Source organism: Alligator mississippiensis, chromosome 10, assembly GCF_030867095.1.
Source record: "Alligator mississippiensis isolate rAllMis1 chromosome 10, rAllMis1, whole genome shotgun sequence".
Taxonomy (NCBI): domain Eukaryota; kingdom Metazoa; phylum Chordata; order Crocodylia; family Alligatoridae; genus Alligator; species Alligator mississippiensis.
The window spans coordinates 74,376,982-75,511,347 of NC_081833.1; the positions used below are offsets into that span (position 1 = coordinate 74,376,982).

At 50.2% G+C, this 1,134,366-nt stretch overlaps 21 protein-coding genes, 1 long non-coding RNA gene and 1 other non-coding gene across 56 annotated transcripts; 8 read left to right on the forward strand and 15 right to left on the reverse strand.

Moving 5' to 3' along the window:
• Window positions 1-10,140: 10,140 nt before the first annotated feature.
• Window positions 10,141-57,353, reverse strand: SLC7A5 (solute carrier family 7 member 5). The gene is made up of 10 exons (XM_006275987.4): window positions 56,745-57,353; window positions 40,585-40,710; window positions 25,689-25,794; window positions 24,933-24,977; window positions 23,389-23,512; window positions 22,274-22,377; window positions 21,936-22,032; window positions 20,823-20,972; window positions 19,378-19,555; window positions 10,141-17,472 (listed from the first exon to the last, which is right to left on the reverse strand). Exons 1-10 carry the CDS (start codon window positions 57,292-57,294, stop codon window positions 17,417-17,419), a joined length of 1,536 nt encoding a protein of 511 aa, XP_006276049.2. The 5' UTR covers window positions 57,295-57,353; the 3' UTR covers window positions 10,141-17,416.
• Window positions 57,354-64,046: 6,693 nt separating this feature from the next.
• On the reverse strand, window positions 64,047-92,615 carry CA5A (carbonic anhydrase 5A). Of its 2 annotated transcripts, none has more exons than XM_019491176.2 (7): window positions 92,383-92,615; window positions 78,334-78,531; window positions 72,672-72,790; window positions 71,320-71,415; window positions 71,112-71,174; window positions 69,834-69,989; window positions 64,047-68,193 (listed from the first exon to the last, which is right to left on the reverse strand). In XM_019491176.2, the coding sequence occupies exons 1-7, from the start codon at window positions 92,519-92,521 to the stop codon at window positions 68,002-68,004; spliced, it is 963 nt and encodes a 320-aa protein (XP_019346721.1). In that variant the 5' UTR covers window positions 92,522-92,615; the 3' UTR covers window positions 64,047-68,001. The 2 variants fall into 2 exon arrangements, with proteins under 2 accessions (XP_019346721.1, XP_014463361.1); XM_014607875.3 differs by lacking the exon at window positions 92,383-92,615 and adding an exon at window positions 81,373-81,506.
• Window positions 92,616-102,520: 9,905 nt separating this feature from the next.
• On the forward strand, window positions 102,521-318,059 carry BANP (BTG3 associated nuclear protein). Of its 4 annotated transcripts, XM_014607885.3 has the most exons (13): window positions 102,523-102,629; window positions 124,748-124,892; window positions 127,450-127,544; window positions 128,910-129,109; window positions 150,208-150,330; window positions 151,790-151,965; window positions 181,194-181,433; window positions 209,054-209,221; window positions 221,546-221,676; window positions 226,306-226,368; window positions 228,570-228,614; window positions 310,436-310,579; window positions 317,197-318,059. In XM_014607885.3, exons 2-13 carry the CDS (start codon window positions 124,823-124,825, stop codon window positions 317,266-317,268), a joined length of 1,527 nt encoding a protein of 508 aa, XP_014463371.1. In that variant the 5' UTR covers window positions 102,523-102,629; window positions 124,748-124,822; the 3' UTR covers window positions 317,269-318,059. The 4 variants fall into 4 exon arrangements, with proteins under 4 accessions (XP_059569912.1, XP_059569913.1, XP_014463371.1 ...); XM_059713929.1 differs by lacking the exons at window positions 310,436-310,579; window positions 317,197-318,059 and adding an exon at window positions 305,924-310,429 and having other exon boundaries at window positions 102,521-102,629; XM_059713931.1 differs by lacking the exon at window positions 181,194-181,433.
• A 4,666-nt stretch (window positions 318,060-322,725) lies between these two features.
• On the forward strand, window positions 322,726-687,771 carry ZNF469 (zinc finger protein 469). 3 transcript variants are annotated; one of them, XM_019491171.2, is made up of 11 exons: window positions 322,726-323,124; window positions 323,495-323,559; window positions 323,693-323,886; window positions 326,059-329,553; window positions 381,866-381,928; window positions 419,711-419,754; window positions 432,186-432,303; window positions 461,597-461,730; window positions 471,118-471,229; window positions 527,017-527,131; window positions 673,169-687,771. In XM_019491171.2, exon 11 carries the CDS (start codon window positions 673,381-673,383, stop codon window positions 686,194-686,196), a length of 12,816 nt encoding a protein of 4,271 aa, XP_019346716.2. In that variant the 5' UTR covers window positions 322,726-323,124; window positions 323,495-323,559; window positions 323,693-323,886; window positions 326,059-329,553; window positions 381,866-381,928; window positions 419,711-419,754; window positions 432,186-432,303; window positions 461,597-461,730; window positions 471,118-471,229; window positions 527,017-527,131; window positions 673,169-673,380; the 3' UTR covers window positions 686,197-687,771. The 3 variants fall into 3 exon arrangements, with proteins under 3 accessions (XP_019346716.2, XP_019346719.2, XP_059569915.1); XM_019491174.2 differs by lacking the exons at window positions 322,726-323,124; window positions 323,495-323,559; window positions 323,693-323,886; ... (5 more) ...; window positions 471,118-471,229; window positions 527,017-527,131 and adding an exon at window positions 579,972-580,491; XM_059713932.1 differs by lacking the exons at window positions 322,726-323,124; window positions 323,495-323,559; window positions 323,693-323,886; ... (5 more) ...; window positions 471,118-471,229; window positions 527,017-527,131 and adding an exon at window positions 604,423-604,620.
• Window positions 687,772-692,489: 4,718 nt separating this feature from the next.
• Window positions 692,490-707,557, reverse strand: LOC109284064 (uncharacterized). 2 transcript variants are annotated; one of them, XR_009455312.1, is made up of 3 exons: window positions 704,516-707,557; window positions 700,431-700,532; window positions 696,301-699,761 (listed from the first exon to the last, which is right to left on the reverse strand). It is a non-coding gene; the product is annotated as an uncharacterized LOC109284064 (long non-coding RNA). The 2 variants fall into 2 exon arrangements; XR_002091382.2 differs by lacking the exons at window positions 696,301-699,761; window positions 700,431-700,532 and adding an exon at window positions 692,490-693,317.
• ZFPM1 (zinc finger protein, FOG family member 1) lies at window positions 704,013-774,282 on the forward strand. 3 transcript variants are annotated; one of them, XM_014607871.3, is made up of 10 exons: window positions 704,014-704,285; window positions 739,530-739,661; window positions 742,316-742,411; window positions 763,110-763,243; window positions 769,285-769,387; window positions 769,834-770,043; window positions 770,327-770,551; window positions 770,820-770,915; window positions 771,108-771,257; window positions 771,547-774,282. In XM_014607871.3, exons 1-10 carry the CDS (start codon window positions 704,246-704,248, stop codon window positions 773,826-773,828), a joined length of 3,468 nt encoding a protein of 1,155 aa, XP_014463357.2. In that variant the 5' UTR covers window positions 704,014-704,245; the 3' UTR covers window positions 773,829-774,282. The 3 variants fall into 3 exon arrangements, with proteins under 3 accessions (XP_059569916.1, XP_014463357.2, XP_019346724.2); XM_019491179.2 differs by lacking the exon at window positions 704,014-704,285 and adding an exon at window positions 734,469-735,391; XM_059713933.1 differs by lacking the exon at window positions 739,530-739,661 and having other exon boundaries at window positions 704,013-704,285.
• A 10,859-nt stretch (window positions 774,283-785,141) lies between these two features.
• CIDEC (cell death inducing DFFA like effector c) lies at window positions 785,142-788,375 on the reverse strand. 2 transcript variants are annotated; one of them, XM_014607872.3, is made up of 6 exons: window positions 788,338-788,375; window positions 786,932-787,009; window positions 786,567-786,708; window positions 786,338-786,487; window positions 785,945-786,129; window positions 785,142-785,659 (listed from the first exon to the last, which is right to left on the reverse strand). In XM_014607872.3, the coding sequence occupies exons 2-6, from the start codon at window positions 786,982-786,984 to the stop codon at window positions 785,479-785,481; spliced, it is 711 nt and encodes a 236-aa protein (XP_014463358.2). In that variant the 5' UTR covers window positions 786,985-787,009; window positions 788,338-788,375; the 3' UTR covers window positions 785,142-785,478. The 2 variants fall into 2 exon arrangements, with proteins under 2 accessions (XP_014463358.2, XP_019346703.2); XM_019491158.2 differs by lacking the exon at window positions 788,338-788,375 and adding an exon at window positions 787,617-787,874.
• A 12,876-nt stretch (window positions 788,376-801,251) lies between these two features.
• On the reverse strand, window positions 801,252-805,569 carry LOC102557999 (thyrotropin-releasing hormone receptor). Its single transcript, XM_006259803.3, has 3 exons — window positions 805,186-805,569; window positions 803,979-804,396; window positions 801,252-802,404 (listed from the first exon to the last, which is right to left on the reverse strand). Exons 1-3 carry the CDS (start codon window positions 805,560-805,562, stop codon window positions 801,985-801,987), a joined length of 1,215 nt encoding a protein of 404 aa, XP_006259865.2. The 5' UTR covers window positions 805,563-805,569; the 3' UTR covers window positions 801,252-801,984.
• Window positions 805,570-809,866: 4,297 nt separating this feature from the next.
• ZC3H18 (zinc finger CCCH-type containing 18) lies at window positions 809,867-861,899 on the forward strand. Of its 10 annotated transcripts, none has more exons than XM_059713936.1 (19): window positions 809,867-809,973; window positions 820,833-821,437; window positions 823,590-823,674; window positions 827,168-827,316; window positions 827,617-827,709; window positions 828,521-828,678; window positions 830,377-830,409; window positions 831,996-832,122; window positions 833,292-833,590; window positions 847,295-847,495; window positions 848,609-848,734; window positions 850,364-850,465; window positions 852,004-852,147; window positions 853,422-853,574; window positions 855,729-855,889; window positions 856,458-856,657; window positions 857,511-857,607; window positions 859,053-859,149; window positions 860,875-861,899. In XM_059713936.1, the coding sequence occupies exons 2-19, from the start codon at window positions 820,847-820,849 to the stop codon at window positions 861,077-861,079; spliced, it is 3,021 nt and encodes a 1,006-aa protein (XP_059569919.1). In that variant the 5' UTR covers window positions 809,867-809,973; window positions 820,833-820,846; the 3' UTR covers window positions 861,080-861,899. The 10 variants fall into 10 exon arrangements, with proteins under 10 accessions (XP_059569919.1, XP_059569918.1, XP_059569920.1 ...); XM_059713935.1 differs by having other exon boundaries at window positions 856,461-856,657; window positions 859,050-859,149; XM_059713937.1 differs by having other exon boundaries at window positions 856,461-856,657.
• Window positions 861,900-862,092: 193 nt separating this feature from the next.
• On the forward strand, window positions 862,093-867,035 carry IL17C (interleukin 17C). The gene is made up of 3 exons (XM_006259804.4): window positions 862,093-862,119; window positions 865,395-865,723; window positions 866,102-867,035. Exons 1-3 carry the CDS (start codon window positions 862,093-862,095, stop codon window positions 866,346-866,348), a joined length of 603 nt encoding a protein of 200 aa, XP_006259866.4. The 3' UTR covers window positions 866,349-867,035.
• A 2,202-nt stretch (window positions 867,036-869,237) lies between these two features.
• Window positions 869,238-874,817, reverse strand: LOC102558462 (cytochrome b-245 light chain). The gene is made up of 6 exons (XM_059713945.1): window positions 874,698-874,817; window positions 871,830-871,899; window positions 871,523-871,597; window positions 871,313-871,396; window positions 869,876-869,957; window positions 869,238-869,602 (listed from the first exon to the last, which is right to left on the reverse strand). The coding sequence occupies exons 1-6, from the start codon at window positions 874,753-874,755 to the stop codon at window positions 869,411-869,413; spliced, it is 561 nt and encodes a 186-aa protein (XP_059569928.1). The 5' UTR covers window positions 874,756-874,817; the 3' UTR covers window positions 869,238-869,410.
• Window positions 874,818-875,874: 1,057 nt separating this feature from the next.
• MVD (mevalonate diphosphate decarboxylase) lies at window positions 875,875-881,753 on the reverse strand. Its single transcript, XM_059713947.1, has 10 exons — window positions 881,654-881,753; window positions 880,385-880,455; window positions 880,049-880,163; window positions 879,309-879,455; window positions 878,920-879,119; window positions 878,509-878,583; window positions 877,642-877,860; window positions 877,276-877,391; window positions 877,010-877,118; window positions 875,875-876,432 (listed from the first exon to the last, which is right to left on the reverse strand). Exons 1-10 carry the CDS (start codon window positions 881,721-881,723, stop codon window positions 876,325-876,327), a joined length of 1,230 nt encoding a protein of 409 aa, XP_059569930.1. The 5' UTR covers window positions 881,724-881,753; the 3' UTR covers window positions 875,875-876,324.
• Window positions 881,754-889,764: 8,011 nt separating this feature from the next.
• SNAI3 (snail family transcriptional repressor 3) lies at window positions 889,765-892,932 on the reverse strand. Its single transcript, XM_014611041.3, has 3 exons — window positions 892,795-892,932; window positions 891,234-891,833; window positions 889,765-890,506 (listed from the first exon to the last, which is right to left on the reverse strand). The coding sequence occupies exons 1-3, from the start codon at window positions 892,871-892,873 to the stop codon at window positions 890,325-890,327; spliced, it is 861 nt and encodes a 286-aa protein (XP_014466527.2). The 5' UTR covers window positions 892,874-892,932; the 3' UTR covers window positions 889,765-890,324.
• Window positions 892,933-895,024: 2,092 nt separating this feature from the next.
• RNF166 (ring finger protein 166) lies at window positions 895,025-901,841 on the reverse strand. The gene is made up of 6 exons (XM_059713953.1): window positions 901,621-901,841; window positions 901,385-901,541; window positions 901,171-901,283; window positions 900,791-900,905; window positions 900,177-900,284; window positions 895,025-898,859 (listed from the first exon to the last, which is right to left on the reverse strand). The coding sequence occupies exons 1-6, from the start codon at window positions 901,824-901,826 to the stop codon at window positions 898,794-898,796; spliced, it is 765 nt and encodes a 254-aa protein (XP_059569936.1). The 5' UTR covers window positions 901,827-901,841; the 3' UTR covers window positions 895,025-898,793.
• A 71-nt stretch (window positions 901,842-901,912) lies between these two features.
• Window positions 901,913-909,069, forward strand: CTU2 (cytosolic thiouridylase subunit 2). Its single transcript, XM_059713951.1, has 15 exons — window positions 901,913-902,069; window positions 903,499-903,573; window positions 904,208-904,286; window positions 904,366-904,425; window positions 904,878-904,938; window positions 905,353-905,462; window positions 905,833-906,137; window positions 906,288-906,423; window positions 906,788-906,919; window positions 907,239-907,330; window positions 907,577-907,668; window positions 907,791-907,929; window positions 908,033-908,099; window positions 908,359-908,417; window positions 908,511-909,069. The coding sequence occupies exons 1-15, from the start codon at window positions 902,008-902,010 to the stop codon at window positions 908,575-908,577; spliced, it is 1,536 nt and encodes a 511-aa protein (XP_059569934.1). The 5' UTR covers window positions 901,913-902,007; the 3' UTR covers window positions 908,578-909,069.
• PIEZO1 (piezo type mechanosensitive ion channel component 1) lies at window positions 909,015-951,980 on the reverse strand. 3 transcript variants are annotated; one of them, XM_059713949.1, is made up of 51 exons: window positions 951,845-951,980; window positions 937,310-937,405; window positions 933,927-934,049; window positions 932,640-932,682; window positions 932,124-932,286; window positions 928,553-928,706; window positions 928,222-928,435; window positions 927,401-927,572; window positions 927,137-927,247; window positions 926,853-926,937; window positions 926,274-926,368; window positions 925,913-926,173; window positions 925,716-925,827; window positions 925,170-925,348; window positions 924,406-924,554; window positions 923,961-924,140; window positions 923,628-923,737; window positions 923,300-923,460; window positions 922,865-923,041; window positions 922,628-922,753; window positions 922,314-922,514; window positions 922,009-922,213; window positions 921,701-921,805; window positions 921,080-921,233; window positions 920,493-920,736; window positions 920,207-920,303; window positions 919,853-920,021; window positions 919,423-919,512; window positions 919,118-919,206; window positions 918,614-918,685; window positions 917,895-917,995; window positions 917,254-917,341; window positions 917,054-917,125; window positions 916,512-916,684; window positions 916,292-916,416; window positions 915,866-916,054; window positions 915,299-915,557; window positions 914,980-915,168; window positions 914,590-914,860; window positions 914,329-914,446; window positions 913,987-914,134; window positions 913,667-913,881; window positions 913,174-913,332; window positions 912,810-912,957; window positions 912,495-912,683; window positions 911,837-911,929; window positions 911,559-911,731; window positions 911,330-911,452; window positions 910,810-910,889; window positions 910,328-910,529; window positions 909,015-909,882 (listed from the first exon to the last, which is right to left on the reverse strand). In XM_059713949.1, the coding sequence occupies exons 1-51, from the start codon at window positions 951,906-951,908 to the stop codon at window positions 909,633-909,635; spliced, it is 7,566 nt and encodes a 2,521-aa protein (XP_059569932.1). In that variant the 5' UTR covers window positions 951,909-951,980; the 3' UTR covers window positions 909,015-909,632. The 3 variants fall into 3 exon arrangements, with proteins under 3 accessions (XP_059569932.1, XP_059569931.1, XP_059569933.1); XM_059713948.1 differs by having other exon boundaries at window positions 915,866-916,057; XM_059713950.1 differs by lacking the exon at window positions 918,614-918,685 and having other exon boundaries at window positions 915,866-916,057.
• Window positions 951,981-952,261: 281 nt separating this feature from the next.
• Window positions 952,262-960,250, forward strand: CDT1 (chromatin licensing and DNA replication factor 1). The gene is made up of 10 exons (XM_006259810.4): window positions 952,262-954,910; window positions 955,403-955,579; window positions 955,863-956,080; window positions 956,405-956,599; window positions 957,037-957,182; window positions 957,507-957,610; window positions 958,061-958,249; window positions 958,618-958,749; window positions 958,833-959,034; window positions 959,427-960,250. Exons 1-10 carry the CDS (start codon window positions 954,656-954,658, stop codon window positions 959,588-959,590), a joined length of 1,782 nt encoding a protein of 593 aa, XP_006259872.1. The 5' UTR covers window positions 952,262-954,655; the 3' UTR covers window positions 959,591-960,250.
• Window positions 960,251-963,111: 2,861 nt separating this feature from the next.
• On the reverse strand, window positions 963,112-968,016 carry LOC102559835 (uncharacterized). The gene is made up of 4 exons (XR_009455313.1): window positions 967,542-968,016; window positions 964,684-966,484; window positions 964,121-964,199; window positions 963,112-963,746 (listed from the first exon to the last, which is right to left on the reverse strand). It is a non-coding gene; the product is annotated as an uncharacterized LOC102559835 (transcript).
• A 1,082-nt stretch (window positions 968,017-969,098) lies between these two features.
• APRT (adenine phosphoribosyltransferase) lies at window positions 969,099-971,583 on the reverse strand. Its single transcript, XM_014610082.3, has 5 exons — window positions 971,455-971,583; window positions 971,155-971,258; window positions 970,710-970,843; window positions 969,830-969,908; window positions 969,099-969,366 (listed from the first exon to the last, which is right to left on the reverse strand). The coding sequence occupies exons 1-5, from the start codon at window positions 971,535-971,537 to the stop codon at window positions 969,224-969,226; spliced, it is 543 nt and encodes a 180-aa protein (XP_014465568.1). The 5' UTR covers window positions 971,538-971,583; the 3' UTR covers window positions 969,099-969,223.
• Window positions 971,584-982,183: 10,600 nt separating this feature from the next.
• Window positions 982,184-1,030,874, reverse strand: GALNS (galactosamine (N-acetyl)-6-sulfatase). 4 transcript variants are annotated; one of them, XM_059713954.1, is made up of 14 exons: window positions 1,030,732-1,030,874; window positions 1,027,929-1,028,052; window positions 1,026,582-1,026,656; window positions 1,025,109-1,025,211; window positions 1,021,701-1,021,844; window positions 1,019,436-1,019,502; window positions 1,019,193-1,019,320; window positions 1,018,239-1,018,378; window positions 1,016,957-1,017,060; window positions 1,010,645-1,010,781; window positions 1,008,041-1,008,143; window positions 998,449-998,570; window positions 988,247-988,364; window positions 982,184-985,577 (listed from the first exon to the last, which is right to left on the reverse strand). In XM_059713954.1, the coding sequence occupies exons 1-14, from the start codon at window positions 1,030,834-1,030,836 to the stop codon at window positions 985,491-985,493; spliced, it is 1,557 nt and encodes a 518-aa protein (XP_059569937.1). In that variant the 5' UTR covers window positions 1,030,837-1,030,874; the 3' UTR covers window positions 982,184-985,490. The 4 variants fall into 4 exon arrangements, with proteins under 4 accessions (XP_059569937.1, XP_059569938.1, XP_019352157.2 ...); XM_059713955.1 differs by lacking the exon at window positions 1,030,732-1,030,874 and adding an exon at window positions 1,030,703-1,030,719; XM_019496612.2 differs by lacking the exons at window positions 1,025,109-1,025,211; window positions 1,026,582-1,026,656; window positions 1,030,732-1,030,874 and having other exon boundaries at window positions 1,027,929-1,028,018.
• Window positions 1,030,875-1,030,893: 19 nt separating this feature from the next.
• On the forward strand, window positions 1,030,894-1,036,048 carry TRAPPC2L (trafficking protein particle complex subunit 2L). 2 transcript variants are annotated; one of them, XM_059713958.1, is made up of 5 exons: window positions 1,030,894-1,030,992; window positions 1,031,901-1,032,073; window positions 1,034,752-1,034,839; window positions 1,034,995-1,035,074; window positions 1,035,874-1,036,048. In XM_059713958.1, exons 1-5 carry the CDS (start codon window positions 1,030,960-1,030,962, stop codon window positions 1,035,917-1,035,919), a joined length of 420 nt encoding a protein of 139 aa, XP_059569941.1. In that variant the 5' UTR covers window positions 1,030,894-1,030,959; the 3' UTR covers window positions 1,035,920-1,036,048. The 2 variants fall into 2 exon arrangements, with proteins under 2 accessions (XP_059569941.1, XP_059569939.1); XM_059713956.1 differs by having other exon boundaries at window positions 1,030,927-1,030,995.
• Window positions 1,036,049-1,038,231: 2,183 nt separating this feature from the next.
• Window positions 1,038,232-1,045,544, reverse strand: PABPN1L (PABPN1 like, cytoplasmic). 2 transcript variants are annotated; one of them, XM_059713967.1, is made up of 8 exons: window positions 1,045,511-1,045,544; window positions 1,044,444-1,044,615; window positions 1,043,144-1,043,252; window positions 1,042,815-1,042,882; window positions 1,041,794-1,041,900; window positions 1,040,579-1,040,666; window positions 1,040,137-1,040,282; window positions 1,038,232-1,039,931 (listed from the first exon to the last, which is right to left on the reverse strand). In XM_059713967.1, the coding sequence occupies exons 1-8, from the start codon at window positions 1,045,528-1,045,530 to the stop codon at window positions 1,039,892-1,039,894; spliced, it is 750 nt and encodes a 249-aa protein (XP_059569950.1). In that variant the 5' UTR covers window positions 1,045,531-1,045,544; the 3' UTR covers window positions 1,038,232-1,039,891. The 2 variants fall into 2 exon arrangements, with proteins under 2 accessions (XP_059569950.1, XP_059569949.1); XM_059713966.1 differs by lacking the exon at window positions 1,045,511-1,045,544 and adding an exon at window positions 1,045,271-1,045,499.
• A 1,378-nt stretch (window positions 1,045,545-1,046,922) lies between these two features.
• CBFA2T3 (CBFA2/RUNX1 partner transcriptional co-repressor 3) lies at window positions 1,046,923-1,106,730 on the reverse strand. Of its 8 annotated transcripts, none has more exons than XM_059713960.1 (12): window positions 1,106,070-1,106,725; window positions 1,065,265-1,065,411; window positions 1,062,871-1,062,948; window positions 1,060,629-1,060,870; window positions 1,059,718-1,059,807; window positions 1,056,243-1,056,424; window positions 1,055,484-1,055,761; window positions 1,054,984-1,055,069; window positions 1,054,395-1,054,590; window positions 1,053,744-1,053,812; window positions 1,053,317-1,053,504; window positions 1,046,923-1,052,483 (listed from the first exon to the last, which is right to left on the reverse strand). In XM_059713960.1, the coding sequence occupies exons 1-12, from the start codon at window positions 1,106,143-1,106,145 to the stop codon at window positions 1,052,154-1,052,156; spliced, it is 1,962 nt and encodes a 653-aa protein (XP_059569943.1). In that variant the 5' UTR covers window positions 1,106,146-1,106,725; the 3' UTR covers window positions 1,046,923-1,052,153. The 8 variants fall into 8 exon arrangements, with proteins under 8 accessions (XP_059569943.1, XP_059569942.1, XP_059569944.1 ...); XM_059713959.1 differs by having other exon boundaries at window positions 1,053,317-1,053,507; window positions 1,106,070-1,106,724; XM_059713961.1 differs by having other exon boundaries at window positions 1,053,317-1,053,507; window positions 1,055,484-1,055,734; window positions 1,106,070-1,106,720.
• Between the last annotated feature and the right edge of the window lie 27,636 nt (window positions 1,106,731-1,134,366).

The window sequence follows — 1,134,366 nt, forward strand, 5'->3', positions numbered from 1 at the left end:
CGGTCAGAGCAACAAGAGGCTCCGGCATGCAGCGTAGCGACTGCCGCAAAATGAGTCTTGCGCTTGTCTTCGGGAGCAACAGGGCCTTCATCCCCATGCAGTATTTTGAGTTCATCTCTTATATGTAACTTAACATTGGAATAAAAGTTAGCAGCGTATGGATTCTCCCTTGGAGAGCAGTAATCAGTGCACGTGGTCAGGAAACTGCACCGCGTTTTACAAAATACTTCACTTAAATTCTTTTTCTAACAATTTCCGTGAAATGTTTCATGTTTTAAAAACCTGAAAACAAAACCAAAGGGGAAGGGATTCGGTGGGGTTTTTGCCTTAAAACTAACAATTGTTGGTTTCCATTTTTCCCCCACACTGAAACAACAGACAATTTTTGAAGGAAGCTAACATTTTTCTCCAGATTTTTTTATTTAAAGAAAAACAAAAAACTTTTTCATTGAAAATTTTTCTCAACTGAAAAATCTGACTAGCGCTGGTCATTTTCTGCTGAGCACAAGAAATGCCCCGTGACTTCATGATTATACCTTAAAATGATTATTCTTTTATGGATCTGGGATTTTTATTTGCAAGTGATCCATGATGAACCGTCTTCTAGCAGGAAGCCAGTCACAGGCTTTCTCACTCTGCTGTTTGCCGGGGGTTTCTCGTCTCACACTGGGGCAGAGGGATTATCCTGGGCTCTTCGGTTGAGTTTTTACAGTAGCTGCATAACAGACCTTATATGAGAAAGGAGGCTCTTTTCAGCCAAGAAACCAGAGACGACTGAAAGAAAGAAATGTTGCTGACTACTAATCTAGGATATCTCTAAGCCACCCACTCCCGTGGTGACTACGGTCTGGGATTTAGTCCTAGCAAATACTATCATATGTACACGGGGCCAATCCTTTATCCACCCTCACTAGACAAGTGTACAAAAACATGGCAGTGACCTGACTCAAAACCATTTCAATCAGAACTCAGGCTGTAAAGATTGCCTAAATAAATATATATGACACCCATTAGGGAAATCACTCTTTGCAGAGCATATCACATGATGGGTGCTATAACGTTTACCAACCTACACAGGACCTGCAGCAATATCATTAATGTTATCATTATGAGAAGGGACTATATTTCCCAACAGAGGAGTTACCATCTCTTTGCATTCTTTCATTAGGAGGGTATTTAATTAACCCGTGTGATAGCTATAAAGATGCTGGCTTTTTCAGCGGTTTGTACAGATGCAGCCCTGTGGGTTAGGTAGATCTGGCTGTGAGCAGTTGGTTAGAGCAAGGGCTCCAGGCAGTTGTATTGTACACCTGCATCCCACTTCTCTCCATCTCTTTTAATGTATTGCATTAATATAGTCTAACGTGTTGCTGCAAGTTGCCTATGGCTCCTCTGCTGAAGCCATGAGTAATACAGTATCTATTGTCTGTAGTTTGTGTTTGATCACAATCTGGAGTCTAAGACATTGCGACCGTTGTGTTCCCGATGATTGTGTGCTGGCAATGTATATATTTGTTGCCCAATAAATCACACAAAGGCAAACAGGGCACACTCTTACAGCCTCCACGGCAGAGTCTGATGAGCTCGAAAGGGCCCAAACAGTACATTAAAATGCCGCGATGATCTTACTTTGTAGACGAATGGCCTCTCTGATAGGCCCCAGCTTTTTCAAGTGCTACCCTTACGTTGCCAGCCCAGATTTCCTGTATGAGATCCTGTATGACTGGAAACAAGGTGCAAGTGAAGGTTACAGCAAAGACTGGATTCTGGTCCAGTGATTCCCAAAGGGCGTGCTGCAAGACTGGTGGAAGTACACTGAGAAAAATGGCTGGATAGGGCCCTGGCCAAGGATGTCCCACGCAAGGGGATCAGGCCCCAGTTGGGCTGGCCCCATGCAGTTCAATTGGGACCCAACTGGGCCAGCACTGCATGCAGGATAAGGCCCACAGACTGGATGCAACCTATGAAGTGTGCCATGAATATTAAGCCAAAAAAGTGTATCAAAAGTTTGGGTGATACTGCTCTACTTGGTGACCGATGTGATTTAGGAGGTGCCTAGATGATCGGCGAGTCTCAACCACGGTGCTGCAGCACCCTGGGGTACCCCGAGATCCTTTCAAGGGTGCCACGAGTAGGTATGCAAACATAATTCACAAGAGCTTTAAGCAAGGGATCCAGGGGGTTAAAATCAGTCGGACCTTTGTGGTCTTTCTAAATGCTTTGCAACAGAAAACCTGCTCTATCACATTTCCGGAGGCAAAAATCTAGTGAAAACCGAGAGAGAGCATTTTTTGGAAGATGACCTGCAGTCTCATGAGGGATGCCTTGAATCTAACAAGGTGTGCCTCGAGTCTACAAAAGTTGGGAACCATTCGCCTAGACACTATGGCAACACAATAGAAGAACCCGAATTTACCAGTGTCGATACCTCTCGCTCCGGATGACCTACTTAGGAAATGGCATTTTCTGCAGCAGCTCATTCCTCTTCCAGCTGGGCCTGAATTTTGCTACCTCTTTGATCCTCTGTTATTTTACCCTGTGCCCCTTGTGATCCACTTCTCAGCTTTCTATCCCTTTCCCAAGCCCGTTTGGCTTTTCTAGGTCAGCCACCTGCTGCATAGTTAGCTGAAGAGAGCAGCAAAACAACACCCCTAAAGCCTATGGGCACTGGTCCCAAACTGGGCAGACAGGATGCTGGAGCAGGATCACTTCTGGCCCCCAGGCATGGAGCATCTAGTTTCTGTTGTACTTTGTTTTTACTGCCCTAGGACACAGAGCCCGTGGTAGAGATTTGCCCATAGCTATTTTCCAGGGCAGCTCAGCCCCTCAAACGGTGCCTGTTTGTGATTTAAATAGTGGTTATTCTAGTCCTCTAAAGCAACGGATCAGCTCTTTGGATTTAGCTGAGGCCCTGAAAATGTTCAACTCGAAAATAAGTACAATGAAGGTTAGAGAGAGGCCAGACCTGCTCAATTCAAACCTTTCCAAAAGCCCAGGACAGGGAATTAGAGATCTGAACCCAGGCCCATCTCCAGACTTTATCGCAAAGATCACACGTCGTTAAGGAAACCCTATCCTGGGTTTGTGGTGTTGTCCCAATCGTCTCCCGGAGGATTTTGTTCTGCTCACGCAAAAATTTGCACGCACCGTTGTTTTATTACCAAGCTCCATTTAAAATCACCAGCGTTCGACGTTTTTGGATATGCTATTTGTGAGTAGCAACTGGATGGATAATTGTGGGTCCGTTGCACCACCACGTGCTTCCCCATTTTGTTTGTTACTGTAAGTGCATGGCTCGGGTTCAGGCGTGACACATGTCAAGTCCGTTGGGGATGGACATATCTAAGACCCACCAGCAGCTTACCAAAATTAGTGGCTGCTTTTGAAAACATAGGCTTTAATCTCTGACGGTTGGCAGCTCTTCTTATCACAATGGTGAGGGTCCCCATTGACTTCAGATTGGACCCTAGTTTTCCCATCTGTAAAATGGAGTTAATAATGCTGCGAGGGGCTTTTGAGAGATGTCATGAAACCGTTTTGGGGAGTTTTTTCCACTGAGCACAATAAGGTTTAAATCAAATTCTGAGGGCTTGTCTAGACAGAGAAGTCAACATCAAAAGATATTTGGAAATAATTTCCCCATATGGACACTATCATGCTGCATGAAGTCTGCCTTTTTCCAATTTAGCTCAGAGAGAGTCATTTCAGAATAATAGCTATAGCGCGTTAAATTCACTCTTAACTTATTGCAAAATAATTTACTTATATCCATAGGTGTTTATCTGGGGGGAAAATGAGGATCTCTGACATACAATTACACTGGGTTAAGTGAGAGGAGGTTCAGATCCACTATTGATTATTATGCCTTCAAATCATGACAGATCTCATGCTGAAGGCCACGTGGCCTCCACATCATATTAGTGCCTAGCCCTTAAAAAAAATCAATACAAAGGTGAGAGCGCAAAAAGAAAGGGCGTAATCATTGCACTTTTTGTCGTGAAAGGAGATCTGCATCCTGACAAAAATCAGTTTGCTGCTGCTTTAGTCATGGATCGGGGCACTTTGGGATGAACTGTCCTGTTATTGCAAATCCAAATGGATTTCACAATGCTTCTGATTTTCAGGAGCTTGCTGTCAGCGCAGCATGTAGACTGAGCTGTGCGGCGGCCTTTTCCAACCAGCTAATGACACCTATAACCGGGCAAATACCCACGTCTCTCCAAATCTCACAACCGGCACTACCCCTCTGGCATGCTGCTCTTCGTTTTCCACCTTTGCAGTAGCTAGTCCTGGCAAGGCCTTTCTTTCCCATGTGCATTTGTGAGCAGACTTTGCTGTAGTCGGGAGCAGAGCTCTTCTACTCGCGGCTGCACGTGTAACATCATCGTCTTCAGCTTAGATAGTAGCTCAATTGTAGAAAGGCTGCATGTCCTGGATTTTTGCCCCCTTCTTCTCCTTTTCTTCACATGCACTGGGTTTGCCAACTTTTGTATAATGACAGCAAAGAACAGGCAGTCTTTTTTTTACTCGGGTGCTTGCAAGCCCGGTACTGTTCTGCATACCGGCTCCCACACAGTACATTGCTTTGGAGTCGGGCAGTTTGCAGTAGTTTCCCCATTTGCTCAGCACCTGGCCAAGCCATGCCGAACCCTCAGCATTGATTTATCTCTTTTTCCAAATGGACATCTTATTACAGCATAGTTAGAGATGCCCCATCCGTGTTTCTTGTCACAACGACAAGCCTCCCAATAGCTTAAAATGCTCGTCCCTGATTTATTAGCTTTCACAAACCAAAGCCTAGGAGGAAGGTGTTATCAGCAGCACTTCAGGGCAAGGACGACGTACCATGCCATCAGGTAGCAATTATGCAATCTGATCACGCTAAGTTAGTACACAGAGAAAGCCTGGTCATAAATGCCCTCCGATGAACATGGACACCTGGAGTCTGGACTGCTAGACTGACTGAAGTCCGCCGTGAAACATGCTCAGTCCGGGTTTGACTACATTTCTCAATATATAATTAAACTTCTAGGGGTTTTATAGGCATTTAGTTTCTTATTTTGCCATGGCATGTAGAGTAAAGAGCACTTAGTTTTATTAACTCATTAAAAGCAATACTGTAGGCTATTTTAGAGACAACCGCCTCTCGTTACTTAAGCCATTCGCAGTATATGGACATTCTTTTCAGAAGACTCATCAAGCAGAACTTAATTTAGTGTGATTAATGCTTTTTTTTTTTAATTGTGTAATGGATCTGGGGCAAAGCATGGGCAAATCCAAATCTCTAAAAGCAACTTCTGCAATTTCACGGGCGAAGTTCAAAATTGCAAGAGCCCTCGTTCCTCTCCACATACCTCCTCGGCCTTCCTCTCTTCGAGGAGTGCACCCGGAGCCCCTGGATCGCCTTTTCTCAATCCGGAGGTATTAGTAGAGTCGCTGATTTGGTTTTTGAACATGGTCTATCTGGGTTCTTTAAGACCGCGTTTCTGTTCGTCTTCACAACCCTGTTGGAAAGGACGTGACGACTGTCACCCTTTTTGCAGAGAGGGGCTCGGCAGTTTGTCCAGGCTCACATGGGAAGTCAATAGCAAAATACAGACTGAAATCAAGCAGGCCTGAGTCCTAGGCTGGTGTCTTCCCATTCGACTGCCCTGCCTCTTTGCTATTATGCCTTCAAATCATGACAGACCTCATGCCGAAGGCCACGAAAGAGAGAGGACGTGGCCTCCACATCATACTAGTGCCTGACCCTTAAAAAAAATCAATACAAAGGTGAGAGTGCAAAAAGAAAGGGCATAATCATTGCACTTTTTGTCTTTGCAGAGGATCAAAGACCATGAATTGGTAACACCTGTCCTGTAGTGTAGTGTAACACCACTACCCACCCATGGGATCCCCATAATCTTCCACCGATTATGCAGAGTTGACCTTAATCATGCAATATTTTCTTTTTTGTATGCATGAGACCTTTTGTCCCACTTGCGCTTCCACATCTGAGCTGCTCTCCCTCTGGTCCCTCCACAGCTGAGGCGAATGATAGTGGCCAGCCATGGCAGCTGGGGCGACTACTTGCTAGGAAGGGCAATACAATCCATATGGAGGAGCACAGAGACTCAGGTGAGGGTCATTGCCTCTGCTTGCCTGCATTGAGGTGCACGTGGACAGTCCCACTCCACTGCCATCTGCCCAGGGAAAATAAGGAGGGATGTGTAGGGTCTCAGTGTGCAAATAAAAATTAAAAAAATGATTTGGAAATTGGGATCCATCATGCAAATAAAAATAGTCGCTTCTACTTGGAAATTGGGAGCCCTAATGAAGGCCCAGCTCTTCAGTGGGAGGCATGGAGAAGGAGACAGCCCTGCTTGGGCCTTTTGGGTGCTTGCTAACTCCCAACATCTCACAAGAAATGGCGTTACAACCCCCCTGCCCCAAATAACACAGCCTGGACACATCAGTTTACTTCAGAAAAAGCTTTCCAGCAGGGAGGGCCAAATAAACTGCATGCAATACCTTCCTTTAGGGTCAAGGCTGGGAACCTGGGAGGCATTTCCTTGCCGCTAGGGATTAACAGGGCTGCTCCGGCTCCAGGCAGCGAACCGGCTGAGATACCAAATGTAGGAGTTGCAAGGAACGTAGCATGATGATTTCTATTGTAATAGCCCCACAGGCTTCAACCAGATCAGGGGCTTATTGTACTAAGAAATTAAAAATATTCAGAAGGAGCTCGGCCTCTGAAGATACAGATATGCGCTTTCCCGTGTAAATCTTGAATGCAGTCTCAACCCACTGCATTGCGTCCTCTGCTCCGGGGCAAAGGAGAGCAGCTGTGCTCCCTCTGCTTTGAGGCAGACCTTCAAATATGTGAAAGCTGCTATCATGTTCTCCTTTAATCTCATTTTCTGGAGGCTAGATATATCTAGGTCTCCCAAACTTGCCTTGTGTGGCTCGTATTCCAGCCCTTTTATCATTCCAAGTCATTAAGGCAAATGTTAAACAACACACGGGACGGCTTGGAAACCTCTGGGCCGTTCTGACCCCGGTCAGTTTAAACTGAGTCTTTGCTTGTAATTGCCTCGTTGGTTGAATAAGTGGATGATAATGCAGTGAGGTGCCTAGCTGGAAAGCTGGTGTGCAGTAACTATTTTAAGGAGCATCTCTTCCAGCGACTTTCAATGGGCCTTGCGCTCCTAGCACTCGGGCACTTCGAAATCTCAGCTCCAGCATGTGACAAATCCACGGGCAGGCACGGAGATCTAGCACCTTAGAAAGGGCAGATGAAAACCTGCAAGTTATCTTAGGAAAGACAGAACTGCAGGCTCCCACTCAGTTTACATGGCTGAAGACTATTAAGGCTTCAAAAGGGATGCAGCCAATTCCTTAAGCAAGAGCGGATTGCAACAAAACAGCGCAAACCAGAGGCTGTTTTCTTTTAAATGAGTCTTATACTCCCACTTAGTTTCCCAGACTTCCTAACAACTTATGCAATGCATCCCCTCGCATTGTTTCTAGTGCTCACGCTCACCAGCTAGCTTCATAATAGCGACATGGCCCTCCATTCAAATGCCTGCAGGGCAAACAACAACTATAACAATGCGTGGAATAACTGATGGGTAATTGCATTGTGTGGAGTTGACTTTCGACTGATCCAAATCCAGGAAAAAGTTCCTGCGTTGCATATTTGAACAAGACTTCAAGGCAACAATCCTTTTTTTTTTTTTTTTTTTTATTCAAGCAAGATCAAAAAGTGAATCCAATTTACTGGCAGGAACCATTTACTGATGGACCACGGTTCATTGGGAAGCAAGGCTCCTTGCAAAATAGTCTGCTACTAAAAAGTAGTTAAAAATGATGAAAGAACAGTAGAGGCCCCTAGTTAAACTTCTCTCCCTACTTTTCTAGTCTCAGAAACTTCGCAAGGGGCAGCTGGTTCATCCGCCCAGGCTGCATGACTTTGGATTTTGTTGGTCAATTTAAAAGCAGGAAGGTTTCACGGGAACATGGACACTGCGTTCTCCTATCGTGTGGTTCACTGCAGATCTTAAAATGAGATGGGGGGTGGAAACACAGCACTGAGGGGGACTGCTTTCCCTAAGGGCATTCAGCAAACTGGTAGCAGAAGGAGGCGCACAGCCCTGATCCTCCAAATCCTAGTTCGGTACTATTATGCGGCGCTGCATCCCACCGAGGCTCTGCCGGTATCAGTTCCTTCCAGCGCAGAAGAGACTCGGTGTACCGCTCTTCTATACATCACCCCTCTCCGTTTTCAAAATGCCTGTATTACATGATAGCTGGAAAAATCTGCATGGAAATCATCCATCTGTAGCCTGCTCACTGCAAAAGTATTGAAATATGTTCTTCTAAATGTGCTTCCACTGTGGGAAGTATAATGTCAATAGATTTGCCTATAGTAAAGAGACCACGGTGTTGATCTATTCTTAATTGGCAAGCCAGCCCAGAGACACACACATTGAGCTATTTATTTTGCCCTTAAGCGTCTACCAAAAAAGATTGCCTTTTGTCTCCCGCTTAATTATTAAGTTATATACTATCTTTATGTGAGAAGGACCGCTTTGGCTTAAACAGTAGGATAACTAGCTGGGCTATGATCCAGCTCTCCAAGCCAGCACCATCATTCGTAGTTCTTCCCTATGGCAGGCGAGGAGGAAGGTAGTTTGAAGGTGACCTGCAGAAGGAAAAATAACCTTGTGCTCTGTACTCTGGCATTTACTGTTCTTTCCTACCCACTAGTTTTCCCAAATGAACATGTAGGTCTTGTCAACCCTGACACCAAGTCTGGGTTACGTGCAGATGCACAATTTTGAGAAGGGATTTCTCTAAACCGTGGGTTTTGTTTTTGCTTCCACCTAGTCACCATCAATGCCTAATGAACATCGGATTGAAAAGTTGTCTTTGCCAAAGTCCTGAATCCCACTCCTTTGATCAAGAGCTAACAACTCACATCATCGGAGACTGCCGAGCTCTCAGGGAAGGCTGGACGGTGAAGCACACCTTCCCGCCCCGCTGGTTTTCAGCTCTGGACAGGAACCATCCTTCTTTCACGTCTCTCTCACACTGCAGATGGGTGGACTGAGGAGATGAACTACTTTTTTACATGTTGTTCAGTGCAGCTGCCATTGCTTCCTTTGAGATTATCCCACAGCCCGATGCATCTTGCTGCCAGAAGTTTGTCGGCCTCGATGATCCCTTTATTACATTTCACAGTGCCCATATTTCATTATCTCCTTTTTAATGTATTTAACTGAAATGAGCCCTTTACTAATCCCATTCATTATTGGGAATTATTCTCCTTTGTCCTGCTGTAATAAATTCCCTTCTCTCATTACTGTTCACACCCAACATCTATTTGGAGGCAGCTGCCCTGCCTTGCTTTATTGGTCTCTTAGCCTAATGATGTGTTTTTTGCACTTTTTATCTGATATAATTGCAAACAACTGTTTTTATTGCTTTACTTGGAGCTTCTCTCCTGTTTGCAGGAGCATTTATTTTTCAAGGAGAGCCTGTCTGACCAGAAGCACCTATTGCATCTGCTTATACTACCCAGACACGTGGCAAGTATTTCGGGGCTGCCACTGGGTTCCTTTATCATATTATAATCTCCGGTTTGACGGCTGGGCCCTGGTCTCTTTTTCAGCATTACTGCTTCCCAGATTTCTCCAGCCTGTGGACAACTCTAGTCCCAACTCTCACCGCGAAAAGCAAAGAACAGGAGTTGGGTTAGGATCCCCATTTTCTAACCCCAGCTCCAGTGCAAACTTTAGCAATTTATCCAATATCAGACTGTTTTTCCACTTTCCTTAATCTCCCCATCCGCAAAATGGGGAAAAATAATATGTAGTTGACCATGGTGTTTTTTAGACAATATAAATTTATAGATTATTATTATTGGGGGCTGGAAGGGACCTTGCAGATCATCGGGTCCAGCCCCCATATAGCCTTATGTCCATGAAATGCTTTTAGATTCCCAGAGCAGAGGTGGGGATAGCAAAGTGCAAGTTCCCATTGCTATCTTATAGTGTATACACACACTTACGAGAGGAACCCTTGAAAATGCAGTTTGTAGGCCCATGTATGCCGATGTCATGAGATGCACGTTATACAAAAAGGACAAAGTAGACAACCTTTTGCAAAATAAAAGCTTTCAAGGCAAACACAAGCAATAGCAGTTATAATTGAGATTTCTTTGTTCAAAAAAATAAAATAAAATAAAAAAGAAAGCAACCCTCAAAACATTTAAAATGTAACAGATTTCCTAAAGTGTAGACAATAAAAGAATTTAGAAATGATAGAGAAAAATAATACATTGCATCAGACACACCATTTTACAAGGCAATTTGATTAAGTCACTACTGGCTCGTCAAAACAGCACGCTAGGTCAGTCTTGGAATAGCGGTTGACAGGAATGCAAACATTGTAAAGAGACAGCACTTACTGTAGAAATATTAAGACGAAAGATATTTACCCCTTAAAATAAATAGAAAGTCATCTAAAGCAACATTTAAATTAGTAAAATACTTTTTGTTTTAAAAAAAGCAATCAGATATAACAAAATCTAAATTAGATCTAGATTTTCCTCTGTGTTAAGATAATTAAAAAAAAAAAATTCTGTTAACTTTAGAAGAAAGTCGTCTCTGAAAACTCAGATTTATTCACAAGATGCGAATTTCACCCTGGTTTTTTTTTTTTCTTCTTTCTTTTCAGTGGACTAGCCTGAGGCGTGGTCACTGCTTCGAACCCCGATTTCAAGGGTTAAAATGGGACGTAGGCCTCATGCTGTCCTCAACAAACAAGGGTGACCTTCTCCGTATAGGTGACACTCACCCCGGGCAGGAGACCCGTTCAAATGTCCCAGCATCGCTCGGGCCCTTAACGAAGGACTGCCTGTCACCTATAGGGAATAATTTAGCAATAGGTATAAAGTCTCCTTTAAGCCTTTCTAAAATTAATTCAATATTTAAAAAAATATTTTTATTAACATTAGAACTGGAGGAAGTGACGTGTTCGTGTTTTTGGAACGACAGGGCTAAACCGAGCGCTATTTCACGAACCCGAGGGGCTATTTCCAGTTTCTTTTTCCAGCTGTCGAGAACAACGGTTCGGCTCTCTTGGCTTTAGCAGCATTGGGAGCTCGAATAGATGCACCTTTTTAAGCAGCAGTTCCTCGTGTTTCTAGCCTTGCAATTCCAGGTTCATTGCAAACCTGACTTTTCCAACTGAATTTCTATCAGCCTTGTGACTCCCCACCCCCGGTTTGGATGCTCCTGAGCACAGGCGTCATCATCTATTTCTGTCCAAAGCAGGCCTAAGTGTCGTCTTGCTTAGAGCCCCAGCAGCACACATTGACCCACGTGCCGCCAATGCAAAGAAAAGCGAGGTGCAAATGTGGGCAGAGTCAAGAGGGGGCTGAACACGAACATAAAACGTGTGAAAAATTGAGAGCTGCTAAGTATCTTCCATTCATTCTGTGTCCAAAATGTCAGCAGGGTTAACGAGCACAAGGGATTTAGTGGAGCCCCCGATAGGCATGCATGCTCCGCGGCTGTCCCGGGGAGGGAGACGCCGTGATGTGCTCAAGGGCACAGAGGATTGAAGTTGCAGGGGACGGCACCTGGGCCTCTCGCAGGTTGCTCCATCGAACCATCTTTTATCCCCAACGTCTTTTCCCATTGGGCCCCACCATGCAACTGCTATTGCTCTCACGCAGGCAGAATAAAATCCCCATTCGGACATAGGAATGCATAATTCCTCGGGGAATGTCACCCATGTGAGCTCGGGGGTCTAATACCTTCGTGCACAGGGCCCCGTCGTTCCCACAGCAGGATGCCACTTCCTGCAGCTGGATAAAGCCTCTCTCCGGGCTCCCGGCGTGAAGACAAGGCTGCAATTCTCCGAAGGGCCGTGCTGATGTCAGAAGCTTCCCACGCTTCGGCATACCGACATCAGCCCAAGTCCCACAGGGAATGAAAGCCATTTCACATCTGACCTGCCCTCATTTGAGCTCTACTATACGACTCAAATGTTACTATTGCTTCAATGTTGTTTGATTGTTTTTTTAATTAAAATGCTGAATGGCATGATAGTCCTCTAGCCTTCCCTTTGATGTCACTGCAAGGAGTTACACAGCCTGTTTCTGTAAATGCCAGTGTCCCCCAATGCAGCGAGGGCGTTTTGTGAGTACTAATAGTTCGGGATCTTTACCACCAAACTCTTTACGTAAGGGATGCTTTCACAGACAAAAGGGAAAAGGATCTCCCAGCCAAACCCATACCGGGATGCAAACCCCTGCTGTACGAAGAGCAGTGTAACCGTGCATTTCCGTGCAATCAGACCATCACCATCTCTCAAATCCTGCCAGGGGCCAGGTCGTGTAATAACGAATGGAGCGTCTGCTTAATAACGGTCGCCTTCATTAACTCCAGGGCTCGGTTACGTCCCCAGCCAGCACTGGGTGAAATAGAAACCACCTGTGGCGTTGCAGCTATGCTCCCACCTCAGCCCGTCAGGGCAAGCCGAGAACAACTGAGCAACGTAATTTTGGGCAAAACAGACCATCTTTTAAAGTTTCCTCACTAGCAACAGAGTTCCTCTGGATTCGCTTCTGCATTGGGTGCCACTAAACAGAAAATCCTGCTTGCTGGAAAACACGATCCGTGATGCAAAATGCTGCAAACACGACAGGGAACTCAGCGACTAATCAGGATGACTTAAATATGAAAAAAAAAACCCAACCAAAAAACCCCACCACCCATTGTACTTCGCTGCCCGTCAGAAGTGCCAATGCACTCGCATTAAGCCTCAGACACATCCTCAATGCCCTGAAATCGCAGCCGATATTGCATTGCAACCTCCACATGATTTGGCCGTAGCAGGCGTTGGCAGAACGTAGTCGGGATGGAGAAGGTCGCCTTCTCGTCTCACTTCGGTGAGCTTTTCAGGTCCGAGAGAAGTCGCTCTATAAAGCATGATGGAATAAGCCCACCGAATCAAGAGCACTTATTTATTTTGACCCCTTCTGTATCGCTATGTGTTTCCCTGCGTATTCAAGGAAAATTATTGTCTTCCCATGAATACTTAAAGAAACCCCTACTTGCATCAGAGAATATTGATGGTGCATTTAGCACAGTTACCAATGGGACTACTTAAATTCACAACAACCACTTATAAAAAAAGATCTATACGCTATTGTACTCGACAGCCCTGGTCCCGTCCATGCTATGAATCCTGGAGGAAGCTGTCACCCTGGAAATCACAACGGCAGGCTTCTAGATGGGATTACAACCGACGGCACTGGCCGGGAGAAATGACTATATGGCAACATCAAAGAGCAGTCAGTATTTGACAAGGAGCAGTGGTTTTATTTATACATGTGTGGGGGCGAGGGAAGAGAAGATGAGCAGTCCTTTGGCTCCTCTCGAGCATAAATCAGGATGACTGATTGTGGAAAACACCCACCCGGTTCTGGGAAAGATGTTGGCACCGACCCACCTTCAGGAACTTGTGCCCCCACACCAATGACACATCTCACCACGTGTTTCAGCAGCAAAGCAGCAGAGACCTTGCATTTGGATATCACTCTCTCTTCACACCCAGCCTCAGTTCAACAGACCCAGCCTGGGGCTATATTAGCTCATGCTCGTGTCTCCAAGCCTTTGGCTGATAGTCATGAACCTTAGCATTGAGCAACAGATGCTATCTGTGGCCTCAATACTCGTAACAGCAAGTTCATCTCTTTGCAGAAGTTGCTTTAATTTTTTTTCCCCCCTTCCCAAATGAAGCTCATTCAACTCCACCCATTCCCTGCCCCCCAAGACACATCTGTCTGGGCTGCTCGTCCCCGGGTGACGGGAACCGTCCGACAAGCCCAGCAGAGACAGTAAATCAGGACCCGGAAAGACAAGCTGCATGTTGAGGGTCCTACAGGCTACGAGATCTTCACCTGGGCTCACCAAAATTCACCGTCTGCGTGGTCCTGTGGTGAGAAGGCTTCTCCTAGGACAGAATCATTGCCATGGAAACAAAGGTGACATCACAGGACCAGACAGACAGATACAAGACGGACATCGTTAGCAGCTGGCAGAACTAACGAAGAGATGTTACTAAGAAATGGCAAGCCAGGTCAATGTGTTAACTAAGGTGATTTTTGTTGAGGTACTATTCAGTGCGAATTCCCATTTTTAAATAGATTTTAAAGGCTAAACAAGAGACGACTCATTTGTTCCTCTATTCTTGACCCATGTAAACAAAACGTGCCCCAAACTGTGTTTGGATCCACACCTGTTGGGACCAGCGATCCATTTAGTTTAGCTTGGAACGGGCGAGCGAGGAAAATCCCGTTTCCCCCGCTATGCTTCCTCCCATCCCAGCTATTTCTGCAGTAGTCTACACGACGCTCAAAGCTCAAAACAGCCAGAAGCTACGTCAAGGAAATAAAACCAGGTCCCATATACGACTGGCCCTGAGAACATCCAAAAGAAAAAGTAGCACTAGAGGAAGGCGTCAGACGGACCGGGGGGTCTTGTATCCACGGGATAAGCACAGCCTATTGATGGCAGGGCAAGCTTCTCCTTGCTACCTAGCCAAAGCAGCTCAACCTGGACCTGGGAAGGATTCATGCTTCGGAAGAAAGGCACAGCCCATGGGCTTATCTGTGTACATGCCTTTCCACTAAAAATGGATCTAAGGACCAGCATCCTGATGCACATAGGTCCTCACACAGCCATGGGATGGCTACAACTTTGGGTAAGCCTACACCACGCAAGGCAGCACCGTATACCTCTTCCTGCTCTGCCTTGTGCAGCATCAGTGCACCCTCTGGGTCACCGGTGACCCAGGCTGGATGGCAAACAGGGTGCCCTGGAAGTGAGAGGTTAACATGACAAAGGTGCCACCCACTCCCTAAAATATTTTCTAAAAATAAAGCTTTCAGATTTTTTTCTTAATGACAACGACAGAGCTGCACATTTTAACTTCTTGGTTTTACTACGACTATTGGTTATTTTCTCCCACCACGGCTGCCAGCGGCGTTCGTTGCTGTTTGGAATTGCTACTAACTCCCCCCGCTAAATTGCTTCATAAAAAGCCAGTGCATCCTCAGCCTGCTTATTGCTTCTCCTTCCAAAAAATCCCCTGTGCTGGCAAAACAACTCAATATAAAACAGACAGCCACAAACTCTACAGGGTCGCTACTTCAAAGCATCTTAGTTTACAACAACAACAAAAAAGCCAACAAAACAATACTGCAGGGCAAAAGTTGAATGACCCTTTTTCCTAGTGCAGGGAGTGGCAGGACGAAAGCATAAAGGAGATTCCTGTAAGCAACGGCGTAGCTCTCTTTGTAAGGAAAATTGGTTTTGGTTTCAAAGAGAACATCGCCGTGAACACAGAGCGTTTGGACGATTGTACTTAAGTACGGAAACCCTGTAGTCTGCTAAGACAGACAGATTTTTGGCTAAGTAAGCAATATGCTTCCTAAGAGAACGACCCCGACTACACGCACACAGCGGGTTGCATTGCCCTCTATGGAGGCATGGGACTATACTGAAGAGGGACTGGAATGGAAGTGCCAGCTCCCTGGAGTCACCCAAAAAGCATCCAGGTATTCACATGCAGATCCTCGTTGGGAGCCAGCTAAGTGCCGTGAGAAGGGATCCAACGCCAGCTGAGCCGAGCGTGGTGTTGCAGTGCTACGGGAAGGAGGAGCATTTTTCCAGCCTGCTGCTTCTACGAATGGTGAAGGAAGAGTACCATTCACCAGCCGTACGACAAATGGGGAACAAGGGACCCCAGCCATGCACCAGACCTACTCATTGCCATGCCCCCCACGTGGTCTTCAAAAAGATCCAAAGTGAATATTGCCTTAATTAAAAAAACCCATCACATGTCCATACAGCGACACGCAATCCTCGGCAGTGGCAGGGGGTGAGCTGCGAGCACCCATTTGAAGCCTTCCCTTTATGAATGGTTTTGGGTGAAACATCAGTTAGGATGAATGCTAAACAGGGACGCTTGAAAGGATGGCACTGAGCTTGGCTGCAGACAGACTTCAGAAAAATGCAGCCTTCCCATGACTCAGGCTTCTGATCATTTTTCAGTAAGCCACTGGGATTTCTCAGCTTGATTGCATGGAGCCCTGTCCTCGGGACCCACCTTGTTTCCTAATACTAATTTTACAGGGGTAAATGACAGGCGTCCAAAATAAAATGTATTCACACGCAACAATAGGACTAGTGCAACTACAGAAGTGGCCTAGAGTACTGGCCCAATAATAGAGAGGGGGGTAAGATTAAAGGGTAGAAAACCAGGCAACTGAGCATGATCCAGCAAGAATGAAAATCAAAATACACGTGCACATACCCTGTCCTCTCCATGATGCTAATCCTGCTCTGCCTTTTGCAAATTGCTGCCCAAAGGCCTTTCTGGCAGACTCCAAAGTGTCCAAGAGCATATATTTTTGTGAGTGTGAGCAGATGCCAAAACAGCTAAAGCCTGTTGAATGATCTTTGCTTTGCAAACATCTCTAAAAATGTGATGAGTCCATAAAGAGCACCAGCACCTGGAGTCCTCAAGGAAGGGGGGGGGGAAATGTATGCCCAGTGATTTACAGTTTAATTAGCACTAAAATGAATGTCTAAAAAATAAAATTTCCATCTGAGTTGGGGCAACAGAGAGATGGGGCAGGGACTGGGCTGAAATCAGTGCAGATCCTCGTTTAAAATCAGTGTCACACCTATTTTGGTTCATTTGGTTTGTCTGCTGGTGCCTAGGTCTTCCAAGAACGTCACCTTGGCAGGCCGGCCAGCGCGGCTCGTTGCGGTTCAACGAGCCCGACTTGGAGGCCTGTAGCTACGCAGCAGTGTGTAATCCCAGTCCCTTGGGAGGCAGACACATACGGTTGGCAACGTTAGGAATTGTTTCCATTACATCAGCAGATGCATTCGCAGTATCTGTGACGAAGAAATTAAATCGCTAATCTTAAATTATAAAAAAAAACAAACCCCCAAAACCCTCAAAAATAAAGCTACTAAATAACAGTGACCAGAACTGAAGTTGAGCCCTCAGTCTCACATGCACACACACACAAACACACACACAAACACAGAATCTGATGAGATTCACTGTTAGTGAATGAGCTGCAGTCTCTGGAGGCGACCAGCAGAAACTCCTCGTCCTGGACTAAAATCGTACCAAGTACTCTTCTCCAACGTGTTGCCTGGCTTGGGGGTGGTGATGGGGGAGAAGAAGAGGGGACAGGCAGAGCGAGTGGTGGGGCCTCAGGGACACAGCAGCTCTGCCAAGGTGCTCTAGGTTTCATCGAAGAAGCATCAGACGCCTTTTCTTTTGTGTCGTTCTCAAACGGCATTGTGCGTTTTCTCAAGCCGAGTGTCCGTGCTGGCCTTGTTTAAGACTCTTGTGGAACCACTTCCATCAGCTTCTGGCACAGGACTGTCGTGGAAACTGGAAGGGAGGAAACACAGACTGGTTTAGACCCAGGCACTACATTGTGCACATTGCAGCTTGGAAATCCGGTCCCGCGTTTCATATTCTTCAGCTCCAAAAGGCGTGCCCTGCCGGCCTGCCTGTCTCTGGAGGACTCAATCCAAATACTATAATATATAGCTTGACAACAAAACAAAGCTTAGTGCCTACACTAGTCTGTTCACATACACACCTTCTATCTGCAACAGCTGGAGTATAGTGAACAGAGCAATGCCTCCACTGACAGACCAGGTGACATGTATTTTAACTTTTAACCTCATAGCGATGGCAATTATCAGGCAACTACCATGCATATGTCATCCAGCACACATGGGCATAGCTCAACCCTAGATTTCTGAACAGTTTGCAGCCAATACTGAGTCAGATAAAATCACAGGAACTGGCAGACACATTGTGAGCTGATATTTTTGCTTCCTCTTCTGAAAAAACTTGCTCCTGCAGATGCATACATTTCGCTTAAAACGCAGCAGTGCTGGCCTTGTCACCAGCGTCTAGTGTACGGATGTACAGACCACGTTTGTGTGCAACCTCGTGACATCAAACCAGGGTGCTGCGGGCACAATCGAGGGGAAGGGACTTCATCAGGAAGCATTTCATTGACAAACTTGCAAAGGGCGGTTTGTAAGCTAAGAGACTTTAACTGCGAGTTACCCTGACAATACTCATTGTGGATGTGGACCCCTTGCTACTACACCGAGCCTTTTCATTACCCGAGGCAGTCGTGTCAGATCAAATTAACGTGGATTTTAACACACGCAGACTAGCAGAGCCAGAATCATTTTAGAAGGATGCAAGCAAATGATCTACCATGTATTAATACATATACAGACACACAGCTTGTGTGTTTCTAATTAGACATTTGTAGCATTCTCATCTTGTGTCCTAGAATAATTTCGATATTCTCTAATAGAAAGCCGGCGGTGGTGGAACATAATTAATATGCTAATTTGCAAAGCAGTCACTGTATAAATGGCTTTTCCAGGAACTGAGCCTGATATTTAGAATTAAAAAAAAAAAAGCATATTAAAGTGCTGTGCACTGTTAAAAGGTCCTATTCTTGCTCAAAAGGTTGGGCATTTCAGCTCGTCTGCTTTTCCAGGTCAACCCCTTGTATCAGAGCTGGGAGACAGATGGTAGAGCTTAGTTACTTGGACAACACAGCTTGGATGTATAAACAGAGCCTGACTTTCTTCAATCAGTTGTTCACACAAAGATCATGTGGTGCCAAGCTCAGGGCTATCACAGCCCCTCAAAATATGCCATCGTGCACAGATATCTCTGTAACACGGATACCCTAAAAGCAACCCTCACAAGAGAAACCTTCCAGGATGCTTCGCTTCTCCTTTAGCTGCTGCCTTGCTATCATAGCAAGGAGGGCTTTGCTCCCACTGCCCGTGATGCTTATGACCCATCAGGACTCATCATGCTCTCTGCCCAGTCAGAAATAGGCTGATTGCGCCCACATTTTTACAGCGTTACTTCATCTCTCTTCCTGCTTTGCTGGCGTGCTGTTTTCCTCTGCTAAGAAAGAGTTTGCACTTCAGCTCTTGCAAAGGATTTCTCTTTCCATACATTTCTTGTTTGCTGGGAGAAAAACCCTTTGTGTTTGCTCTGTGATTTGCAATGACAAAGGGTGGCAGATCATTTTGGTCAGCTTGTCTACTGAGCGCTCAGCTCGCTCCAACCCACCCACACAGTTGCATTGAGGAACAGAAATCCACACAAGCTAGTCCCGCAGAACCCTTTGCAATGCAAATTGTAGCCAGCGCCGCTTGCTTCTGCAGGTTCGAGAGGAAATAAAATATCACAATGCTTGGAGCGAAAGCCGCAGCAGCATCCTACGTTCTTTGGCCGGATACTCACAGATGCCTTGAAGGATCCACTTGGGTTTGTTCTTCCACCAGACCCCGAAGTAGTAAACAGGGAGCCCGCTGAGGATGATGACGAAACCAGTCGCACATTCCACTGGCGTCATCCAGAAGGAGACCACGATGAGGAACAAGCAGGCCAAGATGAAGAAAATGGGCAGTAACACGTTAACCTGGGCAAAGAAACCATGAAAAAGGCAGGGAGTTAGTCAAAACTGCTAAGAAACAGCGAGGCCAGCTACTTGCCAGGGCAGTTGATCAAACCAGTTTTTGTCCTAGAAGGGGACCCCACAACAGCTCTTTGCTAAAGACACCGGGCTGCCCACAGCATTGAGTGAGATGGCTGTGAGGTTTCAGTTTCCATCAGGACGTTTGGCATTTACCTGTTGCTTTTTATCAACCCTGGGGAGTTAAGGAAGGATCCTCCTAACTTAAAAACAGCTAAAAAGGACACAGGAGGACTAAATGACTTCTCCAAATCCACACGGCAAGTCCTCAGCGGCCCCAAGACTCTCAGCTCCAGGTCACTCCAGGCCAGAGCATCAGATCCATCGTCCCAAACGTAGCACTGTCACCCATGCACGCTTAGGCCATTAATTCAGCCTTTTTGGTACTCTTAAACTAGGGGATTCAACTACGTTGCTTTTAGCAGGGACGGCACTTCTGACAGCGGTCTGGCTCTTTTGGAGAAGTGATACCCTGGGAAGGCTGCAGTGTAGGTCCGTAATATTTTTTCCCTTCGGGCTGCGTCACTTGTTGCTGGAGCGTGCTCTCTGGCTCGTCATGGGGCATACAAGTCTTTAAGGAGAGCTGACGGATTGCAGCGCTCGACGTGGACTTGGCCTCCCACCAACAGAGTGTTTCCAGGGCAGCCAGGGACAAACAGAATAAAGCTCCCTTCGTTATTTCCTAAAATGAGTATATTTTAAGTGAATTCCTTACTGGCGCAAAGTATTTGATTGAGAGTCACAGAGACTGAAGTCCTTTACTAATAATACCCAGAGCGGCTGTGGCAGGGTGAGATTCCTTATTCAAGGGCCTGCCAACCTCCGATGCTGAAGGTATGTCCACAATCAAAATCAGCTCTCGGGCTCCTTGCCAGGCAGGGAGCCAGTTCCCTTTAGCGGAGGAGTTTTGGGCACAGACACCTGCCTAACAGGTATTTAGCCAACAGCAGAGAGTCATTTGGCAGAGGTCTCCTTCTGTTCATTTGCATTTAAGCTTTGTCTACGACAGAGTTGCACCCACCTGGCTTGTTTGGGTGGCAAAGTAGCACCCTTTCCTCTCCTCCCTGCACCGGTTCTCTCCCCCTTATTTTGTTCATGTAAGAGAGCCTCTCCCCAGAAGCCTTTAACCCCCATCATTTACTTCACCATTAGACTTGCATCCTGGAAAGCCGGGGCACAGAAGGAATAAGGCTTCCCACTCCACCATCCTCACCTTAATGGGCCTCTCCAGCTCTGGCCTTTTATAGCGGAGCCACATCATGCCGATGATTGCCAGAGCCACGCAGAGCCAGTTGAAGAAGCTAAAGAAGTTGATGACGGAGAAGATATCCTTGGAGAAGGCATACATCAGGGTCATAATACACTGCAACCAGAAACAAAAGGCATGAGCCAAGGGACAAGCGGGCAGAGAACACCACACGCTGCCAAAGGGTAACTATCCGCCCTCCAGAAACAGCAAAGGAAATGCAGGCACGCTCCATGGAGGTGCCTGAACTTTTACTAACCTACTCCACAGAATTATTTCAAAACGAAACCTGCTATCCAAGGACATGTTATGGTAACAACAGACATATCCACTGCATTGAGAAAGGAGGGGAGGTGGCAAGGAAAGTGAATCCAAGGCAGTGGAAGAGCCAGGCGTGGAAGGGACGATGCATGATTGCACCCTACAGCTCTGCTAGAGGCACCTCTGTCCTCATCTAAGTCACTGCCTGCTGTTCCTGGCGAAGTCCTTTCCATACAGCTCAACCAAAGCATTGCAATCCTCACACTCGAGCCTATCCACGCCAGTCCCCTTGTACTTCTGCTACACTACTATAACTTATTTTGTGGGTCTTCCCACAAGGGTCCTGGGAAGCAGTGACTCCGAAGAGGACCTGAAGTTCACAGTGGACAACCGGCTGCACACAAACTCCCAGTGTGATATCGTAGCCATAAGGGCCAAAGCAATCCTTGGATGTATAAACAGAGGCATCTGGCTTAGGAGTAGAGAAGCAATATCACCCTTGTGCTTGGCACTGGTGTGACTACTACCAGAAAAATGTGCCAAGTTCTGTTGTCCATAATTCAAGAAGGAGGTTGACAAATGGGACAGTATTCAGAGAAGAACCAGACTGGAAAATATGCCTCACAGGATACATCCAAATTGCAATGAGGGATGTCATAGCCGCAAGCATTTGCACGCTTGTTTTAGTCTAGCTACCTCAGTAAAGACATGGCTGCCCATGAAGGTGATCCATCTTGGGAACAATTCACCAAGGGATATACTGGATCCTTGGAGTTAATTTGTTATGCGATCGGGTCTAAAAGCCCACACGACACTTACTGTAAAGACGAGAGAAGGCACTGGAGTGAGGAGCCTGGGATGGATCATGGACAGGACGGAGGGCAGGTGGCCCTCCCGGGATCCCACGAAGAACAGCCTGAAGGCAAAAAAGCGGGTACTCTTACAGCCACCCCCAGAAGCTGTCTGGGATCACTCATTCAATCCAGCATTGCAAACAGGACTTGACAGGCCTGGCTTTTGGGTCCTGGGTCAGACCTTAAAAAATAACCACTCTCGCTCGCCGGACCCTTCCCATTGTGCCCGTCTATGGCTGCGCTTCTACAGGCAGCTCCAGACCAAGGGTGAGCACCGGAAAAGGAAACCCGCACACAACCTACCGTGAAGAAGTAAAGAGGGATCCATTGACAGATCCAAAACACGACAAGCCGACGAAGACAGGTATGATCCAGGACATCATACCGAGGTGATAGTTTCCGAAGTCCTAGGAGGAAGCAACAAGAAAGCCATTCTGTCACCGCTGAGCACTTGCAGCTGTCAGCACGGTTTTAAAAACCAGGACTGTATCACTGACTAACTAGGCACAGATTTTCCATATTGCCTTTTCCAAACACTTTGCACGCTTGAGTTATGGTCAACAAAGTTTGCATCGCTCAGCGTTCCCCCTGTGGGTGTGCATTCGAGCGGGGCCAGGCACACTGCAACTTTTGAAGCCCAACAATATGCAAAATCCTGGAGCAGATGGGAACTGCACAATCCCACCTGAGCAAATATGGTTAGAGTCAGCACCCCGATTTATGTAGGATCTTAGATGACCAGAAATCACAACCTGACTTGAGACTAAATCGCTGCTGGATGAATCCAGTTCCATGCCAGTGTCATTCTTTCGATTTACTTCCAAAGCAATGCAACCCGGGCTGGTACAAGTGGCGCTGTGTAATACTGTGCCTGTACCATCCTCAGCACAAACTCAGAGAAGAGAGCTGCTTACTAAACCACAAACACCAATATATATCGGAGGGAAGGGTTCCTCTCCAATTGGCCCGGTTGTGCTAAGCTAGTGAGACTACCCAAGGCTGCATTTTCTCCAGGATTTCTCTTGGCACTGGGATTTTAATGACTACAATAGTACTTACTAGAAAAAAAAATGGGAAGAATGAATAAGAAAGAACTGAGCAAGAACAGCCTGATTTAATATTGATGTAGCAACCTTTTCCCATGCTCAGTTAAGCTGTCGGCAGCACCTCCGAATATTCATGCCATTTTATTAAACGCTCGCCTTTTCTTTCCTCTGTGATGACTCCAGCTCAGTACCTTTTGGGAAAACTCTTCTCACCCCCAAAACCTTTCTTTATTGCCTATCAAAATATCACGTTTTTGCAAGCAGCCACGCTTACAGTGCTGATTGAATCAGGAGATGCAGCTCGAGATTACAAGGCTGGGGCAGCCCGTGTAGGAAAACAGATGGGTACGTTCTGGATGTGCTTTATCTTACCACAGCCACGGCTTCCGACGTCAGCATTTGCTCCGTCGACAGCGTAGTGAAGTAAGCCAAGTTTGTCAATACGTAAACCAGGGTGACTACAGGCAGTGAAATGATGATGGCCAACGGCAGGTTTCTGGGAGGAAAGTGAAAATCATAATAATGGATTAGGATCCAGGGCTCTGTAGTTCAGAAAGACATATATTTCAAGGGACAGTGTGTGCTAGGGAAGGAAACTGCTGTTGCAAAGGTCAGCTTTTCTGAACAGATTTTAGACGAGCTTCAAAAAGCGCCGCAAGTTCTTCTGCTTTTCTTTGCCGAGCGCCCAGCTTCCAATCTTGATTTTGCTCTCTATGGAGGAGTAGAAAACATCAAAATAAAACATGATCCCACCCGAGTGGCAAGGAGGCAGAGCTGGGAGCGGTGGGAAATGGGGCTCGGCGGGAGGAAGGTTGTGCAAAGGACAGCGAGTGGCTGAGCAAGCAGTGCTCAGGTTTACTGCAAAGACCCGGGCATGCCTCATGCCAGCTCGCCACGTTAAAACTTGCACAGTCTCCTGGTGTGAGAATAAGCACTTGTATGCTGGTGGCTGTTGAGAAGGGAGACAGAAAGATTAGGGGTTTCGCTGGCAGTCAGCACGTTAAGACCAAAGAGCTCGCTGTAGCCCCTGGGAAATACACTTGGAGGCAACCAAAATACAGCCACAAAGAGGCTTGTGTAGAGGCTCTTTTGCCCTTTCTGAGAAGTTAACTCAGTTTACACACAATAATTAAAAAAGGAAACCCTTCCTAATGCGGCATATAATCGGGCTGTGCAGCTCAAAGCCACAGGAAGTCAAATGCTGTGACTGCACTTGGAAAAGGAGGGGATCGCTACAGCCGGCAAATACCTTTTCAACTATGCACGCCAAGGAAAGGGTAATCAAATCTGATGGTTGCAGGGGTCAAGCAGGAATTGGCCCCCTATGTAACCGAACCCACAGCCAGGATCTGGGTTTTGCCAAAAAATTTCCCGTGTGGTATGGCCAGCCTCATACACTCTTGGGATAAGCAAAATTGGGACAGAAAGGCCCGTTGCTTTGGTTGTGGGGGGGCGGCTGTTTAGGTCAGAAGTAAAATAGCATCGCCCCAGGAGTCCCCCTGGATATTTTGTGGCACGTAGTTCATGAAACTGCAAGAAAAGACCAAAAGGAAGTGGAAGATTTTCCTCCGCCCCCCCCAGTAAGTCGTAGTGAGCAGATGCTGGGCTGCCACGGTGGGGAACTGGGACTTTCCACTGTGGCCCACCACAGGGCTGCTGCACTGCCTTGCATTTTTACTCCCTTCTTGTCCTCCTTCCACAAGCAAAAAACACATCTCATCATCTATCAGGCCTTGCCCATGGCTGAGATCTCATTTTTTTCTTCAAGTGAAATCTTGTTCCTGGGGCTAGTTAGTCACATATTTTTTTCTGCATGCAAAAGGCAGCTTCACACCAATGGAAGGAAGCGATCTTTCAAGGTCGACCGTGGGTAAGTTTTCATCCCTAACCCAGCAGTCACCACGGGGCATGCATACCTGTAGGGGTTTATCATCTCCTCAGTGACAAAATTCAAGTAATTCCTGCAATTAAAAAAAAAAGACGAGATTAATTCTGGTTGCAGCACGTGATAACAATGAATCCAACAGCCCACCCCTAAACTCTGTGTATATGCAGGTGGAGATGTCCGTACTAATCAAAGGGCTCTGGAGCACCTAAGGAGGGAATCCTGCATCTCAGCACGGAGGTCTGAGACCTGAAACACAGGTGTTTCCCGTCAGTCCGGCATGCAACACAGCTGGCTTGCTTGCAATATGCTGGATCTGCGCGTGTCGGGACGGCTAGCAGCGCTGCTATACTGACAAGAAGACGACGACTGCACTAGATCTCTGCATTGCATGTGAGAGCAGCAAGAAATGAATAAAGAAGCCACTAAAACAGGGGGTCTCAGCTGGGGTACCACAAGACTTAGGGGGGGATGTGATAGAAAAATGCATCTCTTGGTTTTCCTCGTACTCCCTCTCCACCCAGCTTGGGCATTTCTCCAGGGAGCCCCTACACTTATTCCCTGTTTTAAATACTCTAACAAACAGTGCTTCCTTGTATGTGCACGTACCGCTCCCCTGCAGGCTAAGACCCCAGTGTGACTGCCACCAGACAAAAGGACGTGATGGCACTGTCCTCTTGGGGACGAGGAAGGATGAGGTGCCCTCAACCACAACCTCTTATCAGGAGCCAGAGACAAGGACCGGCGCTGCACTGTGACGGCAGCAAGAAATCAGCCTGCATCTTACCAGCCTCCGTAGGCAAAAAGGCCGCTGTACAAAGCCAAAACGATGTTCCCCACATCTACTTTGGTGCCTTCGAAGGAGTGCTCAGGTTTCAGGCTGGACACGTTACCTACAGAGGACAAGAAACAAAAAACAGGGGACAAAAATTGCAGGGTGTAAGAGCTGGCCATATTGAATTGCACAGAACTTCCCAGGCTGCAACGGCCAAGCGTTGAAGGCATGGTCCCCCAAAACCCTTGAGCTGGAGCTGTTGGAGAACACCTGTTGTGTTGGGGCCCAGGCAGTTGTGTTAGGGACAGCGTGCACAGGTTTCCAGAGGGTTATTGCCTGCCGACAAAGCAAGCTAGAGAGAGGATTCAGGCTCAAACCCCACTAAGATAAGTAAGGTGATTGAAGCTGGATTTCTCCCTTCCCCATGGTCTTGGCTCCCCCGGTAGCAGAGGGAGTCTCCTGGCCACCTCTCCAAGCACAGCCCTTTGGAGCCCTTCTCGCACACCGGTGTTGTTCCGACACCGTCCTTGCACCAACGAGTGTTTTTGCTTGATAAAAGCCGCGGATTTCCTCCAGGTCCCCCAGCATGCCGATCGAGCAGAATGGTGGGAAGGGAAGTCGCGTACTTTGGGGTCTGAATATTCGAGGTTCCTGTTATTTGTCTGCTTTTGAAAGAAACGGGAGACTCGATTGTACGCCTGCTAAGATCTCTTCCAACAGAGCCACGGCGTTTATTTATGTTGCTTTAAAGCCCGGCTGCCGTTTTGTTTCGTGCCTTTTGATCTCGGGCCTGACTCCAGACCTGGGGTGAGGGAAGCCGCATGCCTTCAATGCAACAAGTGCTCTCCTTTGTGAGGAAGGAAGGCGGGGAGCCCTGCAGGATTTGGGAAGGCACGTTAGCATCTGACTCGACCCGTTGCCTCCCATGTGATTCTTCTTAGGGCACAGATCTGCACTAATCGCACAGGCAACCGTATCACATGGCAATCAGCAGTGCTCGGGGTTGAACCCTCCGGACACCGCAGACCACGTTCATCTCTGGGAAGAAAGGGTATTTCTGTGAAAAGTCTACCTTCTTTGCACTGCAAAATTGCAGCTGCCTTGCAGTGCCCGGCTGTTACCAGCACCACGGTTACAGAGGCAGGATAAAGGAGGACCACGGGATGCGAACCGAAGTGACGGAGGGGTTGCTGGGCTCAGCCACTTCTGCATCCAGCAAATGCTATTGCTGAGAAAGGGAGGCTTTTCCCTCTGGTGCAACGGCTCTGCATTTTCTTCCCGGGGTGGGCTGTGCTCCAAGTCAGTGCCAGCACCAGCTGCCCAGTCACACGCCCTCTAATGATGAGAAAACACATACTTGCCCCCTCGGCCCGACCCCACGCTTGTCTCCTTCCCCTTACGTCTCTGCCCTGCTCCCACTTCTCTTTCATCTCCGCCGACAATTTAGCCAATTATACCCTGGCGTGTGCACCGAGTGCTCCTTTGGTCTCGCCACATGATGGCTGCACTACCTGAGCCTGCTCTTGCTAAGGCGCTTGGTCTAATCTCTTCCACCCCTGCAGCATATTATTCACAACACGGTCTGGATACACAGCAGCAGAAAGAGCACAGGCTTTCCCCCCCTGCCACTTTTGTGACAAAGAAACAGGGTGTTGAGAAGACCTCGGCAGGCTCTCCGGCATTTCTTCACGGGGATACCAGATTGCTAAGCACTGTCCCCCCAAGTTTCACCCTGCTCTCTCCCAACTTGGACAAGTCACGGCTCGAATGTTGAGTTGTACAATCTTCACACCACGCTGAAAACCTCCAAAGACAACACATAAAGTGCTGGGCAGTTCTTACTACCGCTTGAAGTCATTCCCTAATACATCTTGAAGTCATTCCCGTATAGAGTCTATAGTAGAAAGAAGGTATGGATTTGTAATGGTGAGCGTGACCATTGGGACAAGATACCGAGAGATGTGGGGGCATCCTCCAGCTTTTGAAGGCTTTAAAATCAGCCAGAAGCTATGGGTCTGGCAGGAATGACTGAGGGAAATGCTTTGGTCTGTGCTACAGAAAAGGTCCGACCAGTTCCTCTGACGGCTATCTGCGGTTTTAGCTGTGTGCTGTTATCCCAACTTGTTTGTCTGACGGGCACAGCAAGCCGAATCACTTGGAAAGGGCTGAACGTTGGCTAAGGAGGCTCAAGTAAAGTGGCTGTGTGCCCAATGTCTGCCTACTCAGGACCGCTGCCAGCCAAGCGAAGTCCTTCCTTGGGTAAGGCATGTATTTGCATGTGTTGCTTGCACACATAGCAACAAGACCGCTAAGCCCAGAGAGCATCAAATGATGACCTATTCGAAGGCTGGGGTTTGGGTTTCTTTTACACATCATACTCTTGCCCAGACCCTAGCTCATTTCCTCTGGAGGGGCTGCTATACTTGTAACAGAGCCCTTAAGAAGAAAAATTTTCTCTCTCTTTTTTTTTTTTAACACTCTGCGAGTCTTGCTCTGCTTTTTCCCCCTCTAACAGCTGCTGTTCCCGAGGACAAGCAGAGCTACCCCTCTCACACCGACGGCCAGGGGACCAGGTACGTGCAGACCCCAGCCTGAAATCCGTGCTCCCCAATGCAGGAAGCATCCCTGCCTGGGAGCTGTGGGATGCTTTAGCTAGTGTGCAAGGGAGGGTCTGTTTAGCTCGAATCCAGATTCAGTGCCATGCTGTGCGGCACAAACGCCTTGGCTTTGCATCAAGAGCCCTGGCTCTTTCAATCAAACCGAAGCGAGCCAAGCTGCGGGATGCACGCCACGGAAGCTGCACTGAAGCACAGAAAGGGAAGCGAAGCACAATGTTTCATTATTCTCAGGAGGGTGGATGAGGAGTGGCGGAGAGATAGGACATCGTAACACCATGCAACGCACGCAGACGCACGCCCCGGCACCTGCCGGAGCACGTACATCGCGCGTGCTTTGAAGCGCCAGCGCTGGAGCATTGCCACCTGCCACTAGCACAGGAGCTGCTACTTCAGCAGCGACGGAGAGAAGAAGGAGGGGAAAGGCTCCCGTGCGGGTACTGCCACGCTATGGGCAAGGCACATCTGTCCAGAGCTCTGAGCAGCAACGTGCACGGGGAGGGTCTTACTTTGAAAAGCTCTCTGACTTTTCTCCCATTTCCTACAAACAGGTCTTTGCAGGCCCTCTGCTTTCCTCGCTCGGGCGCCAGGAAAGTAAATGCCATGCACGCAGCTCCGCGGCCCCTATTTTCTACCCTCTCTTTTAGTCCCTCCGATCCCACACCCAGTTCAGGATAGGACCCCTGTTCCTCCTCAGCTTGCTGGAGAGGCTGCCGAGAGCAACACCAGGGCTCTCCGCTCCCTGTCCGAGGTGTGCAAACCTTTCCCTTGCGGTTCTGCGAGTCACTAAAATAAAGACCGCTTGCGTCGACTGGTGGGAAGCTCAGAAGCACGTGAAGAAAGAAACAGACTGCAACAGCGAAGGAGATGAGATCCCAAGACGGGAGCGGCCTTTGAATCCACTAAAAGCTCTGCAAATTTCAAGCCAGTCGCTTAACGTCTCTGTGCTTCTTTCTCCTCGGTTGAACAATGAGGGTAGCTATAGAGGGTCTGTTAAAAGACCAAGAGACTTGGGAATCCTCTGTTTGGGACAGAGAAGGGCAAAGTCCTACAGGGATTCCTGAACAACATGCAAAGCTTCCTATTCCCTGTGGCTTTGCTTGCCTGGGGGACCCTACACCAGTGTAATAGGGGAGGAACACATAGGGAGGGCACCCTGCAACAGAGTAATCTCGTTCTTCCTAGCCCACAGAAAACCCCTGTCCTACCAAATCTCCTGCAACAGCAGCAGACCTCAGGGAATGATGCACCCCTCAGCAATGATGTGGCAGGAAACATATTATAGAGACGTGGCAGGCAACATGTTATACACGTGGGGCATAATAACGATTCTCCTCTGACTAGCAGATCAGAGAGGTCCGAGTCATTTCTCCCACAAAGGCCAAGCCCAAGACTATATCCACTCTGTGAACATCCTTCATTTATAAGGGCTTTTAAGATGAGATTCAGGAAATGTTGTCCCATACAGAGAGGCAAAGCATCTTATAACTTTTTATCATAAGGGTTGCATGCTAAAGCTGTTGGATGTTTTGTAACTCATGAAATGGTCTAAATGTGCAGCCAGGGGAAACAGTGCCCACCCCCCAATATTCCTATACAGCATTGTTCCCGTTGAACATCGCCGCGATGCAAAGTGTGCTCCATTTCCACGCACGTGCCTATCCTCCTGCACTTCAAATATACTCTGTTAACAACATTGGCTGCAAGAGCTGTTCTGTAGGCAATGATTTGGCTTTGCTGCTGTGCTCTGATGTAAACTGGTTGTTTAGCTGTACTTGGCTCCACAATTAACCAAATTAAGGTAACAAGCCCTGACATTAAGCCCTTTGGTGGCTCTGATCAGCTGCCAGGAGTCTGGTAATTTTACCGGCAACCTTCTGTCACCCGGGCTTTCCAGTAGGAGGAACTTGTAGGAGTCCATGTACTACATGTTCAGACCTTTTCTTTCTTTTCTTCTCAGATCATGTCCATTCCAGCTGTAATAATGCAGATCTGCGATGGCTAGAAGCAATTCATTGTCATCAAATACTTAGACTGTGGCTAATCAGTCATGAGATGGGGAATGCAACCATTTAAAGCAGAGGAGCTCTTCACAGTGCTCAAAGTAGGTTCGAATCAGTAAGGAGACTGAGCAAAAAGGGTGCAGTGTGTTGGACACAGGGAAAGCTCCAGGGGATCTCTGTTCAGCTCTGGCTCCGGCTCCAGAGAGATGCAGCAGCAGTCCTAGGGATGGGGTCATTTAAGACAACCTGGAGGATGAAGCACTGGAGGATTTATCACAGGGAAAGCCCAAGAGGATGGTTTAAACAGGGACTGAATTGCTGTCATCACTCTGATTCCTGAGCGGCAGGCCCATTGCACTTCTGCTGCATGTCCAGCCTTGCATGCCATTCGAATGACAGCTGCAGGAGGAGCAAACTCATCTCTTTTCCTTAAGGCCCCAGGTAAACAAGCTTGCAAACCTCAACTTGTGGTCAGAAAAACATGTGCCAGGGATTTCAGCAAGGGGCGGCCCTCTTTAGCTTTTGACTACAAGTCAGGACTCCCGGGCAACGTTCGTGGCTCCTGCTACTGATTCAGCCTCCCCCTGGGCAAGTTAGAGCTCCTCTCCATGTCTCATCGTCTCCTCCTCCTCCCCCCTCGGGAGGAATAGGAAGCTTTGCATGTTGTTCATTAACTAATGCTCATAAAGAGCAATTATTTTTAGTCAAGACTGGAGCCATGAAGGGCATGCTGGCTGCCAGATTTCCTCCCCCTTCAGAGCATCATTACCTCCATCAGCGAGCCTGAGGCATTCAGAGGAGGATGGAGCCTGGGAAGGAACGAGCTGTCCGCTCCACCGGTGTCCTTTACGTTCCTAAACTAAGAAGGGCAGCGCAGCACGCCTGTGACCTGCCCTCCCAGCCAGCTCCTCAAGCCCCGATCTAGATATGAATCAGACCAGGACCAGCCAGAAACCCCCTGCCTCCGGAAACCAATCTTCCTGACCGGGTCCCGACAAGGAGCCCCACCTGGGACTGCAGCCCAGACACTGCCTTCTTCATCTCCTCTGCATTTTGCTGCTACCACGGGACAACGTCCTTGTCCTGTGCAACCAGCTCTTGAGATTTGCAAGTCCTGAGCTATGCGGTGCAGAAGCTGCGACTTAGAAATTTCAAATACAGAAGTGTCAGTGCAGGGGTTGGGATGAGAGCAGGCAGGTGCGTGTCTAATGCCTCCTCCGGCAGTTAGAGAAAGCAAAGGGAATGGCCCACAATGCAAGGAGTAGAGAGAGCCTCCATGCTGCAGAGATACTTTGCAATGCTCCCTTGCCTCTCCTCGCGAGGGCAGACTAATGACAGGATGCGAACCCTGAAAAAAACAGTCCAGTTATTTGCCAGCCTAAGTGTATTTTATCCGGGCTTTGCTTAGTACAACAGGTTTAATCCACATCCATAGAAATCAGTGGCTGAACATGGAGTCGGGGCGGGAGGGAGAAGCAACCTGACCAGGCTCCTAGACAGACTGAACAAGGGCTGTTTGAAGACCGGCCAGATTGTTTGTGCAACAGAGCCAGCGACCCTTGGGAAAGGCAAAACCCTCTATCTTTTTCCAGGACTGCAACTGCCAGAGGCCAAAAGCCTTCCCATCTCAGTAAAAAGCTATGGAGAAAAGACAAAACAAAGCTGTTGATTGCACTGATCCATTATTGGCACAGGCTGCTCCTGGAAACTATTTGTGGGGGAAGAGAGAGAGAGAAAAAAAACACAGGGATGGAAGCAAAAAGCAAAAAAAAGGCAAATATCTAAGTGTTTACTGCTATTTGGTTGAGAGCATCAGCACTACTAACATAGCTGTGCTTTAAAAATGAGCAGCTGAGTGGCTGTTCACAACCAGCCCACATTAGCAGTGACCCTTTGGCCAGGCAAGATAACCCGGGGGATCCCAGTGCTCCGCTTTGAGGCAGCCGCTAGGTGGTAGTGCATTTCAGAGACGAGCAAATGAGCAAACGAGCATCCTCGTCTGACCCCGCTGCAAGAAACCACTTTCCAAATGCAGACAGGACAAGGCTCTGGAAAGGCATGCAGCTGGTGGCACGAGGGCTTTGCCCAGCTAGGACTTGCAAACATGTCCCAGCCAGCTGGCAGCCAAGACAGAGCATAGCATGTCCAACACAACCCATGATGGATCTCTTCCTGCAGCGACAAGTATCTCATATCATACCCATTAGCATGTTGAGACAGACTTCTAAAGTACATCGTGCAGAGTCGACACGCACAACTGCAAACACCGATCTCACGACATAAAACGGCCACGTGAATGTGATCGTCAGAAAAAGTGCAAAGCTCCTGCTGTGTTTTTGGGTAGGTGACTGTTGCGCCTGTCCACAGGCCAAAGAGCCGGGACCTGTGTGTCAGTAATGCTGACTTTTGTCGCCAAGACCGTAATAACTAAGAGCTGTAAAAGAGCAGCTGGCAAAAAGAAAATGGCTGGGCAAGAAGTAATTACCATTCAATCCAAATTAGAGTGCACAAGCTGTGCAATGCACTAACCTGCCACGGCCACCTGACCTCGGGCACTTGGCATGCACCTTCCCCAGTCACGCCTGCCTGACTGCAGGCAAAGCTTGAGTTAGAGAGCACCAAGCCCATAAAACACACCCTGTATAATTGTGCTACTGACTCTCCAGTCTGAAACGCCTGATTAAGTCTGCAGGATGCATCCCGAAGACCCTGGGTTAGAGCTGTGCTTTTCCAGACACCTCATCCAGTCTCCCTGTTGATGCCATCACCCATCTCTCACGTGTGCCATCAAGCACTGGTTGGCTAAAAGCACCCTTTCCTTTCAAATGCGGTGCTGGTCGACGGTTCTGCTATGGCATCCCAGGAGAAAGCCTCGAACCTGAGACACGCAATGGGAACAGCGTGGGCAGCAGCAAGACGAGCCGTCCTGGTGCCCCATCCGGCGTGCGCCTTAGCCCTGATATGCAGGGACCTGCTCAGGAGACAGAGATAGAGACGGAGACGGAGAGAGAGAGGGCTAGTTCCCATAGACCGGTTAGCACAGAGACGCCAGCAAGAGATCATTACCGAGGTGTCCAGAAATGACAAATGTATGTTTAAAATAATCAAACCCCTGGCCTAGAAAGCAGGCCTGTTCAGTGTTTAGCTCAAGGAGACCAGGCTTTAGAAGGACGGAGGGGCAGCCGACTGCTGGCCTATCCCCAATTGTTGCAATGATGCTGACGACCTGTTGCTCTCTGAATGGCCGAGTACAATTATCTCGGATTATATTATCACCGGTCAGTGATAACACCCGGCCTGGAGCCTAACGCACGGTCAGCATCTGCCTGCACCAGATCGTGCTTTGACATCCTTAAGGGAGCCACAGATTTTGTTCGTGACCAGCCAGGATTTCCAAACTTCCCCGTGACTTCAACAAGATCTCTCGGCTTCTCTTTAAGGAGACTCCAGAACAAACCTGTTTTCTCTGCTCTTTTCTCTTCCGCTGTTAACAAGGCTTTATTCGGCTCTCATTACAGATCTGGTTTGATGGACTTTTTACCGTGTGTTCGGCTGCTCTTATCACTAGCAGAGTGGAAGGAGGAAGGAAAAAAAAGTTCTTCCTTCCCTCGAGGCTGGTTGTAATCACGGGATTTGTCACAAACAAGGCTATTTTTTTTTTCCAGTCGAGGAATTAGCAAAATGAACCTCATTAGGACAGGCAGATCAAATGGGAACTTTCTAGCAAAAAGCAAAGGGATTCAATTAAAATGAAGATGCACACACAGCACAGCCAAGAGGCTGCCTTGCGATGGGAGTAGACAGACAGCATTTCTCCTGCGCTTTTATGGGTCTGTTTTGTGCTGCTCTGCTTAACTTTTAAAGGGCTGGGTCTTCTTCTGAGCTTTTATTTTTAAAAACAGTCCTACATAGGAGCAGAGAATTTGCTAAATGCATTTGCTCCTCCAAATACCCTTTTATATGGAACAATGAACTGCAGTCCAGGGGGTGGAGGTCCCAATAGCGCTAGATGAATTGGCATGCATATAATTAAAAACAAGGTGTGGTATCTATTCACAGCCCTCCATAGCAAATGTCTGCAGCGAAGCCTGCCTGCTCTGTCCTTAATTCACCCTGCACTTGTTCAGTGTGAACACAGAGAGACATTTTTTCCCCTTGCGGGAAATATGGCCACCTATTTCTTTGTCATCGGATTTTATTGCTTTTCTTCGTGTAATGAAAACACTTGACAGGAGAGAAAAGACAGAGCCAAAAACTGAGTGGTCACTGCCAGGAAGGACGTGTTTCTCTGCCGTCTCATTAGACTCCGAGTCTGAAGAAGAGGCGATGGTAAAATTATCTTCTGCCGTTTACTGACACGGTAAATGCAAAACAGCGGCAGATAAAACTAATCATAAAAAAGTTCAATCAACTGCACTCAGATGCTAAATGAAATGTCCTGGGAACACACAAACGCTTCCACTTTCCCAGATCGGAGCCAGCCAAGTTGCTGCAAAAATACTTCCAACTTGGAGTGTATTGGTCCAACAGTCGATGCCAGCCAAAGACTGAATTAACTGGACTGGTAACATCGAGAGACCTCCTTTTGTCCAAAGAGTCTCAGGATTGGTTGAAAAGAAAACAAGGGCCCACAGAAAAAAGAAAAGAAAAGAAAAGAAAAGAAAAGAAAAGAAAAGAAATAACCAAGAGAATGAAACTCCACGGATGCAGGACTTGCTGTCGCCCACACATTCAAAGGTTACATGGGCTTTCGGGAAAGTTACCCGTTTTAAAGAGTCAGCACTTTTAAAAAGTAAGGTCTACTGATGGGTTATTAGCCAGTAAGAGATCCAGCAACCAAGCATCGTCCCGCCGTGTGCAACATTTGTAAACTTCCACCACAGGTGAGAAAAGGCAAAAGATAGTTCCTCGGATGTATTGCTGCTGTGGGAGGCTTTCGCAAGGACTGCCAGCTTTGGGAAGGGGCAAAACTAAGAGCGGGAGATAAAGGCAGGCACAGGAAAGGACCACGTGAACGTACAAGACTGATCGATCAGGGAGACGGAGAGCTTGCATTGCAAGGTTGATGTAAGACAGCATTAAGACAACAGGATTATTCTATCCAGAACTGCAAAATAAAAGTCCAAACCAAACTAAAAGCAATACAGGGCTTTAGATTCAGTGCCTGGGGCCCAGCAGAAGAGTTGGTGAGCTCAGAAAGAGTGACAAGACAGGCATGCCCGTTTTGATGCAATCCCCAGAGCCCTTGCCTTTTCACTTGGATTGCCTTCTTCTGAGACCACCCAGAGATCCCTGATCTGACTGCAGTCCCACTCGAGAGAGACAGTGCGAATGCACAGGAAGACCTGGGCTCGAACGTTAAAGAATGATCGATTCCAATGTCACTGGGCTTCATGCGCTCTCCTCAGCTGTCGTACAGGCTGGCAAGGCCTGGCAGAAGCGCAGAGTCTTCCAAACCGGAGGAGCAAGCGAAATGCCTTAGACATGCAACGTGCACGATTAATTTTGGCACATCTGGGATCTTGAAGGACCACCAAGAACTAGAAGCTCGCACAACTAGCAAGTGTAATAGCTGTTGTATCACGTGCCAACACGTGCTTGGAGAGGCAGACGGTAACAAATATACTGCGATATCGGCAGGTCTCCTGTTTTCACCAGGTTCTGGGCGCCGCACTTCAAGAGGGATGCGGATAACCTGGAGAGGGTCCAGAGAAGGGCAACTCGTATGGTCAAGGGCCTGCAGACCAAGCCCTACGAGGAGAGACTAGAGAAACTGGACCTTTTCAGCCTCCGCAAGAGAAGGTTGAGAGGCGACCTTGTGGCTGCCTATAAGTTCATCACGGGGGCACAGAAGGGAATTGGTGAGGATTCATTCACCAAGGCGCCCCCGGGGGTTACAAGAAATAATGGCCACAAGCTAGCAGAGAGCAGATTTAGACGGGACATTAGGAAGAACTTCTTCACAGTTCAAGTGGCCAGGGTCTGGAACGGGGTCCCAAGGGAGGTGGTGCTCTCTCCTACCCTGGGGGTCTTCAAGAGGGGGTTAGATGAGTGTCTAGCTGGGGTCATCTAGACCCAGCACTCTTTCCTGCTTATGCAGGGGGTCGGACTCGATGATCTATTGAGGTCCCTTCCGACCCTAACATCTATGAATCTATGAATCTATAAGTAGAGTGTGTATAAATTGGCCAACTCCTGACCTGCACTATACCCTGGTGTGCACTTCAAGTGCACTTGTGCAGGTCAGTTAAGGGGAAGGCAAGAGTTTTAATCAAGATGTCTTTGCTGGAAGAAAGACAGGAGACGCCTCTCCTGCGCCGGGTGAGTTGTTGCGGGATGCGAGTGCACGCTGCAGTACAAAAATGAGCAGGCACAGAGAGGAAGAAGACAGCAGGTCATCAGTTAGGCTTTGAAAACCAGCATCAAGTGTATGCGACTGAAGAAGACAGCATGGCTTCTGTATGCACGTGGCCTACAGGGATAATCCCTTTGGGTACGCACGAGTCAATTGATTTAATCTGGATTACACCTGGGGAGCAGCAGGCAGTACCTGACTCACGCTCAGCAAAGACTCGAAGGTCTTTGTCCCGGGGGAGTAAAGCTGCTTGGAAGATACATGGCAGGATTAGTCATCGAACGACGAGAAAACTGAACCCCGAGGCAGACGCTGCATTTGCTGCCCTCCATCGCCACGTATTGACAAAGTTCATCAAGAAGCTGCAGAGTTTGGGGCTGGGCGGTTTCGGGGGTTGTTGTTTTTCCTCCTGGTTCTCAAGGGGCGAAAAGTTCAGCAAAGCCAACGGGGACATAAGAACAGAGGTGGGAGGTACATGTTGCAACAAAGCCTTGAACTATGTTCCTCCAGCACTGTAGGCATTCGGCTGAAAGGAAGAAAACTCTGATAAAGCAAGGAATTCTGCAGAGACAGCAGTGTCTCCCGAAGGTCAGGCAGGAATGAAAAGAAAAAGGGGGGAAAAAAAGAAAAGAAAAGAAACTGCCCCCCCATAAATTAGCCAAACAAAGGCAGGCAGGGCCAGCTACAAACGTTACTCAACCCCACTTCACAATAAGTGCCTGTATCGCTCCCGGAGAGAACGAGAACTTCATTTTTTACAAAAGCAGGGTTTCCAAACTCTCCTCTGCTTTTTTTTATCTATCCATCTAAAAATAGCAAAAGCTTATTTAGGCAGGTTCATTAGCCAAACACATTTGGGGCAATACGCTTCCCTAGGCACAAATGATTTTCAGTGGAAAGGCTTATTATAGGAGGAAAAAAACAAGGGACATTTCCTCTGTTCTCCCAAATCTTATTAAGAAAGGAAAAAGCTGGATTTTTTAAGGGAGAAAATGTTGTGGTTGCAGCAGTCGGCATCATGTCTGGGAGCAATGATGCCAGCTTGCCCAGCCTCTCCAATCCACATACCTCAACCAAGACCTAGGTGGATCACCTCTCGGGTGAGAACATATTCAGGGTGCCCCTTTAATCCTTGGCTTTTCTGCAGAAAGTACCAATATAAGGGTGTGATTCTTAGCAGGAGTACTAGACATGACCTATGCACACAGGAAAACTCAGTCTCTGCCCTTTCACCAATTAGGCAGCTAATTTCTCCATAGGCAGTGCAATAGAAATGGGTCCTGGGGAGGGATCTGAAAGACAGGGTCGCTGTTTTACAGACAAGTCCAAAGATTAGGGTGATGGACAAGGGTGGTTATGAACATGGAGGGGCAGGTGTGGACACAAATACTCGTCTTCTAGGAGCTGAATGGAGATGTGGCAGCCAGCTAGGTACAGAAAGTACAAGAGTTATTATATACAAAATGTTTGGACCCTGAAACTTGGAGTGAAAGACCACGTGTCAGTCCTGGGAGATGTCCAGGAAAAAAGAACTCACTTGATTTGCAACTCCCCCAAAAGTGGGTGTACCGCGCACAAGGGCTGGAAATGCAGAGCCGGACCCTTGTGTAACAACGCTCTGCACTGCCGCGTGAATTAGAAACCCGGCTCTTTGCTGGGCCTCAGCGTGCTACAGACTCGGCGCTTTGCTCCCGGGAATCACTTCCCTTTTTGCAATGTGGATGGGAAAGCACTCATCCCCCTCATTCCTCATCCGGTTTCCTTTCAGCAGTCAGTAGAGGGCACAGTCCGACCGGTTACAATCCCTTGCCGTGTTTACAAACAGCATTTTGGGAACAACAACAAAAAACCTTTCATCTGTGCAGGGGGGTCGGATTCGATGACCCCGAGATCCGTCCAGCCCTGTAATTCTATGAAGATCCGCAGCAGCCAGCGTACCAGCTGGGATGCCATTTCTGTCCTGTGTACCTCATGGGAGCTGGCAACGCAAGCTGGCAGAGGACTGTAGCAAACAGCTGAGATAGCTCAGATCCCAGCATAAAGCCCGCAGCTCACATTTGCCATTGCAAGCTATATCCCGCATGCACAGCCAGCGGAGAGGGGGGAAAAATAGAAGGCATCAATTTGTTCGCCTCTGATGAACACATGCCATTTTCCTGTTGCAAGGAATATGCCCTGCTGTTAACCAAGTGGTATGCCCCGATTATACAACTTAAGGACATGCCTGTTCTCCCATGAGCTAAACATATATTTGAGCAAAGTTGGTTTCTTTGCAAGCCTTTGGGCAGTTTCAAGCATTTCCCTGTAGATGATAAGACATCCAGGTGGGAGAGAGGAAGGGACAGAAAGCAATAGTGACCCACAGCAGGGTCTCTTTGCATACGAGCTGGAAACAAAATGGCATTTGCTGCTCTTCATTCAGCAAAGTCTGCGCCTAAAACGAGCACTGAACTTCTCACTAGCCCTTGTTTGAACCGCTAGGGTGTCCCTCACACCCCTTCCAATGTCTGTCTAGACTAAGAGAAATGTCATTAACTTTCAGATGCGCCTGTCTTTGATCGTCATGAGTCTCCCCGAGGCGCTCAAATTTCTTTCCAAATCGCATCCTCCTGAATTCATTACAGGCAGCTCTCCGTAGGCTGTGATCGAGTTATCCGATGAGAACTGGCTAAAGAGATCAAGATAAGAAGGTGGATGTCTGCTGCTTTGCAACATTATTTACGTGGCCCTTAGGTTTTGATCAAACACAACAAAGAGCTGAACTCAACCACGACTGACTTACGTGCTGCTAACACGGGTCCCAGCAATGATTTTAAAGAGGTAAAATAGGGAAGCTTGTATATAAAGCACACGCTTTTATAAAGGGACTACTGGAAATGTCACGCTAGCATACAGAGAGACACGACGCTCTTCCCATGGGTTTATGACAGGCTTGCAATGCACCTGTGGCAAAGTGGGACTCCCCAACCAGCCACAATGCTAGCTGCCCCACTTGCTTTTGGGCACACCCCCCACCTGACTCGCCTGCCATGCCTTGTTATTAATTAATCGATCAATCTTAATTAGGCGGGAGGCTGCCCATTTACTGCCCCGATGCCAGGGGGCGCTATCTGCAGCTCCGTACCTCCCCTACACCGCAGCCCATGCCTTGTGGCAAGCACCCCAAAGGTGCTCAGCCATAGCACCCTAATGATTGTTCATCAGAACAAAATGGGGTTTTTTTAAGACAATTAATCTCACGGGACTCTAGAAGCGCTCGGAGGGTAACGTTTCACCTTTATTGTTATTAAAAGGCCCAAAGAAAGACATTCTGGAGGTGAACACATGTTCTGTAGGCAGCTGTTACTATATCCTGAGAGATGATGGAGGAAGGAGTCAGGGTCCAGATATGTCCCAACATGAGCAAGGCAGTCTTGCAGCCTCTAAGCTTGAGTTTATTTTTAATATCAGGTGTATTTTTAACATCATATAAACACTAAAACGAAGTCGTCAGGATGTGATGCGTTGCTGAGTTGATCTGGGGCCTGCTATTTCACGATGGATAAATGAGAGAGTCACTCTTTGATCTGTTCTAAGACAAGACGCAAAAGCGGCTTCCCTATCAATTATTTGGCAAGAAAATTAATCCACTTGTACTGAAATTTGTGGAAGAGGCAACAGCCTTGCATTATCACTCACAAATCCAGGTACGAAGATACCACGGCTAAGTACGTACGCTGGCTTAGCATTGGGTTTTCAAGAAAGAGCCGCCGGCTGTGGCTGCATCATTGAAAACCACCACCTGCCTCAAAGAAAAGCGATGTATGTGCATGCCTTGTTACATCTATTGGTAGAAAACATGAACACCAAAGCCAGCAAAGGAATAAGTAGCAGAAACCAAGAGAAAAGTCCCAAGACCCGCTCCCTCCCTCAAAATCAAGAGGAGACATACTCACCCTTCCCCAGCTGAACGAAGCCAAGGATGATGATCAAGGCAAGCGCCCCCAACTTGGCCGCTGCAAAGGCATCCTGGACACGAGTGGCAGCTTTCACACTGTAACAGTTCACCGCTGTGAGCAGCACTGGAAAAAAAGAGGAGAGAGAAGTCAGCTTCCATTGCAGAACGGGCAGTGTGCCGTGGGATGAATCACCGGCTTGTGCTTCCTCGTACTCAACACACACCGATTCCTAAAAAGGAAAAAAATAACCCCTCAAAGCTCACAACCGTGCCCAGCTGCCCCTGCTTTACAACTTCCCACTTCCTGTACCACTCCCCCGAAAACAGACAGCCTGGTGCTGTATACCGAATGCCACCCCGAAGGATAGCATACCACTGATTTCAAGGTTTGGCATATTCGGGCTATCAAGTGATAAGTCGTGACCTGTCCAGGCGAGGGGGATAAAAGGGGCGTGGGTTGCAAGCCTCCCTTGTCCTTGCCTTAGGTTTTGTGGCATGTGGTCTCTGTAGACTGGAAGCTCGCTGGGGCAGACACCTACCTGCCTAGGACTAAAAACAATGACTGCTACTGTTCTTATTAAGCACGTGGCTTCAGTCCCCGCTAAGCCAATCCAATTACTCTTGTGATCGAGCCTAGTTGCATATAATCGCCACGTACATACAGCCCCTGAGGCTATTTCTAGCATTGGCGACATATACCGTATTACTAATGGCCCTGAGGCCACTGCGCTGTTACTGTACACACACGAAGGGACAGTCCCTGCCTTGAAGCACTAGCAGTCTCAGTACACAAGACAAGAAAGTGTGGGAAAGGAAGGAGAAGCAACTTGCCCTGAAGAAGGTCATTGGCAGAGCTGGGAAGAGAACCAAGGTCTCCCAAGCCCGTGTCCAGGATCTCATACTGCCTCCAGGCACAGACACAAAGCAAAAGAAAACTCTCACGGATCAAAAAAGACGCATTTCCGACAGGACACCATCACATCGTTCTTCTCGCCAGGTTGCCTTTCTAGTCTTATCCTAGAAAGATGCTCACGTAGTAGTAGGACCAGGGTTAATAGTGGGCCGTACACTAAATGCAGTCCATCCTATAGGGCTCTCCTTCCCTTCCTCCCTGACACCAAGCACATCCCCTCTCTCCCATGCACAGGACCCCTTCGCCAACTTATGAGCTCGGACCCGGCACCATATCCAGGATGGTAGCTACCGCACTCCCCAAAAAACAGCTGATTGCAATATCCGCCTTTAGCTGCCACATTGCATCCAGGTTAACTCTCATCCTTTCACCTGCGGACCCTGGTTTATTTTTAGTCTTTGGAAAGGTGGAAGGGAGGCTCCCCAAACAGGCTACATACAGTGCTGCTACATACCAGCTTCTCCTGCAGCACAATTAGAAAGGACAAGAAAGGAAGCAGGATACTACCGAGAGCAGTGGTGACATTCGAGCGCAGCATGCCCGCGGCCTGCCCTGATCGCGGCACTGAACTCACCGGCTTTCCCAGTGGAAAGGATGGGAAGGCAGCGCTGCATCGAGCATGCCCCATCAGCTAGCATTAAAGAAAGTTAATGGGGAAAGTGTCTGCATCTTGGCAGGGGAACTGACTGCCAGCCCTGGCACTTGGGAGGGTTATGCTGGCATGCCAGCAAGGCAGATTACCATGATTTTAAAGAGGACTGTCTATGCCTCCCTCCCTTCAATGAATAGAGGCAGCGGAGCTGGCTGCACAGCATATTGTCCTCAAGGGGCCTTCGGGAGAGGGTGATCCCACACACTGCCCAGCCATATGCAGGTCAGCTCTTCTCTTACTATTCATCCCACCGGTTTTCAGAAGCAGGGATGCTTAGTGTGGCGTCGGGACCCCGCGCTGCCCTTCCCCGCAAGCCAACACGCACGGTGCAGTTTGTAAACTGTGATCACGTCTTCGCCCACCTTGACTCCGGGTTTCTTACAGCGCTGCCACAACTTTTGGAGTCCCAAGCAGGGATTGGGACCCTGCTACAGGAGGCATCACACAGACAATGAATGAGCTGCCTTGGGCTATGAACAACTCTGCCCCGGGCTATGAACAACTCTGCCCCATCACCCCCCGGAGGAAGCAGGCGTGGGTGTGATGCTTTCTGCAGACACGGGGGCGGTTGCTCCATTGCAGGGGTCGGGTAGCAGCGTGTTTCCATCCCTTCAAGAGGGGGAGAGAGGAGGGGAGCCCCACGGCTCAGACCTGGAACAGCGTATGCACTCACAGACCTCTCCGGCCTGTTTGTCTGAAGCGATTAAAAAGATGACCTGCCTCCTCTTCAGCCACTGGAAACAGCCAGCCCGGGGCAGCGGGCAGACAGGTCATCTAAGGTTACGTCTGCACCCACTGGGGCAGGCAGGAGCCTTTTCAGCCTGTATCACGGTGCACGCTATTCAGAGTGGACAATCCTCCATCTCCAGGCCCCCCAGCTGGCAGACCCCGAGCCAACGTGTCCTCCAGGCTACAACACAGGATATTTTATATGCCGGCTAGCAATGCATTCACACTACGCAGGGGCTGCCAGCCAAGGGTCTCCAACAGCTGACTCAGCCTCAAAGACTTCCTGTGGGGTGGGAGGAGGAAAAACCAACACGCTGAAATGCAAATCAGTAAAGCAAAGTGTGGAGGTGGGGATGGAGGAGAAGGTTTTAAAATATTTTTGGAGTTTTTCTTCCCCCCCCACCCTGACTTGCATGGGGCTGGGGTCTGACAAAGCAACGTGCTGGGTCTGCTTGTATCGCATCCCGGGGGGCTATGTTCGGGGAGCGCATCCAGCAGCACACGGCATGTCTGATCAGCCCCGGCATGTCCGAACGCGGCTGTGCCTCTGCCCTGCCACACCTGGAGGCTGACTCAGGTTTGTGGTACAGCCTCCCACAGAACAGGCATGGATCTGACAGCAAGGCTCAGCCTCACTCTCACTGCTCGAGCAAATAATGAGTGTGATGGGATTTCCTGGTGACTCACACCACTGCCACACAAGGGAAAAATTGCATCATTCATTCACAAGGCTTCGAGGCTCCTTTGTAGTCACCGCATGGTAGGGACATGGGGCAGACCGTGCGGGTTTACCCTCCAAACGCCACGCGCTTAAGGGCTGCAACAGGAGCTTGAAGGCTGAACCGAATTAGTGCGAAACAGAGGAGAGGCCAGACACTGAATCGGGAACAGACTTCCCAAGGAGGGGTGCAGTCCCCAACCTTGGAAGTCTTCAAGAGGGGCCTGGACAGACGCCTTGCTGACCGCAGCATCATTCCTGCCCAGAGCAGGGGGGTGGACATGATGATTTTTCGAGGTCCCTTCCAGCCCTTCACTTGTACACGACTGCATGATAATGGATAGATTTTTTTCCCCTTAAAAGGTCGAGCTTCTGGAGTCATGTGAATGAGCAGGAATATTTCAGCTGAAAGGAAAACACCCCACTCTGCCAGCCCTCAGGGTGGTAGAGGAACGCCTGAAAGACGTGACCCCATCTGGGAGAAATGACTGCAAACCAGAAGGCAAATAAAAAGGACCCCAAATGAGGTTTTTACTTGGTTTGCTTTAGCTTTCTGTTTTTTAACATCCGATTCACAGGCCGAGCCGGTGGTTCTGCGGGGTCTGGTCGGAGACCATGAACCGTCCTGCTTGAATTGGCAGTGAACATCATGTCAGGACTCCTTGAACCCCTCTTTTGTGGGCAGATGTGCAACAACCCGGGCTGCAGCGGCGGCACCCCGTCTTTCTGGGCTCAGCTCCCCACCTCGTGCAACTGGGGGGGACGGCTCTGGCTGACCTGCCGCGACTTCCAGGAGAGAGCAAACGGACGGGACCTGCGCACGCCGTACTGAGCTGAAAAGCCCTCCTTCTCCACAACTTTGAGCCCTTATCACAGCTGTTTTGTTGCAGACTGTCCCTGGAAGATACACGCACTGCTGCACCTCCTGAGAAAGGCCTGACCTTGAGCCCCTTCGGCAGGAAGAGAAGCAGGCAGCGCTATCAAAGGTTGGCAGGATTACGGCGGAGAGATAGCTACCCTATCGCCCTGCTGCAACGCGTCTGCTTTAGAGGGTTTTCTCAGAAGGGGCGCTGTCATGTTAGCTCTTTTATAAAGTGCTCCTGTCTTAAGTTAAGCCTATGGGGAAGGGGCAGAGGACATCCTTAACTCACGGTATATTGGGCATTAACACAGTAAAGACTCAGACCTGTGGGCTGCGCACGGGGCCAAGACCTACATTCAATCACCGGCTCGCAATATGCCAGGGTCTGATGCGAGCCCCAACTTCCGTGCCTCAGTTTCCCCAGCGATAAAACAGGAACCTCACCACCCAGCTGTCACAGAAAGTAATGCTCGCAGAGCGCTCTCAGCGTCAGAGGCGCTATGCAACGTGCTAAGTAAATGTTATTATCTCTGCGACCAGAGACACAAACACATAATAGACACTCAGATAAAACAGCATCTGTTCATTTTTACGAGTCCTGAGGACACGTTTCAGGGGCGTTCGACTCCTTAGGCTGTCACACTTGTAACAGGATGGGATTCTTTGATGCCGAAAGGTTTATTCCTTTGATTTGAGAAGCTATCCATTTGGCAGCGGGCTTTGAGGAACAGTCATTTACCAAGGGAAACTCTTCCCTTCCATCTCCGTTCCACATGCATTAGCTAATCGCTTTACGGGAACAAAAGGGGGGTGGGTGCTGCCTTTCCAGTGGAGGGCAGCTCTGGCTGGCCACCCCAGCACCATGCACTGGCTCAAAGCAGATTTAGTCATCCCAAGAATAAGAACTTGAGCTCAAGCTGAATTTACACAGCACTCCCTCTCCGACGGCTTTACATAATCAGGATAACGGGAGCCACAAAGCCGCTGGGAGGACAAGTGGAAGGGAAGAGGCAGCAAGCCAGCTTGAAAATAGGGTGATTTTTCTTTTCAAGATATTAAAAGGGCCTGCTCACAAGTCTCCGTGCACCACGGCAGACCTTAATACAGCTACTCTAGGTTGCCTGAACTGGGTGGGGGGAAGCTCACGGCTTTTCAGGCTGGTAGGTTCTGCAAGCACATTCGAGGAAAAGGACCACGGACCCTACAGCGGTGGTCCCCAACCTCCACGGGCAACAATCCCGTGATACAGGAAGCCCTGTACTTTGCTCTCCCCGTCCCCTCCAGTTCTCCGCTGCCCCACAGGACAGTCCCCGAGTTCAGTTTGAAATGTTTTTAATTGCCTGCAAGCTAGTACCACTGCACGAAGGGCAACAGCCGTCGAGAAGAGAAAGGCTGGCCTAGCGATGACGGGACTGCACTAAGATGCAGCCAGTTCTGCCACCGTTTCCCTGCAGGATCTTGGGCACGTCATTTAATGTGCACCTCATCTGAAAGTGGAGATCGCGTCCTACTGCCCATGGCGGACGGAGAACACACCTCACGCTGCGTGCTATAGTACTCTAAATTACCCGGCCTCCAAACCAAATACAAAGGTCAGGTCCTTTGGGGGTTTTTATTCATTTCGCAGGATCATCATCTTGTGCTCTCTTTATCACATGTGAGCACTGTAAATAAATCCCTTCCAAATGGGCTGAAGGACTCCTACAATTGCCAAAGAGCAGAGGACTGTGAAGACAGCCCACATGCAACAACGGCTCTGGCGTCTGGAATCCGGTAGATCCGCCCGGCGGTCCTGCCCAAAGCAAACATTGCATGAAAGGAAGGAAGGGAAGGGAAGGTAATTGCATCATGCATGCCATGCTGGCCCTTCCCCTTCACGGGAAGGCGCTGCAGTGGCACCAGACATCTGGAAAGCAGAGTCACACTCAGGGAAGTCATAGCTGTTCACTGGGATTGACTGGGTTTGGGCCAGGGGGAACAGCACCCTCAGGATGACTCTGAATACGAGTGAACCACAAGCTGCCTTTGGCTGACTCTCACCCAGAGAAAAGGGGGAGGATTCTGCTTCCCTGCCCTGCAAATCAAGCATAGCACGTAAAATGGAGCTTGCAAATGGCAGGAATAAGATCCTTTGCTCACTATTCACATTAGAGACTCTGAGCCCCCTATAGACATGGAGGAATGAAGCCTCAAGATGCTGCAAGGATGTGAAATGGGTATAAAAATGGCATGGTGCATGAGTGGTAATACCACTCGTTCACATACCACTCGCTGCAGGACTTGGAGGCCTGGGCTTGCAGTGCTTATTGCAACGCTCCTTTGTGCTCACACAGCTCTCCGAATCGCTGCATGGCTGTGAAGAGGTAATGAAGCTAAATAACACGAGCTAAAGAAGCATCTTCATTCCAGAGCTATAAAAAAGACCGAGCAGGCTGCAGTGCTGCGCTGGGAGGTGGACGCATGGTAGGGAAGAAAGGGAGTTCACACCCTTTTACAGCCTCAGCCGAAGTGAGGTCAACCTAAAAAAGTTGGTGCTATATATCTATCTACTTTGGTTAGTCTATAAGGTGCAAATCTACCCTGCTTTCTATTGAGAAAGGAAGCGCCAAGTTCAGGACCACAGAGGTTACAGCCTTCCTGAAGTGGGGTGATGCTCCTGTGCAGCACGGAGAGGCACGGTGCAGACTCGCATTTGATGCAGGTGCCCAGTGCTGCCAATTGGAAAGCACGGGGCAATGGGTGCCCGGTGCTGCCAGCTGCTGCATTTCGACATGCCTACGTTGAGCAGCTGTCCACATTTCCCTACACAGGAAAGCTGTCACCTTTCCTGCTCACAAGTACTCCCAGAACAGCACCCAGCTCTTTTTAAACAGGAGGGCGCTGTGTCGCCTTCTCTTCCCGTTACCAAAGTGGTGGCGAGGCCTGAGCGGCTTTGCTGGGAAGGCGGATGCAACCAGGCTTCAATACCTGTAGCAGACACAAGACAAGTTGAACTCATTGCAGTCAGGAAATATAAGGTGAAGGTAACAGCAGCATTCGGCACAAGCAGGGACCTGATGCTTTAAAGGAGGGCTGTCTCACTGCTAGCACGTGGCCCCTGAACCACAAATGGCTCATAGGCCCCGGAGACAGCCTCCCCTACTTCCAGGAGGGGCAGGGCTGGGGGCCGGCTAGCGCAGCCTGCAAGACACCTCCCATGCAACCATGCCCACGAGCCGCACGCGAATGACTCGCGGGTTAGCTTATACGACAGGGTTTGCAACATCACAATCAAGAAAACCCTGATTCGATGCGCAGTGAGACACGCGGAGCGGGTGAGGAAGGGAGGACAGCCTTAAAACAGTACAAATGGAAAAGCACGCCTAAATTCAGATTAAACCTAGACATATGCTGCGATGGTTGAAACCAAACTGCGGTGGCAGCTTGTAGCAGAGAAACAGGAAACCAAACTGACTGAAAAAACACAAAATTGGGCGGCTCCATTCTCACCAGGTAAAGCACGGGGAGCGAGAACAGATGGTCTAAAAGGAGACAAGCAGTGCTTTGCATCCAGCATGTGATGAGATCTTTAACAGGTGCTTATTATCTTGACTGTGAAACAGGCTTTAAAAAGAAACTTCCCACATCACCAAGGCAAATACAAGAAAACTAATGGAACCGGCAAAACGAGTGGCTTTGTGTATTAATGTCTTTAAGGCTGTCCCGAAGCAAAGGGACTCGGGCTGGTTGTTGACAATGCAACCAGAGGCATCGGTACAGGAAGGATACGGGCGCCTTATTGATGAGTTAGGGAGAAGCAGCCCCACGTTTGTCTTAGCACCACGTTTGCTGGCTTTCTAATATGCAGTGGTGGGAAAAACATGCAAAAAAGGAGCATGAGAACAGGGGATGAGCAGGAAAGATGCTCATGATGGCAACAAGCCCTCTGAGAAACAGCAGAAGAAAAAAAAGCTAGCCCTGGATAGAGGTTGCACCTTCCTGCTTAAATAAAAGCAGGCCATAAGACTGAGGGCAGGACTTCTAACAGCAAGCTGGTTTCCAACCCCAGTGTTGTCACCACCGGCTCACGTTCCCCATGGACCTGCCGAGGATTTCATCCTCCGTAGCTTCTCTGAATCTGCAATTCTCTGAAAGTAAACCGACAAGTAATTATTTCGGGTGTCTTCCCAGAGCCAGCAGAGGAAGACAAACAGCCCAGCACCACCACTGTGAAACATTCAAATGCGCAACAGGGCTCCCGAGTGTAATAAAGGACAACTTGCAGGAGCGCGGTGTTTGTCACTGCCCAATTGCTACGGCACCTCGAGCAACGTGGTATCACGGGACCACAGCATTCGAGCCAACCTGTCCACATCAGTCAGAGCTACCTGCAGATACCAGCTACGAGAGTTGCTATTTTGGCTTAAAGGGGAAAAAAAAAATTGTACTTTTAGTTGCAAAGCCCTTAGGCTTGACTCTGCAGGGAAGTCTCATGACTGGTTGCTAATAAATGCACAGAGGCATGGAAATTGGTTATCTTTAAAAGAAAAAAAGGGTTATTAAAAGGGGTGGAGGGGAAGCAGAGCTGATTTTTTCATTAAACAGTCCACCCAACGAAATGTCACCTTTTCAGTGACAGATAACTCAGAAGCTTAAGGGTATTTTACCTGTGCAAAGCGCCATATCTGCGCCAAGGTAATAACTCTCATGGGTGATCTCTTGGATTGCACCAACTGCATAATAGTAACTTTTCTAGTAGGTGAACAACTATTAGATTTGCCAAGAGGCTTCTCCAGCACACGGTGAATTTACCCCTACTCTGACCTATCTGCATGTTGAATTGGAGAACCTGCACCCCTGCTACATCAGAAGAGGAATTTAGCCAGGGCGTTGCATGCAATTGCACCTCCAGCTGAAGGCTTCTCCTGGTGTTACCCTCAGGTCTAGAAACACCAGGTTGATTTTCAGTGAGGAGACTTTGCCTTCTCCGATCTGGCTGTTCTCCACGCAGCCAACGATTCCCCACGTTCAGCAGAAACCCTTGGGGATGTGGCTGCACCACAGCATCCAGCAACAAGTTCAGGATTGCAAACTCCTGACACCTTCCAAGCAGGATTTAACCCAGATCCCATTAACAGGACTGCCTCGTAGAGAGCCAGGACTCAGCCCAGCATGCCGGCTGGCAACGCACCGCTTTCTGACCCGTTGTGCCGGGTCTGTCGGCCGCGCTGGACACTTGGACCTCGAGACGCTTGGGATGTCTGAAATCCCGAGTTAAAAATGAAATAAAAGCTTGAAGGGGATTGTAGTGAGTTTCTCTGAAAGCACCTTCCCATTTATGAGTGCTTCGAAATGCTTAACCCTGAAGGTGAAAATACACAGCATTCACGGGGAATCAGAGTGAACGGGGCGTTTTTGTAGAAGCCAAGACACAAGTGCCAAGAAGTGGAGTAACTCAGTGCTGTGCTACCAGGGTCCATAATACCCCTGCCCCCCACCCTCCTGCCTGAGCTCAGCTGATGTCAGTAGCTATTTCCATTAATACTACTCTCTCTAATTAAATAAGGATTTAAAAACGTAATCTAAGTCTTGCAACCTTAGCTATGTAGCCACGGCTCCAGCAGAGGCCCTTTCCTCCCAGCCTGATCAAGCAAGTGCACATTTCAGGGTGCAGCTTAGTTATTTAATCCACCTTTCTGAAAATCTTCAAAGCTTCACATCATCCTTGTCTGGACAGATTAATTCTGAATGTCGACTCTGCAGAATAAACCTGCCTAAAACAGACAAGTGGAAGACTTACTTTGTGCCTATTTGCCGGCAGAGAGCACCCAGCGGGCACGTCTATAGGAGACGCCGACTGCGCAGTAGAGTCGTTTTAAAGATGTTCGCTGGCGCGACTGCGCAGCAACTCCGGTTAATGTGCATTTATTTAGTAGCTGATTATACAAGTACTAAATAAATGCACCATTAGCCATGGCACAGTAGCGTCTTGTGTAGACACGTCCAGTGAGTCTGCAACCTAGGCGTGACTCCACTGCTGAGTAGCTGTGTCACTGAAAAACCAACCATAAAAGCAGAACATGTCAGGGAAAGACACGCTTATATGCTGCAAACACTGTTTTTCCACTGAAACGTTGCCATGTTTCATTGAACATTTAATTTTCTTTGTCTTATGGGCTGTGGCTGCAAATCCACAAGATGCTCAAAGCGCACGTTCAGATGCTTTTGCACAATCAGGGTTGCTGGTGCGATCCAGCTGCTTAAAAATAACACAATACTTGTGAGGATGTTGATTAATTAAGCGCCTACTCCCCAGGGCACGCAGCGGTTCATACAGTTCAACCCAGCGTTGACGGCTGCAGACTCTTCAGCTATTGGACTCTACAGAAAAGGGATATATGGAAAGCCAATTGATCGCTGAACTCACAGGGCTGCATTTGCACGAGGGATGCCTGCCATATTTGTAAGGGGAAGGAAAGGAATCTGCAAAATCTCCAAGAAGATTAACGTGCGACAGTTTTGGCAGCAGCAGATTACTGCAGCCTCAATAGCTGGGATATTAGTGGCAGATTAGCATATGTAATTAATGAGTGCCAAAATGGTTTAAAAGCTAAGAAAACAGTCATTGGTTTGACACATAAAGTCCAGAATAAAATATATCCGGACCCAATGAGGAGGATTTTTCATTTGCTGCTGAGCAGGGCAGTTTAATTTCAAAGATCTTGTGGAAAATGATTTAAGTGGAGGTTAAAGATTATCATATAGTAACTAAGTAGAGCATTTGCAATGGGCCATAAATCGGGAATGCAACTGGGTAGAGAACACAAGGGTTTCAGGATGGCTGTGGTGAGGAAGCATTTAGGCCCAGTGTGATTCCAGGTGTACAAAGCAGATTTGGACTGGCACCTCCTTGCCTCTCAGAGCACCTCTACCTAGCATATTCTTTGCTACTTCTAGGGGAATTGTGCCACTTTTATCTATTGACCTCTGTGCATGCAAGAGGCATGCAGACATCAATTGACAGTAACACTCAGGGGTGTAGAGGATTTCTGGGAATCCCGCGTCTGCATTTCTGCGCTCTCAGAAAAGCTCTCTGCAAACTGGAGAGAGTCCAGTGGAGGGCGATGCATATGGCTGGCACACATGACTGGTGAGGAGGGGCTGCAGGAACTGGGTTGATTTAGTCTGCAAAAGAGAAGACTGAGAGGGATTGAATAGCAGCCTTCACCTCCCTGCAGGGGGTTGCAAAGAGGATGGAGCTGGGCTGATCTTGGTGGGAGCAGATGTCAGGACAAGGAGCAATGGGCTCCAGCTGCAGCCAGGGGAGTTGAGGTTGGATATTAGGAAAAACTTTCTCCCAAGGAGGGTAGTAAAGCACTGGAATGGGTTACCCAGAGAGGTGATGCACTCTCCATCCTTGGGGGTTTTGCAGACCCAGGTAGACGAAGCCCTGGCTGGGATGATGTAGTCGGAGCTGGTCCTGCTTGGAGCAGGGGGTTGGACTGGATGTGACCTCCTGAGAGCCCTCATTTTCCATGATTCACGTTGTTTATTATGCCGAGCTCCTGTGATTTTTTGGAATGAAGATTTCTGAGAGGTGTACAAATTCAACTGAAGATGTTTAATGTACACGACAGCAAACTGGACTGAATAGAGCTTTTCATTAAAAAAAGAATATGACACAGCGGTACAAGACAGGAGAGGTACCTTTGAGGTCATCTGTTGCCCAGGACAACTGCTGTTCTCAGAAAGAAAAGGAAATGGAAGGTTTATATTGCTATATTTTTTAAACAAATGGATATGCCAGGATTAACAAATGGAAGGTATTTGAAATGAGAAATATTTAAATATCATAAAAAAAAAATGTGTATATATTGAAAAAAAACTGCTTAGAAACCAAGAGAAAAAGGAGGAACGTGGAAAAAGTGTTGATGGCCATGTCAAGACTGGAATGCAAAATTACATCTCGCCATGGAGGCAAAAGATGTCTTCTTGAGAACAGTACCCCTCCAAAAAAGGGGGAATGGCAGCAACCTGATGAAAAGCCCACTAAATCTAAGATACTTATATAGTGGCAGCCGTGCACGTGTGCGTAGCTGGAAAACAGAGTGCTGAACCTGCCACAAGAGAACTACTACAGTGTGCCAATAGTGGGGGTTGGAATAATTGATAGGAACACTATAAAAGCCGCTCCGAATCATGAAGTCCCTATATGTCATTTCACTCTTTGGGAATAACCCCTTCAAACCACACGCAGGCTGAATCCCTGACTTCCCATTTCACGTGACGGTACGTGTGACCGTGACGATACTTAAATAAAAGGTGAGATCAGAACTGACCATGTGCAAGCTGCACTGTCGTGGGTCTGGTCATCACAAAAGTAGCTCGTCCTTCTGGTCACCAACCCAGCCCTGCTTATTTGTAAGACTTCATCAAGGTGTTTGGGTGAAAACAAGTGTCAACCATTGGGTTTTGGGGGAGCTAATCCCTCCAATGATTATTTATGTGTGATTTGTCATGGAATTCGGCACGTTTCTTCCCCTAGATTGGATGACTAAAACTTTTCAGAACAGAGGAATCCGAATGATGATCAATGAGCAATGGGTAAGGAAAGCAGCTACAAAGTCCTGGACAAAAACCTGCTACAATTTACTCAACTTTCAGAATGGACACTCAAAAACCCAACATTTCCTTGAATCCTCATAAATAACGAGCAATCCTGCATTAATCAGACTTGTCTCTTAATCATAAAGCATGCTCACAAGTCCTTTTTTTAAACAAATGTATCATTTTCCATGTACAGAATCTGATTATGAAGGGGGTTGTCTTAAATTTGAAGCCGTCTTGGATTTGGGTAACTACGGTAGCAAGTCTAGCGACCTGTTTTTTCATTCAACTCCCCGACTCCAGTAATGTTCTGGTGGGGATGATCCTTGCAGTTCAAAACCAACACAACAAGGACCTCCTTTGTTACTGGAGCATGAATGTAAAAGGTCACAGTCTGCGGATACACAAACTTGATGAAGAACGAGTCCAGGGTAGGTGAAAGGAGTGAATAAGCTGGCCTGTTACAGCCAGGACAAGGGCATGGAGGATCCCAGAGCATCCTTGGCTTTGGAATATGTGGCAACATCTGTGTCTGGGGTGCAAATTTCTCAAGTCCTCCAGGCCTTGGAAAACCTCACTGCAACACTGAGCTGTGAGCACTCCCGCAGTGATGGACAGGTTTGAGCAACCATTTAACAAACCTGACTGTTAGCAAGTCACGCTATAGCTTCCACTTGCTAGGTCCTCATGTTTTACTGCTGTTTCATACGGAGGTCTTGGCTCCCTGGGAACAGTCAAGTGGATTCCAACAAAAAATTAAACAAAAAAAAAAAATCAAAGTTCTGGTAATTAGGGAAGAAACATTTGTTTGTAGCTGCATTGCCTGACAAAATCTTTTAAACTAAATTAAAAGGAGACCAATGTAACCAAAAGCATACGCAGAAGAGTAGCCTAAGGGGAAAGGGATTAGTTTAAAGAGGAACCACATGGAAATGATGCAGATCCTGAGACCCAGGAAGGGTGGAACGAACTCTGCTCCAAGAAAACCACTTTTACTTGCGAGCAGACGAAGCGTAGAGACGCTAAAATCACTCAGCAGAGGAAACCACAGAGGACCAAGAGCCAGGATCCCATCACTGACTGACCAGCTCATGGCCCTGGGCTGGGTACTTACTCCCTGCATCTGCTTCCCAGTCTTGTGGAATGGGAAGTTAAGCTATCCCAGCCGTCAGGATGCTGGAAAGCACGCTGAAGATACCCATCACATGGTAAACTCCTAGCACTTACATTCAAAGTCTGCAATACGGAGCATGGTACTAGGACAGCTAAGACTGCTCCCTATAAGATGTAGAGGACCTTGCTCTGCTCTGCATTCACACCAAGTCAGGACCTTGCTCTGGATTCACACCTCTGCTGACCCAGCTCTTAACAGTGCTGTGAGCTGGGGAGTCAAAGCAGCTGAATCTGATGCTGGCTACATCATACCTTTCCACGGCACTGACTCTCTCACCTGGCCTGCTTGACCCACGCTAGCCTAATTCACCACGTGCACTTCAGCAGCCCTTTCACCTTGTTGCCCTGCAAAGCAAGACTTCAATGCAAAGTCATTAAAAATGCAGTATCTATGTCACTGCAATGCTTTTAGTTCCTTCGCGCGCACACACCCCCCGGCACTGCCGTTTGCAGAATGAACTCTCATTGCATATTGACAACACCACCACCGATACAAGAGGAGGATGTTCCCCCTTCGCAGCGCAGGTTCGGCAGCACTGTTTCCTAACCGAACCTTACTGCTTTCAGTAAGGTGACACTTCCCTACAGCTTGTAATGAATTAAAAATCCGGCTGACTTAAAAAAGAGAGTGAGAGGGGTGGCTGGGGGTGCCTGGCTTCCATTTCCCTCAACACACCTGACCGCGTGGCTGTGAAATGAGGCATTTCAGGCCTGGCACTGTGGAAAACGTACAAGCCTGACTTGCACAATCTGCAGCGTGGTTGGTATTTCCAGCCAGGCCGGGGTTGCATCAGCAAACCGCTCCAAGTGCCTGTGCAGGTCTGGGGCAGCCGGCACATGGATGAGTCAAAGGGAATGCCCCCTCCCACCACTGCAGCTCTCAGTGGCCCTCAATCCACCCAGAGAGGAGGAGTCTCATATGAAAATAGTCTGTTTAGAGACTACACCTGATTTCATCACCCAACTTCAAAAAATAAAATAAAATAAAGCAGGTTACCCAACTGGAGCATCTCTCCCCTGCCAGGCCTTTAAAGCCCCCCTTCTCCAAACTACACCCACAGGGAAGGGCTGTGCTCGTATTCGGAGAGGACTGGGCTGGAGGGTTACGCTCGGAGATGGCAGGGGAAGAAAGGCACAACACAAGCCCTACGTGTGGGAGACAGGGTGACTTTTAATGGGGCAAAGGGGCTAGATTTTGACAGGTCTGCAAACCTCAAAACAGGGGCAAAGGATTTGGAAGGGCGCTCCCTGCACTGCAAAGGGTCCCACGGGGTCATTCACACCGAGCCCTCACCCCCGAGCCACACAACACCCGCAGAAATAAAGAACTGCTGGAGGGGAGAAGAGAGTGCCCCCCACCCCCAGGACTGCAGCCTTTTGCACGTGTCTGGCCAGGCTACAAGGCGAGGGAAGAGGAGGGCGGTTTTTGTCAGCGCTCTTTCAGAAGCGGTGCTGAAACCGGTTTGCTCTTGGCTGCCGTTGCCAAGTTCAGCACCAGATAATTTCCCTAGCGTGGGTTCCTGCAGGCTAACTCCACATGTGGCTTCCCCATTTCGGGGGCACCCTAGCTCCTCGGCACCACGGCTGGGTTTAACTCTCTCGCAAGGCTGGATTCGAGTCTCTTGCAAGGGTGCAACACTCGGACCGCAGCTCCCCGAGCCGTAAAGGCCTCTTGTACACATCCCCTTGGACTTGTAAACTGAAAACGTGCCAGGCAGGGGGTGAGTGGGGAGGAGCAGGGCATCTTTTTCCTGAAGGAACATTATGTCACGCACGCCCGCTTGCTCCCGGTCATCCCTCTGACCCGGAGCGCGTTTGGCACACGGTGCCTAGGATCGCAGGGTCCACTTGGTGGGAACAGACCGGGGCAGGGCCAAGCGTCACCATTTGATGACACAACACAAGATGCCAGCGGCTCCGAGCAGGCCACGTGCTGCAAGTTGCCTTCAAAGAGGGAAGCTGCTTGAAAACAGGGAAATCACTTTAAAATAGAGGAGCTGCTTTTCAAATAGGGATGTCACCTTAAAACAGAGGAGCTGCTTGAAGACAGGGATGTTGCCTTAAAACAGGGGAGCTGTTTGGATGCAGGGAAATCACCTTAAAAGTAGGGGAACTGCTTTTGAATAAGGATGTCACCTTAAAACAGGGGATCTGCTTGAATGCAGGGAAGTCACTTTAAAATAGGGGAGCTGCTAGACAACAGAGACGTCGCTTTAAAACAGGGGAGCTGTTTGGATACAGGGATGTCACCTTAAAATAGAGGGTCTGCTCGACTACCGGGACGTCACCTTAAATGAAGGGAACTGTTTTTAAACAGGGAAGTCGCCTTAAAACAGGGGAGCTGTTGGAAAACAGGGAAGTTGCCTGAAAATAGAGGTGCTGCTTTTGAATAGGGGTGTCACCTTAACACAGGGGAGATGTTTGGATACAGGGAAGTTGCCTTAAAGTGGGGGAGCTGTTTGCCTGCAGGGCAGCGGGCTGGGGCAGGGGAGCGCGGCGTGGTGCGGCGCGGCGCGGATACTCACGGACACAGAGGCAGGCCACCAGCTTGGCGGCCCCGTCGGGCACGGGGCAGGTGGGGAAGAGCGGCTTGAGCAGGTAGGTGGCGAAGACCAGGGCCACGATGTACTGCGAGGAGGGCCGGATGATGAGCAGCTCGATCCAGAGCTTGAGGAAGGCGGGCAGCGAGCCGTAGACCTCCAGCATGTAGGCGTAGTCGCCGCCGGACTTGGTGATGGTGGTGCCCAGCTCGGCGTAGCACAGCGCGCCCACGATGGAGAAGGCGCCGCACACCGCCCACACCACCAGCGCCAGCCCGGGCGAGCCGGCCTCCTTCAGCACGCCCGTGGGGCTCACGAAGATGCCCGAGCCGATGATGGTGCCGATGATGATGGCCACGCCGTTGAGCAGCGTGATGGAGCGCTGCAGGGCCACCCCCTCCGCCCCGGATCCTCCGGCCCCGGCCCCGGCCACGCCGTTCTCCTGCCCCGCCGGCTGCAGCATCTTCTCCAGCGCCTCCGCGGGAGCCGGCCCCGCCGCCGACCCGCGCTTCTTCAGCGCGCCGCTGCCCGGCATCGCCGCACCACCACCCGCACCGCACCGCACCGCCGGCCTTTTGTCTCCGCCGCCGCCGCCGCCGCGCGCCTCTTGCCGCCGGCCGGGGCGGGCTGGGGCGGGCTGGGGGCCGGGCGCCCGGCGGAGCCGCCCCCAGCGGGGCGGGGACACGCGTGGGGCGCGCTGCTGCTGCGTCCCCTGGGCCCTGATGGGCGCGTGGTCCTGCCCCGGGCTGCGCGCATCACCCGTGCCACGGCCGTGTGGTCCTCAGTGCGCTGCCCGCGCCCCCCGGGCACGCAGCAAGAGGGAGAAGGTGGGGGGCAAAGAGATAGCCCCTGTCTGGATGTGTGCATCACCCGTGTGATGGCCGGGTGGTGTTTAGTGCGCTGCCCGGCACCCCCAGGGCACACAGCAAGAGGGAGAGAGCAAAGGGCAAAGAGATAGCCCCTGTCTGGATGTGTGCATCACCCGTGTGATGGCCGTGTGGTGTTTAGTGCGCTGCCCGGCACCCCCAGGGCACACAGCAAGAGGGAGAAGGTGGGGGGCAAAGAGATACCCCCTGTCTGGATGTGTACATGGCTTGTGTGATGGGTGGTGTGGTCCTTAGTGTCCTGCCCGGCACCCCCAGGGCTGCGTGCATCACCCGTGTGATGGCCGTGTGGTCCTTAGCGCGCTGCCCGGCACTCCCAGGGCACACAGCAAGAGGGAGGAAGCAGGGGGCAAAGAGATAGCCCCTGTCTGGCTGCGTGCATCACCCGTGTGATGGGCGGTGTGGTCCTTAGTCCCCTGCCCAGCACCCCCAGGGCCCCAGTGCTGGGGAAACACACACACACAGCAAGAGGGAAAAGGTGGGGGACAAAGAGATACCCCCAGCCCTGGCTGTGTGCATGATCTGTGTGATGGGTGGTGTGGTCCCTGGTGCCCTGCCGGCACCCCCAGGGCAAGCCGCAAGAGGGAGAAGGTGGGGGGGCAAAGAGACAGGCCCTGCCTGGCTGTGCACATCACCTGTGTGATGGGTGGTGCGATCCTGGGTGCCCCAGCTGGTACCCCCAGCTTTCCAGTGCTGCATGCATGACTTGTGTGATGGGCGGTGTGTGTAGCACAGGGCACACAGCAAGAGGGAGAAAGTGGGGGGCAAAGAGATACCCCCAGCCCTGGCTGTGTACATCACCCGTGTGATGGGGCAGTGTGGTCCTGGGGGCCTCGACTGGCAGCTCCAGGTCCCTGGGGCAAGCAGCAGGAGGCAGAGTAGGGGGGCAAAGTGCCACCCCCAGCCCTGGCTCTGTGCATGACTTGTGTGATGGGGCGATGCAGGCCTGGGTGCCTCGGCTGCTGCCCCTCAGGTTCCTGGCACTGAGAAAACCCAGAGCAAGCAGCAAGAGGAGGAGAGTGGGGGGCAAAGAGCCGCCCCCAGCCTTGGTTCCCAGGTGTGGCCTGTGCCCTGCTGGGGCTACGTGGCACTAGGTGTCTTGCCTGGCATCCCCCTGGGTCCCAGCAGTGAGGAAACCCGGGGCATGTAGCAAGGAGAGAGTGAGGGGCAAAGAGCCACCCTTCAGCCCCGGCTGTGTGCATGACTTGTGCCCTCCTGGGGCTATGCACCCCTTGGTGCCTTGGCTGGCACCCCCAGGTCCCCAGTGCTGAGGAAAAGCAGGACACGCAGCAAGAGGGAGAGAGTGGGGGGCAAAGAGACACCCCTCAGCCCCAGCTCCCATGCATGACCTGTCCCCTGGCGAGGCTACAAGGCCCCCAGGGCTGGGTGGTTCCCACATACGGAGACCTGGGGGTGAAAACAACACCCGCCTAGAGCTGGCAGGAAGAACCGGGGGGCAAAGGAAACCGTGGCCAGGGCAGCCCACAAAGGTGCATTTTGCTGGCCCCAGTGCCACTCAGGATAACAGCATGGGAGGCCAGGCCTTCCCATGGTAGACAGGGCTTAGCACTGTACAGTAGCTGCCGGAGGAAGATCAAGCACATGTTCACATGCTGGCACCAGGAGTCTTGCTTGCAAGATACCACGTGCATCTTCCAATAGGACATTCAAAAAGTCGGCGTCTTTCAGGAGAGATTTACCCTGTTATTTTAAGTCTTTCCAACCTTAGAGTTGCCTGTGCAAGCTTTACATTACCAGCGTGAGTCACACGCCCAAAACTCACCCGCACAAACAAGTGCACACAAATCACCCTCATATTATATTCTGGCTGTCCGCAGACATCTTGGAGCACGTGGCTGCACTGACAAAGACCCAAGTGCTATCAGAATATGCCACCTAGCGGCATAACCGGTTTAAAAAGGTCTAAGTTAAGTTACTTCAAGCAAGCATTGGTCACCTCTCTGCTTATAGAGCAGGCACACATTTCAAAAATGCTATTAGAAAGAGTCCCACTGCATAAAGCCAGACATCAAGAATCTCTTAATTTAGATGCACACCACAGCCTGGTGTATAATGACAGCAATCGTGCATGCAATGTCCTAGTTGGACAGAGCTTGCATACAAAAATGTGTTGTATACATTTCTCTTATAAAAAAAGAACGATGAAGAGTTTTAAAGGGAATTAATGGCATGCCTAGTTTGTATCTGCAGCCAGAAATGCCGTTTATGGGCCCAATTTCCAGATAAACAGTGCTCAGCACTTCCTGAATATCATGTCCCTTTTAGCCTAGGTCCCCAAGAGCTGAGGCACTCCACAGCAATTCCTGAAAGACTTTATGAAAGGTAAAAAAAACCTGCACCAATATTTCCTCCAATGATTTTTAAATGTCTTTATTCAAGTATTATACTCCTCCCACCTGCCCAATATTACACTTTTATCCTCCTTGGACAATTAAATTTGACTATTTCAACTTCTGTAACTAAAGTTTTGCACACGCCCCCTAGAAGCAAAGATGCTGCTCATATAATTCACTTTCTAGTTCTTTCACAAAAAATTGAATTGTTGCAGCAGACGCTACAAAACCAGGAAACCTTACAAAACCTTTTCTTTTAGCCTGGGAGCTAACCAATTTACAATGTTTTTTATACATTCATAATTATGTAAAAATTCTAAAATATCTTCATTTTTTTAACAATCCCCACCCCCTCCAAATTGACCTGCAAACCTGTAAACATAGTTCTGTCTCTCGTGTTTAAAATCAGCCAAATCAACTGTGGATGCAGTCAGATCATCAGAGAAATTAAAGAAATGCCCCTTGCTAAGGTTACATTTTGAAAAGAGACTGTTTCCCCATGCGAGTTCTGAACAGCAGCAAACAACTACCGACAACTCCGGTTTTGGGGGTGTTGGTTACCACTGAAGAAGGGTGTTTGTGCCTGAAAGCTTGGACAGAACAATTTTTCCAACTATTTAGTTGATCTAATAAAAGGTATCACATTTACCCAGATAACCTTAGTCGGTCAACAACTGAATTTGGCAGTTTTAAATTTTTTGTTTTAACCCTGCCAGTTTTGCTGTCCCCTGGATAAATGATGTTTCAGCAAATCCAGATTGGGATTTACTTCAAGAAATGTGAAATCAAGATCCCGTGTGCCAGCCTCCAGCTTTCTGTTCCAAGCACGGTATTAGTGAAATTACAACACGGGTAAAGCAGGAGCTTCAAATGTCAAACAGAAGCAAATGGGACTGCCACAACAGATGCCACGACACAGCATACACCACCCCGGCACACCCCAGGCTCCCTGCAGTGCAGTGAGGATCAATCAGATACTGGGTGTGCATGTTTAAATTCAATCGCACGGCTTCAACTAAACCACTTCTCAGTGGATGCTGTTCAACATCAATCGAGACTTTACATTCTTACCAGGAGGAATCAAAATTTGCTTGCATCAAGGACCAGAGCTCTTCTTCGGATTGCACTGTCCACGTCGCCGGCATCAATGACAAACGCTGCCCTTTACCCTCTTGGTCGAGGCTTTCACGAGCCTTCAGAGTGGTTCTTTGTAGCTTTTTCTTTGACCAAAACTTGTCCTGTCCATCCCATTTCCTGGGAATCTGTGCCTTCTTTTGCACATGCAGGACCTTGCTAAGAAGGAGTGAGGTACCGTGGCCCTCCCATGGCCCGTCAGATTTGAATGAGGCCTTATTTCTTCAACAAACTTGATGGAATGGATGCCAGACAGATCCATTCAAAGAGCAGACTGTAATCTAATCACAAAACTGCACTTCGCTATTCTTAGGAGGGACTCCTTTCAATTAATTTAAAGGCGAGCTGGTCAGGCAGTCCAGCCCCAAGAGCCATGAACCAAGGAGCTCCTGAATAGACGCTGCAGGCCTGGGACAAGGGACAGTACCTGGGGCAGAGGGACGTGCTTATACAGGCAGGTGGCCTTGGTTTTATGTTGAGCCCAAAAGTTTTAGGTGCCTGCCAGAGGGCATAGGTGCTTTTTATTAAGTCACAGTGGTGTTTGAGGGCAAGCTCAAGGCTTACTTGGAGAACCAATAACCTAGGAGGGACTGAGAGTGGGGCCCAGCAGCAAGAGCAGGGAGTGGGGATCAGACAATCCACAAACCAAGACTCAGAAAGGGGCTGGGAGTGGGACCAGAAGAGGCAGGAGCCCAGGGCAGAGCTGAGAGAGTGGGACCAAAATAAGTCCAAAAGCCAAGAGAGCATCAAGGGTTGGACCAGAAAGTCCCTAGAGGAGCCAAGAGTTGGACTAGAGGGTCTACAAGCCTGAGAGGGGCTGAGAGCCAGGTCAGAGGGTCCATGGGCCCAGAGAAGAGGTAAGAGGTGGACCAGAGGGTCCATGGGCCCAGACAAAGGCTGTGCGTGAGGTCCAACAACCTAGAGAGGAGCTGTGTATGGGACCAGGAGGTCCAAAGGCCCAGAGAAGGGACTGAGCATACGACCAGAGGGTCTGAGAGCTCAAGGAGTGGTTGTGTGTGGGACCAGGGTCTGAGAGCCCAGACAGAGGGGCTGAGAGGGGACCTGAAGGTCTGGGAGCCCAGAAAGAGGGGCTGAGAGTATCAAGGTAGTCCAGAGAGGGGTTAAATGGAACGATCCTCAAATGACAGTGAGTGATAACATCCATGAGGCATGGGGCATGGGAGGATGGAGCCATGCAATGGGCCCTTAAGGCTACAGGTGTCCTGCACGGCACGGACAGGCCAGGAGGGCTGATTTCATGTGAAAGCTGAACTGAGAAAAAGGAGGGACACAGCAGTGATCTGTGCAGCCTCAGATTCACTCTAAAGCCCACAGGCAGCCTGCATTATGCTGTCTCCAATAAGAATAAGGTATGGTGGGCTAGTGATCAAGGGAGCCTGAGTCAGGCAGGGGCCATCACAGCTGCTCCTGTGGCTTGCACCTGCTACAAATATTATCTTTTGTCTGCTAATCCAACTTCAAGGTTATCTTATTCCCATCTACTCCGAATGGCCAGGAGCGACTCCAAGGAGAGTGCTCCTCCATGGACCGAGCCAAATATCCCCAAATTCTGGCCCTAGATCTGAATCAGCTCCCCCTGCAAACCCCCATTTCCACAAGCATATAATTAAATCCCACTGATTGCAATTTAGCTGCCTGTGTTTCAAGTTAAGCACATGCTCAAATCTTTTGCTGAATTGGATTCTTAATTCTCTGCAGCTGTGTCTTATTTATATAACTGGGAAAATACTGAATTCATAACAGAGATATTAGGTCTCATTTATATAGTGCTTTATCTCTTCAAATCACTGTATGCAAGTAGTAATATTAGTTCTGACCACTAACTTATTAACTCTGCTCAGGTCTCTAAATTATACGGCAGAATCTTTGAAGAAGATTTAATTATCTAATCAATCCTCCATGTGCTAATGCTCAGACATACTGAGGTTGTCTCATCAAAAGGACCTCCAGCAGAAAGGCAAATAATTACCTGTATCAGAAGTAAACTGGCCATTGAATTAAGAGCACACAGGTTATTTCTAATATTTATGAGAAGAGCTGCCTTGAACATAACAGTAAGAGTCTACAGTAACCAAATCAAACTCGTTTTCTAAGAGACATCTCAGATGTACTAGCATAATGTCTCTAAGGGATGTTAAGGGAAACTATCTAACCAGTAACTTAATTTCCTCTTTTACATCAGAAATGGGATCCTATTGGAATTAGTTTGCATACAGAATCCATATAACAGGTAGATCATCAACGAGCAAACATAAGACTGAGTTTTGAAATCTGTTAAATGTATTATTAAATGTCTATTAAAGAATCAGTTTTTCCATGCACCTGGAAGTTAAAAAAAAAAGCAAAAAAAAAAGCCTAACTCAGTATGTGTGTGTGTGTACCAGATAAAAAATGACCTAACCATTGCAAAGTATAAGGTGGGAAGCCCAAAAAATAGAGTTGTATCAATAATCCTTAGAACACTGGTTGTTATTAAAAGAAATCAAATATGCAGTATAAAAAAGGAGCAGAGCTGACAGTTGCTTTGGGCAATCTGTACCGTAAGTCTGGAAGGAAACAGTCGAGTACAGATATTCAAAAATTACAGTCCTCTTTGGGGCAGCTTGTTTCATGCAGCCCAACAGGATAATGAAGCATTAGATATTCTTCAGGCCAGACTGCCTCCATACAGCGAGCTTCATTATTTCGCCATTCCAATTACAATGCAGCTCAGTAGAGTCTTTCATAGTTTTCAAGCATCACAAGTTTTGCCATCCAATTAGACTCTATTCAGGATGAACCAATTCATTCTTAGGGCTGAATTAAAGTGTTTTCTTGACAGAAAAGCTTCCAAGGTTTCCCGCCCCCCCCGAAAACATATAGATCTGAATTACCCAATGAAATATGCACACAAATTCTATTGTGTTACACTTTATTGCATAGATGCACACTAATTTAACAGGTTTAAAAATACAGCAGCTGAAGCTTTCTTTACATCAAGTAAAGAATCAAAAGGACAGTCCCTGTTACCAAACGTGCTCATAAAGTCAATGCAATAAGTAGATTATAATTAGGAATACAACATATATATGAATATATGTTAACATATGTAGCACAAGAATGGCTAAGAAAATGAGAACGCTCAAAGAAAAACAATGCAGAATCTGATCATATAGATCATGAGCTGAAATTTAAGACATTCACATTCAAAGCATATAGAATATAAAAAAAAATATGACAGTGTAATAAGGTACAACAACAGACCTAAATATTTAGGGATTGCTAATGTGATACGACCCCAATATTCTGCTAACAAAAGGAAATCAAGACAATCTACATGTATATGCATTTTCAAGCCTAGAAGGATTCAACACAACCCGATGTAAAATATATATATATAATGCCACTCATCTAGAAGAAAGAAAGATAGAAAATAAATCGGTTAAACATGAAATGCTGGTTTGTGCCTTCTGCGACGTTGATATATGCATTAGCTATTTTACTGCCAAAGGCAGCCTGACTTTCTTAAGCCGCCAAGCAGTTTGGTTTTCTTTAGTATGATGCTTAACGTGCAGAGCAACCCCCTGTACTGGGGTTTGCCCTGTTTCGACACACGAATCTGAAAATGAGACTGCATTCATACTGACTTCGACTCAGAGGACTGAAAGGGACCTTAAGGGTCCAACTCCCTGCCTGAATACAGGAATGCAGTTGTTATCCTTATTTCAACCCTCCCTACCTCAACAGCAATTCTGACACAACCTTTATTCTGAAATAATGAATGCCCCAGAAATCCCTCCCATCTACTCTGGAGCAGAACAGCACACTTCCTAAAAAATAAAACATCCGCTACCTATAGTTGCATTAAGTGACAAAGCCGGTCATCGTGCAAGTTGTACATTCACGCTGTTCTGCTTTGCCGCTTGACACAATTTAGTTGACTTGGGCAACAGACTGACATCTGCCTCGCAAACCACTGCACACAATTAACTACAACCCAGCTGACAATCACGTCGGCTGCTTTTCATCAGGAGCCTGGACGAGCGATGGGAGGAACGATGGTCCATCTGCCACTGCATAAACCAAGCTGCTTTCCCTAATTCAACATCATTTTGCAAGGCCAGTATCCGCACACAGGGAAACTCATACAAACCAAGTCTCTGGTCATTTTCTGAACAGGCAACAATTTGTTTTGCAGTTTTAATACCTTGCTCTCTCAATCACAGATGCACAAAACCCTAACGTGTAAATACAGACACAGAGAAAAGTAGCAGCAACCTAACCATTACAGTGAAATCCTTACGAGACCGCTATCGTGCAAACGAAATAAAACCAAACCCTTCAACGTTGAAATCTGCTTCCGTGCTTTTTGAGCTCATCAGAGCTTCAAAGACATAACTGGAACTTAGATCCTGATGGAAATACCTGCTGAAGGTGCGAGTACAATTGTTTTGTACGTTAACCCCACTAAAGTGAACTTGAGCATAATCATGCGAAAGGATAAGAATCTTTTGTCTTAACAGCACGCTTTTGGAGACAATATTTCCATACGATTAGAAAACACTTCAATAGAGCATCATATCTGGGCAATACATCTGCATTTGGCTGGCGGTGAGCTAGGTCCAAATCCCCACGCTGTGAAAGGCTTGCAGATTATTGAGCATTTATACCATAAACACCATCAAAACCCAAAATTAGATTTTAGCAACTATATCTGCCACTAGAGCTAGATCAAGTAGTGCAACAAGTTTTGCAAATCAGAAATGAGCAAGAATTTGCTAAAATTCCTCAGGAATACACGAAGGACACTAAAATAGTTACATCTTGGATATGAAATCAATCTAAAACCACCAAAAATCTGTTCATTTAAAAAAAACCCAAACCCTGTCATTTAAAAGAGAATTTAAACCACTAACTAGCTAAAAAAGATAACTTAATCAACAGTTTTCTACCGACTCTAAATGATCTCATATCCTTGTTTTATGGTTTTAAAACACCTTTGCTCTAACAGCCAGTAGTTCAAACACAACCAGATTAAGCCAGGTTCTCTCTTTTACAATCACCGGGGATTTTCCCTCCAGTAAAACAAACGGATATTCTTTACGCAACGAGGAAGAGCCATTTTACAATCCCTTAACTCTACCACGTCCATGTGACTATTTAAGATACCATCGTTGAATATTGGCATATAGCTTATTTTTTATTTATAAAAGCCTGGTCCATTGTAGCCTTTAAACTTAAAAGCAGCATTAAGAGTAGTGTTAACTACCATGGTCTCTAACAGCCTAAATATCACTGCCCTACCGGGTGGCGGTGATCTGTACAATAATATATAATATACTCGTCCTATAACTGAATCCAAATGACTGCTATCTTCAAGTCGGACCCTTCTCCAAAAATGAAAGCGGGAATGGCATGGAGAGAAACATGGAGTGTGAAAGCAACTCCACATTTCAATGTGCCCAGTTTCAAAGTAAACCAGTTATTTTCCGAGCTCCATGACAATTAATTATGTCATTATTGACCTCTGCGCATCTCCCTGGTTTCAACTACCAGGGGAATGAAACATAACATCCTTTTTCTGCTAGACAGGGGGAAGAATACAGTCTAGTTTTGTGGGCTCTGGAGAGCTAACAGAGGGGAAAATCTACTTTTTTCAACTGCGAAAGTTAGCCAGCTAGATCTGAAGACACACGGGGAATCAGATCTGGGGAGTCAGAAAAGCCTATTTTACACACTTACCTGACAAGAACCAGAATAAGGGAGATGGATGTGTTTGATGGACTGAAGGTAAAACAAGATACAGCTATTGGCCTCTGACTATCAACCTGAACTATACCGTCTCAGGGAAGCAGGGACTAGAATAAGGCACTCATTCAACTGAGCCAAGTGAAAGCCCACAATCAAAAGAAAAAAAATCAGAGGCAAACAAAAAAGGACCGTAATGTATTTGGACACAAATGTAAAAAAACTAATCGGTCCTAAATTTCAAAATTTAGCACTGCAGGGCTAGCTTGCTGACTTCCCTGGCACTGAATAACATCAGCCACTGGAGTCTTGTCCCCCAGCTGACAGAGGCAAAGCTTTTCTTAGTTGTCCCCCGAGACAAGTTAAGGGGGGAAAAAAAGATGAATCCATGTTGCTTGTATTGCCAAGAGCCAGCCCCTAGTTCCTGTCCAAAGGAGGGGGTGACCTTGTCCATTTGCACATGAATTTCCTCCAGGGAACGGACACTGCTAAACACCGTAACACACACAAAGTCAACGAACATGGGGGGAAAACTCTGGCAAGCATCATACTTTAGAGGTAGATAAGATTCAGGCCACTGGACCGCTCTCTGGGCTCAGCACCAAATTCATCAAGCAAATGTTTTCAGTCTTTAAATGGTATATCCATTTTCTGATTATCCAAAGAAAATTGCACTTTCCCCTCCCCAAAGCCAAGCTCAGCGAGGACATGATGGATTACCTACGGGGGACTTCTTTGCGCCTCTTTGGGCCCCTGCCTGCTGGGGCGGTTCTGCTGCTGTTATCCATCTGCAAGAGTCACAAGGAGCCTTCAGTAAGCGGGAGAGTTTCAGGAGATGCAGGATAATCGTGACAACAGAGCAAAGTCTCGCCCCCTTCCTTTGCTTTCAACTCCCCAAATACACTTCGTTGCTACTTGCTTTTAGAGTTTAGTAAAACCATTCGCTTCTATAAAAAAAGGCTGTTCCACTAAAGGTCAAATGCCAAGTCGGGAACCCCAAATCCCTTTCAACGACCAACTAATGAAAGTCTATGCCATACATGCATACTACACAGAGATAGTAAAAAAACCCAATAAAGCGTCTGCTAATAGCTTTTCGGCACTGCAATAGGTACTGTCTTTTTAAAGGCTGCCCCACGGCCTGGCATATCGGGCTTCTTCCTCGAGTCTTGTTTCAATGCTCAGGAGATGCTGGTTTTGGAAGGAGGAGCGGACGGTCCGATTCATCAGCGGCTGCAGCGGGCGGAAGTTGTCTACCATCCTCTTTTCTTCTTCCCCGGGCGAGGTGAAGAGCAGCATCCGAAACGCCTCCAGCTGGGAATAAGACATGGCAAAGGTGAGCGATTGCCTGGGAACCACACCGAAGTACCGAGATATTTGAGCATCACTTTCTGCACGTCCTCATCACCTGCCGGTATCGGTGCAGCTATCTGGTGTCTGCAGGCAAACTGGATCTTTAACGTCTTGTCAGGCCCGAGACAGAGCCGAGCCCTGAATATTCACGGATGGGATTCGTGCCACCTTTAAATAAATCCCTCCGCACCTCGCCATTATTTGCTTACATCCGGCCTGCTTTTCTGGTCTCCTGCATCAGGCGCACACGTGCTGGCAGGCAGGAAATAGTAACTATCAACTATAACAAAAGCAAATGGCTGGTGCTCTCAAAGGCATGAAAGCAGGAATTAAGAAGAGAGTCCAAAGGAGGTTTTTAGTAGTTCACCTGATACCCACCAGGGAATTAAAAGGCTCTGTCAGATTGAAACCAGAATTGAAAAGACAACACTAACCCTCATATTAAGTTTCCTTTCCTGCTCTCTAACAATTGCCCCTTCTTTGCTTCTCTGCAACTCTCAGGTTCCTGTCATTTAAAATAAAACATTCAGCTTGGAGGACAGGGGTGTATTCGGGTTCAAACACCACAGGGAGGTGGTTGGACTCCTCCACGATGGGAACCAACACATGCCGTGGCTGTTGTGAATGCACCTTTTTCCCAGGGTAGGTAGGGAACATGGAAAGCTACCAGGGAAACAGTCACCAGTCACTCACTGCCCCAATCTTGTGCCTCTCCTCACCGATTTTGCACCAAGCAGCAACAGGAAGCCGAGAACACGAGATGCTAAAAACACGTAGAAGGGACCCAACACCATAGAAGGGACCCAAAAAGCCATAGAAGGGACCCAACACCAAATACTGGCTGGACTTTAAAGCACCAAAATATCAATATAAAACTGCCACATTCTGCAAGGTCACCTCTGCATGGTCAGCCTTGTGAGCAACCTTCATTTCTCCCTCTTTAAAATTAAAGGGAGGGAGGAAAGCTGACAGTTTAACTACGGGTATAAGCAGCTCCAAGGGACCAAAGGGAAAAAACCCAATGGGGAAAATAACAAGGGCACTGAATTTGCAAGTTCACCGCACCCTCAGCGATCGGGGGGAAAAGCAGTTGGAGCAACTTCCACTTTTATATTCTTAGAAAACTGCCCGAGGAGAAGGACATGCGAGGGTTTCAGCAGCTTATGGCACAAGTACTTTGTGGATTCATACTGCTAACAAAGCTCCACAACGTCCGTGAGGCCAAAAACTTAGCAAAATTAGGAGAGATGTGGATAACAAGAATATCCAGAGGTATAATAGCTGATGCTAACAATAATTTTCAGAGACAGATTACATTTCCTGCTTAATAAAGTCTGCAATGGAGATCAGAACAAGACCTACTTGTGAGAGGCAAATGAGTCCCATCTTCCTACATCTTTCTCTAAAGCACTTGGTCCTGGCTAATGAGAGAGGGAAGATATGATGGAGGGGGTGAGCTGGAGGGCCCGTCCTACATTCCTTTGATGTCCCAAAAAGTGACAGACAGGTACTGGCAAGCATCCTCCTCCTGTCATGTGTTTCAATGCCCTCTGTACCTTCAAGCAATAAATCCTCTGTGTCACAAAAACAAGGGTGCATACCTGATCCTCATCAACCTCTATGGCTTTCTTCTTGATGATCCAGGTGACAGACTCTGTAAGTGGTGGAGTGGTCAGAGAGCCAGCGTAGGTCCAGTAATCTGGGCATGACGGTAGCAAACAGGAGGGATCAAAGCTATCAAACTCAACGATTTCATCCTGGAACCCAGAAGAAAAAATCTGATGAGCAATAAGTATTTCCACAGAAGAAAATTCTAGGGAATAAGAAAAAAAAATCTAGAAACTTAGCTTATATGCAATACACATCAGACAAAGACGACCATAGCTGCTCCTAATGTCAAAAAACGAGCGAAAACTAAGAGCTGGCATTTTCCGAGTGGAAACCACCTCTTTGAACACGTCCGCAGCATTTATTTAAAGGAGCTTTCATTATTTCATTGCTTCATTTTTTTATTGGAAGCTGCTCTGAGCCTTTGCTGGGAAGAGCTGCGTATAAATCAGGTAAATACATGCATAATTGCACGGCCAACATCTGTTTTGTTTGGAGGGAAAAAAAGACAATTCTTGTTGAACTTACTAAAGGCAGGGTGAGTTCAGTTGGTCTTGACTGCAAGTTAGTGAGGCTACTAGCATGGGAAAGAGCATGTGTCCCTGCAAAGCAGTACTAAAGCAAGTCCCTGCAAAGCACTATTAAAAATGCAGTAGTCCCCTCTAGTGGTATAAAATTAAAAGAGTTGAGAAGTTGAATTTTGCTGCAATTTTCAATTTTGTTGAATTATCTGTGTGCAGACAGCAAAGAGGGCTGCAGAGACCTTAACGTTGTGCTCACATAGTTCGTTCCTGATTGTTAAGCAACAAATTTGAGAGCAGCGAAACCAGGAACACCAGATATTCTGGTAGCACGGGAAGTAAGGGCTGACTTGTTACTTAGGGCTGAGTGATTCTCAGAAAAACAAGGCTCCTGGCTAGCATGTGAGCCAATCTGAGCAGTTTGGTTTTGCTTCGGTTTCCTCCAGCCTGCATGCAAGGGCATTAAATCATACTGAACATGCATCATATCCTTACAAAGCGATACGTCCTGCAGCACAGCATACTGTGTTTTGAATTAGGCCAGCTGGGAAGTGAGAGTACAGAAGAGTAGGGATTTTCTTCACTTTAACCCAACTATGATTTTTGTAAGATCCAGTCCTCCACTCAACAAACGTCAGAGTTCATTAATGTCTTGATGTGACCTAAACTGTTCTCTCTGTTGAGAAGATACCTCTAACGATGCCGACAGTGCCAGCCAGAGAGACTCTAAAACAATTTTACAACAGTTACCTTGTGTTTAACAGCTGGTAATGCATCTACTAACTTCTGCAGTCCTTCGTGGTAGGCCCCCAGCTGCATAACAAATAGGAATGGGAGAGTCATTAAGGCAGCGCACATAAGTATCTGCCACAAGCAGCTGAATAAAAAAAATAAGCAGTGTATTTAACAAAAACGCTATTGAAACTTATAATTTTATATTGCAACACTCAGAATTTACCTTCAAAAACACTCCTATGACAGCCAAGCCATTACCCTCCATTACAGCGTCTTCAAAGCTCTCATATTTAACAGCGTTCCAGTGTACTAAATGCAGCTGCAACGCAAAGGAAAGACAATTTCACACACAGGAAATGTATAACTGTGGTCAAAACAAATGCCGTTTCTTCAATCGTTTTCCCGGCCGTTTCAGAAACAAAGGCAACTACCTTAAAAATCAAAGACTGCAAAAAGTGGGGAATAAAACTATACATGAAATCAATATTCATTTTATTTAACTTTTTTTTTTTTTTTTTAAATAACTTCACCCCCATATTTTGCATTTCGTAGAAGAGAAGCAGATCTGGCTTGTGGAAGACCGATTACAGGAGTAATATTGAAAGGTGCAGAATGAAATGAAGCATGTTGGGCACTTCGCTCCCCTTTCTGATTTTAAGGACGGAGGAAAATCCTCCATTAATCAGGACAGGGAAGAGATACAGAGCACGTGGCTGTGCAGCCGCCACCGTGCAGAGGAGCCAAAACTAGCCAGCTAAGTCCCATACAAGCCTTCATGACAATGGACTCCAAGACATCTGGATTTACACAGCTGAAGTTTTAAGTAATTTTTTGTTAAAACAGGCACCACCACGGCATTTCAAGTAGGACAGTGAGAGAGTTAGAGGGGATGACTGGTTTCTCAACCAAGACGTTAATTTTTCACGGCTGCCACACTTCCTCCTCTGAGTCCAATCTGTATTTTCATCCCTTGCCCCATCTGCCTCATTCACTTTCTTACCTTAGGACTTGCCTACATGGGCCAGTTTTACCATTTTGTCTATACTTCAGAGGGCTAAAGCAGAAAAAAACCCTGATGTGGCTGCAGTTATGCTAGTATACAAGTGCTTATATCTGTTATAAGCTTATTCTACTTCTGGAAGGTATCAGTTAGAAGCAGGTCTTAGTCTCATCTTTCTTCTTCCACCCCCTTAACCTTACAGAAGTTACACCGAGTCAGGAGGAAGTGCTGTTCTGCCGTCCCACCCTGCTCAGCGAGAAGCGGCAGCGATATTTTGCTGCGTACCACGGGATTATTTTGTGGCTTCCACTGACAGCAAACAATGCCACGTGCCAGGAAAAAAGGCATCAGTGGCATTTGCACTGAGCAACCAACTAAGACTCTGCTGTCTCCTGGGAACTACAGCAGCTTTGGCCTTATAAATGGGAGGGTGGCTGAATCTTACTGCTAAGGAAGACCGAATGTGACCAGAAACAACCGTTCTCCACCTCAAATGCAGCTCTTTAATAGCCAGGACTGGCACCAGGACCGGGGTGAGTGTAGGCACCAGCACCCTTCAGGATTTCTCCCCATACCTCTGCTGGGTAGACTCTGCTGTCAATCGTGTGTTCGGAGCCCCACTCGTTTATAGCTCCCCAGTGGAAGTGGAACTGCTTTAGCCTGTACTGGTTTTCCAGGGGTCCTCCCATAATTACTAAAAAAAGAAATATGTATTAGTCAGTATTCGAGACAGAACGACCAAAAATAAACGCAGCTTTCTTCCTTCCCGGCAGCGTGTTTACCCAGGAGAGCTCAGCGACAGCAACTGCTTTACAGTAACCTCCGCCCCGTAGCTAATTTTCCAGCGAAACCACCTAAAAAACACTTGTTCAGGGGAAGCCTGCAACTTCTGTCAGCACATGGAGGACAATCAAGTTTAAGTACACTCAGAAAAATGGGAGGTCCAACCTGATTAAAGCTTTTTCACCCCACTCCCTGCAAAAGGGACAATCTTCACCCATTCACATGGCATTTGTCCATCAAGGTTATCCATACCTCCACCCCCTCGTCTCAGCAGATGCATTAGGAGTGACTCAGGATGTTTTCAGACTCTCTCATCTGGACTCAAAGCCAAAAATAGCATCTCCATCTGCCCCATGACATGCCCACGAAACCTAAAACTACGACGGTGACATAGCCACGGACCTTGGAATTTCCTACAGGCATCAGGATCCGCCATGTTCTTAAGAGTAACAGCCCAGTATTAAACTAGTTTGTCTTCATTCCTACGAAGGTGCTGACACCATGTATGTTGTGCACCCAAATGATTTACACTGGAAAGTAACTGGACACCAACTGCCTGTGGGCAAGAGTTCAAAGCTTGTCAGTGTTACTGGGTGCGTCTACACAAGATGCTGAATGTGCAGTAGCCCAATAAAACTGCCCAGAAGCGTGCCAGGCAAAAACCGTGCTAATACGATATCACGCAGCAGTATTAGTCTATTGCCCAGTAAGTGTCACTAAAAAACCATGTGCCAACGCTACTGCCCAGTAGCTGTAGTTCCTGCACACTTAGTATTTCATTAAACAAGCACTAAATTAGTAGTTACTGCTCATTAATGAACATGTAGACACCCACTGATGAGCAATATTTGGAACTGGCTCCAGCTGGTATTAAGTATAATTCTTCTTGGCCCCTAAAATCGTCATTACTAGAACAACATATTCGGTTGTGATTTTGTTTAAGGGGGAATAAGATTAGCTTGTTTACTCAGGAAAACCTTACATTCTGGGTCTGCTTTTTCAGTAAGCCACTAATTTTTCTGGTTTTTCTCCAGATTAGTGATTCACTGATTACTCCAGATTGCCATAAAGACTCCTCCTGGTTCCAGATCCCTTTATGAGAGTCGCTAGATCATAATATGTGCTAAACTACTGGTAATAACAACTTCTAAAAGGCTGTTAATACTGTCTTAAGTGTCTAAGAAATTTGCTGGCACAGAGAGTTTTCTAACAGCACTATTGAAAAGAAGGTAGCTATCACTTTACCTCTGAGGAGGACATCCATTTAAGGCATCAAGACCAACATTTCTGGAAGTGACTAACCGTGCTGGAAGTTCAGCTCATCACACCACCAGCCTACTTTTCACAAGCACCCGCCACCGCTTCTTTTGACCTGCCTAACTTTGTAGAGCACTGGGATTTTGGGCAAGTAGAAAGGTTACAGTCACGATCCCTCCCAAGTGAAGTCAGTGGAATAAGAACAGGAGTGAATATAATACCAATTATCACTAGTATGCCTGACCAATTCGATTATCTTCTATGATGGATGAGGGGAGACCAGTGGACATGGTATACCTTGATTTTAGCAAGGCTTTTGATACAGTCTCCTACAACATTCTTGCATGCAAGCTAAGGAAGTACGGGGTGAATGAACAGACTGTAAGGCGGATAGAAAACGGGCTGGAGCATTGAGCTCAGAGAGTAATAATCAGTGGCTTGATGTCTAGTTGGCAGCTGGTATCAAGTGGAGTGCCCCTGGGGTCGGTCCTGGGGCCAGTTTTGCTCAATGTCTTCATCAACAACCTGGACGATGGTACAGAGCGCACCCTCAGCAAGTCTGCAGGTGACACCAAGCTGGGGGGAGCAGTAGATACACTGGAGGGTAGGGCTAGGATTCAGAGTGACCTGGACACATTGGAGAATTGGGCCAAAAGGGATCTCATGAGGTTCAACAAAGACAAGTGCAAAGTCCTGCACTTAGGAGGGAACAATCCTATGCACCGGTGCAGGCTGGGGGTGATGGGCTTAGCAGCAGCTCTGCAGAAAAGGACCTGGGGGTGACAGGGGACAATAAGATGAACAGGAGCCAGCAGTGCGCCTTTGATGCCAAGAAGGTTAATGGCATCCTGGGCTGCATGGGTAGGAGCGTTGCCAGCAGATCAAGGGCAGTGATTCTTCCCCTCTATTCAGCACTGGTGAGGCCACATCAGAAATATCCGTTAAAGGGGAAATACAGCAATACACTGTAGTTATTTAGTTCGTCTGATGCAGCCTGGCTCGTTTCTTTGTTTTAAACTACGTAAAACTGACCATTAGCTTTACAAACAATTAAGGAAATAAAGAAAGGTTTGAGAAAGGCCAAGCGAAGCCAAATATAGTGAGAGTACACTGAACGTCACGGATATGAACCGACCGTGCAATTCTGGCCCTGAGCAATTAAGTCAATGCGAGCTCGCTCGCTCGCTCACTCGCTCGCTCACTCAAATATGTTTGCTCATCTGAACAGCTTCATTCATAGACACATGTTGGCAAAACCCAACCTCTTTGGATGGATATGATGATCATACAAAACACGGGTTTCCAATCCTTTTCCAATCATTCTCACCTCCTGGTTTTTCATGCCCTACCAGAAGACTGAATGGTTAAACAGTTCATTCGTCTTAAAAAAGGACATTAGCTAGAAAAAAAACCCCAATTATCTGTTGTTTCTTTTAAATTTAATTTTGTTACAATCCATTTCCATCCAGGAGATGGCAGTCGTGCACACAAACAGCAAACGGCACATTACGTACCTTCCCCACACCCTTCTTTGCTCGCGCATCCTTCGTGCTGCTGTTTTGCTGGCGCACAACGCCCCACGGCAGCACTAGCCTTCTCTTGCCCGTTTAGTCTCCTCTCAGATGCTCTGCATTTCTCTTTATCCTGGACACATGCTTCTTTTCAGCATTTTGTACTTCTCTTCAATGTTTTTAATCCTATTTTGTTTTCAATGTTGTTGCATTTTTATTCCTTCCTCCTCTTCTCTACATGGATCTTTCTCTATTACTGCTGAATGACAGAAGCTGGGAGGAAGAGAACAGCAGAGATAGGAATAGTAAAGGGCAGAAGATGGATGAGGTGAGGTGGAGAAAAGTCAGGTGTTCAGAAAGTGGATAGGCATATAAAGAAAATCTCTGTTAAAGTAAAAGGAGGATCCTAAAGTTTTAGTGTGAAATTAAGAAGGCTAATGAGTTTCTGCTACTTTTCTGGGCCATTAATAAAGAATGCCTCAATAAAACTAGCACACTTATAGTTATGTGCTACATTGTAAAACCATGAATATACTACTGCACGATTTCTTTGTTCTGCACGACAGATGTAGAAATAACGATTCAGGTTCAACAATAACAAATCACAAATACAGTCAGTGGCAGGGGGCTGTTATAACTTCGGAAAAGAAATGGCACAAAGGTTCAGTAAGCAAGCCCCGAAGGCAAAAATGAGTTGTGATGAACACTGCAACAAGGGGATGATTAAGCATGCAAAATTTGTTTCAGAATCACTTTAGGATCTCCCGCTCCCCTAGAAAGCAAAGGCGGCAGTCATCAAACGGTGCAGTTACACTTGCAACTCTCTGCTAATGGTAATGGGAGAAAAATGCAAAAACATTTAAGACAAGGAGGATGGGCGGACTGGTGTTTGATGCTCAATTTAAAGAGAAGCGACAGCTAAGAACAGAGAGGTAAGCAGAAATCCTACACTTTTCTCCCCAATAGATCAGCTGCAATGCTAATAACAAAAGTGCCTTCATGCTCATACCCAAATCCCACCATAGCCACTATTTGGTTAAACCACTAGTTGCAAACCGAGGTGCCACAGACCCTTTCAAGTACCAACACCCCCAGTACCACTGCAGCCAGATGCAACTACCGTGCACATCTTTGTTTCCAGAAAGTGTGTGAGATGCTCAACTGGAAAAGCAGCTGTGGAAGGAGCAGGTAATCCTCCTGGAAACAAAGGGGATGAGGGGCAGTTTCATCAGGCTGTGGCATGGCAGGCTGGAGAGAAACTTGGTAAATGGAGACATTACAACAGGGGTTCAGCCACATTTAGAAAGCTTATGGAGGGGCATCTTGAGTCTCAAAAAGTTGACAACCTTATACAAATAAGCAAATATTATTGCTTCTGAGCAGTTTTAGGGCTTGTTTTACCTTTCTTCCTTGTTCCCCAAACTCCAAAAAAGCCACCCAATAAAACCAGCCTTTCACAAGATTGTTTGTCCCAATGTCCCACCAAAGAGCAGCCAAAAAGCTCTGATATCATGGAAGCAAGATATTAATTCTGCACTTTGAAACCTTCCACAAAATTATTCCCGAGATCATTCTAAAAACTGTGAACAAGCTTCTAAATTAAAGATATTCCTACCCAGCGGGGAGTCAAACCTTTCCTATCCTGGTTATTTCACCCACACCGCACAGGATGCAATCCAGAAAGTCACAACTCATCTAAACGCTCTCTTTCCTCACTGCCAAGTTGGGTAACCAACATGAAACCAATGCCATCCAATATCTACTACCTACTTAAAGGCTGTTACTAAATATTCTGTTCATACATCAAAGAAACAGAAAACTGCACTGCAGTGCTTTGGTCACATAGATATTAACAGGATCTGTGGACAGGAAACCTTGCGTGTGGGGTTATATCTTGAATTTAGACTCACTTGAATTTACAGTCCAATTTAAAAGTGCATCACCCTGGGATAAAGCATTTAGCTACAATATATCGGTGGGGCCCCGAGTCTTATTTTAGAGCAACAAAATCACTTGCGCACTCGCTTCCTGTGACAGCAAATCAGGGTTATTCATTTTCTCTGCAAGTCTATTCGGGTTAAATAGTTCTACCAAAAAGAGCATACTCTTCAAAAAGGAAAGTTCATCTTGCCTACTGACTGTTTCAAATGCATTACACTTATCTGCTGAAGAGATAAGCTGCAAATTATTTAATTAATGTTTAATGCCAGATTATATTTGAAAGTGAAGAAGATGCACACATACAAGAGGTATGGCTAATGATGTATCACAACTTTACCTTAGAGAGGCAGTGAGGCCTGATTAAAGGGAAGGGTATGAAGGCTTGCACAAAAAGAGTAAAACTCCCCCAAGTGCACGCCTATTTGTTACCCACAGGGACTGTGGGCCTGGGCCCACCTGAGTGCAAGGCTAGTATAAGGCTCCGGGCACTACCTGTACCCTGAATTAATCGTGTAAATGGGGCTTGCAGATAACTTTTATGTTACAGTGAATCCCTGCCTCAAGTGAAGCTCTTTTGGAAGGGAGCTAAAATAGCATCTTCTCTCTAAAAGGGTTACCATATAGGTTTCAGCATTTGTTTCCTTATTCTAACCGAATCCAAGAGCGTACGGTACGTAGGGTTTTTCTGCTCTAGACCGAAATCACCCATCGACCCGATCTTATTGCCGACCAAAGCGGTACTTACTCGATTTGTCCGCAGAATCCTCAAATTCAACAAGGAACGAGTATCCATTGTTCCAGATGTGAAGACACGTGTCTGGGTCGTAGCTGGTTTTCAGGGGCCTCAGGTAAGGGTCAAAAATACTATCTCTCCACTGGATATCGATCGGAGACTGGCGCGTGCCTCCCGGGACTGAAAGCGGGCTCTGCCAAAGCGGATGCACTAGAAAGAGAACAGAGTGGTCTCTAATGCACGGTGCAGACTGATGTTTTTTTAAAGACTACTTAAGATCTTTTTTTGCAGCAAAAAGCACGTCAGAGTGCAGGCCCGCACAAAAACAGGAACCGATACATTCCACTCTATGACTCATTGCCCAGGGATGTGTGGTAATTGGGGTTATGGCTGTGCCTGCTATCCTTCTTTGAATGCAATTTGTTCTTCAGAGCACTGGTCTTGTTTGCCAGGGAATTTCTCCCTCTACTGTCAATGGCATTCAATAGGGCTTCTGTCTACATATAAAACTCTATTGTGATTTTTGTTCCTTCACCAGCACCATCCACCGTGATTCAGCACAGCTTCAGGGGGAGGCAATTCCTGCTGCAGAGCAGAACTATTCTTTGGAGGCCTCCGTACATGTGGGCCTCTCTCATCCCCCTCTGCCTTTCTGGGCTAACAGACCCCAGCAAGCATTGTTTCTGAAGTGCCCGCTACGACTGTAGCTCATGTCGCGATCTTATAAGATGCTATTTTTTTACTGACAAGAATCCCCATTAGCAATGGCAGGGGGGCCTTGGGCCGATTAGGTTGCAGATCAGGGTTTAGGCATGTATTCAGTACAAGAAGGAGGACTGGAAGATGAGCAAGACAGTCACAGAATGGGAGGCAGGGGTGCCGAATTATTCCTGGGCAGCCGTTCTTAATCTGCAGCTAGCCATCACCAGTGGTCCCCAGAGAATAACATACCTTTGAAGCAAGCTGATTTTAGTTACTTTATAAAACCAGTTTGCACAAATCATCTAATAAAAGCGATTGGATTTGCCCCAAAAACCTCATCTGCCTACGTCCTTAGACCAACACGGCTACAACCGACACCCCCGTTTCAGTCTTAGCATCTGAAGAATTAGGCTGTTGCCACAAAAGTTTGTCTCCTCAGTCCCTAAGGTGTCACCCTGCCCCGCTTTCTGGCGAACTTTAACATGAAAGGAAGATCAAATATTGTAACAGGCCGTTCACGTGCCCGGCCACCAAACACTTGTCCTTCCCACCTCTCAGCAAAAAGCAAACTTATCATAAAGCCAGCAACTGCTCAAGGTCGCGGCTCTTAAGAAAGCTTGCACCGCTGCAACTCGGTTATAACAGGGTCAATGTTTAGCGCCCCTGTTCTAGAAACACACGCACAGTTTTCTCTCGTTACTATTTGTTTCTGGATTTGTCATAAAAAAAAAAAAATCTGCTGTATTCAAGAGCCGCTGCTAAAGGGGGGCTCTCAGGGCTTCGACCCAACTGGCCAGCTATTCAATATACAGCACTGCAAATGCAAATGGAAAATGAAGGAGAGATGAAGATGCTTTATGTTTCTGCCACCTGGCAAGAGAAGCTGCAACTCCATCCACGTGCTCTGAAGGACTCGAGCACTGTGTCCTGGCCATTGGTATTTGGAAATGGGATGGTGCAACATCACATCTAACACAACACATATTTTTCTCCAGGAAAAAAAGAAACTGGAAGTTTTTCTAATATCTTAAGGGCCTGGGGCAATATTGTTCAGTTTACGATCAAAGCCAAAATAAATATAATTTTATTGGAATGGCACACATTTGCTAGATTATATAAATTTAAAAAACCACAACAGACTAGGCCAAAGATGCTGTTTCACTAGTCCTGTAATCATCACGGCTATAAAGGCACAGCTCTTCCTCAAATCTGTAAAAGTGCATCTAGTTCGAGCATCTTGCCAGCGCATCCAACCCATCACCGTCGGGCATTGCCCCTCTTACCCCACCCCAGCAAAGGCTTTTAGCTACAACTACAAACCGACGGCAGGGCTGCAAAACAACACCACAGAGAAAGATTACCAGGAAGAAAACTGCAGAAGGAAGGATCACTGCATTTACAAAGCAACAAGGCCACTGAAAAGGAGAAAAGGGCAGAAGCACCCAATGCTCTCCCGCAGCTCAGCACCGAGACGAGCAGGAACAAGGTTAGGCAGAGCAGCAGCCGCCTTAGGGGAGGGCAAACCGGGCGACCACCCGTGGGCCCACACTTTATAACAATAAAAATGAATGAATATTTGTCTTATCAATATTGTACTAAGATACTTGCATTGCAGTTTCGCGGATAGAGCAAAGCGAAATCGAAATAAAAAATGTCCAGCTTGCTTCTGGGTCATCAAAATGAAGCCTCCAAGGGGGCCTGAAACGACTCTCTTGCTTTAAGAAGCCCCCAAATTTTGCAACAAATCTCCGACTCACATACTGGTCATCCAAATGAAGCCTCCAACGGGCCCCAAATTGCTCTCTTGCTTTAGGGAGCCCCGACATTTTACCACAAATGTCCGATTTACTTATAGGTGATCCAAATGAAGCCTCCAAGGGGGCCTGAAACAACTCTCTTGCTTTAAGAAGCCCCCAAAGTTTGCAACAAATGTCTGACTTGCGTCCAAATGAAGCCTCCAGCAGGCCCCAAATAACTCTTGCTTTAGGGAGCCCCGACATTTTACCACAAGTGTCCGACTCGCATACAGGTCATCCAAATGAAGCCTCCAAGGGGTCCCAAATGCCTTTTGCCCACGGCCCTGACAGCCCTACGGCCGCCACTGCCCAGAGAGGCGGTGCGCTCTCCATCCTTGGAGGTTTTGAAGACCTCCAGAAGACCAAGCCTTGTCTGGGATGATGCAGTTGGGGCTGGTGCTGCTTGGAGCAGGGGACTGTGAGCTCTTGGGGCCCTTCCCACCCTCTCGGGAGCCAGGGGACCCCCTCCACCCGGGTTATGCCCGGGGGCAGCCCTGCCCGGCTGCTGGCAGCACGGCTCCGGCCCGTGGGATGCCCTGGGGCCGGGACTCACGGGCATCGCGGAGGCGGTAGGAGCAGCAGGTGCCCAGGCTGCAGGGTCTGGCCCCGCGCGGCGCCGCCAGCGCCCTCCGCAGCGCCCGCAGCAGCATCGCGGAGCCCGGCCGGCGCTGCCGCCTTCCGCAGCCGCCTCCGGGGCGGGATGCGCCCGCCTCTGCCCGGCCCCGGAGCCCGCCTCCTTCCCGGCTGCTGCAAGACGAGCAGGGGAGCAAGCCTGGCCCAGCCTGTCTGCACCCTTTGCACGCACGGATGTGAAGAGCTGGGGCACCTCGCTCCTCTGCAAGGCTCACATCAAGCCTCACCTGGCAGGGCAAGATCACAGACCGGCTTCATCTTCCAAGGCAGTGGTCCTGAACTGCTCTTCTGGCTGGAGGTGCACCCCGAGGGCCAGCAAAACCCCGAACCCCATGCCTCCGGGCTTGGGCCTGCACGTAGGACGCCCCACGAAGGACTTGGGCATAGCTGACGCCCAGGCGCAGGTGGCAGTAGGGCCCTTTACGGTTCTGGGCTCTTGGGTGATGAGTTAATTTGGGCTAATTTGGCCTTGGATACACATGACAGGCAGTCCTGGACTTACAACACTTCGAGTTGCAACACAGATAAATAAATGGACACCCCGTTCCAACTTTCTGACATCAGTTTTGACGCTTTACAATGCTCGACCCAATGCAACACCACGCCAGGGAACAAGTTGGCTGCATCACCTATCTCCCTGGAGAACGTCTGTCCAAACTTCCTCGGATGCTTTCTTTAAGGAAGCAGACACGGCTCCAGGAAAACCTGCAGCCGAGGCTCCTGGGACGACTCCTGCCAAGAGCCCTTCAACAAGTCCAGCCAAGTCACCTCAAAGAAGTCCTTCCAAATCAATATGATTGCTATTTACAATATAAATACGTTAATGTAGCTATATGACTCATCTATAGGTGATCGAGTATACAATTCTGGGTTATTTTTGGTGAAAATAGGGTATCGGGCCTTGTTCAGGAACCAATCCTCCACTTATAACATTGTTTCTTATGAGACAATTGGTTCTGAGTAACAATGTTTCAACTTAAGATGCTGTTTTCAGGAACCAATTGTGTCACAAGTCTGAGGACTGCCTGTATATAAAAAACCCAAACAGCCCCCCGGTCCCTCGCTCCCGACCCCAACTCAAGGCAGCCCCTTGCAGGCTGGAGCTCTGCCGGCCAGTGTGCTGAAATCCATGGCTTCCTATGTTTTTCTCTTTTAAAGGAGAATCCATTTATAAACCTATTTATCAACCTATATTTAGAGTTTGTTCTCAGCTCTTTCATATATTCTTGCAACCCGCTTTTGGGTCACAACCCACGGGGTGAGAAGTGCTGCCGTAGGGGAACTGAAAGCTCCTGAAGGAGCTTGGTTCCCCCAGGTGCAGCCAGGATAGGCAGCCTCTCCTCGCAGGGATGAGGCTTGCTTACCGGCCTAGAGATTTCCCAGACTGACCCCCAGTGATTGTAGTTCTGGCAGGGAGCTCCTTCCTCCCCCAAAACCATTCGGAGCTCAGACAAATGCCTGCCCCCTTTACAAAGCCAAGACCATCATCACAAAGTAGTTGTGAGCTGTCTGGAGAGTCCATGGGGCCAGCAAAAAGGTGGGAGGCCTGAGGGCTTGCACGCTCAGCGAGTGTGCTCAGTGTGCACGCTTTTGTGATGATAACATCCAAGATATCATCAAGGGAAGAGCAGGGGCAACATGTTTTTTCCAGGGAATGGTTGGTGTCGATGGAAGCAAGGTAGATTTGCACCTTCCTGACTAACCGAATAAGAGGTGCATCTCTGGTTGAGTTCGTAAGGTCTAAATCTACCCTGACTTCAGACTAACGTGGCTGACCGCTTTTCTCTGCTCGCGGTGTAGACGCAGCCAGAAAGATGACAGGACTAGCCTAAATCCTACAGAACGAGTGTGGAAAACCCAGATCCCCCGGCGCCAATCCCCTACCTGCTCCACTGGCTTTTAAACCATGTTTTCTAAAAAAATTTAAAAATTCTTTAACATGCTTCTTTTGAGATTCTGGGATCATCATTATTGTTACTGCTTTTGCATTTCCACGAAAACCTGGGCCTTGCACTGAGAACATACAGTTGTCAGAGAGAAAAAAAAGGTTAAGTTTCCCAGGGCAAATTAACAAGCTGCACACTCAGCTTCAATCAACTGTAAAGTTAAATTGCAACTGTTCTAGTTGAAGGGATTTGCTTCAAAAGGCGCCACTGTATGCACACAAGACTGTTTATGAAGTGGACTGAATTGGGGAGAGGAGCGTGGAAAGCTAACTAATGAGTTGCCTCCAGTGGTTACACAGCTGGAAGACCAGCAGTGGGACAGGATTAAGGGACACACAGCACGCCACCTTACATTAATTATAGGATTTAAGCCTGGTTAAGCATCGTTTAGTTTATTCTTCAAGATATGGCTTCTTACCTTTTAAGTTGAGGATTTTTAATGCACAGATTGGGTTGTTAAATGTTGATTTTTTTTTTTGTCCCTGGATAAAGGGAGCCCTAGTCGTTTCTTTTTTTGCTTTGCATTTTCTCTAATTTAGAAGATGCATAACTGAAGAATGAGGGGAAGATTATAATTATTTTTTTAATTCAGACCAGCTGCTGCTCTCAAAGACCCTGATCTAAGCAGGTTGAATCAACATTTCAGATGCAGCATTGAACATATTTTGTCCTTGGCTACCCTTGCAGCTGAACCGTAGTTAGCACTGGGCAGATGCCGCTCTCCCTGATGTCAACAGTAGTGAGGACAAACTTATATGAGCTTTGACCCTTCGCTATGTCGGGGGGACCCTATGCTCACAGCTGTTTACATGATCGGACAGCGTCATGAAGACTTTGCCTCTGATCTGTTCTTATCTGTTAATGCTGCAAGAGTTTCCTTTCCCCTACTTTTCCCTCTTATTAGCAGACAAGGGGCTCTGGGTAACAACCAACACCCCCAAAACATGGACGATATTGAATTTTGACGTGATCGTTATGATGCATTCTCCTTCCCTTGCCTTTCTCCCCTCTTTCAGAAGCTGACAACTGAGCAACTCATGAATTCAGGCTTCCCACATTATTATTGTGATATGTCCAGTCTTCAAATTGTGAGAAGACGATGCTTATTGCTGTGGTTCCCCGGGGAAGCGTTAGCTGGACTGTACAGCCATTTCAGACTTCACCTAAAAGCCCGTCTACAATCATAGAAAGGTAAGGCTGGAAATGATTTCCGGAGATCAACTAGCCAGTTCCCCTGAAGGAGGGGACAGGTTGTCCCCCGCAGATGTTTACCTAACCTGTTCGTAACCATTTCCATTGCAGAAGATTTCACAATGTTCCTTGGTAGCTGGATCCAGGCCTTTACCAGCAAGGAAGATTTTATGCATTTCCTAATCTAAATTTTGGTTGCAAATTAAGCTTATTTTTTCTTGGATCTAGAAATGGGCTATGGAGCCACTTGTGGACTCGCTATTATGATCCTTGGAAGACTATCTTACTCGTTTCTGAGTTATCGCCCATCATCATCATCATTTTTTCTTGTTCTTCTCAAAGTGGCCATGGAGAGCACTTAATCGTTTCTCTCTTCAGGACAGTCTTTTATACTGGACGATTGTTTTCACGTCCTACCTCAGTGCTCTCTTTGCTGAGCCAAGGAAACCCTATTCCTTTAATGCTTCATCACAGGTCATGTTTTCTAAAATCTTGTTGTTCTCTGGATTCTCTCCAGTTTGAATCCATGTCCCCAGTTTGACATCTTTTCTAAAGTGTGATGCTTGAAATCGGACATATAGTTCCAGCTGAGGCCTCGGCAGGGAGATAATGCACATGTTGGATGTTAAGCACATGCTTCAACACTTTGCTAAATCAGAATCCTTGGCATTTTGTGCAGTCCGGCTAGACCTTGGTGAGGTCTGTTTACTGCCAGACAGGTCTAGCCCAGGAACCAACTCCAAAGCAATCCCACTTCCCACTAATTAGACATTAGAGTATCTGATTTTAACCAAGGCTTTCAACTGCACGGGACAGCAGAGCTAGCTAGGATGTGGAGCAGAGCTCAGGTGTTACACACTCGCAATGCCCCATCTACCAACCCGTCTGCAGGCACCTGGCAGCTTTCTCCACCAGCTTAAATAAATGATGAGTACATCTGTTTTGGGAAAGGTATTTGAAAACCTAAACTGATCAAGCAGCTACATGTTGTATTGCAATAAAAACCCCTCCTAGGCTCTGGGGCATGAATGCTATTTACTGTATATGAGGGAAAGGTCCTCATCCTTATTGGGGTGGGCATTACTGTATTCGAAACATGTAACTATAATTAGAGCAGCCAGCCTTTATTAGCCATATCTTTGATATTTCATGTCACACACAAAAATGGAAACCTCTCTATACAGCTGAAAATATGGATGGACCTCCCCCCCGACATCTATTAACCATATCTATTATATCTATTACTGTTTTGTAGAAGGGACATAAGGTTGCCGCCAGCTAATTGCTTGTAACTCCATTTTCTTCAATAAGCCAATGCATTGCAAAGTCGGCTGTGATGCATCATTTTAATTACTTGTGAATTGTTTTAAAAGCACATTTCAGTGTAAATAAAGGATACACTAAATAAAAGAGAGTGAGCCATCCTTTTGCACATCTGATACTAATAATATTGCCAAAGAAAGCTTCTTGAGAGATCAGCCTTCAAAAAGGATGGGTTATTTCACTGAGAAGCTAAACAAAAAGCAGCAGCATTTACCTACAACATGATGCCAAATGGCCTGGGTTCAGCCACACACATTTCTCACTGAGCTTGTATATCACTTTTGCATCAGTTTCTGCAGAGCACAGGCTTTCTTCTTAGAAAAAGGTGACTCTGATTTTAAAGAAAACCTTCCAATACCTATTGGTCCTTTTTTTTTCCAGTCTGCAGAACACCCAGGAAGAAAAATAGCTGCAGACAGGTAGATTAAGGTCCAAATCCTAGCTTTAGCATAAAGCTAGAGCATCCAAAATCTTCCTTTCCCGGCTATGGTAGAAGCAGAGTTGCTCCTTGCCCCAACCCTATATGAAGAGAAGATAGCGGCCTTTGCAAGAGATACTACCACTCATACCTGGGCTGTTATCCTTGCCTTTCTGTCTGCATTGTACCGGTAATTAAATGTTTTCATATACCTGCAAACATTTAAACCACATCCCCTCCCGTTCCCAAATCTTATATGCACTTTGTGTTCTACTAGTGGGAAAGATAAATCTTCTGGCTATTGACCCAGTGGATGAACTGTCAAGGACTATGAGGAGGGAAGAGTCAATAGCAAGATGCCCCAACCCTCCCGGGAAATGGAGTTCTGCTGCAAGTAGAATAAATCTATGCAAGTTATACCCTCCTCATAGTGAAGTGATACTTCATTTTAATTCATGCAGGTTATATAGATTCATCTTGTGTTTGCCCTCTGGTGTCATTGTGCCCTAGATTTTTTTTTTTTTTGTGGCTTTCTCTGGTTGAGGTTGATGAATTAAGACTCCCTGAATGACACCGTATGCCTTTACATTATTTTTGGTAATTAGTTCCAGCTGCAGATGTTTTACCAGATTAATTAAAAACACTATTGAAAAGTATTCATACCAAAAGCCTTAGGGGGAACCACTTACAGAAGTTGTTTAGTATCTGCAAAATTGATTAAAGAGGTAATTGCAGACTCTGTTATAGGTATAAGACCACACAGTTCAGACTGTAGGAAAGGGAATCAATCAGCAACACTATTGAATTGCATTTATGTTGACATCCTGAGAGCAGAAAAGTTGAACAAGGTTTCTTATTTATTTGTGATGAGGTTATTTATGACAAAGCTGTCCAGAGTCACGCTGCCTTCATAATTCATATGAGCCTCAAAGGAAAGCATGTGACAGATACATTCTTATCACAGGCATAGCTGTGTGAATCCAGAATAAATCCAATTAAATCAGTGGATTTACTGTAGTGATGAGAATTGGATACTACATCTTTCTGAGAATTTACCAAAATCTGTTTTTTGGCAAAGGCAAAATTGCCTACAGTTATCTACATTTTCTTGAAAGACTCTGGGAATGAGACAATCAGATTTGGGGTATAAAATGAGAACAGCTAATATTAGAGAACATGTTTTAATGAATCCCTTTGTTTGCTCATAGAACAAGAGGAATAAAATAACCCCAATCCCATTTATTCTAACCTTTCTGGGTGGTCAGTGTTTCTCTCCTGTTAAAAAGAAAGGGCAAAAAACACTCCTTGAAACAAGGGTGTAGGTTGTAGCCGTGTTGGTCTAAGGAGAGAGGTAGACAAGGCTCTTTGGGTGAATCAGATATCTTTTATTAGACCAACTTAAATAGTTGGAAAAAATGTTTTAAGCATCACTCCTTGAAGCAGGCATTTTCATGTGTTTGCACAGGGAATCCTTTGAACCCACTCCACCCAATTCTGAAATAAAACAGTGTGGGCACAAATATAGGGAAGCCAAATATGTTGAAAATCACACCCATTGAAAGGAAGTGGGTTGGTTTTTTTTGTCCTGTGCTGAGCCAGTGTACTTTCCATGGCAACACGTTCCTGATGGGGGGTGGATAAAAAAATGCATAACTAAGACAAATTCAAGAAACATTTCAACCTGAAGAAAACGCAGCTCAGCTTCAACCCCGTGGATTGAAGGTTACCAAAGTAGTCCAGGATGGGTTGATTCCTTTATGGCTCACACAATAGATGTCTAGATTTGCTGCGTGATAGCATTGATGCCTTGGCTACATTCCTTCTTGACAAGGTGCTGAAAGTCCTGTTCAGTTGATGTCAGCTTTGGATTGCGTCGGAGGCTGGTTTATTGATATAAACAGTCTAATGCCTTCACTTTTATCAAATGGCTTGTGACTGACAGTGTTGTAAGCTTGACAGGAAAGCAACAGCAGATTGTGAAAGGCTGAGCTTTTCCTTGCTGCCAGAGTGTGTGGCTGAGATAGGAACCGGGATGAGAATGCACTGGCTGAGGCTCAGCCTAGATAAGGAGGTAATTCCAGTTGGCAAGGTGAAGCAAATACGGCCTTGGTGTTTGCTGTGTGTGCACTGTTACTGAAATTGTGCGTGCAGGCATGGCTGCTCAGCATGGAAAATGGCTTAGTAGATGTCTGATGCACAATTACCACCCCTGGTGCACAATTGCAGGTATAGATTTGATTATACCTTCCACAGAGTAAAGCGACACTTCATTTTAATTCATGCAGGTTATATAGAGTCATGCAGGTTATACAGATGGAGGTTATATATTCACAGATGCAGGTAATATTCATGCAGGTTATATAGATCTAGACTGTGCAGGTGTGGTAGATACCCTTGCTCCAGGTCACTTGTGCGTGCCCATGTTTCTGCCCAGAAGCAGCGCTAAAAATCTGGCCCTAAAGGATTTGTTTTTCTTGTAATTGCTTTGTCTTTGGTAGAACCTGTCCATGCCTTACCAAGTAGGCCAACCATCCTAGCATGGTTTGAGGCTTTTGACTGATAAGGTCCCTTCCAGCCCCTAGTATCCATGAGACTCAGAGTGGATTATTCAACAAATTCTATATGTGGAAAGGGGGGGAAGTTTCTTACTGATGTATTTTGATTGAGGATAAATAAAAAGCATCCATTCACAATGGGTGCCCTGCTTGTTATTTAAATTTGAATGACAAAAATCAAAGTATACAGCAGTCAGCTGAGTCTTGCTACTCCAACAGCACCTTTTCAACCACCGTCATCTCCCTTCTTTGGGCATTAGTTCAATTCGGCTGCATTTGTTCAAAGGCTGGGTGGAACAAAAGGGCATTTGGTGTTCTCTGAAACGATGACTGTGAGCTAAATTGAACTAGGAGCAAGAAGGCATTCCTGAACCCTGGATCCTGTATGGAGGATATATGATTAGCTAATCCACCTTTACTGTATCCACAAGGTTCTCGCATCTGCACTTGGACTGCTCCCAGCTAGTGGGAAAAGCTGTGGCTTTCACTTCTTCTTTCCATATGGTGATGTGCAGAGATCACATTTTCCCCAGCTTGCTTTCTTTGCTATACTGAGCTACTTTTGGGGATTCCTCCTTGTTTAACTTCTTTATTGCTACTGTCAGATTTTAACATTTAAAACACAATACTTATGTATTTTGGCGTTCTCCTATGTCTTTTGTCTTTCATTTCTTGACGTGGTAAGTAGTAAAATGTCTCTGGTATAGCTGGTATATCGGTATTTCATGAATCATATACAATTATGATGTTGGTTGGTTTCACATATGCTATGGTTTGAAGAAGAACATTGATTCATTTTTTAGTGTGGATTCTAGAGTGGAAATCAATGGATTAGTATGGAAACTCTGCTGTAACTTTAGTTGCCATCATACTATAATGATATATAGAATTATGGAGAAAAGAGTGGCAGGAGAACTAAAGTACAGCAGTCCCCCATCACAGCCACAATGCCTTTAGTCGCCATGGGCTTCCCTTCTGAAGTTGCAATTCATATTCACATCTTGTGCCATTATTTCTCACATAGATGAAATGAAAAATCTGGGCCTTATTTAGTCTGTATGGATTCAACAAGGTTCAAGCCTATTATCTCCTGTTTTGTTCTCATTAAAGAGTTACATTTGTACATGCCCATTTCATTCTGGAAAAATGAATTGTGTTATCTTAAAACGAAGATGTGGGTAGATGACCCAATCTCATGCTTCATGTTGCCAGATCATCTGCAGCAGGGAGGGAAGGCTTGCCTCGCCTACGTGAAATGCATTGCCAAATGCCAAGCTGCTTGGATTTAGAAATGGGGGCAGAGGACATTCGCTCTTCAGCTGCAGATCAACCACGGTGATCAGGCCGCACCTCTGGGCTCTGATTCACTCTCTGTGGGGTGCAGAAAATATTTGAGGGGTAACTGGGTGATTGGGAGACAGGTGGTCTCTTTTCTTTAAGTTCAATACTCTCATACTCTGAATTAGTGTCTAAATCAACCCCGCTTAACAGCAGAAAAATCCTGCATAAGTCAGTGGGTTGGCTTGGGTGCACTGGAAATAAGCTTATGCTTTGTTTTCTGATTACTGCAAAGAAACTAATTATGCAAGAATATATTCTCTCTCTTTCTCCCCCTCACATGTACTCACGCACACATCTGCATGTGCATAAAGACACGTGCACATATACACTTCTGGACACGCAGCATGCACTAAATCAATTCAGTGCAAAATTCCAAAAATGAATGATTTTTAGGGTGTGATCATTCTGTTCTTAAGATATAATACTCCTCTTCGAATAGATGAATGAACAAGGCCTTGTTGGGTTTTGTTTTTTTTTAAACCAAACAATAATTTGAGCTTTCTGAATGTGTGTGCAATGGAAATAAAACTGATGGGAAAGGAAGTAAAAGTTTTAAGAGACTCTCAACAACTTCTATGAAAATATCTACAGGGTCAGAAAAGGGAAAAATTCTCTCATGGGTAAACATGTGACTCATTCAAACTGTGCACTAGGAATAAATTACTGGCTATTTCTTGTGGATTTGTTTCAACATTAACAAACGCTGGTGCTAATCTTGGTTCTGAGGAGAGATTATACATTTTTTCCAGATTATAAAGTATGTTTTTAAATATAGATGAAAGTCCGAAAGTTACAAGTTGTGCTACTTGATTGAGTGACTCATTCTGGCAATTTGAAAGGAATTCAGCCCAACTCCATTTGCTAAAGTTTGGTTTCCGAACACAACAATCAACCTTAGGTTTTCTGTTCTGAGAAGGACAAAACACTCGTGTTTGGTAGGGTGACCTTGCAAATGCTATTTGCATCTTTTTAGAAACAGGTATGAAGCATTACTGGCATGCCACGTAACAAGAAACTTTGCATGCTTTGCTTTACATAAGCCTTCTGTGCTGTTGATTTATACAACAGCATACAACTGCACTTGGAGAGACTAATCTCACATTACTGGCGTATTAAAATACCAAGCAATCAATGGCAGAAGATTTATTTTCTGGTGCCACCTTCTAAACTGCATCTATGAATGCAGAACTAGTAAACATCTGCATTCGGCTTTGTTTTCCACCACCCGCACAGCTCAGCAGTGTTTGCTCAGGACTAAAGCAGACATAAAGACCAGAGGACTGCTGGATTATTTCATTGAACAAGGCATCACATTTCCCTGCATTCAAACAGGGACATAATTGTCCTTTGAGAAAACTCAGCAAAACTAATGCATTTACAGAAATAAAGAAAAATATATATCCTAGATGAAAGATTATTCAAAATGTAGGCGCTTTCTTCTTATTGCCTGCTTTCTGGGAAGCCCTACCAGGAGCCATATATGTAGATATGTTCATATGAATATGCTAATAGTAAATAACTAAATCCTTTCTACCATCAAATAGTATTTTGCATATCAGTGGTGGTTTCCAGTGGTTCTTCTATGCATCTTATTTTGGAGGTTCATTGTCTATATTTGTTTCAAACTCTCTTGGAATTTTTCTGTTGATTTTGGTGGGCTTGGGATATAGCCTTAAATGTACATTGTGCATTTACAGCTATGACTCTCATTAAGATCCGCCAAGACGCCAGGGTGGCAGAAACCCTTTTTCTTTCTTCTTTCTTTTTTTGTTGTATCCTAACTTGCTTCATCCTGGTCACAAAGTAGAATCATATCCAGACCAATGGCACCAAATGGCGCTGCAGAAATACTGAGGAATGATGTTTTTAATCCCCTACAGAAGGCACACTACAATTGAGGGGTGGGAAAAGGACACTAAATGATCCAGATGACTTGATCAGGCTTTTCAATCTCTAGTTCCTCTCATTCTCTTATCTTTAGAGATTCTTTTCTTTTTCCCACTCTTTTTCAAGCAAATTCTCAAATTCCTGTGAGCAAGACAGCAAGAGTGAAGTTGCTCCTTCTCACTGACAGTGAATCTTTTGAATACCTCCCAATGCATCTGGTTTACACAGGTGTTCAGAGCACGGTTTCAATAAAAGTGAAGTATACTCACGTGCATCATTCCTGTTTTTATGAATGCAGATGGCTAAGCTGCAGGGTCTTACTGGCACCAGTCGCTGACTCCAGATAGCGTTCAGCTGCCTGCAGAAATGTGCCAGACTAATTATCTTCCTCCTATTCATTACTACCATCTTGGCACTCGAAATCTTGTCAGACCTACAGCCAGAGGAGCTTTCAAGAGCCTGGCGACCGACCAACACAAAGTAGAGATAAAAAGCTATGAATGCACTGCCTTAAGATAACCAAGGGACCTCCAGTCCTTTTTATAAACCATGTTAAGTACACAGTACACGCCTTCCAGTGGGGGGAAAAGGCTAAATGAACAGTTAATTTTCAACCCATCCCTGGTCTGGCTTCTTCACTGGCTGTGAGTTGTGTTGGGAGGCAGGGCTAGCTGGTGATTGCTCTACAGGTGCTTGCCATGCCTCTCTCATCTGGCTCTGCAAACAATGCAGACTCACTCCTGCCTGGAAAGAAAGGTCTCTTTCATCAGGGTTACAGTGGTTTCAAGCTGCCTTAACCTTTTGTCCCATTGTTAGCATCCATGGGATCTTATTTTGGCTTTTGTAATAATCACAAAAGCAAGGAGGAATTTTAGGTGAACTTTAGTAACATGCAGAAGGCAAGTGGAGATGGGTAATGCCCACCCCAGGAGAAAGGCAGGGAGTCAAGTCTCCCAGAAAAGTATTTTGATATGAAATCTCTTGTGATTACATGGCAGAGACAAAGAATTTGATCTGCAGAAGTACCTGAGATAAAATCTCTCAGAAGAAGGTATTTTCATAATATCTAGTGACATGCATGTACTTCACTCAAATCAAGGGAACTCTTCCACCCCACTCTTGTATTTCAGCCCAGATACTGCATCGGGCAGGCAAATATGTTTCCATTCGGGTGCTGATTTAGGGTGAGGTTTGTCCAGAAATGAAAGCTTGAAAACACTCTTCCCCAAATGCTATTCTTTCACATTTATTTCCATGAACTCTATTGCTTTATCTGAACCGATTGTATGTTCCCTTCCCTACATTTTCACCTTATGAGGCTTTATGTTGGTGCATTGCTCTTTGCTTCTGATTTACCGTGGGTGTATTGGTACAAACTTGTAGCTTTGAAGCATGGCACAAAAACCAACTGAGTGTTGTTTGGAGCCAGGTCCTAGCGAGTGAAAATCAGCATCGTGCCACTGAAGTCAACTGAACACAGTTCAAGAAAGGCCAGTCTAGCATTTCTTAGAGGAGTGCAACACAAATGATTATATGGTTTGAATAATTTCCTAAATTCTGTCTATTGGTGACTTCTCCTCAGCTTAGATCGGCTCCCCAGAATGCCTTTGGCTCCAAAACTTGGTCAACACTGTTTTTGATGCCAAAGTAAGTTTATTTTTGCTTTCTATCAAATATGCCCTTGGTTGAAACACCAGATTTTCCAGTGCATGATTCCTGCAGGAAAGGTACTTTAACATGTGGGTTCTGCAATCCAGTGTTGTGTCTTTTATCCCCTTCCCAACTGATGAGAGAATCAGATTAATAGTTAATGTCTTTAGAGCAGCGTGGAGATAAGTACTATTACTATTAATAAATGAAACACCTTTCTTTACAACCAAAGGATATTAGCAAAAGCATATTAGCATATTAAACACACATTTGACCTACTTTTCCTATTCTTATAGTTGCTTGCAAGGTCCATGACATTTTTTCATTACAAATTTTACCCTGGAAAACAAATACTTCAGTTAGTACTCTCAGTTCCAAGGATTTTTCCGTGAACCTGACTATTGTTGTTATTAAGCCCCTAGGACCTGGAGCAGTGATGACATGAGAATCTCAGTTTAATTAAAAACCAAGTGTAGGGATCTAGAGGTTTGCACAGAAAAGCTTCACTTGCCCACTGAAAACTAAAACAAGAAGGCACAAAAGTACTTAGAATGTATTACTTAGAAGTGTCTCTTTGTTTTAGGCTAAGCCAACAAGTTTCTTTTGCTTGGGTTTGGTAATACTGCTCAAGGGTTTTATTCCTGCTCACATGCCATACAAGACTATGGGAGGCAGGAAACTACGTCACCCTGTAGTCAGTCAGCAGGCAGGAGAGATCTGCATCTTTATAGACGAACTAAATAAGATCTATCATCTATCTATCTATCTATCTATCTATCTATCTATCTATCTATCTATCTATCTATCTATCTATCTATCTATCTATCTATCTAAGTATACTGGAAGTATCTATCTATCTATCTATCTATCTATCTATCTATCTATCTATCTATCTATCTATCTATCTATCTATCTATCTGAAATCAGGTCTTTTTTGCTCACCAAAATTACAGGTGAAGTATTTCTTGTATGCTTTTTTTTTAAATCACTTAAAAAAATCTAGCTGTTTTAGTTCACAAACTTCTTTCCTTGGAGCGTGAATTCATTGTGAGCATGGTAGGGATGCTCATCGTGACTGCAAGGCTGTAAGTATGAGTTTAGCACTCGCTCAGGTTAGTGTTGTGCTCTGGTTGGTATTTAGGCTTCCAAAACCTATAGCCGAAGGGTGGGGAGGTGTTCTCCTAACGCATGTAATTCATTAACTTGAGTACTTACAGGTCAAATAATATTAATGGGAATTCTGCTTGTAGAAGGAGACTCCTAATTATGGGGTATCTGGAGTATCACTAAATGGCACCTGAGAGGCACAAAAACTAGAGAAGTGAAAAACCCAAGTAGCTGTTGCTGTTGTCACTGTTTATTTCACTTTATTGGATGTCCTTTCAGATTGGATAGGGCAGATCTTTTGCAATCCAGTCAATATTTATTTTCTTTCAAATGTGCACCAGGGTGCTGCCAATGGCTGGCTCAGCTCCAGGGGGGCTGGCCTCCTTCCTGGGCCATCTTTGATTTCAGCTCCAGAAAAGTGCCCCACTTGGGATGCTAGTCATGCCTTTGGCTTGGCATCTCCCAACTCCGTGTTGCATGAGAACTACGTCTGCATTGCAGGCAGGGCTGTGATATCAGCGCCTGTAGATGTATCTAAGCTTGCTTTAATCTGGTCAGCTCTGGTACCAATGGCAAGGATTTCTGTGTGGGCTAAAGTATACCTAACATCCTGCATGAGCTTGACAAGCCAATGCTACTGGAGTGCTAAGTCCATAGCTAGAGCAGAGACAGGCTGCATTAAGAAATGATATAGTGTATTTTCTGATATACAACATGTCCTGGAATATAACATGCACCTTGTTTTTGAAAGGTAGGATGAATAAAAAAAGATTTTTCTTTCTAGTAAGCAACTGAGTAGCAACAGCTAAGGGAGTTTCCCCCAGCTAATTTTGGGGATAAAAATGCATGTTATATGCCAGAGGATAGGTATGCGCTTCATATATTGAGACTTGGAAACAGCGGGTCCAAGCCCATCTATCACTCCGACCCTTCTTGGAAGCTGCTATTTTGTATTCTTGAATCTTGGCTTTCAGGCATCAAGCACGAGTCGGCTTCCAGCTGTTATGGTTGAAAAGAAAAATTATTTTTTCTTTTTATTTGATAAATGTGCTAATTCAGCATCACAGTTAACTCTTTCATCCTTCATGGAGAAGGCAGGACATGGTGGCACCACTGGTTCAGAAGTATAAACTGCCTGCTTGGTCAGAAACCAGACTTCAGACGAACAGGACTAACTACTTCATTCTTCGTGGAAGAAAAGAGAGGGAGCGGCATAGTTCTGCACAACCGACTTTGAATCATGTTTCAGGTAGTTGCTGCTTGGGAAGGGCTACCCTATTTTTTTCCTCTCTCAGGTTAAAAAGCTCAGAAGAACTCAGAAGAGCCACTGGACAAATTCCAGCTCCACGAAGAGGAGGAAGCTTGGTAAAGCCAAGCAATACAGGCTGTCAGTCCGAAGTGTTGTCTAGTCTACTGCCATTTGTGCCTCACATAGGTGACATGCATAAAGGAAGCCTAAAAGCATTGTCAACATTTTTTGTCCGATCTGATCTCTGTCCTGAATCCGTAAAAACAAAAGTGTTGCATGCTGCGACACGCGTGAGTGGAAGGGGGGTGGGAGCACAAGGATGGGCAATGCAGAACCGAGTATGCCAACCACACCTGTTTCCTTCCTGGATGTGAGCAGATGAAAAATACAGTGGAGAATAAATATATCTGAGGTGTTTGGCTCTGATTTTAAGCAGACACTTCCTACTTGGACTTACTTCTGCTGATGGGCAAGAGTAATCTCATTGCGGCATTTTTGTTAATGCAGGATCAGGTTCCCCAATGTTCCCTTCACACTTGATGCCTTGCACTTTCAGCCCTGCAATTTGCACTTGTGCTGGGAAGGGTGAGATCCTGGCTTCACTCAACTCAGTGCCAACGCTCCCAGTGATTTCAGTGGGCGAGGATTTCACTGTAAATGCTTCAAGAAAAGGTATTCTACTATTTGCTGTATGCTGCAGAAGAGGTTGTGAAGGTGGTAGTGGGAGAAATGGCAGAACAGAGCTTCGTGCAGCTTGTGCTTTGTTACATGTTACCCCGTGAGCTGCACAGCTGTTGACCGGCTTAGTGCTAGCTTGCACTCACACCTTCAGTTTGAGTTGCACAACTGTGGGGAGTGGCCACACCTTAACGAAACAGGAGATGGGTTATGTGGATCAAGAGATAATCCTGCCCCGGGGTGGCATAGCTTTGAGCTGCATAATGTGCTTTAAGCCACTTAAAGGTGTTAACATGTGGAAAGCCAAGGGTTAAGAGCTCCAGGAGCTGCCCAAAATTAAGGTGTAATAAGGCCCTTGGTGATTTCTGAGCAAGGAACTCGTCTGCTTTGGGTTTCTTTCTAATGTGTCCAGGGAAGCAGGACAGCATGTAAACACCCAAGAGTGCACTGAGATTATACCTGGCCCTTACAACCCATTTCTTAGCCTGAATTTTGGCTAAGAACTTGGATCAAAGGGGCAACAGTATTATCTTGTTCTTACTGATCAAGGGCCTAGTTTTGTCCTCACACTTGTAACCCTGGAGGATGGCCACTGAATTCAATGAATTATCCCAGCACAAAACTAGAGTGAATTCAGAATCAGGCCCAGAAAGTTTTGTTGACTTGGAGCAAACAACTGGCGGTCATGAATGAAACCTATTTGGTCCTTGCTTCAGCTCCACAGCAAAACTCTACAGCAGCTGCAACACAATTCAAAACGGACACCATCCCTTCCGGGAGATGGGTAGGGTTGTAATGGCAGTAGAGTTCAGAGAAGTAGAGATCAAGACTAAGGGGGATTAGCAGAGCAACGGGGACAGTACTGGAACAGAGCAGAAGCTGCAGGTTGGAATTGAAGCACACTGGACAGGGATGAGTAGGGTGTCACTCGCATGGATATTTTATATGTACTGTCCGTTCACATGTACCTCAGTCTCAGGAGAGCAGATGTATACAGGCCAATATATGGCCTCCTTCCTGGGCCATCTCTGATTTTAGTTGCATGTTACAAAGGTTTCACCCACACCAAAGGAAAATATCATAGCAGGTATGTCTACATGTTCATTAATGTGCTTTTGCTAATGCGCATTAAATTTAGTACCTCCATTGTGAGGTACTAGAAAAAGGAGCATTAACTTATTTTAATGCACTTTAGTGAAAGCGCATGGTTTTTTTGGTGACGTTGTAATGCCCATTAAAAAAGGCTAATGCGCATTAAAGCACACATGTAGACGTGCCCAGCAGAGGTGCTGTAGCTGATGTTCTGCACCGGCTCTGTTCTCCGGTTGCCTCTCGAGTTTTTGTCATGCCTTTGTTTTTCATCTGCTGACATCCACATGTTCAGCAATGGATCTGGATTGTGAATGCTGGTCATTTGTTTAAATAAATGGCTTGGAAAGGGACATACCCTTGTTTGGCAACCTTTGATCTGTTGATGGTATGGTTGCAAAATTGTGTGCACAGAACGTTAATTTTTTACCTTTGATTGTATGCTAGACCTCGTGTGTGTGTGTGTGTGTGTGTTTTAACAACAAGAAAAGGAAGCTGATGAATGAGATACCAAGTCCATGACAAATATGGAGCTCCATGTATAAGCTGTAACTAAGGCAATTGCCCAAGAAACTATTTCAACTAGAAGCTGAAATGAGGGGCAAATAAACTGGCTGTTATCTGTGACCACACAATTTTTATAACATTGTGGAGAAAAGTTACTACATATATATATATATATATATATATATATATATAAAATGCAGAGGGCCAAAATCTTGCTGCCAAAATTTGACCATTTGAATTCAAGTAACAGAGCAGGTATTGTCATCTGAGCTGGGATAACGAGTCACCTCCCACTTGAACATATCTGTTTCTTAAGAAATAGAGAATGAAACTCATATATGAAGATTCACAAGTTCTTTCTCTTTTGTCACTCTTCTAATGAAAAGTCACAGGTGATAAGGAGAGACTTAAAAACTGACAACCAGTTTTTAACATCCTGTTTTGCATTTCAATTAATGTATACCTATACAGTTATTGTACTTTAGACAATACTCCAACAATCACTGCAGACATCTCCTCCACCTGCAGATGGTGCTGCCACCTTATTTTACCCTGCTATTTTTTCATGTCCTAACTGATGGGTGGGAGTTGGGGTGGGGGTGCAGAGTTAGAAATTAGCTCAGCCCTCCCTGTGTATGCTGGAGTTGTTTGCATTATTTATCACAATAAACTGTTTAGTTTCTCGTACACAAATGTTATAATTAGTGGCAGCAGCTTTAAGACGATTTGTCCTGAAATGCAATGTAATTATCACACAGATAAGATGGGGCGCTGTGAGATTTCACTCAACGTTGAGCTATTGCTCTTGGCGCGTGAGTGGGTGCATGAGAAAGCAGCAGAGCGCTCAGCAGCATTTTTGGATCATAGTGCCAAAAGCTTTTGCCAGTAGTTCCTCGGTACGGATGGTGGGTCTTACAGACCATAACAGAAACAAACATCTGGCTGCTATGAAGCAGGTATTAGCCTTTTGAAACACTGAGAGAGAGAGAGAAAACCAGAAGACAGGAAGGAGATTTACTTATTATTAGAGGTCTGCAAAGTCCTGCTGTTTTGAAATTTCTACTTGCATGTATATGTGAGACTAATAACAGATATGGTTATCTAAAAGCTATCCACTCAGCTGTAAGGAAAGAGGACGCTCCAGCAGAAGATGCAGATACGTCAATAAAATAATACTCCATTCCCCTAGAGAGGGGTATGGGCAGGGGAGGTACTTGTAGCTTGTTGAAAGTCATGTTTTTGGGGGAGGGCAAAAAGTTCAACATATAAATGGCAGACATTGTGCACTGTATGAGTGCTTTCCACAAACCTGCCACTGTGGTCCACCTGCCATACTGAATCAGGGAGCAGTACCTCTTATGGTTAACATATTGACTGGCTCCTTTAAGGGGAAGCTATGAGATGGCATGTGCCGTCAGTGGCATCAATGTAGCTTAAAACCCCCAAATATTCTCTGAAACCCAAATATTCTTCCAGAGGCACTCATGGGCCCACAGCCTGTGATGAAACAGCCACCACCACCAGCCTGACAGCTGACTTGCCAATGCCACCTTGATTAACCACCTGGGTGGCTAACAGACCTGCACATGTCTGGGGTTGCCAGATTCCTGATAGTGTCAGCAAACTGCTTCTAGTAGGAAAGCGTGGTCCCCCGGTCTCAGAGTTGCAGGCTGTGAGCCAAAACGTGCGGATATGTATCTGTATCCTAACAGCAATTGTATCTGCCGAGAAGAGCACCAAGGTTTTGAACTGCAGAAGGAAGGACTTGTAAACCATGATGTGCAGAAATTCCTGAACCCTTCCTGTCCGTTTGTGGTCATCGGTGAAGTCAGATTATCAGTCAAGCAGACTGATGAGCTTGGCACAGACCCGTGGCTTTTTGAGGTCACAGTAAATGAGAAGGAAACCACTTAATCAGGTACTGGATTCCCTTTCTCTCGTGATTGCTCCCAGGGCTGCTTTTTACAGCTTTTGCTGCCTCCGGCTGCACTCTAATGTGCAGACTGCAAATTGCTGCATGACAGCAGGCCTGTTGATGTATTGCACCTTCCCAACGGGCTACTCTTGCTCAGTCCATTGCTTGAGTCGCACGTTTTCTGCCTCTCTGAGTCTGGGGTCTCACTGCAGCATGTGGTGCGCTGCTAACTCTCAACTTTCTGTTCTCCTTTGGTAAAGACGCCTGGAATCTGCATCTGTGAAGCATGGAGGTGATGGGCGAGAGCCCTCCGTGAGGCCAGTGAGAGGCAGGGGAGAAACGTGTTGCCTTGGGTAACACAAATCAGAAAAGGAAATGATACACTAGTCCAATCCCATCATGCAGAGAAGTGACCCAGGAGGACGGCACTGCCTCAGACTGCATGAGGATGCCGTGCAAACCCCAATGGCAGCATGTGAGAACCCACTGGGTTTCTTCAGTGAGGCATAAAAACCTCATAACGACCATCATGATGTCACATGAAAATGTCATATCAAGTCACGATAATCAGGGTTAGAGTGTGGTGCTTTGAACTAATGTTGCCAACCCTCCTGGATTGGCTGGGAGTCTACCTGAATTGGCATCAGTGACTATTGAAAGCAATCTGGGGGAAGGATATTGTGAACGGGTTGAACAGTACAATTAATGATGACACTAGGTAATGTTGGGAAAAAAACTTCCCGGAATAGCTTCAGTCAGAGTTGGCAAACCTACTTATAACAGGTTTGCATGTTTGAACCCTAGCTGGACTCTCTCTCTTGAGGTCCCTTACTTCTCTACACGGCATCTCTATGATTTTTTGTTTTGTTTTGAGTTGCGCAGATTGGGATTGTGTTTGGATAGGTAAGGCGTAATATGATAGATTTGGAAGGGGGGTGTTATGAAGTGATGTCTGGTATGATATTATCCATGACGTCAAGGAAACATGTGGGATCAGATGAGATGATGTGTTTTTTGGGGGGTCGTGCTGGGTTATTTTCGGAAAATAGAAGGTGCGTTGTTTATAATGATAGAACAATGTAAAGGAACAGTCATTGACAGAATGAGTCAGACAGAATGATGATGAACTTTTTTTCAACTACTCAGTTGATCTAATAAAAGATATCACATCTACTCAAAGAACCTTGCCTACTTTTGTTGCGGTGGGATTTTGAGATGGAATCTGTGTTTAAGTTTTGCTATGTTGTGGGGATGTTTTGTGTTGCGTGGTTTTTATAAGTTTTTGAGTACAGGCAGTCCTCAGACTTATGACACAACTGGTCCTGAAAACAGCATTTTAAGTTGAAACGTCATAACTTGGAACCGATTTTCCCATAGGAACAATGTTATAAATGGGGGATTGGTTCCTGAACCAAGACCCGATACCCTATTTTCACCAAAAATAACCCAGTATTTTGTAGTCAATCACTTATAGATGAGTAATATAACTACACTAATGTCTTTCTATTGTAAATAGCAATCATATTGATTTGGAAGGACTTCTTTGAGGTGACTTTGCTGGACTTTTTGAAGGGCTCTTGGTTGGACTTTTTGAAGGGTTTTTGGCTGTGATGCACTATTTGCAGATTTATCCCTTAGGTTGGTCATCTTGCGAAACGTCTGAAGTCGAGGACTGCTTGTATATTTGTCATTCAAAAAAAAAATCTGGATGATGCAGAACTCGCAGATTTATCCCTTAGACTGGTCGTCTCGTGAATGTCTGAAATCAAGTACAGACAAGGTTCCTTGGATGAATTTGATGTCTTTTATTAGACCAACCCAAATGGTTGGAGAATAGTTATTAAGCAAGCTTGTCTGCCTATGTCCTTAGACCAACACAGCTACAACCTAAACCCCTGAAATCAAGTATTGCTTGTATATTTGTCATTCAAAAAAAAAATCTGGATGATGCAGAACTTGCAGATATATCCCTTAGGCTGGTGTATAGGGCTAGGCATCGGATCAGGTCACTGAGGCTGCAGGAACTACAGGGCTGCCCTTCGGACTACAGCGCCCAGCATGCCCCGCGCCCCGCCCGAGGACTACACGTCCCAGCCGTACAACCCAAGAGGCGGCGCGCGCGGCCCTCTGGGACTTGTAGTCACTGGGACGATGAAGGGCGGCTGCCGGGAAGCGGCGGCAACGCGCCTGCGCGGCCTCTCGGGGAGGGGGAGCGGGTGGCGGCGGCGCATGCGCGCTGGCGCGGCGGAGATCTCTCGCGAGGAAGGACGCCATTATCGCAGCCGCTCGACAAACACCACGAGAATTCGGCCCCGCACACGGTAACCGCGGCCCCCGCGGCCGCCGGCTCGGGCTGGGCTCCCCGGGGGCCGCCCTCCGCCCGGCCCGCCGCTCCCCGCCTCCACCCGCCGCCTCCGGGAGGGCCCGCGGCGGGGGAGGGGCGGCTGCCTCACAACCCCCCCCATGCAGGCGGGGGGAGGGGCGGGGCGGACCATTCCCCCCTCCCCCCCGCCTCCGGCCCGCTGGGCCTGCGCCTGGGCCTGGGCTTTCCTCGGGGGGGGGCCTTCACTGGGCGACGTGGGGGGGGGGCGCTCTTCTCTACCGCCTGGCGGGCTTTACAATTATTTTTGGTGCTTGGTCAGCAATTTTTGTGTCCCCCCCCCCCCCCCCCATTATAAATATGTAAAGTTATATTTTAAAATTATTTTTGGTGCTTGGTCAGCAATTTTTGTCTCCCCCCCCCCTTTATAAATATGTAAAGTTATATATTATATCTCCCACCCCCCCCTTTATAAATATGTAAAGTTATATATTATATCTTTATAAAGGGGGTGGGGGTGTAAAGATGTAAAGTTATATATTTATACATCATCTCTTTATAAAGAGGGAGCTGTAAGGAGGGGGTGGGGGTCGGACAAATGGGCTGAGGTGCCCCCCCCCGCCCCGGTCCCTGCACTGAGCCACCCGGATACATGCCCGTCCCCCCCAACTTTGAAGTGTCGTTGGACTCTTGAAGTGCTTTTTTTTTTTTTTTTTTTTTCTCTCTGTGATGTGGTCAAAACGAGCAGGTTTCTCATCAAAGCCGTGTCCTTCTGTTAGTGGTGGGGAGGCGAGAGCGGGGGGGTCTAATTTGCCTGGGTGTGTTTTCATTTTTTGTATCCTTAAGGGAGGGTTTTCGCAGGAGTAGGTTTTAAATCCTTGTAAATTTCATTTTTTTGAAAGCTGTGTGTTTGTTTGTGTGTGCATGTGCGTGCGTGTCCTGTCTCTCCCCCCAGTGACAGGTCCTGTTGAGAAGTGTTTTTGTTTGGTTATTCCTGGGGGGGAAGTACAGCATTTTGTTTGCTTATTTTGTCTGCAGTTTGTTACTTCTTTAGTTCTACAGTTTACTGAGTTTAACGTGTGTGTGTGTGTGTGTGTGTGTGTGTGTGTGTGTGTGTGTGTGTGTGTGTGTGTGTGTGTGTGTGTGTGTGTAGATATCTACTTGGATATCTATCTACATCTGCCTAGACATCTACTTTCATCCACTTGGATATCTGCTTAGACACCTTCACCCGCTTGGATACTGCTTAGACATCTACCTAGACATCCACTTAGACGTCTACCTAGAGATCTATAGAGAGAGTGAGCTAGATAGGTAGGTATCTATATTTTTATAGTTTCATAGTAGCTAGAGTCAGGAGGGACCTGAACAGATCATCTGGCCTGACCCCCTGCCACAGGCAGGAATGAATGCTGGGTTCACAAGACCCCAGACAGGTGATCGTCCAACCTCCTCTTGAATTTGCCCAAGGTAGGGGCGAGGACCACTTCCCTGGGAAGTTGGTTCCAGATTTTGGCCACACTAACTGTAAAATATTGCCTTCTGATCTCTACCCTAATCCTATTCTCCATCAGCTTATGACCATTGTTCCTCGTCACCCCAGGTGGTGCTGGGGAGAAAAGGACTCTGCCTATTTGCTGTTGATCCCCCCTGATGAGCTTGTAGGCAGCCACTAGGTGCCCCCTCAGCCTCTTCCTGCTGAGGCTGAACAGGTTCAGGTCCCTCAGTCTCTCCTCCTCGTAGGGCCTGTCCTGCTGCCCTCTCACCAAGTGGGTGGCCCTCCTCTGAACCCTCTCCAGGCTGGCCACATCCCTTTTGAAGTGCAAATATATATATATTAATTTCCCATATTTCTGTTAGTCTCATATGCAGTAAAGCGGGGAGGGTGGGGAGAGAAACATTTGCTGTGTAAAATGCCCTGTGCAATCACAAATCTATCAATGGGTGCATGTATAGTAATTGAGATTATCTTTAAGCCCTGAATGCTTGTGTTTTCAGTTGCGTACTTTTAATAGTTTCTGTTCACACCATGAATTTATTTCACTGCATATTAAATGAATGTCCTGTAAAATATAACAGAATGAACAATTCTTAATTGGTCCTGAGACGTTGCAGTGAACTTCCGTAAGGATGCCAGGCCTTGCCTTGGCCAGAAGCTCAGACTTGGGTAATATGCCGAGCTGCACGTCAAGAAGAATGACATGATAAATGTTTAGGGCAGTTAAAAGATTGAATCCAGTTTTGATGAATGGGAACATCCTTTTTGTTTCCAGGAGTGGGCATAATTTTTGGCTGTTTGTCCTGATTTCTGATTTATAATAACAGTAACAGCCTTTTAATGTCTGGATCCAGCAATGTTTATCAGGTGGCTGCAATGCAGACCTAAAATGTTAAGGTTCCTTAAACGAGTAATACTATTATTAACACTCAGTGCTACAGAAATCCAATGGATGCTAATTCACTGTCTGAGATGTTTAGCACCAGTATTCCACCAGTTTATATTCTGCTAAATTATTTTTTAATTTATTTTTTAAAATAATTTTAATTATTTTATCCCAACGCATGTTTCATGGACATCAGTAACGTGTTTCTGAAGCATACAAGGTGTGTGTGTGGGGAGGGTATGTATGTACATGCACACATACCAAAAAGGCATCCTGTCGATGTTCTGATTCTGCCATGATCACTTAGTATGCTTCAACTATCTAAGTCACATTTGCAGTGACTTGTATTGGCATCATGTAGGTTGTCTGTAGCCCTTATTATAATAATCATTTTCTCCAAACTTTTCAAGCTGAGTAACACTTGCCCATGAAAAATGAGGTGGAATCACAGAACATCTGCATTTTCTTTTTATCAGCATTTCCATGGTCTCGTATTTTTAACTGAAGTAGAAATTAGGTTTGGAATCCCTGCCATTGTTAAAATGCATACTTAAGGATACATCTCTCAATTACAGCAGTCATTTGATTTTTAAGAGAAGATCATCCCTTGTCTGTGTGCATGGAGGCACACAACCCTCCCCCTCCCCCCCCCAACCCACAAATAAAAAACAAACCCCCCAAAATCTGCTTGTTCCAGGGTGCTGCAGAAAGACTTATTCTAAACCAGCCAACGGGGAACATGTAGCTGGATTGTATGCAGAACTGCTGGCTGGACACTTTCATTATGTAGTAGTTATGTTATGCATGCTAAACTTTTGTGTTTCCAATAAAATCTTATTTTTGTGGATTTACTTTCTCTTGGTCTGGAACATGGTTCTTATGATTTTTAACTACTGAAATCCTTTCTTTTTTGGTTTACATATTGATTTAAAACAGTGAACACTTAGCCTTATTTCCTTTTTAAAATAGAAATATAGGGCACAGTGTCTTTGAATTAAAAGAAGGGTCTCTCTGAGGTTTTGAAAAATGCTACCTTTAAATTTTTGACTCAGTCTGGCACCACAGCATCTAAAAGCATTAGTCAAAGTGCACAGTGTCTTAAAATTATTTTACTTTACACTGTATTGTGAGGCCATAAATAACTCATGTTGACAGTCATTCACTGGAGAAGGCACCCTCTATAATACCTGCCTGTGAAATGTAATGTAAAAACTATGCGTTTTTAGCTCAAGTTACTTTTCCTTAATTGTGAAATAATGAAGCTATCTAAAAAACAAACACCTTTGTGTCAGTCATGCATATTTGTAGAAGTGTAAAACAAGATGAGAAAACCAAAATAACACGACACTTGATGGGATGGTTCATGTACCCATTGACAGATTAGTTAGTGCATGAACTTTTGAGACTTAGACCTCTTATTTTTTAAATAAGCTTAACAAGTGATGTAAGCCCCCTCCCTCTCCCCCTAAAAAATCACACTAGGAAAATGATGTAAATTCAGTCCGTGGTGAAGAACTTGATTATTTAGTGTCTTTGTGGTAATACATTGCTCTTCATTTATTCTTAGAATTTATCCTCAGGTAGAATTTAGTGTCAATTTTATCCCTTCATCTAGCTTAATAGAGTAACATTTGTTTTGGAAGGCCTGATAATTTTAAACAGTGAAGCTCCCTTTTAGCAGTCAAAAATGGTCATTTACACAAGATAAATGTTATGCTCTCACTTTTTAGTTTCCCTTTCCTTATTGGGAAATGAGCAATCAACTTAGTTCACCGCATGTACGTTTTGGCGGCTGCCTTTTTTCTAAATTAGCTTATTGGAAACTATAAGGTTCAACTTGGGTTGACTGTTAAGTCATAAAATTGTAGCAACATACAGAAGCTTAAAAAGTGCACATGCTAGGAGGAATATAAGGACATATCTGCCTTGGAAGCATCTTGAGAGACATCTCGTGAATTTGTATAAGTCGTATTGCATAAATATTTCCCGTCTTTCCTTTTGGAATGTAAGTACGTCCAAATCTCTAGTCCCTATAATTTTTTTTTAATGGAAAATGTCTACTTATACTACAGACAGATGGAGAGAGGAAATATTTCAAATCCTGCCTTTAATCTGAAGCGTTTCTCATTTGGAGTACATCAGTACTGTAAGATAGGTTCCTCCCAGTTACAGGGGCTGATATGCAGTGTGTTACCATATGTTGTGGTGTGGCTGTTCACTTTTTATGGTGCTTTTAAGGCACCTGAAATGCGAATGTTATGCCCCTCTATGCTCTAAGCCTGCTTTTCTGGCACAAATAAGGCAGTTTTGAGGCAATATATATTTGTAGTACTAATTCATAGATTTCATAGACATTAGGGCTGGAAGGGACCTCGGAAGATCATCGAGTCCAGCCCCCCGCCCAAAGGGCAGGACGTCAGCTGGGGTCATAGGATCCCAGCAAGATAAGCATCCAGTTTCATCTTGAAGGTGTTCAGTGAAGGCGCTTGAACAACCTCCGGTGGCAGGCTGTTCCAGACCTTGGGGGCTCGGACAGTAAAGAAATTCTTCCTTATGTCCAGCCTGAAACGATCTTGTAGTAGTAATTCTTCCTTATGTCCAGCCTGAAACGATCTTGTAGTAGTATGTTGGGCGTCATGGCCGTGGGGTGATATTTCCCTGAGTTCAAAAAAACCTTGCTCATTTTTGTAAGACGAAAGCCTCCCGTGAGACCATAACAATGCAACTTTGCCAGAATGATATTAAGATTTAGCATACAGGCCAAAAATATAGGGTCTTGGGTCTGGTTGTGGAAGGCCAGAATTAAGTGGTATATTTTATAGGGCTTCCCAGAGGAGATGAAATTCAGGTAGAGAACTTCTCCCTGGATAATAGTGCTAGTCATTAAAAGTTCTGTCTTTCCTACTTTTCAGCATGGCCCTGAACAGAGTATTCAGTTTAGCAGGGGTGGCCAGCCAGCAGCATACGTGCCAGAAGTGGCACAGGCAGCCTCTGCATGTGGCAGACTGGGGAGGAGACAAGCAGCAGATCAGGGAGGAAACAAAGCAGAGCAGCAGATCTGGCAGGGGGCAAGGGAATGAAGTGACGCTTGGGGAAGGTGTGGGGCTAATTTGTAGCACGCCTGCCAAAAAGCTTGTTTCCCACTGGATAGTATGTGAATGGTGGTTTAGAGATGATGCTGACCCTTGAAGTATTTGTTCTCGAGACTTTATAAAAAGCTGTGTGTGATGTGAATTACTTGTGAATCACTTGTGTTGGTGGTGACTGGTGATTACAACACTTAGCACTAGCTAAAGTTTCACCACGGTCTTTGGAGTGGAAACTGCTATCCTTTGAGCTACATATGGGAAGTACAGGCACAAATAACCTTTATGAGGTGTGTGGGGTGGGAGGTACAGGGTCAGTCAGATGATCGGATATATTTCTGGACACAGTTGCAGTCTGGGAATGAAAGAAGAGAGCTGGTTTTAGTGATACAGTGTACCTAGTCTTAAAACTGGAAAAAGACCTTGTGTTTATCCCGACTTAATGGAAAATAATGTTCATTAAGTATAGAGGGCTGTCAGTATCAGCCTTGAAATATATTATCTGAAGCCTTGAAAGTGAAAGGAGCTAGTGGATTTAAGGGCTGGTAATACCACACCACTCGCAGTGTTGTACACTTAATGAGCATTGTTTATAGGGCTGTCAGCAGCGTGCTTCCAAAACTGACTAACTCCTTTCGTTTTCAAGGCGTCTGATAGTGGCCCCGTGACAGCTTTTCCCCCTTCTCCCTTTCTGTGCAGTTAGCTGGAATGCAGTTATGTGAAAAATAGACAACAGGGCTAAAGGACGTTGCACATTTAAGCAATTTATGCAGTTACCCAATATGCAGATAACTAATGTTTGTTTCACTGCAAGAACCAGACAGTGGATCTGGATTGGTACTGTTCCAGCGAGGGTAATTATGCACTTATGTGGTGTACTGTATCTCTAAGTAGGCATAGAATAGAGCCCTGTGTGTTAGAACTTTTTGAATAGTTTTAATTGCTAAATTTAATCATTTGTATAAGTAATATCAAGTAAAACTGCCCCATTTACTAAAAAATCCAGTTTATTACAGTTTCAGTTTTCTGATGAAAAACCGAACGAATATTTTTTTCAGTAACACTCAATAATGTCCCTATAAAACACATGAAGTATCTCTTTAACCAGTTCTAGTATTTAAGCTGCTATTAATATCAATTTTTCATGTTAAGCTTGCATAAAAGCAACTTCCAAATACATTAAATAGCAATATTTATTAATTTGTAAACTCAGGTGAAAATTGGATTAGCAGTCTTTATTACTTTCTTGGTGCAAATTTAGGATTTCCAATGTGGGCCAGTTTGCTCTTGGCCAAATCCATTCTCTCAGAACTCATCCATTTACCTCTTTCCATGTGGAAAGGTCCTAGCTTGCGTCCATGACTCCATCCTTCCTTTCCTTCTGGTTACTTCTCTGTAGGTTTGGAATAAATGTTGGCGGAGGATAAGTGAGGTTCCTGATAATGTGGCTCTCTTGAAGTAGACCTGGCTGAAGCAAGAGCTGGTGAAGAGTTGGTCATAAGGTCATCATGTAAATGCCATGGTATCCATCAGATTTGTGAGCAGACTGAGCAGCCTTTCCCACTGAGGCTCAAAACCTGTCCGGTTCTCCTGCACAGGGAACAGTGTTGGGGACCTCTTCGGGGAGGAAGCTACATGGAGATTTCCATCCATAGTCCGTGAAAGACATTGGGTTGTACTTTGGTAATTAGGTTACTCTATTCGGTAGAACCAGATAAAGATACAGACTTGATATTCATTATTTTCCTGTATGCTCAGTCTTTTGTTATTAAGATGTCAACTGTAATTTTTAAAATGTGGAGATTTATTTTTATTTTAAATTCTTAAGTTGTCATGCTGACATTGGGTGAGGTGGATAGTGGAAATCAAGAAGATTCAGCTAAAGGTAATGAAAAGTGTGACAGTTTCTCTAAAGCCTCTTCATTTGGATAAATTATCTGCTGCAGGACCATTCATATTTTCAGTTATTTTTGGCTAAGAGAAGTCAACTAATTTGTAACACTTCCAGGTAATTGTAGACACTCAGAAGAAAATAGAGTAAGGTAATGAGATCTCAGTACCGTTCTTAAGCACCCACTCAACTTTTTAGAAATCCATGGGCTTCATAAGAATGGAATAATTGAAAGAGCAACTGGTATGACCTTACCCTACAGACTGAGCTTACACATTTAATTTATTTGGGAATAGGTATGGATAGAAGCTCAGTTTGACTGTTCAACAAGAACTTTACTAAGTACTATATAAATAGTTACTGTAGTGTGAATATCTTTTCCCGAAGATTCTCCTGAATTTAAGGGCCATAATTTTGGGGGGTTGTGTTGCCAGCTATGGGTTTGGATTTGACTTAACACAGTTACTTTTCTAGTGAGATTCAGTTATTATACCACTGTGCGGTTTATAATGCAATCTGGGTTTTTTTTTGCCATTTCTGATGGCTATTTAAAATGAATAAAATGAGGTTTCCACTTTAAGCATGTCAGTTCACATCAGAGATACAGGTTTTTAGATCCTTAGGTAGTACAAAAGTGAACTGGAAATTCTAAATATGTGCTTGAGATCCCATTTTCAGAAAGTCAAGGCTGCAATTAAATGCTGAACTTATGTATACTCCTTAGACCATGTTCACATGAAAATGCCCAGTTATGCATCTGAAGCTTAAATGAATAAATGTATTTTTAAAATATTTCTTTAAATTTGGTTTTACTCTGCTGGGTTACTGACCTGCATTTACCTTTTCTTTATACTTATGCTGAGGACTGTATTAGATGGTGGATTGTAACAGTGAGATCCATATCAGTCTAAGGGGTACTGTCAAAATTATGAGGCTGGCTGCACCTCTCTCTTTTTCCTTTCTGCTCTTCCAGAGCTGTCCCAGTTAGGTGTGAGGCTTCATGCAACATTTTGGGAATGCATGTCACAATATCTTATTCCTGGGCCTGGGCTTGAGCCACGATACTTTATCAGCTATTCTTACCCTGCTGATCAAACTGAGTCTCTCTTTCTTTTGTGAGCCTGACCAGATGTTTGTAATGACCAAACAGCCTTCTTAACATATAAGCATTATGCATTTAAAGCAAGAAAATGCCTATACACAAGCCTTCTAACATAAAGCTCATTGGTGAAAAGGCAAGCCTAGCTTCTTCATGTGGGTTGCTCCTCCTGTGTCACTGAAGAGCTCTTACAGAGCTGTTACATTTCCATTAATGAGTGAAGCGTCTCTTACCTGTGTCACCTAGCTGTTATATGTTTAATCCTAATATTTTCAAGTGCTTTGAGACCCTCCCATGGACACTACACAGACAAAACACTTACGAATACAAAATTAATCGTCGTGGCTCCTGTGTAATTTATTTACATGATGCAATATCACACCTGTTGAGCAAAGTTTAGCTTGGTTCATCCGTTCATTCACCCAGCTCATCATTGTTAAGCAAGAAGATCCTCTTTGCCAGATGATCTGGCTTGCAACAATATGGTGCAGAATTTGGGCTTAATTATACTTGTATCCTGACAGTTTCTTGTCTCTGCTTATTACCACAACAAAAAAGAAAGTTACTTTAATTTTATATCATGGGAACATTATTTTGTTGGGAGTATATGAAAGCACCACGGGATAGTTTTCAATGTTTATATTGTGAACTTGTAATAAGTGAGACGCTGTCTCTCTAGATTCCCCTCTGGCATTCCTGGCAAAAGCACTGAAACATCTTTTGAACACAGGTTTTCAACTGTTCTGTGTGTGTTAAAACTGAGTATATCCCTTCCCTGAAAACAAGAAGCATCAATGATTTTCATTGAGTGGAATGAAAGTATGTTAGTAATGGAGTAATGGAAACCCTTGCAAGCTAACTGGCATTTTTTTTTAGTGCCAATAAAAATGGGTTAAAAAATATCCACAAACATACTCTTCAAATCGCATCCTTCACATTGGTATAGGTCTATACACAGTTATCCTCAGGGGGTGACCATCTCCTGTACTGTGCTAGAAATATCATTCTCTCATGTGTTTATAGAAGTAGTCTAAATAGCTTGGGTGACTGAATTAAAATTTGTTCAGGCTGAACTTGCAGACAGGTTGTTCTTGGACCAGGGTGCACAAACACATTTCTGAATAGCAGACAAATTAGTATCTGAGTAACGTTTTTTAAATCTTGGACTTTTTCCTTGCCATGAACATTCTTTTATACGAGTACTTCAGTTTACATGGTGAGCCCCTGTAAGGTATGGTTAATATTCCTTCCCCCAGCTCCCTGTTGTTGGTACACCCAGCTTTCCACTCCACTCGAACGCTGCCACAGCAGGATTGCTGATAAGAAATAACAACTGGGATGCTAGCCTCCTTTTGACCACTTATACGAAGCTATGAAAAATAAGCAGCCACTGTTGTTAACCCAGAATGTCCTTTCAGGTAGCAAAATGCTTTAGTATACTTGGAATGGAAGATAAAATATACTGGCCTTAGTTCCTGAGGTTTCTTCTTTCTTTTTATCAGACCACAGTAAAATCCTTGCATAACCCAGTATTTAAAGAAATTAGGCGATGGTATTATTAAAGATTCTCCACCTGCTAGTTGGAAGCCCTGGAAACGTGACTATACCATGCTCCCTGTGTTGCCTTAGCTCTCGGAAAGGAGGCAAGTGGTTTGTTGGGGCTTTTTAAAAAAAACGTATTTGCTATTGACTGATCATAGAAACCTGAGCCTGAGTTAGTTAAAATACAGGGTTCATATACTGACTACAGTTTCCACCATATTTGCAGAGGTGTGAATTTAATTTGTGCTGATGGTTGAGAATCACTGTCTTAAATCAAGGCTTGAAAACTGTATGCAGTACCTGCTTCTCTGAGAACTTTGGTCTGTTCTATACACAGCTTTTTTAATGCTATACCTGTGTTGAATGGGGCTGGGATCCTGTTTTTATCAGAATAGTTACACAAGTACAATCCTCCGTAAGGTTGCAATTCAACCAACAGAAAGGTATTTAAACTAGCATAGTTTTATTTTCCTGCTTATACCAGCATCCACACTGAAGGAGAGGCATTGTATTGCTAACTCCTCCTGATATATTTAAAAGTGTATAGACAATACCTTAAACCTGCTGTACAAGTGGGGAAAGAAAGCATAGCCACAGGCCCAGCAATATAAATGAATAAAACAGCGGCATGTTGTTTGTCCTAAGCTATAGCTAGCTGTAATGTGCTGTAATTGTCAAAAAGTTAGCATTGCAATTCACCTGACTCTTCACACATATGTCTGAACACCCTAAAATTTGTTATGGCAGAGAAATCATTTAAATGATTTTTCTTTATTAAATATAGACAAGCGTGGATGCTCTCCAGTGATACTCCTATAGTATGTTTCTTCAGCAAAACCAAGGTCTGATTTTAAGTTATGCTACTATACCTACGCTAGCTTTACCTGGCCTGGATAGCAATAGTGAAGACATTGCCATGCAGAATTTAGCATGTGTTACAGTGAGGATAGTCCCCCAGGTCCCCAGTAGTTTTGTACTTTAGCTGCTAGCCAGTGCCAGAACCTGCACTGCTCTCTTCGTTGCTGTTGTTTTTTATGCTAGCTTCATCTAGCTGGCACAAATGTGTTAGCCTCTGCTGCAGACATCCCTTTATTTTGCTGTGTGGTTTTACTCCTAATGGTGGATTCGGAGAGGAGAATAGTACGTTAGAAAGGAAATAAAGACAAAGATGACTAAGTAAAATAGACATGTACCAGGCAGTATGCAAAATGGGAAATGCTCTGAAGAGAAGCAAGACATTGCACCAGCAGAGAACTGTCAGCTTTCACAAGGGTGTCTGATTGCTCGGCCGGTTATGGGTTTAAACTGGAATAAACACTTTCCTTCCCAGACTTGCACTTCCGAAGAAATTCTCAAGATGCTTTTCTCTTAAGGCAACCGTTCCTGCTGCTGCTCTCTATTTTAGGGATTTGAACAGGAACCTCCAGGGCAGCATCTGAGCACTGTGTTATCTGTGAGATGAATGTATTCTACCTTCTTTTCTTTCTGAGACTGTCTGGTGCCTTCACATTCATGCCAGCGGAGGTCAATGTCTTGAAGCCTGATTCCTTTAATTTGGCTTTAGTAATGTGTTGCTGTCATCTGGCTCCTATCATTTGAGTCATTTTTTTAATACAACGAATGGTGTCAGTTATTCGGTAGTAGCTCAATCCTAAAGGGTAAATAGATCAATACCTTTGGGTTATTACAGTTGATTTTTAGCCTGCATCCACAACTGGTGCCTGAAGAACAATAGCACATTAAATAAAATAATCTTGTTGCTAACAGTCGTGTATTGTGACACCTGGCTTTTTGCCATCAGGGTTTTTCAAGGGCATTTTTATCACACACGTATTTTTTTTATTCTGTATAAGAAAACCTAAAGATCATCTACCTTCTAGTTTCTTAGCATTTTATACATAGCAGAGTTCTATTGCTACTGGACATCTTTTTATGATATAAATAAAAGTTAAGTCATTATGCTACAGTCTGGGAACTAACAGCTTCCTGGTATCTGATTAAACTTACTTTTTAATAATACTGTATGTTGTAGTAGATTTTATTGTTAAACAGTAATAGATTTTATTGTAAACAGTAATATCACTGGTCTGGTTTAATAGGATTTATAGCATAAACACACAGTGTAGGTATTTGCCATTTTTGAGGTAGAAAGGGGAAAGGAAGGGTAAAAGCTTAACTAGCAGGTTAGAAATTTTAGGTTGTGTTTTATCTTTGCTGTTTCCTTGCAATAGTAAATGCAGTGTGCAATCTGACTTTGCTGTTCAAATTCTTGCGGTTTTGTGTTACGTCAAGTTGTAGTTTCAACATGTTGAAACATAAAGTCTGTAGGAGGAGGCTTGGCAGTTCTTATATTTACAGTGCATTGACCTTAAACACTGTTAAAGGCCTGCTTTTTATTATGGTGTATTCTCATTAATGAATGTTACAATATTGTGACACACACAATTAAATATTTTTGTTAAGGAATTATTGAGTAGTGTAGGAAGACTTGGGTACAGCTGCCAATTGGAGTGATTGTTCTAGAGAGAGAGCCAGGGCTTTGGGCTTTTAAAAGTTTTACAAGTCAGAGAGGCAAGATTTGGAAGAGAGGATTGATAGCCCTGATCCTGCAGATGCTTTCCTACATGCTTAACTCCATATGCCCAGATGCTTGTAGGAATTTCAGGTTACTCAGAGGGATTGCCTACATCAAGATGCTGAAGACTTATTGTTGCAAGGAAGCTTTGATCAAGTAAGGTGTGATTTTTAAGGTCCACTAACTATTCTGCAAAGTTCTTCTTGTGGATGTTCTTGTTCCATACCAAGGGCCTGATTGAAGTTAAGATTACCCCAAATGGGCTTCTAAAGTAGACAAAATTGAATTGCTTGTTATGGAGTAAGTGTCTCTACCAGGGAGTTGGTACCAAATACATTTTCTGGGCTATTTCTATTTTACTGTACAGACAAGCTCTCAGGAAAGTTAAGATGCGGAGCGAATGCTCGTTAAATCCCTCTGCAGATGGATGTCTTATTCAGAAATAAAGTACCTCTTATATTGTAGTTCAGTCCTGTGCTGGTGCTTTCCCTTGAAATGAGGGTTATAAAATCTCATGAGGTTCAGCACGGACAAGTGCAAAGTCCTGCACTTGGCAAAGAAGAATCCCCTGCACCGCTACAGCCTGGGGACTGATGGCTAAGCAGCAGCTCTGCAGAAAAGGACTTGGGCGTTACAGTGGACAATGACATGGATATGAGCCAGCAGTGTGCCCTTGTTGCCAAGAAGGCTAACAGCATCCTGGCCTGCGTTGGTAGGTGTGTTGCCAGTAGACTGAGGGAAGGACATGGACAAGTTGGAGAGAGTCCAGTGGAGAGCAACAAAAATGGTCTGGGGGCTAGGAGACATGAGGCGAGGCTGAGGGAACTGGGCTTATTTAGGCTGGAGAAGGGAAGACTGAGGGGGGGATTTAATAGCAACCTTCAACTACCTGAAGGGGGCTTTCAAAGAGGATGGGGCTGGGCTGTTCCCAGCGGGGGCAGACGATGGGACAAGGAGCAATGGGCTCAAGTTGCATCAAGGGAGGTTTAAGTTGGATATTAGGAAACAACGTCCTTACAAGGAGGGTGGTGAAGCACTGAGCAGTGGAGCAGGTTCCCGTGAGAGGTGCTGAAATCTCCATCCTTGGAGGGTTTTAAGACCCAGGTAGAGAAAGACCATTGGGCTGGTCCTGCTTTGAGCAGGGGGTTGGACTAGATGTGACCTCCTGAGGTCCCTTCAACCCTCATTTTCTATGATTAAACTACTGTATATAAAAGACACTTTATCTCTGAATGCAACTGGCCATATGGGGATCATGCACTTCCATGCATAAATAGCCTGTTGTCTGGGAAGGTTTACCTGTAGGTCTGGTAGTACAACTATATTGGTGTATGGATAAGCCTTAAGCCTGCAAGATTGAGGCCATAATTACTAGCAGCCTTGTTGGATGTCCAGCCAATAAAAAAGGAGCTGATTGGCAGCCAGTGGGTCCAGAAAGAGGAAAACATATTTGCAACAGAAATTAAATGTATTGAGAAATGTGTTTTTGATCACTTCCTCATTGGGTTTATTATCCTTTAAAAAATATGGAATTCAAAGACTTTGAAGGCTGGGGAAGAAAAATGTCATACTTTTGAACATGGGGGAAATTAAAACAAATTTCTTCCTCTTACAAGTAATTTAAGCATTGTAGTGGGTTTGTAACAGCAGCATGAAGAACATCAGTCATGAACATTTTTAGAATAGGAACTTCTGTTGTAGACACTTCACCTCTTGAAACTCTCTGCATATGTTTTTAAAGCACCCTATTCACCCTTGCCTGTTAATTTTAGAAATAAAATTTAGTTTTGTGTATGGTTTTTGTGCATTAGTAGAACTTTTTGGTGGCTTTTGACCATACACTGTGTCGGACAGATTTTAGTACATAAAATGCCAAATAAAAGCAAAAGGAAAGAGATCATGTGATGAATATTTATATATAGCTATTTTAATCTATATATAGCTATATCTACATCTATCTATATCTCTATATATCTATAATATATTTGTATTCTTAAAGCGACATCATGGAGAGGAAACAAAGTCCGCTTTACCTGTGATATAGTTGTGTTCCTTTAGGGTTCCAGCCTTTACTGTGAATAGAGCTTTTAGTTATAATTTGATATGTGAATATATGCTTTCAGCTGAAAAGCATGCTTAAATATTCATAGAGAGCCAGACTAGTGCTACTCTGTCTTTTCAGTCTCTGCGCTCTTTCTCCAGTCACCAGTTTCACTTTTCCTAGTTAATTGCAGTCTGAGAATATCAGGTATGTATAGAGAGAAGAAAAATCTTCCCAGTAAGTTGCTCTTCTCAGCTTTGAGAAACAATTTATGGCAAATACACAAATTAAAATGAAAAGGGAAAGACCCCCCCCCCCCCGATTTATAAATAGATCACTATGTGCAAATGAAGAGTGGGAATCAAGGAAGTAAAATTACTTTTAAATATTGACATCATTAGTATTTATTATTAACAATTCTTGGCTCTTTGCAGAGCATAAGGCTACTCAGAAGCCTCCAGTCTAGGTTCTGTATTTTTTCATTAACATTTCATGCAGAACAATCTTCATGGCCTCAGTTGAATTCTAGTTTATAAATAAATACAGTTATATTCAGCAGCTTTCCTATATTTTCTTAAAGTTTACTGCAGTGTGCTGCAAATGGATGTAATCTCTAAACAAGTGAATGGGAGGTGAAGTCTGAATTGAAGGCCAACTACTGACATGTTTTTCACTCCTTTTAGGGAAGCATCACTTGAAATTGTATCTGGACGATAGTGTGTTTTTTGCAAACAAACAACACATCCTCCTAAGAGTTTGTCTATTCATGGGTTATTCCAGTCTAACCTGATGTGTAGACAGTCTTAGGTTGTAATGAGAATTTTTTTTTGTTTTATTTCTCAAAGTAGTTTTTAAGCCATGTTTAAAGCAGATTAATCTTAATTCTCATTCCAAAATAGGAATGCCTATTCACTCAGCTTTAAATTTTGCATACAAATTTGCAGGAAACACTGAAGCAAAACATATGGTGGTGATCAAACAGATAACATCATGTGTCCTTTATCTTTCATTTGCTTTAATGCACATGTATACTAGTTAGAAAGCTCTGATACTCATTGTGCAACCATAGGCAGAACATTGAAACACAAGGGGTGTTATTTATATATTTTTTGCAGGACCATCTTAGATTAAGCAGAAAAGCAACTATTAAGAGCAGCAGAAGCACTGAAGGAAACTACACAGAGAATTAAAACGGCAAATGAGACCTTGCATTTGCAGCAACAACTTGGGGCTGGGGGATTGGGAAATGCATTTACAATTTTTAATCCTGTCTGTTGTCAAATAACTACCACTGGTCTTTGTTCCAGTTCTTAATCTATTTCCAGGAGCTGCTACTTAGTCAGCCCTCATAGCAGAGTGCTATTGCAGCCATAAATGTTCAGTGGTTTGGACTGCTTAGTGTTGCCCACGGATGAACATGTGCACACTACAGTTTTAGACATTTGTTCTATTCATCACTGAGGACTAACACTATGTAGCATTAAGTTCCTTTTATTTAAAATTTCTACACAAACACAGTATTTCCATGTAAAGAAGGAAGAGGAATTTTCTTTTTTCCTTGCTTAATCCCTTGCGGGGAGGTCAAGTACTAACAATAGGAAGTATCGGAATTGGGAACTCAGGTGGGAGATCAGACTGAATAACAGAGTAATGGGGAATAAAACAAGGAAGAAAGTCTTCTATGCAGAACTGCTAACACTCCTTCCTGTAGCAGCTGGATTTGTCTATAGGTCGTCCATCAGGAATTTTCTACCTGCTTTCTGCATGTGAGATCTCTCTAGATGACCGTTTGAGGTATGACACCATATGGTAGAAGACCGTCAGGCATTTTGAAACTACCATGGGTTTGTCATAGTGGCATGCAGGTAAATGAATCCAAATGAACTCTTAAAGTGGATTAGTTATGGTGCGTTTAAGCACTGTCTGAAAACACTTATTCAGAATTAAGTGACCATAATGTGTTTACCATAATTCACTTTGGAAGTGAAGTCAACTGGATTAAGGCCACTTTGTGTGGACATCCTTATTCAGAATTAAAGTTTTAGTGCAGTGTTACTAAGACACTTTTAGAATCGATTTGGATTCAGTTATCTCTATGCTGTTTAGTTCACTTCCTAGTAAATTGAAGTGAGCAAACTGTGACCACTTGAATTCTAAACAAAAGTATCCAGACAGGCTTTTATTGCAGTTTAACTAATTCATTTGGAATTCAGAGTGACGTGAAGCAACACACTTTGTACTCAAAACATCTCCCAATTATACAGTTGATGCAATGAAAGATACTGCCAATAAAACATCTTGCTCTTCTCACTTTAAATTCACACTTAGGGCAGTGAGCAAACGATAGAGATTTAAGAGATGGCTTTACTGAGCATCAGTTTCTCCATAATAACTGTCTGTGGGCCTGCTCTTACCCACGAGTAGTGGGAGCTAAATGGTTTTTTCCATTCCATGAGTTATACCAGTACTGTCCACCCATGGGTCAGATCCAGCCTGTGGGCCTGATTTGGAGCATGGTGCTGGTGCAGCCAGGGCCTGATGCAGCGGCATGGGGTGGGCTGGTCTTGCGTGGCTGCACTGGACCTGATCTGCTGCGTAGGAATAGAACCCGATCCCTCTGCGTGGGGCCAGCCCCAGCCAGCACCGATCCAGCTGTCTAGGGCTTGAAATTTGGCAATGGAGGAGCAGTGATGGTGTTAATTGCTGCTGCTCCCCCATCACTAACTTTCCAGACTCCCTGGCAATCCTGTAGGCCAGACTAGGTGGCTCTGCAGGCTGGGAGTTGAGCACTCCTGAGCTTAACTGCTGGAGTTCACACTTACTGTCGGATAGAGTGGACATGGACTCCTCTTGTAGGGTAGTCTGTATGTAGTAAAGCTCCATCCCCTCTTAACTTGTGTTATTTTCTCACGTTTTGTCCATAGACTGCATCACTTCAGATTTAATTTTTCTGAGCATCCCTGTAACCTAATTTTGTCAAGGCAAGTGATTATCTAAATACGATGAACTCTTTAACACCCTTTCTCTGGTTCTTCAAAACCAGATCCAGGATAATGGAAAGCAGGTTGATGCAAAATTTAAATGTTTGTAATTGACTGGAAAGGAAATTAATTTTTGTACACACTTTGTCTCATCAAGTAAGATTATTCACCATTAGAGGTTTTAGTCCTTAGTTCATTACGGTCTTTTGATGCTCCTCCATATTCATAACTGTTCCCCCTTGGATTCCAGGACCATTTTCTCAGTTTGGAAAGAGATTTTCCTTGGGATCTTGGAAGACAAGGGATGCAGTATATCTCTGTGATTAATCATTTTGAGGGGCTTATATCTAAAGTGCTACTGGGAAGACGAGCAGTTTTTTAAATGTTGTTTTCTAAACTACAGATCAGTGAGTTTTATGTTTCTAATAGCTCCTGTTATGAATAAGTGATCATTATTCCAAGAGGTCTTGCTATTTTTTGAGATGTTTTGTTACTGTAGAGAAGCAAATGTGTTTTGAATACTTCTTGTTTGTTTGAAGCAGATCTGTTACTACTCTTTCACAGCCTCTGTTCCCCTTCATCCTTTTTTAATTTTTATTTTTTTGTACGTTCGACAAAGATGGGTGCAAAATCCTGGAGAAAATCAGATTTGATCAGCATAGGTCTTCGCATCTGGAAAATATCAGTCATCTGTCAATATTTAAAAGCTGACTGTAGTGGAGGAATTTTGAAGTGTAGTGGGGAGCTAAGTGGAGGAAACAGGCTATGAATGATAGAAGCAAAGACAATGAGGGTTAAAAAAGGGACCTCAGGAAGTCATCTAGTCCAACCCCCTGGTCAAAGCAGGACCCTCCCCAGCTCTATCATCAAAGCAGGACCATTGCATGGGACCACCAGGGATCAAATTTTGTAAAACATGTAAGAGCCGTTAACACAAGTCTAATGGGAGCCCCGTATGAAAGTTGTTGCACTGAAGCACTTCTGAAAATTTGCCCTGCATCTCGGTGCTATGGCAAAACTTTCCATGTTGCATTGTCATGACATCCCAGTCCACCAAAAGAGTAGTGCCTTTGGGAACCATGTATGTATTTGGCTCATGCTAGAGGGCTGCCCAGATCCTCACTCTCCCAGCTGTAGTACAAGCCGGTGTGCAGGCCTGGGTTACCAGGCCACCTGCTTGTTTTTCATAAACCACCGTGATTTTCCAAAGCATCGCGTGTTGTCTCCTGCACATCTGTATCCTCTTACTCTCTGCTGCCAAGTCTGTCACCTTGATTCACCCAGTCTATGTGCAGAGTGGAGCTCAGGATGAAAAAAATAAAAAGTCTGAAAATAGATAGCTCGATAGATCTGAGCAGCCAAAAGCGATCATCAGATCATCTAACCTAACCTCAACCTTCTGTCTGGTAATCTTTGTGTAAATTAATCCTCACATGGAGAAAAAGCTTCAGTTCCTGTTTTTACATGTTTCATTGTTAACGTTTTTGAAAAACGGCCTCTCACTCGGGTATCGGCAGAGGGGATGTATACGTGGCTTGGAATTTTTAGGGGGTGCTTGGGAAAACAGCACCATTTTTGAAAAAAGTATCTTGTTTTAAAATGCTTCCTTTGGAAAACCTGGTAAATACTAAAACAATTATTAAGAAAATTCTGCTCTTCACTGAAGAGCAGTTGTGGCAAACTTGTAGATCAGTGCTGTCCAACTGGCTGCATGCCGTCTGCAAGGAATTACGTTTTTGCCCCTGGGATCTTGCCCAGCTGCAGCTCCCCCCATGGGCATGGGTACATCAGTGTTGGGGAGGGGGGCATCTATGACACACGTGGCCAGGGGGCCTGTGCCCTTCCCTGGTGTGGCACATTGGGGTGCAGTGCCCACTTGTGTAGCCCACAGGGCGTTTGGCCTCCAGCTGCTTAGATGTTGGACAACTCTATTTTAGACCCAAGATCTGATTTCCAAAAGCTCTTGAGCATTGGCCTAAGGCACTTCCTGTCAAAGTTGAATGAGGTTTTACCTTGAGCTTCATTTTGAACAAGCTGGACCCAAGCTAAACTATTCCAGCCTACACTGAAAAGTTAAATGGAAAAGAAAGGGATTTTATTCCCATTTAATCTCAAGTCAGTTTTAAGCAGTTGCTACAATACCTCTATAATCCATGTATCTAGCATGTACAAATATATTAATTTTCCTTTTTGCTTGATAGATGTTCTTCCTGAGCCTGGTAGCAACTGAAGTGTATTTGGCTATGCCTCTTGGCAACATAAAAATATGTCTGGTCCTGATTTTGACCATTCCATAAATGAGATTTTTATAGAAATTATAGTACAATATGTTTAAAAAGTGAAAACTGCTGATCATGTTATGAAGAAGCATTACTGTGTATGCATGATAACCATCAGTTTCCGTGTTGTAGCTATTTCCTACTTTATTAATTTATTGTTAAAAGCCTTGTGGCCTGGCTAGCAAAAAGTGGGATCTTTGTGAATCCCTTTTTAAAGGTAGGACATTACTTACCTGGCACGTTACACAAGAAGTTGGAGGTGGAGAAAAGAGGTCATAAAGGGGAATTTTTTTTTTTTTTATTTGTGCTAAGCAAGGGCTTAACCAATTAAAATAATTTTGTTATAACAAATGGATTTTGGAAGAGAAACTATGTGCATCATAGCAGCTAACAGTGAATCTAAACAAATGTGTGTTTGACTGGTCTCTCGAAAATTATTTACAATATGCCGATGTCCAGCAGCAGCGTTCTAGTTGTGAATACAAGGCTAAAATGAACCATATGAAGTCTAGCACTGTAAATAGATTAGACTTCTTAGGTTACAGTTTCACGTAGCTTGTCCCTTTTTCTAAAGCGTGCATTGGAAGAGACCTCACTTCAAGTTTAGGGCAGGGTTTAATAGTACTTGCAGTTGGTGACATTATGAAACAGTAATTCTAGCACAGCTGTTTTATTATGTTAAGACTGGCTAGTTCCCAAGACTTCTGAGAAATGGCAAATCTAATTTGCCAAAATGGCAACCACATGCGCTAATCTAGCGGAGTTTTCTTGGGCACCTTGCCACGGGCTGTGCAGTCCCAACAGTTTTCACCATGATCAGAATTTCAAGTGACTCAATACTGGCAGCAACATCCTTCTGAATAAACATCTCTGACATTGTGCGGTGTCCTCATTCGGAAGGCATTATGATAGGGCTTTCACAATGAGCAGCTGTTGCTGAGAAGTCTTCGGTACCGCTGCATCAGACTTTTTAAAGTTGCGCTCCACCTGCCTGATTTAGCTGCTGTCCCGCATTCAAGTGGAAGAAAGAGGAAAATATTTATACATATTTCTAGCTGATTTGGTGCCAATGTGACAGGATAACTTACCGCTTCCATTGGTAAACCTCAAATTATCCCATTAGTATCCTTTGCTTCAGGTATTAAAAAAAAAAAATTAAAAAAGACTGGTCACCTGGCATGCATTGTCCATCCTTCTCGAAGTGTGGGAAAACACAAATATGGATGGCTGCCATGATTTAAATTCAACTTAGTGGCTGGTGGTTTCTTTTAATGCAGTTGCTAAATGCCCCTGACAGCGAATTCCATAGGAGCAGGAGTGAGAGAGGTTTGGCTCTGGAAGAAGCACGGCGTGCTGGAAATAGAATTAAGCTTCAGCGAGCTTAGCTATGGAAACACCAGGCAGGCGTTGGAGCCAAGAAAGCTCCAAAAAATTGAATTTGGTTCAAATCTAGCCGTAATTAGCAGCAAAGCAGCTCCCTAATCTCACTGAGTGTTTACTAAGATGTTTAGGGATCACATTTGCTGGCACATTATTTTTATATACATGTGTACGGTGCATAACCAAATGAGGCCCCAATTTGGGTTGGTGTTTTTGTGCGCTAATAACAATGGTAATTTACTTTTTTAAAAGATGCTTTGCAAGCTGTTCAAATAAGCTTGCAGTTTAGAAGACTTTGCTCAGGCTAAAAGACATTATGCTTCATTTTTTGCTTATTAATGTGTGTGCTTTTTTCCACTTAAAAATAAAACTTTTAATTAAAATGAAATGAAGCTTTTTGATGTGTTTAGCCTTAAATCGGGGAAGTCAGGGACTCTCTTTACCTGCTGCTGCAGTCTGGTACATACAGAGGTGGTACAATCCTTACTGCTTTATCTGAGGCCATACAATGAGACCGCTTGAAGGAGTCATAGGGAGAGTTCAATCCTTATCTTCAAAAAGTAGTAATTAATGCCAGTTGGGAAGGTTATTTCTGTGATGTGGACACTTCTCAAGTGGAAACTGGGCCAAGATTTATCCTGCCTATCTCCCGTATGTCAATGAGCATTTATTAGGTGACCACAACTTCTTGGTCATTACTAGAGAAACTGGATTTGAACCAACGTCTTAAATATGTAATCTTTTACTATTAATCCCTTACATCCCATTTCCTTTTTTAAAACCATGAATACAGCAATAAATAAATACTGGCTTAAAGTGTTTAGGTGTGTGTTTAACATCCTCCTTGCTTCTGTTCTCCAGGGTTGTATGATTTCACAGATCACTTGGTTTGGGGTCTTCAGTGGCATTGGATTGGACACTGTTGCCTGATTCTGAATGATGACAGAACAGGATTTGGCAGATGTGGTTCAGATTGCAGTCGAAGACTTGAACCCAGATCATCCAGGTACAGTAAAGCAGGCAGCACCAATACTAGAAAGAGAGATGAAACATGCCTTCCCAGAAGTGGAAAACAAAATCACTTGTACTGGAGCAGAAGTTTCTTACTTATTTTAAGCTTACTCTGCCAGTAGGACTTGAATACTTCAGTGGACCAGTGTTTCTTCTAATGTTTTATACTTAACCTCTTTAAGTCTATAAAGCTATATGCTATTCTTGTTTTTATGCCAAAATCTAGAGTTAAGCATGACTATAATAAGTGTGTTTTACTCTTCACTGTGCAGATACCTCATACCCAGCTGTGACCCAACCACTATGAACCAAAGTTTTGTTCAATAGCTCATTTTTACACGATTTAAGTCCGGTGTTCTTACTGTATTGAAGTAGGATTGGAAATTACCCTCAAAAGCATATACCATACCCTGTAGGAGTTGGTTAAAAAGAAAAAATAAATACATGTATTGAGATTTCTCTTTCTGGGACTGAGGGCATCAGTCCATCTAGTTAGAGAAGGTGTCCTGATGAAATTAGTTTACAAGTGATACCTTTCACAAAGCATTCTGCTCTGATGACGTGGAGTTATACCTGTGCCACGCTGTGTTATAGATAGTAGGTCTGCAGCACTGATTCTCAACCAGGGTACCATGGCCCCTGCAAGAGGCCGTAAGCACTGGCTTCTTCCAACATCAGGTGCCCTGTGTCTGCCCCAGTGTCTCAGCAGCACCCCCCACCAGCCCTGGGAGCATGAGAAGCGCAGGGGAAGGAGCTGTGCTGAAAAGCTCAGTCCCCAACACTTCTCATGCACCCTGAGCAGTGCTCTCTGCCATTGGTGTGTGGGCAGATGTGGGGCTGAATTTTTTCAGCCTGGTTCCTTTCCCTGCTCTTCCCACTAGCTCTAGGAGCATGGGAAGGGCCGTGGGGAATGGCCCAGCATTTGAGCCTCCAGAGGAGCAGCCACAGTGGCAGGGGCTGTACTCACTCCCTCGGGCACAGACAGGGGCAGACAGAGCAGGGCGCAGAAGAGTCCTGCCCCTTGCCACCCTCATCTGGCACCAGCCTCTGTACCATTGTCACCTCCTGCAGGGACAGCTGTTTTTTCAGGGGGTGTAGTGGCCCTCTCCCAAGTTTCCCAATCTGCCCCACTGAGCAGCTCTGAGCCAGCACTGAGAACTGTGTACCACCCCTATAATACTCTCAGAGGTGCCCTGCCCTGTTGCCCCGTCAGATCCCTTTAAGGGTGCTGCAGGGTGCAAGGAGGTAAGCATTGTAAGAAATAAATTAGTCGTTAGATGGGGTGTCTCTAAATGGCAACAAAGTTATCAAGGGGTGCCTTCAGTCTAAAAAGGTTGGGAACCAGTCGTCTGCAGGTATAAGCATGTGTGCATGTTTGCAGCATTATTGCACGTGTATTTTGGGAAGAACTGATAAATGGTAAAACCTGTTCACGTACTCAGAACTCCCTGGGTGAAACCCTCGCCCTGTGCAACTCCAGGGAAACTGTTGTGGTTCTGCATATGTGCAGGGGCCCACCGCTGGGTTTTGTAGCCATTTTAGGGCTACCTTTTTTTTTTAGAAGGGGGCATTAGTGATTATGAATAAGCAATGGAACACCTCAGATTTTGTAAGCTATTATTATATAGGTTCCCCCCTTTTTGCCTAATATAAATTAAGGCAAGTTTCTCTTTGTAAGAAGCCATGCAGAAGGCTTACTGCAACCATTATTATTTAGTAAACATTAATAAATAATTATTTATTAAATACTAAATGCATCATGATTAATGTATCACAATAATGCTACTGCCCAGCTGCCTGTATGTTGTGATGGAAACTTTTTTTGGGGAAAAAAGCAAACATAAATAAAAATGAAAATAAGAAAATTAATGATTGTGTTATGCTAGTGCATCCCTATTATTTTGATGAAGACTTTTTTTAAAGCCTTATAATAAGTGTGTAGTAAAAAATACCACTTTTGCTTTCTGCTGGCTAGTTTACTTTGTTGTAAAAGCTTATTTAGTGTAAAATGCTATTTCCATGAAAAGCTACTTGAACAAACTGGTATTTTGATTTTTTTTGAGCAAAGATGGCATTACATCATAAACATAAGGAAACTCACAGCTTAGTGTTAGTCTAGAGAGAGCTGAATATTCAAACTATATTTCTCAAAAAAAGAAAAAAAAGAGTACAGTTCTCATGCCACACTGTTGCCAATATTTCAGCATCGCTTTTTATGACGATCTGTTAGAATCAGTTCATAATTTCTTGTCTTACTGAGATGGTTTTTCTGATTTAAAAGCAAGTCTGTTCCCAGTATACCATTAATCTCTTCCGTATGTTTTCAGACAAATCTGCACGAGACGCTTAAGCTGTGCATCCCTACTCATCTGTATGTTTTTAATTAATTAGTCAAATAAATGTTTATGTATAAATACAAGTTTCAGACTAGAGCCTTTTTCTCAGTGCTCCTGGATTTTTTCTTGTTTTGTTTTTCTCTTTAATGCCTTTATAACATGTAATGCGTTTTGCCCCTAATATTGTAGACTGACAGCACTTCCTTTTTCTTGCAGTTGTGTTGGAGAATCATGAAGTGACAGATGAAGATGTAGAACCTGCTCTGAAACGCCAGCGGATAGAAATTAACTGCCAAGATCCCTCTATTAAGGTGGTGATAGTGCACCTTTTTATTGGTCATAAAGTCAGATATGTTCTTTACATTGGGGAAAATGCATTAAAATAGGGAAGCAAAATGAAATGAAATTAGTATATTTATATTCAATCCTGACAGTATTCTTGCCCTTCCTGCAAATGTTATAGCATGTTTCTTTATTGGTAGTCAGCACAAACATACATCTTTAGATTTATACCTAATTTTCCAAAGCCAAATCTATTGGATTACCTTTATACCTATTTTTAATGAGTCATTCCATTGAATCAAATCTTACTCCTCTTTTGTTTTGAAGGGTTTGGATAAATTGTATCAAAATGGTGGATGTGACCATAGGTTAATTCTTTCAGTATTCTTTTCGCTATTTTTTAACAGTTATTTTAAAATAATATTATTCTTTTGAATATTCCAGCCAAATTTTTTTTAGGTTTTCCTGTGCTGAAAGAATGCTCCCTTTCTTCACTCCCCTTCAGACCTTATTAAGAGTATGTTTTCATAGTAGTTCAGTCTTGGGCATAGGCATAAACATGAATATGTGGGTAATGTGTTACTACCACACACCTTGAGATATGCAATTCTACATTCTTAAGATTGTGTTAGAAACCACAAAAATCAAATAAGAGTGTAGACTGGCAGCTGCTTGTCTAACAATGCTATTCTGTTAATTTTGCCTGAGATTTTATTCAGATTTTACCTAGATACGTAACTTTTAATTTTTAGGTGGCCACAAGGTGGCATGCTTGCTGCTTCTACAAGAGTTCAAGTGTATCTAGTAGAGTATTAGTATTTAGTTCCATAATTTCCCCCTGAAAAATCATGCAGTGTTTACCTTTTAAAATAAATGGATAGATTTGTAAAAGGGAATGAATCTTATTATTTTATTTGCATATTTCCAAGTTAGGTGTTTGCTACAGAATGAAGGGGAGTTGTGCTTGTTGCCTCTGAGGGTAGTTGAATAGATATGATCATTGATACATTTACAAGCAACTACATTTCTTTTTGGGGGCAGGAAGCAATCTTATTTATCTTCATCCATGAACATGTTGAAGCATGTTTATAGTTGTCTTGTTTTTATGCATAAGGGAGTGAGAGGCTTGTCATCTTAAGCTATAGAGTAACAGGAAAATTGGAATCAAAGGGTAATTTGATACAAAATTATTTGTCTTGGATGTTGGGTTAGAAATGAAGAATTTGAGCACTGGACTGATGTTGAAGGATTTCACTGATTTTATTGATGGTCAGATTTTGTGACTAAATTGGTTGGAGGCCCTTGAATTGTTTGCCACTCAATTTATCTGGACATTGGTGTAGGCATGTTCCTGAAAATAAGTTTCTAAAAACAGCTTCTGTTCTCCTTCTCAGTCATTCCTGTATTCCATAAACCAGACAATATGCCTACGGTTGGATAGCATTGAGGCAAAGCTGCTGGCATTAGAAGCTACCTGTAAATCATTGGAAGAAAAATTGGACCTCGTCATGAACAAACAGCATAGCCCTATCCAAGTCCCCATGGTGGCAGGTTCTCCTCTTGGCGCTACACAGACATGCAATAAAGTGCGATGGTAAGAAAAGAACAGACCAGTCATCACTGTAGCAATGTACTTTTTGAACACTATCCCAAATCCATCTCCCTGGCACCACCAAACTCTGCAGTTTTATGAATAACTGTCAAGAGCTTGGTATGTTGTTTAGAATGTAAAATGAATTCATCTTGAAGGTAATTGCCAGTTTCACGATGTTACTTCTAGTTAGACTGAGACTAAACACATCACATTGGTTCATGGACAGCTTGCAACTATTTCCACATTTCAACTTAAACCAGACTGATTCATCCTTCCTTTGGAAAAGTTGCATCACGTATTAGATGCGTCGTGTTTCGTCTTTCTACCTTTTTGCCTTCATTTTCTTTATCATTTCATTGGTGTTTCTGGCTAATGTGCTTACTGATTGCATCACTTCATACCATTCTAATCGTGTTTAACTTTACTCTTATTTACTAGCGGTTCAATGGAGAGGCTCAGTGACATGCGCCTATTCCCTGTAAACTCTCACTAGAATAATATCTAATGTTTATTTCTGGGGTAGAGTCGAAGGGGTTAGAAATGGAAAAGACCTATTAAATCATCTGATCCATTACAATATAAATTCAGACTTGCCCTATAGTACCGTTTACTTCTGCGTAGTTCACCTGTGAATTTAGGTGTCTAAAGCCCTGGTGTGTCCAACACTTCCCCTTGGAGATTATTTCAGTCTAATAGATACATCTGTCAAGGGTTTTTTGTGTGGTAATGAGCATAACCCTCATTCATAGTTTCATTCTGTTTTTCCTAGCTGTGCTTCCCTAAATAATCCCTCTCTGTTCTTGTTTAGATCTGTGTAATATTCTTGGTCTCCTTTCCAATTCCATACACTCTTCAGTTATATATAGCCAAGATATACATACTTAATTATCTCATTATAAAACAATTTCAGTGACAACTGATCCTTGTCATTACTCTTCTCAGGACTCCCTTCATTTTCTAAATATTTTTCTGGTATGTGTTACTCAGAAATAAGCATGATATTGCAGGTGTACCAGAGCCTTAGAGAAAGAAGCTGCTGTTTACTTGCCTCGTGCTGAGGGGCCCATGTCTGTGCAGGTAAAAAAAAACAACAAAAAACCCCCAAAAGTACATTGGCTTGCTTATGCTCCCATGTTGAACTGCAAATTCTTGTCTCATTTTCCTAGCCATTGTCTATTTTCTATTCAGCATTGGATCGTTATAAGAAATGTGTGTTTCAGATTATAGTTTCTCTTATATGTTTGCATTTTTTTAAATTTTTGTCCTGGCTGGTGTTTGCAGCTAGTCTCAGATTAGTATTTCCGTTTCACTGAGGAACTCTTTACCCCTTCTTTCCCTTCATGAGTTAAATTGTTAAACAAAACTAAACCTAACACTCATACCTTTAAAAACTCTAGCTCTATGAATTTGTAGTCAGAAGGACTATTATGGTAATGTACTCTTACCTATTGTAGTAACAAACTAGGGTTTGACTCAGTAATTACTGTATTGTGCTCAATAATGTGTAGTGGAAGTAAAGTAACTTTTAGAAGAACATCCAGTCTTATATTTAAAGACTTGAAACAAGGAAGAATCCATCATAACTCTTGACTGAAATGCACCTTTATTTCTAATTTGAATTTGCTTGGCTTCAACTTAAATGTTCGTCTTGCTGTGCTAGGCAGCTAGAGCTGTGGCTATTTTAGCAACAATTGAATATCCAGTACTTTTCAAAGCAGGCCACTCATTTTTTAGGGCCTAAATATTGCATTTGGACTTTACCTCTAGCCATTTTTTTTTTTTTTTTTACCATTAACCTGTTATGTTACTGGGGATGGAAGTTAGTCATGGGAATAGGTAATTTTCAGGATTGTCCTTCCTTTGAAATATGTACTGCATCTATATTTTTTCAGGCTCTTGGTACCTTCTTAATTGTCCTTGATGTTGTGAAGTAATTGCCAGTGATAACTAATTCCCTTAATAACACATGTTGCATATAATTTAACTGTCTGAGTAAAGTAAAAGATAGAATGTTGTATTATTAAAACATTACAAGTACCTTTATATTTGGTTTTTATTACTTAGCTATTTCGAAAGAGACTTCCTTTGTTACTAATAACTTAAGCTGTTATTTTTTTTTAATATATGTTTGCTGAGGGCATGAGAGGCAAGAGTTTTTATTGGGCTAACTACATGGTTAGGATAGATGTAGACAAACTTTTGGGTATCATCAAACCCTTTCTTGGGTCTCTGGGAGAGAAGCAGGCAGAACTAAACAGCAGATAGAACAAAGATACAGATTTTTAGAAAGGGATTCAGAGCTTTATATGTAATATAAATTCTTCCCCTTATACTGTGATTTATGCACAAAATATATGTTTCAGGTTTTTTAGAAAGTATATGACGTCATTGGGATCCAAGTAATGCGAGTCCAGTGAGTGTTCTCTTTCATCACTGCCTTTTACTAATTATACTGCTTTCATCCTCTGAGACTTGCAGAACTGAGATTGCCTTTTCTCTGTAAGGCCATGGCAGTTCTGCTGTAGGCATTACTAGAGAGCTTGGCACTTAATCTCTTTGGAGTGCAGATTTATGGTAGCTGTTTTTCAGATAGTCTGAACTTATTTTTGATGGAATACTGTAGGTGATATAAAACCCTTTGTCGCCATATATTTTTCCAGTGTTATAACTGTGGATTAAATGATATTCAATAATCTGTGCATTTATTCTTATGTATGAAATAGATTCCCCACTTAATTTTAACTGATTTGTTGCCAACTAAAAACTAATAGCTTCTTTCTCATTTTGACAGGCTGTTAGGGGAAAAGAGACCTGTGCTTTAACTGTGTGTGTGTGTTGTTATTCAGGCAGTTAGATTTTTTTTTCTATTTTACTTTTTGTCCTTTGGTTTTTAATTAGAACAGTTTGCATATTTTGCATCTAAAAATATTTAACTGGATTTCTGACAAACAGATTTCCTTTCATTCATTCTTTTAATGAAATGTGCATGAAAAGTACAGAGCATCAACTTAAAAGATTACTGCTTTTAACAGGAAGTAGGAAATTGTTAGAAATATCTTCAGCTTTGTCAAGGAAACATAGGTTTTCCCTGAAGTTCAATTTATTTTATGGCCCATATGACCCCAAAGAAAATGAGTGCACTCTCAAAGGAAACATGTATTTAACTTAAGGATCCTATTTGCCTTAATAAAACTCCTTGAGAACAGGTGAAAAGTTGTCAGCTAAATACCAAGGACTCTCTCATTTGGAAAGGATTCGCATATGTTGCGGAGCCAGCATGATTTCGTAAGTGGCTGGCTTGGTTTTTCAGCGATAGGATGTATCACAAAATTCCTTATCTCTCAGCTCATAGAAGCTCGTTCCACTTGTTGATTATTTCTAATTAAAAACCTGCATTGACTATTCTGTTGTATCAACTCTTTCTTTGTGTTCTCCCCTCCCCCCCCTTAAAACAGATGGCAGTGGAGAACTGCCAACTCCACTTGGTATTTCGGACCCAGATTTTCAGATTCTGCACCTGAATGAGATTCTGCAACCCTCTTCTCGTCGTTCTCCTGCCACTACATTAATACCAGTTTTACCACTTTAACAAAAACATTGTGCGCAGTTAGCAAAGGCATGTCAACCAGATGGTGTTACACTCAACAACAGTATCTTGTTTGCCAGCAAAGCAGACTCTTATTCTTTTTTTCAGAAAATTCTCTAAGGTTGTGTTATTTCCACTCCATACGGCTGTGAATTTTATTTACATATTTTATTTTGTGATTAGCTGCTTGTATTAATGTGATGTAGATTTGTCATAATCAAGACTTATTTGTTACACTATTGTATATAGTAGAGCATATGAACTAAACATTATAAATTTAACCCAAATAAGTTTCATTGCTCCTGCAGTATTTGTGCCTTTTTTCTTTAAACACTTGTTATATATACATTCCCTGAAGCATTTCAGTTTCCAGTGTCTGTAGGCCATCATGTGATAAGAAGAAGGGAGACTTAGACTAGTGATCTTTTTTTTTTTTTTTAATCATCTTCTGGAAGAGTCGGACAAGTACAGAGAAGTAGCAAAGTTCATAGCTAAGTATTTAAGTCCTCCTAGTATATATATAATGGGGAATGAATGTCATATTATCTTATTCTGCTGCAGAGGCCAGAACAATATTGCACATGGCTTTATTATAAAATAGAATGATGTAGTATAATCTATCCATGTAACTGATGTTTTAATGGAGCCAGTGTCTCACTTTTATAAAAATTGGCAGCTTGAAGCTCAACTTAATATTGTTTTCTCTAGTAAACTTGGTGTTGATTTATTAGGATAACTCATTCTTTTTTTTGTTGCCAACCTGAAGTTTCCAAGTTTTTAAAGTTCTCATTAGGGAAATGAAGCAGAAGTTTCAAGGAGACTTGGAATAAATCAGGAACCTCCCTGTGCTGTTAGCTCCCACAGCAGAAATTTGGTGCATTTCAGAGTCTTATCTGATTTATCTTTATTACCCACATGTGAATTGATGCGTCAGGGTGGAATTTTTCCAACATCTTTTCTTGTTTGTCATTTTGGGGCTTATTTTTTCCTTGAAGATTTGTTGATATCTTTTGGAAAACTACAGAATAGATAATTGAAAAATGATTATACTTTGTGTGCTTATGATATTTTTACTAAATGAATTGTGTGAAAACTTGAGTCTTATTCTTAGAATTCTCTACTCTTCTTAACTCCCACCTGATGTCATGATACTCTGCGCCACGTCCAGGACTGCAGTGGAGATGAAGTTGATGTTGTACTTGAAGTTAAATCTGATTTTGTTAGAAGGGTAGCAAACAAGCTGCAGGAGCCTATGGAATCTCGAGAAACAAAGATAAGTAGTTTTCAGATCTCCTAATGAGGAGGAGCAGATAAGAAGTCACAGAACATTTGACAAATAGGGGTGAATCCTATCTTAACACAATGCTGTAAAGTTTTCTCGAAGACATTGGAAGGCTTTTAAAAAGGGGCCTTAAGAAGAGAGATAACACAAGAAAGGCTTGTAATCACTATAACTTAAAAAAATGGCTTAGAAACAGTAGTCTTAATACTTAGTGACTGCTACTTAAAATATATAGTTGTAAGTTTTGTCTGCATAGCCAGGACAGGGGTCTATTGTATTAATGTAGATGTTTTATATAAATTTCCCCATCCTCTGAAAATTTATATTTTTCCAGGGACTGGGGCAGAGGGAAAAGGGAGGCAGAGAGGCACATGTTTCAGAATCAGTGTAATGGAAAGAGAAAATGTTCGTACGTTGTACAGAATTGCATTTGCCACTATGGAGCCTTAAAAATAGTCCAGAATAGTAGCACAGTAAAGTAATAAATATCTTATTAGTAAGAAAATGTGTATGTATTGTTTTGGTGTTGAGTCTTGTCTTCTTTGGTTTCACCCAGTTACTGATAATGCAATCCTGCTTGCTCTGGCCAGGATCTGACTTTCTCTGTGCCTCTGCTTTCATCATCTCCTGGCAGTCTGACCACCAGCAGGCTCTAATGCCCTTTTCCCTTTGAGCAATATACTGATAAAAAAATCCAATAGCTACCATAATTTCTTGGAGAATGTAGAGTCGTTTTTTCTTTTGACTGTAGCGCAGCATTTGATGATGCTTAATTGCAGCAGTCTCAAACCAGGAAGTTGGACATTTGGAACATGCCTAGGCAGGAGAAGAGGATTATGTATTTACAGACAAATTATATGGCCTGACAGTGCAACTTATTATCATGCTTATATATCTTTAAAAATATTTCTGGAAAAGCTCAACCCAGGCACAGTGTTTGTTTTTTGCCAGTATCTCTTTGTTCCCGAGTTTTGTAGCTGGGTTACCCTAGGTATAAGCTGTTCAAGGGAACTGATTCCAGTCATGTACCGATTCAGCTAGATTTAAGCCTAACATACACACGGTCCTTTGCTGTAACCATGGGATCACAAGGCATCCTTTAAAATACTTAGTTTTCCTGTTTGAAAACAGTTTTGTTTTTATTTTCTGGGAAATAGTTCTTTATATCATAACTTATTTTATTTTTACTATATAAAAATATTTGTGGGGGGCAGGCTTCAAATGGCGAATTCATTTTTCTTTTCAATCTAGCTTACTGGTTGTCAAAGAACATTTTTTGGGGGGGGTTGATTAAATCTGGAAAATGTATATGAAAATGGACATTTTCTTATTTTGACGGGGCCATTACCCCTCACATTTTTATGAAAAACTTGTAGTCTACCATACAAATACCTGCATCGTTGGTAAGTGCAGTTTACCAAGGCTCTCTTCCTTTTACTTTATTATACAGATGCTGTTCATTCTGTGTTATGTTAGATTAGGGCTGTTTAACTGGTAGCAAGTGGGCTGTGTTCAGCCCATGGGAGGTTAATTTGTAGCTCCCAGGCGCCTGCCCAGCCCAGCCCTTGCTCCCCCCCCCTGCCCCCCAGGTTATTCTGGCTGCAGCTTCCAGTCTCTCCCTCCCTTCTCTGACTGCTACTTCCTGCACTTGGCCCAGGCGGTGAAGCACAGGGCAGGGAGCTAGGGTGAGTCTGGGGTGCACGCAGGGTGGGGGAATGTGGGATTGGAGCCACGTAGTGGGGAAGATCACACCTGCTCAGGGCAGTGGTCCTGAGTGCGGCGCATTGATGCGGCCTGCAGGGCAAATGGCCCCAGGGGTTAGAAGTTGGACAGCCCTGTGCTCGATCATAATTAAATCCATTTTGGGGTTTTTCATTGTTTTTGTTTTACCACTAATTTGCTTACCAACCCTTCTTCTCATCTCCCAGCTGATATGTCAAACATTGGTAAGTTTACCCCAAATGATCAAATCATCTCTATAGCTCTGTGCATGGATGAGAAGTAGAAGTACAATGGGGGGAAGAACTGAGTCACTCTAGGAATTTGACACACAACTTAACTGGATACTGGTGATTCTTTACCATAAAAAATTGACATTATGCTTTCATTGCAGAAAGATCTGGTGTGACATCCATGAATAAGAGATGCACTTGCATATGGAATGGTTCTCCATAGGGTTGTCTGCAGTTTACAGCATAAGTAGTGCCTCTCAATTTACGTCACTTCAAAGCGTGGTGTCCGTTGGTTGTCATGAAAGTCATTACATAGTAAACAGAAGGGGCAGGACACAATTCTGTCCCCCCCCAGTGGGATATGTGGATTTGTTTTTATTTTTAGGGATGTACCTTGGTAATCTGAGGTGGGGCTTGTCCTCCAGTCAAGGTCCATCAGCAGGGTGTGTTAGGTTTTGATTAATAGGTTTTGCTCGTCTCTCCTGTGTGCTAGTTGGAATGCTTTTTGGCTTTAGCTTTTCCCAGTTGCAGGAGTTCAAGAACTGTTTCTTTTTGTTTGCCTGTTATTTTGTATTCAAGCAATATAGAAAAGTAAAAGTTAAAAGAAAGATTACATTAAACGGAGTTGTAAAGCACCGCAGCTTGAAAACAGAATTATAGTACAGTTGTAATTCAGGAAGAAGTGAAAACAGTGCGAGAAACTGCTGCATAGACGTTCCTTAGGAAAAAATAATGTAAATTAGTATACATAAAAATATGACCAAGAACTACCGACTATAAATATAATGAGTTACAACTGGAATTTGCAGAAAAGAGTAATTAAACTATATACATACATTGCTATGAACTATGAGAGTTAGCCATCCTATTTTCCTATTGTCAGGCAGAGAGTAGCTTTTTTATTTTTGTTGCATTTTTATCGTCAAGATATTCACCGATTGTAATAAACAATACTGCAACACTGCATTGGGCTTTTTAAAAAGAAACGTAATTCTTCAGTTCTAATCAAGGACTTGTGATGGCTGAAATGCTACAGTATATAGCTAACCTCTTTTTCTTGCATTTGTTTCAGTAACGTTGTTATTCGTTGGGCAAGCCATGGCACCCTCACAAATTAGTTTACAGCTGACTTTTTTTTAGCTGGTATGTAATAAATTGTAAACCTTTTGGACTATTAGGATCTTAAAGCTGCCATTAATGATTACTGTATTCTATTTGTCAAGGGCCTGCTTCCATTCTCATTGACATTAGCTGCCATATTCGCAATACTGATTTATGTGAAAGCAGTTCAAGCCCCAGGATAGTTCAGCAGACTTCCCCAAAAGATGGAAATACACTGTGGATTATGATTTGGATATACAGTAAATGATTTTGTGTTATAAATGGGATTTAACTTAAAAAAATCCTATTGTTGGGGAAAGTTCTCTAGAATAATAGTTTCTTTTTCTAAATGTTATTGCTGCGTGACTGAGAAACTCAAGCCACTTTTTGCAGTCTCCGTAATTACAAGACACCAAAATCAGCCTGGGTTATGTTGGACCTTCAGTTTGTGACCCCAGTACAGCAAAGCATTTAATCATGTGGAAATAAGCATGGATGTAGCTCATGATATACTTGCACCTACATAGGACATTTGAACTGAGACCTGTAGTGTCACTGGACTATCAAGTGCTCCTTCTGGAGCTTTGAAGTCCTTAGTTTAGAACACTAGTGCGCGCACACACACACACACACACACACACGTATTTAACTTAGTAATTAAAAACCTAAATCTCTAGCCCCAATCTACCCCGACCTCCATTTAATTTTAATGGAATTGTCTTATGACAAGCAGCTCTTCATTTGGGGTTGCTTCAAGTTGCAGCAAGGGAAGTTTGACAGAGAGGTGGTGGACTCTCCATCCTTGGAGGTTTTTAAGACCCAGGTAGACAAAGGCTTGGCTGGGATGATCTAGTTCTGCTGGTCCTGCTTTGAGCAGGGGGTTGGACTGGATGTGACCTCCTGAGGTCCCTTCAACCCCCATTTTCTGTGATTCTATGCAGCTGTCATGGGAATAGCACTTATTTACACAAATCAGCTCACTGGTGTTAATGGCTGAGCAAAGATTATTTCCATGCAGGATTACATAGTTGTCTCTGATTTGTGTTGAGCAAAATCCACACACTCCAACCATTCTCTTCAATAGCTATTAATAGAGCTATCACCCATGAATTTATCCAGTCCCTTTTTGAACCTGGCTGCGTTATCTGCCTTGTTCCTTTTTTACGTAGGGCATCTCTGTGATTCAAGTTACCAGAGGCTCACAGCACTACTGGGATGGCTATAGGAGAATGATGCTAAGGCCACCTTTCTATCCCAGTTGTTCCTTGTGGGAGTTTAGTGTATATGTGGTTCAGGGAATTTTATTTTCCATGCTGCAGTAAATACGTTGATGGAAATCTGAGGAATACCCCCCATTCCCCTACCCACCATGGTAATTCTCATAGTCTAGGGAAGATAACCAGTATATTGGACTGTGCTGGGAGAGCCTTTCTCCGTTTCGTTTCTGAAGCTGTTTAACGAATCAAAGACTAGAGTTCTTACAGAAATCCAGTGCCTATCTTTTCCCACATCCACATCACTCACAGCTGTAGGTTTTAGTTTCTTTTGGATGCAGTCTGAATAAGTTTTTGGCAACTTTTATTTTCTGAACAATAATTAAAGTTCTTCAGAGGCCTCCTAATTTATTACAGGAGTGCTTCAGAGATGCACTTAAGAAGTTTGAAGTTGGTTCTGACCCTTGGCAGGTCACAGAGTTACGAATTTACATCAATCTGCTTTCCCTGCTGCCCAAGGCAGCGTGTGCGTTACACGTGAGTGTTTGTGCTGCGGGTAAAGAGGAGCTGTTCTTAATATTTAGGTCCAGAACAGCTGTGTATTAACAGCATTTCAGAACAATATTCGTGAATGATTGTGGTATTGTATCTTTCACTCTAGTCTAAAGATCTGCAGAAGTCTCCTTCTGAGCTACTACAGTGATTCTGGATGTTAGTGATGTTAGTGTTGGATCCTAGGTACTTCTGAATTTAACTTGACCGTTTCCTTTCTGTTCTTTGCTCTTACTAAACGAGAACTTAACTTTCTACATTATTTACTCTCGAACACATGCTGAAATTCTGTCTTTCAGCTGTTAGCATAGATTGTACTTTTTAGTCCTGGACGCTTCGTTTGGTTAATACTCGTATTGCATTTGGAAGAAATTGCAAATGGAGTTTAGCAGGATTATACAGCAGCCGTCTTGGAATTTTGCAATCCACAGTTGTTGCACTAATATGCTAAGGAACCACGTATTCAGTGATTTGATGTCCAGATATAACTAGTCCAGAGAAAACGTGTAAGTGTTGAGTTTTTCAAGGTCAGTTATAGAATAAGAACAATTGCTTAATACTAAAATGTTGTCTACGTTGAGAGAGGAGTCCAATAATTCCAGCATATATATTGTTGGATTCATCTGTTGAAACCTTTTGAACTGACCAAAATTTGAACTGGGTTGATTCACAGTTCTTAAGCCAATTGCTATTAGGTAAATGATTTCTAATGAAACATTATTTATGGTTGTTGAATGATGCAGGTGGCAGTTATTAATGAGGTTTCAAGTAATCAAAGAGGAAAAAATGCGAACAAATAGAAGTTTACGTTTTTTTTCTTAGAGAGAGAGAGAGAGAGAGAGAGAGATGGCAAAAAGTATATTTGACTCTTTCTTTTAAATCATGACACTAATGCTTGAAAAGAACTATCCTTTCAAAAAAAAGATATGATCTTGAATTCTTTTAAAATATACTATTGATTAAAGAAACATTTCAAAGCATGAACTTTACATATAAGGCCCTACTTAATGATTTCTGAAAGCTTCAGACTTAATGATTTTGCTTTGTTTTTAAGGGCAATTTAAATATAACAAGGAAACAAAGGAATATACAAAAGCACAAAGGTTTGTCTAATGACATAATGCATAAATATCTATACTTTTGAGCTAAGAAATAAAAGACCACTGGGTACAAATGCATTAGAGTTTCATCTCTGCACCTTGACATCTCAGAACTTAACGTATTTTGATTATAAGTGCCTGAAGAGGAAAAAGAAGAACAGATGAAGTCCAGGAAAGCTCTGATTTTCATTATATGTATTTGAACATAGCAACACAGGAGGTAAAAAAGCCTGGAAGGGGCCTGTAATAGCATGATCTGACTCTGCAGAGTGTAGAGACATAAAACCCGGTGGTCTCCCCACACCTGTCCTCCCCCTGAGTCCCAACGCACAGGATGACATTGTATGGCCTGTGTGGAATTTCTAGCCCCTCTGTCGATTCCTTGTTTCTGCAATTATTGCCCGCTAATGAATTCTATACCTGCATTCGCTGAATACAAGCGGGAACTTGCAAGGAGTTTAATTCTAGATGCGATGAATGAGATTCTTCTTCTGCCCAAATAAATAATAGCCAAATGTAATTTGATTCAATTAGTACTTTTCATTTAATCAGTGTAACCTGTTTAGAAGACTGGCTATAATTCTATACATAACAATCCTCAGTAGACGTAGCTTGCTTAAATGTTGTGAATTGGGGCAGAGTGAGTATTAAAGTTAATATTTTAATCCCTTAAAAATATATAGAAAAGAACACAATGGAGTCGCATGAGCATATGTTGCAGACAGTATGTTAGGCTGTAGTAGGCTGCATGTTAGGCCATCATATACTAAATTTATAATAAACAGAAGGGGGCAGAAAAGCCTTATGTTTTAATTTGAATTTCCAGCATTGACAGCTTTAAAATGTTTAGCGATACAGTTTCTGTAAATGCAGAATCAGGTTGAAAATCTAATCTGTAAAGGCAGTCTTCCTTGAAACAGGACCCAGAAGTGAAGGTATTTAACACTAAGGGTTCTTTAAGAAAATGGTGACTAAGAAGAAATCATTTAAACAAACTGTGACTGGAAGGGATTACTTTTCAACTCTCTTCAGAGGCCATTTGGTATATCACATCCTAGCTGCAAATAAATGTACAAATTATCATGAATCGTACCAGATGGATGTGTCTGTAACTTGTCACCTTTTTTTAGAAACATCTGCCAGAAAACTAACGGTCTGATCTTACCATTTAAGAGAAATAATGTGTTTAGATTTAAAAAGAAATGGGAGAAATAGTATGGAAAGCCCTTAATGATGTCTTTGGAGGATTCTGTTGCGTTTTTGTGAACGGAGCAAAAAAGTTTGAAGTGGCTTCAGAACTGTGGATGGATAGGGTGAGACAGCCCGGCTTCCAGCAAGGTCTGAGCAAGAGGTTGGTGGGATGCCAGCCAGCCAGTCTGCCATACGCCTTTGTTGGCAGCTGATGCCATTTTCATGATATATTTCCAAATGGAAAACCCAGATTGTTTGGATTCTGACAGTCCCTTCAAATAGAATTTTTTATTTCTGTAGAACTCTGTTTTCATAGAGATGCAGATATCTTTAGCCCAATCTTTCTTCCACAGCGAAGGGTGGAGTATGAGGCAGAAAACCTGCTTTTAATGTCTTTTAACAATTGTTTGGGTTTTTTTTTTTTTAAAGAGTAGCTGTACTTCTTTAATATGATTGCCCTTCGGGTATAAATATATATCTAGGCTTTAATTAGATATTCAGTAACAGGAATTGGAAAGGCTGCACCCTTATCTTTTGTATAAATAATGATTTTTGTGGTGGCCATTGTGGCTATCTAGTATGTCAAATGTGAAAACAAGGTATGTTTCGACATATATAAACATACAACTGGATGCTAGCCATTGATATTAGGTTTATAAGAAACATATGTGCTTTTGGTATCTTGAAGAATAAAACAAAGATGTTACTTATTTGTTGTTTCATCTTCATTCTCATACTGCTTATCCTTCAGCGAGGCTTCAGTTGCCAAATTTGGTCGGTGCTTTCCCCTGAAGACTATTGAATAACCTTGTTTTGCCTTGTCAGCTGCATGGTGAGCTACACAGCAGTGATTGTAAACCTACCACGTGCACCACTTAATTATGCCAGATGGACATGTGCATTGGTTTAGAAACCTATGATCCAGAAGTAATAATATTCATACAAAATGCTAATGCACACCTTGTTAAAACTACAGTGTTTATACGGCATTCTGTGTATTTCTGGAGTCCAGAGACTAATATTTAAAAATTAAACTGTGGATGCAGTAGCATCACTTTTTAATAATTCCTGGCATTTCTTTTCTTTTTTTTTCCTCTTTTTTTTCCCCTCTATCCCTAGTGCTTTAATACAATGGGTGCTTTTAGGGGGGAGGGGAGCGGGGAAATGAACCTAAATGTTTAAATCAAAACCAAGAAGTGTACTTGTGAAATAGCAGGACTAGAAAGTCTGCTTAATTAAAAACCACATTTAGAGTCCCTGGAAGTCTGTGAGAAATTTGGAAAAATAAAGTGAGGTGTTACTCAAATCCATGGTAGGGAGTACAGCCAGGATGAGTTGGACTTTTATTGGGTTCTCCATATTTTAGATCACAAAGTCTGCATAACCCCACTGTATTTTTTGCCCAGAATTTTAGGTAGTTCAAGGCTCTGACTAACAATATAACCTGTGGCTTCAACTGCTCTGAGAACTGGTGCAGGAATTTTTCCATTTTCAGTCTTAGACCCCATTTGATTGATGGTAACTCGTGCATGCTATGATCTATCTGGAGTTTAATTCCTTGTCACCTTACCTGAATAATTTTCCTCTCCATCTCTGAGTTTAGTTGCATCTCACAGGCATTGCAGATACTTTTTGCAGTGCAACTTGTCTCTCCATTTTCTGCCTTATGTAAACTGTGTCTATCTATGTTGGTGTTATGGCTGAGAGTTATCATAGACCTGTGACATGCTCATTTGATTCATTCCAGTTCTTGCTTATTTCCTGAACTCCTTGCATATGAATGTCTTGGGATGCAAACTGCCCTTTTGTTGAATATTTGGATTGAGCTGAGCACTTGGAGACTCATGCCCTTGACTGTGACTACAATAACATGATAACGTTTTGCTGAAGAGGAAAGCAGCTAATCTGAACAAGTCTCCTTTCTTCAAACATAGTCCAGTGCTCGATGAATCCCGCACCTTCCTTTCTAAATTATTGATGCATCGTTTGGGTGATTTATCTTGCCAGTCCTTCTTCCCTTTCATTAAGTGTGAAAGGTTATTAAAGACATTTCATCTTCATAGACCTCATTTTACTGAACTTTTCAAATTCCTGAAGGCATGCTTGATCTTCGGCCACATTTGCAAAAACATTTATCTATTTGTAGATCCGGGTAGACACCTCATGGTTTTTACAAAACTGTCTAACCTGCTAAAACACTTGTTATATCCCACTGAGTGCCTACCTATATTTTTAAATGACTAAAAACCTTCATATATCTGGCTTGTTAATCCCATATTCCTTTTCTTAAATTTTCTGTTTCTATAATTTTGGGGCCTCTACCTTAATTCCAAATACTATCTTTTCCCCTTCTTATCATATCTTCTAGCACCACGCTGCTTATTATAGCAGGGTTGCAGATCATCCTAGCCAGCCTCCTTGCTATGGAGAATTACTAGCTGCCACGTCAGAGAAAGCATGATGAGGATGAGATCTATTTTTCAGACTGCATGTTTCATGCACTCTGGAATAGACTGCCCTGCTTATATATGGCTCAATGATATGGTAGCAACATTTTATAATATACGTTTTTGGACCAAAGATTTAGATATGTTTACAATTTTCATTTTGTATGAATAAACAGGGTTTTTTCCCCCACTTAAATTAGCAGTTTAACAGCATACAAGGAGTGTTCTGTTTTTGTAACCTTTTCCTGTCTGTGATTAACAGTAGCAATTTAGTAGTTAGAGTTAATACTACTGCTGTTGTTTTTAAATAACCCTGTTTTCTGAAATCCTGGCTCTGTCAATTGTAACACTGTCCAGACCTACTGGTTTTTTCTACTTCTGTATATCTCCAGTCAAGAGCTGAGGCCAAAGGGTTCTTTGGAGACCATGTATTGCTGTAAATTTAATTTTCAAAGTGTTTCCGCTGTGTTAAAAATAACAACAGTAATAAAGAAAGTGTGCAAGAAGGTTATTTTTATGGATGTCTAGGTACTGTAAAACCCCTTGCGTAACAAGCTTTTCTTTTTCAGTAGTAGGATCCTTGGGTCAGTTGTCGCGTTACCTGACTACTGCTCAGTAGGTGAAACTTTGAAACTGCTGTTGTCATTTATGAATGGTTACAGTGGGTCATGCCAGTCTGTTTAAATGGCTTCCCCCAGAGTGGAATAAACTACAACAGACTTTGTTTTAATAGCTTTTCTTATTGGCCAGTGAAGTTTTCCTTGAAACGAGTAAATTATCTTTGTGTGCTTGTCAGCCAGCTCAAAAGCGTTCTGTGTGCTGCTGAGGCTGACAGTACCACTGTGCATAAACTCGGTCTGAATGTCTTTTGTAAGTTGGAAAATCTCTGTTTCTTTCTTGCATATTTGAGTTGAGGCTTTCAGTATGTTCAAATGTTAGCCTTATGTCTTGACTGCAGCTTTTTGCTTTCCCTTTACCTCCGGTAAATCACCCACAAATTTATAAATCTTTCAAGTACGTGAGTAACTCTGTGATGGTGGCCAGCATATTTTGGCATCTCACTGTAAAGAAGCTAGTCATAAATGGTTTCTCTACAATATCTGGCCTTCTGTGGTTCCCCCCAGGTCTTGGAACCCAAAGATTGTTTTCAAAGAATTGAACCCTTGTTAAGTTTGGCTAAAACTGTTCATGTATATGGCGGTTAGCTGTGGCCATAAGGGTGGGTGCTGCAGATGACAAGTACGTTTCAAGAATCAGCTCCTGAATAAATGTTCATATGGCTCTTTGTTGTTTAGACATCATCCTGTTGTTCTCCCTGGTGAATCACGTTTTTGTCCTCAAGATTTTCTTTGGGTTAGGGACCTGCTTTTGGTTGCCTTTTTTAAAGAAATTGCATTGGACGCTGCAAATTTGCTTTTTTTCATACATGAAATAATTCCAATTCATGAATCGGGGATTTTTCCCAACTTACGTGTAACCAGGGAACATAAAAAACATAGGGTACTGTGGAAGGCTCCCTGTCAATGAAAACAATGTTGACCAAGGTGAAGGGACCCCCCTATATTCTTCTGTTCGAACGAGGTGATGAAAAGAATTTATATTCTTGTTAAAGGTGAATTTTGGCATCAGTGAAAGAAAGTGGGTATTTTTAGAAAGAACCCTGCTTTTAAATAGGGCTTGTGCATGCAAAGTAAGCCAAGAGAATTGTCGTAAAACATTGGGGTCTGGAAGTCCCCTTCATCGCACCCTCCTTTTCTTATTGACAGGCTGGAGTTTTGCTGTAAAATAGCCCATCTGTCTATATTAGCGTGTCCAAAGATGCAAAAAGTGTAACTCCTTGTCTGAAACATTGCTGTCTCAGTTTTTCTGTATGTAACTCATTTCCATTAATCTGGAGAAACTCTTCTGATCTTGTACCTTGTGGGAGATGAAATGTCAGCTGGTTTCTTCTGTTTTATTTTTCTCTTCTCCTAACAAAGAAAGTCATCTGGGAAGAGGAGAAGACTGGTTCTAGGGGTGCCAAAAGTTCTTTTCTTTTATTGACTGTATTCTCTCTGATGGACAGCTCATTGCCTGAGAAAAACCAGCAGCTCAGACTAATGGCTATGGATGTGAGTCACACATTTTCCGTGTTAAAAACTACCTTTGGCAGGAAACTTTCTACGCAAAATGTATAAGGTTCTTTTGATATTTAAACAAACAGGTTAGAGGCCAACATTGTAAATGATTGAAAATCATTGTTTTGCACATTCGTTAGTTATGGAAATGTTGTGTTCAGCAATATCATGGATTTAGGACATGGTAGAGTGTGTATAAATCCATAAATATGTACCTTTTCAATAGATAATACAGACTTTTAAGTAATTCTTATGACATTCAACATTCAAAAATATGCAAATAACAGAGAGTCTCTTCAAAGTTTTAGTACTTTAGAGAAAAGGAATATTTGAATATAAATGGAAATTGTCTGACTCCATACAGCAAAGCTGGATTTCTGGAAACAGACTTTTTCCATGCATATTCTTTTCCATCTTCCCCAGTTTCCTCACTTTTCCCCATAAAAGTATATTCTGGCAGTAAAGATGGAAGAACGGTTTCATCTGGGATCTAGGTGGGCATTGAAAACATTGATCCCTTTGCTCACTGATCTTTTCATGTTAGCACAGGAATCGTTTTCATGGTTTTGCTCATTTTCAGTGATGACATACTGATTAAAGGTGCCTTTGGTTCCTGCTTCCTTCTTCCTTGGGGGCAGGGGCGTTTAAAGGTGAGAGGGAGTAAGGGGAACAAGTTTCCATGATCCTGATGCTGCACTGTAATAACCTGTAAAGATCACTTCTGTCAGATCCCCAGGAGTTGCCTATGCCTAAGACTGTGACCTTGCATTGAGCACTTTGGGTGGTTTTGTAGGTAGTGTGCAAACGTACGCATGTTGTTTCTGAAAACCTGGACCTGAAAGTCCTCTTCTCTTCTGCAAGCTGGTCTGAGTTGATTCACCCCTATGCCTACATGGGGTCCCATGCATTTCAGTGTCCTCCTGTGTGGAATAACTTGCACGAGAAGTTGCTGTCTCTAAAAGGCTCATTATATCTGCATATTGGTAAGGTGTCCCAAATCGTAAATTCCTTTGTCTTTCAGAGAAATAACTACTCAGGCTTGACAAAATCAACTTTGAGTAAATGGCACCTCATTGTGAATGCAACACCTTGCCTCGTCGGCAACGTACGTAAGGTTGCTCTCTTGGGTCCCTGTAAAATACTGATCACGGTCCGTATTCTTGAGGTTGTGAATGGGTAGAACTGAGGCTACTGAGAGGACTGCATCATCCTCCAGTCATGGTCTATCCCCAACAGCTTCACATCAAGAATACTAATACTGGGCTACGTTAGTAGGACTATTGCCAGCCGAGTGAGGGAAGTGATTATTCCCCGCTATTTGGCACCAGCAAGGTCACATCTGGAGTCCTATGTCCAGTTTAAGGCCCCCCAGTATGGAAAGGATGTGGGCAAATTGGAGAGAGTCCAGTGGAGGGTAATGAAAATCGGGGGCTGGGGGACATGGCTTAGGAGGAGAGGCTGAGGGATACTGGGCTTATTTAGTCTGCAGAAGAGAAGCCTGAGAGGGGATTTGACAGAAGCCTGAAAGGTGGTTGCAAAGAGGATGGAGTCCCGGTGGTGGCAGATGACAGGACAAGGCATAATGTTGCAGCAAGGGAAGTTTAGGTTATTAGGAAAAACTTTTTCACAAGAGGGTAGTAAAGCACTGGAACAGGTTACCCAGAGAGACTGAGGTATTACTCACCAGCCAAATGATGTTGGTATAAGGTAGTTGCAGAAAACCAAGGCGGATCTCACCAGTATTTCGTAGCGTGAGATAGGCAGGTGTTTACAGTTCTGCTGAGACCAGATGTAGCCTTCCCACTCAAATAAACAGCTCTTGAAGGGTTTAATTAAAATCTTGGGCTGTGAATTGGTAGTACTCTGCTAAGCATTTCCGAATAGGGACTTTTTAGCAGTTTTTGCCATTTTACTTAACGTGGTCCTCAGGTTCCTGTGATCTGACTGCAGTCTCTAGGAATCCCTTCCATTTGGTAGCTGTGTAATCCCAAAAGGCGAGCAACGTGTGCGCACTTTGACAGTTCTGTGGCTTGCTTATAAAGACTTAAATTATGGTAGTATTTGTATATTCTGTCTGCATTGGCTTGAGAGTTCTCCGGGGGTATATAACAGGAGCATTTACAAGAAGTGGTAGTGCCTTATGAAACTTGATCTTTCTGCTTATCTCCTCTATTATGTCTACTAATGCTCCAGTTAACCCACTGGGGCAAATTAATGCATAGTGCAAGACTGCTGATTTCCTGTGCTTTTATATTTGGCCTAGTACCTCCACACTAATATGAAACAGTTTTAAGCCTAGTTTGGTGCCACTGCAGAAGGGCCCCCGGGGTAAGAGAAAAATGAGTGTGTTGGAAAGCCAAGTTTACCTGAATGAATACTGCAGTATCTGATGTGCTTCTTAACATCTGGTGTTAGTGGCTTACACTGGAGTCTTTCCTCATTTTTAAGTTGGTTTAAGTTAACTAAATACCATCAGACATGCTTTAAACTGTTCTTCAAAACTAATTCCTTTATGAAGGGAAAAGGGTTTTTTTTTTTTTTTGCCTATTTTCTGTCCGTTCCCAGTTCTAAGACTTTTTTTTTTTGAGAATAGCTATAATATGAGCAAAAGCCTGAGGACTCCATGAATGGAAGCTTTAATTTTATTGCATTTATCTCTTTAGCTGCAATTAATTATTCAGAGTATTCATTAATAATTAAACTTTTGTAAGTGACATTTTAAACGTATATTCAGAATATATTGCAAAAGTGGCCGTTGCTGTTAAAGAGCAGAGTGTCTAAAAGCAGATATGAAATTTCTTGACAGTCAGTCGTTTGCAATACCTGTAAAATGGGCAGAGAAAGATAGCCAAGTCCTAATCACTAGAAGTGAGTGCATCTAACAAGGTGGGACAACTCCTAGTGTTGGTAACTTACAGTTTCATCAAGAATCTCGTAATTTGACATGAGCTATGATCAAAAGAATGTCAAAGCTGAGATGCTTTAATTTTTTTGATTAGTTGCTAATTTTTAATAAGCATCTACACAGATGTGGACAAAATATTAAGTGCACTGTAAATGCTCAGACATCAGAAATGAAATAAAAATAAAAAGCTCAATATTTCTTCCTCCTTTCCATGATTTTAGGCTGGTCCCACAATCTTTTGGAGCCCGACTCTTGATTTATTATTTCTTTTTTAAATGTTATGTATTTACATTTGCAATTGTTGAACTTCAAACCTGCACACACCAAGCCCAGCACAGTCTGTGCTCATCTACAGTTAGGCAAATTCTTCTGGAGTATCTACTTTTCACTGGATTTCAAATCTGACAGATGGTTGGCAATTTATAATGAATCCCATTTGTTGTAGGCAACATAGACCGTTGCTGCGCATTGGAAGGGTAGACTAGAACCTTATTCTTTTAGCTCCCAAAGTACCGGCTTCCACTGCTAGATGCAAAATAGAGCTTTTTATATATAGATATATCTATAGATACAGATATATAGATACACACACACGTATGTGCATGCAAGCAGTTGTCTTCAAACGTGTTTACTTGTGTCTGTGACTCAAGTACATGCCTAAGAATGAAGTTAAGAAAAATAAAATGACCGTCAGTGATGTTTTTAGATGTTGATCAAGAAAAACAACAGAGATATATTTAGCATGTGAAATGATAAGAAATTAGCTAATCCTCTCATCACTACAAAATGGACAATATGGAAGAAAATGTGTGTAACTGAGTTTATTTTTGAGTACAAAGAAAATATTTAAAATTATCCCACACTGAAAAGATGCTGTAGTGTCATGAAGAAGAACAGAAGGATGATCTCTTTAAACAAAGTGATAAACTGTACGCTAAATAAAATTATTTTATTTTATTTATTTAAAATGTTATGCATTTCACTTTATCCACGGATTCTGTTTGTAAAATTTTTTTTCACCTTGAATGCTGTTACGTAATGGTCTAGTCTTATTGGGAACTGAAAGTCAGTGTCTTTCCCTGTTTTACACCTAAGTTTAAAAAAAAAGATTTGTTAAAACATTAGGTACCGTTTCAATTAAGCCCATCATCCCAATTTTTAGCAAAAAACTTTTTCCATCCCTTTTCTTTGGGGACATACCCATAAAAAAATACGTACTTTTCCTTATTAATTGTTCATAATACCGACAACATGTTCACTCTTACCAAAAAACCACAATTTTTTGTAAAGCAGAAATTTGAAGGCTTTTTGGAACAGAGGATTACAGACTTCCTCCTGCCTGCCTCCAGTTGATAAATTCTTCGTCATCCTGCCAGGGGTCATAGACTGTTACATAATTCCAACGAAGGAGTCGGTTTCCAGAAAGAATGACGAGTTCCTGGAATGGTACAGCTATCAAATAGGATGGATTACAAAGTGTTGCATTTGCACCCTAGCAAATAGCTGTGATGTTAACGGTTGTGGGGAGCAAACCCCAGTTGGCCGTTTTAGAAGGAGAGCTTTGTAAAATGTCAATGCTGAGGTTAATGTTTTATTAAAAAGGTTTGCTCCTTTACATTGCATTTTTGTCCTTTCTGATTTTGTTTTGTAGTGTTGTTCCCCAGACCACAGTAATACTGAACAACGATCGGCAGAATTCAATTGTAGCCAAGATGGTGGGGCAGGAAGAGCCACTGAGCAGAACAGCGGATTCTCTGGAAAATATCCTTAGCAAGTTAGTAGCGACTACTATAATCCTTTCCCATCCTGTATTAGCTCTATCGTGAAAGCAGTAACTGTCAGTGTGCTGCAATTACAAGTGCAAAATGACGGTTCTTTCTAGCGGAGGGGAAAAGTATTCTAGTGCTGATGAAAAGTGTGAGGTCGAGAGTGCTGCATAGCGAAGTCTGCTATCAGCAGAAGAGGTACAGCACTGTATCTCAATGCTGGCAAGGAGGGAGCGCCTCTGAGCAGGAGGGATTAGTTCAGTCTCTGGCCTGTTGAATTATTCATATTATTAGAGCTTGTGGAGAAGGCTGCTCATTGTGTGACAGGCTTCTGTGATGTGGATCCCTGTCCACCTGCACCGTACTAAGACTCCCCAGTTCCTTGAACAAAAGTTGCTCACTAGCTATGTGATGCCTGTACCTTGTATTGCGTCCAGAGTATATTTCAACAAGTTACCTGGAAGCAATAGCTCCACAGAGAATAATATTTCAAATAAACAGGCGTAGAAATAAAAAAAAAATAAGATTTAGAAATCACTTTGTTCTTACCAGTTACATATTATGCATTCACGTTTCACTGATACAGTTTAAAAAAAAACAACCCGTTCCCTTCCAAGTAGGTCACCTTAGATAGTAACCGCATAGTGTGTGCTTTTATACAGATACTGATCTTTGCAAAATGTTTTTATCTAATAATGCATGTGATTTTTAGATCTGCCAGTCAGGTTCTATAGATTTTTGTTCATGCAGTTTGCTGGTAATGTATGCAAACAGATTTATTTTAGAAAAGTGGTGCTACTGTTAACACGTCTAATATCTCTAAAGGGTATTGTCTCTCTCCCGGTACTTGCTTTGCTCATTTTTTGAATCTAGGGGAGTCAAATGTTTTCTATTAATCTTTCATGCCTAGCATTTGACTGGACTATACATTTTCCTTAATATACTAGCCAAGAACAATGTGGGGGGGAGGGGAATTAATTTGTCCATTTTATTTTTTTCATCATACTGTGTTCAATTTTCCATTGATTGTCCTTCATCTGAATCAGAAGCAAATGGTTTAGTTTTTACTTAATCTCCTCCAGCGAGTCATATTTTGATGTTTTCTAAAGAAGAAACAACATTCTTGTGCATAGCTTTCTGTGCATTAATTTCTGTTAATATCAAAAGGATTTTGGATTAATTTAATTTGCACAATTGTAATATGGACTTGACTAAGTTCATGTAAAACATCTGCCGTTAAGATGCACGCAAGAGAAATGGTGGTTCCTTCTTGAGTTGTTCAACTGTTGCAGATTTTTAAGCTGGATATCTCTTCATTAAGGCAGGACTAGGTTTGTAAGAGGACCCACATAATGAATTAGAAGTCAGAGTTAATGTTTTAATCACCTAGTGGGTGAATCATTAAGTTTTTCAAGTCTAGAATCCTGCTTTTCCCAAACTATGTGAATTCTTCATTTTTTTTCTCAGTGCTGTTCCCGGACGTAGACAAAACACCATCGTGGTGAAGGTCCCAGGGCACGATGACAGCCACAATGAAGATGGGGAGAGCGGCTCTGAGGCCAGTGATTCAGTTTCCAACAGTGGCCAGATAGGAAGCCAAAGTATTGGGAACAATGTTACCCTTATTACCTTGAACTCTGAAGGTATGCTGATCAAAACGTAAGGCCATTTGAGCACAAGTCACAGGAGCTGAAATTCTAGTGTAAGCTGTAAAACCCATGTTTCCAGTCCATCGTGTAAAGACCGTTTAGGAAATCTGGAAGTGTTAGACAGAGTAGTAAGCATTAGATAAGACTGATGACAGGCCGGAGAGATCCAAACTTCTTTCGTTCCGTCTTGCCTCTTTTTTGCTAATGTTTCCAGGCAGAAGAACAAATTAAGTTTATTTGTAATATTTCAGTGTTGCTGAGCGTAACCCCCTGATTTAACACTCTGCAGCAGTGCAAGGACACTCAGTGTTTATACACTTTTTATAAATACAAAGAGTGGCAAATGAATTACTAGATGCTTTGGCTCCACCTCGAAGTGGAACTGTAGTTCCAGAAAAATAGCTGTGTTCTGTGGGAAGTAACGCAGACTGTACCAGTGGAGCTCCTCCTGCAACTTATTATGCCATTCCCCTGATGTGGAATTTTTATGAAAGTAAACAGTTATTTTGGCAATTCTAAACAGTTTTTAACAGGAAATTCCGATAAAAATGTATTGTTTATAGAATAGTCCTGTCTGCAGTTTCACAGTTTTTGGAAACCTCTGCCTCACAACCTATATCTTTGCAAATCAAAGTTGGTGGAAAGTACATTCTGAAATATGTATTTTAGGGATGTTCTGTTGTATGCACTTAGGGTATTAAAATACATGATTGCTAGCTGCTGTGTTTTATTTAATCACCAATGTGATGGAAAAATACAGAACACAATTTAGCAGACACATGTTTTAGGTGAAAAGTATTATGTGAGCAAACAACAGGCTATCACAATACAGTATGGGATTTTTATGATTGGTTTGATGGATGGCATCACTAATTTTTAAACAGAGGCCTGTAATTTGAACTTTAGACTACACAGCTTTTAAATTAGGTTAGTTAGCCACTAACTTTTTCTTTATTGCATTCATAAACAAACCATTCTGTATGTTTATTCTCCGTATGGTAGTCTGTGCTTACATTCATGCACCGCCGGTGAATATATTATGTCAGAAAATTGCAACCAAGGTTGTATATGCATTCTTTGATTTTTGCATTTGGAAGCAAATTGGCTGAACCTTTGCATCCCTGAGAGTAGAACAGGAGTGAAATGTAGAGTGTAAACTTCAGTTTTGTTATATTTTCTTTTCATAATCCATGCTTCTTCAGCATGGTCTCCAGACTCAGAAGGCCAAGTGTGTTGGTTACCATCTGGGAGTGATAATTAATATTTAGAATTAGTTCAAGACATCTTGAAACTGAGCACTTCTACTTAGAGTGACCTAGACAAATGGGAGAATTGGGCCAAAAGAAATCTCATGAGGTTCAACAAGGACAAGTGCAAAGTCCTGCACTTAGGATGGATCAGTCCCATGCACCGAGACAGGCTGGGGGCTAACTGGCTGGGCAGCAGCTCTGCAGAAAAGGACCGGGGGGTGACAGGGGACAAGAAGCTGAATGTGAGCCTGTGGTGTGCCCTTAGTGCCAAGAAGGCTAACGGCATCCTGGGCTGCATTGGTAGGTGTGTTGCCAGTACTTCAAGGGAAGTGATTATTCTCCTCTATTCTGCACTGGTGAGGCCACATCTGGAGTCCTGGGTCCAGTTTTGGGCCCCCTCCACATTTTTTCACCAGAAGGATAGTAAAGCACTGAAACAGGTTACCCAGAGAGGTGGTGGGATCTCAGTTCTTGAAGGTTTTGAAGATCTGGCTAGACAAAGCCTTGTCTGGGATGATGTAGTTGGGGCTGGTCCTGCTTTGAGCAGGGGGTTGGACTAGATGTGACCTCCTGAGGTCCCTTCAACCCTCATTTTCTATGAATTTAGAGTGTGAATCCAATAATTTTAAAGGTGACCAGTGGTTTTGGACACCTTGGTTTTACATACCTGATGTGTAGCAGGTTTCAGAAAATTTGGAGCGTTTACCCACTGAAAAACGCATTCTTCTAATGTGTCTTTAACTGAGCACCCACAGTCAGTCTTGGAGAACAGTACCCAACGTATGTGGGGCAGGAACTGTACCTCTTTTTGGAGTGCATAGAGAATGGTCGAAACCAGAAATATGTAGTCATGGTTTTGACTCCTTTCTCATGGAGAACTTTTTCATTTTTCACGCCTGACGTGCACCTTGTGACAAAATCTGTTTGCAGAGATTAGCCAATATTAGGGAAATGAGGAGAGATTAGATTTCTAATAGAAATTTCTAACAATAGGTACATTGTGGCTAATAATAGCATTGCCATTTGGGGGAAAAATGGCTCCACAGCAGCAGACTTAAAATGCTCTGTATTTGCCATTGTTTGTGGCAATTCATTTTATGCATGTCTAGCAAGTGGGCTTCATTATTTTGGTATCTATCATTAGACAAATAATCCCTCAGATACTTATATCCATTTCTTAGTGCCTCTCAATCTAAGGAAATGTCTTCAGGTTTAGACTGAGCTGTCCACTTCCTTATGGTCTGGGAATAGCATGAAGCATAAATGCTGTGTCTTCCTCTGTGCTCAAGTGTCAGCCAACATGATGTTCTTATTCACCAAAGGTGTTGAGCACTTTAGTTATACAGTTTATGTGCTGAATACCCATGCCCTCGGCTGGTAAAACCCAGGAGTAAGGATGCTCCATCAGTAGTTTGATCATATATGCATGCTTGTTAACAACAAATGGGAATGTCAGGGATCCGGTCAGCTCGCTGCCTGCACTAGCCGATTCGAAAAAAGCAAGGGTTGGGGTTGTGTTTTCTGTTTGCTCCTAGTTAAGGATTCTGTGACTTTTATATGGACTGTGTGACTGTTGTAATTGTCTGTATCACTTTGGTACCAACATTGTGAAATATGTGGTACATGGAGCTGCCTCTTAAATGTGTCCAGAAAATGAAGCTGGTGCAGGATTTTGCAGTTCACTCCCAGCCTCCTTTACAGTGGGCATTTTACACCAGTGTCCTGTAATTTGCAGTGACTGCCAATTGAATAGTTTTACCTTTTGCCTATGTAAGAGGCTTGGGCCATGTTTTTGGCATGTACAGAAACTCCCTTAGCATGGCAGGCAAGGCATTTTCAATGAAGGCCCTTTGACTTTGGGATTAATTCTTTTTCTTTCTCTCCACTTTTGCACGCATTGGCTGACATGTAGATTATGCTGCAAACCATATGCATTCTCCCTGCCTATTGGAGAGCAAGGAGAATGAGGAGTAAGGGGATTTCTCATTCTTTTTATCATGCTGGTATGGATCAAAGGTGGGTCAGGGTGCAATGAATGGAAATGTAAATTTTAAGAATGGCATGTCTCAGTATTGTCGAGAGGGCCCAGTATATCTGCACTAAACTTTCTTCTTTTTCTTGAAGTGGGAACTGAAATGAGAAATCTAACTACGTTTTTTTGAACATCCAGTTTAGTGTTGTACATTTTGCTCTTGAAAATTCCTTTGCGAAACTCTAACATATACCCAGGTCGTTTCTGAGATTAGAATTGAGGTTGTTGTCACAAAAGACAGAATTTGTAACAATGTAGTGCATGTATAGTTAAATATTTCGGGCAGCAAAGAGCATTGAGTAACTCTTCTAAACTTTTCCCAGCTGGTGTTAAAATACTGTGTGATACAGGGATCATGTGCTTTCAGGGAAAAAACCTTTACTTTGAATAATCTTAAATTTTACTGAACTTGTGCTGATTTGACAGTTGTTCAGGCTTTCAAGTTGGTTTTAATTTCCCTGATCTTAGGGCTTTATTCTCTAAGGGAATCTACTTACACTAGAAACTGATGATGCTCAGCCTTTTGGACAAACAGTCTCTTAATTCTTTGCACCTTTGGCAAGACCAGATTCGGACGTAAGAATAACCCTCGTGATTTTTTTTACCAGCCAGTTTAGACCAAAGGGTTTATTTGTTACAGTTTTATACATTTCTGCATCAGTTATTTATTCCAGGGATGACGTGTCTAATGCTAAGAAAATGTTTGTCATACTTTGCCCTTTTTGACATGGTTGTTTGGCACAGATTTGCAGAGAGACAGATGTTGGCCTTTTATGCAATTGTCGTATATGTAAATGTTGGAGAAAGAGCTAATCCATTAATGTCTTTGGATCTGATTTACTTTGGACCTTTGGTGGACTCATCCATTACAAATCTCCTTGAGATTTATGAATGCTCTGAGAATCGGATTAGCAATCCCCCCAGACCCCACCTTCCCTTGCCCTGCAAAGATAAGAGAAGGTTTTGCTCAGCTGGAGGGAATGCTAAGCATACTAGTCCAGAGTATGGCACAGAAATTAAATTATCAATTAAGGAAAGTGCTGCAGAATGATCGCTCTATCTTTCAGAATCATTTCCTTTTACAAATGAAGGTACAAGTCATAGCACCCTTCAGTATAAAAAGGCGGATGGTTAGGTGGTTAAAGCGGTTCAGAGGCTTCGTAAATGGTCGCGAAATAGATGCTGTTTCTCGAGGGGTCAAAATGGTACGGAATAAGCAAGACGGGACAGTGGGAACACCGATTAGCTGGTCTAGTTTTTGCGCCACTAAAAATAAACATTGTTTGAATCAGTTTGTGAAACTCTGGTCACAGCCAAAAGATTGTCCCAGTCCTGCAATATGTTTTAAGTGGATGGATTTTTGCGGAGCTTTGCAGTCGTTCGCACTTGGCGGTTTCTTATTTAGATGCCTTTGTGCGATTGGCATCCACGTTCGAATGTTTATTTTTACTTGTCAACTGATATAGAAGTCATGTATTAGCCATGCTTTAGTCCTTGTGCACTATTAGACTAATTGTTTTTTTTAGCATGACTTCACCATTCCTTTTTCTGTCCAGAGAGGCAGGAATAAACCGTGATAAAGAGTTTAGCTACTCAAGTTTGCATTACAGTTGGCTTTGAATAAGATGTTAAGCTGGAGGCACTTACAGTCTTGCTGAATCCAACAACTTTTAGTGTTGTTTAAATATGACTTCAGCTGGGTGTCCACTGTTTACAAGGAACATTTCCCCCATCTAATAGATTTGTTCAATCTTAGCTGCACAATTTCTGTTCCTCTATTTTTTTTTACCCCATAAAATATAGTTCCTGAAAGTATAGTTGTCACCAGGGATGGACTGAACCAAAAACCCTGATCCAAAAAGCTACAAACCACAGGTCATTTGTAACCAAGAGCTGAATTTTGTGGCCTGATTCCATTTCCATTTGCTAAGTTTTTGCATTTGTAGTAAAGCATATCGTTTGTTTTTATCTAAGAAACATTCTGGTGGTTTATTTTATTTTATTTTTAAATAGATCCCCCCCCAAATCACTATCCATGTTATAAAAATGAACTACTGTGTGTAGAGTTTTGTTTTAAGATGTAGCACTTATGAATGTGAAGCATCCAAAAGTGGCATGGTTTTAATGTTATATGCCAAATTTGACACAAAAATAGGCAAATAACACACCCCATAACTGAATCTCGCATTGGAAATATTAACACTTTAACTTAGTTCAGTAAAAATGGGACTGCAGTAATATGTGTGCCTGTGAAGTAATCATGCAGTACTGGAGATAAAGCTCAACAATGTTTTTCTGGAGAGCAGTATCGGTCAAGAAATTCCCAGCGTGAGTTCAATTTAAATAGCCTGAAAGGCTGATTTAAAATAACAAGAATCACTTTCTCCTCTTGTTACATTAATCCCATATTTTTGGCATTGAAAATAGCAGGTGCGTGGCTAATCGTTGCAATAGGAAATAACATTTGTTTATTGGACTCATTTTAATTTTATTCTTCTCATATTAAGAAGTCCGTCAACAAAGTTTAACTGATTGTCATTTTGTGGGTAGCTTGAATAAAAATGTGTTTTGTGCAGTACATCTTAGCTGCAGCCTGAGCTGATCTCTTGAAAGATCAGAGAAGTGTGGTTAGGACAGGATGTGTAAACAGAAGTACAAGGTCATAGCCAAGTATTTTAGAGTAAATACCTGTATCTGGGGATCTAGATGATCAAGTAATGTTGGATGCAAGATGGAAATTCTGTGCCATCAAGTGTCTCCTTTGAAAAGATGACCTCCTCCAGAAATAATACTGGAAAAATAAATATCACTAGCTCACTACATTATTAAATGGAGGATACGGGGGAAGGGGTGGTAATCTATTTAAAAATCATGCTGGGCTTTGAAACTTCTATTTCTGGACCTCTGAGTTTAAGCCTTCATTTATTTCCCAAGTGAAAATGAGTTTGCATTCATCTCTTTCCACATAAACGAATTTACCAGTTGGTTTGGCACAACGGGCAATTTCCTACAGGACGAGCTTTCAATTGATAGAGCAGTGGTGGCAAGCCTGCTTAGGATTCAGACTCACTGGATGAGGTGGTGGGTAGAAACGTGCACAGAACCAGATGTTGCTATTCAGTGCCTTCCTTTTCTTTCGCTAACTTCGTGGGCATATTTTAAAACTCGAATCATACAGCTGCTCAGTCACTTATTTAGGATTTGTGGTTGACAGCTGTAATGTTAGCGTTATATGCTGGCCCTAAAGCTAGGGTGTAACTCGTTCAGTAACACACTTGTATGGCTTAAGTGCTTCTCGGAGTCCTTGTCCTTGATTAACTACCAGTGTGGCTATAAATATAACAGCCATAAAATTAAGAGGGAGTAATACTTTCTTCTTTCACTTAAAGTAACCTTATCATTGAATATTGTCTTTCAGTCTGTTTCAAAACTTGTGCAATCATCTTTAAAAGGAGAGGAAGGCTCACAGGAATTGGTGCTGAATTGAGAAGTTAAACACTTGCCGTCTGTGTCTACCAAGAGTAAAAAACTCAAGTTTATGTTTCAGTTCTGCTGAAGAAGCAGAAGGTTTTTGGGGCAAACATGCAGTACATCAAACAAAAAAAAAATGCTGTGGTCATAACTATGATATCTTGAAAGCTATCAGCAATATTTCTTTTTAGAGATGACACTGGGAAATATCTGTGGCAAGTATTTAAACTGTTCAGGACACACTGAAGGCACATTATGTCTTTTTAATCATCTGTCCTATTTTAAAGACCTAGTTTGACTTTTGTGCGTGTTGGACACCACCCACTTCTTTTCTCTTGGTTATTTTTGCAAATTAAAACCAAATAAGTCCCTTAGCCTTCACGTGGCATATTCCCATCATCAGGAAGTAAGGAGACTGCTCTGATTTGTGTGATATGGGTTTTTGAAACAGAGCAGAATCTTTTTTGTGGTATTTCATAGACATTAGGGCTGGAAGGGACCTTGTAAGATCATGGGGTCCAGCCCCTTGCCCAAGGGGCAGGAAGTCAGCTAGGGTTAGTTATCTTACTTGGCTCATTGCTGTTTGTCATGCTATTATGTTTAATGTGCTGTGTTTTAAACATTGCATTAAAAAAACCCGATGCCGTGAAATTTTGAAGAACTGATTACCTGTATTGGTGGACAGAATAAATTGTATCAATGAATGATATTTTAGAATAACTGCCAGGAGACATGACAAAACACCGAAAGTGAGAGAGAGCTGCCTATTTTATCAAGTATTGTAAGATTATATTTTGCCTGATCTTTGTTTTCTTTTATTTTCCACTTCAGGGAAGCTCTGTCAGGTGGACTTTGCTAACGGGACTTACTCTAGAGGTTTTTTGTTTTTTTTTAAGATTAATGTTTCGGATGATAGTTCTACACTAGATAGATACACACTCAAGAAGAAAAACTGAAATATAAACTCAGTCCAGATTTTTCCCTTTTTTGGAGGTGGACTGTAAAACTTGAACAACGCTCCCACTGTGGTTCAGGTCCTATATTTGTACTAGAGGATGTGGGGTAAAGTTTTGAAAAGTGCCCAAATGAGTTAAGAGCCCTAGTTCTCATTTTCATTCTCACATTTCCATGAGGAAGCAGATCCTCTTGTTGCTGAATACATCGCGGGGCATTGTAACCCAACTATTTTGGGGGGTCATTGGGGTAAAACGAGCTGAACTGCCAGCGGTTGTGTGACTTCCTAATCACTTTGCAGTCGTGCTGAGAAGGGTGAACTGCGTTTATCTTTTGGTTTATATACCTTTCCAGTTGTCAGCAAAGCCATAAATGTAAAAATGATATCTTGTGATGGCAGTACATCTGTGAAGGGTGGTCCATCTGCCACCAAGTGTTTTCTTATGGGTGACAGGGTGATAGCTTGCCTATTTCTCAACTATAATTTAAATGTTCTTGCTAATCCAATTTTTCCTTATGAAGTGTGGATTTTTGAGATTTGATGAATTGCCCAACTGTTCCCATCTGCTTTAGAAGTCTTTTGGATTATAGTCATTTGCTGGATATATAGATATTTTTGTTTCTGTACAAATGTTTTCTTAAAAAAAAAAGTATGAGTTATAGCATGGCCCGTCAAATATTTAAACAAAACATTTCACCATGCCAGCATTTATCAATTTGGATAGAGACTGGCCTTCTGAAAAGTTTTTGGTGGATGAAAACAGAGTAAACATTGACGAAAACCAACATTTCCTTGCTGCTTTCTCATCAGACACTGAACATTTTTCTTTCCTCTAGAGGAAACCTGAGTTTAAGGTTGGCCACAGGGAGCTTTTTCTTTTCATTGTTCTCAATTAAGATGAACTTTTTTTTGACAATGCAGATTTTTTTTTTTGTGTTGACTTTTTAGAATTAAAAAAATGCTTAGTTAATGGAGAGCCATTTCATAACCAGGAATAATTTAAGGGTGATATTAGTATTGGGCAGATGTGCCTTTGCTTTTTAATTAAATAGGTTACTTATTATTCCTGCTTTAATGTATAACTGCTGTTTGGAGAGCAGCATATTCTCTGTCTTCGCTCAGTTGTACATTTTTTTTGAGAACTTACTAAAATTCTAGTGTAAAAAAGTTTAAATGATTAAAAAAATTCTCACTTTAAGATTCCAAGGCTAACTTCTAATCCTTTAAGCCTTCATTTGTCTTCTACTGTTGTGTTGTTTTCATCAATGACTACATAATTTTCCCCCTCTGGCTTTATATGAAATTCGAGCACTAGATTGCCTAAGATTGGTTATATTCTAATTCATCAGGTGCAGATAAGCTAGGAACCACAGAGGTGAAGCAAAACTGCTCCAACTTGAACCCTGGATGAAGCTGGGTTAAAGCTGGAGTGGTTTTGCTCTCTTTATATTGTTTCAGCTTGTCAGCAGGTAACAATTAGGAAGTAATGGTCCTCTTGAAATATTCCCCTTTAGAAATGGCTCCAAATGCATTTGTGTCCATCCTTTGAGTTATTATCTGTAAGCTGCGGTGATGCTTTTCTAACGTTATACACTGTCAGATTTAAAGTTGTCCCATTAATGGTGTTTTCTCAGTTTGAAGAATGTATTTTTGTTCAAACTGAGAAAACACCATTCATGTTTTCTGTATCCCTGCTGCAGCTCATCCCGCAATGTATTTAGGAGTTGACTTCTCATGCTTTCATAACATCTGGGAAGTAACTGTCAAGTATCTGTTGTTCTGATTTTAGAAATCCTGTAGGTTTAGTATGTGGCAGTAATCTTGCCAAGGAGTCATCTTTCAGTTTAGTAAGTTATTGTCTGGCAACAGCATACATTTACAAATTCACTGCAAATCTGGTCTGCAGATATGAGTGAGAGCATCAGGGAAAAGACATTTGTAAAGCTCTTAGTCACAATCTTACTACATCTTTACATGTTGAGAGGAAGCGCGACTAGGTCGGTGCTAGGCACTTTACCCACTCACCCAAAATGATGGCCCAAAGAACTTGAAATCTGAGAATAAGGCCAGAGATAAAAGGAGGATGCAGGCAAATGGTAGACTAAAAGGTAAGAACTGATAGTGCCGTTAACAAACTCCTGGATAGACAGAGGTAGTTAAAATCAGACAGAAGGCAGGGCAGAGTGGCACCTTATAGACTAACTATTTCAAGGTCATAAGCTTTTGTACGCAACAGTTTATAAAGCACCTGTTGCTTATTCATAGATTCATAGATTCATAGATGTTAGGGTCGGAAGGGACCTCAATAGATCATCAAGTCCGACCCCCTGCATAAGCAGGAAAGAGTGCTGGGTCTAAATGACCCCAGCTAGATACTCGTCTAACCTCCTCTTGAAGACCCCCAGGGTAGGGGAGAGCACCACCTCCCTTGGGAGCCCGTTCCAGACCTTGGCCACTCGAACTGTGAAGAAGTTCTTCCTAATGTCCAGTCTGAATCTGCTCTCTGCTAGCTTGTGGCCATTGTTTCTTGTAACCCCCGGGGGCGCCTTGGTGAATAAATCCTCACCAATTCCCTTCTGTGCCCCCGTGATGAACTTATAGGCAGCCACAAGGTCGCCTCTCAACCTTCTCTTGCGGAGGCTGAAAAGGTCCAGTTTCTCTAGTCTCTCCTCGTAGGGCTTGGTCTGCAGGCCCTTGACCATACGAGTTGCCCTTCGCTGGACCCTCTCCAGGTTATCCGCATCCTTCTTGAAGTGCGGCGCCCAGAATTGCACGCAGTACTCCAACTGCGGTCTGACCAGCGCCCGATAGAGGGGAAGTATCACCTCCCTGGACCTATTCGTCATGCATCTGCTGATGCACGATAAAGTGCCATTGGCTTTTCTGATGGCTTCGTCACACTGCCGGCTCATGTTCATCTTGGAGTCCACTAGGACTCCAAGATCCCTTTCCACCTCCGTGCCACCCAGCAGGTCATTCCCTAGGCTGTAGGTGTGCTGGACATTTTTCCTCCCTAGGTGCAGCACTTTGCATTTCTCCTTGTTGAACTGCATCCTGTTGTTTTCTGCCCACTTGTCCAACCTATCCAGGTCTGCCTGCAGCTGTTCCCTGCCCTCCGGCGTGTCCACTTCTCCCCATAGCTTTGTGTCATCTGCAAACTTGGACAGAGTACATTTCACTCCCACGTCCAAGTCGCTGATGAAGACATTAAAGAGTATCGGTCCAAGGACCGAACCCTGCGGGACCCCACTGCCCACACCCTTCCAGGTCGAGACCGACCCATCTACCACGACTCTTTGGGTGCGACCCTCTAGCCAATTTGCCACCCACTGGACTGTGCAGTCATCCACATCACAGCCTCTTAGCTTGTTCACCAGTATGGGGTGGGATACCGTATCGAAGGCCTTCCTGAAGTCCAGGTATACGACATCCACCCCTCCTCCTGTGTCCAGGCGTTTCGTAACCTGGTCATAGAAAGAGACTAGGTTGGTCAGGCACGATCTGCCCGCCACAAACCCATGCTGGTTTCCCCTCAGCATAATTTGTCCTGCTGGGCTCTCACAAATGTGAGCCTTGATAATTTTTTCAAATACTTTACCAAGGATGGAGGTGAGACTGACCGGCCTATAGTTGCCCGGGTCCTCCTTCCTCCCCTTTTTGAAAATGGGGACCACGTTAGCCCTTTTCCAGTCCTCCGGGACTTGGTCTGTGTGCCACGAGCGTTCGAATATTCCCGCCAGTGGCTCTGCAGTGACATCGGCCAGTGCCTTCAGCACCCTCGGATGGAGCCCATCCGGGACTGCCGACTTAAAGGCATCCAGTTCTTCCAAATGACTCTGCACCACCTCAGGGTCTACGCATGGAAGTCTGGCGCCTATGAAAGCTTATGCTCCTCTGAATTAGTCTGTAAGGTGCTACTTTGCCCTGCCTTCTGCCGAACTCACGGATGACGGATAAGGTCCCAGAGGACCGTAGAAGAACTTACTACAGTGTCCATTTCTCAAAAGGAAAAAAAGAAAAGAGGGCCAGGGGAATTAGCCTGATCAGGTCAGCCCGACGTCAGCATGTGGGAACTTTCTAGGGCAATTTATGAAGTATTCATGTTGATTAGGACCTTTATATGCTATGGTAATAGAAACATTAAATGATGCTGTCTCAGACATCTTTATTGCAACTCTTTTTTTTAGGCTTTTCTTTGAAGAAATGGAAAGATTTTTGATTTGTGGTTTTAGAAGAAAAAATGTAGTTCCAGGTTCTTTACTTCTTTCTCCTTTTTATCATTGTAAAACAGTACCGTTTTGGGGTGCACTGTGATTCTTTGTAGCCTGATGTACATTTTGTTGGGGTCCAGTGGAAGGCTTCATGAGGCCTTTTGTTCATGCCTCGGGGACAGAGCTTGCTGCACCTCTGTGTCACTCCGGGCTTTCTGAATGCAGCTTCTCAGGTATTAGGCTGTGGACCTTTACCTGGGTAGAACTGCACGCATCTCCCACTCTGCAACCAGGGGTGGTATCTTATCCTGTCTGAGTTTGGGTATCTGAGGTTCTTCCCTTGGCAGGTTTGTGGTCGGTGACAAGTGGTAGAAAACAGCCTCCTTGAAAGCAGAAATAATGTTTATTTTTCAGTAGGAAGGAAGCATTTAGAGAGAAAGTATTTTGAAACAATAGTCTATACGTGGATCTATCTGATGTAAAGTGTTCCCAACTGTTAGGGGTAACTAAGACAGACCTATCTGCTTCAGAGACCCAAGTGGGGTCCCTTTTTTGGCCCAGAAAAATTGCACCCTCTTTCAAGAGGGTGTTTCTTTTGATGACCCCTGCTCCCAAACCCCTGCCTGTCCTGACATAAACAGCCATCAAGTGTGCTTATGGGGCACTGGCTTATCTTGAGCCATTCTTTTTTTCCTTTCTTGCTTGTTCCTTTAACAGCTGCCCGATGAACAAAATCACTATATTCGCAGAGTAACCATCTCAATAATCATGCTGGCATTTCCTATCTTTTGATTATTACAGAGCAGCTCCAATTTTGGCACAGTGTAAACATGCCTTTGCACAGACAGTCACCCATGGACACAGCTATAGACATTTTATATTAATTTTGTAGAAGAGCAAAGTTTATCAAGCTCTGTGCTGTCTGAGAGCACAACTACCGCCTCAGTTGCTAGGGTGAGTTCACATCTTAAAAACAAACAGCAGGATTATGGTTATCCGTCTGTTTCAGATGTACCCGTTTAGATGGAAACATGATTTGATGAACTGATAGGTTAAGGTTAATTTCTGATGACATTAACTAGCGAGATGCTAGACTGATTTACATGTCAAGGACTCGGTTTTGAGAAAATGTGCCAACGTCTAGGTAGTTTGAACGTGTAGTGAGTGAAGTAATCACTTGCATGTCCCAGTGGTCAGGTGCGTATCCATCTGGCGCTGGGCACTCTCAGTGGTGCCACTTACCCACAGTTTGGACTTTGCACAAATTATATTTTATACGCTTGTAATGATTTGGCTCAGAAATTAAACAGACCCATGAAAGAAGCAAGATTGGACAGTTGTTTGCTTCGTTTTAATTGAATTTTCTTGAAAATGTTTCATACTGATATTCCATTTTTGGATTTGTTACGATATCTGGGGATTTTGAATGCGTGTAACTCTTTGGCTTCAGACAATCTCAGGCTTCTTTGAATTTATTCAGGGCCAGCAGCCAACGTGCTCCCAGCAAACGAAAGGATGTTGTAGCAATTCCGAACAAACAAAGCCCTCCGGCCAATTCTGAATGCGGGAAGAAATGTTAAGGAACAAATGAAATAAAAATCCCTCTCCCCCCCGTCAGTTAAGAGATTGTTCAGGTGTAAAACTTGTATTCAGCAGACATGAAAACCGGTTTAGCTCATGCAAGGAAAGAGGAGAACTGTGTGGGGAAGTTTTGGTGCACGTCACGTCAAATGTGCAGATCCTCTTGTTAAGGCAGGTTGCTTATCTCAACTAATACGCCACATACGCTTCAATCTTGATTCAGCAAGGTGCTTGAACAGGTTCTGAGTTCAATACTGGTAACTTCAGAAATCGTGAGTTAGGCCACTAAACATCATGAAATCGATGTAAAATTGTGTGTGAGGGGGGGCATTTCTCCCCCACCCCCTTCTGGTTGTTGAGGTTTTAGGGATCCCTCATGTTATGTGTCTGAGCTTTTTTCCCACCCCTGCGACAAGGTTTAGAAATGTATTTATTTAAATGAAAGCTTGGATTTTTATGTTCATATGATTTCAGGAGCTGGGGCTTTCAGGAAAAATAGCACAGCTGCCCTCTCTCCCCCCCACCCCCTCAAAAAACCCAAAACAAAACAAAACCCAGCAAACCAAAAACCAGGAGACCAGAGTTGGCAACGCTGAATGTTAACTTGCAACACATGAGTAGTTTGATTGAAACCAATGGAAGTATTTCTACTCTTGAAATAAGGCATATGCTTATGCATCTCACTGAATCTGAGCCTTGGCTTGTAGAATTAATTCTGGAGAGATTTAAGAGTGCCCTTTTCAAAATATCCATATTTTTAAGCTTAAGCCTTTGGGAGTTTGAAATGGATCTTTAAGAAAAAAAATTGTAATTCCATCCTAACGCTTTTTAGTAGTTGTTACAGGCAGCTTCTACGAGAGTCTCCTCTTGACCTCAGTGAGCTTTGAATCGGGGACACCGATAAATTATGCTTGTTTTATTGCAAGAAGCTAATACTTTTTTTGGCCTGTCACTCCTCCTCCCCACACACAAAGAACTGTATAATTAGCAAAGAGATAAGAAAAAAGCCACACTTCCAAATGTGTTACTTGAAGATTAATATTTGCTGTAAAGCAGAAATGAAAGCGTCTTAACACATGATGCATTTGTATCTAGGGAGGTAGTTGGAAAACAGCTACCTAATGATTTAATTTTATTAAACATAAATTGTATTTAACAGTTGAATATATTTAAGATTTATTTTACTTAGAACTACAGTAGCTTGACAGCGCTCTTACTAACTTATTCTATTGTTTTCACTCCATATTGTGTCTTTTCAAGTACATTCTTCCAGCAGTTGCAAGGCTTTGATAGATAGATGGTTGCAAAATGTTAGAAAAGCTAAAATTAGGAAAAGACCACTGTGCTCTGCTGTAGCTCTCCTGATGCCTTTTTACCATACTCTCTTAACATGTGTACTGACAAAGCTTATTCCAAGAACAGTGCCGCTTCCTTCACTGGCCTTTCTTGATAATTTAGTTCCATATATTCCAATACTTTTTGGTGGAAATTTTTCTGCCAAAGCTGTTGATGTTCCTGATTTCCTAACCTTGAGGTTGTTTTCCTTAGGTATGTTTTCTTGATCAATTTGGAGAGTTTCAGTTTCATAAATCCTCTTTGTAAGGCAGGGAATAAAACAGTGAAGTCACCAGAAATTCATTTTTCTTGCCAAGGGTAATAAGTGCAAGTGGGAAGAAGCCAGTATTACAGTAGGCATTGGAACAGATGTCTTGTAGAAAAATCACTGGGGTAGGGAGTGCTGGAGCACCTGGTGCTAGGGGGGGTCGGGAGTGCCTGCCTGCAGCAGGGAATGCCTGGGGGCCCAGGACCTACACCAGTGTGGACCTCTGCGGTGTGTGGCCCATGGGGCTTGTAGCCCCTGGCCACCGAGAAATTGGACAGCCCTTGTTCAGAGTGTTGCTTTTTACCTGTGGAGCTGCCTTTGAATTTCATGGAGTCTGGATGAGAGATTGATGGCGGTATAATTCAGTTATATGCTTCTGGAGAGTGTCTGTTTATATGCCTTTGAAAACGTGTGCGCACCAAAACAGAGAAGAATATTATATACGTGATAAGGGGCACGCAGAATCGGTCAAGCCGACAAGTAGATAAACAGTGACAGTTGCTAGTGGCATAGTCCACATGTTCCTAGCTATGATCTTCCTTAAAATAAGGAACTCCTTTGGAAATGCTGAGCCTCCCATTATATATCTGGTCAAGAATGGTCTCTTTATTTGGAGATGGCAAGCTTCTCTAAATAGGCTGTCAGGGATCTTCAGTAAACTCCCTTGGATTTGTTTTTCATGTCTGTAGAGGTACTATCCTTCTTCCTGTTTGGCGCTTCGGTACAGCTGCATGTGCAGCTGGAAGCTTTAGGGATTTTGTTCAAAATAATTACCAGTTCTCTTATTTCTCTCATCACAGTGCTAAAGTGCTTTTCCATTTAATGGACCTGTGTGCATTTCTCTGAAGCAGATCTTTTTTTCGGTGAGACTGATATGTTACGTTTGACATACAAGAACACAACCATCAAAACCACCCAAATCCAATCTGCAAGCATCTTGATCCTACAAACGTGAGCACGCGCTTAAAGTAAACGACTTAAAGAGTAGTCAAGTCAGGTGATTTCAGTGGGGCTACTGAGACGATGTAATGTATGTGTAAGTCTGTGTGTGATTGGACCCTTAGAATTTGATCTCTAATCTTGCATTTTTGTCAGCTGCACGTTATATTTTCCTTATTTTTAGTTGGTCTAATAAAAGATAACGGATTTACCCCAAGAAACTTGTCTGCCTCGCCCTTAGACCAACACGGCTACAATCTTTAACCCTGATATTATCCCTCAAAAACATGTCTACAAATGTGTGTGCAAAGTATGCATCCCTGGACTTTTTACTAAGGAAGTAGAGTTGCAATAGTGTCAGAGAGTTGGTGCGAGTCTTGGGAGTCAGGACTCCAGGGTTCTGTTCTTGGTTCTGCTGTGGACCAACTAGATCTCCCTCCACTTCCAATCTCCCCACTAAAAGTGGGGATGTAATACCTATCTAACTCCACATGCTCTCTTCTTCAAAGGCGCTAGGCTAGGTAAGCGTAAAGTACTGCTGTTATGTACATCTCATGGGCTTCCTTTAATCTTCGTCCCCCTTCCTTCACTTGATTCCACAGAGCTTTGTTGGAAACCACACTTACTTTCTGAGCCTGTAACTTAACTAATATATTAAAAAAATACTTTGCATACCTTGTAAAAACAAGCCATCTTATTTTATCCAACCCTTGCTCTCGTTGTGAGTGACATTGCAGCTAACTTAAACCTTGATTGTGCAAACTATTGCTGCAATGCATCGTTCACTAACTTCAGTGCGTTACTGGCACGATTCAGGACCACTCGTGTAAATAACTCTTTGCACGATCAGCCAGACTATAAACTCTTTGAACCAAAACCACTTGTGTTTATTTTATCTGTTGGTGGCAGGGCTATCTCCAGCACTAAAAAGTTAACAATTTTATTGAGTCTGATGTCAGATGGGTTTGTAGCTTACTTAGAATCCCAGTGCCATTTATTCTCTACATTTTACCAGCTACATTTTATCACTGGTTGGCATTCCCCTCTTTTGTGTGTGTATCCATTTGCGTTTTCAGACCTGCATTTTGCATATTGGTTAAAGCTTCTGTTCCACTCAAGAGAGCACACAAACACCAGCAGACACTCCCTGTGCCCGAAGAAGGATGTTTGTGCCCAAAAGCTTGGAAGGAACAATATTTCCAACCATTTAGTTAGTCTAATAAAAGATATCACATCTACCCAAAGAACCTTGCCATTATGGATTAATTGCATTGTAACGACCATTTTTTCAGTACTTGAGGTTTTCTTGAACGGAGGGATCAGCCAGTCTTTGAAAGCTTTCAGTACTTTGGGTTATATATGGTATTTGGATCTACAGCCTTGTAAATCTTTGGAGCTTCTATTTAATAATCTTTTGGCTCTTTCATAATCCCTAGTTTTCCATTCCTAACTATTTGAATCAGGAAAAGAATCTTTGTTTTAAAAAAAAATCGAGGAAAAAACGTAGCACTCAAATGAAATAATCTATAGCTGTTTTGTTCACTTATCTTTGAATCCCCATATTCCTTTCTAGGAGGATCAAAAGTTCTTTTTTTCTTTTGGTTCAGATATTGCTTGTTGATACCGGCACATTCCTTATTTCCACTATTATCACAAGTATTACTTTTTAAATTTTGGTCTTCTTCCCTTACATCTTTCTTTAATTAACTTATTTCTGTTGTCACTCTGGACTGTTAGACGTTTTGGAATCAATCTGCTGTAATATTATTCCTTTCTCAACTGTTCCTTAAGTACTTTGCCCCAGTATTTTATATACTTCATTCTTCTTGCCAGTAGCTTTTTAATGAATGTTCTCTATTTTCTCACAGCCTGCCCTTTTATTTGAGAGAGAGGGAGAAGAATCCAGCTCTCTGAGAGCAGTTCCACTTATTTTTCACTAGTTCAGACGTCCACTATGCAAGAGACTTCCACCAAACGGCCAGTTCCTTTAGGCTAAGTTTGGACTTGATGCGTGATGTATTTGTGAAAGTTAGTGCACAGGGTATGAATGTGGCAGAGTATGGCTGCACCGCCACTCCACTGCCCCTTTGCCTGAAATCCTGGCCTCAGCCCGTTTTGACCTTTGACCTTAGCGGGATCAAGGTTGCATGTCCATCTTTCTTCCAAAAATCAGTCCCTTCGCTCAGTAACCGAAAGGCTTCTGGTCCCCTCATGCTCTGTTTCTTTCCTTAGTTCTTTGGTGATCACGGATGGAAGGTTTACCCTTTTAGAGGCCATCAGATGTGGGTCCCAGGGATTTCTAGAGAGGGGCAGGACTAGCTTGGATCACTTCCAGTGGTGCAGCACACGGGGGGCAAATGATCTTATGTCCGCTGTCAGGCTGCTTGAGAGAGCTTTAGGAAAACCCGTACCTCTGGTTCTTAGTAGACCTCAGCAGATCTGAATCAGCGGCACCCACACTGATGCTGTTGATTTTACGAACTGAATTGTAAGGTTGAATTTGCAACCAAACCTGTCGAGAGCTCTGTCTTGGAGTTTTGCAAATGCATTTTTAATCTGCAAACAAAATATGAGCTTTTAAAAAATATAACCATTGTGGCAAAACTCAGAAGTACTCTTTTTATTTTCTCTGTCTGTTTTGGAAAGAAAGGGGAGATAGCAAGACAAGGAAATAATACCCTCTTCAGTTCTTTGACACTGGGGCAATATCCCACTCAGCAGTGGTAGGATGAGTTATTCATTTTGGTTTATTGATGATTAGCCCTGCTTTTTTGTTTTCATGCAGCATGGCTGTTTCCAAAGAAAGAAAAAACATTCATAAAGAATATTTCTATCTATTACAGGACAGTAATCCCCAGTTCAGTTAGGGGATCATGATATCTCATTATCATGGTGTTTTCAACTGATTTACTCTTTAGACTGATTGCAGTTATTCAGAATTTGAGCTGTTGCTTAGTTGTGATTGCTCAGGTAACAAGTGCTGCAAATCATGAATTCATAGAACTATTTCCAAAAAGCCTGGAATGCAGATTAACAGCAACTGCAGTTTAGCATATTCTCTTATTCAGTATTATTTTACTAGTAAATTTGGTCACTTCTTTCTGTGAAGAGTACAGATAAGCAAATAATGCAGAAAATCAACCAAAAATATTTATACGAAGTTTTCAGTGGAGTCACTTTGCTACGTTTATGCCCCTCTTGTACTTGCAAATCACTGTTACTTTAAAACTTTTTCAGGAATTTTTTTTCATTGAAAACATTCAGTTGGAGAACAATAATACTTTGATGACTTAAATAAGCAGTTGTAGCTCAGGAACCGAGTTAAATGTGAATACTTGTGATCCACCCCTAGACTGAAATATTTAAAAACATCAGCTGCTGACAAACATGAAAAAAAACCCCAAAGCTATGCCTTACTGGAAGAAGCAGTGCATTAGTTCAACCCTAGCTCTGCATTATCTGTGTAGATCGGGTGCTTCAGCGGGGCTTTTTGGTGCTTTTATCTAATAGCTGATTCAATTGGCTAATAGATAAAAGTGGCAAAAAGCCCCACTAAAGCGCTCGATCCATGTAGCTATAGGGCGAGCTGGGTCCACCTAATGCAGTGCCTCTACTAGGTGTGTGCTGGGGTTGACACAGGAGTTTAAAGTACCTATTTGTGGGGTTCCCCCTCCCCACTCCATGTTTGAAAGCAGCCATCACGGTTATTATGTACTTTTACACCCATCTCAAACTATTATGGATGTATTATTGGGTTAATATTGGTACAGGGTTTTTTTAAGGTATGATGGTCTATTTAAATGCTAAGAATTTCTAGTATGTGTATAGTATAGTAACAAGTGTGCATGCATTACTTTTAAATATGCTGTATAGGGTATCTTTTAAAATATGTAGGACACCGCATAAACAGACGTATTGGAACTGTTGAAGTTCATTGCACTGTGAGTGCACTCCTAAAAAATTCCAGCGAAATCTGTTCCTTTGGCACCAGATGGAAATGTTGTCCTGCTCTTAATGTGGAGTGGGGGGAGTGGGACCTATCCTGTTGGTGCTACAAGAATGCCACATCTTTCAGTTCATTTTATCATGTTGGCTTAAAAGCAGTTCTTTTACATGTCTAAGCTAAAGCCAAGACTTTGATATTACCAAGACACAAACATACTGTGTAGAGCTCTTTGTGTCTCAGAAATATGTGGAAATGCTATTATTATTCTTTTTTGATTTCAGAGAGCTCTGCTTAGTCTGTTAGACTAAAGCAGCCAAATTTAGGGTGCTTTAGGCTTCGGTACAGCAAATGTGATTATAATTTGAGAAGCGGGATTTTCAAAGCGAAGCTGAATGGAATGTCGGGTATGAAGGAAAACTTGCTGTATTATCTGTACATTATTATTATTATTATTATTATTATTATAGGCAGAAGTTTGCTTTTGAATATTATTTGAGGGTGTTCCTGACCCAGATTTTATGGGTTTAGTAAGAGATCGTGTTGCCTAGCACAGGCACACTGTGGGTTGATCTGTATCTTTTCTGTGCATCACTCCGTCACTCTTTCAAAGATACCCTGAAACTAAGATAAGAAATTCCTATTTTTTGGAAGGAAGGAGGGAAAGCTGATCCACCTGGGTCTGTTTAGCAAACAGTGCTGTTGAAATGGGCATGCTGCAACACAAAAGTGCCTTTGAACCTTGTCTCTGCAACTTATTCTAACACAGTAAAGGCAACTGATACTCAATTTGTCATCCTCTATTCTGGATGCCATCAGCTTGTTCTAAATGGGCAGATGGGATTTTCATTCTGTTCACAGAATTGCTACCTGGCTTTTGAGCCCTGATTGCAGCTACTTGGCTTTTCCAACATCACAACTCCTTGAGAATAGACATAGGGAGTCAACTATAAAATGGTTGAGAAACCCGAGCTATATCATAGATTGCATTAGGCTATGGAGCATGGCTCTTGAGAACAATATTGAATGTCTCAGTGACACGTTAAAGCTAAATGAAATGAAAGAGCAGTGCCAAATGTTTCTGCAAAATTCCTTCTTGTTTTGAAAAAGATTTTTATATTTTTTTTTACTCATTTAAGAGAAAAGATGAATGAGGAGCAAGCTCTTACAAGCCTTTTGAGTGTTCTGAGTGACCATGCAACAACACACGTCCAAAATAATAAATGTAAAGCTGGATATAAAACAAATGTTGAGGCCAGGTACAGACATTACACTTTTACCAGCATAAGTGATTGGAAAACAGTCCATGCCTGTAACAGAACAGAAGTTTGACACATATAGGCTAGCTTAAAAATGGTGGAACCGGGTCTAGTATTTGCTCCCCCCACCCAAGGGAGAATGTGTGTTCTGTTTGCTACCGATCTGAACTATGCCACTTATAGAAAAGTGCATAAATAGATTGATTCTGCCTTGGGCTTTTTGCATGTCTGTACCTAGCCTGCTCGTCTAACTTGGTGATTCTCATTGGGGGTCCCAGGAGATCCGTTTAAGGGTGTTCCAGTGCACCAGGCAATATTAACACTGTTACATGTGCAGACACCTACATAAGATTCATAAGATTAACCCAGAGAATTTAAGTAAGAATACGTAGTGCCAAAAACATTTGGACTTAGGGTGGTCTTTCTGAGTTCTTTCCAATAAATGAATGCTCTTGTATTTTTCCAAAGCCAAGAAATAAGTGACAGTTAAGAGCTGGCATTTACTGAGGGGCACCAATCGATTTTGAGAACCACTAGTTTAACCATATAACACTAACCTTCCTAGATGTTCAGAAAACCTTCTAAAGTCACAGAACCTAGTAGCCTTGTCCATGTCTCCAGCTAAGTGCTTTTAAGCAATGGCGCTCTTGAATACATGCCTTAGTTTATCATGAGCAATAAAAGAAGTGCTCTAGCCATGAAGTGAAGCATATGCCTTCTTGAAAGCACACGAATTGTTCGTTACCTTGTCGAATTGGGGCCAATATGAGTGCGTGGATACATGTGTACATAGACTGCCTTTTCAAATGTGTGTTGCATCACAAATCTTAAGTGATGGGAAAAATAAATGTTTATAGTTATAGAAGTTTTCACTTAATCGAGTATTGGCCTTCCAGCCCAAAGAGTAAGGGTTTTTTTAAATGTCCTGGAGATACCTGTTTGATTTAGTCCTTTGTGTTGTCCTACAGACGAGGCTTCAAACAACTATTTTCTAGTTATCTTTGGTCAGTGTCCAAGGGAAATTATTTTTTTCCCCAAGAACAGGAAGGACAAAAACCCTAGTTACGTGGCTAGTGTGTGTGTAGTTTTTGACCACGTATGTCTCATTTTGAGTGGACTGTCTTTAATTTACCTTTATTTTTATAAATAAATATAAGTTGTTTTAGAAATTAAATATATAAACACAGCTTTGTGTCTGAAAGCTTGTCTAGTATCTCTCTCAACTATACATTTGATCCAATAAAAGATATCACCAAAAAAACCCTTTGCTTCTCACATATAAGCTTCATACCTTGTGACTAGTGTTGGGTGTTAATTTTATCTCTGATGCTCAAACCTAAACCTGGCTTTATCCATACTGGGACAGGGAGTTAATGTCTGTACTCTGAAGCCTTGTAATTCATCACTGCCACTTTGAGTTCTTGCAATGGAAAATGATTCAGGCTAATTGACAGACGTTTATTTAAAAAAAAAAAAAAAAGTTAAATCTTCTACAAATCAGCCAAAATATTATTTAATTTCTCGGGAGACGGGTGTTTATTTTTGTAGGTTAGCAATTGGTTTATTTTTATAAGATTAATTCAGCTTTGTGTTTTTGTAGTGCAGCTACCAGACGTTTCCCTCTGTTAAAAGTGCCAAAATTGCACCCAGCTTTGTTAGTAAAATAAGCACAACTACTCAGAAAAATGGAACAAGTTAATTCTTCAAATATTTACATGGGCAGGTGTTTAATTTTATTTTTCTTTGTCTTAAAGGGATGATTGGCAGCACCTGGTGAGCGTGCAGAGCTTAGCTTTGCTGATGCTCACGTGCACGGGAGCAGATCCCGGTGGAACGAAATGAGTCACAGTTAAGGGTCAGCCGTCTCCCTGGGCGGGAAAACACGCGCAGGCATCAGAGTATATTCCAAAGAGGCTGAAATGGCAACAAACCCTGTCTGTTTTTTGTTCCCTTGACACGGGGTTTCTCCGTGCTAAGTATAAAACTTCCCTACTCTGTTTCCACAGTAACAAACGGTCGTGCAGTCTCTAGGCTTTCTCTCCTGCTCCCTCGCACACGCTTGTTGCAGCCATTTATAGTATCTGGATGCAGCCTTCTTGTGGACTTATAGCTAAGAAGGATTTGAAAACAGCATTGAAAACCTGCTTTTGTACAGCAGGATTGGGTTAAAAGCAAATGCCCGGCCTTGAAAGGACAAAGAAGAGGAGCGACAAGTTTTGACTGGCTGTCATGAAACGAACTTCTGAGTGCAGAGAGCAAGCCAAGACACAAATGGCAGGACTTAAAATACGGCATGGAAAGTAGAAGCGAGCCTGAGCTGAAAGACCAGCTCTGAATGTCTCCCAGCAGTCTTGGGAAAGGGGATTTGAGTGTGAACGAGACCAAACCCAAATGTGCAGATCTGAACGCACACGCTGCGGGGGTGCCTGGCTTCACTAACGATTGGTGACCAGTAGGCATTGAACTCTTCCACCCATTTTGCTCTACCAGTGATGTCAACCTTGCCCATTTTCTCACTTCGCATTTGTTTCCAGGTCTGTCCCTGCCTGGGGCATTTTGCTTGTAATGCTACTCCCAGTTTCTCCTTTAAGTATCTCTTTCCAGGCCTACCTGTCCCACAAGGCTTTTAACACATTGAACCACAACAAATGGTGCTAAGATTGAAGTGGGGGAAAGAGAGAGTTGGTGCTATTCTTGGAAGTTTGTATCGTTACCTTCAATGCACATAATAATTTAAACTGTATTCTGCATTCCTCTGAGGCTGTGAGCTTTTGGGTTAGCAGCCAGGCCTTCACAGTTCTTTGCCCCTGACTGGGACATCTGGCTGTAGCAATATATGTATTAAAAACATTAATAATGTAGAAGCCGGAGTAACTATTCACTTGTGTAGACTAACTAAATAAGATGTATTTCTTGAGACAGAGAGCGCGAGAGTGAGCACATTAGCTTTCATGAACCCCAGCCAGCATCCGATGAAGTGAACTTGGGTTTGTGCAAGCTTGTGGTCTCTCTCTAGCTATCTAATTTAAGTAGTCTACAAAGGTGCATATTTACCTTACCTTCTGACTGACTTCAGATCAACATGGTTAATGACTTCTCTCTGCTCATAGACATATAGGCACTGCATTTAGAGTGGTGTTAGTGCCCCAAGCAGTGCCTTTTGCCTGAAAATGAAGCCCTTATTCTAATCTGTAGTATTTATGTACTGTAGCTAATCTAATCCTGTAGTTCTGTACTGGAATCATTCTCCTGCAAACACCCCCTGGTCTAACTCATGTTGCTTTTGCTCTTGTCTTGTCTACTCCTTCCCTCATCCTTTCTTTTACATTACTCTTCTCCTGTGGTTAGCAACCTTACCCTCTTCCTTTGGTTTTGTGCTCTCCTTTAGCACTTCTAAATCTGACCTTGGCAGATAGATTAAATAAAGAGAACAAATATGGATTGCAGACTTCTTACTTGCTGTGTGTAATTGCTCGGTTCGTCTTTGGTATTGTATAAATTGGAACATAGGTAGATAATGGTATTTTCTAGCTGTATAGCCTTTGTACACTTCAAATGCCTTAGATATGAACTACTTAATATTATCATCCTGAAAGACCTATTTGTGTGTTTACCTTTACACATGTAAGTAGTGCTATTGAACTAAAAAGTGAGTTTAGTGTTAAGCACATAGATATAAACCTTTGCAGGATTGGGTTCTAGTGTAGCACTGTTATGTTTGTGTGTTAGCATTCAAGCTTCCCTGAGTAAATGTGATATATTTTATTAAACAACTGAATAGCTGGAAAAATTGTTCTTTGCAAGCTTTCAGGTACAAACACCCTTTTTCAAGCAGAGCGAGCATATGTGTTAGTGTGTGTGTGTATGTATACACACACACACACACACACTCTAACACATATTTTATATATATATATATATATATATATATATATATAGGTTACTAAAATCTTACCAGCTATTGAGACAGAAATGCACACACATAATAAAATGATTTAAGAAGCGCTGCAATAGTAATATAACTCTTCTGCATCGTGCATTCTGCATTTGAAATGTCGTGGTATATTGCTGTTGATGGGGATTGCTGTTTTGAGGGTAATAAGTATTTTGCATTTTTGTAAGATGAGGAAACAAGATAGACATCTCTCCAGAGAAGAAAGAACCTCCCACCATTTATTCTGCTGCCTGTTGAGCAAATGGAAAGCTATAATAAAAATGTCAATTAAAACAGATGATTTTTCTTTATATTTTGGCTTAATTCTGGCACTTAGAGTCAAACTTTAGGCCAAATGCTAGCCAAGCCCAAACACTGATATTCTAAGATACTTTCATCCTTGGTTTGTCATTTTTTATTAGATTGTTGATTTAGAGAGACTTGATGCGTTTCATCCTTAGGTTTTTGTGTTCGGTGTCTCTCCTGTCTTCCAGAAGTGCACTGTACTCAGGCCAAAGACCGTCTTCATAATTCCACTTTATAGCAGCAAGAAGATACCTCAATTGCTTTATATCCTGCCTGGCAGGTTCCTTGTTACTTGTTTGGGGTTGAATAAAGAAAACTAGTTGTATTGTCAGTTTAATTTCTTCATCGAAATATCAGGCTGTTTTACCCCACCAATCTCTCATCACAATGGGCACTTTGGTACTATTTTCAGATGTCTATCAGTCCGACAGGAAGGATTTCATTTCAAAGGCAGCACTCTAACACAGAGTAATGCAATAGCATGACACGCCGAAGCCAGTTTTGTTTGGATTGAATCAAAGAATTGTTGTAAACATTCAGCCGAAATGTAAAAGGGCCATTGAGGGTCCCACACAAGCCATTTTGTGTGATGGATTTTATGTTTACCTGCCAGTGTTTCTGGTTTAGGAACTGGAGGCCAAGGGGGAATCAGCCCGTGGTAGTTTGTAACATTTGATTTGAATGCAAGAGCTGAAAACCTTGTCCAGTGCCCGTGTTGCAGGTCAGCACCGATATTGTGGAGTCGTTTCTGAAACCGTAATGACTTCAAGTCCATTCGTCACACATGGCAAAAAGAAGTAACTTCTGTACTCAGTACTACAAGAAACTTTGAATGACTGGAAAAAAGTGCTTGCTTGACATCTATGCTGAGATCATCTATGACACTAGATTAAAATAGTGTATAAGTTCCAGGAATCATTACTTATCGTACTATTAGAAGTATTTGTATTCATTCGAGCTAAAATGGAAACAAGTGGCAGAAATATGGGAGCAGGTTACAGAGTCATTTGTTCAGGTTTCCTAGATTTTTCTTGAAAATAAAAGGCCAAAGACAATATCCAGTTGGCACTCATTTCCAGCAACACCTTATGAAAGCAGCAGTCCCCAGCACCGGTTCTTTGGAGAACACTTTCCCACCAGATATTCAGATGATATGGTCTGTAATAGCAAGGTTACTTAGGAGTAACTTAGCACCAGGACACCAACTGCTATGTTGTTAGGAACAGGCTTTCACAGCACAGCCGTGCCAGCAATCTTTTTTCTTTGCCTGCTGTGTCCAAATTCAGTGGAGCTGGCAGCTTGACGGTTAGTAACAGGATCTCCTTCCCCGATGCTACTCCTAGTTGTGTTGTAAAGCTAAGAAAGTGGCATTCAAAATGAGTCGAACTGCATCGTCGACACTATGGATTCCTCCTTGCCTCCTTGATGCACTGGCACGTCATATGAGGAAAATCTGGAAAGGGAACCATAGAAAAGAAAGGTTGGAAGGGACCTCCGGAGGTCATCCGGTCAAATCCCCCTCTGTAAACTATTTTAGATTGGTGTCTGTCTGATTTATTCTTAAATTTCCAAGGATGGGAGATTGATTGCACTGCATCTCTAGATATTCTGCTCTAAGGCTCAGAAAGTTCTTCGTAGCATCCTACCTGAAATCCCCTTGTTGCAGTGTAAGGCTGCTACTCCTTGTCCTGCAGCCACGGGGGAATAGTCTTTTGCTATCCTTCTTATAACCACCCTTCACGTATTTGAAGACTGTTATCAATCCTCCCTTACTCTCCTCTTATTTAAGATAAGATTTACATATAGTGTGTGTGTGTGTAACAATACATTTATAGCATTTCTTTAAATTTAAACTTATGGACAGTAGTTGGGTGTAATAGCTATGATTTGTGTGTGAAGGCAAACACTTCACAAATTACTGTAGCTGGCTGTTTCTAAAAACCATGAGGTATTTCCTAAATTGTACCAATATTTCCTAAACTGTACCAATATTGTATACTTTAACCTTTACTTCACTTTTACTTACTTTACGTCATCATTTATATCAATAAACTTGGAGCTGATGCTTGTTACTTTAGTGAATCCCAGAGATCATGTCTGAAAAGTGTGTTTAGAGTTTGAGTTGCTTCGTATGTTAGATTTTATTGCATACTTTTGGCATATAATCTAACAGAATCTAGGCTATTTAATCCAAGTCTGTAGTTGGAAATAAAGATTATGCTCGTTCAGGGGTCACACAATACACTATTCAACTTGAAAAGTGTTCGTTCTTCTGAATTTTTTCATGGCTAGCGCATGAATTGGATGGTTATGAAAAACAGGAATTTGTGACTGTTATATGCCCTAATACTTTGTTACATACACATCTTTAAAATAATTAAAAGTTTTGCTTTTTATTTATGCCACTTTTTTTAAGATATGTAAAGCAAACGGTAAAATGCCAGCATGGAAGAGCTGAAGAAATCTGGGGTCAGCAGCTGTCATGTATTTCACCCCATGTTACCGTGTGAACATTAGTATTTAATATAGATCATCTGTGTCAATTGTCATTGAAACGGTAGGCTGGAAACCGGAATTTTTTTCTTCAACATTATTGGAAATCTGATTGTAACTGAATTGAGCACACCCGGCTTAGTCTAGCATCACATCCAGAGGACATTTGCTTTCCTTGGAACGGCATCCCCTACCCCAGATGTGACTTTGGTGTCCATACTGAACTTTAGTCCAGTTTCTGGTTAGAAGCTTGAATCGCAGACTACTACCACTGCCAGCAACATTTCATTTATATTAAGAGTTTGATACTACTTTAAACTTTAAAACGAGTATTTATTTTTCCAAACTCTGAGGCCAGAGCAAGAGTGAAAGCTAAGGTCTGGATACGCGTAGGCCAGGTATAGTGCTGGCAGCCAGTATAATGAGTGCATACTCTGCTGTTAATGACCTCATCCTTGATCAGGAGGAGAGATACACTGGAGAGATGAGTGGTGATTCATTTTCTGTGCTGGAAATGTTCCTTTGGTAAATGACGTGTTTAGGAAATAATGCAGACTACTGGTCAGTAAAGTCTAAAACCAAAAACAGTTCCATTTGGGATCTTTGTCTACAGTTGAGTAATTGTCCGTGATAAACCCCTTTAAGTAATTAATCAAGTCAATTACTCATTGTTAATTATAATTTATTTTTTTCAAGTTGTCAGAATTTCACTTTGTTTTTCTCCTAAGCATGGGAATAAGATAAACCTATGATTCAAAGCTGTGAGCTTGGAGAAACCAGCCTTAGCAAGAAGTTGCTTACTCTATGGTACCAGTTTACCCACCCCAGAAACTTTTACCCTGATCCCGATCATGCGGGGCTGCTTGAGCACTTCTAAAGATGAGGATAAAGTTCCTTTTACTTTGTTCTTTCAGTTATTGCCCCCTTCTTCAGAGATGCTTTAAAAGATATCCACTTGTATTGAGTGCGAGTGACACATCTGGGCAAAGATCATAAGTTCATTTTTGTAGGCCGGATATAAGCTATTCATGGTAATGACTCTTAGTCACTGTGAATGTGGGTTGGATAAAGGCTTTTTATTCATCACAAATCTTGCAAGCAAGTCAGTCTCTGTGGGCTTTGAAATAAGGTAACGGAGAACATAAAGAAAATGTGAAGAGATGATGGCATTTGCACGTTTTAAATATAACTGTAACCTGACTTGTAGTCTGCCATGATGTAGAATTTCTCCCTTTTCTGTTTTAGAGGATTACCCCAATGGAACGTGGCTTGGAGATGAAAATAATCCTGAGATGCGAGTCCGTTGCCCCATCACCCAAGCTGACATGTTGCACATCAGCACGAACTGCCGCACAGCTGAGAAGATGGCACTGACGTTGCTTGACTACCTCTTTCACCGAGAAATTCAGGCTATTTCCAACCTTTCAGGGCAGGGGAAGCATGGGAAGAAGCAACTCGATCCTCTAATGATATATGGGATTCGATGTGAGTATAACAGTGCGACGTTTCCAGTCTTGTATTAGATAGTGAAGGGTGTTTGTACAATGCTTAGCCCATTGAAAGCCCTGTTCATGATTGGCTTATTCATAACTTGTCTGAGAAGTTGAAAATCTCTGTGTATTGTTATGATCATGCTTACAGAAGTGTAGTGAGCACAGTTATAACAATATAGAGGGATTTCTAAAGACTCAGACAAGTCTTTAGAACAAAGAGTTCCAAAATACTCATGCATGTCCTTTTCTCTCCTTTTTATCTTACTATTTTTCGTAGAAAGGTAAGGGTTTTTTTGTGATCTCTTTTATTGGATCAGGTCTTATTAGTGCCTCTGTGCATCTCACCTCTTATGATTTGCATCTCCCTATCTGTAAAAGACCCCTGAATTGTAATATTTTTCCCCTAGGTATTTTATACTGGCTAGGACTTCAGTTATCCTCAGCTGAGATGAGACTGGGGCCTTCCTTATCACTATTCCGCCCCCCCTAATTTGATTGTCACTGGCAGAGGAATGGCTAGTACGGTGACAAGTCTGTGCTTTCTTGTAGCAGCATTAGTCAAGACAGCAGTCCAAGCTAAACAATGTGCTCAAAACTATGCATCCATCTGACCAACTCCTTTACTTCTCAGTCATTTTGGTGATTTGGTCTTAAGAGCAGAAATTGTCTCCTAAAAACCTTTGGCTGCAAATGCACTGCTCCCCTTTCTGATACCAAATTAGCAAATCCTACAAGCAGCAAACTAAGTGACAGGCAGTGAGTCAGTTTTAAGGCTTAGACCAGTATATTCATCCTGTCTCCCACTCCAAATAGGTAAGGCTTGAGCTCAGATCTATTTCTCTCGGGAGGGGATCGTAGGAGAAAATGCTCTCGCTCCCAGCTCCTGCTCAACTCACCAGTGAGGTAGGCATCTGAGCACAGGTGCCATGGCAAGGCACTTTCACATGTCCTCTATGATGGTGTTTAAATGTAAGGTCTCTTCCAGGAGAATTAGGTGAAAATGTCCATTTATTATGGACCTATGGTCTCGCTTAAAATTTATGACTTGACTTCTAGCAGGGTTGAAGCAATCATCTTGGTAAAAAATCCCTTCCCGCAGACCTAGCTGTTGCACTGCTGTACTCTAGCCGTTGGCTGTATCAGTTCAGGGACAACACCACCCTCGAACTACAGTGTTTCCAACAGTTCCCTGTAGTTGGAAGCATAACAATAGGAATTGGGATCAGAGCTTTGTGGTTTTTAAAGACTTGGAGTTTTCAGTGATGTTTTCCTTGCCTATGGTAGCCTGAGTAGAAAGACAGTTTTTGGGCGTATTCTTGGTGAGTATTCAAATTCTGTATGCACTTATAAAGTCATTAAAGCATTAAGAGTTATGCTGGAATGTGCGAGTTGGGCTCAACTGCTCCAAATGACTAGGATTAAGCCTCATACTCTGAGTGAGGCGTGTGTCTTGTTGCTCTTGCCATCAGACAGATGTTTTCTTAGGTTTTAATTATGGGAGGATTCATAAGGACCACTTTAAATGAACCTGCTGTGAGTGTTCCCTAGGAATAGGTCAGGCCCTCTTTTGTCTAGGGAATTGTTCTGAATTCATATTAGTTTGCAGCTAAGGATGTAGCAAATTGCAAACTGAGAAATATCCACTACTGTGAGGGCTAAAATAATGAAACGAATAATCAAGTTGTATCTTTTGGAAACAAAGACTCTTCAGACATTTCAAATAATACGATCTCGGATCCCTACTTTGACAAGCTGCAACCAAAGAGGGTGAAAAATTGTTTAGATATTTTGGGTGCAGTTTTCAAGTCGACGAATTCAGCTTATTTTCTATCCATATGCAACATTTCAGAAGATGTACCTTAGAGAGATGCCAAAGACCTTCCTTAGCAAGACTTGCTGCACTTCACAAAAGCACTTCTCTACCGAAGGGAAGATGCAGTACTTGAAGTGTATGGATTCAAGGCAGGAATACGGAGAGGAAGGTACTGTTGTCCTTACCGTCTCCGAGTGCTTAGGCAGCTCTAGTTCTAAGCTATCATAGACTGCCAAACTGGTGCTCAATATTGGAAAGCAGGCAGGGGTTTTCCTGTAACCTGATAGGGAGCAGCGTTGCAGAAAGCAGACTGTGGTACACACAGCATCTGAAGGATTCCTAGATCTGAACAAGGGAGAGCTTGGCCCTGTGGGTAGGTACACTGCATCTTTTGATGACTCAGTTGCTCCTGGGAGGGGATCACTCGGTGAACTCTTGGATGACAACAGCCACATTTGCCTCATGCACACATACTTCATAGTTGACATATTTTCGGGCAAAGGAAACGTGCAAAGGCCTTCTGAAGAGCTCAATTCCTGCCACATGCTGCAGCTCATGCCTGGTGTTTTTGCCATGTGCCCTTTGTAAAGATCCCTGCCATCTGAGCTGGAACCACGTGGGCAGCCAATGAGAAAAATGAATAGCATCCCCGATGGAAATGGGTTTTACAGGAAACAAACCTCAGAGACAGAAGACCGAATGCTGCATTCCCGAAATTCTCATTCGGCGTAGTTCACTTACAGATTAGTGAAATGGGAGTAAATTGGATGTACCGGGACTTTTTGTGCAGTTGTCAGTCAGGCCTGAAGCTAAATTTAAGGTTTAAGAGTAGTCAATTAGGACTTGTTTGGATTTTTCCAAGGAATTCAATACTTCACTCTTATTTCTGATGGTGCAATATATTTGCTGATTTATGTGGAGAAGCTGTGTGAAAAGTGAGTGTAATAGGAGCTGTTCTGTGTGCTGGTAGGACCAAGTTTGGGATGTCCAGTCCCAAGAGCTCCGTTTTGTGCACAGTGACATCATCTGGCTGCTGGGGGTGATCAGTGGGCTACGCTGGTCCCCTGGATTTGCTCACTGTGCAAGAGAAGCAGAAGCCTTCTGGCTTTCACATTGCTTGAGCACAAACTACATACCTCTGTGGTGGTATGAGCTAATGCCCCACACACGTTGTTCTTGCTGCTTTTGGAAACTTTTAAATACTGATTCCACCAATATAAAGGAGATTTTATATATATATATATATATATATATATATATATAATATTTTGCTACTGCTTGTAGCACCATTATTTTCACAGGGCTTTTTTTAAAGGTGACGTAGGCTTTAGTTGATAGTTTATTCTAAAAAAAAAATAAAAATAAAAACGATGTGCTTGCACAAACTGCTCTCAACTCCCTGACCCATGTTCACAGATGGAACAACTAAATGCTCTTTGCATATCTAAATTCCTGATCAATATATTCAGAGTTTTTCAGAACAAGGCTACTTAAGTATCTTGCTGGGATCCTGTGACCCCAGCTGACTTCCTGCCCTTTGGGCGGGGGGCTGGACTCGATGATCTTCCGAGGTCCCTTCCAGCCCTAATGTCTATGAAATCTCTAAGTGGAAGTGTGTGAACTCATGACACTGACACTTATGGGCAAAACTAAAACCTGTTAAAGGGGTGATTGTATCTTCAGGATCTGGATAGACAATATGTTTCCAACGGAATAATTGACTTTTACATTGGGGGATAGATGATGTAAACCCCTGCACAAGTAACTTTGCCCAATCTGAAGTTGAATTATGCCTGAAAGAATGAGGGATGAAACAAGATTGATGTGAATTGCACTGGTGTACACGTTGTGTGCCTGCAGCTTGTCTGGGGGTAGCCATTTGCTCCAGGCAAACAGTCTGTTGCTTGCTCTCCCACCAGCTCTTGGTGAGACGTGGTCATAGGTGCCTGTTATGTGCAGTTACTTACCTGAGATGGTTGCATGTGTATTTGCTCTGGATCCCAGTATAGCTTAGATTGATATCAAAAGCTGATACTCTACCAGCGTAAATGTCTTCTGTCCAGATCCTTGAAACCCTTGCAGAAATAACACTGGTTCGAATTATGTGCACTTATTATGAAAGTCAGTATCTAAAAAATACCTAAAAAACAATGGTATTGCTGATCTTATTGTCTGTACTGGTACGTTTCCTTTGTTCTGCAAAAAAAATCCCCATTTGCTTAAGATTGTGTATGCATCCCTAAACACGGACCATGGCAAGAACACATGCGTGCAGTTTGTTTAAGATATCTGAAAGTGTGCGGTTGTTGAGGTTAGAATATCTTGGCTACAGCATTAAAAAAATACTGTAGTGCTGAACAGGGAGGGAGGAGACGCAGCAACCCTATCAGGAAAAGAGTAGAATAGTAAAGTGACTGATTCAGCTGCACTGCTTGTGTATTGTTAACTTGAATATCATCACTACTCATAAGTTAAGTGCAATGGCATCTTATTGCAATAGCTTGTTTATGAGTTATTTGCAGTGTAAGTGAGTGCATGGCAAACTATACATCTGTAATGACTCATAAGCACCTACAGTGAATTCCTGGCTCCGTTAAGTTTGATGGCAAAACTCCCATCAACTGCAGTGGGGCCAGGATTTCATCCCTTCAATTTATCAGTGATGCACTGAAAGAACTGCACAGCGCTGCTGTGCCGTATCCCTTTGGCCTTACCAATCTGTAGACCAGCTGTCTTTTATTGCTGACGTGTTGTTCCATAAACTCCACCGAAAACTAAGTACAGCATGAGGGTGGGACCTAAATCATATCGTTGTCCTCAAGCTGTGGTTTGCTGCTGCTCGCTGCAGTAACATTATTTCACCTTTTATTTTAAACTTGGATGAAAATTTAGCGTCATCAGTCGTGCATTTGCCAAATGTAACTAGCAAAGCTCAGGTCATTATGGAGACTTATTTTGGTTCTAGCTTTTTCTTGCATTTTGTCAGCAGAAAGATTTTCCTCCTTTTCTTTACTGGGGGAAAAGAAAACCCCTAACCAGCTCTGTATTTAATAGAAAAATATTTTGAATAGTATGCAGAAGCCACTTTTCCAAATGAAGGGATGTATGTTTATTAAAAATTCTTGATGTACTGCATAAATTGTACCACAAGAAGAGGGAGAGAATTTATCTTTGGAGGTATAAATTTTCATTTGGTTGCTTGTGGGGTGGCAGTGGTAGTAGAGAGGGAGTTTTGGGCAAGTAACCAGAACAGCTTAAACATACTATATGGCTTTAAGTAGCTCATTACTTCAGCCCTACTAAAAATATAGGGATTTTCTGGTGAAACATGATATAAGAACGTCAGCAGTTAGGACTTTCTTTACTGTAACTGAAAATGTAGGCTTAGCTTTTATGAGATTTTACAAGAGTATTTGCAAATGTGGCTTTTTGAATCCCCAAACCAGAATTTATACTGTAGAAAGCTAGAAAGGCAATAAAATGATGGGTGGTTAAATGACTTCACTTATGATATCAGCAAATGATACTATAAAAGAGGGTATTCATGGTGGGTGATGATAAACTCTAGGGGAATGGCAGTAGTCACTTTATAAGTCATTTTCACTTTCATTTCATTATTATTTCAAGTTATTTATTTCACAGCCTAGAAGAGCTGTTTAGGTCTGCCTGAATGTGAGAGAGACTTTCAGTTTTTGAAAGTTTGCACTATCTTTTCAAATTTGAACATTTTTGTTGTAAAAACAATGTCATTATTACATTTTCTTTCCTGACGGTAAGTTACTGTAAGGCTTTCCTGTGTAGAGAAATCTCTAGCATAACCCACAGAGCCCTTTTCAAGTTCCTGCCAAAAGGTGGTAAAAACAGCATCAGAAAGAAAACGGACAATACCAGTCCCCGGAAAGGTCATTAGATTTGTAAAAAAGCCTGTGTCATGTTGCAGATAGTTTAGGGTTGTTCTGTTAAATTTAACTGTCAGCCTCATAGACTATTATAGTACCGCATGAACTGTTGCTGACTTCAATCCATGAATTAATAATATTGTTTCATCTTGAATACATCTGGGTAGAGAGATTTAAAATAGCTTAGGTTTACGACGAAAATCTACACTGGAGAATAAACAGCAGTCTCAGAATATATATAGCAAAGGATTTAACATTATTTCTATTATATTAAAGTTAATTTAAGAATAAGTCTGATTCACTGCTACACTATAAAACTGTGCCTTTTTCAATTGGTATGTTGCCATTATTTTTTTCTTTTAAACATGATCAAAGGGACAGACTTGGCGATCAAAAGTTGGTGTTCCTGTTAGGTGTAGCCTTGCAGGGGTAGATCTTCCTTTCTCCAGGACCAGATTAACTCAAGAGAGATGTAAACAGAGTAGCTGGTAGAAGAATGAATTTAAAGGTTCGCTTGCTCCAGGAGATCTAGTGCAAACACTTTAAACAGAATTAAGCGCCTTTCTTAATTTCGTTAATGAATTTGTAAAGGAGGGAGCGGCAGACCACCCAAATCTGTGTAATAGGAAACGCATTGGACTCCTTTGATTATTGACTCCTTTAATATGAAACACACTGGACTCCCCCTAAATTGATTATTCAATTTGTGCCAGTTTGATCAGTGTCTGTGGCTAGTCCTTCCCACCCATAACCCAAGCAGTGCGCAAGTTGTGCTGGTTTGAGCAGCTCATAAATTAAAACGGTATTTCCTGATTTGTGTTACTCGCTGCACAGCGCATTCTTTGCCTCTTAGTTTGACAAAGGGGAAGTCTTCCGCAGCCTGCATGTCTGTGTACTAGAGCTTTTTTCTCGAGAAGTTGGGCTTTTTGCTAATGGTGCACCGAGCAAAACATACAGAGGGGAACACGACTGGCTGATATCCTCACTAAACCCCTCAGTGGTCGTGTATTAGTGTTCCAATAGCTGGATGGGTATATATTTTTTTTACCTTGTCCACATTAGGGATGTAAATAGTGTTAAAAATATTATCCGTTTAAACCTCGTGTAATTTTATCGGTTAAGCGGTTAACTAATAGCGCATGCCTAAATTAGTGATCCCTGGCAGGAATGGCCCTGGCCCCAGCCTCTGTGTGCCTGGTGGTGAACCATGGGCAGGGGTTGGTGTATGCAGCCAAGCTGTGCACGGGGAGGGACTGGGGCTGCCGACAGAGCCAGGGCTGCAGACTTCTCCTGTGTCTGGATCCCACTGCCACAGGGAGGGACGTAGGTGCTGCCCCTCACAGTGGTCAGGCAGGGTCTTTCCACTGCAGCCATGAGACTCCTGGCCCCGCGATGGGTGTACTCGGGCCCCCCCCCTCCCCTGCAGGGCACACCTGCCACGGGGCTGGGAGTCTCTCTGCTGTGGCAAGAAGGCTCTGCATGACCCGGGGGCGGGGGGGGGGGGGGAGGAGGTGCTGGCCCGTTCCTCCCTCCCTCCCTCCCTGTGGTGGCAGGATCTGGGCACAGGACAGGTCTGCAGCCCCAGCCCGTGGGGGCAGGGGAAGCTGCAGCTCCATAGCTGGGCAGTGTCCCCTAGTGGCTCAGCTGTGCCTGCCCCCCCACCTGTGGTCTAGGGCCCCTGCAGCCCTGGCTGCACAGTGAAGACATGAGGGGTGGGGGTCAGAGCCATTCCTGCCGGAGGTCAGTAAACGGTGAGAAGCGAACGGTATAAATATAATTGTCGTTTAACCGTTTCCATCCCTAGTCCACATAGATCTATCACGCACAGCCTCTTTTCTTGAGCACTGCACAACACACGAGCGTCTTAAGATGGGAATCTTCTGCGAGAAGGGGATGATCAAAGTGATCTCGTGTTCCAGGGTCGCCCTTTTAAAAAGGGCCATGAAATGCCTTGTAAGGAAAACTGTTCGAGTAGAATGAGCACTATGCGCAGTCTTGAATGTACTGATTTATGACAAGAAGGCTACTTTAATGCATTAGCAAATGACTGGTCAGTAATTATAATTTAAAACTCATGGGTCACTAATTCATTATTTTCTGTTTGCTTTATCAATAATATGCAGTAGTTTAAATAGCAGAAGTACCGCAGGTGAGTCTCATCTTCAGTAGAGGCAGTACAAGAGTTTGGGAACTAGAACACCCTGTATAGTCGAGAGGTGATCCCAGGTATTGTGACAGTGGTGTGGCTGCTTTTAGAATTACTATTATTCATCGCTATTATGTCTATTTAAAAATAATTAAGGAAATAGAAGCATGCATTATGAACATATGGCATAAATTCAGTCTCTTGTTTCCATTACAGAATTTTTCTTCAATGATCAAATTTAATTTATAAAATCATGGAACTAGAAAATATAACCAGTCAGTCTCTCTCATCCTCCTCTTCGCTGTTGCACCTTTTTGTGGGTTTCATTTATTTCTCCCCTCTATTTTTAATCTCCTTCTTTCCTTTCTATTATTATTCATGGTACCAAGTGCCATGTCTGGACACTAACTTAGTCTGTTCTATTAGTTTTCACCTGATAGAATTTAACCAGAAATATATTGGAAAAGTGCTGTTCCACCAGGTGAAGCTGATAAAGGCTTGGGCCCAACACTTGGAGCCATAAATGAAGAGCTTGGATTTTGTCAGGGAAAGCTAGAAGCCCAAGACATTCTTGGTTTAGTTTGATATCTTGTTCTAATAAAATAGCCATTAGAGAACTTAAATGACTCGTTCAGCAATTTGTTTTTCACGCATCAGATGAACTGTCTAGGATTCTGTCTATTTGAGACGAGCTAAAAGATCCTTCTATTGAAAGAAATAATATATTTAATGTTCAGGATGGTTTAATGCACAAGGGAGCCCACTGTAGAAGGCCATGCATCAGTCATGCTTTAAAAAACATCCATTGCACTGATTTAACCCGGCTCTTCCCTCTAGGATCACTGACAGACTAAAGAGAGTGAGCTCCATCTTGGATTTCCTTTAGGTCTTTAGCTGGGTCATTGGAGGGAATCGTTATTGACTGCTGGGAAAACAACAGTTCGATGGAAAGAGTAGGTATAATTTTAACCGCGAATGTGAACAGTTAGATATTTGTGCTCGGGATACGTTCTGGCATGATGTTTTTTCCTTTCTTCATTCTGTGGCAATAACTGAACATTCCTCATAAGCCGTCTCTATTACTTATAAGTCATTAATGTCACTGTGCAGTATGCAGACCTTGGTGAGCAACAAGGACAGGCTTGCAAATTAGTGTTTTAAGTAAAGGCTGTTTACGGGGCAGAAACAAGCCAGGCAAAAAAATGAACAAAGGAAGAAAAGATCTATGCTTCTCGTTGCAGCCAAAAAACTCTCCTGGTTTCCAGAGTGACCCTTTGAATTAAGCTTCTCAAGACCAGTGGTTTTTGACCTCGTTAGACTCGAGTCACCCCTTAGAAAATGCCGGCTCTTATTTTTCTCTCATTTCTTTGACTACAGAAAAATAATAGAGCCACTTTTCTGCTGCACAGAGCTCGGATTGACCACGACAGGTCACAACGTTCGTAACACTATAGATTAAATCTCTGGATTTATCTTGTGAGTCATGCTTGCACACCTAACTTAGTGTGGCTCCCTGCAGCACCCTTGAAAGAATCTGAAGGCACCCCGAGGTGCCATGATACCCTGGTTGGGAATCGTTGCTCAAGACTTCAGTGCAATGAGTATGCAGGAATCACCAAGCTGTGGTTTGTCAGGTTGCCATCTAAAGGTCTGTTTGTCCCATACTGTACTTTGTTGAGTAGAGGTATCTGAAATAGGTTTCAATGAGATGGTGCCACATCCTGAAACACTAGAGGCCTCTTAATGCTCCTTAGCAGTGTAGACCTGGGCAGAAATTCGTGCTAATAGAGCTGTCCTCCTTTTGGGATCCAAGCTAGTCTGTGTGGACACCTAGACACATGTTGAATGTCTGCTCCACCGTGTGTTAATTAGCACACATCAGAGGAGAATCAATTAATCAAGTCTGCTGGAGCATGTTAATGCACTCCAGCGACTTCTGCATCATGTCTATTCAGTGTCCCCGTGCTTCAAAATGGCAGTTCAAGTGCCCCGCCATGATTTTGAAGCACAGGATGCTGAATACATGTGACGCTGTGGGTGCTTTGGTTGGAGCGACTCTCGGAGCCACTCTAGTTAAAGCACCCCCCCCCCTCCCAGATGCCGTGTATTTGTAAGTGGCGCTGTGTCGTGCCAAATGGCTTGCATTTTCTACATCAATGTTAACTTGAGTTACTCTACCTGCTCTACTAAACCTAGCCTAGCTGGCATGATAGTGGAGTCAACACTGCTGCAACAGCACTTAAGCTACACAGTGACTGGATTAGCAGTTGATGAACTGTTGTAAGTTGAGCTGCTGCATCCCTATTGTATGATTAGCGCCAACATCAGAAGCCCTTGAACTTCAACCCGTTTCCCTTGATAGACCAGCTGTCAGACAGCCTAGACATTTCTGCATGCCGTCGTATTGGGTTATGATAAACCCTTGAGTTATGCCTGGAATTAATTATGCAGTGAAGAGCAGCCCAAACTTTCCCACTGGAATGAGTTGCCTATAAATTTGGTTGCAGAATACAGAATTTTAATATCCTTTACTCCGAAAGGTGCCACACCTGTGCAGTAACACTAATAGTAGTATGGTGTGCGTCTCCTGATTCCCAGAGGATAAGTGTTAAAGTCCTAATCGAACAAGCTGGCTCTTTAGCTCAAGAAGTCAGTTCTCTACCATGCTTGCACGTCCAAGCTGACACCTGTCATAACCTACTGAAGTCTGGCTTACTGATAATTATTCCCCCTCCAAAGAGCCTCAGGGGGAGATAATTACAGCTGCCCTATGTTTTCATTTCCCATTAGGTAGCTGACAAGCTGATCTCTTGGGCGGTGAGGATGAAAAGAGGAGGTGCAGTCTCTGCTCCTAGCACAGTAAGATGTGCTGGTAGCCAAACATTTTTTTTTTGTTTCTATTGTTTTTCTTTCTACTAATAATGCAGTGAGCCCTGCCTGTTTGGAATATGAATACCATTATGAGCCAAGCCCATCATTTCAGCTTGCCCCTTTCCTAATTTGGGATGGTGTCATGCTGTTCTGCAATTCTCTTCAACTCTGACCTCAGTGTAGTAGGTCATGGCTCTGAGGGAGCTTTCCATTTCACAGATGGGAAATCGAGGCACAGGGACACGAAATGACTTGCTCAAGTTTACTCAGTTAATTTATGGTGGAGCAGGGAATTGAAAACAGGTCTCCTGAGTGTCAAGTGGCTACTTAGGCCCCAGCAAATCCCCTCACATTGCCCAAATTGTGGCTCCTTGATCAATGTTAGCACAATCCAAACTCAGCAGCGATGTGTACCGCAGAAGATGGCTTGGGAAGAGAGGAAAGAGAAAAAAAGAGATGGAGAAAGTGCTGCATATGAGAGAGAGAAGCAAACAAGGGGTGTGCTAGCCAGAACAGAGTTGTTTTTAACATATTTAAAGGAATATTTTGAACTCCTCTATCACCTTCTCCACATGTACAAAAAAATCAGTATGCTTTATACAGTGCTTCAAGGAGGAACCCAGAGGCAACAGTGCTGTTTCTACAGAAACCCTATCTTTCTTGCACAGGGCTGCAAAAGTCTGGCTCCAGACAGCTCCTCCTTTGTAAAGCAGTTAATGCTGCCACATGGAGGAGAGAGAACCGCTTTTTGGACTAGTCAGAAGATGATGGATGAGGACCCATTAAGTTAATTGTAGCACCATAGTTGTCATAATTGGCATTGACGTGTGGTGTCTATTTACTGATTTTTATGTAAAAATAATTTTTCACTGGCTGGTGTCGCACCTCCACCCCCTTCTTTTTTCCCTCCTAACCACTTGTATGTATTACATTTACTTTCTCTGGCCAGTTACGGTTTAATAAATTGAAATAAAGGCAGCAATTTAAGAAATAAAATAAATTATTGGCAGTGGCTTTTTTTTTTTAATTTCACTCCCACACTTCTTTTGCATTATAGTGGTAGTGAATTCAGTTTTCCATTCTTCAACGTAAAGCAACTATTTAGCTTGTCAATTGTGATCATGATAGAGTGTAACTTGGTCTTGTACACTGTGCTGTCAAGAAGCCATCAGCTCACAGACTCAGAAAAGCTAGAGATGAAAAAGCACAAGTGTGTTAGGTCATCTAGCTTGTCCTTTTCCAGCGAACGCTGGCTTGCTGTATACCAGCGGGGGCCAGCCTTTTTGGCAGATGTGCCGTATGTTGGCCCTAACCCATCCTGAGTGCCACTCTGACCCCTTTCCCCTGCCCAACTTGATGCTCCCCTTTCTGCTTCCCGCCCTGTGTTGTCTCCTTGATCTGCTGCTCTGCTTTCTGCTTCTTTCCGTGTGCTACTAGGCCAATCAACTACTTCACTTTCTGTCCCTGCTCTATCTGCCACTGCTCCCTGCTGCCTCCCCAATTTGCCATGTGCCACACACAGGCTGCCCATGCCACTTACGGTACTTGTGCTGCGGGTTGGTGTCCCCTGTTCCATACTATCTATTCTTCAGTAGTTTGGCCAGACCTTTAAATATTTCAAACATGAAAGCTTCCCTTCATTTCTTCCCCCAAAAAGCAGGTCTCATTGTAGAAGCCATCAAATCAGGCTGCGAACTGAAAGTCAATTCAATTAAAAAAAAAATACCTTCAAAGATTTTTTTTCATGTCCCTCAAGTGAATACAAGATCAGTTTTCAGAAGGGAGGGAAATTATAAGTCCATTTGAGACAGACAGATAGATGTCTTCCAACATTTGTGAAGGTTAATGCTATGCTGTGATAGCTGCAACGAAGAGGAGGAAGGGAACACTTTTTTTTTTCCAGATGAAAGCCGGAAAGGTCTTTCTTGGATTTCAGAAATTAACACACACTCAGGTATTCTTAAAGCACGGATGTTGGCATATGTGCAGTTGGACTTTCTAATTAATAGGTAAAGTTTTCCCTCCATAAAGCTCCTTTACCAAAACTCTCCAAAGCTATGAAGTTACAAGTGAAATGGAAGTGTGTTGTTCTAATCACAATTTTTTTTCGGCTAATTCCTCCGTATGTGGAACTTTTCCAGTGTCATGACTAACTGTCTGCCTTTTTATTTAGAAAGCAGGACAGTTACAGCAGTGGTGGATGGTGTGGTAGCTTTTAGGGCCCCAGAGAGGTGCGGAACACTTTCAAACCTCACTGATTTTATTGGGAACTAGTAGTTGCCCAGCATCACTCTGGCTCAGGCCCTGCATAAGCAAAAGATCCTAAAGATGCTTGCATGGATGGTAGATGAGAAACATTTTCTGAGCTATCAAAGGCATTGTAAATGATGGAGCTGTGTTTTTTTACCACAGGGCTTAGAAAACCAAAAGAGTTTTGTGAAGGCATTTAATCCCTGTTGTCATTTTTTAGAGGAAAAGCAGCCCAGCCACTGAATATGGACTGTTCAGTTGTGCAAGAATTAATGCACAGCTCATCTGGAAAATGCATTGCCCAATTCGAGGAAAGTTACAATTTCATGAAAACTCATAAATTGAATTCCAGAAAGTCGCATGGCTTTTTTCTGTCTCTGACTTTGAACTCCCCCCCGCCTTTTTGTTTGGAAGGGTTAAGCAGTTGAGAGGGAGATGCCGGGGCCGAGAGTGCCAGTGCTGGTAAAATGTAAATAAATTCATGCGGCGTTCAGGTTTCTGTCATGCCAGTCCTTTCCAAACCCGCAAGCTCCTTCGGAAGGGGAGAAATTTTCGTTGTTGATTCATAAGTTAGTTTTTCTTGGCGGCACGTGCGGTGGCTTTTGCCATCCAGATGGAATTCTGAGACGCCGTGGAAAGGGCTTATGCAACAGGATGTCTCAGGAAGGACTTACAATTTTGTATGCAATTTTTTTTTTTTAAAGTGACAGCTCTTCACTTTTTCCGTCTGCCTTGCTGCAGGTTCTGCTTTGTCAAATTAAATTGTGCTGCCTTTTAAATTATAAATATAGCCGCTGCTTTTTTTTTTTTTTTTGTGGTCGATTGCTCCTTAAAGACATGCATACCAAAAACTTCACGGTGTGTGTCTGTTGCCAACAGCTTCTCAGGATCAGAAGCATTTATTGCTACGAAGAGAGTACTGTTATTTCTGTTTTATAGGAGATTCCACCTACTGAAACGTCAGCTTTAATTTCAAATGGTCAGTTATAAACTTATCATTTTTCCTCCCTTGTAAAACAAAATGACCTGTGGTGAATACTGGGGTCCTGTATCTCCTTGAGGAACAAAATAGCCAGGTGTGAACTTATCCATCCAGATGGGAATGGATGGTGTGATAGTATCTGCAACACAGGAAGGTAGGCATGATTCAACACTTAAGGGAATAGCCTTCTTTAAGTGTAAAGGGGTTTATGGCCTATCATTATGGTAAAAGTGTATTTTGGTTCTCTATATATAATATCTGGAGAAGGATAAAGCCAGCAATAGTTGATTGAAGTCTTCCAATTCATAGTATTGTTAAAAAGCCATTTTAGACCTGAAGACATTTTGAAGGTGATTTTCAAGCTACCATGAAATGCCCTGGACTGTTCAATAAAAATGTCTCCTGCATAATGGTGTAATTGCAATTCCTAAGTGCTGCTTTATATAGAGGTAGATTAAGTATGCTCTCACGTTGGCATACTTGGAACCACATGACAGATAAAAAGCATGTATTTAACAAAAGGAAATGAAACGTGAAATGCCTGCGTTGTATGCCATGAGTTTTTGGAGCTGGAAGACGTGCGTCAGAGCCAGTGATTAATTTTGTTGAAAAATGAAAAGTAAAAAATTGTTAGAGGGGATCTCTTTATTTAGTTTAGAGCCATGTAGTGCTGTCCATTGCTATAACAGTTGAGTACCTTCAGTGTAAGAGAAATTAGGAAGAGTAAAGTTTCTAGTGGATTACACAAAGCTTTTGTAAAGAGAAGTCTTTATGTCTTCTCTAGTCCAAGTAGAAAAACACTGCTTGGAGAAGAATAACTTTCTTATTCGACTGATGTGTTGGTTTCTTCTTTAATAAAAGCAGAAACTCCCGATGCCTGAAGAAGGGTAACTGTGCCCAAAAGCTTGCCAAGAACTTTTTTCCAACTACTCAGCTGGTCTAATAAAAGATATCACATCTACTCAAAGAACCTTGCCTTAATAAAGCAAAGCCATTTTATAATTTTGATATACCGTGCTTATCAGCCTGTTAAAAATCTAGTATCAAGTATAGCTGATGGATCAAGTATTCCATCATGATCATGGCAACCCGATCTAAAGGTCCCCAAAGGAATACATAATTGTCAATATTGTTTCATGCCCTTCGAAGGTTATTTTGACAGAAGTGTTGGTCGTACGGTGCGAGCATAGCCATAAAAACATTTGTTTTGTCCAGGAGCTCAGTCACTTGCATTTCAGTGTCCCCGTTCTACACTTGTGCTGACTTTGTACTGCACATGGCCTATGCCGCAGCGGTCAGGGGTTCAGCAATTACATTTATGTGGGTAACAGCTCTTTGGATTCTTAAGAGCTTTGCATGTTTAACTATGCCAGTGGCTGTCATTAGTAGCATGCTGATTAACATGCTTCACTTGCTGCTGTTCCTAGCTTCCTATAAGCAAAGACCTGAGGGAAAATGTCTTGCATTTGAAAGCTTGTCTGACTTTATCCCGACTATACAGTTGGTTCAATAAAAGATATCACTCTAGAAAATCCTTGTTGCCCAGTTAACACGATGGCTCTTAAAGGAGCACCGTTCAATGAATCAGCTTTTGGCTGGTTACACAATAAACCAATTGAGCTGTTCTCTTAGGAAAGGTGGTCAGTGTTGTCTATCTGAGTAGGCTGCTGCAACGGGAAGGGCAGACCCATAGGGTAGGGAGTGAATTTTGTAGGATGGTGAGTTTTGATGATGCTTGGGTTGACGAATTGCTATTCAGTCTTATGTCTCTTCTGATTTAGTGATGGTCTAAGTCACCATGCACAGATATTTCGTCTAATTTCTCTGCTGATCAAAGATGACTTAAATGATTTAGAGCTAAGGAAGTATGGGTTGGTTGAATGGACTGTAAGGTGGATCAAAAGCTGGCTGGATTGTTGGGCTCAAGAGGTAGTGATCAGTGGCTCGATGTCTAGTTGGCAGCCGGTATCAAGTGGAGTGCCCCAGGGGTTGGTACAGAGCCTGGTTTTGTTTAGTATTTTCATTAATGATCTGGAAGTTGGGATGGAGTGCACTGTCAGCAAATTTGCGGGTGACACCAAGCTGGGGAGAGTAGTTGATACAGTGGAGGGTAGGGCTAGGATTCAGAGGGATTTAGACAAACTGGAGGACTGGGCCAAAATAAATCTCATGAGGTACAGCAAGGACAAGTGCAACGCCCTGCGCTTCGGATGGAGCAATCCCATGCAGGCTTAGGACCAACTGGCTAAGCAGCAGTTCTGCAGACAAGGACCTGGGGGTTATAGTGAACAATAAGCTGAATATGAGCCAGCAGTGTGCCCTTGGTGCCAAGAAGGCTAACGGCATCCTGGGCTGCATTGGTAGGAGCATTGCTGGCAGATGGGGAGGCCACATCTGGAGTCCCATGTCCAGCTGTGGGCCCCCACTACACAAAGGATTTGGAGAGAGTCCAGAGGAGGGCAACAGAAATGGGTGGGGGACTGGGGCACATGACTTGTGAGGAGAGGCTGAGGGATACTGGGCTTATTTAGTCTGCAGAAGAGAAGACTGAGAGGGGATTTGACAGAAGCCTGAAAGGTGGTTGCAAAGAGGATGGAGCTGGACTGTTTTCAGTGGGGGCAGATGGCAGGACAAGGAGCAATGGGCTCTAGCTGCAGCAAGGGACTTTTAGGTTGGAGATTAAGAAAAAAATTTTTACTAGGAGGGTGGTGAAGTGGCAGGTTACCTAGAGAGGTGGTGAAGTCTCCATCCTTGGAGGCTTTTAAGGCCTGGCTCAACAAAGCCTTGGCTGGGATGGTGTAGTTGGGGCTGGTCCTGCTTTGAGCAGGGGGGCGGACTAGATATGACCTCCTGAGGTCCCTTCAACCCTCATTTTCTATGATTGCCTGATTCTTAACCTGTTACAAATGACACCTGCCAAAGAAATTATTTTGACATGTAGGAAGTAGTGGATAATTTGCCTTGGTCTCATTAGCTTTTTTTTTTTTTACTGTATAATTCTGGCTATTTTAATGTACTGATTTATAGCAGTCTAAAAGGCATATTGTTGCACTTGTTGCTTCATCATGTTATGGGGGCAGAGAGAGAAGGAACGAAGAGGGAAACACTGACTCCCTCCTTAGTTTTTATTGCCTCTACTCTACTTCCCGAATCTTGCTAGCTGTTGGCCTGTTTTGAGGCTGATGTTGTATTTTATCTGCCTTGGGCAGTGTTTCCATTAGTAGGTTGTAGTGGCTGAACAGTCTCATGCCCTCTTTCTGCATTTCAGTGTGGTTGAGAAGACGGCTTTGTCCACACAGTGTTTTTGGCTCTTGTGAAGCTCCATCTGGACTCAGCTTCTCCGTCTGTCACACCGAATTTGTGGGATCTGTGGCTGTCGATGTCAGAAGACAGTGTTGTGATTTGAAGCAGTGAATAACATGTGTAATCTGTTAAATGAGATTTAGGCATTTTAGAAGAGAGAGAGAAGTTTTGTTGTTACATTGATGAGGGCATAGATGTTTAACTCCGGAACAAGCTGATTTTTTTTTTAAAAACGATTTCTTGATTTGGCTTTCATTGAAGCTTCTGCTCTGATCTTCCACATGGTTTAGCTCTGTTTACATCGAATTTTCATCAGTAAATTGTCTGAACATTCTAATTAGCCTTTTTACAAGTAGTTGTTAAAATCTTACTGACTGGAGCTTGACGTAGTCATCTGGTTTCCTTTAACGTTGGTAGATTAAACCGCACCCTGTTGATCCTGAGGAAGTGTTCCTACCAGCCAGACGTTTAGTTGGAGCTCTGCTTTGTTTTGGGAGCTGGGGCAGGGAAACATGGCTTCTTGGAGTTGGTTATGTTGAAATGACTAAACCATATCTCATGCATGTATATTAGACGCTAGCGTTTTTGTTGTAGAGATAGTAATAAAGGATAAGATGAAGCATCAACCCATCACGTTGCTGGAGTCGGGGACCATGGCTGCTGTTGCGTAGAGTCAGGAATAGATGGTACGCTGGATTTGGGGGAACGTCTTGTTCAGTCTCCCATACTTTCTCTGAAATGCACTAACAGCTGCATATTCAAAATGCTATGGCTAGAGGTCTGTTTCCCCCTCTTAACAATTTAGACAGCAATGCAAATATAATGCTTAGGGATCAATTCCTTAATGGTTGTCAGGTATATCCTGTTATATCTGCAACTGAAGTAGACCTATCACCACAGTATCTGGAAGCCACACAAATTATGCCAAAAATGTACTTTCAGAAGGACCATAATCTTTACTGTCACTATGCCCAGGTCCTGATTCAACAACTTTCTTAAACATGTTTGACTTCAAGACAGTTGACTTTATTGAGACTACCTGTGTGAGTAAGAGCTTTGAAGTGGAGTTTTTAAAGCTATTTATTTGTAGTTTAGTCCCATTTTTGATAACAGTAGATTTCTGTTACTCCCAGTCAGTGATTGCTGGGCCACTGCCATATTTGTTATGGGAGGATTGTGCAAAAATATGCAATCTTCATTTTGCCGAAAAAACAATGTAGGGTAAGGATCCATATGAGTTCTCTCGTGGTATAGTTGAGGATTTATATAACTAAGAAGTCATCGCCTGCAGCACTGAAGAGTTTCACTTGAACTCTATTACTGGCTGAGTTTGATCATGCATAGAGAAACATTGTGGTTGTTACCTTTTGAACCAGAAGCCTCCAGTTAGAAAGTATGTGAAAAATCAAAATATGTCAATAGCATCCTTGTGTTTGAAAGCTTGTTAAACATCTCTCCCTGATATACAGTCAATCTAATATGGGATATAATAATGATAAAAAAACCTTGCTTCTTACCCATTTCCTGGACCGTCATGACTACAAGGCTAAGTACAGACAGTCAAAAATCCCAAGGCTGAATCAATTCATTCTTCACAGGTTAGTCTAAGCTGTGTAGACTGAACTGATAAGCAAGCGAACGGACATGGACTTTTGCTTCCGGAAATGCAGCCACATGCCTGCAGTGACCCAGGCTAGAAGCTGGGGGGCGCTAGAGAATGCCCTCTTGCTTGGTTGCCACAGACACCTTGGGCCGAGGCTAGCCTGCCCACTGTGCATGGGTTTTTTGGGGGGGGAGGTGCAAAGCATCCTGGGATACTGAGGGGGCTGCAAGTTTATTTGACTCTGGAGGGGATCTGGGACAGAAGTTCAATAAACCGATTCAACCTAAATCAGTTAAGTCTGATACTACATCCATTCAGGTTTATCTTAAACTGGTTTTGGCCATTTTGCAAACAGTTTATGTGCACTGAACTTCTGTTGTGTTATGGATTTGAACTGGTTTCCTGTCATTTATACCAGCTTACATGTAATTTCTGTCCCTAGCCCAACACTCCAGCCCTACTAAGAGCATTTAATATATTTAATTTTATAGACCATGGGGTTTTTAAATTTATTTTTGGTGTCAGCAGCAATATGGTAACTAAAGCTATTTTTAGGGATGTGGCAGGACACATTTTCCATTGATTTTAGGGTATGTTTTTAAGTAAGCCCTGCATGCAGTTTTTATGGTAGAGCATATATACTGATCTTTGTATTAGTCTGGAAGTGTAGATTTGCCTTTTTATTTGAAAGCTCTTGGGGGTGATGGCAAAAAGACTGTGATGACAACACGAACACGGAAGATTCATTGCTTACCTCCTCTTTGGAAAGGGCCATTCCTGTATTTTTGGATGTGGGTGGGCCACTGAATGAGAACGCCCTTCTGGGAAGTCAACATGTGATGACGCGAGTGACGTTCTCAAAGCATGTGACTGTGGAAAGTCGGCAGAGTTTTTTTTGCCCCCCAGCTAAATGCATTAAGGGCAGGTTTTCCATGAACAGGCACATTTTTATTTTCTCTTCCACCCTTTTTGGAATTTACAAAAAAATACAAATCTCAAATGAGTAAACAATGGCTGTTTTAAAATTATTTCAATATGGTCAATGTATGACCACACTTTGGCTTGGAAAGATTGAAGCCCAAAGGCAAAGAAAACAACTTCAGAGATGCTTGGTTCAGATATTAAGTACTACTCAGAATTTACTTGTCACATACTATTAGTGTTTAATAAAAACGACTTCAAATCAACTCATTTATTTAAAAAAAAAAAAAATGTTTTCCAGACAGGCCCAAAGAATCAGCGTCTTTCACTTGTCCAAGCTTGCAGAATCCAAAGCATAAGTTGATTTTCAGAGTTTTCATCCAATTACTGTCAAATTAAAAAAAGAAAAAGAAAAGGAAGGCTCCTAGGTTGCTTTTTTTAACTTTCTAGCTTGATGCTATCCTTCCTTTTCTCAGGAGCTTAAAAACCATGTTGTATTTAAGGAAGAAAGAATTTTTGATCAAGCGATGTGTTGGGATTAAAATGTATTTATTTAAATTCATGAAAATATATCTATTCAGTGATCTGGGGAGAAATATCATATTAAAAACCCAACAACAACAGAAAGAAAAGTAATGCAACAACTCAGATCAGTGGGCAGCTAATGGAACTCTGCCAAAACCCAAAATATAACAGAAATATAAAAACCCTTATCTTTTTCATTTTCTAAAGAATTCCTGCATGCATAAAAAACAAGCAATATCAATATTTCATGATTGAAAAATAAAGCTATTCAGACTAAGTTTTATGTTTTAGAGGAGGTTTTTCAGGGTTCTGGTTTTGAATATGCAGTATTTCATTTTGCTGTATTTGCTAATTAAACGTCTGTCTTTATAATTTATTGTTTGCTTGCGATTACTTCCTCTGAGTAGATTCTGATTTCTAAAGAAAATACAGGGTTCCTGTTTTGCATGGAGATTTTTGTAGTAAAGAAAATGATCCATTTTATGAATTATGTTGCAAATCAGGTATCTCAAAAAACTCTAAAGTACTTTATGCTGAGAGCACCAGTGCAGGAAGAGGGACAGTTGGGTTTAAGTCCCTTCTCAGCCTAAGAGGGGTTTAAATAAATATTTCTAACCTTCCAGGAAACTCTCTGCACCCCCAGGTTACTGATTTATCCTAGGACTGCTTATGTATTCTCACGTGGTTCAAATCCCACATTGTCCAACTTGCATCTTAGGTCGGGAACCTGAGAACAGAATTATTTTCCTGTTGCTTACTGCTTACACTGCATTGACAGTGTGTAAAGCCATCTCTAAAATATTCAACAACTTTTTTTTTTTAATCCTTTCCTTGAGCTACACAAAGGTGATAAGACAGAATCCTTCTAGGTTTTGGAAATATATTGACTTTTGTCTCATTGCAGGTTTCCATTGACTTTTGCATAAAGGTCCCTCAAAGTAGAATTTATTTGAAAGCTAAGTGTTATTCAATCCAGGGTTCTTCCTTCAATATTTATTAAGATGGCTCTACCTGGTTTAGGTTTCTTCTCCCTAAATATCCCTGGACATGTTTTTTTCCCCTTCTTTTTCTGTCTGTATTTACTATGGTGGTTTTGTGCTTTATTGCAGAAATTGAAAGTTGGAGACCAAGCCAGTGGGTTGACAGCTGTCTCTGTCTGTATTTCCAAGAACACAGAATGGTTCTATGAATCCTTTGTTCAGATCCTTTTGTCTCCCGTGCTGTTGCTGATACTCATCTGGGGCATAAAAATTACTCAGCCTCTTTACAAGTTATTGAATAACAGAGCTATTTTAAGGCTCGTATGTGTATTTTCAGAGATAACGTTGTTTAGGAAGTGAGGTTCCCAAAAAAAGCAAACAGTGGACCCATAATGTTTAGAAACAAGAACATCCTTTGTTTGAATATTACTAGTGACTACTCATGGCCCTAAAGAAAGAGAACGTCTGAAAATATTTTCAGCTGTCATTAGATGATCTACATTTTTTACTCCCATTGTCCCCTGTATACGTACATTTAACTCTTAAAATGCTGTTATCACCTTTTTTACCAAATTGCTGCACTGTAAGCATATTTTGCTGTGTTTTACAGCAAATCTTCTGAGATGGGCATTGTTGAAATCTGGGCGCACTGTGCCAGTGATTCTCAGCTAAGCGGCCGTATCATTCTTACAAGGATGCTACCAGGTGCCGCGCAATATTATGACTGTTTGGTGTGAAGAGACTTGCGTGTGATTCGCAAGCAGAGATTTCAAGTAGGAATCCATGGTGCCAAAAATGTTTCTGACTTGTTGACGTCTTTCTTGGTTTTTTTGCAACAGAAGAATTGCTCTACTGTTTTTCGTAGTCAAGACACAAGTGAAAGGAAGAGCTTGTATTTCCCAAGAGGTGCCCCGAGTCCAGTGAGAAGTGACACAAGTCTAAAAAGGTTGAGAGCCACTGCTCTAGATGCTAGAATGAATATAGCATTATTCTTCATGCGGCCTTTGCTCTGATAGATTGAAATCTTTATTCACTGAATGATTCCCCTTCTCTTCTAATGTAGACCTCTCAAAGTTAGGGGGCTTATTTTATTCCTTCTCTACCACTCACTCAAGCTTAGAGTGATGAGTTGTAGCTGTAGCTTGAGTAAAAGATGATTCTGTTGTGATTTATTAATGCTTGGGAGTATGGGGGAAGCTGAAACCGTAGTTTGATGGTTTTGATGCTCTAATGGTCATCGTTTACAAACATATCACAAATCTCGCCTCTGATTTTATAATGAACTTTTATTTATAGGATAAATGTATTTAGTTCCAACGCATTCCGCTGTACTTAAATGTATCATTTATATGAATGGGGGGGGGTGCAGGTAAAGTCATATCTGAGATTCACATGCATCTGATCAGTCCCAGAATTTTAGAATTTTACTTTTTGTACTTGGCTCTAGTATCGACATTATGTGAGAGCCCACATACGAGAGTCAGATTTTTTTATTCAAGGCCAAATTGTCAGACCTACTCTGTGTATGCAGTTGCTGTGATTGCATATGCAGCTATGGTAATTGTTCATATAAATAAAAAGTTAGAAATGCCCTGTGATCATGTGTCTATAACAATTGTAAGGCTAGTATCTAGCTAGGAATTGCATGATCTAATTAGGTGCATGGTTGTGTATTTACAGTTTTGAAAATTTGGGACTATAAAACCTCTTTGTTTTCTGTTGTTTAAAGTCAGCTTCTTTCTTTATCCATTGTGCTTATCTGTGCAAAGACTTATCACCATATTTTCTCACATACCGCACAACCCCAAATACGACACGTGCCTTGTTTTTTGGAAGGCAGAATGTAAGAAGAGGAAAAAAAGGACTTTTCCAGGGGCATGGTCCAGAGCTGTCTGCATACCTTGCCCTGGTTGCCTCAGGCAAAAGCTATGGTTTTAAGCCAGCCGTTTCAGATAAAAATTTCTGCCAATTGGGCAGCAGCTGTGGGAGGGGTAAACTGAGTCCACCCTTGCTGCTTGCTGGCCTGGGGAGAAGCAGCAGTCATCACATGCTTCTGTTAGCATTCATTACATGTGTCTCCATGTTTCTGTTCCTCCGTGCTTCTATTCCAGTGAAGAAAGAACCTGCTTAAGAAATGCCTCTCTATTTTGGAGCGCTGATTTTTTTGTGGGGGGGAGGCGCATGCAGTATGTAGGTAAATATTAAAAATTGTCTCATCTGAGAGATGTTTCACTCTTCATCAGGACATTCCTGAGCATCTTCAACCTCAGTAGTCAACATCTGTTCCTATGTACTAATTTTTGTCTTATGAACAGAGCGCTGTCACTCTTGATGACCTTGTCGCCAATAGTTTATAGCTTTTCAATTCCTGCTTGAATAAGGTGTCATATTTTACCTTGCCCTGTTGTATTATACTGCCAATACCAATTGTACCCTTTCCTTAATCTCAAGTTCCTTTTCTGTTGTTGCATTGTTTTGTCTTACTTCTCGAGAGACTATGTGCAAAATGGAAAAAAAGCACGCTTTCTGGTTAATTGATTTTCTGGATAATCAACTCTCTACTGCATATAAAATGTATTTATGTGGATACCTGTAGCTATAGAAGAGGATTATTTGCAAATCCAGGGTTCAGAACAATTATTTCAGCTGGTGGGCCACTTAACGAATTTTGATGAGGTGTCGAGGGCCGGCCGCACACACGGTATGTTTCAGAAGACATCATTTTAACAAATTATAGCTAAAAAAAAAAATCATACTAAAAATCAGATATCTACTGTAACATACTTGAATTTTTTCAAAAACGAATTTTGGTCCTGATTTTTTTTTTTTTTTTTTTTTAGAATAGTATATATATAGAGGCAATTGCAGAATAGCTCAAAATAAAGTCTTACTCTTGTACATGTGTGTTTGGAGGGGTGGGAAGGTGGGGCAGGTGTGCAGAGGGGCTGGGTGTGTGCATGTGCGTGGGGGGGGCTGCCCGCATGCTAGGTCCCGGAGCCAGGCCGGGGTGGAAGGGAGGGCAGGGAGTGCAAGCAGCAGAGCTCGCTTGGGGGGTGCGGTGCTGGTGCAGGTACATTTGACCTGTGGCTGCCCCCGCGGTGCTCTGCATGGGACCAAGCCCTACCTGCTTCTGCCCGGGGCAGTCTGTGTTGTGTTCCTACCTACCGATGGCCCTGCCCAGCCAGTGCTCACTGCACAGGGCAGGCAGAGAGGGTGGAAGGCAGCTGGAGCTGGAGCCCCACATGCTGGGGCAGGAGTAACTTGGATGCTGCTTGCTTCATGCCGCCACTTCCCCGTACTACCTGCTGCCTGGAGCTTGCAGGAGGGGCAGGAGGAGGACGTGGAGGAAGAGCTGCTGGAGGTGAGAGCGCCGAGCAGTACCCAGGTGTCTGCAGCAGCAGAGAGAGCAGCCATGCTGGAAAGGTGTGTGTACTGCCTGGGCTGGAGCCAGGGCCATCAGCGGGTATGGGACGGGAGCGTGGCACGGGCTGCTCCAGGCAGAAGCAGGTGGGGCTCAGTCCCATGCAGAGTGCTTCAGGAACATCCACAGGCCGGATACAATCAACTGATGGGTCGAATCTGGCCCACAGGCCATATTTTGCCCACCCCTCATGCAGAAGAATGGCTGCCAACTTCAGCATAAGACAGCAAATCTTCTCTACAAAGGCATAAGTTTTCTGCACAGACTGAGGGCTCGGATGAATCTAAAGAGTTAAAACAACCGCTTTTACTGAACGTTATTGCAAAAACTTATAAATCTATTTTTCTGAATACTGCATATTAGTTTGTAGGGGAATAGATTAAGTTCAGAGAAATGTGGTCTTCGTATTTACAGTACAGTATGTGCTTTCATTTTGCTGACACCTACGGAAAGGAAAGTATTACACAGCGACAGATAATAATTTCAGTGAATTTTCTGCCCTTTTTTTAAGGCATAATGTAGTAGTTGTAAAATAATCTCTACATAGCATATTTGCTTGCTGTTAGTTGCCAGTGAGAACTCCTGGGCCTTTGCGGTGCTTCAGTCTGAAATTCTTTGATGCCAGTGTTTTCCTCTCCTTGGTTAGGTTGTCTTCGTTCAAAGGGAGATCTGCAAAACAAGCAAATGTACAACAAGCCTGCCCAGGTGCAGGGGGGCTGGACCCGATGATCCTTAAGGTCCCTTCCAGCCCCTAACATCTATGAAACTATAAGATAACATAAGAGCGTTAACAAACGGAGCCGGCTTTAGAAAGATAGCGATGGCTTAATGAGCCCCATACACCAAACAGATTAAATACTCTGTATGTATAACAAGTAGTAAGAGCTGTAGATGAATTAATGAAATTCAAAGTGAATTTAAATTATTCAAAAGGAATAGAACAGAAAGTATTAAAGAAAAGCAGCAAATGTTAGCGTTTGCAGCTTGTTCTTGAATCTGGAATTTTACCCCCATTAGGTCCCCATCCATCAAAGTACTCTAAGAACGTTTGACTTCAAGTAGGGGATCATACATGATGGCAGTGGGACAAACCAGCCTCTCTTAAATTTAAGCAGATGTTTAAGTGCTTTGTCGGATTCGGCCGTTAAAAGTAGGCTTGATTAACAGGCTGTGGAGAAGAGACCTTTTCATTTGGAAAAGTCCTGCAAGCAAGCTGCTAGGTAAAAGGAGTGGCAGACACTTAAGAGAGCTGTTTCATTTTAAATAAATGTCTTTTGCTTCTAGGATATAAGTATATCCTCATAGTAAGCAGAGACAATTTGGGTTAGTTCCAGGTTGCTGGGCCTTTTGAGTGGCTATAGCAAAACACCCGGTCCCATTTTCTGGCAGTGGAATTAATCACAAATCGTGGATGTTTTGTAAGGTAGTGTGTCATTACTGCACCAAAACCCGGCTCAATCATTCCGAGGTGGGCTTTGAAATAACGAGTTTCTAAAATAAATTAACGTTGGGTTAATTTTATTTTCCTTCTGGTTGTTGAACTTTTATGGTTTAGTCTTTCAGGGCTTTTTCTTCAACCCTGAGGGCTAGAAATGTCTTTATCTTTTTGAGAAGTCTGAGGTTTAACATAAAATCAGATGACTCCAGCAACTGGAGCTTTAAGAAAAAGAAATCAGTCCTTGCAGGACTGCAGTAGAAACATGAAAGTTGGCAACCATGTGCTGGGAACTTGTAAAAATGTTCAAGTTATTTCTTTCCCATTATTTTTAACCATAATGTCCTAGATATTGAAACCAATTATTCCAAGCATGCTGGAAACACAGCCCTATGTTTTCTGCTTGCTTCTCCTGTTTCACTTGTAACTAGGTCCGTGTTTACTGCAAAACTTTCAAGCCTTAGCGAACCTAGCCTGAGTTTGCAACACAACCCAAACCATGTGCGCTTCAGTGCACAATCTTCATGCCCTGCAACTCATGCAATCGTTTCTATGCTGAATGGGGAAGCTGCAGCAGAACCTGGATTTTTTGTCTGTGATTGGGATGAGTTACAATTATATGTGTAATTAACAGTGGGTTGCTGAATTAAGAACGAGTTGCTCAGCCAGTTGCTGCAGCTTTTCTCTTCAAAGGCATTGCTTCTCCACTGACTTGAACCACTGCAGTGGTCCCCAGATTAGAAAATTGGGTCCTTTGAAATAAAAGCTGCAGCAAACATCTGGCTCACTTAAGCAGTTCTTCACCACTGTTTATGTGCACACAGCGCCTGGCTAGTTCACCAATCCTCATCTCTTTGGGGGGTAAGGGAACTTTACCCTATGAAGAATCTGGGTTTTACTGTAATATAATTTACTGAAACAACTGTATTAGAAAACTGACTTGATATCACATTCATTATGCACCCTGTAATTTATTTTTGTGGGATTTTGAGGAATCATCAGAGGGACCCTAGAGGGTTTTTCACAGCAGAAATTAGCCCTGGCTTTCAGTTGTCATCAGATTTCTGTAATTGTGGCTAATAAGCATAGTTGGCAAGGGGGCAGCTGATCTAGCAGACTATCAACATTGCATCTTAAGCCTGATGGTACAGTGTGCAAGTCAGTAGGGAAATTGTGTATCCTTCGTCAGTTGGATGCACCATTGGTCATTTGCATGTGGGCATTTACTCTGCACGTGCAGTTGTAGTGATTGCACACAGCTCTAGTTCTGAAAATCTCTCCCAGAGCTTGTCTCCTATTCCTCAAGGTAGCTTTGGGCATATGTCTACAGAAGTTTTTTCACGTAGATGTTTTCTTGCTCTGCAATGCATGGCAGTCTTTGTAGTTGCATGGTTGATGAGTGTATTTTACACAGAATGTGGATTTCTATTCTGGTCTACCCTTTTTCGTCTTTCTAATTGCAGGCCACCTTTTCTATAAATTTGGAATCTCAGAGTCTGACTGGTACCGGATCAAGCAGAGCATAGACTCCAAATGCCGGACTGCTTGGCGGCGGAAACAGCGTGGCCAGAGTCTTGCAGTGAAAAGTTTTTCACGACGGACACCTTCCTCGTCATCATATAGTGGCTCAGGTAAAAGAAAAATCACAATGATGGCATGGAAGGGTCTACCCAAAACGTTTCATGTGTCTTTTGAGAGGTGAGGATTTCTTGGCTGATACATTTTTTGGGGGGGACCAACTGTGTAGTTGGGGGAGAAGTTAGACAGGCTTTCCTTCAGCAGAAGTGTACTTGGTGCCCGAAATACATCTCCTAACTATTCAGTTAGGCCACTAAAAGAGATCACCAACAAAATCCATGCTTCATATTTTCTGGACTGTCCTGGCTGCAGTAACACACCTACCACGTTTGTGTTTTAAAACCCTCAGGAATAGAGTTAGTCTCAGTCAGGTGGCAGTCACAACAGGCTCATGCAAAGATGTCACAAATGTATAACTAATATACACGGAGAAATGGTGACATTTTAGGTGATTAAATTTGGGCTGCAACTTTTCTTGCAAGTGAGGTTTACCATTGACAAATAGATGCAGCATGCATGTGTGCATGCGAGGCAAGGAGGGATACGTCTACAGGGCAGCTACAGATGTGCTGTGCTTAGCTTAGGTATCAGCCAGGGCTGCACAGGTATCATTGCAGGCGAACCCCCCCAAATATGAATCCAGAGTCCCTGATGGGCTTGTTAAGCCCTTGTTGAAGCCACAGCAGCATGAGCTATGCTGCTTCTCCTGTACTGAAAATAGCTCAAGTTGGCTACCTTTAAGTCTGTACTTATTTTCTGATATTGCCCCTTTGACTGCAGTGTAGACAGACCTCGAGAGAGGGAGAGCATGTAGGTGTCTCTGGCAGTGGATAGGGGTGGGGAAAAGGAAGAAATATCCAGTAAATATGTTCTTGTTCTAAAATGACAATTATAACGTTTCAGTGGGTAAGATATATATACATAATGGTTTTAGTTGGTAAGTATATATGTTTCAACTTTTCTTCAAATAAATTCAATTTGGGTCGTCTTTTCCATCCCAACCAAATATTTTGGCTGTACTATTCACAGCCCACTTATTAATAAAAGTTATGTGCAACTTCATGGTATCGGGTGTATTATACCAGGCAGTCATGAAGTTGTTAAGCTGTTCAACAGAGAAGTTTAATATTTATCTGCAATTAACATTTATAATAAGAATCCAGTAAAAGCAAATCTCTCTTCAGTTATGTATTCATACCATTTGTTAGGGCATGTTTGATTTTGTTCGCAAAATATTTTCCCCTAAAGAAATACACGCATCGTTAAAAATGAAGTAGGTGATTCTACATTTCCATATAGGTATAGGCATGAATAATAATAAAGTGAAAAGTATTGACCTAAGAAATGCTCTCATGGGGCATTTCTGGCTCCTGGTTTATATTAAAAGTAGTGTTGTGGGACATTTGTACATCATATATTAAAAGCAGGGGGTTGGAAGTAAGCCCAAAGAGGAGGAAGTAAGTTTATTTGCCTGCATAAACTTTTTGGTTGCATGTTAACACTACCCACTGTATCTTATGCAAGGAATGCCAAAATCTGCTTTCAATGGAAAATTTTATGTACTGAAACTGAGAATCAAATCCAAAATTCTCAAATTAAAGCAATTAATTGGCATAATGATAACCATAAGCCATATTTATTGATGGAAGTTTACTTTGACTCTTAGGAATATATTTTCCTTAAAAAATGCATTTGTGGATTTTAGAGTTACATAATTATTAGCACATACATATTAACTAGTGTTGCACTTTCGTATGGAAATTAATAGTTTTCCTGCTGTTTGAAAAAGGGAGCAGCATTGAAATATGCAGCCTGTAGCTGGAGGCTGAGGGTATTCTTGTTTTCTGAAGGCCTCCGTGTCAACTCAAAAGGCTGTAGTATCCTCTTAAAAGTAAAAACCACCCGTCTCTCATGCCATTGCATCTTTTAGAAGACGTCTTTTGTTCCTGAATGTCACAAAGGTCTACTGAGACATCTTGCTGTTAAGTTTGCAAGGGGCATATGAGCCTCCCGGTCAAGCTGCAGACCACCAACGATGTCGGTGGTGGCCACCTTTGATAGGTGTGGAGGAGAGCATTCCTGAGGTTTCAGAGCTCGTGCCTAATGTTTTCTTTAAGATACTGTTTATATTCATAACATGGTCAGCACCGTTTCCTGGGAGTGTTTGAAGGGCTCGTGCGAATCCACAAGTATGTTCGCACACAGGAACGACGAAGACGCTGTTAGCGTAAAGCAGCAGACCCCGTTAGCTTTCTCTTGTCAGGAAAATGCTCGTAGCATGCCAGGAACAGCTGGGAGCAGGAGTGTTTCACCTGCAGCTTCTCCAGTAGCCATCCGAGGAGAGAGGAAGGGGCAGGAGGAGAGCAGGAAGGAAGGCACTGTGAGAGTATGGGGAAGGGAGAGGAAAACCTTATAAAAATAAATAAATACATTGGATTCATGCAGTATTTAAAAAAAGGCAGCTTTTGGATGACAAGCCTGTAATTCCATCTCCATGTTCAGGTAACAACACAAACTACTCAGGCTTTGCTTTTGTGGCTTGACATCCCTGGAACCCCTCAATGGAATTATAGCACCATAATTCATAGGCATCTGTTACTTATTATATATACCGTATAATGGATATAGCAAAATTCCCCCTGCCAGCTAGTAGGGAAAATAAGTAATATTTCACAAACTCTGAAGTAACGGAGGTCTGTATTTCACTGTTATGACAACATAGTTGTCAAATATGGCTTTTTAAAGTGTTACATATGAACCCAGACAGTTTTTATGGTAGCATTTATTTCTGGGGGCAATTTAAGGTGAGCCTTGAACGGTCTGGACTTCAGCTACTTGAGAAACTGTCTCTTCCTCTATCATTTGCCACAGTGGGTAGGATTAGCACGTGTGTTCTGGGAGCCCATTTTTCAGACTCGGCTTTCTAGGATGCAGGGCAAGTTTTTCTCAAACAATACCCTTCTCTCACTTTTCCAGTTCTCTTACTTTGGTCTGCCGGAGTTGCTGTATTGCGATGCACCTGCTTAGACTAGCACGTGGTTCAGAATTTCGTTCTGTGCTGGCCAATGAATATTATTCTTGCATAGCAGTAATGGCCAGTTGGACTGTCCAGTGTGGCTGTGTCTATTTGGTTTAATTAGCTGTCAGTTATGTTGCCAGGGTAAGTGATGGATGATTTATATAAATATATACATCACAAGTACTTTAATCAAATATAATCCATCTGTTGAGTGGAGTGTGGTAATCTGTTTCATGTAAAGTACACGATAGATAAAAACTGAATGATGCAAAATAGACATCTCAGGATTACTTTGACACAAAAAAATACCCCAGCATTTCTCTCTTGCTACTGCGATGTCATCCAAGCACTTAAGCGTGTACTGGCTTATACTGCTGTTTTCTGGGTAGCTTTCCATATGATTTTTCTAATAATTAATTATTAGAAGCTACATTCCTTGTACAGTAAACCCAAATATTAAAAATATATTTCCAGTCCACTGAAGCAATGGAGAGAGCCTAAATGTGAAAGGACTGGAGAAAATGAACAGACTCGTTATAAACAGACTAAGGAACGGGAATGGAAGTGGGAGGGCAAAGGTTACAATAATAAGCTGTAACAGTTAATCAGTCAGGTATGGTCATAATTACTTAGTTCCTTTAAATGGGTTTATGTTTTTCTACCACCTTGTAGGCTTCATGGTAGACTAGAGTGCCAAGGAGGGAATCAGTGAAGTGAAAAAAGTGGCTGGTGGAAAATGTTTGAGGAGGATATCACATGCATAGAGAGCAGCACCAAAAAAAGGCATGTGGGATAGTAAAATAAGATTTAAAACACTCCTGCTACTACATTATTTAGTGGCACAGGTACAGCACTGCAGAAGTCGTAGTCCAACAAGTGTGAGCATTCAGGAGATACCTATATTACTCGTGTCTATGTTTTTCCATTAGCATGCGAGATGCCTTTATCTTTCAGCTAACAAATCAGTTCCTATGATATGTGCAGAAGACAGGAAGATTATAGCGAAGCAGGATGGCCTTGTTCACTTTCTCTGACCAATTTTGGTATAGGAGAAAAAAGAAATAATTAAAAAAAATCTGGCCATTGATCACATTCAGCTCCAAAATAGAGCGGGGAGGGGAGGGAGAAATCTTGGTAGAAATCCAGTCCATAGTGCAGGATTGCAATTAAATCAAATGCACAATGCAACCAATAAATACAAAGTAATGCTCCATCCCCATCTCTCTTGGTGTCGACTAGAAGGTCGTGGTCTGGTCTGAGTCAAGGTTAGCTGTTCATGCAGTTGAAGATATTTTTGATGTTTTAAATAGCTTAGCATTGTAACTAGCAGGCTTCTTCTCTTGAACACCTTCTAGGGAGCCTTTTAGCTGGTGCATTTCTGGGAAGGCGAGAATCTCCGTGCACATCCCCAGTGACTTTCTTAGCACAATAACAAGGCACTTATCGACTGTTGTTTTGCAGGGGGAGGGAGGTATTGTCACCGTAGCAAATGTTTAAATTAGTTTTAGAAGTCTGTATCCTGTCCAACTACATTTCTTTTAAAATTGCTGCCTATCTTTTTGAAGACCATCCTCATTTCTTGTTCATCAGACTAATTGAACGTAAGGTATGAGTTGGGTAAAATACGCAGCTGTGGTTTAAGGAATAGACAGTCTTTGTTCTTAGCCCCCAGTGTGAGGTTATGTCCAGCTGTATTGCCTTCGGAAAAGCTCTGGGACAGGACTCTGACTTCTTCGTCGCTCCCCACATCCTTCCAGGTGATCACTGGCTTTGCCCACTGCACGCAAAATCCGCATCTTTTATTGGAGAAACAGTGAATTAAGTACACGGTGTCAATACTGTAGTGCGTGTTCAAATTTCTTCCAGAACTGTGTTTAATCACGCTGGTGTCAGTGGGGAAATAAACCTTTGTATAAGCATGTTAGCATGTACAGGACATCAGGATGGGGAGCCGTGTAAGAAAACACTTGCCAAATAAAGACAGACAAATTTAATAGGGAAACACATTTTTGTTTCTAAGCTTGTAAAAAAAGCATTGCAGATAACGGAGAGTGGAGGAAGAAAATAGCAGGGACACTATAACCAAGTTCAGTGTGATAAAATAAACCTGTTGGTTTGTAGCTCAATTTAAACTTAGCAGCTGCCAAATAGTTAATTATTCTTAATATCACCCAAGGGGAATATTAGGCTTCTGCTCCAGAAAATATTTCTATATACTTTGGAAAATGTATTTTGTTTCATATTGCTACCAACTGATACATAAGGCAAAAGCACAATGTCTTACTGTGTACTGTGCAGCTGAGCTCTTCTAAAAACATCATTTAGAAGCTTAAAAATATTTCTGAGGTCTTGTGGGGTGCATGGGAGCATACGAAATAATCTATATTAGCTGTTTTCCTGAGTTTTAAGTTATTTTTCCCCCCTCTGAACTTCCTGATGGACCTGAAATTTTATCTGAAAATAGTGAATGGGGAAAAGGATCGAATGCAAAGCTGGGCTCCGTAGTGGTAATTGGTGTAAAGTGATGTTTTTCATCAGATATCTCTAAGGGCTGGTTAATCACAGAATAGCTTTCACTTATAAATCCCAGACGGTATGTTTCAGTCTGTGGACATTTATTAGCACTTTCTTTAAGAATAGCACAGTTGTCTGCCCCGTAGTGTAGCAGAGCAGCACATTTGCTTACATTGTTGTTAAAACCTTGGCCGACAGTGATGGCTCGTCTCTCATACACTCAGGATATTCTGCATTTTTCAGATTTTTGTGGATTTCTTATCAAAAACCTTTGTTTGGCCCCTGGCCTGCAAACGGTTTTATTGCGTGTCACCAAGACCCAGCTACGTTTCTCCAGTCTAATCCTGCTGATTTATCAATGCATATATGCTGAGAGTCATTGGATCAGCTTAGTCACCGAATCCTATCCTAAACTGTTCTCATCTGATAGCTGTTTGGTGTCTTATTCGAAATGAATTTGGTGTCAGTCCAGGTCTCTGCAAACCGGTACAAACTCATCACTGTGAATCCCAAAAGATCAGCTAAAAGTTGGCTTGGCTGTTGACCTTCCCTATCATCACTGTGCTTCCAGAACCGGGTTTGTTCACTTTAATGGGACAGCGTGAAGACGTTTGTATGATCGCTGCCCTGGTGCGTGTCCTGTCCTGGGAGGCAGTAGATGATATCAATGCCCAGTCTTCAAATGTGTGCTCAGCAGTGAATTTAATTTCTTTAAAATGTAATTGCCAGAAGCGTGCTGGGCTATAACCTGCCTTTTCCTTTTGTGCATCTGAGACAGCTTTTGCAAGAATTTAATTGTTCGACGCATTATAGCCAAAGCGCTTTCAGTACATTCATACCTAAATATTCTGTATGTTCTTGAGTTTTATTCTTAGATGCTTGTGCTGACTGTTATTAGACCCGTTCAACTTTATGGGCAAAATACGCAAAGCGAAGGTTTTCTCTTCTCAGAGCACATAAAAGTTTATATAGCATGCGACTTGATTTGTATCATATTGCTTAAAATGATAACAGATTTCCTCTTGGCTGTTCTATTTATTACAGTTCCAGTTTAGCCATCCTGCCCCTTTGACAGTAGTGGGTGTTAGGAAAATATGAGCCTGATCCTACATTTTCTTTCAGACACAGTGGATACGAATTTGGCCCTATAATCTGAACGTTACTCAAGTGTTAAAAGTTCAAACATAACTAATCTCCAGACTAAACACGTCTAATGAAGCCTGTAGGATAAGCATGAGCAAATGCCTCTTCACTATTATATCCTTCCCTCCCTGGTTATTCATTAAGATTGTCCTATGTTTAATTGTTTGTACAGGTTTACAGCAGCCATGAGATTTATGGGTTGTATAAAGTCATTGGAGCAGTTTGTTGGGCTCAGGCAGAAGTTATAGTCCCATATTTCATCTGGCACTTCGTTTGAAAAGGTTGTTTGCTCTGTGTTGTACTAGAAGCATTGATTGCGGGGGTCTGCTCCGCTCTTCTCAGAGCCAGTGCTTTAGTCTTAAAGTGTGTGTTTTTTGTTTCTTGTCCTTTTTTTTTCTGACAAGGGCTATACACATGGCTGCCAGAAAATGTTTAGCAAGACATTCCTTTTGAAAACAGGAACAGTCTTGGGGAGGGGAGAAGGCTTCAGGAGTGCCTTCTTTCCCTTTTCTCTCCGTGCATCTGATAGGGTTGTCAAATGTAGTGTCGCAGTTTTCCATGTGGAATCTGTTAATTAGCTCCATGGTTATGGGATTGATCTGCAGATTTGGGTGGAAGGGCTCGGCCTATTCCAGAACGTTGCATATTAAAATCTCAAGTGGCTGCTGAAGCCAGATCTTCATTCCTGATTTGCAAAATAAGTCAAGTTTGTGGAACAACGTGCGATGCCTCGTTTTATTTCTGTGAATTATCCTGAAGGGGAGGTGGGTGGGAGTGTGCAGAGGAGTGGGGGTTAGGAGGGAGGAGCAGGGATGTAAAGCAATGGATGTAGGTAGGGCACTTTGTCTTCTTTTAGGGCATGCAAAAGCATCTTCTAGTTTTTGTTACCAAAGATCGGATGCTGCCACTGTTGTGCTCTAGGGCTAAGTACAGAGAGTCAGAAAGCCCGAGGCTGAATCAGTTCAGTCTTTGCAGGTTAGTCTAAGCTGTGTAGATTGGACCGCTAGGCAAGTGAACAGACATTCACTTTTGATTCCAGAAATGCAGCCACGTGACTGCAGTGGCCCAGGCCAGAAGCTGGGGGGTGCTAGAGCACACCTCCTTGCGGGGCTGGAGCAGACAGCTTGGGCCAAGGCTAGCCCGCCCACCCTGCGAGGGGGTGGGGGTTGTGGGAGAGATGCAAAGTATCCTGGGATGCTGGGGGACTGTGAGTCAACTTGAATCTGGAAGGGATCTGGGACACAAGTTCAGGAAACCGATTTCACCTAAATCAGTTCAGTCTGATACTACATCCATCCAGGTTTATCTTAAACCAGCTTCAGCCAGTTTGAAAGCAGCTGATCAGTTCAGTCTACAGCAGTTTAGACTAACCTGTGAAGATTGAATCGATTCAGCCTCAGGCTTTTGGACTGTCTGTGCTTAGCCTTAATTCCTGTTTAAATTGAAATTGGGGTGCGAAGACAAGTATCTGCCCATAGATATGGGGTGAGCACTTGATCGAAATCTCCCTGAAGATATTTAAAGATCCATTAAAAGAGTGAACAAGGCTAAATGAAAATGGAAAAAATGATACGGAAAATGCCAGAGGTTTTGTTTCGGAGTGAGGAACGTTCAGATCGATCTTAGCTGAAAGTTAAAATACGCTCGTGCTGGAGGTGGTTACAAATTACATTTGCTTGACAAATCCAGTCTTGCTCTCTCAACTTCTGAAGAGGCTTAGCTTTGAAATAATATGCTGCAGAAGTTTCATGTCATAGTGGGGTGATTTTGCCAAGTGTTGAAGATTTGTTCGAGAAGGTGAATTCCATTTTAGCACGGTTTCCTTTCCTTTAGCTCAGAAGCACATCTAGTAAACAGATATGAATTTTAAAGGGTCTAGTGTTTGCTCCAGGAGGAAGGAATTTGCCAGTTATCATTTTTTTCCATATCGTAACCCGCCACCTGCGAAAAGTTAAGAGCGGCATCTTCCGTTTGGTGGACGATTGGGATGCTATTGTAGTTTTGTGCCAAAAGAAGGATGCTCTGAAAACACAATATCATACCTGAAGAGCAGCGGCATTAAATCAAGTGTTCGGACAATGTCCAAGTAAGCCCCTCTTTCTAAATAATGCAGTGGAAAGTTTCAACATGCGAGTTCAGCTGTATGGTTTCTCAGTGCCAGGGTTTCTCTAATATATCAAAGTTGTAAATGTGAGGCCAGATAGTTTACATGATAGTGATTTATAACTGTTGACATATCCTCCATTCAAGCTGTGCCCTATTCATGTTTGTGTTTGTTTTTTATGGGGAATGTTTAAAAATGGATAAATATTACTTCTGCCTGGTCAGAGATTTAGAGAGGGAAAAACAATTATACATAAAGGATGTTTTGTTTTTAGACACTGCTGAATTCTTTTTCTTTTTTTGTTGCTAACTGTGGCCATTGCATCAAAGCCAAAAATTGAAGTCTATTTATAAGCAAGTTTGCTTCTTGAGAGATGGAGTGTGAAGGCATTTTGTCCCCATCTCTCCCCTTTCCTCCTCCTGACTGTGCTTGACATTTGCAACGCTTACAGGCCCCCTGTTTAACCCAGTCGATATAAAAATGGTTTTTAATACCTATTAAATCACAGCTGGACTACAACATATACAAGTCTCTGTATTCTTCAGTTACAAATGCCAGCATTTCTTCAATATGCCGCAGGTATCGTTAACACACGGATACTCCTGTGTTATGAGCCGTTCTTGATTAGGAAGTTAACTAGTTTAAATCTGTCTCAAGTTTTTCTCAGAAATACCATTTATCAGTGCAGTGTTGTAAATTTAAGCTACAGGGAACATACCTCAAAAATGTTACTGAAGCTATAGGAGGAACAAGCCTTTGACTGTCAGTTAGTTCTGTCTTTAGTCCAACATCTGTGTGGAAAAAATGTGCGTCTGTCTGTATACACACACAATCCAAATACATAATCCTATAAATATATATATAATATATATATATATATATATATCCCTATCTTTGTTTTAAATATATAGGCTTATGTATTTGGACACCAGGGCTGTCCAGATGTTGAACTGTGCAGTGAAATTTGAAAAAATGTGCTGGAAATATGAAGTCACAACTGGATGGACTAATTTTGGCCTATAAGGACAAGATTAAAAAAATAGGGCTGGTTATCTAATAGCCTTGTGGTGTGCTTTCAAAGCTTCATAAAACAGAAATGATGGAAAATCAGTTCTGTGAAAATAACATGAAAATTCAACACACGCAGACAAGGGAAAAGATTTCAGAGTTTTCTGGAAGAATTGTTTATCCAATTAATTTTGCTGAACATAATGACAAAGTCTATTTACACATAAGAGAACTATCTAGCACCAGATCTCTAAATAAATTCCCTGTTGGCCTCACAAATGCACCTTATAGCTGTCCCAGGGAGCAGTAGCAGACTATGCTGTATTCAAGGACTGCCTGATTTTGTTTTTATGCTACCGTGGATGCCCATGGCACTGCAGGATATTGGGGGGTATTTTGAAGCAATGGCTTCTCTGAGAATTTGGATAACAGTGAAGCAACAGGGCATTGCTGACCCATGCCCCTAACAGAAGTAAAACCCAGCTTAAAAAGGTTAGCAATAACAATTAGCAATAACAATAGTTATTTTCTTCTCTTTGGTAGCTGTAGTTGGCTGTTTTATTCACAGGGTATCATTACAGACTGTTAATGAATTAAAGATGCTTGCTTGGAGTGTTAACAAACTTTCCGACAAATAACTGCATGATAGCTTAGCAGCACTGAATCGGTTTGCCATTTCATGGCTTAGATTTTAAAGTGCATGTTTGTTATCTTGTGTCAGTTGATTCAGAAAACAAGGTAGGTGGGAAGAGATGCTAATTTATATAAACTCCATTTTTAGAGCATTGCAACTAAAACGTTAGCAGGCTGGGATAAGCTCTACCCAAGGAGCACTCTTGCGCTCCAGATCATTTTGTGCTTCCAGAATAAACCTCAGAGGATTTAGTTAATTAGGGTGCTGGCAGTGTACTGGTGTGGAATAGGGTTTCTTTGCTTTCAGTAACTGCCCCCTATCTTTGTTATTTTGAAATGAAAATATACAGCCCGTCAGTCATCTGTAATGAGGGTAAGGCTCATCTAGTCTTTATGTAAAGAATAAATAAATGTAAAGCTATTAACAAGAAAGTTGTCAACTGTGCAAGTGCAGTGCCATTTTATTTCCTAAATATTTTCATTATGGTTTCCTGCAATAATACAGATTCATAGCCTTGTATTATGGGATGTTGCAATGTATTACAAGGGACCTCATTATGTTACTGTATGGTATATAGAGGTCATTACTGAGGCAATAAATAAATACAAATTAAAATGCTGATTTATAATAATTTCCTAAGTGTGTGTTTGTGACAATGTAATAGCAAAAAGGAAGCTGTTTAAATTTATCAAGGAAATAAAATGTGTTTAAAAATTCTCTGAATCCATCTTGACATGATTATATATGGTCCTTATGGTTGACAGCGCTGCTTCCAGCCATACAGCCATTATGATTTCGATTAAACTTCAAAAATATGTCCTACAAATAGTGTTGAATGTCTAAATCTCAAAAGAAAGGACGTTCAGGAATAGTAGTTAGTCTTAATTATCTCCATCGTTGGCCAGGGCATTCTGAGGTTCCCTCGAACAGTTCCCCTAATTTTCCCCTCTGCACGTTTAAAAGGACGCAAGGCTACTCGCCAGCGCTTACACCTATTGACTGTGTCTCAGTCTCTAGGTACATACCTGTACCTTGAGCCTCTTCTGTGTTCTCCATTGGGAAGCCCCAACTTAAAAAAATGTAGTCAGTCTTCAATAAGTAGTGCCAGTGGATTAAACATAATGAGTTTAGACATATTATTTTTCACCTTTGGTGTTTAAGTTCTAGGATATACTTTTTTCTGCCACCCTAAGGGGGAAAGATTTACACCAGTCCTTTTGATGGAAGAGGAGATTCTCTTGAAATCCTTTTAAGACTTGAGAAAATCGACAAAATACAGGCAGCTTTAAGAAAATACCGGTTATCACAAGATTTTCAATAAAATGACAAGAATTGACAACACTGATACGTGACTTGCTCATAAGAATGGGACGGTTGGGTCATTCATGTTCTGGTGGTAAATGTATTGCAGCGAAAACCCGGTCCTAAATGGGAATATATAAATTATGGCATTCATTCCTTGGCTTTTATCAGACACTCCAGAGGAGCAGTAAGATTTGGTATGTGCGCTGCAGAAAGTTACCCCCCGCCTGAAAGGAGGATGGTGTGTTGGCAGATGATGAGCAGATGGTTGGAGCATTGAGGATTATCCAAGTTGAGGAAAAATTTAAGTACGCTGTGATTTAGATGGCCCTTTTACCTTACGACTCTGCTCTCTGAGCATATCTTGTCTATGTGAAAATTTTAATCTAATTAACCTAACTACGTGTCATGTTTCAGAGACAGAAATGTAAGAGCATCCTTTGAACTGTATTGATGGTGTCTACAGTCCGACTCCGACTAATCAGGAAGCTGCAACCAAAGCATAAGAGTAATGCAGCTGATATGCGTCTGCTTACTCTCTCTGCAGTTTTTTATTAATTTTTTTTGCAGATTTTGGCCATACGTTATTGCCTGGCAACTGACCTGGAGATGTGCAAATAAAAAAAGTTGGGTTTTTTTTCTTTCTTTTTCAGAGGGCGCACAAAGTACAGTGTCGGCTTCTAATGAGATCCAGCAGAACCAGCCGCAAGCCCTCCACTACGCACTCGCTAATGCTCAGCAGGTTCAGATTCACCAAATAGGAGAAGATGGACAAGTTCAAGTAGTATGTACTCATTCTTAATCTCTTCTGTTCAAACAAATTTCCGCTGAAAACTTTGTGCCTCGTCTCTGATTCAGCTTTTTCTGAAACTTGTTTAGGATTGGCAGAGGCCTCTTATCTTTTCCTAGAAAGAAACCTAAACACTCAGGGCCTGATTTTTCTTTTATAGTTGTCAAAAATGCGCTTGCACAGTTTGCTCACACAACTACTGTAAATGAATGCATGCATATAAGGGTACACACAAATGGCCAGTTAGGCCTCTAATGAGTCATTTGTCTATGCAATTACCCTGATTATGCATGTAAGCCTAACAAATGTGTTTATATTGGTTTTCTAAAAATCTGCTGCTTCTCAGAATAGTAAACCATCCATTTCTGACTCATGTATCGTCATTCTTTAACATTGCCTTCACAAGCAGTTTTGGACATCTGTTAGCTTTACATGTGTATTCGTTTAGACACTTATATATACAAGCACAGTTTATAAATGTTGACAAATTCTAAAAATTCTGTTTAAATAAAGGTAAAATTTTGACCCAAACCCACAAAAGTCAGGGAATTTGGAAGTTAAGCCTGACACATCTATAATAACTCAAGCCCTTGCCGTTTTTAAAACCTCTTTTGGTACATTCTGAGGAAAATGATCTGGACTTTTGTAGCTTCCTGTCACAGTTTTAATGCAAAGCATTATTTTGCATTTAATTAAAAAAGATGTCAAGGAATAAAACACATTTCAGAAAGAAGTTGCAGCATATAGTGTTGTGATACTTCACTTTCAAAAAGGAGAAGTCACACCAAAATCAAGAGATCCCAATCAAATGCAAGCTAAGGCATTTAAAAAAATAATAAATTTGGGGTCTACCTCATTTGCCTTCTGTTTTTTTAAAAATGGGCTTTCAGTCTCCAGCAAGCTGGAAACTTCTTTTGGTAACTCTCAACATTTTTTCTTCTTCATCGTAATAATAGTGAACAGGATTACTACTGGTGGATCAGGACCCCCATTGTGCTAGACGCTGTACAAACAAGAAAGGAAAGGTGCTGAGGACAGAGAGCTCTTTCAAGTGTAATGGGAAGCATAGGAGAAAGCACAAGGATGTTTTGTTTGAAAATGTAACAAGTGAATGATGAAAGCTGGCACCGTGGCCTAGACTGAAAACGGGAATCAAATCTCTATATTGAATAAGATGAAAGTAGGGTGAGGATGGGTCCTGAAGGGGTTTGAAACTGAAGACAGTAGCTTGAATTTACTGTTACAGGGAAGGAAGGGGCAGTAGAGAGATGGTTGAGAGCAGAAACCTGGTCAAAACAGTGGGGTATGCAGATAGTTTTTGTGAATGGAGATGATGGGGCAAATTTGCATTTGCCCCGACCCAAGAAAAGTATGTGGCATGAAAGATGAGAGATGAGGGGAGCGTGAACAAACATTTTAGCTGCAGGTACATGAAGGAAAGAGCTTTTCTAAGAAATATAATGCAGAAAGAATTGGAACTGCTTAGAGAGAGGCTGGGTGCGAGTCTCTAGAGAGTCAAATATGATGTTCAGGTTACAGGCAGGATGGGTGACTTGTCTCTTCCAGTCCAAAATAGTATCTTAGTTTGTCCATCTGACATCTCGTGGCTGTCTAGTACCAGCTTACCCAATTTTAAGATAGCTAGCAGGTGTAAAACTTTCCACCAAGCCCCCTTGCTACTTCCTTATTTAACGCCAATGCCATGGATACTGCTCTCTGAGTTATCTGCATAGAGATGGTAGATGGCTTTGTGTCTATGGATGAGAGCACCCAGAAGTAAGTGGAAGACATGGGCACCAAGCACAGAGCCATGGGAAATCTGTAGCTCCTCCAAAGGACATGCAGAGTGAGTGATTAGAGAAGACAAATCTGGAGAGGAGCACTGTGAAAGTCATGGGACGACAAGAAGAAAAGCATGGCCAACATAGCTGAAGGCAGCTGGCAGGTCAAGGATGAAAATGATGGGCTGATTCTGAAATTTGGAAGAGGTCCTTAGAGAGGCTGATGGCAGTGGTTTCAAGGGTGTGCAAAGCGCAGGAGCCTGGTTGGAAAGGAGCTAGAAAGAGGACTGAGATGGGGTGCTTTGTACACAGGAGTCGGATAATTATATTGCAAAATAAATCAAAAGTGATACTGCTTCCCTGTGAGGATCTGTCTCACTTGTTGATTGGGGCCAGGTAGTGGATTGGAGTGGCACTCAAGGAGGGGTGGGGATAACTTTTGGCACGCATTTACTCAAGAGACAATCCTCCCATTGAGGAAACAAGGTTCTTTTACCATAAACTGAGCGGTAGCGTCATTGGTTTTCATTCCCAACTCCACCACTGTTTTGTAGTGCGATTACCATGTTTTGGTTTCCCCATCTCTTAAAGCACGTGTATTAATTTGACCCATCTCGCAGGATGTTTGTGAGCTTTAAAAATGTATGTAAATCATTTTGAGATCTTTTTCGTGAAGGACACAATAGAAATGCAAATTGCTGTTAGAAGATGTATAGACAAAACGCCTGCCTAAACGCATATAAAGTTGAGAGCTTATTACACAGAGATAAATGTGAATCTCTGGCATCATAATTTAAATTTAAACTGAAGTTTGCTAAACCTATGGTGGGTTGCAGCCAGTATCTAGCTGTTGTTGCCATATCAGCCCTGGGCTGCATTGGATGGAAATGACATTTTTTGCTTGTAGAGGACAATCTGCATAGATCAAGCTTCAGGTCGTTAGTAGGGCAAAGTACATTTGCAGTTAAATGCCCTGTACAGGGTGCATGAATTGCTGATGGCCTTTAGGTTTTAGTACTGCCAGTGCTTCCACTTTCAGGCTCAAAAATATTTATAGAGAAAATGTGAAAACAGAAATAGGTAGTGTTAGGAATGGACTAGATGCCAAGGAACTGCAAATGCCTCCATAAATTTTGTTTGGGGGTTGGGACAAAAATATTATTATTATTTTTTCTTGCTTGAATTGCTTAGGTGCACAAACTGAAGTTATTGGCCTTGAGGGCTGGCTGCGTACCTGCAGTGGATGAGCGAGCAGGTTTTTCTTGGACTGGTGAATGGTGTAAAGGTGAACAAAGTCACCTTTTTTCCCCCTTATCCTTGAAAGAATTATCTCTACCATAAACACGGCATAATTGCACCTTTTTAATTTTCAATGCTCTTCCCTGGGAGCCCTGAGAGCTTGATGTTAAGAAGGGAAAATGATTCTAATCTCAACATGGATTGGGTCTGCGCTCTAATTTTATATACAGTCCCTATTGTCAGTTTGATACTTTCAGTATGTTTTTTCTCCCTATAAATAGACAGCTTCCTTCCAAAGGAAATGAAACTGTTTGAAATAGAGGGATCTGTGTTTCTTTGAAATTCACATGCAATTGTTCTTGTGCTATAAAATAAGGGAGTCCTTTGACAGAATTCCAAATGGGTATCTTTAATCTCCGTTTCATACAGGCATATTAAAATGAAAACAAAGCCTTATAAGCCCCGAAGTAGGTTATTTAGAATCAAATGTGCCAGCAGGTAAATTGCAGTAGCAAAGGCTTCTTTAGGCCAGTCGGGATGCACAAGGACTTTCTTCACTTCCCTGCCCATTTTTTTTTCTTCCAAACGTTATGCTTGATTTCTTTCTGAAGTGGTTGTGTTAAGATCTGTGATATCAAGGAGCAACCTTATTAAAACTCTTAGGGCCAGGTCACTCCAATGGTGTAAATTGGCATAGCTGCATTGGAATTAATGATGCTATTCCTATTTACACCAACGGAAGATGTGACCTTTAGTGTAGTTTGATGCGTGCATGTGTCCATCCCGGTGAGCATGCAGTGCTTTATGGCAGATATGGGTAAATGCGAGATCTTTAATTGGACCAACTTAATAGTGGGAAAAATTGTTCGCTGCAAGCTTTCGGGCACAAGCAGTCTTCTTCAGGCAGAGGGAGAGTCTGCTGGTGTTTGTGTGCTCTCCTGTGTGGAATACAAGCCAATATGTCATATGCTTTCTGGATAATCTTGAGTATTTCTTTAAATATCTCGTTTTAGTTTAGTAGTCAGTGAATCCACTGCAAAAAGATCACAATGTCTTGAACTGAACGTATTTCGGGGAATGTTAAGAGCTTCCCACTCTGTTTTTTTCATCGTGTTTGACCCAGCTGCGTTTCATCTGCGGCAAAAGTAATCCCTATACATTACTGACATACCTTAAGGTCTGATCCTGCCGCCACACCCAGAAGTACGTTGCCTGACCTGCACTTAAAAGGTGTGCGCGTATGTATGTATTTGTGGCAGGTTTTGTGAATCATTTAAAATCGCTAAAAACTTAGAATTTTGGAAAGAAAGACACGGTACATTCCCCACGTCTATTCTTCCTGCCTTTTGTGAGTTAAATGCTTCACATATCAGACTTACTCTTCCATTGGTACTACATCTAAAAGAATGGACACATGTGGATATGCTTAATTTTTAAAGCAGTTTGCACACATAAGAGAATTTCAGCGAGTTACGATTTTTCTTTCCCCACCTTGTCCCTGCGTTGAATACGTAAGGCTGTACTATATCTGAGCTGATAGCTTCTCTGAGTTTTGATTTTCTTCTGATGCTTCTTGCTGTTTTCTTTGTTGCGGATCCCACAGGGTCACCTCCACATAGCCCAGGTTCCTCAAGGCGAACAGGTCCAAATAACGCAAGACAGCGAGGTAAGCCAAAACGTAACCTTTGAGCTCTGCTGAGATGAGGGCCATGTTTCTAAAACCGTTGTTCTCAGGATGGCAAAGAGAAGCTAATGCTGTCAGCGAGAGCAGAACTGAATGCATGCAACAGAGCCACGTCGAAACGGGCCTCAACGTCAGCGAATGCAACACGTTTCTACTCTGTGGATGTTTTTGCTTGGCCAGCATATTTTATTTGCAAATTGTGGTTTAGAGCTGATGTGCTTTTTAATGGGATTTATGGGAAGCAGACTTTAGTGTCTTCATGTTATAATAATGAGTACAATCTTTGTATGTTAGTTCAGAGAGAAAAGGATTGGGGATACATGCCGTGTAGAATGTGTTCAAAACACCTAGGAATAGCTTTAATTGTGAGAGCCGCAGATCAGGGAGGATTTTTGATTTTCTTCGTAAAGCAGGTATTTTACAGAATGAAGCAGTTTCTGCCTGCCTCTGTTACTCTTCTAGCAACCCCCTGAATTGAAACATTCACAATTTAGCTTCAAAATAGTGAAGCTAAAAGGAAACTGATAACTCCAGACTTACTCAGGCAAAACACCCATTGGAGCCAGTCGGATTTTGCCAAAGTTAAACCTTTATTGCTGGCTGCTGTGTATTTTGGGATGTTTCATAGCCTGAGATGGGGCTTGCGCTCTAATTAATTATGCCCTTCGGACTTGATTAGATGGGAAAGGTACTGCAAATAACCTAGAATGAGAACTAAAAAGTGCAGTAGCTGTTTTGCAACAACTTTGTGTAAGCACTTTTTCTGCATTTAGAGTACCTTTTTATGCCGTAGCCTAATCCATTTCCAAAATGGACTAAAGTAAACTTTATAAAGGCACGCTTAGCACATGCCAAGTGTCTACATGGGGAAGTTATGGCAGAAGAGTTATTCCAGGGCATTGCCCTGTGCAGATGAACCCTTATGCTAGAAATATTTATTATAAATGAAAATCAGTTTTAGTTGAAAGAAAGTCTCCTTTAAGGGTTTGACTCTGAGGATAAAGAGAAATGGAAGTGAATGGGAATGGCATAGCTCTGTAGCCTTAATGATAATAATTATTAAGGAATCTAGTGTGAATGTGAATGGCATAGCTCTGTATCCTTAGTGATAATCACACTCGATTACTTAATGATAATGGTCTGGAGCCACTAAATGATTCTGGTTTAGGAGAGGTGAGGAGTTCTGCGCTGAGCCTGGAACTCTTACACACCCAAGCTTCGCTGACCTCAGTGGGAGTTGTCTGGTATATAAGGATTTAGGAGCAGGCCTATCTTTTGTCCATGTGGGCTGAAAACATCTGGGTTATAATTTATTCCAATGTACACAACTTTGAAAGAAAGCAGAATTACTGCCAGTTGTATTAAGCATAAGAAAATCAAAGACTTTGATATGTTTCCTCATAGAAATTTGCCATTTCACCTCTTGTACCTATAGTATCTTGGATAGTGTTTTTTCCCCCCTTGACTTAAACATACTTTTAAAGGCCCTGTTTGAAAGTGCAAACCATTTTCTTTTTGTAATGGAGAGTCTTTTTTCCTTTTTCAGTGTTCATAGCTCTTGCAAATGGCTTATAGCATTCAGAATCTTTTGTAAGAGGTGTCTTTGTAATTTCTATAATAGAACCCTTTGTTCACATTTGCAATTGAGTTTTGATAAAGTAAAAAAAAAAAAGCTGTTAGCACAAGTGATAGCTTTGTAATAACAGATATTATATCCATTAGGAAAGCTGTATTTCAGACAAGTCAAAGATTTAAAAAGGTATTTTCCTAATTTTAGAATAACAAATGTTTTGAATTATGCACGTTTACATTTTATAAAAATAAGGGAATATGAGAAGAGAATATCTATCTGTGTAGAGGTCACACAAATAGATTTTTTATTTAATCATCACATGAAAAGCACCAAAAAAGAACTTTCTAGGTTGAAAAGAATCTCTAGAACAGTAAAAGCATCCATTCTCTGCGGTTAAAGTGCAAGGGCACTGTAGTTAAGTTTTATTGCCAAAGCATACAGACTTTCGGAAGAATTTCCTAAATTAATGGATTTCCTTGAGCGAATTACAATAACTTGTTAAATAATGAAATGGGGAACAGTTAAGCGCTCTGAAAACAATTTTCCTTAAACAGTCCTACTGTATTAATTTCCAAGGTATGTGTTTATTATCATTATTCTTTTTTTACAGGGTAACTTGCAGATACATCAGGTTCACGTTGGTCAAGATGGGCAGGTAGGAACCGATTCATCTGAGTTCAGTTTTAAATAGCACTGAAATAAATTTTTAATGATTTAAACTCTATGCTTGGACTGGGTTGACATTACTGAGCTGTTTTAATGACTAAGATTTGTGCCGAGTCTTCTGTTTAAATCTGAATGGATTAAACAGAAAACATAATGCAAAATCACTTGCTGAGTAGTTTGCCTGTTCATGATGAAACAGTTTACTATTTGGCCATACTTATTTCATCACTTATGCACTACTCTTTATCCATATGTTTTATACCTTTTCGTCTTTGACCTCTTCAGTCTCGTGCACACAAAACTGGATTGATTGCCTTGTGTACAATACATTCGACCCGGTGCTTTTGTTATCCACCATCAGTGTGGCCACATGTGGACCACAAGCTATGCAAACATAAGAACATTTGTTGCAAAGGTTTATGCAGATACATTTTCATTATATGACTGAAGAGAAATGGATCTACTTGTGTTGTTTTTGATAAAGATGGTTTTATTAGGTGCTTACATATGCATGTGGCCAGAAGAAAATGAGTCTTTCCCAACCTGCGGCAATGAGTATGAAATTAGCAGAATTAACAGATTTTCAATCTCAGGTGGAAGCAAAATTGCTAACAACTGATTGCAGGTGTCCTTTACCAAGAACACCTGCAAGGCTAAAATACTCGATTTCAAGTACTTAATATTCTTGTTAGAGAAACCTTCTCTCCTGGACACTTGAATAAATAATTGATTTTTGTTTTGGCTTAATGAGCACTGGGAAAAGTTGAGAAAACACAAGTCACTAAATTGAGCATTTGGAAGGGGCTGTTAGCACTCTGGCCTTTCGGCCACACCTGTGGGAAAGAGGAAACAACCTAACTTTTCTATTTAAAAAAAGTATTTTCTTTAGAAAATATTGGTTAGATTTTTAACAGAAAGTTTATTATTTAGTACTATTGTGACTGGAACAAAGATAATATGGTTTTTTCTCAAGGTAAGTGTTAGCACATATTTTACAGTGCTCTCTCTGTCTCCCTCTGTTTCTTCTGCCTGCCCTGAGCTGCTTTCCAAGTAAATTCTTATTAGATAATTGTACGTGCTTAACACTGGACTTTTATTTCTCTCGGACTGGTAGAAACAGATTATTTGCATTTCTTTTTGGTATTGCAAGCCTGGTATAATTTTTTCCCCCCTCTATAAAATGTGGTTTTACATGATATCTGGTAGAGCTTAAGTAAAAATATATGGTTGATCCCGTTTTGCTGGTGGTACCTACGTTGTACGTGGTTAAGTGATGCCATTCAGAAAATAGGAACATTCAACTCATTCTGCTGTTTCCTATGCTGGAATAAAAAGTTGTGATGTATGTATGAATTTCCAACACTGAAAAATTAAAAAATGTAATTTTATAGGTCTCATAAATGGCTCAGGAATACACGCCAACTCAGTGTATAAAGGAAATAGAGATCTCAGATTTTTATATATACGTGCCAGTCCCTCCCACGGAATTATAAGTGAAGGGAAGGAAAATATGGTTCGGTTAATTTTTCTTTAATTAAATCAGTTGTTCATTTGGGCATTATAGCTATTACCAGTGTAGAACATCGCTGGGTATGGGTTGGCTCTATGAAGAGTTGGAGAACTTCTGCCTAAAAACAGCCACAAAAAGTTTCACTCTCCCTTCCCTTTTTTTTTTCCCCTGTCCTGTTTTCTTGCCAGCGTTAGTTGAGAGTGACAAATTACAATATTGCGGATTCCCGCTGCCCCTGCTTTTCAAACTCCATTTTTCTCATACGGAACAAGACGCAAAGCAAATGGCGTTATGCTTTTTGAGCTGTTTCCTTCATGCACACTTGCTCTTGACTTCACAGAAGCAACTGCTATGCTAAGTAAACCGCCGGCCAGAATTGTCGTGGCTCCTGCGCCAAAGCAAGCACCTTCCCCTCGGCAGCAGGGTTCAGTAACTTTTATATTCTTTCAGATGTAGTTAGCTACTCTGTATTTTCCAGTCATTTGGGGAGTGGAAACAAGGGAGCAAGAGCTTGTGGGGGTGACGTTAGCTTCATTCTTAATTAAGTTGTCATGACCCTGATTTCCATACGTATTATTACTTTATTATTTTGATTGTGGAATCCATCAGGTTTGGATTTCTGTTTTTGCTCGGTGGAGAGAATGGCAGCCGAGGGAAGGATTTGTTTAGCGTTGTCGATTTTACACCGTGCTCCTTAACGATCTTCACTTCCGAAGTAGACAGGATCTTCAGTCTTTTTCCCCTAAAAAGTCATTATTCAAAGGCTTGAACGTAGGCAATACAGTCCGAAGGAAAAGATGCAGTGTTTAGTGGTGCGTTCTTGGTAGCTGGAGCACTGCTCAGATCAGTGACTTGCTGCATGTTCGTAATTGTCCTTCGCCTCATAGGGAAATGACTTTTTTTCTCTCATTTTTGAGCTTTAATTTGCTTTACCAAGGGACTTGAAGGCTGTCAGTAAAGGAATAATTACTCAGTTTCTTTTCAGCAGCGACCAAATATTCTTAGTTTCCTAAATGTCAGCAGCTCTTACTTTCGACTGCTAGCAATTCTAGTTGATAATTAATCTCACGCTTCCATATTCCACCTGTTAGTTGAAGGATGCTACCAGATGCTTTCTGGCCTTCCAGTTCTGAGCAGATTTTGTACAGCTCCCGCGCCCCTCAATTGTCAGCCGCAGGCAGCCTAGGGTGTGACGGACAGAACTGCGGTAAGTCGATAGAAACCGAAACAAAAGGTAGCTGAAATCTGCCGTTCAGCTATATCGGGGAAATGTTATCTGTCAAAATTTTCCAAGCTGATAGCTACATTTCCAGTCTTGCAAAGCCTGGTAATACTAGATGGTTCAGCATAGCGTTGCCAGCTGTTTCCCCCTCTCTCTCCCTCCCCCTTTGACTGTTCTGTCCTGGTAGTTGCATTGAATTTAGATCTTGTTTTTCTGGCCTCGCTGTCCACGGAACTAAGGAAACAATGCCAGAAAGAGCTCTCTACCTACACATGTGTTCTATTAGCTGGAAGTTTCATATGTCCGTGCACGTTTAATAAAAATACCAAACTGCAAAAATAATTAGACTTTATATTAACTAAGAGTTTAAGCCATTGGACCAACGGGAGTTTTTTGTACTTGGCAACGATCGTGGGTTACCAGAAGTTTCCTCGTTGTCTCTTTCTTTCCCCGGATTACCCACCCATGTCCCTTTACTCCATCCCCTTCTTCCTTTCATTAAGCTTCTGGGTTTTCCAGAGGTCCCAAAAGGTATCAAATGCATGCGTCTTACACAAGATACGTGAAGATAAGGTCATGGTGTTCAGGAACCCGAATTCTGTGTGAAAGCGGAGAAGTACCACTTCAGCACTCCTTCGCTTTTTAGCCTGCTCTTTTGGTTCACCCACCACTTCTCCAAGGGGGGAAATATTTTATGTGACACCAGACAAAATGACTTGGCTAATGACTTTATTTATCTAACATCATGATGATGATGACAGCAATAACAACAACAACTACTATTACTAGTAATAATAATAATGCTGTTTAAAAGACAGACTGTGACTGTATTTATTCCAACTGAGCAGATAGTTCGTTATACGGTTTTTAAAGGGGAAACATTAATGAATTGATCACTTCTTATTCTGAAGTGGCTGTGCCTGTTAATAGCATCTAGAAGAGTTAGCAGGATTTTGGGGAAACTATGCAGCCCCTTATGAGTTTAGCAAAGAAGCAACTACTTCTACTGTGAATTGCTTTTGCAATGCCTGTCCATTTGCAGTGTGCATACAGAATATGGACATGCTGTAGCCTATAAAATATAACTTTATAGCATCCATATTTCTGTTTCTCTCCTCATCTTCATGCCTTGCTTCTCCTAGGCTCGGTGGCAGCTATAAATTTTAGGCATAGTGGAATGAGATCGGCAAGGTAGCCCAGCAAACAGAAGGGCAACCCTTACATAACTAGCAGCCTGGGGAAAGAGTGAAAATGATTCAAGGGAGGAGGAGATGGAAACGCATCCAAGGTCAGAGCTAATGTCCTTGGTAGGCCCAGCAGGATGTTGGTGGAGAATATCAACGGGATTCGGGCACTGAAAAGCTTGGAGGGCAAATGCAAGAAGATTATATGTGAAAGTTAGGGTGAATGTGATAATGAGTCTAGTGTCCAGATCAGGCCCACCTCTGGTACACATCACGTGGCAAATACTGTAGTATGTGGACCGTCTCATTGTGTCCTACCACACACGTGACTGTATGTTACAGTGATCCAGAAGGAAACACGACCTCGCAAAGGTATCTGGAGTATCCCACGTATCTGTTTGTTATAATCGCAAGTGAGGAACCAGCTGTATATCTTGGTCTGAAGAATGGAAGGGGCAGAGAAGAGGCTCCAAATGTTTAAAAAAGCTGTCTAATTTGTCTGCCAGTTGATTCATAATATACTTCAGTGGCTGTTATTTCTGATTAGCTTAAGCCAGAAGACAAATTTGCTTATTTATGAAAGAAATGTAGAAATCTAACTGTCTATGGGAAAGTTTTAAACCAACCCACTATTAAAAACCAGTGACAGTGTCCTTCCCCCTCAGTGCTGATTACAAAGGGTATTCGTATAGCTCTTAATTTGTAATAACAGCATTACATACTAGATTTTTATCATATTAAGACCCAACTTAATCACTAATTCCCAGCATAATTTGTAGAATATAAATAATAATACCACGATTGATATTAATTGTTTCAGTCTGCTTCTGTGGAATTTAATATAACCCCCGCATGCTATTTGATAGCAAAATAAGCTGTTTTAATTCTCTTTAGAACAGATAATCAGGTTTTTTTTAAAATTCTCAGTAGAACAGATACTGGTGATAATAGATTAATTAAACTGGTATTAATATTTTCAATATGATCTTATCCCGAACAGGGGAAAGAATATATATACTGCTATAAGAATTGTTTTGTTTCAATTATTGGGAAGCAGACTACTTTAATTTTGACTGCATTTAAATCCTTGCTTAAGATCCCTGGTCACACATGGTTTAGCAATGCATTTTTTTTCCTTTTTTTGGTGGTTTTTTTTTTTTTGCAGCAGAGGGCAGTAGTGTTAAGATCATCCTCATCTCCTTCCTCAGCAAAAGTTTGAAGACATGGGGAAGAATTCTGAATTGCAGGCTCCGGTTCTCTGATATCCCCTTCGTAAATGGTTGTAGCACAGGGACACAATCACAGTCAGTGTGGGTGTTTTTGCATCTGTCACTGACAGAGGTTTTGCAAGTGTGTGTGTGTGTGTGTGTGTGTGTGGATGTGGATGTGCGCGCGAGTGCAAAGCCCTTGACTTCCACACCAGCTGCGTAGTGGCTTGAAAAGCCTGTTTTCCTGTTTCAGCACATCTGCTTTGAATAACGCACATAGAGAAACAAACAGGATTGTTAGAAGCAAAACAACAAAATGAAAAACCCAATGTCGTACACTTGGAAAATAGAAACCATTAGTCTCGTTTTGAAAAATAGATAGGGTCATTTGCAATGGGCAATTCGGTGAGAATTTTTTGTACCGAAGTCTTGCAGGTCTGCCTTATTTTATTAGAAATGAAGATGAGGAGAGAAGATCTTGCAATAATCTGTGCTTTTCTTTTTGCAAATTTGGGAAGAAGAGTATTAGTTTATTTCTGAAAGAAAAATAAGGTGGTTGAAGTCCTTGAGTGTTGCATTTTTCTGCACTGGAAGATAATCTTTTATGTTCTTGTACTTTTAAAATTGCCTTTAATCTGCGTGACGCAACAGGTGTTCCCCACTTCCAGCTGTGTTCTTTGAGGTACATATCAGCACTCTCTGTGTTTCTTAGATTTGAAAGCTTAGCCTAGGCTTTACAGTTATTTAATTTGTCAATTGTTATAACAAATTGAAGTTGAAACATGAACTTAAAAACAATGCTATCTGAATACTTGGAATATTTTTTCACCTGATTTTAATATAGTCTGTTATAAGATATTACATGCCTCTGGGAGGAAAAATTAGTATTGTACTGCACTAAGATCAAAAATATCTTTTTCCATAATAAAACTTGGTAATTAATGATAGTTGCATTAACCAGCAACTTGGAGACAAACGTAAAAGCGTGTGGAAGTCTGTGCTTGACATTAGCATTGTCACAGATTAATGCTGATCTCTACTTTATTTTCCAGTGTTATTAAAGTGTTGATTAGGCTGCCAGCTAAGCTGTACATTTTGCATCAAGCCTGTGAGAGCTACAGCAGGCACAACGCAATCAAACAGTGTCGTGCAGTATAGCAATTGCTCTGGGAATCGTTGTTCTGGGATCTGTATAATGTGATTTGATAGGAACTTGAACAAGTCTTGATTTGATCTGCAGGATGTTTCCTACTGGTGATAATATTAAAATTTGATGATGGCTTGGCAAACTTCGCTCCTTCTTAAGGAGCAAACGTGCTGTCCTGTTGGGGCAGTTGATTACAATAGAGGTGGCCAACCTCTGGCACAGGTGTCTCAAGTGGCATGGGCAGCGGCACCTGGCAGGCTGGGGAAGGGCAGGGAGCAGAAGAAGGGAAGCAGAGCAGCAGATGAGGCAGGAAGACCAGGACTAGGAGCAGAAAGCAGAGCAGCACATCGGGCATGGGATGGGGATTGCTTGACAAAAAGGTTGCCTCCGCTGGGTTTCAGCCTATAAAGGCAAATGAAGTTTGATAAAAGATGGAATTAATACTGAAGACAGATTAGCCAAGAGAGCTGTGTTACCGGTGTTTAAAGCATCAGAGAAGACACTACATGTTGCGGATTTAGCGCCCAATTCCACAGCATATTCATATCAGTTTTCAGACTGATTGGTCCCCCGTTCGTGATTATCACAAGTGACTGCGTGGATTAGGAGCACAGGTCCTACAGAAAGTCCTTCTGCGTCAATTAAGCACGTTTGAAGCCCATCGTTAAACCAGGGATTTTATCTGTGCTGGTGAACTCATCTTCAGTACCCAGACCGTCGGGATAGATCTGGGTTCTGACTCGGTTGTTTAGATAGGATGCTGCCTTGCTGTCTCTCCGTAATGGAGTTAGCCGGTCCTTTTGCTTCCCAGGATTGTTTTTAGCAAACATCTGAAAGTGCATTAGCAACTACACTACTTAAATGAGTCAACACTAACAGCATCTCTGGATTAGTAAATTATAATAAACTTCAACTCTAGAATAAATAGAGCCAGTAAACAGATCAGAATTACCAGTTGTCACAGAAGCCACAGGGTTTTTTGGAAGAGCTACCATTTCCAGTGCTTTAAAGATGCTTTAACTTAGTACTTGAGACCTATTTTTTTAAAAGAAATCCAGTTTACAAAGCAGGGCAGTTCAGCACGAGGTGTTTCTTTTGTTTTTTGCTCAGAGTTAAACTATTTCTTTTTCATTAAATTGTACTCATTCTCTCTTCCTCTTTTCTTTGTAATACTGTGCTTTGAAGGAGGTAAAGCAGTCCTATGTATAGGGACCTACCTAAATCGAAGTTTTACAGATTTGACAGAAACTGTGAAAAGTTCAGTTGTCTGCAGTCGCCAGGAAATCTGGCATTGGCTGCAGTTTCCCATGAAATCAACCCCCCAAAAAGGGCAGGGGGGCAGTAGGGCAGACTCAGTAGAGGTGCCTTCTGCCAATTAGCAGTAAGGGGCGGGGCAAAGAAAAGCAGTAGTGATGTACAGGGATTCTGGTTTTTTTTTCTGATTTAAAAAAAAAAAATCCCAAATTTTTAGATAATGCACATTTTTCCATGATTAAAATGAAACACCACTAATATAGTTATAGATAGATAGATCTATCTATCTGTCTATAGATATAGATGTAGATAGATATAGATAGATCTATCTATATATAATCTATCTATATCTAGGTATAGATATCTAGATATAGATATCTATCTAGCTATCTCTATCTGCCTGTCTATAGCTATATCTATATTAGTGGTGTTTCATTTTAATCATGGAGAGATATGGATAATATGGATTTGGGGTAACTTTTAAAATCTGATAATTGGCGATTTGTATTTAAGTCTGAGAAAACCAGGATCCCTGGTAGTGTAGGCTGAGTGAAGGCACCCTCCGCCAATAGGCAGTGAGGGGCAGGGCTGCTGGACCCCCTCTGCGAATCAGTTGTTGAAGGCAGGGCCGCCATGATATCTGCAAAATTGGCTCTGTGCACTGCGAGCGGGCTGCTAAAAACCCATTGTCACGCCACGACTTAGGTAGGTCCCAGCCTACGCACGTTGTGCTGCAGAGTCAGTCAAGTTACAATTTGTTGAACTTTATCAGCCCGCAGCGTTGTCTCTTAAGACTACCTACAGTTTCTTTCCTCAATCAATTCACTTTATTTCACAGAGGTGTTGCATTCACGTGCAGTAGGGCTTGATACATCATTAAGAACAACATGCTGAGAGTCACACCAGAAAAGTGTATTTTTTCTCCCAGTAATTCAGCCTATTTCCACATTTAGTAGAATGGATGACTAGCACATCCCCAAACGCTGTAGCGACAAGTGAATCTACCACTGTTCCTTCTGTATTTCACAACCAGGATGTCACAGGGTTAAATGGAAACATGTTGAACTGGCTCAGGTTCATCTTCAGACTGGACCTGGTGGGTCAGCACGCTCAGTTATTCTACCAGTTCAGAGCACTCGCCTGTGAGTCTCACGAGGCTTAGCTCCTGCTCCATCACAGTGAAGTTCTCTCTGAAGCCATTGGAAAGGGTGGTGAAAGATGACCTCAGAACAGTGTGCTGGTATTAATTAAATGTATTTACTTTTTCTTTTTTTCATTTGCATCAAATGAACAGCATCATTTTCCAGCATTCTCAATGGATAGCAAGAGCTGGGGTCAGCGTTAGCCAGCCAAAAAAAGCAATGGCCAGGTTGGTAGGAGAAGGTTTGGGGGAAATTGCCTCTTTATTGACATTTCCCATTATTAAAGGAATCTTTCCTCACACTATTGCTAGTCTACAACTTTTGCATCCTTTCGACTTCTCAGTGTTATTAGATGTCTGAATAGCCCTGGAAACAAAAACCAGTTGCTTCTTTCAGCCATAAGATTGTACCCTGTCCCATCGAACTTGACTGAGTACGTTGTCATTTCTAGACTTGGTTATCTCAACTCTGTACAGCTAAGAATAGGGCCAGGCATCCTGTTATAAAAGGCACCAGTCCATCTGCTGAGTAGTACAGGTAAGCTGCAAGCATATCACCGCAGCGCTTCTGTCTGAATTGGCCAGCATTGAGGATAATGTCAAGTTCACAGTGGATCTCCAGATGTTCAAAGCCCTTCAGGAGATTCGACCTAAACATCTGATTCCTGGTCCATCTCCTTTGCTTCGAAGAAACCAAGGAGGAATGAAGAACTTCCCCGGGAACTAGCCACGGACGGTGGCATTCACTCCAGGTGACAACCACAAAACTAAATGTAAAGCTCATCACCCTGGCTTGTAATCATTTTAATCTGGTCTTTAATTACTCACACATAAACTTATACTATTTCTTTCACAAGCTCTAGTGATGGAGCCCAAAGAAGTCTTTGAGTCTGTACCATGGAGGGCTCTTTCAGCTGTGTGCTTTACTGATGGTAAAGCCCAGACAGCAGCGCTCCTGGAATAAGCAGGGAGAAATGAATGCCACTGGGTGGAGATGGTAAATATATCCTGGGGGTGTTTAAAGCTGTCCAAAAGGCTGCCTTCACGTGCCAATTAATTTTTGCAGTTTGCACACGTTCTGTGAATTAATAAGTTTCTTATGACTTCCCATACTAACCTTCATTGTAATCAGAATATTTATTTATATCCTATTTAGGATTTATCTAAGTATCCTCTTTAAATATTTTAGATGTGCAGCTAAATGTATAGATTAATATTTTGGGGGGGCCCTTTAATCATTCTTTTTTGAGAGAGTTCACTGGGTAGTAATGGAAAAGAAACTTTGTGCAGGAGCTGGCTTAAAATTTAGTGCAACTTTCCCCCCGCTTTTTATAGTGTACTTAGAGCAGCCGTTTTATGATGTTGCCTTTTTGTGGCGGTGTTTTGATCTTCGCAGAGCTGTGGCTGTCGGCTGCAGCGATGACTTTTCCAATTAACGTATAAGCTCATGCCCGTGTCACGCAACTGAACAAGTGTGTGAGGTTTTCATTTTTTAACATGATAAAGTATGGAAATAGTATTTTATGGTTCCAGTGCTTAATATTATTCGACACATGGATCCAATTAGGTGTTGTCCTGGAGAGAGGAAAAGAGAAAAACATGGAGAAAGGAAACGGGGCTGAGATGAGTTTTTTGTGTCAAGAATAGAATTGGCTTTTTGAGATAAACCGAAAACACTGATGAACCCATGTTCTTAGCGTACTTAAGGTATGGTTTGTAGATATTTTAATGTTACAGCTTACCTGGTATGTGTGCTGTTTAATCCTCACTATCAAATTTTACAGTTCAGCACCTATTTAAAAATTCTGCCTTAACCATACATTGGGCAAATGTGCCTTATCTTCCTTTTCTGAAGGAGAATGGTATTCCACAGATGAGCATAATAGTGCTCCGGGAGGTATGGTGCCTTTTTGTTTCATAATTTGAGCTGCCTATCAGATAAACCTAACTTTAAAAAGCTGTAATTCCAGCTTTCAGAAATACAAACCCTGTCTACAAGGTGCTGACTTGTATTTTATGTAAAACTCACTCATATATGCATGTAGGGGCAATATAAACACTTCAAATTGCTGCCATACTTTTCATTTAAATCCATCCAGTTCCCTTTGCTTTAATCTGCAAATGTAATTTAAGCCGGTTGGGGGGGGAAGTTTTGCAGTAACTATAAATTGGATTTACCTAATGAGAAGGCATGAGTCAGGCCTTACAAAACCTCAGAAACAAAAGCATTTTGTTGGTTGTAAGAATGATTGTGTGGACAAGTTAAATATGATTCAACTTGCCTTGGTGAGCCAGCTAAAAATTTCCTAGCCCACTTTTAAATTTGGCATTAGCCACTTTCGAACCATAACTTGCTAAGAGCTGTTTAATATGGCAAATTAAATCCCTAAGCGAGTATGATTAGTGTTAATATTGTGGTTGCACTTACTGGCTTCAGTAATGTGTCAGGGCCTCACGATCATCGTTTTTTGACCAAAGACATAACAGAAGGACAGTCTGTTCCCTGAAGAGTTTACGGTCAGCTAACTCAGTGATGCTGCATGTTTCTGATGAGCTGCTTGCCCAGGTATTCAGTGGTCTGTGGCTAAAACTAGTGGAGATGCAGATGTTTTCTGCACTTTCCAGGCTAAGCCACTTGCATATATTTGAGTTGGAAATAACTGTCAGAGGTAAAAGCATGCATGGAGCTGTCTTGCAATCCGCATCTTAGGTAAGGATTTAAAGGAGGTGTCACAAATGCAAAAAGCTTGCAAACACTGAACCCAAATTTCCATCCATGAGTCAGAACTTGAAAAATGTACTGTGTTCTCATCCAGTAAACATTGTCCCTCCACTTCAGCTCTGCTCTCAAAATATACTTGTTCCAGCAGTTTTTCCCATCTTTCCATTATCAATACTCATCATACTTCAGCTGCTGTCCAGTGTCTTGACTTGTGGGTTGGGCTTTTTTGGGGTTTTTTGCCTTTATTTATGTGAATAATTTCTTTGAAAGCAAAAGACAAAAATCTAACACGTGGAGCAATAAATCCATAAACTTCTTACGGAGCTATTTGTCACTTTATTCTTTGACAAGCTATATTTTAAAGAAAATAGCTTCAAAAGAATAGAGAGGATTCAGATTTAGTCCTGTTTTCATGCTTGATTTCAGGGTGACGCAGGTGAAAAAAACCTGTTTGTTTTGGGAGCAAAGTGTAAAATCTAGCAGATAGTTGGCAGCCCTCCACATAATATACTGTCTGTCTTTTAAACGTTAAATTTACCCCTCACGCTTCCCATAAATTTTAGACATTATGTCACACATCTATTTTTGTCCTCCATTCAGAGCTCTCTACGGTCCCAATACAATATCAATCTTATTAATGGCTTACAATATTTTATGATATTACCTTTCTCACTTCACAAGCCTTGATTCTGTTTGGCAGGCCGCTCAAAGGCATTGGCAGAAGAGAAGCGAGCCATAAAGTGCACAGAGGTGTTAAAATCAAAGCAGCATTTTAGTAGCAAAACATATTAGTTTTCTCCTTTTTTATTTTCCTCCAGCTTATTTGTTTCCATTCGTAAAACGTCCTGGGAAGTGGAACAAATTAGTCAAGGTGCTTTTGCTGCTAATATCCTGCAGGTGCCTGGTGCCGGTGCAGCTCCTGAGTGACAGAGGCAATAGAGAGGTCTCTGGTGGGTGTAGAGCAAGACTGCATAATGAGGCTGTTGGATGAGCATAGCGTTGTTGTCATCTTTCTGACTTTCTCCGAAGAGGATGGGTTGTGCCATTAAAATTCCATTCAAGCCGCCGGGAGGATTTACAATGCTGCAAAGAATACATTCTCTACTTGGAGTATATTGTGTTCTTTATTCACCCAAGTCTTCTTTTAATATTGCTGTAAACTTAATAAGGAGAGATGAGATAAGAAGTGATAATCTTTTAAAAACAGGGAAAATGATTTTCTTTACCTTCAAAGAAGACATATATGCCTATGTTGTCTCTTATTACACTTTTTGGTAATAAAAAGCCCTTGCTTGTGAAATAGCAGTGATCACAAAGCTATCTTTCTGAGCTAATCTAGGGAAATAATTCTCCTGTCTGTTTGTTTTTTAAATGCTTTTCATTTATGCTTTTCTCATTATCTGATGCGCGCTCTGTCTTCATGAAATGGATTTGCCCTTGGCCAAGCACTGTCCCATTTTATATTTTCCAGTCTTTCCAACTTCAGTGAGTTTAAATACTTGCAATGCCTTTGCTGCATTGTGAATTTGTTCAGAGATCAACCTTCCATAATTCAAACCTTTGTGCAAGAATGGACTTAAGGGGGGCTGAGCTGGGGTGTCATGGTCCAAAGCTGAATACATCGCAAGGCTGATGCTCTTGGCTGGGTACGAGCCAGTCTTTTGCTGCTGGGTGCTCCTGATGCTTGCTTGACTCTGACACGGAGTGATGTAGTTGCTTTGTCCACATGGAAAGCACAATAAGTGTGTTTATTCGAGAGGGAGAGGAAACAGGCAACGAAATGTATATCCATAACCCAGGTTTTTAAACACATTAAATTTTCCCCTAGTCGACACCCAGCCTAACCTTACACAATGATTCCCACCCCCCAGCTAGCGCAGAGTCTGTATAATCATCTGTGCAGTGCAGATTTAGGGACATTTCAGCCAAATGATTTCATATAAAACCCCCAAATCTTCTGCAACTAATTTAAGTGTGTTAAAATTAAAATGCATTTCTTTTTGCCTCCACCCCCGGTAAGAGATTGTTTTCCTGAGATGTAGATTACATAGGGCATGGGAAAAATGCTTTTTTCTTTAAAAAAAAATAAAATAAAAAAAAATTAAGGCATAACGTAATAGTTTGCAAATAAAGAACACACTTGTCTTTTAGGAAAGAGCTGGGTTATATGCACTGAGTTTTCACTTCCCTGCCAAGCAAGTGTTTTAAGACCGAGCAGGATCTAATTGATTGACTTTCTATCTGTCTAATCCTTTCCATAGCCTCTGCTTTCTCAGGCCAGTCGCACAAAAAATAAAGCCCTTAAAAATGCTTCAAAACATCTGAGAGAAAATTTGACTTATTGAGGGAATAAGGCTTTAAATGGATGGCATCTTCTTGTGATTCGCGTGCTGAATCCGAGTAATGCACAGTCCTCTGGAGAAATAAAAAGCCGTAGTTCTGCAGTCGGGAAATTGTAATACTTTGGTTTTTGTCTCAAGTAGGTGGTGACACTTTAGCGCTATGAGACCATCAGTTTGTGGCTTATTTTGGATGCTAAAATCCCATGCGCATAGTCAAGTTTTTAGTTCTCATTTCACATTCTGTGTTTAATTAGCTGGAATATCTATGTCTTGATATGACCTTAAATACAATTTGGAAATGTATGTGGAAAAGCTGCTACTCTGGATTGCTTATGCTAGTCTTTCCTAAGCACGGGTTTGTATTCTCTGTACCAAATTCTTTGTGTTAAATTGGAAGAAGCATTTTAATTTGAACTTTGCTTTATTTTATGTTTCTGTTTTCTGGCCTGCTCATCATATACTGACATAAATCAATTTTTTGATTTAGAAGTATCAGGGCTGTCTCTAGTGGGTTATAGAATAGAGAAAATCCCACACAATTTACTGATTCGTTTTGATGCACTGGCTGGGGGAGTAGTTAGCTACTTGCACGATTTCACAATGATTACACACTTAATTCATACAACACAATTTTATTTTTAAATTCTTTGCTACGCATATAACACTGCTTAGCTTTAAGAAATACCACGAACATTAAGAACACAATAATTACATATATCAGAAACAATGCTCCGAATGCACTTCCTTCCCAAACAATGCTATAAGAATTAGTATTAGAAAAACAACTACAATTACAACTCAAAGTTAAATTTGAATCAATACTATTCTTTTTCATAATATACTTACAATCCTAGAATTCCGAGAAGCCAAACACATAAATATGGTTTCATTCCTCAGTAGTACAATTTAATGGGTTGGCCTCAGTAGTACGGTTCAATGGGCTCGCCTCAGCAATACGATTCAATGGGCTGGCCTCAGCAGTGATAGGACTAAGTCCCCTTCTTTCGTTCCCTTTCGGGCGCTTTGCAGCTTCAGCGTGAACTAAGAGATTCGTGTTCACGGAGAGGGTGGTTCAGGTGATCAGTCTGATCCGGCCTACACTTGCGATTCTTCCTTCGTTGTTCTGCAAGTATAGTCACCTCCAATTTGGAAGAGTAGGTTACAGTTTTTATTGAGTGAGTTGCCGTCCTGGACCCCTCCTACCCAAACCTGTCACTACTCCCAAATTTGGGCTCGGATCTTACTTTACAGATTCTTTTGCTTGGTAATTAGTTTCTTTTGTTGATCATTTGAATTACTTTGGGGAACTTCCATACCACTGCAAGTGACCTTTTCTTTCCAATCTTGTTAAAAGTCTTCAGGGTTTGATCTCTCGGAACTCGGGATATTTGCTTAAGGGTCATTTTTAGGTTATCTTTGTTAAAGACCGCTAAAGGTAAAATTCAAGAGTTAAGACTTTGAGCAAAGTCGGGACCTTTCGCACGTAGACCAAAATAATGGCCTAGATGAGGAGATAAATCTTGTCTTCTTCCTGAAACTGGCTAATGGGCAACCATTACAAACATTCAAACTATTTCATTCAATATGACAAGGGCATAACTTGTATGGTTTGAAACGGAGAAGGATTTTTTTATATTTGCATGGACTTTTTCCTTTGCTAGAAGCACTCTGCTCCAAACAGGATTGGACTTCTTAATGAATGAGTTTTAAAAATCACTTTATTTTCATGTATTTCTACTTGTGAAACATCTGATCCCAGGCTTCTGGAATGGTCCCAAATATTTCTGGTAAGAAGTACAAGTGTGCCAGCCTAGACCAGAAGGAAGCTAGTAGAATTAAGTTATTTATCATGTCGGTGTGATGTTTTAGTTAACTGTTTTGAAACAGGTTTCTGGTCAAGAAGGTGGAAAAGGGATACCATAAACCAGCAATACTAACATAAAAGATCCACTGTTCTCAAATCCAACCCACTCGTCTTAGCTTGCGTAACGCTTTCCAGAGCTCTTTGGACTTTGCTTCTCTCTCTGAGTGGGTACTGAAGTTTTCATCAAAAATAGGTTGGTTCATTTGCCTGTCTGGTTAAAATGTCGAAGGGTCCAGTTTAGTACAGTGCACTAAATTCAGACATGGAGAAAGTTTTGGTGGTGCTAGCGAGCAAGTAAATATAACTAGTCTGTCTTCTCAAACGTGGAGCGACAGGAATACTAACTAACAAAACGCACATTTTCAAATTCCAGAGCTGTATATTTTTGTTAGCAGAGAGGCAGGTGTTGCCTTTCAGTTTTGCTCGAGCAAGGGAAGAATAGTGTAATAGTTCAAGGATATGAAAACTTTAGCACTTCTTAGCCACTCTTAAAGATGGAAAATGAGATGCCCCAAGGCTGCGGGGGTAAGCGATCTGGAGAAGGCAGCGAATTTTTCAGACGTATGTAGGACAAAATGACGCGAGAAAGGTGTTGTTGGTTTCTTGTAACCATGATGCCATAATTTTCTATGGGGTCATTCTGTCATTGGCTTCACTTGCGTCTCATTTGGCTTCTCTATGTATTAGCATTAGCTCCCCTTTGCACTCGCATCACACATGCACTAAATCACCGTATCGTTGGCACCCGCTGTTCTGTCATTGGTGGTCAGGCTTGAAAAAACACAGATCCTTTGTCATTTGAAGTACAGCGTAACCAAAGAATAAACTGTTCTGAAGCAAAGAAAGTGTGATTCATACTTGTGCAGCCTGGACGGGATTTTCGAAAGCACTTACGAGGGGCCTACCTCTTCTCCCAGCCAAGTCAATGGAACTGTTATCACTGAATGAGGACAAGGCAGTGTGTCCACCACTGAGCGTATTTGAAACTCTCACCGTGCATTGAGAGAAAGATGCACTGTCCATTGAAAATCTGGTTCCAAATGCTAGCTGTCTTTTAGAGAATATCATAGAATCATAGAAAATTCGGGTTGAAGGGACCTCAGGAGGTCACATCTAGTCCAACCCCCTGCTCAAAGCAGGTCCGTCCCCAGCTAGATCATCCCATACATGCTTAAAGGGGTGAACTGCAAAGTAACCCATGGTCTCTGTTCCACAGGGATGTTTCCAAGTACTTCATTTGAAGGTGTTACGCTGCTTTTATCCCCCCCTGAGGCAAATAGTAATTGTAGGAGCTAAGCATGGTGGAGGATCAAAGAATAAGCGGGCAGCTAAAACTGTGCAAACAAAACTGGCAGAGAGGTCTTTGGTGTTTCGGTATGTGGGAATATTTATTATTTAAGTCCATTAAGACTTTTCTCTTCTTTAGGAAAGGAGAAGTATCATTTTTTTTGGAGGAAATGAATTATAGCAAAAGAAAGGATTATGCAGGGGTGTCACACTTACAGAGCCCCAGCAGCAACCTGTGTTGGCATTGGGGGTGGGAGGGGTGAGCGATGGCTGCATTAACTCCCGTGGCCGCTGCCAGTGCTCGCCCCACTACTACCACGTCCCGATCTGGCCCAGGAGTCCTGCAGTCCAGACCCAGGCTGGGGGCTGATGAGTTTGGTGGAGCTGCACCACTGTAAGACTGCAAATGGGAATTCAGAATCGGTCTTGATCTCTGCCGCGAACAGCTGCTTCTGAACTAACAGCCCACCTCCAGTAGCATGTTACTGGTAGCTGCTGCGGGTGATTGTCACAGTGATTAGTCTGCAGAAGAGAAGACCAAGGGGGATTGAATAGCAGCCTTCACCTCCCTGCAGGGGGGCTGCAAAGAGGATGGAGCTGGGCTGGTCTCAGTGGGGGCAGATGACAGGACAAGGAGCAATGGGCTCAAGCTGCAGCAAGGGAAGTTGAGGTTGGATATTAGCAAAAACTCACTAGGAAGGTGGTGAAGAACTGGAATGGGTTACCTAGAGAGGTGGTGGAGTCTCCGTCCTTGAAGGTTTTGGAGACCCGGGTAGACAAAGCCTTAAATGGGATGATGTAGTTGGGGCTGGTCCTGCTTGGAGCAGGGGGTTGGACTAGATGTGACCTTCTGAGCTGGCTCCCCACCCTCATTTTCTATGACTGTATGAAAAATGAACACTTGTAAATTCTCTTCCACTCCGCACCAACCCAGCAATGTTGTGTTGTTCTAGAGAGCGGATATAGAAAACCGTAGCAAGGCTAACGGACTCAGAAGGATTACAGAATTCCTCGAATGCTGCAGAGAAGCTGACCGAATGGACTAAACGGCTGCTGTTAATGTTGCCAATAGGAGCAGTAATAATGCATTAATATCGGTCTCCATTTCCTGTAGCAGTTTCAGTTTGCAATCTCATTTAGTGGACCATTTGTAAAGTAAATGCTGTCTGAGCGTAGCTAACTGTCGATGACTTCCATGTAGTGTTTGGATGCAAACATATTTTGGAGTGAAATAAGGACAAGTTGCTTTAGTGCAGAAAGCTGATAATCCCTGCTCCATTAAATGCTTAAGTCTTCTAAATCATAATTGCAGAAAGGGAAATTGTGTTTTCCTTTCTGTCTTTCTCTCTCTCATCCTCTCTCTCTTTTTTCTAATGTTATTATTTTTCTGTGTAAATCAAATTTTAAACAGAAAAACTTTGTTTTTAATCTCTATCTCTAAAAGGTGTGTATACATCATAAAGTTATCTAGAGTAGCTATTTAAATGGATGCTCTTCCTCCCCCCCCAACTTCCCCTCTTAACTGCTTGCAAATTTTCCAGGTTGATTCTTCTTTTTCTGTTCAGTGTTCTTTTTTAAGAAAATGAAAATGAGCATCTGCATAGCAACCAACTAGTATGCACGTGTCATGGAAGAAAATGAATTTCAGAAAGAAAATTGTCATTATTTAAAGCATATGAAGGCCTGGGAAAAATTTAAAAAATGATAAAAATAGACTGAGGATTTTTTTTAACCTGAGGTCTGATGTGGGACACAAAGGAGACAATTGAGAGGTAATGCTTTGTTCCCAACTCAGCCTGCTGTGACGAGGTACAGTATGCAGAGGCAGGTAACATCCATCATTCATTGTTTTGAGCCTTTTTGTGCCTTGGCAGCACTGGGAAGAGAGTGTCAAAAGCTTTAGTAATAGCACTGATTTGAACTGTTTTTATGAATTGAAGTCAGAGTTTTCTTCTATCTGTGCAAATGGGATGTGATTTATTTTGTACTTCCCCCCCCCCCCCCTTAAATTCATGTGGATGCACATAACCTGGATAAATCACGTTGCATTTTCTCTTTAATGAGAAATATTGCTTAACTTTATTAAAAATGATAAATAGGTATTTCTCTTGTTTAATCATGTTGAACTCGGCAGCAGATTTCGATGTTGGAGACTTTGCTCTGTGTCCCAAAGAAATAATTAAAGCTGATTGGAACAATGTGTATGGGGGGAATATTCTTGAAAGAAATGATTTTTTTTTCTACGTGGAATTTCCTGAGTTTTCCAATACAGCAAAATCCAAAATAGAATAAGTATTTGAATCAGGGTAGACAAGGGTCTGAAACTGTTTCCACTGGAAAAGGGAAGGTTACTGAGGAGCGGTAGGAGGGGAAAGCAGGGGCAGAAAAGGTGAAACTTCACGGTTTTTTCTTCAGAGGTTCAAAACCAAAACAACTTCAACCAAAGTGAATGTTTTCCATTAAAAATAATGTTGGTTTACAAATATATCTTTTTTACAAAAATGGTTCAATCTGCTCTTGGAATAATATTTAAAAAGGAAAAATTATAAACTCTCTGAATCTGAAAATAATTAAGAGCTGTCCCATATTTGTTTAGGATATAGTTGGCTTCATGCTTCAGAAGGGGTTTGTCCGATGTGAAATCACCTGCGCTGTTGCCCAGTGAGAGGGAGACCCCGTGATTTGTGGCAGCCTGCATGAGCAATAAGCTTGTGAACTTACTAACACTTGTGCACGTGTTTTATTTTACTACCGCAATTTTGCTCCCATTGACTTGAAAGTAAAAGTTTAAGTGTGTGCCGAACCTGAACCTGAAAAAGGGGTAGAGTGGCCTGGAAGGAGGCAAATTATGAGCTAGTATGTCTGCTGTAGGCTGGCCAGTATGGAGGACTGGGTATATATTAAACCTCGCTGGAATTGTGATGCATTCCTTGGAGCAAGTCGAAAACATGCTGTTTACTAGATGGTCTGTAACAGCTGTGAATAATGCAAAATTTGCAGCCAAGCTATAAAATTCCAAGTGATTATTAACAGCAATAGGGCCACTGGGCCTCTACCAAACTGTTTTCTTTTAGAGAAGTAGTGTGAATTATTCTATAGGCAACTTATTTAAAGTGAAAACATGTTTGCAGTAGGATTGCAGCGAGGCAGGGTTTTGTCTCGGTGTATGCAGTAACCTTTTTCTCAAAAGAAAAGGTGAGAGAAACTCTCTCCGAATGCGTCTCAGCTAAGATGTTATTTAAGCCCTACCGGGGAACGGTGGTGGTGCTGTAGTTGCAAATTACAGTTCAGTTTACAATCATTTAACTATCGGACTTGGAGATGCTACCGATAGTTTAGATACCCAGGAAATATTTTAAACATGGTCATTTGGAAATCCCGGCTTGCTCTAGTTTCTCAGAAAGACAGTATGTAGATAAAAGGAAGTCTTTTGTTGAAGAAAAATATTTTGTTTCAGTGAACAAGACATTTTACAAGCCCATAAAAAAGTGCTAAAGGGCAAGGTTAACAGCAGCATGGTAATTTGAAGAGTTCTGAAAAGTTTGCATTCCTCAGCTGCATCAGAAGATTCTGGCTGTGATATTATTTTTGCAAACCATAAACCATGGTTCCTAAATGTTGTTACAAAACCATCCTCCTCCCAAGAGTGACTGCATCATGGCTGAGACCAGCCCTCATTACCGATCAAAGAAAAATGTGGTCCCTCCATTCAGAAAATATATAGGGAACTTGTAGCAATTAAAAAATATGTGCGTCTTGAGTGCATTGGAGGCTTTGACCAAAAGAATTACATCCATGGTCATCTCAACATGCAAAAAAAAAAAAAGGTGACTTGCTATATTTAAATTCCAGCACAAATATTAATGTTTTTATGTTTTAACACCTAACCTAGACAATGCTTTAGTGTGGGGCCTCCCCCTGAGCGCCTTGCACCATCCTGTGCTGCACTGCACCGCCTCCCAGGACGGGTGCAGAACGTGGAAGCAGGAGCAGGGAGGAGGAGCCCGGGGACTTCAGCTGCTATTGTAGCCAGAGCAATAGGGGGATCGTGGCAGCCAGATGGGAGCTTACGGGATGCAGTTGAATCGGTTGCGGGCTGTATGCAGGCTGCCAGCGGACAGTCCTACTTCAGTGTTTGCTGTCTGGCTGTCGCTTCCCCCATGGCTCTGACTGCTGTTGCAGCTGGGATCTCCGAGCTCCCTTCTGCTCTCTGCGCCTGCTCCAGAGAGCATCGGGGTATGGAGCAGTCCCCGTGCCAGGGCAGACGGAAAAGACAAGGGCTCTTTAGTTTAGAAAGAAGCAGGATAAGAGGGGGTATGCTAGTGGTCTATAAAATCATGGGCAGTGTGAATGAAGTGACTTGTTATTCCCCAAGTCCCAGAATACTAGAAGCAGGGGCCACTCGCTGAAATCAGTAGGAGACAGGTTGAAAACTAACAAGAGAAAGTACTTTTTTACACCACGCGTAGTGAACTTGTGGAATTCATTGCCACAGGTGGTGGCAGGGGCAGGTAGCATGGCCAGGTTCAGAAAGGGACTAGACACATTTCTGATGATAGATCTGTTAATAGCGGTTACATAAGAACGGAAGCATTGTTTGCTCTGGTATCTCTAACCCAATAATGGTCATTGCCAGGGAGGGTAATATCCCTCTGGTTCAATGCCCTCCCTCTGAAGTTTCCACTCCTGCCGCTTTCGGAGACCGTGCTGGGTTAGCTGGACCGTTGATCTGATCCAGGGTTGCACTTCTTTGAGCAGCACAGCGTGGAGAGCTGCGGGGGAGCCTGGGGCTCTGCAGGTGCACAGTGCAGTAGTTGGGGAGCACGAGCACGCGGTGCAGTGGTGACGGGGGGTGCGGGCACACGGAGCAGCGGTGAGCAGGGGAGTCCACCCTTTGGGGCGGGAGGGCTGTTGCTCATCCTGGTGCTACCTGTGGGCATCTAGCCCCCAGCTGATTAGAAGCTGAGCAGCCCCGGTCTAGTTTGGGGTTTTTATCGATACATGTACAGCGAAGAACACTTTGGATTTGTTTTTTTCCGCCCAATCCCCTTTTATTTTATGGAACAAATGCAGAAGCATCGTTAAAATAAAATATGTCCCATCAGCCACACTCAAATATCACGAGCATTTAAAGAGTCAGCCTCTGAGTCTAGAGATCACGAACACAAGTGCTTTGTTAGCAAGCTTAGATCATGTGTATTGCCAACCATCGGGTTTATTTCTGCATTTTGGGTGGTAGGTAGTATAGACAGATGGCAAGCAGCCTTTGTGCTAGTCTAGGGCATGGGTTTGACAGAAGTACATTTTGAGTTTTGAGTGTTGACTTCTAATATCAGCGTTCTTGGCTTAAGGTTTTGTAATGAAGCCAACTCTTGGATTCACTCAAGAAACCAAACTTCTGAGAAAAACCAGATACTTTTTTTTTAACAGGTAGGCTTGGTGACTCAGTTCAGGTAGCGACTTCATTTTTACATTGTGCTCATGTCTTCAGGTTGAAAAGTAATCTTCCCTTACTCCCTCCACTTCTCCTAGCAGTTTTCCTTCATGTGGATAATCATTAGGGCTTTTTTCCCCCTCAGGTTACTATTTGGCTTCTTTGCTCTTTGCTTGCTCCAGAAAAGGTTTGGCTCTTTTAGCTCGTCTTACTTTGGCTTTGCTCTGGTTCTCCCAGATCTCTGGTCTCGTGGCCCTGACAAAGACTGCTTTCCTGGCTTCTGGCTATCTTGACATTCCTTCTCAGTGGTAGTTTTTACAACAAGCTCGTGAATGTGGATATTGTGCTAGCACCTTCTGAGCATGCCATTGTTGATTTTGTATAATTGGTCTCGAGGCTCTTGGAGGCTCCGACTAACTCGGTGTGATTTGGGCAGCTGGTCCCCTTAGGTTCCCTTCATAAACCCCAGCATAAAAGTTCAGTGACTTTGGTACAGCCAGTTTTTCATCCTTGGCATCCCAGTGTATGCAGGAGCAATAAGGTGCTGGCACAGTATTGTAAGTAGGATCCCAAAGCATGATTTCACGCAAAAATCATGACAGTTGTTAGGTCTGTAAGTAATATTTGAGATCAGAAAATATAACGTAGTGTCATATTTTTCTCTCTCCATTTCCTGTTTGGTATTTCATTGTTTCGGTACATAGTGTCATCTTGGTTAGATTGCATGTTTGAGACTCTCTCCCTCATTAATATGATCCATTTGTGTTCTTTATACCATGAGCCAGGCATGTACCATGTGTTCAAAGTCCCTTTTGCTTGATAACAAAATAAGGGCTTAAACTATTTGTAATTTATAAGCATATAAATATGCTGGGAGACCACACTCTCATATTAATCAGCCCGTAGCACGTTCCTGCAGAACAAAAATCCACAGTTTCATTATGTTGTACCATCTGCAAAAATCGTTTTAAAATTGTGAATCACTATTGCATAACTAAGACCTCATTGAGAGAAGGCATAAAACCGGGGTTGATGGTTAAGTTTGATTTTACCCCAGGGGATAAAAATGCTGACTGCCATGCAAGGTGTGGTATTGAAGTCTGTGCCTGAACTTCCCAGACAAAGAGACTGGATGGGGTGGCTGTGGAGTTCTTATTGTGCGTAGCCAGTTGGAACAGGACACAGAAACTCTCCCAAAAACCTTAAGCACTGTGTGATCACTGAACTCCGTGTGGTGCCAGGAGTAAAAGGGAATTAAGAAAAATACCCTGCATTAGGAGAACGGAGGAGTTAAAGCTGCGCTATAGCTGAAGCTCTGTGGAAACAGAGAAGACAACCAGAGAAAGTTTCACCAGCACTTTGCTATATGTGTGCGAGACGAAGGGGGCAGCAAAAAGAGGAGGGTCAGAAGATAACTTTACTCGTGGCTGTAGCTAGTTCCACAATGTTTTTTGTTAACTAGACTAAGGGAAATGCATTTCACCTAACACTGAAATGTAGGATAGAAGTGCTTTAAACTAAAGAGTACGAAAGCAGTTGAAGTTGAAACCATAGAAGTGTTCATGACTGGTTATAGGTTGATAATTTTGGGGGCTTTCCCCAAGTCCATGATAAAAAGTCATATCAGGATTGCAGTCTGGAACAAAAAAACAGAAGTTTTGTGTAAGACGCAGAATTAGCCCTTGACCAAACAATGAGAAGTGCCAAACAAGGGAAGTTGCCCAGTTCAGAAAGTTGTTTACGGGCACTATGGACATGACAGAGAATACAAAATATGACAAAACAAAAGAGGCCTGAGACAACAGCTTAAAGTTGGAGTCCTGCAGAAGCAGCACATGGCCGTGTACAGATCAAGGCAAACACTTGAAGCCAAGGCAGTACCTAATGAATGGAAAAAGAACCAAGAAACATGATGGATTGCATTGTTTTGCAGGTTGCAGGCATGAGTAAGAGCGTACAAAGTATGGACAAAGAGACAATTGGCTCTGAATTCTTCGTCAAATCCGTGAAAACAGTACACCAGAAAATAACTGGACTATTGGCTTGAAAGCAAATGGGACATAACATTATTCATTTGAAGTGGACGTTGATATGCAAGCCAGCGTGCTACCGCAAACACTAATAATAATATCAAAAGGTTCTAGTACATTGGGAGAGAGGGGGAAAAAAAGAGGGACATGAGGATACAGCTATTGATATTAAAGAAACCTCAGAGGTTAGGTTAGGATCAAGGAGATAGAAGGTATTACTATTGATGAGTGGTAGTAAGACAATTGCAATAGTTTGGCGCATTGGCGAGGAGTCTGGGAAACAGAACAGAGGCTCCAGAACTACTGATGGAGGGATGTGAAATGAATATTGTAGAGAGAAACTGGAATAGCAATCATGACAGGATGACAGGTGTGGAAATGTGTGTGCTGTTAAGGAAAGAAAGAAAGCACAGGTGGTGGATTAGCATTATACATTTATGATGTGATTGAATACAAAAACATCAGTGATAGCTTGGTTAGAACAGAGTTTGACCTGGCTAAGATAACTTTGGGGAAGGATGGTAAAAGATGTTCTCCTGCCAGAGTCCTGGGAGTCTGTTGTAGACCCCAGGGATTGAATTTGGCTGTGTATAGAAATATTCATAATGTTAGAGAGAGATCCTACCAGGAATTATGTCATTCCTGGGGACTTTAACCTCCCAGATACAGATTGGAAAGCAAGTGCAATTAATAATGATAGAGCCCAGATATTCCTGGATGCCGTAGCTGACAGATTTTTTCATCAACTAGTCACTGAAATAACAAGAGAGGATACTATTTTAGACCTAATTTTTGGAAATAAATAAGAACATTATAGAAGAGCTAGTTGTAGAAAGGAACATTGGATCCAGTGATCAAGAATTTTTTAAGTTTTAAATTAAATGGAAAACTAAACAAAAGTAGAGACTCTAACTAAGACCTCAATTTCAAAAGGGCAAAACTTGAGAAATTAAGAGAATTAGTTAGTGAAGTCAACTGGATTATGCGGCTTTTAGATCTGAATGCCTGAGGAGGCTTGGAATTTAACTCAAATATGGGAAAAAACATCTGAAACTTGTATCCTAAGCAGGAAAAAAACTTGTAGGGAAGGGTTCCAGGCCTTTGTGGATATTAGAAATAAGCAGAAAAGCCCAACAATGTGGGGAGGAAAGGATGAATCGGCAAAGGAAGCTATGACTTAGAGTTCAGGAAATGTAAGGATAAAGTAAGAACTTCCAACTTGTCAAGCTGATTTGGACCTTTCAAAAGAAATTAAAACTAATGCAAAAGTTTCTTCAAAAAGTAATGAAAAGAAAAAGTAGGCCTGCTATACAGTAAGGATGGGCTAGAAAGTAAAGATATTCAAGTCATGGCCCAGAATCAGAGTTTTTTGCCCTAATGTGCAGTAAGGATCACGATGTTGACCATGGGAAGAAAGGCGCAATACCTAGTAGAAATGGGGGTATGGAAATGAAAATTGCCACCTCCCAGAAGGAAGAAAAACTCAAATTATTCAAGTCAAGGGACCTGTATATTCTTGCTCTGAGAATTTCGAAAGCATTGGCAGGTGCGTTTTGGAGATGTGGTAGGCATGGTTTCCAGTAAGTCAGGGGTTGAACCTTCTGATGGGAGGAGAGCAAATGGAGTATTTTCTCACATACACGTAGTACTAACATAACTGATAGAAAAGGCAACCTGGCAAGGTGTACGGGGAGACTACAGTTCTTGATTCCACGTCAGCTGTCGTTGTTACTCCTCTTACCCTGCTGTGCTATCATCCTCATAGTCTTGTCTAGCTTCACCTTGAAAAAGAATTCCGGTTCCTTGCCCCCGCTCATCGTTTTGGGAGACCGTTCCAAACCACGGCTCCTCTGCCTGTTCAAAACTCCTCTTGCTTGCAACCCAAATTTGTTCACATCCAGGTTGAACTATTTGGGTCCTCTACTGATACTATTCTTTAAATTAAATAGCTCTTTCCCCTCCCTGCTATTATGTTTAGTTATTAGAATGGCTATAAATATTACGGTGTTGTATTCCATAGACGTTGGGTTTCTAAATCTTGCTGTTAAAGTCCAGCTTGGAAAGCAAGGTGGGATCGTGGGCACTGTGGTTTTCAGGCTGGAGCCTTCCCAGAGAAAGAGTCTGTGATGCCCAGAGGAAATTCATTATTGCTCTTCGTGGCCACAGACATGGACTAAGCTGGAGCAATAGTGCCTTAGTCCAGTGGAGCAAGTGCCTTAGTCCTGAGTGACTGCGCAAGGCAAAATTATTCTGACTCCCTACATTTTCCTTTTCATCTCAATTTTAATTTAGACGACATTGATTCTTCTAGTTATGCACAAGAAGCTGCTATCTTCTTTGCCCAGAAGAAATGCTATCTTGTAGTCCCTGCTATTATCGTTTACTTATGTCTTGTCTGGGAGACTCCACAATGGGCCTTTCCCTGAAAAGTTCAGTTTCTATTCTGTGTGTGCATGGGTCAAATGTCATCCCACTGTTGTGTGAGTCATTTCAGACAGTTTTATCTTGTACCTTTTTATGACAGTGTTTGCGTTTACAAGGAATTGCCTTCCCAAATCTAATGCTGCCCACCACGCCAGACTTTCCCAATAAATTATCGCTCTAGCAGATTTTATTCATTAAGCCTGTTCAAGCCACAGAACTGATCAGAACATAAAGTATTTCACAACAGAGTAAACAAAGACAAGTCTGTGGTCACAAGTATCTGACGTGTTCTCCCAGTGAGGCTGGGAAGCATTGGTTTCACGTTCTCATCATTACTGTGGCTTTTAATTCCCATTGCTCGCAGGCTTGTTGGAGCAAGCAGGGTAAGTATGGAAGACACCAGAAATGTCTCAGTATGTAAGTTTGGGGAACGTGAATCATTTCTAGCTTGGAACAACTTTAAGAGAAAAGTAAGACCCGACCTGATGAGAAAAATGTGCAAGACATTTTTCTTGTTTTACTTTTTTTTCCTCTGTTTAAGTGTTTTCTCTAAACTGTTTTTAGTGTGAAAGCATAAGTACTTTGACAAGCATGAGAAACTCTCCAACTTCTGGTACTTGCAGAACAACTACAAAGTGAGCTGCAGACGTCTTTGTAACACCTTAAGGAACTGTGAATTTTGAAGCTAGGCAAAAAGAAAATGCCTGTTCGTATCTCAGGTGTAGTGTTTATGTTAGATTTTAACCCATTTCTGCAGCCCTGGAGTGGTCAGGAAATGCTGATCTCCAGGAGCGGGTTGTACCGTCTCAGATGGATACAACTATTTTAAATGCAAAGTGCATTGTATAGTTCACAGATGTGATGCACACAGCTAGCAAGCAAACCCCTGTGTTCACCTTCCCAGTCTACCTATATTCCTGACGGTATTTTTCCTGTCGCAGTCTTTCAGGAGAAGAAACGGATTATACCGAATTGAGCTGCCGTGAGTTGGCTATGACATCCTTTGGATGACATCCTTCATATTGTGATGCATCTCACAGTGCCTACACGGGCCAAAGAGGGACATAGCCAGTTCTGTGGACCTCAGTTTAGTGACCTAAAAGAGAATTTATGCCCGTCTCAGTTTGGCATCCAGGAATCGAGACTGGTTCTAGGATGTCTAGTCTGTTCCTTAACATATTATAATTGATTTAGCACTGAGCACAGAGCCAAAAGTCTTGCTTTCTAATCCTATGTCTGTCATTGGTTTACTGCAGGACTTAACCCAAACTATTAAAAAGCATAGCTATTATATTGATCCAGCACCCAGTACCCTCAAACATTGCATTGCCTATTATTAGCTACAATGACTTCATTTTGTAGTGATTTATTTTTGAAACTGCTAGGCAAATCATAAAGGCTGAACATTAGCAAAATATGAAAGCACATAATGCCCATTTTATGCCAATGCATACTGGGGACTTGCGCCAACCTACCTTCCAGGCATGTCTGAAAATACAAATCTAATTTTCCTGCCCATGCTTCACTGTCTGGAAAATGACGGTAATCCAACGGTGTGTTTGAGGCCCGTTTAACTGTTTGTAAAGCATACCGAAGTTGTGGAGCATGCCTTAAATGTGAAATTTTACTCCTTCCAATTAAATTGAGATAGTCCATATTCAGTCCTTAAAATCATCCCCAACCCTTGCTTCCAAAGCAACCAAAAACACTAGCTTCCCTGGCCATTCTAGCTTTTGTAGGTAAAGGTTAATTAATTATGATAGTCCATCATAGAGCCCTGGCTCTCCCATCATCTTTTCTCTTCTATGTCTCTTCAAGCATCCAGCCTTGTTCGTACCTCCACGGTGGTATCCAGTAGTATTGACATACAGCTGTGACACAGCTGGCTTCCCAGCAGTTGAGCTTAGCCAGTGCCATGCCAGTCTGTGATTGGGATAATGTAACTGGGATAATGGTCATTCATGCTTTTGTTGTGGCCGTTCTGGGTGGCACTTTGCACAAAAGTTGACTCTTAACTTCTGGGTTGACACTGCAAGTTGTTCAGCGTAGTTTATTGCTACAACTCAGTTTGACAGCAGCAAATCTCAGATGCAGGCGCTTCCCTTGTGCCCACCCACCTTCCCTAAACAGATTGACATGGTTAGTAAAGGTTGGAAAATGTTCTATATAACAATTGATAAAGATAGATACATGGGGCTGAAACCCTACTTGACTTATAGTTACTACAGTACCCACCGGTTTACAGTGATAAACAGTGGGAGAACACAGTACAGTGAGAGAAAAGAGTACAGCAAACTTTACATTTAATCATCGAGAGGGTATTTAAAAAAAAAGTTTTATAGTTTTCAGCTAAATAAAATACACATTTTGTTTTACATAGAATAGTCTAATTGCTGAGCCAAGCTCAGGATGATGTCATTGACTTTTGAGGGAATTGGATGATGTCATTGACTTCTGAGGGAATTGTGCCTCTCGTTTCATACTTTTCCTCTAGATATTTTTAATAATGCTTTCTTATTGATGTATGTTTGCAGTGGTCTGTGGGTTTATTTAACCCTGCATTGTTGGAACTGATTCATTGCAAGAATGGAAGTGAGCTCCCATCCTGATAGCGATGTTTACAGCCAGCGATATTACAATCACCCTAGCTGTTTCTAAGGCAGGAGGCATTGCTCTTTTCCAGGGTCTGAAAGGAAGGATATTGGGGCCAGGATTCGGGAAGAAGTAAATTGGTGGCCTTGGGCAAGTCATTTCACCTCTCTGCTTTAGTTTTCCTTCCTATTTGCTGCAGGAAATGACAATTGCCAGTCTCCTTAAGGCGTCTTGGTGCATTCTGAATTCATGAAGTACTAGATAGGTAGATCGATCAGTTGATTGATTTATCTATCGATCTATCTAGTATGTATATGCGTGTGTGTATACACACGCATACTCAGATATATCTATCTATCTATACACACACATGCACATATATACACACACTATATATGTATATATATATATATCGATTGATAGATATATCTGAGCATTACTATTAGTTGTCAAGGGTTTTTTAGTGACGAACTGACTGTCATTATCCAACATGTCAGAATAACCATGAGTTTTTTAGATTAACCGTGAGGTCTTTCACCTTGAAATCAGTTATCCTGCTTCTTTGGCAAAGTATTTTTTTACATCCTTTATTCATAATAGGGGCTTAAAAATTATACTCCAGTGACAAAGCCTTTATTTATTTTTAGACCATTGGCATCAACTCCTGGCTGACCCAGAGTGTTTCTTTGATGACAATGTCTGCTCTCCAGCTGGGTTTACTGAACGGTTGAATAAACAAAAACAGATAGTAAAATTTGGGAAAGAAAGAGCTATTTTACTTTTATTGTGTTACAGAACGTGACTGTAGCAAACTTCAGGGCTGATTTTTTAAATTCGACATCTTCAATAATACACTGCAATTAAGTGCCTGTGTGGACTCCATAATATTTCTGGAATTTCATCATTATTGAATTCCAAAGGTTATAACAAGGTTTATACCAAAGTGTTTAAAATCAGCGTGATTTTCAGTAAAGGCAATCATTATGTCATCTGGCCTTTCCCCTCCAGTATTATAACTCATATTATGATAGATCAAGTCACAAAATGCTTCGAGAGTGTCTTGACACTATTGAGTGAGGAGAGAATGAAAACTGTAAGCCTCATTTTAACTGGTACAGAGGGATCAGGTTTTTATTTCAAATTTAACACAGAGTTGGTGTGTCTTTGCATTTATGTCTTCTTTAAAGGAAGAAGAGAGAAGCTCCCAATTTTGTACAGATGACGCAATAACTTCACAAAAGCCAGCTGGTGGATTTCAATAACGTTAGTAAGCAAAGCACCTATAGCCAAGAGCCAACTAGTTAGTCGCAGGGTAAAGCTACATGTTATGCTTATGCAGGCCGTGGAGTGTTAAGTGGTATTAAAGTTATAATGTGCTGTGAGCAATTGCATGTTAAGGGTTAATACTGCTTCTTGCTTGCACAGGTCTGACTTCCAACTAGGGCTTTATACCACTTTTACGGGTATAAATGGTTGGAAACCAGTCTATAACCATAACAGAACAGAAGTTCGGCGCAGAAAACCGGTCTTCACCCATCACAGAATGGAAGTTCGGCACATGCAGACTGGTTTAGAAATGGCAGGACCCAGTCTAAGATTCCCCCCGCCCTTCCGGGTGAGCGTGTGTCCTGTTTGCTACCGATCTAAACTATGTCACTTGCAGAAAACTGTGCAACTTAGATCTGTTCCCCCTCGGGGTTTTTGAATGTCTGTACCTAGCCTGGAGGGCTGGCAAACAGGAGCATGGCTAGGAACCAGGACACCTGGGTCTCATCCTTGCTCCTGGGTGGGGGAGCAATGTATCCTGGGATGCTGGAGGACAACAGATTGCTCATTTTATTTCTGTGGAGCAGACTGAAGTTTTCCTAACATGAGCTAGGTAGCATGGCTTGGAGTTAACCCTCACCTGAAATGGCATAATTTTGAGACACTCAAAGGGCACCCACGCTCTAACAGCAGTTTAAGAAAGCCTTTTAAAAACATAGGCCTTTCAACCCATTTCCTCTTCCTCCTGGTTTGGGCTTGGGTTGGAGTACTTTTGGAGGGTTACATCTGTCTGGTTTAGATCATTTTAAGCAATCTTAAACAGTGTGTGGTTTGTAGATCAGCTTAAGCTACTTAAACTGTTGAACAGTAAATTCACCAAAAAAAATTGCAGGTCTGGAGAGCACCAAAAGCATTATTGAATTTGGCTAAGATTCAGCAAATAGCTCTGCTTAAAAAAAATAAGGAAGATGTTTTAAAGTGTTGGAATATTTGAACACTTAAAATTAAACTTAGCTTTTTATTTCAAAACGGTGTTTTTCCTTTCAAAATTGACCTGCTTTGAAAAAGAGGCAAAAAAGTAGAAAAATAACTAAAAAATTAAAACAAATTAAATGCATTTATTTTGTCTCCCCCCCCAAAAAAGAAATCTGAAGAATTTCCATTGTGGTTCAAAGCATTTTTTTTTTTCTATTTTTTATGTAGCTGTCAAAACAATTCATTATTCTTTCAGCTATCGCTGTACAGACTATGGACAAAAGCCTAATGGACTCAAAGGTCACTGATATTCATTCCAGTTTTTCTACATGTTATAATAGCATTAGAGTGATGTAGCAATGATGGTCCAGGAAATATGTGAGAAGCAAGAGTCGTTGAGTGATATCTTTTATTGGATCAACTGTATAGTTAGGGGAGATGTTAAACAAGGTTTTGGGACAAAAATTGCCCTTCTTGAGCTGAACTGGAGGCAGACCTCAGACAATGAAAGACTTGGACTTTCTAATACCACAGCCAGTATAGAATCAGCACCATTGAAGGGGCATGTTGGCAAGCAGTATGATGCCACTGTACGTTTGCATGTGTCTTCTCCACCCATATAGAAGTGCCTAAAAATGTTACCAGGTGCTACAAGAGTAAGAAACAGTCATTCAAATTTGACCATAGCACAAACTCTTTGTATTTTAGGGAAGCATTTGGTCCGAGATATGAATCTGAGGACCAGGTGCTGCAGTTATGTTCCTTCCTTACATATATTCAGATGTTGGGTTCACACTGCAATCATATGAATAAATGAAATCACAATAATAGACACAATCAGTATGATGGGCTCCTCCTAATCGTCTCATTTCTGTGTTACCCTGCTGCCATTTGCTGAGATCAAGGTGGTCGTCTGTTGGCTAAATGCAGGTAGCAGAAGTTTTTAAACTCGGCAGGTACTGATAGGGAAGGAAAGTGGCAGGTCTTGATAACAGCTGGGGCCCGAAAAACATCAGTTATTTTCACTGTCAAAAAATACTTTTTCTGGTCAGAGTCCTAGCACAAAAAGTATGAAAATATTTTTACAAAGAAAATTAGCCAGTTGTACAGTATATTTTTAGTAGTCATTGCACGTCAGAACAAGAAGCCATTTCTAGTGTGTAAAATAAATAACCAGATGAGCTCCAGCTTTTAACGACAGCTGCTCTGCTATCAACAGCAGAGGTTATTTCTACCACATGAAACAATTAGGGTGCCCGACAAAAGCCCTACAAGAACTTTCGACAATCATAATAACCATGTTCGTCTTGGATTATGTGCTTTGAAAGATTTATTTAGAATTTTTTTGTGTTTATCTGTTGCCAAAGCGTAAAAGAAAAAAAAAAAGGCCTTTCCCATCTAATAGTCTAAGCATGATGATTTAGTATAATTTTTCCATAGTTCATATTTTCTGTAGCATTAGTAACACTTAATCAGAATAAATTATAAATATTTATAAGAATGTTTTTAGTCTTTTATTAGCTCTTTATGATTTAGACTTTGCTAAGTCAGCCAAGGCTTCAGTTAGGCCTCTAATGTCCAGATGACAGGTCAGAATTTTACAGCTGAAAAAGGAGACATGCTTTCAAACTCGTCTCGTTGACTACAAAATCCTCACCTGTCTCTGTGCCAAGGAAAGCATCCGGCAGCAGAGACCAAACAAAGTTAGCAAAACTTAGCTGCCCAGATTGAGGTTATGGGGTTCAAGTGACCCAAGCACACTGACTTCCAGTCCTGTGCCTTATTTACTGGTCCAGATATACTTACAGTCCCACAGTATCATGTCTAAACATTTATTTTTTTAAATCTCATGCAATTTTTTCTCTCCATCAGGATGAGCACAGACTCATGAAATCAGCCTTAGCACAAAGGGGCCGTCTTAGCATTTGGTTTTATATAAAATCTGTATTTCATTTATTAGTATGTTTTTCTTGTAAAATTTGGAAGCTAATTTTCTGGACAAGAACACAGGCGATAGTTGTAGAAGCAAAATTAAGACAATCTGCTCTTATGTTTGTTCCTAAAAAAAAATGCCTCAGAGTCCCTCTTATTCTCAGCCCAGACATGAACACTGAAATGTCACCCTGAATTGCATTGTGTGAATTTACTGCAAATTTATTTTGCTTTGCTACACAGAACGTCTTATTCTCCATCCAGTGATCGCCCATATGTTCATTCCACGAGGAAGACACGTGTACTTTATGCACCAGAGCTCAGAGCCTTTTTTGGCATGTTCTCAGTTGCTCCTTGCACATCACATAAAGGATATAGAGGCAGAGAGCACCTTTTGCACATGGCTCCTTGTTCACTGCTTTTCAGCTTGAGAGAGCTTTTTGCTGTTGGCTTATAGACTGCAGCAAATGATTTTAACACCTTTTTAAGTATACATAGTTAGTTTGGACAGTACAGTTAGTTCTGCCTGTTGCCCATTGTTAATTTATTGGTTATATGGACCCAGAATGGGTGACAATTTATTTTTTGTTAATTTATTGTTACTTGGACCCAGAATGGCCTCCTGTAAGTCATTTGCATTCGCGTGTTTGCTCCTAAATGGGATAGGGCTATCCTAGAAACAGTGGATAGTTCAAGTGCCTCTGCTTCCTGGGATAAGCCTGCATCCTAGGGAAATGCTCTATCTGCCAGTACATCACTTCCCAAACCCACCCTCTGGTGTTAAGGTACTCTCATAGTGCATACTACCCCAAGAGACCTGTACCTGGGTCCATTCCTGATCATAATGTGGTTAACACTGCTGTCCAGACTTGACGTGCATTATACCGCGGTATGCGAATGGCCATCCACACCCTGACTTCACGTTCAGAAACGTTTCCTGTTGGAATATAAAAATTATATATAGTCACTTCGGCAATGAGGAATACCTCTTACGGCAAAGTTTGATAGCATTCACTGATTAATGGTCAGTTATATTGGATTAATACATTACTGGTACTAGCCCAAATGGAAGAGGGAGAGCAAGTGGGAATTTCCCTCCTCCTATCTATTAAAGCAAGTGCTTAACAGAATTTTGTTCAAATTTCTTGTCAGAAACTAGAACAGAGCAGAGCTGGATTTTTTTTAAAGCAATGGTAGACTAGATTACAGAATTGTTTCATGCACCATTTTTGTAATCCAGTATGTAATTTATTCCCTGGGTGACATTTTTCATGGGTGACATGTTCCATTTGTTGTTCTGGTGAATGGCCCGTTAACAACCGTCTAAAAGGTAATTGATTTAGTGATGTGTGCTTTCACTACGGCATTTTTGAAGTACTGTGTTGTTCTAATTTTGATTAATAGATTCGCATGTAAAAAAAATTCAAGACTCACACAAGGCAGGAGAAGGGGGGGTCGATGGCTTAACAATTAAAAGAAATATGTGGCTTGAATAAAAATCTCATCTAATTTACTATTCGTTTTACTGATTGATATAATCTGTTTAAAGGATTTAGAGTAAGATTTCCTATGTTAATATGAAACACATGTTTAAAAAAATGAGCTCACACATTTCATTCTTGATTAGATGTTGCACCGAGCTCTAAATTCTAACTTTACATCTCACAGCTCATTAAAAGAGAGCGAAGAGAAGTGAATGAATTTGTAACTAAATAGCTCAGTCATCTATTTTATATTCTTTTGTTACTGTTCTCGATTACGAAGTTTGGAGGTGTGCATACAAGGGTTCATGCCACTTATACAGACAGGAGATGATAGTTATTTTAAATCCACCTCATATCCTTAAGAGTTAGAATATTATATACATTCAGTAATTGGAAAAGTATTTCTTCTGCTATACCTTCCTGTTAAAAAATAGTTAATAGGAGATCTTCTTGCTAGAAAAGTTCATCTTTAGTTTAAGCCTATTACAAATGTCTGTCCTCTAAAGGTATATCCTTTTATTGTGGTCTGAACTGGCTTTCCAGCCGTGGCTACTGTAAAATCTGTGTTTATTCTGAGCAGTTTTAAGAAATATATATTTGGAATAAACTGTCCTGAATGCTTTACTTAGCCAGGAGTGAGCTGGTGCTTGTGTTTCATCTGAGAGCTCACAGATAAACCCATTTCAAGGAAGACAAGTTTCCTGCCACTGCCCTCTCAATTGGGGATCCGCCTTAAGGACACTGAAGGGCATGGAGCTGGTAAGACTGTTTGTACCTTTGTGTTGTGTGATCTCTTTAATAACTTGTAATCCAGTGCACCCTGTGAATTACACCTCCCTGCGTGTCTTTTTTAAGTGTAGTGAATCTTCTTTTATTCATCTCTGAGATTTACACTATCAAATATTTTCTGTAAGCTTCAAAATTGGCTGAAACTGTTAAAAAGAAATACATTATCTGAGCTGGTAGCATGCATCTGGTTGTGCACGATATGTGTGTAGTGCTCAGTACTGTTAGTAACTCATTTTCAGCATTTCTGCCTCATTAAAATTGCATTTTCAGTCATTCAAATTAAATGTAGACTTCAATTCTACATTCAGATCCTCCATTTTGAGAAATCTTTTTAACATTTGAACTGAGTTTGGAATTTTTCTTTATTAGTAACAGCAAAAAAGAAAAAAAGAGTAACTTTGTTATTTTGGAAAAGTTTTATATTTGTTTCAGATATTCCACGGTTTTGGTCCAAACTCTCCTGTTTCTTTGTGAGCCCTCTTGTCCTCACTTCACCTTGCTGTGCTTAGGTGTTGCAGCAGCAGCTGCTAAGTGTGCTGCAGCGTTTGAAGACTCCTGCGATACCTTAGCACATCAGCATGAAGACATCCTTAACTAGGCATTACTTGGACTTGCTTCCTGGAAGTCGATCCCCAAGTGCTGGATATGCGATGCTGTCTGGTACGTAAAGGGAGGTTATCCAAAAAAAATATTGGCATGAAAAGGCATTAACAATTTGCATTTAAAAGTAGTGTGCATGCTGCACAAAGTTCTACGATGAAAAATACTTTGTGCTGTTTTAAACTTAATCAGAGCAATTAAGGAAAACAGTCCGTTTCCAGCATTTTCAATCTTTTGTCCAAATATCACGCTATAGGAAACCTGAAAGGAACACGATTTGCATTCAGTCTCTCTATTATGTCTCCTGTAGTTTGCTTCTCCAAACGAAGCAGTTTCTCAACCCTTTTTCAGGCCTGATACCTTTTTAAGTCCCTGGTAATTTTCCTTCCTCACCTTCGGGCCCCTTGTAGGGTTTTTTTTTTTTTGTTTGTTTTGTTCTGTTTTTTGAGATTGGAAAGCCAGAAATGCACGCACTGTGGGAGGTATGCTATTTAATACTGCAAATTTCTATTGTGGTATTCTAATATTCTCACTGGGGTTTTTTTTCTATTCCCTTTTGACCTAATGTTTGATTTGGTATGTTTGCTACATATCAAGCTGCTTGTAGTGACTCCAGTTCTTTTTTTACTGAGTGTGTAAATTAACCAATAAGCCAAAACAATACATATGAAAAGATCAAAGAGGCCATATTATTTCTTCCTAATGTGCATCAACTTGCATTAGGCAGATGAAGTGCAGCTGCCACTGTACTTCCATTCCCAAACCTTTGTTAGACCTATTTGAATTTTCTTGCATTATTTTCCAGGGTTAGTTTTCATATTACGAGAACCTTTTGCTACATTTCATGCTCGTTGATTTTTTTTTCCAGTGGATTTAGGCTCCAAAAAATCCTGCATATTTAAAAATGTTTACTAATTTTGTATAGGTCTTTTGTATGTAGGGCTAAAAACAACTATCCTGGCTGCTTAAAAATCCCATAGTATTTTTTATGAGATTAGGGGCTGGACATGGAGTCCTTGGTCAAAGATTTACTCTTTCTCCTTATGGGGTTTACAGTGTTCAGTATGACAGCTAGCTGACATTCTCCAAAGCAGGGTTTTCAGTTTTGTTTTGTCTTGTTTAATCCTTGAATGTATGCTTGCAATCTGCTAACGGCTCTGAGATATGTTAGGAATGAAAGGCTCCCTAGAACCATAATATATTTAATAAAATGCCACTGTTGAAGTATCATTCATATGGGGGTTTTTTTACTTACTCCTGAGCAACCATTTTGCAGTTACAAACTGATATGATTAGTATAGATTTCAGTACATATTTCCATACAATGGCTAGTTACTATAGAGACGCTCGTAAATTCTCTATTTCAGGCATTTCATTTTCTTTTGGGGAAAAGACTATGGATGCAACTGCCATTGGAAATGCTTATAAAATGTTAAGAGTTTTACAGAGGGTCCGGGAGGTAGAGCAAGGTAGACCAAAATTGGCCGAGTTTGCTCGATGGTTTAGCTTTTCCACATTTAGAATAAATGCTCTTACAGATGAAGCGCTTAGCATGAAGCTGCTTGGGGTAGAAGGCAGGAGGTAAAGTCTGGAGTCTGCAGCCTGATGCACATGGCCCTAACAGTTTTGGGCAGGGCTGTTTGCATCATGGAGATTGTTGACCTCGGCATGTACCAAGCCCTGGATTTTGTCCCGTTTTCTACATTTTTATAAGGTATTACTGCAGATCTGAAATACTGAACGTTTTCCAAGCAGGCCTAAGGCTAGACTGACTTTTGTTCATGCAATAATATAACTTCTGATGGGGAAAAAGTCACTCTGCTTAGTTCCACATTTCTGCAAGGAAACAATGGATTGAACATTTTAAATGGAAACTTTTTCTTAGAGTTCTGCTATCTAATGTGACAGTATTTTCTGCCTTTAACAGTAGCAGTAATATCAGCTAAACTGTTTCTGGGTGAAAGAGAGAATTGTTTCTTGTAACTTTGATTTATCTCCCTGCATATGGAAATATATAGCCAGTTATCCACGAGAAAACATCCTTTCAGTGCATGTCCTTGTTTATAGATATTGAGGGGAAGCACAGTCAAGTAGTTAAAAATGCAGGACTGGGTTTCACGAGATCGAGGTTCTACTCTTACAGCTGCCACCGACTTCCACGAACTTGGATGAGTGACGCTCTCCAGCTATTTCCCCAGGCGGGCAAAACAGTGATGATACTTGTCTCAAAACGGTATTTTAAGACCTAATGAATTAAAGTTTGAGAAGTCCTTTGGGATCCTCTGATTAAAGAAGCTTTAGAAGAGCAAAGTAGTAGTAATCAAATTTCATAGTTTTTCTGGGAGTGGGATCAATTTGGCGCTACTTGCTTAGATGCATTAGATGAGTGTTGGCATGGTGCGTCATGTGGTGTCTCAGTACACGCTGAGCCTGTTGGATAGAGTGGGATATCGATGTAAAATAAATAAATACTCAATCGTATGATTGTGTAAAAAGCATGGGAGTTTAGAACCCGGTACTTAAAAGATGGCTCCACTTCTGTATCTGAACCTCTTCAGCTTTGGGGAAGCTGCATCCCATTTTATGTTTGTAGCAAATTCACGAGATATATATAAGGGCTATATTGTAGTTGCAAGGGTTTGTGGCAAGACAAGTTAAAGCTTGGATGATCTGTGGCAGGACGAGTTCTTTGTCTCAACTTTCACAATGATTTCCTACTGGAATATTATTTTATTTGTAGACTTGTGTAGAGTAGCTTTGGTTTTAGGCCATATCTTTTACTTGAAACACATATATGTAAAACATCCCTTATGTGAAAATCCCAAGTAAATGTCTGTCTGTATTACTGTAATCCAACAGAAAGCTGGGCCACTTTTTATAACGAGACTTGTTAATATACATTTTCAGATAATTCACAAACAGTCGGCCAACAATAGCACTGGCATCTTTCAACTTTAACCTTCTGTTCCTTAAAATTTACTTAACAAAAACAATTAGAAGTTTTAGACTCTTTCCCATGAAATGATTCGTTTGAAACCCAGACAGGAAAAGTACTATGCAAAGTGGGAGTGTTCAAAAACCGCTTTTTTTTTTTTTTCTTGGATAAATTGTAGTAATTTCCAGAGCGTCTCTGACCGGTGGTAATAGTTTGTCACATACGGGAGAATAATCTTAACGTAACAGACAGCACACTCTGTCACTTCTCTTCTAATAAAAATGTTCCTTTCAAGCAAAAATGTTCCTGCATTGTATGCCAAAACAAAAACAGAAATCTTGGAGAGCCTAGGTAGCTCAGGGAATTAATCCCTTATGGGAAACCCTTCCCTACCAGAATTAGTGGAAAATATAATTTATGCCATAAAAGGTCATCAGTGGAATGGGTTTGGTGTTGACTCGTTCCAAGAAGCATCCTAGTCAAGTCACAAAAACAACTGCACGTCAAGTGCAGGTCTGGCAAAAGGAAATGTATCCAAAAGAGGCCCAGGACAGAATGAGTTAGACGCGTATCCCCTTTCAGCAAGAATCCCTGCAGGTTCCTGTGCTTTGCCTGGCCCGAGTGGTTTCTGAATAGCAACCGTGGAATATTTCTAATTGCATTTCACGTTAAATTCGATCCCTCCAAAATACAAAATAAAGTTGTTGCCTGTCGATTGACAAATATCGACTCCTCGCTTCAACGCCTTTTTGAGGTTGGAGGAAGAGAGCTCTCGTTTGCAGAGCAGAGGTATAAGACAGAAACGTTGAGCCATTTGTCCCAAGTCCCGCAGGGAGAGTCCATCAGAGACGAAGTTATAAATAAAAAGTTCCTGGCGCTCACTCCTGTGCGCGGACCACACCTTTCTGTAAACAGAATGAAGTTCTTCAACAACAAAGAACAGCTGTCAAATTAGGCATATATTCAGTTGTATGAAACTATTCCCCATTTTTTGTTGTGTTTTTTTTTCCCTCAAGCGACTTGCTATAAAAATGTCAGATTTTGGAATCTTTTACGGCCTGGTAAACTGAAATCATAATAGCTTTTGTTCCAGGTTATGCACTGTTTTGTAGTTTTAGCTGTACCTATCTTTCTTTTGAATTTTTTCATATAGTCATTTCTAGCTGCCATTAGCTCCAAGTGTTTTAAACCAGCAACAGAACCCAAGGAACTCCTGGAAAATAACTCTCAATCAGGGTTGCTGTCAGGTTTCTCCAGGAGAAGGAAAAGCCTAAACATTTAATGACCCTAATTATTAATTAGTTTTTCAGTAGTTCCTGAGACTGCTGAAAATGTGTAGACATGGCTTGATGGATATATTAAAATATGCACTGCATGAAAGTTTTTAGGTAGCGAGAGGGTTTTTTTGGTTTGTTTTGGCAGCATTTCAAAAGGGTTTGTAATTTGATAAATGGAAAACGTGAGCAGGGGTTCACAAAATGTACTTATATCCTATATTAGTGCATGCGACATAAGTGTTCTTGGCCGTCTCTTCTCTTAACACGTGAAAGGATATATTGTCCTTTAGGTACTAATAAAATAATGGGAGGTTTGAGAGCCTTGTGCTAATATTGTATTACTGTGTTTTGGCATTTGTATAGGGAACTGTGTACTCCTATCTCCTTGTGATTTATAGAACAGTGGATTGCTTATTTGTGGTTTAGTGACTATGTGGTACATAGCCAAACTCAGCAGTCATTGAACAGGGTAACACAAGATTGTAAACCTTTATATTCATGCTAATTAGACACCACAGTATTGTTGGAAAAAGGGGAAAGTTGGCTTAGATAGATACATACAGAAGAAGTTATTGTCAACTATCCAGTGATTTAATTGCATTCAGTTGAACATACTGTTCAGGATCTGTGGCCAGTCTGATAACTTACCATGATCAAGAGTTTTTTCCAGCTGGAGCATTAAAAAAAGAAAAAGATATTGCCATGTATCTAAGCTTTTTAAACCTAAGTAGAAGGAGAGATAAATAGCAGGGAGAGAGTGTTACTCAGCAGCGCTGCAGTGTAAGGTAAGACTGGTTTGTTCTCAGTGCCATTGCAGGACCTCAGTGGAGTTTCCAGGCCTTCCATTTGTTTGTATAACTGTACAAATTAGAGATGGAAAATACCTATTATGCATGTAGTTTGCTCCATGCAAGTGCAGATCATCCTCTGCAGTGTATTCTCAAGAATATCCCAGAAACCAGTTTCCATTGGATGGGGAGAGTATAATTTCTCATTCCCCATATGGTTGCATTTTTGGCACCAGTTTCACATTCTAAGAACAGTTGCCTCCTGGAGTGACTGGAAAACCCACAGAGACTTGTTTGGTTGGAGGTAGTAATAGAAATCTAGCTAGGACTGGCAGACTTCCAAAGTCTGAAAATATGTAATGAACCAAACAGCTATTATATTACCAACGGGCTATGGATACCAGGAAGTCATTTCTATGAAACTCTGAGAAGGGAGCAAGTGAAAGTAGGAAGCTACAGGAAACGGGCAGGGAGGTGTGGTGCGTTACACAATGTGGTGCATTCTAGTAAAAGAGGAAATATACATCGGAGAAAAATGTATTTTCTTTGGACATCGGTCAGAATCATCTTCAAAATGGTGTTGAGTCAGAGCAATGTCATTACAGAAAGAATACCACAGAAGCAGTTGTAATGAAATGTGTCTTCTCATTGCTGGCTTGGAAAAGTGACAAAGAAACAAGGGCAAACATAAATTAAGGGTCAGATCCCCCCCCGATTAGGCACATAAGGTGCGTAAATGGGATTATATTCCACCCTGCTCGAGTCCCTGAAACACTGTTATTACAAAAGGTGTGTGGGTACTCTTTATGAATCCATCATAAAACTAAGAAGATGGTGTGTTACAAAAGCAGATGCATGAATGGATTTTCAGGGAGTTGACCAGGGTGGACTAGAATCACATATAGTTGCCTGCATCCATTTGGGGACCAAGAAGGTGGGATCAAATATTCCCACGTTGTCTACTTGCTGTTGTAAGCATGGATTCTGCATCCATCCAATGGCACCTTCAACAAAAAATGGTAAGACTTGCTGACAATAAACACAAAGGCTAGGTACAGGCATTCAGAAAGCCCAAGGCAGAATCCATCTAAGTTATGCAGTTTTAGGTAAGCGGCGTAGTTTAGATTGGTGGTGAACAGAGAACACGTTCACTGTTTGGTTTGGGGGGGGAGGAGGCAAATATTAGACCAGGTCCCGCCATTTTTAAACCAGTCTGTGCATGCCAAACTTCTGTTCTGTTACAGGTATAGACCAATTTCTGTTCACTTATACCAGTAAAAATGTAATGTCTGTATTTGGCCATCAAGCAGATGCACTGCATACAAACCTGGATTTTAAACTGGCACAAATTAATCTGTATAAAAGGTCTGAATGGTGCTTTTTGGAGCTGAGAATTAATATAGGCCCAACTATCTGGTAATTTTTCTGTACTTGTGCTTGGGATGCACATATCTACACAGGGACACTCAGGAAAGCTAATCTCAGGTAACTAAATGTGAACTTAATAGCTTAGATAACTATATTAAATGGTTATGCAGGCACTCTTATTCAGAATTCAAGTGGCTTTAATTCAATTTAGTGCAACACTTGGGTAGTGTCATAGAATTAATCTGAATTAAAGCCATTTGAATTCTGGATGAGAGCGTGTTCAGAGGGATGTAATGTAGTTTGACTAATTGAAAAGTTCTTTTCAGTTAATTTTCCTGTGTGTCCCAGAGCAAAGAATTTCTTTTAAGCGATTATGTGTTTGCACGATGGCTGGATTGGCTGGTGTAACAGGCCATGCGGGATAGGGAAGTGTTGACCTTTGAAAGGATCAGATTCTGCCAACTTTAGTCAAGCTCGTTTGAAGCTACCTAGTGAGTTTTCTCTGTGTTAGTAATGGTGGCAGAGCTGTGAAGTAAATATTTGCTCAATGCATGATGCTACAGCTTGGCCTAGAACAGCGACTACTCCACAGCCGCTGGTTATATGGTTTTTCTTTTAACTGATTTGTGTTTTTAGCAAAACTGGCCACATTCCTTAATTACTTTTCTTTCCTAGCAGTGCCCCCTCCCTTTGTCTTTTTTATTCTATTTTTTCTCTTCTTATACTCTGCTTTCTGCATGTCCTATCACCATAGCATCTAATGAAGTGACCTTCCTTGTGATGATATGGATGGATGGATCTCTCTCTCTCTCTCTCTCTCTCATATATATATATCTTATAGTATGTAAAGGTGCATATCTGCCCTGTCTTCTACCATTCCTTAATAAACAGTTCTGTGAATATATCAGTAATGTGTCCTCCATCCTATCGTAACACTAGCTGAAATGTCTATTCGTCATCCAGGTTCTTGTTTCGGTAATTGCAGTGTTGGTTTATTTTCAAAGAACTTAATACGTACAACATATTTAAGTACAAACATTTATTTTTAAAGGTCATATTTAACACAATATTTAACGTGGAGTGAAAAAAAGGCAAGCATCAATATAATAATGGCAATTGAGTTGAAAATAAAAAGCAACCATCAATATTATAATGGCAATTGAACTGAATTCACTGCGTTCAAAATGGAGTGGTACCATGTTGGTATCTAAGAAGCAAAGTGATACCAGTCAATGGAAGCCCCAAAAAGGGTCAAGGGAAAAATAACCCGTGTCTAATTTTCCTTGGATGGTATTCAGTGATTTTGGAAGGTTTACAGTAGATAGGACCAGCCATTCTCGAGTTGTAAGCGAACGTACAGACATGCACTTCATTTTACACACAGGGATGATATTTCATTTAAAAAGAGAACTCATTCTGTTCCCTTAAAGCTAATGAGAGGTTTGACATTGACTTTGATGTGAGCAAGCTCAGGTCTTGAAATCTTAAATTTCATCTTCAGATGCTCATTATCTGGGTTAGCAATTTTTTTTTAATGCCTAAGAGTTGTTTGCAGTTGAGTGCAATGTTTAGGTTACTGTTTGCCACTGTAATGCATCAGTCCCAGTGCTATGTAACACTCAGTCAGATATAACTATGTAACACGCAATCGGAATGCTTTTCTTTGTACAAAAAGCTGGTCTTGTAATTGTTTTAATGTAAATTAAATCCATACTAATGTAATTAATGCATCTTAAGTGTTTAAAACATGCTTAGTAGTGCATTTCCCCCCTTTTTGGGCACTCCCTTTCTCTGGGCTTGACATAGCCCCGCATTGATGATGATTATTCTTTTCTTTCCTGTCTTATCAGTTAAAAGTTTAAACATTTCCAAATACTAAGTGAAAACTCTCCTGCAGCCCTTTGCATTTCCTCCCAGGATTCAGAGTCCAAAAATGAAATATGTATGAAGTGCCCCATGGGTTTTGGGAGGAGGTAGAAACTGGTTCAAATTGGCAAAATGTAAATGTCTGAGAACATGAGTTTTTTTTAATACAAGTAATTTGAAGAGAAATTAAAAGCATATTGAGCTATTTTACCTAATTGGCAAAACCAGTGAAATGCATGTGTGTGTGTACATGCACATACACTGACACTCAACTGTGGGTGTAAAAAATATTGTTGTTCTATAGGGATATAAGCGTTTGTTACTAGTTTTTCATACTTTGGAACTAGATTTGAAATGACTTCCAAGGCTGGAAGAAAAATTGTTGTGTTGAGTCACAAAAAGTATATTTTGATCCATTTCTGCCCTGCCATTCATTGATTTGTTGTATATCAGCTACAGAAGGAGCAGTGATGTCAAAGCTATAAGATCACCCAAATAGGCAAAAGATAAAACCCCCTTTTTTTTTTTACCTAGCAATTTACATAGCAAATATCACAAAAGGGCTTAGAAGAGGGTATTGGCTGGCGCAGATGCTTTATAAACCAGATGCAGCAACTCGGAGAGGCAACAGATGAGAAATAAAAATGAAGAGTTTTGGGGAAGAGACAGCTGAGATTTACAAGGAATGCAGATGCCAGGAGTATGCTTACAAGCTATTTGCTGTGAGATGAGCAAAGGAGGAAATGAAAAATGATGGGGTTTTAGAGTGAAACATATGCGAAATCAGGGAAAGTTTATAAAGAATCCAAACAGGTTTTATTTTAGGAACAAAGACTATTGATATAAAATAGCTGCCCTTTCTCAGAGTCCCTTACTACTGTGACCATTTAAAAACAGTGCTGTGTAAACAACAACCGGTGAATGCACACTGCCATAGCGTGTGTACCACGCTCAATGCACACAACATATGCAGCGACGAGCCTCTCGAAATATTTAGAACAGGGAATGTGTTGTCTACGTGGGTGTAAGTCAGCTTTTCTCCACTCTCTCTGGGGTTTTATATTATTTATACAGCTTTTAATTTACAACTGTAATCTTCATCTGTGTGGGCTGGAGTGATGTGAGCACTAAGGTGCACGGTTGACAGCCCCGAGGCTACAAGTTCGAGGCCGCAGCAGAAGCACTTACAGCGCAGCCTGTCAGATTCCTACAAAATCCCTGAATTCTGCTAAATACTTTGTCACAAGAACACCAACAAGGAAAGGATCTTCATCGGTACGCTACCATTGCCTAAATTCAGCTACATCCAGAATTTGCTTTCCATACTCCTTGTCACACAAGCAACTTTTTTCAAGAGTGTCTTTCTTAACCTTTCACGGTAAAAGAATTTGGAGGCTTGACTAATATCCTTCAGGCTCCTTCCAACCCTCTGCTTCCATGAAAAGTGTCTGCTCTCAATTTTAAAATTGCTAGCATGAATATTTTAAAATAAACATGGATTTCACTGCCAGCGTTTTAGCAGCCATTGAGAAGTGTGCAGCAGTTAAGCCGCAGTTTCAACCTCATCCCTTGCTGTTTTCCAGTTACTAAAGTCTGCCTTTTATATTCTAAAAGTTCCCCAAGAAACCTAGGCATGAAGACAGTGAGCATAGATCCATGGGCAAATGCCGGGCCATCATGTTGTCACGGTTCATACAATGTATGAATGAAGGGAAAAGTCGCTTTTGGCTTAAAAATAGCATACACAGGTTTTATTCATGGAGCGTTCCTAGAAGGCCAAAACAGCACATGAGCACTAGGAGTAACAGAAGCGAGCACCCAAAAATATCAGCCGGGCTTGTGCATGCATGGCCTTTGTCAGTCAGTGCTGTATGCATAGCATCTAAAGTGGCGAAAAAGATTATTCTGAACCCAACTTTGAAAATGTTTCTAAGAGGTATCCGTTAACAATGCGTAGATAGCCAAGCCACAAAGAACAAATTGCAACCAGAACTCCAATTCGTTGAACACACATTAAAAATGTACGAAGAGAAACTGAACAAACTCCTCGTGGAAAAGTGCATAGGGGGAAGAAAACCCAACAACATCGTGTTGAGTTGTACACTTGCCAGTCACCTATTTTTAGAGAGGGGCGTTTATTCCCCTGTTAGGTTCTTTTCAGGATACAGCATTAGCTAGCTATGGAGTCAGTGCCAGCTACCTCCAGAATAACAGCAGTTCTTGCAAAAGACTTCATAGTCCAACCCCTCAATTCTCACCACAGACCTGCAAGGCAGTATTAACAACCTCATTGCAGGGGCTAGGAAATGGAAACGTGGCTTGCCCAAGGGCACCTGGATCAACGAAACAGCTTGGATTAGAACTGAAGTCCTTGGCTCCCCGCTTACACATTCGGGCAACAGCTCTGTGCCCTGATGTCAAGGTAGCTTACTGTTTTATTCTTCTTAGGGCATCGTCTCAACTGGTATCAATCTTGTAACTCTCTCAGCTTCACTTCCATGGGCTAACTTGCAACCCATGGGCCAAATCTGGTCTGCAGAGCAAGAAATTTGGTGGTTTTAGGAGTGCTGTCAATTAGTAATGCCAACCCTCCCCTGCTGCTAAATTCCCACGTCCTGCACAGGCAGTTCAGGGCTGGCTGGGCTATTCCCCTTTCCTCCCACGTGGCCAGATCGGACCTGGGCCATGCCATCTTCCCCCAATGTGGCTGGATGCAGCTGGGCCATTCCCCCCATTCAGCCAGATTGGTGACCACTGGTTGGGTACCACCAGTTTGCTGCAACAGATGATCAGTTCATGCTCATTTTTCCTTTTCCTCTTTAAATAATGTGAGCTTCTAAATCTGCCCATGTGATGTTCAGTAAGCTTCTGCTTTTAACTTTGGGGCAACCATCATTGCTTTCTGGAGACCATTGTAACTCAGGAAAAGAGGGGTTCCAGGGAGATACTCTTCCCAGCAAGAAATAAGATCGCTCTGGTTTAAAAAAACTCTCCTCTTATTCAATACCAGTGCAGGCTGTGCTGCGAATCATAAATAATTTGATATATCCAAGGGCTTTAATAATATATTTTTACCATGGTTCCCAAGTAATTGGTTTCCAGCTTTTGGCTGACACTGCACTCCCTGGCTTGACTCTCTTCGATTTTGGTTAGAGAATACTTGAGACGTTCACCTTCTTTGCCTGATCTCCCTTTTGCACAGCCCTGGGACTGGTAATGGAAAAAAACCCGATCCCTTTCTTTTTGTGTAGACACTCTCCAATGAGTTGCTCCCAGTACATGTACGGGCCTTTGCTCTACATCCGCCAAGATCCTCCTGAGTAGATCAGTGCTACGTTCCTGGAATGACTTGAAAACACTCTTTAAATATCCGCAACCCACTCGCCAGGATGGGTTTTAAGCAACTTCCCAAATATCATTGGATTTCCAGGCCTTGCCAGAGGTGTTCTGAGAACCTGTTATGAGATACTATGATGAATATTGTGGGAAAGGACTTTTTTCTCCGAACAGCTGTATTCAAGCAGTTCGCGAAAGTTGATTTTCACAAGTGTCAAGGCTCCTGGTGTTTGTTAACAGAACGAGGACACTTAGATTTTTGTGGTAATTATTTCAGACGTTGGATGCCTTTGGTTTACTGAATCATTAACTTTTGGACAACTCCAGTATCCTGCATTATGTTCAAGAAGTATTTAAATTAATGGAGAGATTTAAATGGCTTGTTTATGCTAAATTTATTATTAGTGTTATTATTTTTAGCACATGATAAATTACCCAAAGATCTAAAGTGCAGTAGCTAAGACATGAAGGCTAGTATTTCAAAAGAGCCTCAAGGATTTGGGTGCCCATATCCTGTTGAAAAAACATTTAGGCTGCTTTTCAAACCTCAGGGTATGTGTTTTCAATATTTATATATGTGACGAGTCTACTTGTGGCTCATTAGTGTTGTGAGTTTAAGATTGCAGTCAGTATGTGTTACCGATAAGTGACTTTAAAGATGGATAACTGTAATATATATTTCAGTTTCCTATATCCTTCAGAAAAGTCGTACTTGTACTGTGGCTGGAATTCCAGTGATATTTATTCCAAGTGTCACCTTTCTTCATTTTTGTTGCAGCTTTTTGTTTCCAGTCTGTGTATAGCAAACCAAAAATAAACCAAAAAGCCTACATTAAAAAAAAACACAGTACTACGTTCTTTAACTTGCAACTTCAACCACTGAAAAGCAAGAAAGTACAAGTTTTATGGTTCCCAATACAGCCCATTGTGTGCATCTGGAGTAATCCCCCCTGACTCCCAGTGTTAAGGATGTTTGCAAATGCTCGCTCTCTCTTAAGAAACTTATTCTTTGTCTCAGGAATGTCTGTTAATCTTTTACCAAGATATGAACAACTAAAAACCACCATTTTCTTTCTCTCATTGCATTTCTCATTCTGCCAAAATAATGGCACAGCACACAAACGTTCAAAGGCTGGGTTCCTGGTGGTGCCAAAGCGTTGTGAGAACCCCAGGGCCCAGCCAGCATGGGGAGTTGTTGTGGTTAATCAGAAAAAAAAGATCCCTCACCCCCTTTTTTTAATAACTTTTTTCACTTTTGAAGAAACAAAGCAGGCAAAAGGAACAATCTAGGAAACATATTTTTAAAAAATTGTGAAATATTATTTAAGTTCTTCAGGGTTGCAAAGTCAAGTTTTTAAAATTTAAGAAATGCCAGGCATATAATTGCCTGGGTGTGACCTTCCTTCTGCCCCTTCATGGTTCTGCAATATATTTAATTGCATGAGCACATACTCTGTCCCTCAGGACTGCTGTGCACTAGTGGGTGGGATCCGAAAGCTGCACGAGCAAGAGTAAATCCGGTGCTTCTTATCTTTGATAGTTAACTTTGCAATCTAAATAATGTTCTTTTAATGTAGTATTTTTATATGATTTCATACACTCAGTTGTAATAGTTTTACATTGTTCCATTTTTGTTAGCAGTTTTGTTAGAAACAGCAAAGCTTTGTGGACATATATAACATGCACACTGTATGTTATACGCTTGGTTGATCTCAGGTGCCTATTTTTTTTTTTTTTGTACTCAGTTACTCATTTAGTTTCTTTGCATCTTTTCTGTAATGGTAACCGAGATGCACTGGTTATAACCCAAAGGCAGTAACTTGTGTCTTGATATTGGTTTTCATCTTCATAATTGAACTAGGAATATGTGTCTCTCATTAGGCAGCTGCAGAATATTCTATTCATCAAGCAGTTCCCTGAAGCAAAATATGAAAAAGAAGATGAAATTTAAGAGCCATTTGTTTGTAGATAAAATAAATACTTGCTTTCAAAATGTTTCCATTAAGAAATATCAGTGATAACTTTGGAGTATCCTCACTCGTGGTTTTTCTTCACTCATTTTCACATCACATAATGTGCAAGCTAATGAAAAAGGTTCTGAACGCAGTAAAGCGACCTACTGGGGCAGTAAATTACTAAACATATAAAAGAACTTGGCAGTGTTTGGTTAGATGTTGGATGAGATGAAACCTTATTCTTGCCTGGAGAAGGAGAGTATGAAGATTAGGAGGAGCCCACCTGGACCTTAGTGCTTGTGCCCCAAACGGTCTGGATTTTAGCCAGCAGATCTGCCCAGATTTGCTTAGAGTCACATTGGTAGATCCAGGAAAAAAGCAGTAATTTCCTCCTTCTTACCTGCTGGTGTTTTGCAGCTCAAGGGATATATCCTTGTTAGGTATTTCATCCAGTTCTTTTGCAAGGTGTTAGCTTTTCTGTTGTTCTGCAGAGCTCCACCTTCTCACCTCTTTCTCTGGTCCCACAGACCTCGAGGGCCTATAGCCACATTACCTGCAGACCTCCATCTCCTCTCTTGCACAGTCTTCTCCCACTTTGTTGCATCTTCGCGTGTCCCTTTCATATTAGTTTTTTCTGTTATCTTCCCATCATTGCTTTGGTCTACTTCCAGGTCTGATATGATATCCTCAACCTCAGCTTCCAAAACGTGGCTGACATGCCTTCTCATGATATCCCCTGCCCGTTGTATTCTCTGCACCTTTATCTTGATCAAGGGATCCGATCTTTTGTAAATGTCTTCAAGCTCTTGATTATGTCTTCTCCTTCGTACTCTATTTGCTTGTACTGCACCAAGTAGTTTTCTTAACATTTTGCTTGTAAACACTTCCAGCCTTTTTCTATTTCTGCCTTCTCATAGTCATTAAAATAATGGTTGGTAAATGTTATTACAGTATGTGGAGGTGGCCTGTAGTACAGGAGGCTGCATTACAATTAGCTTGTTTCTATTATAGGCCCTTTCTCCCCCCTCTTCCCCCAGAAAAATACCCCAAACTCCTGCTTTTTATGTAGGAGAATGTGATTTGATCTTTGTCTTGAGTGTTGCCTTTCTCCCTTAAAATAGTTTGCCAAGACCTTGTATCTATGCATCTTTATTTTTTGCTGTTATTTGTATAACAGAGCTCTGCCCTTTGGAAAAAAAAGTGTTCTGAGCAAGTTTCGAATAATAATGCTTAGCATTTAAAACAAATTGTCCTTCAACTCACCCTGCCCCAGACCAAGTCCCTCCTCATAAGTCTTACGGTATGTCCCAAAAATCATCAACTCAGTGTTGTTGGACTAATTTCCACGGTCTTAGACTCTTTGCTAAGAACTTTCTACATCCAGCCAACTCCCATTTAACTAGGAAAGCAGTGGTTTACGTCCCCAAACATTAATTAATTAGCGAGATGAATTGGAATACATATGTTTTTTCAAGCAAATGCTTATTATTAATAAGGCCACCCAAAAGAATCAGTAAAGCAGAGATGTATATTTTAAATGAAACCTGTGTAGGTCCCCTTGATTTCAAACTCTTGTTTTTAATAAAAATGGAAATAGGGACGTCAGAAAAGAAAAGCAGGATTCTTAATTTCGAAGAGTTGAAAGGGTCAGCTTAGTCTTACAAAATCGAAATCTGGTTCTCTCTTAGTCATAACTGACCCACAGACTCAATAACTCCATTACAGAACTGATGCGTTGCTGAAACTGCTCGCTGTGTTTACAGCAGATTGAGTAAAAATCCTGCGTTGTGCATGAGATTAGAAGCTGCTGGTATGAATCATTTCTTTGCTTTTGCACTTTTGCGGGCTTAATCTAATGTAGCCTGAAGTAAAATCATCCTCTTGCTCATTTTCCTTTCAAATTTCATCAGTCGTCAGCATATAACGCCTGTTTTGGCTCCTCCTGTATGATTTGCTCATTTAGCAAAGCAGCATTGCGTCTAAGTTAATCAGCGTACAAATGAGATTTGACATTGCATTAAAAAGAGAGTTTTTTGTTTCTGGAGCGTTTCTCTGTCTTGATCTTGTATCTTTCTTTTCCAGGTGAGAGCTACAGCTCCCTCACTTTTACTCTGCTCAGTAGTCACAAATACAGAGATGATGAGGTCCTGTGATCATGGGCATGCCTTCCCTTGGATATTGCCTGTTTTCTTGGCTAGAGCCAGAAGTTACACATAAACCGGTACAAGTGATCAGAAACTGGTTCAAATCTGTAACACAACAGAAGTTCAGTGCACATAAACTGCTTTCACAATGGCCCAAACTGGTTTAAGATAAACCTGGATGGATTTAATATCAGACTTAACTGATTTAGGTTAAATCGGTATATTGAACTTCTGTCCAAGATCCCCTCCAGATCCAAGTTAACTCACAGTCCCCCTGCATCCCAGGATGCTTTGCACCTCCCCTGGCAACCACTCCTTGCAGGGTGGGCGGGCTAGCCTCGCCCAAGCTGGCTGCTCCAGCCGAGCAGGGAGGTGTGCTCTAGCGCCCCCCAGCTTCTGGCCTGGGCCATTGCAAGCATCAAGCGCTGGAATCAACAGTGAATGTCTGTTCGCTTGCTTATTGGTTCAATCTACGCAGTTTAAACTGACCTGCAAAGATTGAAACAATTCAGTCTTGGGATCTTTGACTTTCTGTACTTAGCCCTTGTGAGCAGACAGGTTACTGAAACAGGACGCATCCTGCTCTACATGTTTCACAGAATTGGGGCTTTTTACACTTCTAAGTTGCCTGCCAGCTCATGAGCCCAGAGCTAGGAAGGACAAAGTCTCAGTGAACTGCACTTTATAGGTCTGTTGTGAACGGGTCGCCAGCCTTGTGCCTGAGTTAACCTGGTCTATGGGGAGCGACTGATCATCAAGAAAATGGCCAGAGGATCAGCCGAGCACAGAAAAGTCCAAATGTAACAACCCTGGAATAAGCTACTGCAAACCAGTCAATGGATTTGCACTAGAAATAAGCAGTTGGAAAGGGCAGATAATGCATGTACATAGGGGGTATGTGTACCTCTCCATGCGCAAGGTGGGGTGACACTGAACCTGATGCACTGTATTGCTGCCGTCAGAGGGTCCTCTTGTATGCCTGGCACCAGTTCTGTCAGCTGGATGGCTGGTGCCTTGGCATAATGCAGCTGTACCCAGAGGAGCATCTGGGCCAAAAACGCGAGTCTGCGTGAGAAATTTTGGGCCTGTCAACCTCATGACTTAAATCGCACATAATTTAGCATGATTTGTATCCTTAATAACACGCAGACTGAATCCTCTCTCACCCTTTCGTTCGTAGGTCAGGTTTGTAACTTTGTTTTCCTTGGATGGGAACCTTGAACTATTATCAGTCAGTGAATAAATAAAAAATGCGTGTCAGACCACACTTTCTTCACAAGCTGTCGCTTGAAGCTGAAGTTTAATTGCCAGCCTCAGTCAAAACGAGGGATACAGTCTTTACTTTTTCTGTACTGTCAGTGCAGCGTTGCGATTTCAGGCCTTTCGGTGAAATGTTCACTTGGAGGCCTGTGTCAGATCGTGGGCAGACGTTCACCTACCCTGGTGTAAAGCGCATTAGGTTTGTGCACGGGTGTAAATACGATGAAGATCAGTCTTGCTGTAACTGTGCTTGTCCAGGAAACGTTTGCGTGGCAAGGGGTTGTTTGCAATGCCTTTTATTGGACCGGCATATGTTGCCCCTAGGGTTCCTTCTTCCAGAGACCCCCAAGGATTGACACGGCCCCTCGTCCGATTTGGTACCACGTGACCTTTTAATAGCAACTCCTAGGCTTATTACAAGTATTCTTCCTTGCAGTACGACCTGGCAAGCGGTTCCTTCAGGCATTACAGCAGCGCCCTTTGGTGGTACCGGCCTCAGATCGTCTGCTGCGTGCGTGTTGCCGCCACTATACGGTTGGACAAGCTCTTGGGAGCAAAGTGCCTTTTAGGGATGCTGTTATCCTAAGGCAGCAGGTAATAGGTGCCCTTGTGGTGCCTCACTTCTAGGTGTCACGGAGCAGTTCATCGCCTGGTTTTGCAGACAGCTATGCAGGATGGCAGCAGATGGATGAAACTTAAACCAGTGTAACTTGCACCCCTAGGATTTTTGCTCTGAATCGTTCAGGTGCTGGACTAGACTGGCAGTTCCTCTAGTGTTGTCTGTCAGCTGCTTCTTTGCATTAATGTAAGGCTGCTGACCTGTGCACCATCACGCCTTGCTTGTACTGCATAGGAGGACGCGGTAGGGAGTAGGAGTAGAAAGAAGGTTTTGCTGCTTTAGTATATCAGTTGCTTACAACTGCTTCAAAAATGTGAAGCATCAGAGTGAAGCGTAGCGTGCAGGGTTTCAGCTACCTCTGAATATTTCTCAATTAAAAATATCAAGGGCATAGTTTTGTCTCGTGATTACACAGTTTTAATGGAGCTGGCAGAAGAGATGCTCCGTGCAACTTAATCCGCTGTTGAACTGTATTAGAATCTAAGATTTCATCCACATCATGTCCCCAAAGTCTTTCAAATATTTACCACGATGTAAATCCAGTTCATTATACGTTGAACCTATCTTTATGTGCAGTAATAAAACTGTTTACATTGTGTACCACTTAATAGCAATACTCGGGGCTTGGCAGGGGGGTCTCGGACTGGATTTTTGTTGAGTGCTGTAGATGACCCACCGCAGTTTTTCCTGCAGAGTAGCCTGTTTGGAATCGAGCAGTCTTGGATAGACTTGGATTTTCCAATTTACATGTCTGTCTTAATGTTGTCTGTGGCCTTTCTGTGCCTTTTTTTTTTTTTTTTAAAAAAAGATCCTTATACTTATATGGTGTTCTTGGCAAAAAAAAAGAAGTCTGTCTGAGCGTGTGTGAAAGAGACGCTCATCCCACGTACTTAGGAACAGATTTGTTCATGTGCCCTCAGTTCAAGTCTGGATTATGCATCCCTGTGGTCTTTAATAGAGGTTCCTTTTAGTTGCTCAAGGTGCCCATGTTTGTGGAAACTGCTTTCCCCTCCTCATTTAAGAAACATCAGGGACAATTTTTGCAAGCCTAAACCTGAAAATCAGCTGCTTTTACACCAAAGAAATCACTGTTGTCTCAGAGTCGACCCTCAGCAAAGAGAAATTGCTTTGACCTCCCAGAAAATGTTATTCGGCAGTCACAAAGTTCCTGCCCATTTCAAAGTAGACGTCTGCTCGTAGTCTAACACAGCATGGACATGTGAACCTCCAGGTATAAGTAAGTACTTTCCATTAGCTTATGATGCTCAATGTGGGAGCAAAGTGAGAATATGTCTCTGGCCTGGTCTGTGTTTTGATCTGTTGCTCGCTGGAGACTGGGAAAAACCCCAGTGGGAACTGGGAGACAGCCAGTTCATTATTCCCATATATCATGCCTTGAGAGGTTAGAAATTCATTTTTGAATGTCAGCTGCGCAACCCGCTGATTAGCAGCGGGTTAAAAAGTATATCAATCTCTATGGAACTTGGCTGCGCTTTCAAAGGGAGTCTTTGTAAATACGACTTATAGTGGGTACCGGGCTGGCCTGCGTGGGCCCCCGAAAAGAACACAGTAAATGTCATTATTGGCTACTTCAGTTATACGAACAAAATGACAATACACTTTTACAGCAGTAGAAACTAGCAGCGTGACAAATTTTGAACCCAGTACAGAAATATCAAGGGTCATCAAAGGTTCATACTATAGTGTGTGCCTCATAAACATTACTTAAGACTAACTTTTTCCTTTGCCGGAGGAATAAGGGTTTGGGGTTTTTTTTTTTTCCTTGAGTTGCCTTCTGACATTTCAGAACACGTTAATGCTTTCTAATTTACAGTGTTCAGCAAACGAGTCAGCTTAAACCCATGACAAATCATCTGACAGGTCTCTAGCCAGAATAATTGTAATACTTGCTGCTGGCATTCAGAACATAAGTTTCTGGGAGAGGAGGGTGGCTGAAGTCTCCTGCAAGGTCCAGGTAGAGCTCGAAGCTTAAAAGAGAAGAAGAGCGTGTGTTCCCGAGTGACGGAGGATTTGGTACGAACATGTGATGAGTTCTCCATCCTTTTCTGGCCTCTGTTACCCAGCATAGAGTCCTGCAGAAGCACAGCTTTGCATTAGTCCAGCGTTGAACACCCCCTCGCCCAATAAATCCTTGGTCCTTTATGCTGTACAGCACAACTGCATAAGATCTACCATGTCGTCTGTGGTTGTGCAGGGTGGGGAATGGTTTGCTGCGTAGGCACATTGTACCTCTCCATTCTTTCAAACCTTGCATTGTTCACATACTAAGATAAAGGCTGGCAATGTCTTTTTATTTAGAAAAAAGAAAGCTTACATTCTGCAGAAATTGTAAGCAAAATTTCACACGTACCAAGAAGACGATGGGAGATGGAAAGGTGGATTTTGTCAGGCTTTGCCGGCTGCTACTGCGTACTGAAATCCAGTTATTAGCTTGCAACCTACACCCAGGACATTTAACTACTTCTGTCTTGTGATGTGCAACAAGCTTTAACTACATGGTGTCCTTGGAATTATTTCACAGTGCATTATCCCAGGGTTTGAAGATAAATAGGCAATTGCTAAAGATTTTTAGCTCTGGGTATGATAGGAAGAAAAGCATTTTTAAGTTAATCTGTTCCAGTGTCGTTCTGCTACTTATCTCCTCCCTGTATTATTGACTGCTCTGTGTGTGGCTCTTCTGCTTTGAGTGTGATCTAGTTTCTAAATCAGACTCGTAGGAAAATGCAGAATCCATATCAGTAGGAAATAAAAACACAACAGCAGAGAGAAAATCTCGAGCAAACTGTAAATCCCCCGCAATGATTCAGAGTCCTGTTTTCCATCTTTCTGGCCTCCTTTGCATAACTTCAGTCTTGCTGGGGCTGCCGCTAAAGTGCCAATGGGGGTTTCTTAGTCAGAAAGCCAACCTCATTACCATCGTATGATAATTGACAGCTATCCTCCGAAGCATCGTTTGTTTTTAGCTCTCTCCCTTAGGGTATGCCGGGAATTTTCAAGTATCTTGTTAATTTTTGTGGCTATTGTTACTTGCAGCCCAGACGAGTAATGAAAATAAAAACTGGATCTCGCAGAGGCCATGAGTTTTATAAACTTGTGTTGCATGAAATTTGGAGTTCTTGCATTTTGACTGCTGTCATGATTACGGCAAGATGTAACCAGACAAAGCTTGAGCTACGGGAAGGCTGTGGTACGCCGGGATCAGATCTGTTCCTGGGGAGATTGTCTTGTTTGGAAGGAAAAGAAAATTTCAGCGGGAATATCTCCATGCTTCCCTTAAACATGTTAGGCTGAAAATGTAGGGCCAGATTCTGCCTCTCTTGAGTCACACGGAGTAAGAATTGACTCCTCAAATACTCTTATACATGTCGTGGAGCTACTTACGGAGGGAGGGCACTACACCACTCCAGTAAAGCTGGCAGCTTTTGTTTCTTTTCTTTTTTAAAACTTAATCCTAGAATTGTGTTGGGTTTTCTACACAGCTGTAGCATGTTCTGTCTCTATATATAAAGGAAAAAATGCATTTTATTACCACATGCTATATGGAATCTGTATATTAATAGCATTTTGGCACTTCATATTCCCACGGCGGTCCTCGAAACCATCTGAGAGCTGCAAATCTGGTTCTTAAGTACTGTAATTTGTATCAGGACCAGATTTTATCAAGTTCAAATGTGTTTCTCCTAAAATGTTGAATCCATTTAAAGTTTTTATTCAAATCTATAGAAGCGGCCAACTTCAGAGGTGATATGTAAAGAGCGCATTATACGTTACTGCGTGTGAGCAAGCAGCTCCTAATTTAGATTGGCTTGGTTTACCTATTGAGGTAAACTGGAAGAAGGTTATGCTTAGGTTTCTCCTGGACTGAATTCACCTTGGTTTACACGTCACCTTTGCACTGGTTCATACTGTTACTCTTCCTTTATGCTATCGCTGAAGTTGTGCTACTTTTATCATTTTGAAGGCTGCAATTTGTGAATTATCTTGGACAATCAGAAATAAGAAAGCTGTGTATTTGCAAGAGACTTCTGTTACCCAACTCGTAAAACTTAAGCAATCACCTTCTAGTTCAGCAGCTTTTCTATACACATTTCAATATATTTAGGTTCTGAAGAATGAACGTTTTGTTACCGGGCATGTTCTCCTTCCACTGGCTGAATGGAAAAAGGTTTCCGGCTGGTAGGGCACAGAATCGTGTAGGAGCCTGGGGATCATTACTGCAAAACGCTAACTTTTTTCCTCTTTGATAATTTTTTTTCAGTTCTGAGAAAACCACTCTTTACATGTCTCTGCTTTAAAGACCTTGTGTTTTGATTGTAAAGCAAACTTAACACTTCAAAAGCAGACCCTTTATGCTGCTCCTGCGAGTTGCAGCTCTAGTCTCCGATTGTATGGCCACACACACACCGTGCCTGGTTTGGGGTGTGATTTTCTTTTTCTTTCTTATTGATATGAACTTTCTCTATGTGGGCAAAACCTTAGTCGGGTTCAACTTAATGCATACAAGTATTGCTGAACAAAAAAAAAATGTGCTCCTTGCATTTATTTTAGGTTATACACTAGTTTTACATTATCCCAGCTGGGTATTAAACCAAGTTACAGAACTGGCAGTATGTTGGGGAAAACCAGATGTGTACTGTGAGAGAGCAGTAGTTTTGTGTCCAGGGCTTTCATTGAAGCCTGCTTCAAATTCACGCTCCATATTGCTCTCCTTTTCCTTGCAAAAAGTTGAGTGTTGTTCAAAAATGCATTAAAAAAAGAAGCCCAACTGACGATCGGAAAGGTTTAACACGTATGCAAATACTATTTGGATATTGCTTCAGAAAGAGCAGAGCTTTGGCTGGCCCAGTGTTTCAGCTGGTAGTAACATATGCTGCAATGCGGGAGACCTTATTCTAAATCCAGCCATCGGCCAGTAATGGCCAAAAGTTCCCCAGAGTTGACACTTTTGTCCCTATAGCAAGTTGTGACAACCTGTGAACATGTCATTACTGATAGACATTTCCTATAAGCATGCAGAGATGGCCATTAGGCTTTGAGTTTCATTGCACTCGGAACACAAATAGGATGGGTGAATGTCAGCCCTGAGTAGAAGTTTGCACAAAAACTCAACAACCCCACGGAGACTGGTGTTGTATCCTTAGCGAGTAAGGCTGTCTTTACAAAAGGCACTTGGTTGGAGTCGAGTCGCACGAGGAAGGGAGAACCAGTGGTATCTACTTGGGCTGTGCGTGTGCCTTACCACACAACACCCGAGAGGGAGAACATTTGACATGCTTTAAGCACAAGAATGCATGTTTAATTATTACCTAATACATGGACCATGATTTGATGTCGTTTCAGAAGTCATGCAGAAAACGGAGCAACTAAACAATTTCTTTCTTTTTTTTGTCTTTGAGGCTGATTACCCCTGGGTTTTAGTTATCATTTTTTATTAGTATCTTTACAGATACTCCCCAGTACACATCAGAACTTCATGGCACAGGTTCACCTCGCAACTACACCACAGACCTTCAAATCCCGACCAGAACAGAAAAGATTTTGCTTGTTTTCTCAACATGAAATATAACTAGGTCTCAACACGCATTTTTAAGGGTTTGCATAATTCTTTCACATCAGGTTACTGGCTCCAAGTTAAGAAAAGTTGATTGAAAAAACAAAGCAAGGAAAGGGAGGAAATGCATTCAATAACCAAGCTCTTCCCGTTCAGAAATGGGCAAGTGTCTGTATAACCATAACATTTAGAGCAGAACTTAGACAAATTGACAGTCTGTTAGGATTCATTCGCATTTTATGACTCCAAATAAGTAAAAAGCATGTTTGCATCATTACAGGGTCTGGTGTGAAAGAGGCATGAATTCACAGACTTCTCTGGGGCCTAATAAACATTTGTCCAGCTAGTGCAGTGACTAAAGGAAAAGCAGATGTGAAATGAAATTACTAAGTAGGCTTCTCCCCCTGATGGAGAAGTTGAATGGAAGTGATAAGGTCCAGCCTAGAGAAATGTGTGCACACTCGGTGCAGTCTGGTAGACTTTTATAAGGGAACAAGAGCATCAGGCATGTTAGAAGTCCCAATAAACAGAGCATAATGATTCACACTAGCTTATGGTTTAATAATGCATCATTAAATCCATCAGGGGCCAGCTCATGGATAGAAACGACTGTAGATACAAATGGAGGCATGTGACTTAAAAAAAAACAAAAAAAACAAACCTATTTCAAAATGTGCTTGTTTCAGAATGGCTGCGTTAAAATATTTTGTGATGTTTTGAGTTTTAAAAGGATCATTTTACTGTGGCGTAATGCAGTAAATGATTTGCAGTATACATTTAAATTATCTTTTGGCCACCACTGAGGCTTTTTTTTTTTAAGGTTTGAACTACATCTTGGGTAGATGTGGTTTGACCACAACAAATGTGTCTCAGGATGTTAACCTGGCATCCTTCCCTTTTGTATCTACAGGGTCCAAGTTGGAGGCTTCTAGGATGTGACCTGTCCCACAGGAGTCTTAGTATCACATTAGTGGATGTTTTTATTGCTATAGGAATTCAAAAACAATCATCCTGACCTGATGATGGGGCTGGACCCGATGATCTGCAAGGTCCCTTCCAGCCCCTGACAACCTATAAATCTATTAATCTGATCTGATAGATTCAGTGTACACTTTTTAACTTGTAACTCCTCCTGAATAACTTCCTATTATGGATACTTCGTATTCTGGATCTACTACTACTACTGTTAAATCAGACACACCGTACCTTTGTCCCAGCATGTCCCGTTGGTCTAGTTAGGTGGCATGATTGTCTGGCTTAAAGCTTGTCTTTATTCATGGGAGGGAAAAATAATTTTCAGTTCTGCTTGCTAACTCACTTAAGTGTACAGACTGCCTTGTCTTTGCTAGGTTTTACCTGGTTAGCCATCTCTAATTAAGAACAGACCCAACACCCATCAGTGGAGACTTGGCTGTAGCTTGGTGCCCCTGAGCAAAAACTTGATTTCCAGGCACAGTCAAATGACTCCACTTCCTTTATCCATCGCTGCAAAACATGTAAGATTTTTATAAGGGAACGAGAGCATCAGGCGTGTTTCCAGCAACCCTCATGCAGATGATCTGAGTTGTTTTAAAAAAAAGTACCAGTTGACTATTTCATTGCTCACCCTGCTACCAAGCACTTATATCTTTCTCTAATATTTGATCTTTTGGTACTGGGAGTTCAGGTTATCCTAAAGTTAAACCTTCCCAGAGTCTTTCCTCATCTGCGAAGAAGCCGTTGTTCCTGATTACAGTAAGATACAAAATGTGCCCATTACATCATTTCTCATTTAGAAGAGTGGAGGCAGCATGCACACACACCTTTAGGATGAAGTTTTGCAATTACATGTAAATGTAGATAATTTTCCTTCTTAGACGCATTTAATAAAAGGGTTATGTAAGCTTTTGCAGAACCTAGACTGTAGCACGGAGCAGAAATGAGTAGGTGTAGAGTTTATGTAATTTTTGTTTCTGTTTATGTCAAAACATCTTTGAGATGTGTAAAAATTATATATACACATATACCGTATATATATAAAAATAAAATAAGGAAGTACATGTGATGGTGGCACAAGTCTCTCAGCCTCCAGGACATGAGACCCAGGACAACCATAATATTGTATTTTCTGGTAGGCCCAAAGGAAAAAAAATTACATGTACATATACATATTCTTTCCTTTGGGCCTACCAGAAAATGCACTACTATGCCTGTCCTGGGCCTCTGTGTCCTGGAGGCTTATGCCACCATCACATGCACTTTCCTCCACATTTCTCCAACATGTCGTGAGCCCACAGCGTGCTGTCGGAACGATGTTTTGTTGCCTTGGCAACAAAGCCCAAACTTGTGCATGTTATTTTTCTAGTATTTTTAAAAAAACCCAACAGTTGCTGCCAGTTATGATGTAAATTAAACATTTGCAGAGCGTACCTACATTCCCTCCTGCCTCCCTGCTTTTTCTTGCTGGAATCCAAATGAAATCCCAGTTGCGAGTGGAGACCGATGGATTGATTTATATTTTTAAAAGCAGACTCTTACTTATTGACCAGAGCAGTTTCTAGCAGCCAGTTTACAGAGCGTCTTTTCCTAACAGCTTGTTTTACTTAGAAGGTGCAAGTCTTCTCCCTCACCACTTCTCATCAGAATTAAGAGGTCCAGAATTTTACTGATAAGAAATTATTTACAAAGGGATTGAATGTTGGTTCCCATTAAAATTGTCTGAAAACCCTGGCAAAAATCCATTCTTCATATTTGTCTTAAAGCAAAATCCCTTAGCCTGGATGTTGAACTTCTGTTTTTAAGCATAACTAATCCCGTCAGGAATTTGATGACTGGAGGATGAGACTAGCAACATGACATTTAGAACCCTATTTACATTTATTGGCCTGGCGGGGACTTGCCGTTTAAAATGCAAAGGGGAAAGATTTGTAACTTCGGAGAGTTTAGCAATCATCTCCCTTTTGGCTGCATTATGTCACAACAAAAAATTTCCCACCAGCCAGCCTTTGCAGTGACTCACGGTTTATTATTCACTGAGTAACCTTTATCAGTGCTGGTGGGATAGAGGGAGTCTGGGTCACTCGTGTAGAGCTCTTTGTGTGTGCTTTTGCACTCCCCAACGCTATCCTAGCAAAATTACTCTCAGGTTATAGTATTTTTTTCTCTGAAATATCTGTCTTTTAAAAATACTTGGTTGTAAATTTGACCCAAACCCAACAATAACAGTCTGTAGAAAAACATTTAAGCTAAAAACCTAGTTTAGGACTCCTTAAAATAGAGAGTTATCATAAGAGCAGATTTAGTTGTCTGCTCCTGAAGCCCGTAAATAGTTCCAGTAAGTTTACGAGATTTACTCCTATAAGTAAGGCCCCCAAGACCTGGCACTTTATGCTTAAAGTTTTGCAATGACATGTAAATTTAGATGATCTTTTTCCTTCTTAGACTCAGCTAATAGAAGGGTTATGTAAGCTTTAGCATCATCTAGAATGTAGCATTAAACAGGACGGATATATAGAATTGTTGTAATTGTTGTTTCTGTTTGTGCCGAAACATGTTTGAGATGTGTAAAATAATAGATCAGCTTCAAAAAGAAAAAGCTTTAGTGTCATTTGAATCAACTGCTCTTCTCAGTGGCAATTTCCTCATCTTTTTAATCCTTGTAACAACTGCCTCTGTGGGAATCAAATAAGCATAAACCCTCAGGTGAGCTGTCCCTCGGTTCATGGTCGAATATGACATAAGAAGGATGGTCACGTGAACAGGGGGTCTGCAGTCTTCACCGACTTGACCATGATCATTTTTCTGTGTCCCCCTTCGCCTGTAGAGTGGAAGAGTTGCCAGCTCTTCCTTATGTCCTCGCTTAATAGTGTTTGTACACCTTCATTTACTACTGTTTATAGAACAATTCGAGGTATTACGGGTTTTACTTGGTGTCCACTGAAGTTATTGCAAGTTTTTTCAGACAGCATTGGCTCAGCCCCTAGATTTGCAGTGTTATATTACTGCCAACAGATATTTGGTTGTTTTGGATTCAAGCTTTAATTTAAAAAAAAAAAAAAAAGAGTAGAGGGGCAAGGCTAACTTCGTGGTATGTGCTGTGTAGACCAAAGTCAGTGGGAACTAGGGTGTCACGAGCCTCTGGAAACTAGTTGCTGACACATTAGACCTCTAGCCAGCAAACTCTTTAAGGTAGTCTCATTTGATTTCCTGTTTGTTGACTTGCCCCTGATTCTGGGAGCCCAGACAGTTAAATGTCTGCTGGTGATAAGTGGCCCATTAAACCTTCGTTGCTGTTGATATCTACACCTGGGAGTTGTTGGAAGCCAGGGGTTGAAGACACATCTCTCACCGCATAAACTACTCTAGCCTGATCTGTTGCCAGCGGTGTAACTGTTTTCTGTTGACTCGAAGCACAACATCTGAAGCCGGTCAAAAATCCAGAATATCCATTTTGTAGAAGGTTCCAAAATGTTGACATAATTTTTGTCCCGAGCTGGGACAAAAATGCTGCTATCCTGGCATTTTTGCAGAACAGAAAGTTCAAAAAAGTTCTAATAGAAAGGTTTTGTTTGACATCTCTAATAAAAAACACAGCATTTTGACACTCCCCAAAGTGAAATGTTTTGATTCAGTTTGTTGGACTGAATCAAAACATTTTGTTCCTCTCAGGTTCAGCGTACATCAGTGACTGCAGAAACGATTGCAGCACGTCGTGGCAATGCATCACGCAAGCGCATCATGTTCTCTTCTGTCGGTTGAGCCCCCGGGGCAGACCAAATCTGTGTGTCCATCGCATGCAATTCCTGGGAGTTTATGCAGAAAGCATGCAGTGGTGCATTATGGAAGACCAGGGAGGCTGGTCCATAAAGAACAGATCTGAAGCAACTGAGCAACTTCCTAAGAGGAACGCTGGCAGCCCAAGTAGACAGGGAGAGATGTCAGAGTGACCCGAGATAAGACGTCTTGTTTTAATTCAAGAAACCAATATGTGAGTCAACCACAAATGAAACGAAAGGTTTAGGGTTGTTTTTTTTTTTTCAAATAAATAAAACTTTAAAAATTTAACAAATCTTGCTGAAAGAGCATAGTCTGTTGAAAAGCAACTTTTGAAGAAAATTGCTGACCAGCCCTAAGAACAATTATATGCAATTAGAAGATGTTGGCTTTTAAAAATACTACCCAGTGCCTTATGGTTTGCAGAAATACAGTAAGGTAGACATTAAATACAGCGACCAGGATACAATCTTCACGTATCTCTGAATGAAGTAGAATTGTTACTCGTTCTCTGTGTGATCAGAAAAATCGGTGTTTTACTCTGTGCTAAGTTGCATGGGTTGCTGTTTGCCTCTTCTCTATCTGCCTCCATGCTTTGCCGGCCATGTTACTACAGCTACTAACACTCTCTTCATTTCATCGACATTAGGGCTAGAAGGGACCTCACGAGATCATCGGGTCCAGCTGATGGTTGAGCTCCCCGGCAGACCAAATCTTTGTGTCCATTACATGTAATCCCCGTGTGGTTCATGCAGAAAGCTTGTAGTGGTTCATGATGGTACTGGTTTTTGGACCCTTGTTCCTATGGACTGGAGCTGTAACTTGGAGACTTGGATGGTGGGAAAGGACCAAAAGAGAAGGATTCGAGGGGAGAAAATGACAGTCAAGAGTAGAAGAAGTGAGGGAGATGTCATCTGGAAGTAGGCACAATGAACCCATTGGTCCTCTAGCTCCCCTCGAGAGTAGGGGAACCCATGGAGGAGGCAATATGTGGATTACAGAGAGTCCCTTCATAACATATGACTAAGGAAGCTGCTGTTTTAAAAAAGCTTGTGCATGCCTCTTTTAGCTCCATAAGGTACAAATCTGCCCTGCCTTCTTCCTGAGACATAAAAGTTACAAATGCTATATCGATCAGCATGTAGCAGCCAAAATTAAACTAGCTTTTACTCTGGGAGAGTCTGCTTTGGTGTAGCCCTGCCTGATTGCAATGCTCAGTTAATTGCAAAGCGCCATAAATGTTTCTTTGAGGTATCTCCCTGACCGAGGCACATAATTAAGAAAGCTCCATTCCTTCCTTAGCATATCAGTGCATGCAGTAAAGAGAAATGAGGTAAAGAGGGTGCACTCGGCATTTGTGATGAGTCAGATGCACAAACATGACTTGGTTATAAACCTCTGACCTCAAAATAGCCTCTCTAATTAATTACAGACAATGATTCCAGATGAGGTAACTCTTCCTTCAATAACCAGATAATATCCTAAAGTTACAACCTCAAGCCAATCACCAGTTCATTATGAATAACTTTCTTGTGTTTGCTCCAGCTTTACGGGCTGATTTCAGCTTGAGAGGTTTTGCTTTGTTTTGCGATGTATTATTGCATTGTATCTGCTGCACCTTTTATTTAGCGAGACAGCCCAATTCAACTCTTGTGGAAGCCAATGGGATCAATCCTTCTTGGTCAACCACAACTGGAAGCTGGATCTGGCCCAAGGCTGCTTTGGACAGCTTCTTTCCGGTCGGCATATCTTGCTTGCTGTTTCACTCTGCTTGTTAGACATGGTGCGTCACGTGTTGATCACTCTCCCGTACATACGCAAATGTCAGATTACTTGTACGCTCTTCATATTTAGATCCCACGAGACAACGCACAGTTTACACCATTGTTTCATAGCAGCAAACTTTTGAATCCCTTTCAACCGAGATAATGGTCCGCAGATAACGTTTTAATTGTGCTGGTTCCTCTTGTTCCTCAATAGCACGCTATTCTCGCAGGGGTTGCTAGTCTGTCTAGAGATCTTGAACTGGCAGTGCAAAGCACATCTGTCATTTCCGCTGGTTTAGTGAAAAGTTGCGTGGCTGCCACGCCTTTGTTTTTTATGCATTTGTTCAGGCATAAAGTACAACGGGTGAGTTACGTTCCAGTGCGTGAGGCTCTGGGCTTTCAATACACGTTGTTCAATGTTGTGTCGTGTACCTCTTGAAGCATTGTATTAGAAAAGCTGGGCCAGATCCTTCAGTCCAGTTGAGCTGGGCTCTGTGTTGGTTTAGGAGTTAGAAGCAAAAGCTGACTTTAAACCACCTTTGGCTTTTGGGGCCTCAGGCTGATCTCTTGTGGTTTGGAGTCAGAGTTGTAGCAAAGTGGGGCTGGAAGGGACCTCTAAGAGGTCATCCAGTCCAACCCCCTAACGGAGGCAGGATCATCCTTTATGTCAACCATCCTATCCAATCCACATCATAACCTCTACATAAGGCTAGCATCAGCCTTGACAACACAGGCCTCACACCTGAACTTGCCTCAGGTAAAGCAGGGGGACCATGGCACCCAACATCCTGCTTCTATGAAATAATGACAATATATGCCCCCAGCTTTTCCCTGGAGAAAGCACCTACTATCATAGACTGGAGAAGGGGTAGCACAGGTACTGCCAGAGCTCTTCTCTGCTCCTGCTCAGGACTCTCCAAATGGTTTTCAACTTTTTTACACGCTAGCGCAGATCAAGACAATTGGGGAACCCATCTCATTGATTAACTGTGAGATAGCGTTTTATTTGTTGACAGCTTTGCATGGACTTTTCTGGTCTTTTCAGTTGGATTGGCACGAGCGTCAATGCCGGGAGTTGGTATTGGGTATTTTTGGGTGGTGTCCTCCAGAGTTTCCTACTTACAATTTTTCTCAAGATTCCTGCAATGTTAGGTTATTCTTCTCAAAACTCCTGAAATTTGTGTTATTTTCCCAATGATGTCAGCCTTTACTTAAAAAAGAAAGTTTCTAATCTTTTGTGGTTGCGGGAGAAAAAGCCTAAAATACAGGCTCAAAACCCAGAAGTCAATCATAAAGAACACCAAGTTTACTATTTTGGAATCGGGCATGATTTTTAGGACTTGACATGTCATTTTTAAAAAGCTGAGGTTCATTGTGGTGCTTGTCATATAAAAGTTAACTCAAAAAAGAGAGATGTTGTGAAGCTGATAGAGAGCATCTGTTGACTCTGACCATTACACTATGACGAGGGAAGCTGGTATTTAATAGAGGTGCTGCCTTTTGATTGACGTACAGATATGGGGTCCTTGTTTTTTATGATTATCAAAGGGACAGATTTTCAAGAACAGGTCCTGAAATTGTATACGCACAATATTAGCACGCACAAATTTACAAGTCGTTTTGTAGGCAGCTGAGAACGTGTCCATGAAGGTCCAGTGGCTCAGTTTGAGTGGAGGTATTAATCTAAGCTTCCTGGCCAAAATCCAGTTATCCTGCCTCCCACTAACTTCCTCGCTGTTATTTGAGTTGCCTGTTATTCCTCGCTCCCTGCAATAAAGGTTAAACCTGCGTTTTTCCTCGAGAGTCATTATTTGACCTGACTGTAGATTTAAAACCAAAAATAAAATTGATGCAAGTCCTGTCTGAAGTATGTTGATATGTGCTGTGTCTGAAATGTTGCTTTTGGAAAGGAGAAGACTTCTGGCAATGTATTGTCCGTCTGATGACTTTTATTTTTTAGAGAACAACTGATCAGTTTTCCAAACAGTCACGAAGAATTTTCAGGTCGCATAATACTATTCCAGTTCATCCAAATGTAGGAAATATGTATTTTACAGGCAAGCACACATGTGCACATACAAGGTATTTGTGAGAGAGAGTTTGAATGATAAAGGGACTTCTAAGGAGAAATGCATATATTTTGATTCTGTTCCAGTTAAGTTTTCATACCACCCACATCTCTGTATCTCATAACTGTTCATTATATTTTTGAAGGCAGTTTTTTCCTTTAATGTAAATCATTTCCAAGAATTTTTCTTGTTTCTCAGTGTTATGCCAGGTCTAAAGAAGAAAAAAAAAAAAGAGCATATAATACTATGATATTTACATAAATGCTGACATGAAAATAGATGAAACCTTATGGTTTGTGCTTAAAAATATTAATACCTTAAAGGCAGAAACATTATTGAATCAAGTCCAGATTTTCTGTAGAGCATTATCTTATAGCAGTATGTAAACTACTTATGGAAATTTGTATCTCTATTAAAAACTCATTCTAAAATTAGGCACAAGCAGTGAATGAATTTAGAAAATGACACGGAAAAGATTTTTTGTCTTGTTCCTCTAAATCCATCCTTTTAGTCCCTATAAATTAGAAATGAGGTAACAGAATCCATGGATTTGTTTTTGCTATATGCATTAAGCGCTTAAGCGCGGGATATCTCTTATCCCACCGCTGCTTTAGGAAGAACCTCAGGTTCTCCAGGGTAAATTGAGAGAGACCCACCCGAGAGCACGACGTGACCAGTGCTGAGACCACTACCCCTGATGGGAGAGACCTCGATTCAAATCCCTGCTCCGCTTCAGACAGCATCCAATTTGAATCTAAGGGAGCGTCCTCACCATGGGGCGACAGGCATAAGACAACGACCTCTGTTCGGGGAACGGTGTCCAATACCTCTTGTGACTCTAGTCTCAAACCTCTGAAACAAAACAAAAAAAAAAGATGTTTCTAAATTTGCAAATGTTTTTACCCCAAATTATAGCTGAATTACATGCAAATGTTTACCAAAACCTGAAATCTTTTCTTTTTCATGAGTAAATGTCTTGATGACCAGATTTGCCTCTCTTCAGTGGGGATGTGAATGAAGGTCATGGGCCTTTCCCCTTCCTTTTTCCTCCGAACTGGAGACAATTCCCCACCTTGTTGGTCTTCTCAGATAGCCACTTCTCCGATCTCTGCCGCTCGAACCGATGCTGTTGGCGAGCACGTGGGCTGGGTGGCGACGCTCTTTCTAATGCTGAGACCTTTCCTCACAGCCTTGCGAGCCCAAGGACTGAATAGTCCAGAAGTCTCTTCAAATCCTCAGTTTTTGTAGCAAGGGGATGGGCTCCAGGGACAGAACTTTTTTTTTTTTTTTGACCATGCATATGGTTCAAATCTTGTAAACCACAGCATGCCATGGTTTATCTAACTCAATCCAACCACAATAGCCAAAAAAAAAGGGCATTTTTGCTAAAAGTGTATAATTGACCACAATGGCTGTGGTTTATATTCCATATATTTCACAAACTGTTTGCATAGGCACATTGAGGGAATCTCAGAGTAGACACTACATACTCGATCTATAAAAGCAAACGAGATTTTACTATTATTATTATTACTATTATTATTATTTCCTACACAAGGCAATAGGACAGCTGATAAAAAATACACTCTGAAATGATTATTTTCCCTTCTTTTCCTGCTGGTACATTTGAAATTGGTTTCAGTTTTTATAGCATTTTGGCTTGGGAATTCCAGAGAGGAGGTCTCACTTCGATTAGACTGCATGGGTGTTACCTAATGAAGTTTTGACAGATTTAAGGCCACATTTTGCACGGATGGATTCAGCACACTTAGAAATGCACAGCAGGGGGAATTCCTGTCCTTGAACAGTTGAGACGGGGTTTTCTTGGTGGGGTTTTTTTTTGTTGTTTTTTTTAAGCTGCTTATTTTATTGATTTATTGCATGTAGACAGTGAATTGCAAGATTCTGCAGTTGAAATAGAAGGGAGTGCTGTGTGCAAACCTGGAGCCCGACTTCAGTAGGATATCCTGGTCTCTGAAAGAAGCATATCCTCCCTACTATACTAAACTAAAAGTTTCGCACTTGTTTTAATAAAATATACCTTTCTTTCAAAATGGAGAAATTGCTTTTAACATTCCTTAGTAGTTTGGGCTGTGGCTTTCTGAAAAGCCACAGCGTACAAGCACCAGAATAACTGAGATCAGATGGAGGAACCTTGCTAATGTTTCTTGTGTCGGGATGATTTAACCAGGGGACAGGACATTTCCAGCAAAGAGAGATCTTGATTTTGGAATTTACTCCATTGCTATTGGCCCCACAGAGCATAATCTTTTCTCCTGATTACAATATCTAGCCCATCTTTTACTTAATCTTCTTTGAAAGGAAGAGGAAGTGGGATTATGTTTTGGAAGCGTCTTTTGCTGACATCCATCAGTATTGTGCTTTTGTGTGCTGTACCTGTATCAAGGGACACTTGATAGCTGTGTTTTTTTAATTTAGTAAATAGGCATAAATCAGTTTGCATGCTTTTGAGAAGGGATTTGGACCCCATCAGTTAAGAATTAAGGAATAGGAGCATAGCATCAGTCAACATTTTTATGGAAAATAGGACTTGTCATAACATACTTTATTGTTTTTATGAGTTTCATTGGAAAATAATTCTGTGGATATAATATATTTAGTCTGCTTGCTGTTCAGAAAAAAATTAGCTTTGCATCAAATCAAATCAATGGAGCCAATCTTTAATGGATTAAAAATGCAGTAGTAAAAATGAAAGTGTGAACGAGGAGTCATCATCCAATTAGTGTCCCTAAAGGGATCTCACAGAGATTGGTTCTTGTCCAGTGATGGTCCAGCGATTTGGAAGAACATGTAAAATCATTACCGATAATAACATTTACAGATGAGGCATACATTAATGTAATGCAGGGGCGTCAAACTCACGTGGCCCCGAAGGACAGAGCAGTGGTGCGGGACCTGTCCATGGGCTGGATGGATGGCTCAGGCCTGGCCCTGCAGGCCAGATCGGGCCCACGTCGTCTCCCCAACCCCATGCCAGCCAGACCCTGCTCTGCTGGCACTTGGCTGCAATGACAGGAACGAGTTGCAGTGTTGAGCTTCTTCCTGTGCTGTTGCTGGGGTTTCAGCGATGCGGGGCTCACCCAGGCACTTGGCTGATGATGAAGGAAGGTCCCCCAGCAAGGCTGCAGGCTGGATCCAGCCTGTACGTTTGACGCTCTTGATGTCGTGGTTTAAACAATGATGGGAACAGATCCGTTCCATGGGCTGGCCTGAATCGCTCGTTAATGCAGGCTCAGTTGAACAAGATTCACAGAACCATATAATCATAGAAAATTAAGTTTAATACAGCCAAGTGCAAGGTCAGGCATCAAATCTAGGACTGTGGGTCGCACTTGCAAGATGGAAGTTAGTATTCTGGAGTTCATGGACCTTGTAAAGGATTTATGAGTTAAGGCAGATAACCAGTTACAGATGAGTTCCCAGCATGATGCCGTAATGGCGTGAATGCAACCTTTTAGATATATTGTTATTTTCGTAAAACAGGAAAATAACAAGAAATACTCTTCGGTTCGTAATTTAAAAAAAATATTGAAAACTGGAAAAGGACCAGAAGACAGTTGCCTGGTTAGAAGTCTAAACCTCTGTCTAACAGTAAGAAACTTAAAAAACCTATTTAGTTCACTCGTTGGAAGATTAAATGGTGACTTGATCACAGTCTCCAAGTACCTGCATTGGTAAGGGATTTCTGAGAGTAGGTAGCTCTTCAGTCTAAAAGAAAAAGGCATGATGAGATCCAAGTAATGAAAACTGAAACAAAGAATTCACACTACACAAAGTACGTGTTTGGAATAGTGAGATTAGTTAACCTTTGGGGCAGACTAGTTAACCTTTGGGGCAGATTAGTTAACCTTAGGGAGCCACTGCACAGCCCGCTTCTGCTGTGAATTTGGAAGGTCCCTATATATGAGTCTGAACCCCTGGAAATAATTCTACCGTTGGATAAGAAAAAGTGTCTGGTTTACGCACAAAGTTTAGAGGTTTTTGTGTTACAGCCGCTAATACAGAGTTTGTTTAATGAAATGCTCCTCTTTTTACACAGCTTTACAAATTATAAGTCATTCAGTCCAGCTTGTCACTTCTGTAGTTTTAGAGGAGCCATATGTTTTATTAATTTATTTCCCTGGAAAAAGCCTGATTGACAGCCCTGGAGACCGTAGACAGTTTTAGGCTAAATATTAACAGGACAGGTGTATACAAGTGGAGCCTCACCGCGCTTCTCTGCCAATCTGGTCTAACCTGGGCATGGAAGAGAGTGGCTCTGGGAGGAAAGGATAGTTAAATCTGTCTCTTTCCAATCATTTCCAGTCCCACTGATCTTGCCAAGATGTCAGTTTTATGTGAACGGGGCCATGAAAACACTGAAAGACTTTGCATGAGCCACGATCAGATCATAAGAGTTGGTCCTCACTGTTGCTGACTTGAGTTTGAACCATCAACGCAGAAGTGAAAGGATGAAATGTTCATCCCACTACCAACTTCCCGAACTCTCTGGTCCCCTTCATACTGGGTTTTTCATTCTTACGCATCACTCTGTCATTGCGGCCCTCCTCTGCTAGTAAGGTAGCTGAACAGATTTGTCCAGAAATAAGTGAGCACGAGCTGTTTCTCAAAGGTTGGGGAATCTTAGAATTGCTCTTATTTGCTCCACAAGTAGATTGGCGTCCTATATCTGTCTTCTGGACTCCTTACTAAGCTATAAATTAGTCCAAGCCCCCTGATTCCTTGGAGAAACTCATTATTTTGCACTGGTGAAAAATAAATTAAAGATGTAAGATCTGCATCTTACTCAGATATACTCACTCCAATTACATTAATCTAGTGCTCCAGTAAATCTACTAAATCAACCATATTTTGTTGGCACCTCCTATAGCGAATCTTATTCGTCTTAAGACTCCGTGAAGAAAACGTTAAGACTGGAAAGAATGTGTTAAAGGGAGCAGTAAATCTTATTTAAGTGAACATATTTATCAGCTCAACTTATTAATATGTAAAGAAACTACACATGCTACTTCGAATGCATTCATGTTATTTTTTGCTATCATTGCTGGAAGGGTATGAGGCTGATTGGCACATGTTTCTTAAACATCTGCCTTGAGATTAAATGCAGCTTTCCATGAATCATCTAAACCTATAGTCCTCTTCCTGCCTTCAAGCCCAAACTGCTCTTTTTAACAAATGTTTTAATTAGAATATGGCCCTGGGAGCTTTTCTTTTGGCCAGGCATGAGTCTCTTCATTTGCACAAATTGTGGTAAAATGGTTATTTACTGACTGTAAGCATTGCAAGACTTTCAAGTAGGAATGATCTATTAAAAACCACCCTTTTCCATTATTCAAAGTCTTTATTTCTTTTTTTTAAAGAAAGTTATCCTTCATTGCCTTCCAGCATTGGAAATGTAAAGAAGTGGGGAGACACAGAACTCCCATTGTATATTGTTCAGTTTTTATAGGGTGACAAACCTCTGGGTTCACCTACATTATTGGGGGGGCAGCCCACAGAACGACACAAGTGAGAGTAAGCTTAGAAAGTGATGGAGGGATCCTTGTGAGGTTGATAAACTTGTCCTTTCTGTATAAAGAGACTTTTAGTTTTTCCAAGACAATAACCATTTTTTTTAGATTGAAATCTTAGAGGGTGACTTGATTCTTTTAGATAGTTGTAATATGTCATTTTTTAATGATAAGCATAAATCAGCTGAGGATGCGATTGTGCTGTACCAAGCTTGGAAATTATGCTCAAGCGATTTTGGAAGAAACCAAGGAAAACCTATTACGTTTTAATCTGTCTTTTTCTGGTCTGGCAGTTGAATGCTCAGTGGGAACTATTAGTTGTGGACTGAAACCCTCTTCTAAATGGAAAGGAGGAGAGCAGAGTGCGTATTTGGCTTTCGTTATTTTTATTAATTCATTATTATGTGCATTTCCATGGTAATCATCATACTAAAAGGAAAAGAAAAGAAATTCCCAGGTTCACAGAGCCAGTATTGTACCCATCCCTTAACGGCAGGACTTCAGAAGGAAAGAGATAGGGAGAACACTGAGAGTAAACTAGATAAAAAAGAGAAAGCAAGACTGAAATTCAGGTCATTGAGGAGGTAGTGCCTGCTTTTGGGATTTTTTAGCAACAAGCCTTTGCATAGATTATTGCTGCAGGGAGAAGGGATAATGTGTGGGCATGGGATGTGTGCTCTGTGCGGCCCGGAGGGAGTCTGTCTGTCTTATTTAAGTTCAGTTTATCTAATCTGTCTGCTACTGTCTAATCTTTATCACTGTGGTATCTAGATGCATGCAAAATTGAGTAAAATAAACATTCGCTCAGGAAGACTGTAATCCTGTATTCCCCAGCAACATTAACAAGTTTTTCCTTCCATCATCCCAAGGGTTGTTATTGGGGGCGAAATAAAAACGATCTTTAATGGATTTTACATTTTGTTTTGAAAGGCTGAGAGATCTCCTAAGTGGTGGGAAAGGATTTTGCTAGTGTTAACCAAGCACAAGAGGTGTGCCTTTGTTCGTTTGCACCCTACAATGCCATGGTCACCCGAGAGGACAAGGTAATCCTTGAGGTCACTATGCCTCGTCCCTTGAGGGCCCTGAAGAAGAGATATTAAGGCTTTCGATACTTGTGCATGAAAGCGCTGGTAGCACAGAAGCAAGGTCATAAAAGGAGGTGGACCCACAGCCTGCCTCCAGATTCTTGCCTTGGGAGGTTTACAAAATGGGGAGACAATCCCGGGTAAGGATTTTAGGGGGTGATATCTTTTATTGGACCAACTGTGTGGCTGGAATAAAGTTAGCCAAGGTTTGAAATGAAGGTATTCTTCTTGACTTTTGTGTGATTCCTGGACCATCACAGCTTCAACATCACTCCAGCAACACTAGAGTAGTGGGTCATTTCTCAGTGGGTGCTACAGCACCTCTCCACTGTGCCAGCTAGACTTTGATCCCTAATGTTCAAAAGTACTCTCCAAAAGTAGGTCAGTGAGACTCATGTCTGACAAGAGAGTACGTTTTGTCAAGCCCCCCAAGAATTTTTAGCTCAGATAAGATATTCCTAAAATACCAGCGGCATACTCCCGTGATGTGATCTGTTTAAAAAAAGTTATGCAGATGCAGTACGTTGCGTCTGTGCTTTCGAATGCCGAGACCTTCGGCACCGAGCATGTCTTGGCGTTTTCACTTCTTTTCCATCCTAAAATCTAAAAATTTCTGAAAGAAGAATTATTTGTACAGACTGTTTGGCAAGTGCCGATTTAAATTTTAGTAATAATGTATGTAAAAATATGTATTCATTACCCGTTCTAAAGTGTCCTGGCTTTGTATGGGCTCCCCCGCCTCCCTTTCTTTGCTAAATAGCTTAGGGGCAAGGATTTTTGGGGTGATACCTGTTATTGGACCAACTCTGTGATTGGAATAAAGTTAGATAGGTTTTCAAGTATAAATCATCAAATACAATTCTTCATCGGGTCTGCGGAGGGAAGCACGCGCAGTAATGATTCAGAACAGTGGGTAGAGCTGTGAATCAGGTTAATAACATATAGCTTTTCTGTTTGCGGAGAAGAGCGTTACAGCCTTCGTTTTAAGATAAGGTAAAAAAAAAGGCAAAAACCACTTCGAGGAACCTAACAAATAACCCATTCCAGCTTTCTAATCACTTACTTTAATAACTGTACAGCCCTGTAATATAAGCAATACACTCCAATTCCTTGAAGCATTTAAACCTGTTTCACTGTCAAGACAGAAACCGTTTTCTCACTCTTAGTTCTGCAGTACATTGAGACATCAGACAATATTAGCTGACCAAATATGGTTTCTGTTTTTTAATGCTGTCTCCCAAAATTATTTTAAAAGAACACTTTTATCTATTTGATGTTTAAAGTTGGGATCACGTAGGGTTGTTCCTCCTCCAACATTTAATTGAACTTTCACCGTGGCTTGATTTAGCTTAAGCCACGCTCAGCGTCAAATATTTCCATGCTCTCGTGCCTAAAGAAAAGAAAGATCATTGTCGAGCTGCTTGTTTCACGAGCGTTTAGTGTCTGAAATAATAATCATTTCCACTGGAAGTGCAGTTTGTTATTTTTAGTTTAGCCATCTTCTATTACCTGTTTTTGAGCAGCGAGAGAGGATGTCAGGAAGCCCAATGGAATTGGGAAGAAAAGTTCATTTTCAGGACAGATTGTTTGTTTAGTTTTTCAATACAATTCCTTTATTTTTAAGGTCAGTAGCAGGTAGGAATTACAGAGCTGAACTGGTGGTCCAGAGATCCTGTGAACATCCAAACAAAGGCTTTATTCTTGAACGAGGACCATTTGCCAAGGTTTTCTTGCAGAGCTCCTGGTTTAATGCCACCTGATAGAAAGTCTTCAGTCTCCACTCCCTCTTACCATGTGTTGTGTTGGTATAGCCCGTGAACTTATTTTACATTTGATGTAAAAAAAAATTACCATGGAAGTAGCAAATGCAGTTGAATTCAAATGAAGTGGGCTAATATCACAACATGGTTTACCCAGCTCGAAGCTTCTTGCTAGTATAACCTACTGATTTGAAAACAAGACTTGCATTCAAGCAACCTGGATTATGTTCTCTTTCTTATTTCTGACTGTCTGTGTGGTGCAGGCAAGTTACTTTTCCCCTCAATGGATTTTGGTTTTCTCATATATGAAATGGAGGTGGTAATATATCCACTTTTATGAAGCACTTGGAATATATTGGATAAAAATCTGTAGTCCCCATTGAAAGACGATAGAAAGATTCCCATTGACTTTGGCATTTTCTGCACTAGGATCCTTCTGCGTGAAGGATTTATCAGTATTACTGCATGTCACAAGTAGAAAGTTTGTTGAGATGCTTCCTAGTTGCAATGTGCACTTATACAGAAATATATATAATATAGCTACTTCCTAATGCCTTACAAGTCTGCATGAAGGCAAATAAATGGTACAGCTTTAATAGTCTATCCACAATGAACGTAGAATATTTAGAGAGATTCATTCCCAATAGTTGGAAGGAATACATTATTCCCAGTATTGCCAATGTATAATGAAATGGCTGGTGGTGTGATATTCTCCATCCATTGGGTTTAGAGAAATTCTCTGATTATTTGCATTATCTTATGAATACAATGTGGGTAGTTATGAGAGTACTTTTGTTCTCTTTGGTAGGTCTTCTCGTCATGTGATAGAGCGGTTTGGAGTCCTACAGAGAGGGATCAAGTGCACTGGGCTGTGACTGAATTGGCTCTGTCCGCTCTTTGACTCAACAAATTTAAAATAATATACTGCAGCATTGCGGTGGCAGTTCTAAATGCGTTATTGCCAAATCCTGTTTGAAAAAGAAGGGGTCAGAATGGGAATTTTCTATCTCGTTTTGTCATCCGGTTGTGTTTTTAATTGCAACAGCACTTCAAATAGGAGTAGCAAAATACTTTATTTAGAACATAATCTCTAATTCCTGAAGACACTGAGATCTTGCTCCTCATTCTTTGTTTAAAGCTGCATCATCTGGTTTAATTTAAGTTTGGGATTTTCCTCCTTGATTTTCACCTTCATCCACCCATGGGGAAAAAAAGTAGTGTTGGGACTATCTTGTATTCATCAGTTCATTTTAGCAGCATTGTTTATGTGATTAAAAAATAAAGGCCACTGGATTATTACCAAGAAGGCTGTGATTTGAATTGTAAGCTTCTGAGCTTTTTTCCTTAAACTGATCTGGAATTTGAAACAGACAAACTAGAAATGTTCCCGTATTTAATAGGACCGTAAGAATTTGACATAACTTTGGGGGAAATCACTGTATGCTCTTGTTTCACCTTGCCTGTCAGTGATGGAGACAGCCACCTTTAATTTCCCAGTTTTGCACCAATGGGAGCTGTTGCAGGAAAAGGGATTTCTATGTTATGAACACTTATTCCACAATGGCTAATTTTTCGTTCTTGATGTGCTAAAACGCTTGCCTAATTTTTTATATTTTTTTGAATGTCTGCTCCCTCCACTTTTGGAAAGAGGACATTGAAAAAGAAGCAAGTCCCAAGAGAGATGAACAAGGGTCTGGGTACGTCTGCGCTGAATAGCAGAAGGCAGTGTAATGATACCCTGCTGTGAAGGATAAAAGCCACACTGAGAAGTGGTGTATTTAGAGGTATATTATGACACATATACATGTATGTTCACCTAGCTATTTCACTTTGTGTTTGTAGAGAAACCATGACAATGTAGGTGTCAGCCATCAACATGGATATGCAGGGTCCTTGCCAGGCTGGTACAGCCCATGCTGCCAAGTAATTACAGCTATTACTCAAGCTAACTAAAGTAAAGTGACTCAGTAAGTCTCCTTGTGCAGGAATTGCACTCTCAAATGCACTCTAGATGTAGCCTGAATTATGAATCAAAGCATCCCCTGGGGAAAAGTCTGATACAAATAGTTCATCATATTACATAGTCTCAGTAAACCAATACAGAAGAATATATTAAATATCAATAGGTATTGCATGTGGAAATTAACATGGGTCACTGGCAGGAAGGTGTTTAAAACACAAAGTTGTGGATTGCCAAGAATCGTGTAAGTTAATTGTAAAATAATATACAAGGTTTACTATTTCTCCTCCATATTACATGCCATGAAAATGAGGATTGCCAAAGGTTGCTGGAAGAAGTGCAGTTATGAAGAGACGCATACACTTCGGTACTAAAAAGCTATAAGCTTTTTTTTGGTGTAACATAATTTCAATTACATAGTCATAATGTCAAAGGGATGTCGAATCCAGTCACACACTATTATTCTGGGGTTTGGCAGACAAAATACAACTGATGTAAGAAGATGTAAGTTGTCAAGTGTTATTCTTCCTGGCTAATATGTACTCAATAATGCCGGGGAGGGGGAGATGCCCGCTCTACACACAGACATATACGTATCTTAGTTATAAAAATATATGTCAGCGAGAAGAAATGGAGAATGTAATACAGCCCTGTACAAACAAAATCAAGCAGTCTTATGCAATTTGGTCTTCTTTTCTTGACTGCCCCTAAGAAAACTCAAGAGCCATATGAGATCCTGGCAGCACTCATCATAGTCACTTAGAAAAGTAACTTCCTTTGTCTCCCAAGCTCCCCAGAGAACTTCTGGTGTACGTCCATGGCCATTCCCCTGGACATCAGCTGACAAACTCTATTTTTATATAGGAAATCTTGCTAAGTTCATTATTTGTTCTTTGTTCTCTGATTTCTTCTGTTTTCTTTTCTCTTTGTAATAAAAATCTGATGATGGCTGTGATTTGGGAAGCTGACTTTAGAAGTTTAGCATCTGAAAACTAAAATGGGCGACTCTAAGATCAGGATGGGTTTAAAGGAAAGGATGTATCGGTTCAATGTGACATGTTATTCTGGTATCACGTTCCTTCCTCACTTCACAAACACAATACGTTAATTGTCAAAAGAGCTGAATCATAAAAATACACAAATAAACTGTTTAACGGATCAGTTGGTCCAATTGTGTGAAGCCGAGAAGGAGCCTGTTACCTGGATTAGTCCATATGCAGAGCTGGAATGGGGAAATGAGCACAAATGTTCTGTAGAAATAATGATTGAATTGACACCTTTCTTATATGATAGGAGCACAACCATCAGAACAATATGTTGTCACAAGATTAATGTCTTTGGCCGCTCGAGTGAATATCTTGGCTTTGTCTCCTTATTTACGTAGCAGCAAGAGACCGTTCTTTTGTGGGAATGTTCTGTTCTGTTGACATTATTGCATAATTAGCTGAAGCAACTCAAAGACTTTACAATAACTACTTGCGGACTTAGGAGCCCACGATCAGCTGTTTCTGCTCGCACCCAGGAAGTTATCTCATTCATTAGTAGGACAATAGCCATGATATATTTTTGAAAACTGCTGTATGTTGATGTAAAATGCTTCCCGAAGTACATTTCCACGACTGTTTAAGAAAATAAAAGCTACAAATCTTTACGGTAGCACGGCAGCAGCGGTTCCTTGCTTCTTGGTGTAGGGTTGCCAACTCTGACTGAAGCTATTCTGGGAGGTTTTTTTCCCCCCAACATGACGTAATGTACTGTTCAACCCGTTCACAATACAGGCAGTCCTCAGACTTACGACACAATTGGTTCCTGAGACTGTGTCTTAGGTCAAAGTGTTGTAACTCAAAACTGATTTCTCCATAGAAAACAACGTTATAAATGGGGGATTGGTTCCTGAGCCAAGGCCCGATACCCCATTTTCACCAAAAATAACCCAGTAGTTTGTAGGCAATCACTTATAGATGAGTAATATAGATACATTAATGTATTTATATTGCAAATAGCAATCATATTGATTTGGAAGGACTTCTTTCAAGTGACTTGGTTGCACTTTTTGAAGGGTTTTTGACTGGAGCCTTCTCAGGAGTCCTGGCTGCAGGTTTTTCTGGAGTGTTGTCTGCTCTCTTAAAGAAAGTGTCCAAGCAAGTTTGGACAGACGGGAGATGGGCGACGCAGCGAACTTGTTCACTGGCACGGCATGGCATCAGATCAAGCGTCATAAAGTTGAAACTGATGTCAGAAAGTTGAAACAGTGTCAATTTATAAATGTTGTAAGTGCGAAACGTTGTAACTTGAAACGTTGTAAGTCGAGGACTACCTGTATCAATCTCCCGGATTGCTTTCAGTAGTCACCGGGAGATCGATGCTGATTCCAGTAGACTCCTGGCCAATCCAGGAGGATTGGCAACCCTATCCCGATGGCACAGCGAGATAAGAAAAACTTGTCACCCCGCAATGGCCTTTTTCCCATCCCACATTCCTGCACCTGAAGATACATGTATGACATGAAGCCAAAGGTTTTTATACAGACATAGGATCAAGCAGAAAAAGGCCTAGCCCTGGGGCCCACTGTCTAGGCCTCTGGTCCTTAACTGTGGGGCTCTGCTTTGGGTTTCCTTCAAATGTCTAGTTGGGTTGATGGTGTCCTTCCTTATACACTTGTGAGAGCACTTCCTTGTTTCACGTAAGGCCTCAACACCCTTCACCAAGGCCCCATTGCACTTACCAGTCGGTTACTCATTGACTTCAGAGAGTTGGGTTTAGGCATACTTTTTTCCCCTATGCTTCACATGCTTGTAAATGCGAAGGTCTCATTCCTCTCCTCCGAACACTTGTAGAAGCTAACGGGTCCACTTGTCCCAAGGAAAAGACCCTCAGTCGTTAGGTTTAAGAAATATCACGTGCGAATCGCCCTTACCTCTATCAAGAACCGCCTCATTCTTCTGTATTGACTCGGCGTTTTATTGTAGCATAACAAATGAAAGCTGGAGTATTGAGCAGAGTCCCTAGGGATGGTTTTGTTCCATTGCTGATGCACCTGAAACGCAACTGTTTTGTGGGATTGTAAGAGAGTTAAGTATTTCCAGGTATGCTCCCTGCTAGCCTTTTCAATACAGGACTGAGAGCAACCAGACGTCTTAAAGCAAAACACAGCAAAGTGCATCCAGCATAAGAGCCCTTCAGCATGAATACCTCCTGCTTTTGGAAACTCTTGCAAGTTAACTTTAACTCTTACCGATGCATAGGTTGGTTTTTTTGTGGGGGAGGTTTCCATCTGACGTCTTTTTGGAGTTGCAGGTGTTTCACAGCGCTGTTGTGATTTTTGGTTGTCTACAAAACAGTTTGTTGGTTGACTTGCAGGTATTACAAGGTGCGCAGTTGATAGCGGTTGCTTCGGCTGATCCTGCTTCTGGGGGTGTCGATGGATCTCCGCTCCAAGGAAGCGATATCCAGGTCCAATACGTCCAGCTGGCACCAGTGACGGATCACGCTGCTACTACTCAAGTATGTATTCGCCCCACTCTGCCCCCAGTTGCAAGTACTTGAAGCAATACGAATTTCTATCGAAGAAATTGTGCTTCTGACCACAAATACTCCATTCCTGTCAGTCTTATCCTGCTTCTCCAATTAGCGCTTCCATTTTGTTAATAGTATAAATAGCCTTTGATTAGTTTTGGATTCATTTCTATCTGGAAGTCCTTGTTTTATGCCCCTAAAAAATAGGGGTTTTTTTGTCATGGACATTTTCCTGCATCCTTAAAGGCTGAGCACCAGGATGACGGGACAGAGAGAAGAAGCTTGCCTGGAGTTATGACAAGAGGATGTCTTGGAGGTTGAGGTTCTCCAGTCCAGGCTCCTTGAAGAATGCCATTGCCTTCCTCACCATAGTTTTCCCATCATTTTGATCTCCTGCCCAGCTTCCCCATGTGAGCTGCAGAGTTAGTTGTGAAGGGGACACTTGAAGCGCTCTCTTATAATGGCATTTATGGCACTTCTACATCAGGATGAATATTCATATCATTGAAGGAATTTGCATATCACTGATGATGTAGAAAAGTCACCTTAGGAAGCATAAAGTCACTCAAGCTCTGCAATGGTCACAAGCTGCTTGAAGGTAGCCTGGCTGTCACAGAGCAAGAATACATGCCCAGTGACTTGTTCTCTCCTTGAAGTAGCAACAGATGACCGCCATATGGCACATTTTCAAATGACCATTTTTGAAGGCTTTCTTCTCCTCCTTCCCTCCCTCCCAACATAGGCTACAGCCTGCTTTTGTAGGCGTAATCCCTCCGGTGTGTCTGTCTGCAGTGCAAAATAAGCTTCCATTTGCTGCCCATATATTGTATATCATGTTAGCATATCTATGCCACTGGCAAGACTTTGAGTTGGATTTTTGTCACTTTTGCCATCGCAACCCCCTATTACTTGGAGATTTGTAAACTGGCTGCAGACATTGGCTTTGGTTAGAAAACCGTTGTATCAGGTCTGTGCAGAAAATGTTGCATTTTGCAAGTTCTGGTGTCATCCAGTGTGGTTCTCATACAGTAGGTTACCATGAGAAACCATTTTTACATTATGACCCCAAAATAGCTTCAATTTACAAAGCATAGGTTTGGTCCTTTGAAAGCCTCCCAAAACACACCAAGGAGAGCTCTTTAAATAGTGGATTGCTTGGGTTTTTTGGGAGCTCCGAAAAACTGGGGGAAAAAACTTTGGTTTCAGATTCAGTCAAAATAAAATATTTTATTTTTTACAAGTTGAAATGAAACTTTTTAAGAACTATTTTTGCCTTGCTGTTTTTGAGCCTTTTTGCTTATTTAAAAAAAATAAATTTGAAGGGCAAATTGGAAAACATGTTTCATTTAAAACTATTTCAAAATGAGACTTAATATTTTGGGGGGCGGGGTGGATTATTTTCAGAGGCTCTTGCGGGGGAGGGGGGGGGGGCAGGGAGAAAAGAAAACCTGGATGCATTCATGAGATTTTTTTGGTTTAACCAGATTGCATTATTTGTTTTTAAAAAAAAGTCTTAGTTGACAAATGTTGCCCTACTCCTAGTAATTCGAGTGATCTGTGCCCAGTAGAGAAATAGAGATTGCTCAGTATGTTCAGATTGGTGAAGCAAGGCAGTTTTCAATGGCTCTTGTATTAAGGCTTAAATAACAGTTTCTGTGCTTATTTTTATATGAATTTTTAATAGATAGGCATGGTAAGTAAGGCCTGCTATTCTTAGCAGGCACTGACAACAGATTCCATAATGAATGGAAGGAAACTTTTCCTATTTGTTCTGCAAGGACACATGTCCTTAACGATGTGCAAGGGCCACATGTAACCTGAAGCAGATCTTCTATGTCCAGGAGTCTTATTAGGCTTTTAACACTACATTAGAAATAACAATAGTAGTAATACAACATTTTTATTTATAGGGTGTCCACACCTAGAGGCCTTTGGGTACCTAACCCCCCCCCCCCCAAGCTAATACTGTTACTTAATCGAAAAGGAACATATGGTTCAATAAATTATTTGAAGGAGGGTGAAAATGAAACGTTCCAGAGCATTCGCGGTCTCCACCCTGACACAAAAAGTACAGCACTGAAATATAGACCAAAACTGGAGCTTCAGCAAGAAAAGTGGCAAAGAGATGATTTGATTTTTATGGAGAGGGAAATCATTGCAGAGTCCTCAGTGAAGCAGGGCCAACCCATCACCTCTGGATCGCACCATGGCCAACCAGCACTTCCAGCACCACTGACGTTAGGTTATTGGAAGACAGATGGTCCCTTGAGGCCTTTTTGGCTTCTAGTCCTTATGAAGCAGGCTGGTAGGTTCCCCTGTAACACTCATCACCTGTGCATGCACAAAATTCAATCCTCTAAATCTCTCCTCCAGACTCGCTTCTTCCCTGCGGCATTCCACATCTAATCTCCACTCCCACTCCTTGATTAAAGAGATAGCGGAAAAGCAGGCAAATGCTGCAAACTCTCTTACCATTATAAGTCAAATGAATGCGATCCCAAAGTCCCTGTCCTAAAAACAGCAAGCAAACATGATCTCTTTGGCCTTTCCTGGACAGGGAAGTTAGAGTGCTGGCATAGATATTTACACTGCTCCAGCTCTTCTGTACCAACTCTCAGCATGGGAGTCTTGTGCACATTTTAAATGCCCTTTGTGAGAGAGCTCACTCCACTGTAATAAAGCGGTCAGCAATGTTGCACTTATTGGCTGCGTCCACACGTGGTGTGGATGTTTGGACAACTAGTGCACCTTGTGCCACTGCTAGTTGTCCCCAGGGAAAGCCCATACCATGTGCACTCTGGCGCACGGCAAGTTACCTCGGGGGTGGTAGTGGAGGCTGGGGGCCTTACCTGGGGTCCTGGTGGTCTCCCAGGGCTGCAGCAGTGGCGAGTCTGTCACACGGAGCCTGGCTGGCAGCCACAGCACTTCTCCAGGTGGCCCAGCTCTGCTTTTTAAGCTGCCTGTGCATGCACTGCTCTGCTTTTTTTCTCCATGAGTTCTCTCCATGGCTTAACCACCTCCACCCCCCGCACTGCTCCCTTGCAGTGCGGAGATCAACTGAACACGAGGTATGTGGCACCGGTGTCTGCGGTGCCACATACCGCACGGCCACACTCGTCTGGACGTGGCCATTGCGCGTTAAGACCACTGACACAGAGTTAGTGCGGAGACGTGAAGGTGCTGTGAGCTTGCACCTTACTGCAGGATAATTTCCTGCGTAGGCAAACCCTTAATGGCCTTCCCATACATTTGCCACGTTGCTAATCCTCTCCAGCCCCCACAACACGTTAGTATCTTTGGTCATGCTCGTCCCTAATGGTGTCTTAGCCAACAAGCACCTGTGTGTTCAGGGATCTAACCGTACATATATCTTGTAAACTTTTAAAGCACTCGGCATGTCTTTGGCTCTCCGCCATAAAATGCACATGCACCACACGGTTAGAGATTCTGCTGTAATAGCTAACTGCCATCCCAATTCTGGGCCTCTGAGTGCTCCTATAATTTAATTCTGATTAATTATGTTGTGGAGCACGTTGCTTGGGACTGTATCCTCCTCCTTTCTTGGCTATCAGAACTGAGAGGGAGTCAGTTGTGGAGTCCGGTCATAAACACGAGCATCTGTCTCCCATACGATTGGCAGCCACCATCGGAGTCGCTCCTTTTTGCGGAGACATTTCGCACCGTGTTAGGTTTTAATATTGTGGTTAACCGCAGAGATTTATACCAAGCTGAAATAAAACGGAAAGGAATGGGGAGTGCGAGGGGGGTACAAAAGGAAATGCAGACGAGGCTAAAAATAAGCGCAGGGTAAGTCATTTATGCAATCTAACAATGAAGGAGCTGCAGAAACAAAGCAGCAAAGCCCATCCGGACGTTTGCATCATTTTAAGATGCGAAGATGACTTGAGTAAACAGGTCAAAAAGCAGTTTGGCTGAAAGGATGGATTGGACTTGCCTCGTGTTGGAAAGGCGCTTGTTCTTCAAAGGCGGGTGGGGTGGAAATGAAATGTCTTTCCCAGCAGAGTGAGGTAGCAACACCCTGCTTCTCCGTTTCGGAGGCTCTTTGGAGACGCACCGTGGCATTCTTGGTCATTTTGAATCTCTTCCTGTAGGCCACCCCTCTCTAAAGTGGAGTTCATTATTCTCCTGCAGGGCCAGGATTTAGTGCCCTGTGCACACTCCAAGTTCAGAAAAGCAAAGGCAAGCAACTCCTGCGGGCCTGAAAATGTAAGCACCTCTGGTCTCACCTTTGTACCTGCAAACTGTGCCTAACTCCTGGCTGCGCAAGGAAAATTGAAAGCCCAAGTGAGGCTTTGTTAAATCAGTCTCTCCCTGCACTGAACAGAAGGAGATACAAATGCCTGGGTATTGAGTAGTAAATTCAGTTTATACCTGTCCAGTTTTGCACTGGCATATTCATTTTGGGTATGAGTAGAGGTGCCAGGTGGTCAGACATATAATTGCAAACGTATCAGTAGCGCATTCCAGGTACAAAGCTGCAGACAAAGGCAGGGTTGAGAGCTGCTTATTTTCACAACTTGGGAGTGTTCTTCGTTTCTAGCACTATTATTTGCAACGTGTTAGTAAATGTGAGCAGTGTGGTAATGCCAAAGTATGAGCTATTTTGTTTTCATGAAAACCACCTGACCCAGGATTAAATTTTGGTAGCGCTGGGAATGTGGTCAAAGTCCACAGCACGGGGCCACCTCTATTCCCCTTCAGACATCCTCCCACTTCTGGGCTGAGTCTTTAAAAAAATAATGAGCGTTTCTGTTGTAGATACTGATTTTTTTTTTCCTTCCAAATATTTTTCTCAGGTGTTTGGGTGGTCACTTTACAGTTTGGCGGTCGACAAGGTGTTGGCATTATTCTCCATATTGGCACTACCACAGAGAACCAGTAAATAAGTGATCAAATGCCCCATAAAATTCCATAGGAAAAATTGGTGTGGGTATGTGCGATTACTGGCAAAAGAACACAGAGGCACGGATGGGATTAATGTTGCAGGGAAACCTTAATTTAGGAACAAAGCTTTCGACATTTTGAACCTCTCCGAGTTTTCCTTTGACTAAATAAATCATTACTGTATAGAAAGCTATTAAGGTAGGGAAGCCATTGCTCATGTTTCCATTTTTGTCGTGCTGCTGGGAGGGGTAGGGTGTCAAAAAGGATCTTCTGTAAGGGCCAAGCTGCTGCTCTCCTCCTTCTGCCCTGTGCCCAAAGTATCAGTGGACTTGAAGGTAGAGCTTATGTGACACTGTAGGTTAACTTGCGTCCTCCAAAATCTGTCACACCTTGAGACCACTCGCTTGCCAGCCTTGCTAATGCAAACACCTTTTATTTTAGACAGTAAATCAAGTTCTGCAAAGTATTACTACGTATGTAGCATAGATTTTAATATATATATTGAAATCTGTTTCATACAAGTCTGGTTCCTCTCGGTAGGAAAGGGAAGGAGGATTTGGGCCCACTAGGAAGATTTTTTAGAGGAGGAAAGCTAATTTTACAGAATGTACCAGGTCATTTACAGTGGTTTTATTCTTATTTGACCTTGTTTATTAGGTGTGAATTTCACTTAAATGTGCTATCTGACAAACGTGGGCAGACTGGACAAAAAGGCCCATTGTACATGGTAAAGGTTTAGTACTGTAGTGTTAAAACATGTGTGAACTCCCATTTCAAATCTATTGTAGGCCTGGTTTACGTGGGTTTCTGCACTGATTTAACTATTTTGGCTAGGGTTGGGATTTTTCTTTTTCAACAAATGGTTGCACATGTGCAGCCTTTAGTGCAGAAGCACTTCTGGTGGTACACAGATTATGCCTAATAATGGCATCATTTATACCCCATCCTGTATGGGATTAGCTGTCTCGGCGTAGAGCACTGCATCACATTGATTATAACTGTACCGCGTTAGAGGAGTTGTCCAGGTTAAATACATCATTATTGTCAAAGGGATACAACTCTTACATGTGAATGAGCTTCTTTTCATTTTGTTCTGGTTTAGCTCTCTCCCCTCCTTCCCTGCTCTTCTTTTTTCACTGGGATTTAAAGACTGTTTTCCAAGCAGCTTCATAAGTATTTTACCTCCTTTAAGCAGCATTTTACCAGGAGTCGTAACACAGATTGGCCTTAACAGTAGTGAGTCTCCCCTGCTCTTTGCCCATCTATAGAAAAATAAAATAGTTTTAGATGCATCTTTATCACCAAATCTTCCTTGAGATTTATACATCACCAAGAGGAAGGTAATAGCATATTCAGAATAAAGCAAAAGCATAACACATTTAGTATTGTAGCAACACTTAGTATTTTTTTGAGCTTATATGCAGCGATAGATTTGCTAGTTTTTCTGGCACTCCTGTAAGGCAAGTAAGCGGTCTCATTCTTGTTTTCCAGATGGGTTGAGATAGCAAGGTAAAGCAATTTGCATGAAAGGCCCGCAGCAAGTCTGTGAGAGAAGAAGGGTTAAGAATCCTGACGGCTGGAGTCTGCCGTCTTTAAAAACACTTGCGTCACAAAGCCGGTTTGGGCACCAGAAGGTTTGTACCGTTGTTCTTCAGACACCAGAATGCACATTAATTTTCTTTTCGTGTTTCTTTACCTAGAGCACCGATACCCTCCCATCGGCCATCCAGCCAGAAATGCAGATAGAGCACGGAGCGATCCAGATCCAATAGTGCATTGGAACTGTGAAAATTGGAAAGACCCAAATGCAGCAACCACGGTCGGGAGCCAGAGGGTTGTGGCTCATATGCCACGACAGGCGGAAGGAAAGGATGACATCAGACTCGTTGACCTTTTCAAATACGTCTCCTGTAAATATCAGAGTTCTGTCTATTTGTTCATTTTCGCACACGTGGGGCTAGGGTCTCACCTGGCACGAATCAGCAAAGGTCTGTTGGTTTCAATGGAACGACACCACTCTACCGGCTGAGGATATGATCTTCAAAGGTATCCACAGTTATCCCTTAGGTATATTTAAGAGAGAGAAAATTCCATCCAGAACGAAAAAAAGAATAATCAGAACGTGAAAACTGAATGACCGGTCATGTTCCATCCTGTCATTTCTTCTGTGAATCATATCATTGAATGTCCATGATATCTTATCAGACATGTTGCTGCTTTGCAGTACTTGCTTTACCAATAGAAAATGAAGAGCTCAAATATTTTTCACCGTTTAAACAGCTTTTTTATTTGCTATGGTGTTTATAACAAAAAATGGAAAACATACAAAAAAAATAATAAAAAAAGAGGAACACTTCCCCCTCCCCCCCGGCCCTCCCCCCACCATAACTGCAAGTCTTAGCCTTTTGCTGGTGTTTTCTGTTCAGTGTAATGAAAATGTATTTGCAAAAGACTAACAATTTTGTTTGTACTGTTGCTTAACTACTTTTCTAGGGGAAAAATGCTATAAAATGCTGTAATTATGCATTTCTAATAAAACAAATAAATGTGTATTTATGAACAATGTAGCTTCAGGACACTTTGTCCTTAAGAAAGAACCCACTTCACTTTGGGTATTGTTCAAACACCATGTTTCTGAAGGCTATAGAGATGCCTGCTGCCCAATCTCATTTTCATCCCATTGTTAATGAAGTCTTGTCCACGGACGGGTCAAGCATCCTTTGTTTCTATATGAACCTTCCTGAGCAGCTGTGGATTCCTTTTTGTGCACCTATAGTCACAAGTGGTTTTCAAATCAAACTTGTAAGAGGGCTTCAGAGCTCTGGGCCCTATAATAGCTCCTACCTCTTGCCTATGAGGATTGCAGGGACCCATAAACTACCTCTGCATCTAACCTACAAGTCCACGAGTGAAACCAATGAGACTTTGACCACTGATTGCAGTGGAACAAAGGTTTCAAATGCCAATATGTTGGTTTTAGGAAGCTCCTTGTAATGGAAGAGACACCTGCATGCTCTTCCCTTGTGGGTAGCGCGTTGTGTAGTCCCTATTCGGAGCTTGTTTCTTTTTCTTTTTACTGAACAATCCAGATTGTTACCAATGGGGAATTTATGATTAAAAAAAAAAAAAGTGTTTGTGGATGACAAATAGCTGCAAATTCCATTTGGTTTAATATACGATGGCGTTCTTCCCAAGCTGTCAGTCTCGGTGATCAAGATTGTCTTGCAAATATTGTCCCTGGTAAGTAGCAAGTTGACTGAAAGTTCACACTTTTCCTTGGGATATTTATTGAGGCACAAGTACAATGCAGATGACCAGCCAGAACCTGCTCGACGCTACATATGCAACAACCTAAGAATTTGGCTCCTCTTCAGTTTCATTTTTAATAGCGCTTCCCGATCTGGGTGATGTTTAAATAACTTTCCTTCCAAAGGGAAGCTAAAAAATACAGCAGTGCCTCTGTTTTACAGCGACTGTTTCATAAGAAAAATATCATTTGAAAGTGGCAGGGAAGACATTTGGGAGGGCAAAGCTGCTGGGTATGGCAGGGCTGTTGCTACAATCCCTCCCATCATGGTGGTGAAGCCTTCCTGGTCTTTATCACGAAGCGCTGCCTTCCCCCTCCTTTGTTGCTGAGGCTGGAGAACAGGCACATGGGCCACATTGTGTAACTGGAACACAAGTTTGTCAGCCACAAAGGAGTCTTTTTCTCCTTCCCCCCCTCTTTCCCCCTTGTTTTATGGTGCAACTGTGCATTCTGTTCTCTTTGCATTTTGCAGCTCGAGTTCAAGATGGAGCAGCTGGCGAAGGCTTGGCTTCAAGGGATATTTGCTTTAACCCATTTAAGCACTGCGTTCTCCTGCCGAGAGGGGCTGAAAGCGTTGGTGGCCATGTGCCATGCAATAAACTAAAGTGCACCATGTTTCATGAAAATGTATGTATATGGAGTGGGGGGGTGTATAATTCATTATACTGATTAGGGTGAGGACAAATCCCTTGGAATAAATGAATAGGCGATGTTCTCTGTGTTCATAAGTTTAGATGGGAGCTCCTGAGGATTGTGTCTATATCTTTCTGACTCTTTGGCCAATGCCTGGCTCTCTTCATTTATCTCAAAGCATAAACAATAGTTCTACAAAGAAAAGGTGTCTCAGTGTCGGATCAAATGCTCCTATTAGTAATTCCCCTTCCTCTAGCCTATTTCTCCAGGTTGCGTGTTCAAGATGGGGGCTGGCTGCCACTTAAATGTCTGGAAAGCCCCTAGAAATGGTTGGCCCAACTCCATTGCGATAATAGCCCTGCATAGCAGGATACAAGACCCGATTCTGCGACGAGTTCCCTTTCAGCGGGCCCCTGCATCTGAAGAGCCTGAATCTGGCTCTCTTAGTTCATGCTCTGCTCATCTAGAGCTTGTAGCAGGACCGTGGTCATAGAAACCGAAAACTGTGCCGGCCTCTGGGTTTTGCCTGGCTTTGCGTGCAGCCAGGTTGGCATCGTTTCATTTCCTTTCTGTTCGCGGCGAGGACTCGACCTCTCAAGTTTGCATTTTCTCATTAAGTTTCCCTTCGTATTCCCAAACTCTGCCTCCTTAATAAGAAAACGGCTCGTTTCCCTCCCTTCAGACCTTTCCAGCATCCTGCATGTTTTACACTACTTTTTCCTCTTCACTCCATTGCTTAGGTTGGAGATGCACGACCGGGGCTTCTCAGAAAGGAAGACTATTTATAAGAGCGTAACACTAGGAGAACAGGGCATTCTTGTGTCTGCCCTTTGTGACCCATAGGATAATAATGTCCTAATAGTGTTTATTATTTTGTAATATTTAGACTCCCAAGCTTTGTAGGGCTGAGTGCGTGGGGGAATTCTGGGCCTGTGAAGTCAATGGGAGTTTTGCCATCAAATGCAGCAAAGCCTGGATTTCACCCCGTTCCTTTACAAGTCGACACTTAGCACCGCCTGTGTTTATCCTCCAGTGTGAGCAATTCCACTGATTTCTGTTCTGTTTGTCCTTAATGGGAAGCAGGCACTTCCTCAGGGCAAAGCCACTACGTCTGTAAAGTATTACGCATCTTCTGGTCTATCTTACTGAAACTCGTGCCTATCTGGCCATGAGTTGTAACGCTTCAGTTTAGATGGTGTCGGGGACAACAGCAGCTTGTGACCTTTGTTATTTTAGTGTCAGGGAGGAATGAGACAGCTGTGGATGAGAACTTGAAAAGAAAAAGATGTCTGGAAGCTCATCGGGTCCTTCTCGTGGACTCAAGGTAGTGGACTCGTGGCATTTTATAATGGAGGCAGCATGGTACTGACGGCTGAGACAAACATGGAGCAAATTATCGGCTCGATTTCAGGCTAATGAACTGTAAAAGAAAGACAGCAGTCAGGTTAAGGAAGCAGTGGGGCTTCCTGAACCTGGTGGATGTCCGACTTCAGCCCTGATGTAAGCCCTTGGCTGTAGGTTACAGATGCCCAGGCTGGTCCCACACACAACCTCACTGACACTGATGCAGCGATCCATCTTGCAGCCTTTCTTCTCACATTTAATGCGCTGCCAGGTCCCATGATCCACGGACGCCAAGGTCAACAGTGACAAGGTACCCCTTGCACACCCGCTCCAAATGCTGTCCATCAGGGCAAGAGAATGCAACCTTGAAACAGCAAGGAAACAAGCAGGAGGAGTCCTCTTTCTCATGCACCCAAGTCTATGTGATCCTTAACTTGAGAGTGGTTGTTACTGTAAAGTTGGTGCTATAGAGAAGTGAAATGCCTCTTGGGTTTTGCTTGCAATGGGAATGAATGTGCAAAGTTGTTTTACATGTGCTATGGGAGGCATAAGAGAAGCCTCATCTTACGTGGCTCCTTTTGTTCTATTATTACTTAGACAGCAATATGGAGGTGCATAGCACCTCGGAGAAAAGGGAAAGACAAAATCCCAGCTCAGGCAGCTCGCAGTGCACAGTTAGACCCCGGTCTCGTGGAGATCTCAACTGATTCCTTGCCAAGCACTGAGAACTAGGCAGGGTGCCTGGAGCCTTGCTGGAGGCCGTGCCGCGCTTGAGAAACCCGACGGCAGATACTTGATCATCTTGTGAACGTTTGCACAGACCTCCTGGTGGCCTGGTGTCCTGCGTGTGGGGAAGTCTCGTGCGTTGGCAGAATACAATAACAGCCTGAAGTGCTTTAGAGAAGTACAATAAATAAAAGCAAGGTTTTGGGAATCCTGGGACCAGGAGGAGGTTGATCTTCACTTCCCAGGGTTGTGTCCCCTTTTATTCCTAGCACTTGGATGCATCAGGCCCTAAGTATATTTGAGGCTTGATGGAACAGGGACCCAAATTTAAGCTATCTAATCATCCTCCTCCTCATCTCTTTCTGGCTCATTGCAGCGTCGTGGATTTTTTTCCTGCAAAAATCCTGCGAGAGGTGCAGCCCTGGCATGGAGAATGATGTGTGCTGCATCATGAAAAGAGGGTTTTGTTTTAGGCATCTCAGCCTTGATGGCTTCTCTCGAGCATGGGCATGCTTGCGAGAACTGTAATAAAAACCTGTTTCAATCAGGGAGCATCTGAAACGCACCCCTCTGCATCCAGGTTGCTGCGTCTGGGGCCATGCCCTTTGCACAACTGCTTTGAGTTTCAAGTTGGAAAACACAATGTAGTAACTAGCGTTCAAAAAAATTGCTGGGGAATCTGACTTCACACAAACATTTCTTTGGCAAGCCGAACCTCTCCTTGAATTTTTAATTATGTAAATACTCCAACTTGGAGCTCTGACTATGGCTGCAAGAAGCAAGCTATTTCCTAGTGTCAGAAACAATAATGCTCTCGCGTTCATGGAGCCGCTTTCATCCCAATGGAGCCCAAAGCACTTTGCAAGGTCTACGGAGTGGACAAGCAGTTTGCAGTCAAACCTTGTTTATTTGGAGGAGCTGAGGGACACCAAAGCCATTCAGATACGGTGGGGGTTTTGGATTAACGGAGGCTGCTGCTTTAACGTGTCCGTGCAAGCTGAGAAGCAATCTCTTAACTAAACAAAGTTTGACAGTGGATACTGGAATCATTGGGCACCTTACAAAACCCAGCTAATTAGCTGCACAACAGCGGGGGAGAAGAGTTGAGAGAAGGGGTCGAGGACATCCGACAGCAAATAGAAATTGCAGGGAGAGTTGAAGTGGGTGGAATGTAATTACCCGTTTTACAATTTGGCCAGGACTTCAAGGTTAACGGCCCTATTCTTCTAAAAGGTGCCCTGGGATTTTCAATAGCATCTTCTTCCACAGTGCGCTACATTTGGCTAGAAAGGGATGAAAACAAAATTTGCTCTTGGCTGCGGCTTAACAGCGGACATTTCAATCAAGAGCAAATATCCGTCTGCTTTGTGTTGTTTTTTTGAGCGAGATGGATTCTGGGTTTGAAAGTTTTCTCGTGTTTATTTTCCATGAAAAGGGGGACAAAAAAGCAAAACCAGCTTAAGAAAAGACAATTGGCACAGGCAGATCGTCCTCAGGGATTGTTTACAGCAATTCGATCTTTCAGGCGAAATCTATAAACTCCCATTAAGGCTTTGGTCATCATTGCAGATACTTCAACAGCCTGGAAAAAAAATCAGCCTCTCCTCTGGGCTCCCAGGTAAACAATTCATGTTTTAAAGTGTTTTAACAAGCTGCCCAGCCACATGCCAGTCCAGCAGGCTGGAGAGCTGTGAGATTATCTACCAGGAAAGATTCTTCCTCAAATGTTTCACTCCATTAAAAAAAATAAATCTTTGAATCATTTGCTTGTTAAATGGATCAACCAACACTAGAGCATCCTAAACTGAACCCGGGAGCCCTCCACCATGTTGAGCAAAGGAAAGTCCTTGCTCGTCACCTTCCCATTGTCACTGGGAACTTTTGTGATGTTTAATTCTGATAAAATATCCCTGCTCCACCTTCCTAGATCCCCGACTTCTGAGGCTGACGCTCTTTTTTTTTTATCGTTTTTCTCTTTGCTCTTTTAGACGCGCTGCAGTTGGCTTCCCGGATAGCTCTGTACCCCCGAACATGGGAGCTGGAGCTGGAGCAGGTGTCTGGAAATCAGAGAAGCTTTTTTCATTCTTGCGGCTTGCAAACCAAGGGGTGGGAAGATACCTTTCCTGAAGCTACATCTAAAAATAATGTCATTTTAAACTGTGAACTCTGTCTGAAATTGATTGCAGGCTTTCTGGAGAAGCAGAGAGAAGCTGGGAGCCCGGCCAGCACCTGCCCAGGCTCCACGAAATATGAAATTAAGGATGTTTTCTCAACTCGTTCCTAAGCCTCTTTGGGGCGGCTTTGTAGCCTGGCTTTGGCGTGGAGGTGGCTCTCTGCTTGTGGCTTCCAGTCTAGTGGAAAACGGCAGCGGCTTTCCTTGGTGAGGTATTCCTCCCTGCTCCTTCCTCTTCCCCTTTCTCGGCAATATTTCTTTTGAATCCTATTAAAAAAGCAGAGCTGCTGTCGCTGCTGGGCTCCTACCAGCAAGGTTAGGTCAGCTACTTTAAATTAAAAAAAAAAAAAGTTATAAGGCCCTGGGCCGCTGGGTGCCAAACTGCATTTAACAGCAAAACCAGCTGTCAACTTTCCCCCGTGCATGGAGAACGCTGTCTCTCGCCCTCGCTCACTCTCGCTTGCTGCCTGGCTGATTTAACAGTCACTGTAAATGTCGCTCTTGGAAATTGGGCCCACTACTAATTTATTAATATATAAAATTTAATGGTTGGATTTTGGATTCCTTCCTGACCCCCGCATTTCTGCAAGATGAAGCTATCCAGGCACCTCGGGTGACGGCGTCACGGGTTGCTGGTGTCCCGTCAATAATTTTGGGTCCAGCAGGCTGCTTCTCTCTGGGTTTGTAAATAGCACCCGAAATCGGGGTCGCCTGTTGGTCTTCCTCCCGGCTCCCTCCAAACCCACCCACGCGACATCCCGCTCAGGTGCGATGGATGGCCACACCACCGGTGACTTGAAACAGCCTTAATTGAAGAGCGAGACGCTTTCATGCCATCCCCCCTCTGCAGTTTTGCAATTCCCTGCTCTCTGTCTTGCATAACCGCTGTTGTCCAACAACAATTTCATTGCTCTGGATTGCAAACTTATCTGCACCTAAGCCCTCTGCTCTGATGGGCTCCTGTTCTCTGGCACAACCATGGATGGGGAGAGGCAAACCCAACGTCTTCGTAGCGGAGAAGGGGGGAGGGACGGCCAAGAAATGGGGACTGTGAAGCAATTGGAGGAGGAAACATTTTTGGTTTTACTTCCCCTCCTTGCTCTTCGTGCACTGCAATCCCCCCCTGCCCTGTCTGCCGCTGAACAGGGCTCTGACCCCAGTCGTGCTGGCCAGGTATGTGGTTTCACGGTCTGTTTGCATTGGGAGACTGGAATCCCAAGTCCTCTTTCCCAATTCAGCTGTGAAACGCAATCTTGACAAAAATATACCACGGTTATTTTAGGAACAAGAGCCTTGAAGGTAGCAGGAAGAAGAGGGAGGGAAAGAGGGTGGGAGGGCTGCACTCATTTTGTCTCTCTTACTAATGTCTGTGCTTCTTGTAGAAGTTAATTCTGTAGCAATCTTGGTAATAGCCCTGCGCAGAGTTTGCAAGCACCTTGGGAGAGAGATCTGATCTCTTTTAGGAAGTGTCTAGTACGCCTCTGGGTGCCGTTAAAATAATAATAATCCATACAATAATAATTTGAGCTTTTCTGGCACTTCTCTCTGAGGTTCTCCGATAGTAAAAGAAAGGAGTTGAGCCTTTTCACAAACTCTTCCCTCTAAAAATCCCTCGAATCAACCTTTTTTTTTTTTTTTAAATAAATAATTTATTGGACATTTTCTTGTTTTTCCAAGGGAAACCTATAAACTGTTCTTTCCCCAGCTTTCAGTTTTTCATCCCAGATCAGATAAATTAGAAAAAAAGGAATATTTCCTAGGGAAAAAAAAATTAAAATACCATTTATTCATTGAAAAAAAAAACGTTTTCCACTGGAATTTTAACCAACTCCGATCTCGGTTTACTTTATGAATATTAATCAGTTCGGGATCTCCATGCAGGGGTTAGGAATAATTGCTGTTTTACCGACAAAGTAACTTGCCTGAAGCTAGATAAGAAGCTGGTGGCAGAATTTAAAGCAGAACATTAGCCGGCCTGAATTGTAGGTTTATACCTTTAATCAGGGGATCCTTTAATCATGCGTTAGCATTATGCATTACCTGATAATGCCATATTCATTGGGAGGAGAACCTGGATTAAAAGCCAGCTAAGCGAGTGAGTTTTCTCATCAAATTTGGCGTATGTTCATTTTTTCATGTATAATGTCAGCTTTCTCCGCTTGCCTTGTCGTTCTCCTGGCTCGTACGAACGCTGGGATTGGGTCCAGTGTGTATCAAGGTCAGAGGCTCCCACTGGGTAGCACAGGTAAGACGTGTTGGTGTCCATACCTAAGAGCGCGCAGGAGAGTGATGTGGCTAACCTCATCTTCAGCCGTCTTTGCCTGGAGCCCATGTATAATGTCTCCTAAATACAAGAGCCTCTTTTTTCTTTCTACACAGAGATGCACCTGACAAACAGTTTTCCTGGCCCCAGGCATTGGAGGTGTTTGGATCTGAGCCTTCGAAATCGTTTCTGCTTTAATCAATGCACAGGGATCAAATCCACAGACACAGGGTAAGTAGAGGGTAAGATTGAATAGAGTGGATAACGACCTTCCTGCAGAGAAAATACTGGGTAGTAAGGAGCCTTTAATTTAGGGGAGAAAGACGTAACGAGAACCAGCAGCCAGAGAGATGCAAATTAGAAATCAGAAAGGTTTAAAACGGGCAGGGTAATTATGCACGGGGACACGCTTCTGAGGGACATGGTGGGTTCTCCATTTCTTGACGTCTTCAGTCCAAGACTAGTGATCTTCGGCAACCATGTGCTGTAATCAAATGCGAGCTATACGACTGGGTAGCTGAGCACGCTTCAAGGGCCTGTGGTGTATGGGAAGCTGGACTAGATGATCTAATAGTCCCTCCTGGGCATTGCGTGACCCTACAGCTCTAGGGCTGCTCGCGGGCTCCGGGCTGGAGATGTGTACAGCTCAGCATGCGTAGTGCGTGTGTTTAGCAGGAATGTTTTTTCGTAGCTTATGAAGCTCGAGCAGGTCACATCCTTCACGTTTCAGGTTCAAATGAGGCCAAAATCTCAAAGGAAAACTGTGCTCAAGTTGCTGAGCAGTTGGCCTGGTTTCAGAGCACAGCCATGTGAAAGCCAGTTTAACGCAGCGAAACCTAAACTCCCTCACCATCCCTTGCCCCGGGGCTGGATTCATTAACCACCTCGCCAGTCTCGCTGCGTCCTCCTCTTGCATTTCAGTCTAGGATGCTGCTCGGCTCCGGCCCAATGGCCTGGACAGGAACACGTCCGGTGCGCATTTCCCTACTGAAAAATATGCTCATATGTGCATCCCACACGTGGCACTTACCAAACAGACTGGGAAAGGAGAGGATGGTTTAGAAAGTGGAACTGGGCTCTTTCCCCCAGAAACAGAAGAAGCAGTGCCTTGCAATTTGATCACTGCCTGCTCATATCCTACGTGATGTTTCTAGTTATCCTTTAAAACACAGGTAAAGGAAGGATAGCTACCGTTCGCAGAACCTTTCATTTGAAACTCAAGCCTGGTCCCGTTCTTGTTCAAGTGAAAAGGAAATGGGCGTACCGAAAACCTCACCACTTGGTCGTGCACCTCGAGCCTGACCAGACAGGATCCTGCGGAGGCCTCTTGATACCTCTGACTTTTTGATGCTAGGAAATGCTTTTTGACACCAATCCTGATGATTCCAGAGGGGAAAGGCACAAAGTCCAGCTGGGATGATGTATTTCCCAGCCCCAGCTGATCTGCTGCTCTAGGAATGTGGAAGCGGCGAGGCCGTATTCCCCCTGGATGTAACTGGGTTTGTGTCTCCGACAGTGAGCTGCAAAGTGCCTTTACCAGCCAGACTGGGAGGGGTACTTGGCGCCTTTCATCCCCTGCCCTGCTATAAAGGAGGCTCCAGACGCAGCTAAACTGAACCTTTTCTTATGTCTTCAAGGTCCTTTGACTTTGTAGCTCAGTTTCTCCCACTTCCCAGAGACTTCACCACCATAAGTGGTGACTAGATGACAGTGCAGACCAGCTAAGTGGTGACCAGATGGCAGGACCCAGATGGCAGTGCAGACCCAGGTCAGAAATCTTGGGCACCAATCTCATGCTTTAGCAAATGGCCTTTGACTGATCATTTGTGCCTTGTGATGGCCTTGGCAGCCAGGACTTAGCACGGAGAGATGAAAGAAGCTGTGAGATTTTGCCTTTAGGTCCATCTCTTGAAAATGTTACCAGCTGGTTGCGAAGATCTCAGGGGACCTCCCAAAATATGGCATGTAGACAGCAGCACATGCCAGTGCTTGCATCAGTGGCACCTGCATAGGCAACTAGTTCAGATTGCGCAGGCACCATGTGGAGGGAGGCCTGGCTTCCTTCTGCATGGTGCATTTGTCCCTGCTGATGTGCTAAATGATTCCCACACCTGTCCCTGCAGAGCTGTGATGCTGGCAGCAGCAGGCTGCATCTCCCCACCATGCCCCTACTAATGCTTCTCCTTTTGTAGGGTTGGCATGCCATGCAGAGCAGCGTAGTCTCCATATCCCAGTCTTTCCTCCAAGATGGCCTGGAGAATGGGGGTCACGAGTAATGGGGATGATGAAGTTTGTGACCCGTCGTGGATGACGACACCTCTCAATGGGGTGGCCAAGAGGTTGAGTGCCTTTAGCAAAGGCTGTGGCATGAGGTCTAAGTACACATCCAGTGTGCTTCAATCCCTCAAAGCCCACAACGGGGCTGGAGGAAGAAACTCAGTCCCCTCTGTTTCATACAAGTCTCTCCATCAGCTCTGAACAGCAGCTGTAAAAGGGGCTGATGCATGGAGCCTGGGTTTGGGAAGTCCTGGTGCTGCGATACCTTTGGGTCGAAATGCTGGTGGTGTCAGGGAGCGGGCAGTAGCTGCACCAGGGGCACAACCGGGGATGTGGCAGACTTCTGTGCAGATCCCTGCTTGTGGCATAAAGCAAAACGATCTGACTAGTGAACTCTGCCTTTGTCAGCAGGTAGTCTGGGAATGGAGGAGGCTTTGAGAAAGACCCTAAGAAATAAAATTCGAGGCAAACCCGAGTGAATAAAAAGGGCTCTAATTCTCCATGAACTCCGGTCTCTAAAAGCCCACGATGCAAAGGAGTTTTCTCGTAGCGCAGCGTTAACAAGCAGAGGGCATCTAAGATTTTCCTCTCTCCTGAAATGCAGCCCTCCCACTTCCTTTCTCTTGTCAGGCTTTGTACCCAAGGGTTTTATTTTTTATTTTGTGGGTGTTTACTAGGCACTTCCAGCAGAAGGAGGGTTAAGTGCGTGAGAAGGGGGTGGAGAAGGGAATCCCAGCCTGGAACTTGAGACTTTCCAGCTGAGAGAGAACGATTCAGAGATGCAGACGTAATCATACAACACTGCAATCAACTCCTGTGTCAAAAGAAGTCAGGAAAAGCACATAAATAACTTCACAGCCACATTTAATGTAGTGCAGGACATATATCAATAATGCCACCACTTCCTCCAGGGTGAGTATAGAAAAGCTTCATGTCTAAAATGCTTGCAAATGGTTGAAATACTTTGAACTGGCTCTGTGTGGGCTTCAGAAACAGAGGTAGCTTTAAATTTAAGCTCTTTTGGTACCAGATCAAATAGAAACTCTCTTAATGCAAGTTTCAGGTTTCCTTGCAAAGAGTCTCAAGAGCTAACCTGCGATTGCCTCGAGGAACACAAAGCATAATCTATATTGTTTCCTGCCGTAAATTCAGAGCGCCAAACAAAATGCCAAGAGCTGGAGAGCACGCTCGTTTAGGAACGCAAATTTGTCTGTGATCGCTTAATCTGCAAGTGCTTCTCCCGCTCCCCCTCCCTGTGTCGAGTCCTCGCAGCGATTGGTTCGATTGGCTCGGGATATCTTCCTGCTTTGGCGTGATGAAATGAGCAGCAACAGGTAATCCGTGCATTCGCATTCTCTCTCCCGAAGCTGTCGTGTTACGTGTCCTCAGTGAGACGGAAGTAAGCAATGCGTTTTGCTCTGCTGCACGGATTAGCGTGCGATAGCTGCTGCAATCCAGGAGAAGGGCTTGCGGTCCGTTCATTTCTTTCAATGAGCCAGAGCCTTTTTTAATTATTATTTTTTTTTGTTTTTACTACGAGCGCAATGCAGTAGATGGAAGGAGGGGAGGAACGATGCTAGCTTTCTGTCTGAGTTTGGACACTTTCTTCTCTGTGAAGTGGACAGGGTTGCTAGGGACAGTGATTTATTGCTTTATTCATACCAGTCTTTATGGAACGTTTTCTGGTAAATATGGTGGAGTCCATAAGCAATTTCAGGCTGGGCTTTTTTTCTTTTCTTTTCCTGCGTGTGTTTTTTGTGAAATGCCTGTTTCCCATTACAAAACTGGGAGATAAACTAACATGACAGTCACATTTTCCTAACATAAATTTCTCTCTCTCAAACCGCCTTGGAAACCATAAATTTCAGCCGTGTGTCTCTGTGATCCAGCCGTCAGAAAGCCACATCCACGCAGGCTGATTTACAAGCCCGCTGTTTCCCTTAGTCAAGTCCTCGCTCTAGGAAAGGATGCCTGCCTAGATTATAAATGAAAAACCGGGAGGGAGCGAAGGCTCGAGGAAGAAGGATGTGAAAGAAGGGAGGGGAAGAGAAGGACTCCGGTGATGACGTGTCTCTGCTGATACGACCCAGGTGGTGGACAGAGATTTTTTTCCTCTCATTTCCAGCCCCCAAGCCTCATCCTTTTGTCTTCCTTTTCCCTGCGGGGATTATTCTTGCCAATAAAGACTTGCCCTTTTCCTTTTTGAACCCAAAAGCTTGCTTAATAACTATTCTCCAGCCATTTGGGTTGGTCTAATAAAAGATATCAAATTCACCCGAGGAACCTTGTCTGCCTATGCCCTTTTCCATGCATCCAGCCCAGGTTCTCTTCATCTCGCATCCTGACTAGCGCGTCCTCCTTCGCTCTGGCCTCAGCAAAAGCCACCCTGCCACGTTCATAGCCATCCCGCTGAACGGGTCATGTTCCTAATCGAGTCACCCCTCTCTTTGCACCTCTCTGCCAGCCCCGCTCTTCTGCATCGTATCTGCTGTAATTTGCTTGCCTTTGCTTCCCTAGACCTTCGTGGGCAATCCCACCATCCTTGGCCTTGGGGTTGGCCTCCATTGCCTAGCAAGCTCCTTGCCCCGGCCTGCGGGGTGAGCGTGGGCAGGTCACTGGGCCTCTGCTTCCTCGTCTGTGAAACGGAGACGATGACACTCGTTCCCCTGGCAAAGCAGTTTGAGTCCTATAATGGAAAATGCCCTATTGGAAATCAATGTTAATTATAGTTTTCATGTCCCTGAGTGATAGGAACTAATTGAGATCAATTTACATAGGAGATGCCCGCCCGTTAGGGCTGTAAGCTCATCCCCAAGCCGATGCTTGCTGGGGGATGGATCACTGCACACCGGTCTGACCCGGTATGGTAATTTTTCTGCTGGGTTTTCCTCCTTTTGATCCCTTCAGGCCTTTCTGTAGCAAGTGTTTTTAAAAGCTCCTTCCTTCACCGAGTTGTAAACCTGACGGGATGTTTTGGAACATATGTTAAATGGGGACAACGTCTCGTCCTCTGCATAATCATGTGTACATTATCCCGGCACAAACCTACAGTGATTCTGCAGCCTCATTAATCGCAAACTAATTTGTGCTGTGACTCTTGGCTGTGAGGAGCTTGCTGCAGAGCGGTGACCCCAAGAGTCGGGATTCCCACAGCAAGTGGAAACCCTGGGGGAAATGGTGTTGCCAGGAGCACAGAGTACAATTATTTTGCACAAGTCATCAGTGCCCTGTCCTGGTCTCGGATAGAAGTGGCCACACGAAGGATTATGTTTAAGGATGCTACAAATGGATGGGCCAAAGCTAGCTTCTCCTTTCTGGTAGTGACAGCAGCTGTCTTGGCCAACATACCAGGGCTTGGATTGGAGACTTCTCTAGCTAAAAAGCATGAGCTGCTTTGGTCTAAGGATCTACTGTGGTCCCCATCCTCTGGATTGGGTACCAAGGGAGATCTCCCACACATCACCAGGGCGGCGGGGCTCGAATATGGCTTCTCAGCTCTCCAGAGGGAGAAAAAACTTCTAGGTTGTTCAGGCAACACCTTGTCTTAAGATGTTGCTTCGGCTGGAGCCGGCCCCGACTGATGCTGCAAACAGAAACGGCTCTTCTCCGTGGTTTGGGCACTTGTGGTTTGGCAGCCTGGTGCTGCAGTGGCCCAAAGTGGTAGCCAAATTCTCCGTCCTTGACTCTCTCCATGTGTCCGTGTCCGGCGCATCGGCAAAGAAAGGGACTCTGTTCCTTAAATCCCAAGTTCTTCTAGGTAAGGTGAATCTCAGAGTAGCCAAAAAAGAGCAGAGCTGTCTCCCTTGCAGGGCTCCTTGCCTCGGTAGGATGCAGACAGGCAGCCTGGCACGAGCATGTGCCCAAAGCAAGAGCTGCTGAGACTCGAGGGCAGTGTTTGAGCTGTGGGGAGCCTTAAGACATCGGCCTTAGGACAGCCTAGCCAAGAGGTGGGGAGCTTCATTTCGCCGGCGCGTGTTAACTGCCTGGTTTGGAAACAAGCTCCCCGGAGGGACGCAGGCTGCACAGCCCGTGTGACTGTTTGGACACGTGTATTGAACTGCTAGGCGGCCACACGTGGCATCAGGCGATTGCTAGGGGTCAAACCAGACTCAGCGTGACAGGTTGTAGATCCGCGGCTTAGTCCGTCTGCTGCTTGCTGCAGGGTCTTTCTTCCTCCGAGCAGAAGCCCTCCCCGTTTCTTTCCCGATGCTGTCATCTGATGTATTTACCTTAGGAAACTCCTAGGACAGTTTTGAGCCCTGGGATTTATTGTTGCTCCTGTAGCCCAGTTCTCCAGCAGGCACTGGCTGCACAAACTCTGGCGGTCCTCCACGGCCTGACTTCTCTGAAATCGCCCAGATTAGCTAGGTCACCAGATCTGTCCAACGGCAACAAAAGGAAGCTTTTTGCATGAGCTGGGTTATAATTTCACGTTGTTTGCTCTTTTGTTCTGGTTGTTAAACACATGCACGCAGAGGAGGCATCTGAACGGGACACGCTTCCCTGCGGGGGCCTGTATGGGAGGGGTTTGCAGTTGGCAAAATGTGCATCTCATGCAGGGCCTGCTTGGGAACTGCGGACAAGAGAAGACTCTCCCAGCTCTTTCCTCTGCTTCACTGGCAGATTTGGCAGCAATTAAATAACCTAAGACCAGAGAGGAATGGCTCAGGAGGCTCGCCTGGGTGGCTTAGGAGCTCTCTCAGGCACCTAATGAAATGGTATAGGATTTGGTCCCCGGTCTGAAATGGTCTTCGATACCCACGGAGCCCCAGGTTCAAATCTCATCAGGGTATCTATGTAGGAATGGAGATTTACTCTCTGCCATATCATTTGGGTCTTCCAGATTCGGGTCAGATTTAAAGCTGGTATTTAATACACACAAATATGGACCCCGAAATAAACTTCATTCACTGGGCTTTTGGAGCGGGTGCCATTGAGCACATGCATGGCGAAACAGGAGTTGTACTCATTAACACCAGATTTGAACGTGGGTCCTCTGGGTGCCTGATATGTGCATATGGCCGGGAGAGGGATTTGCTCAAAATTTCCTGCATCCCAGAGGCTGTCGCGTTTCATACCCGCAAGGTGTATGCAGTGACAATGTGCAATACCTTTTGGGGTCTTCTGGGGTGAAAGGCATTAAATAGCTATAACATACTGCAATGCAGCTGGCTTGCACCGTGCAGCCAGGAGGAAGGATATTCTCCTTTCTGAAGCTCGCTGTGCCACCTTACAAGATTTATGCAGTTTGCTGAGGCCTCCTGTTATTCCTGGAAAGACCTCACTGTTGTACAGATGAAGGAGTTCATAGATTCATAGATGTTAGGGTCAGAAGGGACCTCAATGGATCAGGGGGGTATATAACAAATTAGGGACCTGTTCTCCTAAAGCCTACAGTGAAGTCTGGCATAAAACCAAGGCGCCCTGCATCCCTGGCTTCTGCCATAATCACCCACCCATGCGACTTGCTCTGAAATCCCCATCTCCCCTTCTTGTGCTGGCCCCGATCTCCATGTCTAAAGAGAAATGTGTGCAATTGCACTCAGCCTCCGTTGGTTGCATCGAGCGATCCCGTGCTCTGTTGGCACCGATTGTGACCTCACAGACGCTCGATTGTGACTTCACTTCACGAACCATCTGGTTATTAAGTTTGGTTATCGCTTGTCGAGTGCTGAAGAGCAGCTCGGTGCTGTCCTAGGCCGAGTTGTTAACACAGTTTTGGCCCTTTAGACTTGAGGGGAGAGCCGCGGCAAGACAAAACTCAACAGGGGAAGCCAAACATAGGGCTTGCTGTAGACAGTCACTTCTTTCCCCTTTTTAATCCTTTAACTCCTTTTTCTTGGGGCCTGATGCAATGGCTGAGCCTTTGGGATGAAGGAAAAGAGAGCGAGGGCTTCCACTTAGACATAAATAATCTTATTAAGCAGCAACGTTGGGAAAGGAGACAAGAAACTATGCGACAACGGAGCTGAAGGTCGGTCAAATTTCTCTTTGTTTGTGTTTTTGCCTGGCTTTGCAGAGCGCCGTCTCCACAGCCGAATCCACTCGACGGCCTCTGTTATTTAAATAATTCATCTTAGAAACCTCGGTGGAGTTTGTTTAGATTGTTAATTTCCCCGATGCCTTGGGCCGATGTACGGCGGGACAAAGTGGATGCATTTCATGGCTTAGTCACGCTGAGCAGCGTATCGCATTTCATGGTCGGTCATGAATGGAAAATCACATTAAAGCGTGCCTAATAATTATATAGCATGCAAGCGATTGCCTGTGATTACATAGTAGGACATGGATCAAAGTCGATGTCACTCGGTGATGTGGGTGTTGAGAGGAAAAGGAAATGGATAGTGGGGGTAGGGGGGTGTCAAGAGACCTCGGCTCTACCCCGGCTTTGCTCATGCCGCTCTGTCCGACCCATAGCAAGTCCCATTAGGAGCCGGCAAAATCGCATTTCCTTCTGCAACCGTCGCACTTTCGGCTGTTAAAAGTAAGCCCCGATCAGTGGAGCGAGCGGAGGTTATCGGAGAGAGACTTGTGTTTCTCCGTGCCAGTGTTCAGTGGCACCCCGCTCCAAAAACCCAGTGAATGAAGTTTATTTTTTCCTATTTGCTATTCGATGGACCTTGTGAGCAGCCCCGTGCCCATCCTTGTCAAGCGACCAGGAGCAGCTGCAACAATGCTGAAAATTAAGATGCGATCAGCCGTTCAAAAACTCTCCAAGCCTCGGTTTTTCCATCTGCGATAACCGTGTTCACCAGGCAGGTTGGGGCTTTTGGCCTTGGAAGGGGGGCTATCAGAGTACCAAGATCATTGTTTGAATGCTGGATCCAGGAGGGTTGGGGCTCCCCTCATTCGCCTCCTGCCAGGTCCAGGGAGATAACTTACCAGGCCATCTTCTGCACAAGAATGAAAGGCCAGAAGGGGTCTGTTAACCCCATGCCTCATCCTACCTGTTCCAGCTGCTTGTTTTTTGTGAGAAAAATGATGGGACACTTTAAAGCTGGACAGTAGGAAGGAAGACAGCTCTGCTAATACAGTTCGGTCACGTCCTGGAGACCTCCTGCTATTCCAGGCATGGTTTCTCCACGCAGTCCTGTCCATACCTCTCAGTGCAGCCTTGTGTTTTGCACGCACGTTCGAAATGTCCTGCATGTGCCCGTCAGTGTGGTGTAGAGAGGGTCCTGTGCATAGTTTTGTACGTGCACAGCTAGCTCTAAGTCCTTCAAGGGTAGCTGTAACACCCTCTATCCAGCTGCTGTCTGCTGCCTTTAGTGTAAACCTGTCTAGCTACCATCTGTCCATCTGTCTTCCCTGATGCTTGTTCGGGATCTGTGGTTTCTGATATCTATTTACTGCAGAAGCCAAAAAAAATGTTGAGAAATGGAGCTACAGGCAGCTTTTGAATGACTGGCTGGGGCTGAAATGAAATACAGTACAACCGCTTGGGGAAATTCAGTTTTTGCATAGGACACTGAGTGACAGCTGGAGCCGACCTGGGTTGGGAGTTTGGAGACGGCACTAGCTAGCCAGTAAGGGTTATATGCATTTCTTATAATAACCGTGAGGCTCTAGGGTGGATCCCATGACTCTCACTTGCTTGGGTTCAGATAAGTAAAGAGTATCCTGAGGATGGGAACCTCTTGCATGGGATTTGGTGGAAATAAATGTGTTGCCGGAAGCCTCTGCATAACTGAAAATAGGAAGTGTTGGCAATCCTGAAACAGAGTGATGAAAGGCTAGCTCCTTGGCCTGTCGTGTTTGGAAGTAGGGCATCTGGTAGCCTGTGACAGCCGAGCCAGATGTTAAGCCCTGGAATAGATGCAGCAATAACATTGACTTTGGGCTAAGATCAACAAGAATCCAACCCGTTGTCCCCTGCTGTGGGGCAATGCCCTTGAAGACCAAATGAATTAATGGGTGATTTTGTGTTGCACGGTTAGGTTCAAAGGCAGGCCATGTTCCTCTCTGTGGTCCTCTGTCCGCCCCACCAGATGATCCAGCCGTGTATCTCTATCCGAGACAGGCTGCTGCTTCTCCCTGCACACGTGGAGCCAGATCATCTGCAGGTATAGACTATCCCGCATGCCAATGATTTCAATGGCATGACGATTCGTCACTAATTTCATGTAAGACTGCTATTGCAGCAGCAGTCAGAGATCCTGATCCGGACCAGGGTCCCTACTGTGTGCGTCTTCTCCTTACACACTAAAACAACGAGTGACATATGGAAAGTGTGGGGAGAGGGGCGTGCTCGTGGAAGAGAGAACCACATTCAGGTGACCCCTGACAAAATACTACAAACATAGCAGGTGCCATTCCTGACCATGCGCTCAGCTGTGTTTAACCATCAGCTGGACAAAGATAACAAATCCTGCCTTTTTTCCCCCGTAACTGCTGAAAGGCAGGGAAGAGCTGATGAGCTCATGATCTATGCAGCAAGTAAGTTAGGGTTGGAAGGCATCGAAAGGGTCATCTAGTGCAGGGGTTTGTCCAACCTGCAGGACGTGTGTCACAAGTGGCACGTGGCAGCCTGGGGAGAGGACAGGCAGCACAGGGAGCAGAAAGCAGAGCAGGCAGGGAGAAGAAAGCAGAGAAGCAGATTAGGCAGAGGAAGGGGATTAGAGGGGGATACTCCAGGGCTAGATAGTACTAATCTAGCATATCCCCCTGCAGACAGGCAAGGGTCTGGGTTAATTTTCTAGTTACTCCACCGGCATTCAGCTGTAGAAGAAACGCATGAGCCACCGCGCTGTACAGTCGGATCGTAGAAACCTGTGTGTCCATGCAAGTTTAATCGCAGTTCCCCGCGTGTCCCAGTCACGGCACCGGCGGGGTTAAAGCTGCCCATTAAAAGCTGCCATATGACAAGCCGGGTTTTGTACGAAGCAGGCATGTGCAAGGGAGCTTGGAGCTTGCTTCCCTTTCGTCTTGGCCTCCTTCGCTGGCTCAGCTGGAATATCTAGGAAAGCGCAGTGCAAAGAGAGCTGGCAAGTTCTGCCGTAAGTGGCTTTGTCAGGATATTTACCTCCGTGCTCCTTTCAAAGCACCAACCAGTTGATCAGTTTGGACACAAACGCTGCAGGAAGCGAGTTAAAAATGTTGTCAGTCATCCAGTCTGGTTCGGGCCGTTCCGCACCTTTCCCAGCGGCCTCGCTGTCTCCCGTACCTGGTTTTAATTAACTTCCTCTTTCCCATGCAGCAAATGGTCATGGTCAAATTGCTGCCTTCAAATTACTTCCTTTCCCCACCTTCCCATTGCCCCTCTCTGCCTGAATGCTGCCCAAAGATCTGGATGGCTGCTTTTCTTTTCTTTTTTCTCCAGGCCTGGCTCAGTTTTCTGTTTGCTGGGCATAATTTCTTGCAGCCGGTTCCCTTGTCCTAAGCGATCCCACTATAGGGTCCAACTGTTTCTATAGCACATTAGGGATGTGACTTCCGGCTACGTTACGCTAACCCGTACGCCCAGCCGGAGCAGACTCGTGTCATTTTGATTCAGGTTGGACATGGTTATTCCAGCGGGGAGAAACTCTGCCGAAAGTTTCTGACAACTATCCTTTCTGATTTTCAAATGTGCTCTTTCCTGTACTAAATGCCCCCTTTTTTTTTTTGCTTCGGCCAGACTGTGCTGTGACGCGAACTGAAAGTAAGAACAAATTCACTGGCTGCGTCCCAAATCCTCAGCTCCCGGCACCTTGGGCTGCTGAAGACTTAAAAGGCAGCACAACTGCAACGCTGCTGCAGCTTTCTGCCTTCCTTGTTTTCTCAATTTCTTTTTTTTCCCCATCAGATAAATTTCCTGCAGGAATTAAATCCAAGATCCGAGACAACATCACACGCACGCAAATATCCAAGACTACATAGAATAAATATTTACCCGCCGGAGATAAAAATTTGCACCCTGGCTGCGAAGAGCCAATGCCGTTACTCAGGCAAAAGATGCACGCATATGCTCTATTCATCTTTCTATAGACAGTGTAGAAAATCCATATGTTACTTATTAAGGAAGACTTTACAAACTCGTATCATCTCTTTTTTTATACCTGTCTATCCTCACTACTTGTCATGTTGAGAGCGCCCAATCAGGAGAGAAATCCAGTCGAACTCGATTTAAACCTGTCACCTGACGATGGCATCTTAATCGTCACCATAAATCTTTCCTATCCGGTTCTGCAGGATGGAAAGAAGCTCGTTGTCTACTCATGCCTATAAGATCCCATTACAATTGCATTGGCTTCATCCCTATCATATCGCGTAGCGCTTTTCCATAAGCGTACGCCGTCCCGTTACTCAAACTCGGAAACATCCCTTTGCTGCCTGGTGTGCTAGTGTAAAAGAAAACCACCGCCGATAATTTCCTGCATGCCCAGCTCACTGTTTATAAGAACTGGTCAAAAAAAAAAAAGCAACCCCAAACTAATTCATTTGGGCAGGAAAATTTTGAATAATTTTCAGTTAATTAATTAAAAAAAATAAATGAGGTTTGGGATTCCAACAACATATTTGAGGGGGTTTTTTCTCCCCCCAAAAATTCTAAACAAAGTTTAGTTTTGTTTTTACTCCTTGATATTTTCCTCCTTTTCTCTTCTCTTCCCCCTCTTCTATCTCCCCTGTTTAGGTACTGAAAAAGAAGAAAATCTTTTTAATTGAGTTACAAAAAAACTCAATTAAAAAGTTGAGTTTTAACTTTTTAACTTAGTTTTGAGTTTCCAAAATCCCAGAAAATTAAAGGAAAAAGCTTCTAGACAAAAGGCCTTTTTTTTTTTGGTGTTGGGGGGGGGAAAAATGCTTCAAATGAAAACGTTTGCCGGGATCTAATTTTAATAGTAAAAATATGGGGTTGGAAGAGACCTCAGAAGAGATCAGCTAGTCCGATTGATTTAAGACTCTCAGATGGAGCAAGGTCCCTACAAACCCTTCTTGTGCTTAAGCTGGCTCCAGTCCTTTCTCAGCACACACGAGAGTTTTCCTCCCTTGCTGGCGGTTTTCTTCCTCGGTCTCGGAGCCCGAGAACGGCTACAACTCGTGACCCGCGGTATTTTGAGGTCAGTTCCCTTTGCGTATCATCACTTTTTAAACATTTGGACTCGCGTTGTCCTATGAAATCACCTTTTGGAAAAGGATCGTTATCTCCAACCCAACTTCCACACCAATGGCCCAAGGCATTTAGCGCATGGGGTTTGCACGTGAAGCTGCTTCTCTGATTTACATTTCTTTTCTTTTGTTACCACAAAAACTGAATCCAGCGCCAGATGGGAGATGAGTTTGTTTTTCCCCCAGTTCTAGCTAGATAAGTAATTAGCGCTGTACTTAATTGGGAACATTTGTGCGAATTGCCTCCTCCCCCCTGCACCAAAAGCAAACTCGGACTGGAGTATAGCTGCCGTTAGAGGTGTGAAAGGCAAATCCTCCCACTAAAGTTAGCGTGGGCTTTGCCACTGGCTTTAACAGATGCAGGATGAGGTCCCTGGTGATTAAGTGGTTTCTAGTCATTGCAGTTTTCCATTTTTTCGGTGTCTGCGGGGATGGATTTGTTTCTAGCTTGCCCTCGCCTTACTTTAAAAGCACCCAGTCAAAAGCCTTTTAGGCTCTATTTATTATATTTTATCAGAACTATTTCTTCAAGTGCGATGCAGAATGAATGTTGCCGTTGATCTTAATTCATGGAAAAGAAAAGAAACAGTTCACTGCAGTTCATTGCTGTCTTGATACGTGAGGACAAGGAGAGAGAAACTCTCTAGAAATGGAAAGGACGGCTCACATCTTGCACCCTGGAGCCAGGAGGGCAGTGCAAAACTAAAACATGAAGCATAACTGGTGAAGACTGAACTATATTTTCAGGTGCTTTGCATGATTTTAAGAGGCGATGGCATTATGGGTAAGTACCAGGGCTGTACTGAGGAATAACACGAATACCCTTTCCATTTTGTAAATTAGTTATGTTTAAGGGGGCAAAACCCACTCCTCAGTCCCCTTCTTAAAGGACAGTGGTAGTTCAACATCAATGCAGCTACCTCCCGGAAAAAGGAAGAGCTCTTCGAAGCTGAGGAAATGGGAATTTGTGCAGGGATCCAACAGAGCTGTGTATAACCATATTTCTTTGTAGACAATAAAACAAAATAATGTGCTTTTTTAAAAATAAAAAAAAAAAGGTTGGGACTGATTTTCAGCACGTGCAAAATGCTCGTGCAATTTCACGCCTAACTGGTACGTGAGGTTGCCAAGAAGCAGTTGCAAGTGCCATGGAGCGCATAGTTGGCCTGTCTTTGTGCCTTGCAACAAGGAATTTGTGCTGGCAGCTGGAAAAGGAACCAAATCAGCTTGCTCCAAAAGCACCGGGCCCCGCGATTTGAAGGACAGGCGTGTCTCCTTGAGTCGTTCACACTGTGGCACGCAGAGCGCAAGGTGAGGCCGTGCCGATTGTGTGCATCAGAGGGCCGTGGTGTGTGCACACACGCGTGCACATGCACACCCTCCCTTTCCCTGTCGTGTCGCAGGTGTCAACACTCTCCAGAGGAGAACCGGGAAGTGCTCCTCCCGCAGCGTATGTCCTTCTGGGCGTTTAAACGCAGGTGCAATGCAGCGTCACCAAAAGGCTGTCATCAGCCAGTCAAATTACAGCTCCGGCCTGGCAGCCCTCTTGTTTGCGTCTGATTTATCTCTGGTCGTTTTGCTTGCAGCGTCAAGTCTCTTCCTCGGGACATAAGGAGCAGGTTGGGAGATTCTGGATTTATCCCTAGGCGGTTTGGGGGCAGGGTTTTTATTATCTCCATAAGTATAGTTTAAGGCTGCCCTGTACGGAAATGAAATGAAATCAGCTGCTTTCCCCAGAGTCTTTGCATGCAGGTCTTAACAAGTCCGCTCTAATAAGCAAGTTCCAGATGCCGCTGTCACTTCCAGCCGGGCACCTCTCTGTGTGGGCCGCTCTCTCGGTGAGTTATGGCTTTCTGAACATCTCCCCTTGCTCTGGGAGTGCCGTGGTGATGCAGCGTGGGGGTTAGCACGTTGGCTTTCCTCCGACCTCTGGAGACCTGTTTGCAAACTCACCTGACTTGCAAAGACAGATGAGTTTGCCTTAGCCTCTTCTGTAAAGGATTTGCTCAGGAGACATGGCTGGTTACATCACCAATCACCAGTAGGTCTGGACTAGGATGTCAGGGGTATGTCAGATCAGCATTACGGTGCCTTGCTGGAATATTTTCAGTTGCGCCCAACAGCTGTCAGCACTACAGAGCAGGACTGAGGTCTATAGGCGCACTGGGGCTTAGGGCAGCAATGGAAATCAGATGTCTGGATAGGGATGCATTGGTAGCTGGAGACTGTGGTCGGACCTGTGACAGCTGTGCAGGTCCGTGTCCGGGCCTCACCTCGGTCGTGAGCACAGCGACCCTCGTACAAAACGCTTGTGATGTTGGAAGAAAGGAGTTGAGAAACGGCTCTGTGCTATCTTGCCCCGGTGTCGTGGGCACCACCAGCCAGTCCTCTCGGGACAACCAAATTCACCCGCGTAGTTAAAAATGAACCCAGCGCGGCCTGGATTTGGAGTCGTCCTGCATTGACACCTGTTTACACAGCTAATGGGTAGCAGGATCGGGTCTGCCGTCACATAAGCACTCGGCGATTCTGCCTCCGTGAGTGGTGCTTCCAAAGGCTGGATTGCAATCAGTCCTGAGGCAGATGTCTGGTCGTGAACGCACTTGAGCAAGGAAGGAGCAGATGATAAATTAATTTCTATGAGATTGATTTTTTTATTCCGTTTCACGCAATGGTGTTGTCTTCCAGAAGGAGGTTTTTTAGTTGGCCATAAAATTTAAATGAAAATGACTTTTAAATGCACACTTAATCAGAGACAGCTGTTACCGATAGCCCTTGCAGCCTCACCTCTTTAGCATCAGATTAAAAATCATTAATAACAATCAATGGGAAGCCACGGAGGAAGCTGGCAGGTTTCCGCCGTACAGCGCGCTTGCACCAGGCCGGAGGGAGCGGGCAGACGTGAGCGAGGGGGGCATCAGGGGAGCCGTCCCCCAGTGACTTGACCTTGATGGTTGCAGCCAGGAGTGAGTCAGAATGACTCCTCAGGGTGGGTTTGACTGGGAACACGTGGATCTTGCAGTCTTCGGGCGCTGCAAAGAAACAGCCTGAAGCAAACGCTATTTGGAAACTGGAAATGAAGATATGAGGATGGAGCTAAGCGCAGAGACAGTCTTGGCTTTGGGGTTTGTTTTCTTGCAGCAAGAGATCTGGATTTAAACAACACAACTGGCAAGCGAGCGAGCGCGTCCCTCCGTTTCAATTCTCCGTGCGTTTTGTATTAACCTCCCTCGGCTTGTCCAAGCTTTTGAGCAGAACAAAAGCTTTTTTTTTTTGTTTTTGTTTAATCTTTTAAAGTAATTTGCTCTCACTTCCAAATTCTCCAAGGTCCCTATACAGCTGTCCTCATTCTACTCGCCACAAAGCCCCCGCCCCTTGGCTTCAATGGGAGTTTCACGCAGAGATCCAGCGAAGCACGCGGCTCGGTCATCACATCCATCCGCGGTTGCCGTCTCTTGCTCCGTCGTCGCTCGAGAAGCTCCCTTCCAAGAGGGGTGGAGGTGACCTTAGGGTGGGAGGGTGAGATGGACGGCGTCTGCAAAATGGAAACTCATTTCATCCACGCGTGTCGGAAAGGAAAGTCTCACGCACGAGATGCTAGACTTGGACGTGGGAGATGGGGATTCTGCCATCAGCTCCTTGTGTTGTTTTTGGCAAGGCACCGACACCAGCTCCTTTGGTATCAAACGTCTGTTGAAACGGCTGTGGCTCCGAGCCTGAGGCTCGAACCTAAAGTCCATTGAAGTTAATGCACATCTTTCCACTGGCTACAATAGGTCTTGGATCAGACCCCTCCGCCTTTCTGTGCCATAGCTTCCCGCTCGCAAAATGGCAAGCACCGTCCTTGCCTTTCAACATACGCTGTCTCAAGTATCAGTCTCAAGTGTTTGGCTGGGGACAGTGTCTCGCAGGGTATTTATACACTTCATCGCACGATGAGGCCTGGTCCTGAGAGGTCCAGGCATTAGTGCAATGCAGAAAATAAAGTGCTATCCTTCAGCTTCCTGAGCAGGGCTGCAAGGATCAAAGGAAAAGTTGGCTCCAGAGCTTTATGTGCAGAGCTGCACAGGAAAGGCAGTGCTGACTCGATGCTCAGGCATTGCCGGCATAATCAGTTCAGTTCAGAGAGAGGTCTCTTATTGCCGAGTCTCGGGGCCTTGGCTACAGAGCTCCCTGTAACCAGAGCCGCAACGGCGGCCTTCTGTATTTCTCAGGTCCTCCGAGGCATGGGGAGCCCACGGCTTCTGTTCAACACCCGGAAAACCAGCCCGTTATCCAGAGGGAAGACTGCAAGAAACTCGAGGTGAAACGCATCATTCGGTGCTGCGTGCAGCAGGCCAGATCTCGGCATCCTTCCCCAGCCTGCAGACGCAGCCAGATTTATTCCTATTCCGGTTGCCTGAGCTTAACCTGATGCTGCAGGTGCAGGCTCGTAACTGGGACTCTTTCATATCATCTCTGTTTTTCCGTCTATGAGAGTCTTTCTAATTAGCCCTGGGGGAAAGATGCCTAGATAGTTAACCCTGTCGGGCCTGAGCCAGACACAGACATGTGCAGTTCAAAGGTGTCCCTTCCCCGCCATGCAAAGGCGGCAGGTACGATTTAAAAGAATAGCCTCTCCGTGAAGCGCTGGCTCTAATCCCAATGACAGCCTCTTTTCCTTTCCCGTGCGTGCGTAAAACGAACGTGGCAAACTGCAGTCCCCGAGAGGGTCCCTGTTAAGAGGCTTGGGAACATTTGGTCTGGAACAGAGTCCTTTTATTTGGAGGCAAAGACTTTGTATGATGCATATCAGCCTTCGGTGCCCTAAAGACATCCCTCTGTCTCTTCCAGACTCGGTTGGGGATACAGGTGTTAGCGCCGCAGTCCAATACATAATTCATCCCAGCAGGAAACGTGAAAAGGCAGGAAACCAGCTGCGTCAAGAGCTGTGCAACGGACTTGGAGCAGAGCATCCCTTCCACGGACCTCGGCCAGAAAGCAATGGCAATCCTATCCCAAACTCCGGAGGCAACATCGCTGTCTTGATGACTTTGGTGGGACCAGACCGGCCGCGTTCAGCGCATCCGACTGCCCTTGACTTTTGCATGGGGTGTGTTATAGTGACAGCAGATGGGATATGGGGGTTTTGGCTGCCGCGCAGTGCTTTGCCCCGGGGTGCTCAGTCTTCAGTCTGCTGATTAGCCTCTCCTCCAGCATGCTTTTTTGGGGTGAGCCCCCCCACGTCTTCTACCCTGCCCTTTGTCCCTATTAATTCCTAGCCAAGAAAGTGGGAAAAAACAAACAAACCAACCCCTCCCCAACAGATCCCCAACAGCAGGTAACCACGTGCTCAGCTCGGTGCAATGCCAAAACTTCACTAGCGAATGTTTCTTCTCTCTGCGCCTGCCATCTGGAACAGCGTCTGCCTTTATCTCTCCATCCCCTTCCAAATCTCAGCTGAAAACATGTCTATTCCACTCTTGCCCGAGTCTCTTAAAGTCTTTCTCCCCCTGCTACTATTTAGGACTTAGCTCAGTGAATGGATTTAACTCTTTGATGTGCCCTGCTCTATAGTTTCGGTGAAAGAGGCTGGGTAAAATGAAGCCGCCTGGTGTTGCAGCCCAGGATTTCAACGTATTTAGAGACGTGTGGCCTCTCCCGCACTGTAAGTGTGCTAGCTAAGCAATGCTAACTTCACATGGCGGGGACATGAAAAGACAGGAGGGGCAGATTTGTTTTTTCCCCTGAAGCAGTTTGCCCAGAGTTGCAAAGTCTTTGGGCCGCCTGGTCCGTGCTAGCCACAAAAAGGGCCACCCTGATGAAATCACACTTTTGCACGCCTAGCTGTCCAAAGCGGGAAGCAGCATGCTGCATCCCGATCTAGCGCAGAGCTAGGGGCCATGCATGTCCGCAAGACCCAGCACAATGTCATCGTTTTGGGGACTATGGGGCCTCGTGTAGAGAATCTGTAGCAAGCTGCACCGAGAACCTGAAAATCCCAGTTTAAGGCATTAACCCCAGGCCCGTCTTTCCCATGTATCGAGCTCTAGCAGATTTTCCCCTTCCTTACGAAGAAGGAGGCACTTCCACACTTCATTTTCTGTCTCCGTGCAATCGCTTTCCTAAAAATCCCCCTTGCAGTCGTATTGATAGATGGATCGATCGATCGATTGATTCATAGATGGATCACAGTCAAATAAATGTCTCCGGTGCTCAGGGGTGCAGTGTCCCGCTTGCCTCCTGAAGTGTATCGTGCAAGCGAAAGAAGAAACCTGGCATCACTTCCATTCCTCCTTGCAAACAAAATAAATCCTCCCTCCGAACGAGGAGACTAGATCACGCGCCGCTTCTTGAAGCCAACGGTCAAGACAGTATCCTCCTTGTGAGCTGCCCCTCGGAGAAGTCCCCTCAATAGACCCTTAAGAGAAGTCCCCTGAATAGATGCGTGGACCAGGGCTGCATCTCTGCTCTAACAGGTTACTGTTAAAAATCACACCTTTGGCTACAAACGTCCTCAGCTGCTTGCCAAGGTAAATGCAATCATTTCAATATTAAAATCTTTCAGTGTGTTCCCCTGGAGGGGACGGGGACGCGCACTCTCCCTGCCAAAGCAAAGGCCGTTTTGCAAGCATCGCCTCGGGAAGGTTTGCGCTGTCCTTAGCTTAACTAGGAAACTTGCAGATCTGTGGGCAATCAATCGCGTGCGGAGCGAGTGGTCTTGGAGCGCGGCTCCGACCTCGTCACAAAGGACGCCTGCATCAGTTTGCCGGTCTCAGCAATCACCTGGGAGCAGACCGCTTAGCCTCGCCGTTCAGCTTTTGGCCCGGATCATGCACACGACCATGCCGAAGATGGAAAGACTCGAAGGGCATCGTGCAGTTCCCCTCCGCCTGAATCGTCCTGTATCGGGGACGTTTCAGTGCTTCGATGGGATTCAATTGCAAAGCCCCAACAGCGTGGCTTCCATCAACGGGCCGCTCTGCTACTTCTCACTGCTTTAGGTACTTACAGATCTTAGGGTCGGGTATTTGACTGGTCAAAAATTGCAAAAAGTCGCCAATGGGTCCAAATAATACACAGAAAAAGCACAAATTTTCCATTAAGAAATGTGTCCAAAACAATAAAAAAAAATCATGTATCTGTCAAGAAAACTACAAAGAAACGTAGGGTGTTGTGTTTTTTTGTGTAAAAATGCTATAATCCTCGACTGGTCAAAAAGTATGCAGACAGTTGACCAGTCAATTGACAATATTTGAGCGGTCACTTGCCAAGCCTAACACAGCTGCATCGCTCTGCCTCCAATCCCAACCAGCTACGCACGGCGATGAGATGATGATCATACATTTTAGTTATAAGCACTTCCCCAGCCAGTCTGACCAGCAAGTGTAAAAACATTTCCCATTGCCTGAAAAGCACCCCCACTCCCCACCTCTATTGAATTACAAACAGCTGGATGGGTGGAAAGCAGTGGAAACAAAAATCTAACCTCTCCACCCAGGATTTAAGGGTACGTCCACAGGGTGAAGCATGGCTTAGACCAGTTCTTAGACTCAAGGCATGCTTCATTAGCCTCTATAACCTGTGTGAATTGAGCAGCATCCCATTAAAAAACTAATATATTTATTGCAGTGCTGATCTGGTTGTGGAGGGGCCGGGCAGGGAGAGCCTGAGCCTGCCCTCATCTGCTCACCTCCTCATACCTTGCTTATCTCCCTTCTCCACCCTTTAAAGGCTGCCAGGGTACCCCAGGACCCTGCTTGAGAATCACTGGATTAGATACTGGATGCAGCTTCACTGCATTAGTGTCTCAGCTGGGTTAGGTAGGCCGGTTGCCAGGCTAAGGGAGCTCCAGTTGCTTTTGGTACCGGAGGGTATCGCTGTCAGGTGCGACGTGAAGGGTCTGGAGGGTGCATTTAGACTTGGTTGCTTGCCTGAGTCCAGAGGACTTCAAAAGAAAAAGCTTGGTCGCAGATGACATCTGTTAGTAGCAACATGTCAGTGCCACGGTGCGATGTTGCTCTTCAGTAGCTGTTGCTGTGACAAAGCACGTCATCCAATTACAGAAAATGTTCCCAGGGAAAATACAGAAGCAGCCTCACGAGGCATTGCTGAAAATGAGCAGGAATGGCATTTTTTTGCTTCCAGGCTGCACTAAGAATAACAGCCAGGGGGAAGGCTCGTGGGTATGTCCACCCCGCGCTGGCAGCACACACGTGTCCCAGGCAGGACAGCCCCACACATGCTCTGTGCCAGGACAGAAGCCAGTGAAGACACTGCGGGGTCTTTCTGGGTGCTTAGTCCTGGCATAATTGAGGATGCATTTTCACTGCAGCGTGACGTACTTGTGCCGTCTCTCCTTCAGGTGAACGGTGCAGCTCGCAGCTTTGCCACTTGCAACACAGCCGCCCCCTGCTCTTGCCTATACCTCCCTTCTCTAGCACGTGCTCCGGGGACGTCCACCTGTTCCTCTCCTGGGCTTTTCTGCAGTAGGTTTTGCTTTGGAAGAGCATGCATCCTATTTTCCAGCTGCTCAGATGAAAGGGGACGTTGGAGCTGGGGACGCCGGAGAGCTCTGGAGGACAACAGCAATTGGGGGACCAGCCACCCTCCCTCCAGTCCTAAAGGGGCAGGGCCAGGCTGTTCATTAGCAACCTCGCCATGGGTCACGGATGCAGTACACAAGCCCTAAGTGTCACGTATGGAGTGGAGAGGCCTTGGCCGTGGTGAGCTAGAGGTTACATTAGCTCCAGTGAAAAAGCTGCGGCCCGTCCTCATGGCCAGCAGCTGCTGAGCTGGCATCCACTCCCCCACTCCTCCTGGCCATCCTGAATTTACAACCTCAGCCTTAAACCCCGGAGGCTATTCCCCTCTGGGGCCAGCTCCATCTCTCCCATTTCTTTTCTGGTCTGGTTGGAGCTAATTGGACCCACCTGCCAACACGAGTCAGTAATTACCTTGTTAGTTTTATCACCGGGGGCCATGGGGACTCACCAGAGCCCTCTACTCCTGCCTGAGGGACTCTGCCCCAGCTCCCTTGTTTCTCTTAACGAGGGTTCAGCAGTCATGCCTCCGAGTCAGCTTGGTGTTCTGGCTAGGCTCGTGCAATAGGAGATGGCAATTCATTAATTTTATATGATAACTTAATGGGTTGTTGTGTGTTGTGCGTTGCTTGTTGCAGGAAGGCGGGTAATGTTTTCCCTCCGTGCAGGTTTGTCCCTCTCTGGAAGCTCCTGCTGGGGGGAAACCGCTGGCTGGCTTGAAATAATTTCCATGAGGATGTAAAGGTCGGAGAACAGTGATGCGACGCGTCTGGTTTGCAGTCTCCCGAGGTGCACGAAGAAGGAGCAGCGGAGGTGGGCACGGGCTGGGTTTTAACTGGGTCTGAGCTCGTCTCTGCTTGTAGACTGGTTGCATTTGGGCTTGGGATGTGAAAGGGAGAGAAGGTGGTTGCAGGGGATGAAAGACCGGGCCCACAGGTTAGGAGACCTGGATGCTCCTCCCTGCACTTCCCAAATGAACCATTTAAAGCTACATTTTTCAAAAGTGGCTTTTAATTTGGGGGTCTTCTTTGAGCGCTGTAGGGTGGACTTTCAGCTGGATTGAGTTGGATTTCCATTTCCCCAGGTGAAAAATACGGGTGATGATGCATGCACTGCTTGGAGGATGGCTTGGCATTTGTAAAGCACTTCGAAGCCTTGTCCTAGAAGATGCTTTGTAAAGGCTGAGTATCCGCATTAGGCCAGAGGCACTACTAAATCCTGATGAAACCAAGGAGTCGCATCTTGGACTCTCTCTTGAGTTACAAACTCGGGGGTCACTCTCTGTTGCCCAAGTTGCCTGTTAACTCTTAGTTACTCTTCAGTCTCAGCTCTGACAGGTTTGGTTACTTTAGAGCTGCAAACAGCGTGGAGGGTCGGGTTTGGGCCCGTCGTTATCATGAGTGCCTTCTTCCTCCAGTCGCTGGGATAACTGGGGAGAAGGGGGCTGCTTCTGCTGGAAATGGTTTCCTCATCCTCCATCCCAGCAGCAGGGGTAGGAGGTGGGGATGGACCTCCAGCAGTTGCTCTTATGGTACGTAGGAGTAGTCTGATACCATCAACCCATCTTATGTGGCTGAAGTCAGAAAATAGAGGCCAGTCTCTTATTACGATGCCTGCAGTAGCAGGCCGTAGGGATGAGTGAGACGAAAGGCGCAGGCAACAGATCAAGAGCATCCATGTGCCTACATGTGTGTATGCATGTGCACACAGACGTATTGCTTCAGGGAAGGATGGTGCAATGGGTGGAGAGCTGGTCTGGGAATCGAGACGCCCGCTCGGTTCTGACTTGGGACAAATCGGTCCCTCGCTTGCACCTCGGTTTCCCCAGCTGTGAAATGGGCATAATGATGGTGGCATTTCTTTGTAAGGAGCTTTGAGAGACTGAGTTACCTAATGTACTGTGTGCAAGCAAAGCCTTTATTCAGCCCATCTAAATAGCATTTCATCCCTGCACGGCAGCCCAGACCGAAGCAGAAGCGTGGCTGAAGGATGCATTTCTGTCCCGAGCCTTGGGGAGAGTGGAGGGCAGCCTTGTTGCATGGCGAGTGCTGCAACCATGCCTCTGCCGATGGCACCGTGTAGCACCAAAGCCCTGCTCCGTGGATGCCCCTCTCTGCAGGGGCTGATGGCTGTAACAATCCCAGCAGGGCCTGTGAGAAGGGGACACGCTGGAAACAAAAGCTAATCCCTTAATATTCACAGCCTTGGAAGTGCCAGAGTGGCCAAGCCAGCCCTGCCTGCATGCTGTGACCCCTTAGTTGCTTCACTGCTCATGAGCTGAGCTCATTTTTTGTCAGGGAAAGAGAGATGTTGTATTATCCACAAAGCATATTTTTACACAAAAAAAACACAAGAGAAAAGCGAGATAAGGGCGGCAAAATACCGCCTCCCCCAAAGGCTCTGCAAAGGGGTGGGAGACCCAGGACTGTCTGCCATGCCCGGGGCTTGCCAAGTACGTGCAGACTCAAGAAAGCAAACAAATACTAAAAGGAATTGCACGGCTCGACGGGACTCGGACGCGAGGGTCGTTGGTTTACATCCATCCCCAGCCTGGTAGCGGTTGAGGGATGGACGTCTCTGTGCGAAAGACCAGATACTGTTTGCACCGACATACTTCGGTGATGGGCGCGTTGTGGAGAGACTGCAAAGGTCTGTCTGCTGATTTATGGGAGGCTAGCACGCTGGCCTCCGCCCAGTTCAGTCCATATCGTGCAACCCCACCAAACCTATCAACGCTCGTTAGCCGTCCTGCGGAAACCCTGGGGCCAAGGAATGCGTGAGCTTTGGAGGCTGAACTTTTCACTCATCCTTAGCAGTTTTCCTTAAGAGCGGGCTTCGTTTTGAGCCGAGCTGGATCTGCAGGGTCAGCTTCTGCAGACGGTGGCGGGGTTTGGAGGCAGTGTTGGGATTCATACGTTGGGGGGACCCTACCCCGCTCCACGGCCAGGGGCACGTCCATCCTCCCCGGCTGTCAGTGCACGGCTCCCTGGGGCTTGCATTCCCTTAATCTTCTTAAAGGAGACATCGTTCAGAAGAGAAGCATCTCCAGACTAGCTCTTCTTGGTCTGTTTGCATCGAATCTCATAGAGGCTGGTGCAGGTGATGATAAACCCTTTTCTTTGCACAGAAGAAACAGGCCCAACTTGTCAACTCTGCAAAAAGAGAGAGCGAGTGAAGTGGAGGGTGAACAAGCCAGACCTTTGGGGGTTGTTCCCCACTCCTCCGGCTCAGCCGCCACGGTCCTAAGCAGCTCCACAGCCGTGGGAGGAACAACCACACTTCATAGATTCATAGATTCGTAGATGTTAGGGTCGGAAGGGACCTCAATAGATCATCGAGTCCGACCCCCTGCAGAGGCAGGAAAGAGTCCTGGGTCTAGATGACCCCAGCTAGATACTCGTCTAACCTCCTCTTGAAGACCCCCAGGGTAGGGGAGAGCACCACCTCCCTTGGGAGCCCGTTCCAGACCTTGGCCACTCGAACTGTGAAGAAGTTCTTCCTAATGTCCAGTCTAAATCTGCTCTCTGCTAGCTTGTGGCCATTGTTTCTTGTAACCCCCGGGGGCGCCTTGGTGAATAAATCCTCACCAATTCCCTTCTGTGCCCCCGTGATGAACTTATAGGCAGCCACAAGGTCGCCTCTCAACCTTCTCTTGCGGAGGCTGAAAAGGTCCAGTTTCTCTAGTCTCTCCTCGTAGGGCTTGGTTTGCAGGCCCTTGACCATACGAGTGGCCCTTCTCTGGACCCTCTCCAGGTTATCCACATCCCTCTTGAAGTGCGGCGCCCAGAATTGCACATGGTACTCCAACTGCGGTCTGACCAGCGCCCGATAGAGGGGAAGTATCACCTCCCTGGACCTATTCGTCATGCATCTGCTGATGCACGATAAAGTGCCATTGGCTTTTCTGATGGCTTCGTCACACTGCCGGCTCATGTTCATCTTGGAGTCCACTAGGACTCCAAGATCCCTTTCCACCTCTGTGCCACCCAGCAGGTCATTCCCTAGGCTGTAGGTGTGCTGGACATTTTTCCTCCCTAGGTGCAGCACTTTGCATTTCTCCTTGTTAAACTGCATCCTGTTGTTTTCTGCCCACTTGTCCAACCTATCCAGGTCTGCCTGCAGCTGTTCCCTGCCCTCCGGCGTGTCCACTTCTCCCCATAGCTTCCCATCGTTGAACTGAATGAAAATGGCACCAAGCACGAGATTGCCCAATAAATGCTATGACATGTTTTGGAGCAGACGCTGCCGTGTCCTTGTGATCCTCAAAAGCACGTGCCTTTGTTCCTCTGCCTAAAAAAAACCACACAAAACTGCTTGAGATTCTGCTAAAAGCCTCCGCTTTTTATGTATTATGCAGGAATTTGGCTACAGGAAGCCTGGGCCTTTTGTATATTGTGTATCAAAATCCCTTTATAGACCAAATAATTACTTTTCTGTGGTGAAATGATTATACAAACAGGCACGCGCATTGGTGGCTCTACTCTCGAATAAACCAGGTTCCTCCAATCCACAGACATTGCTTAAATCAGCTCAAATTGAAAATAGTCCGTGGTTTATCTGTTAGCTTGGCTGGCCTCAATCAGCTGCTGGGGGCTGTGAAAGTAGGCTCTGGCGATGGACAGCGTAGGTCCCACGAATGTGACTGTAAACCTGATCCGTCCAGCCCGGGAGGCCTGCGACGACGCTTCGGCGTGCACTTCAGGTCCCTCGCACCTGGACAGGTAGCAGCAGCAGCGAGATGATGAAAAACAATAATTGCATTGAGGTTGGGGGGAGGTGGGGAGCCTAACTCTTCCCCGTGTAGTTAGGTGGTCTCCCTCTCAGCTCAGCATCTGCAAGGATCCTCTGCGACGTGCCATCTTACTTCCATCATGGGTTGCATAGACGTCCGGGGCTGGGAGGGACCTTGCGAGATCGTCGGGTCCAGCTGGGCTCAGATCACCCCAGCAAGGTGAGCATCCAGGCATTTCTTGAACGTGTCCAGCACCACTTCTGGGGGAGTCTATTCCAGACTCTAGAGACTCAAAAGGTAAAGAAGTTTGTCCTTATGTCCGGTCTAAAATGGTCTTCCAGCAGTTTGTGACTGTTGGATCTTGTCTTCCCTTGGGGTGCCCTGGTGAACAGATGTTTTCCCAGTTCCTGATGCACCCCCTTCTATACTTCTTCTCAGGCCTTGACTTGTGATGCACTCCTCCCTGCTCTGAGCTCTTCTCAGGGCTGCTGTGATTTGCATCCCAGGAACACATCAGCACGTTGCAGACCAAGATGGGGCATCTCATGAGCTTTCCCTGTCTTGTAGCCTTGTTCCTCCTCACCTTGGCAGCCTGGCATTGCTGTACGCTTGGAGCTGACTCAGGCCTATTGCAGTGCGATGCAGCGGGAGGTGTCCTGCGTTTCAGACGCAGAATGATGCACTGGAGAAGTATTTTCATTGCTCCTATTTGGCCGGCCACCTCCGTTGATTGACTAGGAAGGAAGGGGATCGTGACTGCCTCTACCCTGGCTTCTCTGCACGTGCAGCTCAGAGCCATGGAGGCACTAGCAGGGCTGAATAGACTTGTAGCAGGCAAGTTTGGGATGCTTGGGGCTTTTAGACAATACACCTTTCTGGCAGGGCCCTATTTCAGTGCATCCACACAGCATCGTGCATTGTGGTAGCATTTTAGAAATAAGAAATGGGAAACACTGTATGTCTCCATTGGTTCTGCCTGGATGATCTCCATGGTGGTCTTTTCACCCCAACACGATGCATTTGCTCATCATTTGGATTTTCCTGGAAACGCCAGGAATTCGCTCGCCCACGGGACACGGACAGAGGGGATGCCCCGCAGCGTTGATCCCACCTGGAGACTTTAGTCTGAACCTTTCTGAGTGCTGGATAAAACAGAGCCTGGCTGCAAAAAGCCCAACCTGAATGAGAAGACTTTGCAAACTTGGGACATATACCACCTGGCCCAGCCATCTCCTGGGGCCGCAGGACTTAGTGCACCTTGCTCTTCTCCACCGTTGTGTCTCAATCCAGTTGCAGCAGTCATGCCTACCTATTGCACCCTCTTGCACAGCTGGAGCATGGCCTTTTGGTGCACAGGCAACATTGAGAGAGCTAGATGCCTTGGTGGCCTGTGATTACTTTGAGCCACTGTGGTGCAAAGAAGACTCAAGGTGCTTCCCATGGGAGACCTCTAGCCTTGGGGGTTTATTCAGTCGCAGCTGTGCTTCCACCCCTCCCTTGAATCTGCGGTGCAGGAAGCTGGTGGGGGCAGTAGTCATGACCATGGCTTTCCAATAGATACGGTTGCAGCAGCTGCAGTGGCCAGCAAGGTCTGGGGAAATGCACGCTGTTCGGTACTGGACACCTCCCCACAGATTGGACCCCGTGGGTGAATTGACACGTGGGTTTTTTCCCTGCCTGATACCTAGTGAGTTTTTCACTTGCAATGAGATTCTTCTGCACAGACTTCACAACAACAGCGATTTGGGGCAGCTCTTCAGAGCCTGCGGCTGGTGGCTGTTAGCAGTAATATCCTGCCAGGGACAGATTGATAAACAACGCTTTGAGGGCCATGTGCATGCTTTCTTATCACACCCACCAGAGTCGCAGCATCGGCGATAAACACTTCTCAGGCTGCCGGAGGGGTGCGGTGAGCGGGAGAGAAAATCTCCCGTCTTGTGCATTGTACACATGTGCCTAATTAGGACCGTGCTTACGCGGATGTTGTGTCCTGGGGAATGCAGCATGCCCCACGCAGACGGCCACAGGCTGCAGAACGTGCCCTCGCTGGCACGGCCGCGAGGCAAAAGGAGGAGGTGACAAAGATAATGACTTCCACTGGAGCAGAACTGGCAAGGGGACAAGGATCAGATGCAGCGTCCGCGTGTCGTGTCAGCATGGCATTCAAGACCTGGCCCAGCCCCAGCAGCTTGTTCGCAGCTCATCGTCGTCCCTTACCCATCAGGTCCTGTAAACGGGCCGGACCGGGAACCAGATGTCCGAGGAGGAGCCCGGTGCATGAAGCCAGGGGACTACACCGCCTTTGGGATGTGGATCGGAGCCGTGCTGACTTAATGCCTTGCCCGACCTCCGGCAGTCCTTTGCACCAGTGCAAGCAGAGGCGCCGCGGGTATTCAGGCAGGATTGCAACCTGTGAGCACACCATGGCAGGGCAAGGAGATCCCCTGATGGCATGCAAGAGGCAAAGAGAGCCTAGTTGGCATCTTGAGCCCGGCCGACCCAACGTACAGAAGGTGAGGAGCGTGGGCCACGGACTTGGCCGTGAAGATGGGAAGTTGCCTCTTGTCAAAGGCAGCAGACAGGAATACAGGCCAGCAGGGACATTTTTGGGGATGACACTTATTTGACTGGCCAAGAATGTACCGAGCTCTGCTCGGCTTTCCCACGTGGCGTCTGTTGTGATATTCTTCCTGCTTCCCTTCCTCTGCAGGCACGCGATGGGGGTGTGGGTGGAAAATACTGCAGAGCTGCCAAGGGGGAGCAGGCCAGACGTCCATTTGAGCCTGTGTCCGGCACCGGCTACTGCAAGAGGCTGAAGGTGAGGGTGCATAAATGGTACAATAACATTTCCATGGCGGCTCCTGACCAATTATGCAATTAAATGTGAAATACTATATGCCAGGGAGGAAAGTGCCTTTTGGAGACTAGCCTTTGATTAAGTAGGATTTGGTTTTCAGACGGACTGAACACCTGCGTCTCCTTCTGCAGGCAATTGGCACCTTGCAAAGTTGGGTCTCGAGGGTCCGGATGCAAGGAGATTGATGGCCTTTCCAATCTGTATCCTAGCAAAATGGCAGGAGTAGAATTCAAGACAAAGGGATTGGATTCCCTCTTCCAATTAATTTTCATTATTGGCAATTGTGGTTGGGTTTTTTTGACCATTGGTGAAACCCATCACAGTGGGGAAATCCATCTTGGAGCCTGCTGAATACTGTTTCTCTTGTGCTTCCATTAGAGGCAAAAGGGTTTGGACTCCACTCGGGCAAAAAAACAAATAATAATAATAAAGAGGCCATTTGGTTTGCTTCATTTTGTCTTTTTTTCCAGCAACGTTACTAAGTGCATCGCTCAGACCAGCGTAGTCATTAGGGAGGTCTGAGAAATGGGTTTTGGGTGGCTGCAAACGTCCCGCATTGTGCAAGCCAGGGCTTTTAATTCGCTCCCAATATTTGCTGACCTCCACTTTGCGCGAACATGTGCTCAGCAGACCTGCCGGCTCACTCGCAGGGTCTGCGTCATGACCTCAGTTAAGAAAACACTCGCCGTAATCGCCTCCAGATCTGCTGCCGTCTTTGATCAGCTTAAATATCAGTTTATCTTACGATATCAGTATGTAAAACAGCCATTTGTTTTCAAGCTGGATGCAAATAAATCATTGCATAAGTTTATATATGAGCTAGGAAAGGGGGGGGCAGGGACCAGGACGGGGCCGTAGCTCAGGAGAGGTGGAGAGGGGAAGGTCAGCGCTTCGTGGATGTCGACGGTTCCCTTCCCAGCGAGTCTCCGTCCTGCCTGATTGAAATATGTTGTATTAGCTGCCCTTAACCGCAGCAACTGAGAAGAGCGCTGTCAAACGACGTTCGTGTGCTGGGACTTGACATTTTGTTATGAGCCTGTTTTCAATATTGCCGTGATGGATTGTGTCAGCTTGGCTCGCGAGCGTGCACGTCGCCACTGCCCTCTCGTGGGTGCAGTCGCTTAGATCGGGTCCGGCCTCTTCTTTCTTCAGCCACCCAGGTGGGGCTGCTGTGGTAGCCCCAGCACTTCAGATGCCGGAGGTTTTGTTTGCCGAGCTCTCTTGCTTGGGCCGCACGACTAGGCTTCGGGAGCCCTAAGTTGTGTTCCCGGCTCTGCCACCGACTCGTAGTGTGCCCTTGGCCAAATCGCTTTCTCTCTTCTCCCCCTCCTCCCTTTCTCTCCTTAGTCCAAGTCAGTCATTCTCAACTACGACGCCACGTTCGCGTTCTTCGGTGTGCCGACACGATTCGCAAGATAAACCCAGAGGCCGCGTCCAGACGAGCCACGTACCGCGCATTTAGATGTTCTCCGTGCTGCCTGTGCGTGCACTGCTCTGCATTTTTCCACTGGTTTTTTGACCCCTGGATATCAAAAAAAAAACCCCCGTGGGGGGTAAAAAAATAAAAAAGCAATCAGTGCATCAGTCAAAAGTGAAGCCATGTCCGTGCGGCCGGGCTGATCTCAGCTGGGCTCCGTAGGGGTTAACGTAGCGCCAGCAATAAACTATGCATTGGCTGCTTATCAAGGCATTTGCCATAGGTGCGTTATATTGCAGCTTTAACCCCAAAGTGTTTTTCCTCCCTGCAGAGCAACTCTGTCCCCAAGCTCGGTTCCAAATTTTCATATATTCGGGATGAGGTTGATTGAATTCCTCTGTTAGCGCCGCTCGGCAGGAATCCCATCGCGCCGTCACACGCGGGCTTCAGGTAACTGGCATCAGGATGACTCTGTAGAGAAGAGCTGCCATCCTAGAGCTGCTGCATGCAATGCTGATCTTCAGCTGGCCAAGGCTCTCCAATTGCGACAACTTCTGCAGGTTATAAGTAGGAAAATTGGCTATAAAATAATTAGTTCTTTGGTGCGAGAGAAGCAAAGCCAATTGCAGAAGAAGATTGTCGAAACTCAGTCCCCCTCTCTCTCTTTTTATTTTGGTTTAAATGTAAAAATAGGAGATGGTTAGTTGGTGTTAACTTGACCTTCTCTTCCTTGGAGGAGACTCCATCGTGATCTGATGTTGCTCATGGTTATTTGCTTTGAAACAGCCATGTGGAATAGCCTTTTCCTTCCTCTATTTGTACATGTTGAATTTATCAGCTTGTTCCCATCTAGGAATGAACACACCCTATATTTAACAAGGTAGAGAGTGGAAAGCGGTGCCAGGCCACTGCAAAATTGTAAGGCAACACAATAATTGATGATTAGGGAATATGATACAGTGCTGATTTGTAAAGCGGGTCACTGAACATTTCTGGTTTGATGCAAAACTGAAGTCCTGGCCACTTGCATTCGCCACAGATGCAGTAGCTTTTTCTTTTCATGTAAGGAATTATATATAGGTCTGGTATTCTGCCTTTATTCCTATTTGTGTCCTTATATTCGGCCTGCCTAATTTTCTCATCCCATTTCTGACCGTTTCAGAACTTTTTCGCTTCCCATCCTGGAGTATGTCTGGCACTATCGACATGTTATATTGGCCGTGAACCCACCCTAGAGGTGGCTGCATTTCAGGCAAAGCAATTCCTATATACTACTGTTTTGAAAAGAGTAAAATTAATCTCACTAACTTAACATTGGTTTATAATAATAGTATTAATCAATATTTTACTGGTGTCACTTTTGCTCTCAGATGTCCTGTAAATAGAGCACAGGAAAAATAAAAAGATAAGATACCGTGCATAAAATAGTGCCACATGATTAATGAACCTTTTGTCCTAGTGAGTGAGATAAAATATCTAGTGCCGCTGCCCCGTGTCGACAGTATTTATATCACATTTTAAATATTTTTCGTATTCAAAAGGTATTTTGCTATCTCTTATTGTTCAAGGGCAGATGCGAAGGGTGATGAAGAAAGGAAGAAAATTTGCACTCTCCCAACTTAATTTTATTCTTTGATCTCAACGATTCTTTTTGCTTTGTCTCGTTTGCGGTCCACCTTCCCACGAAATACCTGCCCTTTGCCCAACCCAATTCCAGCTTGAAACTGTGAACACCAGCACACAAACTTAGACGTTAGACATCAGGGCTGGAAGGGACCTTGGAAGATCTTCGAGTCATGCTCAATCTAAGGCAGTGATTCCTAACCAGGACACAGCGAGATCCTTTTAAGGGTGTTGCAAGGTATTAGCACCTAGACATGATTCGCGTGATAAACCCAGAGAGTTCAGGTAGCATCCATGGTGTTAAAGCATGCTCACCTGCGTGGTCTTTCTGAATGCTTTGCAAAAAAAAGAAAAAAAGAATTGCTTTACTATTTTTCTGCAGTCGAGAAACGAGGGAAAGCTAAAAGCCGGCATTTTCCGAGAGGTGCCTCGAGTCTAATGACGTTGAGAACCGCTGGTCTAAGGTCATGAATCTTGTCCCCTTAATGCTGTTCATGGCAGGTTTATGGGGGCTGCTTTCCAAGAAGCCTTGCGGCATTGGTCTGAGCTGGGGAGATGCGAGAGGGAAGAATTATTTCAGATCCCGCAGTGCTCAGCTGAGGAGCAGCGGAAGAAAAGAGAGGGGTAGGTGGTGGGGCCGTGTGATGCTGAGGGCAGCTTAGAGTAGAAAGGGAGCAGGGGAGGGCCTGCAGTTGGGGAATGAAAGTCAAGAAGGGACGGAGAGAGCCGGACATGAGCTTCGGAGAATGGGCCTGCACGTCCATCACGTTCCTCCTCTAGCTTCGCTGCCTCCCCACTTCTGTCCCCTTCCTTCTGTTTTGCACCATCCCCATTCAAGAGAAACCCCCATGGCTAAGACTTGGGGACTTGCATGCCCAAGTCTTAGCCATGCGTTGGGGTCTGCCCTTTCCTGGGGCAGGAAAATGCAGTCCTGGACAGAGGGCTGAGCACGAGGCTTGGGAACCACCCCTAGCCCATAAGGGTTTGGAGCTCCAGGACCCTTTGCTATCCACCCCTATAACACGGGGCGGATGTGATGCCTTGGCTTTGCACTGGCCTTTCTGCAAGGGTGAAGTTGGTGTGGTTAATGGGTGGGTTTTTTCCCTGGGCTTTGCATTCCTGCCTCCAGTGAAAGAATGGCAGGGGAAGCGTGAGACTGCACAGGAGGAGAAGACAGCTCTCCAAGAACAATTTTCCCGGTGCTCCCCACGCTCGAGGGAAGTGCATTTATTTATTCATGCAATTAGATTTACTCTCGTTAAGAGGAATGAGTCTATTACCCAGGTTTGTGGGGGCATCTGGAAGAGGTAAAGACTTGATTAATCAATGTCTCCTAATACAGCAGCCCTGGAAGTGCACGGGGGCCTAGGCCTTTCAAATGCCTATTTCCAATTGTGAAATGTGGTGTAAGAAAAATCTGATGACACTAGCATTCGGATCCCTCCCTTTTCAAGACTGGCTTGCTCTGTGTCCAAAATGAAATGAAATACAGTGCTGCAATGGCACTGTTTGACCTTTCCCATTTTCTGGGTATTGAGTTTTATGTGAATTTATACCTTTTTCCCCTTTTCCTGGCTCTTTCTCTGCAAGCTGACAGATATTTGCCTTGCATACAAATCCATCCCACCTTGGGCACAAACTGCTGCCTTTGAACTGAGCTCGAGACCTATAAGTAATGGTGTGTTCATTCCACATCTGTTCCCGACATCACTCCAGATGAATGTCTTGAAGTGGGAGAACTTCTCCACATGTGCCTTGGCACGTGGAGCTAACAATGCCTAGGTATTGGTTTTACTACCTCCTCCCACACCCAGGGCAGGGAGCTATTTCACCCGTTCTTGGAGAGGTTTTCATTCATGCTCTTTTATTCTTTAACAGCTGATGCTACAGCTTACCACTTTCTATTTCTATAGCTGGTTGTGCTTTTGAAACTGTACAGCTCTGAGCGTATGATGAGGAAGAAACGCCTCTTTAGAAAGGGCATTTGCTTTCAGCTTGCGGCTTAATGTTTCTTGCTAGGTCAAAGTGTCCTCCAGACAAAAAGCAGAGCTGCCTTGTAGCATCCTCTTTGCAACCAGTTGTGGGCAAGGCTTGGTAAAACTCCTAAAGCTCAGGAGCTTGGCTGAGCTTTTGGAGATCTCTTTCCTTTTCCTTTGTGGAGTTGGTGGGAGTTGTGGGTGCTCAGCACTCTCAAACTCGGGGATAGGTTTCTTCAACCCCTGTTGTGATAGATGAAAATAACCTCAGTGCAGAGGAGTTTTAGTTTAATGCACCACGAAGACTTTGAAAGTGTCCGGAAATCCCACTCGTGCAAATGGTCATGCGGTTGCACTGCAAGAAAGGTAAAAACCGTGGCGTGTACAAACGCCCAATCCTTCGTACTAACTCCGCCTCACTTGGGTGGGAATTCACCCCTATGCAAAGGGACTTCATGAAAACTTTGCCCTTCTAAAATCTTCAAAGACAGGTGTTAAAAGGGACTTCATCAGTGAATACGACTGGCAGGGACCCCATGCACAGGGGTAGAGTCCAACTTCAGTCCTTAGTGAAGCAAGGTTTACACCAGGGTGTGATAGATGAGAACCTGTTTCACTTAAGTTGTCTGATCTGCTTGAGCATACAGACAAGGATTGGCATTGCCTACTCTGGAGGGACAGGGGGAACTGTAGGGCTTTGTTTGCTTTTTTTTTTCTCATGGAAAAGAGGGGAAAAAAATAGTCTAATGTTGTTCTTATCTGTTGGGCAATTGCATTTGTTCCAGCGTCACTGCCAACTTGCAAATGGGCAATTCCTGTCTTTCAGGACCAATCTATTAGGGTATTAGAGACAAAAATATTGCCATACATTTCCTGCACTGGAAGCTTTCTCCTCTGTGGTGCTAGACAGCCTCCTTTTTCATTTAAAGATGGGCTGATAGACAAGCACATCTAGATACGATTGCAAATGCCATTTGCTTTAGTTAATGCCCCAAAGTAGTTTTGCAAGACATGTCAGTCTCCAAGCACTTTAGCATGGACTCTGGTCTGCAGATGACGAACGGCGATGAAACGTTTCATGGCAAAAGGAATCAGAATCGGATCCTGCACCGATTCCACACCAGTTTGTACTGCCTTCGACTTCGGTGGAGTTATTGCAGATTTGCACCAGTGCATGGGATGTCAGAATTAGACTACAAAAATGATGTTTTTACAGTGTGAGGTGGTGCCTCGTAGAGGTACCTTATAGAGAATATAAATCTAAACCAGAAAAAAAGAGATTTGGGGAGAATGATAGAGGCCAGAACAATGCTACCCTGCAAGGAGTGGCGGGTAAGGAAGCTAACCCTACAGTTCATTCAAGCATCTGTGCTGAGGCTGGCCTCCTGCCTAGGAGGGCCATTACATTGGATCCTAATTAATGAAGGATTCAGTTTGCCCCTAGACAGAAGTCCTGGCCGTCTTCCCACAGATGGGTTTGCCCTGGGTGGTGCTGGAGGATCCCTTCCACCCGTTGCTCCAGAAGGAGTTGTCAGAGCCGTCATTGTGGCCGCTGCTAATTTCAGAGGAGGGATGAATAGGAAGATGAATGCACACCCTCTTGCACTGTCCCTTCTAGGATCCATCTGTCCATCCATTTATCTCCTTTTAAAACAGCTCCCATAGTTATTGTGAAGCCCTCCGGCCTCAGCAGCTGTGCTCTGATCACCCACCAGCAAGCAGTGCAGCCAGATCCTAACTTTATATTGCTAATTACAGCGCTGGCTTTCTGAGCTGTATTGCTTACACGCAAAGCTGGACAGGAAAAACAGTCTTAGCAAACGACTGCCCAGCTGGCAGGGGTCCCCGTGGCACTGGCCGGCTCGGGGAGACCGTAGCTGCCTCTGCTTCCCCGCTGTCCGGTCCGTCGTCCTCTCTCTGCCACCTGTGGTTTCACCGGGCTTGCTATTAGGGTCTGCTTTGCTTTATTCTATTTGTGGATCATATAAGGAGCATAAGATAGCAGCAAAGGGAAGTAAGATGATAGGAACTTGGCCAGAGGAGAGGAGCCGCTCATCAACTCTGTCCCGGGGAACAGCCGTGTGGGGTAGGGGCAGCAATGGGTGCTAAGCTCTGGCTGGAAGCAATGCCACTGAGACCTGGGGCGCGTGGTATGTCCCCTGTCATAGCGTACCCTGCCTGTCCCTCGCCTGCTTTTCCTATTTCCCAGTGAGACCATTTCTCTGCTGCCTAATCGGTAACCCCACAATGGAAACATCAAGTGCATTTTGGCTTTTGCCACAGATCCAAGAGCTGCGTGGTTTTGTGTTCAGAGCACAGAGCGAGGAGTATGTCACCTTGTTCCATGCTTTGCCTTTGGCGTGCCTTATGACCGCAGGCAAATGTATTGACCGCTTTGTGCCTCAGTTTCCCCAAACTTTGAAGTGGGCTTGGGTTGCAGGAGTGCTATGGAGGGTCATCAGCTGGGTTTGTATGGCACTGTGCTATCCATAATCGGTGCGTAAGATCCTGTTGTGAGCTGCCTTCCGGCATTTTGTGTTGCTTTGTCTACCTTTGCCGCATCCTGAACTGTGCCGCCTCGTCATCCTTCATCAGTAATAGTTAGTTAGCTCGTTTCTCCTTCTGATGTGTCCACTACAACCCTTGTGCCTGCTTAGGAAGTCATCTTCTCTCCAACGAGGCGGTCGCTCTGCTAAGAACGATAAGTACCAGGAATGGACGTGGCCCTAGAGATTCATTTCTCTTGGGGCGAGCGCCCTAAAGTTTGGCTGGTTGTCTAAGCTGCCTCTGCCTGCAAAATGGGAATGGAGGAAGCACCGTTGCTATGTCGTGGCTAATCCAGGATGCTGGGAGTTAAATTTCTCCGTGCAACTCAGAGCAGCTATCTTTGTACGAGATGCTGTAAAAGCTGCCTTAAAATGAATGCAACGTAGAAGGTTTCCTTTCTGGAGGGGAGAGACGTGGGCTGGTTTGTTTACTCCTCGGAGCGAGACTGCAAAATGTGATGGACTAATTGAGCTCGCCGAATGCAAACAGCCTCTGCATTTGCTAGCTCGTGTCGGGATGTGATGCTGGCACGACTGGGGACCCGTCGTATCCTTACTGAGCCGGGGAAGGAAGGGCCATGCCTGCAGAGGGAGCTCATCGCTGCTTTTTCAAGGTGAAGCTTTAAAAGCTGCGAGTTAGGAGCACAAATTGTATTGACTTCCCATGCGACCTATGCTCCTAATTCTTTTCTGAAAACTCCCCCTCAAGGCTTGGACCAAATTTGCTGGAAAATTCAATTACTGCCTGTGCAGATATATCTCTTCAAAGTGTTTGCTCGGTGCACCTATCTCTGTGGTATGTAAACACACTCTACAGGGTTTAACAGCACGATGACAGCTGCCTTAGCAAGAGTTGTTATTGGATTTCTTGTTTTTCCTGGAAGTTCAACCCAAACCCTTGGAGCGGAGACTGGTGTTAGTTCCCTGCCCTGCTTCAGGAGGCACGCTTGGGGTGGCGGCACTGGGAAATGCTATTGCAGGGGTTCCCAAACTGGTACGTGTACCCCTGGGGGTACGCGAGACCTCTTGGGGGCGGGGGGAGAATTTGTGTAATGGCAGATTTAATTTTCATTATAATAAAGACTGGCCTTGAAGGGGTTAAAATATAACATGCGTGCTGGTAGGGGTACGTGGGCAGCTGGTAAATCTGGACGGGGGTACGCAATAAGAAAAAGTTTGGGCAAAGGTGTCATTTGAGAATTAAAATGCAGGCACGGCATAATCATAGGAGCTGATTTGATTTTATTAATAATAGAGCTTTTCTGATGAAATTGGGGCCAAAAAAACCCCCCCTTGGAGATTTCCTACTTTCTTTTCATTAGAAAATGCTCTGTTTGGTCTCGGAGGTGGAAGCCTGGAGAGTTGTGTACGAGATCGGATCAGTTCTCTTCCAGATGCTCGCACAAGTGCAAAGCAGATCTCTTCAGAGACAAAACCTGCAGACAGGTCTGACTGTGGATGTGCGTTGCAATGATGGGGGAGAGTCTGAGAAGGAGGCGAAAAAAGGATACTTAAAAAAAATAGGTGTTTTTATAAATGCACTCTTGGGCAGAAGTTTATGCTGCAAATTAATTTTTATTATAGCCGATTTATAACCCCATGAAAACAGGCTTCAGTCTTGGAAAAGAAATGCATACGCTGCAAATACCAGACTTGCGCTACCCAGTTTCCACGGGGCCCTCCAGCATTCACATATAGCGCATTTTCAGAGGGGTGTCGCAGCTGGTTTCCACTTGGCCATTTTCTGCTGGGGAAGTAGGAATCTTGGCAGTCGTGATTTTTGTTGCTTCTCCAAAAGCAGAGTCGACACCGTTAATATGCGGTGAAAGGTTTCTCCATAGGAGTTGCACCTCGTAAGCTGAGCTCTGAATGTGGGATTGGCGAAAAGCTGTCATTGTCTTTATTTTAAAACCTCGTTCTCAGCCTGACAATTTAGGGTGGCGATCTGGTGTGTTTGGCACATTGTTGAGGTCGGGGAGGATTGTGGATACGGGCAGGGAACGCTCAAAAGGCAGTAGAGAAACGAGGTGGATGACTTTATTGAAATCTAGCTGTGAGGTGGGACTTCTTGCAGATGTGTTAACTAGGAAGGCAATAACTGCGCCTTTCAGCGTCCTGAATCTGGTGAATAGCAGCATGTTCAGTCCATCTAGACAGGGCGTTGAAACGGATCGGTGCACAAATGGAAGAAATAAAGTTTTAACGGCTCCTTTCTAGCCACACTCAGTAGTCTTCTCTATGAGGGGGCGAGGGGCACGTGTACACGCGTATTAGCGCACTTTAGTTCATGTGCATTAAATTTAGTACCTCCACTGTGAGGTACTGAGAAAATGTGCATTAGCCTGGCTTAATGTGCATTAACTAAAGAGCATGGTTTTTAAGTGACACTTAGGGCATGTCTACACATCCTTTAATGCGCTTTAGGTAATGCACATTAAAGTTAGTACCTCCATTGTGAGGTACTAGAAAAATGCACATTAGCCTATTTGAATGCACATTAGCTAAAGAGCATGTTTTTTGTGTTGTTAATACGCATTAAAATAGGCTAATGCGCGCTAAAGCACATGTGTAGACGCACCCGCAATGTGCATTAGCCTTGTTTAATACACATTTACTAAACAGCATGGTTTTAGTGATGCTTTAACGCACCTTAAACGAGGCTAATGCGCATTAAAGCGCAGGTATAGTGACGCCCTGTGAGTCCAGCGGGGAGTGCCGACTTGACTCCCTGCCATAATAATTTACTGAGGCAGTGTTTAAGGACTAACCAAGACTGGGGGGGCTTTGTACCAGGCCCTGCCAGAGCAGCAGACAATTGCAGCCCCAAGGAGCCCACAAGCTGCATAGACGAGACGCACCCAAGGTGAGGGAAGGGGATATGGCTGCCCACCCCGAGGCATACTATAGATGACTGATAGGGAGTATCATGGTAGAAGGAGGCAAGCTAAATGGAGAGAAAAAATGGGAAGTGGTGGAGTAAGCAGGACATTGGGAGTTGGGTAGGGAATGCTACCCAATGCTACAGAAAAGTCCCATTGGGGCTCTCCAAAGGGCCCTCCATTGGCACCTCCGCCGCCAGCTGGCATCTCTAATGCGTCTCTGTTATCTTTTCCCCAAGGTGACGTGGTGGGAATAGGAGGAAGGCTCCACTCAGGTCCCTCATTTCCCTTGAGCGAGGTGCGGGGGGCTTTGACTAAACACACACAATTTGTTTCCATCTGGGACCAGGCTGAGATAGGACAAGAGAGTGGGGACAGACAGAGGTTATCCAGTGTGTCCCCATGTCTACACTACCTCCATCATCATGAGTGGCCCTGCTCACCACACTGCTGCTCGCAACTTTTATACTTACTGGAGCCTGAAAAGCTGGAGGAGGAAGGGGAGGAGGGCAGGAAGGGGTTGTTGTTTTTCCATGCTATTGCTTGGCAGAAAAAGGACATCGTTCCAGCTGCAGAGGAAATGCACTGTCAGCTGCTGATCATAAAAGATTTTATCGCTGATAAGCGATAGCGTCGCTTTTTTTTTGACCAGAAAGTGGATTTGGGGAAGGGAGTGGCAGCTCTGTGCTTTTTTTGCAAGCGTGGCATGGTGCAGACATGAGCAGCAGCTGCTTGAAGGAGGGTCTTCACCAAGCAGGTTTACAACAAAAGACTGCATTTTGTCTGCAGAATAAATCCAGTTCATTTTCATAGCACTGTTTTGCTTAGGACATAGTGGGTGGTGTCAGTCTATTTACAGGTGAAAAGTGGGTGCTGTTTGCCAGGTGTCCTAGTGTGTGGGGTAGGCATATGCACAAGGTATACATGTCTCTTCAGTAGAGCTGGTTGGTGTAATGCAGAAAACTGCATTATTTCAGTTGGAAGACGCTGTACCTCGTGCCGCTTTGGGCCCTCCACTATAGAAAGGACATGGATGAGTTGGAGAGAGTCCAGTGGAGGGCAATGAAGATGGTTGTGGGGCTGGGGGACAGGACTGGTGGAACTGGGCTGATTTAGTCTGCAGAAGAGAAGACCGAGGGGAGATCGGCTAGCAGCCTTTAAAGACCTGAAGGGTGAAGATGGCGCTGGGCTGTTGTCAGTGGGGGCGACGACAGGACAAGGAGCAATGGGCTCCAGTTGCAGCAAGGGAGGTTGAGTTTGGAGATTAGGCAAAACTTTCTCACTAGGAGGGTGGTGAAGCACGGGAACAGGTCACTCAGAGAGGTGGGATCTCCATCCTTGGAGGTTTTTAAGCCCCAGGTAGACAAAGCCTTGGCCGGGATGATGTAGTTGGGGCTGGTCCTGCTTGGAGCAGGGGTGGGACTAGATGCGACTCCTGAGGTCCCTCCCAACCCTCATATCTATGATTCTGAACCACGTGTTGCATGGCTTCAAACCTATGTTGGATCTTGCATGTCTTTACTACCTTGCACTTTTCCTGAGTGAGGACCACAAGCCTTGACCCCATAACAGTTTATCGGATCCTGCTGCTTGTCTGGCCATAGCCAGTATATTCCACAACGCGGATGCTTCCAATTGCAATAGCTCTTGGAGGAAATGGAAATATTACTACTCGGGGATCACACCTTTGGGTGTTGGATGAAGAAGAAGTGGTAAATATATGTGCAGGAAATAAAAGTGACACCTTCATGTCCTTAGATTAACATGGCTACAACCAAAAACCCCCTTCATGTTTAGGTTCGTGAGAGATACGGACCGAGCCAAGAGCCATGCAGAAGGTGCCTGGTATAGTGCTTCTGGTTCAGTTCTTCCCATTGACTTTGATGACAGCTGGTCTTGACTCGAGTCTTCAAAACAGAATAGTTTGTGTGGGCTCCAGTGACTAATTCGTAGAAGAGAAGCAGCATATACTGCATTTCTTCATGGGTGTACTGTTTGGCTTATCCCTGAGGTTTCGTGCATTATACATTAAATCTATGCTCTGCGCTAGGTCTTGCTTGTTTAGGATGGGGCCTCAGGGTTGCAGCAGTGCAACATATACTAAAAATATTATTGCATTGTATAGAGCAGCCTTTGATTCAGCTCTTCACCCTTTGCGCGCGGTGACCCGTCCACAAGAAGTGCCTTGTGAGGCCTCGTCTCCAGAGCATCGCTCTCTGCTTGAAGGATCCTGATGAAGGAAGCACGTTGTAGCAGGAGCATCTTGGAGGGACTTCTGTTTAGCCAGCTCTTTTCTGAAGAGACGAGCTATTGGCACATTAAGGGGCTCGTGTATGAAAAGACGCATTTCATATAATTTGTGGTTTGTTCTCTGTAGAAGCAGACAGAGCTCAATCCCTGGAAACGGGTCTGAGCCGCGATGTTCAGATCGACGTCCACGTTCTTCTGAAGCTTTGCGGCTGCTCAGATCTGCAGGGTTTGGGTTGGGCTTTGCATTGTTAGAAATAACTGCATCGGAAAATGAAGGACGCCGATGTGAAATGCCCCCAGGAGACCAGGGCACGTTTTTGCTCCCTGTGACGTCTCAAGTGTTCATAAATTCTGAGTCAGGTCAACTACTAACATGAAAAGGATTCAAAAATGATGAGAAGAAAAACCACTCGGGGTTTTTTTGATTTGCCCCTTGATATGTAATCCTTCACAATGGACCGTGGTCACGTTTTAAAGCTTTTCTCTTCGACTAAAAGGACTAGAAACTTATCATTCATTTAATAAAAATGAATTATCATGTGTTCACATGATCCCTGAAGCCGGGTCTTGCAGGAACAGAGCGGTTTGGCAACACTGACATTTGGTACCTTGCATTATTGGCACTTCTTCTCTTTCTTCTTTCTTTTTCTCTTTCTTCTCTTTCTTTTTCTTCTCTTTCTCTTTGTCCTTTCTTTTTCTCTTTCTTCTCTTTCTCTTTCTCCTTTCTTCTCTTTCTTTTTCTCTTTCTCTTTCTTTTCCTTCTTTCATTTTCTCTTTCTTCTTTTTCTTCTTTTTCTTTTTCTTCTTCTCTTTCTTTTTCTTTTCCTTTCCTTTCTTTTCCCTAGTGGAAACTGGACGTGGAGCTTTGAGACGCTCTGGCATTTTTTGAGAAACTGCCATGTTCTTTGCAAACACGGCGCTATTCAAGTGATAGATGTTTTTCAAGCTTAGCTCCAAATTAATAATACTTGGTTGTGGGGTCCTGGGAATTGCAATGACGTCTCTGTCTGTTTGACAGATACCTTTTTTCATTATCTTTACATATTAAGGACCTGATTTTGAATGGTGCTGGAGACTCATAACTCCAGCTGGAGTCACAGGGTCAGATCCCATGCTGTCCTCCTGGAGAAGCAGACATGGGGAAGAGGGTTTTGTGCTGCCTGCATAAATTAATGAAGCTCTGGGAAGTACTTGATAGGAGCTTTGAAATGCTGCTTAGAGTTCATTACAGCTTGAAATCTCTTTAGTGGTCTGTGCTGTGGAGATATCCCCCTACTCCTGGATCATGGCTTGCGGCTCCTGACTTTGAATTGATGCCCTGGGGAATCTCTCGGGCCTCATGAGACAGCTCTATGGTCCCTATATACACGTGGAGCAATGAGTAGGGAGTGGGAGCCTCCCCAATAGAAGTTATAGGTGCACAGCCCCTGTGAAAACCAGACGGTTAAACAAAAATGTGAGCAGTTGTTGCATAGGAATGGAAGAAATGAGACTAAGCCTTCAAGCCCCAGCTGCTAGCACTGGAGGCAGGCTCCTTCGGGAGAGGCTGATGCAGAGAGCTCGTCGGTGAAGGACTCTGCTGAGGTGCGTTAAGAGCATGTAGAGGTGGAGAAAAGTGGGATTTGTGCCTTTCTTGGGCTAGAAAAGTCTTTTATGACGGTGGATGCCTGCAAGCTGGCCAAGTCTCACACCACCCGCTGGCTAATTCTCATCTCGATAAGCAAATTGGCCACCCCGGACACTTTTTCTGCTGACCCGGGTGGGACTTGACCATTGCTCTTCGGCATCAGAGAGTCCTAGAGCGGTTGCTGTAATCTCACCCGGGTGCTGGGTGGCAATTGTCTAATAGCCCGGGAGACCTCCACGTGTCTGCTTCGGCCAAAACCCGCTCAAGGCACAGCAAGATAATGACGGCTACTGGAACAGTTAGCACCCTTATTTTATAGACAAGTCATATGAAAGCAGGGAGGGCAAGCGATGATCTCCTAAAGACCGGCGTCCTTGCGAGAGTGGGATTAGGGGTCTATCAACTCCGGCTCCCGCTCCTGTGCTTGGACCCTTCCTCTCTCTGAATCCTTTTGTCTGTCTGAAGTCGATCTAACCGGTCTGCAATTTGCTTCTTAAACTGCTGCTTGGTTAAATAATACTATCACGCTGGCCCCTTTCCAAGGGAGAAAAGGATTGTATCCAAACCAAGTAACTTCTAGATTTGCCAAACCTCTCTAATTTCTACCCAAGCCATTCTTTTAAAATCCTACGCGGTGCCAATCCTCTGCCCCTGGGACGGTGAAGTCTCAGCATTTATCCAAATGCCCTGATTTCAGAGGGATATTCCCTATTCTATTAGCAAAATAGCTATCATTTTTCCACTCTGTCCTTCCAAAAAAGCAGTCTTCGTCCAATGCTTTTCAATGACATTAAAAGGTGTGTCTATATTTTTCTCCCCACAAGTCCCTCTTTATAGCTTTCAAATGTTGGCAGGTGGACTCAGCAAGACTCTAACTTTTATTATTCCCAGATGTTGATATTATCCTCTTTGTTCTTTCTCTAGTGTCCCTGTAAATTTGATTTAGGACAATTGTAACTTCAATACTTTTATATAATGTCTCGGCTATGTACCATGCTTACCTTCTGCTTCTCCACTGCCACTTGGAGAGAGCCAAATCTCATCCATTTACAGTTGTCCGTTAGGTAGAGCAATAACGATAAACACTGTCGCTCCTCATGAAGACGGTGTGTTTTGTTCGATGCGCGCTTCCCCATGTCGTGTGTGTGAGCCTTGGTTGGCCTACTTGCCTGTCCTGATTTCCAGTCTCTTTGCTAGCTGGGAGACAGCCGGGTTTTGCAAACCAGATGTTCCCAGCTCAGCTGATCTGAACAAGTTGCTTCATCTCTTTGCACCTCATTCTCCACATATGTGAAATGGGAACAAAACGACCTACTCTCTTCTGCACAACCTTTGCAAGCTCTGAAGGAAGTGTGCCCTCTGCGTCTGATTGAAAACCTACGGGAGTCTGTTGAAGTCCCATGTTGTAAAGGATCAGCCAACCCAGCAATGAGTGTTTTTAATCATCTCTTTGCAAGAATTGTACCGAGTCTTGTAGCCCTCATGCTCGAGTCCACTGAAATGGCACGTCTATCCAGTGCGAGGCAGGACTAGGCTGTTTCTGGGAGCTATTGAACCCCAAGCCGTATCCCTGTATGACTATGGGGCTGTGTACAGGCTTCTCAGAGCTACAGAAAGGCAGCGAAATGGCAGCTAGCATGCGCATGGCTAACATGGGATACCTCAGCACAGTTGTGCTTTGCCCTGCATAGAAACAGCTTTCATCCATTACAAACAAGCCATGTCATAAACACCATCAGGCGGCTCCTATTTATGGATTAAATCAGTATTATCCAGTACTTTAGGCTAAAAAAATCTTACCACCCACCTTCTGAGATGGTGCACACTCATAGGGACCCGTATCACGATTTGTTAATGGTACAGTTAAAGCTTCCAGTCCTTAGCAAAACAAGCCCTTGATCCAGGGTCTGCAGCTAAACACAGTCGCACATCTGGGCTATTATAGCCCACTGTGTGTGGAGGCAGGTTTTGTTCGTGTAGTGTCTTCTAATGAGTCAGGCGTATGTGATTGGCACGGGGAAGAATAGGACCCTCTTCACCTGTATCCAATATAGCTGTGCACCCGGTGGAGTAAGAACTTCTCTTGGGAATTAAGTGCCAAACCTGCTTGGGTTTTTTGAATTGCAGGGATGGACTGACTGGGAGCATGCAGATCAGTGATCACCTGCAGAAATGCATGAGCGTAGCTGCACCGATTCTGGTCGGGGAGGAAGCAACGTGACACGCTTCAAGTGTAGATGTCTCCTATGTCGCTTCTCCAGCCTGAGCTTCACCTTCTGCATCTGCGCAGTAGGCAGCACCGTATCGAGACACCTGAGGGCCCCGGGCAAACTTTTAATATCAGCCCCCCTTGACCAGGGATAATGATGATAATAATAATAATCAAAATTACTATTTTGGGGCTGCCTTTCTGTCTGGGCCCTGGGCAACCGCCTGGTTTGCCCAGGCCTGTGTCCAGCCCTGGAAGTAGGTGGTCATGGGACATGCATCCGGGGCAGTGCAAAGCTTTAACGTCTTGATGTCTGAAGTCCATTGGGATTCTTGGGCAGAGCATGGTTAAAAGCTGGATCGGAAAACAGGAAAGACGGGAAAACTAGACTGAAGCAGACTGTCTGATCCTGTACTGGAATTTAAAAAACCATTTCTCAGCCCACAGTACATTTCTTCGAATAGACGCGATCTCCAGAGCTTGAACCCTCAGGCAGGGTTCAGTGAAAAACCCAGGCTGGATTGGACCGCGGAGAGCAATGGCATTTGCAAGGTTTCCCATAGGAGGAGTGGTGGGCGGCGCATCGTCCATCTGCAGCGCACCGTGGTTTACAAGGCTCGCGCTCAGTTGCCGGAGGGGACTTGGTTTCAGTTAAAGGGTGTGGAGGAAATGTGTAGACTAAATTTGATTAGATTAGCATATAATCATACTGAATTAGCGTCCCCTTCTACATAAATGCGTGGGAACGCGCTTGCAACAGCGAGATGGAAGAAGTATCTCAATATCGTTTCTTGGACTTCACTTCTGAGCAAGATTATGATTCTGTTGAAATGTGATTTTAAAAGATTTTCTCCATTTCACTGATACTCCCAGCAAAGCCTCTCCTTTTTCTGTTTGTAGAGGGTGCTGTGGTTGGTTTGAATACTGAGCCTTTGTGGGCAGCCTTGTTAAAATGTAATTATGCTGTTTATCATTCAGTAAAAGCCCAGCTGCAAGAAGAGTCCTTTTAGGAAAGAAGTTTTTTTTCCTTTGAGATCAGAATTGAAAAGGAACATTTGATACCTTAAGCATCTCCCAGTTTGCTAGTCTTTTGCCATGCTAGCAAAAAATAAAAATGAAAGGGAAGGATCAATGGTTTTCTATAAAGCCAGGACTAAAAAGAAGGTCATTTCAAGTTTTACTAGCTCATTAATTTCGAGTTGTTAATTTAAAGTGCATCGTTCACATGCGATGATGAAGCCTAGAAAAGCTCTTTATTTGGTTTTTCAGATAGTTAGCTAATAGGGGGAGAGATAACAATCTCTGGAAACAATACAGAGCCCAGGGAGGGAAATGCACAATAAAACCAAAAATGTGAACATAAAATTGATGAGAATGGAAAAAAAAATACAGGAAATCAGATTTAACTGCTTAATGATCTGCTTTCAACCAGGCAGACATTTCTGCCCGACTGCTGAATGGTTATCTCCTTCGGTAGCTCTTTGTCGTTTGCAGGTGGGTAGTGATGACTGCAGGTAGGTACCGTTGTCTTTAGCACATGCTGATGCTATGAAGAACTGGTCTGCGGGGACTGTAGGAAATACAGCTGGAAGGAATAGGTATATGAGACTTGACCGTGCCTTATTGATGAAGTGCCGAAGCCTAGGCCCTGAAACAGGGAGGATAAAAATAGGGAGACTGCAGAAGAAGTGTGTTCACCCATTTCCACAGCCCGAGGCTCCCGTTGTTATCTTCTGCCTGCGGTGTCTGGCTCAGGGATGGCGTATGCAGCTTTGCCACCCCGGAGAGTGGGAGAAGGGTTACATTGCTGCGAGCCTCGATTGCTGGTGACTCTCTCCCTGGAGCGGACGTGGGTCCACAACCCTCTTGAAAATTTCTGCAAGTGGGCTCACTGGCAGCCTGGCTTGCTGGATTGAGCCCAAAATGGCTCAGGCTGATTGGTGGTAAAAAAGAGGACCTGAGGGGGAACTAACCCCTCAGGCTTTCCCATTGGTCTGTTTTCAATCTGGGGGCGGAGCCTTTGGAAGGGATAAAAGCCGGCATGCCCGCGCTGACGAGGGGCGGCGAAGACGGGCTGCAGAAGGGATGGTGGAGCTGACCTGAAGACGCCTCCGCCAAGAGGAAAGCAGCAAGCGGCGGTGGTGTCCCAGCCCCGCCGAGGAGGGAGCCTCAGCGTCGGTGCATGGATCGGTGCACAGAGGGTCGGGAGAGCTGAAGGGACCCCGTGGATGTATGACGCAGCATAGGTCTCCATCCCTGCGAGAGGCAGGAGCCCCTCGGTGCACAGAGCTGTGCTCAGGGCCGAGACGGCGCTGAAGGGACCCCACGGTTGCACGAGGCAGCATGGGTCCCCATGCCTGCGAGAGGCAGGACCCCCTCGGTGCACGGGGCCCAGACGGCACTGAAGGGACCTCACGGTTGCATGAGGCAGCATGGGTCCCCATCCCTGCAAGAGGTAGGAGCCCCTCGGTGCACAGAGTGGTGCATGGGGCCCAGACGGCGCTGAAAGGACCCCACGGTTGCACAAGGCAGCATGGGTCCCCATCCCTGCCAGAGGCAGGAGCTCCTCGGTGCACGGGGCCCAGACGGTGCTGAAGGGACCCCATGGTTGCAAAAGGCAGCATGGGTCCCCATCCCTGCCAGAGGCAGGAGCCCCTTGGTGCATGGGGCCAGGATAGCTGAATGAGTCAGCTCGGGCCTTCTTGTGGCAAGCTACAGAAGGGCGAAGCGACCATCCCAGCGAGGGGGAAGCCCTGCAGCCAAACCCACGGAGAGAGAGAGACGAGCCAAGCCCACCAGAACTGCCGGGAGTCGTGAGTTACCCGAATAGGGGATTGCAGTGCCAAGGAGGGGAGGAAACGAGGATTGCCACAGGGGAGGAGGGCCCCCGGCTTCGCGGTCACTGGGCCAGGCTAGTCATATGGCCTACAGGAGGGAGATTGTGTGTCTATATGGCAACCTGCTCTTTCCCCTGGTATCGCTCCTTCTTTTGGGCGCAATTGCTGTACTATTGTTGTTGTCCTCGTTCCTCATATCGTTGGCACCTTCGCTGTAAACATGCTTACTTCTTGTTGTATCACGAGGTGGTTATGAGCTGCCTTATTTAGCCTGCTAGTGGTGCAGTTGCTTAAGGGCCCCTGCTAGAGCACCCCTTACTCGATGTTTGCTCCCATGGTATTTCTTATCTCTATGCGTTGAATCCTAGCAATGTGATTTCATGTATGTATGTTTGGACTAGTGATTTATCCCTGCTGGGTTTTGTCTGCAGACCTACTGCTTAACCTGTGCCCCTTGCCAGCCCCCTGGAGAGCTGCTGAGGGGAGGGGCTGCGCACCCCCCGCTACCGGGAAGAGCAGAGGGGCAGGGCCTACGCTGAGAGAGTGCCTTCGTCTGCCGCACCCGGCTGAATTGCCTGGGTTTGTTCAACAAGAGTTAGTGTGTGTGTGTGTATCCATACGTATATGTGTGTATATGTGTGTATCCATGTGTATGCGTGTGTGTGTGTGTATCCATACGTATATGTGTGTATATGTGTGTATCCATGTGTATGCGTGTGTGTGTGTATCCATATGTGTGTGTGTATCCGTGTGTATGCATGTGTGTGTATCCGTGTGTATGCGTGTGTGTGTATCCATATGCACGTGTGTGTATCCATATGTGTGTGTGCGTATGTGTGTATCCATATGTGTGTGTGTATGTGCGTGTATGTTTTATATGATTATGGACACTACACAGTAAAATTAAACCTGTAAATAGTTAAATATCATTGGGTGTCCCTGGTATCTGCTCTGCTCTGTAGAGGTGGGAGGGGAGCTGGCCTGAAGCTAGGCAGTCACACTCCCACAGGCACACTCACACCTGCTAACAGCTCTTCAGATGGGGAAGGGGGTACCAAACATGTACCACCCAAGCTACATGTATGGTGAAGGGTATGGCTGTGCATGCTCCCAGGGTCCCAGGATCTCCTAGGTACGCCCAGCCTTGATTGTCTTAATTAGCCCTGACTTTCTCTGTACACAAAGAGTTTATAAGGGGCCTGGCTATGAGGAAGAAAACTCTGCCCATAACTGGAATATAGCTCTCTCTCTCTCTCTATGTATACTGGAAGATATCTATCTATCTGCCTGCCTGCCTGCCTTTTTGGCCATTGGAAAGCTGTGCAAGTCTGGAGCGTGGACACCTAGTTATTGCTGGACTGACAAAACTGTATACCCATTGAGCTGGATGAGTAGGTCTCACAGTGCCTGAATATCGAAGGAAAAGTTTGTTTAGGCGTCAAGCTTCATGCAACAAAGATTTCAGAGAGGAGCTGTAAGACTAGCTAGTTGTTTTGGCTGCATAAATAACTTCCTTGAGGCATAAAGAAACAGCACAGAAATGCGCTAAATAGACATGCAAGATACACAGAAATGTTTCAAGGCCCTGGATCCTAGTGCTTTATTCCCTCCCCTCATCTCTCTCCATCCAGTCTATCTCCTGAAGCTCATCTCCCAGCATCTGCTGTGTTTCTGGGTGGTACCCCAGTCCTTTTTTTCACGCCAGAAAATTGAGCAACACCAGGCATCCATAGATTCAAAATGCAGCTTAATGTGTCAAGAAATGTTTTATTCCTAAACCAGCTTTAATCAGGAATATGTGTGTTCAGTCATGGGGTTAGTCATTTTTTCCTATCTGAAGCAAGCAAGCTGCCTTGATAAGCACGCATATGTTTATGCACACTCCCCAGGCTCTTGACTTTGATGTTATGGCGTGTCCCGCTTGAATTTTTGTTGCTAAATAAGCTTTAGGGAGTCCTCCGTGTTTCTGACTTTTTGGTAGGACATGTGTACGTGTCGAAGCATGTTCACCGCAGCTACGCTTTAGCACATCCACACACAAAGAAACCACCTTGGCCCCAGCGTCCTCTGTCTCGGTAGCCAATTGAAGAAATTGCAGATATGGAAACATGTACGTCAAAAGACACAACTGACCCTTATTTTTTGTAAAGCAGTATGGATTGAGCCAGACTTTAATTTGGCCCAAGGGCTTTAAAGTGGACTAGTGTCAACTCGGGATGGCTCCAAATCAAACACAGCCATGACCGCCCTGAACTCTGCAGCACATTGAATCCAGATTCAAATATCGCAGGCTTGGCTGATTTCTAGGATTATCTAACGCGGGCGATAGCCTGTCACCCGGTGTAATGCAGGGCTCAGGCACATTTTGTGCCCCATGGCACTTTTCTCTGCAGTTGGGAAATTTCCCCTGCACAAGGTGAAGCTCTTCGGTATCCTCTGGACGCTCCTCGGAGCAGAAGTATCAGATGGTGGAGCTGGAGTCAGGAATGCACCCCTTCTGAAGGCTTTGCATGCTTTCCCCTGCATGAACACATCTCAACTCAATAATATACAGCATGAAGCAAAGTTGGCTGTCGTTCTCAAACACCTGCTTGAGTTAATAATCCCTTTACACTGCCAGCGATGACCAGAAAATATTTGTCTTGTCCTAGCATGGAGCGGTGATTTAATTGTTTGTGCTGCCGCGAGACTGACACGACTCGACTCCGTCGTCTTGAGAGCCGTGTGTGCGTGCAACGAGAGAGAGTTTCTGCCCCCCCGCGAGCTCGTCCAGTTGATAAACAAGACAGACTAATGCCGAAAGGAAACTAGTGCTATCTCCTCTTTACACAGGCGAGGAATTCACCAAGAGATGAAGGGGCTTGCTAAAGGTCATGCCGGGTATGCGGCAGAGTTAGGGAATTAGGAAATGAAGCCAGCTCTCTTGCATCCCGGTCCATTGACAGGACCGTTTTTCTTTTCCACCGACTGCCGCTTTCCTAGAAGTCTCTCGAAAGTAAATCTCTTTCAGACGCCGGCTAAACTGTGAAGTGAGATTGTGGCTCATAGCCTTGTAATCAAGCTGGGACGCTCGCTAGGTGCCTCAGGATCTGAGCAGGGTTTGTGGGATGGAGGGATATCACTAAGTGTTTTCCCTTTTCTCTTTTCTGCTTGCAAATTCCTCAGCGCTCTTGTAAAGTTTCTGGCTCAGGTTGGAAAGATGGATGCCTGGATGCCTTCTTACCAAACGTGGCGGAGGATGCTAATGTAATCTGCACCTGCCCCTTCCTCCCCCCTCAACCACACACATAACATTTGCAAAATACTCGATCATTTTGACATGGGGTTGAGAAGAAGCGTGTTTGGCTCCTCCAGTTTCAGCATATCAGTGTTTCAGCAGGGTGCAGTGAAGACAACCAAAACTCGAGCTGGCCGGGAACTGAAGTTCCATTTCACAACAAATTTACAGTTTCCAAAATTTGTTCCTGTTCCATGTTGGAACAAAAAAAAAAAACCACACCCCAAAACCTTCCCACTATTTTGCCCAATGGAACTGAGAGCATGTCCGCTTTTGGACGGAAAAGGTCAGATATTCAGTTCGGGTCTCCCTGGAAGTGACTGCATGGTTCATCCTAGCCTTCAGGAGCTTTTCATCGCACACATTGCTGACACTGATACGTCGCTCCGAAACACTTTGGTTTCAGCAGAACAGCTTTGTTTTGCAAAGCGAGTCGAGTCCCAAACATTTCAAGCCAGTCTAGTCAAAACAAGCAAGATTCAACCAGGTCGAAGACCCCATCTTCAGGCCCCAATGCCAAAGACCTGGGGAGAAGAGCCGCCTTTACAGATACCAAAGACCCTGGCATCACTCAAAACTACCTCTATCAGCCACTTTCATGAAAATATTTTGTTGTAACATAGGTCTTGTTGGCAGCACTTTTGCAGTGTCTAAGGTCGCCGTGCCGATCCGTGAATAAGGCACTGCACTGGGATTCTGCTAAGACAGGGCCTATTCTCCGCAGTGCCGCTGATCTGCTGTGTGCAAATGCATGCTATAACACCTTGGGCCCGTTCTGTTCCCTCCTCCTCGCCTTGGTTTCCACCTTTGTACGACAGGGCTAATGGCATCTCCTGTTAAAGTGCCTTGAGCTACGTAAATGAAAAGTGCTATATTAGAGCGGTGTTATTACTAAGCCAGGCAGCAATATTTCTTTTTCTCTTTTTATAAGAGTAAAACCAGCCTTGTTTTTCCAAACACTTGAAAAGGCCTCCTTTCAGAGCGTGATTTTTTTTTTTTGTGGCTGTCCAGCCTTCAAGAGAGTATTGGGTTGCGAAAGGCTTTGGCTGCCAGTTCCTATATAAAACACCGCATTAGTCAAAACCCCCTTTGGACGGGACGCTGCGAGAGGACGCTGACCTAGATTTTGCTTGAGTTGCTTAGGTGGAGATTTGACTACAATGTGGCTTTATCTGTTCGCAAAATGGATTTAGAGGATGTGTATTCCATCGAGGGCTTTTATTTCTCCTTAAAACCATTGTGTTCAAATTTGCTACCATATGTTTTTGGATTATTTTTTTTTCCAGGGGTTTAGAAGGTCGGGTTTTAAGAGGCTTATCAGCTATTTCAGAATAGTCCGGCAGCCCATTAATTTACACATGTTTCATGGTAGTAGTTGATGATCGGACAGCTTTAAAAGTCACGGCAGGTTGGGGTGCTGTTGCATTTCTGTACAATGGGAAATATTTCTGTCTCTTCTCTTTGAAGTGCAGATATGTTAGACTATGATCATAACACAAATAGGCAGTCACTTCTTATCTGCTTTATTTGTGCTGCGGGAATATAATTTAATGCGAAAGGCATTTATAATGAGTTTCTGGAACATCATTTTACTGGATAGGAAGTGCATGGCGTCTGGGGACGAGTCCAGCCTTTGAATCTAGGAGGACTTTTTGGAAATGAGCTGAGACTGGACTTGCACCTATAACACCTTCTTCCTGTGAGACTCTCAAGACTGCTCCTGAACCGTTGATGAATTAGGCTGCTTAATGCTTCTGGCCCTGCCCATCCTTGAGCTTGAAAAAGAATAAAATATTGCATTTGTCATTGAAAGCTTGGTTCCAGGGAAGCAAACCACTCAGATGGCCAGGAGCGATCTCCCCTATCTCAAATCCCATAAAACTTTGCATGTCTCCTCCAAGTTTCCCGATGGTATTTTCCCTGCTCCCCACCACCTTATGCATCTCAAGCAGCCAATACATAGTCCTACTTTTGAGCATTTGGTGAAAGGGCAGCTGAGAACTGTTCACCTGGGTTAACCTCAGGCCAGGCGTTTACTTGCACCCCGTCACTGTCTGTGCAGTGGTGTCAAGGCGAAGAAAATACAGCTAGAAAGAGTTAGTGTGATTTTTTTTTTGTTGTTTTTTATTGCAACCAGCCAAGAGGTACTCAAGGTTCAACTGTCTGTACTGGACTCACCACACGCGTTCTCTTTGCCATCAAAGCGGTATATAAAATGTTTCTTTGAATAGCAATATTTACAAAAAGTCTTATTCATTTTGCATAAAGGAGAGTCCAAGCGCATGTCTTAAGTCTTGATTGCATTAACACAGCGCTGCAGTGCATCACAACCCATAAATATTTATCTTTAAGCATTCTTTGTATGATTTCAAAAACATTTGCCATATTTTAGCAGAAGGTTTCATGTTGTTTATTGTGCAATAGCCTTTTCTTTCCATAGATACGATGACAAATACATCTCTCAGATGGTCAGAATGAAATGAATGGGAAGTCACGTTTTCCTCCAGACGTCTTATAAAACCTGGCATCCCTCCTTTGCAGCGGCGCTCGCCGGGAGGGTGGGGAGTAGGGGCCAGTTGGGGATTCCCCTCGCAAATGTTATGAGTCAAAAGGATTTGCAGAATTGCCAGACCCGAGCTCTGCAAAATCCTGAGTCAGGTGCTAAAAATCATGAGTTCTTTTTTTTTCTTTTTCTTTTTCTTTTTTTTAAATAACTGAATCTGGCATATTATTTGCTTTCTGGTTTCTGAGACTTGGGAGGTTTTCGGAGGGGCCGAATGGGCACTTGTCTGGGATGGTTTAGCAACAATGAATGCTGCATCTCTGCAGGGCGTTAGACTAGATGACCCTGGAAGTCTTTCCATCCTCACAATTCTGCTATGGGACTTTAAGAAATATATTGACTATTTTAAGAGTTGGCAACACTGGCTTTCAAAGCATTTCTGCATCAAGCAACCTGCATGATGGAGATCCTGGGCCCCTCCCAGGGACCGTGGCCCGGCTGGGAAAAGTGAATGCTTTGAAGAACTATTTTTAGAGACATGAAAATAGTTACAAGGGAATATCTAAAATGTGAGGAGATAATTTGGGTTAAAAATCCAGACCGTGCATTTAGTTACACTTCATGCTGCTTTGGTAAAATGGGATAAATTGCAAATATACCCAATTTGATGTAGCTAGCTAGTTCCATAGCATGTTGAGGGACCTTAGAGTATCTGAGACTCAAACTTTTATAATTATGGATGCTTATTTTAATCTCCGGTCGGTATTTTCTGATATTAATCTGGTAAAAAGTACAATAAGACTAGTTTGTTTTTTCAATGTGTATTGGTTGAACGTAGCAGATGTGTGGGCCTGTGAACAATTAGAACGAAGGGCAGCCAAAATGTGATCAATTAGTCTCTCTGTTGATAAATATAAGTCCGTGTGTATGTAAATTGCCAGTGCTTTTGTGAGCATAACCGTTTGTGTGCAGGCCACATTTTTAGAAAGGGGTTGGGATTTGATACAAAACAGGCTGCTGCTTGTAACATGAATCACTAATATATGATGATGAGATATGCATGCATACTCTGTCTTAAATTTCCTGCTTTGGCATCTGAGTATTTGTTTGCGTGTGTCAAATGATGCAGTAGTCTCTTATTTAGATAAAATAACCCATGTTCTTGAAAAGTGAATCGGGGTGCTATCTAGCTGTTTAATAGAAAGTTGAGGGGGAGGTTTTTTATTTCAAATTCTGTAAAAAAAAAAAAATAAATAAATAAATATATATATCAACCATAATTTCTTCTTCTCTTATTTTCTAGTGTTGGGCAGGCTATTGATTCCACGCGCTAGTTCTGTCCTGAATGAAGTCGTCTTTCAAACAGGTATTGCATCTCCTATTTTATAAATATTAGCATGCAAACTCTGAATCGGCTTCCACTCACCTCCTTGTAGCATTATGAAGTTCACTCGTCTTACTCCTAACCTTGAGTTCGGATGCAAAGGCAACAACGACCATTAACTTTAATGGTTATTGTGCTTGGCCTTTGCCTCTGTGCACATGAGAAAATGAAGCCCGTGGTATTTATCTCATGTTCCAAGTTCTCTATTTGCATTGAGCAGACCGATCGATCTGTCCTGTCCTATAGCAACTGCAGGCATAAAGTTGTTGCACCAAAGCATGTATAATGTACAAGAGTGTACAAAAGAGGCACAGAATTGAAACCTTCAACGTGTTTTGTTTTGATCTTGTTAATTAAATGGCTTGCTCCCGTTTATCATGATCTGGAGAAAAATGACCATGGAGTTACTTTTAATTGCTGCTGTTGTATTAGAAATGGCCTGGGTTTTCTTTCCTTTGGAGCTTGATTGATTTTTTTTTTTTTTTTTCATTTGTGAGACTGAGTGATTGTTTGATAAATGTTAGTTGAAAAGAAATTAGTGAGAAATAAAGGTTTTTTTAAAAAAAATTGAGTTTGGACCATTGAGTTTGCTGTCCATAAGTCTGAAAATGTTTTTACAGGATAGGATGAGTATAATTGTTCCCTTGTAATGAATGTGGACGCTGAGGTGCAGAGCAATGAAGCTATCCGGGGTGCATCTACATGTGCGCTTTAATGCTCATTAGCCTATTTTAATGCACATTAAAAAGGCTAATGCACTTTTTTCTAGTACCGCACAATGGAGATACTGAATTTAATGCGCATTAGCAAAAATGCATTAACGAACGGGTAGGTGTGCCCCTCGTGTCTGACTCGGCAATAGAAAAGAGGTCCCTGGTATCCCAGTTCAGCGCTCTGTCCATTGTACCGTATAATTAATAACAGAGCAGTCCCTGATTTGTGCCATCAATACCTGGGGAGGATGCACCTGTGGCATTGCATGTCCTGGGACTCTACTAGCATTTCATTCAAGTCAGTAGAAAGTAGCAGCAGGGTTGCTGCAGCTGGAAGATCTACCAGAAAGTGTGAATTGCACCATTTTGCATGAGCGCGATGGTGTGAATGCTCTGCAGGTCTTGGTTTATGCAAAAAGGAATCCTGATTTCCTTAGTAAGAAGGCTGCCTTTATTGTTTGAGCCATATATATTCCCTCTGTCTCCGTCTGCAAATTCTGGTTATCACAAGCTGCTCCCTAGAGGCAGAATCCTATTCCTGTGAAGAGCTCTTTTGACTTCCCAGCTGTTTCTTATCGTAGATCTAATGCATAGAAGAGGAAAAGGCCTGCATATGTCCTGAGAAATCCTGAATTCTGAAGTATTTGAAATACTTTAAAATACTTGTCATCCGAACCCTCCGTTTCCTTTCATCACATTAAAGTCAGGGCTCTGTCACGTTCTCAAGTGACCGCAGAGCCTTTGGGAGGCATGTGAAGTTCTGGCTGCACAATTAAGCTACGGGGAAGTACTTCACCCATGCACGTGATAGCTTTCATATGTTCCCTGCCTGGTATTTATTACTTTACATTATGTCTAACATGTTCAATTTAGTATATCTATAAAAATACAGCAAAAAAAAGGAGCTCAACGTAGTGAAATTTGCCCTTTTGCAGAAGGGTCAGCACAAGAGCTATCTATCACTTAAACGTGGGACTTCGTGATGCAACAGCCTCAAGCTCTGGGAAGGGGCGAGTTTCCATCTCAGCAAATAGCCTTCCGCAGAGAATCTGCTGATCTGCTCTACTGGTGTTTTCAAATGCCTTTATTTGCTTATTCCCCAACCACATGAGATGAGCAAGACTGCATTGGCAGGAACATTGTGTGGGAAAGGAACAGTGTGTAGCACATACTTGTGAGAATAAATATGCACAAGAGAATCCCCGGCGAAAGGGCTCGCACGGCCATTTTTGAGTACCGTTTCTCTTACTCACCAGACTTGTTGAATGTTTGCAAATGTCTGCGGGCAACTGGCAAGCAGGAGAAGCTGGGGAGTCTCCCCAAATTTTCGAGCTTTTGATCATCAAGCCTGGGACAGAAATAAAAGCATGTGGCTTGAGTGACTAATTGGTTGGCAGGGGGTATCACGGCCTGTCGCAACTAGTTTGTGTCTGTAGCAGCTATGGCTTGTGTGCGCTGGCTTTTCATCGGAGACAAATGATGAAGAAATTAATTAAAGAAACCGTCTGCTGATGGGTGACTGACTCGAACCATGAGCCGACTCCTTTGGAGAAATCAACAGCGCATTCTTTGACCCGCAGAAGAGAAATGCCAAAATAATGTTATTTGCCTTTCAATTTTCAGAGTTCTTGAAGCAATTACCTGTAATGGCTGCACTTCTGCAAGACCCTTATGGAGTGATTATCCTCTCTTGGGACCCACCAAACCCTTAGCTTCGAGTGCCCTGCACTCGAGACTCCTCTTCTTCCTGTTTCCCTTTTGTATTTGCAAAGTACTAGATGAATGGCTGTTACCTTTGGTATCTGGAGACCACCACCGTCTCCTCTGTAGAACATGCTTACCAAACACCTAATTAACACAGCAGTCAGCTATCCTCCCTGATTGGTCGCCCAGTTCCTCCAAAATAGCTTTCCTATAGTGAAGACTAGAGTAATACCAAATTATTTTAGTTTCACAGATGGCCGCCTTGTTTGTGCGCACACGGCTTTGTAGGAAATAGGTCTTGTCAAGCAAACCTGATTTCATTGTTTGACATTAAATTTGACTTCTGAAGGTATCCTTGTACGTGTAATATAGTCAGGCTTTTGAAATGCATTTGACTTGGTGTCAGGGATCCAGGTTGTAGCTGTATTGGTCTAGTGGCAAAAGTAATCTGGACTCATGGGAGAGGTGATCTCTTTTATTAGACCAACTAGATTTTTGCAAAAAATATTCTTTAATTGCAAGCTTTCAGGCACAAACACCCTTCATCAGGTGTGTAAGCTTGCAATTAAAAACAATTTTATTTTATTTTTTTTGCAAAAATCTAGTTGGTCTAATAAAAGAGATCACCTCTGCCATGAGTCTGGATTGCTTTTGACTTGGTGTCACACAACATGCTGATTAGAAAAGTAATGCTATACAAGCTTGATAGAGGTATGTTATATGAGGTAAGAGTTTAGCTTAGCTGCTTGATTGATCTGAAGAAGTATTGTCCTTAAGGAGTTATCATCGAATGGGGATGCTTCTAGTGGGAGTCTGCAGAAATCGGTACCAAGCTCAGTGACCTGGAATTAACTATAACATCCCTGTTATTAAAATTTGCATGTGATGCAAAGATTACCGGAGGGGGCAATAATGAGGAAGGCATTCATGACAAAGGTCTTTGGAGTGTGCGACAAAACTCTGGAGTGTCGGGGTGATCCCAGAGGTATATCCTGGGTTTGTGTACGCCTGTTGGTCCTGTACTCTGTGGAACGGGTATGCCCAGGTTATTAATTTGCTCAAAAATCACATTGAGACCACCACCTAGCCCTCATATGTCTGTGAAGATGTCCCCAGAGTCACCCTCCCCTCAGTCACACCTCTACCAGGGACCTCCATCCTCGTTCTCCTCACCCAGAGCCCTTCCAATGGTCATTGCCTCCAAAGCGTTGCACACAGCCTCTCCCCCCAACAGCCTTCATGGGACTCCAAAAATCATCTAAAGTGTTTCTGCCTGTGGATCCACGACAGTGATTTGGATCATTTGGCCAATTGGGCTCATTTGAATGATGCATGCTGTAACATCCAAAGTTATATACCTAGGACTCAGGATGGCAAGCCAGGTGTAACGAGTGGTAGATTGTATCCCGGAAAGGAGCCACTCTGGAAAGTATTCGGGGAACACAATGAGTGAGCAACCAACCATGAGCTCTCAGAGTCAGGTTATGGGGGAAAAGAAGCTAATGTGATCTTTGGGCCAAGGGAAAAAGGGGTATAGAGATGGTTTTACCACTGCATGCGACATTATTGACACACCAACTGCATGTGGTGCTAGTTTTAAAAGGGATAAATGGTTTTAAAAAGGAACGAGGCAACGTCTGGAGAAAATGCATTACAGCGAGAGACCTAAGTAGCTCAGTCTGGTTTACCATAATGAAAGAAGATGGTGGGGTGGCTTGGGAGAAAACACTTGGTACTGTAGCAAACCCAGCCCCCACTGAGGGGAGGTGGATTTTGGGATGAATCCTTGGGGTAGGATGCCATGATTGAAAACATGCGATATGAGTGTTATAGTTCATGGAATAGCATGAAACTGCCTCTTGGGAGTCTGACAAGGATGTACTAGTCAAGTCTTTTTTGTTCAGATACCTCATTTTTGCCTTACCATTGGTCTAAGCATGGGCGACTGGTGCCTCCCGAGTTGGGGGGGGCACCAGATCGCCAACCGGGAGGGGTGGGGGGTCCCCAAGGGCCAAACGCCGAGCCTGGAACCACCAGTGGCAAAACCAGCACTTCCACCGGCGCTTCCAGTTCACGGCTGGTGCTTCCAGGGGGTGCGTGGCCAATCTCAGGGGGCACACGTCGCCAATGGGTCTAATTATGCACCCAATGCAGCCATTCTTACAGGACCACTCATGCATGCGTGTGTCTTCTGTCATGTTCATTGTGCCAAACACCACTCAATTAGGAAGATTTTAACAATGTAGAAGAATTCCTCCCCAATAGGAAGGCAGCTACTAAGCACATCTTCCCAACGTGCTGGGAGTTTTTCATTAGTTACCGGTCCAGGGGTGCCTCACCCTGTTGCCATAGGAGCATCTCTTGGGTACAGCCTGCTCACAGCCCTGTACCGAGACTCCTGGTAAACTTTTAGTATCGGGCCCCCCTTTGCCAGAGATCATGATAACAATAATCGGACAACAGGAAAAAATTACCGTTTTCGGCCCCCCTTTCTGTCTGGGTGCTGGACAGCCGTCTGGTTTGCCCATGCCTGTGTCCAGCCCTGCCTGCTCAGGACCTTTCGACCCCATGACAGTACTAAAGACTCTTCTTTGTGGAGAAAGGCATAACAGGAACTAATGGCTGGAAGCTGAAGCCAGAAAAATTTAAATCAGAAACTGAGGATAATTTACTTGAAAGGGAGGAGGTGTGAGAGAGAAACGGTGGAATTGCCGTCTCTTGATGTATTCAAAACTTTCCGACAGAAATGTTTTAGCCCAAATATCTGAGATGCTTTAGTTAAACATGGGCAGACAAGGATCTTTGGGTAGATGTGATCTCTTTTATTAGACCAGCTCAATCGTTGGACAAAATTGTTCTTTGCCAGTTTTCGGGCACAAACATCCTTCGTCAGGCACAAGCTCTCCCTAAGCCTGAAGAAGGGCGTTTGTGCCCAAAAGCTTGCAAAGAACAGTGTTTCCAACTATTTAGTTGGTTTAATAAAAGAGATCACATCTACCCAAAGACCCCTGTGTGCCTGTGTCCCCAGACCAACACGGCTACAACCAACAGCCCTAAAATATTAGTTCAACGCAAGTGTTCAGGCACAGCACGCTTGGTGAAAGTCTGTGCCCCGTGTGATGCAGAAACACAGGCTAGATGAACCGATGATCCCTGCAGGCCTTAAACTCTGAGCATTTTTGGATTTGCAAATGCTGTTGCAGTCTCCCAGGATGGGCTGGTGTTTCTTTGAATTAAAAGGAGGTGATAAGACTTATTTGTGTCCGTGGTCTGGAAACGTGTCGCAGTGACATTTCTTCAGTCAGTCTGCTCTCTTTCTGTATTTTAGAAAGGAAGCCGTTAAAGCAGATGTCTGTTGCCAGCTTGACAGAAACGTGAGTTTTGCTGTCATTGGAGATTAACATTAGCAGCCTAACGTGTCTAGTCCTTTCATAAAATGCCTGGGACGAAACCTGAAGTGAAATGCAGGTTGCACAGCTACCTGCAGGATTGGTTTAATGGCATGTCATGTAGAGCTATGTCGTGAATGCTGTTTTTACCGCATTCCTCCTTAATTTATCTACATGGCTGCTCTTGGCTAGGCAAGGTGAGTAACACATGTTGGTGTTCAGTTGCTGAACCAGGAACTCGAGAAAACCATCAGTTTGCATAAAACTCAGAAAGGAATATTTTTTTTTAACAGAAAAATGCCAACACCTCTGATTTGGAGTTGCACATGTAACACTTAGTCTGACTCGCAATAGACTGTTTGGTTGCATTTTGAAGTCACTTAACTTTTTGAGTGCATTGGTTTTTTCTTTAAGTGGGGGTCAGTTTTTAAACAGACAGAAGCCACTTGAGAGTGAATAGCAGAAATGTTTTGTTTGAAGCATCCCTGTTTTTTGGACGGAGTTAATATTTCCTAGATGTGATCCAGATTTGCTCGATTACTAGATTTGATCCAACTCTATTCTTGATTTACGTAAAAAACTACCCCCCCCCGAAGTTTCAGGGGGGTAGGTTATAGCCGCGTTAAGGACATAAGCAGACAAGGTTCTTGGGGTAAATCCGATATGTTTTATTAGACTCCTGGATGGAGCGGTAAAGCAGCACTTTTTCCATTTTCTTTTACTCTTAAATCCTTGCATACATACTGGCCTCTGGCTGCTTTACACTCCAGCCAGGAAGAGCACAGACCATCTGCAGACTCTTCTTCAGCCTGATGAAGGGCGTTTGTGCCCGAAAGCTTGCAAGGAACAATTTTTCCAAATATTTGAGTTGGTCTAATAAAAAATACTGGATTTACCCAAAGAACCGTTTCCCCCAAGTGCACGTAAGACCAGGTTCCTTGGGTGAATCTGATATCTTTTATTAGACCAACCCAAATACCTGCATTCATATGACCTACATTGTTTTATCTTACTTGTTCTCCTTATTTCAGCGCGGTCAGAGGTGGTCAATATTGGGCTAGATCTCCAAGGGATGCTTGCGAAGGACAGCGCTGTTAGGGGGTCAGGTGATGCTCGTTCAGACCAGGTATAAAACAGAGTTTCGGCCTCAGGGGGTAAATGGGAAACATCCGTGATTTTGCTTGCAAGAGGCAGGATGCTGGTCTTGCTCGGTCTTAGCCAAGTTCAGATGGTTAATTCCATTTTGTTTCCCTACCGCAGCTATTACTCAATAGGGTGTTGTTTTACTTCTTATCTTAATTAGCTGTATGCTGTTCAATGACTTGCGGATCAGAGGTGACTGCCTTCAAGCAAGAAGGTGAAATGATTTCATCTGTTACCCATTTGAGTCCCTTTGGGAACGCGCGTGAAAGATGATATATCAGTGTTGTTATGAAACTATTGCTGCTGCTGCTCCTGTGGCCAGGAGAGTTGGGGACTGGGAATCTCTACCTAGGGATTGGAAGTGGGAGGAGGGTGGGTGTGATTTACTTCTGTTTTTCCTTGGCTGCAGTTGGGGTGGAAGTGATATCTTAGCATTGTCAGTTGAAATGGAGCTATGACATTCATCATTAGTTAGAAATCACTGATGCTCATCTGTTTCTGTGTCGGGTTATGGAAGAAGCAGATTAATGTGTGTTTTTCTTTTACATTTAAATCTAAACAGATGTTTGAAACATCTTGTGAAGTATAGATGATGATATAATGACTCCATGGTAATATGCTTTAAAGCACTGGCAAGGGAGACATGAATATCCCTCTGTATGTGGCATGTATGGATGAACTGATTTGTAACCCTGAACGAGTTCATGAAGTTCGCAGGGTGTTTTAAGGACGAAGGATTTTTATATAGCTGAGAGGTTATGCCTGTATTAAGGCTCAAGGCTTTATAGGGTTAAAAGTGTTTTTCAAGCTAAATAATTCAGAATGATGTGTATTGAACCGTAATAGCTGGCACCTGTAGGCAGTTGCTTATCTGAATGAATGCTTTGTTGAAGTTTTTTTCCCTGCCTATAGAGAAGCCCATTTGAGGTGCAGAAAGAAATGTTGGGTTGCCCAAAGTCATCTAGTTTATTGGGTGTCTCTGCAAACAGGGCAGTCCGTGCAAATAGATCGCAGTGCTGGACCGGGGCCTCCGTCCGTGGGGGTCAGGACAAGACCCCAGAGTCCTGATCCTCTGTCCCGTGCTGTGACCATTGCACATCTCTGTCTTGCTGCTGTAGGACAGAGAAAGGGAAAGGAATATGTGATAACTGGACAAGGTGGTTAGACAGATAAGATGGTTGGTTGGCTTTTCCCCTTTAGGATGCTGAATGCTACGATGCAAAAGGTGAGTGGAGGTGCATACAGCTGTGCTCGTATGAAGCTCTTCATACCAAATCTGCAGCAGAGCATGTGCCTGGCCTGAGAAAATTGCACATGTGTTTCTTTTAAAGCAAATGAACAGGGAGTTATTTCCTCTCTCGCTTATATTTCAAGGTGTTGAAGGTGAAAATCCTAAAGGGGAAAGGCCAACCGTCTTAGTCTAATCAACAAGGAATGTGGAGTGAGGAATGCATCTGCTGTCAACACCCGTTGCGTGAGGCCTGAAAATGGGACTTGACAGGTTAAAAACAAAAAGCTTTGCTATGGTGCAGTTCAGGGCGATTGGGCGAGCTCAAGGACGAGGGGCAAGGCATGTGCAGCTTACGCACCAAGTGGAAGGCCAATAACGTATCAAAGCTAGCAGAACGATGCCGGTTTGGAGCCAGAAATCATTTAGAGCAGGGAAAATACGGGGTAATCGGTGTATCAGAAGAGTTAAATAGGAGTTAAACTGTTGTAACTCAGGCTAGATTCAGGCCATGTAGACATATCTTCTCTCTAGGTGCCTCCTACTTCTTGCCTTCCCTATTGCAGTTCTCCTCGGGCAATCCCTTCAGGGCTAATTTTTCACATCTGCTGGACAAGTAATACAACTTTACTATTGACACCTGTTTTATGACCAATTTACAAACTCATCCCTGGTGCTGCTCCCTCTTTCCCTGCTTGTAACTATTTATATTGCTGACCAGAGAGGTTTGGATCAGCCTGCTTAAGAATGCAAACTTTGGATCGCTTTTGCAAACTGAACTGCACCTCTGAACCGTTGGAAGTCCTTAGCACCATACGGCAAGTCCGTGAACACTTAAATCTTTTTTTTTGTTTTTTTTGCATGACTCTATCTTATAGCAAAATATTTGTGGGAACAACAGAGCCTGTTTCTGTCTAACGTGAAGTCAGCTACAATACAGCAATATCTGAAAAATGTGACTATTGAGAATTATGGATAATGGGTTTAGTTTTGCAATGGGATAAAAAGATCTAAGCTCCTGAGCATTGGAGTGGCACGTAGTTTAAAACACAGGGATGCTGAATTCCTCGGCAGCTTTTGTTCTGTCTGTACAATTAGTTCTCGAGAGAAGTTTTAATCGGTTGGGGCTAATGCAAGACTTTTCACTTGCAGCGGGTGATTAATTTGTGCTCCTTCATCCCCTGAGCCTACAGCACACTGCCCTCTCGTGTACATCCCGGAGATGAAGCGGAGAGACGATAAGATCCTTTCCAGTTGTGCAAAGTCAGGAACTGTCTTTGTAAACAAGAAACACTTGTCTCTGAGAACCACACACTGCTTTCATCTTTTTTGGGCTTTCATACAATAAGTTCGCTTTAGATATTTTCATATACTAACATTTCTGGCCCGAAGTTGCAGCAGATTTGGTGCATCACAACTCCGGCAGCTGTATTGTATGGCTCAGGGTAGATCACTAGCACGGGGATAGCAATTAGGTGTAGCTAAACGAGCTTTTTTAGATTGGTCGGATAGAGGAGCCGTGCACCTGCTTTGCGTTTTGTTAACCCTTCGGGATGCCTTCTGTCCTGAAGTAATTCTGTAGTGTTTCTGTTGTATAAAATCTATGCACTTCCAGATCTACGTTGAAAAAGATAATTTTTTTGCAATGTCTCACTTGGTCTAATAAACCAAGAGTTTTAGATTTTAGCATTTCTTCTGATCTACATAGGACCTTCAGTGGAAGGCAAGGTGGAGACGCACCTTATAAACTAATTGTATCAGAGATGCCATAAACTTTCGTGAGAGACAGCTCACTTCATCAGATGCTCTTGTCTTAAATATCAGTTTTGCCAGCAGTGTCTGGAAATTGCCGTTCCCATTTAGGCTTCTGCAGTGAAAATGCAAAGTAAAATAGTTTGCTATTTTAAAAGACGTGTTTCATTGAATTCATTTTTCAGTTCCCTTCTTTTTTTCATGTTAGTTGCATTTATGGAAAGCACCTGCTTTAGTTCAATGAAAAATAATTGGATTTATTTTTTTTACATCTCCTCCTGTGTCTGACCATTTAATTATCTTGCATAATCCTCATGGTTGTGATAGTCAAAATTCACGCTGTTCGCAGTGGGAGAGCGGGGTTTGAGAAGGAAAAGGTTGTTTTTCGTATCTTCCCAGCTTTTTGCTCAGTGATGGAAAAGACACGTCTAAGTAGTTAATGAGTATAGCTGGTGTCAGAGATTCACAGGCAGATCCACTCTTCTCAGTGGATCTGTTTCCGCTGTTCTCCGTGGTGGCAGGACAAGGAGCAATGGGCTCAAGCTGCAGCAAGAGGAGTTTAGTTGGATATTTGGAAAAAACTTTCTCACTAGGAGGGTGGCGCAGCACTGGAGCAGGCTACCTAGAAAAGTGGTGCTGTCTCCATCCTTGGAGGTTTTGAAGACCCGGGTAGACAAAGCCTCGGCTGGGATGGTGTAGTTGGGGCTGGTCCTGCTTGGAGCAGGGCTTGGACTAGATGTGACCTCCTGAGCTCTCTCCCAACCCTCATTTCCTATGATGCTATTAAATACTGTAGAGGATTTTCTGGTTCCCCTGAAGGTAAGTGGGGGGAGGCTGCATGCAATGTCGTGGAGGCAGTGACCATTAGAGAGGGCTCCCGGTGAGGAGAGGAGAGGGGGGTTGGGGGTCCCCGGTGGAGGGACCTAGCTGTGATGCAGGGGATTTTCACAGACATTTTTAAGACGGCGAGGTGGTAGTCTGGATGTAGGGTAAGGCTTTTGTCAGTTCAGTTTTGCCGTACTCTGGTGTCACAGCATTTGATCATTTTTTTTTCTGTTTGATATCACTTGTTCTTCCTTGTTGTAAACCCTTTGGTTTTTCTGTGACTTCACTAAAGTGCCTGCAAATCGTGAGCTCTGGCCAACTCAATAACCTGGCCATACCCCTTCAGCAGAGTGGGGACCGGTAGGCATCCCCCAATCTAGCATATATCTCTGGCAGCACCCCAAGACCCCAAGTCATGTAACTGAGGTCTCTTGGCTTATTAGAAATAATAGACATATTGGAAACGATGATTTATTCTCACAGTGACCTAGTTCCCAGTCTGTAATATGGGCATGACTCTCTCCCATAGCTTTCAGAGGACCGTTTGAAGGGTACGTTCGTTAATGCGTGGGGTACTGAGATACTACAGCTTGGGGCCTGTAACTAAACAGATATCTTCTCAGATTTCCACAGCACTGGAATCGGTGTTGATAGATTATTTTACATTTGTGCAACAAAGACACGTTGCCAATTTTTAAAGACCTATGAACATGTATCTGTCACTTCCCATTCTGCTTAGTAAGATGGATCATCCTTCTAGTTCACTTAAAACATCAGAAATATTCCAATGTTCACTGGTGTATTACTGAAGTTAGAGGAAACCTTGGAAAACCTTCTGATTTGTTTCAGCACTCTTGTTTTAAAGATGGATGATAATCTATCCCAGGAGTCTTGTGAAGATCAGCTATCCTATAAGTTTGTTAGTTTATAACGAATAATGGGCAAATTTTTGGATGCCTCTTTGAATCAAACTTGGCCTCTGTATCTCCACCCCTAGTTATAAATTAATGAATAAGCTTGCAGGATAGTTGATCTTTATAGCCCTATTTAGAATGAAATATCATATATCTTTTAATTTTTTTAAATGCTGATACATGTTAGGAATGTGAGAGCAGCTTTTGGCTGGCTGCGTTATAAAAATGTCTATATATCAATTTATGCGGGGCAAAAAGAGGAAGAGGCCGCCGGGTGCAATGCAGTCTTTGATTATACATTGGTGCAATGCACGGATAGCACTATCCTACAAGTGTTGTTCTATGTTGGGACTCTACCAGCTGGACTTTGTCTTATGAAAGTAGTTGGAAAAATTGCTCTATGAGTAATGACTGTTGCTTGTATTTGAGTATGACTACTACTGTTCCTGGAAATCGGTTTCCATGTGTAGGGTTCCAAAAAAGTGCCCAGTTGGTGTCTACGTTCCCTCCTCCTGTCAGCCAAGGCGGTACGAGTCGAGTCTTGGATAAGGCAGCGGTATCTATTTGATACCTGTGTAGCTCTTTTGCTATGAACGCAGTTCTTCTAAAAGCTCGGTTTTCCGTCGAGTCGAGTAGTGTACAAGCGGTCCAGCATCCGATGGTTGGTTTCTGTCCATTGTTGCAATCGTTTCTCCCACTTCAGAAGGAGATCCTGTTGATTGTGGGAAACGAGCCAGGAGTCGGTGAGACATGAGCCTTTTCCCGCCAACCTTTATAGGGGCCTCCTCGGATTGATAAATAGGGCTGCCTGGTCACCTAAGTAGGACCGAGAGTCGTGCAACTATCACACCTAGGCAGCTTGCATGGAAATCGCTGACTTCCAGCTTCTCAACCCTGTTGGCACTGCCTAGAAAAGTCTCTCCATGAGTCTTTCGGTGAAGGGTTAGTGGATGATGATGGTGAAGCACTGGGAGGGAGGAAGCTCCAGTAGACTGTCCACTCAAAATAGTTTAATGAGAAACCTGTGGTGTGTAGTAGCAGGACACGGGCCGTGGGACCCCGCAACCTTTACCCAGCGGAGAGTTGAGGCTTGACGGCTGGAGCGTGCTGCATCTGCCCCATTGGCTATGTGTCTCCTGCCGTTGTTCAAAAAGGATCAAGTTTAGTGTCTATTGATCCGTGTTGGGATTCTTCCTAATACTGAGCCCTAACTGTTTGCCCAGCTGCTGACAAAAGGTGTACATCCAGCTTCACCAGTCCCAGATCCAGATACTGGATGGTTAGCCCAGATGAAGACCTATAGGAAAGGCGCAGCTGGCTTCTGGGATGAGGCTCTAGGCACGGTTTCCTCTGCCCCCGGGGCTCCAGGAGTAAGACTCAGAAACCTGCCGTGACAAACATTTTGTTTTGTTGGCTGCATCCAAGTTTTGCTGTGACAAAAACAGGAGAGTGGAGAGCTGTGCTTTTGGGATGCATTATGGCAGCGTGTATCTGGCTGGATGAATTTAAGCTCCCACGTGCTGGAAGAATATATGCAAAAAGAAGTAACTATTAAGTTAGGCATTTTGCAAAGCTTGGTGCATTTGCCTGATTTTTGGGAAGGGTGATACGTTTGGATGAGGGATTGTAATAAGCTGTCTGGTTCCCTTTGAGTTTACTCCAGCTGCTGAGATTGATGTTCAGGGAGAATGTGCTGAAGTCAACCAAGAAAAGTGTAAGTGGAATGGACTAGCATCTCGCCTCCGCCTCCATCCGTCTGGGGGAGTCTCCGCTCCTACGCAGAGCCCTGGTGAGCTTCAGCAGAGCGGGCTGTGGGAGGAGGTTCTTCCCACACAAGGATTGGGGCCATACATTGTTTTCTTGTCGTTTGCCTAATTTTACCTAGAATCGACCTGTCTACATACACCGTTGCTCGTTATGCTGGAAGTTGTTTGTAGCTGCCAGTAAGTGCACCTTTGATTGATAGTCACTGGTTTCGTGAAAGCAGAAGGGTGTACTAGCCACCCTTCGTTCTAAATGGAAGAAGCAATTAAGCTCCTTGATGGTAAAGTGGCTGAAACAATTGAAGACCCTTCCCAAAACACTGGCCACATGGAAGGTCTGTGTAAGAGCTATGTCAGGGCAGTAAAAAGGGTTTTCCAAGATGCTGACTGTGAATCCGGTTCCTGGAGCACTGGTTGGATTGTAGCCTTCAGACCCAGAAAGCAGCCACCAGTAGCGGCTTTGGGGAGGACAAACCAGGCAACTGCCCAGGGCCCCACGCTTTAGGGGGTCCCAAAATTTTGCAACATTTTTTGGGGGGTGGGTGAAGTTTTTGCAAGGAAGTGACTCTATTCCGGGTCTGGAGCCAGCTTCCAAGGGAAGTGGTGCTGGCTCCTACCTTAGGGGTCTTTAAAAGGAGGCTTGATAACTACCTAGCTGGGGTCATTTGAGTTTAAGCTTAGGAGGGGTCATAAGAGCCCTGTATTCATTCCTGCCAAGGCCAGGGAGTCGGACTAGATGATCTGCTCAGGTCCCATCCAACCCTTCTTCTATGAAACTATTTGCATTTTAACACTCAACTATTTCTCTAATTCCCCCAAAGAATATAAAAAAAGTCCACTATACAACTGTGGTGGGTTAATAGTTACCTGAGTACTTCTAAGAGGCCCCAAATGACTCTCTTGCCCAGGGCCCCAACAACCCTAAGGCCACCACTGCAGCCGCAAGAGCCAAGAGAAGACCATAGCTACTTTAGTGTTGTCTTTCTGGGAGTGACAGTTTTCTTTGGGCAAAATGTTGGCTGGGACTGAGAGCAAAGAAACTTCACCTATTTGTTCCTGTGGCTTTGTGCACATTCTTTGCAATGAAACAGGATGGGATCAGACGGACATAATTGGCACATACTGCAAATTTCTTCTTCTAGCAAAAGCAACCCAGGCTCAAAAGGGTTTCTCTCTCTTTCTCTCTGATGCTTACTGCTACGGTGGTAGCATGCAAACTCCTCACAGTCTTTACTGTAACATCCCAACACCTTGTGAGGTAGGGAAGAATAATTATCCCATTGCTATTCAGAGGGTGACCTGAGAAAAAAAGAGGGTAGGTGTATACTGTGATGGTGCTGCATGCCAGCCGGGGTAGCCTTGAGCACACTCGCCCCAAACCTAGAAATAGAGCAGCAAAGATGCTCTTTGCATCTCCTTGCGGCTGCTCTTGAGGCTTTGGTCTCTGGTATGCCCAAGCAGGAGTATCTTTACTGGTACATTCCTGGGTTTGGAAGAGCAGGTAGAGTAGATAGGAAGAGTAGGTAGAGCACGATGCTGATGAGGTGTAGGCATGTCCAGAGAGATTAAGCCGCTCTCCCAAGTCACTTAGGAGCTTCAGGCTAGTGCCCTAACAACTGCACAAGCCTTCCCCTTTCTGGTAACAAATTAACATGCAAAAACCTAATCCTTGTAAGCATCTATCTATAGTCAGCATTGGAGCATGTGCTGGCCTGGAGGAAGGATGAACAGAATAGCAGGAGTTCAGTATGATGGGAAAATCCTCTTAATTTATCCATTTTAAGGTTGATTTTGCTAGAGTGCTGCCCATGTGCTCAGAACCATAGTTTTCCTCTCCTATGGACTGAGGGAAGAAATGCAATGCCCCACACAACACTGGTTTTGCATTTAAATGCAGTAATGGTGACTCCATGCTAATCTAACTGTTCCAGTCTGATGCAAATGAGATTTTAACAAATGAGCGAACGCTCAGAATACCGACTTTATTGCAATAGCTTTTTAATTATTAAGAAGACAAATCGCATTTTACAAATTACAATAAATAGAATGTTATTGCAGGTCACGTGCGGACTTATTTAATAGCCAATTACATTACGCACGACCAAAATCCTCCTCCCCCCACCCCAGGTTTATTTAAAGCATGTTCAACTTTAACTAGAAAAACGAGCTGTGAATTGAATCAGAGGGTTTCAGAAAGAGTCCAGATCGTGGTTGGTGTATACGGTTTAGATTAGCCCGGTTTCAGTCCAGATTGTATACATTTCTAACATCTGTGAAATCAAAACCAGACACTTCTGCTTTATTAAAATATCGCTTCTCATGTTTTTTTCCATAGTTAATTTGTTAGGTCTCAAATGTTGAGTTGGGCCTGTTTGTTTTGGAATGAATTTATTTTTTTCTATCTCATTTGGTTTGTTCTTATTGATAATCCCAGAGCAAATATAAATCAGGCCTGTCTGATGACTCTGTGGTTGTGGCCAGCCATGGGCATGTGGCGACTCTTGTGATAAAGATGTAGAGCAACCAAGACCTGGAATGAAACTGTTGAGTTGTCACCCATTGCTCTAATGTGAGCTCAATCGCTGCTGGTCTTAGTTGAGTTCTTCCTGGTGAGTCGGAGACTCTCTTCTCTTTTCCATTGCATGTTCCCCAATGTCATTTTCTTCAAAAGTCTGCTTTTCATTGCTCATTCTCACTTATTCTGATCATTTCACATTGTTGCTTATGGCATGGTGACCAGCATTGACTTGCAACTGGTAAAAGGAATGGAAACTACTCTGTGGGTATAGGCCCAAAATATCAATCGTTTCTAGAGGCTTCAAAAGAAATAGAAAATAGAATGGGCTCGGTATTTGGGAAGAGCTGAAGAGGTTGCTTTGAGGTGCCCTTTTCAACCAGCAAGGGTGGGGGCAAAAGGGAGGTGCTAACATGGTGCAATACATTATACAGCCATATAGAACAAATAGTAACAACAGTTATCCACAATGCATCCTACAGAGATGCCTCATGCCCTTTTTAATATGCCCCTAAGGAGGCAAGTACATAGTTGATGCTTGTTAACTTTTCTTTTAAAAGAACCTGTAGGCGTGCAAAAGGTAGGCATAAGAATTTCATTGAAATCAAGTGATACCACCATATAATTATGTCAGCGCTGGGCCTGTCTACACGTGCAGTTAATGCTGTTTGGTTTTACTGCACAGTAAATTTACTACTGCACATGCAGGTAGTAAATGTACTGTGCAATAGACTAATTTACTGCGCAGTAAACACCTGCATGTGTAGACAGTGACGCTTTACTGCGTAGTAGATTAGTCTACTGCACAGTAATGCGTCTCGTGTAGACACGGCCATTCTCTGGTAACCACACCGGTGTAGCAAAACCATTGCAACTTCAACTGTTTTATTCAGGGCTAACGTTACAGTGATTTATTAACTTGTATCACTACAGGAGCATGCGCTTTTAATAGTTGTATATCATAACAACTGGGGCACGCTTCCAGGTAGCGGCTCCCCTTACCCAAAATTAAAAATTATATTGGTCTAGACCCATGAGGACCCTGGTTCAGCCAGACCCTCCTATGTGTTTAAACTTGACCACCAGTAATGCTTACCACTGAACGAGGATGTAGGTTTGGCTCTAACAGGAACTTCAATCTAATTAGCTTATCAAGGAACCTGGCTTAGTTATGGTCTATAAATATCTACATCAGGAACATATCTCTGAGGCTCTTTGGTTCAGTAGGCAGCACCATAAGAACAAATGGTAGAAGCTGAAGCTAGGTAGCTTCTGGCTAAAAGTACAGGGCAGTGTTTCAGCAGCCACAGGAGGGCAATTAACCACCGAGACAAAAGTCCTAAAGGCTGTGGTGGATTTTCAGCCACTTGAAACCTTTGAATCAAGACTGGGGGTGTTGCTGTAAAACCCGATCTAAGTCAATCATGCAGGCCAGATGCAGGAATGCCTTGGTGGACTCCTCGTGTGTTTTGCAGGAGGTCAGATGCGAGTATCAGAGTGGTTTCTTTGCATGTGGTAAGGGTGGAAGTCTGCTCTTCTACCTTGGTCGGTGGCTACTCCTCCTTCTTCAGAGCCAAGTGGGTGTCTCCTTGCTACAAATGGCAATGTAGCTAGCTAGAATCCATGCTGGGCCTACCGGGGGAGATTCCTGTTATGTTTATGATTGTAATACCTGGGATCCTGAACCAGCATCCCATTGTGCTGGATGCTGTCCATTTGCACAACATAAAGACAGTCTTTGCTGCACTGAGCTTGCCACCCTAAGGGGGCACGAGAAAAGACAGAAGAATGGGGGAGTTAAAGGAGGCAGTGAAACAATATGGGTCGATGCCATACTCACACGGTCAAGATTTTTTTTCTAGGTATCGTGGCAAAGAAAAGCTCTCAGGAGGGTTTGAAAGTAAGATTATGAGCTGGTTGTGCAGGCACTCGCAGGGCACTTCTTTGAAGTGTGATGGACAGCAGGAAAGAAAGTACAAAGGTGCTTGATTGAAAACTTAGCAGTGGGTCATGGGCCAATCAAAGGATCTCTGGCTATGGTAGGAGAGATGATAGGATGGGAATAGGCCAGGGAGCGCTCTGGGAAGAATCAGTTTCTGCCTCGGAGCAGAAGATAGCAGCAATTTTTCACAGTCGTTTTGAGGTGTAGCAGCATAGTTAAACACGTGCAAGATCTTCCTGCTACCTACATTTCCCAGCTGCACTGGACATAAAATTTCCATTTATGATTGGCACTTTGGGGGTTGGAAACTAGTATCCTGGCAGAGATCTGACATGTCTTTCAATGGGGAAGCTCTGGGAGGTCTGTTTATTCCCTGTGAGTGACATGCTGAAATCTTGACACACCAAGTGCTTATGATCCAAGGTAATTATTGAGCTTCTGCCAGTTAATGTGCGTGTCCTTCCAAGAGCTGCTTTTATCCATGCTGGCACCAAAGTGACAGCTGCTCTTTTAGAGCGTCCTTTAGCGAAACATGGAATAAAGGATGTAATATTGGTGGGATGCATGTTCCCAAACATTATCTAACCACACGGCTTGATTTGGATGGAGGAAAGCTGACACTGGGCACCCATTTATTGGCCACATATTCACATCTTAAGATGGCAGCTACTTGAACAGCAGAATGAGAACCAAGGTGCCTATTCCAGGGAGTTGTTACCTCTTTTGTATCTGCCAGAAAAGGAGAAAACTTAAGTCTAAGTCAAGTGACAGAGCCCAGCCTTTTCTCCTACACCCTTTCACAGAAATAGATGAATGTCACGGATTACTTGCAAATAGGAGCTGTAAAATAAATGGAGCCAGCATTTTGCCTGGAAGCAAAAAAGAGTTTTTGAGTAGGGCTGGTTGAGAATTTTCCAAATGAAATGGTCTGTTGTCAAAAAACCTTGATTTATCTAAATTGAACTCTTTTTTTTTTTTTTTAAATGAGCCACTTTCAACCAACTTTTGTCAATAAATGCATCTTGTGTTTAAGAGGAAAGGGTGGGGGAGAGACCTCACCCTGGAATAGCTGACTGTCCAGGCCACCAAGCTATTGGTTGTGCTAGGTCTTTTTCAGTCCCTCCTGTTGGGAACTGTTCTATTTTGGTGTGCCCAGGAGGACCTGAATGTGCCCAGGGGAGGTCTATGGAGGGCTCAGTGCAAGCCCAGGGTGAGGGAGTGATCTATAGAAGGACCCAAGAGGGTCGACCCACAGAGGTGCTAGAGCTGACAGCTGGAGGACTGACCTGGGAATCTCAACTGGCCTGTGTGGGTCCAGGGCCCAGGAGGGGTGAAAGGATGAACCTAGGCCATGGCAGAGATTGCCATGGGAGAATCTGGAGTTCTTGACTGGCCTGATGCAGGGCCATGGCCTAGGAGAGGCTGAAGGTCCTTTTGTGGCCATAGTCAAGAGGAAGGGGTTAAAGAGTGTGCAGCCTAGGATGACAGTGGCTGGTGCTAGGCCATCTGAGGAGGGGTCTAGGAAAGGGGTCTGAGAGTGAGCTGGGCGGCAGGGATGGAAGACTTAGGCAGGAGATGGAGCCAGGGCCAGGGAGCCTGGCAATTAGCAGCCCAGGAGGGGCCTAGGACATCTAATGGGGAGCCTTTGGGAGGACAAGTAAGATTGGGAAGGCCTGAAGACCAGTCTTGGGTATGACCTGAAACTGCATCTTACTGAAGCTGGTTAGCATGGTGGGGCTGCCTGTGATGGGGCAGCCTCCGGGATAGGGCCACTCCTTGGAAAAGCAAGGATGGGGCTCTAGAAATCCTCAGCTCCCATTACCTTGTGGGTTACTCCGTGGAGGGGGAAGGCTAGGGGAGCACACCCCAACACAGAAGCACTTGGCAGGAAAGACCATGCAAGTCTAGAGGCTCAGTGAGGGGCCAGTGAAGACTGGGGACCACGTGCATCCAGTGATTCAACAAGGGGCCAGGGAGTAGAGTGTAGGACCAGATGGGTCTGAGAGCCTGGAGAGTGGCCAGGAAAGTGAAGACCTAACAGGGTCCAGGACAAGAGACCAAGAAGGGGGATGACAGCCTGGAGGGGGGGCCGAGAGAGAGACTGAAGGGCCTGGTAGCCCAATGACCAGTTGTGCAAGACCAAGAGGTCCAATGGCCCAGAGGAGCCAGAGGACAGACTGAGGGGTCTGGCAACCCAAGCAGGGCTGAGAGGTCTGAGCCCAGTGAGGTGCTGAGAGGCCGAGGGGTTGGAAGGCCCAGTGAGTGGCTGTACCAGCAATTGGTTGAACATCTGTAAGGATGCCATCTGTGAGGCATGGGGCATGGTTTAGGGTAGGATTTGGAGCCATACAATTGACCTAAGTCTTGAGGTGCTATGGGGGGGCACACTTACAGAGTGAGGTCCAGGGAGGAGCTTGATGACCAGTGAGGGCCCAGCGAGGGGCTTGGGTGCAAGTAGAGGCCAGCGGGGTGGGGGGTTCAGTGGAACCGGGCCACGTGAAGGCATGTGGGCAGCCTTCCTATTTATTGTTTTACCATCAAGGTGTGGCAGGAGAGACAGGAAGGCTCCCTAGGGGTGGAGCGGGGCATGGTCGTGGAGCTTCCAGGGGCATCACAGCCCCCCCTGGAACCACAATATATAACATTTGTATAAATAATCAGGTGTCTGTCTTTATCCCAATGGCTATTTAATTATTTGTACAGCAAGAGAGAGCCAACCTAATAATAGCTAGAGAGACCTGATGACTAAGGCACACACCTGGTAGGTGGGAGAACCAAAGTCAGGTTCCTGTGTTGCATGGGGCAGGACAGGGACATGCGTCTGGGTTTTACATACGTGAGCTGAGGCCCCAAACCAGAAGAGTCATTCTGCTTTTTCCTTTCATTGAAAACTTTGAAAGGTTTTGGGGTTGTTCTGATGAGAAACAGGTGATGTTCCTTCATGTTTTGTATATTCCAAGTTTACTTTTTCAGCTCCGAAGAATGACTTGAACTTCTTTGTGGGAGGCTCAGTGCGTTTTGTGGCTCTAAACCTTTTTAGACTCAAGGCCTACATAACTTTTGTGAACTTTGCGGCACCGCATTTCAGTACTTGCCTCCTTGCAGAGAGGGTGGGGGAAGAGTCAGGCAGGGTGGAGCTTAAGCCTGTCCTTATCTGCTTATCTCCTGACCTTGTGGCCCCCTTTAAAGGATCTCATGGCACCCCAGGATGTCCTGGCACCCTGGTTGAGAATCACTGCTCTGCATTTAGAGCAAACCAAAAATACTAGGACATTTATGGGATAAGGCAAAGAAGATGGAGAAAATGCTGTAGTGCCATTATATAAATCAGTGCCCTTTTGTGGAATAGGGTGTGCAGCTTATTTTGTAAATGATATGGCCAAACTAGAAGGCATGCAGAGATGGGAGATCAAAACAATGTGGTGAACTCAGGAAGAGAGATTGGAAATGTTGGAATTGTTTCTGTTGGAGAGGAGATGAAGAAAAGGAGGCATGATAAAGGCATACAGATGAGGCATGAGGAACTTTAACTCAAACTTCCTTACAATACAAGAGCAGGAAGATGATGAATGAAGCTGCAAATCGTTGGACTCATGGTTAGTGCGGATGGTGCACAACATGGATCTGGTCTGATCCAGCTGAGCAGTCCCAGAGCTGGTGTTCCCCGTGTTTGGGAAAGAGAATTTAAAACTAAACAGACTCAGGATAGAGGTTTTGGTTGATTTATGTGACTCTCCTGTACATCAGTGGGATCCGAACATGACACTGCCTTGCTACCCTCCACTCAACACCCCATGTTTTCTACCTATCTCTTCTTTACCACCTCTTTCTTTTCCCACGTCTTTCATCTGTCCTTAATTAACTTCCCATGCTCTGTCAGAGTGTACATACTACAAAGATTAATGTAAGAGGAAATGCAAAGTTTCTAGAGATTTGAATCAATGTCTCTGACTTCATGTTCCTGTCAAGAGTCGGAGTTCAGGGTTTGGAGTTTGTCGACCAACAGCTGATGATATCACAGCCACCTAAATCGCCTTCCCTGCGCTGTTTAAAAAATGTTAGCCCTAGTGCCCTGGCTAAAGTCCAATCTGAGTATTAATTACATTCAGCCGGATAGGAAGTGTTGTGTGTTCGTAAGACCACAGGATTGAAAGTTGGGATTGTGCTCTCTGGCCAAATCCATGGTCTAGTCGTTGGAGAAGAGGACATGGAGTCAGGACTCCTGGGTTCCCATCTCAAAAACTGTGGTGCCCAAGTGACAGCAGGGGCCGAGAGGCAGGATACCTGGATTAGACCTACGCTGCTTCTGAGCTGGAGGGGAGGGTTGTCTGCTTTTGTACCGTGTCGTCACCGGCATTACACCTCCAGCAGTACTACGGACACACGGGCAAAAGACACTTGTGCCGTGGTCGGATCCTTCTGCCTTGGGGGAGAAGTGTGTCTTTGCCCTTTCCAACTTGCTGGGAGCCAGAAGTTGCTGGTGGCCTTGAGCAAACAGGGTGAGTTGCTTTGCTTGTGTGGTTTGGAAACCTGTGAGCATTCATGAAGCCAGCCTTGAGCAAAGGGACATGGACTGAACTGGAGTTTGAGAGGTTTTTTTTTTTTACTTTCCTTTATTTGCCTACTGGTTTATGCTGCTAAAAAAAAATGAGCTTTGGAGTTGAAAAGTCAACACCATGCCCCATGGTTTGGTGAGTGAAGCACCCCCCCCCCCCCCACACACACACATACCCATTTCCTGCTAAAGCTGATGACTAGGATGATCAAAAAGAGCCCAAGGGAGGTAGGCACCCAGGATAGGATTAGTGCACTTTTCTTTCCTAACCTGCCAGTTTATAGCAGCCCTTTAACTCTGAGGAAGATAATACCATCCTTCCTGCCATGTTCTTTCCTACCACTCACTAAGCATGAATAAACTGCAAAGAAGGCCTTGCTTATTCACACTTTTTTATGTAAAGGTATTGACTAATGCCAGCATTTTCATCTTTGGCTATAGTCCGGCACTTAAATAAAATCCAGACCCAGATGGCTCAATGGGACATGATGTTTCAGTCTCCAGCAAGGCAATGGAAAGCATTTTATTTATATAGCATGCAGGAGGGGTTGAAGGGAGAGCACATGTGCAGTGTGAAAGTGCCTTGATATAAATTTAAGAGCTTAACCTTAGGGAGCCAGGTTTGAAAATGTTGGCCTATTAGCATGCATGATGTTTATGGCCATATTGGGTCCTGTCCTAGTTGGCAGCACAGGGAACTAAAGGGGGGGTATAAGAAACCCTCTGCCTTACAAGTAGCAGCCAGGAAGGGTTCATCATCCCTGTGGTGCTCTCTTACTGTAAATCACAACCCTGAGGAGCAGTTCAGGATAATTAGCTTCACACCCTGCACTTGATTTCCCCCTTAAAACAAAAGAGGTGCCCAACCTCTGACATTTCAGATCCTGCCAGGATTGTCCTGGCCCGGAGTCGGTTTCATTCAAGTGAACTGACATGCTGATGAAAAATAAAATAATAATAAAAAAAAGAATAAAATTAAGTGCAAGCCAATGACAACAATGAGAACACTTGAAGGATGAATACTGTGTAAAAGGTGAAGTCAAGAGAGGCGTAATTCATTGCTCTTTCATACCGATTGTCAGACTAGGTGAACACAAAGGCTGCTTCATTCTTAAGTTTGATGGATTGATGGACAGTCCATTTCCCAAACGGTCTGCACCAGGGGCTTCCCTACATCGGGTAACCCTGCCTATGCTTCCCTGCCTCCATCCCATGGCAGGGTTTCTTCCCGGGCTCAGCAGAAGCAGCTCGTGCATTGAAGCAGGAGGTCTTCTTTTCCTTGTGATTAAAGCTGGGGAGAATATAGCAACTATTTTGCTTGGATCATCTGATCCCAGCAGTCTTTCCTGCCCAAGTGCAGGGGAGCTGGACCGGATGATCTGTAAGGTCCCTCCCAACCCCAAACAAACTATGAAACTATGAATTCCATTCAAAACTTGGCATTTGATCATGTGCATTTGGAAAGAAGACCCCAAATTTCCAAGTCTCTCCATTGCCTGGACTTGTCATTCTCCCCCCAGGTCTACTGGGAGCCCTGACTCCCAGACAGCTGCCTTGTAAGATGCCCAGGAGTTAGAAACCCTGCTAGCTCTTGGCCCCTGGCTCTATGACAAATAGAAATCTGGAAACCTGGGCTTCTTGGGCTTTCAGGTCTTTGTCCTCCCATGAGCCACCTGGTGAGCTTTGAGGACTTGAGTGGATGAGCTGTCAAGGCACCAAGCAGGCTGGGTTGTGTTGGTCACCTGCTTGGTTTCCAATGGCATTGCACCAGAATTGACCTCATTCCTCAGAATATTTAAATTCTGACCATAAGAAAACTCTGATTTCAAAAAAAAATGTTTCATCCGTTTGCTTGTTTTTTCCCCGACCAGCTTCTCCTTTTGTCACACGCTTGCTAGTACAAATGCTGGTTTCAAATGCGTCTTCAGAAGGATTCTCTTGGGAGCAGGCCAGCCCGGCAAAGGTTTAAAGAGGAGCAGCTCTCTACACCATCTGCCTCTCAGAAGAGTGCCCAAGATGGTGTCTTGGCATGTGAAGGGGCATCCGAGGTTCCCCAGATTTGCTCTTTTCGTAGCTTTCCTAGACAGAAAGGGCCTGCTTTCTAGACCTGATCCTGGTGCAGAGAGGATGCAGAGCATCTGGTGTGATGTCAGCAATGTGAAGTCTGAACCTGAGCTCTGATTTATCCCCAAACCCCCCAAAAACTCAGACTTAGCCATCCCTTAGCTGAATTTCAGTGTTAACCACCTCAACCCATCCTCAATGCATGAGAGAAGAGGGCTTTCCAAGCTGGAGATGCTACCAAAGCACGCAAAGATATTCTTTTTCTCTTTTGGCTTTTGGAAGGGGCCTGATAAGGACCTTATTGTGAACGACTACCGCTCAGATGCCCTGGGTGGTAGAGAAGGCACAAGGACCATTATTCATGTACGATGCCTTGGACAGCTGGCAGTCCTGAAAGGAGCACAAGAGCATCACCACCTCACCTGTGCCTTGGACTCTTCCTTCGGTCATAACCGTAATGGCACAATTTGTCCAGAAGAGAGTAGAGAAAAGCAGCATGTTGATTATTTATATTTGTGACGTGGAGGGACCTCAGAAGAGTACCAGGAGCCCGTTGTGTTGGACTGTATACAAACAGCTTCAAGACAAGGTCCCTGTCCTCGTGGGCACATGGATTTTCAGTGCCTGCAAAAGAGGTGTATACCCAAATAAAGGTGAGATACCTGCACACGTGGGCATGAAAGTGCCCCATCTCCCCATGCATGTCTGGTAAGAGTGCATGCAAAAGTAGGTGTCAGAGGATATGCCCATACTACATTTCTGGCTTCTTTTTAACATTTGAACCACCTCTTGTGTGTGCATCTACCCCTGTTTTATCTGGCTCTGGGTTTTGGAGCACAATGGGATCATGCACAGGATTCTTTAACTGCTGCTGCAGATGTTTTCCCAACGGCAGCTTTTCAACAGTTTGTGTGTGCGTGTGTGCTGGTATGTTACTGGTGGTTATACAGACTGCGAGGCAGCCTGTGGATAAATAACAAAAGACGTGTGGCCAAATAGCTGGTTGCATGCCCATGTGGTTTAATTTTTAGAAAGCCATCTATTCTGGGCTTACCTCCCAGTAGCATTGGCACTCTCAGTGCCAGAAACCGGTGGCTTATTGCTTAAGCTTGTCTGAGAAGAAGCAGATAGGAGGATCCCACGCTCGCAGCAACTGGACTAAGACATAGCAATCCTGTTGTATAATCTGTTGGTGCATAGATGATCGTACTGGTTTTCCCCGTGGGTCTGTTATAGGAGGATCCGTTATAGAGAGATCCGAGTTGGAATTGGCACACCATGCTTGACATGGAGATAATCTGCTTTTGATCAGCTGATTTTTTTTATTCTTATGACCTGAGTGAGTCCATTACAGAAGCGCCTGAAAGCTTCAGACAGGATCAGGGCTTCACTGGTCCCGTGCTATACGTGTACAGTAGAGAAGGCCCCTGCCCTGAAGAGTTTGCAGCCTAAGTAACCAAGACAGAAGAAGGGTGGAAGCAAAACCTGTTCCCTCTTCACAGCTGGGGAAGGGAGACAGAGAGATGAACTGATTTATCAAAGATCAAATGTGAAAGAACAAGTGATCTCTGAGTGTCCAAAGCCAAGTTCAGTGGTTTAGGTGTTTTCTATTTCCATTGGCCTAAATAAGCCTCTTGCAATCAAGAAGTCAGAGTTTGTCTGGCTCCAAGCTCTTCTGAAGTTTGGGAGGGCATCACTATCCAACTCCACTTATGACTCTGAAAGTGCCTGAGCAGCCAGTTATCATCAAAGCCAAAGCCAGTCGTTATCAAACAGAACAGAACAAATTAATGGTTTATTAAAGCAACAGCGCTCTTTCAAAGGGGAGGTTCCTATGGGCAGGTGTGGTTCCCCCTCAACAATGTTCATCGTCTTGCCTTGCAAAGCACCTGAAGGATATGAACTAGAAACTAGCCCGAGACCTTGCGGTGGTTCATCATCATGGTGAGCCCTATCTCTAGCAATGTTAATGGTTGCTCTCTCGTTATATAATGGCCATGATAGAACAACCATTTATTACTATTTTTTCCCCAGGATGGATGATTGTAGAAATGACAGATGTTTTTATGGTAGTTTATGTATATGGAAGATTGTTGTCTGGAGAGGCTATAAAACCTTCCTGGTTGGTTTTACAGGATATTTAGTGTAAGAGGTTTTGAAACGGTTTGGTTGACATGCAGACTATGCTGTGTCCATTTGAGTTCTCTTCTTCATTCTTTGTTAGAAAGGAAATTTGCTTGGACAATGTGCCCAGTTTTGTGCTCAGTTGGTAGTGAGGAATGAATATCAGAGTTGGGATGAGTGCTGAAGGTGCGTGCTTAAGTGCTTTAAAAAATGCTCCATGCGTGCCTAAGTCTGTGCCCATCCAGATTATTTTGCAAGAATTGTTTGCATTAGGATGCAGCCCTTAGTAGTCCAGTCAGATAAATTTTAGTGGGCCCTTGTTTCATCGGAATATGTGGTTTCTGTCCAAATTGAAATGTTTTAAGATACCAGGTTTGATATCATTAGCATTTTATTTCAGAAGAAACATGGGCAAAAAATTGCGACAAAGGAAATATATCCGATGTTGGAATTTTTTAAACAAAATGTTTTGATTTTTAAAAATAATGTTAACAAAATTAAATTGAAACAGAAAATTTCAATGGGCCTGAAAAAATGTTGGTTTTGGAATCTTCCTGCACAGAGAATTTCAAATTTTTCATTTTTTACCTGTTCTGATTCAGAATCAAACCAGTTCAGGTGCCTGCCCCGAATCTATTCCATTTTCAGCTCCAGGGTTTCATGCTATGGATAATTATCTGCATTTGTATCGTGGTAGCACCCAGGGACTCCAAATACAGACGGAGACCCTCCTGCAGGACTCCAAATACAGACTAAAACCCTCCTGAAGGTAGGTGCTGAAGCACATGCAATGAAAAGACATTTCAGCTTGCAATATAAATATTAAGGGGTATATTGCATTTGGCCCCACCTACTTCCAGAGTCCCAGAATGCACTGGTGCAACTACGGTTGTACGGTGCACCATGTGTGAATGCATCTGAATGGTTCTGCACAAAATGATACGTATGGGCCTTTTAACATCAGGAGGAGTCTTTCCGTTGACTTCAGCAGGTTTTGGATCGGACTCCAAACCACTGCAAGGACAGAAGAGGTTGTTTGCATGCAATGGGCGTCCCTGCTGTGGTTTCTTGGTTTAGTATGGACACACCCTTTCTTTATTAGATTTAGGCCCATGGGAAGTGAGAAGTGGAAGGGGCAGAGTCTCCTCGTCTGAGTCACGCTAGCTCCACACCCATCCTTCAGCTGGTCTGCTTATGATCGTTGTTCTGGGGACGACCGGACTGCATCGGTTGCTCTAGCCCAGCTCCATCAATGACTCTTCAACCGTGCAGCTGTATCAGAATTACAGCGAAAACAGCCTCAGCATCTGATTTGGATGTGAAAGTAGAAGCACGTTCCATGAGAAACGGCGATGCCAGAATGCGGAGGTCAACGTTGCTCAGTATTTCTTGGCAAGAAGAAAAGCAATCATAGGGAAGCAGGTGCCTGGGGATCTACATGGAGCAGTGAGAAGAGGTTCACACAAGCCTGGAAATAATGGCGCTTGAGAAGGTTGAGCCAGGGAAAATCATAGCAAATAGCTTTGCGAGGCTGCTAGCAGTCCCCCAAAACCATGAACAACCCCAGTAGGTGATGATATCATTGGAAACAGCACAGCCATTTAAACTAGCATGAGTTTCCAGGGAGACAACAGCTACCGTGAAAACATAAGACGGTGACAGTAAGTTTCTTTGGTGCATGAGTGGCCATATTATAAATTGGCTATGCATAATCTGGTGCATAAATGGATACTGTTGCTAGTGATATCTCCTTGTCTGGGGATATCCAAGACTGTCTTGGATCTACTTGAAGAGTCAAGGCATTTCCTTCACTCCAGGAAGATGTTTTAGCCCTTTCCCCCCCATCTTTTTTCTTCAAAGAAAGGAGCGATTGCTGTTGTCACACAGCATGCATGAAAGACCTTAAAGTAATCCCTCAACCTGCAGAAAGGATGCAGGCAGTTGGGTCAAGAACCAACTTTGTGTCAAGTTGGCACCAAGACGACTATCAAGAAGAAGTGGGAAAAAGTTTCCTTTGTAAAACAGTGGAAGCCACAATTCACCATGTCCCTTCAGGCCTACTCGTGACCTCCTTTCAAGGAAGAGCTCTCGGCCCAAAGAGGTTAGGTTTGGGCTTCCAGTGACTTCAAGGCCAAGGGCACATGAGATCATGGACAGGTGGGAGATTGGGCGTAACTCTGTATCGCGGAGAGGCTAATCCCAAAGTGGAAACGAAGGACAGGACTGGAAGGCGATCGACCCCGTGGGACGAACCCTGGAGCCATTCCTGCTTTCCCAGAGCGATGCAAACGGCCTTGCCTTTCACCCACATCGTTGCCATGGCCCATGTCATGGGTTGTAACGCTCTTTTTGATGAGTTTCACATTTTGCTCGGAGAAATCTGCAGCTTTTCAATGTCACTCCCAAGAACTGGATCCACTCTGAAGTGCAACAATACATGGAAAAATGGAATATTTTGCTTATTAAAGTAACTTGAAGTTCCAGTTTAGGGATTGGCAACCGAAACTCTGAGAGACTAAGGAGCTGGAGAGCTCAGAGCTGCCCCCTTCCAAAAGAAACCTCAGTGCGTGCCAGTTCTTTTATTTATAATGTTAAAATAAGTTGAGTACATTAAAAGGTATTATTGAGGGAGCAGGGTTTAAAATATATCATTTTTATGTTATTAGGCCTTTCTAAGCGAGGTGTCCTACTGCAACCAGAAACTCTGTCCCTCTGCCTGGATTCTGGGCTGGAACTTACTGGAAGCTTTTCACCGCAAGCATCTGAGGGAACTGATTATTTTTGAGAAAATAAATGGGAGATAGAGGAAAATAATATCAGGATACATAACCTCAAACCACAGTGGAGAAGTTTCCTGACAGAAATTCAGCGTCTCATGACCACCTGACTGTTTTTGCTTATATTAGGGGTTTTCGCAGATGTCTAAGGGGAATCTCAGCTGGCTGGGAACGGCTTTGGGGGTTGGCCACACCTGGAAGTTTGGATTTTCACTCAATCTCCCCTTCCTTCATTCCCCTCCCTTGGTTTATTTCTAGCAGGGGGGAAAGGAAGGGAAATCCTGGAGGAGCCTAGCTATTTTGAGCGGGTCGAGCGGTCGTGTTGACCCGACGAACTGTTCCATAATAATGTTCCATAATCCGAACCGGGACATGACCAAGTACATCTGGGAAAGGGCTTTGGGATAGCAGGGGTGTTTTCTATATGCAGAAGCAATTAAAACCAGAACGGCCAGCCCAATCTTTAGAAGAGGAAGAGGGTAAGATGAATGCGTCTGACCCGAGGAGAAGTGATACGAGGACGGGGTGGAGCAAGGGCTCCGTGTCCAACGTTTGTCGGCGCTGCAAAGCCCACGCAAGGCATAGGATGCCTCATTTAGGCGCACACACGTCTCTACTATGTGAGCACGCAGCAGATTGTTGTGTCTTTGGGTAGAGGTGATGTCATTTATTAGCCCAACTAAACAGTTGGGAAAATGGTTCTTTACAAGATTTTGGGCGCGCACGTCCTTCTTCAGGCACAGGGAGAGTCGTCTGGGGTTTGTGCTCTCCTGGGAGGGAGAGAAGCCAACATGCAAGATGCAAGTCTGTGAAAATGCAAATGTCTGGTAGAGAGGATCAGAGGCGATGGGAGACAGGTAGGCATGGGGGAAAAGCGGGATGTTGACCTGGGGATAGTATAGCTGGTAAAATGTAGAGAGGTTACCTGGGATTATCAGATGTGCCACAAATCCAATGTCTGTATTTAGTCTGTGATTTTTTTGTATGCAGTAGATTTATGAAGTGAAGTTTGTAGGCTCGTCTACAAACAGTATTTGTGGCCAAAAGCTTGCAAAGAACAGTTTTTCCAACTATTGAGTTGGTCTAATAAAAGATATCACATGTACCCAAGGAACTTGTCTGCCTATGTCCTTAGACCAACACGGCTACAGCCAACACCTCAAATTTTTGTGCACGTTCATGTCCAATTTGATGGCCAAGCAGCCAGGGACACGTGTATATTGGATGCTTATGTCTCTCATTAGATTCGGTGTGGAATACAATTGCATGCACCTACCTCTTGTGTCCCCTTGTTTTGGCATTGAACTGGGCAGAGAAAAGAGAAGAGGAAAAGATGTTCACAGAGAGACACGTGTGCATGTCCTCGTACGTCCACGTTCATGTGCTACCCATAATCTCTGAGATTGGGACTAAGAACTGGAAAAGACTGGTTGACCGAATCCTACTACAGCACTACTGGATGAATAGTGCAGGAATAGGATATAAAATACAGTGAATGTAATTAAAAGTGGATTAATGTATTCAGAGAGGTAGCATACAAATGCACGTCACTGTATTTGACATGAGTCCCGAACACGATGGAGATGGGCAAAATGAGATACAGTTGTAGATAAACCAGGAAAACTTAAGTCAGCGTGTTATTTTATCCAGCGCGTGGAAACGCGCATGTGAGTGGGGTTAGGGGACAAGGGACAGAGGTGGAGAGCAAGAGGTCTGGAGAAATGGTTCTGTTTTTGATCTACTTCTAGTACAAGTTTGTCCAACTTTCTTCAGACTTTCCACATATACAAATCCCCTATGAGCTAAGAATAAGCAAGAAGACAGTCTGCCAAAAAGGACTGTCTGTCTGAACGCTAGAGGCTTTAATGGGCAAGTATTTTTCATCCTTAACTATGCAGTTATGGCCAGCCACTCTAGGAAGTGAGGGAAGCCGTTTTAATAACTTGCAGGTTCAATACCAGAGAGGAGAGTGATTTTTCTTAGAGTTGCAATGCTAACGTTTGACAGGAAGGCTCTTTAGATGGATGTTAATAATCATGATTATTTAGTTGTATTACAGCGGAGCCTAGAGGCCTCAACTGAGATGCGCACAGCAAGAGGCAGACTCTTCTTCAAGGGATTTATGGTCTATGTAGAGAGACAAAGAAAAGGAAATGGAGATGCAGAGAGGTGCTGGGGCTAGTCAGGCACTGCGGCAAAATATGACATCCATGTAACAAGATACAGGACCTCAGACCTCACATCCTCTTCTCTCTTGGCTTTGATGCCCCACGCCTGATGCTGCTGCGGAGGAAGGATCAGTTTTCCTTCTCTTAAGGCGAGTCTCAAGTCGTTCCTCTTTGGCATCTCCGATTTCTAGCCGCAGGCATTCCCGACACCAGACAAACGTCTCGGTCTCGAGAAGTCTCAAAACAAAACACCGTTGGCACTGCCCGGCTGTTTTAAGTGAAATTCGGCATGGTGGTTTTTTAGCTGTAAATAAGCGGCTAGGGGAAATTTTCAGACCACTTATGTCGGCAAAGGTCAAGGAAGTCACGAACATAAATTACAAGCAAAGGTATGTATCTGTTAAAAATCTCGGTTTGTCTGTAACGGTTCTGTGTTTTCACAGAAAGGATTCGTTGACTTGAAGCATTTTTCTGTCCGACCACATCAAACCTCCCTTTGATGCTTTCAGTCCTTGCAGTTTGCCTACAGCAGTGAACGGGTATGAAAAGGATGCTCCAAACACCAGCCGCTGCCAACGTCTCCTCGGCCGTGCCAAGTGGTGAACAGATTGTAGAGTGGACTTAACTAATTAGCAGAATTCCCCGGCCAGCGGCTGGTTTGGCCAGATGTGTGCAGTGCGTGTTGCCACAGCTGGAGCAGATAGGGCAGCCTTTGTGATGCCCACGGTGAGCTGGGAGGGACCAGCCATTTTCCCAAGCAGAGAGACGATGTGTTAAGTTGGTCTGAGCTGGAAATTGCTCTTTGCTTACATTTTCCTCTGCTCTCTAGCAGAGACAGCCATGCAAAGAGAGGGATAGGAAAAAAAAAAAAGGCTGCCAAGCTACATAACTTAGAAGACAGTGCAAGTATTGGTGATGAATGGAGTGAATCAGAGTCCGCGGGTTCTTCAGTAAAATCACGTGTATGATTTGCAGAACGTCTAGCAGCGAGATGATGGTCCCCAAAGAGTGCACGGCCATGCCCAAGGCACAGCGAGCACATACGAAATGTGGTCTCCTTGAAAGAGAGAGAAGGTATCCTTTCACCAAGGGTTTTTAGGGCTGTTCTCCTAAATGACCAGGTAGGAAGGAAGCGCTGGTATTGATTATGATAAATGTAACGTGCTGTACTACTGGGACAACTCGTACGCACTTTAAACGCGCACTAATGAACCCGTGCTTTGCTGCAGAAGATCAATTTGATTTTTAAAAATGTTTTATAACCTTTTGTCATCATCATCTTCACTTTATGCATCGTTGCAATGTTGAATCTTGAGTGAAGCGTTTGCCGAATGGCCCTTCATCGTTATATCATTAAGGATTGACAGATCTGGCCTCCGGAATAAGAGATTTAATTTATATAGATAGGTATTTAGGAGGATTATTTCAAAATCAGTTGGCTCAAAATTGATATTTTTTTCTCTTCCTGGTTGTGAATGGTATTAAGTATGTTGTTCCTAGCAGGACGCCTTATCCTTCCTTTATCGCTCAAAGGCCATACATGTTGCGTTTAGTTTAATTTTCCCTTTAAGTAAATACAATGTTTCTGTGGTCAGGGATGTGAAGGACCAGTTATGGATCGAAGAACAGGTTTTCCAAGCTACACCTGGAGAATACCAATGCTATTTTTTATCTTGAGCTTGGCCTGATTGTTTTCTCCACCAAAATTAATGCCAATGTGTCATATTTGTACAACCAAAACCTTTGAGAATTAGTGAAGGTTTTCATTATTGGTTGTGCCTTTGGAAGCCAACCTCCACTGACTTTCATCTGTTACTTGAACATTTGCTAAATCATCCCTTAGGCCAGGAGACTGAATGGCTCTTGAAGTAGCGTCCTGGAATGAGACTTTTATTCTCCCACACACAAACTTACGCTGCCCCCTCCTCCCTGGCCATTTCAGAAGTGGAGGTGGTTTGCCACGACCATCAGGGACCCTCATGCACGTCTCTGCCATAGAGCTGGTGGCAGGGCTTGTGGACCCTGCACGGGGTGGACCTGCCGTTGTGGCCTCCACTGTTTCCCACTAAAACGTGCAAGCAAAAAAAGGTGGGTTGTGTCAACGGCAAAGACAAAGCACCTCCCCTTCAGCTCTGAGAAATCCTTCTGCATTGTCGTTGGCAATTTTGCTGCTGATGCACTGGCCAGAAAAGCATCCGTCAGCTGTGTTGGTAAATGCAGGGAGGGGTAAGGAGCATGGGAGTTGGGGTTCGGCCAAGCAGGTCACCACGCTGTCTCTTGCTCCACAACCGTCTTGTAAACAGGTTTTTGTTTTTTGGTGGTTTTTTCTTCTTTTTAAATCGATGCCAATAGCGCAAGAACAAACAAACAGTTTAGGCAGGAATGGTCTTTGGCAGCACTTCACGCAGCACAGCCCCGTACGTGACGGGGATCTCTAGAGGCCAGGAGTTTTCCAGCCTGTGCTCCTCCAGGGGTGACTTCTACCAACGTGCGGCTTACTGGCCCCAGCGCTAGGGTGGAGCGATCCAGCCACTTCTAGCATTTGAACTGAACTGGGTTTCTCTGGTCCCGACTCTGCTTCCCTCAACAAGCTTCACCTGCTCTTCCTGCATGATTTAGCACCTATATGGCGGTTAGCCCCCGTCTTCTCCGAGAACCAGACTGACTTCCGGATGTCAGGATTCGCTCGTGATTTCCGTAAAGGAAAGCGAGAAAGAAACCAGAACAGAACTGGAGGGGAGTTGCAGTGTATATATGTGTGTGTGTGTGTGTGTGTGTGTGTGTGTGTGTGTGTGTGTGTGTGTGTGTGTGTGCGTGTGCAAGTGTGTTTGTATATATATGTGTATATGTGTGTGTATGTGTGTATATATGTGTGCACAAGTGTGTGTGTGTGTATGTGTATGTATAATGTATATATGTATACATATGTGAATATATACACATATATATCCATATATACACATATAATACACACACATATATATACACATATAATACACATACACACACATATATATCCATATATACACATATAATACACACACATATATATACACATATAATACACACACATATATATACACATATAATACACACACACATATATATACACATATACACATATAATACACACACACACACATATATCCACATATAATACACACATATATACACACACACATGTGTATCTAAGTTGCAGGTGGGTGTAAAGCAATGAAAATAAAAAAAGACGAGATAAGCTTCCATACCGCATTCGTATCACACGCGACATGACAAGCTTAACAGACTGCAGAAAACTCCCCTGAAATCCTCCCATCCCCAAGACAGCGTCGGCCCACCCCATCACCGCCTAAGATCCCTTCCAAAAGACCAGTGTGTTTTTTCTGTAAACCCTTTTTTTTATTACAAGGCTGGATGTCCTTGCCATCCTTCTGCAAGTCCAGTTTTTTTTTGGATTCCTGCTGAGCTCTTGGCCTCGGTGGTGTTGAGCGGCGCGGGCGGGCTGTGCTTGCCGCGCGAGACGACTTCTGAAGCGCGCTGCTCTTAACTGAAACTCTCCGTGAGCGGGCGCTGGCAGAAGACGGCCTGCAACCGTGTAATTGCTGCGTCCTCCGTGGTTAGCCTTGAAATAGCGCAGACCTCACCTTGAATCTCGACAGTTAAATAGGGAAAGGCCCGCTGAAAATAAAAGTTTGCTCTCTCTGTTACTATTTTTATTACTCTTGTGCTGTGTGGTCTGAGCTCCTCATTTTTCACATGACAGCTCTGTTTTATTTCCCTTTTACTCTGATCTAGAGGAAAGGTTTAAAATGTTCCCCCACCCCCCTCTAATTGGGCCACATTATCACTGGGAAAAATGACGAGGTTTCTTAAGAAGACCGTGTTCCCTGCTTCTTGCCTGCCAGTTGGCACCTCAACAGCATCGCTGCTGCTGCCGCCGCTGCGTATTTTTGGGATGCAGTGAGGTTTCTCCTGTTCTTTGAGGTTTGCTGCTATTTGCTTGAATTGCAGTGAGATCTTCAGTATCAACACACACGCGGATTTAATTCCGGCAAGAGCCAGCGCCGAGATGAACTGTCTCTGGTTCTGTTTTCTTGATCTGTTCAGTGCTCGCTTTGGGAGGCGGCGGCGGCGGCTCACGGCGGGGTTTATTTGTCACAGTTCTCTCCAGATAAGGGGAGATGTGTTTTGTCTCTGAATTGCAATAAATGCGATTTAGTTTTGATTTGCACATCATGTGTTTACCGAGCCTAACAAAGACCAAAGCGCTTCAGTGCGGCAATCGTTATCTTTTCCCAATCCAGCTGTTTCATTATCAGCAGTTTTGCTCCCTGTCGTCCGGGTTCCAGATGTTGCTCAGAACTGATGTGTCAGCTGAATTAAGGTGAAACGCTGACTTTTTTTGTTCTTCTTCTTTTTTCTGAATACCTGCTACATACAGCAAATGTAGCAATGATGGAAAGCGTCCAACAGTACAATCTCAAGTCACCCGTCAATCCACAGCACTGATACCAAAGGCACAGCTGCAGTATAATCTTCCTAAATACCCTGCCTTTTGCAAAAGGGACCTCAGGTTTTTCCCCAGAGGGATGTCTGGTATCTCTGCCAGTGCATTCCTGGTCTTTCTGCACAGACTGATGCCAAGGGTGCCAGTTATCATGGTATGGATGCCTGTCCACACACAATTTGATCAAGGCTCACCAAATAGTTTCATGTAACTCATTTGTCAGGTGATAGCAACCCTTGGGTGCTTTTACTCTGATTTGGATTTGAGCGGGCGATCAGATACGTGGTCCTTTACCAGCCCTTTGCACCTAGGGAAAAACAAATGCTTCCTAACGTGGGCCTGTGTCGTCTTGAAGCGGGAGGCAACTGCACCGGAGTTTTAATTCCAGGTCTTGTGCTGCATCTATGTGTGTTTTGGGGACGTGTCATTTAACATTCTTGTTCCTGACTTGAAATCTTGAACACTGCAATCGTTTATCTGTGTCACTGCAGGGACTAATTAGTTAATGTGTATAAGCTGCTTTAAAGATATACAGCACAGCACAAATGCTACGTTTTCTTACTCATTAGAGCAGGGTGTCGGCAATTGGGGCTTCTGGACTGGGGTCCTAACTCGGCCTATGTGACCCTGGGAAAACGAGTCGAAAAGCGCTAAGCCTTATTATATAACCTTTCACAGAACAAAACCAGATCCACCAAAAAAAACCCCCACCAGCATCGTTTTCTTTTTAAGGAATTATGTTTATTATTCATAACATGCAGATCACCCGGCGGTAATTGCAGTCGGTGTAACCGGGAACTTAAGAACTGTCAAGTATCTGCCAATGAGTACATGGCATGTGCTTCAAGAGATGAAATGTTAGCAAGAAATGCTGTGCTGTGGTAGTCTCTGAGCGGCTTCGGGCTCCGGTTCCAGCGTTGTAACTCGTTCAGAATATCATAGTTTAATCCGTTGATGGGGGGAAAAATACCACCCACCCCTTGAAGTGGGTAGCTCCATATGGCATTAAATCCCTGGAGCCAAACACTTGCAAGCACGCGCGTGTGTGTGTATACATACATGCATATATATATGTGTGTATGTGTATATATATACACACATGCGTGTATATATATATATATATATATATATATATATATACATGCATATACATGTATATACACACACACACACACGTGTGTGTGTGCATATATCCCCACGTTAGCTGCAGATCTGAATTTGACAAAAGTCTACTGATTTGTGCAGGCTTACCCAAAACCCCGTCGACTTTGGAGCGTTCAATATTCAGCGTTAGCAGAACAAGCCTCAAACACAAAGTCTGGGAAGTTTTCAGTTCTAATTTGCATTCGTACCTGTCTGTGGGTTTGGGTTGAGTCATCTCACCTCTTTGGCTCAGTTTCCCCCTCTGTATAATAGAGAGGATGATAAAGTAGACCTAACTGCTGTGAAAATGAACTAATGAATGTCTCTGAGGATGCTCAATATGTCCAAGTTCCTTGTTTGAGTGTCATGGCTTTAGTCTGCTTTTGCCATGTAGCAAGTGCTGTTTTCTTTTGCAGCCGGTAGCACAGTGATACCGTAGGCTCGCACTGTGATGGAGAAAAGGAGAGGGAGTGCTATGATGCAAAAGTTGCATGCTAATTTACAGAGATAACACTTATCTTTTCGTTTTCTATTTCAGTAAAGTCGTTGCTGTTTTTCACAGTGGGTGGAGTGTTAAAATGGGTAAGTTATAAAGGACTTGGCTGCTCAGATTTTTTTTTCTCCATTTAACTGTCTCCTTTGCTAATTGAAACTTTGCTTCATTGCGTCTTTGAGGCAGAAACTGAAGCGTTGCTTAAATATCTCTAAGTGCATAACAATTAGAAAGTCAAATGAATGCTCTGATCAATATAAGGCTCTATCAGAAACTATCTTAGGGTGACTTCCTGAGTCATGATATTAGTATTTCAAAATGGGCTGATAACTAGGGTTGGTTAGAAACAGGTTTTTGTATCCTGTGGGGAAATTCCTATATTTTCAGGGGAACGGGAATAACTCAGAATTGGGAAAACAGTACAAATTTCAACTGTTCTATGGACTAGAAGCTGCAAAAACCTTCGATTTAGAAGCATTGAAACTTTTTTGTGTTTCACTAATGTTAATGCATTACGTTTTGCTGGTGCCAAGGCTTGATGCTAGAATATAAAATATTACATTAAATACTAAAAATGTTTTAGTTGTAAATATTATGAACTAAATTAGATATTAAAAATATTATAAAAACCCATGTGAAATTCAAGAAGCAAGGCAAGACAAATCATTTCATCCTGGCTGAATTACAGTGAGAAAGTTGCATCAATTGACGTCTGAAATATTTGTGTTGAAATTTTTAAAGCTCAAAACGGACACATTCGCACAAAAGATTTTCTGTATAACAAAACGGCATTTTCTGATGGGAAATGTTTCTGTTGGGACACTTTCACTCAGCTTTACTCGTGGCCTCAGCACATGCCATTTTTGTGTCCGTCTCCCTCCCTGTTGTCAGATCTCACCGCATTTTCTTTCGTTCCTCTATCTGGTCCTGTCTCTGGCTTTGCCACTCTTTTATTCACGCCGTTTTTAGTCTCCTCATCTGAAGCCAAGAGGGCCTCAGACCGTCCTGTGGGATGGGTCAATGGTCCTTGTTTGTGGATAAAACCCAGATCCTAAATGCCTTACTTCCTAAAATTATAATGGGCATTTTGCCCAAATAAAGCATTAAGCAGTCGGGCAAGGTTATTTACCTTCCAAAAGGTAATATTTAGCGTGTGTAGTTTCCTGATATCCCTTTCTTACTATAATGCACACTGCTTCAACAATAGTAAGGATATAAAAGGTCTTATTTTATAATGTGATGCTAAGTTTTCGTGGCCTGTAGTAGCCTTCAGGGCTTGTCAAACCCTTCCAGCTTCGAGCCACTTGCCAACACGGTATCTTTGTAGTTATCCAAATCTGAGCGCTTCTGCTAATGTAGCAGGTACTGGGGTTAAATTAATGTGCCAGTCAATTATATGTCCTTGTCCTGCATCTCTGCTTAATTCTTTGCTGAAACACGGGCGAGAGTTTGAATTTTTTCATGGCTTTTTGATGAGCGTTACATGGTTGAGTCTTCACGCTGTGGTTTCCAAAACTCTGACTGTAGATGCGACTAACAGCTCGCCGTCTCTCCGAGAGGCCTATGCAATTGCTTAGAGGTCAACCATTTAGTGCGCTCAAAATCCATTGGAAATATTTATCATTATTGTTAGGTCATATTAAATTGATTAGTGCTTCTTATACAGACCTCCACTGCTTTCCTGCTATTTTGCTGTACATTTTCCACATCAAATTTATGCTCATAGTGTTGCAGGGTTGTTGCTTGTAGCTGCGTGGGTCTAAGCTTTTGATGGTTTTGGTAATGCGATCTCTTTTATTAGACCAACTACATAGTTTGCGCCCGAAAGCTTGCAAGGAACTTTTTTTTCCGACTTTTTAGTTGGTCTGATAAAAGAGATCATGTCTACCAAAAGAACGTGGCGTGCTTATAGTGTTGCATTTATGTATTTGCATACACAGACACGGCGCTCTCTGATCTACCTTTAGATGTGATTGCTCACCCTGTAGCATGATGAAACTGGAGTGGGGTGCGGGGGAATAGGGGGTGAGAGAAGAATGGCAGACTTAGCTCTCTTCCAAATATTTAAGCCTTGCCAAGGGGTCTTTACAGCTAGGAGCATTTCTCTTTCTGTATTAGAAGCTGCCTATGTTTCCTATTGTGCAATCAATATTCAAAGCAGTTCAGATGTTGGGATCAGCCTAGAAAGCATACAAGTCCTTGGTTTCCATAAGGCTCTCGCTCCATTATCTTTTCCCCTTACACCTACATAGCAGATCTGCAAGTCCTCGCTTCGCTGCGTGCTGCTCCTTGCTCTCAAAGCTCCAGTTTATAGCAGCTAGATATATTTCGCAAATCGTGGTGGCCTTTCTAGTTTTGCTATCCTAGCTTCTGACTAGGTCTAGTGGACCGTCGGAGGGCTTCCTTTCTGAGCAGAGCTGCAAAATCACTCCCCAGTAGCCATTGCACTGGGAGGCAGCTCTCACAGCACACACGGCTCCTGGTCCTGTGCTAGCGAGCCACCAAGTCTATAGCAGTGCCTTTAATGCTTTTCTTTCATTTAACCTTCCCACGCCAAGGTGCGATTGCCTCAATTTCCAGCAGTGAAGATGGATGGCTCCTGCAAAACCATTTGCCTTTCAGAGAAATTTTCCCTAGAACCTCAGAAGAAGCGATTACTAGACGGGGTCGATCGCCAGGCACTTCTGGATGTCTCTGGATCCATTGAGATGCACTTCCCACGTGTGCAAAGATGCAGATAATTCAGACACAACCATATGCCATCTCCCCACTCCTGCTTTCCCTTTCTTTGGACTTCAAAATCAAATGCTGCAGTCTCAAGCATTTAAATTAATAATTGCGGTTTGCTGAGAACGAGTTGTGCTGCATTTTCTTGGCTTAAAGGGAACATTGAGGAAACTGGCTGGATGGAAGTAAGAAGTGCAAAGATAATATCAAGAGGTCTGAAGAGGGGGAATATGTGTAATGGTAAGAGTAGACGACCGGGAGTCGAGATAACTGTGTTCTGTTTCCAGTTGTCATGCGAGTTCGGACAAACATCTAGCACAGCGAGCCATGATTGCTGGAGAGCCTTTCTGGGTAGGTATCAAAATCTAAATATTAATAGTAGTAGTAGTAATAATAATTATAGTAATAATGATGATAGCAGAAACTGGAGATGGTCCCTTCCGACCCTAAGTACTATGATACTATGATGGGCCTGAGCAGGTGACCTGAGGTGAGGCCTGGGTGGATGATATAGATATATCTATCGATCTATAGATGTAGATCGATAGATATATATAGATATCTATCGATCTATATCTATAGATAGATCTATAGATACATAGATATCTATAGATCTAAATAGATAGATCTATAGAGATCTATAGATACATAGATATCTATAGATCTAAATAGATAGATCTATAGATATCTATAGATATATAGATAGATATCTCTATGTATCTATATCTCTATCTATAGATCTATCTAAAAGAGATAAATCTATAGCTAGAGATATAGATATAGCTATATAGATATATTGTCATCCCCATTATATCAGTGTAGATAAAGGAGTGCATAGATGATGCAGACCTCTAGCCCAGGGTTACTTTGTCCAGTCCATTGGAGAAATACCCTTGAAAGAATTGGAAGTGAAATCCAGCATAAGCTATACCGGTGCAGACAGCGTGTCCTTCTTCGGGGGAGCTTGCTAAAGGCAAAGAGGCTGTTACTTGCTCTCTTGCCACCTACTGACAAAGCTCAGTCGTGGCTGCATCTCTCTGATCCCAGGGCAATTTATATCAGTATACAAAACAGGTGTGATTTATGCCGGGGTATGTGTATGTGAGCTCCTTTCCTGAACTTTCCTGAACGTAGGAAGAGTTTGGATCTGAATGCGTGGATGCAGTTTTGCATTACCTGCCATAATTTCTGTCCACGCTTGTTCTTTGGGTCCGGTGCTGCACACCTCTGAACCGAGGGAAAGTTTGAATCTGGACTTGACTCTTGCAGGCATAGGCATTCCTTGGTGTGCGTCTACTCCGGATAGCATTGAATCATGCTTCTTTCACAGCATCTCATAATTTCCTGGAAACGCAGAGAGGGGTAAAAGTTTACAAGCACAAAAGCGAACGATTTCTCTAACCTCAAAAAAATGCCTGTTGCAGTTGAAGCACTGGCGATAAAGATTTGTAGGGCGTGGGCCACTTCTCTTCCTGAACTGTCTGCTCCGCTGCTCATCTCACCAAACTGTCTCTGAGTAAGAGAATTGTAATTCTGAGCAATAAAAAATAATGCATCTTGTAAAGGAGATGTGAGAGATGCTGTGCTGCTGTTTTCTTCCAAATAATATGTTTATACAGAGTTCCCAAGCATTGCCGGAGAATAACAACCTAGCAGATGTTGTGAACAATTTAAGAATTGAACAAATGAACCTTTGATCCACATACTTTTAGCAGGACCAACTCAGCTCTTCTGGAACATCCAACGCATATTTGCTTGTACTGAAATAAGGTCTTAAAAGTTAAAAAAAAAAAAAAAAAAAAAAAAAATCCCCCATGACCTCCTGGGGAAAAGATGGGGTGCTTGGTGAGTTGGTAGGCATTTTGCATTTCCGGGGTAGGTGTGAGAAGCAGGGACTTCTGTAGAAGGTGAGACCTGGCCAGTGGTCATAATGCAACCTTGAGGCCCTATGCAAGTGCCAGAGGACACACCATGTTGCCGTCTTCCAGGAACTGAACATCAGCTCTGCAGAGCTAGACGTGCAAGTTGTTAGCTTGAGCTAAAGAGGCAGGCTCCATAGTTAGGAGCTGGGATCAGTTGGCATGGTCTGCAGGCTGGGTGCAGGTGGGGACGTGCACTGACCAATGGGTACAAATGTATCCGACATGATTACTGGCTTGGACTGTCGCTCTTCAGATAGGAACCCAGGTGTATAATTCAGGGTGATCTGCATTATCTCTGCAAAGTCCCGGCAGAGGTGACTTTGGGCAGATGATACTCATTATTTAGGAGAGAAGCAGCACTCGAGTGCTAGCCCGTCAGCTCCTCCACGCTCACCGCAGGAATGGATCCTCCTACATTTTTGTTAGTGTTCCCAGTTACTAATGTTGGCCTTTTTTTTGCAGCAGAGAAAGTGGCTGCAAACTCATCTGAAAAAGCCTCTCGTTTTTAAAGGAACTCACGCGATTTTGGATTTAGTGATGAGCTTTGCCATGACAGTGATTTCTTTCCCGTGAAAGATGCAGGGGGCCCGTAAGAAACCAAAGAAAACCATGTCTTGCTTTCATGTTTTCTCTACTGTCCATTTTGCTTGCATTATCTGCTTAAATCAACAGCTATCCCTTTCTAAATGTTGTTTGAAATCTTTACCATTTTCCACTGCACTTCTGGACAGACTTGTGACAAATGGATGTTGAGACTATTTTTTTCAATTTGCTTGTTCAAATTAAAAGGAGAGAGAGGGGGGAAAAAAAAACCTGCCACCATTGCTTCATACTTACATATGGTGCATTATCAAATATGTTCTAATCCAGAGGGTAAGTGAGATTTGCTCCAAAGATTATTTCTTCTTACATCTACAGTGAACCATAGGAAGCAAAACATGAACTTTCCAACTCAGCTTTATGAACATTATTAGAAATCTTGCAGAACAAAAAATATACCGAGCACCAAATAATACGGCATGTGGCTATCAGTCAGTGTGTAATGTAAATCATTCTCATGTGTCACTTGGAGGGATGCTTTTAAATTTGCTTTGGATCGTTTTCTTTGTTGGAACTGGTTTCAAATATGTTTGCACATATGCCAGTCATCTTCTTCATGCATGTGCGTAAAAAAAATGAGCCTCTGTAAAGAAAATAGGAATCAGTATATATATATAAAATATATAAGAACAGCCTATTGCTTTAGAAATGGTTAATGCGAAAGACCCTCAGGTGGGAGAAGCAGTGAACACCAGTATTTTTCATCTGTGTTCAATTTAGCTTTGGTCAGGGTTGAAAGTCAGTTTGTGGTCTTGTAGTATTTTCTGAGTGGACTTCTGCCCTACAGAAGTCTGCAATAATAATAATGCATAATGCTTCTTATTAGGAGGCTGGGGGTACTCCAGGGGGTTGGCAGAGGCTGGGTCTGGTATGCAGAGCAAAATGAAGATTGCATGGGATAAAATGAAGGAAGGGCTAGTGAGAGGTAATGAATGGGCAGCTCTGGGGATGGATGTCATCTCTTTATTCACTGAGTAGGAAGTGTGTCCATGCAAGCGTTTCCTATTTCACCTTGCTATTGAAGGTGCAAGAAGTGTGCTGGGAGAAGAAGAGATCCTCTCACCGGCCCATCCAGTCCTTGATCTTCTGTGCCAAAAATACACAAAAAGGGGGCCAAGTGTGACCAATCTGCAATGGATACCTGTCCAGTAGTGGGCAGATACCAGCTAATTTTAATTAAGGAACCTTTAAGAGAAAAACATCATTTAGTCATTACTGACCAGGGCTGGAATTGAACCAGGGTCATAAATGTCCCGAGTCCCACGCGCTACAAACCATCTTTGTTACCTACACATCTTTACAGAAAGAAATCTGTGCTCGGACAATCCGGTTTTTCCCCCTTTTTTATGCCAGATCCGTGGCTGGTGTGAATCAGGGCAGTAGTACCACTGAAACCAGTAGAGCAACGCTGATTAACATCAGGCCCTTGAAAATAAACATGTTCTGTAGACCGAATTCCCTGTAATATAAACTTCATTACTTAACAAATTTGTGCTGTGATGGAGAAATATTAAATTAAATTACAGAAGAAACCCCTCAAGAAACGCAGCGATTTTTTTTTTCTTTTTGTTAAAATATGAACTAACCTTTCACTTAAGCTTTCATCGCAGTCTTCAAACTGCACAAAGGGCCGATACTTGGGTCTGTGGCTGGAGGATTTGATGCGTCAGAGCGAATCCTAGTAAAACTTCCTAAGCCCATCTCTTTATTGTTATTTTAAAACGTCAACTTGACCTGTTTTGGTGGGGAAAGGAAAAGTTTAGGATTGTTCAGCTGGTTTTAACTGCCTCCATGCTGGTTGCTTAATGAAGATATAATGACCCCGATGTTCTGTTAAAGCGAGACGAGAGGGTTTCCTAGCGTCTCATGTACTATAATTGAATTTTAACAGGTTGAGCGCGCAAGTCGCCAGGAAGAAGATTTGAGGCAAGAAGGGGTGTGCTAAAGCTTTTCATTTTTTAACGACTTGTGGTTGCGGGCAGAAGTATTGAATACACTTGTGATCGGAGCGGGGATGGTAGGACGATTATTGCTAAAGTCCAAATCCGGAGTCCTAGATTTGATTTCCAGCTTGGTTGTCGACCCTCCTGCTTGCAATCTGGAGCGATTTTCTTAACTTCCCCGTGCCCGTGTTCACTCGCTCGTAGAAAGAGGATAACGTTGCTCAGCTCCGGGTTGTATTAGGCTTAATTTAGCTTTTGCAAAGTGCCACTGTGGTGCAAACTACGGTATAAAGGTGCTACCATGTAAGAACGTAGCAGTTGTTAGGAGTCTGGACGGGCCCCCGAGGGAACGGCGATTCCTACCAATGACACAGTCAATCAGATCGGCTGCCGTCCAGCAGAGGGCGGTGACACGACGAGGCTGCAATCACTTCCTCGTAGAATTAGTTTCCGCGGGGCAGTAGCTTTGGCCCGCCTTCAATTGCTGACTGATTAGAAGTGGCTCACTTCACAAGCTTTGCTTTTCCAAGCACTTACGGATAGTGTAATGGGAAAAGCTAAGCACAAACCCGAAAAGTAGTTTTCACGAAAACCGCCCCCCCCAACAAAACAAGTCCTTCTATCTTTTTGTTTTTTTTAAATCCATCTCTAACTTGAATCTCTTTCATCAGAGTATCCATATGTGCATCTGACCCCGTTCTTTAGAGGCAGCTTTCCCACCTCCTCTCTTTCCTGGAATGAAGGCACTTTCTTTTGCAGATGGTAATTGTTTGTTTTGTGGTTGCTGGTCTATGAAGAAAATAAAATAAAATTAAAAACCTTTCCTTTTTTAGGGTTTGTGGGAGTAATCACCATGTCTGTTTATATTTTGTATGCACCAAAGCCATCACAGGCTATGCATGGTTGTAATCAAACAGGCACTCCAATCAGATAAGCGCTGAGTACAGACTTTCGTTTGCCTTGATGAATAGGGAGTTTACAAAGGTATAAACAAAGGAGACTGTGTTGAAAAACTGCAACATATTTCTATACTTCCCAGAAGACCCAAGTGATAAAGACATATGGCCAGATGCACACGGGAAGCGTAACTTATACATCAATACGCCCCCAAGTGTGCGCGAGGGAGTCAAATTACATTGGAAGAAACTAGAAGAAAATGTAAAATCAAGTCGGCGAATAGGAAGCTGATCTAGAAGCAAGACCAGAGTCGTGACTCTTGGTCTTCTGTTTTACACACATTTACACGCATTTCCTTTCAGCAGTCTTTTCTCCTTACAACATTCCTGAGCGGCGCTGGCTATCCCAGTCCATTATGTTCTGAAATTACTCTTCCCTCTGCCAATGTTAAGTCTGCTGAGTGTGATGACAGTGAATTCGATGAAAAGAGACTGGAACGGGGTTTTGGCCTTGCTGAGCGCTAGCTTACAATGCGCCTTGCTGGCTTCACGGTGTATTTCCTAGAGCAGTTGTTTTCTATACACATGCATACCCAGAGGTGATCCTGGGTATGACCGTAAACTGCATCCAACTGGAGGACCTGGTGGCAATGTGGCAGGGCTACTCATGGCAGGGTGGCTCCTATAAAATCCCGTAATGTTGCAACCTCCAGAGTAAGGCAAGTATAGGATGTCTCAAAACCCTAGCCCTCGTTGCCTTGTGGGCACTCCTTGGTTGGAGAAAGGTCAAGGGGGACATCACCCTGATGGAAAAGCACCCTTGTTGAGGCATTAGGCCGTCAGCACTGGTTCTTTTTGGTTGCTCTCTGGAAGAAGTTGCGACCATCGAGGCACTAAACATCTGGACTCGTCTGGCCTTTGGATTCTGTCTCAATGGTCTAAAGGTGGGATGGGAGGTCTTGGGCAGCCTCCGCTCCTCCATACTCTTGCCTAGATGCATTGCATTGAAGGTCCTAGTGTGCTGGTTGCACGACTCCCTACAAGTGGATTCATCAGGCACCTGACTAGACGTCTTATACATGCACTATGATCCAGAGGATCAATGGTTGCCTACCTCCCCAGAGAGAGAGAGAGATGATTAGGATATCAGAAGGTGCATTAGAGACTTCCAACACATCTAATTTAATGGCTGATGAGAAGAAAGGAGCGCATTGCATTGATGCTGCAGTTGGTCTCCGTTCTCGTGACTCAAAAGAATGCACTCGACCACATCTTTCTGCTCTTCTCCCAAAATCAGCATCTTTCTGTTGGCTACCTCCGGCACGGTTTGCCTTCTAATTTTGCTCTCCATGGAGCCACAATGCAGAGAAGAGAAGTTGGACTGCCCTGGAAACCTGTGGGCTGTATCATAACACAGGGCAGCTGATAGCACTTAAGGTCATTCATCACCACAAATAACTCTTGTTTTTAATGGCTGCTCTCCGTAGCTCAGAAGGCAGCGAGCTTGATCACAGCCCCTCAGGACCCTTTGCCAGTGGCAACAGTTTTAGGCTTTGGCGTCTTTCAGTTTGGCATTTAATGTAGTGCAGCTGCGGGGTTGGCCTGAACAGTGCTCAGTCAGGGCTCTGCATGAGCAGGTCTTTTGAAGAAATCCTGCCCAGAGGTTGCCAGGGGTCTCGAGCTCAGAGCACGAGCCAAAGCACTGCCATGATCCTCAAGAGGCACCCATGGAGGGTGGTCTGGAAGTTGAGGAGCTTTTCATCCCTGTCCGCCTGCGGCTAAGACATGAAGAGTCTCACTTTCCCAGAGGCACCGCGGGTTTGTGTGAACAGCAGGATGAAGGCGATGACCTTCCACGTGAGAGGCTTTCTTAACCCTGCAGGAGACCACCAGCTCCTACCTCCCACGCAGCAGCTGTGCAGCGCTTGCACTCGCCCGCTCGTTGGGAGCTGTCCCCCGCCGCGGAGTCAGCCTGATGCTCTTCGTCCTCCGGGTTCGGCACAACCGGGGCCCGCGAAGGAGCCCCGCGGCCTGCAACTTCGCTATCCCACGCGCCGATTCTTCCACCTACTCTCCGAGGCTAAGGAGCGAGCATGCTGCCAAGGTCAAAGACTCCTTAGTATCAGCTGGCAAACTCTGCACGCCTATTTGCAAGGGGAGAGAAGGATGAAGGGGAGCCTGACAGGCTTTAATTGTTTTCTAGGCTTTTTTTTTTTTTTTAACCGTAATGGTTTTTCTCTGGTTTGCGCTGGACTCTCGCCGAAAGGTTGTGCTAGTTGTTTGTTTGTTGGTTCGAAGGAGGTATGCCGGCAAGGGCCTTTTGTGCTCTTCGCCCTTGCAAATGCGCGTGCGTTTGAAGTTTAATTGAATTGAAAAATGCCTCTGAGGAGCTTCGCTTTGGAGCGATCCATGTCTGTGTGCTTCCCCCTCACCCCGCCGTCTGATTTAATTAGATGTCTTCGCTGGACAATTTACAGAAAAGAAAGGCAGAAAAGGAAACGTCTGGAAGTGTTTTAAACCAGATCGGACCACTATGTGATCTATTCCTTTTCTCTCAGAGCTCATTAAAATCTTTCCTGCCCTAATCCTCTTCCTGTGTCCCACACTGTAAAACAAAGGCCTTTAACCAGGATTATATCTTGCAAACTGTAGCCACTAACCCTCTATTTGCGCCTATGCAGAGACTCTGAAATCAGTGTGCGTGCTTTATGCTGCTCACCTGAGATGCATTATGCCGATGAACTGTGCCCGTCCTTTTGGTCTCCGTGGATGCACGTAAAGCCCCTCACGGCCATAAACGTCTGCACCACCGGGGCCTTAACGCCAGGACTACGCATGCAAAAGAGAGATTAAATACATGCCTGCAGCACTGAGTATGCAATTGCCCGTGAAAACCAGTTGCGTGCATAAAACTGCAGGCTCAGATTTAAAGCCCTTCATGATGCATAGGTTTATGATCAGGGTTGCTGTTTAGAAAAGATTTCCGTACGTGTGTGATTATACAGTGAAATCAGAGGCGTGCCTGTAGCTGTAATGATAGTGCCGTGGTGCACACCGATGGCTCGCAGAATTGTTTTCCGGGTTGTGGTAAGAGGTCTGAGACTCGGAGCTGCGGATGGATGAAAGACCTCGTTTTAAAAGAGCCTCTCCCTTTGCGCAAACGATCCCAGGAAGCAACCGCTTGACTGAGTTGAAAAGACAAGAGAGGGATAGAAAATGTGACCAAAGGGTATAATTCTCTGATGACGTGCTTGTTTTGTCAGTGTTAATGGGGTGGGGGGGGTGCTTATGTATGCATAAATCAGTCCCAAAACATTAATTTCTTTATAAATCAGCATTTTCCCTGTGCACTGTAAGCTTGTCACCAGATGCTACAATGATGGATATTTTAGATCCGCGTGCGGTGATTATACCACCGTACTAGGCTTTCACAATGCAAGCCAAAAATACAAGGCCAGGGTCTCTCTTCAGTTATACCCCTGTCAAACCTGTCATTCACCCCCCAAAAATGTGAATCAGTTTATTTTCCAGTCATTGCAGTCTACCGCTCGACATCACACTACAGTGAGATCAGGCAGGAGCTATAAAGCGGTGATTAGTTCTAGTGATTAATGATGTAGTGATTACTTTGCTGGTCTGGGATTTGGGAAACAAAGCTTGTTGCCTTACTCCGTCGCTGACTTTTCTTTTGGCTGCTCCTGAGCTTCTGTGTGCTGCCGTTTGCATCCATCAAATGGCTGTAATAGCATTGTCCTACCTAAAAGGAGCGTGGTGAGGCTCCCAGGTACAGGTGTGACGTGTGGGGCAGATTAGCTCCTGTGAAAGACATATCCAGATTTCACGGATGCATAAGACGGGTTGCATCATGCTGGCTCAGGGTGATAAGTGCCTCTTCTCTTGCAAACTCAGATTTGGCTGGCCATGGTTGTGAAAGTTTGGACCTCTGAAAACAACCCGTTGATTTTTGCCTCTCCAGTGATATGACGTTGGCTGGGTCAGCAATGAGTCAGATTAGCCCCAGAGGGGAGTGATTCAGTCTGAAGAATCCGGGTGGGAAAACTCTGGATTAGGTTACAGGGGCGTAGGTTGGAGCCGTGTTGGTCTAAGGACACAGGCAGACAAGGCTCTTTGGGTAAATCTGATATTGTTTATTAGACCAGCTCAAACAGTTGGAAAAAAGTCGTCTTTGCAAGCTTTATCCCCGAAAGCTTGCAAAGAAGAACTTTTTCCCAACTATTTGAGTTGGTCTAATAAATGATATCAGATTTACCCAAAGAGCCTTGTCTGGATTAGGTTGGCATTTGCCATCTTATTGCAAAACGACTTCTGTACTTTCTAGGTAGAACTGGTGAAAACTTTTCACATTTTCTGTGTTTTGTACTAATTTTTTCATGGTGGTTTTTTTCTTTTTCCTTGCTTTTTTTTGGACCAGCTTCCTCTTGCATGAGTTCCTGCGAGGAGCTGACATCCTTTACCTGGAGCACCCCATCCTGTTAGTGCCCATTGATCCTTCTGGGAAATGCAGGAGTGGAAAGCACTGACCTGGTGAGGTAAGTGACTTATCACCCACCTGATGGGAGGGAGAGTGTGTTAAGGTATTCACTGAGCAGTGCTGAGGAAGCTAGACTTGGGAATGAGTTTGAGTTAAATTATCTTCTTATTAAAAACCACACTCCAGAAAGACTTTTTTTTTAAAAAAGGAAGGTTAGGGAAGACGCATCCTTACTCCTTCCTATTTCTGGTGCTTTCATACTGCTTTGGGTGTAGTGCTGAACGACCACCATGTATGAAAGTAGTAGTCTACAAGTATGAAGACTATGTAGTCTTGAAGTCTATGAAGTCTTGTAGTCTTGAACTATTAAGGAAGTCTATGAAGTCTTGTAGTCTTGAAAGTCTACAATAGGAAGTGGATCCCTGGTTTCCAAACCACTGCGTTAAGGAGATCCTGCACTGCTGTTTGTAGTGTTCAAAGCTACCTGTGTCCTAAGGATGACATTCATCCCTGAGTACTCCTGACCCAAAGCAAATAAGCTTCAATCTGATATTCCCCCCTGGTTCTGGGATTTGTCAGGAAATCATAAAGTGATTAGGAGGCAGTTAAGTTTTTTTCTCCCTGCTTTTTTGATTGCTGTCTACATGGGCATGAATTGCAACTGGAGCTTGGTACTTCTTCATTACCCTGTATGGGCACCTGGCCAGCCCCAAGCCCAACCCCAGAAGTCCTGTCCTGACATGGATCAGAAATGGGTCTTGCAGCAGACACCGCTTACTTTTTATTTGTCAGGAGTCTGAAGGGGATTTTCCCAGCATGTCGCACTGTCCAAATGATGGCTCAGTCAGAGGGAAATTCAGGCAGCCTATATTGTGCTTAGGAGGTATGTATGGAATAGGATTTGTGCTGACCTTCTGCTTCAGTGGGAACATCACCCCTGGCTGAATAAGACTGGAATCACAAGAGGGAAAACCCACATTTATTTGCTAATCCCATTACCACTTGGAGAATTCCCAGAACCCGGTGACTAATAGATTCACTCTTGGGCAAGCTGAGTATTTTCATTTTTTGGTGAAACAAAGCTAATATGCAAAACCCCAGACTGCACCGTTTGACTTGAGTCATTAAAACCGTTGCAATTCCACCCTGCTCTCTTCGGACTCAGACAACCGAGCCCTGCCGAGCTTTGCTGCAACGGGCCTGTTGGAGCCACAGAAAGTCCCCATGTGAATTAACCTCAGGCTGGGTAAAACCAGCGTCAGCGCGCTTTGACTCATTGGCTGCATTGACACAGCTAAGCCGAGGCGGCCGGCCCACACCATTCGTGACACGACTCACTTCGGTTTCTTTAGGCTGATGGGTCCGAGTGTCTGGATGTAACCAGGGCTCTGATCTGTTGGGTCTTGGACAAGTTGAGGGGGGCAGCAGCATGCACACACCGACACGGTGTTGTATTATAAATCATGAAGTCTAATGCTTAGCTTGGTGCAAATGTATACTCTAATGACTTCCCATTTTGAAGGGCTGCACGGTTGTAAAGGGGTGCCAGGGCTGGTTTCTTGCACAGGCATGAATTTTACCCTGGGTGTTGAATGCAGCGGCGTGCTCCTGGGCTCCGGTTCAAAGGCATTAGGGTCATTCCACTCTTTCGGGTGGAAACGGTGTGGGAGAAGGGGAGGTTTTCTATGCTGGCAACCGCAATTCAACCGCTTGCTTTTGGGATCACTAAGTTGAGGCCGATGAGGAATTAGAAAAAAATCCAGGCTGTGCAAATCAAAGCTCCCGTGTGGAGGGACCAGAGAATTAGTCAACATTTGCACCTCTCAGGGTCTGAATTTCTCCAGCAAAAGGTGGTGCCTACCAAGGCTGCATTGCAAGTGGGACCCTGATGGCTTTGCTTGGTCTGTGAAGACGCAGGCGTAAGCATCCTCCGAAGAAGAATATCCAAATACATGATCAAGGCCATAGACTACTTGTTTAAAAACCCTGTCTTTTAAACAGGAAACAATTTTCCATTTTGTCCCAGAAGCAACCCTTCGTCCCCCCTCCATCTCCTGTGAGGTTCATTGTAGATCCCGATCCTTGCATTGGTGCAGGTGCTTGTGGCACCACCAGCAGCTGCAAGAGAAGCACACACCTGGATCTGGCTGGGTTGGGTAAATGCAATGGCTGCTCGCTTGACTTTTAAAAATGTCTTTTAATTGTAACACAATGAGCAGGGTTATACTCTCGACCAGCTAGTCACACTTCTGTTAGAAGAGCGGAGCATCTAGTAGGCGACCTTACAAGGAACAGATTCATCATCTCACAAAAGAGCAGGGTTAGAGTTTTATGGGTAATTGTGTTGCTTTATTTATTTTTTAATGCAAAACTTACAAATTACTGAAGCCGACTGGAAAACATTTGCTTATTTTTTAATGTTTTTTTCTTTTTGAAAAAAATCCCACCAGCACCCTCCTCCCAATAAACAGCCCCTCTCCCCTGCCTGCTGCCCCCACACATTTGTTTTGAAAAGTTTGAAACAGAAGATGTGGAAATTCCCTTAAATTATTCTGGGGTTTTTCAACCTTTTTCTACTTCCCGTGGGATTTCATGCCTCTTCCACAGCAGGAAGGATGTTGGGAGTTTCCACTTCCCCCCTTGGGTAGAGTAGCCGTGTGCCGCTTGGTCGCTCGTGACGGCATAGCCGAGCCCCAGATCTGCAAATGAGAACAATACGCTTCCTTTTGCAGGTGACACCATCTTCCCAGCTGTGCGTCTGGGGTAAGGAGAGTTAAAGTGAAATGCATTTCCATGACTCAGTCGTAGACTCTTTGATACCGTTGTTGCTATTACCGCCTGGCTAAAAATGAGCGCGTTCCCCTGGGGTGAAGTTTACCTCTTCGCCGAGGGCTAGTACAAAGTGTTATGAGTTGGTTAATCTCCATCTTATGGCCCTTAAGAGGGAGTTAAGTGGTGCATAAGGGCCTGGGCTGCTCATGCTTAATGAAGCCTGTACTCTTTAAATCTGTCAAGGTCCTATTTATCTACAGAGTTGTTTCATCATTATCATTATTTATTTAAAAAAAAAAAAGATTTGGAGGCAAGCTGCCTAGCTTTGCTAAGTGCAGCAGTCTGGAGATTCGTGGTTGTGCTAGGCACTGGAACACGGCAGAGGCCACTGCAAAATGCAACATCTCTTATTTTTGTGGTGGGTCTTTCTGTTCATTAATTCTGGCACTGGACGGCATCTCGCTGGAACGACATTATTTGTGAAGAATAAGGGCGACCCCCTGCGTTGAGATCGTAAACCACTTTCCATCTGCCTTTCACATTGGCTTTGGGCTTTGGAAAGGAAAATCCAGCATTGAATATGCCCATAAATGTTCTAGTCCTGGACCAGGGAAGGTCTCCGCAGGTTGGAAGCCAGAGGCAAGCTTATTTCCCATTTCTGACGGGACTCTCTCCTCATCCTTGACCTCAACAGCATTGACTGAGATCCACGTCTTGAAATCTCGTCCTCTCTTTGCTTCCGTGGCTGGGTCCTCCTCTGGTCTCTCTAGTCGCTGTGTTGGCACGTCCTTCCAAGGATCTTCCTCGTTACTCCTCCGGTCTTCTGTGTGCGGTCCCATGGGGGCCGTCTTCCATGCGTTTTTTTCTCCCTTGTGTTTTTTATGTCTGGGTAACGCTTTCCATCCGCACCCATCTGACTGCCGTCTCTGTGCAAGTGACTCATAGTCTTTCTGTCCAAAGTGAAATCTCACCCTGTCTCTCTGATGCATCTTTGCAGACATCCAAACTCAATACAGCTGGAAAGGAAGTCTGAAGTATCCACCCCACTACCTCCGTCCTTGACCATTGTGCTACTCTGTCACTTGGGCCCATATCCTGGGCATCTACTTTGACGGCGACCTCAATCTAGGTCCTCAGATCCAGTCTAAACCTTGCAGATTCTTTTATCATAAGGTGTATAAGGGTCCTTTCCAACTCAAATCATGATTGCTGCTGCCTCCTTTTCTCTGGCTTTGAAACAGGCGACCTTGTCCCTCTTTTATCCTCTTAATCAGTTCCTGAAAAACTGAGCGTTAAGTGAAACCGAAAGTATTTGACGATCCAAGATGGCAACGGCAAGTGTTTTTAATGGCCCATGATGGCGATCGCAGGCATTACAACGAAACTCGCTGAGCGCTAAGTGAAATCCGGTATCAATTTAAAATGAGCATTATAGCGAAACCGCGCTCAGCAGGGTTGTCCGTATGGCTGCAAAGATCATTTTCCGAGCTCATCGCTTTCCAAGTCCATCTCGCTGCTGGCTCCTGCTTGACCATTGCATCCAAATCCAGTCTTTCAAGACCCTTCATGTCATCTCTCGCTCTGTTTTGAGAGGTCAGCTCCTGCCTCTGGCTTGCGCGGCCCAGCTCCTCTAACATTTTCTAACAAGCTCTCTTGTGTCCTTTCCCCTCTTCTTCCCACTCCCTGCAAGTTGCCTCTTAAAGTTTTGGAGCACTCCCTATGGGTATCCACCAAATCACATCAATATCTCCCTTCAAGACTTTCCTTAAAGCTATTCTTTGCCTACAAAGCACTTAGGTTGCTGCCGGACTGAAATCCCTGCCCTTCGTCCTAACCGGTATTGTCTTGTTGGTACTCTGTAGTCCCGCTGTCTCCATCTATTCTGATTCTTATATTGTAATGTCTTTGGGGCAGGGAGCATCTTTTTTTTGGTTGTGTGTCATCTCGTGCTCATCCAGTAGTCCTCAGGTACACACATGTGCTTTGCTGGCACAGCACAAGCTTGGTAGTTATTCGATCACATATTTTGCACGTATATCATGGGTATTTACATCTGAACTCCTGTTCTGCAGACTGGAAGCTCTGGCAAGATGAGCAACATAAAGTCTTCATTTCAGCCTAATGGTTTCATACTGCTACGTGTGCTTATTACTAAGGAGAGGCATAAAGAGCAGCGATGGGTGAACCTCCAGAGATAGGTTCCTGTCCAAAAAACCCAATTATTTTGGAGGCTTGCACAAGCTTATACAAGGTGTCAGGCTCGTGTGTCTGCAGATTTGGGCTGAGACTTACGGACCAGCCGGAGCTGCAGAGATTGGATCCAACTCTCAAAGTTTAGCTGGTGGTGGGATCCTGAATTTTAGGTTGGCCATGACTATTGGGCATGGACTCTTGAATAGCTAAGCTTTTGCGTGCCCCCAAATTGGCTTCTACGTGTGTGTTCAAATGCAAATAACCAAGGGAGAGAGGATGGGGGTGGAAGGGCTGGGGCAGTTGGAGCAGGGTCCCTGCTTTAATCCTGAGGCTGTCCCCCACCTCCAGACAGACATCTCTGTGCATTTATCCAGAATAGCTCCAGCACTGCAGCATGCAAGCCTGGATGTTAAAACACCTCCAGTTTCTTGGGTGACTGGAGAGGCACATGAGTTGTAGCTCTGCTGATCAGATCATAGAAGAAAAGCAGCTGTGAAAACCGAATCCAGGTCCTGGCCTTGGATTTTGCATCCAGTATGAGGGTACCAAGACCAGGGGCCTCTGGTTTAAGCCCTATCTCGCTTAGAAATGAATGCTCACCCCGACTTGGCTGTGGGCAGTTGCATGTAGGAGAAGCCAATCTCGTCTTTGAATAATGACCCACTGGGATCCTGTCTATGAAAGGCCAGAAGAAAGATCCTAGCACTTCTTTTTTCTTTTATTTAACCCCACTCTCAGGTTGTCTCAGAGGGGGATTTCTGAATGAGACTGTTGTCTATGTGCAGCTCAGACCCAGGTGCTAATGATGCAGTTGCCGTTGTTCGGACCCATGGTGTCCTGCAAAACAGGGGATGCTTAAAACAATTTTTCCTTCTCCATTGCTTGAAAAAGCACGTTACTGTAATCTCAAAGGAAGCAACCTTAAAGTGGTCTGCTATTCTGTGCCTGTATTTACACTGCGGAGGACTGGGCCGGTGCCAGGCACTTATGCAAACAACTGACATATCACTTCTAACAGACAGAGAGATGACAAAGCTTTCTAGTGGTTTTTTTCTGATGGCAAAGCTCCCAACAACAGCCTTCCTCATGGGGTTTTGCTCTGAAACATCGGAAACTTGCCAGCTCTACTGGCTCAGGTCACATCACAAGGCCAACGAGAGAGGGTTGGTTTTTTTTTAATTCCTTCCAAAACTCAGTTGACTAAGGCACTAGATGAGACCTCTGGGGACCACTTTTCATTCTGAATTGGTTCCCAGGCATATGGCTTTGATTTCCAAAGCTACCCATGGGAGTTGGGCCCATTAACTGTAATGAGACTTGAGCTTCCAAACCTTTCCGACAGCTTCAAGGAGCAGAATTATGCAACCTTTATATTCGGATGCAGATCTGAGCTTTTCAGCTCAGCCCCTTAGCTTGTAAGAGGTCCCACCCATCAGGACAGCATCTCTTCTCCCCTATTTTGGGCAAGATAGCAAAAATTCAACCGGAGTTTGAACCAACAGAAAGGGGCTATCCATGGGTTGGGCTCCCTGTGCATGCAGGCTTTTCCAGCGGGGTGCTGGAGGACATGGTCAACATCTCCAAGAAGTGACCGAAAACCCGAGAGTCTGTTGGGGCCTTTTGCACTAGGCATGTCTCAAATGCATCAGTCTGGGTGGGTTTACCTTGTGCAAAGGGGCTGGCACAGATCTGTGTGTGTGTGTGTCAAACCTGCTGATCCACAGAGGAGATCATTTGTCGTAGCTCCCGACTTGGGGCCGTCTTTTCGGCTCTGGTGGTGTCTGGTTCTCGTGGTTTTCACGTATTGAAGTCTTTGCACTGGGTTTCAGGGGAGTTTAAAGGCTTCATAGGTTCAGTGCCACCTCTTTGTACGGCATGAGTTTTACCCCGTGGTAATAAGACTTTCCATTTCCCTGACGGTTGGAGGCTTCCTTGAAAGCTTCTCCTAGGAGGAGTTGCAAAGTAATCCTCTCTATATTGCACTAAGGGACAGCCTGCCTTCTCAACTGGCCTTTTCTAGACTCCATCCTCCCCTGGTGTTTATCCGAATATGTAGTTCTGGCCTATAAAACTAGCTAATGCAGCAGACCTAGGCAGGCGGCTCGTGATGCCTTGTGTATTTCCAACCTATGAGTCAGTTAATGGAGAACATACACTTCAGCACTGGTGAAGCTGCGCTGCTAATTGAGTGCTTGTGCGTGTGCCTGGATGAGCGAACCGCAACGGGGAGCGTGGATTGTTTGGGCTTTTTGTTTTGCTTTCTTCTTAACTGACTTTCAAATCGTTTATCATTTTTGTGGTGGTCTGGAGGTTTGGGTGGAAAGGCATTCAAAAGCTGTGCACTCTGTTTTGATTCAAAAAGACTCTCCGAGACACTTTCCCAGGCTTTTGCAGGGTCCCGTGGTACCATCCGTCAACACTTGATGCTGCCGTTGTTTTCCCCTGGCGCGCTGCGCTCGGCAAAGGCTGATTGTGCCCTAGGACGCTTGGAAGAGCTCTTCTTGCGTCCAGTCATGGGCTCTTGGAGGGGAAGATGCACGGCATGGCTCGCAGCTTAAAAACAAACCCTCTCCAAGCTGAGGTCTGCCAGGGCATTGAAGGGACAGGTTTTCCAGAGGCCGTTAAGGAATGGGGTACTCAGTAAAGTGATTCCCAACCCTGAAAAATCCCTCGTTCTCTGTCCTTCCCTTTGGTTTAACTGAGCCATTTTACAGAGGGTCCAGTCCTGGTCTGAGAGCTATCCATAGGCGTAGGCTCTTTCTAATGGGAGGCTTGAAAGGAGGAGGGGAAGCGCTTCATTTTTATTTTTAGTTGTCTTGTTCAGCTGATAACACTGTGTGTGGCTCCAATAGCTTTTGGAAGTCTTATAAACTGAGACGATAAATAAATTAAATAACCGAGGTCCGTTTGTGCGCTGAAACCTGCGTCTTGAAAATAAGGTGTTCTGACACGTGCATATTCCCAACAGGTTTTTGCTTTTGCTTTGCTTTTCTTACCCCTCCTCGCGATTCAAGAGGCAACTCTTGTGAGACTCCTCTAAGCATTCACACATGCAGAGGGACACATTTGCAATCGGTGTAAATTAATGAGCTCCATAGTTCATAGTTTCATAGTAGGTAGGGTCGGAGGGGACCTGAGCAGATCATCGAGTCTGACCCCCTGCCCTGGGCAGCAATGAATGCACTATAGATGTGCACTGAGTTATACTTTCTGTTTCTTCAACCAAGCCCAGGCTCATGTTTTGCTGACCGCTGGAGCGGTCACATCCGACAGGCTGCTTTCGATGATCTCTGCGAGCTTACCGAGAGGATGGGTGCTTCCCTGGCCTTTGCAATCAGGACTCATAGTAGACCAACAAGATTTTTGCAAAAAAAGTTCCCTGGCCCTTGCTGCACTTCAGGAAAGGAGCAGGGGGTGTGGAGATAAGCCTTGCACGAGGCAGCTGGGTGGTCAGACACAAAGCTGGGCAAGTCCATGTGAGCGCACATAAGGATCCCTATTTTAGATTGCAAAGACACTGGAGAGTGGAGGCTGGCTTTCTTAGAAATCGTAGGCAATTAGGGTCAGGAGGGACCTCAGGAGGCAGTCCTGCACAAAGCAGGACCATCCCCAAGGAGATCATCCCAGCCCAGGTTTTGTCGAGCCAGGTCTTAAAAACCTCCAAGGATGGAGAGTCCACCACCTCTCTAGGTGACCCGCTCCAGTGTTTTACTATCCTCCTAGTGAGGAAGTTTTTCCTAATATCTAACCTCACCTCTAAATTAATACCTTGTTTGTACGCAGACAGTGGCCTCGATCTTTTCCCCATCGACATAAGTTGGGATATCCCCAATGGCCTCAATGCACAGGACCAGGCCATCATCACCATCGAGTTATGTGAGCCTAAAAGGAAAATCATATGTAGGGCGATAACCAGAGAAACGGACCCATCCCACGTGCAAAACTCAGCCGCCAAGCCCTGTTTGCTTTAATTGCACAGACAGCTCAATTGACTTAGATGGGGGGGCGGCATTTGCTTAAATATGAAGATTGGGGATTTTGCCTTTGCTGTTGTTTTAAAGGCAGCACTCGAGACATCCTGAGCAATGCTAGTGCCTTGGGTGAGTCAGGAGGGGATCGTCCCCGCAAGGGGAGCACGGGCCCGCGTCTCGTGTTTGCGGCGCCGCGTGCGAGGGGAGGGGAGAGGAGGGCCACGCTGGCTCAGGCACTGGTTTCCCAGCCTCGGGAGCCAGCTCAGAGCAGTGACAGGTTGATTATTTATATTCGGCAGCGAGCAGCTTTGTTGAAAAGCATGTCATAAAGCTGCCGGTGCCTGGGATCGAGGAACCTTTCACGAGCCCGGTGTCCTGACCATCCCCGGGAGGTCTCTACCAGCAGATTTCTAACATAAGGTAGTGCCTTCTCTCCTCCCCCTGCCCCCTGGGGAGATGTAGCTTGCAATGCAACGTCTTTATTTTCTCACCAAACAGATTTGACATCTTGTGAATAGAGCGTGTCATTGTACCCGATGCCTACCAGCTGGGCTGACTCTGAAGGAGTCTTACCGAGATCGGGCTTACCCCTCAGGAGGACTTGACCTCTGTCAACCAGCCCCTCTCTTCCTTTTGGCCTTGGCATTTCCGTCTCTCTCTCAAGCCTCTGATGATGGCGATGATGACGATGACAGTATGATCCAATGGTCACGGCATTGAATCGGGAGATTTGAGGCAGGAAATTTGGGTTCTATCTCTGTCTCTAGTCAGGTGGGTGACCTTAGCAGAGTCACTTCGCCTTTTTGGGGACCTCAGTTTCTGTAAAATGGGGTTAATTCTCTGCCCTCTCCCCATCTTTGTGAAGGGATGTGAGATATATGGCAGAACAGCATTGGTTTAACTATAAAAGCACCGTTGCTCTGCTCCCCTCTTTTGGACTCTGCAGTAGCTCAAACTCTGAGGTTAATCTGCGAATGCAAATGGCTTCAAGGATTTTGAGATCAGGCTGTGTGTGGCATTTTTTCCTCCAGTAAACTACTTTTCCAAATCTACCCATTCAGTAAAGCTTTCCAGTGGGAGCAGCTGTGTCTCTCTCATGCTGTTTCCTTCTCTTGGGCTTTGACAGCTTCACCGAATCTGTGCTTGCTTTTCTTTTCTCGGCTCTCCAAGGCAGAGGCGTTGTGGGTTAGTTAGGATGTTTTACACTTTGGATAACAGTGCAGGCCAGGTGTGCTGCAGCTTAGGCCCTACACCCTCCCCAAGTGCCATTGCAATCCCCTTCCCCTGCCTGATCTACCTGCCCCATCTGAGGGTGTGTTCCCTGCTTCGTCCTGAATTTGCTGCATACCCCACACAAAAGCTCCCTGCACCACTTGTAACACACCTGCTGCATGTTGGTGACCCCTGTTAGAAACCATTAATTTTTTTGGGCATGGAAATAATAATAATAATAATAATAATCAGCAGTTGCTTCCCCTGCCTCTAAAATGCAGCTGCTTATGGGGTGCAAAATGTAGTGGCAGTTTAACACAGCACAATAACACTTTGCAAAATACTGGGTGCGTCTACACGTGTGCTTTTACTGCGCAGTAACCAAAATTACTATGCAGTATGGGTGTGTGTCCACATGTGCATGCCCATACTGCGCAGTAAATATGGTGACTTCTGCCTGCAGCATGCTGGTATCAAATTTACACCTGATTGGTTACTGCACAGTAATGCACGTGTAGATGCTTTACTGCGCAGTAACACTGTGTGTGTAGACTGACTTGGGACTAACTTTAGTCCCACACACAGCGCTAATGCACTTTAATGCCTGCACGTGTAGACACCAGCCTATTTCCACCTACTGCGCAGTAAATTTAAGCCGGCATAAATGCACGTGTAGAAGTGCTCACTGAGGACAGCGAATTCTGAGCTGATTTCTGCGTGCTTTTACATTCACTGTTGGAAGTGAACTGTGTTTTCGGCAAGGCTGTGGGAGAGGATCTGGATGTGTCGATCAATCTGCAGGACCTTTTCTTTTTTTTTTTTTTTGCAAGGTGACAGGTCTGTTCCTGCATGTAAAGTTCATGGCAGTCTGCGGGTGTCTGTATAAGAGTAGTCAGGGGCTAAGGCTGTGCAGCATAATGGACTTATACATTTTGTGCTAAGGGCAGGATTTCAAAGGTATTTAGGCCCCTAAAAATACAGATCGGTGTCCAGAGGGATTTTTCAGAAGCACCTAAGTTCATAGCTCAGTGAGAAAAACCCACTGTCTATATGCTTCAGCACCTTTAGACTCTGCTCTTTAGCACCTAGTCCAAAGCATGTTGGCATCAAGGGAAAGATTCCCAATGACTTCAGTAGGGTTTAAATCAGGCCCTTCAGGACTGATCTTATTCTCCCAGAAGTTAACAGGAGCTCTTGCACTGGTGGCAGGATCGCACCCAATGGCATTTCCACAAAGCTGAGGATTGGCTCACGCCACTGTCCTAAATATGCGCGCGGTGTTCTGGAGCGTTCGTCGGGTTAGCGCCGGACTCACGGACAGCTTCCAAAATGATGCACGTCCTCAGCGAAGGGGACGGGCCGATTCCCTCTGTGTGAGTTTTAGACAGAAGTGACACCATTTTTGCAATCAGTAACTTGATGGTGTTTTTCACAGATCTGGCATGTTTAAATAGGTTTTGTTGGCTCGCATGCAACACACACACACACACACACACATACATATACATCTACATACATGCATATATGTGTGTGTGTATATAATAATATATACGTACATACATATATATATATACACACACACACAATGCATGCACACACACACACACACACACACACATATATAAAAAATGCAGTGATTAAGGAATGTTTTACTGTTCCACAAAAGCTCAGCTGCACACAGGTTCCTTTTTTTTTTCCCAGCATGAAATAAAATCACTTCAATCATCAGCAAGTTGGTGCCTTTCCAGGGCTGGTGAAAAACTGTAGGGCAAAGCAGAGCTCGCAGGTTTTGGACCTGGCATCAGACAATAAAGAAAGAAAAGAACAACTCCAGAGAGAAGCATGTGGCTGCTCTTTTGCCTCGTTTGTATTGTCAGCCTGGTGATTTATACTGGATCAAATTCATTCCAGATCATGAGAGCAGATTAACATGGGTTTTTGGAACGGATCAGAGAGATATTAGACTCTAATATGTTTTCCTAAAGGTGTGGTGCGCCTACGGTTCACTGATCGACTGCTTTCCATGAGTAATGCGTTCTTGCCCTGACACTGATCTGCGGCAGAAACGATACTACGGCAGGTTCAGAGTCGGATAAAGCTTTTCTACTGCATCCTGTGCAATTCAAAAGCCTTATTTTTTAACTTAAGATATGCTCTTTTCCAGCCAAAGAGTCCAACCAACTTTTTTTACAACTCTTCATTGGCCAAGGTTTTTATTTTTAAAAAAACCTGTTTCTACGAATAAGTTGCCAACCAAAACCATCCTACGCGGTGAGCCGGCTCCTGAGCTGCACTGTTGAAGGGATACTTCAAAAAGTGCCTCTGTAGTATAGTTTTCACCAGACCTGTAGCCTCAGCCAGTGACAGAAGTGTGCGAATAGAAGAGAAAGATGAAAATTTCCTTTGGCCTTCCCTGCAGCTCTTAAAGACATGAGTGTTTTTTAAGCCTGAGGCATGCTGGCAAGGAGCAGGGTGTTGGCTGAGAAATATGCAGCTATATATGCACACATCTCCACCTACACAGCGCCCATACAACTGGCGCGGCACTCAATTCTCCAAAGCTCTCGACTCGGCACAAAGTTGACTCCGAAACTTTTCCTAAACAAAACAACCCTCCCGAACAGCTCCATCCAGAAACAAATGTTTGGAGATCGAGGGTTTTGTCTCACATGCATGAGTCACCAGCACTCTCTGAGTCAGTCCCCCGACGGCTCCGCGAACATGACTTCATTGCTTTAGATGGAGACTTACTGATAGCTGAAACTTTCCCAAAAAGAAAAAGTAATGACAATGGAAGTCAAAAGAGTGGGAGTTGCACATTTAGCCTGATTCAGGCAAAATAAGGAGTTGGATGAGAGATCTGCTGAGTGGGATGCAAGTGCTAGTATATCTCATTGTGTTAACAGCAGTCCTTAGAAAGGAGAAACACTACTATATAGCACAGAGAGTTGAGTCATAAGACCCCCCCAAATGGCTGGCTTATCTTTTTTTATCAGTGAAGTCATACAGGACTTTGTCCTAGCAGTCATGCATGATAGTCCTTGATAGAAAGCGAGAACACCAGCTGCTCTGAATAGCAGACTGCACACATGTTCAGGTGGGATCATGTCTAAGAACTTGCATTACAGCCATCAAGCTGCCAGCAGCCTTCTCAATATCCAAAGGTCTTCTACTTTCTTCCAGCTTGCATGTCTGGACTCTTCTCTGTTCACCTTTTATTGAGCTGCAAAATCAGAAGCTCCCCTGTGCTGTTTTTTGCATGCATTGCTTATCCACCTGCCACAAGTGCAGAGTCCCCCTTGCTCTCGGGGTGCACAATTCGGACTTCGTTAGGGTCACTTGCAAGGCACACGTCCCGGTGGAGGGAGGGGATCTGGGATGCCCTCAGCATGCTTGCAAGAGAGGAGCCAGATTGACCACACGTATGAGGACACAGGACTTGCTATTTTGCTTTTCAAAACTTTCTCCACTTAATTAAAAATTCCAGCAGGCTTCTGGGATTGCTTTCGTTAGTTGAATGTAGCCTCGTGGGCTGTATGTTGTGTGCTTCTGCTGCAGAGGATTTTTTTTTCTTTGGCTTGGTAATTTCTTTTAGAAATGGCTTGAAGCAGGCCAATTGCCATAACCCAGATCAACATGCACTAAAGACTCTCTCTCTAAAAGCCACCCTACAAGATCCCCTTCCTCAACCTGGTTACACGTGCCGAAGGATTTTAGTAGGAGCGTTGCCAGCAGATCGAGGGCAGCGATTCTTCCCCTCTATTCTGCGCTGTTGAGGCCACATCTGGAGTCCTGTGTCCAGCTGTGGGCCCCCCGCTACAGAAAGGATGTGGACACATTGGAGATAGTCCAGCAAAGGACAACGAAAATGGTTGGGGGGCTGGAGGACAGGTCTTGCAAGAAGAAGCTGAGGGAACTGGGATTATTCAGTCTGCAGAAGAGAAAATGAAGGGGAAATTTAATTGCAAGCTTCAACTCCCTGCAGGGGGGCTGCAAAGAGGATGGAGCTGGGCTGGTCTCAGTGGTGGCAGATGGCAGAAGGAGCAATGGGCTCAAGTTGCAACAAGGGAAGTTTAGGTTAGATATTAGGAAAAACTTTCTCACTAGGAGGGTAATAAAGCACTGGACCAGGTCACCCAGAGAGGTGGTATCTCCATCCTTGGAGGTTTTAAAGACCCAGGTAGACAAAGCCTTGGCTGGGATGTTGCAGTTGGGGCTGGTTCTGCTTGGAGCAGGGGGTGGATTAGATGTGACCTCCTGATGTCCCTTCAACCCTCATTTTCTATGATTTCTATGATTCCATGAGGCTCAGATAACCCTAGCTTCAATGGGATAAGCAGGGAGCAAGATGAAGTGATGAAGAAAGCGAAGCAAGTTTTTAATGCAATTCCCCAGGTGGATTGGAGAGCACTTACCCTGATCACAAAATCACTCCTTATCGCCCTTGGCTTGGAGACCAGGGACTGCGCTATCCAGGGAACCTCACTGCCTCATTTGTTTTTCTTTTTAGAGCTGCTCTAAGGCTTGCAGAGCAGCGCGTGGGAAGCTCGCTCCGTACCTATGTGATGGACAAATGCAGAACAGTGGTTGCCACGGTTTGCAATCTCAAGATCTTGAGCTGGCTCCAAATTTAGCAAAGAGAGAGAGAAAAAAGGAAAAGAAACAACTTGGAAAAAAAAAATAATCAAGTGGGTGGGAAACAGATCTATGGAGTGGGTTTCTGTTTTGTGTCAAAAATGTAGATCTCACTCAGGGGCCTAGACTAAGCACGATACAATCAGAAACATGCCCAGTCGTTAGAGAAGAATTACTGTTCAATTAAAGAATAATAAAAAAGTACAAACCAAATACAGTGCAACAGATGAGAGCATGTGGCTGCAAAGAGGACCCCAAGATAAACGTGCAGGAAGGCGCTGGTCCGATACATCCTTCTGGACAGCGTCAACACAGCCTACAAAGTGAAGCCAGATGCTGAGGCCGGTGTCCTGGCGGCCGTCCAGGTGTGCGCCGAGCTAACTTTCTGCCTACCTGCGACTCCGCTGAGCAGCTGTCCCGTTGCATCTCTCCTGCTCCTTGCGCAAACCCTTCCGGCTGGCACGTCGCGGCCGGGCCGGGATTTCGGTTTTAGGAGAGGCGAGGAAGGTTTTGAAGGTCAACTGAGTCCAGCCGAGCCGTTTGCATGTTTGGCTTGGAGCGGTGGCTTTTTGATAGTGCTAGCACATTCTTTCAATGTTAAAATTTATGTCGCATTCAAGACCTGTCTGAATTGCAATGAGGAGAGCAATGTGAAGACGCTTTGTCCGCTCTTTCATTTCCTTAAGTGTCCTTCCTTTGCTCTCAGGGCCTTCCTGTCCAAGAAACTGTTGCTAAGAGTGGCCAACACTAGCTGCTTCCAAGGAAGAGCAAGAAGCCCTGTAGTAAAGATTTATGGGACAACCTGCCCTCAGGAACGATTTCCTCTTCATGCCTCCCTTGTATGAGGTTGGCTTGCACCCAGAACAAGAAGGGTTACATCCCTTTTTAGCATTTATTATTATAGCTTTTAATATTCTCACTATTCATATAAATGTCTCATCTTTTTTTGAGTCCTGCTGAACTCTTGGCCTTCATGATATGATGTGGCAGCAAGTTCCACAAGTGAGTTGTTAGGTTCACAGCAAAGTGTTTTCGACTTTCCAGCTCCTGATAGTCCTGAATAATTTCTGGAAATGATTATGAGTCTGTAGAGGAGTATTTTGATAGAAAATTTGAATGGCACTGGCGGTGTTGAAGGGGCACGGCAAATTACTCGACGCTGTCTCCGGTCGCTAATTGGATAATTCTCACTCTTTAGTAGGAGCCCTTGCATTTATGAGCGTGAACGTTTTCTTTCTGCGTTGCCCGATGTTTCAGTAAAAACGACACACAGGAAGCTCGTTTTCAAGCTGTGAGCTCCACGGTCTTACTGTTCGCGGCTCTATCATGCAGGGGACTGGATCGGATGGTTCCTGTGTCCCTAATCATTATTATTGTTTCCCATGTTATATTGCTGCTGTGCCTAAAAATTGCACGCAGGCCTCATTGTATGGCTCGCTCATAAATGACAGTCTCCACCCCACGCATCTTAAAATGTGTCTGGAAACTCTGAACCAGATCGATGCCCCGCTGCATTTGGAAAAGCACACACCCACGGAAAGGCAGCACCTCTGCCCTGAGCAGTTCACAGGCTAAATAGATAAGGGAGTGGACAGGTAAAGGGGAAAGGCAGAAACAGAAGCGAGCTGGTGGGAAGTGACTGTCCCAAGGTCACCCGGCAAAACGGTGGCGGAGGGGGAAATTGCATCCTGAGCACCACACTGCTGTCACGGCCCATCGAAAGCAAAATCTCTTTTGTATTAAGGGGGAAAAAGGGGCTTTTCTTCATGCGACCTGTGGGGACCGTACCTGGGTTCATTCTGCTCCAGCCTCAGCCTTGTGCGGCTGCATAAGCTCCCCCGTCTGCAGTAACGACGGAGCCTGCGATGCAATGGCAACGATCCACGTGACCACCGATAAAAAGGAGGCTGTCTAGGAATCCCTTGCAAAAGACACATATGCTAACCATGCCTAGTGCCTGCCGTCGCATCTTATTTCCTGTCCTAAGGAGCGTGCGGCAACTATTGACCCAACCGCTTCAACTGAATATATTTAAACATATCGGGCCAAATTCCCCTCTTAGTTACACCACTGCAGCCCCCTTGAAGGCCTTGGAATTGCACCAGATGTTTTCAAGAGGGAGAGTTTGGCTGCTGTGCGTTCATTAGTCAAGAGCTGGCACACGTGCTGAAATGTGGTCATTAGCATTACTAATTCCATGATTAAAAAAAAATAAAATAAAATAATGGAAGGAGAGCTAATGTCAGCCTCCACTGTGCGCCTTTGCCAAGATGTTTCCTTAAAAAATAACAGATGCTCCGAGGATAAAAAGAAATTAACAATTTTGTGCAGTTCTTCATTTGTTTTAAAACCGGCTGTTATCATAAATACTGCCGGATTAGAGGCCCATTCATAACTGTGACTCAGTTATGCTAACAATCGAAAGGATTTATATATTTCCTGTCCTACTTCACTTGGGCCCACACAGCTGGGTCCCTGAGAACCAGCTTGTCCCAGGATTTGGGGAAGAGAAGAGCATTGCAGCGTCTGCCGCGGGTATTCAGGCCACGCGAAGCGGAGCGGGCTGGCCCCAAATCACGGGGCTCGTGATTCTGCGCACGTTTCCATGCGGCCAAAGCGATTTCTGGGCGTGCAGGGTAGTTTTAGGCAAAGCATTTAGGCAGAGCTGGAGAGCCAACTGCCCTGGGATATGGGCAGCTCCCTCCTTTTTTTAGAGCCCCGAAAAGACGGAGACCTCGTTACCCGTTTCAAGGGTAACGCAGAAAAGGATTCATATGTGGGAGCTCATTCTGCTGACCTGACATTAGGGTTCAAGGGCAGACTTGCAATGGCCTGGAGATCCCCTATTCCCTCATTGCCACAATACAGGACATTGGGGGAGCTTCCTCTTAGCTTCCCTCTCCCTGCCTTTCTCTGACCTAGGAGGGTTGTGTTCGTAGTCCTTTGTGGCATCCCATTCATAAGTCTCAGGTCCAGGCGATACCTGATCGGGGATAGGAGGATTGCACCTCATCTGTCCTGTTTCTGCACAGAGACACCTGGAAGAAATCATCCTTTGCTGGAAAGTGTAGGCAAGTAAAACCACCCCGAATCTTGTTATTTTTTTTGATGACCCTTTGGTGTGGGAAGGAAGCAAGAGACTATGGAGAATTTTACTCCCTTTGGGAGTTGCTTAAAATAAAGTTATGCAAACAAAGGGACACGTTTGCTGCCGATTCATCCCAAAGTTTTAAATCTTGCTGATGGGCCTGGAATGGAAACGCATAAAAATACACTAGTAGATTTGCTTGGCACCTGGTACTATGGAAAACCAAATTCAAACCCCCTTTCCTCTGGAAACCAGAGTTCCTTTCATGACAGGAGCTCTCTTCTTCATTATGTACCTGTCTCTGGATTCGATAGCTGCTTTTCCGAACCTGGGGACCAAATAAGAGATGGAAACAGGCATGATTTGGATCTCGACTCTCAGTGGATGCTATCTAAAGTCCAACGCTTCCTTTAGAATAAGGAAAAATGGGGCAATTTTGTTTCAATAGAAAAAATGTGTTGCAAATGGAAAAGCCTCGTTAAACATGCCCAAACATGACTCAGTTTTGACTCAGCCCTTATTCAGACAAAATTCCCTGTGGGAATGGTTGTGATTTCACAAATGTTGGTGCAAAACAGGAGGAATCCCTTTGAAGACGCCGGAATGATACCAGCATGTCATTGGAAATGGCATCACTCTAGCCCCGCATAAGATCTGGCCCGTTGATCCGATTTCGTTGCTCCTTTTACCACAGTCACGTTCTAAAACTAGTGATTAGAGAACGAAGTTTTCCTCCAGTGAAAAATACCAACAGAAGTGCCTTTTTTTTTTAATGTTGTTGAATGTTTGGAGGGTTTTGTTGTGGTGGCAAGCCCCCAAATTGAAAGTTTGCAGGTTCTCAAGCATCAAAACTGGAAATTTTTCAGCCAGTGGGTTTTGCATGTTTCTGTGAGAATCTGTCAATGCTTGAAGAAAACAGATTATTTTTCTAATGACGTTCCATTACAAAGTTGTTTTCCATTTGGCAGAAAGCACCGACAATTTGGTTTTGTTTCCATCAGTTCGACTGTGTGGTTATAAAGTATTTCTGTTGTGGAAGTTGCTCCAGATTTTAGGCAGGTATTGGGCTCCAGTTGTGCAAAGCACTATGCACCTAGTCGGGCTTTCAAAAGTGCCTCCTAGGTTAGGCTGTCTAAATCGGATCAAAGCAAGTTGAAAATCCCTCCAAGTGCTTCAGTGCATCTTTAAGTGCTTGAACAGCTTTGCAAATCTGGCTTTTGAGAGCTGAAGCCTCATTTAAATTCAGTGACACCGGGAACATCAATCCCAAAGTGACTTTTGAAAATGGGGCTTAGGCTGTAATGGTGCCTATTTGCTTTTGCAGATTTTCCCCTTGGGTTTTATGTATATTCCTGTCTATAGAAAATGATTCTCCCTGCATAAGCTGCAAGCTGTTTTTGGCCAGGCTTGCTCTTAGTGGATGCTAACACGTATCTAGGTTGGGGATCTATGCTTTTTTTTTTTTTTTTTCCCCTTGCCTATAAAGTGTTTGTGATACCCTTAGTGAAAGCAATAATCTCCAAAGAGCGTGAAATAATTGGAGTCTTGAAAGTTTTGGTTAAACCCATAAAAAAACAACAAATATGAGGCAGCCAGCACACAGCAGGTACCAGGACACTAACTGCCAGTTCCCAGCTATAAAAACACACCACTCGTACAGTTCACACAACAGGCACAGATGCAGTGTTAACGGCTGCCAGTGGGGAAGGGAAAAACAACCATTTGGATGCGAGCGGACTGGAGCTGCGCATATCTTCCCCGAAACAAAAATAGTAGCTCAGAATGCAGTCGGAGCTCTTCTGGCAAGAGGAACCTATGGATGGGAAGCACATTAGTATATTTTGCCGGTCTGGAGTGCACAAGTGTTATTGTGACCACTGAAATCATGGCAGGGAGCATAGTGCATAACTTACAGACCGCCCGGCACGATTTTGACCCCCCATTAGTGTAAATCAGGGCAGAAGGCAATGCAGTTCCACCAGTGTGAACCAGAATGTCTGTCCATCCCAAGAGTGGTATTTGGATATCTAGACTATTAAATGGACCTGGACCAAAACCCCCGGATCTGAACTCTGTGGAAGTTCAAATTCAAATGCAAATTTTGCAGCTGCACCCTATTGTCCCTGAGCTCAATCAAACCCAAGCTCTGAGCCACCCACAAGCTTAATGAAAGTTTAGATTCAGATCAGGTCATCCTGGCTTGGGGCCAGTCGTTAAACACACGCACAGGGTGGGTCTGAGTCTCCTCTCGCTGGCATACATGCAGAGTTGCTCCAGTAAAGTGAATTGAGTTTCCCAGAGGTCAAACTAGTGTAAATGAGACGAGGCTCTGAAGCAAGGGAGCCAACATTTAACACTGACCAAGAGCTTTGGTGGAGCCTGAGACAAGATGGGGATGGATTGCCAAGGCACATTGTTGGGGAATGTGAAGATGGAGAATGACTATTTTTCATGTCAGCCTCAGCCCACATCTTGCAGTGCTATGAAAGCTGAGACTTGCAAAGAGAAATGCAAGTGCCAACCAATAAATTAACTGCTTGAGCAACCGTGCATATGGACCGCTCTTTAGTGAGAGGACAGCTTCTGCAAACCAGCGGGAGAACTTTCTACTGGAAGCCCGAGGTGGGCAAATCCATGGGAAACGTGCTTTTGTTTCCACAGCCAGTTGCTATGTGGCTTCACAAGGACAGATGGCAATGAAACGGCTCAGCTGACAGCAGTATATGTCTCAAAGGAAGCTGTGTGCTGACCACAACTGGGCAGCGAGACCCCTCCTGGGACTGTGCTTTGTTCTTATTGCCCTGCGTGGTCACAGCTTTGTTGTATAGTATTGGGTTGTGACTTAACCATCAATGTATTAGCTTCCTTATCTGCCAAAGTGGGATAATATTTAGTACAAGGCCCTTGAAATGGGGGGAGACAAAGGAGTCGGGTATACCACATGCTGGAGAGATTCCTTATTCTGAAGGTAGATCCCTGGCTCTCAAGTTTGGAGGCTAAGGAACATCATTTCTACTGCATGGGCACCTGTACACACCACAGGTTTTAATCCTTATTAAATTAAATAGGTTTATAAAATTTAAACTTGTTTATTTTGGAACGTCACATCGGTGTTTACACACACTAGGTTTTCAAACAAATTAAGCCTGGGAGCATTGCATCTGTGTTTACCCTCACTAGGTTTTTGAAGGAAGTAATTAAGCCGGGTCCCTGGCCGGCACTGCAGGAGAGCGGGACAGTCCAGTACTGCCCCCAGCCCAGGGTCCCCCCCATTTCCCCATGGCCATGCCCTGCCATGCAGCTATGGAAGCAGGGAGCTGGCAAACCACACAAGAAAAAAAAGCGGAAGCAATTTGAAAGTGAAAGCAATTTGTAGGGATAAACTACAGAAAAGTTGCAATGCCATCTGACTCGTTACAGGTCTTTGAGTGCCTTTGTGTTTGCATGCAACGAATCCATGGACATGGCTCTTTAATTCCCAGTGAGCCAAACTAAACTGTGTCTGAGGAGCCTTAGTTTAATGCACAAGGAACTCTTTTAAAGTGTCTCAAAATCCCACTCGTGCAAACAGACACGCAATTGGAGCGGATGAAAGTGCAAAAATCGTGGCATGTACATGAGCCCCATCAGCATTGGCTGGGATTAAGATATTAAGGAATGATTTCAGGCTGCACTGTGCTTATCAAACCGGGGAGACGCAGTCCATATAGAGAGCCCAGCCCTTAGCAGAGAGCGTGCAGGCGCGAGGCATCGCAGAAGTATTTGTTAATTAAAATGTTTGTTTTCCTACTGAAATTTTTCAATATTTCTTTTGCCACAAAGGAAAATATTATCTATGTTTTTCATAGAGGACGTTTCCCCCTCCCCTGCCTTCCAGCTCTCACCAGTTCTAGACTGTTTCCTGGTATAAAATATTGTCAAGTGTTAATATTTAACATCAATATGTCCTGTAGATCGTACGCTCCCTGGTTTTCTCTTTCTTTCTTTCAAAATTGGAAATATTTCAGCTAGTGAGCTTTTAATGTTTCAGGGAGAATCTGACAATGTTTGAAGAAAACAAATTATTGTTTTAAAGGATATTTAATTACAATGTTGTTTTCCATTTGACAAAAAGTACCAACAGTTTGGGGTTTTTTTCCCATCAGCTTGACACTTTTGTTATAAATTATCTCTGTTGTGGTAGAAGCTCCAGATCTTAGGCAGGTATTGGGCTCCAAAGCACTTCACACCTAGTGGTGCTTTCAAAAGTACCTCCTAGGTTAGGCCATCTAAATCGGATCAAACCAAGTTGAAAATCCCTCTAAGCGCTTCAGTGCATCTTTAAGTGCTTGAACAGCTTTGCATATATGGCTTTGGAGAGCTGAAGCCACATTTAAATTCAGTGACACTGGGAACATCCAAAGTGACTTTTGAAAATGGGGCTTAGGCTCTGATGGTGCCTATTTTTTTTTTGCAGGGTTCCCCCTTGGGTTTTATGTATATAAAACAGCATCCTGTTTTTCTTGATTTGGGACTTCCCATTTCCAAAGAAACACAGAGCTCCTTAGTTTGAACAAACATTTTCAGCTCTGTAGGAAGTTCGGAGAGTCCGTTACATCGGTGTGATCTGACAACAGACCAAACCGGTTTCTACCAAGCCGTCCTTGTCCGGAGAATGGGCGAGACCAGACAGGAGGCAGGCGGGTATGGTTGTCATGAGGTGGCATGGTACGCTTCAAGTTTCCCATTTGCTATAGGAAACCAACTCCTTTTTGCAAAGGAACCAAGCAAACTGGATTTGGCTTCCCTACCCACATGTGCGATAGGATGCAGATTTGGAGACCAAATAGCAACCCAAACACTTCCCCCTCTCAGGATTTTGAATCACTCTGTAGTAACCGCAGGCTCTCTCACACGGTGTTCGATTGCCAAGTTGAGATCCCTCGTGCAATTCTTAGTTAGGAGGGCCAGCGTGCTAAATATGGCTCTTACTTCATTTTTTTTTTCATTCTGCAGTTTCCTGGAGAGCAATCTATTTTTCAAACACCTTTTCATATACTGTGCTCTCAGGATCCGCGCAGTTCAAGTTCCCCTACCGTGGAACACGCTCTTGGCATGTCCCTCGTCTCTCTTTCCTCAGGCTGCTCCTAACGGGGTGCCTGAGCTTTTTGCCACGGTGGTTTACCTCCCTGTGCTTCATCTCCCTTCATAGCTATCTTCATGTAGCAACATCCCTTTGCCATGCGTGGATTGATTTATTTTGCTCCATGTGCAATCGATCTCCGTGTCCATTAGCTTTTGTTCTTGGACTGTGTCACTGAAATGCTTCTGGAAGAAAAATTCTCCAATTGCAAGGAGTTTACATTATTGGGATTTAATCTGCAGGCTTTTTATTTGGGGATCTCGCTGTTTTCCCAGATGGGGAAAAAGACTGTGGTGTCAACCTGCGTGGCTTTGGGAGCCCCGTACGCATTTGATGGGCCTTGCTTCTAAAAATGCGCTATTTTTAATGTTCCCTATGTCCAGTTATGCAGGCTGGGCAAAACAGATAGCAGAGGGCATGTCTACACGAGACACTAGACGTGCATTTAGACTAATTCTACTGTGCATTAAGGTGGCATGCAAAAAGCATGCTACTGTGTAGTAGACTTAGTATAACATGCATTTAGCATCACTAAAAAATTGTTCATCATCACAGTAGCGCTGATTATGGCGCATTAAGTTAATACCTGTGATTACAGGCATAAACTTAATGCGCCATAATTATGGTGCATTGATGAACATGTAGACGTGCCCATTAATGATGCGTACACACTAGCAATTACCTGATGGTGTAACGTGGACTTCTAACCATTGACCTCTGCTGAATGAATCCGACCTACCCACATGACCGATAACAGCCCTGCAAAACTTTTCTCCAATGCCTTTGAGTGCTTTTTTTTTTTTCATTTCTGAAGACTGAGCAAATATCATTTGTTTCCTGATTCTCCTCATCTGAGCAAGTTCATTTCTAGGCTTTGTGCTTAAACATTGCTTTTCTGTTAGCAAAGGGCTCTTTAAATATGTTCCCATCAAGCGCCTGCAAAACATTCAGAGGGGATATGAAGCCTGGTATTATTATAGCTGTTGTGATGGCGGTTCTCTTCTAGCTGTTAATAGAGGTCTATGGGTTTGAGGCAGAGGACCCTGACTAGATCAAGGTGATTTTTTTTTTTGGATGAATAGTTTATTCACTGAGAAATGCTGTTTTGGGTAGGGGGGACATTATTTCCTGAATTTGGCACAAGTTGCAGCTGAAAAAAAAAATGAAAATCAATTTTGAATGTCAGAATATTCTGAAATGAAATATTCTGATTTTTGTTTTAAGTCAAAAAAAATGGGAAAAAAGCCCTCTAATAAAAGGAAATGTTTGAATGAAACATTCTGGTCAACCTGCAGAGACGCCTGCTCCAGCCTTTCCCAGGAAAATGATGTTTTTTGGCCAGAATGAAACTTTTAAAGGATTTTTCTGTCCTGCCAGTGAATTAAGCAATACATCGATGAATGGTAAAGCTCCCCCAAACCAAAACCATCAGTGATTTGCACTGCTGTAGCCTTCACATGTATTCTTCATGATGTGTTTCATCTCTGCCTCTCTTTCTCCGCTGGAAAAATGGGGAGGGTAACACCTGTGTCCGACTGTGGGGATGCACGGATCCGTGTTTGCACACTGCTTACATATGAAGCTTGATTTTGAGCCACGGGCTGCCTCTCGATTCATCTGCTCCCAAACCTAGAGCTGGTTTCAGTGGGAGAAGAACATGTCCATCCAGTGCCCGCTCCTTTTCCAGTGGAGTCAATGGGAACTTTACCATTGTCAGGGGTGTATTTGTATCTGTGCTCATCTGAGACAAAAAAGAAATGCAAAACTCTAGCCCTCTTGGTTCAGAGATGATATCTTTCATTAGACCAACTAAAATTATTTTTTTCCTGCAGAAAAAGATTTTTTTGCAATTTCTTCGTTGGTCTAATAAAAGGTATCATCTCTGAACCAAGAGATCTAAAGTTTTGCATTTCTTTTACCAATGCCAGGGTATTCTGGGGTGCCACCAGATCCTTTGAAGGGTGCTGTGAGGTATGGAGGGAGCAGATGAGGCTTGTCCCTGTCTGGATGATCCTCCATCCTTACTGCCCAGCCCCTACATAAGGAGGTAAAACACTGTAATCTATACAATTTGTATAGATTGAATGGCTGCCAGTTAAGACAATCAATGCATATTATGATTATATTATAAATGAATTATAATATATATAATTAATCAATTCTAATGATGAATGTAAATAAATTAAGTTATATTAACATTATTATAAATTGATTTTTGAACCTGGTGGCCATACAGTTCACAACGGTCATGGAGGGGTGTCTTGAGGCTCAGGAGGGGGCACTTCAAACCCAGTGCCTTGAGTCCAGAAAGGTTGAGAGCCACCCCTCGACAGACGGCAGGTCCGATCCTCCCATAGCCCTGCAGTTACTTCACGAAGGTTAGATGGTGCAGCTTTGAACGGCGCAATTCGTTGCCTGCCAAGGCAGATTTATATCCTTTCAATGAGCCCACAAGCTTCCTTATTACCTGGATGGAGAATACTTGACAGAGGAAAAGTGCATTTCCTTTGAGTGGATGCGGTTAGGGTGCAGAGGGACTCTGGCTTCACCGGGTCCTCGTCCCAGATTTATATGTGGGTCTGGAATCGAAACCAGGGCTCCGCCATGGTCTTACTGGCGCCGGGGGAAAGCATACAATGAAGGCTTCATGATGTTGATAGGTTCTTGCATGGTTGGTTAATGTTAATATCCGATGCTTGAGAAAATCAGTGGAAAATGAAAACAGCCAAGTAAATGGCCCAGTAACTATGTAGTGTCCAAGTTACATTGCATTAAAACACCATCCATCATGAAGGTTTGCCTCTGAGCATTCACTAGGCGCATACATTTCCAAAGCCTTAGCAAGTCCAGACAGTACATGTTATTTTGCTGGCCTGCGGTAAACAGAAGGGCACACACAGCTTGGCATTTTTAAATGAGACTCGTCTTGAAACAGCAAATTCAATTGACACTTTATCCTCTTGTTTGTGCTAGATTTTGCACCTCTATAACAGCTGGGGCAAGTGGAGAGAGGGTTTAGGGAAGTCAAAGCCCTGGAGTGTTGTGCTTAAGTGCCATGGTTAAATCAGGATAATTTGGGATCAGGAGCCATGGTTAAATCAGGATAATTTGGGATCAGGAGCCATGGTTAAATCAGGATAATTTGGGATCGGGGGCCATGGTTAAATCAGGATAAGTTGGGATCGGGGGCCATGGTTAAATCAGGATAATTTGGGATCGGGAGTCATGGTTAAATCAGGATAATTTGGGATCAGGAGCCATGGTTAAATCAGGATAATTTGGGATCAGGAGCCATGGTTAAATCAGGATAAGTTGGGATTGGGGGCCATGGTTAAATCAGGATAATTTGGGATCGGGAGTCATGGTTAAATCAGGATAATTTGGGATCGGGAGCCATGGTTAAATCAGGATAACTTGGAATCGGGAGCCATGGTTAAATCAGGTAATTTGGGATCGGGAGCTTTCACTGTTGGTCCCAGTTGTGTCCCCTGCCTGTATAGTGATGTGGCTAGGGCAGTAAACAGTTTGATAATAGTTGATTTTATACTCAGTGCAGTCCTGCTAATGATTTATGGTGGTTATCTGGTCTCCATTAGCACGGTATCTCAATGTCTTTGGCACATTTATCCTGACAACTCCCATGAGAGGTAGGGAAGTCCTAAGTATGCCCATTTTACAGATGGAGAAACTAAGCCACCGAGAGGCTAAATGACTTGCCCTGGTTCACACAGAAAGTGTGTCCCAGAGCCTGGTTTTTCCAAGCCCCAGACTTGTACCAAAACCACTTATGAGATGGACAAGACACTTGAGCAGCACCTCCTAGGAGAAACCCCTCCCAGAGCAAGCAGCTGGCATGGATTTGGGGGTTAGTTACTAGCCCGGGCTGGGGGAGAGCTCACACAGGTAATCATCACAATTGGGAAGCTCATTAGATGCAGCTGGGTCTGTTCAGGCTCAGCACTTTAAAGAAGGGTGGATTAATTAAGGTACTGACATACCTCTAGGGGAGTTTGCCTGCTAGGAGCTTGGGTGGGGAGCGCTGGGAAAAGCAGGAGCCGTGCTGTTGGGTGTGTGTGAGCTTGCTGCTGGAAAACTTGCATGCAGGGAGAAAGGGAAGGCAGCCAAAGAGGCTACGTTTGCGGCAACCTGGTCTAAGCTGTGATAAATGCTCTCTGGGGAGGGTGGTTTGTGCCCAGAATGGGCAGTGCGATGTCATGGGTTTGGGTGAGTATCCAAAGTACAGAGGTGTCACCTGTACCCGGGTATGTGTGTGGCACGTGTGTACACCTTGTGCACCTTGGTGTAAAGGAAACCACGTGGTTCTGCATGCCTGACACTGGTTGCTAGCTTCAGCCCCTGCTCTCGGGAGTGGCTCCTCTCTACTCCACCGTCTCATCAGCAAGGATCCAGGTTTTCTTGGATTAAAATATAATCCCCACTTTTAGGGTTAAAAACCATAATCCAAAATCCACATTTCTGTGATCAAAGTTAAATACCACTAGATATATCTATATCTATACACACACATAGATACACATACCTATCTATCTATCTATCTATTCATCTATAGATAGATATGTGTATCTATATATAAATAGACTGATAGATATGTGTGTGCATATACATAGATAGATGTGTGTATGTGTGTATAGATAGATATGTGTGTGTGTATATATAGATAAATAGATATAGATACATAGATAGATATGTGTATATGTGTGTGTGTGTGTGTGTATAGATAGCTATGTGTGTGTGCGTGTGGTGGGGTGGGGGTGGGGGTGTCTTCCCCTGCTATTCAGCATGGGGCTTCCCATGGGATTGTCAGACTTGCCTCTCTTTGTGCACATCCAGCTCATGGGCATGCAGCTGATGCACCAGCACCTCCAGACTTTGAACAAGTGGGCATTTTCCCTTGAAGTCCCAGTCCTGTGGGTGCAGTTTCATATTGCTAGGGGCTGAAAGGACCTTATAGATCATTGGGTCTAGCCCCCCTGCACGTGGGCAGGGAAGACTGCTGGTGCAGTTAGCAGCATCTAACAAAGCTCATGCCTGCAAATGGAAATTGGGGTCCCAAAACAGCCCCTCCACGCGGCTGCTCCTGAACTAGGAGGAAGTTCCTATTGGCCTCTTTCCTTCCATATTTACAGCAGATCTTTATTAATTTTGTAGCTGCTGGGCATGTGGGAGCCCTTTGCACCCGTAGCTTATGTGTGCTTCCAACTAAAGCACCCTCCAGCTCTTCAGCACACCCAGCATGACGGCACAGATGAATGATTATGTGTTAATTATTTACACATGCACTTCATATCCCTGACTATACATCTTTTGTGTGTGTGCGCGTGCCTTTACACCGTAAAGAATATACTTCCAAATCCTCACGTAGCACGAGAACATTAAAACAAAACAAAAAAGAGAAAGGAAAAAAGAAAAGAAGAAAACCCCAAACCCCGTAAAAATCTCAAATGCCTGTTTCGAAACAGCGCTGACTTTCCCTGAGCGTGGTGAAAACAAACAGATGTTCTCAAAGGCCACGGTGACCTGGAAACTATTAATTAGGTAGTGAGTGAAAGAGGAGATTGCAGTGTTTGGATTGCCTTTAAGGATAATTATTTTTATCCTCTACTGATGTAGCGCAGGACAGCTGCCTAACACCAACCTGCAACTGGGTGGAACAGAGAGAGGAGCTGTAGGGAGGTGGAAAGAAAGGAGTTTGCCCCTTCCGAACGAGGTGACCGGTGGGACCCAACCAAGTGACTCATGTCAGCGTTTCAGCAAAGTCTGGGCACTTGGACAACCAAAATGTCAGCTTATGCCATCCAAAGAGTGAAAAATGGCAATGCAAAAGGTGGCTGAGGAGCCCCAAGGGCCAGGCTGGACCTTTCTCTGTCCCTAGACCTGGACCCAACTCCAAATCCACCCTCCGTTGCAATTCCTCTGCACCCTTTTACACTTACTAATTTCACTGGCAATGCTAACGTCTCACCCAGCGTGTGCAGGCATTTCTCATGATATATCCCGCTCCATTTTGCAAGTGGGAATGTTATATGGGCCCAGTGCTACACGATTCAAGGTACCTTCGACTCATATGAGCCTTAGTGATTACCGAGGCCTCTTAAACTCAGTGCCTGCAAGGGAAGATTGAGAAAGAGCCGGATTTTATCCAAACTGGATTGGACCCTGGCATTCAGCAGTAAAAGCAATGACCAGGGCTGTCTCCGGAGTTAGAGTATGAATGCATCGCTCAGCTTCAAACAGATTAGAGCTCGATGGGGCAGATCAGTGGGGTTTGGTTCATGCCCTTCCCTTTGCAGATTTCTTGAGTATTAAAGAATTTCCTGTTTTGTCTTAATTCCTTTAGGTTCCCAGGAGGCTTCTGCTGCCCGTCCAACCAACCGGCAAATGGCAATGCACGCGTGAAACGGAAATTTCTTGCAGAAAACCACCTTGTCGACCTGTGCTGCAGCTAGCCCCAAAGAGAGACTGTCCTACAAGGTTTGTGATGTGTAATGCCGAGATGGTAGTGCAGGAGATGGCAATATTCACTTGCATTTAAAAAAAAAAATGTTGGTTCAGCTAATGCTTGGCCCTTTTCTATCTGGTTTCTGCCAGGGTTTGCATGAGTAGGTCTTTGAGGAGCGACTGCTCTGTATTTATCTGCAAGCAAAGGTATTTTTGATGGAAGTGGGTACTTACCAGTCAGGGAGGAAATGATTTCACCCTGTTTAATAAAATGTTGGTCAGTCAGAGAGCAGAAACAAGGGTAAGTGACTGTGTAGCAGCCAGAGAGCAGAGAAAAAGGTGTGTGACTATGTAGGAAGAAAATAAGCAGCGATATAGCTGGCGCGAAGGAAGTATAAAGAACCCGTCGGCTGTACAATAGAGGGAAAGACTGGTCCACTAACAAAGCAAAGTAGTAAAAATCCAGTTCAGCTTATGGGTGCACCTGGAAAGAGAACAGGGCCTGGTAGGAACAAACAGTTTGCTTTCTTGTCCTTGGAGAACAACGATGTACTGTGTACCCACCCCACTGCCTTCCCTGGCTCCTTCCTTGCACCCACCCATTTGGCACCAGCCACTAATTAGTGTTGCAATAACCAAGCTTTTTCCTCGGGGTGCATTGCTTTTGTCTGTCCTTGCTGTGCAGTTGGTTACTGGACCAGCCGCTGTTCTGCTCAAAGGCAGAGGGGCTTGCTTGCTGAGCTGCCCTGCGAGACTGCCAAGCTCAGGGACAGCCTTGTTAGGAGCAGAAGGGGTCTGCCGCAGGGAGCCAGGCATCAGGAACTCCTCAAACTGGATGCACTGAAGTAATGAGGATGGGAAATGGGTTACAAAGAGCTTCCTACTTTCAGTCCAGCCTTTTCCTTCAGCTAAGATTAGAGCAGAGAAGTACAAATAACATGCATGCAGCACCTTTTGTCTCCGATACCTCCATTTTAGAGATGGGGAAACTGAGGCACCCAGCAAGTCTGTGGCTGAGTCATGAATAGAAGCAGGACAGGTGACTTCTAACAACCTGCCCCCACCATCCAGCCACATTGGCCCCTCCAGTTTAAGCTGCCATTTTTCATGAGAAAACCTCTCTGTTGCAATGTCGGGCTACGCAGAGGAAGAGGGACTTTAACTCCAGCACTTAAACAGTGCTCCCTCTGCTCAGCTGAGAGCGAGGGCTTATCTAGGCTCCCTGTTAAATGGGCTGTGCTCGTTTGCTCCTGTCGTTTGCATGCTCTGCAGCTCCCCCAGCCTTTAGCTGCATCCTGAGCTGCCAGGGTCCTGTGGTTAGGAGCCTTAGGATCGTGGAAGTGAGAGATTCATAGATGTTAGGGTCGGAAGGGACCTCAATAGATCATCGAGTCCAACCCCTGCATAGGCAGTTCATTCAGATGAATGAACCCCCTGCATAGGCATCACTCAGATGAACTTGGCTTGTCTCAGAGGAGTTGGGAGTGTGTTATGGGACGTCAGCTGCCTAATCTTGGATATGGCTGTGGCTGCTATGCAGGGGAGTAGGTCCAAATATCTGCCAGGAAGGAGGAGAGAGCAGCTCTGCACCTAGCAGAGGATGCACAACTAGTGCTAGTTAGCTGCACAGGGGTTAGTCAGGGTTGAGTTCACTGCTGATCCTTTTTCAGTATTGTGGTGGTGGGTCATGGAGGAGGTAGGACTGAGCTTATCCTACCCAACCGAGTCCACCGACCTGTTCCAGAGGTGGGAGCTTTGCAGTTAGGCTGCTCCAGACTCATGCCCCGTGTCTGCCAGAGACCACTACTAGAGACCAATGGTTTGAGAGCGAGTGATATCCGTCTACATGAGTTGCGGTCTGGCCCACCGGATAGGAGACTAGACTGGAGCTAGACTCTTCTCAGTTGGAGCCAGTGGTGGCAGGTGACAGAACAAGGAGCAATGGTCGCAAGCTGCTGTAAGGGAAGATGAGGTTGGATATTGGGAAAAACTTTTCACTAGGAGGGTGGTGAAGCACTGGAACAGGTTACCCAGAGAGGTGGTGGACGCTCCATCCTTGGAGGTTTTCAAAACCCAGCTAGACACAGCCTTGGCTGGGATGATGTGGTTGGGGCTGGTCCTGCTTGGAGTAGGAGGTCGGACTAGATGTGAGCTCCCTCCCAACTCTCATTGTCTATGATTCTGAGACCTAAAAAAGGCACATTTCTGCAAATTCATGCACTGGTGTCTGATTAAAAAGCTCCTAAGGGGCAAGGCAAAGTGAACGGAGGAACCTTGGCATGGGCAGATGGGCGCACAGAGAATAAGTCATCTCAGATTTCCATCTGAAGCTGGAATGACTATAAGAAATATATTGGCTGACCAGTTTTCACAATACTTTGGTTTGTTTCCCTTTGCATTTGCTGGTAACTCTCCATGCTAGCCAACTAATGGATTACTTTGGGTCATGGCAGCCTTGCTGCCAGTGAGACAAGGACATACACAAGGTGAAGGGTGTGGGACTGGGGTGGCTGTGCACTCACCTGCCGAGCAAGCCAGCACCATCACATCATGCAGTGTTATCTCTGGTGAAGCCGGTCTCTGCTCACGGCTGCATCTCCAGGTTTGGTGCATGCACAGGCACCAAATGTAACGTAGACGGTCTCTTCTCCTCCTTCACCTACTTTGCTCCCAGGCAAGAGATGGATGGGAAGGGCAGACTTAAGTTTGAATACACCAATGCATATTATGCGGTGAGGATAGCACTGAATTGCCCCAGAGGGCTATTTGAGCATGAATTCAGTTACTTAACTGATCAAGTGCTCTCTCATCAAGAGCATGAGCAACATGATGGACAAGTGCTTTCCATTTGGCCCTGTCTCTTGTCAGCCTGGCCATTGAATGCTTAAGTAATCCAGTTCCATTGTCTAAGTCTTCATGACAACTTTCACAGCCCCTCATCGAGATCTAGGTCTTCATGACGACTTTCACAACCCCTCATCTAGATCTAGGTCTTCGTGATGTCTTTCATAACAACTCATCTAGATCTAGGTCTTCGTGATGTCTTTCATAACAACTCATCTAGATCTAGGTCTTCATGATGTCTTTCACAACACCTCATCTAGATCTAGGTCTTCATGACCCCCACTCCAACCCCTCTTCCATCCCTACTTTTCTCTGAGTTGATGGTTTTCTTTCCTGGCAGACAACCTTCCTTCAAATCCTTTTCTAGGCCATCTCCTTCCATTCTTAGAACATGCCTCATTACCAGTTGTACCAGTTTGGGCATGGTCAATCACACAATCGTCTTGCAGAACATTATGTGATGCCCAGCAAAGGTTTACATTGGGAATTGCCTTGCTGTCAGCAGAAAGGGTGGAGCTTTCCGTCCAGATATACCATCTTTAAAGACAGGGTTATCCAAACCACAGGAAGAAGTTGGGGCAGGCCAAGTCTGACCACAGCCCTAATTACCGTGAAACCAAACCCTGGGCTGCTCTGTGCAAGTGCAAGTGCCTGGGTGGGATGGCCATTGTTTCTATAGAAAACATGTGGTGGTGAGTGCGGGAGCGGGGCAGGGATGAGAGCGGCTCCTGGTACCTGCTGCACACGGGTTCTGGCTTTTTGTTTCATTTTTGGCTGTTCCTTTCCTGGAGGCTTGGGGGGAATTTGCTGACACGGAAACCTTTATTGATTTTTCCTTCTTCGCACCTTTCCTTGGGGCCGAACTGAGGGATGAGGAGAAGAGGTGCAAGTTACACACCCGCAGGTCAGATTCTCATCTGCATTACGCCAGCGACAGGTGGAAGGATGTTGCTAGAAAGCTGCCAGCTGCAGTGTTTAAAACAAAGAAGTTTGCCTGTTTTGTTGTATTCCTCCTTCCACTTTCCTGGTGGTTTTCTTGCAGCCTCTCCCGGTGGGTAAGTCAGACTGAATGCTCTCATATGTATAGCATAGGGTAAGTTTGGGCTGGCAAAGAAAACACATCTTAACTTGAGTTAAAATAGCAGTGGGGACCCTGTTGCATGGATTTTCTACATCTCTGAATGTGGCCTTTGGGTGGAATTTGCAACCTGTGAATTGCTGTCTGTGATTTAACAAAGCAAGGTCCTTTCTTCTCTTTCCTTAATTTGAACTTTTCCTTTTTGAGACTTCACTAACATGCCTTAGCGCCCAATATTGTGGCAGACATGGGGTGATAGCAATGCTGTGGTAGCTTCCTTAGCAGCTGCTTTTTGCCGATGCTCCTCTTTGCACTGTGGAGGGGGGAATCCTTTCCAAATTTCATTTATTTAAGCAGGCTTCACTGAATCTGAGTAGGTTGGGAGCAAAGGGAAGAGTAACAACCCAGCAGTGTGTTTGATGCACTTTTAGAAGGGATAGGGCACTCAATCCTTAACCTGTCTGCTCCAGTGAGGATGTAAAATTGTGCCAATGAATGCCACATACAATAGTGATGGTGGCTATTGGGTGTGCACGCTAGTTCACTGGGAGCTCAGCAGAGGACCCCCAACTTGCTTCACAAGGAACAATGAACAGCCGGTATAGAGTAACCAGCTTCTCTCATAGACATCTTGTATCCCAAGCCCTTCAAATCTCAGGTTAGAGAAGGGCCCTGCCCTTTTCAGTTTGGTCCTGGGTTGGAGCCAGCAATGGGAAGAGGGTTCATTTTATACTTCTGGTTCAGATCATAGCATTGTAGACAATGAGGGCTGGAAGGGACCTCGGGAGGTCACATCTAGTCCAACCCCTGCTCCAAGCAGCACCAGCCCCAGCTACAGCATCCCAGACAAGGATTGTCAAGCCGCGTCTTCAAAACCTCCAAGGATGGAGAGTCCACCACCTCTCTGAGTAACCTGTGCCAGTGTTTTACTACCCTCCTAGGGCTCCTCAGAAGATGGACAGCTTTGATTACAGGATGAATGGGGACAAATTAAAATGTTCTTCCCCTTTATTTAAACAAGCTTCAAATTCCAAACTAGACTGGAGAGCAATCACTCGTATGTCATGAATTAAAAAAAAAATAGCCAAAACTTCTAAGTTTTTAGCATCTAATGAACTCATCATAATATTTCTTATGTATCCCATTCATTGACAAGAAGCAAGCCTTGACTGGTCTAGCTGGGCTTCATCTGAAACGAAGTGCCGCCCACTGAGGGTTTAAATGCCGTGCGCAGGGACATAAACTCGCCACGTGTCCTCATACCATGCAATCATGCGCAAAAGGAAATCTTGGTGCTATGATGCTAGTACTAAAGTCTGAAGGGAATTAGCTAAAATGTAGATGATATAAGTGAGAGCTTATTGTCAGGTGTTAGATACCAGTGCTACAAGGATCAAGCCCTTCAAAATGCACAAAGCAGTAGGTCCTTCTCCTATATAAAGGACCACATTTTTCAAGAGCCACTGCTACTTCTGTATATGGTTGCCTGTATGATTCCCCCAGGTGGCTGTCTCTCTCCTGCCTAGATAAAACCACTTATTTTTTGGTCAGAAGAGGGACTTTTGGCTTTGGGACACTTCACTTTTATTTAGAATTAGAAAGTTCCTCTGGAGGAAAAATATTTTATGGTAGCTTAATTGTGGTGTCTAAAGTGCCTTCAGATATATTCTTCTGCAGCAGAAACAGCTTGGGAGGGCTATGCGGTTTGATCTGTTTTGTTCCTTTAGGATGGGACAGCGTTTGAGTGCCTCGACTAGTCACAGAGTCCAAGCATGAATTGTATTATCCTGTTGAAGATTTTTTTTCTTATTTTTAATAAAAAATTTAAAAAAAGGGTTGGATGAATAATGCAAACCGTTTGAGCTCTCACTAAATGAAGAACAGCAAATTGAAATGCTGTTTACTTAACCTACAGTGACAGGCCCAAACTTTTATGGTTTTTAATTTTAATACATATTTTACATAGGTGAGATGACAATGTTATTAAAATGAAAAGCTTGTTGCTGTAAAGCATAAATGATTTAGTAGCCCTAAATCCTTTGAAGTCGTTTTTCCTTCCCCTGTAAGACACCTGAGCTGGTGAGCATAAACTGAACCCCCTGCTCTCTGATATGCATGAAACCCAAAACCCAACATGTCAAATTATCATTTTTTCAAAAGAAGAAAAATCTGAGCATCCTAGTGTCCGTTTGTTCTTGCTGCCTGTAATCACTCTGGGGAAGAAGCAAGGAGCACATTTCATTTGTGCAGCTGCAGACTGACTTCAAAATGCGATGCAAGGTGGAGTTACATTGTTAGCCTGGATATGGGGATAGGGATATGTATGACTTAGCTTTAGCGAAAATTTGAGGTATATCAGCTTGCAGGGAAACGAGCTGCAGAAAATGAACGAGTAACAGCAGGATACACGGTGCACGACGGGTTTAAATGGGATCTCACATTTTTGATTTATTGTTTTGCATTCTCAAATGAAAAGATGCCCGTCTAAAACTCTAGGTTCGTTGCCATCTTTTAGCCCTGTATAAATCATATCAATATAATAATCCCCTTCCCAGCCCTGTGAGCCTTAAGCAAGCTGATATTGCATTTTGCTTTACACCTCATCTGGGCATGCGTTGCAGTTTGTTGGCCATCAGTGGCAGAGAGGAAGAGGAGTCTTGTAGCTAGAGGAGCCAAGGACCTGGTTTCTGCTCATGACTGCTCCTGACCTCCCAGAGGAGCATTAGAGGAGCAAGCAGCAGGATATTTGAGAGTGCTTTATATTTGGAGACAAAGTTTTTTGGGTAAATCCGATATCTTTTAGTGGGGAAAAAATTGTTCTTTGCAAGCTTTCAGGTGCAAACACCCTTCTTCTTACATTTGGAGTTTGTGTTAACCTGGTTGAGAGCCTAGTATTTCTCATACTTCTGCAAAGCAGGCTGTTATTCATTAGTAATTGCAAAGCACTTTAAAATATTTGGGTGGAAGGTCATCTAGTGGAAGGGTGCACAGACATATGGGCAAAGCATGTATTCGTATTAATACTAGATGGTCCCAGCCAACAGCAACTGCAAATTACTCATTTCATCAAATTGGCAGTACCGAAAAAACGTGCAATCTTGTATTTCATCATGGGCCATGAATGTCAAACCTGATAAGTACTCATGGCATGAACACAAGACAGAGCTGAAACCTGTAAATCTCAGTATATCTGCATTTTGCATGTTGGAGACGCGAAGTTCACAATATAATGTTGATTTTGGTTTGGGGTTGCAACTACCCTTTTTATGGATGGCTCTACGAGAGGTATTTTACGTGGTGCCATGTGATGGAAAGGATTGAGAACTGGTGCTTTGAACAGCATGAGCATTTTGGAGCGTACTCTGGATTACTGGCAGTGGACGGCACCGCGTATCGGGGTGTCTCCGGTGACTGCTGCATAACGAAGCTTCTGCGCCAAGGGGAAATGGCGATCGAGGAGCCATGTTGTAAATATATGACCCTTATTTTTGGCAGCGAAGTGGGAGGAAATCGTGCACTTCTGTTCTGTGGGGTTTCTTTTGCAGGGCTGTTCCTTGTGAGCCTGTCTGCAACGCAGCCCAGAGCTAGCAACTCTTCTGGTTGGTTCAGTTCCATCATCTGCTTTGGCCTGCCTTACCCTAAGGTGCAGGAGACACGTGCACAGGCCCTTATGCTTTCAAACAAAGAAGTATTTTCTCTGTAGTACATGCTTGGATGTGCATATGCTTGGTTCACAGTGTTTACGGACCTTCGTGGGTAGAAAAAGCTAGGTACTAGGGGGATGAAGTGGATGTAGGGAAGTGAAGCGACCCCCTTAAATGGGGGTCTGTCTACACTGCATCCCCAGCACTCCTGGAGGAGTGCCTATGCATGCACCAAACCTGGAAATGCAGCTGTGAATTGTTCTGGGAGCAGCCAACATGCCTCTAAGCCCTCTGTCTCTGAGATGTTTGAGGCATCCTCCCCCTGACTTCATCGCCCTGCTTCTGGATTTGGTGGGTGCAAATGGGGTATGCTTGAGAGTGGAGCATTGAGGATGTGGTGTGGAGATACCCTTGGATTTAGGCCGCAGGTCTGTTGAGTCCTATCTGACTAGCTCAAATGCTTCTCTAGCTTGTCATCATCATGGAGAGCCTTCCCTTTTCCGACCGTTTCCAAGCTCTGCCGTGCAGTGCTGCATCTGTTCCCGGGAGCATATGTATCCTTGCTTACATCACTGCACATGTACCGTTGCATACGTGGCTGCACGTGTATTGCTGCATACATCGCTGCGTGTGTATTGCTGCGTATGTTGCTGCACACGTATCGCTGTGTACATCGTTGTGCATGTACCGTTGCGTACGGGGCTGTGCGTGTATTGCTGCGTACATCGCTGCACGCGTATCGTTGCGTACGTCGCTGCGGGGATGTTCTGCGTGGCCTGCAGAGGCACCGATGCCATGCTGTGTCAGCAGGTTTCCGGCTGTCAATCAGTAAATGCAGAAAATGTTTGCACCTGCACAAATCCCCCCTGGGTGGTCGCCCTTTGCACCTCGTGGAAAAGAGGCAGTGAATCTGGAAATGTTGTTTTATTTCCCCCACTGAGGAACGTGAAAGGCAGGTGTGCATTTAGCAGTGTCGCTGTGGACCGTACCCCGACAATGAAGCTATTTGCCTGCCCAGGTCTGTCTACAGGGATCGTTCAAATGCTACATGAGTAGATACCTGCACGCTCCTGCCCTCAAGCACACATGCCTTAAAACATACATCAAAGGTTTATGAGTGTTCCTGTTTCACCTTGGTTTGGAAATAAAACCTTTCTGGCTATAAATGATGATGCTAAATTGGATTAGAGAACCTGCAATCTTCGCTCTGTCCGTCCCTCCCCCCATATATCTCCAGTGCTTTCGAGTTATCTGTTCTCTAACAGACTAAATAATACCCTTAAGAGTGAAGGGAGGAAGATTATCTTTCTCTAGGCTGCTTTAATTCCACTTTAGACAAGTGCCTACACTTCCCTGATTATTACAGATAGAAACATATAGCGATTATTGGCTCCGAGTCTTTTAGGGTTTTCTTTTTTTTTAACCTATCTTCCATCCTGGTTCCTGAGATGCCTGAGGCTACCAGTTCAAATTTGTAGCTGGTTTATATTATTAAAAAAGAAAAAAATTAAGGAAGGAAGAAAAACCCCTTGAAGTTGGCTTCTGTCACCTGGTTTGGTGGAATTTAGCCAAGATTATTATTTTTTTTTACTGAGTGTTAACTCATTATAATGAAAGGAAGGTAGATATGCACCTTTACAGACTAATGAAATAAGATATATATATAGAGAGAGAGAGCACAAGCTTTCGTGAACCCAAGTTCACTTCATCAGTTCATAGTTCACTTCACCGCTCATTAGAGTCAGCTGTGATGAGGCTCACATGTCTCAGCTGTTTCTGGGTTGCAGAGATAAGGAAGCTAAGGGGAACGAAGGACTCGGGTTTCATTAATGCTGAATTCTTCCACTATTCCAGATCAGTAAAGCAAGCTGAGCCAAACCCTGCAGTCCTTCCTCAGGCAAAACTCCCAGTAAGCTCAGTGTACGTTCTCCCACGAGTCTCCAGTCAACTTTCTCCCACTGGGAAGGTATGTTCAATATACAGACTGATTTTCCCTATTTTGCTGGTTGTTTTTGACAGACACCTCTCTGGCTCCGAAGCTTTCAAGAGAGGGATCGGCAGAGGATATTTGCTTTGGGGGAAGGGGAATTATCACTCGTTGGTGTTTTTGACGGTTGTCTATTTGCTATGGGAATTTACGCTCCTTACTATCCAATTCCTCTTAAGACATGGGTCGTATCGTATGATGGTGTATGTTAAAACTAAGTGAAAAGCCACTTAGCGTTGCGTACGGAAAAGGTGGCTGTGATACAGCACGGTGCTTCCTCCAGCGCGTGATGCAGAGTTCCCAGGGAAGAAGTATTGATTATTTATGTTCTGCAAGTCTTTGGCTTTTTTTTTTTAAACTAATCCTATGACATGTCAAAATCCCTTTTTTCTTCAAATGATATAAAAGCATCTCATGAAAAATGACTACGAGCCAATAGGCACTCTTGCATGTTACCTTGAGTCCTGGAGCAGGCTTTCAATTCATGCTTTCTAGCCTGGAAGTGAGTGGTACTAAGTCACAGTAACGACTAGATCAGGAGCTAAAGCAATAGCTTGTTTGCGCTAATTAAATGCCACTTGTCTAGTATCCGGGATGTATTTGGTAGCCCTGTTGGTCTGAGACAAAAAGAAATGCAAAAGTCTAGAGCTCTTGGTTCAGAGATGATACTTTTTATTAGACCAACTAAGAAATCACAGAAAAAAAAATGGTCTTTTTCTGCAAGCTTTCGGGCTCACACGCCCTTCATCAGGCTTAGGGAAAATTAAAGATGGTAAAACGTCCCCCATAGGTAGGAAATAAACTTCATTTTTGCACAGAGGGAGTTGAGGATGAAAGTCCTGGTCCAGGACATATATAGCATGGTATTAACTGAAAGGTTAAAGCAAAGCACTAGGAGGTATGCTGGGGGGAGAGGAGGGATCTTACACTTGAAAAAGGACCAAGTGACATTTCTTTGAACCCCAAATACTCTTCTATCTTTTATTTTTTATTCTCTTTTTTTCTTATATAAAGAGCCACCGTGGACCGGCTTTTGAGAGTGGAGCAGGCAGCACTCCAAGTTGCTGCTGAAGCACTAGACAGCCTCTTTTAATAACCTTTCTCTTGGAAATACAAGCATGCGTTTGGTCTAAGCTTAAAACTATAGATGCTGGTAACTGTGCTAAGGGGCATCATTTAAAGTGGTAGGGTGGGTAGCTAGCGCCAAGGCACTGAGGCCCAAGCGAGGTTCTTCCCACAGGAGTCCTCATCAGGGAGGCACCTTGTATTCCCGATCGGAGGTTGCAGTGGTGGGGGGCATTGAACTAATATGCACGGGGAGATGCTGAACTGGAACTGGAAGCAATGCTCCAGGGCTTTGCAATTGCTTGCACAAGATATTTGGCAGTTACTATAAAGAATAATGCTTAGAAGAAGAAAACAGAGACATCATCTTGGGCTAAGTCTCCAGCTCGTGTTTTATGCGGCTGCTGGCATAAGGAGGAACCAAAGTGGCAGATAGTAGAGTGCAAGCCCTGTATAGTGGTCCTCTTTCTTCCCACCCCACTCTCCCAGTCCCCTGCTGCTCTTCCTCTTTTGAGAGGTTCGTGCTTCCTTTAGGAAATGTTTTAAAGAGGCTACCAGATAGCTGCCAGATGCTTGGCCTGGAGCGTGCTAGCTTGGCAGTTCGTTTCCTTCATCCTGAGCATCTCTGCGTCCTAGAGAGACACGTGCTCAGCTTACTGAGCATGCATGTACCTTACTTGGGCAATGGCAGGGAAAGGCTCATGATGCCAAAAGGCTGTTGTCCTAGCCCTCGGCTAGTGCAAAAGCCTCTCTGTGCCTCTGCTTATTGTGGACTTTCCCCTCTCCTTTATCCTAACTGGTGCAAGACTCGTTTCCAGTCCGACGTCTCGAAGTTTTGGAAGCGCTCCAGAAGTAGCGTAACTATGGCAAGGGCAGGGAGGGTAAACCAGGGTACCAGCCCTGGGCACCAAGTTGGAAAGGCGCAGAAGGAGCAGCTGCATGCTGCCGACCTAGCTGCCATCCCTGGGCACTTGTACACAACGTTGGCTTTTCCTAGTGAAAGGTAATCTCTACGTTTACTGCACTCGCAATGGACCACAGTGATTCCCGTTACTATTTTGCACAGAAGGCATTTAACACTGATAATTGGTTAATGTGCTATGACTAGTAAAAAAAAAAAAAAAATGCTAGAGGGCACTGGACAAATCACGTCAGAAGAGGGGAAACAGTGATTTTTAGCTGTGTGCAAGCATGCATGTAATGACATTTTCACGATAAAATTAAACCTGTGGGAACAGGGAGCCACGGTAAAAATAAAACGGGTCAGAGGTGGTCTAACTTGCCACGATAAATCGAAACCTACCACGATGAAAAAAGTCGACGTGGATTTTTGCTGACCCAGCGAAACGGCGATTTTTGGTGCTGTTTCGTAACCTGTATCTGAACAACGCACAAGGGCCCCTGAGCCCTAACGGCCTTCCAGGACGCCAAGCTATGCTTTTCGGACCAAGAACTGTGCCTGTATTAGTTGGTACAGCACCTAGCACAGGCTTAGTTTGGGCTCTGGGGTGTTACCATAACATTAGCAATAACTTAGATTATTGTCTCTCTTCGTGGCTCTAAAACGGCATTGTGAACTGTTATTGTGGTAGAATAAAGCCTAAACGATAAAACCCAAATGTCTCTGGAGTGCTAGGTGTTTCGCTTGGTCAGGTCGTAGCAACGATGCAGAAGGGTTGAACTCCAGACCTGCACCATCTCAAGGTCTGGAGACCTTCACGGGGAGATTTCCAAGTCCCGGTCGATCTTGCTGGCAGTTGCGTGAGACGATGGGGTCTAGCTAATCAGCTCACAACCAGCAGGAACCAAGCACTGACAGTTTGGAAGAAACTAGAGGTTCCCGTCATAACTTGGCTATAGCTGAAACGCCTCATTATATTACGGGCAAGCTTTAACCTGTTGGGGATGGATTCATATACCTTGTGATGGACTCTAAGAGGAAATGACGGCAGTGGCTGTGGAAAAAAGGGTGTTTAAAAAGACTGGATGACAATTTGTTTGACTTTGTTAGCCTAAAATAACATCTTTGACTTTAGCAGCGATTCTCCAAATGTTATGTATGCACAATTAGTGAAACGGGACATGCAGATGATGGTCCATTAGAGCTGATAAGAAAACATTTCTATTGCCCGTGGAGAATTTTGACTTTGTTGAAAAAATGTTTGGCGTTTTTTCCAAAGCTATTAGGTCGTTTTTTGTTTGTTTTTTTTCAGGCTTTTGGCTTTATTTTTTTTTTTCAGGAAAATTATGTTGTTTATGGAAATCGGCCACTTTCTCCAGAAAGTTGAGTTTAGTTGAAACCTAATTTTTCATCAAAAGCAGTTTGGATGGAGAACTTCTGATCAGCCCTCCGATATTTATTGGGTAGGATCTGATTTACTTGTGTGAGTTAGATGCATAAAATACACATAGTTGCTTGTCTTAACTTGTAACTGGCTCCCAAGATATTAGAAGATACAGCTGGAAAAACTCAAGTTGACAAATTGGGAATGACTCTAATAAGGTGGTTGTTGCCTTCGTTAGGAAACCCCTACCTGGTCTCTAACAGGCTACTAGGGATTATATTTTGCACCAAACAGAGCACTTTGCAGCCACTGGACCTAAGTGGGCATGCTGACATAGCCATATCCTTTGCACTGGTTGAGCGCGACAGGCTTTTGGAGGGGCCATGTGCAAAACCAGTTTCTACTAATAGCATGCTGCTTATCTGAGGGGCCTTACTTGGGGATTTGTAAGCACGTGACAACCTGTTTTCAAAAAGGACATCAATTAAGAGCAGCGATACAATACATCAGAGTGGACAAATGATTTGCCAATAGTTGCCTATGAAGGGATGAATTCATCCTGGCTTATAACTTCATTTACTCTCGCCAGTATTGCAGTAGGGATGTATTTGGTCTGTAGTAGGCTTGGGAATAGCATTCAGACCTATAGAGATCTACTCTGCTTTCCCTCAAAAAGCAATCTTGGAAACCCCTGACTCCAAGTTGCACACTTTTGCCTTGATTTCTCTTATGATCAATCATATTAATAAATTGGCAGGTTTCCTAGGAAATATTGTATAGCTTTCTCGAATAATAGAGTCACTTGTTTAACTGCAGTGGTGCCTAGTTGGCAGTCTGACTCCTTTCATACCAACACCAACAAAGATATTAAAGGGTCGTTTCCTCTTATTAGCTGCAGAGACTATGACCAGATAACCAGACTCCTGACAAAGATATTTTAACTCTCTTTTTTCAACTAAGTGAAGAAAAGTGAATATCTGTTCCTGCCTATCTCTCTATCCGAGAGAGGCATTGACTTTTCACCTCCTTGTTGGTGTTGATAAGAGTAAAGGAGCAAAGGAAATTGATTCCTCTGCAAAATGCATTGTGCATAGAAGTAAGAGACCCATAAATTGTGCTCCTCTTTACGGCTCCGCTGCCATCATTGCGGTATCCCTGTAAATGTTTATGGGGCTGTTATTGTGCTAGAGGGGCTTTTAAAAAGCCTCAGACACTACATTTATTTGGTGGCTTGCAGGGAAGTGATAACTTACTCTTTATGTCACATTGCTTGTTTAAAAAAAAAAGACCCAATCTGAGAAGAAGAGCCAGAAATGAAACCTGAGTTTGGGAGAGATGGCTGCATCCAGGGTCTGCGCTGAGCAAGACAAGGAAAAGTAACATCTGCACACCTGTTGCGACTTGGCTTTTACATTCGGGGTGCAGGAGGAAGGTATGCATTTTGCATTCGGGGTGCAGGAGAAACGTATGCATTTTGCATTTGGGGGGCAGGAGGAAGGTATAGGTTTTGCTTTTGGGGTGCAGGAGAAAGGTATGGATTTTGCATTCGGGGTGCAGAAGGAAGGTATGGATTTTGCATTCGGGGTGCAGGAGAAAGGTATGGATTTTGCATTCAGGGTATAGGAGGAAGGTATGGATTTTGCATTTGGGGGACAGGAGGAAGGTATAGGTTTTGCTTTTGGGGGGCAGGAGGAAGGTATGGATTTTGCATTTGGGGTGCAGGAGAAAGGTATGGATTTTGCATTCAGGGTATAGGAGGAAGGTATGGATTTTGCATTCGGGGTGCAGAAGGAAGGTATGGATTTTGCATTCGGGGTGCAGGAGGAAGGTATGGATTTTGCTTGGCTTCATCTGTGGCAGAAGCCCTGGAAATCATGATGCCAAGCTGTCCAAGGGATCCTGCTAGGACTGGCGGGTGTAGAGCAGAAGAAGTCCCTGATAACCTGGGAAACCCAAGTTGATCCCTGCTCTGCCACATTTCCTGGGTGACCTTGGAGAAGTCATCCTGCTCGCATCTCCCAGGGAGCTCCCCATGCCAGGCTGTGGTCCCCTCCAGCATGCCACACTGCTTTGGGCACTCTGCCTCCAGACTGCAGTCAGCACCTCTAGGTTTGCATTGCAACACGGGCAAGCCAATTAGCACTTCTGAGTGACAAGGCCCAATGTGCCTGCCTCCTGCTAATTAACTAACCTCATGCACTGTGCACATGCCGGTAGCTCCCTTCTGGTGTAGAAGATGGCCCTGCAAAACAGCACTGTGTGCCCTAGGGCATTGCTTCTTAGGGTAGCAGGTCTACTGAGTGAAAATGGCTATAGTCTCAGTGAACCTCCCTTCACCATTTACAAGACAGGGCTAAGAGTACTGCCCGGCTTGAGAAAGGCAGCACCTTGCAATCTTCTGTAGTGCTCCAGAAACGAGGCCGAGCAAGTCTCTAAGAGAGACTTGCCTGAAGTGGGCTAGCAGATTGGTCATGTAGAGCTGGGACAGGTCTACAGTCCCCAAACTCAGACCTTCCCCAGAGCCCCACTGACTTGTGGGGCACTTCCAGCCCGACCCCTAAGACCAGTCTTCGTCTATGCCTCAGGGGCCCTTGGTGGCACTCTGTGCTGAATATACCCCTGCCCCTTTCACCTTTTCATTTCCCCAAAAAGCAGGAAAATGCCATCAGTTCCACCCCCCCCCCCCCCCCATTCTGTCATCGTGTGTTTGAATTTCTGAAACTTTCTCGTGCATGTCAAGGAAACATTTCTTTTACCAGGATTTTTATAGGACATCAATTAAGAGCGGCGATACAACAGATTTCATAGACAATAAATCAGAGTGGACAAATGATTTGCCAATAGTTGCCTACAAAGGGATGAATTCATCCTGGCTTATAACTTCATTTACTTTGTCTTCATCCTGCACCCCTGGCTTATAACTTCATCCCTATTGCGGTAGGGATGTATTTGGCCTGAAGTCTGTAGCAGGCTTGGGAATAGCCTTCAGACCCATAGAGATCTATTCTGCTTTGGGTGGATATGGTTTAACTCCTTGTTATTGGAAAGATCACTCCCCCTGGTACATGACACACCTTGTGTGACTTACCACGCTATGTAGGTAGCTAACAGGTGGGGCTGATGTATTTACCGCGGAGGACGTTATTCCACGATTGCAGCTTTTTTCTTTAGGCTCGGAAATAAGTCGCGGATCACCCTGGCTCTGATGCAGCTGCCTCCTTGTTCTGACCTGGTGCAGCAACGTCTATCTGTTCCTAAGTATCTTTAGAGCTATTCTTGGCCTCTGAGGACTAGGCAGATCATCCAAGCCTCCAGTCCTGATTTATATGCTATTATTTCAGGTGAAGAATGATCCCATCTCCTCTTCAGTCTCTGAGGACTGATGTGACTGTGAAAGCTTATGTTAGCACATGCTCGTGCGGGGGGATGTTGCTGCCTGAGCCGCTCTCGGAGAGGCTCCTGTTGTGGCATGTTTGCTTTCTCTTCTCATCGGGCTTGCAGCAGGCCGTGAGCTCTCCAGTGTCCAAACAGCAGTTGGATTTCACCGTCTCTAAAGCTCAGTTCCATTGAGTTTTCTTCTTTTCTTTGGATTAATTACTGGCCTCCGAGCCCAATGGCAACCGTGTGTGTTTTGGATGGAAGCTCACCGCAGCCGCTCGCAAGACAGCCCCTCCAGAAATGTCTTCTCCCAGTGCCTGCGTTTGGAAATGTGCTGCTCACATCGAGAAATGTTATCTGAAGTGTTTTTCTGCTTCTAAAAAAATAAGGAAGTGCCTTCTCCGTCCTTTGGCACTCAATCCTTGCGAGTCCGATTGATTTATTGACACCCCGCTGAATCCCAGAAGGGTCCCTACCTTGGAAACAGCTCCTTGCTCAAAGCCATGCAGCTGGCTTTCTCCACGGCACCAGGGGATGGCTCTTTCCTTGCAGATTAGTGTGACTACCTCTTACGTGCTTTTGTTTCGCACGGCACCTACTTCTCCAGCGTGAGGCACCGTGTGCAGTCCCTGTGTTCCCGCTCTTGCACCAGCACAGCTGTCTCTCTCTTCCCCTTCTCCTGTCCTTTTCCATTTATTCTTGGCATCCTCCATAACCAACACCGTTTCCTCCACATTTCATGACCTGACTCCACATGCGTGTCGTGAGTTCCAGTGTCAATAGTGCAGATGCAGCACCTAATTACTGGCCGCGCTGATCAGAGAACGAGCCAGGCCATGAAGCTGTGGCAGCAGGGAAATGTTCTGGCGTTACATGAAAGCAGGTGTCTGGGGCTGCACAAGGGAAGTCGAATCCTATGCCTTTTGTATTACTCATCCAGATTGCACAAGGCCTTATCGTAGGTTCATAGGCAAGAGGGACCTCACGGGGTCATCTAGTCCAGCCCCCTGCTTAAGGCAGGATTATCCCTGGCTAAAAACCAGAGCTGGTGCTGCTGTGTTATGCTGGCTGGGTCTCCCAATGGGTCATTTCTGTCCTACTGGCAATGATAGCCTGAGAAAGTGAGGTTATCTATGCAGAGCAAAGAAACAGCCAGAATCTAGGTGACTTCAACATTGCATTGCCCTTGCTCCCTTTGCAAATCTCTTTGAGTAGACAGAGTCTTCCAGGCTTACAGCAATGCTGTCAACCAGATGGCGGCAAAACCACCTTGCCAGTCACAAGCCCCCAGAAGAAAAATGCTTGCAGGTGCCCAGACAAGTCAGATCTGTCTCTTGAACACAGCTGGGATTGCAGCAAGGAAATTCAGTCCTAAAGTGGTCATACTGCAAGGATCTACGCAGAATGAGATGCAGGTAGCCAGGCCTGTCACCTAAAAATATGCACGGCACATTTCATAAGCAGGGCAAACTCACGGCAGCCCCAGGATGGACAGTCCCTGGGCATGCTTTGCATCTGGAAGGGGCTTTACATAAAACAGCCTGCGATGGGCTCGTCTGCCAGTCAGGCGTGCCAGTCGTATTGCAGAGCAGTGGCATGCGGCGCTCTCATTTTGTTTCGGCCCTGTAGAGTAACCCAAGAGATGGCAGACGAACAGGTGGAGGGGCAGCTGCTGAAGGCTGTTCATAAGGGTCTTCCCCAAAATACAGGGTCTTGGGACATATTCATAGGATCATAGAAAATGAAGGTTGGAAGGGAGCTCAGGAGGTCACATCGAGTCCAGCCCCCTGCTCCAAGCAGGACCAGCCCAACTACATCATCCCAGCCAAGGCTTTGTCTAGCCGGGTCTTCATATCTCCAAGGATGGAGAGTCCACCACTTGATGGAGATTGCACGACCTATTCAAATACTCGATCCAAAGCCCCTTGAAGTGAGTGGAAAGATTGCCACTGACATTAAAGGGCTTCGGATCATGCTCTGTGGGGCTTATAGGACTGAGTGCAATATGGCAAAATCACATAGTCTCTCTCTGCTCACTGTTCTGCCACTTATACATCAGCCTTAGATTCATAGATTCATAGATGTTAGGGTCGGAAGGGACCTCAATAGATCATCGAGTCCGACCCCCTGCATAAGCAGGAAAGAGTGCTGGGTCTAGATGACCCCAGCTAGATACTCGTCTAACCTCCTCTTGAAGACCCCCAGGGTAGGGGAGAGCACCACCTCCCTTGGGAGCCCGTTCCAGACCTTGGCCACTCGAACTGTGAAGAAGTTCTTCCTAATGTCCAGTCTAAATCTGCTCTCTGCTAGCTTGTGGCCATTGTTTCTTGTAACCCCCGGGGGCGCCTTGGTGAATAAATCCTCACCAGTTCCCTTCTGTGCTCCCGTGATGAACTTACAGGCAGCCACAAGGTCGCCTCTCAACCTTCTCTTGCGGAGGCTGAAAAGGTCCAGTTTCTCTAGTCTCTCCTCATAGGGCTTGGTCTGCAGGCCCTTGACCATACGAGCTTCCCTTCTCTGGACCCTCTCCAGGTTATCCGCATCCCTCTTGAAGTGCGGCGCCCAGAATTGCACGCAGTACTCCAACTGCGGTCTGACCAACGCCCTATAGAGGGGAACTATCACCTCCCTGGACCTATTTGTCATGCATCTGCTAATGCACGATAAAGTGCCATTGGCTTTTCTGATGGCTTCGTCACACTGCCGGCTCATGTTCATCTTGGAGTCCACTAGGACTCCAAGATCCCTTTCCACTTCTGTGCCACCCAGCAGGTCATTCCCTAGGCTGTAGGTGTGCTGGACATTTTTCCTCCCTAATCGATGTGCCTTATCGATGTACATAATAGGAAGGGATTTTGGTCACCATGCCCTTGAGTGTCACTGCCAGCCAAAGCACCAGCTTGTTTTATTGTGTTGTGGAGTCTTCTCCTCCAGGAAAGGGAATAACAACACTGTTGGCCATCCCTGACCTGATGCTGGGAAGAACTCTGCTGTCTGATGAATACAAAATGAGCATGGGGGGGGGGGTTTTGCGAGTGGCATCATCCCAATTTGGAGAAGACCATTTGAGGTCTGCCTTTTTCCCCCATATAAATTCATGGCGAAATATCCACTGCCTGTAACATTTGCAGGGTTTGGGGCCATTCTGAAGATGCTCACTAGGAGGTCATGCAACCAGTTCAGTTGTAATCTTGCCGTATCTCCTGAACGAAGCAAGATGGGACTTGCTGTCCTCGTGAACAAGAGATCTTCAGGAAAACCCAAATGAGTCCTTCTTCTGAGTCATTCCCAGAGAAATTCAAGACAGTGGGCACAGTATTCTGGGATAATATCCTACCTTTGCAAAATAGCTGGTATGGAATCACTAATTTCTCAGGAATGATTTTTTTTTTTCTCATTTTGGGGAAAACCAGACTCAGATTCACGTGGTGCTGGAGTCCTGACACAATGCGAATGTGCTAGCAGGTGAGAGACGGGGGTCTGTAAGAGCTACCACGATATACATGTAGACAACAACTGCAGCACACATGGTGTTATAACCAGGCCCATCTCTTGGGACGTGGTGATAAGGAGCGGTTACTGTTGTACGTGGAGGAGTCCTTTCCAGCTGTGTTTCTTGGAGTGTCACTGTGTTACCTAATCTGTCACCAGCATGCACACAATAACGACTTAATGACTTGAAAAGAAATACTTTCAATTTTAATAGACTGCTGTAGAAATACATGAAGCAAAGTACATGATGTCACTAGCTGTAGTATGTCAGCATCTCAAAATACGTTTTAAAGTCTATTTTAGTACCTTCCTATAAGTGCCAGTAATCCAAAATATTCACAGGCCACCCTGTTTGGTCTTTCTCCTTTTTTCCTGTTTCTTAAAAAAAAATCCTCTTCTCTGCTGAGAGCTGCATTCATACATGCTATTTTTATTTCCACGTGCTTCAGCTGGGTGAGATTTTACACAAGGAACTCTGTGCATTCCCAGTCTTCTCCTGGTATAGCAATCAGAAACCAATTTATCCCCATAACAGAAGTTCGACACGCAAAACTGGTCTATACCCATAACAGAACAGAAGTTCGGCGCACACGGACTGGTTTAAAAATGGCAGAACCTGGTCTAAGATTTATCCACCCACCAAAAGATGAACGTGTGTTGTGTTTGCTACTGATCTAAAATACACTGCTTAGAGAAAACCATGCAACTTAGATAGATTAATTTTGCCTTGGGCTTTTTGAATGTCTGTAGCTAGCCTTGAGATGTAGAGCCGGTGAAGATGCAATAGGGCAATGCTGGTGATTATCTTAGATTTTCAGTGCATGGGTGAAAAGCAGATTGGGGGCGTTTAATGCATGCCTATGCAATCCCAATTTCTACTAGATGCTTAGATGCCACGTTTACTCTCAGGGAACATTTTCCAAAGGTCTAGGATAGTCTCCTGAGAGACATTTAGGAGCTTTCTTGCTTAATTCCTTGGAAATGGGACTTGATAACATAGTCTAAATACTTGTGCATTGCAGAAGATTAGGAATAATGAGGCCTCTTTCATCACTAATAATTACTTTAGCACTCTGATTCCTATCTTACAGTCAGTTTGATATACAGGCCCCTAATCTATGGTTGTGGAGGTTGTTGAGGAACGGTTAGCAGAAGCATGCTAATGAGACGAGCCTTCATAGCCCTGCTCCAGATGTAACATTTCCTAGTGTTTGGAGATAAGACATCTGGAAGAGTTGGTTTTGTCCATTCTGGAAAGAGGGATCAAGTGTGAGCTTCATATCCAGATCCTGGACTTCCAAATTTGGGGGGTTGATCCCCCTCTCCTGCCTCTCCACCTCCCCGGATTTCAGTTTGGTCCCATCTCCAGCTACGGGTGTGTGCGTAGCACGTCACATTACCAAGGATGCTTGCGGTGGACCTCTTAGTAACACGGATGACTAATGAGATCTGGAATTTGGGCAAATTCCCATGGGTAGCACTAAGCCCTTTTTTGAGCTCTTTTTGCTAATATGTCCCGCACAACAGCCAGGGAACGGGAAAACTGAAAAGAAAACAGGACTCCAGCAATCTGGGCTGGAGCCCAGTAAGTTGTCAGATTCTTACTGCTGGAAAGATTTGGACATATCTGCGCAAGAAAATACTCTTTAGCTGTGCCCCAACCGCTCTGACTAGTGGAGGGGCATATGTCGCTGTCTGGGTTTTGGGCAGCATCGCTGATCTAGCAACACGCACAATGGCCGGGTAAACTTCAGTCAACTTGAACGGCCACTGCCCCCTGCATATTGCCTTGCATTGTCACGGTCACCAGGATAGAGGGGTTTTGTCTTTGTAGTAGGCTTCGCTCAGAGCCAGGAAACAAATAGGCACCCATAGCCAAAGAAATGCATTCTTTCCTCTCGTGTAATTTTTAAGGCATATGCTACTGCATGTTGTGTAATAGAGTCCCTCCAGCATGAACTGTTCGGCTGGTTATTTAGGGCTCTGAAATCGTCTTGTCTGGAAATGGGGGAAATTTTATTTTGTAGAAAATTAAATGAAAATGCTCCCCCCCACCACCCTTTTTTTTTTAACAGTTCGGCCCTACTGCAGTTGGCTTCTCTGATGCTTTCCTTCTCTATATCCACTTTGATTTCTCCTGACTTATTCCCGGTTCCCTCTGTGTTCCTGACTTCGCCTCCTTCTGCTGCTTGTTTCAGAACCATAAATATGATTGATCACCATTCGCAGCAAGCTGTTGAATTATTTATGGATCTGCTGGGATCCTTGAACTGCCAGCTACAGGCATTCGGCCAGTGGGGAAAGGGGCCAAATTGTGAATGGGAAAGCCTCAGCGCACACTGAAATGAACTCAGAGGAAGATAGGATGTGTGGTAGTTGAGTTGATGTCCTCCGAAAGGTCTCAGGTCTCCATCAGAAGCGGGGTCCTGTTCAGAGGTGCTCGGGCTGCAGCAGAATAGGTGGACTTCCTCCTGGGGTAATTGTGAAATAATGCCATGGTTGTTCCTGAGCATCGGGCTCGGTGCACTTAACATTTTGCCTTCAAATTCTAGAAAAGGGTTCATCCCCTGGCTGGATGCACGATGCATCTGTGCGTGTCCATAGGGTGCTGCAGGCCGGGAGCGAGGTTCATCCACAGCACTGAGAAGCGAAGGTGCAGCTTGGTATAGCAGGTCACCCTGCAAATCGGGACTGCTGGGCCTTGGCAGAGAAGTACGTGCATTTGGGAAAGAGATGGAACAGCAATGCAGCAGAAGGTGCACAGGAGCCCCCGTGGTCAGGAGAGCCTGCTCTGCATCGGGTTTGGACAGGGATGCCAGAGCAGAGCAGTGCGTGCAGCAGCTGCCCGCGCACCGCACATCTCCAGCCAGCCCTGTCAGCTCTTTAAGTGCACCGAACTGACATGCAATTAAATGAGGAGAGAAATGGTAAGGAAAGCTGTTAGCAATTAGCATAGTTGGTGGCCCGCATTTCCTGAGCCGTTAAAACACTTTTAATTAGCCCTTTTAAATTCAATTCCTGTTAGGATTCACAGGCTAGGGAGAAATTGCTGCAGAAATAACCATTCCTAAAGTGAGATGGGACTGGTTCTGGGCTGTATCCTTCCAACAACCTTCCTGACTCGCTCCCGTCTTGAGAACAGGTTGGTTCAAGTTTGAAGTGGCGTCGCGAGGTAAGAACAGGGGAGCAGCTTTTCTTCAGCAAGCCCGTGCTGTGCCGTCGGCATCCGTTCCTGGAAAGCTGCTCGATCTCACCAGCTGGGGATTAACTGAGCACGGCAGAGACCGGAGTTACTATCCAGCCGGAATAACCCACTCCCGTGCCATCCCTGCTGGGCATGTCAGCTAGACGAAGTGTGTCCAGAGCACGAGGCCTCTCTGCCTGCTTTTTATCAGCAACATGGTACGTTGGGGGGCCACAGCTGGACGAGCTACTTTGGAGCAGGTCCAGAGCTGGGTCTTAGAGGCACGGCCCATGCATGACTACTGCTCCCCATCCACATGGTCACTTCTCAGCTCCTGCGAAGCACCGCGCCCACACGGCCGTGCCCGGCAGAGATGGGACGTAGCAGAGAATCTCGCTGAATTAAGAAGGTCATCACATATAGCCCCGACATCCCGAGTGGGTCGGAGTTAGATCGCTGTCAGAGCTTTTGGCCTGCTTTCCCTCATCCCAGATGAAAGATGTTGGGTGGGTTTAAAGCTTCTGGAGTTCCTGCTCTCGTGAAGATTTATTAAGAGCACTTGCAAAGCAGATTTAAGCTGTCACTGGCCAGCATGTTTGAATAAAACAAAAAATGTTTGTTTTACTTTAAAAATGGTTTCTGATTTTTAAAAAAATCAACAAAACGTTTTGGTTTTTTACATGCTTAAAATAAACTTCATCTTTGGAACGGAGCTGGGCGTTGCATTGTTGTTATTAGAGGTTTTGGGGGGGTTTTTAATGCCTGAGAGAGGCACTATCTACAGGGTTAGACAGCTTAAAAACATTAAACAGAAAACATCTTGGACTCCAGCTTTGCTTTACGGGTTGGTGCGATCCAAAATTGCTCTTATCCAGTGTGTTTTGCAGCAGTGCTGGAATAAGGTGTAAGGGAAGGTGAGATTTCCATCTCCTTTCCATGCCTGCAGTTTCAATGACCATTAGATATAGTGAATTAACATTTTAGTGGAGAATGCAGAAGTCTGCGGTTTAGAAAGAGTATTATTAGCCATTCAAGTGTGTGTGATTGTTGTGATCGGTGGTAATGAATAGGTTAGTGTGTAGGAGCCACTGCCCTCTACTGGGTAAATGTGAACTGTTCTAGTTGGTAGCAAAGGGCCTCTAAAATAAATTGATCCTTTAGCTCCAGAGGAAAGGAGCCAGGCCTTTTGGGACAGGAAGATCCTAATTTTATTCTTGCTTGTTGCAAAAGAAAAAAAAGAGTCAAGCAGCTTTTATGCATTGCTTAGCGAGGAACTGGTAGGGCTCGCTGGCTAGGGACAGAAGTTACACATAAATTGGTTGAAGTGATCAGAAACTGGTTTAAACCAGTAAGAGAGCAGAAGCTCAGTGCACATAAACCAGTTTCAAAATGGCTGAAACTGGTTTAAGATAAACCCGGTTGAATGTAGTATTGGACTTAACTGAGTTAGGTCAAATGGGTTTATGGAACTTTTGTCCCAGACCCCTTCCTGGTTCCAGTTATATCAGAGTCCCCCAGCATCCCAGCATGCTTTGTAGCCCTGGGTTAGGCTGCGTCATCTGCTCAAGCAGAGCAGGGTTTGGCACCCCCTCTCCCCCGCTCCCTAGCCGAAGCAGTGTGGGCTGGCTGACAAGGGGGTGGGGGTGGGAAACCTGGCAAAGCAGCCCCCACCAGACTTTACCCCGCTGGAGTGGAAGGGGCAGGGGGGCAACAGGCTCAGGAGGAGGGAGGGATTAAACCCCCTTGCCTCCCCTCTCCCACCCACATGGGACCCCAGCCCGGGTCTGCCTGGCTTTCCCCCCTGCTTGTGGGGGGCCTAGCCAGAGATGACTCAGGCAAAGGGCAGGCGGGGCAGGGGATTAAACTCCCGTCTCCCCTTCTCTCCCACCGGCATGGGGACTGCAGCTGGGGTCTGCCCAGCTTTCCATCCCGCTGGCTGCTTGCACGGTGAGGGGCACAGCCAGAGTCGGCCTGGGCAGCAGCCGTAGGCATTTCTACTGCAACCACGTGGCTGCATTTCCAGAACCAAAAGTGAATGCCTATTCCCTTGCAAAGCGGTTCAGTCTACGCAGGTTAGACTCGCCTGCAAAGACTGAATCAATTCAGACTCTGGCTTCGTGAATGTCTGTACTTAGCCACTAGCTCCCAATTTGTAACAGTACTGATTCAATTTGGATGGTGTAACCTGGTGAATAGAGTGTGCATCTGGCAAGTGATAACGTCTGTTAGGTTTGGCTTTAAGGGGTGAGATGATGTGAATGAGGGAGTTTTAGGCCACTTTTCCAGTAGGATTAGAAAAAACACCGGAGTCTTTCTAGAGAACTAGTTTCTGGTTTCTTTCGCTGGCTGCTAACAAGATTTCAAATCGTGCTGTATGCCCAGGTGTGATTGTTGCGGTGAACACCACTTAACTTGAACAGCTGATAATGAATGTGGGCCCTTCATATTTCTATATATCTATCCATAGGAGCTGCAGTAGTGAATAAACTGCTTTCAGCTGATTATTAAGGACAGTGCCGTCTCTTTAGAGTTCTCCCATTTTCCACCTGGCCTTGATTCATCCTGATGGCATCTTTTGGTTTTGATTAGCCAGTTGGTTAATATTTATCCATATTGCAGACATGCCTGGGAACTCCAGTTATGTACCACTGTGTTGGACACTGTACCAGTGCAAAATCCTTCCTGCCACTTCAAACCAAGCGAATGCCATCTGGCGTAGGTAGTCCCCTCAGTCAGCTTCACATAACCTCCATGGTTGTAGGATGTCGTTATAACAGCTTGCTTACCGCCGTTCCCCATTGCTGGCACTCTCTGACCAAGTAAAGGAAGCTCTGTTACAGTCTTACCACTCCTCAGGAGTTGTGAAAAGCCATCTTTTATCCCAGTGCCATGACCCAAAAGCAGCGAACATCTCATCCTGCCATCAACCCAGGTCCACAGGGAATATGCTGCCTGCCTGCCAGGAATGCTCTGAATCCTGCCTTTGTTCAAATCATCCCGCCGGCCAAAAAAGGCACATGCTGATCGGATGAGTGTGGCAATAACCTCTTTTAGGGTGAAATGCATTTCATCTGCACAGAGCTTGAGTTCCCTGGGCTCTGGGAAGGGGAAGCAGCGGAGGGGATGAATCCCATGTCCCTCAACCCAGGGCAAGATGTGATGCCATCCTACAGCTCTCCTGCATTTAATCTTTCAGGCTGTGCCAGCATAGCAGCTAAAGATCCTCACAGAAGTTGCACAGGGAGGTGTAGGGGCAATAGATCTGCATAGATCCACAACCCTTTCCTTCCCTTATCACGGCCTTCTGGTCTGGCGTGGTGTCCCTGGATGGATGTGTAATAGAGATTTACCTTCCTACATGAAGTCTCCAGGTGTCCTTTATTCTAACATTGCATCCCAGGGGGCAAGCTAAAATGATTAGGCTCAGATCATTATGACAGCTACAGATGCCAGGGGACTTCTCTCAACATTTCATCCTTCTCCAGGTATGACCCAACTCCATGCAGTTTACCGTATACATCTTGGTCTATTCATCCTGGTGAGATGACTCTAAGCATCAAGGTTTTATATGTATAGGCAGGTCTGAGAAAGTATTGTGATAACCAAAAGCTTGCCTCTGTCTATACCGACCGGAGAGCTGGTCCAATAAAAGATATCACCCACAAGAATTCTTGCCTGTCCTATATCTCCTGGACTATCATGGCAGCAACATCGCCTCAACACTACCGAGTCTCTCTGTGCTTAGTGTGGACACTTCTTTTATGCACAGGGGTTTTACCCTCAAATCTTTGTCTTCACCGTTGCGCGCATCACTGGTGTTGAGCATCTGCTGCTCTTTGCCTCCGTGTCACCAGAGTTGAGCGCGCAGAGTTTGAGAGGAGCTTCAGAACGAGAGGTAATGCGCAATTGAGGATTGCTGATATGAAGACCTTCTTCAAAATGCAGTTTAATAATGCAGACACAGGGACAAACATGGAAGTAGCACATGACATAAGTTATCGGTATTACGTGCAACGGGGGAGCTACAGGAGTACGACATGCACGAGTGAAATTAAACAGCAAAAGAAACTGAGAATATCATTTTACTGTCTTATCCACATGTTTTACTTCCACATATTTAATAAATGCAGAACAGGTTTCCAGCTCCTTGCAACTGTTACCGTTCCTAATCCCGACTCTCTGAAATGTCTCTATTCTGTTTAGAGGTATGCTGTCTTTTATTATAAGACTGATCAAGACATTTTATTTTTTTTGTGCAAGCTTTTGCTTCATCTTCTACTCCAGCTTTGCTGTCTGCTTCCCTCCCAGAGACCTGAGGAAGAGTACTGCATTACCCAAAAGCTTGTCTTTGTTTATCCCAACTATGCAATGGGTCCAATAGAAGATACCCCCCCACCACAAAGAAGTCTTGTGTCTTGCAAAAACTTACAGCCAGTGTTGAATGAGGAGGTTCATTTTGAGAACATATGTCTAGGGTCAGGGTGATGTACCGTATCCCCACTAGGAACCTTATTGAAAAGGGTTACCTACCTTTGCATTAAGGAAGGGATTCTTTCAACCCTTGAATACATGTCATTTTAACATGAGATGCTCTTCTAAACTCAATGGAGTTACTTGGGAGCAAAGTTATGAAAGTGTCTCAAGCATTTGCACAATCACAGACAATGAGGGCTGCAAGGAACCTCAGGAGGTCCCATCTAGTCCAACCCCCTGCTCCAAGCAGGACCAGCCCCAACTACATCATCCCAGCCAAAACTTTATTGAGTCAGGTTTGCAAAACCTCCAAGGATGGAGAGTCCTCCACCTCTCTAGATAACCCATTCCAATGCTTCACCACCCTCCTAGTGAGAGAGTTTTTCTTAATATCCAACCTCAACTTCCCTTGCTGCAGCTTAAGACCATTGCTCCTTGCTCTGTGGAGCTTAGAGGGAAGTGGAGTTTATTGTTTATTAAATTCCCTAAGAGGAAAGTCGTTAGTACGCCGTGCCCCGAGCTGGATATGGATTCTCAGGCAAAAGCCATTCCTGTTGCCTTTTTGCGGAGCTGGTTTTTATAGCAGCGCTGATTAAAAGTGCAGTGTTTTCCAGAAGGCAGCTTTGTCACTGGACTGGAGGATGCATTTTCCCCATTTCTCTTTGCTGTGGTCTTGGTGACTTGAAACTCTTAGGGAGGATTTATCTCCCTGTTCTCCTATTGCCCAATTGCTTCTGCTTAATGGAAGTGTTACTGAGGTAGGCCTGGATAGAAGCAATATGGCACTTGAAAGATTTGGCTCCCAGTTTTGACTGGGAATTTTGCCTGAGTCATTCTTGAGCAAAGATTCTGGCATTTGGTCCACAGGATGGCTATAATCGACCAAGCAAACATCCTTTAAAAGGCAAGAGAGAAATTCAGAAGTGGCATGCAAAGAGGAAAAAAATTTGAGATTTTTTTTTTTCTTTTTAACTTTATGATGTAAAAAGGACTGAACTAGATATTTTAGTTTTGCTGCTTTTCATGCTAGAAATACCAGTCTTCTTTCCTGTTGTTGTTGGACGTCTCCCTGGACGGCTAGTTCGCTGAGAGAGGGAAGCTTTTTTCCCCGTTGAAGGCCAGCGAGTGTTTTAATCATCCACTTCCCCGAAATGTATGCTAAGGGTTTGAGTTGAATAGATATTTAAGAGAGTTCAAGGTATTGTGACTACAAATTCCTCTTCCTCTCAGTGGCTCAAGTTTTAACCTCTTGAAGAGTCATAAACAACTATTTCTTTAGCTCTCCAAAGGGTTTCAGACTGTCGCAGACCTCCGGAGGTCACCTAGCCCTTGTTTCTACATCAGTCAGAAACAAGAAATGGGCACAGAAGTGGTTTATTTTCTTAGGTAGGCCATTCTCAACAAATAGAAAAAAAATTGCAATGAGAATAGCCCCCCTCTGCCTTAAAAGTAATGAGTTTCCGAATCCTTAGGTATGGCTGCATTTCTGATATATTATAGCGATAAAAGTGCGTTTTTGTAGCTGTAGCTGCCAGCTGACACGGTGCCAGCTCGACATGCCTGCCGTTAACCTTAAAACAGTCTCACATTGTTGGATTAATGAGTCACTCTTGTATCAACACACAGACAAGCCAAGCATATTATTTCTTCTAAGGGAAATTACTGGAAAAGACAATTCCTTCTTTTTCGAATCCCGCTTCACCTCCAAGGTTTGGCATCTAGTAGCCAGCTTCAGCTGTTACTGTGCGGCGTGCTATGGGGTTGGGCTGGGGTTGTCTGAGGGAAAGGGAAGGAGACCAGCTCCAGGTTGGGGACAAATTTGCTTTCCTAAAATATCCCGTGATGTCATGGCTCCTGGGTGTGGAGCATGGCTGGTTTCTGGAATGGGAAGAGGACAGGCTAGCTCTTTAATGAGAGGAAAATAAACAGAGAGGAGAAGCCTTGCATTGATTGGGATTCCCAGGGAATCAGGCTGCGATTCATTTTTTGCGTCGTTGCATATTTTTCTTCTTACCTACCTCCAGATCAGGCTGGGAATCCTAAGCCTCTGCTTGCTTACAAAATATTGGCTTCAGTTTATTTTATTTTATTCTTTTAAGCCACACTCGGACTAGTCAGGATAAGGTTGGGACTCCTAACAGAAGGCGGTCTGTTGGAAGAGGCTGGCACCGTTCAAGTCTGAACGCTGGGTTTGTGAAAATAAATAACCGTGCCAGGGGGCGCGAGGCATGGCAGCCTCCGTGCTACGGTAGGGCAGGATTATGGTCTCAGTCTTCTAGTAGCTTTTCAGCATCTTCACTTCCCTTGAGAAAAACTGGTCCAGGCTTTTACAGGGATCCCCTCTTGCTAATCAAGGCGTGGTGTGAAATGGTGCCCAGCCTCCCTGCTTGGGAGCGGGGGAGATTTCCACAACGCACGCGACAAGCAAGGGTTGCACATGGGGAACGAGGGACCCATAAGAGACAGACAAATCTGTCTTTTCTCTCTCCCCTTCTTCCCTCATATTGTTGTTTTTTAAGCTAATGTGCTACATTAGACAGCATCGCATTCCTTGAAATGTCATGGTTAAGACGTAAGCACTGCCCTTTAGGAATAGACCAAGAGTCCCTTTAGTCCAGTGAGCTGCCTCCAAAATTGGCTAATGCCAGATGCTTTAGAGGAAGAGGTAAACCCTCCATAATGCACCTAATTGCACAAGCCTATCCTATGGGGGAAATTGCTTCCTGACCACAGCTGGTGCATCTGTATGCTGTACATGTACGTCATCTTGATCTAATATTCATTTGGAAAAAGCGCATATTTCTCTGCACTTCCAGTAATGAACTCAGAGGAGCTTTCCTCATGCATTCACCTTTTAAGTATGCACTCATGTCTTGAGTACACATCCCACCCAGATGTCTCCTGTGTAGCAGAAGCAATGACTTGTCCGTGAACCAAACCCCAAATGAAACCTGCTCCCAGGAGCTCTGGAGCTGCCCAAAGACTTGAAGGTTAAACTCACACCTTATGTCAAAAGGACCCCTCCTCTTTCCCTGCCGTCTCAGTTTCACAGGGAAGACCATAGTATATTTAAAGGATCATTGAAACATTTGCTGTAATTGGAAAAGCACATGCTGTGGGGTTTGTGCAGCTCGGGGGGTTGTAATGGGATATCGAGCCTGTCAGCTGTAGGTCACTAGTTCAAATCCCATCAAGGGCCTTAATTATGGAGTTTTTACTAAACTCGAAAGGCCTTGTTTGCTGAGAGCTGAATGCATGCTTCCCATTGACTCCAAGTGGGAGTGTGGTGGGTTGCCCTCCCCCGCCCCCCCAAAACCAGGCCTCCCAGTTAGGTGCCTGAACGTAGAATGAGGTGCCCAGTATCAAGTATCTAAGTCTGCAAATAGGGTCAAAGTCCCGACTCTGTAACACGTCCACTGACTTCAGTGGGAGATGAGATTTGAGAAGGGCTTTTTGAGGGAGTTTCGATGGCACAGATTGCAGGTAGGGCTCCACTCCCCGTGTTTTCCAGGGTCCATTTGGAAATGGGTGAACCCTCTGCCCCAAAGCTGGCAGCTGATGGCTCTTCCGTGGCCTGTCCAAAATGATTGTGCACATTGTGTTACTGCTTGTGTCATCCAGTTGTCAGCACTATAGATCCCTGTGCTCACGTCCTGGGGTAAGTCCTGCAAGCTCTACTCAAATTCTGGGTATGGAGCCATGTCCGCTGTAACATGCCACCTTACCCCTGACTACCTTGCAGTATGGCCATGTGCTAGGGGAGCATAGACTCCAGCTTCAGCTGCAATCCCACAATTACCTGTTCCTATCTTCTATCTGTCTTGCACCACTCCTACTATTGTTTATTAAATTGCCTTATGGATCTTCCCAAGCCTTGGGGGAAAAAACCCCACAGCACGCTTATTGGCTCGGCAGTGCTACGCTGGCCAGCACCATGGCCGAAAGGAACTTGGGGGTCATGATTGACCATGAGATGAAAATGAGCCACCAATGCAAAGTTGCAGCTGGTAAAACAAGCAAAACTCTGGCTTGCATCCATAGATGCTTCTCAAGCAAATCCCAGGATGTCATCCTCCCGCTGTACTCAGCCTTGGTGAGGCCGCAGCTGGAGTACTGCATCCAGTTCTGGGCTTCACAATTTAAAAAGTATGTGGAGAGGCTTGAGAGAGTCCAGAGGAGAGCCACACGCATGATCAAAGGTCAGGAGAGCAAGCCTTATGAAGAGAGGCTGAGAGCCATGGGACTCTTCAGCCTGCAAAAGCGCAGGCTCAGGGAGGACCTGATGGCTGCCTATAAGTTATATAAGGGGTGTACATCAGGATCTGGGGGAACACCTGTTCACCAGAGCGCCCCAAGAGATGACAAGGTCAAATGGTCACAAACTCCTCCAGGACCATTTCAGGTTGGAAATAAAGAAGAACTTCTTTACTATCCAAGCCTCCAAGGCCTGGAACAGACTGCTGCCGGAGATGGTGCAAGCACCTATTCTGGACTCCTTTAAAAGACATTTGGATGTTTATCTTGCTGGGATCCTTTGACCCCAGCTGACTTCCTGCCCCTGGGGCAGGAGGCTGGACTTGATGATCTTCCAAGGTCCCTTCCAGCCCTCTATGAAATCTATGAAACTGAATAGCACAGCCCATAGTAACCTCTGCTGTGCCATTATGTCCTTGACCTTGGCCTTGCTAGTACTCCAGTCACCAAGACTTTCATGGGAATTTTGAGCCTGGGTTCAAGTGGGAGAGGTACCCTTATAACCAAAAAAATCAGTTTTATGGGAACTACCACCAAAAATGCCCAAAAGAGATGGGGAATTATTTCTCAGTTAAAGGTAGTCCCTTCAAAACAGAAGTTGGGAAAAGATTTTATGTGAGAGAAGTTTGCAGAATTAGAGTGCTTGTACATGTGACAGGAATTTAGTCCTCAGGGTTTTATTTTATGCCCCCTAAATTGAAACAGAGAGGTTGAGGAGCCTAAGAACTAAAATAAAACCCTGGACTAAACCATTTCAATTTCCCGGTCATTTTATGGTTTGGGGCCTGATCCATTTTTGCCCCAGGCACCGTCTCTGTAACTTTATCCAGTCACCAGCAAACCCAGCTGCCTTCCTGCCACCTTCCCGTGCTGCCCCAGGTGTCAGCCAGCCTGTTCCCAGGCAGCCCCAGGTATCCTGCCAGCCACAGGAGCCTGCTGAAGGCAGAAGTGATGAGGGGCCCAATTCTTTTTATTTATTTATTTTTTGGTGGATCCTGCCTGCCTCTCCCACAGCCAGAGGGTGAGCAGACAGCTGCATTGTTGCAATTTGCAACATTGCAAACAAACTGGAGGGCAGGGAACAACTACAAGCAGACCTGGACAGGTTGGACATACGGGCAGAAAACAACAGGATGCAGTTCAACAAGGAGAAATGCAAAGTGCTGCACCTAGGGAGGAAAAATGTCCAGCACACCTACAGCCTAGGAAATGACCTGCTGGGTGGCATGGAAGCGGATGAACATGAGCCGGCAGTGTGACGAAGCCATCAGAAAAGCCAATGGCACTTTATCGTGCATCAGCAGATGCATGACGAATAGGTCCAAGGAGGTGATACTTCCCCTCTATCGGGCGCTGGTCAGACCGCAGTTGGAGTACTGCATGCAATTCTGGGCACCACACTTCAAGAGGGATGCGGATAAACTGGAGAGTGTCCAGAGAAGGGCAACTCATATGGTTAAGGGCTTGCAGGCCAAGCCCTATGTGGAGAGACTAGAGAACCTGGACCTTTTCAGCCTCCGCAAGAGAAGGTTGAGAGGCGACCTTGTGGCTGCCTATAAGTTCATCACGGGGGCACAGAAGGGAATTGGTGAGGATTTATTCACCAAGGCGCCCCCGGGGGTTACAAGAAATAATGGCCACAAGCTAGCAGAGAGCAGATTTAGACGGGACATTAGGAAGAACTTCTTCACAGTTCGAGTGGCCAAGGTCTGGAACGGGCTCCCAAGGGAGGTGGTGCTCTCCCCTACCCTGGGGGTCTTCAAGAGGAGGTTAGATAGGCATCTAGCTGGGGTCATCTAGACCCAGCACTCTTTCCTGCCTATTCAGGGGGTCGGACTCGATGATCTATTGAGGTCCCTTCCGACCCTAACACCTATGAATCTATGAAACTACATCAGGATGTAGTATAGCAACAATTGCAATGATCCAAACTCATTAAAAAAACCCTGAACTCTTGCGTGTGTACAGTGTGATGCGATTAAGCCACACAGTGACATTTTTGTCATGTGTACATGGTAATGGCATCATGTGTACAAGCGCCCTTATTGTCTAGGACGCATCCATTCTGTGGCTAAAGAGAATCCACTCCCCCGGGATGTTGTTTGGTACAAACACAGTCCTCTTGTTTGTAGAGATGAAGCTTCAGGTGCAGAGCAAGGGAGAAGAAAAGCAGCTTTGCTCTAGCTGATTTGATTCACTCCGTGCTTAGTGCTCAAACTGATTGCTGCTGCAGCTAAGGCCCAGCCATTTAGGAACTAACCCACCAGGGAAACGAGCCAGGCTCGTTTGCTGACTCATGTGCCAAGCGAGGGCAGGAAACTGTATTGCATATCAAAGCCATGTTAATATTTAGGAAGTTCCATAACAAAACATATTTTCTCTTGACCTTTCATTTTTGGAAATGTAGACACAATAAAGGAGCGTGGAAGGGATGAACTTTTACTGAAAAAATGAGGTTATGGCAAATGGAAAATATCAAGGAAACAAGGAAACAATTAAATGTAAAATAAGGGGGAATTAACTAATATGCAATTCATTATATATTTATACTCAGGGGCACAACTAATAATAACCATAGGCGCACCACAAAGAGAACAGTCTCTGTTCCCTATTTCAAACAACCTTATGGAATTATAATGGTAATACATGGAAAAATCCTTTCTATCTCCCATTCTATCTGATTGTCATTGCTGGTTTTTCCCCTGCAGCAGATTTTCTTGGTTTTTTGCTCAGGCTTATAAAGTGCTTGCAGAAGCTGGTGTTTGTAGTGGGGTTTAGGTGGTATCCCTATAGGTTTCTACACAGCAGAACTGTGCCCTGAGCCTGACTGGGCCTTCTGGGCTCTGCCATACTACACCTATGACGTAATTAAATATTTTAATCATTTGAAAACAATGGTAACCGTTCCATGTAATGTTTATAATATGGCTGTGTTCACTGGCTAGAAGCAGCCAGACATGGGAATTGGCTTTACTGTTGGCCGAATCTCACTGATCAGGTTGTGGTTTAGCAAACATAAATTCAAGGCATGTTTCAAGTCTGAGCTTCCTAAAATTGGTGGTGTGTGTCTGGGGGCAGGATAAAGTAATTTTAGTCTGGACCGCCTGCAACTGGCTTATTTAAAATGAAATCCCCAGGTTGATACCGATGCCACTCCATGGAGCAACACCAAGTGCTTGCAGCGAGGCTGGGTTGGGATCTTAGAAAGTTTAGATAAACGCCTTGATTATTTTTCAAAGGTAGCACATTCCCAACGATCCCAGTGACTTGGATGGCTCGGCAGTGCTCAAAATAAGGTCGCTTTCTAGGTGCTGAAGTGCATGCTTGGGATAACATCGTCAGAGTGATCCAAGCCAAAGAGCATAGCTACGTGGTTCAGCAAGACCTGTCGTTAGACCAGTGTAATTATTTTTTTGTCCACGCTGGGAGTTTCTGGAGCTGGAAATTCACCCCCTTTCTGAGTGTACAATAACTTCCCTTTATAAGTAAGTCCTAAGTTCTGCCGTCTTTCAGTGGAACTTGGATTTGGGCTCCTAAATCCTTGGGATACTTCTGAAAAATACTTTCTTCTGGGTGTCTGACCTCAAGCAGTCAAGCATAAATGTTTTTGGCCCTTTTCTTTCCTGGACTCCTGCTTTGAAGCTGCCTAGAGGACCCAGATGTCTTGGGGCTAGGCTTCTCCCAGAGCTGGCATTGAACCGCTAATGACGCCGAACATGTTTCTTATCACTTGCCATTAAATGTCTTTTCCATCTTGCAGAGCCACTTGATGGTTTCCAGTCATATTGTGGTCTTCTCCATTCTATTGGGTTATATATATATATATATTTTTTTTTTTTTTTTGGTTGTTGGGGGCTTAAGTCTCACTTTAAAGGTTGTTCCATGTCTGTGGTTGCAAATGGAAATGTTTCCAAGTCTTTATCCTATTATCTCGAGTCTTATAAAGTTTAGTGTGAGGACATATTCTGCTTTCCCATCCTTCCCTGCCATTTTGGCTGGCATAGTGCTACTGGCAAGCATGACCTAAATTCCCCTAACTAAGGTGATGCCAATCCAGCATATTGTTCCCTCATAAAATTGATGGCAATATGGTTGACATAATGAGGTTGCTGGAGTGGGGTGGGGTACTGTCGGGATAAGATATCTGCATCTTCCTTTTGTGACTCACAGTTGTTCGTTGTTGGCCCTTCTTGGGATGCTAATAGAGTGCAGAATTTCCCTCTTGCAGTTGGGTCTGGATATTATTATACAAAGAAAAATAAATTGTGATCCCTAATCTTGGTTTATTTATGGATCTGGCTTTAGCTGCTAAAAACCCTGTTTCAAATGTGATTAGGGCTGCCTTTTGTCAGAGAAGCTCTGGCACCCATCTCCTTCCCTTCGGATGATTCGTTTGTGGCCCTTGTGCTCCTGGCTGTTTTGATCTAAATGGGTGTCTTCCCTGATGGGCAGCCACCTTCCTCCTGAGGAAACAGCCTTAGTGGGAGGAGAAAAGACTTGCAAACTTATTCCTTATGCATTTGGATTGACTGCAGCAGAGCTGGAGCCATGAATGCCACACAGTATGTCTTGCTTATGGGATTAATTAATTTGTGCGCATAACACTTTGGAGAGGTAGAATAGTATCTAAGTGACAATTGCTATTCGTTGCCATTACTGCTTCTTATTTGAGCTATTGTTGCATTATTACCCTACCCAATCTGAGCACAGAGTCCTGATTTCCAACTATCTATTGCTATTTTGCAAGAAACAGGGCTAAGGCAATGATGTAGTTATCGTATTAGATACTTGGAACACATGAGAAAAGCAAGGTGAGGGTTTCTCTCTCTCTCTCTCTTTTAATTCATTTGCCAGTTAGAAAAATGGCTCAATGGATATTGCTCAAACATTTTTTTCCGCTTTTGGGATTTCACCAAAGCATAGCAAATACCAGTTTGGACGGAGTTGGAGCGTGTGATGAGGAGTTGAAGTGAAGAGTATTAGTAAATGGACAGCGGCCTTACCTGACAGGGTGCTACTCCTTCTACCCTATGCTCAGCTGATGTTATCCTGGTTTCCAAGCCCCTTGCAAGGATTTAATACAGTGACCCTCACAGGACCCTCATACGGTCTGAGCCCCTTTTGACCAAGGGAGCTGAGGGGCACAAAGGCTAAATCACTTCTCTGAGGCATATAGGCAGAAGAGCAGAGACTTTGCCCCAAGTCTCCTCCATCTCTGCCTAGCACCCTAACCACTGGGCTGACCTTTCTCTTGACTATTCCTGAAAAAAATACTTTGGGGTGTGCTGTTGATTCAGAAGAACCATGCTACTTCCTAGTGATGGCCCAGAATCCAAGCTTTTGGATCCAAATGTTGCTGAAGTTAAGAGAAATCTAGATCCAGATTTTTCCCATGAAGTCAAAAATACCCCTGGCCTTTGGGAAAGAGGAGATTTGGATCTGAATCTTGCGGTTTGGGACCATCTCGAATACTTACCTTCCGAGCCACTTAAAACAAAACCAGCATTTGACTTACAAAGCAGTGGAGGGTTGAATTTGCTTTCTTCTTTCCTTTGTGCCATGCCATGCAACTCTGAGTGTGGCCTAGGGAAGTTATCTCGGTATCAAAAGAGCAGAGGCTCCCACCTCTAAATTAAACATTCCCAGCAGGATGTCAGGATGCTCTAGTTGCAGATTTTGAATTCGTAGTGTGAAGATTAGGCCAAGTTCTGGGTCCCCAGCTTATCCTTTACACCCTTCTCTGGACAGCAGCAGAAAGAACATGAATAGAGAGCCTCGTGGCTCAATGTACACGATGTTCTGTACCCAAATCATGCAAATTCTGCATTTTTATTCACTAAACTTGCAATCATAGCATGTCATTTTCCCAAGCTCCAATGCACGGGCATAAAATCCAAGTGTCAGTGCAATAGGAAGACTCGAGCAAGCAGCGATGTACAGGAACAAAGAAGCAATTTAGAAAAGTTTCCCAGGGGGAGATGCACTTCCCTACGAGAAAACCCGTCATTTATGTTGTCTGGAGTTGGGCCCTAATTGGAATTTCCTTTGTGTCCTTAGAAGGGTACAAAATGTCACGGTTGCATCTGCTCTTTTCACACTGGATTACTCATGGGGCTATTACAGCTCGGCTGGACTCCTCCGGGAGCACCACAAACCACAAAATGATGTAGTGGGGGGAAAAGTTAATAGCCAGCTTTAGGGAACCCAGACCCAGCATAGGGAGTTGGTAGTGGGATATATGGAGTCTTTCATCATCGGTTTGAATCCAGCCCAGGTCAGTAGAGGCTGAAGGGTATTGCCGTCTAATGATGGTTTGGTAGTTGCTGTAAAATGAGATGTGGGGCTCAGTCCCAGACATGGCAGCAAAGACGCCTCTATAACCAGCTGCCATCACAAGTGGCACTAATCAGCGGTCCTACTGCCAGCCTCAACAGAGAAGGCATGGTTTAAATGAAACAGGAGTAGCCTGGACGTCTTGAAGGCAGTTTCTTCAACAAGATTCAAGGTTGGCAGAAGAAGCGTGCACTACTCCTGGAAAGACACCGCCAGTTAAATCATATATTTTTTCTTTATTTTTCAATTCTTTCCTTTTTTTTTTTTTTTAGATAACTAAGAGCTAAGTTCCTCCTTCCATAATTGTTCCTGTTCTACTGGGCAAGATGCTTTGCTTTCAGGAGCCAACTTCACTGTCCTTTGTTGACTTTTTTTTAGTTTTGGCTGGAAGGGACCTTACAGATCATGGGGTCCAGCCCCCCTTGCATTCGGGTAGGAAAGACAGCTGGGATCAGATGACCCCAGCAAGATGGGCGTCAAGGTGCTTTTTGAAGACCGCCAGGGTGGATGACCGTGCCACCTCTGTTTGTACATCCTTGTCTTGTCCTGCTAGCAGGATGCCCAGGGCCCTGGCGTTTGCCCGTCCAGCCAGCGCTGCAGGGTGCTTGAAGAGCTTGCACGCTCTGAGGCTGGAGGGCTTCCCATTGTGATGCTCAACAGAGAGACAAAATCTGCTCGAGCAGTGGTAGGATTTCTTTGGCATCTGCTGCTTCTGGAGGTCACCGTGACAGACTAGGGCTGGGTGCCCATGTTTAACAACGGAAGCAATGCAAGATAAAGGGATGATATGGGGAATAAAAACTCAAGCATCAGGCCAGGAGATGACTGCTTGCGTTGGGCAGGGCTGGATCTCTGCCGAGCCCGCAGCATAGTGCACTCAACTAGAGGGTATAAAGAGAGTGTCCCTCCCCCAGCCCCATTGACTTGCATTGGAAGCTGGTTGCTGCTGTCATTGGCCTGATAAATCAATGCAATGCTGCAAATCCAGCACTCTTAAAGAAAGGGTTTGGAGCATTTTTCTTAGCCTGAATCACCTCCCTTTCCAACAGTAATCGAAGAACTTGCCTGTGGGAGCTGCAGTGATTGCTCACGTGGGAAAGTAAGATGAGGAGAATATGTAATGTTATCGTAGCTGCTTCTCATGCAATTATTTAGCAGCTGGAAGTGAAGAGGAGCCAATACCTGGTGTCCAGCCAACTCTGTGCAGACAAACATGGACTTCTGTTTGGGAAATGCTCTTCTAAGGCCGGCACGATGTTGGCCTTGCGTGTATGATGTCACCCTCTAGTGGCTGGTGGAAACACTAAGTCACCTAATTAAGCAACAGGAGATCTTTTATGAACTTCCTTTAGAGGGTCAGCGTGTTTCAGCAGTGAAGGGCCAAAGGGTTAGGATGCTGGTCCCATCTTTTTTGGAGTGTGAAGCGTATCAAGCCATTGGGACTAATTCCCCATGTTGTCTATTTAATTTATAAGAGCCTGAGGATTTTATCGCCATCATTTGGCAACACATTGCATGTATTTGATACTCCAAACACAAAATCCAGGGAGGTGGAGGATTAGGCCTCTGGTATCTGCAGTCTGCATTACATGGGCTCATTATGCCACCAGCCAAAAAAAGCTAGGGAGCACGTATCCCTCTTGCTATGCAAGGCATTGGCGTGTTTTAGGGTCACCTGGCTTTGATCTAGGATTTTAGAAGGCCCAGTTAAAGGGCAGGCACAGCGTTGACTGTCAAATTTAAACAGCCGGACACAGCCCCCCTGTCTGTAGCAAAGCGTGTGTGTCAAATTTGCACATTTTTGAGTCGAGCTTTGTGAGCAGATGTGTTGTTTCGCTTTTCCTCGTGATCTGATATAAAGCAGACAGTAAGGAACTTACAACGTGTCCTCTGTGGGTAGAGGAGGTAAATGGATCGTTCGTTTGTTTTTGTGGCAATTATAAGATTTTTTTTAACATAATTATTTTTGATGGTCGTTTTCTGACAGTTTCTTGGCCGGAGCACCGTGCAGCTGCCCTCATTAGGGGTTATGCCAAACACAATCTTTTTTGATATTATATGTTACTTGGAGGCTGGAGCCCCAGATGGCATGTGTAGTAGCCAGTGAGTCCAAATCCATCTGCGTAATGCTTTTTAAATGGCAGGCCCCGTAGGAGAGAGTTGGTGAGTGCTTCACTATCAAAATGACTAGGCTAGATTTTTGTTTCATAGACTTGATGTGTAGAAGAATAACCTTTTCTCCTATGCCTGAAGAAGGGTGTTTGTGCCCAAAAGCTTGCAATTAAATACATTTTTTTGCAAAAATGTAGTTGGTCTAATAAAAGATATCACCTCTACCACGAGTCCAAAAGATGTCACCTTACAAAATAAATAGTAGCAATAATACTACCCATCTCTGGAGAGAGATTTTCGCCCATAGACCTCAAAGCACTTTACAAAGGAGGGCCAGGATCCTTCTTGGAAACACGAGGAGGTGTGGACATGGGGCAGAGCCAGGCTTTCCCAGTCCCGGTAGTTTATTCCTACAGTCCTAAAAAGCAGCTGACTTTAATATGCGTCTCAGCTCAAACCAGTAAGGGTCTGGTTGTGCCACTTTTAGAGCAATCCTGAGACCACTGGGATGAGACAAGTCCTGTGCTCTTGCCCGTTTCCCCAGCACTGCTTGCTGGCAAATCTTTGCTGACAGTTCTGCAGAAAAACCACCGGAAGTGTGACGGTAGAACCGAATTGTATCTGAAACCTTTGGAGCAGAAAATCTCATGTGCAGCTCCCACACCTAAAAAAGCCCCTTCACCATTGCAGTTTTGCAGGAAACCACTTTGGCAGCTTCCCCAGCAGACGTCTTCCTTCTCCTCTTGACGGTCTCTTTAGACTCCCAAAATAGATTTTGGTTCAGTGTCAATTCTGAAATTACAAATACGCCTTCATTCCAGTTCTGAGCGAGCAGCACATGATTCTCCAAAAAAAAAAAAAAAAAAAAGGCAGAGGGGGGTGGCTCAATATCTACCGTGTTGATAGAATCGGAGAAAATGAGGGCTGGAAGGGAGCTCGAGTCCAACCCCCTGCTCCAAGCAGGACCAGCCCCAACTGCGTCATCCCAGCCAGGGTTTTGTCTACCTGGGTCTTAAAAATCTCCATGGATGGAGAGTCCACCTCTCTGGGTAACCTGCCCCAGTGCTTCACCACCCTCCTAGTGAGAGAGTTTATCTTAATATCCAACCTCAGCTTCCCTTCCTGCAACCTGAGCCCATTGCTCCTTCTGTCATCTGCCCCCACTGAGAACAGCCCAGCGCCATCCTCTTTGCAACCCCCTGCGGGGAGGTGAAGGCTGCTATTCAATCCCCCTCGGTCTTCTCTTCTGCAGAATGAATCAGCCCAGTTCCCTCATCCTCTCCTCACCAGTCATGTTCCCCAGCTGTCGAACCATTTTCGTTGCTGTGTGGTATCGCGTACCTTGAGGGCTGAAGCTGATGGTTTTACACCAGGGAGGAAGAAGGCCCTCCATTTCTATTGGTTATAAGATGAAGAAAAAAGGCTGAGATAAGATTCCCATGAACGTGCCAAAGAGGGTGCTGTTGACCCCAGGTAGTTTATCGCTGCCTTCAAGTAACTTGAAACCAAACCAGGATGACAGATGGACCGAGACAGGCTCAAGTCAAATGAATCCTGGTCCTATGTTTCCAGGGGGCTCAGATTTGGGTTTGGGGTTCATTCATTTCTCTAAACCCACTGGTTTCTGGTGTGGTTGTCTGCTCCGTTTCTGTTCAACGGGCCTTCTCACCCCGCCGTGTACAAAGGGAAAGGATGGACTCCTCCAGGGTGCTTTTGGCAGTGGGCTGCTTGTTATATGCATCTTTTTGGCCGTGGATTGTCCATGCCACCACTGCTCTGTGGGATGGATGCGTTTGCTCCAGGTCACAGCTGATCAGGCCCAAGTGATTCCCTAACTGGACTACGTTCTGGTCCACCCATCCAGTATTTCCAACAGATTTCCAGCAGCCCCCTATGGGAATTTAAGCTCTAGACTGATGCACAGAAGGCCTCTTACTGTTTTATGACGGATTGACTGGCCCCGTCTTGCTTTGACTTGCATGCATGTAGCAGGGGAAGCATGTCTTACGTCAAAACTTTGCTGGTTGTCGTAGCAGGTACCAATAAAGAAAAAAACACATGTCGGCAATGTGGTGGGGGGTCTTATCACCTCACTTAGGTGACCTATGAGATTGCCAAGCAGCCGTACGGCTCTTTTGGTCTAACCGGCTGTTCTCCCGATGCCCTTTCCCTGTTTAGCCTGTGTTGGGGTAATACATGGTTCAGGTGTTCATTGCTCTCTGCAGCAGACTTCAGCTCATAAATCTTCTCAGCCAGGAGTGTTTTGGCTGGAAACTAATTAGGGAACCGGTCAAATACCACCAACCCTTTACGCTCATTAGGGACCAGTGATGATCCAGACTAGGTGCTGAGATGCCTCATTAACAATGAGCAGCTCTGCCTCTCTGGGGTATTTTCTAGAAAAACCAAATGTCATCCAGGGTTGCAGGAGGCACTGACACGGGTTTCAAATTCCAGTTAGCTAATGCTGGGTCCTGTGGGCATCCTGAGCTTCTGCGCCGTTGTCTCTGCATGGATCACTGCCCGTGGGTCATGGTGTTTTTGCAGCAAGGGGCATTTGTGCTTGCAATGGCAAGGAGCAGCTCTGAGGTTCCTGCCGGGGACCAGATAAATCCTCTTGCCTTTATCCTGTCTATACTGCTTTGCAAGTCCCTGTCCTACCCAGCCATAACTCCCTTCTCCTTTTTTTCTGTTGAAGTCTGTGCAGGTTTTTATACAGCCATGCTCGCCATAGCATCTGAGCATCTTCTAGTAGCACATTAAGCAAGGTGACCAACACGTGCTTTGCTTTCTCACAAAGTGGGAGAATTGTATGCGGGATAAAATGGTATTTTTTTTTCTGTCCGTGCTGCTCTCCGTGCCTCTTTGCGAAGGGAAGGTCTGTCTGCCACTTGGAGCAGAGGTTGGGGGGTGGGGGGGTTCACCGCTAGTCCCCTTCCCCTGCCAAAAAACCCATCCTAGGAATTAAAATATATGTATATTGGAGCTGATGTGATAGTTGCAAGCCATCTGACTGTGCTGTGTGGTCCTGTATGGTATCTTTATGGCTCTTTTGCCTTAACAGGCAAGCAGCTCCTGTCCTGCATCAGTCCAGTTACTCCATTTCAACAGCTGCTAGCACAAGGAGATCTCCAGTCTCAGCTAGGTTTATCTGCAGCCCTCCTCGGGGGAATCTGTAGATGCCTCCCACAAATGCAAACATGCACCTGTGCAGAGAACAAGTCAGCATGTAGCTCCAAAACTTACTTCCCTTCGCAGATTGTTAAAGCAGGCTAGAAACTAGGCACCGGTGTCCGACTTCCAAGGTAGGAGGCAAGGTAGAGATGCACCTTTGTAGACTAACTCAGATACAGAGCACAAGCTTTGGTGAACTCAAGTTCATGTCATCAGACGCCATGAGATGACAGCATCCCGGGGTACGTCTGACATCACTCTGCTGATGTCGTGTTAATGAGGCGTGTTGTGCCCACCACTGTTGACCTGGACAAAAGGATCTCTTCTCCTTCGGGGCCTGACTTCCAAAAGCATTAGGTGTTCTCCTTGGCTGCCTTCTGCTGGTCTCATCTGTTGAGTCCCTCGTTTCCGAATCCAACGATGAAGATGTTGCAGACTCATGAAGGCGTATTCCCGCGGCTCGTGAACCACGACACAAAGCAACATCTCACCAAGTTAGACATCAAGAAATAGAGGGATACTCTCTTGGCACTGGGTTTTCTATAATGACCAACTCCACCACCTTAGGCTATTGCTGACAGACACACTGTTGAAACCAAGCAGAAATGCATGATTTAGAAATGAAGGGCAGGATAAGCAGCTCTGCTTCTTCTGCCCAGACTTGCCTGGTTAAACACACTCAGGTGCTAATGCACAAACTGCATTCTTGGGATGCCATCCAAAGTGAGATGTATGAAGAAAGGTCATTATTTAATACGTAGCCAATGGATCCTATGTTTGCCCAGGCTGCGTGTCCTGGGGATGGGTTGTTTTATTTATTTATTTATTGCCTCAAGGAACAATGCAGAAGAAATGGCAAATTCTTACAAAAAAGTAGCTTTTCTTAATGCGATCACCAGCTGGAGCTCCTTCCAGATGTGAGACGAAGAGGGACTTATCAGGGCTTCAGCCCCTGCCATTTTAATGTCTTTAAATGCTGTGCTCCCACTCTGGATGCTCCATCCCAAAAAGGGTAGTTAACACCTCGACCCGAATGTGGCTGGGTGCGGATGGGTCCCTGAATTATTTGCTTTCAAAGCAAAATTTCACTTGCAGCTGGTTGAAAAACCAGAGGAGGTGTTTAAAGGTGTAATAGTAAAGTTACATGGAAAAAAAAAATCCCAAATGGACTTTCTGAACCTGTGCTGCTGAATGGACCAGTCGGTTCAGTGTTTAGTGTTGAAATGATCCTTTCAAATGACCTAGAGCACAGGTTCCCAAACCTTTTCTTATTGTGTACCCCCTTTCCAGATTTACCAGCAGCCCGCATACCGCTACAAGCACACGTCTTATATTTTACCCCCTTAAATGCCAATTATTATTATAATGAAAATTAAATCTGCCATTACACAATTTCTCCTGCATGCCCCCCAGAGATGTCTTGCATCCCCCCAGGGGTACATGTACCCCAGTTTGGGACCCTCTGCTCGAGAGCACAGTCACATGAAAGGCATGGTGGGAGATGACCCCAGACTTCAGTTCATCGCTTCGGGGTCTGCAGCAAGGCAGAGAAATGGGATGCTCTCCAAGCTGGCCATTTTTTCCATAGATTCATAGACATTAGGGGCTGGAAGGGACCTCGTGAGATCGAGTCCCGCCCCCCCCACCATAGGCAGGAGGTCAGCTGGGATCAACTGAGGATCATTAGGGGTTAGTGAATTCATTCAGAAATAATTTCCATGTCTCAGGGGTGTTGATTGTAGTCGTGTTGGTCTAAGAACAACTGGGAAGTTTTCAAAGAAGATTTTTTCCAACTAGTTTAGTTGGTCTAATATATATAAGATTTACCCAAAGAACCGCGTCTACCTGCAGAAATAACAACGTTTTCCCACCCACTCTCTCAAAGCTGACCATCGTCAGTCTGAAATGTCCCATTGACTTCTCTTCTTCACTGCTGCTCTACTTTGACCAAGTTTTTTGTCTTTTTTGTCCCCCTGGTCTCGTTTAAGTAGTGCTCGTACTGAGATACCTTAACTCAGATCCTTCCCTATCAGCTTCTTGACTTCCTGCTTTTCTCATTTCTTTCCTTCTGTCATCTTCTCTTTCCATTGGACCTTCAGGTTTTGCTGCAGGTGGAAACGTTGGTCTTGAGCTAGGCTAAGGATGGGCAGACTTGCTTTCCCATGCAAATAGTTTCCATCCTTCAGAGCCCTCCAAGATACTGTCGCTCCCATTGCAGGGACTGCTGTCTGACCACCAGCGTGGAGTACTGCAAATCTCCTTCTCAAGATTTCCCGATAAAGGATTTCCTGTCCTACTGACCCTTCAGTGCATGAGCATGCCTGCCAAAGCCAACAGAACAGCCTTTAATTAATAGGAATTACTCTCACCCAAAAGGAATTTGGATTCATTCAAGCAGAGACTTATGGTAAAACTAATGGGAGCGAGAGCATGCACGTTCTGATCCTAATGTCGTAAGCTCGTGAAGTTTAGATAAGTTCTGCCTACTTGCGCCAATCACACCCAAGCTTTAAACCTCCTAAAATGGTCTCATCACTAGGGATTATCTCTTAATGACCAGGTAAGGATCTTGAGTGGAAACCTGGCCTCATTGGAATTGGTGACAAAACTTCCATTGACTTGAGCAGTGCTGGGATGACATCTCCTGGGTATTTGGTCTACATCTTCACTCCCGTCCTTGAGCCGAGCAACAGGCAGGTGAGTCCGGGGGGAATATTTCAAAGCTGGGACTCTCTCCATCCAAAGCATTGGACCTCCGTTTGTCAAACTGGGGCAGAGCCAGGATGATCTGCAGGTGGATATCCGTGCACAGGCTTGCGGGGAATCCAGCTACCCGCCTGCCATGAACACACGGCTCCTGTACTCTGGCTTCTTCAACTGCTTGTATAGACTATCTGCAGTTTAGACCTTTATCTCGATCTCCAAAGTCACCGGCAGCTCAGAGTCCACGATCACACCTCCGAAACCAGCTGAAGGATGATGCTTCCAGAGCTCTAGAGGAAATGAAGCTCGAACGCACGGTTCGTTCTGGATTTAGTTCTTGCGCAGGATGTTTGGCTCTTCCGAAGTCTGATTGCTTTCAGGCCATGCTGCAGAGCTCCCGTTTGTGCTCGGGTATCTAGCATTTCCGTAAGAAATGGTGGGATATGCGTGTGTGCGTTCAGTAATCAGTGCATGTTCATGCATGTCATCTTCCTCAAGCAGAGCTTCCTTATTTAGGCAAAAACACCATGAGATTTGCTAGAGATAAGGCTGTGCAGATTTAATGTATGTAGGAAACATTTAGATCCCGTGGTGACATGCGTTTAGAAAATCCCATAATAGGCAAATGACTAGATTAGGAATGGGACCAAGCTGCGTGATCCAGACCTGGATTTGATCTTCCACGGAGTTCTTGGCTTTTGGTTCAGCCTATTATAAATATAAGATCCAGCTGCAAAGTTCAGGTCCAGGCTTAAACATCCCCAGAGTTGTAGAGCGTTTGGCTTGGGCTCATCTTTCATCTCTATCAACAATTTCAGTATAAAATCCATTCTGTTTACAAGCTAGGGCAAGACTTTTCTAATTCCTGCTGATGCCAGCTCGGTGCAATCTGTGCAATCCAGCTGCTCGTTCTGCTTCAAATCTCTTGTCCAACCAGCACCAGCAATAAAGATGCTGGAATCTGAACTTGGCGGGTGCATTTTGTGGATGATGCATGAGTCAGGACACGGTTCCAGGTTCCACCTTCTGCAGCTCTCTTGGCCCCTGGCAGAAGCAACCCTTCCCCCTCCTCCCTGTTTTTCTGGCAGACTAAAACCAGATGACTAAAGAGATGCACAAACATTGTCTATGAGCAACAAACACAAGAGGCCATTTTCATTCACTTCTGACTATATCCATGCTGTCAAGGATCGTTGTCCAAGGCAGCATGTTGCAGATCTTTCCTTCAACTCCCAAGCTGTCCTGTCTGGCAGACCTCTTCTTTCTCCTTTGCATTCATCCAGAACCACTCATTCCAAGAGTTTGAAGTGCTTTATCTAGGTAGGGGAAATAAAGATCATAAAAAATGGAGTTTTGATGATAACCGGCTTTCCCCCCCCTTGAAAAACGTCATGTTCCAAATGAAGTGTTGACACAAAGCAAAATTTGGATTAGATTGAAAAAAAACAGGATGCATCGAAATGAAGGTCAAAGAAATGGAAGCCCATGTGTTTTTTTTCTTTTTGAGGATGGAGAGAGAAAAGAAATGTTCTCATATTCATTTTCAGGGGGTTTTTTTTCATTTTCAAACGTGTCATGCACAACCAAAAATGTCATGAAAGTCTCAAGCAAAATTAAAAGCTGCTTTCAAAATCACACCCTGGTTTTTGTTTTTAAATCTTGCTTTCCCTGCTGGGGAAAACAGCCTTCTCTCTGTGGTTTTTAAACCGTAGGGCCACCCCAACCCAAGAAGAGGAATCCCAGATACCTCCTACCGTAGTGCCCTATCCAAACTGCCTTCTCCCGCTGCTTTCAGCCCCCTAACACTGCTGCAATCTTAACATCACAGGTGTGAGGTTGTACATCTGACTTTTTGGGCCTTTTGTAAGGATTGCAGTTCTCATGTCAATAGGAATAGTCCACAAGGCATGTTTAGGTGTCCAGGAGCCTGAACTATTCCAGGGCCCAGGGAATTACTATAAAGAAGTCAGTTTGTAAGCCTCTGGAGGAGGGAAAGTTGATTGTGAGCAACCGGCATGGATTTGTTGAGAACAAATTGTGCCAAAACCAGTTGATCTCCTTTGACAAAGTAACTGGTTGGATGAAAGGAATACAGTTGACAAGGGTGCACTTGGACCTTAGTAAAACTTTTGATGAAGTCCCACGTGGCTGTCCCATAAGTGAACTGGTTGAACATGGACTAGATCAAATTGCTCCAAGAAGGATAGATACTTGGCTCTACATCATCAGGAGCATTAGAAATAAGACCTAGGAGGTGATAGTGCCAGGCTACTCGGTGCCAGGGAAGCCTCATGTAGAGTATTTTGTGTGCAATTCTGGGCTCCGCTTGTGAAGAACGGCATGGAGAACTTGGAGAGTCCAGAGATGGACAACCAAAATAATCCAGATGTTGGAAGGCAAGCTGTATGGAGAAAGGTGGGATAAGCATGAGTTAGGAGCAGCATTCATGTTGGCCCAGATGAACCTTGACATCTCTTCCAGCCCTGTGATTCTCTGATTCAGACTGAGCCGAGTGCATTTGCAGTTGTTAGGAGGCCCCAGTGACATTAAATAATATTAGATACTCTTCACGTTGGCATGGGCATGATCAAAGCAGCGTGTGCTCATCCTCCATCCGGTCCCTGTCCTCCGTTATCTCTGTCACCTCTGAATAGGATTTCTGTCCTTCAAATCCCCTGCCTCTTCTTCTAGGAGGCAGATTTGTGACCATCTAACTCGGGCCATTTGGATATCATCCTCTTCTAGGTCCCAAACCCGCCTTCATCTAGCTCGGGCCATTTGGATATCATCCTCTTCTAGGTCCCAAACCCGCCTTCATCTAGCTCGGGCCATTTGGATATCATCCTCTTCTAGGTCCCAAACCTGCCTCCATCTAGCTCGGGCCATTTGGATATCATCCTCTTCTAGGTCCCAAACCTGCCTTCATCTAGCTCGGGCCATTTGGATATCATCCTCTTCTAGGTCCCAAACCTGCCTCCATCTAGCTCGGGCCATTTGGATATCATCCTCTTCTAGGTCCCAAACCTGCCTCCATCTAGCTCGGGCCATTTGGATATCATCCTCTTCTAGGTCCCAAACCTGCCTCCATCTAGCTGGGGCCATTTGGGAATTGTTCTTTAGCTTGTGCAACTGGTAAAATTCCTGTAGGATGTTTGACGTATTTTGAGCGTGCTCCTTTTGCTCGGTGTGCAGCTCTGCTCCTGAAATGAATAAAGTCTCCCGTGTCTGAAGGAGCGGCAGGATCCCGTCGGCGTGTTGCTCTGCTGACAGGTAGGATCTGGGAGACCATGATTTACAGTCCGGCCACACACGCTGGGGGCTGCAGCTTGCAATAATGATTAACGTCACTGCCACAAGACACGTTGGCTCTCCACGCCAGGCGTGTCGACTCTAAATCAAAAGCTGATAAAAGAGGTGTCACGGCTCTATTCTGATTTACACCTGAAGCGAATTCACAGCTGATCGCTAACAGGCACTCCCGACCCCGGTGTTACATCTAATTAGTTTTTACCCACCGGGTCCATGTTTTCACCCTGCAGTAGAGATGCTGTTGAGTTACTTCGATGCTGGTGGAAGGGGTCTTGCTGGGTTAACCAGGCGGGAAGCCGGTTTGCCTTGGCCAAAGCAGGCGCGGCACGGGCATTTGAAAGGCAAGCATCTTTCATGTCATTCAGAAATGCCTGGAATAGTGTTGCACTCATTTATATAGCTGTAAACACAAAGTAAAATGTGGGTATAATCAGCAGACCAGATATTATTCTGTTACATGGGTGTAAAACCAGAAGGACTCGGCTCGCCTCGTGGTGCTGGCACGTGCGTGCCATTTGCACACACGTTCAACTTCATGGTTGGCGTGGAACTGATTGGCATTTATGGTGATGTGACGGACTAAAATCAGTAAAACTTAGCCCAGTGCTGTTCTAAATGACCTTATGCAAATTTTGCATTATTTCTATTTTGAAGTTTGTCACTTTAAACTTGACGCGGATAGGCGTCTGTGCGTAATTACACATTTGGATTCTGCAGTGGGGGCGGGGAGCGGTTTAAAAATAAAACTGAACGAAGTAGCAGTAATTTAATGAAATAATCTTTAAAAAGTCCCCACCTAAGCTGTGTCTTCTAGCTCAGGAAGGTAAGGGGTTTAGTAGATGCCATTCTGCCCACCCAGCTGTGAGATGGCTCTTTATTTTGCATCATGCCCATCTGTTTTTCACTTTCATTAGGACCCTCTAAAGTGATTCAAAGTCCCCGGTCCCTTCCTCCCTTATTTTCATTCTGCAGCAAGAAGTTCTCACAAAGCAGCGGTGCCCGATGGGGTTAAACTTGAAGAGCTGCTGTGTTATATGAAAAGCACAAATCCTGCTCTGTTACTCTGGTAGAAGCACAGCGTAAGTCCAGAATAAAATCAGCACCTCTAGGTAACTGAGATACAGAAACAGCTGGCATATGAGGGGTTGGTCCGTGCCATAGTCTGGTTGCAAACCCCCTGAAGATCTCATAACTGGGTTTTCAGACAAGCCCAACATAAAGGCAGGGGAAACGTGCAATCCTGGGGCTCGGGTCTGAACTCAATACTTCTCCAGAAGTGCTCCGATTTGGGATTTATGTTCAGGCCTGTGTCCAATTATGGAGTAATAAACTAATAGGTCTGCTCAGAGAATTGCATTAAATCCTGCAGGCGGGCCAATGGCTTAGCAAAATCTAGACTGGGGCCGCGAGTGCTGGAAGAACTTCAGATGAAACGGAGGGCCGCTGCCCAGCGCCACTTCAAACTTTGCACACGGCGTTTTCTGACCGCGAGTGGTTTTGCTTTGCATGAGGTCGTGTTCTTGTGGGTTCACATTTTAGCTAACCGAGCTTCCAGTTCGGTTGAACCCAACTGCTTGGACCACACAAAGCGGCCCGGCTTCTTTTCACGATGGGAAGTGGATCACCTGAAACCCTTGCTAGTATGCATGGGGGACAGGGCGACAAGGTTCCTTGGGTGAATTTGATATCTTTTATTAGACCAACCCAAATGGTTGGAGAATAGTTATTAAGCAAGCTTTCGGGTTCAAAAACCCTGGGGGACAGGGCTGCATTTATGCAAACTGTGGCCCAGATTTGTTTGGAAAGGTTCACAGCCACCTACCTATGAAGCTCCTAGGGAAATATGGCTCCATAAAAAGCAGGTGAAACTCTTGCGTTTGGTGCAAAAAGTTCAACCGAGACCAGGCTTGGAACATGATGTTCAGATCGGGACATGAAGAACTTGGCGTTGAAATACCGGTTAGACCTGTTGCATAGCGAGGGGCCAAAGGCGAAGCTTGGATCTGAACCTAAACTTCCCTGAAGCTAGGAAAGTTGCTTCTAAGTCCACAGTGGAGCCTGGCAGCCCAACAGAGCAGCAAACGTTTGTGGGATCAGAACAGATCTGATTTGGTTTGAATGCATCTGAAACCATCTCCTGATGGACCTGGTTTCTTTTAATGCTGGGTTAGCCGCTCCGCCTCCTCCCCTGATGCCCCAGGCAAATTTGCTACCAGACCAGGAATGCAAGCGAGCACAAGGAATGCACACAGCGCTGAGCTATCTGGAAATGAGGAACGGAAAATAAACAGGCACTTGTGAAATATTTTTTCCTCTGTGGAACAGGCAGCTGCCAGGCAGAGTTTGATCCTGGAGGCTCACGGGCAGATCTATGCCCCCTTTGTCCCCACCTGTTTGAAAGCATTTCCATTAGGAATGAATGCATCCCAAAGGACAGCCCATCTCGACTGACCCAGCAGAACAGGCTCCAATACATGTCAGAAGCCCAGTGGGCCCAGTATGCTGTGCCTCTGGGGAACTGGGATCAGAAACAGAGAGCATCTCTGCATCAGGGCCACCGTGGTTTCAGGTTTGGTGCGAGCCGGCCCAGCTCTGCTTCAGTTGTTGAACCAGCCATGGGTGGTCGCTGTACAAACCTAGGTCTGGGATACAGCCGCGCAGGAAAAGGTGCCCGCAGCGTAGCGGAGCCTGGAGCAGGGGCAAATTTCGCCCTGCTCCGTAAAACTGCTAAAGCAGAGAACTGGGATCAATGGAGGATGAATGTCCCCTCCTCACCTCCCGGTTCTCCCCACAGCAGGCGTTCAGCAAGGTGCGGTTCGAAGTCCGTGGGTGTCTTTACACTGCGTTGCACATCAGGTCTTAAGAAAAAGATGCTCTCATGGACCCAGAGGAGCAGACTTCCACCTTCAGCTTCCTTTGTGCAAAAATGAAGTTTATTTTTCTACCAATGGGGACTTTTTAGCATCTTTAATTGTCCCTGAGCCTGAGGAAGGGCGCTTATTGCCCGAGAGCTTGCAAAGAAAGATCATTTTTTTGTCATTTCTTAGTTGGTCTAATAAACAGTATCCTCTCTGAGCCACGAGGTTTAGAGTTTTGCATTTCTTTTTGTCCCGGGCCAATACAGCTGCCAAATATATCCCTGAGATCACTTTAGCCCCATCTCAGACTGCTGCATTTGGTGCCTTGAAAGCAAATAGGAAGAGGATAAGGCTCATGCTCTGAAAGCCTCCTGTCTGCTTCTTGCTTCTGCCTGATGCTGACGAGCGCCCGCTCTGCTAGGAGCTCGTCATCCTGGCCGTCCTATTAACGAGGCATCATGTTGATGAAGTGTCAGCCTGGAATGCTGCATTGGATAGGTCTCTCTCCGCAGTGATGAGGGAGAGTTGTCAGGAAGACAGACCGGGGAAGGGCCTCGAGGGTCCGTGTAATGGTTTAAAATAAATAACAGAAGTGATGGAACAGGCCTGGTGGCAGATGGCTATGAATTATTCCTCAGCTCCCCAGTTCAGCGTCTCGAAGGCATTGCACTTGGCACAGCCTTGCATCGAAAGCCGGTGACAAACCCGGGCAGGGGTGGCTTGCACGGGAGGGTTCATTATGGATAGCTGAGCGATTAGACTTGAGACATTCGGGCATGATGCTAGTCAAGAGCAATGCAAGGAGCGGTGCAGCAGAGGAAGAAGCCCTAGTAACCCTGACGGGGAACTTGCATGCCGCGCAGGTTAATTTGAAATGGGCTGCACCCGTGTAAGGAAAACGGGACTGTTTAGCTTCTCCTGCCTTTCCCCATGGATGTTGTGACCTGCCAACCCAGCTGTACGTGTTTCTGAATATTTCTTAGTATAACCAGTGCCATTACCCATTAAGTCCAGCTCATATCTCTTCTCTTTGCTAAGGTCTCCGCATTTTGTTAAATACTGGGACACATTTTTACCCCCCACCAAGGAAATTAGAGACAGCCGCTGATCTGTCTGCCTAGCCATCTATGCCAGGGTAGTCTGGCCGTGCCAGAGAAACCTCTTTTTCCCTCTTTCTCTCCCACTGTCTTTAATGACCCGCTCCAGAGACTAGAAGGGTCTCCTTGCTTTGCAGCTACCAGTTGTCTCCTTTTAACAAAAGTGCTAGGGGCTTACGTGGAGTTTGATCCCTGCTGGCAACTGCCGTGTCAGTCGTGTATACAGCCGCGATGCGTTACACCTGGACATGGGGGTGGAGGCAGCATTCACAGAGCAAAGGCTGCAGGATTTCTGGTAGCTCCCAAGAACCTGTGCCAGGAAAAAAGAAAAAGGGTGGAGGGTGAGGGCTAATCTGCATTATCATCTCTGCAGCCATCCATCATCCATCAGACAATGCAGCAGCCATCTGATCGCTGCCTGGGAACTTCGCTTCTTCAATTCCCTCCACCCAGCATTCGATAAGTATAATTAGTCATTCATCACATGCCATCCGAGTGATGCAGCGGGATGACTTGCTCCTTCCTGCGGAGCACATGGCTGCAAGAGGCAACAAGTGAAGCTTTGATCCTTCGGGAGCCGGGTGGGGCTGCACGGCGGGTTTATTTCAGCGGTGGATTTTCGGTCCTGTGCTTTCGCTCCGGGGTCCTGGGGGAGAGGACTTCATCTTTGGTTGCTGGGGACAAGGATGGACTGGACTGGCTTTGTGCACCACTTGCTTGGGCCAAGGTCCCTGCAGGCAAACTGCCCTGCAACGTCTCATTTATCCAAGCAGGCACCCAGTGGCAGCATATTTGCAAAGATGAGTATAAATCCTCTGTCTAGCAGACCTCATCTGTGGCACCTGGACTCAGCCCAGGCGAGGATTTAAAACAGGATTGCTTTGACCTAAACCCTTCAAGCTCCGTGCAGCTCTGGCTCAGATGCATACTCTGAAATACAACCATAAATTAGGTGTTTCCAGGTTTTTGCTCTGTGTGGAAATGGGAGCGAGGTCCTTTGGCAAATCTTCTCACCTAAAATGAGCCCCTGACTCGCTCCAAGCCCTGAGTGGAGTCATTTGACCTGTCCGTGTTCCTCCGCTTGAAAACTCTTAATCTTTCCTGGAAAGGTCCAGACACCAAATCGAAGTTGAGCTTTTGTGGGGAAAAGGAGCGTAAGACTTGAGTAAAGTTTTCTGTGCACTAGCTGAGCAAAACATGGGATTTCTACGTGGATTCAGAGATATGCGTCTAGCCTACCGCATGTTGCTGTGAAGCCGGTGATGCTCGGGGAGAAGGGATCTCACCTGGGACGGGTGGGTTGCTCACTGCTTGCATTGCTGCCTCCGACCTGTGCAGGCGGCGCTCTGGCTCCACAGCTACCTGTATGACTGTCCAGCTATTAAATTAAAAGAGGAAATTGGGTAGAGCAGGTTCAGGTGTTGGCAACGTTTCTAATGCTTGCAGACATGCTGCTGACATCTGCTTCCGCCACGGCCTCTTTCTCTGATCCTCCTTCAAACAAAAAGAAACATCGAAAGACAGTCCCTTCTGAAATGCACCCAAATCCTAAAGCTATTTCCCCTCCCTTGCTCATCATCAGATGGGTGCCCAGGTCCAAGAGGTCTAACTTTTATATTCAAGTCCAAAGGAGAAGGGCTTGCTATACTCCATTGATTGACATCTGCTCTAGGAGGCAATTGCTTGTGGCTGCTTCATAGAAAGATGTTTTTACCCTTTTTATTTTTATTTTTTTAATAAAAGGATGATGCTCTGATTTGGCCGGATGCCAATCAGGAAATACCAAAAAGCTGAAGATGGACCCGACACAAACAGACTAACCAGCCTCAGATGTCCCTTCAATATTGAAATATGGAGGCTAATAAGGAGCACATGGGTCTTGCAAATAATGAGATTATTAACAAATACATAGAAATAAAGCTATTTGGCTGCATTAAAGAAACACACTTAAGCCACCACTTTCAGATGGAGTCGCTTAGTCCTCTCTGATTTTCCTTGAACAGGCATATTCTCCAGATTCCCTGTTTTTGGCACCGATGCTATCTGTAGGCAGCACGTTGTGCAGGTATGTGTCCTGTGTACCTCTCTCTCACGGGGAGATCTAAGGAGAGACGAAGGATGGAGGTATGCGGCGAGACTCAAGTCAGCAGGACGAGAAATGGCAAAATTCAGATCGCTCTGTGGAGCGATGAGCTTTCGGTGGAAGAGAGACAGAAATATGTGGCATTCATTGCTTGATTTTTTTTTTTCATCTTCTGACCTTGTTCCTGCAGATGCTACCTCGGAGTCTGGAGATGCTGGTTGAGCTCTTTAGACGTCTATCCAAGCATGTCAATGAGTGACCCTATCTTCAGAAGTGCCCACCAATGTCAAACCCCACTGATGAGGGAAGTTGTAGATGCTCAACAGTGTAAAACACCAGGCCATGAGTTTCAGTGCCTGCTTAGGATGAAAAGAGTCTAATTTTAGGCCCTGAAGCTTGAAAATGTTGGGTTTTAACCTCTGCATCTAGAGCCTCTGTGCCTGGCCTGGCCATAAAGAACATCCTGGGAGAAAATGGACCATTTTGCCAAACACAACAGGGACCCTTCAAACGGACCTAGTAATACAGCTGGATAGCTTTTCAGAGATGCTCTTTGCAGAAGCCTTAAATCTAGCCTCCCTCCCCTATTTTAGCATGGGCACTGACCTCTCTAAAATCTGGGCTGGAAGCTTCCAAGCCATTGTGAGCTGATGGAGCCGAATGGGAGCCCAAGAGAGAAACACCATGTGGTTAGCATTACACTTCTGACACAATAGAAACTTTTATTAGCAGTTTTCCATTGTGCCACAAACTGCAAACATCATCATTACATTTGCATGCTTGAAACCATCCCGGAGAATGGCTTTTTTCTTTAGAATTGGCTAATTGCTTTCATATTGCATTAGCTTGGCATTTCGACTGGGATAGGAAAGGTGCAGGGAGAGTACAACAGCTCTCTTGTTATTAGGGGCATTCTGCTTGCCTGACAGTTCAATCTGGAAAGAGAATAGAAGAAGCCTTATAGTTTCATAGGATGCCAGTAGTGGAGGTGAAAGTGAGCAGTATTTCTTCTCTGGGAACCTACTGCCCTTGTCATGGGGCCAGGCAAAATCAAATCCATTCCTGGCCATAAAATAAATAATAAAGACCTAATTTCTCCTTTGGGAGTCACTGAAGGGTTTGGTTTTTTGCTTTTTTTTTAAAAAACTTAGCTTTGTGGAGGCCATGGAGCTTAGAAAAATTAAGGTCAGGGATTAAGAAAAAAAGACAGGAGGAAGATTGGGAATTGTCTTATTTGTCTGTCTAGAGTAATGCTTCCTTTGCCCTGGTTGCTGTGCACTTAGATTGTTCTTGGACTTAGCTTGCAAGCCCTTTTGGAGAGCCAACTTTTGCTTCCGTGTTTGCACCGTGCTTTACTTGTCCAACCATGACTTATCTCAGAGGTGCTTCTGCGAAGCAAATGCTAAATAACAAGCAGCACGGTACCAGTTAAGTCACCTGGGGCGCGTCTACATGAGATGCTAGACTAATTCTACTGTGCATTAACGCAGCATGGTGAAAGGCATGCTAATGCGCAGTAGAATTAATCTACTGTGCATTAGCGTCACGTAAAAGATGTGCGCCGGCGCTACTGCGCAGTAGTGCTGATTACAGCGCATGAAGTTAGTGGCTGTTATTGCAGGTACTAAACTTAATGCACGTGCAGATGTGCCCACTGTCAACCATGTCCAAGGGCTCTGAATCAGGCTTGCAGCTTCCCTGTGCTTGCTGCGCAGTGTGGCTTTAATAAGAGCTAGCTGGCATTTTGTGAAGGTGGGAAGCTTGCAGGTAACCAGTTCTATCCATTCTTGGCTCTTCCTCCAAAAACATCCATCACAGGATGGGGTGAATAAGGAAGTTTTTTTTTTCATGATTTTTAGAAACCAATGAGTTAGAATCATGCAATCATAGAAGATATGGGTGGAAAGGAGCTCAGGAGGTCACATGTAGTCCAACCCCCTACTCCAAGCAGGACCAGCCCCAGCTACATCATCCCAGCCAGGGCTTTGTCTACCTGGGGCTTTAAAACCTCCACAGATGGAGAGTCCACCACCTCTCTGGGTAACCTGTTCCAGTGCTTTACTGTTCTCCTAGTGAAAAAGTTTTTCCTAATATTCAACCTCAACTTCCCTTGGTGCAACTTGAGTTAGTCTGGTTGCCTTCAGAAACATGCTTTAGCTGATGCCAATCTCAACCCCAAGCTCTTTATCCCTCACTGCAGTCTTGCAAACCCTCCCTCTTCTTGAAATACATGCTCCTGGGTTATCTCTTGAGTGGTAGCAAATAGGAAGAGGGGAAAAAAACTCCCGAGTTACCTGCGCTGGGGTTTTGTGGCAAGCACAAACTGTGCATCCAGATTCCCAAGCCTTTTAAATAAGCTACAGGCAGAGTGAGGCAAATTTGGACTCTGCTTGACTCCCGGAGGCCACCTGAACCTGTCGTGCTGTTTCCAAACCATGTCTCCAATGCAGAAGCCACGGGGGAAATATGAGCTCATCGTGTACAATGCAGAGGTCACCGTGGTGCTGGCCTGTGGAGTGTATATTTGTCCATTCAGCCTGCACAAAAAGACTTCATGGTTTGTTCCCATCTGGACAACAAATGTGCTCTTGTGCGGGGACTATATTTTGACCTTTACTCACTTTGTTTAGGAATGAGAACAAGGGCGGTGTGTAGCATGTATGTTGAGGACCTCCTGACAGCGAGGGCAGTGGGCTGGGACTGCAGATTTGGGGGGGAGACTTGGCCAAGATGTGGAAAGATACCAGTGAGGTTGGGGAAGAGGCAGCTTCCATTTGAGGAGGGGTTTGATGAGCTCTGATGTGCCTGGTAAGCTGTGCACAATGTGCCCCTTCATCCCCGCAGAGCGAGTGTCGTCGGGAGACGAGGCGTGTTTGTTATGCATCCTCCGGTTCGTGGCGCCCATTGCACGGATCAAGTCTTGCAGTTAATCTGTTGCTCTGCAGACCGTGAATGCTTGACCACCTGATTCACCAGCGATTAGCACAGATGGGCCGTTGCTTTGGGTTCAACACCCAGTGGGTAGCTCCATGGCGCTCTGGGGTCGGCAGGTTAGGTGCAACTCCCTAAGTGTCTCCAAGATATCTTTAAAGGAGTCAGCAAATAGGAAATTAGTATGCATTCATGAAGAGTGTGTCAACTGCATCCATGGTTCATTGCTGAGAAGCACAGCCCTGCTCCTTACCTCTCCCCCGCTCTGGGGTTGTCTCTGATGGACTTGGGGGCAGCCTCGAGGGCCTCATTTCTGGGTCTGGTGCATGCAGAGAGGATGCACGTGACTGGGGCGTGCACCTCTCAGGGTCCCTGCAGAAGCATCAGAGGCGTGCACAGAGACCCCCGCACTGCAGCTAGTGCCGTGCTTCAAAGTGCGGTGCAAGCCACGGCTTTTAACAAGCCATCCATCATACCTCTCTCGAAGTAGATTTGGGGGGGCTTTTTGGATCGGCATTCAAGATGCACAGACTGGGAGGGCCTGGATCTCTGAGCGGGTAGACAACATCTACCTCACATGACCTTGAATCGGGCTGAAAAGCCGTCCAAGCTGCTGACCCGCGGCTGGTGCGGAAGGATTCAGAGGATGGTGTACAACCCCTCTTGTGCTCTGTCCAGTGCAATGCCATGAGTGCTTGTCTGTAGGGAGAGGCAATCGGGACTCGTAGTAAAGATGATATCTTTTATTAGATCAACAAGATTTTTGCAAAAAAATTCTTTAATTGCAAGCTTTTAATTGCAATTGCTTGCAATTAAAGACATTTTTTTTGCAAAAATCTTGTTGGTTTAATAAAAGATATCATCTCTACTATGAGTCCTGATTGCCTTTTGCTCTAGACCAATACGGCTACAACCTGGGTACCTGTCTGTAGGGAGATATTTCTGCTGGATTTTCTGAGAGCCATGAGCAGCATATGCTCTGACGGCTGAAGATTGATCATTATCTTGTCATGTTTCCAGCTAATATGTCTGGAAATTCCCCTACCTATAAATTCTCATTTATAAAGATACCTAACTTGCATCTACTCCCGCCCCCCGGCGGCTTTTTGAGTCTGGCCTGGAACATCTGGAATAGGCGGCGAAGGGGTCGTTGGTGGCTGGAGCAGTATACCCAGAGGGAGGAATAAATGCATCTCCCACCTCCTGCCTGGCATCTTAGTCTAAGTGCTTGGAAATGAATTATGCAATGGCATGTAGTGTGTAGCAGCAGCTACCTACCCCTGTTCTCTGTAGCTGGAGCAAATGAGTGGTGAGGGATGGAGAAAGGCTTATCCACGTGTTGATGCTGCCCTTGCCCTGGATGACTGGGGCTGGTGAGTGGTGCACAAGGAAGCTACTAGCCCTGCAGAGTTGGAAGGAAGCTGCTGAGGAGCTGTGATTTAGAGATTTCAGAGTCCCGGTGCCTCTGAGAGTGACTCCTGGGCCCAGCCGACAGATTGAATTACAGGTTAGAAACATTTCTCCTGATCGGTCCTCACCTATGCCCAGGCAGCCAAAACTCTTGTGCAGGCTTTTGTCACCTCTTGCATAATCCCCCTTTTGTCACCTCTTACATAATCTGGCTTCCTTGACATTCGTGCTGCCTCTTGAGATAAGCAAAATGCAGCTGCTAAGCCCACCTTCCTTCCTGCTGTGGGGCTGTATGGCTTCCCTCTCTGACTCCGTCTTCTGGTCCCTTTTGTTCGGCGTACCCAGCGCATACATACCCTGCATGTCCAAGGCACCTTCATGACCGTGCCCCTCCCTGCTCATGCACTCTTGTCTGTACCTCTCACCTGCTTGACCTCTCTGCTCTACCACCAACATCTCTCTCATGCCCAGCACTTGCTTTCTGTTGCATATGTCCCTGACTCCTCCTGTGTTGTTGCTTATACATGAAACACCCTCTCTGAACTGGTGTTTAAGGCCATCATCTATGTGCACCCCCTTCAGTTGCTTCTATCATTATGCCTTCAAGAAATGAGCCCGTGAATAATGGCTTGAGGCCCAAGCAGTGAGCAGGAAAGTACTGTTTTTTGATTAACTAGGATTGCAATTTGCATATGCATATGTGTTTTTAATTGTAAGTATTTGATTACTCCCCTCGCATTTGTGGTGCTGCTGATCATCTCAGATCTCTGGACTAGGGACAGAAGTTGCACATAAACTGGTATAAGTGATCAGAAACCGGTTCAAATCTGTAACACAACAGAAGTTCAGTGTGCATAAACTGCTTTCAAAGTGGCTGAAACCGGTTTAAATGTTAACCTGGATGGATATAGTATCAGACTTAACTGATTTAGGTTAAATCAGTTTATTGAACTGCTGTTCCAGATCCCCTCCAGATTCAAGTTAACTCCAGTCTTCCAGCATCCCAGGATGCTTTGCACCTCCCTTGCAAACCTCCCCTTGCGGGGTGGGCAGGCTAGCCTTGGCCCAAGCTGTCTGCTCCAGACAAGCAGGGAGGCGTGTTCTAGCGCCCCCTGGCTTCTGGCCTTGGCCACTGCAGGCATGTGGCTGCATTTATGGAATCAAAAGTAGTTGTCTGTTCACTTGCTTATTGGCTCAATCTTAGATTAACCTGCGAGGATTGAATGGATTCAGCTTCAGGCTTTTTGACTGTCTGTCCTTAGCCCTAGAGCACAGGCTCTGTCTTCCTCTGTGTTTCTAGTGGCGCAAGACCCTGAGCTTCATTGCAATATATAAACCCTTATAGGTTAAAGCTGGAGTCACTTCAGGTTTCTACCTACCTAACTTAAGCCAGGCTCCAGGCAGCAGTCAGAACTATGGACCTGGGCTGGTTTGATTGACTTCTTGGATCGGGTCCGTTTTACTTGCGTGTTTTTCTGTGCTCGCCCAAGGTTTTTGTGGAGGGTGCTTCCCAGAACTGCCTGGGAATGCTTCTGCTTCCAAAAACAAAACTTATCATTTAAATATATATTTTTTAAAGCCTTCCCTTTGTAGATTTCATAACAATATTTCATTTTAAAATGTGTGGGGGGGGGGGAACCCTCTAGTTTGAAGCCGAACATTTTTATCACTATCCCTTTAAGTAAAATTTGGACTTGGCAGAAGGATTTTAGAGGCTGTGGCTTTTGACTTGAGCAGATGGCTTTAGTTAGGGCAGTTTCAGTGGCAGGTTTCTGGGATGCCGAATCTCTCTCTCTCTCTCTCTCTCTCTCTCTCTCTCTCTTCCTCTCCCCCCGCCTTTTTTTCTGTAGTCAATAAAGCCATTGAGCGAACCTTTAATAAATAAACAGAAAACATTTTCAACAGACAGTGGGATGGAAAATGACTCATAGGAAAACAAAGTATAAAGTATACTCTAGTATTAGGTATTACATGTGTCGAGTTTCTGTTTTGGGTCCAAGAATGCTGTGGTTTTTCTCCAAGGATTATGCCATTGTGGAATAATGTCATTGTGGAGTATTTGGTCAAGATGAGTTGATCGAGTCTGGTGGTTACTTGCAAATATATATCTATGTACTTTTCAGAGTTTGGAAAATCTTTGACAAGCAGTTTTCATGAGACGGCAGGCAAATTGTTGCCATCACTCTCCAGCCCTGCCAAATACCATGCAAATTGCTGGAGTCATGCTTTCTCTCTCCATTCCTGTTGTTGCCTGGGGACCTATTTGTTCCCTAGGGGTGGGATAGAAATGTTTTGGGGTGTGATCCTTCAGCAATCACTGAAATGATTAGATTTATTGAAACCACGGGGACTGGTCCCATGTAGGAGGGTGGAAGGAGCCCCAGGTGTTAATGCGAGTTGGGGGGAAAGGTTCCCTGAGCAATAGAGCCAAAGCAGGGAGAGAGAACCTGACCTTGGCAATGTGCATGGTATTTGGCAGGGCTGGAAGCTGTAATGCCCAGGGGTCTGTTTGTCAGTCAATTGTGAGTCTCTTGAAAAATGAGCCTCCCCTGGCTTCGTTCGGGAGTTTGAGCCTTTCCTGTCAGGGTTTTGGCATAGCATGTTGGCCCACTTCAGCATCTTTCACCCAGGGATCTCAAAGCAGTGGGAAAACCTTAATTAATGAATTAACTCTTGCTCTTCCCCTGTGATTATTAGTGTCAACAGTCAACCCAGGCCTCCTCTTAGTCTGATTTTACTTTGTTTAAATCGGAGACTGTAGCTGTTCTGAGCCTCTCTGGGTAGGGTGGGATATCAGTCTAAATAATAAATAAGCCTAGCAGCCCATTGGTGTAGCTTAAGACATACCAATTTCTACAACCAGTGGTACATATGGGAGAGATGTGGACTGTCCTGCTTTCCCCCGATGTTTAAATAAGTTGAAGATTAGAAGGGGGTGAAAAAAATCAGGTACAGTAAAGTTTGGTTTCCAACTTCTCTGCAGGAAAAAGTATCCTTGCTGACTATTCAAAATGTTGTGTAAATCATAACTCTGCAATTGCTTTAACCAATTCTCAGCTATTCTACCTGTATCCTCAATGTGCTACAAAGACCTGACAGGGGTTTGACAGCCTGGGGCTAGTACAAGGCAAATTATCGTCAAGAGTCATTAAACTATGTAAAGGATGTGTCGAGGAAAAGGATTACACTGTGGGTTCTCTCTTGGAGTCAATGAAATATTTATTGTTCATGGTTTCCCTCTTTTTCAAACCCCGAAATCAAAAATCCTTGAGTGGAACAAGCTCTTTTGGTTGCAAAGGGCCTGATGTTCAGCTGTGCCTCTGCAAAAAGGATGCAAAGTAGCACATTAAATTTACGCGCATGCGCCTAAGTGGCTAATTGCATGGGCATTAGAGCCACAAGTGGCCATTTCCACTTGCAATAATCAGAGTAGTGAATAATTTTGCAGTTAGCACTTCTAAACTGCAACTAAGACATGCCTTGGAGCTTCTGAACTCAATGGAGAGGGTGGACAAAGGATAAGAGGGGAAATGGGTGCAGAGAGTGGCAGAGACTTTTGCCATAGGTACAGCAGGAAAAGAAAAGGCAGTCCTCATCTCAGGTGTGTTTTGAGGGTGACATTTGATGGAAGACGTTTGGGGATGTTTGTGTGTATTCAAAATGAGGGGAGGGGGTTAGTTTTATTGGCTTTCCGTCTGTGATTTTTTAGGGTTAGGGAAACAACTGTGGTTTATCCCTTTTTCCTACCAGAATAAGACATTTACAACATGTGTTAAAGATGCTCTGGAGAAGCCGTCGTTTAGTGCAGAGTATAGATTGAAATGATGCATATAATAAAATCAGGTAGAGTGGCAAAATCAGCTTGTGATTCTCATGCTTGCAGAGCGACTTCCAGTTGGCTCATCTTATGATGAAAAGGAAATTATGGGGGGTAAAATTCTGTCAAATTTGATTTTCCTGTTATAGCGCAACATACTGAATTTTAATGGGAAATACTGGGAAAATCCCACCTGCTTGCAAAGAATATGGGGATGGTATCACAGAAAATAATCTCCTCCCCCCCCCTTGTTTTTCTTGAAATGTGTATCAAAACCAGAAATGCTGAAAAAGAATTAGTCAAATTAAAGCAAATGTTGACCGGCTTTATGATACGAGGTATTCCTACTCTTTCTTCTTCCACCCCAGCACACATGGGCGCACTAGGAAAATGCTGAATGACCTCAGTGGTAATTGTGGTCACTCCATACTTTTCTCTGCTGAGTGATAGGTGTGTCTTGGACAGATTGGGAAACCAGGGAGACCGCAAATCAGCCAGTACGTGCTAAGGAGTTGCTAGTTGCATCACATCACCATGTAAAATCAAGCATGCAATCTATGATGCATTTATTTTTTACAGGTCCATTGGCCTGGAACTAAGCTCATTGCAATCTAAAGCTTCCAGGCAGCTCAAGTCTGCATTTCTATATATACATATAGACTTGGGAAGGGGGAAATCCTGGTCTCCGTTCACGTCGATGTTTTAAATGGATTAACTAAAAAAGTTCTGCAGGGTTTTCTTAATTGGTACGCTTGAAGAATTACCTGTAGGGCCTGCTAGAATCCATTCTTGGTTGACTGGAGCCTCTTTCCCCCCTATTAGCCATGACAAGAAGTGTCCAGTGGTCTGGAAAGGTACCCACGTTGTCAAAAAAATGACACTCAAGTGCCTTCAGACTGTGCTGAATGTTTGCCCCTGTCTGGGTAATGCAGTAGCCAGAGGGAGGGTTTGGTCTGGTGTCCTCTCCTTTGACATCGCAGCAGTGGGAATGCCACGGAGGAGGTGCCTTTGCTGTCTGATGAGCCGGGGTTGGGAATAGGGATGACGTGAGATACTCCTCAGATGCCCCAGAGGGACTGAAGGGAGCTGAATCAAGCTAAACTGGGTCAATGGGTCACCCCACTGCACGATTCCTGAGCGTAGATGAACCTGGAAGATGAGACATTTCTGACGGGAATATTTTTCCCCTCCATCAAACCGACTTATTGTTCCCTCTACTCATTTTATTGAAACGTGTGAATTTAGTGCCTGGCTGACAGCCTTGGAAAGCAGTGGGTATTATTTATCCATCAAACTGGTCCAGGCTGAGCCTGGGCATTTCTGGCTTGTTATCGTTGCATCTAACCCTTATTGGGGCAGGGGTAAGTTCAAGGTAGAGGGATGAGCGTGACCCAGATGTAATGGAAACGAAGATGAAGAGGGCACCTGGCTGCTGGGTGTCAACAATTAACAAAGCATCTCAAAAGAGCCACCAACAACCATCAGATGAGAGCACCTTTTGGTCTGTAGAGGTTATGCTGGGATTGAGTCTACTGCTGAGAGTTTCGTGGAGGTCTCTAGAAAGGGTCACGTCGGGTTGTAGTCTAGAGAAATAGCATTAGCACAACTGTTGCAAGAGCTATTTCTTCTGCTGCTCTTACTTCTTTACTCTTTCCTTCTAAAACTTTCCAGGCTCTTTCCCCAAGTTGTGGTGTAAGGTAGTAATGGGAGTAGAGTGATCAGCAAAGACATAGAGATCAGGGTAAAATCACCTCTATCTTTTTACAGCAGCTTAAATGAAAGCGCTAACACGCCCTGTCTTTCTAAAGGTTTCAGGCAGGAGACAACGGCCCAAGACAGCGACGCGAGAAGCAACCCGGGTTAGCTTCTTGCTCTAGGCTCCGGCAAGGCTGCCCCTCTGCACGTGTAAGAGTTTAACCAACGGTAAGAAAATTGTTCCTTATTTCCCCTTTCGTGGGCATATTATCTTCTACACACGCTGTGCAAAATGTTTTCTGTGTCGCTGTTGCATGCTCTAAGCCAGGCCTCCGTGGAGCTGAAATCATAGGGAAGCCTGGGAAGCTTAGGTCATAAGCAAGGATTCAATGGTGACTTCAGTGAGCTTTGGGGGCTTTCCATTTATCCCATAATAACTAGACCTTCTGTGCCAGGGACACACTGTACACTATGAATTACTCTGTGGTTATTGCTGAGGCTGGTGTTTGCCGCAGGATTCGGACAGTCTGAGAGCGGGTGGTGGTGGTGGTGGTGGTGATGGGGGGAGTTTGGCTACTACATTTCAGTGTTGTTCCTTTGAGTTTAAAAAGAGCTTATCGTTTCATACCCGCCCCTTCCAATGTCCTTGGTACAAAGCACCAGCCTCTTCCTTCTCAGGAAATGATCTTTGCAGGGCTGGACCTGATGATCTGGTGAGGTCCCTTCCAGCCCCTGGCTTCTTCTGAATGAATCTATAAATCTGAGCACAGCGCTCTAGACCCGCTCGGGCAAAATTGTGGCCTGAAGCATGTGTCTGTGACCGAAAGCCACGGAAGAGACCGACCCCCCGAGTAGATGCTCACGCTCGCCAAGATCATGCAGGATCGTGCAGTTGCTGTACCAGCAAGTTTCTCTTTCTCTCTCCCTCTCCCCACCTCTCCAGACCTCTTAGCTTGCAGCAGGTTGCTGAATTAAGGATGAGTCGCTTGGCAATTTGCTACACTTCTGCTTTAAAGGGTGCCGCTCCTTCATTCAGCAGTTTACGGTGGCATTGTGGATGGATGGATGGATGGATGGATGGATGGATGGATGGATGGATGGATGTGTGTACATGCATATGCATTCACATGAGTGTATACACGCACATCCAAGATGGCAAGCTCTCATCTTTGGCTATTTGCTACACTTCTGCTTTAAAGGGTGCCGCTCCTTCATTCAGCAGTTTATGGTGGCATTGTGGATGGAGGGATGGATGGATGGATGTGTGTACATGCATATGCATTCACATGAGTGTATACACACACATCCAAGATGGCAAGTTCTCATCTTTGGCTATTTGCAACAGTTCTGCTCTGATGGGCCCAGTTTGCTGTGGCATGGTAGATGGATGGATGGACGTTTGTGCGTACATGCATATGCATTCACATGTGCATGTATACACACACATCCAAGACGGCAGGCTCTCATCTTTGCAGCATTATGTTCCTTACCTCCTTGCAAAGTATCTGGGTTTATCACAACAGAATCTGTGAACCATCAACACCTAGCAGATGTACTGGCGTTGCAGGCACTTTCTTCCTTCATAGGGCCAGATCTGTACATGGAAAAGAGTTTGTTGTTGGAGTCCAGGAAGGGCCAGGGAACCAAGCAGTGTTTGAATTGGGGATCTCTCATAAAGAGTAGGCTCTGCAACATTTCATCTCACAGTTTGAGCAGGGTGTTTCTGAATATGTGTTTCTGAAAATCTTAGCCCTAATATGGTGAGGACTAAGAGTGTAGAGTTAGGGCATGACATAAAGCCTAATACATTTGTGTGTGTGCACGCACATGCATGGATGTGACTTAAAAACAATACCTATACCTACACCTACCCCCAGCTGCTTAAGCAGAGATTGTGTCTTTCCAACTGTATACATTGCTGGCTTGTTTGGAGGTATAGCACCTCATTTTAAGATTAATACTTAAAATGGCTTTCTTAAAGGCTTTCTTAAAAGTCTCTTTGCGATTCAGTTTACATTGTAGGATCCTAAGTATCGCAGTCCAGGGACATTATAAAATAATAGAAAATGAAGGCTAAGGAGGTCACATCTAGTCCAACTCTCTGCTCAGACAAGTACATCATCCCAGCTAAGGCTTTGTCAAGCTGGGCCTTAAAAACCTCCAAGGATGGAGAGTCCATAACCTCTCTGGGCAACCTGTTTCAGTGTTTCACTACCCTCCTTGTGAGAGAGTTTTTCCTAAAATCTAACCAGTTATGATTCTCAATTTCCCTGGACAGCATAAGTCAGGAATAATTCAATGGTCTTCCATGGAAAACTGGCATAAATGAACACAGATCCAACCCAATAATCACTTATGCTCACAAAGCAGCAGATGTAGGGACAGCATTAGGCTCCTGAATGGGTCATTCATCATCCTTTCTTGCCAGTGACTTCTTTTATCTGTCACACGGGTCTACACGCGAAAACTGCAGCCCCAAATTGGGTTCTGCGCACAGATCCCATGTTCTTTAACATGCAAGTACCTCCAGCAACATGGAAACGTCCGTCGTCCAAGTTATGTGAATGTGAGTAGGATGCGATAGCGTGTTTCCACAGCTCTCTGGCTTTTTGCCATTCCCCTATATGTCAAAAATAAAATGCAGGTGCCACATTAAAGCCGCAAGTGGTTATGCATGTCCAAGAAAGAAACCTATCCATTGGGACTTTTGGAAGCTGGAACAGAACCGCTCTGTAGGAAAGCGAGCCAGTGTCAGAGGGGATGAATAAGCGGAAGAGTGCAAAAACCTCATTTCACATTTGTGTTTTGTGGCATGCGTCTCTTCCCCCTCCCTGCTTCGGCCATAACGGGACACTGGGACAGCCCAAAGTTTGACCTACTTTATTCCTTCCTTGTTTTGCGTCTTTGTAAAAAAAACGGCATCGTTCCTCGCATGTTGTTTTCCAGCTGAGAGTCTTTATGGCTGTTTTTTCCTGAAGAAAAAGGAAAAAAAAAACCTTCCTCTAATGCTAGGAGCTCAGGCTTGTGAGCCGCCTTCCCGTAAGAAGTGCGTGCTTCCCAGTATTTCTAGGCAAACCTACAATAACAAGCTGGAGTGTGAAGCCCAGGACTAGCGAATAACTCGGCAGTGAACCAGGGCGCGTTGTCTGAGGCTCTTGACCAACATTGCCATAAAACTTCAGGTCTCAAGAGCAACCCTAAAATAACAAGCGCAGCATGTGAGCCTGCGATCAAGTAAAAGGAAACCCGGTAATAAAGAAACATATTTCACTCTTGAGCTTCCAAGGAAGTATAATTAACGTGAAAAAAATGTTATTTAATACTGATGAATGATACTCTGGCACGATCATTAATCAAGTCTAATCATGGAAACCTTTTTGGGAGCAGACGTTGCATTGGCTGTTTCGATTTCTCGTGGAAAACAAATTGCTTCACCGTTTTCTGCTAGGGAGGGCGCAAAGTGGCAAAGCATGCTGCTCGTCTCTTGACCCCCTCCCGACTTCTGCAAAGTCCGGTGGGTGCAAGTGTTTTCAATAGCGTGAAGGGCCTGGTCTGGTGTTTTCAGGAGGATCTCAAAGAGCGCTTGCCTGGGACCTGTAGACACCTCTGAAAATCACAGCCCCAGTGTATTTAAAATGTATTTAAAACCGACCACATGCATTTACAATCCAGGGCATATCAAGGTTCACTTCAGTCTTGGACTGCATGGAAAAAGAGTCATTTTCCCTTGCTGTCGTGTTGTCACGAGGGGGGCGGCCGTTCTGCGATGGGTTGGGAGGGAGCTTTGCGATAATTGCAGTGGTGCAGTGGGACTCTTGCACATGCATGTCAAGAAAATAACTCTTTTATCCAGTTTGCAGGTGGAAGTGTGCCTGCCACCACTGCACGAACAATAAAGGGACCAAATCCAATTGAGAACAGTAAAACTTGGCACTTTGGGAGGTTGGGATATTCTCATTGAATAACCTCATTGAAGCAGCCAGTCAGCACGGCAAAATCCATACAGTCGGCGGACTTGGCCAAGCGTAGATACATTTCATGGGAAGTTTGTCCAAAACATTAACGAGCTCATACAAGCCTTGGCACGCTGGGATTAAGTTTGCAACCTAAACGATGCTGTCATGCTGAGCACAGAGCACCTTCACATTTTCCAAAGCATAGAAGAGCCCCATTTCCTCCACCATCATATCCATAGCTCAGCTCCGAGTCCTGCAGTGAGTCAGGACCCCTTCCATGGTGATCAGTGTTTAGATCCAAATTTGTCACTGAATTTTGTTGATAATGTGGGTGTCTGCTGGAACAGACTCCAATACCAAGCTGTCTCCTAAAGACGCTTCCTGAGCATTCATCTTCACCCAGATTTACTTCTCGTAAATGCACGTGGTTCAGTGAGTAGTGGTGCTTTCGGTCATCCATTCTGGATGACTCAATAGCCAAAGAAAGCCTTAATGTCCAGAAGCCTCATGGACACTTCACCGATACCAGCCTCCCATGCTTACCAATAACGAACAGTGCAGATCCGCACATCATGGTAAGTCAAACTCTTGTGCTTTATTTGCGTGCGTGCATGTGCGAACAGACACGGTCAAATAGCAATCAGGTTCCAGGAAGGATTTATATAAAGGATGAAAAAAATATGTTACTTTATGGGGTTGGGGCAGGGAAAGGGTGGAGGTATGTGCGAGTGACTGCATAATGAGTGTAGACAAGGTTTTGGGGGTAAAGCTGCCATCCTTTATTAGGCCAACTTAAATATTGTAATTTTACAATCAGGTAGAGCAGCAACATCTTAAAATTTAAGTTGGTCTAATAAAAGATAGTGGATTTACCCCAAGAACCTTGTCTGCCGGTGTCCTTAGACCAACACGGCTACACCCTCTACCCCTGCATAATAAATGTGAAATTCAATAGCAGAGACAGGCAAGCCACTTTCTTCCGGCAGATGTGATGGGTAGATGTGATATCTCTTATTAGACCAACTACGCAGTTGGCAAAAAGTGCTTTGCAAGCTTTCGGGCACAAACGCCCTTCGAGCAGAGCCAGAACCTTGGATTATCTGTTTCAAACATGCAAGTCAGTATACAAGGAACAATCTTCAGTAGATTTAGTAGCGTGAAAGTTTGTGTCTTGTTTGATTTACTGGAAAGCAACAGAGTTATGGACAGCTGAGAGCCTGGTCTTGCATCTGGGGCTCGGGGGCAGCGGATGTCCATATGCGCAAGGTCTATGCCCTTCAGCGCGCAGGTAGACTTCATCCATGGGGTTCAGGAGCAGCCTCTGCCTGACCCCTGGCTGCCTGCACAGAAGCATGGTCAACTTATACACTAACCACAGCACGTATTAACACACTTCACGGTGGAAGTGGGACTGGAGCGCAGAATAAGAAACGAGAGAAAAGAAGATATCTATAAAGTGGTTTGTAAATCCTCCGGCCACTGCAGTAAGATTACTGATCCATGACCCCTGCTTGTATCCTCCAGAAATGGCTATTGGGTGTCAATGGAGCATTGAACTTTGCTTTCCCCATCCCATCCTCTTAGTCTTTCAGATAACTTCTGTGCCGTTTAAATTTCTATCTCGATTTTCCCCTTCTAGTAGCTGATGACCTAATATATTCATAATCTCAACACTTTGTCTTCTGTTTATTTAATGACTGTCTTGTTCTTCTATTTGATTAAGTTCCTCTGCGTCTGGCTGTTTGGTTAGCATTAAGTTCCCTTTCTTTCGGGAAGTTCATTTCCACACCACTTTTTCCCAGGCGTCTTCCTGTAAGCGAGGAGTGTAGGTTTTGATCCAGGCTTTTTTTTTTCTTCTTCTTCTGTTTTGCAATTCTCTGCTTTTTTGGCTTACGAGACAAGGATTTCTATTCTAAATCTCAGAGCACTGGGGGAAAAAATACCTTGGAACATTTTTATCTGATGTAAAGCAGAAGAGATCCTGGTGGGAATGGTTGCACAAGCGATGAGCTGAGATTTCTGACTACCGTGCAAAAGGGCCGTGTGATCTTGTCTTCTCGCCCTATGTCCCCCAGGCTTCTCTGCTCCATCCTCTAGTTTTACCCTGTATTACACCTGAATGATGAGCTCTCTGCAGCAGCGTCGTTTTTGGTCCTTTCATGTTTTTCGGCTGCTAGCGGGGTCGAGGTCTTCATCTCCATTTGGGACTGATGGTATGGCTGTCATGGAAATAATAAAGAACAGTTATTTCAGTATCAACCAAAATGCTCAGATTGGAGGGGAATCCAAATGATAATGCAGGGGGATGAATGAAAATAATGCACTGCCAAAGCTTTGGCCCCCACCAATGTGCTGGGAGAATTATCTTATAGATTGATAACACACACACACACACATGCATGCATGCACACACATATAGATAGAGATATATCTCTATATAGAAATATATATAGCGTTCTCTCTCTCTCTGATTTTTATTTATATATATATATATATATATATATATTTATATTTATATATATAAATATATATATTATACATTTTTATATATATATAAATATATATATTATACATTATATATATATATATATAAAATGTAAATAAAAATATAAAATATATATTTTATATAGATATAGATATAGATAGATATATATAAAAAATCTGTGGAAATTATCCCAGCACATTCCCAGCCATGGTGGGGGGCCGAAGAAATATATATTGTTTTGGGTCCTAGAGCATGTTTTTGTGCAAACACCGAGTTGTGTGTGTGTTGGGGGAGGAGGGGGAGGCAGTTTTAACAAAAGTTGAGAGCTGGATTTAAAGGCAAGGGGGCAAGGACAGGGTCAGGAGCACCAGTGAGGAGATGGTGGTGGTGGTACTGGTACCCTAATATCTATAGCTTGTTGGTAAGGACCACTCCCTGCAAATTGGGGCGCTGGGTACAAGATCCTCAACTCTGCCTGATTTTGGAGCAAGGGATTTAAACAGAGGTGCCTGATCTCTCGGGACCAGGCCCGACCCTGCTCGCTGGGCAGGAGGATGGTCTGGAGTGGCGTGCCTTCAGTCTCTCCTGTTGCTGCTGTTCAGCTTTGTATGAATACTTGCATAGTCCTTGGATCAGGGACTGGGACCGAGAGTCCCATGTCCCAGGAGACCGCCCCAGCCAAACCTGCCATTGTGGCTGTAGGATATCAACTACAGACTCATTTCCTCTTGCACGTGAATCTGCTTGAGAAATCCAGAGGGTTCATTCTACTTGATTGCAATATCCCTTACGTTGTCTTGCCAGGTTTTATCCAGCTGCAAAATTCACCCCATTGAACCTGAATCACAAATAGGTTTCCTGGAACAGCATGTATTTGCAAACGAGCTGTTCACTAGAAACAACATTTGCCCAGCCCCATTTATAACTCTGATTCAAAGAGCCCTACAGCCTTGAAGAAATCTGGCTCTGAATTATAGGCAATTCTGGAGAATTTTACAGCAGTTTCTCTCTGTTAGATTAATGGCTAGTGCTGAGCTGGCATTGGGCTAAACGAACAAATGCGCTGATTCAATGTGGTAATTGCTCCGTTTCTTCGATTAAAAATGTTGCTCATCTCCAGTGACATCCTGCAAGCACTTTTACTCTGGGCAGAATGGCTGCTGAAAACATATGGAAAATCCCCTCAAAAAGAAGGGGACCAAAAAGAGTCACGTGCGTCTCAAGAACTGCAGGAAGCTCAGGAAAGCGAACAACATTGAACCGAGTATCTCCTGCTACAAAACACACACTTCTTGTGCAAAACCTTCCCTTGGGAATTTTTGCAGAGTGTAGGAGCCCGTTAGTTTTGCCCAAATCTGTTGAAAAGTAGGAAAGAATCGGCCTTGTTCAATGAATAACTGAGCAGCATCACTGAGAAGAAAACCTCCAATAAGAGAGTTGCTTTGGACTCCACTTTGTTTTATGTTCTATATAATCCAGTTGAATTAGGAACATGATCAAATATATAGACATGCTGGTACCTAATTGTCACGTCCCTGGTTTAGCCACTGAGCTTATAAACCATTAATATTTCCTCCTTGTTTAAGCATGGATCTGCTGAGACAGAACTGCTGCAGCACGGTGACTATTATGTTGATAGAAAGGCTTATATTTGTTCCCCAAGAAACTCTCATACTTGTCCCCCAAATTGTCTTGCTCTTACAAATACCCTGTACTTGTACCTTTGCAGCTGCACAGTGGCGCCGTTTAGCCCTTGCTCCTCAGAGGTCTAATGCAGGTGCAAAATTGCAAATGAATACTTGCCTGTGGCCTTCATCCGCATAGCACTTAAGCACATGCACTTAGGCACTTAATTCAATGGGACTTAAGCTAGTTCTTAAAGTAATGCTTAAATGCTTTGCTAAATGGGACTCTTACTATAAGGGCACGGTGTTCTTCTAGTGTAAGTAGGACAGGAGGCTGCACCACTGCTCCCTGAATAGGATTTTCTTGCATTTTATTTTTGCACCCAAGTGCCTGACTCATGCAGAGATCAGTGTTTAGCATATTTAAACATTTGCTGCTCTCACAGGGGGACAGGACATTCCTGTGACTGTGTGGGAAGCTGGAAGTTTATTCAGACAAAGGAAAAGGGGAAAACAAGGCATTTTAAATCATCTTCACTGGATGCAAGGTCCTTTAAGGCTTTAATTGTCCTTATCCCATTGCAAGGTGTGGCAAAGCTCCTCCGGGTTTTGGAACTGGTGGGTCTGGTTGGCTGAGCCAGCTTGGTGCAGAGGAGCACTGAAAATTTAAGGTACGACTTCTGCCATATGCTCTGCAAAATGTACCTCTGCAGAGTGTGGCCGACAGCTGGAATCACTGTGACCCTTAGCGAAAAGAGTTAGGCTTTTCTCAAACTACACATTGGGTCGTCATTAAAAAAAGCAAACAAAAAACCAACTAAGGTTGGGAGACGTACAGTCTGAGCTATTTAAGTCCAGGGGCTGTGCTTGCAAAGCGATCTCCCTTTCATTCGCTCCACCGCTCATGATGCTCCTTGCCATATCCTTCCATCGATAATGAGCTGCGTGAAGGGAAATGAATGAAATCTTGGCCTTCTTCAGAATCAGGTGTGAACTCCGGTTCGTTGAAAACACGGCCCGGTTGTTGTAGCAACCAAAATGCTGCCTCCGAGATGCAAAGAATAGGCCTAAAATAGACCCGTCGACAAACCAAGTGCATCCGGTTGTCACAGTGACTGGAGGCGACCTGGTCGTATTTGAAATCAAACCGATGAGTTGAGTGTGCACACAAAATACGGCGGCTGATACCATCCGGATATGACCCTGTTGCTTCTAGGGGTGCAATTATCTGCTCCAGTGTTTGGTCCCTATGGTCCCGGAGCCGTTGAAGCATGATTAGGGGTGAAGTGGGAGGTGCTGCCCTTTCACCGAGCTTCCCAAGGTGTAGGTTGGTGCAGGATGCAGCAGTCCTGCTTTGGGTGGGGGGAAGATGCCACGTTTTGAAGCCATGGGGCAGTCCTCCAAAAGGGAAGGTAAAAATACAGCTCCATCCAGCCATTTAAGTCCCTGTTCCTTAAAGCTTAATGCAACAGAAGAAGATACCCAAACAAGGCCAACCATCGCAGCTTTTGCAGCTGGGAGAGGCAAAGAAATCCTTCCAAGAGCCAGCCTGAAGATCCTCTGCTCTGCATGGTTTCCAAAACATCCATGTTTCTTCAATTGACACCTCCACGCTGAGCCTTCTCCCCCCGTGCCCGTCCCTAAAGACCCGGGCGTCCCCTGAAACGTGCTCCTGGAGCCACGGGCCCGGTGTGCTGTTAACTGTGCACTATCGTGATCGGCCTCAGGCGGACTGTGAGTGTGAAAGCAATCAGGACTCGTGGTAGAGGTGATCACTTTTATGAGACCAACTAGATTTTTGCAAAAAAAAAAATAAAAATCTTTAATTGCAAGCTTTCGGGTGCAAACACCACGCATCAAATGCATCATGCACCATGCATCAAACACCAACATCATGCATCGGAGAAAAGATTGTAAAAGTTCTCCTGGGTAGAAATGAAAGTTTGTGTTTCATAGGAGAGTCAAAGGTAGTAAAATCCCCTGCTTGGAAAAGTTCATTTTAGATCCAGATTAGGCTCAGAGAACAGTTGGAATAGTCTGCTTACCTCGCAGTTGTTTGTCGGTAAGCAGGATGTATTCATATTTCTTTCCAGTTATGGTGTTTCATATTTCCCAGAGGAGAAGATCAATGGGATGCTTCTCTGGGCAGGTCTGCGAGCATGAGGCATTTGAGACTAAGCCACGTGGAGGCTTTGAAAGCTGGCTTGTTTCACATTTAGATGCCAAAGTTGAGCAATCTCCTGGGACAAATGAATCCGCACTGTAACTCCCTTGTGCTCACCAAGGTTGCCTCTGGGCTCTTGAGTCTGCAAATAACTGTGCAAATGCCATCGAGGGCTTTGCACGAGATTCCCGGGATGACGTGCCTCTGGCTGATCCCGGAGCACTGCAGCAACAACTGTTCACATGGACTTTTCCTTCCCGGAAACTCAGAAAGGTATGAAAACCGAAAACCAAGCCTGGAAACATGTCCAGACTCTGTTAGAATCCAGATACCAAAATGCTGATCGGAGAAGGAGATTATCAGATCTTCCCATTAGCGTTAAGCAAGAGTTATCTCCACTCAACATGCACCGAAGCTCTTAGCGGGCCCGGTTCCCACCACAATCGATGCTCTCCTCTGTTCCTGGATGGGAAACAGGATAAAGACCGTCGACATTTGCAAGTGATATTCCTGCCTAGGATTCACCGTGTGCTTTATCAAGAATGACTTTTGAAAACCTTGCGTAATGCAGAGCTGGTAGAGCAAGCATCATTTGGTTTCAAACTCTCTGCCCCAACAGAAAGGGAGGTGTACTATAGTCCAGATGTTTCCAGCACTGATATCGTTCTGCGTGGACCTCGGATGCAAAACGTAGCTTTAAATTGCAGGCAGTATTGCAAGCCTTTGGAAGGCAGCAGCGTTAAAAGACCCAATAAAGTTTTGAAAACTTTTGCTGGAGTGATAGTGATAGGCTGTATCAATGAATCTATCTGCGAGCGTGTTTTTAATCCATAATGAGTTGAATGAAACTCATCCATAAAGTCAGCAAGCTGGTACGACCAACTAGCTGTATGCAGCCTTCTGTTGTGCAGACAGCTCTGGACCGTTTAGCAAACTATCTAGAGATTAAAATCACATTGGAAACCGTATTGAAGAACTAACAATAATAGACCCACCCAATATGGTGGCAATTCAGATTATTCCTTTGAAAGATCCCTGGGTCTTTACGAGCGCCTGTAATGCATAGGAAGTTTAATGGAAACTCGATTTAAACTCTTCTTCAGGAGACACTCCAATAATGGTTCATTTTTATGGAAGTGTCTCCATTACTGCTGCTGCAGGTCAAACGGCCTGAATGATCTCTCCAGCCAGGAATCGTGGGGAAACAGTAGGCTTCACTGTTCTCTGACTTTAGCCGCCGTTTAAAAAATCAACCAGGCATAGAAACTAGAAAAGGATTTAGAAACCTGACAGCAGTCAGGTGAGAACTGTCAGCTCCTGCCTGTACCTTTACAGCGATGACAGGTTAGATAGCAGCTTTTCCTAATTGCAGATTTTTTTTACTCCTCTCATTCAAGTTCACCAAGAGGTCAGTGCACTTTGGGTTTTGGGGGGGAGGGTTTGCTTTTCTATTCTCCCAAGTTGTAGCTCATTTCTACATTAAACCATAAACCTGGTGTGGGACCCAATAAGAGACTCACCTCGTATAACGAATTACCCTTTCTTCCATGCTCTAAGCCGCGGTGTGTGTCAGGAGATGACATCCAGAACTCACGTGTGTCGCCGGGGCAGCTCAGGGCTTTAAACAGCCTGTCTGTCACTTGTCATCCCAAGGATTAAGATTTAAAGTATGTATGGATTATAATGACAGAAAGAAGCAAGGTGCTGGCATGGTGTGTAATAGCAGCGTTCATCCTGTGGCACGTGTGCTCCAAATGGCATGGGTAGCCTCCATGTGTGGCAGGCAGCAGATGGGGAAAAGGGCAGGGAGCCGAAAACGGAGCAGCAGATAGGGTAGGGAGCAGAAAATGGAGCAGCAGATAGGGTAGGGAGCAGAAAATGGAGCAGCAGATAAGGGCAGGGAGCAGACAATGGAGCAACAGATAGGGCAGGGAGCAGAAAACAGAGCAACAGATAGGGCAGGGAGCAGAAAACACTTGGGGAAGTTGTGGGGCCAATTCGTGGCGCACCTGCCAAGAAGTTTGGCCCCTACTGGTCTATGAAATCCAATGTTTGGCCCCACAGAAATGAGGACATTTAGTGGAGGTGGTCAGGAGGGCTTATCACCAGGGATCCTGGTTTTCTCTGGTAGAAAAAAATCCACAATTTTTGGTAAAAAAAAAACAAAAACCCAATCCGCATGTTTCCAGGATTAAAATGAAACAACATTATATATATATATATATATATATATATATATATATATATATACACACACTCATATATATATATCTCTCTCTCTACACATACATCTCCTGACATACTCCCATTTCAATTTGAATTTGGTGCCTAAAGAGGCTGGGGTTTACAATCGTTCTGTGCAAGGCAGGGTCTGAAAAGCAGAGCTGAGTACGGACTACATATATATCTATATATTAGTGATGTTTCATTTTAATCATGGGAAAAGGTGGATTTGGGGTTACATTTTTTTAACCGAAAATTGGGGATTTTTTTCAGTCGGAGAAAAGCAGGATCCCTGCTGATCACCCCCAGGTTCATATTTTCCTAGCAAAGCGCTCCTCTCCTTGCTCTGCTCGGAGAAGGGTGGGCGCAGCCCCGTGCGCGGCTGTTCGGAGACCCCGGCCACTTGCTTCTCGGTCCCTCAAAGCAATCGGATCTCATTAATGAACTGTCTGCATGAAAACATCTGAAAAATGGAAAGAAAATATTGTAAAAAAGGGTTTGTTTTTCCTTCCCTTCCTTGTTTTCCACTTGGCTTTACAGATGAGCTCTCCTGTGAGCTACAGAAGTATCAGTATCTTTCTTTTATAGATAAGGCGCAGGGAGATTAAATGACTTGCCTTAAGGCCCCGACGCAAGAGCCAGGATTAGATTGTGGATGCTTATCCTGTGTCAGTGCTCACCTCTCCTGCGCAGATCCTGCCCGGCGCAGAATTATGGTAAATCCCAGCCTCTTTAGGCACCAAACTCCCGTTGAAATCCACGTGCGAGTGAGGTCCCTTGCAGGATCTGGGCCCAAGTGACTGAGACCTCTTTGAACGTGGGACTTCGGCTTCTGTGGTGCTTAAGTACCCTTGAAATGTTTCCCCTTTGGGTTCAAAAAGTGCTGGTGCTCATGGGGAAACATGCTGCTGGTGATCACCAGGGATCCTGGTTTTCTCCGATTTTAAAAAAATCTCCAATTTTTGGTTTTAAAAAAAGGAACCCCAAATCAGGGATGTAGTTTGTAGCTGTGTTGATCTAAGGGCATAGGCAGACAAGGTTTTTTGGGTAAACAGAGAAAAAGATAAAAATAGGTAAAAAGATATCGGATTCACCCGAAGAACCTCGTCTGCCCAGCCCCAAAAACATGTTTCTGTGATTAAAATGAAACACCACTAATTATCTAGATCTAGATCTCTATATAGCTATATCTATAGATATGTGTATATATATATTAATGGGTGTGTGTGTGTGTGTGATTAAAATGAAACGCCACTATACATACATACATATATGTATTTGTGTGTATATATACATATATATGTGCGTGTGTATATGTCTGTGCATGTATGTACGTGTATGTGTGCGTGTATGTATGTGTGTGTGTATATGTGTGTGCGTGTATGTATGTGTGTGTGTATGTGTGTGCGTGTGTATGTGTATATATATGTGTGCATATATGTTTGTGCGTGTGCGTGTATGTATGTGTATGTGTGTGTGTGTATGTGTGTGTGCTTGTATGTGTGTGTGTATATGTGTGTGTGTGTGTGTGTATGTATAGTGGTGTTTCATTTTAATTATGGAAAAATGTGGATTTGCTTTTTTAAAACCGAAAATTGGCGATTGTTATACAATCAGAAAAGACCAGGATGCTGGTGATGGGAGCGCGTGGCCTGGCCTGAACCCTCCTGGCTCTGCCTCTAGTGCTTTGCATGACACTGAGAATCCTTTACTCGACCCCGTCTCCCTCAGCTACCACTGTTTTCAAATAGCATTGTGTAGTATATAGATCCTGAACCTGGACCCCGTCACTAAATAGCTCAGCACTTTCCTTCAGGGAAGATAAATGTGTGGCTAGCACCTGGCACGTGGATTCTTGCAGAAGACCAAGGGAAGTGCAGCAAGGATCAGTGCAGATATCTATGCCACAGTCACTGCTTGACTGTGTTACACAGTCAAGCCTCATTTAATTTTGACAGCGTGGCCACTCTAGCAGCATAGCTAGACTAGGGTGGGACTCAGCCTGAGCTCCAGGCTCCCATAGCCCCTGTACTAAGGCAGCATCTGGCTATGGAGTACGGTGGGTTAACTCCCTGCACCACTGCTGCAGGTAGAGCGATGCTTGAGCTAGTAGGGTGCAGACAGAAGTGACAATTTTCACCCGATCTGGCCCCAGAAAGCAGTCTAGAGCTGTGACCAAACAGAAGTGCGTGGCTGCAGACCACTTGAAAAGGGCCTGGTCCCATGAAAATCTGAACCCTCACTGCATGAGGGAACATGCTCCAAAGCAGAGTGCCTTCTGTAACCTGTGTCTGAGGATGGAGTGACTGCAGCAAAACATACCTGGTGTTTGCAAAATGCTTTGCAAGCCTCAGGTGACCGGGACAGTAGAAGAGCCAGGTGTTATACGATGCATTGATTTGCTGAAAATCAAACTTTCCCCGCGCGGTGTGTGCTACACAGGCCATGCGGCAGGGACGGGCGGTATGTTGTACCCTTGTCAGATATAGACCGAAGAGTCGCATCCATTGCCTGGTTTAATCCAGGTCCTTCCAAGCAGTGACAGGATGTCTCTTGATGCAGAGAGAGGAAAAAGCATGCTCAGCAGCTAGCCAGCCAGGCTCACAAAGACCAGGTGCCTGACTCAATTTATAGACCTGCTGCTGCAACACATTCAGGCATTCATTAAATCCTCAGTCACTCCAGATCAGCTGCAGGAAGCCGGGGGAAGCTTTCATGTGACTGCTATTTTCAACCCCCGCGTAGCTCAGGGGTGATTGACTGGCCTTGCATTCCCCGTGGGGACACCTGCGAAGAGCAGCTGTTTGGGAGCACGGAGCAGCCCCGCCACTGAATGTGTAGGGGGAGGATGTGCTTGCGTGCGCTGCCGCCTCCCCGGCGTAGACGCAGAATCACCTGCAGAGCTGGGCCCCATGCCAGCGAGCAGATGCTTATCCCGGCTCTCGTGGCCTGCCCCTCCAGTCAGTCTGGGCGTTGCATCCTCTGCATATAACGCCACGTCTCAAGGCAAGGTCCTCTGGCTCTAACTCCCCTCCCGCGTGGAGGCAGCCCCTGCCTGCGCCGAGACTCTTTCCTGCCCTGCCTTTTCTCCCACGGGGCAGAAGGCGAGGTGTGCTGACCTGTCCCTATACTGTGCCCCCTTTCTATGCTGCATCCGCTGAAAAGGCTGTATGTCTACCTTCTTCCAGCAGCTCACAGCCCTGTCTGCTCCAGCTGCTGTCCACACATCTGTTCTCCTTGTCTCCCTGCCCCTGGACTTGCCCCCAGCACGTTAAGGACCGAACTCCTCTTCCCCACCCAGCCCGTCTTTTTCGGCATCGGCCACCCTGCCGTTTGCCTAGCCCGCAGCCTCGGGGACTTCTGGGTGTCATTTATTAACCCTTTCTCTCTGCCACACGAATACTGCTGGTTTTAACTTCTTGAGCTGTCTTTCTTCTCGCTTATCCGGGTCTCGGCCATCTCACTTCTCAGGACATGCAATGCTTCCTCTCGGGGCTCCCCGCAGCTCTGATTTACACCAGGCTCCAGCTACTTTCAGGCCCTCCAGAGGTTTTCTAGCCAGTAAAGCACTGGAACAGGCTACCCTTAACAGAGGGGTTGGGGAATATGCATCTGTAGAGGTATCCTAAGACCTGGAAAGACAAAGCCTTGGCTGGGATGATGTAGTTGGGGCTGGTGCTGCTTGGAGCAGGGGGTTGGACTGGATGTGACCTCCTGAGCTCCCTTCCAGCCCTCCTTGTCCATGATTTTCATATCTCTGCTGCTTGAATGCTCTTCAAGGCAGCGTTCAGCGACGTAGCTTCTTTTACTCCAGTCTCCCATAGCCACGATGTGGCTGAGGCAGCATCTGGCTCCCCTTGTCAAGTCTGTCTCTCCCATCTGCCTCTGTGCCTCTTCTGAAAATCCTATTGCAAGGGAAAAAGTCACAGCCCCTGTCTGCTTCCTAGAAACTTTCCACCCTCCATATCCAACAACCTAGTTTCTAGGGGCTGCCTAGTCTTTAAGGTGATGATTAATGCTTTCAGAGGGGTCTGCATCCAAAGGTTAATGATAATTATTTGCAGTCTGTTACTGTGGATGTTAATATGGTCGTTGCACTGGCAAAAATCCAGAGGAGGGTGACTGTGTGGCTATGGGGTAAGGGATAGGACTACGAGCCAGGACTCCTGAGTTTCATTCCCATGTCATATTCTCACTGCATAACTGGGCCAAGTCACCTAATCTGGCTTTTCTAAAGGAATAGATTTGGACCTGTTACAGTCTCCTGCTTGGTCTGAATTTGCTGTCGCTTCCCCAGTCAGTAAAAAGAAATAAAAATGCTTCCACCCCCTCTCCCTCTCCTGTTTGCAATGCTCCATGAATGCCTGTGATGAAAAATTTGGGAGAAAGACAAAGTGTAATCATGATACTGAATGGTTATTTAATTGCCAATAATAAAACTTTTATACATCATTAGTCAGGGCTGCCTCATCCTCTTTTAAAGTGCGCCCATTTCAAATAACTTCTGGGAAGTGGTTTGAGATGATCCAGCAGTGGGACGATGCTGTTCAGCGTATGTGGGGGGAGCGAGTTCAGTCATTCAGTGGTGCTTTGTAAATCACTAATCATTTGATTTACAAGTCTGGCGCTCTGGACGGTTCATGCCCCGGAGCACCAAAATGTTTCCCTAGAAGACGCTGAAGCAGAGTGATTTGTCCGTGCTTGTCTGAAATGCTGCTCTTGTGACCCCTGCTCTCCCCGCTCCAGTATCCCACTTCTGTCTTTCCCTGAGCACATTTGTGCTGCTTTCTGTCTAAGAAGCAATGCAGACTAGCGGACTAGAAGTTTAGGTTGGGATTTTGTGTTGTCTTTAGTCCTGTCTGAGACTATGGGCCAGCCACATCTTCTCTTTAGTGCCTCCCTTTCCTCTCCTAGCTTTTGTTCATTGTGTCACTATTGGGTACGTCTACACATTCAATTAATGTGCTTTAGGTAATGTGCATTAAATCTAGTACCTCCATTGTGAAGTAGTAGAAAAATGGGGCGTTTTTACACATGCATGCATCGCAGTGCTGGGTGCTTTGTAAAGCGCCCAGTACTGTGATGTATAAGCAGCAAAATGCATGTCAGCACGCAGAAAATGGGGGCAGCCCGCCTTTGAACTAAAATGCATCAAAGGTGTTTCAGTTCAAACGTGCACTGCTGCCCTTTTCTCCACGCTGATGCGCATTTTGCAGCTTATACAACTTCAGGCGACGCAGCGCGGTGCACGGCAGCTCGTGCGCAGAGTACACCTGATTAGTTGAGTCTGCTCTGACACGCCGGATCTCCAGCACTTCACAGCGCTAAAAAGCATGTGTATAAATGCCCATGTTTTAATGTGCATTAGCTAAAAAGCACGTTTTTTTTGTGATGCTTTCGTGTGCATTAAAATAGGCCAATGCACATTAAAGCGCATGTGTAGATGCACCCGATACGTTGTTTGTTCTTGCAAGGCGGGGACTGTCTCTTGCTACATGTTTGTAAAGCACTTAGCACGACGGACCCACAACTTCAGTGGGACACTGTTCTCCCATAAGTAACACAATTATCCTCCTCTGCCTGCAAAACTTAGTGTTCATGGCAGAGGGTTTATTGCTTGTCCTTGCAACCTGCTCAGTCGCAGATGACTGGTTCAGTGGGGACGGACAGTATGCGGTCTACCCACAGTGCAGCACTTCTGCAAGTCTTTGGGAGATTGAAGGTATTAAATAGGCAGCTCTATGGTACGCATCTTTCATGGTGGAGTTCGAGAGATGGGATGTTCTTTGGCATCAAATGCTTTGATTTGTAAGCAACACTTAGACTTTCAACAGTTAATAGCTCGGTTTCCTTTTCCTTCCTGCCCCTTCGTTGTCTTGGGAAACTTGTTGGTTCTGTGCTAATTCTTGGGATTAAAGTGACACAAGAGCGGGGGAGAGGTTTTTATAGCTCAGTTGTAAAGACTTGATTTGTGTGCCGGCTGTTTACTGAGCCAGGTCCTACGCTGCTGTCAACTGATACCACTCGTTGGAAATCAGAGAAGCCATGCCAGTTTGCATCAATTGAAGGCTGTGATCTTATGAGTATGTGGTTAGGCTTTCTCCGACCTCTCATTGATTCCTTTACTCGTTGGACTGGTGTACCAATTTGCCGGTTACACCGAGCCATGTACACCTTTTTCATGAGACTTAGGATCAACCTTTCATTTGGAGAACTGAGAATAAACCTACTGTGTTTTGAGAGCAAAAAGTTCATAGAAGGGATGACGTGGGTGCCTGTGAAGGAAAAGGTGCTGATTTAATAGCCCAGGCTGTTCCATCTGTCCTGTGCTCCTAGGCGAGATGTCTCCTTGAGTAGGATGGTCTGTAGAGGGGACAGGATAGGTAGTGGTTCAAGGCAGGGGTCTTCCACTCTAACCGGCATGTCCAGAGCAACAGAGCGAGGCTGAACTCATATTTGCTGCAATGTTTGCAGGTGTGGGTGATGAACCCTATTCTACCTCTCTGAGTCTTGCTAAGTTTGACCCCAGTTCAGGAAACCACGTAGGCAGATGCATTTGCTTTCTCCTTGGTTAGAAGCCTTCTTCTCTACACTTAGTCTGAGATGGGCTATTTAGGAAGCAGTTTGGGAGAAGCTCCCACAACTGACCCCTGGTTCCTGTGCTCCAGTGCAAACTCAACACACACACAATGCGCAACATCAGCAATGCCTTTCAGCCCATGACACCACCAGGACTGCTGGCTTCAGGGCTAATCCGGAGAGAGGCCGGGTCTGCGGCTTGATTCCTGAAAGGGCTCTGTTTCACGTGACAAGAGCAATGGGATGCATGTGGCAGAGGGCAGAGCCTACCTCGTGTACGGTTCACAAGTGTGCCCTAAATTATGTGCTATAGATGGTGAATAGACCCTAGCTACTATGAAACTATAAATGTGCCCTAAATTATGTGCTATAGATGGTGAATGTGCAGATGTGAAGACACGAAGACGTGCCCCTGAGTTAACCGGCAAGTACCGTACAATCCATACTGCTTCCATGCTGTCTTAGAAAGGGCTCTTTGACTGAGCTGACCCCCCAAGGAACAGCCTCGCTGAGATCTGGGTTGCAGGTGGACCCTAATACCACCTCTATTTCTAAGGGGTAAGGCAGGAAGCCTCCCTCGTTTCAGGACCCGCTGACTTTTCCTCGCGGCCAGGCGTCCCTCCCTAGGCTGAAAGTCATGCTAGATTTCCCCTGAGGAGCGTATTGTCCATGCTTGGAAGGGAGAAAGTGAGATAACTCCCTTTGTCTGAGGGAGTTCCCTGTTGTTCGGTGATAAAACCCTTGTCTTCCACGCAGGAGACGGGGTTCAATTCCCGAACGCTTATACAACTACAGCCATGGAGGCACCCAATGTCCGGACTCGGTCTGCCCTTCGGAGTCTGTCTCGGGGGCGTAAAGCAGGAGTAGGAGGTCTGGGCAGCCTCCACTCCTCCAAACTCCTGCTTGAGCATGTGTTGAAGGTCTGGGCGACCTCTCATGCATACCCCATGATCTGGAAGGATTGACGGTTGCCAAAGCCCTCGAGTACACCCCCCCATTTGAGGTGCTTTGTGCCAAGTAGATGGCCATCCACAGCAGTACAAAACGATGTCTTTCATTTTCATAAAAAAGCTCGACAAATTCTGTGTTTATATTTGACTCTCTTTAGTCCACTGTTGAGATTATTATTGGTCCAGCACATTTTTTGAGCAAATATGAGGTTTCAGAAAGCCTGCTGATAAGATCATTCTTGCCCTCAGTAGAATCATTAATTCAATATACTGAAATACCATTTTAATTAGTTTGTACGATGCTCCCAAGAGCTATGGAATAATGCTGTTTATTGTATGAATCTGTAGTGCACTGTGTATAATCCTATCTTTTATCTCTGTCCACTGTGCCGTATCACTGGCAAATATTAGTGCATCCTGTCTCACGCCTGTATTCTGTAGGGAACGTGCCAGTAGTCTTAAGTGAAATACTCGACATTACATTAAAACAACGTTGTAGTTATTACTTAACTGGCAGAAAAATCAGACTGAAAGGTTACTTTTGTTGCTTGTATTGTGGCCAGGTATTACAAAGACATTAAAACAGAGTGTAATATCATTTGTTCTTGGGCCCTGCAACACTTAGATCTAAAGGAATGAGTTGGAGCTTTTTTCCTTTTTCTGTGAGCTGTCATTTGTGTTGTTCAATGTGGTGCTGCCTAGAGGTCTCAATAGAGATCAGAGCCTCGTGCTTGCTGCAAACATGGCAGTGGAGAAACCAGTTATGAACGTACTCAAAACAGAGTTCACAGTGCGGCACTGATAGGCACAGAGTATTCCCAGTATCCCAAAGACAGACTTTATATAGAGACAACCCAAGTCATCTAGCTGTAGCAGTCTTTGCCATAAGTTAACGCAGCCTTTCCCAGGGTACTCTCTTAAGCTTTGTGGATCTGTTGCTCATGAAGAGATGTCAGCAAAATTTCTATAGCCTTAAAAAATAAATCCTGAATGTTCCCTTTTCAGTTAAGTTTCCAATATTAGCCTTACCGCTGCCTCTCTTATCACCTGCCTTCCATCCATAAACCAGAAACTTTCTTTACCCAGGGCTCTTTGGCTGGAGGATGCATGTTGCCTTAATGTTCCTTAATACCACTTGTCTGCATGAAGTGATTCCTCCCCTCATTCTTCTAACGGGAAATGCCCTAATGACTGTACAGTCTTGACTTGGTGGGGGGAAAGATGGCCAACTGAGTCTAGATTTTAATGCACAAGAAAGACTTTTAAAGCATTGGGAAATCCTGCTTGTGCAAACAGACATGCAGTTGAAGCACACGAAAGGGCAAAAACCGTGGCGTGTACATACTCCCGAGTGCACTAGCCTGTGGCTTAGGGGAGAGGTTCAAACCCCTGCTCTGCTCTGACTTTCTGTGCGGTCTCTATCTCTCTCTGCCCCTGTTCCATCTATAATAGTCCTTCCCAACGTCCCACAGTTGTCATGAGGATAAACCTAATAAAGATCTTAAGGCACCATGGCTACAGGGGCTGTATTGATGCGTACGATGGGGAGATGGACTCAAAAGGGGATGTTTCAATGGGCTTGAACAAAGTATTTGGGAGCCTTGTTGACTTCTAAGCTGCTTTCACCCAACATAGGAGGACTCTGAAATCAACACTGTGCCTTTGAAATATCTTCAAAGCAAAGAGGGGCTGGTAAAGTTGCTCCAGTTTTCTGTCTGCTGATCCAAATAGTTTGGAATATAACAAAACCTTAATGGGTGGCTGACTATGCCAGCTTCTTTATCATAGAATGTAATTTGCAAACCATAACGAGGCTGTTTGTGACTAAGGAAATATGGTCAGTCAGATCACGGAGTAGAAGTTCCAACAAAAAAGAAGAAGAGTTTCAAAACAATGTTGTTCCCAGGAGATCATGGGGATGAGACTTAGGGAAACGAGAGACAATGGTGATGTAGGAAGGTATTTGCCAAACTACACAAGGAATGTCTGAAGAGGTCATGATTTACAAAATGATGAACTTCAGTTGTCCAAGTGAAGGCTTACCCGGAGATGGTTGTGTCATCCCAGTGACGCATCCAGCGTGGAACATACTTGCATCAGAACAAATGGATTGGCCCAGATCCCCAAAACCACTCTCATCCCAGGTCCCAGTGGAGTCAGTGGGAACTGAATTGAGTAAGAAGTGATTTCAGAACCTCGGTGTCTGGGATGAGTTGCATCGTCCTCTGACTTCACCGGCTACAGCTTTTTCAACAGGCTGTTTCACACCCTCCGTTGAACACGCTGCTTTGTTTGAATGATAAGCACCTTGGGGAATCGAATATTTTAAACTCCACTGACCTCTGGCCCCCATCTATGCCATGGTCCAGTGACTTCACGGATAGCATCTGAACAACAGGTCCTATTGTCGTGCAAATAAGGCAGTTTAAAAAAAATCAGAAGAGAAATACAGAGATAAGGAAGAGATGAGCACCGTGGACAACCCGTGAATGGCTAGAGAGAGAAAATGGATCAGATCTGTTTGATCAGTGGAGCCCTCGTTCTGCTTTACTCCGAAGGTGCCCTGGCCCCGTCCCCGATGCTGCTTTCGAACATGCTGGAGACAGAGCATGCAGCGAGTGTGCCCTTGGAGTCGTTTCATTGCCTCACTCAATATAATATGCAAACCTCTTTGTGGTTTGCAAATTATATTCAACACCATTGCTGAGGTGGGCACGTGTGTGTGTGTGTGTATGGAGCAGATCGCGCTTGAGAACAGATCTCCCAAGACCAGTGTAGGAGCATTAGAGACGCGTTGGTTTAAAAGCAGGGACTGAGATCCAGAAATGATTTGATAATCTATGGGAAGCCAGCACAGGCAGCTCATGGTACCCACGGGGCTGAGGAAGATGTGTTTCAGGTTGTCTGTACCAGCTGGAGTTGCCTAAGCGTTGTAGGTCTCCTGCCTCGGTGTACTGCATTGCTGCATCCTGGCTAACGAGCAATGGAGGCATGAGTCCGTGCACAGCATGTATGCTCGGTTATATACTGCTCTGCACACTGCATGCTGAGCGGTATGAACTGTACAGGAAATATGCATATTATCAACCTAATGTAGCATTATAGGCTCCTTATCCTAAATGTGCAACATTGCTCTGAGAGCTTTTCGCAAACCCTTCCAACGCATCACACATTTGCAACTCATTTTAGTCAATCAGATGACAAGATTTATTCACAAGCCCAAACCTTTAATACCCACAATATGCCTTACATTAAAACCCAAATGTATATTGCTTGTTTTTTTATCTTCCCTCAACCCAGGACAGATGTTTTGCTTTTTGTCTAACAGAATGGAAAGGATAAGTGTGCCCAATGAAAGAGCACCAGGGGGAAGCAATTTCTGAAGCACACGGAGACTTGCAGAGCATCGATGTGGAAGACGTGTATGTCCAGAGCTGTTCCCTGGAGGGGCAAGGGCATGCTCTCTATCACCGGAGCCAATCTTTCTTGGCAGTTGTGCCCCAAATTAGCTCCACACCCTTCCTGAGTGCCACTCCGATTTCCTTCCCCTTCTTGATCTGCGGCTCTGCTTTCTGCTCCCTGCATTGCCTGTCCCCTCCGTCATCGGCAGCATGCCACACACAGAGGCTGCCTGTGCCACTTGTGTCACACGTGTCTGGTTGGCCACCCTGCTTTGTATTATATCTGTGTATATGAGAGCAAGAGAGAGAAACGTATCTATGCACTCTTGTCTGTTCAATTGTAAGTGGCCTGAGGGAGGGGTTTCCATCATGTCTCTTCAGGACACAGTATTAACTATTAATTAACTATTAAGAGTTCCCTTTTGAATGTCATCAGATCCCCTTTACATGCCAGAAGAAAGAGTTTATCTCCAAATTCCCCTGGAGAGGCAGGTGAACACTTGGATCCTCTTTTGCAACCTGCCCTGTGATTTTAACGTTTTGCAAATTGCCCCGAGATTTTAATTTTTGTTGTTGATTTTTTGCTTTGTTTTATAAGGCACACTCTGCAAGTTTTATTCATGAAATATTCCGGGAAGAGACAAAGACGGAGGACCTTCTTTATTTCTATTCAATACCTTTCATCTTTTCAGACGTCACCTGAGCTGGCCTTTCTGGAAGCACCCGCAGTTTATTGCCTATTTGCAAAATAATTAGGGTTATTAGCCTTTAAGTATACTGTATAAATTCACGTTGGAATTTAACCTAATTTTGCTAATATGGAACAGCAAAGAGATTTGGTTACATAACACAGCCAGTTACCAACTGGAGAGAGAGGGGGGAGCGCTGAACAGCTCTTTTTCCAGTAGGATGGCTGCTTTCTAATTAAGTTTATTAAGTAATATGAAAAGCATATGGAAGGGGAAATGCCATTGGGTCATCATGAAGTGATTAGGTTTGTTAGAAAGTGAAGCGCACAGGCAGTGATTTCTCATAACCAGCGTTGAAAACATAATATTCACCCTAACTTATCTGTGCATCTATCTGCTGTATGGTCCTTCAGCCAGCTCCGTTCGCTTGGCTTTCTCCATCAAAGCATTTTTGCCTTAATTGTAGGCGTTCACTTTCTGCCGGATGAGAAGCAATCCTGATTTTTCTCCTTGTTTAATTGGGGAAGTTTTTCAGCATTTGCTCCGGTGCAGCGGCCCGGCGTGGGCTGCATTATCCTTTGCAAATCTTTCCTGTCCAATTTTGCTGCTTGAGCAAATCTGCCTGTTTTCCACTTAATCCCCCTAATGTGCCTGCCTAATCTAGATAGCACTTTTTCTTTTAAGCCACTTCCTTTCCTCTGCACAATCATCTATCTCTGTTTACAGACCGAGACTCAGTCCTGCTTAAACATGCATCGAGCTCGACGTGTGCGACCAGTTGCGCCGACATGCGTTTCAATGCACGTCTCAACCCACTGCCTTCCCGTGTGGATGTGTAGCCCCGTGGGCTGTGATCCTAGAAACTAGCCTGGGTGCAGGACTGCCGTGGCCCCACGTGGCTCATGCAAACTGATTATAACTGCGTGCTGGCGATCTACCCTGCAGGTACATCTTTACCACTAGCCCGTCACCACTGCCTCATAGCACCATGGAGTAAACTGTAGTAAAAGTCACATTAATAAGCCCCCAGTCTGGACTGACTTCACACTTTGGGTAGACAAGACTTCGGCATTATCTGTTGTCTTTGTCTCGTACGTGCATGCGATGGCGTGCCGTAACCTGGGCCGAACACAATAAAATGTCAGCGCCCAAGACGTCCCCCTCTGACTCCACTGCAATACGGTATAACCACCCCGGGCCATTCCCAAATCAGTAGGCAATGCTTTCAAACACTCAAATGCCTTTCTTGGGGTTACAAAAATTGCACATAATTTCCATAGTCCCTAGAGATCTGCTCTACCGTGGGCTTGAAGCTTTAGCCAATACCAACTCTGCTCAACAACAGCAAAAAAAGATAGCACCTAATTAGCTTGGTCCTTGTAAGCCCTTGTTATTAGTGTATTAACGAGCTGTTTCCATGAGGCTAATTTAAGAGGGAATGAATTTATGCCAAAGGGGCAACTGCAGGCTGATGCCTGCCGCGTTGAGACTGACAGCATATTATTCAATTAAACTGGAGCAGCTACTAAATGCTTCTACGCTTACAGGATATTAAAACATGCTCCTATTATTGGAACCACAGTCCCTTCCAGTTTCTGACCTCACCCCACCCTGACAGATGGGATTTTTAATTTTTTTCCATCATTTAATCACCTTCCGTGTAATGGCAGCTTTGAAATGCAGGTTATCAGCAGCAAGACACGGCAACAGAAGAGGTCCGGGATTTTTGCACGGCTCCCTGATGCTGATTGCTTGCTGTATTGCAGAGCAAGGGAGAAAAATCAGAGCTTTGAAGCCTGGGGTAGCACATGCGCTCCTAGAAATATCTGCACAGCCACCATGCCTGGGTGTCATGTAAATGCAGGTACGGACACCTTGCGTGGCGTTGTACCTGATAAGAAACCAATAAGTAACAGCTGGCCAGGCAAGAGTTTTGAAGGCGCAGCTGGTGCCCAGACACTTTCCCAGGCTCGCTCGCTGCAGCGATGACTATATTGCCTATAATCTGTTCAGAAATGAGTTTAGCCTGCGAGAAGATCTGTTGCTACTCATGCTTCCTATCTGCCATTTTCCAAAGTTGCTTTACATTTCTCCAGCCTCTCATCCCTATCAGCAGTGTTGTTTCTTCTGGCAGCTTCCTCGCTCTCAAAGCACCCTAGTGCACACACGTCCCAAAGAAATATCTGACCTACCCCTGCTTATCTCTGAAGGCAGTCGGGGGCTCTGTTTTGGGAAAACAGCAAAGCCTGTAGCGTGCCAGAAGTTAAGCACCAGCTTACAAGCGTTTCTGAATAGAGACGGATTGAAGCAAATGCTTAACTTAAAAGTGCATGTTTAAGTCTCGCTGACATTAAGCGCTCTCCTGAATCGGGGCCTGGAGGCTAAGGAGCCACAAGTCCCGTTGTCTCACCTCTAGCACAGCCTACCTGGCTTTTCCTATCTCATCGGTCACTTTTGTTCCAGGAATATTGTGTTTATAGAGCCCTGAAAGTGCAATATCTGGTTTTCTGTTGAAAAATAAAGAAGAAAGATAGGGCATAAAATCCAGCCCCGATGATGAGAATATAACATGACCCAGAATGTTACCAGACAGACTATTTACTCCAAAGATTCACCCTTTACCATGGAAACTAGCAGCTGAAGACACATGCTGTACAGAGGAAAGTGCCCTGCTAAAATCATTCACATCGCCTACCAGGTCCAGTTACAGGACCTTGTTACAGCGCTGCATGCACCAGCCGGGTGGGAAGCCGTCCAGCAGCTCCTCTGCGCTATACATCTTTCCATAGGAAACTTCTCTCCGGGGCCCAGACTTCTCTGTGAGTTTACAGTTGCACAATTTGCAGGGGCTGCTCCTCCAGTTAAGGGAAGGGAATGTAATTCCTAAGCAGCTCCAACGCAAAGCCCCAGTCATAACCAGCAAGGCCAGGAACTGGCTCTTTGACAGGCTGCCTCTCCGTCCATGACCCACTGAGATGGCTGTGCTCCACTTGGAAGATGTTGCTGATAGAAGCCAGCATGAGCTTCTCCGGAGCTGGAGGGGCAGAAGGGGGAACGCCTGCAGCCACGGAAAGTCTTACGAGCGCAAGAGCGTGATGAGCCAAAGGACTTGACCATCTTTGGAAAGCAATGCAAAAGCCTTCCACCATTGCCGGCGAGCCGTGTGAGTCACGGACCCCCGTTTTTATTCAAACGGGGGTTGAATAAAAACGAAGTAGAACAAAAGGCGGAAACAGAAGAGAGAAGAAAGAGCCACGCCGTGTGAGTCACGGACCCTCTCGCTTGGTGGATCCAACCCATCGGCACAGTCGCCCCGAGCTCCTTCCTTTATCCTGCATGAATTGCCCCCTTTGCTGCTTAATGCTTAGTAGGAACGGCTTATGTGGGGGACGTGCAGCAATGCATATCATCTCGTCGCTCCACTGGCAAGCCGTAGGCTCCAAGTTCAATGCCTTTGTCTGCAAGGACTTACTATTACTGCAATGAGTGTGCTGCACCCGAGGACCCACCAAAAAAAAAAAGGGCACATTTTCTTCCCTCCTTAAACATGAAGAAGTCCTGCATCCCTTCATCTTCACTTCCTCACGCCTGTTAGTCATGTATGTACCTCCTGAGTGCCACGCCAGGACGCACTGCGGTGAGGCGTGCTGTGCCATGCTCCTCCAAGAGATCACGTGCACGTGTATTGGGGGCATGCCCCGCAGCACACTAGGGCCAGGTACAGACATGATCCTGTTACTGGTGTGAGTGATTGGAAACCAGTCTATACCCATAACAGAACAAGAGCTCAGTGCATACAGACTGGTTTAAAAATGGTGGACCCTGGTCTAAGATTTGCACACCCGCCCCAGCGTACGAATGTGTGTACTGTTTGCTACCGAACTAAACTACGCCGCTTACAGAAAACCACATGGCTTCAAATGATTCAGCCTTGGGCTCTTTGAATGTCTGTACCTAGTGTAAAATGGCTAACTTATCCCGGTTTGAGAAGGGAGTGCATGCAGATTGGACGTGGTGTCCCTGCCAGCAACATTTCTGGGGGGGCAAGGCAAGGCAAGGCAAGGCAGGGTAGACGTGCTCGGTGTGGGGCTCTTACAAAGCAATAATACCGGGGGCGGGGAGGTGTTATGACAGGTAGTGGTGACTCTGCAATGCTCCCAAAGCTGATATTTTAATACTGTCTGTGGTTAGGGAAGCAGGTAGCAAATATCTGAGTGCTGGCATTTCTCCACTCCAACCGCACTTATGATTAATAGGCTTATAAAGAGGTGCTCCCCTGCCCCCGCCCGCTATGACCAAAAAGTTAACTTTCAAACACATCTGTTGGCCTCCGTTCATGAATCAGTATTTCCTTTTGAAAGCTGCCGTGAATAGCCAAGGAAAGTTGTCAGGAAATTTGGAACATCAGAGCATGGACGCTGGCTTCTCGTGGGTACGGGAGAGATTTGAGTACCGTTCATATCCTTTGAAACTCGTATGCACATTCGTGGGCACAGTCGAAGACCGAGGGAAGGAGAAGGAAATCTAGCAATAAGATAAAGTGTATAAAGTCTAGGGATGTCGTGCAACAGCTTTAGCTTTTGAGTGAGCATTTTATATCAAATAGTAGATGTCCATGGGTCGTCTTATTTTTTTAAGCTTAAAAAAACCCAAAACGATTTGGCTAGGTTGAAAGTACTGCTCTTCATGTAGTTAAACAGTGGGAGTGTATCCTATTTTTCGTGAAATACTGCATTTTAATAAGATGATTTCTGCATAACTATTAGATTATATACTAGTGCGTAAAGAAGGGCATTTTATACAGTCTTCTGGCTAGTATTTCCTGGCATCCAGAAACCAACCTATATTCTGTCATCTGGATTTTTATATTTTGTTCATTGTATAAAGAAAATCTTTTTATCTGTATCAGTCTTCCAATAAAAGAACAGGGTTTTTCTTTTTGATGCTATAGCCGTTATTGTCTCCGTCAGTTGGCAAGCCAGAAAGAGAGCTGAAGAAATGTTCATTTTAACTGGAGCTGGTTGGGAATTTTCTGGCAAATTGCTTTTGTTGGAAAACACGGGTAGCAGTCACCCAGAGGTTAGGGACACGCGCGTGGGATGTGAGAGACCGAAGGTTGTCTCTTCTGAGCTCTGGGCTGGTGCCCGTCTTCAGCTGGAAGAGGTCCTCTCCCTCTCCCGCTTGAGTTATCGTTAAAAAATAAAACCACCCCCTCTGAAAGCTCCTGGGTTCACCCTGATGTGGGAGGAGAACATTTCTGAAACCTTGAAAACGTCTTTGGGATGGAAAAATGGTTTCCTGACCAGCTCTCATTATAACTTTATTTGCTGGTCTCCGAAAAGATGTTACATAATCCACCTAGTCCAACTTTCAACCAGACGTTATTAAAATGGAGGAACGAAGGAGTGCCAGCACAGTAAGAAGCATCCAGCGGAGAGGACGATGCTCCAGCCAACGTTCCTTGGAATTGATTTTCAACTCACCGTCATAGTGCAGTTTAAAAGCTGACAAGCTGACTTCTCCGTCCCCGGGCCAGGTACACGCGTGTGCGGCATCTCGGGCGGCAGAAAGAACAAAGCCAGGGGGTTGCACTGCAACACTTCTGCTGTGTTAGTTGGACCTTCGAAAGACAAACTAGATTGTGATCAAGATGACTACGTGGTTGCTGGCCCAAAGTTTAGGATGTCTAAGAAAAGGCAAATAAAATTGGAATACAACAAAACGGGGAATAAAACCATTTCAGTCGCAGTGCACATTTCATTCAAATAGTCTTTCGAAAACTTTATGTAGTTTTAGGAACGTGAATCTCTCAGTCCTTGTTTGTCTGCTTTTCACCACTCAAAATGCAAGACTTTTTTCATTTTTAAAACTGTTTGAATTTGGAATAATACATTCGATGATGTTAATAAGAATACTTTTGAAATGCGTGCTGTTCCTTTTTGGCACCAAATGTGATACTGTGATGTCCAGGAGGCTTGGGGATGCTCTCATTTTGCCCCTAAAACAACTTTGGGAATGCCACTGGGTTTGATTTCCCTTGCAGTCTTTCCCAGGTACAAAATTTGGAGAAGTCTCAAAAAGTAAAATAGCTCAAAAAAAGGAATATGAAAAGAAAGATAAACCAAAGGAAAAAAAAATCTTGATGTCATCTGTTCTATCATAGTCAGTAGTAAAAGGTGGAGGGAAAAAATTGTGGTGGGGAGAAAAGGTAAAAAGAAGCATCCACATGTTCAGTTCTCATTAAAAAAAAAAAATACCCCCTGGAATTTGTAAACATTTTTAACTTTAAAAAAGGGTATTTTTATCCTTCCAAAGGAGTTTCAAATGAAAAATTTCAACCCAATTCAACTGCAAACAGAAACAGCAACTATTAAGTCTATTTTTACAAGGAAGAAAAAATAAATTGCTTAAGATAAACGGTGAAAAAAATAATAGCAATGCTTGAATCCTTCCATTATAATACAGGAAGGTGTTTTTGAGGGGCCAGGGCTAAACTGGACATTTGATCCAGACCCTGTCGGGGGGTTGGATCACAGTGTTGTGATTCAGGCCTGTTTTAGGCAATTAGGAGAGCGTGTGAAATCCCACCCGTGCAAACAGACATGAAGTTGCACCGCATAAAAGGGCAAAAAACGTGGTGTGTACATACACCCTTAACGCCTAAAGCAGGCGAAACGCACCTGGTCTGGGGTTTAGTTTTTTAATCTACAGTTAAGGTGGCTTCTTCCAAAACTCAGAGCGTTGTGCACTTGCTGAACTGCTTTATAACAGTGTCCAACCTGTTGAAACCTCAGCAGAAAGAAGCACCAGGGTGCTGCTTTGGGGTCTCCCATCCGAAAACTTTTTGGGCTCAGTCCTTGTTTGCTATCTAAACCCCAAGAGGATCCCAACGTGAAACACATTGGTCATGTTTAATCCCTCTTCTCTGTTCAACGAAGAAGGGGCCCAAAACTCATTGTGATTCTGGGTGTGCTGGGTCTGATCAATGCACTTCTGGGACCAGAAGTGCCCCTGGCTCTAATCCATTCAGTAGATACTAACTGGGAGCTTACCCAGTTAACCATTAGGTGAAAGGAGGTGTATAGCAGCCAACATTTGGGGGAAGGTCGATCCAGTCCTCTTCATCATAACAAAACTTTTGGTAAGCCCTCCTGCTTTGCATGGTTTGGCTTTCTAATTCACATAATGAATGCATACTTTGAAGAGGTAAGGAGCGTGCTAGCAGCTCTGTTTGCAAGCAAACACTGGTAATCCAGGTCTGAGAGCAGCTGCAGAGCTGAAACGGGCTATTAACACAAGAGAGAGAGAGAGAATGATGTCAAACTCTTCGAGGATGAATAAAGGGCTTGTGGAAGTGTCGTCTCAGCAATGCTTCATCCTCCCGGGGAGAGCAGAGAGCTTTTCTCCTGGGGAGCTAGCGCACACAGTCATTATTTTTTTGTCTCGGTAATTGCCTCCTTATGTGGCACCACTGTCTTTGCCTCTTCTTCTCCCTTTTCTGCTTCTCCAATTTATCCCTTCTATCTGAGATCAGCACTTTCACTGGTATTTAGTAACTCAGGCTGGTATTGTCTGCAGGTCCACGAGCTGCCTAGCAGACTGTCTCTGCCTTTCAATTTACGGGCTGAGTTCATCTCCACTGTAACTCAACGGCACTGCAGTTATGTCAGGAACAAATTTGGCCTTATCTTTCTAAATGGTACAGGCATTGACATTGTGTCTTCAGTGCCTGCTGTCTTAATCATCAGACTAATAAATGGCTGGCACCGCTGCAGCGCAGGCCATCCAAGGATCTCGAAAGGGCTGTAAAAGTATTAATGAAGCCCTGGAAAACTCCTGGGAAGTAGTTAAGTGGTGTTTCATAAAAGGAGACGGCTGAGACGAAGAGGCTAAGCGCTTTCGCCCCCCAAGCCACGTGAAAAGTCACTGGCGAGGTCGGGGGGAGCCCATGATTCTCGAGTGACCGGACCACACGCCGCCGTAGTCTTCTGGTAACGCAAATGTGAACGGTATGAGCTCAGTGAGGACTTACAAAGGCTGTTGGTGTGATGGATTCCCATAGCAGCTTTGCCTCAACCCCGTTGCATGCGGCGGACGGAAATGGTAGAGGTTTCCCCCGTGGGACCCTGCCTCAGGCTTTTTTTTCCTGCTGCTTCGCAGAGTTTTCAGACAACTGCTCTTTATTTTCTGTTGGATTTTTTTTGTTGTTTAATAGCAAAACTCTTCCCTCCTATCTCGTGGCCTCAGCTCCTGCTGCTTTGAACCCACGTCAGAGTCATAAGTGGCTTTACCAGGCGTTCTGGTCGAGGATGGTTTAAAAATGATATCAGAAAAGAGAGGTTTTTCCCAATTTTCCTTTTTCTAACAACGTGACTGAATTCGGTGCTCGAAGGAAAGCGAAAAGCCTGGACCTGAGCGATTCCCCACACCCACTGCATTTTCCATCAGTCCGTTAGCGTCTCTCGCGCTATAGGTACCTTCCAGGTACTAGGGGATTTCCACCTGTCTGTTATTTATCTGGACAGCAAGTGCAGCAGGAATTAGTCTCTTTTTTTTGTTGTTTTAAGAATCCCTGGAATTCGTAACGGGATGAATGAGACTACCAGAAGGCCGCTTGGCTCCGCTCCTAAACCGAGCCCCAGCCTTGCTCGCGCATTGCTTTTCACCTGGCACTGTGGTGTGCAAACTCACACGTTTGGTTGCCAGCTTTGGCCATGGAGAGCATGATTTTTCTACCTCTGCACTAGATTAAATATCATCACCACGAACAAAAAAAAAAGGAGGATTAGGCTCTTACTTACTCCCCCGTAAGACCTCACCCTCGGAAAGCTTGCTTGTGCGTCTGCAGATCCACTCTCAGCTGCTCAGGCAGGCCCCTCGCCATTGCTTTGGAGGCTCGTTATACCGCACATGCAATTTCTGTTAAGCAGGATGCGTGCCAACCCATCTCAGCGGTTGCATCTATCAAGAAACCCGGCCCTTTCGCTCCAGCTCAGCCTCGGTGAAAAACGTACGTTGTGGTTACTGTGTAGGAAATAGAAGATCCTTTACAAGTGACACCGGCTCAGCTCTCTGACACCTCATAAATCAACCAGCGGCCTGTGAAACCTGATTATGAGCGTGTTAAAAATGTCACGTGCCAGCAGCTCCGTTAGGCAGGGATCTGGGTTCTTGATAGTTTTCTGCAGAGGAAGGCTTTCATAAAGTGGAGGCACTTTGTACAAGTTGCAGCGTGTTTTGGCAGTGGTTTAATTAGGACGTTGAGCACGGGAAGTGCTAAGGGCCAGATCTGCTCTCGTTGACCGACCTAGTTTTCATGGAGTTAATCTGGACGGCGGCACAAATGACAGGAGAGTCCAGCACTGTGCATTATCCTTGGGCTTTTATTCCAAGTTGCTTCCTGGGTGGACTTCTATTCTCTGCCTTTCTCTTGCGCTTGCCTTTGATGCAGAATGCCCTTGCCCTCGGTCCTCTCCAACAGCCTCAGCGAGGGAATTTGGGAGAATCCTTTGGTCAGCGATTGTCTACGAACATGGGGACCTGGACTCAATGGCCATGCTGGAAGCCATTCTTTGCCACTGTCTCTTGCTTCTGGCTCTCCGTGTCCACCCTAGTCTGCTTTTGAAGTTTTGACGGTGAGCGGCAAGGTGAAATGTATGGGAAGGGGCCAAGACATTTTGCAAAAATGGTGTTATCCTTCTTCTTTTCTTTTTTCAAAGAAAAATGACTGAAGAATCTGGTTTGCCTTGATGATGCCAACCTGAAGGGACCTTACTCTCAGGCAGATCTTTAACTTGACTTTGAATGAGCATCTAAAAGGACCAGCCAGGTTTTATTCCAATCTCACTCTCTCCTCTTCCCCTCTCGCTAAAATTTAAAAAAACCATCAGGTTTCATGTGGGAACAGATATTTCATGTCCAAGTTAAAAATACCCCTCCAAAAATTTTTAAAAAAAGGGTTGCATCTAGCCCTTGAGCCTGACCTCGTTCCTGACCCGGTGTCATTCCAATGATTTCAAGGTTATAGATTCACCGTTTTTATGGTCAGAACAGTTGCAGTCGTAACACAGACCATAAAAGCTCTCCCATTAGTTTCTGGATCAAGCCCATCAAGTCAGTTCGAGTTATAGCATATTTTAGAAGAACTTTGTGTCTTGGTTTAAAGACTCCAAAAACGAAGCAACTGCCATGTCTCTTGATTAATGGCAGCGAGAGACCAGAATTTGGCCCCTTAAATGTTATTGGCACCTGCAGGTCAGTAGACAGTGCTGAAGGTTGGAAAGTCAGATGATGCTAGTCTTGCATCTGGTTCATACACTAGCATTCCCCGGGAAGGATGGCTTGTAATCTGTTTCTGAGCGGCTGGATTTGGAACTGGAAACTTGTTTAAGGCTATCTTTTAGGATGCAAGATACCGAGATCTAGGCAGCAAAAACAATGCATCATATTGTTCTGATTATTAGTTAACCTTGCATAGAAGTTAACTCCACATTTTCAGGTTTCATGTTTGCAAAAAGACCTTTTTCCCCTGAACATAAGTCAGTAACTACAGAAAAAGGCTTTGACCTGCTAGTCTCGTAGGAGAATCGAGTGACCAGGGTCAGGGCCCGAAGGGGATAAATGCACTAAACACACTCAAATAAAACCTGCGCTGAACACGGGTTCAGTGTTTTTATTGCATGCACAGAAAGACTGCAAGGACAAAAATCAAGATTGTTGAGGGGCTTATTATAGGCTGACCCTTGATATAAGCTGTGTATAATTATTATGGTGCTTTTGGAAGGAAGAAATATGTAGATTTATTATCAGAACAATGCAGTGCTTCTGTTATTTCCTAGAAAGTAAGAAAAACACTTTTCCATCCCCAAAGTCCCCTCCTACAGCGAGTATTCACACAAGCGCACAGCAAAGCAGATATACCTGAGGCACCATGTAACTCAGCTGACCCTTTTAAAAATGGGAGAGCTGGCAGCTTCATCATCTTACATTTTTTGGAAGAATCAATCTGATGGAAATGAGTCAGAGATTGCAGTCAGAGACTGGAAAAAGCTGTTTGCATTTTTAGCAGCATTTGCAGTCTGGGCCACTTTCCTACTTCACTTTGAACTGTAGCGTTGCTGTGACATTGGTCCGGGGCAGAGGTGCATATACAGACCTGCGCAGAGAGCGAACCCTGCCATTGCTCTGGTGTCCTTGGTCACGCCGGGTGCAGGAGCGAAGCAGGGAGACTGCCCTTTTGGGCACTGTCCTGGTGGCAGGTGGAGGATGTGAATGCAGCGGGGACAGGGAGAGGTGGACGGCCAGGAGTCCCAGACCCGAGCTGCTGTGCAGCTTGCACGTGTGCTTTATCCAGAATAGAAATGTTCTTTCCTGAGGCTACGGTTGCCGTTTCAAAGGGATCAAGTTGGATATTACCCTGCTCTTTGAAGGGGGGGGGGGGGGATCTGATCAGACTTGTACGCACCTTGCTCTTGATCCCCAAAGATCAAATAAAACTAGGCTCGTGCTGTCGTCCTAGCCAAGCGGAGACGGTCCCAATTCCTGAAGTGCAGCCGCGTTTGGATAACCCCCCACGTGCCTTTTCCCAGCGTGACACTCCTGCTGCAGAAAGCGCAGGGAAGTCCATGAAAAAGCAGCAGCTCAGGGGGGTTCTCCACTTACGCTGCTAATTATGTTTTGAAACCCGTGACCCGGGCGAGCATGTCAACCTCCGCCCGGTTGCAGCATCATAGATGAGCTGGTTTCGGCAGATGCGGGGCTGCTCCTGTGTGCACCTGGAAGTCCCAGAAGTGCTCGGCGCTTGCTGGGGTTTGGCCCTGTAGACCGTCCACTTGCGGTTTGCCTGGCTCTGTATGTTTGCAGCTTTCCTTGCCAGGGGTGAGCTGGAACTTGCGCTACTTCTGTTTTTTCTCTCCAGCATAGGGAGGTTTTTTCGGGTTTTTGGGTTTTTTTGTTCTCTTTTTATTATTTTTTTCATCGTGCATGATCCTGATTTACACATTAATATAATATAACAATCTGGCAGTGGGGCCAAAGCTGGAAGTACCGAAGGAAAGTTCCTTCTTCTCCTGTTTCCATTATTCTTGGAAGGCAGGGCCGTGCGAAAGGCATGGGGCAAGGCTCGGGGTGCGAGAGCCCTCCTTGCAGATTTCTGGCCGAAGCGGCGAGTCTAGCAGCCGAGAGCGTGGAAAGGGATTCGTTATTTATTTTATTCGTTGGCACGAAGCGAGCGCTGGGGCTCGGTGTCTGATTGACAGCTCCAAAAGAGGAATTCCTCGCCGGCGCCACTCGACGGGGATCGCCAGCTTCTGCGCATTGCCTGGACCAGCAAACCGCATTAGGGGACGTCCCTCCACGTAGAGATGGGGCAGATAAATCTGGCTCCTCTCCTGGGCTTGCTTACAAGAGGGGATTGCAATTGTGACTTTTGTGGCATGAACCACGTGCTCATCAGGAGCAGGGCCCCGACCCACTAGCGTAGGTGAGCTGTCACCACTTTGGGTTATACCCCGATTCTTCCCTTCCCCTTTGCATCATTTCACTGCTGCTGTGCGTACTCTGGAAATGGAAACCAAGACCTATGCGACCTCAGGTTGAGCGTTGGGAGTGGATGGTTTCTTCTGTCCACTCCCCTGCACCAGAGGTATTTAGGCCTTTTTAGTACAATGCAAGCAGGAAGTCATAGTAGGATCAAATGTAGATGATTGCAATGCAGATCCTGAACGCTCTGTGCAGTTTTGTCGACCCTTATGATGTTCCCGTGTGTCTCAGTATTGTGTTTTTCGTACGGATCCAGTGCCCGGGGTCTAGTGATTTGACTATCTCAAATTATGTTTGGAAGGTAAAATATATTACCAGCTCTTTCTGGCTTTGGATAAAAGTGTGAACGCATAACCCACGTGCCCTCTAAAGGCTTAAAAGAACCAGGATGTGAAAAATAAGAATCCAGATTTATGACGGTTTTGGAGTTCAGGATTTTTAAGGCAATCTCATGACTCTAACTCGTGATTTTTGAATGTCAGGGGTAGTAGCCGGCATCGTTGGAAAACCATGTATGTAATCACCCTGGGAGTGTGAACTTCATATTTTCTGCAGCACACGAGGATGAGCTGCCCACGGCCCCTCTCTTTCCCATGTGCTGCCCGGGTAGGTGTCTCCCTACGTTAGATATCCGAATTGCCTGCTAGCAATTCGCTGAGTTAAATTCTTTCATGACCTTGAGTTTATCACTCTCCTCTTTCAGGTTTGGCATGTGTCAAGCTGCAAAAAGTCATGCATGCCATGACTAGTCATGAAAGCCTTTAGGGCAGGAGGAACCAGAGCAGGTGTGATGGGAAACAATGGCCTCTGCAAAAGATGTGCAGATGAAAATGTGTAGCCACAGGCCATTGGAAAGTTCAGCGGTACGCAGACTATAAAGGAACTGCTTGGCAGGGAGCCATTGATGACAGCAGCTTACTCACTTTGTGGAATTGCCTGCCCTTTCGGTTGAGACTTTCCAGTTTTTTAGGCTTCATGCTTATGAAAATTCATCTCTGGCGTTCACAGCTCTCCTTCGGAGAACCTGACAATCACGCTCTGTGTCTTCACAGAGCTCCCATCTATTCTGCTCGAAGCTTGGCGTTTGTCTACCTGGATCGCAGAGAGAAGCGCGCGCGCAATCCCGCTAGACAGTTCTCCAAAGTTTTCCAAGGTGATATTTCTTATGGCGAATGGCTTCTTTCTTTCCCTTCTCCTCAGGCCTTTTCCTGGAGCTCCAGGGATTGCACCGTACATTACGTCTAGCCTAGCAAGCCGATTTTGCTTAAGAAGTGGTGATCTCTTTGGGTAAAAGAGGGCCGGGAGGTGGTAGGGGTTTTATACCTCCTGCTTCCGCAGACTCTAGGACCTCACGTGAGCTTTGCAAGGGAAGTTCAGGACTCGCACGTGCATGCACAACTTCGTGTTTAATTCCCAGTCACAATTAAGACTGCAGGAAAATCTAGTATATTTTATCTGCGCAAGCAAAATGCAGTGTAGAAACGTGGCGCACGTTTTTCTTCCGCTTTAGGCCTCTTTTGGTATGCTATCTGCTACTGCATCAACCGGTACGGTTGGTCGAGTTGTTGGCAGGGCTATTCTGGGTGAGGACGGGGTGTGGACACCCGGCAGGACTGAAAACAAGACCTGCCAAAGGGCGGATGAGCTCCCCGTTAGCCAACAGGCATCCGTATCTGGAGAGGAGATGGGGGCCGCCAGGTCACTTGCCCGAAAAATCACCAGTGATGCAGTCCCAATGGTCACAGCGGCCTCAGGACTGACCGCCCAACTGATTGCTTAGGGGCATTTCTGAAACACGGATCCTTGATCTTCCTCTCCGCCCTGTCTGTAAAATGGGGATAATTCTTCCCATCCTCAAGAGGTGGCTGTGAGGTTCATTTGATGATCGTGAGTAAAGCATGCCGAGATCCACTGACACCCAGATGTCTGAATGTCTCATTTATAAGGCCAGATAGTTATTTATTATATCATTTCTGCTGTTCGCTGGAAGACGATGGGATCCCATGGGCTGGAGATGATTTTGTGGTGGTTAGCTTCATCCCTGGGAAGATGCACACATCCAGACATGTGCCTGTCATCAGCCTTGCCTCAAATAAGATGGCAATCTGGTGGTTGTTATTTGCTCAGAAAGGGCTGAACTTTTCCTCGCTGCGTGGTTCACGCCATGTTTGCATCTGGAAGAAATCAAAGGAATTGGGGCAGTGCCCTTCAGTTCGGCTGCAAAGGATTGTGCTGTCTTAGGAGGCTCAGGAATTGCTCTGGGAGCTTCATCCCCTTTGCTTGCCTGGGTCTTGCGACGTCCATGTTGCATGGGGCTTGTTGGAAGGAACGAGGCAATTAAAAATGCAACAGCAGGGCACTGTGTAGTCAGGTAGGAACTTAGAAATGATTGCATCCTGTGTGGCCAGCAGCATCCAAGGTGCGCTCTTTTTGTGCAAGGCATTTGGCCTGTCTTTCAAGCAGACACCAGACCTGGACAATGGTCATCTCCAGGGCCAGAGACAGGTGCCCAGGTAGAAAGGGGACCTGAAAATGGTCATTTTAAAAATGATTACCATCATTATCTCTGGCAAAGGAGGGCCCTGATACTAAAAGTTTGGTTGGGGCCACCAGGAGTGTAGGTCCATTGAACCACGTTGCTCTTCTTTTTCTTTTTAATCGAAAAATGGCTTTCTGAGCAAAATGAACGTTTTGCTTTCAGTCAGAAGAAACGGAAACCGTGACTTTGTACCCAAAATTGCAGAGGCATTTCTGAAATCGGTTTGGGAAAACAGAAAATTGCAAAGTTTGGGTCCGTTTGGGGTTAGAGAGCAGCCTTCCCTGGGTCGGGGATGGACAATATCCAACCGACTGGCTCCTTCTTGGCCCGCTGCTTTCTGAGCCCTCCTGGCATCATATTCCCTGAGCACCGCGGCAGCAGCCCAGGATGGAGCAAATGCACGGCGGGAGCCAGGGTGTGTAGGAGAAAGGAAATATGGAGACAGCTGGTGGCTAAATCAGGCCAAAATGAAATGGTTTTTGCCAAGGCCAGCCCTTCGGTTCAGGCCAAGCAGCGTGGAGGGAGCCTGGGCTCGTGTGCCTTAGAGACTGGCCGTCAGAGAAAGGGAACAAAAAGCACATCACACTGCAAGGGGAATTTATGGCCCAGGGGCTGTGTTCCACAAGAGGGGAAATGTTTCTCGCAGGGGAATGTCCTGTATCCCTGGGATCATCCCAAATAACTGCGACGGTGCCTAAACTCAATGGACCAAGACGCGAATTCTCCAAATCATCAAATTCCTTTGGCCTTTGCGGTTCATAAGCCAATAAATAAAACCCACCCTCTTGGTACGCAGGGCGACTGAGTGATCACACATGTTTTCGGAAGACGCGTTTTCTCCAGTTTGTTCTGGAAGATTTCTTGGTTCCAGCGCCAGCCGGCCATGCAAAATGCTTCCCTCCCCACCACTACCCCCTGTCCGCTCTCTTTTCTTAATTCCTTAGGAGGGCTATGAGGAGTCGAAGGCTTTTCAATGAAATTATACCACCAGCAGGAAAAAAGCCAAGTGTACGAATGCCAAGCCCTCGACAAACAGACCGAAGGAGCTGAACTGCTTCGTTCTGCATAATGGAAATCACCCATGTTGGCTGATAAGCTGTGCATGATTCACACTCTGGCAATATGCGTGTTATAAGTATAGGTGTCGGTTCAAGTCAGAGTCTTAACGCTGGTTTAACATGGGGGGAGAAGGGGGTGAATGCAATTTCCTTTGTTTTTAACAGTAGTATCTATAAAAAAGCTGCCAGAGGAGACCGAAAAGAGGCCCAGCACGCATTTTAAAAAGAGAGATCTGTAGGGTACGACTCTTCACCAACGCCTGATCCTGTCTCGGGTCTATACGAGTCCATGGCGTGGTGCTGTGAAATGCAGAAATCACTCGCATCTTCACCAATTGCCACCACCGGGACGATTGCAGTGGCAGCGAGGACCCCGAGAGGTGCGGGGTTTATGTTGGTGCTCGGCCCTGAGTCCCGCTTAGCTGAATTTTTGGTATCGTGATTGGGCTGAAAGAGGTGATTCAGTGTATTAGCCGCCAAGGCCTCGATACAGCAAAAATGCTTGAGCATGTGCACAGACACGTCCATCATCCTGGTGACTCACATGATCTTAAATACGTGGTGGAAGTAGGGGCTGTGCGTCACTATTACCCATGGCAATGGGAGCCTACCTTTCTTGGCTGGCATGCCACAAGTTAAGCCCATGTGCCACTGTGATCGCCTTCCCTTGCACGATCACCGGCTCTGTTTTCTACTCCCTGCCCCACGCTCCCTGCATGATCCGCTGCTCTTCTTTCTGCTCCCTGTCGTATCCGCCACTGTGTTGCCTGCCCCCTCCCTGATCTTGTCCCTAGGGGCGTGTGAGCCGCAGGCTGGCCACCTCCGTCCTATAGCTTTGGACTTTGAGATCAAGGTAAATGAATATTAGCATCCATCTGTAGAGGACGAAGGGGTTATGAATGCAATTTTACATAAATATCATGACCTTGAGGCTATCTGATTGATATTAGCCTGATTATATCAAAGGAGAGAGAGAGAGAAGCAATCCACAGGAAATCAAAGAATGGCAAAGATAAGGCTCTCTGATGAAATAATGTCTGGCTCATAAATGGGGAAGAAACTACTTATTAATGCAGCAAGGCAACTTTTTTTTTGGCCAAACATTTTTTTTTTCAGGGAAAAGCACAGGTCAATGAAACCAAGGTGTTCTGCAAATTCTTATCGTTTCTGCCAAACTATTCATCTTTGAGGTCGGGATGTGGGAGAGGAGAGAGAAAAATTGGAGAACGCTGATATGCTTCAGGTTTTCCACTTGTGCAATGGCTTTTTGTTTCAAAATTCCCCTCAATTTTATGAACCTCCCCCCCACCCCCTTTTTTTTTTTGGCCAAAAAAAAAAAAAAGCTCGACAGCAAAAGTAAAAAAAAAAAAATGTTCTGGTTTTAATGGGACATTTGTTCAACCTGAAACCTTTTTATTTCACTTTTCAATTTGCTGATGTTGGGAAAGATGTACTGTTGTAGCTTAACCCAACCCACTTTTTCTCTAATTTTAGTCTGGTTTCCAGCAAATCCCAAACTCTGCTGGATTAGTTTGGTTTGCCCATCCCCTGACGAAAGCATGGGACCAAATTGCATTTAAAATCTCCAAAGAATCGTGCTTCGAGGTAGAGGGTGTTGAGTAAATTAAGAGTCACCAGCCAGACTGGCAAATGCATACAGAGGGGCAGAGGTAGCAACCGCAGCTGAGGCACTCCCTTCCATCTGCGGAGAGATGGAGTTACCTGGATTGAAAGAAACTTAAAAATGTGTGAGCAATTGCCATGTCTCTTGGGTCCAAGGATCACTCTTCCAGGTGCCAGAACCCATGTGGGCCTCAGTTTCCACTGCAGTTGGGAATCAGAAAAAATCACAGCCCAGAAACCCAGTCCCAGAGCAGTTGGTCCACCGTGTCCCACCTAGGGAAAGGTGCCAGAAGCTGCACTTGTCACTGAAAGGGTTATATTTGAGGACCTGGACATATGACCTATTTACACGAGGGTAAAAAAAAAAGAAAAAGAGGAGACAACACAAGCATATAAATCTATAACGGTTTAAGTTATTAGAATCAAATCTAAAGTTACGCCAGCAAAAACCAGCAGCAAAAATATGCCAGTGGACGTGTCTACACGTGCGCTTACACCAGCTTAAATTTGCTGCGCAGTAAGCGGGAATAGGCCAGCATCTACACGTGCAGGCATCAAAGCGCGTTAACGCTGTGTATGGACGGACTTGGGACTAAACTTAGTCTCGAGTCAGTCCACACATGCAGTATTACTGCACAGTAAGGCATCTACATATGCATTACTGCGCAGTAACTAATCGAGCACAAATTTGATACCTGCATGGTGCAGGCATCAAATTTATGCTCAAGTCGGTGCAAGTCAAGTCACCATATTTATGCTCAAGTCAGTGTAAGTCGTTGTATTTGCTGTGCAGTATGGGAGTGCACGTGTAGACGCATGCCCATACTGCACCATAATTTCAGTTACTGCGCAGTAAATGTGCACATATAAACGCGCCCAATGTAAGTTAAACTGGTGTTAGTCTTGTGTGTTCACAGTCATCCCGTGGTCCTGCTGCTGGTCCTGCTACCACCTCGTGGTGAGGTTCTGGAATAGCACTCGCTTGCACCAGCTACCCCAGGAGAACTGCTCATCCGTCTGCCCTGGATCCCAGTATAATTTCTGTTGATATATATAACCAAGTTAACCTACCCCGGTCTGTGTGTCCAGAGCCTGTGGGTGACAAAGGAGCAAAACGTGCAGTTCACCCCCGAGCTGTGGTACCCCCATGAATACAAGCTGTGCAATCAACCATCCTGATTCATTCGCTAAACAAGGCATAACCACCCCGTGTCCCAGAACAATTAGTGTCCACCTCTGACGCTCCACTTGGGAGAAATATTACTTTTCCCTACTTGACAGTGACACAGTCATTATGTCTCTCAGGATCATGTGCATGTGCAGGCAGGGTCTCATACTGCAGACACTGATGTACAGGCTTCAAATGAAGCATCGACATAGTCCTGTCAAAATCAATGGGGGCCACACACACGTGGAGTTAAATTTGGAGGATGAGGGTGACTGGTGTAGATGACTGTGTTTATTTGAGGACAAAAGAGGGTGAAACGGTATTCTGTGAACGCTAGTCACTTTTATTGTTGCTACCAAGAGATAATTCCCCAGCCTAGATCTGAACGGCAGCCCTCCCAAACTTAGCTCTGCTTGTCTTCGTGCGAAAAACTTGGATCTTTCTCTTCCAATATGCCTCTGGATAGTTACAGGAGCCACTACCGCATCCTTTTGATGTTAAACTTGGCTCCTTTAGATATGACTGGAGAGGAGAGGAGAGGAGAGGAAATGCCTCCCTTCTTCTGCTCCTCCATTCTCTGGAAGAAAGGCGGAGAGGCCAGGCCAGGGATGAGATTAATTCATGCTATGGGTTTTTGAATGTCATTTATGCCTCTTGTTCAGCTGTGAGGATCACATTCTCAAACTGCACTCTTGCTGTACACTGGATGGGGGGAAGAAGACAAAAAAATGTAACGTTTTTAAAGGCAATGGAAAAATGCATTCACTGCTGTTTCCCAAATCCATTTTTCCATATGAACTTCTATTGCAGGGAGAACAAAGGGGTTGCAATTTGGCATGGGAAGGTCATTTGTGTGTGATCACGAATAGGGCTTGGGGGTGGCCTCTCCCTTCGGTGCAGGGGAAAGTCTGCTCTCTGCCCTCGGTGCTGCTCTGCCAGCAGCCAAGGACTGCACTGGCACTGGGGAGACATAGCCGAGCCCCCCCTTACTGCTCGCTGGTGGAAGGTGTATCGGAGCCAGTGCTGGGCCACACAGGGGTTTCAAGCTGCTGATGGCAAAAAGAGATCTGGTGGAAGGCAGAGCAGTCCTTGCTTGAGGGGAATATCAAGGAGGAGTGGAGAAAGCAGGCTGTGGTGCCTCCTACTTTTGCTGTCCTGGTACGTTCGTTCAGCTTCTCCCCCTTGCCAGGGTTCATAGGGAAGTAGGGCTGGAAGGGACCCCATGAGGTCCTTTAGGGCAGGCACATCCTATACAAGTGTCCATCTAACCTGCTGTTGAAAATTTCCAGGGATGGAGATGCCACAACTTCTCTAGGTAGCCTGTCTTATCTAGCTGGGTACCTGTGATGCCAACCTGTGCTGTCTGAAATATCGCAGGTGCCATTTGCCACCCAGCTGGTTATCTTGCGTGGTCTCGTGTCGTCTTCGCCCTCTGTGCAAGATCTCGTTTTTAGAAAGAAGTCACCCTTCCACCTGCTTTTCCTCCAGGTGCCAGGTCAGCAGAGGTATCCGGCATGCCACAAAGCAGAAAGCCCCTTCCCATCAGTCTGAGCCACGCTCCAGGAGGCGAAATGGTCTTCCTTTCTCTTCCTTTCTCCCACATTGCAAGGCATTTCGAGAGGCTCCGGACAACAGTGCCACGAGCAAAACCATTGATTGATTCTGCCTCTTCTCCTGACTCATTTTCTTTCTTCTGGAGACAGCCCATGTGCTTTTGCTCTGACGTATCTTGGGAATGTTTTCTGTCCTGTCCTTTGCTTCCAAGCCAGCTGTTTATGGCATCTGTGCTGCACACTGCTCATCCCTCTCTTTGGCATCGGTTTTTATTCTCCCTTCCTCCTCCCCACTCACCCTACAGTGACACTGTCAGCAAAGCTGACTTCCAATGGAAAGTAGCACCAAAAAGCTTTCTGCACAGTGCCGGGGGCTGCTTTTTCCCCCGCTGCCCGCAAGCCCGGGATACACAGATTGCATCTTTCATGTTGACAGATTCCCTGGCTCACGACCGAACTCGGATCAGAGTCGCGTGCTGGTTATCAAGCATTTTGCAGCAAGGCTTGTTTCTGAAGCCCAGTTTGATGGGTTGGGGTAGGCGTTGCTCCAAGCAGCACATTCGTGTCGATTCTGGGGTGAGCCGCTTGAGCCATAGTCCCTAATCCCCTGGCTCTTTTGCATGCGGTGCAAAGTGAGCTGCTGCCGGAGCTTGTTCTTCACAGATTTTTCTCAGGGGTCAAGGGGGGAGGATGGGGAAGGTGCATGACAACAGGGACTGCAAGGTCGTGCATCCAAGGTCATGTCTGGCCTTCAGCGATGGCAGGAAGGGCACAGCAGGCTGCAATGGCGTGTGGTATCGTCCAAGAGGGAGGGTTGAACCTCTCTTTTCTGCAGCTGAGCTGCATCGCTGCAGAAGCATAACTTTGCTACAAAAACCATATAGGCAATGACCGCCAGGCATCTAGGAAGGCCTTCTCCATCCACGTTCTTGTTGCTCTGGCTTGTCATTACTCCCGTTCCCTTTGCTTGGGCTGAAGATGCCCCATCTTATTCAGCTGGCATTCGCTGCTCTCTTGTTTCCTGCCTTCATAAGCAACTTCCAAATTCATCTGCCGATTTCTTTACTCTCCTAATCCCTCCCCAATCCCTGTCTTCCCCACGCTGGGAGCCAAACACGTTTTGTGCAGTTGTTAGCCAGCTGTGGTTCGGAGCCCTGCTCCCATGTGCACGCAGCATCCCTGGATGGCATCTGACTTGGATGCTGTTACACACTGGCGTCACGTGGCTGGCGTGTGTGTGCAGCAGGGTGGGGAGCATTTGCTCTGGGTGCTGCCTGCGCTTTTAATAGTTGCCCTTCTCTTGCCGATGGGGGCAGGGAGGAAGAGAGCAACGGCCTGACGGAGGGATGGAAACAATGCAGCGCAGCGTGCCACGGTGCCGTCTGTTGTGGATTTCTGAATGACGGCTGTTCGTTCAATAAACAACCAGGAGGCTTTCGGAGGAGCCCAGGAAATCAGTTCAGTATGTCCCTGAGCTCGGTGCCTATGAACATGGCAATGCACAACCCCATGCTTTCCCTCTCTGCCCCCTTTTTGAAGGGGAGTGTCTTGCTGCCATTTACCTTTACCTTGAGCTTTTTCTGTGTTCAATAGCAACGCCTGAATCTACACGTTGCTTGCCAGCTGCTGGCTGGAAACGTCCCACGGCTAAGCAAGCCACCATCCTTTCAGCAGTTACGCTGTGTGTGTCCCCGGCACTTTGCCACCACTGAGAAAAGGCCACTAAAACAGGCTCTCGGTGAAGGTTGTACTCGTTTCATCTGGAAGCTCGTTACGACTTAGGCGAGGAACAGATGTCGTTGCATTTTGTCCCTGGACAAGTGTCCGTGTGTTTGTCTCAGAACAAAAATATCCTGGGATTGGTGTATACACACATTGCCCTTCTAATCTGGGCTTAAAATCATAGGATCATAGAAAACGAGGGTTGAAGGGAGCTCAGGAGGTCACATCCAGTCCAACCCCCTGCTCCAAGCAGCACCAGCCCCAACTGCATCATCCCAGCCAAGGCTTGGTCTACCTGGGTCTTAAAACCTCCAAGGATGGAGATGCCACCACCTCTGGGGAGCCTTCTCCAGTGCTTCACCACCCTCCTAGTGAGAGAGTTTTTCCTAATATCCAACCTCAGCTTCTCTTGCTGCAGCTGGAGCCCATTGCTCCTTGTCCTGCCATCTGTGAGCAGATGAATGCATGATTGCCACTTTTCTCCCATTGCTTCAATGGTGCAATCCTGGGATAAGTGTTCAGATGCACTTAGCAATGTCCCAGGATAAACTATCAGCACTTCTGAGCCCATGAACCTTTTTAGGATTTATCCTGGGACAAAGGATACGGACAACTGAAGGACTGCATGTTATCCTGAGAGAAATGTGATGTCTGTTTGTAGCCTTTGTGGCAGAAATGGGGGCAAGCGCTCCACAAGCCATAACCGTCCAGCTCTGGTTGCATCCACTGCAACACGGTCAAAAAAAAATCCTGAGCGAGGCTAGCGGTGGGGAAGAGAGTAGCTGTGCCATAAAGCCTGTAGAAGCTGCAAGTGGGTACTGGGGAATGTGTTTACCTTTTACTTATGTTACCACAAAGCGCTTGGGGATGGGTGATGGTGAGCGGTGCATGGTAACGAGGCCGGTCGCGGTGGGCACGTATGTGCAACCGCTCTTGCACAACCCTTTGGATTGCTGTTTACTTCAAAGAGGGAATGTGGGTGACAGAGGTGGTTTTCGAGCAGTGGGCTGGGATCCTACATCTCTGGAGAGGGATGGGAGAGGAGCAGAAAGGCTGCTGTAAGGAACGGCAATTCGAAGCCTGCCGAGCCACAATGAGCCTGGCCCAGAAGATGCTCATCGGGGAGGCTTGCAAAGAAGCTGTATGCATGATGAAGCTGGCATCCTAGATTGCAAGCAAGCGTCGACCTTGTAGCAAGGATCAGTGCAAAGCCGAAAGTCGATCTGAACGCAGGCCAGAGCGCCCAAGCGTGAGTAAATAGATTTTGCCGTGCAGCTCCATGAAGATCGCACCTTTGCTCCAAAACATACATCCCATCACCTCCTTCCCATCCAGGTCCTATCTGCTTTTCCCTCTACAGACTGAGTTCAAACCTATTACAGACACAAATGAGGTTGATATCTTCAAAGTGGCAACCAACCCATTGTGGACCTCTCCACTCCCAGTGGTTCAGCAGGTTTTTGCTCGCAGCGCTTTGCAGTAGCAAACCGTTGCAAACCCCAAAAACTCTTCTGCCATTGCAATTTGTGAGCACACAGATGAGATGGGTGTGTAAAGAGCGCTGCTATCAAATGCCTGTGTCACAAATGTACTTGCTGTGCAGAGCAGGGCTCGTTGCTTGTGAAGGCATCCAGCCAGACGATGCCTTCTGCCCAAGAAAATGGACCTTTGTGACTTGGAGGCTTGGCATGGCAGGTATCATCCATCCAGCTTGGCCTTTGCATCTGTTTGGCTGGAGGAAAAACACACACGCACAAAAGAGCGCAGTGTGTATTTCGGCATTGTGCAAAAGTATTGTTCCCATCTTTCCCTGTTGAATAGCATTTTGTGTGTTTATTATTCAAGAAAACATGTCCTGTGTTTTTTTAATTTTGCCCAACTCGTGTGTGTCAGGAAACCATTGAGTCATCCTGGATGGCATGGCCCGGGGCGGCGAGGCTGGGGGCAGGACCAGGGAGAACAACAGGGCTCGAGTGCTATGAAGACGGGGGCACTTGCTCTGCTCTCCAAATTTTGCTGTTTATCATTTTCTTGCCCTTCCATAGGCACTGGGTTCGGGGCGGGAGTGTGTAGTTATTCTTCGTGGTCAGCCCTGCTGGTTTGGAAATCATAATGGGTCCTTTATTTCATATGGAGCCCGCCCTTCCCAGCTTCCCGATTGCTTTATAGCAAGTGGTGCTAAAACACCTGCAAAGAGAAAAGGAAACAAGGAGTATATAGAAGACGGATATGAGACGATGACTATATAGAAGATGGATCAGAAGAGCACCTTCATCCCGAAGGAAAGGACCGCTGTCTGGAAATTAGGGGAGACTGGTTGGCCAGTTGGACTCATCTGCTTTTCTCTGCCTTATTTTCTCCATCTGCAAAATGGGGATAACAGTTTTCTCAGGACTACTGTGAGGTCTGAAGGTGTTGGTAAAGCCATGAGGGCTTTGGGAGGCATGTGCTGTGTGTTGAGAAGTGCAAAGCATTATTTTAATAACCAAAGAAAGGAAACGGCAGGGTGGGAAGCCTTCGGCACCGGCCCCATATTGTTCCTCCAGGTCTCCTCCCAGTTAAAGAATTTGGTCTGGCCCTTATTGTAGCATCCCAGATCATTTTAGCAAACATGGAGCCAAGCAGGTGCTGTAGATGTTGACCTAAAAATGACAGAATTGAATTACATACTTTCAACAGGCTTTTCTTAGAGCTGTCGAATCCTATTGGTAAGGCATATAGTCCTACTAAATTGTGTAAGGTGGTTTCAAATCCCTCCCATGACTTCTCCACAACCTTGAACTTGAGCCCTATTTAGTGCACATGGCTCCAGGACAGAAGCACCGCTTGGGCAATGCACCTTGCACCTGTCAGACGGGTGAAGGCCCAGCTCTCTCTTGCGTCTCCACTGCAGCAGTAAGGCGTAAGCACTCCACATCTGGAGTCCTGTGTCCGGTTTTGGGCCCCCCACTATGGAAACATGTGGACAAGTTGGAGAGAGTCCAGTGAAGGGCAACAAAAATGGTTTGGGGGCTAGGGGACAAGACTTGTGAGGGAACTGGGCTGATTTAGTCTGCAGAAGAGAAGACGGAGCGGGGATTTGGTAGCATCCTTCAAAGACCTGAAGGGTAAAGATGGTGCTGGGCTGTTCTCAGCGGGGGCAGACGACAGGACAAGGAGCAATGGGCTCAAGCTGCAGCAAGGGAAGTTGAGGTTGGAGATTAGGATAAATCTGTCTCAGTAGGAGGATAGTAAAGCACTGGAACGGGTTACCCAGAGAGGTGGTGGACTCTCCATCCTTGGAGGTGTTGAAGACCTGGCTTGACAATCCTTGGCTGGGATGATGTAGTTGGGGCTGGTCCTGCTTGGAGCAGGGGGTTGGACTAGATGTGACCTCCTGAGGTCCCTTCGACCCTCGTTTTCTATGACTGTCTGATGTGCTGGAGGAAAGTGGCCATCCAGCAAACAAATGCACAATAAGTACCTCCCCGTCTGTGCCTCTTGGAGTGATGTGACAGAGTGGCAAGTTCCCATTCTCCTTATAATCTGCATCTGAAATGCATGGTTGAAGGTAAAATCTTGGCCCCCTCTCTGGTCATGGGCTGATCTGAAAAGTGGATTTTGGCTTCATGGCATTTAAATCACCCTTTTCTTGCTATTAGCAAAGAATCGCTGGGGAAATGGGGGGTGTTTTTCAGAGGAAGGTCACCCAACCTGACAAGAGGATTCAGCTGATGTTGAGTGGTCACGTGAAAATGCACGCAGGTGCGATATTGTCCAGCCATCACGGTCTTGGCCAAGTTGCGGTGAAAAGACCTTGTTGCTGGAGGGAGGGAAAGGATTATTTGATTTGCGAGGAATACAAAAGCCCATTTCTCCTTTTCTTCTCATCTCAAATGTTGCTGTCTTTGCTGTGAAGGGTTGCGTGTGCATCAGAGGACATGATGGCATTACTCTGGGCCTGCTAAATCCTGCACTAGCTCCCTGCTCCTTTGCTAGCTCCCTGCTCTGGGTCTGATAAATCCTGCACTAGCTCCCTGCTCATTTCTGAGTCTAATGCAAGGTCTAGCTGGAGATTTATAAAAGTCAGGGCAGGATTGGAGGGAGCACATCTGTCTGGTTCAGTTCAGAGCAGGTGCTGAGACCTGCCTTGTGCGTAAGGGTATTGACTCCAGACACGAGATCCATTCCTCCGGTGGCTGGCATGTAGTTTTAATTTGCTGACCTCCAGGGCCTCATTTAGCATCCGCTTCCAACCCAGGATTTCACCCGAGAAGGATGGTGGCATTGAAGGCGTTTCAGTTAGCTGGCATCGGTGTCTGAGTGTGTGAGGTGTGTTGGTGCCTGGTGATTCAGTAATCAGACTTCCCACCCCCAGCAAAGGTCTTCAGCGCTTGCTCACCTCTAAGCACATGCTGAAGCCTACTCCTCTTCAGCACAGCGCTTAAGAGCCCGCTCACTTCCAAAGTAAACCTGCATTTAAGTGCTTTGTTGAATCCGTGCCCTTAGAAATTGCAAAATAAATAACTAAGAATCATTTCACTCGGGGCAAGACGCGTGTTAATACAAATAGCCGTTTCTGCGTGGCAGTGTGTTCGGGGCACTTGGGGTCGGATCAGCCTCGGCAGGTTGGTCCAGTGCCCGTTGCAGTCACTGGAAAGACTGGCATTGACTTCAGTGGTGTTTGGACCAAGCCAGCCATTGCGCACAGCTTATTTATTTAAACCCAGTGTGCTTATCTAGTGCAAACTGAGCACCAGCTTTCCTTAGACAGCTGTGAATTCACTATTTGGCTTGTGCCTGGGGCAGGATCCCAAAGCTCTGCTGTGACCTGATCCTCCTCCATGGAGACCCTTTAACTCCCATGGACACCTGGGGGCACTTTTGGGCCTTGCTGGGAAGCAGAGGCAAATGCAACACACCTCTGGCCATTTGAGACCCCCCCCCCCCCGCAATCAAGATCCCGTGCAGCGAGGGTCAAAAACGGGCTCCGTTTGCAACGGGCTTCTGTTCTGCATGAAGCCCTTGACCCATGTCTCACCTTAAATACCTTCCAGGAGGCAGGCGACCTCTGGTCCGCTCAGAAATCCCACATCCTCTCCTGTTCAGCGCGGGGGCTTCTTGTTCCAGTTAACGCGTGCAATTTTGCACCTAGAACTTGGCCCCGTTTCCTCCGAGGGAGGTCTCAGAAAGCCAAGAAAGGTAATAACGTTAATAATAGGCTTTTGAAGCCCGGTTCTGTTTTTTATTTTTATTTTTTTCAGAGAGGCCCTCAGCTCCCTGTAGTCTTCTTTAGGTCTAAAGATAGCAGTGTCTGCAGCTGAGCTCGTGAATCAGTAGTAAAAAATGTGGGTCACCTCCTGTGTGAAGAAATGGATGCTCAGAGACTCATACGCTCCTGACCTCATTTTGCTGTGTATGAATCAGGCCTTCAGTTCGGTGGGACCCCACAGCTGTACACACTGCTGCAGCTTGAGCCTCGCACACACACGGCACATCAGGCCTTGATTAAAAGCTTTCTGGGGCCAGTTTTCTCAGTTGTAACGAGAGGGCGTTAATTGGATAAGAGTGCGGGTGTTTTTGTTTTTTTATTCCCCTTTTTCTTTTCCTGTAACGCTAATCTGGTGACAATGTTCCCGGAGCAGAGGCTGAAGTGGAACTGGTTAAAACCACGCCAGCCAGCTCTGGGCACGCGTCCCAGTGCATGGACAAGCAAGCACACGGACACGCATGCGTGCACACCACAGAAAACACGCATGCACACACGCCCATGCACAAGCAAGTGCGCAGGCACAAAGGCAGGCACAGGGACAGAAACGTATGCACACGGGCATGCCTGCACGCTCGGGGGGGAACAAACAACGACACAGGCACACGTATGCCTACAGACAGACAGCATGCACGAGCACATACGTGCAGCCACGCAGATGGAAAGCATTGCCCACGCGCACCCCTGCACACAGACACACATGCATGCACATGGAGTAATTTTAGCTCCCGAAGTAGAGAGTGACACAGGCCCCAAACTGGGAGAGATCGAGGCTGGAAGTCAGGAGCCACGGGTTCGATTCCTGCCGCTCTTACCCGGGCAAGTCAGCCGCGTCGTTGTCAAGCAAGCACGGGACAGAGGGTTAAACGAGATCAGTTGACATGTCCTAACCATCTGTGTACCCCCACTTCTGCCACTTAAAAGTAGGAGCTACATTATGGCAAGTGAGCACTATTTATTTGAGGGCTAAACACGACTTAGCTGGTACTTACCGTGGGGTTAAAGCAAGCGCCCAGACAGTCACTGCACATCAGCTGGGCTGCGGTAAGTCCCCAGCCCTTGGTACATCTCTATCCTTTGTTTTTCTGTACCTTCAATCTCTCTGTGCCTTAGTTTCCCCACCGATGAATGATGCTTTCAGGCCTGCAGTAAAACTTTGGAAACATTTGGGTACTCAGGTGACAGGGCCATTCAGATAATGAGTTGGAGGAAGAGGGGGATTTGGAGTAAGGGTAATGATCTGAGATCACCGCCTTCATTGCAGCGGTGACCGCAGAGTCCAGTGTCCGTGGCACAGCTGGTTAAAGCATCGCCTTCCTGCCTCGCTGAACTCGCTCAATTGGAGACTGCTTTAAATAAAAAATATTATAACTCTTCGGGGAGTAAGAGCTCTTCATCCCAGGGCACAGCAAGCACTTTCATCTTCGCAGCCGGCTGCTTTAAAAAGACCTGCGCGAATCGGTTTTGCAGGGGAGCGTTTTGCCCTGCGAAGCAGATCAAATTGGAGCCGACTCAGAATATACATTGCAGCAATTAACTGCAAACATCAATAGCCTTTATGGCTTTTGGGCTGGGGCTCTGTCTGGTGCTCGTGGCGGTTAGGATTTCTGCTCCCGTTCATCCGCGGTTACCTCGCAAAGCCCTGGAGTCAGGAAATAGTTAAGTGCTACAGTATTTTGATTAGCAGAGCCTTAAAGTCAGTAAAAGACAGTCGGAGAGAAGTATCAGGAGCATGCTAATGAAGTGAAGTCATCAGCAGACACCAGAAAGGCTTTCATGCCTCCTCCACTCAATGTAGTATTGTCGGATGTGAATAACACGCGTGCAGGTGAACTATGGCTTTCCCTGTCAGTGAGACGACGGCAGCAAACCTGGAGCCCCGCTGCTTAGATCTGGACCCTACCCCTGTCTCGGATATTGTGCTCTTGCTCTGTGATTTTTGTCTAACTGCAGCCTAATGATATTCCCAGCTCTGAGAGAGCTGTCTGAAGACTGGAGATAGTGCAGTCTATACAGAGAGACTATAAAGACAGCAAAGGGGAGCTTGCGACTCGGAGAGGGAAAGGTGAGGGCATTCTCTTGGAAAATCCCTGTGATTTGTCTGTATCAGAAAAAGGTTGGCTTGTGCAATTGCTGGGAGCGGGGGTGTGCGGCGGGGAGGCTTTACCGCTGCCGGGTGTCAGCGGCAACTGGAGAGTGCAGTGATTTTTGAGCTCTTTTTTTTTTTGCCTCTATCCAGAAACTTTTCTCTGTTGAAGATGCCCTGTAACCGAACACCCAGGGAGGTAGCGCTTACAGATGGGGCGGGCAGGTAGGCAAACGCCTGCAGAAGCAGGGGGCGAAAAATCCCACTGCCGCTTTCAGAGGAGATCTAATAAAGGAAGCAGAGAAATAACTGAAACCTAGTTGCTTGTGTTCTTTGCCGAGAGCTGTAGTTCCTCTCTGCGTAGAGAAAAAAAAATGCCGACTATTTTAATGGCATTCGGAAATAAACAGTCTCCCTCTTTGAGGTTGAGAGAGCATATGCATTGAGCTTTTAATCCGTTTGTTCTTAAAGTGCGTGTGCGTGCGACTCGGAGGCTCGCGGGATTATAATTCAGCGACGTGCGGGCGTGTAATAATTCTGAAAGTTAAATCCAGCGGGAGCTTTTGCGAAAGTGGCTGTTTTGGGGCTGCGATTCCCCCGACCCGCGCTGGAGCGGACAGCAGCGCTTCGTTTCTAGAAAGTTGTGCACGCATTTTTGCTTGCTTGTTTAACCTAAAGCAGGGAAGGATTGTATAGAGAAAGTTTCTTCCTAAATAGTTTTCCTTAACCCTTTGGAAACTATGAGCGCATCTGGTAGTGATCAGAGATGCACGTACTTCTTTAGCATGGTTGGAAACCGATGCACCTCACACGGTTTCCAGCTTGAAGAGGTGACTTGAAAAGCGTGGCCGCCGTAGGTGTTGAGCACCCACCTGCACCGGTGTTAGTGGCGGTCACGGGTGCTTGTCGGGGCTTGCGATCTGCCCTCCTGCGTGTTAAAATGAAGCCGCTGATATACAAAGAGGATGCGTTTGGGTGTCAAGGTAGATGGATGCAAGGGCTCTGCGCTCACACCAAGCACCGCTGATAGGCGGCTACTAGTATCGTGTCAAATAATGTTTCATATATATACATTCATATAGATAGATAGATGCATATATATATATGAAACATTATTTGACACAATATCTATATCTATATGTTCGTATATATAAAACGTTATTTGACACAATATCTATCTATCTCTATATTTATATATATCTATATCTATATGTTCGTATATATAAAATGTTATTTGACACAATATTTAGCTATCTCTATATTTATATATATCTATATCTATATATATATGTTCGTATATATAAAATGTTATTTGACACAATATTTAGCTATCTCTATATTTATATATATCTATATCTATATATATATATGTTCGTATATATAAGATGTTATTTGACACAATATCTATCTATATCTATATCTATATAGATATACATCTATATAGATATAGATATATATGTTCATATATATAAGATGTTATTTGACACAATATCTATCTACCTGTATCTATATTTATATATACGTGTTCGTATATATAAAACATTATTTGACACAACACTAGTAGGCACCCATCAGCGGTGCTTTGTATGAACACAGAGCTCATGCATCTGTCTACCTTCCTCTTTCTTTCTTTCTCTCTCTTCTTTCTCTTTCTTTCTCCTTCTATCTCTCTTCCCCACCTTTATATATAGATATATAGTTATAGATAGAGAGATAAAGGTCTATCTATAACTATATGTCTGCATATAAAGAAATGTTTGTTTAAACGATATGGAAAGTAGCAATCGGAGGATGGTTTCATAGACTGAAATGAGAAACCCTTCGGCAGATCCTAATGGAGCCGTGGGCATCTGTCTGCCAGTCCCGTGCACCTGTCTGGTCCAGGCGTGGCCAAATACCTGTGGCCCAAACACCTCAGCATGGAATAAGCTCCTGTCCTGGTGGTGTCCGCTCTTTCGGTAGGGCTCTGCACCGTAGGAAGTGTTGCCATTCCTAGGTCCGAGCTCTTTTGCATTGTGTTCGGATGTCTCCACGTGTCGTGACCGCGGTCGAGTCCCCAGTTGTCATTAGGCAGCCCGGCGACTCCGCCAGCAATCGGGTTCGCACCCAAGAGGCGGGTCTGGTGATGAATTCATGCCAACTGCTCTTTGGGGCCGTAACAGCCCTTGGATGGTTTTGGTCCTCTTTTGGGAGCATGGGTGAGATCTAAGGAGCAGAGCGTGCCTCCCGTGATGCAGAAATGCTGGGTTTTATCTCTGACTTGCTGGCCCTGGGTCTCCCCCAGCCTTGCACTCTCTGGTCACACTTCTCCCCCCTCGTTGCACTTTGCACGTGTGTTAGTGATGCCTTGAGATGCAGACAGGTGGGATCTAAGCGCTGCCTCGAGAAAGACACCTAAACTGTGCTACCTCCCCCTCCGTGCTGGGATAGCAAAGCCGGACTTTTGTCAGGCGCGCTGAGACCTCGGGGTGGAAAATGCTTTAGAAAAACAATGTGATTGGTTTTAAAGTGATTATTTATTATTGTACGTCCTAACTGTGCCAAGAGCCATGATTTACCTTGAGTTTATTTCCCTGCCAGCAGGTTGTCAGCAAAGCTCTTGTATTTATTTAGTAGCACGAAAAAACCTCATTCCTACTGCCAGGTTCTAATTCATATTGCCAGCTTCTTTCTTTCTTTCTTTCTTTCTTTCTTTCTTTCTTTCTTTCTTTCTTTCTTTCTTTCTTTCTGAACAGGCTGGTTTCTGCTAGCAGGATTCTTTTGTCTTTGCCTTCTCCAGACAACAGTCTGCAGAGATTCGATCTAGGCAAGCATCAGTTGCAAAGTGGCCCCGGTTGCCATCAGACTCTCTCTTGCTGCTTTCGAAGGGCGTCAAGAAAGCTTTTTTTTTTTTTTTTTTGAAGCAGGCACATACTTCATCCCATTGAGGACTTGATTTTATTAGTCACCAGAGTCTAATTTCAGCTGGACTTGCATTGTAATGGGCTGGTTGCGTTGCTCGCATCCAAAACACAATGTGCCAGTAACTAGTTCCACTGTTGCTGAGCGTTACTGCGATTTTATAGCATTGAACGAGGGATCCGATCGTCCCTGGATCTGAATGCCTGCTAGCTCACCCCAGCGTCCAAGCTGCCTGCTTTTAAATCTCCTCCAGTTGTCCTCCACATCATTTGGATCTGGGCTTCTGGAGGAGAGAGGCATCAGAGCGCCATTGCCCCGTCTGCTAAGCAACAGTTACCAACAACCTTCAGCAAATAAAACATGGGAGATTATGAAAAGAGGGGAGCTATAGCTAGTTCCTAACATCTTTAATGTGTGAGTCAGTGGTGCGTGTCTGTGCTGCCTGTTCGTTCTTTGATGACCGCATCACAGCGTCCAATCTGCTGGCCATGAGAGATTAGACATCTCTAATATTTATGGAGGCTTCAAAGGCACTTGCATTTTATTGGCTGCTTAAATAACACAAATGAGAAGTGTGGATTTTTTTTCCTGCCTTCGAAGGTGTTTTATTATTTTTTTTAAGACATAGTTACAGAGAATTTCAAACCTACTTTGCTCTGTTGTAAATTAACGTCCAGTCCGGTTGCACGAGCGCTTCGGGCAACCCAGGGGGTGAAACATTGACCTGTAAGACACCTAAGGATTAAAGCAATGCAGCTGATGAGTTAATGAAAGAGAGCGCGTTAAACTAGTCCTCTTCGGTGCTGGGTTTATCAGCGTGCAAACTCGAGGTCTGAATATTATCGGGAGCACGGGCAGAGGGGCAAGTGCACTAATGCAAAGCAAACACTGAACCGCTGCTTTCAGCAAACCTCTCCAACGCGAGCATTGAGATCTGATGGAAAGTTTCGAAGAGCCACTTCTTCAGGAAAGCCTTGCTCACTGCTAAAAGGTCAAGTCTGGAAGCCATCGGCGGGCCACATCTCTTGGCGAGTTGCATTGGGTGTAATTGCAGAAGGATACATCACCCTAGAAGGGTTGGAAACTGCTTCTGTGGCCAAGTAGAGTCATGCTTACGTCTTTCCGAATAGTTTGGTCAAAGACCCAAGCGGAGCTGAATGGTCATCCTCACCAGGAGTGACTGGACCCTGAATCGGTCATTTGGTTTGTGTTCAGAGACCAACCCTTGGCTCATCCCATGTGAGAGGGATTAGGGTTTGCTGGGAACAGGAGGGCTCCCAGAGCGATCGCATCCCCGAGTCCCCACAGGGAAGCCTGCGTTTCACGACTGGGTAGCGATAGCAAGGAGATGTTTCATCTTATTGGCGATTTGCTGAGCCCCTTCGTGATATTCCCCACCGTCCGGTAGCAGGTAGGAAGGAGCGTCCTACAAGGATCACCGCAGGGACCTGGGGATTTGGGGAGTGCTGCAGCCCCTTCCTAGCATTGACGTTGGAGTGAGTTGTCATCAGATCGGTCACCTTTGCCCCTGGAGACCGCAGCTTTCCTCCCGATTTATAAAACAAGGAGAGTAAAGGTTAAAGATGGCAAAAGGCTTCGAGTCTCTTGGGCAGAAGGACCAAGTGAATCCCCCTAAACATGGATCCCCTTCCCAACCTGGTCTTAGATGCAGTCTACAGCAGAAGATCCAGGCTCGCCTCCTTTCTGGTGTTTGGTTTTATCATCACCGAAGTGCAACATCAAAATCCCCATTAAACTTCCCCTTCTTTGTCGTTCCTGGGCCACGCTCCCTCGGGAGTAGTCAGCCCACACACTGCATCCTCGAGCTGTCTCTGGAGACGTGGGTTCAATGACAAGCCACCCATATCTGTGGATGCTGCAGAGACCTCGTCCAGCTTGGGCGATACCTGCTACCAAGGAAGGCGAGTTCAGGCAGACACTGCTATGCTTTCCTGCTTTTTCTTGACATACCACATCTCACCACGTTCTTCATTTCAGAGGGAATGAAGCATAAGCTGGCTCCTTGTGAAGGGGGAAGGAGCCTGATGCCAGCAGGCTGGGGCATGAGACAACTGCTTCTCAGCCGGAGGATGGACTAAAGCTGTCTCTTAATGCTCACTACATCCATTTAATTGTTTTCATGCCCTACTGGGAAGAGCCACTGCTGTAGCGCCAGCCGGGTTGTGTCTCCCAGCTGGCCAAGGGTGGGGCGACTGGGAATGTCTAATCAGACAGATGAGAGCCAAAGTGATGTGATTTCACTGCAGGAACTGGGCTTGCATGCAGGCCCCTTACAAACCCCACGTGCTTGTCCCGTGCGGGGAGGGCCGGGCAGCTCCGTACTTCTTTGCTGCAGCATTAACAGTGTGCAGAGGTCCCTCGGCTTGGCCCGTTGAGCTCAGCACCTGTTTGGGGTTGTCATCCTCCTGGCCTCACCCTGCTCAGGTGCCTGGGGTTGTCTGTGCGCTCAGGACCTGCTGTTTCTCCCATCAAAGCCAGTGGCACGGCGCCAGGGGACTTTGCTGTCCTTGGGAGCCCTTTGCATTTGATGTGGGCAATGGGATGCGTGTGCGTGTAGCAAAAAGCCCATGGCTGCGTGTAGCACTGGACGTGGTGGAGTCCGTCCAGGCACACATTTGCTCCGTCTCCCCGTTCTTTCCTCCTCACTTGCTTTCTGTTCCTCCTCCCTTTCCGTTTCTTCGCTCTGTTCATTCCTTGGGCAAAAGTACCAGGAAGAAACTCTGCTCAGATTTTCCTTTTTAAATCCCAGCACAGGGATGGCAGTCGGCCAAAACAGGGCAGATGGCTCTGGCACTCGGTCCCCAGAGCGCCCGCTTGCTGCGATTACTGTTATGTGCTGCAGGCAACGGCGGGGCGATGCATCAGTGTCAGAAGGGACACGGCTCTGGGGCTGCCATGCCATGTGCTACTGGTGTCCCCAGCAGTGGCACGGGTGAGCTTAGAGGTGCTTTCCTGTTGAGGAAATCCTGTCCCCTCTGCTGTGGCTAAGGCAAACCATGTCCACGGGGTACCCTTGTGCGGGGAGGAGCTGTGACATGGGCAATACTAGGGGCCCGGTGATGAGAGCTTCTGGGTAAACCTTCCAGGAAATGTGGTGATCCAGGCTGCTCCAGCTCTGGGATGCACTGGGGGCTGCAGATCGACTCCAGTCTGACCTGGGATTTTTTTTTCCAGGTCCCTTAAATACTCGGCGCAAAGAGGCAGTGCCCGAGGGACCACCCGCTCACAGCTTTAATAAGCAGTGTGGTTCTTAGTTACCTGTTTTGATTGCTGCATAATGCAGACAGTCCCACCTTGGTACTTTGGGGCTTGGGAGCAATGCAGCCAGAGCAGCACAGAGCTCCCCTGCTGCCGGGGCAGGTTTGCAGTGCAGGTGTCCCCTTTAAAGCAATGGGTCTTCTGACTGCATTGCTAGCCTTATCTCCCAGGGAAATGCGGTCCAGTGGACTGGATACCTCACTAGTGCTCAGAAACCCTGGCTCTGCCTGTACCCTGCTGTGTCCCTTGGACAACTCGCTTCTCCTCCTTCACCTCACTTTCCTTTTCTGCCTGTTGTCCATCTTCTCCCACTGAGAACGTGCCTCTGTCTGTTATTCTGTGCATGCCCGTGACCTTGCACGAAGGAGACCCCATCTTTCTGAGGACCCCGCTGCTGCTGTAAGAGCACTAAACACTGTTCTCTCCGGGCAAGTAGCTGAGCACCTGCTGGGAAGCCCTGAGCTGTCTCCCCTCCCTTTGACCCGGGCCCTGGTTCCTGTTGAAATCACACTGGCTTTGTTGGTGGAGGACTGTGCGGTGCTCAGCACCTGCCAGGATCAGGACCTTTGCTGTGGATGCTCCAGGATATGCTAGAAATATGCAGGAGATCAGCTAGGTGGGGGAAGCCCTGCTTTGCTGCTGTCATTATTTTCCTCTGTTTAGGATGCAACCAAGTCATGTCTCGTCCCCATCCCGGCTCGCTGCGGTGTTCGTGTGTTAAACAGTCTGCCCCAAAGCTTTTCACTCTCGCTTCCTTATCCACTGCAAAGCCCAAGGCAAAGATGGTCTTGCAAGGGACAGGTATCCAGGTGGTAGCCATATTGGTCTAGAGGCAGAAGGAGTCAGGACTCATGGTAGAGGTGATATCTTTTATTAACTAGATTTTTGCAAAAAATTAAAAAAAAAATATTTCTATTGCAAGCTTTGGGGCGAGCTTGCAATTACAGAATTTTTTTTTAATTTTTTTTTGCAAAAATCTAGTGGGTCTAATAAAGGACCTCGCCTCTACCATGAGTCCTGATGCCTCTTGCAAGGGACAGGCTTTTCACAAATGGCCTTTGACTAGGATTAAACAAAGGGAAAATACAGGGCTTGGGGGCTCTCAGGTGGACGGACAGGGATGGTCATGCTGCGTTACCTTTCTCTGCTCTTTTTCAAAGGCTTTGCGCAGAAAGAATGGGCCGGGGGAAACTCCGGCGTGCAGATGTCTGACAGCAGCCCAATTTTCCCGACGGAGGGACAGAGTACCGGAGTGCAATACCGCCACCTGTTTGCCACAGGCAAACATACAGCAGCATAAATCACACGCGCAGCTGCTAGTGCAAAGCCTCTCCCCCTCCAAAGCATTCCAGTCAAAGGCCAGTCGCTTGTCTGGGCTTGCACGGATCTGAGCCGGGACAAGGGGGCAAGACAAGAGGAACAGCCTGGGAGAGGCTGCACCCAGCAGAAGCAGGGTGCCTTGTCCCCCCAAAAGGTTTAGTCAGGTCCTTGCAACCTGGCAGGTGAGAGCTGCGCGTGTGAGCGAGACGGGGAGATGGCTGAGACATCAGGGCCTTGATGGGGACAAGCGGGAGCGTGTCCGTCCACCCAAAACGGGGCTGCCGGGGCCGAGGGGCTCTCGCTGGTGTGGCCGGTCCTATTCGTGTCATTTAAACAGCCCCTTGAGATTCCCAACAAATAATTGTCTTTCCTTCCTGCCACTTTGCTCCTTCCCTTTGCAGACTTTGGCTTTCTCTTTCGACGAGCGTGAGGCTGCACGTGCTGCTCAGTTCGTGTCGAGCTGCTTCCAGGTGCTCGGCTCTCGGCGGTGGCTGGTCTGGCTCACACCGAGCTCTGTTTGCACTACACTCTTTAGCCTTTCCTCAGAGGAAAACTCATGGGTGGCTTCCGATTTCCAGAGCGTGCTCTCTCTCTATCTTGCACACAATACACCGAAAGCATCCTGCGCTGGATCCAGAGCAGGACCCACTTATAAACTAACGCATCCAGGGCCGGTTGCTGCTGCCAATAGCTTTTCAAGGTCATAGTCATGGCTAGATGGCATCCGTCTTGGGAATGTGCTCAGGACAACTCAAAGACCAACTTCGTGGGTGTCTGTTGGGAGGGGATGGCTCAGAAACCCAAGTCTCCAAGTGGAGCGGTCAGGTTTTCGTGGAGTTATAGACTGGGATATCTCTAGGGTGAACTTAGCCCTCGACCCCGCTAGGATAGAGGTATGCAGCTGACTCCGGTCTCACTTTCCTCCCATTTCAATGGATGCCTTTTTCAATGGATGGGACTTGATTTATAGTTGCAAAAACCAGCTAGGAGGGGAATGTATGGCTGCCACCCCCCCCCCCACATTAAGCTGCCTCTTTCCAAAGCCGCCTTTGCTCAACACGTCTCCAAAAGACATCCATCCTCAATCCGTGTGTAATTAGTGTCCCTGGTGTCCGTGACATGGCTCCCTTCACTCCAGCAGTGGCTCCTGCATGCCCCACTTTTATTAGGACATGAGTTAAGGATGACTGGGGCTATGCCCCTGTTAAGCATCTTGCTTTTGCTCAGCAGCAAGGCTCAGTAGGGACCCGGCTATGGGCAGGTGTCCTGTGCCCAGGTGAAGGCGATGACACTCGTGGGGTAGATGTTCGGAGGCATAAGGGGCCGGCAGTCCAAGGGAGTTCGTATGCCCAGCTCCGATGTCTTGCCCTTGATCTTCCTATGCAGCTGAAGCGACTCATTGCACATGCCTGGATTCAGCTCAGACTTGCTCTCGTGTATTTATTGATTTATTTGTAACCTCCCAGGAACTGACTCCAAGCTCCCTTTATTGACATCTCTTCCTACGTCTCCATTTCCTTCCTCCATAATACTGGGATTTTCTCTGTCCATCCACGTGAGCTGGATGTCTCTTTTGCAGGAGCCTTCTCCGCCGCGTCTCCTGCCGTCTCTCTGCATCTCGCCTCCTCATCCAGTCCATTTATTTTCCAGATTCATCCCAGGAAGAATAAAGATCTCGTTCTTCTTTTCTCAACTCATGTCTTTGCTTTTTTTATAACTGATCTCACTGAGTCCTAGCAGCTCTTAAACTTTTGGGGGTTTCAAACCCCCTTCTTCATTCATGCATACCCCTATGATTCCATGCTACAGGTAATAAGAATAAGGGATCATACAGATAATAATAAGTTTAAAATGACACCAAGACTACACTGTAATGTGTCTACCAACCTACTGTTAGCTTATTCTTCATTTTTAGTTTCTCTTCCTAGTTCTCTATTTTTCCATCCCTTTCCCCCTTTTTTTTTTTTCTTTTCATGCACCCGCTAGACGTGTCTTATGCCTCCTAGGGCACACATTGTCCCAGTTTGCTCCAGTTTAAATGGCAGGTGGTACCTAAAATTGAGCTACTGCATTTTTTTTTCTTCCAGTGGGAAGTTTTAGCATGCTGGGTCTGTCTGGGGACAGGTCTGAGTCTTCACACTGAATTGCCTTTGATGGGTTGAAGTCAGAAGTGTAACATTATTGGAATGTGCTTGTTTGTGTTTAATATGAATACAGAATTGTTCTCCTCGTCCTATTAGTTATTATGCAAAGGCAAGTCCTAAAATAATATTGAATTTCCTCTCTCATAATTTTGCGGAAAAACACTTATCCGGAATTAAACGGCGATTGTGAGGCAGCCTTTCATCTCGACGCGCAGGGGAGTTGCAGGCGTACCTTTCTGTGTGTCTGGATAAGACTATAACCCTCTGTGTTAACTGCAGGGTAGGAACCGGTGTTGGCCCTGAGTTTGGGAGCACGCTAGCCGGCAGAATGGCTCAGGAGCTGGTTTGATTTCTTTTATATACGCCGTGAAAAACTCCATCTAAAAGCTGCTTCTCCTTACAGGATTGGGCAAACATGGGCTAGAATTACAGGGCACCGTACATTTTAAACAGACATTGTGCGTTACTTTAGGCTTTGTAAAAAAAAATCAAGTCATTTATGGACTTGGAGAGAGGGAAACCTAATGAGTTTTTCAAGATGGAGCAAGCAACATTAAAGGACTCGATTGCTTGTGATAGCTGAGGCTGGATTCGGTGAGCAGGGACCTCCCTTCCAAACCTATATTCCTGTATAGCAAAATTTACAGTATTATACAGCCAAACCCAACAGCATTAGGTCAGGGTGGGAGGACCGCTGATTGAACTTGACCATGGCAATGAACCAGCAACATTTTTAAGCACGTGCTTAGTTCTCATAGATTCGTAAACATTAGGCCTGGAAGGGACCTCGGAAGATCATCGAGTCCAGCCCCTGCCCCAGGTTGGGAAGTCAGCTGGGGTCAAAGGATCCCCAGCTTTAAGCCCATGAGTAATGGCACTGGTATCAAAAGGACTGCACGTGTGTATAAAGATAATCCCCGGCTGCTTTGTTGGATCTGAGCCTATTGGAGCTTGTCAAAAACGAGTAAAAAATTTGGGGAGAAAAATGGCAGCATGTGTTTCTGCTGATATTTGTTCCCCTTTCATTATGGTGTGGGCACAAATCATGAATGAGCAGCGTGAATAGGCACAAGCGAGTAGGACAACATCGTTGCATGGAAAATTGTTGGTCATCCTTCAGCTCTGAAGACAACCACGACATCATTGGGTAGAGATGATGTCATGACTTGCACGCGAGTTGGATTTAAGCGAGGGAAAGCTTTGCACCGTCTCGTCCAGGCCTGTGTGAAGCCAGTGGCATGAGTGTCAAGATGTCTGGAGACGAGTCTGGGTGCAGCGGATGGGCATCGGGTCCTGCTGCACCCAAATTGATCCCCTGCACTGTCCACGCAGCTCTAGCCATCTGCCTTCACAGCCGGGGAGATGAGCGTATCCGCTCGGCCGCCGGATCCACCGGAGAGCTCTTTCCAGAGGGAGCCAGGTCTGGTTGGATGACGTCCTCACAGGGAAGATTAAATCCTCTGTAGCGCGATTTTTAGGCTTTTATTATTTATGATAGATGAATCAAAGGACAGGGGGTGTCAGGGAGGGTCTGACAAGGGATGGGTCACTGCAGACATGCCCTGTTCATATGCTCTCCCTCTAAAGCACAGGGGTTGAACATCCAGCCCATGGAGCAAGGTCATCCAGCCCCCAGATGCTGGAGGGGATGGGACCTTAGTGGTGGGGTGAGCAGGGATGGGGCTTGCTACCAGATTTTGGGGTGCGGAGCCCATTGCAAACTCATTTCTGTAGCGATGGCTACATAAATCCCTGCAGCAACACAGCGGTTCGAGCATTTGCAGCAGTTAATGATGTTGCTGCTCACCCTGCCACTGGAGGGCAGGCCAAGATCTAGCCTACAAGGAGCCCCACAGCCTGGATCTGGCCAAGGGGGCACACGAGTTTGAGCTCAGCAAGGTCTCGGCTCCCGATGCTCCTTAGCTGCCGTCTGTTTTCCTCTGCAGACAGAGGAAGAAGTTCGGATCCCGTTGCAGCCTCTGTCTCCGGAGCAGCCAGATGCTTAATTTGACATAATCACAATCTTTCTGGATCTAAATATCCAGAAAATTGAGCCCTTCAGATCCACATCCGTCAGGTCAAAATACTCCGCAGCCTTGGATAAACAGTGTATTCAAATGGGAAGCGGGGAGAAAGGCTGCCTGTGAGACGCTGCCAGGTCCACAGACGCTCGAACCTGGCCGTGGCCGGCGGCGGGACGACGTGTTCTCCAGGAAGCCACGTTCGGATCGTCTGCTGCCGCGCCGACGTGGGTGCCGTTCCTCTGGCACCGCTCTGGGGAATTCGCTCCCGCGGCTCGTTTGACGGGGAATGCTGGACGTCGACATTTCCAAACCAAATACAAATATTGCCGGTGGCGAGGTGGGTTGGCAAAGCCCGGAGCTGGAATTCGCAGCTCTGAACGGATGCAAACTGGCAATGCCAGGAGGGACAACAGGTGTCTGGATCCTGCGGGACCAGAGGTCGTTACCTACGCTGCCCTGCAGCATCCTTGGTTTTAGCTAGCACCTCTCTCTTCTGCTTCACATGCTTTTTTGCTTGCGTTTCGAGGCTTCATTTGTTGGAGCGGCGAGCAAGGCGCCAGCACGCGTGTTTGGCTTGACTGGACACAAACTGCAAATATTGGAGTAGATATTTCTTTTAGCCTTCGGCCTAGTCTGCACTCACAAGCTGTGTCCGGAGAGCTGTGCCAGCGGACCTACCCCGGCAAAAGCCTTCCTCCTGTCCACAAGGCTCAGATCGACCCCAAAAGTGCTTTGTCTGCGAAAGCTGATGCCAGGTCAGCAAGCAAAGTGAGCCACGCCAGCTTTACCCGAGGGCTTTGGAAGTGTAGTGATGGGACAGAAATATTGCCCCTAGCGCGAGTGGCTGGAGTCTCTAGCAAAGACCTAGGCAGAGGCTTGGTTAAACATTTAGGACAGGAGCAAAAGATTGCATTTGGGGCCAGATTTGCTCTCGCGGAGTTGCTGCCAGGAGATGGGAAATACCTTTGCAGATTTTAGGCCGGGACTGCCAGGAGGTCTGGCAGAGGCTGCTGAATCTTGACCCTCCACACCTGCTGCTAGCCCAGTCTCAGGCTTCCTCCTGGTCTCCCACAGCTCCGTCGTGTACTACAATACCCACTATTATTCCAGTGCTGGGACTGTCCTGGGTCGATGCTATCAATCATACTGACCTGTGCCAAATGTCCAGCAGGGACCTGGAAGGAACGATGGGAATATATCTATGCAAGCATATTTAATCTGGCACTCGCGTTTGGAAGTCGTGTCCCTTACGGCTTCCTAATTTGTTTGGTCGCTCCCTGGCTCAGGCCCGTGCTCATAGACGTCTATGGCTAGAAGGGACCCCGAGAGATCGTCTGGTCCATCCGCCCACCCTGAAGCAGGATAAATTTACCTGGATCGTCCCTGACAGATGTTGTAGGTAAACAGAAGAGCGCCGTCTCCCCTGACAGTCTGGCACACATTTCACCAGCACAAAACTCACTTGAAAGGAGAGGAAAAGTCTAAAATGCTCTACTGACTTCTGAGTTGTGTACGAGGGCTGGGTTAGTAATGTGTGCCATGCACAGATGCGACCAGGTATGTTTGCAAACATGCAAACACGTGCAGGACACGTACTTTCAGCAGTGGATAATCGCACGCACCTAACATTAGCGCCTGGCCTGCGGAGAGCCGTAACGCCTCGCTGTTAGGAATATGTTACATACAGGCATCGCAGATGTTCAGAGAGGAGAAATGTTTGAGATTCTCCGAAATAAGGAACCAGTAAGGAATGACACAACAAGGAAATCAGCCAAATAGTCTTTGGTAGGATGTTGTGCACCAGAGGACAGATTTATGAGCGAGAACTATGCCAAGAATGCAGTTGGATCCCGTCACTTGCCCAGCTACGGTCCATCTACAGCAGCGGGAGAAATGGCTTCGCCCTCGCCCACGGGGCTCCTGGTATCCATGAAGCTCCAAGCCATGCCACGGGGGGCAATTCATGAACCAGTGACTGGGGAAAGAAGGATAACAAGGGCAATCAAATCCATGTTAAAGGCCTGGTGGCATCTTCAGCCATGCCCGGGGCCTCGTTGCAATAATGCGTGCCGTGTATTCGCTCTGCTCTGCGTGGGAAATGCCCCAAGTGCCGTTTCCGTCTAGGGTGGAAAGGCCACGAGGCTGGAACAGCAGCGTCCTCCTCCGGCTCTGCAATCTCATCTGTTTATGTCTCTGCGACGGCTCCTCTCCCAGCCTCGGCGCTGAGCTCGCCTCTGCTCCCGCCCCACCCACGAACCTGTCAATTCAGCCCTAACAACGTGTTTACTCCTGCTCTTTTCCTAACCACAGTTTACTGTCTGGTCTCAGGTTTGTTGTGGCTATTTCCTTGCGGAGGAGAGAGGGAAAGACCAAGTCATATTCCTCTTTAATTGTCTTTGCTGCTTCCACCGTAGGGCTCTGGGGCCTGGCTTAAGCACTTATGCATCTCTGCTGCCAGCAGGGATGGATCCGGCAATCGTTGAACTCACGGGGAAACCAGGCAGTGCAAGCAGTTGCTGAATCCTTAATGCATTGAAATCGAATTGAATTGAATTGTCTGGTCTTGAACCTGCCACCTGTTTGGAGCAAAAACTCTCCCACTGTGAGCACGTCTACACAAGACACTTACTGCGCAGTAGCCTAATCACCATCTGTGCCGGTTAAAAACGAGGCTACTACTCTACTGTGCAGTAAGTGTCACCAAAAAGCTGTGCACTGGCGCTACTGCACAGTAACTGTAGTACTGTAGTTAGTTCTTCATTAAGCAAGTGCTAAACTAAATGCGTAGTAACTACTGTTGCAGGGATCTTGGCTGTAGCCATATTGGTCTAAGCACAAAGGCAGACAAACACCTTGGGTAGAAGTGATATCTTTTACTAGACCAACTTTGGGCAACTATTTAGTTGGTCTAATAAAAAATATCACCTCTGCCCAAAGAGTTTGTTTGCCCTGGTAACTGCTGTGTATTAATGAATGTGTTAGACGCACCCTGTGAGGCTAGCAGAGGAGGTGACCTGATTGCAATTCGGCCTTCTGGGCATCGCTGCAATACACTATTAAAACAGGATGGTGATAAATGAGCAGACACCGTAATCTTGCCTGTATAGTCTGAGACAGCTTGATCAGTCCTGGAGGTGGGCTAAAGTCACACAATGTGGGTGCATTTTAGATCCAAACGTCTCAAGCTTTAGAGCCAAGATTTGATGTGGTTCATCATAAAGACAGGGTTTGGGTCTCCGACCCTGCAGATCCAAAGCTCTGTCTCCTAGTGCTCCTTTAAAGACTTCATGGATCACCAAACCCGCTATCAAATGGTTGATCGATCATCCATTTCAAACCTCACCCTTCTTACAAGAGCTGGAGCAGCGAGGTCCCTGGCCCTAACAAGACCTGCCTATTGTGCAAATGCACTATTAATGACCCCCAGCTCACATTACAAGGACTGCTAAAGGGGACCCAGACAGGGCCGGATACAGGCATGGCCGAACCGGGCAGCGACAGAAAGGAGGCCTGAAAATAGACATTTTTTTCCTGTTGTCCAATTATTATTGTCATTATCTCTGGCAAAGAGGGGCCTGATACTAAAAGTTTGCCCGGGGCTACCTAAGTGCGGTGCTGCACCCAGATAACACCCTTCGGTTGCTGCTGGCCTGGCTGTACGTATCCTACCAGTGCAAAGGTGAAAGGCCCTGTATCCCACCACGGGTGCCTTGTGTCACCCCTACCTCTGCACGCTTGAGGTTTGCTTTGCTTCTCTGAGAGCTTGCACAACGTAAAGACCTTTAGGCTGTTTTAGTCCCTGGATATCTGGTGCTGATAGTGCCCCATTTACCTGCTTCAGAGCTTTCTGCTCCATTCGCTCAACCTGGCACCTTTGTATTTGTCTGAATGCAGAATGCATGCAAAGTGCACGTATAAATGGTGTGTGTGTGTGTGACAAATTATGTCTCTGTGTATTGTCAATTCTACAACTTGGAGGAATTTCGCCTCCCTCGTTACAGCGTGGTTATAAAATTAGCCTGAAAACTTCCCCTTTTCTTTTCCCCCTCCAAAGCTGCACAGTTTATCCTCCCGGCAGAGCCGTGCTGCGTGGGGAATAGAAAGCCGACATTGTTCTGCCCTGGAAGCCCATCAGCGTCACCGTTCCCAGGTTCTGTAGCTGCTTTAGTCATGCATGTTTGCATATGTTAAAAATATTTAGTCCACTGCTAAAAAAAATATTGTGCCCGAGATCTGGGGCCAGCTAAATATAATGCCATCTATGTGTCCGGCAAACTGGAAGGCCTGAGGCACAGAGGCGTACTATATGCATTCTCAGCTTTGCCATCGCTGTGCATTTAGCTGCTGGGTGTGAATGTGAGAGATTTCCCTGGAGCCGCTGTACCAGGATTGCTCCGGGAGGCCTGAAGAATGACTTGTCTCCCCTCACTCTTTAGTCAAACAAATGCTAAGCCTGCTACGGTTGGGAAGAGAGGGAGAGACTCTTCTTCAGAGGGTAAGAGACACCCCGAGCGCTTGCTCTCTTGACCCCGTGTGCTAATATTGGTGCTGCAGGGCAGGGCTACAAGTGGTGAGTGACACAAGTGAACTCGGACGAGAGCATCGTGACAATACCTCTCTCCCCGGTGCTAGGTATTTCAGGGAGGAAAAGCTTTTCTCTGTTGAGGGTTTCTGCGGCTGCAGCCTGTTGGCCTCATTGGCAGCTTTCCTATCCGTGCAGAGGCGACACCCAAGTTATTGCCCGAAAGAAAATGCCCCTAAACTTTGCAGTAAGTCCTGGATCCAAAAAAAAAAAAAAAGGCATTAGAAATTAGAATTCCCTAAATTCCCACCTGCATTTTGAGTCCATCTCAGGGTGCCTTTCCTTCCCTCCACTTGCATTGCGGTTCAGACTGGGAGCCCAGTGCGAATGCTGCCCATGCCCATGGCTGCTCCGGGGGGGATCAGAGCTGTCCAGGGGGCCAGCCGTCCAAATCAGCCTGGCTCCAGGGACATTTGGACTCACTTCCAAGCTGACACAGGCTGGACCACCTGGTCAGGCCAAGACCCCTGGACCACCCTTTGCGATCAGCGTGCCCTTGGTGCTCCCAGGGTGACTCTGCGACCTGTGCACGTGCATCACGTGGCCGCGAACTCCGTTAGCCCTGGGAAGCGATGACCTGCGCTTGTCCCTCGCCCCTGCCCACAGTGCTGGAAGGTGCATTTTTAAAGAATCCCAATAAATAAATAAGATCCAGACCTCAGATCCAGCACGAGCCGTGGCCGTGCCAGCTTCCCTCGCACCGTGCAGCCAGCGCGCCTTGGCCGGTCGGGGTGGTTCACACGCCACAGCCCATTCAGTCCCTGGCTTGCCAGCTCCCTTATCCGCCTGATACCTTCTCACCATCCTAGCATCTGGGCCGAGGTTGTCCTAGCGTGGACGCAGGAAGCCCATGGGCAGAAGTCACACGCTCGTCTTGCTCGCTTGGTGGCTGTCATCTCCCCTGCAAAAGGAACAAATCCCAACTTGCGGCATAGCAGGGATGGGAAAAAAATGCTAAGGAGTTTGGCTTAGTAACTAGTACTGAGATGGGCAGTGGCCTCGGACACGTTTCACAGCATCCTCAGAAACGCCATCGTAGGATAACAACTTAAGGCTGGATTCAAAGCTATGGACTTAAAGTAGAAACATTGGGAACACCGGAAATTACTTATAGGAACCTTATATAGCAAGTTATTTCAAGCAGGTTAGGAGGGAGGGGACGGGGGAGCAGACATGGGTGAGAGGCAGGAGAGTTGAACTCACCCTGCCTGAAGAGTGAAGACAAAGGAGAGAAAGCTGAATTTATTTTTGTACAGGAGTATTAAGGAATAATTTCCTCTGCTTTCTATTTATTTATTTGGAAGGAGGCATAGGGGAGAGAAAGGTAGGATAACTTTGGACAGAGAGTCTGAAGAAATCTTTATACCTTTTTTTTTCCCTTCCCGCAAGTGTTTGGAAAGCCAATAGCAGCGAGTCATTTCTGTACACTATAGCCATTCATCGCTCAGCGGGGGGCTGACGAGTGTGCATACAGAGTGCGTGCCGGCGTGTGAACGCACCAAGCTGCAAAAGAGAATAGTTTGTTCATAATACAGTGGGGTGTAAAATAGACTGGCTGCTGGCATGGGTAGTTAGGGTAAGTATCAATACATCTCTTTATCAGAGAAGCCTTTCACTGAACAGGCTTCTGAATCAACTGTACAGGCCCTAGACAAAAATGTACATTTTAGTTATCCCTCAGAGACATAATTACAGGAAAAAATAAGGACGGCGAGTTCGAATCTGGCATTCGGGGCCTTTTCTGTATTGCTCTCATGCATTTTATCATCCTCCTCTCCGTGAGCGTCAGGCTAGCATTCGCACCGTTTGCCCTTTCCAGTCCGGCTTGTCCACAATCACCCCTGCCTGCTAATTAAAGGAAAGTTATGTCTCCATATCCCTGTTAATGTATTCTGCTGCCTGTTTTGGTGTACAGAGCCCTTGAATTCCTCAACCCTGTGTGCCACTGGCTTTCTCTGGACCACAGTGAAAGGTTTCATTCATGCCTTGAGTCCTGCCTTCTTGAATTACCACACCCTGGGCCTCTGCTCCTCAGCCCCGCTCTGTTTTCCTTTCATTAGCAGGATTCCCATACTGAATGTCTAGGAGGGGTTAGAAAAGGATGCTGTCTCTCTGCTAGCTTTAAGGATTGCCCAGATATCTGCTCCTTTGCCCTGCCCCGCTTTTTCACCTAATGCCTGGGGTGCCAACAAACCTAAATCCTTCGTTCTAGGCCAGTTATTTATTTTAATTGGGCTCAAACCCAATTGAAACAGGACCGTATCATTCACCAACTAAAAACTGGCACGTGCCATCTGTGATGGGCTGATGATCCAGAGAAAGACCCATAAAAGGATTGGGTTCGGCATATTTAGCAGGTTGTGTGCGTCTTTGGATGTGATGTGTAGGCAACCTGCCGGGTTTTTAGAAGTGGCGTTTAATGGTGGGGACCTCAGTGTCGAGGGCTCCTGGGTTTGAGATGTCTGGGGGCTGATTTGATGAACGCGGGGTCCTGTTTGCTTCTTACTGACTCAGCACTTCCTGAACGTTCGTTAGGCCCTAAATTGCAGCACCTCGGATTAGTCGGCACTTTTCAGCAGTCTGGGCCAGCGTCTGCTGAGCGCTGGTTTGAGTCGGTGCACGTGCGCATGCATGCATTACGTATTGCTCCGTGTGGGGATGAGGCCCTGGAGGTACGTCTCAAACACACCTGCCTTTAAAATGTATATGTGCGTCTGTCTCCCGAACTGGGAGTTTTGCTCCTATTTTAGCACCTGTATTCGTATGCATTACCAAAGGGAGCTAGGACAGAAGAAACCCTACTTGCAGACACTGGACCCACACTGATCTGGTCCATCTCGGCGGAGATGTACATAAGTTAGGGTCAACTGTTCTTTTAGACTTGAGCTGATCCTTGAGTATTTCCCAGGGTAAGATTAGACTCGGTTCTGCAAATGAGTTTTCTAAGGAGTTGACTTTGTGAAGAAAGAGAGGAAACGAGGTGCAGCTATAGCTTTAGCAGAGGCCTGACTGCAGTTATCCACAGAAACTCAGCCTATCCCGGCTATTCCTTTTTCTTTCTTCCTTGGTTGCCTCTTTGAGCGGCTTTATAGCTGGAGCTCATCACAACATCTCACATTTAAAAACCTTTTCAATCCAACGAGACAAATCTTTCTGCTGAAATTTGCAGTGACGGTCGTCGCTGATAGTAGCTGTGCACCCAGGTTCCTCGAATACTTTCAGGTATCCAGGTTTCGAATACTTTGAAACTCAGCGGTCCCAGGTACTTCCTCCATTTGCCATGCAAGTCTTTGTAAATGAAGAGACCTGTAGTCACGATAAAGGTCTGTGTCGGAGCCCGCCTGCAAGTTGTCTCAGGGGGTTGAACCTTGCAGTCCTCAGAAGATGTGGATTCATTTCCCATTCATGGGATGGCACCCCAGAGGCTGGGACTCCAGCAGAAGCCAGATGTTGAGCAAATGGAGAGAGAGGAATAACCCACATTGCACAGCTTTGTTCCCTCTGGGCAGTCTAAGGTCAGTGCCGCCTCTGCTTTCGTTCAGAGCCACGGCAAATTAATGGGGCCACATCAATGTGCTTTCAATATTGAACGCGGACTAATATTTCCATGTCTGTCTGGGAGACCCTGCCAGCCTTTAAATGCAAGAGAAGCATCCTCTGGCATTCAAGCTGCACTTTCCTTTGGGCACGTGCGTGATGTGTGTTTTCATGGTTGGCTCATTGAAATAACTGCCCACAGGACCGAGCTGGGGCACTGTCCAGCAGTGGCAGTAAAACACGTGCTAGAATGAGAAGCAAATTAGAGCAGGATTAGAGCACTGGGCAAATATGCAAGATTACTTTGCATGTGGATTTGCATGTTTGCCCAGTGGCTTTATGGGGGTTCCCAGGGCCAGCGATTTGATGACTTGGTTGGGTTGGGAGCTTGGTGCTGTCTTGGGTGCAAACTTAGCGTTTTGTGTTTGCAAGGTTTGCAGATCCGGTTTCTGAAAGCCTGGCCCGAGCAGATACAGGTGCACCCTGGGGACCATTTAGATTTTCACAGATAGGAAACTTTGAAGTGGGCATGCAGTAGGAGGTCTGGGATTCTGGTTTGGCTCGCTGTGCATCTAGTCAGTCTTGCACAAAAAGTGAAAAAAAAGAGCGTTTTGGAATCTGGGACACTGATTCACAGCCATAGTTTTTTTTCTGACAGCATATCAAGGCAGCTCATGCTGTGCCTTTCTTCTCCTCCATCTGTGTAACGGCTACCAGATTCCTGGAAATGACCTCTTCTTCCATCCTCTTCCAAGTGGCAAGTAAACATCAGCAGGTCTTGAAGTCAACAGGCACCCAGGTCTGCATGACTTCACTTCTGTGTGAGCATCTGGCAGGGATGAAAGGAAATCGGGAGCCAAGTACATGTTCTGTCAGCCCACACAACCATCTGAGTGCAGAAGGGGACATCTCTGTGTCACATCAGCTGATCTCAGTAGCATGCAGTTGAATTGCCCCGTTGACAGTGCCAAGGTATTAAAGGCATCAAAGTCAATGTGAGAGCTGGAAGGCAAGTTTCAGCTATCAGCCCATGGAGAAATGTGTTGCAACTGGTAATAAAAGCAAGCGAGTGTCCAACAATCCTCTATTGAAACAGTGACCATTTTCCTATTGTTAAAACATGGACAGTATTAAATCAGCCTGTTTTATATGAAAAGCTTGGATGTGGGTTGGAAGTCCTTGCATTTATCCTATGCGGGAAAGACTGGGGTTCTTTACTGCTAATATCCAATATACTTAAAGGTTGAGCTCCAGATGGGAATCAACACCGCTGGGAAGGGAAACGAGCATTGTTAAAGTGAATTCAGAGTTCTTAACATAACGGGATGGCTTTTGTTTTCATGTGGCCTTATATTGTTAAGTGGTATTTATTAACGAAACATTTCATGCAGAGAAATGCACCTGGCTTTGATTTCTGTCTTGGCCGAGGCGAATGCGGAGAACTTTGAAAAATTTGAAATAAATTTTTTCTTTTATTGTGTGTAACTAAATGTTCTCTCTGCAAGAATGGCGTAAGCGGTTTCATGTCGGTGGATGCAAAACAAACGGATGACTACAGCATGCACTTTCATGGTCATTGTGTTACTGGTGGGTGGTGCTTGCGAAAGAAAAAAAATCATACGTGTCGGTCGAAGTGTGCTCTCCTAGGACAGTCTCCATTTGTAGTATAGTAAATCTGTTGGCTTCTGTGAAGTTACTCTGGACTTGTATCAATTTAGCCAAAAGTAGAGTGACTCAGCATCTGTTTTACTTGTCTTTCTATAACAGGATGCCTGGATGTGTGCAATTCTGTTCAGTGTGCAATGCACACTCTGTGCGGGGGTGTAAAATTTTAAATCATAGTCATTTTCTCAATGTAATAGATGTTAAAGGTAAGCATGCCATTGGCATTCTCCAAAGAATAGGTGACATGCTAGGAAAGCAATACACTAGATATGTGTTTGGCATTGTATAGGAAGTATCTATCTAGCTAGCTATATAATATATAGAGATAGATAGATAGATACCTATTATCTATCTAGCTATATATATTATATATATATATATATCTATATATAACATAGATATATAGATATATATATAATATATTAGCACCACCTATAGCACCACCTATTATCTATCTATCTAGCTATATAATATATATAGCTAGATAGATAGATACCTAGCTAGATAGATAGATAGCTATGTCTATACTATACATATGGATAGATATATCTATATGTATACATATAGATATCTATCTATATGTACATATCTATATAGATAGATATAGCTATAGATATCTATATGTATATCCAAATCTATATTGATATAGATATCTAGATAGATCGATATCTATCTATAGATAGATATATTTTATCTATATATATATATCCATATATCCTATACAATGTCAAATATATGTGCGTATATATATCTATAAAAAGATCTCTCTCTCTCTATAGATGATAGATAGATAGATATATCACACATATATGACTATCACATATACTATGCTTTATATCCTGTTCAGTTTTGAGGGACTGTTCATAAACTTAAAGGTAAGCCCATGCAGAAGGCTTTTTAGGATTGGGGCCATGGTATCAGAAGTTATTTAATGATGAGGGTTAGGAGTCTGGGAGCCAGGACATTTGGAGACTGCTCCCAGCTCTCATTTGCTGCGTGTCATTTTGCTCTGCTGGGATCACTGATCCATCTGTAGAGTGGGTACAATATAGCCATGCATTTTAGCACTGGATGGAAAACAGGGCTGGACAGTTGTAACATTTTGAACCAGGCTAACTTCGGCTTTTCATCAAAATGGGTTTCTTTTGCGATTGCAAAGCACTTTGAGATCCTTTGATGCTGACGAGCGAACATTATTATACACGGGCTCTTCATTGCCTAATTGAAGGTAATGAGGGAGAATCTGTGATACAGGGAATGGCAAAGGTGCACGCGGTGCAGCTCGCTCACGTGTTAACTGACAGAATCAAGTATGAAATGTTCTCGCCTGTAAGAGCAACGAAAATGGGAGATCTTTGGTTGCTTTTGAGGCTTAAAAAAAGATGTTCAGTGTAAGCAATTTAAGCCCACATGTGCTTTATTACAAACGGTGTCAAAAATTTGCTCTAAACTGCATATTCCAGTCTGCACAACCCAGAAGGTCTTCTTTCTCACAACTCTCTTGCAGTTGTTCCTGTAAATAAGCATCCATACTTATGTATGCTGTATTAGCAGCTGCTTGAATGACATCCAGGGGAGGCTTTTTATTGAAATGCCACTTGATTGTTGGGATGAGATGACAAATAACAGCCCACAGGGAGGCAGCTACATAAGCGGTGATCGTAACACGAAAGAGCAATTCGATCTCTCTTCTCTGCAAATCCACATTGGCTTCACATGGGCTTCCCCATGCTACAACCACGCCTTCCAAAAAGGGATACTAGGCTAATCCCTGGTTTTCTTTTCATCATTAAAAAAAAAAAACAAAAACCCAGAAAAGTGTTATTTAACAAAAGCACAAACAAATCTGACGGTGAATCGGGTGGGGGGGACGGGGCCAACGTCTACTTTCACTGACACTTGTACACATCACGGGCGGCTGCCCTCACGTCAGTGGAAGCAGGGTCTGATTCTGCTCGGCTTGACCCCAGTGTCAATCGGGATGCCCTGCACCAAAGTCAGCCGAGTCCCACTGGTGTAAGTGAGAGCAGATCTGGGGTAAGGCGGACGCGTGCCTTTGCTGCTAGAGCCGAACGGTGCCAGCTTTCCTTCCCCTGGCAGGAGTTGAGACACATTGCCATGTGAGATTGTTTTCCAAAAAGGCCTGAAAATGCAATCCATTATCTGATATTTTGCAGCAGCTTTTTTAATTAAGGCTTTGGCTCAGGTTTGATTAAAAGGGGGATGTGTCCCTCTCCCCCCCCCACTGCTTTGATTTTATTTTTTTTTTTTCTGAAAGACTTGGCATGTGCCCATGCCTGTCTCCACACCATGGAGCTACTTTTCCTCCTGTGTCATATTTTCAGCCGGGCTTTTTTTTTTTTTCCACCCTCCCCTTCCTAGCAGAGGTGCAGATAAATCACTATGGGCTCTGCTCAGCTTGTCTCCTGCTCCTTTAGACTAACTTCTGTGCGCGCTACTGGCTGGTGAAGCTTGGAGGGGGCGTGAGCTGCAAGTCTCCGTGCCTGTGGTCAGTAATGAAGACTTCTCTTTTTATACACAGATTACTGAGGAACTGCACAGGGCTAGACTGTAGCTCTTAATTCCCCGACTTTTTTTCATTTTAAACCTTCTCCGAGGAGAATGCAGCCCCTCCACCCAGCGGCTTTATCATGAGGTGAGTAAACCCCCCCCTCTTTTGTCATTGAGGTTTGTTCGCCGCCGTAATGGAAACGTTATTTTTCTTGGGGATAAAGAAGGGGAGGAAGAAATGTGCTGCTTGCCACATGTCAGTGCTCCGGGTGTTTCATACCTCCGCTCCCGGCATATGCTTCAGCTATTTCCTAGGTTGTGTTTGCTTTAGTAACGTGCCTCGCTGAAGGGCCCTGCTTTTGGAGCCAGAAGCATTGGACTGAAACTTTTTTCTTCTTGCCTTTAATTTCCATCCAGCGTCCCGGGGAGCCGTAAAAGGCCGCTTCCCCGCCCCAAAGGATTTCGGCTCTCCGTGGCATCCCAAGGCTTTGACGAGGAACAGAGTCCTTCCCTTTTCCAGCTCAAACTTCCCATTTCTTGCTTCGCCTTCTGTGCCAGAGGCGCCGCTCCTGTTGGGTGTCAGTCCCGATCGCCTCTCGCATCAAGGAGCCTGGGCTTCTCCTGTCAGTGCCTTTGCAAAAGGCGGCAGAGCGAGCCGCTTCTCCAGAGAAACGCAGTGATTTTCCCCCCCCCCTTCCCCTGGGTCTAGCAGAGGCAAGGAGCTAATGCCCTGAGTTCATCTGTTCAAAAAAAAAAATGAAGTGGAAGATAGATCAGCTCATCTGCTGAGCAGAGAAGTCTCCTTTGATGTGAGCTCTTCCCCCCCAACCACCCTTTTTCTTTTTTCTTTTTCTTTAACCCTTCCCCTCTTTGCTGGGTTGCACTCAGGAGAGTCCAGCGTGCGCTTGCACTGCTTTGGCAGACGTGCGTGCACACGCACACACAATTTGAAGCAACCCCAATGACAGTTTGCTTTTCCTTGCCCCTTCCGGGGGATACCCCTCCTTTGGGAGTCCCCGCTTCGCTGGGGCTGATAAGACGGCGGCCAGCGCGGTGTCACACGTGCGCAAACCTGTTGCGCCTTCCCCCCTCCCCAGGACCCTGCACGCGGCTTGCCGGAGTTTTTTTCCCCCCCTCCTTGCTTTCTTGCATAGGAAAGAAAATGGGTCCTGCCGCTTTAAGACAGGAGTCACTTTAAGTGACTTTCCATTTGCTTCTTATGGAGAGCTGAGAATTGTGGTTTCCCATATTTCCTTTGAATTGTGTGCAGTAGTTAGAAGGAGTTTAAAAAAAACAACTACTGTATGGGCTGGGAGCTTTTCTTCTGCAGCAAGGTATAGACAGAGGGAAGGAGGAGAAATCCTGCAGATATTTGGAGAAGTGAAGCAGCAGCAAGGTTTTGTGGTTTCGTTTGGGTTTTTTTTAATTCAATCTTTTCCCAGCGCGGTGTCAGCACATGATTAATGGTCTGAGGGAAGATGCACGGGGGCTGACAGGTCCCTCCTCGGGATGATGATAACCGCCTCTTTCGCATCGGCACCCAGACCGGCGGCGTGTTGTCCCTGCTATCGCGCAGGACCGCGGCGCTCCCTGTCGTCCCACGGGGGTGGCTCTGGGCGTTGCGTGCCAGACGTGCGCCCTCCGGGTTGGGGTTCGCAGCTCCGACGTGACCCTGGGGTGGGCCAGCTGACGGGGTTGAAAGCGTGCGCCAGCTGGGGAGCGGCATACGCTGGGCAGTGCCCCACCAAATTCATTGGCACTCTCTTTTCATAGTGTTTGCCCTGAAAAAAAATGAAGCAGCCTTGAAGGGGGGGTTGGGGAAAAGGCTCTGTTTCCTCAATTAACTGGGACTTGCGTTCTCTTGCCGAACGGAAGGCAGCGCGCTCCAGCCTCTGGATTTGCAGAGCTTTCTCACAGTGCCAAGTCTGGTTATACGGGGACTTTGGAGTGTGAGATTGAGTCACGCTCTGCTAGTTAACTCCTGAAAGGCCGAGCCGCTTCAGAAACATCTTCCTACTCATGCAGAATTAAAGCGTCCGTCTTCAGGCCTTTGGAAAGACCTCCTCCGCTCAGGTGCCAGCCGGGCGGTGGGGTTTTACCCGGCCTGATGGGGCGCCGTGAGAACGGGTGCGATTTTTCACGGCAGCAGTGGTTGTATTTTAGCACTGTTACTGTCCTGAATGAGAGACACATCATTAGCTGGGTTAGTCTGAAGTCGAATACGTTTGCACCTTAGGGACGAACCGAGGCAGATGCATAGCACAAGCTTTCGTGAGCTGAAGCCCACTTAATCGGGTGCTGCGATAGATGTGCAGAACAAAAATAAAAGAACCAGAGGATCCTATAGCACTTTTATTTGTGCAAAAATTCCCATGGACTCCTCCATGGGAGTTTTCCCGGCATAAAGATGTGTAAAAGCTAAGCACTTTGACATTTACTTCACTGATTCGATTAGATTATACATAGTGCACTTTTGGATCATGGCACACACAGCAGTGACAGGGATGGCTTTTGCCACTGCAAGCGTAGTCACACCTGACATGAAACACAAGTTACACACTGCACACTCGTCCAAGACAGTGGGTTCATTCATGATTGCAGAGGACGTGCCAGCAGGCAGAGTGCAGTTGCCTCAACTGCATTTTATCCTGGACTAATTTGCTGAAAAGTGACCTGGGATGTTTAATAATCAAACATCTTTGGGGCTTTAGTTTCATGTCCCAAGCAAAGAAGGAGTCACCGTGGGGGAGACTGGGTGGATGCTGGTGGTGAGGGGAGCAGAGTGCTGAACCACCGATACCTCTTCCTGCAGCACGTGTTTCGATCTTGGAGGTCCTCCATCCAACCATTGACAAGGCTTGCAAGAGCTGATGAGAGCTCAGCTCACAGCATGCATTTGCAGGTGGCCTGAGCAGCAGTGTGGTTAGAGATATCCCTTAAAAACAACCTCCAAAGCTGCATCTAATGTCAGATGGCACGTGTCCTGCTTACTCTAGGACCCTGATGGTATGGAAAGAGAAGGCAGGGTAGATTTGCTCCTTACGGACTAATTAATCAGAGATGCACAGCACGTGCTTTTATGAGCCCAAGCTCACTTCATCAGGTGCTGTGATAAAAGGTATAAAAGGAGACCAGAAATGAGCACAAGCGACCTTTAAACCTAATTTGAGGCCTCTCTGTACTGCAAAGAAGAGGGTTTGAGACCTGGCATTTCCATCCCACATCCGAGAGGAACCGACAGGTAAACTCGCCTGGTCCGCTCTCATCCCAAAGCCCCTTTGCACCACTCTGGAAAGCAAAGAGGCCTTAAAAAGGATCCGGCATAACTTGTGTTTAATATACACCTACTCGGAGGAGTACAAAGGGGCTTTAATGTAACTCAGTGTCTGCTCAGTGGGACTGTTGGGCATTCATTCGGCAGAGAACTTTCCTCGGGCATAAATCCAGCTTTTATTTTTGAATCTCAGGTATGCAGATGTGAATAAAGTCATTTGAGTGAAACCGCAGGAGTTAGTCCTGATTTACATCCGCGGACGTGAAATCCGAATACGGCTTCTGAGGACTAGCTCCTATGTGAAGGAAGCATTTTCTTTGATTTGCAAAGTCATTTGTGATCTTGGCTGGGAATGCCTCATTTAAAGGGTTTCAAAAGCAGTGCATTTGCCATCTAAAAGTCTTTGCCTTCCTCTTTTCCCTTTAGGGGCTGTAAATTCAACTCCATGCTGTTATTGCCATACCTTCCTGCATTGCTTGGTGTTCCCATTGGTCGGTTATTGTAGGGTTGCCTCTGAACGGTGCGGGATACACGCGGATTTGTTCCCGAGTACGAGGCCACATGCTTTTCTGAAGCTTTTTTCTTAATGATCATCTTCCCGTGTTCGCTTGTTGGCTGTCGCAGGGGCGCTTGCAAGTGCTGAGATGCTGGCGCTTGTGGGTTTGCATTTTTTTTTTTAAGAAGGGTTTGCATCAGAGTAAAAAAAGCATGAACATTTCTATGGAGATTGGTGATAGATGAGCAGGAGGTGAGGACTGATCACTGATGGCATCCTGTGAAACAGCCAGGGTTGCACGTTCGGGTCTCGCCCTGGGAATCTGAGCTCATGTAAAGGATCGAGTTCACGTACCCGAGGTCATCTAGGGGACGTTCCTGGTAATGCCGTGGGAAGAACGCATCCCGCATACAGCAACGTGGGTCTGGCACGCTCAGACGTGGCCTTTTTCCAGGTCTTCTCTAGGCGATGGGAGCTGTGGCTCTACATATAGGGTGGCAGCGTGGACCAGTGGGCAGAGCACAGGCCTGAAAAGCAGGGAACTGGGTTACTGCTCCTGCTTCTGCCACTGGCCTGCTGGTATGTGATTAGGGGGCAAGTCCTTTCCCATCTGCCTGCCTTGGTCCCCCCCTCTGTAAAATGGGAACGATGCCTTGGATTTAGGGGTCTGGGACAGAAGTTTCATAAACCGGTTTGACCCAAATCAGTTAAGTCTGATACTACATTCAACCAGGTTTATCTGAAACCAGTTTCAGCCCTTTTGAAACTGGTTTATGTGCACCAAGCTTCTGTTCTGTTACAGGTGTAAACCAGTTTCTGATCACTTCAACCAGTTTACGTGTGACTTCTGTCCCTAGCCAGGCAGACAAGGGTCTTTAGGTAAATCCAAGACTTCTGCAAGTCTGAATATTAGTGACTGGTTGCATGGCTAGTTACATCTGAGCAAGTGATTGCATGTTCATATCCAATATCTTTTATTAAACCAATTCAGTGGTCTAATAAATCCATAAGTGATGCTGCATCCAACTCAATGGTCCAATAAAAGATATCGGATTTACCGAAAGAGCCTTGTCTGCCGATGTCCTTAGGCCAACACGGCTACAACCAACACCCCTGGAACATGGAAATATCGAATTTGGCTTTAGGCAGCACTTTTAAGGAGGACGGTCATTGTGTAAGCTGCTAAAGATCATTTCTTCTCTCTTTCCTCCTCTTCCATGGACCTCAGCAGACCACCAGTGTAGAAGGAGCATGCAGACGGGTCACCAAGCGTCACTAAACTTTGCTAAAGAATTTGCTTGTAGTTTTATTCCTGCTTCCTGGGAAATCGGATTCTGGCATGACCCCTCTCTTGTCACAACCAAAACAGTGATGTCACTTTAACTTCTGGTCGGGCCAGAAAATTGTGTCCCGGTTCATTAACACTGGGAGGTACCGCTCATTATTTGCTGCCTTCTACATGAGCAGACTGTATCTACAACACTTTAATATAATGCAAAGTATTATTAATGTGATTCTTCCTTCGAAGTCTCAGCTCCCACTGCCATACCCCGGCAAGCTGCAGTGTTTGATATCTCGCCTAAAATCCATCCAGCTGTTTCTCTCCTTCACTGTCCTCATTTGATCACAGCTTACCTGGCAGTCGGCTTCTTGGAATCGGTCTGAATGAGGTACCCGGTGACGTACCAGTCGGGCATGTGTTGGTTCACAAGTATGTCAGTGGTGGGGATGTCGCTGTGTTGGGAATATGCATCCGCTCTTTCTAGCTCGGTCTCTTGGTTATCAGAATTGGGGCAGAAACGTAGGGCAGGGCCTGTAATAGCATTCAATCTTATACAAAATGCAGGGTCCAGTGTGCACCTGGGCAGATTGCCGGAGTAAACCCCCCCTCCAGCAGCAGTCATGTGAGGTGGCAGCAGCAGCTTTAATTACAGCTGTTTTAGGTAGGCTGAAGCTGCCCCTACCATGGAGCTCAACCCTTTGTGTTCTCCAAAGTAGCCCCGGTGCATCAAAAGGACTAAAAGGAGGGTTGATCTATGGGCAGGCTACAAAGGCTGCATTCAGAAAGATGTCTGATGTCTCTCAAGGGATGGTACCTCGGGGGGTACCACCTCGGGGGCCAGTAGGTCACCGCCTAGGCACTGGGTGCATGTCGACACAATTAAGGCCAGTCAAGCCTTTGGTGACTGACAGTCGTTATCCTCTTTGCCTGGGCTGTTCCTCTGCCGGGTCTCAGGTCTGCTCCCGGAGAAGTGCTTTCAGCAGAAAAGCCCAGGCTTGAACGAATGGACAGTTTGAAATCCTCTGCTGTTGCAAATGGCCGGGGCTAGGCCAGGGTTGGGTCACGTGTCTCCTCATGCAGGGATCTTGCTCCTTCCTCTGACATGTGCATGGTGCTGGCTACTGTTAGAGACGGGACGCTGGGTTGCACGGGCCCATCCACGCGGTTCATTCGCTCCTTTAGGGCGGGCAGTCATTCACCCTCCAAAGCATGCACAGTTCTCCTGGCCAAGGTATCCGTGTGCTGCTCAGGGATACCAGGGTGCCTGATGTATGCGCTGTAGCCGTGTGCAGATATCTAACGTCTAGCTCTAGGCCAGGGGCTGGCAACCTATAGCCCCTGGGCCAGATCCAGCCCATGGAGCTGGGGGGCTTTGGCGACACTCAGCAGCAAGAAGCAGCACTGGACGCAGCGGCCAGGTCAGGAGCTCCAACCCACCTCAGACGTGAGCTGGGCTGTTTCTGCCTGCTGCTTGAGGACTATTGCTGACCGCTGGCCTAGGCATCTGACTGCCACAGCTCCTGAGCCATGACACAAGAACGGCCCTCTGCATGTGGAGGGAAGGGCCAAAGACCCCTGTTTCCCCACATCCCCTGATCTCTTTGCAAGTGCCGGGATGAAAGCTAGCTGATGAAGGCTGTTGGTAATTGTATTCAGTGGGGTTTGGTTTAATTTTTAATCATTTCACAAAAGGGAGAGAGAGACTAATTTTCTTCATTGCGTGCAACTGATCTGCTCGTCCACCTGCTTCTGGCGCTTCTTGGCTTGGAAATTGCCCTTCATCTTGTTTCGTGGGCAGGCACGAGATCACCTTAAACAATAACACATCCGTGCCCAACGCCATGGCTGCTGGAGGACTGTTTGGCACTGATCTGTGACCCTGTAGGGCCCTGCTACACCCTCAAGTGAAAGCTGGATAGGAACCAGCTATAGAGTTGTTACACGTTTTCAAGTACTAACTTGATAGCTGGTTGTCTCTTTTTATACTTGGAGAGTTCTTTTTATCACGTGAGAATTACTTTGCAGATGGAGCTGGTCTGAGTGTATTGCACAACTCACCAGTTAATTGTGTGATGATTACTTTGCACTCATGGCCAATCTAAATGTGTCTCATGATTAACCAGTGAATTGCGTAATATGTGTAACGTGTAGCAGGGGCCTTAAATGTCTGTTCATCCATGGAAGTAGAGCCAAGTCTCCCCGAATGTCTAGCACTGGTGAAGCTGGAGGTGAATGGCTTCTGTAAGTCTGAATATTAGTGACTGGTTGCATGGCTAGTTAAATCTGAGCAAGTGATTGCATGTTCATACAACATCCCAAGGCTGCGCAGGGCAGGAGAGCGTCAGTGGGCTTGCTCCATCTCATGCCTAGGCTGCAGCTGGGATAGCTCTCCATGGCACTGAATCTACAAGGGAAGTGCTTTCTTTTATCTTGGTCTCATCCCTTTGGAGGCACTTCCCTATGCCATGGGGATCCTGTCTTACACCCCATATCATAGCCAGGAACAGGGTTGGGAGTGGAGCTCCTTTCAGAGCTGGCACTTGCCTCCATGCTCATTTGGAAGAGCAACTGAGGAGTGAGATGGGGCACTCCCATCCCCAGGGGACCAGGAGGGCTCTCGAGCTCATTTTAAAGCATGGCAGCACTCAAATTATAAAACCACAGCAGGACTTCCCATAGCTAGACAGAGATCTGCTCATACAGGCATGAGAGAAATGTGGCCTGGAGTGAATGTCAGCATCCCTTTAAAAAAAAAATTCCTTTATGCTTTTGCTGGGGCTCTGCTGCTGCCTAAGGATAACTATCTTCTCCACCTGCCATCGCCATGCGGGGCTATCTTGCCATGCAGTGTGTCAAGAGTTATTTAATTCCCTCCCTGTCAAGCTGTCTTGTTTAATCAGTCCTCACCTACTCAATCGCAGGTTAAAACCCTGTTGGGGGAGACACCGGGGCTCCCTGTTTGGAAAAAAAAATCCCTTCTCAAGGATGCAAATTTACTAGCGTGTTGCTCAGTCATGTGGTTTTCTTTCCAATGGATCCATGCTGTCAGGGTCCCACAGACTCTCTGGCAGATGAAAGCGCTTGCTCTCACTCCTCTCACTTTCTGGCTGCAAATAGGTTGTTTTCAGTGGCTTCCAGGATGGAAATGAGTTGATCAGGAGTGACAAGGCTGGAATAATAGATCTAGGGCATGAGTTATCACCGGATTACCCCAGCAGAGCTCCATTGAGCTTGCAAACAGAGTAGCACAGTGATGCTTCAGGAAACAACGCCACCCCTCTCGAGGCACAGACAGAAGTAATGTTTGTCGCATGATTGTCCCCTTGGAAGCTGTCTACCGATGTGCCCTAACAGAAGAGCATGACTACAGAGCACACTAATCCTGTGACAAATTAACCCTCATTATATGAGGGTTCAAATGAAGGTGGTCTGAGATGGGGGGCTCCAATCCACCCCCCACACTCCAGAGCAGGTTGGGTAATCTCCATAATGGACCTCCCTCCCCTGCCTTCTCCCACTCATCCTGAGACAGCATCAGAGCTGGGAGAGGGGTTGGCAAGACGAGGGGAAGCGGTTACAGACCTGTAGCCTCTCTCGCTGGATTGCCTCCAAAGTTGAGCTCGATCCCCAACCCTCCTGACCCAACAGCGAATGTCTGTTGGGCTGAGAGGATTGGTCTAACTCATGGCGCTTTCTGCGCTTCTGTCTGCGCTTTCAGTTCCTGTTCCAAGGCTTTGAGTCCTCTCTGACTCTCTTGTCCCTGCAATCAGTGCTGCAGCCATCCCAGTGCATTGCAAAAAGCCTCGACTTTTAGGTAAGGGTTAAAGGAGTCGGGCACAAGCTGCAGGAGGAAGGCATCCTGCTGCAGTGCAGCCTGCTCTAGTTGTATGGGACGGGAACACCTCCGTTCTTACTCCTGCGTCTGCCACCAGGTCACTGTGTAGTTGTTGGGCAAGTGTTCTGTACAATGGGCACAGCATTGCTCACCTCTCCTGGGGCGTGTCTGATCTTTCACTAGGCCTTGCGAGACAGATTGTTGCCAGCATGAGTGAATTCAGACCTAGAGAGGGCAGAAAGACCCATGCCCATTTAAACTGGTCCCTTTCCTTGGTGTTCTGGGATGGCCCTGCCTGTTTAAATAGACAGTGCCTTATTTTAATGGAATCCTCCCACGCTCCACCCCTGTTGTGGGAATTATTGTCAGATGCCAGCTGTGGACCAGGGCATTTTGGCACAAGCCCGTCTGTTTTCCTGGTACTTATCGGTGGCTGGGAAACAAATTTTTCTAATTGACAGACAGTGAAACACGGCATTTTACAGCGACAAGAGGAAGCCAAGAGTCTATCAAAAGTGCTGTTAAACTGGAACAGGAGAACATCCACAGCCCCTCTCCAGTTGATGCAGTATAACTGACCTGCCTTAGCCAGTTTGGGACCAATAATTCACTCGTGTTTGCATTTAATTGCAAATGTAAAAAAAAAATAATAATAACCCTGTCGCTATTAACAACAACAAAGCCTTGAACCACACTTCAAAGTTGGGTTTCAGGGACTGTTGCATACCTTTTAAAAATAGCCTTCCGAGCAGTGCCAAGTGCTAAATGGATTGCAGAGAGCGGGTCCAGCACATGGGCCTTTCAAAGAGCACAGCAAATGCTGCTTTGCAGTCAGCTGCTCTTTGTGACTCAGCCGAGGATTTGGAGGAAAAGAACTTGCACGGTCCACAGACCAAACCCCCGGGTGGGCTGTAGCAGCACCCTGTATTTCTCAACATATCTTGGCCAAGATTTCCTTCTCTGGTGTTTTTCCCCCCTGAAGTAGCAAAGAAGCCATAACAAAGACTGCAATCAGTGCCCAAAACCAGAGTTTTAAAGGGATGCTGTTAGCTTGAAGGCCTGGCCGTTGCCATTTTATTTTAAATATCACCATAGTGTTGACTTGAGGTTGGGATCTTGGGGTTGGGTGCTGTTTGAACACCTCATAAGAGGCTATTTTATCAAGGGAAGTTGAGGTTAGATATTAGGAAAAACTTTCTCACTAGGAGGCTAGTAAAACACTGGAACAGGTTACCCAGAGAGATGGTGGATTCTCCATCCTTGGAGGTTTTGAAGACCCGGCTAGACAAAGCTTTGGCTGGGATGATGTAGTTGGGGCTGGTCTTGCTTTGAGCTGGGGGTTGGACTAGATGTGACGTCCTGAGGTCCCTTCAACCCTCATTTTCTATGATTCTGTCTATAGCTGTGAGAGCATATAACCTAAAGGGACCTGACAGACAAAGGGTCAGAGGGGAAACTGAGGCACAGAGCACAGCTGCAATCTGCTGATCATTGGCAGAACCAGAATGAGAACAGCCCATCCAGTCCCCCTCATTAAAAGCCCCTGCCTCCCAGCTGCACTGACCCTGGGGAATTGTGCAAACCCAGATGCGCGCCTGTTTGTGAGAGCCCTCCTGCTCTACCGCATTTCCTGACATTTGCATTTTAAATCCCTTGTAAAAGCTAAGTGTTTTTCTGCTCCCTTGTCTGTGGTTAGAAGGGTCTTTTGAGTGAGCTCATCCCACCCCTTGCAGCTGGGGAATGGGGAAGCTATGTAGAAAGTGCTGCGTGAATACACTTGAAAAGCAGAAATTTTTCCTTGCTAGCTGCGCTCAGTCATGGTCATTTTAGGGCTAGGTCAATGCAAACGTTTCAAATGATATTGTGACATGCATGTTGTCAGAGCCCACTTAGTCTCAGCTTTGGTATCACTGGATAGCGACTGGGCTGTAGAATTCGTGATTCGCTCACGCTGCGATCTGAGTTTTTGATTCCAGCTGTGTTAGACAGCACGACCGGACATTAACAGTAAAAACCCGAAACACCTGCCTTAATCCTGTTGCTACCTGCATGCACACTCAAATCTTTTGCTGGATTGAGGCTGTAGTCTGCAGTTCACATCAAAGTACCCACCAGGTATTTGACAGGAGCTCACTTCTCCTGTACCTGTGGCTGCAGCAGGCCCTTTATTTGGCCTGCGGAGATGGCTGAAGTCAGGCCGTGCTTGTAGCTCATGCCTCGCACCTTGGGAAAGGCACACGTGCTCAATGCACCCATAACCCCTGCTGTTCACAAGCTGGGATTGGGCAGCTATCTCACAACTTGTGCACCCTGCCAGGTCCCCAGCTACTCTATAATGCATATGCTAACAGAAAGTGCACATACAGACCAGCTACTCAAACTTTATGCTTGCTAATTCCTACTGTGAACAGGACTTTTCAATGGAAAGCTGTAGACAGCAAAAACACTCCTCTCTTTGAGCGCTTGTACACGATGCGTATTGTTAGATACACGTTACAAAACGGCATGAAAAATTGCCGTTTCGCTAAGTTGGTTCCGTGTGCAAATATACATTGATGGCTTTTATCATGGTAGGTTTTGGTTTATCATGGCAAGTTAGACCACATCGGTCTAGGTGAATTTGGCTAGAGCTGGACCTGAGTCTCAGACTGCCTAAAGCTCTTAGTGTTTTGTGAACTCTTATTTAACTGTAATGGCTAATAAACATTGTGGAGAAATGAAGTTGTTGGTAAAGATTAAGCCTTTCCCCCTGTGTCTTTTGATTAAGATGTTAAATCTTCTCCCCTCTTCCCTCTCTGAGACCTTCCAGTCTCAGAGGACAGATGAAACTTTTTACTTCCAAGGTAAAAAACCAAACCCATTAGTGGCCGGGTCAGGAAATTATTTTATAAAACTTTTCAGTGTACTTTATACTTCACAAATGCGCAAAACTAACTGCCCAGAAGATTGCCATTAAGATTGTTTTAGTGACTAAGAGGATGGCTGTGAACAATTTCCAGGGCTTTGATTTAGTCAAAGCAAAACGGCCAAAAATTGCACTGTGTAGAAAACAGGGCTGAGTAAGCCGGTAAAAATAAGTCTTGCTCTCATTGCAGTAGGGACTCACTGGCCCCCTCCCATCGAGAAAACCAGATGGCAATGCTAGGTGGAATTTATTCCCCTGTTGGCCCTTCTCAAAGCCTTGACCCTCACCATAGCCATTCTCTATGCCTTGGCCATCATATGAAGCTGGCTTCGTCCACCTCTGTTGAGGAAGAGGTTTTGAGTTGTTGTGCTCAAGAAACAGTATGTTTGGAGCCGTTATGTTCCCGGAGTGGTAGGTTACTAGTAGAGTTTATTATCTTACAGGGTTTGCACAAAGGACTGAAATCCAGTTGAGGCAAATTGCTATCTACTGTAGATGAAAGTTGGCTCCCAAGAAGAAGGAGACTGCATTTAACTCCGGGAAAAGCTCTCCATATTTGAAGCATGCTTTTCTTGGAAGGCTACGCTGTATTTATGTGGGCTGGTATGTGGGGAATAATTAGAACCTCATCCCAACTACTTGACGAGCATGTTTTCCAGTCTAGATGTTGACAGGTCAGGCTATCAGGCCATCCCTTTATGCCTAAAAATGTGGACATTTTATCTTTGCTGAAAACAAGACCGGGACTGGTGGAGTTCTTGGCCCGCAGAGGACAACACTTGTTGTTTACAGCAAGCCCGTGGCACCTATGGTGCTTTGCATGCATGGAAAAGCACTAGGGCTCTGTTCCTAAATTAGACCTAATGCAACGAGGCCTGTTAGAGACCGTTAGGTGGAGACTCACGTATGCATGATGAGGCCCTGCACCTCCAGCAAAGGAGCTGCTCGTGAGTGAGTCAGTACCGAGGAGAAATGTTGAGATGGATGCAGTTGCACCCTAATAGGACTGCTGGTAGTCCTTGGGCAGCCCTACAGAGAGACTCTGCTATGCCTGAAGCCTCCTATTCGGGGCTTTCACTTACAGCTCAGTGTCTAACCCAAAGGGGTTGGGAATGAGGCTGGCAGAGGCAAAGGGGGACCTGGAGGAGGCACTTGGTGCTAGCTGCTTCTCGCCTTTTGGGGTTGAATTGAGTTTTTAAAGGCTATATTTAAAATTCTCGAGTGAGGAGGGCTCAAATAGCCCTTCGGGAAGGCGAGGCTGCTCGGTTCACCAGGCAGCTGCTCCAGAAAAGGAGGGTGGAAGGGATCTGTTACCGTCCAGAGCTCGTCGGTGCAAAATGCATTCTGAAGGGCGCGCCGACCTCGAGTGTCCTGGGAGGTAGGTTGAGGTGAGAGAGAAGTCCCCTCCTGTCCTGCTCACCACGCTGCTCCATGGTATGGCTGCAGTCAGAGTCGTTTTGCACTTCCCTCTCCCGTGTTCCCCATCAGCCATCGAGCCAGGGATGCCAGATGGGCCGGGTTAGTCATCCCTCCTGGCATGCCTGTTCTTGAGCAAGCACAATAATAAAGGGGAGGGGAAGGATTGTTTTGCGGTCAAAGCAACAGACGGGGAATCCAGAGGTCTGGGGTCTATGCCAGTATTTCAGGAGTTCTTGCTCTGGCTCCTAAATAAGAGGCCAGGTTTGCAGATCTGGCCTCCTAGATCACTGCTGCCAGCTCTGCAGTGGGGTCCATGAGCAATGCATTTGATCTCCATTCATAACCCACTTTGCAGTGGGATAAAGAGGTTGGATTTGCTCCTGCTCACAGAGTGCTTTGAGATCCTTGCAAGGGAAGTGTGTTAGGGATGCAATAAATGTTGGATGGGAATGACCCTGAGACCATCTCAGTGCTCACAGATCTCCATTACTTTGGGCTCTCCGGCAGGCTTTGGGTCAGGCCCTGCAAGTGTTAATGAATTAGATCCATGCTTCCCAAACTGGGTCCACGACACCATGATAAGTGATCCAGTGCTCCCCCATGGAGTCATGTTTGATAATTAGGCTGAATGGGGATATCTCCGAGACGTTGAGGCGAGTCCAAACTTTTGGGGAACTGTTGAATGAATGTTGAGTTCAAGATCGTAGAGTGAATTGAATGGCCACGTTGGGGATTTAGGGCTCCAGCCTCGGCCCCCCCTGCACTGGCAGTTAGTTAATACTGTCTAGCAAGCGTTTTCAACAGGAAATCAGTAGTGGTAGTAACACCGCTGATACGTTAATCACCCCCATTTGTCAGTAGTTTGTTCTCTATTAAAAGCCTTGCTGCTGAAACATATTGGAGAAGAAACGGGATTGTTTTTGTTCGTAACATTTGCAAAGCAGCCCCGACACAATGTTTTTCATTTCCTCTGTACATTAATGAAGACGGGAAGGGAAAAGCGACGCGCGCCTAGTGACCTAAATGCTACCGAAACATCCAGCGAGAGGAACACAATGGGCAGGCTGTTTTGACGGCTCTGGCACTAGCTGGTGGTGTGCTAGTAACACAATGGTATTTTTCTTGGCAGGCTTTCAGAGCAGTAACGGGGAGATGGCTACAGGGTGTCGCAGTCAGGGATGATTCCCACGTATTACTGGCAAAATTTCTCTACACAATAGCATCTCTTTGTAAGGAAAAAAATACTCCCCTTGCTACCATATCGCTACCGAACATAGAAAATCACAGAAATTAGAGGAAATACTTGCATTTCTTCTGTGTAATCTCCTGGGCATGACAAAGATGAAAGTATTTATCTGGCAATCTTAGTCTGCTTTGCCTAGTCAGCATGCCCGTCAATAGTACAGCTCATTTATTGGGTTGTCACTCCAGAAATCAATGTAGCCAGATCCTAACGAGCGATGATGTCAGGTGCTGGATCGGGAGTCCGGTAGGTAGAACGCAGCTTAATGGAAAAAGTGAACTTGGCCACTAGCGAGAGACTAACCAAGTGTGAAATTCTAAGCCATGGTCTTTTAGCACGGAAATAATCACAATAACTATGAAAAAAAAGGAGGAGTCAGGTTGAAATTAGAGCCGCGTGGATAATTGATTTTCAGTGTTGTGGCTGCACTGAAACATTTTTAAAACTTCCTATTATTTGTTGAATGTTTTTAATGGCTTTCCCCTCCCCGTGAAATTTAGCTAGATTTAAGCTGGAAACCTTGTTTTGGAAACGGAATGTGTTGATTTACGATCTTTTCTCACATACAACATGCACCTTTACTCCTGTGCCTCCCCCCATCAAATCAGGCCCCACAAATTGAGTCGGGAAGCTCACTTTCTGCCTGGGATAGAAACACCGTGCTTGGATTCCTCCTCCCCAGTTCAACAGTTGTGGCATTTCTATTCAGGCAGTTAAGGGAGTGAGTTAGTTGACTTAGTGGCTCATTGTTCTTCATTCTAGAGGTGTTAACGATCGTTTCTCCTTTTTAATAGTCCAGATGTTCTACAAATGGAGCTCACTATTCTTAGGGCAATTTTGCTGTCTTCTCGCTCCTCCTGGTCTCTGCTCCCCTTTCACAACCTTGGAGGCTTTTTTTGAAGTCCTAGATCCACCCCTGGAGACCAGACTTCAGCAGCAGCTCCGGTTTTTATTTAAGCAGGAAAGGGAGAGTGACAGCCCTGTTCCTGCTTGATGTAGTCATCACTCTGGAAAAAAAAACCTTTTTCCTTCATTTTGCCTTTCAAAAACTAAGTGCTTATTATATTCTGGGGCGTGTTGTATGTGAGAAACTATGGTATTTGAATTTCCTTTCATTTTTAGCCGAAACAATTGGCCAATTTTTGACACAAGTTTGCAAATTGTTTGGCCAACCTGAAGCAGCATTTATTTGGGTGAGGAGGCTATTTGGCAAAAAAAAATCCACACAGATGGATTGTAGATGATTTGATTTCAACCCAGGGCAGGATTTTATTCCATTTAAAGGAATTTGGGGATGTATTTAATGCCTTCCTTTTTCATCTGGGTTGAGCAACCCTTGCAACCCCAAAGAAAAGGTGGTCACGAAGAATGTGGTGTGGGGGAGCGAGCATCTGTTTAACCAGGTTCGGGCGAAGTGTGGGGTTCGTCTATTGTTTTAGTTTTTATTGTGTTTCCTTTTCGTCAGAGTTTAATGCCCTCTTCAAAGCAGGATCTGGACTACAGGAAGGCAGCCATAAGTCACGGTCGTATAGCACACTTCATTCCATCCTACATCTGCCACGTCCATTTAATAATGCATATTTCAATCAGTAACTCACCTCCCTTTACATTTATCCCATGGCCTTGAGCACCGCCTTGCAATGACCTTCCAGCCCTCTGAGCCGGCGGTGATTTTAATAAAGCCAGATCAATTGTCGGTGTTACAGTGACTGATTTGGATGAAAGGCTGACCGTTCATTTCCTTGCAATTGCTTTTATGTCTGGAGTCCAGCCTGGCGTGCTGTGCTCCCGGCATCAGAATCATCTCATCCCTTGACTGTGTGTTTCAGCATCTTCTTTCACCAAGCTGATCAGGCAGGAGGCAATTGATTCATAGAGACCTACTCTCTGGGCTAGGAAAACTAATTTTTCCTAACATTGCTGCCTTGAAACCTGTCCAAAAAGTCCCAGCTCCTAAAAACAGCATTCGAGGAACAGTGTCATCTCCAGCCTTGTTGGTCTGAAGTCAAGCAGCAGGCAAGGTAAAGGTGCTCCTTATAGACTATCTGAATCAGAGAAACATAAGCTTTCATGAGAAAGAGTTCACATCATCAGATACTAGCATCTGAGACTAGCTTTCCTGCCTTGTAACGTCCTCTCTGCTGGAACACCACCGTCCCGTTCAAGAGGTGGCATTTCAGGATGAGCAAACGGGGGAGACTCAACTCCATCCTTTGCTAAACTACTCCAGTGGTTACTTACTGTAAAAAATCTGCACCTTCATTCCCATGTGAATTTATTATCTGCCCCTTACAGCCACTGGATCTGAAGTTGACATGAGATTGTCGTGGGAAACAAGTCTGGTCAAATGAACCTTGATATCATTCTTTGGAAATATTGCAAAGCTAGTGCTACCTTGAGTGGATATAATGTACCTGTGTTTCCTGTGGTGCGTGTGACTTTATATGCTGATTGTAAAAATAAGACTGTCTAAAAGCAACGTGAACTATATTAGATTGAGCGTTGGCTAACTGATAGGTCTAGGTTGAGTGCTTCCATTACAGTTTTGCCAACGATTATTCTGCCACTCTTTTTTTATCCGTACTGATAAAATCTGCAGATGGCACTGAGGGGGCACAACAGTGGTGCAAGTCACTGGTACAGGACCATCTAGATCATTCAATGAGCTGTCTCCTAGAAACAGGACCATGTTGATCATTTAACGAGCTGTCTCCTAGATACAGGATCATCTAGATCATTTAATGAGCTGTCTCCTAGGTACAGGACCATCTAGATCATTCAATAAGCTGTCTCCTACGTACAGGACCATCTATAATGATCTGTCTCCTACATACAGGACCATCTAGACCATTTAATGAGCTGTCTCCTAGATACAGGGCCATCTAGACCATTTAATGAGCTGTCTCCTAGATACAGGACCATCTAGATCATTTAATGAGCTGTCTCCTAGGTACAGGACCATCTAGATCATTCAATAAGCTGTCTCCTATGTACAGGACCATCTATAATGATCTGTCTCCTATGTACAGGACCATCTAGACCATTTAACGAGCTGTCTCCTAGGTACAAGACCATCTAGACCATTTAATGAGCTGTCTCCTATGTACAGGACCGTCTAGATCATTTAATGAGCTGTCTCCTACGTACAGGACCATCTAGATCATTTAATGAGCTCTATCCTATGTACAGGACCATCTAGATCATTTAACAAGCTGTCTCCTAGGTACAGGGCCATCTAGATCATTTAACGAGCTGTCTCCTAGATACGGGACCATCTAGCTCATCTCCGTGCTGCCCCGCTTGGCTCTGTACTGCCCTGCTCAGCCTTGTGCCACCCTGCTTGATGCCCTGTGCTGGGTCTAGTGCACAGAGCCATACTGCATGGCCTGTGGGGCTGTGTCAAATACGTGGACCCGTGGGCCAGATATCATGGCAATGCAGGCCAGATGTGGCCTGCAGGCTGGGGCTGAGCATCCCTGCTGTAATAGCATTGTGCGCTGGCTGCTGGTGGCCGTGCTTTGACAAGGATGCTGAGAAAATTAAGAGGGGTCAGGAAGAGCTTCCAAAGTGGTTTCAAGTATGAAAATTATGTTGTATAATAAGGGAAAAGCAACTTGATCTAGCTAGCTTGTCCAAAAGGCTGAGAAGCACTGACTTAATAACAGCTGGGAAATACTAGCAAGAGGAGACGATACCTGATCTTTCCAGGCACTGTAGTCTGGTGCACAGAGGCATAGTGGGATCTGACGGGTGGGTGGAAGCCAAAGTCAGTGAACTTTAAACAGGGAAATAAGATGCAAATTTTTAAAAGCAAGTGCAATTGGAAGAGATTCCTAATGTTGCGGTAAGTGCTGCATCTCTTTTCAGCGTCCTTAAATCCAGGCTGGATGTCTTTGCAAATACCTGCTCTTGCTCAACCACAAGCTGTTGGGTGCGAGTGCAGGAATCACCGGGTGAAAGTCTCAGGGCTGAGCTGCGCTGGAGGCCGGACAGGAGGAGCAGAAGGAATTATAACGTCTTTATCTATCGTGCGCTTTTCATCCCAAAGGGCTTTTACGCACCGGGGCTGCCAGTTCCACACAACGTTTCGGCACCCAGAGCAGCAAGGTTGCAGAATGAAGCAGCAGCGGCAATAAAAGGTGCACGTTAGGTTGGGCTGGCCATTTTTATTCGGCCAATAGAAATTCAGACTCAGGGAGTTTAAGGAGGGAAATGCAGCTCCCCAGTGTGGAATATGGGCAGGCCTTGCAGTTTAGGAGCCCTTGGGCAAGTGAAATGGCTGCAGAGCACATGCAGCCAGGATCTGTTTCGTGTCTCCTCCGCTTTTGCAGTTGCAGCACAGCTTCCTGCCCCAGCAGGCGTGGTGGGTGGGCATTGCTTCAGAAGGGCATGCGGGCACCACGTAATGCCACGGTCCAGGGGATCCATCTATGGTCTCCCATCCAACCACTGGAGCCCTGCTTAGCTCTACGATGCATCTGGACAGATGATCTTGGTCAGGGATGAGACGCGCTCGTGAGTCGAGAGGGTCTAGAAGGCAAACTACATCTTCCCAGTGAGCCTAGATGAACCCCGGGTCTGGGGACCATCTGGACAACTGGCCAGGGTGCAAATCGTAACCCTAAGGGTGGATTTCACCCATTGCAGATTTAAGCTGAGGATGCATATTTTAGATCAGGGACCTCGGCTGCAGCCTGTTTCCATTACTTTAAAGAAGCCACGCTCAGCATTTACGTTGCAGGACAGGACTGTTGACTCTCTGTTGCCCGATCTGATTCTGGAGGCCAACGAAATGAAAGTCTCCCCAGGTCCCTCCCTACATCGTAAACTTTTAGACCCTTCCAGCTCCCTTGACTTTGCAGTTTTCAAAGGCATTCCTTGTCCGGCCTCACCCGCGCTTCCTCTGCGGGCTCGAGGTTTACATGAAAAGGTCATTTATAAAGCCTGACATTTTATTTCATTGTTAGTGCTCTGGCTAGGCTGGGAATTAAACTCCACTTTTATTGCACACTGTTCCTATTTATTTTTCAGATGGATTAGTAAATTATAGCTGTCACTAAACATTAGAATGGCTTTTTCATCAGCTTGCCCTCCGCGAGCTGACAGTTCATTAGAGCATTTCACCAGGCAGGACCCTGCCACCCGCTCAGGGTCTGAAAAAAAGCCCTTTTTCTTAGAAACCTTGCAAAAAAACCCGCCCTGAAAACAGCCTGGTAGCCCTGCGCAATGCAAAACATCTGTATCCACGCAGCCAGCCGATAAGAGAAAATTAACAAAAACAAAGGGCTCCCCAGGTAACAACTGCTTATCCGGTTATTGCTGTTATAAAAACGAATGGAAAACATGAATAACGCAAGAGCATCTGATGATTTTCCCGGCTCCGTATGAAATATTTCTCCAGGCCACGATATAGGGAGCATTTGCACAATTACATAGTTGTGCACCAGGGGAATCTGAACAGTAGCGCCTTTTGAAGAGCTCTGCGCCTTCTCTCAATCCCTAAGTAAACCTCTTGTCCCGCTGTCAACTTTGATTTGTAACAATATTCGTGGCATCTGTTTTTCATATGATATGTGTAATACAGGAGATGCTGTCTGCTCCTTGCGCTGCCCAGAGCTATTCATCTGGGGGCTGCCGAGCACAAAGGAGAAAAAAAAGAGTTTGATGCGTCTGGAAGGCACCGATAATTGTAAGACGTGACGGTGGGAAGGGACCGGCCATTGCCCTCCGCTCGGGCAAGTGAAATAAAGAAGTAAATAAAGCTGGAAGGGGAGGCAAGCCGCCTCAAGGACTTTCCGTGGTTTCTAGAGGAGCGCGCCGCTTGCTTTTGAGGAAGGCGATCTCCGAGGCAGCGAGTGCGGCTCCAGCCCTGCCTTGGATTCAGGCTCCTCTTGCGGTAGCGAGCTGGTGTCAGACCGCATTAGTCCGTGGGAGATGTAAAGCAATACGGCTTGATGTGAGCAGACAAGGCCTGGGTCCCCGGGGATGGGTTCGGGCAGGACGTTTAGGAAGAGGTGGATGCTTGGGAAATTGCAGCTTAGGAAGCAACGAGCGCTGGAGAGAGAGAGATCCAGTGTCTGACAAAGCGATCACGACACGTTAAAATGCCAGGGCTCTAATTGCTTTCAACGTGGCTTCCAGAAATAATAGCAGGTATGCTTGCCCAGGCCCTCGGTCGCTGGCAGGCGGACGTTTGGGCAGCGCCTGCTAATTGCGAGTGTACGTGCTGAAAGTGCTCCCGTGCTAATTATGCCTATGCAAATGAGCCTGCCTCAAGCCAGGCCCGATGCAGATGCTGTGCACAAACGACCAAAGATGACTGCAGGAGTCTCTTTAGCAAGGCACAGGTGCGATTCCTGCTGGGATCATCCTCCTCCTCGTGCTATGGGAAGCAGGGCTATTTCAGCACCGAAAATGAGATTGCTTGTCCAAATCTGTCATTTCAAGCTCCATTAGCCTACCTAGGAAATCAGAAAGGCCTGGTCAGGGCACCATGGGTAAGCCAGGTAAGCCAGGTGCATTGCTTGTGGCCCATCTCCACCCTGTAGGAACCAACCCTGTTTTGTTTTTTAACTGTATCATTATTGTTATTTCAATTGTCATGCAGCAGCGCCTAGGTGCATCTGTTATGAACAAGGTTGTGGTTTGCCGGGTGCAGTAAAAACCCAGAGCAAAAAGGCAAAAACTGTCCCAACTGCTTCCAACCTAAGTGTCCTGAAGTGTTGCAAAGTCCCAGTAACACTATGCTCCATGGCATGGTGTTTAATGAGCAGGATGAGTGCAGTACAGAGGGTCTCTGATCTGTGCTCCTTGCCCATTCAATATTCAAGGTCTCTGTGTTTTGCGGCTCGCACGACACCCCCCGCATTCAATCAAGGATGTGGCCCTCCGGCCCGATTTGCAAGTTATCGGTGGCCTTGAGTTAGAAACGTTTGTAAATGCTGCTTTTAGGCTCAGAAGAAAGGAGGAGGAATGTCTTTGAGCTCTCAGGCATCCCCCCTTCGGGGTTGTGGGTGTCCAGTTCACAAGTGCCCCTTGATGCCATGGGCATCACTGAGATGAACCTGAAGTCTGGGGGCGATCATTGCAGCCGGCCTTGCACCTCATTGCAGCTGGGTGTGTTTGGGCAGCAAGTACAGAGGCAATGTCATTCTTCCATGCAAACCCAGGGGATCCCGCATTGTCCTGTCCAAGTCTCTTGGGTAAGCAGGTGGAGGTGAGGACCAGCCAAGTCATCGGGCAAGGCCAGGCCTTCGCTGGGAAGCCCAAGCACCTAACCATACGTGTCTCAGCTGGGTGGCTCTCCCCACCTGGGACATCCCCAGATCTGGAGAGCTCGTGAGCCTGGAGCCTGATGGCGCTCTCGGGGTCTTCCTCGCCCTCATGCATGGCTCCAGAGGAGAGCTTGGGATCTGTCCCTTTGTAAGGAGCGGGGAGACTGGCCTTTCTGCATACTCCTTCAGCTCTCTCCTGCCGGGAAGGGAAGGATGTATACGCACCGGCATACCAGGGTCCTGCTGTCAGAGCGCGGCAGGCTCTCTGTCAGCTGATAGCAATTAGAAGTGCAACCTTCCCTTCCCATGTGCACACTCCCAGCAGCTGTGCACGGGACCAAAAAGGAGGTGGAAGATGGAAAATAGCCTTATAAAGAAGCAGGTCTTTTTCCAGGTCCCGAGGTGGGGAGGGATCAAGATTAAGGTCACTTGTGATCTATTCTGCGTGCAAGCCGGGTGGAAACGCTTGCTGGGGACTGATCTAGAAGTCGTGGCTGGACCAGTGCGGTGTCTCCAGCTGGGACATTTATTTTGGCCTTCTGGGTTAACCATTTTGCCTGATTTAGCAGTGAAGAGAGCTTCAATGAGACCAGGGTCTCTATCCCGTGGGTAAAACCAGATTTCAAATAGCACTTGCAATCTGCCGCTCTTCTGCAGCTCTGCTTGCCGAGCAGCTAGCACGATGGGCCCTACAAGCTGCTCCTAATCTTTCCCTGCAAAGCCATCAAGCAGCTACGCTTTGACGCCATCTATCATTTTAATATAATGGCCTGATTTTCTTAAACCAACAGCTCACTGGCAGCAGCTCGAGAGGCTCAAAAGGAAGAGATTTTATTTTTCCCGTCCCTCGCTGGACTTCCTAGGACGCAGCCTTTGATTCAGCCTCCTGATGTTATCAAGTAGGAAGCAGAGGCCCTTTGAAGTGAGCTATTACGGGCTTCATGTTGTGCTTTAAACTGCTAGGGGCTTGAAACTCGCAGCACTGGGGACAATTTTGTACAGCGAGCCCCTACTTCAGCCCCACGGCCCGCACTTTTGAAGAGGCACGCTCAAATTGTTTGGGCTGCAGGTTTCCAGCTTATGGACGGGGGGGTAGTATATGATTAAAGCTGTTCCCCACTTCTATGTAGGGCTAATATTTGGTGGTTTTCATCTGCAAAGAGCCTTACAGACAGGATTGTCACCAAGCCTAACAGATTCAGGAGCCTACGTGCTTTCAACAGCAGTCCTCCGACAACCTCAGCCTGGTACATGCGTGGGAATAGATAGACGCCGGGTTTGTGGATAAAATCACTGAATTCATTCTTTTGTGGTTTATGCCATTGTTTTCTGCTGGGGTTTTCCTTGTGTTGTGAAATCTTTTCTGAACCCTGAAAGTTGCCGAACTTTTAGCACAAACCGTCCCTTGTCTGAAAATTTGCCCTGGAAACTTATCTTTTTCCCTCGTTTCCTGTTTCAAAACGTATCGTTTATCTGAAGCTGGGCGGCGCAGAGGCTTAGGACTATCGCTGATCGGAAGAGTTTGTCAGTCACTGAACCGTATTTACCAAAACCAGAGGGGGAACAAAAATAAAGCATGCAAAGAGATTTGGGTTTCTAAATGTATGAAGAACAGGCAAAAGGGCTAAGTTAGAAAGAGTTCGGCTGGCCTGCTCACAAGCGATGCAATGCTGGAGTAGACCCAGAGTGCCTTAAGCCTGGGTTTGAACTGGGCCTGTCATTGCTATTACTTTTTTAGTTGCATTATTAGGCCAGGTACAGATATTGCACTGTTACTGGTATTAGTGGGCAGAAACCGGTCTCAACCCATAAGAGAACAGAGGTTCAGCACACATCGTCCCGTGTACAAGCGCCCCTATGGGCTGGATTAAAAATGGCAGAACCTGGTCTAAAATAGGCAGCCTATGTGCGCCCCTCCGCAAAGGGCACGTGCATGCGCTGTTTGCTACTGATCTAAACTACAGAAAACCACATCACTTGGATCTATTCCACTTCAGGCTTTTTGAATGTCTGCACCTAACCTCCGAGTGCATCAGTTCGGGATCGGGACCCCACCGTGCTGAGAGCGGAGCAAAATCACAGTCTCTGCTCGTGAGAACTAACCCCCTGGGCAGGCGACAAGAGGAAAGAGCTGTTTGCAGACAGGTCAGGGAGCACCAGGAAACTAGGGGATGCTGTTGGTTGATGGGATAGGCATTGCTGTCAGGCTCTCTGCAGCCCCGTTGTTGTCCGCTAAAAGGAGGTATCGAGGGGAGGATTGAAGAAGGATAAAGAAACGGCTTTGCAAAGATTGACGTGGAGCTTCTCCCCAGCGTAGGGGCAGGGAGGTGCGATGGAGCCTGGCTGAGCCTGAGGGGTCATGCCAAGCGAGGGAGGCGAGGAACAGCAGCGATGCATGGGTCAGGAGCTGCACGGAGATCTTCCCTGTCTCCAAGAAGTGCAGAAGCATTCTGCTAGGTCTGTGTTTCTGTCTGTCATCAGGGATAGAGAGCAAGCCAGGCACTCACCCGTGTTTCAGTATTAGTCATCCCTAGTAAGGATCTTATATGCAAGGAAAATTTTTCACAGGCTCGGTTTTTTTGTCTTGCTGGTGACTCAGAAAGGGGAATCGTCTCACCGTGCCGCATGCCTCTGGGCAAGTCCCTGGGGTCCTCGGTTTACTGGTGCGAGGAGTCATTCCCAGACAGGGATGCACTTTGCTGACTAACAGCGAGACTGAAACGCAGGGAGCCACCCTCGCAAATGTGTGTGCCCCCAGGCAATCGGGGGTAGCGACCTGTGCTGCAAAACGCCCGCTGGCTTCTCTCTACCAGTCTCTCCGATGAGTCTTTCCCACTCCCCCTCTGCTGTATCCCATCAGGATGACCCCTTCTTCCCTCTGAGGCAGGTTCTCAGCAGTCTGACCACTACCCATCCCTTCTCACAGGCCCATCAGCTGCAAAAGTACAGGTCTCACATGTGGACTGGGGGAGATTTCCCCTGAATTAAGTTTTTAATTGGAATTAAAGTTCCCTTCTCCTGCACCAAGGCACGTTTCCTCTGATTTGGGAGGGGGGTGTTGCATGCATGTCCTGTGACAGACAAATGAGGTGGCTTAGCCACATACCCGAGTCTAAGACAGGGCATGTGCAGTCCACACCTTGGTGGCTGCAGCCTGGGAGCCTAGTGAAGAGCTCCTCTTCTGAGCAGAGTTTGGAGGCTGCGGAGGTGAGGACAGGTTCAGAGGAGGGACTTGGATTGAACTGAACGCCGGAGCCCAGCCAAGAGGGGTTTCTGCTGAACAGAGACAGGCGAGCCCCGAGCCTGGTGGGGCTGATGCCCTGCCGGGGGGCAGGAGGATGGGACCTGCTGGGCGCGAGCGATGCAAGCCCCAGACTTGCAGGGCCATGGCCTCACCCGCGCATCTCTCGGCATCTCTGCATTGGAGCGGTCGAGCCGTTGAGCTGGTTTGTTTGAGCTGAGGCTTTCCCCGCTGGGTCTTTCCGTGCGAATGAAATCCTAACACGCTGCTGTCAGTGGCAGCAAGGCAAGCGCGGGGCTCTGCGGTGATTTATGTCCTGCTGAAGGATGAGAGGCTTGGAAATAAACACCCCCTGCCCTTTCCGACATCCTCCTGGCTTGCACTGTGAACTTGGACACAGGCCAGGGGCTGGTTTCTCCCGGGAACCCCTTGCCACCTATGCATCCTCTGCCTATATAAGACTACAGGCTCCGGGGCAGGGAGCTTCTCTTCATATAGGCACAGACGTCAGACCTCCACAATCAGGAGATCCAGGTGCTACCATAATAAATACTCAGTCCAAATCAGACTAGCGCTGAAGGTTGTGCCTGCGCGATAGCACAGCAGTTGGGGCTGCCTCGGAGGGTGGATCTGGTTTGATCCGTGTTGCGTGGAAGTGATGGATCTGGTGTGGCTCCAGGGTCCCTTCCGGTCTCGTGTTCACTGTTACAAGGCGCAATGCATTGGATGCAGACTGGGGATGCACGGCTGTCACAGGAGCTCGTGGACACCCGCCAGATATACCCGGTACATCTGGTAGCGCAGGGGAAATGTCGCCATGTGCATCCCCGTGTGCCCTCCGAGCCCATTGCTCCAGCTGAAATGCCTAAATCCTGGCCACTGCTTTCCTAGAGGATCTTCATCACCCTCCTTAGCGTCTGATGAAGTGAGCTGCTGCTCACGAAAGCTCATGCATCTCTGAGTTAGTAAATCTGTCCTGCCTCCAAACTAACCTGGCTAACTACCTCTCTTTGATCTTTAACCCTCCGGCCACACTGGTTGGCATTGCTGAGCTAGTCTCAGGCCACCGAGTCCGTTGGCCGTAAGGCTGGACTCCTTCGTCCCCCGGAGCCCGATGCACCGCGGTGTAGCCGAGCTCTCTCGCAGTTACTCAAAGGATGCTTTCCTCAGCTCTCCCGTCCCACCCGCTTCCAGCGGTGAACTTGTGTCCTGCAAACAGCAGCTTTTGCTGGTGCAGCGGGGGCTACCCCAGAGTAGCCTGAACCCTTCCCTCGATAAGTCACCAGGAAGATGGAAAAATAGGCCTTTAATTCCTGAAGAATTTTCCACAGTCCTCTCCCCGCCCTCCTATTAACTTTTAAGCTCATCCAAAAACTGCAGTCCTTGGTTATATACATTGATCACAGGACAAGCAAAGACACAGCCTTGCCAGCTGCGCAGGGTTTCCATTGAGTTATAAGTGGAAGCAAATGGTTTTAAAGGAAATTAAATTTACAGCTCTATAAAAAATGCAGTTTATTGCTTTGCTTCTGTCATTCCGTGGAGGCAGGGAGATAAAGGAATGCTTTGCATTTGGTTCTTGTCTAGGAGGCCCGAGGCAAATAGGAGCGAACCCCACCAAGCACGTGAGGACTCGGGCATCCAAACTCCTCGAAGGGGCCGAGTCTGCCTCCAGAGAAGCCCATGGTGAAAACTGTTGCCGGCTTCCAGGAAAGCAGCATCCGAGTCCTTTGGGGTGGGATGTGGGGCTGGTTGGGTTCGAAGGAGTCTTTCCTAACTTTGTTGGAAAGCCTCCCATATGTACCAGGAAGGTATGCCTTGATCCAGATCCTGGAGAGCAGATCTGCCTCCAGCTTGCTCTCCGTTTCACAAAAGAGGGGTGCAGATGTGGGTTATGTGGGCCAGACCCAAAACCAAACCCAAACTAGCATAGGGAAGAATAAGTAAAACCAGGAAAGAGACGTGGCCACACGTGGACCTGATCCTGGGTTGCCTCCTGGCATGGAGCTTTCTTGTCCCTTCTATCTTCCCCAAGGAAATCTCTACGGCACGTTGGGCGTCGGAGAAGCTGCACTGCTCTCCCCTCGTTGTGCATCCCCCGCGATCTCTCAGGGTCGATGGAGAGAGGGCGTTTGCAGTGTTGCAGAAACCAAGTCAGCTTCCATGAGTGGGAAATCTGTCAGGGGGCTAATGCTTTAAAATAAAGGTCCCCAGACTGCAAACCTGTAAGCACGGGGGGGCAGCCAGCTCCTGGGGCAAGCTCGGCTTTACTTGATAGAGCCAAGTGATTCCTGAATGGATCTGGCCCTAAGCGCATCCTGGAAGGTGGATGCCGCTCTCGGGAGACAAAACCTCCACCCTTCCCATATCACAGCTAACTGCCACGATGTTAGGAGAGTGCAAAAAGTGCAACCTTGGTGGTTCATTTGCTGCACAGTGATTGCATGCCCTTTGGTACGGTCTACGAATTGATAGTGATTGCATGCTCTTCGGTACGGTCTATGAACTGATCTCCTCTGCATTTCTTTACTGGGCCTGCAGATACTCTTGGAACAAATGGCCGTAAAACGCCTGCTAAACCCAGCGTGTTTAAATCTTACACCAGAAACTGAGAAATGAGAGAAGTTGTTCTGCCTTAATGTTAAAACCAGACTGGCACCGGCCTGGCCAGAAACACTGAGCCTTGCATGTATCCTCTGACGGCCAACGATCTCCACATCTGATGGGCTGCCCACCAGAAGGAGCAGATTCCAGGTTGGGACCTTCCATGGAGAACACCCAGGGTGAAATCTTGGCCCCGTTGAAAATAATGGCAGAATTCCCCTTGATTTCAGTGGAGCCAAGAGTTCAGCTCTAGCCTTGCAGCGCTCATCAGTAGCTCTCCCTGGGCATGTCTATACATGCATTAAGGTGCCATAATTACGGCACATTAAGTTTTGTACCTGTAATAACAGGTGCTGTAATCAGTGCTACTGCGCAGTAGCGCCGGCGTGCGTCTTTTAAGTGACACTAATGCGCAGTAGATTCATTCTACTGCGCATTAGTGCATTAGCATGGCTTTTGCCATGAAGTGCTAATGCATGGTAGAATTAGTCCACTGTGCTTTTAGCAGCTTGTGTAGACGCACCTGCTGTCTCTGTTGTGCCCAGGAACAAATGATTCAGCAGATCCTGACTACCGACAAAGGATGGGGAAAGAGAGGCTTCGTTAGGTTGCCAGGTATTAATAGGTCTTCAATCCATGTGCCCAGAAGCTAATGAGAACCCAGGTACTGTGTATCCGCTCTGGCCTATTCTACTAGCAGGCTTCATGCCTCCGCCTCATTGTTATCTTCCCGCTCAAGGCATTTATATTGACCCGTCAGTGGCAGTGAAAAGCCGTGGGCTTGCCCCATTATTATTAATGCATAGTAATTAGTGCATCATGCATCATAATCGACACATAACTCAGCATCCTGGGGTGAAGGTGTCTCCCCTCTGCGTCGGCCTTGGTGCATTGCAGAGGCTTCCCGTTGAATGGGGATGAGATGCACGAGAGAGCTTCTGGCTGGCGTCGGCGCAGCTGCGAGTGAGGATGGAGAGCGCCGAGACGCTGGTTTAAGGCAAGATGTACTGCAGCTCTGAGTCCCGGGGCCATATGTTGACTCCTTCTCCCTTCCTAGAAGCATTCCCCTGCAGGGCTGTGGCATCAGGCCAGAGCGATGTGCGAGCAGATTGGAGAGGCGTGCTTTTCCTGTTGACCTGAAGTGCCTCTTCTGAGCTGAGAAGCTCAATCGATCCCCTTGACAAAGCAAGGGGACGCCGGCGGGGCTCCGTTCCAGGAAGCCCGCGCAAGGCAGATGAAGGCGGTTTGCTCCTTTCAGATCGGCCGGAGCTACAAAGTGAGCGTGTGCAGCCTGTTGGCTCGCAGCGTGGAGGGCAGAGGGAACAGGCCTCCATTCCTCCCAGCTGTGTCAATACACAAGGAAGAAACAAAAGTGCTCTTTATTTGTGTTTTGCTGGTGTGGAGGAAGACAAGACAATGGCAGTCGTGCGGTGACACTGCCCGCTCAGGACAGGCCTGTGCTGGCATCGCTGGGTGCCCGCATCCTTCAGGGAGCTGTTGGGCGATGGAGTGCAGCAGAAAGTGGCCCTAAAAGGTCCACATGCATTTCTTTTCCTGGGAAGGGAGCTCCATCCAGGATGTATGGAGGGAATGGATAGGACTGCATCTCCCTCGTCTTCCCTGTAGAGACACCATCTGCAGTTCAGCACTGCGGGAGGACGTTGCACTTGACCCTTGAGCACCCTTTTTTCATTTGCGGACCCCTAAAAAATCCCAAATGGAGGTGCAGACCCTGTTGGATTGTAAGGGTGGGTATCCACACACTTGCTCATCTTTCCCGGACCCCCTAGACATGATCAGTGGACCCCCCAGGGGTCTGTGGACCCCTGGCCTAGAGCCATCTTGTTCCACCAGGCATGTTTGAGTGGGGCTTTCTTGTATCTCTTCTCTTCGGGGTCTTCAGGCAGTGGGTGGTATCTGAGAGCCTGCCCTTTTTCTCCCGGGGTTAGCACTAAGCAATTCATTCCCTTTGGCTGCCCCAGCACACTCGCAGCTCCCGTCCTGGAGAAGTGTTTCTGCATGGCCAGCTTGTACATGTGTTGTGACCACTTTGGAAGTTCTCCATTGCCGTTGTGCCACTAGAAAAAAGGGCGAGCAAGGTGCTGCTCACTTCAATGGAGAGCCGATAGCAGCAGAGCACTTCGGACTAGGTGGCAGGAGTAGGGCAGTGAGTATGTCTTTGGGCTGCGTGGGAAGGGACAATCAGGAGCTTGGGAACCAAACTTCACTTAGCCTCCCCCAGAAGGCTCATTATGATGCTGAATCCATCCTGCAGCTTCTGCTGAGCCCTTCAGCAATTTCCCAGCTGATCTTTCATCCTGGAAGGATGCAGTCTCCACCCTTGGAGGTTTTGAAGACCCGACTAAACAAAGCCTTGGCTGGGATGATGGAGTTGGGGCTGGTCCTGCTTGAAGCAGGGGGTTGGCCTAGATGTGACCTCCTGAGGTCCCTTCCAACCATCATTTTCTATATTTAGAATTATTTATGCTGCCTTCACCAGGCTCTGGTGTTAAAATCCCATTAGGGATGATGCAAGCAGCTTGGGGCTAATGTCAGAGCGTTTTCCTTCCAACCCCGAAGACAGCAGGGCTCTGGGTGCATCAGCTTGCATTTGGAAACAGTCCTGGGCAGCCGTAAGAACAAGAAAGATTTAAGCACTGTAGCAGACTGTGAAGCCTGCAGAGAAGAGCCATGCAGCCTACCACCCCGGGCTGCCTCCATCCATCACTGCCCGTATGAGTCAAAACACCCACCAGGAACTCTCCTCTCCGCAAACAAGCGCAGGTGCAGAGCACGACTGCAGACAGCTGTCGTTTGACCCTCTGGTGCATTTCCTCTCCAGTGGCTCCCCGCAGCAGCCTCTCCCAAACAGCCATCAGCTGAGAAAACAAGAGGATTTGCCTTCCTACACAAGGCACGTGATGGGAACACCTCGACAAGTCAACTATCCCGATGCACCGATGGGGAACAAGAGGACAGAACGGAGCCTAGCAAGAGACAAGTCCCTGCGGGATGCTATAAGGAGACCCAGCGTTTGCATCTAACTTTGGGCCCTGTGGGTAGGAGAAACGAGGTTGCTAACTGCAACGCTGCAGCCCTGAGAGCTGGACTGGCAAACTCAGCTCACAGCAGCCTGACGCTGCAGGAGACGATAGAGAGGCAGAGGCATTAAGTGGCTCCGCTCCGCAGCTTGGGACTGGCCTGCAGAAACCTCTATACAATACAGTGGGAACAGAGGAGAGAAAAAGGGTCATTGAAAATGTAAGCAAGATCCCAGGAGTTTTTGTGTTGTGTTAAAGAGGATTCCTGGCCTGAAGGTGGGAAACCTGAGAGCTAATTTCTCCAACCTGTTCATTTTATAGCGTCCCGTCTGACGCCAGGGTGGGAGGCTCTGCTGCCCTTGCAGGCAGTGGGAAGAAGCTCTTGGGGAACTTCAAGCCGGCAAATGCCCTGCTCTGATCTGGCCCAAACCCTGCCCCGTTTGTACACAAGAAGCATCGTGAGGTCAGGCCCCTCTTACAGGAAGTAAAAGCTCCCCGTCCACACGTGTTGCACAGCCCTTGATCCACAGGGACCGGGGATTTGTGATAGCTCTCGGGGAATCTGTTTCTTCACCAGGAGCTGTTGAAACCCCCGGAGATGGCACTTGTTGCTCTACATACTGTCGGGTATGTCCCCACTGCCGGCGTGACAGACGAGCGCTAGCTAGCTTAGGTTTCACTGGGATCCTGGATGTGTCCTCAGGCAGCTCACTGGGAGTGACGCCTGTGCTGCAACCCCTCGTTACAGCTGTTATTATCAAGCCATTGACTTTGCAAGCCAACCACAGCCTGAGATTCATTACCAGGCAGTCGTTGTGCTGCGTCCATTGGTAATCCAGCTGGCCAGAACCACCTCCTCGCATCTCCAGCCCATCCCTCCTACCCACTTGCTGTCTATCATCTTGCTTGTGGATTGTAAGCACCTTGGGGTCGGGGTTGCAGCCTTGTACAGACATTAAGTTTCTCCTGGGAGAGTCGCTGCTGCACAGACATTCAGGCTTTTTCTTCCAGAATAAAAATGGCCGCTCCAGGAGAAAAATAACCAGGGAACAACCAGGGTGAAGACACTTCCAGGGGAGTCTCTCCTGGGAGAGCAAATGTCTGTGCATGTCGTATGTCTTTGGTTTCCTTCTGTGCTGCCACACATGGTTGCAAAGCCAAGCTAGCTTAGCTTGGCATAGACCCCCACATCACGGTAGTGAGATGGCCATGCTGGTCCCATGGGGCTCCCGTCTCCAACATGAAGTATAAGTGTGCAGCCAGCTTAAAGCAGACGCCCCTGGTATTGCTCCTCGCTGTCTCTGTGGGCTTGGGGGCTGGATGTTTGCTCTCTCTGTGCTCAGATCTCTTGTGTATAAAGCAGGCAGTTGCAGGGACAGTGCTTTTGCCAAATACTCTGGATGGAAGATGCCAGGAGGTGGTGGTGGTGGTCATGGTAGTAAGAACAATAATAATAATAACAATAGTGATGACCATGATGATCATATAACGGCAATGATGATGATGATGGTAACAACAATAATAATAATATCTGTCACTTGTTACCAAGCCCAGGCTGGCACTGAGAGGATGCCTCGCCCTAGAGAGGAGATAAAGCCAAGTTCATAAGTGCTTCTTTGATTCACGCTTTTCCTTGAAAAGCGGCAGATTGATGCTCTTCGCTTTCACGGGCACCGCGATTGAAATCAGCAGCTCTCTCTGTCAGTCCCATTGTTGCTGCCGATTCCTTCGCATATATCCATTTTAATCTCCAGCCTGACAGGCAGAAATCTTCCCTTGGTGATTTGGTGGACAGCCAGCTTGGAGGCAGGGGAATCCCTGAGCTAGAGGGAGAAAGTAATTAAACAGCCCGTCCCCTCCCCACGCTTGCTGCCACTTTGGTTTGAGTACGTATAGAATAAAGATTGTCGCACGCGGGCGGCTGTGCCCGTGTGTACACAGGCATCTGTGCCGGTGTGTCTGCATGTGAATGTGCATCCTCGTGCCATTTGCATGCTCGTACATATGTTATACATGTGTGCTTAAACCTGCTGTTGTGGTTCAGTGCTAGAATCCTTATCCTCCAAAGCAGGAGACCCAGCTTTGATTCCTGGATGTGCATATGTATTCCTGGATGTGCATAACTATAGCCATCGAGGCTCTGGACTTGGTCTGGCCTTTGGATACTGTCTCAATGGCCTAAACAGGGGATGGAACGTGTGGGCAGCCTCCACTCCTCCATGCTCCTGCCTAGGTGTACACGTCAAAGGTGCTGGTGACCTCTCTTACACACGCACCACGATCCAGAAGGATCCACGGTTGCCTACTATGCATGCTTCAAAGAGTGCTTGTGTATACACATCTGGATCTGTGTGCAGCGGTGGGCTTAGGGGAGAGAAAACCAGGCAACCTCCCGGGGCCCCACACTTTCGGGGGCCCAAATTTTTTTGGGGGGGTGAAGTTTTTGCAAGGAAGTGGCTCATCAAAATGTAAGCCTCTAAGGGGCCTCAAATGACTCTCTTGCCTAGCAACCCTAAGGCCACCACTGCTGCGTGCGTACACCCATGGTAGCAAAGGTGGCTCGCTTTGGTGGGTGGCACGTGTACAAAGACCTGAATTTGTCGCCTCCTTTGGATCAAATGATCCCTGAACCTTGAACTTCGGGACGCAGAGGTTCCTGGGTCTCTTCTCCGCAGGCAGCTGGACGAGGTGGCCCTTTGCACGCGTAAGCTTTGAGGTGTGCGCAGGGAGCGTGCTTCTCCGTGTCGCTGAGAGCCGGCACGCTCAGGCTTGGCTGTAGCTCGACTGTTGATAAAGTGGATGTTGGCAACCGTAGCCGTAGTGAGGAAAACAATAAGCAATCACTCTGCAATTAAACTTCCTCCTAATTGTAGCACTACACAGCGCGCTTCCTCTGCTTTCTAAGTTTGGTGGTGTAATTACGGCAGCCTCTGTGCTCCCGCTGCGCCAGACCCGGCCTTTCAGGGATTTCAGACTTGGCCGGAGAAATCACTGGGCTGGAACCTGGCATCCAATGAAAGGAGAATCTGCCCATCGCCTTGGCCGTTGTGAAGCTCAATGGGCAGCTCTCTCCTCCGCGGCCGGCGCTGTGGGATGCTTCTGTGCACACAACACTCGGGGCCGGGGGGAGCGGAGCGTACAGAACAGGACGTGCTTGAGGAAGCTGCCTTCCCTTCAGGGCTGGGAGGAGGTTTTGCCTTCAAAGCTGCCAAATACAAGCATTTAAAATGCATGGGGGGTGAGTGAGTGTGCATGGCTGGGAGACCTGGCTTCATCCCTTGCTCTGCCACAGACTTCCCAAGTGGCCTTGGGCAACTCACTTAACTTCTCCATGCTTCAGTTCCCCATCTCTCCCTACTAGCACTGTCTCACTGGGGTGTTTTAAGGATTAAAGCATTCAAGATTTGGGGGTGCTCTGATACTGCAGTAATAAAAGCCTTGTTAGCAGAAGCCCTACCAGCGGGTTTGCTTCCCTGTGTGTATGTGTAGACACACTTTTGTGTACTGCTATACAACCCCACTATTTCTCCACCTTCCCGCAGGCTTCCTTGTTTACCAAGGCATCTCAAAATGCCCATATCCCTGCCCTTCTGCAGACCTCTCCCCTGCACGGGGCTTTGTAAGCTGCAGCCTCGCTGCCCCGCAAGCTGGGATAATGTTAGCCTTGTTCTTCTCCATGCTGGAAAGCAAAGTGCTGCTCATTTAAGGCCCTGATTTTCTCCAGAGCAAGAGGCCCAGGGGTGGGGGTAGCGACCCGAGTCCTGCTTGGGCATGCGTGATAAGTGACCTACACGCTCCGTGCGGGGCTGGACCTCGAGCATCGGCTGCTTGGTCTTCACCTAGGGCTGTAGCACATCAGCTATCGGCCTGCCCTCCCATCAGGCTGCGGCCTCAAATCCTTCCTCCGTGTAGAGTACAATTCTCACTTGCACCCATGCAAGCACACACGGGACCCCAACCAGTCCCTTTGTCCTTCCCAGCCTTAGGCAACATGTGTGTAAATGCAGGAGCACTTCTTTGGGAGGGGAAGGGATTGGGGTGGGTTGGATTTCATTAGCTCTCCACTGGGAAGCCATTCACCTTCAAAAAAGGAAGCAAAGGTTTAGAAAAGGGGGTGATGGGGGAGTCCTGCTGCTTTTACAATGTGTTTTGCGGTGCATCTGCTTTGGCTGCTCCCTGCACGGCTGCATTTAGAAACCTGTGGAGAGGAAGATTAAAGGGTGGTGCACGGAGAGGCTGGAGCCCGGGGTTGGGTGGCAGGGCTCTCGACTTCTATTCCTGACCGCGCTGCGGCAGCGAGTCTCTGCCCCTCGGGGAGGGCAGGGGGGAGCTGCACAGGGTCCTTGCCATGCATCTTTAAACAGGCCTGAGGGTCCCCGCTGAGCGCACTGACCTGAGGGGCTCCTCCTGCCGGAGGTGACGGTGGGAGCGGGGTGGGGTTGGCCACAAGGAGCATCTTATCCCCAGCACAGAGCACCGGGAGAGGCAGAAAGAGATGCAAGGGGGGATGACTGTGGCTGGGAGCTTGCAAGGCTGGTCACCCAGAGCAGCATCCTAGTAGACATGCTGTGACCGATGTCCCTGGGAGATGGCAAGGGGACTTGGCTCCAGCTCCTGTGATGCCTGTCTCTCATTAACATTCAACGCGCTAGTTTGTCGAACACCTGCTCCTTGTGCCGGGCATCGCCCCTTCCCTCCTACCCACGCCACATCTGCACAGGGAGCTTTGCTATCTGTTGAGTCAGTGAATTCTCTCCCAAGAGACATCTTTCTAGGTGTGTGAGAGAGAGAGAGATTCATAGATTCATAGATGTTAGGGTCGGAAGGGACCTCAATAGATCATCGAGTCCGACCCCCTGCATAAGCAGGAAAGAGTGCTGGGTCTAGATGACCCCAGCTAGATGCTCATCTAACCTCCTCTTGAAGACCCCCAGGGTAGGGGAGAGCACCACCTCCCTTGGGAGCCCGTTCCAGACCTTGGCCACTCGAACTGTGATGAGGCAGAGGCTAGAAATAGATGCCTATGGGCAGGGAAAGAGCCCTCTTAGCACCCCTGATCGCCCCATTTGTCACTACTAGGGTGGTTTATTCTGCTCCTGCCTTGCTCAAAGCAACTGATAATCCCCCGCTTTGCAGAGGAGCCAACACGCAACATAGGCAGGGAGTTGTTCTCCATGTCCTCAGGGGTGGGAGACGGTTGAGAGCTGTGAGCAGAAGCAGTTCAGAGCAGCAGACCCCAGCCGCGTACACGGAGGTTTGGGAATGGTTTCCTCTCCCGCCGCCCTTCCTTGTGGTGCATGGACTGAGCTGCTATGGATGCAGTGCAGGAGGAGGCCCCCCTGCATCTTGCACCCCACTTTGGAGGGGGGCTTGCTGCTAGAGCCATCGCTCGATGGAGGTGTTTGGGGATGCAGCCCTGTTCCAGCAGCCTTGGCATGGCTTGGAGAGGAAATAATCCCTTGCCTGCCACGCAGCCTGGGTGTGGAGGGGGCACACTGGGGCCAAGATGAAGGCATGAGGCATTCCTATCACCCTGCCATTTCAGACCCTCTTTGCTGCGGTCCCAATGGTCCCATCCAGCCTGCATCCCTTAGGTGCTGCAGGCATTTGCAAGAAGCACTGGGTAGCTCTGGCATATGCATCCCACCCTCCCCTGCAGCAGCCGCTTGCTCTCGGCAGGCTGGTCAGCAAGCTGATTCCTCAACCTGGACTTAGTACAGAAGCGAGGTCTGAATGAAATTAGCCTCAGCCTTCCCGAGCCACGAGATAGGCAGGAGGAAGCCTGGGAGGAGAGGCTGTCGGCCACACCGCAACTGCAATGAGTGAAAGCATGGGCGAGCTTTCACATCTACTGGAATAAATGCAGGTGCATCAATGCACAAGGCTTGGTCCAGCTCCTGGGCACTACAGCTGTCGGACAAGTAGCCCTTCCTATGAAAGTCCTGGAGACAGATGGAGCTGATGCCAGCTGGGATGTGGGGAGGGTTGTAGCTCCGTGCAACCGCAAGCAAAGGGTCCTACAGAAGGAGGGGAAAGAAATCACCCCAAAGTCCCCTGCACTCTAGAGAACAAGGAAAAGACGTCACCGGTGTTGGGTTGTATTGCAGGATGGTGGCTGTGTCTCGCTAGGCCCTAGGAGACGTTCAAAGCAAAACGCAAGCCCTGCCCTGAGGAGCTGACCAGCTGGGACCTGCTCTCGTTGAAGGTTTCCCCTTCAGCTACGCTCCCTTAACCCAGATGCCTCTGACGCTGCCATTGCCCCAGATGTGGAGCATCCATTCGGAGCTGGAAAGTGCTTATGACTCGGTCCCCATGGCAGAAAAGGATGCCGCTCCTTTGCAGCCCAGGCGGACTCATGCTAGCTAAGTGTGGCTGAAAACCTATGTCAAAAAAGGGGGCTCTTTTTAAACAAAAAAATCCCCCCGTTTGGACCGACACAAGCGTTCAGAGAGCCAATCTATTGCCCAGCAGATGCTGCTGGACCCCTGCCTCGGTGTTGTCCCCCCAAGACACTGGTTAGGAGGCCCTTCAAAGCATCGGCGCAGACGCGGCTGGAACCGAGTTTTTTCAAGGTGGGTTTCAGGAGTCTCAAGATAAATGCTACTTTTTATATGAAAAGGAGGACGTCTTGGAAGGCCGGGAGGGGACGCTGAATTGCAGCCTGTGTTTTCTGTGGAAACGTGTCTAGGATCCCGAATGTTTCCCCTAACACAGGCTGGTTGGTGTGGGTTCACCTGGGCAGGAAGCGCTGGGGTAAGGCGATACCCCACCAAGCACAGGGACACTTCTCGTACACCCCCTTTCCTCCACCCGAGAGCAGAGAGCGATGGCTAATGCAATAACCAGCCACTTCATGGCAGCTCTTATGTCCCGGCTACATGTGTGCAAATTATTAGTTGTGAGCGTTCAATGGAAAGTGAGAGGGAAATCATAGGCCAGATCCTACTCTTAATACAAACTTTGAGCCACTTTCACAAACTTCGCAGATGTTGCTCTGGGCTTGCTCCAGGCTCACGCCGAGGTAAAATCTGCCTCTTTAAAGTCTCCATTCGCTTCCACTGGAACGTGTCCTCCCCATCACGCCGGCGCCTCTCTCCAGCTGAGACCCTTGCTCATACTGGATGGCGCGTTTGAATGGCCGTTTTCATTTACAAACCTACTATTCGTCAAACTTTTCCGAAACAATCGCTTCTTGGAGATGTGTTCTGCGTGAAACCTGAAAGCAAAACCCCATCATTTCATCGGTTTCCTAGACGTTAGGGCTGGAAGGGACCTCGCGAGATCATCGGGGCCAGCCCCCTGCCCCAGGGGCAAGAACTCAGTTGGGGTGTGATGACCCCAGCAAGATCATTCTTCCAGAAACTGGGAAAAAGGGCAGAAAATAACATCCAGAAAATAGACACCTTTTGGGAAACTTTTATTCGGATTCCTTAACTGATGTTTTTACAAAATCTACAACCAGCTCCTGTGCAAAACCCGGGGAAGGAAAATTGCCAGCAAAACCTTCTCACCCCTGTCCTACCAGGTCTTGTGGTGAGAGCAAATGTTGTCTTGGAACGGGGTGGGAGGGACAGTCTCCATCCTCGGGGTCGCAGCAGCGCAGCTGGAAGGCAGGTTTCCACAGGTGACAGGGTCCTCTTGTCATCTGAGAGTCCAGTAACTTAAGTAGGAGCATCTGAGGGAGGGAAATCTTACTGATCGCAAATATGCCTGATCTCGCCGTCTTTATCGTATTGCATCAGTGCTGTTAAAGCAGCAATCGTGCAGACGAAGGCCTCTGGGATATTGTGAGCATGCAAGGCTCAGGAGAAAGCTTGCATCTCTTGCATGCTTAGGCCTGATGGGCACTCACACATACCGGGTGTGCGTTTGTGTGTGTGCTGTGGCTCGGTCCTGAAAAAGGAAGGCGCTGGAGGGGTTGGCAGCGCTTCAGTGAGCCCTTCCCCTCTTGGTCGCTGGTTTTTATCCATAAGCAACCTGAGTGACTGAGGGGTAGAGAGGGATCAGCTGGTGGTCGTTGGGTAGCCGAGCTATTGGTCTGGGTCCAGTCCTCAGCGGACGCTGTGTTGCTACACCACTGGCATCTTGGCTGAGAGAGGCCAGTGGATGAATGGACTGAATGGCTTTTTCATTCCTAACCAGGTTGCCTCCGGGAAGGGGCTGGGACGTGTGCATGCGGGGCCGGAGGGAGCTCGCGCTCTTGCCTGGCGCTGAACCCGCGCTAAGAATAGAGCAGCCTCGTCTCTGGGGGTCCTCCAGCCCTGCCTCAATGCTGCAGAGCAAAAAAAACAATGCAAAAAAGCCAGTCACGTAACTAGGTGCGGGCAAGCAAGAGTGCCACCTTAGGAGGGGTGCCAGAGGGTTTGCCCCTGCTTGTCACACCCCCAGCCCAGCCCGGAGGAGCAATCCGTCACTAAAAAGGCCGTTCTTTTGGACCCCCGGGAGCAATTCTGCTGCAAAGCAGAAGCAACGTGCCAAGAGGGTTGCAAAATAAGATGGGCATCTCTCAGTCCAGCTGTCTTTCCCCTAAGGGGGCTCTCTGGTTGCAATGGATGGGAGTAGCTGCCTTTAAACCACCCTTAAAGCAATCCCAGCAGCATCCTTAACTTGGGACTTGAACCCGTTCATGCGGTGCATTTAACAGATCCCTCCAGTCTGCCTGGAAAATAACCCTGCTGGCAGGGAGGGACCTTCCCAGTCTTCATGCTCATTTTGCAACTGCTTTGCAGCGAGTAATATTTTACATGACCTGGGTTACAACCTCAAGAACGGCAATCGGTGAAAGCATCTGCCTCCCGCCGCCTGGGCCTATTGTCTCATGCCACGCCGGAGCAGAGAGACGTCGTTGTACCTAAAATCCTTCTCAGCCTCGCGTGGCAGCGACGAAAGGAAAATATTTTCACAGTGCCTTTCTTCAGCACTCTGAAATATCCCCTTTTAATTTTTCAACTGATGAAAGAAAAATACACAGGAGTGGGAAGGGGTTTTTTTTATCCCTTGGCATTTCCCAGGAGAAAATTACCTCCTTGCCAAACAGAGCCTGGGTTTGTCTCGGGGATGAATATTGGCATTATTCAATCACACTTAGTCCCGGACAGGGCCTGTTTAAAAAAAAAATACAGGCATTCACTGAGTTTTCCTCCCCCAGAGCTCGTCCGGTTGGGTTGTCTCGTCGTCTACCATTGTTGGGAGATAGCATCCTTATGAAAGGCCTGGTCTATGCTCACCTTGGCTGGGCCCTGGCAGCCCGCGCAGTTTATGAAGTGTGTGTTCACTTTGCGGTCACCGTTGGTGCGAGGGATGTTTTCCTAGACATATCTGCAGTCCACACCTCCTCTCGCTGAAGGACGAGGCGAGGAGGGCGAGTGAAATCCTTACTCCCAAGGAGGGCAGGCTACTGATGGCTTGTGCCCACCCCCAACCCCACCATCTGCTTCCAGTTGTCCCTCTTTCCTTCTGAGAAATCATCTGCCTCCCTCCGAACGATTGGGTTTCGGGAGCTGGGAGGCTCAGAGCTCTCTGGCTGGGAGAGTGGCAGCCCCTTCCCTGCCCTCTGGCTTGAGTTGCACGGCTTATTATTTAAGCAGATCCCTTACGCTGCGTTGTGTTGGGCCAACATTACGGCTGCAGGCCGTTTTTGAGATGGTCTTGCCACAGCCAAGTCCCAAACCTGCTCCTACAGTGACTTAATTCATATATAACAGCAGACAAAGGACGGAGAAGGAGACTGTAAATGCACTTAATAAGTAATAGCACAGCAGTTTTCCAATTGGCCATTAACCTCTTAATTTGCTGGGTTATCCCTTATTAACACAGCCAGCATTACATCATGACTGTACCTTAAATGCGTTGGCTGGCCGCCAGCATGCTCATGATGTGCCAAAGTCCTGCATGTGCCTACAGACGCACTAGTTTCTTCCTCCACGGTGTGGTTATCCCACTGTTTCTCAATGGGGAGCAAGAGTCTTCCCCTCTTTTGCACAAACCTATTGACTGGGGAGGATTGGACTTGCTGGCTCAGGAGACCCCTATGTTCCCAAACTGGTTTTCCCCTTAGCAGGACCCATCACAGGCTCCAAGAGACTCCAGAACATGCTTCAGGAAACAGGGAAAAATGCCAGCGAGGCCTTGACCTTGGTTGGAGCAGGTTGGTGCCACCATCGCTGTAGCAGAGGTGGTTGAGGGTACATCAATCCTCATAGCAGGTATCACTGTGATTAAAGATGGGGAAAAGTGAAAAGCCTCCTTCAGGGCCTGCCAAAAGGAGTCAGCGCCCTTCCAAACCTGGGTTCTTTTCAGCGGTTCCTGGTGCTATCCTACCTCCTTTTGGTCAGGCCACACGTGCCTCAGGCATCACCTTCCCTGGGGTATTTAGGCATTGCTCTTCGCAGGTAGGACCAGAGGTTGCAAGGACTGCCTGTACCAATGCAATGGAAGGGTATATGCAATGCTTTCCCAGTGCTTCTTAATTCACATGGATTATAACAAAGGAAATAGGCTGCACGCAAGTTCTGCCTCCCTCCTGGAGAGAACCTGATAGCGCTGGATAGTCCCAGCACAGCTAATGGCTGATGGCAAATCTTTGCTGGTTAAACCACCAGGGTCTAGGCTGCTGAGGGAGCGGGATCTGCATTTGAGTCTCAAAAATGAGCACTTGTACGCGTGACGAAAGTTGCCCTTCTTTGCGGTTTAACTGCATCACAGTTTACACGTCCGGGGTTTTTTGTGATTTAAATGACACCACCAAGTGCTGCGCTTAGCTGCACAGTGACAGTCCCTAAGTCCTAGATGGCCACAGTAGGATGGTGAGAAAAAGCACAGGCATATCCCATGGAGAAGAGAGGTTGTGCGTGACATCCTGACCTAAAGCAAAGGTAAAGCTAGTGGGAAAAGCCTGGGGCACTTCCCATACATATTGTGCCTCTTGGTGTGATGCCATAAATATATCTACACAGCCAGGTAGATATATGTAGTAACTGGGTATCAAGAGAAATACAGCTGTGTTAATGCAGACTAGTATAGCCTGCTTCCCACTGGGGTTTTTTAGCCTGGGTCGAGCACCAGACTAATGCAGCAATAGTGCTTCAGGTACCCAAGCTAGCTCGGGTATGTCCATCTGGCTCTGCCTTGTAAGGTGCAGATGTGTCCTACAGAAGTATCGCTCTGCAGAAGTGCCGGTTGCCTTGTTAGTGCCACTCGAGGAGTATTTTCAAAGAGCCACCCTCCGCTAGGGCTACGACCTCTCGTTGCTGTCCTCCATGGGGGACATGGGGTGCTGTGTCAGGGCTCGGAGGTAATGGCAGGAAGGGTCTTTTACTGGCATGAAACCAGTTAGGACACGTGTTGGCTTGGTCCCTGTGCGAGGATGTATGCGTGTGCATGGCCTGTGATTAAAGAAGTACTGCGTAAAAAAGTACTTGTCTTTTGTGTCTCTCCTCCTAAGTTCAGTGGATGCCCCTTATTCTGGGACTCGGTGAATAACAGTTCTCTATTCATTTTGTCCACATCCTTCAGGGTTTTATAGACCTCTATCATACCTCCTTTCCAAAGTGAAGAACCTTTTTCATCCTCCCTAGCATGGCAGCTGCTCCATACCCCTGATCGTCTTGGGTTTTTTTTCTCTGTACCGGTACCTTTCCTAACTCTACTACACCCTTTTTGAGATGCTGAGGTCAGAGCCGCTCGCAGTGCGCAAGATGTGGGAGCGCTGTGGATTTGCACCTTTTACACCTTGGCCGGCCTTGACGTCTTGCTTGGCCGGCTGTATCTTGCGTTTGCATGTGACCTGCTAGAGCAAGCGCACTTTCCATTTTCCCCACTCGGGCACGCCTTCCATTTTTGCAACAATGCCTTTTTGCCTTGGATAGCCTCCTTACCTCTGGTTTATTGGCACGTGCTTTGATTTCCAGCGTACGCCCTTCCTGAGCCTCCAGCGAGGAATTTTTAACAGCTCCCAGGCTGTCTGCAGGCCTTTCACGTTTCTGACTGCTTTCTAACTTCCGTGTTTTTGTGCCATTTCCCTTTCTGAAGCTGTATATCAACATGGTGGATTTTTTTTGGCTTACTCCCTCCTGCTAGGAAGTTGAATGTGATTACGTTACGGTCGTTATTACAGAGCAGTTCACCTGCGGATACCCCTTGAACCGGGTCCTGTGTGCTGCTCAGGGTTTGGTCTAGGATTGCATCTCTTCTGGTGGGTCCCATGACGAGCTGCTCTAGAAAGCAGTCATTCGTTGCATCCAGAAACTTTATCTGGTCCTGATGAGAGGTATACCTGGGCTATGTGAGGAGAGTGAAAGTTTCCCCTTATTATTGCCTGTCTTTTTTTTACAGCTTTTTTAATCTCACCTTCACTGCCCAGATCAAGTGGTGGGATAGGGCAGTGCTGTGCACCCCAGGGTATAGGCACAGCACTGGCCAAATGACTTGCCAGCAAATACCCATGGCATGCTGCGTCCTCAATCCCAAATCCCAGGCTATAATGTTATAACAACATTTTACCTGCAGTCCAAATTCCCCCCATCCCATCTGCTTCATGCAGTGAAACCAGCTGCATTCGCCAGGCATGTCTGCTCCGGGCCAGTGGTTGCCTGCATTGTCCCAAGCAGGGCATGGGTGAACTGGGCGGCCACCCAGGACCCAGACAGAAAGGGGGCCTGAAAATGGTAATTAATTATTATTATTATTATTTTTATTATTATCATCTCTAGAGAAGGGGGGCCCAATACTAAATGTTTGCCCGGGGCTGCCAGGAGTCTAGGTAGGATGCTGATCCCGAGGAGCCAAGCTGCTCTCTATGGAGGGCATTGTCGGCAGCTGGGAGTCCGAGCACGATCCTGCCTTCTCCCCCACACGGTCTGCTGGTGACTCGTAAAGCTCCTAAATGTTACTAGCATCTTTAGGCAGCAGACGATTGAAGTTTGCCATGAATGTGCCTCTGTTCATCAGCCCCTTGGTTTTTATAGCTTTTTGGCTGGGAGCATTTCGGCTCCTCTCGAAAACAGAGAGCGGTCTCTGCTAACGCCGCCACCTCCGACGGGGGAAAGGTGACTGCTGGCAGCAGCAATGGCTCCAACAGATGTCACAGCAGGTACTGTTTCTGTGAGGAAATCCAGCCAGGTTTCTCCTGCAAGTGCTCGGACGAGCCCTGCAGCTCCGACTGTACCCGCTCTTCAATGCTTGCTAAGAGCCGGAGCCGCCAGCTTCTGAGCAGCTGTCAGATGGAGTCCACATCACCCTTTAGAGGGGCAGTGACACACCGGGGTTAGTGCCCCATGAGTGGCTCTGGCCTCCTGGCCTGATGGTAGCACCAGGTGACAAGACCAGGTGTCCCAGGGCGCACGGTGGCAGTGGCTGCAGCGCAGCGGGGATGCATCTGTGCTAGTTTTGAATGCTCGTGGGCTCCTTGCTCGTAGCAAACTCACCCCGGCCGCAAAGACCTCAGCAAGGGCTGCAAACTCTGTCCAAGAGGCTGGGTAAAGCACTCGTGCTGCCCCAAATCTCCACGTTCTCCAGTGGCTTTGGTCTTGAACTCTCAAAAAGGCCATTTTGGAGAGGAGAATTTACCATGAGTTAAAAAAAGGAAAAAAAAATCATCCAGCATCCCATGCACATCGGAATAGCAGACGCTTCCCTGGTGTTTTTGACGTGAAGGAGACTCAAGGCGAGATACGAATGGGATTTCAAAAGGGGACTTTTCAAATCCCACCAGATGCCTCTCTTTCCAAAGCTGGTGCAAACTCCTCCGGAAGCAGCGTTTCCCTGACGGAGGTGGCAGGGGTCTCACGGGAGAGCTGCTGATGCTTGCAAGGGGGCAGAGTCCTAGACGTGCTTCCACGCAACTTCACCGATATTACCCCGACGAAGACAGTATCCTGAGTTTTTTCTTTTGCTGATGACAGCACATAGGCAGACTGCTGTGCATTAGCCTCAAGTTGCCAACACAGCATGGGATGGGACTTGAGGCTGTTGTGGGCCGCTCCTAGGGGAGTTAGGACCCAGGATGGGGACGTGGGTCTCCTTCCAGCTCCTTGGAGAACCCCTGCACGGTGGTTTAGCCACATGGTGCATCGCAGGAGCCAAGCAGATGCCGAGCTTTGCCTTGCACAAGGCTGTGAAGAACCTGCCGGCCCGGTACGCGGCCATGAACTCTCGGGTTCGTGAGCCTGGCCCCAAATGCAGTGCGTGTGTCACGGGGGATGTGCCAGTGCCTTTGGCAAACGTCTGTCCCATCCACCTCTCTAGACAGCTGCTTCAAGGCACGTGGCCATTACTGAGGGCTGCAGAGGGTCTGAGGTGCTGGACGCATCCTTGGGCTCGAGGAGGGTGGTGATGTCAGAGGCCTATGAGGTCACCTTGACATACACGACGTCGTTCCTTCCCGCATGTTGTAGACTCAAGTGACGGGGCTTGTGCAGGCAGGAAATGTGGGCTGCACAGATCCCGATCTCAGTGGTTAGGGATGGATAGCTTTGTTTAACCAGCTTGGCCATGTGAGAGTTGTTCGCTACAGGACACGTTCTCTAATGCTTTGTCTACCCTCGTTTTAACCCTTTTGTCCGTGCAGATGCTTAGTTTGCCTTCTTCTGTATTGCGGGGTGAAGAGCTCTTTGCTATGAAGCAGAGACCCTTCCTGAGAGACCTGGGGAGCTTTGACAGCTAATCTCCACAGGAGAAAATCTGACTTCAGGGCTGGTATTGATAACCTTCTGTGTTCAATGGGATTGGGCAGCATGAAGTGAGCAGCTCTTTGGAAGAGACTTTCTCCTGAAAGAAAATGCAGAGGTGAGCCCCTGGTTTGGACAGCGGAGGCATTGCAAAAGCTTGGATGGGGACCACAGGGCTGTTAGACAGGCTGGCCCTGGGCATGGGTGTTGGGAATTGCTTTGTGGAAGTGGAGCTGCTGAGCACAGACCAAAGAGCTGTGCAATTCCCACCAAGGCAGCTGGGATGAGACGGGGCTTTGTGAACTGAGCTGGAAGCAATGGGCAGCCCATCCTTTGAGCAGGAGGATGTCTCAGACTGTAGAAGCAATGGGGCAAGCAGTGGCATAGCAGCGTGCCGTAGGTGCAAGTAGGGGTGTTTTGCACGGGCAAGGTGGCTCCCATTGCTTGAGTAATCTGCAGCCCTTTTCTCTTGCATCTGGCAGTTGTTCCCTTTCCTTTAAGCCACCTTCTGCAAAGATGATGCATCCAGTCTGGGCTCTCACGCACGCCTGGGGGTGCTGCAGAAGGGTCGGTAGCACATATCCATTGCACCAGAACATGGCATTGCCTTGGGACACATGTGAGGGCATTTCGTCTCCTGACCCTAGTGAAATTCAGACTGTGTACACAGGAGGTTTGACTTCGCAGAAGGTAGCAAAGGGGCTGCCGCATTTCAGCTCCTCCGAGGCCTCGCTGCTCATGCACGCCATCGCGGGAACAACGGGGGAACCGGTACGATGTGTTTATAAACCAGGGACGGAGGCCGTGGAGCCTTGGCCATGTGTGGGGCTCTTGTAATTTAACAAAGAGCATCATTTAAGAAAGGGAGTAAATGGACAGTCAATGCAGTGGCCAGACAGGAGCAGTATTAAAGCCTTTCTTGCTGCAAGCTGTGAAAGTTGGCAGGCGTCCCTGTTTTCCAGTAATGATGTGGGGTGGGGGGAGAGGACCGAGCACGGGGGTTTATCAGCATGTCTGTGCTCCAGCTGCAGGGCGCTGCGAGCCTGGGCCGGCGGTGAGAGCATCAGGTCTCTCTCCTGTCTATCTCTCCCGCTCCAGCCACGCTCTGGATTTGTTCTGGCTCACGCGGGAGAGGGGAAGAGATGTCATCGGTTTTTATCTGAAGGCAGCGGGGCAGAAACGGGGCCGATCCCTGCCTCTCCAGTTACGCACCCGCCTGCTCCAGAGGCACAAAGCTGCTTCTCCATCAGAGCTGATAAATGCTTCTGTGCCGTTTTCCCACAAACAACGCGGGCGACAGGAGATCCCTTTGCAGTGTTATCCTTATGCTAGAGACCCGCCAGGCTTTTGGTTATATAGGATAGGGTTTGCCGGTCAATGGACTGGTCAAATATTGCCCACCGAGCAGTCAAAGATTAGAGCAATTTTACAAAAAGCTGGCTTTTGTGTAGTTTTCTTGACAGAGAGATGATTTCTTAAAATTGTTTTTTGACATGTTTCTTAAGGGAAATGTTGTTCTTTTTCGGTGTGTTATTTGGACCTATCGGCAATTCTTTTTACAATTTTTGGCTGATATTTGAGTGGTCAATTGACCAAACTTTATTTGACCAGTTAAATACCCAACTTTAGTATGGGAGCACCAATAATGGACAATGGGCAGCGTTTCATCTCCCTCCCCACAAGAGGTGAGGTTCTTGCTGGTCCCAGCAGGAGGACCGAGCTCTTTCATTCAAGCTGCAGGGACTTTCTAACCCCGGGGATGTGAGATAGGGGCGTAGGCCAGGGAAGCTAATGGTAGTGCTGGTGGTGCCCATGTCTCCTTCTGTGGTACATCGCAGGCTGGTTGTGGTTATCTGGTGCTCTGTGGCTGTGGCCTGCAGGAGCCATCCTCGTGGACGTGTGCTTGTTGCACGCTTTCCTCCCTTTGAATGCGGGACATCCTTCTACTTCCCTGTGTCCCTGAGTCACACCAGTGGAGAGGGCATGGGACACAGGAGCTGTGCCCTGTAATATAATATCTATACTGAGTGCGCACGTGCACACACGCACACACACACACACACACATTTATATATATAATATCTATAATGCACACACATATATATCAATCTATGCATATGTATGTATGCTCACAGCACCTGGGAGGCAGAGACTTTGACCTGGGCTGCATAAAACACCAACACAAATGTATACACTGGTGTGTACATATATGCACACACATGTGCACACGCGTGGACTAATGTATACACTGGTATGCATGCTCACATACATACATACATATACACATACATACACATACATACACCTACATGCACATATGCATACACATGTATACACACATTTTTATATACGTGTGTATGTATATGTGCACATATGTATACACACGTACACATTTTCATATGTGTGTATGTGCACATATGCATATACACACATTTTATATGTGTGTGTATACATACCCATACACACACACAAAAATGTGTGTGTATGGGTATGTATACTCACACATATATAAAAATGTGTGTGCATGTGCATATGCATATATGCATGTATGTGTATGTATGTGTGTATATATGTATGTGAGTGTGCATACCTGTGTATACATTTGTGTAGATGTATTGCGCACCCCGGGTCAAAGTCCCTGCCTCCCAGGTGCTGTACAGACATGTGGTAAGACACAGCTGCGACCCCAGACAGTCTGAGCAGAAAAGACAGATAGGAACAGAGGGGAAGCGCCTTCCCCGAGGTCGCTCTGTGTGTTAATAGGCGAGCCAAGGTTTGCTGCCGGCAAGGCTGCACCGCTTCCCCTACTGCTGCCTCCCCACTGCCGTCTCCTGTCTGTCATGTGCTCCTCACCTGCTCTCCGCTTCCAAGCCCCAGCAAAGCCTCCGTGCCCTCTGGGGCGTGCAGACGACGGGGACCAAAGAACCCTTTTAAAATGCAGACTGCAGCCCCAGAAGACAGCTGCTGCCAGTTACCACGAGCTTCCTCCTCCGTTCGTGGGCTGCTGGCCTGGCAAGCAGCTCTGCACTGCTGCCGCCTGAGTGCATGCTATGATTCCTGGGGCCGTCGCAAAAACCCCTTGTGTCACGCGGGATGACGGACAAAAACTGCACAGCTCCGTACGAGCAGCAAACTGCAGTTTGTCTGTGCCGCCCGCAGCATCCCGGGTCACTCATGGCAAGAGTGCAGGGAGATCTCTCTAGCCATGCATCAGCCAAAGGCCAGACAGACACGTTTGCTGCAGTAAGGAGCATCACACCTCAAGCTTGCAACCTGTCCTGTCTCCCGTGCATGCCGTGCTACCTCTTGGATGCCCTAGCTTTGTGACTCGGATTTAGTATGACAACAGCAGGCAGCAAAATGGTGTCTGTTTAAATAGAAGCAGTGTGATTTCAGGCAGCGTGTCCTGAACAGCAGCCTGTAGTCCACGGATGGGCATGGAAAGGCTGTAGCAAGTAGTTCATGGCTTCCATCACTCTCTCCCCCTTTCCCAGGAGAAGCGTGGCGGTATGGGTGCAAGGTGGCCCAGGAGATTTTGGGCACTGGTTTAGGGTTGAAGCTGGAGACAGGGGGGTTCAGGACACCTGGGCTCTGCTCCTGGCTCTCTCTCTTGCTCCCGGTGCAACTTGAGCAGATTTCTTGGTGAGCCAGACATGTATGTAGGGGCTGATGTGCTGCTCCCAGCTGTCAGTCTCTGGGATGGGTTAGGAGCAATGCACCCTGCCATCAAGTAGGGGCTATGCTAGGCGACCCTCAAGGTCTCCTCCAGCCCTGCAAATCTGTGACTTGTCAAATGTGCTAGCATTGCCTGATGAAAAGGCTCGGGGATGTGTGAATGGGCCACAAACCCAGGGGCTTCATCACTCCCAGAACATAACTCTGTTGCTTGAACCGACTGTGTTCCTGAGACTGAGTCTGAGCAAGTATCTCCAGCCTAGCCAGACCTGCAAAACTTCCTGGTCCCCTACACATAAACCGGTTTAAGTGATCAGAAGCTGGTTTAAACCTGGAACAGAACAGATGCTCAGTGCACATAAATCAGTTTGAAAATTCAAAACCTGGTTGAATGCAGTATCAGACTTAACTGATTTGGGTCAAACTGGTTTATGCAGACCCCTGTGACAGCCATCTTCTTGCTCAGCATAGTTGGGCATGGGCATCTCTAGTCTACCCAGTGCATAGGCATCTCTAGCTGGCATGCTCCGTATGACTGCAGCAGGGCTCAAAGTGGGAACGATAGGATTCCCAGCCACCTGTGTCCTGCCATCCATGCCTGGAAGAGTTAGATTGACATTACTGAGAGCCCTTTGGATCAGAGCAACCTGAAAGGAAGGAAGGGAACGGAGCCCGAGTGAGGGTGTCCGTGCCAGGGAAGGCACGGGATCTTGCTTGCAAGAGCTTGCGGGATATCGGTGTGTTTGCTTCCTTGGGAAGTGCGTATAGCGGCTCTCTGGCAATCGGGGTCTTAAACTGGATGAAGGAATGCAGCTTGAGTCGTAGGAAGAGGACTCCTATTTGGACAGCTTTGCCTCCCTCTGCAGGCAGCCTGCCTGGATTGCAATGCAACCCCTCTGCTGCCAGCATTTAAATCACCTGGACTTGATCTGGGAGCATAGCTGGGTCCAAGGCATCAGGGTAGGGGAGATGGAGAAAATGTTTTTGCGCTTGAAATGGGAGCGGTGTGTTTTGCAGGGACCACTGGCGACTTTTATCTGTGTCACTCTGCTATTATGCTTAATCAAGAGAGGGTTTTTTGGGTTTTTTTAATTTTTTAAAATCCACTTTGCTTTTATACAGAACAAATTATAATCACTTTTAATTGAAAAAAAAAAGCTGATAATATTCTGAACCAAATTTCTAGGAGAAAATAATTAACAGTGCAATAAATCCCCAAAGGAAATGCTCATTAATCTTGCCGTTCCAAAGCAAATTTTGGAAGAGAGCTTATTTAAAACATTGCCAATAATTATAGGAAAGTTGACAGCTTAAAAGCCCCCAAATCTAGCAAAAGTCTCCTCCTATCAGATCCTGACTTTAACGAGTTTGTGCTTTGTTGCGCGGGGTGGAAACGTTCGGATCCAGGCCCGAGAGGACAGAGAGGGGCTGTGACGCACGCGGCGGGAGTAGATCGGGAAGGATAAAGGGGATTTGCAGTCTGGTCACTCGCTGGAGCCCATCAGAGGGTCTGCAGCACCCTAGGAAAGCCGGCCCCTCCATCACATCCTAGAGAAACAGTCTCCCCCAGGACCCCTTTCTCCCTGGGGCGAGCTGGGACACTGCTCCGCAGGGGTGTATGTTCAATACATTGCAGGCTTCCAACCCAGTCGTATCCCTAATGTTTCACCTTGGGGGTTTTTTTACCCCATTATATAATTATATTGCTTCTATTAAAGATCCAGGCAGGTCTAAAGCACAGCAAGTATTATAAGTACCTACTGAGACCCAGGGATGCAAATGCATTCATATTTCCACCCAACCTCTAGGCAGACAAGGTTCTTTGGGTACATGTGCTATCTTTTATTATTTCTCTTTTCATTTCCAACTACATAGTTGGAAAAAATTGTTCTTTGCAAGCTTTTGGGCACAAACACCCTTCTACAGGCACTGGAGAGAGTCTGCATTGGAGACAGGCACCTAACCCCTAATGGATTCATGCCGCACGCTCACGTGGGCCTGGCTCCTTGAAACCATCTGCTGACCATCAGGGGCTTCATTTCCCTACGGGGATGGGGCAGCAGCACACCAGTTGGATGTGCTGCTGCATTATTGGGACATCTTTCATCTGTGCTTGAAAAGGGGGCTTTGTGCTTGCTAGGGCTTGCAGACAAGCAGGTTGCTGAAGCTATGCACCCCGAGCTTTGCCAAAGGCTGCGTGTATTGCAACGGCTTCGCAATATGGTCATCCCTGCCCTTCCTTCCTCCAGTTCAGAGTATAGCAGCCTGGTTTTTGGTGAAAACGGGACCTTTTAAACACCCGCAATACTGCAAATGGAAAACGAAACCCACCTGGCTGCCATCATAAAGGTCTGGTCTCCCTTAGGCATTCAGTCAACTGATCGACTCTACCTACCGAGCCATCTTGTTTTATCCTGCGGCTCATCCCTGAAATACCCGAATGCCTTTCACAAAAGATCGGTAGCAATCATGTTATCCTTATTGAATGGCATGGGGCGTTCGTGTGGGATGCATGTAACATTTTAATACAATGGCAGGAGCATCGAAAACAGACCGATGGGTTTTATTTTTGCGTGCTTGGTTCGTTGTTCCTGGCACCAGACGGGGTGAAGGGGTTGCCCCACTCCGAGGAAGGCCGGGCACAGCCAGGAAGCCCTATATTCCCAATCTTTTTAACATGCATCCAACCTACATTGCAACACAGCTCCATTTGAAGTCTTTTGACTGTTTTAATCGCAACGAGCCAATTAATTTCAGTGGGAGATATGTGCGTGTATCTATCCGAGGGCAGAATGTGACCAAATTAATAGGGAGGAGATTCCGATCTCTCTTACATCAGCACTTGATTCCAGTGGAGTTTCTTTTGATTTACCCCAGGGTAAGTGAGATCAGCGTTTGGCCCCTTGTATGCATGGGGTTGGGGATGGTGGTGCACCTATAGGATAAATCCAGCTTGCTTACACCAGGAATAACTCTGTTGAGGTCAGTGGAGCTGCTTTGGGTGTGCTAAGAGCTGGTCAGAGGGAGAAGAGGTTTTGTTCGCGGGTCGTTGTTTTAGGCTCCTGTTGCGCAGTGTTTTTATGGCGTCTGCTGCACTGCGTCCTGTGGACATCACTGATTGGGGCAGATGTGACAGTCCCCTGATTGCCATTTCCCTTTGCTCCCATCTACCATCTGCCTCCGGAGCCTGCTGGAGCTTCCCCATTCCCGCCATCCCTCCCGAGAGCTCTCCCTTTGGGCTGATAGCAGACAGGCCCCGTATCTCCTCCGTGGCTCGTGGCCATCATCATATGCATCTGCTGGGGGCAGCTGGGTTCAGCTTCACTCTGTAAGGAGGTGGAGTGGGTTTTAGCCTGTGGATACTCGGACCAAAGCACCAGCATAGGTTGGGAAACAGCCATGTAGCATGCAGTTTGGGCTTGGGACAAAAGCGGGGTGAGCTATTGGATGTATGCTAGAGGCAAACTGTTTCATCGGGGACAAAAAGGAGGTGGTCTCAGTGGACAGACTGCAGAGAGGAGAGAGGTGGGGGCCAAAAATGGGGTAATCAGCTTCCTGATACCTGAGAGCTGCCCCAAGTTTGTCGGCATTGCTCTTATCGCCGCCCTCGCAGAGAGGTCCCAGTCGATGCCGATCAGCTCAGACTTGTCATGGCAGGTTTTAGCCATCGACACCCCTGGGCTTTCTCAGCACAGCCAGCGCATGTGGCATGGCGCATCCAGGAGGGTCTTGTGCTGCTCTGCCCACCCTTGCTAGTGCCACCGCAGGGAAATGGGGCACTGGCCTGGTGCCTGTGTGAGGAGACAGGCCCTGTGCAAATCTTGGTAGGATGGGAGAGTGCAGAGCTGGTGCTCCTGAGACCTGTCCTGTCCTGGCGCATTCAGGATCCAGCCCTGGGCACTGGGAGAAGCAAGCAGCACTTGCACAGACATCTCTTCTAGCTGGAGAAAGCAAAATTGTGTCACTTCAACCTCAGTTTGTGCAAGAGCGAGCACAGGGCTGTTCTGCCCAGCAGGTGCTGGCACAAAATGCCCTCGAGAGAGGCCCAGAATATAGCCAGGGCACCTGCCTAATGCAGGCAGGGAGCTGAGCATGGTCACCGAGGCTGGCAGGGGGTCAGAGGGACTGGCAAAGGGCTATGACAAAAGAGGACCGATGGGACGGGAGCGAGCACGCTGGGGAGGCAGAGGTGGCGGACACAATCAAGGTCTGTTTGCCTTTGGGGCCAGAAATACTCCGGGTCTGACCTGCAAGCTGCAATGCAGCAAGGGGCTTCACCAGCCCGCAGCCCTCCCCAGGCATCCCTGGGAGCACAATTGGAGACCCCGTCCCTTTGCATTTGCAATGACCCTCTGGCCTTGTAGCTTTGGCAGAGCTTTTTGCACCCTTGCATGGCATTTCAGGCCTGAGATGCTGGTGAGGGGCAGGGCTGGGGGAGTTGCAATCTCTCGGTCCTGGGCACCCCCAGAAGGGTCTGCAGGTCTCCAAGCAGGGGAAAGCCCAGCCCTTCTTTCTGAAATAGGCTGCATTCGATAAGGGCTTGTGCCAACGAAGCCGGTCAGAGGAGCCTGCATTCAGGGCCCTGGCGGGATCCCGTCTCCCTCTGACGATGCAGCGAGCTGGGGAAAGGAAAGGGGGCCAAGAAATCACATTGAAAGGCTGTTTCCAGCTCTGGAGAGCAAGGAAGGGGCTGGGTCGGAGCCGCAGGAACGTGCCAAAGCGCCAAGCAGGTGAGGCCGGGGTCAGAATAACAAGGTTGGTCCCGGTTGCCTCCGTACCCCGGCACGACCCGAGGAAGCAGCCCGCGGCAAAGCAGACTCAGACAGGCAGAAGGAAGGAAGCAGGGTCTTGGCCTGGGAATCAATTCCTTGGCTCTCTCTTCTATTTTTCCTTTTAGGCCAGGGCCGACCGGAAGGGAAGCCTGCATGGAAAGCAGCCCCCGGCTCGGGAAAGCTGCACAGCCTTTGATAGTGCCCCGCGCGGGTCCCGCTTTGCTGTCATGAGTATTATGGTAATGCAAATAAATGACTTCACTTGGCCTCGCTATTGCACAGTGGCCGCGTCTCCGCTGTCGCCTCGGCATCAGGAATCCTGGCCGCCCATGTCAGCAGCTCACGGCTGCCCTGCGACCCCGGCGGTGACTCAGTGCAGAGCTGTATTTAGGCCAGTGAGTGCACTCCGTTTTTCCCCACCGTGGTTTTGAAGAGAGAGGCTTGGTCTCCCACAGCTTCCCGGTGAAGTCAAACAGTCCCGGGCAGCTCCAGCTGCTGCAGAAAGGACGGAGGGGGGTCCACCCTTCCTTCATCATCCTCACCAGGCTGTCCCTGCCGTGGTACTTGGGAGCTTGTTGCCCCCGCAGGCTTCAGGCTTGGGTCACTATTATTTTTATTCGTGTTGCAATCACGTCTTGGAGTGCCAGACATGGCCCTCGGCCCCGTGGTGCTAGGTGCTGTACGGACAGAACAACAGAGCAAGACCCTGCCCCAAGGAGCTCATCATCTGAGCATAAATCAGACTAAAAGCCCCCGGCAGTGGGTCTCCGTCTCTTCTTCGGGCAGACTCTCATGCAGATCCCCGGCAGGAATAGGAACTTAATGCCTTCCCTTAATTCCCATCGCTCTCTTCGTCCTACTTCCTTTCTTTCCATTTGCAATGGCTCGCGGGGTTGGCGGCTTTGAAACGGCTGTAAGTGGAGTCAGTCCCTAAACCCAAACCGAATCCTAACACATGGTTTGGAGACATATACGTCTGTCGGGAGCCGAATGGAGTCGTGCAACTAGGGAGGGAGGGAGGTAGAAGTTATCACCTGAGCAACTTAAGTCCCGTTTAGTAAGGAAACCACCGGTATCACACAGCCCGGGCTGGATTAGGAGTATTTAAACTCAAATTTGCATCCATCTCCATTCAGCAAAACACTTAATCGTGTGTGTATCTCGGTCTCAAAGACCTAAAGTTAGGTGTATGCTTATGTGCATGGCTGGATAGAGCCGGACTGGCAAGCAAGGTCTCCGATAAAAAAAAGTGCAAGAAGAAACAGCCCCTTTTCCCTGAGAGTTATTTAAGCTGGAGGGCAAGCAGAAGCATTTCTTTGTGCAGCGGTTGGCCCTCGATCTTGCTTCTCTGGATAAATTTGGGGGGTTATTTTTAAGACATCCAGAGAAATAAATACAAGTAGTGGCATGCCATTCTCCCCAGCAAACAATAGCGTCCTTGTGCGGGGTGCAGCGGCCGACTGAGAGGTCAGCAGGGCAGAGAAATCCTTGTAGGAGCAGCCGATGGGGGCAGATTAGCTGGGCTGCTGGCAGGGCAACGCGGTCCCAAAGGAGACCGCCAGCACTGGGGCATTTCACTGCACCCCAAATTGCCCCAGCCTGGCCACAAGCACCTGCAGCTTTTGAGGGCCTCATAAATGCCTTTGCTCACGACAAGAGGGTGTGTGGTCTGCACCGTTCTTCCTGCAGCCGCAGCATCGAGGGAGTTTGGCCCGTCCCAGGTGACAGCAATGCAATGGGAAACTGGCCCTCGGGCAGGGAAACCTCTCCAGTTTGGACAGGGAGGGATGCTTATTACAGCCAGGCTGGGAGTCAGGACTCCTGGGTTTTCTCCCAGCTCAAGGAAGCAATGCCGTTAGAAAAAGGGACTGGTTGTCTGGCTGGGGGTCTGTCCCTCGCTGCCACTGATGCCCACGCCCCTGATACTTCGGCATGCATCGGATGAATGGGGATATTGCTATATCCTGGCAGGGGAGGCATTGAATGGGGCTGGGTTGAGTAATACTTGTCAAGCTCTTTGAGAAGCTTAGGTGGAAGAACTTCCTGGTGATCATCCCTAAATGTGAGGCTTGCTGTTGGGAAGGCAGGATACAGAGCTTTGATCCCGTAACCTTCGGAGATTGTGACTGAGGAGCTCATTTCTCAGCTTACGGTGGAAACGGTCCATGCATTTCATACCGTATACAGCTAGGACCGCGGGAGCACAGAGCAGGGGCAGATCAGGAGCAAACCCCAGGGGTTCTTCTGTCCTCTCCGCCTGGCATTTCTCATCAGGGAGCCATCGTTTTCAATAGGAAGCCTGCTCGGTACCTCATTGCCCCGTGTCCCTTTTATCTCCGTTCTGTTAAATGATCTCAAATACGCGATATGATAAAGACAAACAAACGCCCGTTCAATTTAGTCCGCCCTAATGCCAGACTCTACTTTTACCAAAGTAATTAAGATAAATGCAGTTGATAATTTGGGAAGCATTCTTAAATGCACCCTCCTGGCAGCATCTAACATATAATTTTACCTTAGACGATTTATCAGAGCACTTAGGTAACAGATAGTTCCTTAGCAAATGGGAGCACTTAGAAGCAAAATGAAAGATTAATATTTCTTAAATAAATGGCAAAATAACTCATTCTTTATTGCAGTCCCACAACGATGCTGCTGTCCATCCCGTCCTTCTGCTGAGCCATAGACGTGATTGAAACGCCTGCCGTCTTTGGGGCTGGGGGGTTAGATGTAATTTTCAGACCATTTTAAAACACGTTTCATGTTGGGGCCAAGGTGCCAGAAGAGAGAGCGCAGGAGAGCGGAGGGCTGTGCTGACCCCCTGCAAACCCTGGGTGAGAAGGGGGGAGCTTTCCTGGGATCCCTTGGTGGACTCAACACTATGGACCGCTTCCCCATCACCAGCATGACTTCCATTGAGTCTTGCTCCATGGGAAGCTGACTGCTCCCATTGCAGTCAGCTCTCATCCTGTGCTGTACCACTGTGTCTGAGCGGTTCCTGGCCCAACATAAGCTCATTCAGCAGATTTCCAGGCTATTTCGGATTGCCACAGCAGGCCAGAAATAAATAACCTGCAAACTGTGTCGAGCCTCTGGAACGCTTCTCCCTGCTGTTTATCACCAGTTATTTTTATTCCCCTGGAAAAGTCTCAAAGAAAGTTGGCTGAAAGAGGAGCTGTGACCAGAGCGAGTGTCCGCAGCTGATTTATGCCCGGTGGCTGAGGCACGCTGCCCCAAGCCAGTCTTGGGAGCTGCGGGATTTGTCTCACCGAGTCACCTAGAAATACCCAGCCAGGCTAAGGTGGGCATCTAGATGGGCATCTTCTGGAGCTGGCGGGAGCTACATCCCACAGCAGGTGCAGGGAAAGCCACATCTGTCCTGAGTCCACCGGGAAGCTTGCATAGAGCACATGAAGGCAGCAAGGAGCAAACAGCTCAGATCCTTGGCGTGATCGGTGCAGTGTGGATGACCCCCCAAGGGTGCATCTTCTTCTCTCACCTGTCTCTGAATTGCCCCGTCCCCTTTGGGCTGGGAGTACTGAGATCCTGATGCCAACCACCCTGCAATTTTGGGGTATCTGTGTCGTGAGCACGCCTGTCCCCTGCCCTCAGCCAAGGTTGGACCTGGCCAGCCTTGGATCATTTCGATGCCTGTTTAAGTTAAGGATGGTTTGCTGGAGCTGGGCCCAGATTTGGACTCTGCCTGTCTCCAAAGCTCAAGGATGTTCAGGTCCAGGCTGCAAGGACCAAGCTGTCCCGAGCAAGGCCACGCTTCCTGAGCTTCCAGTTTCTAAGCCACCCTTCCCAGAGGTTGTGGGCCAGGCACAGTCAGATCTGGACTGCAAAGCAGCTTCTGCAAACCTCCTTCAAAGCTGCAATTCGAGCTCCGGGCTCAGCTTTGCTCTGCCTCTGGAGACCCGTGCCCCCACCCGAGTGCCCTTCAAAAGCACCGCTGTGTTTGTAAGCCTCCCTGGCAAGAGACACTGCCCAGCGTTAAGTCCTTTATCGCTTATTTTCTCCTTCCCAGACAATTCCCACAGCACAACGTCGCTCATCAGCTCCCTGACAGCATGGCTGGAGAGCTGCGTTCCTGGCTGAGAGCATCTGTCTGGCTTGCTCAATTCGAGCCCATCTCGGGGAGCTCCCGCCTGCCCAGCTGATGGCCCTTGGGGAAGCTGTGCTATTGCTAGTCTCCAGCTACTTTGGGCCTGTTTCTCCTCCATTGCATTGGCCAACTGGTTGCCTTTAAAATGCACGCCCCATGAGAAGCCCTTTGCCTTTGGGGCACGAAGGGAGGGGAAAGGCAAGATCAAAGCTCTGCTTCGGAAATGCTCTGCCTGCGTGTGTTGATCCCAGATGGGCTTTTCTCGCAGGGCTGCTCTGCCGCGGCGGGATGTCAAGGCCAGGCCGGCCCAGGCTGTGCTTTGTGTATCCAGCCAGGAAATGGACTCGTGTCCGGGAGGGATTAAGCGACATTTCTGGGGATGACCATGTGGCCAATAAACTTGCAGGGAGCACAACTGTGGGTTAACTCTTTGCAAGGAAAAAAATGGAGCTAGAGGCTTATCTGGAAGATGATAACGAAATAGCCGGGCGTTTGCTGTGGGAGCTGAGTCACTCCAAAACCCTTTGCAGTTCAAATGCACGGTGATTTCTTTCTCCGTCATTGCCAGGCAGCTGGTTCTGGGGTGGTACGTGACAGCAAAACTACCTGTCCTTTCAGACAGGAAAGGAAGAATCTGGTGCTGAATTGAAATGACCACGGTGGTTGTAGACTCGAGAGGAGAGGCTGAGGGACCTGGGCTTATTTAGTCTGCAGAAGAGAAGACGGAGGGGCATTGAACAGCAGCCTTCACCTCCCCGCAGGGGGGCTGCAAAGAGGATGGAGCTGGGCTGGTCTCAGTGGGGCAGATGGCAGAACGAGGAGCAAGGGGCTCAAGTTGCAGCCAGGGAGGTTTAAGTTGCATATCAGGAAAAACTGTCTCATGAGGAAGGTAATAAAGCACTGGACCAGGTCACCCAGAGAGGGGGTGCAGTCTCCATCCTTGGAGGTTTTGGAGACCCGGGTAGACAAAGCCTTGGCTGGGATGATGGAGTTGGGGTCGGTCCTGCTCTGAGCAGGGGGCGGACTAGATGCAACCTCCTGAGCTCCCTCTCAACCCTCATCATCTCTACGGGTGAAACAAATGTGGACGGATGGCAAGGAGAACAGTGCCCCGTACGTGAAACAGGCCTTGCAATGAGAGAGAGTCTGTCTGTCCGAGGGTGAAAACATGTGCTGGCGTCGTGCGTTGAAGGATGGACCAGGCGGCCCCATGCGAGGCCTTTTCTAACCTAGGGCTGGAGCCTGCGTCCTTCAGGGGCAATGGAGCAGCGTCAGGGGTTGGGGGCTGCTTTCTTTTCACAACGGAGAGAGGGTTTGTTCGTGAGCCTGCCCGCCGCGATGGCCCAGACGCGGGTTGTTGGAGTTCATCACAATATGGTCTGAGGACTAAGCGGGAGACCTGAATGACACGGCCGGTCCTGACGTCTCTCTCCCCCTGCTTACCCCGCCGGCCGGTCCGGCTGCCCAGCCATGCACCATCTCACCGTCTGTCTGTCGATCTCTCTACTGCCCTATCTAAGTAACGGAGCACCGAGCAATTTGCAAGAAGCCAAGAGAAGGACGGTTGTGCACGCTCGGTTCCCAGCCCGTCGCAGAAATTAGATGGACTCATTTCTGAGTGGAGTTGGATGCACGTGCCGTGTGGGGTTTACTTGAAGCAGAAGTGACCTGGCAGGGGCGGATGAGCGGAGATCACATGGCGCCCAGGTAGAGGAGGGTCCTGGCCACAGACTCCTGCTTCAATCCCACGGCGGCATGGGAGCCACATCCTGCCCTCCTTGTCTGGAGCCTGCCAGGGGGTAATGGGGAAACCGAGGCTGCTGAAGGAGCTGGAATGGGGCTGGGTGGTTTGCTTAAACTCAGCTTGCTGAGAAATGGGAAGGCTGCATTAGGGTTTTGGACCCCTTTACGTGCATCCCAGACACAAGAGCCCTGAGGCCCCCATGGCAGTACCCCCAAAATGGCTATGGAGAAGACTGCGCCTTCTCGGTGGCTCTTCTCAGCATCTGCAGGAGCGAGGACATCCCCGGGGACCCCCGTGAGAGGGACGTGGCTCCGTTTTCTGTGCTCCCCTCCAGCTTGACTCCCCTCTTCCCTGCTGGGTCTGCTCCAGGCCAAGCTGCTCCCACCCGCAGGGTCCCCGTTCTGAATTTCTCAGGCCCCTAAAAAGCCCACGTTGGCTGCTGAAGGGAAACGGAGCCGTGTCCAGATCTCCGGGACGGGAGCGGAAATCTCGAGTCACCCCACGGACGTGAGAGGTGTCGCTCCATCCGCACACCGGTGCAGCCAGGGGGAGAGTGGGTTTCACTCCTGAGACTTGGCCTCGCTTGGAGAACGTGCTATATCGTGGCTGAACATTATTGCTGCCTGGCCCGTCTCCAGCGCAAGCCACCAAGCCGGAGGGGGGCATTGACAAGCCGAGCGCAAGGCCTGCACGTTGCTGCAGCCGGCGGGGAAGCCCGGCGGCTCTGACCTGCTACGTGGAGCATGCTCTGGAAAAGGGCTGCGTTGAGTCACCGGGAAGTGGCTGGCCACGCTCATCTGTACACGAGGCCGGGGGGCCCCTTGCCCTTCGCACGTCCGGCAGCGCCGTGTACCTTCCCGCGACGGCCCAGCGTGCTCCGCACGTCAGCGCCTGGCCCGGGCTGCGGAGCCTGCAATCCCCGGGGCCGGCTGCCAAGCCGAACGCGGATTCTTGACATAGTTTTCACTTTCTCTCCAGCCAAGACGTTCAGATTTCACGGGAGGCAAAGCCGAGAGCCGGCAGCAGCTGAGCAGAGGACGGTTTGCAAGGGGCGGCCAGCTGACGAGCCGGCGGCGAGGGCACGGTGCTCACCCAGACGTCCCGCTCTCCATCCGTGTCCTTGCTCGGGGGCACAAGCCCCTCGGACGTCGCCGTCTCGTCCCTCCCCTCCCGTTGACCTCTGCCGCCCCTGGAAGCACGGCCGGTCGCCAGCTGCCTCGCTGGCCAGGGACTTTCACACTAAGCTGCAGCCTATCAATAAGAGACAGAAACCTTAAACAGGCCCAGCTTTGAGAAGGGGCCAGTTCACAAGAGGAAGTGATTTTTCACAGCCCCAGCCAAAGGCTCAGCCTCGCGGCCGCCTGTTTAACCTGCCTGGATATCATTTCAACGTGCAAGCAGCCGGTGAAACGGCCTTCTGTGCACTCGCGGCAGACAAACCCCGAGTGTGTTCCTCCTCGCCCCCCTGCATCGCAGAGCTGCTTCAAACTTCAGGAACAAGGCGGGCAGAGATGGCTTTTCCCACCGCTTGCAATGCTGTAGCGTGGTCCCCGCTCCTACCCCTCTCTCTGCCCCTGGCAGGTCAGGTGAGGCTGCCCTGAGTGCGGAGACGGATGCTGTTTGGGGTCCTGTTTCGCCTCCTCGGTAACCTGGGGAGAGCAGGAAAGCACCCCCAGATCTGCTCCTTTCCTCTCCTTGCACTGCTCCTTCCCCCAGACCCAGACCCACTGCATCGGGTCTGCATTGGGCAGCCCATCCCCATGAGCGCAGACTCCCAATGCACCGGACAAAGCAAAGTCCGGCTAGCCCTGACGAGCAGACAGCAATGACGTGACTTACCCGGGGTCATTGGCAGCGAAGCCAAGATTTGAACCCAAGTCTGCCGCCTCCCACAGAGCTGCCTGAGCCCCGCGGCCATTCATCAAGGCGTCAACGCAGGAAGGGAGGAATTTTTTCCTGTGCGGAAAGGATTGCAGAATCAGCCGGGGACATCTTGATGGGGAGGGTGGGGGTGAGATTGCAAGAGAAAAACCACAGCGTGTTTCTCTTTCGGCAGGACCGTGCTTCTCCCCGGCCTGGCTTCAGCAGCTGCACGAATGAATATTGCTCCTCTGCTTTGCGTGGCTGTCCTGGTACCTCCTGCTCATTTTGCAGGTCTTCTTGGCGTCTTCCATTTAGCCTCCATTCTCAGGAAGCCGCATTTGCAAAGGTAGATCCCGACGGTCAAGCCAGCGCTGTTATCGGCCAGCTTTTGTAAGCGGGGGCAGATGTTAGGCAAGGTTGGGAGCCCAAAATGCACTTGATGGCCTCATCCTGCGGGTCCCAGCCCTCACTGCATGGGCAGCAAGGCTGAACGTGCAACTTGCAGGAAGCACCGCGCTTCCTCAGCCTTGGTTTGAACTTCCCTGTACCCCGTGGTCCCGCATCTGGAGATGCGGACCAGGGCATGCATATGGCACCCGCTCAGATTTAGCAGGCCCAGGTCGCTAGTACGTGTGAGCAGCGGGGAGGTGAAGGCTGTCTGAGCTGCAGCAACGTAAGGTTGGAAGAAGGGGTCGCTTGGTTGCGTCTGGGTCCAGGCAGTTGTGTCAGATTTCTCCTCGCACAATCACCCGCTGCTCCTGCAAGCAACTCCAGGCTGCAGGTCTCCCTAAAATGGGCTCTCAGCTCAGAAAGAGCACCTGCCTCTAACATAGAGGATGGAGGCCAGGAGCTGCCTGCCCCGGGAGGCACCGGAGCATCTTGCACGGCATCCATCCCAGGAGGGAGAGGGATTGTGGAGGATGCTCAGGAGCTGGGAGGCTCAGGTTGTGAGCAGAGCGTGACTGCCGAGCTGGCCAGATGATCCAGAGATGCTTTCCTAGGACTACGGCAATGAAAAGCCCAGTGTGGGCTGTGTATCGGTGCCATTGGAGTCCAACCTGGCTTCATTGTGGACAGCATCTTTCAGCCAAGCTGCATCCCAAGATCTTTATGCAAAAAAAGACAATAGCATTGCTGTAGTAGCAAAGGTAGCAAGGTCGGGCAAAGGAGAAGGGATGTATCTGCAAAAGAGCAGGGGTCTGGACCAACATAAGTAGCAGACAGATGCCATATACCAGCATAGGGCTGAAGCTTAACCACTATAGGGAAACTTGGGTGGAAAATGAGGGGTAAAGTTATACTGGTGTGAGTGCTGTGCGTCTATCTGCTCCATGCAGAGTTACTGGCTCCTCTGCCCACTAGTGAAGATGAGGCACTGTAAAAGCACCGACCACAGCAGCTACCCTGGGAGAGCGGGTTGTGTGTCCACTCCAGACACCTGTACACCTTGCAGGGGTGCGCTCAGTTATGCCAGCGCACACGTATTGTGCGTCCAGGCCTGGAGTCTGAGAGGCAGAGGATTGCAAGCAGGGTGACTGCAAAGAGCAGGGGCTTCCCACCAACCCCCCTCACCTCCTCTGCTTGGAGCTGAAACAGAAACGATGCCTGGGTGATACCACAGCTAAGAAATGAAATGCGCTGTAAAGAGGAAGTGGAAAAGAGCTGGGTTTCAGATGCAAAAGAGCAAGAAATGGAGCGGGTGGTGGTAAGCACGTTTTTCTCTTAGAAAACCTCTGTGTTGCTACTGAATTCCCCATTTTCAATCACGCTAGGAGGGGTGGCTCCTGTTTTGTTTCCTGCAGCGAGGAGCGTGCACAGCTGCTTCGAGACGATTCCTTGCAAATAAAAAGCCCCAGTACCTGTACCAGAAAGACTTCATTGAAATGCCTGCTGCCATTGCATTAAACACAGCCAGCAGTTGCAGGGCTAAGTAAAGAGTGAGTTGCCTACGCTGGCTGTCATTGTGCAAAATGGCATGTGTAGGTCCCATCAGGAAATGCAGAACATCACCCTTAGAGGCACCGGCATCTACCGACTAAATTGGCTTTGACACCAAAATGACCAAGGGCTGGACGGAGCCCGAGCGAGCATCCCTGTTGCAGCTCAGCATTGCATGGGTAGGTTGGAGAGGGCATCCCAAAAACAAGAGCAACTTAACCAGATGAGGCAGAGACAGCAAGGAGCATTGGCTGTTGTGCACATGGGGAGTGAGGGGGGCAGCAATTCAGCAACCAGTCTGGGGTCAGAGAGAGGGGCTGAGCTGGAAATGAAACCCAGATCTCTAGGTCAGAGCCAGCCCCCCTCGCTGCTGTGAATGGGGCAGGCTCTCCATCCCAGGACCTGTTTCCAGAAACCCTGGGGATCTCCATGCTTCATACCTGTGTGCATTTTTCTCATGCGGACAATGGAGCAATCCAGGGTTTCCCCCTTCCTTTGATGGGGACAATTCCTCGTGCCACTGGCTTTGCTGTTGTAGCAGCAAGACCTTTGACTCGGGAAGCTCAGGGGTCATCGATGCTGGCACGCGGCAATAATGCAACAGCTCACTCGGGCCCCGGCGATGCAAACGTTGCAGCTCTCTGGGATACGCAGCCGAGCCTTCCCTTCAAAAATGCCTCCTTTATGTGGCTGAATGAGCACGACTGTGATAATGTAACTAGCTCTGGCCAGGGTTATTTTATCTTGGCAAGGAGCCTTTGCAAATTTAAACAGCAGTAAACAGGCTTTACAGTTGTGGCTGGAGTCAGTATAAGTGGCACATTGTTGTGAAAGTTAAACCCGGCAGGCCGAGGGACGGTGTGTTAACTTTGGCGTGCTCGCCGGGGGCAGGAGCGATACAGCTCTGGCCGTATCAGTCTGGGATTCATTTCGCTTAGTGGAGTGTGAAACCACAGAGGAATATGAGACTGTCAGCTGCTATTGGCAGCGGCTGGATTGATAGGCAGGTAGATAAACAGATGGATCAAAGAGCCAGGCAGTTGATAGCGAGGGGGGGACCGCCTGGGCGAATCCTCCCCCGGCCTCGCAGCCCATCCATTCTCCGCTCGCTGACAACCGAGTTACTGTGTCGTGAATGCCATGGTCGGGCAAGGCTGATCTTTAAAGCAGGCTGAGCGCCGCTCGTGCTTTCCGATGCTAGCGGCATCTCCTGCTGCAGCAGCTGACAGCGTCTCGGACGTGCCCTGTATCCCAGCTATGATGTGGGGCGGACAGGATTTCGGTCTAAAACAGTGTCGTCCTACCTGCAAGCCCCCTGGCTTGCACCGTGCCAATGCCCCGTGCCCTTCCTCCAGGAGCCAGGCACGATGTGAGGTCTCAGCCTTCTGGTGGCATGGTCCTCCGTTTGCTCTCGAAGGGGACAAGCTGGGAAAGATGTTTGAGGGCATTTCTCTTCCCCTCCGTGGTCTGGCAGGTGCCGGCGGGGGGAGGCTGAGCTGGGATTCTCCGTGTGGGTTTTTATCCACACCCAGATTTGGGAAGTCGCAGTGCTGTCACAGCATGCGCCCATCATCACGTGGGGGATGTACTTCAAGCCCTGGTTTCTGAGCCCAGCCCAGGTCTTGCTGCAGCATCCTGGGCATCCAAACCCCAAAACCTGCATGTAGGATGCCTGCCAACGGGTTTGGGAGGAGGGTCTGGGATGGAGGATGCTCACCGCTTGTAGTGCCCTCCCCTGCATTACGGGGCTCTTTGGGCTGCAGGCTCTGAAAAGGACCTTTTTAAAAGGCTGTGCCAACCCCCCTTGCTTCCAATAGGATTTAAAAAAAGGAAAAAACACCTGGGAAACAATCCCGTTGAAATCATTTGCTTCTACAAAACCTACGTTAGGAGCCAAAATGAGTAGCTGGTTGCCTTTTCAAAAGGTGTTTTGTTCCCGTTCGATAGTCAGGGGCTTGCCGTGCCAGTCGGCAATTTCTTGACGTGTTTGTAAGGATCTTGCTGAATGAAGACATGACTTGAGCCAGCAGGACAGGACAGGAGGTGGCCCTATAACTCTGAAAGGGCAATAGCTCTTGATGGCAGCAAGGAAAAAGGCAGTCGAGGGGAAAGACTGCCAACCAAACCCTGCTTTTAGCTCCCAGTGATAGCAGCTGGTCTTCTTGCAACGTGGAAGCAAACAGACGTGCTGTGTTTTCACTGCCCACCAGCACAAAAGGGCCTGTAAAAGCTGAGAGAAGCCCAGAGCAAGGCAGAAGAGATGGTTTTTACCCATCTCTACTCAAATCAGAAGCCGTTCCTAAAGCCCAGCGTGCTGATGCACGGTGGCAAAGGCTGCCGTCGAAGCAATGCCCTCTCCTGGGCAGAGGCTTTAATTACAAGCAGAAGGAAAAGGGGCTGATGCCCACACCCTGGCGTGGCCAGTTGGCTGGTGGGTTCGCCAGCTGCGGGGTCGGCTGCCTTTCCCCATGTGGGGCTGTGCCTCCCAGGCCACATCCACACTTGCAAACCAGCCGGATCCATCCCGTGCTGCCGGTCCGAGAGCCTGTCACGGGGCAATGCCGGGAGAGCGTGTGCCATGCAGTCGTACGTGGTTGATCCTCTGCGGAGCCTCCTTAAACCGGGAGGTGGGAGGGAGAGCAACCCTCCGCAGAAACCTGGTAAAAAACAAAGGAATTGAATTGATACCTTCCGAAGCTGGGAGATGAGGGCCTCGTGCCTCGGGAAAGACAGGAGACGTCACGTCCTGGCTCGAAACGCCCTGTTGTTTCAAGGCCTTTCCTTCCTAGGCTCAGCGGTACCCTCCCAGGCATCTGCGGTGACCCCCAGACACATTTCCTGGTTGTGGGTCTGGTTATCATCCGCCACCTTCTTTGCCTATCTCTGACCACATCTCCGAGTGATGCGCTCCCTGGCTCCGGCGGTGATGATTGTGGTTTTCAAGGGCTGGGGAGGGGGTGGCAATGCTACCGAGCTCGCAGCTCTGGTGAGTCCGGGATGTCTCTTGGAAGATTTGGGTCGCGGCTCCCAAGGTCCCATCCGCGTGGGCATGCTGTTGTAAATCCAGTGAGTTTAAAACATAGGAATGTAGGGCTGGGAGGAGCACGCTGGTCCGTCCCATCCAGGCTTCCCTATTTTATTGTATAAAAAAATCCTAAAACTTGCCCCCTCTGACCTTCTCGCACGCCAGAGCTGCAAGGAGAGAGCTAGAAAACCTGTGAGAGGGTGCAAAGCAAGGAGACATGGACACCACAGATGCTGAGAGCAGAGAAGTCATTAGATTTACAGTTATCAGGACTCATGGCAGAGGTGATATCTTTAATTAGACCAGCTAGATTTTTGCAAAAAGAAAATTGTTTAGTTGCAAGCTTTTGGGCTTTAGATTTAAAGTCCTTACTAGATTTTCATGCACTCAAGCTCCTCACTGCAGCTGGTCTTCACGGAGATCTGGATCTTGCGACGGTAAAACCAGCTTGGAAAGGCGAGTGTGGGCATGACCCATGTTAGGTTAAGAGCAGACTCGTGAGACCCTTGCCAGCGATCTGTTCACTGGGCAGCACTGCCCGGCAGTCGCGTCGGTGCCTTGCTTTCCCCAGGGGCTGGTGCCTGCACCAGGGATCGTGGCGTGGCAGGCCTGCCGGGTTCCTAAAAGTCAATTTGCCTGGAGCTATAATTAGCAGAGCCCCGGAGAGGCAGGTCGCAGTGACACAGCTCACTTCACTCTGTACGGCTGCTGCGATGGGAGCGGCGATAAGCTGTATTCCTCCCCTCCTCGCCTTGATGCTGCAGGTGCCTGCTTTTAGCTCTGCTGTGCTGGGCAAGGTCAAAGCGGGCCGGCGCTTAGGTGGGGGGCACGCAGGGGGCTGTGAGAAAGGCTTTCCTATAGTGGGGGTCTTCCCCTGGATCCCAGAGTGGATCTTGGGGTGGGGGGGCATCCTAAATGGTGCTTCTGATCACTAGAAATCCCTCGATCCCTTTTCAGGAGAGTGGGGCTGGTCAAGAGGCGGCCAGGTGTTGCCCGTGCTTGAAGCAGTCATTGCTTCCCGGGGTTCAGTGTTGCTGTGCTCTGTTAAGCAGCTGGTGTGGTCCACCCCAGAGCTGGCTGCATTTCTGCAGCAGGTGTGAAATGCCTTCTGCAGGGAAGCGTGGATTTTACAAAGGCTTGAGGAAAAACGTCCCTGAGACATAAGCTATCCTCCCAGCATGGCTAAAGGCAAGAAGGTGCTCACTATAGCCGTGGCTAGAAATCTCTGCTATTCAAGAGCTCCCTACGGGGGATTTTTAAATGCTCCCCTCCGTTGTGTGTTCATGCCATGATCCAGCTAGACCAGATGTGGGGGAAACTGCTCCGTTTGGCAGCGTCGGCTGTGGGTTCAGAGTGTGTTTGCGTCGCACAAGGGAAGAGGAAGGGGATGGAGGGAGAGACTCGCTGGCCTGGGATGGAGGAGACCCAGTTTCTAATCCTTTTTCCACCTGATTTGCTGGCAAAAGCAAGGACCTGTCTGGGCCCATTTCCCCTTTGCATGCACCCTGGCCAAACCCCATGCAGAAACCACCGTGGCTCCTGAAATGCTCCCGGCAGCCAGAATGTTTTTCTGAAACGCAATCTGGATGCAGATGCTCCGGCGAGTCCTAGCGGGGGCATTTGCACAGGGAGCTGAGGTCACGTGGCTGGTGCTGCCTACCCAGAAGTAAAAACCCCAAACCTCCTGCCGCCAAGGGCCCAAGAGCAGAACGAAGTGAGGATCGATGCCATGCCAGAGAGGAGCTAAGGAGAGGAGCCGCGGTGGCGGAGCAGGGGGGAAGGCGGAAACTCCTTTCCAGGGCACCTTTCAAAGCCAGGCAGAGCCCGTCCCTGACAGTCATTCCCAGTAATCCGTAGGTGGAGCTCTTCTGTCATCTTTTCCTGCTTAGGCTGCTAATCAGGGCCCAGAAATAGCTTCTGAGGGGAGAAAACTGCCGCCCTCAGCAAGTTTTGCAGAAGGTAAAATGCTTAGAGCCGCCTTTGAAGAGCCAGAAGTTGGAGGGGCTTCTGCAAAGTGGGGGGAGCGGCTCTTTCCCCCTGCCCCCTGCCCCCAGGAGACCCAAGCCCCTTTCTCCCCTATCACGAGCTGTGCAGAACTGCCCCGGGGTGATGTGTGATATCTTCTCTACACAGGGCCAGTGGCCGTGCATCACCCTTGACCCTGGTTAAATGCTGATGAATCCAGGTAGCAATGCTTTGCACGGAGCCCCCCACTTCCTTCGGCTCCATGGCATTAGGCAAGCCCTCGTTTCCGTCCTCCCCGGTCTCACCGCGCTTTCTCTTTGTTATAGGTCCCATCCTGAACGATGAGGCTACCCCCAGCCGGTGTCCCCACACCAAGTCTGTCCAGCAACCAGGATGGATGTGGGAGAAGGGTGCTGCTGCCCTTTTAATCCAGCCTCCTCCTAACCGCCGGCGAACAGGGGACCATGCCCGTGAAGGCAGCATCTAACCCGGTGGAACGAAGGGAAGCCAGCGCTTTCTAGCCCTGCCCCTCGGTATCATGACAGGGGAGACCCAGCATGTGTACGCCATCCCCGACACCGAGTCCAGCTCCAAAGACAAAGACTTTGTCTTCGAGCGCTACGGCGAGAAGGAGGCGCGGGAGTACAATGGCAGCTTGCCGGACAGCTCGGAGCTATGTTTGCACAGCGGGGCCGAGAGCGCGCCCCACTTCCCCAGCGCCAAGGACAAGGAGCCCCACAGCCAGCGGGAAGCCGTGATCCGGCCGCAGCAGGCGGGCAAGATCGACTTCAAGTCCCTCCACAACAGGCCCGCGTTCGCCGGCGATGGCGCCTGGAGCAGCGTCAAGGGGAGCCCGCAGTCTCCCCCGGGGAAAAGCCGAGCGCGGGAGAAGGGCCGGCGGTCTGGGAAAGGGGAGCGTGGCCACCACCAGCTCTACCGGCTCAGCATTGCCAATGCCCGGCCCAACCCCACCATCGGCATCGCCTACCCGCAGCAGAAGGTCACCCCGCCCAAGAAGCTCGAAGTCCCCCGAGGGCCCATCTCGGGAAGCTACCGCTTCCACGTGCCCAGCATCCCGGAGAGGGAGGCCGAGCTGCAGCAGGAGGACCTCGGCTTCAACCGATGCTTCCCCGAGGTCTCCTCCAGCCTCACCTCCACCAACTATACCTCACAGGCGACAACCACCGCACGCCAGAACCACGCCGCCAAGGGACAGTCGCCCGTGGGGGTTCCCCACAAAAGCCCCGGCGCCGGCGGGCAGTTACACTATTTAGACTTCCAGGCCAACGGGGTTAATTCTTGGCCATCGCCCGAAAAGAGCTTTCCAGGCGCTACCTACGGCCTCTCTGCCCCGAAAGCCGGCGCTTTTCCCGAGAGCAGCAAGTCCGGCGCGCACAGCCCGGGGTCCTTGCCTTTCCCCTATCCGTGCCAGCCGTTGCAGGACGCGGTGAAGGAGTCCTACCATAACGATGCTAGCAGCCAAGATTATATGGATGTTTCCCTGGCGGCAAACCAGGTGACTCATGGTGCTTTCAGCTTCCATTCCTCTTCCAGAGACTGGCAAGACGAGGCTCTGAGCAACGGCTCCTACGATAACGTCGTCCCGGAGGGCAGGGCGTATGGCCTGCCTTCTCAGCCCACTCAGTTCCTGCCGTCGCAGGCGCCGGGGGTCCATCACCAGTCCCCTCTGCCTTGCTACAAGGGGAGGAATGAGCACTCCACTGACCTTAATGGTGCTATCTCTTCTTCTGGTGCTATCGACCAAAACCCAAGCACTTTCCAAGAAAACCAAGCTGTTTTTCCGTCTAGTTTACACACTCCTACTATGCCAAAGCCGGTCAGTAAGAGGCAATGCACGTTGAAAGACGGTGTCCCCGGTCCGAGGATGCTGGCGCCGGGGAGCTCTCTTAGAAGGAACATGCCACAAAACTCTGTCTCCCAAGTGCACTTTCAGAACAAAGTTTATTGCAGCTCCGCGGCCAGCAGCGTCAGCACAGCGTCGGTGCCTTTCGAGAAAAGCATCCCCACTACTGCTCAGCCCCACCCCAGGCTGCTGCAGGCCTGGGGGGACGGAGCCAGCAAGGCCTTCCCTCCCCTGGACCCCAGTTCAGCACCTTATTCGAACCCCGTTGGAAGCCAGTTCTCATTCGAGTGCCAATCCGGCCCGGAGCAAAGGCAGCACGTGCAAAAAAGCTCCAGGATGCCTTGGCAACAAATCCACCTCACCTCCGCCATGCCCAGCCAGAACCGCATCGAGCTCTCGAGGCAGATCACCAGCCAGAAGTTCCCGTTCCCGCTGGGCACCTCGGAGTGGCAAGGGGGTGGCAAAATCCAGAAAGGCCCCCCCTTGACCAGCGTCCCGGGGTACCACAGCAAAAAGCTGCTGTCCGGAGACGGCCCGGCGGCTCAGAGGAACGACGCCGGCCGGCAGCCCACGAACGCTTTCTCCTTCGAAGGCGGAAAGGAGGCCGGGTCCCCCGGGTGCGATGCGAGAAGCAAGGCGCTCTTCTATAGCCTGAAGCAAGCAGTGCCGCCCGCACCCGCCAGAAACCCTCCCAACCTCGCCTTGGTGCTGCCGCCCCCCGCCTTGGTGGCGGCTTCCCCGTGCGAGTCCCCGCTCCCGTCGCCCGTGCCCAACCCCGCGGGCGGCAGCACGTGCTCTTCCCTCTCGCCCATGTCCGCCAGCCCCGGCAACCCCAGCTTCGAAGACAGCCAGATGCCCTCCACGCTGACTCCGTCTCCCTTCTACCCCCACCCGTGCCACCCTAAGGACGGCGCGAAAGCCTTCCACCCCTTGGATGTGCCTTCCCTCCACTACCAGCCCCCCGAGGCCGTCAAGTCCTTCCACTTCCCCGCGGACGCCTCCAAGGACGAGCCCTTGCTCAAATGCCTCCCCGAGGCCGCGTACCACAAAGCGAGCCTGGACGGCTTGGAGGGGGAGCCGCCGCCTCCGCCGTACTTGTCCCATCACCTGCTGGCCAACTCGCTGAGCAGCGCCAGCCTGGACCAGCTGGACGTGCTGCTGACCTGCAAGCAGTGCGACCAAAACTACAGCAACCTCTCCTCCTTCCTGGAGCACCGGCAGTTCTGCGGCTCCCACGCCGTTTTCCAGGCGGAGATGAAGGACGGCGCCCGGGGCGCCGAGGGCAGAAAACCGCTCCTCCCGGACCCCGCGAAGCACCCCCAACCCGGGCTGGGGCTGCCGCTAGCCCCCGACTCCCACCCGCCCCTGCTGACTTTGAACAAGAACGTGGATTTCCTGTTGGACGGAGAGACGAAGGACGATCCGCTGAAAGCCAACCTCTTCCACGGCCTCGCCGCCACCGCCCCGCCGCTGACCGCTTCCGACTTGGAGATCGACGACGCCAAGCTGGACAGTCTGATCACGGAGGCGCTGAACGGCCTGGGGTACCAGTCCGACAACCCGGAGATCGACAGCAGCTTCATGGACGTCTTTGTGGACGAGGAACTCACGTCGGCGAAGGCTGCGAGCAGCGGGGCGCCCTACAAGCTGAAGGACAACCCAGAGAGCAAGCAGAAACACCCGGGTGTGGAGGAGAAGCCGAAAGCCGCCTATTACTATGAAGAGGATCGTCCCAGCGAAGAGGCAACCCAGAGCAGGACGTCGGGGAAGCAGCACGTTCATAAGGGGAGGCCGGCGGGGAGGTTTGCCAACCGTGGGGCCCAGAAGCTGGAGAAGCGCGACACGAAGCAGCTGGATCGGAGCCGGGGTGCCGATCGGGTCCCGGCAGATAAAGCAGAGCCCGACAAGAGCGTCAAGCTGAGGGCGGGGAGGAAGGGCAGCACCGAGCCTGCCACCCCCGTGACTGTCCCCAAACCCGGTGCAGAGAAGAAACAGTGCAGAAACGCCAGCCAGGACCCCTACGCGAAGAGCGACGCGCGGCCTAGCGCACCCAGCCCGGCCACCGCCAGCAAGAGCGCGAAGCCGGCGCGCTTCTCCATGAAGGACGGGAAAAAGCGGAAGCTCAGGAGCGGGACTTGGAGCAAGGAGCTCATCCATAAGATCGTGCAGCAGAAGAACAAGCTGCACAAGCTGCACGTGAAGAGCAACAAGAACATGCAGTTCTCCTTGGTCACCGAGAGGCTGCTGCCGGCCGCCCAGGACGGGCAGTTCGGGGAGTACGACTACATTTCGGACTCGGAGGACGATGGCGCAGAGTACGCCGCGCTGCACGGCAGGAGGAAGCTGGGCTCGGGTTTTAACGGGAGACCCAAATACAGCTTTAGCCGGAGGCGCTCGGGGAGAGGCGAGAGGGCCAAGGAGAAGGAGCCGGCCTGGCTCTACAGCCAGAAGCGAGAGAGCCAGGAGCAGAGGAGGGTCCCCGGCAGCGAGGCCGGGAAGAAGGACGACTGTACGGCCAGAGCGCACCGGAGAAGCAGCCGCTCCTCCACGGGCAGCCGCCGCAGCACGAGCCTGTCGAGCGAGACCAGCGCCAGCCCACCCAGCACGGAGCGGGCAGATTCGGACGCCGAGAAAGACGGCGTGCAAAGCCGGCGGCGCTCGGAGAGCGGCGAGCACGCGGCACCGCTCCCGCGGGCCCCGCCAAGCCCCTCCGACACGAAGACCCCCAAGAAGAGCCACAAAAGCAAGGGCGGCTTTTCCAGAGGGGCCAGAAAGTTCGGCTCCGCCAAGTCTCTGCCAATGGGCTGCAGGGCGAATGAGAGTCACGAGTCGACTGTGTCTCCCGCGGAGGGCGAAGAGAAGCAAGCTCACGGCCAGGATGCTTACAGGAAGGATGAAGCCAGGGAAGCAGCCAGCCACGCCGAGGAGACGGCACGAACGGTGCCAGAGACGCCGGAGCCATCGGACTTGGCAGCGGTCAGCCGGAGGGGCCCGTTTGCTCCGTATAACGAGGACGCCCTCCAGTATCACTCGGAAGAGTTAATCGCTCCACCCCACCTCGGCCACGAGGCCAGTCCCGGCAACGCGAGCTACGCCGAAACTGGCATCAAGTACTTAAAGGAGCACGGACTTTGCGACGACCGCAAAGATTACAGCTGTTACGGCAGAGACGGCGCCGGGATGATGCTCGCCGTCAAAGAGCCCGGTACCTATGTGAACGCCGAGGAAGCCTTTTACGACCACAAAGACCTGTCCGATCACTACGATGCCAACCTCTTCTCAAAGCCGGCGCCGCTGGGGTCTTCGCACATGGATGAGATGTACTTATGCCAGGCTGACATGAGTGCCGGCTCGTTTGAGCAGAAAGGGGCCAATCTCTCTGCGTACGCAACGGAAAATCAGCAGGCCAAAGTCTCCTCCCCACTGAGCTTTGATTCCTCTTCAATTTTCGAAGAGCTTCCCGTCGCCGAATTTGATGGTCCGTTGTACGGCAGCGTGTCTGCAAGCAAGGACGGTTATGTGATGTTTGCCTGCACCGGCAACCCGCCCAGCAAAACGATGCCGTTCGAGCAGCAATACCCTCCGTTTCTGCAAGAGAAGGAGTGGGCTCTGATGGGGGACGTGCCCCCAATTTTGGCAGAAGACATCCCTCCGTTTCACAGTCTCTCGGTGGAGAAGCCGTTAGCTAAGAAATTTCCTGACGAGGGGACCGTCGCCGGCGCTCAGATGTCTTTGCCTTTGCCGGAGCGCGTCACTGATTACAACGTCTCGTTTATGAACAACGCGTCGGAGGATGAGCTGGAGATCAAGCGGCTGGTTACAGAACTGGAAAACCAGCTGCAAACCAGCAAGCTGCATAAAGAGGCATCTGCCGCGCATCAGAAAGCGGAGCAACACATCAGGACGCAGCTGAGAGCAGCCTCGGGCCAGTTTTCCCCTTTGCCCGTGGATCAGGAGATGAGCAATGAAAAGCAGCTGTTCTTGGCAGACGGTCTTGGGAGCGCAGGCCTCCTTGCCCCGAAAGTCTGCGGCAGCGAGAGTCTGGGGACCGTGAAACCTGCCGCTCCAGACAGAGATGCCAACTATGAGAGCCATGGGGATGCTTGGCCTTGCCCGGTTGAGTTTAGCTCTCTGGACTCGAGCATGTGCGCACCAGCTCCTGACGACCCCATCCCCGTAGACCGTTTCTGCCCCAAAGAGGCCTGCGATCGGTTCCAGGAAGCCGAAACTCCCAAGGAAAAGGACTCCCGAGAGATGGCGAGTGCAATCCCAGACTCCTGCGTGCCCACTAAAATAGAGACTCCAATTTACGCAGAGCGGGTGATCAAAAGCCCTGCGATTAGTGATCCCTTGTGCCCTAAAACACTAAAGGCAGCCAATCTGAGCCAGCAAGATACGTTGCCCTCCCTGCCAAGCTCGCGTGGTCCTGAGGGCTTTCCTATCCCGGGGAAAATGGAGGAAAGCTTTGATGACCCTCCCGAGCTGGAAACGTTTGGCAGCCACGCTGCAACCCTGAAATCGGAGTTTGGGTTCCAAGAAGAGCGGGTCCCAGCCTTTCCCTCCCGTCCCCAAAACGTCACGGACTCCAAAGAAAGCCCCTTGAGTAAGTCAGCATCGCCTGAAGGGCTGAAAAGCACCATGCATTTCAGCGGCGATGAGAGTGGGTCGGCACTGTTGGAAGAGACTGAAGAAAGTAAGGACCCGGCAGCCTACCCCTCCCCGGTGCCGTGTGACAAGGGTAGCGACCGCAAGACACTGTTGTATGATATCCTGAGTTTGCCCAAAGAAGCTGAGCCTGGCACGGAGAAGGCTGGCACCCAAGAGACAGCAGCCAACCCCTTACAGCAGCTCCAGCTGTTCGTTGCCCGGACAGTCAAGAACAACGAAGAGGAGTTGATGATGCCGTGCTTCCCAATGCTGCTCTCTGCCAGCCACCAACCCCCCGGCACCGGCCTCCAAGCTGAGCAGAAGGAGGAGAGCGTCAGCGGCACGGAGAGCGAGGATGTGACATACTGTCACGTGCGTGTGGACGGGACGGTCCCCCTGGGAGAAGCAATCAGCATAGCTGCCAGCTCAGAAGAGAACAGGCATTTTTCCGGGGCGGGTGAACAGCTGGACCCGTTCCCCGAAGCAACCTCCTACGCTCTAAAGCAATCCGCGTTCATGAACGACGAGCTGCACAATAATGTAACGGAGCTGCAGCACTTAGCAAATGAATGTTCAGAGCCGGGTGACATTAATACCCGCCCAGATGGTGTTTCCCAAGAGCATAATAACCTCTCCCCACTCGGCTACTCAGCGCGAACCCCATTGCCAGGGCAGGGACAGAAATCGGATCAGATTGTGAAGGAGCAGGAGCAAGATAAAAACAAAGCAACCTTGGCATTTAAAAAACACAGGCAATCCTATTTAAGCCATAGTTCATTTGAGAAAGAAACAGCATTGCCAGAGACGCTAAACATTGGCGAAGCCGACCGCGGTCCTTGGTGCGACGGGACCGGTCAAGAGGTGCAGGTGTCAAAGCACGGCGGGAGAGGGTCGGCGAGCAATCACGTCTCATCCACCAGCAAGGTGGGACAGGAGCCACAGCCCCTCAGCCACGTGTCTTTGGCTCCTGCCAGCCCGTTAAACCCTTCGGAAGATCTTCAGCAGGAAGATCATTTCCTGTGCGAAACGAATGTCTATTCGGTAAATGCTCAGATGCCGAAAGAAGGGGGTTGCACAAAAATGCAGGCCCTCAAAGTCTGTCACTATAAGGAGGACTCTCTGGGCGGTTTGCCTTTGCAGCCCAGCTTTGCTCACCAGAAATATTTGCAGAGCACCAGTCCTGAAAATCTGGACTTCTCCAACTTCGGCACGCGGCTGCCGGAAGGGGATAAGTACAGCGCCTCGCTGCTGACCGCAGAGACTCAGTCGAGTTTGTTTCTGGCGAAGAGGCGCCCCTCGGACTCCGAGAGCAATCCCCTTTGCCATCCGGCCCAGAGCCCCGGGGACCAAAGCAAATGGAAAGGCGCGCTCTTGTTTCCACCCACCCTGCAGCGTTGTAATACTGCTGCCCCCGCACCACGGGAGGCCATGGGAAGCATCCAGCGCTGTCTTGCTGGAGACCTAAATAACTTTCAGCAGCCTGAGAAAGAAGAGTTGGCAAGACCTCCTGCCCCACTGTGCCCCGACGGCCTGGCAGCCACCACGTTGGACTTGGACATGGGTCAAGAGCTGCAGGAAGGCCCCGGTGCTCCTTTCCTGGGCCCCCGTTACAACGAAAGACAAGCCGGTGCGACGATGAATTCCCAGCCAGCGCCTCCGCGGGGTAGCCAGGCGGCGCCGGAAACCAGCAATTACTCGGCAGAGCCCACAAATCTCTTGCAAATGAGAAAACAAGATGCTGAGTCCAACTTAAGTCAAGAACAGGAGTTTGAAAAAGGCTGTCACGAGGGCAACAACCAGCAAAGCAAGCCAGAGACCTCATCCCCCGGCTTTGTCGTTCAGCAGGTGCCGACTGCTGCGAGTCCTGACCTAAACGTGACAGATCCTGGGCCTGTCGATGGAGGTGTCCAACACTTTTCAGACGCGAGAGCGGGTGATCATTGCAAAAGCCTGGATGGGAAAGAAGGGACTGCAGAAGGAGATGGGTCTGGAAGTGGTGGCGGAGCTGGCAGCTGCGTTCGCAATAGCACGGACCAAGACGATGACGTTGAGGTGTTGGACGCTGTCCCGAGTGCCTCCAGAAAGCAGCGTGTGAAAGAAAAGAAACAAAGCGGGCTCCAAGTCACCTGCGACATTTGCTCTGCCTCTTTCCGGTCCAAACCCGGCCTGACCAGGCACAAAGCAGTAAAGCATCGAATGAAAAATGACAGCATAGCGGTGCCGAGCAAAGTTTCCCGGCCCCGTTTAATTCCTCTGGACAAGGCATCGAGGCTCTCCAAGAAAGGCCCCAAGAAGGGTGCAAAGGGTGCCGACAGAGAGAGAGCGGGTACCTCGCAGGTCCCTGCCGTTGCTGCTGCTGCACTCGTGTCCAGGAAAGCGTACGCCGGTCTGGAGAAGGAGCCCAACGTGCAAATGCAGGAGGTCGTTAGCAGAGTGCTCAGTGACCTGAGCGTGATATCGCTGGGGATGTCCCAGGAGCTCCGGTGCACGGATGTGCTGAGTAAAGACCCCAAGCCAAAATATCAGTGCGCAGTGGTGGTAGAGGACTTGAGCATGGAGAAACCCAACCCCAAGAAGCATCCCGGGAAGAGGGAGAAAGGCTGGAGGAGCCAAAGTAAAGATCCCGAAGGGTTCAGCAGCAATTCGGAGAGAAAACTCAGCAGAAAGGTGAGACGGAGGAAAGCCAAGCTGTTTCCCAACAAGAGCGAAGCTGGCGGAGTGTGTGCCTCGGAGAAGGATGCAAGGGATATCCCGTCCCACGATGTTTTGGGAACCAGACGGTCAAGGAAGCTGGAGGACGTGGCTGAGGCAGGCAACCGCGTCTCCGCAGAGGCACCGGACAGGCCTCGCTCGCCACAGCCCTCTCCCGCAGCAGAGCCATCTCCTCGTGCAGCCGGGCCCTCGGAGGAGGTTGGTGAGGAGGCATCCCGTTCACAAGAGACGCCCGGGGACGTGGGCGAGCCGAGGAAGGCTCCGAATGGAGGCGAAGAGGCGCAGGCGGAAGAGAAATGGTCGACCCGGTTGGTGAAGCAAGTGGAGAAGGGGTTGAGTCAGGTTTGCAAAGAGCAGCGTGAGGATGGTGATGGCACAGTGGTGAAAGGACCCGAGGCCACGGAGAGCTCCTTGGGAGAGGGCAGCCACGGGACGTGGAGCAGTGCCTCGAAGCATCCCTCCGGCCCATCCACACCGGACCGGCCCGCAGAAACTCGGGACCCCGCAACAGCCCTGAAGGATCCCGCTCCGGGAGGGCAGGAACGTGCTTCGGATGGCAGCCCTTGCTCCTCCGAGCCCAAGCCCTGGGGACAAGGAGAGGCGCAGCCGAGCAAGGAGCACAGCACCGGTCGCGTGGCCGAGCCAGACCTGCAGAGCTTATTCGACGACGACACCACGTTCTCCCAGCTCTTCCCCAGGGACGACCAGTTCACCCGGAGGAAGTGCACGCGCGTGTACGGGAAGCGGACAAAGAAACCCAAGCCCGTCAGCGAGGCGAACATCAAGCTGGTAGGCACCGAGGACCTCTTTAGCATCCGGCTGGCTTCTGACCTCAGCGAAACCAGCTCTTTCTGTGTCACCAGGGACGATCCTTGCGAATATGAAACCATTTCTATCGACGATGCCTTAATGCTCAATATGTGTCACAATAGCAAGCCCAAGGGGCACGATGCTGTCTCCAGCCCTTCTACAAATCTCGCAGATTATAAGAGAGCCGGCCAAGAGAAGGAGGTGATTGACCTGGAAGAGGATAACGTGTTAACTTTCTTATGCCAAAACAACCGGATGGAAACCGTTCCCAACTTGGCCATTTGGGGAAGCCTCGACAAGGAGGTGGAAAGCGTTCCCGCTAACAAAATGCTGTTCAAGCCCCCGGCAGAGCCTGAAAATGAATGCTCAGCGGTGGAGACGAGCCCTGAGCCTCCAGACCTGGAAGAAGAACCGTACGATAGCAAGGCTACCGAGGACCCCAACTCACCCGAGTTTCATCCGGTCGACCTTGAGATGCTGAATGCCAAATTCAAGATGAGGGACGTGTGCTTTGTCAGCTCGGGCCAAGATCATCCTGTCCATCCAGATGACAGCACGGTGAGCTTCAAGCCAAAGCCAGGCCAGCATAGCAAGCACAGCAAAAATAAGGTAGAAGATGGGAAAGCCGGGAAGAACCGAAGCGACTTAAATCTCAAGACCAAAGACAAACAGTATAAGTGCAAAGTGTGTTTCCAGTGGTTCCTCACCTTAGGAGAACTGGACTTCCACAAGCTCACCCATAACCCGTCCCCGCCTCCCACCTGCTACATGTGCGTCCAGCGCAAATTCAGCTCGAGGGAGCAGCTGAGAGACCATTTAAAAGAGAAACACGCCAAGAACAAGGCGGGCCTGTGGGCCTGCGGCATGTGCCTGAAGGAGATCTCCGACGTCTGGATGTACAACGAGCACCTCCGCGAGCACGCCACCCAGTTCGCTCGGAAAGGGCAGGCCCAGAAATCCGTCATGGGTCTGCCCGCCTGCTTCAGCGAGGACAACGCTGCCGTCACCCATTTCCTGAACACCATCATGTACCGCAAACCCAGCAAGTCGTCCAGGCACGTGGAGTCCGGCGGCAGCAAGCCCCCTGCTTGCAAAGAGAATAAAAGCCAAAGAGAGCAACCCCTGGAGCAAGAGGCCAAAGTAGTAAAGGACCTGGTAGAGATGAAACCACCCTCTTGCCCCTCCAGCTCTTCCAAAGCATCCTCCATCCCATCGCCAGAGCACATGCCAAAATGTGAGAGCGCTCCGAAGGCTGTGCCCATGCATCCCGACTGCAAGGACCCTTCCAGGGATTGCCATCACTGCGGGAAGCAGTTCCCCAAGCCCTTCAAGCTCCAGCGTCACTTAGTGGTGCACAGCTTGCAGAAGATCTACTTGTGCCATAAGTGCCCCATGTTCTACCAGGAAACCAAAGAGCTTCGCAACCACCTCGGCCACGAGCACGGCGTCGTGGAGGAGCCGGAGATCAAGCACACCACGCTGTACGCGTGCGAGCTCTGTGCTGACGTCATGCACGTCATCAAGAAGTCCTTCATCTGCAGCATGTGCAACTACACCTTCTCCAAGAAAGAGCAGTACGACCGGCACATGGAAAAGCACCTGGCAGGGAGCAGTAAGACTTTCAAGTTCCGGGGGGTCATGAGGCCTGGCCTCCCCTCCAAGGATGGGAATGAGAAAATTAAAGAGGAAAGCTCTCCACGGGAGGACGTGCCACCGAGCAAGAAGAGGAAGGTGGGACACCATGGCAGCTTGTTTGCACGCAGCTCGCCTGTGCGCCTGGACCCCAGCAGCGACCTGCAGCTAGGAGAGGACTCTTTAACACCGCCCAGCGAGCCCTTCCCTGCAGCCGCCGGCAGCCCTGAAGCACCGTTGCCCCAAACCTCTGTGAAAACAGAAGACCTTGTGGGTGACTTCTCAGAGCTCCTGGCTGAAATGGAAAAGTCTCCATTTGGTGCCCTCCCTCCACCTGCGTGCCTGTCCCCATCCGGGCCCCAAGCAATAGCAAGCAACCCAGAGCTCAACCACATCGCTACGCTTGCCGTCGAGGACCTTGAGAAAGGTGCCTTTGATGGGAAATCTTTCCTGGACTCCTCAGAGTTTAGCATGGACCTGACTGGTCTAGCTTGTAACCAGGCAGAAGATGAAAAGCGGTCTCCCCCTCATCTCACCGAGAAGCACGGGCATGCAGACGCCCAAGGAAAAGCAACCCTGGGCAATAGTGATGAAGAAGTCATGAGGCTGTTGGACGACCCCAGCCCGCAAGAAAGCCTTGCCAAAGAGACCCATTTCCTCAAGCTTGCTAAGAAGGTCCCAGAGCTCCCTGTGCCACGAGCAGAGGCTCCACAAGCCAAGGAGGCCAATAAACCCTTGCTGACCAGCCCGAATGTGAATGACACAGCTCCCAAGGACGGTGCCCAGCACTCCTTGCCTTTAAAGGACAAGACGGCATCCCCTGTTCTGAACAGGGCTGCTAAAGATTTGGCCTCTCAGAAGAAAACCATAGGCAATCAAGTCAACGGCGAGGCTGCCTTGAATACCACCAGTGCTGGGGGCAACCCAGAGGAGGTCCTGAAACCCTGCTCTCTAAGAGACAAAGCCATGCCCGAGACGGGCGCCCTTGCCAAAGACAGCGGTGCGAACACCAGCATCAAAGACATAGGAAGCAATCAAAACAAGCCCCTAAGCAACCAGCTCAAGGGCGAGCCGGCGAAGCACAGCCATTTGGAGGCAGGGAAGTCCTCAGACAAGCGGGCTCTGAACGGCGCGGGCAAGCTTCACCCGAAGAAGCGAAAAGAGCACAAGTCTTTGAGTCACAAGGGCAGTTCGGCCTCCAGGGAGAACATCGAGGGAGACGGGAAGAAGAAGAAAGCCCGAACGCCAGGCCCGGGGAGAAGCGAGAGCGCTGGGGAGCTCAAGCGAGCGGACTGGACTAGCAACGAGGCTTCGGCCCTGTCCCCGGGGAGGAGGGAAACGCACTGTAACAAACTGATTCCCAAGCCCCGCATGGTCGGCGTCGGGCACCAGCTGAAGAAGATGGTGCTCGACACTTACAACCAGAAGAAGGTGGAGATCCGCCAGGCCAACGGGGACTTGAAACGCAAGAAGGACATCCTTGGGAAGACCTTCCACCACCTCCTGGCCAAAGGCGCCGGCACGTCCCTCCACGGCTCCCTCAGCCGGCACAGAACTGTCCAAGGTGCTAAACCTGCTGACTCCCACAATTACAGGACAGCCGAATCCCAGAACAATCTGCTAAGCCAACTGTTTGGACAGAAATTAACTAGCTTTAAAATTCCTTTAAGACGAGATACTTCAGAGTAATTTATGGAAGTGACTTATGGTGATCCGCAGCTGCTTTCATGGGGTTTGCAAGGGGGAAAAAAAAAATTATCAAAGCATTAAATTCGTTTGTGTAGCGTGATTTTTCTGTCTAGCTTAAATGAACTTGCACTGCAGCCTCTGTGAAATAGTTTGCTTTGTGTCTACTAATCTACTTTAATTCACCTGATTTATCATGCAAATGCTACAACTTTGATGTTGCTGATGATTTCCATGAACTGAAATTGTAATCGCTTTGGGCAGACTGAATCGTCAAGAGCAATTGCTTTATTGCAGAAGTGCTGAGGTTATAAGGATACTTGCAAATCTCAGACCCTTTTGAGACTGTGTCTGTGTTATCTTTGTACAAAGTACTTGAAGAGATGAACTTCATTCCATAGACGTCTTATTCATAAGGTGCAGTACACTGTAGAAAGCAAATTTTTTTTTTTTTGTGAAGATTTTGCACAAATAATCCCATACAATTCATTTAATTGGGCGCTGGCCTAAGACACGATGCAATTAAAAATAATAATAAATTAAGAACCGAATGCCCCATGTTTTGACAGCCACCCTTGCGAATTTGTTTCTACATTGTCAAGAAAATGAGGAGTTAGGTTTCGCGCCGCGCGGGCGATTAGTGCGTATTCGACGTTGCTGCCGTTATTTGACCACTGTAGATGATGCTTGTGGATGACCAGTGAGAATGCTAGGGACCTGCACCTTGACATTTGTGACAGACTCTTGTTTTAATTTTTTAATTTTTTTTTTTAATTTTTGCGCAACGATGAAACTGTGCCAACTTACCACACCAAAACGGTACTGTCCGAGGTACTTAACGGTATAACTTCTAAACTATCTTACTGTATTGAGTTAGTAGCTATATAGGTATCAGCTTTATACTATGCAGTTACTGGTGCTATTTTTATTTTTGTAATGTGAATACAGACTTCCTTGATTTACGAATAAAAGGGAACAGTTAGGAAGTAGCGGTTACCTGTAAAAGCAAACAAAAGCAGGAAAATAAAACTTTTTAAAGAAAAATCCTGTATGCTGGTACTCCATAGTGTTGCAAAGGTTACGTCACATGATCGAGCAGGTATACAACTGAACTTTTGAATCGGAAAGAAATCTCAGGTGCAAAGGATGACATGGAAGATAAATACTATTGAACACTCCCAAGTCAAGGAGGTAAAGATATGCACTGATGTGATATGAACAGTCAGAGTACTTTGCGTCTGTCCTGCAATTATTGTTATTATTTTTTTAGATTTAAAAGGGAAAAAAAAAAAGAAGAGGCTCTATCCTGTTAATATGTATCATTGCAATCCTTTGTATTGTATAGAACTATTGTAGGTAATTTACCTTGGTGCAATGTGTTGTGTCAAAAGTTTTTATTTTGATATTTTGTCAGAGAGCAGAGAGAGCGCAGGGATGGCCTTTTTATGATGTTGTATGTGTGCTATTAAAGTGCCTCTTTAATATTGTTAAATAAAGTATGAGATGAAAATATGGGGCCGTGCTGTAAAATCCTACCGAATTAATCTTCTCAAATATATTCCAATATTTTCACAGAAATTCCCAGGCTGCGTGCAATTTGTCCGATGCTTCTTTTGGTTTTGCTTTCTCCGTTCTCCTTTCCCCTGCTGCAGACACGTGCTCCCTTGCTCTCCCGCCTGGGGGGCGAGGAATCGGATGGAAATTCGGGGGAGCTTGCTCTCCATTCCTGCTTCTTGGTGTGAGCACAGGCCTCTTCGTCTCTGCATGCCTCAGTTCCCTGGCAATGGGGAAAGAATATGTCTATTGTTCTAGTCTAGTCTATTATTATTATTGTTATTATTCTATGGGGAGAATGTTTTTTCCTGTCTCCTGCCCCCATGGCTTTCTTTCTTTCTTCTTTTTCCAGGTTAGGGACAAGTGTGACTGTGTGCGGGTACATGTGTGTGCACGCGTGTGTGTTGTGTCTTTCCGCATACATCTCCAGGCACTGTGCAATCTTATGCTAGGGTCTCCTGTCCCTATAAGATACATAACTATTTCCAAGCTGAAGCAGCTTCCATCCGTCTAATAGATGTCAAGGGCTTCCTTTACCCTTGTCTCCAATATAGTCATCCTCCCAAAAGCCCTAGGTTGTAAGGCTCTGCCATTAACCCACCAGGCTGGCTGTCTCCTGCTTCCTACGTGATCTCTGCAGGGCTTTTCCAACCCGCCTTCTCTATGACTCTGTCGCCCTTCACACATAGGAAACTGAGGCCCAGTGAGAGCTGAATGGCCTTGCCCGAGTCAAAGGGGCTGTCTGTGGTGGTTCAAAACCAGGGTTTTGCAGGCTCCAGTGCCCAAATCCCTTACTCCTTCTTGCTTTCACGATGGGCTGGGAGAGTTGAAACGACGCTGGTCTCTGATTCTCGAGACGCCGCGTGCAACGACAGGGGAGGGTTGTTCCTAGGGTGCCCGGGGCAAGTTGTCTGTGGTCACACACTGAGGGCAGTGCCCAGGCTGGCTTCTGCGGGTCTTGTGACTCCTGGCCTCGGGCTCTCTTGGCTGGGATGCATTGTGTTTTCAGGGAGGTTAGGGAAGATCACCGCTGGGAGGAGGTTAGGGAAGATTTACCAGGTGTGAGGAGGGGCCTGACCCACCGAGACCTTCCTGCGTCATGTCACAGAGGCCAGCAATGAGGGGCATTATGGATTAGCTGCAAAATTTCCTCCCACCTCCAAAAAGGAATCAGCGTGGCCTTGGAGTATAGCTCTAGCTTCAGAGGTTTTGCCCAAGCCGGGCTGAGAGAGGCCTGCTCTTGTCCTGAAAGGCAAAGCTCAGGTGAGTCGCTCCTCTTGAGACAGAGGATGAAAGACTTAGCCTCACCTGGGAGCTTAGGGGCCTAACCATGGGATGAAAGTGTTTTACTCTTATGGCTTTAGCACTTCTGAGTCTTCCTGCCTCCTTCCCTTCCAGTCAATGACCCACAACCAATGTGGTTATATGATATGGCATTGCTACGACAGTCTATGCACCCAATCGTTGGCCATGGGATCCATGTTCCAGCAGGAAGCTCTTCTAGGGGTGAAATGTCTTGTGCACAGGATCAGTCAACAATTTGGCTACTGCACTGTAGACTATAATAGCCCCAGAAATGACAGATGCTTTAGGAGAAATCTCCCATCTGTGCATAAAAATAGGAGAGGGGTAGAGGACGTTCCTACCTGACCCCCAGCAGGTTTCCAGTTCGTGCCCTGCAGCATGAGGATTTGGGTATGCCTCGCCCATCTCGCACAAGGCCAACCAGCCGCAAGAGCACAAATGAACGTTTGTCCGGTTGTTTTTCCTCTTCACGCTGTGCTGCTTTTGTAGTCACCCCAGGAAGTTTAAATGGAGTGAGGAATTGTAGCTACGTGCGGGAGCTGTGTCAGGGGTGGCAAACACAGGGAACAGAGAGAGACGGCTCGGTCATCCCAGACCAGTCTGCTGCACAAAGACACGCGTGAGTGCATGTGTGCATATGTCAAATGAGGTGACGCGTTGGAGGTGTACGCTCCTTCCTGAGGCCGTGCTCACATACATGTCTTCCTTTTGTCTCCGTTCTGCCTGGAAGCATGGCATCCTGCAGGTCACTAGGGCTGGACACAGGCAAGGGGGCCCAAAAATGGTCATTTTTATTATTATTATTTTTATCATTATCTCTGGAGAAGGGGAACCTGATATTAAAAGTTCACCCGAGGCTACCAGGAGTCTAGGTACGGTGCTGCAGGTTACACATGCATAACAACATCTCTCTTCCTATCCGTGTTATACTCATGGCTTTTTCATCTCAAATGCTACCTTGTTCCCTCCAAGAGGGAAGGGCAGTGCCTGGTTTCTCAAACTGGTAACTGCAAACTCATCACACATTGAAAGAAGGGAGAATGCAAGAGGTGCTGGCCTGGCACACCGTCCCTACCTACAGAAGAAAAGGCATCACGCCACCTCCTTGGTGACCAGGAAAGACAATGCTGTTGCAATATTGGACTTTGGAGGAGCTCAGCCTCTTCAGGAGAGTTTGGGATCCCTCAGTTAACCCTGGGGCCATCACACAAGGCCACCACAAAATAGGTCTGTAACCAGTGGCCTGAAGGAGCAAAGGGGACTCGAAAAGACCCCCTTTAAGCTGCCTAGCCCAAGACCAAGGTATGGGCTTGCTGCTACGATATTATAGTCACTTCATTGCTGCAGCAACCAAACCACCCCCATGTAGGGACTGCAAGCGTCACCAGAAATCACGCAGCCACGTGAGTGAGTAGTGCACCTGCTGTGCACATCCCAGGCTGTGCCTGTGCCCCTGAAGTCAAGCAAGCAAGGAGAACTTCTGCTCAACTCTTCCACGGCAGCTATGCACTTGACCCACAGCTCTTCAGGCATTGCTCTCCTCTCAGGCAGTCTAGTGTCATTCACTGAGCACATCTACACGTGCGCATGTACTGCGCAGCAACTGAAATTACTGCACAGTACGGGTGCGTGTCTACATGCGCACACCCATACTGCGCAGTAAATATGGTGACTTGTGCCAACCTATGCAGTGTTTCCTGTCCAAATGCAAGGGGGCTAGATGCGATGATCTTGTGAGGTCCCTGCCAGCCCCTAACATCTGTAAATCTACGACTTGAGTGTAAATTTGCTACCTGGATTATCAAATCTACACTCAAGTCATAGATTTATAGATGTTTGAGAGGGTGGTCCCCCCTCAAATTTATGCCCAATTAGTTACTGCGCCGTAACGCACGTGTAGATGCCTTACTGCGCTGACTTGGGACTAACTTTAGAGCCAAGTCAGTCCACACACAGCTTTAATGCCTGCACATGTAGACACTGGCCTATTCCTGCTTACTGCGCAGTAAATTCAAGCCGGTGTAAATGCATGTGTAGACACACTCACTGTGTCTGGGGGAGAAAGTCACAGCAATAGCCCCAGCAGAATGGGACCCACTGCCATGAAGTGGGTGGCTGTGAGCCCATCGCCTCTATGCTTCGAGCATACATACATCCTATCTCCATGCGTGGGTCTGTAGGAGCTCTGCATTTTCTTGGAGCAGCACAGCTCACAAAGTTTGGGGTTAAATGGCCCCCGGGTTCATTCCAGCGAGGGCTGGCTGTGGATGGAGTTCACTTTTGGTGAGCAAAGCAAAGCATCCCCACCATGGTCCTGTCAGCGAGGAAAGGGAGGGAGAAGGGAAAAGACCCAGACATGGACATCTCACAGAGCAGGGGGGAAAGGCCAGAAGATTCGGGAAGTCCAGTGGGGACTTTGCATGGCAGCAGCACTTGCCTGGCAATGCAAAATCCAACACTGAGATTCATTTCAATCCTATCTAGATTTGGGGCTGGAATAGCAGGAGGGCAGCAGACCAAGACTGCAGGGCACTGGCAGTGCTGGGAGGGTGACTGGCATAGCAGGGGCCAGCTACAGCTTGGAAATGAGGTGCATTAGTGATCTCTGCAGGTCAGGGGGGTGGTGTGACTTAGTCCAGCCACCACGAGTCAAGGAGAAGACCCCCCCCCCCCCGCTATATCGCTACGATGCCCATGGACTTATAGAGCCAAAAAGCCCTGAAAGCTAAGCACTTAGTGCCCTTTGCTGTGCCAAGGGGCACAGCTTGGGTGGTGGGATTTAAGGCAATGCTGGCTTGCTGATATTTCATCCTCTCGGCATGATCGCTGCCCTCCGTCCCAGTGAGCTACAGCAGGCACCAGGCCGCTGACTCCCATTCCCAGTATGAATCGGCGCCTCCACCAGTTGCCTGGCTGTGGAGGAAGAGGTCATCACACACGTGCACGTGATTTAACTGGCTGTACTTTTGTCCGACTGCTGACCGTGCTTGTAACTACGGTATTTGTAGGATGCATAATGAAATCTAAGTCGTGGGAAACCTCGCCGCACCATCTGCTGGGGTTAAAGTCGTGGATTCTCCATCTCTTGAAGTCTTATTTGGAGGAGGCGCTTTAGCTAAACACCTCATTGGATTCGGTGGCAATTTATCTTCAGATCATGCCGAAGATAAGCCTAGAAGAACGATATCTTTTCTGGGCTTCAAATCCATGAACGGTTTCCTGGAAGGTAAGGAGACACCACCAATATTTTGCCCGGCTTACGAGGTTTTAGCAACATGCAGACAAGGTTTTACCGCATTTCCCAGCCTAGAAGGCAATGAAGTGAAGGAAGGAGGGGGCACATCTGGCACAGTTTGGCCAGTGTGGGTTTGTCCTCGAGGTGACCTCTACATGTGCAGTGCTGAGGTCTGAAGGTGCCAGGGAGCCGACACAAAGCGTGAGCATATTATATTCTTTAATTACTGTTGCAATCATAACATTTTAACGCTGTCAATGAGAGATAGCTCATAACCGCAGGCTAGAATCCGTGCCACTTGGGGCTTGTAACTAAAACTGCAGGATTAATTTGATTAATTGATAGAATTATTTTCCAAACTACTCTTTTGTTTATGAAGGCTTAAAATGCTTGCCGCCTGTACCCTCCTGGTGTGTTGCAGAGTGGAGATAAAGCCGACTGAAAATAATTAGTATGGCTTAATTTAGGGGGAAAAATAACCTCAAAAGAATTTTGCAGAAAATTTAAAGCAGCACATTTTACTTTGTTTTGGCAGGAAATATTATGGAATTGGAAATGGGACTTTTATGCCTCATCTCTGCTATATTTCACCGGAGCTACGTGCCTCCTAGGGAGAGGGATATTTCATTCCTGCGGGCGCTCACATCTTTCTTCCGCCTCCAGATCTGCAATGCTAATACCTGGGCACCAGTTGTGCTCGAAGCAACAGGTCTTGCTGCAGGGTAGGGAACCAGACAGGTTTTAGCTTCTCAGTCCTAGGGAACATTTTTCTCAGGCTCTGTCAAGCCAGCTTTTCTGGGTGGTCCCCTCTTCCGCTTCAGCCCCTGCAGACTAGGGGGTTGCTTCTCAACCTGCTAGATAAAGGCACGTTACTGCTACCAGGGTCCCCGCTCATGCTGGGGCACAGCACAGGTCTTCCCTCTTCCTGGGTCTCCTAGGAAGATCATTTTGGGAGCTGGTCTCTGTGCTTCAGGGAGTCACCGCTGTCTCTTGCTGGTGAGGGCAACATCTTCATGGCTGGGGCTTGTACCTGGTCATCAGAAAAAAGAGACGGAGTAGTTAGTGCCCCCTGAGTATTCATGGTTCAATCCTAGCAGGAAGGGCTGGAAGAACTGGGGATCTCTCAGTCCGGAGAAGAGAAGACCTAGGGGGGATCTGATAAATGCCTTCAAAGAGAAGAAGGATGGTTACAGAGAGGATGGAGAACAATCCTGAGGGATCAGAGCAAGACAAAATAGGCTTAAGTTGCAGTAAAGGCTATTTAGGCCAGACACAAGGAAGACCTTTCTCACCCTGAGGCCAGCGCAGCGCAGGAACAGCTGCCCACAAAGGTTGTTGGGTCTCCATCCGTTTATAAGGACAGGTGGGACAAACACGGGGCTGGTTCAGATGGGACTGACCCTGCCGTGAGCAAAGGCTGCACTAGATGTGAGCTCCTGAGGACTCCCTTTCCCCCTGTTTTCTATGATCCTATCATTTATTGTTGGTTAAGGAGACCAACATTGGCCCCAGTGCGCCTGGGCCTCTAGCTCTGCCCAGGGGACTTGCACTCCGGTTGGAGTGAACACAGCACGGTCCAGCAGCTTGCCCTCAATAAGTCCTCGAGCTCCCAAAATCCAAGTTGGGACTTGGAGAGACCTGCCTGGAGCAGCCAGAGATGCCACCATGTAGGCAGCCACATGCTTCAGCTCTTGTTCCCAATCTAGAGGCTCTTTGGGTGGTAGTTTTTCCTCCAAGAGAAGCCACTTTTCAGGACAAAGTGATTCAAAGGGATGCCAAGATGCTGTTTAAGGCCAAATGGCCAGCTGGGAACCAGGCCCTATTGCTGCCAACAGAGCAAGGCTGATTTTGGTGGGATTGCATGGGTAGCCGTGGGCTGGCTTTGGTCCCAATCCTTTCCTTGGGTCCTACACAGGCCAGCTGTATGGGGGAAGTGTGATGTGGCCCTCAGACAACGGGCTCAGAGACAAATGAGGGCTGTAGCCCTGCTGCCCAGCAAAGGAGAGGTCTCCTTCTAGTTCGAGTGATGGATGCCTCTGTGTAGGCTAATAACACATTGGCCCTGTCTTAGCTGCGTGAGCCTGACCTTGTGCCGGAGGCTGCAGCAGGTGAGTTCGCTGCAGCACGTCATTTGGAGCAAACCGGCCACAGAGAAGGGAGAATTTGCAGCCGGTCCTTTCCCCTTTGGCCATCAAACACATGCAATTTGCTTCTTCGTCTCTTCTGATCCTTGCAACCTGAACGCCCCCTCCCTTTCCTCTCCACCTCCACTCCCCAATTTCAGCGCTGGTGACAGGGAATGGCTGGCGCATGCTAAGCAGGTCTCCTGCCGAGCGGGTGATCTTCCCAGATCTGAGCTCTTGCCTGGGAAGAAGAAACCCCCCTGTCCGTCAGTCAGACTCAGCTCCCTAAAGCCCTCGAGTTTGCTGAGTCCTGCATTATCGCTGAGCCTCTCTGGCGCGTTTGACACTCAGAAGATTGCAGGCCTGTAATTCCAATGAGAAAGGGGGAAGCTGGTCGGCTTTCAGCCGCGGAAGATTAACTCTTGCAGCACAGCGGATACTTGGGGAGAGGGGAGGCCTGGGTCGGAGGAGGAGGTCTGCTGGAAGCAGGGATGTCCACGGCGGAAGGACAGCCAGAGCACAGGGGAGATTTAGGAGGCATCAGACCAGAGGGATCTGGTCCAAGGGGACAGGGCAGGTCCACAGCCCGTCACTTTTGCTCCATTGCTGGGGTAAATGGATGCAGCCTTGTTGTGTCCAGTGGGGTTGAGCTGTCCCCGGGGTTGCTAGCAGAGCTGGTGCAGGTTCACACTCACTGTGGAGCTTCCCCTATTAAAATGCATGACGGAGGGGTCTGGTCCATTAATGCCAATGGAGCCGCACCATCGCCTGGCCCCGGGGACTGCATTGGTGTGTGCCAGGGGAGCACCCGGCCTGGCCGTGTGCCTGCTGGGCTGCTCTGACGAGGCCTGTGGAAACCGGGCATAGCAATGGCTCTGGCTGCACCCTGCCACATGCACTCTCTTCCCACCTGGGAGGTGCTGTGACCTTGCACCTGAAGACCCTCATTACCCACCTCCCCTGACTTGCAGAGGAGACCTGCAGCCTCCAGCTCCAGAGGAGCCAAGCCTCACCCCCAAGACCGCTCCAACAGGAGTCCAGCTCTGTCTCCAGAGGAGGCCTGGCCCTCCACACTGCCACCTCCACCCCAGCACCTCGGGGTCCGGAGGAGCTGGGACCCCTGACCATCAAATAAGGGAGGAACTTCGGCAAGCTAATGCTTTCCCTCATGGTCCCGATTCATGAAGGCTGGTGCAGACTTTCTGGTTGAACCTCCATCCTGCGTCTCACACCCAAGGGTGCCTCCCTGCCAAGGCGGGCAGAGGTAGCCAAGGAGCTGGCGTTCCCCGTGCCCTGACGGCTAGCTGAGTCTGTTCTCCCTCTGCCTTGCAGGACGTTTGGCTCCGTGTGTCCTTGTCCTTCTCGGCGGACAAGCAAGAAATGAACCCAGCTGACCTGGATGAATAACCGAACCCCGATGAAGGAATCAGGGCATGGCTCCACGGAGCTTGAGAGCTGAGCAAAACGGTACGTAGCAAACGGATGAACCCAGCATTGCTCTTCTCCTCCCTGCCCCGTCCGGCGGTTGGGTTTTCACTGGGTTGTCTTCTGTGGTTGCAACGAAGGGCTGTGCACACACAAGTGCTGCTCTCTGGTTCTTTGGAGCAACGGTCACTATTCATCGGGCGTGTTGTGCACTTGCTCCCCAAGGACCGAGCTGGGATGATCAAAGTGAGGCTGGTCCTGCTTGGAGCAGAGGGTTGAACTAGATGTCCCTTCCCACCCTCATGTCCTGTGACTCTGTGATGAGCTGGCATTGCAGAGCTGTTCCTTGTCTGACAAGGCTCTTGGGGGTGCAGAAAGAAAAAAAAGTCAAGAAGAGCCCCTTTTCTGCCCATGCATTACTGCTGAGTGTTCAAACTACACAACAAGAAGGGAGAATAAACCAAATGGCCTTTCCAGCTGCATCACCGGAGCCTTTTGGGGTGGAGAGGTGTATCTATGTTGCTTTTCCTTTCCACAAACATCCCATCCCATGAAGCTTCACACGGCCGAAATGCTTGCAAATAGGTAAATGAACGGGCTGCTGAATAACAGGAAGGTTGACCTTTGGGGGGAGTTTTCTCCTCACCTAGAAGGCCCAGCCTTGTTACACCACCGGCCTGCTCCCAAAAGTGTGTGCAAAATTCAGCTGACCTGCCTCTTAAGCCGCCCGCCTCCCGCTTCTAGCTGCAGGCCCTTAAGCTTCTCCGTAACGCATGGAGCATAAAGAGATGTGCCATGGTTGTCAAGCTGCCATCAAGGGCTAAAGATTTTATTTGAGGAGACTTATATATGCTCTGGAGTTAAAACTGGACCTTTGTTCCAAATTAGTCATTTTAATCTCGCTCTTATTCCCCCCTCCACACACTCAGCCGACGAGGGAAACAGGAGCCAGTCCTCACCCTTAAGCCCCCAGGGGTGACCCCCATAGAGTCAACTGAGCGCCCATCACTGCTGATAAAGCCCATGGAAGTTGTCAGCACTCAGCACCTTTGAACGTGAAGCCACAAGAGGCTGAGTACCTAATCTCGACTATCGTGGCTCACATCTGAAAATGCATCTCTTCTGTCCCTACGAGGCGATGCTGTGATCAGATGAATAAATCAGGCAGGAGACAACGGAGGGGAACCCATCTATACCTGCAAGAGTTGCATGGGTAAAAGCTGCACGTGTCTGACGATGGAGGAACAAATGCTCTCCCCTTCCACACTCAGAGTCCCAGGACAAGGTGACCCTATAGGTTGACCCAGGGCGGTAGTTATTCTGTGCTGATGTGAGCACACAGTGCATGTCTGCTGGCTGTAGGGCTAAATGCAGATGAAAGCAGGGGGAGACCTGCAAGGGGGATGTCTCCCTGCCGGTTGAGTGGCATTGCTCCGGGAGAGAAGTGTACGGGCCTCCAGGAATGCAAGGGGCTGGCTGCAGCATGGAAGAGACATTGCCTTTGGCCAATGTTAGAAGACAAGGGAAAGCTGCTACGTACAGGAGAGAAACACCTGGGAGCACCCTCCAGACTTGCTTAGCTCCAAGAAGACACCCTGGCTGGGCCTGGGAGAGCCAGAGGGCCAAAGGAGGCAGCAGACAGCCTCAGGGCCTCTGCTGCTTGCTGGCATCATGTCCCTTGCCAACCCAGGTCTCACTCGGGGTCTGGGCAGACCTCACACTGCCAGGGAGGGTGCCTGGGAGATGGCCAAGCAAGGGGAGAGTGGGGCAAGCTCTGGCTCTACACTGCTGCCTCTCCATTCAACACAGCGATACTTCCACCTAGCTCCTCGGGAGAAGCTGTCACTAGCCTGGAGCGGATGTGATGGGTGATGCCAGCTGGACTGCACGATTCGGGACTTGTCTGCCACAGTCCCTCTATGGATGCAATTGAATCGGGAGAAAAACTGCCTCGGCAAACTCGGTGCTAGGTTTGGGCACTACACGGGCACCAGCATGCCCCTACGGCCGCATGCATTTCCTGCAGCAAAAGTGACGCTGCCACTGCTCTTTTGGAGCTGTCCTGCATTTTCCTGGAGCTCTCCGGTTCCTTCAGCCTGGGCAGCAGCTCCAGACACCCACCAAAGGGGCTTATTATCAGTCACCAAGAGGTTGCTTTTTTCCCTCTGAATGAGATCACAGTCACCTGAGGTACGGCAGAGCCCCGATGCCAGCATCTAAAATGCTCCAAGGAGTTTGCAGTATCTTGGCTTTAGCAGAGCACCTGTTTTTCATTGGCAGTGAGACTGTCACGGTGTCCCCTGTTGAGCATCCTTGGGCCTTTGGGGAAGGGCGAGGGATTCGAGTAAGGCAATTGCTGCAAACAGAGAGGGGCGTACTGCGCTCCCGGGAGGTGGATTGTCCAGCCTTTAAAACAAGGAGCCCAGACATCTCGCAGTAGCCTGGCCGGGAGGTGGCAGCACTTTCTGCATCATGCCTGGCCTTGGGTTGCACACGGAGGAGAAGTCCCAGCAGAGCTGCTTGTGAGACCAGGATGCAGGCGTGGGGCTGTGAAATGCCCCTGGCCCAGAGGTGGGGAACTCAGCTCGGCTCATGCTCTTGTGACACCCATCCTGGAAAGCAAGTGGGGCTATCGGCCCCCTTCCTGTACCTAATAGGAGCCCAAGCAGGGAGACCGTGCTAGCTAGGAATGGGCAGCTGCCTTGGCATAGGCAAGGCTTGCCAGCAGCCCGTGGCAGGAACCATCCTGCTGCCACATCCAGCTTTGGGGTCCAAAGGAAATCACTGCACCCACGCTCCAAAATGCATCCAGGGAGCTCAGCCTGATGGACGGGGCTGCCCCCCACCACCACTGTACGAGGCCGAGACATCGCCTCCTCTCTTCCCCCCATTTACATTCCTCCGCCAGCACATTCTCCCTCTCGCTCTCTCCCTGTGTCTCTACTAATATCACCACAGATTAATTGGCACTAATACAAATGTACACAGCTCCATAAAAAGATGTCACCTCGCTCACAATAGGAACCTCGGCTGCTTGCATATTATCTCTGCACTGCAGGCATGTAATTCACTCCTCTGGAAAACAGTCTATTTATTCTGTTCCCTTATAACAATCTCTCTGCAAACAGGACTTGAGCAGGGAAACACACATGCACATGCACGTGTGCACACTCACACACACACGCATCTTGCTCTCAGAACCATCACCTGCATTTCATGTTCCTAGTAATAGCTCAGCATCCCGTCAGCAAGATGCCCCCATCCCTACCACCATGCCCTGAACGGCTCAGATGAAATAGCTCGTGGCTTGGATTTGGCTCAGATAGGCTGGAGAAATAGGATGCATTGGCCTGAGAGCCATGGGGTAGGTGGAGGAATAAGGGGCCTCATCAGCTGCTGACACCTGGGTTTGGGAACGAGAAGGTTTGGAGGTTTCCTACCCTAATTGCACCAAGTGCAAAGAGTAAGACCTGTTCCCCCTGTGTCCGGGTGGTGATTCCTCCCTGGTTCACCAGTACAGCTGACTTGATAGCCAGCTGCCTGCTCCGGTTGGTTATGGGGACATTGAAGAGGTGCATGCACAGGAACCAACTTAATTTGTGTTTTCGTGGAAACGGCAAAAACTGGCGGTATCCAATCAGCAGCGAGGGATGGGGCTGCCGGGAAATGCCCGCAAAATCAGCTTCATCTTGCCACGTGTTATGTAGGTCCCTACCTATACACCGATTTGGAGGCTGGTTCATATGTGCCAGGCTGGGCTCAGGCGTGTTATCGGCGGATCCTTCCCAAGCAACAGGCTGTTCTGGTTGATCCGTGGTTCCTGTTGGGTCGCTTTGGCTGGCTAGATGGAGCGTGCTCTTTTGTAATTGGGGTTGCTCGTTAATGCCAGGGTGATGTCATCAATGCAAACAAGGCAGTGTTGCTTTCTGGAAAGAAAAGCGAGGATGCCTGGATTTTGCGAGCAGGGTGAGAATTAACAGCAGGGCAGATTTGGCACCGCATATTTAACATGTAGTAGCGAGCACCAAAAACCAGACTCTCAAAGGCACCCGCTTAAATGCCCAACTCCTACTGGAATCAGCCGATGGGAGGAAGGTGCTGAGCGAGGCTGGGCTCCCGGGCCTCTTGCTGCCTCATTGCAATGGGTGCGACTCTGCCAGACGCGTGCATAAGTCTTAGCAGGGTCAGGAGCGATATAAAGGCAGCAAGTGTCCTGGGGGCCTGGCAGGAGCAGTCCACCTAAGCCCTCAGCTTGCTCCTAGGCTGTGAAAATCCCAAATCTTGCAGATGCCACGCCAGAGCCTACGCTGGAGCTGGCAACGCGTATCTGATTAACCTCGGCCTTCTCGTGAGCCTTATTAAAGGGTGTCATGTTTTATTCAAGCTGTTGTGACCTGACAGGTGGAGAAAATGGAAGAGGTCTGGGTCTGGATTAAACAGGACATAATAGTAAAAGCCATTTGGCTTGCATGGGTGTAAATGCAGTTACAAAGCTGCACCTGCACAAGTCCACAATTTGGCCCAGGGGGTCTGTATTAAATCGTGGCAGCGTCTGAAAAGGTCAGGACAGGTGTAAGTTCCTATCACTCACTCACTTGTGTGCACACACACACACACACGCACGCCGCACTTCTGGGCACAGAGCTCATCAGCGACGTGCTTCCCGTTGAGCTCCAACAAGCCATTTCTCCGGTCATCTAGGAGGCAAGATACAAGCATTAGCAACTCCACGACGTGCTCGGGACATCATCCTGATTGGATGCATTTCTTTTTGGCATCTTCAGAAGAGGATGGAGTTGACACTTCTTCCCCTCACATCAGCGTGACTCTTCCCCAACGCTGACCTGGGACCAAAGAGCATCAAGGGCAGAGTGGGAGAAGCTCACGCAGGCTTTCCACGCACAAGCAGTCTGGTGGGGCCAGTCTCGGTGAATTATAAGATGCAGTCAGCCCAGACATTTAGTCTTCATCCCAAGGAGATGGGAAAAGGAACAGAAATGTGCAGAACAACGCGGCCCAGCCGGCAGAAAGCAACCCGCCGGTTTTATAGCCACAACAGCAATCGCAAGGCCAGCGAACCATTTTCTGTGGCAAGAAAGCTCCCTTTTTTTCCCCACTCCCTGGATCCTTTCCTAATTCCTAACTTAATTTATTTTGACATCCTCCCTCCAAGCCTGACCTCTTTACTGGAATCATGCAGTGCTTAAAACTCATTATTCCGCCCCTGAAACAGGAAGTTAATTAAAAACCCTTTTAAAAAAAAAAAACGGGGGAGGAAGAGGTGGTGTTGATTGGTGTCAGCAGTCTCACTGCACGGCACGTTTCCACGCCGGACTGGGGATTGCACTCTGTGCAGGTATTGAGCGTTTCTCATCTTGCCCACTCTCCGCGGCCCCTTTCATGTGCCTAAAAGGGCCCTACCGATGCCAGCAGGCTGCACCCTAATGATGACTAAAGCAAGGATCCTTATAAGGCCCAGAGAAAGAGGTGTATGGAAGCTGGTGACTTGACTCCAGTTCAAAGCTTGCTCCCAAGCAGCCATGCCAAGGATAGGGGATTTCGAAAGGAAATGGGATGCAGGAAGCTCATTTGCATGCCTATTACCCAGCGTGCTCTGAAACCCGGCTTTCAGCTATTTCTGGGCAGCCCTGCCATGCAAGCTCTGGGAACAAATTAATGTCTGGGCTCTGCCTGGAGCGCCTTGTCTCCATGTTTCTTAGTCTTTTTCCTCTCGTGCGTCCTGGAGCAAGGGATGGCTTTTCCCCTTGACACTGAGATCAAATGGTTCAAGCGCTGGTGCAGGCGCGAGGACCCCAGGCATCCTTTCCCGAGTTGTTGTGTGCCCACTCAACGCTCCCCCGTGCCCATGTTCTCCGTCTGCACCGTGCAACCTCCCAGGGATGTCGTGAGGCTAAGCCCAGGGAGGAGGGACATAGGTGAGCAGCGGGGAACTGGGTGGAAGCGTCCATAAAGCTTTGGGGATATAAAGACCTGCTTTGGAGGGCAGGATTCACAAGGCAGGGACAGATGGAGAAGAAACTCTTGGCAGGCTCACCCACCGCATCGGCAGACATCAGCACCGCCCAGGAGAATTTGGAGACTCGCAGCCCCGCAAAGGTTCTGCTTCGAACACGACATGTTTACAGCCATAAAAATACAATTGGCAAAAATCTCCAGGATCCGAAGAGCCGCCAGCACAACAAGCCGGGGGCAAGGGGCCAAGCCCAGCCCTGCCATCTGTGGGACCCCGCTGAGTTTAGTAGGATTTCTCAAGTGTGACGGGCACCATTTGGCTAGCTGGGTTGGGTCTGGCTTCCTCAAATGGTCTGGATGGCAGTAGCCGTAGGGCATGAACATTAGTGACTGCTGTTACACCCTCCTGTTAGCCCCCAAACAGCAGCAGCAATCGGGTGCCCTGCCCAATTCACTCCAGCGGCTGAAGGGGAAAAATTGCACCGTCCTGGGCTTCAAAGGGGCAACTGTGCACCAACTCTGGAAGTGCATTTGGCTGGCCATTTTTCTAGGGCCGTGGGTCCCCGTTCAAAACAGGGCGGTAGGAAAACAAAGGAGGAATACGCAGGCAGTGGACTGAGGAGAAGGAGAGAAAGGAAGGATGGTGGAACCAGAGAGGCAGCAGCAGAGGAAGCATCCGTTGCAAACAGCGGGGCCAGAGCAGTACCCGGGGACTGAGGTTGGTGAAATAAAGGAGGAGTGAACTGGATCAGAGGCAGCGCGATGTCCCTGAAGGCGTCCCTTTTCCCTGGGAACGTGGCCTCTCTAGGCCCCTTGTCTCTCGAAAGCTTGCCCATTGACAGCAAGGGGCCAAGGACAATCCTGGCAGCTCTCCTGGCTTACCAGCCTCCTCTCGTCTCGTCTTAGAGGACGAACAGGAAGAGTGGGGTCCGGTGGATTTGGCTTTGACGATGCCTGGATTCTAACCCCACCCTGGACATGGCTGTGCTGTGCCCAAGGCCTCCAAGGACCTCACTTCCCCGTGCCTCGGTTTCCCCGCTGGCGAAAAGCGATGCAGATGTGCCTGGCAGCTGGGTGGGCAGGCCGAGCCCTCCAGATCTTAAAAGTTAGGCAACCACTGATCCTTCTGGTGTACGCGTGGGAGGTCACCCAGGCCTTGGACGCATGTGCCTAGGCAGGAGTTTGGAGGAGTGGAGGTTGCCCAGACCCCCCGTGCCCCCTTTAGGCCACTGAGACAGAATCCAAAGGGCAGACCGAGTCCAGATGTTTGGTGCCTCCAAGGCTGTTGTTGTAAGGGAATCAAACCAGGTCTCCTGTCTGGCAGATAAGGACTCGGTTACTGAACTCCGATCCGAAAGGGGGGCGTACTGGTGGTCTGCTCCAAAGAAGCATTTGGGGGCTGCCCTATGGACACAGCAGCCAGATCCCCTTCCTGCCCTGCAAAGTGTTTGCATGTGGAACAGCAGCATTGCCACAGCGAGGGAGGGCACGGAGCCGGGGGAAGGCCAGGCCGGGTTAGGGGTAGGGCAAGAAGGTAAGGCGGCTCCTCCACGCAGCAGGTATCTGAGCAATTTGGGGTATTTCTTTTGGACAGGGCGGGGGCTCCTTGCGGATGGAAAAATAAGGCAGATACGGACGTGCCAGCAGATGACGGCAGCAGGGGAAGCCGAGGTGGGATATTAGGGAACACTGACAAGGAGGGCGGTGATGCACTAGAGCAGGTCACCCGGGCAGGCTGTGGGGCTCTGGCCTTGGAGGTTTTTAACACCAGGCCGGATAAAGCCGGCATTTGATGATGCGTTTGGGGCTGGTCCTGCGTGGAGCAGGGGGTCGGATTAGATGTGACCCCTCCCAGCCCTCATGGGCTACACAGTATGCAGTGGCCCCTTTCCTGCAGGGCATCAGCCCTGTGCTTGGGGCCCTCCCCAGCATCCCAAAAAGCCCCCATGCCTCCAGGCTTCTGCCCCCACCGCTCAGATCTGCCCCACGCCTGCACCCCACTGCCCCCCAGGGCTCACCCCCTTCCCACTCTACCCCCTGTATGCTGCCAGATCTGCCCCCTTTGTTCAGCTCTACCCCCCACCACCCTGCAGGGCTCACCCCTTCTGCCCTCGCCCCGCCCCGGCCCCGCCCCCGCCGCCTTTGTTCCCTCCCCGGCCGCCTCCCATCCGGTGGGCGTGGCCAGGGGAGGGCGGCGGCCTATGGGCGGCCGCGGCGGGCGGGCCCCGCCCCCGCCATGGAACGTTCGGCGCGTTTGATACATTTCAGGTTCCATTGAGAAAAACCCGGGCGGGATCCGGCGTGGCCGCGGCGGGAGCTTGTGCTGCCCCTGCCCAGCCCTGGGAGCGCCCGGGGGGCATGAGAGCCGGCTGCCCGCCGCCCGCCAGCCCGAGCCGTGCGAGGAAGGGGAGACACCGGGGGCGCCGCCTGCCCAGCGATGTCCAGGAGGAAACAGAGCAACCCCCGGCAGATCAAGCGTGAGTGCCCCGCTCCCCTGCCCTGCCTGGTCTGCAACACCAGACCCCCGCGGTGCCCTGCTCCTTCCCTCCCCCCCACCCCTGCCGCCCCCAGCTGCTCCTGCCCCGGGGTCCCCCTTCCAGCAGCCAGATCCCCCCCCCACCCCATTTCCAGGGTGCCCTGGGCATCCTTCCTCCCATCTGCTCCTGCCTGGCTCTGCCCCCGGGCACCCACCCACCCACCCACCCACCTCCTGCTGCGGCGCCCGGGAAGCGGAGGACCCAGCAGGCTGGCGGCTTTGCGGCTCCTTCTCCTCCCTGCGCGTCTCCCCCTTTGAGAGCTGCTTCTGGGCACCCTGCCCTGCAGCGCCGAGCGCCCACCCTCCGGGCTGGCACGGGCGCGAGAAGTTTGCATGTGTGTGCCTGGCCTATTTATTTGTTTGCCTCCCCCACCTTTCTCCTTCCCCTCTCTCCTTCCACCGAGATGTTTCAGTGTGATACCGCCGCCTCCGATCAGGGTTGAGATCAAGCTTTAAAATATTCCATTCTGCCAGGCCCGGCCTGATAAGATCGCTCTGTCGGGACGGGCTGAAATTGTGATTTTATCTGGCTTTGACTCACATCCATTGCATTCGAGCGCCTCCTCGTCTAGGGGACTTTTGAAAAATGTGGTGCAAAGTATTCGGAGATCTTTAACTGGCGGTGGGGGGGGACCTTATCCGGCTCCCGGCTCGGCTTGCTGGGTTCTTTCTTAATTTATACCTTCTCCAAGGATGCTCCCCAGGGGGGTTCTCCCTCCCCTGCTGCCTCTTGCCTCCAGTTCCCCTTCCCTGCCCCAACAAGACTGTGAGAAGACCCCGTCGCTGTCCTGATAAAAAGCCGATCCAGACTGCGGTTGGATCACTTGATATTTCTGTCTCTGTCCAAGTCTCCCGTGGCTGATGAGAGTGCCTCCGGATTATCCGTTCTCCCAGGGCTCCAAATTGATCAACCAAGGAGAATCTGATTTCAGGTCTGGCAGAGATGAAAGAGATGATTGTTGCTTATTCCCGGGAAATTCTCTAAACGGCTGGCACGTTTCCCAGGGACAGGGTTAGTTATTTTGTCATCCTGCCCCCGCCCCACCAGTAGATCTAAGGCAGAGATAATGCAGAGATGTGGGGATAGTAACTCTGGCCACCGTGTGATAATACTGCTTTATCTTCCCCTTGAAGTAATTGCAGTAGTGAGCTGCATCTACCTGTTCACCAGCCTGGGGTGATCATGGGGTTGATAAAGTTGTGCCAAACCTTAGCAGGGAGAGAAGTATTTTTAACTTCTATTTGCCTCTCTCTCCATTTTTTTTTTTTTAAAGTTTTCTCCAACTTCTGCAGCTTTCTGCTGGCCGTGCCTTGGGCAGGGCTGTTCTCCGTGGCAGTTAGGAAACGGGCTGGACTCCTCTGGAAGGATCCCATTTTAATTAGCTGAAGTTAATAGAGCGGCGAGTGGTAGCGTCTGCATTGAGCGCTCAGCCGCTGAAATAACAATGCTGATCTTCCTTGCGATAAGTGTATTTCAGTGTGTGGGATACACACTCTTTTTGTGACAGGAAGTGAGCGCCTTTCAGGTCTGCCAAGGCGCTGCTGAGAAGGGGACCGGCTAATAACATGTAAACCTGCCCTTCAGCCTCCGCCAGTGCCAAGCTCGATTTTTAAACTTTCCATCCAGTTTGTCTGCGGGAGTTGTCAGGGCTCTCCGAGCCATTGTTGGGCATCTGTTTTCAGCTCTGCGAGGCGTACTCTGCTTAATCAGGAGTAAAAGGTGATCTTAAGATGGATTGTGATGTTGCCAGGATGGGCAGTGCTCTGAATGCATTAGCTGCACTGAAGGCTGCTTGTATCTCCTTCCTCTTGTGCTTTCTTCAGAGATGTGAAGAAATGATAAAGTGGGAGGCTGATCTCAGGCTGATGCTGATGGCCAAAACTGATTAGCAGCTGAAAGCTGGGAACCCTTCCTGTATGTGTCAACATGAAAACAGTCGTTGCAAACCTATAGCACACGGTGCCGGCTCTGCTGCACTCTCCGGAGGAGAGGGAAGTACGCCTGGATCGGGGTTCTGGTAACCGGACTCCTGTAATGGACAAACCGGACCTGTTTCCCCAGAGCTCAGGCTGCTGTCAGCTCAGCTGAAGCATTAAAACCTCCCCCCAGATTCATATCTGCTTATTTTATCTTCCTCCGTGACTGTTCTTCCTCCCCTTCAGCTTGATGTGAAAAGCAGATAGGCTCAGAAGGGAGATCTCAGAGCTCCAGCGATTGCCAAGCGCGATAAGACAAGGATCAGCCCTGGACTATTATTTAACCACTTCGTGGTCCGTTCATTTGTTTTCGGAGGGAGGCTTTTGAGGTTGGCGAGCCCCTTCCATCCTGACGTGCATGTTCAGCACCCAGGTGGTCGGGAAGAGCCAGCATATCGCAACCCCTTACCTCGCAGCGTAACAATCCTGGGGGCCGTGCCTTTCCGTGAAGGTGCTGGCGGCGCCTGCCTCCAGCCCTCGTCGTGTCTTGGGTCTGGGTTAAACTTGAGCTGTCTCTGGAGTTTATGGCATTAAAAAGTGGATTGTTAGCAGGAGCTGATGGTGGCTGGGATAGCAAGGGGGGGAGTGCCCGGTGTGTCCTGTGTTTGGTGTCACAGAAAAGCCTTGTGGTGAGTGCTTCGAGGCCCTGTGTCCGGGCCAGAGCCAGGTATCTGGGGGCGGTTGGAGCACCTCCGATAGAGGATCTGATCCCAGGAGCGATGAAGGTTGTCGGTGTTCCCCTCCCCCTCCATCAGCGCTTGTCAAAGGCCATGAAAATAACAGCAACCTCCATGCAGCTGCTGGCTCTCTTTTTCTCTCTTTTGTTCTGCTGTTAGATAGATGTGAACGGCTGATAAAGCACAGGGAGCTGATCTCCAACCCAGATAGCCTGTTATATTTATTAACTTCAAACACGGGAGCGCGGGCACATACAGCAAATGAGCGAACCCTTTGGCAGCTCTGTTGCACATGCAGTTACAGTTCTGGCTCTCGAGATTAGGGGGATTGATAAACCGGGACATTTGATCGTGTGCAGCTGATGTGGCTCTGTACATGTGTGCGTGTGTATTTTTCGACATGAACTCGAAGTGCACATTCTCACAGTAGTTGCAGGGGCCTGCCTGGTTGTGTGTGTGTGTATGTGTGTGTGTGTTTTCTATTTTTCCCCTTTCTATTCTGCTTTCAGCTACAGTAGATGTAAATTCCTGATAAGCTTGGGGCCTGATCTCCATACTGATAAAGATTGCCAAGTGCGATAAGGGTTTCTTATCTCTACCAACCAGACTGGAGCAGGATTCGCTACAATAACAAACACTGAAAAGAGGAGGCAAAAGGGCTCCAACAATTTGTTCCATTGCAAATGTGATTAATGCAGGCGTTTTAATTATCTGATGGGGGCGGGGGAGGAGGGGTCAGCTGGCATTGACACTGGATTTATTTATGTTATTTGGGTATCACCCCCCCCCCCACACACACACGCACACACACAGACTCTCTGTCAAATAAACTTAATTCAGATGATTTTTCCCCTCGGTGGCTGTTATCAACTACAGATGCCGTATGAGTTTGAAGAAGGCTCCGTCTTGTTTTTTTTCTTCTTTCTTTCTTTTTGATCACTATCTGCCATTCTGCTAAGTGTAACAAATAGGTTTTGGGGAGGTGGGGGAGCACATGATGACTGGGTGGATACTCTTTAATTGCTATTAGATGGTGTCAGATAGCAAGCCTGATCTGCATTGTTAGACTCTGCCTCCCCTGGGTTGTTGGGTTTTTGTGCCTGTGTTTCTCTTTTTTCTGTTCCACTTGTTCCACCTAAATTTCTCGGTTGTTCCTAGACCCAGCCCTGCAAAAACTAAGCAATGCAAGTAGCCTGATTGACTCCAACAGCAGCGGGAGGAGGTTATATATTGCATCCCTACCTCTCTGGGGTGCAAAATGCGCTGGCCTTTTGCAGGCGACTCCTTTTATTTGCATTGCCCCACCAATGTCAAGGCGTTTGCCTCGGAGTTGAGGTCTCCAGGATCGGTCCTTGTGCTCTGAGCCGTTCTCGCGGTAGCCGTTGGCTTGCACGAGCAAGAGCTGAGCTGCAGCGGGAGAGAGCCGGGCCTTTGGCCTGCGTGCGCGTTCACGCTGGCTCTAACGAGCCCTGGAAATGTAAGTGAATTTCTTGCAATGATTACAGTAGCCAGGCGGGAGTCTATTTTTAGTTCCACTGCTGTAACCCCACGGCTTTTGATCCTCCCACCACGCCTCCGGCCCTCCGTGCTCATTGTGTTTACTTTCTCTCTCGGTCCGTGCCGAGTGTGCGAGTGGCGAGCGGCCCCCCCCCTTGTCCGCATGCTTCTCTGGTGCTTGCACACCCACAGGCTGGGGTGGCCTGATGCTGGGATCACGAGGCGTAGGGCATCTGGGTTCTTGTCCCTGTCCGACTTCTGGGATGTGCCTCAGTTTCCCTGGTTTTTTTCCTTCAAAATAAAGAGGTCTGTGCCCGTGTAAAAGGCCTCGAGGCCAGCAGGGTTGAGAACCAGGGCAAGCCTTGGGCATGCATCTGGGGCAAGGGTACTGACTCCTGCCTTCTGGAGCTGGGGGGCTGCAAGGAGGGGACCTCTGCTGCAGAACGGGCAGCGCTGATGCTTGAGGGGCAAATGCCACATATGACAGGGCATGCTCCTAACCTGGCTGCCCACTTCCTAAGTGGATCGGGGATGCTTCCCTTCTCCGTGCCCAGTTGGTTGAACGGGCACTATTCCCGTGGCCAGCCTTGGAGTGTGGCGGGTGTGCCCTCGTTGAATGTCCCTATATGTCGGTCACCTGCTGTGGCACCATCGCTCCTACGTGCCTGTCTGTGCCCCCCTGCCACGAGCCTGCAGAAAGGGAGTCGCTATGCCCAGAGCGGGATCCTGGAAGTGCTGGCACCAGCATAGTTTTATTCTCCCACCCTCTAGCGTAGGGGTCCGTGCAGCGAGCATGGCTAAGGCATCCAGCTTCTGTAGCCAGCTGTGCACATGAGAGCAAAGCAGCCAGCATCCATCTGGTAGCCTGGACTGCCGGGAGCAGCTGGGTTGCGCCCATCAGTGCAAGTCCAAAGCAGGGCTCGATCCATAGTGACTTGTCCAACTACTCTGACCCGCTCGTGGAAAACCCCGGGCTCTCCCCTTCGGAGCGGAGCGTTAATCCTTCGAAGACCCTCCATGATTTGCATGCATCTGTCCAGGGCATTTTGTGCTCCTGGACCCCTTCGCCGTCCACGTTCGCTCTCCCTGAAGCTTGGCCCCGGAGCTCCCTCTGGCCCTCCTGGGCACCGTCACAATCGCCCGCGTCTTCTCTAGGGCAACCACGTGCAGGTCCCGTGGGAAGCCTCCGTCCAGCTGCATCTCCTGCGAGGTCTCTTCCCAGCCCGGCTGCTGACGGGAGGAGGGTTGCCGTCGTGGGCAAAGGGGAGGGAGATAGTCTGTGCTGCGCCGTCCTTGACTCGCCAGTTCATCTGCTGTTTCTATGGCAGCAAGATGGTCCCTGCGTTGCGGATGGCACCTGTCAGAACGCGGCATGCCGCAGCCCGTCTGCCCCGGGAAAGCTTTCCCCTCCTGGCAGCCGTCAGCGGGCGAGTCCCTGCCAATAAATCTGTTCCGCCTCGTGCATTTTCCCTGGCTCTCTCCATGCTGTGCCGTGCCCCCTGCCCACCTGGCTCGGAGCACCAGCTGCTGGAGGCACGACCCACCCTCCGGAAAGCGGCTCTGCCCGGTCGTGGCCCGAACCGAACGGGCTGGGGGAGAGTGGTCTTGCAATTGAAGTCGGGCATTGGGAGTGGGATGGAGTTCCTCGTTCTGCTGCCGTTTGCTCCAGGGCTGTTGGACGGATGTCCTGGCACACCAGTTTCCCATCTGTAAAATGGGGCTAATAATTCATCCGTTGTCTGCCTTGGTTTTAGCTGAGGAGCCCTTCAGAGCAGTGATGCATGCATGCCTGTGTGTGTGTAAGGGCCTTGACCCCAAACTGAGATCTCTGCTACCATAAAACAACAATCCCAAAGGAAAGGGAAACTCGTCTCTAGGTTTCCTGAGGGCAGTGATTCTCAAGCAGGGCACCACAGCACCCCAGGGTGCCTAGAGATCCTTTCAGGGCTGCCACGCCATGCCAGCGGTGATAGGGGTACAGACCTGACTCTCAAGATAAACCCGGGGATTTCAAATAGGCATCCAGCGTGTGAAAAGTGCTCCGATCTGCTGGGAGCTGTCTGAGTTTTTTGTGCAGCTGAAGAATGGCTCGGTTATTTTCCTGCAGCCGAAAATCGAGTGAAAACGAAGAACTGGCACTTTCCAAGGGGCACCTAGGGCTGGAAAAGGCTGAGAACCGCTGCCTTAGGCTCTTGCCCAGCTGCGCCCATCCATCGCCTCTGTATGATGGCATACCAGATACCAGCCCCAAGTGTCCGTGCCGTCTCCCTTCTCTTCTGTGTCTTGCAAGGGCTTTTTCTTGCTGTTGCCCATGCAGGGAACCACCTTGGTGTGGGCATTAGTTGGGCTCTTTCTGAGCCCCTGTCCGAGGAGGAAATGCCTCCTCTGCCCCTTCCTCCATCCCCGAGCTACACAAGCCAAGGGGGAAACTTCGCAGTTCTTCCTAAGAAGCCACTGGTGCGATGGATGTGTGCTCCGGGGAGGCCATGGCCCTGCCAGGCCGGCTCTCTTATGGCTTGCTTGGCCTGCACGCTGAGCCTCGGCAATGCGGAGAGGAACCCAGCCGAATGCAGATGGCCATCGCCCGTCAGCCTGCGGTGAGCCCTTGGCAGCGCCAGGCCCTGCTGCTGGCAGAACCTGTTCCACCGAGCGCCGAAGCACATGCCCTTTCCCAGCTCCCTGGCAGGAGCGCACGGGGATGATGCAGTCGAGAGGGCATTTGCATAGCATCTGGCAAGCTGGATTGCAGCAGATCTGGCACACGGCCCCTTCCAGGGCCCTGGGGAGGAGGCACTTGCATTTTTGTCTGACATCCCATCTCCCTTGATGAGTACCAGGGAGGCTCCTCCGTGTATACCCAAGCTCAACCCTAACGCACCTTGGCAGCCCTCCACCACCGAGGCTGAACACGCACTGGGAGGGAAGGGCAGGGATATTTGGTGTGCTCCTGGAGAATTTCTTCCTCCACCCCCCATCCTGTTGCAGAAGCAGGGGGGCAAAGGGACTGGGAGCAGCTTTCGAGGAGACGGATCACGGCAGTAAACTAGCGTGCGATAGCGAGGGTGGTTTTTGTTCTAAATGCATGCCCACAACCATAATATTTGCCTGTAATCCCGTCTCCCTGCACGATGAGCAGAGCCCCCTCGGTGCCGGAGCTCGCTGGCGCGCACAGCCCATGGCAAGAAGCAGTTGTCAGGCTGCATCCTGGCTCGTCGCGACCTTTCCTCGCTGCGGCCAGGCTCCCCGGAGGACCCTCGGGGCGCCGCTGTCCCGATCCGAAGCCTTCACGTCGCTGGGTGAGGTCTGGTTCTCCTTTGTGAATCATGCAGCCGCCTCGCGATTCCCCATGGCCAAGTTGTGAGAGGGCCAGCTCCGCCGTCGGGGCTTGGAAGGCAGCGAGGCTTCCTCAAGGGTGTAGCAGCGCTGACAGTGAAAACTGGATGATCCAGATCCTTCCCAGGCCCCGGATTCCCCCCTCCTACCACATCTGCCTGGTGCATGGCAGTGTGAGATGCACAGAGAGTATTTTGCCCGTGCACTGAGCAATTGGGGTTTATTTCCCCCCTCCACCAAAGCACTATAAAGAGAAAGCCGGGAGGAGGCTGGATCCCACTTGCACGAGGTGACTGCTGTTGAGCGTTGTCCAAAAACATTGCGGTTGTACCCAACAATTAGTTTAATCCCTGCGGGCTTTGATGGGAGCGAACTTGCTGGGAGGGTTCAGGGTGCCAGGAAGGATGCAACACATGGTTTGGGACTCAGCGGGCTAATAGATGTCTGTGAAGAGCCAGGATACTCCCTGCAAGGGCTGCCGGCAGGAGAAACCTGACCTTAGGTTGAAGCCTTTGTGCCTAAAACGCCCAAACCCTACGTGATGCAGGCAGGAGCCTACCTCCCCTTTGGGTGCTGCAGCTTGCAGAGCAGCGAAGTCGCGTCGTGTCGCTTGTGCCGCTTTCCCCTGCGTCTGGGAGCTACGTGCTTGAGCCTTGTCCTAGGACTTGTCTGTGCTGAGAGACCCAGGCAGGCCAGGAATAATGGGAATTGGATGGTAAGCCGTGTTAGTAGGAAACTCTTTCTCCCTAGGAGGGTAGTAAAACACTGGAGCAGGTTACCCAGAGAGGACGTGGAGTCTCCATCCTTGGAGGGTTTGAAGACCCGGCGTGGCTGGGATGATGTAGTTGGGGCTGGTCCAGCTTTGAGCAGGGGTTGGACTAGATGTGACCTCCTGAGGTCCCTCCCAACCCTCATTTTCTATGATTTTGTGGTTATTCACAATTTCTGTACTCAAATAATCAACTGGCATTCCCCTTCCCAAAGAGAGGAAACTCCTCCGTGGGGCCAGCAGCCACCGTCCTGGGGCTATTCTCTGTGGAGAGATGGCTTTTAAGCAAAAGGGCCAGAAGGGAGAACTTGAACGTTGGAAGTCCTCGTGCAAGCCGCTCTTGCGATAGTTGGCATGATTTCCCCCCTTAAAGAACCAACTCCTGGGATAATTTTATCTCTATTTAAAAAGAACGCTTCAAGTGCCTGGGGCTGGAGAGGGAAGCTGGGAGGTGAGTTGGAAACCAGCAGGCGGGTAAAAGGGTCCCCGAAAGGCCTTGCTTTTTAGCATGGCCCGAGAGGGTTGCTCACCTCGTGATTTTCTTTTCTTTTTTTTCTTTTTTTTGAGAGTGGCAATGCTGAAGTGCCTGATTTTTATAGTTTATCTGCAAAGTTCAAGTGTTTCAGCGGTAATAGAGTTCTGCCTTCCGTTCAGCGCCCCAGCAAAGACGGCTCATTGTTCCTGTAGCAACATGTTTTTTTGGAAGGGATGAAATGCTGAAAGGAATGTAACTGTTGACCTTGGGCTGGAATAGGGTTAAGGAGTGTGTGCATATGAGTCACTGCAGATAACAGCCTTCCACGGCTCTCTTTCCTCCCAAATAATGCGTTATCTCCTCTCTCTCACACATCGACATATTTTTGTGACATCTCCCATTCAAGAGCCTAGAAAGGAAACACGTTTTCTCTAATTTGCTAATCTGATAAATATATATATATTTTTTCATCTCTTGCGTGGTCAGCGCAGCAATTTATTAAAAAGCCCCGAGTCTCCTTTTCTTCCCAAGAGAGAGCTAGGGATCGACGTGGATTCAGTGTGTCTGCGGCCTGCTGTCCCCACCTGGCTGCGAGGAGAAGTACTCGGCTGTGTCATGCACCTTGTACTGCCCGTGGAGATTCGCCTGCATCCCAGGTGGCTATGGGAGCAGTCGCTGCAGCTGTGTCCATCAAGCCCCAGCCACCCAGAGCCATTTCAGCCCAGGTTTCCATTTCGGAGCTGGCCTGAGCAGCAGCGAGTTTGGATGCAGGACGTTTGGATGCAATGCCGCCGTTGCCGTTCCTGTGACTTTGCTGATCTGGGGGCATGGAGCAGGAGAGGGTTGGAAGAGTAAGGACCAAATTTCCCAATTGCTCTGGTTGCTTTTCTGAGGAGCTATGTCCAGGGCTGGCACCTGCGGTAGGGAGCTACATACACACGGCACCTTCCTAGGGCATTGTCCCTCTTCCCCGTGCTCCCGTTGTGGGCGCAGTCCTAATACTGGCGGGCCCCGCTGCCGCCTCTGTGCACCCCTCTCCCGGGGCTGTTGGCACCGAGTGAGATGTATAGAGCTGGGTGCAGCCTGCGCTTTGCCTCCGAGGTCAGTGGGAGATGTTTGCTCCATAGCCAAGTCCTGGCATCGGGGGCAAGCACTGCAGGGGACTTCTGGTGTAGTGGGGGGGCTGTTGTGCCATAGCGTGCAACGGGGAGAGCGCGGGTGTTTCAAGCAGAGTCCCTCTGACTAGCTGCCTGTGCACAGGTAGGTGCATCTTCTGGATAACGACCTGCTGTGACTAACGATCGCCCGCTGCTCTGCAGGGAAGCTCGCTAATAAGGCTGTTTCTCTTCCAGCCGGCCACTTGCTGCAAGAAGCCCGTGGCTAGGCAGCAGCTTGCATGGCCTCTCTGACGTGGTAGCATCCTTGTCTCGTCCTGGGGCTCTTCCACCCCATCTCGCGACTATTTTTCCTGATTCTTGTGGGTTTGATGTTGGAGGGCGGTGGGAAAAGCTGAGCCCATTGCTTCTTCTGTGCCATCCCCACCTGGGGTTCTCCTCAATTAGCCTCTTTTGGTTAGAAAAGGAGTGTGGGGCTAGGGAGTGTTTTAGTTTAAATGCATGCACCAGCAGCTGGGCTACGTAACAGCTCCCTCCAGCCCCAGGTTTGACCCGTGGACCCTGCGGGAGGTGCCTTTTGGCTTTGTTTTCCTTCCCAGGGGCTGTGCCCGTCACGACTCTGCCACCACCGCTGACACAGACTCGGTCCCCTCGCTGGCGGCCTCGTCGGAGGGATGTGGGATTGGGGCCCTGGAGGCCCCGCTTCCTGGCTCATCCCAGAGGTGGTCAAAGTTGAGACGTGCTCTTGGCCCCAGAGGAAGGAAGCCCTGGCCGGGCTGCGCTGGCCTAATGGATAAATAATGAGCTTAGTCTCCAGGATTGCAAATCTGGCATCTTTCCCCCAGCACACAGACTCATGCCTCTTCCACACTAGAGGTGTAGAAGCACTAGTGACGTGCATCGGGGGTTGTGGGGGTGGCCGGATGCCCGGCTGTGCAACCCGAAAGCGCCGGTTGCACACGTAGTGTAACTGGTGTGTGCAGGGTCCCAGGCAGACCGCCGACCGACTGCTTCTGCGGGTGTTTATCCGCACAGGGTGCAGCGGTGGTGGGCAGGCGACCCACCGGGGTCGTGACGTGACACCTCCATCACACCGTGTCTGGACGCGGCGCTCCCCTCTCTGCAGGCTCGAGGAAGGGCGGCTGTGCAGCAGCCGCTGAAGTCAAGCCAACCTGCTCTCCGCACCCGCCCTGTCCTTCCTCCATCCCGTTTTCCACAGCCCAGGTTTCCTCCCCTCCCAGGTGTGTTTGGTTGCCCTCTTCCAGGCTGCATGTCCCTTGTCTCTCTGTCAGCCAGGAGTTTCCGTCCACATTTCCTGCTGCAGCAACTGCTGGCCGTGTCCAGCCCCGCGTGCACGGCACTGTACAGCCATTACGGACGTGGCCCCTGACCCTGTCCGGTAAGCATGTGGCTGCAGATGCCGGATCCAAAGCGCCTGCCACGGCACCCGGCAGCTCTGCTCGAGCCGGGGCTCGCACGAGTCATTAGGACGGGCTTGAGATGGAGCCTTTTGAGATCTCTTCTTCCAGAAACCGAGCACCATCACCCTCTGCCTGCTCAGCCCAGAGCCTTTCAACCTGCTTCTCTTTAATTCTCTTGGTCTCGAATTGATTCATCTGGCTTTTATTCCCTCTCGCCGCCGCCCCCGCCCCCCTCTTCCCTTGCTTTTAAAATGTGAAGTTCAGCCGCTTACTCACTTTTCTGTCTCCCAGCTGAGGCCTCTCATGCAGGTTTCAGCTCCTATGATAATGCGGAAAGTTGAACTGGCCCCATTACTGCACTGCGATGGTTGAATTGATAACGGCTTGATAATGGTGGAGATAGGTGAAGCTCAGTAGCCAATAGCTCTGCCTCTTCCCCCATTAACATTCCCCACCACGGATCAGCTCGGAGCTGCCTATCTGCTCTCCATTTCCACTCCTCCACTAGATAAGAATGGAAATACTGACTTCATAGCTCACTGATTAAAGTGTCTGGATTTCTTGATAATACACAGATAAATTATGTTTTTCAAAAAGAAGGTAGGGAAGGGAGTGCGAGGGGAGGAAGAAACCTTCAGTCCATTTCTTTTTCTTTTTTTTCCCCCTCTCTCTCTCTCTGTCTGTGCCCCACGGTTTCTGCCATGGAAAGCTCTCCCCATGCTGCAATAAAAGAGATGGGGTGGAGGGGGGCATCCTGCTAGGATGCATCCGGCTCATGAAGGATTCAGGCTCCCGGGGCCAGGAGAAGTGCGAGGGAAGTGTGGGCGAGGTGGAAAGGACTCCTCACACTTGCATCTTTTTTTTCTTTTTTTTACCCTGCTTTTCTGGGCCATGCAGGCAGGCATTCGGGGTGGGGGTGAGCCCAGCCCTGGCTCGGGGCTGGATGAATGCTGGAGCACGAAGAGGCGCCCAGTGCTGCCTTTTGACGGTCCGACTCCGTGCCTCCGGCCCAGCCCTGCTGGAAGCCGTAAGGTTTTGGCCCGTCGCTGCTGCCACTTTTAGCACCATGAGGCTATTGTCTGGGCAGCCACCTAACAGACGGCCCAAGCCTAGAAAAAGAGTGCACAATTAGCATCTGCACGTGTGTCACATCCCCCGGCCCTTTTAGTACATGCAAGGCTTCAAAGTGCTACATACAGCTCCTTGCTACCTCCCCAGCCGAAATCTAACCTCTGATGCCTACAGGTTCCCCTTGGGGATGGCCTCTTGCCCCTTGCAAAGAGACTTATAGCGTGGGAGCAGTGCTGGGGAGGGAAAGGATCCCCTGGTTCACACCAAGCTCCCCTCCGTTGCTCGCCATGCCGCCTCTTGCATCCTAGGAGCTGGGGTTGGGAGCTTGATGCTACGTGCTGCCCATTTCGGCCTGGTCCCAACAGGAATGTGACTAGCGTGTTGGTGCGATGTGTGCATGGGTGTGCTTGAAAATGCCCTAATCGCTAGCAGAAAGTCGGTGGCTGCGCAGGAAAGAAACCTGCGTGGCAGGTGTTAGTGGACAGGGACCTTCTGCAGATCTTAGCCTCTCAGGGGCCGTGCTTCCTGGCCCCTTGCGCCCTGCTCAGTGACGTGTGTGAAACGCTCTGGGGGTGAAGCATCATTGACCCTAAAGAAAGAGGATCTCCCATGTCGGCAAGCCATGCCCAGCTAGACGGCTCCATGACAGCTGCCTTGTAGTCCACAGGCCAAAGTGTTGCCAGTGACTGGAGCACGGGGCAGTAGCCCTAGACTTAGTATTTGCACTGTCACAAAGCCCCAGGGTGATCTTGGATGGTGCCTCAGTTTCCTGATCTGTCAAATGGGCATAAGGGTTGCTACCAGCCTCGCGGAGGATTGAGGCGTCGCTCGGCATTGGCTCCAGTGACTCCCCTCGCTGATGGAGAGGCCGATTCTTCATTTGCATTACGGGAGCGCCTGGCCACCCCAGGGGAGATCAGGGCCTTGTGCCGGGCACTGCCCAAACACACAGCGAGATGCAGTTCCCACTGCCCTCCTCCTGAATAGAGGTAGGAGGGCAAATGGGAGATGAAGTGGCCTGCCGTAAGTGTTGCCCCAAGCAGGGTATTGCCCCGGTCCTGGCTAGCAGGCCAGGGGCTCAGCTGTGAGGCGGAAGGAAGCCCCCTCGGCACTTAGGGGCTGCTGCCTGGTGCACTTAAAAGCCCCTGCAGCAACGTCATCTGCCTGCCGCCTCCCAGGGCAGGAGCATCGTGTCGGCAAGTATCTTAGGAGCGTCGCGGCTTGGATTCGTGCAACAGGCAGTGGGCTGTTTGCACCCCAACCCTGTGCAGCTGCATGGGCGCCCCAAGGCTTGCCCAATGTGATGCAGCCAGCTCTGGGGTGGAATGGGTTGAAAACAACCCTATATCACTCCCCCCTCCTCAGTGTTTTGGCTATGATGCGGCTGGCTGTGGGGTGGAACAGCTCAAATATGACCCCGTAGAGAGCCACGTTGAACGAGGATGTGGAGACAGCTGGTCACCCCAGACCTCTCCTCCCCATGGCTTGCCAGACCCCTCTGACCAGCTCCCCCAGCTTCCTTCTTGCTGGGCCCCACAGGCCGAGGTCTCGGGCCAGTCGAAGATGAAGCAAAAGCTTGGGCGGATCCAGGGGTTTGAGAAGAGGGGTGCAGCTGATGTGGCACGTCGTCGCATAAAACACAACACATTTTTCTCCAGTGAAAGAGAAACCAGTTGCTTTACTAACGTGCCAGGAGCTGGCACTATATTATACAGTTTAAGATCAAAGCAAAAACAAATGTAATTATTGCAACGAGCACTAATTTGCTAGATTGTGTGTGTGTGTCTAACAAAAAAAAACACAGCGAGGCAAAATATAGCCCAGACATGCATGTCATTAGTCCTGTGGTCATTATGGTTTCATGTACATCTCGTATTCGGATTCAGAAAGCAAAATCTGGCGGCCTTGAGTGTCTCGAAAGTGTCTCCAGTGCTTTGCTGTCAGTCATTTCTGCACCTGAGTTCATATGACCACACCTGAGTGAAGGTTTTTAGCTAGAGCTTCAAACTGCCTGCAAGGCTGCGAAAGAAGAGCGGCACTGCCAGGCAGGGCTGACAGGCAGCAGAACTGCAGAAGAAAGCAGCGTTTGCATGGTGGAACAGCAAAGCCATTAAGAAGGCGAGAGGGTTGTTAACGCGTGTGGAGAGATTAGCAGGAATCGGGGAGATGATAATGAGCCCTTATGTCAGTGGACTCTCTTAGCACTGCCTGAATAGAAATGCTGCTGCTCCTCCCAGGCTCTTGGTTTTAAAGTTTGCATGAAGCAGGAAGGGAAGTAAATGCGCCCCTGAGCGAAAGGGGAGCCCTTGCTGTGGTGCCTTTGCAAGGGGTTGCATTAATAGCTCACAGCCCAGCACGGAGAGCTTGCAGCGGCTCGCTGAAACATCAGGAAGGAAGCAGGACTCGGCTTCCAGCCTCCCGGAGGAGGTTACAAATAACAGCGAACTGCCGAGGGCCAGGAGCCAGCGCCAGCCATGACCCCGCCAGCGAGGCTGAGAGCTAGCAGCCTGGCACCTCCTCCCCTTGCACCCTTCCCACCTGTGTCCCAGGCAGGGTCATCGTCCACGTCTCTCTCTAGCCTGCGTCTGGCCTCTCGGGAGGCCGGGCTGGGGTGGGATGCCAGGTCAGGGGGGCATTGGAGGCTGCTGCCCAGAGGAGGCAAGATCTACAAGTTGGCATAGTAGCAACAAGTGGCTTGGACCTGGGTTCACTCTTGGGCAGTTTGGGAGGTTTTTTGGAGGGGTGGGGGGGTCACACGAACAGTTCTCTGAACCCACAGGTTGGTATCCAAACAGCTTCTCCATGCACTGGTCCTCCCAGGTCCCCCCACCCCATGCCTCCCCTGCAAGCGGCTGTTAACCCTTGCTTCCGACGGCACGCTTTGGAGGAAGCAGGCGTGCAGCTGGGGCTCACCAGCCAGAATTGCTCGGGGGGGCTTGATTTTCGTGCGGTGGATGCTACCAGCACTCAGCAAGAGGGTGCCTCAAATAAAGGCCAGCCTTTGCCAACCTGGCCGCCTAAAGCTAAGCTCCTAAATCTGTAAGTGTGTGTGTGTGTGTGGTTTTTCCCAGATGTACGCACATCCCAACACCACCAGTAAGGTGCTGCATATGCTCAACCCCTTTTGCAAAGCAAATCGCTCCCTTCTTTCCACTCCAAAATCCATATTTAAGCCTCCTGGCTGTCGGTGCAAACAGGGCACGAGCCTCTGGCGTCCAAACTTTCCAGCTGCTTGCCCTGGGAAGGTATCGGCTCGGGATCTAAGTTTTGTTTCATCTAAATATAAAACTAAAGAGCAAACAGTATAAAGTTCATTTTTAATGTGCTGCCCCATTCCAGTTGGGCTGTTCTCTTTATTTTATTTATTTATTATTTTTTTTAAAGGAACGGTGATAAAAAGCAGCGATAAAGCCAGGGCTGTTTTGTGTAGGAGGTGGTATCTGCGTTATCTATCTCCCTTTTTCACTCTCTGAGCAGCTCTGTTGTTTTTTACCCTTATCTCGCTCCACCAAAATGCCAAGAACAGGAAAAAAAAAACAAAAAAAAACCCCAGCAAGCCTGTGTGTGCTCACACAAACTCCAGCGCCTTGATAATTCCTCAAGTTGGGGGTGAAATGTTACCACCAAATTCAAACAGTAAGTTTTGTAGTATTCTTATTATTTTTTAAATATAGTTGCAAACCAAGTCCAAGCGCAACCCTCCAGCCAGAGAATAAGAGCCGGAGCTCTCCCTCCTGCCGCTGCCTCTCATCTTGTAATAAGATCTGGGATGGCATGAGTGGCTGGAGTGAAAGGCATTTTTTCTTTTCCCCTGTGCTTCGCGCCGTGTCTGCCCATCAGGTGAAAGGGAAGGGATGAAGCGAGGATTGTTGCTTCTCCGAGGAGGCCCCGCTGCAGACATTGCAAAGGGAAGCTGGTTTCCCGTCCCCATGCAGCCCCCACCCGCTGTCTGAGCAGCAGGACGGTGTTGTGATCACAGCCGGGTGTGGCGGGATCAGAGCAATAAGTGATACCTTGCAGCTGAAAAGCTGCAGCTCCTGGTGCACGCCGGCCTGGGGAGGGCGAGCAGTGTCTGGCAAGGGGCATCTCCTCCTTTCCGTCGCGGTGCGGTGACAAGGATGCTGTGCGCTGCTGGCCTGGTCCCCAGCTAAACCAAACCTGTACGGGTAAAACTCTGACATACGGTGCTGCAGCAGCTTTGCAACCCCCCAGAGGCAGCTGCATTTTGGCAGCGTGGCCTTTTCTCTGCTGCCGGGCGGCTCAGCGGTGTCTGCGAGGTGCTCGCATCTCCAGGGGCGCGGGTGCCGGGTGACACTTGAGCTGCAAGTCACAGGTTGGTTGGGTTGTTTTTTTAGCACCCAGGGATTTCCCCCTTCACAGCTTCTGCAGCACAGTTAGTGAGAAGACGGCACTATGCAAATAAGCACCGTGATTGCCCGAGCCACCCTTGACATCCTCCAAAAAAGGCTTCGTCTCTCTCGTTTCCCATCCTTTCTCTATGGCTGATGAGCTGCAGCTCCAGGAGTCACCGGTGGCTGGGCTGGGCTGGGTGGGGTGGAGAGACGGCATGGGCCTTTCTGCTTCCTTGCACTCTCCTCGGGGCTGACGGCGGGGAAGGGGCTGCCACGAGAAGGATCAGGCCCCTCACAGCCACCCTGCCACCTGCCCCTGGCACACCAACATCTTCTGAGTCGTTTGTGGGTGTTTTTGGTACTCTGTCCAAAAACGCTGCCGACCCCTGGGTTAGGTGACTTGCTCAATGACCTACATGAGAGTCTGTGGCAGAGCCCGGATTAAACCTAGATGGTCTGAGCTGAACACGGTTACTTTTAGTACACTCATGCTCACACTCGCACTGTGATTTAACCCAGTGTCTGCAGGCTAAGCTGGTGTGAGCTGCTTGCACTGCCCGGGTGTTGGGGTGAAAGTCTCCCCATGGGCATGAGGGCGTTGTACCGATGGATCCCACTCCTGTCCCCCATCGTACCCTCAAGGCAGAAGGGCCAACACCTCCCTATGGGGTCTGGGACATGCCTGCCAACACACCCCGCGAGCAGGCGCTGCTTTGCCAGGACACCTGCAGTGGATGTGGTTGCGTCTGAACGAAAGGCATCCTCCTTGCAACCGGCCTCTTGGACCAGGCTCCCGATGGAGGGGGGTTGCCAACAGTGACGGGGCAAGATGCTGTGTTGAGGCAAGCCATCAAAGGGGCTGCTGCTGTCACCAGGCCTGCACCCAAATCTCTTAGGCTTTTGGGAAAACAAAAGCCAAGCGAGGAGAAGCGGGATGCTGTGTCTCCTGCCTCCAGCTTGGACGTAGCAGTCCCACGTCGGGAAGGGAAGGTGACGGATACCTGACCGCGCTGGTCCCAGCTCTTCCTCCAGATCCCTGCCCTCTGGCCGGGCAGTGATGTCATCTGGCAGCAGCTGACCTCATGCTTTGTTGCCGTGGGAACATTTGTGATGTAGGGTCTGAAGGATGCTCTCTGAGGACGTGTGCGCTGGGCTTGGGGGAGCGCAGAATATCTGCCCATTACTTGCCAAGCCTCAGCCTCTCTCTCTTGACCTGACGGTCCCTCTCCAAGCTGCCTCCCTCCCCGCCGGAGCGGGATTCCCCTGCCCGTGTAACCCTAGAGGTGGGGAAGCCGAGGGCAGCGCACGGTAACTCTGCTCGGGGCGCGTCGTGTCGCCGTCCGCTGATGCTTGGGGCAGGAAAAGCCGCGCCGGGGGAGAGGTGCATGCACGGTGGGTGGGAGTGCTGAGCAGGTCCAGAGGAGACGGCTCCTGCCGGTGCAGGAGGGTTGTGCACCTTCTAGCAAAGCTTGCTGCCATCTCTTGTGCCGTCCAGCTCGCGTCAAGGCAGGTGTAATGGCCCGCTGTCCTTGCAGCTCTGCCCGGGCTGGTAATGCTGGTAAATGGCTAGAAGGGAGGTGTTGAGCAGACCCCGTTTTTGCTACAGGGACGAGAGGGAGAGCTCCCCTCTGTTCCAGGTAGAAGCCATAAATTGTGGGCATCTCCTCCAACCAGACTGGCAGAGAGCCATGGTGAGCATCCCTCAGCCTTGCAATCGGACACGAACCCCACGGGCTGCTTTGATGCTTGGACAAGGAGGTCTTTCCGCCAGCTGTCATGGGAGGAGAGAGCGTGCGATCCGCTTGCATCGGGGGGCCGTGCGCATGAGCCGGTCGCTGCCTGGGGAGAGTGCAGAAGCAGAGTCCCGAGGAGAGGGCTCAGACCAGCAACTCCAGGGCAGGGGCGCCTGGGGAACAGCCTGGAGCCTTTCTGAGCCGGGGCCCTTGTTGCTTCCCAGCAAAAAAAAATCCTGCAACAATATCCAGGCTCTGTAGGATGGTGAGGGGGCTCTGGGACCCTGACCGTGACACCTGACGTGGCCAGCACGGCGCTTTTCTTTTCCCACGGAGGTCGCCGGCCTGCAGACTGGCGTTGGAGAGGAGACTGCCCACCCGTGCCCCGCTTCTCGGCCAGTTCCACACCAGGATGCAGAAGTTAAAAAACTTTGGTGGGGAAGAGAATAATAACCTGTATATTTTTTTTCCTCTCATTTTCCACCCTAAACTCTTCTCTCTGTCTGTGCTGGGTATGCCCCCCAAAAATGCCCACGTAGCAGAACAGGAGCCCATATCAGCCTCTGCACTGGGCAGGAGTCTTCAGCAAGCTGCCCGTGTCGGCATTGGCGGAGCTGGGTCCGTCCACCTGCCTCCCGTACCCTGTGGGAACTGGGGGAGCGTTTCCTGACGGTCTCTTTGCTGGCTTGTTTCAACGTGGGAGGGAGTCGGGGGCTGTAGATGTATAGGGCAGCTTTTGGATGAATGCCTCCAAGGGGAGTACAAACCCCTTCTGCAATGGGCAGTCCTGCCCTGACCCCCTCAGAGGGGTCAATCCCTTCCTGACCCCGGGCACTGGTCCACTGCCGTGGGCCCTGGCATTGACTCACTATCGTGGACCCTAAAGCCTGAGGGTTTATATCCCTTCAAGACCTTTGTCTTGGCATCCCACCTCTGCATTCGGCTGTCTCTGGCTAGCGGTGAACGGACCCAGATAAGCAATGTGGGATGATGGCTGACTGTGGCAGAAGGTCGGGCTGGGCCAAGGACTGTGGTTTTTCCATGCAGACAGGACCCTGCTCCCACGTGGGTGGGGAATGAAGGTGCCGGCTGCATTTTAAATGAACATTGCAGGATTGTAGGGGCAGTGGAGCCCAGGTGTCCGGGCTGCCCCCGACCTCTCCGCTGCATGCTCTTCGTCCAGGCAGGCATGGGACAAGGCTGCCCGATTCCCCCACCCCGCCGGCTCCAGTCTTCCCTTGTCCATCCCAGAAGCCTGCTCTCCTCTTGCCGCATCAGAGAGACCAGCAAGGCAACTTGTCAAGGGTCCAAAGATTTGCAGCTCCTTGGATGCCAACTGAGCCCTGTGCCCACGTATCGTTCCCCTCGGGGCTCCTGCTGTCCAGCCTCCCTACCCCGGCCTGGCGTATTTGGGGGGTTTTGCAATTTTTTTGCAGGAAGCTGTTCTCCTCCACGCTCCCGGTCCTCTCCTCTTTGAGCAACGGCCGTGCCTTCTGCTTCATTCCCAATCCCAGTGGGGTCAAGCGCCAACGGCAGATGCTCAGGACCAGCGAAGGAGACTTTGGCAGCTCTCTGGGAAAAGCGAGCTTGCCCGCGGGCTCTTCAGCATGCAGAGAGCTGGGCGAAGTGAAGCACCGGCATGATTCAAATGGAGAGCCTGGAAGGATGCCCTTAGGCCTTCATCTTTGCAGCCATCCATCTTCAGCCAGGCCTCTTTGCGCTCTGCACGTGAGCGGAAACCCGTTGACTTCGGTGGTGTTTGGGTGCACGCTGGAGCCGCTCGCCTGGGGGTGCAAAGCCTTTGCGACGGGGGTCGGGGCGAGCAGAGGAGCAACAGTCGGACAGAGAGCTGCTTTCTAGCCGTGGCTGGTGGTGTCACCCGTTAGACCTGACTTTTCCCCACCCTCCCACCGGACCCTGGCTGTCAAGCTTGGGGGCCAAAGGCACCCCGAGTCCAGCTCCCTCCCTCCCCGTTGTCCGTCGCGCGTGTCATTTCGAATGCTTTTTGCTTTTTTTTTTTCCCCCTCCCTTCCGCTTTTACAGCTCTTCCCTCCCTCCCGCCGCCTCCTCTATCAGATGAAAAGCCAGGATTGCATTAAAAGTCGCATCCCCTTTTGTGAAGCAATCTGTTTCTATCCATCTGATGTGTCTGAGGGCCGGGGGACGGCTCTATTAGAATCTCCCCGCTCTTAAAATCTATCAGGGCTTTATCGGCCCCATCTGAAACGTAAAGTCACTTCATTGCCATTGTTCCTGTATTTTCTTTCTCATTATTTTCCTCTCTTTTGGTGTGCCCGCCCCTGCCCTCGCTTTCCCCCCTTCTCCTCCTTTCTCGCCTGTTTGATATGATGTGGGCTCCCTCGCTATTAGTATTAGTAATCGCGTCCCCTGAAGTGAAACAATCTCCTGTAATCTATCAGCGGTTTATCGGACCTATCTGAGAGCTGAGAATGGCCGAGCCCTGAGATGGCGCCATGCTTGGGAGCTGATAAAGTTACAGAGTTCAACCAGTGATGAATGTTAAGTAACTACACCCCGGTTAGATAGGATATGGACTTGGCAGAGGGAGCAGCTCCGTCTGAAACCAATCTCTCCGATAGCAGCAGGGCTGTTTTTTCTCAGGCTCTGGCTCTCCTTGTCTCTCTTCTCTTCTGTGGCTCGAGCCACAAAGTTCAGAGCCGGCCGCCCCTCCAGCGCCGAAGAGCCGGAGCCGGGTTTTGGGGAGGCTGGTTGGGTTTTGGGGGGGCGCGAATGCGGGGTACCGCTCGTCTCGGCTGTAGAGGGAAGGATCTGAGCTCCCCGTGGGACGCGGATGGGAGGGAGGCCTGGGTTTCATCCTTGTCCTGCTGCATGGACCGGGGGCACCTTGAACTGGCGTGTCCTGCCCTGGGCATCCTTCTCTGGGGGCTCCCTGAGGCTAAGGGCAAGGGTACAGATGCCAGTCGGAAGAGGAGGCCTGGTCCACGCCGTGGTGGCTCGTCCCCGCTCCTGACTCCGATGGTGCCCGACTGGGTTTGCAACCATGCACACGAGGCTGAGCACACTGGAGGCCTGGCTCCCTTTCTCCATCCCCTGCCCTGAGCTCAGGGGCGAGGGGCACAGACCCAGACCGGTGGCTTTGGTTAGCTGAAACACGGCCCGTTGTCTCCAGCGCTCGCTGGAGAGTTTGATCGGAGGACGGGTCCATCTAGGATCATCTTTCTTTTCTAGTTGTGGGCCCTTCTCCATCCACAGCTGGATGCCTGGGCAATGGGGTGCATGATCCCACCCTGAAAAGCCAGGGCTGCATGCACATGCTTGTGTGTGTGTGTGTGTGCATGCACAAGTATTGGCTCCAGCCGGACAGATGAGCAGGGCACTGCATGGGGACATCGCTCTGGGCACGGACAAGACCCAGCTCCCCGCATCGCCCTCCATCCCGCTGAAGCTGCTCCCTTATCGTGCCCAGCATCTCCTCGCCGGCTTCCCCTCCCCATGCTTAATGTTTTTAATCGTTAGGGGAAGATCGTATGGAGAGGGCATCCGTGTTGCTATGGAGACTGATGGGAAAGGTCAGGCTGAGTTTATCTCGATGTGATGGAGAAGGGCTCCTAATTGCAGACGGGTACCGCTGCAGCCCGGGGCTGGGCCTGGCCTGAACGCTGTCCCCTGCCTCTCTGGCCTCCTGGCTGCATTCGACTCCATCGCTGGCCCCTGGGAGATGGTGAGGAGGCTCCAGACCTGCCCCTGGTCTGGACCATGCCTCATGTTTGGGGTCTAGAGCTGTGCCCTCTTCCCACGCTTGGCAGGGCTAAGGCCTGGTGCAGCTAATGGAGACACCTGCTGGCGGGTGGACCGGGAGGGTGCCCGGTCCATGGCTTGGTGCAAGGTCTGGCGTGGGAGCTGCTGCCTCTGCCTGGCAGGTGCTTGGCCCCCATCGGGCGCGGAGTGGAGCAGAGTGATTTGTTTTGCGGCCCCTCTATCTGGGCTGCGTGTCTGGCGGAGAGCCCTTCTCCTCCTCGGGCAGCAGATTATCTCCCCGACATCCTCTTTCGCGGTATCCACGATTATCAGCACGGTTACCCATCCTTTCTCGAGCAGATAGGCGGCTGCGAGCAGCCCAAGCCGTCACGCGCCCCCGCTCCCTGCTGCGGCCCGAGTCCCATTAGTTAGGCTTGCGTAACATCCGATGCCTCGGCGGCTGCGAGCAAAAGAGCCGTCCTGGCCGGTCCCCTCCTGACTGCTCCGGTCCACCCTCTGTCCGTGGCAGGAGCTGGGGTGGAGGGGTTGTGCCTGACCCTGCTCTGCCACAGACTCTCGTTGTGCCCTTGGGCAAGTCCCTCAACCTTTCTGCGTGCTTCCTATTGAAGATGAGGACAAGATGAACATGGCCTCGAAGAGCCCCCATGGAGTGACTTGTGTGGCACGCGGAGGGGAGAAAGCCAGCGAGCCGGGTCCGTATCCAGCCAGGCGTCGGGGAGGTCCTGAGACGTGATGCTTGGGGGAGCAGTGCCCTTCCTGCTGCCTTGGTTGGGCGTTTGATCTGTGGAGTGAAAGGCCTCGGTGCCATGTTGCTCAGACCTGGCGCTGTGCCTGGTGAGGTTTTGGAGCCTCTGAGCCGCTGGTACGCGGTGGGCAGCGGTAATGCAGGACGGAGAAGCATCCACTGGTCCTAACCTGCTGCTTGTGAGGTCTGCTTCGTGACATCGGACAAGTCCCTTCGCCTCTGAATACTGCCTTCCCTCCTCTATAATGGGTCGATGGCGCTGGCGGTCCCAAACGAGCCCAGCTGGGGGGCAGTCGGGATGCACCGGGAGCTGGAGTGTAACAGAGCCCCGTCTTGCAAAGCCTGGGCTTCCCACCCGGGACCGCTCCTTGGCTGGAGGGAGAAGGTGATGGAGGGAACTAGCTGGCTATCCTCAGGCCTCAACCAGCTCGGATGCTCTTCAGGCCCAGAGCAAGAAGGGGAGAGGCAGGAGAGCTGTTTCCAAGCCCAGAATAATGGCCGGTTTCCCCGCTGCTTTAATTGCAAAGTGATTGATAAGCATCATGGCTGCGGTGCTCCAAGCAGGGAGACTCTCTCTCTCAGCTCCCCAGGGCCCGGCGGGAGAAGCCGCTGGCTGACTTCTGTCTCCATTGTTATTATTATTTTTTTAATTTGAAGATGAATTCAGGGCCAGCATCTGGGTAAGCGCACGAAGGCCGCTGCAGAGACGAAGGGGCGAGCTCTTATCGGCTTTCCATCGGGCCAGCTGGCTTTGCAGGGGAACCTGGCTGCCCCGACCCCGGGCTGCCTCTGGGCTTTGCAAAGGGCTTCCTCGACTCTGTCTGTGCTTGCAGAGGGAAGGCCAGGTTTTTGGAGTGGAAATAATGAGGCAGACGCGTCCTCTGTCACATGCCCTCTTCCCACCCAGCCCCCAGCATCCTGGGATTGCCCCACGGCTTGGGTCTGTGTGGGGATTGCAACCGCTACCCAGTGATCTGGGCTGTGAAGGGCTCCTTGCAGCGTGGGAAGTGTCAGCCCCTCTTCCAAAAGATGCCCGTAAAGGATGGAGAAAGCATCAGAGCCCCTGTTTGACAGCCTGTGCAGAGGATGCCTGGTCCAAGGCGGGAGCGGACGGGTGGGCAGGCGTGCCCGGAGGTGGCCGAGCACCTGATCTGGGGGCACGTCAGGAGAAGACTAGTGCTCGGCTTGCAAACAAGCCCGGTGCCCTGCTTCGCCTTTCCCTGCCCTCTCCTGCGGCTGCGTGCACAGATCCGCCGTCCGCTGCCTGGCAGCCAGGGGTTGTGCACGCCAGGGCAGCTGGCTCAGATGGTGCTGGATGCGGAGGGGGACCGGCTCTCGCAGGCCTCTGCTTTGCAGAAGGGAGGGTGCACTGGGGCCCTTGGGGGCTGCAACAAATAGGAGCATCTCTGCTTTTGGGGGAAGAGCCCATGCCTTGCCTTGCCTTCAACAGCAGCTGATGCCCCAGCTCTGGCCTGGCACCATGGCATTTTGCAGAGATGCTCTGCATTGGAGGCCAGTTGCTGCTTGTCCACTTAAGGGGCAAAGGCATGGGCAGGCACCCCCAGGCTCCTCCGCCGGTCGGTACCCTGCCGATCGGAGGGTGGCCCAGCGGGCACCTCGGGTGGGAACGACCTCGGCTGCCGCGCTCCCAGGAGCCGGGGGTGTTATCTGCTGCCAGGGTGCTTATCGCCGCCCGCTATCTGTGGAGTAGTATTTGTGTTCAGCGTGTCCTCCCGGAGAGGCCTGCGCGTCCTGGCAGGGGCAAGGCCCTCGCCTCCTGCACAAACAGGGCTCTCCGAGGACGAGGGAAGGGCTCCGGCGCGGTCACCGTGCTGTCTCGTGCCCGCCTGCAAGGCGCTGGCCCGGCGGTTCCCGAGGGACCCGGGAGCGGGAGGGCAGGTCGATGGAGCCGACGGGCAAAACTCGCTGCACCGCTGAATTTGGAGGACTTGGAGCCGCGCCACGCCGGGCGCTGCATGGGGAGGGGACAGATGGGCGCAGCTTTGGATCGCTCTCAGAGCAGGGGAGGAGCTTGTAGCTGGTCTCCAGAGTTTCCTTAGTTGTGGGGCTCATAAAGCACCAGCTCCGGGAGTCCTGTGATGACGTGCCCTCTCCTCCGCCCATTATGGCGGGAGAGAGGAGCGGGGAACGGCAGGGTCCTGGGCTGCGAATAGCAGGGAGTCCTCCCCGGTTTGCAGCCCATCCGCTCATTTTGAAGAGGGGAATCTTTTTCTCGCTGGGGCCGGAGCGGCTGAGAGGCGCCTGCCCGGGCTCTGGCGGGTCCCCTGGGGAGCGGGGCACCGTGCCGAAGGATCGGGCCCACTGGAGCCCCCCTGCCGCCCGCCGGGTCAGGAGGGCGCCCGGTGGGGGGAACAGATTGTCATTTGCCCTGGGAGTCTCCTCCTCCTCCCCGATCTCGGAGCCGGTGGGAAAGTCTGAATCTGTTGCTATTTTCTATCTGTTATCAAGGCCTGTTATCGCTTCGCTCTTGTCTGCGTGCTTGCTTTCGGATAGGCCAGGGTCTCTCTCTTGGCAGCCTGGAAAAAAAAAAACCTTCTTCTTCTTCTTCTGTGTGTGTGGGTTGGGGTTTTTTTTTTTCTTTTTTTTGAATTTGCTGGATAAATGAGAAGGTTCAAGAAAAGGTTTATTGTTCGTTTGCTGAAAGAAGTTTAATTGGAGCAAAATGATCAAATAATTACCTGGATAATGATGGGGTTTGCTGACCCCCCTCTCCCCACCCTCCCTTTCTTAGTTTCCTGCGCTGGAATATTTCACGCGTCTCCCTCTGTCAGCGTTTCCCCGCGCCGCTGCCATTGTTCACAGTCGAGCACTTAATTTTGTGTTGTACTTTCTATGGGAAACCTGCAGGCCGTTCTCCGGGCGATGGGAGCGGGGCGCGATGTTGCCGCGCTAACTATGATGCCGTCTCTGGGTTCCCCCTTCGGTGGCCCTGGGAGAGATGGGGAAGTTTTGCCCCCATTTTGCAGATGGAAAGGGCTTGTTTGGGATCTACCTATAGATATGTGCATCTATATATAAATATATGGGGGGGGGATATTCCAGGGCTGGGAATTTAACCTGCGTGCGCTGGCTCTCCCTCTTCTCCGATAGGCCATCTCGCCTCCCCATATATTTAATTTCAGGCTGTTCCTTGGTGCTGATAAAACCCCCGAGGAAAACTTATCTGCAAACAGTTTTGTTCCACTGAATTTTTTTTTTCTCCCCTCTCCCAGAATATATCCAGGACACAAGCCAGGTGCTGTGGCTGCCACAGGCGTGGGCTGGGCTCTTGGGCTAAATATATGCCTGTTGCAACCAGGAGGGCTGCGTCGTCTTTTCCTAGAAGCTCAAAATCTGGAGCACGAGCAAGGGATGAGCTGCGGCGAGAGGCTTGGCATAAGGATCTCTCTTTAAATGACCCAATTTTCCTTTCGTGGCTTCCACAAAGCAAGGTGAAAGGCAGCCCGCCCGGCCCCGTGCCGGACAGCTGCTCGGGCTTAGCCCGGAGAAGGCACATCAGCTCCTCACATCTGGCTTCCTTGCACCTCCTGGCTTGAATGCCCGTTGGCAGCTGGGCCAGACTTTAGGTTGTACGTGCACTTCTAAAGCCATAACCCATACAGATCAGGGCCCCAGTTGCTCCTTGGGGCACGTCCGCAGAAGGCTATGGGGCAGGGAGGGCAATTTCCACCTGAGCCCTGGCACAAATGGGGCGGCAGGGCTGGCAGCGGGAGTGTGAGAGGCTCCGTCTTTGCCATTTGGGGAAGCAAAGTCCAGGGGCTGCCGTTTCCACCCGTCCCTTTCAAATCCCACCCCGACTGTGTTCACCGCGTGCCAGGAGCTGGTTGTTATCCTTCCCCTCCTGGAGAGGAACGAGCAGAGGTAGCAATTAGGCTTGCGGGGGGCGGATGCTAAAAGCGAACCTGTCGTGCTTCTCGGACTGGGTATTTTGAGGATTCATCAGCGCGTTATCTCTGCTGCCCTGGGCCCGGATGCACGACTGACAGCCCGCGCACGGCAGCTCGTCCCTCCATTGGTGCGTCTCCAAAGTAAAAATAAACTCGGCCGATACCTCGTGCTGAGCCAAAGCCCCGCTTTCCTTGTCCGAGGCGGGATGGCTGCAAGGCCTCTATTAGTATCTAGCACTCCCAGTCCAACGGGGATGTACTGGAGAGTCTACACCTTGAGGTGTATCATGGAAAAAACCCCTTGAATCAGTAGGTGCTTTGGGGGTGATGGTACAAATGCAACTGTCAGGTATGGGAGGTGCAGCAGGGTGATTTCTCCCCGTGGGCTGAAGGCACGAGCGAACCCACCGATGCACCGGTGCTAAGAGGGGAAGGCGTACGGCTGCCCAGCTGAGCACGCGGTGATGGGCTTCGTCTGCCTGCTCTCCTCCGCGGTGAGTGGAAGCTGAGCTGCAAGCCTGCACCGCACGTCTGGACTTCCCTTACTGGCGGGGTCGGGGGAAAGCAAGCCGTGCATCCTCCGCTTGGCACCGGGGAGCCTCCCCACCTGCCAATGCAGTGCCAAGGCCCCAGCGAAAGCAAGGGGCTTGACCCAGCTCGTGGGTGCAAAGCATCTGGAGGAAGAGGCATTCCCTGCGCGCAGCCCGGACCTGGGATTAGGGGCAGGTAGCAACGATCCTTGTCTGCTCCGGCAGCAGCGCTGCATGTCCCGCGGCTACCGCAGCAGCATGAATAGGTGTGAGGATGTCCGAGAGCCTGGCTGGTCTCGTGCGGAGACTGGCCAAGGCTGCCAGTCTGTAGCCCTTTTGCAGGAACCATCTCCTCTTGATCAAATATAGCAGTTCCCACACTCTGACAGCTGATACGACGATACAACCTTAAGTACCACCAGCAAATTTTTGTCATATAGAGTAATTATAAGAAATCTGTTAATGTGTACCACCGGTGGTACTCGTACCGCAGATTGGGAACTGCTGAGATGTGGTCTAAGGAGAGGAGGGGGTGGCCCAGCTCCCAGAGGCACAGAGTCAGGCCCGGTGTAACCGTGGAAGAGAAGGGCTGGGGGCGAATTTCCTTTGCCATAGGTGCTTCCTGGGGACGGGCTTTGCTCTTGTGCGTAGGAGGAGAGACAAGCACGTGCTGGTGTTTTCTTGCGGGAAGAGGGGGCCGTTTTGCCCTCCCATGGGCCGCGTTCGGGATTGCTGTCCCCGGGCTCTGTTCTGCCGTGTCCGTCGCTCTCGGTGCAAAGCAGAAATTACCAGTGACACTGGATTCATGCAGATGGGGACACTAAACTCTTCTAAGGGTGCCTATTTCAGGATAAAAGTGGCTTTTTTCTTGGTTGGTTTTAGCTTCCAGGGATACGCTGGAGCCAGGGCGCTTCTTTACAGCCAGGAGTGTCCTCTAGTTGCATCAGTACTGATTCACGGCTCAGCCGATCCCGGTTCTGCTTCCCTTGATAGACACGGCTTTTATTGCTATATATGTGTGTCTGGCCTGTTTAGGATTGTGATGCACATCTTCCTCACCTGAGCTCGGCTGCCCGCACCAGGCCGTCTTCCTGAGTCTCCAGGCAGGCAGCCCTGATGGCTGCTCTGAGATGGTGGAAATCATGGTGAAGTTGGACTGGAAGTCATCTAGCCCAGCACCCTGCTCGAGGCGGGATCTGCACCTATCCAAGGACCGGCACAATGGCAGCTGGTCGGTTCAGGGATGCTGACTGCTGCACCGTGCTGCTGCATTAGGCAGTGCAGGGAATTGGGGCTGGTCGCTGGAAAGAGGGGGTGTCATGAGAGCCCAGCCAAGCAGTCACATTCACCCCAGAGAGTGATGGCATTTACCCTGGGGCCCTGAAGGAGCTCGGGGTGGACGTCGCTGCATGCAACCTCCGTGCCAGAGGGCTGGGGGATCACCAGTGTGACTCCCATATGCGGGGTGCAGGGACCTCCAGGCCAATGAGCCTGACTTCTGTTCCTAGAAAACTGGTAGAAACAATAATAAAAAAGAAAAGAATTGTTCAACACACGGATGAGCATGACTTTGCTGCTAAGAAATCCTCATGGTTTTGTCCAGGGGAAATCGCACCCTACTGGAGTTTTTTTAGGGTGTCAAAAGTCAGTGGATCGGGGCAATCCAGTTAAATAGTATATGTTGACTTCCAAAAAGCCTGTGATTAGGTCCCCCATCAGAGGCTCTTAACTAAATTAGGTGGTTACGGGATTACAGGGAACGTTCACGCGGGGGTTAGAAATTAGATCCAAGATAGAAAGCAAAGAGAGTGTAAAAAGTCAGCTTTCAGAATAGAAAATAATCAACAGCGGGTTCCCCGGGGTCTGTGTTGGGACCAGTGGTGTTTAACATATTCATAAATGATCTGGAGAAGGGGTGAGTAGCAAGGCGGCCAAATTTTTCCCATGAAGCAAAACGGTAAAGCTAAATTTGCCCATGACGCAAAAGTGGTAAAAACAAAGGCGGGACTGTGAAGAGCTGCAGAAGGATCCACCACAACTGAGCGAATGGGCAACTCGACGGCAGATAAAATTCAGTGTAGACCGGTGTAAAGGGATGCACCTGGGCAAAAGTAACCCAGACTGGAGCTACGCTCTGAAGGGCTCGACATTAGCTGTTGCCACGCAGGGAGCGGACCTGGGCGTCGATATGGGCAGTTCACGAAAAACATCAGCAGCCGGCCAAATGTTCGAGATGTTTGAGAAGGGAATTTTGAACAAAGTGCAAAGTTATCATGATGCCCCTTGAGCAATCCACGGCGCATCCACACCTTGAACCCTGTGCCCAGTTGTGGTCCCTCCACCTCTAAAAAGGATCCAGAAGAACTAGAGATGGTGCAGAGATGGGCAACAAGGATGATGAGGGGTATGGAGGAGCTTGCATAGGAGGAGAGACTAAAGAGGCCAGGCCTGCTCAGTTTAGATGCTCGAGAGGGGCCATGGGGGTTTACTAAATGACAAAGAGAAAGTCAGTGGGGATTTATTATTGACTCCCTCGCTATGCAAGAACTAAGGGGTCGCAGCATGAAATGAGCAGGTGGTCAGTTTAATCAAAAGGAGTCCTTTTTCCCCCAAAGCAGGTCATTAAAAGGTGGGACTTGTTGCCACCAGAGGTGGTGGAAGCTGAGAGTAAAGCCAGGGATGGGACACGTCCCTGGAGGAAAGGGGCATGGGTCACTATTGAGCAGGAGCGAGGGGCACGGCCTCTCCATCAGACCTGCCTGGACCGTCAATGCTGGAGGCTGCGAAGGGGAGAGGAGCAGGGCGGGTAAAAAAGCCCTGCTTGGATCCAGTTCGCTCTCCCTATCAGCATCTGCTCTCCGCTGCTGTGTGACACGGAGACGGGCAAGATGGACCTGGGGTCTGCCCGGTCCCATAGGATGCTCCTTGTTAGGAGGCTGCTGGAGGGATGGAGATATGAAGCCCCCTCGAGCTGGGTAGAGGTAGCCAGGGCTGAAAAGCCATCTCCGATGCCCCTTTTCCTAGTAGCTATGGGGAGGCGGGTGTCTCCTCCATCGGGTATTGCCCCTGGCTCTGTTCCCAGCGGGGGCAGACGACAGGACAAGGAGCAGTGGGCTCAAGCTGCAGCAAAGGAAGTTGAGGTTGGACATTAGGAAAACATTTCTCCCTAGGAAGGTGGTGAAGCCCGGGAGCAGGTTATCCGGAGGTGGTGGACTCTCGTCCTTGGAGGTTGTTAAGAGCCAGGTGGACCAAGCCCTGGCTGGGATGATGTAGTTGGGGCTGGTCCTGCTGGGACTAGATGTGACCTCCTGAGGTCCCTTCCAACCCTCCTTTCCTCTGATTTTATCATCTCAGGCCACGTGCGCATGCGTGGGTGCACGGCAGGGAGGCGGCATGCAGGGCCGGCCATGCGGTCCGGTAAATCGAAGGGCTTTGTGTGCAGAAACAGGAAAGACCGAAACGAGAGGGGGAAATGCAGCCCTCTGCGTGTGTACAGTAAACAGGAGCAAGAGAAGAGGAAGCCGATATCCAAAGCCAGGTAGAGGGTGGCGGAGGGGGAAACATCCATGGTTTGCGATAAGGAAGGAAGGCATGAATCAGCCGGGGGAAGCCAGGAAAGAGAGGGAGGCGAGACAAAAACAAGGGAGATGGAGCACGCCGCGGCCCTCGAGCTCCCCAGCCAGCTGGGCACGCGGACGGCAAGGTGAGCTGCGGCCGCCCGGGTAATTTTCTCCTTGGCCAGGGGGCTTCCTTCCTGGGCTAATTGCTTTGACCCAAATCCTACCTATTCCCAGTGCTTTCCTTCTGCCCCTGGCAGCTTTCGGGGGCCGGGCTTGTTCGAGGCGCCATTCACTTTTCTGGTATTTACATCTCGCTTCCCGCCCCCGCGGGTTTTCCTGGGGCAGGGGGGTATTCGCCGGCTCCTCCACCCCCTCCAGCCACGCCATAAATTGATGGCCCCGATCGTGTCTGGCACCAGCTTTTACACCGTTAACTTTGTCGCATCATCTCAGATTAATGGAAGTTTTTTTACAATCGCTGTAATTTAAAAAAAAAAAAAGAAGAAGAAATCCTCCCTTGTTATCAAAAGGAGGAGGGGGAAGGCGAGCGGGAAGGAGGGAGGCAGAGGGAGAATAGTTAATCGTCTAAGCGGAGTATCTTGGAACTGAGCGGTTTTGGGCTCATCACCTCTCTGTAAAGCCAGCCTCAGTAATTCAGTTTTAAAGCATGAAAAAAGGGAGTTGATGAAATTCCGCTATCAGCACTGAACCAATATGCAAAATATCTCGCCGAGAATCAAATAGCTATTATGTTTTCATTTCCATTTCAGCGTATTTGCTTAATGAAGAATAGACAGATCAGGCAAGCTGAGGGAGTCTGCGTGAGGTGATAACTCTGCAAGGCTTCCAGCAATCCCAGAGAAATGACGCTCCACTCACTGCTTCGCCTCTTCTCTCCCTCTCCCTCTCTCCTCTCCTTTTTTTTTTTCAAAAAAAAAATATCCAGTAGCTCATTTAACCCACACAGCTGGGAACATTTTCTGCCGGCGCTTTCCAATGGCTGGAAACCTCGTCGGGACAAAGGATGCCCGCATGTGCCACGGGGTGGGCGCGTGGCGGGCGGAGGCAGGTCGGGGAAAAGGGTTCGCCGGCGAGATTTGGACACAGAAAGCGAGGCCTGCAGGTAGCGGCTGTCAGCGGCTTTCTCCCCCCTGCCTTGCCTTGATCCGTGCTCTGCATTTAGGTCTGGCAGAGACCAGGGATGCACTGTCTTCTTAAGCATCTGTGCCACTGGCTGCAGGGATGCCCAGTGCTGGCGGTCAGTGGGTGATGCCATGCGACGGGGAGGGGTGAGGTCTTCAGGGAAGCCCCTGTTGCATTTTATGAGGTTTAATGGACTGGGGATTTCTGTGGTCAAAGGCACATCCTTCCCCTCTGCCATGAGGCTTTGGGTATCACAGGATTCATTCTTGCCTCCCAGGTTGGTGATCTGTCTCCTAATGTCTCTGCATAGCGGTGCCAGCTGGTTGGCATCCACTATGGAGGCTTCCTGGAAGCCCACGTTTTCCCCGGGAGGTCTCCAGGGAGGAGAAGCCGTCCCCTATTTCCAGGCCTGCCCGGCTCCCTCGTGTGTCCAGCTCACCCCTGCAGCCGTGGGCTGTGTGTGCTCCGTTGGCACAGGTGCCAGCTGCGTGGCACCCAGCAGCTGCCCAGTGCACGTGACCGATCTCAGGCCCGGCTCTGCCTGGCTTTTCCAGGTATCCCCAAGCCGGTCGTGTGCTTTGCATGTGCTTTGCCTGCATCTCACGGGCTGGATGCAGAGGCAGAGGGGAAATCCCTGGTCTAATCCATGTGGAAAGAGCAGGCTGCAGGTAACACCTGGCTGACTCCACCCAGCCGGATTGATTTGGAGAGCTCGGTCGAAATCCGGTCCCTTTCGTGCAAGGTGCTGTATAAATGCATAGGAGGATGGCCTTTCTCCATGCAAAATTTCCGGGATCCAGGACTCACTGGGGGACACGGGCAAGTACAGACAGCCTTGGGCTGTCTCGGGCACGACAGTAGCTAGCCAAGGAGGCGGGGGTCCCGGGTCTCCCTGTCCCCGTCCAGCCCTCTGTGGACGCAGCCAGCCTTCCCTGCCCAGAAAGCGGGGAGCAGAGAGAGGGGAAGAGGCGAGAAGGGGGTTAACTTTATCACAAACCCAAGAGCCGTGAAGGCGTGAAAGAAAAAATTAGCCTAACAATGTTTCATTTACAGCGAGAGGAACGATTTGTTAGCCGCCGATTGTTTCTGAATATTATCAGAGTCTTTTTAATTGTGCTGGAACTGAAATTAGCAGAATTAGAATAAATTGCCTTTCCTTCTCTGGCAGCCTCTTTATTCACGCTCATTGTTGTCTGCTTTGTATAGATTATGGGGCCTTTGTTCTCGCGGTGTAAATATACATGCCTGGAGTCAGAGAGCGGCTGAGGTCTGGAGCAGCGTGGCACGGCGCGGGGTCCTTTCCCCGGCCCGGCGCTTTTGGCGGGAGCAGCTCGCCGTATCGGGAGGCGGGCGGCTCGGTACGATGGGCGGTTCTCCGGGACTCTGATCGCGGTTGTGCGCCAGCCCCAGGTGCTGGATCGCTCCTCCGCCTCCCCTTGCGTGGCTCGGTGTCATTAGGGGCTGCCATGCCTTTAGGCTGGCTCTGGGAGACTGCTTTCGGGGCAATTGGGCTGTTCTTTAGGTGATGCTGCTGCAGGCTGGGGAAGTAGGGCCCAGCGTGTGACCCGCGGGGCACGACGGATCCCCTGCCAGTAGAGCGGCAGAGCGTCTTCGCCTCGGTGCTGCTGGGGGAGCGGGCTCAAGGGGGTCGCTGAGCCCCCAGGCGTGGTCCCCGGATGCTGGGGAGCTGGCTTGTGCTCCGTTTTGGCTTTGGGACACCTTTCTCCAGGGGTGGAAACATTTGGTGTTTCCTGCGGGCGAGGAGCATCTGCAGCCCGCCACGGCGATGCGCCTGGCGTGGCAGCAGTGGTTCTGGCTGGTGGGGCTGCACGGGGGAGCTGACACTCGACATACGGTGCCATCCAGCTGAGCTCTGGAGACCCCAAAAGCAAAGCTCCCTGCTCTTCAGGGGGAGCTCAGTGGGTGTGCAATGCACAGTGAGCGTGCCACGTCTCCCTCCCTTGCCGTGTCCCAGCTACAGGGCCTGCTTCCAGCTCTGGGGCCCTGCTTCACTGCCCAGCTCCTGCTCAAATATGCATGACCAGGGTGCGTGCCCGCTTGCCTCCGCGTGACTGTGAGCCGCGTGAGGGCAGAGGGTGCACCGTGCAGCTGCCTGGAGACAGCTTGGTGCTCACGGTCTGCTGCAGGGACTCGGCCGCTGCGCCCCCCTTTGATGCCAGGGTGGCTGCAGCGTGGCCGGGCCCCTCCAGTCTGCATAGCCCAGCCCAGCCCAGCAAATACCCACGAGGCAGGCAGCAGTGACCTTGGCAGGCTCCTGGCAAACCAGCCTGCTCCACCGGGACCATGCATTGCAACCAGGTGGGGAACTGTGACGCCCTGGGGCTGTAGAGGGAGAGGCACCCTCTCCTGTCCATCCTTGGGGCAGGGGCTACAGCCTGTCCCCAAGAGCACAGAGGTTCGTGCCAGCAGCGTCCCTAGACTAGAGGAACTTTATCCAGCCTGTTTCTTGATTGCCTTCTTTCCAGCCACCCCCTTCCCAACGCTGAGCTGCCTACATAAGTCTGCCCCTGAACTGATTGCATGTCTGGAGAGCACCATTTACAAGGCACAGCAAAGTTTTGCAGCCTCCGTATGCTCCTTCCCGTAGCCCGTGATTACGGCCACCAGCGGCACTTATAAATGTGGCTGGAAAGCCAGCCTAGCTCTGTGCATGATCACTCGGTGCGAGCTGGGACGAGGAGAGGGTCCCCCCTGCATCCAGTCATGTCATTGAAGGAAACAGGCTTCCTCTTGGCTGCTGGCGAGTGCAGGCGGTGGGTGTCGAGGGTTGAATCTGAGTGACTCCCTTCTCATGTCTTTTAGCTCCTGCACCTCCTGTGACCCTCTGGTTATGAGACCAAGGGACTGTCCTCATGGGCAGGGGCTTGGAGACCCCCCTGTGCCCCTGAGCTACCAATCCCACAGCCTGGGGGGAGAGTGGCAGGACTCCTGGGTCCTTTTTCTAGCTCTCTTTCCTGGCTTCCCTGCGCGGTGCTTTAATGCGGCCGGCTGCAAGGTGCATTGCGAGACTCAACCGCTCGGGCAGCCTTTGGGGTCCTGGAGCAGAGGCCGAATGCAGCGATGGAGGCACAGGAGCTGTTTCGTGTCGCCTCACCCGGCCTGTCCCGTGTCTTGCAGGGTCCTTCGGAGACATGGAGGAAGGAGAAGACGCCCCAGCAGAGGAGAAGAGCCCGTCGGAGCGGGAGGCTGGTGCCTCGGACCACGAGAGCTCTGCGGATTGCGAGGCCTCGAGCCCTCCGTGCAGCGAAGGTACGTCGCACAGCATCCCGGGTCGCTCTCCGTGGGATGGGGAGTAACGCTGTCCCCTTCTCCCCTGTATCCTCCCCTGCCTGGCAGTTCACTGCCTCTCTATTCTCCAAGCCCCTTGGCACCTCTAGGCCCTCCTCACAGAGCGAGGGAAGCCAGGGGGGCAGCCCAGGCTTTGCCCCCACCATGCTCAGAGCAGCGTGAAGCAGGGCTGCTGCTTCGCCAGGGCGATGCATTGGCAGGTGCGTCCCAGCTCTGCAACCCGAGAGCCACGGTCCCTCTTGGGCTCATTGCTCTCAGACTCGACTCGGCTGGAAGTTGGGGCTCCCCTGGCCGGAGAAATGCCGTGGGAAAGTGCTGCTTGCAGAGGAAGCTGGTGTGCCTGGCATTGCCCTTCTCCAGGACCTAAAGCTTTCAACAAGCCCAGAGCTGTCTTCAACCTGGGCATCCTACAGCATTGCTCTGAGCCAAGCGAAGTGAAGCCGCCAGTGCCCCGGCCTGCCAGCGCTAGCCCCCGCGTGCCTCCGTGGCCACCGTCCTGCACCGAGGCTGCAGTGCATTTGCCCCGGATCAATTCGGTGCCTCCTCTCGGCCGCCTCGCAGCTCCAGAGAGATGCAGCATGGGGACCGCTCCCAGGACAGCGTCTGTCCCCTGGCTTTGGCCGGCCCGGTCATCCCGACACCTCGCTGCTGCCCAGCGAAGGGAAATCCCTGCCCAGCGCAGCCCCTCCCTGTTGCTTGTCAGTCGGCGAGGAAGGCAAGCTGAGCTGGCCGTGCGGGAAGGAAGGGGGGAGCCTGGAGCTGCCGGGAGCGGCAGGCTGGCGCAGCGGAAACCAGAGGCGCGATCCTCGCCGGTGCCTGCTCCTCATCACGTATCCATTTTGGCTCTTTGAACCGTCCCCGTGCAGCCAGCAGCCACCTGGGCCTTGTGTGAGCAAGCAGGGGAGTGAGGGGGCTTCTCCCTATGGGATGAGGAATGGGGTCCCGGGAAGGTTTTGCACGCTGTACACGGTGACCTGGCATCAGAAGCCGCCTCCTGTGCATCCCATTGAATGCCACCACCTCATTCCCAGCCGTCCCAAAACCGCCATGCGGCATCACACCCCAGAAGCAGCTGCATCCCAGCTCCAAGCTGAGCCCAGATGCCCCTCTGGTCCCAGATGGATATTGGAGGCGCCCTGCCCGGCCCGGACCCCGCCTCGCCCGTGGCACTTCCCGGCCCCACCCTGGCGTTCTCCCCCAACATCCGCCCTTCCTGTGGGGGCGTGGGCTCCCGGAGACAGATCCCACAGGAGGATTGTGGCCTCTGACCTCTGGCCTAGCAGTCGATAAGCTCTGCCGAGCTGGGCCCCGAGATAAAGCTCTGCGGGACGGGGCCTTGAGCAAAGGGAGCGCAACATTAATCACCCGATAATCTCCCCGGATAAGGGGCAGCTCAGGCTGGAGGAGCACCAGCTGCTCCCAGTTGCAGGAGTTTCTCCCTGACCCTCGGTCTCTTCCACCTTGGCCCTGTGGCTGCATGTGCCTCTCGCCAGTCCCCGAAGAGCCACGGGTGCTGCGGTGGCCCCGGGGACTAGTAGAAGCAGTTTAAAGAGGCTCAACGGCTTGTCGCTGGCAGACTTTGCTCCCACCCGCTTCCCCAGCCGGGTTGAAAAAGGAAGCTAGCTTTTTTATTTTCATTTTTATCTGATTTGGGATCTCGTGGCCGTCCGGGGTGGGGGCTTAGGGAGCTGGAAAGTCAGCTGGAGAGCTGCACCTGGCACCAGCCTGCTTTTGATAAAAAGGTGATAGCGCCGATAACACGGAGCAGCAATAACGGCCGCGAAGGCTTTCAGCGCGATGGATAAAAATCAATATGCCAGGCACTTTGATTTATAGCCAAAAATAATAGGACTTTTATACCCGGTGATTGATTTATTTGATGTTAATCATCCCGCTTATCACCTGTATTAATAATCTCTGATGCCGGTGACGTCACCCCTGGGCGTCCTTTGTGGCGCCTATCGATTGGGCTCCGCCGTGGTTGCCCGCCCGGCATGTGAAGACAAACATGCACTTTGGGCGCTAATCTTCCACACTGTCATATGCAAATAGGCTTATCACCAGCATCTTGAGCAGCAGTTAATGGAGAAAATAATTGTCATCAAGTTGCTAGGAAGGAGCCACAAATGGAGGCTTGCCGGGAGCCGGGGGTTCCAGCCGGGTCCGGGACACGGGGCTTTGGGGGCTCCTGGTAGAGCGAGGGCATGACCCTTGCTGGAAGGACCGACCAAGGGGCAGGTGTCCATGCTGCTTTGAATTAGAAGCTTCTGCCCAAGGAATTTGGGAGGAAGGACCTGGGCTGTGCTACATAGCCCCTTGATCCTGCTCTTAGCATTGAAAGCTGTGCCCAGCTTCGAGCATTTGCTGTTCTCCGGAGTCACCCGGATGGGCCTGAAATGTGGGAGCAGGGGAGCAGAGGCTGTTCTGTCTCCCTAAACAGAGGGCCCAGAGGTGTCATCTTGCAGGGGAGGGCTGGGGTGCAGGCACAGGCCGTGGGGTCCAGCACCGTGCAGAGCATCCAGGGGTCTAGCCTGGTGCTGTCTCCACGCTGCTCAGCCCCCAGCTCCCTGTTCCCAGAGCTCTTCACAAGTAATGCTTGGTTGCTTTGCTTCCAGAGGCAGAGTCGAAAGAAGCCCTCGAAAGCCCCCAGGTGTCGGAGCAGCCGGAGCCTGGAGAAACTCCACAGGAGACGAACCCGTGGGATGGACCAGGTAAAACCCCCTGCTCCCTTGCTGCAAGTCTGATCTTCGCCTCCCAGAGACCCTGCACCCGGGGGTGGGGGGTACAGGGGCAAGCTCCACGTTGTCCAAGCCCCGGATAAGTGCCGTGGACTGTGAAATGGTCTACAGCAGGTTGAGCACCGCTGGTCTAGAGCAATGGAGGTAGGGCAGTGATAGCAGAGTGCCAGCCCCAGATGTTCGGCTGATGTCCCTCTGCCTGAAGTAGGGTGTTTGTACCCGAAAGCTTGCAAAGAACAATTTTTGCAACTATTTAGTTGGCTTAATAAAAGACAGCACATTTACCCACTTGGAGCCTAACCCCAGATGCTCTAAGGATGGGAAAGAGCCAGGGGAGGGGTGGTGCTAGGGATGGGCACAGCTCCTCCTGCTTGGCCAGCCCCTAACAGGAGATGAAGGGCTCTTGTGGAGGGATAGTCTCCTCCGGTGCAGGGGAGAAGGCTGGGTTTTGGCTGGCGCTGATCTGTGAAACTCCTCGATGCTGCGCAGAGCCAACGGTGCTCTGTGAGGACTCCTCTTTCTTGGTCACATTTGCTCCCTCCGTTGGCACCAAAAGGGCCTGAATCTTGGTGCCCCCAGGTGCGGGCTGGGAGCGGAAGGGGGCCTCCGTGCACTAGGGGCATGGTCAGGGGCTTCCCCACCAAGGCTTGTCCCTCCCGCCGTGGCCAGTGCCCAGCGCTCGCAGGTCCCAGCTCAGGCCGCTCACTGGCCTGCGATCCCAGGCAGGCGCGGCGAGGCCTCGATAACATCGGCAACCACAAGAACAAAGTGCGAGCGCTTAGTGATGTTATCAAAACCCCGAGAAGTGTCTGTAGCCTCCTATCGCTGCCTGTCCGTCTCGTCAGCGGGGCGTCCAGAGGCTGCGGTGCGGTGCCACTGCGCGCTCCAACCCGTACAGGGCCGTGCGCGCTGTCCAGGTCCGTGGTGTGCCTATCACAGGCCATGTAGAAACCCAAAGGAAGGCACTGCCCCTTAGGGCATGGTGTGTAGATGCAAGAGTCCTGCCCCTTGCCTGGGCAGGGCACAAAGGGTGAGGGGCTTGCCGGTGCCTGCAGTGGTTTGGGAGACGGGGAGGTCTGGCTCTGTGTCCCTGGTGCTGGAGACATCTCAGGGTTGGGTGAAGATGCTGCTAGTAGGGACTGCACAGGGTCTCAGATGGGTATCGCCCATCCGTGTCTTGTGGCAGGGCTGTGCCACCGGAAGAGACGGGCTGTTGCGTGAGCAAGGAGGGCTGTGTTACCCGCCTGGTCCCCCTTGCATGACAAGCCGAACCCCCCCCGATGCTCGATAGCTATTGCTTTGGCTCTGCATGCATGACCGGGTGGGCCTGGCCTCCCCTGATGGAGACGTGGCCTCCGGCGGTCGCTCGGGCTGCCCGTTAGCCGGGCCCCCTGTCGCACGGATGACAGATGAGCCGGACTCTGCTATCGCGGCAGCCTGGGAAACGCCGGGCGCCAAGGCACATGTGCATCTCCCGTGACCCCGGCTCAGCCTCAGCTGGCGAAATACCCACTGCCGAGGGACCCCGGCTCCGTGCCACGAGCCTGGTTCTCTCCTGCCCTCCCCTGCCTTCAAAGCAGACAAGGGCCTGGGGTAATAAGACATCCTATCCCCTTGTCTGCAGGATCGAGACCCTTAGGGGAGGAGGGACCTCGTCGCCCTCCCCTCGGGCTCCATGCAGTGTCTGTGCATCCCCTTCTCCCCCGCGGGGAAGGGAAATGCTCTCCGACTGATATCCCTAGCCCTTCCTGGATGCGCTGGCAGGAAATATCTGCATGGCTTCCCCCTCCCCGCTCCCCTCCTTATCAGCTCGCTCCCTCCCCACGGGGCCTCTGGCCCAGGAACCAGGGGGAGAGAGGGGGACAGGGCAGGGGGGAGCGTGGCATCACTGCCCCTTCCCCCTAGTCCCTTCCCAGCACGGCCATGCTGCCCGTTGGGGTCTGCTGTGGAGGAGAGGCTGGAAGGCAATGGAGGGGGAAAGAAGCCTCCAAGGTGTGAAACAGCAGTAATGCAGTGTTATATGCCTTAAATGGCTCAGCAAACCTCCCTCCAGGGTCGGACACCGCCAGCATCACCTGGACCAGCTGCCTGCGAGGGACCGCTACAGCACGTCCACTCTGGGGGGCACAGGGGTCACCTGGGCTGGGTTGCTCAACGGCTTACGGCTTGTCTGGGGTGGGTGGCAGCGTGTCCTGGGGCTGCCCTATCCTCCTTCCAAGCTGGCCTGGAGATGGGGAGCATGCTGGGGGTGATGGGCAAGAGATGCCTCCATGCTCGACTCCCCGGTTTGCTGGCTTGGCCTTGCACGGACAATAGCCCCCCCATCCCTTTCCTGCCCTGGCCCCGGGGCCGTGGCATGCCTCCGTGGGGCAGGCGCGCGCCTGGAGCAAGGTGGCAAGCAGTGGCTCCCTGCCCATCCCCCTGCTCCTCGCCGGAGTTAGCTATTTGCATTCTTTATGTAAAAGAGATTTTATTATCGGCGGCTCCCAGCCCATCTCTATTCTGGTAATTGGAGTGATATTAATTTCTGTGTGGCTGGGAGTTGATGGCAGTCCGGCGATGGAGGAGCGATAGGGCGTTCCTTTCACACTAACCGCCGCGATAGCCCGTCTATCAGGCTCTGTGCAGGCACGGCACTTATCAGGAATGGAACTGGCAAAAAGGGAAACTTTGAGCAGCCTGAATTTTCTTTTTATCTGGCAGGATCCTCCATATGTCAGCAATGGCAGCTGCGAAGATGCAGCGCGGAGGGCAGGGGGGGTAGGATGAGGAGCGGGGGAGCCGCGCAGCTCCCAGATGCTTTTGTCGGCACCTCGCGCTGCTCAGCTGGTCGGGGTCCGTGCAAACCTCCCACGGGGGTGGCAGGACCTGGGGGCCGGTCTCTCCAGTGTGGCCAGTCTCCCCGTGGTCCTAGGAGAGCCTTTTAAGCGTACCACAGAGGGGGCTATACTGGGTGCCAACAATTCACGAGATAAACCCCGAGGTTTTGAATGAGATCTGGAGTGTCCGAAGCCACCTGCCCCGCTGGGGGGCTCACGGGGCTCTTTGAAGCAGGAGAATTGCCCTGTAATTTTGCTGCGCTCGGAGGAAATGAATGCAAGCAAAGAGCTGATGTTTTTCCAGGGGTGGGCTGGTGTCTGATGAGGTGCAAAACTCCTGCTCCGGTGCTCCCAAGCTGGGGCGCTTGCTAGGTCCGAGGGGGTGGCCGGGAAGAGTGGTCCTTCCCTGGCATCTGTGATGGAGCGGGCTTGGGGTGCGCTGCAGCGTGAAGCAGGCATCAGTCCTTCTGGGTCGGGGGTGGAGAACCCTGCTTTCTTCATTGGAGTTGCTCTGGGTGCTGAGGATCGTGGTGCTTGGGGTCCCTGGGGGCTGCCCACCAGCTCCACAAGGACCGAGTTAATTTTTCAAAGTACCAGGCCCTTGCTTGGGCAATGCAAGAATAGCCTCGGCAGAAGCAGCTGGTGAAGAGGACACCCCTGCCGAAGCCGTGCCCTGTGGCAGGCTGGCGGAGCCCGGCTGGGAGGGGAGAACGGGCCGGTTCCCGCATGCCGGTGGCACGGTTGCTGATCCTTGCCATTGCAGGCACGGCGCGGTGACCCTGCCCTAACCCTCTGCTGGGCGGCGTGGCTGGAGGCCTGGCCACTCCCCTGGCTGGCTGGACGTGGGGCAAAACAGCTCCACGTCGTGCCATGCACCCTCGGCGGAGAGCCTGCTCCTGGCTGGCTGGGCACACCTCCGTGGAGGCCGCTGGGTACAAGGGTGGCAGTGCGCTTCCACCAGAAGGGACCTGTACAGCTGCAGCTCGTGGCACCTGGCCGATGAGCCACACGTGTGGCTCAGTGTCCACTGAGCCGTGCTGGCCATCGGCACTTTGAGCCACCGGATGCTTTGCTTGTACCGTGTAGATGCTCGTGTGTTCGTGCATGTGCATGTATGTGGGCATGCATGTGTATGTGTTCACGTGAGTGTTCATGCATGTGCACATGCATACAGCTTGGCCCCATCCTTGTGTGGCCGTCAGAGCAGTCCTGAGCCCTTTTCTGCTGCTCTGCATGGAGCAGGATCAGAGCATGGGTGAAAGGCTGGGAACAGGCCAGGCTGCCCCTGAGAGGCAAGCGGACACGTGTCTCACGGTCGTGACTGCAGGGCCCCGGGGGTCACCTGTGTTCGTTCCTCTGCTCCTGCCCCCGGTTCAGCCACGTGCACGCCAGCCCTGGAGGCTGGAAGTGTGCAGGGTTTTAATCTCCGCTCGCAGGTAGCAGCTCTGACCCATGTCCCTCCATCTGCCTGCCCTGGGCCACGTGGCGCCGGGCACAGGCACGGGGAGCCCCCTCCGTGGCGTCTCTGGTGCTTGGCGGCCTGGGCGCTGTGACATGCAAAGGGAGCGTACGAGGCAGGGGAGAAGGACTGTTTTTATCTTTGCAATGACCTTGCTGGCGGGAGGGGGCTGGCTGCTTAAAATTCTGATATGCAAATCGCTGATAGCTATAATCTATAATCCGCAACTTGGGAGCGTTACAGATGGACGGGGCCATTTCATTTGCCTCCTGCTCCATCGGCTGGCTCAGCCGCCCTGCCCACCGCTCCAGCAGCCCGGGGCCTGGCTGTTGGGGTCTCCTGCCCATCTCTTCGGGGTGATAGTCATTCCAGTTTGGTGGGGGGGAGCAGTGTTGGTCCTGCTAGAGACTCTGGGGTGGGGAGGGGGGTTTCCAGGCTGATCTGCTTTGGCTGATGCTGTTTCCTTTGGCACTGGGGTGTCTGCTGCTCCTTTTGAGGTTTGTCCCCCTTCCTCCACATCAGGGGCCCGGCCCCGAGGGCACCATGCTGGAGCATCCTCTCTTTTGGGGGGCTGTAGTTCCTTGTGGCGTGCTGGGGTCAAGACCCTGCTTCCTGGAGGCTTTCTCTAGCACCTGGTTGCAGCAGCTATGGGGTGCCCCAGGAACTGGGGTGCCAAGGTGCATGATCCATGCCTCCTGCCTCTGCTGCCTGCTAACCCAGGGTCCCAGAACCGGGCACTTGAGGCCTCGTGATGGGCTGCAGAGATGTCTGGCTTGTCAGCCTGGCCTGCATTGTGCAGCTGCACCGGTGCCTCCGAGCTGGGCACCGTCGTGTTTAGCATTCGCTCCCTGCAACCCCTGGCATCTTAGCGGTCCTTTCCTGCTGGGGCTGAGAATTGCACCCAGCCTTGCTTTTCATCTCACCCCGGTCTGCCCTGTCCTCTCCCGTGGCCCGTCTCTTCCTCCCTGCTTTCCTAAAGGCCTCCCAGTGCCTTGGAGTCTGTGCGGCATCGAGCCAGCGGATGCCACCAGCTGCTGCAGCAGAGTGAATGGCAGAGGTGTCTTTTGGGAAGCTTTTTCCCAAAAGCTGGGGTAGCTACAGGAGGTTTCAAGCTGCTTCTGTGAATGGCTTCGTTCCTCTCCCGCTTCTCCCGGGTTCAGCCAGGGGCTTTGTGCACGGGAGCCATCGCAATGCACCCTCCACAGAGCTGGAGGGAAGGTCCCATAAATTGCTGCTCGGAGCTTGGGGACTCCCATCCCTCCTGGAAGGAGACCGCAGCCCCCAGGCCTGGGGGGAAGCATTACTGGGCTCAGGGTGGAACAATCCAGCGGCACATCTTAGAAGTGTTGCACCGATGCGTTGGCCATGGGAGCCTTTCTCTGGGGTCCTTGTCATACGGGCATCACCAGCGGCAGTGGCCACAGCCTCACTTCTTCATGTGGGGTGAGGGGGAGATGGTACCCAAGGCACTGGTCCCGGGATGAAGTCTAGGAGGAGCTCCTGTCACCCAAGGCAGCTCGCTGGGCTCCGAGTGGCCGAGCACGATATATCTGCCGTAGCAATGACTCTGCTGCCCCATTCAGGTCTGCTCCATATCGATTGCGCTAAAGACTGCAGAGACATAACAGTAATTTAGGGATGGCGAGCGGCGCAGCATTTGCAAGGGCTCTGCACACTGTGCAACCGGCCTCGGCAGCTGCAAGGCAGGTGCGGGCGCCTGGTTAGAAGGGCGCTGATGGGGTGGAGGGAAGCCCCGGGCTATTTGCAGGTGGCATGGGCAGACGGCTGCCCACATGGGTGGGTGCATTGCATGTACAGACCTCAGGCAAGCACTGGGTGTGATCGGCACCTCTGTTCCCCGCTGCAAGTTCCCCTTGCCCAGCTGCCCTTTTGGCCTCCCCCAGGCCCAGCCGACCAGGCTCTTCTCTGCATGGCTGCAGGGATCCTGCACGTTGGCTTCTCCCCTCCTGCGTCCCGCAGACAGCCGTGGCCTGGAGGAATAGTCTCCCCAGCAGCTTTCTCTTCCTCCGAGGCACCTTTTATTAGTGCTTCCATGTCTCAACCCCTTCAATCCCCTCCTATTTATTTGCAAAGGGGTGTCCTACTTCTTCCTCCCCTTGCATGAGATGCAGCAAGTCTCAGAGGGTGTCTTCAGAGTCTCTTGCTCCCTGGGCCAAGCCCGTTGGTCCCTTCAAGTCCTAAATTGCCCCCACAAGGCAAGCCCTGTTGTGTGTGGGAGGCAGCATAGACTGGCATGACTGTAGGGGAGGGCTGAGCTTTTTTCCCCCCCTCCATGCCATGTTGAGGTGTGTCGCCCCCCTTTGGTCTCCATGCAAACCTCCCCGCAGCCCTGGAGACATTGATTTTTGCTTTCGGGGAGAGCAGTAACGATCCTTCACCGTTAATGACCGGATGGAGGGAGGGAGGCCAAGGCTTGGGGAGGTGGCTGGGGGAAAAGAGGGATGTTTGGCCCCCTGAAATGGCTGCTCTGGCATCCACATGGCTTTCGAGCTGGGTTGGGGGGTGTTGGGCTTGTGACCTGGAGCAGGGGCCCAGGTGTCCTGGTGACTCAGTTTCCCCAGCTGTAGCCACTAGATCCACCCCCCCCGGCCCCCCCACCCCCCCCCCCACACACACACACATGCACACACTTCACCCCAGACCCAGGGGCAGGAACCCCCCACCGATGCTGCCGGGTCTTGTACGGTGCCTCCGTGCAATCGCCCCAGGTGGCCTGCACCCCATTGCACCCGCTGCGTGCTGGGGTAGGGGCAGTGCCGCCTATCTAGTTAAAACTGCAACCTCTTCTCCCCCCCCCCCATTCTCCTCTCCCCAGTTCAGTTGTGTTTATCTGCACCGCGACTCCTGCCTGAGTAATCTCTCACCCGCTAGAGCCAGGTCGCAAACCTCAAGGTTTATTATCGGGGCCGGCAGGGGCAGCGGGAGGGGGGGCGGCTCGGCCCGGCGGACGGACAGACAGGGCTGGGGAGATCTCCCGATTATCCCACGTGCGTGTGCACGGGCCCTTCCCCTTCGCTTTGGTATGTGTGGGTGGGAAAAATTATTCCAGCTATTTTCCTTTATCTCCCGGAGCTGAGTTGCACACCAGATAGTTGTATTTGCTTTAGATTAGCCGTCTTGGGGGCTGGGCTGGGGGGATTGTCTGGGCCGGGGGGCTAGGAAGGGGCAGCTTCTGGCCCTCTGGGTCTCACCAGCCCCTGCCCGGGGCCTCTGGCTCCTTGTTCTCTCTTCCTTCCCTTTGAGGTCCTCCCTGCTGTTGTTGGCTTGCCCCGAGGCTGGCAGCTGGGGCTGGGCAGGGAGGTCCTTGCCAGGCTGGCCCTACCCACCCCATGCATCCCCCCCCATCTGCTTGAGGTCACCCTCTCCCCGCTTGGTGCTCGGTCCCGAGCGCGGTGCTGCCCGGCCGGCTGAGTCATGAGCTCTCGTGGTTAGAAGTGGGGCGTGGGTCGCAGCGTGGCCTTGAAGGGCAGACGGCTGTGCTCTGCGGTTCGCCCGGCTGGCACAGCGCGGGGCTGAGCGCTCCCTGCCCCAGAGCAACGGGGCTGGGGGGCAACGCGGTGCAAGCACCTGGTCCCCCCGCAAGCCAAGTATGCTGCCCCCTCCTCTGTTCCCCTGGCAGAGCCACGTGTTTGATCTCCCTCGAGTGCAGCTCCCTGGGGGAAAGAGGGATGGTTTGGCCCTCTGAAATGGCTGCTCTGGCAGCCACGTGGCTTTCGAGCTGGGTTGGGGGACTGGGCTGGGTTCGGGGGGCAGCGCAGCATCCCCGGGATCGGACAGGTTGCACTGGCAGGGTCTTTGCAGCTGAGCCACTGCCATGCAAGGGGTTTTTAGGGTGGGGTGGGGGCGCAGGGGCCGCGGGCATGCATGCACATGCTGGCACCAATGCCCGTCTCCGTCTCCCACGTCCGCCCACCCTCGTGGCCTCTGTTCCCAGGAAAGATGGGGACAGGGGATCTTGGGACCTGAAACCTTATTCCATATCAGCGTGGGGGTCTTCTGCTGTCCCCCTGGCCTGGCTTCGGCAGGGCAGGCACCAAGGGGCACGCATGCATGAGGGGTCTCTCCGGCCAGCAGCACCCCTCCATCCTCATCCCCTGCACCGGGCTCCGGTGTTGCCAAGCCTGCATGCACGGTGCCTCTCTGGGCATGGGCAGAGGCAGCTGCAGCAGGGACTGGGGTGCTACTGGGAGCACTGGGAATGGTACATGGCAACAGCTGGGCCCTTCTCATCCTAACTCCCAGCTCTGAACTCAGCTTCGCTGCATCCTGTGCCACGGCTGGGCTCCCCGGTACGGCTGGTCCACGGGGCTTCCTGCCAGGGCTGGGCTGGGTGCATGGGGGTAGGTACTGGGGATGCTACCCCCAGTCCACACTAGCCTGCTCACTAGGTCTGCCCCTATTCCACATGGCCACCGACCTACAGCTCTGTGTCTGGCCAGCCTTGCTGCCTCCACCCTTGTACCCCAGCTCTGCCCTTACCTACATCCTTGCCCCCCACCACCCCGAGCACTTTCTGCTCATATCCCAGCCTGCTCTGGTTTCCCTGCTCCCCCCCACCCTGGAGCCAGGGTGCAGAACAGCTGGCACGGGGGGGCTTTGCGGGCACCCCGAGCTGCTGTCCTCCTGCATCAGGCCTGGGGCATGTCTAACCCCCTTGCCCCAGCACCTCCGTGATGCCTTGGAGGGAGGGGAGCCGGAAAGTTTCTCCTCCTCTGCTCTCGTGGCCTTTTCTCATTCCTGCATAATTTTGTTTCCCATTAAGCCGGCCAGGCCACCGCCCCCGATACCATCGCGACGAGGCTGGGGGGACAAAGGGAAGATGGGCTTGGAGGGGCTGATCATATCCTGGCTGGAAGGGCACACATTCAGGCCTGAAATGAGCTGCGATGATATCTGCCGCCAGGGCGATGGTTATTGTCTGCAACAAAAGGGTGGGCTCCCTGCTTCCCGCTCGCCCCCCCTACCCCGTCCCTGCCATGCTGCTCTCGGGAGGAGGGTTTATCTGTGCCCACGTGAGCCCCGCCATCCCAAGAGCGCATGTTTCCAGGCCGGGGAGCGACTGACACGGCTGCAGAGCGGAGCAGGGGTCTTGCCCTCCCATGCCCAGCTCTTCCAACGCCGGGCACCCTGATGCCTGCCCGGGGTCCGCAGCCTCTCTGCCTGCCCAGCCCTGGAGCTGCATGGTGACGGCCCCCAAAAAAGAGGAGGATTCAGCCAGGTGCTTTCATCCTGTCCAGCCTGGTGCCAAAAATGAGCCATGCACATGGGAGCTGGGCAGCGGCGAGGGCTCAGCTTGGGTCAGCGGGAGCGGGCAGAGGTGGAGAAAGCCTGGCTGGGCTCCTGCCCCTTCCTCCCTCCCTGCAGCTGCAACAACCCTGCTGGTCCCAGGGTTTGCAGCCAGAGCCTGGCACCAGCGAGAGCCATGCAGGGAAAGGCAGGCAGCAGCTGGCATCCTGGGCATTGACCCCCCGCTTGCCCCTGGGGGCATGCAGCTGGGGGGTCCCTGCCCCATGCCCGCTTGCAGCCGGGGGTCCCCCAGGGGCTCCTGGCAGAGGCAGAAGGATGCCCTAGGCGGGGAGTGGGGGGCGGGGGAGGCAGGCAGGGAGCCGGCGTTGCTATTCCGGCTGGGTAACAGCTCCTCTATTAAGCAGGGTCAAGGTGCAGCGCGATAAAGATTTGCTGTTGTACTGTGTCAAAAAATCAATACCTCCCGCGTGATGGCTGGGAGCGATAAGCCAGAGCCGGCCCCCCAAACCGGCCGGCAGGGGAGGGGCGCCGCTCCTGCCAGGGGGACACGGCTGGTGGGGGGCAGGGGGTCCCCGATGTGGAGGGCTCTGAGCACCCCCTTGCCCACCCCCCATCCCCTCCAGCACTCTCCGGCTCTGTCTCATGGGGCTGGATGGCAGCCAGCGGTGGGGGTGCTGCTGCTGGGGCTATGGGGGCAGTGCCCAGATGCCCCAGTGCCTTCGAGCGGCCCCTGCCCCTCGAATACACCCCTCGCCAGTCCTTTCTGCCCCTCCTGCAGTGGGGGCAATGGGCTGCTGTGGAAAGGGGTGGGCAGGACAGCAGCTCCAGGTCCTGGCCGGCCCCCGGCGCTGTCAGGGTACAAGGGATCCCCAGGCAGTGGAGGTCTCCGTCCCCGCCATCTCCCCCCACTTCCCTGCTAAATCTGCCTCGCGGCGAGCGGCTTCCCCGTCCATCCAGGCAGCAAGGGGGTCCGATGAGGGATGGGACCCGGGGCAGGGTTCCCCTTTCCTCTCTCCACTGGGACTCTCCTTGCTCCCGTTAAAGCCCGGCCCGCCGCTTTGTTGTTCCCTGCCACCTCGAGCACCCGGGACGGAAAAGCCCGGATAATCTCCTTAGTCCCTTTGGAGAGATTTCCCTTTGTGAGCCGAGGTGAGGAGTGAAGATGCAGCTTGTCTGCAGCTTAAGACTCTCCCAATCAGTCCCCTCCATCTTATCTGGCCGCTGCCATCGCGGCGTCTCGCTCGCGGAGTTGTCAGGATTTATTCCTCCCGACGACGCACATTTGCGGCTTCTCCCAACGAGAAGGCCCTGGCTCTGACGGGCGGCCGGCTCCCTGGCTCTCGGCCAGCGTGGCTCGGAGCCCTCCACGGAGGAGGTGCAAAGGGAAGAGGCACGAGTGTCCTGGATCAGTGCTAGAGCCTGAGGTGATGAGAAGAGGAGGGCTTGACTCTCCCAGAGCATCCGAGCCAGGCAGCTTTGAATGCACTCAAGTCCTCAATGCAAAGATCTTGCAAAAATGAGCGCGTGAATCCCTTAGTCGGTGGTGTAGGAAGGTGCTGGGGATTGTCTGAAGTTAAAAACAGCTCTGTGCACCCTTCCTCTCAAGCAAGGTGTGTATTCCCCAGTGTCCCATAGGGCACGAGTCCTGGCACTCACCACCGGGAATGTCCAGCTGGAGCTCCAGTCCTTGCTGACCTTACCCTTTGGGTCTGGAGTGGCACCCCACAGCTCCCAGGGGTGCCCAGGATGCACCCCCCTGCTCGCCCGGGGTTTTACTCCCTGTGTCTGGCAGTGATTCCCCACCGGGGTGCCTGGAGATCCTTGCAGGGGTGCCGTGGGATGTCATTCAATGCTAGCACTGCTGGGTGTGCAAACCTGGATAAACCCAGAGATGTCAAATCCGTCAAGGTGGCAGATGGCAGGACAAGGAGCAATGGGCTCAAATTGCAGCAAGGGGAGTTGAGGTTGGATATTAGAAAAAACTTTCCCACCAGGAGGGTAGTAAAGCACTGGAGCAGGCTACCCACAAAGGTGGTGCACTGTCCATCCTTGCAGGTTTTAAGGCCCAGCTCAACAAAGCCTTGGCTGGGATGATGTAGTCGGGGCTGGTCCTGCCTTGAGCAGGGGGTTGGACCAGATGTGACCCCTTGAGGTCCCTTCAACCCTCATGGTCTATGATTTTCTATGATGGCATCTCCCAGCACGGCCTGGGAATTGCAACCTCTTGTTAAAGGAATACAGGTTTGTGTTTGCTTTTTGTGCATATCTTCCCCCACACCTTATATAAGCTGCTTGTAGAGACTGGCGGGTTTTAAAATGCTGTTTTCCCCTTGTGACTTCTTTTGGCCACGGGGGTGGTAGATGGAGTTCTTGCAGCTCCCCCACTCCCATCTTTCCCCTCTGTCTAAAGGGGATTAAATGAAGCAGGATTTTGTTTTTTTTGGAGCAATGCCACGACCATACAATGATGGAAGAGCATTTTGCGGATGTGCTGCTTGTGCTGGTAGCCATCGGAGGCCAGGCTGCAGCGCTGCCGGGTGTGTTTGTAGAGGTGGCGGTGGGGAGCCAGGCCTCCGGAGAGCGGTGCCAGGCTTGACAGCTGAGGCATTGCTGTCTCCAAACCGGGTTTTAATGGAGCCACAGTATAGCCAGAGGCAAAGCGCCCTGTATCGCTGCCGCCCAAGCGGCGCTAACACAGTGTCTCAGTTCCCCGCGTCCCAGGAGGGCGGTGAAACAGGCTGTGCCAACATGAAAGGAGCCCAGGTTTGCCCAGGTCCCGTCAGCACTGGGTCTGTGATGGCAAGGTAGACCCTGGAGAGATGGGGTCTGGTCCCGCGAAAGCAGGAGCGTGGGCATGGGGGACACCGGGCGTCTTGAGAGCGGGTGGGAGGCGCGGGGGTAGCATGCAATCGAACCCCCCGCCCGTGGCCTGGGCTCTGCCCTGCAGCTTTGCACAGATTCCCCTGCTCATATCTCTCCCCGTGGCCTTTGCCTCTCACCTTCGGCCCCGTCCTCGAGCTGTCCTGCTCGGGCAGCCTTCCAGCTACTTGGTTTCTAGGGGCGGTGGGCTTTGGGGACAGCCATGCTGTCTAAATTATTTATCCTGGGATCACTGACAGCGTCGTAGGGATGGGATTCATCTCCTGCCTGCTGCTTCAGTGCATCCTTGGAAACCTTCAGGTGGGAGGGGAAGGGCAGAGTGTTTCTTGGAGGCGGAGAAGTATCACTATCCCTATGGGGAAACTGAGGCACGGAGGAGGGGAGGTGGTTGGACCGGTACCCGTGGGGCTGACTGGATTAGGAAAAGGAGGCTTGCAGAGGCAAGAGTGTCCCTCATGCCCTGGGGGTCTGAGAGCCAGGAGCCTGGCAGATGCCTACCACCTGGGCTGGGCATGCCAGGGGCTCTGCAGCATCCAGCCCCGGGCCTGGAGGAAGCACAGAGGGTGCCCACAGGGTCATGGGCATGCAGCGGGGCTGTGCTCCTCCAGCTGTGCGCCAGGCAGGGCACTGCCAGGGGAAGCACGCTGCAGCATAGGAGCATTGCAGGAACAAGGGAAGGGTTTTCCATGGCCAGGCCAGCCAGCTGGCATCGTGAGCATGGCAGCTGCTGCTGTGGGGAGAAGGGAGAATACAGCGGTGCTGGGTATGGGGCAAGGTCTCCATCCGCCACACGCGTGTGCACACAGGAAGCTCCTCTGGGAGCAAAGCAGTGATCCCCTGGGAGAGAGCAGTGGCTTGTTGCTCTCATCCAGGAGAGGCTCCATCCATGTTCCCCCGACCCCCACGCACCCCGGGCATTGCCCACCTTGGCCTGTGGCACCCAGGCTTTTTGCCCCCTTCCCTTTCTTTCCTCCTCGTACAACTTACGTCTTCCTCCCCCTCCATCCAAAGCAAACAGCCCGATACCTGCCCAATTTGGTTAATGATCCCGGAGATAGGAATTATTCCGATAACTTCCAGACCAGCTGGCTGGCGGGAGCCAATCGGATGCCGGTTTTGCCAGGAAACCGATGAGGAGATTAGATAAGTGGGAATTGTATTAACCTGCAGGGTGGTGAAACAGAGCCAGCGCCACAGATCCCGAGATTAGGGGCCCCGGGAGAGCCGCGTGCACACACAAGGAGAGAGAACGGACTTTGTTCCCTGCGATAGTCGGAGAGATTGTTTTGGCTATTAGCGAGCAAAGCCCGGCTCTTAATAACATGCACGATTGGACCAGACTGGGTTTGCTTCACGTTGCCTAAGTGCTGGCGGAGGCAGCCGGGGCCTGGATGTGGCTGTAGGGCGGATGTGCCACAGCCCCAGGTAACCCAGGGAGAGCGTGCTGCCTGCCACGTGATGTGCAAGCCCGGAGTCTCCTCCTCTCGCCGGCCTCTGCACCTGCTGAGAGGGGGTTTCTGGGACCTCCGGGCTTTGTGCTCTGCACGTGACTATAGCACCTTGTACGTCGGAGCTGGGTCGTGCCCAGGTGGCTGCCCAGCCTCTCTCTGCGATGCCCTGGCACCTCTTCGAAGCCATCTCTGAGTTCAGGATATAGTCCAGCCTGAACGTGGCTGCTGCCCCCGTGGTGGCTGGGCAGCCCATGCTCCCTGCACACTGGAGGGGCTTCAGGCACACGACCCCCAGACCTGGGCCCTGCCTGGATCGCCCTAGAGGCAGGTTGGCTGCCCTCTGCGCAGACCTGGGTCCAAGACCTGTGCCCTCAGGCCACCTCTGCAGCCAGCCTGCCCTCCAGCGGCACAGCGCCGCAGGCCCAGCTCCCGGGGAGCCTTGCGCTTCCAGGTGGACTTTGCTCCCAGCGGCATGTCTGGGAATCTGATGCAAGCCCTGAGGCTGATCTAAGGCTGTGGGAGGCAGGCTGTGGGGGCTGGTTTAGGTCCCATAGGTCTAAGCCCATGCTGTGCTTTAGGAGGGGGATGATCTCTGGTTTTGGGGGGCTGCTACGGGACCCCCCTCTGGGCTGGACCCATGTTCCCGTGCTCCCAGTGCTGCAATGGAGCAGCACTCCACCTCCCCCGGCTTAGGGGGCTGGGGAGCAAGTGATCCCCTCCACTAAACTGAAAGCCGGACCCCCCACCAGAACAACGTGGCATTGTGCCTCTTGCTTTCGCTTCTCCTAGTGCATGGTGCCAGGGGAGGGGAGCATGGGCCTGGTCTTCCAGTGGGTTTTTGAAAATCTTAAGCATGCGGGGTGTGGGAGATGCGTGTGCCCTGGTCCTGTGCCATGTGGGAGGCCAGTGGCAGGACATCCATGCTGGAAATAATGCAGCGGCGTGGTCTGTGCTGTGGGCACCCGAGGGCACGTTGCAGGGCAGAGCTGTGTCTGTGGGGCGGGGCGATGCAGGCACTAGAAATGTGTGTTGGGGAGGCTGAATGTGGCCACGGTGCAGAGATCCCAGCTGGGCCCCCTCCGCAGCACTGCAGAGCATGGCCACCTGCTTTAGGGCTTCTCTAGTGGACTCCTCCCTGTGTGCCTCAGTTTCCCAGCCTTTGACAGGCAAAGGATGCTTCCCCTAGGTGACAGCAGCCTAAATCCCCACCGCATCACATCCTTGACCTGTGCGCCAAGCCGCAGCTGGGCTCGGCCAGCCTGCAACCGTGGGCTCGTGGCTGAGGCTGTCTTGTCTCGTGGCTCACATGATGCACAGCAGGGAGAACTTGCACCTCTCCTGGGCTGGGTCCCAGCACCCTGATGGCTCTGCTGAGCTGGGAGCAGGTTTAGCCTGACGTCTGCTTGAGATCTCGGCCATCCGGGGCTAGTCCCAGAGATCGCTTCCCGACCCCCGAGAGCGATTGCAGCAGGCGGTGCAGGGAGGTTTCCTTCGACATGCAATCGAGGCCTGGTGGGTGGAACCAGGGACTCGGTTTAAACCTGGCAGCGACTATAGCAGCAGGCATCCGGGGGTGAGGCGAGGCCGGGGGAGAGTATGGACTGCTAGAAAGGCCCAGGGGATTCAGGCACCTGTGGCTGCAGGCCTGAGACAGCCCAGGTGAGGTCGGGTGCAGCTGTGTTGCAGAGGGGTGGACTTTTGACTTCGCCCAGCTACGGCGTGGTGGAAACAACAGGTGCTTTGTCTGCACTAGCATGTTACATGCATGCACGTGTACACATGCCAGCCAGCCCTCTGTGCACGTGTGTCTGGGGTCACGGGGAAGCAGGGCTGGAAAGGACCTCACACGGGCTGAACGTGAGAGGAACAAATCCCATGTCCTTATGGTGCAGCCAGTCGGCACACGGGCGAAGCGGATGTGGCTGTCGGGGTCCCCTCCCTGCCGCTATGATGCATTCGAGCTGGAAAGCCCCTTGCTGATGCATTGGGGTGGGACTGATCCTGGCCCAGGTGCTTGCCCCGGCGTTGCCACCCAGCGGCGGTGTGACCTTGGGTCCCTCGCGCTGTCTCCTTTCTCCCTCCTGCCTTTCATCCGTCAGGTCTGTGTGCATGAGGAGGGTTTGTTGGCACTTGACAGCCAGGGTAGACGCGAATGCCCGGTGTAGCGCCGTCTGCTGTGACCTCCCCGAGGGGATGCTCCGGCTCCAGGAGTGTGACGCGTGGGCTTGCTTGCTCCGGGTCACTTGTGGGTGGATGGAGGGGGGTTTGTCTCTGCCCCGTGGGCACAGCCTCTGGGCCCCAGCTCCCATAGGGGCTCTAATGCAATGAATAGGAGGGTACGGTCATGCTTGGGCCCCTGAGAGGTCCTGGGCCATTTCTAGCGCATCCCCTTCCCTGCTGCAAGGATCAATGTGCACGAGTCGAGAGTCCGGTCTGGCTCCTTGTTCCTGAGAGCCCCCGAGGCACTGTGAGAGCTGCCACGCTGGGTCTGGCCACGGGTCCACCCAGCCGGGGGCAGAAAAAGTCCTGCCTCTGTGTCCCCATCTGGGTAATGCTGCAGACCTAAGCAAGCCATGCAATGGCATGCGTGTGGCAATGCAGAGGGACACACGGATCCTGAGCGTGCCCAACACCGAGGCACTTGAACAACCCCCTGGCCTCGAATCTGGAGCCTCGTGGCCTTCCTTTCTCTCTCCCACTTTGCTTCCCGGCGAAGGCAGAAGGTGCAAGGCGGCTGGCTGGGCCCGCACTATTTTTGTCCCCCTGTGTCGGGGAACGGTCGCCTTTTATCAGCGCCTGTGTGTTTTCTCTGCTGGGGATTGATACACAGAAGATGGAGTGCTCTGACATGGAAAGTGTCAGGCGAGCGGGCTTATCTCGGAGACATGGTCTCCTGACCCCAACGCAGCTGATTAGCCAGCGAGACATGGGCAGGGCTGGGGAGCTGCGGGAAGAAGGGGGGCAGGGAGCAGTTGGGCACCAAATTAGCTTGTTTCCCAAACTGCTGCACAACCCCCGGGGCTGTCGGAGCCTCCCGGGTGTCACTCGTTTCCCCTGAGGTTTCCTCTGGGAGGAAGAGCCCTCGGGAGAGACGCATGCAGGGAGCTGGGCTCTCTCCTGCCGGGCCGCTCCACCCTGGAAAGGACGGACAGGCTTATCAGCCCCCGGGTTCCTGTTTGCTGCTGCGTGAAGCCAAAGGCAAACTCCCTGGGCTGAGCCGGGGTCCTCGCCGGCATCCAGATGGGCGGGCCAGAGCTTCCCCTGGAGGGGGCCAGGGTTCGTCCCTGCAGCTCCAAGTCAGGGCGCCAGAGTTTGGGGTTTGAGCCCTGCTGTGTGTGCACCGAGTCATAGAAAAAGAGGGTTGGGAGGTCACCCCTAGTCCAGCCCCCTGCTCAAAGCAGGACCAGCCCCAACTCCATCATCCCAGCCAAGCGGGGTCTTAAAAACCTCCAAGGATGGAGACTCCCCAACCTCTCTGGGTAACCCGTCCTAGCTTCACCACCCTCCTAGTGAGAGTGTTCCCTAGTATCTAACCTCAACTTTCCTTGCTGCAGCTTGAGCCCATTGCTCCTTCTGCCACCTGCCATGGTTATGAACAGTCCAGCTCCAGCAGGGCAGAGCCCCTTAAAGGGATCTCGCTCCAACCCCAAAGGAGCGAGTTCGAGCCCCTCTCCAGATACCTGGGTCCTCTCTGTGTGCAAGGGGCATCTCCTCCGAGGAGCAGCGGGGGTGGGGGGCATTTGGATGGGTCCCGGGCCAAAGGGAGCTGGACACCCATGTGGTGTCCAGGCTCCTCAGCTAGCTTGGCCCACAGGGCTCGAGGGGTCACACTAGGGTGCTCCTGGGACCCCCCCGTGCATCTAAGTTGCACGGTGGCTATTCCCATCCTTACAGCCAAGTTGGTCTCCGAGTGTGACACCCCTAAAGTACACACCGATGCTCCTAGGAGACTGGCAGGAGCTGTTCCCTAGAGCTAGTGCCCTTCGAGGGGCTGGAGGAAGCAAGGCTGTCATCCCCCTGAGCCCAGGGTACCCAGGGGATCGCAGACATGCCTGCCCTCCATCTGTTCCACTCCCTGCTGCCTTATCCTTGCCGCATCTCTAATTATCAATGGCATTTGCACAGCCGCCTCCCTGCTCCCACACTGCGCGGGATGTGCCTCCAAAGTCCTCGAAGGACACGGGGCTGGAGGTCCCACGGTCCAGCCCCACCACCAGCATATGAGCTTACCCCGTTCCTGGCAGGTGCCTGTCTGATCTGCTTTTGCAAACCCCTGAATCCACCCCTCCTGGGTACCGGATCCCTGTATCCCAGGGCTTAGCGGTCAGCGGCTGGTGCAGGAGGTGGAGCTGGGAAGGAGGGAAGTTCTCGGCTGCTCTTACCTAAAAGCTCATTCATTCATTCAGGAATCAGGACTCATGGTAGAGGTGATATCTTTTATTAGACCAACTGGCTTTTTGGGAAAAAAAAATCTTTAAAGGAAATTTAAAGGAATTTTTTTTTGCAAAAATCGAGTTGGGCTAATAAAAGATATCACCGCTACCACGAGCCCTGATTCCTTTTGCCTCTAGACCAATATGGGTACAACCTGAATCCCTTCATTCATTCATTCATTCATTCATTGGCTGGACCTGCGCGATAGGGCTGTTGCCCAACAGGGGCACGATGCCAGGGCGAGAGGATTGGATGGCAGAGCATGCCGTGTGTGTGTGTTTACATGTGTGTGCATGTGCACACATGCCAATCAGTGCATCAAACCAGTTGTGCATGGACCAGGTGAAATGCAGGTGCTATTTGCATATGCCAATGGGCATGTACCAGGGGGTGGGCATCATTGCATGCCCTTACCTTTGATATTGGAGCTGCCTTTGTCTGTGGGGTATCTTAGCTTTTCTTCTTCAGGCGTGAGCCAGCAGGTAGCTCCAGGTGTGAGTCTCTGCTTCAGGGGAGACGAGTCTGCTGCTGCTACCAGCTAGCGGAGCTGTTCCTTCAGCTCGAGCAATGGAGCTTTATGCATCAACCTCTAACGGGTCTGGTTTCTCGCCTAGCCGACAGAGGTCATTTATCCCTGGGAGAAGGAAGGGTGCAGTTCTGTGCATTGCTTTGACTCCTTCAGATCCCAGTATCCCTTATAAGTGGGAGCCCTGTTCTGGTCCTTGGGGATCAAGCCTCTTTGACCTCATACAATGCAGCCAGGCTGTTGCATCCAGTGATGGTTTGGGGCACACGACTTTCCCACTGCCCCTGGCCCGGTTCAGTATTCGGAGCCGGTGAGCATTTGAATTTCAGGAGCGATCAGGCATCCATGGAGGGATCTGGGCGCAGGTGCCCCCCTGAAGCATCCCCCTGCAGAGAAGCCGTATCCATCCGATCCCTGCCGGCCTCTCTTTCCAGCGCTGGGAGCCTCCATTTAGCCTCCATTTGAGTATTGGTTAGCTGCCATCTTATCTGCACGCCAAAAGACAAAGGCGCAGTTAAAACATTTTCGAGCAGCCTTCAGAGTGTATTTACATGTTATCTCACCCATTAAACCCAGAAGCTTATCAGATAATCAAGGCCATTAAGCCCGAAAGCTGCCTCTGACTTAGGGTTCTGGGAAGCAAAGTGGATCCTCGCGTCTCCCTGCCCTAACCCCTGCAAACTCCAGCTGCCTGGAGAGATCCCCAGGGGGAAAGGATCCTCCAGCCCCAAACGGAGCAAGCCTGTGAGATGCTTTAGGCTGGGGAAGTGAAGCCGCAGGTGGGATTTGCTAATGCACTGGTACCCAATCTCCCAGCCCTGCTCGGGGTCAGTCCCCCCAGGTCAGCCCAAGCCGATTGGGCTTGGAGCGGGGCTGGATGGGTTGTACTGAGCCCATCCCAGCCCTGTTTCCCCCCTGTCATCCCCAGTACAGCCCGACCTAGGTGCTGGGCTCCTTGTTGTATGGGGAACTGCTGACACGCCTGGGACAGCGCTGCCGCATCTCCACGTAGCCTGATGCTTAGAGCCCGCTCAGCTTTTCTCCAGCTTGGGGAAAAGCTTACCCCGGTGTCTTGACAGGCAAGGCCCTTTGGATGCAGCTGGGCCTGTGCTGCTTTGCGCCCTCATGGCTCGGGCTGAGCTGTTGCAGGAAAGGAGGGCATCACCAGGTGCAACCGCCTGTGTGCACGCTGTTATCCCAGGACAAAGGGGAGTTAAACCGAGATTGCTTGCTTCTTTTGCTGGTGGTACGGGCACCCCCATCCCATGGGTTCTGCTTTCCTGGGGGTGCATCTCTCTGCCCTACTCCATCAGGAGGGCACTGTGATGTCTGTCGCACGTGTGACCTTTCCCGATGTCCTCATCAGTGGCCAAGGTCATCCCCATCCCAGCTGCCCCATCTTAAAGGACCGAGTGCAGCCAAGACCCAGACATGATTTCCTTCCCTTCCCCGTCTACAGCAAGCTGTGGATTTGTGCTCAGCCTGTTCCCTTCCTGTCTAGGATGCTTTCCTCTGGGAACATCCAGGGGGATTTGGGATTGAAAGACCTGGCTGAGCAGGGTGGAAAGGGGCAATGGTTCTGCTTAGCAAGGGACCAGCCAGCCACGAGCCTTCTCCGAGCACGATTCCTGCTTCCCACGAAGATGCGAGTCCTGGGAGAGGGTGTAGATGCAGATCCCGTGCATAGAGGTTGGGTTTGGTACCTGGGCCAGGAGACCTGCCGTGCTAGCTGGGCCGTACGTCTGAGCAGGATGCTGCGTCCAGGGAAGGGGGGTGAAGAGTGTGGGAGGATCAGCCAGCCCCTCTCTCACTGCCCCTTGTCCTCTCTCCCCAGATGAGCTGGAGCTGGTCGAGCCGGAGGGGGAGAGCCGCATCCGTGCCCGGCAGAGCCTACCTGCGGGGCTGTGCTGGGGGCCGTACCACGGGAACATCCACGGCGAGCCGGCGTCTCCGGAGCAGAACGAGACAGTAAGGACCCCCTCCTCTCGCAACATTTGGGTGCCGGCCCCCCCAACCTTGGCCTTGCAAGCCGAGCCCTTGACTCCCCAGCCCCCTGGTTGGGGGGCACGATGTCTGCCCCTCCCGCAAGAGCATCGCACCTCTCAGCCCCGCTGGGTCGAGACGAGGACCCCACGTGGCCTTCTCCCAGCTGGCCTCTTGCCCGATGCCATATTCCCCTGCAAACGCGCAGGCAGCATCCCTCTGCATTGAGACTGAAGGTGAAGAGGTTTTATGCAAATGACTAGCTGCCCCGATTTGCATATGTGTGTATGCACGGATTTGTTAATGCGTCGGCCGGGGTCCTGATCGCCTGCGCTGCCGTACCTGCAGCAAGAGGCTGGGATCTCCAGGCAGACATGGGCATGACCTGCATCATCAATGGGCAGCGCGGGGTGGACAGCAGCTCTGAGCAGGGGAGCCCTCCCTTGTGTCCTGCTCCTTTTGCAAAAGCTCGCTGCATTTGCCCTCCGGGGAAAGGCCCCAGCACCACCGGGGAGCGTGGTCCGGCTCCTGGGAGCCGATTGCTTCCCTCCTCTGCTTGGGGATGCCTTCCAGGAGAGAAGGGGGACAGGGGCAGTGTCAGAGCTGGAGGAGGGAGGATGTATGAGCAACGTGGGATAAAAAGAGGGCTGCTGTGTGCCCACCGCTGCCCAGGGTAGCAGGGAGGGGGCTAGCTGTGTCGCCAGGAGCATGGAGGGCAGCTCAGCCCTCCCTGAAGGTGTTATAAAGTGCCAGGCTTTTGCAAGGGCAGGCACATGGGCGCTGCTGGAGTCCAGCTCGGGTTCAAGGTGCAGGGTAGGAATCCTCCTCCTGGCAGGACGCAGCGGGCAGAGCCTGGCTGGGCCCAGTCCAGGATTCAGCAGGAGGTTTGGGAGCTGCTTAGGCTGGACCGTGGGTGCATCTCGCTCCTATGCTTCCCTCCTTTCCCCCAAGCCCTGCGCCTGGCTGCAATTCGATGCAAAAGCACATTGCAGCTCCCTAGGGCTGCACCACAGCAGCCAGTGCTGCATCCAGCTCCTGCCGCTGGGACATGCACCGCCCTTTCTTGTGTGCCCTACCAGGGGACATCTGGACCTGCCACAAAGAGGAGAGGTGGGCATGGGCAGGGCAGCCTCTGGATCCGGTCTGCCACGGGGCAATGGGCACCAGTGCATGGAAGGCTTCTCTGAAGGCTTTCTGCATGTCCACTGCGGCTGCCCTCAGCAGAGCCGCTGGGCAAGGGGATCCTCCCGGTCTGGGGTCTGGAGCCTGTGGGGTCGGGATAAGCTTCGTGTGTGTGTGTGTGTGTGTGTGTGTGTGTGAGAGAGAGAGAGAGAGAGAAAGCTTTATAGGTGTGCATGTGTAAGAGAGTCTCATAGGAGGTGAGTGTGGGAGAGCTTCGTGGTTGGTTGGATGGATGGATGGGTGTGTGTGTGAGAGAGCACTTCATGGGGGTGAGCTTCATGGATGTGCATGTGTGTTTCATGGGAGGTGGGCGTGTGGGAGCTTCATGAATGGGTGTGTGTGAGAGAGAACATTTCATGGCTCTGTGTGTGTGTGTGTGTGAGAGCTTCATGGGTGTAGGGGTGCGTGTGGGGGGGTGGTTGTCAGCTTCAGTGGTACGTGCGAGAGCTTCATGGGTATGTTGTGTGTAACTGCATATGTGTGTTAGCTTAATGAGGGGTGCTTCATGAGGACTGTACTTGGGTGTGGGGGGTGAGCTTCATAGAGGGGTGTGTGAGTGTGTGTCAGCTTCACTGGTGTGTGCATGTGCAAGAGCTTCATGGGTATGGTGTGTGTGCTTACATGTGTGTGTTAGCTTCATGGATGGGTGGGTGTACATGCATGTGTGTTGGCTTCATGAGGGGTGATAGCCTCATGGGGTGTGTACTTGCGTGTGTGTGTGTTAGCTTCATGAGTGTACATGTGTGTGACAGTGCTTCATGGAGGGATGTGTGAGTGGGTATCAGCTTCACTGGTGTTTGCCTGTGTAAGAGCTTCATGGGTGTGTTGTGTGCATGTGTGTGTTCACTTGGATGGGTGGATGTACATGCATGTGTGTTTTAGCTTCATGGGGAGGTGCTTCATGGAGCATGTACTTGCATGTGTGTGTTAGCTTCATGGGTGTCAGGGTGTGTGTGTGAGAGCTTCATGGAGAGGCGTGTGAGTGTGTCAGCTTTACTGGTGTGTACATGTGCGAAAGCTTCGTGGGAGTGTTGTGTGTATGTGTACATGTGTGCATTAGCTTCGTGGAGGGGTGGGTGTACATACATATGTGTGTTAGCTTCATGGGGTAGGTGATGGCTTCATGGGGTGTGTACTTGCATGTGTGTGTGTTAACTTCATGGGTGTGCATGTGTGTGTGACAGAGCACTTCATGGAGGGATGTGTGAGCGCGTGTCAGCTTCACTGCTGTTTGCGTGTGTGTATGTAAGAGCTTCATGGGTGTGTTGTGTGCATGTGTGTGTTCACTCGGCTGGGTGGGTGTGTTAGCTTCATGGGATAGGTGATTGCTTCATGGGGTGTGTACTTCCGTGTGTGTGAACTTCATGGGGGCGGGTGTGCTCACGCACACTCTAGACATATAATCTTTAGTGCTTTGGAAACCCTAGAGCAGTCGGGCTGGAGGAGTCTCCAGCGGTCATCAGTCCAGCCTCGAGCCGTGGGGGGGCAGCAGGTTTGGTGCGGGGTGGAGACCAGGACCGGTGCATCCCAAGCCATCACGGACCTGTCTGGAGGCAAGCGGGGGTGCACGGGGCTGCACGTGCTCCTCCCCTCCGTGCTCTGGCCAGCCTTGGGCTGGGTCCACGTGGTGCTGCCAGGCTGAGCCGAGCCGAGTTTCCCAGGCCTCAGCTGTGCATCCCCCAGGTGCAGGGTGTCGGGGAAGGAGAGCTGGAGGCAGTTCCCTTTAGGTTCTTGCAAGAGAGAGCAAGACAGAAAGTCTTGGCTCCTTCTCTCTGTCTCTTTTTTTTTTCCTTAGCTCCGGCCCCGTTTATCTTTGCCGAATTAAATCCTTGATTAACCCTTATCTCCCCAGTTCGGCAGCTATCTCTCCTTTGGCGCCGTATGTCCAGACACCCGGTACAGGATGATTGATTCCTTAAAGATATGCGCGGCTTTTCTGATACTTCATTTATTGTCTAAATATTTTTGCTCCCATTTCAGCGGCTCCTTATCGAGCCGCGCTGATGGTTTCCAGCCCTGCTTTTCTCTGCCGCTCGCCTCCCGCGCTATCTCTGCCCGGAGAACTGAGGAAGGAATCGCAGCTCCATCCCTGATAGGCGCTATCGCCCTCCAGTCTATTTGCCTTTGTTGTTGGGAAGAGGAGGAGGAAGAGCAAGGCCTGGCCTCCCCTGCGCGCCAGGAGGATGCAGGGGGAGGCTGCCATCCTGGCAGGGATGGGGCCTGGGACCCACTGCCCTCGCCAAGGACGAGGGTCTGGCTGTACCTCTCACTCGGGTCCCAAGCTGCCTTGTCCCTTCATAGTCTCTGAGCCAGGAGGCCACAGGGCTGGCCCATGGCAGGAAGAGATGGTCCTCATTTGCTGCAGAGCAAGACCGTGCCCAACAGTCATAGCCCCTTGAGCTCCATCCAGCCAGGAGGCAGAGATGCCGCCAGCTGAGCACAGGGCTGGGAGTCGGGAACACCAGTGATGGCACCCCGTCTCTGCCACCGACTTGCCCGAAGGACCCGAATCTGCCTGCCCTGTCCCCAAGCTGGTGCACGCGAGCCCTGCAATGAGGCCTAAGCTAGGAGCATCCTGGCCTCCCGGGAGCTTTGCCAACCCCCTCATGCAGGGGCAATGCCTGGCTGGACTGGGGCACCTACCCAGCCAGGTCTGCCCCTCCAGCTGGCACAGCACCCTGCTGGCCTATGTGCCAAGGGAGCACCAGAGTCTGCAGCCCCCCAAGCGCCCGGCAGCCCCGGGTGAAGGTTGCCGACCAGCCGCGGGGCGGTTCGCGAGCCGGGAGCGCGGGGCCAGCCCTGCCCCAGGGAGCACGGCGCGAGCGGATGCGGCACAGATAGGGTTTCCGATGGTTATCGCGCCCGGTTCAGAGCCGAGACACTGACCTCTTTGTTACCGGGAGAACAAGGAGGGTTCTCAGAGGCGCTGGCCAGCTGGGGAGGCCGAGTCGGGCTGTGCAGGGGAGGGCACGCGAGGTTTTGCTCCAGCCCACCCCCTCCCCAGCCCAGCTGGGAGCACCCGCAGAGGCTGGGCTGAGCCTGCCGCTTTTCAGGGATGGGTGCAAGAAGGGGATGAGTCCTGCCCCCCACTCTGGGGCGATGCCGTGGCCCCCCAGGCCCTCCCACCTGTCCTGCTTGCCCATGAATTCCCCCAGCAGGAGTATCCAGCGAGTCAGGGCACCAATGCCCACCTCTGCTGAGTGCAGGGAGCAGACTGGGCAGCCACTTTCTCCCACCAGCACCAGTGCTGGAGCTGGCATGGCTAGGACATGGGCCCTGCACTGGCCTTCACCACCGCTGCATGTACCCCCATGCTGCACACAGGCTGCACTTCTCCATACAGCCCACGGCTGGGAGAGCCCTGTTTCCAGCCCCCGCATCCCGACCCTGACCTTGCTATGCACAGGCTGTTGCACGTTGTGGCGGGGGAGGCGTTGTGCTTTAGACCATCAGCAGGCTCCATAGGTCTTTTTGCTCCCCAGAGTTATATGCCAAAAAAGATCAGTCCTGTGCCATCAGCAAGTGTGTGTGCAAGTGCGGGTGTTTGCATTTACAAGCATGTGGGAGCGTGGGTGCCTGTGTGGATGTACAAGCATGTGGGAGTGCGGGTGCCTGCGTGTAGAAGCATGTGTGAGTATGGGTGTCTGGATGTACAAGCATGTGAGAGTGCATGTATATGAGTGCAGGTGTGTGCAAAAGTCTGCAAACTTTGTATGCAAGTGTGCGGTGAACAAGCATACACGTATGGCTGTGTGTACATGCATGAGTCTGAACATGTGTGCATGTGCCTGTGAGCATGTCTGTGTGTGTGTCCACGTGTGCTTCTGTGAGGATGTGTCTATGTGCCCATATGTCTGAGTGTGCATATGTGCGTGCATATGGGGGGGTGTATGCGTGTGTGTCTGTGTACACTTAAGTATGCATATGCATGCAAGTGCCTGAGCTTGTGTGCATCTGCCTGAGCATGTCTGCATGTCTGTGCATGCATGTGTGCGTATGTTATCACGCCGGGAGCACTGTGCTCCTGGCAGCGATAAGGCCCGAACCACCCGAGCCCGTCAGGCAGAGTCAGAGGGTTTAGAGCTGTTGGGAGCCGTAATGAAATTCTGTCGTTCCCGCTGCCACCAGCCCAGGAGCTGGCAGATTAATTTTTTTTCCCCTCTTCTGCTCATTAATATTCATTAATGGCGCAGGAAGGCAGCACAGGTCAGAGCCCAGGGCCGGGCAGTGGGATGGGGAGGGCAGCACGGGAGCAGCTTCCAGCAGTGGTGACTGTTGCCCTGCTCGTGCCCTGCTCTCCCCTGGCAGGAGCTGCATCCACAGCATCCTTTTCCCCTTGTGCACCTGTGCATTTACACACACATGCCTGCACATACATTGCATTGCAGCAAGGCTGGGCAGGCATCCGGCTTGCAGTGCAACGGGACGGTGTCGGATGGGGTGGCCGAGCTCCGTTGTCTCCAGCCCCGGGCGCTGCTGGGTGGGGCGGGAGCAGCCGGGAGGGGATCATGGGTGCAAGGAGATGGGACGGTGCTGGCTGTTCACCCCGAGTGCAGCAGAGGCAGGGATGAGCGCTCTCCTTGCCGTGACACTGTCACCCACCAGCGCTGGGAGCATCCAGCCTGGCACCTGCTCCGCTAGCCGTGGGGGTTCGTGCAGTGCAGCTCCCTTGCAGAGGGGGTGCCTGGTGTGCATGCATGTATGCCTCGTGCAGCCGATTTGGGACGGGTGGGCCCTGCCTGCTCTTGGCCCACCCCATCTCCCCCCATGCCAGGCACACATGGACCCAGGCATTGCCCTGCCGCCCGCCTGCCATCACCCTCACCCTCTTCTGCTGTTGACAGAACCCACCGGTGACCCTGATCCTGGGAGACGAGCACTGCTGGCTGTCCCACCTGCCCCTGGTGTCCACCGAAGCCGAGGCCAACGCGGTGATCTACAGGAAGGGTTGGTACCCATCTGTCAGGGCCGTTATGATGCCAGCATGGGTGCGAGGGACAGTGGCATCCGCTGCCTTGCCCCAGAAACCTCCTTCCCAGGGCGGCAGTGGGTGCAGGAGGAGGTGGTGGCTGATTTCATGAGCCTGCTCCAGCATCCTCCAGAGCCGGGAGCAGCTGATCGAAGAGCTCAGCCCAAAGCACGGGCTGACACTGCCACCTCCCGGCTGGCCCGGGGATGGGAGGCAGGGGACAGGCAGCCGCTCCGGATCTGCTGGCTCTGTGTCGCAGGTGGAGCCTCCTTCAAGGAGATGCTACAGGGTCCTCGGGACACCCATCACCAGCCCTTCGCCTGTTTCTGGAGCGCGGCTGGCAGCAGGGCGCGTGTGTGCAGGCTGGGAAAGGGGGGTCCTGGCATCCAGTGCCCCCCTGATCCTTCCCCCGTTGCCTCCACAGATGAAGGCATCTGGTGCAAGACCACGCAAGCCGTGCGGGAGGGCGAGCCGCTGAGTGCCATCGTGATGACCGAACCGCAGGCCATCCCCAACCACACTGTGAAGCCCGAGCCCGGCGACGTCCCGTACCCGGCCACGCTGCACTCCGACATCCAGCTCCTGCCCCAGCAGGCTGGCATGGCTGCCATCCTGGCCACGGCCGTCGTGAACAGTAAGACGGGGTCCTGCCTGTGCCGTGGGATCAGCCCTGGCTGCTGGCTCTGGGGAGGAGCAGGTCCTGCTTGCCGGCCGGCCTCCCCGTGCCTCAGTTTCCCCCAGGGTGGCCAAGGGTGGGGATGCCGCCCGCAGCAGGAGAGGTCCTGGCTGCATCTCGCCCCACCCCATGCTCCTCCTGTTCCCTTCTCCCAGATCGGGGCATCATCAGCACCTGCATGAGGGTGGGGGGAGTCTATCCCAGCCTGGCTAATGCCTCCTGCCCTGTCTCCCCCCCGCAGAGGACGTCTTCCCCTGCAAGGACTGCGGGATCTGGTACCGCAGCGAGCGCAACCTGCAAGCCCACCTCATGTACTACTGCGCCAGCCGGCAGAGCTCCGCCTCGCCCGCCGCCGACGAGAAGCCCAAGGAGACCTACCCCAACGAGCGCGTCTGCCCCTTCCCCCAGTGCAAGAAGAGCTGCCCCAGCGCCAGCTCCCTGGAGATCCACATGCGCAGCCACAGCGGTACGGGGCAGGGGGTGGCGGTGCCAAGATGCAGCTTCTGGTGCATTTTCTCCATCTGCTCCAGTCCTCCCCCATGCCAGGACCCTGTGCCTACCTCTCTGGTGCCAGGGTGGCTGGATCTATTGCATGTGGCTGCTTTAGGGACTCGCATGTCTTAGCCATGCAAGGCCCAGGGGAGCCTTCAACCTTAGCCCCCAGGCCTGAACACAGAGGGAGGTGCAGCACGTGCTGTGCCCTGTCGTCACTCGTCCGTGTGCCTGTCTTGCAGGAGAGAGGCCGTTTGTGTGCCTGATCTGCCTGTCTGCCTTCACCACCAAGGCCAACTGCGAGCGGCACCTCAAGGTGCACACGGACACACTGAATGGTGGGTGTGTGGATGGGGGTGGGCAGAGGGAGCCCAGCTGGGTGGGAGCAGGGGGTCTCCCATTCACGCCCAGCTGGCCCTTCGGTCCCGAGCCGGGTCCCTGCCTGCGGAGCGGAGCGGGCAGGACGCCAGTGCTGGCGCGCGCCCCTTGACGTCTCCTTTCCAGCTCTCCCTCTCGCTGCCCCTTGCCAGGCGTGTGCCACAGCTGCGGCTTCATCTCCACCACGCGGGACATCCTCTACAGCCACCTCGTCACCAACCACATGATCTGCCAGCCGGGCTCCAAGGGCGAGGTGTATTCCCCTGGGCCGGGGCTCCCTGCCGCCAAGCCCCTCGCACCTGGTGAGTTGCCCATGGCCCCAGCGGTCCCTGGCAGAGGAAGGATCAGTGGCCTTGACCTCTGTTGCAAGAAAGCAGCAGCTGCCCGGGGGGGCATGCATCGGGCACCTTAATGCCTGATGCTCCGCATGGGAGTGGGCAGGATCCTGCATGCACTGCCCCAGTGCTGGGGCACGGAGAGGCCCGGAGGAGGCTGCTGCGGTGGATCTCCGGACTATATGGACCCCAAGCAGGCAGCGTGGGACAGGAGGGGGGTCCCCTGCATCACTAACCCCATACCCTCTGCCCACAGGTCTGAGCCAGCCGGGCGCCACCCCTACCCTGAAGTGCAGCCTATGCGGGTTCGTGGCGGACGGCCTGGTTGGGCTGCAGCAGCACGTGGCACGGCACGGCCCGCTGCCCGCCGGTCTGGGGGGCGCCGAGCCCAGAGCCGCCCAGCCCCTGCCGTGCCCGGATTCCCCAGCCCGCACCCAGGCCGACGAGACGCCCAACGGCGAAGCCAGGACTCCCCATGGGGAGGGCACCTCGTCCTCCTCCTCCTGCTCCTCGACTTCGAGCGAAGCTGTGCCCTCCATCAGGGTCAAGGAGGAGCCACTGGACAGCCCTGCGGGCGAGACCGAGGGCGCCAAGGGGGATGCCAGCCCGGGGATGGATCCAGATACCTCGTCCCGGGCATCTTCCCCGCGCAGCCTGCCCTCGACCAAGGTGAAGTCGGAGCTGGCCAGCCCCACTCCCGGGTCCAGCCCGGTGCCCAGCGAGCCGGCAGCGGGTGGCACGGTCTTCCTGCCCCAGTACGTCTTTGGCCACGAGGCAGCCGTGGTGCCGCAGGCCTCGGAGATCCTGGCCAAGATGTCGGAGCTGGTGCACAGCCGGCTGAAGCAGGGGCAGGGTGCGGCAGGACCGGCCAGCCTCTTCCCCGGCGCGCCGGTGCCCAAAGGCGCCACCTGCTTCGAGTGTGAGATCACCTTCAACAACATCAACAACTACTACGTGCACAAGCGCCTCTACTGCTCCAGCCGCCACCTGTCCGAGGACAGCCCCCCCGGTGCCCGCAAGCCCAAGGCCCCACCGCCGCCTGCCCCCAAGGGCCCTGCTCTGCTCTCGCCCCCGCCACCCGACAGCCTGCCCCTGCCCGCGCCCGAGGCAGAGGCCGAGCGGGGCGCCACACCACCCGTGCCCACCCCAGAGGCCAAGGTGGAGGAAGGGAGCGGTGGCAGTGCCAAAGCCGGGGGCTCGCCTGAGGCGGACGGGGCCGGGCGGGCGAGCGAGGGCAGCCCGAGCCCCAGCAGCTCAGTGGATGAGGCGGAGGAGGACCCCAGCCGGACGCTGTGCGAGGCGTGCAACATCCGCTTCAGCCGCCACGAGACCTACGTGGTGCACAAGCGTTTCTACTGCGCCTCGCGCCACGACCCCCCACTGCGCCGGCCCAGCACTGCCAAGGGGCCCTTCCTGCCCCAGCCCGTCCGCACCCGCAAGCGCCGCAAGCTCTACGAGATCCACGGTGCCCCCAGCCCTGCCCACAGCCTGCCCGAGCTGCCCCCCGCCGAGCCGCCGGCGGGGACCGCACTGCCACCCGCTCTCCTCGCTGCCAAGGCGCCGTCGCCCAGCTCCAGCCCGGATGCTGAGGGCCCCATCGACCTGAGCAAGAAGCCACGGCGGCAGGGCGAGATGCTGCCCGCCTCGCTGCTGCCCCTGGCCGACTACCACGAGTGCACGGCGTGCCGCATCAGCTTCCACAGCCTGGACGGCTACCTGGCACACAAGAAGTACTACTGCCCCGCCACGCCGCTGCAAGCCGGGGCCCTGGAGCAGCTGCAGAAGATGAAGGGCGCCGCACCAGCCCTGCTCAAAGCCCGGAGCAGCCCCGACCTGCCGCCCGAAGAGCCCGAGGGCGTGCGCGTCAAGCTGGAGAAGGCTGCGCCGAGCCCCGGTGCCAAGCCCCTGGCCCTGCCGGCCGCCTACCCCGGCTTGGACTCGCTGCAACGCTACGCCGGTACCAAGGCCGTGCCCCTGCCCGGTGCCAAGGGGCCCCTGTCCGTCTGCCCCTACTGCCCGCTCAACGGGGCCGTCAAGGGGGACCTCATCGAGCACTTCCGCAGCGCCCACGGGCTCTTCGTGGCCAAGTCAGTGGCCGGCCACGGGCCACCCGAGACTGCACTGCAAGCGGGCGCCAGGACACCGGGTGGCTGCACCCCGGACGCTGGCTTGCCCCCGCCACTGCCCGCTGGCTCCCCGCCGCAGCCCCCTGCCCGGCTGCGCAAGGACAGCTTCAACGGCAAGGAGCCGGCGGCCTCCGCCAACGGCAGCCCACTGCCCGCCGGCTCGCCCTCCGCCCCCCTGACCCTCTCGCCAGTGCCTGAAGCCCTGAGGGACGCCGGCCTGCAGCCCCCCACGCCACCAGGGTACACGGACAAGAGAGTGCAGACGCCCCCCGCCAAGGCCCTGCCCGGCCCGGTGCCCAACGGCAACCACCGGTACTGCCGCCTCTGCAACATCAAGTTCAGCAGCCTCTCCACCTTCATCGCCCACAAGAAGTATTACTGCTCCTCCCACGCCGCCGAGCACGTCAAGTAGAGCCACGGGGCTGCCCCGTTCCCCACCTGCCTGCTGGGATGCCCTCAGCATGGGCCCAGCCCCTCGCCCCTGTGCCCGCTGCAGCCACGGGGTCTCCAAGGCCCCGTGGGCACACAGGACTCCCCCCAAGCCCTGCCCACCCCACCCCCCCAACATAAAGGGGGGTTGCAGCTGGAGAGGGCGATTGCACTACACGGGTGCAAGCCAAGCAGCTCAGAGGGACACGCATACATGTGCACGTGTGGCTTGCACCAGGGGGTGTCCATGGGGTTCCTGAAATGTGTGCATGTGTCCGTCTCTCCCCCCTGATCCCACCAAGCTGGTGTTTGGGGGTGGGGGTTGTGTAGAGCCGCTACGGACTGGACTGAGAAACGCGAGAGCACTGAGGCCGCGCGCGCTGCCCGCCCGTGGGACCGCGTGTATCAGCGTGTACATAAATAAATGCGTCTCCGAGCGCCGTGCCTCACCGTGTCCCTGTGCCACGCCGCTGCAGGGGAGGGGACCGGGACCCCCCCACCCTGGGCTACTCATGCTCCTGGCTCCAGAGAGCAGCATGGAGCCGGCCTGAATGCAGCTGGAGGTGCCCGTGCCGGAGGGATGCCCTGGCAATGTGGCACGTGGTTCTCACGAGACAGCCCGTGGCTCTGGGGCGGGGGTGTGCTGCCCACCCTGAGCTGGGGGGAGATCACCCCATCCACGGGGCAGCACTCTCCATGCCCCCGGCCCAGCCGCGCTGTGCTAGGCATGCCGGGAAGCTGCCCCCCATCAGTCCCAGGCAGGCAGACGGGTGCCGGAGGTTGCAGCAGGTGTCTGGGGTCTGTGTCTGCTTGGCGTGGCCATCCCTGCACCCTGGGCTGGAGGGTTACAGCCTGGGGGTGCCCTGCTCTCCGCCCCCCCGACTGGCATGGGCACTCCCTGGCACAACCCCTATGGCTGCATCTCCTCCTGGCCATGGTCTGCCACGGTGATGAAGGGGAGGCCGGGCTCCAGGGTGGGGGCTCTTGCTATCTGCCCCCTCCAGAGCCTGCGGGAGAGGGGTGTGAACGGAGCCCCAGGGCAGGGGGGACCGGAGAGATGCCGGTTCGAGTCCCTGCTGGGACCTGGTAAGTGCCCTGACCGCCTGGCGGTGGGCTCCTCTGGGCTCTTGTACACGGGATGGGACGTTCCCTCTGCCTGCGACTGCAAGGAGGGATTTCCTGCTGGGGCCAAAGAGCCTCTGGCAGGGAGCAGCAGTCTTCTCCATCCCAGCCTGGCTTTCCCTCTCTGCAGATGCTGCCCCCCGGTCTGGTCATGCTCTGCCCTGGGAGGCAGGGAGCAGACAGCAAAGCTCCTTGCCCCACTGGGCTTCTCCATGCTCTCTGGCTGCAAGGGGCTGCAGGCCTGGCTGGGGGGGAATCCTTCCATCAGGTCACCTCCATGCTGAGGGGCCAGGGGAGCAGCCTGGCTCCTGGGCCTCCGGGGAAGGGGAGCTCTTGGGATGTTAGCCAAGAGTTGGGGGGAAACTGAGGCAGCAGCTGGGCCCAAAGCCAGAGCAAGCAGGAGTGAGACCCTCCCCGATGCTGAGCGGGCCAGGCAGAGAGGCTGCAGGTAAGACCCTGATGGTGGGGAGGAAAACCCAGGCGTCCAGTTCCCCAGAGGCAGAACCTGGACACAAGTGCATGACGCGACTGTGACCTCAGCTGCAACGGGACCCCGTGGCGCTGATGTCACAGCGGGCAAGGGAAGGTTCTGGAAGCATGGGCTGGACCGGGGAGGGGGTCCTGGCTGGGCTGGGGCTGGGGGCTGAGTGGCCCTGGGACAAGCCAAGGCGGCTTGGAGGTCCTGGCACAACCCTGCGGTAGGCACCAGACACCTCTTACCGGTCCCTGGGAGCCCCCATGCCCTGGATGTGCCCCCATGGGCGAGCAAATACTGTGCCAGCTGTCCCCATGGGGGCAGCCAAACCCCCACTCCCAACCCCATGCTGCACCCTCCTGCCCTGCTGAGATCTAACCAAGGGCTTCTCCAAGGTTGCCCTTGCAGTGCTGCCCACCTGGGAGGGCTGGCATGGACGGGCCATGAGCCCCTGCCCGGGCATCCTGGGGAGATGGGCTGTCGTTGCTGGATCCGCGTGAACCATGCAGACGATGCAACCCTCGGTGCCCTGCTCCCTAGGCATGGCCACCACGGACCGGAGCGTGACGGCCAGGTTGGGCCGCGTGCAGGGCCAGCTGCGCGCTGCCAGGGCCAGGCTGAGCACCAGCCATGCAAAGACTCAAGCCGAGCTGAAGACAGTGCAGGCTGAGCTGGCGGCCGTGATGGGCCAGGTGAGCGATGCCACGGCAAAAGCCAGGCTGGTGGGGAACCCCGATGAAACCCTGCCACCCTGGTCCCTGCAGTGCTGCTGTCCTGCAGACCCCAGCCCCACACCAGGGCACCCGGGTCTGGGTGGCAGCATGCTCCGGGGGTGCATCAGTGCATTGAGAGCGATGCCAGGGGCTGCATGGGTGACCCTGAAACCAAAGTGCCCAAACTTGGCGGGGGTAGGAGGTTCAAGGAGGGACCTGGTCTCATGCTTCTTTTCTCCCCTAGGTGCAGATGAAGACCCCAAGCCAAGAGACCACAGGGCAGAGCTGGACGGGCTGGGAGGAGGTGAGGGCCAGCTGGGCTCGAGCGAAGGCAGCCTGGGAGCAGGTGATGGCGGAGAACCAGGCCCAGCTGCGGGCAGTATCCCGGGCCCATGCAGCGCTGCAGCAGTCGCTGGCGAGCACCGCGCAGGCCCTGCTGCAGCTGACCCAGCCTCATGCCCGCTCTACCCAGCTCCGGGAGGACAGAGCTGAGCCTGATGCTGCGCAGGCACCGACAGCCCCGCAGCCACCCCCGCCGGGCCCGGTGCTGCAAGCCGTGTACGAGCAGGCAGTCGGAGCCGTGCACCGGATCCTGGCCACGGCCGTGCAGGAGCTGGGGAGAGGCCAGCCAGCACCCGTGGTCCCCCAGCTCGCCGCAGAGGTGCACGCCCAGGCAGAGAGCGCCCTACGCGCCATCCTGGCCAGGGCTGGGCAGGGCCTGGCCAAGCCCCACCGGGATCAGCTGGCCGTGGCCCTGTGCTGCCAGGTGGCCATGGCCGTCCGGGATGGCATCGTGGCTGTGGAGCGGGACTGGGTGGCACCCCTGAGAGCCCCTTTGCTTGCGGGGACCTGGGTGCCAGGGCACGGAGGGACCTGGCTGGGGGAAGGAAGGGGCTGGGGGGAGTCTGGGATAGCAGAGCTGGTGCATCGCTCAGGCTTGGAGAACTAAATAAATGGAGCCCAGCTTTGCAGCTGCCTGGTACCCTGCTCCGCAGCCGGCTCCCCCCTGCAGCAGGTGCACAGGCATGCAGTCCCCACGCAGCAGCTCATGCTTCCAGCACCCAGCACTCACAGGATCACCCCTGTGAGCCAGCCAGGAGCTTGGGGGCTCAGATGCCGCAGGGATGGATGCAGCACAAGGACCAGCCTCAGCATCTGCCCTGCCATGGGTGCCGACAGGGCGTGCATGGATGCCCCCCCTGCTCCCTGCCTCCTTCTTGCACCCGGGTGTGTACATAGCAGCAGCACAGGCAGCAGATGGGCTGTGCGCGTGATCGGTACTGCCGCGCCATAAACGAGGTGCCTGCCAGCTGGCAGGCAGGAGATGGGGCTGGAGCATTGGCAGGCTGGTACAGCTCCCCCCGGCTCCCAGATGTGGCAGCCAGATGCTCAGCTGGGCCTCATCCATCTGCAGCAGAGACGTGGTGCTTCCAAAGCCCCCTCAAAGCCCTTGTCTCTGCTGCCCGTTGTTACAAGACATTGGGGGTCTCTCGTGGGGATGTCGCCATTGCTCTCTCCCAGGCTGTGGGGGACCCTGCCTGGGGATGCACACCATACCTTGGCCCAGGGTGGGGGCCAGGACCCCTTTCCCAGGGAAGCTGAGGGAGCTCTGCTTGGATGGCACAGCCCCAGCGACCTGGTCTGGAGCAGGATTGCAGCAAAGGGAGCAGGGGCTCAATAACCTGCGCTAGGGGTGGGGGTCCGGCCAGGGCCCACGTGCCCCTGTGCTTCTGGGGGAAGGGATGCGGACATAGCAGGAGGGAAAGCAGGTGGGTTAAAGCCACAGAGGAGTCATGCAACCTCCCACCTAGCCCCTTGCAGGAAGCCTGCTTGCCTCCCCACTTAGCTGTATCCTAGCCAGAGATGCCCCTGCAACGGGGCCCGGTTCCCTATGCTTCCCAGAGCAAGTGGCAGTGCCCACTGACCTCAATTAGCGCCAGTGACATTGTCACACCAGGGCAACTCTGATTGCTTGCTAATTAGCAGGGTAATGAATGGCGCTAGGGCGCATTAGCTACAGTCTCGGCATGGCAGGAGCAGCAGCTGCAGCTCTCCGAGGGCTTTTATATGGGGGGGAGGGGGTTGTTTGTCCTTGCAAAGACATTGGCAGCCCCTCCATTCCCCCCCACAACCCATCACTGGATCCCAGCAGCAATGCATTGCCCCAAGGAGGGGCTTGGTGCATGGCAGCACCATCCTCTCCCAGCTGCAGTGGCGCAGGTGACCCCATGCACCCTGCACCCCACCAGGCAGGCTTGGTACCCTCCGAGCTGCCCAAACCCATCTACTCCTCCTCCTCCTAGCACAGAAGAGCAATACAGATGGGATCCTTCAGCCCTACTGGCCCTGTGCCTTTAAGCCAGAGCCCAGGTGAGACAGGCATGGGGTAGCATGGTACTGCCCCTACCCCAGGCTGCTGCCCTGGAGAGGAGCCTGGCAGCAGCAAGGAGAGGTAAGGCTGGGGTGCTCTAGGAAGGGAGGGTGTCAGGGGACACAGACAGCTTCTTTTCCTGCTTTCTTGGGGGCATACCTGGCTTCTCTGAAGGGCTGGAGGAGCCCAGGGGTTAAGGGTGCAAGGAGGGGAGTGGATGTGGTGCCTATCGGGTGGCGTGGTCTCTGGGCAAGGTCTCAAGGGTGCATTCGTCCCCTCCAGTCCCTGCAGCAGAGAGGGGCCGCGTGTGTCTGGGCCCAGGGGGCCACACCTGTGCCCTGGCCTTGCTCTGCCCTCTTCCTTGCAGGGGCAGCAGGCCTCAGGGCCAGGTTGGGGGCACAGGAAGACCTGTGTCCTAGCCCTAGCTCTGCCACTGACTCACAGCATAGCCTTAGGCAACTCACTCTAACCTGGTTGTGCCTCAGTTTCCCCTTTGGCTTCCTTGTTATTACTGGCAGCTGGGAACAGCTCTGCTCATATGTCCCTTTGGGGATGCCTGAGCTCCCCTCCCCGGCCCCACACTCCCGACCCCAGTGGACTCCATTAAAAGGGCTGGAGCCAGGGATACTGATCTGAACTGGGTTTCTCCCCTCTGCTTTTTTCCCCGGGTGGCTTGAATAATGGAGGTCCCCTGATGGCACAGACTGACGGAGGGGAGACTGCAGAGTCTGCCCATCATTGTGTCAGTAAGTGTTGCTCCCAGGCTCAGATGCCAATGCTGATCTCCACCCTCCCCTTGCTCCTACAGACAGCTGCTGGGAGAGGAATATAGCCCCCAACTCTGCACTGGGGCAGCCAGTAAGAACCTCCATGGTTGTATCAGCCGTGGCAATGGATGGTATCATCAGCAGAGACAAAGCCAGGCCTGAGCAGCTTGGGAAGTATCCCCAGAGCTGCTGAGTGCCCATAAACCACGGCACTGAGACAGCAAGGAGCCCACTTCCCATCTCTGCCAGTGCCCAGCCTGTGAAACCCAGTTTCCCCCACCCCACAAATGCGGTGGCTTCTCCCCTTTGCTTCTCTAAGAGGCAGCCAGCCTGGTGGGGACTCACCGTGCAAGGGATTGCTGTTATTCCAGCCCTTAGCATAAGGATGAGTGCATTGCTAGGGTCTGTCTGATCCAAACTTCAGTCCCTGGTAGGTTTGAGACGAGCCCAGTGTTTAGGTGGGTCTGTTGCACCTGTTCAAAGCCTACGTGTCGCTGTGTTCCTGCTGGGCTGTTAATGCAAGGAGGATTGTAAGGGGGTCCTAGCCGTCTCACCCCCATGTGTGACATGGTGTGACGAAGGTCAAGGCCACAAAGCGCTGCTTGTCAGGTACTCACATGGGAAGAGAGCGCAGTGCACCGAGTTGCCCAAGCACAATGCGTGCCTTTGCATGGCACAGTAGGGCTCTCCAAGGATCTGCCCGTCATGCTCCCCTAGGTCTCTCTGAGGCCAGGTCTCCCGACCCCTGTATTTATTCTTGGGTGCCCCCATCTTGTGCAATCTTAACTCCCTCTGTGTCGAGATGTTCATCTCGACTTGTTTCACTTGCAAAGTGTGCCCACCTGCACTTCGGTTCATGTGATCTCCGGTTCACGAGTGAGTTTTTAACCTGCTACGTTCACCCTCCAGCTTTTCGGCTGCTCTTTTCACGTTCCTTTCAGTGCCTTTTTGCTCATGAGTGCATATTTTCCCTTTCTTTTCGGATCATCCAGTGATCACCAGGCCCCTTTCTCCCCCTTGTCAACAGCGTAGCTGCCTATAATTTAGCGTAACTATGGCCTAGCACCATCCAAACCACTCCATGCCCCTTAAGAGCTTGTCCAAGAGGTATGAACAGGCAACCGAGGCAGAGCCCAGGTTTCTACAACAGCCCACGAGCAAAAATGACAGCTGCCTTGGGCCTCTTCTTTTGCAAGGCATGGAGCTGGGAAGTTGTGTGTGCAACCACTGGGATTGTGCATCCATCCAGCATACAGGTGTTGGCAAGCACAGAGGTATTAAAACGCAGTCTCAGGCGTTGTGTCTGCAGGGGAATTGCATCTGTCTCTGTGTGGGTGGGAGCACGTGTGCAAAAATAGAGGCCGAGGTGCAGGCAGACTCATCCCTCAAAGCTCATGGCCTGTTGATGCTTGTTCTTTTGCTGGAGTTTGTCACCAGGACCAAAGTCCCCCTGTATCAGCAACTGTCCCTGCCAGCAGATAATGGCCAGGGTGATGCATAGTGGGGGTCCCAAGGGCACACCCTCACCAGGGTGCAGGACTGATCATGCACCCCTCCGGGCATCGGCAATTCTTTAAGGTTTTGGGCACCCCACACCCCTGCCACCAAAAATGCCCCCTGTTCGGTGCAATCAAAGCAGCTGATTGCAGCCCCTCCAGACTTTGCTGCTTGCTTCCTGCAGGGATGGAGAGGAGAGGAGAGGAGAGGAGAGGAGAGGAGAGGAGAGGAGAGGAGCCTGCGTTGTAACCTTCCCAGGCATTTGATGGCTGGAGTGGCATCAAAGACAGTGAGCAAAAGCTTGTGGGGTGGTGGGTTTGCTAGCGGGACGATGGGCAGATTGGGATGGGAAGGAGCTGTGCAGAGAAGGTACGGCTTTTCCAGCTTAAGGGCTCCCTTCTCCGCCTTCCTCATTCCTCATCACACCAAACTGCTTGGCCCTTTGGGGTGGGGCAAGGTTTGGCTCTGGGTGCGTGAGTTCATTGCAAGCTTTCTTTCCTGGGCTCAGCTCTGGCTCCAGCACTGAGCTCTCGTGCATTGCTTACCATGCAAATCCCTCCACAAGAGGCAAGGGTGCTGCCCTACACCCCGGCAGGGTTACCCCAATCTTCTGGTTCCCGGAGGGCTTTGCCGGGCAAGTTGCAAAGCTGCAGCCAGCGTGCAGCTACCCTGGAGCAGGAGAGTGGGTCAGACAGGGGCTCCCTCGTCGACTAAGTATGGGTATGGTGTCTCTATGAACCTAGCAGCCTTGTCAGGACGTGCTCAACGCTGGGTCATCGCAGTAAGACCTAGTGCCCGAGCCCTGGGCAGGCCTCTTGTAGCTCTGGAGGCATCGTGGGATGAGCGGCACTGTACAGCTCCAAGCACGCTGGGGCCCTAAAGCATCCTGGAAATGCTGTGGGACCCTTGCTGCGCCTATGCTAGAACCAGCAAAGCATCCCGGGAGGATGCTGGGGAGGTAGTCAGGGCCAAATGGAGACAGAGAGAGAGCATAAGCAGTAAAGACAATCCACTGTCTGTCTCTCTCATAGGGCCTGGACAGATGTACAAGTCCACCATCAGATGGGGATGAGACTTACTGCTCAGGAGCTGATGTGGTGTAGCCGCTGCATGCCTGCTTCTATCCCACGGTAAGGGAAGCGATGCAGCCACGATCCTCCGTGGAGCGGAAGGGAGTGCATTTACTAAGACCCCGCTCCTTTAAAGCAGCCTTGTTCCTGATGCATGTCCACACACACAGGTGTGGAGGTTGCTCCTGGCTCAAACATGTGCTGGTCTGGGCCACATTACAGGCTGGGGCTGCAGCTTCGAGTCCGGCAGTAACAGCCCCTGCCATGGCTCCCTAAGAAGCCTCGTGCCCGCGGCTGTCCGCAAGCCCGTGCGGCTGCTCTGAGTCACCCGCCAGCTCCTTCGATGCAGCCCGGCGGAGCTGCAGAGGAGCCAGGAACATGCTTGCGTGCATCTGGCGGGGGCCGACGTGCCAATTCATCTTGGCAGTCGGCCTCTTCGGGGGCTGAGACAATCAGACTCGGCAGATCAATGCAATGGTGTTCAAGCCCCTCCGGGGCCGATTCCCCCAGCTCACCCATCCTGTCTTGTTTTTGATCCTCCTGTTTTCAGGCTCCGACAGGAGCAGTTTTGCTGCAGGGTGTGAGAAGGAGCTAGCCCAGGTGGGTCTGCTGGCACGGGCAGGGGGTAAAGCACTACAAAGGCAGGGTGCTCCAAGGAAGCATGCTTACACTGCTGGCTTGATGCCCTGGTTGTGCTTGTGGGGGGCTGCACCCTAGAGCTGCTGCTTAAGAGCACATTGTGGAGACCAGGCCTCCAAAATCCACCCCCAGGCTGCAGCGCTGCCCCACCTGTTCCTGCCAGGTTCGAGGTGAGTGATGCGCTGTTGCCCTGCCCCCATGTATCCCCTCCACCAAGACTCCAAATTTACTCCCTAATACAAAGCCGGTCCATGCCTGGGTGCTGCTACGTGGCAGGAGAGTTGGCTTGCCTTGGGCCGAAGTAACCTAATAGGGTGCATACGTGCCAGGAGGTTACCCCGGGATAAAGGTATTTCTCGTTTCCCCACAGTGCCCTTGGATCCAGCAGCAGCTTGCCCTAGCTTCAGGTTATGGCTGGGTCAGTGTATTGCCCCCCCGACACACCAACCCCAGCCCTTAATTTCCATCCCCCGCGGCGCACTGCAATCCATCAGTGCAGCATCCTCCTCCATCATCCGTAGCTAGTGCTGGACACCCGCCGTGACTCAGAGCAGCTGCCTCTTAAGAGATGCAGCAGCATCCATTTACCGACAAGGATCCAGGAAAGCGCCTGGCCAGCAGCTCTTAAGCTCAGCCCCTAATGCAGACAGCGCCGGGAGCCCCTGCTGCTTGGCCTTTGTATCCTTACACTCCTTCCTCCACGGCTCCCTGTGCAGAGGGCTTGAATAGGTCTGCAGCTTTTTGATCCTCAGCTCTGACTGCTGAAAACAAGCCTGTTAACGTGGTTGCAACAGGTAGGTATTGCCCAGTAATGAGCTCTCCTGCTGCTCCCCGTGGAGGTGGCTCTGATATGGTTTCCTGCTCCGGCTGACTTCATGATCCCAAGATCCTGCTGGAGGGCAGCCCAGCTGAGGGGATGGTAGGGCAGGAGGGGGCTTGCCCAGCTGCCCCGAGTGCCGGGTCAGCACCGTAGCTGGATGCGGGGGCAGCGAGCTGAGCACAGATGCCCTCTGGTACTAATATGAGCAGCTCTCAGGGTCAGTGGAAGAGCTGGGGTGAGGAGCTGCAGAGTAAGGTTGTACTCTGCTTTCCAAAGGGAGACTTTTGGCTCCAAAGTAGAGAGAGAGGCACTCCTGGCCTTGACAGCAGGTGGGAAGCAGCCCCGGGCAGGCAGAGGGCAAGAGGTACCCGGCTCTCCCCACAGATGGAAGGGGTGGCATTCAGGCTTCTGCATTATAGTCAACTCCTAGAGCAGCTGCTGCTGCTTCCCACACAGAGGATTGCATGACAAGTGCTCGTGCCTCTTGCAGTGATGGGACCAAACCGGTGGAGGCTGACCCCTACGTGGGAGCTGTGATAACCTGACCCCCCACCTGCCAGCTCATTGAAAAGGAAAGTTGGAAGGGATGTTAGGGGGTCACATCTAGTCCAACCCTCTGCTCCAAGTAGGACCAGCCCCAACTACATCATCCCAGCCAAGGCTTTGTCTAACCCTTCAAGGACAGATATTTCACCACCTCTCTGGATAGCCTGCCCTCCTCAAGTGCACGTTTTTCCTAATACCCAGCCTAAACTTCCCTTGCTGCAACTGGATGCCATTGCTCCTTGCTTTGTCATCACTAAAGCCAGTCCAGCTCCATCCTCTGCAATGCCCCTGCAGGGAGTTGAAGGCTGCTATTCAATCCCCTCTATCTTCTCTTCTGCAGGCTAAATAAGCACAGGTCCCCCAGCCCCCCACTTTCATTGCTGAGGCTCTCTCCCAGGAAAGCATCTTAAACTTGTTACTGAGTCCCCTGACAGCTGCTTTAGTAGCCAGAGGCACTTGGATCCAGCTGGGTTAGGTGCAGAGGTAAGTAATGCAGGGCTCCCCTGTCCCTGCAGCAGTAATGCAGTTCAGGCCCCTGGCCTTTGCTTCAAGCAGAGCAAATAAAAGGGTATTGAGACCCTTCTCCAGGGGAGCACGGTGCAGAGCTGAGGGAGCTCTGACAGGAGCTAAACCAGGCTCCCCCCCTTTCCCTTGTGTCCCCAATTTCTACCTAAGATCTCTTACAGGAGCCCATGATGAGGTTGGTAACTGAAGAGACACAGTGCCGAGAGATAAGTCCTGACAGGACGTGCAGTTCAAGAAGGGGTGGGGAATGTAATCATCCATCCCAAGCATCACCATCTGTGCACTGCAGGGCACATGATGGTTATGAAGCAGACATTAGCTCCCAATTGCATCTGACTTGCAAGGTAAAAACTAAGCTATTAGTTGTAAGCTGTTCCCTAGATGCACTCAGTACTCCCCTTTTATGTGGATTACCTTTGTGGCTGGTTTACTGCACTATTCTGCCTGAAGCCTAATTGCACCTGTAGCTGGATTACTAGTTAAGGCATGAGGAGCTTGTTAATTGGCCAGGCAAATCCTGCCCTTCCACCCACCTCAAGCAACTAGAGGTAGTCTCCCCTCCCAGGCATTCCCCTCCAGGCTGGGGCTAGGTGCTTCCTCCTGCAGCCCTGCTTTAGCAGCCAGTCCTCAAACCCTGGTGCATGTATGCCCAAAAGTATCACACCTCTACAGAATGGAGGAAGGAGCCCAGGACTCAGGCCTGCTAGGATGCAGCAATGCAAATGTGACTAATACAGCAGCAGGCACCAGCTTACAGAGACAAGCTTTAATTAAGTTACATAATAAATATATTTACACATAGCACAAGACACCAGTGACCAAGCTCCATGGGATGAGGCCAGCTCGCTGCCCCACTCCAGGTCAGTGAACAGCCACCAACAGCTGCAGGGTATACAAGGAGGTGCTCTGGGCTTATAGCATGCATTGTAGTCGGTCACCCACCCCCAGACCCCAGCCAACCCTGCCTACCCCCCAAAAGCCAGGGCAGGACCCAGATCTCCCACTCTCTGCCTCCTGCACCCAGCAGAAGCAGCAATGGGAAGGATGCGACTATCAGAGTCCAGGATATCATTGGAGCAGGATCCTCCTCACTGCAGCATCTTCCTGGTGGGGAGGGGTAGAAGCTGCTGCTTGAGGAAGCCCCCTTCTCTCTCCTCTTTCTCCTTCTGCTCCTCCGTGGCATCCAGAAGCTGCTGCACGTAGCAGGAGCTGCCGAGGAGCACGTGGCCTGTGGCTTGCATGGTGAAGAGAGTCCAGCGCAGGGCTTCCCTGGGGACAGAGCAGGCAAGCTGTCAGCACATAGACCAGCCAGGGCATGGCGGCCTTCCAACCAGCTAAGAGCATCCTTCCTGGAGCCTATGCCATCCTGAGCCTAGGGGTGCCAAGCTGCCCCTGCCTATGCCACCATGGGCTTTGCAGGGGGATTTGGAGCTGTGCAAAGGCAGTGTTAGCCCACAGCCCTCTAAGAGAAGCAGGCTGGTAGGAAAGACCCCCACCATGAGTGGAGGTAGGGTCCTCCCCACCCAGAACAACCACCCCCACCCCTAAACTCACTTCATCAAACGCTTAGCCCCGTAGCAGTGCAGGTCATAGGACATGCTGTATGTGCCATACAGTGTGGCCTTGACATTGAGGCAGCCCAGGTCCTGGGGGCTGGTCTTGTAGAGGTCGAAGGTGACACAGGCCACATCGATGCGCCGCCGGGGTTTACGGGACAGGAGCAACTGGTAGCCAGGGGTCTGCAAGGGGCAGTGCCTGGGTTAAAAAGCAGGATCCATGCTCTTGGGGAGCAATCCCCATCCCACACCATGCAGGCGCACAGGTTGGTCTCCAAGCTGGATGGCTGCAGTCCTAGGGGGCAGGGGGAGCCCAGCCCAGGGCACCATAGCCAGTAGGAGGTAGGGAAAAGTACCCGGTGCTTGCCAGAGCTGCTACTCCCATGCTCACCTTGGCTGAGGCCCAGGTCTGCCCCTTGCCTAGGGCCATGAGCACAGTGCCATCCTCCAGGGTCTGGAAAAACTCCTCCGTCTCCACCATCGTGCCATCCTCATCCAGCACCACTGCGACAGTGCCCACCAGCAGCAGGGTGCTCTGGATCTGTGGGGCCATGCAGCAGGTGAGGCGACACAAGATATATCCCCCTAACTCTGCCCATACCCCCCAGCCCTGCACCCACCTTGCCAAGCAGGTCGGCCAGGCTCTCGGCCATGATGCCCTTGCGGAGGCTGCGGTCCCAGTTGCAGACACGGAAGGGCCGAGCCCGGGGGGCCGGGCTGGACAAGAGCTGCTGGGTCATGGAGGCGCTGGCGGAGACGCACCTGGGGGACAGCAGACAGTCAAGGAGGGGCTGCTGTGCTCCCCTGGGAGAGCCGCTGCCTCCACCCCTGGCCCTGCAAGGAGCTAGGATCAGGGCTTAGCACTGGGTATGGACCCATCCCCATGGGGGGAGGGACGGGAGGGGGGACACCACCCACACCCCCAGCCTGGGATCCGGAGGAGGCGCATGACAGTGTTCCCCTGGGCTGGAGCCAAGACACCCACTTGGAGATAGAGCTGGGGGACAGCAGGCCCAGGGACTTCTTGGCGTAGTCCATCTCGGGGGCAATCAGCACGCTCCGTCTGCAGAGAAGATGATGTCAGCGGAGAGGATGAGGTCAGCCCAGAGGGTGGGGGATCCTATGACATCACCCCCCACAAAAGTCCAGCATTCAGCACCCCCTATAGGGTTGCCAACCCTCCAGGATTGCCCTGGAGTCACCAGGAAACTGCCTAGAGTCACCCAGGAGATAACGGATAGGGCATTCATTCAAATTATTAAGCATTGTATCTAATTTATATAGTAGTCCAGTGGGTTTTTAAAAATGTAGTAGTCATGAACATTTGCCTTCCCAATCAGTCATTTGTGTCCTTACATCAGGAGATAAACAAAAAAAAAAAAACAAACACCCAGAATAGATTCAGAGTCAGCAACACTAGCCCCCTACCCCAGGCAGGGAGCAGACACATGCCTCCAAGTGCCTTCTTCAGCCACCCTGTGCTCCCCGGATCCACTGCACCAAGGAGCACACACCAAGGAGGCATCCCCCAGTGCCACACTGCAAGCAGCTCCTGGTCTCCACCACCCTGCCCTGCTCCCCTCCAGCACATCTTCTCCCCACCCCAGCCAAACCCCATGGCTGCCTGGGCTCAGCCCACCCCAGGAAGGGGCTCTGGGCACAGTACTCACCACTTGCCCCACACCAGCTGCAGCACACACAGAGCAGCTCAGAGCTGGCCACGTCCCTGCCCTGCCAGGGTTTAAGAGCAGGGGCTGAGCCCCGCCCTATCTGGTGTAAAGGGCAGGGATGGGCTGCGGTGACAACGTCTGCCTCTTGTGCAAGGAGGCACGTGGGAGCCGTGTCAGCAACACAGAGCAAAGGTCAGCAGCACTCCCCGCCCATCGTGTGTTCACTCCAACCCCTTGGAGGGGGCAGGAGTCTGGATGCATTGCAGCATTGCCCTCTACCCCCCCTTACTCCCCCAGACACCCTGCACCCAGCTGGCACCACTGCCAGCTTCACCCCTGCCCTCCCAGGGTGGGCAGCTGCTCTGTGGGCTCCTGGTGTCTGCTCAGAGCCACCCTTACAGCAAGTCCAGCTCCCCCTGGGACAGAGAGAGCTGACTTATCCCCCCCTGGTCCCACTTTTTCTTCCCAGGGTATTGCAGAGCCCCACTGCCCCTCCAGCCCAGCTCTCCAGGAAGCTACTCCAATCCCATCCTTGTCACCTCCACCCCCAGACCAGGTCTTAAGGCTCAACCTGGCAGAGTCCCAGCTCCTTTTCTTGCATCCCCCTGAACCCTGTGCCTTGCCCCTAACCCAGAGCATAGGTGGTCCTACTGGAAATGACTACTCAATACTTACCCCCCTTTGCAGTGACCACAACCCTTCCAGTATAAGCTTTACTCACCCAGATCAAATGCCTCCAACACCTCCCTACAGCTTGTCACTGCTGCCCACTCCCCCAGCTTTTATCCTGCCCCAACCAAGCCCCTCCCCTGCCCCTAGCATTAGCCAATCTGCCCCAGGCAGCCGGGTTGGGGAGGGAGGAGCTGAGCACCTGGGAGGAGGGCATCTCCCCCTACCTGCTCCACAGTGCCTCCTGCTGGGCATGACACGGCCCGGTGCAATTTGGCAACCCCCAAATCCTGCCCACATGCCAGCCCCATAGGCTTGAGGTGCTGCAGCCAGGCAGGGCCCTAGCCCACTGCCTCCGCTCCACCTCCAGGCACCCCTTGCCCCAGCCTGGTCTGGGTCAGAGCGGCTGCATGGCTCTGGGTTAGGCAAGCGGAGTACACCAGTGCTTGGGGGGGCTTCTCCTGGGACCTGGGTCCCCTGCACGCCTGTGCTGCTCCCTCCCTGCCTGAGATGCATGCAGCGAGGGCAGCCTCGTGGCCCGGCTGTGCCCTCCCTGGGAGTGAGAGGTGCTGCCCCAGAGGCTGCATTAATACAGAACGGGGCTTGGAGCTGCCCCTGCATCTTCCAGGATCCCAAGTAAGAGACCAGCACCCACCAGGACAAGGTCACGGGCTATGCTTTATAAATGCAAAGGATGTTTTTTCCCTGTTCATCCCCATAACGGAGCTTTCCCCTGCAGCGGGAGCTAGTGAGGACTGAGCTGTGTGGGCAGAGGGTCTAGATGGGTACTTAACAATGCATCCTTCATCATCCCCCATCATGTGGCAGCTTCCCTGGGCAGAGCCGCTTGCTTTCAGGGGTGACGAATAAAGGGGGAAAGATTTCCAGCCCCCACACTGCTATTCAGCTGGAGCGGATGGATGAGAGCAGGACGAACCAGACCCGGGGAGTGGGTCCCAGGTGGGGCGTGGGTGGGGTTGGCAGGATGGGCCAGCTGTCCAGTGCAGCTCTGCCCACTGAATGCCCTGGTTTTCCCGTGCGTGCTGGGGGAGCTAAGCAGGTCTAGGCTGGACTGGAGACCGGCTTCCAAACTGAAGCCTTCCCAGAGCAAGCTTGGCAGAGAGGAGAGCCTAGGAAGCAATGCTGGACTGGGCAGAGGGAGGGGAGTAAGAGCAAGGGGGATGATTGCAGCATCCCTGCCATGCAGCTACCCTTGCCCTACTGTCACTGGGGATGTCTGAGCCATGCTGCTCTGCTTCAGCTTTTGCTTGCAAAGGAGACGGGCCTGGCCTAGCCCTTGGTGGGGCAGAGACAGCCTCGCGGACAGCCACAGGCACTCCATGTCTCGGCAGAAGGAGCATCAGGGGTGGCTCACGGACAGACGGCTCGGGGGTCTGGGCTGGGGCTGCTCCAGGAGATGCCAGGGCACCTGGGCTCTGCAAAAGGGCAGTGTGGGGGTCCCGCCCTGTGGGTATGCAGTGACTTTGTGCTGCTCACAACGCAGCCCCCGGGGCAGGTGCCTGGCCCCAAAAGCACAGATCTGTACTGGACCGAGGGCTCCTGTGGGGTTTGTCTGGTGTATCTGGGGTCTGTGGTGTTACAAAAGCCTGTGTCTGAAATCCACTGGGTGCTGCCGGCACCCGGTCAGTGCCTGCCCCAGGCAGGGGCCATGTCCTCGTTAGCTGTAACCAGCACCAGGCAGGTGGAAAGGCTGCTAATGAGGTCACCTGAGTGAGGCAATCAGTTGGGGCCAGGTTGTCTGCTCAGGGCTGGGATATGAGGCATGGAAAAGCTCTGCCTGGGAGGGAACGAACAAGGAACGGGTTTTAAAAGTATGTGAGGAGCAGCTTCCCTGAGCTGTGCAATGGGGTTTAGACAGGAGATAGGCGGCAATAGGTCCAGCCCAGGTCAAATCTGCCCGAGTTGGAGCAATGGGGAAAGGCAATCCTCGAGTGATTCTGGGGAGTGGCAGGAGAAGGAGCTGTTGGCTCCTGACTTGTGCCCAGAGCAGTGAGGAAACTGAGGCAGGGGATATGCATGCCACTTGCCAGCTTTGCTGCTTCCTTGGTGCTTTGTCAGCTGCATGCATGGGGTCTGGAGCCCTGTAGAAACACCAGCTTGGGCATGTGATTCATTCTCCAGCTCATGCCCTTAATGAGATTAGGAGGTGCCCACCTATGAGTAGATCTGCAGATCTCCAGGCTTGCTGGAGCAGTTTGGGGGTTGGGAGGGCAGTGCTAGTGTCAGACCCTGGGGGTTCAGGTGCAGAATATGAAATGAACGGGATCAGCTGCTTCTGAGGCCAAGCCAGGCCCTAAGCCCATCACTGCAGCACCCACTGCTCCCTTGCCCAGAGGGTGCCCCTCTCCAGGTCGGGTGGATGGCAAGGACCCTTTCCAGGCAGGCTCCTGGGGCTGGCCTGGGCCTTCTGGAGCCAGCTGTGCAACATCTGGCAGAGCCAGCAGCTGGAATGGGCTTTCATTCACCACCTAGGCCCATCTGAAGTGTGGCATCCCCTTTTCTTGCTACCTGCTTTCTGCAGACTCTCGTGTTAAAGGACCCTGGGTGCCCATCTGAGCACAGCCCTCCTCAAAGGTCCCTCTGCTGCGGTTCCCTGGTCCTGGCCACCAACAGGTGAGTATGGAAGGTGATGGCCTGGGTGTGTTTGGAGTCTGGGGCACCATACCAGGCTCCGATTTAACCAGGGCAATAGGGCTGCGATAATCGGTGCGCCTTGCTGAAACACCCCTTGGAGGAGAGGGGAATGACAGAGGACATGGTTCATGGGACGCCCGTGCCTGCTACAGGGCCGGGAAGTCCGGGTGAGGGTGATCCCCTGCCCTCCATTAATGCTGACTTTGTGAAGGAACATCTTGAGAAGCTGGATACCTTCAAGTCAGCCGGCCCTGACAATCTTCACCCCAGGGTACTCAAGGAGCTGGCGAGCATCATAGCCCAGCCTCTAGCGCGGATCTTTGAAAACTCTTGGCGCTCTGGTGTAGTGCCCGAAGACTGGAAGAAGGCCAACGTGGTGCCTATCTTCAAGAAAGGGAGGAAAGTGGATCCGGCTAACTATAGGCCCATCAGCCTGACTTCTATCCCGGGGAAGATCTTAGAAAAGTTTATTAAGGAGGCCATCCTTAATGGACTGGCCGACGCCAACATCTTAAGGGATAGCCAGCACGGGTTTGTTGTGTGTAGGTCTTGTTTGACCAATCTCATTTCCTTCTACGACCAGGTGACCTATCACCTGGACAAGGGAGATGAGATTGATGTCATATATCTTGACTTCAAAAAAGCCTTCGATCTGGTGTCCCATGATCGTCTCTTGGAGAAACTGGCCAGTTGTCGCCTTGGGTCCTCCACGATCCACTGGCTGGAAAATTGGCTCCAGGGTCGGACCCAGAGGGTAGTCATTGATGGAAGTCACTCATCGTGGTGTCCTGTGACCAGCGGGGTCCCCCAGGGCTCTGTCCTTGGACCCATATTGTTCAACATCTTCATCAATGATGTGGACACTGGAGTCAGAAGCGGACTGGCCAAGTTCACCGATGACACCAAACTTTGGGGCAAAGCATCCACACCAGAAGACAGGCGGGTGATCCAGGCTGACCTGGACAGGCTCAGCAAGTGGGCGGACAAGAATCTGATGGTGTTCAACGCCGATAAATGCAAGGTTCTCCACCTTGGGGAAAAAAAACCTGCAGCATCCTTATAGGCTCGGCAGTGGCTAGCACTATGGAAGAAAGAGACTTGGGGGTCATCACTGACCACAAGATAAACATGAGCCTGCAGTGCGATGCTGCGGCTAGTAAATCGACCAAAACGCTGGCTTGCATCCATAGATGCTTCTCAAGCAAATCCCGGGACGTCATTCTCCCCCTGTACTCGGCCTTAGTGAGGCCGCAGCTGGAGTACTGCGTCCAGTTTTGGGCTCCGCAATTCAAAAAGGATGTGGAGAAGCTTGAGAGAGTCCAGAGAAGAGCCATGCGCATGATCAGGGGTCAGGGAAGCAGACCCTACGATGACAGGCTGAGAGCCCTGGGGCTCTTTAGCCTGGAAAAGCGCAGGCTCAGGGGTGATCTGATGGCCACCTACAAGTTTATCAGGGGTGACCACCAGTATCTAGGGGAACGTTTGTTCACCAGAGCGCCCCAAGGGATGACGAGGACGAATGGTCACAAACTACTACAAGATCGTTTCAGGCTGGACAAAAGGAAGAATTTCTTTACTGTCCGAGCCCCCAAGGTCTGGAACAGCCTGCCACCGGAGGTTGTTCAAGCGCCTTCATTGAACACCTTCAAGATGAAACTGGATGCTTATCTTGCTGGGATCCTATGAACCCAGCTGACGTCCTGCCCTTTGGGCGGGGGGCTGGACTCGATGATCTTCCGAGGTCCCTTCCAGCCCTAATGTCTATGAAATCTATGAAATCATTCCAGCCTCTCCTGGGGTCTGGCACGGTCCAAAGGGTTGGGATGACCTCTTGCTTCATGCAATTGCTTCCCAGGGCCTTGACTCAGCCCCTGGGCACAGGGGGCTGTATAGAGAGGGGTGAAGGTTGCACTGACAGGGGTGCAAACTGGTGTCTCTTTAAAGGAGCTCTGAGCAGAGGCTGCTGGAAGGAGGGCAGGCTCCCTGAGTTTGGCAACTGGCTGGGCACTTGAAGGGTTTGAGCCCAACAAAGGGACCAGGACTCGGACCCAGCTTCCACGCCAGCAGGAGCAAAGGGTGTGTGGGCTGGAGAAATCCTTGCAGTACGGAGGGGCTTGCTCAGCATGGGAGGAGGGGTCCGGGTCACTGTGCAGTAGGGAGAGGCTTGCAAACAGGTCTGGTTCCAGTGGAGCAGAGCCACTGGGCGTGTGTAGACAAAACGGGGGCCCAAAATTGAAGCAGTGGGTTTTAAAAAACACCGCTTCAGTTTAGGGCTGATTTAAACCTCCGTGTCGTGCTGGAGCTGGGATGGAGGAGCTCCTGGCTCTGTGTTGGCGCAGGGTCTCTCTGCACTGCGCTCTTACGCTGGGCTGGGGAAGCGGACCTGCTGGCCTGGACAAGCTGCAGCCGAGGGGCTTGCTCTGAGCACTTTACCCCCTTGAAAAGCTGGGGGATGCCCAGCCTGCAGGCACTTGCGCTCTATCCAAGGCACGTGCCCTGCCTTGTACCATCCATCTGCCTTGCACCATCCATGCAGGTGTCTCCAGCTTTGTTGGGGGCTGCTGCAGACTGGGGGCAAGGGAGGCCCTCCCTCAGAGACTTCATCAATTTGCAGTTGAAATGCCAAGAAGCATCAGGTGACATCTTGCTCGGGTGCTCAGCCCCTGGGGTTCCCTATGTCTATTGGTGGCAGCTGGGCCAGACGGGCCCTGACAGGCCGGCTGCAGGGGGCATTGGCCACCGGCCACCAAGTGACACCGAACAGCCAAGCGTGCACCGCTTTACTCCATGTGGGTGTGAGCTGTAGAAGGGTGGAGGGAGCCCGGGGTGCAAGCGGAGCAAGATGTGGGGCTGATTTTAGTCCTCTAGTTCCTGCCAACTGCCCTGGAGAGCCATGCCCTGGCAGCCCCATGAGTGGACGTGTGAGCTCCAGGTGGGGCTGGCTGGAGCAGGGGCACTGTGCCCTGAGCAGAGATGGGCGTTGTATTGCATGAATAGTTTTGCTGGGAAAGGGACTCATTTCCCTTCCGCTTCTCCCCTATGACTAAAACTTGAATTTAGGGTTAGTGGCTAACTTTTGGCTGGAAAATGGGGGGGTCTTGCTGGTGCTTCCTCAACTATCTGGCCTCTTTGCTTCCAAAGGACCTTTTTCTTCTTCCATTCAAAACGTGACCATTCAAAACTTTCCATTCAAAAAAGGAAAGCAGCTAATACCCTCCATGCAAGCAAACATTTTATTCCAGTTTGAACAAAATGCTTCAGATTGGGGGTTGCAATTCAGCAAAACAACCCTGAATAGTTTCCATTTCAGGGTCAAAGTGTCACTTCGACCCCGCCTGGGTCTACCTCTGACATCTGCCCCCCAGATCTGAAATAGCAAAGATTTTGGTCTCTGTGCTGCAGTTCCCAGGTTGCAGGGCTGAGTCTCCCGTGGGCACCTGTCTGTTCACAGTGGTTTCTGTCTCTCGTGGGTCATGACAGTAGCCTGCCTTGAGGCTTCCCCCCCCCCAGCTCCCGGTGGCAATGTTTCCCAGGTTGGCCTGGGACTGTGTGAAGCCAGCTGTCAGCGGAGGTGCCAACACTGCTCCTAGCTCGCATGCCTGCCTGTCAGCTGCCTGCCCAACCATTGCCCAAGCTCGGCTGTTTCGGGAAGGGTCTTCCGAGGGCTGCCCTGATGCAACCAGGCTTTGGCACAGGGCGGTGTGATGCAGAGCAGGCTGCTGGCTGGTTGCACCTCCCTAGCTGCCTGGCAGGGGCTGGGTACCCCCAGATCCTCTGCCCTCACTTTTGCATGCTCCAATGTGAAGATCCCAGGAGAACTGTGCAAGGTTTTCCCCCTTCCCCCAGTATGAAGGGGAGAGTAGGAGCAGGGTCTGGGAAGGTCCCAAGGCCAACGGCAGTGATCAGAGTTTGCAAAGAGTGCCAGCAGCTTGGTCATATCCCTCTACCCTTCCCTCAGCCTGCTCTTCCTGGCTGTGCACCCCTGAGCCTCCAGAAGGATGCTCCCTGATGGAAGATGCAGTTACTGGGGGGAGCTGTGGGTGAGGGATGTCACGGTGGCAGGATGCCCTGAAGTATGGGGGAGCCCGGAGCAATTGGGGCCTCTGTTCTCCACCCCCCTGATCCTGCTTGCTTCCCCTTCCTCAGTCTGGAGATTAGCAGCAGCTTTGCCTACCAGGCTGGATGCACTGGGGGCAAAGGGGGCTCAGCTGTGGGGGGGATGTGGACTACATTGTGAATGAGCAGAGGTCTACCTACACACACAAGTGCTTTGCCCCAAATGCAGGATGGGTTAAATTCACCGACTCCCAGAGCCCTGCTGTCTCCAGGGTCCAGAGCAGCTCCTGCCTTTATTGCAAGGACCCCTGCTATTCCCCGTGCCCATGCCACAAGTGCCAGGCGTGCAGTCCCCACAGATCTGGGGTTTCAAAGAAACAGCAGCCCTGGCTCTGAGCAGGACTCCTTGCCGAGCTCTGGCCCTGACCAGATGGTCCATCTCTCTGCAGCCCCCAGGGCCTGGGGATCCTGCCTCATCCTGGGGGCATCTGCTCTCAGGGAAGTTGGGGCTTGCATGGCAAAACTTGGCTTCTGTCCACTTAGTAGAGCAGGGACCTTGTGGGCAGCTCTGCATGCACCATGCCCGGGTGTTGGGGAGGAGCATGGGTGGGGTGTGACCTCCATGCTGGCCCAGGGCCTGTCTCCTTGCAGCTCACCTGGCTGGGGAACACATGAGGTCCCCTCCCTACCGCATCTCGGCAGCAGGCTGCTCACGCCAGCAGTGATTAGCCTGCACTGCAGCTTTCCACGGACTGTCACATCAGCTTAAGCTGGGTCTCCATGATGTTAATTGCTGCCCACAGCTTCCAGTGCTTCCCACTCAGTCCTCTGCCATGGGAGGAAGGAGGTGGAGAGCCCTGAATGGAGTGAGAGGGATGGGGTCAGGCTCCCAGGTGTGTCCCTTAGCCCCGGATGTCTGGGCTGAGATGGGACAGGTAGGGGCTGGAGGTTGCAGATCGGTGCAAAGAGGGAAATAAAGTGGGAAGGGGGAAGGAACAGCGGATGGTGGACAGGATGACAGGGAGGGGAGCAGGGAGAACAGGCGCTCCTCTATGCTGAGGCTGGGGCCTGCTTTTGCAAAACTCTGGAGTCAGGCCCCAAAGTGCGGGGGTCTCCACATCTGGGGGGATCTCCTTAGCGCGGCCTCCAGGCTGGGCAGATCCATTCCCGCCGCAAGTTGCATTGAGCATCTCTCTCTCCAAATTACCTGCTTGCAGTGGCTGGGGCTGGAGACGAGCAGCAGGAGGTGGGGGGTGGGACCCTGCCTGGTTCCCCAAGCAGATGGGGGCTGGGCTGCGGAGTAGCGCTGCTGGAAGCTGCGCCTTCCCCACGCTCCGCGGTAATTGCGGCTCAGCTAATTGCACCTTCTAGCGTGTACCAGGAAATTCCCAGAACTGGCAGCATCTCCCGGAGCAACCCGTTTGTGCCAGGAGCCTTGACACAGGCAGGTCCTGGAGCCACGTGGCTTCCCAGGCTGGGTAGGGAGAGCCTGTGGAGGTCCCAGGCAGGGGTAGCATCACATCCAGGGTGCTTTCTGCCCCTAGGAGCCAGCTGCTTCCTTCCTAATATCCCACAGGCTGCAGATCCTCCTCCCCTGCTTCAAGCATCTCCCCACCTCTCTCTTGCTGCTGAAGGATCCTCCTGTGACAGATGCCCTCAGCCACGCTTGGCCCTGCCACTGATTTCTCACATGAATCTGGGCACGTCCCTTGGCACAGAGCACAGGGGAGAGGGCAAGGCTATCCAGTTTCGTGGTGCTGTCTGCTTTGCACCGTGTAAATCAGGCTCTGGAGAGCACTTGAAGCCCTTGACTGAACTGCCACGGCTTGATTGGAAGCAAGCACGTCGCCCGCTCTCGAAGCCCCACAAGCCAGGCTGTTGCTACGCAATTAGCAGCCGTGGGCATGGCCGGGCCGTGTGGGTCTGCAGGGCAGGCCCCTTGCAAGAACAGAAATGCAGTGGGGTGGGGTTGGGGGGGATGAGACAGAGCGGCTGTCTCACTAGCCTGGTCTGTGCAGGGTCCCTTGGGAAGCCTCCTGCCAGGCAAAAAATCCTCTGCATTCCAGAGGAGCTAGGGAGGCTAAAAGCCTAGTCTGGACCAGAGATCTGTCCATTGACCCAAAAATGGCCCTGAATACAGTGGCTGGGGTGGGAGGGAGACTATATGGCAGGTCCAGGATGATAGGGGATGGGGCAGGCTCCCCCGGGCTTCCACGTGTGCTGCTGAGATGGGCACAGGCCAGGCCTGAGCGTGCAGGATAGGGGGCAGGAGCCGGCCCCACATGAGCCCAGGGAATAGCACTGCAGCTGGCTGCAGCTCTCTGTGCCCTGCCCATCCTGAGGCAGCGATCCCTGCTCAGATGCACGTGCTCATAGTGGTTTCTGAAAGCCCATCCAAGGGGATGGCAAGCCACCTTTTTTAATGAGGTTATGGGGCTGGCTGCCAAGGTGACTGCAAACCAAACAGACAAACCTAAAGCCTGGCGCTCGAGGGAAGTGACCCTAGACTGGGGGCATTCGAAACTGGGTCCCCGGCGGAGATGTCCAGGAGCAGGCCCCCCGGGCATGGGCTCTGGTCCGAGGCCGGGCACTGTCCAGCACAGCGATGGACACTCTTTGCCAGGCCAGGTTGCAGCCGGCAGGAGACCTGCAGGGAGGGCGCAGCCTTGTTGCAGGGCCGATGTGTCCAGGGGAAGGTACTTGGCTTCCAGAAGTGTACGGGCATGGCCAATTAGCGCTCCCTCTCGAGTACGGAAATGAGGCCAACCTACTCTGTTCTGATTGTGTTAATTAAATAAAACTTCCGCACGTGGAGCTGGCCTTTCTGGGCTCTCCTGGATCCCTGTGAAACCTCAGCTGTGCGTTGGTGAGAGCAGCATGGCTCCTCTCTCAGGCTTGCCCACACTGCCACCTGACCCTGGCAATGAGGGAGGAGGCAGAAGTGCCTTTGCTCCCACCACCTCCTCGGGAAGGCCCAGCATCGTGGAGCAAAGAGCCAGAGCCCCTTCTTCTCTGGGGTAGCTGGAGGTCACACCTGCCCCTGGAAGCTGTGCTCCATGTGACCTGGGCAAGTAACTCAGCCTCCTTAAGCCTCAGTTTCCCTTTCTGTAAAATGGGCTGATATCCTGTAGGAGACCTGGGGCATTCCCTCCCTCCCTGGGGGTGGCTTTGGCCACCTCCCCTATCCAAGAGACTGGGCTTGGCATTTCCTGCAGCCTCCCACGTTAGGCTAGAGTCAGCCCCTGCTATGTAGGCAGCTCCTGGCCTGGTAAACATTCAATGCCACGTCTTGCAGCTCTGCTAATGGAGCAGCTTAATGAAGGTGTTGGAGTCATCAGCTGGACCCTCCTGGCAGCTAGCAGGCTTACAGCTAATTAGGAACCTAATTAGGGGAGATTGGAAGCAGGCAGAGGCTGAGTGGCAAGGACAGGAGGTCCTGAGCAGGCTCCAGGCTGGTCTCTGAGCTATGGAGAGGACGGGACGGGCACCCTGCGCCCCTGCTCTGAGCTCCCAGGTCGGTGTCGAACCGTGGCTGGGGAAAGGGGCTCTGAATGTCCAGCCGGACCCCCTGGGGGTGCTGATTTATCCCCCTTGAGAGCCCACCACTGCTGGGACCCCTCAAAACCCTGGGCATCCTCCATGGGGCTGAACTGCTACAAGCAGGGCTTGGAGGGAACCTGATGCTTGTTCCAGCCTCCCTGGCATAGGGGACCAGGGACACAGCTTTGATGCTTGCCAGCCTCTCCAGGTGCCAGGTCCATCTCGCCCTCATCCTTCCTTTGCCCAGCTATAGTCCACTGCTGCTCCCGGCTGGAGGGCAGCGGTGCTCTGCTGTGTGTCCTAGGCCCCGCGTGGCAGAAAAGTAAGGGAGATTCTCCTTGTGCCCCTGTGGTCTGGGAGGAAGAGGCTGTGATTTGTGCGCTCACTGCTGTCAGGATGCTCAGGGCAGACAAGGCAGCTGGGTAGAGACGAGTTTGACATCTGGGGCGGGTGCAGGGGTTCGGTATCAGGGCCCTGCTCTTTGCTAGACAATCCTAGGACTCGCATAGTGAGAGTCAGGCTCGCCCGCCAGGTTTGCTGAGCTGGGAGCTGCTCAGGCAGTGGGGAGAGCTGTGGTGCCCGCAGCCGTGCCATGCTTCTCGTGCTCTCTCAGGGCTAGGCTTGCAGGGTCTGCTGCACGGCTGCAAAGATCTCTGGCTTTGTGCACCTTGTCCAGGAGGTTGCAGTGACAGGGAAGAGGCAAATCAAGGGGTGGGGGAATACGTTTTTTTACTAGGGGGTGAATCCAGCAGCCTGGGGAGGCTGGTGTGGGAGCGTCCCACCTGCTGCTGCTAGCTGGCAAGGGGATGCTGTAAACCAGGAGCGTTCTCACCCCTGTTGCACGAGAGGACGGGTCTGATGCCACGGGGCTACAATTCTTGGAGACATAAGAACAGCCAATGCTTGGTCCTGCTAAAATAAGCTCCTGCATCTGCAATGAGCCTGTTGGAGCAGGACAAGGGACCCTCTCTAGCATGTAGTTATGGGATAACCCACCCCAGGGAGATGTGAGTATGGAGCAGATACCCCTCCCTGTCCTCTGCTGCGTGCAGCATACATCCGTGCTGCTGGGCCCTGGGGGCTCTCGCTGCATAGGCCATGCCCGATGCTCGCTGAGCACGCAGCCTCTTGCAGCTATGGCTTTCTTGGGCTTTCTTGGGCTCCGCCTAAAATAAAGGGCTGGCTCTTCTATGAAGAGACCCCACCCTGGTCTGTGGAAACCTCTGGGTCTCGGGCATTTCCTCTGCTTGGAAGGAACAGCCTGGACCAGCCCCTTTCTCTGCAGCACCGGAGCAAGAAGCTGTCCATGTCTGGAAGCACCTATGGATGCTGCAGGGTTAAACATGAGGGTTGGAAGGGAGGTCACATCTAGTCCAACCTCTGCTCAAAGAAAAACCAGCTACATCATCCCAGCCAGGGTTTTGTCTAGCTGGGTTTTAAAAATCTCCAAGGATGGTGATTGCACTACCTCTCTGGGTAACTTGTTCCAGTGCTTCACCACCCTCCTAGTAAGAGAGTTTTTCCTAATATCCAACCTCAGCTTCCCTTGCTGCAGCTGGAGCCCATTGCTCCTTGTCCTGTATCTGCCCCCACTGAGACCAGCCCAGCTCCATCCTCTTTGCAACCCCCCCCCCCACAGGGCTGCTATCAGATCCCCCCTCGGTCTTCTCTTCTGCAGACTAAATAAGCCCAGTGCCCTCAGCCTCTCATCACCAGCCATGTGCCCAACGCAGGACCTGAGCAAAATCACAGGTCCAGATTGTCCCCGCTGGACCTGCATCCCGAATACACCACGGCGACATGCAGCAAGTGCCCGAGTGAAATGTTTATTGCAGCAGAACGTAACAAGTCCGTGACAACGCGAGGCCAGACCTCTCACCTCCCAGGAATAGGGCTGAAACCCCAGGGGCCAAATGCCCTCCAGGGGCCAAATGCCCTCCAGGGTTCCCCCCTCCGGGCGTTCAAGCTCCAATATCGCTTGCTCAATGCACGTCCCACCTGGCTGCCTTGCATCTGCATGCTTGCCAGCAAACCTGGGTAGTTAGGTACCTGAAAGACAAGCAGCCACACAGGATCGACCACCCCTCCGTCATCTCCCTGCTCCTCAGACAGCTGTGTCCTGAGCAAACAGCCGGCAAGGGGAGACCCTGAGGATGTCCTCCTGGTAGCTGAGCAACAAGCTGGAGAGAAACAGAGGTACCAAGAGACACGTGCGCAGCAGTGATGCTGGCACCGGCCAGTCCTGCCTCTCAGATCCTTCTCCAGTCTATCTCCATTGCAGCCGGTTCATCAGCTTCCTGCTCTGCCTGGCACTGGGGTCACAAGGATGGGTTTTGTTCTTCCTCACACCCCCAGAGCTGCCTTGGGCTGCAGAGGGGACCCAGGGCGCTGTTGCTGTGCCCAGAAAAGCGGGCACCTGTGCACTCAAAGCGAAGACACGTTTGACCTGGGTTTCCTGATTTGCAAGGAATTAAAAAGTTGGAATTGTGTTTTTCCTCCAAAAAATGGAGGGAGGTGGGAAAGGATGTGGAAATATCCTGTGAAACCAACTCCCAGCCTCGCCTTGGTGCTTTGCTCTACTCTGGCTTGGACTCTCCTGGCACCTTCTTTTAATTAAAAGCTGGTTTTAGATCCCCCCCCAAATCCTTTTGAAGTGACTCCTCCTTCGTCTCCTTTCTGAGCACTCTCAGCTGTACACAGAGGCAGGACTGGGATCCTTTTTCCTCCACGAAACCTGCTTGAAATTTGACTTTTAAAGAGGGAAGGAAAGGCTGGCACTTTCGTGGTGGGGGGGAAGAGGACTGCTTTCTTGCATACCACCGGTGTAAGAGTCTGTCCTGGGAGAGAGCCATGGCCTTTAATCTTCATGCTGATGTTTGCAAGCACTCAAGGAAACAATGGTTTCTATTTCTGGGTCTGTTCTTGCCCGGGCCCCGCTGCCACGCTGGAGCCAGGTGAAGGCAGAGCCAGGTGGGGGACGGAGCAGTGCATTGGATCCCCTTGGTTTGTGCCCGTCTGGCCCCTCTCTCCCACCCCTGCCTGGTCCAGGACAGCAAGAGACATCTGGTGCAGCAAGGGGCTGGCTTTCAAGCTTCCCGTGCCAAACTCAGCTGTCGGGGTTTCAGCCCGGCTCTAATGAGACGCATGTGCTGACGCTGGTAACCTAAGCAGGGAGCTGCCTTGGCACCACAGTGCCCTGGGGTTGTAGGGTAGGACCACCCTACAAGCTCTGCCCTAGCTCTGCCACCCAGACAGCACCATCTGAGCCCTCTCCGGGTCTGCCTCTGCCAATTCAGCAATGCCTGGTGCCAGAGCTTCACCTGTTACCACCTCCGTCTTGCAGATCTGGGCAGGATGCATCCGCGGGCTGGCAGGGCTCTGTAGCCAGCCCAGCAGCAGACTCAGGTTGGGAGACAGCAAGCTGGAAGAGAAGGGCAGGGGCTCTCCATCACACTGCACTGAAGTACGGCCCTTTCTGCGGGTCTCCCTGACCAGGGGGTGGCAGGGGTGGCTGCCGGGGGGCATCCACGGTGCCCTCCACCAAGGCCCGGCGGGGGTTGCCTCTCCCCAGGGGCTGGAGGTCCCTGCCCACGCTACAGCTGGCCGTGGCAGGGGGCAGGGCACGGCGGGATGGCTCCTCGCGGCCGCACTTGCACAGTGTGGCAAAGGCGGCCTGAAACTTGCGGGACATGAGGTTGTAGATGACGGGGTTGATGGCGCTGTTGGCGTAGACGCAGGCCCGGCAGAACAGGAGGAACCAGGGGTCCAGGTAGGGGCGTGCCATGAAGGAGTTCACCAGCACCAGCGTCCGGTAGGGCATCCACAGCAGGGCAAAGAGGACCACCACCACCGCCAGCATCTTGGTCACCTGCACGGGGCCGGGAGAGGCCTTGTCAAGCCAGCCAAGAAAGGTGGGCTCCCACCCCCCACCCAGGTAGCCCCCAGAAAGACCCACCCATCCAGCGCAAAAGCATCTGATGCCCTCTCCAGCTCAGCTCTGGCTGCAAGGACTTGAAGCTGAGCGTGTTGCATTAGCCTCGTGCCTCTTGGTACCCTCCCTGGGAGCCCTCCTGCCCTGCCTGGGGTGCAGAGAGGCCGTGCTGTATGGGCAAGGATGGTGATGCCTCTCCCAGCTGCCTCCCAGAGCCCCTCGTTGCTTACTGTGTCTGGAGGGAATCATCTCCTGCTGCCATGCTGCTAGCTTGCTGCACCCAGATGTGGCACATCTGGGTCTCGCCCAGGGGAAGGGATGCCCTGCAGGCATCCCGTGCAGGGTGCAAAAGGCTCAGGGTGGTGGAAAGGGAGCTGGCCCCACACGTGTCTGGGGTTGGCGCTGGGGCAATCCCAGAGCTGGTCCCACTTGGGCATCACCCCTAGGAAATCCTCCCAGGCCAGCTGCTGTGAGGGGGCTCAGCAGGGAAAAAGCCTGGGGGGGTCAAGTAGGCTTCTTATTCCTCCCACCCCTCCAAGGCTCGGCTGATCATAGACCCCAACTTCCCACCCATGCATATCCAGGGCTCCTGCTTTACCTCCCTGCAGACCCTAGCTTCCAGCAGGGAATAGCCCAGTGTATAATAGACCGAGACCCCCCAGCCAGGGCTGTGCCCCAGTGCTCCTGGCAGAGCCCAGCCGCCAGCTTCGAGGGCTGCCAGGTGCTGGCCTTTGACGCAGCGGCTGCGTGGTCGTGGTCCTATAGAGCTGCGGGGGAGGACTCTCCGGGCTCAGCCCGCTGAGATTGCCTCTATTGACAGTGGTAACAATGAGCCTGCGGCAGTGAATGAGGCCAGCTCTCCCCCGCCAACTCCATTAGGATGGCTGCGGAGGGGAGGGGAGGGGATGGCGGTGGCTGCAGCACAAAGGGTTGTGGGGAGCTTTGCTGCTGTGCAGGGGTGATGTGTGCAAGGCTGCAGACCCCTGGGGCGGGGTGCCACCCGGACAGGCCTGGCTCCGGTGTTGGAATCGAAAAGCTGAGACCACCCATGCACCTCTGTGCTGTCTCGAGGAGGGGTGCGGGAGCTCCTGACCCCCCCAGCCAGTGGCCGTGGGCACCGCTGGCTCCTGGGGGCAGATGCAATGGCACATCCCCTCTGTGTGCCAGGGGAGCTGAGCCCCCCAGCACTAAAGGGGGGCACGCTCAGCACCGAGCCTCTGGCTTGGAGCATTGTGGGCCAGATCCTTTGCATCCTGGTGGGTGCTGAGTGCCCAGCCTGAGCCCCTGGGAACCTGAGACCGTGTCTGCTCACGTCACACACCGGCCTCATAGTCTTGCACTGAGTCACCAGCGAGGAGCCCCTTACCTTGAGTCCTATTGCTTTTGGGATGGAGCATAGTGGATTTAGGCACCTAATAGGTGGAGTGGAGCCCACCCGCAGCCTGGCCCCCGGATTTCTGGGGTGGGGCAAAAAGGCAGTGACCCCGTGGGGTGGAGGAAAGGTTTCTTACCTGCTTTCGGGAGGAGAGGGCCCCCCTGGCCCGGCTGTGGCTGCTGGCCTGGCTGGCTCCCACGCCGTTCCTCTCCCTCCCACTCCTGTCCTTCCAGCGTTCGGTGGCACCGGTGGCCAGCGGGGAGACAGGGCCGATGAAGAGGACCTTCCCAATGAGCCCATAGAGCACGGTGGCCACGAGCAAGGGGGTGACGAAGAAGAGGGCGAAGTCCAGCAGGTAGATGGGCAGGTAGAGGTTGCGGGAGACCTTGTAGCCGCACTCCAGGTGCTGGCGCGGCCCCACGTTGATGTCGACCAGGAAGAACCAGAGCAGGCAGTAGATGGCCGTGCCGGCCCACACCAGGGCGGTGATGCGCTTGGCCCGTGACACCGTGCACATGGTCTGTGCCCGGATTGGGTGGCAGATGGCGATGTACCTGGGTGGGGAGGGCAGGGCCGTGAGCAAAGCAAAGCCCTGATCCTGCTGGCTGCTCTCACTGGGCATGACAGAGCCGTTGGGGTCTATGGAGACCTGTGCCCACCGGAGGGGCAGTGGGGGCTAGTGGTTATGACACCAGCCAGGACACCTTCCCAATACTGCCCCTGATTGACTGACTGCCTCTCTTCCCCTTCTCTCGGTAAGTCTCATTCAGACCTTTGGGGAAAGGGGTGGTTTCTCCCCATGCATTTGGGCAGCCCCTGAAGCCCAGACTGGGTGGCTTGAGAGCACTTACACCAGCATGAGCCTCAGTTTTCGGGCCCACCCAGATCCCCTTGCAGTGCCGGTGCTGCAGCATTCACACCCGATTCACCCACTAGATAAGGTGGGCAATGCCCACAGCAGAGAGCAGGAGGGCTTGATATGGGGAGGAGCGTGTGTGCACTAGCTCTGCACAGGCGTGTTTGTGCATGACCCCCCCCATGCACATCTCCAGAGTGGGGGATAACTAGCTCCCCAGCAGCAGGGTGTTGGCAGGAGCCCACCCCTGGCTTCCCGTTGTGTGGGTCAGGGTGTGTTGATGTCCTGGGAGCTGGGCTGAATGGCTGTTCCTGGAGGTTTTAAGAGCTTGTCTAGCATGGTCCAGATGCAGCCGCCCCTGACTGCAGCTTGCCAGCATTAGCTGGCTGACCAGCAGCTCCCAAGTGCCCGGGGTTGGCATCATAGAGCCAACTGCTCTGGCTGGGTCTGCAAGGGTCGCCACAAAGCAGCTGGCATCCGCTCCTACCTCTCGACGGTGAAGGCGGTGATGGAGCAGGAGGACACGTTGATGCCTAGATACTGGAAGTAGGTGATGCCGAGGCAGCCAGCATGCCCGTACACCCAGGTGCCTGCCAGGCTGTCGGAGATGTTGGGCAGCCCGGCAGCCACCAGCACCATCAGGTCGGCCACTGCCAGGCTCACCAGGTAGCAGTTGGTGGGCGTCTTCATGTCCCGGGTGATGAGCACCACCAGCACCACCATGACGTTGCCCACGATGCCGGCTCCGCAGATGAGCAGCACCAGGAAGACGGAGATGGCCTTGTACTCGAGCAAGGCCAGGCCGGTGTCGGCGCCCGCCAGCGAGATGTTGGTGGGGCTGTCAAGCCTGCTGCTGTTCTCCATCGTCACGGCCTGCTGGGAGCTTGCAGCCGCTTCGGCAGCTGCCAGGAGGGGCTGTGCTGGTTGCCTGTGCCCTGCTCCCCCCGGGTCCCGTGTGCAGGGGTGCCTCAGTGGTGCTGCAAGGAAAGGACCATGTCAGCGACCAGCCTGCCCGTGTTTGCGCTCCCGCAGGGAGCTGCCTCCTCTCTCTCTCCCAAGCTGCTCTGTTGCCCTGTGCTGGGGGTATCCCGGGGATGCATCCCAGGAGGAACCCCAGACAGGGTAGAGTTGGGGCTGGCTGGCTCAGGACTTGGGCAAATCTTGTCTGGGGCTTGAGGTGGGGCTTAGCAAACCTCCCCGTCGGCTGGGAGCCCCGGTGCTTGCTGGCGAGGCCTTGGCAGTGAGTTCGAGGGGCAGTAGCCGGTCATCAGAGCTGCCGGTGCTGAGCTGCCGCAGGGGGCTGGCGGGCGGGGGCTCTCGGCTTCCTCTGTCTCTATTCATCCCAGGCTTATTGCCATGGTGACAGCCCACCCCCCTCCATCCTGCCTGCCTCTCTTCCTCTCTGACACTTGCGGGGTCCGTCTGCTCCCCTCCCCTGCCATTCCCGCCACTGGCCTGGCCTGATCCTGCACAGTGCTGAGCACAGTGAGACCCCAGCATCAGACCTCATAGTGAAGGCATCTGCACAGGGGGCGGTGCCTGGGGGTGGGTGTGGGGTGATGCCTCCTGGACATGGAGTCACCCATGTCGTGGGCATCTACACGTGTGTGCGCCCTGGGTGGGGGGCCCTGTGCTGGCATGGAGCTGCATGCTGGAAATGCTTGTCATTGCACCCAGGCCAGCCCCTCTTGCTGATGTAGGATTACCCCCCTCCCAAGGCCACGGATGTAGCCAGCAGCAGGGTTGGGATGTAGCCAGCAGCTGAGGAGTTTGGAGGTGTCTGGTGATCCGAGTCCCTGGTGAGGGGAGAGCTCGTAGTCCATGTGCTGTGAGAGGCAAGAGCAATGCCATCTGCCTCACAGCAGGAACGTAGCGCTCTCTCCTCCCTTGGCTACCAGATGCCAGAGACCCCCCCAAGCCCACACTTCGGGGCTTGCGTGTGCCCCGCTCCTTAGGTGGAGGTTGAGGTGCTGCCTGGACCCAGGGGCACCCAGGCTGGCCGCGTCACCCCGCGCTAGCTCCCAGTGGGATGCAGGCATGGGGCACAGGGCTCGTCAGACAGATGCAGCTGGAAATCTTGCTGCCAAACCACATAGGTGGCCTCCGGGACGACCCAACTAGGACAAGCAAAAAGATGCACCCCCTTCAAAACCTCCTGCTCCAGCCTGTCTGGAACAAAGACTCTTGCTATTGCCTTGCCTTCCTTCCCGCCAACAGGGAAAGCTCTGATGGAGCCCAATGCAGCACTGCGGGGGGGTGGGTTTCCCTGGCCAGAGCTCGGGGTTTTATTCTGATCTGAAGTGACAGCCACTGTCAGCATCTCACAGCCGGTGTCACCCTCTCCCCAGCTGCACCACGGAGCAGGTCTGTGCATCCCCACAGCCCTGGATGCGTCGCGCAGGCTCTGGCAGCCGACGTCCAGCTGATCTCCCACGAAGGGGAATGGACACAGATTCCCAGAACAGTTCGACGGGCGCAGCTGGAGTCCGGGGAAGGGGGTCTCAGCACATGTCAGACAGCGCACCGGGAATGGAGCGGAGCATGGCCTGACAGCTGGCAGCATCAGGTGCTTTGTCTATCTGCAGCTGCCTGGTTCCTTTGGTCCCTTGCACTGGATCTTAGAAACTCAGGGGAATATCCCCAGCCCTCCCCTCATTCGTCCCCTCCAGCTCCTTGCTCTCTCCTTGCTGCCCCTCTTTGCAAAGTCAGCCCCGCTCCCACCAGCGGCTGAAACACCCACCAAAGAAACTTCCCTGCAGAACTTACTGGGGAAGGCGCCGGACCCCAGAGCAGCCAGGGGACAGAAGCAGGTGGACACGGTGGAGCAGCTGGCATTCCCGAGCTGGTTTCACGCCATCCCTTCCCCACCAGGCAGCAGCCGGGCTCCCTGCCTCTCCCCGTCTGCTCTGCCTGGCTGCTGCGGCTGGCTGCAGATATAAGGGGACTCCTCATCAGCTGATACAGCTCCTCGCTCCTCGCTAACCTATGGGAGCAGAGACTTTGTGCCCACCACCGTGGGGGCTCCTGGGTGTCTCGAGCCCTGCACCCCTCTGTTCATCTCCAGCCATATAATATTAGACTCCTTTGCTTCTAGCTCCAGCCCCACACCTCAGCCCTGGGGCATCCCTGCCTGGCTTGTGGGCCCGCAGCTCAGCGGAGATCCCTGGCTTTGCTGTCCATGCCTTGCAGTCCTGAAAGGAGCAGCCCTGCCTCAAAGGCAGAACTGCCCCATGGGGCACTGGCTTTCTCAAGGCATCACAGCAAACCCCGCTGGAGCCGGGGACTAGTGGGGTCCCTGCCTCCGCAGGAAGACAGGGGTCTCCCCGCTCTCCTCTCCGGCTGCCTGCGAGGCCTTGCGGGCGCATTCATGGGTTTGTGGCTGGCTGCGGAGGAGAAGCCAAAGCAGGTTCTTCAGGCCCAGGTGGGTGGTAATTACAGGGAGCTGACCCAGGCGGCTGCTTCCAGGCCTGTGTTGCTCCCAGGTGGGGGAAGTGTCCTGGGCAAGAGTTTCCCTGCTGCATCTGCAGCTTGCCCAGCTGGGAGCCAATGCAGGTGGAGAGAGGGGAGGGCACAGTCTCCACAGCAGGGACCTGGTGGTGCCCTCCCTGCCAAACCACATCCATTGCCTCCCCACCTGGTCTCCTAAGGGATAGCGGTGGCATGGGCACAAGCCTCCCAGAGCTGCCCTGGCAGGGCTGTGCATGCTGCTGCTGAGGGTCTCCAGCCCCCGTGCTAGTTGGGGTAGCACAGCTCATTGAGCTGCTCCTGGCCTTTGCTAGGGGCTGCCACAGGACAGGGGCAGTCTGGGGCTCACAGTGCTGTGACAACCTTCCCGCTGCAGGTGCAAGAGCATTTGCAGACGTCGTAACCTGGGCTCAGGCATGGCCCAGCAGTGGGGAGCGGATCCCAGCTCTGGCACTGCTGTGCTGAGCCACACCGAGCCCATCATCAATGCACAATCTGCCTCTATCTTCTGTGAGGGTTTGGGGGTGTGGGCGCTGCTAATTAGCGTGTATTTGCATAATGCTAGGGACTGGGAACTGCTTGCTTATTAAGATTAGTGATGTGTTTTTCCCAAGGATGAAGCCAGCCAAACCAAAGCGCAGGGCAGGACAAGACAGCGGCATCTGGCAGCTCAGCCCGTGAACCCAGGTGAATGCTGGCCCCCGGGAACCGCAGGGGAGACCCATGAGCTGCCCCCATGACCGTCCCTGCTTAGGACCGCGCTGGATGGAGCCCCACAGTTGTGGAGATGGGGTGGATCCGCCAGCTGGGGAAGAGGGGAAAGTCCCAGAGGATGGTGCAGCCCCTTGGGTCGTGGCCAGGTGATTCCTGCAAGCCACGAGCAAAGCCCATCCCTGGCATACAGCCTGCACCCGGCCAGGGCAGGAGCGGGTCACCTAGGGCTAATGCCCGCGTGGTTGCAAGGAGCTGAGCCCACTGCAGACATAGGGCATGCCACCGAGCTCAGGCCTGAGATCCACATGACAGACACCCCTGCGCTGCTCTGGGAGGACTGTGATAGAGACGTGGCTAGCTAAGGGACTGACCTCGGGGTCCCTACCCCCCCAGCTGTAGGATTTCCGGTCATTCTGGGGGTGCTTTATAGTCTGGAGGGGGCTGATCCTGCCTCAGGCAGGGGGCTGGACTGGATGCGACCTTGGGGGTCCCCCCTGCTGTCGGATTTGTCACTCTGGGGGTGTCTGGGGTGCTGCGGAGGGGACTGATCCTGCCCCCTGGATATGGATATGACCCCCAGCCCCCCTGCTGTAATAGACAGTCTGGAGGGGGCTGATCCTGCCTCAAGCAGGGGGTTGTCGGGGGAGGGGTCCCCCCTAACCCCACTGCTGTCGGATTTCTGTCACTCTGGGGGTGCCTGGAGGGGGCTGATCCTGCCCCCTGCATATGGATGCGACCTCAAGAGCACCCCCCTTGTAAGATTTGTGCGGCTCATGGAGGGGGGGTGATCACCTGAGAGCCCCAGCACTGAGCCGTGTGGCCCATGGGACACCAGCCCACGTGCCCCGGGGGCGCGGCCCCTTTAAGGCCCGGCCGGGTAGGGGCGGGGGCTGCTCCTCCCTCCTCCCTCCTCCCCCTACCTCTCCCCCTCCCTCTCCCTCTCCCGCCTGCGCGGGCGCGTCGCGTTGCGTCGCGCGCTGATGATGTCACGCCATGGCCGCCCTGCGCCGCCGCCGCCGCGCGTAGAGGCCCCGTCGCGCGCCCAGAGCCGGAGCCGCCGCCCCCGGCCCCCCCGCCGCCCCCTCCCCCCGCACAGGTGAGGAGCGGCCCGGGACGGGGGAGGGGGCGGCAAGCGCGGAGGGGCCCGGGCCCAGCGCGAGGGGCGGGGCCTGGGGACGGGGCTGGGCCCTCATGGGGGGGCGGGCACCCCAGAATGGGGGATGGGGACCAGAGTGGGGGGAGGGGCTGCGGGGTTGGCATCCGTGCAGAGCGGGGGCTGGCGGCCTGGTCCCATTGGGGGGGTGCACCCGTGTGGGGGATGGGCTTGGGTGCACCGGAGTGGGGGAGGGGTGGGGCCCAGTGATGGGTGCACCACAGTGGGGGGGATGGTCCCATGGGGGGGGTACAGCAGAGTGGGGGGGTCCCATTGAGTATACTTTGGGATGGTCCCATGGGGGGTGCACTAGAGGGGGGGGTCCCATTGAGTATACTGGGGGGATGGTCCCATGGGGGGTGCACTAGAGGGGGGGGTCCCATTGAGTACACTGAGGGGATGGTCCCATGGGGGGGTGCACTGGGGGGATGGTCCCATGGGGGGTGCACTAGAGGGGGGGTCCCATTGAGTACACTGGGGGGATGGTCCCATGGGGGGGTACACCCATGTGGGGGGTGGGCTTGGGTGCCTCAGAGTGGGGGAGGGGCTGGGCCCAATGGCGGCAGGGGCCTGCTGGGCATAGCAGCGTGGGGGAGGGGCTGGGGGCCGGTGGCCAGACACCAGGAGAAGGGGGTGAGGGGCTGGCTCCCACAGAGGTTGTGGGGCGGGGGGTGGGCGCAGGGGAGCCGCGTCCAGACGTGCTCGTGAGTTTTGTGGAGGAGCGTGGGAAGAAGGTCCCCATGTCCAGCTCCCAGGGGTGCCGCCATCACCCGGAGCGGCGCGTCCCAGCCCCACGTCGCCCTGTGCCAGCCGGGCCGTCTCCTGCTCCCCGAGGCTCCCTGCAGGAGCTGCCATCGCAGCCTCTGCCCCGAGCAGGATCCGCGCGCTTTGCCCTTAGTGCTGTGCTGCCGAATTACCCGCCATCATTGTTCCAGGGAGGATTTTCCTGCCGTGGTTCCAGTGCGTTAGGATCAGTAACCCCCCAAATATTCCCCATGAATCAACAGCAGAGCCGAAGAGAGCTGAACTCTCGCTCCCGAGCACCTCCAGGTTTGTTTGGACCCGGGACAGAGATCAAAATCTTTTCCTGATCTAAACAAATCCTTGGCTGACTTGAATGCTTAACTCTGCTGCCTAATTATTCATGCATGTGTGCTGAATGCCTTAAAAATGTGTTTATTCCCAGTAGCAGACTGGTATCCCATAGGGAACAGCTAGTGGAAGAGATTGACTTGCCCCAGCAGCGGTAAGTTGTGACGTTTGAACTCCAGCACTGGAGCTGTTCAGTCTCTAATCCACCAGAGAAGGCAGGGAACTGTGTCCCCTCGTTGGGCTGGAGTTAGGGTTTCGGAAAGTGCGACTTGGGGGATGTGGGAAGCTGGCTTTGGAAGTGGCTATCACAAGGGAGTGCTGTAGGACTAGTGCTGAAGAGAGCTTCGTGCAGCCTTTGAGAGGCTTTCTTGATGCCTCCCCACTAGTTTGACAAATCCAAGTCGCCCCTCACCCGCACACACGTACATCTTCTAAACCGTACTTTCTCTAAGGGAGCAGGGCAGGTATGTATTTGATTTTATTGACTTTGTCAGCTACCTGACAGGTTTTCAGGGATGTGTTTGGTAGCTGTGTTGGTCTGAGACAAAAAGAAATGCAAAAATCTAGAACTCTTGGTTCAGAGAGATGATGCCTTTTATCAGACCAACTAAGAAATCGCAAAAAAAAAAAATTGGTCTTGTTCTGCAAGCTTTTGGGCTCACATGCCGTTCATCAGGGAAAATTAAAGATGGTAAAATGTCCCCTAGGTAGGAAATAAAACTTCATTTTTGCACAGTGGGAAGCTGGAGATGGAGGTCTGTCCTTCTGGGTCCATGAGTGTTGCAGGTTTTCAGGCCTTTAACTATACCCCTCAGCTTTTGTTCTGCCTACCTTCTTGGCTTTCATCTGAATCTTTTCTTCCTCTTCTTAGATCCCACTGTCTCTTTTTTTTCTGAGCCATATTTAGCGTCTCTTTTTCTGTTCTGTTCCTTTATATTTTTTCTTTCCCTAGCTCCTCACCTCTGTTTGTCTCCTGTCTTCCTGTCCATCTCCCCAAGTCACTCATCATCCTGCTCTTTGTCTAACCTATCCCATTAGTGTTTCTCTTTTGATGTTTTTCCCTACATCTGCCCACTGGCCCTCACCCACCCATATACATAGGTTGGCCAAAAGGAATTGCCAGGTACTAGATATCCCATGGACTACCAGAAACAGACTCACATAAAAGATAATGACAGGGCAAAGATCAGATTAGAGAAGTCAGCTTTTCTCTGCTGTTTGCAAAGGAAAAGGTGCTGCAGTTCACTGTACAGCTGCAACTGGATGCTGCTCAGGAGCTCTGCTGTGGACTGTTTTTGTGTTGGCCTCTGGCTACTACGTGTCTGATGTATGTGAAACCCTTTCATCACCTCCAGCTCTCTTTGACAGCTGAAAGGGAGAGGGAATGCTTTCAGGAAGAAAGCCTCCTGCTGGCTGCTGAGCCAGTCTGTAAGAGTCTCTCGCGATGTCGTATCTGCTCTGACTAGAGGTCTTTTCCAATCTGTTCCTCACTCTGTTCCTGAAGTCCTGTTATGAGGTTTTCTTCGCAGGGCTGCTACTGTTGCTCTCACCTTTCTGCAACTATCCATCTTGCCGATGACTCATGGAACTTCAAAGTATTTTCTGTTCCAGCTCTGGCCAACTTTTCACTTTCTGCTCTTTAGGAAAGCACTGAGCAGTCACTGAAGTACTAGAGCCACCTGAAGGAGACTCTTACTTCATTGGTTTTTGCTCTGATCAGGGTTTTGAGATTCTCTTTGCTAGTATACTGGCTGAACCATTTTTTTTTTTTTAATGACAGGAGGTTCTGCAGCAATTGTTGGAACTTGATAGAGCTTTTCCAGTAGTCCTGTCTTTCTCAAACCCTTGCTTAAGTAGCAGCATCTAAAGGACAAAGCCACTTTCAGCGTGGTTACAGAAAGTATTCTTGAGGTTTGATGACAACGAGTTAACCTGTGTTCATAATGTTGGAGTGATGTTATAGCCCTGATGGTCCAGGAAGTATGCCAAAGGCAAAAAGTTTTTGTGAGTGATGCCTTTTATTGGACAAACTGCGTGGTTAGGATAGAGCTGGAGAAGCTCTCAATTGCAAGGCATTTCTTCATCACCTCCTTAACGTACTTTCACCTCTAGTTCCTTGGACCCACTGCTACCAGGCTGTCTTCAGCAACAGGTCAATTCACTGTTGTTGTAGACAAAGGTTAAATTTCCATAGGTTTAACTGGATGTGCTGCTTAAACTGTTGTGCCTTTCAGCCAGTTTTTATCAGAAAGCAGCAGAGCTTTAATTCAGCAGGCTGAGAGTGATAGCTATAGATTTTCTGATTAGCGCAGCTTGTCTGACTAAATTGCATGTGTGTCTAGCTATTAAGACATCACTATTAAAATAGGATACATTCCACTATGGGAATCCTTTGCACAACTTCTGTAGATTTTACTGGGAACAACATAGCAGCCGGGGGCAGAATTTAGCTCTGTTGCCTAGAACAGGCCTTGTCAAGGGCCGAAAACATTAACTCTACTCAATTCCATCACTTTCATTTTATGTCCAAGCCATTTCCCATCCTTATCTGTTAGTCCCTGCTTTAACAGAGAGTAGGAACTGGGCATGGTCCTGAATGCAGGACCTGCAGCCAAGATTTCCAGAGTATGCATCCAAGCTCTGACTCTCCTGCTCTTGCCTTGGGTAAGTTGCATTAAGAAAGCAGTGGATTCAAAATCTTATTCCAGAAAGTAAGTCCTCGCAACACTTAGCTGAATGCTGGATTAATGAAATGGCCATTTTAAAATCTCCACTAGCCACTTGGGGTTTTTCTTACTGCCTTTAGCTTTACTATACCTTCTTTCATGCTCTTGTCCAGTGCTGTATTTCTTTGTTGGTAAAACAGTGCAGGACAATATTTTTGTTAGAAGAAACAAATAATAATCTCTTTCTGTATATATTGAAGGTGAGTATTTTGCATAGCATTTGGTTGGTATAAACACTTTTTATTGAACATCAGCAATGTATGTATAAACCGTGAGAATAACATAAACTAGGTTTGTATAAACTGAGAAAAGTGGGGCAATGGAATAGACTGCATAGGGAAGTTGTGGACTCGTGATCATTGAAAGACTCTCCATCAAGGAGAGGCATATCAGCCACTGGTTGGGGATGATGGAGACGTAGCTGTGCCTATTTTCTACTTTGGGTCTTTCCCGTGCTTCTGAGCTTTGCTGGTTGTTCCCGCCCCCGTTCCCTCCCACTGCCTCTTTTTCCTGTTATGTGCGTCAGGGTGTTTTTTAGCCTCCCCAGAGAAATTGGCTGTTGGCTACAGCTAGGGCTGGGGACTTCAACTGAGGTATGCCAATTTTACAGGAGCAAAGCCAGAGTTTTATGGCTAGAGGGTCTTGCCCCTCTGCTCAGGGTCAGACTGATGCCATGGTCAGAGTGGCACAGACTTTGTGGGTTTTTTGCCTTCCCTTGTTGCAGGGGGCTCGGTCCTCTACCCAGAACCTTTTGACTATATATTGAGAACATTTTATAGAAGCAGGACATTGGCTGCCGTGGTTCCCTTGCTTTACCTGTGGTAGGTTAAGTCTATGTTGTGTCAGGGTTGAGGGTAATCTGATGTAGAGTTTGGACTGGGGTTGTATGGGATGGTTTGGATTGGGATGATCCTATCTCAGGGAGGAGGTCAGACTAGATGACCTCTGGAGGTCCCTTCCAGCCCTACTTCTCTGAGTAGGTATACAAATGCCTTGCTCATCTCTAGGCAGTCATCCCTAGGTTGGTCTAATAAAAGATATCAAATTCACCCAAGGAACCTTGTCTGCCTATGTCCTTAGACCAACACGGCTACAACCCAAACCCTTGCTCATCTCTAGAAACGTGTCAGCAGTGGTTTAAGATTTAGTTAATCGTATGAAGTTGCACAGTCAAGTGCTTCAAAGTTAAGAAATGCTGAAATTAAGGGGGATCTTGCAGCTTTGACTCAGTCACTTCTGACATTTCTGCTTGAGTTTATACCTGATGCTCAGCAAATCACTTAAATAAGGCATCTGTCTTGTGTTGCTTGTTTTTAGGGTATACCGTATGAAACTGTAGGGATCAGACTTGCAGACTAACACCAGTGGGAGCTCTGCTAGGACTCTCTAAAGTGTTGTAACTTGCTAAGTACTCTGAAATATCAAGCCCTGGGCATCTTGGGTTGAGGACTCAAAACCTGAGAGCAACGTCAAGAATTCCTCACTTTGTCCTCATCCATTGATGTTAGACTGTTTCTCCCCTTCTTTTTATGTGCCTGTGTACTGGGGGAAAAGGTGGAAGTATTAACAAGCAGGGAAGAGGCAGCGTCTGCTCTTGGTTTGGGTGCCACTGGCTCCTAGCATTTAGAAGGGACAGCTTTAGGAGAAGTCTGTGGCAGTCCCTGTGGCCACGTGAGGAGTCATGCTCAGTTACTCTGTGACAATAGCAGATACACAGTCTGGCCCATACCTGGGATCTGTGAGGGGATGCAGGGTACTTGGTGCAGACAGAAACCATAAGCTAGGCTTTATAACCTGGTCTGGAATTTGTAGTTTCATGGGGACAGTGAAAGGCACATCCCTGCTGCCAGGGTGACCCCAGCACTCTTGCTAAATCTCTGATGGGCCCCAAAGTTGCTCAGAGAAGTGGTTATAAGAATCTATAACCCCATTCAAAGAAACCACAGCAACAGCAGAAGTTTAGGTGAAACTTGTAATTGGGCCAAACTGGCTAAAGCCTGGCAAAGTTATGAGCAACTGAAAGGAGGCTTTTGATGGGAAGCATCAGGCAGCCCCCACTTCTGCTGGTGCTGCCTATAATCTTTTATAAAGCAGTTTTAAAAATAAATGCCTCCCATTTAGGCAGACAAGTTTCTGTAGGTAAATCTGATATCTTTTATTAAACCAGTTCAAATAGTTGGAAAACTTTTTAGCAAGCTTTCGGGTTTAAATACCTTTCGTCAGGAGAGCACTCTGCTGCAGGTTTTTGCCAAAGAATTCTAGGTTATAAATCCTGTAGCACAGTTCACGGTCTCCAGTAATTCATGATTTCTCACTCTCACGAATCTGCTTTTTAAAGCTAGTTATAAACTGGACCAGTTTTATTAGTTAGCTAATCTTATGCTGGGTTTTTATGGTGGGGAGTGAAACCACTGGAATTCTCTTCTAGTTATTCTTAGCTGCGCTGAATAAAACTAACGTTCTGAATTACCCTTCTCCCTTAGGTTACTTGGTATCTGGGGCCATGCTGGGTCTCTGTTCCCTGGAAATCAAAAATCCCCGAAGAGCTTATATGGGTCTGTGAGAAATGTCAACATTTTTTTTGCAAGCCCTTTTGAAATGGAGCAAAGGGAGTCATAAGAACTTAACACTGGGGCCAAACTCTTTTCATTTTTGCATAGGCTGATGCATTAAAGCTGGCAGGCTTTCTGATCTGAGCAAGACAGAAAGCTTTTCTTCCTTTTCAGAATTCTCTATAAATATCTGCTGCCCCTGGTAAAGGTTTCAGAGTCATTTCTCCTCTTCTTTTTTTTTTTTTTTTTTTCCATCATCAACAGTGCTGTTACATTAAGAAGTTCATTTCAGCAGTTTCTGCTGTATAAGGAAGACTCCCAGTCAATCTCCACCATCTCTTCTGGTACTGTCACACTTCTGTAATTTGGCAGCTCCAAACAAGGCTGCCATGGTATTAGCACAGTTTCTTTACTAGGTTTCCCTGCAGACCCCTGGGTCTGTTTGGGGAATAATAGATTTCAGAGATGAAAATCTCTCATCTAGGCATCCCAGCGTCAGCCAGAACAGGACTGATTGCTATGAGGAGATGGCCTGGTAAATATAAATGTCTTGTACTTAAATGTAGACAAGGTTTTTTGGGTAAATCTGATATCTTTTATTAGACCAACTCAAATAGTTGGAAAAATTCTTCTTAGCAAGCTTTCGGATATAAATACCCTTGGTCAGGCTGAGGAAGCAATATGGCCACAGCCTATACCATTGTACTTAAATGTACTTGAAATTGGGCTGGAGTTTTCAGTACTCTTTGAATCAATGAGTAAACTTCGTTCAGTGGCCTACATTAAAGAATGGTGGCACCATCTGTCCCAAGATGTCAAACTATCTCATTCCCCTGCTTCTTTCCTAGTTTTAGCTTTACCTTTCCAATTCTCGGAAAAGTTTGTCCTCAAATACGTGTTGTCACAGGTAGCATAGGAATCGCAGATCTCGGTCTTTGGTCCTGGCCTAGCATTTCTTATGTACTAATGAACTGAGATGAAGTGGTGGCCCCAGGACCGAACAGCTAACTGAACTGATGGCCTTTTACGCACTTGCTTAACAGCCGCACTCTGGCTAGCCATAGTGCAAGCTGGCCACATGTACTGCCTTTTCAAAATAGCCTTAGCAACGATCTGCCAAGAGCACTGAGAGAGCCGTGCCGCTGTTTTGAGGCAGGAAATGTATAATGAGCTAACGTGAGCACCCAATTTTGTCGTCTCTGGATGTTTTGATTAAAGACCGCGTCGGTTTTAAATGTGTTCCTTTCATCGCTTGTTAATGGAGGCTAAAGGAGAAATGTAACAGGAAAGGGTTGTATTCTTGTCACGGTTTTAATAGCTACTAGCTGAGGGGAGCATTCGCATAGCTGAAGACAAAATAAGCATGAACCCACTTTCTCCAACTTGAGTGCTGAAAGCTGTCTAGATCACTTAGCAGCATCCACCTTAAAGCTTCTTATTTGCAAGAGATCAGAAAGCTTATTCCCTGACCTCCTCTCTCCCTGCCAGGTTTTTATGCTCCTACAGGCCTGTTAATGTTGACCTCTTGTATGTAACAAACCATAAGTAATTTCCAATATGTGCATTCAAAGAGCAACTTCTTGGACACTTAGACAATTAAATATGTCGTCATAGAATTATTCCTACGGATGCGTTTCTGAGCTCTGCCCCATCATTAAATGCTTTTTAGAAACATAATTTGTTTGAATTCCTTCCCATTCTGCACTTAACTACCCAGAGGTGTTACTAGTAGGAGGCAGTTAGCTGCGTTCTTGTTTTTAGCTCTCCATAAAATGTCAAGGTTTTCATAGAACTAGCTCAATGTTGTTAGAAGCTCTGGAAACGTACATTAGGCCCAACATGGGATACACTGTACTCTTAAGTACGCTGTGCAGTGTTCAGATACTACTTATATTTCTTAGTTAGTTGACATTTGTACAGTGCCTTGAAAACTTAGTCCTGTGTCTCTGCTAAATACTAATATTTGTACATGGTGGAACTCGTCTTGGGAAGTTTTCAAAGCTGTGCTTTATTGCGACTTTTGGAAACTGCTTGTGTGAGAATAGGCAGCATTTATTTTATAGGTGCTTTCAACTTCAAAGCAACTTCATTACAAATATTAACTAATCACTTCTCTGGTCCTGTGAAGGCAGGAGGTATTGTGTAAGGGTTGATGGTACATCTGCAGTACAAGATACGAATGTAACAGTCTTTGTTCTAGGAAGCTTAGGGTGTAGGAGGCAGAATACTGATGCTTTTTTTTCTCTTTAGGTCTTGTTCATCTTAGTGAGCCCACAGGAGGGGTTTGTGTGTGGAGAGAGTGGGAACCTGGCAGCCTGGGGTCGGGGGAGAGATCTATTTATGGGGGGGTTGCTGGAAGGAGGAACCCAAGACTGAAGTGCTGGGAATCAAGGGTCTGTTCTTCTGCTGCAGGTGAGGAAACGAAAAAGAAAAGAAAAACGACAGATTAAGCTGCCCAAGCCAGTGCCAGAAATTACCTTTCAGGCTTCCTTTAACTACCTGGAGGAGAACTGCATGTTGACTGCAATACCTCATTGGGCCCTATTACAGTGCAGAGCCCCCAAATTCCATAATGATCAGTGTTTGGTGCTTAAAATCCTTAGGCAATTTGCTTTCTTTTCACCTGGAGAAATCTGCTTGGATTTCTCAGCCATCTGCTTGTGCGCTGCTGACTTAGTATGCGTTCTGCCATGTGCATTTTTCCTTGTTCTTATGATAAGTGACAGCCTTCTTGATTTGTAGCCTCAAAGAAGCTCAGCAGTGAGGAGTCGTATGTTGGTCAAGGGGAGTAGAAAATAGCACGCAGATGGCTGATGGGAGCCACTCTTCTATTTCACAGCATTTGATTAAGCTGTTTGAAAAGGGAGTTGTGATTTCCCTGAAGAAGCCATCTTTTTTGTTTTTTTAATATAGCATCTTTCCGCCAAAGACCTTAGATGTCCTGGGTGAAAACCTACCAATACATGCATGCTGTCAGGGAACAAGTTTCTAAGGAGGACATAATGGAGAAGAACTTTGAATGAAGCATCCTATATATGTTAAGAGATGGTTTCTCAGAAGGGGATTAATAGTGCTGGTTTGTAATGCCATGACTTCCTTCACCTGTAAAAATACCATAGCAAATTGTCCATTCTCCCTTTTTAGCACCCATGCCTTTCCAAACCTACATTACAGCCCAGTCTCTTTCACAGCAGTGGATAGATGTATAAATCATACTGGGAACTGGAGGCCTCATGCTATTCCCATTAATTTGTCACTTCTGCATTTTGGAGAAACTACTTAGTCCTTGGATTTATCTGATGTTCCCAGTCATCTTGCTAATTGTGATTTTGGTCTCTCCTGAGTGAAGGCTGCTACATGGAGTATCAGACTGCCAGCTGGTAGTAACTGCTTTCTGCTGGCACTGGCCTGGATTAGAAAGAGCAAACTTCTGATAGGAGACCTCTGTCTCTTTTTGAATTCTCTGGGCCGTCCAGTCTCTTCATTTTTAAAACATGTTTCTTGATGAATTACTCCAGAACACCTTCTGCCTTGCCTTTTATAATTGCTGTATTTATCTTTTTTGTTATAAGCAAAGATCTAATATTTGAATATTTGTATTGAGCCTGCTAGAAAACAGCACAATGCAGACGATCATTATGCCACTGAAAGATTTCCTTAAAGGAATTCTAAATACAGTGTTACTATGGAGAGTGGGTGGTGGGTTAGACATAGTAAGTTTTGTTCTCTAAATTTAACCTGATTAAAAAACTCTTAATCTAAACCTTCAAATACATCTAATTCTTGGCTTTTCCTTTCCTAGTTCAGGGTACAGCAGAAGAATTAATGCCAGCATGCAGCTCTTACCAAAGTTCATTACAGGCTGTGTTCCTGATCATCCAAGGAGCCTGAACCATTTATTTGACTAGACTGTTTTGATGCTCAGTGCTTTTGAAAATTGGTCAGTGTGTGTAGCAAGTTGACCCATTCACTTCTGAAATACCATTGCCACCTTCCAGGAGGGGCACAGCATCTGTCTTGTGTCTTGAACACTAGCCAGCAGTTTGACAGGGATTTTTTTTTTTAATGCTAGCTTCTCCAGTTGGAACTAGGAGGGAGACGTATATAAGGAAGTCTTCTATCCACGTATTTATCCAGCCTGACCCTTCCTAGGCAGAGGGGGTTAAATTCTGATACTGAACTGTGTGTCTACCTGAATGAAAAGGAGTGATTTTTTTTTTTTTAATGGAATAAGCAGATAACTGTTGATGTTTCTAAACTTCTTTCCTTCTGTGGAGTGTGCTGAGACCCTGTGCATTCTCTTTTCTGAGATGGTAGGACAGGCTGTGATCATCTCTACTCGGAAGAGAGAACTCCACATGTTTAATGAGACTTTCTCATTCCCCAAATTGTTGCATATAACACATGGCTTTTTTTTGTTCGCCTTTTGCAGATTAGCAGGTACTGATGGATGTTTCCAACAGCCCTGAGCAAAACCCCTGCTCTCCGGAGGAGGAGAACCGGCAGCTTTCCGATGATGAGATCCTGAAGGAGAGCGGCTCGGATCGAGAACTCGATGGAGAGGGTGGACAAGGCAGCATCTTGGAGGATGAAGAAGAGGAGGTTGCGGCCAGGGCACTGAGTCATGGCAAAGAGAACCACTCAGATGAGGAGGATCGTTTAAGCGAAACCAAGTCTCAGGACTCTGACAATAATGAGCAGAGGAGGGAGCTAAAGAACTCCCCGTGTCGCAAGGGGGAGGAGGAAGACAGGACAAATGACCTTGGAGACGAAGCGTCCTCTGTCACTCGGGAACTGGATGAACACGAACTGGACTATGACGAGGAGGTTCCCGAAGAGCCAAGTGCTGCTGCCGCAGAGGAAGATGCAGAAAAGGCCGGGGCTGAGGAGGAAGAGGAGGAGGAGAAGGGGGATGATGCCCCTGAGGATGAGAAGAAATCCAGCACCAAAAGTGACGATGAAAAGGATGGTCAGGATCCTGTCAAGGAGAAGAAGAAAGAGGAAGACGATGGAGAGATTGACGATGGAGAGATTGATGTAAGTGTGAGGCTGCTCTTGAAACGGCAGCCTGGGCATTGCTTGGGGAAATCCTTTGGCCTGCTTTATCGGGATTGCCTTACTGAGTTTTTGACATGCCTCTTTTTTTTAACGTGAGTAGCTGCAGTCAGAGCGTATGGCCTAACTCAAGGGTAGGCAACGTGTTTTGGCCAGAGTGCCGAAAAAACCATAATGTCTACCTTGGAAAGTGCCGGAGCGCCAACGTGCCGGAGCCCAGAGCAGCTGTTTGCAGCCTCCCAGCTGCAGCCAACCCACGGAGCCCAGCCTGCTTGCAGCAGGGCTTGCGGCCTCCTAGCCGCCTGCTGGGATTAGCCTGGGCTTCGTGGCTGGCAGCAGCTGCTTTGAGCCCAGGCTGGTGGTGGTGCGCAGAGCAAAATGGCCTTGCCTGCCACGCTCGGCACACGTGCCAGGGGTTACTGACCCCTGGCCTAGCTAATGACATCAATCTACTCTAGGATCTTGGCTTGTCCCTCTTGCCATCCAGCCCTTCAAGCTCAGATAGTCTCCCAGAAGACAGCTGAGAGCATCTCTGCCAGGAAGCTTGCTTTGTTCTGTGTTACAGCTTCAACTGCTTAGGTGCCAGATGCTTCATAGTTTGGAAAATCTGCTGGCTGCAAGGCCTGGAAAACAGCCTGCTGCTATGGCTATGTCAGCAGAGCCCCCAAGCAATGATGCTGATCAAGGGCACAGGGTCTCCAGAGCTTCAGGGCACTGCTTCTGCCCTGGCTCCCAAAGGATGCTTGTTGGCACCACATTAATTAGCCAGGTGCTCGCATCTGTCTCGTCAGGTATAATGTTATTAACCTCCCAGGCTGTGACAGTTCCTATAGGACGAATGCCAGGCATACATGGGAAATCCAGAGGCTTTAAACTATGTCATTGTATTGCTGTTGGCACTGTGAATAGCACCTTGGAGCCGGAGTCAGGGAGCTAGATAGACTTGATGGTGCTGGGCTTTCTACAAGCAATGTGAGGGGTGAGGAAGGGCAGAGACACAATCTCTGTGGCTGCTGATTTTAGAGTTTAAAAACAAAATAATTCCTGCTCCAGCAGGGACAAGATGATGATGATGACCTCAGGAATACTTAGGGTCTACATTTTTACTCTGTTTGCACACATTTTTAGGTTTTAGGGAACAAGTTGGCAGCAAGGCTTATTTTAAATGTGTATGCCCTCTGTTGGCACCTCAAAAATGAACCCTTACTCAGGAGAGCTTACCTTGTATTGGATTTCAGCAAGAGTATAGTAGAATCAGTTGTTAACCCACCTCTCTGCAGACCCGCTGTTTATTTCCAGCTGGCCCATGGATTCCCCTTTCTAGTTGCTAACTTGATACAGAGGCATAAAACATTTTCCCAACACAAATTTTTCCATATAAGCAACTGCAGTTGTTGCCACAGGGATGTTCTTCTCCCTACTGGGAGGGAATGGACCCACCAGCTGATCTCTCTGTTACCATGTGGTCCACCCTGAAAATGTTTGTGTCTCCTGGGCAAGAAAGCTGAGACAGATGAGGGGGCAATGCTACATAGCCTTGGAGGCTGAAGAGCTTCTTGAGGGTGCAAGTGCCTCGTGCCCCTATAGCACTTGCCACCATTGATTTGCTCTATTTAAACTCCCTTTGACCTTCCAAACCTGCCACAATACATACACTGTGCATCTCCTCGTCAGTCATGCTTTCAGACCTTGTCTGTGTCCACAAGTTGCGTTGTTTAAAAAAAAAAAAAGAGGGGGTGGTGTTTTTAGATTGATAGACTAATGGAAGGTAAATTGGTATGATGTATGAGTGCCCACTCAGGGGTTTGTCTCAGTTAACTAAAGCATACATTAATTAAAAAGCTGCGGCTTAAATCTGAAGCCTTATCTATGTTGTCATACCAAGCTGCACTTACTGCATCCAGCTCCCACTGTCCTCCATAAATTATAGAGTCGATACCCTCCTTGCATGCAGTTGTAGTACCACAGCTTCAAACTTAATTTCCATGACGTTTTGTCCAGTATCCGTTCTGAATGCCTTTGATATTTGCTTGTTTTGAATTTTATTGTGGGTATGGTTTGGGGAAAGTTGGGGGGTGAAGGGGGTTGTCATGGTGACCTGACTGTCTTAAGCATCTTTTTCTTCCTTTCTCAGGATGATGATCTGGAGGAAGGCGAAGTTAAAGATCCCAATGATAGGAAAGTGAGGCCACGTCCCACCTGCCGGTTCTTTATGAAAGGTAACAATATACTGCAGCCCTGGGAGTAGACCAGGCGCTCTGTAATTCCTCTTGTTCAGTGTGCAGCTGCTAGACTGCAGGTCATATGATGCTCAGTGTCCCAGACATCCCTCAGTATCGTCTTTCTTTTCCTGGGTGGATTCACAAACTGCCAGCATGCAAAATGCGCACAAACTGCTCTGCCTTAGCTGTGGCATGCCTCACTTGCAGCAAATGAAAAGAAAACTGCTGGTGTTTTCTGGCAGCTTGAAAGAAGAACCTCAAGCTGTCAACTCTAATAATCAAATATTGCTTAAGCTGCTGTTAAAATGCTATACCATACTAATTTGGGAATGGAAAAACACTCCTTAGGCTATGTCTCATCAGCACCCAGCCAGAAGAGAATTGTTCCCTGCAGTCCAGTATCCAGATTGCTGCTTTTAAATCCCAAACAATAGGGTTCAGTTTCTTACCTTGATTGAAAGGCCTCTTATGGGAGGCTAAGGCTGGAATTGATGAGTTTCCCTGAAAATAGTAACTGGGCATGTCATGTTCCTTCCTTCTCGGCATGGCTGCTTCGACAGACATTTTCTGGTGCGCATCTGTTGAGCTGAGTCTGCCTTGGCTGTGTAGAGGTGCAGTTGATAGGAATGGGAAGCCACAGATTCCAGAGCAGCCCAAAGGTAGCTTGACATCAGGTCTGATTGGGTGAGGAATGGCACTCTGTATAGTGTAGGCCACTGGGATTGGCAGCTGGCTGGAAAAATCCTTTGATGTAGGGATGCCGTTCCAGGTAGAGACTCAGAAATGGAGACCTATTTAAAGCAGATAACAACACAGCGTGTAACCTTCATTAAGCAGATTTTGGGTCTTTTGGCTTTGCATTAAAAAGAATTGTACCTTCCCCCTCTTCCTGATTTCTCTGAACTTTTAATTTCAAATAATCCCGGAGATGATCTGAACAAAACTTAACACTGTATTAAGGCGTGTAGGTTGTAGCCATGTTGGTCTGAGGACATAGGCAGACAAGGTTCCTTGGGTGAATCCGATAACTTTTATTAGACCAACCCAAACAGTTGGAAAATAATTATTTTCCATCTGTTTTGGTCTAATAAAAGTTATCGGATTCACCCAAGGAACCTTGTCTGCCTAACACTGTATTAACACATTCCCGCTGTAAAACCTGAAGGGAAATATTAAAAGAGAGTTTCCCCTATTACTGTCTCCCCTCTTTTTTTAATGTAAAGATTAGGCTTCAAGTACGTTAAAACTGAATCGGGTCCTTTTTTTAATTGCTGTTGCTATGAAACATACAGCCAAAGAGAGAGATGATCAGAAGCCATTGGGTCGCTGCTCAGTTGGTATAAAAACTACACAGGGAATTGGGATGGGGTTTTCCAAAGAGATGAGCATTTGTCGTAGCTCACCTCTTTTCCTGGAAGGTTTCCTTTGTCTAATTGTTCTTCGCATGCCCCTTGGCACGAATCCGGTAGTGACGTGGCTGGGCGGGACGTATGCCTTTCTTTGAATGTGGTGTATGTTTTCTTCAGCAAGCAGTTTCTTCCTTCATTCTCAGTAACGTTTAATGCGGCTGTCCTCCTACGCTTCATGGAATTATTTTGATCACTTGCCTTGTGCCCATGTGTCAAAGTTCAGCCTGCATCATGCCAAGCTGTTTTGCCGCAGGTACATTCCTTGGATTTCGGCTTCCAGTGGGTGCAGGAGGCTCCTGCTTTCTTTCCACCTTGCGAGAGATCTGTAGAAGCAGGCTGGCTGCTGGCTGACATTGCTGGGATATAGCTTGGGTTGTTGCTTAGAAATAGGCTTGAAAATAGTGTCTCATAACCACCCTGGTTCACTTTGGATGTGGCTGCTTCTATGAAATAGTGCAAATGGCATGATTAGCAGCTGTCCTGGCATGCACACAAAGGTTTCTTAATTGCCAGGAGTAACTGCTGCACTTGGCATATTTAAATCAGAAACAGGAAGCATCTCCCTCGATTCTTATTAACAGTTCCAGTGGTCAGCTGTCAAATATCTTACTGGAAATATTTGCATAATATTTTTTTTTCTTGGTGACTGGTCTGTTTTTTAAAAGAGTTCTGTAAGGAGATCTGTTAACACTCCTGGTATTCACGCAAGTCCTGAATAACTGGTTAAATTACACAGAGAGAACAGGGAGTACAGAAGCTTGCTGTTGCCACAGTGCTCTGAAAGGTGGAGAGGCATTCTGTCTCCTGGGCTGTCTCTCCTCATGCAGAATAGGTGGATGTGGGTAGTGGTGGTATAACTTTGCTCCAAATGTTGCCCTCCTAGGCTGCGTCCAGATGTGTGTGGACGTTTGGTTCCCTGGGGACGACTATCGGTGGCAGCACACCACTAGCTGTCCCCGGAGAACACCTATGCCACACGTGTTCTGGTGTGCAGCAGGTTACCCCGGGTGGGGTAGGGGAGGCTTACCTGGGATGCTGGGGGCCTCCTGGGGCTGCAGCGGTGGCAGAGCGGAGTGCAGCTCCAGCCGGCCAGGCTCCAGCTTTGCACAGCTCATGCTGCCGTCGCATGGATTGGTCCACTTTTTTTCTTGTGGGTTTTTTTGACCCCTAGATATCCCTTGCAGCACGGAGAACAGCTTAACATGCAGTATGTGGCACCACAGATGCGTCTGCGGTGCCATGCGCCGCATGTGCTCAACTGGATGCAACTCTAAAGTCTCACCCCTGCCTTGGAGGGATCACTTGTAGGGATGAGTGCAATTAATTTTTGGTGGCCTAATCACTTGCAATGTTTGTGCACCAACTGCTGCGTCAGGGAACGGTGGGCTTGGGTCTCCATGGGGTTTCTACCAGGTCTTTGCATCGCAGCATCTGACTTCATGCCAGCTGCCACAGGGGAAGACGTGTATTGTCACCTACTAACCTGGGATAAATCCAAGCCACAAACTAGCTCTGTATCCTGTTATAAACACTTGTGTGTGCGTGTGTGTGTGTGTCCCCTGGCAAGGTATGATGATTTCAACTAACGAACTGTAATGGCCTGAGCATTGTCATCCTCCTCTTCTTCCTACCACCCCTCACCCACCCAAAAAGGTCTCCTCTCCTGCTACTTTCTGACAGGCGCGCAGAATCCGCTGAATAAAGGAACCGCAATTATATGCACCACAGGGCTACGTATTTGATTTGAATTGCTGCTTTTACACTTTTTTTCAGGTCTTGTCATTTGGATCTATCACAGAGTTCCAGCTCCAAGTTTTTTGTATGAAACGGAGATGTAGAATTCACTGGATAGTTTTTCACATATAAATCTCTTATAACCTGCCAAAACAAGATTCTTCCCTTTCATTTATCTAGTATTGCAGCTGAATTCTTTCCTAAAGGGAGTTAGAGAGAGAGAAAAGGTCTCGCAGTGTTATCCCCTGGGACTTTGGATAGCACTGCAGCTGCAGTAGATGCTGTCATCTTGAGGCGTTCAACTATTCTGTATGGGAGCCTTTAACTGGACTTTGTTTTCACCACAGGTCACTGCACTTGGGGAATGAACTGTAGGTTTATCCATCCTGGCGTGAATGACAAAGGGAACTACTCCTTGATCTCCAAACCAGACCCCTTCTCCCCCAACGGCGCACCTCCCATCGGCCCTCACCCGCTGATGCCAGCCAACCCTTGGGTATGAACGCAGCAGTTTACACGTTTGGAGAGGCTGCTCTTTTTTTAGCTTGAATTGATCTGCAGCTGTTTTACAGGGGCTGAAGGGTTTACTAAGTTGGCCTGTAGTGTAGCAAAATCAAACGGGCCTGCGGGATAGGTTAATTTTAAGAAGGCGGTTTATATGTTGTGAAACCATCAGTAAATGGCCATAACATTGCAAGTCTGCCCTGGATTTAGGGTGTTCACAAAGTTCTGTGGGACAGCCTGTGCTAATGTTTGCAGATGTCTCATATTCCCACTTGTTTTTTTCTTCTGACAGGGTGGGCCAGTAGCAGATGAAATTTTACCTCCGCCCCCTCCAGACCCTCCAACAGAAAGTGCCTGGGAAAGAGGGCTCCGGCATGCTAAAGAGGTATAACTGCTCCTCCTGCAATACATGGTCTCCTGTCTCTCAAGCCAGCGGGTCTCCGTTTCCTCGGTGGCGAAACGATGGCTGATGCCACTGAGAAGGACTTTCTTGCTGGTTGCTCTATTCTCTCACCTCTTTGGAGATGGTGTAAAGAAGGATGGGGGCATAGTGCCTCATTTGGGTCTGTTTTAGTTTTGAAATGTGCAAGATTTTTCCTGTTGATGAAAGCCATGAACATTTTTTTTTTTCTGCTTTGTTTTTTGGGGAAGCCCTTTGCTCCAACTGTCCTCTTTATGTTGTACCCCACATCAGTCTTCTGACCATGAAGAGCTGGCATCCAGCACACATTTTTTTTTTTTTCCCACCCCTATCAACATCAGCTGGAAGAGAGAACTCATGCACAATTCAAGGCTTACCAAAGCCAACCCCCACTCCAACTATTTGCCTGTTTCTGAGCAGGTCCAGTGAGTTTCGTGCCCCTCTTCCCCTTGCGTAAGCCCCCCTGTGGTACTTGCATCATAAAGCTCACAGTGTTCATCTACAGAGGCATTGGTTTAAGTTTCCAAGAGCTTTTCAGTGATTGCACCAGTCTCCCTGTCTGATCTATCATTTGAGCTCACAAAATAATAAAGTGTACATATCCTGATCCTGGAAAACATCTACATCCTGCATCTTTAGGGGACTGAGCAGCAGAGGGAGGGTTACTTTGAGCAGGTCCCTCCTGAGTGGGGTGGCGCTGTCAGCATGCTAACACTTGTTCTCTGTGCCCTGATGCTCCTCCTTCAGCATGCTTTTATACTTTGCATTGTGGCAGGTATTAAAAAAGGCAACTATAAGAAAAGAACAAGAGCCAGATTTTGAGGAGAAGCGGTTTACAGTGACCATTGGAGAGGATGAGCGGGAATTCGACAAGGAGAACGAATTTTTCCGGGACTGGAACTATCGCATCACAAGAGACGTCCGAGATCCAGCGTAAGAGCCCACTTTGTGCTTGCCCTCTTGCTTTTTGGAGTGGAGGGGTGGGAAGTAACCCCAGCCTGTGCTCTTGATCAAATCCAAACACATTGGTGCTATGGCCAGGTCTGAATTTCTCCTTCAAGATGTACAGTGCATACAGCTCTGAGAATCACACTAGCTTGTGTGACAGCAGCTGAAACACCACAGCCAAAAAACCTGGCTCCACTGTTCCTTTGGAGGCACCTCTGAGTAGTTCCAGGTTAACACCAGTTTTTTCCTTCAAGTGTTTCAGCCCTGTTCCTCAGGCTGTACCCACACTTACCTGGTCTGGTGGCACAGAGAAGGTGTCACCTCCTAGCATCTGCATGCCTATATGCTTCTGGTGGCTGTGCTCCAGCAGCTGTACCACCAGCAGGGAAAATGCACCTTGAGAAGGTACTGGCTGTGGGGTGACAGTAGAAACCGCGTCCACACAAGGGATGGAGTTGTTCTGCCAGCAGCATGGGGAGTTCTCTTGCCACAGGCAGGCTTCAGGTGTGCACCACACTCTGTGTTGCTGGTCCTAGATAAAGCACTTGTTAGGACTTTAGCCAAGAGGCTTAACCTGTTCACAGTTAAGACTCCCTGTAGGGGTAGGTCTCCATACAAAGGGAAGTAGCTGAAGCCTGAGTCTCCAAGTGTGCAGTGAAGCCAGCAGGAGTGATGGAGACCTTGGTCTGAGCCTGCTTGGGTAACTGGAAGTAATCACTTAAGGGAGGATTTTTAGTAGCTATAAAAACGAGTAATGTAATTATAAAAAAAAAAATTTCCTTACATTCTGTAGGAGCTGATGGGTGAGCCTCCTGTTTCTCCACCTCCCCACACCCCCACCATGCATATATGCATGCCATGGAAAGATTTCTCCACGCTATAGGGCAGTGAATTTTCAAGCCTTGGTTCCAGCTATTTTGAATGTCCCTTGTCTGAGTTGGGAAAGAAATGGAAACCGAAGAGAGGCAAGCTAAACTTGGCTCCCTAAGCTTAGATTGGCTCAGGACTCAAACTGAACACCCTTTCCTCCATTTTACCAGGGAAGAAGTCCTGCAACTAATTCTGTAAATTTCTGCTTGTAGAGTAAAAGCTAACAGTGGTCACTCTGGGCCTTGTTCTCATCCTCTGAAAAATCTTACCAGTGCACCTTTTTGCTTTCTCGCTAACATTTTGCAGGTTGACTGTACCTCATGTGTAACAGTGTCATGTATTCAAAGTCTGGGTTGACAGTTTTGCTGTTCTTAACACAGTATACATCTCCTCTCCTAAATAAGCATTTGGGTGACTTATTTTTCTATATTGCTGTAGTGCCCAGAAACTCTGCTTGAGGTCAGAGCTCTGTTTTGTGGGTGCTGAGCTCTCCTTACATAGAGCGTGCTTAACTTCTGGAACCAAGCAGAAGTACTAAAGACTAAAATGAGTCAAGTGTTTAAAAAGGGGACCATCAGAGTCCTCAGGAAGAGAATGCTATAGGAAATAACCTGCAGACTCATAGTCAAGCCAGTCATTTTTAAAGTTGAAAAAACATCTGATTTTTCACCCTCTATTCATTGTACGAGATGAGTGGCATCTCACAGCAAATATTAACCATTGGTGTTTCAGATAATGATATTGCTTGTCTTGTGGCAGATGGAGATGACAAAATAGTTCATAAATCCCTCTTTCTTTTTTGAAAAACTATAGGGAGGCGGACATCAAAGAAAACGTTAACTATGGGTAAGCAGGTCTTTGCTTTCAGTACTGTACCATCTGTAACAAAATACCCTGTTTTCTTCCATTGTACTTATAACTTCCTTGGCTACAGACGGTTGTCCCTATAACGGGTGGTTTGCAGATTTTAGACTGGATGCCACTAAGTTTGGAAAATAGGTTTTTAAATGAAGTTAGCTTCTTACTTAAATACACTTAGAAGGCACAGCAGTGGTGCCTGTTTTCACAAATGAAATTATACAGACAGACAAAATGGTATTACAGGAAGGGATGAGGGAGTTTGGGGTTGAGGGTGGAATGAAAAGCAAGAACTTCTGTCTTGCAGTAGTTTGCAGTTTTGAACACCCAGAGTCACTGAACCCATTCCTGCTAATGGTCTAAGACCTAGAACTGCATTTGTCACCGGCATGGTCCTGGTAATTCATGCCTCTATTAAATCTTCGGCATCTAGGAATCACCTTTGTCCTTTCACCGTTGCCTTGAATATCACGTCAAACAGAAAAGTGGAAATCTTAAGCCATGTAAAAGTACTGAAATCCATGTGCTGCCGTAGCTTTCAGTACGACGGTTGAATTTCATCCTCCTCTAGATTTCTTGGAACGTCTATTTTAAATGGAAATACTCTTATTCTTCCTACCTCCATGTGGGATACTGAAGAAAGGAGCCTTTGATTTCCAATCTTGGCTCTGCCAGTAGCTCCTTCTGTGGCCTTGGAAGTTACTGGAGCTCCATACCCTTTTCCTTGTCTGTAAAGTGGTTATAACACCCCCCCCCCACCCCCCACCCCCCCCCCAGCTCCATCTGGTTGGCAAGGATTAGTTGTTGTTGGGCACATGCTGAAAAACTGCATTAAGTAGTGTTATTAAAAACCTTTTCACAAGGGAGGTTTTGGAGGCTTTTGGACTCATACCCCAAAAGATCATCCGTCTGCACACCTCCACAGTTACGCGTGTGTGCAGTGCATGTGAATGTGTTCACAGTGGAACATGATACTTTTTCAGTTGGAAAATCCAAACTGCATGTTCCAGTATCTGCTTTATCACCTCAGTCATTTAGGAAATTGGTGTCAGGGACTGCATTTTTATCCTCTAGTAGAAAACTCTGCAAAAATGCCTGTTCATTCCCAAGTGCTGTGTATTCAGCCCACTGACACAAAAGTAGAAGATTAAGGTCTATTCTACTTCTAATGTCTATGGGGTGCTTGATAGGAGCCACATGCATGCACTGAGAAGAAACTGCACAAAAGTCCAAATAGATGGGCCAGAAATTTTCTCTAGATTTCTCCAGATTTACCCCAGTTGAATAGATTAAATTTGGCCTGTGGAGTTCCTTTGTGTCCTTTTCATCAGAACTGCAACTTTTGCGCCTGTTCTAAAGTTTAATTTTATTGTAATGATTAAAAGGAAGACTTCTGTGCTCCTGCCAAGATGCAGAGCAAATAAGCCATTTTAGGCAGGGAGTACTCTTGAACAGGGTTTTCCCTCTTGGTATGCGAGCATTCACACCTGATCTATACTGTGTAGTATCTTCATTGTAAGTGCAGTGTGCAGGTGAGATTTACCCATCTAACTTTCCTCTGCTTGTCATTGCAGGCTTGATCCCTATACAGATCCGTATTATGATTATGATATAGAACGGTTCTGGCGTGGTGGGCAATATGAGAACTTCAGGGTTCAGTATACAGACCCTGACCCATATCGTAACTACAGAGTAAGTAAGGTAATGCGCCTGTCTAAACTTTCCTCCTCTGGCTGCTTTAGAAGTCCATTCAACTTCATTTCTAGTATGTTATATCAAAATCTGTTGGTTTCTTGCCTCCCCCTCTTGTCTTTGTATGCATCATGGTTTGGTACCTCCAATTATTCAGTCTTGACTTTTTGAGCACTCGCAATGTGCAGCGTGCCAGACAAGACAGTCATACAAGCCTGTCCTGATGAGTTGATGGTCTTTCTCTGCAATAAAGCAAAACTCGCTGCTGCACCCAGCAGCAGGTGTTAGCTGTCTTTTTTTAAGACATTTGATTTGACGTGCATAGTGTTTTGGAGGTTGAACCAAAGGAAGGTTTTAAATGAAGACCAGGCTATATGAGAGTGTTAGAGTGGGCATCTCTGCCATCATGTATACTAGTGGACTTTCACTGAGATAAATGGGTATTTGAGACTTGTTGCACATTTTGTTTTGGAATCTCTTATGGTGGTTGATTCAGTGGGAAGAAGAACAGTAGTCTCTAGAGAGCACCAGATACAGTCTCCTCGGGTTGTATTATTGCATGCAAGAGGGAAAGCGGAGTATTCCATTGAAAACGGTCCTTGACACATGGAAAGGCAATAAGGCTTTGTTGCAGTGTCCCAGAGCAGTGTCTTAAAAGGACTAATTTTGCTGAACACTCAGATTTGCAGTGGCAGAAGAGAGCAGTTAATTTGTTTACTGATAGTTGTAGCACTCCTCAGAAGTGATGCTCAGATAGTGGCCTGTCTTTGATGCTGCTTTTTATGGTGCAGTATCAGTTCTTGTAATTGCTTGCAAAATTCATGATTATAATATGACAGATTAGCAATGTGCTCAGAGGCTCTTTTCACAAACATTTCTGAACAGCCACATACCTGGTGGTGTTGGTTCTCAAGGGATGAAGGTTGAACCAGATTCACCCTGGTTGCCTGTTGCCTTTGAAGTTATAGTGGGGGTGAATCTATTGCTGCATGTTCTTACAGTTCTTCTTGCTGATCCTGAAACATGGTACACAGGCTCCGTTCCCCACCCCTCCCAATGTCACGTTGTAACTAGGGGAGCTGGGATAATGGTGTCTAATCCAAGACTTTAAAATCGGAGGCAATGCAGTCGCGGAAGTGGTACAAAAATGTCACCCTGTCTCTTTCTTTTTTTGCAAGGAAAGAGAGCGAGAGCGGGAAAGGGAAAGAGAGAACAGACAGCGCGAGCGTGAGCGGGAACGGGAGCGCGAGCGGGAGAGGGAGCGACGGCAGCGGGAGCGAGAAAGGGAGCGCGAGCGGGAGCGCGACAAGGAGCGCCAGCGGAGGAAAGACGAGTGGGAACGTGAGAGGGAGCGCATCAAGAGGGACGAGAAGGACAGGCAGCATCGGGACCGCGACCGGGACCGCGACCGGGACAGAGAGAGGGAGCGGGAGAAGGAGAAAGAAAAGCCCAAACCTCGGTCACCGCAGCTACCAAGGTATGTGCTTGGCTCTCCCTTATTGTGCCTTTCTACCTGGTGGGTTATTAAGCAAAGAACACCCTGTGAGTGGGCAGGAAGCCATGCTATTCTGGTCCATACTGCTCTGAGGAGGAGCAGTGCAGCTGCACTGATCACTGGGAATGTGCAGTTCAAATGAAGCTTGCTGGCCACTAAGTGGAGCTAAAACGCAACAAGTGTTTCGGGGGACTTTGCAGCAGCTGGCTGTGAGTAGAGCAGACAGGTTAAGCTTCCTGTTGTAGGATTTTGCGTGTCTTTACTTTGCTCCTGTGAGGGGTCTGGCCTGCTCCGAGCTGCACAATCCAGCATGATGCTAATGTGTGCATCTTGGGAATCCAGCTGTCTGAGTGCAGGGCTCATAAGCAGGGCACCCGAGTTGTAGCTCTGTCCCCAGTACTGACTTCTGTGGATTTGGCAAGTCGCTGTGGTGGCAAAATTCAAGGATGGACTGGGTATTTATATAGTGAGCTAATGCTAAGAAGTGAGTGGGGCTTGGAGAGGCTATAGAGCCTCAGGCTTCAGGGCTTAAAACAATTTTGACTAAGTGAGGATGAGATTTCCATGTAGGGCAGGTCATTCAGACTTGCTGACTGGCAGGCTCCTTTTACCGTCCTCCAAAATGTCCAGTGCTGGTCACAGATAGAGACAGAATAGTGGACTAGGTAGAGCAAAGAGCTGATCTGGTCTGCGGTTCCCATGCCTCTGCTTCCCTGAGGGTCAGTTAGGCAATACGTGCCCACAGTAACTTCCGGGTGCATCTGGATTAATTGTAAACCCCTATATAAATATTGAAGCTAACTGACAAATGGGATTTGCAGCACATTGGAAATCCTGCTGTTGCACCATCTTTATTTATCTTTTTATTTTTGCCTGGAATTGGGGGGGAAATTTTGAGATGGCAAAGCTGCTTGCTGAATGCAGAGGTTGGAAGAAAAACCTTGGGCTTTAGAAATGAGGAGGTATTAATAGGAGATGGAATCTGGCCAAGGAGCATGGGGAAATACGGGTCATGAAGAACCCAGAACTAATTCGTTTTTGAGATGTGGCAGACTCTCTTGGTGGCTGAGTCACTCTGGTGCCTCTCGGCCATGGGAGGGAGAGGTGGGGGGGATGAGGAAGTACACTGCATCTTAGAAAGATGCTCTGGGACTAGTCCCATCATAGAGAAGAGGACTGGGAGAACTAGCATTCCCATGTACTTCAGGTGGGTGCAGGGATTAATGTTCATCTGACCTAGACTTTAAACCTTCGGCTTGGATTCCCCATGATTGGGAAATTTTGATTTTTTCATAAAACCCTGTTTTCTAACAGGAAGACGTTTCATTTGGAATCCTTCTCCCCACCCGAACACATAAGAAGTGGTCCAGGGCTGTGCTAGCCTGGGTGCATTTGTCAAGTTGAATGCTCTGTTCTAAGTAAGGGATATTCATGCAGCTCCGTTATCTTAGTTGCGGCTAAGGTTCACATTCAAACCAGCTCAGTGATGACAGGTCTTGATTCCTGTCCTTGTTCGGTGGCTGAAGTGATGCAAGTTGACTTGCTTCTCTAAATATCACCAGCTGTGATGACTGGTATCAGTCTGAAGACTGAGACAGTAGATTGAATGGGGAAAGGAGACTGAGCTGCCTCATCTCCCAGTTCTCTGAGATCACACGTGCTCCATGGGTGCAATTCAGCCCGTTCCCCTAAACAGGAGTGCAGTGATCTGAGAGCTGGATCTTGCACGTCTAAACCAAACTTCATGCATGGGGGTCTGCCTGTGATAAGCACAGGGAGGGAAGATTCTTGTTTTTCATGGCCTTGCTTTCACCTGATGGAAAACGCTTGCTCATCTGAACAGTTCCTCTGTTTGGCTGTTTTTTGGCTCGATATTCTGCTATTTCTAGAACTACTAGTTGAAAAGCCAGTATTTCAAATCCACTCCAGTCTTAGCTGGTACAAGAAGCAATGTGTGCAAGTTCAAGTGAAGGTGCTGCAGGAAGCCAGGAGCAGCTGCTCACTTTGGCTTTATTTTATAGGTGGCTTAAAAACATAAAACCTGTGCTGTCGGGGGTGAAGTGGGTTTTTTATGCTACGGTGGAGCAATTGCAATTGGACGTGACATGGAAGTTTTAAAACAAAAAAGTGCTCTCAAATGAGGCAAGTATCCACGTTGTAGGTTATTGGTCTAGAGGCAAAAGGAATTGGACCTCGTGGTAGAGGCGATTGATTATCTTTTATTAGACCAACTAGATTTTTGCAAAAACAAATTATTTGCAAGATTTCGGGCATAAGCACCCTTCAAGCATTGGAGACAAGATTGTAAAAGTAATGAAAAAGAAGCAAGCACTCGGATGAAGCGCATTCACAGTGCCCAGCACTGCCTCGACGACGGAGTGGAGTAAAAGGTGCATTAGCAGTGTCCAGCTATTTGAGGATGTTTTTTATTTCCAATGGAGATGATACTCCTGTTGAGGAAAATCTGATCTAAAAATAAGACCGATCCCCAGGTCCTGTTGTCAGAATCCCACTCGATCCATCCACGTGCACTGCACTGCGTGGGTGAGGGGAGGGGATTGTCAGCAGTGAGATGCAGCGAAGCAGAAAAAGTAAATGAAAAGCAATTCCTTTAAGTCCTGCTTGCCAGAAGGAGAGGCCCGGCTCTGAGAAGCAACAGGGCTAATTTTCCCTTGAGGGCAGCAGCCCGTCCCCCCAATGCTTTCTCTTCCCTGCGGCTGTCTCATCTAAAGCATGGCTTTGCTCTGCCTTTCCAGACCCAGCGTCCCTCCTAAATTGTCTCCGTGCCAGGAGCCATTCAAGCTTCACCCGGCGTCACATGGTGACCCTCCAGGGACTCGCCAACTCCCTGCCTTCTTCTCTCTCAGTAACTTGGCACTATATTTATAGCTAAGACTTCTATGTTAGCGTGTTAGCCTTCTAGAAATAAGCCTCTTGCTAATTCTGTTTAATGTGTAACCTCTTTTGAATTTGATTCATATTTACCAGGGAGGAGCCTGCAGGCTAGTGGAAGTCATGCTGACCTCTTGAAGTCTATTTATAGCCTCATGTGCTTTCCCTAATTGTCAGATCCCAATGGCTGGCAATTCCAGCCTTTCTGTGGCTCTTGGCTCATGACATCCAGTACTTCCCTGTGTCACGTGGCTGCATGATGTGAAGCGGTGGTGTTGTTCCAAGCGAGCACGCACTTCCTGATGCAACCGGTGGCTGGGTAGCATTCCACGCACAGCCACAGTACATTTTACGATCGGTGTTTTCAGTTGGGATGTGAACAGCCATCCTTTTTAGCCCGTTTGAGACCGACCCCTTTCGTGGACCCCTTAGAAGGCCTTTGTAAACTAAGAGTTTCAGCAATTGTGCCAGGAGGTATTAAACAGCTGTTGATTAAGGATCAGTGCCACAGGTGTACCCAGGGCAGCTGTAGTTGGAAGTAAATTCAACGAGTGCACTAACACAGAAGTCTCCAACTCTTCTCCCCCCCCACCCCCCTCCAGAAGCCTACAAGTAGGCTGTAACTGGGAGGTTGAAAGACGAGTTGAAGAATCAAGGACATTATAAAATAATCATTCAGTTCTGCTGGGACAGGAAATTGTAGCTTGGTCTGAGGACTAGAAATCCCCTCAGAACCGAAGGGGGACCTCTTTGCAACAGTCTTCCCCGCACGTGATGCTGGCTGTAACCTTTTTCTTTTCCTTTCCAAGGAGAGGCTACTCGACAGGCTCCTCTAATATAGGCTTTAAATGCGGATGGGTTCAAAAATGTATTTACACTCCCCTCTCCCATTCCCAGCTTGCAAGAGGAATAGTCCTCCAAAACATTAGTCTGAGTCTGCAGTGCTGGCACAGTCCCACCTTCTCCCTTAGGCAGTCCAGGCACTGAGCGCCAAACGAGCGAGGACCGGCTCTGGTGACCGGAGAGAGGGATAACTCCATTACTTGATCAGCATTCTCCATCTCGAAAGGAGGCCCGAGGCTGCCAGAGTGTTTGCTGGGTGCAGAACGCCAGCTTTGTGCCCTCTTGGCCTTTGGACTGCCGCGTATCTCGCTGTTATGTAAAGCATTTGGTGGGGATCAGAGGAGTTCTGTGAAACTCATTCGACTGTTTGTGAAGGTTTCTCCAGTGCGGCCACTCCACTGCAGTTCTGCCCGTTTCTTGGAGTATCTTTTATATTTGCCCTCCTACCAGCTAAGGCACAGGGCAGATGTTGCAGCAAGAAAAGTTTAGGTTAGATATTAAGTGAACTGTCTCGCTAGGAGGGTCGTAAAACACTGGAACAGGCTACCTAGAGAGGTTATGGACTCTCCATCCTTGGAGGGTTTTAAGACTCGGCTGGACAAAGCCTTGGCTGGGGTGATATAGTTGGGGCTGGTCCTGCTTTGAGCAGGGGATTGGACTAGATGTGATCTGAAGTCCTTTCCAGCCCTAGCTGTGTATGATTCTCTGAAATGCTCCACTCTTCTGACTGATCTTTATAGGTTCTCCATCCTGCCGCAGTCCTGACAGATCTCAGTGGGATTTAGCAACACAGCTGATCTGCTGAGCAATTCATTCCTTTGTTGCATTATCCTAGCACCTGGGAGCTCTCCTCTTGTGAAACAGGACCCCTTTGTGCTAAGTGCTTACAGGCACCGAACAGAAAGGCAGTCTCTGTCCCAAAGAGCTTGCTGTCAGTGTATTGGGTGCAAGACAACAGAGAAATGCTCTCAAGGAAGAGCAAAGCAGTACTGGTCGGCTATAGGCATTGAGTGCTCCTTCCCCAAGGGTTGAGTTGCCTGTTCGGAGAGGGTGGAGAGGTCTGTGATCCTTCATTACTGAGGAAGTGTGTCCCATTAGCTAGGGACCCTATCCTAGAGCTTTGGTTGATCTCTTGGATGTTTTGGGAAACCTTCCAAACTTGATTTGATGTGCTGTAGCAGTGGTTTTCAACCTTTTTTCATTTGTGGACTCCTAAAAAACTTCAAATGGAGATGCGGACCCCTTTGAATTATAAGTGTGGGTATTCACATACCTTTGATTGATCATAACCATCTTTCGTGGACCACCCTAGGCATAGTGTGCAGACCACAGGTCGAAAACCACTGGTCTGTGAGAGCCTGCTTTGGAGAGCAGAAAGGACAGCCAGGAGGGCAGAGAATACATTTGATGAGCTCACGGTAGCCCACTTGGCTCAGAGATGGGTTCAAACACTCTTCTCTCTGAATTGTTCTCCTTGATGGCTTTGTGCTCACGTACCTTGCTCAGCTGTCATCCAGGTGTGAGATGACAAAGGTGTGTGCAATCAAGACAAAGGTCAACATCTGCCAGGAAGGGGCAGTGAGACAGGGAGAAAGTATTAACTCAAGGGCTGCAAAAGATAAGGCAGGAAGTCAGAGGTCTGCTGGGGAAGGAGTGGACAGCATTGGCTGTTGTGGTGACTCCCTTAAAGAAAAGTAAGTTCACATAGGGACTTAAACTCCATAAATTCTGTTGTGACCGGTTAATAAAATGGGAAGCATTGTACACCCTTATCCAACCGTGGCATGCAGTCAGCATGCAGCTTGCAGTCGGGGAACGTTGTGAAGATCCAGATCCAATGAGGCAAATACAAGATTTGTGCTTTCTCCAAGGAGGAAATTCTGCGATCCAGTTAACACAATTGGGGGCTAGTTGGGACACCAAAGGGAAGTGACTTTCATGGTATTTTATTAGGCACGTTCCGGAACAGTGGAATTGCACATTTAAACCTTCCTGCGACGTACCTGGTTTACCTAGTGTCTGGAGAGCGTGTGAACAGGGCTGATCCCGGAAGGGAGGAGCAGCATCCAAACAGACGGTGATTCAGGACCCAGAGATGTCGGCTCTTGCAAACTGGCAAAGCTGGTTTTTTGTAAGAATTGCTAATTTTTTTTTTTTTCTAATGGTCTTTGATTACTGTTGATAATGCTCTTCTAATTAGCTCCTGATAAAGCTTGATTAGCCACATCTGTTTAGCTGTTTGTCTTTAGTCCCCCCCCCAATGACTGTATGTTAACAGCAAGCATTATCTTAAATACAGCAAAAGGATTTAACCGTAGCTGGTAACAGGATTTTACTATATTACATAAATGATGCGATGAGCCCCCGCTCATCTCGAGTAGCTTTAGTAAAAAGCATACCTTTAAAGGCTTGCTGCTCGTACAGGCTTGCCCTCTGCTTGCACAGTAAAAAGCAAAGCCCTTGTGTGTGTGTAAAGGGGGGCTCTGCCTCTGGCTTGCGTGACTAAGGGTAGATCTCAGGGAATACATTTTTGTCTTGGTAGCTGTTTAAAAGCTGGACTTGCTAGAAAGATTCCTTTTGCCGGCTCTCATGAAATGACTGTAAAGAATGAGGCGGAGTAACTGTGCCCTTGTACCCCCATAGCTCAGGCTTTTAATCTAAGGCGTCAAACGTCCAGTCCTCCAGGCACATTCCGGCTCCTGGGTATAGGTATCTGGTCCTTGGGAAGAGAGTCAGATACTCCAGAACGAAAGCAGCTGCTTCCCTTCATTTTGAAGTCGGTCCCCTGTGGTTTGGAAGAAAACCTTCCAGCTGTGACTCGACTTCGCTCTGCTTTGGACTGAAACATCTCCTTGTTCATCTTGGCAGTCATGTTCCCCAAGTCAGAAGTGTTAGCACTTCAAGGATGAGGATTTTCAGATCATCTGGATGCAGTTTGGTTTGCAAAAAAAAAAAAAAAGAGTAGCTGCCAAAACAACCCACAGGATTTTAAAGCACCTAATCCCCATTACTGTTTTAGATATAAAACCTAGGGTAACACATACAAGCAGTGCATCAAATTTGTTTTTGGGGGGATTTTTTTGCTAAACTTCCGTACCTGAAGAGCGGGGTTTGACCGCTGGTTTCCTGAAGTTCCTTAACTTCATTTCCTGCTGTAAAATTCCATGTTGCATTGCTACAGAACTTGTGCTGATGTCAATGACACTTGCAAAGTTTACTTTCCTGCTAGAAAAAAATCCTTTAATAGAGGCGGACTTCCCTCTTTCAAAAATTAAAATGTAGCCACGCTTCAGAACAGTAGGCCTGCAGCCGAGTTGAGTCACCAGCTATTGTTGGGTGATAAGATATGTGTTACCTGTGCTGGGGGAAGGGAAGGAAGGAAGCAGGCACTTTCTCTGTCGGGATGATTTTCCGGCTAAGATTAGAAATGCTTTGTAATAATTTGCATAAATACATTATGAGGCAAACTTGGGGCATGAGGCCAGATTTCCCCTTTTAATTTCCTGCTGAAATAAAGTGACATGCTTCAAGTCCTTGGGGTGGTTTCTTTGATCGGAGCAGAGTAAGCTGGGCTCAGTGCTGATCTGCAGAGCAATTGCCTCCTTTCGCTTCCAGAGCCAAGTCCGGTCTGCGTCCTTTTAGTGAAAGCCATGGTCAGAATTGCAAGCCAGTCAGTTGTGGCATGTTTCTTTTTTTTTCCACAAGTGACTTGTGAGATTTGCAAAACAATTAGCAGTGGGAAAGATCTGCTGAGCTGCCCTGTCCTGGCCTCTCCCCAGGTCATGCAAGAGTGTTCCCAATTGGTATTAATTATCTATCTGGACTGAGCCAAGAGCACCAAGTAGATGACTCTTTCCACTACGTGGCCTCTCTATGCATGCCTACAAACCCAGCTGAAGACTCAGCAGGAAGAAGATCCTGTGGGCTTTGCCTCAAAAGTCTCTCTTTAAATGAAAGCTTTTTAATTGTGCAGTTGAAATGTAGCTATTAAGCAAATACAGACTGAACAGGTTTGTTTGAAGTACCAACTCTAGTATTTTGCTGCAAGATGTCAGTAGTTGCACCATCGTCCGCTGATGGTACAGAGGTGAGCAAGTTTATTACGTGATGCTGCAGGTGAGTATGCAGGTTGTTCTTGCGGAAAGGCTAGCTAGAAAAGCCCTCATCGAAGCATCGCATTTCCCTCTTGACAGTAGAGTGGGTGCATGTTCATCATTGAGTCAGACTGAAGCACATGCAAAACCCAGGCTTTCGGTGTGGGTTTCTTTTCCTGCCTCAGGGGAAGAAAAAACCCTGTCCCAGGAATGTAATCCAGGAAGAACCATGTGAAACTAGGTGACGGGTGTATGCGGTTGGCTTTGCTTCTTCCCAACTTCATGAGCAAGCAGTTGCATTGAAAACAAATCACGGCAGCCGTCTCCCAATGCCTGAAGAAGGGTGTTTGCGCCCGAAAGCTTGCAAAGATCTTTTTTCCAACTATTGAGTTGGTCCAGCAAAATATATCACATCTACCCAAAGAACCTTGCCTGCCAGTTCCCTTAGACCAACACGGCTACAACCGACAACCTTGCATTGAGGGAATGTGAGCCTTGATCAGGAACTCAAGTGGAGGCAGAAATCGGATGCTTATAGTGCCTGTAGTCGGTGACTTGTGCGTTTTTTAAGGGAATCCCTTGCAGGCTGTTTGTGAGAGGCGGGGGACGCTCTAGAAAGGCAAAATGCCCCTCAGTTAAGATCTTCTGTGGTCCTGACTTACTACCTTCCAATTCTGAGATCTAATAACCCTTGCACAGTTCAGAGGATTTTCAGTTAACCTAATTTTGGCCTGATATGTCAAATCCACAGGGTAAGACCTAAACTGCGTGGCCTCACACTTTTTTACACCAGCCCTGCTTCCCATAGCCGCCTAGGAGAGAGCTGTGCCAAGGGAACCCCTCTGTGACTAGGGCAGGTTGTGTCACCTCTCTATGCCTCCAGTGTGAGGAGGAGGAGGATGCCTTTCTCATGGCTCATGTCTTGCTGCTATTGGCACTTTTGGGCAGGGGACTGCCGCCTTTTGTACCATTCTGCTGTATGCTGTAACTCAGTTGTGGCCTTCTGACCTAGTCTGGATATGAATATTGGGCCCTGCGGTCCTCTGCTAGATCCATGTTTGGGACACGTGATGCACAGGTGGCCTGAGTCCAAATATGACTATTGGACCCTGTTGTCCTCTGCTAGATGATCCGTGTTTGGGACACGTGATGCACGGACAGCCTGTTTGGGGGCTGGATTCCTCAGATGGATGAACATGAGAGTAACACCTGTTGTATTATGACTTGCTGTTATAATAGGTATCACAGGCAGGGCTGAAATAATTGATATGGAAGGTAGAGTTCCTTCAGGAAGGGCAGACAAGGGAGGAAAACAGAGGTGTTGTATTATATTAAGATTATGTGTAGTCTTTCCTGAAGTTTAGGAAACGCTCATTGAAAGGTAGAGATACAAGAGACAAAAGGCCAGGAGACGGCTGTAACCAGCTCGGAACAAGGACATAAATGAGGCATTTTGGGGCAGCTAAACAAGCATCCAGAAGGCAAGACCTGGCTATGGTGGAGGACTCTACCCAGACACCTGGAAAAGCTGCATGGCAGGACATGGACAGTCCAGGTTATGCTGCAGAAGTGACCGTGGCACCAACTATTAGATTTGATATTAGCTAAGAGGGATAATGCTTGAAAATGTATAGGTGGAAGGTTAGTTAGGTGAAAACGATCGTGAGATTCGCTGACCTAAGATGAGGAAGGAGGGAGAGTAGTAGAGCAAAGATAACTGGGTTAAAAAAGGCACTCTTTAGTAAACACAGGAAACTGGTAGAATAGCTCTCCTGGAAAGATAATCAAAGGGGTAAAAGCATGCAGAATAGCTGGCTGTTACCAAGTAGACTGTTAAAGCTCAGCCACAAACCCTCCCACAAGAGAAGAAAGATGAGAAACACAGTAAGAGCGAAGTTTGGCTATATCAAGACTTTAAGGATCTGAAAATCAAAAAGGAATAATGCAAAAACCAGAAACAAAGGTCTATGATTTAGGATAACTGTAAAAACAGCAGGACCATGTACGGAGAACATCAGAAAGAGCAAATATGTAAATGAGTTGCAATTAACAGCAGACATAAGGCAATAGAAAAGGTCTATAGATGCCTGCAAACAGAAGTATAAGTCTTAACAGGCAAAGAGCGAATAAAAGATCATAGAACATGAGGGTTGAAGGCAGCTGAGGAGATCACATCTAGTCTAACCCCCTGCTCAAAGCAGCACCAGCCCCAACTACATCATCCCAGCCAAGGCTTTGTCTAGCTGGGTCTTCAAAGCCTCCAAGGATGGAGACTTCACCACGTCTCTGGGTAACCTGTTCCAGTACTTCACCCTCCTTGTGAGAGAGTTTTTCCTAATATCCAACCTCAGCTTCCCTTGCTGCAGCCTGATCCCATTGCTCCCTGCTTGTCATCTGCCCCCACTGAGACCAGCCCAGCTCCATCCTCTTTGCAGCCCCCCTGCAGGGAGTTGAAGGCTGCTATTAAATCCCCCCCCCCCCTCCATCTTCTCTTCTGCAGACCGAATAAACCCAGTTCCTCCCAGTCTCTCCTCACCAGTCCTGTCCCCCAGCCCCCGAACCATTTCTGTTGCCCTCTGCTGGACTGTCTCCAATTTGTCCACATCCTTTCTGTAGTGGGGGCCCACAACTGAACACAGGACTCCGGATGTGGCCTCCCTGGTGCGAAATAATAATCACTTCCCTTGACCTACTGGCAACACTCCTACCAGTGCAACCGGTAGCCTTCTTGGCAACAAGGGCACACTGCTGGCTCATATTCAGCTTCTTGTCCTCTGTCCCCCCCAGGTCCCCTTCTGCAGAGCTGCTGCCCAGCCTGTCACCCCCAGCCTGCACCGGTGCATGCAATTGTTCCCCCTTAAGTGCAGGACTTTGTGTTTCTCCTTACTGAACCTCATGAGATTTCTTTTGGTCTAGTTCTCCAATGTGTTGAGGTCTCTCTGAATCCTAGCCCTTACTATCCAGTGTGTCTACCGCTCCCCCTGGGTTCGTATCATCTGCAGGCTTGCTGAGGGTGCACTGCATCCCATCGTTCAGGTTGATGAAAATGCTGAACAAAACCGGCCCCAGGACCGACCCCTGGGGCACTTCACTTGATACCGGCTGCCAACTAGACATCGAGGCATTGACTACTAGCCTCCGAGCCCAATGCTCCAGCTCATTTGCCATCCACCCTACAGTCCCTTCATCCAGCCTGTAGTTCCAGCTTGTTTGTGAGAAGGTTGTGGGAGACAGTATCGAAAGCCTTGCTAAAGTCGAGATGTATCATGTCCACTGCTCTTCCTGCATCCCCAGAGCCAGTCATCTCATCATAGAAAGCAATTAAATTGGTCAGGCATGACCTGCCTTTGGTGAATCCATGCTGACTGTCCCTAATTGCCTTCCCCTCCCCCAAGTGCTTAGAAATGGACTCCTTGAAAACCTGCTCCATGAATTTTCCAGGAACTGAGGTGAGGCTGACCAGTCTGTAGTTCCCTGGATCCTCCTCCTTCCCTTTTTTAAGGATGGACACTATTTGCCCTTCTCCAGTCGTCCAGGACCTTTCCCAATCGCCACAGATTTTCAAAGATAATGGCCAGAGGCTCTGCAATCCCGTCAGCCAACTTCCTCATCACCCTCGGGTGCATCCTGTCCAGCCCCATGGACTTGCACACCTCCAACTTTTCTAAATAGTCCTTAACCCATTTTTGTGCCACTGTTGGCTGCTCCCCTCCTCCCCAAACTTTGCTGCCCGGTGCAGTAATCTGAGAGCTGTCCTTGCCTTTGAAGACGGAGGTGAAAAGGGCATCAAGTGCTTCAGCGGCTCCCACATCCTGTCACTGGGTTGCCTCCTGCGTTCAGTAAAGGACCCACACCTTCCCCAAGCTTCCTCTCGTTGCTGACACAGATGACGTGGAGAAGGCCAAAGCGTTTCACTCCTTTGCTTCACTCTTCCCCAATAAGTCAACTGTGACCAGATACCTAACTAAAACCAGGCAAAAGGTTAGCATAGGACTGGCTGGGGAAGGCATGTGTTAAAGAAAGGAGTTAGGTAAGTGAGATGTGTCTGAGTCAGCAGGGCCTGATGAAATCAACCCTGAGAACTCACCGAATTAGCGGAAGCAAACTTTATAAAATTTAGCGGTTATCTGAGTTCTGGAAAGGGCAAACCTAGTTCCTGTCTCTTTCTCTTTTTTTTTCTTCATTCTTAAAAAAAATGGGCAGGGAGAAGGGCAGGTCCTGCAAGTCTCATTTTGATACCTAGAAAGATATTAGAACAATTTAGACGTTCCATTTATAAGCACCTGAAGGCTAATACGGTGTCAAGAAATAGCCAGAATAACATGTCATGACAAGTCCTGTTGATCCAATCTAATTTCTTTCTTTGCAGTAGAGCTGGTCTTGTGCCAAGGAGAAAGCAGTGGGTGTGCCTTTCATAAGGTTTCTGATGCCCTTCCACCTGAGTCTCATAAGCATATTCAGAAAAAGTGGTCAAAAAAATCCCATAAAGTATGTGCAGCTGGTTGAACAACTGCACTAAAAATACACTTGTTTGCTTCCAGACTGAGTGCATCCCCCAGGGTCTGTCCCAGACCTTGTACTGGTCAGTATTTGGGATGATCTAGTTGGGGCTGGTCCTGCTTTGAGCAGGGCGTTGGACTAGAGGCAACCTCCTGAGGTCCCTTCATCCCTCACTTTCTATGAATCTATTTTCATTAACGACTGGGTGCTGGGATAAAGAGTCCACTTGCAAAATTTGGCATCGGCCTGGGGGGGCTAGTAGGCACTTCAGAGGGTGGGTCAGAATTCAGAATGATCCTCAAATTGGAGAGAGGGGCCGAGATGAACAGGAGAAGGATCAGTGAGGACAAGTATAAATTGCATTTAGGAGGAAGAAGTCAAATGTACAAATACAAAACATGGAACAATTGGCTGAGCAACAGGACTGCAAAAACCGGCCAGGAGGCTCCAGTGGTTTCCAAACCAAGCAGAAGCCAACAGTACGGTGCTATGCCCTGCTTTGGCCACCACATTTAAAGGTGTAGATGATGAGCACAGGCAGGAGCAACAAGAGCAAAGTTCGGAAAATATAACCGTTGTAGAAAGGAATTGGGCTTGCTTTGTCTGCAAATGAGAAAACAGGGCAGGGGAATGTAAGTCTCCATAGTTATAATAGGAGGTTGTAATAAAAAGTTGGTGACTAGCTGTTTTCCTTGGTCATGGAGGGTAGAAGAACAAGAAATCGCCTTTAGCCTGCATCAAAGACGGGTCAGGTTGGATATTAGGGCTGACTTTCTCATTGCTGGGGTGGTGAGTTTCCATGGCTGGCTGCGTAGGGATGTTTCAGCACATCCTTCATTGGAGGTGTGCAAGAATGGGTTAGTCTGTCCGGGTGATGTAGGTGTGGCTGATACTTGAGATGATACAGCAGACTTCCCTTGAGGTCCCAGCCTCGTGGCACGAGCTTTAACCACTGCTAGCAACAGGTCTATGCCCAGGCCAGGCCCATGCCACACCGATTTGCTGCGCGAGAATGTCCTCGCTTGGCCAATGACTGTGACTTCGTAGCTTTTGGAATTGGACCGCGGTAACTGTGGCTAGTCACTTCCGTATCAGCGAAACTGCCGTAGCTACTAACATCTGGCTTGTATACTCAGCAGCTAGCTAGCTAGTCTTAGCTAGCTAGTGATTGTGTATGCATGATTTTTAGCTGTTGTCTCCTCCTTTATTGATGATGTTCCTCGCAACCCGCCCCCTCTCCCCACGTAAAAATTAAATTTAAGTATGTAAATTAGATTGTCTATACCCGGTCCGCCAAAATTCTTTGAGTGAGTTTGCCGGTCCGCAGTATAAAAAAGGTTGGGAACCACTGTTCTAGCCGTCAACCAGAGCCACCAAAGAAGGAGAAGGAGACGACCACCACGCCCTCCACTCAGTCAAAGAGAGCAGACGAATGGAAGGACCCCTGGCGCCGATCCAAGTCCCCCAAGAAGAAACTTGGCATGTCCGTCTCTCCCAGCCGTGCGCGCCGACGCCGGAAAACCTCTGCGTCGTCTGCCTCTGGTTCTGGTTCCTCAAGGTAAGATGTGGGCCAGGGAAGAGCAAGAGGGGCAACTTAACGCATGAGACTCTCCTGCAGTGTGCCTCTGGCATATGGCTGCCAGACTTTGACAATGGCCTGCTGAAATGGCCCTTGTACATGCCGCTGATCTGTATTTGTGCTCCCATAAACAGTCCTTATAACCAGCAGAAGAGGGGGGAGCTTGTGAAGCCTTGGCAACTGTAAGGAGTGGGCGAGTGGCTTTAAAAATTTAGCATTTTGTAACCTAACTAGGGCCTGGGGACACGTGGGTCCTTAGAGGACCATTCCAAGAAGTTGAAGCCAAGGTGTGGTCCACCTAATTAACAGCTAATCTTAGCAGAAGCTGGTCTGAGTGGGAAAGTTGTGGAGCCTTTATAAAGCAGACCTAGCTCCCTGCAGAGATAGCAGGGGAGAGTCTGCTTCAGGGAGACTTAGGTTGAGGGTGAGTCTAGAGACCTGGAGAGCAATTGAAGCCCTGGAGCCAGGTGGGAGAGAGCCCTGGGGAACAGGATGGACTGTCACATAGCAACATTTTGAATCATCCACCACAGGCTGCCTTCCTTTAAAGACGTGAACTTTGGGTTCCCAAAAGAAGGGGGGGAGGAAAGGGGTCTTAATGTGTGCATGAGAAACACGGAGCATGCAGCTTAACAAGAACAAAGCAGATATAAACCCTGCTAAAACAAATAGAAATAGGTTTTATCCATCCTTCCTCGATCCTAAGTGTCTGCTGGTTGGGATCATCCTAGTCCACCTAGAGGAACCTGGGGACAAGGTGGAAGACCATTATCTGGTATAGGTGGGCTTTACGGGACTGTTATGGAAAGGAAAGGGAGAGCTGCTGCCTGCAGGGCCTTGTTCCAGGTGGCTGGAGTGCTGGCAACTAGAGATTGATCGCTAAACCACAGAAGTGGCCGGCGTGGGGAGGGGATGAATAAGGTTTTGGGAGAAATGTGCCGTGTATGGTAACGTAGCCCAGGAAGGGTCCTGAAGCAGAGATGGGGGAACATGCGAGTGGCATTCATGAGATCTGCTGAACAGGAGACCTCCACACCCAGTTAACTCCACAAAATGAGAATCCTTTTATTCTTTTTATTTGTTTTTTTCCAGGTCATCTTCTCGCTCTTCGTCCTATTCTGGTTCAGGTTCCTCGCGCTCCCGTTCCAGATCCTCTTCCTACAGCTCCTATTCTAGTCGCTCTTCAAGACACAGTTCTTTCTCAGGCAGCAGATCCAGGTACCGCTCCTCTGGCTTCTGACCCAACAGCTCCATCTCTCTCCTCTTCCCAAAAGGCAGAGAATAGGCGATACAGAATCGTCAGGCTACTGATGAGCTTGCACAGTAAAATCACTGTGAGGGATATTGTGGACCCTGTGCCCGCTTTCTTTCAAAATACAATTTTAGAAATCTCTCAACAAATATCTCCATTTGGTGAGCAGATCCAGCTCTCTGGGAAGCGTCACATTATTGATGTCACCTTCCCTTCTGACACTCTGATTTCAGCAGATAAATCAGAGGTTTATGTAGTGTGTTCTACTATTTTAATGACAATCCATATAATTTACCATTTTGTCAACTTCTGAAAGCAGAAAATGACCGTAGCCCAGTTTTGAAAATCAGGGCTTCCCCCAACCCAGCTTTCAAAGAGTGGGGTTAACCCTGTTCAGCATCGTATGCAAATTTTCATTTTTTTACATTAGAAATGTAAGGATCTTGCATGTGGCACAGGGTTTGCAGTTGTAAAAGAAACCCCAGTCTTGGGCTTGCATGCATGCGCGCGCACACACATGCACACGCAATCTGCGAGTACATCTTTACATGCAGAGATCTGGTTTCATCTCCTGTTGTGCAAATTGTGCAGTTGCATGGGCCTGGTTTAAAACTAGACACGTGCATAGCACGGCACTTGAACCAGCTGCTTCTTGCAGTTTGACATGCTTAGGTTAGTAGCTGCTGCTGTGTACAGCAGAGTGATGGGACCTCTTGAGTGAAAGGCCACTCCGTGGAAACAAATGCAGACCTTTACAGTAGAACTGGTGGAAGGAGAATGATTTCTTGCTTCTTCCCTTCTCTCAGCCTCAGCCTGTTGCTTGCAGGATGAGGCAGTTACTGAGCAGAAAGCAGTCTGATGTGTTTAGATTGGCAGCTGCTGCTGTGAGAGGGAAAGTGATGGGACTTCCCAAACCTTCCCATAGACTCATTGTCTGAGGGGAAAACTTGTGCAAATAAACTGGGCTTCTTGCCCTTTGGAGTACTAAACCACAAGCAAGAATCTCAGCCTTGGCAGCCAGGTGAATCGCATCATTGCCGGCAGTTGCGGCACCCCACAATGCTGTTGTAAAGTCACTTGACTGACTAGGTTTTGATGTACTCTGCTGGATTCCCTCTCCACCCCCTTAACATTTTGGGAAGCTAGAGGTGTTTGGATCAGACCTGGTCTTCCCCTCCAAGTTTCTGCTCCTTTCTAAATGACTGCAGGTCGCGCTTGGAGTCATGAGATGGAGAAGGCCCAGTTAATCTAGTTTGTTTCAGTTCCTGTGCTTGGAAGTCTGAGCTTAAAATGACCTGTGTCCACAGGACGTCAAGAACACCGATGCCATGCACTGGTGTGAAACAGCTGAGTGCAAGCTACAGTCTAGCTGACCATTATTTTCCCTTCAGAATTCATTCCTCCAACACCAGCACCGAGCTGGAGACTAGATACAGCACTAGCAGAATGAGTTACAGCCTGCTAGAACTGGCTAGTATGATGCAGCCATTTTGCCTAGGGAAGGGGAAGCGGGGGGTGCTCAGGAGCATGGGCAGGGGCACCCTCTTGCAGTGCCAGGGACTGAGCAGGGTGTCACATGTCCTTTCTTTGCCTAGGTCCCGGTCCTTCTCATCTTCACCTTCTCCTTCCCCGACACCATCTCCGCACAAAGCGCCTGTGAAAACTAAAGGGGAACCTGCACTGCCTGTTGGAAAAGGGTAAGCCTTCCTGTCTGCTTGGAACACGGGGCATGAGAAATGGCCTGGAATTACTTGACCTTGGGGCTCTTATGGGATCCGGGGGTGGAATCCTGGCCCTTTTTTTCCCATCATGCTAGAAATCGAAGCCAGAATATCCTTTGAGTAGATGGGCATTAAGCTTTGAGCATTTGAGGATGCAGCATCTCTAAAAATGGCAACTCCTTACTTGGAAAAAGTAGCTCATATCAGAGCTCCAGAAGTGGATGGGTGGGTGCACACTTCTTCAGTTGGAAATAATGAGCTGACAGGCCTAAAATCTGGTAGAGAAGCTTCTGCTGATAGCTTTAGTCTCTTGGCTGCCACTTGGCTGGGCAAGTCACGTTACAGTAGAGGGAGATATCTGTGTACCCGCATGCAAATTAAAACAAACACTACAGTTCTGTCAACTGAAGTGTTTATTTTTAACTGCTTATGTCACCACTCGTGCCTTTTTTTAATTTTTGTTTGATATTTTGCAACCTCCTGTTGTCATAAAATAGGAAGTTGGGTTTATGGGAGGATGTTTCACTACTAGAGTGACGTCACTCTTACAGGTTACCTAAAAGCCATTTATGAAAGGCCTCCAACTTTGAGGCTCTGCTGCAGCTGGTCCATAACCATGGATGTTCACCTAATGCAGGCTTTGCTCACCTTGACCTTGGGTCTGCATATCATGAGCCTCTGAGCTGCTTTGGATGCCACCTTTTATACGTGGTCACCTGCTAGAGAGACACGGGGAATTCTGCTTTCTTTGAGTTACGTGATGACAACACACCTGATCAATATTTGGTGTTCCACAATGGAGGAAGCAAACCTGTAACATTACACAGGCAGGAAACAATAAGTGGTTCTTCTGTAATCCAGTCACTTCTAGCACAGTTAGGAGTGGGTGTGTGGCATCACTATCAGTACACTGGGTGATAAACAATTATTGACAGTGATCATGAGCCTCATAAAAAGCACGACTTGATTGAGCTGACATCCCTTTGCCATTTAGTACCCTCATCATAAAAGCTGGAAGTGATGCCCAAGGACACTTGTGGTGATCTTATGTAACCTCAACCATAAACCGCAATGCTCAAGATCAGGGGCTCGCACCTTGAAATTGAGGTTGGCACAAACCAGTCCATTTTCATGAGGACTGGCTCAGGAATACGTGCCCAAGGCAAGAGCCTGTGTGGCTCGTTGAGCCCAGCACCCTTTCTCAGCAGGGATGTGTGTTGGATACATGTATATCACAAGAAGCTCATTGGAAGTAGGCCCTGTGAAATAACCTGTACACTGGGGGAGTGGGTTCTCACCGAGATTATGATGTAGTCACATGTCTCTTTTGAAATAGTTTGTGTTGGTGAAGTACACGTTGCATTCCCTCATCCAAAAGTCCCCAGCTAAGGCAATGAATCTCAGGTTTCGCTAGTGGGAAGTAGTGGGACATTGCATTGCTTCTGAAACCCCCTGTGGCGTGTGCCAGAGCTCAGTCACAAACAACAGCATCAAACCCTGTTTTTGCTTTGCAGTGAGAAGTCTGTGAAGAAACTAGCTGCCTTGCCAGCCCCTCAGCCCCTGACTAAAATTGCAGCAGCTGCCCCAGAGCCAGCCAAGCCAGGGGATAATAGAGAGGCCAGGAGGAAGGAGCGTCAGACGAGGACTCCGCCCCGGAGGTAAGAGGAGCGGAGGAGGGCTCCTCCCCTATGTGATCAAAGAGCCCTTTTCCTTGCTCCCTAGACTCCCCTGGAGTCAGGGGCTGGTGTATGAAAACAAACCAGGCTGGGCTTCTCCTGGGTGTCTGCAGCGGTAGAATACGTGAAGCACACCACTAGTGAACTTGCACAGGGTAGGGAAGATGCATGTGGATTGAGGTGTCCAGCTGCTGGAAAAGCAAAGGAAGCTGGGAGCCACCAAGAATCCAGAGAAGCAGCTGCTTAAGAAAATAATGGAGCAGCAGCTGTTGTTGTGGGCTTGATAATGGAGCAGCTGATGCCTAGCGTACCCCAGGCATATCTAATGCTGAGAGAGTTTCTGCCCAGCCCAAGGGATGCTTAACCTCCCTCCCTGCAGGCAGAGGGGAGAGAAACAACCCTTTTTGTGGTGCAGGTGCCTCCAGTAAAAAGCTTACCAGCTGCCATGCCCCAGTTTTAATCCCTGTCTGCTGGGTGCAGCCAGTCTCCTGTCTTCCTAAGAGACTCATTCTCTCTTTGTCACTCCACTTGTTATGCTTAGCTCTTAGCTTGGCAAGGAGCAGTTGCCCTCGTTCCTTAATAGTGACTAGAGAACAGCATTGGGAAACCTGACTTGCCTGTGTTTCAACTTGGAGGCGGGTTGCTAAGATAAATGCCTTTTCCCCTAAACATTTTAGTAGCTCTGGGTTGTGCTGACATGGATTAATGCCAGGTGTCCTTTGGCACATCCCACGTCCTCCAAAGTTCAGCGCTGCATGTAGGTGTTTGCACGCTAGAAGGTGGAACGCTCTGTCCCTAGCTTGTAAATAAGACGATCAGGCCCAATTAAGTACATGGTAGCGAGCTAATCCCCAGAAAGGAGTCCAGCCTCCTAGCCAACAGCACAGTCTTGTGCAATTAACAGCTTCCTCTGTAGGAAACCACCATTCCTCATCCCAGAGAACAAGAGTAAGGTACTGTAACCCAGACCAGGCTCTGTTTAGTGCTGACCAACATCCTTCGGTCCTGCACAGAATACTTGCTGTCCAGAAGCAGGCTGCTTACTCACAGGGTGGGGTGGGGATGCCTGGTTTGAAAAGCACCCAAAACCAGGACATTGACCTAGCTCTTTACTTTCCTGACCGGTGTAAATCAACGTCTATCTGCATTGATGCGTCTTGCTCCCCGTTGACCAAGCACCCAAGTAACCACCCTATTGCAACTGTTTCTGCTCTGGCCAGCCTCAGGGGAGAGTGACTTCTTTTGTTCTGTTGCAGGCGGACCGTAAGTGGCAGCATTAGTGGCAGCGCCAGCAGCTACAGCGGCTCCAGCTCCCGCTCTAGGTCCTTGTCTCGGTCTCTCTCCAGATCTCATTCCCGATCAACGTCTGCCTCAGTTTCCCCCTCCCGATCTGGGTCCAGAAAATCCAGGTAAAGCCTCACACTTCCCAGGCTTGGCCAGAAGGTAACAAACTCCCGTGTGTAACTGTTGTGTGTCACGGGTTTGAGAGTCTGTTGCAAGAAAATACTCCTTAAGAGAAGGCTGTATGAGGAGAGGATGCTTTGCTCGCGGTATATAAATGTGCCCTAAACTTTAGGAAATGAAGGCAGAAACTCTTGAGAGTTGCTGTATTAACTCATAGTAAGAAACAGTGAAATAAGGCTGAACGTGAACCATCAGTATTCATACTGAGTTGAAGTTACAGCCTCCTTGCCTCGTTTGCCGATCTTAATTGAGCTCTGACCTTCCTGCTGGGGAGAAATTCCCTGAATTCCTTATTTCCAGGCTAATAGGTCTGTGGTGTACAGCATCGCTGCTATTCCAAACCCTTCCTAAATGTAGTTCTCAAACCTCTCTAGGGAAGATAACCTGGCCTGTCAGCAGTGTTTGTTCAAGGTATTCAGAAGATCTGCCCAGTAGCAGTGCTTTGCACTGTTATCCCATCTGCTGATAAGGTTGTAAGACCAGTTCCTGTTGTGCTTCTAGCCCCAAGACACCATTCTTTTAAGAGAACAGTGATGTGGCTGTTAGCAATCCACACATTCCACTAAAACTTTAGGAAGAAGTCCAAGAACGAGTCCTCTCCAAGTCCGTGTCTCTGTGAATTGGGAAGTCTGGTTCAAACGCAGGAGTCTTTCTGAATCTCTGTAAGCTGTTATACTTTCCGTTTCACCTAAGGTCTCACGCACTTAGGCTACCTTGGGTATGGAGCACAACAGAAGCTGGCTCGAATCCAAGCTGATTCACTGGTCCAAGCACTGCAGGATGGCGAGGTTGAATGTCACCATTATTTTCTGAGGATGCAAAGGGGTGCTGCTGCCTTGTCGTGTTCAGTGCATGCCAGGTGTCTGGGAGGCAGTCTGCCTCCTGCGGTATGCTCTCTTCGTACCAAGTCATTCTGCAAGTTTGCAGTTGATCCCTGGTGCTCATACAGATAGCTGAGGTTGGAGGGCAGAGGGGGACAGGAAGTCAGCCCTGCTGAAGCATGAAACACCAAGGCAGCTGGTGTATTCACTTCCATGTGACATGCTGCTGGTGAGAGCTGCCTGCGCAGGCCAGCCTGTATTAGAGCATCGTGCCTGCTCTGATTCCAGGACCGAAGTGCTTCCCGCCCGTGTGCCCAAACCAGCAGGTGTTCCTGTCAGAGAGATGGGCAGAACTTCAGCCCTGGACTCCTGGCTGTCCAAGCCCCCACCTCTTCCTCAGTCCCTTCTTCCCTGAACCCACTTCTCCCACCACTGCCTTAGCTGTCACTACTTAGGGCAGGCATGTGCTGCTGTCGCTATGGAGTAGCCCACTGGCAGAGGCTCTGCTTGGACGTATGCGGCCTGGCTTGACATTTCCCCCTGGGATTCTGCTAGCAGCATGGCAGCACCAGCACATGCCAGCCCTCCAAACGCTCTCTCAGCTGCTTCAGCAGGCTCTGGTTGCTGTGAGCTAGCAAAGCTGGGGCTGCTCAGGTCCGTCTGTCAGCAGTGGTGTAGACGGAGCTTGTAACGTACCCTTTTCCTTTTCCTGGACTTCCTTGGGTGTTGGATCACGGGCTGAGGGCAAGGACTGCCATGTCTTTCTCTATGACACTGCCAGGTGCAAAGTTTGCATTCAAATGACAGTCCTTCTCCAGCATCACCCTCCTTCCTTGTGCTATGTCTGGATAGTCTTTACAGTCTCAAAACCTTCTGTCTGGAATACAGGTCAAGAACAACTCTCTGGATCAGTTTTTAAAGTGAATGTATTGGGCGACATTAGGTGCACAAGGGTCTTATAAAGGTTGCAGCCCAAGCAGATGGGTCGTTATTCCCCCATGTAAGCAAGAACGATCTAGTTCACTTAACCGAGTAGAAACGATTGGAGATGTTTGTTCTGTGCCCGACACGTTTCGGGGCTCGGTGTCCTCTGCGCTGGACATGGCCTTCTCGTCTGGCCACGGGCACCACTTACCTCGGCAGTTCTCTGACTCGTGAACAGCACCTCAACCCAGGCGGGGCGTTGACGCCAAGGTGCTCTCCGGACTGTAGGCAGCTTCCATGCATCCTCTGCCGTACGCAGCCATCAGCACATACCTGCTTGCGTTCCCGATGCAGGTCCCTGAGTGTGAGCAGCGTCTCCTCCGTCTCTAGTGCCTCGTCCAGTAGCAGTTCCGTGCGCAGTGCTGACTCGGAAGACATGTATGCTGACCTGGCCAGTCCAGTCTCCTCTGCCAGCTCCCGGTCCCTAACCCCAGCGCAGCAGAAGAAAGGTAGAGGTATCTGCCTTTGCAATTACTAATGGGATCCCAGGGAAGGAGCGGAGGGGCAAGATGTGCTTGCATGGCGGTCCCAGGTACCGCGTGGCACCTGCTAGGTAGGTGCAGGTAGGGGAGTGGGTTTGTATAGGCCAAGGGAGTCCGGGGTTGTCTGCTTTCAGTCCACCGTGCTAAGAAGATGTGAGGTGGCCTCGTTGGAGCCCTCGTGTCCATACCTGCATGGCTGCCTGAGCAGGTCTCTCCTTGTCCTTTGGATGCCCATTCCCCATCACTCCTGCCTTTTTCCTCATGCCCTGAGAGGCTGTGCCAGGCTGAGCTTCCAGCCCCGTCTGCTGGCAGGCCTGGCCTGTAAACCCCGTTTGCTCTTCCCAGACCCCAGCAGAACCTGACATGAGCGCCTTTCACTCCTTATCTGTCGCTGTGTTCAAATTTCCCCAGGGGAGAGAACTAGTTTCCTTCAGCTGTCAGTGCTGGGGGCCGCATGCTGTAGGCCCCCAAAGCACCTTTCTGCCTTGCCCCTGAAGGGGAGGAGGGGTGGAAGGGTTTATGGCAAGGCTTCTGGTTCCAGCAGGAAAATCAAAGAAGGAAGATAGCGCCAAGGAAGAGAAGCGGAAACGGGAGACGCCTGCCCAGGCCCCGAAGTCGGCCAAGCCCGCGCCTGGGAGCAAATCCCAGCAGCTGCTCCCATCCCAGCAGCCCGCAGCACCCCAGGCTCAGCAGGGCGGCTTCAGTGCCCACAAGGAGATCAAGCTGACACTGTTAAACAAGGTGAGTACCCAGGCCTGTTCTCCCCTGGGGAACAGCTGGAGGGGGGGGCAGGATCAGCATCTGGGCCTCTGGGCTGGGGTGGAGCATGGGGGTACCAGCGATGTTGCCCTATCTGCCCTCGCTGTTGGCTCTGTCTGTCGATGCTGGAACCATTGCCGGTCATCTTTACGGTCACCATGCTGTCTCTGGGGCGAGTGGTCAGACAGAAGGTCCCATCTTTCAGTGAGGGGCACCATCATGCTCCTGACCCCATGGGGGGGGGTCCATTCCTTGCTGCAGTGGGATGTTGGCCCCAGTCCGGGCCAGAGCAGTGACTTCAGCCAGCCTCTGTTAGCTTTGCCATTTGCCGCACCAAGGAAACCTTGCTTTGCTTCTGTGCCCTAAACTCAAGCAAGTGCTGTTACTGCAGGTGAATGGGATCCTGGTTGTAAAGACCAGTAGGTTTGCGGTACAGGGTACACTGGGTGAACAGAAGACCTGCATTGGGGGATGCTCCGCATTATAGGATACAGTGTTGGATTCCCATCCCCCAGGAGACCACCCAAAATGCTGCTGCTTTTATTCCCTTTTGCCCTGAGCTGTAAAACATCCCACCAGAAGCACGGCTGGACGGTAGCTGCAGCACACAGCTAAGTGTTCCCGTTCATTGTAATGGTGAATTCTTGTGCACACTGCGTGACTCCTTCCTAGGCAAGCACTTAGTGGTTCAGGTGGCTTGTGCGCAGGGAGGGCATCTTCCAGGCCACTTCTAGGAGCACTGTGAAGATCCCAGGCCAGCGTGCCTGGCTGATATGGCAACTCCAGGGCTGGAATTGCCAGCCGCCCCCATCCCCTCTGTCTGCTTCCCTTTCAGGCAGCTGACAAAGGCAGCAGGAAGAGATACGAGCCAGCGGACAAGGACCGGCAAGCCTCTCCGCCAGCTAAGCGAGCCAACCTGTCACCTGACAGAGGTGAGGAGTACGAGAGATGCACCCGTGGGCCAGGGGCTCTGGCAGCGTGGCAAGGGCAGGCTGCTGGTAGAGGAGCATTGTGCACAGGGCAGGCAGCGGGTTAGGTTTACAGAGGCTTTTCCTTAAAAATATGCCTCTGAGAAGTGGAGAAATTGCTGGCACGTACTCTGCCAAGATCTGGTGGTGCCTTCCTTCTCCTAAACAGGTAGTTACTATGGGGCTTCTCATGCACATAAACCAGCTGCTGTAAAATGCCCAGCAGAGGCCAGGGGCTTGTTACTGCAAGGTGAATTGAGCTTAGGTGGGCGCACAGCCAACTTTGCCTCAGCCTCAGACTGCAGGTGCCTTGTCTCGGCGCTCATGTGTGGCCTCCCCTGCATGCTCCTTCCCTGCTGTTGTCCTTTGCTGTTGCCAAGTCCACAAACTCTGAGAAACCCCCAGGTCTGGAGCTCTTTTCCAGCTGGCGTGGTTGTCCCAACCCTCTGATCCAGGCATCAGTATTGTCCTGGCCAGATCTGTGAAAAGGCTGCTTAAGGCAGTCTAGCGGGCTTTGCAGCCTCTCCCCTCCCTGCTGCAGTGGGTCAGATCTGAACCCCTTGCTGTTATGCATTGTCCACTGGCACCTAGAAGTCAGCTCCTGCTAGAGCTGGGTTAGATAACCGGCTACAGCTAGGGCTGCAGTCTGCCGTGGGTGTTGCTAAAGAACAGCCAAGAGGAGGTCAGTAGGGGAGGTGCACCTGCTCTGGCCTGAGTTGTACCAGCTGGCTGAGCCATGTGATGTTTTCCCCAGACGCCTCTATCAGTGCATCGTGTTGACTATGGCTGGCAGCCAGAAATAATTTTCTGAGCGCTGTCATAACCCTCGCATTCCATCACTGCAGAGGTGACTGGAGAAATTAGGCGAGGTGAAAGATCAGGAGGACGTAGTTCACGGCTACTGTCGGTCTGCTCGTACAGTCAAAAGCTCCTGCCTTCCGCGGTCTGGAGCCTGGCCGACCACTGCAGCTACGCTCTTGACTTGCTGAGTGCCCGGGGAGGTGGCAGGCGGGAAGCACAGTCCTCCCGAGCCTCCTGTCGCGTGCGCGCAGCAAGGAGCTTGCCTGAATACAGCACAAAGCAGCGTGTTGCTTCAAGTGTCTTCTGTTCAGTTTTAGGCAGGCCTGCAGGTACACGGGGCACCATCTGGGCAGATGCTATACCGATGGCCTAAAAACCCAACAGGAGGGCTGTGCTCTGGCAACCGCAGAGACGAGGGGACAAAGCCATCTGCCTTGCATGCCTCGGGGGGGGTGCTTCGGATAGGTCAGCTAGTGCTTGTCATGATGCTACAGCCAGGACTGTCTTGATTGGCACAACTCCGTCCTGCTAGGGACCAGTTTTGCTCAGAGCACTACAGCAGGGTTTGGCAGCAGGCCAGGGCTCACATGCCTTTTCCTTTCCAGTAGGTGCTCGTGATAGGAAACCCGCCGGGAGGCTCTCCTCACCCAAGCAAGAGCGCCAGAGAGGCCAGAACCCCAAGCCTACCCCTGCACAAGCTGACAGGTCAGTACATCCCCCTGTCCTCGCCGCGCGATGCCCCGTGTGCACTGGTGTTTGCAGAAGAGGAAAGCCTTGGCCTGTCATCTGGGGGGACGGCTGCACACCCAAGGGCTGGAGCAGGGACCACTTCCATCATGCTGCAAGACGAGGGCGGCCCTCGCCAGCAAGGAGCCAGGGTCACACCCATGTTGGGTTCAAGGGAACTGGGATGACACCTGCGTGAGGAAGCGTGGGGACTTGGCGCTATCCATGCCACAGCATGCGCCCGCAGCTCCTGGGTCTATTCCCCTTGCACTAGGACAGGGTCTGATGGACACCGGCGGTGAGGATGTCAGCTCTGTGCAGCTCCCTAAGCAAAACCAGCTGCAGCTCATGGAGCTCAGGTTGCACAGCCCTCCACGAGCACTGCTCTGGCTCGGAGACCCCAGGGGGCCCAGGCCACAGCATGTCCCCTCTCAGCTGCCCATTGTGCACCACTGCATTTCTTCTTTCTAACCTGGGGGGGAGAACAAATGACTCCAGGCCAGGCTTCAGGCCGCAGGCCCTGATGATAGGGACCTGGCATAGCCTGTTTGTTCTTCGTCCCATGTGATCTCAGATGAGCGCAGGGCCGATTGACTGCACCCCGAGAGAATGAGGGGTGTGGAGTCGGGGGCTTGTTACATTAGCCAGGAGCCGGCTGTCCTCACAGTCTGTTCTGGGGCCCCTGGGCTGGTGATGGCTTCGGTCCAGCTTGCCACGTGGGTCCCGCACACCACGGCTTTGTGCTTCCTAGCTCCTGCCCTGCAGGAACGTGGGCAAGCGCTGCAAGCAGCACGGCTGCATCCCACACGGCCTGTGCCACGAGGTTAACGCTGCCCTCTTCCTCAGTTGAGGGGCCGGGCGCATGAGTCTCCTCGTCTCATGGGCAGCGGAGCAAAGCCCACTGTAAAAATCCCAGGCCTCATGATGCTCGGCTGTTGGCAGAATCTCGTCCTTCCTCAGCAGGCCGGCGGTGCGGCCGGGACCGTGTTCACTGGCTGCCAGAGTGAATGTTGGCTCTGCTGGAGTGACGCTTGCTAGCTCCCAACCTCGTGCCCATCGCTGTTTGGCAGGCGGGTAATGCCAAGGGCTGCAAGAGCACCAAGTTCAAGGGCTAGCAGGGAAGGGAAGGAAGAGCCCGTTTGCTGCAGCTGGCAGCTCGACCCCCACTGTTCCCCTTCCTGGGTTCAAGCACTTCCCAGTTCACATGTGAACAGCCAGAGTTAACACTTCTCCCCGTGTGACCTGCTGCCATCAGGTTCTCAGGGCAGCTCCTCCGGAGACAGGTGCCAGGAAGAACAGAGTTAGGCCAGGCAGCAGCCTGGTCCTGTGACTGCCGGCTGGCAGTCATGTGCAGGGTTATCTACAGCGTGAAGCAATCCCTGGCACTGGGGCGGGAGAGCACCGTGCTGCACTTCCTGGCTTCCGCGTGTCATTGCCTGCTCCCACGTGGAAGCAGGGTCCTTCACCCCCACGGCGCAGGACAGGGCAGTTAGAGTTGAATCTCCTGCAAGTGGAGCTCTCGGGCTCTGGTATTCAGTCCCATCTCCCGTCCTTCCTGTGCAGCCTCGCCTCTGCGTGGCTCCGGGCCCGTGTTCAGTGCTGGTCTTGATTTGGGATCAGTGTTTGCAGGACGGCGACCCCTTTGTGATCCAGCCATCCCCACTCACCCCACTCTCTCTCCCTCTCTCTCTCTCCTCCCATTAGGAAACGCCAGCTTTCACCCCAATCCAAGAGCTCCAGCAAAGTCACGAGCGTCCCAGGCAAGGCATCCGAGCCAGGCGCGCCAGCCGCCGGCGCCAAGGCCGGCAAGTCCAGCACGCTGTCGCGGCGGGAGGAGCTCCTGAAGCAGCTGAAAGCGGTGGAAGACGCCATCGCTCGCAAAAGGGCCAAAATCCCCGGGAAAGTATAGTCGGGCGCGGCTGCAGCCTCGCCTCGGCCTGGCCTAGCGACTCTGAGCTGTTTTTATACGTAGCACGACGCGGCCACTCTGGATTTGGCGGTTCCGTCTGATGATGATGATTTTTTTTTTCTTTCATTTTGGCCACGGTTCTTTTAAAACAAAAAAATTACCAAGTTTGGCAGCAGCGAACACACAAAAGATGCGACTCACCCCGGCTCCTACCCTAGGGCCGCGCGGCGGGGGCCGCCAGCCCCGCCAGACAGACCGAGCCGGCACCACGACGGAGGCCCAGCCACCCCGCCAGGTTTTCCATGTAAATTATGCACAGAGGACTCCAGATCGCAGCCCTGTTGGATACGTTCACTACTTTCCCCTCTCTCTTTCTTTCTCTTTTTCTCTCTGCCCTCCCCCAGCCCATTTCTCTCTGCCTTCTCCTCTTTGCTAGCCATGAGTTGTATTCTTCTAGTTAGCCTTGCTGTGTGGTTGAGTGTCTTCAGCAATGCAGTTCTATATACTGTGTAACGAGAACCGAAAACTGCTGTGAACTACTGGCGACATCATCTTCTCTTCCTGCCCCCTATCGCCGCCCCCCCCTCCCTCCAGCCCTCCCCCAGGAGCAAGACAAATATATATATATTCTTGACGAAAGTCTGATTGGGAAATACAACCTGTCTTTTATTTTAAGCATCAGATTGTTTTAGTTGATTTAAAAAAAAAACAAAAAACCACAAACAAAAAAAAAACCCGCAAAGGTCTTGGGATGTCTGTCTGACGAGGAGGGTCTTTTTTTGAGGGGTCTACCCGAAATAAAGTATTTTGATAAACAGTTCTTCCCAGCCTGTCTGTTCTCTTCGGGGTGCCCCCATCTGTGCCCACCCCCCTGGCCTCCGACGAGGTATTGCTGCCCCCTTACCCAGCCACGTAGCTGCAGGTGACATCTGCCAGGGCTTGGACACCCAGGAGCTCACATCACGGCTGGCCTCTGAACACAGCACAGGTTGAATGTCGTGCCCTTCGCAAGCATGAACTGTCTCCGCCTGCACACGCCGGTACCACAGCTGCATGTGGAGGGAGCGGTGCTGTGAGCCTGGCTCTTCAAAGCAGGGGTGGGGAAACTGAGGCACGGATGTTAAGGGACATGCCCTGGTTCAGCGGGGGCATCCTGTGCACTGGAGCTGCTGGCAGTGGGGGTGAATGGTGCCTGCCAGGCCGAGGAGGAGGGGGGCCCTGCTGGTGCCACAGGCAATGTAAATGATGTCACCGTGTTTGCATGAGACACTAATGCACGGGGGCTGGCTTCACCCCTCCCTGCACAGCATTGGCACTGCCCACGTGCCAGTAGCTACCTCCCGAGGGGATTCACCCTTGCAGAGTTGCACCAAGCCCCACCGTGCAAGCCCTGCGTGGCTGCCGGGAATACCTGTCTGCCGCAGCAGCTGGAAGGAGCACGTCTCTGGCTGGCTTGAACTGCCCCGGCTGGGTGCCCAGGAGCCCCGGCCTCTTCCCCCTGAGCGCCAGCCGGGGCCGCAGCCTCTGGTCGCATTGTTTCCCCTGTTTCCATCCCCGTGAGGGCATGCATATTTCCACCCTGGCGCTCACCGGCTGCTGCAATCTCGCCATCTCTGCGGACAGGAGCGATCTGGCTGTGGTCAGCGGTGACATGTCCTAGGGCAGCTTAGGCAGATGTCCCAAGATGGGCTGCGCGCGGGTCTCGGGCGTGAGAACCTGCAGGGTTAGTCGGGACGGGCTCCGTTCTCTGTCGCATCTGCGGGACCGGGGCTCTCCAGCACCTATGACAAGGGCCGAAGCCCCCCACACATCCCCCCGGTCAGTGTGCCATGCAGTGGGGCAGCAGCACCCAATAGCTATATATGAGTGAACACAGGACAGCCCCGGGCACTGCTCCCATGCTGCGATGGGGGGACCCCCGGCCCTGCTCCGGTCTGCGCGAGGGGCTGCTCAAAAACAAGCCTTGCAATCCTTCCACACTGCCTGTGCGAGCGTGCAGCGGGCCCAGGCGTGGGCCTAGGGGTGTGGCTGCCATCGGCCCTGCAGGCACCGGGGTGGGAGACACGAGCGGGGCCTGGCCCTGGCAGGGGGGAATTCTTCCGGGGGTGGTCCCTGCGGTCTTCCTCTCCTGCAGTGTCATAAAACCACCCCCTGCTTCTATGCCCCATTGCCCTTTTCCTGGGTTGCCCAACATGGGACTTCTGGGCCTTGCTTCAGTGCCGGGCTCGGTACCGGGGAAGGAATGTGGCCGTGACGTCGCCGCCTGCTCTTGCGCAAGGGGCTTCGTGGCGTGGGCAGGGGGGCAACCCCCCCCACGGCCCCGTGTGTGTGGGAAGCGCTTGATCTCCATGCCTGTGCAGGACCCTGAGCAACACCCCCACCCCCTCCATCCCAGCATGGAGGGGGCTGCCAGGGATGCCCGGACTGGGGATGGAGGGGAGCTTGTGGGCGGTGTGGTCCAAGCCGCTGCCCTGGCATCGACGAGGTCGTAGACACCCAGCAATGTGGAGGGGGAAGGTGGGCACCGAGCCAGGCTGGGTACCGCGGCTGGGGGGAGGCAGGGTGGTGGGCATGCTGCAAAAGGGGATCATAATAGCCCCTCCTGTGCCAGGGAGCAAGCACGACCCACCCCACAACAAGGCTGCGAATGCACCCCAGCATCAGCCAGTGCAGAAGGGCAACAGGCTCGGTGCACGGGCTGGGGGGCTCCAGCGCCATCTGGCCCCGGGGTCACGGCCATCCGGCTGCAATGCTGGCAGAGATGACCATTTTCCTCCTGGCAGGGGCACAGCAAGTTAACCCTGCGCAGCTGCCACCCCCCCCATGACCAGCCCTACTGCTAATATGGGGCAGACGGCTTCCTGCTTCCAAGTGGCAGCTCCCCACGCCGGTGTTTCTGAGGCGCTGCTCTGTTTCTGGGCCCCCAGCGCCCGGGATCTGTGCCTCTTCTGCCAGCAGCCCCCCACTCCTTGGTTGCAGCTCCCTGGACCAGGGCAGCCCACCACCCCCTGGGGCCTGCTTGCACCCAGGCCAGTCTCCCCACTTGCAGGAGCATCAGCTGCCCAGCCCCAGGTCTGGCGCTGTCTCAGCCCCCTCCACATCAGCCCAGAGCCCCCATCCCTATGGGGTGGGGGGGGGGGAGCACCAAGGAGAGGAGGATCCAGCTCTCGGGAGGTGTGGGGAGCCAGCCTGCAGGGTCTAGGGAGGATCCCTGCTGGAGCCTGCAGGGAAAAGCCGGACGCCCCCCCCTTGCCTACTAATCCCCTTCTCAAATGCACCAGGGAAATGATTAATGGCAGGAGGAAAAGAAACACAGCGACCACACAGAAGGAAGTCCGCTGGGAAATCTCCCCAGGGCAGGAGGAAGAGATGCAATGCTTGGAGTTTCCAGGTGTGTTCATCACCTGTGCAGGCTATATAAGCACCGTGGCCGGGAGCCCGGCTAGACAGCACCTGCCAGGCCCCGAGGGCAGCCAGACTGCAACCAGGACAGCAACAGGGCTCCACGCACCCAGGACACGTCTGGCTCTGCTCCCAGCCATGGCACCCTCCACCCAGGCATCCCCTGCCATGGTAAGGGCCTGCCAGTGCCCACACCCGGCTGCAGGGAGCTGACTCAGCCCCAGCTGGGCTGGCATGGGCAAGGGAGGCAGCAAGGGGGTGTGTGGGTGTGGGTGGGTGTGGGTTTGGGTGGGTGGATGGTTTTGTGTGTGTAAAAGGAGAGCCAGGCAGCAGTACCATATTTTTGGGTGTGTAAGACACCTCAAGCCTCTCCAAAAAAAAAAAATAAGGAACAATTTAATAGCAATTTGGCTGGTTATTTATTATGAGGGTGGGGACACGGCTGGTTGTGCTCCACTGGCTGCACTGTAAGGGGTCAGGGAGGAGCCCTAGCCCACTTTCTCATGGCGGGGAATATGTGTGTGTGTGTGTGTGTGTGTGTGTGTGTGTGTGTGTGTGTGTGTGTGTGTGTGTGGGGACATCTGAATGAATGAGCTAAGACAACCACCAGGCTGCATGCATGGCCGTGTGGACGTGCAGCATATGGATGCGCATCCGTGTCCTTGTACGGGGGTGTGAACCTCTCTGTAGTGTGCTGTCTGTGGGCACGTGTGCGTGTTGGTGGCTTTGAGTGTGTGGCTCCTAGTGGGTGTATGCAGGCTGGCACATGGACCCTGCGCTCGTGCCCACGGCAGGTGGGGGTGTCCTGCATACATGCGTGTACAAGCGCCGCAGGGGAGGCGGAGGGCAGCATGGTGGTGCTGACACCCGGCGGGGTTTCCAGGCGTGGTCTCACACCTCCTTTTCCTCGCAGGCCCTGCTGTGCGGCGTCATCCTGCTCCTGCTGACGGCCTGCCAGGCCCGTAAGCACCCGGGGGGCACCCAGGCCCACCACCACCACCACGTGCCCTGCTTCAGCCAGGAGCAGCTGCAGGCCGGGGAGGTGCCCATGCACTACGTGAGCCGCGCCGTGCACTGGGACCGCTATGCCCCCGTGCAGATGGTGCCCTACCTGGAGCAGGCGCAGCGGGACCGGAGCCGCCGCCGCCGTCGGCACCCCGAGCCCGGCTGCCCCACGCTGCAGCTCGCAGCGGGCGCTCACAGTGAAGCCAACGAGCGCTCCATCTCGCCCTGGCGATACCGGTAGGTGCTGGCAGAAGGAAAGGGAGAGGTCCACTGTGTACACCCTCAAGTCTTGGGCCCTGCCTCAGTTTCCCCATCTGGGAACGGGCTGCTGCCCTGCTCTGCGTTGACTCCATTTCCTCTGGCATGTGAGAAGAGGGAAATCTCTTCTCATCCGCCTCACAACCCTACTGCCATAGCAAGGCTCCCTGCAGTGGAGAGCTGGCTGCTAAGTGACATGCCCAAGGTCACGCAGGGAGGCAGTAGCAGAGCAGGGAGCCGAGGGTGGGCTCAGTGGGAGTAAGCTGGCACCCCTTCACGCTGCCAGCCGGGCCCCAGGCAGGTGTGCTTTGGCCCTAGACCCCCCCCGGCCTGACCCATGTGCCTTCCCCACCACAGCATCGACGAGGACGAGAACCGGTACCCGCCCAAGCTGGCCTTCGCCGAGTGCCTGTGCAACGGCTGCATCGACACCAAGACCGGGCGGGAGACAACGGCACTCAACTCGGTGCTCATCCACCAGACCATGATGGTGCTGCGCCGCAAGCCTTGCCCACGCGACGCCCCCGCCACCTTCGCCTTCGATGTGGACTACATCCGCGTGCCCGTCGGCTGCACCTGCGTCCTGCCCCGCAGCGCTCCCTGAGCTGCCCACGGGGCGGGAGGGCCACCGCGCTCCCATGGAGTCGCCCGCCCGCCAGCCACCCATAGCCCCCTGTAGCGTGACCGTGTCACGTGGCCAGTATGTGCTTGTTCTAAGGCACGTGTTTATACCCGCCATAGGCCCTATGGATCCAGATCCCTCCCACCTGCCTGCACACAGCGTGACCCCCCACCTCCCTGGTGCATGGAGAGCCTGGCATCCAGGCGTCGGGGTGGACGCAGCAAGGCGCCATCCTCATGCATCCGGGCACTGCCTGGGGTCAGCGTTGCCCGGGGTGTATTCAGGGGCTTGTGCCTGGTTTTACCCCATTCCCTGCAGGAAAACCTGGGGTCTCGAGGCAGGTCCAGGTGCACGGGGATGCAGGGCAGTGCTGCCCCCCCCTCCCCCCCCCTGCCATGTATTTATTTGCCTGTGTTATTTATGAGTTATTTATGTCGGATCCAGCCAGGCTGCCCAGGCCCATGGCAGCAAGAGGCCGGTGCTGAGTCCCAGGCACGTGTGTCCTGCCTCGGTCCTCAGCCTGGCTAGTTATTCCAGCCCTTGCTGCTGTGCATATGTGTGCACACACGTGTGTGTGTGTAAGCCTGCTGCTGTGAGCCTGATGCTCATATGTAAAGCCCTTAATTATTATTACTAATTATTCATATTATTATTGTTATTTATGCTCTCCCCCCCCAGCTATTTATTGTGCTGCCACCCAATAAAGTCTGGCTGTGCCGAAGCACGTGTCTACCTGCTTTGTCTTCCGGGGGGGCCGGGGAGACGCAGCTCCTGAGCCCGCTCCCCAGTGCACAAGAGCGGCAGAGCCGGGGGCGGGCACGGCTGATGGGTGCCCTGTGCTGTGCTGTGCTGCGCTGTGCCCAGCTTGCAGGTCCCATCAGGGCAGTGGTCGGGGGAGAGGGCTGGCGCAACCAGGCACATGCAAAATTTGGGGGGGGGTCTGGCACCCCATCCACCCCAAAGGCTGGTCTGCAGGATGCCCCCAGCCCCACTAACATAGCCAGGCTGCACAGGCAGGGGCACTGTCCCCGCACCCCGCTTCCAAATACACACACACACACACACACACTTACAAACATTTATATTTATATACACAAACATACACACAAACACATAATTGCACATACATTTTATACACACACTTAGATGCATGCATAGATCTAGACACACACATAGGTCATTGTACACATATTTTACAATTTTATGTATATTTTTATATACATACACACACACAGATAGATGTGTGCATAGCTCCATCTACGCACACCTTTTATACCAAAAGGTAATGGCACACACCTTTTAATACACGCACATAACTGCACACACATTTTTATACACAGACACGTGTGCATAGACCGATCTTGGGGTGTGCATTGTCGCCGTGTTGGTCTAAGGATGGAACGAAGAGGAAGAGCGCGCACCAGCTGCAGAGGCTTCCTCAGCTCGACGACGGGTTTTTACACCCAAAAGCTTGCTAAAAAACGGTTTTTCCGACTATTGAAGTGGGTGTAAGAAAAGCTCTCCGATTCACCCAAAGACCCTCGTCCGCCTAGCTAGCGCTGCACCCCCCCCCCCACACACACACACACAGGTATTTATACACAGTATTTACACACACACACACACACACACACACACACACACACTTAATTTCACATGTTTTATACATACACAAATGTGTGCATACACATATACTTGCACACACATTTTACATATACACATACACACACAAAATGTATGCATAGAGCCATCTACACACATGACATTGTACATACCTTTTAATACACATAATTGCACACACATTTTGGTACACGTAGAGGTGTGCACCGATCGATCTACACACATACCTAATTGCACACATTTTATACACACACTGGTGTGTGCATAGTGTGTGTGTGTATAAAAATGTATGTGTGTGTAAATCAATCTAGCTACAAATATGACTTTTCACACTTTTGTATACACACATGCATAGATCTATCTACACACACATACATAATTGCACACACATTTTTTATACAGATGTGTGCACCGATCGCTCTACACACACGTATAGCATACACATTTTTATACACACATGTAATTGCACACATTTTTATATACAGATTGCTTACACCCCCATTTCTATACGTGCGTGTGAGAGCGCGCACACACACACACACACACACACAGGTCTATCTACACTCACACCATGCCCCCCCCCGCCAGGCCACAGGCAGGCCTGCAGCACCCCCTGCGGGGCAGAGCTGGGCACTGCAGGCCATGGGGCCCAGCCATGGCTCTGCCTCCTCCCTGCCCACCCCCGTTATACTTGGCCCAGGGGGGCTGGCGGGGATCAGGGCCCACACCCCCACTCCCAAGCTCTCAGGACCCCCCAACAGAGGAGCCCAGAGCTGTGCACTGCTCACTGGCAGCAGGACTTGAACCCAGGACCTTGGCATCCAGAGCAGGGGGCTGCACCCCACCCCCATCCTGCTGCACCCCGCACGCCAGGGGGGAGATTTCATAGACATTCGGGCTGGAAGGGACCTCCCGCGATCATCGGGTGCAGCCCTCTGCCCCAGGGGCAGGGAGTCAGCTGGAAGTCAGTCACCCCAACACGATAAATGTCCAAATGTTTCTTGAAAGTGTCCGGAGTAGGTGCTTGCACCACTTCTGGGGGGCATTTGTTCCAGGCCTGGGGGGCTTGGACAGCAAAGTTTTTCCTTATGTCCAGCCTAAAACGGTCTTGCAGGAGTTTGTGACCGAGACGGAGGTGGGTGATGGCTGGGTGAAGCCGGAGCCCTGCCAGGGGCTGCATGCAAGACGTGCAAGGCCCCCCAGAGAGCAAATGCACCCGCCCCCCAAATCCAGCACCAGGAGCCCAGCCCACACCATCCTTCACTGGTTTATTATGGTATAAAAGAAGCCAGTACAAAAGGGGGTAGGCTGCCCTGAGAGGGGCCGAGCTGGGAGCACTGGGGGCAGGGGGAAGCCGGCTGGGGCAGAGGTCACGACTGCAGGCAGCGTGGAGGATGCTCAAGGCAGGGCCCCGGGGAGACGCATCACTCTGCCAGCGCAGGGGCAGGGACAGCAGCAGGGACAGCTCCTTCGGCCTCGGCCGGCAGCTTCTTGCGGGCATCCGGGGGCGGCCGGGGTGGGGGGTTGACCGGGGGCTGCTTGATGGTGGTCCCCACCTGCGGGCGCTCCCGGGGCTTCTGCTCGATGGGCTGCCACTCCTCACCCCGCACGGCGGCCTGCGGAAGAGCCCGAGGGGGTTAGCAGAGAGGTTGCAACCCCACCCCCAGCAGGGAAAGGGTGCACCCCTTCCCACACACCCTCATGCACCCATTCTCAGGGCAGGTAATGTTGAGTCCCTGTGCCACTACAACCTCTCGTGCAACCATTCTCTGCTGGCACCGTGGAAAAGGTGGGTGGGGAGGGAGGCAGTGCCCGGGACCTGCCGTACCAGCAGCCTGGAAGGCAACCAAAGCAAGCCCAACTGCATCTCTGGCTGCCCGTGGACCTACCAGTAAGTAGATGGCGCTGGCGATGCCGAGGCAGGCCGTGCCCAGGATCGTGGCCAGGAGGAAGGCGGCTGGGACAGCGAGGCTGGGAGGACGAGAGAGGTGCTGGGCTCAGGCAGGAGCTGCGCATGGACCTGCAGGCTAGGGGCAAGCGTGGGCGGGGGTGTGCATGGGTGGAAGAGCGAAGGCTCATGTGCAATGTATGGCACACGGGCAGGAGGGAGCAAAGGCTCATAGGTAACGCACAGACACACAGAGCCAAGGTTTGCAGGTAATGCGCAGCCCGGGCATGACGAAGACTGCCAGCAGCGTATGCAGCAGTGCTGAAATGCAGCCACCTCTGGGGGAAACGCCGGCTACCATGGGTGTGAACACAAGGCACCAGGGAGGTGAAGGGCAGGAAGCCGGGCGTCTGCTGAGCCCTGCCGTGCCAGGGCCACGCTGCCACGTGGACAGCAGGAGCCCAGCACAGCGCAGCACAGGCTGGCCTTGCTGCAGGCTGGGAGCAGGGGGGGCAGTGTCACAGCAGCTGCCCACGCACACCTGCAAGAGCTGCACCCACACTCAAAGAGAGGAGCTGCACAAATGCACCTGCACACAAACAAGAGCATGTGTGTGTGCTGACACACATACACGAGCTGTCCCCACACTTGCAGAGGAGCGGTGCATGCACACAAACGCATGGAGGAGCTGCACACCTACACGCACAACACCCAGACAAGAGCACACATGCACAGGAGCACACACATGCATATGCAAAGGAGCTGTGCATGCACACACACATACAGAGGAGCTGCGCACCTGCACACACTACACCCAGACAAAAGCACACATGCACAGGAGCACACACAGGCACATGCAAAGGAGCTGTGCATGCGCGCACACATGCAGAGGAGCTGCGCACCTGCACACACAACACCCAGACAAGAGCACACACACACAGGACCACACATAGGCACATGCACGCATGTGCGTGCACGCGCACACACACACACACACACACACACACAGACGAGCTGTGCACTGCGCACACAACACCCAGACAAGAGCACACATAGGAACACATGCACGCGCACATGGGCACATGCCCACAGCCTACACATGCACAGAGGAGCCGGACATGCACTTGCAGAGGGCCTACACATGCACACACATACACAGAGGAGCTGCACACCTGTGCACACACAACACCTGGACCAGAGCGTACACACATGCACACACATGCAAGCACACACACACACGGGAGCTGTATATGCACACACGGAGAAGCTCATGCACACACTGAACCTGGACAACAGCACACACGCAAGAGCTGCACACGCACAGGAGCTGCGCATGCACACACAGACAAGACCTGCAGATGCACATCTTTGCGTGCACACAGGGGAGCTGCACATGCACACACACAAGCATGTACAGGAGCTAACTGGCACGACTCACGTGGCGTGCAGGATGGCCCGGACGTAGTAGTTCCTCGTGAGCGGCCCGAACACCTTCACCACGGCCGTCATATACTTCTGGCCCCTGCGTGGTGTCAGCGAGAGGAGGGGCAGAAAGGCATGAGCTTCCCCGGCATACCCCACAGCCCTCGCCCCCTCAGCCCCTCTGCCTGCAGCCCCCTGACCCTGCCCGGGGCCCAGCCGCACTCACCAGCGCTCCATGGTGGAGCCCTTTTTCCGCCTCCCGCGGGGATACTCCAGCAGGCAGATCAGGACACCGGCCGCGCTGCAGGGCTGGTTAAGGAAGATGGAGCCTCTCTGTGCCTAAATACCCTGGGCTCCAGGGCAGACCCTGCCCCTGATGCCACGAGGGGCTGAAGCAGACTTGTACCACCCAACCCTGCCCACGTGGGACCTCCTGGCAGTGCCCATGGCTGGAGCACCAGCCTGGGGCTATCCCCAGCCCCTCCAAGCCAGGATCTGACCCGTCCGGGGCCCGCAGGTCTGGGGAAGGATACATGGAATAAGCAGCGAACTGCCAGCCCTTGAACTGCCCTGCCACTGCCACGATGCCACCGGCCACGAGGACTGCCAGGAGAGAGCGAGGGATTAATGGGGTGGGGGGGTCCCCACAACACCCGGGTCCCACGCCGCTGCACGGATCCAGCCACGGTGCTGGGTGATGCCAGGGCTGGAGACACCCGGGAGGGGGGGGGGGGGGGCCTCTGCCGGGCCGTGTGCACTGCAAACTTGTCAGTGCACACACACACAGCCCCTCCTGCAAACACGCACACATTGCACGCACATGCCATAAGCACATACACACTACATATACACACATCGCAAGCACATGCATTACACAGACACTGTACATACACACTCACCCCCTGCAAGCACACATATACACCACACAAACTACACATATGCACACTCCAAGTGCACACAAACCATGCACACATGCACACACACAAGTGCACATACACTGCACATACACCACACACACACACACACAACTGCAAGCACATGCACACAAATCACAAACATACACTATATATATACTGCATACACACACACCCTGCAAGCACATAAACAAATCAAGCACACACTATGCATACACTACATACACACACACCCTGAAAGCACATACCACACACACACTACATGCACACATGCCCTGCAAGCACATACACATATCACAAGCACACACTACACATACAACGCATATGCACACATCCTACAAGCACATACACACATCACAAGCACACACTACACACACACTGCATACACACACACCCTGCAAGCACATACACACATCACAAGCACACATACACTGAATACACACACAACCTGCAAGCACATACACACATCACAAGCACACATACACTGAATACACACACAACCTGCAAGCACATACACACATCACAAGCACACACTACACACACACTGCATACGCACACGCCCTGCAAGCACATACGTACATCACAAGCACACACTACATACACTGCATACACGCACACCCTGCAAGCACACACACACTGCACATAGCCTACACACACATGCTCACACACTGCACATGCCCACCCACACACAAGGCACATACACACACAATGCAAGCACTCACCACAAACACACATACACGCCCACCCCCAGCTGCAGCTCCCTCCCCCAGGGCATCACCAGGGCCCGGGAGGCTGCCATCAGCCTTCCTGGTAGCACCAGCCACAGGCCCGGGCGAGGCTGCGGTGCCAGGAAGCAGGAGCCCACAGGCACCGGTGGACGGTTGGCGCTGCTGGGGCTGTTCCATTGCAGCCTCTGCTACAGCAATGGCTGTGGGCAGACGTGGTCCCAGCGACCTCAAGTCCACAGCTGTGGGGGCAGCCAGCCGGCCTGGGGGAGAGCGCCTGGGTGTGCATCCCCTCCAGGATGTCCTCCTGGGGCAGCTGTGCTAGTGCCACGTGCGGGTGACTGGCACTGCACAAGTCCAGCCTTCATCCAACGTGGGCAGGAGACACCTCCAGTTATCCAGGACCCCTGAGCATGGTGACAGGGATGGAGCTGAAAGCCCAGGTCCCACAGCAGGACATCCCCAGCGGGGACCCAGAGCTGCCAGTCTGCGCCCAGCTTCATCTGCACCCAGCGCCAGGGTCTGCAGCACGTCCAGGCTCCTCTCTGGGGCCAGCTTGGCCAGGAAGGCGGCCGTGTCGGGGTCAGGCTACTGCCAGACCAGCACCTATTGCACTGGTGACCCCAGTCTGGCACGGTCCCCTTGGGCACCGCCTGGGCCGTGCAGCCGCAAGGCAAGGAGGTCAGCTGGGCATGGCCTTTCCAGCTGGGCTGCTTGGGCTTAGACACGATGGATGTGATGTGCCCCCGGGTGGGTTTTGAGTGCAGTGTAAGCTGGCCGGGCTCCCTGGCTTGCTCAGGGACAGCCCACGCCTCGCTCACCCTGTCCATCGCATGGTTTGAACGTGGTGCCAGCACAAGCTGGGGGGCAGAAGGGGAAGGAAGAGCTTTTGGGCCTCCTCCTGCTTACCCCAGCATGCAGGGAGGAGCAGCTGGGAAAGCCCTGAGACAGGGGCACAGCTGGGCGTGCTCAAAGTGAAACCTGCACTTCCCCCTGCCCCCGCACAGGCCCTGGGGCTGCAGCGCAGGGGGCGTGGGTGCAGAAACCCGCCCAGGTGGAAGCCAAGTGCCCCTGAGCTCCCGCCTGGGGGCACGGAGAGGGGCAGGGGCAGGGCTGCTGGCGACTGCTGCAAATGCGGAGCAGCCCCAGCTCCTGGATGAAGGAAAAGGCTCCCCAGGATCCGGGGGAGCCCAGATCCCGGTTCCTGGGGGCGTCTCCGGGCCCTGCCCAGGGCCACAGGCTGTGGGGGCGGCTGGGCGCTGCGCTGAGCTTTCTTCCCCATTTCAGCCAGGCACTTCCTCAAAGCCGGGGCCGGGGCCCAGCTCCATGGGGCAGGGGGCATGCAGGGCCGTGGAGACCTCCCTCTCAAGCCACTGCAGCCCCCAGCCTGGCCCCCCTGCCCATCTCCCCGGCACCTCCCCAGCCCCCCGCACCCCCCAGCCTGCCCAGCTGCCCCAACCAGCCCCAGCCCTGCCCCCCTGCCCCTCTCCCCTGCACCCTGCACCCCCCCCAGCCTGCCCCCAACCAGCCCTGCTCCCTTGGCCCCCAGCCTGCCCAGCTGCCCCCCAACCAGCCCCCAGCCCTGCTCCCAAGCCTGTACCCTGCACACCCCCAACCTACCCCTTTACCCCCTGGGCCCCTGCCCCCCAGCCAGCCCCCAGCCCTGCTGCCTTGCCCCCAAGCCTGTACCCTGCACACCCCCAACCTACCCCTTTACCCCCCGGGCCCCTGCCCCCCAGCCAGCCCCCTGCCCCCCACTCACTGAGGCCGGAGGCCAGCGCCTGCTCGTTGGCCCACATGGCCCACTCGATGCCCCCCATGCCCGGCGGACGCCCCTGGACACACTGTAGCAGCCACTTCCGAGATGGCAGGCTCCCGGCCCCGCCCCCTGCTTTGCATAATCCACGCCCCCTTCCGGGCTGGCCCCGCCCCCAGGCCTGCCCCCAGGCTCTGGGTTCCCAGCAGCCAGGAAGGTCCGCCCCCCCCCCCCCGGCAAAGGGGGCTCCCAGGCCCTACTGCCTCCAAGGGGAAACTGAGGCACGGAGGGGCAGGAGCCCAGGCCCGTTCCTGGACCCTGACGGGGCTGCCCGTCTCCTCCCCGCTGGGAAAAGGGCCAAGAACCAAGCGCCCAGGGAAGGGCCTGAGAACCAGTGGGGGGAAACTGAGGCACAGCGCGTGCAGGGACTTGACCAAGAGCAGCACGCTTGTCGGTGGCAGGGAGAGGCTAGAACTCGCGTCCCCTGCTCAGGATCCAGCCCAGGCCTGCAGGTGTGCCCTCCCCAGGCAGGGATTTGTACCCACTGTTCAGACCAGCCCCTAGAAAGCCCCTGAGGACGGGGAGGCTTTCTCCTCCGCCCCGTGCTGGGCCTGGACTCTGCAGCCCCCACGTGCAGGCTCGGAGCCGCTCACACGTGGCACGACAGCAGCCAGAGAGACCCCAGGCGCAGGGGAAGGAAAATCCCGAGCCCTGCCCAGAGCTCACAGGGGGCAGACGTCCGAGCTCGCCACGAAAGCGCATGCGGCAGCGAGCCCTGCTACCACTACAGGACACGGCCAGTCAGCCGCAGCTTCCTCAGAAAGGCAGCTGCTTCTGGGGTGGAGCCCGGCAGCGACCGCACGCTCCGGCCAGCAGCAACTCTCCTCTCTTTGTAAAAGAGGAAGGACGTGGACAATAAAACAGCCGCACCTGGAGCGGCCCGGACGAGGCAGCGGGGCTGTTCCCAACACCGGGTAGGTGGCCCCAGGACTCGAACAACCTGCTCCGCTCCCATAGAGGCAGGGAGGAGGCAGGCGGGAAGGGAGCAGCAGAGGTCACAGCTCCTGCAACCCGGGCCGGAGGCAGGATCAGCGCTGTGCAAGCCACCCCGGACCCCTCCATCACCTAAACTCTCCACCCCCCTCACCCTGGCAGGGTATCAGGAAGGAAAGCCGAGGCAGGCTGGGGTCAGAGCCATCTATTCAGCGCCACACGCAGCAGCTACGGCAGGGGGACGGCTTTGGAGCAGAGCCCAGCGAGGCAGCAGTGCCATCCTGCACCCCGGGGTGCCTCTGGGGCCTGCCTTGGACACCGCTTGGACTGGGCGCCTTGGAGCTGTGCTGGTGCCGGGCATCAGTCCATCTCCTTGCAGACGAGGAGTCCGGGCAAGGGCAAGGCACACTGGCTGGCAGCACTGGGGCTGCCTCCTCCGTGGCGGCACCGGCTCCCAGGAGGGGCTTTGGCAGTCTCCTGTGTGGACACCAGGCAGCGGCGGGGCCGGAAAGCATCTTCCGCAACACAGGTCACTTCATAGACACTCCTTCACTTTGGCGCTGGGTGCAGAGCCCCCCGAGTCCTGCCCGGCTCTCCCGAGAGCCAGCTCCTGCCCGGCCCCAACCCACCCGTGCTGTGCTCAGCGTGGCTCTCCCGGGGCAGCTGCCGAGGCGCTCCGGAGGGGCAGCCCATCCGGTCCCAGCAGGTGCAGGCTGGGGTCTTCCAGGAGCTGGGGGCCCGGTCCCGGCTGTAAGGGAACAGAGACACAGGGGACAGATGAGGACGCTAGAGCCAGGTCCACATGGGTGCGGCGAGGATTTGTCTACACTAGAGCGAGGTGGAGGACTCCAGGCATGTGCACAGACGGAGGGGTAGGTCATTCGAGCAGATGGACCTGGCTGTTTCATGTGCTAATGACCCACCCTCTATCATCCCCTGCTATTGTGGGCCTATTGTGTCCAACCCCTGGGGACACGCTCACAGCTGCCTGGCGCAGACTTCTGCTCACACGCCGGACCCATGGCCAGGAGCCCCGAGAGCCCCCGCCTGCTTCCTCTTTCTCCATGAGGCAGCAAGACAGCCGTGTCACCCCACCTCAAAGCCCTGCACAGCCAGGCCTGGGGCGGAGGGGCTCATCCTGGCGCCTTGCAAGGAGTGCACCCCAGGGCTGGAGCGGGGCAGAGCCCCTGCTTCACACCCCCAAGTCCCATGTGAGGCCTGGGCCTGAATGAGACCCTCTAAGCACAGTGCAGGCAGCAAGGAGTGGGTCAAAGCCCTGCAGTGCCCTGCACCGCCCGCTCCATGCCCACAGCCCCCACCCCTACCTGGGTGTGCAGGATGTACCGGATGGCTCCTGGCACCGGCTCCAGCACCACGGCGGACTGCAGCTCCTCCGAGAGCACGGCCGGCCCCACCGGCAGCCCCTGCAGGAACCTGGGGCAGAGGGGATGCGTCAGCCCGTGGTCCGAGTGGGGCAGGGACAGGCCTGGCTGGAGAGTCAAGGGGGGCCTGGTGCCCCTTCCTCTCACCCCACTCCCCCCAGCCCAGCCCAGCCCAGCCCCTCAACCCACCCGGCCACGTGCCCACATACTGGTCTCCGTTTGACTCTGGGGGGAAGCTGCGCTTCACCACCTCCACGAACTCATCCACAGTGTCCTCCAGGGTGAAGATCACAGCGTTGGGGCCAGCATCAAAGGTGTAGGCCACCTACGGCACAGTGGGCATCCTCAGAGCTGCCCCCCACCCCCTGGCCACACCTAACACTGCCATCCTGGCCTGGCACAGGCTTTGCCAGCCCAGGGTACATGTCCATGGCACCAGGCCCCACGGCCCTCTATCACCAGGGCATGGAGCACACATTAGTAAGAGGAGGGAAAGGGCTGGGCACACGCACACGTATCCCAGCCTCCAGGACAGCTCCGTGCACCGCTGCACGGCCCAGAGGGAGCCCACGTACCTTGGTGGCACCATGGTGTGTGTTGAAGCGGTGGGCCAGGGCAATGACACGCCGCGACACATCGGTGAGGTAGAAGATGGGTGGGAAGGTGTCCAGGCAGGTGGCGTGGAACTGGTTGCTGTCCTGCATGGTGAGTTGCCCAAAGCCCTCGAAGTCCCGCTGCTGGATGAACCGCACCATCTGGGCCATGCGCTCGGGCACCACGGCCTCTGCACGGTGCTGCAGCAGGGACACGCAAACGGTCACGGGGTGGAGGGGCACCCTGCCTCTCCTCTTCCCCAACAAGGACTCGTGCAACCCCAGGGGCTGTGGCTCTAGCTAGCCCTACCCCCAGGCCTCATGCACAGCCTTGGGAATGGCACAGGCCCCATCTGGAGACACTAAGGAGCAGCTGTGAGGGTGGGCACAGCCCCAGGCAGCTGGAGGAGAAGCACTCAGTCCCACCCCGCTCCCTCCAGGAGCTGCCCCCTTGTCACGGTCACACCATAGCCCTGCCGTCGAAGGGGCTCAGGCACCACTGGACTTTGGACACAGCCAAATAAATCCCCCCCAGCTCCAAAGCCGTGGCAGGACTTGCTGGGACCAGGACCGGGATCAGAGCAGGTGTTTGGGCTGCTCCAGCTGGGTCTGTACCCACAGTCCTACAGCAGCACTAGAAAGCAGAGAGGCAGGGAGATCCCAGCCCCGACCTGGGGGCAGCAGGGAAACCCTACATGCCAGGAGCTGGCTTGAGGGATTTGGGGGCGAGCCCAGATGCCAGCCGCTCCCCAGCCCCTGATGCATCAGCAGTGCTGAGAGCTTGAGAGTGGGAGAAACACCCACCCCCTCCACCACCACCCTGGGGCTTGGAGAGGGCCCGCTTCCTACCTTCAGCAACGGGCTGGTGTCCACGCTGGTCTGCATCCCTGCCGTGCTGCCCACGGGCTTCTTCTCGGCGCTAACCTGCCACAGGGAGAAGGATGGAAAGTGTCAGGCACGAGCGCCCATCACAAGGCAGGGCCCTGCGGGTGCCCACCACCTCCCCCTCGAGGTTCCTCCGTCTCATTCACGGTATCCTCATGGCAAAGCCGCCCACAGCGCAGCGGGACCAGGGCTGTGCGGGGCAAGCACGACTTGCAGAGAAGCCAGGCATCCCAAAGGATGCCCTGCTCTAATCACTGCTCCAGCGCTAGGAGCAGCCCCAGGAGCCGGGACTCCTGGGCTCTCTGCCCCGCTGGTGCCTGGCGGTCAAGCTGGAGCCCCATTGCTCCCTACCCACCACCCCCCCGCCCCACTCACCACCAGGATGAGGACTCTCAGCTGAGGCCAGTGGGTCTCGGGCATCACCTGCTGGGCGACGCTGTCCTTCCCGTCCGGGCGCTCCCCCATGAGCCACTGCACGAAGCCCCCGGAGAGGCTGCGGCAGGCGCTGCCCGAGCCCTGGCGCGCAACCTCCGAGAGGTCCCCGTCGGCGCCGTACAGCCGGGCCAGCGTGTACACTGCAGGGTGGGATACAGGGGGGCAGGGAATCAACCACATCCAGCCCCCAGGGCCCAATGCAATCCTCCCCCCCCCCCGATCCCAGGGTCCACAGGAGAGCGTCTCTGCCCCCGTAGCACAGTGGGGAGAATGGGAAGATCGCAGCACCCCCATCATGGGCGCCAGGAGCAGCCCAGTGCCACACTCACCGAGGCAGGCGTACCCTGCCGCTGAGGACGCCAGGCCGGCCGCCGTGGGGAAGTTGTTGACGGAGGCGATGTGCAGCTTGTAGGTCAGGTTGAGCGGGGCCGTGTCACCCTCGCTCCCGCTCCGGCGCTTTCGGGCCAGACGGCGCACTGCGGGCACAGCGGGGTGGGCCATCAGCAGGCATCAACCTTCCCTGGGGTGGGGGGGGATCTGCCCCTCCAGCTGCCCCAGACAGGGACACCCCCCACCCCATCCTGCACCCTTAAACCAAAGCCTCGTGATGCTCCAAGACACCGGTGGGCATTTTAACCACCTCATTGCAATGGGGGAAACCGAGGCACAGCAGGAACACGGGCCAGGAAGGAGTCCACAGTCCGCAGAGCAGCAAGGACAGGGCCAGGGCCATTGAGTGAGTCAGTGGCAGAGCTGGGAATGGCACCCTGGGCACTCTCCTGTGCACTGAGCGCACATACAGCCTGGTAGGGGGGTGGGCACATCCCACAGAGCACCCAGGGACCTGGGGCAGAGCTGGGTCCCTTCATGCCCACCAGGGCTGCCACCTTGTAGTCCTCCCTGCTCAGCTCCCGGCCCCATGCTACAGCCCGAGGCAAGGAGAAGGACTGGATGGGGTCCCCCCTTAAAAGTAGATTCAGCAGCAAGAAGTGGGGGTGCCAGCCAGGGACCAGCCCTGCGCCTGCCCCAGCCCCGCCAGCTGTGCCCCCTGCCCCCCGGGGGCACTCACTCTCCCGCAGGCAGTTCTGCAGGCGCGGGTGGGTGATGTCGGCCTCCTCCCCGTTCAGCCACAGCCGGTCCTCCTTGAAGTCCCTGCTGATGGCAGCCGTGGTCGTGGTTTTCAGCTGCGAGGAGAGAGCAGACGCTGAGCTGAGGGCAGCCAGGGGCCGGCTTCATGGCTGGCATCACCCCAAAGGCCTCCACGGGGCAAGGGGGTGGAACGGGAGCCTGGGGTTACTTCAATGCAGCCCGGTGCTAGGCGCTGTACAAACAAGGATACAAGGCTCAGGAGAGAGCCCAGGCATCCCACAGCTCGGCTGGGCACGCATGCCCCGCGTGTACCAACCTGGTCCTGGTTCAGGGTGACGCTCAGTGAGGAGTTAATGGGCAGGATCAGCTCGTTGTCCCGCTTCCCCCCTGCAAGAGAGGGCACCGGCTGAGTGGGCACCACGGCAGCACCCGCAGCTCCCCACCCTCAGGCCGGGCCAGTCTCCAGCCCCATGAGCGTAGGGGCGAGACCGGCCGGGCCCTCGAGGGCTGGGGCTCGGCTCATGCTGTTCTCCGAGCACACAGCCCCGCCCCAGGAGGCACAGCACCTTCCCGGCACCCTCCCGTTCCCACGGCCCCCGCCCAGCTCAGCCTCTGCGTGGAGGGGGGCAGCCCCACAGAGCCCCGCTGCGCACAGGGCAGGGTCTCAGCCCTCGCCCAGCGCAGAGCCAGCCCCCCCGACAGCCGTGGCACCCACAGCTCTGCCCTGCGGCATGGGACGAGCAGTGCTGCACTGCCCACGCGTCGGCTTGCAATGCCCGCAGGCTGCTGCACCGCGCTTGCAACATGGCTTTGCCAGTGCGCTGTCGCACTGCACTTGCACCACTGCATTGCCCATGAGTGGTTGCACTGCTCGTACACCATTGCACCCACCACCTACCTGCACTGCACGTGCACCCCGCACCTACCTGCATTGCCTGTGCACCCTTGCACCCCCCACCTACCTGCACTGCACATGCACCCTTGCACCCCCCACCTACCTACATTGCACGTGCACCATTGCATCCCCCACCTACCTACATTGCACATGCACCCTTGCACCCACCACCTACCTGCACTGCACGTGCACCCCCCACCTACCTGCACTGCCTGTGCACCCTTGCACCCCCCACCTACCTGCACTGCACGTGCACCCTTGCACCCCCCACCTACCTACATTGCACGTGCACCCTTGCACCCCCACCTACCTGCATTGCCCGTGCACCCTTGCACCCCCCACCTACCTGCATTGTCCGTGCACCCTTGCACCCCCCACCTACATACATTGCACATACACCATTGCACCTCCCACCTACCTACATTGCACGTGCACCCTTGCACCCCCACCTACCTGCATTGCCTGTGCACCATTGCACCCCCCACCTACCTGCACTGCACATGAACCCTTGCACCCCCCACCTACATACACTGCCCATACACCATTGCACCTCCCACCTACCTACATTGCACGTGCACCCTTGCACCCCGCCACCTACCTGCATTGCCTATGCACCATTGTACTGCCCACCTACCTACATTGCACGTGCACTCTTGCATTGCCCACCCCGCTGCCCTGCCCGGCACTCACAGTACTTGATGACAGCGATGTTGACGGGCGCGGTGCAGGTGACCCTGCAGCACACCTGCTCCCCGGCCATGCTGAGCCCCACTGCCTGCTGCGCCGCCCTGCCCCGCCCCACGATCAGCTGCTGCCCCGGGATTGGCCGGAGCCGCCCCGCCGCCCGCGCCGCACCCAATCCGCGCCAAGGCCCCGCCCCCAAATGTATCGGATGATGGACAGGAGGCTGGGCCTCGCCCCTTCCGGAACCTTGCGGCGCAGGCGCGCGTTCCCAGCCGGACGGGGGTGGCTGCGGGAGCGGGGGGGAGGGTTTCCTTGGAACACCCCAAGCGCCACCCTGCGGACAGCCGTGCGCATGCGCACTCTGCGCTCAGGCTCTCCGGCGGCCATGACACTATAGGCAATGCCCGGGAAGGGGCGGGGCTGAGTGGGGTCAGGCGTGTGCCGCTGGAGCCTGAGCTCCGGGAGTCGCGGGAGGCGCTGGTTGCTGCCAGCTCCAGTGCGCAGCCCGGGGGGACAAGATGATCCCCTGGCCGGACCCCTAAGCAGTCACCTCCCCGCTGCCTTCTGATTGCTCTTGTAGCCCTCCAGTCCAGCCTCAGGCCTCGCACCTCCATCGCCCCTTCCAGCCACATCCCATGCGCGTCCCCTGCTTTTCCCTGCCCCAAAGGGGCAGACCCCAGTCGTTCTCCCCATGCTGCAGGTGGGGAAACTGAGGCACGGAGCCGTGCGAGGAGATGGGGAGGGGGAGAGGAGCCGTGGTGATCCCTGCCCCGAGACATACAGTACAGGAGACGTCTCACCTTGCTGGATCCGTCGGATCCAACCATAAGCGAACACCGGGAGCGCCGAGGCGACGATCATCCAACATCCGGCAACGTCCTGCAGACGTCTGTCGACTCCCAAAACAAGTTTTCTCCCCGCTCGGGCAAGGAGGAGGGCAGAGCAAGCGCTCCACCTTGAACAGACAGACGCAATATCGACGTCAGCTCGTGGGAAACTCTCCCCCGGGCCCCCCGCAAGCGGAGGAAGATCTGCTGCGGGGATCTCGGTCCTTTGAAACCTCGGGAGATGGAAAAGCGGGAGAAACAGTGGGGTGCGGACGAAACCGAGACCCCGGGGCCATGCACCCCGCGTGGAAACATGTCCCCGGGGTGCAGCAGGGTCCGTCCATCCCCGATCGGCCTCGCCAGCCGCTTTATCAAGCCGTGGATGAGACGCTTGTGGAAGGCGACCGTCCTGGACGGTGAGGGGTCGCTGCGGGGAGAGGAGACGCTGCCTTTTACCAGGGACCAGGGCAGCCCAGAGCCCCGGGGCGACGTCCAGCAGGTGGGGCCCGGGACCTGGCTTTCCTCTCTGCAGCCTTTCGCCATGAGTCACCCACGCCTTCCCTTGGCACGTGGTGACTGACTGATGTGGAAACTGGCAGCGGGACAGCGGGAGCCCGCCAGCGATCCACCGGCCAGGCCTCTGCTCCTGCCTCTTCCCCCGTGCATTGCCGGGGCTCTGTGAGCACCCCTTTCCCAGCTCCGTCCTCGTGCCCTGCCTCGGGGCACCCCGACCATGTCCTGGGGCCAGAAGGGAAGCTGCCTTCTCCATCCCCAGTCCATGCCAGGAGCTGCCAGGAGGTAGCACCTAGCCCATAGTGCCCATGACCATGGGACCGGCCCCAACCCCAGATGAATGCCCCTTGGTGATACCAGGGCCCTGATGGGCACAGGCCCAGTGACAGAGGGACTCCAGATGGGCTTCCCCTGCCTCGGCATCGCCGCCGTGCCGCCGCGGACATCCTCCTCGCTGCCTCCCTGCCTGCACACACGTCCAGGTAGCCTGAGCATGTCGAGTCCTCCAGCCAGAAGGCAAGAAAAGAGCCCTACTGCAAGGCCCTAGGCCGGTCTAGGGAGCAGGGCTGAGACACCCACCTGGTCCGGGTGGTAGCAGGTGGGGGGTGCCCCCCAAACTGCTGGCAGCCACCCAGACAAGCCTTCCCTTGCTAAGGGACCTCTTGCCCTGCCCAGGGTGGGTGGAGAGCCAGGCGTGCAGGGGTTAATCCTTCATGGCAACCCCCCCCTCCTTTCAGGTAAGTTGGAGGGGGGGTTGCTCTTTGCTGGTCCATGTCGGGAGCCCAGCTCCCCCCTCCACCATGCTCTGATCTTGCCGACCGCTCCCTCCTGAGCTAATTGACCTGGCTCGCTGCACACTGCAAACACTCCCCCAGCGCTTGGGATGCCGGGCATAGCTCGACCGGTCGCTCCCCCGTGGCATCTGCAGGAGGGTGGGGTGGGGGGGTCCCGCGCACCTCTCCGGGGTGGAGGTGGGTGTTGGCAGGGACCCTTGGGACTGGAAACCCCTGACTTCAATAAGAGCCTCTCCGTCTTGAGGATGCGACAGCCCCCCCCAGCATCCGTGCCCCCCTCAGCAGTGCCATGAGCCCTGAATCAGCCTCTCCTCTCCATGAGCTTTAGTGCCAGGAAGGGAGAGAGTCCGGCGTGGGCACGGCCAGGGGGACCTGTGCCACGGAGAGCACGGCCGGCGTGAAATCCTCGCTCCCCCCAGCAAAGGGACCCCAGGGCTATGTGGCCTGTGGGGGGTCAGGCGAGCTGCCCCCATTCTCCTCCGACCTCGGCAAACCTCCTTAACGATATTCCACAACAACCGGCCGCAAGCACCTGTCGCCTTGTTTACTGTACAGCGTGAAGCGCGGTGCCGGGCCCTGGCACAGCGCTGGCTGGCCAGCTCCGGGGCCGTATTTTTATCCTCCAGCCACTCACAGTGGAAAGTATTCAGCAAATCCCCCCACTACGACACACACACAAACCCAGCCCCCACCCCGGGATAAATATATCCTGGCTTGGATTCACCGGGCCGCTTAAATATAGCAGCCTCCCCAAGCAGGCACCTGCTTGTTGGGCTAAGGGGCTGGATGCCTCGTTAGCGTGGGCGGCCGGGGGAAGTCTGCTTGGGATGGGAAAACAATTAGCAAAGAGGATTTGCCCAGAGCACATCGCTCCCACTAGCGCCCTGCCTCCCCGTCTAGGGGCAAACCCCTGTGTGCACCCCCCCGCCCTGCGCCTCCTCCAGGGATGCCTGGCCCACCAGGCTGGTGTGGGATAACCTGCCCCAGGTACCATATTTCCTAGTACAAGACGCTCCTCCCACCCCCACAAAAAGGCTAAAATTGTTGTTTTTTAACTGAATGTCAGACAGCTTTTTAAATAATTTCATCTATTTTTTGTTTCAAAACTTCAGGGGAAAAGACTTGTCTTAAGTTTAGACTTCTTTTGTAGGGGCGGGGATTTGTTTTATATGCCAGGGTGCTGAAGAAGCAAGCTTGGACTATGTCTGGCTGATTTAGTTAGTCCTAACTGTGGTCCTCAGCGGTTTTAGACGGCGCTCAGAAAATGCCAGCTCCTTTTTTGACGATGGAAAAGATAATACGGCAATTCTTCCATTGCAAAGAGCTCAGGAAGAGACTGGCTGTAACACTTTGGATCCCTTTGGGTTTGTCTTGTGAATCACATTTGCACTCCTAACAGTGCTAGCGTTGCACGGGACCCCTGAAAGGATCTCAAGGCAGCTTAGTTGGTCTATAAGGTGCAAATCACTGGTCGATAAGGTGCAAATCTACCCTGCCTTCTTATATACCGGGAAGTATAGTACATCTCACCCTGCTCTCTATGGAGCCCAGGCTGTGAAGCCGCAGGCCTGGTGCTCCAGCCCTGTTACGTTGCCACAATAGATGGTCTCTTGTAAAAGTGCCCAGACAAGCTGCTATTCCACGGGTTGCATATGCAGTGGATGCTGTTAGAAAGCATTGCCACCAGGTGCCAGGGAGCAGTTGGTATGGAGCAAACTGCTACCCCAGGATAGAAGTGGGCAGGTGACACTTGTGCTGGGGTAATGTAGCTGGGGTATGTCCACACCGGCTCTAAGTCACGCTGTGCAGAGGGCTGCGTGTTTGCTGGCTGCTTCTCTGCTATCCCAGCAAAAAAGGCCGGCGGGTGGGTCCCCCGCAGCAGCTGGCGGCGATGAATGTGGCTGGGGGGGCGGGAAGGCTGCAGGGATTCCCGTGGGCTCTGTGAGCATCCCTGACTCACCGCACCCAGCGTCTCCCAGCTCATCCTGCAAACTCCTCCTCAAACCCAACCCGTGACAGCTCCTTGAGGATCCACTATAAAAAGGAGCAGAGACCCAAGGCCAAGCCAGGCTGCACCAAGGCAAAGACATTCAGCATGCGGCCGCAATGCCCTCCAATAGCACCCACCGCGTATGCCACCCCAGCATCGTCTGCAGCTTCCCGGCCGTGGCTCCGTACACATCAGGGTAAGGCGTACCGTATTTCCTGGTATACAAGAAGGCAGGGTAGATTTGCACCTTCTAGACCAGCGATTCTCAATCTCAAACCCGATCCATGGGACAACCCCAGCGTTTGCACGTGGGGATCTAAAGACAGTCTGACGTGCTGGGGGTCTTTAATGGCTGTATTATCTTTTCCATAGTCAATAAAAGGAGCTGGCATTTTCTATTGAGGGGCATCTAAAACCCTTAAGAACCAGGCTAACTACCTTGGAGAGATACAGCATTAACTTTCGTGAGCCCAAGCTCACTTCTCCAGCGTGTAAGACTGATCCTGCCCTCCCTGCCATCAGAGAGGCTCTGCAGAGACCCATCCCATGCCCTCCCATGTCTGCAGGCAGCTTGCGAGGTCCTCTACCTGCACCAGGGTCTGGGACCACAGCCAGGCTCTTGCATCACTGCCGGTCATCCGTGCTGGCACTCGTGCTGACACTGGAGGAGGCCGGCGGGAGCCCGGGGCACCTCGTTCAGCTCCTGGGAGCTGCTGTATCAGCAAAACCCCAGACCAAAGGCTGCTGGGGGCCGAGGACCACCCGTGCACCCCAATGCCCGCGGTCCCCGGCGGGTGACACCTGCCGCTGCGATGCAGCCCCAACCCCCTGGCACCAGCTGGAGCTGGCCTCCCTGCACCAGGTGCTCCGCTCGCTTCCACCCATGCGCTCATGGAAAGGCGAGCGGTTCCATGGGGGGCTGCCAGCAGCTATAGATAGCAGCAGTTCAGGGCACGGGTATAGATAGTAACGGGAGGGCAGGGCGCAGGTATAGATAGTAACCGCGGGGCTATTTTCAATCGGGCTGTCGCAGCGGACACAGATCCCCTGCCAGGCTCCCGGTGCATGGCTATTTATAGGAGCTGGTCTTTGGGGGGAGGCTGGAGCAAAGAAGGCTGTTCTACCCGCTGGGGCAGGTGCACCTTGCACTCTCCCTTGATCCCTTTGCCACCTGAGCACAGGCCCTGTCTGCTCCACTCCTCAGGGCTGGTGCATCCCTAGACCAGGCTCTGGGGCCTCTCTGACCCCATCAACAACAGGTGCTGGCCTCGAGCAGCTTCTGGACAGGGCTGACAATGGGTGCAGGCGCTGGGGAGACGCTGCGAGCTTCCCTCCCCCAGGCACATCACCCTGTCCACCTTGCTCGGTGCTGCCAGCTCCCATCTCAGCCTGGTGCTATACACCCTGGGGCCAAGCCAGCAGAGTGGGGGCAAGGAGACCCAGGGTGTAGAGGTGGGGCTGGGATCCAAAACCCACAGCTGGGGGCTGTATTGCCAGGACCCTGAGCTCCCTAGCCCCTGCCGACGGGCTCCGGTGGGTGAGAGCTGGCAGGGGGGGCACACATGGGGCGAAGACAGTGGGATTTATGGGCAGACACGGAGCTTCGGTGACTGGCGGTGGGACCCTGCCCAGCAATTAGGGCCTGATTGAGGGGCAGCACCATCCCAGCGGGACCCCAGCCCCGCACCTGGTCCAGGGGGCCCACCAGGAGCATGTGCACGCTGCAGCGTGGCTCCAACACCCGGCCGATGCAAAGGGTGGAGTAGGGCAAAAGCGGGGTGAAGGGGTCCCGGGCGGGGGCACCTGTCCCAGAGCTGGGTGACCATGGGGGGGAAGAGGCCTGGGGGCGGGCACTCTCCCAGGCTGTTTACAGCCCCGGCCTGCCGGGCGCGGAGTGGAAAGATCTCATTCATTCATTCCGAGTCAGCTCCGGGTGCTGGCGCCCCGCCACGACCCCCCTCCCGCCCCGGCGCTATATTTACTGGCATTTTCCATGCGCCGCAAGGAAAAGGGAAAACAGGCCGGGTTATTTTAGCACCGGCCAGATTCTTTCCCCCCCATGGCCCCGCGTGGCGACAGGTGCCATGGACATATTTAGCCATCGGGGCCTGCAAATAGAAGACAATTTACAATATAGTTTCCTTTAGGCATCTGGGTGCTAGGAATAACCTCCCCGTCAGCCGCGCACGGTGCAGGATCCCCGCGGTGGTGTTGCCGGCCCCGGGGAGCTGACATCAGCAGGGCCCCGGGTCTCTCCTCCCCCAAACGCTTTCCACCCTCCTAGCAAGCAGTGCCCGTGGGCTCCCTCTGGGATGCCTGTAGGTAGCCACCAGGCCACGGCTAGGGGGTTTCCATCCCTGCCCTTCGGTTCCCTGCTCTCAGCCCCTTGCAACGGGGATGCTACTACGTCCAGGTGCACACAGCAAGGGGAGGTGTGATCCCACCGAGTCAGCCGGACCCCCCAGCCCTCAGCCCGCACCACCAGCTGTGCTGCCTGGATGCTCTAGCAAAGACCAACCTGGGGACTGACAGTACCCGGGTGCTTAAAGGAAGACACCGCTTGTGCCCCCCAAGTCCTCCCAGGTGCAGGGATGGGGGCACAGACGATGCATGCCCAGAGCCCCCAGCTTGCAGGGCTGAACGGGGCATGCTCCAGCCCCAGCTGGACCCACCGTGCAGATGTCACACCCTGCACACGCTGCTTCTAGACAAGTGAGGAAAGCCACAGGAGCCCCCGTGGCCACCCCTGGGCTGGCCATGTCCAGCAGGCCTCCGACGGCCTGGCTGGGCCCGATCAAGTTACCTCCTGCCAGGTGCCCGGGTCTATTTATAGTGCCAGCATGGGGGGAGCCAGGGGCCAGGCCCTCTGCTTCCTGCCCGCTATGATGGCACCGAAGCTGGGATGGCTCTGGGGGTGCCAGATGGGGTCTCTGACTCTTGGGGAACCGCCTTAGTGCAGGGGACCCCTGGGAAGGGATTTTTAGGACTGGAGCTCCAAGAGCCTGTCCGGAGGTGGACCCCGATGCCACGTTGGTGCAGGGGACGCCTGTGACCCAGTGCCTCCTACCTCCCCTGCTATCAGCAGTGGCCTTAGGGGTGCTGGGGCTCTGGTTGAAGAGTCATTTGGGGACCCTTAATTTTGATGACCCATAAGCAAGTCGGGCATTTTTGATTTCAGTTTCACTTTGCCCTATCCATGAAACGTATTCATAAGTTGAAGAAGAGTTTTTAATAACTTCACCCCAAAAACAAATTGTTGCAAAATTTTGGAGCCCCCTAAAGCGTGGGGCCCTGGGTGGTCACCTAGTTTGCCCTCCCTTAAGGCCACTACTGCTGCTATGCTTCTGCCCCTTTCAGCATTTGGGGGGTTTTCTGAAGTTTCGTGTCTGGAGCCAAATCAGCCAAATCCATTCCAAATTCACTCGACTGAGCAGAGCTCAATAGCTCCCGTCTCGTGGCACGACCACCGCCGGCAAGTCTCCTGCATCCCAGACTCTTCAGCCTAGGGCTTCACATACTCCCGCATCCACGGTAGGCATCCTACGTGCAAGCCTGGAGGCCTTGGGGTTCAGACGCCCTGAGCCAAAAATGTGAACAGAGGTTTGCCCAAGAGCAAACCCCCCTCGTCATAAACGATGTAGCCAAGATCCTTGCATTGGGAGGCATTTACGGACTCACCCACGGTACAAGGGACAGGTCTCCACCCTCAACTACACCAAGTCATTCAAGCCCCAGGAGCAGGGGATCCCTCCTGCCAGGTCACCTGGGTCAAAGCCATCATTGTGGTGTCTCCCCTGCACGCTTTCCAGCTCCGTTGTGCTCAGACCTCGCTCTGCAGCTGAGGCCTGGCTAGACCCAGGAGACGGTGCTCCCCGGCATCTTGCACCAAGGACTTGTTAGGATGTGGGGCACACACGCTGCCTGGTGCACACACAGAGCAGGCTGGAGAGTGGGGCTGGGGCTTGATGCCCCTTTCTGCAGCCAGACGGCACCCCCCCCCCCCACAGCCGGATGAGCTAGCCCCAAGCATGCTCCAGAGTTTATTGCTTTTATTAAATGCCAGGAGGGCACCTGGGCAGGGGCTAGAGGAGCTCTCCAGTGATGGGGCAGCGCCTCACGGATCCCCCAGCACCACGCAGCATCGTACCGTCCGGCCCAGACAAGGAGAGCAGAGTCCCTGGCGCACGGTCCTTGCAAGCAGCACCAGGCTCAGGCAGCCCCGCTGAGCTGGACGGGCAGGCGCGAGGCCCGTCGAGCCAGCTGCAAGGCACAGGGCAGGAGCGGAGATCGCAGTCCTGCCAGGAGAACCTATCTGTCCTGGCACACAGCTTGTTGGAAGGCATTCGAAGCCAGCTGCCTGCTCTCCATCCTTGGGCACCCACAGATACCCCCACATCTGGCTGCGATGTGGGTACTGGGCAGGACAGCCAGGCCTCCCCTGTGCACGTGACTGAAGATGCCCATCGCATGGGCCTTTCCCTCGATAGCCTGGCAGGGTGCAGGAAGCTGGTTGCTCTGTCCCTGGCTGCTGGGAGCAGCCCCGGGTGGGCGCATCAGGATGCCGGGCAGCAGCCGGCCTCTTCGTGCCGCGCCAGCAGGGACATGCGGGAGAAGGTCTTGGCGCAGGCCCGGCACTGGTACTTCTTGACGTCCGAGTGGGTCTGGAGGTGGGCGCGGAGATTGGAGCGGTCGGCGAAGGCGCGGCTGCAGTGGGAGCAGCTGTACGGCTTCTCGCCTGCAACGGGAGACGCCGTCAGGCCAGCCGCCGGACCCAGCGACCCTCCCACCCCAGGCAGAGAACGGCAACTCATTGCACCCGCAGCTCAAACCCCCCAGTCCTCTGCATGGGAACCTCTGCTCCCAGCCATGCCAGGCCCCAGTCTCCAGGCTGGGGACCAGGGAGAGAAAGGAGAAGCCACTGGGGCAGCCAACCAGTTACCCACCCTAGTGGGTGGTAGGGGGCTCCCAGGGGGATGTGGGAGCCCCCCAAGGTAGCCACCGGACCCTGACACAGGGCCTGGGGGCAGCCAGGATGTCCTGTTTCCTGCAAGCCAAATGTTTCCCAGCTGCCAGATGCCCCAAGGTCCTACCTGGGCTGCAGCACATGTCCCCCAGGGACACCAGAGATAGGCCCACGGGCTAGCCCTGGGGATGCCTGCCTTTCCTGGACCCTCCAAACCACCCCCTCCACCCCTCTGCAATGCACACACCCTCTTCATCGTTCCCCCCCACCCCCTGCCATCCGGCCCCAGCAAAGTATGAGCAAACCCAGCTTCCCGGGACTGGAAGGCTGACAAAGCCCTGAGCCGAGCCCAGCGCCTCCAGCCAGGAGTCTCATGGGGGGCAGAGAACGGGGGTCTGCACCCAGCATCCCAGCAGAGCATGGTCCCCCCTGCCCGGCCCTGCCAGGAGCCTGCTGCCAGCGGGGGAAGGTGCCCCCAGCCCCGCTGCTGCGTGCCCACCTGTGTGCGTGCGGATGTGGCCCTGCAGCAGCCAGGGCCTGGAGAAGGCTTTCCCGCAGATCTTGCAGAGGCAGGGCAGCGTGTGGGTGCGGATGTGCATCTTGAGGGCACCCAGGCTGGCGTACTCCTTGTCGCAGTGCTTGCAAGCAAAGGATTTCCGGGGGGGCAGCTCGCGGTGCCTGCAGACAGCGGGGTAGGAGGCGTGGCAGCCGCAGCACCCCAGCCGCGGAGGGGTCTCACCCGGTGCCCCCACCAGCTTGTCCGGGGTGGCCTTGCTGCCCTCGGCAGGGCTGCCCAGCTCCGGCACCCGTCTCCGAGGCAGGCTCAGCCGGTTGAGGTCGTTCTGGTTGTCCCTGAGGGGGGTGCCCGTGGGCGTGTCTGCTGGGCTGACGTCCGGGCTGGAGGGACTCGGGCCGGGGGTCCCTTTGGCCTCACCCTCCAGCGGGAGAGGCAGGGAGAGGCGGGCGAGGAGGGCGCCACGGTCCCAGAGCCGGGCGGCTTCGCAGGGCGCGGAGGGGGGGGCGTCTTCGGTCTGGAGGGGGGCAGGCAAGGCCTGCCCGCCGCTGGAGGGACACCAGCCGGAGCCGCTACCGATGACTTCTGCGGAGGAAGCAAGAGGGGATGAGCCGGACACGCCACCCCACGGGTGGCTGACCCTGCTGTGCCGTAACCCCTGGCCAGGTCCCGAAACGCCAGCCCTGATCCCTGAACTCACCACCCCCAGCCCAGGACGCCAACGCTTTCAGCCCTGGCAGCAGCCTCCCCTTCTCATGCCGCTGTGCCAGGGACGGGTTCCCCCAAAACGTGGCTCGGGTGGCATCTACCCTGGAGCTGGAAGGTCCCTCCATCCCTCTCCCCGCACGGGTGTCGTGCCCCTGGAAACCACGTACGTGGCCCCGTCCCAGGTGCTTCCCCTTAAAGTGGGGAAGCTCAGAGCAGCCCCTTCGGCCGGGGGCTGGGACGGGTCCCCTCCACCTGACCCTCTCCCCTAGGGCAGTGGTTTCCAGCCTGGGGTCCACAGACCCCGGGGGTCCTCGGACTGCGTCCAAGGGGTCTGCGAAAGACACGGGTGATCGACCAGGACTCTGTGAATACCCGCACTGGTGATCCGAAGGAGCCCGCATCTCCCTTCGGACTTTCCAAAGGGGCTGGCAGGGAAAGCTGCCGCACCAGTGGGCCTGGAGCTGTGCCCCCAGCAATGCCCACCCAGGGGTCAGCCTCCCCACCCCGGCACCGGTGGCCTTGAGGGGAAAGAGGGGAGGCTGGCGCGCAGGCATGGAGGAACCCCCCAGCCCTGGGCACGGGGCGCGGTTTGTGCCCCAAGAAGCAGGACAGGGCAGGGGTCTTGGCTCATTCCCCTGCCCTCCAGCCCAGGGGTCTCAGCTCATCCCTCCCTGCAGCCCAGGGGTTTCAGCTCATCCCTCCAGCCCAGGGGTCTCAGCTCATCCCTCCCTGCAGCCCAGGGGTTTCAGCTCATCCCTCCAGCCCAGGGGTCTCGGCTCATCCCCCCCTGCAGCCCAGGGCCAGGGGTCTCTGCTCCTGCCCCTCCTAGCCCCGGTACCGTGGGCGCGGGAGTGCAGCTGGCCGTAGTCGGGCACCCGGGTGCTGCTCGCCTTCTTCACCAGGAAGGAGCGGGGCATGGCCGGCCGGGCGGGCGGGCGCGGGTTCGGGACCCCGCTGCGCCGCGCGGCCGGGACATAAGGCACCGGCTCATTTGCATGCGCCTCCCGCCGCCCAATCGCAGCGCCAGGCTGGGGAGGGGGTGGGGCTTGCAGCCCTTAGTTCTGCCGGCCCAGCCTTGCCCCGGTGCACGCACGTGTACACACGCGCACCACCCCCATGCAAGCCCGGGTGCACGGGCGAGACCCCCCGCCCCCCTGCTGGGGCCCAGGCTCTGCTCTGCCCCCGTGAGCCCAGCTGCAGGCAGGATCGGGCCCCCCCGAGCCTCAGTTTGCCCCAGCTGTAGCACAGGGCTGCAGGAGACCCCCAGGGATGCGTGCACGAACCGACACGTAGGCACACGGCCGGGGTGGGAGCTGCCACCTCCCAGCCCGTCTGCTCCCCAGGGAGGCACGAGGATTAGGGCCCCTTGGGAGAGCGCTTTGAAGCAGCCGGGCCCTAGATAAGGCCGGAGGATAAGGCTTACCAGACAGCACCCACCTGGCCAAGCTTTCCCAGCCGTCTTGCTGCCGCAGGGGCCGACGCCGGGGTCGTGGGGGTCCGGCGGGGCTGCGCTCCTTTGCCCGCAGTGAAGCCCAGCGGGTCTGGGCTGGAAAGGCTCCGTCGTGGCTAATAATGCAGCCAGGGAAGCCTTCGTGTCTCCTCTGGCTGCCTGCATAGCGAGCCCCCAAAGGCAGGAAGCGAGGGTCCAAAGAGTGATGCCCAGCATATGCCGGCTCAGATGCCAAGGCAGAGAGTGCCCACACTGAAGCGCCCTTCCCTGGGCCTGGGAGGTGGGTGGGTGAGTGGGTAGGGGCCAAGCAAGACCAGGGACTGATAACAGGCCCCAGGGCTGAGACCCGGGTGACCCCAAGCTGTCCTTTACCCCCCCGGAGCAAAGAGCCAGCTGGACCCGGTGCCCTGTGGGTCTACCCGACTTTGACCCCACTCCCCCAAGACGTACACGCAGGCAGCTGCGGGATCCCACGTGGCAGCCCCCTGGCAGGGCTAGCAGGGGGTCCTTGCTGGGTCTGCACCAGGGCAGCCAGGAGAGCAGCGCTGGGTGTCCCACCTTCCACCGCCCAACCCAGCTGCCTGGTGAGGAGTCAGAGGCCGCGCGACCCCCATGGCAGGGCAGAGCCGGGCTCTTCAAGCACTGCAGGATGCTTACAGCTCATGCCAAGCTGCATGCAGCTCCACAACACCTCTGTGCTGGGGGGCGGGTGCCTGGAGCCAGGGGGTGGTGGAGGTGGGCCATGAGCCCCTTTCCCTGCTCGAGGAACGATGGCCACGCTAAAGGGCCCCTCCTGTGTGCATCCCCTTTGCTTTCATACGATTTGGCACCCTTCTTCCTGCCATCGTTTAAGGCTGGACTGGAGCAGACGGGGAGATCTTCGGCACCGACTGCCCCCCATGATGCAGAAGGGACTGACTGCAGCTCAGTGCCAGCTCCCCCAGCAACCCAGGCAAGACGGGTGGCAGCCCTGGGCGCAGGTGGAGACTCCAGCCCGCTTCCCTTGGCTGCCAGGGCCTTGAAGTCAAGGACTCTCCAGGCTCAATGTCCCCCTTGCCTAAACTGCTGAAGCCTCGCCATGCTGCCCTTAAGCTAGTGGCGGGGCAGGAGCTGGCAGACCTCTGCCCTGTGTGGGGCTTCCCTGCAGGCAGGGCCAGAGGGTCCTTAGCTCTGCACAGAAAACAGGGTCTGGAGCAAGGCAGCACGGCTCTCCTCTCCAGAAAAGTCCCTGTTGACAGAGGTGAGCTGGAGATAAGATTGGAGCTGCCTCCCAGTCATGAGATTAGGTCCCACACAATGCGCCTGTCTGGCAGCGGGCACCAGGGATGATGAAACTGTCTGCCAGGTGCCTTCCCGGCACCGCCACGATCAGCCCAGGGGTTAATGAGTCAGGGAGCAGCCCACAGACATTAGCTGTCTGTTTGTGAAGGGATCAGGCCCAGCCCCAGCCCCTCCATCACCTGCTGCCCCTCTCCCCCCGGCCAGACACCAGCTCCAGGGTCAGAGCAGCAGAGGCAGGTTGAACACCTGCCCCCAAGCCCGTGTCCCAGGGAAGAGGCAGGTTCCCCATGGCCCCCAGCTGGTACCGACCCCCCAGAGAATCGGCCCACGGCCCCGCTGGATGAAACTGTATTTATTGAGAAAAAAAATGGTCCGCTACAAATACATCATCGATTGTTTGTCAAAAAACGGATGTCTCGTTAAAAGTCCTAGTCAAATGCAAAAGAGAGTCACAAAGAACACACGGGAACAGCATGACCGGCTATGATGCCGCATCCGACAGACGACACGCAACACGGGACACCCCTCCTGCCCCCGGAGGGCAAGACCGCCACCCCCTGCTGCTGTTCCAGGAGAGGAAGCCAGCAGTACCCGGTGCTCAGGGAGCGCCAGGCTGAGCTGGCACCGGGCTGGGGAGTTTCAGGCGTGGGGTTTAAAGTGCTTTATGAAAGCAGGCTGCGCTGCCTGGGGTGGGGGACAGTGGAGGCAGGGTCCAGACACCCAGCTTGCTGCCTCCCATGCTGCCACCACGGGTCCGAGGCTAATGAACACTGCCACGTTAAGACAGCAGGCAGGGATCCTCAGCTCCGGCCCTTCACAACGCAACCCCCCCTACATACATACACACACACACGCACACACACCTGGGCTGGTGAGCAGGCTGAACACCCCCCTTTAACCACAGAACCCAGCAGCCCAGACAGGACCGTCTGGGATGCCAGACTCTTCTGGGGGGGGCTCAAATAAAGGAGGGATATTGCAAGGAAAACCCACAGGCACCCTGCCGGGAACAGGAACTGGCAGCGGGGCGGAGAAAGCCCCAGGTCGGGAACAAGGCAGCACTGTCCGGCACGTCCCCCACCGGAGAAGCGGTGACTCAGACGCCCAGGGCACTGCTGGGATCAGCCTGTCTCTGCTGAGTGTTTGCGCTCCACTCCACATTGTATGGAGATCTGGGCTTGTCTGGTGCTGGGGAGGGGGAAGCAAAGGAACCCACCCAGCAAGGTAGAGCAAGGTGCAGCAGGTGGGACACGACGTCCCAGGGGAAGGGAACTTGCCCTCCCCCCCACACGTCTGAGCCCTGCCTGGCTCCAGCAAGCAACTGCAGAGACTGCCTGGGTCGCACAGCTTTGACCTAGGCCAGGGGAACATGAGTGATGCCCCTACCACGTGCCCAGTGCCTTTCACGCAAAAGCCCCTGGAGACTGTGAGAAAGGGTAGGTGCCATCCTGGCAAACCGAAGGACAGTAGCATCTGGGCAGCGCACGGATAAGGAAACAGAGGCACAGAAGCAAAAAGGCTGCTCTGCTAGCCACTGAAGTAGCCGAGAAGACAAGGGCGCAGCTCTACCCGCTACCCCATGCCGCCTTGCCAGGCATGCTACTGACCCTCCAGTAAGCCTGGCTGCCAGGCTGGGGCACGAGGACATGGGCAGGGGTGTCTGCAGGCAGCGGGGGGCTGCACTCCAACAGCATCAAGGTCCGGGACAGGACACGGCGCGCAGGGAGGGCCCCGATCCAGCGGGACAGCTGCACCCCCTGGAGGCTTCTGCTGGGAACGACAAGAACAGCGAACGACGGGACAAAAGCACCCATGAGCCCAAGCCGGGAGCAGCCAGGAGAGGGGGAGCTGGATGGGGCAGCTTTCCCAGCCAGCTCAGCCCTGCTCCTGGGCACACGCCCCGCAGAGCCACGGCCTCGACACCCTGGGAAAGAAGAGGCTACTCTAGGGCATGGAGAGACAGGCATCAGGCTCCCAGTCAAGATGGGAAGCCTGGGGACGAGGGCTTACGTTCCACCTTTGGGAGCCCAGGCTCCCACTAGGAATGGAGGCAGGTGGCACAGGGCTGCAACTAGAGGCCAAAAGGTCCAGGCCTCCCTGCCTGCTCCAAGGGCCAGATGCCGCGCTGGGGGCAGCAGAGATGAAACCACAGCAGCTGCAGTGCACGGGAAGAAGCATTTCCTGCCCAGCCCTGCCGCCTTTGTGTTTCCCGGTCTGCTTTGCTGGCTGCGCCACTCCAAGGAGAAACATCACAGCTGCTAAAAGTCAGTGTCATCCCAGGCTTCAGCCAGATCTGCCCCATACCCTGAGAGGCTCATGCAGCAGCTGGGCTGCAAGGGACAGTGATCTGGGCATCCAGCCGGAGGGCGCAGCCTGGCACAGAGCAGGCCCTTCCTGCTCATGCTGAGGGCACAGGGTGTGCGCTAAATTCTGTTGCAAGTGCTGAAGCAAGCACTGGCCAGTGAACACGGGTAGCGTAGCCTGTGGGCATTGCAGTGCTTGCTTGGGACCTGCTGCACCCCATCAGGCCCAGAGCTGGCCTCTTCCTCCACCCTATCCCTGCTGTTTCAGGGGACGGCATGACCCCAATCCCTGGCTTTGCTCCTGCTGACAGGCTCCTGATGCCACTTGGGGATTAGAGTCCACCCAGCCACCCACAAACTGGCTAAGTCTGCTGGCTGGCAAGGATTCCCTTCTCTCAAGGCAAATCCTGACAGCTCACGGCAACCAGCTGGGGGGTCCCCATGCTCCAGCTTCACATTCAAAACTTCCAAGGTCCCAACAAAGGATTTGAAAGGGAGCTTTCAGCACGAGTGGAAGCACAGACATCAGAAGACTGAGCCATAGGTATCCCTTTAAACAGAGATCACTGCAACCATCCCAAAATCTCTGCCTGGTGAGAACCAAAGCAGCCCCACTCTAATGCCTGCCAGGCTCCGGCGGATCACAGAGACCCTCATCGCTACACAGAAGCTAGCTAACACCGCTTGCAGACCAAAAATGGGCTGAAACCTGGAGCTCGCATAATATTGAGTAACTCCTGGCATTGCACCCACTGTCTTGGCCCCAGCTCAGCCACACGCCAGCCTCAGCTTTCTTTGCAGAGATGCCCGACAGAAAACCCTTGGAGATAAACCAACATGTCTGAAACCAACAGTCGCCTTTCTTTCTGTCGCTCAGGCCTCCAGGAAGATAATGCCCTGCTCCAGTCACCTCCGCCCTCTTTCTCCAAACCGCAGCATGAGCTTTGAAAAATAGACTTTTTTTTCCTCTTAATAATGTCCCATAAAAATACTATTGTCCCTAGCCAGACACCAGTATTGCAACATGAAGAGGAGCTGCCGCTTCACCTTGGCCCTAGAAAACGCGAAAAGGTTTCACATGGGTTAATGTAGAAAAATGCAAGAACTCCTTGCATCACAAAATGCCAGTACAAAATGATCAGGGGGAGAACTGGACCGAGGGTCGTCGGATGGCAGGAGGGCTCAGGGCCTCACCCCTGCTTCTAGCTACAGATTTCCAGTACGCCTGTCCTCACGGCACCGCCGCTGTAGCCCAAGTGCCGCCTTGCTTCTGGTCTGGGCCCACATGGGGGAGAGCGTGAGCAGTTGCCGTTCAGCTGTGGAGGGCTGGGGTCTCCATCTGTGCCCTTCCCGGGCTCAAACCCCCTCTGCTCCGTGCTTTAGAAAGATAAAACAGGGGATGAGCAGAGCTCCTGACGAGGCCACATAGTCCTGAACACGCTGCTAATAGACGTACCGATTAAACTGCAAAGAGGAAGAGGGTAGATGGTGCCCAAAAAGCATCTAGTAATAAATAGATCGATGTATATTCCATTATCCGGATCTGGAATGTCCCAGTGAAGAAACCTGGCAGCAGGGAAGGGCCCCTGTCCTGTCCAGCCAGGGTTGCTCTGGCCCCCACTCCGTCACGTCACTGAAAGCTCCCACCTTATTCAACAAGGTGCGAGGCTGAGAGGATGGGCTGCCTACTCGCTAGAGTATGCCAGGGTGGATGAGCTCCTTGCCTCACTGGTTGCAGTGGCAAGTGGCCAGTGCAGAGGAGGGTGGAAGGTCGAGGGCCCTGCTGCAGCTTGGCCATGGCCATCAGTTCTCAGAGAGGGAGAGCGCCAGCGCGGCTTGCAGTGCTGCCTCCTCGTCAATGCTATAGTCCTGTGAAGGAACGAGACACGCCAGTCAGAGGAGCTGGCACTTCCCCTGCTGCCCCAGCCCACCTGGGATCTGCCTCTTCAGGGTGCTAAGGGATATGCCCCAGGGCCATGCGGTCCCTGGAGTGTTAGCACCTGCCCTGGGGCAGTGGAGGGAGCAGCAGTCACTGCTTTCCCCATGTAATTCCTTCACTGCAAGACACTGGGGCTGGTTGCTATCCCCTGCATCCAGTTCTTTTGGCTTGCGCGGCTCAGGCGAGCACGGTTACGTCCAGGCTGTGCTCCTGAAGGCAGATGCCCTGCAGGAAAGTGTTGGGACAAGCAGACAGCTGCCAACACCTTCCTTCAGCCTAAAGCTGTGCTCCCTTTAGAGCTAGAACGTGTAAATAACCCTGAGCCTGGTCTCCCCCCTGCAAGACGAACTGGTGCTGGCATGCAGGTGGCTGCCCAAGAGGGAGATGGAAGAAGTCTGGGTGAGCCAGGGCTGTTTGTGAGCACTGCCCTCGAGACAGCACTGCTCCCCCCAGCTTGGGCAGAGAGAACCGTGACGTGCCAAATGCTGGAGAGGTCCCAGCGCCTGCCCACGCAGCGTCTGTTGGCTGCTGCTGGACAGTTAGTCTCCATGCTCAGGGCTGAGAGAGCGCTCTTGTCCAGGCCGACAGGGGCATGCCGAGCTTGCTGTGGGCACAGCCTGCAAGGAGCTGAACCCTCCAGCCGAGCGCCCCGAACTCCCACAGGTTCCTGGGGGTTTCCTGGTGCTTTTCCGGGGGATTCTGCTGACAGCTTGTGAATACTTCCCCCTACCCCCACTGCCTAGCTGGCAGCTCCTGGCTTCTTTGGGGCCTGGGCTGCCCGTCCACGTGAGCACAGCTCCTCTATCGGCCAAAGTGGAGGGAAGGACTGGGGAGGGCAGCATGACAACCCAGCTCCAGCCAGGGCTCCAGACAGCCTTGCCCCCACCCCAATGCACACGGCGTCCTATGAATCCTGCACATCAGCTCCTGTCACAGTTACTTCTAGTCTCATGCCCCTACCCCCAGGGTCGACGGGCCAACCCTTGCAGGCTACATGTCCCCAACGGCGCACTGTGATCTAAAACCAGAAGCTATTTCAGGCCACAATGGGGAAGACAACAACGATTCCCTGTTAGCTGGTCCCCTGCACCAGGGATCCAGGACCCAGCAGCTCAGTCCCAGAGGGCTTGGCAGGAACACAGGCAGCTCCCGGGTGCCCGGAAGCGTGGCGAGGTGGGCAGCGGACTCAGGGACCGAGCCCAGGCTGGGCCCCGTGTGAGCAGAGTGCTGACTTGCCGCAGACCTACCACAAAGGTGTCGTAGGAGAACTTGTGCCGGTGCAGGAGGTGCTGCAAGAAGTTGGCACTCTTGTAGCTGGGATCCCCCCAGGGCATAGCGGAGCAGACTGGGCACACCTGCGGTGGCAAGGAGAGAGCAGCAGTGACAGGATTGCAGCCTGGGGGAGCCCTGCCCCCTGCTCCCACCAGGCCAGCAGCAGCTCATGCCCGTGTCATGTCACCCCCCCCAAAACCTCTACCTCCCACGACCACGTGTCTGGCTGCAGGCAGGCACGCTCAAACCACGTACACGCACCGCCCCGAGGAGGCTGCGTTTGTATGCTCTTCCCTGCGGTCTCCATGCTGAACGGGGTGGGAGGGGAGAGGTCCGGGTCCGAGGTCCGTGCCAAAGGGACCAGGCTGGGGCTGACCCAACGAAGCCGGCTGTACTAAAGGCACACGGCACGCAGCCCAGCCCACAGCTCATCGAGCGAACGAACCCGACTCTGCACCTGCCTCTCCGACGAGACACGAGCCACGCACGCAGCTCCCGGGAACAGCCGTCCGAGCGCCCCCGGCCAGACGCACCCTCCCCCAGGCTGGAGACGGCGCAGCGGCGGCGGCGGGGGCCGGGCGAGGCTCACCACTTTGTTGGGGTCGTTGCGGTGGTTCTCCATGCAGTGCTTCACCAGCTCCTGCTGGTCCAGGTTGCGGGCGCCGCAGTACGGGCAGACGAACGTGGACCGGTTGGGGATATTGCTAAAAGCAAAGCGGCGCGTGAGCCGACCGCAGCAACGCCCCGAACCTCAGACACCCCCCAAAAAAAGCATGGCAGCTCGTTTCTAACAGCCCAATCTGCTGCTTTCTGCCTCGAGCGGTTTCCTCCCACGCGCCGGGATGCAACAGGGCTCCTAAACACCCCGCCGGACGCTGCATCGCCTTTACAGCGGGGTTTAAACGTGGGAGGCTTTTATTATTATTATTTTTTTTGCAGGCTAAACCCCCCCCGGACGGGAGCGGCTACCTGGGGATGGGCTGGGAGGTGGGGATCACCGGCACGAACTTGGGGCAGTTGGCCATCTGCTCCTGCACCTTGCCGCAGGACGAGACGTGCGCCCTCATCTTCGTCAGCGTCACCTGGGAGGGAGGAAGGGGGGGGGAGGGGGGAGTCATGCCAAACACCCCTCGCTTTCCACGCGGGGGGGGTCGCCTGGGGGAGGGGAAGGGGGGGGACTTGCCTTCTTGCTGCATCCCCGGCAGGGCGCCTTGTAGGAGGAGAGCTGCTTCTCCACGTTGGAGGCTTTCTCCACCTTCTTGGGGTCGAAGGGCATGCGGCAGAGCGGGCACAGCGGCGACGGCACCTGCAGGCAGGGCTGCAAACACTCCCCGCAGAACCTGCCGGGGGGGGGAGGGGCGGTCAGTGCCGGGGGGGGGCGGGGAGGCCCAAAGGGGGTGGGGGAGGGGCGTTGCTCACGTGTGTCCGCAGCCCGCGATGCAGACGGCGCGGTGATAGACCTCCAGGCAGATGGGGCAGCTGAACTGCGCCTCCAGCGCGTCGGCGGCGCCGGGTGGCGGATCGCGGGGGCCCGGCCCCGGCCCCGGGCCCGGCCCCGCGCCGCCCGACACCAGCAGGCTCCGCAACATGGCGGCGGCCATGGGACGCGAAGGGGTGTACGTCATTACAACGCGACGCGGAGGGTGGGGGGGGTGTCATCAGAACGCGACGCTCCACACTATCTCTCTCTGGATCTCTCTTTCTCGCCCCCCTCCAACGTCATCCTCCAGCGCCCCACGCGGCTTGGGTGCGTCATGTGAGCGCGCCGGAAGTGCCTGGGCGGAGCCACGTGGGAGCTGGGGCGGCATGTGTCAAGCAGGGGAGGACTACGGCGGCTGCCGGGCGCCCCCGGGGCGGCCCCATGTCAGGTGGGCGGGGATTAAAGGGTGGGGGACACCCCCATTAGGTCCCCTTGGGTAGAGCAGGATTGGGGCCCGGAGGAGGGGGCTGACCCCCATTAGGTCCCCCTCTGGGGGGGGGGCAAGGATCGGGGCATCCCCTATAGGGGCTGCACCCCCCAGCCCCTTGCGTGGGCGACCGGGCCCCTATGCCTTCGTGGTCACTCGAGCTGTCCGGGGAGGCTAGGATTTGGAAGCGGTGGGGGGCAGCACAGCACGTAAAGTTTGGGGGGGGTTTTCCATTTAAAGCAAGATTTGCTTACGTCCTCGGAGGCAGGCGCCGTGTGATTCAGTTTAAGACGAAATAAAACAATTATTGGGACGTGCTGATACAAAGCATGGAAAAAACACCACGCGCCGCAGCGGTCTCGTTAGTCCAGTCGTCGTTATAGTTAAAAGTGCGTCTCTTATTCAGGTTCATAAAACCTAATCTTCAGCCTCGTGACCGTGCCTTGCGGTGCTTCGCTCTCGGGCATTTCTACGCCTGCGTCCGTGTGACCGCGCCGGAGCGCCGGTTTTTAGCTAGAGCTGCAAACGGCCTGTGGCGCAAGAGAGAGGCATGACTAGGAAGAGCGGACAGACAGCAGAATTGCAGGAAAACGGAGAGTTTGAATAGTGAAATATCAAGATTATTAAGGAGAAGGAGTTGTTAACACGTGTGGAGTGGAGAGAGATTAGCAGGAATCAGGGAGATAACGATGAACCAGGACTGTCTCGGCTCTGTCTGAATAGAAATGTCGTTGCTCGCGCCGTGCAGTCGGGTTTAAAGCTTGGGCAGAGCAGGAATCAAAGTGTGGGAGGGGGTCGGGAGACTGCACCCCTCCTGGATCCACCTCTGCTGCCGTGCCTGCACCCCACTAGCAGCTCCTTGGCACCGGCACAGTAGCAGCGTGCACGTGCAGTGCCTGGCGCAAGCGGCTGCGACTCCTGCTTGGGGAGTGACAGCAAACCCCTCCATACTTGTAGCAGTGGATGCCGGGGGGGCAGCTTCACCCGCTTGGGTGCTGGCAGAGTCCCCTGATCCTCTTTGCCCCTTGGATGGAGAGACATTGAGCCCTGCCCCAGCCAAGTAACATGGCCTTTAATAGGGCTGTCTGCCTTGTGCTTTTTGACAGTTGGACCTAGCTGAGCTGTCGGCTGAAAGAGCGATTGATTTTTGCTCTTTCACTGTTGCAGTCGCTGGTTGTGCTAAATAAGGGCAGCATTTCTGCTCCCCGTTCTCATCCTCAGCGATAGCATCTCTTTCCAAGATGGTTCTCCCAGGAGGCAGCTGGGAGGCCACATTAAAAGACTCACTGAGCTCTCTGCGTCTTCACAAGTCCTCAAGTAAGCCCACAATGACGTGCTGGTCTCGGCACTGCCACAGGGATAACGCTTTGCTCTGTGCCTCTCTCCCAAGCGGTGCACAGAAGTGCATGAAGTGCAAGGAAGGTGCCCCGGTGCTGGTCATCCGTGTCGGAGATGCCTTCTGCAAGTAAGTGTGGCCGGGGGCAGGGACAGGGTTCCCCTTGCTGACGGCTTTACTCATCGGCCGTGCCCAGCCAGAACGGCAGCAGGGATGAGTTGAGTTTGAGAAGCAAGCACACAGCAGGTTGAACACGTTCAGGAAAGAGGGGCATTGCCCTGTAAGTCCCAGACTTTGGGATCCCTTTCTATTCCTGCAGATACTCATGATGAGAGACCCTGTGTTTTGTGGAGAAACAGGGAACATGGCTGTAGGGTAGGAAGGGCATTCTGGTTCTGGTCTTCCTGGCTTTTCTCACTTGGGAATAAAGCCCATTTCTCTGAGATAACAAGCTCTTGGCCAGTGGAGTAGGGAGCAGGGAAACTGAGTCACGACTGGTGACTTGTTCTTTCCCGGGGTCGCCTTTATTAGCACGAGGTGTGATCACTGGTCCCTGCATCTCAGTGAAACAGCCCCTCATCATCCATCTTCTCTACCTGCTGATCACTGCGATGCAGACTGAACTGTTTCAGGGATCAGTGTATCTGGGAAGAGAGAGGTAGTGACACCCCCCAGCACAGCAAGGGCGGGTGTGCGGGACTCCCCGGCAGAACGAGCCTGCCGGCTGGTGTCTCAATACTCACCGGCGTTCCCGTGGCTGCAGGGCCTGCTTCCGAGAGTACTTCGTGCACAAGTTCCGGGCGATGCTGGGGAAGAACCGCGTCATCTTCCCAGGAGAGAAGGTAGTGGTGTTTCCAGTGCTGGGGTGAGGGCACAGTGGGGTGCTGCTGCTGGCTGCTGACGGCTCCATCTCCCTTGCAGGTTCTGCTGGCGCTGTCCGGCGGGCCTAGCTCCAGCGCAATGCTCCGGCAAGTCCAAGAGGTATTGGCTCTCAAGACAGCTTGGAAACCTGTCGGCTCCTGGGGAGCAGGAAGGCAGGGGAAGGAGCAGCCTCCTGGGACCGAGGTGGATGGCAGGAGGCTGCCAGACCTGCAGAGAGGAGCACTGCTGGGGGGATGAGAATGGTCCAGGAAGTCCAGGCAGTCGGCCTGATCCAGGGCGGCTTTGGCACATCCAGCCCTCGTCTCTGCTGCAGGGGGTGGCTGTGGCTTCTGCCCCATTTACTGCAACACTCATTTCCAGGTCCAAACCCTGGACCAGGGGGCAGATGTGGGCTGGGGGCACCTCCAATCTCTAACCTGTGGCAGCCACTAGTAACAACCTGCTCACACTTGGCGCTACCTCCTCCCCTGCCATTGCCAGGAGACCCATCAGCCAGAGGAACCTAGTGCAGCCCTGGGGGGAGGACTGACTCGTCCCATTTCTCTCCCCAGGGCTTGAGCCGGGAGACGGCGAAGAGGCTGCGCTTTGTGCCCGGTGTCATCTATGTGGACGGTAACCCAGCACGTCCCCAGCCTGCTCCCCCTGCATGTGCATGTGGCACTGGAGTGGGCAGAGCCCTGGCACTGGCCATCCCCAATCTATTCCCAGCTTCCAGGGCTCTTCTGGGTGCCCAGCCTGGCCTCCCTTACCTTGAGGGCTTCTGCTTTATGGGGAGCAGCATCTTCCCCATCAGGGGCCCAGTGGGGCAGCTTGGGGCTGGGGGTCTGAAACCTGGCCAATAGCAGTTGGCCCCCAAATCCCCACTTCAGCTGTATGCACGGCATCATTTAAGCCAGAAACCCCTGGTTAATGCGAGGAAGGCTTCTCAGGGCACCCCATGGGAGAGGTGCAAGCTCAGGCTGAGAGCGCCCAGGGGATGGGTAGTGCCAGAGCTGTGGCTCCATGGGCCTCTCCTTTGCTGCACAGAGGGAGCCATGTGCGGGCAGAGCCCAGAAGACAGAGAGGACACCCTGACTCGGATGCAGGCCCTGCTGCAGGCCTCGGGTTTCCCCCACCACCTGATCCACCTGGAGGAGGTAGGTGGGAGTGATGGGACCTGGCCTTCCTGGGGACAGGGTCTCATGGGGAGCACCAGGGGCTGGCACACATGGGACTGAAGAGCCCATGCTCCAGGTAGGGTCTATGTCATTGGCTAAGAACCACCTACCTGGCCCTGTCCTCCCAGGTGTGCTGAGCCCTGTGCCCAGAGCAGCTGCCAAAGCCCCAGGGATGAGGGGCATCGTTCATATCCCACAGGCCTCCACAGGCTGCGATGGCAGGAGCTCTGTCGCAGTGTCCAGGGTGCTGGAGTCCTGATCCCAGCCGCACTGCGCTCCTCCGTCGGAGTCTCCAGGCTCCAAGGGTGGGTTAGTGTCTCAGCAGCCTCCTGTGGCTTCCTCCCCGCAGGTGTTCGAGCTGCCCAGCTCCATCCTGCAACGTGCCCCCCACGCACCCAGCCCACCTGGGAGCAGCTACAAGGCGGCGGTGGAAGGCTTCATCCATCAGCAGCGACGGGGGGCGGCAGGCACGGGGGACACCATGGCACCTGAGGGGCAGGTCCAGGAGCGGCTGGCAGTGCTCGGCATGCAAGAGGGTGCTGCAGCCTCCCTGGAGGGCCTCCTGCCAGCCAGTGCCCTCACGGAGGAGCTGAGGCGGCTCTTCGGGGCCGTGACGACGCTGACAGCCAAGGAAGAGCTTCTGCAGATGCTGCGGTGCGTGGGAGCCTGACGGTGCCCGAGGGGGAAGGGCCAGACTGCTCCCTTCAAGAGGGGCATTGGGGAAGCCCTGGCCCTGGGGGTCTCATTGGCCTCTGGCTGGGTGTGCCTGGTGGGAGCCCCCCTCTCATGCCCTTCCTCCTCCAGGACCCACCTGATCCTGCACACAGCCCGGGCGTGGGGATACTCCAAGGTGATGATGGGCGACAGCTGCACCCGTGTGGCTGTCAAGCTGCTGACCAACCTCTCCCTGGGCCGTGGCGCCTTCCTGGCCCTCGACACGGTGAGCCCCAGTGGGGATGTGGGTGGGGCAGGCATTGGGGGGACCCTTGTGCACCCCATCTCCCACCCCAGCCAAAGCCAGGGACCCTGCTGCTCCGCTTTCTATGTCCCCAGTTCCCTTGCCCTGGCGCAGCCCTCCCTGCATCCCGTGGCTCTGCTGCGTCGATGCCCAGCCTGGGGGAGATGCTGGCAGTGCCAGGGTGCTAGTCTCTGAGCTGCCTGTCTGTGCCCCCGAGCACAGGGGCAGGGGGTTTTGCTCTGGGCTGCCCATCCCCACTGGGAGTTAACCCCTCAGGGTCTGCAGCTTTCCTGTCACTCCTCCCATAGCAGGCATAACAGCCCCTTACCCATCTCTGCATGTGCAGGGTTTCATGGACGATCGCCATGGCGATGTGGTGGTGGTGCGGCCCATGCGGGAGTACACTGCCAAGGAGGTTGCCTTCTACAACCGGCTCTTCAGCGTCCCCACTGTCTTCATGCCTGCCCTGGACACCAAGGTAGTGGGGCTGTGGTCCAGTGCAGCTCTTTCTCGCTTGTTCTGCTGCCTCTGGCATGGAGGGTGGCATGGACATGTCACCAGCATCCCAGGTGTTTAAGCTGTGGGGTCATCCAGCTCGGTGAAGGAGCCCATGGGTGTGCAGGGCCTGTCAGCTCTGGTCCCTGAGGGCCCAGATGCCGTGGCAGGGGACACGAGGATGGGAGAGCCACAGACCAGCCAGGCCAGAGCTTTGGGGCTGAGACAGGCCCCAGCTCCAAAAGCTTAGCGCCTGCCCAGGGCTCTCAGTCCACAGGAGCCACTGCTGACTCTCCCCCCAGGTCCTGGAGAAGCCCAGCATCCACCGGCTGATCGAGCGCTTCCTCTACGCCCTGCAGGCCGAGTTCCCCTCCACAGTCAGCACCGTGTACCGGTAAGGCTCATCCAGCACTGCCAGCCTGGGTGCCAGGCATCAGCCCGTGAGTTTGAGGATGGGGAGAGCCAGGGGCCGCGGCTCAACAATGAGGGGCTCCAGCAGGGCTGTGGGTTGGGGGAAATCAGCGCTTGGGAGGTGGGGAGGCAATTAAGCCGTGTATAGTGAGCCCCCAAGATCCCCAGTGCAACCGTGCTGAGCCCCCCGGGGGGTTACTCACCTGCTTGCCCCCTCTGCCTCGTGCAGGACGGGTGAGAAGCTGAGCGCGACCCCCGCAGACACCACAGCCAAACCCGAGCGCTGCCTCCTTTGTCTCTGTGTCCTGGACACCAGTGTGGGTAGGTGGGGGGCACGGAGGGGGTCTGTGGGGCTGCCCATCCTCAAGATCTGCTGGGGCCATTGGCCCACAAGGAGCAAAGTGTTGGCCTTGGGCCCCGGCTGACACAGCTCCTCTTTGCAGTGGAGGGCTCCACGCTGCAGGCGTTGCTGATCTCTGAGGAGCTGTCCCAGAAGAGACCGTCGGACCCGTCGCCTACGCGGGGAGGCTGCTGTGCCGGGGCAGGGGCACGCAGGTGCTGTGGGAGCCCCCCAGCCTCCAGGTAAGGAGCAGCCGCCTTCCTGATCCTCTCCCCCACCCACAGCTGGCTCAGCCCAGGCCCAGCTTGTGGTGCTCAGCTCTTGCCTCCTGCCTTTTCCCCGCAGGACCAAGGCCCGGGCTGATTTCCTGCCGTTGCTCTGCTATGGCTGCAGACTCACCATCAAGGACATGGTAAGTCTTCTGCCACCCACCCCGGGGTGCTCATCTCCACCCAGTGCTGAGCTCTGCTTTCGGCATGAAGGGGACCCAGGGGTCCAGCCCCTGAGACAGCAGCCAGAGCTCCTAACTGCTGGCAGGGCTGGAGGTCCAGACCTCAGGCAAAGGACCTGGGTGCTGCACCTATCTGGGGGTGGGGGTGGCCCATGAGCAGAAACCCTGCTGCCCCTAGGAGGGGCAGCCATGCCCCCCTCTCACCTCCTGTCCGTTGCAGACCTGCCTGGAGCCGCTCCCACCCTATATCCGGTCGGAGGCTGAGCGCAGGAGGCGCAGGTACCGTGCTGGGGAGATGGCCTTACCCCCTCCATGACGATAAGGGCACTTGGTTCACACCAGGCTGGACGCTGAGGCCGTGCTCCCTTGCAGGTCCGCCATGAAGCAAGAGATCCAGGAGTACTTGCTGGAGGACGAGGCTGCGGAGCCCAAGAGCTGAGCCTGGCCCCGGGTTGCCTCCACGGACAATGCATCTGAGGTCTCTCAAGGAAGAGAGGCAGCTCCCCGGTGGAGACCACTGCATGGCTTAGGCCTGGGTTTCCCAGCAACTGGAGCCTTCATCCTGTGCCCATGCACCGGCCCCAGTCCACTCACTTAGCTCCAAGCAACCTTCCACCTAGAGGCCGCAGCTTCTGGCCTGCCCTGGGTTGCGGTTCCTGAGCTGGCCCGTCTGACCAGGTGGGCACAGTCGCCCTCCACAAACCCCAGCCTGGCTCCGGGGCCTCCAACTCAGCCCCTGCCATGCCACACGCCCCGTGCCAGGGCTGCCTGTGTAGGCAGAGGGGGTCAGTAGGCAGCACGGTGGGGGAGCTGGCTCCAGGCCCCTCACCCCCATCCCGCCCCCTGCCCCAGCAGTCAGTCCAGGACGCACAGAGCCTCAGCTTGATTTTTATTATATATCTGTATAAATAAACCATTTGACGTTACAAAAGAGTCCACAGTCCAGCTGGAGCAAGCCCCACGGCTCGGGGTGGGGTGGGGTGGGGGGGAACAGCCACACTCCGCTGAGTTCCTGGTGCTTGGCAAAGTCCACGGTGCCCACAGGCAGCCACCGGGGCCCTCCTGAGCTCCACAACGCCCGGAGGGCCCCGGGGCTGCGCTGGGAGAAGGGGGGCTATTGCTTCCACGTGTTTATAGTGCAACCTGCACCCACGCCAGGGCTCTGGGGGTGCAGCTCAGCCTGGGGGCAGCCCAGCCTGGAAGGCACTGCGGCAGGGGGGTGGGGAGCATCCCGCAGGCAGGGATGGGGGCTGGCCACCCCCACCCCTTTCTAAGGGTTTTTTAAGCTGTTAAGAAAAGTCCTTTTAAAAAGCCCACGGCTGAGCCCCCACGCAGGCGCCTCTGCTCTCTGGCACGGCTCAGGACCAGGGCAGGGGGTGCGGGCATGGAGCTGGCTCGCGGTGGGCCCCTTCACCCCGCTCCAGGCACCTCCTTGCCCTGGCAGGCGCTGGTGTAAGGCATCCACTGTGACAATTGGGGGTGCAGCCGGGGGCCCTACTCCTTCTCCCGTGTCCACTTGATCATGGTCTCAGGGGAGCGGTAGAGGAAGATGAGCTTGGCGTAGAGTTCCTCCTCCAGTGCCAGCTCGCCCGTCTCACGCACGAGGAAGATGTCCTGGCACAGCTTGAGGATGCGGTCCACGCACGGCAGCTCCTCGAACATGATGGAGTGCGAGATCTCGCTGAAGAAGCCCCGCACGAACTTCCCGATCACCAGCACGATGGACACGTACAGCCCCATGATCCTGCCGGGGCAGCACTGGGGTCAGCGTGGGGGGCACCTCTCCCTTCTCTCACCCTCCACACCCGGCCGGGCCCCCGCTGCATCAGTCTGGTCCAGCCTAGCTGCCTTGATCCTATTTCTAGGGTCTCTGGGAGCCAGCCACTGCCTGAGGGCACTTAGCCGGCAGGGGAAATGGGGTGGGAGCTGGGATGGGAGACAAGGAAGCCCCCATGCCCTGCTTTCTGCGTGGCAGTGGGCAGAGCTCAGTGCTTGTAGCATGCTGTGGGCAGCTGTGCCCCCCTCCAGCCCCAGGACTCCCCCAAAAAGGTGCATCTCTCTCCACTCCCACCCTGCAGGACCCAAGAGCCAGGTCCGTATCCCTGCCCCCCGAATTGCAGACCCGTGACCCTGACCCAGCAGAGGCTGGGGGCTCTTAGGGCTGTGGCGTGTGCGATCCCGGCACTCACCCGTAGCCGGCCAGGAAGCCCAGGCTGGGCGGGCTGACTTTGTCGTTGAAGATGACCATGGGCAGGATGCTGCAGTCGGCGGGGCGGGTGCAGTCCTGCAGCTGCACCACCCACCACTCCAGGAAGCCGTCGCCCCCGGCCCCTGTGCCCACACGCTCCCGCTTCAGCTGAACCTCCACGTCCAGGTAGCTGTCCTCCTCGTCTGCGGGGGAGAGAGGGGGTCAGGACATGGGCTCCCAACCTGTGTGCCCCCCATTGCTGCTTCCAGGGCAGCAAGGAGTAGGGGGACCTCGGCCATGTCCATCTGTCCTGGAGTGACAGCAGGACAGGGGACATGAGGCTCATTCTCCCCCCCAGTTGCCTTCCCCCTTGCCCCCAAGCCAAGCCACGGGTACCCAAGCTCCCAGCGTCTGCTGGCCCCAGGGTCAAAGCAGAGGTGAGGGCCCTGGTGCTATAGGAATACCCCCGGCAGGCTCACTCACCAGGCAGCAGCTGCTTGACGGGGTTGGCCTCGGGGCCGTTGGGCGCCCGGATGTACTGCGGGAAGAGCTTGGGGACCCGCCTGCAACAGAATGAGGTGTGATGGAGACCACCGGCTCCACCTGTCCGTCTCAGCTCGGTGTGACAGCATCCTGGTACAGGCTGTGGGGTTGCTGCACCCCTGTGCAGCAGCTCTGGGCATGCCACCCCTGCTCTGGGCCAGCCCGGACACCTGGGTCCTTCCAAACCAGCTGGCACTGGAGACTGAGCTGGTTGCTGGCAGCAAGGACCCTGCACAGCCCTGGCAGCCAGTCCCATAGGTGCAGCTCTTGGGTGCTGGCTGAAGCAACCAACCCCTGACTGGTTCCAGTTGCCCCTTTCCACATTTGTCTGCGGACACGATGCCTCTGGACTCCCACCAGCACCCCCTCCCTGCTGCACAGTGCGAGGTCTCTGCACACCCAGGCAGGGTGGGAGGCCCATCCCATCCCAGCCCAGCCGGACCCCCAGCTCCCCACTCACACAGGGGCATCCCGGGTGCCCTGCAGCAGCTGGGCCAGCTCGGAGCGCACGGGGGTGCCAGGCTGCAGGTCGGTAGTGTGCTTGTCGAAGGTGTGCTCCACGGTGCCGCCCTTGCCCAGGTCCCTGTGGGGAGGGAGGACGTGAGCCGGGAGCAGGGACAGGATGGGGCATCTGCCCTGCCCAGCCCAGGTTCGCTGGGACCTCTGGAAGTCCCAGCCCCAGCCCGCACCTCTGGAAGCTCCAGGTAAAGCGGAGGGTGATGTCGGACGAGCCGTTCTGCAGCTCCCGGCGCATCTGCTCGCGGCTGGGGGGACTGATGCTCCAGAGCGAGCCGGAGCTGCCCTCGATGCGCGCCGTCACGATGTCCTCGTAGCCGTACAGCGTGATGAACTGCATAGCCACCTGCAGTGTGGCGACAAGGGGGTCAGAGCCTGGAGCCATACAGCAACCCCCCCCGGCCCCATGGCAGCCAGGCCCTGCCCCTCGGGAGCGCTGGGGGTCCCTCACCGGCTGCCTCTCGAAGTGCTTGGTGAGGTCCTCGTAGTCGCGGGGCGTGAAGGGCTGGATGGACTGCTGCTGCGCGCTCATGGTGAAGAGAGGCTGCGGCACGGGGAAGGGGGAAGCCGTCAGTATGGGGGGAGAGGGTAGAGACTCAGGACCCCGTCCCCCCAGGCAGTCCCCTTTGGAGAGCAGGGACTGGACATCACCTCGGGAGGGGCTCCCAGGGCTCTGCCCGGCCCTGGGGTCCGGCACGGGTCGGGAGAGGACCCAGGAGTCCTGGCTCCAAGGACAGAGCCCTGCCCCGCCAGCCAGGCAGCTCGTCCCTCCGGAGCCAGGGAGGTGGGTGAGAGATGGGCATCTGCCCCGGTGGCACTGCCCTCCTGCCCTGGCACAGCATAGGCTCCACCCCCACCTGGGGCACAAGCTCCACCCTCATCTAGGGCACAGGCTCCTCCTCCAGGACATGCTGAGCCCCCATATGAGACCCCACCCCCACGACAAACTACACCCCCATCTAGGGCACAGGCTCCTCCTCTAGGACAAGCTCTGCTCCCATCTAGCACTCAAGCTGCCCCCCCCATATCAAGCTCCACCCCTACTTGGAGCAGGCTCCGCCCCATCGCAAGCCCCACCCCCAGTTGGAACAGGCTCCGCCCCCTGTTACCTCGTAGCCGCCCAGCTTGAGGGTGACGGTGACGTCGATGGGGTGGTTGACCACCCCCACCACGGAGCGCACAAGCGACATGAAGAGCAGCGGGAACCAGATGATGCAGATGAGGAAGAGGATGATGAGGCCGCCCATGCCGTACTTGACGATCTTCTTCTTCTTCTGGCCCTTGGGCTGCGGGTATTTCTGCGGAGGGGGAGCGGGGGTTCAGGGCAGGGGGTCCCCAGACCCCCCCACACCTGCCCCCAGCTGGGGGAGGGGTAGCAGCCCTTGCTGGAGAGGGACCGGGGGCCAGGGACGGGCAGTGCCCACCTTCTCGGTCTCCCGGCTGCACTTGATGATGAAGATGTTGGCGTAGATGTCCTCCACGCACATCCAGTTGGACAGGGACAGCGTGGTGTCGGTCCAGACCCAGTCCATCACGGCGCGCAGCTCCACCAGGAACGGCACCAGGCGAAACCTGTAGTGTTTAAGAGGTGTTGGGGGCAGTCGTCGACTGCACCTCCCCGGGAGCCAAGCTGACCGGCATCCTTCACCTCCTGTCCCAAACGCTGGTCTCGGCTGGGGGTCGACCCCTGCAACCCCACCCCATGCTACTATCGGAGGGCAACCCCCTATCCCTACCCCCCCAGCCACTTGTCTTAGGGCAGCAGTGCCTCCCCGCTGGGGCAGGTACCCTTGGAAGAGGAAGAGGTTCAGGTGGTTGTATTTCTTGGTGAGGAAGTTGCCCAGGATACGAGTGGGGTAGCCGCAGCGGATCTGATAAGCCGACAGGGCGAAGTAGATGCACTTCACGAAGTACCAGAGTTGGGCCACCGTGTTCAGGCTGAACATCCTGCGGGGAGATGGGGGGGAGGCGCGTCAGGCCCAGGCTCCAGGGGTCCCCCCCCGTTGGATCCAGGCTGGAGAGAGCAGGGGCCGCGTACCCCAGCCACATCCCCCTGCCTACAACAGGGCTCATTCATTGCCCTCAATGCCCCCACCCTGTCACAGGGAAGCCCAAAGGCAGGGCCAGGCCCATGCATGCCCAGGAAAGAGAAAAGGACCCAGGTGTCCCGACTCTCAGCACAAGTGGAGAGTCCGCAGGACCCCGGAGCATGGGGCTGGGGTGCCCAGGCACCCGCTCGTCCCTGGGGGCCACGGTGGCAGGGAGGGCCGGACCCCGGTACCTCTCGGTGACAGCCGGCAGGATGAAGAACATCCAGAGGTGGATGCCGAAGACGAGGATGACCTGGAAGATGAGCTTGCCCAGCACGGTTTTGCGGAGGTAGAGAGCTCGATCGATGACCATGGTGGAGAACTGGATGAGCAGCATCACCAGGAAGGCCTCGGGCACTTGGTCGTCTGACAGCGAGGACGTGATGTCCGCGGCCGCCGAGTGCTTCTGCGGAGAGCCAGACAGATGTCACGGGAGGGGGGCCAGACGCCGGCCCTGCGCCTCTCCGCTAGGGCAAGGGGCCAGCGTGCAGCCCCCTCCTGCACAGCTCACCCCAAAGGCCCAGAAGCCGAAGATGATGATGATGAAGTCGACGACATCGGCCAGAAACATGAGGGCGTAGACATCGGTGGCCGCCCGGTACTGCGTGTGCAGGATGTCCCGGAAGAAGCTGCGCACCGGCTGGTACACGCTTTGCGTCCTGCCGGGCAGTGGGTGGGCACCGGGGTCACCGGCACCGTCCCCTCCACAGTCTCCACCTCCCCCAGCAGCACCAGGGGCACTACCCGGCTCCCTCTCCCCAGGAAAGCTCCTGTGCCGTCCCTCTCTCAACCTACAATTCCCCTGGGGGAGAAGGGAAGGGAAGGGAAGGGAAGGTGGCCCCCAGGCACTTACGCAGCCAGGAAGCAGCTCTTGACTCGGAGCCCAGCAGCCTTCAGCCTCTGTCGGGATGGACTGGGCTTCTCCTCCTCCTCCTCCTCCTCCTCTTCCTCTTCCTCTGCCGTGCCCTCCTCTACACTCAGACACAGGGCGAAGCGTCACCCCCCTGCTCCCACCTGGCACATCCCTGCCTCAGCCCTCCTGCACGGGGCTGGGAGAGTAGGGGTGCAGGGGCCTGGGTGGGTCCCTCCCTGTTGCCGCCCAGACCCCACGTACCTGCCGCAGCCTCCACCTTCTGCTTCCTGCCCCACTTCCTCTTCTTCTTCTTCTTCTTCCTCAAGCGCAGCTGGCTCGCCGGCTCCCCATCCCCTGCCCCTTCCTCCAGGAGCTCTGGCTCTGGCCCCAGGACAGCCAGCTCCACCGCCCCATCGTCCCCACTGCCCAACACAGCCGGGGGCTCTGCGGCCTCAGGCGCCTCATCCTCCGCCCGCTCGGGCTCCCGCGGTGGCTTGACATCAGCATCCTCATGATCCCACAAGCCGTAGCGCTGCAGAGGGTGGGGAGAAAGCCCCAGCATCAGGGCTCAGGGGCACAACCCTGCCCCACTTGAGGCCTGGCTCCCGGGAGCTCAGGCAGGTGCCCGCAGCCCCGTCCCAGGGCTCTCACCTGCAGGAGGGAGCGGTGGAAGAAGAGAGCCATGAGCTGGATCAGGTCGTACTTGATGTAGCGGTCGGTCTTGTCCAGGCCCAGGATGCGGGGCGGGAAGTAGGGCTTGCCCTCATTGCGCACCAGAGAGGAGTAGCTGTTCCAGGGGAAGAACCCGAACTGGAAGAGGTATTTCACCACCACCATCACCTGGGACAGAGGAAGGCGGCAGGTCAGTGGGGGCCGAGGGTCCTGGCAGCGGCAACCCCCTCTGGCTGCACGCAGCTCCCCCACACCAAGCACGAGGCTCCCCAGTGCCCACCGCAGACCCAGACCCCACCTCGGTGTAGACGATGGCGGTCATCCAGAAGCGCTTGCTGGGCCGCGGGATGGACAGCATGGCCCAGAGGAAGACGAGGATGGGCAGGAAGAGGGAGATGACGGAGGCGGAGACCATGTTATTGAGGATGATGATGAAGTAGCAAAGCAGGTCAGAGTGGGCAGCCACGAAGCGGTAGAGGGCCAGCAGCAGCTGCAGCGCGCGGTTCTGCGCCCCGTAGAACCGCTCCGACTCCTCCAGCTCCTCGAAGGAGAACTGCCTGCAAGGCATGGGCCGGATTCAGGCGGCACTGAGCCTCTGGGGTCGGCTCCCACTCCCAGGGACCCCCGCGCTGAGCGTGCCCAGGGGCACGGCTGTGTCACGGGGAGGCACCCAGCACATGCACCCACCCCAGAAACCCCGAACATCAGGGCTACAGGCTGACTACAAGATGGCCCTAGTGAGGCACGGGTACCACGGCCCTGGAGGATGCCCCTGTGCACCAGGCCTTTCACACAAAGCTTCACATCAGCATGAAACCAAGCTAAGCACTTGAACCCTCCTCGCTGAGCACCCGCCAGCCACTACCTGTGTGACAGCAGCTCGCTGGCCGTCCGCATCCGGCTGCGGGGATGCACCAGCAGCTCCTGGGACCCCTGCACGTCTTCCTGGGAGCCCATGGCCACGCTCTGCTCCTCGCTGCTGCTTCGGGCGTCCTTGCCAGCTGGAAGGGCAGGAGCACTTGGGGGCTGAGCCCCCTTGCTGAGCGGGTCCTCACTGCTGCAGAGGGTGGCAGGGAGGGTCAATGCCAGGACAGCACAGGCAGCGGGGTCTGGACCCAGGCCTCTGCTCCCCACAGCGGGTCAAAGCCGGGAGCTTGGCACCATCCCAGCCTGGCCGCAGGAGAAGGGGAACCCCCCTGCCCAGATGCTGATCGGCCAGAGCAAGGACACGACTGCCTTGCACTGGGGTCCCTGCAGCCCTGCCCGGCCCCCTACTCATCTATGCACCTGCCTGGAAGCTGCGCTGTTCTGTGCATCCCGGGCAGGCCCCCCCTGTGTGTCGGTCTCCTCCGAGGCAGGCACGTCGTCCGCCGGCAGCTGGTACAGGTCATCCAGGGCCCCGCGGGGGTCCTCGTCCTGCCAGAGAAGGGCACGCAGTCACATCCCAGGGCCCCAGCACGGCTGCTTGGGGAGCTGCCAGGCATCCCCCGTGCTCCCCCCACATCCTGTACCTTGGCAAGCTTCTGGGTGAGGACGTATCTCTCGACCCAGAGGATGGTGGACATGTCAGCGTGCTCCCTGGTGATGGCACGCAGCCACTGCGTCAGCCCGTCCCCCGTGGCCTGGCACAGCACCCCCAGGAAGCGCAGGGTGCTCAGCATCCGCTGCACCACGTTGCTCTTCTCTGCAAGGGGAGGGAGGGACTGCTGAGCCCGGCTGGAGGGGCACCAGCCCTCCCCACCTGGGAGGGCACAGGCCACACTGTGCTGCTGACTTCACACAGCCAGGATGCAGGTTAAGCCCCCCCTCACCCCCAGCAAAGGGGTCCCCAGTGCTGGACTGGGGAGATTTGGGCCTTTCCTGGGGCATCTGATGCCTCCTTGCTCCAGGGTGGGTAAGAGCAGGCTAAGAGCTCTCACCTGCACCCTTCCAGCCCTGCGCTGCCCCAGCAGGGGTGGACACCGGCAATGGGTGAGTCCTGGGCACACCAGGCAGGGACATGCCCTGTCCCACCTGCCACCCATCCAGCTAGGGCAACAGGGCTCTGACCCACCTGCCTCCTCCTGCTCCTCCTCTGGCACCTCAGGGGTCTCAGCTTCAAACACGTCTCCAGCTGCACCATCGCCTGCAGGACATAGAGCAGGTCGCATCCTGCAGCCAGCTGAGACTCACCCCCAGGCAACGCTGGTGCACGGGATCCTGTGCCGTGAGCAAGGGCAGGAGTGCGGGTGGGGAGCAGGGAGCCCGTCTTACCTGCTGGCGTCTCGGCATCCTGCTGCTCTTGCTGTTCCCGCTGCTGCAGCACAGACTTGGTGTTGGTCACCCAGGCCTGGTACGCCAGCTAGCCAAGATAGGGCAGAGACTCAGCACTGGGTGGCCACCCCCATCCATCAAATACCAGCACCCACCTGCCCCCCGGCGCCTGGTGAGCAGAGGGACCCTTGGGGCACGTGGATGCAGCCCCTACTTTGACAGCTGCTCCCCTGCTGTCTGCACTGACTTGCTAAAATGCAGCAGGCACCTGCCAACACCAGCCAGCTGCCAGGCCCCGGCATGGGGTGGGGGTGGCACTGAGACCCACACCATGGGGGGTCGTCGCTGTAATGGGACCGGGGTTGGGTCCAGCAAAAGTGGGGATGGAAGGAGTGGGGCTGGAAAGGGATGGAGAGAGGAGAAACCAGGCTGGGGCAGGCAAGGGGTGGATGGATGGACAGATGCATGGAAGGACGGATGACAAAGGACCACAGGACTGGAACGGGTCCCCTAAGTTGAGACAATGGATGGATGGATGGATGGATGGATGGGAGACAGGCAAACAAGCCCAGAGCAGCAGCTCAGGTGCCCTCTGTGCCACCCATGGCACCCGCAGGCCCCAGGAGGCCACCTGCCCTCACCTGGAAGGCGCTCTGCTGAGCCGGCCTCTGCTCCTCCGGCGTGGACGACTCCTCCTCCTCGCTGTCCGACTCAAACAGGAAGTACTCTCCCGAGTGCAGCACTGCGCGGGGTGGGAACACACATGCCAGCATCACCCTGGGCACCGCAGCAAGGACGCCCACTCCCTGCTTCCTCCCGGTGCTTCGCATCACCCCCAGCCACCACCCCAACACTTCCTCTCAGCTCCCAGCCACATGGTGCAGCTCGGGCATCCAGAGCTGGCCCACAACCCCACGGCCAGCTAGGCACGGAGAAGTGGGGGTGCTGCCCAGGCCTGGCTGAGACATCCTGGCACCAGGACCCCAGTGTCCCAGGGCACAACTGCCCGTGCAATGCCACCACCCCTCCATGTGCAGGGCCTCACTGTGTGCTACACACGGGTCACATGCATGTCTTGCCCACCCAGCACACCCCCCGCCGAGCCCAACCAGCTGGTCCCCGACTCGGACCCACCAGCCACCTAGACCCAACCCCCTTCTCCCTCCAAGGTTAGTCCCGAGAAGCAGAGAAACGCAGAGTTAACCGAGCCCCGGCCAAGAACCAGCGAGAGGGGGCGGTGGAGGTGGATCGGAGCCATGCGGGGCACCCACGGAGTCAGTGATGGAGGCGCGGGCGGCATGGAGAGGGGCTGTTAGTGACCCGCCACCAGGCATTGGAGCCGTAGGCATGCGGGCAGTACCTGCGGCATGGTCTAACCAGGGCCGCCACCACCGCGTCTGCTGCCGGGAAGGGGCCTTCTTGCCCCCGGGCTCTGCGGAACGACCACACGGCCGGGTGAGGATGGCACCGCACAGGCAGGTGGCCCAGCTCCTGCCAGGCTTCGGGCCAGGGGCAGACCTCAGCATGGAGCGGGGAATGCCAGGGGAGCCAGCTCTGGGGCTGTTTGGGGACTGGGAGAAGGGACCGGGGCACAGGGCAGGGAGGCTTTGGCTGGGCATGAGACCTGCTGGGCTCTGGGGTGATGGCGCTGCCAGGATGGACGGGTTCAGGGTGGGTACAGCTGGGCTGGAGGGGGGCTGAGGACAGGCAGATGCTTCTGCTCGGGGCAGGAGATGGAGTCCCATGCACCTGGCCAGGGACTGTCACCTCTGTGCTACACCAGCCAGGCAAACAGCCCTGGGCTGGGGACGGGCGATGGCTGGAGCAACCCAGGGCAGGTTGCTCCCCCCATGCACCCCCTCACCTGTCCGGTCGTCCTCAGCACCCTCGGTGGGGTCGCTGGGCAGCCTCTCCTGGTGGTATTTCTCCTGCTTGGCGCGGATCCGCTCCATCCTGTGGCAGAGGCGGGCCAGCTCTGTCCCTGTCTGTCTGCCCCTTCCCCAAGGCCCCCCGGGACCCCTCGCCGAGCCCCTACACACTGCGATGGGTGGCAGCACTCCTGGCTGGACCACGGACCCCACCCCAGTCTCCTCCGCTCCCCCCACAGCAAAGGGGCAGCCCACCCTGAAAGCCCCCCACCCTGCCCGGGACCCCTCTACAGCCACTCACTGCCGCTTGAGCTGCACCAGCGATTTCTTCTCAGCCTGGCGGTGGAAGCTCATGCTCTTCAGGATGCTGGCCTTGAACAGCGCGAAGCCCCTGCCGAGACACCGCGGACAATGAGCACCAGCACAGCCCTGGCCCCCGGTCTCCCCCCAACCAGGGGTCAGGAAGGGGCAACAGCTGCAGAGAGATGCTCTGGCATCTCCCATGGGGCCATCAGAGCCAGCACCTTGGTCCCTGCCAGTTGGGGAAGGCATGGGGACCCCATGCCAGGGCCTCTGGCGCCTGGCACTGCAATGGATGCATACATGTGCATACGCATGCATGTGCATACACATGCATGTGCAACGTGTTGGTGTCTGAGGCAAAAGCAGACCCCACCCCCCGCTGGCAGGGCCCCCCTGGGGAAGTGAGCTCCCCCAACCATCAGCCTCACCTGGAGGCCTGCAGGGCAGAGGCCTGGAGGTCGGCGGTGACGTGCAGGAAGTAGTAGCTGAGGAAGACGCGGCGCTGGAGCAGCAGGAAGAAGAAGCAGATGCTATCCCAGATGATGCCGGCCTCCTCCACAGGCAGCGCACAGTCCTGGTCCCGGCTCATGCTCTTGGCTGGCAGAGGGGAGAGGGGACGGTCAGGCACCTGGGGCCGGACTCACTCTGGGGGATGTCCCCTCAAACTGGGACACCCCCAACCCTGTACCCCAAAGACCCCTGGGAGCCTCTGTCCCCTCCCAGCCCCTGCACCCCCAGAGCTGGGAGGGACACAGGGAGGTGATGCCAGGGCGGGTACTCACGGTCATAGTAGCCCTTCACGGTGCACACCAGGCTGAAGAGCTGGATCACCCAGCAGAAGCTGCTCTGCATCTGCTGCACGAAGACGCAGGAGAGGAGCTGCGGGAAGGAGCAGGGGATGGGGCGGTCAGGCAGCTGCAGGAGCCTTGGGCTGCCCTTGCCCCAGCTCCCAGCTGCATCTGCCTCCTACGTAGCACCCCTCCTTCTCCCCCTTGCAATGCCAGAGCAATGGGCACAGAAGCAGCAGTATGGGGGGGTCCCTTCCCAGGCCCTGCCCTGGGCACCTACCGAGAGCATGTTCTTGGAGATGATAACGGTGACGTTGTAGAGGATGAGGCAGTCCCAGATGGCCAGGCGTGCCCGGGCCGGCTTGCTCAGCATGGCCGTGCCGAAAAGCAGCAGGTAGAAGCAGGCCAGCAGGTAGCCCAGGCCGAAGATGCTGATGCGAGTGGCGCCCGTGATGAAGACCACGACCAGCACGAACCAGAAGAGGTAGCGGAAAACCACCACCTTCAACATGTCCAGGTAGGACCTGCCGACGGAGCCAGGATGGGGCGGTCAGGGCAGCCCCGGGGGTTTAGGATGCCTGTCCCAGCTGCAGGCCGCTCCCCGCAGCTGAGGCACTGCAGGTCTGGGGGTCCCTCTCTCCCTCCACCCACGGACTGTGACCAGCAAGGGGCCGCATGAGCGTTTCGTGGGCATCCCACATCCCGGGTCTCAGCCCCTGACAGCGTCACCTGCATCCCCGGGCACCGTGCTGATGGCCCAGCCCCTGCCCCTCAGCTGTGTCCCAGGTAGCACCCCCTGGCCATCTCCCTCTTCCAATGCCAGAGCGAAGGGGCAGCATAGGGCATCCCTGGGAGCCAGGCGCCTACCGGCAGTTGATGAAGTTGGGCACGGGATTGTGCCCGTCACGAGCAGGGTCCAGGTGGTCGGTGTTCTCGCCGGCCGCCCGGCGCCACTCCTCCGTGCGCTCCGCCTCGAAGACCCGCCACTGCTGGGAGGCGCAGAGCAGCAGCAGGAAGTCACCTGCAGGGACCAGGGGGTCAGAACCGGACCTGCAGACCCCTCCCCGGGGCATTGTCCTGGCTCCTCCCCCTCCCTTGCAAAGAGGTGGGACTCCAGCTAGGCTCCACCCTAAAAGGGACCGAGCCACGCCCCTTTCTTGCAAAGGGGTGGACCTCCAGATAAGCTCCTCCCCCCAGGGGATGAAACCACAACCAGGATCCTCCTCCTTCCTTAAGTGGGCAGGGCCAGCCCCAGGTCCCGCCTCCTCCCTGGGAAGTTCAGCCCGAGATCCAGCTGGTAGGGATCCCTGCCCGCTCATGGACCAGTATGCAAGGGGCAGGGCGGTGCCCAGTACCCGGGAGTCTGCTCTCCATGGATGCGGAGCACGGGCCTGCGCCCAACCTCTGCCGGGAGCACAGACAGACGGACGGACAGGCAGAGGGACAGGAGGACATGCCAATGCGCCAGGGGCAGCTGCCCGTACTCACTGATGAGGTTGATGGAGTTGGGCGCCATGTAGAAGTCGGGTAGGTACATCCACTTGATGAGTGCCGAGTTGAGGGGGATGGAGCGGCTCCACCTCCAGGGGTAGTCTGCAGCAAGAGGGGGGTCAGTGGGACCACGGGGGCAGGCACATCCTCTAAGGACCCCACTCCGCACCCTGGGTCCTAAGAACCCCCTGGCTGCCCCCAGCCCCCTGCATAACCTATTTGGGGTGCCACCTCCCCCCCCATGTGTCCCCAGGAGCTGCAGGCTCACGCCTACCCCAGCTTAACCCCCGTCCCTGCCCTTTTACCTTTGCAGAGGGCTGGGGGGATGCCCACGCACAGCAAGTACTGGTAGAGCAGGAAGAGAGCCAGGAAGAGGCAGTACTTGGGCCAGAGGCGGGCCACGGCGGCGCGGCGGCGCCGGGTCAGGATGACGACCAGCCAGCAGCCGTGCAGGATCACCATGAAGTTCATCCTCTGCCCGATCACGTTCACCGTCATCAGGAAGCAGATCTAAAGAGGGAGGGAGGGGGCTGAGCTGCTATCCAGGTACCTCCTGTCGTCCCCTCTGCAGGTGCTTGCTGGACCGGGGAACGCCCCCGCCTGAACTCACCTCCAGCCCAAACTTGTAGTAGAAGTAGTTGAGGAAGTACTGGGCGCAGGGCAGCAAGCCCTGGTCCAGCCGGGCATGCGTGCCCTCCTCAAAGATGGCCTCGGTGGCAGGCGGCACCAGCTGGTGCTGCCGGCGGTAGTACTCCTGGCGCCGGTACACCGCCGCCTCGAACACCAGCAGCAGCAGCACCAGCAAATGGTTCTGTCATGGGGACAGGGGCAGGGGTTTGAGTCCCGCCTCGGGCCCCAGGTGCCGGCTCTTGCAAACCCAAGCTGAGCCAAGGACCGTGGGGACGGGAGACGGGGGTCACGCACCTGGATGTAGCCCAGGTTGGGGTAGCCCTTGCGGATACCGAACCAGTTGGCGGGGTCCACCGGGCCGCGGTACAGCGTGGAGTTGTGCAGCTCTGCGGCCGGCAGGTTGGTGCTGTTCAGCAGAGGCTGCGGAGCGTGGGCGGCCGTGAGCAAGGGCAGAGGGGGGTCCCTCCTGTGAGCTGGGCACCACCCCGCGCCCTCCTCCGCCCAGCCCAGCAGCCAGATGCCCGGGCCAACCTGAGTGCAGTTGCTGTAGTAGTCGCTGGGCTGGACGACCTCGAGCTGATAGAGCATCTTGCAGACTATGATGATGCAGGTCCAGACGGTGGAGAGGCAGGAGGCCATGTGGCGGAAGCGCCCGTAGGGCAGTGCGAAGGCCCACAGTGCCACCAGCAGGAAGTTCATCACCGACACCTGCATGGATGGATAGACAGATGGATGGACAGAGGTCCAAACAGGAGCCAGCCCCCCCGCTTGGCCACCATGCCGGTGTCAGGGGAGAGCTGATGCAGCCTGAGGACCCCCTGAGGGGCTGGCTCCCCCCAGCAGCAGGGCAGACTCCCCTGCCACCTATCCAGGACCCCATGGATGGAGGGAATCCCTTGGACTCCAGCTAGAGCCCCCCCTCCAGAGCTTCTAAACCCCTTGCACAGCCCCCCCCAGCCCCGGTACCTCCTGCAGTGCCACCCAGACGGTGTACAGCGCCACCAGCTTGAGGACGTGCAGCTCCAGCACGCGCCGCACGAAGACCTGCCCCCGTGTCAGCACGTCCGAGAAGCTCCGGCCCAGCACCTCCAGCCGCTCCAGCACCAAGCCCCACTTGCTGGGCACCGCTGCAAGCAAGGGGGTGGCGCGGGGGACAGGACAGCCCGTCAGCCAGGCTGGCACCTGTGCGCCCCTGCCCCGGGCAGCTGGACCCACAACGAGCCCAGACACCCCAACCCAGCCCCCCGACCCCAACGGGGCAGGGTCTTGCTGCACCGCACTGGGGGGCACTCACCTTCCGAGGCAGTGTCTGAGCCGCCCTGCTCGGCCTCAGCCTCGCCGCCTTCCTCCTCCTGCCCCTGGGCACCCCGCAGCAAGCGGCTCTCGTACTCCTCCTCCTCGGGCCTATCAGAGAGGGAGGGGTCAGCACGGGTCACCCCATGACCCTCCGCGTCTTGCTTCGGCTCCCCCAGCCCCACCCAGGATGCAGAGAGGCAGGCCCCCCACCCTGCTGTGACTGCGGACCCCTACCCCTTCCCAGCTGCTCAGCCCCAGCCCTGGAGGATGTAGCCACCCCGCTCCCTGGTGCAGCTGAAGGAGCCCCCCCCAACAGCAGCCCCGGGTGTACCTGGGGGCAAGGTGGGTGCAAGGCGCCGGGGCAGGCGCGTGCTCAGGGTCGGTGATGCGCATGAAGGGGCGGTGGAAGTAGTGTAGCTGCAGGATGCAGGCCAGCAGGAAGAAGCCGGGGATGAGGATGCTGGAGAAGAGCGCGGACACACTAAACTGCTCCAGGCCCAGGTCCCTCAGCCTGGAGGGAGAGAAGGGCAGTGGTTCAAGCCCTGGCCCCGTTAGCCCAGGCTCGCCCCGAGGCTGCTAGTCCCACGAGACCAGCGTGCGTGGGGCTGCCCTGTGGCTTTGAGCCATGATCTCCATGTGCATTCCCCCTTCTCCCCGAGCAGGGATATAGACCCGCCCCGGACCCCTGGGTTCTTCCCCCGGCTCTGCCCCACACTCCATGGGGCAAGTCTCCGTGGGGGGGAGAGGTGCCCAGGGCAGGGGCTGGCGTCACTCACTGCCCATTGGTGAGGCCAGTGAGGTTGCGCCAGTAGGCGGGGAAGTCCTGGAACTGGTAAGTGTAGACGGCGATGAGCACCAGCATGGTGTAGGCCACCACCAGCCACCAGAAACCCTTCAGCAGCTTCCGCCACAAGCTGTAGTACACCTGTGGGACAAGAGCCATGAGCGCCTAGGGACGGGGCAGCCTGCCGCGTCCGCCCCCCCAGCCCTGCCCTGCCCCAGAGCTGCTCTGGATCAACCCTGCCCAGGGAGGTCAGGGGGCCTGGGATAAGTGTCCGGCCCCCCTCCAGCCCCCTGGGAGCCTGGGCATGGGGCAGGCACATGGACTTGTCTTGCAAAGGGGGCCCCAGCACCTACCCCTGCTTCAGGGCAGTGCCCCACAGCACCAGCCTAAAGGCAAATGCTAAGAGCCCCTGCTAGCACCCAGGGCTTGCCCATCACAGTGCCCCCACATAGCACCCAGGGCCTGCCCAGTTCAGCGACCCCTGCTAACACGGAGGGCGTGCCCAGTTCCATGCCCCCCCGCCCCACTAGCACCCAGGGTATGCCCAGCTCTGTATCCCCTTGCTAGCACCCAGGTCACACCCAGCATGGTACCCCCCTGCAAGCACCCAGGGCATGCACAGCTCTGTATCCCTCTGCTAGCACCCAGGTCATACCCAGCACAGTACCCCCCTGCTAGCACCCAGGGCATACCCAGCTCCACGTCCCCCTCCTAGTACCCGGGGCATGCCCAGCTCCGTGCTCCCACCCCGCGCACCTGGAAGAGGGTGAGGCAGAGGAGGAAGAGGAACATGTAGACGATCTTGTAGACGACAAGGCGCCCGGCGAAGCTGACCACGATGAACATGCCGGCGCACACCAGGATCCAGTACTTGGCGTAGAACGCCGTCACCAGCCCGCCCAGTGCCCGCAGCACCCGTGGCCGCCCGCTCGCCTCTGCAAGGCACCGCTGCTCAGAGCTGGGGCCAAGGGGGCATCGTCTCCACCGCAGCCAGTGCCCAAAACTTCCTGCCCTTTTTACCGGGGCACCTAACCCTCAAGCAGCAGCTGGGGGGAGCAATGGGCAAGGTGCCAGAAGCCCCCCGCCCCTGCAGAGAGGGTCTTGGCCCGCCCACCCCACCACCCAGGGCACTCGCACTCGGTGCTGGGCTCTCCTGGGGTGCTCTGGCTGCTTCTGGGGGATGCCACAGCCCAGCCCTTAATGCCCCACAGCAGCTCCCAGCCTGGAAGCAGGCTGCAAGGACCCCCCATCCCCCATGCCGCGGAAATACCGAGCGTGCCTTGCCAGCCCCGTGCCCCTCACCTGTGTCAGTGACGGTCACCTCGAGCAGGGGGGCAGGCGGGCGTCTCCGCTTCAGCAGCTTCTCCTTGACGGACTGGCGCAGCAGCAGCCAGAAGGTGAGGGTGTAGAGGACCTGCGGGGACAACATAGGTCAGGCCGGGCACCAGCTGGGCATAGAGATGCCCAGATGGACAGGCAGGTGGTGGGGAAGGGCTCACCTTGGCTCCCAGGTCCAGGCAGGGGTAGGGGGTGTGAGCCAGCCCCAGCTGCTCCAGGCTCATGGAGCCGAGGCGGGTAGGCAGCTCTGGCGCCAGGTCCATGCCCCAGACATACTGCAGGCCGCAGAGGGCGAGGCCGTAGAGCAGGATGAAGGGCGAGCACAGCATGGCGAAGTGGTGCCGGCTCCGCATGGTCCAGATGAGGCAGGCCCACAGCAGCAGGACAAAGGTCAGCCAGCTGTGGTACGTGATGCTCCACACCTGGAGGGCACCGAGACGGGCACGTGGCAACACCTGCCAGCCTAGGCTCCCACCCCAGTGCCCCCGCCCGGGGCGCATGAGTCTGCCCCCCGGCTCTTACCATCATGGCAATGAGGGCGCAGACGTAGCTCTGTTTCAGGACCATGTGGCCCAGAGCTTGCAGGGGGTCCTTGCGCCGTGCCCGCTTCTTCCTGGCTGCAGAGAGCGCGGCAGAGATAGTCGGAGCTGCCCCCGGGCTACCCACTGCCCTTCCCCACCCTGTCTCCCCTCCGGCTCACCCCGCAGGGTCCCACCAGCCCCCACCAAGGAGGTGGATGGAGATGGTGAGCTCTGGACCCAGCTGCAGGGTCTGAATTGCACATGGCTATGGGGGCATGAGGCTTCCCACCCCCAGCATCCTTCCACCATCAGCCCTTGCACGGACCCAGCGACCTGGGCCTGGCAAAGCAGCGGGTGCAAAATGGGGAAGGGGCAGGGCTCCAAGCAGGACAGTCCTCACCCTCCTGCCCTGCACCCCAGAACCAGGGGGTGCCCCCCACCCCCCCAGAGACCTAGCCTGCAATGCCAGGCTGCAGCCGCTAGGGGGCAGCGTGGCTTCACCCCACCCCACCCCAGGCAGCCCCGGTTCGGGGCCCTCGCTGCAACCCTCGACCACCCCTTGCCCCACCCCATGGCTTACCCAGCGGGGAAGGGTCCTCCAGGATGTGCACCGTGCAGTTATCGGGGCTGGTGGTGGGGGCCTCGGCACCAGGCGACAGCATGGGCTGGGGGGCAGAGGAGTGTGAGCTGCGAGCGCTGCACACCCAGGTGCCCCCCACTCACCCCTGTTAGCCCCATAGATCCTGGGGGGTCTGCACTACCGGCCCTACAGCCCCTGTGGGCACTAATTCCCGAGGGCACATCCCCTTTCCCCCACCGGGATACGAGGACCCTGTCCCCTGCCCCGGTGGCTCTGCTCCTGACCTTGGTGTCCTCAGGGAGGCTGTCCCCAGCCTGGGGCCAGTGCTCCAGCTCCACCAGCTCTTCATGCTGGGGCGGCACGGCCCGTGTGTCTGTCTCTGTGCTCATGAGTCTCTGGGTTGGGGGAGAGCCAACCTCAGTGCCAGGTGCCAGGGCCGCAGGCACCAGGTCATTGCAGCACGGAGCATCTGCTGCCCTGGGGCAGGTGGGGAGAGAAGGGGCAGGGGATGGGGAGGGGAAAGGCAGGGCTAGCCAGGAGCTGCTCACCCGGCGGCGGGCTTCCAGACGCCTGAGCTTCAGCAGGGTGACCACGGTGAAGTAGAGCAGCAGCAGGACGCCAGGGTTCACGTAGACGGGCCAGCGATGGCTGGTGTTGAGGACCAGGGCATTGGGGCTGCTGCAGTTGGTGGCTAAGATGATGTCCTTCAGCCCAAAGACTCTGCAAGGGGGAGAGGATGGTGTGATAGCCCCTGGCGGGGGTCCCGATGCCGCTCCCACCGCCCCGTGCAGCTAGCGCAGCTCCTGGGTTGCGCTGGGTAGTGCCACCCACACCCCATCCTGCACCCTGCAGAAGGGGCTCTGAAAGCCAGGGATCCTAATGCACTGTGATTACAAGCTGCCTAGGGACCTGGGTGCTGGGGAGGGCACACGGCACCTGGAAACAGCCCAGCACCCAGCAGGGAAGGGGCACCGTGGCCCAGCCGCCACGGCCCCGGGGCCTTTCCCTGGGGAACAAGCCGAGGCAAAGCCACAGCTCACCCAGCAGGGATGAGACAAAGGAGCCGCAGCCACAAGGCACAGCCCAGGTCCGGCTTTGATCCCTGCTCTGAAAGGGCAGGGTGGCACCATGCACCCATGGGTCCAGCCCAGCCCCACGGCCGCTCCCCTGGGACCTCATCCAGGAAATACGACCCACGTGGGAGCCTGGAGCTGGTGAAGGGGGGTTGAGTCCAGTTCCTAATGGCACGGTGCCCTGGCATGGGGAAAGCCAGCGCACCTGGGCAACCTCCAGCCACCTGTCCCCATTGGGGAGACAGCAAGGGGCCAGCTGGATGGCGGTGGGAGGGAGGGAGAAGCTGCTGACTTACCGTGCCCAGATGCTGGTGGGAGGTAAGAAGGCCTGGATGTACGGTGCCTGGTAGCTGTAGAGGCAGAGGAGGTGGCCGGCGGCGTAGACGCCCACCATGATGCAGAGGGCGTTGAAGCCCAGGTGGCTGAGGCGGAAGTGGCAGGCCCACCACGTGCACATGCCCACGAACAGCAGGTAGTAGACGCTGGAGAAGGCCGACGGCAGCGTGATGCCTGTGGGGTCAGGGCCGTTACCCCGAAGGGCTGGCGATGGCTCCGGGGATGAGCCCCCCTTAGCAAAGCAAAGGGGCTGCCATGACCCTGGGCTGAGACCCCCCACACTCCTCTCACCTGCCAGAGCCAGCAGCAGCAGCGCCAGCCCCTTGCCGGCCGCCCGCAGCAGCCAGTGCACCTTCACCCGCAGCTTGGCGGCCAGGGGTGTCGTCTCCGTCGCTGCATCCTCATCGCCCGGCTTCTCAGCACCTTCATCCTCCTCCTCCTCCTCCTGCGGGCATGCAGGGCAAGGTCAGGGCTCCCTTGCCCATGCTACAGCCCCAGGACTGAGCACAGTGGAGACCTACCGTCCTGAAGGGCGCCAGGGCTTGCATGGGCATTGCCACCCTGGATGCCACATCCCGTGGCTTGCCATGCTGCCTAGTGGCTATCTGGGAGCCGGGGCCTGGACACCTGGGTTCTGTCCCCACAGATTTTCTGGCTGTGCCTCAGTGTCCCCCTCTCCAGCCCTTGGGAAGGGCTTGGAGACCTTTGGGGGCCCACAAGGGACGAGGCAAGTCGGCCACGGGCAGGATGATACCACAAAGGGCGCTGGGCTGGTGCACAGGACAGTTCAGGCTGACGCCGCTGCAAGCAGCCAGGTAATCAGATCCAGGGATCTAGCGCTGCAGGGACGTGAGCGCAGGGGCCAGCCCCGTTCCAGCCAGGACACACTGACACACGATCCCCTGGCTCCCCGGAAAGGCCATGTATGCAGGCCCTGGCATGGAGGAGGAGAGGTCGCCCCGACAGGTGCAAAGGCCACGGGCACGGGGCAGGTGTGTGGGGACAAGGGGGTCACTCGAGTCTGGGCCCAGCACCCCACAGAGCAGCCCCTCAGCCAACGTGCCACATACCCCCGGACCACTGCTGCAGCTGTGGCATGGGGGACATGGCCCCACTGCCTGGAGGCCAACCTGACCTGAGATGCAGGGAGGTGGAGACGGGTGAGAGGCCCAGTGCTGCCAGCCTCCTGGGGAAGGCACTGGTACTCCCCAGCTGGCAGCACGGGAGAGACCTGGACACGCCGTGGCCTTGGCCATGGAGAGCAAGCAGCTTGAGGTCTGCATCCCCCACAGCCAGCCCAGCCCTTGCTGGAGGTGCCAGGAACAATGCTCCCTCCATGCCAGCCCAGAGCCCAGCTGCCTGCACCTGCCCTTGTTCATCCCGGCTGCCGGGAGAGCGTGTGCTGAAGAGCCGCTGGCCCTGCCTGGGTTCCCCGCCTGGGCTCTGCTCCGCCGTGCGGGGTCCCAACAAAGGCATGTGTGTCTGACCCGGCTCTGGTTACCGCCGGGCATGGGGCCCCAGGTTCGGCTCCAGCACGGAGGAGCACCGACTGCAAGGGGGACCCAGCTCCCATGGAGGAGCAGGGGGTGCAGCTGAGCACCCCACCAACCTGGACAGGCCATTCCCACCCCTGCCATTCAGGTGTGCAGGGATTGCTGTGCCTCTCCTCCAGGCACCCAGCCAGCACAGAGCCTGGGCCCTCGCTGGCACCAGCAACATCCAAGCCCTGGGGGCAGAGACCAGGGGAGCTCGCAGGGCTGGTGACACTGGGAAGGGAGCTTTCAGTAGCCAGAACAGAAATACCTGGGCACACCCCCGTAGCACAAAGCAGCGGCACTTTGATGGAGACACCTGTCCACTCCCCACCTCCACAGCAAACACCCGGGGCCTGGGAACAGCAGCCTGGGGCCGCTCTCATGCCACGAGAGATCCCAGCCCCCTGGCATCTGGCTGGCAGGGAGCTGGGAGGGTTGGGGGCTAGAAGGGTCCTCCCCATGTATAGCACCCATGTGCCAAGGTGGCGGGGTGCAGCACGTGCCCCCTGTCCTGGGCCACCGAAGAAGGAAGGAATGAGCCCCTCGGTGCTCAGGGCCAAGCTGAGATGCTGCCCCACTGCCAGGGCAGTGCTCCCAGAGGGTGGGCACTGACTGCAGCCTGCAAAGTCTCACACCCAGGGACACAGCCATGGGGGTGAGCTGGGGGTGCCAACCCAGCCTGGGGGACCCCTGGCCCCAACATCCAGCCCAGTGGTCCCTGCAGGGGGTGAGAAGCCAGGGTGCCTGAGCTATGGCTGGAGAGACTGGAGCAAGAGAACAGCCCGAGCCCAGTGGTTGCAGCCCCCCATGGGAACAGGGCAGCTTTACGAAGGCTCCCCCATGCAGGGTGCTGACAGCGGGCTCTGGCCAGGCGGTGCAACCCTAGCTAGGGACAGCTGTGCCAGCTGCTGTGCTGAACCGAGGCTCCCACGCCTCGGTGCCAACAGGAGACAAAGGCTGGAGACCGTGGGCGTCTTGTCGACCTGGGTACGGCCAGTCGCGGGGGGAAGCACCTGCTGCACAACCGGCCTAATCCCAGAGTCGCCCAGGGGGCAGGGAGGGCACGGGGCCAGGAGGCTGCCCGGGGAGCAGGGAGGCAGGGCATCTCAGTACCAGGCAGGGCTGGAGCCGCAACGAGTTATCTGGGCCTCTCCCACCCCATCCCTTGCCGTGCCCGGCTGGCGAAGCTGGAATGGGCCCAAGTCATGCTGGAAGGGCTCTGCGAGGAGCCTACACCTTCTCCCCTTGCTGGGCACCCCCAAGACCCCAATGCAGGATGGGTCCAGCTGCAGCTCCGGGGGCAGCAGGGTTAATGCTCCCGCTGGCCGGGGGGAGGCCGAGGTGCAGAGCCCCCCCAGCGCGGCTGTCCCTGCCAGCACATTCTGTTCTCAGCACGGCTCACTGCCAGGTCTCCAGCCCCCCCGGCTCAGCCAGCCCCATAATGCCAGGGCCCCCAGAAGAGCTGAGCCCCAGTGCAGGCAGGCGAGCACTTCTGTATGCTCTGCCCCCATCCCCATGCACAGCACCGGCTCCTCCACCTCCCACCTGGTGAGCCCCGGGGCTGCGGGGAATTGCACAGCCCTTGGCCCTGGGAGAAGCACCCTGCTGCCCGCAGACAGCCTGGTTTTCCAGGATCACTGCAGGGGTGCGGCGCCAGCTCAGACGCATCCTGGCACTGCCCAGGTTGCTCCCAGGCAGGGCTAACGAGGAGAATGTAGCCCCCTTGGAGGTCTGGGGGGTTCAGGGAGGCCTGGCTGCTCCACACCCCAGCTCCCGTCACAGGGGAAGGGACAGCAAGGCATGCAAAGCCCACGACGGGGCATGCTGATCTGCACATGGGTCGGGCACAGCTGTGCACAGCTGTGCCGCGCTCTGGGGCCAGGCAGGGAACCCACGCACACGGCCCCTGCGTGCCCGGCAGGGACAACTTGGCAGGACCAGCCGAGGGGCTGCAATGGGCCAAGGAGCTGCCCAGCCCTGGGGCTCGTGGGCGGCAGAGGCTGCCCGGCGCGGTGCCCAGAGCTCGCCCCGGCCCCACATAATGGGAGTCTGTTCCTCGCCTGTTTGCAAGGAGTCCCTATGGCAACCGCGGGGAAACAGGGGCACCGTTCCACCCGCAGCGTGACTCACCTTGGCTCCTACAAGACGGGTGAAGCCGGGGCCAGGCCCTGGCCCAGCCCCCAGTTGCAGCCCCCTGTCCTAGGGCAGCGTGGCCCGGCTCTGAGCCTGGGGCAGGCACCGGCGCAGCCCTAGCAGGAACCTTCCCGAGGCCGGGGCAGGCCAGGGGGATATGGTATGGGCAGGCTCTCCAGGCCGCAGAGACTCACCTGCTCCAGCAGCTCGAGGGATGCCGGCCTACGGACGCGGGCGCCCGCCCCATTGAGGGGCCTAAGGCGGCGACACAGACCCAGGCAGATGGCGGAGACCAGCAGGATGCCCACGTCGGGGGCCACCAGGCGCACCGAGTTGGGGATGTCGCTGAGCTCCAGCCTGCGGGGGAGGGTGGGAAGGGGGTGAGATGCCAGTTTGCCTGTCGCAGGACACCTGTCTACACTGCTCCCCAAAGCACTGGTGCAATGCACACCCCACACCAGGGATGAAGCCATCAGGACAAGGGCATGGACATGTCCGTGTTCCCCGTGGGCACAGGGCAGGGGCTTCCAGGGGAGCTCCCAGCTGGGTGCCAGTGCCCAGAGAAGGCACGGTGCAGTATGTGCCATCCTCCTGGAGCTATTCAAGGAGCCTCTGTCCCAGTGGGCCCCAGATCAAGCCCTGACCCCAGAGCATCCCCTCCCCTAGGCTGCAGGCACCCACTCCGACCCCCTGAGCAGACGGCCCCTCACCTGGTGACCCCAACATGCCGGGACAGCGTCTCCCACATGCTGCCTGCGAGGAAGAAAACAGAGACCAGGTCAGATGGAGGGTGCAGGGGCAGGGTGCTGCCCAGCCAGGCAGGCAGGGGCAGGGCAGAGCCAGTTCACATCACTCCTGGCACACTTGCCCGTGTGCCCAAGAAAGGCCAAGCCCCGAGGGGCAAAAGTCCCCTCCAGGCAGAAAGGGATGTGCCCACCACGGGGCCCCTAGCCAGCCTTGGCCCTGCACTCCCCAAGGGCAGCTCTCGCCTGCCTGGGGGCTGTCAGCTTGGGGGCCAGCACTGGAAACCCCATCCTGATGGATGGCCTGGCCCACCGAGCAGGTGCCCCCCGCAATGTGGGACGTGGAGGCAGCGCCAGGGCATGCTGACGGGGCTGTGATTGCACCCGGCAGCTGGGGGCTCTCGTCTGCCTGAGCCTGGCCCCGCTCCCACCCATGCTAGTGGGGAGGCTGCGTTGCAACGGCAGCAGAGAGGCCCTGATTGAGGGGTGAAGGCTTCTGCCATCTCCCTGCCTGGGTCTTCCCGTTCTCCCCCATTAAAAGACCCCCAAGCTGGGGACAGCAGGGCAAAGAGAAGCAGGGCTCCTCCACCAGCAGCTGCGGGGCAAGGGGGCTGGCGCTGGGCACAGGAGCCGGCCCTGCTGGCTTTGCCCCAGGGGTTTGCAGCAGCCAGGCTGCTCCAGCCCAGGCGCGGGGGAGCGGTGTAAGCTGGGCCTGGTGTTACATCAGGGAAATGTTTCCTCCAGCTCTAGCTCCATGACAAGATGGAGAGCGGGCAGCCCCTTGCAGACCGCCCCTTCCCCATGAAAACACAGGACCAGTGGGCCAGGAGCGTGCAGGGCAAGCAGGGCAGGAGCAGGCCCCCATCCCACCTGGGCTCCCCCCCCAGCCAGCAAGAGGGTGGTGCATCTGGGGGGCATTTCCTAGGAAGGCAGAGAGCAGCAGAGACCAGGGGCATGGAGCCAAGGGGAAGTGACCCAGCGGCTGCTACCAACACCTGTATCCCCTCCGCATGGGCAGAGGGAGCTGAAGAAATGGGCGGGGGCGATGGACCCCAGGCTCTGACATGCTTGTGGATATGATCGTGATGTCACGGAGGGACTCTGATGACCTCATGGCAGAGGCCAGCTAGCAGTGACTGTGTCTTGGGTGGCAGCAAGGGCAGGAGGGGAGCGGGGACCAGGCTGGAGCTGGGCCTGGCGCGAGGGGGTGGCACTCCAGGCTGCCAAACCAGGGGGTGCCCCCGCCTTACTCACAGTTGTGTCCCAGCAGCTGGCCCAAGCCGGGCACTGTGTAGAGGCATATCTGGAAGACCAGATGGGCGAGGAGGAAGAGGATGCTGGTGCCTAGGAGAGCTCGCAGGAGGCGCCCGGTGTGACCTAGGAGACAAACCATCCTCGTTGCTGCCTTCACCCTTGTCCACTACACGGGCCCTTCACGGTGGGCAGAGAGAGTGGCATGGGTGGGGGGATTGCAGCTCATCCCGGGCTCCAATTATCCCAGCACTCAAGGAGTTGCTCAAGCCCTGACCAGTGGAGCTGGTGAAGTCCATGCTCCCAGCAACAGGCAGTTCACCGCAGCAGCTAAGCCGGCCCTGGGGTGAGATCCCAGCCTCCAGACACCGACTATCCCGCGGGCACCATGTGTCTGGCCAGCACCCCCAGCACACGGGGAAGTGCCCGCAGCCTGCCAGGCAGCCCCTCCATGCCATGAAGGGCTCCACTGTCCCACCTCCAGTGGCCTTCGACAGGGAGCGCAGCCCCAATTAGCCACAGCCCTGCTGCAGTTTGGTTAGAACATGCACCACACACGCACACGCATGCCCCCACATGCGTGCCCATGCACACACAGATGCATACATGCACATGCAAGGACACGTGTATGCACATACACACTGGTGCGCACATACATGTGCATGAATACATGCATACACATACACGGGTTCACACACAAACCCATATATGCACACACACACATGGGTGCACACATACACTTGCATGGACCCATGAATATATGCACACACAGGTGCACACACATACACAGACCCATGCATGTACAGTCCACATGGGTGAACACAAACACATGCATGGACCCATGTACGCACACAGCCACAGGTGCACCCATATGCACATGGACCCATGCATGTACACACACGCACACAAACACATCCATGCACACACACACGGCAACTTGAAAAGGCAAACCTGCGGGGGTTGATTTGCAAATGATTTGCACATGTAACGCTGGACCCGCACACCCTAGAGCCACAGCCAAAGCGGGCACTGGAAGCAGAGGAGGCACGTGCCCCTGCCCAGCCGCAACAGCCCCCAGGAGCTCTGGGCAGCAGGCCAAGGGCCTCCACATGTACACACACATATGTATGCATGTATGCGCACACCCAGCTGCCTGGAAACAAGAGGGCGACGGGCTGCGAGGAGCAGAGCCTCACAGTACCCCAGCAATGCAGGGAAGGACTGCAACCCCGCCTTCCCATCCCTATTGACAGGAAAACTGAGGCACCGCACCATGCAAGGAGTCCAGGCCTGCCTGGGAGGCCTGGCTGGCCCCCCAGCTCCTGAGGAAGCTGCAGCAGGACCCAGCCTCCCTGCTCGGGGCCTGACCCCGCACCCGCCCCCTCCCGCAGCCCACACAAATGAAACCCAGCTGGGCTCCCGCGGCCTGCCAGCGCGGACAGCCCCGCGGTCCAGCCCCGGGCCGAGCCAGCGTGGAATTTTCCAGGCGTGAGCTGCCAGGTGAGGCCACCGCTGACAAATCCCCCCGCGGCCGCCCCCGTCAGACCTTCCACCAGCTGCGCAGCCCCCTGCGCTCGCCGCCATGGCTCCTCGTGCCAAGGATGCTACAGGCAGAGAGCTCACACTTTCCTCTCCTCGGCTGGAAAAGCAGCGCTGGCGGGGGGCGGGGAGCCGGCTAGGCCAGGGGAGCGGAGTTTGGGCTGCGTTTGGGCTGTTTTCTAGCCTCTTCCCTGTTTTCCTGGAAGCCAGCGTGCAGCGGGAGCCCACTGCGCTGGCACATGAAATATTCAAGGGAGCTTTGAGTAGCCGCCAGCTCCCGGGCTACAGCTTGTCCTGGCTGCAGCAGGCCGTGGGCCCCAATCCTGCATGCCGGTGGGAGCACGTTAACGCCCCAATGCATCCCCTGCAGGGACCCTCGCCCAAGAGCTCCCCTGCACCAGCAGCAGACAGCAGCAACAGCGAAGCCCATGGGGCTGGTCCCAGATGCCCCACGTAGAGGTCCTGGAGAAGGACAGGGGGGCACCGCACAGCAGAGCCCAGCCCGGCCCCGTGGCCACGGCCCCGCTCTGAGGTTTCCGGCTAATGTGCCTGGGGTTTGGAAGCCGCCATTTCCAAGTGAGGAGCCTATTAATAGATGGGCCGGGCTATAATTAACAGCGGTCCAGCCGCCAGTGAGCCACCGCGCGCCGAGACCCGCGAGCGGCTCAGCCCAGGAGAAACCGCAGAGGAAGGAGCCAGGCACCGCGATCGGACGGCACGCAGCCCCCTCGGCCTAAAAATACCCCCATGAACCCGGTGCCCAGCCTGAGGGCAGCCTGGGCTGGGATCCAGAGGCAGAGGGGGCCCAACTCGGGACACTGGAGGGCATCAGCCCTGTCCCCAGGCACCAGGATCCATGCTGCCACCCAGCCAGGGCAGCTGAGATACCAGCTCTGGGCTGGACCCAGCCGGGGTGGGGGTGCTATAGTGTAGACAGGGCTCAGGCGCACCTCCTGGCCTGGCCCCTGCAGCTGGGGAATGGGGCCCCTGAGCTTTGCCATGCACGGATATAGCCCTCGTGAAGGTCTGCGTGCCTGAGCCCCACCTCTACGATGGCCAAGGCTTGCCACGGAAATGCTAATAGCCCTGTCCCCCACCCCGGCTGCCCGGCTCCACTTGTGCTGGACTCACAGAAATCAGAGCCGGGACAGGGACCTGTGCTGCGTCACGTCAGCTCGTTCAGGGGCCAGGGCTGCTCCCTGCCAGCCCCTCTGCAAGGGGAGACCATTCCTAGGCCTGCTGGAGCCCCAAGGACCCCGTTCCTCCCCCCGATCCCTGCCGTGGGCTCACAGGAGAAGGCAGGCGAGCTCTGGGAGAGGACGTGCCCACTGAGCACCAGTCCAGAGCCTGGAACAGCGCCCGGCTGTGTCAGCAGAAAGGCAGAGGTGAGACGCCCAGCCTGGGATCAGCCACACGAACCGTTGCAGCTGCTGGGCTATGTGTCAAAGCCTCTGCGCTGCTGGCAGGGATGGGGGAGTCTCTCTGGGCTCAGCAGAAGGGGTCTGGGCTGCACTTGGGGTTGTAGGGCACACCTGGCTGCATGCAGGTGATGGAGGGGGGTGCTGAGGAGCACAACCCAGGTCTTTCTGGGCTAGAACCCAGGGCCAGGCCTGTGCCTAACCACTGGTCCCCACTGCTCTCATGGGGACTTCAACTGGTCTGCAGCTCACCCCAGACAGGGTGTGCCCCCCGCAGCCCTGCACCAGGCTGGGCTCAGCTCAAGGAATAGCATTCGCCCTGGGCATAGAAAGGGAGCAATGCCGAGCATGTATGCGTCTGGGCAAGGGGCACCTGCTGCAGTCAGGATGCACGGACAGACGGATGGACGGGCCCGGCGCAGGCCTTACCTCGGATGGTGCGCTCGGTGGGTCCCTGGAACCAGGGCAGGAGCAGCAGGTAGAGCAGGTAGACGAGGGACAGGGCGTTGACCCGGAAGAGGCAGGCTGCGGAGAGAAAACCAGGGTGGGTTAGCTGGGGGTGCACGGTGCTGCCCATGCACACGCACCCCCTCAACGGACAGTGGGGCTCAGCGAGCATGGGAGGGGGCAATTTCCTGATGCCACCCCTGCCATCCCCTGATGCCAAGCAGAGGCAGGGCAGTCCCCCTGTGTGCCATAGCCCCTGTACTACAAGCACAGACTCGCCCCAACCTGCTAAGAGGGGAAGCAGCTTGCCCAAAGCCATGGAGGGGGATGAGGGCAGGGCTGAGAACGGGACCCGGTGGAGCCGTCTGCACCGTGGAGCTCAAGAGACCGCATGATGCAGCCATGCTGGAGGCATGGGGCTGCTATACCCCAGTGCCGGCGCTGGCCAGGCACGCCAGGGCACAGCCCTAGGGGCAAGGTCATGGAGTGGCTGGACCGGGGCTGGGGGAGAGAACAGAGCCAGCCCCAGACCCACAGGGAGAAAGGTGCCACAGGGTATCTAGCGGGGGAAAAGCCATCCTGGGACAGTGCCCGGGCCTGTCACAAAGCAGCTGTGCCTAACAGCTGTGCTGGTCTGCGGCCAGGCCTGGCTCCTGCTTTGGGAACTGTCCTGTGCCACCAGTTCCTAGCAGTGCCAGGGCCCACGCGCCCCGCGGGAGTGCCCGCCTGGCTTCCCTGCCCACAGCCCCAGGCCTCCTGCCTCTGTGCTGCACGGACACGTGGACGGAGAGAGGGGAGATGGATGGACAGAGACACAAATGCAGGGCAGGGAGTAGCTAGACCCATTCAACAAGGGAAGACCCCAGCAACCAACCCCACTGCCTGGACTGTCCAGTGCAACTCTGTCTCCCACCGTGCCTGGCGTGCCAGCAATGAGCATGCCAGACCCGTGCCAGGCGGGTTTCACTTCCCTGCCTGCAACAGCTGCTGCAGAGAGACCACGAGGAGGGTCCACGGGAGCGAGAAAGCAGGAGAATTTTGCAATCTCAGTTCTGAGAAACGCCCGAGGCGCCCAGCTTGACCCTTTGCCTGCCAGGGTTTCCTCCTCTGACCAGTCAACGGGCACCCGGGGCAGGAAAAGACACGGGGCAGCCAGCTGCGATAATGCCCCATGCCCCTGCAAAGCCAGGGCAATGCACCTGGCCTGTCCCTACCCTGCCCAACACGGGGTCCTTCCCAACAGGGTCCCCAGCATTGACCTGGTGCAGCAGAGGGGCAGGGAGGTTGCTTGCCTCAGGGCTTCGGCTTATTTTTAGCGAAGGCCAGGGCGATGTGAGCATGGGTTTGTCTCTCCATCCCCCTTGCTGTTTACCAGGCCAGCCAGTTGCCGGCTCAAGGGCAGGGCTGCCGCACCGACACCCCCGCACGTGCCAGCGCTAATTGGGGCAACCACGACAGCAGCCCGGAGCAGCACCGCCGGTTCGACCTGCTGCAAGCGATGCCGGGCCCAGGACACCAGGCGTGTCCGGCTTCCCGCAGGCACATGCCCATGCATGCACACGGAGTGGCGGGACCTGCTTTCTCCAGGGGAGGGAGGAACACGGGAGCCAGCGGCTGACCCGGAAATGCCGGGAACCAGCTCCAACTGGGGCAAAGCATCCCAGGCCCAGAGCAGGGCGGCGAAAACATACACCAACAGGGCCCCACCCAGCGCCACGCGTGCCATGCTGGGGTGGGGGGGAGGGGAATCAAGGCTCCAGGAGGGGGGCACAGAGGACGTGCCAACAGCAGGGCAGGTAGCAAGCAGCAGGCTCAGAGAGGTGGGCATGAAGGGTGGACCTCCAGTGCCCGCCGGGGATGGCATCCAGCATCCAGCTCCCCACCTGTCCTGGGCCCAATCCTGATCCCCAGACCAGGTGGGGGCACACAGGGGTGCTCGGTATCCAGCCTCTCCCCTATAAAGCCTCAGGGGGGCACGTGCCACCCCATCCTGCACTGTCGTCGGGCTGGGAGCATGAGCTAGGGGCTGGCTCAGGCACCCCCCGGGCGCCGGCCACCCCAAAGGGGGTTGGGTGGGGTTGTCCATGGGGTGGGGAGGGCCGGCAGCGTCTGGCTCTCCCCGGCAGCACGAACTCCCTGACTGCATGACTGATGCAAGGCATGAGCTCATGGAGCAAATATGCCTGCCCCAGTGCCAGCAGCGCCGTGGAGGGGAGAGCCCTTCCCTGATGCTGCAAGCAGCTCCGGCTCATGCACACACCCCCACCTCCTCCCACAGATTGGGCACGGCCTCGGCACCCCCACATCCCAGAGCCAGGCAGCCAAGGTATTCTCCCCCGCCTATAGGAACAAGTCCGTCCCAGAGCAAGCTCCCTCATCGCTCCCCAGAGGTGGCTGCATTATGGAGAGGAGGTGACCGGGCTGCTCCAGGCTCTCAGACACGCAGGGCATGCTAGTCCCAGTTTGCAAAGCTCTGGACGGGGATAAATGCATTGCAGCTGGGGGGAGACAGAACTTGTCTGCAATCCCTGCCCCCTCCCAGGACAATGCCGGCTCCGGACAGGATGTGGCTCAATCCAGGACATCCCGGGCAGGGCAGCGCAAGCCTGGCTGGCAAAGGGGAGGCTTCCTGCATGGTCCCAGGGCTTTTAGCAGAGCCAAGAGCAGCTCCCACCCCCCTTGCTAGCAGCTAGGAGGGAGCCCGAGAGCCCCTGCCCCCAGGACCGAGCAGCCAAGGCAGTGACCCCTGCCCTGCACAGGCCCTGGAGGATGTTTATAAAGCAGCCGTGGGGAGCCGAGCCAGCTGGACCCCGGCCAGGCTCATGTCGCCCACCCGCAGCTGAGAGCCCGGGGGGGGGGGGACACAGCACCAGCCACACTCGGGCACCCAGGCCTGCGAGGAAATGCATGCCACGGAGCAAGAGGGGCACCGCCTCCATGCCGGGCAGGGGCTTGGATGAGTCTAGACCAGGTGTCAGAGGTGAGAAGGGCCAGTGAGATGGGGACAAACCAAGGCTTTGGGCAGCCAGAGGCAATGCCATTGCCCTGCAAAGCTGCAGCTGCTCTGAGCAAGCCAGAGGTGCCTGGCGGGGAGGGGAGGGGAGGCAGAGCCCCATCCGTGAGTATCCTCCAGGCAGCACTGTATGGCACCATGGAGGCCAGGAGGGCCCCTGCCTCTTCCTGTGCTCAAGACACCCGGCACGAAGGACCACGGGCTTGTCCCTGCCTGGTCTCTCCCTCCAGCAAGAGAGCCCGCCCTGCCATAGCCCAGAGCGGGACCGGACACCCAGCAAAGGGGTGTCAGACCCCAGCCCACAGCCCCCGCGGTGCCACCCTGTGCTGGATGCTGGCGCCAGTCGAGAACAGGTCACGAATGCAGGGCCAGCCGGGCAGCTGGGCCACGGGCCGCGTGCCAGGCTCTTGCACAGTCCTGCAATTGAACTCCAGAACAAGCTGCGTCACGGGGCATCACATGGGCCGGCCGGCTGGGCCGGGAGGGGGATGCTGCATTGTCAGAAGTGGCGCTGGGAACCGGCCGAGCAAGTTATGGAGCCAGGAGCCTCCAGTGCCTTGAGAAATGGCCCCGGGGGTGGAGCGGGGAGGGGAAGGGGTGTCAGCATTTCTCACTGGCTCCAGATCCAGCCTGGCCCCAGCTGCGAGGGGACAACGGCAAACCTTTGGCTGCCCCCAGGACCCATGCTCCAGCAGGCAGCCACGAGCAGGCATTACACCCCCCTTGCAACCAGCCAGCAAGGAGCAAAGTCCTGCTGGTCACAGTGCCGAGCCGGACTGGTGCTGAGCCCCACGCGGGTGCTGCAGGCTCGGGCAGGTGACGGCCGCACTGATGGTGCAGAGAGCGGGGTCAGGCACAGCGCGGGGCTGCATCCTGGCACGGGGCCCAGCCGTGCCCAGTAAGGGAGCCTGGGGCTGTGGCCTCCTCTCACGTGGCCCCGGGGGATTTGGGAGAACGGCGGGGACTGGCGACATGCAGCTTAACCTGCTGCGGCGGCGCCGAGACGGTGACGAGAGTCCAGGCAGCCCCAGCTGCACCCGGGGGCCAGCCTCACCTCAGGGTGGGGGCACTGGCCAGGCTCTTGGCCCCATGTTGAGGATGGCCGGTCAGCCCTCGCAGCAGCTACCCTGCCAGGACGGTGTCAGCCCTTTCCTGGCAGACAAGGTTCTTTGGGTGAATCTGATAGCTTTTATTAGACCAACTTAAATAGCTGGAAAAATTTTTAAGCGAGCTTTCCGGACATAGGCAGACAAAGAACCTTGTCTGCCTATGTCCTTGGACCAACACGGCTGCAACCTGCACCCTCAGCCCTTTGCTGACCTTGCAGGTACTAGCAAAGCGGCCGGAGCCGGTCAGCAATGTCGCCCTCACTCACAGTCCAGGTAGAGGTCGGACCCCCTGGGTACTGCTCACCCCTGGGGCTGCATGTGCATGGGGACACCCGGAGAAGGCACCCCAGCTCGGGTACAGGAGGGCAGCCAGGCCTGGACGCCTCCAGGGACTGAAACCTGAGCTGGAAACAGGGCTGGCAAGGCGACGGCATCAGTCACCGCCAGCAAGCTGCCCAGAGAGTAGTTCCCAGCTGGAGGCTGGGCTCCGTCCCCCGCTCCAAGAAGCCAGCCCCGCGCTCCGGGAAGGTTCCTGCAGCCGGGTCCAGGGCTCCTGACACCTCTCCTGCCATCTCCTGCATTAACAAGCAGCAGTTTTCATGCATGTATTTCCACAGATCCTCTCCCCCACTTGCCACGTCCTGGGCCTAGATCTGCTCCTGACCACTCCAGCTCCTCTTCCCAACTTGGCCTGGGTTTTCAAGGGAAGGATTTGCAAGACACGTGACATCTCTCCGGAGCCTACAGAGCTGCTTGCAATGCCCTTGCACCCAAGAGACGGATGCTGGCATGCTGGCTCGCTGGAGACAGCACATGCTGCAGCAGACACCACCCTCCCCGCCGGCCCCACACCTCATGAGAGATGCCAGCTAACCGAGGGAGACGTCCTACACACGGAGAGCAGCAGAGCCGGGGTTTCCGTCGCCTGCTGAGTCACATCGAGAGGCTCAGCAGGGAGCGCAGGAAGCAGACAGCCGCTGCGAGAGGTTTCACAACCACAACAGGCTTTGGGTTGGTCTGAAGCGACCCAACTGCCCAGCCAGGGCTCCGGATGCTTATCTAGGGGACAGCCCTGTCTACCGAACTAACCGGTCTCCGGCAGCTCCCTGGCTCTCGGGGGGGGTCTCCCCGCCTGGCGCTGGACTGGCAAGACCCTGCGTCGCTCACGGAGCCGACACCGCAGCAGCCAGAGGTGGTTCTCAACCCAGGCGGGGTGCCTGGGAGCACTTTCAAGCCGGGCTATGCCACGGCAGCACCGCTAGCATGCAAACATGACTCCCACCACAAACCCGGAGATTTCTAACAGGAACCTGGGGTCTGTCCGAGTCCTTTGCACCACAAGCAACTGCTTTTGTGCTTTTCTGGAGGCAAAAAAAAGAAAAGTGAGAACTAAGAGCTGGCACTTTCCAAGGGGTACTTTCTAAGAGTCTACCTAGGGTGCCTCCTGCCTAAACAGGTTGAGAAGCACCAGCTAGCACCATGCCAGCAGCCGGAAGTCTGCAAAGGGGCTCCTCCCTCCCGCTCAGGCAGGATGAGCTCCAGCAAGCAGGACCCAGCATCATTGCGAAGGGTTAATCCCTGGCTGGGGGCTGGCAGCCCCCGGGCGCTTGGATTCCTGAACGACTTTTCTGTGCAAAGCGAGGAATTGATTGAAGCTGGGCGCTGGCTCGGCCAGCCAGAACGCACCTCGCAAGCCTTCCCCGGGGCTGCTGCTGCGTGTTGGGGGTGGGGAGGAGGGGGGGACATCCCCGGTCCCATCAGCAGCTCCACGTGGCCGGACAGTCCCCGCCAGCATGCGGCTGGGCTGAGTCAGCTCGGAGAGGCAGCTGCTGCAAAGCGAAGCCGCAAGACACAAGTGCAGCTCCTCCCCTGGCATTGCCAAGAGGTCGCAACTCCCCGCGCTGGGTGCCACGTGCTGGCAGGGCAAGGAAGACTCGTCTCGGCCTGCCCCAGCCCCACGCTGGCCTCTGCTCTCGAGGCTTTGCATCGTGGCACAGCCACCCCTCTCAACCACAGCGTGCAAACCACGGCGCTCCAGGCTCCCAGCGCAGCAACCCGCTCCCCAAAGGTGCCAGGCTGAGTTTGTAGGACCCAGACCAGGCTGTGCACGGAGCCACGTGCCCATGTACGTGTCCCCAGCACCTCCAATCCATGTCAGGCTATGAGGCTGAGGCTGGGTGCAGTTAACCCAAGCCAGACACGTCTTGGCTTCACACGCGTTTGTGCACAGACCGGCATCGGACAACAGAGACAAGCACGAGCCCGACTCACTCCACTGAGAGACATGGGCAGGAGGCAGCAGGAGTGCTTGGCACACCTGGCAGCCCACCCAGGCCCTGCTGCTCACCTGTGAGTGCAGGGGCGGCTCAAAATGCCCATATCCCAGCCAGCCCCTCCCCATCTCAGAAGAAAACCCCTCTCGCCCAGCAGAGAAGAGACAAGCAGCATCCCTGGTTCCCGCACAGCCCCGTGCAGCCACGTCTGACCCGGTAGAGCTCAGCCCATAGGGCAGCACCCGGCATGGAGCCCAGACTGGCTGCCTGGAGAGCGATCGTGGGGCATCCCGAGAGGGCGGCGGGGGGGACCGTGTCCCCCAGCAGCTGATGGCCTGGGAGGCAGCACCTGCATTGGAGTGGGATGCATGGATGTGGTGGGGTCCTGCTGACATCGGGCACATGGGTGGGCAGGTGGCTCTACCCGGGACATGGGACACGGTGGCACTGGGCCTTCCCAGCCAACTCTGCCCTGGCAGCATGGTCAGGGTCACAGAGAAGCGGGGCTGGAAGGAGCATTGGCCCAGTCCCCATCACCAGCTGGGGCTGCAGCCAAGACCCAGTGCCCCTGGAAGAGGCTTTAACAAAACCCTGATGCATGTAGCAGAGAAAGGAGGGGGAGAGGGGTTCCTCCCAGCCCCACATGGCAGCCAGCAAAGCCCAGTAGCCTGGGAAATCCTCCCAGCAGAGCAGAGGTCGCAGCACTAGCAGCAGCATCTCCCGAGGCACGAACCAGGGGAAGACAAGCACTCTCAGATGCACAAGGGATGTCCCTCCTGCATCGCGCGGGGGGGAGCCCCGGCCAAACAGCAGACCGCAGCCCCCAGAGCCCCTCTGAGCTCTTGTCCCTGCGGTGCAGGCTGGGGCCTGGAGTGGTGCTGAAGCCACGTGGCTTGGCCTGGCTGGACACGTCCCGAATGGGGCAGGTGCTGCACTTGTGAGCGAGCATGAACGCACGAGGCAGGGACAAAATGGGACAGCCGTGCCCTGGCTGTTGCATGGGGTGGGAGCCCTGGCTGCAGCCACGAGCTGGCTTCTGCGGACACTTCCTCAGTGCCCAGAAAGTGCTTGACCCCTCGGACACCGAGGGCAACCAGAGAGCCCCATGGACAAGAGAGCATGGGATAACAGGTTTCTCCGTGGAACAGACCGCATCTCCTGTGGCACGAGCCCCAGGCCGAAGGAGTGAGGGTGGCGAGAGCCCTGGTGCCCAGAGATCACAAAGAAGTGGAGCTAGAAGAAAGCCCCAAAGTCACATTAGTGCAACCCCTGCCTGAGGCAGGATCAGCCCTGTCCAAACCACCCCAGACAAACCCATCATCTATGGGTGCACTGGCCGCAGGGGAGCGGGGCAGGCCACAGCCCTTGGTGGGCCAGAGGCCAGGGCACGCAGCAGAGACGCTCCCCCCAGACAGGCTGGGTCTTATCCCATGCAGCTGCTCCGTCCAAAAGCCCATTCAATCCCCGGCAGGCTCCAGGCCCCGGATGCAGAGACCGGCTCCCTGGCACGCCTGCTTCCCCCCTTCCAGGCACTCAACACCCCAGACGCCCCGGGAGCCGGAGCCGCGCTGGCAGCCGGAGCGTGCTGCAGCGACCGCGGTTCCGGGAGCACTCGCGCCAGCTGCCTCATTGATTAGTGCTGGAGCTGATGCAGTCGGCAGCTCCTCAGAGCCCTGCTCTAGCGGTAATTAACAGTGCTCATTAACCAGGAGGGGTTTCCAGCACACCGGCTTGCAGGGGGGGCAGTCCTCTGCAGGATGGGGGAGCTCCTTGCTAATAGGGTGCAGCCCCATACATCCAACCCCACTGAGCCCGCCCCTGGGGTCCTGGCGGCCGGGTCCGTGGCACTCTAACCATGGCAGCAGAAGGGTGCTGCACTCGATCTACCCAGGATAGCCAGCAGGCAAGGCCCTTTTGGGAGCCTGCAAGTTCCCTCCATGCGCCTGGGCCTTACTTCCAACCCTGCTGACCATGAGGAGGTATGGAGCCAGGCTAGGATACCGGGTTGCAGGGGTATTGCACCTCCTGCCCCTTTGGGGAGAGTTGCACAGGGAGGAAAGCAGGGCACTGCTGCTTGACACCATGACCTGGAGGCTGAACCACATGGCACTGCCAGCTTTGGCGCTGGTGCTGGGATGCAGCACTGCTGTGTCCAGCTGCAAAGGAGCAGGATGCACCCCTCAGAGCTGGGGCCGGGGGCTGGACAGGGCTGTGCTGTCCCCTCCCTTCCTGCATGCGTGCACAGCTGTGCCAACACATGCCAGCTGCCCCCATGAAGTATCACTTGCTGGGGGGGAGGACAGACCGCCCGGCCCCCCTCTCTAGGGGCATCCCAGCCCCACTCCCAGCCAGCGAGATCCCTCCAGCTCTGCAGTGATTTCCTGTTCCTGGAAGCACCGTTTCACCCACTGCATCCTGTTTTCATGGAAAATTCATCCCAGTTGTGCATGGCGCCGAGGCGCATGCATCCGCCAGCGTCCCCAGAGTCCCCACTGGAGGGGAGGGGCTGCGGCTGGGGGCTACCGCTCAGGCCCAGGCTGGCTGCAAGGATTGCAAGCTGGCCGCGCCGTCGGGGGGGGAGTCCACGCGCTGCAGAAGCCAGGGCTGCGCTGCCGGACCCCTCTGCTGCGACCGGCTCTGGCCACTGGCCTGCAGCAGGGAAAGGAGCTCTCAGTACTGTAGCCAGGGACAGGGTGCTGGCTGGGGGAGAGCAGACATCTCAGGCTGAAGCCAGGCCACCGATGCAGCAGGGGCAGCAGGGGCCTGGCATGGCAGAGGAGTGGCACAGCCGGGGCATCTCCCTGGGCATGGGTGGTGCCCATTCTGAAGCCCAGATGTGGCCCCACTCTCCCCAGGCTCCAGCACGCTGCGGGCCAAGATCCCACCTCATTCCCCGCCCTCCAGCCGCTCAAGCCCTTATCTCTGCTCTGCAGCCAGGGATGCGGAAGTGCAGGGGTCCGGCTCCTGGCTGCGCCGTGGGGCAGCGGCATAGCTGGAGCAACGCCGGAACCAGCCCCCCCTTCCTGTCCCACCTGCCCAGCCCTGCGCTCTAACCACACGGCCACACTGCTGCCTGGGGCCCTGCTGGCATGTGTCATACTGCCCTGCTCGCTGGCAGGAGGGGGACACTGATGTGAGCTGGAGGTGGGGCCAGGAGCACGGCATGGGGATTTCCAGCCCTGACCTGCCTGCAACTGTTCAGCCCCAGCCACGAAGCAACCCAGTTCTTCATTTCAGCCCCAGGGAAGGGAGCCCCTGCAGCGAGTGCCAGGCCCAGCCTGCTTCTTCCCGAAAGCTGGGAAGGGAAGACCCCAGCCTCAGACCCCACCTTCACAGCATGGCAGGCGCAGGGCCTGGAGACCCCCAGGGCTGCACCAGCTCAGAGCACTGCCCCGCTCCCTGGAGAGCCAGAAACCCCCGGACAAGACATCTCTCCCCTGGGCCGGTCTTCCCAGGCTGGGCACTTAACCCCCAGGGTGGCTGGGATCGGCGGGCACTGAACAAGCCTGGTCAGCAGCCCGAGGTCCCAGCCCAGCAGGTCCAGGATGAGAGAAAGAGGTCTGATCTGAGATGGGAGTGGGTGCCAAGTCCCGTGGCCTAATCCACGTGCTCACACCAGGGGAGTCTCTCTGTCTCCCCTGTAGTGTTGCCACTTGCAGGGAGGGGATTAAGTTGGCTTAATATAATTGAGTTCCTACTGGGGAACATGGCTAAGGGCGGTGGAGCAGCTACAGACTTGCAAGCCCCACTTCAGCTCCAGGAGCTGGGTGGAGGTGAGCCCCAGGCAGCCCGAAATCCCTCCCAGCCCCCCGCGCGCTGGAGTTTCCCCTCGCAGCAGCTCCATTCCCGAAGCCTCCATCATATTTTCCACTCGCAGCCCTAAATCTGGGCTGCCTGAACAGCAAAGTCAAACACGCCAGGCTTCAACAAACAGCCCGGCTGCAAGTGGCCCCCGGGAGCAGAGCACGGCCCCCGTGTCACACTTCCCTGTGACCGGACCAGGCAACAATGGAAAGCAAATAGAGAGCGGAACGGGTCTGCATCCTGCACGGAGCCTGGGGCGGCACGTGCCCTTCGCAGCCATGAGCTGCGGCCAGGCGATGCCAACGGCCCCTGGCATCGTGCTGCGGAGGGCAGCCTTGACGCGGGCAGGCAGAGCCAGCCAGCGAGTCCAGAAGTGGCCCTGAGACGATGGGCTTTTTATCTCAGCCATCAATAAGCAGCAGGCAGCAGCCCTGCATGGGGCACCGGCACATCTCTAATGACCTCTGCAATGAGAACAGGGCAGGGAGCTCCCCAGCCACCCTCAGTGCCCTTTGGCAGGCCCGGCAGGACAGACACAAGGCAGACGAGCCTGGCGACCTGGCACGGTGGGACCGTTTACATTCCTCCCCGCCCGCCCGCCCACCCACCCGCCTGGAATCTGTTTGCGCAAGCAGCTTTTCCTGAAGGTTGCTCATGAGGTGGTACGGACAGCAGGCTCCCAAACAATGCAACGGGGGGCTGGGCAGAGCGGAGAAGGGAAGCCGTCATCCGCCCAAACAGGGAGAGATGAACCGGGGCGGGAGAACGGGTCAATATTTAGGAGGCGAGGACCTCGAGCCTGACAGGGATGGGCAGATGCAGGGATGCACGCCAGGACAAGGCAGGGGACGGCATGCGTGCTACTGTCAGGGGTCTTGTGCACATGCCGAGAGCACAGGGAGCTTTGTTCCCCTCCTGCCCGGGTCCTCATGGCAGAGAAACTGCTCCTCTCTTTCAGACACTGCTGACATTTCTTTTTATAAATGAGAAAGGAGGAAAAAAAATACACCTGACCACAGGAGGCGGCAGGGCAGCAGCGAAGGAGGATGGAGCATGTATTTAAGGAGGGGAGACAAAAAACATCAGCTCAACTCAGGTGGCTGGTAAACAGCCGCCCGCCCGCCCGCCCGCGCTAAGAATACCTCCTGCTATTCCAGGCTTTGGGCTGGGGGGCCCGGCCTTGACCGAGGCTGCCTGCAGGCAGGGACAGCGTGTCCTTCCCTCACCCCACCGGGAACACACTGCAGCCCCCGACACGAGGCGCCGGAAGCTGGATCCTGGTTTTTGGCCACGGGGCTTTGTACGACGCCTCGGGGATGCCAGGCAGCGGGAGCATGTTGCTGGGGGAGGCCTGTGCTCGTTGACATGCTTCTGCCCTCCTTTGCTGTGCACCACATGCCATCCGGGGGGCAACATGAACACCCAACTCTGAGGTGTTCATGTTGCCCACCCAACTCTGGGGGTAGGAAGGGAAGTGGGGAAGAGGGCAAGGCGTAGGGAGGTCCCTGGCACTGGAGACAGGGCTGGCCAGCCTGGGCGCAGACCCCAGGAAGTGCCCCGCACCTGGGAGCAATGGGGAAATAGGGCCAGAGGCCCAGGGAAGCAGCACAGGAGGGGGAAGGCAGGAGGCTGAGCCTCAGCCTGGGAATCAGGAGTCTTCCAGAGCGGTCCTGCAAGCCTGGCTGCTCTTCGTGACCATATCCCTCCCATGCACGGTGCTGCCTGGACTTGCTGCATGGACGCAAGGGCACTCACCGAGTGAAGCACGCAGGGGCGCTGGGACAGGGCAGGGAAGAACCGGGCAGGCCTCGGCGAAAGAGCCTCCCTAACGAACAAACCACGTCGGGACCGGCATACTGTCTTAACGAGACTCCACAGCATGCAGGCTGTTGCTGTGGCGCCCACAAAACCAGAGCAGCACGGGCACCCTGGCAAGGCAGAGAGTGATGCCAGCTCGCCGAAGCCAGGAGAAAAGGCCAGTGTCCTCAATGGAGGGAGGGGTTTTTCCAGCCCGAGCCACGGCCCCTGCCCTGCAGCATCTCCCTTCCCTGAGCACACAGGTAGGCTTGGACCCAGTGCCTGGCTGCACACTCAGTGCTTCTTACAGGCCGAGCTATAATTAAACCCTTCACATCCTGCACATCAGCCTCTGAGTCACTTCTCAGGAGCCCATGCACATGCTGGAACAAATCGGAAGCTGCCCCGTGCCCGCAGCGAAGAGAGGCCCACGGCACCTCTGCAAATCTCAGCTCATGCTAACAGGTCTTGGTGCATTCAAGGCAGCCCTCTGACCTCATGATGCTGCAGTCATATTTCCTTCCCCCCACCCATGCCACCGGGTCCTGCTACCCCGGCTCAGCAAGCAAGAGAACAGGAGAGTCCCCCCGGGGCTTTTCACGCCTACAGCTCTTCCTTCCCAGCAGCCCGGCCGCCTGGCACTCGGGCGGGGAAGCCGCTGGAAGCTAAACACGTCCTTGGCCGCTGCTGCGCTCCCGAGGGAGCGGTGGAAGCCCTGCCGCTCGGGACCTTTGCTAAAGTAGGCCAGACAAAACACAAGGAAGTTGTTGAGAACGATCCTGCCTCTGCAGGGAGACGGGCCGGCGTGGCCCGAAAGGGCCTTTCATGAGCCCGTGTGTCCCGGCGAGCGGACAGCCTGCGGTCCGCGAACGCACCTCGCTGGGGAGGGCAGGTTGAAAGAGCCGATTCTCTCTGGGAAGGCTGGGGACGCTGGTATTTTCCAGCCTGCTGGCCAAGCGATGGCCGAGGGGGGCGGTGGATCCGTCTCTGGAGGATAATGTTGCTTAAAATGGTCTTAGAGCAGCTCTTTGTGACGGCCTGGATCTAGCCGAGAGCCAGATGTTGCAGCTGGGGGGGGTCTCCCCCTTCGCCCCAGCTCCACGCCTACAGACGACCCAGGATTTACTACTGACTGAAGGCTGGCAGGACGGGAGGGAAAGTCCAGAGCGAGGCAAAGTTGTGCGGCTCCTGGAAAGACAGCTGAGATTTTTTTTCCAGCGGCCGCCCGCCTCTAGCAACCCCAGCGTCTCGCAAGACCCTGGGCACATGGTTGCGAAACAACTCCGGGACGGAGCAGCAGTGCCAGGGGGCAGCTGGAGTTTGCTCTCAAGATATTTGTGAAATCTCGTCTTTGCCGGGAGACAAGCACAGACTTTAGACAGGGAGGCGCAAGCAGGGACGCGTGAGAGCAAAGACGCTCTGCCAGGCAGGTAACACAGCCCTGGAGCCCCGCCCGGCGGCCCCGACGCCTTCTCACTCCTAAGAAACTCTGCAAAAACTTCCCTTAAATAAAGCCTCACCTGTCACCGACACTCCCAGGGTCACGGTTACCTGCGCTGCCCCACAGCACGGCACTAACAGAGCCCGTGGGCTGACACGGGTCAGAGCCAAGTCCTGCCTGGGCCTGGCCCCTCTTTCATAGTTTCATAGTTGGTGGGGGTGGAAGGGAAGGGGTCTTTCTGGAGGGTTGAGGGGGATGGGGTCTTTCTGGAGGGTTGAATATTTCTGGAGGGTCAGGAGGGAAGGGGTCTTTCTGGAGGGTTGAGGGGGAAGGGGTCTTTCTGAAGGGTTGAATCTTTCTGGAGGGTCAGGAGGGAAGGGGTCTATTCTGGAGGGTTGAGAGGGATGGGGTCTTTCTGGAGGGTCGAGGGGGACGGGGTCTTCAGGAGGGTCGAGGGGGACGGGGTCTTCAGGAGGGTCGAGGGGGACGGGGTCTTTCTGGAGGGTTGAGTCTTTCTGGAGGGTCAGGAGGGAAGGGGTCTATTCTGGAGGGTTGAGAGGGATGGGGTCTTTCTGGAGGGTCGAGAGGGACGGGGTCTTCAGGAGGGTCAAGGGGGATGGGGTCTTTCTGGAGGGTCAGGAGGGACAGGGTCTTTCTGGAGGGCATGCAGTAGGGAAGCTCCTTCCATGTGCCAGGCCCTGCCCATGAGCGGGCTGCAAACTCCCAGACTCATCCAGGGAGGACACTCCAGCCCCACTCCCTGCATCCTGGGCCCAGCAAACTCAGCAGCCCTCGCTGGTCTCCGCAAGCCAACAGCGGTGGCTCTGTGCCCACCCACCTTCGGTGCCCAGGGTGCAAGCAAAGTGTCTAGAAAACCTACGCCGACCTCAGCGGCTCGCCACCCACCCAACCCGGGCGCGCAGGGTGCAGGCAAACCCGAAGTGGACATGGGTGGCTCTGTGCCCACGCAAGGCGCGCGGGGTGCAGCGGGGTGCCCCCCGGCTGCGGGATGCGGGCAGGGCGAGCCGTGCCCTAGGCAGCCCTAGGCAGCAGGGCCCCCCGGCCGGGGGCAGGACTCACCGGGCAGCAGCGCGAGCGGCAGCAGCAGCCAGTAGGCGAGTCCGCAGAGCAGCCGCGGCTCCATCCCCGCGCGGCCGCGATCCGCGGGCTGCGGGGCGGGGGCGGCCCCGCTGCGGCTCGGGCCGGCGGGGAGCGGAGCCGAGCCCGAGCCCGGCCCCGGCCCCGGCCCCAGCCCCGGCCCCGGCCCCGCCCGCCGCCGCCTCCGCCAATTCCGCTCGGGAGGAGCAATGGGAGCCGCGCCGGGCATCGCGTAACCCGAGCGGCCGCCGCGGAAAGTCTGATGCGGGGCAGGGGCGGCTCCGGGCTCCCCGACGGCTCCACCTGGCGGCCTCTGCCCGGCTGCGGCGAGCCGGCCCCGTGCACCCAGGGAGGCACGGCCGGGGCCGGGGCCGCGCCCGCTGCAGGACAAGGGCCGGCGGGGCGCATGCCAGCCCGCGGCGCCCGGGGGGCTGAGCGGTGCACGCCCCGCGCCGTGCCCGCACGGGAACGGGGCCTTCCTCCCAGCGCATCAGCCCCTTGCCACCTGGAGGGTCCCGCTCCGTGGCAGTCCAGGTGGGCTTTGGTGCTGCTCAGGGCAGGCTGCACATCCACCAGCCCCGGGGGGCTGCAGCCACGTGCTGTGGCAAGGGCCCGTTGCGCCTCGCTGCCCGCCGAGGCTCCTTCCTTCCCGCGCCCTGCGCCAGGCCAGTTTGCTATCGATTGCCACAGGGCTCTCCGTTAACAAAGCGCCCGCGAACCCGCAGAAGCCAGGCGCCCAGAACCACAGCGGTAAACAAACTCCGGCCTGGCACGCCGTGTCCTGCGCGGCTGCCGGCCTTCCAGGAAACGCAGCAATAGCCCCCTTGTCGCCAGCATCTTCCATCGCCCATGCACGAGGGCTTGGCTGTCCTCTCCTCCCGGATAGCGGGGCGAGCGGCGCAGAGGGAAGCGGCGTGCAGGGAGTTGGGAAGAGACCCCAGCAGTCCCAAGCACTGGAGGAGACGCGTTCATCCGCATCCCACCAGGGTGGCAACCCGGAGCGACGCCAGGTCCTTACAGCCTAGACACGGCCCACCTGGAGGGGTGTGTTGTCTGCACAGGTGTGTGGAGCGCGTGTCCTCAGCCGCGGGTCTCGTCTGTGGGTGCTTTGGCGATACGAGTTTTCGGGGCGCTCTTCCTTTGCTTTGGCACAGCAAGGGGACGGCTTTCATGCACACACAAGGAATCGAGCCCACGCCACCCCCGCCCGCGCTTGGCCCGCAACACTCGCTTGGCACCGGCTGAGCAGGACCGGGACTTGCCAAGGCTAAGGTGGGAAGTGGTGTCAGTCCAGCTCCTGCTTGCTGGCACGTTGCCCCCTCCCCTCTGCCCTCGGCTCCAAGCAGTAATTGTGCAGCGATCTGCCTGCCTGTGCCCGGGTGCTGCAGGAGGAAAGGTGCCCTCCAAGGAGGGCCGCATCCGCCAGGGACTTCTTCTCTTGAAAGCTCAGGAGAAAGCAGCCGCACCCTGACCCCGAGCTGGGAACACACCATCATCACCCGCCTGTGGAAACAGCTGTGCCCCAGATGCATCCACCTCCTGGCTCTGGGGTCGGAACGGGCTACCCACACACGGGGCTTGGCTCCTTGCGGCGAGGTCCAGCTTTCCTGGAAGCATCCCTGGAAAGCAGCTGCCCGGGACCTCCCCGGGAGCAGCCTGGATCCCCGGCCGGAACGAGGTCTTCAGTCATCCTGACACGGCCTCTCCGAGCACGGCCCAATGCATCCATCACGGCCGTGACAGCCATTGATCTCGCCAAGGCACGGGACCGGATTAATTCACCTCGACGGTGATTTATGCACCACTGCCCCCGAGTCGGGCTAGCGATGCCGGGGGGCTTCCTACCGGAGAGCGTTCCTTCCCCTCGGGGAAAAGCAGGTTGCTTGTGGCGTGCCTGCACTTGGGTGGTGCTGAGCCTCGCTCCGAGAGGCAGGAGGGGGCCGGGGAGTTTACCGAGCGCGTTCTGGTTCGGAGCGCCGCGTGCGTCCAGGTTTCCGTCACACGTGGAGCTTCAGACCCAGCAGCTTTCGCACTCGGAGCGGGAGCGCGGAGGGGAAATATCACACGGTGCTGGGAAGCCCTGACGAGAGCCAGGCCCCAGCGAGGCCTGTCACTGCCTTGGCTGGAAAACAAACAGCTACTTGAAGGAGCGGCTCCTCGCGGGGGAAGCACGAGGCCAGAGGGCTGCCGGAGGGGAAGGGGACGCGCCGCTCCGCCTTCCCTCCTTGGGTCCGGGCCATGAACGGCTTCAGCGCGCGGGGGTGCAATGCATTCACCCACCGCTCGCGGGGCGGCCTCGGGGGCGCTCGGAGCTGCACGAGCACGTGCTCTCCGCGGGGCCGACTACTGCCCTTCGTGTCCTTATGTCACGGGGTGAAACCCCCCAGAATGGATTCAAGCAGAGCTGGCAACCCTGGCACCATCCCGCAGGGCTGGGAGCGCCGAGGGGCCCCTGCCTGCCTGCAATCCCAGCCCTAGCAGAGCACCATACGCGCCCATTACACAGGTGGGGAAAACTGAGGCCCAGAGCGCTATAGGTGCATCTTGCTATGCGGTGTGGAGCACTGGACCCCCCCCCCCCCCACGCCCCGGTGGGAGGAAAAGGGAACAAAATAAAACGAAACAAAAAGAGGGACGCGGCGCCTTTAAGAGCAAACTGGCGCCAATTCTGCGGGCCGTACCACGCGGCGGGAGGGGGGCGGGGAGTTGGTACGGCCCGGGGCGGACTTCCCGCGAAATTCGCTACATTGTAGCGGCGCCAGAACGCGGCGGGCCGAGCGTTCCATCCGGCGCATGGCGCAGCCCCGCCTCACTGCCTTCTTCCCGCGCGCCAAGCCCGGGCCCGCGCCGGGCAAGAGCATCGCCCGCCACCGCCGTGCGGGGCCCGGCCTGCCCCTCGCCTCCCCGCGCACGCCGCCCCGCAAGGATGCCGCCGCCCCGCGCCCCCCGGCCAGGAAGCGGAGCCGCCCGGACCCCGACCCGGAGCCCGGAGAGGGTGTCCGGGGCTCGGCCAGGAAGCGCCTGGTGCTGCCGGAGCCGCGCGCCCCGGTACGTGCTGCCTTTTGTAGAGGGGATGGAGTGCACGCTGGGAGGCGCTGGGATCCGGGCCGGGGGCTGGGATCACTGGTGGCTTCAGGAGCTGGTTCCCAGCGGTAACGCAGGGGTTAACGGGGTGCGGTGGTTAGTCTTCCTTGAGGCTGAAGGGGAAGCGCCCGGGTGGGGGAGGGGGCAGCCCACGTGTGCAGGGACAGGGTCCCAGCAGGGATCCAGGGCGCCTGCTGGGGCTGAGGATGCTGTCTAGCTGTGCGGAGGAACGTGGGCCTAGTGTAGACAGGGCCCTGTGGCAGAGTCGGGCTCTGGGGATCGCCCGTCCGGTGCGGCCCGCTGCTTTGCTTCTGCCCCTGGCAGCAGGCTTCAGTCTGCCAGAATCACAGTGCCTTTGAAACGTAAGGCTAACGGCACCTCTCCTAAGGAAAGAAGAAGGGAGACGTGTTAGTGCCTTGCAACAGGGCAGTGATGCCCAATGCTGAACTCTTGCAGGTTTCCAGCCCCAGCGCGGCAGCAGCCGCCGGACCCCCGACCCCGTCCTCCCTCGACAAGAAGGCGAAGAACGTGGTGAACACGACGCTGTCACCGGGCCCCAGGCAGGAGAGTGATCTGCCGGCCGGCTTGGCCACCCAGGAGGGAAACTGCAGCTTCGAGCGGGTCCAGAACAAGGTGCTGCCGGCCCCTGTGATATCCCGTGGCTCCCGGGGTGGTCTGGTGGGAGCACTGTTCCTGAGCTGCACCCCCTTCTTGGCTCTGCCGGGGACCTTGTAAGCTGGAGGAAACCGGCAGAGGGGGGAAAACCCCTCCCCGGGTCTGTCTCGCCAGTGCTTCCTTGCTCCATACACCTATCCCCTGCAGCTCAGGCAGGACCTGAGCGATTGCAAACACTCCAGCTTCCAGGTGGAGCTTTCCCCTGCTCAGTGCCGGTCTCTGTCCCCTCTCCCCATGCCAGGAGGACGTTGCTCAGCTGAAATGCCGCCTGCAGAAACTCCAAGCGCTGACGCAAAAGTCCAAGCTGCCCGCCACCTCCACAGAAACGTGCGCTGCCCTTCAGAGCCGCCTCAAGCAAGCGCAGGCGCTGGAAGCCAAGATCCGCAAAAGGCGGGCGGAGGAGAAGACATCTGAGCCGGAACCATCCAGAGAGCCCAGCGAGCCCCCAGCTGCAACCAGGTGAGGAGGTGGTCACTTGGGGGCTGCTGGAAGGGGACTCCTGCTTCAGGGAGCCATTACCTTGATGCAGGCTGGGGGAGACCCCTGCTATCTTCTTGGCTGTCGCAGGCAAAGCTAGGGCTGGCCTGGGTGACCTGCAGGGCTCTCGACTGCCCCCGAGAGAGAGCTGGGAGGCAGCCTAATGGCAAAGGAATGAGACCCTGGGGGGGAGGACATACCCCCCCCCTCCAGCCTCCCCAGGGTGGGCTGTCTCAGCAGTCCCTGCCCCAGTCAGTGCAGCCCTCCTCCCTTGGGAGCAAGGGGCTAATGCCTGCTCCTTTCCAGGGACAAGGCACCTGCCTACCAGAGGTTCCACACCCTCGCCCAGGACGTGCCCCCCGGGCTGACGCTGCCCTACAAGTACAAGGTGCTGGCCGAGATGTTCCGCAGCATGGACACCATCGTAGGGATGCTCTTCAACCGCGCCGAGACCATCACCTTCGCCAAGGTCAAGCAGGGCGTCCAGGACATCATGCACAAGTAAGCCCTCCCTGCCAAGGGGCACGGCCACATGGTGGCTGGCAGGGACCTGCCGTAGCCTGGCCAGCGATGCAGCCGCCCTAGACCTTCTAGGCTTGGACTGAGATGCCTTGCACACGGCAGAGGGCCGGCGGCCGTCTTCAAGGGGCAGATGGCTGGCTCTTTCTCTCGGGGCAGGGGCTTGTACAACAGCAGGGGAGGGGGAAGATCCTGCTGTGATCCTGGTTCCAGCAGCCCTGCCCCTGCTGCTACTTTAGTTGAGTTGTGAGTCTAACCCCAGAAAGCTTTCGGCTCGGTTCTGTGCTCTCAAGCTGGTGTTTTCTCTGCCCCTTGCAATGCACTTCGCATTGGCAGCAATGGGCTGCTGTCAGGCCTCCGAGCTGGAGCCCCTGTTCAGGCTCAGAGGGGCTCCAGCTCCACCTCTCCCCTGGTTGCAGGCAGTTTGAGCAGTGGCATGTGGGTCAGATCAAAGCCGTGTACCCTGCCTCCTACACGCTGCGCCAGGACAACAACATCCCTACCTTTGGGGCTGGCATGAAGCGATCTGGCTACCAGCTCACCATCGAGCCCGTGCTGGGGGAAGGTATGTGTCACTGCTTGCTGTGCTTGGGATGGGATGTGCAGGGCTTTCGGACCGCTGGTATAGTCTGGGATGGGCTGGTGATGCTAGGATAGCCGAGGCCTGGGTATGCTGTCCCCCATCTGTCTGTTGCCTCCAGTGACAGGACAGGTTAGTGGAGGGCACGGCGGGTTTCGGTGGCAGTCAGGAATATGTTGAGGCTGTTGGTACAAGAACAAAAGACAGACTCTGGAGCCTTGGTCTTGGGAATGTTGCCTGGAGATGGGTACTGGGATGCAGCTGGGTCATGCCCATCTCTGACGGAGGAACCTGTCTCCCCCTCTCTAGAGGAGAAGGTAGATGGCCGTCCCCACCTGTCGGCATCGCGCTTACTGGAGCGCCGCAAGGTTTTCGGCAGGAACCTGATGAACCTGGTCAAGCAGCATCACAAGGTATGGGGCTCTGCTGGGTGGACGGCGCAGATCTGCCCCAAAACCCTCAGACCTGCAGGATAGTGCAGAGCATGGGTCCTTCCCTGGTTCCCGAAAGCTTTCTCTTCTGCAGAAGCTCATGGCATCGTGCACTGCCTGGGGCACCTGCTGGCTTTGCTCCCACCCCTTGCAAGGATTGCAATGCTGAGGTCCCCCCTTGGGTATCTAGAGGGAGGGCAGGGCTGGGTTGGCATCTGGAGCAAGGCATGGTGGGGCCATAGCGCTATCAGCTTTGGAGGAGTCTGGGGCCTGGCAGGCAGGAGGGTGTGGAGCGGAGGAGAGACTCAGACAAGACCTTGGATCCTTTTGGCTCTGGTTCTTGCATGCTGGGAGGCAGAGGCTGCAGTGAAGGGCTGGGTCCCAGCCCATGGGGGAACGCAGCCTGCAACTGGCAGCCTTTCCCTGCCCTAGACCTTCCTGGCATCTCTGAGCCCGCCCCTGGCCGTGCCTGATGACCAACTGACCCGGTGGCACCCCCGCTTCAACGTGGATGAGGTGCCGGATGTGGTGCCGGCCGAGCTGCCGCAGCCTCCAACAGTGGACAAGATGACCACGGCCCAGGAAGTGCTGACCAAGGCCCGGAGCATGATGTCCCCCAAGGTTTGTGGGCCAGGGAGGCACTTGGGGGTGAGGGTTAATGGTTAACCAGTGGCTTAACACTGCTGACTACACCAACCTCAGTCATTGTCTTGCCTGTTGTGGCAACCAGAAGGCACATACGCCCACCCCTCGCTTCTGGCTAGCTGGGTGGCAGAAGACAGCAGCTGCCAGAGAGATGAGTTGAGGTGGACCCTATGCCCTGGGGAGCCGGTGGGACTGGGGCACATTCCCCACCAGAGCTAGAGAGGCTGGGGCTGAGCCAGGAAAGGCCTAAAACTTGGTTCCTGTGGTGTGAGGTGGGGCCACAGCTGCCCTGGGTAAAAGCTGCTTGCAAGGGGCTGCCCGTGACCTGCCTCTTCTGTCCACAGATGGAAAAGGCCCTCGCCAACCTGGCCTTGAGAACGGCCGAAACCAGTGCCACCGAGCAGGAGGTGCCCAAGGCATCCCCAACTGGCACCCCCAGTGCCCTGAGAGGGGTGTCCCAGTCTCTGCTGGAGCGGGTGAGTAGCCTGGTGCTGGGTTGGCCAGTGGCTGTGCTCGGGGGCTCCACGGGTCTGACCCAGCCCTCCTCTCCTTCCCCCAGATCCGAGCCAAGGAGGCGCAGAAGCTGCAGGCCCTGATGACGCGGGCGCCGGAGCGGGAGCAGCGACTGGCCATGCTGGCACGGCTGCCGGAGATGGCGCGGCTGCTGCGCACCGTGTTCGTGGCGGAGAAGAAGCAGGCGCTGACAGTGGAGGTGGCCTGTGCCCACATGATCGACAGCTACCGCACTACAATGGCGCCCGGTAAGGGAAGGGGTATTCCCCGACGGCACCTGTGCCAGGTGCCCTAGTCCCAGTCGAGCTGTTCTGCATCCACGTTCCCTCCCTTTCCCACTGCACGGGTGAATAGTTGGCCCCTGTGGTCCTGCTACCCTGATGCAGGTTCCTCTGCTTGCTCACGTCATCCCTCTGGCTTCTAGCACATGGAAAGGCTCTGGGTAGCCCAGGCTCCCCTGGATTAACTACTAGGTGGAGAAGGGCCTCCAGCCCCCTTTTTTTTTTTAGTTCCCCACCCAAGGGTGTTATCCAAAAGTGGTGACCTGCCCCATGTTGCTTCCTGCGGGTGGTCAGCAGCTCACGAGCCAGGAGGGGCAGTGGCGGGGGACTCACCTTCTGTCACTGCCGGTTCCCTGCAGGTGAGATGGAGAAGCACCTGCGCCTCTTCTCCGAGGTGCTGCCTGACTGGGTCAGCCTCCACCCCATCCGCCAGGACACCTACGTCAAGCTGGACAAGAGCAAGGACCTCAACATCATCGTGGAGAGACTGAGCAAGCTGATCCACGAGGAGGAGAGGCTCTGATCCCCACTGGGCTGGGGTGGGTTGGGGGTGAGTGGGGTTGGGATTGCAGACCTCACTTAGTGCAATCTGTACCAGGAATGTAGCAGACAACGTGTGAGTGGGGCCCTGCAGGGAAGCCCCTTTGGGCTGCTGGTGGTCTTGTTGGCTGCCGCAGCGGGAAGGCAGAGAGGTAGACGGGCGCCTTGTTTTAACTTGTGTTTTTACCCCAATTCTGCTGGACACTGGCCCCTGCTCACACAGGAGGGCAGCCGGGTCCTGGCTCTCTGCCTGGAGCAAGTGAACTAGACGTGTCTCCTTGCAGCTCCGCGCTCTCAGCTCCTTGGAGTAACAGGCTGCATGTGAGTCCAACCCTGCCCTGGGCTGCGACCCGGCCAGCTCCTTTTGAGCCGCACAGGCACGAGTCCCCCGGATGCTTTAACAGCTCGGCTCCATGGACGGAGTCTTATTGTCTGTTTCTTCCGTTAATTGAATGCCCTTCAAGGCAGCCGGTGCTTGTTACCAGTGGAGTTTCCTTTTTAAAATCACAGGTGCTTCCGCCACTGTTTTTATGCATTATTCCGGGTTCGGGAAGGGGGGTGCATCTACTGCCCTAGCGCTGGCCAGGCGCCTCGGCTGTGTACATAGTTTTCCGTATGTTCGTATTAAACTTAATTGCTTCCACGAAGGAGCCCTTACCTCATCCAGCTGCTGAAAGGATCCCTTTTCCACATGGCCTCCGGCAGGTCCCTGCAGCTCAGAGCTAAGCCTTGCTGGTGGCGGGAGGCTGGGTTGTCGGCCAGATCCTGGGAAGGCTGAGTGTGGCTTCTTGTGCAGGCTGTGTGGCTCAGAGCAAGGGGTGGACTGGCATCTGTGAGCAGAGGCCTGGCAGCTGAGTGCAGTGTCACCCCTCGCTTCTCTGCATGGCGGTGTGGCAATGCCCAGGCCTAGAAGGGGCTCCTAAAAGGGCAGGGGAATGGACTAGGACGGGTACATAGCAGGCTGAGGCCAGGCCTAGGGGCCGAGGACTCTCCCTTTTGGCTTCGGCTTGCTAACTTGACCCGAGTCGAAGCTGCCCAGAGTTCCAGCTTCGCGGACACCTGGACACGGCTGTGACATAACTGAGTCACCCTCCTGCCCCGGGGTGGGGAACGCTCAACCTTGCAGTATCCGGACCCGCAGAGGGAATCCTCCAGAGCTGCGGCTGCAGGGAGCGGGGTGGTGGAGGTGTTCCTCCAAACCCCTCCATCTCCCTGGAGAAAAGCTGTTTCACCTCCCAAGTGGCTCAAACCGGGTGATGGAGAAGAGCTGGAAAGGCCGAGCCCTGCAGCCTAGTACGCCTTTCTTCACAAACTACTTAATGTATTTACTCCAATCTAAGATGAGGTCCCCCCCACACCCATCCATACAGCGGTGGGGGTGGGAGGCAGCAAAGGGCAGGGGCAAGGCTACCTGACTCCCCTGCTGCCTGCCCCTCTTGCAGCTGTGGGGGGGAATGAATTTTAATATCTACAAAATTAGATTGTAGACATGGAGAATTCTCCCACTTCTACATTTATGAGAATTGAAGGCGGTGGGAGGTATTGTCTTAGATGTGGGTGAACACAGTAGGGGTTGGCAAGCTGGTTTCTACTCCGTAACAAAGTGCTAGCCCCTTCCCACCCAGCAAGCCCATGTGCTGTTGCCTAAAGCAAACCTGGAGCCTCCCAAACCTGCTCCCCAGCTATCTCAAAGTCCCCCCCCAAAGTCTTCAGTGCCAGGGCCATGGAGCGTTAGGGTCGCTCAGACCCCCATAAGTGCTGGAGCTAGGGTCTGCACTGCCTTTCCCCCCCCTTGTGCTGCCTGGCCCTGGCTAACCTGGCAGAAACTTGTGGCCTGGCCTGCCACCGCTGCTTTCCACGGGCGTGCTGGGTGGAACCTGAGCTTTTCCTCCTCCACTGCCCAGCTGCGGTCCTGCCCTTTGGCCAAGGCAGGCGCTGGCTGCAGATGGTAAATATGCAGTGGGACCCCAGCTCCTCGGTTCTGACACTACATAAGCTTTATGGGATGTTCAGGCCAGACATCACGTTTACCCTTGTTTGTGTGTCCTTCGATCAACGCAGCTCCAACCCGCACCCCTCCGGCCAGCACAGGCACTCGCCCGTGGAGGTGAAATACCAGGACCTGGCTCGGGGGTGTAGCCAGAGGCAAGTCCGGACTCCCCTGCTCAGCAGCGGAGAAGGGAACAACGGGGTCTGTAGTGCTGCGCCTGCTACCATGGGCATCTCTCCAGGGGGCTGGAGGCAGGGGACACAGCGCCAAACCAGGTTTGTGGAAGGGGCAGAAGCAAACCGCTTCCCTCCCCTCTGCAAGGGTTGGATTTTGAGCAATTCTGCAAGCAGAGGCATGCATCTCCCAGCAAGCTCGTGGCTTTGTACCTGAGGTTCAGATAAACCACTGCTGCTTCTATCTTGCTGTATTCGATGCCCAGCATGAGTTTGGGCAGGGAGAGATTTAATGCTCCCTGGAAGTCCAGGCTTTGAGAGATGAGTACACATCACCTTCCAGCGAGAGCTTGCAGCAGCACAGGGCTCGGTAAGCGCTGGGGGGACTCGGAGCTACAAGGGAAGAAAACCTTAGGCCAGTCGGCTGGGTCTGGGAGCGCAGGGCAAAGCCAGGGCCTGACGGGTCTGTGTCACCAGCTGCCAGCATCTCGGACAGGAAACGCTCACAAAACCGAGCAACTTTTCTGCTCGGAGCAGAGCTCACGGACACTTTGGATTTAATAAAAGGGTTGACGTTTATCACCGATCAACTCTGCTTTCGGTCCAGACCGTCGCATGCCCAGGCACAAGCCTCAGGGCCCTGGCTCCTGGCTGCACCTGGGACCAGGGAGCCTCTGGCCTAAAAACGACTACTAAGTGAGCAAGGCTTTGGATGCTAGTCGCACGGGAACTTGAGCCGTGTTGGCATGAAGCTTCCTGCACCAACCGCTCTACTCCAGCAAGCGAAGAATCCCCTTTCCCATGCAGCCCTTTCCATCCCCATCAGCTTTACCCACCAGTTCTTAAGTGCAGCCCTGGAGCAGATGGACAAGCCGGGCACTGGGACACCGCTGACCGCTAGGACATGTGGCTGTAGCTGTTACACCATAAACCCTGGCACTGTTTTACCTCTGACTTCACAGTAAGTCACAGGTGGGTCAGGCTGTTGTGTGCTCACTATTCTCACTACCCCAAGCTAAGGGGCTGCAGGGCACCCATCCTAGCCTTCAAACAGGCACTGAACCTTGCCAACCTCGTCCCCAGAAGCAAATGTCTCACAACCCAAAACGCACTGCATGTCTTCAGGCCACGACATATAAAACCTGCCAACACATCACCGCTCCCACGATAACCACCCCACAACAGACCCGTCGCCAGTCCCGGATCTTACGCCTGCACCTCCAGAAATGTCCTATATCTCACCCAGGGACAACAGCTGGGCACGAGGATGAACGCACACCAGGCCTCTATTACAGACGAGGATACCCACGACCAGTGGGGGCACATTTCTCACAAGGAAACCACTCTCAATCTGTTTTAATCCTCAAAGGGATTTTACAAAAGACTTTTCACAAACTTCACGTCAACCACCTCCCGGATACAAAAAATCATGGACTAAATATAGACATTGGATTCATGACATGGTGTAACCTGCCTAATACTGGACTCCCCGGGTACCTCTCCACCATTTACAGGCTGCATTCCTTCGCCCCCCGCCCGTCTCTCAAATCACCGGCTGCCTCAACTCTCATTTGCACTGATGGCCTGTCTTGCCAGCAGCCCGGCCTCTGCCCACTTTACTATTCATTCTGTCCAGCAAGAGCAGACAGCAACCACAGATGCTTCCTCGGCCTGACTAAGGGTTTTTAAACCTGAAAGCTTGTTCAGAAGAACTTTTCCCAACTATTTGAGTTGGTGTAATAAAAGATACCGGATTTCCCCAAAGAACCGTCGCTTCCCAAACGCAGGAGTTCATGCCTCCTCACCAGGCAGCCGGGGCGGTCTGCTCCGAGCGCTATCGTACTGCAGCGGGGAGCGGCGACGGAAAGGCTGCAGCTTCTCGGCCCCTTTCAGAGACAGCAGCTCGATGACCACCAGGCACTCGAGCGCTTCGGCCTTCAGCCGCTTCATCAGCTCGCAAGCCGTGTGCATGGTACCTGCGCAGAGGTGTCAAGCAGAGAGATGCAGTCGCTCCGAGCGTGCGTATCAGTACAAAGCATTGGCTTCTGCCGAGATGCTCCACTGATCCCTTGGGTGTGCAGGTGGCTTCTCATTTCAAAGACACCAGCTTGCAACTTGGCCTGACCTCCAGCAGCCCTTACGGCAGGGGTTGTAGGTACCACATCCAGCGACTCACAAGCAGCTCAGAGCCCCAGGTCACTGCTGCAGTCTTCCCCCCTGAAGTCCCACACCCTGCGCTTTTACCAACAGCGTCTCTCTGCTCGCAGCCCCTTCCCCGGGGGAAGCCCAGACGCTCGGACGTGCAGCACTGCTGCGCAGGGCGCGCGCCAAACCAGGCTGCTGCTCTTACCGCCCATGGCAAGCAGGTCATCCACGAGGGCCACTTTCCGTCCCGGCTCCACGGCATCGCTCTGGGCTTCCAGCTCAGCCTGCAGGGTGGGAAAGGCCGGGCAGTTTTAGTCGCATGCCCATGGCACTGCTTTGCAACACGCACAGAGAAATGCAGCAAATCAAGCCCAAAAGTGTCAGTCCCCAGCACACACAGGCCTCTGCTCAAGCTACAGGAGATCAATAGCTGCCAAGGAACTAGCCGGAGAACTGCCCCTTCCCACTGGGGAACACGTTCTTCCCAGACCGGCACCCCCACGTAGGCGTGCACTCCGGTGTGCATCACACTGGCCGAGTGTTTGTGATCGCAGTCCCAGCTGGCTTTGGGATACAACATCCCAGGCACTGGCTCTGCCGAGAGCTGCGACAGGGTAGCAGACAGTCCAGGCTAACCACACACTTCTCTCCCATGCTGGGTGAGAGATGAGTCCGGTTCATACGTAGAACGGGCCGAGCAACCCTCAGGAAAACCTTCCCTATGCAAAGAGCCACCTGCCGCAGCCCCATTTCACTGGGCAGACTTACAGCAGCACCCGACAGCCAGCAAAGAGATCGCCGTGCAGCTGCGCTGCCTCTTCCACTCCGGGCCAGGGACAAAGCCAGCTGCCAGACACGAGCTCTGCCTTAGAGCCACGCAGCAAGCAAAACACCTGCTGAAATGAGGCGGCGGGGAAGCAGGACGGACGCTCGTATCATCTGCTCTGCCCTGGTCTAGCAGCCTTCAGCAAGACACAAAACCTGGGGTCAGTCCGGAATTAGTTGCCCCAGGAATCGGCACCTTGTTCGTTGCTGTTCCTTGCTATAACCCCCAGCACGAACCGGCTGCCCGAAGAGGGGTGTTTGTGCCCAAAAGCTTGCAAAGATTTTTTCCAGCTATTTTAGTTGGTCTAATAATAGATATCACATTTCCCCGAAGAACCTCGTCTTGCTATAACCCACACCCTCGGATAACAGTGGTTCGACTCCAGCAGCTTATTCATCCCCCGTGCTAATGCCATTCAGTCCCCCGCCGTTCCCCCGACAGACCTGGAACAAAGCAGAGACTCCCGGACACCCAGAGCTGCGTTCTCTTTGCTGGGCTCAGAGCAGCCGCACGCATATCCGAGACGTCTGCCAGCTTTTGTGTGAAAATCCGAACCGCCCTGACAATCAGCGCGCTACCCTTTATCGCCAAAGCAGCACGGTGTCTCAAACAGGCGGGACACCAGAAATTACATTGGAAGGTGCAGAGGAAGGACACAGGGACGGATTATCTTGAATCCTGGGCCCGGTTCTGGTCCACACCCCGCCAAAAGGGTCTCGAAGAAGCAGAGAAGGGCAACGAGGGTGATTAGTGGGATGGAGGGGCTTGCATAGAAGAGACGCTCAGGAGGCCAGACCAGGTCAGTTCACAACGGAGACGCTTGACAGGAAGCCTGAGAAGGGTTTACAAAGAGAAGGTCGATAGGGATTTATTATGGACTGTCTCGCAATGCAAGAATGAGGGGTTCACAACACGAAACGAATACGTGGTAAGTTCAAAACTAACCAAAAGGAGTTCTTTTTCACCCAGCGGGTCATTAAGGCATGCGCGTTGTTGCCCATGGTGGTGATAGCTGAGAGTAAAGCCAGATTCACTAAGGGATGGGACATGTGCTGGGAGGAAAGGGGCATGGGTCGCTGTTGAGCAGGAGCGAGGGGCACGGCCTCCGCATCAGACCTGCCTGGACCATCAATGCTGGAGGCTGCGAAGGGGAGAGGAGTGGCGGGGGGAAATCCCTGCTCAGACCCAGGTCACTCTGCCTTTCAGCTCCTGTTCTCTGCCCCTACGTGACCCAAGACGGACTTAGGGTCTGAGCCAGTCAATGGCGGTTTGTCTGTTCTTAGTATGCACCACTAGAGCCAGGAGAGCAGCGGTAGGTTTAAACCCAACAAGACGAGGTTCCTCTTCCCCACGGCGCGACTTCAGCTTGTGGGACTCATTGCCACGAGGTGCCGTGGAGGCCGACGGCTCAAGGGTGCTGAACCGATCTTGGAGGGACGGCCCATCAGGAGGTACTGAACGCAGTCGATGGTGGAGGCAGCCCCTGAATCGGCACATCCTAAGCCTCTGGTTGCTGGAAGGTGGGCAAAAGATCTGGATGTGCCCCGTTCACGCTCTCCCAGCCTCCACCCCACTGGCGTGCGAGACGGCAGAGGGGGCTGGAGGGACCGATGGCCTTGCCCAAGACGGGGTGCATCTCCCAGCCTGCAGATGCCTCCCGTGCTTGTTACCTGGCCGTGTTCAAGGGCGCAGGACACGGACTCCGTGGGGCCGGGCAGCTTCCCCTTTTTGCGTATTAACCGTCTTGGAACCAGAAAAACACCAAATTGTATTCTAAAAATTGAACATCTACAACATTCATTCATTTGATTTTAAAAAATATTGTAGTCTTGATTGATGTGTGTTTGTGTAGTGTACAGAGCAGTGAGCGCACAATAGCTTAAAATGAAGTCTTACTCTTGTATATCGTGGGGGGTGGGCAGAGGTTTGTGGCAGGGTGTGGGGGGTGGAGGTGTGAGTGTGGGGTGAGGGAGCACGTGGGTGTGTGTGCATGTGTATAGGGGTGCATGCGTGTAGGACTCACCCTACGAACACACAACACATCTGTCCCCTTCTCCCTGTCTCCCACCTCTCCCCCATCTGCCCTCCCGCCCCCTCTCATCTGCAGCCGTGCAGGGATCACCCAGAGCTGTGCCAGGAACGACCGTTGTCCCCGCTCCGTGCCTCAGCTGATCACTCATTAAGTCTCAGTATCAGCTTGTTTCCTGCCCTGTACTCTGGACTGACTTCAGCTACTGCTGAACCAACTCCGTCCATGCAGGATTCATTGCATCTCACTCCCTTAGACCTTAAAAAAAAGTCTAATAATAGACCAAAATCATATCAGGTGCTATATTACTGCTCTTTGCCCGGCACAGCTGCAACGGGTCTGCAGCGAGTGGTCCTGAGATGAGCAGGAGGGGAAATTCCCTCCAGACACAGCTCAGCTTTGCCTTCCAGGCCTGACCCTGCACACACGCCCAGCTGCATGAGAGGAAGACTGAGGGCAGCGATTCACCGCCACTATTGAATTCACTGCTCCACTCACGTAAAAGTTGTGTAATGACAGCAGAGCATTGCCGGGCATTTGCGAACGCGGGAAACGCCCTCGCAGCCAGTGACGCTGGGAGAAGCTACATCTCGGACACCGCTGCTTTTACAGGCGTTAGCACAGAACGACACTCGTGAAGGCACAAGACAGCGATGTCACCGTGTCACACAGCAGCTCCAACCTTTTTGCAAGGCGCCTTCCCACCCTTTGCCAACCCGTGTCTGTCTGCGGGCTCTGCAGGGTTTTCAAGGTTTCCACCACGCTCCTCACCTGTAACGTAGTCTATGAGCGGGTAGGTCGCCCTCAAATGGGTCTCCAGGAGATTGATGGCTGCCTGGAAGGTGTCAGGATCCTTTAGCAACGGGCTGATATCGCTGCAAGAGAAAGAGCAGAGGAGCTGTCTTCCCGGCCCCTGAAAACTGCCTCCATAAGGAGCCTGGACTCTGCCAGGGAGAATTAGTGCCCTGTTTCCAGGAGTTCGCTGCACATGGGACCAGACCCCTTAAAAGAAGCTGGATTTGGGGTTTCTCTACACCAGCAGGGGCAATCTCAGTCACGGGCATGCACGGATCAGCCCCACGCCCTCCCAAGTGCTGCTCCCATCCCCTTTCTCTTCTCAATCTGCCACTCTGCTTTCTGCTCCCTGCATGATCTGCTGCTCTGCTCCCCGCCTGGTGGGGAGCCGCACCCTGGGCTTGGGAAGCACCTGCTGGGCAGTGCCCCAGGCCCCTCTCCCCCAGCCAGATCCCTTGCCCACCGAAACAGCACCCCCCCCCCCCCCCAGATCCGCTGCAACTGCTTCCTCTCCTCCATTTCTAGTGTACTGCACAATCCTGTGATGTCACCTATGGCATCACCTGGCAGGGCTCCAGGTGTGACCTCACGCATTGCTGCACCTCGTGTGGATCGTGCAGGGCATGCGAGGAGCCGCCAGGAGGTCTTCTAGCAGCCGCTTCCCAGGGGATGCTGCATCTTCCCATGCAGCCATGTCCATCCCCGCCAGCTTTATCCACCAGGTCTTAATTGCAGAACTAGAGCATGTGGGCAAGCCGGGCACTGTGACAACTCCGGACTGTTAGCAGGGACCTGGCTGCAGCTGTCACATCGTCAACCCTGGCAATGTTTGACCTCTGATTTCACAGTAAGTCACAGGTGGGTCAGACTGTTGTGTGCTCACTATTCTCACTACCGCAAGCTAAAGGGGCTGCAGGGCCCAGCCCAGCACAGATTTTTGGTATCAGGGAATATATAAAAAAAAAGTGTAAATGTCTGGATCCTGGGGTGCTACAAGGCAGAGTCAAAGGGACTCCTTGCACACCTGAGATGACAGCGTGCAGAGCGGGATGGTGCGTGCACAGACGTCAGCAGCCCACAAAAAGAAGGGGAGAAAAGCAGGTTCTGTACAGATTTGTTAAAGCACGTGAGAGGCCTAGTGCCTTTGTGTGAGGGCAGCAGCTCCCTTCCTGCTTTGGAGGGCAGGATGGGGAGAGATGCATGACCCACCAACAACCAGCCATCTGTATGACCTGCCTCTTGCACGCACGCAGCCTCACCCAGCAGGACACGGGCACCGGGGAACGCCGCAGGCAGCGCCAGGCTCTTCTGTGACTGATAGCTCACCGCCTCCGAGGAGCCCACCAAATGTCTAAGGATAACACTGGCTGTTATGGGCTCAGGCCACAAGGCTTGGGCTCCACACAAGCTGTCACCTGCACCGTATCCTTTCCTCAAAGGTGGTGGGCAGTGAGGAAAATATACAGCACCATGCACAGAGCCTTGGAGTACACGAGAAGCTCGCTCCCGGCTTGGAAAAGCAGCAGAAACAGCTCAGGTTATGTACCCCCCAGCTGACAGCTAGGTTTGTTTTATTAGGAGTTTCGAACAACCTTCATGCAAGCGGTGGGAGCGAGACCTGGCCCCAGCCAGGCAGCCGGGGCGGTCTGCTCCGAGCGCTAGTCGTACTGCAGCAGGGAGTGGCAACGGAAAGGCTGCAGCTTCTCGGCCCCTTTCAGAGACAGCAGCTCGATGACCACCAGGCACTCGAGCACTTCGGCCTTCAGCCGCTTCATCAGCTCGCAGGCCGCGTGCATGGTACCTGCACAGACGTCAAGTGGAGAAATGCAGTCACTCCAAGCGTGCAGATCAATGCAAAGCTCTGGCTCCTGCTCAGACTCCCTGCTGATCCCGTGGGTATACAGGTGGCTTCTCATTTCAAAGACACCAGGTGACAGCTCGCACTGTGGCCTGAACTCCAGCAGCCCTCAGGGCATCCAGACGTACAGGGAGCAAAGCAACAAGGACGTGTAAAAGGAAACCTGCCCCCTTCCAAGCGCTCGGAAGACATGCGACATCTCCACTACCCGCCTGGGCGCGGGCAGCTTCCATTTCCTCTGGACTGGGATCTGGCGTGCAGGTTGGAGAGTGCAACGTGCTCCACGGGACTGACTGTGCTTGTATTTCCCCAAGGCGCACCACGAAGGGCAGCCGGGGACCTGCACCAACAACTCTGCCAGGAACAACTGCACGGGGTGCAGGCTGAACCAGGCTGCTGCTCTTACCGCCAGTGGCAAGCAGGTCATCCACGAGGACCACTTTCTTTCCCGGCTCCACGGCATCGCTCTGGATTTCTAGTTCAGCCTGCACGGTGAGAAAGGCCGGGCAGTGTTAGCCTCATGCCCACGGCACTGCTTTGCAACACGTGCACGTAGAAATACAAGCAAATCAAGCCCAGAACTGTCAGGCCAGCACACACGAGCCTCTGCTCCTCAAGCTGCTGGAGACCGAAAGCTGCCAAGGAGGAGCAGGGCAGACAGTCCCAGCACATCCTCAGCCTCCGGGTGCTGGAAGCCGCAGCGAGCAGGCAAAAGATCCTGGATGTGCCCCGTTCGCCCACGCAGCATCCACCCCACCACTGCGCGAGACGGGCAAGCGGGCTGGAGCAGAGTTTCTCAACCTGTGGTACACACACCCCTGGGGGTACGTGAGACACAGGCCGGGGGTACGTGGGTACCCCAACACTCTCTCTCTCCCCTTTTCCTCTCAAAACTATGGCAAAAAATTGGGTGCGCTGCATTGCGCTGCGCTTTAAATTCCCCAGTAATAATCATTTCAGGCCTCCTAGCTTTGGCCAACATCACCCCTAGCCCAGGTACATACCTGAGTTGTGCCCCCCTGGGGTAAAAGGAGGCAACCCTACCCACACCAGATCAAACGTGTGTCATATCACGGCTCTATATACACAGCCCTTCTTCCGACATGTGGCACACATTAGTCTGTAAATATATAATCCCCTGGAAAACCGAGCGTTGGGGTACTTATCAAAATGTTCAGAAGTTAGGGGGGACTTGCTGCCTAAAAGGTTGAGAAACACTGGGCTGGAGGGACCGACGGCCTTGCCCAAGACGGGGCGCATCTCCCAGCACCTCCCGTGGTTGTCACCTGGCCGTACTCGAGGGCGTAGGACACCGACTCCGTGGGGCCGGGCAGCTTCCCCTTTTTGCGTATTGGCACAAAGCCGATGCCCAGTCTCTGCGCCAGAGGAGGCCCAAAGAGGAAGCCGCGGGCGTCCAGACCTACGGGACCAAGCAACAGAGGTGTGGCAAAGGAAACGTGTCCGCTTGCGAGCGCTCTGAAGAAGCGATGTCTCTGCTGCCCGCAGCCTCCGCTTCCCGCGCCCGCAGGTTGGAGCGCGCAGCGTGCTCCGCGGGACGCACCGTGCTCGTGTCCCCCAAGACGCAGCCGCGCGGGGATCACCCGGAGACCACGCTGATGGCACGAGACGGCGATGTCGCCGTGTCACGCGGCATCTCCGGCCTTTTTGCAAGGTGCCTTCGCCAACCCGCGTCTGTCTGCGGGCTCTGTGGGTTTCCAGCCCGCTCCTCACCTGCAACGTAGTCTATGCGCGGGTAGGTGGCCCTCAAATGGGTCTCCAGGAGCTCGATGGCTGCCTTGAAGGCGTCAGGATCCTTTAGCAAGGGGCTGATATCGCTGCAAGACACAGAGCGGAGGAGCCCCTGAGCACTGCCCGCGGGGAGCCAGTGCCCCTTCGCTGCACGTGGGACAGGACCCCCCAAAGCAGCCGGATTTGGGCTTTCTCTGCACCAATGCGGGGCAACCTCATTAGCCCCACGCCCATCCCCCTTCTCCTCCCGGTCTGCCGCTCCGCTTTCTGCCCCCTGCCCACCGGAACAGCACGCCGGGGCTGGGGAAGTCCGGCACGAGCCGCACGTGGCTCCGGATCCGCTGCAGCCGCTCGCAAGCCTCCATGCCGGGGCTCCTAGCACAGGCGTAACCCCGTGATGTCAGCCGTGGCGTCACCTGGCAGGGCTGCGGGGGTGTGACCTCACGCCTCGCCCCGCCCCGCGCGGAGCTCGCGCAGCAAACCCGGGCTGCGGCCCCGCGCGGGGGTGGTCCCGCCCGCCCCGTCCTAAAACCACTCGAGACACCCCAGCAAGACCCCCTTGCTGCGGAGGAGGGCAAAGCCCCCAGTCTGTGCCACTTGCTGGTGCCCAGGCTGTGCCACTTACTGGTGCCCAGTCTGTGCCACTTGCTGGTGCCCAGTCTGTGCCACTTGCTGGTGGGGCAAAACCCCTGCCCGGTTCCCAGCCGCGCAGCACGATCCGGTGCACGGGGATCACGGTGTGTTTGAAATCCAAGGCTGACTGCTAAGGAAAAAAGCAGAGAGTCATAGATTCAGAGATTGTGGAGTCGGAAGGGACCACGCTGGATCGTGGTGTCCGACCCCTGCCCCTGGCAGGAAAGAGGCCCGAGGGCAGACGACCCCAGCCAGGTGACTGTCCAGCCTCCTCTTGCAGACCTCCAAGCTAGGTGAGAGCACGCCTCTCTTGGGAGCCCGCTCCAGATCCTGGCCACCCTTCCTGTGAAACGTTTCTTTCTAATGTCTAACCTAAATCCACTCTCAACTAGTTTTCACCCGTTGTTCCTAGTCACTCGCTGGGGCTCCTTAGTAAACAGTGCGTGTCCCCTATTCCCCGTTGACCTCCCCTAATAAATTTATAGGTGGCCACAAGATCTCTCCTCAGCCGTCTCTTGTGAAGGTGAAGAGATTCAGCTCTCTCAGCCTCCCCCCGTAGGGTCTATCACAAAGGCCACTAATCATGACCCTCTCCAGATTCCCTATGTCCCTCTTGAAGTGCGGCGCCCAAAACTGGACGCAGTACTCCAACTGCGGCCTGACCAGTGCCGTGTAGAGGGGGAGCATCACCTCCTCTGATCTATTAGTCGTGCACCTGCTAATGCACGGCAAGGTGCGATTGGCCTTGTTGATGGCCTCGTCACACTGCCGGCTCACGTTCATCTTGGAGTCAATTATGACTCCCAGATCCCTCTCTGCCTCCGAGCTGCTGAGGACACTCCCCAACCTACAGGTGTGCTGGGGGTTCCTCCTTCCCAGGTGGAGTACCTTACATTTATCTTTAATAAATTGCATCCTATTTCTCTCTGCCCATTGATCCACCTGTCCAGGTCGGCCTGCATCTGCTCCCTGCCCTCCGGTGCACTGACTTTGCCCCATAACTTGGTATCATCAGCGAACTTGGAGAGGGTGCTCTCCCCGTCCTCGTCCAAATTGCTGATGAAGATATTGAATAATATCGGTCCAAGGACCAACCTCTGCGGGACCCCACTGCCCACCTCCCTCCAGGCCGAGAAGGACCCATCCACCCCCACTCTCTGGTGCGGTCCCTGAGCCAGCTGGCCACACACCTGACCGTGTCGGCGTCCACTCCGCAGTCTGCTAGCTTCCCAATGGGGATAGGGTGCAAGACTGTGTCAAAGGCCTTCCTGAAGTCCAGGAAGATGACATCAGCCTCGGCTCCCGCATCCAGGCAGTGTCATAGAAGGCTACAAGGTTTGTCAGGCAGGATCTACCTGTGACAAACCCGTGCTGGTTTCCCCTCAGCATTGTTTCTCCTGCCGGGCCTGCATAAATGTGTTCCTTGATTATTTTCTCTAGCATTTTCCCAGGGATAGGGGTAAGACTGACTGGTCTAAAGTTACCCGGCTCCTCCCTTCTCCCTTTCTTGAAAATAGACACCGCATTGGCCCTTCTCCAGTCCTCAGGGACCTGGCCAGAGCACCACGAGTGCTCAAACAGCTGTGCCAGCGGCTCCGCTATGACACTAGCCAATTCTTTCAGCAGCCGTGGATGGAGGTCATCCGGGCCTGCTGTCTTGTACCCATCCAGCTTCTCCAGGAGCTCCTTCACTATTTCAGAACTAACCGTAGGTGGACCGGTGCCACGTGGACATCCGGCAATGATCGAGGTGGGGGAATTGCATGGGGAGCTGCATCCTGTCACTAACTAGCCTTCTAAGCTTGCTAAAGTTGGCCCTCCTGAAGTCCAACACCTTAGCCTCGCTAGTTACTTTACCCACCCTTCGCTGGATAGTGCACTCGCCCGAGTGATGGTCGCTATCTCCCAGGCTGCCGTGAACTCGCATGTTCCCCACGGGATCATCCCCTGTTGCTAAGACCAGGTCAAGCATGGCACTACCCCTGGGCGGACTAGACACCACCTGGGTTAGGTGGAGGTCCTGCACGCAGTGCTCCATGAGTGGCTTATTTTGGCTGTCTGCCTCCCAGCAGATATCTGGGTAGTTCAGATCTCCCATGACCACCACCTCCCTTGCCTGTGTGGCGTCTGCTAGCTGCCCGGAGAACACATCGTCTAGCTCTTGATGTTAGTTAGCGCCTCGCAGCAAGGCAGTGATGCCCAATGCCGAACACTTGCAGGTTTCCAGACCAGACCCTCGACAAGAAGGTGAAGGACCTGGTGAACACGATGCTGCGATGATCCTGGCTCCTGCAGCCCTGCCCCTGCTGCTGCTTTATCGAGTTGAGGGAGTCTGACCCCAGAAGGCTTTCACCCCTAAAGCCAGGGACGTGCCTCTGTATTGCAGATCAATTCCTAAGGATCAGCCTCTGGGCTTGGCGTGGCCCACTTCCCTGGCTTGGCTCTGTGCTTTTTCTGCCCCTTGCAATGCACGGGGCTTGCAAGCCCCTTCTGAGCTGGAGCCCTGGTTCAGGGCCGGAGGGGCTCCAGCTCCACCTCTCCCCTGGCTGCAGGCTCACCTTCCATCACTCCCAGTTCCCTGCAGGTGAGATGGAGAAGCACCTGCGCCTCTTCTCCAAGGGGCTGCCTGACTGGGTCAGCCTCCACCCCATCCACCTGCTTCGAGCTGGATGCGAGCAAGGACCTCAGCATCATCGCGGAGACACTGAGCAAGCTGATCCAGGAGGAGGAGAGGCTCTGATCCCCGCTGGACTGGGCAGTGAGTGGGGTTGGGATTGGGACCTCAGTGTAGCAGGCAACGTGTGAGCATGGCCCTGCAGAGAAGCCCCTTTGGGCTGCTGGTGCCCTCGTTGACTGCCGCAGCAGGAAGGCAGAGATGTTTTAACTTGTGCTTTTACCCCCGTCCTGCTGGACACTGGCCTCTCACACAGGAGGGCGGCCGGGTCCCATCTCCCACCTGGAGCAAGCAAACTGGACACGTCTCCTTGCAGCTCTGCGCTCTCGGCTCCTCTAAGTGGCTGCACGCGAGTCCGACCCTGCCCTGCCCTGTGACTAGTTGCCAACTGTTTGAAGCTATTGCAGATTTTTTTTCCCCCAGCAAGATGTACTGTCCTTTCCTTAAAATATCCTATCTCCCAGATTGCTTTCAGTAGTCGCCAGGAGATAGCCTGGAAGGGCTGGCAACCCTAGCTGTGACCCAGCCAGCTCCCGTCTGAGCCACGGAGGCACAAGAGCCGGGTGGAGGTTTTAACAGTTCAGCTCCATGGAGGGATTCTCATTGTCCTTTTCTTCCGTTAATTAAAAAAAAATTTTTTTTTAAATCTTCCGTTAATTGAATGCCCTCCAAAGCAGCCAGGGATTGTTACTGGTGGAGCTTCCTTTTGAAAATCACCGGTGCTTCCGTCACTGTCTGCATGCATTACTCTGGGTTTGGGAAGGGGGTGCATCTACTGCCCTAGCGCCGGCCACGCGCCTCGGCTCTGTATTGTTCTCTGCATGTTTGCATTAAACTGACTTCCAAGAAGGAGCAGCTCCTACCTTGTCCAGCTGCTGCAGGAGGATCCCCTCTCCGGTGGATGCTGACGGGTCCCTGCAGCTCGGCTGTGCCTTGCTGGCGGCGGGTTTCTGGCCAGATCCTGGAAAGGCCGAGCGTGGCTGCTTGTGCTGGATCTAAGTCGCTGCCCCCCTCATTTAAAGAGTTGCCTAATGACAGCAGCGCATTGCCAGGAATTTGTGACCGCAGAAACAGCCTTGCAGGTGGTGACATGTGACCCCCCCCAAAAAAGCTGGACTTGGGGTTTCTCTACACCAGCGGGGGTTAACGTGGTTGGCAGGCATGGCACGATTAGCCCCCATGCCCTCCCATCCCCTTTCTCTTCCTGATCTGCCTCTCTGCTTTCTGCTCCCTGCCTGGCAGGGAGCTGCACCCTGGGCTCAGGAAGCACCCGCTGGGCAGTGCTTGCAGCCTGCTCTGGATGCCACCCGCTCCTCTGCAGGGTGATGTCACCTGCCCCGGCTATGACGTCACAGGGAGGGGGCACTCCCAGCCTCCTGCCAAGGGAGGGCAGCCCCCAGTGCCCCAGGCTGGATGGCACCCGGGGCCATCAGGATCCCGCAGTGAGCCCTCTTTCAAGGACAAGGAAGAAATCGCCTTTCAGGGGCTGGTGGGCACCAAGTGCAACACGGGAAAGAGCAGGCGGGTCCAAAGTTGTCCTTTTCGGGATATTTGTTTCTGGGAAAGCTCCTTCCCGAGATGGATGAGCGGGAGGTCCAGGGAAGAGGAGGTCACGGCTGTTCCTTTCCCAACAGTTTCCCTTAAGACTAAGATTTTCCCAAAGTCAAAGCCGCTACAAAATCCTCTCTCCAAGAGCTGCTCCAACCTCCCCGGCCCTCAGCAACCAAGAAACAAACACAGGCGGCTCAAGCACATCGCTTTCCACTGCAACAGAGGCTTGTCGGCTCCCTTGCCAGTTCCCCTGGAAGAGTTTCTTTTGCAGCTTTGCCAACTCGGGTGCAGTGCGCTCAGCTCTTCCAGCCGCTCTGCTGGAAGGAAATCCTTTTCACAGCGCAAAGAAATCATCTGGGTCATTTTCTTGCACGTCACGGCGTGGAAAGAGTTGTTCTATTTTTCATCGTCGAGGGACACGCGAGCTTCCACCAACCTCTTCTTTCTTGGCTGTAACGGTCCCATGCAAAGCCCATGCATGCTACCAGCATTGAGAGCAGCAAGCCCAGGGGGTTTTGCTTCGACCCGTGAGCCCATGCTCTTGGATGCGGTGGAAACACATCCCACGCTGATGCACTGCAGGGGAGGTCCCAAGGACTCGTGGCATGCCGAAAGGGGATTTGCACGCTCCTGATGAAGCCTAGACTCCTCCTCGGATGCTGCCAAATCGACCCTTCCTACAGAAGCAACATAGCATCTGCATTGCCCTGAATTATGCCCTGTATCCGCACATCTAAAAAGTAAATCACCTTGTGACAGCCCCATTTCAAACACTGCCAGCTGAACAGTGCTCGACCTTCCCCTCTCATCTACTGTGCTTGGCTTCCAGTGCTGCTTCTCTCTCATAATCACTGAATTGCTTTTTTAAGGGATAATGAGACTAGCAGGGCAATTCCTATCTGAAAAGGATGCGCTGAGGACTCAACTTCCAGCATTTCAGGCCAAACTATAATGCTGGACCAACACAAGTGAGAAGTTGAAGCATCCCATCGGACTAGACCGGCAAGGAAGAATGACATGGACTTTGGGAGTCTTTCGGATCCCTGTGGACCTTCAAACAGTAACGCGTGCGTCCCACGATAGTATTACAGCTGCTTGCCAATGATCACGTCGCAGGGCTCGGTGAAGCTCAATTCATGAATGCTCCTAAGTACTTTGAGATCCTGATGTGAAAGGTGCAATGTTTTAGATGGAAGCTGCAGTGAGCAAGAGATTTACACCTGCTTCACCTCTCCGGGGCAGAGCCGTGTGTATCCTGCAGCTGGAAGGGATCTTCTTCATCCAACCCCTGGCAGGCCGGCTGCTCCTAAATCCTTCCCCCGTGGTTTATCCCACCTCTCCTTAAAAACTTCCAAGGGAGGAGGAAGACGCAGATTTCCGTCTCATAAAGGATGCTGAGACTTCGAGGCAGGGCTTCGATCCCAAATGGAAAAGAGACCAAAACATTGGTTCTCCATGAAGGAAAAATCTGAAAAAAACCCTCCTTCCTGTTGGGTCAATTATAAATGTTTCCTTTTGCTTTCAGCTTTTGCAAAAGTTCAAAACAAAAGCCACTTACGACTCACAGCCGAAATGTTTTGTGCCGGTAAGTGGGAAATCTCCTTCCACCCAAGTTTCTTTGAGCCTCTGGCTCGGGGTGCTGGATATTTGGCTAAGCTGCTGCAACTAAGTCTGATGAATCGTAGCCTAGAGTTAGGGTTAGAGCTGTCATTGTGTCCTCTCTGAGCCTCCGGGACAGGGGACCTAATCTAGAAATCATCTCTCAGATGTCAACAGGCCCACGGAAAGGGGACAGAGACCCACCTCGCTCTCCCTGGCTGGCCTTGCTAGCTCGGCTGGGTTTTTGCGACTGATCCAGACCAAATGGGTTTGGCAGAATGGCCTCACTGCTGGCAGCCAAGCCCGTATCCCCGTCAGATGGGAACCGTGCTACCAACCACATACTGCCCAGAAGGGTGTTAAGTGGTTTCAAGGGGGGAAAGGATGGAAAGTCTGCTGAGCTGGCAGTCGGAGGATGCATCTCACACCTGACCCTAGTGATTAGAGAGCTCCGAGTGGGGATCCACCTTCCGGTGGGTGTTCAAACTTAATTCACAGGATTTTAACTAGACTTTGAACACGGGTAAAAATGAGCTGAGTGAGGGTATACCGTGCACCGAGCAGACAGGCCAGATTGTGGCATTAAAAAACCAAGCCTAAATCCAATTAATTTTCTAAGAAGGGGGTGGGGGGAGAACCCTAGCACCAAATATTTCCAATTCGTTCCTCACATTTCTTTTTTAAGAAGCCCGGAGTTTAGTTCAAAAAATGTGCGTGACTATATCGGCAGACTATAATCCTTCTTCCAACAATGCCTAGGAAATCAGTCACACCTCCACGCCGTCAGAAACACTAAAGTCACGCCATACTTTGCCAGTCAGAGAAGTCTTAAAGAGCCATCAAGCCATGCGCGTTGTGTTCGCTGCAGTCTTACTATCAGTCTGAGTTTCCTGATGCTATTAAGATGTTGGAGGAATTTGGGGAGGGATACTTCTAACAATGGTAAAAAAAAAAAAGCTTCCTTCTTCAGTGAGGGTACCAGGGTACCAGTAAGGGATAGTGCCTGACTTGGATAACGTGGCTGTTATAAATTCTCCAGCAAGCTCCTGTTTTGCCTTCGAAAGGACTGTCTTCCCAGTCTGGACCAATGTTTTCTCAAATCAGTGCCCGGACAGCGACTCCCTCGTGGGCTCTTTCTTCAGCTGCTAGAAAGTTTTGCCCTGTGATTGAACAGAAGTTACTCTCTTCCAGTAGGCCTTCAGCTGCTTAATGATGATATGGTATAGCGCTGTGTTTGCATTCACTTGACCAACTTTGGGTAAGAGAAGAGGAAGCAAAGGAAATGATTAAGCCAGAGGATGTCACGAGGTGCGATCCATTTTTAGAAAATTCAAGACAGAATGGAAAAAAACTAAAGGGTGCGTTCAGTGGGTTGATGCTAGACAAGCTATAGCTCAGCTATGGAATAAAAATAGTCATTTATCAATTAGAGTTACATATATTAGAAATGCTTACACACACACCCACACACACCCCTTATTTGGTAAATGTTTTGATACGGAGGCAGGAAATAGAGTATCAAAACCGGGGGCCTGTCAGAATCGATGCTCTTCAACCTTGAACTACAGTTCTTGCTGAATAGCTCATCTGCAAATGGACCAAGCATCAAATTAAGTTTTAAAAGAGCGCTTAAGTTAGAAATCCTTTTCCCAGACAGGCTGGTCACCTGGGAGAGGCTTTGGGAGACTCTAGGACCTAGACAAGTTGACTTAAAATAATCTCAAAATGTTAACAAGGTTTATTTCTTCAGGAGTAATGCACATTTTTATAAATTTAAATCATTTGCTTGATATGTCTTTATACCATTTCATCATTTATATCTCATTTCTCTATTTTATTATTAAATTTGCTATTAAAATGTATGCATCTGTATGTTTCTGACTTCTGAATTTCGGTGAGGCTGGCTCTCTGAACCTTTCTCGATTCTCAGCATGTCTGAGGGTGAATATCTCCCCAAGAAGAAACATATTCCCAACCTTTCAAGTTATCCACCTGAATGCCGCATGCTGCGAAGCGTGACCTGGTGCTGGGGAGCTCTCAGGAGGGCCGTGACCAGGCAGGCATGTCCTGCATCTCAGGAAAAGGCAGGGTTTTGCAGCTGTGGGCAGCTGCTTGCTCCCGCTGCTCCGAGTGTCTCGGCCTTCTGGAGGATTAGGTACCAACACGAGCATCCCTGGAGTCTCCTCATTGCCATTACTGCTGTCTCCTTTAGTGAGACCCTCCTGGTTTCAGTCATCCTCAACACTTGTCTAGGGATTCAGTTGCAAGGCTCGTCTCAAGTGCGCGGGGACTGTCTCCTCCGTTCCAGCAGGCCCACTCAGACCCGTCGCATTTGCACTTTGAATGTTGCTTCCCAAGGAGTCGCGTTTAAAATGCAGAGGCCTGTTATCTTTCATCACCCCGCTCAATGCGGTTTGCGGGGCATTGACTTTGCGTGTAAACGTTCGGAATTGATCTGCTGGTTTCCAATTCCAGCGCTCAGATCCCCAAATTGTTGGTCCACAGAGACCAATTTGCCACCGAAATAATCCATTTGTCGCTGCAGGTTTTCAAATCAAGCCTCCGTTTCTGCAGCCGTGGATGGCAAACGTAGCAGGACTTTCTCCGTGATTATTAGTTACATCAATTTCAGAGGCTTCTCCGCGCTGAAGGGCTGATGATAATGTAGCCTCCGGGGGTGAGGAGGAAGCCATCTCTGGAGGATCCAGCCTCAGCTAATTGGAAATTAAAGTCAAGGAAAGAATTCCCTGGACTCCCGGCCTGGACAGATTTAAAGCTTATGGCATTTAGGAGGCATATTTAAATATAAAGAAGTAGGGGCATACCACAGAACCATAAGCCGTCTCGGAGAAGAGCGTCTTTTCCCTTAGATCGTAGACGCGGCTCTAAATAAAAGCTACACAGCTCAAGAGAGCAAAACATCAAGAAACCAGCTGCTTCCATTGCTGCTGGTTTGCGCCCAGCCATCCTGCAGACCCGCTCCCCTAGGCAGCCTCGTCTGAAAGGCTGAGCTTCAAGCAGCCACCAGCAAACCAGCTCCTGCCTCGGGGTGGGGAATTCCCAAACTGGGGGTTGCTGGGAGCACGGTGACCCTGCACAGGGCCCTGCACGGCTGCGATGCAGCCCGAGGCTGGAGCAAAGGTCTGTCTGTTCAGGGCCGGGCCGCTTTGAGCTGTTCCCGTGACCAGGCAGCCCTGGGCTCAGTTCATCCCTGCCGTTAAGCCAAGTTGATCAGTGCTTTACATAACCGGAGTGGTACAACACCACAGTAGCGTCTCCGGGAATTTGTCCCAATGCACACTGCTGGGAATTTGTATGCCAGGACTGTCTCGCCGTGCTGGATGTTGCACGCGTACATAAAGCAAGAGACGGTGGTACACCCATGCTACGGTGGCAGATGTGACTGCAGAGCTGCCCACACTCCCTCACGCTGGTTACGTTCAGGTAGTGGTAGTCCTCCAGCCACGGCAACATGGAGATCAGGGCAGGCCATTTGTCCTGCTTCTTAGTAGTTCAATGCAACCCCCTAGCATCGTCTATCTACGCTATACGCTTCTACGACCGCAGTACAGCCGTACCCAATCGCTGCCACACAGCTCACTGCGCAACTAGGCAGAGGACGGAGGGAAACGTGGCAGGGAAAGGAAGCGACTTGGACAAAGTCCCACCCAGCAGGTCAGAAGCAGATCTGGAAGTCTCTTGATTCCCAGCCCTGCACCCCTGTACCACCCTTCACCCAAACTGTTTGCAGGCTGCAAGAGGGAAAGGAAAGGATGCAGTTCTCTGTTGCAAGGTCATTTTGCTACCTAAAAATCCACGTGGTGCAGAAATTCGCACAAAATACCATTTTATTTTGTTCTTCAATTCCTTGTGGCCCCCTCAAGACCAACCTTAGCATCTGTACATCCTTGGCACTGATTTAAAACACTTCTCAATGACCCAGCTATAAAACTAAATTCAATTTGCTATTCATAACTGTTCTTATTTTAAACGTAAAGCACCAGCTCCTCCATATCAAACCCTTCATCTTTTATCAAGGAACAAGCACAGTGCAGGGAGTTAAACAAGTGTTGCAGGGGACTTCACTTACAGCAGCCAGCTTTCTAGGACCATGCCTTTCTGAAGGAGGCACCGACTTATTTGTGAACAAACGTCAGTGCGTTAAAACATGTCTGTACCAGCTAGCAGTCAAACTGGCCATTCACATGCCTGTAATAATATTGCTGTTTTGTACATGTGTTTCTAATACTGGCTCTAAATATTGTGCTTTTTTGGCATTTATTATTTCTGCATGATTTACTCCAAAACATGAGACATCACAGACATCAGGCAATGCATTGTCATCGACTCAATGCCTTAGAAATGTTTAAGGACCATGTAAGGATTTTTAGTCATTCGCCTCCCCCCCGCCACACACACACACATTCTTAAGTATGCAGCCTTTTGGTTAAAAGACTATCATCGGAGGACATCACAAATCTCCCCGCAGTCACCTTTCTCTTGCTGGGTCCCCGTGAACAGGGCACAGTGCAATGTTGTTCAACAATTCTTGAATCAGTTTAATTTGCTTTTATTTGCCAAGTCTCTTAATTAGCGCTCCCACCCCAGAACAAACACCACAACAGAAGCATCACTGAGATACTTGGAGAAAGAGAGTCAGGGAAATGGCTGTGCTCCATGCCACAGCTGATGTATGAATTGAGGCTGGTGACCTCTACCCGGTAGAGCGCATGGGAAACGGTGGCTCAGGGGTCTGGCCAGGCCTTTGGTTTTGGTCGTGGTGGTTAGGAACAGCACTTCATCTCAAGCAGCTGGTTTGGCAGAGCGGGGTGAGCACCTATGTTCTAGAGAACTGAACACTGGGTGTGTCTACGTTCGTTAATGCGCCATAATTACTGCGCATTAAGTTTGGTACCTGGATAACCGAGTACTAAATCAATGTGCGGTAACTTCTGCTACTGCACAGTAGCACCGGTGCATAGTTTTTTAGTGACACTAACTGTGCAATAGCCTAATACTACTGCGCAGTAACATATTAGCACAGTTTCTGCCCAGCACACTACTGCGCAGTGTTATTAGGTCATTAGGCAGTTCAAGTCCCGTGTAGATGTGCCCACTGAGAACCGACAAGCTGAGACTTGTATCGGCAGGTGATAGCGGAGTGAAGGGCAGTATCTTCAAAACTGGTTGTAAGCTGGGGAAGAGTTAAACAGGGCAGAGGATAAGAAACCCTTGGAGTAACAAGTGCCCAGACCTGTGTGAACACAACCTAAATGCTCTGAACGCCTGATAATTTAGGAAGCGTGTCTGAGTTTCTGCTCAAAAGGCATGGGTGACCTCTCTTTGCACAGGGCCCTGAGAAGCCGTGCTGCTACTGCTTCCAGTGCATTCAGAACAACTTTGGATCAACAGGGAGTCCATCTACCAGTGACTGCAGACGCAGGGGGCTGGACGTGGTGTTGGTAACAGTGGATTCCAGGGTGATGAGCCTTTCCAGGTGGCAGCTTCTAAAGGTGGGAGGGAGCAGAGATTGGGAATGGGAGGGCTTTCTTTGATGATTCCTCTCACCAGATCCACCCTCCCCTGTCATCCAATACATTATGTGAGGCATTCGAGACTCACACCATCCGCCTGTAATGCAATCCATGTTAGGTCCTGATCAGAGATGCTTTTAAATACTCGAGGGACAACAGCGAGCACCAAGTTAATGAAGATGTGCAACAGCAGAGCAGTCGCCACTGACAGCGCAGCGGATCAGGCCGTCGCAGAGACCGGATAGAGGTTGGAAGTCCTGATACGCGGAGCGTTAAGAGCCAACTCTTGACAGCCTCATGCTCATGGGATAATCCAGCCTCTAGCACATGCTAGAGGATATCATCTAGCATGTGCTACAGGATATGATGGAGGGGCTCACAGGAGGCAGGTACTTTGAGGAACAGAAGGGGCGGAGGGGGAGGAGATTTTGTGTGGGCAAGAGACTTAGAAGCAGGGGAGCAGGGAGCGTTACACGACTTACTCCAAAGACGGTTGCCTCAAACCCCCTTGGAGCTACCCGCCTCTTGGGGAAGTCCAACAAATCAAGTAGGAATGTGAAGAGTACCTTGACATTCCCTCTCTGCACCAGCACAGCTCCAAACCCAGAGAAGCATGAACAATACCCGATGCTCTGGAATGGCAGAAGAGGCATCCCTCGGCAGCCTGGACTACTGGCGTCTCCTGCCATCCTCCAAGGAGCGTGTTGGGTTTTCTCTGTGCAGTGGAAAGATGCTAATACTGGCAGAGCGTGTGAGAGCACAGCTTGCAATGCGCAATTCTGCTAGGGACCCACATGCGCTGTGAACTCAGCCGACAGGAACGCGGCGCCCAGGCTGCAGAACGCAGCGCTTAGAAAAGTTTGCGCAGGGCCAAGAACTCCTCACAGGGCAGAAACTGGGAAGGGTGTTGAGACTGAACAGGCATTTCCAAACCTCTGGCTGGCTGCGCCATACTTGCTGAGAAGCGACCTCACATTCCCGCCTGCCAAGAAGTGACCTCACATTAGGAGGCTGGAAGCATCACCTCACCCACGTTTGAACCCAGATTCCCCGAGATGAAAGGATAAATGAAGCAGCCGTGAAGGGAGGTGTGCTGCGTGCTGCTCCAGAGAATGTCCTGTAATGCTGCAAGGGAATTTAGCACTTAGCTAGCGCTTTTCATCTAAGTGCTTTGCCAATACTGCTTAATTAATGTTCACACCAGCCCCGCGTTCAAATGCGTACTTGGAAAATACTGCATTTTCTCCTGATTGGCGACTGCTCTTTCACATTAGGATACTGCAGGGAGTTGAAGTCTGCTGCTGTTAGTTGCTCTGGGGTAGCACAGGAGAACCCTGCTGAGGCTGCAGGGCTGTTAAACAGGAGATGAGACCTGTCCCAAAGCACTTACAATTTCAGGGAAAAAGCTGAAAAGCAAGTTGGTCACAAGAAAACAAATCAGACATAAAATCACAGAGAGGCAGGGCTGGAAGGGAGCTCCAGAGGTCACATCTAGTCCAACCCCTGCCTGAAGCAGGATCAGCCCTGTCCAAATCATGCAGACAAATCCACTGTCCAACCTCTTAGTAACACTAATGTCAATCCTGACAACACATCCGAACCTGTCACAGGGAAAGCAGGGGGACCACAGCTGCCAATGTCCTGCTTCTGTAAAAGGTGGTCAAGAGATCCCAGGTAGAGACTGTGTCCCTGCTACAAAGGAAGGAAAACCACCCCTCCCAGTCCATACCAATCTGACCAGGGGGTAAAATGCCTTCCTGACCCCAAATATGGTGTCGGTCTGAACCTGAGCAGAGGGACAAGACTCTCTAGTCAGGAACCTCCAGCTTTAAGTCCCAGCAGAAGCACTGGCACAGGCCAGTCAAAATCAAAGCAAAATTGACACCTTTTATCTATGTGCTCCTCCTCTGAGGCTTTGCACTTCAGGGCATCTCTATGAAGAGTTACTCAAGAGAACAGGGAGAGAAAGCAGCAAGACAAGAGACCGTCTGCTTTATCTCTGAGGTAAGGGGAGAACTGCAATCGGGCAGGAACTGTCTCTTGTATCATTTAAAACAAACCCATTACCGCAAACATGCTATGGGTTGCAGCAACGTGTCATTTCATCTACTGAGAGGGAGGCCTAATCAAACAACAGAAGAGAACTGCTATTGCCCTGAGAAGTGAGGCTGTAACACTGATCCTTTTGGAAGAGCAAACGATGGTATCTGACATCGCTCCTTTCCGAGGCACAAACACACGAGTGTCAATACGGGAAGACAGGCGCCATGAACCGTGACCTCAGTTCGTTTCACTTCTTGACCCGATCTGCTGCCCCGGAGCAAATATCAGTGCAGCCAGAAGCACTTGGTAGGGTTGGATGTGGGAGGCTCCAAGCACTTTCCCAGCTTCTCGCAGCCTGGAGGAGCCCAGTTCTGTTAAAAACCAAGATGGAGAAATAACATCAGTCCTAAAGAATGAACACAGTGCTAAGGTCTGCAAGACAGGATAGATGTAATGAGATCTGAACGACAAGAGCTCGTTTTAATTTCCATTGCACGGGATCACCCTTAAGCTCTGCCTGAAAAAGGCAGCTCCATTTGTGGCTGAGGCTGGCAGGTTCGGTCTTCCTATCACCTTGCGATTTCATCCGTACAGTCTTTGGGCAAACCCACAAAACCCCTTTCCAACAGAGCCTCCTTCCAATAACAGATGCAAGAACTAGGCTCTTCAGAGAGATCTGACCCCTTCTTTTGCGTTAACACGACGGGGAAATATACCTGCGCCCACCTGGCAAAACCTTTCAAAGGCGCTAAAACTGCACACACCCAACACACTGAGAGAGATTTCTGGAGGGAGCAAGTAAAAAAGCAGCAGCCTCTAAAGGCTGAGGGTGAGAGAGATAAGAACATTTGCGTTTTAATGAGCATTTTGACGGATTAGCTTAGGAATTGATGGATTAGGAGGTGCTTAGATGACAACTATTCCAAGTCGTGTGAACCAAAGCGATTTGCCTCCCTTGTTTTCATGTTCCCTGAATTATCTTGTCCCAGCGTGTGTGCAGCCAGGGAGAAAATGTCAGCAAGGAAACACTGCAGTTCCCTGCATCAAAAGAGGTTACTTGGAAATAGTGGGGTGAACGGGGTTAATTTTTCCCCCAGAATCTACAAGCTAACAAAAATTACAATAAGAGATTGCAATAAAATTAATTCAAAGGGCCACAGTCCTTCTTCTGCCTTTGGAAACCCTCTTTCCTCTGCTGCCAATTGAGAAAACATCAGCTAGTAAAACGCTCATCTTCTGCTGTCTCAGTGCCCAGCCACGTGTGGGAGATCCCTGCTGCCAACCATTAAAGGTTAGTTGTGCTCGGACCTACTGCCTTATATTTATTTATTTTAACTGAGCCCTTTGTGCTCATTTTAGAAGCATATTCCTGCAGGGGGAGGGAAACAAAAATTAATGCTAGGGAAAAAAGGCAGGAGCAGGTCTACATCGCACAGAACCGACGACAGATGGCAGTGATGCACCAGCAATCTCAGCCGGCTCGGAAGGAGAGCAAGGAGGGGATGTTGTCTGAAGGCTGCTCCAGGGAGTAAAGGCCCCCTGCAATATGGGAGCAATTGCTGCTGCTTTCTACAAAGGTTTCTAACTTTCTAAATGCACCAGGATGACTGGGAGTTTCACGGGCTAAACATTCTGCTGGAGCAATGGAAACAGAGGGAATTTCTGCTCTTCTGCATGACTAGGTTGCATCTGTTTCAAGCCTTGAGATGCAAATCCTCTCTGCTGTCGTGAGTCTACACTGTTAGCGCCTGAACACCTCGGATGGGCTGCAAATCCTGCAGACAGGGAACCTGAGGTGGTTCCCATGCATGCAGGTGATCCCTGTAGGGTCTGCGCTCTGTGAGATCACTTCCACAGACAGGGGCTCCCTGCACACGGAGGGCAGGAGGTACCAGCAGGCAGATCAGTGGAGCTAACATCCATCCTGAGGTGGGGGCAGCAACTACAAAGTGGTACATCTGCTGTCCTCCATGGATGATTCCTGCCCCCTCTCCCTGCAAAGATACTCAATGTCCAGATCAAACAAATGGGCTCAGCTCCAGCAGCAGGATTTGGGATGCAGGGCTGGGTGCCTTCAGACCCTTTCAGTCCATTTATCATCCGCTATTACTGAGTGATGAGTATTGATTAAACAGAAAGTTAAAAGAAAAAAAAAAAAGAGAGCAGGACAGAGGCACTGTTTCTTCAGCTGCTTCCCCTGCAAAACACCCAAGAACGAAGAGATGGCATAAATCTTATGAGGTGACCTTCCCTGTCTCCTTACCAATGCACGATTTTCCCCCCTCATTTTATATTCTGCGGCTATTTTTCTGGCTGGAAGCAGTCCTCAACTAGTGGGGTTTCCTCTTTTTGGCTTGGGAGACTATTCCACAGTTAGGATTTTTGTTTCTGCTTTTTAATCTATGTTTTCCTTTCCTCACTGACATCCTAGTCTTCTTAGGCATGTCCCCTCCGTCTACACAAAATCATTCTCATTCTGTGAGATTTGCCCTCACACACTGACCAAACTGTCAGGTTCAGGGGGTGCTCTCTAGAAATCAAGGACTCTTCAACACCATCTCGCTTCCAAAAAAAAATCCCCTCTATTCCATATCATTCGTTGTGTCGAAGCCATGAAGACTGGAAAAAATTGGTATTGGGTGCTTGGAAGATACAGATCAAGAGAGATGGGCGCCAAGGTATCAATTCCACCGCTGCCAAGCCAGCTGAGTTTCGGAGATTTCTGGAGGGGGATAAGAGAGGAGCAGCAGGTGCTGCAGATACTGCGCTCTCCCTAAGGCAGAAAGTTGCACTGTTTATCGCGGCACGTTGACAGACTTTCCAAACCCAATTCCAGTAACTTTGTGCTGACCCTTCTGCATGACTCCACTCCCCAGGTAACACACAGCTGCATCCTCACTGGAGCAGCCAGATAGCCTTTCAAAAGGGCTATACAGGATTTCATCCCCTCACCAGCCTGTGCTAGGGGAGACTTTCATGCTATACAACACACGTTATACACCAAAGATGCTCAAATGTATGTAGGGCTTAATTCCCTTACCATGACGGCCCTGTCGCATATGTTCAGCTGTGGTTCTCCTGGCACCAAGGTCGCCTTGTGCTGGTCAACGATGGGGGATATTCGTTTTATAACTGCTTCGTACTCAGGGCTGGCAAACCTAGAACAATGTGGAAAAAGAAACCAAACAGGAATTATTATTTAGATGCTTCCACAGTATCTGGCTTCCTGCACCATATGTTTAGGGGACAGCTTCTCGCTTGAAGACTAAGCTGTAGTGTGCTTTGGGCTGCTGGAAAACTGATACGATGTACTATGGTGCTTTGCAATCTATGCTGTCTGCCTGTGAGTTTCCAGACACTTAAAGAGTTAGGATTTAAACAGCAGAGCCCCACAACTGACTGTCTGAGGTTGGGTCTCTATGACAGCTGCATGACTACCCTGCTCTGGGATATTAGAGGGCAGCACAGACCAGCCCGTCAGGTTCATACCTAGTTGAGCTTCTCCCATTAGGCGCTGGCAGCCAACCCCCCCGCCACTGCATGCAAGCCGTTGTGATCCTCGTACCAAGATTATTACTTCAGCAGGTATTTAAGTGGCTTGTGCTATATTTTGTGACACTAATACTTGGTGCTTCTGAAATGGAGGATTAATACCCAAAGATCTCATTTTGTCCATCATATCATGAGTCACATAGGAAACCGAGTGACAAATTGGGAAACAAGGTCCTGTCCCCAGGGGCTCCCTTTGCTGACAAGCCCACGCTGGCCACCGGCCCCACGCTCCAGGAAATTTCCTTCCATGAAAAGCAATCACATTCTGAAGCCCAGCGATGTGCCAAGAGTTTCCAGTAAACCCTGTAGATATCACTTCCCCTCGGCAGCCTTCCAGAGAGCGCTGATTGCAGGCATGGGCCAGGGCTCTGCTGGGACAGAACCGGAAGGGAATTTGGAATGACAAGCTCAAGCAAGCTAATCTGTCTCTCTCACACCCAGCTAGCTGTATCCTGGTTTAATGGACACACTTGGAGGTTAGCACCAGGGCTGGCAGCAAGAGTTGGGTGGACCATCACAGTTGCAAAGCTCTCATCTCTCCGCACAACCACTGCTTATTTCTGTTACCAGAAGACTCTAGGGGCTGTTCAGAAAACTAGGGGCCGGCCGCAAGCTTTGCAGAGCCCAAAGACCCTGGTTGACCAACACGGCTTTAAACTCAGTTATAACCCAGCTGCATTAGTGGAAAACATAGCTGTGGTCCAGGCAAAGGGTATATAATGCGTGCCAGCCTGTGCTGTCTTCCCATCATGCAGCATGTTGTTTGCCCTAGTTCATTGGGAAGAGGAAATTTTGACCTGACACCAGTTCCTGGCCCTTTGAAAGATCCAGGTGGCAATGCCCTACTTACTTAAGTGCACTGGGCTTTTCTAACCAGGTTCCGCCATATTTACCAAACTTCTAGCCAGCTGGTATTTGGTATGGGTTGAAGACATTTCCCCAAAGCACAGCTGAAGCATGTTGGTTCACCCAATAGTTCTGCACCCCTAAAGCAAGGTATAAACTAACATCGTACTGAATGCTGTATCTAGGCTGAGTTTAAGAACATGCAGCCTAACATGGTTTAGCTAACACTTTTCTGCTCTGAAAGGTGTTAAGAGGGCTGGCGTGTTGTAGTAGCCAGGATGTGTGTAAGAAGCAAGAGTTTTTGGGTGATATCTTCGATTGGACCAACTGCTGGGAGAGATGTCAGCCAAGCTTTCAGGCACAAAGTGCCCTTCTTTGAGGTCTGTGGAAGAAGCAGGTCCATCCTATGCTAAATGCCAGGAAAAACAATGGCTTGTGTTTAACTCCCTAAAGGGGTCAATGACTGTCTGTGCTGAAGTTTAAAAAACTAGGCTGGAATGCAAAAGACTTATTCAGATCAACGTGGAGGATTTTAAGGCCCAGCTCGACAAAGCCTTGGCTGGGATGATGTAGTTGGGGCTGGTCCTGCTTTGAGCAGGGGGTTGGACAATTTGTGACCTCCTGAGATCCCTCCCAACCCTCTTTTTCTATGATTCTATGACTTCCAAGGCACTCTTCAGCCTGTAAAGTAGCATCCAATGAGCAAGACTAGTCCAGTGTTTTTCGTTGCGTTTAAAAACATGTGAACACAACCTTTAATTAATTATATTTACATGCATGAGTATGTTAAGGGGGAGTGTCCTCTGTTCTGTTTAAACTGAGATCATCTTGCACTGCTTTACCATCATCTTGCACGATATGCCAGCACACTTGGCCAGGAACAGAAACAGAGCCCCTATCCCCTATAAGCCTGCAGCTTACTCAAGACAGAATTACCTCTTCAGATACACAATATGTACACTGAAGAGTCAGTGTTCATGTCGTGTCTCCAAAACACACAATTGGTGACTGTCTAGAGCAGGTTAAAATTGCTCAGAGCCTCAGGGAAGCCTGTTTGGAGAAGGGATTGGTAATAGGAATTTGATTAGCACTCAAGTTACAGGGGTAACCGATCTAAAAGCTAAGCAGCGGGCTGCTAAAGTAACTGGAAAGCTGTCCTACTCATGTGAGTAGTCCCGGCATTGTCTTGGGTGGGAAATGCGGGATCAAGCCTCAAGTGCAGAGCTAGCAGTATTTCCTTTAAAAACGACAATATCCTCCATACAGGTGTTTGAACATTATTGTCTGAGCGAAGCTCCAGACCGCTGTGCCTCCAGGGCATGCTGCATTTTGTATTCTAGTTCAACAAGCCGGCTGAAGGCAAGCTGGGAATAGCAGTGAAAGAATGAGCGCGCGCGCGAGCAGGGGTGAGCAGGTGGTGTTGTGAGGAGTTTGCTAAAAGAGATCCCCCAGTGTACATGAAATTATTCCATGCTCAGAATGAACGAGCAGAGTGGACAAAGTCCAGGGTCATTACACTAATTGACACTTTACCTCCAGGAAGTCTCTGGAGAGCCAATCAGGCCTGGATTGCGAGTGCTAGGTCCCAGGCACAGGTGTGGCCTGCGCTTAGTTCATTTAGTGTAATTGTGCCTTGGCAATCTGTTCTCATCTCCTCCCTCTCCAAACAGCTCTGTGTGTAACCTGCTCTGTTATTAACCCCACTCTGCCCCAGTGAAATCTTGGTTTTGGGGAAAGGAGAAATGGTTTAATGCTCTCTTAATCAAAGCAAGAGATCATCTTAATCTTCGAATCTTCAGGCGCGTTCACCTTCTGGTCGGCTACAATTGAGAGGCATAAGGAACAGCCTCGCAACATCTTTCTATTTCTGCTTATCAACAAACCCTCATTGCAAAGCATGCCAGATGCAATATTGTCACTCTTCATTATTTATCCAGATCTTGGTCTTTAAACGCTACCTATTCCTGATGATTAAATACCTCCTTTTTATTAGTATTTCTCATTATTAACTAATCACACACAAAGCCTGATGAGCTGATCCTCAGTGCTGGAGTTTCCTATACAGCTCCCCCCTCAACTATCTAAGTCTGGATCTCATCCTATTATTCAGCCTTCCTTTGTTTCTTGTTTCCATTATCGAGTTCAATCTCAATTTAAAAACTGCTTGGTGGGAGATGGGGCTCTGCTGCCGAGAGGCAGCGAGCTGCCACGATTGGGCAGAAGCAAGAGATTAAGACAACCAGAAAGAGGGCTAAAATGCACAGAGTACAGACCATACCACAGTCATCTTTTATTCTGCGAGTTTTTAGGGGCACTGAATACAATGGCTCCTAAACCTGCTGGATCATGCTGTCCTGAAGTATCACAATGCCTCCAAAACCATCATGCTAACCGTATGCAAACCCCCCCATGGTCTGGCTTTGAGTGATCATCTCCCGTCTTTTCATTGTTCTTGGCCTCTGTCTGAGGTTCCAGCTGGCTCCATCCAGGGGCAAGGCTCTTCCCAGGGCAAAAAGACCCATCTATGGAGCTTCCCTCCTGGGTATGTCCATCAGATTCCTCCTGGTAGCTGGCTACCTGCAAACTATCAGCGCAAGCCTTGTCTATTTAGTCTGGGTCGCGTCTGACAAGTAACTGCTTTCTCTTCCTGGGGTAGGGCTTGTTCAGATTTTCACAGCTGCATTTCCTTACATTTGAGCAGTCGATTCTGCCCTCCCCCCCATCCCAGTAGACTGGCTTTGTTTAAATGATAGCTGTAAAACACAGAGTCTTCCTGATGTGTGCGCTAAGCACCAAAAAACTTTGGCTAGATGGAGATTTTAAAGCTATCTGGATATCCAGATCTTTGCACAGGGGGAGAAAGAGAGGGATGGAAATCCTTTGTGTTACTGCAGACCTGTGGACTGGTTTGTTCATTCAAGCACAGGTAACAGCAGACCGCACTCATTTAGATGGGGGGCTGCTCCTCTCTTACAAATACAGTGCCGTACAAAGTCCTTTTGCAGGACACTAGAAGTGGGTCTGGACTGCAGTAATCATAGGCATGCCTCAGTGAGCTACAGTTCTAGCCAGTTTAGGGCCTGAGTCTGCAGCTAACCCGTTCTCCCAGTGGAAGAAACAGAAGTAGCCAAGCCACACCATCATCTTCCTTCCTATGTGGGAAAGGGAAGCAATTCTTTCCACTGATTAGGTGCTATGCAGCATGGAAACAGCAGATGAGCCCTTGGTCTTCCAGGTGACAGGCCTCTAGAGAAGGGTAGTCCACCTCCACTGCTCTATCAATTTGCCACCTTCACGAGAGCTCAACATATAGGCTGAAAGGGGAGGACAAGGAAGGAAAAAGGGGAAAAGGAGCAGAGTCCAGGTGTGCTGCAGCACTTTTGTCAGAGGCCTGAAGGGCGCGAGGTTACTTGGATGCAAAGCCCCCAGCCTGACTGCATAACACAGGGTATGTCACAGCCTCCTAGCAGCCAGGCTAAAACAGCTGTCGGGCATGGCTACAGCCTCACTAAAAACCAGATGCTGCCTCTGAGCTCAGCCTCCCTGCATTCTGGGATGCATTTTTCCTAAGCATTTCTGTTTTCCATCACAGCCCTTTGTTTCGCTGAGTGAGTGGTTTAACTCGGGTAGGTGGTGAGGCTGCTTTTCACATGCACCTACTGCTCGTTGCTTGACGGGGTAAGCCTTGCTTTTCTGTGCCTTCTAATTTTGCTGCCAGGACCGATCTGTGGACGTGGCAGGTCTCTGCCGCAGGTTCTCCAGTGCCATATGTCAGCAGTTTGCTGCTTCTGCTCTGCTCAGCCAATTTAATTTCCATAACCATATTTGCCATCCACAGTCACTGAATTCCTACAATTTTACTCTGGATTGTCTCATCTGTGGTTAGTGAATCTGATTGGGTCCATTGCCAGGAGCACTGACTGCACAGCAACAGAAACACAATAGTCTCTGGTAGATCTTACTCACTCTTGAAAGGTAGACAGTTTAGGTGGGTATTCTTCCCCACCGCTGCTGGAGTGTCTGCTACAGCTATACGTGCTGCCTTAATGCTATTCCTAGTCTTAGAACTTTATTCAAAGAGAAGGCCCTCGTGTCCCTGAATGCTAATCTCACATGATTTCCCATTGCTCATAATCAAAGATAACAGAAGTGACTGGAGAAGAAAAGACTGAGGGGAATTTAATAGCAACCCTTAACTACCTGAAAGGTGGCTGCAAAGAGGATGGAGCTGGACTGTTCTCAGTGGGGGCAGATGACAGGACAAGGAGCAATGGGCTCAAGCTGCAGCAAGGGACACTGAGGTTGGATATTAGGAACAACTCTCACTAGGAGGGTAGTAAAGCACTGAAACAGGTCACCCAGAGAAGTGATGGAGTCTCCATCCTTGGAGGTTTAGAAGACCTGGGTAGACAAAGCCCTGCCTAGGATGATGTAGGTGGAGCAGAGGGTTGGACTAGATGTGACCTCCTGAACTCCCTTCCCAACCTCAGTTCTCCAATTCGATGACCTGTTGCTCCCTGGTTCACCAAAATAATGAGTGGCAGGACAACTTTCCAGCCTTTAACACAATAATTTTCCCATTATTTATTTCACTGCTGCCTGCAAATTTTAAATTGGAGGCACTGGGGTCTTACAGTGACTTGCCTGGACCATGCTATTAGTAGTGCGCACTGTTCATTTTAAAGAGCTTCTTCCCTTGTCCAACTTCTAGTTGTGTTTTTTTTTTTTTTTAATAGACCTTTTTATGAGGCACTGCTCTGTCCTAGGCCAGCTATCCAAATACTTGTCAGCTGTTGCCCCACCTTGTTAAAGCACCTGTTTATTGGCCAATTTAATGGTTCAAATTGCAGAGGCACCAAACTATGGGCTAGGTCAGATGACAAGCCTGTAGCTTTCCCAAGATAAGCTTATATCCCTTTTACCTTGTGTCCTATTCAGCCGTATTTCTCCTCCAGCCCCAGGCACTGGGATGACTTCTTTGCTCTAAGAGATGCTCCTGGAGGTGCTCTAGGCCTGCTACCTGACCTACGCGCTGCCTGACAACCTTTCAAATGTCTAACCCCTGCTTGGCTGACACAAGGCAGCAGGTTTCCGTTGTCTTGATTGAGGCTTCTCACTGTAATTCTCAGCAACTTATTCATCGTTTTAATGCTCTCTTCAGTGCTCCTGGTCCCCAAGCTGCAGATAATTTGCCAGGGCTCTCCCTCAGTGCAGCTGCTGCCATTTCCCTCTGGTTAGATGGCAAGGCTCCAGCACAAGTCTTCCTGTGATTATCCCCCGAGTGACTCTTTGTTATGCACCATTTTTGCTGTGTTGCTCCTTCTCTTCGTTTTCAGAGGGTAACATTTCTACCCTGAATAGCAAGGTCAGATCGGCTCTGTTATCCATCAGGTCCTCTCTCCTCTGAGTTTCTCTGGGAGATTCCTCCCCTCTTTTCTGGTCCCACAATGAGTATAATTAAGTCCTTGATGGTTCCTAGGATTTATTTTTTTTTAATCTGCTTGAAATAGGCACTTTTGTGAGTCCTGCTTTAAAAAAAAACAAGCCACACAGTAGTTGGATTCTGAAATCATCAGCAAATATCAGTAAGTGTTTACAGCTTCCATGCGTTTCCGTAATAGTCAAGTATGTTGTTCAAAGTCAGATCTTGCTACTTATCTAGTTCCAGAATTGAACAAACTCCTAGTTTTGGATCAATGCCCGATCACTCAAATCAGGTGACTGTACTTAAGGGCATTAATGACCAGGCATTAGCTGGCACTGCTTATTTATGATCGAAATTTTGCACCTCTCGCCTAATTTAGCAGAGTGCTCTTCAGCAAGAGATTTATGCTGCCAGTTCTTTTGTAATGTCAGAGCTTGGCTTACAAATACCTCCTCTGCTGCAGCGGGCTGGGTGTTTTGTTTGCATTTGATGCTGCACCACATTTAGTTTTATGCTACCTGCTTGTGTTTTTACTATTGCAAGGCATTTCAGTGCAGGTACATTTGGATGGCACGTTCCAATTCAAATAAAAACTGAAGTTTTGGGGGGGGGTTTTAACAATTGAGTACGAAGGTGGTAGCAACAGATTATTTTGGTGGCTCTCTCTAAAATGTTGCTTGAATGCATCTTATTCTCGGAGAGATGAGTCCCGGCATGGTACCTGAGGCATGTACAAAGCTCAGAGAATCCAAGAATTTTATAGAGGAAAGACTTATTAGATCATTTAGTCCCGTCTCTGACATTTGCTGTAACAAAAATATTCCACTGGCTCTAACTTAAACAGGAAGACTAGTAACTGCGTCCAGAGAGGAGCCTAAATATTGCTTAGACTTACAGAAATGTTGCTGCTCCATATGGCAAGTGCTAACATATGATCTTATATTAAGAAACCTCTCAAATGACAAAAGACACAATGGATTCAAACCTTACCACAAAAGACAGAGGTAAATCAGGGCTCTTACTGGTACCCGTATAGAGTCAAGCTAGCCTTTTAGCAACCAGTGCCTGGGTTTCCCTTCGAGAAACATTAGTGTAAGGGACTCCCAGCAGGCAAGCTGCCAAGGGGGGATAAATTAAACTAAATAAAAACACGCACCAGTAACATCCCCACAAACGAGGATAATTTAATTACCACACAGGATAGGAGACCTACTTTCCATGACGCTTCCAATGTGACCGGAGATGAGAGAATAGCAACATTACGTGCTGCAGAAAGGAATATTCATTTACTAAAAAGAGGCTTTCTATTAGGGTCTGCATATTAAATAACATCGCTGCTTTCCGTAATCATGTCATAATCTTACCATAAAATTCAATCAAGGCAACAGCTTGTGTGTGTCCAGAAAGCAATAGAACCATATGAGAAATGACTGCAGATGTAACTCTGGAATTTAGTTCAAGCCTCAAAACATAGTTGTTAAGAGGAATACTTAAGCAATAAGGCAGCAGATGCCTTGAAGATTCTGCATGGTAAAGTCTCCCCAGCTTCAGACCAACACAGACAGCCTGCAAACCACACTTAGGTAGCAACGTCCTAGCACTGGATTTTTGGAAGGGGCTGTTTCTGCTCCTCCTCTTCCTAAAACAAAACAGCTATTAAACCAGAACAGGATATAATCTCTTCTGGAATCCTTACTCAACAATGCAATTTTACTGAACTGAATTCAAAATACAACAGCAACTGCAAGGAATAAGATACAAGATGGATTTGGCTTGTTCATTAGTGCTGAAATGCAAGAGAAAGAGCGAGCTAATGTGATGGGCTTCTGAAGAGCTTCATATGCTGTGTAATGTACCCCTGGGGTGCTCATCTGTTATGCGAAAGAAGTGAAAATATTTTTCCCTCTCCCTTTCTCTCTGGTGAAAACACTAAGTGGACAGTATGGGCTCAGCTCTGTTGAATGTAATGGAGTGAGTGCATCCACTCAATTATTTAAAATGCTTGAGTAATTGCAGCCCTGTCAGTTCAGAAAGCCTCTCTTTGCTAAAGCCACCACACGCAACCATTTCTATGCAGAGGGTCGTGGCAGCACCAGTTTCTGCTTTATTTACTAATACATTCTATAAATCAAACCCAGTGGGAACGAAAGACAGCATAACCCAAGTCCCCCATGTCCTTCTGTTTAAAAAAAAAAAGCATTCTTCCTGATCAGTAGAGAAGAGGTGAACCCTTACCAGCCTTTGGGGAGGATGTTGTAATTAAAGCAGCAAGGCAAGATTAATTTGTGGGTTGTGCTGGCTGATACCAGTGTAAGCTCTTGCCAAAAACCCAAGGATTAGGATGGCTGCTACAGGTGCAGGCTGAAGCCAAACACTTAACGGAGAATGGGGTTAAAGGCTGACACCACCCAAAGAGCTATCAGGACAGTGCAGAAAGTTCACCAACCAAGCTTCCATGAGCAGGGCTCTGGCATGCTTGAAAGCTTCCCCCGTCAGGATAGCATTTCTGTGATGGGCAGTGGTACTAAGACTCATCAGAGCATGCCGACAGAGGAAAGGGACACTTTTCCCCCTTAGGAGCAGAGGATTGCTGCAACCTAGCTCAGGTGTGCATGTTCAAAGTCACCAGCTTATTACTCTGCAGCTGCAGAGTCAGTCCTGTAATTGAGGAGCAGAAGGGAGGACCATTCTGCCTCCTTCCTCCTCAGTCAGGGGTAGCTGGCCGTAAGCCAGGTACCACTACACTGAGTCTCTCTCTCTCTACCCCCTCCTTCCCTGCCTGTTATTTAGAATAATGCTCACCTGTCTACTACGCTTTCTAGGATCCAACACTTGATTTTCATACAGAAACACCTACCGAGTCAATTGGCTAACTGCACAGACACGCAAGTGTCACTATAGTCCTCAACGTGATATTTATGTAGACGTAATCTCTCGTGCTGCAGCATCGCAGGTTCCCTATAGGATGTCTTGTGCTTCCATACAGCTGTAATGTACTCCTTCATTGTGACTGAATCCCTAAATTGAAGGAACTGGCTGTGGAGAGCTGTACTGAGGGACTGGACTTTCACATCCTCCTTTAGACAGTAGTCATCTCACAAAATACTTATGATGGCAACACACTGGTATGATGAACAGCAAAACTTGTCATCTAGGATGTACTGTGCCACCCCAGTCAATTAAGGTAATTTATTTTACCCACAGGAAACAAAAATTGAACAGCACCATTATTAAAGTAAGGTCCTTAGGACTACAGGAGCAAATGTGTCCACAAGAGAAGTGATAAACACTAAGGAAGCCAGCCCTTTGGTTAAAATTGTAATATCTTGTCCTTGTCTCTGAAGAGTCCCCTCTCACGTCCTTGTGACGCAGAACTCTAGCCACAGACACTTCCACATTTGCATTACTTTCTTGCTCACCGTATTGGATACTTCTCCCCAGGGTCCCTGCCCAAATGGAAAAGCAGTGGCAGAAGGGTGTGTTCCTCTTGAGTATGCGTGGTCACTCCTGAGATGTTCTGTCCAGGACAAAAATCGATGCCCTGAGTTAGAAAAAACAAAATGGGTCAATGAGATGATGGGATGAACGGATGGGTTTGAGCTCATTTATTTAATAAGTGATGGATGCAAACAGTGGACTCTATCAGAGTTTGCATCTGGAGCATGACTTAACACAGGCCTCACATTTCTGCATTATTAAAAATCAAAATATCTCTATAAAATATTCATTGAAATGAAATGGCAAACAAAAGACAACAAGGAGGTCATTTAATCACAACTCTGCACATATAAAGCATCTCCTCTCTCTTTGATTACCAAGGTTTAGCAGCTATGCTGACTGGTTGGGGCCGCTGTTTTATAGGAGGGAAAATCCAATAAGATATGAAAGAGCATCATCCCAGGAGGTGACAAGCACCCACAATTCCCCTTGGCTTCAATGGAGGCTGCAAATGCTCAGCGTCTGAGTCAGACCCCAAAGACTCATTTCACAGAAGGCAGCAATAAATTGGGTTATTTAAAAGAGTCAGGTGTGTTTGTCTCTGTGATTTACAGCTTCTCAGAGTGCCAGTATTTGGTTGTTAGCCAGGGAATGCTAGGTGGGCTGGATCCTCTGAAGTAGGTCTGGAAAATCCCCAATATCCACCTTAAAATCTGTTGCTGCAAGTCAAGTGTTCCCCAACAGCAGGAGCTGTTGGTGCAGAGGCCATAGTTACTTGGACGCTTCATTTGTTAGCAGCAGCGGGTTAAGTCCTTAGTCCCCAGCCCAGGGATCCCCAATGCCGTCTGTTCAGAAATCCAGAGCGGTGCACGCCCTACATCTGCGACTCCCTACGCTTTGCCAGGTTTTGTCTCTCCTAAACTCCAGGCAATTATTAGCCAGATGTCAGCTCTCTAATAACCTAGAGCTTGGCCTAGAGTCTTATGGGCTATTTTAACCCTGGGAATAGCAAAAAATTTTAAAGCGCTAATTTCACCGAAGCAAAAATAAAGCAGGAGGCCCCACGGACTAGCACGACCTAGCACCTAGCGGACTTGTTAAACCTCAGAGTTTTACAATTCAAGCTAACACACTGTGCTATTTACAATCCCTCAAAATGCCAGAGACACAGACAGGGACTCAGAGAAAAGGTAAATGGTAATATTTAAATGGTGTGTGTGGGGGGGGCAAGCAGTTGTGCCATTTGCTTATAAAGCAAACAAACTGAAAGGCTCTCTCCAGATGTGAGCAGCATTTGATTGGCAAACAATTTTCCAAAAATATCCTGCGTGTTTTAATGGACAGCTGGTCAGCGGAGCAGTTAATATTCTGCTTTTCAATAAAGCAAGGAGGTTAGAAGCCCATGAAATCCCATTTATCTGCACAGAGCTATAGATTCCTGAATCAGTCGCTGGAAAAAAAAATAAGAGAGCGGCTTGATAGGTTGTAGCAGGCTACCAATAATGGACTTTAAATGGGTACAAAAATGATTGACCTTTTAACCTTCTGGTAGGATAGACCTCTGAGATTGAATGAGGTTTTAATAGTGGAAAACAGACCTTAAAACAAAAACAGAACAGTTAATGGAAAGGTATCAAAGCCGACATAACATACAAATTATAATTTGGATGCAGATCAAACAAGCTATTTAATTAAGAGTCTGCTAATTGGTGCACTGCTCCGCTAATGCAAATGTTTTAGTTTGAGGGAAGAATTTATTCTCTTGGGCGTTCGTTTCTATGTTGCTCCGTATACATTTCACCCTTTGCTTCTCATATAATCCTTGTAATGGGAGCGCCAGAGCACGTTCCCGATTACATCCTGCAGATTCCCGAGGAAGCTTCAACGTAGGGGTCCCGGCACCCACAGAAGCGGTCTGTCTGGCGGGCCTTGAAAGCCAGGTCCTTGTTCAAACTTTATCTACCTCGGGCGGGCAGACGGAGCAAGAAAAATCCTTTCAAGGAAGGATTCAATGACACTGATAAATAGCAGCTCTAAAACATGGCTTGGACTATTATGAAGCCCTTTAAAGGGCCTTTTCTAAAGCCCTTTAATTTCATCTCCATAAAAAAGGGCTCGTTATTTCATTTTTCTGATTTACAGGGTGATGGTCATAATTGAAGGATGGGAGGGAGGGACTACGCTGGACAGCCTAGGTCCTGTGCAAATACAAGCCCTGATCCTGCATAGGTGCTAAGATCCACTGGTGCCATACCACGCAGGACCTTACAGGGCTGTGCGGAGATCCCAAATGGTAAATATGCTGCTATCCATCAGGACCAGGTTTGTAGTCTCCAATATTACGGAGGCCCTCTGCCCTTAAGAGCTTCCAAACCAGTCTGTACCTTTAAAAAGCCAGCTCTCTGCTTTACTGGGGAACAATAAAAACTAGCATCAGCGTGGAGGGCATATCAAATCCCTGTCCGCAACTCAAGAACCCTGATCCCACAATCCGATCTGCATATTGATTTCAAGGGCTCACTTGACTGACCTGGGCACTGCACATAATCATTAAAACCAGGAACTGGTGAGTAACCAGGACACTGGACACCACGTATCGGAGTATGATACCCAGGAGGATGTCTGAAGATACGCAGATACCCTGTATAAGATGGAGCGGGTGTCTCGCAGCATTGAGAAAGTTTCCGATGCATCGACAAGAGGGAATGCTAGTCACGCTCCAATGCGCCTCACTCCAAAGTCTTATTAAACGGGTACCTACGAACCTCTTTCTTAACAAAAGGCATCTTGCCGAAACCTGGCATTTGAGACCTCATGGTATGGTTGCCCAAGACGGTAAAGCAGCTTATATTCTGAAGGAGAATAAATTTCCCTGCTTAAATAACCTACCTGTATTCTGTCCCATTTGGTGCTTTGTAAATTCAATGCTGTTTTCAGTTTGTGAAAAGAAAACAGCACAGTGTCTGACACGAATCAACTGAAAGCCCAAGAGTCCTGTCTGGACTGCTTCCCTTTTCTGGAGCTGGGAATTTTAAATCAATTCTGCTTTGGGAAGCATTTCAAGATACAGACAATCCACCCATCTGAACATCTGGACAATGCCTCTAGCGGCTTGGGAAGCATGCCAATTAGGTTGTGTGCGCTTGCCAGGAGTGGGGAGGAAAGGTGACATGCAGAAAGATGCTAGACCTTCCCCTGTTGGGATGAACAACATCACCCTTGGTGAAGAAAGCATGATAGGCAGTTTGCCTGCCCTTTCCCCGCCTCCCCAAAAGCTGGAGTGGGCTCCAATGGCAAGAAGCATACAAAGAAAGGAAGGAATCCTTTCTACATATTTGGATTGTCAGAGATCACCAGAAGAGCATTTGAAACCCTGTCATCAGGTGAGGATTGTGTCCCATTCCTCAATAAATAAGGCAATCTATATTTAGGACTCAGAAGCTATATCTGAGGGTTGCGGCAGGCTTGTGTACAAGGCAAGACAGGTCAGGTTGGCAGCTGGAGTAAAACGATGCGGCTCCGTGGACAGTGGTGGCGCTTTGCCAATTTGTGCCAGTCAAGAATCTGGCCCCAATATACCTGGCGTCCCAGAGGCCACCCTGAGCAGCACCACTTAAACAGTAACTTACTTCAGACAGGAGAAGAGCAAAGAATTGATCCAGTCCCCGCCCTCCTCACCGCCAGACGTACTGCATTGTTTCCTTAAACATTTTCTTGGAGAGACTGTTAATCAGGAGGTGCTTTTAACTGGCTATTGATCCTCAGCGCAGCTCTGGTATTTTATTCCCCATGTTATCGGAGGCAAGATGCACGCTGACCAAAAAAAATAAGTGACCTAACGCGGGCTGCTGCTTGCATTTAGGCAGATCCCCTAAGCAAGCGTACAAACCAGCTCAGGAGGACGCGCCTACAGCACTGCTCAGCGTGCGGCGGCCAGCTAAAACAGCATCGGATGACTTGAAAGCAGCAGCCAGAAGCAACTCAGCTGGTAGGGCAGATGCTTTGTGCTGCTGCACAATCTTGTCCGTTGGAAGGGAATTGCCACTGAGCTCCACTGAACTGTACCCCCTCCCGTCTGCTCCAAAAGCAACCGGATGCTTAAGGGGCCAGACCTGCCTGTCCTTTCTTCCCTCCAACCGTATAACTAACCTCAATTTTTTCCCCTTCAGTAAGAACTACTGTTGGTTGCACAGCTTGTGCCTCAATTTCCAGAGCAAATGGACCACAGATGCTATGTCAATATAGACATGAGACAAATGCAGCAGTTTGCCAGGATGGGCTCTTGGCCAAGTGATGGAATCACCACTTGTGTTAATGTAAGCCCTCCGGCAATTCATCACCCTGGCACTCTCCCAGACTGCTCCGACTTTACAAGGGACTGCGGATTACAAGAGCAGCACAGCAAACACCGGACTCCATCTCCTCGTTCCAATGCACAAAACCCAGAGCAGCAACAAGAAAAGTATATTAATAGTAGGGGAGGGAAAAAACCCACTAGGTGGTTTGAGCCAGGGATCCCTGGCGCTGAAGTGATCTGCCGTTTCGAGTCAATGCCACAGCCCTGGGAAGCAGCAATGCTAAGCCAAAGCCTTCAGATCTGGAAGGCCGAGCGACTGAACACCTGAACATGCTGTTGCTGCTTTCTCTTGGCAGCCGCTTCAGCCCTGTTGAACAAAAATCGCGTCTAATGTGTTAACTGTCTGGAAGGGACCAGAGAAAAGGAGCGAATCAAAAAGTCTCCATCGGCTTTCAAGCTGGAGCGATCGATGGCTAGCTCATATGCTCAGAGGACCACAATCAAATGTCATTATTTGTGAGGTTCTACTTGACTTCACATCCCCCTCGCAGAAAAGGCTTTATCGATCCCTTCACGTTGACGAGAAGGGCAATCAGAACAGGCTGCGGCAAGAATAACCCCTTTGGCATTTTACATTAAAACAATAGGGCCTTCTCTCCCTTGCACACAAATCGTTTAAAGGTACAGTAGCCTTTATGAAGAAAAAAAATCAGTGAAGATTACTAACAAGAAACTAAGCTGACAGCAGAGGCCGACTTTATCAGCCACTGCCCGAGACACCAAAGGGCCTTTTTAAAAAAAAAATATATATATTTTTAAAGATCCAATCCAAGCTCCCACGACTGCTGCACAATATTTATGCTGTGTTGGAGCAACCTCAGAAGTAGGCAGAGGGGGGAAGCATCAATCTCCCAGTGACTGCAATTCTGCCTCCTCGCATGGGGTAATTAAACCATGGATTCTTGAAGAATCCTGCTATCCCCAGGAAGGCAACCAAGGAACTCCTCCAAGAAATCCCAGGTTTCCTTGTCATTACCCTCCCGTAGGCCCTAAATAAGGCATACCTGTCCGTCTACCCAAGGGAGGGTTAAATGCAGCTGCCCCCTCCCCTTATTCTGGCCTTCTGCCCAGTTCAAGCCATGGGATTTCTCTCGGCACATTCCCACTGGAGTTAGGGCATGCCGTTCGGAACAGCATCTGAGCTGGATTTAAACGTTTCCAGAGGTGGAGAATTTGCCACAACCCTTGGTAAGTTGTTAGCCATGGTTAAGTAACCTCACTGATAAAACAAAAATCCTCCTAAATTAGTTTAGCTTCAGCTTCCAGCCAGTCTTCACTCCCCTGGCAGCAACACTGATTCTCTAGCCTGACATATCATATACATAGCTGTTCGTGTCACTACTAGATTTGGCCGGGAGAGCACTGTGGCCAAAGAGTAGGACAGGGGAAGGACCTACACTGTGGTACCCATCAGCACAAAGGCAAAAGGCAGCAACAGCCACATCCTCTAGCAAGTAAAAGGCACGACAGCTCTGTGGGTTTCAGTTGGCTGAGTATCTAGCTCCAAACGAATCCTGCCGGTGGTTCATTGTCACACCACCGAGGCAGAATATGGGCAGATTATCCCCTCTCCACTGCCACCGCTTCTTTTCAAATGCCAGGGGAAAACAACAAAGCTGGTTTCCTATTACATCACGAGCCGATTCTCCAAATGAAGTCTGGGGCTGTGCAAGTCTGATAAACTTCTGCTGGTCTGCCTTTTTTAATAAAAGTCTCTCTCCCCAATACAGCTTGCAAGTTAAATACCAAATTGTTTAGAAATTCTATAGCATAAGGTCTCGGCAAACTTCCTTTCCACCTCCTCCCTCCTAGTCACCAGCTCCCGAACATTAGACTGTTTGAACTGCATAAACGTGAAATCCCTGTAAATCAGAGGCTTTTTATGGTATGAGCATGACAGCTAGGTAAATATTCCTAATGGGAGCATCCAAGGTAGTTTACAGACAAAAGGGATCTGAGCCACAGAGCCCTTAGTCTTACTTACTCCTTCCGAGTGCATTTATCTTTCCTTCCCTTATGCTATTTGAGAAAGCAGCCATTCAAAAATGGAAGTTATCTAAATAATCAAGTAGAGAGGGCAGGGGAAAATGGTGCTGCATGCAACACCTTGGTGCTAGGGAAAGATGATAAATGATTTATGAAAGGAATCTGATTAGAAAATACTGGGTCTGGAAATTAAATAATAAAAAAAAACCCCAGCACATTTCATGTTTGTGAGTGATGACATGAATTTTAATCCCAAACCATAATACAGATGATGGAGATCAGTTAGGACCCATTAATAACATGGGAGTTTAACAAGGTAAAGCAAGACTGTGAACCTGTGTACTATTGGCGTGGGATCTTTGAAGTGTAAATATTCCCAATGTCATATGGGGGAAAAAAGTCTGGTTCTCTGTTATCCTTTCCTGCTGTTTGCTTCCTGGAAGCTAATATATATCTATATCTCTATATCTAGATAGATATAGAGATATAGAGATATAGATATATAGTGTTTGCTTCTTATAACACTGCAATCAAGCAAATAGCATCTGACCTGGAAAACTACAGTTCCTCAACCTGCCCCGGTTCTTCTGAACCAAACCTGAAAAGCTTTAAGTGGTCAAAAGGCACGTGTAGGGGCAGATCTGCGAGCACAACAGTTTGAAGTGCTCCAATACCAAACCAAAAGAAGGGTTCTGCTGTTTTTAATGGGATTCCCAGGCCTAAAAGACCTAAATAAAAAGAAACCAAGCATGGCTTAAAAATACTGCAAGCTGCCTCTATTAAATAATTTTCCATTCTGACAATTAACTAGGGAATTTCAAGAGCAAACGGAGGTTTGGCTAAAATGTGAAACTACTCTATAAAAAAAACCCAAAAAAATAACAAGATACTAAATTACCCATAAAATAAATCTCCTGAAAAACCCACAGACAGCTGTCTTGACATATCTGGCCAGCGTCAGACCTGCTTTAGAATGACTGCAGCTCCAATAAAGACAGTGAAATATACCTGCTTGCATGAGGCTGGAGTTTGGCCCCAGAGTGAGTTTCATGTCTAATAAATCTCTGCGACCAGCTCTGATATTTAAGTAACAATCCAGTCAGGGGGCCCTACAATTACGGAGGCAAAACTTGCTGTATTAGCCAAAGCCCCGATGGCTTGGCAAGTCAAACTCACCGAACATGTGTTCTGCTTGCAGTGGAGATTTCTAACGTCACACGTATGCATTCATTAAAATCCATTTGCTATGAAACCCACAACCAAAACTGGCCCTCCAGTTCTGCCAGAATAACTCTCACCCCAAAATGAATGTGACCAATGAAGCCAGTGTCTGCAAAGAGGGACCTGGACAGCGTGTATGAAAGATGAGCCCACAAAAAAATCAGAACTATAAAAATATTGTGCCTCTCAATGTCTTCTTGTCACTAAAATCTTACTAGGGTTGTAATTAAGGCCTGGAGGACGTTAAAGAAGAATCGGAAGAAATTTCAGTCCCAGCTTCCCCTCTGCATGTTGTTAATGGCTAGTTTGTCCACTAATGTGCTCCAATTTTACCCACATCAACCACATGTGATACTAGCTGCAGGAAAGCAAGTGAATTTTTAATCATCTCTGATGTACAGTATAATTGCTGACTTTTATCAGCCAGTAGTTAAACAAAGACTTAGAAAGAAAGAAATATTCCTTAATTGTATAACTGCCACTGCTCACAGTGGGAAAGTCTTTGAAATGAGTAACTGGTCCTCATTATCAGAGCTATACACATATTTAGACACGTACAAATAGGTTTAGATCAATGTGGTTATTTTTCCCCCCCAAAACCAGGTATGCAAGTGTATGTATGCGCTTGTATTACAACAGAGAGCAATTATTCATACCTGACATTATCTCCTGTACATATGAAAAGTGCTTGCCTCTGAGCATTGTGTATACAATACATACACTCTCTCTTCCAGGGTCCCCATGCAGAGGGAAAAAAAAAATCTTTCACACTCCATCTGTATCACTTGTGAGATACAAGCTTTCCTCTCACACTTGTGTAGACAAGCCCATTATATCGTCCCCTTCATGCAGCGATAACATCGGCCACAAAGTGCAATGCACCTTTAGAGCCCAGCGTCCCTTTCCCTTGGTAAGTACGCTTGGCACTGCCACTACAAATCCTAGAGCAACATCAACTCCTTGACCCTCACAGGACTTGTGCGCGCACACACACACACACACACACACACACACACACACGAGTAAAAAGACTTTAGAGATGACATTTCCTCCAGACACCCCAAGTAGAGAAATTATGCACTTTCACATCCACAAATGTCAATGGCCCTCACTCCTGCACCTGTGATGCCTGAAGGACCTACAACGTGCACAAAAAAACCCCATCAACAATCTTCCAAACAGTCACCCTAGCAGCCTGCTGTCAAAATCGCTGGGAGCTGTGCCACAATATATTTACTTCACTTGTAAGGGTAGAACCAGCATGGGACATTTGTGATCCTGGCAGCTGTGAAATGCCCTGGAGTTCAGTACCCAAGTTTAGAACAAGGAGGACACAAAAGAAGCAATGCAGCAACTGAGTGTGGCTTAGAACAGAAAAATAAGCAGGCAGGAAGCACGAAGGCACCACATTTCTAGTAAAGCCAATGTAATCATTCTTAGAGAAAGAGTGGTCATCTTTCACCTAGTTCAGCTCCTGACCACTGTTTCCTTTTCTCTCAATGCATCGCCTAGAAAAACTCTCTCATGGCATTTAGACAGTGAAGGGCACTAGGTTTCCCACATTGTGCACCGAGATCCATCCCATCAACTTAATGCAACTCTTCAAATGGCGCAAACAAACTAGAAGAATGGTCAGACTTTATTAGGAAAAGCTGCTTAACAGTAAGGGGTACCGAGTACATTTATATATATTAAAACAAATATCTATAACATATATTAAGACAAAAAGCCAACCCCCTGCCACGACATAAGAGTCTCTTATCATCGCCTTGGCCTGGCACTGACTTTTATACAGAGGTGCTGAAATACCAACCTCCTGCCTTTATGCTACAGACTCTACAGTTCTTACACATCACTGCCTCAAAGAAACAGCTAGTTAAAACAGTGTGCAGTGATGCACCAGGATTTTAAATGCCTCCTTAACAGGGTTATTACCCCAGGTGAGAGACACCTGGATGTGCCTGGTAATGGGGAAAACAGACTCAACTGGGGGGGTTGGTTTCTGTTACCTTACTGTACTCCTCCCAGGAGTTGCTCCAAGTCCAGTAGTGAGCCTTGTAAAGCCCAACTCTTACTGCCATCATCTCGTTGCCACGGTAATAGAATATCGGCCTGACGGGGAAGCAAAGGGAGAGGGGGGGAGAAGTACAGCTGCATGAGAAATGCGATGTGCCCAAACAAGCGCTTCGGCAGGCGCACTGATAAGGGAGACAAACACTTTAATGGAGTCTGACTTCCGATCCAGCTATCAGTCAGGAACAGGCTGCCTTCTAATCGTCTCCACTGCAAGGTTTTCAATTAACATTTTTTAAAGTGTTCATCAAGTTGAGAGCTCACACTGCGCACGAATGAAACATTATACAACTCGGCTGCCAGCGATTGTTAATCCTTGAACTATCAGACCCTGTAATTTCCTATAGAGCTTGACGATTTAAACACCAAATGTCTCAGAAGAGTGTGTGTGCACGCGCGTGTGATGGGGACTCACAGGCTGTGCGATGCTTGGTCTCCTGTTTGTGGCTGGTGGCACAGCGCAACGGCAGGAGGCTGCGAGCTGTTACTGTCACACAGGTGGGCTGGAGAGAGGTGGCAGACAGGGGATGTCCTCTCAGGTGCCACAGTGCTCTGCAGTGCTATCACAGGAGGCTTCAGTTGAAAAATACCCTATGCCCACCCATTTCCTCCTCAAAAAGCCTCGCCAAGTTGGCTGAAGGCAGCCCAGAACACCACTTTTTTCCCCAGGGGTCCACTGCTCTCACACATCTGCTAAGCAGAGTCCATCCTCAGTGCCCAAAGCAATCCCCTCCTCTCCCTAGGTTTCACTGCCAAAGAACTCTTATTCTTGGCACAAAAGGCAAGGCAGGCCCATGACATTTTGTTACTGAGCTGTACTGTCTACAGGAGGCAGGACTGATTGCTGGCAGTGTTTCTCACCCAAGGACCGCAGACTCAGTCAGCCCTTCCCAGCTGTTTAATGCTGGTAATACAATACAGTCAGAAGCGTGGTTCTCATTTTTAAGGTGTTTTGCCTTATCTTAAGCTCAGAATCCCTAGCCAGCAAGAACCGTTCAGCCGCAGGGTGCCACCATGAAGAATATTGTTTAAATGGAAGGGCAAGGTTAAAAAAAAACACAAACCCTCTCAACTTGAAGCATGGGAGTGGTTGTGGATCCCTTCTGTTTCAAGGCTAAAGTGCGGTCTCCCTCGCAGGCACCTTACACAATGAGCCTTCTGCCCTGTGCAACTACAACTTGCTTATGAATGAAGGAAGCAATGCTGCACATCAGGGAAGGTCCAGGCCTGCATTCCCGACATACCTAAACTTCCCCTGGGATCTAGAGAGGTTTAAAGAACATAGATCTGGGCTGAAAACATTCAGAGCAGTGAAGTTTAAACAGAACAACCAGATCTGTCCTCCCTCACTCTCAACACTCATGTTTTGAGAAGCTGTTACGTGCTTTGGTTTAGGAAGAAGCAAGTCCTTTTTTCTTCAAGCAAACAAAATATTTGCTATCCTTCTTCCACCTCTGTTGTTCCTGCTTTCTTCCCTAAAAGGAATGCTAAATCCTAACCCATTAAAAAAATAACACAAATGGAATTTTTGCCTTTGGAAAATTTGGTTTTCCAATTAAATCTGGGGACAGAGATGTTTATTGTGTGCACTGAAAAAGGCAGTTATTACCTTATAATCTGTGTTACAATAAGGTGCTTAAACCAATTAAAAAATAAAATCTTCAACAGACTTCAATTACCGCTGGTAGCAACATTTCATAGCCGGCCTACACCTAGCAATATCCTAGACCAGCTGGCGGCTGAACTTCTGGTGCTCTGTGCAGGGGCTTTCTGCTTTAGTGGGCACACAATTTGCTTTACTGAACAATGGCTCAAGTCCAATATGTAAGGAGAACCCTGAGAAGCATCTCTCTGCCTTTTCTATGCGGTCTCTGCCCTCCCTGCTCTGATCCATCAGGTCTTGTCATTAAAATTACAGCTGAGCCCCAGGGAGCGAGTCAAAAATGCTCACTACTACACTTTAATACCACACAACTAGGACCTACCCCCGGCTGGTCACCTCCCAGGTCTCCAACTGAAGTCTAAAGCTGAGGTTCAACCCTACAAAAGGGTGCAGACGCACAGATCTTTAGGTGCACATGAAATGTCAGCCAAGTTCCTCTCCAGGATCAAAGCCTTCAGTTGTAGGCTCTTTCACTTCTGGCTGTGCTCAATGAAGGGCTCGGTACACTCTTGGATGCCACAGTAATAAAATACTACCGCATCCTTTCCCCCAGGTTAGAGTTCATAGGATTTACCCTTACTGCAAGCTTATGTGCCTCCAGAGATCCATGCTAACCCCCATGACACTTGCATCTACCCGTGAAATCCATTACAAGGCAATATGTCAAATGTCAGGAAATCCCACTTGGCTAGCTCCAGCAGAGAATTGAGAGAGAAAGGAAATTGTTGCTGCTCACTCCGATTCACCCACAATGCACTGCTCCCATTCTAAAAATAATGGGAGGAAGTTTAGAAACAAACAAACAAACAAGTCCCGCACCCGTCCAACAACCCAAGAGCGGCAGACGGGAGCCGCGAGCTCTGTACTCCTAACTAACCTGTCAATTAGCTTGCCCTGCAGGACAGCAGGTAGAAGGTCAACGCCGTCAATCTGTCTGTCATCGGGAAGCTGCAATCCTGCCAGCGAGAGGCTGGTGGTGAAGAGATCCATCACGCTGCCCAGCTGATGACTCACCTGAAAGCAATGAGACAACAGAAGAGGCATTTGCAAAGACCTTTCACGTAAACTTGAGCCTAGGTTCTCAATTGTTGTTTCTGTTCCTGTTTGAACACCGCCTTTCCACACGCCATGCTTGGAGCACAGTCCTGCTCCCAAGGAAGTCATTTGCAAAGCTGCTTGGGGCTGAAACAGGCCCTTGCTCTTTTCATGGGATTTTTTCCTACGGATCTCGCTCTCTCTGTTAAACTTCTCCTTTGATTTCTTAGATCACTGAGAAGTCATGCTGTAAGTGACCTCAAGCGATCATCTAGTCCAGTGGTTTTCAACCCGTGGTCTGCAGACCCCTGGGGGCCACAGACTACATCTAAAGGGTCTGTGAAAGATGCCTGTGATCAATCAAAAGTATGTGAATAGCTACACTTACCATTCAAAGAGGTCTGCACCTCTATTCAAACTTTTTTAGGGGTCCACAAGTGAAAAAAAGGTTAAAAACCACTGATCTAGTCCAACCAGGGATCAAATCTGCAACGTTGGTGTTGATTCCCTTTCCCCCACATTTCACCCAATATCCACGCACACAATCTGGAGAGGCCCACTGCCCTACCCCATTTGCTTAGGCAAACGATGATTCATTTTCAGACTGAATCAGCCTGAAAACATCCAAGGACTGTTGATCTGGGGTATTTTTAACGTTTATTTTATTAGTGGAGAAATGTTTTTGGCTCTGGCAGCCTGTTGTAGGTTTTCTACTTTAACTGGAAGCTATATTCAAGATCTCTCTCATTAATTTTTTTAAAAAAGGAAACCAGCTCATCCTATACGATCTGTGCGCTGACGGGTTTCCTTCCAACTGATTTCTCCCCCACAAGCCATTTGATCATTCTGGGCCTTGCTACTGCATTCAGAGATGATCACGACCCTCGGGACATGGAATTAACCAACGTTACGCAAACAGATATCTTCAGTCAAGTGAAAAGTGAGCAAACGCACACTCGGCTCTAAGATGCGTCAGTACCAGATGGGACACAGAAGAACCTCTTCATCCATGCTGCAAGTTCTAAGATGAGGACTCATCTGGTACAATGCAGCACACTTATCAAGTGGAGAAAAATGCTGCCTTTTCCACTCTAAGCAGATTTACAAGTTCTACCAATATGCCAGGGAAATACTGATACACCGGTTACAATGCTATGACTGGGGACCTACTGACATCATGGTGAGACCATGGGTTTTTCATGGCCCAAAGAGCTGATTTTGTGGGCATTTCATGACGAGTGGCGGAGGGCACATCACTCAGTCTACCTCACTACTGTTTTGGGTTTTTTTGGTTCATTTCCCAGGGAAATCACAGCCAATGCATGATTTTCTGGCAATCACAGACAATGCTGTTTTTCACAAAATCTCCAAAACCACGATCGAGGCAGGTCCCTACCTACGACCATCCCTCCCTAAATCTTGCTTTATTCTTGAGTATTTCTGCTATTAACTCACAGAAGCCCTGTTACAGAGGTGATGCAAAAATGCTTATATCAAAACTTTAACACATTATAAATGAATTTCTGCAGCACATCAGCTCAGTCATTTGATGGTCCTGTGCCCTACTAAGGGAAAGCAAACCTTTTGTTGAGATTCTAGACCTCCTTCTGGAATTGACTGGTTGCCCTAATGCTTTGAAGGGTCCCCCCTTTCTGCTCCCAGCAATCTCCCTCTTTTCAAAACGCAGCTTGGCTGGTGAGCTATCTTTTGCCAACCCCTCTGACAGAGTAGCCATGCCTCCCATCCTTCCATGCCAAAGGAAAAGCCAATCCTTACAAACACTTCCCGCCAGGCCATGTCACCAGTGAGGCTACTCATGGTAACAGGCACTAGCCAGGGACCATGGAGAGCATGCAGGACTAGACTTTGAGTAGGCTGCTTGTCTGGTCTGCGCACTTTGGAAAGAGTTGCATGCACCGCAAGTGGACACAAGGAAAGCTCTCCTCTTTCAAAGAATATATCCAGCCGGATGCTGACAAGGCTGATCTGCTCCGCGCATCTGGATGCTTTGCCAAGTTTAGGAGCTGAGAGGTTAATAAAGAGGGTATTTGGCAGATGAAGTAGTTATTAACATGTCCGCTCTTCATGTGGTCCCTCAGCATCAGGAACCAAAAGGATCACTGGTATTTAAGACATTTTGTAATTAGGCTTTAACAGTTTAAGACAAATCCAGAAATCACTTTTCATGTTGTCACTTCAATCCCCTCCCTTCAATCCGTAGGCTGAGGCAGCGAGAGCAATAGGCAGGCTGAGACCCACATCTCTGCTATTTCCTCCTTTATACCCTGCATTATGACAGCCCTATGGGGCCACCACCGACTTGTTGTACTGGCCCTTTTTAAGCATAACCAGATGTAGATGACTCTCTTTAATCATCCAATTACGTTCATGGTCTCAGACAACGTCCTTCCAAGAAGCAGAGAAAACTTCTTAAGAAAATTAAATGCCCATGCCACAGCCACTTGGATTTATCTGTGCTCTGCAGCACCACATTGAGGAAAAAAAGAAGAAAAGAAAAAGGTTAATATTTATATAATCTTTGAAGTATTTTCAGAGAAAAATAAAAAAATTACCATTTTCTCCTGTCAACAGCACTCTTTCATTGCAGTCGCCTTTCCCATTTTTTTTTTCAAAAAGAAAAAGAAAAATCCAGAGAGAGTAACAGCCCAGAGAAAATAAATAATATATAAAAAAAAGAGTGAGATCAGATATTCCTCGTATCAGTAAGGAACAGCCGGTATTACGCACGTAAGAACAGCTCCCCCTCCCCCCTTTTTTTTTTTAATAAACTCTCAGTGTACACACACCGTCTTTAAGAAAATGAAATCCTTTTGCTGTGGGCCACGTCGCAGGAAGAAATAGTCACCACTGCTGTTATCAGCGCTTTCAAGCTTTAACTCTGAATCAAAGGCGACAATTAATAAAGTCGCCCCCGCCAGGAATGGAAAGGAGGAAAGCTAAATATTTGAAACTGGGTGAACAAATGTCAGGGTGTTTTTAAATAAAATCCTTTTACAGTTATCACAGCGAGCAGACCTGATATCCCTGTCTAATTCAATTTCAATTTGCGCCCCACGGGAGATAGTGAAGAAAAGGTTGCAATGCTGTCTTTGGGTTGATATGTTCTTTTCTCCTTCAGGGAGCAGGAACTGGGGGTGGGGGAGAGGGAGGACGGGGGGGGGGGAAGCACAGACAGAGAGTAGGAGAAGGATTCAAATACCAGCAGAATATGAATTTCTTCTAGCTGGATCCTTCCAGAAGGCAGACGTGATGCAGGGAATGTTTAAAATGTTGGCTTGTTATGAATTCACCTGGAAAATACAGCCAGGGGAAGGAAACTACAGAAAGGGTGTTTGTGTGTGAATAAACATGCCAAATGGGGGACCTAAAGCAACTGAATTTTGAGACCAACAGCAGCAGCAGACTCCAGCGGCATCCCCTGCCTCTGGACCCCAGCTGTAAATCAGCTGGCTCTGCCGGCTACTAGCAGAAGCAGCCACAATCCTGCCACTTGCTTTTCTTTATAAACTTCTACATATCATTCCTATCCCTTGCAGCAAACAGGCCTAGTACAACACAGAAGGCTCCTGTTTGGGAAGAATGAAAACGCACTGCTGACCGCCATCAATGTCACGAGCTTCCCAGCAAAGAACTGGTTCCTATTGTATGGGGCAGCTAAAGCACTGTGCGACTCCAGTGCCTGATAACAGGATAGCGGAAGACACTTAACAGTGGGTTTGAATGCAACCTTCCACATTCAACAAGAACAAAAATGATCCCTGGCTCATAGCAGTTTGGCCACCTCCAAGAAAAAGCCACTAAGTCTTTTGCAACCAAAAACATGGGCAAATTACATTAGATTTGCAATGGAACACGGGCAAATTATGTTAGCTTTGCAATGCAGGATGCAAGTCTGTAGCTTCCACATATGACATAGAAAAGAAACAAGAACAACGTAGCAGGAACTCTGTGACACTTCACCTCGCATGCCTAGAGAAGACGGCTGCAGAGAAACGACTAGGTACTAGAGCACACCTGCATGGCACTGTAACAGAAGACAATGGCAGACCAACACTACCCAGAAGTCTAATGTAACATGGAACCTCTCCCCAATGGTCAGCACCAGTTTTGGTACCAGAATGCAGGAACCTCAGTTCCAAGACCAATTTTTGGCTCATACCAGCTACATTGTATTTAGAGTCACCCATGGTATCACTTTCATTGCATATTGTAGGCCATAGCTCTACAAGACAGCCTCAACCCCAACAGATGTCCAAGCCAAACACCTCCATGGAACCACCGGGCACTTTCCTGAGCTGGGGACAAAGTGAGGAATGAAGTGCCTGCTTAACTTTGGGCACGTACTTAAGTGCCAAAGTCATTAAATCAGATCCCCAGGTGCAGATCAGCCCTGTAAGATGTAAGCGAGGACTTAGAGTTAACTGTGTGATTAAGTGCTTTGATGAATAGGAGGCCCTGTGAACATACCTCTGGTACCTGATGACACTCAGCTGCCCCATTTTTCGCTGCACATACATGGTTGATCATGAAGATTCAGAACCAGGATTAAGCTTTTGCCTACAACTGTAAACATTAGCTACTTGCCCCGCTGAACAACAGAGAACACTTCCCATGTCAGCAACTTGCTACACCACACACGCACAATCACCGTCAGACCCGCCTCATCATGTTACTGTTAAACTGTTTCCTCACTCCTATTAACCCTAGGGTTATTACAAGAGAAAGTATTTTACATTTTGTATTTCCTTATCCCCATTTCTGACAGACATTTGCTTTCAGCACTTTATTTGCTTCAGACAGTGGAAATCAGGAGTCCACTTCAGTTTCATGCTGCATTCAAGGCTGTCGTGCTTGGCTGGCAAAGACTTTGTGGAAAGGTTTAAATTCAAATAAAAAACACTGTTTTCATTTCCCATTAAAAAAAATTATGAAAATATTCCTATTTGACTTTTCAAAACCTTTAAAATGACAAAACCAAAACTCTTCTTGTGCCCTTGCCCTAAATTTTAGGTCTCATTATCTGATAGAATCTTACTAAATATGCACTGTGAATTATCTTTATCCTAACTTAATCACAGAATCATAGAAAAGATCAGGGTGGCAGGGCCTTCAGGAGGACATCTACTCCAACCCTCTCAAGGCAAGATCATCCTAGTCAAGTGTTTGTCTAACTGGTACTTAAAAATTTCCAAAGATGGCGATTCCGCAGCCTCCCTAGGTAACCTGTTCCAGTGCTGAAACACCCTCATAATTGAGAAGTTCTTCCTAAAAAATATAATAAAGCTGTTGTAACAGACTATGGCTTCCTATAACCAGAGTCCTGAGGAAGGATGGTTTACATTCAAAAGCTTGCCTAACTTTATCCCAACTACATAGTTGGTTCAATAAGAGATAGCACCCTAAGAAATCCTTGCCTCTAGCATGACTAGAAAAATATTTTGCAATCTTCAGCACAGAGTCCAGTAACTCAAGTATTGCTTCCTTCTGGAAATAAAACCCCCTTGAAAACAGGAGGGAATGCTTCTTATGTATCAGGAGTGATGTCTGCTGGAGAGTTGATTGAACATTTCTTTAGTGAATATTGGACAATTTCCTGTACAGGCTGCTATTAGCACCTGGGGATTAGTTTATCGGGAGCATCATTTTAATTGGCGTGCAGACAGGAAGCAGCAACACCTCCCCAGGTCAAACGCAAGACTGTGAGGGTCACATCATCTGGCACTGCAGGACAAAGAATGCATCCAGGCAGCATACTTCCCTGCTACAGAAGGACATACAGAAGGAGCAGGTGTGCCCTGGCCTTCTGAATGTTTAAATATATAATCTACAAAAAGTGATCCAACAAAAACAGATGGGTCAAACAGTCTACAAGGTCAGAAAAGTCAAATCCCTTGGCGTTCAGGAAAAAAAAAAAATCTGATCACATACTTCTACATGCAAACTGGCAACAGTGAAATTAACTGACTCACTGCACAAATCAATCAACTCTGTTTGAGCTAGACTCCAGAATCTGACACAGAGATTTCACTGAGAGTTTTTATAGGCAAAATGTGCCTATAACCCAGGGGAATTATTCTGCTTACAGAAAAGGGACTTCAGACTGCACCTGAAACTGTTAGGACCAGACACCCACCTGTCCTGCAGGTATACGGCCAGGCCACCATGCAATAGCTGGCTCTCTCATGCCACCTTCAAACGTTGTCTGTTTTCCGCATAGAAAAGGCCCATTGCTACCCCCTAAAAAGAGAGGATAATTGAGAAACATTAAAAGGTGCCAACAGCATATTTTAAAAGGGTACCAAATAGGAGTTTTTGAAACCAGCATTTTAAAATAATTTTATTTTGTGGATCAATATAGTCTAACTGGCACATGTGGCATCACTTTGATTGCCTTCCTTTAAAATAAGGTTTTAGGATAGACTTTCCTGCTGCTCTGTAGCTATTTCTGCAGTGGACAACCCGATTAACAGACACTGCAAATATGAAACAAACCAATACTATCATTTTTGTCCATTTTGTTTTACTCTAACAGTGTTAAATCTGCCTTGTGGCCAAAGGAGGTCAAATTTTCCAGACAGATGTGTTATTTTTCTAGTATCCCATTACATTTTAGGGGTTTTAAATGATATAGACATAAAGACGACAAATAAGATTATATTATGTTTCCCCCAAAAACCTCTGATCAGAGACAACGACTGGTTTGCAGCGACACTCCTTTCATCCCCAGCTTTGCAGTTAAGCTGGCTGAGGAACAAAGCAGAAAGGTTGCCCAGGGTCACAGAGTGTCAGTGAGATTAGAACTCAAGAACCTCACAGCCTTATGGCCTGGTAGCTCCTGGACTGCAGATCTCCAAACAGAGAGGGAAAAAAACTATAAAATCAAGTTTGCAATGGCTGTACCTCAGGGAAACAAACTTATAAACAAAAAGGAAATCTGTGAAGAGAAGAAAACCTGTTCATGACAGGGAATGCTTGTTCCTCCTGCTGTTTCTTTGTAAGAACTGAAGAGAACAGGATGCTTGCATTTTTTATAAACTATTCAGAAAAGTCAGATATGCATTTGGAAATGGGGATCTAATTCGTCTTCCTAATTAACTAATATAGAAGGCTTAGCAGTTCGTTGTACATCTCCCTCCAGCACGCACAATACAAGTGATAGATGTAAAAACTAGCCAGCAGGCAGCTAAATGATGGCTAACTGTAATCCTAAATAAAAACCCCTACCCATCAGCACTGGGGCCTGGAGTAGAAGGGGACTTGTGTGTGAGCATGTCTGAGCTTCAGAAAGTTACCCAAACCTCAATGGTGCAAAACCAAAACCCAACACGGGAGTCTTCGTTTTCCAACTCTGGGACTGTTCAAATCTGGGCCCAAGTTTCCCAGCTCCAACTGAGCTTTGTCCTCTACACACCTACCCTGTTTAGGAGCTGAAATGAGGGCAGCCCCATTATCAGATGTGAAAAACACAAACGTGTTCTTGCTGATGCCCAGCTTCTGAAGGTGTTTTAGGATTTTTCCAATGCTGTCATCAATTTCTCGCACAGCATCTCCATACCTGAGAAAGAAGCAGTTATGAACATTTAAGACAGTGAAGGAAAGAAGGAGAGTTTAACACAAGGTAATGCACTACAATAAAACACGGCATCTTTAGAATACACAACTAATGCTTGTGCTGGAGAGGGAAATAATTTACCCACCCATCAGGTAGGTAATGAAAGTTTGCCAGTGTCATTGTATAACTTATGCCTCTTATCTGAGGAAGGCAACCTCTCTGGGATATTAAAGCCCTTTGAGTTTGCTCAGATCTGAGCCACTCTTGGACAGAGACCAGCAATTGAGATAAATTAAACCATATGGCTCCCAGACATACGCAAAGGCCACTTTGCTCTGAGCTAGAGGCTAATAACATTATTTTGCTTATAGATGCTAGCTGGAAATTACAATCTCAAAACTGAGGCCCGCTACACGCACAGGACTACCCTTCCCCTCCTGAAAATTGACGTTTCCAAGACACAGAGCCTGTTTGCTGTTCTGATTTACAAGCTTTTAACCCAGGCACTAATCAACACTAGACCAGCAGCCTTCCCAAAGCATCCCTTCCATATACAGCATTTCAGTACTCACACAACGGGCAAGGGAACGTCAATCTTCCCCACATATATGTCACCATATTTTTATTTCAGATAATAACAAACATCTTGGAAATCAGCATCAGCAAAATCCTTTGCAAAAACTGAATCAAATACCAGGCTCATCAATGTATGGGTTTGCACTTCAGGACACACACACAAACAAGCAGCAGTCTATGTTCTCAAGTCTAATAAGAAGTTGTACCGCAGGAGGTATAAATCAAACAAAAAGTGACTTACAGCCCTCTCTGGCTAGTGCCCAAGAAATCTTTGGAGGCATACACAGGCGCATGAGTGGCATCAATTGCCCAGTACAGAAAGAAAGGCTGTTGACTGGCTTGCTGCCTGTTAATAAAATCAAGAGCTTCCTGCAAATGATAATAAAAATTAACTTAACAGAATCATTCTCTGCCATCTAAACACTGCATGAGAAGAAACATAAAATGATTGTGGGTTATAAACCCCTATTAAAATGCACAATACCTTTAAGTAGATCTGAGTTAAGTTTGCCTCCCCTGTCTTCAGATCAATTCTGAAATCTTCGTAATATCTTAAAACAGAAAAGGGGGGGGGGAATCAATTACCTGCGGAGTACAGAACAAAAGGGCTTCTCTTCCCCGTTACTTACAGAGGCAGGTCACTGTTACTCAACAAAAGGGCAGGCTCATAACTTTTGTAACCAGCCAATTCTCTTTGGAAATGAAAAACACCTTCATTATGCTTTTACGACAGGCACGAGCAGCAAAATCTTATTAAGAAGAAGACCAAAGTGAGTGAGGATGTGCAAGATCTGTGTGCACCCAAGCCGACGGGTTTGTTTCCTATTGCACAGTATCTTATTGAATAATTAAAGATAACTATTCAGCAAAACACAGCTCAAATTCTTGGTGCAATCTTAAAACAGGGATAAATAAGATAAATAGGGATATCCCATTAAAAAAAAAACCCACATGAATACCCAATTCCCCTTTCTACAGGGCTGTGCAGTCTATGGGTAACATTTTCAACAACCGGTAAAGTTCGCTATAAGACTCAGGCTCCCAAGAATCCTTGAAATTGGGACATGTTGTTTTCAAATTTTCAGTATACTATATTAAGCAAAAGGCAAAGGAAAAAAAACCTGGAGAGAGCACTGGAGAAACGGAACAGGAGAAGATGTGTTTTGAAGACAGCAGGCTAGAAAGATACAGGCTGTAAGCTTGGAGGCTATGGTGGGAATGTCAACATAGAAAGGGTTATTTGCAAATAGGAAGGAAGGAAACAAAACTTTCTGCAGTTACAACTGGCACTGGCTTCTAAGAGGCAGCAGAGAGGAATCAGCACAAGGGATCTTTCAGGAACATCTGTACGGGCTCCTATAAGAGTGTCTAAAACAGCAGGGGCCTATCCACAGTCTGTGAACACCTGCAGAAAGTTCTTGGCTCTCTGGACTACAACCCTCTACACTAATATTCTACCTTGAACTTGGCTGTCCTGCGAGCAACCCATCACTGGCACAGTGCCCCTGTTTGAATAGTCAAAAGCTCTGGCACGTTATGGTATCCTGGGCACTGCCGTAAGTCTCCTAAATAGCAGTGAGAGGCAGGGTGCTTGATAATCCCAGTGAGATGCCATGCAGAAGCCCAGCACTGAAGCAGTGGGGCTTCAAAGTCCATTTTTGAGATAGGAACACATGCCATGGTTCCAGCAGGCAGTAACTGAAGAGTTCATTGTAAAGCCTAGCAGTGATGAAGCACCTGGGAGCTCTTCAAAAACACTAGTAACCATTCTGACTCCCTTTCGCTATGGAAAACCAATGTTAGAGCCAGACGCATAACTCAGGAGCTTGCTTCCTAGCCCTGCGTGTATATCATTGTGCATGCATCCCTCTCAATAAGGAGCTACATCTGCAAATGGAAAAAGAGGCTGACAGATCCAGCCCAGAAACAAGTGCTGTGAACTGCCAAAACTGTGGTTCACAAACCAGCCCATCCTGACTTCTAGCCTGAGCACAAAAACCTTCCTACCCACATGGCAAATGCTCCAAACCTGATTCTTGAGAATAAAACCCTCTTGGGAACTGTATAAGAAGCCCCACTTCTTTGGGTAAGGCTGTTGCAAGTTCTCACCTGGGCCTTACGCTGCTCAGTGTAGGCCATCTCTGTCCAGGGGCACCCAGCTCCCTTGAGAACAGAGATGGCCTGAGCAGCGTATGAACCAGGTAAGTTTGCAATAGCCTTTAGCCAACAAAGCAGGGCTTTTTAATAGGAAACTGTCCAAAAGGTTTTTATCCTCAGAAATCAGGTTTGGAATGTTTGCCATGTAGGTAGGAAGATTTTGTGCTTGGGCTAGAAGTTAGGATGGGCTGTATCTCACTGGTGTGTTAAGGACAACGGGTTTCTGCATTAACAATTCTGGGATTGCCTACTCTATACACCTGGCAACTCTGTAGGGATGCTAGGAAAAGCCCTGGAGTAAGTTGCAAGGGTAAGTGAACCAGCTCAGCCTTAGGGCTTGGCTGACTCAATAGCTCACTGCGCAGACAGGATTTTGGGGACTGTTGCCCATCAAACCAAGCCATGGAGTTGTAGCTCTGCCCGACTCAGAAGTTTCTGTATTTTCCCCATCTCTTCCTAGCTGAAGGCAGCTTGCTATGCAAACCTTATCCTCCAGTAGAGCACAGACAGCAGAGAAAGCAAAGAAAAGAAGGTGCCAGTAACCTTCAAATCTTTCCTGACAAATAAGCTGGGGAGTAAACGGCTGAAATACCTGCCAATCATTTCCTGGTCCCTATACACAGGGAGGTTTGGGAAGTCCTTGTTATTGTACGGTCCAAAATGGCAGTTCGGGGACCCAAACCACTCATCAAACCCATGCTTCAGAGGGTGGAATTGGGGTCTGTGACCCAGATGCCTAGGAACAAAACACACACAGAGCTCAGGAGTCCATTGACAAGGAGAAAACAAGCACCATATGGCAAGAAAATCTTCCAGCGACATCAGAGGAATATTTTAGCAGTTTCAGACAAATCAGTGACTAAGCAATGGGTGCGGGTAATACAAGTATAGAAGCCCCTGCCACTATTTCAGAGTCTCCATTTCATTCAATTCCCCTTGTGCATCTTGCCTTCCATTAAATACCACTTTCTTCTATGCTCTTGAGTGCAACTGAACACAGACAGACACACTCCCGAGTCCACACAGAGCCGCTTGCAAGGGTTAGTCCATAGTTGAGAGACTGCTGGAGACAAATGGCCTTTGCTCTTTTCTAGTTCCTTCCTATTAACATCTCCTCTGATGCCATCTTCATTATGGTCCCCTCACCAGAGGTGGGGTCTGCTCCACCACCCAGAACACACAGCAAAAATATACATAACAATTCACTTGGGGCCTGCACGACCTGCACTAAGGCATCTTTGCTGCACTCGGACACATAAAGGAGCCGCAAAACCCGTGCAACTGTTAGCTGCATTTAAGTTTGGTTTAAGAAAGCATTTGTGTTACAGAATGAAGTAAAGCGAACCCTAACCTAAGTGAGAATGAGGCCTGCAGAATGCACAGACACACAGAAAACACGTGCTGCTGCTCTGCTGAACAGCTTTGTGCCAATGTATAGCTTGGACCCTCCTTCCTTGGCTCCAGGCTCCTGCTCATTCCCAAGCCTCACGTTCCAGGACTGTGAATAATTCACTTCCTGCATTTAGGCTATCCAGAAGGTATTTGAGAGAACTGTCATTCCCTCCCCGTCTCCACGGGAGACATTTCTAGCCAAATATAAATGTATTACTTCAGTCTCCTCCCTTGAGCCGTCATCTTTAACCCAGTCTCTTTTATTGCCATCCTTTGTATATTCTTTGAACTCTGGGAGCCAGAAATGCATGTGCTGGATTACACCAATCCATGATGTAACCCCAAGGGGTGCATCAGGGCTGCACTTCACCTCATCATTCCTGCTGTGCTTACCTTGGCTGGGTAAAGTAAAACCTTTGTCTCTAGTTTTACACGTGGGAACCCCTCCTTCCCCCCCTGGAATACACACACACACACTCATTTCACAAGGATTAGGAGAACGGAAAAAACTCTTATGCAGAGAGAGAGAGAGAGAGAGAGAGAGAGAGAGAAAAGAAGGAGGCAGATGACTTTACAAGAGTTGAATAGAGGAAACGAGAAAGCACACCAATCAATCACATGGAGGATGGGTAGGCTGCATACTTCTGTTCTCCTCCTTTTACAGCACAAGGGCAAGCGGACATTCATTGGATCTGAAAGGCAACGAGTTTAAGCTGAGCAAAGAAAATACCTTTCCCCCCACCTCACACAAGGCATAGCCAGACTGGGCTTTCTGCCCCAGGATGCCATGCAAACACTTGAAAAGGAGGCTTAAAGGAGGGATATAAAGCCACCTGTTTTCAGGCTGAAACCTATCCCTATTAGGAAAAGACTTTCATGGAGGACATGGTATCCCACATCTGCCTGCCGCAGGGTTTCTTGCACCCCCTCTGAGAAACAGCTGATGCTAACAATCACCAGAGATGGCAACTGCACTACACAAGTCTCGGGGCCTGCCCAATACAATGATTCTTAGCTTCACAAAGACACAGCACTGCAAGTTCACAGCTAGTCTGCTTTTCTCCATCACCCGCAGGTCCTTCCAGACAGCTGTCTGGAACCAAACTGCATCCATGCTGTTTATTTCCTTTCCCTAGGTGTATGAATTTACATCTATTAGTACCAAACTGCATCTCATTGCATTCAGCTCACTGATCTGAATTTTCCTGGCCACTTTGCCATTTGGATTTGTGCTAATAAATAATTCACTGTTTTAGGTTAGTTTGTTTTCCTCATGATTTCTCTGGTGCTGGCAAATTCAATTGCAATTCAATCAACACCTTTCTCTAGCACGTTGATGAAATTGTAAAATAATATAGATCCCATTACTGTCCCATACAGGACCACTCCGCTCCCCCGATACTGCTGCCTCCGGAAGGTCTCTGTATTCAGATTTTGTTTGTGAGCCCAGTAGTATCAGACTTGTACCTACGCAGCTTTGAGGTTATTATTTATGCATTTATTTATTACAGCACTATGCTGAATTGTGAATTACCAGCGCAGTGACCTAGAAACCCAATGGGACTCACCATACCACTCAAGTTCCTTATTGAAATTCACACACGCTATGCCCAGTAGCTTCTCTAACAACTGCACCGGCAGTTCCAAAGAAGGCAATTGCATTAGCTGGCCCGAGCGTCTCAGATGCTTTTTCCTACCCTGGCTTGCCTTTACAGGTGCCAGGCACTCTACCTCACTACCATGATCAATAAGAATTCTTTCCAGAAGTCCTCCTTAGATCTACTAATAGGTGCTGAACAAAACAGCAGGAGATGTTTCTTTTGGTATCCTTAGGTCAATAATGCTGGATGCCAGGAAGGATGATGAATAGGGAGCAGGGCACTCTCAACACGTCCAATTCAATGTTCTCCCTCCAAGATTTCCATTTCTGCCATCGTCGGAGACATGATACCGGGCTAGATAGGCCACTGGCCCGGCTGCTTATGTTCTGATGTTTTCTTTGCCAAGGCCTTGTCCTGCACCCATAAAAGTCAAAGCCAGTGACAAAACTCCAATGAGAACAGGATCAAAACCAGAATGTTTTAAAAACCCTTAGCATGAAACTTGCTCTGGTCTCTGCTCTTAACTCTCTCCCTTTGCTTTCCTAGGCTAGGCCACTTTTTTGCATAGCCCTAATATCAGCCTGTTAGTCCTCATAGGTTTGCAACCTTATTTCTACCTCAGCAAGTTGCTACCCCCCAAAACAACAAAGAAAGATTGCAGTGTAGGAGTCAGATGCATCTCCAGAGAATCGATGTAAAATAAATTGTTGGGTATTAGCGACATGCTCCAACAGAACATCGTGGTGACTGTTGATGAAAATAAGTGCATCGTGGTGCACGGATGAGAGCACAAGGGGTTCAGGCTTTTACTTTCATAATGACAGTACTCAATTCTGAAATTAATCACAGCAGGGGGGAAGATCTTGCATGGATTTCAAGAGACAGACATCTGTGCTTGAAACAAGTTTTTGCGAGCTGATTTTCCCACCGCCCCTTCACATTAAACACACGCAGGTGCATGCACACACACACACACACACAAAGCAAGAAACTCAAAACAAGGTTACCATTTGCCAATGATCTTATTGACATATCCTGCTTTCTTCAGCAGCTCTGGAAGCAGTAGCTCAGAATCTGGGATTCCCCCTACTATTTCCTGTGGTGTGTAGGCTGTGCAAAACAAAACCATGGATTTTTGACTCTTCACTCACATTGGAAAGCAGGCCATGAAAGCTGTTGGCCACTCATCAGAAGCATCATTTAACTTGATCAGAAATTTGGATGAGCCACCAATGCTGTTTTTGTGGATTCAACTCTTCCAAGCCAGGAAGTAACGAGGCCAAGCTGCCTCAGCAATTCTGCCATCACAGAAAAGGAAGCCTTTCACTCTGCTCCGCACTGTGACCAACATTCAGAACCAGGGGCTGAACCCAGCTGTTGTTGGCTGATGTAAGGATGCAGGTCCCTTGGAAAGGAGTGGCCATGAGGACAGTGAATGCCAGAGGGCTCAAGTGGGGCAGTGAGACTTTTACTTCTGCCAAACTGCCTGGAAACATCTAGAATTTGTGGCTTCTTATAAATCAAAGGATAAATGTAAAGATACGTAAACACCCAAAATGCACTGGCAGATCCAAAACAGAGCCTCTCTCATAGTCATGGTAAGATAGTCCTCACTTTACTAGGTGAAAAGATCAAAGCTTCAGCCCAGCTTACCCATACAGTAGGCTCAAACAGTCAGAGCAGGCCAGTTTCCATAGCAGCCAACAAGACTGGCAGCACATCTGGATGTCTCCAAAGCCCCAGCTTGACATACCAGCTACCCACGAGAGCTGGGTCAGCTCAGGCTGCAGTGACATGCCTTTACTTGCTCTGCCGTAGCACCCTATCATTTAGCTATGGGACACCCAAATACATTTGAATGGACTGATACACAGCTGTAAGCGTGTGTCCACGTGGACGTGGTCTCAGGGCCCCCGTTACTTTGGAACCAGTGACACTAACTAAATTAACCCAAAAGCAATGTGAGCTGGTATTTTCCTTCAAGACCTTTGTGGGAGAGCTCTCTTTCCAGGCAGTGAAGTACTACAGAACTGCCCATTCTTAACTAGCTGAGAAGGTTTTATTTCCACATGATTGGGTTTTCAACAGCTTTTCCTTAACCTACCCCGTTAATGCCACTTCCAGCAGGACTTTCCTCTTTCACTGAATGTCGATTAGGCTGCGCAAGGAAACATCTCCTCAGCCAGCAGAAGCAAACAGATTAACAACTCAACTTAAGTCTTTTTATTTAATGGGAACATTTGGAGATGTTTTCCCTTTTCAGCATCGAGAGTAGGAAGCAATAAGTCTCACACCTGTTCCTATTAACTGGAGTGGCACTGCATGCCAATCCCTTTGTGTCGCTCTGAAAACGTGCTTCTTGGAGGGTAGATGAAGGAAAAGCACAAAGCCAACCCCCAATTTTTAGCAACACCTGCTGCAGAGGCATAGAAAAGGTAGAGAAAGTGTGTGTCTAGGAGAAGCAGCACCAATGTTCTTACCATTTCTAGCATGTGCGTTTGTGGTGTAGAAGCCATTCCTGATAGGGAGGCGGCCAGTCAACAGAGCTGCCCTTGCTGCAGAGAAAACATGCCAAACAGAGGACACACAGAGAGAGTGTTTAGTACTGATTGTCAGCCTTGTGGCGTCACATTTTGGCTGGTGACTGGCAGACTAGTGCTTAGGAGGAACTTCCTGCCACTGCCTACTGCCATGTTACTGTTCCTCACCTCTTACATTAGATTACGTGGCAAATTTCATCCCACTGCTCTAGTGTCAAGTCAAAGTGATGCTAGTGGAGTTAATGTAGCTGTGCCCATTAGAATGAGGTTGAGACCTGGGCCTTACATGCAGAAAGCACTTTACCCACAGCTGAAATGCAAGTGCCTTTGGGAAGGAAACACAGCAGCCCTTCTGCTCCAGCACCTTTAAACAACAGAACCTCTAGGGAAGGGAGAAGGCAGTGAGCCGGGGGTGGACACTTCGCATAAATCAGTCATTCACTTCATTTAAAGTGGATTATCTTGCCTTGGCACAAACATTTATCTACTCCTACTGTGAACAGAAAAGGAAGATGTCCAACTAAAGCACAACAGACAGTAGGGCCCCAACTCAGGAAAGTATTTAAGCAGATGCTCAACTTTTTAAAGCATGTACTTAAGACCTGCTGCTGTCAATGGATTAGGTAGGTGTTTCAGTGCTTTTCCTGAATCTCGATGGACTGAAACATTTAACCGTGTGCTTCCTGAAAGGGAACCCAGCAGGAAAGCTCTTGGGTTTGCCTTTATTTTTCATGTGTCAGCTGGAAATGAGGAAAAAACTAGCACTGGGGACAAAGATTCAAAATCGGCATGTCTGGAGACCTGAAAGGTTTTGCTCCTCTATGCCCTCTCTGAGCACCTTAACCATCAACGACAGCCAGGAATCCAAGTTGCTCCATGTAGAAAAGTCAGTGGGAGTGCTGCGTAAAAAAGAATCAGGTCCAGGGTAAACTTTTTTGTTCAACCCATGTGTAGATATGACTGCTCAGCTTCCTAAAGACAAAAATACTTTTGTGGCTGAGGCCAGAGGGCTAAAATGCAATAAATAAATAAAAAAAGAAGACAGTCTCTCACTGGAGTGTTTTGCTGACTAAATTACTGCTTTGTACAAAATGGATGAATGTGGTTTTTCCCCCCTAAATAAATAAAATAAGGAAACAAAACACAAGATCAAAGCATCAAACCCCAACGCTGCCTTCAGGGTAATCACTGCTTTGGTTAATAGCTTGTGTCAGATGCTGGCAAACATCCCAACCTTCTCAGAAGGTGGCAATTTCACATGCTAGTTTAAAAGTGAAGTTTACTTACATGGGGAGCACAGAGGGTTAGCAGTGTAGAAATTTGGGAAGAGCATCCCTTCTGCAGCCATCTGGTCTAAATTAGGGGTTTCTTTAGAAGGCTCTCCAAATGCTCCCAAATCGCCCCAGCCCATCTGCAGAAAGCAAGCACCGACAAGATGTGAGAACAGCTTGACCTCTGCATAAACTACTGTACTGCCTTTCGGACCAGCTTTGCTTTTGTACGTTAATTCACCCAGATACAGGCTAAGTCATCACTGTATACAGGCACCTCGCATACACGACCTGAATTTATCCTCACTACCCCCCATGAAACAGGGAGCCATTACGATCTCCATTGACAGACAGAGAGAAAGTGATTGAGTGACTTACCAATAGTTCCCCACAATAAATCTATCACTAAGCCAGAAGCAAAAACTCAGCCCCTTCAGCCCTCCTCCATCCTCTCGATCATAAGGCCACCTATCCCATCCCCACCTTTTAAACAACTGTACATAGCCAGTCAGAAGTGCTCGGTGAAAGGCTAGGTCAAAAGGCGGAATAAGGACACCAGAGAGTTTTTTAAAGCAAAACTACTGAAAGAAGCGTGCTGTCCTCACCCTCATCATCACTTCACTCTGCAGGCTGATAGGCTCACCATGGCACGCCTCCAAGCCTTTATCTCAAGCAATGTGACCACGTAGCTCCTGCCCAGGAACTCTAGAAAATTACCAACCCATTTCCCTAATTTCAGTACTGAAAAATAATATGGAAGCAAATAAAAATAAGTGACTCAAGCTATCAGCTCCTAGAAGAGAACAACTTAATGAGCACTTAGGCACTATGGTTTCATAAAGATGATATTGTGCCTTGGAAACTCAACAGCTTTCTTTAATTCAGTTGCGTGTCAGGTGGGCAATTGAAACACAGGGCATAATCTATCTAGGTCTTGAGAAAGCTTTTAGTGTAGTCCCGCTTGAGAGTCTAATAGAAGTATCAGAGTGATGCAGCTTGGAAGAGACTGTTGTGGAACAGGTACGGAGCTGGCTGATGGATCATGAAAAGAGAGCAATTAAATGGTACAACATAAAACCAAGAAGTGGAATTAAGAGGGGTTCTGCAGGGGTCAACGCTGTGTTCTGCGTCATTCAGCATCTTTACTAGCGATAAGGAAGGAGGAAAGAGTCGTACGTTGATCAAATCCCGACGCAAGCGCAGGCGGCAAAGGAATTACAGAAAAATCAGGGAAGGCAGCAGAGGCACCCGGGAATTTATTATTTATATTACTGCCACGTTTGCAGGCTCCTAGTGGGATCCGTGCATGATTATGCCTGATGCTGCGCAAACACATCTGAAGGGATTATCCCGGTCTCAAAGGTCTTTCCGTCAGAAAATTAAAAGATTCACTCGGGGAAAAATAATTCGGAGTGGGAAGCTGCTGGGCAGATGGCTGGAGCGCAGGGGGGGAAGCTGGAGGATTTTACGGCCTGGCCGGTGAAACCAGCCAACTGCAGAGGGGGGCAAAAACTCTTCAACGTAGGGGTAGCAACACTGTATTCGCACTGTTATAGCGGAGCCAGACAGGAGAGAGCGGAGTTGGGCACACCTCTTCTGTCCCTCATGTACCCTCACTTCGTTTTAAGCTTCTTGAAGAAGCTCTGTGCAATACATTTGCACCAAGCATGGATCTGGGGGAATAAAAGAAGGGATTGGAAACCTGGAGACATTGCCAAATGACTAGTAATTTAGCGATGTGACTAACTGCCTGAGAAGGAGACTGCGTTTCACTTGCAGTTGCTTTTGCTCCCGATTTACCCAGCGTGTTCTCTGCTCCGATGCAGGAAATGAACGACATCAGTTTCTTTTTTCTTCGTTTCTGGATTCACTTTGAAGGCTTCAGCCTGGCTACGTTTGCATTTTAACTGTGAAACCCCAGCAAACACGGCTCGCCTTTCCCTATTCTCACACGCTGCGCCCCGAGCCGTCGCTGGCGTAGATTCGGTGTTGTGCGGATAAGGCTCGAGTCGACCGGGATGCTTCAAAGCTGACGACATTTATTTGAAGAGGTCCCGGTTGGGATATCGAGTAGCAGCAGCATGAGGCATTCGAGCTCCAAAACAGGAACCATTTTCTGACAGCGTGATCAGTTGGTCAGTGGAATCATTTGCCCAAGACGGTTACTCAATCAGTCACGAGGGCGTCTATGAATAGACTGCTAGATAAACCATGGAGGCGCGGGAGCCCTGGTTGCGAAGAAACTTGTGCACGCGCTCAATTAAACATGCCCGAATGGCCCCGTTCCTCTTCAGCAAGACCGCTCGCGGGTGGGAAGCGAAACACAGGCCTGTTACCGCACGACTTTGGGCTCTGCACGGACCGACCTCGCACCGCGCCGCCCTCATGCAGGGGCGGCCACTACGACATCCAGGAATGTCTTTCTGTTTCTTTACGATTTGCACGTAAAGCCTGGAAAGGGCTCGGGGAGAAGCAGCTGATCCTCAGAGGCCGCCTCTACTGCTGCGACTCTGGTCGGGGTCCGACCTGCCCTGGCCCCAGGTCCAAAAGACAGCCACGAGGAGGCAGCCCCCCCGCCTCCCAAGTCCCCATTCGGCAGTCCAACCCCTGCGGCCCCGATCCCTGGTCCCTAGGCCCCCCGTACACAGGGGAACGAGACCCCCCCAGCGCTAGGGGTGATTCCCAGCCCCTCCCCCCTCCAGGAAACAAGCTCCCCTCCCCCCCCTGGTTGCCCCACCCCCTCTGCATACCAGCACCCCCAACCTGAGACGACCCCCCCTCCATACTTACCCCCCCACCCCCAACCTGAGGGGACTCACGTCATCCATGAGCAGCAGGAGCAAGTTGGGGGGGGCGCCCCCCGCCGCCAGGCGCAGGGCCCAGCCCAGGCACAGCCAGGCGGGCAGGGGCAGGCCGCTCTCCATGGCAACCGCGCCCCGGGCACCCCGCTTCCGGGAGGGCGCGGTCACGTGAGCGCGGAGGGAGGGAGGGACGGGGGCGAGCCTGTGCCGGGGCCGGCGGCGCGGATCACGTGACCCGCGGCCAAGATGGCGGTCTGCATCGCTGTGATCGCCAAGGAGGTGGTGGCATTGGGGGGGGTCTTGAGAGGGTGAGGGTGTGGAGGGGCTGGGGGGTCCTGAGGGGTCGCAGGTCCTGATGGGGAGTGGGTAGGGGGGACTCCTGAGGGGGTGTGGGGTGCTGGGGGAGTCCTGGGAGGTTTGAGTGGGGGTGCTGGGGGGTCCTGAGGAATGTGGATCCTGATGGGGGGGTCCTGAGAAGGTGAGGATGTGGGGGTCTTGAGGGGGTGGGCAGTGCTGGGGGGTCCTGAGGGATCATGGGTCCTGATGGGGGGGTCCTGAGGGGGTGAGGATGTGGGAGGTTGGGGTGGGGGTCTTGAGGGGGTGGGCAGTGCTGGGGGGTCCTGAGGGATCATGGGTCCTGATGGGAGGCTCCTGAGGGGGTGAGGATGTGGGAGGTTGGGGTGGGGGTCTTGAGGGGGTGGGCAGTGCTGGGGGGTCCTGAGGGATCATGGGTCCTGATGGGGGGCTCCTGAGGGGGTGAGGATGTGGGAGGTTGGGGGTCCTGAGGGGGGGCGAAGCTGCCTGGAGGGGTGTTGTGGGGGGAGACCGCTGGGGCTGGGCGCTAGCAGGCGGTTGTGTTGGCGTAGCAGGCGGCACCTGAGCCGCGGGGTGCGTTGTTCCCCCCCACACCTGGTTGCCTGTGAGGTGTGGGGATGGGGCAACGCTGGGTGACCCCGGCGGGGGCAGGAGGCTGCTTGCAACCCGTGCCCGAGCAGCTCCTCTCCGTGTCCTGCTGCTGCCGGAAGGTGCCGCGGGGTCGGCTTTGCCTGCCTCGTGGGTTCCCTGAAATGCAGCCTCAGCTGGAAACAGCTCAGCGTAGTTGTAATGACGAGCGTTCCCGTGGCTTGGGCTAGTCAGGGATGGAGCGGATCGCCCTGCTTAGCCCGGTTTGTTCTCCTCGTCTGCAGAACTACCCCCTGTACATCCGGAGCGTCCCCACGGAGAACGAGCTGAAGTTCCACTACACCGTGCACACCTCCCTGGACGTGGTGGATGAGAAGATCTCGGCGATGGGGAAGGCGCTTGTCGATCAGAGAGAGCTCTACCTGGGGCTCCTGTACCCCACCGAAGACTACAAAGTGTATCTTTAACACCTCCCGGTTGCTCTCTACAGGGGCAAGTCCTATCATCCCTCCTTAATCAAACAAAACTCCGGTTGAATGCACTGAGCATAGGATTAGGCTTGAAATAGACTCTGGCTGTGCAATTTACTAGTGCATCACTTGACATTGCAACTCTCAATCCTGCTTTGTGAAATAACAGCCCTGCAGCTTGGTTTTTAATGGACAAGTGCTGATCCTAGATATGAGCCACATATATTTGGCTGAAACAGCTGGCGAGTTTGCAAGTGTGAACTAAAAGTGCTGCTTCTGTTTCAGTTTCGCAAAAGCCAGCTTTTGAGAAACCTAAAACTGAGAATTATTTCTACCATCCAGGAGAAAGAAAAATCTATGAAAAACAATAGGGTTTAAACAAACCTTGTTCAAATTTGCGGATGATGCTAAGATGTGGGGAGAAGTGGGCACACTAGAAGGGAGGGACAGGTTGCAATCAGATCTGGACAGGTTACAGGGGTGGGCGGATGAGAATAAGATGGGATTCAACACTGACAAGTGCAAGGTGCTGCACCTGGGGAGGAAGAACCAGCAGCATGCCTACAGGCTGGGGAACTCCCTTCTCTTCACAGAAAAGGATCTTGGAGTCATTATAGACTCCAACATGAACATGTGTTGACAGTGCGGGGACACGGTCAGGAAGGCCAACTACACCTTGTCGTGCATCCACAGATGCATCACGAGCAGGTCCAAGGAGGTGATCCTCCCCCTCTACGCGACACTGGTCAGGCCGCAGTTGGAGTACTGCGTCCAGTTCTGGGTGCCACACTTCAGGAGGGATGTGGACAGCATGGAGAGGGTCCAGAGGAGGCCACCTGCATGGGCAGGGGGCAGCAGGGCAGGCCCTACGAGGAGAGGCGACGGGACCTGAACCTGTGCAGCCTCCACAAGAGAAGGCTGAGAGGGGATCTGGTGGCCGTCTATAAACTAGCCAAAGGGGACCAGCAGGCAATGTGAGAGTCCCTGTTCCCCCAAGCGCTACCGGGAGTGACTAGGAATAACGGCCATAAGTTGACGGAGAGTAGATTCAGGCTAGACATCAGGAGGCGCGACTTCACTGTCAGGGCGGCTAGGATCAGGAACCAACTTCCAAGGGAAGTGGTGCTTGCTTCTACCCTGGGGGTCTTCAAAAGGAGGCTAGATAGACACCTTGCCGGGGTCGTGTGACCCCAGCATCCTTTCCTGCCATGGCAGGGGGTTGGACTTGATGATCTGCTCAGGTCCCTTCTGACCCTACCAACTATGAAACCAGCCTCCCTGGCGTTGAAACACATCCACTGCAGCAAGGAAAAACTAAAAATAAAGCCAGAAACAAATGACTTGCCTGGATGTGATCTTGTTTGGCCTTTTTAAAATTAGATAGGCTAACTAGATTCCTTATTAATCACTGACAGTTGCAAATGATGCAAACTACAGAGGATCATCTCCTTGGCTGCTGTAAATAGGTAGTTTCATTCACTTTGAGGGAAGTATATGAATTCACAGAAATGGTGGAATATCCAGTCCTGTATTCTTGAAGGTTATTTTAAGAGAAATCTCCGTTTCAAGTCTTTAGGTACCGGAACGTGTTATTAGAAGTAGCCATCCAACACTCCCCACCAGCACGCGCCTGCGCTTGTATCTCGTCACTCTGCCCTGCAGACTGCTCTCCCAGGGAACCTCTATTCCTGTTTGAGGCCCCTGGTGTTGGCCTGGTCTGGCAGAGCAATTTCCAGGCCATATGCCAAAGAGTGGCTTAAAGCATCAGCTGCTTTGTCAATGATTAGCATCAGTTCAGTTTATTCTTGGCCTTGCTCTTCTGTTGCTGACAACTGGGAAGATCTAGTTCTGGTTGGGTCAGGTTTCATACCTCATCCTTCACTTAACTAAAGTTGTGACAACAGGTCTGTGATGAGGCCAGAGGATTTTACCCGGCAGTGCTGGTTAGGGGAGTAGGACTCTTGGAACATGTCATTCTGCTTTCTACAAAATCAGTATTTCAGGACTGTGGCTGCACCGGAAGCTAGCAAGATAAACCTGTGAAACTAGCTGATCACTTAACCAGCCAAAGAAACCTTTTCTGCTTCCCTTTTTGCAAGTTAAAAAGTTAGGATATTTTAAATTTAACTAATGCAATGGATGCCTGCTATGTAGTCTCACTACCATGCTGTTAATTCATTTATGTAAGATTTTTGTCACTGGGTCTGGGGTATTCCTTACCCAAATGGACGTGAATAATCAGAGCTGTTGAGTTGATTCTCAGAAACTGCTGCAGCAAAGGAATTAATCACAAACCACGATTGAAGGCTATTTGTGCAATTGCTGACAGTAAACAAAAGACTGCCTTTGGATGCAAGCAAGATTTCTTCTGTTTATAAAGACATTCACTTCTGCCAGCTTAAATTAGTTTATGAACAATTCTCAAGCATATGTGTGAGGATAAATTATCACAAAGGGTGCCGTCAAAGTAGAGAAGGGGGACCAAGGCCTGTGACTTGTTTTCCTTATTCCCCTAAACATGGCTTAGAATGTGAATAGTTTGAGGGTAGCCTCCCCTTGTGGGGCTTTTTTGTTTTCCCTTGACTGTATTCCAGGTTTATCTTGGTAGCTTTGCCAGCTATGTGTGTGTGTGTGTTAGAAATACCTTCCTTAACCAGCTGCGCAGATACGGCTACGTGACAAATTCCAAGGTTAAGTTTGTTATGGTGGTAGATTCTTCGAACACAGCACTTCGAGACAATGAGATCCGCAGCGTAAGTGCAGGAAATCTGAATGCAACTTGCTAGATCGGTATTTTTTGCTACTGCACTGATTCACAAAATGCTGAGAAGCAAAAAAGAGCAAGAAAAAAAATCTGACAGTAATTTTTTAAGTTTTAATTAAAAATCAAACCATGATCCTTTTTCAGATGTTCCGAAAGCTGCACAACTCCTACACAGACATCATGTGCAACCCCTTCTATAACCCCGGGGACTGTATTCATTCCAGGTGAGTGGGCTGCTTCCGATAATCCTCTTGATTTTGTTGCTTTTCTGGGACTCTCAGAGCTATTAGTGATAGCTCTATAGGATTTAGTGCTTAAGAATGGAACTTCAGTGGGTGATCAGTTTAAAAACTGGGAGCTGCAAAAATCCTTTCCAAAAACATGCAGCTGTGCTCTCTCTGGGCAGTTGCTGTGTAATAGAAGGCTCAAGTCTCCACTCTCCTCATTAGAGACTTTATTTACCTGCTTTCCACAGACTTCACCCTCACACCTGTGATATTAAAATGCTGACTCAAAAAAAAAAGGAAAAAGCCTGTTTCCTAAATGACCAGATTTTTTTTTCCTTTTCTTTTTTGATTGAAGCATGGGAAAAATCACACTTTGTCTGCAGTCATGTCCACTAGACATGTCTAATGGGGCAGGCTGCAGCTATGCAAAACTCAGCCTCTGTGGGGAAGTATAGTCTTTGCTTTCACGAGCCCAGAGCAGCTGAAGGAGTGCTGCCCATCACTTTTAAGTCCTTGTTTATGGTGAACTGGAGATCCTGCTACTGCAGGTGGAAGATCAGGCTTCAGATTCCCAGCACTGAGTCTAGCCTGCATGCAAGGCAGCTCTGCTTTCCTTCTAATGAAGCTGAAATAACTGCTTAATGGAGCACCTCATTGGTTAAAAATACAACTTCTACTTAAGCCTTGGAAAGCCCTTCTGTTTAAGAATGTTAGTGGTTTCTTACCTGCTACCAGCACAGCTTTGTAAGAGAGCAATCCCAGATTAATGCTTTACTTTGTGCTTTTCCTTCTCTAGGGCCTTTGATAACATGGTGACCTCCATGATGATGCAGGTGTGCTGAAGCTACTCATATCCCCTCCCTTTCACTGCTTGTGACCATTCTTTTGTACAGAGGTGTGTGTCTATGAAGTGCTCTGTATATACAGCGTTTGCACTTACTGTATATAAAATAAACCTGATACTAGTGGGAGCTATCTGTGTCTGTCTCTCTTTAGCAAGTCACAGGGGAGGACTTGATAATCAGAGCTTAAGGTTTTTTCCCCCCCTAACAATAGCAGAGTCATATGTTCCTCCTCAAGCACCATACAGTATCTTTGCTTTAACCAACTGCTTCTTGTAGCCTTTAGAAGAGGCTTTAGCAGTACTAAATGCAGCCCAGACAATCTGTTGCTGTAGCTGTTCCCACGCTAGCTGCCAGTTGTACTGCTGAAACCACTAACAGCACTTCAACACATTTTCCAACTGCACTTATTCCAGTTTGGCCTCCTCAGTGAGGTATGAAGTAGGGGGAGCCTGCAGCTACCAAAAGGGAAAACAACAACAACACGGCTGCAAAAGAGGCAACAGTGGCTTTAGTGCTCAGTACACAACTCGCTGGGCCTGTTAAGTTCCCAACACTATGGTTTTTAAGTATCTTCACCCACCCCTTCACTTGATTGGAGGCATGGAGATGGCCCATCGGTGACAGTCATCAAACCAAGATCTCAAAGGTCCCCTCCTGTGGAAGTTGAGGCAACACAGGAGCTCACACCCTGTCTATTATTGCTTAAATCCCATGTGACAGTAGTTACAAGCCAAGACTACAGTTGTACAACAACTTAGAGGGGGCTTTTGGCATCTGAGGGGTTGTTTTTGCCACCCCTGTACTTTACTCTTAGGATAATAAGAACTCTTCTTAATTTCACAGCAGTATGTCAAGTAGCTGAACATCCTCCATGCTGTGCTGAGGTATGAGCAACAGTCTACTGGCAGCTATTTTTTTCTATCTACCTTTAGACAGCGCCCAAAATGTGCAGCTGCTTTAATTGCATTAACCTAGACAATTATACCTTGAGATCAGTTCAAAGAGCTAGGCTTTTGGGTCCACAGCTATTTATCATTGCTATTAATGACTGCAGTGTATGGATACAAGCTAGTCTCCTCAAATTTGCAGATGACACAGAAAAGCAGGGGGTTGCAGCCACTTGGAGGCTGGGAGGAAGATCCCATCTTGAGAGATTTGAGAATGGGAATATTGCCAGACTGAAATTCAGACCGGTGTAAGGTTCTACTCATAAGGAAGAAAAAAATAACCATGCAGATGCACAAATCCAGAATAGGAGCAATATGCAGTTTGGCAGTAGCATTAGCAAGAAGCTTGGAGTGGCTCACAAAAGCAGCTTGAGTCAGTAATAGGACATTATTGCAAGAGAGCAACTTGGAGCTGCAGTAAGAGAAGCCGTGTACATAAGATTGAGGTAGTGGTAGTACCACTCTCCTCCATGCTGGTCAGATGGAAGACGGCAGCCAGTTTTGGGCACTGCCTTCCAGCAAGGCTGTGGACAGGCTCCAGAGGCAAGTGACAGAGGGGTTGCTGCAAAGGCCAGATGAGGAAGGTTTGAAGGACCAAGGTATGTTCAAGGTTGGGGTGGGGAGGAGACATGAAAGCAGCTTGAAAGTCTCCATGAAGATGGAGGAACATTATTGTCCTTTGCCAAAGGCACGCACAACACATGTCAGCGGGCTTAGTCCTAAAAAAATAGTGTGAGGAAAAAGAGTTGTATTGAATATCCATGAGCACGTATAGTGGACAGAAGGGGTGCTGACATGGCATTTTAGTTTTGGCAAGGTTTGCTAGTGAGTTAGTGCATGGTCCCAGCTTAATAGGCAAAACACGAGGAATGTGGCTGATGCCCGTCCTCTCCTGTTTTATGCTGAATGACTGAGCGGGCATCTGAACAAATGAAGGTGAATTAGTCTTAACTGGAAAATCACAGAAACCTCCAGAAACTATAGGGCCACACTTACCTCAAATAGGCTGGCCACAGCCATGCAACAAGGATACATTGCAGCTATTGACACAGGCACGCTTATCAGTCCAAGCAGACAGCTGGCAGACCATTCCCAGGGCTGTATGGCAGCAATAAATTGAGGGGAGCTAACACAAATATTACACTTGTTTATCCACCACCCACGTGCAAACACACATTGCTATTGCTAGGGGATGCTAGATCAGAGCCACAGCCAAGTGAACTTTCATTTGGGATAAAGATTTTTCTAGACAGCAAGAGCATTTATTTTTTAAAAAAATTATAGAAATGACATTTACAGTTCTCTCTCAGGAACATAACACGTTGGAAACAGCAACTGTTATCCCACCCTCCCACCCCTCCCCCCAACAAATGCAACGCTATTTTTATAAATAGTTACACATAAAAGTGAGTTAAATCTTTGTGCCTGTCAAGACCAGATTTCAGCATTCCCTTTTCAACAAGTGATCTTAAAAGACAGTCACTGCCAGGTACTTTGCATCTAAAACAAACTTATTCTTCAAGGATGAAAGTCCCAGGGCTTCCCAAGTTTATTCAGAGAAACATGAGATTTTGGGGATTTGTGTCTAGAACTTGCAGTCCAAACTGTTAAATCCATAAGATTTCACAAGATCCAGAACGGAAAGCTTCCCGACTCTCCTTTGGAGCAGGCATGCGAGCAGGTGTTATACAGGAGAGACGTCTTTTTTTATTCCCCAGACAGAATGGTACCTGGCAGTGTCCCCTTAGCTGGCTGTCAAGGTTATTTTACCTGCAGCTCTGGGGTAAAGGAATCCTGAACAAAGGTCCTGAAAGATCAGGGCAAGAGTTAGATTAAAATTAAATTTTTAATGCCAAATATTAACTAGGTTTTTTTTTAAACCAAGAATAATTTTCCTTTAAAAATCAGCCAGTCGAGGTGCATGTGGAAGGGAGACCAGGAGCAATGAGTTGTGCCAGGCAGCTGCTAAGCATGAACCCCATATGCTTAGCCCTTGCACTCCCAGCCTGAAACAGCTCCTGTTCTGACAGCCTCAGGCCTCGAGTTGAGACCTCCCCACTGTGAGAATAGTGTCAGGAATAAAAAGAGAGACAGCATTTAGGCCCCCCTGCGAATGCACACTTGTCTCTAGGGGCTGGATTCAGACCCAGCCCCTGAGAGGTGCAGCTCAAGAAGACGCTCCCTACACTCCCCAGGTCCTGGATCACAGCTTCCAAGCAGGATTTGTGCGTGGGTAGATCTCACACGCTGACCGGCATTAACACAAGCCTCATCAGAGGAACAGGGCTGGGCACGGCTCTCCAGCCACCCCGCCCACCCCAGGATGCACAACAGGCCTATTTTAACAGCCAGATCAGGGAGATGAAACCCAGGCAGTCTTTATAACTAACATTTAAAAAAAGGTGGGGTGGGGGGTGGCATCTGACTTTTAGCTGCTTCACCAAGGATTTTTCCCTTCCACTCCCATCAACAGTTCGGGGGGTAGAAGAAATCCCACCTTGCTTCCAGGATCTGCTTGTGCCCAAGAGATGTCCCACCGAGCCTGAGCACTGATGAGCTGAATGAGTGGGTCCCAGAAAACAGAATTCAAGGCACCTGGCTCTTGTGTCTGCACCCCTCAGCGTGGCAGAGAAAGCAAGATGCCCCTGACAGCTCTGGTCCAGGCTGGCACATGGGCTGACTGCTGTAGGTGCCCAAACCCCATTTCTTGCAGCTTCTACAGGATGAAAACAGCCACGGGGGAGCTCGGTTTCTCTGTTCTGATCATGCCATGCTCAGAAATGTGGGGTTCCCTCCCAGGGAGATGAATGGGCTCCCTAAGAATGACCCGCAGGGCAACCCCCAAAATGCCTGGAAAGGTGCCAGCATGGCACAGAATACAGCACCCCCTTTGCTGCACCGCACACAGACAAGACACCCCGCACTTCTTTCTGCTCACCCCGGTTCCCTTCCAGCACCCCCCATCCCTTGTGGTTTTTTTAAATGCAGTCCTGTTGCCATCTCAGCGCAATCCTGTGCTTGTCTAGTAGGGAGAATACCACGGCAGTAATCGTCCCCGGCTCCTGGACAAGATCAAACACAGCGTCAGAGTGCACAGCCAGTCCCTTATAAAAGCAGAGCAATGCCTGCTCTCCAGCCCACCTTAAGCACGGGCAGAGGCCGGATGGACCCAGGCCTTGCAGGCAGCACACCTGGGCTCTGTGCCCATGACCAGCACCGTCTGTGCTCCACCGCTGGCCCCCCAGCAGCAGGGAACGCCGCCCTCACCTGTACACCCTGCCGCGTGGCCAGGCTCGCTGCCCTCTGCAGAAGCTTGCCCCGTAACACAGGCCCCCCCTGCTCTGGGCACGGCCCCGGAAGGCACCACGGTCAGTCGTGCTGATGCCTGGCATGTTGGTCCTCTTGGGCAGCACCTAGGACACAGCCAAAGGCTTGGAGCTTGCTTCCTCGCTGCCCCGGGGAGAAGGAAACCCCCAGCTCCAAGCACACGGGTGGCATATGCAGAGGTCTTAATTCGCCAGCAGCTGGGTGGGAGGAAGCACACGGCTTCTCCATCACCCAGGCTACAGAGCACAGCCCTGACTGCCCCTGCTGAAGCCAGGTGCCTAAACGACAGCAGTCCTCATCCCCTGAGCTGAGCTTATCAACCCTTAGCCCATCCTGGCACAGACCTGGAAGACAACCCCCCAGTCACTCCTGCCAGCCTCACCTTGATGACCCGACCACGAAACACGCTTTCATCCAGTGCCACAGCCACCTTCACTGAGCTTTGCTCTTCAAACTCGATGTACGCATACCTAGGAGGTGACAGGAGGACAAACCCCTTTGCTCTACCACTCCTAAGGGTGCCAGGGAACAGCCCAGAGAGGATGCTCCAGCCGGCAGTGCTACAGCTGGCACCAAGAAGGTGCCAGCTGCCCATCCGAGACCCTGGCACACCGCAGCTAAAACTGCAGTCATCCGTATTTGGAAGAATGCTTGGTGCCAATGCAGTTCCCCGGCCCGTGGGGTTACTAAGCCAGGTTCTAGCTAAAACCTCGAATGCAAGCTGGCAGCTTCCAACACAGCTCTCCCTAAGCAGATGCCTGTGCCCCCAGCTGAGATGGGGCAGGGCTCTGCTGTCTGGTTAAAAGTCAGAAGAGGGACCTGGGATGGCTGCTAAGCTTCCTGCTGGCTCAGGGGACTTGGAAACAAGGGGAAGCCTCCCAGGAGGCCAGGCTGCATCTCTACTGGCTCCAAGCTGCCGGTGAACGGCCCGCGGTGCCCAGGCAGACCCCGCTGAGCCTGGCGCTGATGCTCTCCCATGGCCAGAGCTTAGCTAGCAGCCCGTCCAGCACAAAGAGCCTCCTCAGCACTTGACTAACAAATCCCCACTTGTCTGGCTCAGACAGGGAGACTTCCTCTCCGGGGAAGCGGTGGAAGCAGCTGGCACATCATGCAGGGCAATTGCAATAACACATCTGTGCGCTTGTGGTGCAAAGGGGGCGTTTACACACGGGGACCCAATATGGGATCTACTGTGTTGGAGGAGCTTTCCTCTCCCTCCCCACATCGTGAGCAATGGATCCATGCCGTAGCAAGGACCCTGACCTGTTGCTGGACCTGCAGACGGACAGCTCACTTGTCCCCACAGCTGCTCATGAGTTACTCCACTAGGAGCATGGGCATGTGGAGAGATGCCTGGAACAGCACCGTGCCCAGAGCAGGCAGCTCACCCCCATTCACTCAGCACACGTGCATGAATACATGGCTGGGGTTATACAACAAGGCAGGGCTTAGATGGGAAGAGTGGCTGTCCCCAGCCACAGCCAGGGAAAGAGAGACCGGGGGGGTCAAGGTTTGCAGGGTGGCAGAGGCCTGGGGGTCTCAGACAAAACAGCGCGCGCCCCCCTGCACCGTCCCAGGCACCACCGGCCCAGCTGACCCTTTCGGATGTCCGGAGAACTTGTCGCAGAGGATGGTGACGCGGTTGATCTGCCCGCAGCTGTTGAAATGGGACTCCAGCTCCTCCGCTGTTCCACCATAATCCACCTGGCAAAGCATGCCCCTCTCAGCCACGCGCAAGGGCATGGCCCAGCCCTCCACCCACTCCACTCATGCCTCATTAAACAATGCCACGAGGCCATCTAGGAGGCATCCCTTTCCTAGCTCCTACACAGGCAACTTGCACCAATGGCATGAGCCAGTGGTAGCCCGCCGTGCCGGGCGCTATAAATCGGGACGTGGCTCGATGCCATGTCATTGCAGCCAGGTTTACATCATGCCAAACAGGTCCTGTCTGCAGCAGGAGAGAACTAAGATGCGACCCGCATGCTCCAAGCCTGATTCTATTGCTTCCAGCATTGCCTGGGGCTTTCTGCATCTTTGAGTCTGGATACTGAGCTCCTGTTACTTCAGATCCAGCAGGTTATCCAGGATCAGGTGAATGCCGCTGAAACCTTTCTGTGCACGTTCACTCCAGTCCAAACCCGCGTAAGCCCAGGCAGCACTGGACAGTTTTTGCCTTTGCATTCATGTAATGATTCCCACGAAGGAGTGCACTGGCAGGAAGGGTGCTGGAAGCTGCATAGCCCAGTATTCCCCCAGCTCCAGTTCACAAGGCCTACAAGTCACTTCAGTCTGGCTTGCACTAGGTGATCCATGGTACCCGAATCCCACCCAGACAGATGCACCCAGTCCCAAGAGACAGGATCACCCAGCTGGGGAAGCAGATAACGACTCTGATCAAACCACTCAGGATTTTGAACAGCCAAGACCTGCAGCCAACCCCTTGCAACAGATGGAAATCACGGAGATGAGTTTGAAGCAGTAAATTCAAGACAGCTGCTCCCAGAAAGGGGCTGGAGGAGGCTCCAGGTACTCATGGCTGTTAGTACAAGGAGCAATGGGCTAGCTCAGCTGTTTGCCCAGAAAGAAAAAGCACCGGTGGCTTTCTCCCCACTTACGTTTCCCACGTAGACAGATCTCTGATCAGCCTTGATTTTTTCCTCTGCCGTCCTAGGAAAGAAAAACCCTGCCGGGACAAGGGAACCTTTGAAATGAGGAGGACGTGCAGGTGGTGGTGGTGGTTGCGGGGAGGGAGAGGGTGTTTTAGAAGCAAATCACCAGGAAGGATGAGCTATGGGTTGGGTTTTCTGTCTCCCTACAGTGACCAAGCTTCAGGGGATGGTATTGGAGACCCCGCAACTCAGACAGCCCACCCTGATGCACCCCAGAGAGGCACCCTCACTGCCTAATGCCCCTGCCCCACCATCCAGAGGCTGCAGCACCGTACCTGCCTCCGCTGCCATGAGAAGGTGACTCTGAGCCTCTGCTTGCAGCTCCTTCAGCCGCTCCTCCTCCTCCTCCATCTCACGCACCTTGGCCTTGATGGCTTCCAGCTCCTAACACCAAGCCGGGATGCCACGGGCATGAGAACGCAGTGCCCGAAGAGGACGCTGTGGCAGCTGCTCCCCCTGCCCATCCTGGCTATTCTCAGTCTGCAGTGCCTGGCACGGGCGAGTTTTATGGGGAAAGAGGCAGGGTTTGCTTGCACCCTGCCCTTAGGAAGTTGAGGGCATTGGAGATCAGGGACACGGAGGAAGAGGAGCCGGGAGATTTGGGCTCTGCGGTCCTCACTGCTGATCAGAAAGGCACAAGACCGGTCAGGCCGCTGGCTCACACACCTGCCATTCGTTCACACTTGCTCCTGGCTTACAGGAGAGATTTCAGCTCCTGACGTATGCTTTGGAGAAGAGGGGAGTCTAAGCAGCGTGTCCTTAACACCACCGCAAAGCAGCATTTGCTGGCAGCGAATGCTCCCCTGCAGCACTTGCAACTCAAACAGCCCGGAGGGGAGCAGAGTTGCAGCTGGTTGCGGACAAACCAGAGCCACGTACACTAACGAAGCCAAGACTGAAGGTGAGAACCGAGGGGCAGCAGGGCAGCAGTGGCTCCGAAGCTTGGCCCTTGGCAGCTTTCGTGAGCTCTACCCCATTTCTGTGGGTCTGCTTCAATTTACTCCCTTAGAGACCCGGGAGTTGCTTCCAGGTCTGAGGCATCTCAGGTGGAGGAACAAGCCTGGTATTAGGGATGCAGGAGCAGAAGCCTCTTTGTGCCAAATACTCTGCAAAGGCTGGATGGAGATATCACTGCCCGCAGGTGCCTGGGCTCTGACGTGAAGTGGGGTGGCCCTACCACCCCCATGCCTCACCCTCTTGCTCCAAACTGGTGTTGCTTTATACCCCACTGTATGCCCCAGCAGGAGAATTAAACCCCCAATGACCCTCCGCTGCCCTGGAGACTAAATCCCTGGAGGGGTGATAGTCCTCCCATGCCTTCCCATGAGTCCCCCCCCATGAACCCAGAAGTTCAGACCTCCTCTCTCAAGGCAATGAGGAAGCATCATCGAGCAGCTCAGTGTGTGGCACCCCAAAGCACCATAGGGGCATGGTCCCCGAGGTGCTGGCAATGCTCACAGGTGCACACAGCCCCCCAGACAGGGCCAGGACCTCACCACCCCTGCAAGGAGGGGGCTCTCCCTTTGCCCCATGGCAGGTCCCAGCAAGGACCTTTGCCATGGATGGTCCACTCACCGGGTCCTCCACCTCCAGCTCCTCCACGCTGTCTCCCTCCAGCTGGCTCAGGTCCGAGTCCTCATCCATCTTCTGCAGGGTAGCCATCTCCACCACATCCCAGGAGTCCCCCATCACTGGGGCCCCCATGGGGTCTTGCCACCAGATCCCAGAGGGGTCCAGGAAGAACGAGCTTTACAGGGACAGGGAGAGAACCAGGCAAGTCAGAGCAGCGTGTCCTTCAAGCACGGGGTTCATTGCTACCAGATGTGGTGGAAGCCGAGAGCCAGATTCACCCAGGGACTGCATACGTGCTTGGAGGAGAGGGGCATTGGTCTCTATTGAGCAGGGAGCGCGGGGCACGGGCTCCAAGTCAGACCTGCCTGGACCTTCAGTGCTGGGGGCTGCAAGCAGGAGAGGAGCAGGGGGAAACCCAGCTCAGACCCAGTCCACACTCCCTTCCAGCACCTGGTCTCACAGGAGACTGGGCAACACGGACCCAGGGTCTGACCCAGCCCCTAGCAAGTCTCACGAGCAGCCAGGGGAGCGGCAGGGCAGGTCCTCAGGCCAAGCACGGTCTGGGATGCTGCCTGGCCTGTGGGGGTCTCCTTGGAGCTCACGGGCTCAATGCAAGATCTCAACCTTTGTTGGACCAGGACCCATTTGTAAAAACTTTGATGGCCAGTCCCCATCCAGTGCCCCTCAGTCCTGCCCTGCTGCCCCCAGCATGCAGGGCAGGGGATCTGCCCCCAAGCAGCCCCTTGCAGGCTGGAGCTCTGCCAGCCTGCAAGGAAACCCCCCGTTTCCCATATTTTTCTCCTTGAAAGGAGACAAGAAGCTCTTTTTACCATTTGTTTGCAGGCCTTTCATATATTCCCGTGACCCACTTTTGCATCACAGCCCATGGGGTGAGAGACACTGCTCTAATGAGGGGCTGCCCAGAGACCCCCAGGCAGAAACAGCTGGGTGCTTAGTGGGCACCTGACACCTGGACATGCAGCGGGTAGGACAGGGCTGTGCCATCCCAGTCCCCCCCCAGCACCCAGTAGTGCCACAAGCCTTACTGGGACATGCCCCTGCCCCATTACCCTGCTCCCAGCCCAGACATCGCAGCTCCACCAACAGCCCCCACCTGCCCCGCCACTTCCCCCATTTGATACATCAGCAGCCAATCACAGGTTGCCCTCCAGAGGAGGCGGGGCCTCGGGCCGGCTTGCCCAGTGGTTGCAGCTGTGGCTGCCAGCTGCTTGCCCCTGGTGCAGGCTGGCTCACAAGGCCCCAGCAGGACCACCTTCATAGCCCCTCCAGCATCCCTGGGAAGCTTGCCCTGACCTGCTGGGCATGCTGCAGGGTGCTGGGGGTTGGTCCAGCACCGCCCAGGGAGCGGGGTCAAGGTCAAGGCTTTTGGGTTACTCAGCTGGGGAACATGCCAGGATGAGCAGCTGCCGTGTCCCACCCCAGAGGTGGCTGCACCACCCTGCAGAGGCAGCCCTGCCACCTAAGTCATTCAGATTAGGGGTCCCCAGGCCTCCAGGAGGGGAGCCCAGCAGAGCCAGGGACCTGGCAGCCCTGCCCCTGGCAGCCCAGATCCAGGTGGGGGTGCTGGGTAGGTCTGGGGGCTCTGCCAGCATACCCAGCACCCTTCCCCGGGGAGGAGTCCTGGCCATAAAGTGGAGGGAACCCGGCAGGGACCATCCTTTTTGTGGCAGGAGTCACCCCATTAGGTCTGTGTGATCCTCCAGCCCCATTAGATCCGTGTGATCCTCCGGTGGGTCCGGAGAGCCCGGCTGGGAACGTGCCCTGCTCTGCAGACCTGTCCTGCATATCCCATGCATGGGACAATGCAGCGCGCCAGGCTCCCTGAACCCACCCGCCCTGGTGGCCCAGGGGCCTGGGGTCCCTGCCATGAGCCACAGAGGTGGCAATGTATTTTCAGACACGGTCCTTAGGTATGAAGCCCATCTTGAAACCCTCTAAAGGGACCCAGCTTGGAAACCCTGCTCCCTAAGAGGGTTTAAAAACTGGTGCAGCAAAAAGGGCCTTCATGTGGCTCCTTCTCTACCCGACCCCTTACAAACTCTTCATCCCACAGGTGTGACCCACCCTCTCTCCTTCTTCATCCACTCATCCAGCTAGCTTTTCTTCTGCCCCGTCGCTGCTCCTGGCCACTGAAGCTCCTCTTTCACAGCCCTGCCAAGTTGCTTTGAACTCTTTCCAATGAAGTGATATTTGGTTTTTTTGCTTCTTCAAACCAAATCGTGCAGTGCTCAGCCCTAGCATATTAGTCACGCTGCTAGCTTCTTTTGAACAGGAGAGAAACGCGTGTCGTTTGAGATGTGATGATGCACCTGGCCATGTTGCACCCCCTTTTTCAAAATGCTAGATCCACCCCCGAGTCCCCCGATAGCACCCAAGATGCAGCAGGGCTGAGCCGCCCTCCACGCCCGGCTGCTCGCCCGGGGAGGGCGGGCATGGGACCACCGCAGCCGAGGCCTGGGGGTGATAGTAAATCGTCTTTATTACACAGATACAGAGTTAAGAACAGACAGAACCTGAATCATAATGTTTACATCTTTCACAGGTCAAACATACAGTACACGTAGGAAACAGCGAGGGGAAGGGACAGCATGCCGAAAAACTCCGATCACGGCGCCATTTCTCTGCAACGGCCACGGAAACCAACAAACAGCAGGGACGGGGCGGGCAGGGCAGGGCAGGGCAGGGCAGGGCAGGACGCGCGTGTGTGGGGGTGGGTTTCTGTTTTCTCCCTTCTCGGAGCGGTTTTGGGATGTGCTGAGGCACCCAGCACCCCTCCTCCCTCCCGTTCAAGTATTGCACAGTTTCACGCGGCAGCCGGCTGTCCGGCTCTATGTGTGTATGCAGCAGATGAGGGGGGCAAGGGGGCACCCCCACCCCTGGCATACATCTGCTGGCACGGCAGAGTTGCCCCAAGGGTGGGCTGCACCCAGGGCTGGGCTGGTCTCCCCTGAATCTGGCTGCATCCAAAGCCACGAGCCACGGTGGGGTGATGCTAGAGCACCTTGCACTCCTGTTGGCTTTGGTTCTTGTGCAAGGATTTGAGCAAAATCCTCCTGGATTGCAGCTGAGCTGCTAGAGCCGGCCTGGACCCCGGGAACCGCTGAGTAGAAGCCTTGAATCCAGGTGGATTTGGGGCCGTTTCCCCTGCTCCGTGTTTACATCTGCTTTTTGGACGCTGCGGACAAGGGGAGCTTGCTGCGGAGAAGTTCCCCAAGCAACCCAAAAGCCGGGAAATGGCTTGGTTGGTCCCCAGGCCCCTCCTCAAGACAGCCAGGACCCGGGGATGGCAGGGGGGTCTCCCCGAGGGCAGGCATCACACACCTAATCCAGCAGCCCTGCGCATAATGACTCCGAGATGCGCTCTCCTGGGGTCTGGCTGCTTGCAAGAGGCAGGAGGGGGGCAGGGGCATTTGGCCCACGAGATGCAAGCACTGTGGGTTCCCGCAGCCCTGACCCCGTCCCGGGGGCAGCTGCCAGGGTGCTGCGCACCATGCCCAGCGAGCTCAGCCACGAGAACAGACTGGGGGGTACGGGCGTCCCAGGACGGGGGGCTCGCTAGGGTGCAACCTGGACCGTCGAGGAGCAAGCATGGCAGCGAGGCAGCGCAGGCCGGGAATGGGGGCTGCCATGGCAGAGGTGTGGGCTGACCTGGCAGGAAGGGGCTGCTTTGGTTTCAGCTTGGATTTCAATTTGGAAATTGAGGAAGAGGAGGTCACCATGGAGATGGGCCCGTGATGAGTCATGCTTAAAGCCCAACAAAGCCCCTGTCTCTGCACCAGCCGCCTCGCTCCCACCCTGTCCGTACCCCCATGCCCCTGGGCTCCAGCGCTGCTTGGGGGTAGAGCTCCCCCGTCAGACCACCCTGCCCCACCACAGGCCACGGTCCTGCAGCCCCTGGGGTGCTGAGACCCCAGCCTGGGCTTGCCTGCACGCATCCTCTGCCACACTTGATGGAAAACCATCACCAGCAACGCCTGTGGCTGCTGCATCAGGCACCCCAAAACTTTGGCCTGGTCTCGGTCTCTTCTTACGCAGCCTGGGGGTGATGACAGCAAAGAATCGGGAACACGCAGGACCTGGGCAGACAGGTTGACCATGTCACGACTCATGACCCATCACCAGCAGATCAGCCCAGACCCTCCCTGATGCCCCTATGGTCTGGAGCTGGCCGCTGGCTCCTTTCTTGCAGCTCTCCACTCTCCCTTCTGCCATCCCGCTCCCGTTTGGGAAGCTGTCGTGTTCCCACCCTGCCCACCTGGTCTGGAGGCTGCCAGGACACCGACCCTCTCTGCTTTCAGCTTTGGGTTGCAATGCCACGTGCCTGCACAAACTGCCATCCTTGATGCTCTGAGCTGCACTGCCGGCGTGCTGGAGATAGAGGGGCCCGGCTGGGGAGCCCGGGCAGCTCCTACCAGCTTGCATGGTAGGGCATCCTGGATGGTGCAGGTGGCAGGTCTGGTTGGGTAGCTTCAGGCTTGGGGATGCTGACAGGCCCTTGCCTTCCCCTCTCCGACGCCGGGCCTCTGCCCAGCTGCGTGGCGCTCTGGCTGTGCTCCTCCCGGGACAGCACGGGCGAAGAAGTGGCTTTTGCAGAGGCAGGACGTTTCTGCTGGCTATGTGGGCTTTGCTTTGGAAAGCGGCTGCTGCTTTCTTGGGACCTGGGGGCTTCGACACTGGCTTCCCTGAGTCACCCAGGGATGCCCGGCCGGTGCGTGAGCCAAGAGTCACGTGCATCTCTTGCTGCCCCCCACTGCTAGTCGATGCCCCCGACAGAGTACCCTGCTCCTAGGGTCATGTGACAACACGTCACCGTGATGGGGAACAGCAGGGCTAGCGAGTGAGGGGGCTTCTGGTTGTGGCAAACTAGCAAATAAATGCAAGGTCCGAACTGACGGGCACTCAGAGCTGGGAAACTGAGCCCCAGACTCCGTGGAAATCAGCCCCAAAGCTCCCCCTCGCTTCTGCCCAGACCGTTGACAGGGTGGGGGGCAGTAGGGACAGGCCAGACCCTAGGGCATGATGGCAGCTCCTTGCCACCCCTCACTTCCAGCCTGGGTCTGTCTTGCAACAGCCACGCCGATGCCCGTGCAGTGCCTTCGACAGCCCTCCCGGCAGCAAACCAGCCTCCAACACACGGTCGCAGGGCCCGGAGACACAGTCGCGTGGCATCACGGCCCTACCCTGCTACGCGGGGAAGCGCCTGTGAGAGACGGGGGTCTTTGCCAGCTTGGACCACCCGGGGAGGAAAACAGCACGACGGAGACGCGAACCACTGCGCAGCACACCGGTCCGAGGCAACGCACGGTGGAGCCGAACGCAGCCCCTGACCCCGAGCCCCCGTCGCCAGCTGCCACGGACCCAGACCACGGCTCTACCAGGCCACGGCCGGCTACAGGACAGGGGAAGGGAGAGAAAAGCATATCCACACACGGGCATCCTGCCACTTGCTCTCAGCCCTGCCCCGCGACGAGTGACCGGGAACTTTGCAAAAAAAAAAAAATCATCCTTCCTTTTTCTTTGTTCTTTCTTTTTAAAAAAGAAACCACACGTGACAGAGGCTGCGGGTCCGGGACTGAGGCTCCTAATAAACACACCGAGTTTGTGGGGAGGGGGAGAAGGGTGGTTTTTTTGTCATTTTTTTTTTCTTTTTTCTTAAAACCTAGCTCCTAAACTGCACGCACGTCGGTGGCTTCTCTTGGTATTTGGCAAACGTCTCTTCTTTTATTAGCTTCCATAGGATTCTTTTTTTTGTTTTTTTGGACCTCTGCAAAGACTATGTACATTCACATTAGCATACAGGGTGTCTGCCCTGGCCGTGGCGGGGCTGCCCCCATCCCGTAGCCATGCCACTTTCCATATTGCACTCCTGCCCTCTGCGCTTTATACAATGATGCAAGAAATGCAAAATAATCGACAGTCTCTCTCTCTCTTTTTTTTTCCTCTTCTCTAAGAAAAAGTGTTTGTTTTTCCCCTTTCCTTTATTTCCTCCTAGAAATCGTCGCAGAATCGGATGGGGGAGGGAAAGGGAAGGGGAGCAAAGAAAAGCAGAACCGAATTAAAAAATAAAATTAAAAAAAAAGAACCAACCCAAATGAACCCAATGGCCATGTTCATCGCCGGACTGGAGCAAACATCTGGAGAAGAGCTAGACACAAAAGCAAGGGGGGACGGGGGGGACACCTATCTACAAGCAAATCGAGAGTCTTCCGAAGGGAGAGGACAAAAGGCGTCTCTTTCTTTTCTTTTCCTGGCGAAGTTTGGAAGAAGCCAAGACGGCCGTGGAGAGATGCCGGAGCGAGAGGGGTGGGCTCTGGACAGCAGAGGTAGTGAAGGAGTACGCGGGCCAGGCGGCACCGGTACCGGCGGCCTTCTGCTCACGCGCTGACCAGACGCGGAGAACCGACGACGGATTGTCACAGTCCGGCTGGGAACGATGCTCTCTCTGGACAAGGACCGGGGCTCGGACCTCCTCGCTGGCTCTTCCCTAGGCATTTATAATCCACAGAGAGACGAAGCCGGGAGCAGGGCTTTCCCGTTGCACGCGCACGTGCACGCATGCCCCCCCCACCCACACACAAAGCCCTCGGCGGCTCGCTTTGTTTTTGCTTTATTGGACCAAAACTCTTTCCATCCCCAGAGCTGCGTCCGTCCTCCTCCAAGGCAGGTCCGGAAGCCGAGTCCGGCCCGGGACGGCCCCCGCCGCCCCCAGGAACGCAAGGAGTCCGACGCGGCCGGCTCTGCCCGGCACCGGTAAAGCAGTCGTCGTGGTTTGGTTGGAACAAACGAACGCTGTTCCTCGTCTCGCGAAAAACCAACCGAAAAAGGAACGGGAAGGTCAAAAAGAACCAACGGCAACGGAACGAAACAAACTTTGGCAGTGGAAAAAAAGTTTGGGTTTTTTGTCTTTTTTTGTGTTTGTTTTTGGATTTCCTTTGGAGCAGAGGTGAGTCTGGTATGTTCTTGGCTAGCTAGCAAGGTAGTTTACAGGTGAGCTTCCTTCACTTGGTTTCACTTCGCTTGTTTGTTTTTTTGGGATTTTTCCTTTTTCTTTTTTTTTTCCTGTTTTTACTTAAAGCCAAAGAGTTTGACGGTTTTTCTCTTTTTTTTTTTTTTAATTTTCTATCCTTTTTTTTTTTTTTTACAAAAAAAAAAAAAGACGACGAAAAGAAGTTTCTTGCCTTCCGAAACCGAAATCCTTTGTCACGCCGTTCCCCCCCGGCCAGGCCGAGAGAGCTGTTTGGTGCACATCCATACCCGCACGCACACACGTGCCCACACGTCTCCAGCGGGACAGAGACCGAAGGGCTCCCGCTCCCCGAGGCGAGAGGCGTCGAGTTGGCAGACAAATCCCACATCCGAAAAAACAAAAGGAAGAAGAAAAGAAAAAACCGATGACGACGATAATCATCCCCCAAATCATACCGAGAAAAGAAACCCAAAAGAACCGAAGAGAGAACGGAGAAGATTGGTATTTGCCGTAACTCCACTTTAAAGCCCAGTGTGAGGATCCGTGAGGATTATATGTGAATTCGAGAGGTCGTTTTGGAGGTCAAACATGAGTCAGGTAGCTGAGGAGGTTGCATTGAATGCAGTCTGGTTTTCTTTTGGAGAGAAGCAGTAGCAGCAGTGACGGTTTGTAGATTCCTCTGTTTCTTTCCCCTCTGTTGGTCAGTCAGGCGATGGCCAGGTCACTTAGCGGGACGTGGCTTCCAGAGGCGCCGGAGTGGCCGGCGTGCCGGAGCGTGACGCGGCGGACGAGCCCGTCTCGCTGGGGCTCGCCGCGATGGCCACGCTGGTGATGGAGGGGGTGACGGCGACCACGTCCGGCTGAGCGGCGGCCACCCCCAAGCCCACCCCGGCAGAGGGGGCCGCGCCGGCCGGAGCCTGGAGGCCCTGCAGAGTCTGCCCACAGACGTGGTGGTGTTTCTCCCAATCCTTGTGCTGGCAGAAAGACCCGCAGTAACGCGCCGTGTTGCAGCCGCTGCAGGTCTCGCTCGCCTTGCGCCCGCAGTTCCAGCAGCTCTGCGCGGGGGGGAGAAAGCAAAGGCGTCAGCCGCGGGGTAGCAGGGGGATCCGGCCTTACCGCCCCCTGCCCCGGGGAACACTCTGGAGCTCAAACCCAATGCAAGCTAGAAGCCTCTTCCCATTGACATTGCCTGAGTACAGGCCGCAGCAAAGATAACAAGAACACAAGCTGTGCCACACCGGGTCCCTTTAGCCCGGCTGCCGATGGTGGCAGAAGCAGATACTACAGAGGACGAGCATTGAACCGGGTATCTGTGGAGTGATCCATCCCCTATTCATTACCCTTCCTGGCATACACCTTTATTGGTTTAGAGATGCCAGAAGAAACATCTCCAAGTATTCTGCTAAACAGCCATTAATAGATCCGTGCATTTGTCCACCCCGTGAACTTGGCAATGCTCTCTGCCCCCACCGCCTCCCGCGGCAGTGAACTCCACCAGTTATCTACCTGTTGCGCCAGAAAAGTACTTCCTCTTCTTCCTTTTAAACCTGTTGCCTGCAAATTTTAGTAGGTGGCAGGTTTAAAATGAGCGGGAGAAAGTATTTTCTTCATGCAACGATTGTTGACTTGTGGACAACCTGCTCCAGTCCCTGAAGTTGGGTCTCACCCGACAGGGGCTTTTGAAACCCTCCAGGCTTGGAAAATGCCTGGTCCGAGCACAGGCCCGGGAGCTGGGAGCCCCTGCGTGGGGCAGAGCTGATGGCAAGGCTGTCTTGTGTAAGGGCACTGATTTCCAAGGGCTTGCAAAGGCTTTTGGACACCACCGTGCCACAGACTCCCAGCCCCGCCCCACCCCGTGGTGCACACTGCTTCCCTGGCCAACCTCTACCTCACTGGAGTCTTCCTGCTGATTGATGACGGTGAGCGCGTCCTCTGATGCCTGGCGCTTCGCCTCCGCCAGCGCCCGCTCCATCTTGGCCCGCTCGGTGGTGATGAGCTCGTGGGCCTTGCGCTCGGCGTCCGACACGGCCTTCTGGAGCTCGGACATGGCCTGACGCTTCACCTCGTTCACAGCTTCTTCTGGAGGCAAGAGCACAGAGCACGGCACCTGGCATGTAGGGCAGCCCGCAGCCAGGTGCCCACGGGGACCTGGCGGCCTGGCTATGGGGGTGCTGGTAAGGAGGTCCTATGGGGCCTGGCTTTGGGAGATGCATACGCATGCACCTTTCACACTAGCCCTTTGCACAGGGCAGGGTTTGCTCTCAGCAGCGCTCTGCCAGGGTTGAGATGGGGACAGCCCGCGGTGACACACTCACCAGCTTTCCTCCAGATCTCCTCGGGCATGTAACCGGAGAGGGGCCTGGGCACGAACTCACGGTGAGCGTCTGCAAGCGACAGGCAGGGAGAGCATGTTAGGAAGCAGGGCCGGTCAGACCAGACCCGCTCCTCGCTGTGCCTGGACGCTGAGAACTGCACCCAAGGACACACAGGGCATCCCTGGGGCTCTGGCTTCCCCTGGGCAAACAGGTGCGCTCAGATGCACCAAGCCAATACCCCATGGCCAGGTTATGATTCCTTCTATTTGCATAAGTATGAATATTAATTAATGTTTCATTATTGCAAATAGTGCATAGCCTGGTCTGCATTGCTGCCGGACCTCAGGGCCCTGATCCCAGGACCCTGCGCGCTGGATGCAGTACGGACTCTGTGGCTGTGATGGGAGCAGGATAAATTGGTGGACAATGCCACATTCTCCAGGCATGGCACAGTCCAGACAAGTGCTAGCAAGCTCCATCCCCAGGGCAGGAACAGGCTGTGAACGCGCTGCCCAGGCCTTCCCTGCACCGGGAGCTTGGGTCCCTTGTCCCTACGTCCCGCTCCGCTGTCTTCCCCAAGACCCAGAGGCTGCCAACAGAGACGATGCCTGGGTACGTCATGGGGGAGCGGCAGGTCCATGCCATCAATACCTAACTGGGGCGGCTCGGGGGCGGAGGAGCTGTTGTGGGGGCGGGCGGCAGGGCTGGCGCCCTTCTTCATGTCCTCGGCGTCGCTGTAGCGGCGGATCCAGTGGTTGAGCTCCTCACGGTCGGCCTCCTGGCAGCGACGCAGCACAGTCAGCGACCGCCGCGTCTTCTCTACCATGTCCATGATGCAGTTGAGCAGCTGCAGGAAGCAGAGCCCACGTGAGATCCCGGCGGGGCAGCGGGGTGCTGCAGGGTGCCATAGTGCCCCCAGGGTTGCCGTGCCGACTTCCCTTCCCTTCCCTCCCCCAAGGGGGCAAGAAGGAGGGACCCCAAATGGGAGGAGAGTCCAGCAGCTTCCACCCATCCCCAGGGCAGAGGGGTATCAGGCTCAGCAGGGCAAGGCATGGAGGGAGTGGGGACCCTGCTAGAGCCAGGATAGAAAGCCAAAAGAGAGGGCGCGTGCCACAGGGCTCGGCATGGATAAACTGAGTCCCCCTGTGCAGGAATGCAGGCTCCCCGAGGCCCTCCCACAGGCCTGGCAGCAAGCACGAGTCTCCCCGGACCCCTGGTCCCTGCCTGGCGCGGTACGTACATTGTTGAGGTGCTTCCACTCCTCGGCCCACTCCCGGTCGGTCAGCCGGTGGTCGATCACCTCCTCCTGGCGGGCGCCATGCACAGCTGGGAGAGAAGCATGCCCGTCGGCCACAGCTGCTCCCCAGCCCCCAGCCAGCTGTGGACCCCGTCCCCGAGCTCCAGGGCTCTGCTGATCACCTCTGCTTGCTGGCTGGGCCAGGGTCTGAGCTGTGCAAACCCAGAGCAGAGATGCTTCCTGCCCCTGCAGCCTGGGAACAGGGGCACGGCTGGAGTCCCCTGGCCCCTGGCACATGCCCTCGACGCCCTCCGAGCTGCCGAGGCTGCACCCGGCCTCGCTTGGAGGAAGCCCCAGACTCTGTCTGCAGGGCGCAGCGTGGGAAACAGCAGCTTTCTCCGGCTTATCCCCATTTGCTTCCTTCAAGCTCAGCCCCATCCCCAGGGGAAGGGAGGGGGCAGGACCATGGAGCCGCGCACCCTGCCGTGCCGCATCCCACTCACCCGCTTGCCGGTGGCGCTCGCGGAGCTCGCGGGGGTCGGGGTGCCGGTAGGCATCGCGGTAGTGGTGGGCCATGGCCATGTCCTCCAGGCGGTAGTGCTGGGGCAGCTGGGGAGCGGCGTGGGGCAGCCCATTGGGCTGGTGGCTCAGCCCGTTGCTGGGGCTGTACCGCTGGGCTGGGCTCATCGTGCACGGCCTCTTGCTGAGGTGCTCGGGGTGCAGGGGGTCGCGGTCCACGCCGTTCTCTTTGGTCCTGGCCCGGGGAGGAGAGACGGCGATGCTGTTGGGCAGCAAGCACCGTGTCCATGTGCCGCCGGCCCCACCTGGATGGGGGGACGACCCTGCCCCCAGGCTCCCTGCACTGGTGTCTTGGGAAATGCAGCTGCTGCATTCCCTCTCGGCCAGGTGCTCTCCCATGCAGGGGGACTCAGCCCCCCAGGGCTCAGCTAGGGGCTGGGGGGGCCGCATTCTGCTCTGGGTGGGGGAAGAAGGTAGCATGGTGGGTAGCACTGGCCTGAAGCAGGGAGTGAGGTGCACAGAGCTTAGAAGCTCTTGCAAGGCAAGGATTTAAGCTGTCCATCACTGGGGGAAGCTGGCAGTGGGAGTGCCACCCCCCAACCCATCACCGTGGATGTCCCTTGGCCCAGCCAGTGCCCAGATGCAGCCCCTTCACCCCCAGCCCCTGGAGGACAGGGTCTGTCTTCATGGGCAGGGCAGGCTGCATTGCACTGCTTGCAGCGACTGGGATCAGCAGCCCTTACCTGTCTGGCGTCCTCCTCTTGCCCGTCTCGTTGACCTCCAGCAGCAGCTCAGAGGAGTCTATGGGGGACGAGGCGTTGGCGTCCAGCAGCAGCTGCTCGTGCTGGGCCAGGTACTGGGCTGGGGTCTGCTTGGCCATGCGGGCGCAGTGCAGGAGCTCGCGCTGCAGCAGGGGCAGGTTGGCCTGTGAGGGCACAGGGTAGGTAGAGTTACACCTCCAGGACCCGTCCTTCTGTTGCCCTCCACCCCGGACCCCTGCCAGGAGAATCCACCTGTTGGGGGACAGCCCCCGTGGCTCCAGGAAGGGCACAATGAAGCCAGTGGGAGAGAAAGCAGCCCCGGATGCAAGGGCGCTGACTGCCCTGCTGAGACATGCTGGCACTGCTAGTGCTGCAGCTGTGCACAAACATGTGTAAATGCAAGTAAATGCGTGTGCACACCCATGTGCACATGCATGTAGATATATGCACGTTCACATGTATGCATATAGGTGTGTGTGCATGTACATGCATGTAGGTAAGTGTGCGTGTGTGTGCATGCTTGTGTGCACACACATGCATGTAGATGGGTGCCTGTGCATGTATGCACATAGGTGTGTATGCATACATGAAGGTGAGTGAATCTGTGTGAATGCACGTAGCTGTGTGCACATGCATATGCACATGCGTGTAGGTGTGTGCATGTGTGCATGCATGTAGGTGTGTGCATACCCATGCATGTTTGTAAGTATGCATGTGTGCACATGCATGTAGATGAGTACCTGTGTGTGTGTGCGCGCACATAGGCGTGTACGTGCATACACAAGCTCTTTCCAGACAGGTACCAGACATCCCCTTGCCCTCGGCTGGATGCCCAGCTGGATGACCCGGCCCTCGGACCTGGCTCCGAGGCCCCTGGCGCCAGGCTTCCTGCACCCCTCCGCCTGCCACGCCAGATGCCTGCCGCTCCCTCTGCCTGTGCAGGCTGGGCCCTCTCCTCCAGGGAGGCTGCAGCTGCCTGCACAGCTCTGGCTCGGCTTTGCCTGACCCCGTGCTCAGGAGCTGCAAGGCAGAAGCCCCAGCTCCCCCCTCCATCCCCTCCAGCTCCCAGGCCGGCGGGACAGGCAGGGCCGGGTTGCTAACCTCCCCCACCCACCGCGTTTCTCATGGAGCCGCGACCCCGGGAACCGCGTCCAAGGATGAAGCAGCCGAGCGCCGCGGCAGGCCCGGTGCGCTCGCTGCCAGCCCTGCTTTCCTATTTAGGCCGCTGGTCACCAGCCAAGCCGCCATCTGTTGAACATGTTAGGGCGCGAGCTGAGGAAATGCAGAGCTGGAGACTCCAGGGCAGCAAACATCCCTCCCGCCCGCTCTTTCCCCCCCCCTCTCCATTTAAGTAAATAACTTGGTGGGGAGGGAAGGAGGAGAAGCCTGAGTCTGGGAAACACGCTGTGGCCGGCTGGAGACTTTTAGCCTAATGAAGAGCAGCTGCAGCCCTGGGTGGAAGCAGCTGGGAGCGGGGTGCCAAGAAAGCAAACACAAAGGCGAGTGTTGTCCCATGTCTCCACGGCAGGCGATGGGGCTGCCGGGACCCAGGGTATGGAGGGCACCAGGAAGAGCAGGGGGCCTCTGGGTCGGGGAGGAAGGAGCCTCGGGAAGCACAAGTCCTAGCCTGGCCTGCTGCAGCTGGCAGTGCCCCGTGCCCCCAGGGTGACTTGATGAGCCAGGGCGCTGGAGGCAGCAAGAGCAGGCTCCTTGGAGCTCAGCCCAGGCCACCAAGTCTGCCGGGACCCCACAGCTGGGCTCTCGGCAGCTGTCCGAGGTGCTGCCGCTCCCACATGGCCCTGGGCACAGGACGGAGAGAACCGGGCAGGGGGCACGGAGCCAGAGACGTGGCACGGACCCTCCTGCTCCACTTCTGCAGCACAGCAGCTCTGGGTTCATCTCCCCACTTCCCAAGCAGGGAAACTGAGGCACGGAGGGGCAGAGTCGCTGCCCCCCATGACACGTGATGTCATGCCCCGTACTAGAACTCAGGACCCCTGGTTTTGAGAGGGGCTGAGCACTTCCCACTGCTGTCTGCTGGCCTGGCCAGGGCTGCACGCTCCTGGGAGCCAGGCTCTGTTTCCCCGGCCTGCAGCACCCACCTGCAGCCAGGGACACGGGCTTTATCCTCGACTGCTGGGATGGCAGGGCTGGCCCTCAACACCAGAGTTTTCCAAACTTGGACCAGGGGACTTTGGCACACATGATGTCAATGGAAGATGTGCGTGTAAACCCCTTGGGCAGCTTTGGGAACCCATGTACTGCGTCACACTGGTGCCTCCCAGCTGCCCTGCACTGAGTCAGACTCCAAGTCCATCCTACCCAGGCTGGTGTCCCAGGGGCAGAGAGCGGAGGCTGGAAGGGAGGGTGACCTGGGTCTGACCTGGGTTTTCCACTGCTCCCCTCCCACTTGCAGCTGTCAGCATTTAAGGTCTAGAAAGGTCTGATTCAGAGGCTGAGCCCCTCACTCCTGTGCTCAGCAGCAACTGCACAAGAGGAACAACACTGAGGCCTCAAGGCTGCTCTGGGCAGACTCCTGCAGCTGCAGCAACGGCTGAGATGAGCCCCCAGGCCCAGGGACAGGGGATATTCCAGATGCCAGGGGAACGGCTTTTCCTGCCTTTGCAACTCCTATGATAGACTTGGGCAGCCGAACAGCAGCTGCAAAGAGGGATTTTGCCAGCGCCGCCCGCACGCGGCGGATCCCCTAGAGCCGGGTGGCGACGCAGGCTCGCAAGGGAAGCCAACATGGGAGGTTTCGAATGCCCTGCAAATGGCTGCCAGATGGGCCTCGCCCTGCCTTTCATCACCAACAGCTCTGAGAGTGCCTTTCACACGTGGGACAGCACGTGTGCAAGCTTGTGCAGAGGCACTGGGGGTAGGGGTATCTCATCTTGGACAGTGGGCACAGCCAATGCTTTCCCACCCCCTCCACCAAGCATCATCCCAGCCTCCAGAAGTCCAGCGAGACTTAAAAGCTCCCTGCCCCTGCACCTCCCTTGCTCTGGGGAAGACGGTGCAATCAAAGCAGCCAAGACCCTTGCATGGCGGGACCTCCTGGCCCCGGCAGCTCGGCGGTTCTCTAAGTAAATTCTTATGCAGAGTTCAGATGAGGGGTGTCTGGACTGGTTTGGATAGGGCTGATCCTGCCTCGGGCAGGGGTTGGAATAGATGTGACTTCTGCAGGTCCCTTCCAACCAATGTCTCTGTGACATCTAGGATAGCTCTGATGTCCTACTGCTGCAAACCTCTGCCAGCTGCTCCTTCCCCAGCCTGGCCCTAGGCAATGCACTGACACGGGGCATCTCCTGTGCAGCCCCGAGCCATGCATTGCAGAGCATCCCCTGGCCTGCAGCTCCTCACCCACCCCATGAGAAGGCTTCCAGGGTGACCCCAGCCATGCAAGCAACCAAGGAGGTTCCCCCCAGGTAGGGCTGGGGGAAGGCAGGGAGCTTACCTTCAGGAAGGGGATGACGAAGGGGCGCAGCGGGAAGTTGGTGGCCTCCTGGAGCTTGGAGTGGAACTCCTCGATGGTCAGCGTGGAGTTCTGCGGGCAGAGCCGGGGGTGAGCAGAGCACCGAGGGCAAGAGCAGCTTCCCCTAACCCCCCTCCTGAGATCCTAAACCCACCATCACTAGCCAGCCAAGCACGGAGGAGAGCTCCTGACCTGCCCGCGCCCTCTCTTGTCCGTGACCCCACTATCCTGCTGCCTGGGCGGGCACAGCCATATGGTCCCTGGCCAGCTCCTTCCATGATCTTTGTGGGTTGCAGGGAAGGCAGCCCCCTAGGTCATGTTTTCCCATGAGTGTGCTTCCATGTGAGGGTGCCCTGTTTCCTTTTTTGCACCATCACAGGGGGAAGAAGGGGGAGCTCCCAAGCCAACGCCTCTCCTTGTGATTTTCTCCCAGCTGGCCGAGGCAGCTAGCACCCTCTGCTTTCAACCTGGGAACTTTTCCTGGGAGCAAGGGGATGTGTCTGCACCCCACAATGCTGCTGAAGGGGAAAGGGAGTGGATTTTCCTCCCCAGTGGGAGTGAGCACAAAGCTGCCTGGGTTTTGCATGTTGGCGCTGGAGGACATCCAGGCGGGACTCACACCCGGCTCGGAGCTGGCTGCATCCAGGCCATCTCCCTTGCACCCATCTACCCAAGACGTGTGGAGGGGGAGGACTCCCTTTATAAGAGTTACTCCAAAATCTTTGAGTGACAGCACATTCAGCCAATGAGGCACAACAGTGGAGCACTGGAAGACTCCCACTGGCTGTCCATCCCCCCAGGGCATTGCCCATGGGGGGATTTCCCCCTATGTCACGAGAGCCCCAGAGCTCAGCAGTGGGTCCGAGCCCCCTGCGGGAGGGACCGCCACGTACCACCAGCCCCAGCACCAGGGTGCGGACGCGCTCCCCGATCTCCGGGGAGATGTCGTTGCCAAACTGCTGCAGGGTGGTCAGGAAGCGCTTGAGCTTGCTGAGCTGGCGGGCGCCGCAGGCCGGGGGCAGCTGATGGTTGGACAGGGAGGCCGTGGACGAGGTGGCCGGCCCGTTGCTGAACCCGTTGGGGGTCGAGGGCGCTCCGTTGATGGCCGTGGGGGAGTGGCTGCTTCCGTTCATTACTGCAACGAGAGGGAGGGCGAGGAGGTCAGATGGTGGAGAAGGGCCGCGGGACAGTGGACATCCTAGATCATGGACATCCTAGCGCACGGCGCTGCCTCCCAGTAGCGGGAGCCAGGGCAGCGTGCCGTGTACCAGGGCTCTGTGCCACTGGGGGTTTGGGGGCAGCTTTGTGGCCCTGCAATGGGCAGGCTGCTTGCAGCAGGGCATTGGTGCTGCAGGCATGGGTGGAGTCCGGGATGGCACAGCGCTAATGGGGAGCAACTCACCTGCCCCCCAAAACCATGTTGCCAACTGGGTGCAAAGTGAGCAGTGACGCACGGTGAACACCCTCACTCACACCCATGATCTGATAAACCCACTGCCCAGGCTGTCCCGTCCTGCCAGGGGCCCACAGAGCCACCCACCTTCACGCAGCAAGCAGCGCCGGAGCAAGACCTCTCTGAGTACCCACCCCATGCCACGCACACCGGGACGAGACCCATTCTCAGAGCCCGCCCTCCCCAGCTCCACCAGGAAACCAAGCCTCTGCCCAGACTACGAAGGGGGTGAGCGTTAACCCCAGAGAATGCAAGCCGTGGACCTGGCACGGGCAGACGGTAGCATGCCCGGTGCTGAACTCGGACGTGTGGCTCAGGCCAGCCCACAGACACCATTTCCAAGGGATCGGTGCCAAGGCGGAAGCAGAGCCCTTGTACACTGGCTGCACGCGCACCCCGAACAGCAGCGAGGGGCACCTGCTTCCAAACGGGGCCCAGCCCCTGCCTTTACAGCCCTCATCGGAGGCAGCGGCTGGCAGCAGCGTCCCCTAGCAGGCTGCCAGCTTGGGAGACTCCAGGATCCTCCATGCTGCCGCCCCCAGCTGCTGCACAGGGTCCCCGAGCCCCCCTGCAGCTGGAATCCCCCGCCCAGACAATGCCAGGGGCTGGGGAAATCACAGGGGTTCGTGCTCACTGGCTCCACGACACGGCCCACCCCCAAGCTCGACTCTCACGCGGGCCCACAAGGCACAGCATGCACGCGCCCCGGCTCGGGGAAGCCGCTGGGCACACAGCGCCCAGCCCAGTCCTGGGAACTCCGCGCCGCTGGAAAGAGCCACCAACCTGCCCGCTGTGCCAGGCGCCCGAGCCCTGCCTTTGTGTTTCCCCAGCCGGTCTCCCCCTCGCTCTCCCGCCGGGCAGCGCCAGCCGCTCGCTCAAGAGGGTCCCAAAATAACCGGCCGGCCACAAGCGCTTTTATTCCAGCGACAGGTGCGTTACTAAGTTAGACTCCGCACGTGTCCCTCTTGGACATCCCTGGACCCACGGGGACAGGGAAAGCCGGCGGCGCTGGGACGGGCAGAGAAGCTTCGATGAGGGGACTGGCAGGGACCTGGTCCCCCGCACCCTGCTCCCGTCGGCACCTTTACAGAGGTCCAGCCCCAATCTCCCTTACTGCCATCTACACCCAGACCCATGATGGCCATGCTGGGGGAACAGGCCTCGTCTTATTATCCCCTCTCCCCGGTCTCCTCCAGCCCTGGACTGGCTGTAGCTGCTCTCCGCGAACCGCCGAGACCCTGGGCATGTGCGGGGAGCAGCCAGGAAAGCTGGGGCTACGGGACTCAAGATGCCGGTGGGTACCAGGAGCCCCTGGGCTAGGGGCTTTGCAAGCATTTTCCCAGCTTTCCCAGCTCCTTGCCCTGCAGAGTCCCATGCCCAGGCAGGGGGCTGAGCTGTAGGGCTGCAGGATGCCCAATCCCTGCTGCTAGGGGGGCAGCAGCTGGCAGGTGCATGGAGAGCTGAGCCACCCACCAGAGCCGTGCCCCCAGGCTCTCCCCGCTCAGCCGGGGCAGCACCAGGGAAAGCACCCTCGTGGCACCCTCTCCAGCCACGGGCAGGGGGCAAACTGTGCCCCCGAGTCAGGGCAGAACGGGGGCAAGGGGTTTCTCCTCCCTGGGGAAGGTGGGGGTGCTGCCTGGGGCCTCTGGGTCTCTCACGGGAGGGTGTTTCCTTTTACTTACAGAGACAGACCATCGACCATTTCAAGCAACCCTGAAAACGGCCGCGGGGCAGAAACGTCGGGGGCCCGGCTTCTCGATCTGCAAGCAAAATAAAACACACGCTAGTGTGAGAGACCCGAGGGGGCCACGGTGCCACCCGGGGGGCTCTGCAGCGCCGGCCCCGGCACCTCCGACCGGGGCCGCGTGGCCAAGGCCACAAGCTGCAGTGGGGAGGGGGCTCCTGAAGTGACTTGCCGAGCGGCTGGGGCCCCTCACACTCCCTACCTGGCACTGCTTCTCCAGGCTCTGCGCGCTGAGCCTTGCAACGCAGGGCTGAACAGCAGGGAAACTGAGGCACAGGGAGGGGAGAGCTGCCTAGGGCTGTGAATAGAGGCAGGACAGCAGGGACCAGCACGGGGACCGGAGGGGCAGCACACACACCCAGAAGGGCCTGGCTCTGCCAGGGGCTCCCTCAGCCCCATGAGCCATGCACCACGATGGGCAACCCCGGAGCCGAACTGCTTATGGGGGCCGAGTCCTGGTGCAAAATCGTCCCCCTCCTGCACCACAGCAGCACCTAATGCATGCCCAGAGCCTCGGCAACTGGAGAGAAGCCGGGTGCCCGTGCGGACGGGGCACCCCTGGCATACGTGTGCACACATGTGCACACACGTGCATGCAAGCGCACGCCACCAAGCCTGCAGGAAGAGGCAGCCCAGCTGGTGCAGGGCTGGGATTAGCGGCGCGGCTCCCTCCGCTCCCTGATGGCCAGACGCTGCTGACGGATGCGGGAACATCTGGAGCAGGCGTGGAGGGGAGGTCACTCCAGCATCCCGTGGCCCTACCTGGAGCTCCTGCGGCCCTGCCTTCCCCTCGCAGCATGGCAGTGGGACGCCAACCCGACAGGCCAGAGATGGAGGGAGAGACCAAGCCTCAGGCCAGGAAGAGCCCTTTGTCCAGACACAGGGCACAGAGGGCATACCCCAGCCCCCACGAGGCAAACCCTCCACAACAGGAGCATGGGGCTACTGTCGGCATCCTGCAGACTCAGGGCCATCACAAAGATGGGGCTCTCCCTTCCCTCCTGACATGCATCCTGCAGGGAGGGGAACCTGCTAAGGACGGCAACTGGCAGCTCCCTGGCACTGCAGACTGCAGGCAGCGAGGGTTGTTTATGGGCAGGGAAACTGAGGCAGGGAGCCTACCTGAAGCATCCTAGCCCAGAGCCCAGTGCTCCCTCGACGAGTGCCCGTCCTGCCTGCCCCAAGCCCTTCACATGCCCCAGCCCCACCAGATGGACCGGAGCCATCGCCAGACTCTGCTGCCCATGCTGCGAGCCAGGTTGGTGGGCAGACAGACGGATGGAGCCCGTGGCCCTGAGGGCACCCGACACACCGAGGTCTGCAAAACCCCCACGAGTCCAATCGGGGGTGCTGAGCAACACCAGTCCAGCCCATCTGGAGTGGGTCCCCATCCGCCAGGAGCCACGAGAGCTCAGCACCCTCTCACGTTGTACCTACCACGGGACCCGTTGAATGGCGATGGGTCTCTGCCACGGCAGAGGGACCGCGCGGCATTCACGGCGCGGAGCCAGGGGGCAACGCCACTCACTCCAGCGAGAAGCAGGAGGTGGGAAACATTTGGAGAAAGTGGGGCGCTGAGATCCACCCCTGCCCCCAATCCCTAGCTGCACAAGGACCCCGACAGGGTCCTCTGGCCCCTTCCCCCTCGCTGGAGCCTGCAACGGGCATCCAGCAGCAGCCCAGACCTGGAGCTACCCTGACAGCGCCCAGCCCAGCACCCTCCGCGCACAGCTCCAGCTGCCAGCTGCAGCCCAGCGTGGCGGTGACCTGGTGCCGACATGGCCAGCCTCTTGCTGGCTGCTTCCCAAGCAGACGCCTGGCACGTCCCCCTCTCCCCCGGGTACAGCAAGATGCTTTCTATACATTTCAAGCAAAGTCTTCCTGGTTTTCCAGCCAGCTCTACTTCTTTTTGTACCAGGGAGCGTTGAATTGGCACCAGACTCTGGGCCGGGGGGAGGAGCGGGCTGGCCGGCTGTCAGGACTCCTGGCCTCTTTGCCACCTGGTCCTGGGGGAGCTGCTGTGTGCCTCCGTTCCCAGTCTGGGCTGGGGATAATGACCCGCCCGCAGGAGGGGGTTGCAAGCACCGTGCCCAGCTGTGGGCAGGGGGTGGGCACAGAGCCCGCCTTTAGGTGTTTGTTTGGCTCTTCCAGCTGTGCGATGCCAGCTGTGCCCTGCTTCCCTCCAGCTGGGGCAGGGCCTGGGAATGATGCTCCCCTTCCCCAGGGCGCTCCTGCCTTGCCCCAGACCCTGCCAGCTGGGGAGGGCACAGAGCCCCCCATGCAGCCCATCTGCTTTGCCTGCGACACCCCGGGAGCCCGCGGCGGTACTCACTGGTGTTTGGCGTGAAGGAGGGGTGCCGCGTGGCACCCTGCGTGACGGCCGGCGGAGGAGGAGGCATGTTGGGTGGCGTCGCTCTGGACTGAGTCTTCACGTCGGCCGGTGAGTCGGGCATCGTGGCTGCCGTCTTCTCTGCGTTATCTGCAAGGGGAAAGAGCCGCAGAGAACAGGGCCGGTGAAGGCAAGGCGGAGGAGTCCCAGCCCGGGGACCGTGCCCATGCCCACCCCCTCATCACTCTTGCACCCAGGAGCTGCCCCTGCCCTTTGGAGCTCAGCCCCCCAGCTGATCTCTGCATGGCAGCTTGCCCCTGTGGTCAATCCAAGACCGGGGCTCAGCTCTCTGGACTCCCAGATCCCGGGACATGCAGCCACGCACACCCCTGCACTCTCCTGGGCACGTAGCACGGTCAGCCAGGCCCATAAGATGTACCACCCACCCCCACAGCAGCGTGGGGCATGTCACCCCCTCCCTGAGATACTGGACCAGGCAGGCATGCCCCCCATGGAAAGACTGCACGGCTGCTGTGCTGGAGCCCTCCCGTGCACATAAAGGCTGTATCAGTCGATGCACACACACCTCTGCTGGGACGTGCATCTGGGGGTATATGCAGTGCAAGCACCCCCTCCCTCCTCCCGACACGTGGGGCCAGGCTGCTGACAGACACGTCACGCATGCAGACGGCAGGATGGGGGAGATCTTCGCCGAAAGCCCGTCCCCACGCCGATCTGGGCACCTGCCAGTTCTCAAGGAAGCCAAATCCCCCCGGGGCGGCCGGCTGGAATGCGCGGCCCTTTCCCACGGAGGCCGTACGGAGCTGCGGTAATTGCAGTGACGGGCAAGGATTGTTCACAGGCTGTAAATCGCCCTGGCGTTATCCGTACAGCCAAGCGCCTGGTGCAGACATGCACTGGAGCAGTCCCCCGTCGCCCGAGCGTGCCACCAAGCCACCCCAAAACCAGGACTCCGGACCCCCCAATCTATATGATGTGAAATGTGGGGCTCCCTCTCTTTGCCTTGCAGCCTCTGAGTCCTCCAGGGTCACCAGGACCAAACGTTTTCCTGCTCTCCTTTGGAACAAGCAGACCGACCCCAGTTTGGGAGTAAAACATGCTCACGCCATCACAAGACTCCAGGAGCTGGAGCATTTGGTAAAGCAGCGTGCATCAGGCAGGTCTTCTTGGGATCCCTGGCAGTAATATTCCTCGTCCTCCCCCATCCATCTCCTGCCTCTAACGTGACGCTCCCGAATGGGGGATGCCTGGCAGCCTCCCAAGGGGATGATGTGCCGTCAGCTGACGCTGTGTCTCGGAGTCCGGCTGAAACGTGAACTTTCGGCTGTAATGTGTTGCTGCCGCATAGCTTTGCTTTCCCAAGTGGAAGGAAGCGTTTCAAGACCGCTCGGCCCGGGCTTCCCCTAGGGGAACGCTCTGGCCTCTTGTTTCAGCTCCTCCACGTTAGTGCAGCAAGAAGCTGGGGTGGAAACGAAGGGTTTCAGTTTGATGTGATCAAACTGGGGCATTTTGGTGGATGACATAATGCTCCCCCCACCCCAAAAAAGGGATGCTTCGGGGAATTTTGGAGGCCGCGGCTCTGTTCGGTTTTGGAGCAGAACCCGGTTTCAAAGGTTAGGATTTCCTAGTTTGCGGCTCACCGCATGGAGAAGAGAAAGCAAAGGAGTGAAAGGCCCCATTTTAGTATCTCTTTCTCTTGCTTAGCCACCACCGCCTAGACGGCACCGTCCCTGCCCTGGCCCCGCGTCCCCACGCTGCCCAAAGCTGGTTGTGCTTGCTGGTCCCAACCGGGGCAGCCAGGGCTCGGTGCCCTGGGATCTCCCAGGATGACTCCAGCGGGATGGCAAGGGGCAGCCTTTTTCTCAGCATCTCTGCAGGGCTGGTGAGAAGGAGCTGCTTTTCCGCAGGGTCTGATGGGGGGAAGTAAACAGGCCAGGCAGGGAGAGCACCTGGCGCTTCGATCAGCTGCTGCCAGCTCCATCTCTCGCCCTCCTCCGCCAGGGAGGATGCGCTGGGCTTTGATGGGTGGCCACAAGTGCGCCGGCAGCTGCGCTGATCCGTCAGCGCCCCGTGCCCGCACGGCGCTGCCCGAGCCCCAGGGCAGCCAAAGAAGGCAAGCCTGCCGCTAGCGCCCCGAGCTCCAGGCCGCCCGGGTCTCCTGGACGGCTCGCTGCCTTTACAGGATCAGGATGGCTCGGGGGCGCACGCCCGCCCTGGCCCAGAGGACAGCCGCTCATCGACCGGGCATCCTTAATCCGCCGCAACTGTCGTGAGATTAATTGAACCCTGCGCGAGGACATTGTCCAGGCTAAATAAAGCCGAGCTTTTATCGACAGTGAGATGCTATCAGGCCTGGTGCAGCGACTTCACGGGAGCCCTGCCCCTTGCAGCAGGAAGCTGAAGCCACGCTCGCTCAAGCTGTCTCCAGCAGCGACGGGCCAGGGGCACGGTGCAAACGGTCCCCAAGCATGGCCCGGTCTGGGTGAATCGCGTACAAAGGACACAACCCATCCTTGTTCCACATCACTGTTTCTTAACCTTTTTAGACTCGAGCCAACCTCCAAACACAACGGCTCCTAGTCTTCGCTCAGTTTTTGTCTTCAGAGAAACACCAGGGTCATTTTTCTGCTGTACAGAGCTCAGATCGATGCCGGCAGGTCGGGATGCTTTTCACCCGCTGGATTCTGGGTTTACCTTGGGAAGCACGGTTGCTCACCTAGCACCACGGCACCCTTGCAAGGCTCCCGAGGCACCCCCGGGTGCTGCGGCCCCCTGGTAGCTCCTTATCAGAGCTACCTCTTGCCCCCGCTAACGAGCTTTGCAGTAGGCGAGGGAGCAGGCTGCACCCAGGCGCAGGGCCCGCAGCCCGAGATGGCAGCAGAGCCACGGCATCCACGCACGGGGGCCACCACGGCCGGGAGATGCAGCCGGCTCCATGGACCGACCTGCTGGATGCTGCTGAGGGGCTGCAATGAGGCAGCACAAGACCCCCGACCCCTCGGTGGGGCGATGAGAGGGCCCAAGAGGATGAGCCCAGCCCAAGCCCCGGCCCGAGGGACCCGGCGTGTGTGCAGCCGTGCGCTGTTCCAGGAAGGCTAATTAGTTTCCCAGACAGTAGATGCCTTGTCTCCCTCTCCCCGACTTCACGGAGCCCCCCTCGGTGCTCAGGCTGGGGTCCGTTTCCATGTCTGGCGAAGGCTCCCCCAGACAAAGGGCTGCGTGTGTGGAGAGGGGCTGGCCAGGCGCCAGGGCCGGTGTCTCGGGCGCGGGGCAGCCCTCTCCTCGCCATCCCCAGCTGAGCGCCGGCCAAGGCACACGGGCTCTCCCCGTTATAAATCAGCACGGGGAGGCCGGCAAGGGGGAGGGCGGACGCCTCGACAGCTCGTGAGCCCCTTGTAAGCACGGCCCGGGGCTGAGCATGGGGCTGAGACCTGCGAGAGGAGGCAGTGGCAGGACACGGTGCTGAACCCCAGATGTGGCTGCATGCACAGGACACATCTGCAGCCCCTGCTTGACCCTAACGTCCTAGAGCAGCGGGGCTGGTGGAGGTCACATCTAGTCCAGCCCCTGCCAGAGGCAGGACCAGCCCTGTGCAAACCACCCCAGACACATCCGCTGTGCAACCACAGAGCAAAACCAAACGGTCAGCCCTGCCACCGCACCGGACATCACACCCGAGCCTGCCCCAGGTAAAGCAGGGGGGTCACGCCCTGCTTGTATAGCGGTCTTTAATACACGCTCAGGGTGATCCCAGGTGGAGGCTGCAGAGGAAGGCAAAGCCCCCGTCCATACCAATCTGAGCAGGGGGAAATCCCTTCCTGGCCCCAATGCAGCGTCGGTCTGGCCCAAGGGGCCATCCAGGTTTGAGTCCCAGCAAGTGCACTGGCACGGCTCGGTCCCCAGCCAATGCAGACAGCACCCAACGCCACTCTGAGGAAGGTCCCTGCAGTCAGCAGCGTGCCCTGGCCCTGGCCGGTCCCTGGAGAAGCGCAGGGAATAGGGCAAAGGGGGAGCTGAGAGCTGCACTCCCAGCTCCCCCGGGAGGTGCATGGAGCTGCAGGCCTCCCCGGTGCAGAGCTGAGCGTTATCAGGGCTCCCCCCAAAGACCTTGCTGTCTCATCCAGCCTGGCACAGATGGACCACAAGATCCCTTCCAGCTTCAGGACTCTGCAATGCCAGTCCCCTGCTGCCACAGCACTCCCGGAGGCAACAGGACACGCACCCGAGCATCGCCTCGACCCTGGACCATGCATGCGGCTGCATTACTACCAACCTGCAGTCCCGGCCAGGACAGGCAACAGCGTGCCGGTGCTGGCTCAGACAAGGGACAGGGTTTGCACGGGAGCCGGGGAGGACCCAGACGCCCCCGCCTTGCTGTGGTCGAGGCCATTGCGTGTTTTAACACCGCTTGTGGAAAGCGACACAGAGAATACCTGGATGTGGGAAGGGCCTGGTTCGGACCCCCAAAATACTGAAAACTGCAGGGGGTGAAGCGGGTTGTGTTCTGGGGTTTTGTTGAAAAAAATGAAATTGTTTAAAATCACTGCCCCCCGACAGGGTGGAAGTCAGGAGGCAGCGCCAAGCGCGGCAAGGCGAACGGGGCCAGTTGGACCCAAGCTAATGGGTTTTGCAGAAGCTGGGTGATGGCTTTCGCAGCGTGTTTTTCCCTCTGCTTCCATGGCTGCAAAATCAATCCCCCGCCATGTGCTGGGCTGTCAGCTGCCGCCCCGCTGCCGTCACCGTGATACAATGCAGGCAGCCCATGCCGATGGAGCCCTCGGAGCTGGGAGAGGCCGGGGTCTCACGGCCAGCCCAGCTGCCCCTCGCCCAGGCAGCCTGGATGGCTTTATTCCACGGTGCCCAGCCGTTTCTCTCGTCCCCCTTGGCCGGAGGGAGCGAGCCCCATGGTCTCCTTGCGAGATGCGAGAGCCGTTCTCTGCTCTTTCTGCACCCAGAGCCATCAGCGGCATGCCGGGAGCTCTGCTGCGCTGGCTAAAGCAGACAGCAACTTCTCCACCGCAGGGAAGACCGGATCCCGGCTGCCGTGCTCCTCCTGGGTCCACGCAGCGAGGATGGGGTGAGAGCCGGAGAGCCACGCTAGAGCCGGCAGCAGATCCCTGGCGGCTGCCCAGTGGGGCCGATCGGTTGGCTCAGCTGCAGCAAGGTCGTCCTTTGCCCCAGCTTGGAGCCTGGTCTGTGCCGCAGAGAGATGGCACATGGCCGGGAGCATCATCCTTCTGCGGCAGTGGAGATCCCTGAGGTTTCGGTCCGGGACTCTGGGCGAGAATGGCCATGCCGGTGCCACAGGGCACTATAGGAGACAAGCCATGGGACATAGGCTGCGAGCTCTCTGGCTGCCCTTCACCCTGCCCTGGCCTGAGACGGGAGTGCGCGCCAGACCCGAGCTGCCTGTGCTCCCGCTGCCTTTGGAACGAATGTCCTGAGTGACAGCGCGGAGCCGTGCAGCAGCTGAGAGCCTGGCGCAGCAGATGGGAGCCAGCAGCAGCGCCAGCACGTCCTGGGAGTTGTCATCGGCAAAGCGCGCGCCAGCTTCAGGCAGGCGTGCGTGGGCATGCAAGCGGGAGGGGTGCGTGTGCATGCATGGCTGCAAAGGCAGGCGGTGGGTTTGCACGCTTGGCAGGGGATAGGGCGTGAGCTGCTGTACCCCCACAGCCTAGGGACTCCCTCCTTGCAAAGAATGAACACAGCAAGGGGGCCAGGACTCGGCCCGGGGAGCACCTTTGACCTGCCCCATGCAGTGTCCCTGTGGGCAAGTGAGCGTGCAAAGGCCTGTGTGAGCAACAAGCAAAGCACTGGCACGAGTCCCCTGGGTGAGCAGCGGGGGTGGCAGCATTTTGCTGAGGGCTGGGCGGTGCCCTGCAGGGCAAAGACAGGCCACGAGTCCCCTTCCAGAGCCTCCTGCTGCCTTGCTGCCCCGTGCGCAATGAAAAGTAAGGGCAGTTCTGCACCTCTCATGTGCGGAGGGCACGTGTCCTTCCCAGCTTGGCCGCAGGATGTCCCAAGCACCGACCCGCTCCGCGCACCTGGACCACAGCAGCAGAAGCCGCGGTGCCTTCCAAGGTGCGACTTAGCATCGTCCTCACCTGCCTGGAGGCTGGGACATGACAGCCCAGCTGCACGTGCCTTCTTCCCCTCCACCTGCCAGCCCTGCCTGCCTTCTCTTGCTCCACTGCTGCGCCCTCATCTAGTGCACATGGGTGGCATCAGCTTGCTTCGCCCTTCCTGCAGCTCTGCGTCCAGTGGCAAGCGCCCGTGGTGCTGACCACATCTCCGTGGAAGCTCTTCCTCCTCTTGCACGAGCCACGAAGCTGCCATTACAGCCCTGGCTCTGGTGAACCTCCGTGAGGCTGGGCTGAGATTATCACCGGGTGCATCGCTGACCTGGCAGCCAGCAGCCAGCGCGGACAGGGAAAGGGCAGGGAGTCTTTTAGAAGCCCTTTTGTGTTCGCCGCTCCAGCCACGAGCTGTAGCGTGGCTAAGACGGGGTCGTGGGCAGCCTGCGGGAACGACCCCTGTGTTCAGCAGGGCACGGACCCCCAAGCTCCTGCAGCTCCCTTAAAGACTCCCCGCTCCCTTTCCTTATCGACGCGGTCACTCTCATGGGGAGGTCAAGTCCTCATCCACACAGGCCCCTCTTGACTCCATCAAGCATATCATTCAGGGCCATTTTTCCCTCCAAAACACCCCTGGTTTTCGCTCGGGGACACATGGGAGACGCATGGGAATCACAGAAGCAGAGAAAATTCAGGCTGGAAGGGACCTCACGGGGTCACATCTAGTCTGACCCCCTGCTCAAAGCAGGACCAGCCCCAACTACATCACCCCAGCCAAGCGGGGTCTTAAAAACCTCCAAGGATAGAGATTTTACCTCTCTAAATAACCCGTTCCAGTGCTTCACCACCCTCCTAGTGAAAAAGTTTTTCCTAATATCCAACCTCAACTTCCCTTGCAGCGACTGGAGACCACTGCTCCTTGCTCGGTCATCTGCCCCCACTGAGAAGATGCAGGCATGGAGGAGGCGGGGGCCGGGGCGGGTGTGCGTGCCCGAGCGAAGCCCGCCGATCCCAAGCCCCTCGCCTGTCTGACAGCGCGCGGCGGGGAGGCCCTGCGTGGCTCTGAGCTATCCCAGGCCTCCCCGCTTCCCGCCCCTCCCCGGCACGGTTACAGATGTGGCAACGATTCCCTGACATGACTCAAACGCTGCTGGAATCTTTTCTTATTCCCCCCCTTTTCGGGTAATGTGTCCCAGCCGGCCGGGGCCGCGTCTGCGTTCTGACATCTGGTTTCCATTAGGCCTGTGCAGCCCAGATGAATAAGTAATAATATCAAAATAAAAGGATTAGTCTTTTTTCCTTTGCTGGTCTAAGCAGCAAACCTTCCCCCCCCCACCTCCTCCGCCACTGCCCCAATGGGAATCAGATGCCAAAGCCAGATATCTCCCCATGCACCCCACGGGGACCTAAAGCCCGCAATTTGTCACACCCGTGGAGTTAACCCTCAGCAAACCGGACCACGCGTGGGTTCCCAGCCGACGCTAGCTTTATAGCCTTTACTGCTCCCCCCCCCACGACACACCATGCAATTCAGATTGGCTGTCTCTGCAGTGTAAACCCAAGCTACTGGCACGGGGTTGCCGAGCCTGCAAATGCCCAGTCCCTCCTTCTTCTGCAGGGCAGGGAGGGTGCATAGACTTTGCACTGCCTCCCTGCTCCAGGATCTGGCCCTGGCTCGTCTCCCCCGATGGAGCCAGAGCATGCCAGGCCCAAGTTGCCACCAGCTATTTGCATCCATGCGTGGGATGACCAGTTTGCACGCATGCATGCACCAAGCGCCCGGAGACGGCGAGTCAGGCCCCGGGAGAAACGCAATAGGGGCAGCACGGAAAGTGCCCGCGCGCCTCCCCTCCAGCCCGGGCGAGGAAAGGGTTAAGGAGGGAATTAAAACCACAGCTTCTTTCATGCGCTGCAAATGGCTCCAAATGAAACCCAGATGCTGGAGGCGACGTCTCCTGAAGCCAGGCCGCCGCCGCGAGGCAGCCCCGGGCTCCGGCCCCTGCGCGCCTGGTGCCACCGGGGCCAAGAACAACTCCCCGATAAGATCTCTCGGGAAGGACAGGGCCGCTCCATCTGGACTGTGTTAGGGAAGCACTCAGCGCCGGCGGCAGCGCGGGGACAGGCTGCAGAGCCGCGGCACATGGGAGAGGATGGGGGCGACGGTGCAGAGAGGAAGGGACAGGCTCCCCGCCATGCACTGCGCGGGTGTCTGCCCCGGTCCTCCCCCTGAATTTTTGGAATAAAAATTAAGAGGGAATGTCAGGATGGGGCAGTGTCCACCAGGAAACACCCTCTAACCCTGCCTGGGGCAAAGTTGGGTTAGACTGGAGAAAAGACAAACTTCTTCCCGGTTAGAGCAGGGCGGCATGGGGCAGATGCCAGGGAAAGGGGGGCACTTTCCATCCCTGGAGAGGTTGAACAGTCACCAGTCGGGGGTAGCGATGCCTGTATTTTGCTATGGGGATTTCCCAGGCTTTTGGGCTTTGCTGGTTGTCCCCCTACCCCTTTCTCCTACATGTGTCGGGGGGGTGTTGGCAGCAGCCCGGGCTGGGCTGTGCCAATGCTCCTGCTGGGGTCTAAGCCAGAGGGTCCTGGATAGAGGATCTTGCCCCTCTGCTCAGGGTCAAACCGAGGTTGCTTTGGGGTCAGGAAGGAATTTCCCCCTCTAGTCATGGGACAGACGGAGGGGTTTCGCCTTCCTCTGCAGCAGAGGCCCAACCTCAATCTCCCGAGTGTATATTAATAGTCTTTTATAGAAGCAGGACACTGGCCACTGCAGCTCCCCTGCTTTCTCTGCAGCAGGTTCGGGTGTCTGATGTTATGTCGAGGCTGATGGTAGTTTTACAAAGAGTTTGGACGATGGGTTTGTCTGGGACGGTTTGCACAGTCCAAAGCGGTTGGACTAGATGTGAGCTCTGGAGCTGCCTGCCAGCCCCGCGGCTCTAGGACTCGACGCAGTCTGGATCGGGACAGACAGGCGTGCGTCTAGAAAGAGAGGGGGTGTGTTGGAGCAGACACAGACAGACAGACGGGGGTGTAGGAGCAGAGGCAGGCGGGCAGACAGCAGCGAGGGAAGCCAAACCGCGTGCTCACGTCCGCACTGACTCCAGTTGGCTCCACTGGCAGGTACGTGTGACCAACAGCAAGTCGTGCCACGAGATGCCCCTTATAACCTTACCCCGAACCCCCAGCCCTACTATGCCCCAAAGGGCAAACCTGAGAGGCTGTAGCCCTTCCTGCAAACCGGTGCCCAGCAGGGAACCGCAGGAAGGGGCTGGAGAACTGGCACCCCCAGGACAGGTGGGGACGTTCACAGCTGAGGTGTCATCGGCTTGGCAGGCAGGACCCCCCAGGTCAGACGTGGGCACGAGATCCATGGCCCACGAGCGCAGTAGCCTGTGGCAACCTCTTGTCCTCCTGCATCGTGTTAATGCAAGCTTACTTCTCCCTGTGCCAAGACGTGGGCTGGGCATGAATGCCAGCACGGTGCAGGGTCCCCCAACCAGTGCTGACCAGGCCTCCACTTTCCCCCTGAAAACATCTGGGCAGGTGCCACGTGCGGAGAATGACATGCACACTGCCTCCGACACGCGACCTCCAGGCGCTCGCACGCTGCCTCCGACACGCGACCTCCAGGCGCTCGCACGCTGCCTCCGACACGCGACCTCCAGGCGCTCGCACGCTGCCTCCGACACGCGACCTCCAGGCGCTCGCACGCTGCCTCCGACACGCGACCTCCAGGCGCTCGCACGCTGCCTCCGACACGCGACCTCCAGGCGCTCGCACGCTGCCTCCGACACGCGACCTCCAGGCGCTCGCACGCTGCCTCCGACACGCGACCTCCAGGCGCTCGCACGCTGCCTCCGACACGCGACCTCCAGGCGCTCGCACGCTGCCTCCGACACGCGACCTCCAGGCGCTCGCACGCTGCCTCCGACACGCAACCTCCAGGCGCTCGCACGCTGCCTCCGACATGCAACCTCCAGGCGCTCGCACGCTGCCTCCGACATGCAACCTCCAGGTGCTCGCACGCTGCTTCCGACATGCAACCTCCAGGTTCTTGCACGCTGCCTCTGGCATGCAACCTCCAGGTGCTCGCATGCTGTTTCCGACATGCGACCTCCAGGTGCTCGCACGCTGCCTCCGTGGCCTTCCTCCCTTGGGCCGGTGAGCAGGGGCAGCAGCACAGCTCGCTGGAAAGGCCTGCATGAGGGGCTGCAGCTGGGGGCAGTGACCCCACGTCTGCCCCCAGACCTGGATGCCGAGCCATGTTTAAACCCATGTGGTGCGTCAGTGCAGCCAGGCTGCCGCCCGTGGAGAGGCGCTGGAGCCCGAGGGGGCTTTCTGCTGCCGATAGCCACCGGCTGCAGGGAAGACAGGAAACAGATGTGCTGGGCAGTGACAGGGGAGTGATGACAGGCAAGCTCTGGAAGAGCTCAGGTGTCTGCACCGCTTCGCTGCCTCCCAGCGCCAGAGCCGCTCCCTTCCCAGAGCCCGGGAAGATGAGGCAAAATGTGGCGCATGGCTGCAGCCGCCCAAACAAGGTCTATATAGGGACAGCCATCAGCCTGGGAGCCTAACCCGAGTACATGCCCCCTGTCCTGTAGCTCTGGGCGCACAGACTTGGTTCTTGTGGCTTCAGTGCACCGTACCCAGCGTGACCCAGCATGGCCAAGCTGCAGGGAGACCCTGATTTTGGTGCCTTTGGCTCCACATGGCTCCATTACAAGGACTCCCTCCAGGCCTTTCCAGCAGCTTAAGCCGCCCCTTTGCAGGAGGGACATGGGTGAGATTTATCCAGCGTTAAAGCAGGGAGGGACTTCTCCCCCGGCATCTGCAGTAACTCCGTGTGCCTGCTCTTACCCATGGTAGAGGGTAGATACTGCTCCTAGCTTAGCCCTCACCGAGCATGGGGGATGCTACCAGGGTTTAACATCCACCCACGGCAGGAGAAGTGCATGCATGCATGCAGGCAGCAAAATCCTTGCCCCGTTTGTCCTGCAGCAAATGGACTGTGTCCATCCCCTCATCCTGCCGGCACCGCTTCTCATGGGGGCAGAGACAGGGGAGCCCCTATGCCCCAGCCCAGCTTGGCTTCTCCCCACCCATGCCAGCCTTGCAAATGCGACCACATCGCCAGTGGCGGTGGTCAGCAACGGCCTTGCCAGTCCCCCGAGCTGCGCCGGTCTTCTCTCTTTGGGCCGGTCCAAGCTGAGGGACCCTGTGCCTAGTGGTTAGAGACCCCGAGCTGCGATTCCAGCTGCAGCTGAGCTCCTGCCTCCCCTATCATCACGGGGCCTCTGCCATGCTCTGCCCTGCTTCTGCATTACAGAGCCCGGCGACATGCAGGAAGGCAACGTGTGGGCCTGGCTTTAGAAAGACACGTACGCATGTGCATGCATGCATGTGCGCACACCAGTCTTGAGCTTGCAAACCACCTGTGATGAAAAGCACAGGCCCGGAGGTGGGGGAAGCGTTGCTAACTGCGGGGAATCCCGTGCTAAGATCTCCCTGCCTGCATCCCAGCCGGCTCCAGCTGTGGCCAGACTGCTCCCACACGGCTGGAGGGGGTGGGTCTGGCTCTTCCCGGGACCTCCGGAGTAGCAGCCCCACGGCTCACAGCGCCAGGCCCTGGGGCAGCCCCTTTGCAAGGACTCCGACAGCCGAGGAGGCTGGCGGGTCTCTCTGCCCACGTTCCAGGAGCTGGGCATCGCCCTCTCCGCCTAGGGCCGACGGTCCTCAGCCAGAGCCTTTCCAAAGGACTCATTCTGCAAAGCTGAGCCTGCAATCATTATGGAGGGGCAAACTGGCCCCAGGAGCTGCTACGAAGTGGACCTGATCCTGTGGGGTGCTGAGCATGCTCCGCTCTCAGAATCAGACCTTAGCTGTCTATTCGTGCCTGCCACTTTTGCCACCCCATACACATCCCATGTAAACCCGGCAGGTGAGGGGGTTCTGGGCAGGTCCAGGCACATGCAGCCCCTTCCCTGGAGCCTCGAGGCTGGGCTGGGATACAGATCGTAGCATGGGATTCCCTGCAGTTAACAACCTCTTTGCCCATGCTCGTGGGCACCCGGCACGCATCTAGCAATGGGCACGCAACAAGACCACGAGGCGGTACAGTCTCTGCCCCGCACACCCTACCCCGGCTCCAGCCCCACGGGGGGCTCTGGGGCACAAAGCCCATCCGTGGACAAGGGGACACAAGCAGAGCAGAGTCGCCCAGTGCTGGAGCCCGGCTCCGACGCGGCCACATCACAGCTGGGCTGCGGAGGTGCGAGATGCACGCTGCACGGGTCTGCTTTGGCCCAGCCGACGCCACGACCGCCCCTGCCCGCGGGCTGGAAGACAGGCTCTCGCCCTCTGCTCCCTGGCCGCGCCAGCCGGCGCCTGCTCTCGACTTCGGAGCCAGTTTGGGGAGGAGAGGAAATTGTTCTAATTCTCTTAAAAGAAAAAGAAGCCGGAAAAAAAAAAGCCCCTCTCTGCTTTACAAGCCTTCCCTCACTATTGTTTATGTAAACAGGTAAATTGTTTCGTATCTCAATTAAAAACATCTGCCACATAAATGAATACCAATTAACTCATCCTGTTTTTAATTACTCTGTTAATTACACACAGGCAGCAGAAAGGATGGCATGGGAATAGGGAAAGCCTGCTTGCAAATGCCCCCTTCCCTCCCCCCCACCCCCCCCACCTTGCTCTTGGCAAGGATCCGAAATATGCCCAGATAATGATGGATTAAGGTGGTTGGTGAAACAATGGCTCGTAGCCAGCTCCGGGGATTTCAGCTCACTTCGCAACCTCCGGGCGCCGGCCGGCCGCCGCGTGGGGACACGTCTTGCAGGGGTGTTTCCCCGCCGCATGGAGAGGCGTCCCCGTGCCCTGCACCTCGTGCACCCGCCTGATGCTGGCTGAGCCCGCCCTACCCCGTGTCCAGGGCTCCCACCCGGCATCGCTCACCGGAGCATCGCCGTGCCCAGTGCGGGGACCCGGCATCAGGGCACCCTCCTTGGGGACCCCCAGATGAGGGGGTGAAGAGGCAGAGGTGGGGATGCCACTTCATCTCCTGCACCCCGAGACCAAGATTGCACGGGGGGCTCTGTGCCCCGGAGACCACGGGCTGACCGCCCCTGGAGCGGCTGCAGGTCCAAGCCCCTCCTTGCAAAGCCTGCAATTACCCCAGGAGCCTGGGGATGTGCTGGGCACCTGATGCCCTGCAGTAAGTCTCCCCACGCCTGCAATGACCTGCAGCCGGGCCAGGACGACCCACCCTGCAGCCTGGAGGAAAACGTCCCTGCAGCACCGTCCCCACCACGCTCTCCGTCCCACCTGCTTAGTGCTGAGGTGCTGGGGTGGAGCTGGGGGCGGTGGGTGTCAGCACAGAGGCATTAGCTAGTGCAGAGATGATGCACAGCAGCAGAGGTCGTGAGCAGGGAGACCAATCTCGGGGCCTTAGCGCTCCAGACACGCATGCAGCAACGAGGGGGACAGAAGCCAGGCTCAGGGCAAGCAGTGGGGAGCTGAAAGCACCCTGCAAATCATGCCTTCCCCCCGCAGCTGGACGCACTGGGCATGCCAAGGGACCCCCGGCGCTGCTGGCTGCTGCGTGCTGGAGCCTCCTGCTCCTCCCAGGGCGGCGGTGGGAAGCTTTCCAAGCCTGCAGATGAGGCCGGGAGAGCCGCGTGGAGCAAGGAAGGGAAGGGAAAGGGCTACTTTCTCATCCTGCGGGTATCACATGCAAACAGTCAGGGCCTTCTGGCTTCGCTGACAACCTATGAGCTGGCTCAGTCTGGCCGGGGAGCTCTGCTCCAGGCTGGGAGGAAGGAGATGGGGAGAGCAAGGGAGATTCCCCAGCTGGAACGCAGTATAGAGACCAGCAAACACGGAGGCATCACACCCCAGCCATCCCTGTGCTGTCCCAAGCCGCCCTTGAGACCCTCCAGCCAAAACCCCCTTTGCATCCATCCTGAAAGTCCCGATCCCTTCCCGCCCCAGCCCCTCGCACAGGCAGCTCCTCCGTGCCCACACCTGGGCAGAAACCGGGCTTGCACACATTGACCTTAGCCAGTGTCCTCGGCACAGGTGCCAGGCGCTGGTCCCTCCTGCCAGCAGTTCCCTGGTAACGGTCCCGGGGGGACCCGTCATTTCCTGCCGGAACAGGTGGACAGCTTTACCGCTTTACGATCCAGTCACATGACCACATGTGTGCACACATGCGTGTGCACACACACACGCCCTTTTGCTATCTGCCAGCTGTCTTGTGCCCTGGGAATTCACATCCATACACCAAACAGAGCCCTGCGGCCTGGAGGGAGGTGCCCGCAGCAGGGCAGGGCACTGGAGGGTGCCCGGGAACATGCACAGATCGTACCTGGAGCAAAAGTCCCCCGCGGGGTCACGCCGGGACACGAGCTGCATGAGCCTAGACGGGAGCGTGACCCTTCCTCCCCAGGGGCAACAGGAGTGTTGTCCACAGGAGGTGGCACGTGGCCCCGGCCCTGGGGCAACACTCAGAGGCCCTGGGCTCAAGACCCGGTGGAGAAAGCCCTGCCAGGATCTTGCCCCCAAAGGCCGATGGCTATTTATGCCAGGACGACATTTTCCCTGGGGGTCAGGTGTTGCCAGACCTGCCGTCTGCTGGGCTGTGTTCCCTCCGGCTGCAGGTTGATAAAAGCCCTCAAATCCCTTCCCGCTGGATCCCGGGAGGCTCCGAACGAGGCCCCTCGGCCGGCCGGCAGGGCCCGGGACAGAGGCGGGCTCCGTGCAGGTGCCAACGTGGGGCGCGGAGCCCGCCCCGGAGATGCCCAAGCACAGATGCAATGGGGGGGATGCACACGCTCCACCCACATGCCCCTCCCTGCTGCACACGCTCAGCCCCTTGCTGTGCACGTGCATGCTCGCACGCATGGCTTTCCACATACACACCTCCCCACTGTGCGCACGCACACTCACACTCCCCACACAACACACACATACACATGCCTTTCCAACCCTCCATACACATGCACACACACACTTCCCTGCTGTGCACATGCGTGCATACACACTCCCCAGACACATGCCTTTCCTACCCTCTAGTCACACCCCCCCACCCTGCTGTGCATGCACGCACACTCCACTCCCCACACGACACACACCTTTCCAACCCTCCACACACACACACCCCTCCCTGCCATGCGCGCACACACATTCTCACACTCCACTCCCCACACAATGCACACACTTTTCCAACCCTTCACACAAAGATACACACACGCCTTCTCAGCCACACACATAGTTCCCCCTGCCCTTCCCACATGTAACCCACTTCTCTTTCTCTCCCTCACACACACACACTCTGCACTCATATACCCCCCCCACACACGCACACACCTACCCCTCCCCAACCCCCCACACCCTCACTCTCACCTCCCGTCACCACCCACGCAGCCAGCCACCAAGGCAAAGGACTATGCCGCAGCCACACAACCATCCCACCCCCTCCCCAGCTACACCACCCCCACGGCCCTCACCCACGCCTCCCAGCCCCAAAGCAAGGTGCAAACCCCTCCATACCTCTCACACCTGCCCTGCTCCCCCATGCATCCCCGGTCCCATGGGCCAGCGGTGCTGGATGCCACGTTTTGGGGGGTGAGGGCGTGCCTGGATGGGGGGCACCCTCTGCTTCCACCATTGCCAGGGATGGAGGCTGGGCCACTGCTGCTGGCCCGGTGCCTGCCTGGGGCTGGGGCTCCTGAAGCCCCAATGCAGAACAAAGCCCAGACCCCGGGGATCCCAGTGCAGCCCACCCCGTGCCACCCACGCGCTGTGGGCACTCAGCAAGACTAGGCATCTGCTGCCTGCAATCTCCCCCCCCAGCGGGCGACTGTCTTCTCTCCTGCACCAGATGCTGGGATTAGGAAGCAGATTGTTTGCTGAAAGGGGGGGGGGGATTAACCCTCCCCACCCCAAAAACCAAACACATGCAAAGCAGAAGGCAGGTTCCACCCGGCGGGCAGGGTGGAGACGTGTTTACCACGCTCCGGGGCCGGTCCCGGGGGCAAGGCGACAGGTGTGGTGCTGGGAGCCCAGACACAGGACGGGAGAGCCTTGCAGCTGCCACTTGCCCCCTTTGCAATCTAGGGGGTGGGGATGAAGATGCCTGATGTAAGCAGTGGGACACCGAGCCCTGCGCTGCAGCCTGCCCTGCAAAAGTTCAGGTCACCCCCTGTGCCGGATAGCTATTCCTACTGGGGGACAGCAAGGGAGAAGGGGCCAAGAGACAAATGCCCCCAACGGCATGAGGAGGCTCCAATACAGGCTGCACGCTACAGCAGGTGCAATGGGAGACACCCAGGTGGGCACAAAAGATTTCAGGTCCTTTGGCCCCGTGGGAGGCCGGCTGTCCCCCGGGCCCTGGCCAGGAAACCAAAGCTTTTCCCCTCTGCAGCCGGAGCCCAGCACTGGCCTGGTAACGGCTGCAGCTCCCTGCCAGCGAGTACCCAGCTGGAACGGGTGCAGAGCTCACCAGGCGTGAACGCAAGCCTGTTCATCTCCACCCCCGGAGCGAGAGTGCCCCCGGGGGAAACTGGGCTCGTTTGGGGTTAAAAACAGGCTGTGGGGGAGCCGAGAGCAGCTCCTTGAACCTGAAAGACGCGTTTGCATGGGGCTTTGCGCTGGCTTCACAAACCAGGGCAAGTGTGTACAGACGAGGCCTATCCCGGTTCCCGCCGAACCCGAGGCCACCCCCTGCTCGACACCCCGGGGGTCTGCTGTCGCGAGCCGTGCAGCGCGGCGACGACCGAGAGGGCAGAGTCCGCACAACAGCTGTGGAAGGAGCAAACCCCACGACGGCACGTGCAGGCAGTCTCTGGGTGACGACACCGCCGCCTTAGCAAAACCCAGGCCCCATCTGCTCTCCCGGCAGCCCCGAGAGCCAGAGACTGGAGGGAGCAACCAGGGGTGGAAAGCACTACCCAGCCCAGGTGCTTAGAAGCCACAGACTTGCTGGCATGAGGTCCTTTCCCAGCAGCAAAAAGCTGGACCCTCAGCTGGGCATAAAGCAATGTAGCGGTGCTGAAATCAATGGTGCTTTACTGCTTTGCACCGGGGGCGCACCCGTCCTCCTCTCCATTAGCCGGGCTGCTCTCTGGACTCTCCCGCCTGCAGCCGGGCCGGACCCAGACTTGCTCCTGTTGAAGTGAGGGAGAGGGATGCTTCCTATATGGGCAAAAGGCCAGCACCTTGCACCACGAGGTGCTGGGCAGAGATGCAAAAGTGGATTCCCAGCACCGGGGGCCCCTGCCGCAGCTCCCACCCCTCGCGCGGGGGCAGGATCCCAGCTGCTGCCCCTACCGCCCGGCTGCTGGATTCTTTGCTGCTCCCTGCCTTCCTTTTTTTAGCCGGGCGGTCTATTTTAAGGCCTGTCAATGAAACATCTCAGAGAGAAACGCCGTGAGCAGGGAGTGTGCAAAATAAACAGGAAATCCCTTGGCTGCTTGCTGGAAACATTTGCCCTGCATCTTCCAGAGGCGAGTTGTGGGTTTTGCAAAGCGGGGGTGCTGCCCAAGGAGCTATGTTCATTAGCAGAGGGGGAAAAACCCACCAGGATGTTTACATGCAAGGGCAGGATTGGGCAGATAAACTACGCCAGCTCTATACTTCCATTCAACAGCATCCCCGGGAGCGAGGGGGTCGGGGGGGAGCGAGTCCAGGAGGTGCATGCACTGCAAGTGCCTGCACGGGCTCGATATTGGAAGCCAGGGCCGGGGTCTTGCACTTGTTTTCACGCAACAGGGAGAATTCAGGTCTTTGGGCTTCATCCTACCCAGGGGAAGGAGGAAACCCCCTGGTTTCGGACCTGCTGCAGAGCGGAGATGGTGCAGCTCTCCAGGTGCTGCTAGCAGGCGAAGCTGGAGGCTGGGCAGAGCTCGACGGGGAAGCAGCCCTCCATCCCACCCAGAAGCACGGTGCTGCCCTGAAGAGCTCCTGTCCTCCGCCCGCGAGCCCTGCTTTAATGGTTGAACATCCCATTAGCCTGCTGAAGGACGCAGCCCAGTAAGGGGAGGGCAGTCGTAGCAGATCGCCATCCCCAGACGGCTCATCTCGTATCTGATGGCTTGACTCCCGTGGGGGCCACCGAAGGCAGATCACAGCCCCGGGAGCGGATGGCCTGGGGGCAGCAGCCTGCTGTTTATGGGCTGATGATCTGTGATGATGATGATGATGATGATGCCTAAGGTGGGAAGAACCCAGCCTGGCTCTTTCCCTCTGGTCCTCCAAGAGGCCACAAGGCCTTTCCAGCCAGTTTGCTGGGGGCATCACAGGGCCCTTTCGGCCCTTGCCTGAGAGCCACGAGGGCTGGAAGGGACCTTGGGAGGTCACCTCTAGTCCAAGCCCTGCTCCAAGCAGGATTAGTCCCAACTACATCATCCCAGCCCAAGCTTTGTCTAGCCAGGTCTCAAAAACCTCCGAGGATGGAGGTCCCTACCTCTCTAGGCAGCCTGCTCCAGTGCTTCACTACCCTTCTCGTAAGACAGCTTTTCCTAACAGGACACCCAGAGGGCAGGACACTACTCTGGGTTTGGTCAGCAGGAGCTCTGCCCAGCGACTCACACAGGGGCAGGATCTGGCCCCTTATGGACGGGGCAGTGCAAAGTGGCCGGTGGGTCCAGGTGCCTGAGTGACGCCCCCACTCCACTCCCCAGTTGACCATTAATTAGCACATCTATTTTGGGGACACGCCATCATCTGTCATCACCGCCTTCAAACCGGGTCACCCCAAAGCAGCATGGAGGAGGCTGCACTCGCTGCTCTCCCGGCCCGGGAGCAGAAGGGGTCCTGCACAAGCTCCCGAGTCCTCTAAGACCTCCCGGCAGGGCCTGGCAGATTTCAGACACAGATTTCTAGCCAGCAAAACTGAGGAGAGTCAATAAGAGCATTGGCTCTACGGCCAACAAGCAAGCCGCCTTCCTCCTGCCCTGCACTCAGTGATGACGGCTCGACTCCCGTTAACCCCCTGGGAATCGGAGCCTAGCTCCCTGCAGAGTCCGTGCAACACAAGTGGAAAACGCTGCCCGCGGTAACGTTGCGCCCACTCCGCGCAGGCGAGAACGACCGAGCAAGGCGCTGGGCCCCAGGGAGCCGAGTCTGGGGGGCACCCTAGGTACCGCAGGAGATTTGGGATGTGATGCTGACTCTTTGCCCCGGCAGGCTGAATCGGGGGGGGATGCATCCGCCACTCTGTCCTCGCCGGCGGTGGCGGAGGTGTCCCGGGTGCAAAGACCGTGCTGCAGCACCCTCCGATCCTGATGCGAGGGGGACGTCAGGGCAGCCACCGCCGAGGCGAGGCTGTGACGGGGCGGGGGGGGCTGAGGCTGCTGGCTCAGGCTGCAATGCAATTCCCTACTTCAAACACTCCAGGTCTTCTCGCAGCCTCAGCCACTGCTTCCTGTGCAACCAGCCAGCCCTGCAATCTCCATCCGGTTTGCTCGCACTCCGCCGACCCCCGTGCAAGAGCAGAGTCGCATCCCCTTCCTCTCCCAGGGTCCCCGTGTGCTGCGCATCCAGCGCGGCCCGGAGGCAGTCCCCGCGGCAGAGCCGGGATGCTCCGGCCTGGAAGCAGAGGAAAAGCCCCGAAACAGCCCGGGGCCGACATCACGAGCACAGCGGGGGCCCGACTCTGAACCTGACCCTCACAACCCCGCCGCGCCTGCCCCGCACGGATCAGCAATGGAAACGACGGCCCAAGGCAAATCGGGATACCTGGCATACGCCCAGGACAGACGGCTACATCTCAACCACCCGGGGCCAGGAATTGCACTGCTCAGACCAGACGACAGCCCCTCCAGCATCGCGGCCCCCCTCGGAGATGAGACAGCCACCTCCCCACGTGCTGCGGCGGGCAGCAATTGCCTCGGCGGGTTTTCCCACCCCAGCACCGATCCAGCGAGGCGACGGCAGTGCACAGAGAGCCTGGCTGCCCCGGAGGGATGGGCAAGAGCTCACTGGCAAGGCAGGCAAGGGCTGCTTCTCGCCCCTTCATTCGCTGCGGCTGCCCGGGGCTGAACTGCGGTGAAAGCCCTGGAAGGAGACCCGGCCAGCCCTCCTCCTTGACACTGCTTGCAGACCTTTGCAAGCCAAGCCAGAAAGCATTGCCTTCCACCCAGAGGAAACCAGGCGGCCAGGCCACCGATGACTCAGACATGCCTCCAGCTTCAGCTGGGGGTGCTGGGAGGAGGGCCTCTCGCGGGGCCATGAGCAGCCCTTTGGAAGAAGACCCCACCTTGTTCCCGATCTTTCGGGACAACGTGGCATGAATTTCCTGTCCAAAGACGGGACCGAGACCCGAGGCACGAAGCTGAAAAACAGAGCGAGGCTCTCACGCTTGGGTGCCGTTCCTTCTTTTTTTTCTTGTTGTTGCAGCTCTTACACTTCTCTGCAAGCTGAGCTCCGCGCTCGCGCGTGTTGAGGGCTAGAAATACTAGCCAAGCTGCATCTGCCGGGTGGAAACAGCCTGGCTTGGAAGGGCAGACAGAAAACCTCTGCGTGGGGAAATTCAGCTCATTTTCCTTCGCAGCCACCCTCTGGCTCCCGGCCCCAGCAGAACAAAAGCAAAAGTCTTTGCTTGTGCTTTAAGGGGCGAGAAATGGGAATGAAAGGCCTGTTCAATGTTCAAATCCAAACAGGACTTTCCATGCCGGTGTCCTGAGAGGGAGACCCCGCTCGTCCCCAGCTGGCCGCACTGAAGTCACTTCCTGGCAAATATTATTCCAACCGGTTTGCAAAGAACGGCCCCTGTTCTCCAACGCCAGGTTTCAGGAGATGGCATCTTTCCTACTGGCACGGCCCAGGCTCCTGCCCCGAGATCACAGCCAAGATCAAGCTTTGCTGCCAGGGGAGCGTGCGAGGGAGACCGCTCGCAGGGAGGTTCGGAAAGATGCTGAGCGTCTGTGCGCGCGGTGGAGGGCAACCCAGCCCCTGCCCCGCGGAGGGCGATGGGCAGGGCTTGGAGGAAAACGAGCCCGCTGGTCCTACTAACGAACGAAGGGCAGAGTTGTCTTTGTTCTCGGGTAGGCGCTAGGAGAGGGCCCTGGAGAGCGCAGGGACTCGGCACAGAGGCAGGCAGACCGATGCTGCTTGCTAGCACTGCTCCAGCACCTCACTTCCCACCCAGAATTACACGTCTTTTTACAACCAGCGGGGTTTTTTAAATCTAAAACCCACAGCAAGGTTTTCTCAAATTAAAAAAACAAAAGCCCCGGGGGAGCAAAAAAAGAAAAGAAAGCAAGAGTGGCATTCGCTCCCCCTCCTGTGCCCGAAACCAAACCGCGCTCGCGGCCTGTCCTGGCCCAAGAGGAAAGAAATGCAAAATGGCAACAGGGCTGGCGGGACCGGCCACGTTATTTTACCCACCATAAATTGGGGGTGGAGGGTAAGAAATGGGCTTCTTCACAAGTGCTGCCCATCTCCCCCAGCAAGGCCAGTGGGATCCAGTGCCACAAAGTGCTGGTGTCGGACTGGTTTCGAGGGCTGGGCTGGGCAGAAGAGCGCACCCAGGCCTGGCGTAGCTTCTGGCTCAGTGTAAAACCCCGCTGGGTGCCCATGAAAACTGTTTCCCTTCCTCCTTTCCTAGCTGCCCGAGACCAGACGGTCTGGTAGGACCTCACGTCCAGACCGCTTAGCAGGAAGACTGAACGCTCATCGGGAATGAACTAACCACGGGACGAACTAGTTAACGACCGCGACGCTCAGGCGCCGGGTAACACCGGTTCAGAGGCTGGATTTTGTTTCCCGCAGCAAAAGCCCTGCTCGAAAACGTTCATCAAAGAAAACTGTTCTGTGGCGGGTGTGAGAATCGACTGTGGCTCAAGTGCGTGTGCGAGAGGCTGAGGGCGTGCACACAACCGTGCGAGTGTTTGCAGCTTTTACCGGGCGCGTGTATAATTTTATAAACGAGCCCTGAGTTTCTTCCGAATGACTCAGAAAGTCTCCGGAGGAGAAGGATGCCCCTCCTGACCACGGCGCATAAATAAATATATAAATCAGCCGCTCCGAGAGTCAGCGCGGGAGTTGATGGCTTTTCATGCCTCAAAGGAGGGTCTGGCTCCCAGCTTTGGCAGCCCATCGTGCAGGGAAGAAAATGACTTCTTCCAGTCGTGCAGAAAAGGAAAATTTGCAAAGCAAAAAAAACAGAAAGAAAGAAAGAATGGGGAGAGATTTACTGCAGGTGGGAACGAGATTATGCAGATTCCCCACGTAATTGATGGCGATGCTGGAATAGAGAGAGCTTTCCGAGCCCAGGCGCGTGCACCCCCAGCCCGGCGCCCTCTCCCCCTCCCCGGCTCACCCAAAGCCTCAACTTACAACAATGCCTTTTGCAAAGGAAAAGTGCGGCCCCCGCGCTCCGGGCCCTCGTCTACAGCAGGGCGGGGGGGCAAAAAGAGCCCCAGATCCAGCAGTCCTCTCACAGGCAGAGCTCCCACTGGCTGCCAGGGCATTGCTGCAATACCGAACCCATCAGACACCGGTTCCCCCCCACCCGCCAAGGCCACAGACTAACATTTTCGAGACCAACTCGTGCATTTGGGCACCCAGCTCGAGACATACCGCAGGCGCCTGGTTCTCCGGGCGGGCTGCCCCTGTGCCAGGCCCGTCGGCAGTGCTGGGAGGGGGGCACCCAGCTCGCGGGAGCGTTCGTGACCCTCTGAGCCTCTCGAAAAGGGGAACGGAGCCGCCATTTCCACCCTCTCCTGTTGCCCCGCGCCCCTGGACTCCCAGCGCTTCGGCATCACTCTCCTCCCATGCACAGCCCTCCCAGTAACCTTGACAATGAGCCTAATGGTGCTTTAAAGTGTGAAATATTCAGGAACCAGCTCCCTTCTGGGCCCACGCGTCTCAGCCCTGGCCGGCCCTTGACAGCAGCCCCGAAACACCCTGCCCCGACCCAAACCCTTGCGGCGAGCGGCTCCGGTGCCTGTCCGAGACGAGCAGTACAGGGGGGAGAGGAGGTCTCATCCCAGTCCGGGCTATATGGCCCTGTATCGTCATGCCCCGGTCCCCGCTCCCAGGCTGCCCCACAGAGGAGCAGCTGCCTCGTGCGCGGGGGGAGGCCAGGATGGAGACGAGCCCGCCTGCCGCTCCGAGGACGTGCAAGCCCGTCCTGCGCGGGGCTCGCCCCTCTTCCCAGCCCCAGCCTTGGTGGAAAAGCCCCGAGCCTGCCCGGGACGCCTGCTCCTGGGTGCGGCAGGGAGCAGATGGCACTGCCCCGAGCGAGCCCTGGCTGGTGGGGATGGCAGGATGGGGGGGGTCCGGTCACCCACCCCAGCATCCCTCCCAGGGCAGGAGTGGGGCGCAGGGCAGTCCGGCAGTGCCACCCCGGTGCCATCCCCTGCACCGAGCAGCGCAGGGCGCGGAGGCACGGGAGCAGCGGGCAGACCCGGTGCAAAACTCGCCCCGCGCACCCCCCCATGCACCCCTTGCGCGGGCAGGAGCGGGGCACTTACAGTCCTGAGGTCGGGCTGGAGGCTGAGGTAAATTCCCACGCGCGGGAGCCCCCCGCAAATCCCGGCGGGGCTTAATCCGGGGCGGACCCGCCTCTGAAAATCCCGCGCAGGCACCGGGCTGAAGATGCCAGGCTGCGCGCTGCGCTTCACGTCCCGCCGCGCCCGGGGGCCATGGCCGCGGAGCCCGGCTCTAGCTGCGCGAGGGCTCCGCGGGCTGCGGCCGCCTCCTGCCCAGCGGGGCCCGGCGCAGCCCTGCGCGGCGCGCAGGCGGCATCGTCCCGGTCGCGGTCCCGCGCTGCGCCCAGCCCCGCTTCGCTCCGCTCCGCTCCGCGCTGCGCCCGCCCGCGAGTGAGCCCGGCCCCGCGCCGGGAGGGGACGGCGCTGCGCTGCGCTGAGCTGCGCTGCGCGGCGCGGGGGAGGGACCGCTCCGCTCCGCGCCCGCCAGGGGGCGCTCCGCCACCGCCGCCACCACCCGGCTCTTGCCCTGCCCTGTCCTCCCGCCCGCCCGAGCGCCGCTCCCGCATCCTCCCTCGCAAAACCCCCCGTGTTTTCAACTCTTTCGGTGCAAAAACACATGTCCCCAACTCTTTCGGTGCAAAGAACCCTGCTCCCGGGCACTTCCTTGCAGAAAAACATGTCCCCAATTGTTCAGGTGCAAAAACCCCACCTTTTCCCAACTATTTCATTGCAAAAAAACCACATTTTTTTCAACTGTTTAGGTGCACAGAAGCAGTGTCCCAACTATTTCGTTGCAGTAAACCATTTTTCCAACTGTTTAGGTGCAAACCCCCCCTCCCCCTCCATTTTTCCAACTATTTCGTTGCAAAAAAACATTTTTCCAACTGTTTAGGTGCAAACCCCCCCTCCCCCTCCATTTTTCCAACTATTTCATTGCAAAAAAACCCATTTTTCCAACTGTTTAGGTGCAAAAAAAAATTGTCCCAACTGTTTAGGTGCAAGCAACCTTGCTCCCAACTATTTAATTACAGTAAACCAATTTCCCAACTGTTTAGGTGCAAAAACCCCACCTTTTTCCAACTATTTCATTGCAAAAAAACCCCATTTTTTTCAACTGTTGAGGTGCAAAGAATCATGTCCCAACCATTTAGGTGCAAAGAACTGTGCTCCCAACTAGTTCGTTGCAGAGAACCATTTTTCCAACTGTTTAGGTGCAAAAGAATACATTTTTCCAACTATTTAAGTGCAAAGAACCATGTTCCCAACTATCTCATTGCAAAAAACCATGTTTCCAACTGGTTAGGTGCAAAAAACCCTATTTCCCCAACTATTTCATTGCCAAAAAAAATAAATCCAACTATTTCATTGCAAAGAATCATTTTTCCAACTATTAAGTTGGTCTGGTAAAAGACATGGCGTCTACTTGAAGATCCTCGTCTGCCTGCCCTGGCAGCTTTTCAGAAACACCTTTGCGCCCCCCCGCCCCTTTTGCCCTTGGTTTGGCTGTGGCTCTTGGCGTGGGAGCCCCTCGCTCACCTCCGGATGAAGCCCCCCACCCCCTGGGCCCACCTGGCCTGCACCCGCATTGCAATATCTCCCAACCCAGGAGCAGAGAGGAAGGCAATCAGGAAGCCTTTTGCCCCCTGCTCCGTGATGGGTCGGGCACCGTTGGTGCCCAAGGCTGTGAAGTACCTGCTCTATGATGGGGGTCGTGGCCTGTGGTGCCCGAGACTGTGATGCACTGCAAGGCTTGTCGTTGCCCGTCATATCCCCTGTCCCAGGGCAGGAAGGGTTGCCACCGGCCCAGCCCGGTGGAGACAGAGGCAGGGCAATGCTGAGGCTTGCAGGACTCTGTCCTCGCCCCCTGCCTAGCAGCTCTGATGAGAGGGGACCAGGGGCTCATGAGCTGTTGGCTCCTCCGGATCCTGCCGCATCCAGGAGAGACTTATCCCTCCATGGGCACGGTGGGCACCGGTGGTTGGAGCTCATCCAACGCTCTGCCTGAGATGCTGGGGCAGCTGCATCTTGCCCCTCACGTCTCCGCCAGCCAGTGCGGAAGGGCCCAGGCGGGCGGCACGCAGCTGTCCTACAGACCGCGGCGGGGCCAGCATGTCACCAGACAGGCCCAGACCCCGGAGACAAAAGCAGGGGAAGCCAAACAGAGCCAACAAAGAGCTTGGGAGTGCACCATTCCCTTTCCCGGAGAGGCTGCGGTGGTCTGCCATGGTGGGGGGCGAGGTGCCAGGAACCTGGATGAGCCAGGATCCAGATGGGTCAGCAGCTCGTGAGCCCTGGGTCCCCTCCCATCGGAGCTGCCGGGCAGGGGCCTGGCCCTCACCTCCCACCTTGCTTCCACCCCCTCCGTGAGAGCAGCGCAGCTCCACCTGCCTCGTGGCTGGCCCGTGGGGGAAGCACGAGGGTCTGCCCCTTCAATCAACAAAGACGGACGTGAGCATAGGAAAAAGGCGCCCACGCACACCTGCCCGCCGTGCTTGCAAACAGGTCTGGGGCCTGGACGGGCTCCTTTGCATAGCAAGCAGCCCAGCTGGGCCATGCAAATGCTGCGGGAGGTGCCTTTGGAGGCTGCACAAGCCAGGCTCTGCCCCCAGCCACGTGTCCCAGAGCAGCTCGGTTCACCCTCCCCAGCATGCGTTGCGTGTCAAGCATCGGCCTGACATGGCAGCTCCTTCCATTGCCGCGCGAATCCCCCCAGGACAGGGAGCAGCACCACGGGGTCTGCCAGGACCACTCCTGGGAGAAGGAGTTGCAGGTCTGATCCTCTGGCATCTGGAGGGGCTCTTTAACCCCCCTGCCATGACTGCCAAGAGCCCCCAAGACGTGACACTTCACGAGCGCGCCGGCCTCGGAAGGGCAGAAACAAAGCCTTTGTCTGAAGACCTTGGCGAAGACCGCGTCACTCAAGCCGAGGCAGCCTCGATAGGGACCGCCGTGCAGGAAGTGAACGCCTGGATGTCGAGATGATGGCTCGGGTCTGATATGACATTTATCTTTGCAGGAGAGGAGGCAGATAACTCATTCCTGGCGCTGCCGCTCACGAGTTATCAGGTGTTTCCTCCCCAGGGGAGATAGCGCGCCCGATTCAGGTCCAGGCATCACGACGGATTTGTTCAGGCCACCTTGGGGACCCTCCGCGCTCGGCCCCGGGGAAGGAGGTTTATAACGTAGATCTGGTCGGCGCGCAGGCTTTGACAGCCGAAGTTGACCGTGCACTTCAGTCAAAAGGCCTGTTGGGCAGATATTCCCCAGCTGGCTCTGGACGGGTCTCAAACGGTGAATGACTTCGCCAGGAGTTTGGGTTGGCTCCAGGCAGGGGGATGGAGGCAGCAGCCTTAGGTTAAATGTTTCCATGGTCGCTTCCCAATCTGGCCCCAAAACCCAGGTGATATGAGCACCCGATAAAGCCACGCTCATTAAAAGACAGCACCAAAGCACTTCATTAAACAGAGGCGGTTTCTCCAATTGCACTTTGGGGCACTTGACAGCAGCAGGGTCCCCGGGCACAACCTTGAGAGGACGCGGGGCAAAGCCCCGTCCATACAGGCACGGGTCCTCCAGGGCCGTCCTGGCAGGAAGGGCTCCAACACTGGGTTCTTCATCATTCGGGCTGTAGCACGTGGGGGCCAGCAAAGCCACCTTGCTCTCTGGTTGCTGGAGCTTTGCAGGACAGTAGGGACGGGAGAAGGGAGGAGGGCACTAGATCGCTCCGGCTCCCCCCAGCAGCATCGTGTGGCCCCAAAATCTGTCCGCACAACCTCCACCTGCATCGGTGAGACAAATCCTGCCCTGGAGTCCCTGCCATGCTGAGCTCTGACCTACGGCAGATGCCGACCCGTGTCTCCTAGTCCAGACTGACGCTCTGCAGGGCTGGCAGACCCCCGGGCGCAAAGCAAGGTCAGCAGGATTACACCAATGGTGCTTCGAAAAGTGGCGTGGAGAAAGTCCTGATGCGCTCACCGTCGGCCTGCCTCTATTCTGCCCGGCTGTGCGTGGGCTCGTCTCCTGATCGTGGTGCTGAGTGGGGCTCTGCAGCCTCACACCTCGCGGCGGCGGTGGCGGTGGCGGCAGAAGGCGATCTTCAGCCCCTGGCAGCACCAAGAAGGGCTCGGAGACATCATGCTTTTGTGAGCAGGTCCAGCGGGCTACTTGCAGGAGTGAGGATGGCTCCCGGGCAGAAGGGGCCGCTTGCCCCATAGCATACGGGGCCTGCGTGCATGCGAGAGAGAGCACGAGGCTGTATCTACTCCCAGGAGGGATCGATTGATGCCCACGCATGCATGCATCGCCCCGCGCAGACAGCCACTTATTGACGGATCCAGGGAGCCACAATGAGCCTTGTCAAGTGCAAAGTGAAGCCCTCGCGTGCGTGTCTCCGGCGAGCGCCTTGCCCAGCTGTGTCAACGGGGGTGCCTAGAAGGGGCCCGTAGCTTTCCGCCCCCGCGGCCGGCGAGGCTGCACAGCACGCTGCCCCGGGCTGGCGGAGAGGTCCTCCCCCGAGGCGTGCGTTTGGGTGGCAGGGGCTGTTTCATTTCTATTCCGCGCACACGGACTGTAATTTCAGTCTATTGAAGTCATAATTTACTACTGTGAAAATAAACATTTGTGTTGGCTTCTTTCGTTCTGCGGGCTTCGTGCGAATGTTAATCGTTCGGAGCTCCGCACGCGCCTCCGCGGCCCAGGCGGCTGCACGGGAGGGACGCGGGGAACACGGCTCCGTGCGAGGGTTAGCACGCTACCGGCACCCTTGCACGTCCACCCCCCCACCCCTTTCTGGGGGTTTTCATGCTTCAGAGAGAGAGGAGAAGAGAGAATTACCACTTAGTGCTAAGCCAGGGATAACGAGGAAATCAGCGGGAAGGCATCTGCGAGATAAAGGTAATATTTTGTGCAAAGAAGATGCCATTCGAAATCTGTGAGTCTTGGCCTGCTCCAGCAGCCGGGGTGGGGGGAGCAGAGGGGGTCCCGGTGTTTGTATTTGCAATAAAAATTAAAGGCCAATTTCTCCATCAAGGTCAAGAGCAGCTGGGCGGAGGAGCTCAGCTTTGCTCGGATCCCGCCCTGAGCTGTTCCCCGTCTCTCTATGGCTCGCTAGGATGATGTGGACGGGCGGTTTCTGAGGCTTCAAACAGCCAAGTGAAAGAGCAGCGAGAGGGACGCCTGGGTTCGGTTGCAGGCTTCAGGCCTGACCTGGGGCAAGTTCTGTGCCTCAGTTTCCCTACCTATAAATGAGCAGGGGGACACGGCCTACACACGGGGCATTGGCAGGCTCAGCTCATCACCAGTCCCAAGGACAGTGTGGGGAGGATGGGGAGAGGGATAGATTCCCCTCTCCCAGGGCTGGAGTCCCAGTCCCCATGTGCAGGCAGGCGAGACCAGTGCTCAGGTGGGACCTGCTCTCCCCTCCGTGCCCCTGCTCAGATGCACGTAACCTGGCGCCCAGGGTGCCAGGGCTGGCGTCTGCTCCAGGCAGGGCTGGCTTGGGGTGACCTCCAGCTTCCCCCCATCAGATCGGCCTTCTCCGCTGCGCCCTTGCAGAAGCAGGGGGTCCGGTGGTGCTGGCCTGTTTGCATTTGTATCTTCCCAGCTCTTTATCTTTCCCCAGTCTCTGTATTGCTGCAATTACAGACACTTTAAAACACAATGATCTGGCTGTTAATGTGATGGATGACAGAAGCTTTCTGTCTGGTTTAAATCATCGCCTAGAGTGAGCAAACTTCTTTGCCTTAACCCTTTCCTGGTGCCGCAGCAGCTCCCCAGTCGGTCCCATCTGCAGCTCCATGGAGCCCAGGTCCTGGGTGCATCCGGGCAGGCATGGGATTTGGTTTCTTTTCTTCTCCTGAAGGGAGGAAGGAGGTTTGTTTCGCATGTAAAGACACGTTTATCCATCTCTCCCCTCCATCCAGAGCCTCTTCGTTCCCCACAGCGGAGCTGCCATGGACCCCACCGCTCCCAGTCACTACAGCCAGCCTGGAGGTTAACCACACGGCTCTAGCGTGCCCTGCCCTGCCTCTCTTGGTGCCTGGGGGGGATAAAATCATTAAAAAATGAGGGTTGGAAGGACCTCAGGAGGTCCTGCACACATGTGCATGTGGTTATGAGTGCACAAAGGGGCTGGCAGATAGCAGCAGCAGCAGAAAGCTATGAGATGAGTTTGCTGGGGCTCTGTCCAGGAGACCGTCCCCTGATGTGGCCACTGCCACCCCTTCCTTGGTCATTCGGGGGTAGCGGATGGGGCCCAGCAAAGCCACTTTGCTCCCTGGTTGCTGGAGCTTTGCAGAGGCTGGAGAAGGGGTCCAAGGAGCCCGACGCCTCTCCCAAATGAGGTTTGGGGAAGAAACCAGCGGAGAGAGGCCTCCGGCACGCAGCCTGTCACTTCTCGGAGGCCCCCGGCTCGCCTGAGAACCGGAGCACCTGAGCGGTCACATGCGATGGCTGCCGGCCAGCGGGCCTTGTTCACAGCCCGGGGCAGCCTGCAGATAAGGCTGGAAATAGTCTGCAGCGGCAGCGCGGGGTGCGGGGCGCCTCTCCCACTTCTGCATTCTCCGCAGCTTTGTTTCGCCACGGTGGGAAAGGAGATTAGGGCAGGCAGGCGGGCGGGCGGCCAGGGGCCAGCCGATAAGGCAGCGCTCGCGCCAACGGGCTGGCCGGAGCAGCTAGGGCCGGCGCGGGCAGGGGGACAGCCTGGCCGAGCCCATGGGCATGGAGGGACGTGCTGCTCCCGCTCTCCCCCCATTCCCACAGCCATGCGGGGGACCGGCTCTGGGAAGTGACAGTGGGCAGACAGGGTAGAAAGTGCTCTAATGAGTTTCTGTCAGTCACCCCGACACATGATTGATGCCTCCGTGTGCAACAGCTGAGCTCTGGGGATTAAGTGCACATGTTATGTCAGCGCCGTACCCGCTCGCCGGCGTGTTTGGTCTTAAAGAAGCCGCCCCTGCTCCCGCCCCTGCCCCCTTCCCATGTCCTGGGGGAGCGGGGATGCCACCTCCACCCAGGGAGGGGTGGGCAGGATCAGGCCAGCCCGGTTGGTTTGGTGCCACGGAGAGGGAAGCTGCCATGCACTCGTGCCCCGCGGGCTGTGCCGTGAGAGCCAGGCCTAGCAGGGGGATGCCCTGGCTTTGCACGGGGGATGTGGTGCTCATTTGGGACCTCTCTCCGGGCACCCCGACAGCTCCAGGGGGAAGGGTGGTGAGCGGAGGCTCATTGCCCCCCATACCTTCTCCCAGAGAGGGGCTGGGCAGCCACAGGATGGGGCTTTTTTCGGCCAGGTCTTGTGCACCTGGGGGCTGCAGATGCAGTCACTGTGCAAGGTGCACACACACTTGGGGGAGCTGTGCCTGGGGGTGGTACCGTGGGAACCAGGGTCATCCTGTCCCCCCCACCCCTCCCAGAAGGAGGGAGCTGTGGTCATTAAATGACCCAGGGCAGAAGATGGAGAGATGCAGCCGCGAGATTGGGGCGATGTTTAACCGACGCTTTGAAACCTCAAGGGAAACGACCGGTGAGACATGCGACTCGGGCCTGATCTCTGGCACACGCGGGTGAGTCATGCCTGCTATCTGGCACATGCATGTGCATGCCATGTTGGGCAGGGAGGGGAGAAGGTTGAGCAAATCGCACATGATACCTGACCTGGGTGGGCACCCAAGCCCCCTGCATAGCATGCCCGCGTGCCCTGGAGCGTGCCCTGGGGAGGGGTTGTCTGCCCCAGGGTCTCGGCTGCATGTAAGGTTGCCTGCACCTGGGGAGGCAGAGGAGCTCGTGTCTGTCTGCACCCATGCATGCTGCCTGCCCTGCCCCGGATCGCTCCACCCAGCCGGCAGGGAGGGCCGTGGCCAGCCGAGCGCCAGACTGGGTCTCAGGGGTCTGATGCTGCCCCCGACTATCCCTGCTCTTGACCCTGGGGCAGCCACATCACCCTGGGCAGGTCATGCTCACATGACCCCTAGGAAGGGTTTCTGGCTAATTAAGGCTGATTTCCTGGACAGAGCTCATGCAAATGCACTATGCTTTTCTAGAGACAGCTGTTTGCTCCCCTGGCTGCAGGCAAAACCTGCATACGTACATGGACTGGCGTGCACATGCCTGTCTGCCTGACACCGGGGGTAGGACAAAGGCAACGGAGCCGCCTTTCCTCTCTCCTGCCCCTGGGCTAGTCAGGCAGCGTCCAGGGACCTTGCTCCAGACCCTCTCCCCCTGCAAACCTGTCCTGGCTGCAATGCAGCCAATGCTCTCAAAAGCCAGCAGAGGCCAGCCTGGGAACTGACCCCTGTTGCTGGCACAGGGGCTCTGCTGCATGCACATGGACCTCCACCTCCTGGCTCTCTCCAGTCTGTCTCCACACCACCCGCATGCAGCTCCAAGGGGCACGGTGAGGGGCAGTGTAAAAGCCAGGCTGCTGTTTCGGCACCGGGCCACGAGCCCCCTTGCTCCTGATATCGATGCCATCCTCTGCTAGATGGGGAGCACGTGCCGGTTCAAGATGCCCTAGCTAGGTGTGCCGGGTGGGGATCCACATAGGGCTGAAATGCCACGGGACCACCCTGACTCCACTCCTACTTTGCAGCTTGCTGCCCCAAGAGATTCCTGCCACCCCGCAGCGGTCCTGACCACGTGCTTCCAGCTCACGTGAGAAGACGTGTGGTGGCCGGGCCACGCTTGGGGACGTGGGTTGAAGCAGAGGATTCCCACGGGATCCTTGCAGCCCCGGTGCCTCCAAGATGCCTGAGCTGCTGCTGGGGGAGCTCAGCACTGGTTGCACTGGGCCAGGAGCTGTGACACGACCCACGTTCTCCCCACAAAACCAGGCCAGGCTGCTCCCCCCACTCCTTTGGGGTGCACCTGAGCACTGGCCCCAGCTTCTCCTCTGCTCCTGGAGCACAAGGCAGGTCACACGTTTGCAGGAGGTGTTTGCAGGAGGCACCAGGCTACCCATCCACGGGGGGACGTGGCACGAGGCTCTGCCAGGCTGAGCCGCACTTTCCCCTGGCCTGTTATGGGGTGAAGGACGTTCTGCTCCAGCCTTTTCTCCCTCCATTTCTCTTTCCCTTTCCTGGTTGCTCCTTTTGCCTGGGTAGCAAAAGCAAATCTTGGATTCCAACTATTTGAGATGGTCTAATAAAAGAAATCAGATTTACACAAAGGACCTCGCTTGACCTTGGGTTCATCTTCTCCTGCCTTTCTTCCTGGGATCCTACAGAGGCGGGAGCCCACCTGGAGCCTATCAAAAGAATATTTTTTTAGGACAATGGCAGCTAATTGGAGTTTATTGCCATTCAACGACTGTGAGTCAAAGCCTGGGGCAGGGTGGTGTGGGGGATGGAGCCCTTGGCAGCCCTCTCCAGCCCCTTGGGCAGCACAGGCTCAGAGCAGCCCCTCTGCTCCACAGGGCAGTCCCAGGGGCGCAAGGCAGATGTCCCAGCTGGCTGACATCCTCCCGGAGGTTGCATTAGCTTGCAAACCACTGTGGATGAGCAGCTCTTCTTCTCCTTGCCCCAGTGAAAGCAATGAGGCTCTGTGCTCCTCGGATAAGCCTCCGAAAGGATCCATTCCCCAGCCTCAGGGAGGCCCAGCACTCTCCGCCATCTCTTCCCCCGGCCATGGGGTCACCTCGTCGTGTGCTGTTGAACACGGGCCGCGCGCTAGTCCAGAGGCGGTTGTATTCTCCAGCTGGGGGAATGGGCCGGCTCCTCCGCTTCCCACGGAGGCACAGCTCTCGCCGAAGCCCAGGGCTGTCCTGCCCAAAGAAGGGCAGCGGGGATCGGGACCATCCCATGCTAGAAGTCCTTCGGGATAGGATGTGCTTTGGAAGCACAGGAGAATACAGTCCTGCTTGTTGTCTGTCATTTAAGCAGGCTCCCCAGAGAGGCGGTGCACTCTCCATCCTTGGAGGTTTTGAAGACCTGGGTAGACAAAGCCTTGGCTGGGATGATGGAGTTGGGGCTGGTGCTGCTTGGAGCAGGGGTTGGACTGGATGTGACCGCCTGAGGGGTTCATTGCAACCTCAAGCTACCGGGTGACCTGGCCGGCATCCGCAGATGGGGAGCTGACAACACCGTGGCCACCTACAACCCTGCCTACGGGTCTCATTGCCCTCCCCAAGCACCACCGGGTTCCTCTTTCTCCATCCATCCCAGCAGCCCGGTGCAGGGAGAGCCAGCCAACATCACCCCCCGCCCCCCGGCCTTGGCAGGACTGGGAAGCAGCACCGTGCAGTGAGGAGGTGCCAGATTCCCCACCCCATGCCTGGCGCGCTAATCTCAGCGTCTGAATCCAGCCGGCGGCTAATCCTGGGAGCTGGGCCGCAGACCGTGCCCGCGCGCCGCTCCCTTGCTATGTTATTGGACTCTGAAGCGCTTTCCTCCACTCCTGCTCCCGACTCAGTCCCCAGCTCGGTAATTCAGGCTGGAATGTGCCACGGAGATAAGAGACGTGCCCGACAGCTCGCCCGCGTTATCGCTCCTGGCAGCTGCGTCCGCCCGCCGGGGTGACATCTCTGAGCAGGAAGCGCCGCGTGCCAATGCCCGGCCGAAGGAAGGCGACGGAGGGTTGTTCGCTCGGCTGGGGGGGGTCGCCAGGGCTTACATCTTCCCTTTCACCTCTCAGCATCACCCCGCCAGCCAGGCCGTTCTCGTGCATGGGTGCAGAGCTAGGCGTGGGCTCCATCCTCGCTGGCGTGAGCTCTCCAAGGGGGCTGCAGCTCTCCCAGAGCTGCAAGCGAGCAGTTAAAAATAAGATGCCTTCCTGAACAGACAGATTTGTGCCCGCTCTGCGGCGTAGACAGGATGCATGCAGTTATCCGAGCCGTTGCACCCACTCCGAGGGGTCCAGAGCGGTGGGGCAGGCCTCAGAAAATCCCTAGACTTGACATCTGGGGTCTCCCCTGGCTTCTGAGACTGCAGAGAGGCCCCGCTTCCCACCTGCCCTCTGCTCTCGGGCGGGCTAGGACCTCATTTGTTTAACGCTGAGATTTGCACGTGATCACGGGACTCCGAGAGCTGGGGCTATAGAGGAGAACCTCCAATACCCGGCAGCTTGCGATCAATCAGTGAACTGCTGTTCATCCTGGGGTTGCCGGAGAGTTTCCATTCTAAGCCCCTTGACTTCTCATTGAGCTCACTGAAATATTCCCTCTGGCGCTGAGCTGTCCCTGGCCAGCCCCTTGCCAGTGTGGGGCTGGTCGGAAAGCTTGAACACAATCCACGGGGTTTGCAAATGAGACGTGTTTCACCTTTCCCAGGACTCTCCCTCACCGCCAGGCCCCTTTCTGGCTCCAGAAATGGCCCTCAAGCAGCACAAGCCTGCATTGCCCTGCCCAGCGTGCTTCCGGTTATCCTGGGGTGAAATGTGCTGGTACAGCTCCAACCGGTCACTTCCTGCCTGATACTGCACCAGTAGCACAGTCTGGTCAGGCCATGATGATTAAGACCCTGCTCCAAGGATGGGTTCAGGTCACTGGGACTTGCTTGCAGATTCACTCAAGCTGTGAGGACCCTGCACAGCTTCCCTGCAGGGTGCTTGTGCAACTAGGCAGCAGAAGGGTTAACCCCCCCCCCTTTCTTTTTTCCTTCTGCTTGGCCAAATTGCAAGCCCCCATCACCGGCTGCTTGCCAGCGCTGGGATTTGACAGGGTGGAACTGGCTGCATAAGGCTCTTTAATGATGGGAATTTAATTAGCTTGCCTTGCACTTCCAACACCTCTGGTCCTTGCAGAAAATCAATGCGAGTTAACAGGAGTCAATCCAGCATGGCCGGCTGCAGCTCTGTCACACGCAGCCTTAGAGACAGCTTTATCAGCCGGCCCGCACGCCCGCCGAACGGGCAGGGAGCTCTCCCGCCCCCGCCTAGCCGGCCCCTGCCCCGGTGGCAACCCTCGGTTATTTATGGGGCTTCTGGAAAAGGAGCTGCCTGCAAGGACAAGCTGGACGACGTGGGAGCAATTGCCTTGGCTGGGCTTCTCAAGCAAAACCCGGCAGGAAACTAAACAAGCCATTTCAGTACGGTCATCCCAGCCCTGAGCCCGTGCCCTGGTGCCAGCTGCTCCGGGGCTCCTGAGAAGACCACACGGCTACCCACTGCCCATCAGACTCTCCCCGCCCCGGTGCATGCAGCAGTTGCACTCGCGGGAGGCTCTGCTGGGATCTGTCCCGGCCTTGGCTCCGACACGGATGAGCTGTGCAAGCGTAAGCTGGCCAGCCACGTGTCTGGGTCCACCCTGCCCACGGCCCTGCAGACCCCTTTCCACCACACCATGCAGCTACCTGCGCAGCGGCATTGCTTCCCCGGATGCTGCGACTAGGGGATCCCTGGCTTCACAGCCTTCTCCTCCATCCACTATAGAGGCTGGGGCATCCCCCATCCCCACTGCTCTGCTTCCCCCCTGCCCTTAATGCTCTCACTGAAGTTTATGGCACGCTCCCAAGGTGACCAGCAAGACTCAAGGTGGGTCAGTTAAGTGCCGGGCAGCCCTCCAACGCCTGCTGGAAGAGCGCCAGCGTGGGCACGGCAGAGATTACGCTGCGAGAGAGAGGCCTGGGCATAGAGATAACGGAGGAGTGCTCCAGCTGGTCCTCTCCCCACCGCACAGGCATCAGAGCCACCGGCTCCTGCAGCCAGCGTTGCACCAGGCTGCAGCTGCAGGGAGCAAAGCGGGGTCTGAGACCCACCAACTCCTCTCCCCCAGCGCCCAGGCAGGGCTGGACGGGGGACAACTTCCCTAGCCCAGGTCATCGCCTGGCTCCTTCAGTGCACTCCGTCTCTCGTGTGAAAACAGGGATTGCTTCAAGAACAAGCAGTTTTAGGTTAAGGCAAAGCCTGAGCCATGAGCCTGGCGTGCAGCATCCGGCACTACCAGTCGTTTCTAGGACCGAATCCTGTTTTCAGTCACTCCCAGCTTTGCCAGTTGGTGCTGGCTGGAGCTTCCCCAGCAGGGTGTCTGCTGGGGCTGCATTTTTCTGGAAGGTCAAAGCCATTCTAGCCAGCAAGACAGTACATTGCCCCCCCTACCCGTTATCAACCCTCCCGGCTCGCCGCTCCATCCAGACGGGGCCCAGGCAGGCGGCTAGGAGCCGCCACTTGCATGTGCTCAGCAGCATCCCTCTCGCCCGAATCTGCTTGCACAAAGCACGCTTCGGCCCCTACTTGCTGATGGGACCGTGTCGGTACGGTCCTCGCCGAGGCCATGCCACAGCTGCCCGGGCTGAGCCGGATTGTCCCTGCAGTGACTCCTCCTGGGTACGAGGGGTGCTGCGCAACAGGCCCCAATAGATGGTTTCTCTGGCATGCTCTATGGCACCCGGGAGGTGTGAAGGAGGAGGATGCGGCTTGACGCCATGCGGATGGGTAAGGGCTGGAGCAGGGGGCAGGTAGCAAGAGCGGCTGAGGTAAGGAGGGAAGAGATCTGACCCTGGGAGCTCTCGTGTAGACAGGGCTCCGGGGCCATCGGCATCTGCAGGAGGAGGCTTGCACGGCACGGTCTTGTCTACACTAGAGTTTAACCTCACCCCCCCAATGGAGCGGAGTCCGTGAAAGGCCGGGGGCTGCAGGGCCGTTCCCCAAAGCATAAGCAAGGAGGTTTTGTTTTCTGCCCCAGCCTCGCCCGGGGGTACCGGATAGGGATGGCCATTCCCCTCCAGGAAGAGGTACGTGGCTAGAAGCAGGGGATGCTGCTGGCGAGAGAGCGGAGCCGGCTCTGCGCGGCGAGGAGGAAGCTTGCCACCTCTGCTTTATTCCATTTCCCTTCCCCCCGCCCGGTGCTGAGCCGAGATAACAGCTTGCAGCGCCAAAGCCAGCGCCGAGGGGAGGCAACGACCGGCCCAGGCGGTATTATCGCTCCCGCACCGGCCGTGAGGGAATCAGGAAGTTTGCAGAGATACTCAGCCAAGAACACAAACACGGCTCCTGCCAGCGGCACCTTACCGGCATCTTCCTCGCCCTTCCGGCCAGCAGCCGCCCAGCCGTGCCTGCTTGTAACGGAGCCCCCGGGCCCTCTTATCGTGCGTGCACGGTGCCGCGGGGCGTTGGGGTGGGCAGGCGGGCAACGGCAGAGGGGCCTGGGCTGCATCCCCCCTCCCTGGCTTTCAGCCAAGTTCACAGCCTCTGGTCCTGCTACCGCTGTCCAAAGCTCCTATCTCGAAGCCCTGAGTGCTCAGTCCTCTTTAATGCAATTGCTCCATTTTACAGGTGGGACAAATGAGGCACAGGCAGCCTCAGGCACCAGCCTGCAGTCATCCTGGAAGCGTGTGGAAGAGACAAACCCGAGTCCCTGGTTTCCCAGGCTGGAGCGCTGACCATGGCTCTTCCCTTCCTCTTCAGGGAAATGGGAACTGCTCTCTCTCTGCTTTCACATCCCCCCTCGCACCCCACGGCTGCCACAAGGCCGGCAGGAGCACACGCCAGCTTCAGTTCTGCACAGGGGAGCCCCCATGGAAACCCCAGCTGAGAAACACCCACAGATGGACACGTGTCGGGTCGGGGGGCAGGCGAGCGGTTCGCAGAACGGGAGCAGGAACACGGGCCGGAAAAGACGTCGAGTCCAGTGCCCTGGGTCTGCCCACGGTCCCGAAGCAGCGGGCGAGCCTCATGCAGGATGACCAGGGACAAAGGCCGACAGCCGCGCACGCTCTGCTCCATGCCGCAGGGAACGCGGGGGCCCCTGCCAGCTGCTGCATCGAGCAGCCAGAGGCCACGGTGATGGGCACCGATGCCCCAGCAACAGCAGGAGCAAAGGACCCATCTCCAGACCCATCCCCAGGTGCTTGCCTGGCCCTCGCCCCTCAGCGAGAAGGCTAGGGCACTTTCCCAGCCCCTGGCAATGCCCCATCCATGGTTGCAAGGGGGGAGGTGTACAAGCATTGCCTCTTGGGAGCTTTCACCCTACTTCCCCCCCCCACAGGTCCCTTCTCTGTATTAGCCACTCCCTGCATGGCCCCCCCAGGCACAAAGCAAGCCCTGGAGCTAGGAGCCCTGACAGGGCATCACTTGCCCCAGGGGGGCAGGAAGCAGGCCAGCAGGGCAATGGGCTCCCAGCTGGCGGGGATTAACTCCTCCCTGAGCGGGGCTGGGGGTCTCTGAAGCACCCCCGGGACTCTCTAAAGAGCTGCCTCCCTGTCCTGAGGCTCCTGGTGGAGTCTGTGGGCTGAGTGCTGACTGTGCAGAGCATGCAACCCGGAGCGCAGGGGTGAGTAGAGCTGCCGGTCTCTCTTCTCCTCTGCTGGGAAATGCCAAAGGCTCATTCAGCCTCTGAGCTGCTCCGGTGGAGCCCGGCTGCTGGGAGATCCCGAGAGCAAGCTGGGGGGAGAGGGGGCCTTGCAGGTCTGCTCTGCTTGCTCCAAGGCAGGCTGTGCCTGGGCAGCTCTGGGGCCACATACCAGCCCTGCCCCTGGGTGCCAGCTGTGGGTGTGGGTTTGTCCCTAAATATACCCCTTCCTCTAAGCTATCTGGCACCCACGTGCCCGGGCCACATCAGAAACCAGCTGGGGTAACTTCCCTCTGCTCTCCTTCCTCCGCAGGAGGATGCCCTGCCACACATGAGGCCGCTGATGCCTGTTGGTCAGCTGTGCAGGTAGGTCGGGCTGAGGGGGTGTACGGTTTTGGGGTTCTGGATGGGAAGGAAGCTTGGAAACAAGATTTCCAAGCCCATAAATGATCCTGACACATGCCCCTGGTTACAGGCCTGGATGGTGCTTGCTGAGAGCAGGGTAACTCTTGCCAGGACTGTCTGGAGCCCGGGGCTGTGACTAGGTGGGTCCTCCTGGTGTCCTCCATGCCTCTAGCAATGCCCACCTGCAGCGGCGAGGCTGTGTGCAAAAACATTTGGTAGCTCTCTGCTGCAAAATGCAGCACCCAAATGGGCTGCTACTGGTGTGGCCCAGCCCTGGGGTCAGGTAAAGCCAGTGCTCATGGTAGGGGGGATACAGCCTTGACTCTGGCAGGGGACTGCCCTATGGCAGGACTTCTCTGGGTCAGCCCGGCAGCTGGGTTTAATGTACTGCAAGCTTTGGTCCCTGGCTCCGAGCGTGGCATGGTGCTGTGGCGGTGCAAAGTGCTGCGGCTTGTTACCCCGCTGCCCTGGGCCTGAGTGCCCGTGTGTGGGCAGGCCTGGGCAGCACAAGTGGGGAAGGCGCGGCGCTCAGTGCTCCACGTGCTGGGGGTGCTGGCCTCCACCGCCCTGATGCCAGGTGGTGACATGGGGACCCAGCTGGCCCCCACGCCTTAGCATCTCTTGCAATGGAGACAGCTGCGCCTGCGGCTGCCACGTGCACTGGAGCAGTGGCGTGCCTCGGTGCTCGGCACCCTCCTCCTGCTTGTGCATGGGGGACCCAGCACCCTCGGGTGCTCTGTATTGCACCATGCTCCCTTCCAGAGCCCATCTATGCATCTCTGTGAGTAGCTACGTGTCCTTTGCCCCTTGGGTTGGGCACTTCTTTCTACCAGCCCCTGCCTCTGCCCATTTTCCTGGGCCCCAGGGGCTCTCCACATACCTGCAGCAGAGCTTCAGCTAGCAAGAAGGCACGTTACTGAGCCCAGGTGTGCCTGCTTCAGCACCTCTCACCCAGAGGCTGGTTCATAAACAGCTCATTTTTGCACACAAGAGCCCTGAGCCTGCCCCGGCGGGGCCAGGTCCTGATTTTAGCTACGCTGGCCTAAATGCAGAGGAAGCCTGCAGAGCATGTGGGGAAACCGCACTCGGGACCTGCCCTCCCCGAGCCGTGCGGACAGTCCTGGCTGAGCGCAAAGGACGCGGGAACCAGGGATGCAACAATTAAGAAAAGTGCGGGGTAAATAGAGGCTTTCAAGCCTGTAAATAAAACACAGCGGAGCTTGATGAGTCATTACACAAAGGTTAATTGCCAAGCGGATGCTGCTGACTCCATGCGCTCTCCTGCCCTGCGTCCTACCTCTCTGTGCCTGGCTCCTTGCACAGCCCCGTCCAGGAGCTCCCCGGCTTCCCCCACCTCTTGTTTGCTCACAGCAGCTCTGCAGGGCCCCTGCCCTTGGACAACAAGTGCATCTCCCACCTGCTGCCAGGCTTTTCCCCGGGCTCCTGGGGCACGCCTGCCACCCCGGCTTCCCCGTCGGATAGCACCTGCCAGGCTGGCACTGGCCTGGTCCCCGGCGCTGCCCTCCTGTTTATCAGGTGTGAGTCACCGGTGCAGCCCCGTGCATGCAAGCGGAGCCGCGGGCTGGCGGGGGGAAGTGCGCAGCTGTAATTGCCACCTGTGGGGCAGGGTGAGACGCGACCTCGTGCTCTTACCTCGGCCGCTTCTCCTGGCAGCGTGGCCTGCGCACGAAGACGGGTGGCTCTCCAGCTTGGAGGATCCTCCGGCCATTGCAGATGGAGGAGCTGCTGGCAGGCTCCAGAAATGCTCCCCTCTGCCAGACCCCGCAGGAGACAGGACAGGGTCTCTCCAGACACGAGCTCTCGGGCAAAGTCGGTGCCGTTCCCCCGGCTCCCCGAGCGATGGGGAAGGGGGCGGCCCGCGTTCCTCCCCGACGCCCCCAGTCCCAGAGGCACTGTCCGCTGGGGAACCGCCGCGCTGGCTCAAGATGCTGGTAGCCGCTACTGGTCCTTATTGCCTGCTCCGGGCCGCCGTGCCGTCCCGCTGGCTGCCCCGGCGCGTGCCTTGCAAGGCGTTGTGGGTGCTCATGTGACGGGCAGGGATGTGGTGGAAGGGGAGCCGCGTCCCAGGGGGAGAGGGAAAGGCGAGCAGCTGCATGGTGGCGATAATGTCGTGGGACCAGGCAGCTGCGCCCTTGCTCTTCCCCCAACAGGAACCATCTGTGACCAAGCCCAGCGCTGCCTTCCCTCTCAGCCATTCCGGTCTGACTTTCCAACAACTTCCCCCTTCGCTGGCTTCACTTCCCCACGCCACGAGGGGCCAGCGCGGTAGCTCTCGCCCGGCCCGCACGCGGGCTCACTTCCCGCTTTCTCAGGGTGGGGAGAGGGGAGGCTGCGTCCAGGAGCAGGACCATCCCTCCGTGCCCAGAGCCTGGCTAGGCTAGCTCTCCCTCCGGGGCTGGCACCACGTGCCAGGTGGGCTCGGTGCCGGAGAGCTGCTCGGTGATCTCTGACCCGCTCCGGCTTCCTGCTGGCAGCTCGGCCAAGCGTCCCACCCTGCCCTGGGCACCCCAGCCCAGCGCCGCGATGCCGTGGCCGTGCACGCAGCGGAGGCCTGGTGCATCCGGGGGCGAGGGAGGGGAATCCCTCCTCCCACGGCTCAAGGGCTGCTCCGCGTGCATCCCGCCAAGGGGCTCCGTGGCCTTGCAGCTGCTCCCGGCCCGCCTTCCTCTAGCAAGCGGGAGAGGCTTGCTCGAGAGCAAACCGAAGTGCTGCAGGTGGGAGGCAGGGAGGAAACCTGTCCTAAAAATACAGCCACCCAAGCTGGCCCCGCAGATGGTGCGTCCCCGGCTAGCACCTGTGCAGCGTGTCGCTCCGGCAGCTGGCATGGACAGTGTTTCCCTGCATCGTGGCCCCCCCTGCTCCCCGCTGCCCTTTGCTTTCACATCGACTGCAAGCGAGAGCCAGGGACGGAGAGGCCGAAGCACCAAGCCCTTTGTCCCCGCGGCACCGCTGCTTTGCAGGAGGGTGGCTGGGCACCCTGGGGAGGTTGCAGAGGCTCTATGGGGTTGCAAAAGGGTGGGCCTCCATGGAGGCCTCTAGCTTCGTGAGGGGCAGGAAGGTGCCGGTTCGCATGCCAGCGGTGTCAGCGAGGTCTCCGAGTGCAGGGGGCTCCCCTAGCGCTGCATGCCGGGGAGTTCCCACGGCGCAGCTGGATGCCAGGACATGGGGGAGTCGGGGCGTGCGGGGACGCTGGTGGGTTGCTCGTGTCACGGTGCACGTGGGACGTGGCCTGGGATTGACCGCTCCCTGCGTTTCGCCTCAGGGCCGGGGCTAGCAGAGCTGCCCCTCATCGTCGTCCCCCCATCCCTTTGCAGAGGCAGCTGCAGGCTTTGCCCCGCTCAGCCCAGCCCTTGGTGCATCTGGGGATGGTCCCTCTCGCCCGACGTGCTGCCTGGGCCCCGCTTTGAGCCTTGCATGCGTCTGTCTGCATGCGTCGGCCTCCGGCGGGGGCTGCCCCATCTTTGGGCTGGCGCCATTTGCAAGAGAGTGGAGAGCTCATTGGGTTCGTTTGCAAGAAACCAGACGGGCTGATTTACATGGAGCTCCTTCTGCCCGGGGTGGGTGATAGCTTGGGGATCCACCATGCTGGGTGCTGGGCAGATGGGCCCTGGCCCCGCCGGTCTGGCGGCCTACAGCCAGGGTGCTGGGATCTCACCCCGCTCCTCACCAAGCTGGGCTGGAAGGGACTTGGGAGGTTGCATCTAATCCAGCTCCCTGGGTCTCTGCACGCTGATGGTGCTGAGCTCTCGTGCTGGAGAGAAGGATGCTTGTCACGTAACCCCGTGGCACGCATAGCTCTTCCCACTGCTATTTTTAGTGGTGGCAGCGCCGTTGCCAGCCGTGGGCCGGGGGCACGTGCGGGGTGGGGGCACCGAGAGCCAGACGTGTCCTCTGCCGCCCGAAGGGGGAGCAGGGCTGGCTAAAGCCGCGTGGCTCGGAGTGTGCGGAGGCAGAGTTATTTTTGGGCCAGCGAGGAAAATCCTCTGCAGCTGCACCTCCGGCATCCTCCTGCCTGCCCCGCCGCCTGCGCCCGGCTGGACTTTCTCAAGTCCTGCACCTGCCCCAGCCCAGATGCTCATTGGCATGCATGGGGGGCATTGCCGTACCGGGAATGGGTTGCTTTCCCCGCCACGTTTGCCAGCCTGGGCAGCTCCAGTCTTGGTCTTGCCCGGTCTGGGGGCACCCCCTCAGCCCCAGGGTTTCCCACCCGGGGTTTCTGTGTGAGTCAGAGCTGCATGCTTGCTACTTAACAGGAAACCCCAGCAGGTTAAGGGAGGAGAGCTGGTTTTCACATCCCCTGCAGCACTAAAAGCCAAACGAGTGAAAGGAAGCAAGAAACCCCCCTGGGAAGAGCCGGCTGGGATCGCTGTCCCAGCTCGGAGGGGCTGGGGCTGGTCTCTGCCTTGATCCCAGCTGCTCTGCTGGTGCCTTTACCTCCAGGCCTGGCCTCTCCTTTACCCACCCTCTTCCCCCACACGCCCGATGGGTTGGTCGGGGAGATTTGTACCAGGCAGACACAGCCGTGCAGATTGGCATCTTCCAGCCAGCTGGTATTTGGGGGTGGGTGAGAGTAGCGTTTCTTTGATGAGAGGCAGGCATCCCCAAAGACGCGCGCAGGTGGAAATGAAAGGCGAGGGGGTGAATTTGACCCGATCCAACGAAGCCCTATCAATAATCCACAAGTGAAACAATAACCATAACAAAGGAGAAGCTGAAGGAAATGCAGATGATCTGTCCCTCTAGAGACCTTTTACATTTTTGGATTTGCAAGCAGGCAATGCATTCGCACAGCAACTTTCGGCCCAAATGCAGCCACTTCTGGGGTGGGGTAGAGCAGGAGCGCGCAGCAGCACGTGGGGACAGAAGGTACAAAACACCACAGTCCATTGGGAAGAACCGCTGTGGTTCGGGGAGGCAGGGGTGCACCCACGCTGGGAGGATGGAGCAAACAACCTGGGTCTTGTTGCAAGGGGTCGAAGAGCCAGGGTGTTGTCTCCCGCTGGCCAGAGAGCGGGTCTCCCGTTCCTGCGGCCCTGCGCTCATGGCACGCTCTGAGCCTCGCTTTGTGCAAAGCCTTCGAAGAGTTCAGGGCATGGGTGGGAGCCAGCCCGTGCCTTGCCCCAGCGCGGGGCTGGCCTCGCTGGGTGCACAGAGAAGGAAGCACCAGCCCCTGCGGGCTCCGGGTTATTCTCATGGGCATCTGTAAGCTGCTGATGCAGAGCCAGGCGGGGTGGCCCCAGGGAGGCTCTCGAGGGAGTCGAGAGCGTGGGCAAGGTGCCTGGCTCCCATGCAGTGGGGGGGAGGCACTGCCAGGGTCGTATCCCCACTTCTGACAGCGAGGAGACGCCCACAGGGCTCCAGGCGGCTCATCTGCTAATGCCCCGGCAGACCAGCTGCCCGGGCAGCCGGTGGCAGGGGGACTGGTAGGTCTCCCCCCGCCCTCTTCTCCATGCCAGGCACCAGTTTTGCAGCCAGAGCTGCGGGTGACACTGAGCGCTGGCAGGGAGACAAGCCAGCTGGTCCCAGCACCTCCGTCTGCGACCGCCGGCACCATCGTGGCCTGCTGGCTGGGGAACTCCCGCACGGGCCAAGGTCACGCGGCAGCAGGGTCTGGGCACCCAGCCATCGCTCCAGCCGCCAGCCCATGCCCTCCAGCACATCCTGGGGTACCCCAGGCGCTCTGTGGCGGATCTCCAAAGCAAAACCCTGGAGAGGAAGAGGAGAGAGGAGATCTGCTGCAATACAAAGGCTGGGCGGGGGGGGAAGAGAAAGAAAAAAAACCCCAAAGAGCCGTGAAGAGGGAGATAAGAGGAAAGACAGAAAAATGGAGTGTGTGGGGAGGAGAAAGAGGGCCGCGGCGGGCGGAGGGGAAGTTGGGGAGCTGGGCGCCTATCGCGCCTCTCCATCGCATTAGCCCAACCTCGAGTAGTTTTTCACCGAGATTGGAGCGCTCAGGTAGCGCCGTCCTCCCCGCCAGCTGGAGGGCTGGCGAATAAGCACCTGCTTATCTCTGTCCAACGGCTGTGTGCCGCGGCAGATTGCGCCGCGGCCCAGGCGCTGCCTGCTGGCTGCGATTTCCATATCAGCGCCCCGCAGCCGCCTGCACCGAATAAACACAACAGCCACGTGGACAGAAGGTTAATTATCAATTTTCAGACAGGGAGAGGGAGGGAGGGAGGGAGGGAGATGCTGGGGGGTGGGGGGACACACGGTGCCTTCCATCAGACTCCAGCCTGGGCGCGCGGCCGCCGCGTCTCTCGCTCCCGGCCTGCAAAGCCCCGCCAGGGAGGATGCCCCGGCAAGGAGGCCGTGTCCTTCTCTCCATGCACCTTGCCCGCCGTGGTCCTGGCTGGCACCATGAGCAGGTGCTGCTGTCTGCAAGGCGGGGCTGCCCTGTGCGCCTGGTGGGGACCGTGTCCCTTGCTGGAGTGCGTGTGAGCAGCCACCCTCGTGTGTGTGCATGTAAAGGCATGCACACGTGTGTGCCTCTTGGCCTCCCCAGCTTGGGCTCCTTTGCACAGCTTTGGCTCCCTTGCCAGTGCCCCCACCAGAGGTTTTGGGAGCTGCAGGCTGGAAGGAAGCTGCTCCTTTTGGGCACTGGACCTCTTTGCAGCCGTCCCGTGGCTCCCCTTGATGGCACAAGGGGCCCAGCACAGCGCGTGGGGCTTCGGCTTGGGTTCCCACCAGCCCCGTGCAGCTCAGATTGGGCTCTCGCCAGCCCACACGTGGCTGGATGGGTTTTCCCCATCGTTTGCGGCCTCCAAGCTGCTCGTGCTGCGATAGGGAAGGCGTCCGTGTCGCGCTTGGGCAGGGGAGGAAGGTTTCTGGTGCTCAGCCGCAGCGCTGCCTTTCTGCTTCCCCGCCTTATCAGGAGCCTGGTGGGATTCAGCTGCGTTTGGCCAAGGGCCACCGAGAGAGGAGAGGAGGGAAGGGGAGAGGCGCTTGTGGGTGGAAGTCAGGCAGCTGGGGTGGAAAGGGGTGTTTCCACCTGGCAGGGAGGTAGCAGAGGATTCGCTGCCCCTGGCATCCTTAATGCTGCGGCTCCAAACCTAGGGCAGCATCCGGCCTCCTCACCCCCTCACCCGGGGTCCTTGCTGCAGGAGTGGGTTATGCTCAGGTGCACCCATGGGTTTCCAGTGGGTGATCTCTGCTTTGCACCTTGCTGCCTGGGCTCAGCGCCGGTGACAGGCTGAGGATGTGGCCAGGGCGGGTGCAGGACGGACTGAGCCTCAGATCCATGGAAAGGCGAGTGCAACTTCCGCGTGGGCGCAGCTGGCACGGGTGGCTCGGTCTGCAGCCAGGAGCGTGCTTGGGGCACTTGGCAGCCCTGTCCGCTGGGCCACGCGGCTCATCGGGACCATGCAGGGTTGGGTGAGCATGGCTGAGGGACTAGCCTCAAGCAAAAGGCAATGCAAAACCCACCGCAACACCGGGCCCACACATCTTCGCGTTCATCCTGCAAGTCTCCTTGGATAGTTCAAACCCAAGTGCCGTTCTGCGGCAGGTGGGCAGAGCTGAGTCTCTGTGCATGGAAAACAGATGCCAGGCTGCCCTGGATGTTCCCCGCTATGCAACGCGCAGCTGCCTCCAGTTGTGTGATCCCCCAGCCGGCTGCCCTGGAGCTGCCTGGTGCAAGGGTGATCCCAGAGAAGCAGGGCTGGAAGGTCACCTCTACTCCAGCCCCTGCCTGGGGCAGCATCAGCCCTGTCCAAACCACCCCAGATGCATCCAGGAGGATGCAGGCTCCAGGGCACTTGCTTTGGCTGATGCAGTGTTTGAAATGCACTGGAGGAGCTGGGAGCTGCGGCATCCAGAGACGCAAGCCAGATGGTCCCCTAAGCAAGCTGCTTGCCGCGCCGCTCGGATTACCGGGCAAGGATGAAACCGAGCGGAGCTTTTTACTCCGCAGATGGAGTCGGATTGTTTCCTGGTTTGGGGGTTGGTTCTCATCTGCCCGGGGAATTACATGTGCGGCTGCTGCTAAGCCCAGAGCGAGTTAATAATATTTAGCGCTTGCATGGTGCTTTTCAGGTTTGAAGTGCTCTTATTAATCCCTGCCACAGCCCTTTAGGGAGGTAAAGAGCAGGGTCTCTGTTTTACAGAGGGGGAAACTGAGGCACAGGGGGTAGGCGCGACTTGCTTCAGGTCATGGGGCGGGGGTGAGGGCTAGTGGTGGAGCTGGGAGACCTCCCAAGACACTGTTGGGGTCAATGGCTAAAGAAGTCTTGGGGTCTTGGATCTGCTACCCCCTTGCCCAGGAGCATGGGGGGAGAGCCCTGTCTGTGGCCCTGTGGTCTGTCCCTTCCCCTTCCGCTGGGGCTCAGGCCTTCTTAGTCCATCACGGTGCCCATCGTGGCTCCCCCAGAGGCCTGGGGCTCTGGGGTGTGGGGCTGGGAGTGGCCGCGGGGCCCTTCTCTCTAGCTGCAGGTTCTGCATGCATCCGACTCCCAAACCTGGCCTGACCGTGCTCCCCACATATCGGGAGACATGCAAGGTCCAGGCTGTTTCCTACCTGTGCAGCCTGAAAGGGGCCAGCAGTTTTCTTTTAATATGCCCCCAAATCATAGAAAGTGCGGGTTGAAGGGACCTCAGGGGGTCACATCTAGTCCAGCCCCCTGCTCCAAGCAGCACCAGCCCCAACCCCATCATCCCAGACAAGGCTTCTACCCGGGTCTTAAAAACCTCCAAGGATGGAGATGCCACCACCTGTCTGGGGGCCTGTTTCAGTGCTTTGCTGCCCTCCTCGTGAGAGTTTTTCCTAATATCCTGCTTCCCTGGCTGCAGCCTGAGCCCATTGCTCCTTGCTCCGTCACCTGCCCCCACTGAGACCAGCCCAGCTCCAGCCGGTGACAGAGGAGCGATGTGGAAATAACCAGCTTGGAGCTGTCAGGGAGCCGAGCGGGGTAGGCAAGTCCTGCAAGCCCCATCCTCCCCCGGCCCCCTCCCCTGCTGCTCCAGGCCAGTTTCCTCGCTGCCGCCCAGGCCGTGCCTTCCCTCTGAGCCGCCTGCGCCCGCGCTCCCGCACCTGCGCTCTGCAATCAGTCCGCGGCAGCCCCTCCGTCTAACCGATTCCAAAAATATTAAGCCGGGGCCCATCTGTTGTCCAACTGATGAGCGCAGATGTGCTCGGGATTTCAGAGGCTGGCTGGCAACCGTTCAAAACTGTCAGCGCTCGCACCTGCTGCTGCACATTTCCCCTTTCTGGTTCCACCCCCTGCAGAAAGACCCCCGCGCCCACCCACCCCAGCATCTCCTGGCAAAGTGGTCCAGCCGTTTCCCCCTCCGATGCTCGCGTCCTGCCTGGTGCATCAACACGTCTGTGCACACCCAAGGGGGCTGAATTCGGTGCGTGCCAGCTGGGAGATTGGGAACGACGGCTGCAAAATCCAGGCCTGAGCCCTTGAGGCGGCGGCTGTCTGCGTAAAGGTGGTGCAGCACGTGTTAACTTTTCCGGTGGCAACAGGGTCCGAATGGCACCAGCCGGAGAGGGAAAATGATGCCCAAATTCCAGCCTGAGCCCTGGAGACCCTGGGCTCCTCTTCCCTGGCCCACAGAGCTGAAGCAGGGAGGGCCAGGCAGATGTCCCAGGCTGCTGGGGGAGGTTAGACATGAGCTGGCCCGTTATCCCCCTTATACAGATGGGGAAGCAGAGGCACAACAGAGCGAAGTGACATGCCTGAGGTCCCACGGGGAGTCTGTGGCAGAGTGGAGAGTGTAACTTGGCTTCCAAGTCCTAGGCTGACCCCAGGCCACCTCTCCCGTGTCTCCCCACCCCTCCTACCTCCGCAGGCCGAAGAGTGAGCACGTACACGCCACAATAACTGTGGCAAGTGCCCGAGGGAGGGGAGGTATGCAAAAGCCAGGAGACCCCAAGTCCTAGAAATAGTTAGTAGCGTCGTGTATGTACGGATCCTGGCTCGTGCTGGTTGTGCTCTCAGCCGCTCCACTGCAAAGTCGGATGGAGGTCGGGGGGATGAGCGCAGTCCCCCTCGATGGGAAGAAACTGGAGCAGGCTGGTCCCGAGCAGAGGCAGCTGCACCTGTCCGGACCCATCGGGATACAGGACAGCACAACTCCCATTGCTCCCTTCCCAGCTCTGGGTTGCTTTCCGTGCCTGCCAGGGCCGCGCAGGCCGCGCCTGCTCCTTGGATCTCTGGTTGAAGGGCTGCCCATGCTCTTGCCCCGGTATCTCTGGCCATGTTGCCCCAACCCGGAGCACAGCCCCGTGACCCCCTCGAGCTCAGGTGGCAGCAGGTGATCCACCCGTGTGGACCAGACCCGTATCCGGGTCCTGACTCGTTAGGACCAATAGACTCAAAGCAGGCGAATTAGCAGCGGAGGAAGCCTGATTACTAGTTTCAGTAAGCTGATGCATCTCTGATTAAGTTAGTCTATAAGGTGCCACTTGACCTTGCCCTCTGCCTGACTTCAGACTAACATGTTAACCCCCTTTCCCTGGTTATCAGTCCTCGCCGATGCCCGAGTCACGGGTGACTTGAGCTGTTGGCCTGATCTGCTTGGAGCCTAAACCCGTGGTGCTCAAACTGCCTCAGTTTACCTATCGCTGCTGAAAGGAACGGCCGCAGAGTGGAGAGACGGGCTCTGAAAGGACCAGCTACATCCCTCTACACTGGGCAAGGTGAAGGCAGGGGCGGCAACCCCCGTGCGGGGCGTTGTGGGGAACGGATGCCCTTGTCCCTGTGCAATGGTGCTGCTGTGCGTGGGGCCTTTCTGTGGGCCTGGCACCTCTGCAGGATTCTCCGGCTGCTCCGAGCTGTGTTTTCAGCAGCCGTGACCCTGCCCTGGGCTCTGCCAGGCCCGGGCTGCAGGATCGGGGCCCACATGCTGCAGGTGCAGCCCCCCGGAGCGCGTGCAGCTCTTCGCGCTCCATGAAGGCAGCCAAGTCCAAACCTGGGCTTCAGGTTTGCAACCCAACAAAACGCCACCGTGGCTCCGGTTGCTAGTGAGACTCTCCCAGGTCGGCTGTAATGATCTCCCAGCTTGCCGAGGGAGTCCACGCCGGCACAATCCCCTTCTAAATGAAGCCCTCGCGGAGGGATTAGGAGCAGAGGGGTCTCCGCTGCGCTGCAGAGATATGTCGGGGGGGGGGGGGGGCCTCATCTGTCTGTCTGGGGCGGTGGCCGCGCCGTCTGAAGGGGTCCTGTGCGATGGGGAGCGATTAGGATTAGCTGCATCCAAGGGGAGAGTTTTGCGCCAGATAGAGATGATAATGGGGCCCGCAGGGAGGATTAGGGTCCGAGGCAGCTGCCATCTGCATAGCTGCATGGCATGCGTCTGCTGCTGGAGGCTCCCTGTGCTGCGCTGGATGCTGGCGCGGTGCCGTGACCTGCTTACGTGGCGTGGGCTCGGCAGGTCACAGGTGTGCGGGGAGCAGGGTTTTGCTCCTGGCTGCAAAAGTTTCGCTTGAGTTTTCAAAGGACAGGCGCTGGCTTTAGCGCGATGGCATGGTATTTAGGCCACAGACGTGGGCTGGAGGCCTGTCTGGAGGAGGTGCCGTGGTTCTTGTGGCTGGGAGCCAGCAGCCTGCATGGTGCTGGGGGATCTGCTTGGGGCGCCGCGGGTGCCCGTGTCTGGGCCTGTCTGAGCTGTGCCAGCTTTGGGTGCTCAGCAGCTATGAACAACGAGGCCCTTCTTCCTGCGGTGTGTCACCTCTGCCATCTCGAGGAGGGCTGGGAGGCTTCGCCCATCGGGTGCTGTCTGAACCTGGGGTGAGCTCATGCTACATTACCTGTGGAGAGCTGGCTTCCCATCACATGGGCATGCCTGGGCAGACAGATAGGTAGTGCCTGGGATGCTGCGGACCTGTTCAGCTGAGCGTGAGAGCCAACAGAGCTGGCTTTTGCCACGGGGATGTGATGGACCAAGACCGAGGACCCGCATGGGCCGTATCTCTGGTGCACAGTGGTGCACGGGTGCACAGTGACGGCCGTGCATGTGGACAGACCCCAGGGACCACACGGCTCTCGGCCTCTTTCTCGGGGGGGGTTTCCTCCCGCCCCACAGCTATGCACCGTGTTGATTCGGCGTGGGGAGAGAAGGGGTGATTTGGCGTGAAGGACGTGGTACCGGCTGCTGCTCTCTGGGGAGGGGCCAAGATGTTGGGCGGCTCTGGGGCCGAGTCATGGGCTGCAAACACAAAGCCATCTCCCCGTTGGGATTATCGAAGGGCTCCCGAGCCCCTGTCTTGTCTCCTGCTCCTGCCATGTACAGGGGCATCGCCCCGAGGAGCCGGCTCGGTCTCTCCGCAGGGACTTCTGCATTTGGACCCACGCACTGGAAACGACCCGGTGGTTCTGGGTCGGACTGCTCCTGACTCTCCTTCCCTTGCATGCATAGCTCTGGTCCACCCTGCGAGGCGGAGCTCATGTTTCGGGGCACAGGGGTTTTGTGGGGGCACATACTGCTTTGACCCCTCCCCCTGTCATATGGTGGGGCCCCCTCTCTGAGACCACATCTTTGCAGTCTCTTTCTCCCTTTCCAGAGACCCCAGCTGCTTTGCAGAGGGTTTGTACTGTGCAGTGCAACCCCCCGCTCTCCGAATAGGTTCTGGGCCCATGCAGCCCCCGTCGACTGCAAACCCCCGGCTCCAAAAATAGGTGCCACCTTGTAAAGGAAGCAGATGGAAGCGCGGAGACCCGCTGTGCCTCGCAGCCGTTCCCACACAGCTGTTCCCAGCCCGGCAGCTCTGGTTCTGCTAACAAACAGCCCCGGCCTTAGCAGCAGCTGACAGCAGGGCCGGGGCCGGCTGCCCCGAACGTCCCCCCGGGCGAGCGCCCGAGCCGAGGCAGCCGGTCCTGCTCGCCGCTGGGCTGGGAAGCACCGGGGAACCGACCTCTGCTCGGGTCACGGCCAGGGAAACTCCAGCGCCGGGGCTGGGTGGACACAGCGCTGCCTGCTTCCTTTTGGCCAGGGTTTGAGCGTCCGAGCCAGGGCTTCCCAGGCATCCTGCACCCAGCTGTCCCTGAACGGGCCCGATCCTGCATAGCCGAGCCCAGGAAAGGGCTGGGGAGATGCTTGCCATGCAGAGGGGCTCGGGGCACTGCCCGGACAGCGCAAGGAGCCTCCCTTTTGGGGGGGGCCATGCCCAGTCACCTCATCTGCCCTCTGGGGAGGGGATGGCAGGGCCGTGCCCCCCAGCTCTGAGCACCCATGAAGGGGTGGAGGAAAAACCAGCTCGGCGGTGGCCGGTGCTTGTCAGGGTGATGGAGCGCTAGCACCTCTGGAGAGAGCGAGCCCAGCCGGACCGTGCTTGGCAGGCCACGCGGTGCCACCGAAGGTGATGGGGCTGTCTGGTGATGCCTCATCTCGAATCCTGCTGGGATTGCATGGGGGAAAGACAGGGAGGTGAGAAAGCCCCCTTGTAGAGAGCAGTAGGCGTGCAGGACCGGCTATGTGCAGAGCCAGGGCACACCTTGAGGACACCCACTTTGCCCAGGGCTTTGTCTTGTGCAGCACCATCCAAATTGCTCCCTGTGTGCCGGGCTGCTGGCTCATAGGCTTTGCTGGGGCAAGATTTGCCTGGGAACTTCTCCAAGGAGCAACCTCACAGGAAGCAGGAAAGGGGAGTCAGGATGCAGGGCTGTTCCTGCTGGAGCCATGCCACAGCGTGGCCCAGCTGGATAAGCCCTTTTATCCATCGGGGAACAAAGCCAGGGGCAGCTCTGGTGCACGGTACACTCTGCATCGCAGCCGGAGCCATGACCTCGGGTTGGCCCGTCGCGGCAGCTCCGTTCTGCCTCCTGGCTCTCCTCCGCATATTGAACGCACTCCTTCCTCCGCAGCCTCTACTGCTTGCAGACCGTTGCTGTGAGCCGCTGAACCCCAGCAACAGCTGCATTTTGGTCTGCGGCTGCCCAGGGGAATCCATTTGCACTGAACGAGGACATGGCCTGCAGGCATCCAGCTCGGAGAGGGCTCCCACCTGCTCGCCTGCTGTAGGCAAGCCCGGGAGAGATGTGCAAGGTAGCTGCCCTGAGCTATGTGGAGGTGGAAACGTGCTGCAGGGGCATGTTAGGAGCCAGACTGCCTGGGCATGCGGCTTTATCCCAGTGCATTGCAGCAGTGAGGGTCAGCCAGGCCCCTGGGACCCAGAGCCAGTCCACACCCCGGGCTCTAGTTCTCCCTCACCAGTCCCAAGGTGTCTGCATCGTGCAGGCAGCTTTTGGGGTCAGACCTGTCTCTACTCAATCTGCAGAGAAGACCAAGCTGGGTGACAGCAGAGACAGCACCACGGGGCCAGGACCAGCAGGTAGCATCAAATCCAGGAAGGCTAGTGGTTGGAGCACGAGGCAGGGAGCAAAGGCTTCTGCTGGGCAGCTCCGCCACTGGGTCACTCTGCGCCCTTGGGCACACCCATCATCCTCCCTGTCTTCAGGCTGGGGTGATGATGCCCATTCTGGTTTGCAAGCAGCTGGCAAGGGCCCCTACGGAGCAGTGCTCCCAGAGAGGGAAGGAAGGCGGCTGGAGCAAGGAGGGAGCTTTGCTGTGTAGGAGGCTGGCCAGATGCTATTCTGCTGGCCCTCGGCACAGCTTCTCAGGCCCCTGGGCCACGCGGTCCTGTCTGGGTGCTGCCTCCTGGCCTCTTCACTGCAAACCTTTTCTCATTTGCAAACCCTCTGCTCTTTTGCAGCTAGTTACAGCTCATGCAAGGGAGAGGAGAGGTGATCCCTGCCCTGCCTGCCTCTTATCTCCCCCAGCCTGGCAGCAGACGGGGCATTTGGGGCTGCTTCTGCTTGCCCCCAGGAGTAGAAGGATGCAGCGGTTGCAGGGGAATATGTACGACACGACGGAGACAGCATCAAGGGAGAGGTCCCTGAACCTGGCTTTCAGAGGTGCAGGAAAGGAGCAGTGAGCACAAGCCCATTGCACCCTGGTGCTGGCAGGTAGCACGCCTGGGTTTCACGCCAGCATTCGAGCCTACCAGCTTGGGGTGGGCTTGGGGCACGACGGCAGCTCGTTGCAGTCAGACACCGTCGTATGCCGTAAGCAGCGGTGTCAATGTAGAGATACATATTTCCTGGACAGGGCCAAGCGGTGGAGCTGGGGCTATTGGTGGGAGTCCTCAGAGCCAAAGGGACCCCTCTGCTAGCTGCCAGCGTGCGCATTGCCCCTCTGTGCCCTGTTGTGAAGAAGGCTACTGGCATCCTGGGCTGCACTGGCAGGAGCGTTGCCGGCAGATGGAGGGGAAAGTGATTCTTCCCCTGGATTCAGCACTGGGGAGGCCACATCTGGAGTCCTGCGTCCATTTTTGGGTCCAGAAAGGATGTGGACAAGTTGGAGAGAGTCCAGCGGAGGGCAACGAAAATGGTTTGGAGGCTGGGGCACAGGACTGGCGAGGAGAGGCTGAGGGGAATGGGCTGATTTAGTCTGGAGAAGAGAAGACCAAGGGGGATTGAATAGCAGCCTTCACCTCCCTGCAGGGGGGCTGCAACGAGGATGGAGCTGGGCTGGTCTCAGCGGGGGCAGACGACAGAAGGAGCAATGGGCTTAAGCTGCAGCAAGGGAAGTTGAGGTTGGATATTAGGAAAAACTTCTCACTAGGAAAGTCGTAAAGCACTGGAACAGGTTACCCAGAGAGGTGGTGGACTCTCCATCCTTGTGGGTTGTTAAGCCCCAGCTCAACAAAGCCCTGGCTGGGATGATGGAGTTGGGGCTGGTGCTGCTTGGAGCAGGGGTTGGACTAGATGTGATCTCCTGAGCTCCCTTCCAGCCCTCATGTTCTCCAATTCTATGGAAAGCTTCCTCCCTGCTCGGGCAGCCGGGGAACGGGATGAGCTGCCCCACAGACCTGGTATCGCCTTCATGGGAGACTTCAAGCGGAGGCAGGACTGGCACCCATCAAGGCTGGCTCAATGGGCAGGGAATCCGGCATCGGTGCAAGGCCTCCCTCGAGCATCCTCCCTGCCCCGCCGATCCGTAATCACCCGCTGCGGCTCATTCTCGGACACTCTCCTGAGTCCTGCTCCGTGCCGCCAGGAAAGGCAACCCCCACCGGGCCCAGTGCCAGCCCCTGTTTGCAATCTCAGGGTTGCTCCCATTCACAACTAGCTGCAACAGGGGGTGGGCATGGAGGCTGGCATGTTGAAAGCGGTGGGCGCTAGCAGATGGAGAGTTGAGCAGGGAGGGCACTGGGGGACTGAGGCAGGTGTGCAGGGGGACAGAGCGTGGACGCGGGGGTCAGAGCCCCGCAGGGAAGCCGACAGGCTCATTACTGCGGGAGAAAGGTAAAAGCCTGGCCCGGCATTTATGAGAGGAGCGTTTTGTGCCGAAAGCCCAGGTGCTTAGTCTGCCGGCTTCCTACCGGGACCTTTCAGCACTCATGAATAAGGCATGCACTCACGTACAATGCAGGAGCTAACAAGGCCCTTTCCTCCCCATGCCCTACATGGAGCTCGGCACACGTGTGTGCATCCAGACCGTGCATGAGAGAGGACACGTGTACATGCACGAGCCTGTGATCCTGTGTGATGATGCATCTGTGGGATGCAGAGGGCCAAAGAGATCTGCGAATGAGGCAGGTCCGTGTGTGTGGGCATGTGCCTGGCTGGGTGGATGCACCTTTGCACACTTATGTGTGTGTATGTATTTCCCCCTGTGCATGCACATACTCATGTGCACGTGAGTGGCGGCAGCCTGCCAGCAAACATGTCTGAAGGTTAAGGCAGCCGCGCCTGCCACTCTGTAATTACAGAGAGAGTGGAAGTTTGAAGTTTGGATAAAGCTTTAATTGAAGTCCTGGCTGCTGTTAATTATATTAAAGAGAGAGTGAGCAATGGGCTTTTTATTAGTTAATGAGGATTTTCATTTTCCAGCAGCAGGGCCCTTTGATGTGTTCAGGACTAATGGCTGTTAAATTAAATCGGTTTGTTTTTTCCCCTTGGTTAAGGGGGAGCGCGGAGCCGTCACCTGAGCTAGTGCAGGAGAAAGGGAGCTGCTCTGGATAATGAAGCCACTTTCCCAGCCCGAACCCTCCTAATGGCTCTCTCTGCATTGTAAAGCCCACGGCCCTCCGTGCTGGGGGCTGCGCGTGCAGGTCGGACTTGCTATTGCATTTGGCAAACACGCTGTTTAAAAGCATCGCTGTGCTGGAAAGGGTCCCGTCCGGGCGCAGCAGGACGGCAGGGGAGGGGTGAGGCCGGGGGAAGAGCGGGGAGCGACTTTTGCTCCTGACGTACCGATGGGTGACACGTGTTTTGGGCGGTCTAAGGCAGCACCCCGGCCAGGCCCGCCGGGGACATGGGCCAGTACGGCGCTGACACCACCGACGTCAGTGCCCAAACTGCTGCCGATGTTTCCCTCTACAAGACTGCAGCAAAGCAAAGCTCTTCAGCGTCTCCTTGCTGGTCTCCAGAAAGACTCAGCTGTACGTCGCTGGCTGGAGGTGAGGTCTCCGACTGGTCTAGATGCACCCTGCCACGCTGCTGCCACCTCCCCAGCGCGGCGCAGAGCAGCCGGGGCATTGTTCCACCGCTGCACGGTGTCCCGGGAGGCATCGTGGGGTCCTGGCAAGGTCTGCAATGCTGCAAGGTGGTCGAGCCAAATGAAGCCTGGCCAAACACAGGGGGATGTGGCTGGGAGTTGGGAACGCATGACCCACATCGGTGCAGCTCGTTTGAACTAGGGGCAGGGGCTCCTTGCAGCGAGAGGCCTGATCCTGCATCCTCACCGGCGAGGCAGAGCCTATTGCCCCAGCTCTGCACAGCCCTCCAAGAATAAGCAAGACTTTTTGCTGCCACGTGGCATGTACACGGCCCGACCAGCCCAGGTCCCCTAAAGCCCTTCTGAATGGGGCGCAGGTGGGTTCCTGCCCCCGCCACCTGGATTTCTTCGGGTTACTCTGTATTCGTGGTCGATAGAGCAGAGCAAGTCCCTCTCGGAGATCAGCAGCTGTGTGCAGATGTCTCCACCTGGGCTCTCTCGCGATGGCATCCTGAATCATTTGCAAACAGTTTGCTGGGAGTATTCAGGCTCCGGCATCCAGAACTTGGTGCTGTGCTGGTTGCCCCCAGGAGCTACGTGGGGCTGGAGCTGGTCCCCAGCTGGGGTAGAAAGGGAGGGGTGCTGGCAGCACAGGGAAGGGGTCAAGGTCTCCAGCCGGCTGCCCAGGCCTTACCTGGACACCCAAGTGGCCTGGGCTGCAGAGGGGACAGTGACCGTGCCAGCATCTGGGAGCCCCCATGGCTGGAGGGTCTTCTGCTAGCCGCAGCTCCGAAACGCAGCCCCTGTGCATCGGGGTTGCGGAGGAGGACGTGGGGAAGCAGGATACGTGCAGCAATCCCGTCCCTGCCCCTCTGATGGCAGCGTGGGAGCGGGGTGGGGGGCTCTTGGGGATTGCCTCGGTGGGGCGGGTGGGGGGAGTCCGGCGCTAGCGGCGTTCCCCGTTAATTACCCCTCATCCTCTCCTTCCTCGGCAGCCCGGGGACGTGCGGGGCCTGGCAGAGGAGGTCGAACTCGAGCTATCAATGGTCCTGCCTTGATGGGAATAAAATATGCACTGAAAGACATGAAAATGGAGTAAATAAAAGAGATAAAAATGGAACGATCAAGCCAGCAACTTCTCCTCCTCTGATTAAAAAGAGAGAGAAGGGGGAAAGCGGGCGGGGGGGCGTCCGAGCCCTTGAAGAGGCAGCTGCTGCAGAAGCCGAAGCCTGATAAAGGGTCTGAGGCAGCCTGTTTGGAAGAGATAAAGTAGAGCCCCAGCATTTACCATCCTCAATCCAAGTCTTACCATCAATATTAATACAGCCTGACAAACTGGCATTTAAGATAGAATAAATATAGACTGGTTCTGCTATTACCTAGACCTTATTAATCTGCTTGCAGGCATTTAAATGCCATTAAAAATGTGGAGTTTACTCGCCGGCGCTTCAGTGGCTTCCCAATTCATCACGGCTTTGTTTCCCCCCCTCCACCCGCTGTCTCCGAGTCCCAGGTGACCCACGTTCAACTTGGTGGGGCGGCCGCGGGGGTAGAAGAGAGAAGGTGACAGGCAGGAGCGTTGTTTCAGGATAATAGCGACTGTTGGGAGATCGGCGCGGCGGAGGCATAAACCTCTTGGGACCGAAGAACGGCGTGTAACTTGGGGCATCGCAGGCCAGGAAATCTCCATCCCGGCCACAGGGTTGCCTCAATGTTGCCCCCCCATGCTCATTTTGGCAGTTCAGGAGCCTGCAGATGACAGCTCCTGGCTGGATGTCCCAGCCCTGCCTGGGTGGAGACGCCTATATTGCAGCTCCAAGTTTCTGGACTGGAAAATATAGTCATCCCCCGCCCCAGCCGCAGCAGGCGAGGAGGTAGGAGGTAGCTGGGAGCGGGAGGACGGCATGAAGGCAATGCCCTTTGCTCCAGAGCCAGCCGCGGGTGCAGATGCTTCAGACCATCACGGGGCAGGACGCGGCCGTCAAGCCCCCTCCGGCCTGGAGCCTGCACTCTCCGTGGTGGGGGTGCTCGTGCAGAGATGCTTCGGGTCCCTGACCTTACAACAAGCTTGGTCTCAGGGGCGGGCAAGGCGGTGGGGTCTCCATCGCTGGACGGGGTTAAGAGCAGGGGGGACGAACCCTTGGCCGGGCTGGGGTGGCGGGGACTATGATCCTAGTCCCTCGCAGGAGAGACAGCCAAGTGCTTCGGCCCCATCCTGAGTGAAGCCGCCATGAAACGGCTTGTCTTGCGTTACACGCAATAGAAAACACCACCTCTCAGGGGCTTGGGCTGTGACGCAGGCTCCCGCCTGCCCCGGGTCCTGAAGGCTCAGAAGAAACCATTAGGATCCTCTCTTTCATCCTCCCACGCAGCCCAGGCCCGAGATCTTCACTCTGTTGCCTCTGCGTGCTGCCCCTACCCGCTCTTTTGGGCTATGGGGTCTCTTTAAGGCATCCCGGCTCCAGACACATGATGCACCTGCAGCTTCTTCCTCAAATTGCTCCAGTGGGTAATTACCTTCGTTGTTTAAAAACCATGTACCTTATTGCTAGTCCGGCTTCAGCTCCTGGCTCCGAGCTCTCGCTCCGCCCGTGTCTGCTTGACATGAAGAGCCCTCTGCTATCAGATCCGTCCTCCCCGGGTGGCACTTACAGACCCCGATCACGTCCTCCCCTTATCTTTCCCTGGGGGAAATCTAAGTAGATTGAGTTTCTTTAATTTTGCCCTGCAAAGCAGGGTTTTGAAGGATCGGGTCACAGTAGGAGCAGTGGGTCTTCCCACAGTGGACAGGCCTTTCAAAGCGGCTCTGCCCAATCTCCCTCGAAAGCAGCGCCGTTCAAAGGGATTAGATGTCTATTAGAGAGACGGAGCGCTGAACTCCGTCTCGAGGTACGGCCGTCCGAGCCGCGGGGTGTCAGTGGCGCTCCGCGGATCACCTGGGGACAGAATTGGGGCCAGCACACTTACGCTAATGCTTTTCAAAATGCCTCAAATGCACCGGAGGACGCCTGGAAAAAAAAAAATCAATGGGCACGAGACTGAGCCGCTGCAGACTAGCTAACTAGCATATTGGCAGCGCCAGCAGGAAGCATATGTTGCAAGGGAGAGACGAGGCAATGGTTAATCAGACTTCCAGGGCTGTCGCACCGGGGGCGGTTGGGGAGAAGCTGTCTGTGCTGTGCTCCTCCGGAAAACCCTCCAGGCCCCGGCTCCGGGCGTGCGAAGCCTCGTGAGTGTAAAGGGGCTTCACGTGCAAGCTGCACCTTCGGCCAGGCGCTGTCCCTCGACGGGGACCTCCGTCCAGGAGCTGACACGGCCGGTCTCTCAAGGCAGCCTTGAGAGCAGGCCTTTCAACCGGGAGCCCCGTGGAGGTATTTTGCTGGCGGTGTGAGGGACGGGTGCTCGGAGGTGGCCTCGGGCACCCAGTCCCTGCCGCCCTCCCAGTTGGTTTCAAACTGGCCGGTCCTGCCTTTCAGCGGCAGGTCTCGGCTGGATCCACGGAGCCTGTTTCCCCTCCTTTTCCCCAGGATAAAGCTGTCTCTATTTGAGAACTGCTCGTCTTGAATTGCCAGCTGCATTCTGGATTAGCAGAGGCTGCCGGCGCACAAAGGGGACGTTGAAAGGAAGAGCTCCACCTAGAAAAGAAAGCAATTCCTGGAGGAGCCGCTCTGCAGATGCCTCCCGGCTCCAGCGAAGGGCTGGCAGGCACGTGAGCTGGAGTTTCATTAGAGAGCTGCCTGCTCCTCCTTCCTCTTGCGGTTTCGTGGAGAAAGTTTTCATAGCTCCCAATTCCTTTGGCCTAGAGCCTTGCTTCTGCCTGGGGAGGTGCGGACCGACGCGGAGACGCTCCTGTTTCAGCGCCCGAAGACAACGCCTCTCTCTGGTTTCCATTTGGAAGTAACTTTGCACTTTGACATTCCTTCGGCATGACGCCTCCTCGGGCAGCACCTCGCAGCCCGATCCCAAAGCAGAAAGTTTTTAAAAAATCTCCATGAAGGGAAGATTTCCCCCCAAGTGATGCATTGGACGCAGGGGGAGATGCCGGGGTGTTCTGAATTTTTTTTCCTGGGGGAGGATTTGGAAATTTTCGGGATTTGCTCAGCTTGGGAGCAAAGCCACATCTCCAAATCTGGAAGCCTGTTCCCAGGCAGCACTGCCATCCCCCGCAGACCCTGCTTTGATTTATTTTCATTCTGCTATGGCGTAGGGACGTGGGAGCCTTCTCCAAGAGGCAAATGGCAGGGATCCTGCCATACGTCGGAGAAAAGGGCAATGTGAAAAGAGAGCTTTCTCCGAGCCGGACAGATCAGAAGAGAGCCTGGCAGGGAGTGCCTCCCTCCTCAGGCCGACTTCATCTGCCAGCCTCTGGCTTGGAGATTGTGGGCACGGAAAGGAGCAAAAGGAAGTACAGAAAAACTCAAGCTCATCTTGCTAGTGAGGGCTCGCTCATACTGGGGTGCCAGCCTCTGAATTCAAAGCTTCGGCTCCCGATAGCAAGCTCCCGGTTGTCGGTCTGAAGCTGTGACAGCCCAAAAGGTTTCTGTTTCCTGGGCACAGATGAGATGCACCCGAGGAAGTGATTGGGAGCAATGTGGAGATTTGAAAGGGCCGAGCTGCAGACTGGGTGCTTGTCTTCATTGGGGATCTGCTATTTTTAAAGGCTCTGGAGGGATTTGAACGATCAGACTGCCTTCTGACCTCTGCACCCCTGGACATTTTGCATCCCTGAACGTTTTCAAGCACAGCTTAGATGCTCGGCAGGGAGGGTTTAGTCAGGGGTGGTCCTGCCTTGAGCAGGGACCTGGACTAGGCGGCCCCAGGAGGTGCTTTCCAGCTGACTTCCCTGGGATCCCGTGGTGGTGAGCTTGGCAGACCACCGCTGCTCCAGTGTTTCCCAGTGTAACTGGGATCAGACTCCGGCCCTCATTTCCAGCATCTGGCAGGGTACGTGTAGAGTGGCCAATGCACGTTTTGGGACGGACAACAGAAAATCCACCGCGGCCATTTGGGAAGAGCGTCGAAGCACAGACGTGAATGGTTGTTGCTGGGCTTCGAGCTCAGATGCCTCCCAGAGCAGGGCAGAGAGCAGCTGTTACGGACAGGTCCTCCGTAGGGGATGCAAGGGCTCCAAAATCCCGGGAGATGGAGATTTCTTCTCCTTGCCTTCGGTTCCCCACAGCAAGCGTGCTCTCTGCAATGAGCCTGTCACCATCCCGTGCCCCGAACCCTTGCTGGTCTCATGGCTTTTTTGCTGAGCCTGGCGTCAGGGTGCCCCGTGCCCACCGTTCGATTTGAAACCGAGCCCAGCTCTCGCTCAAGAGTTGTCCAGCTTGCAGGCTTGAGTCGAAGCCAGCTGGAGTTAATGGAGAGACTTGCATGGGCTGGAAACGCTCCCCTCCGGCGGCACGCTCTGCGTGGGCTGTGCCGGAGGCGAGAGCCCCGTCTCCATGCTGCCGCGGGGATCTTTCTCAAGGACGTAGGGCTGGGAGGGAGGCAAAGCGTGTGTCCCCGTCCTGTGCTGCGAGCCGGCCGGGGTCTGGGTCGTTTCATGGACTGGGGGGTTGGGTGTTTTCCCGTGTTTCCCTATTAGCTCGGCATCGGCACCTTGGTTTCTCCACCTGGCTCCATGACCGCTGGTGCCATCCAGGGAGGAAAAGTGTATTCCCCAAGGACCAGTGCCCCCAGCCCTCCAGCCCAGCCCTGAAATCTTGCTGCAAAATGCAAGTCTCCAGAGGCCCAAGATAAAAAACAAGGGGACTTTCCAACAGCGAGGACTTCATGTCTTGGGATCTTGCCTGTTTGTGCTGTCACCGGCCAGGCTACTGCATGGGCCGCAGTGTCACGCATGGGGATGGACATCATTACTTCGCAGCCAGAGCCGGGCAGGATCAGGGCCCCATTGCGACGACTGCTGTGCAAACGCACAGCCCCGGTCCCAGGGGATCCAGCACTCACGGAGACGACTGGAACGTGTCCCGCTGCCTCCGCTCATCTCTTTTTGGTTGTTGTTTCTTAGCATCTGTGCCCAGCACAGGGCCCACCGGGCTGCTTTGGGCTGGCTCTGGGTTCCCGTTTCCAGCCCCGGGGCTCTGGCGTCCCAGACCCGGTGCTGCGAAGCAAAGGGGGCTGCATTGCCGTGTTGGGGGTTTCTCTCCTGAGCGAAGGTCTTTGCAACTGCAGGCAGCAATTTGCAATAGTAGCATGAGCCGAGGACGTCTGCTGGTGTGTGCCACGTGGCAGCTTGCCCTTTAGTAGGAGTTCATGCCCCTCGCCCTATGCCATGCCTCCCATGCTTGGCCTCATCCCAGCTGCCAGCAGCCCATGCGCTGCCCTCGGGTAGTTTGTGGTGGCGCAAATGGCTGCCACAACTGTGGGCTCTCTCCGGCCCCACATCGCAGCGGTGAGAGCACCCAGCAGCACCCCTCTCCGGGACTGCCTCAAAAGCAAAGACCCCCCGGCCACAGCCGACTCCACCAGCCCAGCCCCTGCACCTTCCCGTCGTCCTTGCTGGGGGGTCTGAGCAGCTGGGCGCTCCCTGCACGGCCCAGAGGAAGGAAGGGGGCCGTGGAGGGCTCCCCGGCATGGCCAATGCCTCTGCCGAGGGAGCCCCCAGGCAGATGTGACCATCAGTGGTATCTTGTGCTCTGTGCACGTCCTGCCCCAGGCGCGAGGAGCCCGGCTGCAGACCTTTGCATGTGCCAGCTCTCTGTACACAAGCAGGCGCTCGCTGGCGCCTGAACTGCTGGGCTCTCTCCAGAGAAAGCATGGCAGGGCTGGGGGTACATGCCACAGCCCTTCTGGGGGCAGGGATGGAGATGCCTTGGCACCGTGGAGGGGTGCAGGACATCCCCTCGCGTGCTGTGTCCCCAGCCTCCGATTTGCTCCCGAGCAGAAGCGGGGAGGGAAGACGGCTGGAGGGTGCAGCTCCTTGGAGCTGGGGAAGGACAGGGGCAGGGGGGAGACCCCCAGCCAGGAGCCGTCCTTGCTCGGAGGTGGACGCAGATGGAGAGAGCCCGAGCGCGTGATGGACGGAGGGAAGGCGAGCGAGGCGGCGCTGGGGCTCTGAATGAACTGTGCTCATTATAAGTGTATTATTCATCAGCAGCTTCTGTCGCCTACCATCTGTTCCTCTCTGTGAAGTCAGGCAGGCAGCATCAGCGTAACAGGGCTGACACCGCCCGGCTCCTGCTGCTGCATCTGGGCCCCCGGGCCGGCCGAGCAGGGGAGCCAGGCACAGGGCAGGGGGGCTGGGGCAGCTCCCGTGCACGGCAGGCAAAAAAAGCCGGGGGCCGAAGGGGAGAGGGACGGGGGTGGGAGACCTGCAATGCCGCTTGCAGACTCTCTCCCCTTCCCCAGGCATCGCTGCATCTCCTGGACCAGGCTCGAAGGTCACTTTCCTGTTGCTTTGTCTTCGCCCTTGCCCCCGAGAGGGGGCAAAACCATGCCCGCAGCCCCCCTGCCCTGCCGCCTCTTAGCAGAGGCAGGTCGGGTGTCCCGAAAATGCACCGTTGTACGTAGCCCAGCAAATTCTGCAGAGCTGGGGTGCTTGCCCTGCGGCCGAGCTTCCCGGGGGAGCAGTTTGCCCCCCTGCCTCGGGGCTGGGAACGCGTGGCTGCCAGTGACGGTTTTGCTCCAGGAAACCCTCGTCACCGGGAGGTCTGGGGCAGGAGAAAGGAAATGCAACGTTGCAGGGGCTCTTTGTGGAACAGCTTCCCATTTCCAGCCCTCGTTTCACAGGGTCATTGCACACAAATGTCTCGGCCGGGAAGGGATGGTTGTTGGCTGCTTCTCCTACCACAGGCAAGCTGAACCTGCGCAGACCCTGCCGGGCTACATCCGGGTTGCACGCTTGCTCTCCTGCAAATCTGGGCTGTGCTGGGTTTTCCTGGGGACAGGAAACCTGCTTGGTCCATGCAAGGCTGGAAAAGGGCAGGAGGATTAGCAGGGGCAGAGGGGAGAGGCCGGAGGGGGCACGGTGAGAGGCAGCGCTGCTGACTGCAGCTCTCAGCTATCGTGTCCCTCAGCTATCGTGCCCCTTGGGTGCTCCCAGTCTGGCAGCTGGTACTGCCAGTGTCACATGCAGCTCTGCCAGGCTGCACAGATTGGGACCGACTGAAGTGGGGGAGCCTGTTGCCTTGAAGGCAAACCCCGAGTGGGTGGAAGGAATTTGGCTCCGGCGAGTGCTGTCGTGTTGGCTGCTGGGCTTTGCACGGTCCGTGGCCCGGCATCCTCCTGTGATGGGTGCCCAGGCTGGGCTGCTTGCCCGTGCTATAGTCATGCCTTCCAAGACATGCCCCCTTGGCAGCCTGGCCCCTTCCAGCTGGCAGGAGGTGGGGAGAGCCGGGGGATTAGGCTGTTTCTTCTCAGTGTATCGTGGTGGCCGATGCACGCAGAAGGCATGGAGTGGGATGGAGATTGTGAAAAACCCTTATGCAGTCCCAGCCATGGGGAGCACCTTGGAGCTGAGTCCCACCGTGCAACCCCCTGGGCAGGGCCGGCAACCTTGTGGGGGGCAGCTGGCTGCAATGAAGCAGCTGGGCAGGAGATTGGGGACAGCTGAGATGACAGTGTCTCCTCTGAGTGTTGCCTTCCCTCCATCACCTGGCTGCTCTCTCCTGCTGCTGTGTCTCGGTGGTTGCGTTAGCTGTGGCCCCTGGGGAGGAGAACGCAGCAGAAGGATGCACAGCACCAGGTCTTGTCCATAGGGACCAGTAGCATGAGCTTCCTTCTGAAACTGGGAGCTGGACCATGAAGGAGAAGGAAACACTGGAGGGCAGATGGATCAGAGCTTGGTACATTTATGAGGAGGAGGTTGGCTGAGCAGCCCCGTGTTCAGGGGGACATGCCCTGCCACCGGCTCCATGTCTTTGGTGCATGGCAAGCACGCTCCAGCAGCCCCGTGGCACCAGGCCTCTCCGGGCACACTCCAGCAGCCGGAGGCAAGCAAACCGGCCCGACGCTGCTCTCGCTTCCCAGCTGCAGAGGGTCAGACAGGGCACAGAGAGGCTCGGAGACCTTCGTGAGCGGCTTTGGCTGGGTCCTGGGCACATACCGGGGGACAGCCACGAACATACAGGGGTGCCCGAGACCTCGAGGGAGATTGGGACCCTGGAGCCATGGCAAACTTAGCGCAGGGCTGAGAGCTGCTGGGGGCAATGGAGATGATGGGGTGGAGGGGGCTGCACTCAGGATCCTCCTAAGCTCTCCTCTTTGCTTCTCCTCCCCTCCAAGGCTAGCACTGCCAGAGCCAGCGGTGCGGCCTCCCACCAAGGGGTTTAAAGCTATCATTAAAAGCTTCATGCTGGAGAAGCAGGGGAGCCCCCGGTGGGCATGTCTGCCCCGCTCCCTGTGCTGGGAGGGCAGGTACAGTGCTGGGGCAGGGGCTGGCTGCAGCGGGCCTGGGCCTGGGGCTTGGGAATGGGCCGAGCCACTGGCAGGGCTGTGGGAGGCAGGATGGGGAGCAGCTAGTAGCCCCAGGCAGTGGCACAGAGGGGTCTGGCTGGGACACAGGACCTCCAGCTGCTGGGACATGGCGAGGCCCGTTGGGAGCATCTCCGTGCTGCAGCAGGGCCCCGATTTGGGAGCAGCAGCTTTGCTCTCCTCCACTGCGAGCCTGCTACCGTGGGCATCTCGCTCAGCTCCTGGCAGCGGTGGGGAGAGGCTGGGTCAGCATCCAGCAGGCGCCTCGTGGCCCGCAGGCCCATGCTGCAGGGTGCCTGGCTCTGGGTAGCGCCTCGGTTCCCACCGTGTTAATTAAAATGGGATGAGCTCCATGACGAGGAGGCAGCATCCCCGCGGGCCTTCCTGACAAGCTGCCTGTGCCGGAGGTGAGCTCCCAGCGCTCGGAGCTGCGATGATCCGGCAGGGGCTGCGGAGAGGGGGCTGCCTCCCTCCCCTCTCCCCCAGCCCTGTGCGGCACCTCGGCCGCGTGCTGCTGCTCCTGATGGCGGGTTTTAATGAGCTGGCGCCTTTGGCATCTGCAGGGGAGGTGGCCACACAGATCTCCTTCCAGGGCCAGCCTGGCAGGGTCCCCCCCTCCCACCCGCTGTCTGCCCCTTGACGGATGGGTGGCCACGGGGACAGGTCTTCTTGGATCCAACCCGGGTCCATCCCGTGGCCTGTCTCAGGAAGTGTCTGGACTGGGGGTCCCTGCTGGAGCGCAGGCAGAGGGGGAAAGAAGCACAGCTCCGGCTCTGGCTGTGCTGGGTTTGCCGGCGGCAGGGCGGTGGCATTCCCCCCACTACAGAAGCACGTGCTCATACCACTACGCTCACCCCACAGGGGCAGGGAGAGCCCCCTCTGCGTGTCACTCTGGGGAAACCGAGGCACGAAGAGGTGAATGAGTGACTTGCCCAAGGCCTCAGGGTGAGTCGGTAGCAGAGCCAGGGGGAGCTCGCAGGCACCCAGCTCGCCCGCTGCGTGGCCCAAGTCTTCACCTGCTGAATGGGCCAAGGGTGCCCCTTGCACCCCGTGTTGTCCCCCAACCCCTCCCCAGGGGACGCGGCCGGCCGGGAGCCCGGCGCTGCGGAGGCCGCGCTGCGTGCCACATCCCCGTCTCCAGCAACAGCTGGCTGAGCTTAATTAAACCCCACAGTGCGCGCTTCCACCTGGCGAGGAATTAACAACAATAACAAAATAGAAAACACGGGCTGCGGAGGTGTTAACGGCTGTTGGAGCCGGGGCCGCTGTGCCGCAGCTATTTATAACCTGCCCAAGCGGGGCGGGCGCCGGGAAGGGGGGACGGGCCCGTTCTCCCCTCCTTCCTGCACCCCCTGAAGGCCTAGGGTCCCCCAGAGGGCAGGGGGCCGTGAGCCCAGCAGAGGTTGGGAAGCAGGGGGTCGCGGAGCTGGAAGGGGATTGCATGGGGGCTGTGGCATGCCCATGGGGCTGGCATGTCGTGGTTGCCCCATGGGGCATCCGGGGCCTCGGGGATCCAGCTCCCTCTGGCTGGAAGAGGGGCTCCAGCAGAGCCCCCCAGCAGAGCCCTTGGGAGTCAGGAGAGCCTGGGCCTGTCCCTCTCCGCGCCTCTGGGAAGTGCCAGCACCGCATGCCGGCAACGCAACCATCGCTGCCCAAAAGTCGCAGCGGGACGGCAGGAGCAGGAACCCAGGCTCTGGGCTTTGCAGGTTGGGTCACCAAGCATGTTTTCACCCGGGTTTGTACAGCGCCGAGCACCAGGGAGCCTGAACACCAGTAGCAATGGCAGCCGACCAAGGCCGGGGGCATGGGGGCAGCCAGCAGGCGTGCGGAGGGTGGTGCCAGGCTGCTCTTCCCCTTCCCTTTTGCACAGCAGCTTCATGACGAGGAAGCTGTCCCTGGTCCCGAGTCTCCTCCAGGTGCCGGCCACCCCCGCGGTGGAGGTAGGAAGCCGGGAGCGAGTCCCTGCTCCCTGCAACAAAGGAAACAAGGAGAGACGTCCTCCGCCTGCCATCATCCACTTCCCTTTCCCTCTCCCTTTCTCGCCCTCCGCCCGAAAGGCAGCAGAAGTAGAAGCTCTTCTCTTCTCTTGGTGATAATTATTGAAAAGTTCAGCGCCAGGAGAGCCGGCGCGGGGTGGGGGGAAGCCATTAAAATGCATGTGCGCAGCTTGGCTTTGCAGCAGCTGTTGGCATAATTAGAGAGGAAAAAATTATGAAATTAATTTGTGGTTCAATGTAAATTTTGGCGATGGGGGGAACGCGTGGCGCCAATCGCCTCGCGCGCACGGAGAGGGGCGCACGCTCCCGCCCGTGCGCACACACACACACACGGGCGCACACACGCCCCGGCACACACCAGCTGCCAGGGAAGTGGTAATTGTCAGGAGGTATCCAGGGGGAGAGACTGGCATGAAAAACAAGGAGGAGAGGAAATGGGATGTATAATTCATCGCTTTAAAGGTACAGGCGCCTGGGCTTCGCTCCTGCCCCTGGGTCTCCTGTGCTGCTGGGTAGGCCCCGAGGGACCGGTCTTGGCCGGGATGCTTGTGCGCAGCTGCAGTGAGGACGGGACGGGGGATGAGTGAATGCACCGTGGCTCTTGGTAGGGTCTCAGGGGCAGCAGGCAGCCCTTTCAGTGCCAGGCTGGGGGCTGAGTGGGGTACCGAGTGTGATGGGCCTGTCGGCACTGTGGGGTGGGCTCCTTGCAGCTCCCACGTTTTGGAGAGGCATGTCCAGAGCATCGGCTGCAGCTCCCTGCTCGTTGTCCAGAGAGACCAGCCTGCAGCCCAGTCCTCCCTTCTGACCAGGGTGCCCAAGCCCTCCCTGGCCACCTCCCTTCTTACCGGGATGCCCTCCAGGACATGACAGGCCGGTCCAGGGTGGTTTCTGGGGGGGTGCTAATTCTGGGAGCCGACCTCGCCTTTCAGCACCCCGGTGTGCAGAGGGAAAGCATCGCAGAGAATGCTCTTGCCTTTGTAACAGCACCGAAGACGGTGTGGGGGGAGCTCCAGGCTCCCGGCCCATGTGGGTTTGACCTCCTTGGGAACAGCTGAGGGTTGGGAGTGTTGCCC

What these genes read in the sequence shown, in the direction of transcription:
- CDT1 (XM_006259810.4), top strand. Translation starts at nt 954,656, where the DNA reads ATGGCGCAGCCCCGCCTCACTGCCTTCTTCCCGCGCGCCAAGCCCGGG. An exon ending in CGAGCCCGTGCTGGGGGAAG is followed by an intron (nt 957,183 to 957,506) that starts GTATGTGTCACT and finishes CCCCCTCTCTAG; the next exon opens with AGGAGAAGGTAGATGGCCGT. An exon ending in CCCAGTCTCTGCTGGAGCGG is followed by an intron (nt 958,750 to 958,832) that starts GTGAGTAGCCTG and finishes TCCTTCCCCCAG; the next exon opens with ATCCGAGCCAAGGAGGCGCA.
- LOC102558462 (XM_059713945.1), bottom strand. Translation starts at nt 874,755, where the DNA reads ATGGGGGGCATCGAGTGGGCCATGTGGGCCAACGAGCAGGCGCTGGCC. An exon ending in CAGTTCGCTGCTTATTCCAT is followed by an intron (nt 871,598 to 871,829) that starts GTATCCTTCCCC and finishes CCAGCCCTGCAG; the next exon opens with CGCGGCCGGTGTCCTGATCT. An exon ending in GGCTCCACCATGGAGCGCTG is followed by an intron (nt 871,397 to 871,522) that starts GTGAGTGCGGCT and finishes GACACCACGCAG; the next exon opens with GGGCCAGAAGTATATGACGG.
- ZNF469 (XM_019491171.2), top strand. Translation starts at nt 673,381, where the DNA reads ATGACAGGGGAGACCCAGCATGTGTACGCCATCCCCGACACCGAGTCC.
- PABPN1L (XM_059713966.1), bottom strand. Translation starts at nt 1,045,317, where the DNA reads ATGCAAAAGTGGGTCACGGGAATATATGAAAGGCCTGCAAACAAATG. An exon ending in GATCTGTCTACGTGGGAAAC is followed by an intron (nt 1,041,901 to 1,042,814) that starts GTAAGTGGGGAG and finishes ATGCTTTGCCAG; the next exon opens with GTGGATTATGGTGGAACAGC. An exon ending in TTCTCCGGACATCCGAAAGG is followed by an intron (nt 1,040,667 to 1,041,793) that starts GTCAGCTGGGCC and finishes GTCACCTCCTAG; the next exon opens with GTATGCGTACATCGAGTTTG.
- ZFPM1 (XM_019491179.2), top strand. Translation starts at nt 735,082, where the DNA reads ATGCAGGGCCGGCCATGCGGTCCGGTAAATCGAAGGGCTTTGTGTGCA. An exon ending in CTGGGCACGCGGACGGCAAG is followed by an intron (nt 735,392 to 739,529) that starts GTGAGCTGCGGC and finishes CGTGTCTTGCAG; the next exon opens with GGTCCTTCGGAGACATGGAG. An exon ending in GGCCACGGCCGTCGTGAACA is followed by an intron (nt 770,044 to 770,326) that starts GTAAGACGGGGT and finishes TCCCCCCCGCAG; the next exon opens with AGGACGTCTTCCCCTGCAAG.
- LOC102557999 (XM_006259803.3), bottom strand. Translation starts at nt 805,562, where the DNA reads ATGGAGAACAGCAGCAGGCTTGACAGCCCCACCAACATCTCGCTGGCG. An exon ending in ACCGCCTTCACCGTCGAGAG is followed by an intron (nt 804,397 to 805,185) that starts GTAGGAGCGGAT and finishes CTCCCCACCCAG; the next exon opens with GTACATCGCCATCTGCCACC. An exon ending in CCCTCTCCTCCCGAAAGCAG is followed by an intron (nt 802,405 to 803,978) that starts GTAAGAAACCTT and finishes GGCCCCGTGCAG; the next exon opens with GTGACCAAGATGCTGGCGGT.
- CA5A (XM_019491176.2), bottom strand. Translation starts at nt 92,521, where the DNA reads ATGGTAGTAATGAATAGGAGGAAGATAATTAGTCTGGCACATTTCTGC. An exon ending in GGATTCTGCGGACAAATCGA is followed by an intron (nt 72,791 to 78,333) that starts GTAAGTACCGCT and finishes TTCTTTTTTTAG; the next exon opens with TAATTATGGGAGGACCCCTG. An exon ending in GCAGAGTCTACCCAGCAGAG is followed by an intron (nt 71,416 to 72,671) that starts GTATGGGGAGAA and finishes TTTGCGTTGCAG; the next exon opens with CTGCATTTAGTACACTGGAA.
- ZC3H18 (XM_059713934.1), top strand. Translation starts at nt 820,847, where the DNA reads ATGGATGTTTCCAACAGCCCTGAGCAAAACCCCTGCTCTCCGGAGGAG. An exon ending in GCACTGCCTGTTGGAAAAGG is followed by an intron (nt 850,466 to 852,003) that starts GTAAGCCTTCCT and finishes TTTGCTTTGCAG; the next exon opens with TGAGAAGTCTGTGAAGAAAC. An exon ending in ACCCCTGCACAAGCTGACAG is followed by an intron (nt 859,150 to 860,874) that starts GTCAGTACATCC and finishes TCCTCCCATTAG; the next exon opens with GAAACGCCAGCTTTCACCCC.
- MVD (XM_059713947.1), bottom strand. Translation starts at nt 881,723, where the DNA reads ATGGCCGGGGAGCAGGTGTGCTGCAGGGTCACCTGCACCGCGCCCGTC. An exon ending in TCACCCTGAACCAGGACCAG is followed by an intron (nt 880,164 to 880,384) that starts GTTGGTACACGC and finishes CTCTCCTCGCAG; the next exon opens with CTGAAAACCACGACCACGGC. An exon ending in CACACCATGGTGCCACCAAG is followed by an intron (nt 877,392 to 877,641) that starts GTACGTGGGCTC and finishes ACTGTGCCGTAG; the next exon opens with GTGGCCTACACCTTTGATGC.
- SLC7A5 (XM_006275987.4), bottom strand. Translation starts at nt 57,294, where the DNA reads ATGCCGGGCAGCGGCGCGCTGAAGAAGCGCGGGTCGGCGGCGGGGCCG. An exon ending in GGTGGCCTGCCTCTGTGTCC is followed by an intron (nt 40,711 to 56,744) that starts GTGAGTATCCGC and finishes CTTTTTTTCCAG; the next exon opens with TGCTGCTCACAGCGGTGAAC. An exon ending in GAGATGATAAACCCCTACAG is followed by an intron (nt 23,513 to 24,932) that starts GTATGCATGCCC and finishes CTTTCCTCCCAG; the next exon opens with AAACCTGCCGTTGGCCATCA.
- IL17C (XM_006259804.4), top strand. Translation starts at nt 862,093, where the DNA reads ATGAACTGTCTCCGCCTGCACACGCCG. An exon ending in GTCTCCGCCTGCACACGCCG is followed by an intron (nt 862,120 to 865,394) that starts GTACCACAGCTG and finishes TTTTCCTCGCAG; the next exon opens with GCCCTGCTGTGCGGCGTCAT. An exon ending in ATCTCGCCCTGGCGATACCG is followed by an intron (nt 865,724 to 866,101) that starts GTAGGTGCTGGC and finishes TCCCCACCACAG; the next exon opens with CATCGACGAGGACGAGAACC.
- GALNS (XM_059713954.1), bottom strand. Translation starts at nt 1,030,836, where the DNA reads ATGGAGAGCGGCCTGCCCCTGCCCGCCTGGCTGTGCCTGGGCTGGGCC. An exon ending in GACCAGGAAATGATTGGCAG is followed by an intron (nt 1,019,503 to 1,021,700) that starts GTATTTCAGCCG and finishes TTCTGTTTTAAG; the next exon opens with ATATTACGAAGATTTCAGAA. An exon ending in CATTTCAGCTCCTAAACAGG is followed by an intron (nt 1,017,061 to 1,018,238) that starts GTAGGTGTGTAG and finishes CTCTCTTTTTAG; the next exon opens with GGGGTAGCAATGGGCCTTTT.
- CBFA2T3 (XM_059713959.1), bottom strand. Translation starts at nt 1,106,145, where the DNA reads ATGGCCGGAGGATCCTCCAAGCTGGAGAGCCACCCGTCTTCGTGCGCA. An exon ending in CGAGCGCCACCGGCAAGCGG is followed by an intron (nt 1,055,070 to 1,055,483) that starts GTGAGTGGGATG and finishes CTTCTCTCCCAG; the next exon opens with CTGTGCATGGCGCCCGCCAG. An exon ending in GGAGATCTGGAGGAAAGCTG is followed by an intron (nt 1,053,508 to 1,053,743) that starts GTGAGTGTGTCA and finishes TCTTGCCTCCAG; the next exon opens with AAGAAGCTGTGAACGAGGTG.
- RNF166 (XM_059713953.1), bottom strand. Translation starts at nt 901,826, where the DNA reads ATGACGTACACCCCTTCGCGTCCCATGGCCGCCGCCATGTTGCGGAGC. An exon ending in ATCGCGGGCTGCGGACACAC is followed by an intron (nt 901,542 to 901,620) that starts GTGAGCAACGCC and finishes CCCCCCCGGCAG; the next exon opens with GTTCTGCGGGGAGTGTTTGC. An exon ending in GCCGGGGATGCAGCAAGAAG is followed by an intron (nt 901,284 to 901,384) that starts GCAAGTCCCCCC and finishes CCTCCCTCCCAG; the next exon opens with GTGACGCTGACGAAGATGAG.
- SNAI3 (XM_014611041.3), bottom strand. Translation starts at nt 892,873, where the DNA reads ATGCCCCGCTCCTTCCTGGTGAAGAAGGCGAGCAGCACCCGGGTGCCC. An exon ending in GCTGCACTCCCGCGCCCACG is followed by an intron (nt 891,834 to 892,794) that starts GTACCGGGGCTA and finishes CTTCCTCCGCAG; the next exon opens with AAGTCATCGGTAGCGGCTCC. An exon ending in CCACATCCGCACGCACACAG is followed by an intron (nt 890,507 to 891,233) that starts GTGGGCACGCAG and finishes CTCCCGTTGCAG; the next exon opens with GCGAGAAGCCGTACAGCTGC.
- BANP (XM_014607885.3), top strand. Translation starts at nt 124,823, where the DNA reads ATGATGACAGAACAGGATTTGGCAGATGTGGTTCAGATTGCAGTCGAA. An exon ending in CTTGAACCCAGATCATCCAG is followed by an intron (nt 124,893 to 127,449) that starts GTACAGTAAAGC and finishes TTTTTCTTGCAG; the next exon opens with TTGTGTTGGAGAATCATGAA. An exon ending in CTGGAAAATATCCTTAGCAA is followed by an intron (nt 150,331 to 151,789) that starts GTTAGTAGCGAC and finishes TTTTTTTCTCAG; the next exon opens with TGCTGTTCCCGGACGTAGAC.
- CTU2 (XM_059713951.1), top strand. Translation starts at nt 902,008, where the DNA reads ATGTGTCAAGCAGGGGAGGACTACGGCGGCTGCCGGGCGCCCCCGGGG. An exon ending in TGCTCCGGCAAGTCCAAGAG is followed by an intron (nt 904,426 to 904,877) that starts GTATTGGCTCTC and finishes TTCTCTCCCCAG; the next exon opens with GGCTTGAGCCGGGAGACGGC. An exon ending in GAGCTTCTGCAGATGCTGCG is followed by an intron (nt 906,138 to 906,287) that starts GTGCGTGGGAGC and finishes TTCCTCCTCCAG; the next exon opens with GACCCACCTGATCCTGCACA.
- TRAPPC2L (XM_059713956.1), top strand. Translation starts at nt 1,030,960, where the DNA reads ATGGCGGTCTGCATCGCTGTGATCGCCAAGGAGGTG. An exon ending in CTGTGATCGCCAAGGAGGTG is followed by an intron (nt 1,030,996 to 1,031,900) that starts GTGGCATTGGGG and finishes CCTCGTCTGCAG; the next exon opens with AACTACCCCCTGTACATCCG. An exon ending in CCCACCGAAGACTACAAAGT is followed by an intron (nt 1,032,074 to 1,034,751) that starts GTATCTTTAACA and finishes CCAGCTGCGCAG; the next exon opens with ATACGGCTACGTGACAAATT.
- CIDEC (XM_014607872.3), bottom strand. Translation starts at nt 786,984, where the DNA reads ATGGACTACGCCAAGAAGTCCCTGGGCCTGCTGTCCCCCAGCTCTATC. An exon ending in TGGCCGACCTGCTTGGCAAG is followed by an intron (nt 786,488 to 786,566) that starts GTGGGTGCAGGG and finishes ATGGCCCCACAG; the next exon opens with ATCCAGAGCACCCTGCTGCT. An exon ending in GGGGCTAAGCGTTTGATGAA is followed by an intron (nt 785,660 to 785,944) that starts GTGAGTTTAGGG and finishes CTCTGTCCCCAG; the next exon opens with GGAAGCCCTGCGCTGGACTC.
- PIEZO1 (XM_059713948.1), bottom strand. Translation starts at nt 951,908, where the DNA reads ATGGAGCCGCGGCTGCTCTGCGGACTCGCCTACTGGCTGCTGCTGCCG. An exon ending in GCGCCCTCATTGCCATGATG is followed by an intron (nt 926,174 to 926,273) that starts GTAAGAGCCGGG and finishes GGTGCCCTCCAG; the next exon opens with GTGTGGAGCATCACGTACCA. An exon ending in ACTACAGCAACTGCACTCAG is followed by an intron (nt 922,754 to 922,864) that starts GTTGGCCCGGGC and finishes CACGCTCCGCAG; the next exon opens with CCTCTGCTGAACAGCACCAA.
- APRT (XM_014610082.3), bottom strand. Translation starts at nt 971,537, where the DNA reads ATGGAGGCTTGCGAGCGGCTGCAGCGGATCCGGAGCCACGTGCGGCTC. An exon ending in GCGCATAGACTACGTTGCAG is followed by an intron (nt 970,844 to 971,154) that starts GTGAGGAGCGGG and finishes TTGGTCCCGTAG; the next exon opens with GTCTGGACGCCCGCGGCTTC. An exon ending in TGACCTGCTTGCCACTGGCG is followed by an intron (nt 969,367 to 969,829) that starts GTAAGAGCAGCA and finishes ACGTCTGTGCAG; the next exon opens with GTACCATGCACGCGGCCTGC.